This window comes from Ambystoma mexicanum, chromosome 5p (genome assembly GCF_040938575.1).
Source record: "Ambystoma mexicanum isolate Mex_15411 chromosome 5p, UKY_AmexF1_1, whole genome shotgun sequence".
NCBI lineage: Eukaryota > Metazoa > Chordata > Amphibia > Caudata > Ambystomatidae > Ambystoma > Ambystoma mexicanum.
In genome coordinates this window covers 520,414,971-521,568,403 of record NC_090930.1, presented here as the reverse complement: position 1 = coordinate 521,568,403, position 1,153,433 = coordinate 520,414,971, and the positions used below count along the sequence as shown (strand labels likewise).

Sequence of the window (1,153,433 nt, the reverse complement as noted above, 5' to 3'; positions counted from 1 at the left end):
GTGGCAAAGGGATGACCAGAAATACAGCTCACAATAGTGCACCGTTGCAGACTGTGGCAGGAGAAAGATAAACAAAAATCAGAGGAGAGAAAGGCAGATGAGGACAAACTAGTGCAAAAGAAGCTATCAAAGTATGTGATGGAGGGGGTGGTCATAACCATCCCCACCCAGCAAGCACCAGCAGTGTCAGCAACCACAATAATATGCACCGCCCATGGGAGGAGGGTACATGAGGCGGGCAGGGTCAAGCCGGGATTCAGAGGAAGGGGAGGATTTGAAAGGGGCGTGGTTTCAGACCACAGGTGCATCATAACCAAGGGGGATTCCGTGGATATGGGCAACAGATGCAACAGAGAGCAGGGGACTTTTAGGGGCTTTCCAAGGACAGTGGAAGGAACCCCCTCAGTGCTGGACTTGTGGGCAGCTAGGAGACATTTCAAGAGCATGCCAATTTAGAGGGGCACCACAGAATTGGGGAGATCCGGGACAGCAAAACTATAAAGGGGGGCAAGAAGATTATTATGCTCAAGGCCAGCAGCAACAAGAACAGATACAAGGAACATATCAGCAGATGCCACAAGCACCAGCACCGATACAGACACAGGCATCACAAATGGCAGCACCATTACCACAGTACTTGCAAACATCACAGATCAGGAGAACGCCCGACAGCTAGCACAACTACAGAATGACGACACAGCTGACCACATGGACACAATGGCAACAGTGTCATTAGACAACTGGAAGGAGTTACCATGGTGTGGAACAACCCCTTTAAAGGCACATGTTATCAATGTATCCACAATAGGACAGCCCACAGATGAACTTGATGTGTCCCATCCTGTCGGTCACACCCAATCCTGCGGAGGAGCCTCTCATAGGGGTGGCGGGAAGGGACATTTGCATTGTCAGGCGATGCCATGAACACTCAAGGATTGTCTGGGGATCGGGAAGTGGTTCCTTTTACTGATAACATCTCTCTATCAATCAGACATCACGACTTATCACTACCTTTACTTTACTCTCGACAGACACCTGTAAACCTATTGGGATGTGACATCATGAGCAGACTAAACATGACCATTTCATTCACAGACAAAGGCATAGTTTGTTCTACACCAGGCATACGCATGTTGAAGGTACAACAGATTGTTCAAGCATATTGTGTGAGCACAGTACAGAGGGGGGTGCCAGTGGACCCTGAGATGTTCCAATATGGGACAGACATCACCAATGCAGGGATGCCAGGCATTGAAGGAAAGGTGTTGGGAGTACCAAGCGAGTACCTGTTCAGACCAGAGACACCATTGGGTGAGCCAGAGGGAACAATAGTGTCCATAGAGATCGAGGCAGAACTGGCACGAGAAGATTGAATGGCAGTGCATGCAACAGATGAACTGGGAGGGGATTGAGAGCAATGAATGCAGTAGCAGAAGGGTGCAGGCTAAAAACAGTGACAGATGAGAAACTCATTAGGGAAGAGAGACTGGAAGTAGAGATGATGTTTGAAATGAGTGTAACGTTTTGGTTACAGATTCATTACAGAGAGGTGCTACAGAGAATGGTGATGGAGGAGGACATGGCCAAAGTACCTGACAGATTATGGACAAGTTCTTATGACATGGAGAGCTTAAAGAGCATCGGGGGAGTGAAGATCAAGCTGAAGCCAGGAGCAATTTTGTCATGAGTAAAACAGTATCCCCTAACCAAAGAGGCAGGCGAAAGCATTTATGAAACAATCAACGCCCTCATTGAAAGAGGCATTCTAGTGCCATCAGAATCCCTGTGCAACACGGCAGTGTACCCCGTGCGCAAGGCCAATGGGGGGTCATGGCTTTTCATTCAGGACTTAAGACCTCTTAACCACATTGTAGAAGCAGAGTATCCAGTGGCAGCAAATCCAGCGACAGTTTTGTGGGGCATTCCAGCGGAAGCCACCTGCTTCACAGTTGTTGATTTAAAGAACGCATTCTTTTCAGTGCCACTACACCCAGATTCACAAGATCTAGCCAGTTTTATGTACCGAAACCAAACGTGGATACACACGTGTTTGCCACAGGGGTACCGCAAGTCACCATCTATCTTTAACAGAGTGATCCAGATGGGTCTAGGCAACAGAGACAGAAAGTATAGTTCTACAGTATGATGATGACATTTTCATTTGCAGTGAGACAGAAGACGAGTGCAGAAGAGACTCAGTGCACATGCTGACAGTGTAAGCTGACAAAGGGTGCAAGGTAGACAAGGCCAAACTACAATACTGGCACAAGGAGATGCTCTACATTGGACAGATGATATCTAAGGACGGCAGGCACATTGCCCCAAAAAGGGCAGAGAGAATACACAACACACCCCAGCCCAAAACAGTGAGGGAAATGCAACAGTTCTTGGAGTAGTGCAATTACTACAGGGCATGGGTTTTTGACTACAGCACATACACCAGGCCACTCTTGAATGCATTGAAAGAGGCCCATAGGGGAACAAAGACACTGTCATGATTCCTGCCCCTCATGTCCCCAGCCCTCCAAGATGTCAGGCTGGAGCCAGGCCACGACCACCTACATGGCCCTCAAGGGCCTCTCCATCCAAAGACCCACTTGGAGTCAGACTTGGCGCTTGTGGCACCAGACTCACTCACTCCCATAGGATAACATTGAGGATTGGACGTGTAGTGCATTGATGGGGACAAGATGGATGCCCCCACATATTTCGGTTCCCAGAACTGCATGTGCGGTCTAGTCTTTTGGGTGTGGACCAGCCCAGAGACACCTGGGATACCCAGAGACTATTTAAGCCACACCCAGGCTGAGAAACATGCTTTGCGTTTTCTGCACCTGCAGCGTGACACTCACCGTGTTCGGATCGGTCTCCAGTAGGCCTGCATCTTTCTTCTGCGCTCAGCTCCTGCAAGAACAAGAACACCGTTAGGCGCTTCTGCCCATCATTCATCGCTCCTTCTGTTCTGCGGGCATCTTCGGCAGTGTCATTCCTATCCGTGCATGCCGCTTCCTAAGGAAAAGGGAAAAGAACAGAAAAAATCATTAGTAAGCATTCAGCAAATCTTTGCTTATTTTTAAATACTGTACGAGCTTCAAACGCTTACCTGAATCCCAGCCGCTGTGGGGGAACTCTGTCTCCGGAACTTCTCATCCATCTGCAAGAGGGAAAAGACACTCCAGGTTAGCGTGGAAACATCTAGAGGTGCCGCATACCGCGCTTACCCACCGCATTTGTTCTTCATAACCGGCATCCACGCTGAAAATGTTGCGGCACCTAAAAGACACAGAAAAAGAACTCAGTTCAATGCAAATACTAAAGGGGTGCATTGCGCATCACTCTCTCACTCACCTTCAGCGCTACTCATCTCAGCAGCATGCCGCCATCCCCGGACGCCGGCCATCATCTAAGTAAGGAAAGGAACGAAGTTAGAGAACTGTTCAAAGGCATTATACTTACCTGTCGGACTCCTGTCAGTGAAGTAACTAGGCAGCAACGAACCCGCATCAATCAACACGCCCCTGCGCTGAAAGCATGATGGAGAGCACACTATCCAAGAAAACAAGGCCCAGTCTCCAGTTGAATAGCCTCCAGGAAAGGGTTTGAGGTCGTAAGAGGTCAGAACAGGCTGAGTGACGTCCCCGTGGATACCAGGTGAGCGTTACAGAACGCAAAGCCTCACATCAAAATCCACCTGGGTGTCATGGAAACGTCAGAAACCGACCAGTTAGCCCACATGTTTTGACAGCTTCTTTCCAAAGTACATGCAGCCAGGCAGGAGACCAACACCCTGAGGAGAGAGCTGATAGTAGCCAAAAAACGCACTGATGATTTAAGCCAGCAACTTCTCCAGTCACAAGCAGGGCATGGACCATTGCCGGGAAGCGTGCCCTCGATGCCAGCGCCATCACCCAATCCCATTCAGATAAACCTTCCTGGGGCAGTTCCCTTGGCCCCGCCCGAATGATTTACGGGGGATCCCAAGAGGTTTGCAACGTTCATGAACCAGTGCCGCCTGCACTTCCTTTGTAGGCCAGGGGCCTTTCCGAATGATCAATCACGGGTCGCTTTTGTGCTATCCTACCTGAGTGGTAGTGCCATGGACTGGTCTGTACCCTTTGTGGCCCAAGACGATCCTTTGCTGCATGACTTCAGGGGTTTTCAGCAGGAGATGGAAAAGCTGTTCGCCCGTCATACTCATGGGCAGGCATTAGACAACGAACTTCTGTCCCGACGCCAAGGGTATCAAGACCTATTAACATAAATAGCCATGTTCAATAGACTTGTAGTTGAAGCAGAATGGCCAGTGGCGAAGAGAACCATGTTATTTCATTGCGGGGTGTGGGGGGAGATCAAGGATGTTCTCGCACAAGTAGTGAACCCCCCGAAAGACTGCTCAGAATTCATTGACCTTGTTGTTCAACTGGTGTTACGCTCACCTGGGTTCCACAGGGGCGTCGAACGAAGCTGGACTGCAGCGGTCTCCACCAATGTGACTCGTAGTGTAGTGATGAGTGACTGCAGTTGCCCACTCAGTTTCATCTGTCTGGTACGTAGGAGGATTTTCCTAAAGTAGTAAAATGAAAATTAGCTGACCGTGGTAAAAGGGGTTAACTTTGTCTTTTCCGAAACCACCTTGTGTTCCCCTGATCATGTCTCACCTTAATGTTAGGAAGGATGGGCTCTCCATCCTGCGTCAGCGTGCAGGGGTGCGTAGAAACCAGTTAACTTCACTGGTCTGTAAGCTTATGGCAGAGTTTTCAGACAACGATGACTCAGAGGTAAGTTTTATGCCAATCCAAAGTATAATGCAAGTCTTAGAGTTCGATTGTCTTATAGTTCACTCTTGCTCCTTTTATATATTTCTTCCCTTGCAGAATGGCCCAGGTGAATGTTCCATCTCCAAAAGGATTGAGGTAGCGTCAAGGTAAGAGTCAGTTTTGCACCAAGCGCTAATTTTAGCAAGCGATATTGTTAATTAGAGATTAACCAATTGTCCTCTCTATATTTTGCAGGTGTGGCGCTTCTCCGGAATGAGGTACGTAGGATGATGACTAGCGACACCTCGAGCGGTAATGTACCAAGTAAGTATCTTGCGGTATGGATTTGAATGTCTTTTGCAGAGCGCAGCTCACCTGTTGTTTTTCTTTCTTTTGCAGATGCAGATGCTCCAAGCTGCGATTTCAACAGAGCGCCTCGCGGGATCGTGTGGATGAAAGGAGCATTGGTGAGTATGCCGCGGCGCTGCTGCTGACAGTGCAGCACTGTAACAGATGTTTTCTTTTCCTCACAGGTGCGGCGACTCCCCGATAAAAGCGACGACTAATGGTGTGGCTCCTGTTCTAATCTGCTTTTCCTCTTCTCTTTTGCAGGTTCGGTTCACGGAGAACAAGACGGATGTAGCTGTAGACTGGATGCTGAGCTGCAGGCGCGGTGAGCGTTACGCTGCAGAGATGCAGAATAACGCGAAGCGTGTGCTGCTCTCCGGGCGTGGTTTAAATAGCCACCATAAAGTAGTTCCCAGGTAAAATAGTTCCAGTACCACACCCAAGAAAAATAGTCCCTGGAAGAAAGTAATCCCTTCAAGGCCTCATGATAGCCTGTACATGATTTCTCTACAGGATGTCCTGCTTAGTTTAAAAAAAGGCAATATGAGCCTGGCGCCAACGGCGCCAGGACTGAGTCCATAAAGCCCCTAGGCGGTCCTTTGAGCCTCCCTGAGTTCTCATGGGTGCCTGTACTCTGGGCAGATGGGTCTGCTCCTGATGTCTGGGGGCAGGCATTGTGACAGCACTCCCCCCCAAGGCCCCTCCCAGGGTAGTCTTTCTCACTGGTCCCGGTTTGTCTGGGAAGTTCTGGTGTAACCGTCTTACCAGTCGAGGTGCATGAATATAGTCCCTTGGTTCCCATGGTCTCTCTTGTGGACCATGGCCTTTCCAATCAACTAGATAAAAAAGTTTTGATTTGACTGATTTTGAGTCCAAAAAGTGTTTTACTTCAAAATCTAGTTTTCCATCTACTAGGATGGGGCTTGGTGGTTTTGTTAGTCTTGTTCCTGGCTGTACTTTTTTTAAAAGTGAAACATGAAAAACCGGATGGACTTGCATATTCGGCGGTAACTCCAATTTCACAGCCACAGGGTTGATAATGGCCTTAATGGTGTAAGATCACAAATACCTGGGGTTAAATGTGTGAGTCCCCTTTAATGGTATATGTCTTGAAGCTAGCCAAACTTGGTCTCCAATCTGGTATTCTGGAGCCTTGCTCCGATGTTGATCAGCGGTTTCCTTGTACCTCTCTTTTGCTTGTTTTAAATGTTCAGTTGCCCTTTTGAAGGCCTGTGTTATAGTGGCATGTAAATTACTTACAGCGGGCATCTGCAAATGTTGAGGTGGGTCGAGTTCAGAGGTTCGAGGATGCCGTCCATATATGGTGAAAAATCGACTTTGTCCTGTCCCAGAGTGCAACAAATTGTTGTAGGCATACTTGATTATCCATAAAATATCTTTCCAGTTGCTTTCAGTTTGGTGTAACATGCACCGTAGGTATTGGTCTAATGTTTGGTTGGTCCTCTTGGTTTGACCATCGGTTTGTGGATGGTGGCTGGTTGAAAGTCTTACATCAATTTGGGCCAATTGACAGCATTTTTCCAAAATTGGGAAATAAACTGACTGCCCCGATCTGAAACTAGCACGGAGGGAAATCCATGTATTCGGACGATGTATTCAAGAAACTCTTTGGCCAGGGTCGAGGCTGAAGGTAAGCCTTTTAATCGGACGAAGTGGGCCATTTTGGAAAAAAGATCCACTATTACTAAAATAGTGTTGTACCCATTACATGGGGGAAGATCTGTGATACAGTCAAGAGATATGGTATGCCAAGGTGTAGGCGGAATGTCCAAAGGTTGTAATAGCCCCGCTGGTTTTCTCTTCTGGGTCTTGTTTTGGGCACAAATGCCACAAGATAATACAAATAACTTAATGTCTTTTCGCCAAGTAGCCCACCAGAAATGTCTCTTGATTTTGGCTTCGGTTTTAGTGATTCCAGGATGCCCTTCTACCAAAGACTCATGATAATTGGAGATAACTTGTTCTTGTAGTTCTTTACTAGGTAGATAAAGATGTCCTTGGTAGTACGGTAGATGATCAATGACCGAATAATCTTTGCCTTTGTTTGACCAGTCTTGTAAGGCTGCTGGATCGAAAAGCTGATGAATTTTCTCATGGACATCGTTTAGAGTTAAGAGAGTAGTTATTCCTATAATTTTTCTTTCTGGAATTATGGGTACTGGTTCTGGATTTGTATACGCTTCTCCATTCCAATGCGGGATAGAGCATCAGCTTTGCCATTTCGGCAACCAGGTCGGTAAGTGGTCACAAAATCATATTCCACAAAAATAAAGCCCTTCTAAGTTGACGTGATGATTGAGCCTTGGCTGTCTTCAAATATTGTAAGTTCCTATGATCCGTGATTACTGTGATGGTGTGTCGAGCTCCAAGAAGATAGTGCTGCCAGGCTTTGAATGCCGACTTGATGGCCAGGAGTTCTTTGTCGGTAACTGCATAGTTTAGCTCAGGTGCTGAAAACTTTCGGGACCAAAACGCCACTGGATGAAGTTGACCTGTTTCAGGATATTTTTGGGAAAGAACCGCCCCCCTGGCCAAACTGGATGCATCAGTTTCTACCACGTACGGGAGTTCTGGGCGTGGGTGCTTCAAAACAGTAGCTGAAGTGAATTTCTGCTTTAGATCTTGGAAGACTTTTTCTGCTTCTTCTGACCACTGGAAGCATTTATTCTTCCGCAATAAAGATGTGATGGGATGCACCAGATGTGAAAAATCAGGACTGAACCTGTGGTAGAAATTTGCAAATCCAAGCATACTCTGTACCCCTTTTATTGTAGTAGGAGAGGGCCACATGAGGATAGCATCTACCTTCAGTGAATCCATTCGAACTCCATTCAGGGTCAGGACAAACCCAAGTAATTCGACCTCAGAAGTGTGAAAAAAACATTTTTCTAATTTCGCATATAATTTATGCTGGCGTAGTTTTTCTAATACTGCACGAACATGTTTCACATGGTCTAGTTCAGAAGAGGAGTATACCAGGATATTGTCAATATACACGACGACACAGACATCAATGAGTTCGCGAAGGATATTGTTCATAAAATAAATACTGGAACGCTGCCGGGACGCTACAAAGCCCGAAGGGCATCACCTGCTATTCGAATAATCTGTATTTGGTACAGAAGGCGGTCTTCCACTCGTTACTTTTTTCACACGTGCCAGATGATACGCCCCACGAAGTTTCAGCTTAGTGTAGATACAAGCATCTTTTACTTGGTCCAATAATTCTGGAATTAGGGGCAAAGGGTACCGTTTTTTTACAGTTACTTGATTTAATGTGCGATAGTCAATACAAGTTCTTAAGTCCCCTTCCTTTTTTGGGACGAAGAACAAAGGTGATGACGCCGGAGACTTTGTCGGGCGAATGAAGCCATTAGCCAGGTATTGATCTAAGTATTGCCGTAAATGAAGATTCTCGGGTTCAGTGAGGGCGTAGATCCTACTGCATGGAATTTGTGCGCCAGGTATGAGGTCAATTTGTCAATCATATGATCTGTGGGGTGGTAAAGTGTTGGCTTGATCTTTCTGAAATACATCCTGAAAATCCCGGTATTCATGGGGTAACAGAGATGTCGGGTTCGTGACAGTGGCTAGCTTCTTGGTCGAGGGTTCTTCTGGATAACAAGTGTGCACACACTCCGAGAAGGTCACTCTTTTTTCACGCCAGTTTATACAAGGATTATGCGTTTCTAACCATGGCATTCCCAGAATTATTTGGAACTGTGGGGCCTTGATTAAATCAAACACAATGTTCTCTCGATGTCCATCTTGGCCCAACAGCGTCATCTACAGAGTTGAATGAGTCACTGGGCCGGAGGCTATTTCGGTCCCATCGACTGTGGTGATTACATCAGTTGTGGTTTTTTCACAAAGAGATAGATTCATCCTTGTAGCCAATTCTTGATCCATATAATTACCTATGGCTCCGCTATCGATGTATGCTCTAACTACATGCATACGAGATGGCTGTCGGTGATCAATAAGCATCATTGGTATGGTTAGCTGTGAGGTCTGAGTGTCCTTCTTCTTGCTCGGCAAGCGGTCCTCTACGCTTGTCGGGCGGGGTCGTTTCCCGGCCCTGATTCAGTATTGATCTTGTCGGCGGCTCCTACTGCCTTCTTAGGTGGTTTCACTGGACAATCCTGTAAAAAATGCCCTGAGGTTCCACAATATAAGCACAATTGCAGCTTTCGCCTCTTGTCTCTTTCGGTTTTGGACAAGGGTCCTCTAATCCCCCCAATTTGCATGGGTTCAGATATGTCCGTTCCTTTGGGGATGTTATCATTGGGTTTTACCAGTACTAGCCAGGTCAGCCTTTCGATTCTGAAGTCTGTGGTCTAGCTGGACCACCAGGTCTATATATTCCGCACAGTCTTGAGGTGGGTTCACTACCTGTGCTAAAACATCTTTTAGCTCGCCTCGTAACCCACGATGGAATAACATAGTTCGCTTGTCTTCAGGCCATCTGGTTTCTACCACCAACCTATTGAAAGTTGCGATGTAGGTTAACAGATACTGGTTACTCTGACGTAAGGACAAAAGTTTGTTATCTAATGCTTGGCCTTCAGAATGTCGGGCGAATAGCTTCTTCATGTTTTGTTGAAAGCCCTGGAAATCCCGAAGGAGGGGGTCATCCTGGTTGACCAGTGGAATAGACCAATCGGCTGCACTGCCAAAGAGATATGACAGTACGAAGGCCACCTTCGATTGATCATTCGGAAAGGCTCCAGGCCTACATAAGAAGTGCAGGCGGCACTGGTTCATAAACACTGCAAACCTTTTAGGGTCCCCCGCAAAGCGTTCTGGTGGTGCTAAAGGGGCAGCCCTCGGTAATATCACTTGTACAGGATTGCTGGATTGAGTTTGGGCTGAAGCTCCCCCCACTCCAGGTAGTGGTGCATACCCAGCTTAGGCTTGAAGTAATTACCTGGCGAGATCATCTGTACGTTCCTTCGCCACAATCAGTTCTCTTCTGAGAGCATTGGTTTCTTGGCGGACGGAATGCATTTCAGCCTTGAGCTCCCCCAGGAGCTGGGCTAATTGGTCAGTCTCTGAGGTTTCCATGATGCCCGGGTGGAAATTTGTGGTAAGGCTTTGCGTTCTGTTACGCTCACCTAGGTTCCACAGGGGCACTGAACGAAGCTGGACTGCAGCGGTCTACACTAATGTGACTCGTAGTGTAGTGATGAGTGACTGCACGTGCCCACTCAGTTTCGTCTGTCTGGCACGTAGGAGGATTTCCCTAAAGTAGTAAAATGATAATTAGCTGACCGTGGTAAAAGGGGTTAACTTTGGCTTTTCCGAAACCACCTGGTGGTCCCCTGATCATATCTCACCTTATTGTTAGGAAGGATGGACTCTCCATCCTGCGTCGGCGTGCAGGGGTGCGTAGAAACCAGTTAACTTCACTGGTCCGTAAGCTTATGGCAGAGTTTTCAGACAACGATGACTCCGAGGTAAGTTTTATCCCAATCCAAAGTATAATGCTCACTCTTGCTCCCTTTATATATTTCTTCCCTTGCAGAATGGCCCAAGGTGAATGTTCCGTCTCTGAAAGGATTGAGGTAGCGCCAAGGTAAGAGTCAGTTTTGCACCAAGCACTAATCTTAGCAAGCGATATTGTTCATTAAGAGATTAACCAATTGTCCTCTCTATATTTTGCAGGTGTGGCGCTTCTCCGGAATGAGGGACGTAGGATGACTAGCGACACCTCGAGCGGTAATGTACCAAGTAAGTATCTTACGGTACGAATTTGAATGTCTTTTGCAGAGCGCAGCTCACCTGTTATTATTCTTTCTTTTGCAGATGCTCCAAGCGGCGATTTCAACAGAGCGCCTCGTGGGATCGTGTGGGTGAAAGGAGCATTGGTGAGTATGCCGCGGCGCTGCTGCTGACAGTGCAGCATTGTAACAGATATTTTCTTTTCCTCACAGGTGCGGCGACTCCCCGATGAAAGCGACGACTAATGCTGTGGCTCCTGTTCTAATCTGCTTTTCCTCTTCTCTTTTGCAGGTTCGGTTCACGGAGAACAAGACGGATGTAGCTGTAGACTGGATGCTGAGCTGCAGGCACGGTGAGCCTTACGATGCAGAGATGCAGAATAACGCGAAGCGTGTGCTGCTCTCCGGGCGTAGTTTAAATAGCCACCATAAAGTAGTTCCCAGGTAAAATAGTTCCAGTACCACACCCAAGAAAAATAAGAAAGTAATCCCTTCAAGGCCTCACGATGGCCTGTACATGATTTCTCTACAGGATGTCCTGCTTAGTTTTAAAAAAGGCAATATGAGCCTGGCGCCAACAGCGCCAGGACTGAGTCCATAAAGCCCCTACATGGTCCCTTGAGCCTCCCTGAGTTCTCATGGGTGCCTGTACTCTGGGCAGATGGATCTGCTCCTGATGTCTGTGGGCAGGCATCGTGACAACTGGATCATAGGTTGCAGGACCAAAGAGCAGATCGAACCAGACCGGACACTCCCCCTATGTATGTGCATTCAAAGGAAAATACTGCCCGAACAACGGAAGGTTCAGGAGAACCAATGCAAAATGGGGGGGTCAGATCCCCCTTGACTAAAGCGGAAAGGGATAAAAGGAGACAGCAGAAGTTATGCCTGTACTGTGGAAGGTCAGGTCATTTCCTTAAAGAGTGCCCTGTGAAGCCACCGAGGAGGACGGTTGGGGCCACGGACAAGGAAGATACCATCAAGGAATCGGAAAACTCCCCAGCCCGGCAAGTGTTGGGGTCCACTTGTCGAGTGAAGAAAGTGAACTACAGACCTCCCATTTTGCACTATCTGTGGCCTTGATCAATCACCAACAACCACCTCGGATGCACGCAGTAAGAGCGTACATAGACAGTGGAGCCCTTGGGAATTACATCGACCAGGATCTTGCCGCAAAGATGGGGCTTCTGTTATGCCCTAAATCAACCACCGACACTGTTACCACTGTCACAGTGTCATAGCTTCTGGTCCAGTATCCCAATGCACTGCAGCTTTAAACCTTCTGTGCCAGGTTGGACACCAAGAATCTATCGTTTTCGACCTCATTAAGGCGGCACAGTTCCGTTTGATTTTAGGAATGCCATGGTTGGTAGCTAACAATCCTCGAATCGATTGGCGGGCAAAAGAATTGGCCTTTCCCAAGACTTGCGCCCACACATGTTCTCGCCAAGAGAAAACCAATAGACACCAGAACCTCCACACTTGCGACTGTGGCAATCGACACCCTACCAAGTGAAGACCAGGACTTTCAAGATGTCTTTCAGAAAGAACAGGCTAATACCCTGCCACAGCATAGACCATACGATTGCCAAATCGACTTGATACCGGCGCACAAATCCCTTGTGGGTGAATGTACGCACTCACGGAACCAGAAAACCAGCACCTGAATGCCTATCATGTCCAATACCTGGCCAACGGGTTCATCCGACCCTCGAACTATCCAGCAGCCAGTCCTCTATTCTTCGTACCAAAAAAGGAGGGGAACTTGAGAACGTGCATCGACTATCGCGCACTGAACCAGATTACCGTAAAAAATCGCTACCCCCTGCCACTGTTTCCTTAATTGCTTGATCAAGTCAAAGATGCCCAAATCTACACAAAACTAGACCTGAGGGGGGCATATCACCTTGTTCGCATAAAACAGGGGGACGAATGGAAAACCACTTTTCGCACCAAATACGGCTTGTACGAATATCAAGTAATGCCCTTTGGCGTTTGCCACGCGCCTGCTGCATTTCAATACTTCATGAATGATGTCCTATGGGAATTGAAGTCTGTGCTCTAGTGTACATCGACGATATCCTAGCATATTCCGCATCAAAGCAGGACCATGTTAAACACGTCCGATCCGTATTGGAGAAACTCTGTCAACACCAGCTCTACGCCAAGCTCGAAAAGTGCTCATTCCATATCTCTGAGGTGGAATTCCTGGGCTTTATTCTCAGCCCGAATGGAATCCGAATGGATGTACACAAGGTAGATGCTATCCTGAACTGGCCATCCCCAAATTCATTCAAGGGGGTTCAAAGTATGCTGGGTTTTGCAAACTTCTACCGCCGGTTCATCCCAGGATTTTCGCAAATCGTGCATCCCATCACGTCATTACTAAGGAAAAGCAACAAAAGTTCCAGTGGACAACAGAAGCCGAGGAGGCTTTCCAGGAACTCAAAGCAAGATTCACATCTGCCCCAATCTTACGCCACCCTCACCCTGATCTGCCATACCTGGTGGAAACGGACACCTCAACCATGGCTATGGGAGCAGTCCTCTCACAAAAGGACCCCGAAACGGGCAAGTTACACCCTGTTGCCTTCTAGTCGCGTAAATTTACACCCCCTGAACTCACTTACGCTATCACAGACAAAGAACTCCTGGCCATTAAGTCAGCCTTTAAGGCATGGCGGCACTACCTCTTGGGCGCCAGACACACAATTACCGTAATAACTGACCACCGGAACCTCCAGTACCTAAAAACGGCAAAGGCCCAATCCTCACGACAACTACGTTGGGCTCTTTTTTTTGCTGAATATGACTACGTGATTACATTTCGACCAGGGGTGAAAAACGGGAAGGCCGATGCCCTTTCCCATATGGGGGTGGAAGAGCAAGGGTATCAGACCCCTGACCCAATAGCAATCATTCTGAGTGACAAGCTCCTAGGAATCACAGCAACCATAACTCAGAAAGAATTACGTGAAGAAATCCAAAACCTGATGTGTCCGGAGCAATTACAAGCGTGGAGTGCACAAGGAGAACATTACATGATAAAAGATCAGTTGCCCTACTTCAGGAATCTTTTATTCTTACCAACCCAAGAACTATGAGAACAAGTCATGTCCGGTTATCATGATTCCTTGATCGAGGGCCACCCCGGAATCGCTAAAACCATAGCCAAGGTAAAACGGAATATTGGTGGCCCACGTGGCATAAAGACATTATCCAATTCATCCTATCTTGTGGAGTGTGTGCTCAAAACAAGTCATCCAAGCAGAAACCGGCTGGGCTATTACAACCATTGGAAATCCCACCAGCACCCTGGCATATGTTGTCCCTCGATTTTATTACTGACTTACCACCCAGTCAAGGGTTTAACACTATTCTTGTGGTCATGGACCTATTTTCAAAAATGGCACATTTCATTCCTCTTAAGGGGCTCCCAAATGCTTCCACTCTGGCAAAGGTATTTCTTGAAGGCATCGTACGGCTCCATGGGTTTCCTTCCGTTTTGGTCTCAGACAGAGGTACTCAATTCGTATCTAACTTCTGGAGAAAATGCTGCTCTATGGCCCAGATCGTCATCCGGCTATCTGCCAGTCACCATCCCCAAACGGATGGTCACACTGAGAGGACAAATCAGACGCTCGAGCAGTATCTGCGTTGCATGTTACACCAAGCTGAAGGAAGCTGGTTCGACCTATTATGGATAGCTGAATATGCTTGTAATAATTCCCTACACACCAGCACTGGGCAGACACCCTTTTATACAATGTATTGCAAGCACCCACGTACTTCTGAGTTGGACGTTCCTACCACCCTGGAAATGCCAGCAGTCAAAACCTTGCACACAACCATTTCTCAAACCTTTAAAAGGGCAGCTGAGAATCGCCAAAAGAAGTTTGCTGATCAACACCGAGCAAAGGCCCCCAACTACCAAGTGGGAGACAAAGTCTGGCTGGCGTCTAAACACGTGTCCATTAAAGGAGCCTGAACTTTCCGTCCAAGATACCTGGGTCCATTCACCTTCACCTCCGTGATAAATCCTGTGGCGGTCAGACTAGCTTTGCCGTCAAACATGCAGATTCATCCTGTGTTCCACGTGTCTCTCCTGTTCAACCACCGCAGCCAGTAGTGGTCGCCGGGGAGCCAGAATTCGAAGTGAAGGACATCCTAGATTCAAAGTACGTCAGATCCAAATTATACTACTTAGTAGACTGGAAGGGGTATGGTCCACAAGACAGGACATGGGAGCCTTGTGAGTACATCCATGCACCTCGCTTGCTTAGACGATTTCATCAAAACCATCCAACCAAGCCAGGACCAGACAGAAGAGCCACCTTGAGAGGGGCCTTGGGGGGAGTGCTGTCATGATTCCTGGCCCTAATGTCCCCAGCCCTCCAAGATGTCAGGCTGGAGCCAGGCCACAACCACCTACATGGCCCTCAAGGGCCTCTCCATCCCTCCAAAGACCCACTTGGAGTCAGACTTGGCGCTTGTGGCACCAGACTCCCTCACTCCCATAGGATAACATTGGGGATTGGACTTGTAGCGCATTGATGGGGACAAGATGGATGCCCCCACATATTTTGGTTCCCAGAACTGCATGTGCGGTCTAGTCTTTTGGGTGTGGTTCAGCCCAGAGACACCTGGGATACCCAGAGACTATTTAAGCCACACCCAGGCTGAGAAACATGCTTTGTGTTTTCTGCACCTGCAGCGTGACACTCACCGTGTTCGGATCGGTCTCCAGTAGGCCTGCATCTTTCTTCTGCGCTCAGCTCCTGCAAGAACATGAACACAGTTAGGAACAGCCTTACCTTGCTACGCTTCTGCCCATCATTCATCGCTCCTTCTGTTCTGCAGGCATCTTCGGCAGTATCATTCCCATCCCGGCACGCCGCTTCCTAAGGAAAAGGGAAAAGAACAGAAAAAAAGGCATTAGTAAGCATTCTGCAAATCTTTGCTTATTTTTAAATACTGTACGAGCTTCAAACGCTTACCTGAATCCCAGCCGCTGTGGGGGAACTCTGTCTCCGGAACTTCTCATCCATCTGCAAGAGGGAAAAGACACTCCAGGTTAGCGTGGAAACATCTAGAGGCGCCGCATACCGCGCTTACCCACCGCATTTGTTCTTCATAACCGGCATCCATGCTGAAAACGTAGCGGCACCTAAAAGACACAGAAAAAGAACTCAGTTCAATGCAAATACGAAAGGGGTGCATCATGCATCGCGCTCTCACTCACCTTCAGCGCTACTCATTTCAGCAGCCTGCCACCATCCCCGGACGCCAGCCATCATCTAAAGAAGGAAATGAACGAGGGCAGGACAGAGAGCACACTATCCAAGAAAACAAGGTGAGCTGTGCCTCAAAGGGACGGGCTGGACCCCGGGGAAGAAGGGGTTCAAGCACACATAGACAATAGGGAGTTAAACTCTACCAATCCTGTGTTTCAGGCCCAGTCTCCAGTCGAATAGCCTCCAGGGAAGGGTTCGAGGTCGTAAGAGGTCAGAACAGGCTGAGTGACATCCCTGTGGATACCAGGTGAGCGTTAGTTTGTTGGGCACCAAATGTATCAGTTCTTCCCTGCTTCTCTGGGAACAGCTTCTCTTCGCGGGTAAATGGCTATTGCTCAGCCACATCACGTGGGTGCGGACAGCAAAAATGAGCTTTTGGTCTGCAATTGGTGAGGTTTTATTCTGCTGTTTTGCAGGTGGCTCCTTGCCCCTGGAGTCAGGAATGTTCCAACTGCATGTGTCCTTGGCTCCGAGCACTGGCCCTTTGCTTCGTGCTGCAGAGTCTGCATGTCTTTGTGCCTTGTTCTGAAACCTGTGACTTTGTGCATTTTCACTACAGTTGTTCTATGGTTTCTCTGTCTATATATGTATATTGTATTGCTTTCTCTTGAGGTTAGTAGTATTTGATTCTTCAGGTTCCTTCTATGTCCCTGAAGTTCTATATGGTTGGTTGCACTAAGCGGCTGCAAGCTTGTTTTGTGTGACTCTCTCTCTTGCGTTTCTGTATTTGGCTAATGAAAGAAAATAAGAGACTTTCAACAGTATCTGCAATTATCTGCCCTCTATAGAACCGTGCATGCATGTTCTTCGTGTGTGCATGTGTGTGTCCATGGAACTTCGTGCAGGGATGCAAGTTTGCTTCGTGGCTAATGTTACTATGTCGTGGTGTTTCTGACGTCTGCACAGCTGGATATTTATTGTTCATCAACCTGGACTAGTGTTGAGACACCTGTGTCTGCAAAGACGTCACCTGGATAGGGTTTGAATGGTTAGCTAAGAAAATATCTGCTCACATGTGCAGGATTTACTCGCCTTTCTTGGGGGCTGGCCAAATAGTGACTGGCACCTTTCGTTTCTCAGTCTTTGGGCTGTTATGTGTGTAGGGGTCACGAGGGCCATTTCAGGGGTCACAAGGGCCATTGCAGGGATGCTCTCTTCAGTCCCCCCTCTGGTCGACCTGTCGACCACATCGCCAAATCTATTCACTGTAACTCTTGGGGGCCATATCTTCGTTACTACTCCAAGATGTCCATTGTAATATGCATGGTCACCCAAACTCCATGTCATGTAACTGCACTCTCCTTCTGGTTTGCACCACACCCATTTTAGCCCAATATCTTTTGTAGTCGTTGGGATCATTAAATGCTATAATTTCAGTCGGTATCGGTGAACACTCCTTTTTCTGTGCCCTTCTTGTATTTCAAGCTTCTACTATCTTGTCCTCCTGACCATTAATGCCCACTGATATTTTCATCCCTACTGTTTTGTCTGTCGTCTTCTTGCATTGTGTAATGCAAATCCTTATCACACACAGTGTCACTAATACTAGTATCAATGCTGCTAGTAATACTCAGCCCATCCTCCATCCATGTAGGTATCCATGAGAATATATATGATGGCTAACCTTCGTCTTTCATGCTACTTTTGTTTCTTCCTCCATTTTGGCATGCATTTTCGATAATCTGTAAGCTGCTTCAGTTAGTGTTCTGTTTGCTTCATCATTTTCTGGAATGAGCGTGCAGTAAGGAGACCCGATCTTGGCCCAAACTCCTCCTTCTATTGCTCTGAGAAGGTCTAGAACATATCTGTTTTGGAGGGCCATCAACCTTACTCCTCAGAGCTCTTCTTTTATAGCGTTGAAGCTGTTGACAGTTGAGTTTGTCTGAATCAGCTTCCACCTCGTAATCTGTAGCCATTTTGCGCTCATGTATGTCTGTACAGCTGGAGCTACTGACATGAAGAACAGTACTGTCCTACTTAATATTCGGCGATCAGGTAGTATGTCATCCAGAGAATCTTCTGATGCTGACAAGTAGTTCTGCCTCCTTACCCAACACACTTCTTCTGACCTCTTCTTTCTTCTGGCATCGTCCATCTTAGGGATCTGTTTTGATGTCTTTTTGTGGAACCACTAGTGCTGGTGTATTGATGTGCACTAGTGAGCATACGCCTCCCCAGTTGCATGGCAGCTTTTCATATGCCTTAGATCTGCACGCCCAATAATGATCCATTAAAACTGCCATCCTAACCTTCATTCCTGGATGCTTCACTGTCTGCTTGCAGTCTTTGTTTTTTCCATCCTTTAAAGCTCCATCATTCTGGAAACATAATGCTGCTTTCTTCAGTGGTGGGCATTTGTCCAGCTTCATTCTCCACCCAGGTCAGTAACTTCACACTTTTGTCCCATTCTTTTAGGCTTTTTTAATTCTCTGCCTGTACTGTTTACTGGAACTGTTAGGAGAGTGTGTGCTTTTCTTCCTACTACACCTTCCTTCCATCCATCGGCTGTGTACACTTGGCTGTACACAAGCTTCTGTGGACTTTCCCAACATCCTGGTTCTCCCACCATTTCCTTAGGTCTCTTCTTAGGGCATGGTAATTCCTTTAGTGCTATCGTTTTCATTTCTCCTTTTTATGGACCTTCAGTTAGGTATTGTATAGCCTGGTCTTTCTTCCAATAGTTGTCCATCATGTCAAGCGTCTTGATGTAGCTATCTTCGTATGGGAATGTTGTCTTGGACATCTATCTCAATGTTGCTGTTCTCCCTTGGAATCTTCCTTGGGTTGTACACATGGACAGGTACATAAGGCATTGAGCTCTTGCTGTTGGGGTTGCCACTAATGTTCTTCAGGCACTCATGGCATAGGGGATCAGAGAGCAGACATAGCAGCTCTCCCCTGTAGTTTATTTGTCGACTTTAATCATGTGCTTGTACCACGTGTTATTGGATATTCGAGCAGTACCAGTGGGGTAACTATCAACCACTCCCATCTCTATATCAGCTATGCGTCTACCTCTCCTTACTGATCCAGCAGTGCTTACCTCTCCACCTGATGTGGTAGTACTCCTGCCGATGGTGGGGTTGTGTTGGTTGAGGTTGCAGCTTTATTCTTTATAACATAGGATATTCACCCAAAAATAAGAGCGAAAATACCAAACGAAAAGAAGAACCAAGACGCAATTAGCAAGTTTTTAATAATGGACCCTATCACTTACTCCTCTTCGGAATCTTGTGCAGCTTTAAAAATGTGTGTTGACTGCCTGCAATACACCAGAAATCCGTTAATGGTTTAGTATTTTATTAATTCAGGTCCTGCGAACTTGGTGTTGGGTCATTGCAAGGAAAAAACAATTGTTCCCTAACTGTGCGTATTACAGGATCACGGAAGTACTTCAAGCACAGAAGGGATTCCTCTATTCGGTTGTGGGTACGTTGGAGACAAATAGGCCAGGAAAACACGGAAAAATATACCAGGGTGGCGTCTTCTACTGCTTTTGGATCTCCTAACGAATTGGACAAAGTAGCCTTGGAATGTCGTTGGATGTGGATCATGGGGAAGCATCGGACAATGTAATAAAAACAGTTGCAACTTTAACGATGAATGCGGTCTGTGTCCGGAAAGAAAAATAATAAACAGCCTGCCCTCACTCTGGATGAATAGAAAGTCCTTTCCCCATATCTCTTGCTCTGAGCAAGTGATCAAAGGTTGGGCTCGGCTGAGAAGTGATCGTTTTGTTCTTCTGTTTGTGGATCGTTGGCCCTTTCGTTGTTCGTGCCAGGACAGGACATCTCCATGTTAGTTGCAAGCTTCTTATCTTGGACTTTTACCACCTGATCTGTAACCTTCTCCACTGTGTATGGCATTGTAAACGGGGGCTCATACCACCAGAGTGTAAAGTCTCTTAAAAGCATGTTGTCCCGGGGATAAAGTTGTGGAGGTTTCAGACGTTCTTTGTTTCCTTCTGGGTTGTTGTTTTCTTAGTTTGCTTTGGGCCTCCCCGTTATACCTGCAGTTGGCAAGAAATCAGAGGCACTAGCTATCAAGGAGCTGTGTACTCACTCTTGTATTTCCTGTCCCAAATCTTCAGACATTTTTTTGCATCTAATAGTGCCCTAGTGGAAAGAGCCAGGGGAAGACTCATGTGCCATCTGGTTACCACCTCTTGTGTGGTTAAATGGTGGTTGGACCCTGGTTTATTACACAATGCAAATAATGCTAAAGGTTGACAATGTAGCCAACACACCATGTTCACATGCAGGTGATAGGCACAAGACAATGTATGTTGTATCTCTAGCAAGGTTGTGATGTTGTTGAACATCTCATTGGCGAAGTGAGGACCATTGTCTGACCGCAGGACCTCGCACACCCCCCATCGTGGGAACGTTTCACGAACCAGGAATGTTGCCGCTCTAATGGCATCAGGATGGGAACAGGGACCAGCTTTGATCCATCGGGAAATAGGCAAACAACCACCATCATGTAGCAGTAGCCCTGGCATACCTGGAGCATGTCCACATAGTCGACAAGAAGGTGTTCGAATGGATCCGTTGGGTGAGGTATGGCTCATCTCACTACCCTTATTGTATGACCTGCTGTAAATATTTTACAAACAACTCAATTAGTCATGAAGTCTGCCACGTTTCGCCAAATTAGGACAGAACCAGTCTTCTCCAATATGAGCAGCCAGCACATCCTTCTCCAGGTAGGTAGGATGGTGTAACTGTTTCAGTGCAGTGTGCAATAACGATAATGGCATTACTACCTTCCCTGTGTTTTCCCTCCATAAGGCATCTGTCGGAGATTCTGTACATCCCCTCTTTAGCCACAATTCATTTTCTTCCCTGGGTGCAGCTCCCTGCAATTCCATAATCTGCATTACTGGAAATGTTATACCCTTCTTTCAACACCATAATTTGTACATAGTTGCGCACTTGGGAGGAAGCGTCAATTTCCAAAATCATTCCAAAATTAGTGGGGCGTTTTGCTACCGCATCAGCTGCCTCATTGCCCTTAGAGACGGGACCCCCCCATCCCCCTGCATATGCGCTTGGCACTTCGCCACTGCCATGCGCATTGGGGATTAAAGCACCTCTGAGTCTGCCCAATAGCAGTGTGTGCTTCACCGGTGACCCATCAGCACACCTGAAGCCCCTCCTCAGCGAACGTAACGAATGCACTGTGGATGTGACGTAGGCTGAGTCTGAATAGACTGTCACTTTTTGCTTTGCTATGGTCCAATGCCAATATTGGAGCTACTAGCTCTGCAGCCTGTGCCGAAAAATGTGACGGTAAACTTGTGCTCACCACTAGACCTCTCTTCCCGTCTTTCCCTGTCGTCTGGTCAATTGTTGATGCCCCGTCAATTTAAAGTACATCTCGCCCCTGAAGTGCGTCCTCCTGTACTTTCGGGATGTTGTTGTGGTTTTCTATGTTGGCAGTGCAGTCGTGCACATAGTCGTCATTCGCTATGGGTTTGGCAACGAAGGTTGCCGGGTTGACAAGTCGGCATCTCACTATCTTGAGGTTTGGGTTGGACAATAATACCTCATACCCCCAAAGGTCTCTGTGTTGTCAATGAACTTTTGGGCCTTTCCAGTATTTCGCATAGAGCATGCTCCACAAAAAGAGTTTGCCTGCGTCCCATGGTAATGCTCGCTAGTGCCTTGTTTCGGAAGCAGAGTGTCCTTTTATTACTTGGTCTAATTTCCAACTGTAGTATGCTAATGGTTTGTGCCCCATGCTTGTCTTCTGTGTCAGTACTGCAGTCATTACTACTCCATTGGAGTGCGAGAATAAAAGGAACTCATCTTGATAATCAGAGATCCCTATCACAGGAGCTGTGCATATTGCTTCCTTCAGGTCCTAAAATGCCTCTCATTTCTACTGTCCACTGTAAGGTGCCCTCCCCTCTGTGCTTGCTTCGGTGTGTTTACCAGGGGCCTTGTGTAAATATTGTAGTCAAATATCCATGCTCTGTAGTAATTACAGTACTACAAACTGCTGCATTTGTCTTATGGTTGTGGGCTTTGGCGTCTTGTGTATTGCTTCTGCTCTTTCTGGTGTCACTTTTCGCCTGTCTTCTGATATCAGCTGTCCAATGTACAACACTTCTCTGGCAATATTGTACTTTGGCCTCGTCTACCTTGTAGCCTTTTTCTGTGAAAACGGTCAACATGTGGACAGAATCATCTCTACACTCTGCCTCTGTTTTGCTGCAAATCAATTTGCCTTCTATGTACTGTATAACAACGCTTTCTGAGTGTACATTTCCTAAATCCATTTGAAGGACCCTGTTGAATATTGACGGTGATTCGCAGTGCCCTTGAAGTCTAGTGTTTCCAAATCTTATTTCTATATAGAGATGAAGTCAGGTCTTGTGAGTCCGGGTGTAGCGGTGTAGAGAAGAAACCATTCTTCAAATCTAGAACTGTGAAGTGGGTGTCTTCCGTAGGAATTCTAAATTAAATCATCGCTGGGTTTGGAACTAAAGGCAATTCTGCCTTGGCAATATGGTTCAGAGGACACAAGTCATGTATAAAATGTCATGCCCCCTGTTTCCTTTTTCACCGGGTACACTGCTTTGTTGCATGGTGATTCTGATGGTATTAAGATGCCTTGCTTCAGTAGTGCTGCAATTGTCTCATAAATACACTTGTCTGCCTCCCTCGACAAGGGATATTGCCTAGCTCTGGGTCGAATTGCTCCTGGCTTCAGTTTTATATTTACTGCTCCTATCCCTTTCAGAAGCCCCACGTCATAGGAACTCGTGGTCCATAAGACGCTGGGGACCTTTGCGAAGTCTTGCTCAAAAAATATCGGCAGAGCTTAAAGCATCATCATCATCATCATCATCATCGCCATCCTCTCTGGTACCTCCCTGTAGTGCATCTTCAACTAGTATGTAATGCTGTCGTCAAACACTACTCATGGTCTGACCGGTTGTCTTTTTACATTTCTTCGTTTGTTACAGTAGTTAACCTGTACCCTTCTGCTACCGCAATCACTGGCATCCATGCTCGTCCAGTGTCATGTGTACCATGTCCTGTTTTCGGTCCTCTCCCACTATTAACGCCTCTAATTCTAGGGGTGGTACCATTCCCTACTTTTCGTTTAGTGGTAACTCTGGTGTCGTTTGGAAGGTGCCACAGTTTTCCCTTTATTCCCAGAAGCCATGCGATTATTACTTCAGCTCTATACCAAAACGGCTCTTCATCTGCGGGTACCCCCCTCTGTACCATACGTCCACAATAAGCTTGAATTGTTTCCTGCACGTTTACAAGGTGGATCCCAGGTGTGGAACACACTATACCTTTGTCAGTGAATGAGAGATGGTCATATTAAATATGCTCATGGTGTCCCTTCCCATTATGTTCACATGTGTCTGTCAGGAATACAGTAAGGGTAGAGCTAGGTCATGCTCCCCTATAGAACGTGAAAGATAGTCTGTAAAAGGAACCCATTCCATCGACCCAGAAAATCCCTGAGCAGTCATGGCGTTGCCTGACTTTCTAAACTTCCCCTCCCTCATGGATGCAGGATCTCTAGTTGCCCTTGTGTCTACAAGAACTGAGAAAGTCTTTGTCACCTATCGTCACCCCCTATGCGTGGTTCCTCTGCCGGGTTTGGGTGTAATCGCTAGGATAGAACACATCAGATCTCTGCGGGTTGTCCTATTGATGGTATAATGACATTCTGTTACCTGCAAATGGGTTGCCCCCCCCCCACAATAGTCCCCCCCTAGTTTCCGAATGGGAGTTATTCCCATGGAGTCTATGCGTGCTAATATCCTGTCATTTTGTGGGGCCATGTATGCCGGCTCTGTTTTATTTTGTGCCTGTGGTGTCTGTGTTGCGCTGGCGCCTGCATTTGTAGTGACTGTGTCATGGGCTTGTGAACCTGCGAGTATGCATTCAGTGTATGTCCTTGTTGTTGCGTCTGGTCCTGGGCATAGTACTCGGTCTACTCCCTCTGATATGTTGGCTGATATTACATTCTCCCATTCTGCTGCATCCCCCCCTCTGTTCCTGCACACTCTATATATGTGCCCTACCTGTCCGCACCCGCACCCCAAGCACTGGGGTGGTTCTCTCATTTGCCTCTGGAACCCCCCACCCAGAGAAACCTTCTGGGCTTTGTTGTGTTGGTTGCCCGTACCCGCGATAGCCTCCTGAAAACCCCCCTTGGCTTTGTTGCATTTAATGCCCATACCAGTGGCCCCTAGGTGGCTCCCCTCTTTCTCGGAACCCATGCTATGCATCCCCCTGCCCCATGAATCCTCCTCCCGCGGGCAGTGGTGCATACTGTCTGTGGTGCGCTTTGTCCTCCCTTACTCGTTAACACTGCCCCTTCCATGGTGCATTTCTTCACTAACTTTGCCGCCTCCTGCTTTCTTTCCTTGCACTTTTTCCTCGTGTTTTCTTGCATTAGCCTGCAATAGTGTACTATAGCGAGTTGAATTTCTGACCAAGGTTGTGCTTCGATCCCCACCAGTTGCTTTTGCACACGCTCTGATAACCCTTGACATAGTATCTGGCAGAATAACCCCACTGTCTTGTCCCACGGTTCTCGCATTTCAAGTCTCCAAAACTCTTGAATAGCCTGAATATATTGTAGGTTGTCTTCGTCTTCCCCCATTGTGCGTGCCATTACTGTGCTACTATCTTGTGTGTCTGGACACTGCACCCGTAGAGCTTGCCATACAGCCTCTCAGCAGTTGTTAAATGACAAAACATTGTGCGCCGTGGGTATCTGGCCCTTTTCCATACGTCATCGACAGCCTCTCAGAGGATCACTGCTAATAAACCTTTCATGTCCCCTACCACTAATGTCGGTCCTGCTGTTATTCTTTACATTTTGTATATCCATTTCCCGCCCCTAAAGTCAATGAGGGTAGCTTAACCCTCAAGTTGTCTGTCTATCTGTTGCCATGGTATGTACTGAGGTCACACCCCCTCCCTTCTCTACTAAGGGGAACTGTCTCAGCCTGATCTCCCACTTCAGTCTCCCAGTGTCTTCAGTGGCATTGAATGCCCTCGTTAATTCTCCCCTCCTGCACGCTGGAAAGTCTTAGTCTGTGTGTACAGGGTAGAGATATAGACCTAGAATGGTGGAATCAGAAGAGATGAGGCTGACATCTCAGTCTTGCGAGTTTCCATTGATGGATGATCAACGCCAGTCGCATGAGGTGGGAGCTTGTGGGATGATCAAACCGACTGGTCCAGGCCCTGCAACATTACGGTTTATTGCTGGCAGCAGAAACCTCAGAAATGGCCACTGGAAAGCATGCTGCTAGCTAAAAATCACCCAAAATTGCGCAGTAAAAATCTGAAAAATAGGCCACCATCCACTTTTGCCTATCTTAGTGAGCACAGGAGATCACTGCCAAAACCCACCATTGGGCTACCCACAAAGTAGCCTGAAATCACTTGGAAAAGCAATGGTGATTGCCAAAAAGAAACATAGAGCTGTTTGGAAATCCGTTTTCTTGATTGTCAAAAATTTGCAAAAATCATGGCTCACAAACCACCCAAAAAGATCCAACCTCCTTTTTGGGTGGTGAACATCATTCTACTTCAAGAATCCACATAAATATAATGTCCACAGAAGTATATGTTATCTCAACAAAGTCCACTTTTGAGGATTGCTTGCTGGAAGAAATCTATCAAAAATGGGTGTAATACTGTTACTCACCTCTGTCAGAAGCCAGCGATTTAAAACCATCTTGTGTAAAGTTGAACATTGAACTCAAAATATGCCAATGAAGGATTTGCTATTAGAAGCCTAAGAGGTGGATAGAATTCAAAACTATATTCTGAAAAGTCTTGAAGTAAGAAATTGGTTGATGGAGTTGTGAAAAATATGAGTTATATTTTAAGACAAGACAATTTCAGACATTGGGTTTAAGAGTTAATGTTTCCCACACGGTGCTTCAAACACATTCCACACCTTCTCCCTGAACAAAGGAAACTTGCCCCTGCTTTTTGCTAAGAGAATGGCAGGCTGGTGTGAAAAGGAACTGGGAGGGGCACCCTGGCCTGTTGCTCTCAGTGCAGACAATGGAGTCCTTGAGCTGAATAGGAATGCTAATTTGGGTGTGACTGACAACAAACTGCTCTGGCAGGAAGAAAGCCATGTGACCCTCTGACTCAGCCCAGCTCTGAAGGCGGGCCAGACTGAAATTGTGGATTGGACATTGGATTAAATATATGTTTAAGGAAAATACTTCTAAAATATTGTACTGAGCTGACAAAAATATTAAACTTAGAGATTGTTAAAATGAAAAATTCACTCACAGTTTAAGACTAAGATGGAATCTGTGCGATGTTCTGAGACTGAACCCCGGAAATTATTCATATTGCAGCCATGGTGTTTATGTTAGGAACATGAAAAATTACAGGAATGTACCCAGAGGGGAAGTGCATGCATGTATAAAAATTGGTGCAGAACTAACATTGAGAAACCCACCAAAGGCTTGAAAAAGTTGTCATTTATGAACCATAGCTCGCAGGAAGATGGGAGTTGAACAGAAATGTACCTTAGGCAATCTGTCATGTAATTATGTATTATGAACAACTTGTGTATCTTGGAAATATGTTTTTTGGGGAAAATAGATTTCCTAAGAAAAAGCAAAGGGGAGGGATTTCCTTTGGGCCATAAACACAGCATCACTCTGACACCTGATAACACACTGCTCCTGTCTCAAATCAGAGGACAGGGAATTCTCTGACCTATCAGGTCCTTAGAGGGTTGGGCATAGACAATCAGCCTCCCCACCCACTTTGGAAATACATAAATAGGGACTGCTGAGGACACAGAAGCACACACTTTTTCCACTCCTCAACCGATTTCTTGGCGAAGCACCCTGCAGGAAGATCCAGGCTCCAGACAGAGATCCAGAGACCAGACTCTAGAACCAAACTCTAGAACTTTGAAGCAGAGAAGCCTAACCCAAGAAGCTGAACCCTTTTTCAGCAGGCCTCAGAATCTTTTGCAACCTGATTCTAATCCCTAAACTTCCAAGGGGCACCCCACAAAATCCAACAGCCTGGCTGAGCTGTTTTGCTGTTCTAGCTAAGAACCCTGTGCTAGAACCAAGATCCAGACCCACAGAGCAGAGCTGTAACCCAGAACCCGTCAGATCCAGTCCAAAAGGCCGCACAGACCAGAGTGCCGTGCTGAGAGCAGAGCCTCAGTGCCTGAGACCTGTCCGGTGGCAAGCGAATCCCAGCCAAACCGTTGACCAGTTCTTTGACGGACCCATTCCATTCCAAAGCCATAGTTGTAAGTATTTAGTGTAGAACTGTCCATAACCAACCTCTTAGTATTAAGTAACCCAATCCAACCATTACAACCTAATCTATGTTGTCTAAACTAAGTTCTTCTCTCCTCTAGTTTTGCTGTAATCGCGTTTCCCGCACGTGGAAAAGTTGCCGCGAATTTGCAATTTGGCTCAATTTCACCACATGTCAAAATAGCTGTTTCTTGTTTTCAACTGCTGAATTTCGTTTTCAATCTGCTAATCATTCTCCCATCATTACCAGTGATTACCTGACATAATCCAAAGCAACTCACTAATTCTGAATCTCCTTTAGCGAATTAAAATCAATTTTAGCATTTTCCCATTCATTCAAACCACATTTGAAAGCGATTGACCTGTTTTAAAATCATACCTGTTGTCTCTAAGCTTGCTGCGGGAACTGGGATTGAACTGCATTATTGGTTGTTATTCCTAAAACCTGTGTGCCCTCTTCCACCTATTCATATTGCATACTGGGGGAGTGAGTAACAGGGGGAAAGAGTGATCATATTGTCTTTTGATTGAAGTCATATCAAGTCTTATTTCTGTGTTGCATTCTTTCATCTCATTGCATTTCTGTGAACCCACACAAGTATTCTCTGCTACATTATTCTTCCTATTTCTACTCCTAACTGATTAAAGAGATTGTTGATATTGTAATATTACCCATTGCTGATCATTGTTCATATTCATAAGTGTGGTATTCCGATATTATTCATATTCATAAAAGTGTGATCTATCTATTGTTCAATTCTTCAAATAAACCTTTTAATTTGCAAAACAAACCTATTTCTTGGTTCAGTGAGACCGAGAGAATTCAAAGAGGGGAGTTATATATGGGCACATCATCCAGAATTAAACAAACTTTGACATAAAAATATATAAATAAGGGTTTCCATTGGGCATCCCATACTAGGCATTGACTTAGTTGGAGTGCTGGATTGAAATCACTTACAGATTCGGGGCTCGTAGCGGGACTTCTGGATTAGAGCTACCACTTGTGTACCTTAATACAGTGTGCTAACTAATAGGATACATAAATCCTGTTGGGCTACCACACTGTGTTACACTGAAAAGCACCCCTCAAAAGGGAAAGCTCTAAAGAAACGGCCTGTTTTGCAAAGATAAAATAATAAACTTCTGTAAGTCAGGAAGGAAATTAATATTTCCAGAATGGCGACATTGGTAGACATCAAGATAGCTAGAGAGCACCTTTTACATAAGTTATTTGTGAGAGGTGAGTGGACTGAGCAGGACCAGAATGTGTGGTTGCAGGCAATCACACCACAGATCACTGCAATAGGGTCAGGTATATGGAGAGACCAGGGTCCCTTACATGTGGCCCTGAGCAAACTATAGATGGCCCCTAAGGCCAAGGATGAGCACAACAAGATTGCCAAGATAACGGCATACCTATATTTGTCTATTGGAGCCATACATGATCAATATGCTGAAGGCCAAGATCTGGCAAGTAGGCAACTGATGGCTTTAGAGAAGGCCCAATCTGATCTGGACTCTTCTGAGCAGAGGCTGCAGAGGAGCCAGGAGTCAGAAAATGAAAGCAGACAGTATATAATTAAAATAAAGGAGGAAATGGGTATCCTGCAACAGGAAAAGGCAGACCAGGAAACCAGAATTCTGGCCTTGCAGAAGGAGTACCAAGAAGGTTTGGACTCCCTACTGCAGAGCCAGAAAAAGTTGGAGCAACAAGTGGACTTCAACAGGGTATGCGCAGAGCAGGCAGTCACCCTGCAAAGCCACCTAGATAGAAAGAAGGCACAGAGCAATAAATTGATTTTGAAAGACCTGGACACCCAGGCAGAGTTTGATAAAGAGCGCCAGAAATCTGGTGCCCTTCAAAGACAGAGGGACGACCTGGCGGCACAGAGGCAGGCTCTTGATCAGGAAAGGGATACCTCAGGCCAGGAAGTCTGCCACGTAAAAGGAAAACTGGAAGAAAATCACCTGGCCCTCCAGGGACTGGGTGACCTCCAAAAAGAGTACGATAGATTGTTAGAGCACACCAGGAGGGTGGAAGATGCTCTGGCAAGAAAGTAACAGGCCGGTAGGGACGGGACACAGGAGGTAACCCTCCTGCAGCAAAGTCTGGCCCAGTACTCAAAGACAAACCAGGAAGCACAGAGAGAAAATGAGGCGCTCTGTCAGAACAATGATAGGCTCCACAGGTAGGTAGCCATGCAAGAGAGACTGATCGAGACTAGTAAGGCCTTGATTGAGGACCAGAAAGCTCAGGTTCTTGCATGGCAACAGGGAGCAGGGGCTGATAGAGAAAAGGTTCGCTGGGAAAGGGAAACACCTGAGCATAACCTCAGGAACCCTAGTACCAGAGGCCTTCATCTCTCCCAGTCCCTGGACTCTGCCACCCCCATGTCCACTGACGCACATGAGCCCACGGCCACGGGGATGGCAGATTACTATCCAGTCAGAAGTATGGGACTCATAGACCAGCACCTCCCAGGTATGGATGGGCAGGCATCTGAGTATGGGTACCCAAGCACTGTGAAGTTTAGTGGGGAACCCCATGAGAGTAGGCCCACTAAGGGCATCTTGAAAACCTCTGCCCAGCTAGGACAGTGGGGGGATACCATCAAATCCGGGGAGCAAGGAGGAATCAGAAGACTCCTCTGAGCGCCCCAGGACACAGGAGACTAGGTCCCCACATTCTGCCAGCCATCCCCTTCCGGGAGAACCTAGAAGACCAGACGGGCACCTCTGGGAGCAGTGCCTCTGAGTCAGAGGATGAATGGACCAGGGTTACCCAATCCAAGAAGGCCAATAATGCAAAAGGGCCTTGCTTAAGGACCCTTTAAAACAGATCAAGGCAATAAGGAGCGTCATCACGCCTTATCATAAGAACGCTAAGTATTCTGTTTGGGAACACTTAGAGCTCTTTGAGCAAATGATGGAGACTTTCCATTTGAAAGACAGTAGTAGCTGCATTCAGTATGTGAAATGGACATTCTCCCCAGAATGCTCCAGTTTCTTTGCGGGGCTGGAGGACCAAAACCATTCAAGATGGTCCACATATAGGGCGGCCATCCTAAAGCATTTTTCTGTTCACAGAAATCCCCAAGAGGCTCGCATGGCAGACTACAATTTACAATGTGGGGAGGATCAGGTCCCACAAAATGTGTGCAGGAGTTGAAGCGTGCCTTTGAGCAGACTTACCAGAAGGATGCGCACGGACAGTAAAGAATTTGTTAATACTTTTTTCCATGCTTTACCAAAATACATCATGACCCAGCTAGTGAGAGATTTTCATGAGAAAAGATTACTAGACTCGGTCATTGAACATGCCACCTGGATCTATGAGGTGCAAAAGCCCATAGACAACAAAAATAATGCTAAAAGCCCCAAACCGACGAGCACCCCTGCCGCTGCTAAGGTGGCAGAGGTGAAGATTGCCCCCATTTTAGATTTGGAGATGAGGGGGCCATGCCTGCACAACAGAATAATTCCAAGCCCAGAAGGCCCTCGGGCCAGTCACAGACAGGGAGCCAAGGAGGTAGTCCCACAAATGGGGTCCCTCACTCCCCTGACTATGTAGGTCCCCGCTACAAGGGAAACAGACCCATCCTGGGTTATGTGTGGACTCCTCCAGCCCAAGGGGGGGATCCAACCAAGCACCTAACCCAGGGAACTTCCCTCCTAACTTCCTCCAGGAGGGCAGAAATTTCCCAAATCCTCGGCAGAACTTTTTTCCCAGGTATCCACCAAACCTCTAACCCCAAAATCATCCATCCTTCTTTCCTCAATTCCCTGAGACCAGTCAGCCTAATCCAGGAGAGGAGACGCCAAGGGTGGAGGGGTACCCAAATCTTCCCAACCCGGGGTATTACCAGAGAAGGGATAGCTACCCTTCCCGGGATCAGCCCAGGGGATAAAACAGAACCCCGTATCAGCCTGAGCGGGTTTCATAGTTAGAGCGCCAGGTCCAAAACATGGCACAGGATCTGGGTCGCATGCTGAGGGCTCAACAGAACCCTCAGATGGGCATGCCGGCACAGAATGACTCCAACTCTGGACCTGGTGCTCCAGAACAATGACGGCGGCAGCACCCCGACAAACCACTGGTTCCCAGGCAGGAGGCAAAAGGGGAAGGGGGGTGTAAAGCCTTGGAGGAAGCTTCCTTCCCCACTTGTAAAAAGCCCCTGGAAACCCAGGAACCGGAACCAAAATCTCCTGCCCCTGAAAGCCTGCCACCCAAGGAGCAGAGGGTGGGTAGGAGAAACAAAGAATCCAAACAGACCCATTTTGTGGAGGAGGTACAGATCTTCCAATTTGAAGGAGAGGGGTCTTCAGAGGATCCTGGGAAAAGGATCTTCTCCTTCAGAGATGGGGGAACTCCTCCCAAAGAAAAATGGGTCCCAAAGGATTCAAATCCAGACTGGGTAGATGTGGGGACTGAGCTAGCGCCGCCCATCATCCAACCCCAGACCCAACAACATCAAAATCCCCTGGTTCAAACCCATCCTGGTGACTGCCTCCAATAAGGGGGGGGCGGCCCAGAACCAGGGGAACTCAAAATTTCTCCCATCCTTAGTTGCCACCTTTTCTTTGCAGATTCCCAACACTGTCCACAGAATTCTGCCCAAATCACCTCTGTATCAGTGTCCAAAACTAGAAACTGACCAAGTAGAATTTCACTTGCAGAACAACCAAATTCCAGACGTGACAGTAATTTCAATAGGACAACAGACTGGTGATCGGGGGGTTCTCTCTATTTCTGAAAATCAACCTTCCTTCCAGTCTAAGGAGAAATCAGCTCAGAACCTGGCTGATATTCAGCAAATTGGAGAGCAGTTGTTCATCCCTGTTTAGTTAAATGAAGGGAAGGACTCTGTTCTCACCCGAGTGTGTGTGAACAACGGTAAGAGCTTCATCAGCGAAGCCACGTTCCGCCATATCCCAAAAGACCCAGCCATTCCCACATTCAAACTGATAGACAAATGGGAAATGGATCTGGAAACACCCAATTCCAAACATCTCCTGCCAAGTAGGTGTATGCTCAGAATCTCCATCGGCAACAAGAGCATAGTTCATAATTGTTGGGTCGTGCGAGACATCACTGCCGCCTTTTACTTAGGCAGTGATATTCTCAATCGCTTTGCCATTAGTTTGGACCTAATAAACTTCAAAGCTTGGTCCCAATTAGCGGATAATCCCATGGGCTTTGATGATCCAGAGAAAGCATTTAAGTCAGCTCAACTGCTGCTTTATGCAGTTGAAATTCAGATTGGAGAGGAAGTCACCATCCCAGAAAGGACCCAACAATTCTCCCTGGAAGTGAAAGTTAAAAGAGGATAGAAATTGAAAAACCCTGATGCTTATATTCATCTAAATGCTTCTCTCCAACAGCAAGGGTTGGGGTAAACCCAACACCATTAGTCAACATAGAACATGACACAATTCCAATAGAGGTGGATAACAGCGACTTAAAGAGTATCACTCTAGCCGCAGGCACCATTATTGGAATGGCGGTTGATGACCGACATTTTTCCATTGATTTAGGAAATGAACTGTTAGGACCAATCCCCAAGGACTGTTTTGACAGTGACAGTGATGACAACCCAACACCAGACAGGATTTTTACCCGGCATGGGGGGGAACTTCCTGGTGTACACTTCCTGCCCTTATGGTAAGGAAGATGTGACTTGTGACTTCTGGAGGGATGAGGCGATTTGCCAGGTCCATGAGGGCTGCCTTTCCCACCTGAAGCCACCAGTCCAAATCAGGACTTTGACCAGGGACTTCTCCACCCAGCTGGAGAAGGCCGCTGAGATGGCAAAACCAGAAGTCTTTCCAGGCTTCAGGCAGATGGTTGAAGAGAGAGTCAACCTAGCTGATGCCTGTGAGATTCTGGAGCAGAAGCACAGAAGCAAAGGTTGAAACAAGTTTTCTTGGATTTTCAAGATCTCTTTGTGGTGGACTCATTTGACTGTGGTCGCACCGACATCCACACAACAACAATTCCCACGGACCCTGGCATGACTCCAGTGTTTGTGAAGCAATATCGCTTGCCTCTCGCATCAATGGAGTCCCTTACTGAAATAATTAAGAACGTTGAGTCCCGTGGGATAATCCGTCCAGTCCACAGCACCTTCAATAATCCGGTGCTGGGGATATTGAAGCCAAACGGCCAGTGGAGACTCTGCGCCGACCTTAGGGAGCTCAACAAATGGGTCCATACTTCCCGATGGCCTCTTCCCTACATTGACAAAGGGCTGACCCAGATCCAGGGGTCACAGGTATTCACTGCAATAGACCTGACCAATGGATACTGGACTGTGCCTGTCAGTAGGGAGGACCAATACAAGCTGGCCTTTACCTTTGGGGTGCAGCAGTATACATGGACCCAGACTCCCTTCGGATACATCAACTCCGGCAATGAATTCAACATTTTCCTACATAAAGCCATGCCCGACCTGGGTGAAAGGGGTAACCTGGCTTATGTAGATTATGTCCTCATAAAAAGCACAATTGTGGAGGAACACATAGCAGAGATCTGTTATGTTCTGACACAGTTGAGGGCTGCCGGAGCAAAACTTTCCTTTCAAAAGGCACAGTGGTGTAGAACCCGTGTCATTTTCTTGGGGCATGAGATTACCTCTCAGGGTCTCTGTCCCCAGGAAAAGAAAGTGGAAGCCCTCCAGAAATTGAAAGACCCCACAACTCTGCGGGAACTAAGGAGCCTCCTTTTACTGACTAATTACAGTAGACAGTTCATTGAGGGCTGCGCAGAGATCACAAGACCCCTGATTCATCTTTTGAAGGGGGATCAAGTGGGAATGGGGTCCAGAACAATCCGAGGCAGTAAGACAACTCAAATGAAGCCTCTCACAAGCGCCTTGCCTAGCTAACCCTGTCAGAAACAAGGAGTTCTTCTTGGAGACCGGGTTCTCTAATACATGCTTGACTGCAGTATTATACCAAAAGCATGACAAGATCAATAAATTAATCTCCTATGCATGTAAAACTTTATCCCCTGTCGAGGAAAAATTCAACGATTGTGAGAAGGCACTCCTGGCAACAGTGTGGGCATTGAAGAATTACCGCCTGTATATCTTTATCCAGGGCGAACACATCATAGTGGAGACTCCACACCAGCCTCTGCAATATCTCCAAAGTGACAGAATCCGGGCCGGAAATGTGAGTAATTCCCGAATTACTTCCTGGATTCTGTCAATGCAAAGCTTTCCTGTGGTGGTCAGATATGGCCAAAACAAGAAGAGTCCCCTTGCTCAAGGTCTGGCTGACTTGCATGATTGTGCCAGAGAAAACTGTCTCGAGGGCGAGAGTCTAAAAATCAAGGACAACATGGAGGCATACCTCAATTCCCCACACAAAGACTTTGAAGAAGACAAGTGTGTGGGAATGCCCACTGTCTATGAGGATGGATGCTCTTACCATGTTGACAATAACAGGGAAAAAGAACTTGTGGCCGGCGTGGGGAATACATGGGTGAAGGAGATCCCAGAACCCTGCGCTGGGTACAAGATTGGTGCCCGAAGTAGTCAAGTGGCAGAGTTGGTGGCTGTGCATCAAGCCATCCTCACTGCTGTCCAACACTGGTCATAATCACTGATTTGGATTATGTACGGAACGGGTTCGTGGAGCACCTGGTTAACTGGAAAACCAGAGGCATGTTATGTGCTAATAACAAACAACCCTTGAAAACATGGGAAGTTAATCCAAAATATTGATGATCTGGTCAACTCGAATGGGATGACCATCTACTGAAAAAGATCAAGGGTCATTCCAAAGTAGAGGGACCAGACAAAACTGGAAATGATTTAACTGATCAGCTGGCAAAAACCGGGGCCATCCAAGGGGATCTAATCGAGATCGAGTCCCTGTTGGGGGAAATCCAGATTACTGCTATCACTAGGTCCCAGACAAATGCTCACAATGATCTTTCAACTGCACAATGGAGTAAGGAGACCCCATATGCTGATTTGATTATGGCTCAAAAAGGGGATCCAATAATTGGTAAGTTTTATCAACACATTGAGGACCCTGAGAACTTTCCCCTGACGGATACCGATTACATAGGGAAAGAGTGTTGATGAAATGTCCAAAAATGTTCCGAATCCAAGACGGTTTGTTGGTGAGGAAATCCCTAGCTGGCCATGATCAGTGGGTGGTTCCTACCTCATTCCGAAGCCTGATGTTAAGTCACGCCCATGATGCGGCCACAGCCGGCCATAGAGGGTTTCATACAACACTTGAAATCTAAAGAGAGGTTGCATACTGGCTACACATGGGGCAGGACCTCGACCAATACTTGAAGGGGTGTCTTGTGTGTGCACAATTTCAGCCAACATCCCTCACACAACGTGCGCCTCTCCAAAAGAGGGGGGTGACACTACCATGGTCAGATTTGCAAGTAGATTTCATTGGGCCCGTGATTCGCTCCTCTAGGGGGAACAAGTACATGTTGACCGTGACATGTTTGTTTACTAAATGGGTGGAATGTCTCCCAGCCACAAACTGCAAGGCAGAAACAGCAGCTGCCCTGATGATCAACCACATCTTTTCGCGTTTTGGACTACCCCAAAGGATCGAGTCAGACAGAGGTAGCCATTTCACGAGCGAAGTAATGACCAAGATGTAGGAGATACTTGGGGTTAAAAAGAAGCTACACATTGCTTACCGGCTAGCCTCTAGTGGTGCAGTAGAACGATACAACAGAACAATTGTGAGCATATTAAAAAAGTTTGTGGCAGATTCTGGGCCAAGTTGGGATATTCGATTACCTCTTGTCCTAATGGCCATCAGATCTACCCCTTCATCTGCAACTAAAATGTCACCATTTGACCTGATGACTGGACGCGGGATGGCGCTTCCCCAGCATCTGCTCTACCGAACCCAAGAGCAGACATTGATCAATGCTTCCACAACACATGAGTATGTTCAAAATATAAGGAAACACCTTCAACATGCTTTTGCCTATGCTCAGCGAAATCTAGAGAGATCTGCCGACAGCATGAAGACCCACTATGACTTAAAGACTACCAGAAAAGAATACAATGTAGGAGACCGGGTCTACTTATACAATTTCCAAAGGAACCAGGCCAAACAGTGAACATTTCTGCCTACCTGGAGGGGACCTTTTGAAATTGTAGACAAAATCTCACCAGTCACCTACAAGATCCGCATCCCCAAAGGCAGTTTGGCAGAAGGGGAATATAAGTGGGTCCATATTAATCAACTAAAGTGTTGCCATCCTAGGCACACTCTGCAGCAACTGGAGGAGTCTTCTGGAACCCCAGAGGGCGCCACTCCAGATCCATAAAACTTCAACTGTAAAATATTCCAGATATAGTCTATAAAATACTACAATAATGCAAATGTCTCCTGATTTATAAAATGTATATGTCTGCCACACTACATTAATAGTGGTGGGGAAATGTCTACAAATATGTTTTTGCTTTGTCATCCTAGGAGAGATAAACCATGGAGACTAACCAAGGAGGATTACCCGGGGACCGGGAGCAAAGATCCGAGGGGCCCAGAGTATCGCTCAATACTCACATCAGGACTGGTGAGCAGGACCGAGTGATCCACCCCTGATGGAGGAAAAGATGCTGAACTTTGCCATTGGTGGAATCAGAAGAGATGAGGCTGACATCTCAGTCTTGCGAGTTTCCATTGATGGATGATCAACGCCAGTCGCATGAGGTGGGAGCTTGTGGGATGATCAAACCGACTGGTCCAGGCCCTGCAACATTACTGTGCATTGCTGGCAGCAGAAACCTCAGAAATTGCCGCTGGAAAGCATGCTGCTTGCTAAAAATCACCCAGAATTGCACAGTAAAAATCTGAAAAATAGGCTGCCATCCACTTTTACCTATCTTAGTGAGCACAGGAGATCACTGCCAAAACCTACCATTGGGCTACCCACAAAGTAGCCTGAAATCACTTGGAAAAGCAATGTCGATTGCCAAAAAGAAACACAGAGCTGTTTGGAAATCCATTTTCTTGATTGTCAAAAATTTGCAAAAATCATGGCTCACAAACCTCCCAAAAAGATCCAACCTCCTTGTTGGGTGGTGAACATCATTCTACTTCAAGAATCCACATAAATATAATGTCCACAGAAGTATATGTTATCTGAACAAAGTCCACTTTTGAGGATTGCTTGCTGGAAGAAATCTGTCAAAACATGTGTGTAATACTGTTACTCACCTCTGTCAGAAGCCAGCGATTTAAAACCATCGTGTGTAAAGTTGGACATTGAACTCAAACTATGCCAAAGAAAGACTTGCTATCAGAAGCCTAAGAGGTGGATCCAATTCAAAACTATATTCTGAAAAGGCTTGAAGTAAGAAATTGGTTGATGTAGTTGTGAAAAAATGTGAGTTATATTTTAAGACAAGACAATTTCAGACATTGGGTTTAAGAGTTTCCTGCACAGTGCTTCAAACACATTCCACACCTTCTCCCTGAACAAAGGAAACTTCCCCCTGCCCTTGGCTAAGAGAATGGCAGGCTGGTGTGAAAAGGAACAAGGAGGGGAACCCTGGCCTGTTGCTCTCAGTGCAGACAATGGAGTCCTTGAGCTGAATAGGAATGCTAATTCGGGTGTGACTGACAACAAACTGTGCTGGTAGGAAGAAAGCCATGTGACCCTCTGACTCAGCCCAGCTCTGGAGGCAGGCCAGACTGAAATTGTGATTGGACATTGGATTCAATATATGTTTAAGGAAAATACTTCTAAAATATTGTACCGAGCTGACAAAAATATGAAACTTAGAGATTGTTAAAATGAAAAATTCACTCACAGTTTAAGACTAAGATGGAATCTGTGCGATGTTCTGAGACTGAACCCCGGAAATTATTCATATTGTAGTCATGGTGTTTATGTTAGGAACATGAAAAATTACAGGAATGTACCCAGAGGGGACGTGCATGCATGTATAAAAATTGGTGCAGAACTAACATTGAGAAACTCACCAAAAGCACAAAAAAGTTGTCATTTATTAACCATAGCTCACAGGAAGATGGGAGTTGAACAGAAATGGACCTTAGGCAATCTGTCATGTAATTATGTATTCTGAACAATTTGTGTATCTTGGAAATATGTTTTATGGAGAAAATAGATTTCCTAAGAAAAAGCAAAGGGGAGGGAGTTCATTTGGGCCATAAACACAGCATCACTCTGACACCTGATGACACACTGCTCCCGTCTCAAATCAGAGGACAGGGAATTCTCTGACCTATCAGGTCCCTAGAGGGTTGGGCATAGACAATCAGCCTCCCCACCCACTTTGGAAATACATAAATAGGGACTGCTGAGGACCCAGAAGCACACACTTTTTCCACTCCTCAACCGATTTCTTGGTGAAGCACCCTGCAGGAAGATCTAGGCTCCAGACAGAGATCCAGAGACCAGACTCTAGAACCAAACTCTAGAACATTGAAGCAGAGAGGCCTAACCCAGGAAGCTGAACCCTTTTTCAGCAGGCCTCAGAATCTTTTGCAAACTGATTCTAACCCCTAAACTTCCAAGGGGCACACCACAAAATACAACAGCCTGGCTGAGCTGTTTTGCTGTTCTAGCTAAGAACCCCGTGCTAGAACCAAGATCCAGACCCACAGAGCAGAGCTGTAACCCAGAGCCCGTCAGATCCAGTCCAAGAGGCTGCGCATACCAGAGTGCCGTGCTGAGAGCAGAACCCAGTGCCTGAGACCTGTCCAGTGGCAAGCGAATCCCGGCCAAACCCTTGACCAGATCTTTGACGGGCCCATTCCATTCCAAAGCCATAGTTGTAAGTATTAAGTGTAGAACTGTCCATAACCAACCTCTTAGTATTAAGTAACCCAATCCAACCATTCCAACCTATTTATAACTGCATTATTGAATCTCTTTTGCCTATTATAAGTTCTTCTCTCCTCCACATAATCCTTGATGATAATTGTAGTGATAATCATCTTGGCACTAATATATATTTTCTGGAGAAAGGCAATCGTCTCGTTCAGACAGAAACCATCCCGAGGCACCTCTGGATAGGTGGCTGGGCTGTTGTGTAGTTTTTGGCTCCATAGACTCTCTAGTGTTCAGAAATCTTTTTTCCAAATCTTCAACAGCGCATCTTTCATTTTGAAATCTTGACTTTGTTTCTGAAAAGTCTACCTTTATTAAAACCTCTGTAACTTTTGAACCATACGTCCTACAAACGAAATTTAAATGTAATTTGAAGCTAACATTCCAATTCCTTATAGTTGCGCTGTAATCGCGTTTCCCGCATGCGGAAAAGTTGCAGCGAATTTGCAATTTGGCTCAATTTCACCACTTGTCAAAATAGCTGTTTCTTGTTTCCGACTGCTGAATTTCGTTTTCAATCTGCTAATCATTCTCCCATCATTGCTAGTGCTTACCTGACCTAATCCAAAGCAACTCTCACTAATTCTGAATCTCCTTTAGCGAATTAAAATCAATTTTAGCATTTTCCCATTCATTCAAACCACATTTAAAAGCGATTGACCAGTTTTAAAATCATACCTGTTGTCTCTAAGCTAGCTGCGGGAACTGGGATTGAACTGCATTATTGGTTGTTATTCCTAAAACCTGTGTGCCCTCTTCCACCTATTCATATTGCATACTGGAGGAAGTGAGTAACAGGGGGAAAGAGTGATCATATTGTCTTTTGATTGAAGTCATATCAAGTCTTATTTCTGTGTTGTATTCTTTCATCTCATTACATTTCCGTGAACCCACACAAGTATTCTCTGCTACATTATTCCTCCTATTTCTACTCCTAACTGATTAAAGAGATTGTTGATATTGTAATATTACCCATTGCTGATCATTGTTCATATTCATAAGTGTGGTATTACGATATTATTCATATTCATAGAAGTGTAATCTATCTATTGTTCAATTCTTCAAATAAACCTTTTAATTTGCAAAACAAACCTATTTCTTGGTTCAGTGAGACCGAGGTAATTCAAAGAGAGGGGCGTTATATAATGGTACATCATCCAGAATTAAACGAACTTTGACATAAAAATATATAAATAAGGGTTTCCATTGGGCTCCCATACTAGGCATTGACTTAGTTGGAGTGCTGGATTGAAATTACTTACAGGCCCAAAAGCAACATGGTTTTGGGGATTATAAAGAAGAGATGTAGATACCTCAATTCTCGGTTCAAAGGGGGCGGGAGGGCACGCACTAAAAATATTACAAATAGGGGTGTTTAGGATTCCTGAGACAAATCCAACAAGAAGAGTGTGTATCAAGCTCCAAAATGGAGCAAAAATGATATGAGATACATTTACTAAAGATAGTAAAGGAAGGCGCACGCAGTAAATGTATTAAAGTGCATGCGTGGGGTCAGTGTAAAGCTTTTATTGTTTTTAAACTAGTAGATATAAAACGATAGTAAAACATTTGTAATGTGATTTTAGATTCTTTGATCAAGAGATTGACATCAATCAGGAGGATAAAATCAAAGTAAACTAATAAATAAATAAGACTCTTAAAATATCAAGGCTTGAACAACAAGATATTAAACATTTATAGAAAGTGTAAACGAAGGAACAAAATCATCATTGTTTAGAGTTTTAAAAGCAGATAAAATATTTTATTTTTGGATAATTAAGCGGCAATTGATGGTGCCTCCTCAAATTGATGTGTGTGGTATATTTGATAACATAAAGAGAAGAATACAAAAACATTGGGTAAGTATAGACAGTTGAAATTGACTTGGAACCATGGGAGACACTCTTCTTCTACACTTATGCAGGATATTGCCAAGATACGCAGCTAAGATAAGGAAATATCATTCTGAATGGGTCCAAGGCACGACTAATAAGACACTTCTGCTGTGGCCTCAGGAAGGTTCATTGTCAAAAACAGTATTGCGACATATGACAACGTATTTGCATGCTACATATAAGGGAAAGAAGTTATAGAAAAGGTTGGTGGTTTTAGAGCTATGGAAGATGTACCAGAGTGAGAAAGAAGATCCAGCAGAGAAGGAGTGGATGTTTAATCAGCATAAAGGGGAGGATAAAATGCCTTCGGTCCCCTTCCCCCTCCTGAAAACAAGATCCTAGACACAGAAGAGAAGGGATTTTATCCTTTAAAGGAATTGAAAGCTGTGGTGGGGTACGTTAAACAGACATATAAGCCCCCTGCTTATGACAGTGAGGACAGAGTAAAAGCAGAGAGCGCAAATATATAGGCAAGGTAAACAGATGGAGATAGAGGATGAAGCAAAGAAGCACAAATAAATAAAGGACAAAGCTAAGGGAATAACAATAGTACAGAACAAATGGATGGGAGGACATATATTACTCAAGCTGGATGAAAGGGGTATTGATGGGGTTCGAGAAAGAGAAGAGAGAAGAGTGGGAAAAGAAAGAAAAGGAAGAAAAAAGAGCATATAAAGAAGATAATATAAGAGAAGGGAAAAATGAAGAAGGTACGAGGTAAGGAACGAAAAGGAAAGACTAGAAGAGACGAGAGGAGGTAGAAGTGCAAAGAATGAAAGAATGTAGTTTACACAGAAGGCGAGAGGATGATGAATTAAGAGAGATGAGGAGGAGGGAAGAAGAATTAACAGAAGTAGGACACATAGATGTTGAGTATCTATGTCATAGAAGCACAGTGCTTCTATGCGAGGCACAAAAGGCATAGAGAAACATGGGCTTATGTGCGAGGCACAAAAGGCATAGAGAAAAGACTTGGGGATTTATATATGAAAATGAGGGATAAACAAGGGCAAAGAACCCAATCTCTAAGTAGACTTGATGATGCAGAAAAGGATAACAGTCATACAAGCTGGGGAATAATAATGTCAGAAGAATAAAGGGAAGAAAATGAGAGGGAGAGAAGGGAGAGCAAATGTGGATTTTCAAAAGAATCGAGGACCCCTAAAGAAAGAACACCAGAATCCACACCATACACTGAGCGACCACAAGCACAATTACACAGTGCAGGGGATGTATCCTGCCTTATGTAAACAGATTAAGGGCGCTACCAGGATGGAGAAAAACGGGCGAGACTAGCCCCACCTGGAAAGCAAGAAATGTAGGCAGGTGCGATTATGGACCAGAATTTTCACAATTCCCATTATTAGAGAAAGGAGGAGGATGACCGCAATATATACTGTGGCCACAAATGGATAGACAGTTTAAGATGTAAATTACTGAGTTTACCTTCCGGTGCGGGAAAACTGATTTATGAGCTAGAGAGAATGACATCCAGAATGATGTTAGCTATAGGTGACATAAAAGGCTTGTAAGCCGCCATCATATGGGAGAGACCTGATGACATTTGGCAACCAACAGGATATTCAGGTGTGACTGAACAAAACACGACAGAGCACCATTGCAGAGCAGAGTTATGGCGGTTGCTCAGAGTACAATATCCTGATCAGATATGGAGGCGCTTATGACTAGGAAAATGGGGGAGGATGAAGATCCTGTTGCTTACATTCAAGATATTCAAGAACGCTGGTGCCTTTTGACGTGTGAACCGTGGGATAAAACAGTAGTATTATTTTACCACATTTTGTGTCAGGGACTGCCGAGCCAGTGCAATGGCAACTGAAGAAACAGGTGGGAATGGAAGCGAAGCCATGGCCAGAAGTACAATTTGACAGATTTGACAGATTTGACGATTTGCATCACTGCTGATTAATGCAGGAGAAGTATAAGAAGAAAGCCGAGAGTAGAAAGCACGAGAAAGCAAAGTTAGTCCAGAAGAAGTTGTGAAAAAAATAGCCATAGATGGAGCAGTATTGACAAGTAATGAAGGAGGGGTGGCGCAGGAGAAGCATTCAGTGCAGCAAAAAAACATAGTGCATCCAACAGATCAGAGTGGGTAAAATGTTTGGCCAAGAGGAAGAGGAAGTGGGCTTAGAGGAGGGGGACGAGGTGGATTTCAAAACCCCCATGGAAGAGGAGGATTTAATGGCGGACAACCGCAACAATGCTGCAATTGCGGAAGAATGGGACACATAGCTAGAACATGTAGAAGTAGAGGAGGCATGCAGCAAAATTGGCAAGCTCCAAGAGCGTGGATGGGCTATGCACCACAATATAATACAGAACCACAGGAATATTATGCCCAAGATTACACACAGGTTCAGACATATGCATTGCAACCAGAGCAAATGCAGCACGTGCCATTACAAATGAAATCGCCACAAGGGCAATCACAGCAAGTACCCATGCAAGCACAACAGGTACAAACACAGCAAGCACAGACACAGCTGGCTATGGTGCCACTATGGACTATGACTACAGGAGTCCAGCAAGCACCTGCACCCAAATTAGGGAGTGTGACTGTGGTAGGAGGAAATTCTTTCACAGGTACAGGGGTACATTTATATCTGCAATAAAACAGCACACAGAGCGAGCTGATGTATTCAGTACTATCAGTGTCACCAGACCTCCAAGAGGAACCAAGGGTCAAGGTGACTCTAGGAGGCAACACATTTTCATTTCTTGTGTACACTGGAGAAACTCGTTCCTGTGTCCGTGCGGGGAAATATCCACTGTCATATATTGCAATGAATGTGCAGGGATTCTCTGGGGCGATGAGTTTAGCTCCTTTTACAGACAAATTACCAATCTCTATAGGAGAACCTGACATGTCTATGCCATTATTATATTCTAGGCAAATGCCAGTTAACATATTAGGGCATGACTTAATGACGAACTTAACATTACGATATCTTTTACTGACGAAGAAATAGGGTGCTTGGATCTATATGATCACTGTGACCCCGAAAATGCTGACTTATATTTTTATTTTTACACCACATATATATGCGATGGGGAGACCCCCATAGCCTGCCCTACTTGCATTATATACCATTACCCCCACATATATATCAACATTTTCAGATGTCGCAGTGATGGGGTGCAGTAATGGTGTAATTCTGTGTGTTTCAATCCAGACTCTCACTGACACGACCGGCCAGCCGCCGCTCTCTACCTGTAGTAATGTTTACTCTTTCTACAGCCTATTCAGGACCAACCTGTAACCCGGTCGACATTAGCCACTGTAACTTTTTTGTGCCTATTCTCTGTACATACTTTTCTCGGTATATTCTACTCTTGTGTGTAAACATTCAGAGCCTGGACTAATGTATGCTCTGTCTGTTGTATTATGATGTTCGTGTAACGATATGTAACTCTGCTGTGCACATGATTATGCGCCCAGCTACCTGAGGGTTGGGAAGCGCTTTATAAATAAACAAACTAAACTAAACTAAACTAATACATTATATGAATGTGAGACAGTTTATATTAGCATTTACAGGCCAGAAAGCATTATGAAGGGTCCCTTTGGACCCAGAAGTATTTTGTATGGAGTGACTGTTTTATTATCGTGGTTGCCCAGATTGATAGGTAAACTATTAAGAATATCTGATGAATTTTTGTTCAGACAAGAAATCCCTATGGATGATGAAGGGCAGATTATCCCTTGGAGTTAGAAGCAGCAGTGGTCAGAGAGGAAAGGGTGGTTCTTCATGGGATATATAATGAGGGAAGAGGATGGAGAACAGTGATAGCCCTCAGTAAGGATAAAGGCTGACAGATTTGACAGAGGAGGAGTTGTTTAACGATGAGCACTCAGATGATGAATTAGTATTTTTCGTAAGTCTTACTTATTGGATAATAGTAGAGAATAGAGAAATACCGCAGAGAATGGTGATGGTAAAAAATAAACCATTATTTTTCCAGGAAGATTTAGAGAAAGTGCCAAAGATTTAATGGATATGGACAACAAGTCCATATGGCGTGGGTCTATTAAAAGGAGTAGGAGCATCTAAAATCAAGCTTAAACCAGGAGCACTTTTGCCACATACAAAGCAACACCCAATGTCCAGAGAGGCAGATTAAAGTATATTGGAGACCATTTCTGCTTTGATGAAGCAAGGAATATTGGTACTACGCGATTCTTCATGTAACACGGTTGTGTACCTTAAGGAACATGGTGGGAACAGTAAAGACAGACAAAAATGATCACAGTTCAAGGGTATTTATTAAACTGTAAATGCAGGGTGGAAAAACACCTAACCTAAACCTAAATCTAAGATGGGAGCAAGTGTCGACCATCAAATGAAAATAAGGCAGTCCTTGTGGCGTTGTGTAAAAAAAAAGGCCTATACTAAAGAAAAATATTGCCAATTCCTTACAACTGATTACAGAGTGTGGGATAGGCTTTTCAATAAAGAAAGTGTTCACAAATAATAAGTCAGGATGTGGTCTGCCTTGCCCATGTTTTGAGCACGGGACAAGGTGGTTCTCCTGAGCACAACACACACTAGAACTTTCTCAGCACAAGCCAACAGTTCTGTATCAGCTATCAGGTTCTTTGACGGTTAAGTCTCTTTTCAATCAAAGTCTCTTGCCTTCGAGGCATGATGTTCTCAACAAACAAAGTTCTGTTCCACTAATACTTTGGGTGAAGGCTTCACACCAGGGTCCTCCTCTTCTGAGCGCACGCTCCTCACAAGTCGCATTCAACAAATTAACAAAACAGTTTCTTTCTCAGAGAACCTTGGGTGATGACTTTCCACCCTTGGATCTACCCAGGCCGGGCTCAGACCCCAAATGACAAGGGCAATACTTCACTTCCCCTTGTCCTGTAATATTTCCTGCTTTCATGAATCTCAAGGTTCTAGTCTGATGTGAGGTGGTAGGGCATTCCAGGTGGTTTTAGCTGTGAGGACTGGGAAGCGTTTCCCTCTTGCTTTTTGCAATTTGAACCTGGGTATGATAAGGTAGTTGGAAAGAGATGATCTCGTTTGTCTAGCTGAGGTGTAAAGGTTGAATTTATCGCAGAGGTATTTAGGTGCTTGGTTGTGTATACATTTGTATGTGAGGGAAAGAGTCTTGAGCTTGATTCTTTGGTTAATTGAGAGCCAGTGAATACTGCGCCTCATCTCCGAGATGTGTAGTGTTCTGAGGAAGTTAGTATCTGCTCTAAGTGCGTTATTTTGATAGATCTGAAGTTTGTGTAGATTGTGCTGACTAGTGCCTAGGTATAATGCATTGCAGTAGTCTAGTTTGGTTAATACAAGTGCCCTGGCCAGGATGATACAGTTGGCCGGTGTTAGGAAGGGTCTACAAGCATTAATGAGCTTGCATGTGTAGGCCGTAGTGGATGCTGTGGCATTGATTTGTCTTCCCAGTGTAAGAGTGGAGGCGATGTACATATCTAGCGTTTTAACGTCTTTAGAGACTTTGATGTTGTTGCCGTCAATGATGAAGGTGTTAAATTTGTCGTCAAGTTTGTTGATTCTAGCTTGGGTGCCTACCAGGAGAAGCTCAGTCTTGTCGTCGTTAAGGCAGAGACCGTGTTGTGCCATCCATGCTTGGATGATGAGATAAATGTAATTGAGTCGTTGTGAGTCTATGTCGTGGTTGCCTGTGATGTGAATGAGGATTTATGTGTCGTCGGCGTAATTAGTGTAAGAAATGGCTAGAAGGTCAAGTTTGTCTAATAGGGGCTTCGTGAATATATTGTAAAGTGTAGGAGAGACACAAGAGCCTTGTGGTACTCCGCAGGTCACAGTCGATGGGGATGCAGAGGCTGTAGGTGCAAACACTCTGGTTGTTCTGTTAGTCAGAAATGATTGTATCCAGGCAATGGCATCATTAGAGAAGTGTGCTGCTGAGGACAGAAAAGTCGACGTGGTCAAACGCCACTGATAAATCTAGTAAGGGAGGAGGGTGAGGTTGCCTGAATATTTAATGTATTCCATTTGGGTTACTAGGTCTATCAGGGCAGTTTATGTGCCGTGTCTTGGTCGGAATACGGATTGTGATAGCCCTAGTAAATTATTTTCCAAGTGGTGCTGGATCTACAGATAGGCTGCTCTGTCGATGATCTTCAGAAGGAAGGGTACCATAGTGTTTGGTCTATACTTTGCAGGATTATTAGGGTCAAGGGTTGGTTTCTTAAGGAGTGGCATGACCCATGCATCCTTAAGGTTAGCGGGGATAGTGTTTGACTTGAAAGTGGCATTGTTTAGAGAGGTGATGAATGGGGCGATCTCCTTTGCAGTCCCTTTTATGATGTGTGCAGGGAAGATGTCGCCCATGCATCTGGAAGGTTTTAGGTTTAGGATGATTTCTTCAACTTCTTGGACTCTAAGTGGGGTGAATTTGAATGATTCGGCTTGGTCAGGAGGTAGTGTGGGTGTGGTGGGTACAGGAAGGGTGTTAGGTAGGTTCGCCTTTTTGGACTCAATTTTTCTTTGTAGGAGCAACATTTTTTCTGACAATGCTTTACATCATACATCAGCTCGCTGTGTGTGCTGTCCTATTGAAGATAGCAGATTTGTATGCGTCTGAAGCTGCTAGGAAGTTTTCTTTGTTAAGGGCTGAAGGGAGGGTTTTCCATCTCATTTTGGCTGCTCTTTTGGTTTTGCGCAGTGATCTCAAATGTGGGGTAAACCAAGTATTTAAATGGGCGAGAGGTTTGGTTTTACAAAGCTTTTGCAGTGCTTTTTTGTCAATAGCTTTAAGGATGGTAGTGTTGTATAGGTTAATCAGCTCAGTAGGGTCCTGGTTGGTGGTGGTGTCCGCCTGTAGGAGTGGCTGCAGAAGTGGGAGTTATATTCTTGCTATTTCTAGCTGATCTTGGTGGGGCTATTGTTTTCACTTGAGTGGGGGTACTTCTCGGAAGGGAGACGTAATGGTCGGACCAGGCGAGTGAGTGGTTAGCGGATATGGTGGTGTTGCAATTGCAGTCGGCTATCCAATCTAATTGTCTTCCTTTAGAATGCGTAGGTTGTGAAAGTCGATGAGTGAGGCCTAGTTCGGCGATGCTGTTGCTGATTACCAGTGCATTTTTGTCATTGGTATTGTGGAGGCCAAGGTTAAAGTCTCTGAGGAGGAGGGTTTGTGAACTCGGTTTAACATTGTTGGTTAGCAATAGTTCGATGTCTTCTTCAAAGGAAGAGAGTGGGCCAGGGGGTCTGTAGATCAGATGGGCTGTGATGGTTTGCAATGGTGATAATGGCAGCTTGATTGTTAGGTGTTCTGTGGATGGGAGTGTTTGGCTAGGAACCTGTCTGAGGCCCAGGGAGGTTTTGGTGATAATGGCAATGCCGCCGCCGCCTTTACTGGATGTTCTGTCTTGTCCGATAATCATATACTGGTCTAGGATGGCTAGGGACAGGAGGGGGCCAGAGGCTGGGTGGAGTCACGGCTCTGTGATGGCGAGGAGGTCTAGGTCGTTGGATGATATGAGGTCATTGATGTCAAGTGCGTGGGCTGTTAATGACCTAGCATTAATGAGACCTCCTTTCAAGGTTGCTGTGGTGTTTGTTAGTGGTGATTGAGGGTTAGTGTTTTTAGTTGGAATATTCGGTGACAGGTTAGGTTGCTTGAGATGTGCGCTTTGTTCTGGTCTGCTTTGTGGGGCTGTATCAGGAGTGGTTGGAGGATGCCTTAAAATGTCTTTTAGGGAATCTGCGACCAAGTCTTGTGTTCCTAATTGTGGTGGAACAAGGTATGTTCGGTGTGGGTTTCCGAGCAAAGAGGTTAATCCATTGTTCTGTTGTGAGATCCTGGTGGGAGATAATGCTTGTAGGTTTTGCACTGGTTTACTTGAAATCTGGTAGGACGGTAGTAGGTTTGATGTTGGCTGAGCAAGGTATTTTGGTGGCCGTGGTCAAGGCTGACTTCCTAGCTGGGTAAGTGACTTTGGTTTGATTCATAAGTGGGCTGTTGTGCGCTTGAAAATCCATAGTGTTTGATAGGCAGTGAGACAGAAGAAAGATGTAGAGAAGATTCAATTAAGCGTATGACTATCCTTTCAGAGAAAGGACATAAAATGGAGAAAGAGAAGCTACAATAATGTCAGGAAGAGGTCTTGTATATAGGACACTTGATTTCTCAGGAGGAGAGGAGTGTGACGCCTGAAAGAGCAGAAGCAATTATGAAGACCTCAGAACCTAAAACTGTGAGAGAAATGCAACACGTTTTAGGCCTATGTAATTATTGAGTGCCTGGGTTTTTGATTACAGTATCTATATTCAACCACTTTTTATAGGGCTTAAAGAAGCACAGATGGGCAAGAGAAAAATAATATGGACAAATGTGATGACTGAAGGATTTGAAGAATAAAAAATGGCGATCCATACAGCCCTTGTGTCAGGAATTCCATATTACCATGAAGAATTGTATTTATTTTCACATTCAAATGGAGAAATCATTATAGCAGCCCTTACACAGAAAACAACATTAGGACACAAAACATTAATCCCATTGTAGTGGGGTTTTACATCCAGTTATGAAAGGGCATTATCCTTGTGAGCAGTCTTTAGCTGCTGCTGCTGCATTAGCGATTGAAAAAGATTCAAGTATAACAATGGGCTGTTCAGTAACATTATTCTAGAGCATGCATTATTTGTGATTTTAGAGAAACCCAAAGGTACATTGACCACACAATGAGCATCAGGATATGAGGTAATTATATAGAATCTTGCAATTATAATTGTCAGATGTAAGACAGTGAACCCATCAAAGTTCATAGCTGAGCCAGTAGGAGAGGATGACCATGTACATGATTGCACAACGTATACTGAAAAACTATAATGAAATGCATGTGACTCAAGAGAGTCTAGCTGCTACAATAGCAGAACAGTAGTTTTCACCAAATCTGTTAGAGCATGTGACACAGTTCATTATAAATTGCATCATGTGCAAGAAATGTACTGCAGGGCATACTTTGCAAACAGTGAGAGGAGCATTTCCCAGACCGAATGTCTCATTGCAGCATCTACATATAGACTATGTAGATATGCTGCAGTCATGCAACAGTTACAGATATATGCTGGTCATGGTATGTCCTTTTTCTAGATGATCGAGGCAGGTCCATGCACACACCTCAATGTCACATGCGCTGTCAAGTTCCTTGTGCATGAAGTCTTTCCAAGATGGGGTGTGTGTGAGGTTTTGTGGTCTGACAATGGACCACATTTTGTAAACTAGCTGTTCGAAACAAACAGTTCTTCTATTAGGCATAAAGCATACGTTTTCCTCTGCTTATTACCCACAGGAGAATGGTGTTTGTGAACGATTGAATGGATTATTGAAGGAAAGGATTGCAAAGGTCAGATGACCCTAAAGAGGTATGGTTATGTTGCCTACCGCTAGCCTTATATGCTCTAAGGAACCAGCCAGGCTCAGATCACCATCTAACTCCTCGTGAGTTGGTGAATGAATGCTGCATGAGAAACCCCCTCAAACTAGGATAAAAACTGATGATCATAGTGTAGTGAAGGCACTAGGTGATGAGATGCATGATTACCTAACAACAATGACTGCAAGTGTTTCTTTCATGTCTCAACAGGTCAAGGGTCAAAGAGAAGCGCCAAAGAGGATCAACCCATTGCAGTAGAGGATTTTTTAAAACAACTATTCTATACCCAGGAGACGAGGTGCTGGTACAACCGTTTGCACACCCTTGGAGTACTCCCCCACTTTAAAGGTCCATACAGGGTGGAAGAAGTCACACCCACAGCAAACAAGTTAAAAGGATGAAGAGCTTAGCTACATTTGCATAACATCAAGCCATATCTAAGGTGAAACGACAACCCCTCCTACAACTACCCATGGTGAAGCAAGAACAGAAGTTCCACATATGCAGACTCGCTCTATGGCCAAGAGTAAAGACAAAGAAAATGAAGAACACAGCAGCACCCTAGCCTAAAGGCGATATCTTTTAACATTTGACAAGTAGTAAACAGACTTGCAATTATCCTAGAACTTTTTCAGAGACAATGCGTTAAATTACCAGGGATTGTGTTGCTGTGTGAGGAGAATCATTGGCAGTAGTCTTCTCAACAGTCTTTTCACCATTTCTATTGAAGGAGACAAAAACCCCAGCACCTTGCGGAGCGAGCGCAGGGTGTGCAGGGAGTGTGTTATTGTGTGAGGAGAATCATTGGCAGCAGTCTTCTCAACACACTTTTCACCATTTCTATTAAAGGAGACAAAAACCCCAGCACCTTACGGAGCGAGCACAGAGTGTGCAGGGAGTGTGTTGCTGTGTTTCTATGGGCTATGGACCTGAGGCCTTTGCGTGTCACCACAGCTTAACTAAAGAACTGAGTGCCTGACCTAGGTTAGTGGATTCGTTGTAACATTTATTTTGGAGCCGACAGGTGGCAGTGCTGACGTTTTGTCTATACTATATGATAACCACCAGCTGGCAATCATGCCAGCAAATACAAATACAAAACCCAGGCTACAAATACAATACAATGGAAACTCCTTGGCCAAGAATCCACCTAGGCGCAGGGGTAAAGAAACAAGGGCATACGATGAAGCCTGTGTCCAGACCTGCATGTCTACGAGAGGGTCTAGAGCAGCGACAAGCTGCATGGGAGACAAGGGGAGAGTTACCTTGTATTTTCAGTGCGCTGACCCCCACCCCAAACCTGTACAGAGGCACGAAGATGCCAACACTAACCCAGTGCCACTGGACTTTTTAACCACTGACTATGGGGACATTGACAATAACTCCCTGATAGCCATGTGCTACAAACTCACTGGCACAGTGGCCAGGTGCATAACATCAACAAAAAGTACAGACGCTCAGGCTCCCAATGCAGGCGTCACAGAAGTAACCAAGGCTAAAATGCATGCAACTGCTTCCCATCGGACTTCTACCTTGTTGAGTCCAGACACCTAGGTTGGTACGGTACTATCTGTATCAGAGGGTACAGAAATAAGCGACCGGCCCACACATTTAAATACCCAGTGGCTGTATATGTTGCCTAATCTGCTCAAAGGAACCGCAAGGGAAACAGTGGCAGATGAGGACATGACAATTAATGGAACAGGGGGGGAGTGTTATCGCTGACTCTAGCAACAGTACTAATGTGGCTGATGGAGTGTTACACTTTGCTGTAAAGATCTTGATGCAACTAAGTGGGGTAATCCTCGAGGAGGTGAAAAAACAGGGAATTGTATTAAGTCAACTCCCTAAATACCCCCAGAACAAGGTGTCACTGGAAAAAGCTCTGAAGTGACCGTACTTTGTAAAATTTGAAAACAGACCCAGGAATGTGCCAATCAGGAGGCAATCATCATTCCATCAGGAATAACCATACAGGATGGATTAGAAGTCGAAAACAACCTCTAAACGTACAAAACACAGAAAGAAAGGGGCATGGCAAAAAGGGCAAACATGAGAACACAAGCAGCAAGTAGCAAAGGCCAAAACAAGGTACAAAAGCAACTGGCCAAGCCACTTAACTCTACATCCATTATACAGGAGCAAATACAAACCAAGGAAACCCAGAGGAAGTCTACAAAGAAACAGATGGGCGGACCAAAATCTGCTGGCAGACTGTCCAGCTGGTTGCTGGGCGATGAGCCACAAATAAAACGGCCTGACGCAGATGAACCAACATCAACAGTCTGGGAGGAGCTGTCTCAGGAGGATAGCTCAGGGGCAACGTTCTCACCTTGGAAGCAAGACGACACAGAGCAACACAGGTTCAATCCCTGGGTCCGTGCTTAGAAACCTCTGGGTATTAAGCGCGTTATAAATAACCTATCATATCATATCACAGCTGTTGGAGGCACATGACCTATTGGGTCTAAAAGAGGGGGGAGTGGCTTTACCAGATCCATCAAGCCCTGCTCTCGCCCCACACCTGGTCAGTCCCAAATAGCACTTGGGTAGGGGGCCCCCGACATATACAGGAAACCAAACAAATAGGTCAGATTTGCTCAAAGTGTGCACCAGCATACCCACACTGAGAGTACTGTCACCCGCCGATTTTAGTTTTGTCCAGCCAGTGAAAATCAACGAAGGAAATGTTGTGAGAGTCCACTGTGTTTCGGCTGAGGTGACATCGCTGACACAGAGCCACCAAAAATCTATCCGGAATGTGGCATATGTGGTGGACTGTCCAACACACGTGATTGTCCCACAGACAGTGTCTATCACCCTACCCAAGGTATTAGCCCTCCAACAAGAAGGTGGTGGGCAAAGAGGTAACACTGGATGATGACATGGGATGGGCTTGGTTCAGAAAGTTCCTTATGCAGAAACTAGTGACACCACAGTGAATTATAAAGATAGCCAGTTGGAACACCAGGGGGCATGCATGTGCATTTATTGGACCATAATGGTTCCCTTTCCCTACTCAATGAATTTTCTGTCGTCTATCCCCAAGAAACGTGGCGCACAGACAAGATCCACATACAGGGTTTTACACTATTTCAACAAGAGGTGACTAAGGGTCGTAGAGGGCGCCCTTCTGGAAGCCTAATCATAGGTATTGAGCAAGGGGTTCCTATGAAGAATGTAAACCTAATTATGAGCTCACCAAACATTCTAGCTATTGAGGCGGTGGTGAATGGGGTGGGTGAACAAATGGCAGTACTGCTAATCAACATATATGTACCATCTGACATGGAAAATCTGGATGAGATACATGAGAACATCGATCAAATGTGCTCCACCTGGGTTTTTGAAGGGGATCGGGAATTCATCCTGTTGGGGGTTGGGGGAGACCCTAATGCGGGCTGCAGAGACAGGGAACCCAGTCTGGAATTCAGATGTGTTAAGTCTGCCAGTACAATAAAAAACTCTAGGGGAAACAAAAAAGGGGGCCAATGGATCGACATGTTAAAAGAGTGGGACATTTGGATGTACATTGGACAGACCCCGGCAGGTAGCCTGGGGGAATGTACCTGGACTATGGCTAAGAAAAATCAACACTGGACTACTTCTTTTGCATCAATGCCTGCTCTGAAAGAGTGCAGGCATCGGAAGCCAGAGAGACGCAGTTCAGTGATCACCACATGCTGATAATTTCCATGGTCTTACAAATGAGTCCAGGCTCGATGGGGGGAGTGTGCAAGTTGGAGGTCAATCACGGGAGTAACATGATCAGTTGGTCACCTAAAAACATATCCAGGGCGTGAAGATACATCAATGCATAGACTGGAGTGTAAATGGAAAGCTGGGAGGGGCTGACAGTCAAATTGCTGCTTGGCTGGAAATACTGTCAATTGAAACAGGGTTGGTGAGGGATATTCAGGTGGGAGTACATGAAGGAAAGGATAGTAAGATCTTTGCCATCGAAGTCCACAATGCCAAAAGGAGGATGTACCAAAAGGAGGATGCATACAATGTTGAGGAAAGCAAGAAGAGTGGTACAACCCATCCCCATTTTCAAGGCCAAAATGAGGAAAATAAAAAGAGAATATAAGAGCTGGCTGAAAAGGAGAAGGTCTTTGGCTGTAAATAGCAATTGGCAGCAGATGTTTGTGGCGCTCTGTAGCAGAAATCCTAGGACCATATGGCAAATGCTGGCAAGGGCTAAGGCCAATGATGATGCTACAGAAAGCATGTTTAACCCCATTCTGGAGTGTAAATGGGTTGAGTTAATAAGTGCAAATTTTGGAACAAAAGCAGATTGAAAAATAGAGATAGGGACGGTGGGGGATTTCGATCATATATACACTTCAATAACCAAATTGAAGGCCACTCGTGCACTTGTTGCTCTGTCTGTACTTGGCTGATCTGCCTGCTAAGCTATTGGAGGGGGAGGGACGCCCAGACAAGATCTGCTCTAAACATATAGCTAGCCTCTTGTATGCAGACAACCCTGTCTTGTTGGACCGCACAATAAGAGGTGTGAAAAACAAATTCAAGATATTGTCAGAATATGCCAAACAGAATGACCTAGCTATTAACCTTGGTAAGACCAAAAATACAGTGGTCTCAGGAAGTAAGATGGCTAGGGTTGGCCTGCAAATGGACTCACACAAAGTGGAATATGTCGATAGCTACCTATACCTGGGAGTGGAGTTATCGGCAGAGGGGGACCACAGAGCCATAGTTGAGAGCAAAAAGAGAAAGGCTAGACAACTAACATGTCTGATTGACAAATTCACAAAGGAAACAGTGGGATATTTGCTTAAAGGAATCCTAAAGCTCTACAAACAGAGCTTTGCACCAGCCATCCTCTATGGACTTGATGCATTGCCATGAAGGACCTGACATGGCTCAACGTGGCAGAGGGCCAATTCTGGAGGAGGCTCCTGGGTTTGCCACATACCACGCCAATGGCCTACTTAAGATTAGAACTGGGATTAGTATCCCTCATGAGCCAAGCAACCATACAAAGGGGCATACTATATATGAAATCAAGGAATCAACCTATTTGTCAACTTCTGCAACTCATTGGCTACATGTACAAAAGGGGAAGCCATCAAGCCTTGTTGCTGTAAATGAGGCATGGTTCACAAATATATATTGGTTCCCAGACTTTGAGCAGGGTACAAGCCAAGAGGTCCTGAAGGCCCTATATAAAAACAAGGTGAAACAGTGGGACTGGCTGGGAAATTATACATAGCTGCAAAAATTACATAACTTTAAATATGTACAGGACATTAGTCACTGCAATTTTAAGACCCAACGCTACCTTCTGAAGTGCCCCCTTCCGGCGGTCCGGAACTTTATGTTGAAACTGTGGCCAAACCAGTTGCTATTGCTTGCTTTGCAAGGTGCACAAGTTGGAGTAAAGGCGGAACAGCAAGTTTGTCATATGTGCATGCTAGAAGAACATACGGAAACACCAAGACATGTACTGACATTGTCAAAAAAGGGGATCCACGTATATGACAACGTTGGGTCAGTTTGTTGTAAGCTATGACGCAATTAAAAGCAACACATTTTGGTGTTATTGTTTAAACACAGATTTGTAATCTGTGCACATGGTACTATATTCAGTTTGGAAAGTTATTTTAGTATGTTTAAATAAGTACCACTAGTAATACAAAGGTATGACTTGGTAACACTATTGACTCGGTGCATTCAGTGGACTTCTAGTACTGTGGGGACTAGTTAAGTGGCAGACAATCCAAAAAACTAAAAGGGCAAGGAACAGAGTAAATGAACTGAGGAAAATGTTAACATGGAATTTGTGAATTTAATCATGAATTTCTCTAACATTCATTTTATCATGAATTTGGTATGGATTTTATGAGTACATGAACTAATAGGGTATGGGATTTAAATGCACAAGAGTAAGATCTGTAAATAGGTACATGAATTAAAGTTTTAATGATAAGGTCTGAAATGGTGCTGATGGTGTATTTTGAAAAGGTTCTTTATGAATTAAAACAAAATAAAAAAATTAACCAGCTAAAAGAAGAAAAGCACACTTCATCTTTATGTTACCTATTGCAATAACATTACAAACATTCCTGTATGCTGTTTTTACCTACATATTACAGTCTTATCCACCTCTAAAAGAAGATATGTCAACATCATAATGTTTCTGGAAATCCTAAGAACAATTATATCATTTGTAGAATAATTATTGCAATCATCTTGCAGTTCTTGATATACAGTTGTGATTCATGGAGACTTATAGTTACATATTAAAAGTCTGAGCAAAAATTAGGAGGTTTCAGAATATAAGAGGCTCATTGTCATCAGGAAAATCGATGAGTTGCCATGGAATAATAGTTGTGGTGTCATTCTGCATTATGATTTGTGTTTTCTTCTTGATTATTATGACATTTGGACATGTTATAAGAAATAATACAGATATGGTGGGTGGCAATGAAACGTTTACTATTGCCTTTGACGAAATCACGAACAGTATTTTTTAAATAATTTTAAAAGGCATCTCTTTCAAAGGGATTTTGGGGAAGATTGTGAAGATAATAAATACGTATCTTGATAATTTGTCTAATTTAAAGAATAACCAATGGTATCAGCACATGAAAAAGGTGGGAAGAAGGCCGTCAGATGAAACCTGCTATGTGTGTTCCCTTATACCTTATGCTTTGGGAACCTCTGAAATATTCATAGCAACAGAGGTATTAATGAAAAAGGCACATTGACTGACACACCTTGCACTTTGCCTAACCAGAGAACAGGTCCAAGGCAGAACAGCATCCATAGTGTGGATGAATAAAGCAACATCTCAAAGAGAAGACGATTATGTACAGGACATAAAGTTAAGAGAATATCCATCAAATAATACATTATGAACAGCCTGGAATAAATGGAGCAGGCATCAAGATTGAAGACAATAAGATGTTACAATGCAACGATAAGAATGGAAAGGAAATACGAGAATACTGGGAAAGAGGTCAACTACAAATTAAAGGAACAGTGCTTACTCCTGAAAGATGAGATGAAGGATTGGTTGTGCGCAAAGCAACAGCATTAACCAGACAGTGGGAAGTACTTGTGGCAAATGCAGAAAAGGAATGGAAAACCCAAAGGCCTAAAATTGCAAGATTGTTGACATGGGTTGACGGTGAGGGGGACCATTGCAGATACTACCCCTGAAGAATGCGTCTTTATGCTTCAGAAGTAATGGCAAAGTGAAAGTTGGAGAAAACTGCAAGTGTGGCAGAGTTTTCGATGTGCCAGGCATGAAGGAAGGAATAGCAGTCCTGATGGACCATTATTGGGCCTGTGGATCAAGAGCATATATAAAGTTGCCACCAAAATGGGGAGGAATTTGTTAATTGGTACTGATATGCATACCAGTCTTAGTAGTACCACAAAGTGACCTGCAAATTACAGACATCCCAAAAATTGGCACACACTTGAAGAAGAAAAGATTGTTTAATCGAAGCAGACAGAGGAGAGATAAGTACGTGTCAGCAAAATCAATAGAAGTCTATTATGACATTCCAGTTGTTCATCAGAACAGCAGTGATATTTACAGCTATATTCCTGCCAGGAATTCAGACTGCAGTGAACACCAAGTGGCTGCAAATCACCAGATGGGAGCTGCTGCAAACAATCAATACGACAATAAAAGGATGTAATCCGGTCGGAGAAGAGTTGAGGGCAATTAGGCTCATGGCCCTCCAAAACAGTTATGTCCTGGACTTAATTACAGCAATGGAAGGAGGCGTATGTGCAAAGATTGGGCCTTCTTGCTGTACATTTAAACCTGCCCATGATGAAGACAAAGGGACTTTGCCAGAAGCAATAACAATGCTGTTGACATTGTACACAGAAATGGTGGAAATAGCCGTCAAGGCCGTGGAGGACGACTGGTTTTCATCTCTGTTTTCATGGATTCCAACTGGGTTGGCAAATTACTTCAAATTACTTGGAGCAGTTCTAATGTTGGTATTGCTAGGATTTTGTTTTATAAGGATCATCTTGGGACAATGCCAGAAAACAGCCAAGAAAGCTATTGGGATGAAGATCATGATTGATATAGACACTGGAACTGGTGAGCAGATGCAAAATGAGTAAAGTATCCGTGAGAATATAAAGAAAAGTAACCTTGAACCTCCAGCAATTACGTTCTACTAAGTTAAGGATCATAAAAAATATGTAGAACAATGGATATTCTGTCCACCATCAGAATATTTCTGTCACATGACCTGGAGTGTGGATGAACATACAAAGAATGCAGGTCACCTGAGGGGGATGAGAGAGATATGGTCCCAAAGAAACAACAGTATGAAGAGATGATGAAGGAGAATGAAGAGCGGAATGTGGTTGCGGACTCAACCAGAGGGGGGAATGTAAAGGAGCAGTTGAATGCATTTTTTCTAACTCCCGTCCCCTTATCTCCATCATAATGGAACATCAGGAGAAGGGCCCTATGTGAGACTCCTTGTGTTATGCCTATACTGCATTCAGTGTACGAGAGCCGATATGCACTCGGAAAACCGTATCAACTGTATCCTTGCACTGAAAGTGTGGAAGGATGTCGTATTGAAGGATGTTGGCACGCACTAATGGACATCATGAGGCGCTGAGTGAAATCGGATGAGGACAGAGTGATGTCATGAAGAAGCTATACGAGGACATACTGAAACAATATGAAAATACTTAAGAGTGATGATGTAACTGAAGCGATAAGAGAAGCATGTACGAAATGATAAGTAATCATGAATGCAAAAGAAGATAAAGTAACTTGCTGATCAATAAGTACAAATACGCAGCAACGCAAGGTAGAAACGATACACAGAAGCTTGCTATAGGGGAATATATAACGTGGCAAGGACGGCAATAGTTGGAAAATGGGCGTTGAATCGTGCCGATAGTCAATTCAGCTACCTCAGAAACAGATCAGGGTTGCATGCTTCATGTGCAAACAAAGAGGAGTCTATGTTGGCTTATGATCAAGGACGCTATTTTTAAGGAATAGCTGCAAAGTACAAAGAGAGGCAGATGGATAAGCCATGACAGACATTTCTCTTAGATTAAAGAAGAAAAAAAACTGCAAGAGCCAAGTATTGGAAAATTAAAAGTGTATAAAGTCTATAGAAGGTAGAGTGAGCAAGTCTCTAGAGGCCAAGAGGAGCAATGACACTCAGTATAATTAAATCAAATAGCAGTAAATAAGAGGCTGAAATTGACTAATTAATTGTCTCTTTACATGTCACGCAGAAGTCGAAAACAGGGACTATTCATTAATCCTCCAATGAAGCTAGTGATATGCTTGTAGCCAGAACAGAGAGCAGCCTACAAGGTCAACTACAGATGGGAAACTTGGCTCATGGCTGGACTGATGAGAAATGATTGACTAATTGGGAAAGTGGGGTGTCATTTGACACGATTCAAGCACCGGTTTTGTTTCACTTATGTGCTGCTAGCCAAGCCGAATGTGCAAGGTTGGGTAAGAATGCTAACCAATCAGTGGGTATATGGGGCAACCTGCAATAAAATGTTGCATAGACCAATCCGCTGCCATTTCAGTATTATACATATTTAGAGGTAGTTTGAGGCGGGTCTTACAGATAAGAGAAAGCCAATGAAGTACTAACCTGTATACATTCTATAAGTAGACATGTTCCCCTAACCAATCCCTCCCGCTAATAGGTGTTATGGTTTCCCACGTAGGATGTCATAGATGACGCTTATTGTGGACCTCTGTGTAATCAAGTTTGTGTGAGTGTGCAAGCATCCGTCCGATGTCTGCCAGTTGACCCTGCTTTATTAAATTGAGAATAAACTAGTACTTTGCCCTATTCTTTGAGTCTGTCCGGTTATTTGGTCTGCAATCTTTATTGGTAATTCCATCTAGCACAAGAGACACTTCAAGGTACTAGATGTGAGAAATCTGAAGGTGTCTCACCCACTAGTGCCTGGAGATCTGTCATACAGATGGCCAGGACACAGTCATCGCTATTGGACCCAGTTCCTGGGGGTGGACCAGTGGGGGAGGATCACCTGGATGAGGGGTCTTCAGGGGGTGGAAGTGGGACACCAAAGATTGAGACGCAGTACTCCCTTCCTTGCCACACCTTTTCCCCATCCTGCCTTGTAGGATATTTAGAAGCTCTGCCCCCGCCCTTTTCTGCCACAAACACTTTCTTACACCGTGCCAGATAAAGGACTAAAACCAGAGATGTTTACCTGACATGTCCCAACACAAGGGTCAGGCAGAGCCAGGCAAGTGACAATAACCACACACACCTGACGACCCTTTACCTTCCCCACAGAGATAAAAGGCAGAGCACGAGAGCACACTACGAGCAAGGCCAACTGCATGAGGAAGCAGCTATTCTAGGACGGCAGTTCAAATGGAGATGAAAGGTGGCAAAAGCTGAAAGAACGACAAGCAGGGATGTGCCCTTGCCCTTTTCAACCCAGACCTGCGAAACCTCAGAAAAAGGCAACATAGACCGGGATATGCAGCAGATTTGTTGAGTAACAGATGTCACCGGTGCACGGGGGCCACCTGCATTGATAGCATAGGCGGGGAGGCACGCTGGCTACCATGGTACCGTCCTTGACTCCAGAATCAAGACAAGCCAATGGGTTTAGCACATCCGGAGAAAGCTGATTGCAACCTTGGGCTCAACACAGTTTGGTTTGCTATCAACAACATTATATGAATGCAAGGAACCTGCCAAACCGAAAGAACTTGTGTGTGTTTGAACTTTTGGGAAAGCCCAGAGAAGGGCTGGCTGCAGAGTGGTCAGGTGCTGCAGGAGTGCTCATTCGAAGGACTCTCACTGTCCCCTTTTGTTTTGCGTTGCAACTGCAAGTACCAGAAGGCCCTAGCAAAGGGCAGCGTGAGGTGTCAGAGTGGTCCTACATGGGTCACTTCAAATACTTTGTACAATCGAAAGTCTCTGATCCATTGCCAAGAGAAAGCCAGGAGCAGGGAAACCACCCTTTCTGAGGAGATGAAGCAAATCATGAACTGTATTAAAGATGACTATGTGAACTCGACGGAGGGATGCCAAGAGAAAAGCTAAGAGAAGTAAATCATGCAATGTGATAATATTGATATTCAGAGAAAAAGGACGTAGTGAACCTGGCAGAGAAAGGCCCACGTTGCAAGAAGGATCCGAGCCCGGCGGAGGGAGATCACCAAAGGAACCGTTGTTTATTTGTTGTTTTTGATCCAGCAGGCCTTCTAAGGCACGAGACTTTGTAGAAAAGAGACTTGGCCCGAGGGTTCTGGTATCGTTTAATGGATTGTGAACCTCATGCTGGAGAGGCCCAGGAGTGTGCTGTGCTCATGAGTTCCGCCTTGTCACGTGCTTAAAACATGGGGAAGGGAGACCTAGCCCTACCATCTTTACTTATAATTTTGTGAACACTTCTTTCTTTCCTGGTGAACATTATCCCACAATATTTTGTAATTTAGCGGTAAGGATTGACTATAGTTTATTTTTTGTATAGGCCCTTTTTATTTGACAAGATGCAACTAGGACTGCCTTAATATTATTTGATGGTCGTAGCTTGCTCCCATCTTAAATTTAGGTTTAGAGTAGGCGTTTTTATCACCCATTATACTTTTTAATAAACACCCCCGAACTGTAATCACTTGTGCCTGTCTTTACTGTTGCCACCCTGAGTTCCTTACATAGAGCACAGTTCCCTGCCTCATGCCTTGATCAAACTCAGATGCCCTGGGCAACGCCCATGTGTACCTCGCCTGGGTCCAGCACCAAACGGAGAGTGGTGGCACCTGGCCTCCATGACAACCTCAACCCCTCCCATCGCACTTCCCCCAACACAGGCAAGTGACTTTGCCACAGTACACAAATGATGCATGTTGGAAAACAGAGCTCAAATCTCACAGCGAGCTGAAGCAAATTTGGCACAGTATACTGAATGAGTTCTTTGTAAGAAGCACTTGCATATTGAGATGATAAAGGATGTTGAGACCAAGTCACAAATTTTACAAAAGACTGAAAGAACGGATACAGATTTTTGAACATGAGGACTTGATGACTACACCCCGAAAAAAACATTGTGACTCAGTGTTGTGTGTACTCCCTTCTACATTCTCTGTAAGCTGGTCAAGTGGCACAGCGAGTAGAGCGCTCGCTTTGACATCCGTGCAGAGCCTGCTAATGCAGGTTCGAATCCTGGCAGGGCCAAACTCAGCATTTCATCCATCCGAGGTCGAGGTAATAATAAGCAGCGCTCAGATACCTGAGGGTTCGTAGCTCTATATAAATGCCAAATTATTATTATATTTTGATAATGCTATTGAGGCTAGCAGCTCTGCGTGCTGTCATTGAGTCAGTTACATCTTAATTCTAAATCTCTGCAACTGCTCCAGACTCCTTTTAATCTACCCCTTCATGCAACTGCCCTTTCTTTTCTTATTGCTCCTTTCCTCACAATCCTTCTGCCAAACCACACTTCTACTTTCACTCTCATCTCCTTGTTTACCTCTCTGTATCGTTTGTTCTCAATCACCTGCCCCATGGTCACATAGCCTGCCCTTTTTCAAACTTCCCTTCTGACACTTCTGACTATCATCCCCAGCCATACACACTGTTCTATGGGGGGGGGGCAGTAATGCAAGGCAGGGTTTGGTGTGTTTGACCGTCTGAGAACTGATCACGGCAAACTGTTCCAAAAAAAAAACAGCCTGCATGCAATCAGTTCTTAGAGGATCAAAAACTCTTGCACCAATCCCTCACCCGCAATTTACCTGTTTGCTGGCAGCCTGGTTGACTGCAGCCCTGTGGCATCAGATCCGTCCATCGAACGCGGGTCGGATCCCACACAGCAGGGTCCGCCTCCAATACTGAGTAAGCGGGAGACACCCCCGCAACTCCCGCTGCACATGTTCGGTATGTATTAGCCAATTTGTACGTTCTTATTCGGCCAAATGGTACAGGCCAAACTATGTGAAATGTACCATTCGGGCAAATATGAGAGAACACATGCACTAATACCACGACGCAGTCAACTGTTTGTAGATTTCTCAAATTATGCCATTTTATTAAGGAAATTATATAAAAATAACATATATCATAGGGTAACTGGCACTCACACTAAATAACAAACATATACTGAAACATTCAGCAACACACTATAGCATACAATATTAACAGAATGTCTGAATGGCCTTCTCCTGTCCTAGGTAAGATCCGTTACCCAGGATTCAAAGTCAGCTCAAAATGCTCAACCAAGGAAAAAGAAAGGTTTTAACCAGCTCTGATAGTTTCAAGTCAAAGAGGAAAAAGAAAAAGATTTTCTTTTTTTTATGCAATTTTTATTATTTTTATAACAGTCAACAAAAACAATCCACCATTGCATGTCAGAGTTATCAAGCGTCAGATACATTACCACAAGGTGGCCACTGTTCTCCCATTACCCTCTCCCCTTAACTCGAGCTTACTTCCCTGCACCCTCCACTTCAGCGTCTTCTAGAGGTTCACCTTCCTCTGTATCCCCAAGGGAGTTCTGTTCATTTGGCCAGCGCTGGGTAGACCCATACAGTGTGGCTACCAAGTGTCTCCATGACATCAGAGTTTCTGTTTCCTCCTCCTCCTCTCCCCTATTGGTCGCCTCATACCATACTGCCGTCTCCGCCTCAGCCCATTTCTGGAGGTCATGCCACCACACCTCTATTTTGGGTCTGTGGCTCGCTGTCCAACCCATGGCGATTCTATGCTTGGCTAGTATGCAAGCCAAATCCTTACGTTTGCTTACGTGTCTCAGGTTGCATGGTCTCGTGAAGCCCCCCAACATACGTGCCCACACCGATTCCACATATAGCTGAATTCCTTTCTCGGTTAACTGGTGGGTGATTTCGCCCCAGAATGTCCCAATCTCCAGGCGTGCCCAGAACATGTGTACCATCCCAGCATTCACACATCAAGAGTTCATAGATTTGGGAGACCTTGTGTCCTCCGTCCGAGATATCATAGATTGTTTCTAAGGCTTTGTCGGGTTTATCTACAAGCACCGATTCAGGCCATGATTCTCTCAACCAACGTACCACCCTGGTATAGGTAATGTATTGCCCGGGGTGTAGACTGGTTTCGTCCATCAGCACATCAAAGTATATAACCTTTCCCTCTTGCCACAGGTCTCCCAATGTTGCAATGACCACCGGTTCCCAGTGCTTGCGAATCATCTTTCTTAGTTGATCATCCACTCCCAGCAATGCCACTAGCGGCATCTGTGGGGAACATGCAGTCGGGTTCTCCATGCCACGACAAGCCTTACGCCATACACCTTATCCCAGTTCCAATAGCCTCGATTGCCCTCTCAGTTCTGATCTGGGAACCCATATCATCTCTTTCAAGAAAAACGGGGCACATTCACACCTCAGCAATCTGGACACAGCTGTGGGGTCTTCCGTCAGCCATTTAGCCACATACTGTAATTGGCTAGCCAGGTGGTAGATCTCGAAGTTGGGCAGATTTATACCCCCTCTATCATACGTGTTCTGCAATTTCCATAAGACTATCCTGTTCCTTGTGTTGTGCCATATGAAGCCTCTGCATAAGCTCTGTATTTTACCAAAGAATTGCTTGGGTATCATATAGGGGATGCTCACAAAAAAGTGTAGTAGCCTGGGCAAATCTACCATCTTCAACAGCGCCACCCTCCCCACCATGGCCAGGGGAAGCTTCGCCCAGAATCTCATGCTCTTATCTAAGTTTTCTAATGCCCTCTCCGTGTTATGAGTGTGTTCATCTTCCACCTTATGATAAATATCAACACCCAGGTATCTAAAGGTGCTAGTCTCCCAGGGTATCTGTAATACTGGTAAGTTCTCTTGCGGGATCCCTATATATCTACCCAGGGGGAACAAGCTTGACTTTGTGGTGTTTACTGCTATCCTGGAGAGCGTGCAAATCGCTCCATTACTTCCAGTATATATTGCAGATTTTCCTCTGGGTATCTCAGGTATAGCAGTATATCATCGGCATACAGTGATATGCGATGTGTTTCGTATTGTTGGTCCTCAGGGTTCTGGCGGCGGGGGTGGGTTGATTTTGTTTCTCATCCAATCTATCCATCCCTGGGTCCAGCGTGCATTTAAAGTCACCTCCCCATATAACTACACCTCCCAGGTACGGGCTGACTTTGCCATACAGGGTCCTAAAATAGGCCACAGTGTCTTGGTTGGGGGCGTACGTGTTAATAATACATACCTCCTCATTTTCGATCAATCCCCTTATCGTGACCATCCTCCCATCTGAGTCCTCTGTGGACTGTATTAACTGGAAAGGTACATGTGGAGCAATCCAGGTGATTACCCCCCTGGCGTATGCCGAATATGTTGCCCCGACAGTGGTCCTCTTCAACTTTCCTCGTATCACCTCCTCTTTATCCTTCATGAGGTGGGTTTCCTGTAATAAGGCAATATCTATCTTCTGCCTCCTCAGGTACATCATTATCTTATTCCTCTTTAACTAACTGTGGAGCCCCCTAGCATTCCAGGTTACTATCTTATGGTCACCCATCATCAGCCGTATCCTGTCCCACTTCTAACCTCTCTTGTCCTTCGCGTCATGTGCAGTAGCACGTGGGTGTATGCTCGTTCCCCAACAATTTCCACTGCAAACTCCCCAACTCCCTTCCCACCCACCTCCCATCCCGACCCCAACTGTTGCCCAGCTCCATCCCCCACAACACCCCAACTTCTCCTCGCTCCCCCGACCCCTCCCGTCTCCAACTGCCCAGCTCCATCCCTGGATCTCAGGCATTCCCACATCTAGTCCCCGGCCCCGCCGGTGCTGGGACTCTGCAGGGGGATACCCTACTATTGGTACCCCGACTAAACAAACTCCTAGTGGGGTAAAGACGCATTTCCTCATCTATTCCTGCATCATGCTAGATGAATTAGAAGGTCTACCATGCTCGTGATCCAAATTACTATGTATGTGTGTCCTGATATCCCTATGCCCATGTGCGAACAGCTTTCAATGTCCACAGCCCTGTACGATCATATTAAGCTCCCCAGGCTCTAGCATCCTTTGTGTCAGTTTATAGAACAATATGGAACAGTACTGGGTCACTTATCCTGCTCCTGACGAGGTTGCTTCTCTGTTCCATCCGGGCAACCCAGCATGTCTAGCCAGTGCGCAGTCTCTTCGGGCATCTCAAAGAAAAATGCCGTATTCCTGTGAATGACTTTTAGTTTAGCCGGGTACAACAACATGTACTTAAGGCCGAATTCTCGTACCCGCCTCTTGATCGCGACATACTGTAGTCGTCGTCTCTGTACCTCCAAGGTGTAGTCTGGGTACGCCGTGACCATGGCTGATGCTCTAGTCATCGTCCCGCCTTTGTGCAAATGTTCCAGGATCTTTTCCTGATCCTTATAATTCAGGATTTTGGCAATAATCGCTCTGGGAGGTGCCCCCGGTTGGGGTTTCCTTACTTGGGCCCTATGCGCTCTTTCCACCGTGAACCTCTCAGTGAGTGCTCCTGCGCCTATCTCTTGTATCAGCATATTCTCCACACATTGTTTGTGGGGTCCGCACCCTCTTCGCGTTCCGGTAGTCCCACTACCTGTCATGGGTACAGGCCTGATTAGCACTACCAAGTCATCTGCGTCCTTAATTCATGATGGCAAAGGGGAAAAACAAGCAGGAACAAGGTGGGTGAGAGCCTGGCGAGCAAGAAATAGATTATCATCCATTTCACCCATAGGGATTCCCCACGCACATAGAATAACATGAGACTTTCTGTTTCCACCAAAATGGATCCTTATGTGCCAAGGGAGAACTAGGTTGTACGCTCTAGTCTATAAAGGCCACACCCAATGAACAAACCATGCTTTGTGTGCTTTCTGTAGCTTCAGGAACACGCTTACCTGTTCCTGACTCCAGAGTTTTCCTGCAGCATTTTTGTAGCACTTGCGCGCTGGCAAGCTAATCCACTGCTCTGCGAACTCTTGCGCCTGAAAGAAGAAGGAAGAAGACGTCAGTTCTGCTGCTAAACCCTGCTGTTTCCCACTTACCTCTTCATCGGTCGCTTTCGGAACTCAACTCTCAGAGACTCCCGCAGCTCTCTCTTCGACTCGCGGACCGGTGACCCTCTCCCACTTCGCCTTCTCATCAGCCACCTTCAGACTTCTGACTCTGCAGCTCCGAATTCCTGTAAAAGAGAAAAGCAGGGAAAACAGGTTAGAACTTGGAGCGCAACGTTAAATTGCAATTCCATAGACAGTTATATATTACGAACCTGAAAAATTCATGTGTCTAGATAACACATCTCACTAACCCGTTATTCTCCTTGCAGGCAGACTTCCCATTACTCCGGGTCAGTGGAAAACCAGGGGGGAGATCAGAGGACTCCATCGCTCCTGCAGAGATTCAGGTGAGCGTGACACTACCCGTATGTTGTTACGTCGTGCTCTTCCTTCTGCTTCCTCCGCTCGACCTTCCAGGTTGCGCAGCTGTTGCAATATGTGGACCTCTGTAGTGTTGGCCATGCTGGTGTCGGTATTGGTCTTTACCTTGCTATCTAACCCAGTCGTAAAAGGTTGACATCAATACTGACCACATCGATTTTGAATTCTAATGAGGTCTTCAATTCCACCATGGCTACATTTAGCTTTGCCTTCCACGAGGATTTCAGATCCGCTATGGCCTCCAGGATCTGTTGATCACCTCGCGATGGGGTGGCTGCTCGGTGCAGGATTCCCTCAGTGTCTGGTGACTGTGCTGGCTTAGTGAAGGCATCCAACGTGGGCTGTTTCCCTTTACTTTTGACGACTTTAGATGCCATTACTTTTGACGACTTTAGATGCCATTACTGCGCTTATCGTGAATATCCCTCATATGACCGCTAACCATCTGTGCCTCTTGCATGTGTTGTGTTTTCAGCCTGTGCACAATTGTACTTATCACTCAGCTTTGGTTCCTGAGCTGATGTGTTGCTCACGTCACTCACTCCCCAACACCATGTTTGGTCTCTGTCACTCAGGGTCCGTGTGCTGCTATTATCTCTGTGCCATGTGTATTCCCCACTTGGCCACCAGGTATGCGCTTAGCAGTTGCAGTATGACGTCAGGTTCTAGCTGTTCTGCCACATCTACCACCTTCAAATGAGCTTCACTTAGATCTCCGGGCACAGTATATTAGTAGGCAGAACAGGGCTACAAGCCCGATCTGGTGCAGGAGTTGCGGTTTCTGTCCAGGTGTCTGGTGCTTCTCCTGTGCACCGTGCTATGGGGGTTGACTTGCCTCAGGTGAATGTATGAGGATCAATGCTCATTCGGGCCATGCACATTGCCCAATGCCAATAAGTTCTCCTGACATTTGGTGGCCTCTGCACTCAGATGCACACTGTCCCCAGCAGCTGACTCATGCTGAAGATCATCTCGCTCTCTGTGTCCTTGTTCCGGCATTCAGGGTTCGTGTTCACGATTCCTCTCAGGGTGCTGCAGCCTCACGCTGGCCGCCTCTCCCCAATTCCAACAGCTCCGCTGGTCCCTTTTCACACTCTGGGCCTCCGCTATCATCCCACGCAGTTCGATTGGCGTTCGTACTGTTATACCCATATCCCAGTGCTCACGCAGCCTTCCAGCAGCCTGTGACTGCCTTCACTCGCTTTCCCAGCGTGCGCATACCTTGATGCTTTGTATCTCGGGCCCCCAGGCAGACAATGCTCAGCTTCTTTCAGTGCGCTCTCCACCGGTGCTCGCACTCGGCTCCCTTGTCTCTGCCCGAGAAGGGCCTCGGGTGTGTGTGCCCTCAATTCCGGGCTCTGTGGTCAGACACAGCACCACCAGACCACCTCCTACTGTGCATTTTCCCCTTTAACCCTGGTGTTGCGTCTTTGTTCGCCCCGTGTTGGGCATCAGCTGTATCTTGAGCTGGGCAAACATCCGATCGCGACTCCCATTATTATTATGGGATGCCGTTATCCCAGCTCACTCGCTGCGTGACCTCAAGCCATGATTCGTTTATGGCAACTGCTTCAGATCCCTTTGTCTGTTGGGGCCACCATTTTGCTTTCTTTGTTCCTAATCGGCCGCAACTTGAGCAGCTTCGTTCTGTGCAGACTGTGATTACAGTCTAACCAACACGCACCCATGATGTGTAGCACATATTCACACGTCCATATGTCCAATTTAAGGGATCACGGGCATCATTTTGCTTGGCTTCTCTTCGGATCAAGTCAGGATCAGCAGGAGCTTCTCAGGAAGCATGTCTTATTCCATGGCTTGGTAGCCACGTGAAAAAGAAAAAGTTAATCTAACAAAAAATGTCTGGTAACACATTCAACTTCCAGAAAAAATAGCACCAATGGTAATCCTTGTTAGGATAAATTGTCTTTTCGTCCAGATAGTTTGCCACAGTTCAAAAGAAAGTGTAATATACCCCACTGTCAGCAACACACAGTTAGGACTTCGTTATTTACAACTTTATATTTGTATATTTGTCAGGATGTTTTCTTCGTACTACTGCTTCCACTTCAACAACCATACTTCTACTGTTAGTACTATGGGAACAGTTATCTTTGTCCCACAGTATATTACTGGTTCATACCACTTCAATGTTACATCTACTGACAACATTTTATACCACCACAGTTTAAGTACTACTACCACAGCTCAGTAAATTGTTCAAGATTTTGTCAAGACTCTTCAGGTAGGCAAAGCACTCTTCCTTTTGAATAACTTTCTCAAAGGGGCAGCCTCTTTGCCTCTCTTGCCTGTCTGCCACAATAACAACCTGGTCCTGCCCTAAAGCCTCACTTCTCTCTGGCTCCTGCAGTCCTTGGCACCACTGGGTGTGTCTACTTTCAGAATATTCTTCACAAGCAATTATTTCCCCTTCCCCTGCTTTACTCGCACCTTTCTGTTAGTCATCAGCCACAAGTAAATACCCAAAAGCCTTAGTGCCACTCTCTTAGCTTCAGGTGATACTGGTACACCTGTATTTTAGGCCACTTGAGTGTTAACAACTTCACAGTGCCGTTGGATGCCTCTTTAACTCTTGGATAGGTTGGTTTCACTATAAAATGGGATTGCCTCTTGGTTAATGCTTGTTCTTTTCTTTAATAATTTAAACTCTTTGCTTCGAAGGAATAGAAAGAATTGTCCCTTCTGGATACAATATAAGATTCCATTTCTTAGTTGAAAACACAATTAGGCACACACAACCTCTCTAAAGTAGATTTCAAGGTTTAAAGATGAAGAGAGAATTGTATTGCCAAGTAACGGCAAAGGATAATGTTCTGACTTCCTTTGCGGAATCATAATTAGGCCCACATGACTTCCTTTTGATGTCGTTTTCAGACTTTATACCTTGTAAATCGGGTATTGTCAAGATTAGGAATTCAGTGATGGTTTAGAGAGCGTTCCTTATTGATAATTGGGCCACGCGACCACTCCGTTAGACAGCAACAGTGTTTAGGTAGTTCAACAATGGACTTCAATGACGTTAGCTCTCACGTGAATGTTAGGTCTTTTACAGTGTACGCGAGTGCTACATTTTCATTGTGAACAATACTTCAAATACAACAGCTTCTGCTCACAAAGTCATACGCGACTCAATAAGGAGTTGGATAGGCTTTGTGTAACATTTGATTTACAAGCAGCTTAAAAAAATACATTTTCAACAATTGTTACAAATACACTCAAGATAGACATTTAAAAATCTCAACAATCTGCATATAAAATCTAACAGTAAAATAAATCAAATTAATATCATCACCTTGTAAAAATTCATACCATAATCGAGGAATATCGAGCATGATAATGGCATTATTATACGATTTAAAATATTGCAGACGCAGATGATTCAGACTTTCACATTCGATTAAAAGGTGAAACAATGTTTCGTCGAATAGATTGCCACATAATCTACAGTAACTGATATATTAAATTTCAAAAGAAGATATACCCGAAATGTATTTGGGCTCCGATATGCCAATATGTATTTCAGAGTAGTTTTTCAAACTCTTCTATGTTGGCAATATTCTGTAGCAGATGTCATGGATTCGAGATGGAGCAAATTATGGTGAAAAGCAGATACGCCCAATTTCTTTTTAAGCCATAGTTTAATGTTACCGACTACATATGGATTACTATCTTCGTAAAGCCAATGACTAAGAGTACACTTTAAGATACCAATTGTTCCAACTGGTTTAGTGGCATCCAAGGATAAAAAGGCATGTATGTAAGGGACAATTATTGTGTCAATTGAGGCCGTGGTCAGATGCTGGAAAAGCATCACACATTGTGAAAGATAGACATTCCAAATGCCCTATAGATCAAACTCGAGGTAAATATATTCAATACTTATCTTTTTGGGAAGTCGAAACAATCGCCTCAATAATTTGGCTTCAAAACGAATAAGTGCTATTTTGAATTTATGACCCCAAATCGCTACTGCGTAAGATAACATTGCAGTTATTGTTGCACTATAACCATTGGTCCTACCAATAAATGCACTTAAAATGTTAGTTGAGGTCTCACATTTCATTTTAACCTCTGCCATTTGCAGGTCCCACTTCAACTTGTCATCAATGACAATCCCTAAATATTTATAAGAACATACTTGTTCCAATCGCACCGCGAAGCACCACTAAGTATACTCTTTACTGTCAGCAAGCTGTTCGGATCGTTGTTGCAGGTGCTATGCTGCTCGGATCGTTGTTACTACTGCTGCAAGGACTATCAGCAAGCTGCTCATTCTATGAGAGGAGGACATCTTTCTGTGTAACACAGAAGTTGCCTGGAGGGAGCCTGTGACTGGCATGGTGCTGATGACCCCGCCCCCTCCTAATCCCTCCCACTCTCCACATTTACCCAAGGTGCAGCGCACCTGCGCGCGCACCGTGAAGCACCTCTAAGCATACTGTTTACTGTCAGTGAGCTGTTCGGATCGTTGTTACAGCTGCGAGGCTGCTCGGATCGTTGTTACTACTGCTGCAAGGACTATCATCAAGCTGCTCATTCTATGAGAGGAGGACGTCTTTCTGTGTAACACGGAAGTTGCCTGGAGGTGATTTCTAAATCTCCCTCGTTATATCACACTATCTGTTATAGCAACTGACTGTTTTTAGACACAGACTGTTTAAATCTGGAGGTTTAATGGTCAATCAGGCTTAATATGTTTTGCAAAAAAGTTTCTTTTTTGATATTTTAGGGAGCCTGTGACTGGCGTGGTGCTGATGACCCTGCCCCCTCCTAATCCCTCCCACTCTCTACATTTACCCAAGGTGCAGCGCACCTGGGCGCGCACCACGAAGCACCTCTAAGCATACTGTTTACTGTTCACTGTTTTCTGTGTGCCGGCTCGAAGTGTGCTATTGACAGGCACTTGCTTGTTGACTTGATTGAAAAGTGGCTGGCGTGTTGTTGTTGATGACGATGAAAGGTAAAAAATCTAAATCTAACATTATGAAAGATCCCTGCGCTGACTTCTTTACAGCGGTTTCAACATGCAGGGCCAGTCTTGCGCGCGCCGCTGCTATACCTCTTCCTCCCCAACATGCTGATGAAGAGGAGGAGCTCTTAGCTTGCGCGCTAATTTGTTTGAATAACCTGAAAATAAATGAGGGTATTGAATGTACACAACTGAATGATAGTTCGCAATCTCTGGTTGCGGAAGATTTACTAAATCTCCCGCAAAAAGAAACATTGAAAAGTATGTGGAATGAAATGGCTAACTCACAGGGGGAAGTAGCCATGGCTCAACAGATGTTTGATGACACTCCGAATGTTTTCAGAACTGATGACATGAACGCTTTCCAAGTAGATAACAATTCCAACTCACCAGATACTGTTAGTGTAGACTTAAATAACAAACCGATATTTGCCAAATCAGACAATACTGACATATGTACATTGATGGGAATTTTCTACCGCCTGATTCTGAGCGAACTAAGGAGACAAACAGACTTATTGTTACAAATCAATACATATGTTCAACAGGTACCACAGAAATTTAATGAGATGTTGGTAAAATCGGCTGCTGAATCGTTAACTGGTAAAGAGGTAAACGACTCAAATACAGCTGTGAATACTAATATATATATTCGAGAAGCAATTCTGATTGAAGACTCTCAGAAACATGCGAACTTCCCTAAAACAAAATCAGACACGACTGGGAAACCAGTCGTGGTCATTGAGCATTGTTCCCTTTCTATTAATGAAAAAATAGGAAGTACGGCTAATTTGAATAAAACAAAAAAAGAGAAAAAAAGGTTAATACAGCAACAAAATAAAAACCAAAAGAAAAACTTGTCTAAGACATCGAGAAAATATTTAAGAGATGTCAACAATATGATTGAAGACGAACGAGATGGGCTGGCTGGCCCAGACATGTTTGAAAACACAAACATCTTAGATGAAGCTAATGTAAAAGTGGCATCAGACCTGTTGAACAGCGGATACAGGGCGGTTATTATGAAGCGGAGAATTCTATCTCTGACACCATAAAAAAGAAAAAGGAAATTGAATCTTTAGACATTGCATCATAACTGACATCGCTAAAAACAGGCATGGCTGATATCTTTGAAATTTTTAAAGCTAACTCTATGATTCCAGCTGAAATGTCTAAAATTAAAAAACCTACGGTGGATGTTGACTTGGTGGAAGACACAGTAGGTCAAAGGAAATAATCTGAGAATAATAACAATAAACAACTGTATAACTTAAAAGTGTGCCCAAAAATTAAACTATCCGCACCGATTGTAGCTGCTCCTTTACGTGATAAACGATGTGAAAGCAACATCAATACTCATGTGCCTAGTCATTTGAATCTAGGAACCAGTAATAATGCAGCCCCTGTGCGATGTGACAAACAAACCCAAGATACCGAAATGATTGATCTGCGATTTGGGGACCCAACTCTTGAGCCTAAACTTGGGAGCATCAACTCATTAAATGAGACTGAATGTTATAATCACAAGGGTGATGATGGTACCAACTGTGAAGCCACCACTAGTGAAAACGATATTGTCAACATTGTTAGAAAAATATTATAGGAACAAACTAATAATAGAGAAAAATCCACCTACGATCAAGTACACCCTTATCTAGAAGATAAAAATATCCAACACCACTATGAAAATTCTGAGATAGGGAACAATCTATTAGACTTAAAGAAACCAGCGATGAGCGATCTGCCTAGTCTAATATTAACCACACTATTTACCGAAGGTAGACAAATATTGCAGAATCGTCCCTATATCATGTCACTACTTGCGACCATTCCTGCTCTCGAGTTGACATCTTCCTCAGACATTGTACTGGTGGATTTTATTCATAAAAGAAGAATTGATTAGGTACGCCTGGTAATCCCGTCTGCGTTGGTTAGAATGATGTTGATAAAAGAAGCTGAAGCATTGCAATGCAAAGGTTTTGACATCTACTAATACACTCCTACTGATCTAAAGCGTGATACTACACATCCTAAATTGGCGGGCGTTAAGAACACTAAATCTGACAAAACAAAAGTGGATGATAATGCTGACCCATGCACAGACAACAATAAATGGAGAGGTTTGACCCTTGCTTTAAAGGAGGCGATTGCCTCCTTGAAGACACTGGTTAAACCACTTTAGCGATAAAGGCAAAGTTTCAATAGCATGCTGGAACTGGAGAGGCCACGTTCATCTGTTGAACAACACTGAAGTTACAGATAGTCTATGCACATTTGACTTGGTTCTACTACAAGAAACGTGTGTTACTACACAATTGACATGGGAAAACTATGATACCTGGCAAATACCTGCTATCAAAGGCAAAAAAGGGAGACCAATGGGCGGTATGCTTACTGCATGTAAATTTAATATGGATGTTGAAAATATAGATGTGTGGGCAGACTTAGAATTTTTTCTGGCAGTAACTTGCAATATGAAAATAGGGGACACCCGTGTTAATGTATGTATTATTAATGTTTACTGAAATCCCCTCAAACACACGGAAACCCAACTGATCAAAGGACTAAAAAATGTAACTATCAAACTTGATGTTTGGCGTGAAACAATGATGAATGGCTTTGTGGTGATAGCAGGCGACTTAAACGCTGATTGTAATCTTGATAGTACAGAGATTGATGCGTTACTGTGTGACATAGATATTATTACCAAAAAACCTAGATCTGTTACAGGCAATAGCAAATTAAGACGGGCGATATGGATGAATTTTGCTGAAATTATGGGATTAATGAAAATACATAACTCTTAACAACACATGGAATGCAAGAGGCTATTGTTCGATCTTAGACTATTTTTTTGTGACAAATGGCTTGGACAAACATATACCTAAACTTGCAGTTCAGAAAATGTCTACGAGCGACGATAATTTGCTGTCGATAGACATTCTGCACACTGAAACCATAGACCATTTCGTGAGTTATGATGAAGGTCTACTTACAAACATTGGAGGTACACGTATACGCTGGTCATACACTAAAACTAAAAGATTTACGTCTGTATTATTAAAAGACTTTGGTTGTATGTCGGCTGAAGACAGTGCAAGAATACTGTCGGCTACCCATTTCACTAACTACATTAATGAGATTACACGAAACATATGTCAAAATAAAGGTGGTAAGGTGAGGAAACATCCGCATACACATGTGTTTGACAATCAGATTTTAGTTAAGAAAAAACAGCTAAAACAAGAAATTCGGAAGTTAAAGAATTGTACAGATGCTGAAATTGATAGAAGCAAAAAGATAAAAACCTTGAAACAACATTACAAAAACTGGTTAATCTCTTGAAAAGCGGCAAGAGATCAAGCCGATGGTGAAAAAATCCTTGCCACAATTAAAGGCAAAGATATATCTAACTTCTGGCTGCTGATTAATGATATCCAGCTTAGGCAAAAAGAAATTCTTTTTACTCAAATCAGCGAAAAAGCGTGGAAACAACACTTTACCAAACTGTATGATGAAGTTTGCTGTGAAAAAGCATTGAAAGATTACACTACGCAAAAGTATGAAACTGTTAGCAAAGATAATAGAAATGTATATTTACAAAATTGTAGCTGGTATTTGGATATCTCCTCAAGTAATATCAGCAGTCTGATCGCGAAATCCAAAAATTCAGCTGCACCAGGCCCTAATAATCTATCCAACTTAATCTTGAAAACTGATGTATTATTGTGGGGAAAAATCTTGCACATCTTATTTAATGACATTCTTGTAAATAAGCAGATTCCGGAGTCATGGAGGTTAGCCATTGTGATTCCCATATATAAGAAAGGTCCTAGGTGTTCCCCTAAAAGTTACAGACCAATTGTTATTTCGGACCCTGATTACAAGATCTTTACAGCAATTATTCTGAATGAGCTCGAGGACTGGATCACCAGCTGTGAAGCTATGGATTTTAAACAAATTGGTTTTAAGAAAACGTTGGGTACAGACTGCAGCAGCCTTGTCTTGAAAAGCTTACAATCAAAAGTCCTAAAAAAAAGCAAGGTTCAGTAATATATGTGGCATCAATGGATCTCTCCAAAGCCTTTGACTTGGTGGATTGGCATACGTTATGGAAAATTTTAAGAGATTTACTGATCCCTAGGCACTTACTTGAAATGATCATTGACTTATATTCCAACACTAAGATCAAAATCAGATTGAATTCAGAAGTGCGGCTATCTTCAGAGCAGTTAATTCCAAACGGCCTATAACAAGGCTGTAGGTTGGCTGCAACATTATTTAATTTATATGTATGTAACGCGGGCAAGATGATGTCGGGTAAAGGCTTGATAGCACCAAAATTGGGAAAAAACCTGATTAAATGGCTATCTTACGCTGATGATTTTTTATTGCTAGACTGTTCAAAGGTGGGCCTGCATAGACTGATAAATACTTTTGTAGTTTTTACTTCTAGTATACATTTGAAAATCAATGCTGCCAAAACTACCATAATACGTTTAGGTAAGCCCATGAAAAATCAATCTCGGCTATCTTGGTTTTGTCAAGGGAAAAGAATTACCTGCCAAGATACCTTTAAATACTTAGGATATCATTTTACAGGTAATGGCTCCGCTGCTACTGTGAAAAGACAACTAGGTGTCGCAGATATGATACGTAGACAAATGTGCAAAATTGATGTCAAATTTGGTAGATTTACTGTAATACCGCTGAAACAATTTTATACTATTTCTTGCATTCCTATATTGATATATGGTTTGGAATTTTATGACCTTGAAAGCACAGATTTTATGAAGAACTTGGAAAGTGTAATATGGAAAGGTGTTTTATTCTTTATCTCGAAAAACATACCGCAATTAGATACAAATTTGGCTTGCAATCGCCAAGATCCATTATTACTTGGGGAAAAAATGCTGTTGTGGAGAAAATATCTGGTGAATGATAATAAGTCTTTGTACACAATAGCAGGTAAAGAACTTTCCAATAGCTTTTGTCTGAAATTGAAATTGAATATTGAAGACATTTTGGGGAAAGCAGGTATCCCGACAGAGATGCTGTTAACAAATCCTTTAAAAGTAAAACACATACTGAAATGTAATGATTGGCAACAGACTCTTAATTATGTTTCGCAATCAAAAATGATAAATCAAGCGTACTTGTGTTGGAAATTTAAACCTCTTTTAGAATTTTATCTGGAAAAATATCCCTCTCGAAATTCTAGAAATACTTTTATGAGATTCCGATTTGATGTTCTTAAAACAAACCATGTTTTGAAAAGATGTAACATGCTCAAAGGGGCCTGGGGCTGGTGTAGGTTTTGTAAAGAAGAAGGGATGGAAGAAACCCTGTTGCATCTAACACTGTTATACCCAGATCTATTGAAACAACGCATACTATACTTTGAACAATTTATCGTACATCTGCACTGTGTGAACACGGAAATGTTATGGTATCAGATAAGACATAACAACTCTACGGTCTTAAAAAATAAGAATTATCGCCTTTTTAAAGAATTTCTGCGATCTTTCACAAAGCGAAACTATCTCAAACTCGGAATTACGACACAGAATGCAGTTATCTGACTCCTTTTATGTTCTTAAAGTGATTATATGAACTGTTCTGTATTTTAAATGTTTTAATGTTGTATTTATTCTATTTTGTTACTCTATTTTTGTGATTATATTTTTGTAAAGGTTTAAACAAACCATATACAAATAAATAAATAAATAAAATAAGGAGTTGGAATCAGTTAACGGCAAGGTTTGCACAAAGTGTTTGAATGCCGTGCTTCACTTACCGGTTTCTTAGACACTTACTTTGCGGGTTGCAGTGCTTTTGCGACTTCCACTATCACTTCTACTGCTTCTGGGTCACTGGGGACGCACACCCTTCTCCTACACGGGTGTCTCCGGTCTGGCCACTCGAATTGGGGGTTCCTTTTCCTCACAATACCCTCAGCTTGCCTCTTGCTTCTGGCCTCAGTCTCCTGCCCGTTCACAGCTCTGCAATCACAGCAAAAAGGCTCACATGGGGAAAATAGTCTCTGGCACGTCTTCCGCTGCGCAGACTCTGAATTTCAGATTTTGGGAGAATAGGACTCTCTCAGAACTTGCAGGTGCAATCTACTGTCTCCAGGTTCCAGCATCCCTCTAGTGCTCCCACTACACTGTAATTTGACAGCCTTGTGCTTCTTCTCTACTTCTACTACTACTACTACTTCAGCCTGCCTTCCAGCTCTGGTTCCAGCTCCTTCTACTCCTCCTTTCATGAGGGGCCTTTTATGCCTCGCAGGTTCAGTAACAGCCTGAATGCTACATCTGCATGCCTCTTCAGCCCTCTTCCTCATCCCAGTACCTCTGGGACTTTTAGTCCCCTTCAATAAAGTTAGTTCTTCTGACATTTGAGTTGTTTTTACGGGTAGATTTAATTTCCCTGAACTCTTTAAGAAAAGGACTGTTACAATTAGTTGTTATAGAGGAAGGTCATGTATTTAACACAATATTTCCAGATTCCTGTACATTGTACCCTTGGGAGTAAGGAGGGTGTGGAGCCACGAAATTATCTTTTCTTTGGTAAGGCTTGTTCCGTGTTTTTATAAGACTTGTGTCCACATTTCTAGTTTTAATATAGGCATCAGGGGCATTATAAAGACAATAAGCCATTACCTCACTAGGTACGTTGGGAAGAGTCTTCCTATCAAGAGGAAAAATACTGTGCCTTATCCCACAGAATTTCCTCATCACCCTGGTCCCCACCTCCTCCCATGTGATCCCACCCCATGGTTGGGATCAGGAAGTGTCTGCGTTCCCCAGGCCACCTGGGAGGAGACTTTAGGCAGGGTTTCGGTGAGGGATCTGTAGGATTCTTCATACTTCCCGTAATCCCTGTGAGGGCCCCAAGCCTCCCCTTTCTTCACCAGATCCGATCCCCCTCTCCACCTCTCTTATTGATGTTCACAACTTAGCGGTACAGAGTTCCTTTTCTATGTTCTTGATGGCGTTGTTCTATGTGAAGGATGGAGTGGGGTGCTAGAGATCATGGCAGTGGCCTCCAGGTCATTGGCACTGGGTTACCGGTAAATGGGAGTGTTCAAAGTGTGGATCAATGGGGGGAGGGAAGAAGAGGCCAGGAAGAAACTAGGGAGTGGCACCGGAAGCCCGTGATGGAACACAGTCTTATACCAGTTGAGTCAACTCGCATTCCATCCAATATAATTGTTCGAGGCTTCCCCTGAGGATCCGAATGGACAATTCAACAAGATCGGTCATAACAGCTGAGCCGAATCCCGAGATGTGGTAACCTTTCTCTGAGGAGGAGCCCCTTCCCATGAGGCCAGGGTGGTGAGGCCGCTACCCGATAGTCCCCCTGGTGGTGGTACTCAGCAAAAGGATCTCATGGGGAGAGACCCCCCTGGGGTTCAGAGGAATCCTCTTGGGAGAACTTGGTATGACCCCCCCTCACCCTACCCACCTCTATACCCCATAGACCCTAACACTTTACCTAGTACCCCAATGCACCTGTGTAAGGCCAGTGACATAAGATCCCTACTCTTCCCTTTCTCAGTGGACTATCTAAGGATGACTCCCTTGACAAGAACTGAGACGAGGAGGAGGTGCGGAACAATGAAGAGCCATGATAAGAACTATAATGGGCATTATAGTGGTCAGTGCCCATTCAGAATAAAGAGGAAAGAAGGGCTTACTCGTGTGTCGAGCCCTCCCTAGAGGAACCACGAGTGAGGAAGCAGTTCAGCAGAGAACAGAGCAGAGACCATTGATCGGGACACGAACATGGAAGTTGTGACATCCCTATTCGGTCCAATGAGGAAGGAGCACCAGGGAACCTGGCAAGCTAAAGGCCCAGGCGTGCAAGGAGACTGAAGAAGCTGAGAGAAAGTACATGCTGCCGAGCCACCGCAGACTGCCCGAGAAAAAGAGAAACCGGTAGATGACCGAAGCGCAGCGAAGCCCTGACCTACCAGAGAAAGCCAGAAAGAACCCAAAAGGTACTAGGGTTGCTGGGATGGTTGGTGAGGGTGTGAGGGAATCGTGGACATCTCTAAACATACTGAGCAGGGGCGAGGAGGGAAACAATGGTAAAATAGCACACCCATAGGTCTGGGACCCTCATCCACAAAAGAAGAGCCAGAGAAATCCTTTTCTTCTGATCAGTACCTGGCAGAGAGCAAAGCAGGTCTGCCTAAGGTAAGCCATAGAGAAACCATGTTCTGTGACTCATACACCCAAAAGAAGATCCATTCAAAGTCATTCTCTTCTTGCAGTACCTGGCAAGCGAGTGAACCAGATCTGCCAAAACTAAAGTATAAGAGAAGCCATTGGAAGGAAATCCTTCTCCCTGGTGTTATGAGCGGTGACACCAAATACAAGAGAAGCCAGGGGAAGGGAGCTATTTATTCCACCTGGTGTGAACTGTGGTAAAGCACATGGAAGAAAGGTCAGGGGAAGGGAGGCATTCTCCCATGGAGTTATTAAACCCTGAAACCAAGATACCAGGGGAAGGGAGTCATTCCCCCTGGTTGCGTTGAACTGTAAAATTTAGATACCATGAGAACTGAGTAATTCCCCTTGTAACCAGAGCTGAAAAGACTCTCTGATACAAAGTGTTAAAAGATAAGCAGTGTGTCTGCCAAACAAAAGTGCTGGAACTTTGTCTTTTGTGTTGGACAGTTTTGAACCAGGGAAGGAAATTATTCTCACAAGAAGAAACCTACGCCAGGAAGTGAACTTCTATCCCCAGTCCAAAAGAAGGTAATCATTCTTCCGTACCAAGCGAATCTACTTTAAGTTTAGTTTCAAGTGGAGGGGACAGAAGTAGGCTTTTTGACACACGACGGTGGACTATTGATTTACACAGACATTCTGACCAAACCCTTACTATTTTAGTTAAGGCAGGGAAACCACTCTTAGAGATAGGAAAAGTTAGGTTTTCTCTTTATTTTCTTAACTAATAAGTCTCCCAACAATCACCATGCCACCCGTGTGTCAGACTTCTCCTTCTGCACCCTTATAAACAACATATTTAATTCTATCCAAAACAATCCATTGTATCAGGTTAAAACTTCTGCAAATCCCCCGTTTATAATGAATAGCATATATACACATTCTTCAAGCACTTTAAGACAGCTGGAAGAAGCTTTGCTCTTGTAATTCTTCACTATCAGCATTCTTGCAATTACCATCGCTTTTGTTACCAATGAAGCATATTCAGTGAATGTGGCTACACCCCTCCAAAAATATAATATCACTATTGTCCTACTCAGTTGCCTGATGTAATGCTAATTCAATCTTAAGAGACATATCATTCCAAAAGCAGGCCAAAACAGGACAACCCTAAAACAGACTATCTCAGCATCCGGGTTGATACATCACAGACAGCAACCCATTGAAGATACCAGCGGCGACACATAGCAGTCATGACTACAGAGCCTCACCTGGCACCCAGTCAGAACACATCATCCAAGCAACATACACATGGTTTGCACACACATGCATGGCCACTCACCGGACATTTCCTCATGATCTGGTAGATCTCCCACGCCTTGGATCTGATCTTCTGTGATGAAGCATCTAGCGATTGACTCATGTTCTGGGAGTACTTCCTCCTCTGGTGGAGACCCACTGCCAGTCACCAGAGTAGAGGCATGATTGGAAGCCAGCTTGTTTTTTGCACTGTGCTTGAGGTCATGCCACCGCTTAGAGCAATCATCAGCTATGCGCCTCACGAATCCAAGGGAACTAATCTGGTCCGCGATGCACTGCCAGTGGGCTCTACGTTGAGCAGTCATAGTCTTGCACCCTGCAGTCACCAGCATTTCGCGGCCATGGGCCGACACGTAGCCCACAAGTACGTCCAGTTCCACATCATTGAAACTCCGCTTCCTTGACGTGCCGAGGGGGGAGCCATGTCTGGGGTCCCAGCCTGTACCGCAAGAGCACCCTTCTTCCTCGAGAGGTGGTGTGGAGCCTGAGTGGCTGACGCTGCTCTGGTCGGTAGGGGCTGAAGCGCCGGTGGACTGGGCACTGGAAGGAGCCAAAGGCACGATGACCAAAGGTCTCACTGCAGGCATTGGCTGCTGGGTGATGTTGGCAGGACCAACGTTGGTGTGATGGTCTTGGACCAACACTGTCCCGGCTGGGTGACTCGGAGCTGGGGTGGATTGAGCTGCAGCTGCCCCTGCAGCCTCCTCACCCTGGCTACTTGGGGCAGCAGATGACATTGCTGCCCCATATCCACGAGGCCTGGTGACAGCAACTTTCACTGCCACACGTGGCTTTGACTTGGTGACACGGAAGTCAGCCTGTGAGTCATCCCGGGCCAGTTCAGTGAACAATATGGGCCGGGTTAACAGGGCCTGAGCTGGGATGGTGTCAGCTGCATCTCCCCGATCCATTGGGGGGGCATAGGTGTCCATGATTTGTCCTCCACACACTGGCCTCTTGGGCCACCCTGCACATCCTGGCCATGTCCCCTACCGCGGACACTTCTTGGAGGTTGGCCACCTTTGCCTCCCTTACCACTTGGTCGCCTCCCAACCATGGCACTGATGTTCTTGTGCGAATGGGAGGTGCAGTAAACAATTGTCCTGGGCAATTGGGGTTAAGGGGGCAGGGTACTAGATGGAATACGTACCCTAGTACTCTAGCAAGGCTGTCTGTGACCCCTGGGGGAAGATGATGGGTCACACAACGCTCAGGCACCCCGAAACCAAAATTTAACATGCACGCGACCCCTGGTAGCCCACGTGCATGGAATAATGGACCCACACTACGCTGTGGCACCCAGAAACACAAAAAGAAGCCTACGCGTGGTACACGCAGGCTACAATGACATCTGAATGGGTACGCAACACATGGGGGCAACCACAGTTGAAAAATATGTGCGTGACTCACCGTCTGCCTGGAAAAAGAATGTGAAAAAGACGCACGTGTGCGCATTGGCAGCACCCCCGCCAAAAGAAGAATTGAACGCTGTCTGAGTATACAAGGAGTACGAACTGGAACCGTTGTGAAGTAATCACATGTGAACCGACAAGAAGTACAAGAATCACCCGCTTGCGCTCCACAAAAAGCACGTACAAGAAAATGGCATCCTACGCATACCTTTGAACCCTGCCCACACGTGCCATGTCACTTACGTGCTTACGCGCCAAGGGCCTTTCCTCCAATTACATGCAGTGACACCCAGACGTGCAGTTTTTGCACGTGTACAATCACTATGCACCCGTGTGGAGGGAAACACCCGTGCGTGTTATGTCACAGATGCGCTTATGCGCTAAGGGCCTTTCCTCGAATTACACGCTGACGTGCAGTTTTTTTTCACGTGCCAAATCCCTCTGTATCAAGCTGGACACGTGACAACACACAGAAGACCACACTCCTGCCCAGAAGACCATTTTCCTGCCCCCCAGAGCCCGAGCCTGCTCCCACCTGCCATCTGCTGCTGCCTGCCTGCCTGCTGGCCATGTGCCCTGCTATTTGGTGACTGCACGTCAGCCATCTGCAGGGGTCCCGTTGCTGTGACCACCCCTGCTGGAACAGTAGACTCCCGACTGAAGTTCCATCGCTCCACAGCCCAGCACCAGGACCCAGTTGCCCACCCACACCTGCCTCGGGGGTTGCCATGTCGGGGGAAACACCATCACAGACCACTGGCAACCCCTAGCCAGAGAGGCAGAGGGCTACCAGCTTCAGTGCCGCAGAAGTTGGTATTCTGGTGGAGCAAGTCCTGGTGCATTATGATGACCTCTTCGGAAGACCAAGCACCGACAAAGAAGGACGGAAGAGGATCTGGAAGGACATCGTGGCTGCCATCAACATGGAGGGGGTGGCAGCCCGTGACATACAACACGTCTGGAAGAGCTGGGAGGACTTCAGGTCCAGGACCCTCAGCAAGGCCCGGCACCTCTTGGAGGCAGCGCATGCAGAGGGGTGCCGGGTCTGCCTTACCAACAACCAGATAAGGGTCCTGGAAAGTATACGACCAGCACTCCACTTCCAGGTCCTTCAGAGGCAGACCCGTCTGTAGTCGAGCGGTAAGTGTCCATGGGTACTGATTGGACGCAGTACATGTTGAGGTGTGCCAGGAGTGTGCAGCATGGGCATATGTCTTCAAAGGCCCATGTATGAATGTGTAGGTACAGGGACATGAGCCTGCCGCACGTGAGTCCAGTCATGTGTGAGGCATATCAAGGGTGTATGTGTTGAAATGCATGATTCACAAATGCATGTGGGGATGCACACATTTCTACGAATCTGTGTATGTACTATGGCATGGTTGGGATGTGACACATGGATGCTGGTTCCACCTTCATGTACGTGCACGGCATACATGTGCGTGTATGTGTTTGACATGTGTGCGAATGTGAAACGCCATGGATGCATGTGACACAGACATGTAGGAGGCTGATTGGCAGATGTGACATAGATGCCGATGATTTCACTGTGACAGGTGGTGGTGATGTACAGATGCATGTATGTCTGGTGGCGTGTATGCATGTGTTCGGTACTCCCCGTGTTGCATGTGATGTCAGGCTAACCTTCAGATGCTCATGCTGTTGTATGTGTATGGATCTTGCTGCCTGATGCAACATTCCTGTTAATTTGTGCATGTGTGTGGGTTCAAATGATGTGTGTTGGGGAGTGTGAAGCCATCTGTGAAGTTTGACACTGCCACTCATGTGCAACTGTCATGTGTGTATCAGACCATTGTACAGTGCCCTGATGCCTGTGTTCTGTCTCTCCCTGTCTGCAGAGTCAACGGATGAAGAGGGCGGAGACGGTGCTGTGGAGCACAGCGGCAGGGATCCCACCGCCAGCCGGAGACGCTAGGCCCAGCTCCCCTCCCGGGTTGTCATCTCTTCGGGAAGTGAGGAGTTTGGTGCCGCGTCTGTGGCCGCAGCTGCCGAGGGTAGGTCCAAGAGGCAGAGGTCGGAGGTGGACTCCACGGCAGCAGAAGGGGCAGCTGAGACCCCACAGGGGCCTATGGAGGAAGATGGCACGGAGTCATCCAGGTTGGTGGGGGGTTTGGTGGAGGAGGAGGCCGTGGAAGGGCCACGCACAGGGCCTGGAGGGGGGCATTCCACTGGTGCTAGTGGTGCAGTACAGGGGCAGGGACAGGAAGCAGCACAGGCCACCGCGGAGGTGCCTCTGTGTAATCCTGTCCCCGATACTGTGACTGCATCATCCCGCACCAGCAGGCATGCCTTCGTCCAGACCTGTTTTCAGGGAGGGGATGCGCGAACAACAACTGGCATTCCTCTCCCTGCGGACGTGGCTATCCGGGACCGGGTTGAGCCTGTCCTGGCTGGGGTGGCGTTGCATCAACGCAGCATTCAAGATGACGTGCAGGGTTCTCGTGTGGACAATGCACGTCATTTTGAATGTCTCATTGACCGCGTCGACCTACTAGGACGGGTCAGCAGTGCTGGGTTCCTCCGTGTGCTGGAACTTCTATCGACCCCCTCCTCAACTTAGCCCCCCCCAAACGCCAGTCGTCCTCCGTGCCATCTTCCTGCCCACTTATCACCTGGGCACCCTGTGGAGCTGCCCCTGACCCAGTGGCTAGGAATGTGGAGGACACATCCCTGCCACAGTCGGGAGTTGGAGGTCCAGCGGGGGTGGCCACCCCAACAACTGGACCCCAGCAGGAGGAGGACATGCAGGCATCGACAGGCAGGGCACATGCACGGCAGCAGCAGGCTCAAGGTGGGAGCAATGATGGCTCGGGGCCATCAACATCACAGAGGCAGGCATCGGCCGGAGGGCTGGAGGACACTGGATTGGGTCTGTCTTCCGTGTGGCAGCGGTTGGCCCGGCAAATAGATGCAGACCGGCGGCGGGCAGAAGAGGCACGGCTCACTATGGTCAGGGCAGAGAACTCCATGCGCAGGGCGTTTAGGCGGGCTGAGTGCCTCGAGGCAACTCGCAGGGAGTTGGAGGAGGCCATGGCTGCATCCCTGTGAGACCTCGGGGGCCAGGGAAGAAGCCTGCCTCCAAGATGTTGAAGAGGAGTTTGATGATGCCCTGGCCCGGGACATCAACAAGTGAGCTATTGGACTTGCCCGCCGCCATTGTACATAGTTCTTTAGGGTTAGGTTTCCTTTGTTTTTCTTTATTTTGGAGTTCATGGACTTTGCTCCACTTTATGTACATAGATATTTTTAAAGAATGTTTGTTAGGTTTCCTTTTGTTTGGGCATCATGGACCCTTTGGACTTGCAGTTTATATAGTTCCAGACTTGTACATACTTTTGTTATAGTTACATCCCATGGATCAATGTTTTATTTACATTTTTATGTACTTTTTTTGGACATTGGATATGGACCACTTCACTTTTTTCCCTTGTGGATTTTTGTTTTACATTGGATTTTTTTTTTTTACATTTCATCATTTCTTACTTTACAAGTTTGATATTTCTTTATGTTTTTTTATTACGTATTTTAATACAAATCATATATATAAATTATTTGTGCTGTGTACTGTCATTGGAATTTGTGCATGTCTCAATGAGCATTGCCTCAGTCATGTGTTGCCACTGTGTGGCTCTGTTGTACATTTCGCCATGGCCATGGTGGTTCTTTTGAGGCTCTCATGGCATGGGTAATTTGGGAGTGGGTGCAGTGGATGGTTGTGTGCTTTTGCTGGGGGGTATGCGGGATTTGTGTTGGCATGAGGCCCATGGGTCTGTTTTGTTAGAACATGGTGTTTGGCGGGCCACATATCAGGGCCTGCTGGCAGGTGCTCCTCAATGGTGGTGTTAGAACTGATATAATATTGTTTCGTCCTCATTGTATATGTTGGCCTATGCCCAGTCGCTTTGCGAGGAAATTCGTATTACAAGGTCGTGACCTCAAGTGAATCAAGCCTCCATTTTAGGTTAGAGCCGCCATTTTAGTTTCTTGTACAACGTCACCCCGTAGTCTAAAATGGCCGTCTCATGTGCTCTTTTTCTTGCCTTAACCTCTTCGACCTCTGTAGGAGAGTTAATGTCCAACCTGCCTTCAGGCTACATGTTAGGGTCATGTAGACCTTGTCCTTTGTTGACCTTGGGATCAGGGGATTACTTGAATCAGCGATGTTAACCTACAAGTATACAAGAACAATAACGCTATCCAAACACGACATTCAAAACACTTGTTTGATTTGCATTAAAGCAATGTGTAAAGAGTTAAACTAGAGGATAATTGTCATGTCACGCGGGAGACTGGGGTCTGCCGCTCCCATTTCCTCCTGGCGAGTCTACCCGCGCGTTCGCGTCTGGGGACTCGCCGGGAGGGGAGCAACGGGTTACAGGGCCGGCGGCCTTCGGCGCATGCGCGGAGGCCCTCTCTCTCGGTTCCGCGCATGCGCCGTGGGGGCTTGCCTTCCAAGCCTCGTTCTGGGTTCGCCGGCGCCCGGAAACGGAACGGTTTGCGTTCCAGGCCTCTCGGGCGCCGGCGGCCCATAAAAGAGGCCGCGAGTCAAAGCGGGCCGCGTCTCAACGCGGTTCGCTTCGCTTTCCTCGTTGTTCCTGCCCAGCCTTACCTGTGGCCTGTCCTGGGCCTACCTGCCTCCAGCCTTACCTGTGGCCTGTCCTGGGCCTACCTGCCTCCAGACTTACCTGTGGCCTGTCCTGGGCCTACCTGCCTCCAGCCTTACCTGTGGCCTGTCCTGGGCCTACCTGCCTCCAGCCTTACCTGTGGCCTGTCCTGGGCCTACCTGCCTCCAGCCTTACCTGTGGCCTGTCCTGGGCCTACCTGCTTGCCTCCAGCCTTACCTGTGGCCTGTCCTGGGCCTGCCTGCCTCCAGCCTTACCTGTGGCCTGTCCTGGGCCTGCCTGCCTCCAGCCTTACCTGTGGCCTGTCCTGGGCCTGTCTGCCTTCAATCCTCACCTGGGTTCGGCCCTGGGCCAGCCAGCCTCCAGCTACTACCTAGGTTCTGCCCTGGGTCAGTCTTCCCTCAGCCCATTCCGGAGTTCTGCCCTGAGTCATCATTGTGTAGAGGGGACTTATCCCACACTAGCCTGCATTCCCCCTGTTCCATCTTGGGCACGTTCCTACAGTTCTCTAATTGGCCAGACAACTAGTTCCAACTGTCCTCACTCTTTCCTGTCTTGCCTGACTCCGAATCTCATCCTGTGTACCATTGGAACTATCTGCACCAGCCAAGCTCCTTTGCCTACTACGAATACCTTTCTGCTACACTGGTCTATCTATCAACTGTCGCTGCACTGAGGTTCTTGGAAGATTCATGGTCTGGACAACAAGCTCTACCTGGACTATGGTTCCCTCCATCTGAGCCTACATCCTCTTGTCACGCTTACCTGGGAGAGTGCCTTTGTGACATTGGGGGTTGGTCCATCCTTCACCCAGTTCCTCCTTTGGGTGGTGGAGAGGCTGATTCCTCGTTCCGCTATCTCATCAGTTCCTGGACTCCAGACTGGCGACCTCTGCGAGACCAACCACCAAGACTACAGGTACGCGGTCCTCTCGGGCCAATCAGCTTGACAGACCACCAAGACTACAGGTACGCGGTCCTCTCGGGCCAATCAGCTTGACAGATTGAGACGCCTTCCTCCTGATTCAGAGATGGATGAATCGCAGGACATGAGGAACGAGTTGCTAGCGCTCAGGGCCGAGATGACCGCCCTGCGTCAGGAGAATCAAACATTACGACAAATGATAACGCAAGGAGCACCTAGTACCTCTCAAGGAGAGGGATCATTGGCTCATACAACACCCATCAAATTCGACGGAGACCCTAGACGGGTGGCGGAATTTTGTAACCACTGCAGAATACACTTTCTCTTCAGGTCTACCTACTTCAACACTGATAGGGCCAAGATTGGTTACATCTTGGGGAACCTAACTGGGAACGCATTAGCTTGGGCAACTCCGTTTGTGGTTACGAACAGTCCTATTTTGAATGACTTTGCTGCCTTTGAAAAGGCCTTTCTTGAGGTATTTCAGACGCCGAACCTGGCCTCCGTTGCACAGAATCAATTGATGGACTACAAACAGGGAAGCAATGACGTCATCACCTACATCAGCCGTTTCCGACTTTTGGCTACTGACTCCCAATGGCCCGAAATTACACAGAAGACACTGTTTCGTCGAGGCCTGAGAGAGGAGTACAAGGATGAGTTACTTCACATCCCTGAACCAGAGAGCCTTTAACTCTTGATCGATCAAGTACTCCGTATTGACCAAAGGCTAGCCGAACGAAAGGCTGAGAGACGTCGGCTTGACAGAAGCGGTCCCCGGACAACCAACACACCTGCTGGTTCGTTTGGGTCGACCGAGTCCGGACCTGAGCCCATGCAAGTAGGAGCCATGAGGGGACCTTTGACGGAAGAAGAGAAGAAACGAAGGAGGTCTTTGCGTTTGTGTCTTTACTGTGGAGCAGCTGGACATTATTTGGGTACGTGTCCTTTGCGTCCGCAGAAGAAGAAGTCGGGAAACTAGGAGACCTGTCGTATACAGGAAGGGCAACGACAGGTCCCATTCCTTCCTCAGACCCTTCTGTTATTTGTTCTATACGTCTGCCCATGCAACCAGTGGTACTACAGACCCTGAAGGTCCGAATTAAACTACCAGACAAGAACCTGGAAGTATCCGGTCTACTGGACTGTGGGGCTTCCGGCAATTACATCGACGAAACGTTCGTCACCAGACATAAGATACCACTCGTTTCCAGACACACGCCTCTGTCGGTGGAGCTTATTGATGGTACTCCCTTGTCTTCTGGACCCGTTAGTCAGTTCACAGTTGGACTGGCCCTTCTGATTGCTGATCATTACGAGGAACTAGCCTTTGATGTTATCAAGTCACCGAACTACAAGATGGTCTTGGGATTACCTTGGTTGCAACACCACAATCCTTTGATAGACTGGAGAACCCAGACCTTGACCTTTTCATCCGAACGGTGTGCTCAATAATGCAAGCTACCGGTTCCCACCAGGACCGTCTCGACTTCACTAATAACGGACAGCAATGGGGTTCATCTATGTTCCACGTCTCTGGTCCCACAGGAATATTCCGAATTCAAACAGGTGTTTTCTGAACCTGGCAACATACCCCTTCCTCCACACCGTTCTTTTGATTGCTCCATTGACCTGCTACCGGACCACGTTATTCCCCATGGGAAACTATATGCTTTGACACGTGACGAGAAGCTAGTTCTTCAGGAGTATTTGTCGGAGAGTCTAGAAAAGGGGTACATTGTGCCATCGAAATCGCCTGCAGGATTCCCCCTGTTTTTTGTAAAGAAAAAAGAAGGTACATTGAGACCCTGTGTCGACTACCGGCAGTTGAATGACATAACAGCCAAGGACCGGTATCCTTTACCCTTAATTCGCAGTATCCTTGAAACCCTGCATACTGCGCGAATCTTCTCCAAATTGGACCTCCGCGGAGCTTATCATTTGGTGCGCATCAGGAGTGGGGACGAGTGGAAGACAGCTTTCAAGACATCTTTTGGGCATTTTGAATACAGGGTTATGCCTTTCGGCCTATGTAATGCTCCCGCTGTTTTTCAACGATTCATGGACTACATCTTTGGTGACCTGTTAGGATTATCCGTTTGGGTTTATCTGGACGACATATTGATATTCTCTAAATCCTTAGACGAGCATGTGGAACATGTTTGTGAGGTCCTTCATCGGCTGTCCGTCAATAACCTGTTCGCCAAAGCGGAGAAATGTAGCTTTCACCAACCCAGCATTGAATTCTTGGGATTCGTTATCAATCAAGAAGGCATTGGGATGGATCCCAAGAAGGTGCGAGCCATACAAGAATGGAGACATCCACACGATATCAAGGCTCTCCAACGCTTCCTGGGATTCGCAAACTTTTACAGGCGCTTTATCCCACAGTTCTCACAGATCTCGGCGCCCCTCACCAGGCTAACCAGCAGCAAGATCACGTTCGAATGGGATCTCGTGGCTTCCCGGGCTTTCGATGTATTGAAGTCGGCCTTTATGGCTGCCCCGATCCTGCGCCATCCCCAGGAAGAGTTGCCTTACATAGTGGAGGCCGATGCTTCCAGCTTTGCTGTAGGGGCAGTCCTTCTTCAGAAAGATCCGACCACGTTGGTAGAACATCCAGTAGCCTATTATTCTCGCAAGTTGAGTCCCAGCGAACGAAACTACCCGGTGATTGAAAGGGAACTGTTAGCCATCAAGACCGCATTCGAGGAATGGAGACATTTTCTCCTCGGAGCACGCTTTTCTGTGGAGGTGCGGACAGACCATCGCAATCTGCAATATCTTCGCTCTCTGCAATGTCGGACTCCTCGTCAAGCCCGGTGGGCCTTCTTCTTCTCTCCGTTTGAGTTCCATGTTACTTATATCCCGGGAACCTCCAATACGAAAGCGGATGCGCTTTCCAGGTCCCTGGAAAACGTAGATGGGACGCCCTGTCCAGAACAGCCACTGATTTCTCCTCGCCATTTTCTGCTGGCCTTGTCCTCTCACCTTAAGTCCATCGCGGAAGCCACTCGGTCGGATCCAGAAAGAACGTCCCTTCTTAGTCGGCAACTAGTATCAGAACGAGATGGACTGTTGTTTTTTCAAAGAAGACTCTACATACCCAGAGGAGCCATTAGAAGGGGCATTCTACACGGATTCCATGATTCACCCATAGGAGGACATCGCGGGGTCAGAGCCACTCGAGAGTTGATATCCCGACAGTTCTGGTGGCCTGGTTGGGCGACCGAGGTCCAGAAGTACATTGACAGCTGTCCAATATGTGCCCAGTGCAAGGTTCCCAGAAGACGACCATTGGGTTTGTTAATGCCCACCGAAGTGGCTCCCTATCCATGGCATACCATCGCCACCGATTTCATTGTGGATTTGCCTCCATCTGAAGGGTACACCTGTATAATGGTGGTTGTGGACAGCTTCACCAAACTGGCCCATTTCATCCCATTCCGGAAAATCCCTACAGCTACTCAAATGGCTTCAGCGTTTCTGCACGACATCTACCGGTTGCACGGCCTACCGGAGAAAATCATATCGGATAGAGGTACCCAGTTCCTTTCATCATTTTGGAGACAGGTGTGTGGTCATCTGGGAATACATAGAGCTCTAAGCTCAGGCTATCACCCACAGACAAATGGGCTAACCGAAAGGACCAATCAGACTTTGGAGGGGTACCTCCGCTGTTTTGCCAATGCCACACAGTCTAATTGGAAAGGTGGGCTAGATCTGGCCGAAGTATCCTACAACAACACTGTCCATGCCTCCATTGGAGTCAGCCCATTCTTCTGTTCCACTGGTCTACACCCTCGGTTAATGCCTTTTCAACCAGTTCCATCTAGTACTGTTCCCTCTGCTGATGGTCTGGTCTTACACATCCGGGAACAGCAAGAACTTGCACACAAGATCTTAAGTGAAGCCAAGGATCAGATGAAGAGACAGGCAGACAGGAAGAGGAGTGCAGAACCTAATTTCCAGGAGGGCGACAAGGTGTGGTTGTCCTCAAAGAACCTGCCTCTCCGCAATCTGCCCGTCAAACTGGCCCCTCGATATTTGGGACCCTTTGTTATCACCAAACGGTTGTCCTCTGTAGCCTTCCGTCTTCACCTACCCTCTTCCTGGCGTGTACATCCCGTTTTTCACGTGTCCCTGTTAAAGCCCTATGTGGTCGATGATTATGGCCGCACCTCTCCTCGTCCGGCCTCTGTTTTGGTACAGGGGGTCCCTGAGTTTGAGGTACACGAGATCTGTGATGCCCGGTACCGTAGAGGGGTGCTCCACTATTTGGTTGACTGGAAGGGGTACCCGGCCTGTGATCGTACCTGGGAACCGCGCCAGCACGTGCATGCTCCCCGGCTGATACGTGAGTTCTACGTACGGTTTCCCTGGAAGCCTGGGGCCCCGGGTCTTCCTGGGAGGGGGCATAGTGTCATGTCACGCGGGAGACTGGGGTCTGCTGCTCCCATTTCCTCCTGGCGAGTCTACCCGCGCGTTCGCGTCTGGGGACTCGCCGGGAGGGGAGCAACGGGTTACAGGGCCGGCGGCCTTCGGCGCATGCGCGGAGGCCCTCTCTCTCGGTTCCGCGCATGCGCCGTGGGGGCTTGCCTTCCAAGCCTCGTTCTGGGTTCGCCGGCGCCCGGAAATGGAACGGTTTGCGTTCCAGGCCTCTCGGGCGCCGGCGGCCCATAAAAGAGGCCGCGAGTCAAAGCGGGCCGCGTCTCAACGCGGTTCGCTTCGCTTTCCTCGTTGTTCCTGCCCAGCCTTACCTGTGGCCTGTCCTGGGCCTACCTGCCTCCAGCCTTACCTGTGGCCTGTCCTGGGCCTACCTGCCTCCAGCCTTACCTGTGGCCTGTCCTGGGCCTACCTGCCTCCAGCCTTACCTGTGGCCTGTCCTGGGCCTACCTGCCTCCAGCCTTACCTGTGGCCTGTCCTGGGCCTACCTGCTTGCCTCCAGCCTTACCTGTGGCCTGTCCTGGGCCTGCCTGCCTCCAGCCTTACCTGTGGCCTGTCCTGGGCCTGCCTGCCTCCAGCCTTACCTGTGGCCTGTCCTGGGCCTGCCTGCCTTCAATCCTCACCTGGGTTCGGCCCTGGGCCAGCCAGCCTCCAGCTACTACCTAGGTTCTGCCCTGGGTCAGTCTTCCCTCAGCCCATTCCGGAGTTCTGCCCTGAGTCATCATTGTGTAGAGGGGACTTATCCCACACTAGCCTGCATTCGCCCTGTTCCATCTTGGGCACGTTCCTACAGTTCTCTAATTGGCCAGACAACTAGTTCCAACTGTCCTCACTCTTTCCTGTCTTGCCTGACTCCGAATCTCATCCTGTGTACCATTGGAACTATCTGCACCAGCCAAGCTCCTTTGCCTACTACGAATACCTTTCTGCTACACTGGTCTATCTATCAACTGTCGCTGCACTGAGGTTCTTGGAAGATTCATGGTCTGGACAACAAGCTCTACCTGGACTATGGTTCCCTCCATCTGAGCCTACATCCTCTTGTCACGCTTACCTGGGAGAGTGCCTTTGTGACATTGGGGGTTGGTCCATCCTTCACCCAGTTCCTCCTTTGGGTGGTGGAGAGGCTGATTCCTCGTGCCGCTATCTCATCAGTTCCTGGACTCCAGACTGGCGACCTCTGCGAGACCAACCACCAAGACTACAGGTACGCGGTCCTCTCGGGCCAATCAGCTTGACAGACCACCAAGACTACAGGTACGCGGTCCTCTCGGGCCAATCAGCTTGACAATAATAATGTTTGTTAGTGAATGTATGAAAAAAAAGTAAACCGCATGCACAAGATATGTAAATGAGGAGCGAACCTGCCGTGACCCTAGCCCAGTACATGATTAACTTGAAAGAGGCTGGACATCGTTAAAACGAAAATGTATAAATACGCCGATGTCCAGCTACAAATCCTGCTCACTGCTCACATTGAACCCTGCTTGTGGTCTCTGTGATGTATTGACGGCCAAATAGCTATTTGTGTACTTTGTTTTATAACTGTTCAGTTTTGTAATAAAGATTCTGGGAATCTTTAGAAGCCCGTGTCGGTGTATTTTCCTTTGCATAGTGTAAAAGCCTTAATATTGTATTTTTCTGATTCCACAGATGGCGCCCGAATAGGGACCCTCAAGATCGACTTCGTCTCGTTGAAGGTTGGCTTGGCTATCGTACCGGGATCGGACAGTGCCAACAGAAATGGCCACTCTGGACGAGAAGTGAATTCTTCGACAAAACTGTACGATCCGAACCCCGAACGGTGAGCTGTAGCCCGAGACGATATCTTGACGAGGGTCCATAAATCGAGGTGGGTAAATTTGCCGAAAATCACCAGACACGTGGGTTGTTAGCATTGTTCTTAGTAACCCGATCGGGCCTCCCAGTCCTTTGGTCAGGTGAATCATGACCCGATTCTTAATTTAACCCTGATAATTTGAATTTGGCGCATTGTACTCGCGAGCACAATTACTTGATCAGGTAACACCAGAACTTTGATATGCCTGGGAAATTGTCAGCCTGCTTTAGGGCATTATTCCGCAGCGACAGACAATCTTTAGAAGATAGCCGTCCCGCACCACAGGAGGGGTCGCCGGCAGGTACTATGTACTGTAAGAAAGGCTTTGGTAGTATAGCATTTAATGACATTTGGCACAGACAGACAGACCAGACATAATTTTAATCTTTGGTGGCCAACCAATGGTAGTTTTGAAATCCCTCGTATAGAATATCTAGAGTCTGTATTAGTAAAGAAAAAGGCTAGATGCATTGCATAGTTGGAAAACAGAAGCTTTGCAGCAACAAAAGAGTAGAGAAAAACATATGCGTAGACATATGACAAGTGTCGAAAAGGCACAGTTATATGATCAAAATAAACAATTGGAGTCAGTTAGGAATACGGACAGGGTGTTTCAATTAGGCATTCAGAAAATGTACCCTTCAAAAGATTTTCATATGTCAGATGAATTGATTAATAAACTTTTGCATGAACGAAGGCCCGGTGCCTCTGCGCGACCTCCGTACGTCCCTCCTCCTGGCTCTTTGCCCCTTCCCGATGTTATTCCTCCTCCTAAAGTTCCTCTGGTCCTCCCTGCTGTTCTTCCTGCTCTTCCAGCCGTCGCTCCTTTGCCTGCCCCCTTGCCTCCAGCTGTTGATATTCAGAATGTGCCTACTCTTCCTCTTCCAAGTGATTCTGCATCGCTTGTAGTAGACCAGGGAGCGAGACCAAGGGTCGTGACTCGTAATACTGTGTCCCCAGAGAAAAAGAATGAATTGATCGCTTGGGCTAAACATTGTATGGAGAAGGGTGAACAAGCTGATGTTTTTTTCCACACTCGAAAATTTAAAAGATATTCCTGAGAAAAATGTTTTTATTGAAGGATTAGGGACCCATTTGATTATAATGTGCAATAGATTAAACGATGTAGATTTCCCACAAGGGTTACGGGATTTGAACGCCTCAGCGTTGTCCAGAGATACTGCGGAGAAGGTATATGAGCATGTTGAGAGGATTTTTGGGTATAGGAAGGAGTTGGAAGGGTGACAGAATGAGGAAGCAGATGGTGGTAGTTTATGTATTATGTACTTACAGAAACGGTTTTCTCCTCGCCGTGAATTAAAAGGTGAGGAAGCGCAAATTTGTATAAAGGATGCGATAAGGTGGATTTCGGATATGTCAATAACTCCAGATGAAGTATATGACACATATAGTCAGTGTACGTTAGAAATGCAAAAGAAGGTGATACAGGTGATGGTAGAATACCTGCAGAATGAGTGTGTAAAAAGAAAGATTTGTTGTCCCGCAGAATTGTTGAGTGTTTATAAGAGAGCCTTTTCGATTGATACTTCTTCGACTGCATTAGCGCTTGATTTGGCTCCGTTGCTCAGTAAGCGTTCGGAGCTACCTACTTCTCAGTTGCCTATGAGAGAGGTCCCTCCGACATTTGTCCCGAAAGTTGAGATTGCGTCCGATGCTGCGCGAGGAATACTCGCGGGGGAAATTCCTGCACATTACGTATTGCAGTTTGTTCACGCCCGTTTTCAAGACAGGAAGTGAACACCATAAAGCAATCTATTCCCAATGTAAGAAAGAATCCGACCGGGTTCTATAAGGAAATAGAGTCGGTCTTACAGTCGTCGGTATTCAACTTAAGTGATATTGATTTATTATTTCCCGTACTCCTGCCAGTTGATTTATGTAAACAGATTAGGACTGTAGATGATGTACCTGGGTTAGGAGATACATGGGATAACATGGTTAGGCTAGATAGAGAAAGACCAGCTGGAGAGCGACCGCCTCAAGTGATATTAACTTTGCCTGATAGGATTATTGTAAAATGAAAAACCGTAGTTCCTGAAAAAAGAATCATTTGGGACAAGCTTACGGCCTGTGTCCAAGGAAAGTCTGAGGGTGCTATCGATTTCTTCAATCGGTTTGAACAGGTATTTTCAGATTTCAGTGGACAAGACTTAGGCACAGAGTCAGGGAAAAGGCTGTTTGTTGACAAATTTGTACGTGGATTGTTGCCTGACATCCAGTTACAGATTATGTCTTCCGAAAGCGCTTGGCAGGCGAAGTCTCAATCAGGAGTACTGCATATGGCTCAGTACTACGAAAATCGTGTAAATAATAAAAAGGAAAAACTTGAAAAAAAAGGGTGACCTGAAAACAAAAGTCCTATTACAACAGATTGTTAGAAACCCTAGAGGGGGTAATCAATTTAGAGGTCAGTACTTTCCACAGGGAAGTACGCCCCTGGCTCCGGTAACCATTAACCAATGTGCCTAATGTTGACAGGAAGGCCACTGGCGCGCACAATGTCCGACCTTGCAGAAAAGATTTTTTGGGAACATGGGTAGACGATTCAGAGGTCGCCCAGGTGCAGGGGACCCTGGCAGAGGTCAGTTTGCACCAGAATCACAGCAACCTCCTTCACAAGATAAGCAAGTTTCGAATGTGGATAATAGAAACATTTTTGATCACCCTTCTGCCGCATACCTTTCTAAAGAGCTTCCTTTTGATAATATTCTGTTTCGCTAGGATTGCCCGAAGCAGGATTTGGAACCGACGCCTATTCCCGTTCATCAGAAAGGCCCCTACATTGAGATGGCGGTGGGAAATAGGAAGCATCTATTTTTAGTAGATACGGGAGCACAGAAATGTTCTATTGACCATTCACGGGTTCCAAATATTCCCCTGTCAGGGCAGTCCAACGTTTCTGTAGGTTTTTCAGGCACACCTGTAGTTTGTCCAGTCTCTTTGCCGGCACCGATAACACTGGGTCCCTTCACAGAAGAGTGTCCATTTCTACTTACCACAAACTGTGGGGAGAACTTGCTGGAGTTAAATTTGTTGAAGGCATTGTATGCAGTAATACATTGTTCTCCGGACGGAGTTCGGTTAACAATTTCACCTCAGCAATCACTCGTCTCTCAGTTTTTGACTCAACCTTTACCGCCAGAATTCAGTAATGTTCCGGAATGCTTATGGGCAATTGATGATAATGATGTGAGCATTCTTCAAATTGAACCTGTTAAAATTATTCTGAAACATGGAGTAAAATTGCCTAACATCCCACAATATAAGATCTCAGTTGAAGGCGAGCAGGCTTTGAAATGTATAGTTTCTGATTTTGTACATCGTGGAGTAATTGAGGAAATTAAGGGTAGCCTATGTAACAGCCCCATTTTGCCAGTATACAAAAAAGGTGATAATGCGATTCCCTTTCGGTTTATAATTGATTTACGCGCTATTAACAAAATTGTGGCCCCTCAATTTCCTATTGTACCTGATGTTACAATGATACTAACCATGATTCCGGCTTCTGCCACTCATTTTAGCGTTGTTGATCTTAAGAGCACGTTTTTCAGTATTCCTATACACAAGGATAGCAGGTATTTGTTCGCGTTTACCTTAGGTGGACGCTCGTTCACATTCACTCGTGCACCACAAGGGTACACTGAGAGTCCAAGTAGTTATAGTAGGGCATTAAAAGAGCAGCTCGATACTCTCGAGTTACCTACTACTTGCCGTTACTACAGTATGTAGATGATCTCCTCTTGGCTGCCGATTCTGAGAGCGCCTGTAAAGAAGGCACTGTGTTGTTGCTTTGTCATCTAGCGAAACATGGCCACAAAGCTTCACTAAAAATATTCCAATATTGTTGTCAGGAGGTCGCCTATTTAGGCTATCTCCTGTCAAAGGAGGGAAGACGGTTGACACCTGAACGAATAAAGACTATTTCTGGCATGTCTGTCCCAAATACGCAGAAAGAAGTTAGAGCCGTGATAGGTATGGCTTCTTACTGTAGATTGTGGATCCCTAACTTTTCGTTAACGATTAAACCAATGCTGGCTTTGACAAAGAAGGGCATTTCTTTGCTATTGCCATGGACTTTGGAACACCAGACAGCATTTGATTTGCTCAAATCCGCGCTGTGTTCAGCGCCGGTTTTAGGAATTCCGAATTATGACAACGCCTTTGTGTTGTATGTGCATGAACATGATGGATGTGCTTTGGCTGTGTTAACACAGGAACATGGAGGGAAGAATAGGCCATGCAGCTATTTCTCATCCGCCCTTGATCCTGTTGCATGCGCTTTGCCGAGATGTTTGAGAGCTGTTGCTGCTGCTGCTGCGTCTGTAAAACAGAGTGAGGGGATGGTCCTGGGTCATGCGTTAACCCTAATGGTACCTCACTCTTTAGATATTTTATTGAATAGAACTCAAACACCTCACTTCTGCACGATTGACAAGATATGAACTAATCTTGTTTGCCCCCCACATTCAAATTCAGAGGTGTTGTGTATTAAATCCGGCTGAACCTTTACCTGTCCCACAAGATAATGTTGAAAGTGATGAAACGTCACACGATTGACTTTATGCGACAGAACAAGAGACTAAAGGTAGAATTGATCTGAAAGACACACCTTTGAATAGCCCACAAGGAGAGCTATTTTGTGATGGCTCTTGTTTTAAACTTCCGAATGGTACATCCATGGTGTCATGACCGCAGCCTCCAAGGAGTCAGGTTTAGCCCAACTGCCTCGGAAGCCGGGTCACAACTTCATTTCCAGGCTCCCATCGGCTCCCATAGGGGCCTTATGGACCTTGTCCTGGCGCCAGTGGCGCCAGGCTCATAAGGGGACCCAGTCCCGGCACAGGACGTGCCGGGCTCATGATGCAAGGAAGGGTGCTTGGGTGGACCTACCTGCTGCAGACCATGCTGCTCACTCACCTGCAGGATGAAATCCTCATCCATCCATGGCTGGAACTACTTTACCTTCTGGGTGTGGCCAGCACCACTCCCTGGGACTGGATACTGGAACTATTCTGGAAGCTGGGACTTCTTTCCTGGGCGAGGCTGCTGTGGAAGGAGACACCTAAGCACTCCAGTAGGCTATTTAAACCACGCCCGATCAGAGCAACGTGCTTCGCGTTATTCTGCAATAGCAGCAGGACGCTCACCGTGTCAGCTCCAGAGAATCTGCAACTTCTGCATCTAGGGAAGAGAAATCCGTAATCTTACCTTCTGAAATACCATCTTTGTCTTCAGCAGCATCTGAGAAGGGAAAAGAACACCAGGTTAGCACGAGATAAAACCAGCGCAGCACTTACCCAATCCATCGGTGCATCTCAAGCCACGGGCTGCAGCTCTCCATTTTTTGGCACCCTGTGGAAGCAAGGACATTGGTTAGTAACCTTCGTGAACCTTTTCCTACCTGCGCTGCATTCTTCTCGCCTCCGCCGACGCTGCTACTCGCATCTGCAAAACAAAAGGACATCATTAAGAAATACAAAACTCCATCCATACGCACGTGTTTTGGGCAGCTCCCATCTTTCTCACTCCTCGGCGCATTCCTCGACATCTATTTTTCTACCCAGCTGCTTCTGCAACCTGAAAAAGGAAAAGAGACATTAAGAAGTGCTTTAAACTTCGAATTGACATTTCTTACTTACTTGCCTGCAATACCTTCGCATTTCCATCGCTCCCCATTCAAGCAACCGCCGTTCGTGCTGCTAACGACGGCCTAGCTCCAAATCTTCATCCTCTGCAACCAAGAGGCTGGACAATCAACCAGTGAAGTAACTGGCTTCGGCGCCCCTGCACAGACGCAGGATGGAGAGCTCCGCTTTCACCTATATAAGGTGAGCACATTTAGCCTACGAACTACGTGGGGATTACCAGGAAGGGGAGTCAGCTTGCCTGTCAGGCTTATATATCCTATTAACCCCTTGCTCTCACAATTGCAGACACCTCACCCTTCAGATCAAGATCTCAGTGAGGAGAGGGCCTTTCCAGGGTGGCATTCGAGGCCTGCGCGTGACCCTAGAAGACTCCGAGAACCCCCCGCCCAGACCTGCGCCTCCGAGGGATTCAGGTGAGCGTTACACATGGCTGCTTATGCCATTACTACTTTAAGCACGATTGTGGAAACCAAAAGAATTATGCATAATTCCGTACAGGCTGCAGAAATTATAGCGTTAACTCGAGCTTGTGAACTTTCTGAAGGGCTTACAGTAAATATATATACGGATAGTCAGTATGCTTTTGGGGTGGTCCACAACTTCGGTAGACTTTGGAAAGACTGAGGTTTCTTGACCTCGCATGGCACGAAAATTCAGCATGGCACTTTAATAGTGCGATTACTTTCAGCACTCGCACTCCCTGTTCAGCTAGCTATCATAAAATGTGCAGCACATCAAAAGGTTACAGATGATGTGGGAAAAGGGAATGCTTTTGCTGATCAGATAGCTAAACAAACTGCCACTGATTTTAGTTCAGAAATGTATGCTGTAAGAGAAACTGGAAATGTTTGCACTTTGGGAGAAAGTATCGATTCTGTAAAAGACATTCAAGCAGATGCTACCATAGAGGAAACTAAGAGATGGGTCGAGGGTCGAGGGTACAGGGAGACTGGATGATGATGGGTGTTGGGTGGACAATGTTGAAGGAAAATGGTTACTCCCTGACGCCTACATTACAATGATGGTTATTATGGCCCATGGTCCGACACATGTTTGTGCGCGTAAATTGACTAAAATGCTACACAGTGTATGGGCCAATGATATGATCTTTAAAACTGCGGAGCGCTTTGTCCAAGGGTGCATGGTCTGCTTGCAGCATAATGTAGGAAAAGGTACCTCGACTCCTAGAGGAAGTTTCGCTCCACCTTCTGTTCCGTTTGAGGTTATTCACTTTGATTTTATTGAAATGGAACGTTGCAACAATCTTAAATATGTGTTGGTTGTCATTTGTGCATTTAGTAAGTGGGTTGAGGCCTTCCCGGTTAGAGATGCAACGGCCATAACCACGGCAAAAACTCTGTTGAAAGAGTTTTTTCCTAGGTTCGGGCTGCTGAGAGTCATCTGGTCGGATAATGGGCCACACTTTATCGCTGATGTAATCCTACAAATATGCAAAGCATTACAGATTGATAAACTGTTCCATTTGGCCAGACATGCCCAAAGTGCTGGATTAGTGTAAAGGCATAACAGCATTATAAAGAACAAGCTCGCTAAGACGTGTGCTGGCACCAAGTTAATGCCTTACCGATCGTGTTGCTGTCGATGAGAACAACCCCTCAAACTAAGACTGGGCTCTCTTCCGTTGAGGTGGTAATGGGGAGACCTGCTAATATTTGGGGTTTGCCAAAGAGCAGTTTGTTGCGGGATATAGAAAATGTGCTTCTTTCAGATTACTGTAACCAGTTGACTAAAAATCTGTTTTCAATTTATCACCAGGTGCGAGAGGCATTACCTGTACGGTACGAGGGTCCTGGTCACAGTCTGTGACCGGGGAACTGGGTCCTCACGAAAGTTTTTGAGAGGTCCACTTGCCTTGCACCTCGATGGAGGGGTCCCTACCAAGTCCTGCTAGTCACCCAGACTGCTGTGCGGGTAGCTGGTCGTAAGAACTGGATCCATGCGACGCACACCAAACAGATCCCGCAGCCCGTGCCATACGATACAGAAGACACAGAATCCCTTCCCACTGCTGTAACTAACATGCCTGAAACAGCAACAGCCGACAAGAGAGTATCGGAGACCGTTCCGGAATTTGCAAGGCCAGACAACATGGCCATCTTGTCTCCGCACTCTCCAACAGTGGAACTTCCGGATCAATCCTTTTCTGATCCCATTCCCGTTCACTCGCCACCTCCAGGAGGAAGTGACGACACTTTGTCCTCAACAGAAACTGTGAAATATAATTTACGTCCAAGGAAATAGATGTACAGCACGGTCTGATTGTGCGATTGAGAAAATCATTTGAGGGCTTGCCTTTTGGCCTGACTGGACCGGAGGATTCTGTTGGCTAACCTTTGTGGGAAAGACATTAAGAAGACGCGCGACTGGAGTCGCCAGCAAATGAACAATTGGTGTTTTTTCGATTGAAGACTACAATGCCTGCACCCGCTACCGCTCGTACCGAACTTTTAGATAAATATGTGACTAGCAGAGACAATGATGAAGCATGCAGTGGGACCCCCAAAGTGTATTGTTGCCTTTTTGTAATAATAACCGATTTTTAGTAACTGTTGGTTTTGGGTTATGGTATCTGGAGGAAGCATATCCGTTAGAGGACTTTTTACCTATTGAAAATGTATCTTTTATCCCCACTCCTTCCGTGCAATTGCATACTTTATCGCCTAGAGATTTGTCGCATAGATGGAACTATCAGATTAATACCCTTTTGTTAATTATGAATGCCACTCATGCAATTTTAAATAGGACCAGTTGCTGGATCTGTTCACATCTACCGCAACATGGGGATAAGGGGCTAGCTTGGTATATTCATCCCCTACCTTTGACAACTGCCTGTTACGCTTCTCTTAGAACACTATTCTTTGGCCGATGGAATGATAGCATCTCAGGGAACTTTGATGGTACATATTTGAATAGTTTTGAAAAACGTGTTTTGATGCCCCTGGGATGCTCGCTGTTTGCAAATGGGAGTAAACCGAACGTTGCTTCTGTTAAACCCTCTGATAGATTGTCTCGTCCTTTTCAGTCTTTGATCTCTTTCAAAATGGCTCCTATAGGCAATAAGGACGCCACGCCTCCATCTTATTCTGTTAATCATAGCCCCGATTCAGTATCCTTCTGCATATAGAGGAATGTAACAAGGTGAATGGGTAATTTTAGAAAGTGCGCCAACATTGCAAATTTGACTAGTGAGAACACACCTCTGTACGTAGGCGAACCTGTCTATTTTGTTTGCGGTAATGTGGCATTTCCATGGTTGCCCAGGGATTGGCAAGGAACCTGTTATTTAGGGATTCTATTACCTGGGGTATTTATTGCCAGTACTGCAGAAATTTCGAAAACTCGTCCACGACGAGGTGTAAAAGGGGATACTCCAGCACAAACTCTAGGGGACATTATGAAATCCTTTGTGCCATTTTTTGGACAAATTACGAATTCAGAAGATATCAGGGGACTAGCGAGAGTATTGGAGAGAACCATCAACCGGACCACTGACACTCTATAATATGACGTTAGAACAGAAGGCGATAAGATTAGTGGCTCTTCAGAACCGGATGGCATTAGATTTCATTTTGGCTGCGCGTGGAGGAGTATGTAATTTAGTGGGGTCCGCTTGCTGCGTTTACATACCAGACTCCTCTCCAATGATCTTTAGGGCTATCCAAAATCTACATGTTCTAAGTTCAGAAGTGCATGTTCCTAAGGGAAACTGGGAACTTAGTGCATGGTGTTAGGACCTCCTACGGTAATGGGGATGGAAGTTGTTTTCGGCCCTGCTGATTATCTTGGGAAGTTTTCTATTCCTTTGTTGTTGTATACAGTGTCTCCCTGGCATATTTTCAGTATTAGGAGGGTGTTGCGTGCAAACAACAAGTGTATTAGGGCATAAAATATACGCCCCAGATAAGTTTTCCAAAGAGTATGTGTTGAAAGAATCTCTAGTGTCTGATCTGATGGCAATAGATATGTCCGACATTGATTCAGGATGTATAGACGTTGAAATGTGGAGTTGATCGCAAAATGATTGAATGTAGTTTTAGCGCTTGGCATAGGCCGAAAGGAGGGTTTGTTAGAACTGATATAATATTGTTTCGTCCTCATTGTATATGTTGGCCTATGCCCAGTCGCTTTGCGAGGAAATTCGTATTACAAGGTCGTGACCTCAAGTGAATCAAGCCTCCATTTTAGGTTAGAGCCGCCATTTTAGTTTATTGTACAAAGTCACCATGTAGTCTAAAATGGCCGTCTTGTGTGCTCTTTTTCTTGCCTTAACCTCTTCAACCTCTGTAGGAGAGTTAATGTCCAACCTGCCTTCAGGCTACATGTTAGGGTCATGTAGACCTTGTCCTTTGTTGACCTCGGGATCAGGGGAATACTTGAATCAGCGATGTTAACCTACAAGTATACAAGAACAATAACGCTATCCAAATACGACATGCAAAACACTTGTTTGATTTGTATTAAAGCAATGTGTAAAAGAGTGTAACGTTAAACTAGGGGATTATAATGTTTGTTAGTGAATGTATTAAAAAAAAGTAAACCGCATGCACAAGATATGTAAATTAGGAGCGAACCTGGCGTGACCCTAGCCCAGTACATGATTAACTTGAAAGAGGCTGGACATTGTTATAACGAAAATGTATAAATATGCCGACGTCCAGCTAGCAAATCCTGCTCACTGCTCACATTGAACCCTGCTGGTGGTCTCTGTGATGCATTGACGGCCAAATACCTATTTGTGTACTTTGTTTTATAACTCTTCAGTTTTGTAATAAAGATTCTGGGAATCTTTACAAGCCCGTGTCGGTGTATTTTCCTTTGCATGATGTAAAAGCCTTAATATTGTATTTTTCTGATTCCACAGTGGGTGGGTGGGGGGACATGAGTCGGGGCCTGCTGGCTGGTTGCCGCTCATTGGTGGGTAGGTGGGGGACATGAGTCGGGCCCTGCTGGCAGGTGTCACTCATTGGTTGGTGGGTGGATGGGGGACATAAGTCAGGCCCTGCTGGCAGGTGCCCCTCATTGGTGGGTGGGTGTATGGGGCACATGAGTCGGGGCTCACAAGTGCATGGTGCCATGTGGGCTGCCTGCAGGGAATGGTCAGGGGTGTAGGGTACTTCCCTGTGGTCTGAGCTGCCTGCAGGGCATGGAGAGGGGGGAAAGGGCACACCCGGGAGGGCCCACAATGCCAAATCGCGTGTGAAACTCCCTGCGCACCCCAAAAAATACAGGTAGCCCGCTCGCGCCAGGCCTATCGCGTGTGAAACTCCCTGCGTACCCGGAAATACACGTAGCCCGCTCGCGCCAGGCCTATCGCATGTGAAACTCCCTGCACACCCCCGAAATACACATAGCCCGCTCGCGCCAGGCCTATTGCATGTCAAACTCCCCGCGCACCCCCGAAATACACATAGCCCGCTGTTACGCTCACCTGGTATCCACAGGGACGCCCCCCAGCCGGGTTACTCGCTGGTATGCTTCTCAGCTTTGCCCTGATATAGTCTGCAGGGAAGGTTCTGCCTTGTGGTAGAATTAGGTGTGCTCTCCGTCCTGCCTTCTTTGCAGGGGTGCTTTGTCTTTCACGGGCGAGTGCGGTCCAGTTACTTCACCGACGCCGGCCCATTTCATATTGTTCAGGTAGGTCATATTGCTGTTCTTTAGTTTTGTTGCTATCCTGCATGCCTTTCTTTGTTTAAAATTTACCAGCGCGGCGAACTGGCTTGGTTGAGCCCCGCTGGTAAATGATGGTGCATTAAGAGCGCTATGATGCGGTAAGTAAGCGCTATGCGCAGCGCTGCAAAGTCTTGCCTTTGCTAACCTATGTTTTCCTTCCTTGTAGGTCACGGTGTTCTTCAGCGCGAGTGGAATGTCCGGAGTGGTGCCAGACGAGAGGCGACCAGCCAGGTAAGCCTTTCGAGCAGTTCGTAATTTGTAAATGTCTCTACTGCTTTCTTTAATGTTGCCTCTATCTTCCTCTTTCAAGTCGTTCTGTCCGGGAGGTGTGCAGATTCAAGGAAACTGTTCTCAGTAGCTGCGAGTGTTTAAAGATGAAGACTGCAGGTAAGATGCTGCTGCTAATTATGTTCCTTTGTCTCTTTGCAGGTTCTGCTTCTCCGAGGTTCGAGGGAATAGCTGGACACGGTGAGCATCACGTTGCAAGCTGCAAAGTAACGCGAAGCGTGTTGTCTTGCTCGGGAGTGGTTTAAATAGCCCCAACAAAATAGTCCAGGTAAAGTAGTCCCTAGGATACCACACCCAAAACACTAGACCACATAGCTTGGTTCTTGGGAACCAAGCTATGTGGATGCCTCCATGTTGGCTGACAATACAATAAAGTAGTTCCCAAGCACATTGTTTTTCATGGTGTATGAGCCTGGCGCCAGGACTGGCCCCATGAGGGCTTTTGAAGAGGATGCCAGGCTCTAGAGGCCCGAATCCTGACTCCACCTGGCCAATGGGTTTGCCAGAGGGGGTTTTGGGCGAGGGTCTTGACACCCGTTCGCGCCAGGCCTATCGTGTGTGAAACTCCCTGCGCACCCCCCGAAATACACGTAGCCTGCTCACGCTAGGCCTATCACGTGTGAAACTCCCTGCACACCCCCGAAATACATGTAGCCCGCTCTCACCAGGCCTATCGCGTGTGAAACTCCCTGTGCACCCCCGAAATACATGTAGCCCGCTCGCGCCAGGCCTATCGCGTGTCAAACTCCCCACGTACCCCTGGAATACACGTAGCCCGCTCGCGCAAGGCCTATCGCATGTCAAACTCCCCGTGTGCCCCTGGAATACACGTAGCCCGCTCGCGCCAGTCCTATCACGTGTGAAACTCCCCACGCACCCCCGAAATACACGTAGCCCGCTCGCGCAAGGCCTATCGCATGTGAAACTCCCCACGCACCCCCAGAATACACGTAGACCGCTCGCACCAGGCCTATCGCTCGTGAAACTCCCTGCATACCCCCGGAATACACGTAGCCCGGTCACGCCAGGCCTATCGCCTGTGAAACTCCCCACGTACCCCTGGAATACACATAGCCCGCTCAAGCCAGGACTATCGCCTGTGAAACTCCCCACGCACCCCCGGAATACACGTAGCCCACTCGCGCCAGGCCTATCGCATGTGAAACTCCCCACGCACCCCCGGAATACACGTAGCCCGCTCGCGCCAGGCCTATCGCGTGTGAAACTCCCTGCATACCCCTGGAATACACGTAGCCCGGTCACGCCAGGACTATCGCCTGTGAAACTCCCCACGCACCCCCGGAATACACGTAGCCCACTCGCGCCAGGCCTATCGCGTGTCAAACTCCCCGCGTACCCCTGGAATACGTGCAGGCACCCCATTCACCCTGGCCATGCCCCACAGGCAGCCCCAGGGGCGTTGCTAGAGGGGGGCTAAGGGGGCTAAAGCCCCTGATCTTCTGGTTGTAGCCCCGGATAGAATCTCAGGAGCTACAGCCAAAAGACTAGCTAGCTCCCAGTCCCAACAGTTCCGACATCAGCATAGCCCCGGGTCTTTTCCAGACCTAGCAACTCCCCTGGGCAGCCCACTCACCATGCCCATGCCCCGCAGGCAGCTCATCCACCCTGGGCATGCTCCACAGGCAGCCCACACCACAGGGGGAACTTTTTCTACGCAATTTACCTGGCGCGAGCGGGGTATTCGTATTCCAAGTGGTGTGCAAGTACATTTTCACACGTTTTGGCTGCCGTGAGCGGGATACGCGTAGTATTTTCACGCGATTACAGTGTAGCGGCCCTGTAAACTGGTCCAGGGTTAGCGCACCCCTTTTCGCCGCATTGGGGATTTCAATGGCTTTTCCTTGAACAAGGGGCGTTCTTGAGGGCGTAACTGGCACTGCGGGATGTTCGATGCGCCAGCGCTCAAAATGGCTTGGAAAATCCATGAATATGCGGTGCGCCAGAATGCTGTTTAGCGCACGCGGCTGTCGCACGCTGGCGCATGCTCCCTCTCTACTCTGCTCGCGTGCGCTCCCTCTGCGCTGAAATCTATGAATTACCCCCTTAACATGGTTCATTGGATTTCAGGCACAGTTGTGGTGCAAGACACAAATTGTGTAAATTGTGTGCTTGGATTTATTTGCTTGGAATGTTTGGGGACTGAAACATCTTTTGAAAACTGTGTGGTTAATTTGTACAACTTGCTTAGATTAGCTTTTAATATTAGGAAAGCAACCACCTTTTTCGTTCTGTTTTTATTTGACTTGACTAAAACCTACGAGCAAATCACAAGTGGGAACTAAGTATCGCAACAGTTTTAGCGCTGCTCTTAATCTCATTGGCGGCACGTTAGCGCCGACACGCTCAGCATCACAATGTGCTGGCTATAAAGAAGCCTCCTTTTCAGGGCATTCGCGTTGTGTAAATTGTGTGCCTTGATTTATTTGCTTGGAACGTTTGGCATTTGAAACATAGGTTTACGAGCAAATCCAGTGGCAGCTGCTGAATTTTTTAACTGGAGCAGCGTAAATATTTGTCCCAGATCTGCGAGAGCGACCAAGTATAACGAGGGAGTCAGCACCAATCAAAGGGGGTTGGGGGGGGTTGGTTAGCCCTCTGAGAATTGTTTTAAATAATGTGTTAAAATGGTGCATTTTAGAGCACAATCCTTTAGAAAGATTGGGTAGAAAGCCAGTTTGCAATTGGTTGTCTAGGGTAACTCATGAAATAATCCAATAGTTGCAAGTCACCAAAAGTGCACAGGAGCATTTCACCAAGACATTTTCACTATGCCTTTTCCCACGATATATGCCAGTATAATACATTTTCACACTGGCTGTGCACCTATACATTTCCATTCTGACTGCTCCATTACACCCTAGTATTCCCATAAAAGAGCATATTCTATACTATAAGAAAACATGTCCATGTTTGTTCTGCCAATATATGGCAGTATCCCCATGTAAGAACATACTCCAGTTGGCTTTACCATTAGAAATGCATGCCAAAGTATGACAACATGTCCAAACTGGTTGCATTGAAATGCCAATCTAGCTACATAAAACACTTATGCCTATTTTATTAAAGATGCCCAATATAGCATGTCATTCCTCAGTATGAAATGGCTAGACTGGTTGTATACAAAATGCCAGTCTTGCTTTGTAGCAACACGTATCATGCTTGCTTTACCAAAGATGCCCAATACAAAATGTCATACCACAATAAGAAATGGCTAGACTGGCTGCATTGAAATGCCAGTCTAGCTACTGGGAGACAGGCCTGGTATCAAAGAGAGATACAGACTCATAAGCAACAGTTTGAAAACCTTTATTAAGGAATGTTGTGGGGTTGGTGTAATGCCTTACTGGCCCTAACTCGAGGGGTTTGTTCCATCAATGAATGCAAGGACCGTCTGTGTCTGAGAGTCCAAAACCGAAAACCATGTCATAACCTATGCTTGCCATCACTCTTTGATAAAAATGTGATCAGGCCTTTTTAAAGAGAAATGGCAGCTGAAACGAAAATGTAAACCGACACTGGTTTCAGGTAATCTTACCAATAGGTGTAGCTCTGCCTGTTCAAAATAGTTAAACTCAGAAGTGTTGCCCTTGGAAACTTCCATGTAGGGCTCTTGAAGCAAGTCAATAAAGTTCACAATGTCTCTGGGCTTCTTGAGGTACCGTCTCAGGCACCACTTCCTCTTCTAATAGTAATTATAATAATAACTCGCATTTATATAGCGTTACGAACCCTCACGCATATGAGCGCTGCTTATTATTACCCATGGTGTGTGGTGCTCATTTATTGACCTCGGGAGGATGAAAGGCTGAGTTTGGCCCTGCCAGGATTCAAACCTGCATCAATGTCAAAGTAAGCACTCTACCTGCGGTGCTATCTGACCGGCCCTAGGTTCTGTGCCTCTTTCACTCAGTACTTTTCCACTTTACTGTGCTTACTGCCCACCTTTTTCTGCCGTGCACACTTGCACAATTTTTTCACCTTTCTGTGCCTCTTGCACACTTCTCTGTACTTTTCACTGTGCTCTCTTGCATCTTCAGTTTCTCGCTTTTTTTTGCCCTTTAACGTGCCGCTTGCACACTGTGTATTTCTTTTGGGTGGCTCACACCCTCTTTCTCACTTGCACCCTCTCTTGACTGTCCGTTTTTCTTCTCACTGTCTCTGCGTCTCTCGTTTTCAGGCTGCTTGCACCCCTCTCCTTACTTTCGGATTTCGGACCGGCACACGTCCCAGGGGAACAAGCATTTCCCTGAACACTGCCAGCAGGATACAGGCTGTCTCACTCCGTCTCCCTGGAGACAAGGCTACCTAGCCATGCAGAAGCCCCTCACAAACACCGAGCCAGCGTCTCAGCACACCGTTCTCCAGGCTTATCTTATTGCAGCTCCCAGCCCCTGGTCCAGTCAGCTTCCCCAGCTCACTCTCCGACTCTGGCAGAACCACCCTTTTTATACTGCAGGTCAGAGTAAGGTGTGCACAGTTGGGAAAAAGTTCCTGACCTTGACTGACTATTAGTGGGACAATTCAAAGATGTTAGATGGTATGCCTCATTTTGTATCCCTATCTTGTTTCTATGGGTAATCCGCATTGCTCTGTATCGCCTCTTCCTCGTCCCAATACATGTTGGAAATGGGGAGACAGGGCAAGATGAAAATTGATCTTTAGGGGCCAAATCATTATGAGGTGATTTATAGAGGAAAGAGGGGAGTCCTCTGGCTCCCTCTGTATATGTCTGAGGTGATTTCCTTTCTTTCTGGCCTAAACCAGGAGAAGCCAAATAGGTGTTGAGGTTAAAACTATGTGTTTATCTTATCTGGCTCTCCTCCTTGTCTGTTTTTGTAGGACAATCCAACCTCCTCCTTGGATTAAGGGCCCTGGTATCAGAGTACCCCACAAAGGCTTCCGGGATTTCCTCCTCCTCGCCTGCCATACTGTTGGAATACCGCGCCTCACCTGGGGTACTCCCATGAGAACAACCCTGGAGTCCCCTACCCAGGTGATCCGCCCTTCCTTGCCCTCCCCCAGCATTGGGATCCAAGAGCCATGTCTCTCCCCTGGCCACCTGAATAGAGGATTCCCGGTGTCTACATGTGAGAATACCCCTAAGTTTCTCACACTACATATTAACACTTGTCATGCTTGCTTTATCAAAGATGCCCAATACAGGGTTGCAGGTATGGTATTTTTTAATAGACATCTATCATAGATGTCCAGTCAAAAAATACCAGGCCTATCCCTTGGGCCCCAGAGTGCAAAACACACACACAATTAAAAAGAGATTATGCATGTATGCAAGGTGCTGGGGGCCCCAGGGTGGCAGGTATGGCATTTTTTATTAGTATGAGAAACATGAGGGTATTCTCACTCCTACTCTTTTGGAATCCTCTGCGCAGGTGGCCAGAGAAAGGCCTTCGCTCTTGGATCCTGAGCGTGGGGGTGGGAAGCGATGGAGAATCATCTGGGTGGAGGGTCTTTGAGGATTGGGGAACCCTAGGGCGAGACATCATAGCTCCCTTTTCCTATGGATGATAAACCTAACTATCCACCAACCTTCATGGGCTATTATAAGCCTGTTCCCCTCACTTTCCCTCATGTCACATTTGACAGTAGTGGGGCGAGGAAGAGACAACAGAGTAATGCACACCAACATTCAGTTACAGCACTTTGGTACTGAGAAAAGGAAGAGGGCCTCAGAGGATTACCATTGCAAAGACCAGGCATGTCTCACTAATAAGCCTAACTATGGTCAGGCAATTAAGAGAAAGGACTCACACCTGCAACCCTTTTACACAAGCCAAGTGTGTAAAATAAGTGAGGAGAGGAAGGCAAGTGGGGAGAGGCGAGACGCAGATAGATGCCGCAGTGAGCCGTTCTGCAGCCGAAGAAGCACACTAAGGACTGAAGCAGCGGTTGGTCCTGGCGAGTGTGAAGTAGGAGCAAAAGCCCCGTTGTGCAGAGGCGAAGGAAGCAGCCCAGATGAGGGGTTGTCCTTCATTCCATTCAAAGGATTGCTCGATCTCCTGTGGCGCTGCAAGAGCGTGAGACTGTCTGAAGGGGAGAGAGAGAGAGACAGAGCCCCTGGAAGGAAGCCACCAAGTGTGTAGACATGAAAAAGGACTTCAAATTGAGAAGTGAGTTTCCCAGATAGAGAAATCCAGAATTACTGTAACTGCGAGGCTCATAAAGTGAACTGCTTTTGTTAAATGGGAACCGAGACTGGTACAATGTAGCGGAGTGATCATGTGCCTTTTTAAAGGAACAAGCACATTTTCAAAAGTCTCCTGATGTTACAAATCATTCCTTCTGAACCAATTAATGAAAGTAAAACACACTTAATGCCAATGCATATTGAATTCCAAACTAAAGGGAAACTTAAAGAAAGCCCTTGCATATTGAATAACAAACTTAACATTGAAGCAAGTCTGTAAACCTTGAAGTATTGAATGCATGTAGCACAGCAAATGAACTCAAATCTTGAATCTGAATATAATTAATCAACATAACACTGCATTTAAACTCCAAACTGCAATTGAACAATACTGAATAATCCAAACTTTGAAGCTGAATTAAAGGTTGAAAGAAACCCAAACAGCAAACCTTAGATAAGTGAAAACAGTGCGACAAGGCTACCCTATGAAAAGGGGTGTTTAACACATGGTGGCAGAGCCAAGAGGCAGCTAAGGAGAAACCAGAGGAGCCCAAGAGCACACCATAAATCCAGAAGCCAATTAAGGAAACTAAATAGAGGTGACTTGGTGCACAGGAGCAAGTATCCAGGAACCTGTGTGAGACATTGATGTCTTGTGGAAGGTAACCCTGATACTTGGCAAATCTATATGTGTTGTCTTGGGATCAGAGTCTCAAGAGCCTCTTTTTGTTTGGATTGTATTATTTAAAACTTGGCGACGGGAACCCAAGAGTGGTTCTGAACTGTAATGCCTTGAACTGGAGAAAGGCAAACCTCAAGACTCTTTTTCATGGAACTTTATTGTGCTTGGGGAAGGAGAGCTGAGAGAAATCTAAGAGCTGGAAGAAGCTCAGAAATTGGAGTTAAACACGGTTTCTTTTTACTTTAACATCCCTACACGTTTCAGAAGCCTTTAAAGTTGTATGGAAAAAATCACAAAAAGTCATAAGCTAGCCATCTACGAAGCTATGAGAGATTACTTCAATGGGCAGATAAAAAGAGACAGAAATTGCTCGATAAAACTCTTGAAATACTCAGGATGTCAGAAAAGCCTAGGGCACAGGCACAGCTTTTAAGCCAACTAACCGAGACTGTACTCAGACTCAGCAGAAAAAAATTACAGATCTAGATGAATTTCCTGACACAATGGTGGGTGGCATGTCTCCCGATCTAGTTTGGCACAGTCAAGATGTACAGCCAAACCTCAACTCACCAGTTTTTACATTTAGGCTTATTAAGCTGGCCCAAATGGAAAGTCTTGGATGAAATGCATCCCACTTTCTGTTTTGGAGATGTTATTCCTTCCAAAATAGTCTTGGAGAATGAGAATATTTTCTCACCTTTTTGGTAAGGTTTGTTAATGCCTCCTTCAATTATGTCTGCGTTCCCGACTCTACAAAAGCAGTGAGTCGCCCCATCAATAAGAAAGACAGGGCTTTACCCCAGAGAAACAATCTCATGCCCATCACTAAGTCTTACTTGTTACTCAAAATAACAGATAAAATTGCAACTGTCCAACTGCAAGGACATTTCCACTCCACGTCCAAGTTGAATATTAGACAATCGGGCTTCCGCTGCGGCCATAGTAGCGAGAGCGCCCTGTTAGACCTACATACACACATGCTTGGCAACATGGATAAGGGCAAAACTAGGCTGCTGATATTGTTAGATCTGTCAGCAGCCTTTGACCTTTTAGATCACTTGCGTCTCAAACACTCTTGCGTCTGCAGATGGCTGTCCAAGTAATGTGGTGTGATGGACCTGCTCCTTGTTATATAACCAGAGGGCTGGGGTCCGATGGGGTGAGGCTAATTTAGACACCGCCCCTATACTGTGTGGAGTTCCTCAGGTTGCATGTGTGTCACCAGCGTTATTCAATATTTACAAAAAGCCACTTTGTGACCTATTAACTGAGACCAACTACCCCGACGACACACAACTGCTGCTTGAACCTGGAGTTTATAAAATGGATGCTGCTAAACTTACGCATATCTATGAGACCATCAAACACTGGGTGCAGACAGAAATCACATTTTTTGATTCAACACAGGCCAGAGATAAATTGGAGTCTATATATGCTAGTTTTACTATTGAGGAATGTGTCATCCCCCAGCAAGTAAAAATGCTTGGCGTTTACCTGGGATCCTCTCTTGGTGCTGGTGTTCATACCAACTACGTTGCCAAAACAATTTTAGATTCCTTAGGCCAGTTAAACCTTTTGCCACTGGGAACTGTGCAACCTTGGTAGGTGCGATCATCTTGCCCAGGATCCATTATTGTAATGCACTCCTGGTGGGTACAGGTAAAGGTTAACCTTCACAAGCTCAAAGTGATACAAAACAATGCCATTTGGATAGAAAAAGCTGTACCTCGGAGAGCTCATATCGCCACTCTTAGAAAATAGTCTGCACTGGTTCCCGGTGCCCATTCGAATACAATTTAAGTAGTCACTTTACCACACAAATGTCTGCATGGTAATGCCAAACTGTTCCATTGCCGTAAACCAGATAGTCAACTGGCAAAGGAAGATCGTTCCCAGTGCTGGCAGTGTCCATTTCGAATGCGATGCCATTGAACCTACGACAGGAACCTAATTTCCTGATGTTCGAGAAATGTCTAAAAACAGTGCACTTTAACTGGTACTGATGATTCAGCCCTCTGCTTGTCCAGTGTGCCGGTGGTCCTGGCAGACTTCACTGCGTCATAAATAAAATAATTAAATAAACAAACAAGAAGTATACTCATTACGGCCAATTAATCTTTGGAGTGCATTTATATAAAAAGGGGACATCCCCTCCTTACCCAATCAAGACTGTAGCCTGATTAAGAAGAGTAGCCGGTTTATTATAGACCTTAATATTTTAAGCAGATCCTAGCTGGACGTCTATCCCACAAAAACTGAGATAGACAAGCGTTAATACACTACTGCTTTAGGTGGCCCTGAGAAAACAGCACGTTGTATGCCATAGACATTTGAAGAAATCAGGGCAGTAGCACCTTTTAATAACTTTAAATTTGCCTTTCACTGATAGGACCACAAATGCTCCAAGGACTTTGTTCCCACTGTATAACTGGAAAGATTCATTATAGTTGGGTTCTATGGATCCTTGTTTAAAGTGTCCCCTACACACGTCATTTTGTAGCAGGGCTGTCAATCATTAATAGTCAATGGTCCTCATTACGAATCGGCCGGTATGGAAACAACGGTGGCGATCACAACTCCTGCAGGCGGGAGGTGATGTTCCCGCCAGGTCTGACCTGGCGGGTTTAACACCGCCCGCCTGCAGGCGGACGAGGAAACACCGGCAGCCTTACGAGATGCTGCTGGTGTTTCCATGATCCCCATTCCCATTGGGTCCCATAGGACTCAATGGGAATGGGGATTAACACCATTCCGCCTCCGTGATTCCCGGGAAACCGGAGTTGTAATGCCCTGGTAATTCCGGGAATCACGGAGGCGGAATGGTAATAGGAGTCCGGCGGTAACCAGGTGCTTTTACCGCTGCGGTTACCGCCGGACTCGTAATGAGGCCCAATGTCATATGTGCCATCAGCATAATTAATTTGTATCCAGGCACCACCCGGAAACTGGTAGCTGGTCTATTTACATCTGCAATTGTGACCGGCAAATCTGCTTGCCCACTGTGAGAAACCAGAGTGAGTCCTCACATCTAGTTCCCTTGTGTCCTCTTCCCAGAAGGCCAGGGAAAGGCCATCGCTTTTGGATCCTGACCCTGGGTGTGGAGAAGCAAGGGAGGATCACCTGGGGAGAGGGTCCTTGGGGATTGGGGATGAGATGTTCTCAGGTGAGACACAGTATTCAGCATTTCCCTTTCACGAAGAACCCTCTATTCCAGAGGCAGTTATGGAATAATGATATCCCTATCCCATTGATCAAGAACACGTCAGGGGTTATTATCCAACCAGAAGCACCAGAAAGAGGGTGCAGAAGAGAGGGTGAGGAAGGCAAGACATGGTATCCCCTTTCCCTAGTGAAGACCAACCTAACCCTCCCCCAGTCTTTATAGGCTATTGTAAAACCTCCCCACTTTGTTCTCCACCTTTTACCATTGACAATACTGGGATGAGGAAGAGGCGACTAGGAGTGATGAACACTAACACCTAATTTCACCACTCTAGTACTGGGACGAAGAAGATCCTGTAGAGTGCTTTAAAAGTCAGGTATGTCCTTTAAGTATGGTCAGGCAAGCCCAATTGAAAATCCACACCTGCAACCTATCAATCTGTTGCAAGTGTATAAAAAGACACCAAAATGGGACCTGTGTCATCAGGAGGCAGCCGTGGTAGGACCAGAGAGGCAGCCAGGACGCTAACCGATGTCCCAGAGTATCTGTGGAGCCCAGGGCAAGCTGGGCTGTTAAATTACCACATGCGTGGGAGCATCTATTGTGGAGAGAGAGCAGCTGGAGCTGCGAGCAAGGAAGAGATGACGTCTACATCCGTGCTGAAGCAGCAGAGCCAACGCTGTGTGGGGGACACCATCCAGCGAGGGACGATGAGGACCAGCGAGTGTCGGGGCAAGTCACTCAGAACCCGGGCGCTCTTAGTAGGCTACGCATAGGCAATCATGTGCCGTATAAGTTTTAATGAATACCAAACTGACTGAAAACCTTGAAACAGAGATAAAGTAAGCTTTTTGCATATGGAACTGAATAAAACTTTATTGGCAAAGCTAATAACACATTTAAACCAAAAGGGTACGTGCCCATTTGCAAGCAACTTACTGAAAAGAGCGCAAGTATGAAAAAATGCAACAAAAAGGCAGGACATGAAAATGACCACCACAAATTGAACATTTTGAATGATACAGTAAGGTCAAAGACTGTCATGAAGTGTGTAACATGTCATACATGTTATGGCAAAGCCAAGAGGCTAACCAGGAGAGTGTGAAACTGCACAAAGAACCAATAGTCTGATAAAGAGAAATTCATTTAATGTGAATCTGTACACAGGGACAAGTACAGAAGAACCTTTGTGGGTTGGAGAACCTAGTGTTCCTGGTTGCGCGACCTGTGATGGGTTGACCGTGTGGTCCGACAACTGCACCTAGACCAGTGAGCCCTAAATGATGAAAGTCAAAGACATTGTGAAATAAACCAAGAAGGAGCACTGTGAGTGAACTGGTAAAGCAAACCAGGAGGGTCAAATGGACCTAGAGTTGTGTTGAACTTTGAAAGATTGAAACCAGTATGTTGAAATCTTGGGGAAGGGAACCCTGAGATTTGATGAACTGCAAATACTGTCTTGAGGACGGAGCCTCAAGGCCCCCCTTTTTGTGTGAACTGTGTTGTATTTAACTTGGAGAAGGGAACCCCGAGAATTGTGTGAAACTATATTGCCTTGAACTTGGCCAAGATAATCTTGAGACTTTTTGTGGAACTTTCTTGAACTTAGGGAAGGGGAGCTGAAGAGAAAGCCAAGAGCTAGATGAGGCCCAGAGCTTTGTTTTTATCACCATTTCCTTGATTATTGACATCTCTGCAAAATTGTTTAACTTTCATTGTGAGGGCAAGGATAGTTTTGGACACAGACAGACTTTAGTTGAACTCTGACTCAAATTTTGCTTAGTTTCATTCAGGTAGGGAAATCCCACCTTAGCATAGGGCAAGTTAGGCCTTCTACCATCCTGACATTTGATTTAATAAACCAATTTCTTTTGAACTTTGAATCTGTTGTCTGTATCTTGATTCATGAGGTTTTCACACCACTCAGGACAGTGAAGGAGTGGAGACAAATGGTACTGGGGCAAGTGGGCACGGGGAACCCAAATAAGACTTTATGAACAGGCAATGGGCTAAGGGCAGTCTAGACAGAAGGAAGCCCCATTTAAAGGCTCACCGACACATTTTATATTCATGAACTTTAACAATACGATTTGTGACTTTTTACACTCTTGGCATTTCCTGACACAATTTAATAAACACATTCAGTTTCCCACAGATGGGATCTTTAATCTGGATAAAGTGGGAACACTTAGATGTTCTTTAGAGGACCAAAAGCCCAAAATAAGCCCAAAATAAGCCCAAAATAAGCCCCAAACGGTGCTCAATTTTAACATTGATAGACGGGGAGACAGCGAGACGCAATGACTGCAAGATGAGGGGTCTTAAGGAGGTTAATGATAGACTGTGAGGACAGATAGAACACCTGGGGGAAGGGGAGTGTCAAAGAAATCAGCGCTCCTGTGCACCCAGATAGCAAAGGGAAAGATGAAAAAAGCAGGATGATCAGGACAGTGACAGTGACTTTTCCACTAAGGTGTATGCCGCAGTGAGAACAGACCAGTGACAGGCATGGTGGTCGCAAATATAGGGGGCCAGCCCCTGTGGCTATACTGTCCCAGCCCAGCAAGTGCACCGCACTGGCACTGCCTCGTCTTGAGTAATTTGGGAACCCAAAAGGGGGTTGGGGAGATGAGGTGGGGGGGTTGAGTACTGTTATCTAATGTACATCCCCCTTATAATCGGTCATGACAAGGGAGGCACAGAGTACAGGAGAGACTCTCAGGGCCTTAAAGGACCCCTTGGACAAATGCCAACTGGAAACAAAGAGGAAAGAGGGCAGCAACCAAACATTTTACATGGACTCAAATAATTCTGCAGAGCCTGGCTAAAGAATTCCCAAACATGAGGGAGGAATCACAATTCATAGAGGAGCTGTACATGGTCATTCAGTGCTACAATCCATCTTTGAATGATGTGAATCATCTTATATGGGTAGTGATGCCATGCCACCCGAGGTAAGATAACTGGATGAGCAGGCACCCTGGCCGGATACAGATCTTTGTACTAAGGACACCCTTATTCAAGCTAGTAAGGGAATAATTATCGGCACTCCCGAGATGTGCCCCCGAAAAGCTGGCTTGGCCAAGACATGGAATTGTAAGCAAAACAACGGAAAATCACCTTCAGATAATTTAGACCGATTGGAAGTAGTATTTGTCCAACCTTTGGGTATTACTAAGCCAGACAAAACTGCACAGGAAGAAATAGCAAACTCCTTTGCAGCTGCGCCCCTCCCCAAAGTGCAAGGACACCTAAAGAGCTTGTGCATCCAGTGGCAGACTAAACTTTCCGCAAAACTAGTGGTGGCTCTGGATCACTGTAGCGCACCAAGAGAAAAAGAAGGAAAACTTTGAGAGTAAACCATCAACCCTCTAGATGCAATGCCTGCAGGGAGAGATGCAGGGACAGATACTAAATTCAGAGAATACTGCACAGAGTGGAGGAAGACCACGGAATAGGGGGGAGAGGATGCCCAGCCGGGAGGACCAGTAGGGGCAACCAAGGGTCGCAAGGCCAAACTAGACAATGGGGGCAGCCAAAACAATGGTGTCAACAGGGACTACAGGCACAGTGGGGCCAGCAGGTACTATGGGGCTAGCAAGGACCATAATTCATTTGTAATGACTGTAAACAGTGTGGCATTGTAAGCACTAATGTCCAAAAAGACCACAAAGACAGCTTTTAAGGTCACTTATGGACAGAGTCATATGCCAGGTCACTTGGCCATCAAACCTCCTACATTCCCTGGCACAAATCAGGACATCACAGCTCTCTTCCCGAATCTAAAAGATCTAACATTTGCCCTGGTTAACCCCTTGTTCCTTGTGCGAGCAAGACCTGTCCTGACCACATCAGGATGATGGGGGTACAAACAGACCCATTAATTTCAATTGATGAGGACTGTCCTCATGTTCAGTGCAGTGTAGAGGGAATATCAGTACCTTGCCTACTGTGACTCTTTTCCTGATGTACCAATGTCCACCAACACTGTGAAAGGTGTAGGCATATCCAATACTTCAGTCGTACATCCGATTACAATCACAATTACAATCACAATAGGGCCCATCACTGACACGCATTCCTTTTTTTCGAGCCCTTCAGCACCAGTTAATCGGTTAGAAAGAAATGTGTTTTGCAAATTCAGGTGTACCACCTACTACACCCTAAATGGGGTGTTTTTAATTCTTCCTCAGGTTAATGCTGAAGCAGCCTTAGCAACACTACATATATTTCCAGAAGAACAGACATGTGAGGAAAGGTGGCCAGGCGATTTGAAGAATTTGACTAATTCCATACCTAACCCTTTGTGCTCGGCACACGATAGTGAGGGAGAATACATACATACGGCAAAGCCAATCAGGATAAAGGTTGCCAGAACCGGCTACAATACGGTCTTGCAGTCCCCCAAATGCCAAACACGTTACAGTAATAGACCTAAGTTTGGCATTCTTCTCTCTCCCCACACACGAAAATATTACACATCAAAATATTGCTTCCAGGAGGCCACCAGGGGGCGCAGGCAAGATGGACCCCTGAGCTTCGAGCTCCGTACCCAGCCCCGGGAGAACGACGGTGCTAGCACGGAACGGGGGTCCCATGACCTGCTATACCCCCACCATACACTGTGGGAACCTGTAGCCCCCCGCTACACCCAACTCCGGTGCCAATCCGACACCCCTGAGCCGAGTTCTACGGGCCTGAAAGTTCCGCCGGCTCCTCCCCCGTGGCTCAGTGCGGCGCACTGGAGGAGGCCGCAACTGCCACACATACGCGGCCTCGATTGGAGTGAGGAAGCCACAGGCGAGGAAGAGGCGGTGCCGCACTGAGGAAGAACCCGAGGCCGTACACCCGCAGTGCATCGGGGGTTTCCGCCCCGGCCCTAGATACTGGGAACGGTTCTGGCAGAGCGCGACTGACGTGGCCCAATGCAGGAGAGGGCCAACAGCCTACGGCCGCGACCCAGAGTGATCCCGAGACCCCGGAGCCAGGTGAAAAGAGAAGGCCACCGGCCCACGGGGCAGCAACATCGCCAGGGGGCCGACGCGGGAGCGCGCCCCCCCGACCTCCCCTCTTCCGATCCCATTGGGCCGGAGCTGAGTAAAAAAGAGCAGTGTCGGGGCCCTGGAGATTGGATGCCCGCCCCCTCTCCATATTGAGCGGACCTACAGGACACCAGGAGGCAGCCGTCGCACAGCGACCCGCGGGGTCGAGAACCGGGGGGCTGACGCGGGAGCGCGCCCCCCCAATACGCACCCCTCCCCCACGGTCACCAGAGGGGGGCATCCAGGGCCACTTGTGATCCAGAGCCACCACCACAGGGGGAACCGACGGGTCCGGATGGGCCAGACACGCACTGAGACGACCGCAGAAAGCACGCTGCCCCCCCGCCTCGCCAATAGCAGGTGGCCAAAACAAGCCCCCCCATGAGTTGGAAAGAAAACCTGTTGAAATACCAATTTGTGGCTAACGAGAACGTCATGGCGACCGGGGGCCCCTCCACCCCAACCCCAGACCTGGGTGCTATCCAGAATAATATTCAGTCGATTCTGGAGGAGATCCGCGGGATAAGGACGGACATGGGAGCCAAATTGGCGGACCTCACGACTAAAGTCACCACCTTGGAAGATCGAATGGAGGGAGTTGAAAACAATCAGCTCTCCACTACTCTCCTTGAGACCCAAATGGAAATCAGATTCCGGGACATGGAAAGACGCGAAGAGGAACTCCGGCTCAAGGTGGACGATATGGAGAACAGGGAGAGAAGGAATAACCGGCGTATTTTTGGTTTAGTGGAGGCCGAGGGAGAAACCATACAAGGCCTTGAGGGCAAAGTACATGACATCGTAAGGATTGTCTTGGGGGCGGACACCGAAGGTGCGATTCAGTTTGACAGGGTCCATCGGGCAGGAGGAGGGGGCAGAGACCCGCGTTCGGTCCTGGCCCGGCTACACTATTACAAGGACAAAGCAAAAATTCTGGAGAAAGCGAGGAACCTTGGCAATATTGAATACAGTGACTCCAGGGTGTCCATCTTTCAGGACCTGTCGGCTCTCACCCTGTCATTGAGAAGGAAATGTGGAAACCTCACAAGATGGCTTCAGGGAAAGGGGGTCCGCTACCGCTGGGGCCACCCCTTCTGTTTGGAATTTGAATGGCTGGGGGAGAAACATCGGCTGGTGTCTGAGGAAGACATTCAAAGGGCCACGGACGACCTGGTCGGTGTCCAGGCGGGCCACTCAAGCGGCCAAGATGGAAGAGCCTGGGACCCTCCGAGGTCCCGACAGACTGGGACAGCTTAGCAGGAAACCTAAAGTCAAAGGGGCCCAGAAATTTCAGAAAACCAGGCACCCGTCAACGACCTCCGAGGATCACCCGAAGCCATAACAGCACCGCCCTTCCGGAGATCGAGGAAATCCTATGATGAGCATCAGTCCCAGGATCTGACAGTAAGGGGTCCTGGGGCCCGGGGGGGCCACGCCGGGGCGCCGCGTTGGCGCGACATGAGGCCCGCTGGTTTGGAGGGCGGGCAGAACTTTATTAAATGTTAGCTGTTTTGCTGTGGTGACCCACGTAGAAAGTCTGAGTTTGGAGTTTACAGGCTGAAACGGGGGTTCACGGTTCCAGAATTCTACCTCGGCCATTTGCGCCGAGGATTTGGTGGGGTAGACCTATATTGATTCCAAGACTTGAGATTCCCTAATACAAAAAAATCCCGGGGCTGGGGTTAGAGTCCTTGGTGGTTCGTTGACCAACCCCGACACTTGTTGGGGGATGTGGACGAACGCCCTACATTACGAGGGAAAGGGGGGTGGGGGGAGGGGGCAGAGGGGGAGGCTTGGGCTTGGGGTGGTGGGGGGGAATGATTAGCGAAAGAGATGGGGAGGAAGGGGGGGGAACCAGTTCAAATCACAGACACTTGCTTGGCGGCGGTCTCTGAAATGCAGATGCTACGAGGGGTTCAAGGTGCACAACCTAAAAGATGATAATGATTGAAGGAAGGATAGGCACGCTGAACGTCAAGGGTCTTAACTCCCAAAACAAGAGGTCCCTTACGAGCAATATGTTCCGCAAACAACATTTAACAGTCCGCTTTCTACAGGAAACACACTACAAACGGGGAAGAGAATCCAGAATTAAGGGGAAGGACATTGGTTCCAATTACTGGGCCTCACATGCGAACTCTAAGAAGGAGGGGGTAGGTATTCTCCTGGGGAGGACGTTCCATCTCACGGGGGTAGAAACTAAGAGAGGTTTTGGGGACCGATTCTTAGGCATCAAGGGGTTCTGCGAGGGACAGCGCATCACCCTGGCCACCTTATACGCGCCCAATTCAGGGCAAGTGCAGTTCCTCACTCGGATCTTTAATCTCATGGATGAATGGGCAGAAGGGGCCATGATACTGGGCGGGGACTTCAACCTGGTAGCTGACCCCCGTCTGGACTGGTGGTCTGCCAAGGGGGGGGGCCCAAGGGGATTTCTAAAGATAATCTGGCCCTGCAGGCCCTCTTGAGGGACCATTATTGGGTGGATGTCTGGCGCAGGGCACATCCGGGCCAGGGAGGTTACACTTTTTTCTCTCCCCCACACTGTACCTACACTAGAATTGACCTCATGCTAATCTCCGAGGAGGGGAACGGGGTGGTTCAACAGCCAAGGGTGGAGGCCATAACGTGGTCGGACCATGAATTGCTTGTGGCTGACTGGTCACTGCCTGTCGCCCCAAGATCCTCCCGCTGGCGGTGCAACGACACGCTTCTTAGGAACCCCGTATTCCGGGATTTTATGAAACAAGAAATGTCGGCCTATTTTGAAACGAATGATAATGGTGAGACCGACATGTCCACAGTATGGGAAGCCGGAAAAGCCACTTTTAGGGGTCTCCTCATAGCAGAGGGCTCGAGGCGTAAACGGGAGAGGGGCCTGATTGAGGGCAAACTCCGGGCGGAGTTGGGGGTCTTGCAGGCCAGACTAGGTGTTCCCGGAATAGACAGAGAGGCACTCCTAGAGGAAATGCAGGGCAAAAGACAAGAGCTACACACAGTTCTTATAGGGGAGGTTATTAAGAAAATGCGGTACACCAAGCAAAGATACTATGAACGGGGAGACAGGGTGGGGATTCTTTTGGCACAAAGATCCCGGGGCTGCAGGGTGGAAAGGGGGGTTACCCAGCCTAGCGATGAGGAAGGCAGGATTCACAGGGGCCGGGAGGAAATAGCGGATGCTTTGCCGACTATTACAGCAAACTTTATTCCAGGCAAGCAGGCGAATCACTGGAAGATATCTCAGCCTACTTGGCTGAGCACCCCCTCCCCAATCTATCTGACGAAGACATGGGGGCTATTGAGGGGGAGATTTCAGAGGAAGAGGTGGAGAGCGCCATTAAGAGACTGAAGGCAGGAAAGGCACCGGGTGGGGATGGCTACACAGCTGATTTCTATAAACAGACCCAATCGATCTTGGTGAAGCCCTTGACCAAACTGTTCAATCAGATTAGGAACCGAGACTCAATTCCACCGACGTTTCTGCAAGCCCTCATCACCGTCATACCCAAGTCCGGTAAAGACCAGATGGAATGTGGGTCCTATAGACCCACCTCACTCCTTAACCTAGATGCCAAGATTTTTACCAGAATCTAGGCCTCCAGACTTGAGATCTGCCTTCCACGCCTAATACACCCTGACCAAGCGGGATTCGTCCTCAACAGGCAGGGCTCTGATAACATATGGAAGACACTCCATATACTTGCCACAGTGGGGGCCCTGGACGAGGGGGCTCTCCTACTGGCTCTCGATGCGGAGAAAGCCTTCGACAGGGTTAGCTGGGCTTTCATGGGGGAGGTTTTCGCATCTCTGGGGATGGGTCCTAGGTGGCTGGGGTGGATGGCCGCGCTGTACTCCTCCCCCTCGGCTAGAGTGTTCGCAAACGGGACAGAATCGAGAGAGTTCCCCCTCCAACGTGGTACAAGGCAGGGATGTCCCCTGTCCCCGCTAATTTACGCCCTAGTAATGGAACCATGGGCAATCTCAGTCCGCAATGACAAGGCTATTAGGGGAGTACAGATGGGAGACATGCAATGCAAAATCTCCCTCTTCGCGGACGATGCCCTACTCTACATCACCAGACGGTCCCAAACAGTCCCCCGGTTATTACAGGGCCTCACGCGCTATGGAGAGTTATCGGGTTATAAAGTCAATCTGGATAAGTCAATGGCGTTTATGGGTGGGAACCTGTCAGACCCGGAGATGGCCTTTGCGAAAGGGCTCCGATTTAGATGGACTGAAGAGGGATTCCGGTATTTGGGAGTACAGGTTACGCGTGACCTTGAGGAACTTTACACAGCCAACTCCCCCCCCCTCTGGTCCGCAATCAGAAGAGATGTAGAGAGGTGGGCGGTATCGGGGCTCTCCTGGATGGCATGCCTTAACCTCATAAAAATGGTTCTCCTCCCAAAGTTTTTATTTCTCTTCCAAATGCTCCCGGTGATAATCCCCAAGACCTTCTTTATAGAAACAAAGCGAGTCGTGCTCAACTTCCTCTGGTCGGGCAAAAAGCATAGGATCTCCTACGAAGTGTTGACTAGGGCTAAGGAAGATGGGGGAGTGGGTTATCCTGACCTGGAAACGTACCACAGAGCTTCTCAGCTGAGGGTTTTGGTTGATCACTTCTCCCCAGATACGAAAAAACAATGGGTTGCTATGGCTAACAGGCCCCTTGCCCCTGTCACAATAGAGGAATGGCTTTGGGTCCCGACGAAGAATATCCCCAGAAGCGTCCTGAATCATCCAATCTTGAAGGTATTGTGGTCCTTGTGGGGAGAGGGAGGTTACTATCGGTGGCTCACGACGTGGCCATCCCCATTGATCTGCATTTGGGCCCCCCCTTCCTGGCCAAAATAGCAGAACCAGCAGCGCATCAGTCGTGGTTCGAGGCAGGCCTTAGCAGGACCAGCCATCTTTGGGTGAAGGGCTCTTTTCTGCCCTTAAGTGACCTCGAGGAGGCTCTGGGAATTGGTACCCTGTCCCCCTTTTGCTACCTCCAGCTCAAGGGTGTCCTCACCGAGCCATCCTGGGGCGATACCCTCAGGAGGGATCTCACGGAGTTCGAAAAGCTTCTCTTATCTGAGAGGGGCTCTAAGGGGATAATATCTCGCCTTTACAAACTCTTCCTGTTCTCTGTCCCCAGGGATCCTCCACCGGCGTGCACACGATGGGGTAGGGACCTAGGAGAGGAGATTGATGACGAGAGGTGGGCGGAGATGTGCAGGCGGGCCTACCGATCCACGGCCTCCCTCCAGTTTCGCCATCAAGCCCTCAAAATACTACACCGATGGCATTACCCCCCGCAGAGGATTGCCAGGATAAAACCAGGGTATGACCCACACTGCTGGAAATGTAAGACCGAGAGGGGGGACTACATCCACATGTGGTGGGGATGCCCAGTGGTCCAAAACTATTGGGAAAGGGTACTTGCCTGGATCAAAGGGGTGGACGGGGTTGAGCGGTCTCCCTGCCCATGGCTCCTCCTGTTTGGAATCGACATTGGGGAGGGACAGGAGGGCACTCAGGACCATATGCTCCAAATTATGTTGGTGGCGGCCAGATCCTGCCTCGCACAAAAATGGAAACGGCCGGAAATGCCGGGGGAAAAAAAGTGGGTGACCAAGGTGCGGGCCATATATGACATGGAGTTTCTCACACACTTACTCGATGAGTCCAAGTCCAACATCGAGGAAATCTGGCTCCCCTTCTTTGACAAATATGGCCGACCAATTTAACGCTCCGCGCCTGAGCCGGGGGTCTTCCCCCAGTGGCACTGGACCATTGCACACTGACCTGATTGTGAACTTCTCCCAGTCGGACCCAGGACTTCAACGCGCCAAGTGCACTCTGTAACGATACATCTGTCTCAGGAAAGTCCGTCAAACAAGCAACAAGCAACTAATGGGATCTTTAACTGTAGGGGGGTGGGAGGAGGGATGGGGGGTGGGGTGTTACGACTGTTTTTCTTTGTTAACTCATGCTTACACATGCTATGTAATGTCGTGCTACATATATAAAACTTAATAAAAAGTGATTTTCAAAAAAAAAAATATTGCTTCCAAAAGGCTTTTTTTCAAAACATAATTTGTTCTTGTTTTTATTTCTGTTAGCATTTAGATGCAATTTTATTTTGGCAGTCTACAATCAATGTGCTAACTTAAGTAAATGTCTTATACAAAAAGGAATCCGGTTTACATACATGGTTTTATTCAATCCTCATTTTTTTCATTTAATTCTAAAATGTTTTGCTTTTTCATTGTTTCTCGCACCCTAATCCCATACACTTCTAGGCATTCATAAATATTAAATGCATGTGGCATATACAAACGGACTGAATTCCTATGTTATTCAAATATGCTGTTGAGGTGCCTCTTATTGCTTTCCGCCACCTCACACTGACCAATCGTATTCTCAATACATCAAAGTGCTGTATTGCTATATTCCAACTTGGGACAATAGAAAAAGGACACAATCAAAATGTCTACTTGTCACACTTTCTACAGCAGTTTGTAATGGATTGCCGCTTCTCTGGGATCCGACAGCCTACGTCTCCATTGAATGTGTATACATAAAAGCAGGCACTGTTGCCCAACGTGTTCCCAAAAGGGGGCAAAGAAGCCCTCTTAGTGCCAAGATGATTCGGCAGGGATATTCAATAGCTGCCTGCAACAGGACAGATTAATCAACCTGACCCCATATGTGGACATGCCCTCAAAAATAAAGAAATGCACACAATCACCACATACTATGTAGACTGCCTTTGTGTGTTAAAAAACAGGCTATTTTTTCATCCCCACTAAACCGATCATGATGGACATGTAGCTGCTTCAGTGGGCACGCAAGCACAAAAATAGCACATACTAGTTTGTGTTTCACACAGACAAATGCAATACACCTGGACCGGTTTACCCCAGTGGTACTCAAAGTCCCCAACCCTTTTCTCCCAACAACCGAAGAAAGATTTAGATAATATAAAACGGCCAGGAGGATCAGTACCTTTCCACTATGTGGATGACTTGTAAATTGCCTCACCCTCATATGAGGCTTGCAAGCAGGACCCACAGCCTTACTTAACTGCTCTTGGGGAGAAAGGACATAAGGTGTCTAAGACAAAATGACAGCTATGCAGACAGACTGTTCATTATTTAGGCCACAATATTACCCGGGATTGCTGATCGATAGCTCCCTCAAGAAAAGAAGCAGCGCACCAGATTCCGCAACCTCAGACTACCATGCATATGAGGACTTTTTTTGGGCGTGGTCAGGTACTGCCAACAATTAATCTTAGGATATGCCAAAATCATTTAACCCTTAAAACAGTACACCCGGGTGAACATCACAGAACCACAATAGTGGATGTGGGATGCTGAAGAAGCTTTTACAATGATGAAGAATAGTTAAGCCAAGCACCTGCATTAGGGCTTCCCGATTACAAAAAAGGCTTTAACCTATATTGTCATGAAAGGAATGGACTTGATTTAGCATTCCTGGCCAAGAAACACAGCATACCCCACCAACCGATAGCTTATTACAGCAATGACTACAACAATGACCTAGACCCTGTTGCTGCTGGAACGCCACCCTGTCTGACATCAGTAGTGGTGGCTGCATTAGTGGTAGTGTGAAAACATTGTTCTAGAACCGCCACCGCAGGTCGCTGTACCATTTTCAGTTGTCTCCCTGCTAAACTCAGAAATTCTGTATCTCAAGCTAGAATTTTTCTCTTAAATTCCAATAAGGCCACATTGACCAAGTGTCCTCAATCAGCAGGGGTTGTGAAGGAGTCATTAAAAATAAACTGGCCAAAATATTTCACAAGACTGGTCTTAAACAGCACAAAACCCTTCACCTTGTGTTGTTTAGAATGCAAAGCATCCCTAAAAGGAGAACTATTGTCAGTGCCTATAAAGTGTTAGTCGACCAATGTCTTTGACTTTGTCTCCACCCGTTATAAATATTGATAACAACTTACACTTATATGATGCCAGATTATTGGTGTATGTTAAGTCCTTCATCTTTTCTGTAAGCTTTGTAAACAACTAGGTTAAGGTAACTCTGCCGAAAGAACCACTTGTGCCCAGCCCTGCTCTGCAGCCAGGTGACTCTGTTCTACTAAAGATACATGGGAGTAAATGGACTTTGGGCGAGAGATGGAAGGAGCCATTTCAAGTAGCCTTATGTCCAATTCCGCTGCAAAGGTACTTGGGCTCCCAACTTGGGGCCATGTGACCCACTGGATGCAGGCTGCACTATCTATGAATTTAAGCACTGCGCACACTTCAGTTCCTTCTGGCGGTTACAGTTGGCTCTGGTCAACCACACCTCTGGCAGTCGCGTCACTTCTTCCTGGTTCCTGCTTCTTGGGTTCTTTCTGCAGCAGAGTGCAAGCTTCTGTTCTCTCTGGTGGTTACTATAGGCGCCGATCGACCTCTTCTCCGGCGGTTACATCACTTCATTTGGTGAGGGTGAGCTTCTTGAGAGGGTGGGGGGATGCAGAGTAGTCCCTTCACACAAATGCCTTCATTGCTCTATGGAAAGTGGAAATAATGTACCATAAAGCCTGTTATGTGCCTTTCTACGTCGCGGGTTTGCACATCTGAGGTGCATTAAAGGAGTAAACCTTTTTGCTCATCTCATTTCCTGAAATTAATAAGATCGCTTTGATGTTTACACCATTTCCCAGCATTTTTTTCAGAGCCGTTTTGCTGCATTTTAGGGGGCTGAGGGTGAGGGTTTAGGGTATATATTTTTTTTTAATATTTAAGGGTAGTTGGGAATGGTGAAGGGGTGAGGATATAAGTAGGGGGACAATGGGGGGCTTTCCCCCCATAAATATGTTGTAAACAAATACAGGGAAATGGCCATGGTGAGTTATCCCACTACCAGATTCCTTCCGTTGAACCAGATGCTCTGTCCTGTTGGACCAAGGCAGGTCTGTTTAGGGGACACTGAATCCAACTGGAATAGACACACCCCAGCCCACCAGATACTAGAGGAAATTCCCATCCAGAGACCTTCTGAAAGATGAGGATCAGTTAGCTTCAGATGATGAAACAATGTTAGCTTTTCTTTGTTACTATGCTTAGCTACATTCTTCCTAAAGGAAAGCGTCAACTCAGAATATTCCTGGGAAAACTAATATTGAGCAGGCTTTTTCTCGAGCTGAGATATGGAACGCAATTACAACTTTATCAAAGGGGCAAATGAGATGGCCGTCTCACAGTGAAGCTGAATCAAATATTCTTGACGTTGTTATGACTGCAGCACGTTACGGTGCAGTCACCCGATGTTGGTTTTGTGACCGCAGCACGGCGTGTGTTTGACACAGCTGTGGTCACAAGTGTTGATCAATAAAAAGGGGTGGGCGGCTTCCTGATTGCCAGTTCAGTGCAAAGCTACTGGTGGCGCTGTGTCCTTTAATACTGCGCACAGCTATATAAGGTCTAACCTCCCCATACCCTACAACAGACGTCATCTCCTATTTTTTACACTGATTAAATAGGAATGCCAGTCTGGGCCAATTCCTGTCACGTTGCAGGGTTCAAACGTACCAATATTTCTGAAGTCAAGAATGGATTATAGGTTACCATCCTTGGAGGTCTATAGCGTTTAACACAGATTGTATGTTTGCATTTGAAGAAAGAGGATTTACTGTTAAGTGTCCGCAGGGAAAATCTTACTACTTGTTTTTGGGGGAGAAAAGTGGCACCGGGAGAGCAGCACTACTGCCAGTAGGACCTCTGTGTGATATATCATGGCCGGCAAGTGAGGCTCTATGACTCTGGCACCCGTTGTAGGCAGGGACTCGGTCATCTCTTTCTTCCCAGCTGGAGGCCTGGGTGGCAGCAGCAGTAGCTGCTGTGGGCGTGCCTTGCCATGCGATCACTGTGGGCTGTTCTGCTGAAGCAGGCGATGTAAGAGCTGATCTCGCACTCGCATTGGCCGATGTCTGCAGTGATGTCACAATCATGATTGGAATTGTTTCTGATTTCATTATCTGACGCAGGGGACCGAAGGGGCTAAACAAAACTGCTGAATCCGAAGAATACCAGGCAAGGCGCAGCCGAACAGTTGCAGTGTCCACGGATAACCATACGTCTAGCTCCCTCCCCCTGCTGGCAGAGTGCAGTCCACTGCGCATGAAGGAGCATCGGGTCAGAGGTGAGCGGGGGTGTATCTGTTCACTTGTTGCACCTCCCCACAGGCCTGGGAATTCTTGTTGAATCTCAACCGTGACTGCCCTTGTTGTAAGTAGCGTACAGGTATGCAAGCTGCGCCTCACCTCCACCCCCCTACGCTGTGTATAATATAGACATGCATGGCATTGGAGGTTGCCAGGACCATAGTATGGGTGCATACGCAGCAACCAAACCCCCGCCCACAGCATCTCTAGCTATGCGCCCCTGCCTTATTACAGTAACACTGTACACATGTGCACTGAGTCTGTACGTTGTCTTGCCAACCTCATCCCCCCCACCCGCAGCCATTTTACGTTTTTTGTTTACACATCACGACCCAGACCAGAAATAAAGGAAACGTAACTCCTGCTTTTACATGCTACATATGTAGTGCACACTGTAAAGTCAGAGTACAAAAATCACACCTGGGAAACCAGCGCTCACCCAATCAGGGAACACGCTGAATCAAGCCAACAGTAGCATTTCTGTGGGAAATACTGACATACTCGTAATGACCCCTTTTTACATCAACGTTCATTGTTTTTGCATAATTGCCTTTAGACAAAAATGTTTTGTGTGTGATGGGAAATAATCAGGTTTACACCACAGGGTTAAAGAGCACTCCACTCAGTGAGCTATCTTCCATGTGTAGTGTTTGCAGAGTTTGGACCAATCTGCCCTTCACTGCCATAATATTATACACATTTTGCCTAAGTTATTTGTATACAGGTTAATGCTTTTGTTAAGTTGGTATATTATGATTTGTGTTCTTTACAAATAATCTCATTAAACAGCATGTTCTTGAAATTCATTCATTAAACACTTTTGTACCAATTAGACCTGAGAAAAATGGTATCAAGTCCCTGGCTCAAGTCAAAAAGAAAGATCTTCCTGGAATCACTCTGGAGTCATCCTGAAGTATGTCTAGCGTTATCATAGAACTATTCCAGGATGAGTTCTGATTACTTCCAGTGATCTTGTATTACTCCAGGATGACTTCATGACAACTTCAGGATAGGTAGGGATTATTACAGGATGGTTCCATGACAACTTTAGGATGGGTTTGGAATTGTGAATGATTATTGCAGACAACATGAGGAGTTATTTCATGATGCTTCCAAAAGATTTAGGAAAAAAAGACTTATGGACAGTTCACTGGAAAACCTCAAAGGAATTTGCATCTTTGCCTTCTATGCTAGAGCACTCAAATGTGATTAACCAAGTTTGCCAATTTAGTCACAAACCCACCTGTAAACTACCTAATTTCAGTTCTCACCTCTAGCTAACATGGCATCACACCCAATAAACTCCCACAATTACAAATCACTAAAATACACACTTTCAGTGACCTAATCTGTTAGAGGTCTACCTGCATGACTGTCAACAGTCACTTCACCCAATATCACTATGAGCAGCTAACAATTAGTTCGACAATTCACCAGCCCAAGTAAACACTCACTGACCCCACTTGAAATCTTAGACAATACACAATAGCACAAAAACATGTACCATTTACAAGTTGGCACTAATCTACACATTCACCAGATCAACTATATAGTTCTACACACAAGAGCACTTGCATCTTCAGTTTCACACAACAGCATGTGAGCTACAATTACATTGTCGATTAGTAGCAGGGGCTGACGTAGCAACCAAATCTGTTGTGGGGATGTTCCATATTCTGGATGTTTGAGCATGTGTGTGGGAACGTATAGGTGTCACTTCACTGTTCAAACAGGCCTGACCGCCATGTTGTAACAAGGACACACTGTTGAGAAGACGTGGTGATAGAGCTGAGTTTGTCAAATTAGATCTGTCCGACAAAACCTTTGTAGCAGACAATTGACTGTCCAATATTTTGTAGTTGTTGTGCAGCTACATCTTTGGGAACATTACGGGGTGACATCTGCCAATTTACTGCTGTGTCTTTAAATTGTCCAGGTAAAGTAACAGAAGTGGGTTCTGAGGCAGGAATGTAGAAGGAATGAAGAACACTAGCCATCCCTTCCAAAAAACTTAGGTTTTCCAACTTTTGTGACCATAACTGTGAACAGTCATTACTAAGTTTGGAAATAGTCGGTTTCCACCCATCAGCTTTTACAATACAATTCTTAGTTTTTTCACTGCATCAAGTTTTCCAGTGCTTCCCTGATTGTCAGATTCCACCAGTAGCTGCTTTTCTGCCTCTGCCTTTCTTTTTAAACCCTCAATTAGTACCTCTGCATCACAGTAGGTTTTAATTATTTCGTCACATGTTTTCTTTGTCTTAATACACTGCGCTGCGGGTATGAAAAAGGCAAGTTAAAACTTCAAAATGTGACTATCAATACAACAACCTTTTTGCTTGAGCTGTACACTGGGGTAAGTGACTCCCCTTAAGCGCAATTCCATCTGTCCACTTGGTTTCATTGTTATCTATTCTTGTGCTCCTTGGTGCTTTCCCAAGTCCGGTAAAGACCAGATGGAATGTGGGTCCTATAGACCCACCTCACTCCTTAACCTAGATGCCAAGATTTTTACCAGAATCTAGGCCTCCAGACTTGAGATCTGCCTTCCACGCCTAATACTCCCTGACCAAGCGGGATTCGTCCTCAACAGGCAGGGCTCTGATAACATATGGAAGACACTCCATATACTTGCCACAGTGGGGGCCCTGGACGAGGGGGCTCTCCTACTGGCTCTCGATGCGGAGAAAGCCTTCGACAGGGTTAGCTGGGCTTTCATGGGGGAGGTTTTCGCATCTCTGGGGATGGGTCCTAGGTGGCTGGGGTGGATGGCCGCGCTGTACTCCTCCCCCTCGGCTAGAGTGTTCGCAAACGGGACAGAATCGAGAGAGTTCCCCCTCCAACGTGGTACAAGGCAGGGATGTCCCCTGTCCCCGCTAATTTACGCCCTAGTAATGGAACCATGGGCAATCTCAGTCCGCAATGACAAGGCTATTAGGGGAGTACAGATGGGAGACATGCAATGCAAAATCTCCCTCTTCGCGGACGATGCCCTACTCTACATCACCAGACGGTCCCAAACAGTCCCCCGGTTATTACAGGGCCTCACGCGCTATGGAGAGTTATCGGGTTATAAAGTCAATCTGGATAAGTCAATGGCGTTTATGGGTGGGAACCTGTCAGACCCGGAGATGGCCTTTGCGAAAGGGCTCCCCTTTAGATGGACTGAAGAGGGATTCCGGTATTTGGGAGTACAGGTTACGCGTGACCTTGAGGAACTTTACACAGCCAACTCCCCCCCCTCTGGTCCGCAATCAGAAGAGATGTAGAGAGGTGGGCGGTATCGGGGCTCTCCTGGATGGCATGCCTTAACCTCATAAAAATGGTTCTCCTCCCAAAGTTTTTATTTCTCTTCCAAATGCTCCCGGTGATAATCCCCAAGACCTTCTTTATAGAAACAAAGCGAGTCGTGCTCAACTTCCTCTGGTCGGGCAAAAAGCATAGGATCTCCTACGAAGTGTTGACTAGGGCTAAGGAAGATGGGGGAGTGGGTTATCCTGACCTGGAAACGTACCACAGAGCTTCTCAGCTGAGGGTTTTGGTTGATCACTTCTCCCCAGATACGAAAAAACAATGGGTTGCTATGGCTAACAGGCCCCTTGCCCCTGTCACAATAGAGGAATGGCTTTGGGTCCCGACGAAGAATATCCCCAGAAGCGTCCTGAATCATCCAATCTTGAAGGTATTGTGGTCCTTGTGGGGAGAGGGAGGTTACTATCGGTGGCTCACGACGTGGCCATCCCCATTGATCTGCATTTGGGCCCCCCCTTCCTGGCCAAAATAGCAGAACCAGCAGCGCATCAGTCTTGGTTCGAGGCAGGCCTTAGCAGGACCAGCCATCTTTGGGTGAAGGGCTCTTTTCTGCCCTTAAGTGACCTCGAGGAGGCTCTGGGAATTGGTACCCTGTCCCCCTTTTGCTACCTCCAGCTCAAGGGTGTCCTCACCGAGCCATCCTGGGGCGATACCCTCAGGAGGGATCTCACGGAGTTCGAAAAGCTTCTCTTATCTGAGAGGGGCTCTAAGGGGATAATATCTCGCCTTTACAAACTCTTCCTGTTCTCTGTCCCCAGGGATCCTCCACCGGCGTGCACACGATGGGGTAGGGACCTAGGAGAGGAGATTGATGACGAGAGGTGGGCGGAGATGTGCAGGCGGGCCTACCGATCCACGGCCTCCCTCCAGTTTCGCCATCAAGCCCTCAAAATACTACACCGATGGCATTACCCCCCGCAGAGGATTGCCAGGATAAAACCAGGGTATGACCCACACTGCTGGAAATGTAAGACCGAGAGGGGGGACTACATCCACATGTGGTGGGGATGCCCAGTGGTCCAAAACTATTGGGAAAGGGTACTTGCCTGGATCAAAGGGGTGGACGGGGTTGAGCGGTCTCCCTGCCCATGGCTCCTCCTGTTTGGAATCGACATTGGGGAGGGACAGGAGGGCACTCAGGACCATATGCTCCAAATTATGTTGGTGGCGGCCAGATCCTGCCTCGCACAAAAATGGAAACGGCCGGAAATGCCGGGGGAAAAAAAGTGGGTGACCAAGGTGCGGGCCATATATGACATGGAGTTTCTCACACACTTACTCGATGAGTCCAAGTCCAACATCGAGGAAATCTGGCTCCCCTTCTTTGACAAATATGGCCGACCAATTTAACGCTCCGCGCCTGAGCCGGGGGTCTTCCCCCAGTGGCACTGGACCATTGCACACTGACCTGATTGTGAACTTCTCCCAGTCGGACCCAGGACTTCAACGCGCCAAGTGCACTCTGTAACGATACATCTGTCTCAGGAAAGTCCGTCAAACAAGCAACAAGCAACTAATGGGATCTTTAACTGTAGGGGGGTGGGAGGAGGGATGGGGGGTGGGGTGTTACGACTGTTTTTCTTTGTTAACTCATGCTTACACATGCTATGTAATGTCGTGCTACATATATAAAACTTAATAAAAAGTGATTTTCAAAAAAAAAAAATATTGCTTCCAAAAGGCTTTTTTTCAAAACATAATTTGTTCTTGTTTTTATTTCTGTTAGCATTTAGATGCAATTTTATTTTGGCAGTCTACAATCAATGTGCTAACTTAAGTAAATGTCTTATACAAAAAGGAATCTAGTTTACATACATGGTTTTATTCAATCCTCATTTTTTTCATTTAATTCTAAAATGTTTTGCTTTTTCATTGTTTCTCGCACCCTAATCCCATACACTTCTAGGCATTCATAAATATTAAATGCATGTGGCATATACAAACGGACTGAATTCCTATGTTATTCAAATATGCTGTTGAGGTGCCTCTTATTGCTTTCCGCCACCTCACACTGACCAATCGTATTCTCAATACATCAAAGTGCTGTATTGCTATATTCCAACTTGGGACAATAGAAAAAGGACACAATCAAAATGTCTACTTGTCACACTTTCTACAGCAGTTTGTAATGGATTGCGGCTTCTCTGGGATCCGACAGCCTACGTCTCCATTGAATGTGTATACATAAAAGCAGGCACTGTTGCCCAACGTGTTCCCAAAAGGGGGCAAAGAAGCCCTCTTAGTGCCAAGATGATTCGGCAGGGATATTCAATAGCTGCCTGCAACAGGACAGATTAATCAACCTGACCCCATATGTGGACATGCCCTAAAAAATAAAGAAATGCACACAATCACCACATACTATGTAGACTGCCTTTGTGTGTTAAAAAACAGGCTATTTTTTCATCCCCACTAAACCGATCATGATGGACATGTAGCTGCTTCAGTGGGCACGCAAGCACAAAAATAGCACATACTAGTTTGTGTTTCACACAGACAAATGCAATACACCTGGACCGGTTTACCCCAGTGGTACTCAAAGTCCCCAACCCTTTTCTCCCAACAACCGAAGAAAGATTTAGATAATATAAAACGGCCAGGAGGATCAGTACCTTTCCACTATGTGGATGACTTGTAAATTGCCTCACCCTCATATGAGGCTTGCAAGCAGGACCCACAGCCTTACTTAACTGCTCTTGGGGAGAAAGGACATAAGGTGTCTAAGACAAAATGACAGCTATGCAGACAGACTGTTCATTATTTAGGCCACAATATTACCCGGGATTGCTGATCGATAGCTCCCTCAAGAAAAGAAGCAGCGCACCAGATTCCGCAACCTCAGACTACCATGCATATGAGGACTTTTTTTGGGCGTGGTCAGGTACTGCCAACAATTAATCTTAGGATATGCCAAAATCATTTAACCCTTAAAACAGTACACCCGGGTGAACATCACAGAACCACAATAGTGGATGTGGGATGCTGAAGAAGCTTTTACAATGATGAAGAATAGTTAAGCCAAGCACCTGCATTAGGGCTTCCCGATTACAAAAAAGGCTTTAACCTATATTGTCATGAAAGGAATGGACTTGATTTAGCATTCCTGGCCAAGAAACACAGCATACCCCACCAACCGATAGCTTATTACAGCAATGACTACAACAATGACCTAGACCCTGTTGCTGCTGGAACGCCACCCTGTCTGACATCAGTAGTGGTGGCTGCATTAGTGGTAGTGTGAAAACATTGTTCTAGAACCGCCACCGCAGGTCGCTGTACCATTTTCAGTTGTCTCCCTGCTAAACTCAGAAATTCTGTATCTCAAGCTAGAATTTTTCTCTTAAATTCCAATAAGGCCACATTGACCAAGTGTCCTCAATCAGCAGGGGTTGTGAAGGAGTCATTAAAAATAAACTGGCCAAAATATTTCACAAGACTGGTCTTAAACAGCACAAAACCCTTCACCTTGTGTTGTTTAGAATGCAAAGCATCCCTAAAAGGAGAACTATTGTCAGTGCCTATAAAGTGTTAGTCGACCAATGTCTTTGACTTTGTCTCCACCCGTTATAAATATTAATAACAACTTACACTTATATGATGCCAGATTATTGGTGTATGTTAAGTCCTTCATCTTTTCTGTAAGCTTTGTAAACAACTAGGTTAAGGTAACTCTGCCGAAAGAACCACTTGTGCCCAGCCCTGCTCTGCAGCCAGGTGACTCTGTTCTACTAAAGATACATGGGAGGAAATGGACTTTGGGCGAGAGATGGAAGGAGCCATTTCAAGTAGCCTTATGTCCAATTCCGCTGCAAAGGTACTTGGGCTCCCAACTTGGGGCCATGTGACCCACTGGATGCAGGCTGCACTATCTATGAATTTAAGCACTGCGCACACTTCAGTTCCTTCTGGCGGTTACAGTTGGCTCTGGTCAACCACACCTCTGGCAGTCGCGTCACTTCTTCCTGGTTCCTGCTTCTTGGGTTCTTTCTGCAGCAGAGTGCAAGCTTCTGTTCTCTCTGGTGGTTACTATAGGCGCCGATCGACCTCTTCTCCGGCGGTTACATCACTTCATTTGGTGAGGGTGAGCTTCTTGAGAGGGTGGGGGGATGCAGAGTAGTCCCTTCACACAAATGCCTTCATTGCTCTATGGAAAGTGGAAATAATGTACCATAAAGCCTGTTATGTGCCTTTCTACGTCGCGGGTTTGCACATCTGAGGTGCATTAAAGGAGTAAACCTTTTTGCTCATCTCATTTCCTGAAATTAATAAGATCGCTTTGATGTTTACACCATTTCCCAGCATTTTTTTCAGAGCCGTTTTGCTGCATTTTAGGGGGCTGAGGGTGAGGGTTTAGGGTATATATTTTTTTTTAATATTTAAGGGTAGTTGGGAATGGTGAAGGGGTGAGGATATAAGTAGGGGGACAATGGGGGGCTTTCCCCCCATAAATATGTTGTAAACAAATACAGGGAAATGGCCATGGTGAGTTATCCCACTACCAGATTCCTTCCGTTGAACCAGATGCTCTGTCCTGTTGGACCAAGGCAGGTCTGTTTAGGGGACACTGAATCCAACTGGAATAGACACACCCCAGCCCACCAGATACTAGAGGAAATTCCCATCCAGAGACCTTCTGAAAGATGAGGATCAGTTAGCTTCAGATGATGAAACAATGTTAGCTTTTCTTTGTTACTATGCTTAGCTACATTCTTCCTAAAGGAAAGCGTCAACTCAGAATATTCCTGGGAAAACTAATATTGAGCAGGCTTTTTCTCGAGCTGAGATATGGAACGCAATTACAACTTTATCAAAGGGGCAAATGAGATGGCCGTCTCACAGTGAAGCTGAATCAAAAATTCTTGACGTTGTTATGACTGCAGCACGTTACGGTGCAGTCACCCGATGTTGGTTTTGTGACCGCAGCACGGCGTGTGTTTGACACAGCTGTGGTCACAAGTGTTGATCAATAAAAAGGGGTGGGCGGCTTCCTGATTGCCAGTTCAGTGCAAAGCTACTGGTGGCGCTGTGTCCTTTAATACTGCGCACAGCTATATAAGGTCTAACCTCCCCATACCCTACAACAGACGTCATCTCCTATTTTTTACACTGATTAAATAGGAATGCCAGTCTGGGCCAATTCCTGTCACGTTGCAGGGTTCAAACGTACCAATATTTCTGAAGTCAAGAATGGATTATAGGTTACCATCCTTGGAGGTCTATAGCGTTTAACACAGATTGTATGTTTGCATTTGAAGAAAGAGGATTTACTGTTAAGTGTCCGCAGGGAAAATCTTACTACTTGTTTTTGGGGGAGAAAAGTGGCACCGGGAGAGCAGCACTACTGCCAGTAGGACCTCTGTGTGATATATCATGGCCGGCAAGTGAGGCTCTATGACTCTGGCACCCGTTGTAGGCAGGGACTCGGTCATCTCTTTCTTCCCAGCTGGAGGCCTGGGTGGCAGCAGCAGTAGCTGCTGTGGGCGTGCCTTGCCATGCGATCACTGTGGGCTGTTCTGCTGAAGCAGGCGATGTAAGAGCTGATCTCGCACTCGCATTGGCCGATGTCTGCAGTGATGTCACAATCATGATTGGAATTGTTTCTGATTTCATTATCTGACGCAGGGGACCGAAGGGGCTAAACAAAACTGCTGAATCCGAAGAATACCAGGCAAGGCGCAGCCGAACAGTTGCAGTGTCCACGGATAACCATACGTCTAGCTCCCTCCCCCTGCTGGCAGAGTGCAGTCCACTGCGCATGAAGGAGCATCGGGTCAGAGGTGAGCGGGGGTGTATCTGTTCACTTGTTGCACCTCCCCACAGGCCTGGGAATTCTTGTTGAATCTCAACCGTGACTGCCCTTGTTGTAAGTAGCGTACAGGTATGCAAGCTGCGCCTCACCTCCACCCCCCTACGCTGTGTATAATATAGACATGCATGGCATTGGAGGTTGCCAGGACCATAGTACGGGTGCATACGTAGCAACCAAACCCCCGCCCACAGCATCTCTAGCTATGCGCCCCTGCCTTATTACAGTAACACTGTACACATGTGCACTGAGTCTGTACGTTGTCTTGCCAACCTCATCCCCCCCACCCGCAGCCATTTTACGTTTTTTGTTTACACATCACGACCCAGACCAGAAATAAAGGAAACGTAACTCCTGCTTTTACATGCTACATATGTAGTGCACACTGTAAAGTCAGAGTACAAAAATCACACCTAGGAAACCAGCGCTCACCCAATCAGGGAACACGCTGAATCAAGCCAACAGTAGCATTTCTGTGGGAAATACTGACATACTCGTAATGACCCCTTTTTACATCAACGTTCATTGTTTTTGCATAATTGCCTTTAGACAAAAATGTTTTGTGTGTGATGGGAAATAATCAGGTTTACACCACAGGGTTAAAGAGCACTCCACTCAGTGAGCTATCTTCCATGTGTAGTGTTTGCAGAGTTTGGACCAATCTGCCCTTCACTGCCATAATATTATACACATTTTGCCTAAGTTATTTGTATACAGGTTAATGCTTTTGTTAAGTTGGTATATTATGATTTGTGTTCTTTACAAATAATCTCATTAAACAGCATGTTCTTGAAATTCATTCATTAAACACTTTTGTACCAATTAGACCTGAGAAAAATGGTATCAAGTCCCTGGCTCAAGTCAAAAAGAAAGATCTTCCTGGAATCACTCTGGAGTCATCCTGAAGTATGTCTAGCGTTATCATAGAACTATTCCAGGATGAGTTCTGATTACTTCCAGTGATCTTGTATTACTCCAGGATGACTTCATGACAACTTCAGGATAGGTAGGGATTATTACAGGATGGTTCCATGACAACTTTAGGATGGGTTTGGAATTGTGAATGATTATTGCAGACAACATGAGGAGTTATTTCATGATGCTTCCAAAAGATTTAGGAAAAAAAGACTTATGGACAGTTCACTGGAAAACCTCAAAGGAATTTGCATCTTTGCCTTCTATGCTAGAGCACTCAAATGTGATTAACCAAGTTTGCCAATTTAGTCACAAACCCACCTGTAAACTACCTAATTTCAGTTCTCACCTCTAGCTAACATGGCATCACACCCAATAAACTCCCACAATTACAAATCACTAAAATACACACTTTCAGTGACCTAATCTGTTAGAGGTCTACCTGCATGACTGTCAACAGTCACTTCACCCAATATCACTATGAGCAGCTAACAATTAGTTCGACAATTCACCAGCCCAAGTAAACACTCACTGACCCCACTTGAAATCTTAGACAATACACAATAGCACAAAAACATGTACCATTTACAAGTTGGCACTAATCTACACATTCACCAGATCAACTATATAGTTCTACACACAAGAGCACTTGCATCTTCAGTTTCACACAACAGCATGTGAGCTACAATTACATTGTCGATTAGTAGCAGGGGCTGACGTAGCAACCAAATCTGTTGTGGGGATGTTCCATATTCTGGATGTTTGAGCATGTGTGTGGGAACGTATAGGTGTCACTTCACTGTTCAAACAGGCCTGACCGCCATGTTGTAACAAGGACACACTGTTGAGAAGACGTGGTGATAGAGCTGAGTTTGTCAAATTAGATCTGTCCGACAAAACCTTTGTAGCAGACAATTGACTGTCCAATATTTTGTAGTTGTTGTGCAGCTACATCTTTGGGAACATTACGGGGTGACATCTGCCAATTTACTGCTGTGTCTTTAAATTGTCCAGGTAAAGTAACAGAAGTGGGTTCTGAGGCAGGAATGTAGAAGGAATGAAGAACACTAGCCATCCCTTCCAAAAAACTTAGGTTTTCCAACTTTTGTGACCATAACTGTGAACAGTCATTACTAAGTTTGGAAATAGTCGGTTTCCACCCATCAGCTTTTACAATACAATTCTTAGTTTTTTCACTGCATCAAGTTTTCCAGTGCTTCCCTGATTGTCAGATTCCACCAGTAGCTGCTTTTCTGCCTCTGCCTTTCTTTTTAAACCCTCAATTAGTACCTCTGCATCACAGTAGGTTTTAATTATTTCGTCACATGTTTTCTTTGTCTTAATACACTGCGCTGCGGGTATGAAAAAGGCAAGTTAAAACTTCAAAATGTGACTATCAATACAACAACCTTTTTGCTTGAGCTGTACACTGGGGTAAGTGACTCCCCTTAAGCGCAATTCCATCTGTCCACTTGGTTTCATTGTTATCTATTCTTGTGCTCCTTGGCGCTTTCCCTCCCTCCCCATGCAGCTACCCACAACTCAGTCTAGCCGCGCACACACACTCTGACCTGGATTACAGTCCCCGAGGGTGTTCAACCCACAGCACCTTGAGATCATACCAATGGTAAAAGGCGCTATACACATGTCCAATAACATAAGAGAAATCATGTAGGCCATCTATACTTTAGAGAGTTACTCTATATAGAGATGCTGTAAAAGAGTGGTGGATATTGTGCAGCACTCATCTGGATGTGTGAAATAAGGGGATGCTTCCATGTAGGGAAAAGCACGACTGCTTTGAAATCCTTTTCTTCACGTTTTTCTCTTCAAGACACTCAGCCATTTACAATTAACTTCACCAGGAATTGCCAAAGCATCAGATTCCACATCCTTTCAATTACTGGAATCAAAGAAAAGCACATTAAAGAGTGCCATGATTTGAATTATTGCCTACAAGAAGAAAAAGAAAAGAGTACATTTTGAATGCTCCAAGTATTTCTGAAACTGGATAAATTTAAAGTGGGCTTTCTATGGATTTTCATGCCTGAAGTGTCCCTATTTGTGAGTGAAGCATCTTTTGGTGCTTGGTAACTTTCTCCAAGACTTCACCCATTGTGGCTTCAACTAGTTCCAGCTGCTCGGTAATAAAATTAGAGGTGGGTGTTCAGAAGAAGCAATACTTTCTTAACTACAGAGCTTTTGTACCTAAAAAGCTGCAGATTCATAGTATGTGTGTCCTTTAAAAGACAAGCGCCCGTTTCAGTTTCTTAAATGTAAATATTAACCTTGGCGAGTCCCAGCTTGCAGACAGCAACATGTACAGGAAATTATAGGGTCCAGAAATAGAAGGGTATGCAGGGACAGAACCCATTACCAAAGTGATCTTTAATGGGGGAACAAAAAGTAATACCTTAGTAGGTAGTAGCATATGGGTCAACTGACAGCCCCGCCTTAATCATCACTACTGTACCATAAATTATGCACTACAGCTGAAATAGTGTAGCTCTCATGAGCAGTGGAAAGAATCCTGAAAAAATGTAAACCAACCAATGGGTACATTTTGCAGAGGCATGGTTTCTCACACATGCGCCACGGCCTGATAAATGAAGATAAGCCAAATTATTACTCAGAGGGTCGGGTACACCTATCTGAGGACGGCATGGACCTATTCATGTGGAACATTGGGGGGGCATTGGAGCAGCAGCAGCGTTAAAGCCAGAGAGGGACAGCCAGTAGGAGTATTTATCCCCTGCTTGGCAACGGTTTGAAAGTGATCAGACTAATCAGTTGAACAGTCATTGGGTGGAACTACGAAGGGAAGGAATCGCCCCACCCACGAAAGAGCGGGGGGGGGCGAAGAATGAAGCTTTTTAAAACAGGATTATGGTGACTGTTTTTAATAGAAAATATAAGCATTTAATTGAAAATATAAGCATATAACCATGTGTGGCGTGTGGAAAGCAGAAACTATATTTACACTCGGGCGGGGGGGCACTCAGCATAAAAAGGTTTGAAGACCACTGCATTAAGGGAATAAAGTGACCTCCCATTTTATTCCCTTAATGCAAGCAAATTAACGACACACATTTCATGCCCAGGTCACAAAACTCCTGCTACCGTGCCAGTCCTCTGTTACACAAGGCTGCTGAAAAATAGCGAAAAGTAAGAAAATAGCTCCAATCTCTACAACATCCAATGAGAATGAACTGGTCCCATCGTAAAACCATCATAAAAAGCATTCACCCCAGATCATCATAAACAAAAAGATATTTTCAATTTAATGACAGTAATCACAAATAGCCCTGGCAAGCATTCAATAAATAAGTTTAAAGGCAAACTAGCTTCAATTAACTGCTGAGGTGCAATGGTTGGGCAATAAAAAACCTCCGGGAACCTCATCAACTTTTACAAAGAATGGCACATAACTATAACTAGAACATGCAGTAATCAGAAACTTAAATTTGTATTTGTATTTATTAAATCATTTATCAATGTCCCCACAGTGTTGAAACTAAACATAGATTGAGGAAAGCATGAGTCATGGAGGGAATTAGAACACTGCCCCTGTAAGAGGATTCAATTCAACACTACAGCTAAGTCAATGCCTAGTCTGGGATACTGAATGGAAACCCTTATTGATATATCTTTATGTCCAGTTCATGACTTCTGGATTACTACCCCTATATAACACCCCTCTCTTAGAATCCCCCTGACGCCACTGAGCCAAGAAGTAATTCTGTTTTGCAAGTTTAAAAGGTTTATTTGAGAAATAAAACAAAATATAGATACCATGCTTTTATAATAAATTAATAATCGATATCGCCCTTATAAATATAATGTTAATCAACAATGGGTAATCTGACACTAGCACACTTCTTTATAATCAATGAGGAGTTGGTGTAGGATGGATAAGGCAGCGAAAATACTTTTATGATTTCAAGGGAAAAGCAATGAGGAATAAAATGCAGTACAGAAATTCTTGATATGATTTTAGCAAAAGATAAGATAATCACTTTTTCTCTGGCAATTCACCCCCCTACCCTATGCAATGTAAGAAATGGAAGTAGATGGAAAGAGGAGCACACAGTTCTCAGGAATGCAATCAAATACAATACGAAATTCAGTTCCCCCCCAGCAAGCTTAGAGAAAACCGGTATGAGTTTTAAAACACAGGCCCAAGTGCTTTGAATGTGGTGTCAATGAAGTGAGAAATATGCTGAAAATGCTTTTAATTCCCTTTAGGAGGTTCAGGGTGAGTGAGAGATACTTGGGATGAGCTCAGGCTCACTTTAGCAATGATTCAGGGATGGTTATTAAGAGGCAAACACATTTTTAGCAGAGGAAAGCAAAAAGCTGCTATCTTTTTACAGTTAAAGAAATCAGGCCAAATCGCAAATCGCGTCAAAATTCGTGAGTGCGTGAATTGTGATTACGGCAGAAGTACAAGGAATAGCAAGTCAGTTCGTGGGAAAGCTGAGATTCTAAGCTTTCAGGGGAAAGTTAAACCAAGTTCCTAGGACAAACGGTTCCAGAGATATGAACGATTTTGTAAAGGTCATTTTTCGGATTTAAAGTAAACTCAAAATGACAGGTGACAGCTTGCAGCTGCAGAATTGACAGGTGACCGTTGTGCAGCTTTACAAATTACAGATGACACGATTTCTAGGAGGCTGTTCTACTTAGGTTAAAATAGTTTGGATTAGATTATTTTAACTAAGAGATTGGTTCTCAACAGTTCTGCTAGGTACTCACAATATAAATTTGAAATAGGCCTCGCCACGGATCTGGTCAGGTTTTGGACTGGACTCTGGTTCTGGTCTCGGCACTTCACAGTGATCTGGGTCAGCTCTCTGGTTCTGCTCACAGCGGTCTGGGTCACTCTGGATCTCTGGTCTGGTCTCTGGCAATTGTTCTTGGCAAAAGAATTCAAACAGCTTGCCCGTCTGTGGAATAGCGTGCAAATGATTTTAAGGTTGCTGAGGCCTGCTGAGAAGAGTTCTCAGTTTGTGGGTTTAGGCCCTTGCTTTAAGTTCTGAAGTAAAGTTCTGGTCTCTGGTCTTTGGAGATTGATGGATTTGAAGTCTGGATCTCTGGATGTGACGTCGTCGGTCAGCATGCTCCGCAGGAAATGGAATTGAATGTCTCTACCTGTCCCAGCAGTCTCTTTTTATGTGTTTTGAAAATGGGTGTGTGCCTGGGCCTAGCTAAGCCTGCCCCTCTCTACTTGTCATTGGCCCAATTCTCCCCTCTCCCACGATTGGGGGAAGGAAATGGATTGTCAGCATGATGAAGTCTGTTTATGGGTCAGAGGATCCTCCCCTGGTCAGTTTGCCCACAAATCTATATTTGATTCAAATACATCCTTCCCAGATATACTATTTGTTGAAATTACATGTGCACATTATATATTCCTTATGGTCCATGCTTGTCCACCTCTGATCTTCTTTGCGCTTTTTAACTGGTTTTGCAATATCGGACATTTACCCAAAATTACACACATGTGTGCAAGGAGTATGGACATTAATTGATGAAGTGTCAGATTTTTAACATGCAGACATTTGGAGTGAGACCCTATTTTCCGCTAGCAACCCCCCAGAATACACCACAGGGTCCTAACGCCTCTCAAAATGTTCACAGAAAAATCACAAAAATAATAATATTACTTATATAATTCTGACAAGTCCGCTCTATGAGTTATCTATCTTTTTAAAATTATGCCCTGGTCAAAAAGGGGTGTGGCTTCCCACATCACAGGGTGGAATAACTGGTTTATCCACTTCCCCCAAGCTCAGCTGCTAGCAGAGGCACTGCCCCTCCCAGTTTCCCCTAAGAGGAACCCTCTGTTACGACGCCCCAATATAATATTTGCCTGAGTCCAGGACAGGCCTTTGTTCAACTCCCTGTAGTCCCCAGCTGCTCCACCCCTAATCTAATCAGAGAGGTGACAACTCCTTTTGGCAAGGGGAGTGGCTGAGCAGGTTTCAACTCCTGTCGGGGGTAGTTGTCAGGCAGAATCCAGTTTCATTAAGCCAGGTTTCAGCTAAATGTCACTTTTTGTTCCCAGTTTTCTACATTCAAATCAAACTGACAATTTATACATATACATTAAATAATTACTTCCTTCAAGTCCTTTCAGAATATAGTTTTACATTGTATCCACCTCTTAGTAAGTCTTTCCTTGGTCTGGTTTTGTTTCATTTGTTCAGTTTTACACAAACGTCTGGTGGTTTTAAAACGCCGGCTTTCTGATAGTGATGAGCACTGGTAATGCAACCATTTTTGGGATTAAGAAAATGAATTCCCCACAGTTCTGAGTTGCTTTTTTTGGCAATCAGCATTGCCATTCCCAACGGTTTCAGGCTACTGTGTGTGTAGCTCACACATAGGCACACATGGGTGGCAGCCTATTCTTCATGTTTTCCCTGTGCACTCTCAGGGGAGTTCTGGCCATCATGATGTTTTCCATGCCAGTACTTCACAGTTTTATTGTAGGGCTTGGATACATGGGTAAAAACATCCCACAAGCCCCCCCTCTTGCGATGGCCAATCTGTCCTTTCACTGATGGAACTCGCTAGATCCGGGATGTTCGCCTCCTCTTCTTCCAATTCCATAGGTGGCACAGTTCAGCATCTTTTCCTCCCTCCAGTCGATCAATCAGTTCTCCTTGCTGGTCCTGATGGGAGGATTGGGCGGTACCCCGGGACCCTTGGGTCTCTGCTGCCGGTCTCCGGATCGCCCTCCTTGGCCAGTCTCCAGGTTTTCTTTCTCCTAGGACGACAAAGGAAAAGCGCCAATACCTATTCGTAGACATTTTTCCATCACTACTAATGGTGTGGCAGACATATACATTTTATACTTTAACATACCTAACATTTTACTTTTGAGATACAAGTTATCATTCAAAGACAGTGGCTTACAAGAGTATAATATTTTAGAGACTATATGTGGGCTATTTTAGGGTTGGAACTGAATTAATCTGGAGCGGTGCCCTCTGGTATTGCAGAGGACTCCTTCAGTTGCTGCAAAGTGTGCCTGGGATGGCAACACTTTAGCTGGTTAATATGGACCCACTTGTCTTCCCCTTCCGCCAGACTGCCTTTGGGGATGCAGATCTTATAGGCAACAGGGGATATCTTGTCTATAATTTCAAACGGTCCCTTCCATGTAGGCAAGAATTTTCGCTGTTTGGCCTGGTTCCTTTGGAAATTGTATAGATAGACCCGATCACCCGCCTTATATTCCTTTCGGGTAGTTTTTAAATCATAGTGGGTCTTCATGCTCTCGGCTGATCTTTCTAGATTCCGCTGAGCATAGGCAAAAGCATGCTGAAGGTGTTTCCTTAAATTCTCCACATACTCATGAGTTGTGGAGGCATTTATCAACATTTGCTCTTGGGTTCTGTAGAGCAAATGCTGGGGAAGCACCATCTTGCGTCCAGTCATCAACTCAAATGGTGACATTTTGGTTGCAGATGAAGGGGTAGATCTGATGGCCATTAGGACCAGAGGTAATCGGCTATCCCAACTTGGCCCAGAATCTGCCACAAACTTTTTTAAGATGCTCACAATGGTTTGGTTATGTCTCTCCACTGCTCCAGAAGAAGCTGGCCGGTAAGCAATATGTAGCTTTCTTTTGACCCCCAGTATCTCCCACATCTTTGTCATTACTTCACTGGTGAAGTCGCTACCTCTGTCTGACTCAATCCTTTGAGGTAGACCAAAACCGGAAAAGATGTGGTTAATCATCAGGGCAGCTGCTGTTTCTGCCTTGCAATTTGGGGCCGGGAGACATTCCACCCACTTGGTAAACAAGCATGTAACGGTCAACATGTACTTGTTTCCTCTAGACGAGCGGATTACAGGGCCTACAAAGTCGATTTGCAAATCTGACCATGGCAGTGTCATCCCCCTCTTTTGGAGAGGCGCACGGTGTGTGAGAGATTATGGCTGAAGTTGTGCACACACAAGACACCCCTTCAAGTATTGGTCGAGGTCCTGCCCCATGTGTGGCCAGTATGCAACCTCTCTTAAGATTTCCAGTGTTGTGTGAAACCCCCTATGACCGGCGGTGGCCGCATCATGAGCGTGACTTAACATCAGGCTTTGGAATGAGGTAGGAACCACCCACTGATCATGGCCAGCTTGGGATTTCCTTACCAACAAACCATCTTGGATTCTGAACATTTTTGGACATTTCATCAACACTCTTAGGTCCTCTTTCCCAATGTAATCGGTATCCGTCAGGGGAAAGTTCTCAGGGTCCTCAAGGTGTTGGTAAAACTTTCCAATAATTGGATCCCCCTTCTGAGCTGTAATTAAATCAGCATCAGGGGTCTCCTTACTCCATTGTGCAGTTGAAAGGTCATTGTGAGCATTTGTCTGGGACCTAGTGATAGCGGTGACCTGGATTTTCCCCAACAGGGACTCTATTTCGATTAGATCTCCTTGGATGGCCCCGGTTTTGGCCAGCTGATCAGCTAAGTCATTTCCAGTTTTGTCTGGTCCCTCTACTTTGGAATGACCCTTGATCTTCTTCCAGTAGATGGTCATCCCATTCGAGGTGACCAGATCATCGATGTTTTGGATTAACTTCCCATGTTTCAGGGGTTTGTCATTAGCGCATAACATGCCTCTGGTTTTCCAGTTGACCAGGTGCTCCACGAACCCGTTCCGTACATAATCCGAATCTGTGATCATGACCAGTTCGTGGAGTTGATGATGGACAGCAGTGAGGATGGTCTGATGCACAGCCATCAATTCTGCCACCTGACTACTTCGGGGACCAATTTTGTATCCAGCGGAGGGTTCTGGGAACTCCTTCACCCATGCATTCCCTACGCCAGCCACCAGTTCTTTCTCCCCGTCGTTGTCAACATGGTAAGAGCATCCATCCACATTCGTCCTTGAGACAGTTTTCTCTGGCACAATCATGCAAGTCAGCCAGACCTTGCGCGAGGGGACTCTTCTTGTTTTGGCCATATCTGACCTCCACAGGAAAGCCTTGCATTGACAGAATCCAGGAAGTAATTCAGGAATTACTCACATTTCCGGCTCGGATTCTATCACTTTGGAGATATTGCAGAGGCTGGTGTGGAGTCTCCACTATGATGTGTTCCCCCTGGATAAACGGGCGGTAATTCTTCAATGCCCACACCGTTGCCAGGAGTGCCTTCTCACAATCGTTGAATTTTTCCTCCACAGAGGATAAAGTTTTGCTCGCATAGGAGATTACTTTATTTACCTTGTCATGCTTTTGGTATAATACTGCCGTCAAGCACGTATTAGAGAACCCCGTCTCCAGGAAGAACTCCTTGTTTCTGACAGGGTAAGCTAGGCAAGGTGCTTGTGAGAGGCTTCTTTTGAGTTGTCTTACCGCCTCGTATTGTTCTGGACCCCATTCCCACTTGACCCCCCCCTTCAAGAGATGAATCAGGGGTCTAGTGATCTCTGCATAGCCTTCAATGAACTTTCTGCTGTAATTAGTCAGTCCAAGGAGGCTCCTTAATTCCCGCAGAGTTGTGGGGTCTTTCAGTTTCTGGAGTGCTTCCACTTTCTTTTCTTGGGGACAGAGACCCTGAGGAGTAATCTCATGCCCCAAGAAATTAACACGGGTTCTACACCACTGTGCTTTCTGAAAGGAAAGTTTTGCTCCGGCGGCCCTCAACTGTGTCAGAACATAACGGATCTCCGCTATGTGTTCCTCCACAGATGAACTTTTGATGAGGACATCATCTACATAAGCCAGGTTACCCGTCGCACCCAGGTCGGGCATGGCCTTATGTAGGAAAATGTTGAATTCATTGCCGAAGTTGAGGTATCCGAAGGGAGTCCGGGTCCATGTGTACTGCTGGCCCCCAAAGGTAAACGCCAGTTTGTATTGGTCCTCCCTACTGACAGGCACGGTCCAGTATCCATTGGTCAGGTCTATTGCTGTGAATACCTGTGACCCCTGAATCTGGGCCAGCCCTTGGTCAATGTAGGGCAGAGGCCATCGGGAAGTATGGACCCATTTGTTGAGCTCCCTAAGGTCGGCGCAGAGGCTCCACTGGCCGTTTGGCTTCAATATTCCCAGCACCGGATTATTGAAGGTGCTGTGTACTGGACGTATTATTCCCCGGGACTCAAAGTTCTTTATTATTTCAGTAAGGGACTCCATGGATGCGAGAGGCAAACGATATTGCTTCACAAACACTGGAGCCATTCCAGGGTCTGTGGGAATTGTTGTTGTGTGGATGTCGGTGCGACCACAGTCATATGAGTCTACCGCAAAGAGATCTTGGAAATCCAAGAAAACTTGTTTCAACTTTTGCTTCTGTTCCAGAGTCACACAGGCATCAGCTAGGTTGACTCTCTCTTCCACCATCTGCCTGAAGCCTGGAAAGACTTCTGGTTTGGCTATCTCAGCGGCCTTCTCCAGCTGGGTGGAGAAGTCCCTGGTCAGAGTGCTGATTTGGACTGGAGGCTTCAGGTGGGAAAGGCAGCCCTCATGGACCTGGAAAATCACCTCATCCCTCCAGAAGTCACAAGTCACATCTTCCTTACCATAAGGGCAAGAAGTGTACACCAGGAGAAGTTCCCCCATGCCGGGTGAAAATCCTGTCTGGTGTTGTGTTGTCATCACTGTCACTGTCAAAACAGTCCTTGGGGATTGGTCCTAACAGTTCATTTCCTAAATCAATGGAGAAATGTCGGTCATCAATCGCCATTCCAATAATGGTGCCTGCGGCTAGAGTAATACTCTTTAAGTCGCTGTTATCCACCTCTATTGGAATGGTGTCATGTTCTATGTTGACTAATGGAGTTGGGTTTACCCCCAACCCTTGCTGTTGGAGAGAAGCATTTAGATGTATATAAGCATCAGGGTTTTGCAATTTTTGTCCTCTTTTAACTTTCACTTCCAGGGAGAATTGTCAGGTCCTTTCTGGGATGGTGACTTCCTCATTGATCTGAATTTCAACTGCATAAGGTAGCAATTGAGCTGACCTAAATGCTTTTTCTGGATCATCAAAGCCCATGGGATTATCCGCTAATCGGGACCAAGCTTTGAAGTTTATTAGATCCAAACTAATGGCAGAGCGATTGAGAATGTCACTGCCTAAGTAAAAGGCGGCAGTGACGTCTCGCACGACCCAACAATTATGGACTATGCTCTTGTTGCCTTGATGGAGATTTTGAGCATACACGTGCTTGGCAGGAGATGTTTGGAATTAGGTGCTTCTAGGTCCATTTCCCATTTGTCTATCAGTTTGAATGTGGGAATGGCTGGATCTTTTGGGAGTTGGCGGAACATGGCTTCGCTGATGAAGCTCTTACCGTTGTTCACACACACTCGAGCGAGTACAGAGTCCTTCCCATCATTTAACTCGACAGGGATGAACAACTGCTCTCCAATTTGCTGAATATCAGCCAGGCTCTGAGCTGATTTCACATCTTTCTGTACTATAGGAGTGGGAGTTTCTGATTGTGGATTAGTAAAGAATTTCAGGGTGTTTCCTTGCAGTGTGGAATACCACCTTAAACTGGAAGGAAGGTTGATTTTCAGAAATAGAGAGGACCCCCCATCACCAGTCTGTTGTCCTACTGCTATTACTGTCACGTCTGGAATTTGGTTGTTCTGGAAGTGAAATTCTACTTGGTCAGATTTGTTTTAATTTTGTTTTAATTTTATTGGTCGGCTAGTCTGGGTCCAGAGGACCTTGTTTACGCAATCTATTAGGGGTGACAACCTTCTCAGGAGGTCATTCCCTAGTAAACAAGGGGTGCCCTCTGGAGTCACTACTATGACCGGGTGTTTCACCTTGTGTCGCCCAATTTTAATGTCCAAGTCTGCAGTCCCCTCAACGGGAATTTCCTTCCCGTCAAAGTTCTGCAGTTGTCCAGGAAGAGAGGTGAGAGGAATTCGGTAATTCTCCCCCCCTCCTGCATTTAGTTCCTCAAAGGCCCTTTTGGACAGAAGGGTAGCTTGGGATCCAGTGTCCACCAGTGCCAAAATTGTACCCTGCCCCTGTACTTGTACCGGGGCATAGTATCTTCCCTCCTTCTCCTCAAGGGGGCACAGATAATGCACATTTTTGGACAACTGGTGGGCTAACTTTCTGGTTTTGGACATTGCTAGCGAAGAGATTTGGGCAGAATTCTGTGGAGAGCCTTGGGAATCTGAAAGAAAAAGTTGGCAACTGGAGATCAGAGCCATTGTGGGTTCTCCCCTGGTTCCGGTTCTGGGCCGCCCCCCCCTTTTTGGAGGCCGTCACCAGGATGGGTTTGAACCAGGGGATTTTGGTATTGTCGGTTCTGGGATGAGATGATAGGCGGCGGTAGCTCAGTCTCCACATCTCCCCAGTCTGAATTGACATCCCTTGGGACCCATTTTTCCTTGGGAGGAGTTCCCCCATCTCTAAAGGAGAAGATCCTTTCCCCAGGATCCTCTGAGGATCCCTCTCCCTCAAATTGGAAGATCTGTACCTCCTCCACAAAGTGGGTCTGTTTGGGTCCTTTGTTTCTCCTACCCCCCCTCTGCTCCTCGGGAGGCAGGCTTTCAGGGGCAGGAGATTTTGTTTCCGGTTCCTGGTTTTCCAGGGGCTGTTTACAATTTGGTAAGGAAGCTTCCTCCAAGGCTTTACACCCCTCTTCCCCTTGTGCCTCCTCCCTGGGAACCGGTGTGTTATCGGGGTGCTGCCCCCGTCATTGTTCTGGAGCACCAGGTCCAGAGTTTGGGGCATTCTGCGGTGGCATGCTCATCTGAGGGTTCTGTTGAGCCCTCAGTATGTGACCCAGATCCCGTGCCATATTTTGGACCTGGCGCTCTAACTGAGAAACCCGCTCAGGCTGATACGGGGCTCTATTTTCTCCCCTGGGCTGATCCCGGGAAGGGTAGCTATCCCTTCTCTGGTAGTACCCCTGGTTGGGAAGATTTTGGTACCCCTCCACCCTTGGCCTCCCCTCTCCCGGATTAGGTTGTCTGGGCTCAGGGAATTGGGGAAAGAAGGATGGATGATTTTGGGGCTGGAAATTGGGTGGATACCTGGGGAAAAAATTCTGCCCAGGATTTGGAGAATTTCTGCCCTCCTGTGGGAAGTTGGGAGGGAAGTTCCCTGGGTTAGGTGCTTGGCTGGATCCCCCCCTTGGGCTGGAGGAGTCCACACATAACCCAGGATTGGTCTGTTTCCCTTGTAGCGGGGACTTACATAGACAGAGGGGTGGGGGACCCCATTTGTGGGACTACCTCCTCGACTCCCTGTCTGTGACTGGCCCGAGGGCCTTCTGGGCTGTGAATTATTTGGTGCAGGCAGGTATTTAGGCCCCCCCATCTCCAAATCTAAAACGGGGGCAACCTTTACCTCTGCCACCTTGGCAGCAGCAGGGGTGCTGTTGGTTTTGGGGTTTTTCGGCGCGTTATTTTTATTTTCGATAGGCTTCTGCACCTCATAGATCCGGGTAGCCTGTTCAATGACCCAGTCTAAAGATCTTTTCTCATGAAAATCTCTCACGAGCTGGGTCATTATGTATTTGGGTAAGGCATGGAAAAACGTATTGATAAATTCTCTGCTATCCGTGCGCACCCTTCTGGTGGTCTGCGCAAAAGCACGCTTTAATTCTTGCACAAACTCTTGTGGGGCCTGATCCTCCCCACATTGCAAATTGTAGGCTGCCTAGCGAGCCTCTTGAGGATTTCTATGCACAGAAAAATGTTTCAAGATGGCCGCCCTGTATGTGGACCACCTTGAATGGTTTTGATCCTCCAGCCCTGCAAAGAAACTGGAGTATTCTGGTAAGAAGGTCCACTTTACATATTGAATACAGCTTTGGCTGTCCTTCAAATGGAAAGTCTCCATCATTTGCTCATAGAGCTACAAGTGTTCCCAAACAGAATACTTGGCATTCTTGTGATAAGGCGTGATGACACTCCTTATTGCCTTTATTTGTTTCAATGGGTCCTTAAGCAAGGCCCTTTTTGCCTTATTGGCCTTTTTGGTTCGGGTAACCCTGGTCCATTCATCCTCAGACTCAGAAGCGCTGCTCCCAGAGGTGCCCGTCTGATCTTCCAGGTTTTCCCGGATTCTGCGAGCCTGGAAATGGCTGGCAGAATGTGGGGACCTGGTCTCCTGTGTCCTGTAATGCTCAGAGGAGTCTTCAGATCCCTCCTTGCTGTCAGGATTTGATGGGTACCCCCCCACTGACCTAACTGGGCAGAGGTTTTCAGGATGCCCTTAATGGGCCTACTCTCCTGGGGTTCCCCACTAAATTGCACTGTGCTTTGGTGCCCATACCCGGATGCCCGCCCATCCATCCCTGGGAGGTACTGGCCTATGAGCCCCATACTTCCAGCTGGATAGTAATCTGCCATCTCTGTGGCCCTGGGCTCATGTGCGCGAGGGGACATGGGGGTGGCAGAGTCCAGGGACTGGGAGAGATGAAGGCCTCTGGTACCAGGGCTCCTGAGGTTATGCTCAAGCGTTTCCCTTTCCCAGCGCACCTCGTCTCTATCAGCCCCTGCTCCCTGTTGCAATGCAAGAGCCTGCACTTTCAGTTCCTCAGTTAAGGCCTTACTAGACTCTATCAGTCTCTCCTGCATCGCTACCTGTTGCTGGAGCCTATCATTGTGCTGGCAGAGAGCCTCATTTTCTCTCTGTGCCTCCTGATTGGTCCTGGAGTACTGGGCCAGTCTCTGCTGCAGGAGGGTTACCTCCTCAGTCCCATCCCTACTGGCCTGCTCCTTTCTTACCAGAGCCTCCTCCACCCTCCTGGTGTGCTCTAACAAGTTCTGGTGTTCTTTTTGGAGGTCACCCAGTCCCTGGAGGGCTAGGTGATTTTCTTCCATTTTCCTTTTTAAGTGGCAGACTTCCTGGCCTAAGGTATCCCTTTCCTGACTAAGAGCCTGCATCTGTGCCGCCAGGTCGTCCCTTTGCCTGTGGAAGGCACCAGCTTTCTGGCGCTCCTGGTCAAACTCTGCCTGGGTATCCAGGTCTTTCAAAATCAGTTTATTGCTCTCTGCCTTCTCCCTATCTAGGTGGCTTTGCAGGGTGACTACCTGCTCGGCACATGCCCTATTGAAATCTAATTGTTGCTCAAGCTTTTTCTGGCTCTGCAGTAGGGAGTCCAAACCTTCTTGGTACTCCTTCTGCAAGGCCAGAAATCTGGTATCCTGGTCAGCCTTTTCCTGTTGCAACACATCCATATCCTCCTTTATTTTAGTGATGTACTGTCTGCTATCATTTTCTGACTCCTGGCTCCTGAGCAGCCTCTGCTCAGAAGAGTCCAGATCAGATTGGGCCTTCTCTAACGCCATCTTTTTCCCATTTGCCAGATCTTGGCCTTCAGCACATTTGTCCTGCATGGCTCCCATATATAGATACAAATATGCCGCTATCCTGGCAATCTTATTATGTTCATCTTTGGCTTTAGGGGCCATATATAGTTCGCTCAGGGCCACATGTAGGGGACCCTGATCTCTCCATATATCTGACCCTGTTTCAGTGACCTGTTGCGCGATTGCCTGCAACCAGACCGTTTGGCCCTGATGAGTCCACTCACCTCTCCCAAATAGCTTATGTAAGAAGTGCTCTCTGGCTATTTTGATGTCTACCAGTGTCGTCCTTCTGGAATTCGAGGTCCTTCCTGACTTACAGAAGTTTGTATTTTATTTTTGCAAAACAGACCGTTTCTTTAGAGCGTTCCTTTGAGGAGTGCTTTACAGCGTAACACAGCGTGGTGATCCGACCAGATGTATGTATCTTGTCAGTTAGCACACTGTATTAATCTGCACAAGTGATAGATCTAATCCGGAATCCCCGGCTACAAGCCCCCAATTTGTAAGAGGATTCAATTCAACACTACAGCTAAGTCAATGCCTAATCTGGGATACTGAATGGAAACCCTTATTGATATATCTTTATGTCCAGTTCATGAGTTCTGGATGACTACCCCTATATAACACCCCTCTCTTAGAATCCCCCTGACCCCACTGAGCCAAGAAGTAATTCTGTTTTGCAAGTTTAAAAGGTTTATTTGAGAAATAAAACAAAATATAGATACCACGCTTTTATAATAAATTAATAATCGATATCGCCCTTATAGATATAATATAATATAAATATAATATAAGGCAGCGAAAATACTTTTATGATTTCAAGGGAAAAGCAATGAGGAATAAAATGCAGTACAGAAATACTTGATATGATTTTAGCAAAAGATGAGAATCACTTTTTCTCTGGCAATTCAACCCCCTCCCCTATGCAATGTAAGAAATGGAAGTAGATGGAAAGAGGAGCACACAGTTCTCAGGAATGCAATCAAATACAATACGAAATTCAGTCCCCCCAGCAAGCTTAGAGAAAACCGGTATGAGTTTTAAAACACAGGCCCAAGTGCTTTGAATGTGGTGGCAATGAAGTGAGAAATATGCTGAAAATGCTTTTAATTCCCTTTAGGAGGTTCAGGGTGAGTGAGAGATACTTGGGATGAGCTCAGGCTCACTTTAGCAATGATTCAGGGATGGTTATTAAGAGGCAAACACATTTTTAGCAGAGGAAAGCAAAAAGCTGCTATCTTTTTACAGGTAAAGAAATCAGGCCAAATCGCAAATCGCGTCAAAATTCGCGAGTGCGTGAATTGTGATTATGGCAGATGTATAAGGAATAGTCGGTTCGTTGGAAAGCTGAGATTCTAAGCTTTCAGGGGAAAGTTAAACCAAGTTCCTAGGACAAACGGTTCCAGAGATATGAACGATTTTGTACAGGTCGTTTTTCGGATTTAAAGTAAACTCAAAATGACAGGTGACAGCTTGCAGCTGCAGAATTGACAGGTGACAGTTGTGCAGCTTTACAAATGACAGATAACACGATTTGTAGGAGGCTGTTCTACTTAGGTTAAAATAGTTTGGATTAGATTATTTTAACTAAGAGATTGGTTCTGCACAGTTAGATACTCACAATATAAATTTGAAATAGGCCTCGCCACGGATCTGGATTTTGGACTGGACTCCGGTTCTGGTCTCGGCACTTCACAGTGATCTGGGTCAGCTCTCTGGTTCTGCTCATAGCGGTCTGGATCACTCTGGATCTCTGGTCTGGTCTCTGGCAATTGTTCTTGGCAAAAGAATTCAAACAGCTTGCCCGGCTTTGGAATAGTGTGCAAATGATTTTAAGGTTGCTGAGGCCTGCTGAGAAGAGTTCTCAGTTTGTGGGTTTAGAACCTTGCTTTAAGTTCTGAAGTAAAGTTCTGGTCTTTGGAGATTTATGGATTTGAAGTCTGGATCTCTGGATGTGAAGTCGTCGGTCAGCATGCTCCGCAGCAAATGGAATTGAATGTCTCTACCTGTCCCAGCAGTCTCTTTTTATGTGTTTTGAAAATGGGTGTGTGCCTGGGCCTAGCTAAGCCTGCCCCTGTCTACTTGTCATTGGCCCAATTCTCCCCTCTTCCATGATTGGGGGAAGGAAATGGATTGTCAGCATGATGAAGTCTGTTTATGGGTCAGAGGATCCTCCCCTGGTCAGTTTGCCCACAAATCTATATTTGATTCAAATACATCCTTCCAAGATATACAATTTGTTGAAATTACATGTGCACATTATATATTCCTTATGGTCCATGCTTGTCCGCCTCTGATCTTCCTGGGGCTTGCATTAAAAAATGACAACATTTTGCGCTTTTTAACTGGTTTTTCACATGTGCGCAAGGAGTATGGACATTAAGTGTCAGATTTTTAACATGCAGACATTTGGAGTGAGACCCTATTTTCCGCTAGCAACCCCCCAGAATACACCACAGGGTCCTAACGCCTCTCAAAATGTTCACAGAAAAATCACAAAAATAGTGATATTACTTATATAATTCTGACAAGTCCGCACTATGAGTTATCTATCTTTTTAAAATTATGCCCTGGTCAAAAAGGGGTGTGGCTTCCCACATCACAGGGTGGAATAACTGGTTTATCCACTTCCCCCAAGCTCAGCTGCTAGCAGAGGCACTGCCCCTCCCAGTTTCCCCTAAGAGGAACCCTCTGTTACGACGCCCCCAATATAATATTTGCCTGAGTCCAGGACAGGCCTTTGTTCAACTCCCTGTAGTCCCCAGCTGCTCCACCCCTGATCTAATCAGAGAGGTGACAACTACTTTTGGCAAGGGGAGTGGCTGAGCAGGTTTCAACTCCTGTCGGGGGTAGTTGTCAGTCAGAATCCAGTTTCATTAAGCCAGGTTTCAGCTAAATGTCACTTTTTGTTCCCAGTTTTCTACATTCAAATCAAACTGACAATTATTACATATACATTAAATAATTACTTCCTTCAAGTCATTTCAGAATATAGTTTTACATTGTATCCACCTCTTAGTAAGTCTTTCCTTGTTCTGGTTTTGTTGCATTTGTTCAGTTTTACACAAAAGTCTGGTGGTTTTCAAACGCCGGCTTTCTGATAGTGGTGAGTACTGGTAATGCAACCATTTTTGGGATTAAGAAAATGAATTCCCCACAGTTCTGAGTTGCTTTTTTGGCAATCAGCATTGTCATTTCAGGCTACTGTGTGTGTAGCCCACTGGTGGTTTTAGGCAGTGCCCTACTGTGCTCACAACATAGGCAAAAATGGGTGGCAGCCTATTCTTCATGTTTTCCCTGTGCACTCTCTGGGGAGTTCTGGCCATCATGATGTTTTTCATGCCAGTACTGCACAGTTTTATTGTAGGGCTTGGATGCATGGGTAAAAACATCCCACACCCACCGCGCCCAAAGGCTAGCACAACTAGCCCTACTGTGAACTGAAAAGGCAATGGAAAATCAACTGGGGCATATAGGCTTTCTATATGTTCTTTAAAATAAATGGCATAAAAGTAATATAACAGCTCTGCCTCACGGGTAGCATCCGTAAATTCCAAAGCGAAAAATTAAAAAAGCATTGCAATACAAAATTACAGTCTTTGAGAATGCCAGACCATTCACTTGTTATGGGGGGCAGTTTTACCGAACCTCTTTAGGGGTAACTTGAGGACAGAGTTCCTGTCCTGTACACTTTTCACATTCCTCAAATCTCAAACTGATGCATATACTGTATACAATCTTCCCCAGATTGAACAAGGTGGAAAAGGGAGGTGCGAGGGGTCAAGGCTCTCCTTTAATGCAAATCTATGCCACTTAGAGAGTGCCGTTCTGTGCTTTGACTTTTTTTTAGTTGGCTCGTGTTCAATGACTTAAGTGAAAGCAATGATAAGGCCGCGAGCAATGTTAAGAGAAATAAATAGATGGGTGGCATCTGCCCATGGTTGGTTAGAGAAGCCTTTTTTTCTCAGTTCTTAATGAGAGCTTGAATGGCCAATATCTGCAACCATTCTGTGTGCAGAAACACAACAGCAAATCTAATTTGGAGCTTTTGTAAAGTAAAGCTCAAAGTGCGCTGTGCCGCCAGAAGCAGGAAGGCAGGAATCAGAGCACATTCATCAGGGCATTTCAACCATCCCCGGCCTGAGACTACACCTGGCGGTGTGTTCAGCACTTGCTGTACCACACAGCGGCTCAAACAGTTTGCCACACACTTCAAAACTTGGCCAGCCTTCATGCCAGCTAAATAAAACTGTGCTCCTTGGCACGCTGCTTCAAAATTAAGCAATATTTAAGATGCTGCGAAAGTCACACGTGCTTCCCATGTGCCACACAACGACCGTCACACAAGGGAAATCTATGCCAGCGGGCGTCTGTGCACCGGCATGCAGCTTTCTGGGCAACCTATTGAAAATTACAAGCATAGCGCCACCATGCCCTTTATATACGATAGACACATTCTCCCAAGGGCTATGTGAAACTGCAATGTTCTTAAGCAGGCGACAGTGCAATCTTGAGTATCTCTGGGCCTGTGTGACACCTTGGTCTCGGGAGGATAGCTCAGGGGCAACGTGCTCGTCTTGGAAGCAAGACAAGGTAGAGCAACACAGGTTTGATCCCCAGGCCCATGCTTAGAAACCTCTGGGTATACAATTTCCTTGCCAGTAAAGCACTGCAATATTTTGCTCATACCCACTGAAGATGCAGTCATGTGTACGAGTTGTACATGCACTGTACCATACACATATTTGTATTTTGTATTTTACTTGTATTTTATTTATTTATATGGCGCACCTGGCCCTGGGGCATCCAGGCGCATCACTTAGGTTACATGACAAATATACATAACATAGCATAAAGGGAAATATACAGTCAATGAAGAAACATCATTTACAGTCATATACAGATTCACTAGTCCGAGGAGCAGAAAGGCAGTGATAGGCAAGCATAAACACAAAGTAAGCCAAGTAAGTATATAAACAGCTACATTACAGGTATGTAGAGGTATATACACAATCAACTTTATAAAGTGAGGCACAAAGCACAGGTAGTGACTGACGGGCAAATTAGTGCCGGGACGACAGCCACACTTTGGCCTTACTCTTGAAAGCAAGGAACGAAGGTTCAGCTCTAAGAGGGTTTGGAAGTGAGTTCCATAGTTTCTCAGCTAAGACTGGGAAGTTGACCCCACCTGATCTTTGGAGCTTAAAGTGAGGTATGGAGAGGCAATTGGCCTGGGCAGCTCTGAGGTGTCTGTTGATAGAATAGTAAGCACATCTGGAGGCCAGGTAGCTGGGTGTTTGGCTAGTGAGGCATTTGTGCGTCAGAGCAAGTGTTTTGAGTGATACTCTTTGTGATACTGGGAGCCAGCGGAGGCTCCGCCTGGTGTCAGATATGTGATGGTTTCTAGGGATATTTAGTGTGGCTCTAATGGCATTATTTTGGATAATGTTTAGCTTGTTGACATTAAATTTGAAAGTGCCTAAATAAAGGGCATTGAAGTAATCGATTTTAGACAGGAGCAGGGTCCTAGCTAGGGTAGTACAATTGATTGGTGTGAGTAAGGGTCGGCAGGCTGTGATGAGCTTACAGGTGTACGCTGCAGCCGAGGATACTGCGTTAGTTTGTCTAGAGAGGGAAAGGGTGGAGTTGAGATATATACTTAAAGTTTTGGTGTCGTTTGTAACTGTAATGATGTTGCCATCAATGACGAATGATTTAAAAGAGGGGTCTAGTTTTTTAAGTCTCTGATGGGAGCCCAAGATGAGAAGCTCTGTCTTTTCATCATTGAGACAGAGTTCGTGTTGAGCCATCCATGCTTGGATTACTTGGTAGATGGTGTTTATGGCTAGTGTATCAACTGTGTGGTCTTCAAACTTTTTTGACCCCCGGTTACCCCCTAAGAAAAATGTACCTGGCTTGGGCCCCACATACACATGGACCTCAAACAGTTGCAAATGGTTATCGCACGCTGGTGTAGAATGGTGCCCCAACACTAAATTCTTTCAAAATCATTGCTTGCAATAACTCAAATTAGATTACAGGACAAATATTTGTAAACACAGCATTCAGCTACAATACAGAGGACTTCACTAAAATGTGTGTTGGATATGTATTTCCCACAAAAGAAAACCACCAATATTGCTGTCCTACAGTAACATTTGACATGCAATCAATCTAACAACTTCGACATTACTATCAACGCTGTCACATGCAAATTGGACAGTGGCATATTGGAGAACAAGTGTGAAGGGTGGGACTGTCTTTCAGCATTGCGTTAAAATGTTTGCAATAGCAGGTTTTCTTCCAACTCCGGCTTTGACAAATATTTAATCTTTAGGGCTATAAGTGCTGAGAATCCAATTTCTAAAAGCACGAGGTGCTGAAAGGTATAAGTACATTGACTGCACATTTGGATAAAGTTGGAAACTCTGCAGACCCATTTTGCCAAAATCCACCGAAACACAATTTTTTGAATTGGCTCTCCAGTAGGCGGTCACTTTGAAAGCACTATTAGTTCCTCCTGGAGGTGTATTGGGAGGTGGGCCCCTACCTCTGTTAGGATAGGCTAAACCACCCAGTTGTTAACATTACAATTGTCCTCTGGAAAGTACTTGGAGAGTGGTTCTGAGATTGTTTCCTATTAGTTCAGCAACACATGAAAGATCATACTTCGTTTCCTCAAGAGCATATGCTAACAATAGAAACATATCGGTAATGCAGACATCAACACTCCTCCTCCAAAGCTCCAGCTTCTTCTTGAATGCTGATATTTTTGTGTTCCTAGCAAATTATGTGGTGTCTGTGCCTTGCAGGGAGAGGATTAGAAAATGTAGCTTTTCAAAGATGTTGCCATGGTAAACTAACAGTATAAACCAGCATAATTCACACAGAGGCTCTTCTTTTGTCTGTTCTAAACCCAGAAGAAAATGTCTCACTTCGTTCCAGAGTTCATAAATCCGATTTAAAATCTTTCCCCTGGATAGCCACCTGACCTCCGTGCGAAACAACAAAGCATGTTCAGCTCCCATTTCTGCACATAATGTGGCAAATGGGATGCTGTAGGGTGCATCTTAATACAATGTATAATCTTGAAAACAAAAGTCGGCACCTCTGAGTTCATTCCCCATATTGTGCACAGCCAAAGCTTCCCAGTGTATCTTAATTGATTTAATAATATGAAAACAGTTTAAATATTAACTTTACACATTTGTAAAAAAAAATATATATCTAATCATGAGATTTCCAAGGATAAAGAAAGATACAAATCATTCTGCATAACAGCAACAATAACAATGTAATGCTACTGTAGCGGAGAACAAAAAAAAAGCAATGAGTACTGTTAGAAATTCTATACAATGCGTCATGCAAAAGTGTACTTCATTTCGTTTCATTTTCAAAGTTCAAAGCCTTCCCTTCCCCCAGTCAGTGCAGTTGTAAATACATTCAATTAGTTTCACAGGATCGAGCATCATCCACCAATAGCCCCCAAAAGATAATTATCTCAACAAATCATATAATAGGGGACGTAACCTACTGGTCCAATGAGCTATGATGGGATTGAGTTATTGGGTGGGCTAGATGGTAATGCCCAAAGATTTCTCAATGTTCAGCCATATACTATACACAGCTATATGAGTTTTTATAGAGGTTGAGTTTAGGCTGGGATACCAGAACCATGGTTCCTCTATGTGCCCCAAATTATGGATGAGTTTCCCATAGCATAGTTCATAAGTTTTAAGCATAGACGGGCAGGCTGTTAGAAGGTGTATAGCTGTTTCGTTGGTGAAGATGTTCTTGCACATTCGGCAATATCTTCCATGTGACAGTAGATGGTTGTCCATCCACTTGTTTCCTAATACCGGTAGACAGTCAAGACGCAGCAAAAGAAGGAAGCGTCTAAGTTTACTAGAGGGACTCAAATTAAAGAACAGCTGTGGTTTCAAGTAGGTATATAGTCTATACTTTACAAATTGATACTTTGTAAGTTTGCTCCGATGATTGTAATTGTCGAGCCAGTCCCATAGATCTATACATTTAGAGAGAGCCTTCTTTGATGCATCGAGTGTGCCCCTCAGTGCAGGAATCTAGCCAATCTCCTTGTATAGGTTTTCCATATGAGCTTTTAGATGATAGAGAGTCGCCTCCCTAGAGATTTCTTGATGTAATGAACTTAATAAGGAGTTCCATGGTTGGTTGGTCATCTTCGAGTACATCTCAGCTCTTCTTTTAAGTATAGTGGCTTTCTGGGAAGTTAGCCCCAATTCCAATCTTAGGATCGCCATTGGAATACATTGAGGGAGGCCCAATATCCGCCTCCAAAATGTGTCCTCTATGACTTGGAGCCAGCTTAAATTGATGTTTAAAAGTGCCTCCAGTCCATAGGTAACCATGAGAACCAATATCTGTAGATAAAGCTGGCGCACGCCCCACATAGTATAACCACAATTTTGAATTGCAAAGCGGTGTATTAATGCTGTTAATTGTGCAGCTCTGGTGATTCGCGTTTGTATGCAGGTAGGATATTCTCCTGTAACATCAACCTCCACCCCCAGGTATTTGTATGTGGGGATATATTTTATCTCAATCCCCTGCATAACTAACTTTGGTCTGGCGAATTCTTTTGCTGAAAATATCGTTAATTGGTTTTTATCACTGTTGATAACCAGATCGTTTTTTGGGCATAATCCCAGAGCGCAGTGGCCGATCTTGAGAGGCCGCTGAATGTGTGGTCCATAATGATCAGATCATCTGCATAAGCGAGCACTGGGCAGTGCTTAGATCCGATCCGTGGAGGGCAATTGTGCACTGCAGATACCGCTATGGGAAGATCGTATGTAAATACATTATATAGAAAAGGAGCTGTGACACAGCCTTGTTTTACTCCACGATTCTGTGGAACTGGAGCGGTCATATGGCCTTGGGAGCCCAGCTTGAGTTTAGCCATAGTATGACGATGTAAAGCTCTTAAGTAATATAGAAGTTCATCAGAACATCCCAATAGTTTTCATTTTGACCAGAGTTTATCATGGGGGACTGTGTCAAAAGCCGCTCGAAAATCTATAAAGAGGGCATATAGAGGGGGTTTCCCACTGATCTTAGCTCCGGTCCTCAGTAGATCAATGATCATCAGGTTCATGGTGGTGGTATAGCCTTTCCTGAATCCACTTTGGAATTGATTGAATATTCCAGTTCTGTCTGGCCACGTCTCCAATTTATCTAGAAGCAGCGATCCAAATAGCTTCCCAGAGCAGTCCAACATAGACAGCAGTCTATAGTTTCCTGGTTCCAGTCCGTTTCCTTTCTTGAAGACTGGGATCAATATGCAAGTTTGCCAAGAAGTCGGGATATTACCAGTTTCCAGTATGTTCTCAAATTGAATATTAATCAGGCTGGCCCAGAAATCAGGATTACTTTTCAATACAACATTGGCTAGGCCGTTGGGTCCAGGCACTCTAGATGATTTTAGAGATTTGATTTTGGCAAGGAATTGTTCTTTGGTCACAATAAAGGGTTTCTCAGGGGGGGACCAATTCACAGCTGTCATGTGGGGTTGACGTTAGCGGAGCATTATGTGTAGACAAGAAATCAGACCATAGCTGGGCACCTATCGGGTTGACCATGGTGTGGTAGATGGGGCCCCTCATTTCATTTAATACATCCCAGATGTTTGTGTTTTTGGAGCATACAACTTGAACCATTTGTTGCCAGCGACTTAACTTCTCTGCTCTTCTCTTCGTCTTAATCCAGGCGCGATATTTGTTCTTTAGAGTTCTGCACTGAGCTACAAAGGATTCGAGTGTGACTGTAGCAGTTCTTGCTTTTTGAATAGAAGCTCTTTGAACTCGTTTGGCATCTCGGATCGTTTTGTCAAAAGGTATGGTCTTCCGTCTTGAATCATCATGCTAATAGATGTGGTAGCGTGTGATGATGAAAAAGCCGCACTCCATGATTCAATATCATTGGCAGTGAATTTGGTAAAGACTTGGATATCGTAGAGAAGGACAGCATGTATGGAGTGAGCCGCATTTTCGATGTTCTTTGTGTGCCAACGAATAAAGGTGCCAGCTTGATTTGTCATCAAGTTACCCATGGGGCTGGGGCTCTGAGTTGACCAATCAGCTGCAAAGGTCAAAGTTAGAAGGCTATGATCGCTCCAATTATTCCGGGTGATCTTCATGTCTTTAATTCTGGTAGCTATATTCGGACTTACAAATATGTAATCTAGAGTACTAGTTGCAGAGGCATTACGCCAAGTATGTTTACCGGGATAATCGCTTTGCGTTCTCCCATTAATGAGTTCCAAATCCCAGTCTGAAAAAAAGTGTAGCCAATTTAGGCCTTCAAGATCCTCTATGTTGGGAAGCATACGTCCCTTAGGGTGTAATAGAGGATTGAGGGTAGTGCCTTTCGAGCCCTTTATATGGCAGTTAAAGTCGCCCGTGAATATGACTGAGTTATTCCCCAGCATCGTGGTCCATTCGCTAAGTAGCTCATGGACCGCCTCCTGTAATGCTTCTCTACACACAGTGCCTGTGGATTGTATGAGGTTATGAGTAGGATTCTTTCAGTGACAACTTCTTGGGGACCACAATTTCAACTGCTAAAATGTTTTCAGGTTGGCTTGTGGTAATTCGGCGAGATTGAACATTATGCCTGACACCCACAATCAATCCTCCAAATGGTCTACCCCTGGATCCCTTCTTGGCAAAAGACTGATACAATGTATATCCATTGAGAAGCCATGTTTCCTGTAAACAAATGCCAAATGGTCTGTTAAGATATCTACTGATCGTTGCGAAGTTAGTAAGTGATTGAAACCTCTACAATTCTATGAGGCAATGGTGAGATCTCATTGTTTGTTTATAATTAGAGTGAGGGATTCAGCCAGACAGCTTAAAACTTTCTGTACATCAGCAATCTGAACTTTGTCCGCCTTGGGTAGATTTGAGGACAAGGGAGATTTTTCCGGCTGTGATTTTTCCGGCGAGGAGACCACCTTATGTGGGCAACTAAGGTCTTCCATTTCAGGATCGGCATCAATCTCAATGTCTACAACCAGCAGATTTTGTCTGAAACTTCGCATCAGTTGAGCTGTCGCTAAACATTTGCAGTGGACAGCAGAGACATTAGGGTTGGTAACGTGGAGAGGCTCCACGTATTCAAAGTCTGTGGAGCTGAGAAAACGAAGTTGAGGCACTGAGTGGAGCCTGGTCATGAGAGCCGATCTTGTGAGCCAGTTTCGCTCATGTTGCTGGTACAAGTTTTTGATGATACATATGCGGTTGTTAGAATGTTCTGTTTGTGGGGGCTCATTAATGGTAGGTGGGTTAGGGATGCTTGTTGCCAATGGGGCCCTAATTGGGCTTTTGTTAGGAGTAGAAGAGATCTTCTCCAAGTCATTGTTCAGTTGGGATGATTTGAGGTCAAGTAGATTTTCTTCCGTACATATCGACTCATTCACAGTGTCGGGAATAAGCCAGCTTGCGAGAGAGCCAGGGCCCTTCGCTTTATGTTTCGATGCCCTAGTTGCTCTCTTTTTGGCCTTTTTTGAGAGTTTCCCCACAGGAGCAGTCGTAGGTAGAGGAGAAGCTATCACGCACGGCTTTTTCTTCATGGCTGCTCTTCTGGCCAATCTTCTTTGTTTGCGTGAAAAATATGCTTCTGACTCATCTGAAAGTTCAGATACAGGTATTGGGTCAGTAGGAGGCTGTGCAGGGTCACTGTCCGTGAGCCTAGAGATCAGGTTTTCTTCTGCCCCAGGGACGTCTTTGGCTCCTTCTTTTGCTGCGAAAGTCAGAGTAGTCTCCAGAATACGCCCACACATTTTCAGAAGAATTTTAAGGGCAAGCTGTAAGGAAGCCACTGAGGATTGCAATTCGACCAAGGCCTGTGTGTTTGAAGTGGAGACTCGATTGGATTCGCTATTGGTTCCAAGGACAGAAGGCTCTTGAAATGGAGCTAAATTAGGAGATGTAGATAGTCTTTCAACATGATCCCTCTGAGGAGATGGGGCGCTTGGTTGAAGGTTCTGAGAGCTATTCCCCGACTGTCGTGGGTGTGCTGGAGTCATAGCCCGCTGCATTGACAGGCAAAGATCTAAAAGTGAGTTATTGTCTATGTCATCATAATTAGTGACTTTATGAGATGCCACTGTGGGGTTATTCACTGGTTCCTCTCCTTCCGTAGCAATGGAGTTTTCTTCGGGGAGGACATTCGGAGGAAAGAAATCTGTGATGGCCCCTTTCACTGGAGGTTCTTCCCTTTTGAGTTTCGCTTTGGCCATTGTACTATTTCTTCCGGTGTCTGGGAAGTTATTATTGAGTTTCCGGAGGTTATAGTTCGATTGAGGTCCTTGCCTGTAGAACGGCATATGACTTGCGCAATTAAACATGCAAGGTCAATTGGTAGTTTCAAAAGGTAGCCTTTAAAGTTATTTTTGCAAAGGCAGTAGCCCCTCCTTACCCTGTCCGTGAGGGAGGTATCTGTAGTGTCGGGACCTTATGGGCGATGGTTATAGGCTACTCTATAGCAGACTTAGCCTCAGGGGTGCAACCGTGATCAAAGGGCAAGCCCTGCAGTCTCGCGGCTGGACCCAGAAAAAGTTAATATGCTAAGTGAAGGAGAATCCGACAAGTATTTGTTAAGGACATGGGTGGGCTATGCCACAGGCAAAACAGATCAGAGAGCGCGGATCCTGGAAATCCCAGCCGTATGGCACAGCCCACGGTCCGCAGACTGCAGACAACTCTCTTGGTTACATAAAGTAGAATCCGTCAAGTGTTTATTCGGGGCGTAGATGGACTAATCCTCGAGATAAACGGATCATAATACACAGTACCTGAGAGTCCCAGCTGCACGGCCCACGGTCCCGCAGACTCCCTTCGTCAAAGAGCAATTAAACAAAAGCTTGGCAACTGAGGCCTCACATGTGTAACTGTTTGTGATCCAGCAATATGAGAATTCGTTCGACTGCTCAAAGGGGATACCCCCGCAGTTGAGCACCACAAATAGCAATTTTGCTGTAGCTCGGCAGCTAAAGCCTCACATAAACCACCGTTAGCAGTTTGGCAATCTAACGGTTCGCTCGACTGCTCAAAGGGCCTAGCCCCACAGTCGCAGTCGAGCACCAGGCTAAATGGTGAAAACAATGAGGACTGGTATGGCCTCTGGAGACAGATGCCTTAGCCCTAGATACGCCTGAGGGCCCCCCTGTAATTATGAAAAGTTTAGTCCAAATGCGATGTTCAATGGACTGAAACCACAGCTAGTGCTCGTCTTGCTCATAACTGGTGTTCCCCCTGCAGGCGCGTGCCTGAGCTTCTCCCTGCAGACTCTCCTCTGTGCTCCAAGCTCTGGCCAGGCTCCCCGGACCCCCGGCCCCCAGGCATAGGCAACAGAAGCGGGTAGAAGCAACAGGAGACACAAGGACGCAGCAGCAGCACAACACGCTCTCTCACGGGAAGAGAAGATGGGGTTAGAGGAAAGGACCTCAGAACGTAGAATCACGCGAATCAAGCAGCACCTCTCTCTGTCTGTCCGTCTCTCAGAGTCTCAGAGGCCGCTTCCGATTCCGATCTCTCCCAGTGTATCATGCAATGTGACCACAATATATGTGGAGCTACTGCCAACACACTTGCTTTTAACCCAGCTCTAGCATCACACATTGAAGGAGCACCATCTATGCAAATACCAACACACACCTCCCACTTTAGACAGTGGGATCTTAGGAGTTGTTAACAATGTCAAAGAGTTCAGATTCAGTTGCTCTGCCCTGAATTGGTTTACAAAATAAAAAGAAATCCTCATATTTCTTTTCCATGGCAGTACCTCACATAAGCAATCAAATGAGCTTCTTTTGAAAGCTCAGTGGATTCATCCAACTGTAGGGCAAACTGACTGGGTTTCAAGCACGATATCAATTCTGTACCGATATCAGAGGACAGATCAGTGATGCGGTAGAAAATTGTGGTGTCAGACATAGGGATACTTTAGCATTTCTCTGCTCCACCGTCACCAAGCATTACTCGGTTTACAGTGAGAATTGTTGACAGAATCACTTACTCAGCATCTGTAAAAGGCTCTTTCTTTTGCCCAGATTGCGTGGTAAAAAGCTTTCAAAGCGTTTGCAGGTACTGAGGCCACATTTGTAACAGTGTCTTTTTGCTTTTTTATGCCTTTCATCTGCCATACAAAGAAATACCTGGTCTTTTTGGCTAAATCTGCATGTTTTGTTTCCACATTGCACCTTAATTTTGTTGGCTTCAGGCTGTCATTTGCCAATATAGCACCACAAACCACACACTGTAGCTTAATTTCTCCAGCAAACAGAGGTCAAAAATATTATTTGGATTTTTTTTTTAAATCAAAAAAATCCACATTGATACAAATCTCCGAAGACTCCGTTTTCGGATAGTGAAGTCCTAGCTCAAATTTATTTTTTAAGTGTTTTCCTGGACTGGGCCACAGATTGGCAGTGAAATCTTCACCTGGATGCACATTGCACAGGTCCGATATAAAGCTTCAGCACTGCTCAACCAATGGTATATAGTGACAATAAATCCTTACCTGCCTGCAAGACTGGGTCAAGTGCGTCACTGAATTTTTCTTGCTGGGACACAGGTGGTTAGGTTGAGGACACTTGGAGCGATGCTGCTGCAATGAAAATGAACAGTTAGTCAAGGATACTTGGGTCTACCAGAGACTTCAAAATAAAGATCAGATGAGCAGGGGCTAAAACCAGCTCTTGGGTGTTAGGCATCAGTTAGTAAGCAGGACTTAACGTTGGGAAACCAGAAGAGAGTACACAGTGCACTGTAAATGCAACTCCCACATGAAATGTGAACTTTCAGAACCACCCCAAACTGAACAGGAGAAAGGAACAGCCTCAGAAATAGGTTTGAAATTCCCGATTGTGACCAACTATACCTTTAAAATGGCCCCACCTTCACCTACAGCAAAATCCAGTTTAAAAAAATTAAAACAAGGCATCCTTACCTTTGGCAAGTCCTACTACAGATGTCAGGATTTTGTTTGGTTTTTTCAAATAGGCTTTATTGGTGAATTGGCATAGATTGAATTTATAAAGCATATGTCCTCACTTACATATTACATAGTTCTTCATACCAATAGATTTTATAAAATTCTCCCCCCAAACCTTCTTCTCCCCCTCAACTGTGAGAGAAAGAATGAACTAGAGGAACCCGCCCACCTCCGTAAAACAACTCCCCGTCCCTCCCCCCTCTTCTAACAAACTTGGCTCCCGAGGGGAGCAGAGCGGCTGGTTCATCAGAACCTACTTTAGCAGGTTCCTTCCATCATTTGCTCTGCACTCGATTTCGAGTCTTTCCTCCGCATTCATTGGTTTTCCCATACCCTCTCTCTAGGGTCTGGGGAAGGTCCCACCTGCATCTGACCCTTTCCCATTATTTCCACCTCCCTCCTCGAGTCATACGTTCCCCATGGGGTCTGACGATGTCCCTTGGTCCCCATTAATCCACTCTGACTAGGGCCTCCCGGAACGTATTTCTCCAGGAAGGCTGCCCATTCCACTGCCTTTGATGGGGTTTGGCTCTGTAGTTGTCCAGCAAGTTGTTCCATCCTATACATATGTAGGGATTTCGAGACCATTGTCTTTCACTGGGAAGTTCTTCTCTTTTCCAACCTCCCGCCAAGCAAGCCCTGCCCGCTAGTAGCAAGAAGTGGGGCATGTGTGGGAGCTTTACCCATTCTTCCTCCATCACCTCCACGCGAACAACAAAAGGAGCCGGTCCAATTGCCTATCCACCCCATCCAGGCTGTTATGGGTCATCGTTCACCCCCCGCTGTATTGAAAACCCAGCCACCTGCACCTCTAGCACTTCGGCTTCCTAGTGCAACTACCAGAATGAATAGGAGATTTGTAGCGCTCCCCAAAAGAATTCGGCATTATGCTGCCCCATTTCATGCACAATGGCAGCTGCTGTGGAAGTTAGCAAATCGGAAACTACATTCCCCAGAAAACCTGGCTCCGTACGATAGTTTGCCGGTAGAGCCTCGCATTGGCTTGCCCCGCCTCTCTCACTGATGTAGTCCATGGAGGCAGCCAGGACGCCGCTTCTGTTTACAGCTACTCCCGGCATTTAGAAGTTCCGTCTTCAATTGCTAAACCTCTTTGTTCTTACGGATTCGACTCGGACTGTTTACTGGACCCTCTATTTTTGGAATACCCTTATTGAACTGCTTTCCCGTGTACCGAACCTGTTTTTGCTTCACGGACCCCGCTAGAAAAAGTTTTGTCTTTGTTGTTGCCTGCCTGTGTACCGAAAACCGATTTTCTGCTGGACTTCTCTTCTACGCGCTTTTGCCATAGTCCCTGTCCGCTAGTGTACCAGACCTTGCCTGTCTTCGACTTACCTATCTCAGGAATAGCCATCCCGACTGGTTGTTCTGCATCGCGCCAGACCTTACCTGCCTTCCATTTAACTTACCTGGAACTACCATCCCGACTGGTTGTTATCATCATTCTTCGTTCATCAGTGGTAAGACTTTTTGCTTCACAAACGGAACATTTGGAATGCACCTGTTTTTTCCGTGCACTCAAGGACGCTCTGCAGCTGTGCACCATCCCGAATCCAGTGCGACCCTCGTGCCGCCCGGGTATTAGTATCCTACTACTAACATTACCTTTTTCTTATTTTATCCCTGTCGTTGTGTTCTAAACTACTCAAATCCTCCAGTCATTCTCCACTGGTAAGATGGTATGAATTGTGTCATAGTTTAAACCAGTTAGATACTAAGTCTTGTTATATTCCTAGGTGATTCCCGGGTTGTGCTGTTCTTCTATCCTACGGGGGGAGTGGAAGCCCAGGTATTCCATCAGTTAGTAAGGCTTACAGGGGACAACTGTTACCTTCGTATTACTTACTTGTTGTTCTTCCTTTACAGCCTGGTTCGTGGTCGTGCGCTTTCTCCCCGCCCTTCTGGGTGATCAGTCCCCTTGTCTGGTTAAATACAACAAGTGGTCATATCATTTTGAAGGTCTTATTCCCTCACAGGGAGGAGGCTTGGGTAGAGGCCCTACCCCAAAGCTCTTCAAGCAACTTCCTGGGTTTTGGATACTCCCCGGTTCTACGCACTTATCTCACCGGTGAGTAACACAGGCTACTTATCCTTACCCGGATTTCCTTCCAATATATCTGCACTTTATCGCATCCCTACCACATGTGCCAGTAGTCTGCTAGGACCCACATTTCCTCCAGCAGTGGAGATCTGCTCCCGGATACATCTGATAACCTTACGGGGTCCCACTGCCAACTGTATCGGAGTTTGAGCGCGTGAAGTTTATATTGGCAGGCCACTGATGTATGGTGCATGTTTACACATAACCAACTCCACTGGTCTCCATTCCCATGTCCCTTTCCCATTTCTTCTTATGTACCTCTATTTCCCCGTACCTCCCATGCCTCTAGAAGGGCTTGATACAGTTTGGAAATTAGGCCTCTCATCCCTTTTTCTGTATCCAGGACTCTTTCAGTTCGTGTCAGTTCCCTCTGCAATTCCTCCTTCCAAATATCTAATATCAGCACCCCCTTGAGTTTTAAATATTTAAACACTTAGCTCCTGCCCCCACCCAGGATCTCCTCCAGCTTGCCTAGCTCTATAAACACATCTCTCTTTAAGACCTGTCCCACTCTTTCCACCCTAACCTCAAACCAATCTTGGAACCTCTCATGGCCCTGGATACGATCTCTAATCGGTGGAGCCCAGATGTGGCTCGGTCGAGGTGTCAGGCTTAAGGGTTGAGGCAAGCGAGGATGTACATATCATGTTAGAAACTGAAAAACTGTGCTAAGACTACATTCCCAGCAGCACTGGGTAAATCCTGTAGTCCTTGCTTTTCACGCCTGGTGGCAGGTGAAGGTAATTGCAAGCTGCATAAAGATGAGTCGGCCGCCCGTGCCAAGTGCCGATTATTTTGTTGCAGCACGGGAGGTTACGGCACGTGGAAGGAATGCTGAATGAATAATGGAACGCCGGAGGGCTGGGAAGACGACCCAGGCAGCTTGGTGGTGACTGGAGGCGGTTCCATTTACGGCGTTGAATCTTCTTGTCCGGGAAGTCCTGTGGGGCTCCCCAGACTAAAGCTAAGTGCTTAGATATTGTGTTTTGTCATGTTTTTCTGGCATATTATGTGGAGTGTTCAGTACCCGTTTCAGCGTTTCGCACATCACACGCGCTGAGTACAGGGCAGACGTTTGTTCCAATGGATACATGCATTTGAAAAGGGAGAAGGGGCTAAAAATACAATCATTCTGCGGAAGAAAGCCTTTTTCTTATGTTCAAGTTCATGAGATGTGTGCCTGATCAAAACATGATTTCAGTGTGGAACAGACTACAACCTTTTAGTTAGATAGGAGCGCGCACTGAGTAAAACACACACACCAAGTCCATAACGCAATGCGTTATGTCCGCTTTTGTCAAGTTGCTTAATGTTGATTCATGTTTGCTTGCCCTGCCTATGTGGCCATGTGTTTGTTGATTATTATGGGAAAGATTCCCTGTTTGTTTCATCATGCTTCATTTTCATTGTTGCTTCTCCTCTTATGCCAGGCTCGCTAAGTGATATGTTATGAAGAGGGGGAAATAGATCCTGGTATATTACTATGTGTTGCTAGGTACAGGAGGTTCAGGAGTATGGTCAGGTTGAGTTAAGAGGAGGCGTCAGGACAGTGTTAGGTTGATTTGTATTGGCAAGCATGTTTTTCCCCATCTTCCCCTGTACCTATTCAACCTAGGTTTGCCCTTACCCTCTTCCCGGTTTTCCTAACTTCCCCACCCTATCCACATCCTCTCCCTAATCCCTCTTCCCCCCCATTGGCTGCCACGTGGCTCCCTGTGTTTTTGACATTCGAGAGCCTGTGCCAACCACGTTTGGAGGGTCAAATCCATTCGGCTTCTGTGGTTCAGGAGAGAGAGTTTGTACTCTCTTCTGGTGTGTTCTTGACACAGGGCCACTTTGTGCCCCAAGCCATTTCCCTTTTAACCCTCCAGAGAGCCCAGGGCGGGCCCAGAACCCTGTGTGCCTTCACCTTTCTCTGGGCTACTTGCCGCGGCACCCACAGCCATTCCCCCCAAGTGTAACTAGTCTGAAGAGGTAGTTTTCAATACCCACCCATTGTTTCTGCTTGTCTGCTCACACGTGTGGGACTATGCCTCTGAATTGGGCTTCCCTGTAGTATGTATGCATTTCAGGCAGATCCACCCCTCCCTTTTCCTTGGGCTGCACTAATAGTCTGTAGGATACTCTTTGTTCCTTTCCCTGCCAGAGGAACCTCATTATCCTTTTAAGTTCTGCAGAGTGTAGGTCTGGTAGGTCTATTGGTAAGGCTTGGTATAGGTACAACACTCCAACACTCGAAATGGTGAGTTTCGACCAAGTGTCCAGCTCCCCAAAGAGCTGGTGCAGTGAGGGGGGGGGGGGGTAGTTCATATACATTAGCCATCTCTCTGGGGAGTCTTACCCTAAGATACTTTATACTGTCTTATTCCACCCCTATTCCCAACTCTCCCCATTGTGCTTTTTGCTCCTCGGTCATCTCTCGCATAGGGAGGAAGATCGACTTTCTTACATTCACCTTAAATCCTGATAGGCTCCCATACTCTTCCAAGACAGAGCACCCTGGGGACTGTCTCACTTACTTCCGAGAGGTAGAGCAGTATGTCATCTGCATACATGCTTCATTTGTGAGTATTGTCTGATCATCCCTCTGTATCTCCTCCCCCAGTGGTTCCACCGCCAAGGGAAATAGCAGGGGCGACAAAGGGCATGCCTGCCTGGTGCCCATAATTAGGCCGAACTCCCTGGATTTTGCCCTATTTACCACCACCATAGCCATGGGTCCCGAGTAAATAGCCCTGATGGCCCTGCATATCCTGTCCCCCCACCTACTTTCTTCAGCATTGCAAATAAGAACCCCCATTCTACTCGGTCGAAGGCCTTTTCAGTGTCCAAACTCAACAGAGTGTATTCCCCTGGGTCTTCACAATGTGCTCCATGAGGTCTAGGGTCTTCCTAATCGCATCCGGGCCCTGTCTTCCTGCTATGAACCCTATGTGGTATGGGTAGATTATTCAGGGTAGTTTCCCCTCAAAGCGTGTTGCTAAAATTTGCGTGAATATTTTCTGGTCCACATTCAGGAGCGAGATGGGGCGCTATGATGAGCATTCGGTTGGGTCCCTTCCTTCCTTCGGGATCACGGATATTAGTGCCTTGCTGAAGGTAGCTGGTACTTCCCCTGTTTCAAGGATGTGGTTGTACAGTTTCACCATGTGGCCGGACACAACCCTTCCGTACCTCTTGTAGAACCCAATAGTATACCTGGCCTCCCCTGGTGCCTTGCCATTTCGGGAGGCGTGATATCTCCTCTTTTATTTCCTCAGGTGTTATCGGGCTCTCGAAATGGTCCACTTCTGAGTCTGTGAGTTTAGTCATGTCCACCCTATTTAGGTGTCACGATTCCTGTTCCCAGCCCCCCGGCATATCAGGCTGGAGCCAGGTTACGGCCACCTAGTCGGCCCCTAACGGCCTCTCCATCTCCCCAGACACCTACCTGGACTTAGACTTGGCTCCTTTGGCACCAAGCTCACACACAGTCCTGAGATCCACTTAGTATTGGACTTGCAATGTATTATGGGGCAATGGATGCCCCCATGTAATTGAGTTCCTTGAACTGGATGAGCGGTCTAGTCTTTCGGGTGTGGCTCAGCCCAGGGATACCTGGGATACCTACAGACTATTTAAACCGCACCCAGCCTGAGAAACATGCTTTGCATTTCTCTGCACCTGCAGCGTGACACTCACCATGCTTGGATCTCCTGAAGAGGCCCACTTCTTTCTTCAGCGCCAGCGCAACTGCAAGAATAAGAACTTTGTTGCCAATACTCACCTCGAAGAGCATCCAACTTCTGTCCAGCTCTTCCCAGTCTTGCGGATTCCTACGGCAGAGTCATCTCCATCTCGGCACGCCGTGCCCTACCAAAGGGGAGAAGAATAGAAGAAAAGACGTTAGTAAGCATTCTGCAATACTTAGCTCTCTCGAATTTGCAAATAGAGTTTAATCCTTACCTGAACTCCCGTTGATCGGACAACTTCTGCTACGGAGCATCCAACCGATCTGAAAAAGGGGAAAAGGCACATCAGGTTAGCGCAAAACATTTAAGAGGCGCCGCACATTGCGCTTTCTCACCGCAGCTCATCTCCTCAGCTCCTTTCCATGCTCGGTTACTGCGGCACCTAAAAGGACAGAAAAGACGAACAGTGGTTAGTGCTAAGGAAGCCAATAAGCATCACGCTCCGCATTCCTACTTACTTCAGCAGCGCATCACCATCCTTAAGACCTTCATCACCTAAGGAAAGAAAGACACAGTATTAAAGACTCATTCCAATTACCGGTCGGGCTGAAGCCGCAGCAAGCCCCGTCCGCCGGGCCCGTGCCAGTGAAGCAACTAGACACCCTCCAGCCCGCATCACCCAACGCACCCCTGCATCAAAGGCAGAACGGAGAGTGCCCCACATCAAAAAACAAGGTGAGGAGAGGTCCGGGGGAAGGTTGGGACCCAGGGAACAAAAGGGGGGCCAGACAAGCAAGACCAATAGAGAATTGACCTCTGATAATACTGTGTTTCAGGCCCAGTGCTTGGTTGAGCAAGTCTAGGGAAGGATTCAAATTACCAAAAATCCACCTGGGCGTCATGGAAACGTCAGAAACCGACCAGTTAGCCCAAATGTTGGGACAGTTACGCTCCAAAGTATACACAGCCCGGTAGGAGACCAACACCCTGAGGAGGGAGTTGATAGTTGCTAAGGAACAAACAGATGACCTAACCCGAGAACTTCTGCAGTCGCAAGCGGGACATGCACCATTGCCGGGAAAAGTGCCTACAATGCCAGTACCATCAGCCAGCCCTGTTCAGATAACCCTTCCTGGGGCAGTTCCCTTGGCACCACCGGAGTGATTCACTGGGGATCCTAAGAAATATGCCACTTTTATGAACCACTGCCCATGTGCACTTCCTTTGCAGGCCCGGGGCCTTTCCAAATGACCAATCACGTGTCGCATTTGTGCTATCTTATTTGAGAGGAAGTGCTGCAGACTGGTCAGTACCACTTGTGAATCAAGACGATCCTCTGTTATGCAATTTCAGGGGTTTTGAACAGGAAATGGAAAAACTTTTCATCCGTCGTACTCATGGACAGGCTCTAGACAACAAACTTCTATCCCTTCGTCAAGGGAACCAATACCTATTGACATACATCGCCACATCCAATAGACTTGTGGTTGAAACTGAATTGTCTGCAGAGAAGAGAACCACGTTATTTCATAGGGGTCTGCAGGGAGAGCTAAAGGATGTCCACGCACAAGTAGTGGACCCCCCTCAAGACTGTGCAGAATTTATTAACCTGGTGGTTCAGCTAGATCAAAGATTGCAAGACCGAAGAGCAGATCGCATCAGACCCGACTCTCACCATATTTATGTGCGTTCCAGGGACATTGTTTCTGGATCAACAGAAGGCTCAGGGGAAACAATGCAGATTGGAGGCGTCAGGTCACCCTTGACTAAGGCGGAAAGAGATAGGAGGAGGCAACATCAATTATGTTTGTACTGTGGAAAATCGGGTCACTTTCTAAAGGAGGGCCCAGTGAAGCCACCGAGAAGGATAGTAGGAGCTATGGACAAGGAAGACCCCACCAAAGAGTCGGAAACCTGCCCAGCCCGGCAAGTGTAGGGGTCCACTTGTCAAGCGAAGAAAGTGAACTACAGACCTCCCATTTTGCACTACCTTTGATCCTGATATATCAACAACCATTGCGGATGCACGCAGCAAGAGCATACATAGACAGTGGAGCTGTTGGGAATTACATAGACCAAGATCGCGCAGCAAAGATGGAACTTCCTTTATGTACAAAGTTAACCACAGACACTGTAACCACAGTCGATGGCACGGAAATAGCCTCCGGTCCAGTATCCCAATGCACTGCAACATTAACCCTTCTATGCCAGGATGGGCATCAAGAATCTATCGCTTTCGACCTCATCAAGGCACCTCAGTTTTGACTGATCTTAGAGATGCCCTGGTTGGTAGCTCATAATCCTCGAATAGATTAGTGAGCAAAGGAGCTGGCCTTCTCTGAGACCTGTGCTCAAACATGTTATCGTCAAGAGAAAAAAATCAATCAATGCCAGAACCTCTACGCTGGGAACAGTGGCGGCCGGGACCCTACCAAGAGAGTACCAGGATTTTCAAGACTTGTTTCAGAAGGAACAAGCTAATACCCTACCTCCACACAGACCATACGATTGCCAGATTGACCCGATACCTGGCACCCAGATCCCTTGTGGACGAATCTACGAACTCACAGAACCAGAAAACCAGCACCTGAAGTCCTATCTCGACCAATACCTGGCAAAGGGGTTAATCCGTCCCTCGAAGTCCCCGGCGGCCAGTACTCCGTTCTTTGTACCGAAAAAGGAAGGGGACCTAAGAAGGTGCATCGACTATCGCGCATTGAACAAGATTACCGTCAAAAACCGTTACCCCCTGCCATTGATTCCTAAACTGCTTGACCAAGTCAAAGAGGCCCAAATCTACACAAAACTAGATCTAAGAGGAGCATATCACCTTGTCCGAGTTAAAAAGGGCGATGAATGGAAAACCGCCTTTCGTACCAAGTATGGCCTGTACAAATATCAAGTAATGCCCTTTGGCCTTTGCAACGTGCCAGCTGCATTTCAATATTTCATGAACGACGTTTTAAGGGAATTAATTGATGTCTATGCTTTAGTATACATTGACGACATCCTAGTGTACTCCGCATCAAAACAAGACGACGTCAAACATGTTCGATCCGTACTGGCAAAACTCCGCCAGCATCAGCTCTATGCCAAGCTTGAAAAGTGTTCGTTCCATGTTTCAGAGGTGGAGTTTCTTGGTTTCATTCTTAGTCCGAAGGGTATCCGTATGGATGTACACAAGGTAGACGCGATCCGAAACTGGCCATCACCAAACTCGTTCAAGGCAGTACAGAGCATGTTAGGTTTCGCAAACTTGTACAGCCGGTTCATCCCGGAATTCTCACAGATATTACATCCCATCACATTGTTACTAAAAAAGAGCAAAAAAAAATTTCAATGGACAGAGGAAGCAGAAAGAGCTTTCCAGGAACTTAAGGCTCGATTCACTTCGGCCCCAATTCTACGGCATCCTCGCCCCGAGAATTCCCATACGTGGTGGAAACGGATGCATCAAACATGGCCATGGGAGCCGTCCTCTCGCAAAAGGATCCTGAAACGGGTCAGTTAAACCCGGTTGCCTTCTGGTCACGTAAATTTACACACCTCAAGCTCAATTACGCCATCACAGATAAAGAGCTCCTAGCCATCAAGTCTGCCTTTAAGGCCTGGCACCATTACCTTCTGGGTGCGAGACACACCATCACTGTTATCACAGATCACTGAAATCTCCAGTATCTAAAAACTGCTAAAGCGCACTCTTTACGACAGTTACGTTGGGCCCTATTCTTTGCTGAATATGACTACGTGATTACATTTCGACCTGGAGTCAAAAATGGGAAGGCCGATGCCCTTTCCCGTATGGGTATTGAAGAACAGGACTACATACCACCGGACCCGATACCCATTATCCCATGTGATAAACTCCTGGGAATTACAGCAACCATCACGCAGAAAGAACTGCACGAAGAAATCCAAAACTTGATGAGTCCTAAGCAATCACAAGAGTGGTGCACACAAGGGGAACATTACACGATAAGGGACCAGTTGCCCTACTTCAGAAACCGCTTGTTCTTACCAAATCAGGAACTACGAGAACAAGTCATGTCCAGCTATCATGATTCCTTAATCGATGGCCACCCGGGGATCGTAAAAACTTTAGCCAAAGTAAAACAGAATTATGGGTGGCCCACGTGGCGTAAAGACATTATTCAATTTATCCGATCTTGTGGATTATGCGCTCAAAACAAATCACCCAAACAGAAGCCGGCAGGACTCTTGCAACCGTTGGATATCCCACCAGCACCCTGGCACACGTTATCCCTTGACTTTATTACTGACCTACCATCCAGTCAGGGATTCAACACCATTCTAGTAGTTGTGGACCTGTTTTCAAAAATGGCACACTTCATCCCTCTAAAGGGGCTCCCAAACGCTTCCTGGAATGCATCGTACGGCCCCATGGTTTCCCCTCGGTACTGGTTTCGGATCATGGTACTCAGTTCGTGTCCAATTTCTGGAGGAAGTGCTGCTCTTTGGCTCACATTAACATCCGACTATCCACCAGTCACCATCCCCCAACGGATGGTCAAAATGAGCGAACGAATCAGACGCTGGAACAGTATCTACGCTGATTGCTCCATCAAGCTGAAGAGAGCTGGTCAGATATATTATGGATTGCTGAATATGCCTATAACAACTCCCTACACACCAATACTGGGCAAACACCCTTCTATACCATATATGGTCGACACCCACGCACTTCCGAGTTGGGCACCCCTACGACCTTAGAAATGCCAGCAATTAAAACCTTACATACAACCATTTCACAAACCTTCAAAAGGGCAGCAGAACACCTACTCCGAGCTAAGGATCGTCAGAAGAAATTTGCAGACCAACACCGAATCAAAGCCCCTCACTACCAAGTGGGAGACAAAGTCTGGCTGGCATCCAAGCATGTACCCATGAAAGGGGCCTCTAGGGGTCCCTTACGTATATGGAAACAAGGCAAGTCACCACACACGATAAATATGCCAGACATGAGGTTGTAGTCCCAAAGCTAGGGTTTATTGCAAAGCAAATAGTCTCAGTTGGCCAACTCGGTCTCACGCCCCACGACGTGTATCTATAGACCTCGAGGGACGCAAGAGAGAGAATTATGTACATCAGTTACATATATACAAAATGCATATCATACAATCAGCTATGACATGTTTAACACCCCCCTTTATTGGGTTTCTTTGAACTCGGTGTGATGATGGACACTTTCGACAATTATGACACCTTCAAATATCTATTCTAGTAACAATATGAAATTTGCAAGTGCGGAGGCATCTTTCAGTTGTTGAACAGAACGCAGTGCTTCTGTTCTTGGAAGTGAGCTAGATACGGGGGAAGAGTCACATTCCAGACCTTGCTATCTATGAGGTGCTATTCATGTCCTGGGAGCTGACACGCTCTACAGGGCTCAGTAAAGGGGGGCTGTAAGAAGAGCATAATTCAAGCATTTAGCTGCTTTATTCTAACATATTCTACCATATAACGAAACTGGCTGGCAGCTGCGAAATGATTAAATGCCCTGCAGCTCTGCTTCAAGGCTACATTCGGGAGGGAGCCAGGCATTCCTTCCTGGCGCTGCCTACGTTGTGTTTCAACGAACCCTTGTTATACTTGCGGCCCTGCGGCCTTGTCCTTTCACGTTCAGACAACAATGTTTTACAGTCGAGCAGTGTAAGCAGAAAATGTGCTGCGAAGCAATAAGAACAGAAAGCAATGAGCAATGGTTAGAAAACAAAATGGCGATCTTTGTTACATCAAAATGGTCGTTCATTGGCAAACTCAGAAACCTATATGTCTGTCATATCGTGCATAAGACGGTTGGCCCACGGCCACCAACATACGTTTGCCGTCAAACATGAGAGGTATCCATGTTTCTAGACTGACAAACACTCCTTTGGCCGTATGCCAAACGTCTCATCCATTCATTGTATCCTCCTCTGATGACGATAAGTCTGAAGTACATATGTCTGAATTTTGCATGCTATTGTAAGCATAATCATCTTCATTAATATCAATAGCCATCAATTCTTTTACTGTCTTCATCTCATTTTTGTCTTGGTCAGCCCGACCATGAGTTTGTTTTCTTTTTGTCATCATATGCATACATCCTTTAGTACATCCCTCAGTTACCTCAGTGCAAACTAACGGTGGGCAGTGTATGCAACAACAGCACGTTATGAATATCCCAAACACCACTACTAATATCAAGATCAACTTCCATCCCTAAGAACGCAATATTCCCCAAAACCAGGACTCTATTCCCCAGCCTCCTTCTCCAGTAGGGAGTTCGGAGCTTAGGACATGCATTGTCTTTATCACTTCAAAAATCATAGGGGAATAGTCATCTACAAATACACAACACGCTGATCCCACTATTTTGCAAGTTCCCCCACGATCAACCAGGATCACATCGAGAGCCATTCTATTTTGCAGCGTCATTAGCCTGATTCCTTTTTCTTCCAACGCCATGTTAAATAGTATATCTGTCGTTGTGTTTATGGTATTTTTTAGTATTCTGGACAGCTGCCTTATGTTATAGGAGTTCACTATCTGGGACAAAAATGGAATGAATGATTTTGCTACGTCAGTCGCTATCAAAGCACCTTCACTACTCCTTTTGGTTCTAGATCTGGATAGTCTGGCCATGTCTGCTGTTTCTAAGAGGAACACTCCTGGGAACAGCAGACCTGGGTAACATGTACCTCCCCAGTTTCTGGGCAACCAAGGATATGCTTTCTCTCCACATATAAAATAAACTGGATCTCCCACATATACTGGTTCTATTTCCCATTTTAATACCACTGTATTCATGCATCCAGTAAATGTTCCGACTGAATAGGAGCCTTTCTTTTTTAGACAAAAAGGGACAGTTCTTGGGTTATAATTCACTGTTTAAGAAGAGGGAACTGCATCTTTGTTTCCGTCTTTTCTTACATGAAACGTCATGACAGATGTTTTAACTGGGGGACAATCTATCTTGTCTATTTTGTCGTGTTATCTTTCGCATACTTTTCCTCGTAGGCTCTGGGGTCATCACTTGTGCTTTATGGAATATGGAACAACCCACAGGCCTCATAATTATTTCCTCAAACTCATTCATGTTTGTTCTGTCTAATTGACCCGCACTATTATTCCATTTCCCATAGAACATTGCACTTAAAGATGCACTACATGCAGAACTTAATGGTAATGGCTGTACACACCAACCTATTCCTTTCCTAGCATGCCGCGGTAAATGGGCACATACCCAGCAATTTGTTTTCTTTAGAATTGCATGTTTCATATTCATGATCAATAACAACGTGTTGTTCCCAAACCCTTCCCTGTGTCTTTCTTCCATTGGGGCCAAGGTATAAGTAATCACCTGAACCGGGCTTTCAGTAGTGGATATATTAACTATTGGTAAAAACATTCCCAATGGGTGTATCGATTCCACATACAATAATACTAGGGCTGTCGTTATTGGTGCTACCACACTCAGAAAGCACATAATTATTGGCAGTGCCAGCATACAATTCTTTTTACCATGCGTTTTTCTTAAGCTTACAGTCTTTACAATTAACTAATTCTCAGCAGTGGTGCAGGAGGAGGCTGAAACCGGTCCCGACATGTTTCTCATCGTCCTTCTTCCTTATTAGAGTTTGTCATGGATATCTCTCTTCGTTGCACTTTCTCTGATGTCAATAAGTTCAACGGAATTGTCACAGTTCAGTTCTGCCAGTCCTTTATAGCCTGGATTTGCTTACTTGTTTTTAGGCAAGATCACTTGTCCTTTCTCACACTGCTCAGAGGACTTTTGATCAGTTATCTATTGCCTTAGTACCATGTGCGCCCAGCTTGTCCGCTCTGATTCCAGACACATGTACTTTTTATGATCGCACCGAGGAGCCGCGAGTCTTGAATTGTCCGACTTGCACAATTCTCATGCTTCTCTCCTCTACACCTCTAGTTCCTTCTCCGTCCATGAGCAGAACCAGAGGTTGACATAAACACCAAAGAACTATGGATCACTTTGTCTTTCGAGGCCGCAAATTGTATCGCCTCACTCCTGGTATTGTGTGATCCATGAACAGTGCCGGTGCACTTCCAGATTCAGGCTCAAAGTCAGCCTGTGGCGCTACTGCTGGTGCTGGTGTGCGCCGCGCCAGTGATGCAGATTCGGTCTTTGGTGTGCTGGCAAGTGCTGGTGGGCGCCAAAGGGGTACACTTTTTGTGTCTGCCGGTATTTGCAAGGCAGATTTCGTGTCGGCCAACAGTGATGTAGATTCTGCTGGGCAACGTTGGGGCACTCTTTGCCCTGCCCCCTTTTTGGCAATCGTCTCAGGCTTTGTTTCGAGTTTCACTTCTCGCTCGGGCAGATTTGGTGGCAGCTTACTGGCAACAGTTTCTTTCATTTCTGGGACCGCTGTCTCTTTCCAGTCGTCTGGGTCAGGCAAGTCTTTCAGTGAAGTTGGAGAGCCCAGTTTTAGCCTGTACAGACGTACACATGCATAATAGCTCTATTGGTAATGCATCCACCCAACTCAACTTGCTTCCTGCACATATCTTGCTTATTTTTGACTTGAGAATCCCGTTGTGCCTCTCCACAAGACCGGCCGAACTCGGATGCCTTGAACTATGGAATCTCTTATCAATCTGAAGACCCGCACATATCTGTAGCACCACTGCGCCCACAAAATGTGGGCCATTATCTGACCATAGAACACGGGGCAAGCCAAAACAGGCAAAATATTCTTTAAGCATTACTCTTGCCATGCTCATTGCTGTGCAGTGTTTTAAGGGATATGCCTCCACCCACTTGCTGAATGCACAGATCACCACTAAGACATATTTCAAATGTTGGCATCTCTCCATCTCTATGAAATCCAAATGGATTACCTCAAAAGGCATAGAGGGTGGGCCAAAACTGCCTACCGGAGTCACTGTTCCCTTTCCTACATTGTGCTGTAAACACGTGATACAGTTCTGCACCAACCTCTCTGCATTCTTCTTTATGTTTACATTCTGCCATACTGTGGATAGGTGCTGTATTATCTTTTTCGCACAGATGTGAGTAGAGCTGTGGGCCATTGTGACCATTGCAGTCACATACGAATTTGGCAACATCCAGTTTCTAGTTCCCTAGTCCACCCAACAACCCTCCAGATTTAACTCAACGGGAGCCCTTTGCCCACCCTTGTATTCATCGGCTGTGGCTTCGGCCTGCATTTCTTTGACAGTGGCAACTCCATTTTCTATCATACAGGGTACTTCCTCAGTCTGAACCGTCATCATTTTAGTATTTAAATCAGTGGCAGTTTGTTTTGCAATTCTGTCTGCAAACGCGTTTCCCTCTCCTACTTTGCATGTTACCTTTTTGTGTGCCTCGCATTTCATTATTGCGAGGCGTTTTGGAAACGTGAGTGCAGACAGCAATCGTGCAATCAAAGGGCCATGTTGAATTCAAGCGCCATGTGATGTCAAAAACCCTCTCTCAGCCCAGTCGACCAAAATTATGAACCACCCCAAAAGCATACTGACTATCAGTATATATATTCACATTCAAATTTTCAGAAATCTCGCAGGCTCTGGTCAATGCTATTATCTCTGCGGCTTGTGCCGAGTTGTAGGGGATTCTTTTGCTTTCTACAACGCTTTCTAGGGTAGTGATAGCATACGCGGCAGTTGTCGTGCCATCAGGTAATTTAAAACAAGAGCCATCACAAAATAACTCTCCATCTGGCTCCTTTTGTGGGGTATCACTTAAATCAACTCTCCCCTTGGTTTCTTCCTCAGTGACCATTAAGCAATCATGGGAGGTGATTTATTCTCACCAATTTATTTTATGGGTAGTGGCATTAATTCTGCAGGATTCAAAGCGCTACACCTCATAATTTGGATATGGGGCGCGAACAAGATAATCTCATATCTTTTCAATCTAGCAGAGGTGAGGTGTTGCGTCTGTGTTCTATTTAATAGAACGTCTATGGCATGTGGCACCATCAGAATTAAAGTATGCCCCAATACCATCCCTTCCATTTGTTTCACTGACGCAACAGCCGCCGTGACAGATCGCAAACATCATGGTAGTGTGCGCACTAGAGGGTCCAGCGCAGAAGAAAAATAGCCGCGTGGCCTATTTCTTCCACCTTGTTCCTGTGTCAAAACTGCCAATGCACATCCTTCACTTTCACACACAAACACCCTAAAAACCTTTTCATAATTCGGTGCGCCCAAAACTGGAGCAGAACATAATGCAGTTTTCAACTGTTCAAAAGCTCTCTGACATTCCTCATCCCATTGTAAAGGCATAACCACATCCTTTCTAGTCAAATTCACCATCGGTTTCACAATTAACGCAAAATTACTGATCCATTGTCAGCAATATGAAGCCATGCCTATTATGGCTTTGACTCTTTTCTGTGTCTTTGGAATAGGCATAGAAGAAATACTTTCTATTCGTTCTGGCGTTAGCCTTCTGCCCTCTTTCGAAAGTAGCTAGCCCAAATAAGCTACCTCCTTTCGATTATATTGAAACTTCTTCAAACTAGCTTTATGGCCATGTGCCGCTAGGTGTGACAGTAGTAATACAGTGTTTTCTTTACAAATCTCCTCTGTGTCAGCAGCTAATAATAGATCGTCTATGTATTGCAAGAGTACGCAACCCACTGGTAATTCTAGCATGTTTAGCTGCTCTTTCAATGCTCTACTGTAAATACTCAGACTTTCCGTGTAACCTTGCGGAATCTGCGTGAATGTAAAGGATCGTCCTCCTAATGTGAACGCGAACAAATATCTGCTGTCCTTGTCCACCGGAATGCTAAAGAACGCATTTTTTAGATCAACTACACTAAAGTATTCTGCTGAAACAGGTATCATTGTCAATATTGTAGTGACATCTGGCACTAAAGGAAATTGTGGATCTACTACTTTGTTTAGCGTGCGCAAATCAATTATGAAACGGTATGGTACTTCATTGCCTCCTTTTTTATAAACTGGAAGAATCGGGCGGTTGCATGAACTGCCTGTAATTTCTTCAATCACCCCTAATTTCACCAAATCTGTAACAATACTCTTCAATCCTTTTTCACCTTCAGCCGAAATTCTGTATTGGGGAATTCACGGTAGTGTAACACCCTCTTTCAAAATGATCTTTACTGGCTCTATTTTCAAGCATCCTACATCCCTGTCATGCATTGCCCATATACAGGTTGGCACTTTACTTAGTTCTCCTGGTAAAGTTTCAGACATGAATTCTGACACAGGGGCATCTTGTGGCCAAATCGTTAGGAACACCCCGTCTGCCGTGCAATGTATAACGAAACCTCATTTTTTCAACAAATTTAATCTCAACAGGTTCTCCCCATAATTTTCTGTTAAAAGGAAAGAACAATGTTCTTAATGGTGGTATAGTAACTGGGACTGATTGGGACACTGGGTTTATGACTGGTGTACCTGCGAACCCTACCGAAACATTCTTTTGCCCTGACAGTGGTATATCCGGAACCAAGTGATGGTCTATTGAACACTTTTGCGCTCCTGTATCTACAAGAAAGCGGTGCTCCTCATTCCTACGTAGGGTCCTCTCTGATTCACGGGAATAGACACTGGTTCCGACCCCTGTCCTGGGCTGTCCTTTTGGGGAAATAACACATTGTCCGATGTGTAATCATTACTATTACTGTAATACGTGTTTGGCTGTGTATCGAAAACGTTCCCACTCTTCCCTCTATTTCCCCCACTCTGGTTTCCATACTCTTGGTTTTGCTGTCCCCGACACTGGTTAGGGGCACTTTGGTTTTGGGATTGGTTTTGATTACCTCCATTATTATGGTCCTGCTGCATACGATTCCTATTTGGTCCATTCGCTCCTTGGTGCCCTCTGTGCTGTCTCCTCTGACCAGTCCCATTTCTATTCTGCAGATGTGGACATTGCGCTCGCCAGTGTCCTTCCTCTTTACAATACGCACACTGATTTGGTCCCACTGGTCCCTCATGCAAATTACTCCTTCCTTGTGCATTCCCTCTCCCTCTATTATGTCCTACTACTTGCTGCAGTAGTACCCGTGTTTTCAGATTTACCCTATCCTTCTCTTTTTCTTTCTCCGCAGTCACTCTGTTCTCATAATATTGGGCCATGTGTAATACTTCGCCCAGCGTTTTTGCTTGCCATGCACTCTCTGATGTCATTATTAGGTTCTTGATTGGAAGTTTTAACCCCCTCACATATTTGTCAACAAATAACCTCTTTCCCGCTTCCGAGCTCACATCCTGCCCACTGAAGTCTGCAAATACTTCTTCAAACCTGTTAAAATAATCTGTAGCTAACTCATCCTTGCCTTGTACACATGCAGTCAATTTGTCCCATTGAATTCTTTTCTCTGGGACAATTTCTTTTAATTTCTGTACTATGCGTGCTGGTAATGCTACCAGGTTCGGTCCCGGTGTTCCTCCAACCGTTTTATTCCTGTCTTCTATTATCAAGTCTGCCCATGTGGCGCCAAAGGTCGTTATGTCATCCACCTTTCTTATTTGCTTCCATATGTCTGTTGGCAGGATCACTGGGAATATTAGGTCTATGTCACCCATGGTAAGCACAGATGATTGCAGGCAGGACTCTACTTCCTTGTAAAACCCTGCAGGATTCTTTCTTATATCAGGAATCGTCTGCTTTATGTTGTTCACCTCCTGTCTGGAAAAGGGGACATGCACATATTGGGCGGTATAATGGGCTGGTGTTACCTGCACCGCTACGTTGCCCGCTGCTGGAACCTCTACCTTGGGCACAAAGGTAGGTGGGACCTCTCTCATAGGAAATGCCCCACTTATTGTCCCTCCCCCTTTTCTCATGTGTAACAATATTCCCAGATCAAGCGATAGGGCTGTTTCTCCTGTCCCTCGCTCTAGTGCTCTCTTATACACTGCCATTATTTCGGGTGGGCTGGCCTTATCGTTTTTTATATCTTTGTCTAGTAAATGTTCAGCCATCGATTGCAGTGCTTTTCTTTTCATGGGCATGGAATATTCATCAAATATCTCATGTATCTCCATTGTGGGGATACTGGTATCCGACATCCGTCTAAACGCTTCTCGTATACATACTTTCAACTTGTCGCCCCTCTGTACTGACGACATTGAATGTCGTTGTTGTAGATATGGCTCTACAGTTTCCTTCCTATGTCTCCCGATATCCTTACCTCTGTACCCAGGTGCAGTAAACATTTTCGAGTAATCATTATCTAATTCATCTTTAAGTTCAAAAAGTCCATATACATGTTCTCTCACTTCTTCATCCCTCTCCCTACAGCGTGCTAATGCATTAAAATCTAACAATCGATGCGGTGGTAATTTCCCAATTAACTGTTTCCATCTCTCCACCAAATATTCACCCATGCATTCCAGCACTACCTCTCTTTCGTTGCTTCTTCGGAAGTCATACATCGAGGCCAATGCTGCCGTCCCATCATTCCCGTCTATATATGTTTCTGCCTGTTGCTGCAATTCCACCTTCCTTTCTTTGCTGATCACACTGAGAGTTATCCTCGTTCATCTTCTTTGTTCAGTCCCGCCTCTCGCCCCCGTGGTTTCAACTTCAACCCCGGGAGGGACAGACGGTACCAAGTCTGTATCTAAGGCGGGAGGTGCTGATGGGACAATGGGAACAGGCAGTGTCTGCAGTGGGCCTGTTTGGCTAATAGGAAGTGTTACGTGCGCGGTCTGTGGCTGTGGGAGGGCTTGAGCTACAGGAGGGAGTGTTTGAGCTCCGGGCAGGGTTTGGGCACTAGTTACTGACGTGTTTGGCCTCGCTTCTGATCCTGGGCCTAGTTTTGTATGGGTCAATATGTTTTCTATCAATTCATCTGCTATATGCAATTCTCGTTGTGGGTATATTTTTTCTATATTCAACTGGTCACGTCTACCTGACCTCCTTAGACTCTCAGTCCACTCCTCCTCTTCCTTTTCTTCCGCTACTTCACCTTTCCATTTATGCCTGCGCGCATGCTTCACTCTACTTCTAAATCGGAGCATTGCTTCCCTTCTCCAGTCCTTAACGATATCAAATGCTGCAGGACGCGCTTTATTTCTTATCAACACCCTTTCCAAGTTATCTATTCTCGCTATCTCAAAACTATCATTAAACGGCCACTGATGGTCTTGTTGCTTTCTGGTTTGCCTATGCCAAGTCTCACAGAATATTATTGCACCCACTCCCGACTTCACATACATCTCATATGCCGGCGTTCCCTCAGGTGGTGCGATTTGGCCATTTTCCAAAGATTGTCTACCACAGCGGAAAAACCCTGCTAGGGTGGACAATACCCCAGGCATGTTTCAACCTCCCCCCTGGTTAATCAACCTTACCTAGGGCATTTGATTTTGCAAAGTCAACTCTCAACCAATATCAGGATCACTTTGAATCGGGGAATGACTCACCTGATAAATCAATTTGTCCTTTCGGACACAAGTCGTCTGTATACTGACGCAACCAATGACGTCGTGTCTGCGTTTCTTGGCTTCCGCCTCGTTTCAGGACCCTCGCCTCCTTGTTCTCTAGCCAGGCACGTCGATCAGGGATCAGATGTGTGCAGATCTGCAAAGGAATCGCTCATCACTTCTACAGGGTGCCCCGAACACTTCTTGATCCCGGCTCGATTGTCCCGTCCTCGCCGTTCTCCGCCTTGACTCAATTACAATGTATGCGATGGAACAAGTGGGGGAGGGTCCCTATTCGGGCGCCATATTGAAAGGGGCCCCTAGGGGTCCCTTACGTATATGGAAACAAGGCAAGTCACCACACACGATAGATACGCCAGGCACAAGGTTGTATTCCCAAAGCTAGGCTTTATTGCAAAGCAAATAGTCTCAGTTGGCCAACTCGGTCTCACGCCCCGCAACGTGCATCTCTAGACCTCGAGGGCGCAAGGGAGAGAATTACGTACATCAAATACATATATATGAAATGCGTATTATACAATCATCTATGACATGTTTAACACCCCCCTTTATTGGGTTTCTCTGAACTCGGTGTGATGATGGACACTTTCGACAATTATGACACCTTCAAATATCTATTCTAGTAACAATATGCAATTTGCAAGTGCGGAGGCAGTGCTTCTGTTCTGGAAGCGAGCTACATACGGGGGAAGAGTCACATTCCAGACCTTGCTATCTTGAGGTGCTATTCGTGTCCTGGAAGCTGACACACTCTACATGGAAAGAAAGACGCAGTATTAAAGGGACTCGAGCCATCAGAACTTTTGTAAGACTCATTACCAGTCGGGCTGAAGCCGCAGCAAGCCCCGTCCGCCGGGCCTGTGCCAGTGAAGAAATTAGGCACCCTCCAGCCCGCATCACCCAACTCACCCCTGCATCGAAGGCAGGACGGAGAGCGCCCCACATCAAAAAACAAGGTGAGGAGAGGCCCGGCGGAAGGTTGGGACCAGGGAAGAAAAAGGGGGCCAGACATGCAAGACCAATAGGGAATTGACCTCTGATAATCCTGTGTTTCAGGCCCAGTGCTTTGTTGAGCAAGTCCAGGGAAGGGTTCGAAGTGGTCGCAAGTTCGGACCGGCTGAGTGGCGTCCCCGTGGATATCAGGTGAGTGTTACATTAGGTATTCTCTAACACCCACCACCTCTGGGGGGGGGGTTCGGATTTGTAGTGCTTCTCGTAATATCGGGTGAAGCCTTCTGTTAGCTCTTTCGGTGCTACTTGGGGGTCTCCTGTGGGGTTTCCCAGGATAGATACCCATCTCTCTGCCCTCTGCACCCGGAGTCTAGCTGCCAGAAGTGTGTCTGCCTTATCCCCCTTTTCATAGTATTTCTGTTTGAGATATCTCAGTTTCCACATGGTCTCCCTCATCCCCAGTGCTTTCCGCTCGGCCCTTTTGGTATTTCCTCTCTCATCTCCTCTGTGTTCCCCACCATTGCATGCATCCTCTCCTCTCCCACTATTTCTTTCTTCAGCCTCTCTTCACTCAGATTCCTTTCCCTTTTGCACCTTATCCCTTCTCTAACCAATAGCCCTCTCCAGGTTGCCTTTCCTGCGTCCCAGACCATCCCTGTGCTCACTTCCCCAGTATCATTTAGCTCAAAGTACGCAAAGTACTCCGTAATTGTCTCAGCCAGTTGGTCCGCAAATATGGGGTCCTTCCAGAGAGTTTCATTACAACGCCAACTACCTTCCGGCCTATACAGCCGTCTGATGTCTAGGGTCATGCGCACCATAGTCGGTCCAGCCCACTTAACTAATTTTGCTACTCATCGCCCTTATCCCTTGGGTCCCTGTTCAAGTAGGTAATCAATTCTGGAGTATGTTTTGTGCAGGTTAGGAAGAAAAATGTGTACGCCTCCTCCCGTGGGTGCTGCTGTCTCCACACTTCAAGTAGGCCGCATACCTCTATCGCATGTCCTAGGTGCCCCTAGGTGCCTTTTCCAGAGTTACCAACACACCCCCTTCTCTCACTGTGTCTGCACCTCTGACTCCTTGATTAATTAGTGTGTCCTTGGTTTGGGCCTTTGTTGTGCTTGTGCGCCGGGCCCCCGCTTCATACCACTGCCCCCACTGCTTCTTTGGGATTTTAAAGCTTGCTCCTGTACTTAGTGTGTGTGGCGGGTCGTCCGTCCTCTCTGGCTTCTCCCCAATGTCCTTTTCCTTCCTCGAGTGCTCTGTCTTGCTATCAGATCCCTCGTGCACCCTTCCTGCTGTAACCGCCTGATTTCAGGTCAGTTCCTTTCTTTATGGGGCTCCAGCCACATCGTGTGGATCTGGCTCCTGTGTTCTTGGTATGAGGAGGTGCATTCTTCGTTCCTCCTGGAACTTTGCAGTGTTTCAGTGGGAGCCTCCTCCTCCCTCCCAGTCCTCGTGTTACTCCGGTGGGGGGTTCAGGCCTCCCCAGGGGTTTCCATCTTCCCCGGGGCCCACAGTCACTGCTGGCTTCCCCGCCGAACCCTCCGCCCCCCTGTGTTCTGGCGGGGCGAGGCGGGCCAGCAGCAGTGGGAACAGGTCTGGTGCAGGCTGCGTTCAGCGGGGCCCTTCTGCCCGGCTAATCTCTCCTCTCCCCTATTGGATTCCTGTTCTGTGCACTGTGTCTCACGGGGGAGGTCACCCTTCTCCCGCCGGCCAAGACCACCCTTACTCCCTCCTCCTTACTGCTTGTCTGCCTCTTGTAGCAGGGGGTTTCAGTCCTTGATGGGACCGGACTGCAGCACTCCGCTACTCCTCTGGTCTTTCCCCTCCATGCGGCACCTGCACACAGGGCTCTCCATCCACTCCCTCCGCTCAAGTCGGCAGCTGTGGCTCTGTCTCTCAGTTCTGCATTCCTTCTTCCGGGCCTCTCGTCCCTCTCTACACGTCGGTATATGTGGTGCTCTGCTCCAGTCGCTCCGAGGTTCAAATCTCACCCCGAGCCACTTGTCTCTCTCCTCACAATGGGCGTGTCCCCTGGCTCCTCGGGTGGGACACCGCAGCAGTGCCTTGTCTCGAACGTTCTGTGGCCCAGGTTGCACCTCCTTCGCATCCGTTCGTGGGTCCTGCCAACACTCTGCCTCTGATTTGTGTTGCGTGGCTTTCCTTCCTTGCTTTTCTGTCTTTCCGCTCTGTGTGCCACAGCTTACGTTAGTGTAGTGGGATATTTATGCTACTCCTGTTCAAAATGCGCCATTTCATCTCCTTGTTGCCAGGGGGAGCGGGAGCTACATGTTCATGCAGCCATCTTCTTCGCACCCCCTAGTTGTCTCAGATGTCAGGATTTCTGATGGTGCCACTGCTGCTGGGGACTTTGTTTATTTATAGAGCGCGCCAAACCCAGAGGTATCTGGGCGCTTTGTGTTAAATTAGAACAGAGGGAATACAAATTGGTAGAAGCATTGTGTTACAGATTAATGCTTCATACCAGACAAAACCGTTGCTTAAGATGCATAAAGTGGTTGAACAAAACATACCGCTTGCCTAGTGTTATATATCTAGGCAACTCATCAGAAAAACATACGTGAAAACTTTGTGACAGTGGGGCTTGGTGACCTTAGTCCCGTTTGTCAAAGAGCCAAACTTTTACGTTTTTCCTAAATATCCCGAAGGAGGGTTCAGCTCTTAGTGCCAATTATTAGGTTAGGTCAGGCAATCTAGCTCAATCAGAATTACTTCATGGACATTGGCATTGCAAGGCTTCCCTGTAGAAGTGAGATATGGCCAGAATAAAAAGAGCTCAATTGCTCAAGGGTTAGCAGATTTACATGACTGTGCAGCTGAATGTGTATCAGATGAAGTAGAGGTAGAGTCCTGTTTGCGGGAGTTCGAACAATCACCACACAAAGCTTTTGATGAAAATAAATGCAAGAATTGACCAACTGTATTTGTTGATGGATACGCTTTTCACATTGAAAATGACAGCAATAAACAATTGTTGTCAGGGATAGGAAATGTCTGGTTGAAATGTGAGGACATTCCTAGTATAGGAATGAGAATTGGGGCTAGATGTAGCCAGGCAGCAGAGTTAGGAGCCATTTATAAAGCAATCACTACTGCAGTTGATAACAAATTCAGTGAAATTGTCCTGGTGACTGATTCTGATTATGCACGAAATAACTTTGTAGAATATTTGCCTGACTGGAAAGCAAGGGGCATGCTTACATATAACAAAAAGCCCCTCAAGCATGGGAAAATGATACAAGCTATAGACAAATTAGTGTCAGAGAATGATTTAACAGTATATTGGAGGAAAATTCGTGGATATTTGAAAACACCAGGAGAGGATAAGGAATGAAATGATAAAGCAGATCATTTAGCCAAGATTGGGGCTGTTATGGGAGAGTTGTTGCCCATTGAACACTTGATTGGTGAAATACAAATAGATGCAGTTACACGCTCTAAAGCTCCAAAAGAAGTAGAACAACCAGTAGTGCAATAGAGTTATGATACACCAGATCAATATCTGATTAAGGCGCAAAAAGATGATCAAATATTGGGGATTATAATTATTTGATGGATCCCGAACAAAATCCTTTAACTGAAAATGATTGCACAGGAAAAGAGGAGTTGAGGGTGTTATTAAAGAATGAAAAACAGATTAGATTACAGGATGGACTGGTGATCATGGAATCCATAACAGGACAGATACAGTGGGTGGTACCTCTTTCATTCAGAGGGCTAATGTTACACCATGCACATGATGCAATAACTGCAGGACACAGAGGTTCACAAAAGACTTTAGAAATACTGAAAGATTATGCTTACTGGCCACACATGTCCCTAGATGTGGAATTGTATAATAGGGGGTGTCTAGTATGTGCTCAATTAAACCTGCTTCACCAATGCATAGAGCTCCATTGATGAAGAGGTTTAACTCTTCCATGGTCAGATTTGCAAATTGACTATGTAGGGCCTGTAAAGAGATTGAGTAGGGGAAACCGGGATCTTTTGACAGTGGTTTGTTTGATGTCGAAATGGGTAGAATGTATTCCGGCACCAGATTGTAGTGCACAAACAGCAGCTACATTGCTGGTAAATCACATATTTTCAAGATTTGGGTTACCACAAAGAATAGAGTCAGACAGTGGAAGTCATTTCACAAGCACCTTAATGAGGAAGGTGTGGGAGATATTGGGGGGGTGAAAAGGAAACTGCATATTGCATACCAGCCCGCCTCTTCTGGAAATGTTGAACGTTGCAACAGATGTGTCATGGAGATATTAAAGAAGTTTGTAGCGGAGGCAGGTTCTAGTTGGGATTTATGATTACCTCTGGTGTTGATGGCAATTAGATCGACTCCTGCTAAAGCGACAGGTGTCTGTCCTCATGAGGTGTTAACAGGAAGGAAAATGGTACTGCCACAACATTTATTATACAGAACGCATGAGCAGACACTTGTGAGTGCATCTACAGTTCACGAATATGTGGAAGAACTGAGGAAGCATTTACAATATGAATTTGCATTTGTGCAGTGAAATTTGGAAAGAGCTGCTGATAGTGCAAAGTCATATTATGATAAACAGACATCCGTGAAAGAATATAATGTAGGGGATCGGGTATATAAGTTTCATTTTGGGAAAGGTAAACATAAAAACTCCGAATTTCTTGCGAATTGGCAAGGGCCATTTCAGATAGTGGATAAGGTGTCCCCAGTAGTTTATAAGATATTTGTTACGTTCCCCTGGATTCCACAGGGGTGCTGAACGAAGCTAGACTGCAACGGTCTCCACCAGCATGACTCGGAGTGAAGTGATGAGCGACTGCACCTGGCCACTTAGTTTCGCCTGTCTGGCATGTAGGAAGATTTTCCTAGAGTAATAAAAATGGCAAGTTAGATAACCGATAAGGAGGTTTTACTTCTGCTTCTACTTCCGTGACCTCCTAGTGTTCTCTTTACTGTGTCTCACGTTATGGTTAAGAAGGATGGGCTCTCCATCCTGCGTCTGTATGCAGGGGTGTGTTGAGACTTGGGTATCCAGTTAACTTCACTGATCCCGTAATCTTATGGCAGAGTCCCAGACAACAACGACTCAGAGGTAAGTCTTATGACTATCCTAAATAGCATGCATTGCTTTAGAGTTCTGGTTGTCTTACAGTCCACTCCTGTATCATTTCTTTCTAGTTTTTTCCCTTGCAGAATTGCCAAAGACTGATGTCTCTTCTCTGAGAGAAAACAAAGTTAAATTCCAAGTTAAGTTTCAGTATTTGCACGAAACGATGAATAAAAATGTCTTAGCATGCGATAATGTTCATTTGCGCGATTAATCAGTTGTCCTCTCAGGTGTGGCAATTCCTCGGAGCAAGATCGTGATGGTGATTAGCAAAACCGCAAGTGAATACTGCTTCGGGTAAGTATCTTGCGGCGCAAGGTAGAATGTCTTTTGCGAGGCACAGCTCACCTGTTGTCCTTTTCTTGTTTTGCATATGCAGCTGCTCCAGGCGGCAATCACGTTAGAGTGTCTCGCTGGATCGTGTGGACGAACGGAGCATCAGTGAGTATCACACGGTGCTATGCTAATTGTTCTTAAAATGCTTTCTTGTATAGCGCGGGTAACTGGTGTTTCTTTCCCAGCAGGTGTGGAGAATCCCAAATGATTGCAATGGAGAATCTAGTAGGCTCTTGTTCTAATCTGTTCTCTCTTCTTCCTTTGCAGGTTCGGGTCGTGTAGAACAGGACGGGCGTGGCTGAAGACTGGACTGGAGCTGCAGGCACGGTGAACATTACGCTGCAGGAGTGCAGAATAACGCGAAGCGTGTTCTGTTCTCCCGGTGTGGTTTAAATAGCCTCCCACAAGTAGTTCCCAGGTAAAGTAGTCCCAGTACCACACCCAATGAAATAGTCCCTTAAATCAAGTAGTTCCTTTAAACAGCCTCAAGGTGGGTTGTACATGGTTTCACCACTTGATAACTTGACTTGCCTGAAAAGGCAATATGAGCCTGGCGCCAACGGCGCCAGGACTGAGTCCAGGTAGCCTTTAGGCAACCCCTTAGGGCCTCACAGGTCCCCATATGTGCTAGTACTCTGGGCAGACTGGTCTGCTGCTGATGTCTGGGGGCAGGCATCGTGACAGCACTCCCCTCCAAGGCCCTTCCCAAGGTGGTAATTCTCGCTGGTCCAGGCTTGTTTGGGAAGTTCTGGTGGAACCGTTTTAACAGTCGTGGTGCATGAATATAGTCACTTGGTTCCCATGATCTTTCTTGTGGACCATAGCCTTTCCAGTCAACAAGATAGAAGAGTCTCGATTTGACCAACTTTGAGTCTAAAATGTCTTTTACTTCAAATTCTGGTTCACCGTCTACTAGGATGGGGCTTGGTGAATTTGTTATCCTTGTTCCTGGTTGCACTGGTTTCAAAAGTGAAACATGAAATACCGGATGGACTTGCATGTTCAGAGGTAATTCCAATTTAACTGCCACTGGATTGATGATGGCCTTAATGGTGTAAGGTCCTAAATATCTGGGATTAAATGTGTGGGTCCCTTTTAGCAGTATGTGTCTTGAAGCTAGCCAAACCTTGTCTCCAATATGGTATTTTGGGGCTCCACTCCGATGTTGATCGGCTTTTTTCTTGTACCTTTCTTTTGCTTGTTTTAAATGTTCCGTTGCCTTTTTGAAGGCCTGTGTTATAGTAGCGTGTAAACTGCTTACTGCGGGCATCTCCAAGTGTTGAGGTGGGTCGAATTCAGAGGTCAGTGGATGCCTTCCACATATGGTGTAAAATGGACTTTGTCCAGTGCTGGAGTGTAAAGAGTTGTAGGGATACTCGGTTATCCATAAAATGTCTTTCCAGTTGCCTTCTGCTGGTGTAACATGCACCGTAGATATTGCTCTAACGTTTGGTTGGTCCTCTCGGTTTGACCATCGGTTTGAGGATGATGGCTGGTTGAAAGTCTTACATCGATTTGGGCCAATTGGCAACATTTTCTCCAAAATTGTGAGATAAACTGACTGCCCCGATCGGAAACTAGAACTGAAGGGAATCCATGTATTCGGACGACGTGTTCGAGGAATTCTTTGGCCAGGGTTGAGGATGAGGGTAAGCCTTTTAACAGAATTAAGTGGGCCATTTTGGAAAATAGATCCACTATTACTAAAATAGTGTTGAATCCATTGCAGGGGGGAAGATCCGTGATAAAATCAAGAGATAATGTATGCCAGGGTGTACGTGGAATGTCCAAGGGTTGTAATAAACCCACTGGTTTCTTCTTCTGGGCCTTGTTTTGAGCACAAATGCCACAAGATAGCACAAATTGCTTAATGTCTTTTCGCCAAGTAGGCCACCAGAAATGCCTCTTGATTTTAGCTTCGGTTTTTGCAATTCCAGTGTGGCCTTCTACCAAGGACTCATGATAATTGTAAATAACTTGTTTCTGCAGTTCCTTACCAGGCAGATAGAGACGTCCTTGGAAATAAGGTAAGTGATCAGTGACTGAATGATTTTTGCTTTTGCTTGACCAATCTTGTAAAGCTGTGGAGTCGAAAAGATGCTGAATTTTCTCATGGATGTCATCTAGAGTTAGCAAGGTAGTTATTCCTAGGATTCTTCCTCCCGGGATTATTGGCACCGGTTCTGGATTTGAATATGCTTCTTCCATTCCTATGCGGCATAGAGCATCTGCCTTGCCGTTTCGACAACCTGGTCGGTAAGTAATTACGAAATCATATTCCGCAAAAGACAAGGACCATCTAAGTTGACGAGATGATTGGGCCTTGGCCGTCTTTAGGAATTGTAAGTTTCTATGATCCGTAATTACTGTGATGGTGTGTCGGGCTCCGAGGAGGTAGTGCCACCAAGCCTTGAATGCTGACTTGATGGCTAGAAGTTCTTTGTCGGTGACGGCATAATTTAGTTCAGGTGCTGAAAACTTTCCATCCACTGGATGGAGTTGACCTGTCTCAGGATCTTTTTGAGAAAGGACCGCCCCCATAGCCAGACTGGATGCGTCAGTTTCTACCACGTACGGGAGCTCTGGGCGTGGATGCTTCAAAACTGAAGTGAATTTTTGAATTAGGTCTTGTAAGGCCTTTTCTGCTTCCTCTGACCACTGAAAGCGTTTATTCTTCCGTAATAGTGATGTAATGGGGTGCACCAAATGTGAAAAGTCAGGAATGAACCTGCGGTAGAAGTTTGCAAATCCAAGCATGCTCTGTACCCCTTTTATTGAAGTGGGTGAGGGCCACTTGAGGATGGCATCTACTTTCCGTGAATCCATTCAAACGCCATTTGGGGTCAAGACAAACCCAAGAAACTCGACCTCGGTAGTGTGAAAGAAACATTTTTCCAATTTTGCGTATAATTTATGTTGACGTAATTTCTCGAGTACAGCACAAACATGTTTCACATGGTCTTGTTCAGAAGACGAGTATACCAAGATATTGTCAATATACACGACGACACAGACATCAATTAGTTCACGAAGGACATCGTTCATGAAATACTGAAATGCTGCCGGGCGTTACAAAGCCCGGAGGGCATCACCTGGTATTCAAATAATCCGTACTTGGTACGGAAGGCGGTCTTCCACTCGTCGCCCTTTTTTACGCGTACAAGATGGTACACCCCTCGGAGATCCAATTTAGTGTAAATACCAGCATCTTTTACTTGGTCCAGTAATTCCGGGATTAAGGGCAGGGGGAACCAGTTTTTACAGTTACTTGGTTTAACGCGCGATAGTCGATACAAGTTCTTAGGTCCCCTTCCTTTTTAGGGACAAAGAACAAAAGCGAGGCCGCCGAGGACTTGGACGGGCGAATGAAGCCGTTAGCCAGGTACTGATCTAGGTATTGCCTTAAATGAAGATTCTTGGGTTCAGTAAGGGTGTAGATCCTACTGCATGGAATTTGCGTGTCAGGTATGAGATCGATTTGGCAATCATATGGTCTATGAAGTGGTAAAGTGTTGGCTTGGTCTTTCTGGAATACATCCTGAAAATCCTGGTAATCCTGGGGTAGCAGATTTGTTGGGCTCATGACCATGGCAATCTTTTTGGTCGGGGGTTATTCCGGATAACAAGTGTGCACACATTTCGAAAAGGTCACTCTCTTCTCACGCCAGTTTATGCAAGGATTATGCGTTTCTAACCATGGCATTCCCAGAATTATTTGGAACTGTGGAGCCTTGATTAAATCAAACACAATGTTTTCTCGATGCCCATCTTGGCCCAACAGTGTCATCTCTGTCGTTGAGTGAGTTACTGGGCCATAAACAAACTTTGTTCCATTGACGGTGGTGACTTAATCCGTTGGGGTCTTTTCACAAAGAGAAAGATTCATCCTTGTAGCCAATTCTTGATCCATATAGTTACCTATGGCTCCACTATCAATGTATGCTCTGACCGCATGCATGCGAGATGGTGACTAATGAGGATCATTGGTAAAGTTAGGTGTGAGGTCTGGAAGTCCTTCTTTTTGCTCGACAAGTGGACCTCTACACTTGTCGGGTGGGGTAGTTTTCCGGCTCTGGTTCAGTACTGATCTTGTCGGCGACTCCTACCACCTTCTTAGGTGGTTTCACCGGACAGTCTTGCAAAAAATGCCCTTCTGTTCCGCATTATAAGCACAATTGCTGCTGCCTCCTTTTGTCTCTTTCTGTTTTGGACAATGGCCCTCTAACTCCTCCGATTTGCATGGGTTCGGATGCATCCATACTTTTGGAGGTGTGTTCTGTTCTCCGGGCGTGGTTTAAATAGCCTCCCAGAAGTAGGTCCCAGGTAAAGTAGTCCCAGTACCACACCCAATGAAAGAGTCCCTTAAATCAAGTAGTTCCTTTAAACAGTCTCAAGGTGGGCTGTACATGGTTTCACCACTTGATAACTTGACTTGCCTGAAAGGGCAATATGAGCCTGGTGCCAACGCGCCACGACTGAGTCCAGGTAGCCTTTACGCAACCCCTTGGGGCCTCACAGGTCCCCATGGGTGCTAGTACTCTGGGCAGATTGGTCTGCTCCTGATTGTCTGGGGGCAGGCATTGTGACAATATTAAAGGCAAACGGTGAAATGGTGACAGAACAATTTGTTCATGTTAACCAAATTAAGCCCCGTCACCCTAAACACGAAGTCAGGAGGCTTGAGTAGGTGGAGACAGGTTAAGTGCCCTGAGTACATGGAAAAGAAAGATGCAGTGACTCTTTTCATAATGTCTCATGCGATAAAAAACTAGATATAATGTTTAATGTGGAGATAAATGCAAATTAAAGTATCACATTTGGGAAGAGTGCAGTATATATATATATATATTGATAGAAAGTGCTGAATCAGGTTAACTTACTATGGTGCAATGTGCTGAAATATTCTACATAAAAATATTTTTGATGTATAATAATGTGAAATGTAAATATTGTTGTCTTCTCTTTAACATGTGCTTAGTTGCAGGTATTCGGATGACATTTTGAGCCACATTTTTGCTTTCAACAAAGTAGTAGAAAGGGTAAAATTGGCATTGTGCTATGTACTTAATCAGTTCCTTTTCTAGTTGATTTAGAAAAATAACTAACATTGGTCGGGGTCAGACATCGCAGGACCAGAGGACGCGAGAGATGATGAGTCCTGGAGTCCACGGGATGAAGCCCAAACAAAGCTTCCGGGCCAAAGTATGGAGGTGAAGACAAAGAGACTGGGATGCCTAAAGAGATGATTTCTGTGGAAAAACACCCAAGAGGGCCAGGATGAAAGAATTTCACCGAACAAACAATATGATGAAAAGTTGGTGATCAGGACATCTCAGAGGTGCGGTCATGAAGATGATGAATGCCATCAGTGGAACATTAGTGAGTTGAACTTAATTCTGCAGCGTTGCGGGTGGAGCATAGTATCATCCTATGTGACTGAAAGTGAGGATGATGGAGAGTCACAACTTTGTTATTTTATTTAATTGTGTTTGTTAATTATGTTAGTTATTTGTTTTATTTATTTATTTTATTATTTTGTTGTCATATCTGAAATGTTGATTTCATACGCATATAAAGACTATGATTGAAAAGACAAACAAACATATGTGGACACTTCGGTTGGAAAGAAATGTGTACAATATTTCTAAGAGGACTTATGGGCTCATTTCGGATCCGTTTTACTTTTTTTATGATTAAGAAGTGGTTTCTTATGAAATGTTTAAATGTTCATTTTGTTGAGTTGCTATTATTTCAATTGTGATTCATATGATGGAAAAAGAAAGATGTACATTTTAGAATAAAATTAAGAAGAATTCAGGTTTTCTCCAATTATTGCTTTGGTGGCCATAATTGTCAGAAAAAGGAGGGAATCTGTAAGGGTATATATGGTGTTTTATTGCCAGCATACAATATACAGCATTTTTTCCAGCATGCAATATACAGTAGAGAAACACAGCCAGGCCCAGTTTGAAACTGCAGACATTAATTCAGTAACAGCCAGCAGGCAAAGTTGTGAGAATACATACAGTGTGCTGCCAGGTTAAAATAAAGAAGTGCACAATTTATATTGGATGTTTCATGTGTGAAAACTGCAGTATGTAACTGATTAACCTTGTACTAACATTATTAAAATAGTAATTTCAACTTCTCTAACATTATTATGCAGTCTTCTATGCACAGTGAAATACAGTCCATGTTTTGGGTGCACTGTTTGAAATTATTATTTTCCATGAGGAAATGCACACTAGCGTTTTCTTCAGCCTGTGGAGAAAGAAATATGTAAAATGCAGGAAGGGAAATGAAACAGTTACTTTGAAAAATGAAGTCTTCATTGTTTTGAAAATGAAGGCTGGCACAGGGCACATTCCTTTTTTCTGATTGGTAGGGATTGTAGGCAAACAAGCCACGTCAACAGGGTGCTGAATCATAGTTTTCCTAAAGAAGTAAAGTGAGGGGAGTTGGCTGTTCGTGCTGGGTTCAGGAAATGGGCGGTGCCATATCTGTCGAAATCCAAGTGGGTTGAGTGCTAGTTATGGGCATTTTCAGCTGGCAGCTCCCCACACACATACGGAGGAGTTTCGCACTGGGTCTGCATCTGTGAACACAGCGAGGTCGTGCAGGGACTTCAAAGATTACTAGCCTTGGTAAGATTTGTGCCATGTGAGGGAACTGGTGCACGTGTGTTGCTAGAATCCATTGGCAGTGCAGAGAGGTTAGAAATAATTGTATGTTTATTTTTCTCTCTCTATATTCAAAGCATGAGAACTTAAATTCCTGTTTGCAAAATACCTGCTTGTTTCTGTTTTGTCATTTTATATCTTGCAGGTGATGCTGTAAATATCATGTGGTAAGATTTTGTAGATTGTAAATAGCATGTAATACAAAGTGTATATAAAAACAACTGAGACTTTAGTGTCATTCATGCATCTGTGATTTATTTATGTAAGTGAAGTACAGAGGGGATGTTTATATCAGTGCAGTAGTGCATTTACCAATTTACCACTGTAGTTAAATAGCAAACAAGAGAAAGTCAGTAGTAAATATCTACAAAAGTATGAAGGTGTGTGTGTGCAATGTAATGAGTGATTGCTTCCTTGCATGCTGAAGGGAAGGGGTGCCAGATTAGGCACATAGATTACTGGATGTACATAAGCCAGTAATACCAGCCACAAACAATAGGTGGCACATTGCATAAACTCATAGGGTTCACTGAAGTGTTCTAAGTCCGGGGCGCTCTACAGGCGACTAGAAGACATTCTAATAGAAAGGAAAGGTTTGTTTACAATGGGATTGTAGTATAAAAAACTGTACCACAGGAATAAGATAATTCTGAAAATACCACAAAGTAAGATACCACTAAAATTACCACTAATACAAGCTAACAAGATATGGTCACTAAAATAGATTGATACCAAATCCACTCTAAATGTAAGGCTAGTTTACTGCCAAATTACCACCAATATTTTTACAGTAAGAAAATACCACCAAATCCCAAATTTACCCAATAAGACAATGGGCCTCATTCCGAGTATGGCGGTAAGGGATAGCGGCCACCGGTAACGAGACCGGTGGCGGTAATCCCTTACCGCCATACTCCGAGTTCCCTCTGCGCCCTCGCCCTTAACACCTGCTTTGAGCAGGTGTTAAAGTCGAGGGCGCAAAGGGGCCTCCAAGCCAATAACGGTGACCGTAATGAACGGTCACCATTATTTGCATCTTCCCCATTCCCATTGAGCCCTATGGGGGCTCATTTGGGAATGGGGAAGAGCCTTGGTGAATGGGGAATTACCGCCCCGCCAACCTTGGAATGGGGCGGTGATTCCGCCATCCACCAAGGCGCTGCCGTTACGGGTACGGCGTCAACCAAGGCGTTAATAGCGCCATTGGTTAGCGCCGTACTCGGAATGAGGCCCAATATCTCTTACATAGAAGCATTGTATCAATGCTTCGTAAAAGACAAAATTGTTGCTTAAGATGCATACAGTGGTTGAACAAAACATACCGCTTGCCTAGTGTTATATATCTAGGCAACTCATCAGAAAAACATACGTGAAAACTTTGTGACAGTGGAGCTTGGTGACCTTAGTCCCGTTTGTCAAAGAGCCAAGCTTTTACGATTTTCCTAAATATCCCGAAGGAGGGTTCAGCTATTAGTGCCAATTATTAGGTTAGGTCAGGCAATCTAGCTCAATCCAGAATTACTTCATGGACATTGGCATTGCAAGGCTTTCCTGTAGAAGTGAGATATGGCCAGACTAAAAAGAGCTCAATTGCTCAAGAGTTAGCAGATTTACATGACTGTGCAGCTGAATGTGTATCAGATGAAGTAGAAGTAGAGTCAAGAGTTTACGTTTTTCCTAAATATCCCGAAGGAGGGTTCCGCTCTTAGTGCTAAGGGGAGTGTGTTCCGGAGCATGGCTGCAAGAACTGGGAAGTTAGTCCCGCTAGATTTTTGTAGTTTGTTTTTGGGGATGTTTAGACAATGTGTGTATTGGGATCTGGTAGACTACTTAATTGGCTTCTGGAGAATTTGTTGACTAAGTATTTAGGGGCAGAGTTCGATAGACATTTATGCGCGATTGCTACAGTTTTAAAGTCTATTCTGTCTTGCAAGGGAAGCCAGGGGGTGTTCTGTCTTACTGTGGATATACAATTGTCTCCCAGGATGTTAAGCACCTAAGTGCATTATTTTGGAGCACTTGTAATTTATTTAGGTTCCGTTTATTGGTGCTTAGGTACAGAGCATTACAGAGGTCCAGTTTTGAGAGGATCAGTGCCCTGGCTAAGGAGATGCAGCTGTTGGTGGCAAGAAAGGCTTGCAGGAATTAATCATTCTGGCAGTGTATGCTGTGACAGAGGCTGCAAAATGTACTTGTCTGGTAAGGGAGAGGGTGGAATCCAGGCAGATGCCTAAGGTTTTAACTTCGTTAGAAACTTTGATGTTATTGCCATCAATATTGAAGGCAGTGTATTGGTTGTCCAATTTATTTAGTCAAGATCTTGAACCAATGAGCAGTAGCTCAGTCTTGTCATCATTCAGGCAGAGGCCGTGAGTGGCCATCTATGCCTGAATTCTTTGGTAAATTTCATTCAACATTTTAGCATATTTATCATATGAACCTGACAACGTGATAAGGATGTGCGTGTCATCTGCATAATTAGTATCGGTAACACCCATATAATCCAAGTGGTTGAAAAGTAGCTTTGTGAAAATATTGTATAGAGTCGGGTAACACATGACCCTTGAGGAAATCCGCAGGAGATTGGGGCAGGGTCTGAAGAGATTGTTGGTGCGAAAACCCTCATGGTTCTTTCTGCTAGGAAGGACTGAATCCAAGCAGCAGCCTTCGTGGAGAAGACGGCTGCTGATGTCAAGTGTCTAGTGAGGATTTTATGGTCAACCAAATCAAAGGCCGATGATAGGTCGAGCAGGAGGGCCAGCCAAATTCCCTTTATCTTTTAATTCCTCCATCTAGATATTTAAATCAATGAGGGCTGATTCAGTACCATGTCTTGGTCTAAACCCCGACTGTCACAAGCGTAGAAGGTTATTTGCTTCTAGGTGGTTCTGGATTTGAAGGTATGGCGCTCTATCCAAGATTGTCAACAGAAAAGGCACTGTGGTTATGGGCCTTGAATTAGTCGGGATACTTTGGTCAAAGTTAGGCTTTTTGAGAAGAGGCATGACCCATAAATCTTTGAAATTGTTGGGGACTGTGCAAGTTTCAAACGAGGCGTTGATCAAAGAGGTAATGAATGGGGAGAATTCCTTAGCCCCTTCTTTTATGATTCCTGCTGGCATGTGTCGCCTTGACATCTTGAAGGCTTTAGGATTTTCAGAATCGTACAAAAATGTCACCCTCATTTGTGCGGTTACTGCGACTTTGGGGGTGCACAAAATGAGGGCGACATTTACTGCGCCCAAGCAGAGCGGGGGTTGCGGGGTTGTTCCCACGGGAAAAAAAAAGAAAAGCACCCTGCGGCGTCAGCTCTAACCCACGTTAGTGGGAGGAGCTGACGCCGCAGGGATAACAGGGTGCAGGCGGCACACACAGAAGTGTGCTGTGTGTGTTGCCGTGAACGGTAAGTTGGGGGGGGGTAGGAAGGGAAAAAGAAGGCCGGAGAGCGGGGACAGTGATCTATATGATTACTGTGCCGCGCTGTAACTGGCGTCGCCATTTCGGCCGTCGCAGTTATGGGCGGCGCAGTGATCACATAGATCCAGATTTGCTGTCCGAGTTGGGATGATAGAGCCAATTTGTGTTCCTGCAATTGAAAAAGTACAATAAAAAGAATATTATACACCTGCCAGATTGATCTTACCAATATTTGCGCACTACACTCTGCCAGTTCTTCCCCCACACACAAATGGGATCTAGGGTGCAGAGTCCTACCGGGAAATCTCCAAAGTTCCCTATAGGCCAGTCCACCACAGCTCACAGAGAGAACAGAGCAGTTGGAGCACATACCTGAAAACGTGACTCATACTCAGAGACGACAAAAACATAATAGTGAGAGAAACAGAGCATCAGCTGGTTTCATTTTACCCTTTATTTTCCCTGCCTAGAAAAGTTGAGAAGTCCATCTTGCTGGGATTCCAATCATTCATCTACTTATCTTACATACAATCTGACATGGTAGTGCATAGCCCACTGAGCTAAATTTCGGAAACATAGAGTAATAGCCATTTAGCTTTTACTGCAGTTTGGTGACAGCGTTGAAGTAGCAGCAGACTCTGCCTCAGCTGCTGCGTCAGACACAAGGTCCCCTGGCTTCTCTGCAGCATATGGTGCCCCATGCAGGTGAAGGCCTGGCACCAACAGCAGGAAGATATACATACATTCCTCTTTAGAATTACTTCTATGGCATGGGGGCACCCAAAGTACTGTAGGTAATGCTGTGGTTTTTAGTACATCAAGGGATGTATAGACTTGCTCTGTATTAAATGGCTACCAGGGTAGCACAACAGGGCGACAGACCAATGCTGAGATGTTATATATGCATAACTTAATAATATGATCCTTTTTTTTTTAAAGGAAGTGCTATAAAATGTGTTTGGCCAGGGGATGGGCTGAGCAATGGGTTGGGGTTATTTCTGCCTCTGCAGTGCAAATCAAAAGTTGGCACCCATGAACCCACCGATTAATTTCCTAATAACTGCTGCCAGCACAAAAGAAGCATTTATTTGTGATTTTTGACAAACATATAACAACTTTATAAATATAACCTGTGATAAAATGCAAATCAAGGACCACACAAATTACAGAGTATTGGTGTGGTGCTCCGACAAAGAAAAAAAAAGAACACATAAAAAAAGTAACACTTTCAAAGAAAACTAGTGAATGCAACTTTCAGCAGCATTTTTGATTTTGGAAATTACTTTTTTCTAGGAACGTGTAAAATGCACATTTGAACAACAATAATGTGGCCAGCATGTAAAATGGCTGCTTTCTACAGTGATGTGCCCCCCTCCCCAGTGATGTTCATTGCCCATTGATTCCCATGGTGTCTCTTTCAGGACAGAAGAAAACGAACGAGATGAGCAAATAAAGCCAGGAATGTGCAAGTGAAGCTGGGGTCTTGGTAGAGCCTGGTCAGGGATGAGGCAGGCCAGGTGCCGATATCCAGCCAGGCATCTGATGCCTGATCTCAGACCCATACTACACAATAGAAACAAGGGGGCATTTAGGCGACCACCTAGAACAATCCCCCTTTCTTTAAGTATATTCAAAACCTGATAATTTCTTCTTTTTTTGTTTTAATGTTTTATTGGTTTCAAACTAAAAACTTGATAATATTCTGGTGGTAAACTGCTATTTTGTAGGGGATGCAACCAGTGCCTCATCTGCAACATAAGTACAGCCTTAGTGACTCTTAACAGACTGACCAGTTTTAGATAGCAGAATATTTTATTATAAAGTTAATTTGGTACAATTCAAGTCATAGCAGCTGTGTCAATTAAACACAATTGTATTATTACATTTTGTGGATTTATAAAAAAAGTAGTGTACTACTCTGATTTTTAATAAAAACGTTGTTATGCTACATCTGAATTGTTTTCAAGCTCATATACCTCTAGCAGTAACATCTCTTCTTCAATCGTATTAATTCATCGTTCTTTCATCGTTCTACTACTACCCAACATGCTTCATTCCTCTCACACCTAATAAAAACAGTTACTCTGGAATTTCTTCAGGGGGACACTATTGTGATTTCCACAACTTTTGCTTCAGTCTAGAGTAACCATCACGTGGTTTATCTCCATGTTCTGTTTTTTCTTTGAAGCTTCTGCTTCTTAACCATTGTCAGTTTGGGTTCCTTAAAAGATCTTCAATTAATTTATTACACTTTTCTGGTGGTTTTAGCCGACCGCTGTTCCCTACAAAATTACACATAGATACAGTTTTAATTGACCGCTCTTTTTACAACATATTGTTAACGTTGTTTCTGTCAGCACTTTAATTGTGCAAGACAAATTCATTTCTCCAATTACTTTTCTCTGCATTTCACAGGTTGCAACAAATATACACTTAGCTACCGAGGGTATCTTGTATATGGCCAGAGGTATGAGGCTTTCTTTTTCATGTGAATAGATGTCTCATCCGATTTTAACAGGGTCTCCCTTTGACGTTTTTGTTAATAGTTTAGCCTTTTCACAAAAAACGGGGTTATTTAGAAAAGCAAATGATACAGGCTGTCTGATTGTTTTAACATACAAGCTGCGTTCTGCCCATAAAATATCCTCTGTGGCCCCGACTGGTAACGGACTCACCAGCTGAAGCTACGTGCTTTCGCTTTTCACTTTAATCCGGGCAAAATCTTGTTTGATTTTTAACAAGGATTCCCCGTTATATTTGTCGTTAATCTAAGGGGAAAGGGAAAAGGAAGAAACAAGCTACTCACAATCCTGGGGTGTTCTGTGCAACAGTGCTTGTTTTATAAGTCATACATGCCAATATTCTGTGACCAAAAATCTGTAGGAATCTTAAAGTTTCAAAAATAGTCAGGCGAGGAGGTAATGATAGGAATAGGGCGCGTCAGCCGCCCATTGTCATTGAATGAGCCCGCCGCTGCGGGTGCATTCAATGACAATGAGGTGCCTGCCACGCCTTCTGCCACCACGGCAGCTCGGGGGAGCCCTTGAAAGACTCCCCCGAGCTGGCGTGGTGGGGGGGGGGGCTAATGGCGCCTTTTGTCAAAAACACCCGCGGCAGAGGGGCGTATGTAGCCCGCCATGGGCGCCTTTTACATCAAAAGCCTGCATGCCGCACCTTCTCCCGCTATGCCAACTCGGGGGACCCCTTGAAAGACGCCCCCGAGCTGGCGTGGTGGGGGCTAATGGCGCCTTTTGTCAAAGGCACCCGCAGCCGTGGGGCGCATTTAGTCGGCCACCTTTTACATCAAAAGCTTGCATGCCGCGCCTTCTCCCGCTACGCCAGCTCGGGGGAGCACTTGAAAGACTCAAAAAGCTGTCATGGGCAAAAAAAAAAATGTAAAACAAAAAAAAAAAGTTTTTTAAACCAAAAATCGGTATTTGTTGCCAATAAATCGGTATGTGGTAGCACTGCTTAAAAAGCAGTATCCTACCGCCTAAATCGCTAAGGTTGGCAAGTATAAGTGTATTACAGCACCCTTGCTGCTCATGGCTCGCACCAGCTCTGCTGTAGCCTTGACTCATTTTACACTCACTGGCGGTAGCCGCATACTTTCACTTTCCACTTTCGGACTCATTCTGCCGGTCGCAATGTTTCATTCCGCGTCCTCTGGTTCGGATTTAATTTTCCACCTCGTTCTGTAAATCGAGGCACAAGCAGCAATGTCATTTCACGAAAATGCCAGGGGTAGCGGAAGTGACATCACATGACCTTTGGCTTCTGGTGACACCATAGGAAGGAATGTCATTCGACCCTCCCCCACCTCAAAGTGACATCACAGGAAGCGATGGAACACGACCTTTCACCCCTTGACAAAACAGGAAGCGACATCACATATTGTTCCTAAGTCCACAACAAAAAATAGGGTTGTGGTATCACTATAATGTTATATACATTTCATAGAAGAATGGATCACATACATGCCAACATTCAGACACACCTGGGAGGGAGATTTCCACAGGGAAATCAGGAGACGAACATTTCCCCATAGGAATGCATTGGGGCTACAGTTATTTCAGGTGGGAGACAGTGAAAAATGGCAATGTTTTTCACCGAAAAATCAGGAGTCTCCCGCCTAAATTGGGAGGGTTGGCATGTATGGGATCACCATATGTATCATTAATATCAGTGTGTATAGGACCATATTACCAAATTACTGTGAATGCAAGCAGACGTCCAAGACCAAATGATAAGTTATTATATAGCACTTACGCTTAAGCGCTTATACATACAATGTCACCCAACCTGTGTTGGTTCTCATTTATCGACCTCAGAAGGGTGAAAGGCTGAGTTGAGGTGTTTTAGAACAGGCTAAATCAGTGACTCACCACCTGAAGTGTGCCTGGAAATAAACCTTAATGAGTCTGGAATTATTGGATAGAATTCCAGAAAGGCAAATTATGTGTTATTCCTATTCTTTCTTAAATGAAGATTCTTGGGTTCAGTAAGGGTGTAGATCCTACTGCATGGAATTTGCGTGTCAGGTATGAGATCGATTTGGCAATCATATGGTCTACGAAGTGGTAAAGTGTTGGCTTGGTCTTTCTGGAATACATCCTGAAAATCCTGGTAATCCTGGGGTAGCAGATTTGTTGGGCTCATTACCATGGCAATCTTTTTGGTCAGGGGTTCTTCCGGATAACAAGTGTGCACACATTTCGAAAAGGTCATTCTCTTCTCACGCCAGTTTATGCAAGGATTATGCGTTTCTAACCATGGCATTCCCAGAATTATTTCGAACTGTGGAGCCTTGATTAAATCAAACACAATGTTTTCTCGATGCCCATCTTGGCCCAACAGTGTCATCTCTGTCGTTGAGTTAGTTACTGGGCCATAAGCAAACTTTGTTCCATTGACGGTGGTGACTAAATCCGTTGGGGTCTTTTCACAAAGAGAAAGATTCATCCTTGTAGCCAATTCTTGATCCATATAGTTACCTATGGCTCCACTATCAATGTATGCTCTGACCGCATGCATGCGAGATGGTGACTAATGAGGATCATTGGTAAAGTTAGGTGTGAGGTCTGGGAGTCCTTCTTTTTGCTCGACAAGCGGACCTCTACACTTGTCGGGTGGGGTAGTTTTCCGGCTCTGGTTCAGTACTGATCTTGTCGGCGACTCCTACCACCTTCTTAGGTGGTTTCACCGGACAGTCTTGCAAAAAATGCCCTTCTGTTCCGCAATATAAGCACAATTGCTGCTGCCTCCTTTTGTCTCTTTCTGTTTTGGACAATAGCCCTCTAACTCCTCCGATTTGCATGGGTTCGGATGCATCCATACTTTTGGAGGTGTGTTCTGTTCTCCGGGCTTGGTTTAAATAGCCTCCCAGAAGTAGGTCCCAGGTAAAGTAGTCCCAGTACCACACCCAATGAAAGAGTCCCTTAAATCAAGTAATTCCTTTAAACAGCCTCAAGGTGGGTTGTACATGGTTTCACCACTTGATAACTCGACTTGCCTGAAAAGGCAATATGAGCCTGGTGCCAACGCGCCACGACTGAGTCCAGGTAGCCTTGACGCAGCCCCTTGGGGCCTCACAGGTCCCCATGGGTGCTAGTACTCTGGGCAGATTGGTCTGCTCCTGATTGTCTGGGGGCAGGCATTGTGACAATATTAAAGGCAGACGGTGAAATGGTGACAGAACAATTTGTTCATGTTAACCAAATTAAGCCCCGTCACCCTAAACACGAAGTCAGGAGGCTTGAGCAGGTGGAGACAGGTTAAGTGCCCTGAGTACATGGAAAAGAAAGATGCAGTGACTCTTTTCATAATGTCTCATGCCATAAAAAACTAGATATAATGTTTAATGTGGAGATAAATGCAAATTAAAGTATCACATTTGGGAAGAGTGCAGTATATATATATATTGATAGAAAGTGCTGAATCAGGTTAACTTACTATGGTGCAATGTGCTGAAATATTCTACATAAAAATAGTTTTGATGTATAATAATGTGAAATGTAAATATTGTTGTCTTCTCTTTAACATGTGCTTAGTTGCAGGTGTTCGGATGACATTTTGAGCCACATTTTTGCTTTCAACAAAGTAGTAGAAAGGGTAAAATTGGCATTGTGCTATGTACTTAATCTGTTCCTTTTCTAGTTGATTTAGAAAAATAACTAACATTGGTCGGGGTCAGACATCGCAGGACCAGAGGACGCGAGAGATGATGAGTCCTGGAGTCCACGGGATGAAGCCCAAACAAAGCTTCCGGGCCAAAGTATGGAGGTGAAGACAAAGAGACTGGGATGCCTAAAGAGATGATTTCTGTGGAAAAACACCCAAGAGCGCCAGGATGAAAGAATTTCACCGAACAAACAATATGATGAAAAGTTGGTGATCAGGACATCTCACAGGTGCGGTCATGAAGATGATGAATGCCATCAATGGAACATTAGTGAGTTGAACTTAATTCTGCAGCGTTGCGGGTGGGGCATAGTATCATCCTATGTGACTGAAAGTGAGGATGATGGAGAGTCACAACTTTGTTATTTTATTTAATTGTTTTTGTTAATTATGTTAGTTATTTGTTTTATTTATTTATTTTATTATTTTGTTGTCATATCTGAAATTTTGATTTCACACGCATATAAAGACTATGATTGAAAAGACAAGCAAACATATGTGGACACTTTGGTTGGAAAGAAATGTGTACAATATTTCTAAGAGGACTTATGGGCTCATTTTGGATCCGTTTTACTTTTGTTATGATTAAGCAGTGGTTTGTTATGAAATGTTTAAATGTTCATTTTGTTGAGTTGCTATTATTTCAATTGTGATTCATATGATGGAAAAAGAAAGATGTACATTTTAGAATAAAATTAAGAAGAATTCAGGTTTCCTCCAATTATTGCTTTGGTGGCCATAATTGTCAGAAAAAGGAGGGAATCTGTAAGGGTATATATGGGGTTTTATTGCCAGCATACAATATACAGCATTTTTTCCAGCATGCAATATACAGTAGAGAAACACAGCCAGGCCCAGTTTGAAACTGCAGACATTAATTCAGTAACAGTCAGCAGGCAAAGTTGTGAGAATACATTTAAAAAATAAGCACAGTGTGCTGCCAGGTTAAAATAAAGAAGTGCACAATTTATATTGGATGTTTCATGTGTGAAAACTGCAGTATGTAACTGATTAACCTTGTACTAACATTATTAAAATAGTAATTTCAACTTCTCTAACATTATAATGCAGCCTTCTATGCACAATGAAATACAGTCCATGTTTTGGGTGCACTGTTTGAAATTATTTTTTCCATGAGGAAATGCACACTAGCGTTTTCTTCAGCTTGTGGAGAAAGAAATATGTAAAATGCAGGAAGGGAAATGAAACAGTTACATTGAAAAATGAAGTCTTCATTGTTTTGAAAATGAAGGCTGGCACAGGGCACATTCCTTTTTTCTGATTGGTAGGGATTGTAGGCAAACAAGCCACGTCAACAGGGTGCTGAATCTGAGTTTTCCTAAAGAAGTAAAGTGAGGGGAGTTGGCCGTTCGTGCTGGGTTCAGGAGACGGACGGTGCCATATCTGTCGAAATCCAAGTGGGTTGAGTGCTAGTTATGGGCATTTTCAGCTGGCAGCTCCCCACACACATACGGAGGAGTTTCGCACTGGGTCCGCATCTGTGAACACAGCGAGGTTGTGCGGGGACTTCAAAGATTACTGGCCTTGGTAAGATTTGTGCCATGTGAGGGAACTGGTGCACGTGTGTTGCTAGAATCCATTGGCAGTGCAGAGAGGTTAGAAATAATTGTATGTTTATTTTTCTCTCTCTATATTCAAAGCATGAGAACTTAAATTCCTGTTTGCAAAATACCTGCTTGTTTCTGTTTTGTCATTTTATATCTTGCAGGTGATGCTGTAAATATCATGTGGTAAGATTTTGTAGATTGTAAATAGCATGTAATACAAAGTGTATATAAAAACAACTGAGACTTTAGTGTCATTCATGCATCTGTGATTTATTTATGTAAGTGAAGTACAGAGGGGATGTTTATATCAGTGCAGTAGTGCATTTACCACTTTACTACTGTAGTTAAATAGCAAACAAGAGAAAGTCAGTAGTAAATATCTACAAAGTATGAAGGTGTGTGTGTGTGCAATGTAATGAGTGATTCCTTCCTTGCATGCTGAAGGGAAGGGGTGCCAGATTAGGCACATAGATTACTGGATGTACATAAGCCAGTAATACCAGCCACAAACAATAGGTGGCGCATTGCATAAACTCATAGGGTTCACTGAAGTGTTCTAAGTCTGGGGCTCTCTACAGGCAACTAGAAGACATTCTAATAGAAAGGAAAGGTTTGTTACGATGGGATTGTAGTATAAAAAACTGTACCACAGGAATAAGATAATTCTGAAAATACCACAAAGTAAGATACCACTAAAATTACCACTAATACAAGCTAACAAGATATGGTCACTAAAATAGATTGATACCAAATCCACTCTAAATGTAAGGCTAGTTTACTGCCAAATTACCACCAATATTTTTACAGTAAGAAAATACCACCAAATCCCGAATTTACCCAATAAGACAATATCTCTTACATAGAAGCATTGTATCAACGCTTCGTAACAGACAAAATTGTTGCTTAAGATGCATACAGTGGTTGAACAAAACATACCGCTTGCCTAGTGTTATATATCTAGGCAACTCATCAAAAAAACATACGTGAAAACTTTGTGACAGTGGAGCTTGGTGACCTTAGTCCCGTTTGTCAAAGAGCCAAGCTTTTACGTTTTTCCTAAATATCCCGAAGGAGGGTTCAGCTATTAGTGCCAATTATTAGGTTAGGTCAGGCAATCTAGCTCAATCCAGAATTACTTCATGGACATTGGCATTGCAAGGCTTCCCTGTAGAAGTGAGATATGGCCAGACTAAAAAGAGCTCAATTGCTCAAGGGATAGCAGATTTACATGACTGTGCAGCTGAATGTGTATCAGATGAAGTAGAGGTAGAGTCAGGATTTTACGTTTTTCCTAAATATCCCGAAGGAGGGTTCCGCTCTTAGTGCTAAGGGGAGTGTGTTCCGGAGCATGGCTGCAAGAACTGGGAAGCTAGTCCCGCTAGTTTTTTGTAGTTTGTTTTTGGGGATGTTTAGACAATGTGTGTATTGGGATCTGGTAGACTACTTAATTGGCTTCTGGAAAATTTGTTGACTAAGTATTTAGGGGCAGTGTTCGATAGACATTTATGCGCGATTGCTACAGTTTTAAAGTCTATTCTGTCTTGCAAGGGAAGCCAGGGGGTGTTCTGTCTTACTGTTGATATACAATTGGCTCCCAGGATGTTAAGCACCTAAGTGCATTATTTTGGAGCACTTGTAAATTATATAGGTTCCGTTTATTGGTGCTTAGGTACAGAGCATTACAGAGGTCCAGTTTTGAGAGGATCAGTGCCCTGGCTAAGGAGATGCAGCTGTCAGTGGCAAGAAAGGCTTGCAGGAATTAATCATTTTGGCCGTGTATGCTGTGACAGAGGCTGCAAAATGTATTTGTTTGGTAAGGGAGAGGGTGGAATCCAGGCAGATGCCTAAGGTTTTAACTTCGTTAGAAACTTTGATGTTATTGCCATCAATATTGAAGGCAGTGTATTGGTTGTCCAATTTATTTAGTCAAGATCTTGAACCAATGAGCAGTAGCTCAGTCTTGTCATCATTCAGGCAGAGGCCGTGAGTGGCCATCCATGCCTGAATTCTTTGGTAAATTTCATTCAACAGTTTAGCATATTTATCATATGAACCTGACAACGTGATAAGGATGTGCGTGTCATCTGCATAATTAGTATCGGTAACACCCATATCATCCAAGTGGTTGAAAAGTAGCTTTGTGAAAATATTGTATAGAGTCGGGTAACACATGACCCTTGAGGAAATCCGCAGGAGATTGGGGCAGGGTCTGAAGAGATTGTTGGTGCGAAAGCCCTCATGGTTCTTTCTGCTAGGAAGGACTGAATCCAAGCAGCAGCCTTCGTGGAGAAGACGGCTGCTGATGTCAAGTGTCTAGTGAGGATTTTATGGTCAACCAAATCAAAGGCCGATGATAGGCCGAGCAGGAGGGCCAGCCAAATTCCCTTTATCTTTTAATTCCTCCATCTAGATATTTAAATCAATGAGAGCTGATTCAGTACCATGTCTTGGTCTAAACCCCGACTGTCACAAGCGTAGAAGGTTATTTGCTTCTAGGTGGTTCTGGATTTGAAGGTATGGCGCTCTATCCAAGATTGTCAACAGAAAAGGCACTGTGGTTATGGGCCTAAAATTAGTCGGGATACTTCGGTCAAAGTTAGGCTTTTTGAGAAGAGGCATGACCCATAAATCTTTGAAATTGTTGGGGACTGTGCAAGTTTCAAACGAGGCGTTGATCAAAGAGGTAATGAATGGGGAGAATTCCTTAGCCCCGTCTTTTATGATTGCTGCTGGCATGTGTCGCCTTGACATCTTGAAAGCTTTAGGATTTGCAGAATCGTACAAAAATGTCACCCTCATTTGTACGGTTACTGCAACTTTGGGGGTGCACAAAATGAGGGCCACATTTACTGCGCCCAAGCAGAGCGGGGGTTGCGGGGTTGTCCCCACGGAAAAAAAAACAAAAGCACCCTGCGGCGTCAGCTCTAACCCACGTTAGTGGGAGGAGCTGACGCCGCAGGGATAGCAGGGTGCAGGCGGCACACACAGAAGTGTGCTGTGTGTGTTGCTGTGAACGGTAAGTTGGGGGGGGGGTAGGAAGGGAAAAAGAAGGCCGGAGAGCGGGCACAGTGATCTATATGATTACTGTGCCGCGCTGTAACTGGCGTCGGCATTTCGGCTGTCGCAGTTATGGGCGGCGCAGTGATCACATAGATCCATATTTGCTGTCCGAGTTGGGATGATAGAGCCAATTTGTGTTCCTGCAATTAAAAAAGTACAATAAAAAGAATATTATACACCTACCAGATTGACCTTACCAATATTTGCGCACTACACTCTGCCAGTTCTTCCCCCACACACAAATGGGATCTAGGGTGCAGAATCCTACCGGGAAATCTCCAAAGTTCCCTATAGGCCAGTCCACCACAGCTCACAGAGAGAACAGAGCAGTTGGAGCACATACCTGAAAACGTGACTCATACTCATGGACGACAAAAACATAATAGTGAGAGAAACAGCATCAGCTGGTTTCATTTTACCCTTTATTTTCCCTGCCTAGAAAAGTTGAGAAGTCCATCTTGCTGGGATTCCAATCATTCATCTACTTATCTTACATACAATCCGACATGGTAGTGCATAGCCCACTGAGCTAAATTTCGGAAACATCGAGTAATAGCCATTTAGCTTTTACTGCGGTTTGGTGACAGCGTTGAAGTAGCAGCAGACTCTGCCTCAGCTGCTGCGTCAGACACAAGGTCCCCTGGCTTCTCTGCAGCATATGGTGCCCCATGCAGGTGAAGGCCTGGCACCAACAGCAGGAAGATATACATACATTCCTCTTTAGAATTACTTCTATGGCATGGGGGCACCCAAAGTACTGTAGGTAATGCTGTGGTTTTTAGTACATCAAGGGATGTATAGACTTGCTCTGTATTAAATGGCTACCAGGGTAGTACAACAGGGTGACAGACCAATGCTGAGATGTTATATATGCATAACTTAATAATATGATTCTTTTGGAATTCCTTTTTTTTTTTAAAGGAAGTGCTATAAAATGTGTTTGGCCAGGGGATGGGCTGAGCAATGGGTTGGGGTTATTTCTGCCTCTGCAGTGCAAATCAAAAGTTGGCACCCATGAACCCACCGTTTAATTTCCTAATAACTGCTGTCAGCACATTTACTTGTGATTTTTGACAAACATATAACATCTTTATAAATATAACCTGTGATAAAATGCAAATTAAGGACCACACAAATTACAGAGTATTGGTGTGGTGCTCCGACAAAGAAAAAAAAAAGAACACTTTCAAAGAAAACTAGTGAATGCAACTTTCAGCAGCATTTTTGATTTTGGAAATTACTTTTTTCTAGGAACGTGTAAAATGCACATTCGAACAACAATAATGTGGCCAGCATGTAAAATGGCTGCTTTCTACAGTGATGTGCCCCCCCTCCCCAGTGATGTTCATTGCCCATTGATTCCCATGGTGTCTCTTTCAGGACAGAAGAAAACGAACGAGATGAGCAAATAAAGTCAGGAATGTGCAGGTGAAGCTGGGGGCTTGGTAGAGCCTGGTCAGGGATGAGGCAGGCCAGGTGCCGATATCCAGCCAGGCATCTGATGCCTGATCTCAGACCCATACTACACAATAGAAACAAGGGGGCATTTAGGCGACCACCTAGAACAATCCCCCTTTCTTTAAGTATATTCAAAACCTGATAATTTCTTCTTTTTTTGTTTTAATGTTTTATTGGTTTCAAACTAAAAACTTGATAATATTCTGGTGGTAAACTGCTATTTTGTAGGGGATGCAACCAGTGCCTCATCTGCAACATAAGTACAGCCTTAATGACTCTTAACAGACTGACCAGTTTTAGATAGCAGAATATTTTATTATAAAGTTAATTTGGTACAATTCAAGTCATAGCAGCTGTGTCAATTAAACACAATTGTATTATTACATTTTGTGGATTTATAAAAAAAAGTAGTGTACTACTCTGCTTTTTAATAAAAACGTTGTTATGCTACATCTGAATTGTTTTCAAGCTCATATACCTCTAGCAGTAACATCTCTTCTTCAATCGTATTAATTCATCGTTCTTTCATCTTTCTACTACTACCCAACATGCTTCATTCCTCTCACACCTAATAAAAACAGTTACTCTGGAATTTCTTCAGGGGGACAATATTGTGATTTCCACAACTTTTGCTTCAGTCTAGAGTAACCATCACGTGGTTTATCTCCATGTTCTGTTTTTTCTTTGAAGCTTCTGCTTCTTAACCATTGTCAGTTTGGGTTCCTTAAAAGATCTTCAATTAATTTATTACACTTTTCTGGTGGTTTTAGCCGACCGCTGTTCCCTACAAAATTACACATAGATACAGTTTTAATTGACCGCTCTTTTTACAACATATTGTTAACGTTGTTTCTGTCAGCACTTTAATTGTGCAAGACAAATTCATTTCTCCAATTACTTTTCTCTGCATTCCACAGGTTGCAACAAATATACACTTAGCTACCGAGGGTATCTTGTATATGGCCAGAGGTATGAGGCTTTCTTTTTCATGTGAATAGATGTCTCATCCGATTTTAACAGGGTCTCCCTTTGACGTTTTTGTTAATAGTTTAGCCTTTTCACAAAAAACGGGGTTATTTAGAAAAGCAAATGATACAGGCTGTCTGATTGTTTTAACATACAAGCTGCGTTCTGCCCATAAAATATCCTCTGTGGCCCCGACTGGTAACGGACTCACCAGCTGAAGCTACGTGCTTTCGCTTTTCACTTTAATCCGGGCAAAATCTTGTTTGATTTTTAACAAGGATTCCCCGTTATATTTGTCGTTAATCTAAGGGGAAAGGGAAAAGGAAGAAACAAGCTACTCACAATCCTGGGGTGTTCTGTGCAACAGTGCTTGTTTTATAAGTCATACATGCCAACATTCTGTGACCAAAAATCTGTAGGAATCTTAAAGTTTCAAAAATAGTCAGGCGAGGAGGTAATGATAGGAATAGGGCGCGTCAGCCGCCCATTGTCATTGAATGAGCCCGCCGCTGCGGGTGCATTCAATGACAATGAGGTGCCTGCCACGCCTTCTGCCACCACGGCAGCTCGGGGGAGCCCTTGAAAGACTCCCCCGAGCTGGCGTGGTGGGGGGGGGCTAATGGCGCCTTTTGTCAAAAACACCCGCGGCAGAGGGGCGTATGTAGCCCGCCATGGGCGCCTTTTACATCAAAAGCCTGCATGCCGCACCTTCTCCCGCTACGCCAACTCGGGGGACCCCTTGAAAGACGCCCCCGAGCTGGCGTGGTGGGGGCTAATGGCGCCTTTTGTCAAAGGCACCCGCAGCCGTGGGGCGCATTTAGTCGGCCACCTTTTACATCAAAAGCCTGCATGCCGCGCCTTCTCCCGCTACGCCAGCTCGGGGGAGCACTTGAAAGACTCAAAAAGCTGTCATGGGCAAAAAAAAAAAATGTAAAACAAAAAAAAAAGTTTTTTAAACCAAAAATCGGTATTTGTTGCCAATAAATCGGTAGGTGGTAGCACTGCTTAAAAAGCAGTATCCTACCGCCTAAATCGCTAAGATTGGCAAGTATAAGTGTATTACAGCACCCTTGCTGCTCATGGCTCGCACCAGCTCTGCTGTAGCCTTGACTCATTTCACACTCACTGGCGGTAGCCGCATACTTTCACTTTCCACTTTCGGACTCATTCTGCCGGTCGCAATGTTTCATTCCGCGTCCTCTGGTTCGGATTTAATTTTCCACCTCGTTCTGTAAATCGAGGCACAAGCAGGGATGTCATTTCACGAAAATGCCAGGGGTAGCGGAAGTGACATCACATGACCTTTGGCTTCTGGTGACACCATAGGAAGGAATGTCATTTGACCCTCCCCCACCTCAAAGTGACATCACAGGAAGCGATGGAACACGACCTTTCACCCCTTGACAAAACAGGAAGCGACATCACATATTGTTCCTAAGTCCACAACAAAAAATAGGGTTGTGGTATCACTATAATGTTATATACATTTCATAGAAGAATGGATCACATACATGCCAACATTCAGACACACCTGGGAGGGAGATTTCCACAGGGAAATCAGGAGACAAACATTTCCCCATAGGAATGCATTGGGGCTACAGTTATTTCAGGCGGGAGACAGTGAAAAATGGCAATGTTTTTCACCGAAAAATCAGGAGTCTCCCGCCTAAATTGGGAGGGTTGGCATGTATGGGATCACCATATGTATCGTTAATATCAGTGTGTATAGGACCATATTACCAAATTACTGTGAATGCAAGCAGACGTCCAAGACCAAATGATAAGTTATTATATAGCACTTACGCTTAAGCGCTTATACATACAATGTCACCCAACCTGTGTTGGTTCTCATTTATCGACCTCAGAAGGGTGAAAGGCTGAGTTGAGGTGTTTTAGAACAGGCTAAATCAGTGACTCACCACCTGAAGTGTGCCTGGAAATAAACCTTAATGAGTCTGGAATTATTGGATAGAATTCCAGAAAGGCAAATTATGTGTTATTCCTATTCTTTCTTAAATGAAGATTCTTGGGTTCAGTAAGGGTGTAGATCCTACTGCATGGAATTTGCGTGTCAGGTATGAGATCGATTTGGCAATCATATGGTCTACGAAGTGGTAAAGTGTTGGCTTGGTCTTTCTGGAATACATCCTGAAAATCCTGGTAATCCTGGGGTAGCAGATTTGTTGGGCTCATGACCATGGCAATCTTTTTGGTCAGGGGTTCTTCCGGATAACAAGTGTGCACACATTTCGAAAAGGTCATTCTCTTCTCACGCCAGTTTATGCAAGGATTATGCGTTTCTAACCATGGCATTCCCAGAATTATTTGGAACTGTGGAGCCTTGATTAAATCAAACACAATGTTTTCTCGATGCCCATCTTGGCCCAACAGTGTCATCTCTGTCGTTGAGTTAGTTACTGGGCAATAAGCAAACTTTGTTCCATTGACGGTGGTGACTAAATCCGTTGGGGTCTTTTCACAAAGAGAAAGATTCATCCTTGTAGCCAATTCTTGATCCATATAGTTACCTATGGCTCCACTATCAATGTATGCTCTGACCGCATGCATGCGAGATGGTGACTAATGAGGATCATTGGTAAAGTTAGGTGTGAGGTCTGGGAGTCCTTCTTTTTGCTCGACAAGCGGACCTCTACACTTGTCGGGTGGGGTAGTTTTCCGGCTCTGGTTCAGTACTGATCTTGTCGGCGACTCCTACCACCTTCTTAGGTGGTTTCACCGGACAGTCTTGCAAAAAATGCCCTTCTGTTCCGCAATATAAGCACAATTGCTGCTGCCTCCTTTTGTCTCTTTCTGTTTTGGACAATAGCCCTCTAACTCCTCCGATTTGCATGGGTTCGGATGCATCCATACTTTTGGAGGTGTGTTCTGTTCTCCGGGCTTGGTTTAAATAGCCTCCCAGAAGTAGGTCCCAGGTAAAGTAGTCCCAGTACCACACCCAATGAAAGAGTCCCTTAAATCAAGTAATTCCTTTAAACAGCCTCAAGGTGGGTTGTACGTGGTTTCACCACTTGATAACTCGACTTGCCTGAAAAGGCAATATGAGCCTGGTGCCAACGCGCCACGACTGAGTCCAGGTAGCCTTTACGCAACCCCTTGGGGCCTCACAGGTCCCCATGGGTGCTAGTACTCTGGGCAGATTGGTCTGCTCCTGATTATCTGGGGGCAGGCATTGTGACAATATTAAAGGCAGACGGTGAAATGGTGACAGAACAATTTGTTCATGTTAACCAAATTAAGCCCCGTCACCCTAAACACGAAGTCAGAAGGCTTGAGCAGGTGGAGACAGGTTAAGTGCCCTGAGTACATGGAAAAGAAAGATGCAGTGACTCTTTTCATAATGTCTCATGCCATAAAAAACTAGATATAATGTTTAATGTGGAGATAAATGCAAATTAAAGTATCACATTTGGGAAGAGTGCAGTATATATATATATTGATAGAAAGTGCTGAATCAGGTTAACTTACTATGGTGCAATGTGCTGAAATATTCTACATAAAAATAGTTTTGATGTATAATAATGTGAAATGTAAATATTGTTGTCTTCTCTTTAACATGTGCTTAGTTGCAGGTGTTCGGATGACATTTTGAGCCACATTTTTGCTTTCAACAAAGTAGTAGAAAGGGTAAAATTGGCATTGTGCTATGTACTTAATCTGTTCCTTTTCTAGTTGATTTAGAAAAATAACTAACATTGGTCGGGGTCAGACATCGCAGGACCAGAGGACGCGAGAGATTATGAGTCCTGGAGTCCACGGGATGAAGCCCAAACAAAGCTTCCGGGCCAAAGTATGGAGGTGAAGACAAAGAGACTGGGATGCCTAAAGAGATGATTTCTGTGGAAAAACACCCAAGAGCGCCAGGATGAAAGAATTTCACCGAACAAACAATATGATGAAAAGTTGGTGATCAGGACATCTCACAGGTGCGGTCATGAAGATGATGAATGCCATCAATGGAACATTAGTGAGTTGAACTTAATTCTGCAGCGTTGCGGGTGGGGCATAGTATCATCCTATGTGACTGAAAGTGAGGATGATGGAGAGTCACAACTTTGTTATTTTATTTAATTGTTTTTGTTAATTATGTTAGTTATTTGTTTTATTTATTTATTTTATTATTTTGTTGTCATATCTGAAATTTTGATTTCACACGCATATAAAGACTATGATTGAAAAGACAAGCAAACATATGTGGACACTTCGGTTGGAAAGAAATGTGTACAATATTTCTAAGAGGACTTATGGGCTCATTTTGGATCCGTTTTACTTTTGTTATGATTAAGCAGTGGTTTGTTATGAAATGTTTAAATGTTCATTTTGTTGAGTTGCTATTATTTCAATTGTGATTCATATGATGGAAAAAGAAAGATGTACATTTTAGAATAAAATTAAGAAGAATTCAGGTTTCCTCCAATTATTGCTTTGGTGGCCATAATTGTCAGAAAAAGGAGGGAATCTGTAAGGGTATATATGGGGTTTTATTGCCAGCATACAATATACAGCATTTTTTCCAGCATGCAATATACAGTAGAGAAACACAGCCAGGCCCAGTTTGAAACTGCAGACATTAATTCAGTAACAGCCAGCAGGCAAAGTTGTGAGAATACATTTAAAAAATAAGCACAGTGTGCTGCCAGGTTAAAATAAAGAAGTGCACAATTTATATTGGATGTTTCATGTGTGAAAACTGCAGTATGTAACTGATTAACCTTGTACTAACATTATTAAAATAGTAATTTCAACTTCTCTAACATTATAATGCAGTCTTCTATGCACAATGAAATACAGTCCATGTTTTGGGTGCACTGTTTGAAATTATTTTTTTCCATGAGGAAATGCACACTAGCGTTTTCTTCAGCTTGTGGAGAAAGAAATATGTAAAATGCAGGAAGGGAAATGAAACAGTTACTTTGAAAAATGAAGTCTTCATTGTTTTGAAACTGAAGGCTGGTACAGGGCACATTCCTTTTTTCTGATTGGTAGGGATTGTAGGCAAACAAGCCACTTCAACAGGGTGCTGAATCTGAGTTTTCCTAAAGAAGTAAAGTGAGGGGAGTTGGCCGTTCGTGCTGGGTTCAGGAGACGGACGGTGCCATATCTGTCGAAATCCAAGTGGGTTGAGTGCTAGTTATGGGCATTTTCAGCTGGCAGCTCCCCACACACATACGGAGGAGTTTCGCACTGGGTCTGCATCTGTGAACACAGCGAGGTTGTGCGGGGACTTCAAAGATTACTGGCCTTGGTAAGATTTGTGCCATGTGAGGGAACTGGTGCACGTGTGTTGCTAGAATCCATTGGCAGTGCAGAGAGGTTAGAAATAATTGTATGTTTATTTTTCTCTCTCTATATTCAAAGCATGAGAACTTAAATTCCTGTTTGCAAAATACCTGCTTGTTTCTGTTTTGTCATTTTATATCTTGCAGGTGATGCTGTAAATATCATGTGGTAAGATTTTGTAGATTGTAAATAGCATGTAATACAAAGTGTATATAAAAACAACTGAGACTTTAGTGTCATTCATGCATCTGTGATTTATTTATGTAAGTGAAGTACAGAGGGGATGTTTATATCAGTGCAGTAGTGCATTTACCACTTTACCACTGTAGTTAAATAGCAAACAAGAGAAAGTCAGTAGTAAATATCTACAAAGTATGAAGGTGTGTGTGTGTGCAATGTAATGAGTGATTCCTTCCTTGCATGCTGAAGGGAAGGGGTGCCAGATTAGGCACATAGATTACTGGATGTACATAAGCCAGTAATACCAGCCACAAACAATAGGTGGCGCATTGCATAAACTCATAGGGTTCACTGAAGTGTTCTAAGTCTGGGGCTCTCTACAGGCAACTAGAAGACATTCTAATAGAAAGGAAAGGTTTGTTACGATGGGATTGTAGTATAAAAAACTGTACCACAGGAATAAGATAATTCTGAAAATACCACAAAGTAAGATACCACTAACATTACCACTAATACAAGCTAACAAGATATGGTCACTAAAATAGATTGATACCAAATCCACTCTAAATGTAAGGCTAGTTTACTGCCAAATTACCACCAATATTTTTACAGTAAGAAAATACCACCAAATCCCGAATTTACCCAATAAGACAATATCTCTTACATAGAAGCATTGTATCAACGCTTCGTAACAGACAAAATTGTTGCTTAAGATGCATACAGTGGTTGAACAAAACATACCGCTTGCCTAGTGTTATATATCTAGGCAACTCATCAGAAAAACATACGTGAAAACTTTGTGACAGTGGAGCTTGGTGACCTTAGTCCCGTTTGTCAAAGAGCCAAGCTTTTACGTTTTTCCTAAATATCCCGAAGGAGGGTTCAGCTATTAGTGCCAATTATTAGGTTAGGTCAGGCAATCTAGCTCAATCCAGAATTACTTCATGGACATTGGCATTGCAAGGCTTCCCTGTAGAAGTGAGATATGGCCAGACTAAAAAGAGCTCAATTGCTCAAGGGATAGCAGATTTACATGACTGTGCAGCTGAATGTGTATCAGATGAAGTAGAGGTAGAGTCAGGATTTTACGTTTTTCCTAAATATCCCGAAGGATGGTTCCGCTCTTAGTGCTAAGGGGAGTGTGTTCCGGAGCATGGCTGCAAGAACTGGGAAGCTAGTCCCGCTAGATTTTTGTAGTTTGTTTTTGGGGATGTTTAGACAATGTGTGTATTGGGATCTGGTAGACTACTTAATTGGCTTCTGGAAAATTTGTTGACTAAGTATTTAGGGGCAGTGTTCGATAGACATTTATGCGCGATTGCTACAGTTTTAAAGTCTATTCTGTCTTGCAAGGGAAGCCAGGGGGTGTTCTGTCTTACTGTTGATATACAATTGGCTCCCAGGATGTTAAGCACCTAAGTGCATTATTTTGGAGCACTTGTAAATTATATAGGTTCCGTTTATTGGTGCTTAGGTACAGAGCATTACAGAGGTCCAGTTTTGAGAGGATCAGTGCCCTAGCTAAGGAGATGCAGCTGTCAGTGGCAAGAAAGGCTTGCAGGAATTAATCATTTTGGCCGTGTATGCTGTGACAGAGGCTGCAAAATGTACTTGTTTGGTAAGGGAGAGGGTGGAATCCAGGCAGATGCCTAAGGTTTTAACTTCGTTAGAAACTTTGATGTTATTGCCATCAATATTGAAGGCAGTGTATTGGTTGTCCAATTTATTTAGTCAAGATCTTGAACCAATGAGCAGTAGCTCAGTCTTGTCATCATTCAGGCAGAGGCCGTGAGTGGCCATCCATGCCTGAATTCTTTGATAAATTTCATTCAACAGTTTAGCATATTTATCATATGAACCTGACAACGTGATAAGGATGTGCGTGTCATCTGCATAATTAGTATCGGTAACACCCATATCATCCAAGTGGTTGAAAAGTAGCTTTGTGAAAATATTGTATAGAGTCGGGTAACACATGACCCTTGAGGAAATCCGCAGGAGATTGGGGCAGGGTCTGAAGAGATTGTTGGTGCGAAAGCCCTCATGGTTCTTTCTGCTAGGAAGGACTGAATCCAAGCAGCAGCCTTCGTGGAGAAGACGGCTGCTGATGTCAAGTGTCTAGTGAGGATTTTATGGTCAACCAAATCAAAGGCCGATGATAGGTCGAGCAGGAGGGCCAGCCAAATTCCCTTTATCTTTTAATTCCTCCATCTAGATATTTAAATCAATGAGAGCTGATTCAGTACCATGTCTTGGTCTAAACCCCGACTGTCACAAGCGTAGAAGGTTATTTGCTTCTAGGTGGTTCTGGATTTGAAGGTATGGCGCTCTATCCAAGATTGTCAACAGAAAAGGCACTGTGGTTATGGGCCTAAAATTAGTCGGGATACTTCGGTCAAAGTTAGGCTTTTTGAGAAGAGGCATGACCCATAAATCTTTGAAATTGTTGGGGACTGTGCAAGTTTCAAACGAGGCGTTGATCAAAGAGGTAATGAATGGGGAGAATTCCTTAGCCCCGTCTTTTATGATTGCTGCTGGCATGTGTCGCCTTGACATCTTGAAAGCTTTAGGATTTGCAGAATCGTACAAAAATGTCACCCTCATTTGTACGGTTACTGCGACTTTGGGGGTGCACAAAATGAGGGCGACATTTACTGCGCCCAAGCAGAGCGGGGGTTGCGGGGTTGTCCCCACGGAAAAAAAAACAAAAGCACCCTGCGGCGCCAGCTCTAACCCACGTTAGTGGGAGGAGCTGACGCCGCAGGGATAGCAGGGTGCAGGCGGCACACACAGAAGTGTGCTGTGTGTGTTGCTGTGAACGGTAAGTTGGGGGGGGGTAGGAAGGGAAAAAGAAGGCCGGAGAGCGGGCACAGTGATCTATATGATTACTGTGCCGCGCTGTAACTGGCGTCGGCATTTTGGCTGTCGCAGTTATGGGCGGCGCAGTGATCACATAGATCCATATTTGCTGTCCGAGTTGGGATGATAGAGCCAATTTGTGTTCCTGCAATTAAAAAAGTACAATAAAAAGAATATTATACACCTACCAGATTGACCTTACCAATATTTGCGCACTACACTGTAAGAGGATTCAATTCAGCACTACAGCTAAGTTAACGCCTAGTCTAGAATACTGAATGAAAACCCTTATTGATATATCTTTATGTCCAGTTCATGCGTTCTGGATGACTACCCCTATATAACACCCCTCTCTTGGAATCCCCCTGACCCCACTGAGCCAAGAAGTAGTTCTGTTTTGCAAGTTTAAAAGGTTTATTTGATAAATTAAAATATATATATATCACACTTTATAATAAATTAATAATTGAATAGCACACTTAATCTGATATGATAAAGATCAACAACGGAGAATCTGGCACTAGCACACTTCTTTATAATCACGAAGGAGTTGAGATGAAATGGATAAGGTAGCACACTGGTAAATAGGTACAGAAGTATAATGTGGTAGAGAATGCTTTATAGAGTTCAACTGGATGTAATGTTGAATGAAAATGCAATACAGAAAATACTCAATATGATTTCAACAAACAAGGTAATCACTTTTCTCTGGCAATCCCCTCCCCCCCTTGATGCAATGCAAGGAAATGGAAGGAAGCACACAGTTCTCAGAAATGCAATCAAATGTGATTCAGTTCAATCCCAGCAAGCTTACAGAAAACAGATAGGAGTTTTGAAAACACAGGCCCAAATGCTTTGATATGTGCTAGCAATGGATGAGAAATATGCTGGAAATGCTTTTAATTCCCTTTCAGAGGTTCAGGGTGAGTGGTATCTAGTTAATATTAGTCCAGGCTCACACTAGCAATGATGCAGGGATAGTTAGCAGGTTAAACGAATTTCTGGCAAATGGAAGGCAAAACTGCTGTCTTTTTACACGTGAAGAAATTTGCAAATCGCGGCAAAATTCGCGGATGCGTGTTCCGCGATTGCGGTAAAACTATAAGGGGTAGGAATGCGGTTCTAGGTGCGATTCAAAGCTAAGATTCTAAGCTTTCAAATAAAAGTTATTGCAAGTCTCTAGCACAAACGATTGCGGAGATATGAGCGATTTTGTGAAGGTCGTTTTTCAGATTTGAAATTTTAAAGTTCAAAAAGACAAGTGCAGCTTTACAAATGACAGGTGACAGTTAGGAGGTTGTTCTACTTAGATTAAATAGATTGAATTATATTATTTTAACTAGGAGATTGGATCTGCACAGTTTTCTAGGTACTCACACTATATTCTTGAGTGAAATGGGCCTCGCCATGGATCTGGTCAGGGTTTTAGACTCGCCTCTGGTCTCTGCACTTCACAGTGATCTGGGTCTCTCTCTTTCTGGATCTCTGGTCTGGGTCTCTAGTTCTGGATAGATTGAAGTCTCTAGTTTGGCTCTCTGGAGGTTTGATGGAGGTAAAGTATGGATTTTTCCGGCAGAGCGTCCCGCTGCAGATGGAATTGAAGGTCCCTATCTGTCCTGTCTGTCTGCTTTTATGTGTTTAGAATGTGGGTGTGTTCTAGCATCACTGACCCTACCTCTCTCTCAGCTTCTAATTGGTCAAACTTCCATTTATCATTTAATTGGGGAAGGAAGTGTGTGTCAGCGTGATGTCATTTTATGGCTTGCAGATAGGACACTCCTCTGTCAGATTGCACACATTCTATATTTGATAATAAAAGACATATTTCACAGTTACACAGTTGCTTGAAATTACATATACATGGTGTGGCTGAATTTAGCCATGTCTCTGTCCAAATCTGCTGTTTCTAAGAGCTTGCATTCAGAAATGGCACATAATTGACTTTTTAACTGATTTTTCACTTTCTGACATTGACCCAACTTTACATACATGTGCGCGGGGAGTATGGACATTAACTGATGAAGTTTCAGACTTTTAACATGCATACATTTAGAGTAATATCCACTTTTCCGCTAAAACCCCCCTGAACATGCCACCGGGTCGAAAAACCTCTTAAAATGTGGGCAGAAAAATCACAAGAATTATGGTATCATTTATAAAATTTTCACATGTCTGCTCTATGAGTTATCCATCTTTTTAAAGTTATGTTCTGGCTCCAAAGGGGTGTGGTTTCCTCTCAGCACAAGGTAGAAATACTGGTTTATCCAGTTCTGCCAAGCCAGCTTGCTCTCACAGGCAGTGCCCCTCCCCTTTCCTCAGGAGGAAGCCACTTTTTACGACCATTTACGACTCCTGCCAATAAAACCTTTGCCTGAGCCAGGACAGGGCTTTGTTCAGAGCTCCTGTAGAGCACAGGTAATTCAATTATCAGATAGATGGCATATCCTTAGTGTGAGCAGCAAAAGGGCAGCTAGGCCTGGGAACACAGCTGTGACTCAAGTTTCACTCCTGATGGGGGTAGTTGCCAGGCAAATTGGAATCTCTTTAAGCTGTCATTTCTGTTCCCCAGTTTCTGCATTCAAATAAAACTAAACATTTTCACATATGCAGCTAGAAGGCTGATTCTAAGTTTAAAACTATGACATTTAAACAATTGCAACCTATGTGACACTCAAAAGTAGGTCCCTCATTCAATTTCAACATTTAGATTTTTTTTAGTGTCTTTCAGTCCAATGCAACTTAAACTGCTGCAATCCACAGCTCAGCCAGTCTTGTTATAAACCTTCAAGTCACTTCAGAATATCACTTTACATTGTATCCACCTCTCAGTAAGTCTGTCTTTAGCCTGCTTTGGGTTCATTCAGTTTTACACAAAAAGTAAAATCTGGTGTGGTTTTAAAATGCCGGCTTTTGGATAGTGGTGAGTACTGGTACTGCACCCATTTTTGGGATTTAAGAAAATGAATTCCCAACAATTCTAGGTTGCATTTGGCAATCAGCATTGCCATTCCCAATGGTTTCAGACTACTGTGCGGGTAGTCCAATGGTGATTTTAAAGCGCTTTGAAGCTAACCGGCGCTACTGTTTTTCCTTTGGCAACCCATTTCCCTCATGGCAACCCGGCCTTTCATTCTCGCACTGGTGGGTGGCAAGTGAGGCAACCATTTTGGTGTGCGCACAAACTGCGCATCTTTCCTGGATTTCGGCGCACATGTGGGTTTTCCGCCATCTTGAATTTTCTAAGCCCACAGCACCAAATGTTGTGGCATGATAGCTTAAACGTGGGTCAGGACACCCAACAAGCCCCCCCACGCGACTGCACTTTGAATTTGAGTCGATGGGGAGTCGCGTGCCCAAGGGTTTTGACCCACGCACCGGTCTGTCCGCATAATCTTCTTCCTCTTCTGTAGATGGCACAGTTCAGCATCTTCTTCTCCATCCGGTACTGATCGATCGGTTCTCCTCGCCAGTCCTGATGGGAGTATTGGGCGGTCCACTGGGCCCATTGGATCTTCGTTCCCGGTCGCCGGATCATCCTCCTTGGCCAGTCTCAAGGTCTTCTTTCTCCTAGGACGACAAAGGAAGAGCGGCAATACCTACTCATAGACGTTTTTCCACCACTGTTGAGATAGTGGGGCAGCATATGCATTTCATCATCACGAAACATTACATTCTTATTTTGAAAAAATAAAAACAGTATAACTAAGAGACAGTTTCATGCAAGTCACAATATTTTAGAGACTAGATGTGGTATGTTTTATGATTGGAACAGAATTAGTCTGAGACAATACCCGCTAGGATTCCAGAGGATTCCTCCAGTTGTTGCAGAGTGTGCCTGGGATGGCAACATTTCAACTGGTTTATGTGGACCCACTTGTCTTCTCCCTCTGCCAAAGGACCTTTGGGGATGTGGATTTTGTAGGCCACAGGGGAGATTTTGTCTATGATTTCAAAGGGTCCCTTCCATGTAGGCAAAAATTTGCGCTGCGTGGCCTGGTTCCTTTGGAAGTTGTATAGATAGACCCGGTCTCCCACCTGATATTCCTTCCTGGAAGTTTTCAGGTCATAATGGGTCTTCATGCTATCAGCCGATCTTTCTAGATTCCGCTGAGCATAAGCAAAAGCATGTTGGAGGTGTTTCCTTAAATTCTCTACATACTCATGAGTAGTGGAGGCATTTATCAGTGTCTGCTCTTGGGTCCTGTAGAGCAAATGCTGAGGAAGCACCATCTTGCGCCCAGTCATCAACTCAAATGGTGACATTTTGGTTGCAGATGAAGGGGTAGATCTGATAGCCATTAGGACCAGAGGTAATCGGATATCCCAACTTGGCCCAGAATCTGCCACAAACTTCTTTAATATGCTCACAATTGTCCGGTTATATCTCTCTACTGCCCCAGAAGAAGCTGGCCTGTAAGCAATATGCAGCTTTCTCTTGACCCCCAGTATCTCCCACATCTTTGTCATTACTTCACTGGTGAAGTGGCTACCCCTGTCTGACTCAATCCTTTGAGGTAGACCAAAACGGGAAAAGATGTGGTTAATCATCAAGGCAGCTGCAGTTTCTGCCTTGCAATTTGGGGCTGGGAGACATTCCACCCACTTGGTAAACAGGCATGTCACAGTCAACATGTACTTATTCCCCCTAGCCGAGCGAATCACAGGGCCTACAAAGTCGATTTGTAAATCTGACCATGGCAGTGTCACCCCCGCTTTTGTAAAGGTGCCCGGTGTGTGAGGGATGTCGGCTGAAATTGTGCACACACAAGACAACCCTTCAAATATTGGTTGAGGTCCTGGCCCATGTGTGGCCAGTATGCAACCTCTCTTAAGATTTCCAGTGTTGTGTGAAACCCCCTATGACCGGCGGTGGCCGTATCATGGGCGTGACTTAACATCAGGCTTCGGAATGAGGTAGGAACCACCCACTGATCGTGGCCAGCTTTGGATTTCCTTACCAGCAAACCGTCTTGGATTCGGAACATTTTTGGACATTTCATCAACACTCTTAGGTCCTCTTTCCCAATGTATTCGGTATCCGTCAGGGGAAAGTTCTCAGGGTCCTCAAGGTGCTGGTAAAATTTACCAATTATTGGATCCCCCTTCTGAGCTGTAATCAAATCAGCATCAGGGGTCTCCTTACTCCATTGTACAATTGAAAGGTCGTTGTGAGCATTTGTCTGGGACCTAGTGATAGCTGTGACCTGGATTTCCCCCAACAGGGACTCAATCTCAATTAGATCCCCTTGGATGGCCCCGGTTTTGGCCAACTGATCAGCTAAGTCATTTCCAGTTTTGTCTGGTCCCTCTACTTTGGAATGACCCTTGATCTTTTTCCAATAGATGGTCATCTCATTCGATGTGACCAGATCATCAATGTTTTGGATCAACTTCCCATGTTTCAAGGGTTTGTTGTTAGCACATAACATGCCTCTGGTTTTCCAATTAACCAGGTGCTCCACGAACCCGTTCCGTACATAATCCGAATCTGTGATTATGACCAGTTCGTGGAGTTGATGCTGGACAGCAGTGAGGATGGCCTGATGCACAGCCATCAATTCTGCCACCTGACTACTTCGGGGACCAATTTTGTATCCAGCGGAGGGTTCTGGGAACTCATTCACCCATGCATTCCCTACGCCGGCCACCAGTTCTTTCTCCCCGTTGTTGTCAACATGGTAAGAGCATCCATCCACATGGACAGTGGGCATTCCCTCACACTTGTTTTCTTCAAAGACTTTGTGGGGGGAATTAAGGTATGCCTCCATGTTGTCCTTTATTTTTAGACTTTCGTCCTCGAGACAGTTTTCTCTGGCACAATCATGCAAGTCAGCCAGACCTTGCGCGAGGGGACTCTTCTTGTTTTGGCCATATCGGACCTCCACAGGAAAGCCTTGCATTGACAGAATCCAGGAAGTAATTCGGGAATTACTCACATTTCCGGCCCGGATTCTGTCACTTTGGAGATATTGCAGAGGCTGGTGTGGAGTCTCCACTATGATGTGTTCCCCCTGGATAAACGGGCGGTAATTCTTCAATGCCCACACCGTTGCCAGGAGTGCCTTCTCACAATCGTTGAATTTTTCCTCCACAGAGGATAAAGTTTTGCTCGCATAGGAGATTACTTTATTGACCTTGTCATGCTTTTGGTATAATACTGCCGTCAAGCACGTATTAGAGAACCCCGTCTCCAGGAAGAACTCCTTGTTTCTGACAGGGTAAGCTAGGCAGGGCGCTTGTGAGAGGCTTCTCTTGAGTTGTCTTACTGCCTCGGATTGTTCTGGACCCCATTCCCACTTGACCCCCCCCTTCAGGAGATGAATCAGGGGTCTGGTGATCTCTGCGTAGCCCTCAATGAACTTTCTGCTGTAATTAGTCAGCCCAAGGAGGCTCCTTAGTTCCCGCAGAGTTGTGGGGTCTTTCAGTTTCTGAAGTGCTTCCACTTTCTTTTCCTGGGGACAGAGACCCTGAGGAGTAATCTCATACCCCAAGAAATTAACACGGGTTCTACACCACTGTGCTTTCTGAAAGGAAAGTTTTGCTCCGGCGGCCCTCAACTGTGTCAGAACATAACGGATCTCCGCTATGTGTTCCTCCACAGATGAACTTTTGATGAGGACATCATCTACATAAGCCAGGTTACCCCTCGAACCCAGGTCGGGCATGGCCTTATGTAGGAAAATATTGAACTCATTACCGGAGTTGAGGTATCCGAAGGGAGTCCGGGTCCATGTGTATTGCTGGCCCCCAAAGGTAAAAGCCAGTTTGTATTGGTCCTCCCTGCTGACAGGCACGGTCCAGTATCCATTGGTCAGGTCTATTGCAGTGAATACCTGTGACCCCTGGATCTGGGCCAGCCCTTGGTCAATGTAGGGAAGAGGCCATCGGGAAGTATGGACCCGTTTGTTGAGCTCCCTGAGGTCAGCACAGAGTCTCCACTGGCCGTTCGGCTTCAATATTCCCAGCACCGGATTATTGAAGGTGCTGTGGACTGGACGGATTATTCCCCGGGACTCAAGGTTCTTAATTATTTCAGTAAGGGACTCCATTGATGCGAGAGGCAAGCGATATTGCTTCACAAACACAGGAGTCATGCCAGGGTCCGTGGGGATTGTTGTTGTGTGGATGTCAGTGCGACCACAGTCATATGAGTCTACCGCAAAGAGATCTTGGAAATCCAAGAAAACTTGTTTCAACTTTTGCTTTTGTTCCAGAGTCACACAGGCATCAGCTAGGTTGACTCTCTCTTCCACCATCTGCCTGAAGCCTGGAAAGACTTCTGGTTTGGCTATTTCCGCGGCCTCCTCCAGCTGGGTGGAGAAGTCCCTGGTCAGAGTGCTGATTTGGACCGGAGGCTTCAGGTGGGAAAGGCAGCCCTCATGTACCTGGAAGATCACCTCATCCCTCCTGAATTCACAAGTCACATCTTCCTTACCATAGGGGCAGGAAGTGTACACCAGGAAGTTCCCCCCATGCCGGGTAAAGATCCTGTCTGGTGTTGTATTGTCATCACTGTCACTGTCAAAACAGTCCTTGGGGATCGGTCCTAACAGTTCATTTAATAAGTCGATGGAAAAATGTCGGTCATCAACCGCCATTCCAATAATGGTGCCTGCGGCTAGAGTAATACTCTTTAAGTCGCTGTTATCCACCTCTATTGGAATGGTGTCATGTTCTATGTTGACTAATGGTGTTGGGTTTTGTTAGGCGATCCTCTGCACACCAGGCCACGACACATCAGAACACTGCTCACATTCCCCCAACATCTCCTCCCAAGCTTCGAGGCTCAAGTGATTCGGTGAAGCCACAGAACCGAAAGCTCCGTACCGTTGTACGGGCTCGATTGCAACCCTTTCTGCATTGGCAACTGCCTTGGAGAATGTATAACAGAAAGGGCGGCCTTACGTCTCCACGCCGGTCACGTGATACGCTATGGCGTTCCCCATGTGATCTTGGTGGACGTCACATGATCCAGAGAAGTCACGTGACCCAGGGGCGATCAGTATAAAGGTCTGAGAGACAGAACGCTCATTGCTTCTCAGCTGGCTTCGGACACTGTTTGGCGTTACATCTTGCTCCTTGTTACCTTGATCACGGAACTCTATCTCGGACTCCCTTGGACACCCCTTGGTACTTTTGCTTGGAACTGTTTACCTGTTGCCGGATATTTGGACTGCACCTCGACTTGTCTTTGGATCATCCCTTGGTACCTTGCTGATCTTCTACGCCTTTTCCCTACTGGGGATTCAAGTCAAGCCCTGACTCCCACAGGTGGCTACCCTTCATCCATGCTAACCTGCGGTTCTACTATTCCAGGGACCGCCGCATCTAATGAGCCTCGAACCTCCCTACTAGGTTACCTGGGTCTCCCTTACACCAGATAGGTAAGACACTTTAGATTCTTTTGTTTACCTGCCTGTATTGTGATTGCCTGGTGCTTAACCTCCTTCCTTCTTGACAGCAGCATCGGTGTTCCAGAGGCTCCGTGGATCTGGGAAGACATCTCTCACCTGTGGCCTCAAGGGTCGCACAGCGGGTTTCTATTTCGGTCCCCTGTGCGTCACTTGGGGACGGAGGTCTCATCGGTCTACACGACACTCAAGTCAGAACAGACTGAGAAGCCTTATAGTCGTGTTAGACGATGCAGGGATCCACGGACGAACCCATAACTGCTTTAGTTCAGGCAATTACAATACTAAGGGCAGATATGGCCGCCGCGAACACAGTGATCCACCAAAGGCTGGATACCATACAGAGCGTTCAGCATCCCCTTCCTGCAGACCCGGAGTTTGGAGAGGGCAGCTCCTCCCCTACACAGCCAGTACCGACTCCAATAGTCCTCCCAACTCCTTCCCCCCTGGCTGCTCCTGAACGTTACCAGGGTGATCCCAAGACATTCAGAACCTTCGTTAACCAGTGCAAGTTACATTTCTTATGCAGGCCTTTGGCTTTTCCCACGTCCACTGCTAAGGCCGCCTTCGCCCTTTCCCATTTAGCTGGAACAGCTGCCGCTTGGGCTAATCCCCTGTTAGAAAACAATAGCCCGGTTCTTTATGACTTTGATTTGTTGGTCCTAGAAATGTCCCGAGTATTCGATACTCGGCACAAGGCACAGTCTAGGGATTTGGAGTTGTTGGAATTGACTCAGGGCAAAAGAACGTTGATAGATTACATCACCAGGTTTAATCAGCTAGTTGCGGAAACATCATGGCCAGAAAATAAGCGGGCGGTGGTCTTTTACAGGGGGTTGAGTAACACCATGAAAGACGCTTTAGCAGTAATCCCTTCTATGCCTACTCAGTACCAGGAATTGGTTGATCTCGTCCTGCAGGTAGATGCACGCCGAGCGGAGCGTAGAGCTGAATCGGGGGCCTCCTCCTCTCCTCCTCTTGTTAATACTCCCGTTTTCGTTACTGAAGAACCTATGCAAGTGGGAGGGGTACGCAGTCCTATTACAACATCTGAGAGGGAACGAAGAAGGGTTGATAATGCGTGCTTTTACTGTGGCACCACTGGACATTTCGTGAAAGAGTGTCCTCGACGTCCCAAGAAGAGTCAGGTTTTTCGGAGGGCTCGACCTTAGAACCGGAGACCAGGTCGAGTGTCCCATCTTCTTCTCCGGGAACCCCTCTTACCTTTGCTCGTGTTCAACCTATCTCTGTAAAGGCTACTCTATGTCCCTCTACTGGCCTTCTGCATGCAGTCAATATCATTATTGATTCTGGTGCCACTGGTAATTACATAGATATTGATTTGGCCCATTCCCTCAATCTACCTTTAGTGGTAAAAACACGACCGGAACCTGTCCAAGCCGTAGACGGCTCCGCATTGATTTCTGGTCCTGTTAGACATCAAACCGCACCCCTCTTGTTGAACATACAGGACATACACACAGAAACCTTGAGTTTTGATTTGATCACCGCACCTCAATTCGGTATCATACTAGGGATACCTTGGTTACGTGAACATAATCCATTGATCAATTGGCAAGCAGGCACTGTACTCTTTGAGTCCGATATTTGTCAGAATTATTGTCTCCCGATCCATCAAGCCCCTGACACACCCTCTCGGGTCTTGGGAGCCCTAGCACAACTCACACTGACGGTTGACGATCCAGAAGTCATACAGTCCCATACTGTTGGGGGGTTGGTGTCTGGGATCCCGCCAGAATATCTGGCTTTCGAATCAGTTTTCGATCGAGGCTCGTCTGAGGTACTTCCTCCACATAGACCTTATGACTGCCCAATCGAATTGCTTCCTGATTCCACCGTTCCTTCGGGCAGGATCTACTCTCTGTCTCCTTCGGAGGAACTGGTGTTAAAAGAATATGTACAGAATGCCCTGCGTTTAGGACACATCCGCCCCTCCACTTCACCAGCGGCAAGTCCTATCTTCTTTGTACCTAAGAAGGAGGGGGATTTACGTCCTTGTGTGGATTATCGGCGTCTTAACGCGATCACCAAGAAGGATAGATATCCCATCCCGTTAATCACTCCACTTTTAGATCATTTAACACATGCTACCGTTTTTACCAAACTTGATCTACGCGGCGCATACAATTTGGTATGCGTTCGCGAGGGAGACGAGTGGAAAACTGCTTTCTGTACACGTTACGGATTATACGAATATCTTGTCATGCCCTTTGGCTTATGTAACGCCCCGGCCACGTTCCAACGGTTCATGAATGACATTTTCAGGGATATTCTGGATGTGTACATGGTTGTATATTTGGACGACATCCTGATCTTCTCTCGTGACCTGGATGATCATGTAAAACACGTCCGAGAAGTATTAACCCGTTTAAGCAAACATTCCTTATTTGCCAAACCTGAGAAATGTCAGTTCCATAAGACCTCGGTTGAGTTTTTGGGTTTCCACATCACCCCTGGGGCGGTATCCATGAACGAGTCTAAGGTCAAAGCAGTCTTAGATTGGCCAGTACCTCAAACACTCAAGTCCTTGCAAGCCTTTTTAGGATTCGCCAACTTCTATAGGCGTTTCATCTCTTCCTTTTCCACGATTGTAGCCCCACTCACGGCCCTGACTAGTCCTCGGGTGCCATATCAGTGGCAGAGAGAACAGCAGGAGGCTTTTGAGACTCTGAAAACCGCCTTTACTACCGCACCGGTACTCCAACATCCCAATCCGGATCTTCCGTTCATAGTCGAGGCAGATGCCTCTTACTTTGCCCTCGGGGCGGTGCTGTCACAAACGTGTCCTAATACCGGCAAATTGCATCCAGTGGCATTCCACTCCCGTAAGTTTTCCAGTACTGAGTCTCATTATACCGTTACGGAAAAAGAACTCTTGGCGGTCATGGACGCGTTCCGTGTTTGGCGTCATCATCTTCTGGGGGCTAAGTATCCTGTCACAGTATACTCCGATCATCGGAACCTACAGGATTTGGCCTCCCTGAAATGCATTAATAGCAGACAGGTCCGATGGCATCTTTTCTTTTCCTCCTTCGACTTCCGTATTATGCACCGTCCTGGAACGGCGCATGGGAAGGCAGATGCCTTGTCACGTTCCCCGGGGGGGGTCCAATTGCCTATTTTCCCCGACACTGTTCTCGAAAAGAGTCATGTGATTTGTCTCTGTACTCCCTCATTGTCACTGATAGACTCGGTTCGATCCTGGACTAGCGATCATTCTGACCAGTTACGAGAATGGGATCCGGTATATTCTGATGGTTTACCTTTCGTACATGAACGCCTGTTCCTTCCTACACCTGATACACGTAATCTTGCCCTTGAGTGGTCTCATGACGCCCCCTTTAATGCCCATCCCGGACAAGAGCGCACTTTAGACCTTCTCAAGCGTTGGTGTTGGTGGCCTTCTATGAAGCGCGATGTGGAGTGTTACGTCAGGTCTTGTGCGGTATGTGCTCAGGCTAAACATCAAAGGGGTCGACCGATTGGGTTGTTGCTTCCGCTTCCGGTACCTCCCAGGCCCTGGCATACATTGACGATGGATTTCGTTACCGATCTCCCCAAGTCGAAAGGCTTCGATACCATCTGGGTAGTGGTGGACACGTTCACAAAAATGGCCCGTTTTGTCCCTTGCAAAGGTGTCCCTTCGGCCCCTGTCTTGGCGGACTTGTTTTTTGAACATGTGTTTATGCTATTCGGCCTCCCTTCGGTCATTGTTTCCGATCGAGGTTCACAGTTCACCTCTCGGTTTTGGAGATCATTGACGAAGCTATTGGGCATTGATACGAGGTATTCTTCGGCCTATCATCCGGAGACCGATGGTCAGACCGAAAGGACGAATCAATCGATGGAACAGTACCTTCGTTGCCTCATATTGCAACACCAGTCCTCTTGGTTGGCCGTTTTGCGGCTTGCGGAGTTTGCGTATAACAATGCGGCTCATTCAGCTACTGGTTATTCTCCTTTTTACGCCCTCTATGGTCAACATCCCAAGGTTTTGCCGGTCCCTGATGCCTCTGGTTCTTCGAATCCTGCGGCCACGACATGTCTTAGGGATCTTTCTGCTGTTCATGCGAGTACAGTGGTTCATCTCACTGAAGCAAAGGCCTCTATGAAGGCCCGTGTGGATGGCAAACGTCGTGCTGCTCCCCCTCTGGTGGTGGGTTCTAGGGTCTGGTTATCTTCCCGACATCTTCGCCTAGTGGGTTGCCGGAAATTGCTGCCTCGCTTTGTCGGGCCGTATGTGATCTCACAGGTTGTTAATCCGGTGGCTTTCCGTCTAGTCCTCCCCAGCTCTTGGCGTATCCATCCTGTGTTTCATGTCTCCCTCCTCAAACCCTGTCCTGACTCAGTCCGTCTTCGTACCCCTGTTGCGCCAGTGTCCTTGACCTCTCCTGATGTTTTTGAGGTATCGGCCATTTTGGGTTCTAGATGGTTTAGGGGTAGGTTCCAGTATCTGGTGGATTGGACGGGTTACGGCCCGGAGGAGCGTTCGTGGGTTTCTGCATCTGATGTGAACGCCCCGCGGTTGGTAGCCCGCTTCCATAGGGATCATCCGTCCTGCCCACGGGGTCGTGGGCCGTTGGGGGGGGCTATGTTAGGCGATCCTCTGCACACCAGGCCACGACACATCAGAACACTGCTCACATTCCCCCAACATCTCCTCCCAAGCTTCGAGGCTCAAGTGATTCGGTGAAGCCACAGAACCGAAAGCTCCGTACCGTTGTACGGGCTCGATTGCAACCCTTTCTGCATTGGCAACTGCCTTGGAGAACGTATAACAGAAAGGGCGGCCTTACGTCTCCACGCCGGTCACGTGATACGCTATGGCGTTCCCCATGTGATCTTGGTGGACGTCACATGATCCAGAGAAGTCACGTGACCCAGGGGCGATCAGTATAAAGGTCTGAGAGACAGAACGCTCATTGCTTCTCAGCTGGCTTCGGACACTGTTTGGCGTTACATCTTGCTCCTTGTTACCTTGATCACGGAACTCTATCTCGGACTCCCTTGGACACCCCTTGGTACTTTTGCTTGGAACTGTTTACCTGTTGCCGGATATTTGGACTGCACCTCGACTTGTCTTTGGATCATCCCTTGGTACCTTGCTGATCTTCTACGCCTTTTCCCTACTGGGGATTCAAGTCAAGCCCTGACTCCCACAGGTGGCTACCCTTCATCCATGCTAACCTGCGGTTCTACTATTCCAGGGACCGCCGCATCTAATGAGCCTCGAACCTCCCTACTAGGTTACCTGGGTCTCCCTTACACCAGATAGGTAAGACACTTTAGATTCTTTTGTTTACCTGCCTGTATTGTGATTGCCTGGTGCTTAACCTCCTTCCTTCTTGACAGCAGCATCGGTGTTCCAGAGGCTCCGTGGATCTGGGAAGACATCTCTCACCTGTGGCCTCAAGGGTCGCACAGCGGGTTTCTATTTCGTTCCCCTGTGCGTCACTTGGGGACGGAGGTCTCATCGGTCTACACGACACTCAAGTCAGAACAGGTTTACCCCTAACCCTTGCTGTTGGAGAGAAGCATTTAGATGTATGTAAGCATCAGGGTTTTTCAACTCTTGTCCCCTTTTAACTTTCACTTCCAGGGAGAATTGTCGGGTCCTTTCTGGGATGGTGACTTCCTCTTTAACCTGAACTTCAACTGCATACGGTAGCAATTGAGCTGACCTAAATGCTTTTTCTGGATCATCAAAGCCCATGGGATTATCCGCTAATCGGGACCAAGCTTTGAAGTTTATTAGGTCCAAACTAATGGCAAAGCGATTGAGAATGTCACTGCCTAAGTAACAGGCGGCAGGGACGTCTCGCACGACCCAACAATTGTGGACTATGCTCTTGTTGCCAATGGAGATTTTGAGCATACACCTGCTTGGCAGGAGATGTTTGGAATTAGGTGCTTCCAGGTCCATTTCCCATTTGTCTATCAGTTTGAAGGTGGGAATGGCTGGATCTTTTGGGAGTTGGCGGAACATGGCTTCGCTGATGAAGCTCTTACCGTTGTTCACACACACTCGAGCGAGAACAGAGTCCTTCCCATCATTTAACTGAATAGGGATGAACAACTGCTCTCCAATTTGCTGAATATCAGCTAGGCTTTGAGCTGATTTCACATCTTTCTGGACTGTAGGAGTGGGAGTTTCTGATTGTGGATTAGTAAAGAATTTCAGGGTGTTTCCTTCCAGTGTGGAATACCACCTTAAACTGGAAGGAAGGTTGATTTTCAGGAATAGAGAGGACCCCCCATCACCAGTCTGTTGTCCTACTGCTATTACTGTCACGTCTGGAATTTGGTTGTTCTGGAAGTGAAATTCTACTTGGTCAGATTTGTTTTAATTTTGTTTTAATTTTATTGGTCGGCTAGTCTGGGTCCAGAGGACCTTGTTTACGCAATCTATTAGGGGTGACAACCTTCTCAGGAGGTCATTCCCTAGTAAACAAGGGGTGCCCTCTGGGGTCACAACTATGACCGGGTGTTTCAACTTATGTCGCCCAATTTTAATGTCCAAGTCTGCAGTCCCCTCAACGGGAATTTCCTTCCCGTCAAAGTTCTGTAGTTGTCCCGGAAGAGAGGTGAGAGGAATTTGGTAATTCTCTCCCCTTCCTGCATTCAGTTCGTCAAAGGCCCTTCTGGACAGAAGGGTAGCTTGAGATCCCGTGTCCACCAGTGCCAAAATTGTACCCTGCCCCTGTACTTGTACCGGGGCATAGTATCTTCCCTCCTTCTCCTCAAGGGGGCACAGATCATGTACATTTTTGGACAACTGGTGGGCTAATTTTCTGGTTTTGGACATCGCGAGAGAAGAATTTTGGGCAGAATTCTGTGGAGAGTCTTGGGAATCTGAAAGAAAAAGTTGGCAACTGGAGATCAGAGCCATTGTGGGTTCCCCTGGTTCCGGTTCTGGGCCGCCCCCCCCTTTTTGGAGGCAGTCACCAGGATGGGTTTGAACCAGGGGATTTTCTTGCTGTTGGTTCTGGGATGAGATGGTGGGCGGCGGTAGCTCAGTCTCCACATCTCCCCAGTCTGGATTTGCATCCCTAGGGACCCATTTTTCTTTGGGAGGAGTGCCCCCCTCTCTGAAGGAGAAGATCCTTTTCCCAGGATCCTCTGAGGATCCCTCTCCCTCAAATTGGAAGGTCTGTACCTCCTCCTCAAACTGAGTCTGTTTGGGTCTTTTGTTTCTCCTACCCTCCCTCTGCTCCTTAGGAGGCAGACTTTCAGGGGCAAGAGATTTCGTTTCCAGTTCCTGGGTTTCCAGGGGCTGTTTACAAGTGAGGAAGGAAGCTTCCTCCAAGGCTTTACACCCCCCTTCCCTTTGTGCCTCCTCCCTGGGAACCGGTGTGTTATCGGGGTGCTGCCCCCGTCATTGTTCTGGAGCACCAGGTCCAGAGTTGGGTGCGTTCTGCGCCGGCACGCCCATCTGAGGGTTCTGCTGAGCCCTCAGTATGTGACCCAGGTCCCGCGCCATGTTTTGAACCTGGCGCTCTAACTGGGAAACCCGCTCAGGCTGATACGGGGCCCTGTTTTCTCCCCTGGGCTGATCCCGGGAAGGGTAGCTGTCCCTCCTCTGGTAATACCCCGGGTTGGGAAGATTTGGGTACCCCTCCACCCTTGGCCTCCCCTCTCCCGGATTCAGTGGTCTGGGCTCAGGGAATTGGGGAAAGAAGGATGGATGGTTTTGGGGCTGGAAGTCGGGTGGATATCTGGGGAAAAAGTTCTGCCCAGGGTTTGGTAAATTTCTGCCCTCCTGTGGGAAGTTTGGAGGGAAGTTCCCTGGGTTAGGTGCTTGTCTGGATCCCCCCCCTTGGGCTGGAGGAGTCCACACATAACCCAGGATGGGTCGATTTCCCTTGTAACGGGGACTTACATAATCAGGAGAGCGAGGGACCCCATTTGTGGGGCTGCCTCCTTGGCTCCCTGTCTGTGACTGACCCGAGGACCTCCTGGGCCTAGCATTATTAGGTGCAGGCAGGTTTTTAGGCCCCCCCATCTCCAAATCCAAAACGGGGGTGACCTTTACCTCTGCCACCTTGGCAGCAGCAGGGGTGCTGTTGGCTTTGGGGTTTTTCTGGGCATTACTTTTGCTATCTATCGGTTTCTGCACCTCATAGATCCGGGTAGCCTGTTCAATGACCCAGTCTAAAGATCTTTTCTCGTGAAAATCCCTCACGAGCTGGGTCATGATATATTTGGGCAAGGCATGGAAAAACGTATTTATAAATTCCCTGCTATCCGTGCGCACCCTTCTTGTGGTCTGTGCAAAAGCACGCTTTAACTCCTGCACAAATTCTTGTGGGGCCTGATCCTCCCCACATTGCAAATTGTAGGCTGCCTTGCGAGCCTCTTGAGGATTTCTGTGAACAGAAAAATGTTTCAGGATGGCCGCCTTATATGTGGACCATCTTAAATGATTTTGGTCCTCCAGCCCCGCAAAGAAACTGGAGTATTCCGGGGAGAATGTCCACTTTACATATTGAATACAGCTTTGGCTGTCCTTCAAATGGAAAGTCTCCATCATTTGTTCAAACAACTCTAAGTGCTCCCAAACAGAATACTTAGCGTTCTTATGGTAAGGCGTGATGACGCTCCTGATCGCCTTAATCTGCTTTAAGGGGTCCTTAAGCAAGGCCCTTTTTGCCTTATTGGCCTTTTTGGTTCGGGTAACCCTTGTCCATTCTTCCTCGGACTCAGAGGCACTGCTCCCAGAGGTTCCCGTCTGTTCTTCCAGGTTTTCCCGGATTCTGCGAGCCTGGGAATGGCTGGCAGAATGTGGGGACCTGGTCTCCTGTGTCCTGCGCAGTTCAGAGGAGTCTTCAGATTCCTCCTTGCTGCCAGGATTTGATGGGTACCCCCTCCACTGACCTAACTGGGCAGAGGTTTTCAGGATGCCCTTAATGGGCCTACTCTCCTGGGGTTCCCCATTGAACTGTACTGTACTTGGGTGCCCATACCCGGATGCCCACCCCTCCATTCCTGAGTGGTACTGGCCTATGAGCCCCATACTCTTAGCTGGATAGTAATCTGCCATCCCTGCGGCCCTGTGCTCATGTGCGCCAGGGGACATGGGGGTGGTAGAGTCCAGGGACTGGGGGAGATGAAGGCCCCTGGGGTTAGGGCTCCTGCGGTTATGGTCAGGAGTCTCTCTTTCCCAGCGGACCTCATCTCTATCCGCCCCTGCTCCCTGTTGCAATGCAAGAGCCTGCATTTGTGCTTTCAGTTCCTCTGTTAAGGCCTTACTCGACTCTATCAGTCTCTCCTGCATCGCTACCTGTTGTTGGAGCCTATCATTGTGTTGACAGAGGGCCTCATTTTCCCTCTGTGCTTCCTGGTTGGTCCTGGAGAACTGGGCCAGTCTTTGCTGCAGGAGGGTTACCTCCTGAGCTGTGTCCCTATTGGCCTGCTCCTTTCTTGCTAGAGCATCCTCCACCCTCCTGGTGTGCTCTAACAAGTTCTGGTTTTCTTTTTGGAGGTCACCCAGCCCCTGGAGGGCCAGGTGATTTTCTTCCATTTTTCTTTTTAAATGTCAGACTTCCTGGCCTAAGGTATCCCTTTCCTGACTAAGAGCCTGCATCTGTGCCGCCAGGTCGTCCCTTTGCCTTTGGAAGGCACCAGCATTCTGGCGCTCCTGATCAAACTCTGCCTGGGTATCCAGGTCTTTCAGAATTCGTTTGTTGCTCTCTGCCTTCACTCTATCTAGGTGGCCTTGCAGGGTGACTACCTGCTCAGCACATACCCTGTTGAAGTCCAGTTGTTGCTCCAGCTTTTTCTGGTTTTGCAGTAGGGAGTCCAAACCTTCTTGGTATTCCTTCTGCAAGGCCAGAAATCTGGTATCCTGTTCTACCTTTTCCTGTTGCAGCACATCCATATCCTTCTTTATTTTAATGATGTGCTGCCTACTATCATCTTCTGACTCCTGGCTCCTCTGCAGCCTCTGCTCAGAAGAGACCAGGTCAGATTGGACCTTCTCTAACGCCATCTGTTGCCTATTTGCCAGATTTTGGCTTTCAGCACATCTATCCTGCATGTCTCCCATATATAGGTACAGGTATGCCGCTATCCTAACAATCTTGTCGTGTTCATCTTTGGCCTTAGGAGCCATATATAGTTCACTCAGGGCCACATGTAATGGACCCTGATCTCTCCATAAGTCTGACCCTGTTTCAGTGACCTGTCGTGTGATGGCCTGCAACCAGGCATCCTGGCCCTGCTCAGCCCATTCACCTCTCACAAATAGTTTATGTAAGAAGTGCTCTCTGGCTATTTTCATATCTACCAAGGTCGTCATTCTAGAGATTGGTCTCTGTCCTGACTTACAGAAGTTAGTGTTTTATTTTTGCAGAACAGAACTTTTCTTGGAGTGTCCCTTTTGAGGAATGCTTCACAGCGTAATGCAGCGTGGTGATCCGACCGGATGTATGTATCCCGTCAGTTAGCACACTGTATTAAGCTGCACAAGTGGTAAATCTAACCCAACGTCTCGGCTCGAGCCCCCAATTTGTAAGAGGATTCAATTCAGCACTACAGCTAAGTTAACGCCTAGTCTAGAATACTGAATGAAAACCCTTATTGATATATCTTTATGTCCAGTTCATGCGTTCTGGATGACTACCCCTATATAACACCCCTCTCTTGGAATCCCCCTGACCCCACTGAGCCAAGAAGTAGTTCTGTTTTGCAAGTTTAAAAGGTTTATTTGATAAATTAAAATATATATATATCACACTTTATAATAAATTAATAATTGAATAGCACACTTAATCTGATATGATAAAGATCAACAACGGAGAATCTGGCACTAGCACATTTCTTTATAATCACGAAGGAGTTGAGATGAAATGGATAAGGTAGCACACTGGTAAATAGGTACAGAAGTATAATGTGGTAGAGAATGCTTTATAGAGTTCAACTGGATGTAATGTTGAATGAAAATGCAATACAGAAAATACTCAATATGATTTCAACAAACAAGGTAATCACTTTTCTCTGGCAATCCCCTCCCCCCCTTGATGCAATGCAAGGAAATGGAAGGAAGCACACAGTTCTCAGAAATGCAATCAAATGTGATTCAGTTCAATCCCAGCAAGCTTACAGAAAACAGATAGGAGTTTTGAAAACACAGGCCCAAATGCTTTGATATGTGCTAGCAATGGATGAGAAATATGCTGGAAATGCTTTTAATTCCCTTTCAGAGGTTCAGGGTGAGTGGTATCTAGTTAATATTAGTCCAGGCTCACACTAGCAATGATGCAGGGATAGTTAGCAGGTTAAACGAATTTCTGGCAAATGGAAGGCAAAACTGCTGTCTTTTTACACGTGAAGAAATTTGCAAATCGCGGCAAAATTCGCGGATGTGTGTTCCGCGATTGCGGTAAAACTATAAGGGGTAGGAATGCGGTTCTAGGTGCGATTCAAAGCTAAGATTCTAAGCTTTCAAATAAAAGTTATTTTGTGGAGGTCGTTTTTCAGATTTGAAATTTTAAAGTTCAAAAAGACAAGTGCAGCTTTACAAATGACAGGTGACAGTTAGGAGGTTGTTCTACTTAGATTAAATAGATTGAATTATATTATTTTAACTAGGAGATTGGATCTGCACAGTTTTCTAGGTACTCACACTATATTCTTGAGTGAAATGGGCCTCGCCATGGATCTGGTCAGGGTTTTAGACTCGCCTCTGGTCTCTGCACTTCACAGTGATCTGGGTCTCTCTCTTTCTGGATCTCTGGTCTGGGTCTCTAGTTCTGGATAGATTGAAGTCTCTAGTTTGGCTCTCTGGAGGTTTGATGGAGGTAAAGTATGGATTTTTCCGGCAGAGCGTCCCGCTGCAGATGGAATTGAAGGTCCCTATCTGTCCTGTCTGTCTGCTTTTATGTGTTTAGAATGTGGGTGTGTTCTAGCATCACTGACCCTACCTCTCTCTCAGCTTCTAATTGGTCAAACTTCCATTTATCATTTAATTGGGGAAGGAAGTGTGTGTCAGCGTGATGTCATTTTATGGCTTGCAGATAGGACACTCCTCTGTCAGATTGCACACATTCTATATTTGATAATAAAAGACATATTTCACAGTTACACAGTTGCTTGAAATTACATATACATGGTGTGGCTGAATTTAGCCATGTCTCTGTCCAAATCTGCTGTTTCTAAGAGCTTGCATTCAGAAATGGCACATAATTGACTTTTTAACTGATTTTTCACTTTCTGACATTGACCCAACTTTACATACATGTGCGCGGGGAGTATGGACATTAACTGATGAAGTTTCAGACTTTTAACATGCATACAGTTAGAGTAATATCCACTTTTCCGCTAAAACCCCCCTGAACATGCCACCGGGTCGAAAAACCTCTTAAAATGTGGGCAGAAAAATCACAAGAATTATGGTATCATTTATAAAATTTTCACATGTCTGCTCTATGAGTTATCCATCTTTTTAAAGTTATGTTCTGGCTCCAAAGGGGTGTGGTTTCCTCTCAGCACAAGGTAGAAATACTGGTTTATCCAGTTCTGCCAAGCCAGCTTGCTCTCACAGGCAGTGCCCCTCCCCTTTCCTCAGGAGGAAGCCACTTTTTACGACCATTTACGACTCCTGCCAATAAAACCTTTGCCTGAGCCAGGACAGGGCTTTGTTCAGAGCTCCTGTAGAGCACAGGTAATTCAATTATCAGATAGATGGCATATCCTTAGTGTGAGCAGCAAAAGGGCAGCTAGGCCTGGGAACACAGCTGTGACTCAAGTTTCACTCCTGATGGGGGTAGTTGCCAGGCAAATTGGAATCTCTTTAAGCTGTCATTTCTGTTCCCCAGTTTCTGCATTCAAATAAAACTAAACATTTTCACATATGCAGCTAGAAGGCTGATTCTAAGTTTAAAACTATGACATTTAAACAATTGCAACCTATGTGACACTCAAAAGTAGGTCCCTCATTCAATTTCAACATTTAGATTTTTTTTAGTGTCTTTCAGTCCAATGCAACTTAAACTGCTGCAATCCACAGCTCAGCCAGTCTTGTTATAAACCTTCAAGTCACTTCAGAATATCACTTTACATTGTATCCACCTCTCAGTAAGTCTTTCTTTAGCCTGCTTTGGGTTCATTCAGTTTTACACAAAAAGTAAAATCTGGTGTGGTTTTAAAATGCCGGCTTTTGGATAGTGGTGAGTACTGGTACTGCACCCATTTTTGGGATTTAAGAAAATGAATTCCCAACAATTCTAGGTTGCATTTGGCAATCAGCATTGCCATTCCCAATGGTTTCAGACTACTGTGCGGGTAGTCCAATGGTGATTTTAAAGCGCTTGGAAGCTAACCGGCGCTACTGTTTTTCCTTTGGCAACCCATTTCCCTCATGGCAACCCGGCCTTTCATTCTCGCACTGGTGGGTGGCAAGTGAGGCAACCATTTTGGTGTGCGCACAAACTGCGCAGCTTTCCTGGATTTCGGCGCACATGTGGGTTTTCCGCCATCTTGAATTTTCTAAGCCCACAGCACCAAATGTTGTGGCATGATAGCTTAAACGTGGGTCAGGACACCCAACAACACTCTGCCAGTTCTTCCCCCACACACAAATGGGATCTAGGGTGCAGAATCCTACCGGGAAATCTCCAAAGTTCCCTATAGGCCAGTCCACCACAGCTCACAGAGAGAACAGAGCAGTTGGAGCACATACCTGAAAACGTGACTCATACTCATGGACGACAAAAACATAATAGTGAGATAAACAGCATCAGCTGGTTTCATTTTACCCTTTATTTTCCCTGCCTAGAAAAGTTGAGAAGTCCATCTTGCTGGGATTCCAATCATTCATCTACTTATCTTACATACAATCTGAGATGGTAGTGCATAGCCCACTGAGCTAAATTTCGGAAACATCGAGTAATAGCCATTTAGCTTTTACTGCGGTTTGGTGACAGCGTTGAAGTAGCAGCAGACTCTGCCTCAGCTGCTGCGTCAGACACAAGGTCCCCTGGCTTCTCTGCAGCATATGGTGCCCCATGCAGGTGAAGGCCTGGCACCAACAGCAGGAAGATATACATACATTCCTCTTTAGAATTACTTCTATGGCATGGGGGCACCCAAAGTACTGTAGGTAATGCTGTGGTTTTTAGTACATCAAGGGATGTATAGACTTGCTCTTTATTAAATGGCTACCAGGGTAGCACAACAGGGTGACAGACCAATGCTGAGATGTTATATATGCATAACTTAATAATATGATTCTTTTGGAATTCCTTTTTTTTTTTAAAGGAAGTGCTATAAAATGTGTTTGGCCAGGGGATGGGCTGAGCAATGGGTTGGGGTTATTTCTGCCTCTGCAGTGCAAATCAAAAGTTGGCACCCATGAACCCACCGTTTAATTTCCTAATAACTGCTGTCAGCACATTTACTTGTGATTTTTGACAAACATATAACATCTTTATAAATATAACCTGTGATAAAATGCAAATCAAGGACCACACAAATTACAGAGTATTGGTGTGGTGCTCCGACAAAGAAAAAAAAAAGAACACTTTCAAAGAAAACTAGTGAATGCAACTTTCAGCAGCATTTTTGATTTTGGAAATTACTTTTTTCTAGGAACGTGTAAAATGCACATTCGAACAACAATAATGTGGCCAGCATGTAAAATGGCTGCTTTCTACAGTGATGTGGCCCCCCTCCCCAGTGATGTTCATTGCCCATTGATTCCCATGGTGTCTCTTTCAGGACAGAAGAAAACGAACGAGATGAGCAAATAAAGTCAGGAATGTGCAAGTGAAGCTGGGGGCTTGGTAGAGCCTGGTCAGGGATGAGGCAGGCCAGGTGCCGATATCCAGCCAGGCATCTGATGCCTGATCTCAGACCCATACTACACAATAGAAACAAGGGGGCATTTAGGCGACCACCTAGAACAATCCCCCTTTCTTTAAGTATATTCAAAACCTGATAATTTCTTCTTTTTTTTTTAATGTTTTATTGGTTTCAAACTAAAAACTTGATAATATTCTGGTGGTAAACTGCTATTTTGTAGGGGATGCAACCAGTGCCTCATCTGCAACATAAGTACAGCCTTAATGACTCTTAACAGACTGACCAGTTTTAGATAGCAGAATATTTTATTATAAAGTTAATTTGGTACAATTCAAGTCATAGCAGCTGTGTCAATTAAACACAATTGTATTATTACATTTTGTGGATTTATAAAAAAAGTAGTGTACTACTCTGCTTTTTAATAAAAACGTTGTTATGCTACATCTGAATTGTTTTCAAGCTCATATACCTCTAGCAGTAACATCGCTTCTTCAATCGTATTAATTCATCGTTCTTTCATCTTTCTACTACTACCCAACATGCTTCATTCCTCTCACACCTAATAAAAACAGTTACTCTGGAATTTCTTCAGGGGGACAATATTGTGATTTCCACAACTTTTGCTTCAGTCTAGAGTAACCATCACGTGGTTTATCTCCATGTTCTGTTTTTTCTTTGAAGCTTCTGCTTCTTAACCATTGTCAGTTTGGGTTCCTTAAAAGATCTTCAATTAATTTATTACACTTTTCTGGTGGTTTTAGCCGACCGCTGTTCCCTACAAAATTACACATAGATACAGTTTTAATTGACCGCTCTTTTTACAACATATTGTTAACGTTGTTTCTGTCAGCACTTTAATTGTGCAAGACAAATTCATTTCTCCAATTACTTTTCTCTGCATTTCACAGGTTGCAACAAATATACACTTAGCTACCGAGGGTATCTTGTATATGGCCAGAGGTATGAGGCTTTCTTTTTCATGTGAATAGATGTCTCATCCGATTTTAACAGGGTCTCCCTTTGACGTTTTTGTTAATAGTTTAGCCTTTTCACAAAAAACGGGGTTATTTAGAAAAGCAAATGATACAGGCTGTCTGATTGTTTTAACATACAAGCTGCGTTCTGCCCATAAAATATCCTCTGTGGCCCCGACTGGTAACGGACTCACCAGCTGAAGCTACGTGCTTTCGCTTTTCACTTTAATCCGGGCAAAATCTTGTTTGATTTTTAACAAGGATTCCCCGTTATATTTGTCGTTAATCTAAGGGGAAAGGGAAAAGGAAGAAACAAGCTACTCACAATCCTGGGGTGTTCTGTGCAACAGTGCTTGTTTTATAAGTCATACATGCCAACATTCTGTGACCAAAAATCTGTAGGAATCTTAAAGTTTCAAAAATAGTCAGGCGAGGAGGTAATGATAGGAATAGGGCGCGTCAGCAGCCCATTGTCATTGAATGAGCCCGCCGCTGTGGGTGCATTCAATGACAATGAGGTGCCTGCCACGCCTTCTGCCACCACGGCAGCTCGGGGGAGCCCTTGAAAGACTCCCCCGAGCTGGCGTGGTGGGGGGGGGGGCTAATGGCGCCTTTTGTCAAAAACACCCGCGGCAGAGGGGCGTATGTAGCCCGCCATGGGCGCCTTTTACATCAAAAGCCTGCATGCCGCACCTTCTCCCGCTACGCCAACTCGGGGGACCCCTTGAAAGACGCCCCCGAGCTGGCGTGGTGGGGGCTAATGGCACCTTTTGTCAAAGGCACCCGCAGACGTGGGGCGCATTTAGTCGGCCACCTTTTACATCAAAAGCCTGCATGCCGCGCCTTCTCCCGCTACGCCAGCTCGGGGGAGCACTTGAAAGACTCAAAAAGCTGTCATGGGCAAAAAAATGTAAAACAAAAAAAAAATGTTTTTTTAAACCAAAAATCGGTATTTGTTGCCAATAAATCGGTAGGTGGTAGCACTGCTTAAAAAGCAGTATCCTACCGCCTAAATCGCTAGGGTTGGCAAGTATAAGTGTATTACAGCACCCTTGCTGCTCATGGCTCGCACCAGCTCTGCTGTAGCCTTGACTCATTTTACACTCACTGGCGGTAGCCGCATACTTTCACTTTCCACTTTCGGACTCATTCTGCCGGTCGCAATGTTTCATTCCGCGTCCTCTGGTTCGGATTTAATTTTCCACCTCGTTCTGTAAATCGAGGCACAAGCAGGGATGTCATTTCACGAAAATGCCAGGGGTAGCGGAAGTGACATCACATGACCTTTGGCCTCTGGTGACATCATAGGAAGGAATGTCATTTGACCCTCCCCCACCTCAAAGTGACATCACAGGAAGCGATGGAACACGACCTTTCACCCCTTGACAAAACAGGAAGCGACATCACATATTGTTCCTAAGTCCACAACAAAAAATAGGGTTGTGGTATCACTATAATGTTATATACATTTCATAGAAGAATGGATCACATACATGCCAACATTCAGACACACCTGGGAGGGAGATTTCCACAGGGAAATCAGGAGACGAACATTTCCCCATAGGAATGCATTGGGGCTACAGTTATTTCAGGCGGGAGACAGTGAAAAATGGCAATATTTTTCACCGAAAAATCAGGAGTCTCCCGCCTAAATTGGGAGGGTTGGCATGTATGGGATCACCATATGTATCGTTAATATCAGTGTGTATAGGACCATATTACCAAATTACTGTGAATGCAAGCAGACGTCCAAGACCAAATGATAAGTTATTATATAGCACTTACGCTTAAGCGCTTATACATACAATGTCACCCAACCTGTGTTGGTTCTCATTTATCGACCTCAGAAGGGTGAAAGCTGAGTTGAGGTGTTTAAGAACAGGCTAAATCAGTGACTCACCACCTGAAGTGTGCCTGGAAATAAACCTTAATGAGTCTGGAATTATTGGATAGAATTCCAGAAAGGCAAATTATGTGTTATTCCTATTCTTTCTTAAATGAAGATTCTTGGGTTCAGTAAGGGTGTAGATCCTACTGCATGGAATTTGCGTGTCAGGTATGAGATCGATTTGGCAATCATATGGTCTACGAAGTGGTAAAGTGTTGGCTTGGTCTTTCTGGAATACATCCTGAAAATCCTGGTAATCCTGGGGTAGCAGATTTGTTGGGCTCATGACCATGGCAATCTTTTTGGTCGGGGGTTCTTCCGGATAACAAGTGTGCACACATTTCGAAAAGGTCATTCTCTTCTCACGCCAGTTTATGCAAGGATTATGCGTTTCTAACCATGGCATTCCCAGAATTATTTGGAACTGTGGAGCCTTAATTAAATCAAACACAATGTTTTCTCGATGCCCATCTTGGCCCAACAGTGTCATCTCTGTCGTTGAGTGAGTTACTGGGCCATAAGCAAACTTTGTTCCATTGACGGTGGTGACTAAATCCGTTGGGGTCTTTTCACAAAGAGAAAGATTCATCCTTGTAGCCAATTCTTGATCCATATAGTTACCTATGGCTCCACTATCAATGTATGCTCTGACCGCATGCATGCGAGATGGTGACTAATGAGGATCATTGGTAAAGTTAGGTGTGAGGTCTGGGAGTCCTTCTTTTTGCTCGACAAGCGGACCTCTACACTTGTCGGGTGGGGTAGTTTTCCGGCTCTGGTTCAGTACTGATCTTCTTAGGTGGTTTCACCGGACAGTCTTGCAAAAAATGCCCTTCTGTTCCGCAATATAAGCACAATTGATGCTGCCTCCTTTTGTCTCTTTCAGTTTTGGACAATGGCCCTCTAACTCCTCCGATTTGCATGGGTTCGGATGCATCCATACTTTTGGAGGTGTGTTCTGTTCTCCGGGCTTGGTTTAAATAGCCTCCCAGAAGTAGGTCCCAGGTAAAGTAGTCCCAGTACCACACCCTATGAAAGAGTCCCTTAAATCAAGTAATTCCTTTAAACAGCCTCAAGGTGGGTTGTACATGGTTTCACCACTTGATAACTTGACTTGCCTGAAAAGGCAATATGAGCCTGGTGCCAACGCGCCACGACTGAGTCCAGGTAGCCTTTACGCATCCCCTTGGGGCCTCACAGGTCTCCATGGGTGCTAGTACTCTGGGCAGATTGGTCTGCTCCTGATTGTCTGGGGGCAGGCATTGTGACAATATTAAAGGCAGACGGTGAAATGGTGACAGAACAATTTGTTCATGTTAACCAAATTAAGCCCCGTCACCCTAAACACGAAGTCAGGAGGCTTGAGTAGGTGGAGACAGGTTAAGTGCCCTGAGTACATGGAAAAGAAAGATGCAGTGACTCTTTTCATAATGTCTCATGCCATAAAAAACTAGATATAATGTTTAATGTGGAGATAAATGCAAATTAAAGTATCACATTTGGGAAGAGTGCAGTATATATATATATTGATAGAAAGTGCTGAATCAGGTTAACTTACTATGGTGCAATGTGCTGAAATATTCTACATAAAAATAGTTTTGATGTATAATAATGTGAAATGTAAATATTGTTGTCTTCTCTTTAACATGTGCTTAGTTGCAGGTGTTCGGATGACATTTTGAGCCACATTTTTGCTTTCAACAAAGTAGTAGAAAAGGTAAAATTGGCATTGTGCTATGTACTTAATCTGTTCCTTTTCTAGTTGATTTAGAAAAATAACTAACATTGGTCGGGGTCAGACATCGCAGGACCAGAGGACGCGAGAGATGATGAGTCCTGGAGTCCACGGGATGAAGCCCAAACAAAGCTTCCGGGCCAAAGTATGGAGGTGAAGACAAAGAGACTGGGATGCCTAAAGAGATGATTTCTGTGGAAAAACACCCAAGAGCGCCAGGATGAAAGAATTTCATCGAACAAACAATATGATGAAAAGTTGGTGATCAGGACATCTCAGAGGTGCGGTCATGAAGATGATGAATGCCATCAATGGAACAGTAGTGAGTTGAACTTAATTCTGCAGCATTGCGGGTGGGGCATAGTATCATCCTATGTGACTGAAAGTGAGGATGATGGAGAGTCACAACTTTGTTATTTTATTTAATTGTTTTTGTTAATTATGTTAGTTATTTGTTTTATTTATTTAATTATTTTGTTGTCATATCTGAAATTTTGATTTCACACGCATATAAAGACTATGATTGAAAAGACAAACAAACATATGTGGACACTTCGGTTGGAAAGAAATGTGTACAATATTTCTAAGAGGACTTATGGGCTCATTTTGGATCCGTTTTACTTTTGTTATGATTAAGCAGTGGTTTGTTATGAAATGTTTAAATTTTCATTTTGTTGAGTTGCTATTATTTCAATTGTGATTCATATGATGGAAAAAGAAAGATGTACATTTTAGAATAAAATTAAGAAGAATTCAGGTTTCCTCCAATTATTGCTTTGGTGGCCATAATTGTCAGAAAAAGGAGGGAATCTGTAAGGGTGTATATGGGGTTTTATTGCCAGCATACAATATACATCATTTTTTCCAGCATGCAATATACAGTAGAGAAACACAGCCAGGCCCAGTTTGAAACTGCAGACATTAATTCAGTAACAGCCAGCAGGCAAAGTTGTGAGAATACATTTAAAAAATAAGCACAGTGTGCTGCCAGGTTAAAATAAAGAAGTGCACAATTTATATTGGATGTTTCATGTGTGAAAACTGCAGTATGTAACTGATTAACCTTGTACTAACATTATTAAAATAGTAATTTCAACTTCTCTAACATTATAATGCAGTCTTCTATGCACAATGAAATACAGTCCATGTTTTGGGTGCACTGTTTGAAATATTTATTTCCATGAGGAAATGCACACTAGCGTTTTCTTCAGCTTGTGGAGAAAGAAATATGTAAAATGCAGGAAGGGAAATGAAACAGTTACTTTGAAAAATGAAGTCTTCATTGTTTTGAAAAGGAAGGCTGGCACAGGGCACATTCCTTTTTTCTGATTGGTGGGATTGTAGGCAAACAAGCCACGTCAACAGGGTGCTGAATCAGAGTTTTCATAAAGAAGTAAAGTGAGGGGAGTTGGCCGTTCGTGCTGGGTTCAGGAGACGGACGGTGCCATATCTGTCGAAATCCAAGTGGGTTGAGTGCTAGTTATGGGCATTTTCAGCTGGCAGCTCCCCACACACATACGGAGGAGTTTCGCACTGGGTCTGCATCTGTGAACACAGCGAGGTCGTGCGGGGACTTCAAAGATTACTGGCCTTGGTAAGATTTGTGCCATGTGAGGGAACTGGTGCACGTGTGTTGCTAGAATCCATTGGCAGTGCAGAGAGGTTAGAAATAATAGTATGTTTATTTTTCTCTCTCTATATTCAAAGCATGAGAACTTAAATTCCTGTTTGCAAAATACCTGCTTGTTTCTGTTTTGTCATTTTATATCTTGCAGGTGATGCTGTAAATATAATGTGGTAAGATTTTGTAGATTGTAAATAGCATGTAATACAAAGTGTATATAAAAACAACTGAGACTTTAGTGTCATTCATGCATCTGTGATTTATTTATGTAAGTGAAGTACAGAGGGGATGTTTATATCAGTGCAGTAGTGCATTTACCAATTTACCACTGTAGTTAAATAGCAAACAAAAGAAAGTCAGTAGTAAATATCTACAAAGTATGAAGGTGTGTGTGTGTGCAATGTAATGAGTGATTCCTTCCTTGCATGCTGAAGGGAATGAGTGCCAGATTAGGCACATAGATTACTGGATGTACATAAGCCAGTAATACCAGCCACAAACAATAGGTGGCGCATTGCATAAACTCATAGGGTTCACTGAAGTGTTCTAAGTCTGGGGCTCTCTACAGGCGACTAGAAGACATTCTAATAGAAAGGAAAGGTTTGTTTACGATGGGATTGTAGTATAAAAAACTGTACCACAGGAATAAGATAATTCTGAAAATACCACAAAGTAAGATACCACTAAAATTACCACTAATATAAGCTAACAAGATATGGTCACTAAAATAAATTGATACCAAATCCACTCTAAATGTAAGGCTAGTTTACTGCCAAATTACCACCAATATTTTTACAGTAAGAAAATACCACCAAATCCCGAATTTACCCAATAAGACAATATCTCTTACATAGAAGCATTGTATCAACGCTTCGTAACAGACAAAATTGTTGCTTAAGATGCATACAGTGGTTGAACAAAACATACCGCTTGCCTAGTGTTATATATCTAGGCAACTCATCAGAAAAACATACGTGAAAACTTTGTGACAGTGGAGCTTGGTGACCTTAGTCCCGTTTGTCAAAGAGCCAAGCTTTTACGTTTTTCCTAAATATCCCGAAGGAGGGTTCAGCTATTAGTGCCAATTATTAGGTTAGGTCAGGCAATCTAGCTCAATCCAGAATTACTTCATGGACATTGGCATTGCAAGGCTTCCCTGTAGAAGTGAGATATGGCCAGACTAAAAAGAGCTCAATTGCTCAAGGGATAGCATGACTGTGCAGCTGAATGTGTATCAGATGAAGTAGAGGTAGAGTCAAGATTTTACGTTTTTCCTAAATATCCCGAAGGAGGGTTCCGCTCTTAGTGCTAAGGGGAGTGTGTTCCGGAGCATGGCTGCAAGAACTGGGAAGCTAGTCCCGCTAGATTTTTGTAGTTTGTTTTTGGGGATGTTTAGACAATGTGTGTATTGGGATCTGGTAGACTACTTAATTGGCTTCTGGAAAATTTGTTGACTAAGTATTTAGGGGCAGAGTTCGATAGACATTTATGCGCGATTGGTACAGTTTTAAAGTCTATTCTGTCTTGCAAGGGAAGCCAGGGGGTGTTCTGTCTTACTGTTGATATACAATTGGCTCCCAGGATGTTAAGCACCTAAGTGCATTATTTTGGAGCACTTGTAAATTATATAGGTTCCGTTTATTGGTGCTTAGGTACAGAGCATTACAGAGGTCCAGTTTTGAGAGGATCAGTGCCCTGGCTAAAGAGATGCAGGGCGAACAACAGTAGCTGCGGAGCGACACATAACGACCTCGAGCCAAAATCAAGCGCCCCAGGGGCACTAAGTAGTCCCCCATAGACGGTTCCGACGCAGATCCAAGGGCCCTAGGACTGTGAACACAACCGCGCCTCCCTACCTATACTTCATTATCTAAGTTGCAGGCACAAGGGTTTCCCCCCCTGCTACTACCAGCGCAGAACCACCCATTTGAATGCACTTGGACGTGCGCCAAGCACATTCTTAACCAAAGAAGCTGTGACAGTGGATCCGCCCATATTCTACTATCAATCCCGCTGAGAACGGCGGTCTCACAGCCCAATTGTACACTGTGCCTCCAACCACGTGGAGCCAGTCTAAACCAAGCACACTTGTCCAGGGGTGACCAAGTCAAGGCCCAAGAAGAAGGCTCTAAGCCGAAACGTCACGGGACTAAATAAGTTTGAAGGCTTTATTTCCTCCAATCCCGTCCATAAGTTGATCTGTCTCCAGACGTAGACCAAAGACTAGGTCCCTGTTTTCCTAAGAACTTACAGACACCAGTTGTCTTGCACTTATTATTTACTTAAGACAAAAAACTTTGTGAATGATGGTTCTAGGTTTTTTCATTTGTTTATTAATTTTTTTGTATTTTTCAAGTTGTTTGCCATAAACATGTTTGTTTTCTGTTCCTTTCTCAAATGCACTTCTAAAAATGAGAAAATTAATGTATTTTGACGAACGATGTACCTTAAAAAACACCTATACATCTTCTTGTAAAATTAATTGCATAGATGATGTTGTGCAGCTACTAGCACTAAGTAATTCCTTTTTTTCTTAAAAAGAAAATTAAAAAATGTGGCAATCCAAGGGCCTCTTTTGCTCATCTTTTTAGAATATCCTTTGACAGCTAGCTAAGTAACAAAGCTGTTGCCAAATCCTATTTTTGCATGCTAAATAATCACCCTTTACCAAAATGTATAGGTAAAGAGATCTAAAAACAAGTGGCAGGACGCCTCCCTACTCGTTTCATGTCGGTGGCAAGAAAGGCTTGCAGGAATTAATCATTTTGGCCGTGTATGCTGTGACAGAGGCTGCAAAATGTACTTGTTTGGTAAGGGAGAGGGTGGAATCCAGGCAGATGCCTAAGGTTTTAACTTCGTTAGAAACTTTGATGTTATTGCCATCAATATTGAAGGCAGTGTATTGGTTGTCCAATTTATTTAGTCAAGATCTTGAACCAATGAGCAGTAGCTCAGTCTTTTCATCATTCAGGCAGAGGCCGTGAGTGGCCATCCATGCCTGAATTCTTTGGTAAATTTCATTCAACAGTTTAGCATATTTATCATATAAACCTGACAACGTGATAAGGATGTGCGTGTCATCTGCATAATTAGTATCGGTAACACCCATATCATCCAAGTGGTTGAAAAGTAGCTTTGTGAAAATATTGTATAGAGTCGGGTAACACATGACCCTTGAGGAAATCCGCAGGAGATTGGGGCAGGGTCTGAAGAGATTGTTGGTGCGAAAACCCTCATGGTTCTTTCTGCTAGGAAGGACTGAATCCAAGCAGCAGCCTTCGTGGAGAAGACGGCTGCTGATGTCAAGTGTCTAGTGAGGATTTTATGGTCAACCAAATCAAAGGCCGATGATAGGTCGAGCAGGAGGGCCAGCCAAATTCCCTTTATCTTTTAATTCCTCCATCTAGATATTTAAATCAATGAGGGCTGATTCAGTACCATGTCTTGGTCTAAACCCCGACTGTCACAAGCGTAGAAGGTTATTTGCTTCTAGGTGGTTCTGGATTTGAAGGTATGGCGCTCTATCCAAGATTGTCAACAGAAAAGGCACTGTGGTTATGGGCCTAAAATTAGTCGGGATACTTCGGTCAAAGTTAGGCTTTTTGAGAAGAGGCATGACCCATATATCTTTGAAATTGTTGGGGACTGTGCAAGTTTCAAACGAGGCGTTGATCAAAGAGGTAATGAATGGGGAGAATTCCTTAGCCCCGTCTTTTATGATTGCTGCTGGCATGTGTCGCCTTGACATCTTGAAAGCTTTAGGATTTGCAGAATCGTACAAAAATGTCACCCTCATTTGTACGGTTACTGCGACCTTGGGGGTGCACAAAATGAGGGCGACATTTACTGCGCCCAAGCAGAGCGGGGGTTGCGGGGTTGTCCCCACGGGAAAAAAAAAAGAAAAGCACCCTGCGGCGTCAGCTCTAACCCACGTTAGTGGGAGGAGCTGACGCCGCAGGGATAGCAGGGTGCAGGCGGCACACACAGAAGTGTGCTGTGTGTGTTGCCGTGAACGGTAAGTTGGGGGGGGGGTAGGAAGGGAAAAAGAAGGCCGGAGAGCGGGGACAGTGATCTATATGATTACTGTGCCGCGCTGTAACTGGCGTCGCCATTTCGGCCGTCGCAGTTATGGGCGGCGCAGTGATCACATAGATCCAGATTTGCTGTCCGAGTTGGGATGATAGAGCCAATTTGTGTTCCTGCAATTGAAAAAGTACAATAAAAAGAATATTATACACCTGCCAGATTGACCTTACCAATATTTGCGCACTACACTCTGCCAGTTCTTCCCCCACACACAAATGGGATCTAGGGTGCAGAGTCCTACCGGGAAATCTCCAAAGTTCCCTATAGGCCAGTCCACCACAGCTCACAGAGAGAACAGAGCAGTTGGAGCACATACCTGAAAACGTGACTCATACTCAGAGACGACAAAAACATAATAGTGAGAGAAACAGAGCATCAGCTGGTTTCATTTTACCCTTTATTTTCCCTGCCTAGAAAAGTTGAGAAGTCCATCTTGCTGGGATTCCAATCATTCATCTACTTATCTTACATACAATCTGACATGGTAGTGCAAAGCCCACTGAGCTAAATTTCGGAAACATCGAGTAATAGCCATTTAGCTTTTACTGCAGTTTGGTGACAGCGTTGAAGTAGCAGCAGACTCTGCCTCAGCTGCTGCGTCAGACACAAGGTCCCCTGGCTTCTCTGCAGCATATGGTGCCCCATGCAGGTGAAGGCCTGGCACCAACAGCAGGAAGATATACATACATTCCTCTTTAGAATTACTTCTATGGCATGGGGGCACCCAAAGTACTGTAGGTAATGCTGTGGTTTTTAGTACATCAAGGGATGTATAGGCTTGCTCTGTATTAAATGGCTACCAGGGTAGCACAACAGGGCGACAGACCAATGCTGAGATGTTATATATGCATAACTTAATAATATGATCCTTTTTTTTTTTAAAGGAAGTGCTATAAAATGTGTTTGGCCAGGGGATGGGCTGAGCAATGGGTTGGGGTTATTTCTGCCTCTGCAGTGCAAATCAAAAGTTGGCACCCATGAACCCACCGTTTAATTTCCTAATAACTGCTGCCAGCACAAAAGAAGCATTTATTTGTGATTTTTGACAAACATATAACATCTTTATAAATATAACCTGTGATAAAATGCAAATCAAGGACCACACAAATTACATAGTATTGGTGTGGTGCTCCGACAAAGAAAAAAAAAGAACACTTTTAAAGAAAACTAGTGAATGCAACTTTCAGCAGCATTTTTGATTTTGGAAATTACTTTTTTCTAGGAACGTGTAAAATGCACATTTGAACAACAATAATGTGGCCAGCATGTAAAATGGCTGCTTTCTACAGTGATGTGCCCCCCTCCCCAGTGATGTTCATTGCCCATTGATTCCCATGGTGTCTCTTTCAGGACAGAAGAAAACGAACGAGATGAGCAAATAAAGCCAGGAATGTGCAAGTAAAGCTGTGGGCTTGGTAGAGCCTGGTCAGGGATGAGGCAGGCCAGGTGCCGATATCCAGCCAGGCATCTGATGCCTGATCTCAGACCCATACTACACAATAGAGACAAGGGGGCATTTAGGCGACCACCTAGAACAATCCCCCTTTCTTTAAGTATATTCAAAACCTGATAATTTCTTCTTTTTTTGTTTTAATGTTTTATTGGTTTCAAACTAAAAACTTGATAATATTCTGGTGGTAAACTGCTATTTTGTAGGGGATGCAACCAGTGCCTCATCTGCAACATAAGTACAGCCTTAATGACTCTTAACAGACTGACCAGTTTTAGATAGCAGAATATTTTATTATAAAGTTAATTTGGTACAATTCAAGTCATAGCAGCTGTGTCAATTAAACACAATTGTATTAATACATTTTGTGGATTTATAAAAAAAAGTAGTGTACTACTCTGCTTTTTAATAAAAACGTTCTTATGCTACATCTGAATTGTTTTCAAGTTCATATACCTGTAGCAGTAACATCTCTTCTTCAATCGTATTAATTCATCGTTCTTTCATCTTTCTACTACTACCCAACATGTTTCATTCCTCTCACACCTAATAAAAACAGTTACTCTGGAATTTCTTCAGGGGGACACTATTGTGATTTCCACAACTTTTGCTTCAGTCTAGAGTAACCATCACGTGGTTTATCTCCATGTTCTGTTTTTTCTTTGAAGCTTGTGCTTCTTAACCAATGTCAGTTTGGGTTCCTTAAAAGATCTTCAATTAATTTATTACACTTTTCTGGTGGTTTTAGCCGACCGCTGTTCCCTACAAAATTACACATAGATACAGTTTTAATTGACCGCTCTTTTTACAACATATTGTTAACGTTGTTTCTGTCAGCACTTTAATTGTGCAAGACAAATTCATTTCTCCAATTACTTTTCTCTGCATTTCACAGGTTGCAACAAATATACACTTAGCTACCGAGGGTATCTTGTATATGGCCAGAGGTATGAGGCTTTCTTTTTCATGTGAATAGATGTCTCATCCGATTTTAACAGGGTCTCCCTTTGACGTTTTTGTTAATAGTTTAGCCTTTTCACAAAAAACGGGGTTATTTAGAAAAGCAAATGATACAGGCTGTCTGATTGTTTTAACATACAAGCTGCGTTCTGCCCATAAAATATCCTCTGTGGCCCCGACTGGTGACGGACTCACCAGCTGAAGCTACGTGCTTTCGCTTTTCACTTTAATCCGGACAAAATCTTGTTTGATTTTTAACACGGATTCCCCGTTATATTTGTCGTTAATCTAAGGGGAAAGGGAAAAGGAAGAAACAAGCTACTCACAATCCTGGGGTGTTCTGTGCAACAGTGCTTGTTTTATAAGTCATACATGCCAACATTCTGTGACCAAAAATCTGTAGGAATTTTAAAGTTTCAAAAATAGTCAGGCGAGGAGGTAATGATAGGAATAGGGCGCGTCAGCAGCCCATTGTCATTGAATGAGCGCGCCGCTGCTGGTGCATTCAATGACAATGAGGTGCCTGCCACGCCTTCTGCCACCACGGCAGCTCGGGGGAGCCCTTGAAAGACTCCCCCGAGCTGGCGTGGTGGGGGGGGCTAATGGCACCTTTTGTCAAAAACACCCACGGCAGAGGGGCGTATGTAGCCCGCCATAGGCGCCTTTTACATCAAAAGCCTGCATGCCGCACCTTCTCCCGCTACGCCAACTCGGGGGACCCCTTGAAAGACTCCCCCGAGCTGGCGTGGTGGGGGCTAATGGCGCCTTTTGTCAAAGGCACCCGCAGCGGCGGGGCACATTTAGTCGGCTACCTTTTACAACAAAAGCCTGCATGCCGCGCCTTCTCCCGCTACGCCAGCTCGGGGGAGCACTTGAAAGACTCAAAAAGCTGGCATGGGCAAAAAAAAAAAATGTAAAACAAAAAAAAAATTTTTTTTTAAACCAAAAATCGGTATTTGTTGCCAATAAATCGGTAGGTGGTAGGACTGCTTAAAAAGCAGTATCCTACCGCCTAAATCGCTAGGGTTGGCAAGTATGATAAGTGTATTACAGCACCCTTGCTGCTCATGGCTCGCACCAGCTCTGCTGTAGCCTTGACTCATTTTACACTCATTTTACACTCACTGGCGGTAGCCGCATACTTTCACTTTCCACTTTCGGACTCATTCTGCCGGTCGCAATGTTTCATTCCGCGTCCTCTGGTTCGGATTTAATTTTCCACCTCGTTCTGTAAATCGAGGCACAAGCAGGGATGTCATTTCACGAAAATGCCAGGGGTAGCGGAAGTGACATCACATGACCTTTGGCCTCTGGTGACATCATAGGAAGGAATGTCATTTGACCCTCCCCCACCTCAAAGTGACATCACAGGAAGCGATGGAACACGACCTTTCACCCCTTGACAAAACAGGAAGCGACATCACCTATTGTTCCTAAGTACACAACAAAAAATAGGGTTGTGGTATCACTATAATGTTATATACATTTCATAGAAGAATGGATCACATACATGCCAACATTCAGACACACCTGAGAGGGAGATTTCCACAGGGAAATCAGGAGACAAACATTTCCCCGTAGGAATGCATTGGGGCTGCAGTTATTTCAGGCGGGAGACAGTGAAAAATGGCAATGTTTTTCACCGAAAAATCAGGAGTCTCCCGCCTAAATTGGGAGGGTTGGCATGTATGGGATCACCATATGTATCGTTAATATCAGTGTGTATAGGACCATATTACCAAATTACTGTGAATGCAAGCAGACGTCCAAGACCAAATGATAAGTTATTATATAGCACTTACGCTTAAGCGCTTATACATACAATGTCACCCAACCTGTGTTGGTTCTCATTTATCGACCTCAGAAGGGTGAAAGGCTGAGTTGAGGTGTTTAAGAACAGGCTAAATCAGTGACTCACCACCTGAAGTGTGCCTGGAAATAAACCTTAATGAGTCTGGAATTATTGGATAGAATTCCAGAAAGGCAAATTATGTGTTATTCCTATTCTTTCTTTGCTCAAAGTGATACACGTGTGGAACACCGTTTTTTTTAAAGAGGCCTGAACAAGAAAGTCAGCCACTCCAAAAATAAAGAGCCACATGAGGCCGTTTCTCCAATGGGAAATAGCTGATTCAGTGTGAGTAGGCTAGTTCCCATTAGATGAGAGGACCTTTCTGCCTCTCCAAGTCAGAGGGCCGTTTCTCCAATGGGAAATGGCTGCTTCAGTGCGAGTAGGCTAATTCCCATTAGTGGAGAGGACCTTTCTGCCTCTCCAGATCGGAGGGCCATTTCTCTAATGGGAAATAGCTGGTTCAGTGTCAATAGGCTGGTTCCCATTAGATGAGAGGACCTTTCTGTCTTCTCCAGTTTGGAGGGCTGTGAAGAGGAAGTGCCAGGCATCATCCGCACTTCCAACCATCCCCTTCGAAGTGCCAGGAATGTTCACGCCAAAATATGTGACGTATGGAGAACAATTAAACGAGCAGAGAGCCGCAGTTGGGCTCTGCCCTGTGTCTATTGGAATAACAGCACCTATTGAAGTACCAACACCTAAGCAAACCTGGACAGTAAGGTACCCACTGAGAAATCCATATCGACAGACAACAAAAGGACGTCAGAATGAAATACCCAAAGAAGCCAAGAAGATACTAAGAGAAGACGACGGGTGACGTCATGAGAGATCGGACTGACGCACATACAGAGTATATGATGACCCAAGAACGCTGATAAAGAGACGAAATACCATGGATAAGTGACATCTCGAGCCTAAGGTGAATCAGTTGAAGTCAAGATGAAGAAACTTATGCCATATTCACGATGAAGACATCAAGCCAGTTTAAACATGTGCATACGCAAGAAACCACAAGAGCAAAGGAATCATGAAGCTTGCTTACGCTTAGTAGTGAAATAGCTTGCGGCAAGCGCCAACTATACATAATCTACCTCAAAAGCACTTTATGGATGGGTGAAAATCCACTACGCACATGAGCAGAATTGAATAGAGGTTACTAAAGGTCTCAAGAAGAGAGGGCCGCAGCAAACAAATCGAGAATTAAGACTGAGAGAAAACCCTGCTGAAGGCAGCCATGCAAGGAGGCCAAGGTCGTATCAGGCTGGAATAGGCTAGCAATGCCTACAGTTAAAGAGATGAATAACAGTCACTTGTTCAGCAAGGTCGAGATAAACCGCAGATGGTATTCGACTGACAGAAGTAAATCAAATACACAAAATTGCATGAAGTGGCCGATTTCACGGTGTCCTACTCACATGGCAAGGCAGGCAGAAAGGGGTGAGACTTTCACACCTACGCATGGAGCCTTGTCGTACCCATACTCCTCATCTTTCTCAGACCAAGAAGCAGACTCAAGGTCAAACTACAAAGCAGTAATTGGCACACGGCCACTGAGGTGATGAATGGTTGTAACATAAGGGTGCAGGCTTACTCCCTGCACCTGGCTAATTATTCTGCATGCTGCTAAGCGCAAGTGGAAAAGTATGCGTGGAATCAATGCCAACCCAATCATAGTGGACCATGTAATCTAGGGTCCTATAGAGAATAGAGCCAATGGGACGTAGTACTTTTAGTGAAATTTACAGTGGTCAGTTTGAAGGAAGGGCCTAGTTCCCCCACCTGACATTATTATCCAATCCCCTCTCCCCATTACCACATACAGATATAGTACCTATGTTAAAGTTACCTTCCTATAACCAATTAAGTTGCATGTTAGGTTTTTGAGATTACATGTCAATGATGACGAGTTTTTGGTATAAAGGTTGTGTTTTTTCTGAAATTAATTGCAGTTTAAGTGACAGGGAAGATCGAGCGGTTGCTGATGTCTATTGAACTCTACATTTTTTGTACTTGTCATTAAACGGACTCCCTTTACCAAACTATTGAGTTGTCATTATTATTTGATGCAAGAGTACAAATCTGCATCCCCATCTATCCCGAGGGTGCTGCTGCTCATCTAAAAGGGCTGTTAGGAGACCCCCAGTCTTATGGGCCGGTTGGGGTCCATCCAGGTCACTTGGTAGCAGAGATTAGATGGTTAGATTAGATAAGGCACCCATTGACTGTCGATATAAGTAACTTCGGGTCCACGGCATTATCACGAGTTCTTTGCCGTCCGGCTGATAGAACGAGAAGCTCCCTGTGGATAATACCTAGTTTAATGAAAAACTCTGCAGGTTAGGTCTGAAGGAACCTTTGCCTTTCCCCAAGAATCACGTCCCACTTCTATGAGCAGCCGATCGGTCGAGCAGCACGGAAAGGTGGGAACGAAGGCGGTGATCCCAAGCACCCAGAGAGGAAAAAAATGCAAACAGTGAGTGAAAAATACTGGATGCTTTGGCAAAAAGTTACAGGCCTTGAAACAAGTAAGGGAAGGTAACGGAGGGAGGTAGGACAAAAATAACGTCAGAGTAAGAGTATAATGTGTATATAAGGGGAAAATATTGACTCGATGTAGGCCGAGCAATAGAGATAGATACCAGGAGTAACCGAGGTAAAGAGTATGCGCCCAGTTTTAAAAGTAGAAAAAGCCTTCATTTAAAGTCCTGAATTGATAGGACGACGTCGACAACCAGAATTGATTAAAGACGATCTGAAAGAAATGGGCTTAAATTCCATATCGGAATACAGTTAGGGGCAGAATGCATCTGAGGAAGCAGATGGCATGAGATTTGTGTAGCCGGCCGGAGTCTGTCTTGTCCGTTTCATGTTTTTGTCTATGACATCAGAATGTAAAAACTGTGCGATTGTGATGATATGATGTTGCATGGAATGTATTGATGGTTGTAGTTAAACGTAAAAGCGACATTTCTGCTGAAAAAGAAAAAACGGGATCGGAGCTTGCGATGATTGGTGCTCGCTCACATTGGTGATAGTGGTTGTGAAACGTAAAAGCATAATAAAGTGTTGTATAGAGGAGAAGATAAACAGGTTAAGCATGGAAGACATTACCCCATTGGCACACATGTGCAAACAGCTGCCGAAACATGCACCTAAGCTTAAACAGTACTGTGCAGAATTGGTTAAAGGGACCGCAAACAAAATGTTTATGCCATGGCCCCAAGGTGGCTCGCTATCTAAAACGGTCCTGCAGCACATGATGACATATTTGCACGCCATGTACACTGGAAAAAATTTAGAAAAAAGCCTAGCCAGCTTAGAACTTTCAGAGATGTATCAACAAGAAAAAGAAGGAGGAGCCACCGTTAGATTGGATACTGAATATATGCACAGAGGGGGTAAAGAGCCTTCTGCGCCACCCGCCCCGCCTGAAACTAAAAGCGAAGCTAGTAAAGACAAAGGATTATACCCGTTGAGGGAACTTAAAGCAGCCATGGGATATAGCAACCCAGTATATGAGTCACCTACGCAAAGTAGTGACGAAAGCCCAGAGAAAGACAGAGACAGAGATATTACCTCCAAAGTCCCAAAGGACAAGGAGAGGCGCAAAAAGGAAAAAGTGGACCAAACACAAGCAAGTACATCTCTAGATACGGGAAGAGAGGGAAAGGAGATGAGAATAGGTCTGATGAGATGGCATTCACACAGAACGAATGGATGGGGGGTCAGATTTTATTGAAACTGGATGGTAAAGGCATTGAGGATATGAGGCAAAAAGGAGAGGGGGACAAATTAGAAAGGAGTAAAAAGGAAAAACGATCAAGAGACGAAGGGGCTAAGAAAAAGGATACACAGAAACGAGAGCAGTTATATCATGATGAACAGGTCAGAAAACAGGAAAAGGCAGAAGAGCAGAGAAAACGCGATTATAAGCAGAGAATAGCTGATGATCGAGATAGAATAGAACAAAGAAGGATAGAAGAAGAAGAACAAAAGATACGGGAGAAGAGAATAAAAAGACGAATGGAGGAGGAAATGCAAAGGGCAAATGAATGAAGAGATGTGAGAAAGCAAGAAGAAGACAGGGTAAGAGAGGATGCGAGGAAGCGTAGAGAGTTTGATGACAACATGGAACGTAAGCGAAGACCGAGAGCATGGGATCTTGAGTATCTGGGAAGAGGTTAAAAAAACCGGATCCAGTAGTAGGCTGCAAAGACATAGAAGAGTTCTTCCCTGAGCACGATTCAGTACCAGGCACGTCTAGGGCAAATATCAAAGATGACTTCGACACCAGAAGCATCGGAGGGATGACCGATAGAATATATGATGAGATGGGGCTAGAACGAGTACCCCAGAGGGAAGGAGAGGATGACCGTCTGGAGAGCACTCAGTTGTACTTTACTGGGGACGTCTCACGAAGTAGCAGAAATAGAGAGCTGTCATTAGATAGGCTGACCCTAACCAGAAATGAGGAGGAGAGAAGTTGCACGAGTTGGACAAAGGCAATATCGGACGCAGAAAAAGAAGAATGTTAAGAAAGAGAAGACGAGAGAAGATGCGAAAAACACTTCTCTAGGGGAAAGGGAGTGAGATGGTCAGATTGTAGTGGGTCCACACCTAAGATGTCAGAGGCAGCCACACCAGCAGAGTGGCATGAAGGAGTATCATATGGTCAGAGGGGGTAGTCTCCACCACCCTATGTGAGCAGACTAAGGACATTGCCAGGTATTTTTAGCCCTGCGATAGACAGAAGAATGATGAGAGAGGAAAAGGAGTGTGAGGTGACACTGTTCCCTTTACTAGAAAAAGGAGGAGCGAGGCCGCAATATATACCCTGGCCTCCATGGACAGAGAGAACCTGAAAAATAAGCTCCCAATGCTGACATCGGGAGCTGGAAAATTGATACATGAGCTAGAAAAGATGACACGAGGGAACTCATCAGCTATAGGGGGTGTTAAGGGTCTTCTAATCACCATACTCAGTGAGAGCTGACGATGTGTGGACACAAGCAGGTTATCCTGAAGTGACTACAGTTAATACTGCGCATGACGGAGCACCATTTAACAATTGCAGAACCGCGCTATGGAAAGCACTTCAAGTGCTATACCCGGACACTTCTGATATGGGAGCTTTAATGACACGCAAGATGAAGGAGTCAGAGGATCCTTTGATTTACATTCAGAATTTCCAAGACACCTGGGTGCTGGAAACTCATGAATCTTGGGGAAAATCTATACCCGTGTTTTACCATATATTGTGCCATGGGCAGCCAGAACAAGTACAGAAGCAGCCCAGGAAATTGGTAGGGATTGAGGCAAAGACATGGTCTGAAATACAGTTGACAATTGTGCACTATTGCAGGCTGCTGCAAGAAAAGAATTGCAAAAAGGACGCTGCACGGAAAGGTGAAGAGACTTAGTGGAGAAGGATTTATCAAAGTATGCCATTGAGGGGGCAATGATAATTAATACAGATGGATCAAACATGCAGCAGGCCAATAGCGAAAGGCAGTTTGATCAAAGCAATAACAGGCTTTACCCAAGGGGAAGAGGCCTTTGAGGAAGAGGATAGCAGAGTAATCAGGGAGGTTTTCAAAACAATCAAGGAGGTTTTCAAAATATGCAAAATGGAAATCAAGGTATGCAAAATAGGCAAATAATCACACCACAGCCAAAATGTTGGACGTGTGGAATGACGGGGCATCTAGCACGTATATGCAGAAGTCAAAGCATGGTACAAAATGACAAGTCACAAGAGGAGGGATGGTGACTCCATCTGCGTTTTCGCAGCAGGGTGGAAATGGAGGTGCCCAGAATCACACGGTGCAGCAGCAAGCGCCGCGAGTACAGCAGTATCTACAACCCCAGAGTGTTACACATTTTCCACAGGGACAGTGTCAGCCGTCACCAATGCAACTGTCACAAACAACAAGTACAGGACAGATACTAAATGCAGGAATGCGAAATGCCACAAGTGACGGGGGAAATCCGTTCACTCAGAATAGGACAAGATTATATATAGACTAGGACAGCTCACTGGGAGACCTGATGTGTTCTATCCTATCAGTGACACCGAACCCTCACGAGGAACCAAGGGTAGATGTCTATACAAGGGATAAAGAAAATTCTTTCTTAGTTGATACAGATGCGACACGCTTGTGTATACGTGAAGGCACGTTTTCCTTGTACGGCGATGCCATAAATACTCAGGGCTTCACAGGAGCAACAAGTCATGCTCCTTTCCCAAAAGAACTTCCAGTCTCTATAGGAGAATGTGATATGAATGTGCCACTGCTATATTCAAGGCAAGCCCCGGTGAATATATTGGGACGAGACCTAATGACAAAGTTAAACATGACAATCTCGTTCACAGAGAATGGCATAGTATGTTCAACTCCAGGAATGCACGTATGCAAAATGATTAGAGCATACGCAGGACAAATGACTATGAGAGCTATTCCATTGGAACCAGAAATATTTGTGTATGGAGTACGCAAATTAATGTCATGGCGACCAGGTCTTGCAGAAAAAACTATGAGAACCCCAGATCCGTTTTCATTCAGCAAAAACAAAGAGGTGATGGCTGGTAGGTTTAGAATGAATCTTTGCTCTGGGCAACCCTCCAGACCATCGTTCTTCGCATGGCAAGCCATTACAGAAGGAGAAAGACCATATGCAAATCAGGATTGGTCCCACCCCAAAAGGGGCAGTCCAGCCCGAACTGCTAGGTCACATCCCTTCTGCACGAGACCACAAGCATCCCCAAACATGTTTCTGCCTTGTTGGGCCTCATCAGTGAGGAGTTGCTTGGGTCCCTAGGGCCAGCAGGAATGGGACCCACGTCTGTGCATACCCGTCCCACTCGGGATGACAAAGCAAAAACAGAGGTGATGGCTGGAAGGTTTAGAATGAATCTTAACCACTGGCATTGCTCTAGGCAACCCTCCAGACCATTGTTCTTCACCTGCCAAGCCATTACAGAAGGGGAAAGACCATATGCAAATCAGGATTTATTCCATCCCAAAAGGGGCAGTCCAGCCCAACTGCTAGGCCACATTCCTTCTGCACGAGACCACAAGCATCCCCAAACATGTTTAGTCCTTGTTGGTCCTCATCAGTGAGGAGTAGCTTGGGTCTCTAGGCCCAGCAGGCACGGGACCCACATCTGGGCATACCCGTCCCACTCGGGGTGACAAAGCAAAACCAAAGAGGTGATGGCTGGAAGGTTTAGAATGAATCTTAACCATTGGCATTGCTCTGGGCAACCCTCCAGACCATTGTTCTTCACCTGACAAGCCATTACAGAAGGGGAAAGACCATATGCAAATCAGGATTGGTCCCACTACAAAAGGGGCAGTCCAGACTGAACTGCTAGGTCACATCCCTTCTGCACGAGACCGCAAGCATCCCCAAACATGTTCCGGCCTTGTTGGGCCTCATCAGTGAGGAGTAGCTTGGGTCTCTAGGCCCAGCAGGCACGGGACCCACATCTGGGCATACCCGTCCCACTCAGGGTGAAAAAGCAAAAACAAAGAGGTGATGGCTGGAAGGTTTAGAATGAATCTTAACCACTGGTATTGCTCTGGGCAACCCTACAGACCATCGTTCTGAAAGCTAGTGAAAGATATGTGAAAGATAGAGAGCTAAAGACTCTGGGTAAGGCTCTTGTAACCAGGGCTAATGTCTGGCAGAGAGTCTCGCAGGAGCCCCCTTGTTATTTGCATATTTCAACTAACTTTGGGTCTCATCCTAAGTTACTAGGGGAATCCAGACCTGGACCCCTTGCTCACTATTCTTAGAGAGGCACAGCTACACCCTACTGATGAGGTTCAACCAGATCGAAACACGTGTCTGGGGTTGCTGTTGGTACACTTGTTCAGAGGAGAATTGCCGAGCCTTTCAGTGTTGGACTTCCCCAGGGCAGGACAAAGACTGATATGTTTGGGATATTTCTTCTCTGTGAAGGATAGTGAGCTAAAGACTCTGGGTAAGGCTCTTGTAACCAGGACTAATGTCTGGCAGAGTCTCCCAGGACCCCACTTGTTATTTGCATATTTCAACTAACTTTGGGTCTCACAGTAAGTTACTAGGGGAATCCAGACGTGGACCCCTCGCTCACTATCCTTAGAGAGGCACAGCTAGACCCTACTGATCAGGTTCAACCAGACCGAAACACATGTCTGGGGTTGCTGTTGGTACTCTTGTTCAGAGAAGAATTGCCTAGCATTTTGGTGCTGGACTGCCCCAGGGCAGGACAAAGACAGATATGTTTGGGATATTTCTTCTCTGTGAACGATAGTGAGTTAAAGACTCTGGGTAAGGCTCTTGTAACCAGGACTAATGTCTGGCAGAGAGTCTTCCAGGACCCCCCTTGTTATTTGCATATTTCAACTAACTTTGGGTCTCACCCTAAGTTACTAGGTGAATCCAGACGTGGGCACCTTGCTCACTATTCTTAGAGAGGCTGTTGGGTGTCTTGACCCACGTTCAAGTTATTATGCTGCAACATTTGAGGCTGTGGGCTTAGAAAATCCAAGATGGCCGAAAAGCCCACATTTGCGCCAGAATCCAGGAAAACCGTGCAGTTTTGCGCACACCAAAACGGTCGCCTGACCTATCACCCACCAGTGCGAGCGTGATGGGCCAGAAGTGCCATGAGAGAACGTGGTGCCAAAGGAAAAACAGCAGTCCCTGTTAGCTCAAAAAGCGCTTTGAAATCACCTTTGATTCTCTGAAATGCAAGCTAAAAATGCATATTTTAAACATTGCAAGATATTCAAAAATCTCACTTAACACCAGCAGACATTTGGCAGAATGTAGTCTTGTGTGCATACAACATCTGGAAAGATGAAGAGCCTAAAGCAATGTTTATAACAAAACTGGCTGAGCTATGGATGTCAGCAGCTTAACTGAAATTGGATTTAAACCCACTAAAATCGAAAGGTTTAAAATAAATGAGTGACCTACTTTTGAGTGTCACATAGGTTGCAACTGTTTAAATGTCATAGTTTTGAACTTAGAATCAGCGTTCTCGCTGCATGTGTAAAAGTTGTAAGTTTGATTTGAATGAAGAAAACTGGAACAAAAGTGACATTTAGCTAAAGCCTGGCTTGAAGAGATTGAATTCTGCCCGGCAACTACCCCCCACAGGAGTTGAAACTTGCCCAGCCACTGCATTCGCAGGCCTGGCTGCCTTCTGCTGTTCCCACCAAAAGGAGATTATGCCTCTCTGATTGAATCAGGGGAGGAGCACCTGGGAGCAGGGAAACAGAACAATGAGCTTTCCTTGGCTCAGGCAAATGTTAAATTAGGAGGGGTCGTAAATGGCTTCCTCTTGGAAGAAACTGGAAGGAGCAGTGCCTCTGTGAGCAACCTGAGTTGGAGGAAGTGGACAAACCAGAAATTCCACCATGTGCTTTGGGAAACCACACCCCTCTGGGCCAGAGCATAATTGTAAAGAAAAGGTGGATAATTCATAGTACGGACTTGTCAAAATTATATAATTAATATCATTATTCTTGTGATTTTTCTGTGCACATTTTAAGAGGTGTTAGGACTCTGTGGTATGTTCTGGGGGGTAGTAGCGGGAAATAAGGTATTACTCCGAATGTCTGTATGTTAAAAATCTGACATGTTATCATCTGATGCCCATATTCCTTGTGCATGTTTGTGTAAATTCTGGAAAAGTTTAGCGGTTGTGTTCTTCATGACAAGGGCAGAATTCTGTCATAAGTGGACACGACATCTTACAAAGACAGGGATCGGATGGTTTGGTGCTACAGAAAACATGTTAACTGGACATATAATATTAGAAAAATGGTACATAGATAAATATGTATTTGGATCAAAAATAGATTTGTGTGCAAATTGACAAGGGGAGTGTTCTTTCTGTATGCCATAAAATTAATGCCTGATGACACTCCATTCCTTCCCCCAATCAAGGGAGAGAGGAGAGCTTGGCCAATGATAAGTTGTGAGGGGCAGGCTTAGTTGTGGCCACGCACACACCCATTTTCAAAACACATAAAAAGAGACTGCTTTGGACAGGCAACACACTCACTTTCCATTTTCTTGCGAAGCATTTTTCCGGACGTTTTCCAGATCTCAACTCCAGATAGATCTAGAACCAAGCCAGAACTTAAAGCAGAGAGGCCTAACCCAAACAGCTGAACTCTTCTCAGCGGACCTCAGCATCCAGCAAACCTAACCAAACTATTCAACAGCCGGGCAAGCTGTTTGATTCTGGCCTAAAACCCTGTGCCAGTACCCAGAAAGCAGTGCTGTATCTAGAATCCACTTGATCCAGACCAGCAGAACCAGAGACCCAGACCAGACCGCAGTGCCGCTAGCAGAACCAGACCAGATTGCTGTGAGCAGAACCGGTACTAAAGACCGTCTGTGGCGGGAGAATCGCAGCCAACCTGACCAGATCTTGACAGCCTATTTCAAATTTATAGCGCGAGTACTCAGCTAGAACTGGGCCAGAACCAATCTCCTAGTCTAAAATAATCTGATTCAAACCATTTTAACCTGTCCAGAACTGCTCATAGAATAGTGTGTCCCTTCTCCGATTTTAAACCTGTAAAAGTGTCATTTTGCCATTTTGAATCATTATTTCATTTCTGAAAAACTACCTTCACAAAATCGTCCGTATCTTTGGAACTGTGTGTGCTAGGAACGCGATTTAACTTTCATTTTAAAGCTAAGGATCTAAGCTTTCCAACAAGACTTTCTACTCCTTATAGTTGTTCCGTAATTGCGCTCGACGCATTCAGAAAAATTGCCGCAAATTGTCATTTCGCTCAATTTCGTTTTCTGTCAAAATAGTTGCTTTGGCTTGCATTGCCAAAATTCGTTTTCAACCTGCTAATCCCTCATTGAGCATTGCCAGTGTGACTTGAACTAATCTCAAATAGCTATCACCTACCCTGAACCTCCTACAGGGAATTAAAATCATTTTTAGCATATTTTTCCCTTCTTTGCATGCCACATTTAAAAGTACTTTTGCCTGTGTTAAAAACCATCCCTGTTTCTCCAAGCTTGCTAGGGTGGGAACTGAAATTCTTATTGTATTGTGATTGTATTCCTGAAAACTGTGTGCTTTACTTCCATATCCTTATATTGCATAGGGGGGGGAGTGAATTGCCACCAGGGGAAAAGGGAACATATTATCTCTTGTGAAGCCCTATCAGTTTATTTCTGTACTGCATTCTTTCGATCATTGTTTTTCCTTGAAACCATAAAAGCATTCTCAGTTACCTTTTCCCTCCTATATCAACTCCTAAGTAATTAAGCGTACAATTGTAATATTATGCATTGTTGATCACTGTCATATTCTTAAGTATGATATCAAATATTAATTTATTATAAAAGTGTGATATATATATATATTGTTTAATTTTTTCCAATAAATCTTTTAAATTGCAAAACAAACCTACTTCTTGGCTCAGTGAGGTCAGGGGGAATTCAAAGAGAGGTGCGTTATATAAGGGTTTATCATCCAGAGTATAACTTGTCATAAAAATATATAAATAAGGGCTTCCCTTGGGCGTCCCAGACGAGGCACTGACTTAGTGGGATTGCTGAATTGAAGTCACTTAACAAGGCATAGCTACACCCTACTGATGAGGTTCAACCAGACCGAAACACGTGTCTGGGGTTGCTGTTGGTACTCTTGTTCAGAGAAGAATTGCCTAGCATTTCGGTGCTGGACTTCCCCAGGGCAGGACAAAGACTGATATGTTTGGGATATTTCTTCTCTGTGAAAGATGGTGAGCTAAAGACTCTGGGTAAGGCTCTTGTAACCAGGACTAATGTCTGGCAGAGAGTCTCTCAGGACACCCCTTGTTATTTGCATATTTCAGCTAACTTTGGGTCTCACCCTAAATTACTAGGGCAATTCAGACGTGGACCCCCTGCTCACTATTCTTAGAGAGGCACAGCTACACCCTACTGATGATGTTCACCCAGATCAAAACACGTGTCTGGGGTTGCTGTTGGTACTCTTGTTCAGAGGAGAATTGCCTAGCATTTCGGTGCTGGACTGCCCCAGGGCAGGACAAAAACTGATATGCTTGGGATATTTCTTCTCTGTGAAAGATAGAGAGCTAAAGACTCTGGGTAAGGCTCTTGTAACCAGGACTAATGTCTGGCAGAGAGTCTCCCAGGACCCACCTTGTTATTTGCATATTTCAACTAACTTTGGGTCTCACCCTAAGCTACTAGGGGAATCCAGACGTGGACCCCTTGCTCGCTATTCTTAGAGAGGCACAGCTACACCCTACTGATGAGGTTCAACCAGACCGAAACACGTGTCTGGGGCTGCTGTTGGTACTCTTGTGCAGAGGAGAATTGCGTAGCATTTTGGTGCTGGACTGCCCCAGGGAAGGACAAAGACTGATATGTTTGGGATATTTCTTCTCTGTGGAAGATAGTGAGCTAAAGACTCTGGGTAAGGCTCTTGTAACCAGGACTAATGTCTGGCAGAGAGTCTCCCAGGACTCCCCTTGTTATTTGAGTTTTTATTCAGACCACGAATACCTATGCATGAGGAAAAGGGACAAGTGTTTCCCTTGACAATACAAGCAGCCATAGTGCGAAGAGAAATGGCTCTACTTGACGGTTGTGATGATGAAGGCAGACAATGGTGTACAGTAATCGCTATCGGGGAAGGGTACAGATAGACTGACGTCACTGATGACGATCTGTTTGAAGAACAAACAAGTAAAGATGAGATGACAGTTGAGGTTAATCTCATCTATTTGGTGAAAATTATCAAAAGAGAAGTGCCTCAGAGAAAGATGCTGGCACAAAAACATCCTGAATATTTTGATGACAACATGGCAAAGGTGCCTTTCTCAGTATGGACTACAGGCCCCTATGACGTAGGCTTATTGAAAGGAGTCGGGGAAATGAAGATTAAATTGAAACCAGGAGCAATTTTACCAAAAGCACGACAGTATCCCATTTCTAGGGAGGCAGATGAAGGGATTTTTAAGACTATTTCTGCCATGGTGGAGCAGGGCATCTTAGCGACGTCAGACTCATCATGCAATACTGCAGTTTATCCGATTAAAAGAAATCAGAGGGAGGGTCTTGGTGTTTCATCCAAGATTTACGACCGATAAACCAAATAGTAGAAGCCGAGTTCCCTCTAGTCCCTAACCCGCTCCTATGTAATATACCCATTGAAGCGAGGCATTTCACAGTGATTGACTTGAAAAAGGTATTTTTCTCAGTCCCATTGCACAAGGACTCACAAGATTTGACATCATTTACGTTCAGACACATTCATCTGAAAAGCACAAGGCTGCCTCAAGGGTACTGTGAGTCTCCTTCAATTTTCAACAGAGTCCTGCAGATGGACTTGAACAATATTACGGCAGAGGAACAGTGCAGACACGATTCTATTCAGCTATTAACTATATTGGCTGAGAAAGGATATAAAGTTGACAAAGAGAAGTTACAATATTGTTAATAAGAAGTGCTGTATATAGGCCAGCTAATCTCACATGAGGGAAAAAAGGTTACCCCTGAAAGAGCTGAAGCCATTGTGAAGACAGCCAAACCACACACGATAAAACAAACAGTTTTATCGATTATGCAACTATATCAGGGCATTTGACTACAGTTCCTATACCAGTCCCTTGCTACAAGCCTTGAAGAAAGCACAAGCAATGAAAGAAAAAATTGTGTGGACCGAGACCATGGAAGAAGGGTTTGTTGAACTAAAATAGGCCATTTGCACGGCACCAGTTTTGCCAATTCTGCAGAGGAATTCTACCTGTTTTCACAAACGAATGGCAGTGTTATGACAGCAGTACTCACACAGAGAACCACCTTGGGGTACGAACCCCTTGCATACTACAGTGGGAATTTGGACCCAGTGACGAGGGGTCACCTCCCGTACGAACAAAGTTTAGCTGCTGCAGCATTCGCCATAGAGAAGGCTACAACCATTGTAATGGGATTCCCAATGACGTTATTCGTCGAGCACGCACTATTTGCCATTTTAGAGAAACCAAAAGGCACATTGACATCTCAGAGAGCTTCTGCTTATGAAGTGGTCATATCAAATCCAATGATTAAAATAGTTTGATGCAAAATAGTGAACCCAGCCATGTTTGTAGCAGTACCAGTCACTGAAGGAGAGTCAATACATGATTGCGCAAACTATGAAGAATTCTATGATGAGATTCCCAGAGTAAAAGAAAATGCATTGGCAGGAGGGGAAATCATATTTGTTTATGGTTCTTCGACGATCAATCAAAATGATGGACAAAGATATACAGGCACCGCAGTGGTGATACACACAGCAAATGGGGAATTTCGAGTACTCATTAGTGCACGATTACCCTCACACTATTCGGCGCAGGCTGCAGAATTATTGGAATTGATACTTGCACTCGAGAATCACGCAGACCAGGAAGTGACAGTATACAGTGACTCCACCTATGTGACATCAACGGTGCACTCAGGCCTAGCACGCTGGAAAAAGAGGGGCTACCACCGAGCGGATGGCATGCCAGTGCAACATGTAGCCTTATTGGACAGGCTCATTAACGCACTAAAGCTCCCAGTGGGCAAAGCGGTCGTGAAATGCGCCGCCCACACAAAAGGGACAGATTTTGTCTCACGTGGAAATAAAGCAGCAGACACTGAATCCAATCGGGCGGCGACTAAAGACGAAATAATCATGAGTGTGGAAATAACTGAGGTGCATGAGAGAATGATTGTTGTACGAAGCGAGCCTGAAGGCTATAGCAATTTGGCAAGAATTCAGGTAGTGGAGCACCAAGGGGAGGAATCACAGGAAGACAAGAACCTATGGAAGAGACAGAGGTGTTCTTTAAACCCCTCTGAGAGCTTCTGGCGACAAGACAGCACTGGTAAACCAGTGATGCCTATAGCCTTATTAAGGATAGCACTGGAACAGTTACACTATCCAGCGCACATGACAAAGGAGAATCTAGCAGCAACGATTGCTGAAGACTGGTTCATACTAAAATTGGCAGAACAAGTTGCATTTTTTATGGTGAACTGTATAATTTGTCAGCAGTTCACGGCTGGGCATACACTATGGGCCTCATTACACGGTATGCGGTAACCATGGCGCTATTAGCGCCATGGTTGCTGCCGGTATTTTACTGTGTCCGCCTTGGTGGATGGCGGAATTACCGGCCCACTCCAAGGTGAGCGGGGCCGGTAATTCCCCATTGACCACGGCACTTCCCCATTCCCATTTTTGCCCCCATAGGGCTCAATGGGAAAGGAGGTAATTACGGAACTGCAAATTGTGGTACCGTAATTAGCACCAAGGTCCCTTTGCGGGCCTGTTCCTTAACGGCTGGTTAACCAGCCATTGAGGTTGGGTCCGACAAAGGGACCTCGTAGTAAGGCGGTAAGGGTTTACCGGTACCTGTAAACCCTGATCACATACCGTGTAATGAGGCCCTATGTGTAATTAGAGGAGTTATCCTAAGGCCTAATGGGCCTTTTCAGCACTTGCATATCGACTACGTCAACATGATTCAAGTATGTAACGGGTACAGGTATCTAATTGTTGTGGTGTGTCCATTCTCTAGATGGATAGAAGCAGGTCCATGTACACACCCAGACTCTACCTGTGCTGACCAATTCTTGGCGAGGGAGGTGTTTCCCAGATGAGGAGTGTGTGAAGTCATGAGACCAGACAATGGTCCTCATTTTGTTAATGCAGTATTTGAACAGATTATCTTGTTGCTTGGTATAAAGCTCAAGTTTTCCTCAGCGTATCATCCTCATGGGAAGGGCATATGCGAGAAGCTCAACGGCTTCTTAAAGGAAAGGATAGCCAAGTTGAAGCTTACTCTGAAGAAGGGATGGCTACACTGTCTTCCACTGGCACTGTATGCACTCAGAAACCAGCCTGGTTCTGACCATCATCTCACGCCGCATGAAATTGTGACAGGCAGAAGGATGCGCATGCCATTGATGCCTCAAAATAGAGCTAGATGTGATGCCCAGCCAACAAGACAAGTGTTAGGATAGGAAATACAAAACTACTTGAATTGCATGCCATCTTGTCTTACTGTCGTTTCAGGACAGTTGCAGCGATGACAAGAAGGGGGCAGGGTAGCACAGAACACAGAAGGAGATACTACAACAGACCCAGTTCCGAAATTACACGTTCCTCCCATATTCTCTGGGGACAAAGTCTTGGTGAGAAACCACACAAGAAAAAAGTGGGACGAGGCGAGGTTCAACAGCCCCTTTAAAGTAGAGGACGCTACACCCTCTGCAGTCAAACTACAGGGAAGAAGAGCTTGGATCTTTCTGGGCGACATGAAGCCATACTTCGGGGAAGGCCCTCTGCCCGCACCCCACCGCATAGAGACTACAGATGACGGGGAAGAACCACAGCATGTGCAGACGAGATCCATGATGAGGAATCAGGACTCATGACCAGCAAAGCAGAGACAAGGAACATTTTGTGCAATTTGTGCAAATTGTGGCATGATTTGGACACTTCCTTTGAGCAAAATAAGGTAAAAATGACATAAAAACAGAGACCCTCTGTGCCTCCTAGTTGCAGGGTGAAGAAGAAGAATTGCACGTATAAGCCACAAAGTAGCTTGTTGATTTTGGACGGAAGCACAACGAAGCCTTGAAAAGAAAGATATGCCAGATTTTGATCGAGGACACGTAAATTGGAAGAGAATACAGTATACTGACTCTTTTGATACAGAAGCCTTATTTGGACTTACTCATAGTGTCACGCAATAGTGACCTCACCAAAGACATCCAGATCTACTTCGAGTTAGTATTGAGGTCATACCCATCGTTGGTGGGAAGAATCACAAGCGTAACAGAGTTTCTTCAAGACCCTGAAAACGAAAAGACAATCAGGAGGCTGCTCACAGTGATTGCAGAGCAGTTTATTTTGCTTCCAGAATACAGCGAGGATAAGACAAATTTCCCTGACACGAGAAGATAGCAGACTAGCTACTAATGTTTTCTTTCGCTTAATCAAAGACTTTCCAGAACTTGTAGGGAGACATGCCAGTGTTGATGTCCTCACTTTCATTAGAGACACAGCAAACTCTGTACAGATGAGTATGCTCCTGCATGGTATCATAATGCAGGTCAAACTTTATAATCATCAGCAGAATCACCGGAGAAGATCGTAAACTTTCCTTCGAGGGACAGATCGTGAAGGTGTTGCCAAGGACTTCGCCTTTATTTATGCTGACAAAAAGGAACACCATGTCATCCAGAGCATAACAGATAAGAGACATTGACTGGGAACTGGTCTATCTTGAACACGCATATTAAAGGACTTGCTGAACTTATTGCCTTATTTTGAACTCTCGTTTTTTTGGAAAAGGAACTGTTACCTGAGGCAAGAGACGTTCCAGTATTCAGACAAGGAGGATAAGCAGTTTAGCATGCGTAATCTGCAAACAGACAGTGGAATCCAGATAAAAATGGCAAATGTTAGTATGTATTAAAAGTTAGTTTGCTTCCTTAAATGATTGATGTTCATATTGCCCAAGGAACAAATGCTGTAAGCTCACTTACAAATGTATTACTTACACATGCATAGTATTCATTCTCATATTACTGTCTTTGACGATTAGAATTGCATTTTTCATTGGTGTACAGAGCGTTCAGGTTCCTGTGCACCCACCAAATGACGTAAGCATGCAACCTACAAAGGTACCCAGACTTTACATAGTCATTCCAGTTCCTAGGAAGAATGACAGAGTGACTGAACTTGAGATGGATGTGATGAATAATGACCCACGCACGAAGCTTGGGTAACAAAAGAGTTACAACGCTGGAGACAGGGTCAGCAAAGTAAACCTGAGAAGTGGTTGAAGGAAGGTACGCATACACAAATAATGAGTACATATACACTGGGCTAGTGTCAACAACTGCAGAATAACATTCCAGAAAATGGGAAGAGGCCGGACAGAGCTCAACAAGAAGCTCTTACCAAAGGGTGGTACAACACACATGGAAAAGGAACTTTTAAAGAGACAAAAGACTCTAGAGAATGAACTAACAGAGACAGCACCAACAAGCACGCCTGACCCAGTGATGAAGAGGTCAAGCTTTAATCCGGCAAGGCAATCAAGTGCTGAGATACAAGCAGAATTAATATGGACGATTATAAACAGAGCCAGAAAAAAAAACAGAGGGATAAAGGAAGACTTACTGAACGTTCTCCTACTCAAATAATACAGACGAAAATGCCTGGATCTTTGATGAAGATGCCTGAGAATCCGCCAGCAAGAAGAAGCTATAGAGATGTGTTTAAGGATGTGGTTAAAGCAAACTACAGGAAGACCTTAAGAATTAAAAGGAGCACACAAGAAGACAATAACAAATTGAACGATTACTTGGATAGCACATTTGGGGAACAACATATGGTACCAACACATGAAGGAAGTTGGAAGACGAACTTCAGAGGAAAATTGCTTTGTGTGTGCGCTCCTACCTTACAGCATGGGGAAGTCAAAAATCTTCATAGCTGTTGAAGTAGATGTGAAGACACACTGTCTGTCACACCTAGCTATAGACATTCAACATCCTGCGTCCCCGGGTGAGCCCCTTGGGCCCTCCAAAATCTTGGGCCTTGCCTTTTGCTGCCCCCAGGCCTCGCGTGCTGCCTTGCAGCCCCAGCTCTCCCCGTCGTTCCTCCCCGGCCTTAAGCCTGCCTCCCAGCCCTCCGCCTCCCAGGCACAGATGACCACGCTTGCTGCACCCAGGGATCGCACATTCAACATCCTGCGTCCCCAGGTGAGCAGGTGAGCCCCTCGAGCCCCACTGGCCCTCCAAATTCTTGGGCCTTGCCTTTTGCTGCCCCCTGGCCCCGCATGCTGCCTTGCAGCCCGGGCTCTCCCCGTCGTTCCTCCCCGGCATTAGGCCTGCCTCCCAGCCCTTCGCCTCCCATGCACAGATGACCACGCTTGCTGCACCCGGGGATCACACATTCAACATCCTGCATCCCCGGGTGAGCAGGCGAGCCCCTCGAGCCCCCCTGGCCCTCCAAAATCTTGGGCCTTGCCTTTTGCTGCCCCCAGGCCCCGCATGCTGCCTTGCAGCTCCGGCTCTCCCAGTCATTCCTCCCCGGCCTTAAGCCCGCCTCCCAGCCCTCCCCCTCCTGTGATTGGTTGGCTCCCCGGCTTTACCTGTTCTCTCCTGGGCAGCCCACTGACCGGCAGCCCCTGCAGCAAGGGCCCAAGGACAATGGGCGGCTCCCACATTGGCGGTTCCAAGATGTGTCAGCAGGGGAAGCAAATGAAGCCACCAGACACCGCCAAAACTGTAAGTGCTGGAATGGGTGGGGGGTAGAGCAATTACTCTACTCCAGAAAGCTCCTGCCACTCTTAACTTACCTTTCAATGGCCTAGACTGCTACAGACCTACACCATACATTATTAGAGAGATATTTGACCACCACCCTAAACCTATTCATGGCTGGACAGCAAACACTGCCTGCAGTATAATGTTAACTAGTACCATACCCCGAGAGAACCACAAAGATTAGCCTGCACCAAATCTAGATAGAAATGTGATTGTTAGCATATGCCACACCTAGCTGAATTCTCAAGTTTAGTCTGTGCCAAATCTAGACAGAAATGTGATTGTTAGCATATGCCACATTTAGATGGAATTTCTCAAGTTTAGTCTGTGCCAAATCTAGACAGAAATATGACTGTTAGCATATGCCACACTTAGATGCAATTCTCAAGTTTAGTATGCGTCGCATCTAGACAGAAATGTGATTGTTCGCATATGCCACACCTAGATGAATTCTCAAGCTTAGCCTGCGTTACATCTAGATAGAAATATGATTGTTAGCATATGCCACACTTAGATGGAATTTCAGAAATGTGATTGTTAGCATATATTATTCTCAGCATGCACCACACTCAGGATTCTGAACTCTAGCTTGCGTCGCATCTAGTCAGTAATGTGACTGTTAGCATGTGCCACACTAGTATGGAATTCTGAACTTTAGCTTGCGCGGCATCTAGATACAAATGTGACTGTTAGCATGTACCACACCTAGATGGAATCCCACAATTGCAAGGACAGCAATGCCAACTAACCAACCAACAATTCCATCCGTCTGCATACACCTCTCAAACTATAACCAAACACAACCACAAGTCTGAAGCGCAGCAATCCGCACAAACTTCACAACAATGCAACAACAAAACAAACCACACATAGACTTGCACAACAGCACACGACGACTACGAACCATAAAACACCCCAAGCCCAGCCAATGGACCCACCGGGCTGAGGCTGCCAACAGCACATCACTGCTCACTTGCACTTTTCCAGCTTATTCCCACTAACCCACCCCCTCTCCTCCCCTTTTTCAGAGCTGCCGGAGCACCAGGGGGCCACTCCCGTGGTCATAGTGCGCGGTACAAATGTCCTTTAACATTAACATGTGCAAGACCAGAGGTCAGTTTGTGGGAAGTGATGCTTCACTCAAATGGGCAACTGAAGCAACTGATCCAGGCGAAGATGATTATGTACAACACATAAAGACAAAAAACAACGGCAAAGCAAAGAACATTGTATAAAAAGCCTTGAGTTAAAGCAGCAGAAATCAGAAGAGAAACAAACAAAAAACTGAACGTCAAAGGGAAATCTCCAGAAGAAGCGCAAAGATAGAAGAACAGAGGTCAAATGCAAATCTGGGTAACAGTGCTTTCACCAGACGGATGGGAGAAAGGAGTATTTATCTGCAGGGCATGGATGATAATTGGACACTATAAGGACATTGAAAATACAAAGAGGGTATGCAAACCATTATGGCCGAGACTGGCAAAACTGCTAACATGGGTCGAAGACAGAGGAGGACACCTACAGATAGTGCCATTGGAGAATTCCAAACTGTGCTTCAGAAACAATATTACAAGAAAATGGGAGAAAAATCAGAACTGTGGACAAATCTTTGATGCTATAGGAATGGCATAAGGTACTACAAGGATCATGGATCATTATTGGGCACGTGGATCCAAAGCATATATTAGGTTGCTGAAGAATTTGGGAGGAATATTCACACTGGTGAATGCCCATGTTGCAGGGTTGGCGATTTCAAAAGGTGATCTGAATATTGACAGTTTTCCAAAAGCAGATTCTCACATGAGGAAGAAGAGATCTGTGGAACTTATGAGCCGAATGAAGAGAGAATTACTTCTCAGCCAAATCAGAAGAAACCTTTCATGCAATTCCATATGAACACAGGATGTTCAGCTTGACCTCATCAGTGTTCGACAATCCTGATGCCAAGAGTTCAGATTGGAGCAAATACTTAATGGTTGCAGATAACCAGATGGGAGTTACTGCAGACCATCAACACAACTATAAAAGGGATTCAATGCAATCAAGGAAGAGTTAAGAGCGATTCGACTAATGACTCTCCAGAACAGATATGTCCTAGACATGATCACAGCTATAGATGGAGGTGTTCGTGCAAAAATCGGAGAATCATGTTGCATACCATGTCACGATGCCGAAAATGGAACCTTAAAAGAAGCCATAGGTATGCTGACAAAACTACAAAATCAGATGATTGATGAAGCTGACGAAGTTGATGATGATAGTTGGTTTGGATCACTGTTTTCATGGGTTCCACAATGGATGGCAGACGCGTTCAAGATCCTAGGAGCCCTGTTGGTAATGACATTGCTTGGATTCTGTGTTATCAAGATAATAATCTCTCAGTGCAAGAAAACTGCAAAGAAAGCCATAGGGATGAAAATCATGATTAACGTTGAGTCGGGATGGAAGCCTAAGGACCGGACTGATGAAGAAATAAGAGACTTTGTGAAGGCCAGCAGTTATGCATCAGAAGGATCAAAGTTTCGGTATCCGAAGAAACATAGAAAATATGTGGGAAAATAGATCTATTGCAATCCAAGTGGAGAATGTCAACTAATGACATGGCGCAAAGACGAGCATGTAAGAACAGCAGGATGTTTAAAGGGAGTGATAAAGATATGGACCCCAAAGGAACAGTTCTGCAGACCTAGATGTCCAGATCCAGAGGATGACAGAAAAGTAAATACAGAGAAATAAGTAAGAGTGGTCGAGGAATCGCCCAAAGGGGGGGAATGAAGAGGAATTGCCAGGCATCACCCGCACTCCAGCCAGCCCCTTCGAGATGCCAGGAATGTCTACGTCAAAATATGTGACGTATGGAGAACAGTTAAACCAGCTGAGAGCCGCTGTTGAGCTCTGCCCAGTGCCTAGTGGAATAACAGCACCTATTGAAGTACCAACACCTAAGCATACCTGGACAGTAAGGTACCCACTGAGAAATCCATATTGGCAGACACGACAAAAGGACGTTTGTCAGAATGAAATACCTGAAGAAGCCAAGAAGATATTAAGAGAAGACGACTGGTGACGTCATGAGAGATCGGAGTGACGCACATATACAGTATATGATGACCCAAGAACGCTGATAAAGAGATGAAATACCATGGATAAGTGACATCTCGAGCCTATGGTGAAACAGTTGGTCAAGATGAAGAAACTTATGCCATATGCACGATGAAGACATCAGTCCAGTTTAAACGCGTACATACGCAAGAAACCGCAAGAGGAAAGGAATCGTGAAGCTTGCTTACGCTTAGTAGTGAAATAGCTTGCTGCAAGCGTCAACTATACATAATCTACCTCAAAAGCACTTCATGGATGAGCGAAAATCCACTACGCACATGAGCAGAATTGAATAGAGGTTACTAAAGGTCTCAAGAGGAGTGGGCCACTGCAAACAAACCGAGAATTAAGACGGAAAGAAAACCCTGCTGAAGGCAGACATACACGGAGGCCAAGGTCGTATCAGACTGGAATAGGCTAGCAATGCCTACAGTTAAAGAGAAGAATAACAGAGTCTCTTGTTCAACAAGGTCGAGATAAGCTGCAGATGGTATATGACTGACAGAAGTCAATCAAATACACAAAATTGCATGAAGAGGCCGATTTCATGGTGTCCTAGTCACGTGGCAAAGCAGGCAGAAAGGGATGAGACTTTCACAGCTACGCCTGGAGCCTTGTCGTACCCATACTCCTTATCTTTCTCAGACCAAGAAGCAGACTCAAGGCCAAACTACAAAGCAGTAATTGGCACACAGCCACTAAGGTGATGAATGGTTGTAACATAAATTGAAGGGAAGCTGTGGTGCAGGCTTACTCCCTGCACCTGGCTAATTATTCTGCATGCTGCTAAACGCAAGTGGAAAAGTATGTGTGGGATCAATGCCAACCCAATCATAGTGGACCATGTAAACTAGGGTCCTATAGAGAATAGAGCCAATGGGATGTCATACTTTTAGTGACGTTTACAGTGGCCAGTTAGAAGGAAGGGTGTAGTTGCACACCCTGACATTATCCAATCCCCTCTCCCAGTTATCATATACAGATATAGTACCTATGTTAAAGTTACCTTCCTATAACCAATCAAGTTGCATGTTAGGTTTTTGAGAGTACACGTCAATGCTGACGAGTTTTTGGTATAAAGGTTGTGTTTTTCTGAAATGAATTGGAGTTTAAAAAAGAAGGAAGATCGAGCGGTCGCTGATGTCCATTGAACGCCCTGTTTTTTGTACTTGTCATTAAACTGACTACCTTTGCCAAACTATTGAGTTGTCATTATTTGATGCAAGAGTACGAATCTGCATCCCCATCTATCTCGAGGGTGCTGCTGCTCATCTTAAAGGGCTATTTGGAGACCCCGACTCTTATGGAGCGGCTGGGGTCCATCCAGTTCAGCTGTTTCTCTAATGGGAAATAGCTGCTTCAGTGTGAGTAGGCTAGTTCCCATTAGACTAGAGGACCTTTCTGCCTCTCCAGGTCGGAGGGCTGTTTCTCTAATGGGAAATAGTTGTGTTAGTGCGAGTAGGCTAGTTCCCATTAAATGAGAGGACCTTTCTGCCTCTCCAGGTCAGAGGGACATTTTTTTCTAATGGAAATAGCCGATTCAGTGCGAGTAGGCTAGTTCCCATTAGACGAGAGGACCTTTCTGCCTCTCCAGGTCGGACGGCCATTTCTCTAATGGGAAATATATGCTTAATTGTGAGTAGGCTGGTTCCCATTAGACAAGAAGACCTTTCTGTCTCTCCAGGTCAGAGGACCGTCTCTCTAATGGGAAATAGATGCTTCATTGTGAGTAGGCTGGTTCCCATTAGACGAGAGGGCCTTTCTGCCTCTCCAGGTCAGAGGACCATTTCTCTAATGGGAAATAGATGCTTCATTTTGAGTAGGCTAGTTCCCATTCGACGAGGGGACCTCTTGCTCTCCTGTTGATCATCAACTTGTCCTGAATGTTCTCTTTCTGAATGTTCAAAACAACACTTTATTGCCAACCCTCACAATGCTGTAACAAACTCCTCAATGGTTTCACAATATGTCTGATGGCAAATGGATAACAAGCCAAACTGTTATTCCCCCTTTACCTCATAATGCTTGTCCATCTTGGCTATGCATATATCAAACTGAATCGGTTGCCCCTCTCGATGCATTCAGGTAGTTTTAAGAAATGTGTGTCCAACCCGACCTCGACAATTAAACAGTGCCTTTTTCTTTTTACTCAAATAATTAGGACCATATACTGCCAACATATACTTTTGGAATCTTTCTTTCCATTTAATAACCTAGGAATTACCCAGTGCCTGCTATATATATTTGAATTCATTTCTGTTGCTTCCCTATTTTTGTGTCCTTGGCATTTGTCACCTTGTTCACAGGGACACATGTCTGTAATCTCCCTTTTAAGGTCCAATGGAAAAATCCCTCTCAGAGTAACAGCCAATTGTGCTGTAGCATGCTCCCTTCTTCATGTGTGGAAGTGTTTCTTTTGGTCACTAGACTGCATGTGGGACAGGCACAGCACGGAGCGCAGAGCTCGCAGCATTGCCTTCAGCTTGCTACATAGCTCCGCAACAAACAAGTCAACTCCTTATCATGTCTCAAATTGCCAGGTAACAACTGGCAACACTGAACGATGCATCCTTGGATCACGTGTTCTGCCGATTTTGTCTGTGCCTTTCAAACTGTTCTCCAAGTAATTTCCTCTTTTGTCATGTCTCACCTTCCATCCCTCCGTTCCCCCTTGCTAGTTTCCCATCATCATGCTGCTTTCCCCTTTCCCTTCTTTTGATGCATCTTCACCTTCCTCTCCCATCCACCTCTTACTCTCCTGCCACTCACTTTGCCTTCATTCTTCCTGTTTTGCTCTGCTCTTTACCGCAACACTTGTTGCCAAACTCCCATGCTTGGCCTTCTACCCGAGCCTCCCTTTATAGTCCTGCCCCTTTTGAAACTGAGAAAGGAAGGGGTTAATGAATGCGCCCAAGTACTTGTGTGTACATGACAAAGTGATTGGCTCTTCAGAGTAACTCATCTTCAGATTTATTGATTTATATCTGTTGTAAATTGCCAGCTTCTAACTTGAAGTCAAGCAGCAATGTCATGGTAGCTGCCTGGCCCCACCATGGTGCCTCCTGCAGGAAGCTGCATAATAACTGCTAAACGTGTACTTTAACTGGCAACTTTCTTGCATACCCTCAAGCTCAACTATGTATTTTTCATAGTCCATCCTGCAGTGTATTGAAATGTACTTTTAGTTGGATCAAAGACAACACCCACAGACCTTTTGGCATTCTAATGCAGAGTTGTTCATTCTTCAAAACTCTACCAGGTCTTGAATTACAGACTGGTGGTACCTGGCAAAGGATAAAGTGGATAGGGTATACACCTTGGGAATACCCTATATACCGGATATTATCGTTCTGAAGACACAGCCCCCCAACTCCCCCAGGGACTCCTAGCTCAATTTGCATGTGTCTGCCTAGAAACATGGTCACAGTTCTCGCCTTTTTTTAATGCTGTCACTCAGTTCTTTGTTGTACTCAATATGTAATTCTTTTCATTGATGGTTTCATATTTTCATTCATTTATATTCCATGAAAGTATTTATATTGTTAAAGAGGCCTTAGTTCCCTTTATTGTATTACTCGAGTTATCAGTTAATGGTTCATACATATATTCAAGATTTATAATAACCATTTAATTGGACCAATGTGTAAGATATCTTAGCCATTGGCATATATGTGTTCTAATTGAACCTGAACTAGTTGCATTTTTTCCCAAATGTTTTGTACCTAATTCTTTTTTAGGTCAGATTGTGGAGTAGGTCGCCCCTCCACCACACACCTCCCCACACCTTACACAATCCAATATGGCCTGACCCCCACCCACCATCTACCTTTGGTGGTATAAAAAATGTAAAGAAATTGAGGGGATACAGGAGGAGAATTTCAACCAGTTGTGGTCACTAATATTCTTAATTAAAATCTACATACCTTTAACCCCTTAGGTGCCAAGGACGAGCTCTCTCATCCTTGCAGTGCCAAGAACGAGATAGCTTGTCCGTTTCAGCACTGCTGTTTGAAGCAGTGATCGCACAAAACTAAACTCCAACCCCTGGGCTATGTGAGGAGGAGGTTCCTCCTCACGGCCCAGGGGTTGATTTCCTTCAGTTTCATGTCAGCGTGCGTAATGCACACAAACGTGAAACTGAAAGTAAATTTCACCGCTGGTAAAAGAAGGTAGGTTTGCACCTTCTCCCTCGATCTCTGCCATTATTGTGCCATTGAGATCAAGGCAGGTGTCGTAGGAAAGGGGAGGCTCACCCCTTTGCAACAACACTTTCTTTGCAGCATTGCTGGGCGCAGATCACTCTCCGCGCCCAGCAATTTCACTAGACCACCAGGGATCTGTTTTTGAAGTGGGGGCGAGGCGGCTATGTAAGAGGGCCTCTCCCTTCCGTCCCCCAAAGCATGGGGCAGTACGCTTTACCCACCCTAGGGGAATATGGGTACACTAATGTGCCCATCTGCCCTTAGGCGAGGGGCAAAACAATAAAAATAAAGATGTTTTTGGTGGGGGGCACCCTAAACCACCAGTGAGGATTTATTTTATTTATTTATTCATTTATTAAATTTATATAGCGCGCAGGCAGCCCAGGGGCATTGTGGCACTGTTACTTGCAAGGAAGACTTAGTTACAATGTGAGCAGGTTGTGCCTTGGGTTACAGTAAGGCAGTGACCTGTGATCAGATATATCACATAATACATCATAGAATACAATTATGAGGGCTAGGCCATGTAATTGTTAGATGAACAGGTTCGTTTTCAGGGTTTTCCGAAAGGCGGTCAGTGAGGGTTCAGAGCGCAGGGAGCTAGGGAGGGTGTTCCAGTGTACGGCAGCGAGGTACGGGAAACTGGAGCCCCCTGCTCTGGTCCTTTTTACCCTGGGTACTGAGAGCATGCTGGTATAGGGTGATCTAGTGGGTCTTGTGGAGGAGACCAGGTGGATCCTCTGCGAAAGGTACATTGGGGCGGCAAGATGGACACATTTGTGGGTGATGCTTAGAGCCTTGAATAGGATCCTCTCCTTTATGGGGAGCCAGTGGGAAGCTTTTCTGGCAGCAGTGATGTGCTCTCTCTTGGCAATGCCTTGTGCAGCGCGTAGGGCACTGTTCTGTATTACTTGGAGCTTCTCAAGATTTTTGTTGGAGGTCCCAAGGAAAAGAATATTGCAGTAATCAAGTCGCGAGCCGGTTATGGCCCTGGCTATGTTAGTGCAGGTGTCATTTGACAGATAGGGTCTTATTGCGTTAAGGAGTTTTGCATGGTAAGCGGCCGAGGAGGCAATGGCGTTTACTTGTCTGGTCATGGATAGATTGGAGTCTAGGTAGACGCCTAGTGTTTTTACCGTGTCAAGTACTGGGATCGTGATTGAGTCAATGGTGAAATGGCTGAACTGAGCGTCAGGTTTCTTGATGGTGTCAGGGGAGCCTACGAGTAGGAGCTCAGTTTTGTCGGAGTTAAGGCAGAGGCCGTTGATAGCCATCCACATTTGAATTGTGTTGTAGATGTTGTTGAGGGTAGCAGAGTCCGTGTCATAGTCGCCTGTCAGAGTGAGAAGGATCTCTGTGTCGTCGGCGTAGTTGGTATAAGAGATGCCCATGGCGTCAAGGATGAGGAAGAGGGGGCGGGTGAAGATGTTGTAGAGGCTGGGGGAGAGGCAGGAGCCTTGGGGCACCCCACATAGCATGATAGAGGGTGATGCAGTGGCTAGGTCAGAGAAGACCTGCATGGTCCTGCCTTGGAGGAAGGAGGTGATCCATGTAATGGCTTCTTGAGAGAAGTTGGCTGTGGAGGAGAGGTGGTGGCAGAGGATGTCGTGGTCTACAAGATCAAAAGCTGCCGACAGATCCAGGAGAAGGAGCAAGACAGGTTTGCCTTGGTCCCTTGCGTCGTCCATTTGGTTTTTTAGGTCGAGTAGGGCGGTCTCTGTCCCATCCCTAGGGCGAAAGCCGGATTGTCTCAGTCCAAGGAGGTTCTGTTCTTCGAGGAAGTGCTGGACCTGCAGGTAGGCTGCTTTGTCTAGAATCTTGAGGAGGAAAGGGACAGTGGTGATGGGGCGGTAGTTATTAGGGGAGGTGGGGTCAAGTGTGGGTTTCTTTATGAGGGGTCGGACCCATGCTTCCTTTAGGCAGGCGGGGACTCTCCCAGTGGTGAAGGAGGCGTTGACGAAGGTTGTTAGAAAAGTGGCCAAGGTGTCTACGCAGTCTTTGATGATGGAGGCAGGACAGGGGTCGCCTTTGCAATTGGAGGGTTTTATGTTTTTCATAATGTTGATCATGTCGTTTTCTTGGACGGTTTTAAACAAGAAGGTGGGTGGGGCCTCAGTGGGTGATGGGGGCAGTGGTGGTGGGGAGGGTGTAGTGTGGGTGGACAGAGTTAGTTTGGTGTTCAAGATTTTGGCTTGGAGAGAGCTGATCTTATTGCGCATGGCTGCTTGGATGTTGTCACACCATTCTTTGTCCTTAGTGAAGTTTTGGGGGGTGGGTGTGGGGTTCTCAAGTTCCCTGAAAATGGCGAACATTTCCTTGGTGTTCGACTTGGCCTCAGCAATTCTCTCTTCGAAGGATTTAGCTTTGGCTTTAATGATGGCTTTCTTGTAATTAATTGCAAGGGATTTGAAGTTGAGTTTGTCTTTCTCATCCCGTGATGTTTGCCAAAGAGCTAATGCTGCCCGTTTGTCAGAGCGTAGTTTTAGAAGGTCTTGGGTGAACCACGCATTAGCGTGTCTAGTGGGTTTGGTTTTCCGAAGTTTAAGTGGGGCGATGGTATGGATTGCTGCTGTGATGGCCGTATCATAATTTTTTGCCAGAGTTTCCGGGTCGTTGGAGAATGGGGCTGTGAAGGCAGGTCCCTGTAAGAAGGGTAGGAGTCTTTCTTTGGTCAGTTGACGGGCACTCCTTGTAAGGGCAGGAGGCAAGGGAGGAGGGGGGTGGGATGTGGTTGCAGTGGTGGGGATGTTAAAGGTGATGGTGTGGTGGTCGGACCATGGGGTGGGGGTGTTGCCCGTGACTGTGATGGGGCAATTGTGGTGGGCGATCCAGTCTAGTGATCTGCCTAGGGCGTGTGTGGGGTTGTTGATGGTGTTGATGAATCCTAGGGTGGCTAGAGCTGTGTCAAGTGCTTTGGCTGTAAAGTCTTTGGCGTCATTCAGGCCAAGGTTGATGTCTCCAAGGAGAATGGCTTTGGATGACTTTTTGAGGTTGTCCGCCAGGAGGTGGGTGATGGAGGCCTGGAAGTCTCCTAGGGGGCCTGGTGGTCGATAGATGAGGTGTAGGGTGATGGTGCATTGGTGCGAGATGGTGAGTTTTAATTGAAGGTAGTCGCTGTTATTGTTGATAGTTTTGTCAGCCCTTCTGGTGGTGATTGAGTCTTTGGCTATGAGTGCGACACCGCCTCCAGTGGTCATGCGATCTTGTCTCGTGATGGCATAGCCGGGTGGGAGAGCGAGGGATAGGGCGGGGCCTGAGGCTTCATTTAGCCAAGTTTCGGTGACCATTAGAAGATCTAGATCTAGGGTGGTAATAAGGTCGTGGATGTCTAGTGCATGCGCATTGATGGAGCGGGCGTTGATGAGGGCACATTTGAGGTGCGGTTCAGGGGTGACATTGATGGTCGGGGGTGGCCTATCCGAACCGGTGGGAGGCATGTTTCCTGGGGTCATAGACACAGATAAAGTGGCATTTGCATCATTAGGTAGCAAGGCAGTGGTAGAAGAATTGCAAATAGCGGTAATTTCATTCAAACCAGTGGGGGGCATGTTTTCTGGGGTCCTAGACACAGATAAAGTGGCATTTGCATCATTAGGTAGCAAGGCAGTGGTAGAAGAATTGCAAATAGCGGTAATTTCATTCAAACCAGTGGGGGGCATATTTTCTGGGGTCATAGACACAGATAAAGTGGCATTTGCATCATTAGGTAGCAAGGCAGTGGTAGAAGAATTGCAAATAGCGGTAATTTCATTCATACGTGTGAGTGACACATTAACAAGAGTCTTAGACATTGTATCCAATGCAAATGGCTCACGGTGGTGCTTGATAAGTGGGGTCAGCTTCGTTGTGTGGATTAGTTTGTGGTATAGATGCAGTACTGGGGAGGTGGCCTTTCGGTTAGTTGTAGGTAAGGTTCTCGACTGTAGTCGTGCATTGCGTGCACTTGTGGGGTGCCCCCCTCACCCCAAATGGATGGGGTAGCATCTCATGTAGCCCTCCCTGGGGGCAGATTTCTGCCCCCAGGAAGGGATACATGAGATTCCCCCACCCCAATTTGATGGGCGGCGAGGGCCACCAGTGAACCTTGCAAAGCATGGGCAGTATGTTTTGCCCACCCTGGGGGCAGATTGGCACACTAATGTGCCCATCTGCTCCCTAGGGACAGGGCAAAAAAAACTGTTTTTGGTGGTGGGCACACTAAACCAGCACTGGTGTTTGTATTGTAAAGGGGGGTGGCCCTCTCCCCACCATCCCATATGGATGGGGGGATATCCTGTAGCCCTCCCTCTGGGTACAATCTGCCCCAAGGAAGGGGCAAATGTGTATTTACTAGGGTTTGGCGGCCACTATGCCACCAGGGACGGCTTGAATGGGGGAGGAGGGCAGGGCAGTGATCAGAACATGATAGTTATGATTTGTTCTTGCTGGGCTGGACCATAATGAATGTGTTTTGTTTACATGTTTTTTAACACAAAAAGCTGCAAAATTATGCAAGTTGTTTTTTTGTTCTACGGTCAGGGCCCATGGGCAGTCGGGTGCATGGGCCTGGGGCTGGATTGGTGGTGGGGTGGGTGGGAAGGAATTTTGGTGGGCTGGGACACAAATGCAATGTCAGGCCATAAATTGCCCCCCATGTCAGCAGAACATTGGTGTTTCCGTGGGAGAGGCTGTCTCCCATGTGGGTTGACTGTCCGCAAGCCCAGGCTGCACCTCTGGCTGTGCTGCGTTACAGATTTCACCTGCGGGAGGAATGGGGACCCTGCCGTTGCTCCCCGGAACTGCCACTAAATTTTGGGACGGTCAACCCACACGGGAGACAAGTGCTGGAGGCATCACCTCCGACCATCCTGGAGCTCTGGGCTGGGCTGCATTATACAATGTCGTTCCGTGAAGGGATGGGGAGCCTGTCAGGGCTTACCGCAGCTGCAATTGGGAACGGTGGACCCACATGCCGAAGGCCAGGGGCATCACTTCCAGCCGTCTTGGGAGTTTTTGCTGGGCTGCCTTATAACTTTTCCCTCTGGTGAGGGATTGGCACACTGCTGAGGCTTTCTGGTGGGGAAAATCTGTAACAGGCCAGCCAGAGCTCCAAGATGATCAGGGGTGATATCCCTGGCCTTGGGTGGCTGTCTCCCATGTGGGTTGACCGTTCCACAGCCCAGCTGCGGTTCCAGGAATCCCCGGCAGGGTCCCACTCCCTCAGGGAAGGGACAGCCACTGGACTTCAAGATGGTCACCCCATATGGGGGACAGCTGCCCAAAGCCAGGAACATTACCCCCGATTATCTGGTTGTCCTGCGTTAAAGCTTCTCCCTCCGGGAAAGGACGGGACCCTGCTGGGGCTCCCTGGGAGTGCCGCTGCGCTTGGGGATGGTGGACGGAAATGGTCATCCAAGGCCGGGGCCATCACCCACACCATCCTGGAGCTCTGGCTAGGCAGCATTACAGAATTTACCTCGGGGAACGGATGGGACCCTGCTGGGGCTCCCTGGGACTGTCGTTGCACTTGGGGACGGTCAACATTTTCTTTTTCACCAAGGTAGGTGCACCCACACATGAGGTACTTTTTCATCCAGACACCGGTGGGAATGTGTGAAGGTAGGACATGTGTTATTGGCAGCATATCTCAGTAGTTTCCAGGTGGGAAATGTCTGAAAAATTGAGTTTTCCCCACTAAATTTCAGACTTTGCCAGGCTTTTGGATAATAGATTCTAGGGCGATTTGCACAAGTCAGACCTTTGTGGATTCCCACAGGAGACTTCTTTTCAGAAAGGCATGGGTTCCCTGTTTTCCTAGTTGGCTGAGACACCCCAGGCCCAAATCTGTAGGTTGTGCACAAGAGCAAATTCCTGCAAAATATGATCTGCGGAAACACCTGAGGTTACCAGTGGTTTAGCCATTTTCCTTTGCGCCCAGGTAGGTGCACCCCCAAATGTGAGGTACCATTTTCATTGAGAAACCTGTGGGAAGGTAGAATATTTGTTGTTTTCTCTTGGTTTTCCTTACGTTTTCCCTACATTTGCTACCGCACTTTGTTACACAACCCTTTCATTTCCCAAATGTGACCTACATTTAGTCGCTGCTTTAGGCACTGTACGCTTTTGTAACTTTCACATGTCACCTCCCCTTCAAAAGGTCTACTGGTGCCCTTTCAAAAAGGGTATGCTTGCCATTCCTCACCACATTTGTTTTCCTTATTTACACATGCTAAGTATGTCCGTTTAGACCATCAGCATAAAAATCCTGTGTACCATGGCTCAGTTTTTGGCTTGTGGTATTGCTACTTTTGTGAAGCACTACAAAAAGCATGTGATTTCCTAACTGGAAGAGTTGGGGGACTGTAGCGTGGCATTGCTTTTCTCAAAATTCACAGAAGGCATTGCCTTACAGGTCCAACCATGTCCAGCACATACCTTTTTTTTTATCTGTCATTTTTCCCCAAACAGTTGTTGCCTGACCTGCACAAATCACCCTTTCCTAAACTTGTAATTGTGTCTACTTTCCAGAAATGTATGCCTTTCGGTCTTCCCATTCAGCTTTCCTACCCTCCTCTTCCATTCCATCCATGCCTGTCCTATTGGGGAAGAAGGGTAAAAACCGCCCACCTCACACAAAACTGATGAGAACCTTAGAAAAATGTTCTTTCCACTCAAGTGGTTCTTGAAAGCCCAGAAAATGGCAAATTCAGCACAGCAACCCATTTGTTCCTAGCTCTTACACGCAAAAAAAAAAAATAAATAAAAAAATAAACGCAGGCTTCTTGGTACATCATTTTATTGGTAAAATGTGCTAACCACCATACAGCCAACTAGGATTCCTTGGTGGCGTTATGACCGCCTACATGTGGGAAGAAAGGGAAAACAATTTGGACGAGATATCACATGTATCTAAAAAGTTACAAAGGACTGAATGGCGACATACTGAAACCACCAAAAAAGGGTTTGGCACAGGGGGTAAAACATAATACATTAGCATAAAGAAATAGACAATTGGGTAATGGAAGTGTTTTTATTATAAAAAGTGCTTACATTGTAAAGCAACAAATAGTACATATACATGTGTAGACTGGATGCATACTATACACAGTATATTTGGCAATTGGTGGAGCCAAGGAGGGACTCTGCTTTACCTGGGGGGAATTGGAAGAAAAAGAAGCCGAATAGTGAAACATTTGTGGAAAAACAGTTCTCATAACTGCACATGAAAAACAGCAAGAATTTGATAACAGAAAATGTAAACTTTATTATTGCAAATGTTCACAATCTTTTGTCACAATATTTTCCTGCAACTGATCAACAGATATCACAACTTCACAATCTTCAGCATGGGGTTTGTGACACAATTATCGATCTATAAATGGATAGACTTTGCATAATGGTGCGTAGTGTGAACAAGTATGGGTACACTATAGGGTAAACTTTTTCTGAAGCGTACCTGGCACTTTTTGAATCCGTTATACTCTTTTCCATTTACTCAAGCATTTCCGATTTGCCCTGGTGAAGTAATATGGTTGTGCATTGACTTTATGACACATTTTGCACTCGGCACTTACGGAAGTTTAATGCATTTGTATGTACAAGTGCGTTTTTTTGGATTTGAACATCAGGCATTCACAGGCAGAGTGTCCAAGCAGGAATGTACAGACAGAATTTGGCCTGTAGATAGTCTGCCCCAGTTCCATAAAAGGCATGATGAACTAGACATTAGGCCTTGCCCTGAATGCGCTTGGCCATGGGTAGCCAATGAAGATGGTGCACAACTAGGTGTGAAGTGGCTACTCTGGCTGCAGAGCCAAAGGTGCATATGAGGTAGACAGGTTGTGCCAGAAATAGGACGTTGCAGTGGTCCATGGAAGACATAATAAATGAGGACACACAAGGGGCATGTAACTGAGAAAGTAGTAAACAAAGAACCTTACTAAAGGTTTTCAGTTGAAGAGAGCACCTTTGACAAACTGGACTTACCTGAGATTCCGCAAAGGCTAATATCTTTACCCCTAAAAACTGCCAAAAAGAGGGGGTCCAAAAGAAAGTAGATGAAGGAGGGCCCAACACCTCAATGTTTTCCCCATTCAACTTGAGCCAAGTATTACACATCCATGCACCCACAGCTCCAAGGCAGGCCCTAAATCTGGTTGCTGTCTCAATAAGAGATATAGATCTAAACAGACCTGAATCTGTGTCATCTGTTAAGATTAACATTGGAAGCTGTGGGAGCAGATAAGCTTGGTAAGAAGTTGCATGTACATGTTAAATAAAACCTGGAAGATGGAGGAACCCAGTGGACACAGAGTGAAAAGGGGGAGGGAAATTTGGTCAAAGAGAAACAAAGAAAACCAGGAAAGAACGCTACCAGAAAGCCTGGTCCGGACGAGCAAGACAGCATGGTCAATGGTATCAGAGGCGGCAGATAATTCTAGTAAGAATAAAGCACTGACGCCCCCCCAGTTGTGCAGCCGAACCACAGTCAACGTTGGAGACCAGGACCCCCTATGTGCCACATCCTGGACGAAAACTGGATTACAAAGTTTTGAAGAAGAAAGATTACTCAAGAAAGGGCCGACCAAGGCTTCAAAAAGCTTCATAAGAAATTGAAGCAAAATGGGACAAAAATTTGCAAGAACAAGAGGGTCTAAAGAAGGCTTTTTCAAAAGTGGAACAACCACTGCACGTTTGAGAGAAGCTGGGATCTGACCTGTGAGAAAGTATTAACAGCATGTGTGACCAGAGGACCAATCAGCCGACAGTCCTTCTAGATGGAGTGCCCTCAGCGGGCCAGTCTCTGATGGTGCATAGCATGGTGGCACTGCCCCCAGGAAGCCCAGAAGGGCGGGGGAGAGGGGGTACATCGCCAGGGAGCCTGTGTTGGACAGCGAGAACCAAGTGGAGCGGAGGCAGGTCCCTCACACCCTGTCTATCGTCATCAGAGGAAGGCGACTAAGCTTTTTTGTGATCTGTGTAACAAGAGTGACAGACAGGAACATGGTAAAAGGGGCCCCCTCTAGAGCTCTGGGGTGGCCAGGGGCGCCCAGCCTTGGGCACCTGCCTCTCCAGCAGGTGGTCCTCTGGTGCCCCAGCAGGGTTGCGGTGCAGAGGGAAAAGCTCTAGTTAAGCCCAGTTAGAGATCCTGCCGCTGGCAACCTGCCTGGCATGTGGGTTGTCCATCCCCAAGAAAAGCAGTGGCCCTGGGGAGCCCCAGAAGGTTCCCCGTCTCTGCCTGGAGGGAAAAAGGCCTGAAGGGCCCCCGTGTCTAGAGCTGCAGGACAGCCAGGGTGGGGCACTGCCGCCCCCTGCCCATGGGCAACTGCCAGCCACTTGCCAGTGGAGACCAAAGGCCCTTCCCATCTGGGCCCATTCGAAAGCATTGCACAACCAGATGGCTCTCTGCGAGTAGGGTGGCCAACTTTCTGAAATCATTTTACAGGACACTTGCCCACAGGCAGGGGGACCTTTTCCCTCCAGTAAGGCACAGGGACCATGCCAGGGTTCCCGGCAACCACTGCTGGGCTTGCGGACTTTGTCACACATGGGTGACACTTGACACCGGGACTAACCCATGAATGCCATGGAACTCGGGGCCGGCCACTCTTAGCGGCTCTAGTCCCACAAAGGAAAGGGGCCCGCTCGGGGCACCCCTTGACACTAGCATTGTGTTTAGGACTTGGTCACACACAGGTGACAATACCCGGAGGACGGGGAAGGCACCATGGCCGCCCCAGAGCTCCGGCCAGGCCACATTACCAGCCTCTACCCGTGCAGATGTATGGGGACTCTGAACCTTTAGTCGGAAACAGGGGCCGGAAATTCTGTTTCCAACGTCCATTTGGGCGTTCGGTGGAAGTTCTGCCCTCGGAAACAGTTTCACTGCAACCGGGACTTAAGGCACAGCCTCCGTGCGCTAAGCCACCACCAGCAAACCAAGGCCCAGACTATCTTCCCTGCATCAGTCCAGGTGCAGAGCAGGTGTGTTCTGCCTGTGCACCGAGACGCCCTGCAGGGAGTCACTTCCATACAGAATATTAAGCACCAACTTAGTGGGGGTTTACGGAACCAGACCATAGACAAAAGTAGGAGTCAGTCGGGCCAGCCACCACTGGGGCCACCTGGTATAACTGCCCCAGCCTCTCGACTAGATGGCAGGCCCCCAACTAGATTGCCTGGCAGCCCCATACCACGATGCCCCATCCTCCTTCCACACAGCAAGATGCTCCCTCCGGACCCACACCGTTGTCCCCATCCAACCCAAACGAGGATGCCCCATCCCTCCCTGTAGACCAAAACCAATGTGCCCCCATTGGTTGCAGACCCCACCTGGATGCCACCATCCTTCCATCCGCACAGCAAGTTGCACACTTCCTGCCCTCCAGTCCCACACCTGGATGAACCATCCCTCCCCAGACACAGACCAATGTCCCCCATGCCTCCCATTAAAAACATATCAATTTGCACCTATTCCTCCCTCCAGACCCAAACAATATGCCACCATTCCACCTTCCAGACCCACACTCCTCCACAGACGCACACCAATTGCCCCATCCCTAACCCAGACCAATGTGCCAGTCCCTCCCCGCAGACCCACTCCAATGTGCCCAGTCCCTCACATCAAACCGACACCAAGATGCCCCATCCTACCCCCCCGATGCAGACAAATGTCCCCATCCCACCCACACCAGGATGCCCCACACCTGTTCCAGACCAACACCAATGCGCCCCCATCCATTGCAGACCCCACCAAGATGACACCATCCCTTCCTCTAGACCCACACCAATATGCCCCATCCCCCCAGACCTACACCTATGTGCCCCACCCCTCCCTCCAAACCCACACCATTGTGCCCATCCAACACAACCAGGATACCTCATCCCTCACTGCAGACCCACACCAATTTGCCCTTTGCCTCCCATCAAACCCACACCAATGTGCCCCTTCCCTCCCATCAAACCCACACCAATATGCCCCATCCCTTCCATCAAACCCACAATGTGCCTACATCCACTCCCTGCAGAACCACACTGGGATGCCCCAACCCACCCTACAGAACAGATGCCCCATGCATGTTCCAGACTGACAATGTACCACCATCCCTCCCCCCAGACCCACACCAATATGGCATCATCCCTCTCCAGACCCAAACCAATGTGCCCCATCACTCCCCCAGAGCAATGTGCGCGTCCCTCCCATCAAACCCACACCAATGTGCCTGCATCCCCTCCCTGCGGACCCACACCGATGTCCCCATCCCACCCACACCAGGATGCCCCATGCCTCCCTGCAGACCCACACCAATGTGCCACCATCCCTCCATCCACAAGTTGCCCCCGTCCTGCCATCCAGACACCTGGATGAACTATCCCTCCCCCAGACAGACCAAAGTGCCCCATCCCACCCCCAGACAAATGTGCCGGTCCCTCCCCACAGACACACAACAATGTGCCCCGCATTACCTTCAGATGACCCATGACACCCTTCGGACCAACAGATGCCGTATACCAGTTTCAGACCCACACCAATGTGCGCCCATTCATTGCAGACCACACCAAGATTGCACCATCCCTCCAGACAACACCAATATGCCACCATACCCCCAGACACACACAATGTGCCCCATCCCCTCCCAGACCCACACCAATGTCCCTGTCCCTCCCATCAAACCAACACCAATGTGCCCCATCCCTCCATGCAGACCCACACCAAGGGCCCCCAGACCGACACCAATGTGCCCCAATTCATTGCAGACTCCACCAAGATGCTACCATCCCTCCATCGAGACCCACATCTAGATGAACCATCCCTCCCAGTCCAACAATGTGCCCCATCCCTCCCCCAGACCCACAAGATGTCCCATGCCACCCTCCAGACACGGTCTCATCTCTCCCTCCAGAAACACACCCATGTGCCCCATCCCTCCCCCCCAGACCCACACCAATGTACCCCAAATGTACAGTCACACACACACACCAATGTGTCTAAATCTGGTGTCTTGCAGGAACGTTCAGGGTATCCCGAAGAAAATGCAAATTGTATTTTCAGCCAGCCAAGAACACACGGACTGCTGCTGCTCTTGCAGCCAGAGCCTTCCCGGTTCCCAGACAAACAAATGAAGTCGGACACCCAAGGGTCTTGCAGAAACATTCCTGGTATCCCAAAGAAAATGCCCACACCAACCACTGCAGATAAAGTCATGCAGAGTCCGGTTGCACTTGCACCGGCAGCCAAAGCCTTCCCGCTCACCGAAATTTCTCCAGAACCGCTTCATTGCTCCAGAAAAATCACACAAATGACGTCACATGAAGACTAATGGGTGGGCCGTTGCGATGGTCCATTACTCGGATGGGAACTAGTCGCTAATTTGAAAACATACAACACTGCCAATGCGTGCTTTCGTCCTTGCTCGACCCTCTACCACGTGGCCCCCAAGGTGGGGGCACTGCGATAATCCAGACCACCTATCACATCCTCTACCCAAGCAGCCGCCTTTGTGGGTCCACGGTGGTAGGGGGGAGCAGGGGGACAGGGAAAGGCCAGAAACCCATGCTTCTCGGCACCCCCTCCAGCCATGGTATGTTGGGCAGGGAGGGTGGGGTGAGCCGAGAAGCAGCATCACTTATAGGGAAAGAATACGCTGGTGGCAGTAGGAAGCAACGCAGCCTGGATACGCAATCCAAATGCAGGAAAGCGTGCATCTGTAGCCACGCCCCCATCACATTGCAATGACTGAGCATCTGGGGCCAGTGGCTACCCATGCAGTTAAGTGTGGCAAAAAAAAAATCTATTTTCTCATTTCTCGACGTCCTGGATCGCACGCCCCCAGGGAGGGAGGGTGGTGGGGAGCACGGGACACAGAGTGAAAACCTCTGCCTACAGTATGCCTAGTTTTAAGGAAAAATACTCAATTGTTTTCTTGCTGGTAAGACTACGTAGGAATCTGCATTTTCACTGTATAGTATACATGAACATGCAGGCATCTAGTCAGTGAAAACACATGAAAATAAAGGAGCTCTGTCCTATACAGACAGCAGAAGAAATGCCAGAGAGGTGGGGGAAATCAAGAAGGACATCTTGCGGTTCACATCTCCCTGCAATGTGCCAATCAAAACCACTCACCTCGTAAAGGCAGTAACGTTACAGAAATCATGAAAAAGGAACTTCATGCCGCAGCGCTCCCGCGCGGTTGCATGTTATTCATCTAGAGCCCCGGACTTCTACCGCACGTGTGCCCTGCTTCGTTGGCGGCATACATATCACACCCGGCGCTGGAGCCGGTCGGCAGCCCAAGCCCGCATGAGCCTGTGCAGCAGTGCAGAAAAAGAAGCGTGCGGCTCAGCTGTGTTAAGATGGGATCGACATGGGGCTTCATTTCCAACGGGGTGAGTTAATTGCTGTGCAAACAGTGAAAGCTGTGTTACACGTATAAGGGAGAATGAAGAAAGCATGTGTATACACTGTACCGTTTTGTAGAAAGCCCGTGAATACAGAAAAAGCCATTGTCATTTGGAGGTGGCAAACATGCAAGTACGCTTACACAAACAGTACGTACATCCGACTTGCTGACAGCCGAACTTGCAAAAATATCTGCCCTGAAATTCACTCAGCGGCACTTCAGTGTGGGAGGAGGGATACTACTTACCAGCTAAGAAGACACACCGCTGTTGCCTGAACCAAAAATCTAAATAGGAATAACAAACCCACCGGCACCTTAACCTGCCCCTGCGTGTCTGCATGGCATGCAGTGGTCTTTCCTCCATGATTCTCTTCCTAAGCACGTAGACGTTCTACGTAACAACGTCACGACACTTAAAGGCTTCAGAAAACGTGGCTACGTCAGGACGCTAGAAAGGCATTTCAGAATGTGTCGGCAAAGTTTAAAAACACATACAATGCTATCAGGTCTCATAGCGACTTTAAATGTGTGTTTCAATTGATAATGAAAGCAAAATAAGGCCTCCCTTTACCAAATGCTCGGCGGCCCATCACGGCGAAGACACTGTAAAAGCAGCTTTACTGTGACAATTCCACACAGACCATGAAGAATCATAACCCACCTCTACATACTCATCCCAAGAAGATGGAGTAATGAGGCTCAAGCCTCGGTATCCGATACTCACCGCTGATGGATACAATCTATCAGCAAGAAGAAGAAAGACAGCCGCCCCTTTTCAGCTTCCAGGCAGCATCAGGTGAGTGCATGCGACCCAGCTCTTGTGATGAATTCTATATGCATTTCTTTTAGCGTCCATTAACTTCTATCGTTCTCACCCCTTTGTTGTTATATTGGAAAAAGGATCCCTTTTACAACCTCTGGAATGCACGTTGAAGTAAGAGGCTGCAGCTGAAGCTGTAATTCGTTGTATTGTACTCATCACATGTTGAAATGAAAAAATGGAAGTACGTGACTTTCTAAACATCTTGTTTTGAAATTAAACAGGGCAGCCTGTTGTTATGATAGACACAGCTGCTCCGAAGCTCATTTACGGTACAGTTTAGGTTAGGCTCTGGGATGCTCGCAGGCAGAGTAACTGCTGTGCAGCTACAACACAAACTGGGAACTGTTGTGACTTATATTTATATATTTTTTATCTGCTCCTGGTAATAATTGCAAACGTGCTACTGTCTCCATTTCCGGTGCCTACTCTGAAAGTAAGGATTTCCCAGGGCTAACGGCTGCAGATCAGGTACTTTCTCTGGGTCTAATGACCCTTCTGTGGATAACTGCAGACACAGTTTCCTAGGTCTAATGGCTGCAGACAAAAAAACAACACCCTGATTAATAGCAGCAGACACTACCTTCTCTAGGCTAATGGTAAAGGCTGGCTGGAGCGAATGAGTGCAGGCACAATACCAGCTCTGGAGCTAATTACTTCTGATACAGTACGTACCTGCTCATCAGCTACATCTGAAAATACGTGCCCTGGGGCAAATAATTACAGGCACAGTACCAGATCTGGGATACTGATTCAAGACACAGTACCTGCACTGGTATTAATAACGTTTCATACAGTACCTACTAATCCGTTACATATGACAGAATACCTGACCTGTGGCTTATAACCACAGACACAATACCTGCTCTGCCAGAATGATGGCATGTACAGTACGTACTCTGGGGGCTAACGATTTCAGTCACAGTATCTGCTCTAGAGATAATGGTACTTAACACAATGCCTGCTCATGAGCAAATCTGTATCTGTGATCAGTAGGAATAAACAATTGTGCCACGATTTTAAAAACGTGTTTGGTGCAACTAATGGGATGCTCATTCACTTAACTTGCACCCAAAAGGTGGTGTGGTGAACCATGCACAAAGGACATTTAAATGTGTGCATCATAGTTATGCACATTGAGGTTCCCTTTTCCCACAAAATGCACTTTTCAAAGCACAGGGAAACAACATTTCCCTGTGCCTATTTGGAACAGGTGCATAGGGATATAAAATGTATGGGAAGGTCACTTCTGATCCTCATGCAATGAGTGAGTGAATGCTGTGTGTGAATAAACGAGTGAATGTTGAGTCATAGAATGTGTGCGTGTGTTTGTGCTGGGCCAGGGAGCTGATTTGGACTGGCGAGGGCAGCCCAGTAACAATGCACTTTTTTAAAATGCCTTTTATTGGCATTTTCAACAGTAAGAACACATGTAACCCCCCTCCCTGTCCCTTCTTGCCCCACGCCTTCCCCCTCTCGATCCCAACACATGTAACCAACAACGCACCCAGTCTTGCACCCCCCCTCATCCCCTTGAGTCTGAAGTTTCTGTGAGTGACCAGCTCTCTCGCTAGCCGATGTACGGGCCTGTGCACCTTTTGAGAATTCCCCCGACCATAGTCTTCGTCTCCCCTGGAAACTTCAGCCATATCTTCTCCCAGCTTCTTGTGGAGCAAGTACTCACACCAGCCCCAGCAATCTCAATGCCCCAGTCCGAGAGCAACCTTTGGTGATCCCCTTGAATCGAATAGATAACCCCTCCAATGCCACAAAGTTCCAGATTTTACTCACCCATTTGTGTTCTGTGGGGGCAGCTTTTGGTTTCCATTTGTGTGCAGCCATTAGCAGGATGACGTTTGTCTTTCTTTGAACTTTCAAGGGTAGATTTTTCAGCACCCCGCCCATTCCCAGGATGGCCATTCCTATGTTGCACCGGTATCTGACTCTCAAAAATACTATTTGTTGCTGCACAGATCATGTCCCAATAAGGCTGTATGATTGGGCATACCCACAAGCAATGCTTCCACAATCCCAGTTCCCCACATCCCCTCCAGCAGAGCGCTGACCAAGTTGGGCAAAATGTATGTAGTTTTTCTGGGGTGAGATGCCATTGGACCATTATCTTAACCCACATATACTGAATCTGGATGGCCCGCATGAGCTTGGATATCTGTCCATAGCTAAGTCAAAGTTCGCCCTCTGGTGGCAGTCCACTGTAGTTTCCTACTGCTCCCCATAGTGCCATGTCTGGATCCTTGCCCCTTCTGCTGTAATCCCATATAATGCTCTAACGAAATGCCTGTCCCCCGTGTCCATAGTTACGAACTGTTCAAAGGGCGTGAGATCCCTGGTGGCCGCTGACCTGACCATTGGGTTCGTAAGCCAGTGCCTCGTTTGCGAGTAGCGATACCTCGTCCCGTCATCTAGCCCAAAGTCCCAGATTTGTTTGTTTGCTTATTTATTTATATTGTGCACTAAACCCGGAGGTATCTAGGCGCAGTTACAAGTTACATAGAGATATATAAAAAAATTATTTACAGTACATTATAAGTTGATACATCAAAGTTGCAAGTTACATCTAAGGGCTACGGGCATGGAGTTACACAATTTGGGCTGCCATAACAGGAAAGCTATTTCCGCCTGCTTTTTGCAGCTTATATCTAGGAACCCTCAGGCAGTGTGAGTGTGCAGTTCTGGTAGGTCTAATATGTCTGCTAGGTATTTTGGGGCAAAATTGGAGAGACATTTGTGAGTAAGGGTTAATGATTTGAAGCTAATTCTGTCCTTCACTAATAGCCAGTACTTCTGGCTGCTGAAATGTGCTGCATTCTGGGAATGTTTAGTGCAGTTCTTAATGCGTTGTTTTGCAATATTTGCAGTTTATTCACATTGTATTTGCTTGAACCTAAGTATAATGCGTTACAGTAGTCTATTTTAGATAATATTAATGCTCTAGTCAAAGTAGTGCAGCTAGTTGTCGAGAGGAATGGTTTCCAATGCGTTAATTAATTTACATGTGTATGCATTGGCAGACGCTGTGGCATTGACTTGTCTGCTCAGATTTAAGGCCGAGTCTAGGTAAAAGCCCAGCGTTTTTACCTCCTTAGATATTTTAATATTATTGCTGTCAATGTTGAATGATTTAAACTGTCTGCTTAATTTGTTAAGTCTTACTGTCGATCCAATGAGGAGGAGCTCTGTCTTTTCATCATTAAGACATAGGCCATGATTGGCCATCCATGCTTGGATAATGTGGTATATTTTGTTAAGCACGGTAGAGTCAATGTCGTGATCACCAGTGGTGGGAATGAGATTTTGGGCATTGTCCGCATAGTTGGTGTAGGTGACACCCAGAGTATCAAGCTCATCAAAGAGAGGTTTGGGCAAAATATTGTACATTGTAGGCGAGACACATGACCCCTGCGGTACTCCACCGGTCAAGTGGCACAGCGAGTAGAGCGCTCGCTAGCGCTCGCTTTGACATCCGTGCAGAGCCTACTAACGCAGGTTTGAATCCCGGCAGGGCCAAACTCAGCCTTTCATCCTTCCAAGGTCGATAAATGAGCACCACACACCGTGGGTAATAATAAGCAGCGCTCAGATACCCGAGGGTTCGTAGCGCTATATAAATGCGAAATTATTATTATTATTATAGGTGCTTTCTCGGCTGATGCAGTTGAGGAGAAGACTCTTATAGATGTGTTGTCTAAGAAGGATTGAATCCAGACAGTGGCTTCAGCGGAAAAGTGGGCAGCTGTAGTCAAGTGGTTGCAAAGGACTTTGTGGTTAACTAAGTCAAATGCCGCTGACAGATCAAGGAGGAGAAGGAGGGCAAGCTTCCCTTTGTCCTTTATCTCATCCATTTTATTTTTCAGGTCGATTTAAAGCGGATTCTGTACCATGTTTAGGTCTAAAACCGGATTGTCGCAGACCAAGGAGATTGTTAGTTTCAAGGTAAGAATTTATTAATGTACCGATGAATGGCGCTAGTTCTTTGGCAGCTTCTTTGATTATTGGTGCCGGGCAGGTGTCACCTTGGCATTAGGATGGCTTGAGAGAGACTATTATGTCCTCAACTTCATGGATTGACACTGAGATAAATTTGAAACGGTTACGAGATTTTGTAGTGGGGGCTGTGTGCGACTCTGCCAGGGGCGAGGCCCTGGTTAGGTTTAGTTTTTTGGCTTCGATTTTCTCTTGTAGCAGAGAAATCTCTTTGGTGACTGCGTTTTGGATATCAGTACTCCAAGGGCCTCGTCACGATTTGGGCGGTATCCTGGCGGTAATACTGCCGGGGCTATTAGCGTTACCGGAAAACCCTGACGCTATTGGCGCCGGATCACAGGTTTGGCGGAACGGTAATTCCCCATTGCACCCAATGGGGGATTTTTCGGCGCTACTACCATCGGGGGTAGTAGCGCGCGGTAATAGCGCCAAAACTCGGCAAATTCGTGGCAGATTTACCCCCAGCTCTGAGATGTGGTAAATCCTGCCAAACCCGTGATTTGGAAGACCCTTAAATGCAGCGTTAATAGTGTTACCGCCAAACTCGTGATGAGGCAGCAAGTCCTTAATGCAAGTTTCCATTCGAGGGGTAGGGGATTCTAACTCTCTTAATATGATGAAGAGTTCTCCGATGTTTGAGTTAGCTTTATGAATTTGGTTGTTATAGATATCCTTTTTTGTTTGCAGAATCTCAGTTTTATATCTGGTGGAGATTTTGGATAATGTATCCTTGTTCTCTACTGTGGGGTTGTTTTTCCATGATGATTCAATTTTTCTGTTTTCGTTGCGTAGTATTTTAAGATCAGGGGTGAACCAGTAGTTCAGATCTGCTTGCGGCTTGCTTTTGCATATTTTTAGAGGGGCTATTATGTCAATAGCCTGTTTGATTGTGTCATTGTAGAGTTCCACTAGCGCTGTTGGGTCTGAAGGAGTGGTGGTAGGATTAGTAATAGGTTGGAGTAGTGGTAATAATTTCTCAATTGTTATATTACGCTTATTTCTCATGGGAGCCGGAGGTGCTGGTGGCATCGTAGGATTTGATTGTAGTCTGTCTTGTAAGGAGAAGGAGATAAGGTGATGGTCAGTCCAGGCACATGTTTTGTTAGATATAATATTACTATTTCAATTAAGGTCAGCTAACCAGTGTAGGGTTCTTCCTTTTAGTATGTGTTGGCAAGTTAATGCAATGTTTGAAGCCTAGCTCAGTGATGGTATTGGTAAGTGCTAAAGCATTGTCATCTTTCGGATCATTGAGGCCTAGATTAAAGTCTCCTAGTATTAAGATCTGTGAGCTGGGTTTTGTGCTTGTGGTAAGTAGTGAGGTAATATCTTCCTCAAATGTTGAAGTAGGGCCATGTGGTCTGTATATTAGGTGCATAGTTATGGTTCGGGATGCTGTAAGAGGTAGCTTGACTCATTAGTAGTACTCCTGAAAGGAACGGGTGGTGTGGGTGGACCCTTAGTTCCAATTTAGTGTTCGTAATGATGGCAATACCGCCTCTTCTGGCAGTTTCTCTATCTAATCTTAGTATGGCAACGTTTTCTGGTATAGCTAGTGATAATATTGAGCCTGCAGCAGCACGAAGCCAAGTCTCGGTTATGGCTAGGAAATCTAGTTGGTTAGAGGTTAGGGGTTTCAGTGTATTGGTTTTATGACGGTATGATAACCCTCTTGACAAATGACGGTATATCATGGTTATCGCGGTATAGCAGGTGGAGTTAACTAATCTTAACAAATATTTTCTTAAATGTCATAAATTGTCAGCATTTTGAAACTTGTCTCTGCATATTTTTAGCTGATCCTTTAGGAATCTAAGGAAGCTGCAGATTTGGTCTTTCATGGTGCTCACTCGTTGATCGCCTTGAATGAAAGAGTGACTAGTGGAAGTGTTAAAATGCACATTTTGACCAATGAGTTTGGTGCTCAGTCACAGGTCATCGCTTTGAAAATCGTCCTCAACCTGCATTATTTTGGAACCACATGGCATGGGCATCATGACCCCTCGCTGCGATCAGTCATAAAAGTTGGTTTTGATAACGCTTTATCCCATTAAAGGGAGAAAAGTCACTCGGGAGGTCTGAAAGCCCTTGTTGTGTTTCTTTTGTCAGAATGGCATAGTCGACGCCCGCTCACCTAAGGCTACATATTGATTAAATCACAACAGCTTGTTTAACATCTGCCTGGTGTATTATAAAGGTCTGATGTTGGAGTCACCACTGACAATGTAATCCTAACAGAACAGGGTTCAGTGGGCGCTGTTGATTTCTTTCAATACATGTTCATTTACCTTCTTAAAGATAGTGGCACAAAAACGTTTTGAAAATGACAAAGTTAAAATACATATCAGCACAAATATGGCCTAGACCACCACCTCACCACAGCCCCATCATTACCATTTTCCCCAGGTCTGAGCGCATTAAGACCCTTGTCATGTGAGTTGAGACAGAGGAATGCTTTCATGGATGGTGTCGCAAATCGAGGATAGACCTGAGAAATATCTCACCCTCATTGCTCTGGTTACTTGAAATTCAATGTAGAATCTGTCCTGCCTGCTTGAGTCCAGTGCCATATGCAGAAAGCAGGTGAAGGATCAGGCAAAGCAACAACTCTAGTGACAATGTGCAAATTTACAGGGAGGACAAGGGGGGGCACTTTACATACTAGCACAAAGCACTGATATGCCCGGTGTTCATACAGTCTACAGAGCTAATGTTTTCTATGGACATGCATCAGAAGGGCATCCCGTTTATTCCACCCTTTGAATTCTGGGATGTGTAGTTCCCCCATCTTTCAAATTGGTGCCAAAACTACAAATCGGCTGATCTTTAACCCGACTCCACTGATCACAGAGAAAGAGCGGCCACAGTATCAGAGCTGCATTTACTAATGTGGGCTCACTTTCCCTATTCTCTTGTCTGCCAAATAAGGCCCCCTTGGTAGACGCCACATCCCACAGTGCAAGATGCAGACTGTGCAGCACTTGCTTACTATAGCAGTTTCAGTGGAGTGCAGTGGGCGGAAGCCAGATTGGGTAGCCGGAAGGAGGGAGTGGTTAGAGATGAAGGAAGAGAGTTGAGAATAGACAATGTGTTCAAGACGTTTGGAGAGGAAGGGTAGGAGCGAAATGGGGCGATAGTTGGAGGCAAGACTGGGATTAGCAGAAGGTTTTTTGAGAATAGGGATGATGGTCGCGTATTTAAAAGGGGTAGGAAAAGTGGAAGCTGAGAGACAGATGTTGAAGGAGGTATGGTAAGGAATCAGGAGGGGGTACATTTTAAGGATGAGGAAGTAGGCATGGGGTCAGTAGGGGAAGCAGTGGGATGAGTGTGGGTGAGGAGGAGGGTAACATCAGAATGAGTGACGGGAGAGAACCAGGACATAGAAAAGGTAGGGGGAGGAGAAGGGGGAGGAGGAGAGTAGGAGGGGGAAAAGAGAATGGTTTGACGAAGGTTGAGGACTTTGTTAGAAAAGAAGGAGGCCATATCAGTAGCAGAGAGAGAAGAGGCGGAGGAGGGATCAGGAGTGGATGGAGAGAGACGATGGGCTAAGGTTTGAAAAATGCGACGAGGGTGGGAGGATTGAGACTGGAGAAGGTCAGAAAAGTAGGTGCATTTAGCGGAATTGAGGCATGAGTCGTAGAGGGAATGATAGGAGAAGTAGGCATATTGGTTAGCGGGGGTTGGGTGTTTGAGCCAAAGACGCTCAAGGCGCCTAAGGAGGTGGCGCATGGAGGAGATATGAGAAGAAAGCCAAGGTTGAGCAGCACGGTGAGAGGGGGGAAAATGAGGAGAGGGAGTAGAGAAGATCCAGAGAAGAAGAAGAGAAGAAGTTAAGATGGAGGAGGCCTCAGAGGCGGAGAGAGAGGAGAAATGGGAAATGGGGGGGGGGGAGGAAAGAGGAGAGGGATGTAAGAAATAGAGAGGGGTTAAAGCCACGTAGGTCACGCCAGGAGAACGAAGTGGAGGAGAGGGGGGGAGGAGGGAAGGGAGGGGAGAGGGAAAAAGAGAGTAGAGAGTGATCAGACAAGTAGGTGGGAAGGGAGGATATAGGGGAGGCAATGAGAGAGGAAGTAAAGATGAGGTCAATTGTAGAGCCAGATTGGTGCGTAGGAGGGGAGGGGAGAGAGGTGGTAGGAGTCAAGAATGGATAAGAGAGGAGAGGAGGGAGGGTTGGAAGAGAGGTGGAGATTAAAATCACCAAGTACGAGTAAAGGAGTGGGACTGGGGGAAATGAGGCTGAGGAGATGGTCAATGTCCTCATAAAAGGGGGAGAGTTGCCCAGGGGGGCGGTAGATGATAAGAAATGAGATAGCATGAGGAGGGGTAAAGATTTTGAACATGTACTCAAAGGAAAGGAAGGAAGAGAAGTAGGGGAGGGAGAGAAAGAGAAGTGTGGTCGAAAGAGAAGGCCAAGACCGCTTCTGTGGCCAGAAGAACGGGGGACATGTTCAAAGGAGGATGAGGGGGAGGTGAGGGAGGCAATTACAGAGGTGTTGTGAAGAGGGATCCAGGTTTCAGTAATGCAGAGGAATTGGAGGTTGAGGCGTAGGAAGAGGTCCAGGACAGCTGTGGTTTTATTACAGATCGATCTGGTGTTCCAGAGGGCGACACCAAAGGTGTTAGAGGTGTTAGTGAGAGGGGGATAGATAAGTTTAGGGCGTTGGGGAGAGGCATTGGGGGGAGGGACAGAGTGGGTAGGGAGGCGAGGATTGAGAGAGAAGATCGCCATTAGAAGGATGAAGAGTAGATTGAAGGGGAAAGCGGTAGGGGAGAGGGGGGAGGGAAGGGGAAGGAGACGGACTTCGAGAAAGGGAAGGAAGCTTAACAGAGAGTGAAAAGAATTGGAAAATGGGTCAAGAAACAGCAAAGGGAGAATGCTAGAGAAGGAGGGAGGTGGTTGGGGGTGAAGATGGGGATCAGGGAGGAGGGGAAGGTAGGGGAGCAGTGCAAGCAGTAAAACTGTGGGTTGGTAGCAGGGACACTCTGAAGTGGTCCGATTGAGGTAGGGCTTAGGCTGAGGCAGGAGGGATCAGAGAAGGGAACTGGAAGGGTCAGAATGTAGTAAATGGCAGTATTAGAAGCAGTAGGTGAGTCAGATCAGTGGGATGGAGGGAGACAAAGGAACTGTATTAGAGTATATCCGTCAGAGATGGCAGCAGAGGGGGGCAAGTAGCCCGCAGTTGATGGTAGTGGTGGAAAAATTGTTGCCGCTCGTGACAAAAGGGTGGACCAATAGGTTGGAAGAGCCACAACGACAGAGGGGGAAGTGACGGAGGGTGCAGGAGTCAATTACAGAGTAAGAGGGCAAGGGGGCAGCAGGGGTCATGGCAATCAAGGGGGGGGTTGATGATGGCGGTCAGAAGGAGAAGTGGGCTAGGAGTAGAAGGGAGGGGAGGCAGTAGCAGATCAGTAGGACCTGGGGGTGTAGAAGTCAGAGAGGAGGAGAGGGCATAGGAGTGGACAGGACCACTTTTGTGGCAGCAGGGGGCAAGTAGCCCGTAGAGTGAGAGTGGAGGCAAGGGAAGGAAGCATATCGGAGAGTGAAAAGAATTGGACAATGGGTCAAGAAACAGCAAAGGGAGAATGCTAGAGAAGGAGGGAGGTGGGTGGGGGTGAAGATGGGGAGCAGGGAGGAGGGGAAGGTAGGGGAGCAGTGCAAGCAATAAAACTGTGGGTTGGTAGCAGGGACACTCTGAAGTGGTCCGATTGAGGTAGGGCTTAGGCTGAGGCAGGAGGGATCAGAGAAGGGAACTGGAAGGGTCAGAATGTAGTAAATGGCAGTATTAGAAGCAGTAGGTGAGTCAGTTCAGTGGGATGGAGGGAGACAAAGGAACTGTATTAGAGCATATCCGTCAGAGATGGCAGCAGAGGGGGGCAAGTAGCCCGCAGTTGATGGTAGTGGTGGAAAAATTGTTGCCGCTCGTGACAAAAGGGTGGACCAATAAGTTGGAAGAGCCACAACGACAGAGGGGGAAGTGACGGAGGGTGCAGGAGTCAATTACAGAGTAAGAGGGCAAGGGGGCAGCAGGGGTCAGGGCAATCAAGGGGGGGTTGATGATGGCGGTCAGGAGGAGAAGTGGGCTAGGAGTAGAAGGGAGGGGAGGCAGTAGCAGATCAGTAGGACCTGGGGGTGTAGAGGTCAGAGAGGAGGAGAGGGCATAGGAGTGGACAGGACCACTTTTGTGGCAGCAGGGGGCAAGTAGCCCGTAGAGTGAGAGTGGAGGCAAGGCAGTCAGTAGATAATGGGGGTCGTTACGGGCTGGAGTAGATGGAGACGGCCAGAAGGTAGTGGTCCAGAGCAGTCAGTTGTAGGAATGGATTCTTCAGGGGGAGAAGTGGGTCCAGGAGTAAATGAGCGGAGGAGCAGCAGCAGTTCAGTGGGACTAAGATGAAGTAGTCCGAGTGGAGGATCAGGTAGAGGAGCAGTAGGGACGACACTCGTCAGTGGCGGGGGGCAGGGCAGTCCGATGTAAGTAGAAGAGCAGCAGGAGAGGGCAAGGAGTCGGAGGCGCCGCAGACCACTAAACAGGCAAGGCTGGCCAGATCGAAGGAGGAGAGCACCGTGGTCTGAAGCAGTTGGAGCAGGTCAGGAAGCTGAGGGGGCGCAGATCGTGGAAGGAGGAGCAGGCCGCCCAGAGCAAATGCCTGCAGTGGTGGAGGTACGGCAGTTCATAGCAGCAGAGGAGACTAAAGTAGCTCGGGGAAGACCAAGTAGGCGAGAGAGGCGGGCAGCAAGGCAGTCAGTAGAAGGCCGAAGAGCAGGAGGAGAGGGACCAGATGCGGAGGTACAGCAGACCTGAAACAGGCAAAGCAGTCAATCGAAGGAGGAGAGCACAACAGTCCGTAGTAGCTGGAGCAGGTCAGAAGTTGAGGGGCCACGGACTGAAGAAGGAGCAGGCCGCCCGGAGCCGCAGCATGTAGTGATGGGGGCACAGCAGCCCGGAGTGCGCAGAGGAAACCACAGTAGCCCGGAGCAGGCAAGCAGAGCGGGACGAGGTGGAGCTGGCCGCTGGGAGCTGCAGTCCACAAGAGACACCAGTGGAACAGTAGAAGCAGGCCGCAGAGGCTGCACTGGGAGCAGTGGGGGGCACAGACACAGGCGGAACGGAAGAAGCAGGACTCGGAGGCTGCACTGCGAGCAGCAGGGGTACAGCAGCCCGCGGACAGGGTGAAGAACGCAGCCGCAGGAATGGAGCCCGCCGCTGCAGGCACACGTCAGCCGGAGATGCGAGGGGCACAGGAGGCGCAGGCCTCGGTGGAGAGAGGCACCGTGGCCCGCAGGACTCCACGAAGGCACAACAGTTGTCAGAAAATGGCAGAGTCGGCAGCAGATGCAAAAGGAGCAGGACGTCAGGAGCTGCCGTCGAGGAGGAAAGAGGCAGAAGGCACAGTGGTCCGCCGGACGGTGCAGGGCTTCATAGGTGACAACATCCCGTGAAGAGTCAGAGGAGAACAGCAGCCCGTGGTGGAGCTGGCAGCAGGGAGTCACCGTCAGAGGTGGAGGAGGAAGCAATGTGGTACACAGGACGGTGCAGGACTCAACAGAAGATGGCAGCTGGTGAGGAATAGGAGCCCGTGGAGAACAGCAGCCCGCGGTGGAGCTGGTAGTCGGGAGCCAATGTCAGAGGCGGAGAAGGAGGCACTGCGGTTCGCAGGACGGTGCAGGACTCAACAGAAGACGGCAGCCGGTGGAGAACAGGAGCCTGTGGAGATCTGCAGCCCGTGGTGGAGCCGGGCGTCGGGAGCCACCCTCAGAGGGGGAAGAGGAGGCACCAAGGTTTGCTGGACGGTGCAGGGAACTGGCCTCGGAGGGCCGCGGAGGGCAACGGCAGAAGGCATCGAGGCTTACCGAAGGTACAGCAGTCTGCTGGTGATGGTACAAGCACAGGAGGAGCAAGTCGCGGACAAAAAAGGCACGGCGCAGTGGTCCACCATCGGCAGAGGAGGCAACCGAAGGCAAGCAGGCGCCGGAAGCCCACAGAGCACAGATGGGAGCCGGCAGGCCAGGAGCTCCAGGAGCCGAAGGCTACTCGGTCGCCATTTTGGACGTCCACGAGGCGGGAGGAGAGCCTGGAGGTAAGAAAGCCAGAAGAGGATTAATCCAAGGAGAACAGCAACCAGATGAGGCACGAGGTGCTAAGAAGGTAAGAGGATATAATTAGATGTTGAAATTATTGCTAAAACTGCTCTCGGAAGGAAGGATTCAGCCTGATGAAGGGAGGCGATGGATCAGGCATCGGATGCTTGAACGCCCCCTGCTGGTAATAGAGTAGCAGAGTCCGGCAAGTAACATGGGCTAATTCAAAGCTAGCAAAATGCAATAGGCATTAGCAGTGGGCGGCAAGTAACATGGGCTCAATTTGAAATCGATAAAATGCAATAGGCGGTAGCAGAGTCCGGCAAGTAACATGGGCTCACTACGAAATTGACAAAATGCAATAGGAATTAGCAGAGTCCTGCAAGTAACATGAGTGAATTCAAAGCTAGCAAAATGCAATAGGCATTAGCAGTGGGCGGCAAGTAACATAGGCCCAATTCAAAGCTAACAAATGTGGTCGCGATTATGCCTTTGGGGGCGCATAATATAGCACAGATAGTTAACAAAAGCCGTTTTTGGACTTATCGCGTGCATTGGGTGATTGTGGAAGTATCGATCAGGCTACTGTTATAAAACGCAGACAAGGAAAGGTACATACGGGTTTGACTTGCGTGTCCAGGTAAATCTTTTGGTTTGGGTGATAGTAGGGTAGTTGTATCAGCGTATATGCACTACACATTGTTAAACGGGCAGTGATCCGCGTCCCGTGGTCCTAACGTCCCAGACAGGCACAGACATGCCTTGTGAATCAGGCCGTAAGAAGCGAGGCCGGCTTCCGCCTGATGGTCTCGAGGATTTGTTAATGTTAAATTAGTCAGAGCTGCGAGGAAACATGGCGGCCATTTGTAACGGGCCGAGATTCAATTCACGATTAAGCGAGCATAGTAATAAGGAGGCTTCTGATCCTTGTCTGCTTTTTCAGAGGCAGATGAGAGCCGGTGCTCGTGACTATGTTAATATGAGATCAGCAGTGATTCAGAAATGCATATTCAGTTGTGCAGTGCTTGTTCTCACTGGAATGGTGCTGGTCCTCGGGAGGTCCTGTGTTACAGCTGTACGGACATGGAGGGGGAGAGGGCTCCTGCCCTCTCTGCTGCATCGGACGGATCACTCCGATTTGAGCCGCAAGGAAATCGAGATGGAAGTTTGGCGCTGCCAGCCCTCCCTTGCTTCTGGGAGACAGCATCTGCATAGCTACCCTGGGTCTCTTGCAGTTCCAAATAAATTACCGCACATGTTTTTAAAGGGTTCTGACGAAATCCTGGGGAACCCTCACTGGCAGGGCTATGAAATAGTACAGTATTTTTGGCAAAATCACAATTTTAAGGGCATTTATCCTCCCCATCCAGGATATTGATAATGCCACCCATTCTGCTAGCAGTCGGTGCAGCTTTTCCGCTAAAGGCTGGTAGTTAGCACGGTATAGAGCACCCAGAGAACCAGTAATCTGGACCCCCATATATTTAATAACGGTTTTTCACCCATCTATAGGGTACTATACCCCACAATTCCGGAACCTTTTCTGAGGGGGTGGTCAAGTTTAATAACTCTGACTTGTAGGTATTTATTTTTAACCCTGCCACTTCCCTGAAGAGAAGAAGTTCCCGCAAGATCCCTGGGAATGAGGTTTCTGGTTCTGTGATGAAGAGGAGCATGTCATTGCGAAACGCTGCGACTCTGCTCTTCACCCCGAAAGGGAATCACTCTAATATCCAGGGAGGCCCTAATGTTGGACAAGAGCAGCTCCGGAGGATGGCGTATAAGAGCGGGGATTGCGGGCAACCCTGCTTAGGGCCTCGTGAGACCTTGATCCTCTGAGAAAGTTGCAAGTTTATTGCCAGGCGCAAGGAGGGAGTTTGGTAGTTAGCTCTTACCATTGAAAGGAATTTAGAACCGAATCCCAATAACCTCCATGGTATGGAAGAGGAAAGCCCATTTGACCCGGTTGAATGCCTTCTTGGCATCCAACGCTAGTATAAGTGCAGGGGTTCTACATTTATTTACTTTTTCAATTGGATGACAGACCCGCTGAATGTTATCCGAGGTCTGTCTATGCCTAATAAATCCCGACTGGTCGGAATTAATCAGTTTGGGGAGGAGCTTATCCAGGCGTGACGCCAGAACCTTGGTGTAGATCTTTGTGCCTAGATTAATAAGGGCAATCAGTCAGTATGAACCGCATAGTGTCATCCTTACCCAGGTTGGACAGCAGAACCATGGCTCGTTCCGTTTCTGGGGTGACACACCCTCCCCCCTCCCGAAAGAGTTGAAGAGCTGGACTAAGCGCAGTATCAGTGCCTCTCTAAAGGTTTTGTAGAAACACGATGGAAAGCAGTCTATGGTGAATTTATGGCCTTTGGCGGGTAGCGGGTCATACAGTAGATGGGATGCAGAGTAACTCTTTACACCATTTAATCAAACCGATTCAGGAAGATAGCAAAGTTTGTTTACTGTTTTATTATGAATTGTCTAAAAGAGGGAGTTACAACGGACGTCGCACAGAATTCTCTCGAAGTATTTCATAAAAAATTATACTTTTATAGTAAAAACACATCATATTTGGCGTCAAACTATGTGGCAAATAAGCGAAAACCTGCAGGGGTTGTGGTTGGCTCAAGGGGAACATCTAAGTATACTTTCTATAAGGGGTCGGGCTGTGATTGTGTCTCTACATTTAGGTGAACAACTCATGCCCACCCCTAGTGCAAGTCATCTTCAACAGTTATTAGAAACATGGTACATCATTGGCTCTCAAACTCTGAGGCCCTTCGTTACATGGCCCTCTACAATTGGTTGGCACGCTTGTGCCCTTCTGTAACATTCGGCTGACTAGCAGCACGTAAGCTCATACCCCAGGTGCCAGAAGGTGGACTGGACTGTACCTCCCCACCCAATTAGTCCACCATCTCTCATCACCCATGCCTTCTGCCATAAAGATTGTCTTTGAACATGGCCTTCCAAAGTATCCTTGCTTCTGAGAATACACGGGGGTGTGAGCACGCATTATCATAGTTCAGGAACTGTGTGGGCAACTCTATGTTCTTCCTGGGCTCACTTGACAGGAGACCGCAATTCAGCTAATTTTGCAGCATTTAACTGTCTCACATGAATAAAACCTGGCGCTCATGGTGTTCTTTCTTTGCACCTTAACAAGGGATTATTCAGCGTCTCACATTCACTGTTTCTTCAAGGACAGATAAAAAGTTATTTGGCAGCTCCAGCCTTGACACCAGGCCAGACAGACCTTCTCAATTCTTCCATGCTCCCAGCTAATTCTCTGCTGTGACACAACTCGTAGCGCTTCTCTTCATGGGTTGAACTTACTAAAATAGTGACACTGATGTGCAGCTTCTATATAAGGGTGCCTCCGCCTGCAGTCTATTCACTACGTATAGCTAGCTTCTATGATCACTTAGTCTGCTTGCATTACTGCATCTGGACAGTTATTGAACGATTTGTATTTTCTACAGTGCTCTTCACACGGGCAATCTTTGTCTCGCAAATTAAAGTTTACTTAATTCTTTACTTCGTCATCAGTTTCTATAAGGTCCATACATTCTCTTCTTCAGCCAGTCTTCTCAGTGTGTCACGCTCGTTTCTTGTGATATCACCAACTTCTCATTTTTGTATTCCTTCCGGGACCTCCTCCAAGAGACTCATCTCTTCGGGAATACATCTGATAGGGTTTTCTTAGTGAATACATTTTCTCGAAGATTTGACGCAGAATAGTCACAATCTCTGGTGTCAAGCATGGCACAATTTCTGGTATCCAGCATGTAGATATAAAGGGGGTGGGACTTTCTGCAGGGGCGGTTGGCTGCTCCACTACACTCCCCACTCTGGTTGGTTTGTTTGTTTGTTTGTTTAGTATTTATTGTGCGCGCCAGACCCAAGGGTATCAGGGCGCAAGAAATAAGAAGTTGTACAGTTCAGTGCATAGGTTACAAGTTACAAAGTCCCAGCGAAAGGCATGTAATTAACAAGCCAACAATTTAGCAATTAACAATCTGGTAATAACAATTATATACAGGATCAGTATTTATATACAGTCAGGATCAAGTTTGTGCAATGATTTGTCGTCCATCTCTATTAACCATTTAATCAAAGTTTTGCCTAAATTTGGTGAAGGATTGTTCCATTCTCAGTGTGGTGGGAAGCTCATTCCACAGTTGGGCTGCTTTAACTGGGAAGCTGGAGCCTCCAATGGTGGAGAGTTTGAATCGGGGTACCTGTAGGCGATTGATGTTTGCTAGTCTCGTCAGTCTGGGTGATGTTGTTCTAGAGAATCTATCTGCTAGATATTGTGGGGCTTTGTTGTTTAAGTATTTGTAGGTAAGGGAAGCAGTCTTAAGTCTGATTTTCTCGTATGTGGACTGCCATTTGTGCTTCCTTCTTGTCTCAGAGATATGTTCTATCTTAGAGATATTCAGTGCCGCTCTAAGAGCATTGTTTTGCTGTATCTGTATTTTGTTGATGGTAGATTTGGTTGCTCCAATGTAGAGGGCCTTAAAGTAATCTAGTTTGGATATGATCACAGCTCTGGATACCGTCATGCAGCTGTTGGGGATAGGAATTGTTTGACTGCTCTGATTAGTTTGCATGTGTATGCAGTAGAGGAGGCTAGGGTGTTTACCTGTTTGGTAAATGATAAAGTGGAGTCTAGGTAGAGACCTAGAGTTTTTACTAACTTGGCGATTTCTATAAGGTTCTCATCAATAATGAAGGATGAATAGTTTGCGCCCAGTCTGTTGAGAAGTGATGTAGTACCCAGGATGAGGAGCTCTGTTTTGCCATCGTTCAGGCGGAGGCCATGTGTGGCCATCCATGCCTGAACAATGCTATAGATTCTGTTCACCATTGCTAGGTCTTTGCTGTAGTCCCCTGTGAGGGGGAGGAGGAGCTGGGTATCATCTGCATAATTAGTGTAGGTGATACCCAGATGGTCCAAGTCATCAAACAAAGGCTTGGTGAAAATGATTATAGAGTGTTGGTGAAACACAGGGTTGGGGTCCGCGGCTGCAGATGGTGAGAAGACCCTCATAGTACTGTCACTAAGGAATGATTGTATCCATGCTATTGCCTCACTGGAGAAGTGGGCAGCAGGACCCAGGTGACTGTATGAGCCCTTGTGGTCTACTAGGTCGAATGTCGCTGATAAGTCTAGTAGGAGAAGTAGTGCAGGTTTTCCATTGTCTGTTAATTTATCTATTTGGGTTTTAAGATCACTAAGTGCGGTTTCCGTGCCATGTAAGGGACGGAAGCCGGATTGACGAGAGCCTAATAGTTAGTTAAGTTCAAGGAAATTCTGGATTTGGATATATGCCACCTTGTCTAAAATCTTCAGGAAAAACGGTACAGTTCTAATCGGTCTATAATTAGTCGGTATAGCCGGGTCTAAGGTTTGCTTCTTGAGGAGAGGGAGTACCCAGGATTCTTTGAGGTTACTAGGGATGGTGCCAGTAGTGAAGGAAGCATTAATCAGCTTAGTGATAAATGGTGCTAGATCCGTGGCGGTGTCTTTAATCAGTTGTGCTGGGCATAGATCACCTTTACAGTTAGGTTTAAGTCCAAGAAAGACTTTCTCAACCTCTAACGTGGAGACTTTAGAAAACTGAAATTGAGTAAAGGGTTTAGTTTTAGTAGGTGCTGTTACGTTGGGAAGTGTAGTAGTGGTTAGTATCTCTTTCTTTAATTGTATTTTCTTTTGGAGGTTTAAGACTTTGTTAGCTAGCACATACTGGATATCAGAACACCATGTATTATCTTTGACACAGTTATCTTGAGCTGTTATGGGGTTTTCATTTGGGGCGGTGAGGATGGTATAGTCATTTGGGACGGTGCCGGGCCTGATGCCTTGTGGAGCCAAGATTCTGTAATAGCTAAGAAGTCGTAGTCTTCAGTAGAGATGATTTCAATATTTCTATGGCATGGGCGACTAACGATTCATCGACCACACTTTTTTCTCCACGTTTTGATTTCTTCTCTTGAAGAAGTGCTTCTTAGGGGTCCAGATCTTCATTACTCCCTTCAGGTATCCTGCTGATTTTACATGTTCATCCACCCTCCAGGTAATGTAGCTGCACTGTCCATTCGGATTACAATAGACCCATCGTCCTATCTATTTCTTGTGATTTCTTAGATGCAGGAACTTGGTTCCCTCAGGTGCTATGATACTGGCTTCTATGTTTTTTCTGATATCTTCATCTCTCAACTCCTTGGGTCCCAACCCTGATTGGAATTCGATCATGATCTTCATTCCTACGGCCTTTTTCGCTGTCTTCTTGCACTGTGTAATTATTATCCTAATCACACAGAATCCAAACATCACCATCACTAATACTGCTCCAAGAAACTTGAAGATGTTTGCCATCCACCGTGGAACCCATGAGAAAATCAACGCGAACCAACCATAACCTGTGATATCTTTTGTCTCGTCTTCCATCTTGTTGTGCAGATTTGTTAGCAACGTTATGGCCTCTGTCAAGGTTCCATTGTGGTCATCGTGGGAAGGTGTGAAGGTGCAACATGATGGCCCGATTTTGGCGCAAACTCCTCCTTCCATCACTGTGATCATGTCAAGGATATATCTGTTCTGCAGGGTCATTAATCTTATGACCCTCAATTCTTCTGATAGCATTGAATCACTTTATGGTGGTGTTGATGGTCTGCCGAAGTTCCAACCTGGTAATCTGTAACCATTTGGCATTGGCCATTGTATGCATCCCAGGCTTAAAGATAGCCGTGAATATTGCTGCAGTCTGGCTAAACAACCTGTGCTCATATGGGATAGCATCAAAGGCTTCTATTGATTTTGCTGAGAAATAATTCTCCCTCTTTGTTCGATTTGAGATATTCGTGTGATCTTCTTCTTAAATGGGTATCTGCTTTCGGAAATTCACCAATGTTCAGTTCACTCTGAGGAATCACTAATGCTGGAACATGGATGAGCACCAAGGAACGTGTCCCTGCCCAGTCCTTGGGCAGCTTCATGTAGGCCCTGGACCCACAAGCCCAATAATGATCCATCAGGACTACTGTTCCTTCCTTCATGCCGTGTACATTAAAACTTCAGCCACACTGGCGATTCACTCCAACCTTCCCCGTAACATTATTTCTGAAACATATTTATTATTATTTTTTTTCATTTGTTACACGCCCAGACCGTGCGGTATCACAGCGTGGTTACAGACATCTTAGTAAATATTGATATACATAGGCATTGTATTATATATAAAACAGTGGTATTAGATAGACAATACACACCATTACAATAATAATGATTCGGTATTGTACTAGTATAGGTTAAACATCCATGTTTTCAATAGTTTTTTGAACAAGGGGAAGGAGGTCTCTTTTTTTTATGTGGTTCGGGACGGAGTTCCGATGTCTAGGGGTTAGGACATAGAAACTGCTGTCCCCTGCTTTATTGTTGTTGTAGCGGGGTGTCACTAAACTTTGGCTGTCATTAGATCTCATGTTTTCTTTTTTTTTTTTTTAGAACATTATTCAGGTAGAGTAGTTCTTTTGTTAGTGATGCATTTGTGTGTGATGCAAATATTCTTGCTTTGACGGGCAGCCAGTGGGCGTCCTTCCTGGCCTCGGATATATGCTCATGTTTTTTTTATCGTAAGGTTGGCATCTAAGTATACCCCTAGCGTTTTCACTTGTTTGAGGACTGGGATCACTGTGCCGTCAATATTGATAGAGGAGTAGTCTGAGTGGAGGGCTGCTATTTTGTTTGGGGATCCAACGATGAGGACTTCTGTCTTTTCATCATTGAGACAAAGGCTGTTTAGCGCCATCCAATTTTTGTATGATAGTATACATTTTGTTGATGGTCTGGGACTCTTGGTCATAATCACCTATTATGGGAATGAGGATCTGGGTGTCATCTGCAAAGTTGGTATAGATGACACCCATATCGTTTAGGGCGGAGAAGAGGAGTTTGGTGTAGGAATTATATGAAGTGGGTGAAAGGCATGAACCCTGGGGAACTCCTGTGGGTACTGGTATAGGGTCAGCAACTTCCTTGCCTATGGCCACTCTAGAGGTACGTTCAGCAAGGAAGGATTTGACCCACTTAGTGGCATCAATGGAGAAGTTAGTCATTGGTTAGGGAGGTGCATAATTTATCATGATCTACAAGGTCAAAAGCTGCGTATAGATATAACCGCAATAGAATACAGAGTTTCCCAGAATCTCTGATGGTGTCCATGTGGTTTTTCAAGTCTAGAAGGGCTGTTTCAGTGCTGATTGTCTAGTTCCTAGAAGTTTATTTTGTTCAAGATGGGATTGAATTTGCGTATAGGGTATTTTGTCTGAGTTTCAGGAGGAAGGGGGCTATTGTTATTGGGCGATAGTTCGTGGGGTTGAGTGACGTTTTTTTTAAGAGTGGGGGTAACCCAGGCTTCTTTAATACTTGCTGGAACGATATTTGTATTGAAGGAGGCGTTGACAAAATTGGTGATGGTAGGGGTAAGATGGGGCACATGCTCTTTCACTAATTTAGATGGGACACTATCTCCTTTGCAATTGGAAGCTTTCAATTTAGATAAGGTGTTGAGCACCGTTTCTTGGGTGACTGGAGCAAAGTAGAATGGGGTAATTGGTCTTTTCAGAGGAAGTGATGGGTGTATTTTTTTTCTGCTAGTGATTGTCTTTTAGTGGAGATTTTGCTTTGTAGCATAGTGATTTTGGCTGATAGTGCTTCTTGGATGGTGGTGCACCATTCTTTACTGACGTTTGTGGGGGTTGATGTGGGGATAGGTTTTTCTAATTCCCTAAGGATTGCGAAAAGATCTTTTGAATCTGAGGCGGCATTGCTAATGCATGTGTTGTAGGTGTTGGCTTTGTGCGAGTTGATGGCTGCTTTGTATGTTTTTTTGGCATTCTTAAAGGCTTTGGTAGAGTCAGGGGTAGGGTGTTTGGTGTAAGCATGTTCCAGGGATTGTTTGGCTCTTCTCAGTGATGTTAGCTCTTCGTCAAACCAGAATTGGTTTTCTTTGTCGATTCGACGTCTTTTAGATGAGATGGGCCCTACTTCATCAATGGTGAGTGTGAGACATTTGTGGTAGTAGTCAGCAATGACACTTGGGTCATTACTGTTGACTGGTTTGGTTTCAAGAAATTTGTTGAGGGTCGGTGCAAATTTCTCAACCGTGAGTTTGCGGGAGTTTCTGGATTCTATGGTGTTGGTAGTTTTGATATTCGGAGGAAGAGGTTCATCACGAAGAACAGTGAAGTGGTGTACGAAGATGCACTGGTGGTCTGTCCAACTAAGGGGGTTAATTGCGTCTATGTTAAGATTGGTGTTAAGTGATAATATCCAGTCCAAGATTCTACCTTTGACATGTGTTGGAGCATTCACTTGCTGGGTAAAATTCATGTCTGAGTGCTGAGTGTAGATTGGCAGCTTTGGGGTTTGAGTCGTCATTGAACCCTAGATTCAGGTCTCCAAGAATGATGCTTTTTGTATTGGGTTTGATAAGGAGTATGTGTAAGTGACTTCAATCCAGCACTCCAACTAAGTCAATGCTTAGGATGGGATGTCCAATGGAGGCCCCTATTTATATATTTTTATGTCAAAGTTCTTTAAATCTGGATGATGAACCCTTATATAACGCCCCTCTCTTTTGAATCTCCCCGACCTCACTCAGCCGAGAAGTAGGTTTGTTTTGCAAATGAAAAGGAAGAGTTGAACAATATATATATCACACTTTTATGAATAAAATAATATCTGATAGCACACTTATGTCGAACGGTAATCAGCAATGGGTAATATTACTATATCAACATCTCTTTAATCAGTAAGGAGTAGGAATAGGAAGGATAAGGTAGCAGAGAATACGTTTATGGTTCAAGGAAATGCAAGGATGGGAAAATGCAACACAGAAATAAACTTGATATGGTTTCAATCAAAAGACAATATGATCACTTTCCCCTGTTATTACTCACTCCCCCCCCCCACTATGCAATATGAAGAGGTGGAAATGAGGGCACACAGGCTTCAAGAATACAATCAATATTGCAGTTCAATTCCAGTCCCCCCAGCAAGCTTAGAGAGACACAGGAATCATTTTAATGAAGGTGAAAAATATGCTAAAATGATTTTAATTCACTAAATGAGATTCAGAATGAGTAAGAATCACTTTGGATTGGTTCAGGCCAACACTAGTAATGATTCATGAATGATTAGCAGATGGAAAAACGAAATTCAGCAATTGTAAACAAGAAACAGTTATTCTAACATGTTGAAATTGAGCTAAATGGCAATTTGCGGCAATTTTTCCCCGTGCGTGAAACGCGATTACGGAAAAACTATAATGAATTGGAATGTCGTTTCTAGGACGTGTGGTTCAAAAGTTACAGAGGCTTTTGTGAAGGTAGATTTTTCAGAAATAAAGTCAAGATTTCAAATATGACAGATTGCGCTTTAAAGATTTACCAACAAGGATAGGCTTAAACTAAGGAGCTATGAAGAAGCAAGACATTCAACGGGCAGCCACCTGAACCGCGGCGCCACCGCTCTGATCTCTGTCCGTCAAAACACCTGTCCCTCTTCAGAAAATATCAGCGCAAAAATGATTATTGCGACAATTATCAAGAATTATGTGAAGGAGAGAAGCATTTAGGATAGACACAAGATCCTATAATGCAGTTCTGGATAAGTGGAAGGGTTGGAATAAGATTACTTTAGACTAAGGGATGACTATGCACAGTTCTAGACTAGATACTCACTCCTAGGCTTGGGAATGGAAGGGGCCCGTCAGGATCTGGTGAAGGGTTTGGCTTCACTCGCCACCGGACAAGTCTCAGGCACTCTGGGTTCTGCTCTCAGCACTGCACTGCGGTCTGCACGGCCTCTTGAACTGCATCTGATGGGTTCTGGATACAGCGCTGCTTTTTGGGTCTGGATCTTGGTTCTAGCAAAGGGTTCTTAGCTAGAAGCAACACAGCTCAGCCAGGCTGTTGAATGGTTTGGTTAGGCCTCTGTGGAAGTTTAGGGGTTAGAATCAGGTTTGCAAAAGATTCTGAAGCCTGCTGAAAGGATTCTGATTCAAGGTTCTAGAGTTTGGGTTCTAGAGTTTGGTTCTGGATCTATCTGAAGTCTAGATCTATCTGGAGTCTGGAGTCTTCCGTCAGGGTGCTTTGCCAAGAATAGTTGAGTAGTGGAAAAGAGTGTGTCCTATCTGGGTCTCAGCAGTCCCTATTTGTGTTTCCAAAGGGGGTGGAGAGGCTGACTCTCTATGCCCAATCCTCTAAGGATCCTGATAGGTCAGAGAATTTCCTGTCCCCTGATTTGAGACAGGAGCAGTGTGTCAGAGTGATCCTGTGTTTTATGGCTTAACTGAAATCCCTCCCCTTTGCTTTTTCATAGAAACTCTATTTTTCCCAAAAAAACATATTTCACTGATACACAAGTTGTTCATAATACATATACACATCACAGCTTAATTAAGGCATGTCTCTGTTCAAGTCCCATGTTCCTACAAGCTTGGGTTCAGAAATTACCACTTATTCACGCTTTTGGTGGGTTTCCCAATATTATTTCTGCACCCATTTTTAGACATGCATTCATATCTTCTCTGGGCATATTACTGTAATTTCTTATGTTTATAGCCACAAGACTGCAGCTACAATATGAATACATTCTGGGGTTTAGTCCAGAACATCGCACGGAGTCCAGCTTAGTCTCAAACTGTGAGTGAATTCTTAATTTTAACAATCTCAAAGTTTTACATTTTTGTCAGTTCAGTGCACTTTGTTATAAGAATTTTTATAAAACATACATTTGCATTCAATTCACATCTCAATCTGGTCCGCCTCCTAGAGCTGGGCTGACTCAGAGGGTCACATGTCTTGTTTCCTGCCAACACTTTGTTGACAGTTGCACCTGAATTTAGTATATTCCTATTCATCCCAAAGAAACCATTGTCTTGACTGAGAGCAACCGGCCAGGGTGTCTCTGCTACTTCCTGTTCACATCAGCCTGTCAATCTCTTGGCCAAGGGCAGGGGAAGCTTCCTTTGTCCAGGGAAAAGGTGTGAAGGGTTCTCAGTGGAACATTTAAACTAGGAGGAAGCCTGGTATACTAATAGCTAAGAACAGTTAGCTATGTATACTTTGTCTATGTCCAGGTAGACAATAGCCTGTATATATAAAGAGAGACAAAGCTAAAGTGTAGATGCCAGAGGTACAGGAAAACAATTTATCACACCGGGGACCAGTCACAATTAAAATCAAATTTTAATAATAAATCATAGAAGTTAAAACAACCAATTAAATGAAGTGGTCCACAGTACAAAACATACAATATTCAATAAAAAACAAACTAAAACAGAAGTTACGTGACAAACTAGTTCGGCTAGTTACACAACCAGTGTGTTGAAAAAGCACAAGGGGATACCTATTAAACAGATTGTATAGTACCCTACTTCCGTTGGAATCAATGTGTCATAAATTTAGATCTCTGGTTACAATACAGAGAGGTATCTCGACATGTTTCTGTTCCTAAAACAAGTATGGAACATTCATCAGGAGGAAAATATTAACGTAACCCAGTTACAGTTGAAATATAGCACATAGCAGTGAACACTCTCTAGCATCTGTGAGGATAAAACAGAAAAACAAATAGCCAGCTCATGAGTAGCAAGATACTATGAAAAGTTCAAAATCTATGAACAGAGGCATACAAAAAGAGGAAACAAATACCTCAAATGACGCTTGTGGGTGCTCGCTACTCAGAATAGTAGGAGGTAGAAGACCATATGGTCAATCCTACAGGAGATAAAAAATACCCTATAAGCGTAATCAGTCGCTTACAGAAAAGCAGAAATTGTGTTTAACACACAACAGAAGGGGAGACCAAAGTGCAGATGTCAAGCACTGTGTGGCGGACATCACAAGGATACACCAGAAATACGAAGGTACGTAGGGGTGGATCACCGAGCAAAATGGTTGAATCATTACATAACCGGTGAAGTAATGTAAGTCAGAGAAACGCTATGCTCAAAGTGCAAATACAGAAGCTCAACAGTGCTCGAAATTACTATGAGGGCCATGCATCGCTCCGAAAAGTAAAGAGGAATGTGAAGGTCAATTATGTCCCGAACCTGAAGATAACACCCAGGAATGTGCTACTGTGAGGTATATAGCAACACTGGTATACCTTAGGAGAGCCCATAAAGGCGACAGTTCAACGGGAATACTTTGTGCGACACTAGAAGAAAATTGAAACATATGAGCGGAGCTAGCATAAATATTCGCTCGTAACCCATCTCACTTAAACTCGTTCATGAGCGCTTTAAAAATTTAAAAATGTATATCGCTAACCCTGTACATAATAACCGCCAGAGGATAAGTGCTCTGTACTCAGCGGGAACAACTCCTCGAGTGGCTCAGGAGGCTCGCCACCGCCGATGCTAGCAGGTAGTCATAGTTACCTGATAGTCCTACCTCTATGTTTAGTGGAATTATGGCCTGTGCCTGGAAAAACAAGGAACAAGACGGCGGCCACCTTAAGAAGTAGAGTAGGTGCCTGCAAGACAGTGGCCCAAGCGTGAACAGAGGTGGAGGGAAAGGGCTAATGTGGTATGGAGAATGACAGAAGATCTACACAAAGGTGTACTCGACATACATAAGTATTGATGGAAAACGTGCAAACGTCACTGTGATAGAATTAGACCAAAGAATAAAGGTGGCTAAATATTCTGCCAATCAATAGATTCATTGAGACCAATCACATCACTGTGCAACGTATATATCATTTTTTGCTCCATCCTCAACAGTTTCTTTTCACAAGCTGAAAAATTAGTTCCTTAAAGGCTATTAATACAGTCCATTTAAAGTCCTCATGATTGTGCTTTAGCAAGTTGAAGTGTTTCACCATGGGAGTATTTTCAGTTCTATTCTTCAGACAGCTTCGATGTTCCATGATTCTGGTTTTCACTTTACGAGTGGTCTTGCCCACATAGTGTAGTCCACATGTACAAGTGATCATATACACCACAAACTCAGTGTTACAATTTGTCAAATTCTTTTGGGTCCAGAGCTTTGAAAGGCCAACATCAATCATTTTCGTTTTGGAAGTCAATTTGCAGACACCGCATGAGCCACAGGGGTAATGCCCGATGGCATCAGGAAAACCCCATAATGTGGTAAGTCTAGGTTTAAGAATGTTGGGACCTTTGAGTTTGCTATTGCTAACTCTGTTGCCAATAGTGGTGCTTCTTTTATATGCAAAGATAGGCAGTGGCATAGCTAGAGGAGTAGTTTCAAAGATTTTCCAATTTTTCTTGATAATGTTGGTGATTTCAAAACTCTGATCTGTAAAAGTGTTAACACAGACAATACGATCATCTTTGGGTTTAGCAGGTTTTGGTTCAAGTAATGCTTCACGATTGTTATTGAAAGCCCTTTTTGCTGATTTTTTCACCAATTTTTTGGGGTAGCCTCATTGTCTAAGTTTTTTACTGAGACTAGCAGCCTCGGTCCCGTATGTTTCTTTATCCGAGCTATTCCTTTTGAGGCGTAAAAATTGGCCAAATGGAAGGTTATCACGTAAATGTTTTATGTGATGGCTCGAATAGTCCAACAAGGAATTCTTATCAGTTGGTTTGTGGTATGGTTTGATTTTGAGAACCCCATTAGATGAAAAAATGGTGAGATCTAGAAAATTAGTAGATACATTGCTCAAAGTCATGGTGAACTGAAGATGTGGATTCAGACTATTAAGCCAAGTGAAGAAATGGTTGGCCTCATCAGCAGTGCCTTTCCAAAGTACCAACATGTCGTCAATATAACGACTCCATTTAACAATGTTGGTATTGAAAGGATTTAGATTATTGTAAATGTGGGATTTCTCAAAAGTCTCAACATAAAGATTGGCCACACTCTGAGCCATGGTCGCCCCCATTGCTGTTCCCTCGATTTGCTGGTAGAATTTACCATTAAACTCGAAGTAGTTGCGTTTGGGTGCAAGTTCCACACACCACAGAATAAACAATGTGGGCACTGGATCATTATCTGTGCGAGATAGAAGTGTTTCTTCAATATCATCCAAAGAGGCTTGTTGTGGGATATTAGTGTAGAGTGAGACAATATCAAGGCCCAATAGCAACTGTGTAGTTGGGTCGAAATCAAGATTTTCATGGCTATTGATGACATCTCTAGAATCTTTCAAATAGGATTGCATAGCTTGAACATATCCTTTCAAGTAATGGTCAGCAAAAGTAGAGGGGTTCAAGGACAGAGTTGATCCCTGCCACAATCGGCCTGCCAGGAGGGTTGGTGAGGGTTTTGTGCACCTTAGGTAGGGTGTAGAACGTCGGGACCCTAGGTTTTTTGTTGATGAGGAAGTCTGCTTCCTGTTTCGAAATCCATTCTCGATCTTTAGCCTTAGAAACTTTGTCAGAGATAAGTATTAATAATTTAGGGGTAGGGTCCTGTGTGAGAACGCGATAATAGTGAGTATTGCCAAGTTGTCTTTTGCATTCTTTAATATAATCGCTGCGATTAAGGATCACAATCCCCCCACCTTTATCAGCCTTCTTGATGATAATGAGAGGATTTTTAGATAGAGAATCCAGGGCTTTGAGTTCCGCATTAGAGAGGTTTTGGAAGGGTCTCTGATGTTTATAGACCCGTACAATTGGAAGGTCCTTCATAGATGTTCTCAGTTTCGAGAGAGAAAAATTCTTTGAGATGAATTTTCCTCATCAATTTTTTGAATTCTATACGGAATTCAAAAGGATCATGTTGTGTTATCCCACAACAAGTCATGACGTATCCAAGTCCCTTATTGAGGACTTGTTGTTCCATTTCTGTAAGTATGTAGTCAGAGAGGTTAATCAGAAGCGACTCCCGCTTCGGGTTTGCTTCGATCCGTCGTCCCAGGTGTTTCTGTTCTGGGCCTGGTATAAAAAACGGCCCTGATTGTTCCTCCTTACTCCGCTGTTCTGCCGTCTTGTGGAATGGCCTCTGCCCCTTTTGTTGGTTGTCTTATTCCCAGAGGAAGTACCTTCTCCAGCATCATAGGGGTCACTACTGTCATTACTTGTACTATATGAGGTGTTGCGGAACCTCACTCGTCTGTTGTATCTGGTAGGACCACTGGTTTGCAAGGTTTTGTTGACATAGTCGTCTTTTACATACGGGAAAGCTTTCTCATGCGAAAAGCGTGCTAGGTCTTTTTTCATACGTTGGATGCGTTCACTAGTATTAGTGGTTTTGAATTCTTTCAGTTCTTTATCAATCTCTTCTAGCCGTTTTTTAAAATTATCAAGTGGTAGTAGTTTTTTTATATTTTCTTCGATTTTGAGTAGTTCGATTTCGATCTTGTTAGATGTTTCTTTTGCGGTATCGATAATCAGAATTAACCAATCGCGACCACAGCTATTCGCTATATAACTCCATTGCACTCGAAACTTTTCATTATCAAGGAACAATCTAGGTTCGTTCATGACAGTAAGTCCTTGGGGTAATGCTTTGTTCTTGAGATATTCAAGCATAATTGCTCCTTGAAGTTCAGTCCGTGTGAGCCTTTTTCTTAACTGTATCAGTTCATTCCATTCGTCTTTTTCTTGTATGTTATCCTTGATAGCGTCTTGATCAAGAATAGAGATAGCTTTCATAAGGGCTGCTGCGTAGTCCTCACTATAAGCTAAGGTTTTATCTTCTGCCATTACAGAGATAATGGTAGGGGAATAGGGATCTCAGAGGCTGCTGTGTCTGGGCACAAAATACCACCCACTTGAAAAGGTTTCCTGTGACCGATAGCCACTGTGAACAATTTATACTAGGAGGAAGCCTGGTATACTAATAGCTAAGAACAGTTAGCTATGTATACTTTGTCTATGTCCAGGTAGACAATAGCCTGTATATATAAAGAGAGACAAAGCTAAAGTGTAGCTGCCAGAGGTACAGGAAAACAATTTATCACATCGGGGACCAGTCACAATTAAAATCAAATTTTAATAATAAATCATAGAAGTTAAAACAACCAATTAAATGAAGTGGTCCACAGTACAAAACATACAATATTCAATAAAAAACAGTTCTCAGTGGAAGCAAGCCTTTTGGAGTTTTAACTGCATCAGGTTACTTTCTGATCAATTGTAACATAGTTCCTTGTGAAAAAAATAACATTTATAAACTTAAAATAAGCAACATATCTTTAAATCAAGTCTTTTTCAACATGAAATCACTGTGTGGCACTCTATATGGCATTTTGATTGAATTCTCTTCTTTTGGCATAGTTTGGGTTCAATTGTTCAACTTTACAAAAATGGTTGTAAAACGCCGGCTTTCTGGTAGAGGTGAGCAATGGTGTTACACCCATTTTGACAGCTGTCTTTCCATCAAGTATCTTTAAAAGAGGATTTTGTTCTGAGAACATACGATTTTTACTGACATTGTATTGATGTGGATTCTTGCAGTAATGATGTGGAACACCCAACTAAGAGGTTGGATATTTTAGGTGCTTTTTGAGCCATGATTTTAGAAATTTTTGATACCAAATAACAACGGATTTTTGAAACTAGCTCTGTTTCTTTTGCAATCAGCATTTCTATTTCCAAGTGATTTCAGGCTACTTTGTGGGTAGCCCAATGGTGTTTTTTGGCAGTGGTCTCCTGTGCTCACTAAAATAGGCAAAAGTGGATGGTGGCCTATTTTTCAGGTTTTCACTGCGCACTTGCTGGTGATTTCTAGCGAGCAGCATGCTTTCCGGCGGCCATTATGATGTTTCTGCTGCTAGCAATGCACAGTGATGTTGCAGGGCTTAGATGAGTGGGTTGATACATCCCACATGTGAGAAGTAATGTTATGTCAGTTTCAGGGTGGCTAGTAGTGCTGGACGTTCTGTATACCACTATAATGTTCATTGCAGTATTCTCATTGATGCCAAGTTTAACAAGCAGAAGTTCATAGCCTAGTATGTTTTCAGTTGGGCCAGATGTAAGTTGTATATTGTTTCACGCTATAATGGCGACACCACCTCCTGTGGTGTGAGTTCTATCGGCTCTGAAAATATTATAATCAGGTGGTATGGCCAGTGCAAGTAGGGGTCCTGAAGCTTGGTGGAGCCAGGTTTCTGTGATCATCAATAGGTGTAGGTTATGTTCCGTGATTAGGTCGTGAATTGCAATGGCATGGGCTCCTAGGGAGCGAGCGTTAATGAGGGCCCTTTTGAAAGTGGACATAGGCTTGGGTTTGACTATAGAGGCTGTGTCGGGTTGTACTGGTTGAGGGGTCTTGGGGATTTTGGTGGTAGTCGGGAAAGTAAAAGTCATGTGTGTCTTTTTTTTTTTTTTGCCTGAAATTATTGGGGTTGGACATTTGTGGTGTTCTATGTGTAGTGGTAGAGTGCATGTAGATAAATTGGGTATGTGATCTAAGGTGCAATATACTATCCATACCAATGCTAGGGTATGATTTTATTAGTGCTGAGGCCTCAGAGGTTTATGGGTAGGGATAAAATCTCTAGCAGTGGTGTTAGTGGTCACGTTGGAGTTGTGTGTGAGGTCGGTGAGGGTAGGAAATGGTTGCGTGGATGAGAGGAAGGAAGTAGGACAGGGCATGGGAAAGTGTCTAGGGCATGCCGGCCTAGCTAGTCCATTTCTGAAAGCTCGGAAGTGGAAGTGGTTCCCTGAGAAGGGGGGTATTGCTTCAAATGAGGCAGTATGGGTATGGGAACAAGATGATGAATAGCCAACCTGGCATGGTTAGAAGATGGGCAAATGTGGCTAGACGTGTGAGGCGTGGTGACTCACTGGACACTAGGATCACGAGGGCTAGATGTGGGGTACGGTAAATAATGCACACTAAGATCACATTAGTGACACAATAGGCTGAGTGCATTTAAATCCCGGTTGACTAGATGCACTGGGATCCAGTAGGCTAAATGCTCTAAAATCACGGTAGGCTAACTTCATTTAAATCACAGTAGGCTAAATGTACTAATCATCACAGTAGGCTGAATGCATTTAAATCACGGTTGACTAGATGCACTGGGATCCAGTAGGCTGAATGCTTTAAAATCATAGTAGGTCAGATACACTAAAGTCACGATAGGCTAAATGCGCTAGCATCGCAGTAGGCTACACTCATTTAAATGACATGGGCTAAATGCACTAACTTCACAGTAGGTCGGATGCACTAAAATCACGGTAGGCTAAGTGCCCTGCGTTAAGCAAGTACATTTTAGCACCCACATGAGGCGGGCAAATATAAGCGTTAATTAACAGCCTAGTACGACAGGCAGTGGTAGGCAGTATAATGCTTTGGTCAATAACATATTGCAGGAGCGCACCACGCAAGGTCTAAGCCCGCGCACATGAGCATAGGCTGGGATGCGTGATTCAGAGCGGCTAGGGCAACGTGGTGCAAATAGGAGTACGATCAACGAGCTACACTCATAAAGCGGACAGGCATGTGCTAAACGAATGGGGTAGACGGATACCGGAGACAAACGTTTGGGAGGCAATGGAGTGTCAGCAGCGTGGGGCAGACACAGTGATCATGATTAGTCAAGCACACAGGTGTACAGGTAGGTTGGGGAAGGTAATGAACTCTCTTTTTGGATACACAAGCGTCGGGCACATCACATGGGGCAAGATGTAGAGAACCCGGCAAACATACTATGCAAACAATTTATATGGAGCAGTGAGAAGTTATGCACACCAGTGTTTTAAGTGAGCAGATCTGCATTGCATGGAGTAGACGTGATCTGAATCAGACAGACAGTAAACAATAGTGGGTGCCAGCATTACAGTGGGCACAGTGAGGGCACACAACAGGTGAGTGCATGTGTTATTACATGCAAAGTCTGAGATGCTGACATCGGGCTGGCTGTGGCGAGTATGGTGTCGAAGTTGGACTTGTTTTCATGTGGATATATTTAGTGTTTAGGCCTGCTTACCCGGATAGGCTGAAGTCAGCAAGTGACTGGAGGTGCACGGACAGATAAGGACGCATTTTTCCGGGGTAGTTTCTGCAGTGGTCCTCCCTTATCGTCGACCCATGTTAACAATCTTTCTATCTTCAGCCATTGATATTTGCATTCTTTTTCTGCATTTGCCACAACTACTTTCCACTGTCCAGTTAATGCTGCTGCTTTGCACACAACCATTCCATCAGCCCATCCTTTGTGAGTAAGCACTGTTCCTTTAATTTGCAGTGGACCTCTTTCCCAACATTCTTGTATTTCCTTTCCACTCTTATCTTTGCATTGCAGAATCTTGTTTTCTTCAATCTTGATTCCTGCTCCATTTATTCCAGGTTGTTCATATTTTATTATTTGATGCTTTGTTTCTGGCTTCTCTCTTGTCTTTAAATCTTGTACATAATTGTCTTCTCTTTGAGATGTTGCTTTATTCATCCACACTATGGATGCTGTTCTACCTCAGAACTGTCCTCTTGTCGGGCAAGTGCGAGATGTGTCAGGCAATGTGCTTTTATCACTGATACGTCTGTAGCTATGAGTATTTTAGAGGTTCCAAAAACATAAGGTATTAGGGTACACACATAGCAACTCTCCTTGGATGTTCTCTCTCCCACCTTTCTCATGTGCTGATACCACATGTTAAAGTGTGCTACATTATCTAAATAAGTGTTTATACCTTCATTATCTTCCTCTGCATTTCTCCTAATTCTCCCATATGCAAGGTTTGTGTACTGACCACAAAGTTAATCTAAAGCAGTTTTCATTGTAGGGGTAACCAAAGGGACATCTGCCTTATTAGGACTAATGTGATAAAGGGTGTGAAACAGGAGAAACAGAAAGACAAAAAGAGTAATTGTTCAGGCGTGTACTATGCACAATGCCATGGACATCCACCTCTCTCGCCATCCTGGTACTGGCCGTGCTCGTTCATTCCCTAAAATCGCGTTAGCCTCATCATTCCTCATTTCTAATATAATCATAAGAAAATGTTTTTACTCCTGGAGTTGTAATATATGCTCAATGATTGCAATTAACAACCTCTCTAATCATAGGGCCATTTTTAGGATCCTGTAAAAAAGTGAATATCAATGTTTCTTCGAACAAGAGCAGGATAAGCTTGAAGGGCAAATATAAAAACAGCAAACACGATCCTATGCACATCCCATAGGGCTAACCAAATAGATACTCAGCGAGGAATGAATCTGGATATTGCTCTCGTTGCCAATCTCCACGATCACGTTCAAGTATATTCGTGATACATCAATATTTTTCTAAAGTTAATTTTCTCAAGATTCCTTTGACTCTCAGCAAAGGTTTGCACTTCCACTATAATATCTATAAGGAGTGTCCGAATGAGTCACAGTCCAAATGCAAAATCTGAATTAGTAGTTGGTTGCTGTATCGTCCTTCTTCCTCATTGATCGAGTCTGCACACGCTGAAATTCGTCTTGTCTTGCTTCTGGATCGGCAACAATGGGAGGGGCGGTCTCACTATTGTACAATTTCACACTGTTCAAGTGAAGCCAAGTTTGACGGCCGTTGACTTTTACTGCTGAGGGGGTTATACTTTCAACGCAAAGGGGCCATTGAATCGTGGCTCTTGCCACCTTCGGATTACATTCTCGTGCCTTGAAACACTTTTGTATAGGCGCGTTATAAATGCTTATCATATCATTTTTTATTAGAACGGTGTATCCAACAAACAATTTAGGTGCCAATAAAAGTTCAGGAGACTCAGTTGCTGGATTGTCTTCATCTGTGTTCTGAGATCAAACCCTCTGACGTGTGAATTGATCTGAAATGAGAGGGATGCTAGAGGTAATGCATGTCAAATAATTGTTTAGTTCCTCACCTAACAGTTTAGCTGTACTCTGGGCATCACTTCTAATCCTTGATTGAGGTGTTAGAGATGTTCTCATTTGCTTCCTTGTCACTAGTTCATGGGGAGGGTCAGGTGGTGGTCCAAACCAGGCTGATTCCGTAGGGCATATAAAGCTAAGGGACGGAAATATAGCCATCCTTTTTTCAAAGTTAGCTTGATTTTGGCAATCCTCTCCGTAAGGAAGCCGTTGAGTCCCTCACATAACCTGTCTGCTTGCGGGTGATGAGCAGAGGAAAACTTGTGTTTTAATACTGAATAATAGTCCTTCCTATCTGTTCAAACACTCCATTAACAAAATGTGGCCCATTGTCGGATCTCAGCACTTCACACACAGCCCATCTTGGAAAGACTTCACATACTGAAAATGTTGCTGTGGCATCAGTAAGTGTACACAGGCCTGCCTCTATCCACCTAGAGAAGGGACACACCACCACTATCAGAGGCTTGTATCTATTATACACCTGCAGTATATCAACATAATCAATATGTAAATGTTGAAAAGAACCACCCGATCGAGGTATTACTCCTCTAATCGTTCTTAGGATATGCCCAGCGGTAAACTTTTGACACACGATGCAATTCACTACATAGAATGCAACATGTTCTAACAAATTTGGAATAAACCAGTATTCCGCAATCGTTGCTGCAAGACTCTCCCTAGTTACATGTGCGGGGTAATGCAGCTGTGCTATCTTTAACAATGCTACTGGCATCACCGGCTTTCCAGTGCTATCCTGTCGCCATAATGCTTCTGTGGGGGATAAAGAACAACCCCTTTGTTTCCATAGCTCCTGCTCTTCCTGCAGTGCACTCCATTAAATCTCCATTAATTGGGTCTTCGGCAAATCATTAAACCCTTGTTTCATTACCATAATCGTGACTACTCTTTGAAATTTGGAGTATAAAAACTTGAGATCTCATCTGCAGAATATGCAACCCTTTTGGCTTCTGAGTCTGCGGCTTCATTCCTGCAAGAAATAAAATCTGTTTGCTTAGTGTGAGTGGCACATTTAACGACCGCAATGGCTACTGGGGGTTGTAGTGCTTTAATAAGCCTGTCCAATAAGGATGCGTGCTGCACTGGAGTGCCTTCCGCTCAGAGGTAGCTCCTCCTCTAGCCCTGTGTGTACGGTTGACATCACGTAGGCGGAGTCACTGTACACCGTCATTGCCTGCCCTTTGTGTTTCTTGAGCGTGACAATAAGCGTTATCAATTCTGCTGCTTGTGCTGACAAATGAGACGGTAGCTTGGCACTTGCTACAACTTTAAATTCTCCATTTAATCTGTGCTTCACTAGAGCTGCACCAGAATGCCTTTCTCCACTAGTCTGATCAATTTTCGAAGAACCATCAATAAAGAGAATTTCCCCTCTTTCGCGTGAGGTATATCATCATAAAATTCAACATAATTAGCACAGTCATGTACATGACCGCCTTCTGCTACTGGCTCAGCTACAAATGTGGCAGGATTCACTATTTTTACATCTGACAATTTTGATTGTTGGGTTCAAAATCATTACCTCCATAGGCAAAAGCTCTATGGGACGTCAATGTACCTTTGGGCTTCTCTAAAATGGCAAACAGAGCCCCCTCCACGAAGAACAGCCCATTACAATACTTGTAGATTTCTCAATTGCGAATGTGGCGGGTTGCCAATGACTGTTCGCAAGGAAAGTGTCCTTTCATAACTGGGTCTAAAAGCCCACTGTAATACGCTAGAGGTTTGTATGCTAATGTAGTCCTCTGTGTAAGAACTACTGTCATGACTGTCCCATTCGTGTGCAAAAACAAATAAAATGCCTCTGTATAATTGGGGATTCCCAAAACAGGTGCTATGCAAATCGCTTTTTTCAACTCCTCAAACCCTTCCTCCATTTCCTCAGTCCCTTCTATTGTAATCTCATTCACCTGTGCTTTCTTTAAAGCCTGCAAAAGGGGTCTTGTGTACGAACTGCAGTCAAACACCCAGGCTCTAACATAGTTAAACAGTCCCAAAAATTCTTGCATCTGCTTTACTGTGTGCAGATTTGCACTTTTCATAATTGCTTCAGCCCTTTCAGGTGTGACCTTTTTTCCCTCATGTGAAATCAACTGTCGTATGTATAAGACCTCTTCTTGACAATACTCCAGCTTCTCCTTGTCTACCTTGTATCCTTTGTCTGCTAAGATAGTCATTAACTGAATTGAGTCTTACCTGCACTCATCTTCTGTAGTGCTACAAATTAAAATGTCATCTACCTATTGTATCACTGCACTTTTCAAATCGTTATTGCCTAAGGCCATTTGGAGGGCCCTCTTAAAGATTGATGGAGATTCACAGTACCCTTGAGGCAGCCTAGTATGCTTCAGACGAGTTTGACGAAATGTAAATGAAGTCAAGTCTTTATGCAACAGGATTGATAAAAATGCCTTTTTCATATCGATCACAGTGAAATATCGTGCTTCTACTGAGATACTACATAGTGTCATTGCTGGTTAAGAAACTAGAAGAAACTCTGCCTCTACAATTTGGTTAATCAGTCTCATATCTTGTATGAATCTCCACGATCTGCCCTTTCATTTTTTGATAGGATACACTGTGGTTTTGCACAATGATTCTGATGGCACAAGAATACCTTGTTTCATCAGTGCTGAAATGGTCTTGAATATACCCTCATCAGCCTCTCGAGACATGGGATACTGTCTTTCTCAAGGTAAAATTGCCCCTGGTTTCCGCTTTATTTTAACTTCCCCTATTCCCTTCAACAGTCCCATGTCAAAAGGGCCTGTAGTCCATAGGACGCTGGGCACCTTCGCCAAGTCCTCTTAAAAAAAAAACGCTGGACGCTACCACATTATTGCCATTCACTGTGGGATTTCCCTCTTCACTATTCTTATCCAGTATGTAATGCTCATAAAGATCACTGTTTCATCATCTGTTGGGTCTTTTCTAAACATATTATCAGTAATGTCAGTCAACCTGTATGCTTCTTCGAGAGCTAGTACTGTCTTCCATGGTCTACCCTCATCATCCGTTCCTTCGAGCATCGCCATTTCCCTTTGTTCAATGGCTGCTTCTAATTCTAGAGGGATAGTCAGTCCCTCCCTTCGTCCATAGGTATCTGTGGTCTGAGCAAGAATTTGTCTGGTATCCTCATAGTCTTCCCCACTAAACCAGGTAGCCATGTCAATAGAATGCTCACCCCTTGCGGTGGATTAATTTCCACTTGCTCTGGTTGTTGTGTCTGTTGCATTCACAGCACTTGTGTCTGATACACTGTCTGATCTTGGGCAAACCCTTCCCTAGTTTGTGTGTTATATGGTGGAGGATAAGCTGTTCCCCCTCTTGAGAATTTGCCATTCTGTACATTCCCTTGGCTCCCACATACGCGTGCAATGTACCCTGTCATTCGCAAGTCCATTATGGGGGAGGCCGCCTGACTAGTCCCCCTTGGTTAAATCCTCCTTGCGCATTCTGATTCTAATTCTGCACATTTTCTTGATTGTTTCGGAATCAACCCCTTCCTCTATAGCCCATACCTCTGCCTCGTGGCATGGACGCATTCCCTCCTTGGTCCAGCGGGCGCTGATTATTTTATTTTCAAATTTGTTTATTGGCATTTTCAATAATATCAAACAGGTTATGTGCGGTAATGACTTTCTCAAATAGCAATAGCCTTGTGTTTAACTTAACATCAAGAAAATACAAATACAAAACAAAACAACCATAACTGTCTCCATATTCTGTTCGTATCATATAGCGTCATCTGCTACGGGGGAGGGTGGGAGCGAAGGGGAACTATCTGGTAACTTCAAAGGGGGAGGGCTTCCGAAAGGTTTCTATCGTCTGCAGCACTTCAGCTGCTGCTGGCTTTATGGTAGGTCCCTCATGGGCCTAGTTTGAGTTCCAATTCAAGGGGGTTTGTCATCCAAAGGGTGGAACATGTGTTTGGTGAGTTCCTTCCATGCCTCGAGTGTCATACTGGAGTCATCCGTGGATCTGGCCACACAGTCCTCCCATGCCACTGTCTCCTGTTGGCTTTCCATCCCATTGCTATCCTACGTTTGCCCAGTATACATGGCAGGTCTTTGAGTTTGCTAACGTCTAAGTTTACGCGGCCTGGGGAACCCCCCCAGCATGCATGCCCATGGGGAGCTTACATCCAGATTTATATCTTTCTCTTTAAAGAGTTGCGCCACCTCACTCCAGAATCTCACTATTTCAGGACATGCCCAGAAGATGTGCACCATCGCTCCGTTCTCCTCCCTCCATTTCAGATATATCTGTATCCCGGCGTTTTAAAACATTGCTATCTTCTTAGGGGTCAGATATGCTCTCTGGGTGATATACAACTGCAACCTTGCATTCCTTGATACATTTTTGTGATACCACTGTGCTCTAAGCCATAACCCATCCCCCGTTGCCTCCCCAACCTCATCCTCCCAGTCCCGTTTCATCTGGACCCCCTCCTTCCGCGCTTTAGACATCAGCAGCTCGTATATCCGGGAGACCTCATGGCCCCTTCTGATATGTAATGTAATGTTTCTACGGCGGCCTCAGGCTGTAGGGTCAGTACTGTTTCAGGCCATGTTCCTCTTATACACATCAGCAACCTAACATATGTGATGTGGTGTCCCCGATGCAGACCAGAGTCATCCACCAGTGCATTCAACTCTATTGCCTTCCCCTCTTGCCAGACATCCCCCCCAAGGTTGCCAATCCGTGCGGTTACCATTGTCTCCTTATGTGCTCTCTCATTTGCCCATCTACACCCTCTAGTGCCACTAGCAGCATCTGTGGGGAGTACAGGTGCGGGTTCCTGAGCAGCTGGCAGGCTCTCTGCCATATTTACCTCCTAGGTCCAGCAATCCCGTCTTCCCTCCCCGCTTTGCCTCTGACATCCACATCCACTCGTTCAAGAAATGGGGGACACATTCGGCTCTCGAACTTTTAGACGTAGGATCGTCTGATAGCCACTTAGTCACATATTGTAGTTGACTAGCCACATAGTATATTTCAAAGTTGGGCAGTCTGATGCCCCCTTGTTCATACGGGTTTTGAAGCTTCCATAGCGCTATTTGATTCCTGGAACTATGCCATATGAACCCTCTACACATGATTTGTACCTTGGCGAAGAATCGTTTGTGTATCATATATGGTATGTTCACAAAGTAGTGTAACAGCCTAGGTAGCTCCACCATCTTCAGCAGTGCTGCCCTCCCCATCATGGTCAGAGGTAGCTTGGCCCAAAAAGCCATGCTGTTTTTTATTTTAGACACTGCCCTCTCTGTGTTCTGTTCGTGTTCCTCTTCAAACTTATGATATATATCGACTCCGAGATATCTAAACGTCCTAGTTTCCCAGTTTATTTGTCGTACAGGCAGATTCTGTTGCGGTATTCCTAAATATCTGCCTAGAGGGAATATGCTCGACTTTTTAGGGTGAACTGTTATGCCGGACAGCAGTGCATACCTCTCCATAACCTGATATATTCTAGATTCTCCTCTGGATACTTCAGGTATAGTAGCATGCCATCTGCGTACCTCGATATCAGGTGTTGCCCACCCTTAGTGTTGATTCCTACCTCCCCGTATCGCTGCCTTAAGTGCGCTGCCAAGGGCTCCAGTGCTAGAATGAAAAGCATCGGGGACAATGGGCACCCTTGCGTCGTGCCTCTTCCCAGTTGCCATTGTTCTGATATGGTCGCCCCGTCTTGACTCGTGGCATTGGTTTGCTATATAGCAATTGCACCCCTTCAAGTAAGCGGGCCCAATGCCATACTCCTTCAAAACCGCCAACATCCAGGGCCACTTAATCGAGTCGAAGGCTTTCACCGCATCCAGTGAAATTATTGCTATCTCCTGGGAGCTCCTTTCTGTCAGTTCTATGACATGATGGAGTCTTCTAAGGTTATTGGAGATATTCCTGCATGGGACATACCTGGTCTGGTCCGGATGTATGAGTTTATTTATAACTGGTCTAAGCCTGTTCGCCATCACTGCTGTGAGTATTTTACTATCCTGATTGAGCATAGAGAGCAGTCTATAAGACCCACAGTCCGTGCTCAGTTTATTGGGTTTGAGGAGCGGGATGATGATGATTGCCTCTCTGAGGGACTGCAGTGATGTGCCCATCTCAGACTCTTCATTCAGCATCGCCAGCAGCGGGGCAGCAGAGCCATACTGTATTTTTTTATAGAACTTGCTTGGGAGCCCATCTGCACCCGGGGCCTTGCTCGTGGGTAAGAGCTTGATCACATATTCAAGCTCCTCAATTGTGATTGGGGCCTCTAAATTTTCTCTTTCTGCAGCTGTCACGTTTCATGCTCCCAAACATCAGTTGCAGATCAATCTGCCCAGGGCATCGGCATCCATGGGGGCCTGAACTCTGTCCTGGCGCTGTTGGCGCCAGGCTCATGGTGCCATCACCAATATGGCAAGTTTCAAACAAAGTGAACCACGTGTGGACCAGTCTGAGGCAGGCTGAAGGGACTACTTGCCTGGTGAACTATTTGCTAGGGTGTGGTTGCTGGGACTACTTTACCTGGGGACTACTTTCTGAATGCTATATAAGCCACGCCCTCAGTACAGAACACGCTTCGCGTTATTCTGCACTCCTGCAGCGTAACGCTCACTGTGTCTGATACCTTCAGGCCAGTCTTCAGCTGCACCCATCCAGTTCTTCTCAAGCTACCTGCAAAGGAAGGAAGAGAAAGGTGAAGAAATGAAATTAGACTCTTACCTGAAGCTCTGTGTCTTCGTCTGCTGATCTGAAAAGGAAAAGACATCAGGTTAGTCGCGCAGACCAAGAAATCCACATCGCTATCCTGCGCATTGTTAATATTTACCTCGGAGCTGCTCATTCCGGCGATCCAGTGAGGCACCATCATTTGCCCGCTGCTACGGAGTCGCCGCACCTGTTGAACGTAAGAAAAAACACCAGGTTAGCTGCGCATTGGGAAAAGCCCGCATTGGACATTTAATTCTTACGCAGCGCAATCACTCACCTGAAGGCTGCTTTTCCTAGCGGTTCTGCAAGGCTTCACCGCGCGATCCATCCCGGAGATACAGTGCCTACAAAAATCCAAAGAACAGCAGGTCAGTCGTGCAGAAGGACAATAGCGCATTTAAAAACAACTCTGCATTCTTCATACTTTCGCACCAAAGGGAAACCTATGGGAAAAAGGCACATATGTGAACTTGGGCAATTTGAACTCTACGGCGAACCATATCATTGGTATAAGACTTACCCATTTGAGTCAATTGTGTCTGGAATTCTACAGGATCAGTGAAGTAACTAGATCCTTGAACTCTACGCACCCGTGCATACTGTTGCAGGATGGAGAGCCTGCCATTCATAAAACTAAGGTGAGGCATAGCAGAGGGGTGTACTAGAAGGCCATGGGAGGCGGGAGTAGGCCTTCCACCTTACAGTTGGGTAACATTTCATTTAACCTTTTAGGCACACCTTTGTGACAGAAGCGGTATTCAGAGGGGGTACGTGAAACCACTTAACATCGGACCAGCCAGTCCCTTTCGGCACAAACCTCTAACTGGGTGCCATGGAAACCTCAGAGATGGATCAACTAGCCCAGTTTTTGGGGGAACTCAGTGCAGAGGTGCATTCGGCTCGACAAGAGACTAACACTCTAAGAAGAGAACTAATTGTGTCAAAAGAGTGCACCGATGAGCTCGCCAGACAATTACTCCAAGCCCAGGCTGGCAACATGCCGCTACCCGCGATGGGGGCATCAATCCCAACTCAGTCAAGTAATCCAGTGCAGGTGGTCCTTCCGGGAGCCATACCCTTAGCTTCACCAGAACTCTTTGCGGGAGACCCTAAGCGGTTTGCAGTTTTTATGAACCAGTGCCGCTTACACTTCCTATGCCAGCCAGGGGCCTTTCCGAACGATCAAGCAAAGGTGGCCTTTGTACTTTCATACCTCAGTGGCAGTGCTGCAGACTGGTCTATACCACTAGTTAATCAGTATGATCCTCTTCTCCGAGACTTCCAGGGGTTTCTGCAGAATATGGAAAAGCTGTTTGCCCGACACTCCCAAGGCCAGGATTTAGATAATAAACTGCTGTCTCTTCGCCAAGGGAATCAGGATCTGCTAACTTATATTGCAACCTTCAACAGATTAGTGGTAGAAACCGGTTGACCAGAAGACAAAAGGACTACGATATTTCATCGTGGGCTGAGAGGCAAATTGAAGGACCTCTTGGCTCAAGTTGTGAATCCTCCCCGAGACTGTTCGGAATACATCAACCTTGTGGTACAATTAGACCATAGACTGCAGAACCGGAAAGCTGACCGAGCTAGATTGGAAAACTGAGTGTTTGTGCGTCCGAAAGACAACACCCCTAAGATTACAGACACTTCAGAATCCATGCAAATCGGAGGTGTTCGAGGGCCATTGTCTAAATCCGAGAGAGATAAGAGGAGACAACAACAATTGTGCTTATATTGCAGAACGGCCGGCCATTTCCCCCGAGACTGTCCTGTGAAACCTCCCAAGACAAAGTCCGTGCCGAACCAGAGCCGGAAAACTACCCCACCCGGCAAGCGTAGAAGTCCGCTTGTCGAGCGAGAAGGATTCCCAGACCTCGGATCTAGCCCTACCAATAATCCTTATTAGTCACCAGCACCCGTCTCGTATGCACGCAGTCAGGGCTTACATCGACAGTGGAGCCATAGGTAACTATATGGATCAAGAATTGGCTTCAAGGATGTGTCTTTCTCTGCGCCCAAAGGCAACAACCGATTTGGTCACCACTGTCGATGGAACAGAAATCTCTTCTTGTCCTGTAACGCACTCGACGAAAGAGATGACCCTGTTGTTCCAAGACGGGCATCGAGAGACCATTGTGTTTGACTTAATCAAGGCCCCGTAAATCTGGGAATGCCGTGGTTAGAAACGCATAATCCTTGCTTAGACTAGCGTGACAAGAGGTTAACCTTCTCAGAATGTGCTCATACCTGCTATCCAGAAGAATTCCTGCCCAAGGCAATCGCATCAGTCATGCGTCCAGTAAATCAGCTGTCCCAGGAATATCAGGATTTTCAGGATGTTTTTCAAAAAGACCAAGCTAATACCTTACCACCCCATAGACCTTATGATTGCCAAATCGACCTAATACCTGGAGCTCGGATCCATGCGGCAGAATTTACGCCCTCACGCAACCCGAAAATCTTCATCTGAGACAATACTTAGAACAGTACCTGGCTAATGGCTTTATTCGTCCGTCCAAGTCTCCGGTGGCCTCTCCTTTATTCTTCGTCCCTAAAAAGGAAGGAGACCTAAGAACCTGTATCGACTACCGCGCATTAAACCAAGTGACAGTTAAAAATCGGTACCCCCTGCCTCTGATCCCGGAACTGCTGGACCAAGTAAAGGAAGCTCGAATTTACACTAAGCTGGACCTCCGAGGGGCGTACCATCTCGTACGAGTTAAAAAAGGGGACGAATGGAAGACTGCCTTCCGCACTAAGTATGGGCTTTTCGAATATCAAGTGATGCCCTTTGACCTTTGTAACGCCCCAGCAGCGTTTTAATATGTCAAGAACGATGTCCTTCGAGAGCTAATCAATGTTTGTGTTGTCGTATATATTGACAATATCCTAGTGTACTCGGCTTCCGAATGGGATCACGTGAAACACGTCTGTGCCGTACTTGAAAAACTTCAGCAACACAAGTTGTATGCCATATTAGAAAAATGTTACTTCCATGTTACAGAGGTCGAGTTTCTAGGGTTCGTTCTAACGCCAGGTGGAGTGCGAATGGATTCGCAGAAGGTGGATGCTATCCGTAAATGGCCCTCTACAACTTCAATCAAAGGAGTGCAAAGCATGCTGGGATTTGCAAACTTCTATCGCAGATTCATCCCAGGCTGTTCGCATTTAGTGCATCCCATCACATCTTTGTTACGAAAGAATAAACGCTTCCAGTGGTCTGATGAAGCAGAAAAGGCCTTCCAAGACTTAAAAAGGAAATTCACCTCCGCTCCAGTTTTAAAACATACTCGCCCAGATCTCCCTTATGTGGTAGAGACTGATGCGTTCAGTTTGGCAATGGGGGCGGTTCTTTCTCAGAAAGACCCCGAGACAGGTCAACTTCATCCGGTGGCCTTTTGGTCACGAAAATTCACGGCACCAGAACTGAATTATGCTATAGCCGATAAAGAGCTTCTGGCCATCAAGGCAGCATTCAAAGCTTGGCGACATTACCTCCTTTGGGCCAGACACACCATTACTGTGATTACCGATCACCGAAATTTACAGTACCTAAAGTCAGCCAATGCCCAGTCCTCTCGCCATCTCCGATGGGCATTATTTTTTGCAGAATACGATTTTGTGATTACGTACCGACCTGGTTGCCGAAACGGCAAGGTGGATGCACTGTCCTGTACAGGGAAGGAAGAGGCATACTCAAATCCGGATCCCATACCCATCATCCCAGGGGGAAGAATCCTTGGAATCACCACTTCACTGGCCCTGGACGACATCCACAAGGAAATCTCGCACCTCTTCAATTCCGAGGCTTTACAAGACTGGTCAACCAAAAGCAGTCATCATTCTGTTATTGAACACTTACCTTATTTCCAAGGACGTCTCTACTTACCTAGTAAGGAACTTCAAAAACAGGTTATCTCAAATTATCATGAGTCATGTGTGGAAGGCCACACTGGAATTGCAAAAACTGAAGCCAAGATCAAGAGAAAATTTTGGTGGCCAACATGGCGTAAGGATATCAAGCAATTTGTATTATGTGGAATTTGTGCACAGAACAAGGCCCAGAAAAAGAAACCACCAGGTCTACTACAGCCTCTGGATATACCACCTACACCCTGGCATACGTTATCCCTTGATTTTATCACAGATCTTTCTCCCTGTAATGGCTTCAACACCATATTAGTGGTAGTAGACTTATTTTCTAAAATGGCCCACTTCATCCCGTTAAAAGGTTTACCCTCAGCTTCAATTTTGGCGAAGGAATTTCTAGAACAGATTATCCAAATACATTGATTCCCCTCTGTCTTAGTCACAGATCGGGGGAGTCAGTTTATCTCACAATTCTGGAGAAAATGTTGCCAGTTAGCCCAAATTGACGTAAGACTTTCAACCAGCCACCATCCCCAAACGGATTGGAAAGACTTTTTATGGATAACCGAATATGCCTACAATAACTCATTGCATTCAAGCACAGGGCAAAGCCCCTTCTATACAATATATGGAATGCATCCACGAACCTCAGAACTCGACCCGCCTCAGCAGTTGGAAATGCCTGCCGTAAGCAGTCTGCACAAAACCATCACCCAAGCCTTCAAAAGGGCAACTGAACATTTAAGACAAGCTAAAGAAAGATACAACAAATCTGCAGGCCAACATAGGAGTGATGCCCCAAAATACCAGATTGGAGATGAGGTTTGGTTAGCCTCAAGACATATTCCACTAAAAGGAACCCACACATTTAATCCTAGATATTTGGGGCCATTCACCATCAAAGCCATCATCAACCCAGTAGCAGTAAAATTGGAGCTCTACCCCCGAGCATGCGTGTCCACCCCGTATTCCACGTCTCCCTTCTGAAACCCGTACAACCAGGAACCTGGATCACGAAACAGCCAAGGCCCATCTTGGTAGATGGCAAACCCGAATTCGAGGTGAAAGACATTTTGGACTCAAAGTGGGTTAAAACAAAACTCTTCTATCTAGTTGACTGGAAAGGCTATGGTCCCCAAGAAAGGTCATGGGAACCAAGTGACTACGTTCATGCACCCAGCCTAGTAAACCGGTTCCATCGGAACTACCCGACCAAACCCCAACTAGTGAGACAAACCACCTTGGGAGGGGCCTTGGGGCAGGAAGGGGGGAGTGCTGTCACGGTTCATGCTCCCAAACATCAGGTGCAGACCAATCTGCCCAGGGCATCGGCATCCATGGGGGCCTTTAAGGCCACAAAGGGTCCCTTGGGGGCTTCCTGGATTCGGTCCCGGCACCGTTGGCGCCAGGCTCATGGTGCCATCACCAATATGGCAAGTTTCAAACAAAGTGAACCACGTGTGGACCAGTCTGAGGCAGGCTGAAGGGACTACTTGCCTGGGGAAGTATTTGCTAGGGTGTGGTTGCTGGGACTACTTTACCTGGGGACTACTTTCTGAAGGCTATATAAGCCACGCCCTCAGTACAGAACACGCTTCGTGTTACTCTGCACTCCTGCAGCGTAACGCTCACTGTGTCTGATACCTTCAGGCCAGTCTTCAGCTACGCCCGTCCAGTTCTTCTCGAGCTACCTGCAAAGGAAGGAAGAGCAAGGTGAAGAAACAGAATTAGACTCTGACTCTTACCTGAAGCTCCATGTCTTCGTCTGCTGAGCTGAAAAGGAAAAGACATCAGGTTAGCCGCGCAGACCAATAAATCCACATCGCTATCGTGCGCATTGTTAATATTCACCTGAGAGCTGCTCATTCCGGCGATCCAGCGAAGCACCATCACTCGACCGCCACCATCATTCGCCCGCTGCTCTGGAGTCGCCGCACCTGTTGAACGTAAGAAAAAACACCAGGTTAGCTGCGCATTGGGAAAAGCTTGCATTGGGCATTTAATTCTTACGCAGCGCAATCACTCAACTGAAGGCTGCTTTTCCTAGCGGTTCCGCAAGGCTTCACCGCGCGATCCTTCCTGGAGATACAGCGCCTGCAAAAATACAAAGAACAGCAGGTCAGTCACACAGAAGGACAATAGCGCATATAAACACTTATCACAGAACGCCGGTGTGAACTTACCTTGAAAAAAACAACTCTGTGTTCTTCATACTTTCGCAGCAAAGGGAAACCCATAGGAAAAAGGCACAGACGTGAACTTGGGCAATTTGAACTCTACGGCAAACCATATCATTGATATAAGACTTACCCATTGTCAATGTTGTCTGGAATTCTACAGGATCAGTGAAGTAACTAGATCCTTGAACTCTACGCACCCGTGCATACTGTTGCAGGATGGAGAGCCTGCCATTCATAAAACTAAGGTGAGGCATAGCAGAGGGGTGTACTAGAAGGCCATGGGAGGCGGGAGTAGGCCTTCCACCTTACAGTTGGGTAACATTTCATATAACCTTTTAGGCGCACCTTTGTGACGGAAGCGGGATTCAGAGGGGGTACGTGAAACCACTTAACATCGGACCAGCCAGTCCCTTTCGGCACAAACCTCTAACTGGGTGCCATGGAAACCTCAGAGACGGATCAACTAGCCCAGTTTTTGGGGGAACTCAGTGCAGAGGTGCATTCGGCTCGACAAGAGACTAACACTCTAAGAAGAGAACTAATTGTGTCAAAAGAGTGCACCGATGAGCTCGCCAGACAATTACTCCAAGCCCAGGCTGGCAACATGCCGCTACCCGCGATGGGGGCATCAATCCCAACTCAGTCAAGTAATCCAGTGCAGGTGGTCCTTCCGGGAGCCATACCCTTAGCTTCACCAGAACTCTTTGCGGGAGACCCTAAGCGGTTTGCAGTTTTTATGAACCAGTGCCGCTTACACTTCCTATGCCAGCCAGGGGCTTTTCCGAACGATCAAGCAAAGGTGGCCTTTGTACTTTCATACCTCAGTGGCAGTGCTGCAGACTGGTCTATACCACTAGTTAATCAGTACGATCCTCTTCTCCGAGTTTTCCAGGGGTTTCTGCAGAATATGGAAAAGCTGTTTGCCCGACACTCCCAAGGCCAGGATTTAGATAATAAACTGCTGTCTCTTCGCCAAGGGAATCAGGATCTGCTAATTTATATTGCAACCTTCAACAGATTAGTGGTAGAAACCGGTTGACCAGAAGACAAAAGGACTACGATATTTCATCGTGGGCTGAGAGGCGAATTGAAGGACCTCTTGGCTCAAGTTGTGAATCCTCCCCGAGACTGTTCGGAATACATCAACCTTGTGGTACAATTAGACCATAGACTGCAGAACCGGAAAGCTGACCGAGCTAGATTGGAAAACTGAGTGTTTGTGCGTCCGAAAGACAACACCCCTAAGATTACAGACACTTCAGAATCCATGCAAATCGGAGGTGTTCGAGGGCCATTGTCTAAATCCGAGAGAGATAAGAGGAGACAACAACAATTGTGCTTATATTGCGGAACGGCCGGCCATTTCCCCCGAGACTGTCCTGTGAAACCTCCCAAGACAAAGTCCGTGCCGAACCAGAGCCGGAAAACTACCCCACCCGGCAAGCGTAGAAGTCCGCTTGTCGAGCGAGAAGGATTCCCAGACCTCGGATCTAGCCCTACCAATAATCCTTATTAGTCACCAGCACCCGTCTCGTATGCACGCAGTCAGGGCTTACATCGACAGTGGAGCCATAGGTAACTATATGGATCAAGAATTGGCTTCAAGGATGTGTCTTTCTCTGCGCCCAAAAGCAACAACCGATTTGGTCACCACTGTCGATGGAACAGAAATCTCTTCTTGTCCTGTAACGCACTCGACGAAAGAGATGACCCTGTTGTTCCAAGACGGGCATCGAGAGACCATTGTGTTTGACTTAATCAAGGCCCCGTAAATCTGGGAATGCCGTGGTTAGAAACGCATAATCCTTGCTTAGACTAGCGTGACAAGAGGTTAACCTTCTCAGAATGTGCTCATACCTGCTATCCAGAAGAATTCCTGCCCAAGGCAATCGCATCAGTCATGCGTCCAGTAAATCAGCTGTCCCAGGAATATCAGGATTTTCAGGATGTTTTTCAAAAAGACCAAGCTAATACCTTACCACCCCATAGACCTTATGATTGCCAAATCGACCTAATACCTGGAGCTCAGATTCATGCGGCAGAATTTACGCCCTCACGCAACCCGAAAATCTTCATCTGAGACAATACTTAGATCAGTACCTGGCTAATGGCTTTATTCGTCCGTCCAAGTCTCCGGTGGCCTCTCCTTTATTCTTCGTCCCTAAAAAGGAAGGAGACCTAAGAACCTGTATCGACTACCGCGCATTAAACCAAGTGACAGTTAAAAATCGGTACCCCCTGCCTCTGATCCCGGAACTGCTGGACCAAGTAAAGGAAGCTCGAATTTACACTAAGCTGGACCTCCGAGGGGCGTACCATCTCGTACGAGTTAAAAAAGGGGACGAATGGAAGACTGCCTTCCGCACTAAGTATGGGCTTTTCGAATATCAAGTGATGCCCTTTGACCTTTGTAACGCCCCAGCAGCGTTTTAATATGTCAAGAACGATGTCCTTCGAGAGCTAATCAATGTTTGTGTTGTCGTATATATTGACAATATCCTAGTGTACTCGGCTTCCGAATGGGATCACGTGAAACACGTCTGTGCCGTACTTGAAAAACTTCAGCAACACAAGTTGCATGCCATATTAGAAAAATGTTACTTCCATGTTACAGAGGTCGAGTTTCTAGGGTTCGTTCTAACGCCAGGTGGAGTGCTAATGGATTCGCAGAAGGTGGATGCTATCCGTAAATGGCCCTCTACAACTTCAATCAAAGGAGTGCAAAGCATGCTGGGATTTGCAAACTTCTATCGCAGATTCATCCCAGGCTGTTCGCATTTAGTGCATCCCATCACATCTTTGTTACGAAAGAATAAACGCTTCCAGTGGTCTGATGAAGCAGAAAAGGCCTTCCAAGACTTAAAAAGGAAATTCACCTCCACTCCAGTTTTAAAACATACTCGCCCAGATCTCCCTTATGTGGTAGAGACTGATGCGTTCAGTTTGGCAATGGGGGCGGTTCTTTCTCAGAAAGACCCCGAGACAGGTCAACTTCATCCGGTGGCCTTTTGGTCACGAAAATTCACGGCACCAGAACTGAATTATGCTATAGCCGATAAAGAGCTTCTGGCCATCAAGGCAGCATTCAAAGCTTGGCGACATTACCTCCTTTGGGCCAGACACACCATTACTGTGATTACCGATCACCGAAATTTACAGTACCTAAAGTCAGCCAATGCCCAGTCCTCTCGCCATCTCCGATGGGCATTATTTTTTGCAGAATACGATTTTGTGATTACGTACCGACCTGGTTGCCGAAACGGCAAGGTGGATGCACTGTCCTGTACAGGGAAGGAAGAGGCATACTCAAATCCGGATCCCATACCCATCATCCCAGGGGGAAGAATCCTTGGAATCACCACTTCACTGGCCCTGGACGACATCCACAAGGAAATCTCGCACCTCTTCAATTCCGAGGCTTTACAAGACTGGTCAACCAAAAGCAGTCATCATTCTGTTATTGAACACTTACCTTATTTCCAAGGACGTCTCTACTTACCTAGTAAGGAACTTCAAAAACAGGTTATCTCAAATTATCATGAGTCATGTGTGGAAGGCCACACTGGAACTGCAAAAACTGAAGCCAAGATCAAGAGAAAATTTTGGTGGCCAACATGGCGGAAGGATATCAAACAATTTGTATTATGTGGAATTTGTGCACAGAACAAGGCCCAGAAAAAGAAACCACCAGGTCTACTACAGCCTCTGGATATACCACCTACACCCTGGCATACGTTATCCCTTGATTTTATCACAGATCTTTCTCCCTGTAATGGCTTCAACACCATATTAGTGGTAGTAGACTTATTTTCTAAAATGGCCCACTTCATCCCGTTAAAAGGTTTACCCTCAGCTTCAATTTTGGCGAAGGAATTTCTAGAACAGATTATCCAAATACATTGATTCCCCTCTGTCTTAGTCACAGATCGGGGGAGTCAGTTTATCTCACAATTCTGGAGAAAATGTTGCCAGTTAGCCCAAATTGACGTAAGACTTTCAACCAGCCACCATCCCCAAACGGATTGGAAAGACTTTTTATGGATAACCGAATATGCCTACAATAACTCATTGCATTCAAGCACAGGGCAAAGCCCCTTCTATACAATATATGGAATGCATCCACGAACCTCAGAACTCGACCCGCCTCAGCAGTTGGAAATGCCTGCCGTAAGCAGTCTGCACAAAACCATCACCCAAGCCTTCAAAAGGGCAACTGAACATTTAAGACAAGCTAAAGAAAGATACAACAAATCTGCAGGCCAACATAGGAGTGATGCCCCAAAATACCAGATTGGAGATGAGGTTTGGTTAGCCTCAAGACATATTCCACTAAAAGGAACCCACACATTTAATCCTAGATATTTGGGGCCATTCACCATCAAAGCCATCATCAACCCAGTAGCAGTAAAATTGGAGCTCTACCCCCGAGCATGCGTGTCCACCCCGTATTCCACGTCTCCCTTCTGAAACCCGTACAACCAGGAACCTGGATCACGAAACAGCCAAGGCCCATCTTGGTAGATGGCAAACCCGAATTCGAGGTGAAAGACATTTTGGACTCAAAGTGGGTTAAAACAAAACTCTTCTATCTAGTTGACTGGAAAGGCTATGGTCCCCAAGAAAGGTCATGGGAACCAAGTGACTACGTTCATGCACCCAGCCTAGTAAACCGGTTCCATCGAAACTACCCGACCAAACCCCAACTAGTGAGACAAACCACCTTGGGAGGGGCCTTGGGGGAGGAAGGGGGGAGTGCTGTCACGGTTCATGCTCCCAAACATCAGGTGCAGACCAATCTGCCCAGGGCATCGGCATCCATGGGGGCCTTTAAGGCCACAAAGGGTCCCTTGGGGGCTTCCTGGATTCGGTCCCGGCACCGTTGGCGCCAGGCTCATGGTGCCATCACCAATATGGCAAGTTTCAAACAAAGTGAACCACGTGTGGACCAGTCTGAGGCAGGCTGAAGGGACTACTTGCCTGGGGAAGTATTTGCTAGGGTGTGGTTGCTGGGACTACTTTACCTGGGGACTACTTTCTGAAGGCTATATAAGCCACGCCCTCAGTACAGAACACGCTTCGTGTTACTCTGCACTCCTGCAGCGTAACGCTCACTGTGTCTGATACCTTCAGGCCAGTCTTCAGCTACGCCCGTCCAGTTCTTCTCGAGCTACCTGCAAAGGAAGGAAGAGCAAGGTGAAGAAACAGAATTAGACTCTGACTCTTACCTGAAGCTCCATGTCTTCGTCTGCTGAGCTGAAAAGGAAAAGACATCAGGTTAGCCGCGCAGACCAATAAATCCACATCGCTATCGTGCGCATTGTTAATATTCACCTGAGAGCTGCTCATTCCGGCGATCCAGCGAAGCACCATCACTCGACCGCCACCATCATTCGCCCGCTGCTCCGGAGTCGCCGCACCTGTTGAACGTAAGAAAAAACACCAGGTTAGCTGCGCATTGGGAAAAGCTTGCATTGGGCATTTAATTCTTACGCAGCGCAATCACTCAACTGAAGGCTGCTTTTCCTAGCGGTTCCGCAAGGCTTCACCGCGCGATCCATCCTGGAGATACAGCGCCTGCAAAAATACAAAGAACAGCAGGTCAGTCACACAGAAGGACAATAGCGCATATAAACACTTATCACAGAACGCCGGTGTGAACTTACCTTGAAAAAAACAACTCTGTGTTCTTCATACTTTCGCACCAAAGGGAAACCCATAGGAAAAAGGCACAGACGTGAACTTGGGCAATTTGAACTCTACGGCAAACCATATCATTGATATAAGACTTACCCATTGTCAATGTTGTCTGGAATTCTACAGGATCAGTGAAGTAACTAGATCCTTGAACTCTACGCACCCGTGCATACTGTTGCAGGATGGAGAGCCTGCCATTCATAAAACTAAGGTGAGGCATAGCAGAGGGGTGTACTAGAAGGCCATGGGAGGCGGGAGTAGGCCTTCCACCTTACAGTTGGGTAACATTTCATATAACCTTTTAACGGCACCTTTGTGACGGAAGCGGGATTCAGAGGGGGTACGTGAAACCACTTAACATCGGACCAGCCTTTCCTGTTCGGCACCCCTGTGGAGACCAGGTGAGCGTAACAGCAGCTTCGATTTTGGGAAGAGTACTCTCTGTTAATGCTTCCTGTATATCTATCTCCTCCCTCTCGGTCACTTCTACATATAATTTCTGGTAATGTTCGAGGAAACAATCATTAACCTCCTCTTGGGTATCCCGTGTCAGGCCATCCCCTCCTTTCATTTCTCTTATTGGTTGTCTGGGGTGTTCACTTCTGTACAACCAGGTAAGGAGCCTCCCCGGTTTATCCCCTTCCGCATGCTGCTTCTCCACGTACCTTTTATAGTTCAGATTACATAGTCTCTCCCAGTGGTCCCTACATTCCTGCTACAATTGGCTTGTAGTCTCGGCCTCCCCAGGGGATCTTGTACTGTCTCGCATATTAGCTACCAATTTCCTCTATGCCCTCTGCAATTCCCGTATTATGCCCCCCTCTACACCTCTAGATTTTGATATTGCCGCTCCCCTCACCACCACTTTAAATGCTTCCCACAGTGTCCCAGCTGATTCCAGGCTGCCAGTATTATGTTTAAAATATTCCTTTATTTCCGTTCCTAGGTCCTCCCTGAACACTGTATCTTTCAACGCTTCGGTCCTCAGCCTCCACGTCAGAATCCTCACTCTAGGCGGTGAGTTCTGCCATGTTTCTATCAGTGGTGCATGGTCTGAAAAGACCATGGCCTTGTATTCCGCCCACGCCATTTTCCCAGCTAGCTCTGTTCTGTAAATATGTAATCGAACCAGATGTACAGGTTTTGTGGAGCAGAGTAATGGGAGTAATCCCAATCCTGTGGGTGATGCATCCTCCATACATCCACTAACTGAAATTTGTTCCGTAGTGTGCGCAATGCTTTTGCTACTGGGGTGGACCTCACGACTTTATCATCCGATCTGTCTAGCTTCGGGTCTAACGATAAGTCTATAGTTACTGGCTATTAATCCTCATCACAGTTATAGTGGGGAACTAACTTACGTTGACCATGATGGATTTGTCAAAGATTCAACATCTCAATCTTGTGTTGATGCTGTATTTTTCTATGAGTTAGAAGTAACTAGTGAATGAATAAACTCCATTCATTAGCAATATTCAGCACCTCCTTCACAGAATTAAGATAAAAAATACACTTCTTTTTCAATTTTCTGAGCTTTGTCTGTCTCCTCCATGGGGATGGGCTTGGGCCGTTTGAATAATGAACCAGTAGATATCCTCCTGGCAATGTTTTGCTGGTTTGTAATGGGCTTCTAACGGCTTATCCGCTATTGCGTTTTTCACACACGAGCGGTGCTCGCAAATTCTTTGCCGTACTGGTCTCTTGGTTTTACCAATATAAATGTAGCCCACATGGGCACTTTATACCGTAGATCGCCCATTTGGTGTTACAATTTGTAAATGTTTTGAATTGCCACCTGCGGCCTTTGAGGTCTATCTCTTTGATGTTTCTAGTGAGGCGACACACTGAGCATTTGCCACATTTGAAATGCCCAGTAACCGTAGGCCAATGCCACAGCGTGGTTTGTGTAAGATGTTCTTTATCCTCCATTGGTGCATATGTGTGTGCTAGTTTGTCACGTAAATTTGGCATGCGTTTAAAAGCAAAACGCGGTTTATTTATGGTGAAATCCTCTGTGTGAATCATCCCTCAATTTTTGAAGATACTTCTGCGCAATTCATGGCTGATGGGCGAGAAGGTGGAAACGCATGCGATTTTATCCTCTTTAGACTTTGTCTGACAAGACAATCTTCTCTATTAACATGACACGCATGTTTCATAGATCTGTGGATGATATGGGCGGGGTAGCCCCGTTCTTTTAATCTGGCAGTAAGTTGTTTACTATTAATGTCGTAGTCATCTTTAGTGCTGCAGTTCCGTCTAGTCCGTAGGAACTGTCCAAATGGCAAGTTTTCACGCAGGCTTTGGGGGTGAAAGCTGTTAAATAACAGCAATGTGTTCTTATCTGTGGACTTTTTAAACAAGGTGGTACCTAGTTTGTAAATATCAGACCTATATATTTCTAAATCTAGAAACGCGATCTTCTCCTTGTTTTAGGTCATGGTGAAATTAATACAAACTTCTTGTGTATTTAGCCATTCCAGAAATGCTATAAGCATATCTGTTCCACCTCCCCACAGCATAAAGACGTCATAGATGTAGCAATGCCATGATTTTATTTGATCTTTAAAGGAGTAGTTATCAGCATATCAGCATATATCGACCTGTTCTCCAATTCATCCATTAACAGATTAGCCAAGTCTGGGGCAAAGGTTGCACCCATGCTTGTTCCGTGCTGTTGCTGGATATACGTTCCTTCTACAATTAAGAAATTATTAGTTAAAACCACCTTGATGCATTCAGCGATAAAATCAGACGGGACCATTATTTGGCTTTTTTTTTCTAGATAAGTGTGCATTATTTGGATACACCTCATTTGTGGAATACTGGTGTATGAAGATTCCACATCTATCAGGATATATTCAGTACCTATCTCAAGAGTGTTTAAGATCTTGATCCTACTTGTGGTATCCTGTACGTATGATCGCATTTTCTCAACAAAGGGTCTTAGAAAAGTATCCACATAAATGGATAAAGGTTCAAGTCCTGACCCAATTTCAGCCACACTTAGGTGTCCCAATGGTATAGAGGCATGCTTGTGCATTTTTGGGAGACAGTAAAAGGCAGGTGTTACTGGATTGTGTTTCACCAAAAAGGACTTTTCGTCCTCGTCAATCCAGCTCTCGTCTAATGCATGAGTCATTAGACTTACAATTTCCTCAAAGATCCTACTTCTGGGGTTTTCCAGCCAGTTGTTTATATAACTTCCTGTCGTCTAGTTTGTTTTTTTAACTTCTGCATTATAAAGTTGTGTCGCCCAAAGGACAACCTTGCCGCCTTTATCAGCTGGCTTAATCAAATACCAAGTGTTTTCCTCTATATTTTTCAATGCACTACTTTCTTCTCTTGACAGATTATCCCTGCAGTGATTTTTTTTTTTTTGTACTGAACAAATGGTTCACTTCTCGCAATATTCTATTTGCAAAACTAATGATTTCAGGAGAAACCATTGAAGATAAGGGGGTGAAAGACGAAGGGGGTTTCAAACCAGATGCATTCTGAGTGCTTGGATCTTTATCTTTGGCATCACAAAAAAATATTTTCGTCTTAGAATGCAGAAAAAGTTTTGCATTTCAATTTCGGTTTTAAATTGATCTGCCGTAGTAACAGGAACAAACGTGAGCCCTTTACTTAACACACTGATTTCAATTGGTGTTAAATTATGGTCACTTAAATTGAAAATGGGTATCACCACAATTGAGGTGGGGGCAGCTGCCATTGACGTGTCCGCATTCAATGGTTGCCTGCCTGGCTGGCAGGTTTTGCCTCGTCTGCCCCGTCCCTGAAAAAATTGGCCCCTTTTGTGGGTTACCACCTCTATTAGTCGGTAAGTTATTGGACCCAGAGTCACTGCTATTTGACGAGTTGGAGAACATAACAAATTTTGTATTATACGTTCTTGAGTTGTTCATGCCCCTATTGTTCCCCTGGTTCAAATTGATTTGTTGATAAAACCGAGTACTAGATATGGGTATGATATGATATGATATGATATGGTATTTGTAACGCGCCTATACACAAGTGTTTCAAGGCGCGACGAGGCAGGGAGGGAGGGAAACAAGGGGAAGACAGACAAACGATCCTACTAGGCCAGGTGTCATTCAGATCGGGCAAGTGCAGAGGTAAGGGGAAAAGGAGAAAGTGCAGGGGGAGGAGGTGGGGGGGAAAGTGCAGTACACGGTAAGTAGCCTAATAAAATAATAAATAATAAATAAAAGGGCCAGCTGGTGGCAAGTGCGAGGTAAGTGCAGAGCAAGTGCTAGGAAGGGGGCTGTAGGGATACAGTGACAGTCCCACAGTGCAGGGGGAGCCAGGGAGGCAGTGCAAGTGGAGAGTGGCTGGGCCCTGGACCGAGGTCGCTGAGAGTGGCCAAGATGCAGGTTTAGTGCAGAATTTCAGTGGGGAGTTAGGCAGGTTTAGCAGGGGAGAGGGAGAGAGAAGGCAGAAGCGAAGAGGAAGGTTTTGAGGTGCTTCCGGAACCGGAGATGGTTCTCCTCAAGTTTCAGGGAGGCAGGAAGGCTGTTCCAGAGGGAGGCCCCTGCTGCGGAGAGAGATCTACCCCCAGCTCGTTGCTTCGAGAAGCGGCTGACCATGAGGGAGTTGGAGACGGATGAGCGAAGGGCTCGTGAAGGAAGATATTTAGGAAGAGAGAGTTGAAGGTATTTAGGCCCCAGGCCCCAGAACGCCTTGTGGACAATGCAGAGGGTTTTGTACTTAATCCTCGCAGCCACTGGGAGCCAGTGTAGCGATTTCAGTCCTGGAGAGATACGGTCCCTGGGCTTGAGGCCAAGGACAAGTCTCGCAGTTCTGTTCTGGATAAGTTGCAGAGGGCGGAGAGTGGAGGCAGGCAGATTAAGATAGAGGCTGTTACAGTAATCCAGCCTTGAGAGAACCAGGGCTCGGGAGACTGTGAGCTTCTGGGGGAAGGAGAGGAAGGGAAGAATACCTCTGAGGAGGTGCAGCTGGTAGTGTGACTTCTTAGAGACGTCAGATATATGAGGAGAGAAGGAGAGTGTGGAATCGAAGATGACCCCAAGGTTTTTAGCCTTGCAGGTAGGGGCAGGAAGGGGGCCAAGGGAGGCCGGCCAGAGAGCTGCAGGGAAGGAGGGAGTGGGTGTGCCGATGAGTAGAATCTCAGACTTACTGGCGTTAAGGCAGAGGTCATTGGCGGCACACCATTCCTGGATAGCAGACAGACAGTCGGAGATGAGGGAAGAAGAGGAGGAGGCCGAGGGTAGCCTGAAAATGAGCTGGGTATCGTCCGCATAGCACTGGAAGTGGGGGCAGAGAGCGGCGAGGCGGTGGGCAAGGAGTGCCAGATACTGGTATGTGATCTCCTCTTTACAGTTCTGGATGTCTTTCTTTAGTTTCCAGATCTTTTTGTCGATGTTCAAGGTTTTACATTTTACCATTGCCTCCTTTATCTTCTCTAGCAGTAATTTCATATCAGGAATTTCTTTTCAAGGAGGAGTAAGTCTTCTTTTTGTTTTTTAACCTCCTCTTCTTCCGTCGCTATAACTAAGATCACCCAATCACGGGAGCATTTATTGCCCACTCCACCAAAATTGGTCATGAATTTCGGGTTGTCTAAAAAGACACTGGTATATTTTTAATTTGTAAACCCTCTGGGATGACACCTGCTTCAGGTATTCAACCATTAATTGGCCATGAGGTTCAGTCTGAATCAGTTTTTTAAAAAAAATCTTTTATGGGTTAATAAATCCAAATTATTTGTGTTAGTCAGGGGCACTTTCTGCTGCCGCTACGGGCTGTCCTAGAACAGACGGTAGGTCTAAAAACTTCTAATACTGATCATCGGAAAACAAAACTATGTTTACACTTTCCATTCTTGTTTTACTAATGCTCTACCAACCAAAAGGGTTGTCCAAAATGAGATAAGCTACAAGGGAGCTGGGTGCATTTCGGACTTAAAACAACATGTGGAAGCAACTGCTTCCTTCCCTGTGCTGAATCACAGTTTGTGTGCTGATTCAGTTATGATGTATCCGGTTGTGCAGCGAGGCCGAGGATGGCAGGATACTGCACCATTGTGTGCTGAACAGATTGGCTAATGGTTTTAATTAGTTTGAGCGGTTCAGCTCACATCCCAACTGCATACATTATAACTGAATCAGCACACACTGTAATTCAGCACAGGGATGGAAGCAGTAGCTTCTGCGTGTTGTTCAAACGATTACTAAGGAGATGGATGTTGTCCTTGAAGGAGGACTTGCTTAAGTCTGAATGCGTTGGACACTTTTCAAATTGTCTCCTTATTAAAGGCTAGCTGTGGCTTTGCTCGCGTGGATTTTGGTATTTGGTACAATAGTGGTTCTCACTTCAGGTGCTAGGGTTACCAGAGAGGTAGGTGAGCTCACTCTGGAACCGGCCACGTAAAACTGGCCATGCGAGAAACAATCTTGTCTTCCCATAGGTGAAACCCTGCTACCTTTTTAAAGTCTGCACCTGAGGTTAGTGGATGGACATGGCGAAACAAACCTTTTAGGGGAACTGAAGTCTTTTGAATTCAAACTGATATTCTGAAGATATAAGAGGTGTTCGTGGTATGAACACGGACTCCCCCTGTCCAGAACCGGTTAGCACTGTAGCCTCAATCACATTTCTGTGGAGAGCTTTAACTCGCAAACTGTTGCCATTACAGCGCTTAGGTGGGTTGAGGTTCTGCAATAACAGGTGCTCCCTCTTTGCAAATAAGTTTGTGTTCGGGAAGACCAGGAGGATTGGAATTGTTCAAGAACTCAACAGGTTTGTGGACTGCGTCATCACTTTTAACCGCTGAGTTTACAGATTTGTACTCCATTTGGACTCCTCCGAAAGAATTAATGAGTATCTTATTGATTATGGCAGCTAGCTGTTCTTTGGCATTAAAGTGGCACACTCACACAGCCATTCTGTAGATTTCTTCATTCGATTTTTTGATGTCGGGGTACATTTTGGATGTGAGGTCTGCTAGGGAATTGATTGTGTCTAGGTCGGAAAGGATGACAATTTTACTCTCAAATACAGAATCCTCTCCCTTACCAATTTTTAGAAGCAGTTCCTGAACCTTACTTTATTATGAAGATTTAAAATGTGAATTTGTACTTTTCTGATATCTTCGGCTTGTGAGATATGTTATTCTTTAAAAACACATTTCACCCCCCCTTTTCCACCTCCCATAACTCGTTTTTCAGAAAATGGAAAACACGTGTTTCTCTATTTTTGAAGGAGAATCTACATACCAATTTTCACGTCTGTAACATCTTAGGTTTCTTACATATAGGTATCCTCATAAAAATATTTACCCCCCCCCCCCCCGTTTCACCCCATTAGGGATGGAATGTCCCCAAATCCTTCCTTACTGGGTGCCTACGTCATGAAAAAAATGTACCTTCCAAATTTCACATTCCTAGGTTTGAACGGTTTGAGCTAGGCGTTGATGAGTCAGTCAGTCAGTCAGTCAGTCAGGACCTCTTTTATATAAATAGATCAGCAAAATGTATTGTTGGGATGAATATCATACATCTCACATGTGAGAGGAAATATAAGTTAAGAAAACCCATGAAACACGAATCTGACCCTACACCAATGATGTTTGAGGAACAGGGGTTCTGGTCCTTGGCCTTCTTATTCCGAACAGGAATTGCCCTTTTTTCTTTGTATGCCCTTTGCTTCAGATGCCCGGCGGGGGAGAGAGGTCCTGTGATCTAACAGACTAAAGGGGCGGAAAGTGCAAAACGGGTGGATGGGTCACGTGACCTAGGCCTATTTGTACCAGCTGACTTAGTGCAGAAGAAAAGAGGCCAGAGGTCTGTGTAAGAAGGAAAAAAAACTGCAAAAAAAATAATAGTTTATAATTGCACCTATTATCATAACTCTTGGAAGGAGGAGGAATCCAGCACAAACCATCACATAGAATGTGATATTGTCAGTCACCCATATTTATGGCCAAAGGAACCCTGGAGATCTAACGAAGTAGTAGGCAGTCTTATTGACTTATGTTGCGTGGGACATCAACCTATGGAGAGTAGTCAACAAACACCCATTCTGGGCAGCCTGTTTAGCTGGGAAATATTAGAATGAGAAAATGATCAGCACAGTAATCTTACATACCTGTCAGATGTTTCATACATGTGGTACAGTGACTGCTTCCGAACACGCATCAAATAATTTCTTCAAGTCTGCAAGATGTTAATCCTAATTGTTATTTCCTTCTTATTTCGTTTTGAGAAAACAAACACTTGTCCTGAGTTGCCAAGCACAGTTTTTCTTTTTATGTATCCCATCCTTTATATGAGTAGTCTTGTTTTGCTTAAACTTTGTCACGTAAGGCAGTTAACAGCAAGTAACTTAAGAGCACACTTTTTTTACACCCGACGTGTATGTTTTGGAAAGTAATTGTATTGTGAACTTTTGCATGAGACTGAAAGACTGGCTGCATACCAAGACCAAGAAATGTAGAGTGAAGGGTAAATGAACACCACTACACAAATGACTGCTTTAAATAGTGATAGGGATGGTACAAGAAAAGCAATATGCCTACTGTTAATGTTTTTCTTGTGTCATATATAGAGTAATCTTTCCAGGATTCTAGGATGTAATCCGGCAGCTCATCACCAACTAATCCAATAAGAAAACAGGCAGCAAAGGTAGAGCCCCTATTTCCATACAGCTGTGCAGAAATGGACAGAGAAACTGACCTAGTGTCCTGTCCCAGAAATGTGGCCCCCAAGCACAGACACCTCAGGGTTTTAATAAGGGTTTACACAGTGAGCCGTATTCAGAAAAGTCAGTATGTTTTATTTAGCCGGTTACATTAATACTTAACTTCCTAATGGTATATCCCTCAGCCTTGGATCACATGGCTTTTCATCTGAAACCTGTATAATTTTGTGTGGCCTACGCATGTGACTAACCACTGCTTCTAAAAGGCCATTTACATTACACATAATAAAGCCTGATCTGGCACTTATTGCTCAAATGACTCTTGTTTAGGTTCTCGGGTGGCGTGGACCAGGTCCAGAGAAGACACTGAGCCGGTAAAAGGGCATACTTACCCCCTGGACAAAGCCTGACGTAACATCCGCACAGCTTTATGGGCAACCGTGTTCATGCCAACCAGTTTGCTTCCTCACTAACTTCCTGTGCCTTCACATGCGTTCTTCTCTCTCCTCGGGTGTTCTGCACCTCAGAGCCTTCCTGTGCTTGCGTATGCATTCCTCGCTCTTCAGGTTACTCGTTGAGTACTCATCCCAGTGGATTGGATATCTCTATTTAAAGGGATGTGTTCTTTCTCTGTGTGATAATAACTATTCCTAAGTGTTTCTTTGTCCAAGCATTGATAGTTAAAAGTCTCTAATATTTGTAGGTCACGTAAGCACAACTTTAGGGTGTTCTTCACAGGAACAGGAAACCTTGTCCCCTAAGGGGGAGTCTCTTCCGGTGAGGTTTCACTTGCCTCAACCCATAGGAAGGGTATTGCAGAGTGGGCTCACCTCCCTAGCCTCACAGGGGCGAGCTCCCCTTTGGGGAGAAGGGACGAATTCCCCCGATTTGTCACAGTGTGCTGGACTTGCACTGCCCCGCATGGTGTGATCCTGGCAGAGGGAATCTGGTTTTGATGCTGAGCCGTGCACCATGCTATGTGCTCTGCTTTGCCTTCTTTAGCATTTAGGCTGATCAGAAGGTGCTGACGCTGGTGATTGTAATCCTGTGGCTGTGTCAACTCACAAGAGAGAGAGTTGTGAGTGCGCCCTTGTCCCTGACCCATATGGGGGCTGTTTGTTCCCCAGACCATAGACCGCCGTGATTGGGCCCGGCTTGCTGTCTTCCATTGTGCCTGGGCTCCCCTTGTGTTGGTGTGCTCCATTCCTGCGTCAATGCGCTTCATACCTATGTCGTCCTGGACGGGTGCTCTGCATGGTGCTGGGTGCAGCATTTTATCCTTTGACTTTTATTTAATATACAAGGAGACCTTCATGTATATTTTATCATTGCTGTGTTTGAGCGGCTCCTGACAGTGGGGCCACTATACACACATTTCTCTCTGCCTATGATGTAGGGCCTGTTTCAACAGAGCATGGCTGGCTTATCTTTGGGAGCATGGGTGGCTGCATTTCCTGGCTCCTGTGTACTGTCGTTTGGAGCATTGGGGCATTTTAACTTTGTCATATCTGCATTTCCCACCCTGATCTGCGAGAGGGGCCATGACACAGGGGAATGCAAGAAGCAGGGCAGGCTGGATCATTTTCTCAAAACGCTTCCTAGGTCTGGTGCCTACTCTGTGTACAGTGCTGAGAGTGAGACTTGTGGGCATCTAAAGCCAGCTAGCACCAGTGGCAGATCTAGAACATATCATGCAGGAGGGCTTTGCATCATCCAATGATAAACTGGATGATATTGCTACAAATATTTTTCTTCTAGGACGGAGATGGAGTGTTCCAGATTCACAGAGGCTGTGATGAGTATAGGAGATGTTGAAGATACTGTTGTCCAACTGAGGAATTCATTGACAGTACTCCACAAATAATTAGTTTGTCAAAACTAAGTGTGATGGTCTTGAATCACGAGCACAACACATTTGTATTTTTTAAAATTGATAGAGCACTCTTCGCTAAAAGCACTTGTACAAAATGTTAAACAACGTTACAATCAAGTTGAACAAAGCAAACCAATTAAAACAGAATGTAGAAGCAAACCAAATTAGATAGTAGAAAGAGGAGATAAGAGATGAGCCTTAAGAATAATCTGGAAAATTTGAAGACAAGGAGTGCAGACAGGGACAGGGAGAGGGAGAGAATTCCATTGTTTGGGTGCCATAAGAGATAAGGACCAAAAGTGAGAGGGTGCACATGGTGGCTTGGGCACAGTAAGAAGAAACTGATTCTGGGAGTGAAGCGAATAAGAAGGAAAGTGAAATTATACCAATGAAGAGAGATAAGGAGGGGCAAGACCAATAGTACATTTAAAGATAATTGGAAGAAAATTATAAAGAAGACGAGTCCTGAAAGGGAGGAACGAGATAGAAGGTAAAGCTGGAGTAATTTAGGAACGAGGAGACAAAAAAAAAGAAGACAGACTGAAGAATTATAAATGGAGCGAAGAGTAAGAAGATGGGAGGCAGGGAAACCGATGAGATGAGCAATAGTCCATACAGGAGAAAACCAGGGAAAAAAGAAGCTTAGTGCAAAAGGAAAGAGGTTGAGCACGATGGATATTAGACGGAACATAACGACAAGAACGAGAGATAGAAGAAATATCTCAAAAAAAAAAAAGGAAGAGCAGGATTGAAAATGATGCCCAAGTTACAAAACAGAAGGAAAGAAGGTGGGAAGAACAGAGGAGCAGGGGAAGGGTATGAGAGATGATGGTATCAGGAAAGAAGAGCACCTCAATCTTTGAGGAATTGAGGTGAAGAAAGTGAGAGGACATCCAGTTTTGAACAGAAGAAAGACAGTAGAATGTAAGGTAGCATCAAAGGAAGAGAAAGAAAAGAAGATTTGAGTGTCATCTGCATAAAGATGAAACGAAAGTTTGAAAGGTGAGATAAGAGCAGACAGTGGGGCAGTATAGAGCGAAAAGAGGAGAGGAACAAAAACAGACCTTTGTGGTAAACCATAGAGTAAATGGAGTGGAGTGTGTCCGGCCCACGTTACAGAGTAAGACAGTTGAGAGAGGGATATCATTTAAGAACAGATTCATAAAGACTAAGACTGCAAAGCGAGGAAATAAGGGAGTCGTCAACTGTACCAAACACAGCTGAAAAGTCAAGGAGAATAAGGATCGAAGAGGATTTAGAATGTTGAGCAGATAGGCCATTAGAGACATGCAATTATTAGTCTATGTGGAGTGAGAGGGGCATAATCCAGACTGAAGAGGGGGAGAAGATCAAAATGATTAAGGTAAGTAGATACATAGGCAGCACGCTCTAGAACTTGAGATAGGAATGGGAGAAGAGAGATGCGTTGAAAAATTAGCAGGAACCAACGGGTTGAGGGATGGCCTTTTTAGAATTGGAAGAAAGAATGGGGGAAGCACGAGTTCGAAAAAGAAGAATTAATGAGAGAAGTTAGATTTGGAAGAAGAGGATAACAAGAGTCGAAGGAAGGGGATCTGAAGGAGAAGCCGTGGGATGAGCATGGGCAAGGAGAGCAGAAGTATCGGAATCAGAAAGAGGAGAGAAGAAAGATGCAGTAAAATAAGTAGGACTGGCGCACATTACAGTACCAACTGTAAAAGGTTGCAGGATAGGGGCACAGTCAATGACATATAAGGACCAAAATTGTGACCGATTTCATCAACAACCCAGCTTACTGCATTACAAACTGAAAATTCCTAATACAACCAAACACCATGGAGAACCTGCCCAAAGCTCTGGTGGAAGGTCAATTAGCTATCCGTTGCCAGCATCAGGAAACCCTTACCGACTTACAGGGGGCTAGCACCGAAACACGATAGCAACCTGCAGTACCACCTGCTAGTGTGCAGTAGCTGAGCAGCAGGGAAAATTCAGCGGCCTTCTTTGAACATTTTGGAAGCCCAGACTGCAACATGGCATCACAAATATTGAGCCTTGCAACATGACGTATGTCACCTGCTATTGACAGGAGAAGCCCACCAAGCTTTCCAAGCCCTCAATCCGGATGACGAATGCCCGTCCGAAGAGCTCAAGCAGGGCTTTCTGGAAAGACGGGGGAAAGACTGAAAACATAATGGAATATGTCGTTGACACTTAACATTGGGACAGGGAGAAACACCACGCCAGATGTCTTATCGAGTAAGAGATTTATTGGCCAAATGGCTGATGTGAGAAACGTGAAGGTGTGTTCCTGTCTAAACCTTGAGGATCTGTCACCCAGGTGGTCGGGACACGGCTATTGGATCCAGTTCCTGGGGGTGGACCAGTGAGGGAGGATTACCTGGATGGGAGTACTCGGAGAGTGCGAGTGGGACGCCGATGGGCGAGATGCGGTATCCCCCCTTTCTTTAACGCCGTTTCCCCTGCCTCTGATGTAGGACATTCAAAACAACTGATTCTCCCCCCCCCGCCCCCTCTGACTCTTAACACTTTCGCACAACATAAGAAAACAGACAGGGTCAGGCAAAGTTGGGCAAATTAACTTGAACCACACACACCTGACGGCCCTTCCTTTTCCCCACAGGGATAAAAGGTAGAGCAGGGGAGTGCAGTATGAGCAAGGCGAGAAAGGCGAGTATAGCAGACATCACGACGAGACGGCTACCAAGCGGCAGTTCAAGCAAAGGAGGATGGCGGCAGAATCGAGAAGGCGGCGAGGGGAGAAGTGACCTTGCCCTTTTCATCCCAGACCCACGGAACCTTCGTGGAAGAGAGCCTAAGACGGCTATCAATAGCACAAGTGTCCTGCAGCAGATGTCAATGGTACATGGGGCAAGCTTATGCCAATAAGTAGGAGCGAGGAAAGGTCCCGCGCCGTGGTACCGGCCTTGACTCCAGAGAAGCCAAAAGCCAAGCGGTTCAGCACAGCCGGTGCGTCGAAAGCCAGAACCGATAAGCGCCGGGCTGTGTTGAGTGAGAATCGCAAAGTGTCAAGTTCGAACATATTGCATTTAACTGTGATTGAACTGTCAAAGGTTGCTAAGGGGAGACCAGCAGAAGAGGGAAACTCTTGGGTGCAAACTCAAGAAGCGCTGGTTACTCCCCACTAAAATAGAACTACAGAAACCAGAAGGCCATAGGAACACCTCCAATGGAACTCAAAATGGTCATACGTGAGGGTCAAGCAAAAGCCCTGTACAGTCGAAAGACTTTGAGCTGTAAATTGGCTAAAAGCAGGTTAAGTGAGTCCGGAAATGGCAACGAAGGAAAGAAACTTGAATTCTGCAAACATTTGAAACCAGTAGAAAGCTTTAAAAAGGCAATAGTGAACCTGAAGGAGAGGGACAAAGTCTAAAAGTCCTGAGAAACAGAGTATTAAAGTGAACCCTGAAAAGGGAGATGCGAAGGCAAGAGACTTTCAGAGAAAACGAGACTTGGCCATCGACGGTCCTGTGAACTGCCATTGTCAGTGTTGTCTCATGCTAGAGAAGGATGTGACTGTTTTGTGCTCCACCAACTCCACCTTACCCCGTGGGGAAGAAAGACCCAGGCAACCGCATCCGGACATATTATTTAAGAACACTTCTTTCTTTTCATAACAAATATCCAACACCCCTTTTTTAATTAGTTCTGAGGCTTGGCAATAGGTTTCTTAGTATACTCCCTTTTTATTTTGACACAACGCCACTAGGACTGCCTTATTTTTCATTTAATGGTTGACATTTGCTTCCATCTGAGAGTTAGGTTTAGATTAGGTGTTTTTCCAACCTGCACGCATCTTTCATTGTCTAATAAACATCCTCGAACTGTGATCACTTGTCTGTCTTACTTGTTGACACCAGGAGTTCCTCACACTGACCAACACAATGTTTGAAGAACTCAGGGGCCCTGTCTCAGATCCTCTTTGTTCGTGGGGCCATGATCTCTACCCACAGGCCACCATTAATATGCAGACCTGTGCCAATGATGGTGATACCAGGACTCCCAGAGGAGGTTCTCCTGAGTATGGATTTTCCATTATTTGGCCAGTGGCTACTGCCAGTGCAAAAAAAGAAAATAAATCTGTATTATTCGGATGCAAAGGCAGTTAGTGTCTCAGGGGACGAGGAGGACTTAGTTGAAAGGGTTGCCTCCATGCATAGCAGTCACTGAATGTACACATGCCTGCTCCCGCGCTGACTGCCCCGGCAGCTTCGTCCGACTCATGGACCGCCTGAGGATCTTCTACCCTTAACCGCAAGTGGGACACTGGTTTCTGTTGCTGAATTTGGCTATGCTTGCATTGTAGGAGTATTGTCTGATATTGTGGGGGGATACATACGTGCAGCATGTGTTGGCCCCCCTTTGTGGCCATAAGGTGCCAACACCATAAAGTGGTATCCCTCTACTTCTGCATATTTGTGCATAATGCCCTCCCTTTCCACATGTCCAACATTGTATCACCAAATCTATAACTCCTTCTGCCAAATCCTTCTCCACTTGTTCCTACCTGCCCCTTCCACTGTAATCTTTACTTCCTGTTGCCCTTATTTTGCCCTCTGTCTTCTACTGACCTTCTTTCCTTCTGTTCCAATTCTACAAAAATGTACTATATGCGTCTATTACGGGCCATTTTTATTTTTTCTCTTTGAACCCTACCACCTTTCACAACTGGACCGGACTCAGCGAGGCCATTGCTTACTATATAATAATCTGCTGGCACATCCAAGAGCTCTTCTAGTTGTTGCTGTGTCATTGTGTGTACAACCCCTCTTTGTAAACTACTGTCGAACAATGTAACTGAACTCCAAACATGTTTTCTCTTCCATCATCAGGTATGTCCCTCTATCTGCGTGAATGCTCTGTGCACACGTGTGCATTTCTGATACATTTACCTAGTTTTCTTTGTTGATCAATTCTTCAATGTGCACCATTATAACCATTCCGGATACTCTCTCCACTAATACTGCCAGTCAAAACCACTCCACCAAAATATACAGTATTTTTCGTTTAACTGCTATATAAAAATATAAAATGTAAAACCTGTTATTCACCAAATGTATACTAACCTGTAGAGGAGTTTGCGTTAGCTGGGTTAAAAGCAAGAAGGCTGTGGATAAAAGGTTGTGTGCGAATATTGCAGCGGGTTGGTATGCTCACCTGAGTTTGTGGTGTCTCGGTTATAGAGATTAGAAGGAGGCTTGTAGCCTTGAACTGTAGTCCATTTCGTTGTAAGGCATTTAAAGAGGCGTGTGGCCTTGGGCTCAAGTTGTCCTCTCTGGTTAGGTGCATCTGCGTGGAAGAATGATACTGGTTGAAAACGAACGGTCGTAATGATGGCACCTTGTGATTGGGGGGGTTGCGGGTAGAGAGAATCAGCAATACGTCTGGATGCTAAGTAACAGTACCATAAGCTAAGGGGTCAACTCGCAGAGGGCCAAGGGGCCGTGAATAATCACATGGATTTATTGATATGAGGAGAGTGGGGTGAGGTGTCACTCGGAGGGTGTGATAAATGGTAATTCCGAGTGCCTGGTAGCATTATATCATCACGTGATGGTTAGGGTAAAAAAGCAAGCAAAGTAATGTAAGTGCTTGAGAGGGAGCATCCTGGTGTGAGTGTGCTAGTGCCATTGAGCAGGGGGCGCCGATATTAAGGAAAGAGCTGGCACTCACAGGCGTCACTGCTATGTGCCTGTAATTAACCCGTAGGCGTTTGTGGAGCTGGGGGCTGTGAGTGACTTGGGCGACATGCAATGTGTTGTTTGCCAGATAGCGTTATCAAAGTCCGTATTCCTGTGGTGGAGATATGGACTGGTGAAGGGCGTCTTAGGAAACTAACTATGTGGGGCATAGATGGCCGGGGACCCCTCCGTCCGTATTGCTAAGTCTACTTGTAGCAAAGGGGTCAGTGAGTGTAAATATCCTAGTGTCACCCATGTTCAAGGGTACAGGATAGGAAAAGAGGAACAGCTTAGCTGTTTGCGTTTGCGTTGACGCTTGCTAGCTTATTGCTCTAGTCTTCCGTCCGTGTAGTCGGAAAGCTATTCCTGATCAAACGGATATAAGGAGCCCCATGATTGGCTGCAACGTGTCGTCATGGGTCGACAAGTGTGTCTTAGGTCTTGGTTAGCTAGTTGTGCCGCATGATCTCAGCCTGGTTATGAGAACGGCTGTGGCACTAGAGGACTAAATCTAAATATGAGTAATGATTATCTGGCTGGATAATCTGTTTAAGTAAACATAATGTCTCTTATTTTAATAAGTTCATTAAAACACATACAGCCGGGTGGAGGCAGTTGTGTAATTGGTAACCATTACATATTTTTAACTCGTGGTGGCCGTGGGAATGGGGCCATGTAGATGGGGTTACAGATTGACCTGAGGTGGAGTACTCAGGCTGGATAATGTGTTCAGATGAACATATGGTCTGTTGTCTAGTAATTTCATTGAAGCACATTCAGCCGGTTGGGAAAGTAGGAATGTGGATCCCAATATGACTTGTTAGCCTAAGGACCGTGGTACTTGGATCAGCGGAGAAGGTGCTAATGTAAAGAACTGTAGATATATCTAGATCTCATGTGGCTTGAAAGTTCAATATACCCAGTGGGGGTAGGTTTGATGAGTATGCACATGGATGCGAAGTGCGTCGTTGGTGTTCAGCCGGTTGGGCCCATAGACCAACTAGATTTGGTGGTATTGCTACTCATACTGTAAGGACTATAGTATGGGAGGTATCTCTCCCGTCCTGGTTAACCGGTAACATTGACTGAAGTTGGTTAATCTGTGGGGGTGATCAAGCGGTGCAGCGATGAGAAAAACTACCCTTATAAACCGCGGGTGCGGGGTTGGGTGGTCCCCCATATACATAGTTATTCAAGGACAGGATCACGAAGGAAGGTACCAATAACTCCCTGTCGGAGTGAAGTGGTATTGGGAGACAGAGGTCAAGCAAAAGTCATTTTATCATAAAAATACATTAAACTCATGTTCTGTGTTCACGCTGAGTTCCCTGTTTCTTGTCCTGCAGATTAGTCTTGCTTCATTCTGACGAAGTGTGAAGGCCCTCTCCTCTTGCGTCAGTTTTAATCATTTCCACTCCGACTAATTGGATCCCTTTCTGGTTATCCATTTGATGTCGTTTTTGCCAGTGTATGGATAATGGGTATATTACTTCTGCTGTTTTTAAAGAGTTGAGGTGTTTGCTGATCCTCGTACGTAATTCACGTATAGTGCTCCCAATATATTTCAGACCACATACACATATGATTACGTATATTACATACTTAAACCTGCAGTTAATAAACTGCTCAATACTTTTTTCATAGATCGTGCCAAATTGTACAGTCTTAGTGGTCAGTGCATGTGAACACATTGAGCATATACCACATTTATGGAATCCCTGCTTGATTTGTTTGGTTAGCCAATTGGTTGTTTCGGTTGTCTGAGGTTCCATAAATGAGGGACTCGGCATGCTTTTCAAAGTGGGTGCTCTACAATAGGATATTTTTGGTTTGCCAGAGACCCATTCCTGTATGTCTTTGTCTACTCCAAGGATGTGCCAGTGTTTAAGAATTCTTGGAAACTTAGCGTTGTCTGCGTTGCATTCTGTCACAAATCGAATGTTGCTTTCAGACTGGGCTCTATCACTCTTGGACTTGGGTTTGAGTAGCTTGTCCCTGGGGATCGCGCTTGCCTGATTGATTGCAGTTTCAATGCTGGTTGTCTTGTTTTCTCATCTCAGAAATCTGTCCTGTAGTAGGTCACATTCTTCTTGTTATGTTCTCATCGTGCTGCAGTTCCTACGTGCCCTGATGAATTCACCTTTTGGTATGTTCTCAATAACCTTCCTCTTCTGACAACTTGTGGAGAAGAGGACCAAGTTAACCTATGTGGGCTTCCTGTAGGTCCTAGTTTCTATACCATTAGGTGTGACCGAGATTCTGGTGTCCAAAACGTCAATCTTGTTCTCGTTTTCTGTTCCTGTCACGTCTATATGATTAGTTAATCACAACGGTCCCATTCTTGCTGAAGATCTTAGATAAGGTTGCATACCTGCAAATCCAAGAATATCTAGAGACAAACCAGCTCTTAGTAACTCGGCAATCTGGCTTTAGACCTCAACGTGGGACCGAAACGGCCCTGATTGACTTAAAAAGCCAGATTGACGAACTCAAAGACAAAGGAAGAATTGCAGCCCTGCTCCTTCTCGACCTTTCGGCCGCCTTTGACCTGGTGGACCACAGAGTACTCTGCGACCACCTCTCCACAGCAGCCCATTTCTCCCAGTCTGCAATCACATGGATCGAATCATTCCTCAACAATAGGACCATGCAAGTCTTCTCGCCGACTGCAGCAGCTGACACATGCAGCAGCATCACATGCAGATTGCCACAGGGTTCATGTGTGTCCTCCACCCTGTATAACATCTTGACAACGCCTCTGTTTGATGAACTGACCATCTGGGTGTCACTTACATTACGCGGATGACACCCAGATCCTCCTCCCTCTAACATGCATCTATGACACGAATGTACGGCTTGTGAATGAAATCTTCCCAATCATTCAGGCATGGATGGCCACCCATGGCCTCTGCCTGAATGATGACACAACTGAACTTCTGCTGCTAGGTTCCCCAGCTAACCTAAACAAGATAAGCCATAGTTATGACTCTTTCAATATAGACAGGAATAATATGGCCAAAGAAGTAAAAATACTAGGTTTTTACCTGGTCGCCACCTCCAATCTGCACAAACAAGTTAACAAGACTGCCTCAGCCACTGCCTACACGGGCAAACTTATAAGAGCCTGCAGACCACTGCTCTCAGCCACTGCCCTAGCCAGAGCACTTATACTGTCCAAACTGGACTATTGTAACGGACTCTACCTGGATGCCAGTAAGTTTGTGATCAACAAACTACAAATACTGTAGGATAATGCTCTTAGAGCTGCCCATAATCTATCAAGAAGAGACCACATTTCAGCAATAAGAAGACAACACAAATGGCTCTCCATTAAAGAAAGAAATTGAGCTAAAAACCTTGTGCCTTACCTTCAAATCCCTGAACCACACAGTGCCACCCTACCTAACAGAAATATTCACCGCCAGACCTACCACACATGCCACCAGATCTGCTCACATGCCCTGCCTACTGGTCCCTAGATACAAATTAAAAAGATCAGGAGGGAGCAGTTTCCCCGTCATGGCGGCCCAACTGTGGAATACCCTCCCACCTACTATCAAGACAACCCGGCTATTCTCCAACTTCCGGAGAGGTGTCATTTCATGGCTAATTAGCAAGAACTAACTGAGATAAGGAACCCTCACCCTCATCTCCCTACGAATGTACCTAATTGACTTCTTCATGCCTGTGCCTAATTCAAATGTATTACCTTGTCCAACTGTGTACAACTTACCATGCATAAGTGTGCTTAAATGTATTACCATGTTCAGTGGTGCACTATGTACCATGTTCAGCTGTATTACCACGCTCAACTGTATTCTCGCCATCTCTCTAATTCAATTGTATTACCATGTTCAACTGTGTACCATGCTCAACTGTATTATCATGCTCGATTGTATCCCTGCCATATGTACGGCCACCTATGCAACAGCAATCTGCCCACTACCTATGTATGTATGTATGTTAGGTTATGTTACTTTGCATTTATATAGCACCTTATGTACCATTGGTATGATCTCAAGGCGCTGGTAGGTTGAACGCCCTCGGGAACCGAAGTTCAAGTCAGGAGGGAGGGAGGGAGGGAGGGAGAGAGAGAGAGAGACGTAAGGTGCATGTGAGCACCGAATATGTGTGCAGCAGGTGTGGCATTTGTGTGATAGCTGCTTCTTAGCGGTAGGTGTGGTGGTTGGGAGATCAGGAGTATGTGTTTGTTCTGGTAGGTTGTTATCCAGACCGATACTGGCTGTGTTAGGCCTGAGGAGAGCACCTAGGCTGGAGGGTGCGTAACCAGCTGTGTTTAGTTAGGATGATGTGGAGTATGAGGCAAGTGATGGTGTGCGGACAGCTATACCAAATGGGGTCATAGTATCGCTGTGTTCTAGTCGAGTGGTGGTGAAAGGAGAGAGTAAGCATGGGGATGTGATATGGTGGTTTAGCATAGGTGCTTGTTATCGAGCTTTACCCATTCCATCATCCCACTTTCTCCGTTCCACCCACAAATTTCACACGTAACTTCTACATACATCATCCGTTCCGTCCATCCACATACTTCACCCGTACCTTCCATATGCTTCGACCGTTCCTTCCTTATGCTTCGTCCATTCCTTCTATTTACTTCACCCGTTCTATACACCCACTTCCCCACATTCATCAACCCAATTTCTCTGTTCCATCTATCTACTTTTCTAGTTCCTTCCACATACTTCACTACGCTCCATACAGTATACAGTATTCCATTCGCCAACTTCCCCTTATTCCATTCACCCAACTTCCCCTTATTCCATTCACCCAACTTCTCCCATTCACCCACTTCGCCCTTCCCATCCACCCACTTCGCCCTTCCCATCCACCCACTTCGCCCTTCCCATCCACATATTTCATCCTTTCCAGCTCCATTCTTCGTCCGTTCCAGCTCCATTCTTCGTCCGTTCCAACTCCATACTTCGTCGGTTCAAACCCCATACTTCATTTGAACCATCCACTTCACCCGTACCTTCCACATACTTCACCCGTACCTTCCACATACTTCACCCGTACCTTCCACATACTTCACCCATACCTTCCACATACTTCACCCGTACCTTCCACATACTTCACCCGTACCTTCCACCCTCTTGACCCGTTCTGTCCACATACATCACCGGTTCCTTCCACATACATCATCCGTTCCTTCCACCCACATCACTCGTTCGCTCCACCCACATCACTTGTTCGCTCCACCCTCTACACCCGTTCCCTCCACCATCATCACCCTTTCGCACCACACTCTACACTCCTGTTCCACGCTCTACACTCCTGTTCCACGCTCTACACTCCTGTTCCACGCTCTACACTCCTGTTCCACGCTCTACACTCCCGTTCCACGCTCTACACACCCGTTCCACGCTCTACACACCCACTCCACACTCTGCACCCGCTCCACACTCTACACCCGCTAAACCCAATTAGTCTTTTCCAATGCTCCACACTCTACACCCGCTCCACACTCTACACCTGCTCAACACCCCCACACCCTACATCCGCTCAACACACTACCTCTGCTAACACCCTACATGCGATCCACACTCTCATCCGCTCCATGCTCTTACTCATTCTATGCTCTCATCCACTCTTCGCTCTCGTCTTCTCCGCTCCACCATCTGCTCCACTCGCTTCAAGACTCATCGTGCATTATTGCTTCTATTAATGTCATTTGTCGTATGCACTCGATCCGTCCCATGTACTCCATCCGTCTCATGCACTACACTCGTCTCATGCACTTGATTCGTCTATTCTATTAGTTTACATTTATACCATGCACTCCTACATTCCATGCCATCTATCCGTTCTATGCACTCTACTTACTTCGGGCACTCTGTGATTCGTGTCAGGGATTCATCTTTTCCATCCTCTCATTTTTATTCCTCTCGTCTATTTTGTTCCTCTCGACTATTTTGTTCCTCTCATCCTTACATTTATATCATCCATTTCCTTACATTTTATACTATTTATTCATTTTTATCCACTTCACTGCATTGGTCCGCTTTACTCATTTTTTCTGTTTGCACTTGTTAGCTTACATTAGGGGTTATTCGTTTTCAGTTTCTCGCTTTGATCTTGATGCTTGATTGTTATTTATGTTATTGTTGTTTATGATCTAGTAGTTTGGGCTAATTTGAATTGCTATTATCCACTTTATTCCTCTCGTCCATTGTGTTCCTCTTGTCCGTTACATTTCATTACTTTCAACCACTTTGTTTCTCTCATACGAATTATTCTTTTTATCCACTTCACTGCTTTGATCTTTTTTACTCATTCTATTTTGTTTGTCCTTTTTAGTTTCCCTTAGAGGTCATTAGTTTTCGATTTATTCTTTTTAAAACATTTTTTTTTAAACTCGGTTCATGATGCTGGATTGTTATTTTTGATCTAGCAGTTTGGGCTAATGTTATTGAGTTGCTGTCGTCAAGTTTGAGTTAAGGGCCGGTTTTAGGGGAAGAGCCATGTTTTCAGTAGCTTGCGGAAAGTGAGTCGGATGTGGGGTGGGAGTGAATTCCAGAGCGTGGGGGCCAAGACTAGGAGGCTGGCTGAGCTTGATCTTAGAGTACGTGCAGGGTGATAAGGTTTTAGTTTGTCTTGAAGATATTGAGGTCCGGTTCTATGCAGTGCTCAGTGAGAAATGCATAAGGTTTTGAAGGTCAACCTTCGGGCAACCGGAAGCCAGTGCAGTGTTTTTAGGGCTGGGGAGATGTGGTCCCTTAGGCCAAGTGCTAGCAGGAGTTTGACTGCAGCGTTTTGTGCTCTTTGTAGTTTAGTCAGTTGGTATGCGTGGACTCCGAGGTAGAGGGGGTTAGCATAGTCCAGTCTTGATATAACAATAGATTGGACCACGGAGAGTCTGTTGGGAAAGGAGAGGTATGGGATGATGCGCCTAAGAGTTTTCAGGTGGTAATGGCAGGACTTTGAGACGTTGTTGACTTGGCGCGAGAGGGTTAGGTCTTAGTCTAGGGTGCATCCAAGATTTTTTACTGAATTAGAGGGTGTCTGTGAGTTTCCCAGGGCAGATGGCCAGGGTAGTGGGTGTGGAAGAAGTTTGGTGTTGCCGCATACCATGATTTCGGTTTTGGAGGGGTTTAGCAAGAGGTGGTTTTTGGTCAACCAGAGATCTATGCCGAGGAGGCGGGAAGCAAGGTCAGGTCGGCAGTTGGGTTTTGAGTTCAGGAGTTTTAGAATTAGTTGAGTGTCATCGGTGTAGTTGTAGCACAGGATGTTGTGCGAACAAATTATTCCTGGGAGGGTCGCAATGTAGAGGTTAAACAGGAGGGCTAATAGGCAAGCTCCTTGTGGAACTCCAGTGTCGACTGGTCGGGCTTGGGAGGAATAGGAGGAGAGTAGGGTTATTTGTTTCCTATTATTGAGGAAGGATGCAATCCATTTGAGAGCGGTTCCACGAATTCCTAGAGAGTGGAGGCGGTCAAGGAGGATTGAGTGGTTGATTGTGTCGAAGGCGGCGGATAGGTCAAGACGGATTAATGTGGCGCATCCCGCAGAATCTGCCGTGTTTTTAAGGTCATCCCAGATTGAGGTTAGGGTGGTTTTGGTTCTGTTTTGGGCTCTGAAACCTGATTGTGCGGGGTCTAGGAGATTGTTGGCTTCGACAAAGGCATTTAGTTGGCAGTAGGCGGTTTGGTCAATGAGTTTGGCAAGGAACCTGGTGTTTGAGATGGGGCAGTAGTTTTTGGGTTCGAGAGGGTCGAGGGAAGGTTTTTTTGATAAGAGGTTTGACATAAACCGTTTTGAATGCGTCGGGAAAAATTCCAGAGGAAAGGGAGTCGTTTATGATGGTTCTTGTGTGTTCTCTGGCACAGGTAGAAGCGAAAATTTCTTTGAGGGTTGAGGCTGGGCAAGGGTCCAGCGGAGAGTCGTATGGTTTGCGGTCAGAGAGAAGTTTGCAAAATTGGTCGGGAAATATTGGACTGAAGGAGTCAAACGTTGGTTGAATAGTGGTCATAGGCGGTGGGATGACCGAAATGGTGGGTGGATTGCCTGGTGGGTGTAAGAGAGTTAGTTTGTTGGTTAGGGAGTTTGTTCTTTCGAGAGCTGTGATGTAAAAGTGGAGCGAGAGTGAGTCGCACAGCGATTGTGAGGGGGTCGGGAGGGTGGTGGTTCACGTTGTTTGGTGAATTCGGTGATCATCTTGTGAAGTTCTTTGCTGCGGTTTTTACAGTTTAGGATTCGGGAGTTGTAGTGTGCTTTTTTTGCTTACTGTATCTCAGCCTTGTACTGGTGAAGGTGCCGGGCTAGGGTGGATCTGCTCAGGGGTGTTTTGTCTTTCTGCCATTTGCGTTCTAGAGATTTATATAGTTGTTTAGTATTCTTTAATTCGGGTGTGAACCACCTAGGGAAACAGCCACGGTGAGCTGATGGTTTGCAAGAGGGTGTGAGCCCCGTTAGTGAGGAGTTGAGCCATAAGTCAAAGGCGTCAGAGGTTAGTTCATTGAGTAGGCAGGTAGGGGGAGGAGACTGACAGTGCGTCAGCTAGGTCAGGAAGGATTTTTAATTTCTTCCAGCATTTGCGTAGATTCAGAGGTTCTGGTTCGGGAAAGGGGAGCGGGTTGGGTGAGCGAATGGTGAAAGAAACAATGAAGTGATCAGACCAGAGGTTGGGGGTAGCGGGGTTTAGATGTATCAGGTTGTGGGAGCTGACGAGATGGCATCAAGTGTATGTCCTCTATAGTGAGTCGGGCCGTTTATGTGGGTTTGGAGGTTAATCGCGTCTAGGCCGTCGACTAGAGAGTGGATCATAGGGTTGGTGGGGATGTCAAGCCATATGATGAAATCTTCTAGCAGGGTGAGGTTAGGATGGTTTAGTTGGAGGGTGGAGATAGTCGCAGAGGTTGTTTGAGAATTGTCTATCGTAGCCAGGGGCTCTGTAGATGATTAGGATTAGGAAGCTGTGGGAGAACAAGGGGGGGGATAGTTTTATGAGGAGTGATTCGCAGGAAGGAATGGATAGTTGCTTGTCGATGATTGAGGCGTGGAAGTGAGACTTGAAGGCGATTGCAATTCCTCTGCCTCTAGAGGGACGGTTCATTGGGATGAGGGAGTAGTAGGATGATGTGGAGTATGAGGCAAGTGATGCTGTGCAGGACTGCCAGTGTGTGCATGGTGTCTCATAAGTATGTTGGAATCTTGGGAACTTCTTTTTTTATGACACCGTTAACATATTTTGCCATTGGGTCATTGATGGACTGAATCTATGTTCCTCTGTTACTTTATACTATGTTGATAAATGTGTTTTATATTGCTGAACCCATCATAATTTCAATTACAATGGTTTTGTTATATCATGTGGATACCCATGTCCTAAATGTGCTAACTGGGCCAACACCCTTACTTGTATTTAAAATGACACTCATGAAAATGAATAATAATGTAATTCCGCCTAATGCACTTAATCATTGATCACACTGCACATGTCACAACAATGTTGTGTAGTCTAAACATATGATAACTTATGAACCTGTCAACTTTGGTAACCTTGATAAAGACCTCTTTATGGTCGAAACACGTGTCAGCACTTTCTGAAGATTAACACAATTTCAATAAATCACAAATAAGATGTAAAGCAAAAACGTGTGGACCATATATACAACTCTCAACAGAGCGAATGAAGTCAATGCATACAATCAAATGCACCAGTGTCATATGAGTAGAAACACCAACCAAACTGCATTGACCTACACTTTGGGCACCAAGAGTGCGTGTCCTATGGTTTCTAACAACCGGCCGCAAGTGCAACGAGACATGACAGAATATATTGAGTAAGGTGCAGCAACCACTAGTTCCTCGTGCTCATATCTCTCTCTGGACCCACGTCCTGAGGACACGTTGCTTGTGTTGCTCTTCTAATGGGAACTAGTCGCTACCGTACATTGAGTAGAAGTGCGTCACTACTATTGTTGGCATGTTTCTAGAGTGGAAAGCACAGTGTCCTCTTCAGTGTGACTGAGCCAGAGTGAGGGCCAGCGCACTGCCATGCAGTAAGGTGCAGCGGGCAGTGCAGCGAGAGGCACGCTCGCGTCCATTGGCACGCTGTACTGTAGCGGGAGCAGGTGCAGCATTCTAGTCTTCGGCGAGGCGCTATGTGCAGTCAGATGCCGCAGGCAGTGGAGGTGTAGCAATGGGGAGCAGCATCCTGCTCCGTGGAGCGTGGTGCAATGGCTCTGCACTGATATGCACTGTGATACCCAGGTCCAGTAACATGCATTCTTTGCAGTGTGGCTTGCACTGGAATAGCCAGGTCCAGTGACATGCATTCTTTGCACTGTGGTGTGCACTGGAATACCCAGGTCCAGTGACCTGCAATGTTTGCAGTATGGTATGCACTGGAATACCCAGGTTCAGTGACATGCATTCTTTGCAGTGTGGCACCATGCTCTGCCCAGTGAGATGCATGGATAAGCTGCGAACCATATTGTGCAATGCCCTGCTCTGTACAGTGAGAAGCATTGTTAAGTGAGGCACAGTGTCCTCTACAGGGTCATTTTATCAGGTGCCTATTTGGAAACAGGCTGTGCATGCTCCGTGTAGATTTTAGGGTTTTTTGTGCACTGAGATGCCCTCGTCTTTCCGGTGCAGAGAGATACAGGGGTGAATCTATAACACAGGGCACTGTTCTCTGTGCAAAGATGGATCAGACTTGCAATATCTGTAGGTGGAAGGACAGAGTTGTGACTGAAGGAGACGGGAAGGAGTCATCAGGCCTTGTAGGACATGAGGAGGTGATTTGCGCAGGCATTCCTGAACCCTGCCACTGCGGGGATGGTCTTGATATATGGGACTTAGGAGAGCATAGCGAGAGATGGTACGCACTAACGGGGGATAGCGGTTCTAATTGGCAAGAGCACGGGTTTTAAAACATGTAGAGACAATTTGAAGAGGGCGTTTGTGCATGGCAGGCTATCTCATGTAAGGCAGAGGTGAGTGAGACATAAGCAGATGCAGTGGAAAAGTTCAGTAGTTTGTGCACAGAGACAAAGGGATAGAGGTGAAAACTAGACTAGACTAGACAACAGCATCTTGGTACAATTTAAAGATATGATGTGGAAGGATTTTTCAGACACTCAAAGTTAACTTTAGCCTCGGTAAAGGCTATAAACTGTTTAAGTTCACTGTGAACTCACAGATTTCAAACCAAGGAATGGGGTGATGAGGGGAAAAGAATGAGACGCTAACGCCTGCAATTAAATGACTTGAATTTTAGAGGAACTGCGCATCTGACATTCCAGTGACTTATAGCGGGGATACAGTTGAAATTGCAACCAGCGTCTTCGGGTTTAGTGCGTTTATAAATGCATAGATAAGAAATAAAACCCTATGTGCATATGTGCTAAAAAAAACCTGTACACACATGCTCTACAAAAATGACAACAAACCTCAATTATTGCTACACGGATGATTATTCTTCACAATCCCCATGCGCTCGCACCCCTATTCATCTATACCTTGGAACTGCATCTGCATTGTATTTTCACATGTATATTTCTTTACGTGGCACCCTACTTCCTCTCTTTATTTCCTATCCACCTCAGGTTTCACTACTGAAGGTCTAATGGGAAGGCATGGTTTGGGCTCCCTTTTCCTCTTGGATCTGGGTTTTTTCTTGTCAAGAGTTTGCCCTCTTGACAATAGGACTTTTAGAAGGAGAGTGGTTTTTCTCTTCTTCAGGGATGCCAGGAAGATCTAACTCCTTTTTATACCTAGTTGCTCTACCTCTACTAGTGTAAGTGGGTCTTCTGGGAGTTCAGTCACTTCAGCATATGCTGGAGATGGGATGACCTGAAACCTTTCTGGCCTAGGAGCTTGGGTCCTAGTGGAAGCTCCGGGCTTAAGGCCTTGTTGCTCTCCAGAGAAGCAGAGTTTCTCTTAGTCACTGGGGCAAGGTCCCTTAAGGTGGCCACTCTGGCTTACTTGGTAAGATTTCTTATCCTTTGACTGGGGCTCAGCTGAGTGTGAGACAGCACATAATGTTTTACGGTCATTGCCTAACAGCAATGTTCCAGGCATCTCTGCCTGGATACTGACAGGTATCCTGACCGTCATATTGTTACATTGTATGGTAACGGGTATTATAGGGAGCATCTGGACACGTCCTCCAGCAAACGTAATGGGGCCCAGAGGTGCCTTCGCTACATCCTCTCGGTTGAGTAGAGACTCATCCACCATTGAGATGCTAGCCCCCACGTCGCTAATGGCAGGGGTCTCCTGACCATTAATGCGAACACCTTCCTTGATGTACTCTAGTGTTTTCTGGGATGGAGTGGTGGGGTCCCTGATTCTGCTTCTGGGAGTCTAAGGGTACTGCAACTACTCTGGCTGTAACTCCATAGGGTTCTTGGGCCAGAGGATGAAATAATGCCTCTGCCCTTGTATCATCCCCATTCTGTGGGAATGCTAAGGCAAAATAGAGGATTCCTAAGGGTTTGCCCCTACTCTTGGAATCTCCTTTCAAACGGTCCCCAGACCCAGAAACCAAACACTTACCAACGATTTTCTGGTATGGGGGTTTCTGGAAAACTTCCTTCTGGTTTGGCCCCAGAAGGTCCACTATCCCTATTGTATTTCCCATGGTGGTTACCCTAATCACTTTTGTGGGCCTCATTGGTTTGGGATTCAGTTGAGGTGTCTTATTCATTTTTATGCCTTTTCACCTCCTTTTTGTGAGGAGCACCAGAATCCGTGAGTGGCCCTGTTGGCCACCCACAAGTCAGCAGTTAGTGCTAACCTCTTGGGGTCTAGTTTCTTTGAGTCAGCCAGATGGTGTCTCAGGTCTGGGATACAGGTATAAAAAATGCTTTCTAGCATGAATATACTCCTCATGCCATCGAAAGTACTGGCCTTATGGCTTTCAATCCACCCATCCAGGTTTTTCAGGCACTCACACACCCAGGTTGTCCACAACACCCATCTTTCTTCTTACGTTCTCTAAATGTTTTTAGATAATGCGAAGACGTCTTACCATACCTAGCTATGAGAGCCTGTCTCAACAGTTTTGTAGTTTCTTCTATAATCAGCATTGAATTGATCTCCAGAATCACATCACAGCCATTCTGGGGAAACCTAGAAAGAACCCATGGTACTTGCTCACTCAAATGTTTTCATCCAGTCAATAATGTCATTCTTCACATCATACTGACTCCATCTCTTTAGGCAATTTGGGTTTGTGGATCCTAGAGGCATCCGACAGAGAAGACACTGAAAGTGAAGAGAAGTTAAGAGACAATCTTTTCATGGCTAACTCATGTTGCATTTCCTTTTGCCTGAGTACTTGATCAAGTTCTTGGTCTCTAAGTCTAAGACTTCATTCAATTTCTTTCTCTTGGAGTTCAAGCTTTTTATACTCCGACTGAATCCTCCATTATCTCAACTTCCAAAATTACTCCAGGAGACCTGGTAGAGGGAGATGTGGGGGTGCAGGGGTGGGGGGGAGGGGGAGTACTGGAGATGGGCTAGTAATTGGTACTACGATCTCCTTCAGGTCTACATCATCATGTTCACTTGGGTCAGACCTTTCACCTATATCTTTACTCAAGTCAATATTAGGAGTAGGAGTGGCAGGCCTACTCGCTGAACTTTGCTAATTCAACAGTATTTGAATTCAATAATGAATTTCCTTTACAGTTGAGGTTCTTTTCACAGGTCTTTACCCTTTCTTTCTTCAAGACCTACAAGAGCCTCCTGGTTATAGTTTTCCATGTTAAAATTAATAGATTAAGTTGTACAGTCTTTGGTAAACCAACCTTATTGGATGGTTTCTCTAGGCACAGGTATGCCCAAGAGTCAGTGTATCCAACTCTACATCAATCCCATTGCTGTAACACCACGTGTTAGGGAGTTTTTCAAAAGTCCCCCAAAGGTAGGATTTCCGAAGACTCACACTTGGGGCACAGGGCTTCAACTCTTGGTATAGGCCTGAACCACACCAGTATTTTGGTATCAATGGCTGTGCAGCCAGGCTTATCTTGAGAGGGAGGAGGGGCTGTAGGAAGGTACAGAGAACTTAAGAGTATACACTTAGGCTAAAAAAGCACGGACACACTCCAAGTTATATAAAAATAGTGGTTCATTTTATATATACACTATGGTAAAGGTGATTCTTGAGAAAGGTAAGTACTATAACACACAATGAGTAACTGAAAACCAATGCAATATTCACAGTAAGCAAGACACTTTTGTAATACTTTGAGAATGGCAGTATGCAATTCAAAAGGTAAGTAAAATACTTTTCAAAAAATTGTTTCAGGTAAGAATGAATGGATCACAATCAACATAAATCAGGTACATACTTTTTCACACTTGTAAGTCTTTTTCTCAGTGGCCTAACACTTTAAAGGTCCATCCCTATCTAGTTATGAGTGTCTCTGAATCAGATTGCAGAGCAGAACAGGCAAGGCACAAGCTGCAGAAAGACAGTAATTATAGAGGTGACTTCTGGAACAAGTAAGTAAAGCTTTTCTGTTGTAAAACAGGTCCAGGGACTTTGGAGAAGGCTCCCTGAAGGCACAAATGCATTAGGACTGTGCAAACGTGAATGGGCGAACTCCCAAACACACAAATCGGCACTCCAGCAACGCAGGAGCAGCGAAGCAACTCTAGGTAAGTTAGAGTCTGACCGTACCTTAAACGTGAAGGAGAGGATGCAGCACAATGCCCCTGCGATGCAGCTGCAGACCTGGTCACTGGCTTCTTGGTCAGGCAGACGACAGAAGGGACACTGGAATGGATCTTGCAGCAGTAGTCGAGTGAAGAGGCTCCAGGTAAAGGATTCTTCATGGTAATGTGATTTTTGGAGCCCTTTTCAAAGCACCAGTGAAGAATGGTTACCTCCTGGTTGATTAGTCTCGATTTCTCTGTTCAACACCCTTGCCTCGTGAGGTCCAGATGGAGTCCACCAAAGTTTTGGGAGGATTCAATCTTTGGAAGGTGATGCACTACACAATGGCCACAGATCCCAGGGTATTGGCGGTTTGCCGCCGGCGAAGGTCAAAGCTCATCGTGGCATGGCTCAAAATGCAGGTCATCGTGAGACTGATTGGTGCCACCAACTTAAAGGAGCGGTCAGACAGCAGCGTTTACACAGAAGGCATCTCAGGTCATTTGGAAGTTGCTGCAGGCATCCCTCCTCTTCCTCATCGATTCTTCAGTTACAGTGGTCGGCTTGTCTTCAGCCTCAATATCCATGCCTCTTATGCAGGAACCCAGCCAATCGACAGCCATGCACCATTCAAATAGTGGGCGGTGGTAGTCCTTTCAGTATAGTTAGACTCCCAGTTGGAACTGGTTCCAGGGAGGCACAGCAGAGGACACAGAATAGCAGAGTTTCAGAGTTCTCCCTGGTTTCCTGTCCCTGTAGACACACTGGCACCGGGGCAGGCTATCCGCCGAAGACAGAAGTCAATCAAAGCTCCTCCCCACCCTGCACGGCAGAGGAAGGACCAAGAACGGACAAGCCATCTTGAATTGGAGAAAAAAGAACATTAGGCTTCACTCCGAGTGTGGCAGTCGGAAACATGTTGCTGGTAAACTCATCGGCACCCTTGTTTCTGGACCGAAACGCACTGCAAGTCTGCCTGCCGGGCTTTTCGATCCCCCAGTAGGTAGAGTAGTCCCGGAAGCACCGGCACCCTTAGCAACGGTGCTGGTGCTTCCGTCTCCTGTGAGAAACCCGAAGGTGTCTCACTTACTAGTCCCCGGGGATCTGTCATCCAGGTAGCCAGGACACGGCCATCGCTATTGGATCCAGTTCCTGGGGCTGGACTAGTGTGGGAAGATCACCTGGGCGAGGGATCTTCGGGGAGTGGAAGTGGGACACAGAGGGTTGAGAAGCGGTCTCCTCTTTCCTGTAACACCTTTTCCCCATCCTACCCTGTAGGATATTTAGAAGCTCTTCACCCCCCCACTTTTCCCACACAAACACTTTCTTACACAGTAACAGACAACGGATTAACACCAGAGCCATTTACCTGACATGTCGCAACACATGGGTCAGGCAGATTCAGGCACTTAACAATAATCATGCACACCTGGCAGCCCTTTACCTTCCCCACATGGATAAAAGGCAGAGCACGAAAGCATAAGACCGGGAGTTGCAGCTGTCGTGTGGAACAGGAGATGTCAATGGTACAAGGAGGCCTACCGCTTTGATAACGCAGGCAGAGAAGCAAGCTTGCTACCGGGGAAGTATCCGGGACTCCAGAAACCAAAGAAGCCAACGGGTAAAGCACAGCCGGTGAGTTGGAGGAGGTTGATAGTAAACCGAACTGTGCTGAGTCCAAGGTTGCAAGTAGCGACATTTTGAACACAAGGAATCTGCAAAGAGAAAGATTGTGTGTATATGTTTTGAACTTTAAAGACAGTCCAGTTGAGGTCTAGGTGCAGAGGGGTCATGCGCCACATGTGCACTCATTCGAAAGACTCTGACCGGGACCTGTTTAAGAAACTACCAACCAGAAGACCCTAGGAAAGGGTGGCGTGAGGCATCAGGGGTCAGGGTGGTCCTATAAAGATTACGTCAAATCCCTAATACAATCGAAAGCCTCTGACCTGTGGCCAGAGGAAAACTAGGAGAAAGGGAACTGTGCTTTCCAATAAGATTGTGAACTGTGAAATAAGGCAAGTGTGAACCCGACAGAGGGATGGCGGAAGAAAGCTGGGAGAAGGAAAACCCCGCCTTCTGAGGAAAAGGAGCAATACATGAACTGTGTTAAAGAAAGGTCGTAGTGAACCCTACGGAGGGAGGCCCAAACTGCAATGAGTATCTGAGCCCGACAGAGGGAGATCTTAGGGGCGAGAGGCAATCCCCCAAGGCGCAAGACCACAGAGAGAACTTTTGTTTATTTTTTATTTTGCATCAAGAGCAATACACCCATGAGCATTGTGTCGACAAGAGTAAACCCGGTCGAGGGTTGTCTGCAGTGGGGAATTGTCTAAAAGGACATTTTAATCATACAAGCAATATTGGAAAGGCCGTAGTGAACTCGACGGAGGGAGGCACAAGTTGTGAAAAGGATCCGAGTCTGACGGAGGAAAATCCAAGGGGTGAAGAGCAGTCGCCCAAGGTAGAAGAGTACCAAAGGAACCTTTTGTTTATTTGTTTGTCATTGTGAAGTTGCAGGCCTTCTAAGGCAAGAGACTTTGTCAGGAAAGAGACTTAGCCTATGAAGGTTTTGATATCGTTGAACCAGAACTGTGAAACCTCATGCTGACGAGGCCCAGGAGTGTGCCGGCCTCAGAAATCCCACCTTGTTCCATGCGTCAAACGTTGGGAAGGGAGACCCAGCCATACCATCCTGACTTTTCATTTTGTGAACACTTCTTTCTTTTCTGGTGAACGTTATCCCACGCTCTTTTTGTAATTTCGTAGTAAGGATTGGCAATAGTTTTTTTTAATGAATAGGCCCTTTTTATCTGACAAGATGCCACTAAGACTGCCTTATTATTACTTGATGGTTTTAGCTTGCTCCCATCTTAGATTTAGGTTTAGATTAGGCGTTTATCTCACCCATTATAAAGATCAATAAACACCATTGAACTGTGATCACTTGTGTCTGTCTTTACTGTTGCCACCATGAGTTCCTTACAGTCCCCACTCCCATGGAGTCCTATTGGACTCCACAGGAATGGGGAGTTACTGAATCTGCCGCCTGACTTCCCACTCTCCCGGGACTAGTAATGTCCCAGTGGAACTGGGAAGTCAGGCGGCAGAACCGGTGTTTCCGGGTTGGCGAGTTACAGCTGACCTCAGAATGAGGCCCACTGTCTCCATTTTGGGTCAGTGGTGACCCTCCTGTGAATACAGTCTTGAAGTACACATTACACAAACGTAGGAAGGATAAAACCACTGGCACCACCCATTCAGATTAGCTTGTCACTGTAACCAGGAGGTTACAGGAGTAGTGAAAATAGGGATACAGTTTAGCCCCTCGGCACTCCACATAAGGCGTGGTGTGCTAATCACAAAATAGAAAAAGATAGCAAGATTTAAAATATCCCCCTGCCCTTGGGAACAAGTGTTCTTATAAGAAAAATAACAAATTAGGGTACGCCCACATTTTTCTCACCAACACTGCACAGAGAGTGCTGTGCGCTGCAAAAGTGAAGGACAGATGCCACAAAAGCTGGAGGCAAGCATGGCTAATAAAAACAGAAAAAAAGGGATAGCAAGAAGTATATAAGAATCCCAAATAAAGGGTAAAATATTGACTGAGTGTGGAAAAAGGTTCCCACTCACTCAGGAGAACTGACAAAAACATCCAGTAGTTTAGCATAAAGTGCTGGGGGACTTGCATGCAAAGAGGGTTTCACATAAAAAGGGCAAATTTCCCTAACGCTCTGATATGAACATTTTCTGTTCCCAAGATTTCCCTTTCTTTCGGTCTCTTTCCATGGTTGAAGGCAGCCTAAGATCCATTCTGCGGTACGCAAGTAAGCAACCTATAAGTATGTGGAGGAAGGATAGCTCAGGGGCAACACGTTTGTCTTGGAAGCAAGACAAGGCAGCAGAACACAGGTTTGAATCCTGACCTCGCGCTTAGAAACCACTTGCTGGTATTAAGCGTGTTATAAAAGAACAATTCTAATTAGCTTTCCCCGTTTCTGTGACTGCCTTCCTCCTGCCCTCAGCATTTGGAACTGGCTGTCCTCAGGGAGTTTGAGAGTTTGTTATCCTAATTTTAACAGCGCAAATTGACTTCTTATTTGTTCACTTAAGGACAGGGCTTGGCACCGTCAAATAAAAATGTAGCCTCTGCTACTGTACTGGAAGCAAATGCTAAATTTCGTGGTGTAGGTATGCGTGTCAGGCGGGGGTGGGTGTGATACTTAAACCCGTGTCTGCTTTCTCCCTCCCTGGCTGCCTCTGAATACCTCTTGAATTAAAGAGGTATTTAATGTTGGCACAAAGGAATCTGGCTTCCACAAGATTTAATGGAATACCACCTGGGTTTGTAAAGGGTTTGTGAAAGATTTACCTGCCTACCTACTGCTGAATTCCCCATTAATACTGCTGCTGACAAAGTACTGTGGTCTGGGAGTCTATGGGGGCAAATTAATTTGTGTTGTGACAGGTTTTAATGTAGTTACTTTGGCTTTCAGTGATCTATTTGAAAAACGATTGGGAACCCTAATTTTAAGTAAGTGGTAGAATGTGGTTCTACCACTTACTTACTTAAATTGAGCCTTTGCCTACATGCCTTGTCATGGACAGTTGCTTCCTAGAGTCGTGTCCTTATGATTGAATGTCTCTTTTGAACTAGTTTGCCTGCCATGCATTATTTTAATTATAATGACCTTCATGAAAGTTCTGCCGCCCATCGGGAGAATCTCCTATCCCTGCTTTTAATTACATTTTCTTCTGGTCATAAACATTCCTCCCAACCATCACTGAACTTAAGCTCATGTTTACAGCTTTCATTGCCAGTGGCAATTCCTTCAGATAATGGTACATTGAATACTCACTTTCACAGTGCTTAGAAGTGATATTACCCGTAGTATGAAGCACCACACAAAAAAACGGTTTTATTGTTTTGCTTATGAGAATGTCCTTTGCAGAGGAGACTGTTTCGAAGTAAGGGACTTTTTAGCTGCTGCAGCTTTACTTATGTTTGAATCAAACCTTGCAATGACAAAGGCTGCTGTTTTTTGAAACAATGACTGGGAGGATGGAAGTAGGTGATAAGCTGCCTATATGGGATAGGAAGAATAGAAGATTGATCCGATTAGGATTTGTTTTGTATTTTTACTGCATGTTAATTGCCCCAGATTAACGCCTAATCTCATAAATTAGAAAACCTGATAACTGATATTAATGCTCACACATGGTTTCTTTGTGTATACCGCATAGTCCTAAATATTTATTACAAAGCTGGCTTAATTCGTAGAATCCTCTTCCTCCTCTAAATCCTTATTTACCCTTTCACCAATGATATTCTACATAAGCAACACATATATTATGTCCTTGGCTTCGGCCTCCGCGATCACGGCCTATCCAAATGGTGATCCTGTCAAGTATGCCTTTCATTATGCTTAGGATAGCTAGAGCACTTCTCGGGCCCCACCTCCATCCATAGATCCACATGTGATAATTTAAATAGTTTCCATTAACGAGTTGACATATGTCTAGCTTCCTTCCATTTCTCTTTTCTTCCTTTGATATGACATGGCATTTATAACACACCTGCACACAAGTGTTTCTAGGCTCAACAAGACAAGGCGGGGGAAATAAAGGGAGGACAAAATTACGATCTTACTAGGGCTTGTGTCGTTCAGATCGTGCACGTGCAGAGAAGGGGAGAAGTGCAAGGAGGGAGGGGGAAGGGAGAAGTGGAGGTCAGTCAATAAGTGCAGCAGCAGGTGGCTCATATGTGCAGAGAGAAGGGACTGCAGGAATGCAGGAATAGACCCCCAAGTGCGGGGGGAGCCTGGAGGCAGTATGAGGGCAGCTGGACATGCAGGAGTCTGGGACCGAGTTCAGAGGGTATCCAGGTGACCAGCGCGCAGGGCAGTCAGGAGCATCAGCAGGGGGAGTGGAAGAGAGAAAGCAGAAGCAAAAAGGAAGGTCTTGAGTTGCTTCAGGAACTGGAGGTGGTTCTGCTCAAGTTTGAGAGGGGCAGGGAGGCTGTTCCAGAAGGAGGCCCCAGCCGATGAGAGAGATCTGCCCCCAACTCCCTGCTTGGAGAAGCATCTGACCCTCCGATGAGCGGGAGCTCGAAGTAGGAAGATGTTTTGGAAAAGAAAGTTGGAGGTAGAGCGGTCACAGTCCCCAGAAAGCCTTGTGGACGATGCAGAGGTTCTTGAACTTGATCCTTGCAGCCAAAGGGAGTCAGTGAAGAAATTACAGTGCTGGCGGGATGCATCCCTGGGCTTGAGGTGAAGAGATTTCAGTGCTGGAGAGATACGATCCTAGGCAGGTTTAAAAAGAGGCTGTTGCAGTAGTCCAGCCTAGAGAGAACCAGAGCTCTTGAGACAGTGAGCTTCTGGGGGAAAGTGAGAAAAGGAAGAATATCTTGTTGAGAGAAAGAAACACTATGTTTGTGACTGACTCCACGGTTCTGTGTGTGCAGTGGGAGGCCTGGCTCTATGTGCATAAAATAGGTAGTGCAACCAGAACATAACTCAGATTTAGGCAGTTATGTTTTGTCTGCGATTGCAAAACAATGCTGTCATGAACACTGCCTAGGGATACAGAGAGATGAGCCAATTCATCACAAACAAGGCAGGAGGATTACCAAGACTGGACACCGCCAAGGTTCCCCTGCATGATTCACATGCATGATGGTCCCATGCAGGGGCCAGACTTGAACATTCCCCAACTACCAGCCCTACAGATAAGTGGCATACATGCCACTGTTACACCTTAAAAACAGCAAAACCTAAACAAGTACAAATTGGCATACTGTCCTAAATGCCATGTTGCAAGTACTGTTCCCTAATGTAACCTAACTCACAAAGAAGTAGGAACCGGAGTGGTGTGAGTGGGACGGTAGATCCTGGATGGGGACACACTGCCTTGGAGCAGGGCAGTCGATTTAATACATACATAATATTCAATATGGTGCCATTAACTAGCAAACGTTGAAGGTAAGTGGCCATATGATGCTAGTAATTTAAATTCTGTAGGTGCCCTGGCATATAATGTCAACACCTTGCAAACGGTGTACATACCTGGATTTATGATGACAATACCTGGTAAAGGGGCCTGGGCATGCATCTGATTGTGGTGGTTTAAGTGTTGTGGGAGTCTGGGCATGCAGCTGCAACATCGGGAACATGATGTGATGCCTGTTATATCATGTTTATCCCGGGCAAATCATTGCAATTTGTAGCCAATAGTGTGATTAGCTAGGCATTTGTTGGCAAATAAATTGCACATTGTGCAAGTAATTGCCTCAATATGAAGTCAATATTTTGCAATGATGCGAGTACCTTGCCATTTGATTGCAATGCTTCTCATACAATATGAGTGTTTGGGCATATCATGGCAATACCTAGAAAATGGTGGTGGTACCTGGGCAAGTGATGGCAAGACTCCCCCCAACCCCCCAACCCCCCACCCCCCTCCCTCCCTCCAAAAGTATGTAGATCATTATGAACCAGTGGAAATGTGAGGTAGTGGGTAAAGTCGAGGAAACTTTAAAGGTGTTTTATTTTTCAAATGCATAGTGTTAAGATATTCTAATAGATTTTCATTTAGTAGTTACATTTCAAAAGTGTCTAACTGTAATATTGACAAATCTTTATTTTACAACTCCTACCTCTCCAATAATTCAGATTTTGTGGTACCAGCAAGCCCTGTGTCTTCTGGTGCAGGTCGCTCCTGATTGCATTGGCACTGCCTCCCTTGCACGCTGGGGCAATGGAGAGCCACACCTGAAGATGTTGAGTGTTCCTACAGTCAAGCAGCATCCCTTTTCTAACCCTAAAAGCCGTGACAAAGTCAGTGATCACACCCTGTCAGAGAGGTGTATCGGACACTGGGGGCCAGGAAAATTGGCTTACCATATCCTTTGGGCTAGTGAGGGGTTCCCGATGTTATATAGGCACTGTAGAACCACGTCCACGAGCCAGGTCTTCTGCCTGCCATCAACACTATTAACCACAAGAAACGTAAGGGTGTCTGTTCCCAGTCAATCGCTGACTTTGTTAGAAAGAAATAGCCTCCTTAACTCACATAAAAGGGGTAAGGTAGTATGGCTCAAGCAAGTCGTTTTGGGGATGGGGTCAGATCCAAAGAGCCAACAGAAGGACACTGAAACAAAGAGGAGAGAAGGACAAAAAGAGTGATGAGGAGCCCAAGAGCGACAATTCTGGTGTTTGAGTGGAAGACGGAGGGTTACGCCTGGGAGCTAAAGTGGGGTTTCATGCTGCTGAGGCTCGTGAGGTAGGGATTTTGTTTGCTAGCATGCAGAAAGTGGTTATTTACTAACCGTCATAGACCTCGGCAGTGGACTATGTCTATAGTTGACTTGGTTACAGTATGGATGTTGAAGGAGAAAGATGGAAAAAGCAATGCGCCGGTAATACTTGTGTCATTGAAATACAGTTTCTATCTGATTTCAGCTATGAACAACTTAGTGGATGCAGACCCACTCTTCCCAATATCTTATTTCTTTGCCGACATGTATTAAAAATATTAGTAACATAATATGACCGGGTTTACAGAATATTTGTGAAGTAATGCCTTTTCTTCTCCTGCAGGCTTTAAAGAAACTTGAAACATCGCTGTGACGACCCTGTCATGGAGGAGGTGGAAGCCCCAAATGTTGGGGAAGTAACCTCCACCGAATTTCAGGGAGTCAAACAGGAGGTATGTTGAATGTATGCTTTGTCACTGAAGTGCAGTTCTTTTGTATAGTAGCATGAGATGGTCAATTATCTAAACCAGGAAAGCACTTATTATATAGCCACTTGAGATAGATTGGTGCGAGGGATTGAATGTAGTACACATTCTATTTGTTTCTGTTTTTACTTGTAAAAGCAAGCACAACTATTATTTCACGCTGCAATCTTGTAAATGAAGGTGTAGCATGTATAATACTTGTTGCTGCTCTCTGGTCAAGTGCTTAATGATTATAGGAACAGCCCAAATATATGTGGTGTCAGATATGACCAGTATTTGTTCACAATACAGTGTATAATAATGGTCTACTATAAAACATACATCCCTGCAAGCATGTAGCTTTCTAGTATGATGAGGGTTATTTGTCTCAGGAGGATAGCTCAGGGGCAATGCACTCATCTTGTAAGCAAGACGACGTGGAGCAACACAGGTTCGATCCCCGGGTCTGCGCTTAGAAACCTCGGGGTATTGAGCGCGTTATAAATAACCAATTACAATTACTTATTGGGGGTCTTCTCAAAAATATTTAATTTCATGGAGGCTTCTCAGGCCAAAATGTAGCGGTGTAGCTGGTCCTCACGTATCCGTGGTTTCCTGCATCCCGATTTTGTAAGATGCTGCAAGGATTCAGTCTTTTATTTATTTATTTGGGTATTTATAATGCTTCTATAAAGCAACAGGTGTTTCAAGGCGCAACAAGGCAAACGAGGGTGGGGGGTGGACAGGGATGAAGAAAAACAAAAACTGTTCTACTAGGCCCTGTGTCATTCGTATTGTGCAAGTGCAATAGCAAGAAGTGCAGGGGTAGGGGGAGAAAGTGCCGGTCAGAGTAGAATCTGCTAATGCTAAGGAGAGAAGGAAGTGCAGGTATGAGTGGCGGGCGCCCAGCTGCTGGGCGTGGGGTGGATGAAGGGGGAAGGGCCCAGGGTAAGACGAATGTTAAGGAGAGGCCAGGTGGACAAGTGCCAGGGGAATGCAGAGAGTGTTGGGGAAAGAAGATCCACATGCCAAGTGCGAGGGGCGGGGCATGCAGACCCAGTCAGGCTAGGGAGGGGCGTCCGGTAGGGCAAGTGAAGTTGGGGTGGGGGGGGCAGAGGAGACCAGAGGCAGAGGAGACCAAGTGCAGGGATACACTGGTCGAGGAGTGCATGATGGCCTGTAAGGAATCGGAAGGAACCAGGCAGCCAGTCAAAATCAGACAGAGGGGGACATTAGCAGGGGAGGCGGGTAGGGGGAGAGGGAAGGAGATGCAGTCTCTCACCTTTTGAAATACAAATGTAGGTTTAGACTGGTCCCGAAATGTTTTGCAGAACCCATATGGTGCTAGATAGCTCTGTGTTACTGGCACCTCCACACCCCATAAGCGATGCAACATAAATGTATGGCAGGGATTCTTTTTTTATTTTTGTTTACCTCATTTGTCTTTTTCCAAGGTAATCAACCTAAGATTTCACAGAACAACCACGTGAATGTTTCTTTTCTGTTTTATGTCACCTAAATTGTGATCAAACCCTGTAAACATTGTGACCTACAAATGTCTACCTCAGACTCCCATCAGCTCTGCATTTGGTGCCTGCATCAGGAACACAACATAAAGGAATGTTTTTCTTCAGGTGATGCGTCGAACTTGTTGAGGAATTGGGTCGCCAGGGTCATCATGTTCTTGAGTATATCTGGTTTGGCAGTGAATACTCCATCCCGTTGTTACCACTGGTTCAGGATCTCTGCTCTCCGATTTTCAGAGGAATCTGCCCCCAGTCACGTGGTACGCCAGATACTGGCCTTTTGGGCTGCCGTAATCAACATTTATCAGCAGGCCAGCCATCCCTGCAAAATCCATGTCCATCCCAGCCAGATTATCCTTCACTGGACAGTACAGGCCAAAGTCGGTCTCACCACTGCACATCTCAAAGGTTGGTCCAGAGGTCTAGTATACAGTGGTAGGGCCAGTGCAAGGTCTTTGAGCCAACATTTTGATGGCACATCTTTCACCATGTAAACCTTTGGCTCTGGCTCCATCTGCACTGTTTTCTGTTGATCTGCTGTCTTTCCCCCTTCCACTATCATCATTTCTCTTCACTTTTAGAACCGGGTAACCCTTGCTAGGGCAAGCAGACAGGGTTATCTCCCTAGAGACGGCTGACTCATTATTTGTGAAGGAGATTAATGAGGAAGTACCTTTTAGGTTGTTGAGCAAGTGTGATTTGGGCATTATTGACAATTGTGAGGAGTTTGGCAGCCATGCCCTCGTTAATCATGGATGGATGAGGGTTTAGCACATAGCATGCATGAGGCAAGTGGCCTTGGCACCAGGATAGCGATTTTTTTTTTTCTTTCCACCCTCGTTGTGAGCTGACTTGCAGCCATTTTAGAATATGGTAATCAGAGCAGTAGATACTCTGAGCTTCCCGACCATCATAGAGGGAGGTCCATACCCTTACAGATATTCTGGAGGCTAATGCGCCCCATACCTTGCTCCTACCTTTCACTGAGGCGATCAGAGACCATTATGGCAGCTCTTAATTTTTGCTTATGTGTATTTTGCTTTGGGTTTTCATATTTATTGAGTACACTCTCATGGGTCAAATCCCGTGAGCACAGAATCAAAGAAAAAGAAAATCATTCTCATACCACATTTTTGGGCTAGAATGCACGCCGTAAGACTAATTTACTTTTCTTATTTGAGGGAGGATGGTGTTCTGATCTCATTGATGAATGACATTCAATTTAATTAGAAGATCCTATTTTGGAAATCTCTAGAGTGTACATACTCCACATTGAGTAAGAATTATGAATACACGTCCATACCCTGAAGAAGGCGAGACTGAACTACTGAGGCTATTTGTCGAGAGTATTAAACTTATACTTTTTTTTTTTTTTTAAGTATATGTGATAATTGTGATACATGCTTGTGATTTTGTCAAGTGGTCACTTGTATCATGCATCCGTAAAGTGAATATTAATCTTTAACCATTTTATATATAATTAACGTATTATTTTGCATATTTACGTTTGCTTCAAATGTAATTATTTTGTCCCTTTTGAGTGATTTTAGTCCATGTGTTGCATGCACAAAATTAGTAATTATGAATGACATTCGGAATTCCAGAAAAATTACAACCTGTTCGAAATTGTTTATTAGGGAGTAGCCTTGTCTTCTACTTTGGTTCGGATAAGGAAATGCAAATTTATGAAAGTAAAGGGACTTTCCCAAGATTTTTGTCGGGGCTTACCAGTGGATGAACGGATATGTGGTTCTGAAATCGCACATAAAATAGTTTGTTTAGGCATGAATGAACTTCTTCGAATTAATTAAGAGCTGCTTTTAAATGTATATCTCACAACATTTGTTGATTCTTGGTAGATTTTTTTAGGTTTGTTCCAGTCTGCAAATTTATGTGAAGGCACAAAACAGATCATGTAAATACACATTTCAGGCTTTGACGAAAGAAATGCAGAGCGCTTACATAATCCTAGCCTCTAATACATGGTTTGTTATTTTAGCAAAGAACTTAAGTTACCTGTTGGACAGCAGGAAATTAGATTACCAGCAGGTGGGATTGCCCACTCCAAAAGTGCATATTTTACAGCTGTATATGCGATTTTTATGTTTACAGGGGCCCCCTACCTAGGAGCATTAAATTGGTAGAGAGATGCAGCTGTTGAGAAGGAAATGTTTGGGGGAAGGGCGGGCAATAATTTAAATTCTTGGGATCTAAGTGCTGAGCTATTATGATGATGCAACTCTTATAGCAAGAACCCCCGAAGTCCCTCCAGATCTTGGTCGAGAGCTATGGTAAATACATGACTAGTCTGGGACGTGGCGTCAGTGCTGGGAAATGTCATGTAATGTGTTCTATCAGCAAGCTCCAAGAATAATCCTCAACGACCAAGGTCTATCACATTGTCAAAACTTGTAGTACTTGGGTATTATTTTGAATAACAGACTCTAATGGCCCGATAATATTAGCAAATGCAGAGTAAAGATGAAGCAAGTTACCAGTGGCCTTTTTAGTTTTGTAAAGACATTGCATCACTATTTCGGTTAACTATATGCTGACAGCATACAGGGGAAATAGCGTGGCACTGGGGTCTTATTTTTTTAAATAGTTTTTTATTGGTTTTTATCAAATTTTTAAAATTGGTTACAACATATAAACAAACAACAACAAATAACACAACAAATACCACACACACAATTTCCGGACCTTCACGTCAAGTCCCATTTCATCGTTTGCATCAAACCAAATGACATCTAGCTGGCCTTCAGCTGTCTCTGGCTTAGTCCATCAGTAAACGATGTTCAATTATTGGTGATAGCCTTGTTAAAGGAAGCATCGATTTCAAGTCGGTTCCCTGAAACATATGCGCCCACCACTGGTCTGCACAAAGGGAGGGATGGTTTAAACTCCAAGGGCCCAAATGAATAGTCCTTTCTGATCGTAATTTTGTGCAAAATAACACCAAATGTTTGGTAGATTCCTTGGCTTGCATGCAAAGTCTACAATCAGAATTTAAGAGGACATTGCCTTTCCATAAACGCTCCGCAGTTTTAAACATATTTAGGCGGAATAACATAACAACCTTCGGTCATGCGCATCAGGAAACAGTTGTATGTAACGTTGTAGGCTGTTGAAAGCGCGTGATTCAAGAGGCACATCGCTCATGAGTTTTGCAGCCGCCCTCTTGGTACAAGTTTGCTCCCAGTCAGCCCGCCAGATTTTTAATTTTGCAGCATCAGGGTTTTTGTGGAGCATAGCAGAGGTGATGTCATATTCCACTAATAGAGCCTCACATCTGTTCATCCACATTGATACAAAGCTAGAATTCACTGGTGTTGCATTATAGAAGATGTCAAATTGTGGTATTTGTGCTCGAGGGCATGTTTTTCGAAATAGGCTTAATGTACTCCAAATGATCCTGGCTTAGGGATCGATATGAGTGATAACTCATATCTTATGCACGCTATTGTCTGTCCCTTCGGGAGCGCCAAAACTTTAGACCAAAAGCAGTTCTCTAAGGATGACCAAAACTCATGAGGACAGCCTAAGGCATTTTCAGCCCTGTATGTCAAAACAGGAATGACTTTTTGTTGATAAAATGCCAGTAATGGTTTTAATGAAAATTTCCCAAATTTCTTTTGCATGATTAAATCCTGGCTCACAAGTTTGCACTTCCTTTTTGTTTCAATAGTCCAAGGGGCATCGTTAATACACAAACTTATAGTCATTCCCAAATATTTCACACTTCGGGATATCTGAACTGTTTCTTGACCCAGGTTCCATTTCAGATTTTTACTTCTGCTCTCACATCTGCATCGCAAGTTTTTTAAGACCAGAATTTCACATTTTGTAGCGTTGATTGATAGCTGGTTGGATGTCACATATTGTTGTACAGCATTTAGTTTCTTTGCAGCCCAATGGGCGTTGCATCCATCACGATCAAATAATCAGCATAAAGCAGCATACTTAGGTGAGAATTGATTATCTTCGGCGGGAATGATTTTACTGCCTCAATTGAGTATCCTATATGCGATATGAATAGGCTAAAGATAGTAGCAGCCAAAGGGCATCTCTGTTTTACACCTTTTAAAGGTGTTAATTGGAGCTGATAATAGCCCTGTTTGGTCCAATCTAATTTTGATAGAAGTTTCAGTATGGAGTTCTCTGATCGCAGCTATTAAGTCAACCGGACATCCCCACTTTCGCATTTTAGCCCACAGAATTGAATTGTCGATGGTATCAAATGCATAGGAGAAATCAATAAAGGCTAAATAGACCTTTGTACCTGTTTTTATTGGCTCCATTTTGATCATGTTTAACAGCAATAGGTTTAGTGAGCAGCCTACCTGTTTTACAAACCCGGACTGTCTTTTGTCCACATAGTTAGATTTTACCGCCCAGTCTATCAGTTTTTGTTGTAGCATTGTGGCGTAGATCTTACCTAGGACGTCCAACAAAGCAACTGGGGGGTAATTTTTGGGGCTTGTTTTTCTCCTTTTTTAAAAACTGGCACGATCACAGCTGATTTCCAGGATTTTGGTGTTCGATGATTCACATTAATCCTCCTAAATAAGGTCACACATAAATCAGCCCATATATCTGGGTGCTGTTTAATAGTAAAGTTTGAGGCTATCTGGGCCATGGGCTCTTGAATTTGATGCTTTCTTAATTATGGCCACAATGTCTTCTTTCAGAAAAGTCTGTGTCCACGGTTTAGAAGAATCGGCCTCATGGTCGCGCGGTGTCTCATTTGTTTTATACAGATCTTCACAATGAGCAATCCAATCTGTGTCAGACACCATACATGTTTGCAGCACACATTCAGGGGCTCGGATGTTGTTAATATGTCTCCAGAAGTCCTTCATATTTTTATCTTTTAATACCGTTAACATTCGCTCTGCGTCATTCTGTAACATGACATGCTTATGTGATTTCAACCAGTTTTTAAAGCTTTGCCTTGCGGGCTTTATTCCTTGTTTTCGTGCCTCATCATCCAGAGTTTGAGCTTGTCTGATTGCACTACGCATCTGGCGTTTATGTTGTAATATCTCCAGGTCAAAGCAATGCGAATGTACAAAGTTTGCATGCTTAGACGCTCCATTCTTGTTTTTGAATTGCATTAGAATATGTTTGTATTTAAGTTTCACATTCGGTTGACAGTATTGATTTGTCAATAGAGCCACTTCGTGCTCATCTAATGACAACCATACTCTTATTTGATTTCACCAAAACTCTGTGGGGCCACATTAAACTTGGTGCTTTTCTTCCAAATTTAAAATCCATTGTCAGCATGTCGTGGTCGCTATCCTGTTTTCTTAGGATCTTCAGGGAATTTATTCGAGGGTGCAAGGTTCGGAGACAAATATATATAGTCAATTATGGAGACCAGATCCGCCCGATGCCATGTTGGTGCTGGTGGCATATCATCTCGAGTGTTTCCGTTAAGCATTTGTAAATTTCGTAAGTTAATTTCATCGGTCCATGTTTGTGCGCGCCTCATTTTTTTATCTTCCAGTAGCTTGAACAAGTCAATGTTTAGGTCTCCATAAATAATTATATTAGACCATCCAGAGACTTCCAACAGATGGTCAAGTATTTCTGATACCTGATCTATGAACTCAAATTTACCAGCTCTTTTATGATTCCAGTAAACATTTAGTATAGGTAACTGATCAATGCACTTCCTTTGTGGATCCATCATTTTCATAGAAGTTTCTTGGATAAATGGTGGATGATTGATTGAATCTGATATCCTCCACCCTGATGATTTTCTGGCCATGGTTATTAGGCCAGCCATCGGACGGCCTTTTAATGATTTTAAAGCTGGATCTCAAACTCTGCTGCTAGCGGCACATTACTTAGCCATGTTTCTTGCAAACATGCTATGTCTAGGCCATCCAGCCAATTCGACTTGAATAAGTGCGTAAATCCTCGTGTGTTCCAAGAGGCAATTTTACAGAGTTGAGACTGGGGTTTTATGGAAGTGAACTATGGGGCATGGGTAACCTTGAGACGCTACAGCATAAAGAAAATCCTTTCTTGCCATGCCGCTTGGGTGTCCGCCCCCTCTACTTTCACGTATGTCGCCCATTTAGCGACTCGACTAACTTACCTCTCAGACTCTCTTCTTCTAAAACCTATTCTATTCTGGCATTCTTTATGGGAATGTCAGGACAAAAGCCTAACTAAAAACCTCATAAGACTTCTGCTCTTCTTAGGCAACTGTGACTAATTTAGCTGACTGGCTTTTATCAGGACATCTCAGACAACTGTGGGCCTGGGATAGAGTTTCGATAACCCTGACAAAATTACCAGAATATCAAAGGGTTTTTTAAAACAAAGGTTCTTGTCTCTGTGGGGAATCCACAGGGAAGACTTTAACCTGTCTACTCAGTGAGGCCCCATCTACCCCTTTCTCCTACGTCTGGGGCAACTGGTTATCTTGCCCTGGTGACAAACTCTTATCGCATTCTTCTGACGAAGGCCAGGCTACACGTTTTCCCTGTTTAAAGTACTGACCAGTAAATTGTCGGGCCTAAGGCATGCAGAGGACGTCTATTGCCTATGCGGTTCCCACACGGCACTAGCCCATTTTCTACTATTCTGTCCACTCTACGAATATTTAAGAAAACATGACCTACTAGACTTCCTAAGGTGATGTGGAATAAGACAGTAGAAACTTGCCTTTTTATTGCTTCAGTCTCTTCCAAATGTAAAGTCGGCTTTCAAACTTGCATGTTCTTTTGCACACTGCCTGGAAACCGAAATTCCTTCTGTGTCTGCTGTGTGCCGCAATATGTTACATGTATTGGCATTAAATGTATTGGGATGCTCTCAAACCATACACCCTTGCTATTGGAATAATAATTCTCATATGTGTATCTATGGTTTCTGCTTTATTGTATTATTCTTATGAATTGTATTATTTTATGTATTAACTAAATCCAAAATAAACTGTTTTGATGATGATGATGTAAAGAAGTAGGTTTAAGCAGAGACATGGATTATATTACTGGTAAATATAATTGCCACTGTACAAATTGCACAACCATGTTTGAAGAACATTTAAGCAAGTGGTTAAAGTGTAAAGAGAGCTAGTGGTTTTCTGGACTTGATGATGGGGCTAGTTCAAAGGGTGGTAATGTTGATTTGACTATTGTGAGATGGAGTTGTGAGACAAAATTGTGAGATGTGTAGAGCACTCTTGGTGCTGAGAATGCCCATACTAAAATCGATGAAACGACAGGACTAATCAAATCAATAATAGGCGAGACCGAAGAAAAATGAAATGCATTGTCAGAAATAGTCCAACAAGATCAAGCATCTAGTTCCAGTCAAGAATGAGGGATCAAGGAGTAGGCTGTACCAGAGACTGACTGGTTGCCTATCTTCATCAGAACGTGTTCGCCCAACCCCCCGCCATCCGCTAACTCCCCAATTCCAAATGAGGAATTTGCTGGGCTTTGCTGGCAATTCTAACACTACTTGAAGTCAATTTAACTTAAACAGGAACTTGAAGCACAAACAACTGGTGTGAGGTGGTAGTGTTGATGCACTGTCTGACCACAGAATAAAGTTCCATGGACAATCAATGGCAGCAGCAATTTGAGTTGAGAAATGCAAGGCTTTAGCTGGTTTTAGTTGGACTTTATAGGCTTACGATTTGGCATTAGCAATGATCGGAGCAGGTGAGTAAATAGCGGCAGCTAGAGCTTCTTTTGTTAGGCTTGACAAGATGAGGGACAGAAGTAGTAAATCAAAGGAATTTGGACGCAACGTGGTCTGAGGGAATTGAGATAAAAATGGTTTTAGGGAGTGGGGAAAGGATTTCCTGGTAGTGGTAGGGTCAGCTGGAAAATTGCAGAAAAAAGCATCACTCTCTAGTTGGCCCAGATGATTGGAAGGGTGGAGGAGGGAGATAACTAAGCTAGGACTCCATGCCATAAAGGGTGTTACCAAATGTACGGATAGGTCACCGCAACAGCTGGGAAAAAATCAATATTATGGAAAATAGTTTTGAGAGACGAAACTAGTGAGATGGTGAGTTGCAAGGACTGTTCCAGTCTTCAAGGAATACACTGTGAAAGGGCAATACATCCTTTGCCAACCTAATCCATGTGGTTAGTCCTGAGGGCGCCATAGCAAGGCGGCACAAGAAGCTCTAGATGATGTGCATAATCCTGCTCCAACCAAGTTTCTGTAACAAACCACAATTTGGTATTGGAGGAAAACATCAAACAAAAACACCACGTGCATTGGCAGTAGGAGACCTGCTGTTAATCGAGTAGCACTAGAGGTGAACACATGTATGAACAGCTGGGTTGGGTATATGACATGGCAGCATTTTCATATGAGCAAGATAAGGGAAAGTATGTAGAACAAAGGAGACAGCTGATGAGATCCTAAATGTGGATGTAGGGGAAGATAATTGGAATAGGTTCCTCAGAGAAACACATGATGAACACAAAGTCTTTACTTAAATCAGTAATCACTGATGGGTGTGAGAGGTGTGACTTCTAACTGGCAGTGCTCCAGGAGAACATTGAGTATGTGATCCTCCAAGTGGTGTGTGTACCCCTGCTGCTAACCCCCTGGACTTCCCTCCACCATGGAGACCAGGTACTGCAGGTGTAGACGACTTCTTCCAGTCTCTTGCTCAGACAACACTCGATCAGTAAACCTTTATTGGTGGAGGGGGTGTGACTTCTGGCTCTCAATGTACTCTGTGCTTGTCTCTGTGATGGATGACCTCACTGGGCTCGTGGACCAGGGAGAAGTTGGCACGCTGATTCTTTTAGACCTATTGCAGCCTTTGATACGGTGGACCATTCTGTGCTGCTGAACTGCCTCTCCCTGGCCGGTCTCTCGGGGCACGTTCGTTCTATCTTGGTTTGCATCCTTTTTGTCAGACAGGAGCCAGACTTTGGCCTTATCCTCATTCTATTCCCAACGTAATACTCTATCTTATGGGGTTCTGTTAGGGAGAATTCTCATTTCTGTGCTAATTCCCTTCAATCTTACAGACCCCGAGTATTTTGCTGGACTTTTTAATTTTAACCCTCGAGTGAGTGAGCCCTTTTTCTCTCTCTCATGTGTTTTTGACCTGACTTTGATTGTGTTTCCTTTGATTTTGGAGTCTGACAAACTCCATAGGCATCTACATTTTGTATGGTCACACAGAGCACCTTCAGTGCAGTGTCACAGAGAAATCCTTTAGATTTTTCCTAAGCTTTTAAATACCTTTTCTTGGGTGAACTGTTCCCAAGAATAGTAAAGTGAAATTGACTTTACTTACCTTTTCTCTTTGTAGGTCCAGCACACACCATATTATGTGGAGTGCTGGGGGGTTACTTAGTAGTCCCTTTTCCTACCTACTCATGTAACATGTTTTATGTTACCCTCAGTACTTTAAATAGCTGGTGGCAGTGGTTTAATTTTCCTGCTGTTGTGCTTTTCTACCGCAGGCTGAATCCTCAGGTGCAGTATAGCACCCAAGGGTGACCGTTTGGTCAAAATGGCCCCGGTCTTCTTTTTTCGGCATTTTCTGTCTGTGAGGTCTTTCTTGGGTTTTACTCTGCACGCCACGCTAGGGTTCAGCTCTTTGTTCTTTTTGCCTTTGGCGGGCTTCAGTGCTGGAACCCTCCTCTGGCACCAGTGTGTCTGGAAGGGCAGGAAGGGAGGGAGGTTCCCGAAACTCCTCTGTCTTTTGTCTTTAGTAATGCCTGAATGCACCGAGTCCTGATTGGCTGGCTGACTGGCTTGCTGGCTGTCCCTACTGTTTGAGTGACAGCTAGGCTGTTCATGAATGGGAGAAACCTGCCTAAAAGATGAAGGTTTTGGGATTGAAGACAGAGTCGACCACTGGTTAGAACAACCCGACGAAGAAATGGTGAGCAAAGCTTGCTGCATCCTCCTAGACCTTTGAATTGCCCGATGAAGCCCTGCTGCTTTGCTGAAACTCCTTTTTCTAATCAACAAGAGAAGCTCTGGAAGGGACGACTTCTTCCCTTGGGTTAGTGGGACCAACTAACTCCGAGACGAACTCCACTGGACAACCTTCCCTGACTGGATGTACTTCTTTGCTTCGACAGGAACCTAGTGCCAGGGGTCGAGAAATCCATAGTCGAGCGCAATGTCTGCAATCTGGCCAGAAGCTCCAGGAGTCTTCCCTAGGACTCTCCAGAAGCAGGACGACAAGAGCTCGAGTCCCCTCACCAGAGCGCAGGACTTAAGGAGTGTTCAAGATCTGCGGTGATGTTGTTTACCGAGCGCTGAAACCGCAAAGTGCTGCTGATCTAAAAAGAGCCCGTAGCTGACGCCAACTTCCGAATTGCTGCCTCGTCCTCCAGACGTCCTCCCTCTTGTCCCCACGACTGAGGCCCAGGAACCCAGGATCTGCATCGCTGCAACCTCAATTTCGAGGGAATTGGGTCCTCCGATGTATTCCATATCTATGACGGTAATCACCACAGCTGTGCTGCTTCAGAAAATCTTCGGCGTCTGCGTCATGCGTCGATGACGTCGATACACAGCCCTCGAGGACCTCCTCCGGCGGCCGACGGCACTGGATGTTATAAGTAGGACGCACGACGCCCGTAGCCTCAGTTGTAGTTCTGTTTTTTCCGCGAACGTGTTTGCTTTGGGAATCTCTGTGCGCCTCGACTCTTTGGAGTTTCTGTTGTTTCTCGGTTCTTCGAACCTGTTCGTTTTGTGAAGTTTCTTCTTCGTGAAGGATGTCTTCCACCCTGCGTCCGGGCTTTAAAAAGTGCAGGGACTGTGGGTCCAAGATGTCGGTGAAGGACTCGCACGACGCCTGCCTCTGGTGCCTCATGACACGGATGACTGTGTCGACTGCCAGTCGCTCACGTCCAAAGCCTTGCGGGAGCGCAAGAAGAAGTTGTCGGTAGGTAAGGTGTTCAAGCCACAGAAGTCGAGGTCTGCGGGGCTTTCGACGGACAATTCGAGAGGCGGCTCTCTGCATCGTCGTCGGAAGTCCAGTGCGTCTCGGTCCCGGAGTCGGTCCCGCCACTACTCTGCCTCTTCGAGGCACTCCCGGAAGCGCCGTCATCGGTTGCCTTCCCCGTCCTCATCTGAGGACTCTGCCCGTCGGCGGGTCGCTTATCCCACCAAGCCAGAGGAATGGGCTTCCTTCGGGAAGAAAATGTTAGCGATTCTCGAATCGCAGGGCACCAGTCCGTCCGCGCCTCTAGTGGGGTCGGTCGTGATCGGTCGAGAGACACCGCTCGCTCGCCTTCGGTTCAGGTGGTCGGCACGATTCGCGTGAGAGGTCCCGCTCGGACAAGGGGAATCGTTCTCGTCATGCGCGGTTCAGGTCCCGGTCCTCGAGGCGCTCGAGACTGTGTGAACATGTGGTGTCTTCGAGGAAGATGACGACGCCGGTGGCGCCGAGGTCGTCGATGGACTCTTTCGTGGTCCCGCCTCCGAAGAAGTCGTCGGCCTCCAGGCTGCCGAGGGTCATGCTCGGGGCTCCGGCCTCGAGGCCTGTGTCGACGCCATCGATGCTGTTGGCACCGCGTTCGGCGTTGACGCCGATTCACTCGATGCCCTTGACGCCTTTCGAGGCTATGTCGATGGGGGTACCCCGGGGCTCGGTGGAACCCCCCTAGAAAGGCTCTGGCCAAGGTCCAGTATGGCTTTGGTTCACATTCTGTGACTTCTTATCGCCATCTTGAGTTTATTTCAGAGGTGGATGAGGGCTCTGATGATGGCATGGTTCCTAATACGGTGCTAGACGAGATTCTCTCGGGCCATAGCCAATTTGAGGACCTGAGACAGTCCCTGCACGATGCGAGTGGGCTGGACACCTCTCGGGAGGTGTAGTTTTGTAGGCCGGAGCCTGGCACTCATGCCGACTCTTCGTACCGGCGCCTTATGTCTAGGGTCACCGAGTACTTGGGATGGTCTGCTCCCCCGGGGGAGTTTCTTCAGGATGACCATATGGATATCCTCGACCTTGGTCCACCAACTGACCCGGTACTGCCATTTCATATGGCTCTACAGAGGAGGGTGGCGGCGGCTTGGACTGCTCCGGAGAGTCTCCCGGCAGTGGGCAAGTCTTTGCCGCAAAAACACCGCCCAGCCAGTAGCGACCCCTGCTACTTGTCCAAGCAGTGTCATGATGCCTACCCCCGGAGCACCAGGCCAGGCCCAGCACCCCTGGGAGCAGGCATCACGCCCCCGGGTAAAAGCCCAGCGGCCCTTTATAGGGGCTCTTTGGACTCTGTCCTGGCTCCATAGGCGCCAGGCTCATAAGGGGAAGTGTTTGGTGCACTTACCTGAAGCAGACCATGCTGCACACTCACCTGATGCAGACCATGCTGCATGAAGAACCAAGCCAAATGAGGCTTAGGAGGCACTATTTTTCTGAAGGAACAATTTTGTTACTTGGGTGGGGCCGTGGAAGAATACTCACCTGGAACTTCTTCCAAGGCTATTTAAGCCACGCCCGGACAGCCACACGTGCTTCGCGTTGTTCTGCATCCCAGCAGCTGAACGCTCACCGTGTCTGCTCCTGCACATGGACTCCAGCCACGCCCACCTCGAACCTGGAACACCTGTAAGGGAATAAGAGAAGAGAAAGGTGAAAACCAAGAACTTATTCAACCTTCTTACCTGCATCCGGAATCTTCACGTCAGCATTCTTGAAGGAAGACTTCGATTTAAAAGCACCGCATTGCTCGCTGCAGCGCCGCGCTTCACTCACCTGTTCCCGAGACGCCGTCCGGCTCCATCGCGGCTCTCAGCACCAGTCGCCACATCTCTGCACCTAGGGGAGAGAAGAAGAGACAAAAGGTGAGCAAGGGAACACAAGAGGAAAGCCGAATTTTCAGCAATATTACTTACCGGCTTTTCTTGGTGAACCATTCCACATCTCGGGTCGGCGCCACATCTTTGGCAGGTACCGCACCCCGGCCCCTATGGGGAAAGGACAAAAGACATTATTGGGGAATTACAAAGACATTTAGAGGGGTCGCCCTCATCACTAACTCACCTGATTTTACCACCGGCAATTTAACCCCTCAACGCATCGCCTTTGTTCTGCACCTGAAATAAAGGACAGATCACAGGTTAGGAAAAACAATATAAAAGGAGGCTCACACTTGAACTTTTGCATCTTCATACTTACGGCGTATCGCTCAGAAAAGTCAAGTGGATTTGCCAGCGCCATTCTGAAAACCAGTGAAGTAACTGGACGAACGCACGCCCCTGCACCAGAAGCAGGATGGAGAGTTCATCCTTCCAAATCATAAGGTGAGCTTAAACCGGGGGTTTTGGAGGAAGTCAGAGAAGAACGAAGGGGGAAAGGGGGGAGCAAGCACACTATTCAGCAGACAGTTAATCCCCTTTCTTATCTGCAGAAGGATATTCCTACGGGCCAGACAAGCAAGGTGTGGGGGTCCTGTTCAATCGGTGGTCCGAATTCTGCGCATCACGCTTGAAGAGGCCACAGCAACCCAGACCAGACCAGCGCCTCCGTGGGAGCCAGGTGAGCGTTACAGCACCCCACTCCGGAGAGTTTGGTGGTGCAGGCGGCTACGGCCCCGGCAAAGCAGGCGTCGTATCCTACCATCCCTCCTGATAGGGACGACAAGCGTTTTGACGGCTGGGCGAAGAAAGTGTTTTCTTCAGGGGGTATGGCGCTTCAGGCGGCCAACTCCGTATGTGCCTTGTCACGTTTCACGCACACTCTGTGGAACTGTTTCCTTAGCGGCTGAGCATATTCCCGAAGGGGACGAACGGGATGGTTTCCTTGCCATGGTTCAGGATGGCAAGGATGCCATGTGTGAGGCCGTTCAGTCGGATTTGGACATGGCAGATTGCGTCAGCCGGTCCATGGCGGCGAGCACCGTGATACGCAGGTTTGCGTGGTTGCGGAAGTCGGGGTTTGCTCCTGCTGTGCAGGCCCGGCTCCTCAACATGCCCTTTGACGGGGAACATCTTTTTGGCAGCAAGGCTGACGAGATCCTTGAGAGGTTGCAGACCTCAAAAGCTGCAGCGAAGTCGTTGGGCGCTGCAGTTCGACAACCTCTGCCTTTTCGTCCAAGGGGACAGCAATGGAGGGGAGGTTCCTTTCGTTATTGCTCATCCTTTGGTAAAGCGAGAGGAGCTGCCAGTCAAAGGGGCCACCGTAGGAGTGCCATAGGTGGAAAACAAGGTACTCGAGGTGCCAAGCCTGCTCGGGCAGTTGCCTCTTTGCCCTCAGGCATGTCATGAGGCCATGTCCCTTGGTTCGCCGGTTGGGGGAAGGCTGGCGCAGCATCTTGCAGAGTGGCGCGCCATTATTTCAGATGTGTGGGTTCTGGAGATCATAACCCACGGCTACTGTCTCAAGAGGCCTCAAGACAATCCACCGGGGAATCTCTCTTTGAAGAGTCCGGATCCGCTCCTTGCGCAGGAAATTCAATCCCTGCTGGAGAAAGGCGCCATAGAACTGGTGCCTGTAGCGGAGAGGAACAAGGGATGGTATTCTCCTTATTTTCTGATTTCCAAGAAAGACGGGGGATTGAGATCCATCATGGACTTGCGCGGTTTGAACAAACTCCTCCGGAGAGTTTGGTGGTGCAGGCGGCTACGGCCCCGGCAAAGCAGGCGTCGTATCCTACCATCCCTCCTGATAGGGACGACAAGCGTTTTGACGGCTGGGCGAAGAAAGTGTTTTCTTCAGGGGGTATGGCGCTTCAGGCGGCCAACTCCGTATGTGCCTTGTCACGTTTCACGCACACTCTGTGGAACTGTTTCCTTAGCGGCTGAGCATATTCCCGAAGGGGACGAACGGGATGGTTTCCTTGCCATGGTTCAGGATGGCAAGGATGCCCTGTGTGAGGCCGTTGAGTCAGATTTGGACATGGCAGATTGCGTCAGCCGGTCCATGGCGGCGAGCACCGTGATACGCAGGTTTGCGTGGTTGCGGAAGTCGGGGTTTGCTCCTGCTGTGCAGGCCCGGCTCCTCAACATGCCCTTTGACGGGGAACATCTTTTTGGCAGCAAGGCTGACGAGATCCTTGAGAGGTTGCAGACCTCAAAAGCTGCAGCGAAGTCGTTGGGCGCTGCAGTTCGACAACCTCTGCCTTTTCGTCCAAGGGGACAGCAATGGAGGGGAGGTTCCTTTCGTTATTGCTCATCCTTTGGTAAAGCGAGAGGAGCTGCCAGTCAAAGGGGCCACCGTAGGAGTGCCATAGGTGGAAAACAAGGTACTCGAGGTGCCAAGCCTGCTCGGGCAGTTGCCTCTTTGCCCTCAGGCATGTCATGAGGCCATGTCCCTTGGTTCGCCGGTTGGGGGAAGGCTGGCGCAGCATCTTGCAGAGTGGCGCGCCATTATTTCAGATGTGTGGGTTCTGGAGATCATAACCCACGGCTACTGTCTCAAGAGGCCTCAAGACAATCCACCGGGGAATCTCTCTTTGAAGAGTCCGGATCCGCTCCTTGCGCAGGAAATTCAATCCCTGCTGGAGAAAGGCGCCATAGAACTGGTGCCTGTAGCGGAGAGGAACAAGGGATGGTATTCTCCTTATTTTCTGATTTCCAAGAAAGACGGGGGATTGAGATCCATCATGGACTTGCGCGGTTTGAACAAACTCCTCCGGAAGGACAAGTTCAAGATGGTTACTCTCTCTCAAGTCCTCCAGGCCCTTCAACTTCAGGACTGGTTGGTGTCTCTCGACCTCAAGGACGCTTATTTTCATGTACCGATACATCCAAAGCACAAGAAGTACCTGAGGTTCGTGGTTGGCGACTCGCACTTTCAGTTTCGGGTCCTGTCGTTCGGATTGACCTCCACCCCGAGGGTATTCACCAAGCTCATGGTAGTGGTGGCAGCGCACCTCAGGAAAGGGGGGATTCACGTCTACCCCTACCTGGACGATTGGTTGATCAGGGCGGGCTCTCCCGAGCAAGTCCTGGATCATCTGTCAGTCACCTGCCACTCCCTCCACAAGCTGGGCTTCTCCCTCAACTTAAAGAATTCCCATTTGACACCAACTCAGAGGCTCCAGTACATCGGTGCAGTGCTCGACACGTCCCTGGGGCAGTGTTTTCCTCCCCAGGTGAGGGCTCATCACATTCAGCAGATGGTGCACAAGTTTCAGCTTGCCCAGAGTCTCCCAGAGTTCGAGTTCTTGAGATTGCTCGGCCTCGTGGCATCCTGCATTCTTCTGGTGCCAGAGGCCAGGTTGCGTATGAGATCTTTGCAATGGGCACTCAAGCTCCAGTGGTCTCAGTCCTCCGGCAGGATGTCGGACCCTGTTCACGTGCTGTCCTCGGTCGCCCAGGAACTTCTGTGATGGGCAGTCGAAGACAATCTGATGAAGGGGGCTCCATTTTGGCTATCCTGGCCGGAGGTGACGATCGTGACGGACGCACCCCTCACGGGATGGGGAGCTCATGCCAATGAGTTGACAGTCAGCGGTGGTTGGGCTCTGTCGGAGTCCAGACTCCGTATCAATCTGTTGGAGCTGCGGGCCGTCAGGCTAGCCCTGAAGGCTTTTCTGCCGACTGTGCGAGGGAAGAATGTCCTGATCCTGACAGACAACACGGTGGCCATGCACTACCTCAACAAAAAGGGGGGGGGGCAGGGTCACTTCCTCTGTGCAGGGAGGCGATGCAGCTCTGGTTCTGGGCAATCCAGCAGGAAGATACGATCTCGGCAGTTCCTCTGCCCGGAGACGAAAACGAGGCGGCGGACGCTCTGAGCAGGCAGAGCGTGATCTCTCAGAAGTGGGAGTTGGCTCAGGAGATTCTCCTGGAGATCTTCGCCCTTTGGGGTACCCCTTAAGTGGATCTCTTCGCCTCCAGTGTCAACTGGAAGTACGAGAGGTTCTGCTTGCGGGAATTCCCTCCAAAAGGAGCCTTAGGAGATGCGTTTGTGGTGGAGTGGTCATTCCCACTGCTATGCGCGTTTCCTCCAGTCCCCGTCATCCCACAAGTACTGCGGAGGTTACGGAGGTTCGGTTCCCGGATGATCCTCATTGCTCCGGCGTGGGCCCGGAGGGCGTGGTACCCGACCTTCTCGACTTGTCCATCTGCCCTCCACGTCGTCTTCCCTACCGAGACGATCTGCTCTCACGGGAGGGGGGTCAGGTTCTCCATCCAGAGGTCAGATCCCTCAACCTTCACGCTTGGTTTCTGAAAGGTTGAGGTATAAGGATTGGGACCTCCCTGAAGACGTGATTGAGGTGTTGCTCTCGGCCAGACGGCCTGCAACATAGTCCATGTACCGTTGCTGTTGGCGTAAGTTCTGCGACTGGTGCAGGGTTAACAATGTGGATCCTTTTGCATGTGACATTCCCATGGTTCCGTCTTTTTTGCTTTCTTTGGCCCACAGGGGCTTGCAAGTGGGTACCGTTAAAGGTTACCTGGCGGCGCTGTCCATATTTAAGCGCTCGTCTGAAGAGTGTTCCAATTTTTAAATTCCTTTAATTTCTCAGTTTCTGAAAGGGCTCACTAATGTGTTCCCTCCGTCACCTTTCCAGGAGCCTGGTTGGGATCTGAACCTTGTTCTTAAATTTCTGATGGGTGCTCCATTTGAGCCTTTGCATTCATGCCCTTTGAGGCTGTTAACTCTTAAAACTATATTTTTGGTTGCGGTCACTTCCGCTCACAGAGTGAGTGAGTTACAGGCACTTTCAGTTAAGCCACCCTTCACTGTGTTTCATAAGGACAGGGTTGTCCTTAGAGTTCGTCCTTCCTTTCTTCCGAAGGTGGTGTCGGAATTTCATTTAGGCCAGAAGGTTGTTCTTCCGGCGTTTTATCCTCCTCCACATCTTGGTAAGGAAGAGGAGAGGCTCCATAGGCTTGACCCTAGGAGAGCGTTAAGCTTTTATATTTCACGCATTTCCGGGTCAGAGTGGATGATCAACTCTTCATTGGTTACGCTGGAAAGCGTTTGGGACAAACTGTGACGAAACAGACTTTGTCTCGCTGGATTATTTTGGCTATCTCTGAGTGTTACCGCTTGGCGGGTAAGGACCCACCGGTCGGCTTACGGGCCCATTCTACCAGGGGTATGGCTGCCTCTACTGCCCTACAGAGGGGTGTTCCTATTCGTAACATCTGTGATGCACCTGGGCTTCGGTACATACTTTTGTACGTCCCTACTCGCTCGATTCCATCCGGGGGCAGGATCTGGCCTTTGGCAAGGCTGTCCTTTACTCCGCAATTTGATTGGGCATTCTAAATTTCTGTTTTCTAAATTCTTTTCCCACCTCCTGGCATTGGTACTGCTTTGGGAGTCTGTCCTAGATATGGAATACGTCGGAGGACCCAATCCCCTCGAAGAACAAGTTACTCTCTTACCTGGTAACGTTCTTTCGATGGGATGGTCCGACGACGTATTCCATATCGCTCCCTCCCTGCCTTCCCTGCTACAGAATTTCTTATGCAATTGCAGTTTACGTTTCCGCAAGGCTTTGTGTGTCAGACTGGCAAAAGACTGGTGCCACAAGTTCTGGGAAAAAACGACAACTGAGGCTACGGGCGTCGTGCGTCCTACATATAACATCCAGTGACGTCGGCCGTCGGGGGAGGTCCTCGAGGGCGGCGCATCAACGTCATCGACGCAGGACGCAGACGCCGAAGATTTTCCGAAGCAGCACAGCTGTGGTGATTACTGTCATAGAAATGGAATACGTCGTCGGACCATCCCATCGAAAGAACGTTACCAGGTAAGAGAGTAACTTGTTCTTCTTTTAGCTTTGACCTTCTCACTTGAGACTTGCAGTAGCTACTTTGCTAGAGTTGATTTCAGCTCTACCCTTCACAAGTGTAACAGCCTGTTACCCTACAGTGATTTTTCTTCAACAAACTCTCTACCTTTGTGCAAGACTTCACTATCTAAGAAGTGCCTCGCCTCCATAGACTGTGCTCCAATTGAATTTGACTGTCCTTGCTCCCTGCAGACACTTCTACTCCATTTGACTTTGATATATACTGTCTCTCAGGGGTGATCACTTGGTTTTAAACTATTATTGCTGGGAAAGATTTTATCTAGACTTCATTGGGAGATTTATGTGCTCACATGCTCTTAGAACCTGTTTAACCTTTTTCCTTCCTTAAGATCAAAATCTCAAAGGATGTAAAAACATTAGGTATCTACATCGACTCGGCTCTCACTCTAACTTGACAAACTATTGCAATTGCCTCCTCCTCAGCCCATACCTGCAAACATATCACCGCCTGCAGACCATTCATCACGACTGCAAACTGCATCACAATAGCCAGAGCCCTATTCTTGTAGAAACTCGACTATTGTAATGCACTATACTTAGGAACCACCCAACAGAACCTAAATAAGATACAGGTCATTCAAAATAATGCCATTAGGTCAGCACTAAACATTCCTAGATCACATCACATTTCGGAAAGCAGACGCAACCTCAATTGGCTATATGTCAAGCAAAGAATAACAGTGAAAACCCTGTCACTTACACATAAATGTCTCGTGAATATGGCACCGCAATATCTGTTCAATAGTCTCTCACGCAACATACCAAAGCGCCCGACTCGAACTGCTCAGACACACAGCCTAAAAATCCCCAGGTTCAACTTACAAAGAACTGTGGGGGGGACAGCTTCCCAGTATTAGCAGCCAAAAGCTGGAACACTATGCCATTAGCGATAAGATCTGAACCATCGTACCACCTGTTTAGAAAAAATGTAAATCTGTGGCTTCAAGCACAAGAAAGCAACAGTCTCTTCTGGCATTGCCCACTTCGGCTGGCCTCACCGTCACTAGATCTATTGTATACACAGCTATACACAGCATTGCATTCAACTGAACCTATTGTAAATTTATAATGATGTAATTTAGCCTTTCTGCCACTGTATGTAACTAAACTGTCCTATGTTTGGTAACTATGTAAACTGTAAATTAAGTGCCCAGATGCCTCAGGGCTTGGTGCACTCTACAAATAAACTAAACTAACCTTTCTGCAAACCTCAGAATCTACAAAACGTACTAGTTATATAAATGCCATTACTTTCCTAGTTAGTGTAGTCACCTAGGGTGTAGGAAGTGGGTAAAAGCATCTCGAAGTATCTACTAGTTTTGTGTTGATTCTGGAAAAGTATTTTAAAGTATATTTGATTGTTATACAAATTGCCTTTTTTGCCCTTTTTAAAGAATGCTCATTTAAAAACTACTGCTAAATGAATAAATTATTCATGACTAAATGTTAGGCTCACCTGGACCCCACAGGGGTGTCGATCGGACCCGGACAGCTGCGGTCTCCGTCAACGTGATGCGTAGTGCAGAGATGACTGTCTGGACTGGCCCGCCTAGTCTTGTCTGCTGGACCCGAAGAAGTATTTTCCTGCAAGTGGTGACCGGGATTAGCCACCTGTGGGTTTTAGTGATGGCCTCCCAACTGTTCTCGCTCTCCCCCACTAATCACCTCTGATATCCCCTTAGTAACCTCACCTTACGTTTGTAAAAGATGAGCTCTCTATCCTGCGTGTCTTGCAGGGGCGCGTAGATACCAGTTACTTCACTGGTTTGAAGGCATTGGGAGAGTTCAGGTAAGCATTGACTCTGAAGTCCCAGGCGGGATTGGTAAGTATCAAGTTCAAAGAGTTCAATGTGCCCGATGTTCACTTTTGTCCCCTTCCTTCCTTAAGTTTCAACTGAGTTGGTGAGAAGAAGGTCTCGTAGCTGCTGCTGGCGTTCAGGTAAGAGTCTGTGTTACCCAACGCTGTCCGGTAACTATTGCATGCGTTAACGTGTTGTTTTTCTCCCTCTTTACAGATGCGGCATATGAAGATATGGAGAATAATACCGCCGGTGGTAAATCGGGTAAGTCTATGGTGGTAAGAGGTATTTGTTGATTCCCTTGGCTCGCCTTGTTATTCTTGTGCCCCTAGGTGCCGGAGTACGGCGAAGAAATGATGGAGACAGTGCCGGATCGAAAGATGCTGTGAGAACTGGTGAGTATGGCGCCGTGCTGGAGCTGGCGAAGCGACGCGTGCAGGACTGATGTACTTTCCAGATCGGGAGATGAAATGGATCCGGAATCAGGTGAGGAATTTGAAATAAGTTTGTTTTCTAACCTTGTCCTTTTCTTCCTCTTCTAGGAGCTCCAGATTCGAGGCGGGCGTGGCAGAAGACTGGATGCTGGCTGCAGGCACGCGGGCGTGGTAGAAGACTGGATGCTGGCTGCAGGCACGGTGAGAGTCACGCTGCTGGATGCAGAATAACACGAAGCATGTGCTGCTGTTCGGGCGTGGTTTAAATAGCCTCCAAAGTAGTCCCAGGAAAGAAGTTCCCCAGGACCACACCCGAGTAAAAAATAGTCCCATCCAGGCCTCACGTTGGCTTGGATTTATTTGCAGCATGGTCTGCATGAGGTAAGTAATGTCTATGAGCCTGGCGCCTATGGCGCCAGGACTGATTTTTATTATGAGCCTGGTGCCTACGGCGTCAGGACTGAACCCAGACAGCCCCTAGCTGGGGCTGCTGGGGTTTTTGTAAATGTCTGGATGCCTGCTCCCGGGCTGATGGGCTTGATCCGGATGCCCGGGGGTAGGCATCATGACACTAAAACCTTGAGTGTAAGTGTTACTTGGCTAATTGTATTTGTGGATGTCCTTGCTACAGCTCTACAGCTCACATTTACCCCTCTTGAGATAAGCCTGACTGCTCAGTCACACTACCAACTTGTGTAGTACGGGCCTATACCAAAAGGTGGGTCACCTAATATCAAGAGTACAAGGGTGGTATAGTCTCCCACAGGGTTACTACATCAATTCTTGTCTAACAGGTCCCCCAGGGCTCTGCCTTGGCTCCTGCTTTATTCAACATCTCCATTCAGCCTCTTGCTTTGCTCACACAGCTTCTGATGCTACTCCTATGCTGATGACACACAAATCATTGTCCGGCTTGACTTGGCTCAACCAAGCACGGCGTCTCAGCTTAGGGGGTGTGTGTCAGCGGTGGGTAGTTAGATGAGCAGCAATTGGCTTAAGCTTAATGGAGACAAGATGGAGATACTGGTGGTTGGCCCCTCCCCTGGTCCTCGCTCTGGCCTTTCTGCTCCTTCTTCCCTTTGGTCTCCTTCTCTGTGGCCCTCTGAGCTTGGACCCCGCCTGTCACTTGTTTCTTTGGTAAAAAACATTGGTTTTAAGTTCTCTGCGTCCTTGTCCACTGAAGCAAAGGTCAGCTCAATCTGCAAAACCGGCTACTTTCCACTAAAGGTCCTTCGCAAGGTTTTGCCCTTCCTCCCTTTCCATCTTCATGCCCTTGCGGTTGCCTCCCTTATCCTGTGCCGCATTGATTATTGCAACTCCTTATTTCTTGCCCAGCCACTGTATCTTTTCCATCGATTGCAGTTGCTTCAAAATCTTGCGGCTCGCATTGCTGTTGATACCCCTTACGGCTCGCACATCTCTGCAGCACTTTGCTCACTGCATTCAAAAACATGTTCTGTTTATTTCTCTCTGCATTTTTTCCCGGGCTTACTGTGCCAAGGTGCAGAGTGTTTACAGGAGAAGTTTCAGCACGTTCACTACGCTCTCAAGATGCCCCCCCTGCTTCCTGTTCCATGCTTTTGGCTCACTAGGATGGGCAGTCGCTCCTTTTCAATTTCTGCGGCTAAGCTGTGCAATGCTCTTCAATTCTTTCTTCGAGCCACTGAGGACCATCTTGCGCTTCGTTTTTCTCTGAAAACCTACTTGTTCTAGGTCTTAGTTGGTTCTGCTGTATCTCAATTTATGAAAAACATTTAACATAACATAACTTACTGTGCGCTCTGGTAGTTGCAGGTCAAAGGCCGGGGTGAGCATGTGGGATAGGTGACCAGTTTCTTCCAGCTTGTGCTCCAGCTGGTGAGCACTCCCCTGCTGCTGTTGGCAAGTCTCACAAAGTTCCAACTGGGATCAAGAAGAGCACCAAGGCCATATGCTGTAGTTCACTATCTTTTATTAGGGGATATGTTATATGCAGGGGCAACTTAAATGAAAGTGGGATCTTCCCACAGAAAACAATGGTCATTGAGGTTATCTCCTGATGGCATCGGGTCACTTCGCCTCAGAGCCTCTTGCCTTTTCCAAATGTGTCTTCTGCTGGTTCCCCGGCCTTCTCGACCTTCAGTGTCCTTGTCCAACTTAGTACAGGTCAAGGGGCGGTTATTTTTTTTATAACATGACATAGCCCATCAGGCATCAGGGTGTGACTAGGACACACAAGACAAAACACAAAGCACGAGACAACTAAGGGGTGAGTAGAAAAAGAAAAAGCATTTAACAGAATGTTTTTTAATTGCTTGCAAAAAGGCAGCAGGCTCCTTTCATGCCACAATGTCAGTGGCAGTAAATTCCAGGCGGAAGCTGCCAGAAAAGGGAAGCACTTGCATTTCCCCTTATCTCGTTTTTGCCTAGGACAGGAGAGTAGCTGATTACCACGTGACCGCTGGATTCTTTTTGATTTACAGTTAACCAGCTTCTCTTTTAAGTAAACTGGAGCCTTCCCATAGACTAACTTGTGTCAGGATAAGGATTTTGAACCACACTCTAGCTTTTACTGGAAACCAGTGAAGATCCTTTCTGGATTCAGACATGTTTTCTGTGAGAGACGCTTTTGATATGCAAACAGCGTTATTTTGAGTTATCTGAAGTTAAAGAAGACTTCTCTTGGTAGCTCCCCACTAAAAGAGCATTACAATAATCGATTCTAGGTAAGATCGTTGCTCTAGCCTGGCCTTGTTTGGACTTCCTCCTTATTGCTCTCCGATCTATCAGTAGTCTCCCTGACCACTTGGTGTTCCTACTCCTGCCGTCTGGTCCTCCCTAGGGTGACCAGGCATGCCAGAACTGTCCTAGCTCTGGGTATCTTTGTCGTGCTGATTGCTCTTCCCCGACCTTTTCTTTGCCATATGAAATTCTTATCTCCCCTTCCACCTCATGATGTTATCACATAGTCTGCTCTAGTCTCTCTAGCCCTCCTCCTTTAAACTTTCTCTCCTCCTTTCTTCTCCACATGATGCCACACTTCCAACCTACTCCATACTGCTTTAACTACCACCGCCACCTCATGGTATTGTTTCCTTATCTCCTCTGTATAACCCTCTGATGTTACCTCCTATGTATCACCTCTGGTCTGTGATTTTATCATCTCCTCCTTCCATTTGAGTTTCACCTCTTCCTGCACCCTTTTCCTGAAAGTATCACCTCCTTTTGATATTACTACCTTCAATGTCACTCTCTCTCTCTCTCTCTCTCTCTCTCTCTACCTCCTCCTGTTCACTTTCTCTGATTTTAACAATCTTCCTTCCCCTTCTTATATCGCCCGCTTGCTCGCCCTCTCCTCCTGCTCTCCACTGCTGCCACTTCACCACTCTCCTCTGTCTCTCCATCCTATGCTTCATCCTCCACTCTCCCTTTTTCAGCCTTCCTTAAACATGAGGCTCTTGTTTCTGTGATCCACACTGAGCACCTGGTGCTGAATGGGAATTTCAGTGATGGTCTGCACCTGTGGTGCAGGTTGATATTTGCTTTTGTCCCTGTGTGCCCCTATGGCTGCATTGGGCTAACTAGGCTAGAGCAAGCCTATAACTGGCCTGTCTGCCTACTTCGCGCCATCCAACCATGTTGGAGGAGAAGGAGGGAAGGACCCGCTTCCGGCCCTGCACCAAATTCAGGCTACGGAATGTCTTTGTGGAAGACAGACATCTGCAATGTCTTTACTGCCTGCACCCAGACCACATGGAGGTGGAGTGCGAGATATGCCTGGGCTTCTCAAAGAAGTCGATGAAAGACTGGCAGGCTGGCGGCATTGCTCAATTCTAACAAGGTCTCTGCCTGTGCTCTGAGCAGGTGCATGCCTCACCCAGGACTGGCCTGTGCGTAGAGTGCTCTTCTAAGTCCTTTGAGGTCGCCCCATCCGTGGGGGTCCAAGATAAGGCCAAGAGCTGCCAGTCCACTGGGTTCGCAGCTGCTGCGGGTCACAGGTTGGATAGGCCATGTCTCGGGAGGATAGCTCAGGGGCAACGTGTTTGCCTTGGAAGCAAGACAATACACGGAGCAACACAGGTATGATCCCCAGGTCTGTGCTTAGAAACCTCTGGGTATTAAGCCAGTTATAAATAACCTATCATATATTATATCACGATCACCATCAACGTCCGCCTCCATAGTCAGCCAGCCAGCAATCGAGCTCCATCCACCCCGGCCAAGTTGTGGGAGAAGTCAGCCAAGCAGCACAGCTCAAAAAGGCTCCAGAAGCTCAGCCAAAGTCCTTGTTGGCCACTTCGTCAACAACTACGGTGACGACCACTGCATCGATGGGAGACAATCCTATGCAGCGTACAGGGTGTCAACCATAGAGGCATCAGCGAATGCTGCAAAAGGGGGTAAATACACCAGTCCAGGTCCCAGTTCAAGGCCCTCAGGTTGGAAAAATGGAAATGTTCGTATAACCCAGCTTTATTGTCATCAGTCCCCTGGTCAGTGAGGGAAAGAAGATGGACGACATAGGGAAGAAGGTCATTTACATGGCAGCATCCACAATCAAGGTGGCCAACTTCCTGGCTATTTTGGCCCGGTACAACAGAGAGCTGTGGTACAAGCTGGCCCTGATCCTGGAGTTCCTCCCTGACGACAAGAACATGGAAGGTTTCGCCCTCTTTCAGGAAGGGGAACTAGCGTCGAACCAGGCCATCTTCGTGGTAGTGGACATCGCCTATAACGGTTTCCGGCAGATGGGGAATGTAGTCTACCTCCGTCGGCAGGGATGGTTGAAGGCCACTAACTTTCATCAGGATGTTCAAGCGTAGGTGATGGACATGCCTTTTCGACGGCGAGAATCTATATGGGAAGGTGGTTGACGAGTCCCTCCAAGCCATAAAAACCGATATGGGGACGGCACGTTCCCTGGGCACCCTTCAGCAGCATCAATCGTCTTCTTTCGCTCCTCCAGGGGAAAGTAGAACAGATGATCTAAAGGTTTCTCCACATCTTACTGGCAACCTCCTCTATCCTCCACACAGGAGGCCTACAGGGGCCGCTTCCAGGCCTACGGTAGCGGAGGCCAGTGGCGCCATTGCCTGCAGGGCATGGCCCCAGTGCCCAAGCAGGTCTGATCCGGCCAATACATCAGACCCCCACTCTTGCACCCTGGTGGGAAGCCGGCTGACGAGTTAGTCGAGTGGAAGAAGTTCACCACCGACAGATGGGTGCTAGACGCTCTCGCCCAAGGGACACCTTGGAGATCCAACGCAGGTGCCCTTGTATTCCACCTGTTCCCTGACAGGAGCAGCACATTCCTCAACTCCTGGCGGAAGTGCAAGCTATGTTACAGAAATGGGCGATAGAGCTTGTTCCCCAACGACTCTGGGGGTCTGGGGTCTATTCCAGATACTTTCTGGTAAGAAAGAAGACCGGGGGTTGGAGACCCATCTTGGATCTACGCTTCCTGAACAAGTACATGAAGTCCCAAAAATTCAGGAAGGTAACTTTGCAGCATGTGCTCGGCCAACTGGAAGAAGGGTATTTCTTGATGTTGTAGGACCTGAAGGACGCTTACTTTCATGTCCCCATTCACAAGAAACGGCACAGTTCTACGGTTCATAGTGCAAGGCCAGTACTACCAGTTCAAGGCCCTGCCATTCGGCTTGAAATCAGCCCCAAGGGTGTGTTCAAAATGCCTGGCCCCGGTGGCGGCCCATCTGCATCTGCAGGGCATACCCATGCCTGGACAATTGTCTGATACGTGCCCACTCTCGGGAGCTGGCCGACGAGCACACGAAGGAGACCATCCGACTACTGACCGAGCTGGGATTCTCTGTGAACTATCCGAAGTCCTGCTTGACGCCATTGTAGAATGCACTGTTCCTCAGCGCCAGATTCAACACAGTGGCTTATCTGGTGTTGCCCTCTGAGGAGAGGCTAGCAGCCATTCAAGGGAAGGTGCAACGACTGTCGTCAGCAAAGACGACCACGGTACGGACCATCAAGTCGCTGCTGGGCATGATGCCGTCCTGCATCTACCTCGTCCGTCTCCGCAGATTGCAGATGCAACCCATACAGGAATTCTTGAATCCAGGTTTTGCAGACAGGATCCCTCTCACCGAATAGTTAAAGGGCCATAGAGTGGTGGCAGGTACGCTCCCACATCACCCACGGAACAGGATTTCAAACCCTGCCATATCAAGAGACGGTCACCACGGATGCCTCTCTTGAAAGTTGGGGGACTCACACCGGGCATCTGCACGCCAGAGGTCTGTGGTTTCCAGAGAAGGATCTGCACATCAACATCCTGGACCTACGGGCGGTGTTCTGGGCATTCAAGTCTTTCCTACTATCTCTGAAGGGCAAGATGGTGAGGATATTCACGGATAATACTACCACCATATTCTACTTCAGGAAGCAAGGGGGAACTCGGTCTCCAGCGCTCCAAGGAAGCTCAGGTCCTGTGGCACTGGGCATCGGACAGGGGATGTTCCTCATCCGTCTCCACCACCATCTGTATCCGGACCTGCTCAGCCTGTAAGCGTCACCGCCAGTGAAGTTGCTGCTGCTTCTGGATCTGTTCACCAGAGAGGACTTACAGTTTAGAGGTTATGAGCTACTGGTGGACTGCCATGAAGTCTGCGCCAAGGCCCGGGCGTCGTCGACTATAAAGTGCTACGGCCATAATGGGAAACGTTTTGCTACATGGTGCAGGTCACAGAAGATTACCTCTCTATGGGTCACGGCTCAACAGATCCTTCCATACTTACTGTCCTTGGCAAGAGTTGGGCTGGCTCACGCATCCATCAAGGTACACCTGGCGGCCATCTCCCACTACACCAGGTCTCTGGGAAGATCCTTGCTGTGGTCCCACAGACTCTTCAACGAATTCCTGAAAGGGCTTCACCTACGGGAAAGATCGAAAAGGCTCCCGCCCCAGCATGGGAACTCAATGTGGTTCTAACAAGGCTCATGGGGACACCTTTTGAACCTATGCATCAGGCCCCGCTCAAGTTTCTCTCATGGAAAACTGCTTACCTCATAGCCATCAACCGTGCCTGATGTGTGGGTTAGATCCAGGCCTATCCTGCAAGCAACCATATCTGACTTTCCATGAGTCGAGGATGGTACTGCGTACACACCCCTCTTTCATGCCTAAGATTCATTCGTAATTCCATCTCAACCAGCCTGTTTTCTTACCGAAACCTTTGTCGCCGGCAGAGTGGGCCTTGCATTCACTGGACGTTGCTCGTGCTCTGAAGTTGCATGCACAAAGAGTTTTCGGAATACTTCTCAATTGTTCGTGAGCTTTGGTCCTGTGAACCACGGGAAGGCCTTGTCTGGCTTCATCATGCACTGGCGTCAGCTGGCGAACGGGCTGCTGCTGGCCCGTCCGAGAGCCCACTCCACCAGTGCAATCACTGCGAGAACAGGGTTAATTTCTGTTGGGCTCCTGCTGGACATTTTCAAGGCTGCGACATAGAGGTCCACGCATACCTTCCCAAAATTCTACTGCGTCGAGAGGGATTCCAGGGAGAAGTCCAGAGTCGGCCAAGCAGTGCTAAGAAACCTGTTTGCTTGAGGTGAGTCTGTTCCAGGGGTAAGTGTTAATTGCTTCTGTTGAGCCTTCCCTCCTCCCGTGGTTGTGTGCTGTGTACTGCTGTGTTTAGGCCTAGCTAAATATGCTTCAATTGTGAAAATGTTTCCATATGCTTGACCCATTAGTTTGCTCATATCAAGTCAAGGCAATGATCAGAAATTCAGGCTTCCTTTGGATAAAATGGTCTGCATCTCTTACATCACATGGCACACGTTGAGTTGCAATTTTGCAATTATAGTCCTTGTGGAAATGGTTGTCTACCAGCCTTCAGATTCTGGTCATCTAAACGATTAGTTTTGCTTTCCCCATGTCATTATGGAGACAGTCTGGTTTTGTCATAAGATGTACGTCTTGGATTTTCCTGAAATTCATTTTTGAAGCAAATTTTAACAATGTGTTTGCATTTCTGATCACTGGGCTATGATGGATAGTAATTCAGTTGCCCGCTGTTCTCTTTTTGACAGGGCAGTCCACAAAACTGTCACACGTTTTGAGGTCTTGGTCTCAACATTCTAGTTGATATGTATTTTCATCCTCTCTTAGACATATTATTTAGGCTGGTCTTCCAGATGATTACATGTGTAAAGTGATGTATTCGTTTCTTGATGAATTCCGTATTCCAGGAAAGAGAAATTTGAATAAGTGAAGATTGGTGGTTCCTTTGTTTCATACAATGGGTTTGGGGGTTGGGGCAAGCACTATGGGGCAGCGTTTCTGGATTGTATCTCCTTTCGACCTTGATCACCTGTGCATCCAGGTACAAATCTGCGGTAACTAGTCTGCATGTACCTTCCTGTGATAGCTGTTATTGCCCACTATCTCCTGCTCCTCATCGTAAAAGAACTGCCCAGACTATCTTCTGTTAGTTTAACAATTCTAAAACTTCAGGTTATTTAGATGTACAGTGGGGCTATGTTATGTTAACAGGCTTTTATACTGTGCCAAATCACCATGGTGGTAGTTTCAGGGCACCTATGCTTGTCTGTGGGTTGGTTTAATGTGCCCCTTTCAGGGGTATTTGGACCTTATTTTACTGTAAGAATGAGGAAGGGGAAGATCAGAAAATGGCAAAGCGAAAACTAGAAGCTACAAAGACATTGAGGGAGGGATGCAGTACAGAATACTAGTTTGCTGTAGCATGGGTGCATATCAGTCCTGTTAGGTGGTCTGTAGTTCTGCAAAACAGAAGAGGCAGACTTGTCCTATAGTGTTGTGATAATTGGAGTGTGTTTTCAAAGCAGATTTACACTGTAATGCTGGATGTTGAGGGGCTCAAGACCATGCCTTGGAAATCCTGGAAGTTTGGTGACTTATTTTCCTGGGCATGTTTATGCATGTACACCAGGTCAAACTCCAGAATGTTCATTCTGGGTCTGCAAAGCTTATACCAAAAGTAGCCTAGTCAAGAATAGGCTGTGTATAAAAGGGAATATTATTGGCAACCGAAAGGAAGGGAATTGGAGGTCAAAGCTCATACAGTAACATTGAAAAGACCTGACACATTAATGTCAAACGATTTGTTATTAAGAGTTTGTTCCTTGTCATGCTAGACTTTATTTTAGTTTGTGATGAGTAGTGAGGTCAAGATTTTCATTATTGTTTCTTCATACTAACCATTTAGAATTGTGGTCTTCGTGCACATACGTTCCTTTGTTTTTGCAGGGATGTTGGCTATGTCCTATCAATCTACACAATTCCTACTGCAACTATGTCAATTGGGATACCACCGGTTGGTCATCAACCATGTGATATTTGACCTAAATGCTGCCAGTCACCTCACCTGGTTGTTGGTATCCTCTCATTACTGTAACCAAATGTCACATTTCTTTTCATGCTAGTCAGATTAGTGTTCAAAAACCACAGTTGTTTTTATCCATCCCACAGTTTTCCGAACAGCTATTGTTACCATTTTTCTCCTTTGGCCAATTACAATTCCAACTACAGCAAAACAAAACCTAGCATTTCACACAGGCTGAACTGGACATATGTACACCACCCTTGGTTAGAAGGTCTCAATGTAGTTCTGTAGTTTAGGGTTGATAAAGGACTTGCAGATAACATTTTCATTTAGCTTCAGACGGAACGAGCTGCCCGCATTCTTGGATTTTCTTTCTGCCTAGTCTTGCTCAGTAGAAGAGAAGTAACCATTTCATCTTTTTCAGGGCAACAGCCTCTTGGTCACAGTCCTTCAGATCTGTATCCCTGCGCCCCCACCAATACCTGTTTGAGAGCCTATCCGTTTTTTTTCTTAATGCCAGTGCCAGCATTAATACAGGTTTCAACTGGCCTGCACAGCAAGAACAAGGATCGGTGAAAGTGTTGTCTGCTTTCTATATCCTGTGTTTACTGCACACACAGAGACAGAAACTGGAGTGCAGTCCAGCAACGAATTGCAGGTAGGATTATCAAAGGGGGGGTGAGGTTGCGGTGGAGAAGGGCAGCAGGCTTAGGGGGAATGCAGGAGTAGGGTTAGTGGGGTTGGAGAATCTTGCGGGTCTGTCTTGGGGTAGGGACATCCGGGGCAAGAAAGACCAATACTGCACAGACTGGAGGGGGTAGGTAGTATATGGGTTGACCAAAAGGTATTCTGCAGTTGGGCCCATGGGAGCAGGATTCAGGGGCCAGGAAGGATTCCCCTTTTCAATTTTAACCTTGGAGGCTATTGTATCTGAAAACATGTTGCCTGATTTAGCCTCCTTTCTTAAACATGAGGTCCCTGGACGCACATGAGCAACAGGCAGAGCAGAACTGCAGACCTAATTGGGGAGGTGACAGATTTCATTGGTTCGAATGCACATAAAATCCCATAAGAATGTGCAGCCATGATATTAGTATCTGCCCAGGATGCAGGTATGCCCAGTGAAGTGTGAGAAGCCAACAATAAAGGCAGGTTTTCCTGCCTGGGAGCTACAACACCAATCACATGGGTATCAGCTTCTAGATCACGTCTTACTTCATGTGATGGATGCACTAGATGCAGAAGGTTGCATCTCTCACATGTGTACACATCATAAATGTACAGGTCTCACACAGTGCTGCAAAACCGTGCCCCCCAAGGTCAAAGGATGTTCCATTAGGGTGCTCATTATTAATGTAACAGAGGCATCTTACTAACTCTTCTGTATGTACATCATTGTAAAACCGTATAAAAACCCAGAGTTTGTGACCTCGGGCCCACAACTTTGGGACAGGGATACTCTGCCAGTTTGCCTGCCCATTTCTGCACGGATGTATGTCAATACATGCTGACTCTACCTTTGCTGTCTGGGTTGCTTATTGGATCGTGTGAGTATTTTTAGGTTTCAGTTGGGAGACATTTGTATCTGATACCTAGTTGCCACACACCAGACTTGTCTCAGTTAATCAACAAAGGAAAGCCTCTGCTATTCCAATCCCAAATTGAGTGACTTTTTCTCAGCTACTAACTCCTAATAGGGACCTCTTGTGCATTATTTTTGTAAAATTTTAAAGCAACCACCAGTGGGACATTGGAGAGCACCAACCTACTTGTACAAATAAGTGAACTTGTAACAAATTGAGCCCTCTGATTGGTTCCTGGGGGAAAGCCTTATTACAGTTAATCTCGCCAACTCCTATTTTTGTTTGCAAAACAAATTTTATGTCTACACTGGGGCTACGGCTGCTGTTACAAATTATCGATACAGATTTTGAACTGCAGTGAAAAATATAATTGCAGATGACAAAATTGTACCAGATATATACTGTTATTTTTCATTGGTATGTCTCTTTTCTTTTTCTTTTTTAAGAAGTTGTTTACAAAGTAGCTTATCTTCTTGTTCACCCCGTGCCTTACTCAGAAGAAATTCCTGGATATAATCATAGAGAGTCTTTTTCTTTCTCTGACCCAGAAGAGGCAAGGTTTCATGTTTCTCCAGTCTGCTCCTTGTGTTAAAAAAAACCATATGGTCAAGAGGATACAATATGTCTTGCAGATCTGTAACTCATTTACAAAACAAAGACATTCTATAACTTTTAAGTTCCTTACCTGTAAGAGTGTCCTGCTGGTGTACTTGTAGTCAGTGAGCTTCAGTCTCTACTTGTTTCTTACTCATATGTTATTTTACTTCTTGGAAAAAAATAGCATTGCACAAATATGCATCCATCTTTGCCAGAAGACCTCTATAATTTCCATGATAGCCAGGGATATCTCTTCCGTCTGATGAATACTATCTCTGAAGCACAATAGGGATGCCCAGTTTGTTGTGTGGGTCCACATTGACCTCACCATACTCCAAGACTACTTGCAGCTCATTACCAGAGTTCACCTATCAGAACCACCGACATACAGACAACTATGTTCCTTGCAGAGGTCCATAATCGTGTCATGCTTCTGTATCTCCGCCCATGGGTGGCGCTGTCTTTGGACCAGCAGGATGTTTTCTATCATCTTCAGAGAAGACTCTAAAACATTGTCACATTTCCTTTCAGAAATCTGTATATCCGAAAACATGGACTTCAATTTCCATAATGCACCACGTGGCAGTTCTCATTTCCTATGTATTGCTATGCATCAGTCTTGGAACCACAATCCCCAGAAGCCCTAGTGATCAGTGCTACTTTCACCGTCCCAGGTCCAGAGAGGGAGGAGGAAGATTACCTTCAGGTGTGGTGCTCCAGGTGCTGCTAATTAGCCTGCTTTAGCACAGGGCAGGGCAGCATTTAAGCAGCTTCCTGTAGGAGCACAGGGCTCTTGCATTGAGATTGCTCCCAACCCTTTTTGCCTTGAGCCTCAATATTTTGCTGTTTCCTGTTGCTTCAGATCCTGCTCCTGTTCCAGTGCCCTGTGCCCCCTGCCTTGCAGCCTGCAACTCCTTTCTGCCTTCTGACCTGCGCATCTGAGCTTTCTGCATTACAAGCCCTGCTTCCCTGTTGCAGTCACTGTTCCCTGTCTGCAGCCCCTTGCTCTCTACCTCCTATTATCCTGCTCCCTCCCTGCTGTTCTGTTTTCCTTTCCCTCAGTCTGTATTTCCTGGCTTTATCTTCCAAGTTCCAGTCCTGGGTTTCCTTGTTATCTGTCCTCTGTCTTGCCCTTGTGATTCCAGTCCAGATTTTACAATTATTGGTTACCGGTCTGCAGTCCCAGTCTCCTGTACTATTGCAAATAGATTCTTTCTACTTGCTTTTCCCCTTCTGAACCTTGCTTACTTGACTGCCTTTTTACCCCTAGTTATTTATGTTACCATTCTTGTTGTCGCTTGTGCTTCTGTTATTCCTTTGTTCAGAGTTTGGCTGCTGGGTTTCCCAGCAGGCAACTTCTGCCCCTTCCGTTGCCTTGTTTTACTTGTAGTCTATAGTGAATTTAATGTAACCGTGTGTTGCATTCTGGTCCCTCAGAGGGCATCTGCTGTAGGTTCCGACTGGACCCATACCGGCTTGTCTCGTGTAAGTACACTCCTTGTTTGTGCCTTAGGATCCAGACACAGAAGCCACTCCTGCTTCCCCCTTCCATGGGCTTGCAAGGAGTGGTGCCTGTAAAAGTAACTCACACTGGAGCACTTCAAAACAAGCTGAATATTTGCTATATTTGTTATCTGTCTTGCTTGTATTCTATTTACGTCTGTGAATGTTACTGAGGTATAAAAACCTATGTGTTCGCCGTTGTTAGATGAAGTAGAAAGTGTCTCTCTTTCTCTGGACGTCACTTTAAGGGACACACTAGAGAGTGAACTATGAACAGCAGTGATTGAAAACTGAAACACTGGCATTGTTTTATTTAAATGTGAAGTGAGTGCCACGGCTGCTGGAACTGTGGTGACCATTCCAGCCAGTTTTCCAGGAGGAAGAGATTGTGTGGCATTATTCCGAGATGGCACTATACCTAAACCTTTTGGACCAGATTGAACACAGAGCATAACACATAATGATAATGCACCTGGTACCCCTTTTGCACATGTGCTTTTGTACTATGAGAGAACTAATCTCAATTATTGTTTAATAAGTATATTCTCTAGCCACATAGGGAGAGAAGGGACTAGCACAGCCAGAACTATGTTTCAGGAGAGAAGAGGTGAAACCAAAGAACCACAGAGGGATGGACCAGTACACCTGATTAAAGCAATTTCCCAGCTGTAGGGAAATTCCAAAACCAAAGGTAAGAAGACCAGTACTAGCCTATTAAGGGCTATACCTCAGCCGCATGCAGGAGCCAGTGAACACAAGGAGAACCCCAAAGTCTGGTGTGGGCTCAAGCCCAGGAGTTTTACTCCTGGCACGTGCATGATAATAAATTCAGCCTGACGGCACACCTGTTGAGATAGCAGAAATACATTTTTGTAAACCTGCGGTAATACCCTGCAGAGGGGGACAACATTCTTTCTGGTAAGGCATCCCCAAAGGCAAAGGGGGGGAGTTGGAAGCGGTTGCTGCTAGACTTCTGCAGGCATCATACCGAGGAGCCTGGGAAGGCAAAATGAGGCGGCCAATATCTGGGCCCAGGAGTCTTTCTATATTCAAGAAGACCAGAAGTGTGCAAGGGGCGCTAAATCCCTTGACAGTGCTTTAGAATAGGAAAGTCCAATCTCATGCTGGATAGCCATTTAGATGGTTTAGGTCTACTTGGTCGAAAATATTTGACCTTTTCACATTTGACCGAATTCTTTTGCTTGTTCTTTGGTTGAAAAAGACCCACCGCAATACCCCCTATTTCCTTACTCCATCCCATATATATATTTAATGAAATTTGACAGTATTTTGACCACGAAAATGATAAATAAAATTCGGTCAAATGTAAAAGGTCAAGGGCCTCATTACAAGTCAGCCGGTCCGGAAACAACGGTGGTGGTAAATCCGCCACCAGTCCTGCAGGCGGGAGGTGTCACTCCCGCCAGGTCTGACCTTGCAGGTTTAACACCACCCGCCTTCAGGTGGGCATGGAAACACTGGCCCCATTACAGCATGGTGCCAGTGTTTCCACTTCCCCATTCCCATGGAGTCCTTTGGGACTCCATGGGAATGGAGATTAAGAGAATTCCGCCTCCGGAATTACCGGGTCACTGGGGTTGTAATGCCCCGGTGATGCTGGCAATCACAGGGGCGGAATGGTAATACGAGTCCGGCGGCAACCTTCCAGAATTTCCAGCACGGTTACGGCCGGATTCGTAATGAGGCCACAAATGTTTTTTTCGAACAAGTAGTTCCAGACCATTTAGATAGGGACTTTTCACCAAATCAGTTTACCCATCCTGATGCTTTGCGCATAGTTACTCCTTCTATAGTTGCAATTCGGAAACTGAGATCTACAGGCGTTTGACTACATATCCTAAAAGGTTTGAGAAGGGTTAAATAAAGATATGTGCTCTAGCATCTTGAATCGTCTTTTTGCACTAGAGGGAAATACAAATAATGATCTCAGACCAAATAATCAGAGAGACTCAAGGAATATGGCACAGTACTATTTCATGGCCATTTAATAAAGCAGGGAGGTCTCACAGGCATCGGAGTGATGCGTGTACTCTCACAACTAACCTTTATTATGCAAAGGCCTTATACCCCAATGTGCGTCATCTATGACATCATTCTACAGGGCAAAATACAAAACCTATTGAGGGAAGGGATTGGTTAAGGGAATATACCTACTTACAGAACAAATGAAGATTAGTGCATCATTGGCTACCCCTGATCTGTATGGCATCCCTTCAACTTCCTCTAAATACGTATTGTGCTGATTATAGTGGACAAAACAGCAGTGGATTAGTCTTTGCAACATTGTATGTTAGGTTGTCCCTCAACCCCACTAATTGGTTAGCAAACTACCCCAACCTTGGACTTTTGGCTCTTAAGCAGCATGTACGTGAAACAAAACGTAGGTGTTTGAATCCTGTCAGACTACTCCCCGTTTTCCCAATTAGTTTATCATCTTTCATCGGTCAGCCATAAAGTCTTCCTTTTGTAGTTGACCTTGCTGGCTGCTCACTGTCCTGGAACATTCATGGGAGTGTGAGCACACACCACTATCTTAATCTGAGGCTCTAATGAATAGTCCTTGTTTTCGACTTCTGAGTCACATGTCAGGAGACCACAAATTTGTCCATTACAACCTTCTATTTACTGCTGTTTGATTTAATTATGCTGGGTGTTATCTCATATGAAGTTTGTATACTTTTAATTGACCAACAGTTGGCTCTTGTAGATGTTTTCTTCTTCAATCTGTGAGTAATGTCCCACATTCAGAGCGTATCCGTGTAACTCCTTTTGTGCTCTGTGCTCATCCCTTAAAATAGCATCCTTAATTCTGGGCCAACCTTGACTCATTGGCGTCTCTTGATTCTGCAGCCTTGGTTTGTCTCTGAGGTACCTTGGTTGAATTTGACATGAGCCAGCATCCATTTCCTATTATGGCCGTCCCAGCTACGTCATATATTCCTGTATAGCAAGCCTCTAAATTTTTCCTTTCTACCTTGTCTTACTGCGTATTTACAGTTATTCATCAGTAAGTCACTTCATATTCTTTTTTTCACGATTGCTTTAACTTTATATACATGTTTCTCTTGGTGCTTCATCACTCTTAAGTATTTTCATATCTTTCAGCATAGGTTCATTTATCTTTTTTTATGACATTACTCTACCCTCATCAGATTTCACTTTAACATTGCATGATGTCCATATGTGAGTGCTGACATCCTTGCTCTTGGCATCCGTCCACACTTTCGGTACGAGGTTACATTCTATGTGCCTGTCTGAGTGCATAACATCCCATTTACTGCTCTTGTCCTTCTATTCGAGTATGACGGTGGAGAGGGGTCCAGAACTAGTGAGAAAGCGTCTACCTGCTCCTCTTCATATATCCTGATCCTGACTGGTTATGTTGGACTCAGGGAATTGGGACTGTCGAAGTCTTTAGCCAACCTGAAAATCTTGGCTCCCTGGACTGCGAGAATATAGCTGTGGGTCTGCCGACTTCGAGGGCCCAACACCCTCCCCAGAACAGAGTACTCAGCCAAATGCAAGTACAAACTGTGGTTTATTGAAAATAAAACCAACTGAGATCAATACAAGAAATCAGAAATTCTCTGGTACATCCCAGCTTTCCATGGCGTGCGGCATGGTTTTGTGTGACTGACGTCATCACTTGGGGCCTTCCCCAAAAAACCTATCCCCACGAGAGATTGGGTACTGAGAGCAGTACTACCTATCGGGGACCCTATAGGTGTTATTCTACTGGTCCTTGCATGTCTGGTGGCTGGCCTGTCCGGTCCCCAAGAAACTATATATCACATTGTTGCAGAGTAATGTGCTTACTATTGGTTTGTACCCCTTTGCCATCCACCCCATGCTTTCTAAGCTGTGATTGGTTAGAGCTGATCTCCCCAGGTCTGGGACTTCATAGTTCTCAGCCCTCTGTGCACCTTTTCAAGGGGATGTGAACGATTATGTGTCTGTATTGTAACTTGTGTGTACCACCTTTGCCTATGAAACTATGCTCCTCACATTGCAATACTTGGTAAAGTTTGCGTCTGGTTTGCTGGGATCGGCTCTGCTTTACCACCACGGATGACTGTCCATTGTCTCGTTTGGCTGTACCACGTGTTAAGAGGCCGAACATTTGAGCTCTTGTGCACACATTTATGAGGGTTTATTCAATTTTCCTGCAGCTCGTCCCCTTGTCGTCTGAAGATTGGAATGTGTCATTGTATCTCTGACTTTGGCTGTGAGCCTTTCTTGCACGTTTTGCTCCATGTGCTGCCTGAATCAGCTTGGCTCATCTCACACTCAGAGGCTTGAGGCCTGCTGTAGTTTTCCTAACCTTTTATTATGCAGTTTCTGCATCATCCATTCATCCATGTTATACTAGGTTCCCTATATGTTAGTAATACGTGGCTGTATCAGGCTTCGTACATTCTCCTGTATGTCCACTTGATCATTGCTGTAAGCATCTGAAAGCTTTCTCAGGATCTCCTGTGCCTTGCAGTTCTGCGTTACTGTATTTGGCTATTGTAAAAATAATAAAAGCATTTAAAGTATGTATATCTATCTGTCCTCCAGCTATAGAACTGGGTCAGCATGTTCTTCATGTATACGAATGTGTGTTTGTGTAATGCTGTGAATGACTGTGAGTGTGCTTCATGTCTAACACTGCTACGTCATGGTGTCACTAGCGACATCGGCATCGTGGCTTCTTCGTGCTTTAGTCAAGGCTGTCCATATAGGTGTCTCGGTCCACGATCTCCTGTTCTTCTCCTACACTTGTAAATATTTGCTTTGTATTCGGTCTGTATGGCTGGCTGAGAGGATACCTTTCAGTGAATATGTCAATCATTGGTGCACTCGGGATTAATTTCTGGCTCTTCCTCATGACATGATTCTGAGGGTGATGAGGGGCATTCTTGGGACCCTCTCTTCAGTCCCTCCTCTGGTCGGCCTGTCGACCAACTCCTCATATTTCAATCCTGTCGCTCATGTTTGCCATATCTTCGTTATCCCTCCGAGGTGCCCATAATAATTTACATGATCGTTAAAAGTCCAGTCCATTTAGCTGCACACTCCTTCTGTGTTGCACCATATCCATTTTCCTTCATAGACCTTAGCGTTGCGTGGATTTCTAGCATCATCGCCTCAAGTGGGAATAGTGGCCCGTTGGCTATTCTGTCTCTCAGCTTGTCTCTTTCCTCCACTATTTTGTCCTTCGTTCCTCCTATATTCACATCCATCAGCACCTTCATACCAGTAGTTTCCTCTGCTAACTTTTGTCATTGGGCAACACAGATCTTCACCACGCATAGTGGCGCATTTGTAACACGTACCAATTAGTCTTCTATTTTAATGTCTGAAGCAACTTTGCTTAATGGTTGTAGTCCTGGATGAGGGTCCTTGTCAGAGGAACATCCATTCTTTATGTATGCCTCGATAACTTGCAGAGTGGTGTCAGATTGCATGATGTACTTACACTCCTATGCCGAAATGCACGTTAGTGTGTCTTCTGATGAGTCTTGCAATGTGGCACTACACACTCAATTTTGTTCCACTCCATGTTGCACACATGGGGCGGTGGTAGGTGTGAGAAACAATCAATGTGTTTACTCCGCCATCCAGGCATGTATTGAATCGGAATCGGAATTCCTGTAATTTGGGCTGTACATTAGTTATGCAGAAGGTACAGTTGACCTGCCTGAAGGGAGGCTATACACTTGTGGCTTATGATCTATTCAAAGCCTAAACGCTATGCCCCAAATATAGTTGCAAAAATGATACTAACGTTTTGTTTGTTCTCTGGAGATGAATACCACTACAGAATTACACCATGGCCCCCAAGCTCTATGCGCTGGCATAGTCTGTTATGATAGTGCTCTTGTGTGGCTTCAACAGGTGCAGAAGTTGGGCATGGGGAATGTCCATTTTGTTCTCACATAACTGTTTGGCATTGGGCAGACCACTTGTGCAGATCCCATTCCATGAGCAAGAAGTGGAGGGGGTTCAGGTTTTGATGATCAACCTTCTAAGAATTTGGCGTATTATTTATAGAGCCCCATAAAACACAATTGTTCCTTGTTGGTTGGTAAGGGGGATTTGGAGATTGACTTTCACTAATGTAATTTTGGTATGGATGCCCGCTGCGGAAAAGGTGTAATGTATGTACCCCACCTCCTGTTGTTCAAATGTGCATTTCTCTTGTTATAGCATAGGTTCTCTGCCTTCTATTTTCTGTAGTACCTTTCGCTAGGGTATGATGATGTGAATCATTGTCACCACCATAGACTGGAAGAATGCATTTTCTGGTCTGTTGCATCATAGGTTTGTGCTTAGTCTTTGGAAAAGGGAGGCTGGTGATGGATTGAAAGCAATTGACGTATATTGATAGATGCCTTCCGGCATGATGAAAGCTATATATCCCTTCGAGTCGGAGTGCAGGTGGACATGGTGTATTTTATGGGGCAAGCTTGAAGAAGGCCTTGGCTTCTTTTAAATGCAGCAGCAGTTATGTGATGTTTGGAGAGGGTAGACGTCTTAGTTGATGTTTTTGTTCAGGCTGTGTAGGTTCATGCACAGACTTTGGCCATCATCTTTCCTGGCGAGTACAATGGGGCAGAGCAATTCATTGGTCTCCACCAGTTGTGTGATACTATTGTGTAGCAGATAATCCAGAAGCAGTTTGGGGTAATCAATGCTGTGTGCCTGGTCCAGGGTAGGATCATGGCTCATCCACAGAGCTTCATGTGCCTTGGTACCATAGCAGTGCTCTATTAGCTCATTGTAAATCTGCCAGTCAGTTATATTGTTGAATATTCAGTTTCTGGCTAATTAATGCAATGTTGTAAAAACGCCATCCGTCATCTAAAGATCCTGGTACAACACTTGTATTTGGAACTTTCTCAAACCGGGCTGCCAGGTGCACTTGGCGGGTTTTTGTGAGAGGAGTACCAACAGGCTTTTTTGCAAGAGCAGTTAAAGCAAATAGTATGACTTTCAGTTCCCATGGCATTGTAAAGCAAAGCTTATTGTCAGTTTGGCACACATTGAAGTACCTCAGTGGCTTTCAGATAACTTTGGAAATGGGATTGTCATTTGGCCAAGGGTATCGGCATTTCACCAGGAGACTGAAGGAAAGCGATACGCCCTGCATATTGGCAATGCTACACGTGGGTCTAGGAGAGCAACATTGATAGACAATGCTGCTAAGGCGCTGCAGAAAGTGGCAGGACTTGCGAGTGCCAGCGAGAAGTCAATGGTGTCTACAGGAACACATTGCCATTGTGGAGGTTAGAAAAGTAGAGTCCCAGGTGGTTACATGGTCGCAGGACACTTCCCAGACCTATTTATTCAAACAGTAGCCTAGATCTCCTCAGAATACCGGCACCTGGGACATGCAGAGAGGAGTAGAGGATACTACAGACATGCATGGCACTTTTAGCCAAAAGCATTTTGTCTGCTTGGACTTGAAGTCCTGTACTGACAATTCCAGAAACAAGACCACACGTCCCAGAATGCACGGTTAGATTGGATAACATGTCACATGGGCCAATTTGGCAGCTATGCTTAATTTATGTTATTTTGCATAGCACCAATATGTTCTCTGCAACATCAGATCACTCCTGGGTAATAAAGACGCATGAAGATTGCACAATAATTCCCTTCCATTAATATGATAAGGTTTCTTATAGGCAGTTAGTCAGCTCACTGTGTACAAAGAAAGGTATATAAGATCTCACATACAGGGCAAGTGGGATGGGTAGGGGATGTTTCCATTACCACCTCAGCCCTGATTGTAGACTGGCAGCAGTGCTCAACACTAACCACCTCCCGCACCAATGGCCCCACACTCGATGGATAGACCTTTCCTTTTAGATCCTGCTGTTTGAAGGGGTGTGCAATCCGGTGTTGGTGTTGCCCCTCAGCAGGCCCTCTCCCGGGCAGGACCAATGCAGGACTAATACACCTCACCTCAGTGAACCTTTTTTATGCCAGGGTTAAGTAATCCAGGCTGCAGAGTGCCGGGTCAGTGAGTGGGACTCATTATAGCCCTGTAGGAGGCCCACACAAACCTCGATATGTGATTTGCCGTCCTCTCCTTATCTCAAGCCAAGCGCACATGACTCCTTCAGGGCCCTGATGACTACTCTGGATCCGCTCCTCATGCCATTGCTGTCACTTCCTCGTTCTCTTCCATTTTAGTATTAAGCATTGTCAAAAAAAGCCCTAAGCTTGGTGTGTCAGATTAGCGGCTGCTTGTGTAACAAGCTTCCACTCGAGTGGCCTAAGCTTCTGCTGCTTCCTGTGTTTCCCTAATCGAATTTGTCGACAGAATCAAACAAACCCTCTGACTATTTTTGGGGTTTTGATGGGCGATTTATGGGAGGGACAACCATAGCCTTGCTATGGCCCTGACTGCATTTAAAGTACGCATGTAGGTCATGGCCATCTTTACATCTGCGAAAACCCATGCTAACATTTTAGGCTAATTAGCTGGCTTTTGCGGTTCTATGTGATTGCATCGAAAAACAATTCAACAAAATACGATTAAAATAGGGCAACTGTTTTTTCTGTAAAGAAGACATGTAGTTGGACAATTGCCCAAGAAGATTTTGAGATGTTTTCTATCAGTCTTTGGCATCCATATATTCGTATCTTGTATATCGCCACATGGGGGTAGAGGTTTAGTGATCTTTACTCGTTGTTTACAACAAGGCTCACAACAATACACCCTTGCTTATTAACGCTGCAGTCTATTGTTTTTTATTTACTAGCCTGTTACCAAGAGGTCTGTAACAATTAAACCTTTATCAAATGTTATGCATGTGTGCATGTCTGTGTCAGTAGTGTACCATGTATTCATAGTGTATCTTGGATTCATCCCACAAATTACAAAGTTGTAAGTTACTTCATGGCTGTTTTCATAGGTAGATGTAGAGGGGTAGTGAGTGTGTAGGGGTGGGGTATGGGCGGGCATTCCTGAATGGAGAAGAGAGGGCCGTGTGGGAGGATCCTCCTCCCCCATTAAAAAAAAAAAAAAAAAAAAAAAAACTCTATGGAATCTACCATGAAGTAATTTACTATTTTCTAATTTTTGGGGGATGAATCGTGTAGAATCATTTTCTAAAGTTGTAGTTTATTGGCCCCATTACGAGATGGTTCCATTTATTTAAATGTGCATATTTCTCATTGCTCTCTTATGTTTCTTGCAAGACTCGGTTTTGCAGACTACAGACAGAACTTGCAAGCCCATTTTCATCTGGGCTAGATGGATACATTTATAATGGTCATTTACACTGAAATAGTAACCGAAGACTCTTCTTTCAGCAAAAAGTAGTAACTGTTTTGGTTACAGTGCTTCCATTTAGCTCATTATGGATACGAAACTTACACAAGTCCACATTCCAACTCTCAGAGTATCTTCTTTTGTTTTTAGATGAATCTGCGCTCTGTATTTTCTGTAGAACAACAAAGGATATTGCAACGTTTTTATGAAAATGGAATGACAAATCAGAGTAAAACTTGCTTTCAACTCATATTACAGTGTGCACAAGAAACTAAGCTGGACTTCAGTGTAGTGAGGGTAAGTACAGACTTCTAACCCTTGAATTTCCATTCTCATTAGTATAGTAAAACGCTTGTCACACTAAGTTTATATTGATAAATATACTAGTGAGAGTGTGTGTGTGTGTCTGTGTGAAGTGCCTTGCATAAATGTCCTTGTGAATTCCCTCACACCACTACTGATCACAGAGGGCCCCCACTTTAATGGGCACACCATAAATTCAAGTTCTGGGAATTCATGTAGCAACATAATGCATTCCGGAAGTTATAGTTTTGCTACACTTCAATGCAACCAATTTCGCTAAAATACCAGATTAAGTGCCTCAATACGTGTTTGGAAATAGTAACCGCAAACAGAGTTACCATTACCACCCGTGGTAGGAGTGGCGTCTCCAATTGGGTTCTGTTAGTTCCCATTTTGAAGTTTATTGGGACGTGAGGAGTTTTATGCTGGCGGAAATAGCACTGGTAGTAATGCCGCTATTTTTTAAAGGTAATAATACCACTGGTGGTAATATTGTTTAGAAAGCGATAACCAGTCGGACTGAAAAAACAGGCGCTACTACCGTTCAGAGTTACACCTACGTTTGCACGTACTTACGGCCACACCCTCTCTCCTTCAGCCACGTTCTGCACCACCAACGCTCTGCAGAAGCCTAGCTACACAGTGCAGATTTTCATCCAGAAGCATACCCTGCCATATTTTTAGTTTTCCCAAGTGGTTCAACTAAATGTTTTTATTTAAGTGTTTTAAGGGAAAATAGGTGCTCCACTACTTTCTGAACACGTTCACCATTCCAGAATTGTTTTTTATGAAGTTAAAGCGCCCTTCTCCACTTTACCACAGGATATGAGTTCCAGCTAAACTGAAATATATTTCAACTCAATTGCCTGTAAACCAAAATGACTGCAACCCTTGAAAATGGTGTTGCATGTTGCTCCTTTCCTTCCTACTCTGTCCCCCACCGAAGTCACAGCCCCACTACTTTTCTGGTACACTTCTATCAGTGATCTGATCTACACAATAAGCTACAACAGAGGGACTGTTTTATAGAATATACTGCACAGGATGGATTAAAAGAGTGGGATTATCGTTGGGTATCTCACACTGTAGTTGGCAGAAGATGCAAAACAATAGGTGTAACATTGGTAAGAGTCCTGGACTCTCTTTGAGACCCCCGGTACTACAAATGGAAGGCCATTGTAAAGTCACAATATCGAGTCTTGTAGAGCCTTTTAGCTTCTCGGTACTCTAGTCTAGTGATGCAAATTGTTTCAAGAGCTTTGCCTGAAACAAGAGTTCCCAAACTCGCTCTACAAAAGCCTAGGCATGTGCTAATAACATGTAACTGAAATAATCCTCAGGTATCTGTTACTCCGTCAGGTCATGGTTTCAGGCCCCTCTGTTTTCATATTGCTTCTCAATGCCTCCTCCAGCTTTAAGGCTTTACAGTTCTTTCCTTCAGACTTCTCTTCATCCTGGCCACAACTACTGGTAGACTCTTTCAAGTCTTAGGTTTTCAGGGTGTACCTTAGGTCTCTTTTAGGTTTTGACTGGCTGTGTTCATGTCGGGTCACTCGTAGACCTTGCTTCATTCAAGATTCACAATCGGTTTGGAACATGTCTCTCTGAACTTTTGTGCTTCTCCATTTTCTCACCAGGCCTCTCCTGGACATTGCATTTGACTTGATTTACAATAAGTCCCTCGGACTTAAGCTTCTCTAGTTTTATTAGCGGCTTCTACTGAACCTCAGGCTTTTTCAATAATCCCGAAATGTTCTGAATGCTGTATAGTAGGTACCTCCAGGACCTTTCAATCTTCCTTGCCTTTGAATCAAATAGGTCCTTATGAACTGGCTTAAGATGTTGCTAGGATAAACATTGAGAAGTCTACTGAATATCTTTAAGCTAGCCCGTGAAATAAATCGGAACCATGCCATATTTTAAACTTGCAATAGCCCTCTTAAATGGCAACTGCAAGGAGTGTGCGAGCTGCTTGTACACATCAAGGAGGAACACATTTAATGGAGCCTGGAGCCCCAGTACTACTGCTATTTGTGAGCCCTGCTCTTGACACTGGCAAAGTCTTTTCCAGTATTTGCCCTTACCGGTCTGAGGGATGCTCCTAGCTGGCTTCCTCCCCATTTGGTTCTTATGAAGGCCAGGCTGGGAGTGCCTGCACTCCCTTTGACCCCCCCCCGACCCCATCAGTGGAGAGCAAACACATTAGTAAGTGCTGGTAGGATTTGGGATCCTCCGCTTTTCCATCCATCTGGATGATCATATTTTTGGCAGATACCGATGGGCAGTTGTTGCTGGCCGTTGAATCAACCTTCAACTCAAGTAGCTCTTCAGGTTGCAATCTTAAAAATCAACAAATTTACTTCTCATGCACGCAGGACATATATCGTGCATGCATTTCATGTGTGTATGCTTTGAAACAAAGAAACACATGCCTAAACTATTTCTTCAATAGGTTTTGCTCAGCAACATAGTTTACACAGCCTGCTTTTCATTTATTAGGTAATTTCACCTGTACTTGTGCCCATAGCAGAGCCGTGTCTTTTTAAAATAACATACAACAGTTTCGCCCATATTAACAGTGAATAAATAAAGGTGGCACATTAGTAAAACGGTTGGGGCTGGTCAACAAGTCCAAACCCTCAGCAAATGTCAACATATGATTGTTTTAAAAGAGAAAAGTTTTGAGTGAATAGCAGTAAACCTGGTTTTCCTGTACTTTCCCTTCATAAGAGCGTCCTGGAAGGGTTTTCATGCAGGACTAAAAAAAATACTGGCAGGACAATTGTCGGAGCAGAACTGCCCAACATAAGCACCTCAAAAGATCTGTGATACCAACATTATTTTTGAATTGTTCACTTTTCTCAAAACATTAAGCAAGGTTGTATTAATATCTCGGTATCAACCTGTCGGAACCCACTGCACCCTCCTACGGACAGGAGGGAGGAAGACCATGGGACTGATGTGGGTTTTCATCATGCAGGTACCTGGGTCTATCTATATATGCAGGTAGGCCCAACTGATTTAGACTTTATTGGGCCTTATTCATGGATTGTTTGCACCAAAAAAAATGTGATTTGTGTGCTATTCTGCCCGCAAATCCCCATTGGTTAAACTGGGATTTGCGGGCAGAATGGTGCACAAATCCATTTTTTTTTTGGCCCAAATAATCAATGAATCAGGGTGATAATCTATATCTGCTCCACTAGAATATATGCAATCTGCATTTCTGTGTTCATTTATCACTTCTGCATTTGTGTACGTTTTATTGAAAACGTTTTATTGAAAAGTTTCAAATTGATTTTGATACCGAAAATTCTGTAATTTATGTATACATGATTTAGCAAGATGCATATTAAAAATAAATGTTATGGAATAATTTCATACACATGCGTGAATCCCGTTTCAATCACTTTTTTTAGTTGTAGTTGTGGAATTCAAAAGCAACTATTATAGCTAGTAAACTGGCCCACAACCCTTTAACATAGATGTATACAAACGCAAACCCCTGAGCAATAAGCGACACTAAGCACACATTACACTGAGCATAGAATGAAAGCACACATTACACTCAATGACATTAAATGCACCACTCAATATATGTTACACCTGCCTTTTGTCGTATTCTGTCCATTGTCTGAATTTATCTAGCGTTGACACTAAGGGAGGGATGCAGGAGTGTTAAAGTAAGGCGTAAAACCAATGGATCAACGACTCACATGTTACTATTACACTGCAGGGATGTTAATTCCCTTTGGAAACCGAGCAGGGGCATCGAACAGCATATATTTTGTCAGCATACATTCCTGCTACCCCCTCAAATACCACATGTTGTTTTACACCTGCATGACGTTTTCATGCTGGCGTAACACAACGGATGTCCATGGAATCTGCCTGTTTTTGTACCGTCTAAAAGCAGGCAGATGCCATAGCGATCCATTGTAAATGCTGCCTGCCATGTCAGCAGTTGCACGTTTTGTAAAACTGAGTGCAAAACAAGATGTGAAGGCGATTTCTGTTTTGCAAATTAGTAAGTGCTAACGTTGGCGACCCCTTTAATGCCATTAGCACTTTTTGTAAAAGTCCTCTAAATGTTTTTTCTATTTACTACGTACCTTTTTATGACCCTATGATCTACTACCTATTTTGCAGTTCTCCTCCCACCTGTAAGACCATTTATCAGAATGTCCTGCCTTTCGTCTACATTCTCTCTTTCTAATATTCTTCCCTTGGTTCCAATACCTTGTTATTTAAACATTCCAGTGGGTTACACACGAAGGACTAGGACTACGGTTGAACTACACCGATCCCTGAGGAAGGTCATTTGAAGAGTTAGTTGCCTCAGTGAATGCTAGCTTTTCTCCTAGCCCTGGAGGGACTACGAAATGCTCCTTGTAATCATCTGTATGCTTCGACTTGGCCCTAAAGCCTCTCGTACTTTTATTTTAAGACTAAAAACGTGTCCCTCCTTCACATATCAATAGAGCTGAAGTTTCAATTATATGAATAGGATTTTCTCATAAACTATGCATGACCAAAGTCATTATTTAAAGTTTACAACCACATTTTTTAGACATTTTTCAGCATGTCACACTACAAAGTAAGTCATTCAGTATGACATCATTAAGAGAAATAGCAGGGGTTACAATGCTGAAAGATCTCAATGACATATTTTCCAATAACCTGATGAATTATTTATTATAAATATGTTAGTTCTGCCTTTATACATTGTTTTCTTTGAATTAATCTACACAATTGTTTTGTATGATTAAAAGCGACCGAATCAAACTTCACACAAAGTCTAGAAAGCATCCATTGTTTAAGAGTTTGTTTTGTGTGCTTTTGGATTGCTTAACCTGGATCAGTAGCAGTTGCCGTACATATGGCCATCATTCAGTAGATAAGGATTGAACTATGGGTGTTTGTAAAAAAAATCACTCACCACATTATACCTCAATGTTCCTTGCACCATGCTTGCGCAAAGGCAACATGCTCATCCTCCTCATTACATATCCCACCAAGCTAGTCTCCTTTAATCCCATTCTTATCCGTTTGTCAGCCAGTCACATAATCCCAGTTTCCTTCCACTGTGTCAAAGAACCAAATACCATTCAACCCAAACCCACAACGTGCCATGCATATTAATTAAAAGGTGTCCTGAGGGGGTGACTGGAGCAAAACCTAACTGACCACTTTGGCAAACACAACTATCACATAATTTAATGTCAAATTCATGGTTGACACACTCAGTGGATGCTAAAGCATAAAGCAGACCAACATGCGAGCTTTATCCCTACCTAAATATCAATCCGCTCAAAAGCCTTACACTGGTTCAACTGAGGACAAAACAAAATCAAGAGAGATTTTCAAATTGCACATTGGAGAAAGACTGGCACATTATTTTATTAATTTTTAGATCTCACTCCCCATGAAAACCCTCCACTGAAGTAGCAAAAAAGTCATAGGGCATGCTTCACCAAACAAACCCCTGTACAGGATCTCCCAGGCCAAGTATCAGAGCAAGCCCCTGTTCAAAGCAGCCATCATTATATTAGTCCACAACTTGTATATCCATTAACTTGGGGGGAAAAAAGTCATAAAACATATGTTATTGATAACACAACATATTAGACCTGATCTTTTTGATAATTTCCCGTCCATTCCCCCTGGAACATTCACATTTGTAACTTGTCCACTCACCTTCACAGACATTTGCGATACCATCATCTCACTTCATGCTAATACATGCAATGCGTATAACCGTAATTTTTTATGGATATTATGCCTGCCCTCCAGTTATGTAATTATACGTTTTGTATGCAAATTGGCAATCATGAATTCAACCTGTTAAATCTATCGTTTCAGAGAATATTTATTTTATTGCAAAAACACCCCGGCAACAAGTGATTTGCACCTTTTGGTGTGTTTCAATTTCTTTCAAATTTGGATTCCTTCATAAATTAGCATACATTTTTATTTCTATTGAGGTTCTGTCCAAAGACCGAATCAAAAGGTAATCCCTATCTATCAGGTAACGTCATACCAGTTTTTAAAATTGCATCTGATCATGGTTCCTCTCACCGCTAAGAACTACTTTCAATTCAGATATATTTCATTTAATTGCGTAATTATCTCTGCTGTTAATAGAAGAATCAATCAAAAAACAAAAAAACATGTTGGCTATCTCTCGAATCTTCTGCTACTTATTTGTACTTTAAAATGAATTCATACACAACAAATATATAAAGACCGTAGCTTGTTTGCTCTTCAAACATTTAATTATGTAATACAGAAGATTATGTGTTAATGTTATGCATTTATATGTAGGAATTTGTCCCCCTTGTACAATTGTCAACACGGAACAACATAATTTCTTCTGTATCAATGATTTAATGATCTGTATCCCCCTTTCATCTCCCTTCACAGTATTGAAAACAAACTCGATGAGTCATTGCCATTATTTTTTAGAATCTTATTACCCTGCTCTTTATACACCATTTAACCACTTCTCAAAGCTAGGTCCACTTTATAAAAACACCCCAAATATAATAAATAGTTATACAACATGCTTGCAATATGCACTTTTTAACCTTTTAATGTTTGGGTTTGTTGTAGATGCCAAGCACAGTAGCTTGTGTAAGTGATTGTGGCAATGCAGTTTTACTTGTCTTGAAAATAAAGTGTTGTGTCAGGTTAATGTGTATTTTGCCAGATTAGAAACCTTGGAAACATTACATATTTGTCGGTCAACCCCCATTAAAAGTGATTTGAAAAAATATATCTTTCAAGTTTGTTTAAGCTAACCACTGGATCCAACAATTGCACTGGGATGCAATTCAAGTTGAAAGCTTTCCTTTATGTGTCATTTTATAGAGGTTGCTGTGATGAACATCTTCAATGGTATCTGAGATGTTCTGGTTTATACCTAATATCTTACTAGTGGAAAGCACAAACAGCATTGCAGTATCAATCAAGTACTTTACTTTTATTCACAAACACTCTCACTTCTCTTTAACGTTTTTGGGGTAAAGCACAGACTTTACAAATTAATTGGGTAATGTTGCTTGATTTGTTGACATTTTGTCTCAAAGGGCACTCTTTTGCTTTGGCCCTGTTAGATTGGCCCTGTTAGATGAATTATGAGTGGCAATGCACACAGTTTCTGTTGCTTTGAGGAACATAGTTCAGATGCTATCTACCTTTGGTATTTCTGATTGATTCTGTGTTCCAGTATTTATCCAACGTTTTTTGTCTTCACAGACTTGGGTTGGCAATAAAAGAAGAAAAATGAGCAACAAGGTCACTGGAGATTCTGGCTCATCTTCGCAAGGATCTGTTTCCAGTGCTGCATCCTGGCCTCCTGAAGTGGTGGTTCGAAATGTGCCGAATGTTCCTCGATCACAAAGTCAGCAGCCACCTCCGACATCTAATAGTGATGTGATTGTGACAGGTGTCTACAGCCCAAATCACTCCTCTAGCCGGCAGGGTTCTTCTCAACTGTCCAGTACTTCAATGGCGGAAGTCCATAAAAACTCTTCTCTGAGGCCAATTGGGAGGAATGAAACAGAATATCAAAAGCAGCATATAAACATGCAAAGGCAAACCTCTTTCTCTAAAAATGCCATGCTTTTACATGATGACAAAACATCAGGGTTTTCAAGACATTCAAGTGGTCTGAATTCCGCCAACTCCATGTACACCAAGAGACACTATGGCGTTTCTTCAGGACAGTCGATGGAAATAGTTGGACCTCAGAAGACAACAGTGTGGCCCAGGCACTTTAAAACAGAGCCACATGTTAGTCAGAGATCGTACAGACCGGAAAACATAAATTCAAACTTTGGGTCGCACAATTCATCTGGCCAAAGGGGAAGTGCGAGAGACCCTTCCAGTGGCAGCACACATAACCTGGAAATCAGAGACGTGTTTTCATTAGCAGCTACTGAACATTCCCCAAGAACGTTTGGAGAAAGAACTGTTTTAAAGAGCCGTTCATCAGAAGGCAATTGCTTGTCCATCGCAATGGAAACTGGAGACATTGATGATGAATATGCAAGAGAGGAGGAGCTGGCATCACTGGGAGCACAAACACAATGTTATATGGGTGAATATGGCAATTCCTCTCGAATAGAAAACAAGCATATCCCTTCTTCTTTGCCAGTGAGAACTTTAAGCTCGAATTCACAACCCGGGAAATCGCGTGACTTAACTGACAAAACACTGTATCACAATAGGGACTATCACTTGTCATCAGGTGCCCCATTTCAGATGAAAAACAATATGTATAACAGTGCCAATATGCCAAGAAGTAATTTTCCTCCTCATTATGCAGCATCAAATCAACAAAGGCTGCCACAAAACCAAAACAACTATCAGGTAATTTATGGTTCTGTTTTATTTGAAACATCAGAAGGTCCACAGTCGGATATGGCAATGTTTTTAGTTAATTTCATTGGGTGTTGTCTGGGCTTCATGTGCGTAAATGTTAAATGTCCTACTATCATACATGTACCACTCTACACCTGCACTGATCTTGTTTTTAAATATATGAAGTAGTTTATTCTTTCAGTTTTTTACTAAGATACTAATACGTCCTGTTTTTTAATTCTCTGGATCTCTGCCCGGTTGGTACCGCGAATGGAGGATTTTTGGCAAACGGAACAAGCAATTCAAGCCTGAGTACATTTGCAGCATCACTCGGGTGCACCAGCCACTCTTCCTTTATGCATGCACTATCGCTCCATAATTCTGTCTTCTTTCTTCCTTGGGCTATTCGGACGTTTTCAGCAAAGGATGTGTTTTTTTATTTTAAAGCGTGACTTGTCAAACATTTTGTTTTTATTCATCAGGGATTTCAGGGAGTGTGTAGTTTCTTCACTCTGGTCCACCAACTTCCTCACAAGTTCTTAATTAGCCACCTGTGCCTCAAAAGACAGACTTCAAACAATGCCAGGAGTGTCCTATGCAACAATGCCAGGAGTGTCCTATGCAAGGCCTCTGTTCTGCATTTTCTATGATTCCAGTGTCCTGCCCCCAGCATCATTGGCCTGACGGCACCCTTTGTGACTCTCTTTCAGTGAGTGGCGCAAGAGAAGGCTTCTCCGTCTACTTTGCAGCCCCTTTTAGCCTTCAAGCTCTGTGTTCCAAGAAAGAATTAATGTGAGAGACCCTCTTTTTTTTTTTCTAACCCACAAGACCCAGTGGTCTTGTTCATTCCGCAGAGACCACCAATAATGGTTTCCACCAGAGTTCTCTCATGAGGTGACAAGCAGACTACCCTTTTCCGAGGTGACTTTGAGGTTGTCCTAGGGATTTCTGATACCGTATGGAGCCCAGGCACCTCTTCAGAGCTTTCTTTAATTAAAATTACTTCTTAAGTTTATTTTTAGATAACAAATAATCAATGCAACTGTTATAATAAAATACAATTTCATAAAATATGTTTTCAAAATCCAAATTGATCTAAATCGGGCAAGGATAAGCACCCCAATCGCATATACGTTAATTTTTCATTAATCTACCTTTATTCTCATACTGCTTTAACAGTTTCTAGATGCCATAAATTCACTCCTAATCGGATGATAAAAAGAGCTCCCAGCTTTTAGAATACCAGAGTAGATAAGGTAAAATTTGATAAGAATGGCTAAACATTCCATGCATCTGGTTGCTCATCAGTTTTTCTGTATGCTCCCTATGACAATCTTATCTTGTCTTTAATAAAGATGTCACTGGGTGTTAGGCTTTCGTTATTGAAACCAGTATAGAGCATTTATACTATCAAGATAATTTTTTACCTTGGCTAACCATGGGATTTTCAAGAAGTATTGATATGATATGATATTTGTAACGCACCTATACACAAGTGTTTCAAGGCGCGACGAGGCAGGGAGGGGTAACAAAGGGAAAACAGACAACGATCCTACTAGGCAAGGTGTCATTCAGATCGCGCAAGTTCATGGGTAGAGGGGAAGGGAAAAGTGCAAGGGGAAAGGGAGAGGGGAAAGTGCAGTACAAGGGTGGTAGAACAACAAGATAAATAATAAGGGCCAGCTGGTGGCAAGTGCAAGGTAAGTGCAGACAAGTTCTGAGAAGGGGGCTGTAGGGATACAGAGACAGTCCCGCAGTGCAGGGCTTGCCAGGGAGGCAGTGCAAGGGGAGAGTGGCTGGGCCAAGGACTGAGATCGCTGAGAGTAGCCAAGTTGCAGATTCGGTGCAATTTCAGTCAGGAATTAGCAAGGGAGAGGGGGAGAGAAAGCAGAAGCAAAGAGGAAGGTTTTGAGGTGCTGCCAGAACTGGAGATGGTTCTCCTCAAGTTTCAGGGAGGCAGGAAGGCTTCCAGAGGGAGGCCCCTACCACAGAGAGAGATCTACCCCCAACTTGTTGCTTGGAGAAGCGGCTGACCCTGAGGGAGTTGGAGGCGGATGAGCGAAGAACTCGAGAAGGAAGATATCTAGGAAGAGAGAGTTGAAGGTATTTTGGTCCCAGGCCCCAGAAGGCGTTGTGTACAATGCAGAGGGTTTTGAACTTAATCCTCGCAGCCACTGGGAGCCAGTGTAGAGACTTCCGCCCTGGAGAGATACGGTCCCTGGGCTTGAGGCCAAGGACAAGTCTCGCAGTCCTGTTCTGGATGAGTTGCAGAGGGCGAGAGTAGAGCCAGGCAGATTTAGATAGAGGCTGTTACAGTAGTCCAGCTTACAGAGAACCAGGGCTCTGGAGACTGAGCTTCTGGGGAAGGAGAGGAAAGGAAGAATACCTCTGAGGAGGTGCAGCTGGTAGTGTGACTTCTTAGAGACGACTGATATGTGAGGAGAGAAGGAGAGTGTGGAGTCGAAGATGACCCCGAGGTTTTTGCCTTGCAGGTAGGAGCAGGAAGAGGGCCAAGAGATGCCGGCCAGAGAGCTGCAGGGAAGGAGGGAGGAAAGGAGGGAGTGGGTGTGCCAATGAGTAGAGTCTCAGTCTTGCTGGCATTAAGGCAGAGGTCATTGGCGGCACACCATTCCTGGATAGCAGGCAGACAGAGATGAGGGAAGGAGAGGAGGAGGCGGAGGGTAGCCTGAAAATGAGCTGGGTATCATCCACATAGCACTGAAAGTTGGGACAGAGAGCATCGATGCGGTGAGCAAGGAGTGCCAGATACTGGTTGAACAGCCAGGGAGAGAGGTTGGATCACTGGGGGACACCACAGGTAGAGAAAAAGATGTCAGCGAGGAAGGACCCCAGTTGGACCTGGAATGGTCGTTTGGAGAGGAAAGAGGTCAGCCACGCCAGGACCTGACCAGTGATACCCAGGTTATCACGGAGACGGTTGAGCAGGATGGCATGGTTGACAGTATCAAAGGCAGAAGAGAGATCGAGCAAATTGAGAACACACAGAGCAGTTTGCGTGCTTCTGGCAGCTCTGAAGCCAGACTGATTGTCATGAAGACTACCAATAGATTCAGCATGGAGATTAAGCTGAGAAATGGCCAGTTTCTCCAGGAGCTTGCCCAGGAAGGGAGTGATGGAGATAGGGCGATAGTTAGCCGGGCAGGAGGGGTCGGAAGAGGGTTTCTTAAGAAGAGGATGCACAAGGGAGTGCTTAAGGGGGGATGGGAAGACTCCAGAGGCGAAGGAGTGATTGCAGAAGTCAGCCAGGGCAGGAGCCAGGGAGTCGATGTGGTCCTTGATAGTTTTGGAGGAACAGGGGTGAGCCTGTTTTGATGAGACTTTCATAGATCGGACTTGTCTGGAAACCTCGTCAGCAGAAAAAAGGGGAAAAGCAGAGAAGGAGGGAGAAGGGGTGGCTGCAGAAGGGCCAGAGGAAGAGCAGGGAATAGAGGTTTTAATTCACTTCCTAAAATATATTTTATTATGAGCTTGCTTAGTATTGCATGCTCCTTGAACCAATTGGAGAACTTTGGGATAGCCAGTCCCATCCTACATAAGGCTTTCAAATATTCAAGGCAAAGCTCACTCTGCGTTGAATGTTAAGACTGATTTAGCGAAGTGCAATATTCCCTTCAAAAAGCATTTTCAGTTTTTTGGATTGGTGCAAGCTTTCTGTACCCGTAGTTGCTTGAAATTGGAGAATAATATCCAGTTTGTGATGGCATGGGTATTTTAAAAGTGTAGCCAGTTCTCCCGCTGCACGGGTCCCGTTTGAGGCTTGTTCCTTGATATTCTTCTTTATGTGCATTTTCACTTTTATGTCAGATATAAAGGAAATACATACGTAATTGAATCTTGTTCAGTACTTCCCCTTAGGCCTATGCATATACTAACAAATGAACCCCTTGTGGTCCTATATATGGTAGAACAGGGTTACCCTTTAAAGTCATCCAAATCTGAGGCATTGTTCTGAGACTTGAAAGAACTCCATCTGCCATTGACTTTGTGAGTATGTTTCCCAATCAAGATAGAGTTATCAAAAAGATTCTTTTTGGGCAGAGTTAAGATGACTCTGACCCTCGCAGCCCAGTTGCCCTTTTAAAACTCATCTGTGACTGATCTGAGCCTATATGGTGTCACAGATGGCTAAAGGAATGCTCAGAGTGATTGAGCCGGTTCAAGGGTTTTTATTGCAAAGCCATCCCCCTCTCTCTTGTCTAGAAAACACCAATCCTTCCTCGCCCAGGTGTCCCTACTCCCCAATTTAGTTGTTCCCAAATATTGACCCCCCCCCTACTGTCCGAATTCTGATTTATGCTAAAAGAGGAACACTAAAGGTCAAATACATTATCTGTCTAATCTCCCTCAATGACTTCCTGGGCTGACCCTACACTTGCCAGTGGTAAGTTGACTAAAAAGTGATAATGGGTTCTGCATGTCATAACTCTGTCATATGTCTTCCTCCTATCATGCCCTTATCTCCCTTTTACTCTTTGATGTTTCCCTCTTATTATTATTCTCCTTCCAACTCCACTCACCTTCTCTACTTCTACCCCTCTGTGTCTTCCTCCTCTGTCACACTGATGTCTCTCCCTTCTTTTAAGTCTTGCCTCCACCCTTTGGTGTTTTTACTCCCTCTGCATTGCTACTCCCTCTTCCTCTTCCTCACTACTACTCCCTTGCCCATACTACTACGTACTCCCTCCTCCACACTACTACTCCCTCCTCCACACTCAGACTACTCCACCTTCTACTCAGATACTCTCCTTTCACTTGCACAAGCACTTTGGATTCACTCCCTACACTCCCTCTAATAATACTTGGCAGTCTTTCACACACACTCACAATGCAATACCAGTTGCACTCACTAACCAATGCCTCTCGTGCTCCAGAAATCGACTCCAGAATTCACTCCAATGTCCTTCCTACTACTGGCCAATTGATCTGCCATATCGTCCTCTTCTGACCTCACCCAAATGACTAACAACTACCTAGGGCTTCTTTTGACCCCTTCCTATTCTCTATTTGGTCTGCAGTCCTATGCCAATCTGGCCTTGTCTCTCCCCCCACCCCCCTCCCGGGAGGGGTTCTAAAAACGTTTTCAAATAGTGCTTTAAGTCCAGCTACCTTTCTGAATGCGGGACCCTCTGTGAAACGAACAATGGTGGTTTGTTTTGTACAGTGTCCAAGTTCGTGTTAAGGGGCTTTGGCTGGCTGCCCCTTTGGTTAAGTCCAGTCTCTATTTGGGTTATGTACAAAAGTAGCTTCTTACTCTTTGTAGGTCAAACACTTAAGGTTTATTCTTAGTTACATCAAGATCTTACATTAGAGGACACCACTGGGCCCCATCACCAAGGTTGGCCCAGCTCCAACTGGCATAGGCTGGAACCTTCACACACACTTGCAGGGCAGCATTCTACAGCAAGACTCCCAACATTCTCACATCTCATGCATTCACAGATAAGCACTTTACAACATATCTCCTTCTCTTACTTCAGACAGACACACAGAACAAATCTCCTTCACAAAACATCTCCTTTTCTCCCGAAAACACAACGCACATTCACACAGCAACTTGCACCTTTTAAAGAGGGAGTGCTACTCTAAAAGCATCATGGGATTGACCCCACAGCCAACTTAGAAACAGTGATGGCTCAGTCACGACCAAACCATCATCCAATGGAGGCGTGACCTCTCACTTCATCTCTGTGTAAATCACTATCCCACCTAGGATACATGGCGGTAGGCACCAACTCCCCATGACAACTTTCAGGGACCTCTCCCTCTTCTAATAAATGGTTCTTGGCGCGACCTAACCATTACCACCTTGTAGAGGCGTGACCTCTTACTGAATATATTGGGAAACGTACTACTACTCCCACAAATATATCCAAGTGCAGGCGTGACCTCACTCCCTTAACCATTGCTGAGGCATGACCTCATATAACATCTTCTTTGGGCATGAACCCTACTTCACATACCTATTTTAATCTGACACCCAGATTCTCAATGTGGAAGGCACAACCTCCCTTTATTTAAGTATATTAGGCATGACCTCAACTTAAACATTCAAGGGTACACGACTCTTGCACATTTGCTGACATAATCACTCTGATCTCTCTCTCATCCTTGTTACATTTCAGATCACTTACCGCTATACTTCCATCCTTACCAGGAATGATCCACATGTTCAAATTATTAAAATTTGGTTTGGTTTTGCCAGGACCAAACAAAAACATGCATGGTGAAAAGTAATGTGTAGTGCTAAAAGTCTTTGTTGTATTGCACAAACACCTGCAATGCCTCAAAAAGTATTACTTCTAGCCCACTAACACTGGCTCAAACATCTCGCCGTACCAGGCACACATCACGCACATACAATTGTCTAGCAAGACAATAACTAATTTCTATAAAGTCAATAAATGTCCATTAGTAATCAACAATACCCGCAAATCCTCAAAATCATTATCACTAACTCGCACACGCACAGGCTCTTCCATTTCGCCACTCCTGGCATATTTCATGCTCTTCACTTAAACACAATGACTGTATTTCTTAAGTCTAAAAAAGTCCATAGATGCCTGCCAATCCTTAAAAAGTTATATCCTCTATTGCAGCACACGTTAATCATCATTTTAGCCAACTACTTCAACATGCCGCTCTAGAACACATAACTTACATGCATGACAATTCTAACCAGAACAGTGACATCTCATAAACCATGTCATACATTGTAAAAACTCATTTTTAAACAAAAGGATACGGCAGACGTAATATCACCCGATAAATTCATTTTCTTCTTCAGATTATGCTCCATTAATGTGCACAGCAGTTCACTGCTTTATATCACCTCTCGCAAAAAATTGATTCTGTTCCTGAACAATTTCTGTATGCTCCTGACGCTGTCCTGCTAGCCCCTTGTGGCTACCATACAACTCCCAGCATACCCTGAAATGCCGCTCCGGGATCTCTTTGCCAGACGCAGCTCCATTAAATGCACCAGCTGTTATGTGTCTTTTGTATTCCTGTATTCAACATACCAAGGAACTGCCCAAGAACCCAATGTCCAGTGCCTTTACGGGTCCATATGCGCTGGGCTATCTTTACTCTTCCCTGCTGCAGGGCGATTACACTTGCGTATGCAGCTCTTCGGGCGCTTTTTGGCCCTTGAATTAGCGCTCAGACTATCTTTTCTTCCTGCTTTAACACTTGATGCTGCATGCACCCTTGCACTGGGCTTTACTCCCCTTCATATTCACTATTGCTCTTTAGAGCCTGCGCTGGGGAAACCTATTTGTCCAGCAACCCCTTTGATACTTCTCTGGAGTTCCTCTTCTTCTTCACTGGTGCCCTGGGCAAGCGCTGGGGCATTCTTTCACTACACTTCCCCCTGCATTTTGCCCCTGCTTATACTTCTCCACTTTGGGGCTTGCTTCGCTCTTGGAGCATCAATTCACCTTTGGGGCTTAACATTACTCCCCACCCCCCTCTTTTATTCTTACAGCTCTCCTGCAACATTCTTCTGAGCCTAGCTTTAACTTCTTTCTTCTTGGGCTCAACACTCAACTTGCTTGCTTTTAATGTCTCTTGCCCGTTTCAAACACACATTCTTATGTTTTCTCAGTTAACATTTTGCGCAGGGGACATCTATTATCACTCCCCCATTTATTACTGCGCCTTTCTATGCTGGCATTTATCTTGGGTTCTGCGCAGAACACTAACTAACGGGGTTGCATTTGTTAAGCTGAGCTTTTCCTCCCCCTGCATACCGCACTGGGTGATTACTATCCTTATTTTGGGCTTTTCTTTCTCATCTATGTTCCCTGGGTGATGGGACTTATTTCATTTCTTTGGGGGGCAGTGGCTCCTCTTCTCATCTTGCTGCTCCCCATCAGCAGACTGTTTCTTCTTTACTTTCAGCACGCTTGCTCTTTGTTTCAGTTTTCCTCGTCACCATTGATGTAAAGCAGCCTCAGTACCCTTTGCAGGTGAAACATCTTAAGGTTTATTATTAGTTACATCAAGATCTTACATTAGAGGACACCACTGGGTCCTGTCCCATCACCCAGGTAGGCACAGCTCCAACTGTCATAGACTGGAACCTTCACACACATTGACAGGACAGAATTCTACAGCAAGTCTCCAACATTCTCACATCTGATGCATTCAGAGATAAACACTTTACAACAGGTACATTTTGTTTAATTCCCCTGGTAGTTTAGGGGAGCTGCACCAGTTTCATTACCAGGCAGGATGCGGCTGGCATGAAGTGCGTGGTGTTGATAACCACACATAGGAGCTTCGTCTCCTGCCTCTGTTTCGTCTCTTCCCGCAGTGCTGTCTGTGAACTGCTTGCATAGGATTTCTGGTGGGTGAGCAGAATCCTCAACTCTCTTTCCATGATAGCTCTCTCTGTCCTCAAAGTCAGCAAATCGGTCTAAATGCCTTTAGCAGGCTAATTTTCTTAAATAAAACCAAAGGAATTGACTGCAAGACAAATCCTGTCATCTTTACCTTTAACAGTAAGCCTAGAATGGCAGGGGTCACTATTATGATACAAAGAGAAGTCCCCTTTTCAGTTTCCCACTTTCTATCTGATCTTAAAGGCAGAGATGTGATGTTAGGACTCAAAATGCGCATTTGTCTCTAGCCATTGGTGAGTGATAATGGACCCTTGGCGAGCAAAGAAAATAGCGTGTTGTGTATATGTGGGGAACTGAGGGGGGCGAGTGACTTTTTCTGCTTGCCTAGTAGCTTGTTTGAAGGCATAATGAAGCAAAACACAGACAACAGATTCAAAGTTCAAAATGAAATAGTTAATTAAATCAAATGTCAGGATGGTTTAAGCCCTAACTTGCCCTATGCTAAGGTGGGATTTCCCTACCTGAAACTAAGGAAAGTCTGAGTCATAAAGTTGAACTTAAAAAGTCTGTGTCGAAGACCTATCCTTGCCATCCCAACTAAAGCTAAACAATGTGTAGGGGTGTGAATAATGAAAGAAATAGTGATCAACCCCAAAGTTCTGAGCTTCTTCCAGCTCTTAGCTTCTTCTTCAGCTCCCCTTCCCCAAGTTCAAGAAAGTTCCACAAAAGTCTCAAGATTACCTCTCCCAAGTTCACGGCAGTACAGTTCCACATACTCCTCAGGGTTCCCTTCCCCAAGTTTAAGGCAACACAGTTCAAAAGAAAAGGAGTCTTGAGGCTTGATCCTCAACACAGCATTTGCAGTTCATCAAGTCTCGGGGTTCCCGTCCCCAAGACTTCAACGTAGTAACTGATACTGGTCTCAGTCTTTCAATGCTTAACACAACTCCAGGCCAACTCAACACTCCTTCTGGGTTGCATTAACAGTTAATTCACAGTGCTTTGGCTTTCACAATTGAGGGCTCCCTGGTCTAGGCACAGTTATCAGACCACATGGTCCACCATTACAGGTCAGACAACCAGGAACCCTAGGCCCTTCAGTCCAAACAGGTTTTTCAGTATTTGCCTGTGCACAGATTCACATTCACTTAGCTTCTCTTTGACAGCCTCTTTGCTTTATATGCAGGTTCACACACTCGTGGCTTCTCCTATTTAGCCTTGTTACTTTGCCATCACGTCTTATGCCAGTCTTTAGTCTAGTCATACTGTTTCCATTCATAAAGTTCACCTTGAGGTGGTTTTATGACTTCCCCACCTTTCTGTCATGCTCTTTCCCACTTGCACTCTCATTTTGTGTGTTCGCTTTAAATGGGCACTTTCCCTTTAACTTTCATCGGCTCGTAGCCATGCACAAAAGATTTCGTTCAATTCAGTATTTAATATTGTGATTACTCTTTCGGCTTTTGTAAAGAGCATTTTCTGCCATTCCATTTCATTTGCTAAATAACTCTTTCATTGACAAGGGATACAAAGACTTGGTTTCCTAGTTCTGGAAATTCTTACACGCAACTTGTCTTTCAATTGCTGTGCGGGTTAAACACCTGTGCAATGGTCTGCTACTTAGTTTCAGCTTGCATGTCGATTCAGACAATGAGAATCACTTTAACTATATTTCAGCATTACTTTTCAGTGTTTGCGTGTATAGCGGTCTGGGATTTCTGGGCTCAGAGAAACTCATCATCCTTTTTGAAGTGGGCGGGTTGCATAGTGAACCTTAATGTGAATTGCTGCTGCTTCTGGCTTCCCACCAGGGCTTCAGACTGCCCCTTTGACCCTCAGAACATTGTGTCCGAACCAACAAGCACTTTCGTCATAGTTTCACACTTCACTGCTTTCCACTATGCAACCTCTGCCACACGGAGTACGAGCTTCTTGGGCACTTGGTAGGATTCAAGCATCCAAGAATCCTCATTCCCGGGGCGCTCTGCTCCAGAAGGCTTTCTCGGTCTGCCACAGCCCTCACTGCTACCACTCTGCCTCTGTTTCAGGTTGCTCACACCTGTAGCTGTAACATGTGACATTACTCCTTCTCTTCTTTCCAGCCGTTCTCGTTCCCAACCTTCTCGCAACTGTCACGTAGGTCTCTCTCTCTGGTGTGCTACCTCACCTCTTATACTCCCTAGGACTAGTAAGCGTACACAGGTGTGGCCCAATAATTTCAATTGCCTGACCTTTAGGTAACCTATTTGTGGGACATGCCTGACTTCCCCAATGGTACTCTTGTACAGTCCTCTTCTTCGTCTCAGTAACAGGGAGATATTTTACATTAGCCCATAAAAGCCGGGGCAGGGTTAGGTTGGTTTTCAGCAGGTAAAGGGGGATGCCATGTCTCGCCTGAGGGTACTCCACTCCCAATCCCTAAGGACAGTCCACCAAGGTGATCCTCCCTCACCTCTCCACCCCCAGAGTCAGGATCCAAAAGTGATAGCCTTTCCCTGGCCAACTGAGAAGAGGATCCAGGAAGAATAGGAGTGAGGATACCCTCAGGTTTCTCACATTTGCAACATGTATTTTTTACCACTGTGATTGTAAAGGGGATATAGCTGGAACATATTGTACAATTGCTTCAGTATATGCACCTAATCTGAAGCAATCACTTTTTATGAACAGTTCTTCAACAACCTGAAGGGTGGGCAAAGGGGAGCTCTTTATAATGGGGGAATTTAACTTTGTTATTGTCTCAAAAATAGATCAGTCTTCCAGATATATTTACTTGGGAGTGGGTACGGCTTCTTTGACATATCCATGGAATTTGCCCCTTCTCCTGAAGGGGGAGCCACCCCCTTTGGGACTAGGGAGGTGAACCTGCTACGTCAGATACTCCCTAGGGGACAAGGCAAGCAGGATCTCATTGGGGTGACAAACAAAGGATGCACATTTGAACCTATAAGGGAGCAGTGAGCTTGAACCAGCCCATGGACATGGCCAAGCAGGTCGATCGAGGAGGCAGGACCATGTCAGCTGTCTGATGAGTGGAGGAATCCCAGAGCCTGCTGAATACTTCTGAGGACAGAGAGCCCAATGACTCAAGGTCCCCTGAATCAGTAGACCAAGCTGCTGGAGAAGCAGCACACCCGCGCTCCCAAGCCAAGGCACGTAGACGAGGATTCACTGAAAGAGAGCCAAAGACCTCAGACGTGGCTCCACAGCCAATATAGCCACCACCTCCTTCAACATGCAGTGCCACCAACACTTGGGTACAAGGCTGGTACGGAGAAAGGGGAGGAGGACATTGAGAATCCAAAACACCCCATAAAGGGGTGAGCACACACGGCCAATAAGGCCAAATAGCTCACGAGAGACTGAGGGACACAGGCCAGGACCCCTGAAGGGGGTGAAGACATTCTAGCAAACACACAGCCAACGAGCCAGTAAGCCGATGAGAAGCGGAGAGCCACAGAGCTCTTGGAGGGAGTGAGAAGATTGCACCACAAGGCCGACTAGCCCACAAGGGTTGAGGAAACCAGCCCCTCCTCATCCCACCAGCCGGGAGTAGAGGGCAGGAGCCTTCTCTCCCACACCCCTCTTGCCGCTACGCACCACAGCTGACGAGCCCCATGCACCCGCCACACCCGACGAGGGTGAAGACCTTCACTGAATAGACCCAGATGTTCATCAATATTGCCCTGCTCTCGATCCCAAGCAGTGAAGCACTGTCAAAGCAGTTTCCCCGATCCATCGAGCTCGCTTTGTGCTTCCCGCGATATGCAGAAGTCATCTTGTTCCCAACGGTAATGTGCGCAATGGCGACGACAAGCTTTTTCGCACCTTCAAAGAAAGCATCTTTGAATTTGGTGCCACGCAGCACCTGATTGGCTGCACGCCCATTCATCCGCCCGCCCCCAGACCGGAAGGCGGAAGCCGACCTCCGGAGAAGGGCCGAGGAAAAGGGCCTGTCTGCGCCTGTCGCGTCGGGCTGGGGACGGGTTGCACAGCCACCACTACACTGCTACACTACACATAAGAATCTCAAGCAACGCCAATCTTCAGATCTGTCCCATGTAAGTACAATTCTATAAAGTGATCCCGTATTCCATACGTGCAGCCTGCTACCGGTTTTCGGCACCCTGGATGCCAAAACTAGTTTTGTCACCACGTATACATAAAGATTACTGCTTGATGGTCTCCGCCAGTCTAAGACCAAGCCACCAACCATCCCAAGTCAGACACTGCAAGTACATCCCATAGGATATCAATTTCCTCTGCCATGCTCCGTTTCAACTATCACTATATCTAGATTGTTATGCACACTGCATTTGGCCCGTCCATCCTGATTTCCGTGCTGTTGCTTCATATATTGCATTTAGCCCATCCTGATTTCCGTGCTGTTGCTTGATACATTGCATTTAGCCCATCCTGATATCTGGACAACAAGGATCTTATTGTATTCACCCTACTATGCCATCTTCAGGTTCTTTGATTATATACCGTCCTTTGCCCACCGCACCATAAAACGTCTGAATAGCTTATTGTATACCGAGTCTGACTACTAAATTTAGTCATTCACACTACCCCATTCCCGGCCCAACCCCCTTCCTACCATCCACTCCACCCTTTGCAACTAGCATTAGCCATGCACCCATCCACCTGTCCTTCCCGAAGCTCCAAATAAACACTAAAACCAACCCTATTATTGGTATTGTTAGGACATCTCGCCTTAGATCACGCACTAAACCACTCTGGGTTTACCACACCCACCCAATATTGACGTCCAAACCACCTAAGCATAGCAACACTGGACTTGCCATAAAACAAGCAAAACATAACACCCAGAACCCCATCAGAACACCAAAGGATACTAATGCCCAATCACCCAGTCAGGCCCTGATCATTGAAGAAAACCTAGACATCTTAATAATCACAGAATCTTGGCTCCACCAAGCATCAGGTCTATTACTCGCTTTGGCCATGCCCCCCGACTACAACATACTAAGAACTGATAGAATGCACACCACAGGTGGCAGCGCAGCTATCATAGCCAGGATTAACCTACAACTAATGTCAACTCCCATTGAAGCTACTATAGGGTATGATCTTCTACTAGTCAAATTTGCCACAGACAATAATACCACTATCAATCTCATAGTGATATACAGAACTCCCAGTTCAAATAGCCATCCAGAAATAGATATCCCACTCTTACTCGCACCCATCATCAAACCCAATACTAAATGTATTCTCCTTGGAAAGTTGAATTTGGGGTATAACGACAACCAAGACCACAAAGCTGCAACCCTACATTCAGCTCTCAGAGACATGAAGTTTACCCAAATGGTGAATGAACCCACACATACGAAGGGTAGAATTTCTGGATTGGATCATTCTCTAAACACAGGGCTAACTATTGTAGCCATTAGCCCCATTGACTGGTTGGACCATCACTGCATCGAATTTACCCTCATGAGTGATGAACCCTGCCCTTCTAAATCCAAAGTAACGGACGCTTTCGAAACTAGAAATCATCGAAAGCTCACTGTAGAGAACTTCACTCCCACGCTTAACAAGACCCTTGAATCCAACCTAGTCTCGAGCGACAACCCTAGCACCATTGGAGACAACTACCATAATTGCCTCACTCTCACGATAGACGAAGTAGCGCCTGTCACAACTAAAATCCACTACCTCGGACAAGGCCAGTAAAGAATGGTACACCACCATTCAAGACGCACTCTCAGCCAAAATCACTCTGTTACAAAACAAAATTACGACCAAAAGACGGTTACTAGCCGACAAAAACACCATAAGCACCAACTCATCACCTACCTCTCATGAATAACCTAAGCCTCTTTTCCACTTCACCCCATTCTCACAAGAACTAGAACTCAATACCATCACCAAACTCAGTCTCCAATTGCAAAGGAGATAGTGCCCCAGGTAAACTAGTAAAAGCTTGTGCAGGCGTTCTCACCCCCACCATTAACAAATTCATCAATTCCTCATTCTCCTCCAACACAGACCCAGCCAGCATCAAAAAAGCTTGGGTCACCCCCCTCCTTAAAAAAACCCCCACTGGACCCCACAGTAACTACTAACTATCGACCAATAACAACAGTCCCCTTCCTACTCAAAATCATTGATAAAATAGCATACACACAAATCCAAACTCATTTAGAACAAAACCAACTCCTAGGAACCAGACAATCGGGGTTCAGGCCTAACCTTAGCACAGAAACGGCCCTTCTGGACCTTAAAATACAGATGGACATTATCAGAGATTCAGGCAAACTCTGCATTCTTTTGTTGTTAGCCCTATCTGCAGCATTTGACCTTGTGGATCACGATAAACTATATACCTCACTAGCGAATCACTTCAATTTTTCAGATGCCACAATGTGGGTGAAATCAATTCTGGCTGAACGCACATCAAGAGTTGCCATAGGCAAGGAAGCTGCCGATCCCATACCAGTCCCCATAGGAGTACCCCAGGGATCATGCCTTTCACCTACACTCTATAAGGCTTACACTAAGCTGCTATTTTCTGCCTGAGATGACATGGGTGGCATCTACACAAACTTTGCAGACCTTCCCATCTCAGGCAACTATGACCAGGACACTATGGTCATCAACAAAATATACACAATCATTCAAAACTGGAAGGCCGTAAACAGTCTCTGTCTCAATGATGAGAAAACATAAATTCTCATTGTGGGATCGCCAACCAAAATAGCCGCCCTCCAACCGGATTACATCTCTATTAACATAGATGGCTCAATGATACCAGTACTCAAGCAAGTAAAGACCCTAGGTGTTTACCTAGACACCAACCTCACGATGACCAAACATATTAATTCTCTCTCATATGCCACCGCCTACACCTCCAAATTGATAGCGCTAAGCCGCCAATTCCTGACCCCATCCAACTATATTACCTTGGCCAGAGAGCGTTGATACTATCCAAACTGGATTATTGTAATGTACTACTGCCAGGCACCTCTGAGGCTAATCTGAGCAAATTGCAACTCATGCAAAACAAAGCCTCAAGAGCAGCATTAGGGATAAAGAAATCCGACCACATATCTAAGACCAGGAAAGATGCCCACTGGTTACCCATTGAAGCTAGAATTATTTTCCAAACTCTCTGTATTACACACAAATGTCATAACAGCTTGAAAAGCACCAATCTATCTTAACAATGCAGTTCAGACTAAAGAAGCCACCAGAACGCTAAGATCCAATAATAATCTTCTAGTATGACCCTGCTTCAATAATACCAGATCAGGGGGTAGTAGCTTCAAAGTCTTAGCACCCAAACACTGGAACTCCCTACCTATCAACATCAAAAAAGAGACCTCATACTCTGGCTTCAAAAAGCAACTGAACACATGGCTATTTAACCAGTATTAATAGCCTGGCAATCCTGTTACAACTGATTGCTTTCCAGCGTCATCGTAATTAAGCCTGCATTGTAACTATGTTTATCCTGATTGATGATTTTTACCTAATTATTCTCCTGTAATTATGCTATTCGAAATTTTAACTAACTGCTAAGTTGTCTGTAACCACGCCGTGATACCCCAGGGTCTGGGCATGTAATAAATGAAATAAGTACATTAAATAAAAATTGAAGGGTGTGAAAGCATTATAAACTGCACACAGCTAACAAGGCTTACTAGTCCATGAAGGGCAGAGATCTAGGACCCTTGAGGAGTGAGGACATTGTACTGTGCATACGCCCAGTTAGGCTAGATAGCCTACCAAGGGCTAACAGAGAGACAAGAAAGAGTGAGATATGCTGGAGGAAAAAGCAAGAGATATCATGGAGGTTCAACACCCAAGTGACTGAATTACCGGAACACGTTTTACAATTAGAGACTGAGTTTGGCCAGCTTAGCAGAATCTTGCTAAAGGGGGGTCAAGAGTCCCATTCTACAGAGTTTTGTGAGAAACCCCAAACTGTCTTTTTGAACTGTATCTATGTGCAGAGGCCTGAACCAAGAAGGGGAAATAACTGAAACTACAAGTGTGTGGGGGTCAAGCGCTTGCCATCCTATGCCAGGAGTGGAGTAGAGTACTTCCGTAGGTCACTTTGTGTTCTTTGTTGTTAGTAGTAGGACTGGCAATGTGATAGAATCGGTTTGGAATGGATGTTAATGTTAAAGGATATTTATACCACGCCCTATCACCACCGGAGTGGTCCCCTGGCGCTCTGGCGGCTCTGAAAACGAAAAGGGGTAGGTTGGGGTACTTTAGTGGGATAAAGTTTGGAGCAAGGGAGCTTTGATGTGCTGTGCTGTTGGCAGCTTCAGTTCAGTTAACACTGTTAGCTGAGCATTTATTAAGGTGCAGTGTCCGGTCGGAATCCGTCATGTGCTGTTGTGAAGGCCTATGTGTGGTTTGTTTCTTGTTGCAGTGTAGTGCGTGCAGGTTGCTGTGGTTTTAGAGTTATGGTTGTGTTTAGTTCGTTTGATAGGTGTATGCAGAGGGGTGCGGTTTTAGTAGGGTTGGTTATTAGCGTTGTTGTTTGAAGAGGTGAACACTCATTTTGAGTGTCTTTCAAGGTTTAGATGAAAGTCTTCCTTACAGTGATCTTGTTTCAACAAGATATAAGGCTATTTCTCCCCTCTCTGTCAATATATCACACTAGTCGGTCTTTATAGTTCTATCTTTGTTGTTAATCAGGCCGGATCTTCCTTCCCAGTCAGTGTGTAATGCAAACTGGTTGCCATGAGACTATCTAGTTGTGACCCATGTCTATTCCCAACGCTCTGTCAGGTGCGATGCGGTTCAGTTCAGTCGTTACCACTATGTCCAGATTTGATGCAAGGCATTCTCATACCTATGTCTCAGTTGATTTTGGTTGTGTGTGTTTTAGTGCCTGGTTTAGGATGGAACTTGAAACCCTTACCATGGACTATGTAACCAACCAAATGACAAGGATCCATTACCCTGGATTCTGCACCTTAAAAAGTGATAAGTGGTAGGAGAGGGGTGGTACACTGCTTAGGATTTGACTGAGCAGTAACCAACTCCCTACTTCCAGAGGAGGGAGCCAGCTAAGGAAAGGCCACAGCTACCCGCTCTCTGCTTAGAGAAGTGCTTGATGAGTAGAGAGTTGGAGCCATAGGATCGGAGGGATCTGGAAGGAGAGTTTTTGGCTAGAGCAAGTTGGAAGATGGCGTTGTCCCCGGTCCCAGACAGCTTTATGGATGAAGCAGAGGGATTTAAATTTGATCCTTGCAGCAACCGGGAACCAGTGGACAGATTTTAGGGCTGGAGAGATTCGGTCCCTGGTCTGCATAACACTGGAAGTGTGGTGAAAAAGTGGAGATAAGGTGAGCAAGAGGAGCGAGATGGATGTTAAAGAGCCAGGGCGAAAGGATAGAGAACTGGGGAATGCCACAGGTGGCAATAGAGGTGGGTGAGGAGAAAGAACCCAGGATAATCTGGGAGGGCTAGTGGGGGAGGAAGGTCAGCCAGTCCAGAGACAGCTCCGAGATAGCAAGGGTATCATGGAGTTGTTTTATGAGGCTGGAATGGTTAACCGTGTCAAAAGTAGAGGAGAGATCGAGTAGAATGAGAACAGCAGGTGAGATGGAGTCAAGAAATGTAAGCAGTTCATCACAGGTGTTCAGAAGCGCAGTTTCCATGCCTCTGGATGTTCGAATACAGATTCATGGTCGTGTAGGCAACCAACAAGCTCAGTATGGTGGGGCAGTTGGGGGAAGACCAACTTCTCTAGAGGTTTCCCAAGGAAGGGAGTGAGAGGGATGGGGCGGTAGTTAGCCTGACATGAGGAGTCGACAGAAGGCTTATTCAAAAGTGCTTGAGGGAAGAGGGGAAAGACCCAGTGGTAAGAGAGTGATTGCAGACGTTTTCGAGTGCAGGGGCAAGGGAGCCGATATTGTCCTTAATAATTCTGGAACAACATGGGGAGGAGGGGAGGCTGTTTGGAAGAGATCTTAATAGAACATTAAGATGCACTACATAATATATTTACACTCTGAAAATGTCTTCTTTTATGCACATTTGCCAGTGTACACATTTTTTTCCACTGGTAAAGATATAAAACCATGAAAGCTAAAAGGTCAATTAGTTCACAACATTCCAAGAGACAACAAATGCCCGTCGTGCAGCAAAACCTGCGCCCATCTACTCCAAGCTGGTGATAGAAAATTAGCTACATCTTGAACAAGATGAGGGTTAATGGTTAGTGAAAATGCTTCTCATGTGTGTATGCCAAAGGTCTTGAGAACAGACTCAACCAGTACTGACTCAATTTTAAGTAGAGCGGGCAAAACAGAAAAAAATGCTTTGGTGTTTCTTCTTAGTTACCACCAGAAGAAAACCAATTATCTCACTCCTGTCTGCCCTCCCTCACTCCCTCCCTCCCTCCCACAAACTAGCTAAGAGGTTAACAGTCAAGACACTGCGATTCATTTTCTTTTAAAAGCAATCTTTTCTTCTTTGACTATTAAGAGAAGTGGGTATGCCCCACTCTTACTTTTCATCAAATTAAGCTAGACACATACCATTTGTGGCTCCCTTGGCTAGCGGACAGGATCCCAATTTCAGGAGTAAAATTTGAACCCGATATATCAGTTGTGGCAATACTATTCATGTTTAACAAAAAATCAATTATTGTCTTCAACAATTATATTGCCCAAGCCCTTTCCAGGGACATGGCATCTGCCAGGGCAGCTCTACACAAGTTTCCTGCAGAATTAGACAAATTCTAACTCAATGAGGTTGGGTCCTCAATGCAGTTGTACCCTTGATTACAGCCACCCCCAATTGAGCCGACATTACCAGTGGCAGGTTACCCTTTGAAGCCAAAAACAATTTCTGGAAGAAGACATTCTTGCGCAAAGAGTTGCATGTAGGATATCCCTCATGTTCAAGTGCTCATCAGGGTTCTCCGTATCTCTCAGGTGTTTCATAAGATTTTCAGCACCTTCGTGGTATACAGAATTCTCTGCACTTTTCAGGCTTGAGTACTTCTCAGAGTTCTCAGCATCTTTCAGCTTAAAGTGCTTCTTAAGATTATCAGCCACTGTTGGTTTGAAGTGCTTCTTGGGGCTCTCTGCACCTCCCAGGTTCAAATGCTTTTTGGGTTCCGTGCACCCCTTAGGCTCAAATGCTTTTCATGGTTCTCAGCACCTCTCAAGCTGCATCTAAGAGTTCTCAGTATCTCTCTGCTTCTAGTGCTTCGCCGGGATTCCATTACCTTTAAGGACAAATGCTCCCCTACCTTTAATGCACCTCTCCTCTCCCTAGTCCTGGCCTCTCTTAGCTATGTGAATAATCTCTGCTCTTTTTATATTCCCTTAGCCCATCCACAGATCTTCCACATCTTGGAGCTAGGTTCTGCCTTTTTCCAATTCACAAAATTTAGCGTTTTAAAACTGACTTGTTTTGTCAGCTATCGTCCCCTGGAAGGTTTAAAAGGGATCCCGCCTATCTTGTTTCTGGCTCAATGCTCATAGATTTTTGGGGTTTTCTTTTATTTGGGGTTCTTTCTGTTTGTGAACACCAACCTCTTTCATGTGCCATGGAGGTTGATGTGCACTGCTCTGCTGCTGTGCACTCCAGGCAGCGTTAATCCACAAACATTGATCATACTTCGCTGCTGCTCCCTGCTTGCTGCAGGCACTGTGGTAGCGGCACTGTTAAGATTTCCCTTTTGCAGCTTTCCCTCCGTAGAGGTCTATGGAACCCCACAACTGTTTGCTATTGTTTTGAATCTAACCTAACTTATGGAAGTAAAGCCTTTTTGCTTTACTTGCCTTGCTAGGCTCATCTGTTTTGGGGGCACATTTCATTCCCTATGGCTGTCGGTGTACTGGGGCTCTGTCCTCTGTTATGAAATTCATGATTTGTTTTACACTGCATTACCTTATGTTGAAGTGCAGTGGGTATACTTTGTATCCCTATCTAGTTGTTGTTAGTAACGTTCTGGCTACTTGCATAGTGTTTCCATGACGGGCTGGTGGCAACAGATATTTTTCTGTCATGCGCTTTTGCATTTTTCTTCGTAATACCATATATTCTAAAATGGCTGAGCCATGAGATTTCGCCCTGTCCCTTTTGCATTTGGCTTTTAACATTCTTTATGCCCTCTCGGGGTCAGATGTGCCATACATGGTAATCCCTTTCCTGGGCAAAGCCTCACCTTTCCCAGGCAAAGCAGCAATATGAGTTTGTGTCCGCATGTGGGGGCTCGGACTATCTGGTCTAAGTCCACATCCTGGCCAAAGTGCGTATTGCTGGCCAGATGTGGTGGCTGGAAGGCAGCACATATTTGAACAACCCATGCCAGTTTGAATGTTGCAGATTCTGACCATTGGTGGGCACAAGCTGACTCCAGCTCCCATTTACCGTAAAAAGAGGACTCCTCTACCCATTCTTCTAATAATCGTTGGAATCAATACCCCTTTGAAGAGAAGTATCCCGCTGAAGACCCGGAACTCATTGTTATAGCCATCCAGCATTGTCTTCTTCAACCGTCCCTGCGAAGCCCTGCCCCCTTGCTGATCTCCAGAAATCTTACATCGGTGCTTCGACCACTGGACCGCTGGGAACAACCAGTCTTCACCCCTGCTCATGTATCCAGCTCCAGAAGCCTTTGGAAGTTGCCCCAAACCATTCTGTGGGTTGATGCAAAGTCGTAGGCGGGAGACGGAAGATGGTTAAACAAAATTAGTCCTTTATTCAGTTGAAAGGTGTACACTGCAAGGCGTACACTTTCAGAGTTCAGTAAAACAACAAAAGAAAGTAACCAAACACAAGGTTCAGCTGGTTGTCAGGGTGTCAGCCTTATAGACAGGTCGTGCATACAAAAGTCCTCGGTTTCGGGTGTTACTCGTTCTAATACGCTCAGTGGAAACCGCCAGCATCCTCTCTCCAATCCTCCGGCTGTATGAACAAGAGAACACAGAGCAACCTTTAGCATCCGTGAGCCAGCCTGTCTTTTGAACGCTCCATTACCCCACCCATCCAATCAGACATTACCCCACCCATCCAATCAGACGTGGCCTGTGTTCCCGCCATAGTGATTGGGCCACGTCCCTCCCCCTTCCTTTTCCAGGGACTCTATGCACATACCGTTTCCCACCACAGCCCGTTCCTAGCCCTTTCCTCTCTCCACCCTGGTGTCCCGGCAGACATTTCATCAAAGGAACATCGATGCCGTGGCTGTGGATAAGGTACGTGCCAACCCTGTTTGTGTCTTTTTGGATGGATGTGCTTGTTTAAATGGGTTATTGGTCCGCCGGCCCTTTGGTAGTAAGATTCCCTATGGAGGTAAGCATTATGGGAGCAGTAGTCCATAGTCTTGGACGTATTCTGGGTTTCTCGCCATGTTGTTGTGGATTGAAGTCTCTTTCCACAGCTGATGCAGACTTTGTTTCCTCCCATTCTCATGCCATGTTGATGTTAGAAGGTATACCTGGTCCTCCAGGTGACGTTTGTATTGTAGCTCCAGCTTTTACGTCTCTGTGGCGCTCTGCATCTGTCGGCAATACTGTACCTCCAGGACCTTGGTCCTCATGTGTTGCCGTGCCGTCATTGCAGGGTGATGCCACGTTTTACAGGGAAGTGCGGCTTTCGCTTCGGTCACCATGCGGGAATTCACAGGGCACAGGGACTTCTCTTCACAGTTGACCACCTTCCTCCTGGGCTACCACGCTGCATCTGTCTCGTCCAGAGTTTGGACATGGGATTCCGCAGACTCTCAACTTCTGGAACAATTGGCCTTCCCCTGCAGTTGCAGCTCTCTAGCTCGAAGATGAGCCTTTTCCACCATTTGATTGCGATTGCTGTTTTCCATCTGCATCGTGTCCGAGGGGTCCAACTCTCCAGCGCCAGGAACATTCTCTCCAGAGCACAGAACTACCAACAAGTTGGACCTAAATACAGATGCGGAAAGGGGCCTCTGCACCAGAGACCACTAGACCCCCTCCAACCAAACAAGTCATGAAGCCAGGGGGGGGGAAGCGAATTCAGGAGCCTCTGAAGTCGTCCCAGAGCGTATTGGAGTACAGGGGGTGAGATGACATACCTCTTACCACCACAAGGTTTAATTGCCGTAAAGTCTTTTCCCTAACTCTCCCTTGCCTGACCGGGAGAAGTGAAGATTTGGTCAGTTATCCCCCTGGGCCTCCCCCAAGGTGGTGGGTTTAGAAGAGGAACTCATAAGAACTTTTCTTCTACTGCTCCTAACTTGTACAACATGTACAAACTGCCTGTTGGCTTTGCCTGCACTTGTTCAGTTAACTTTAAGGATTTCTAGCCTCCTGCAAAGGGTTCACTTGGGGCTTGTGACTTTTAGGATACTAGGCCACATCTCTTCTAGCAAGGGAACGACGTTTAAAGTACAGGGCCTAATAATTATAAGGCTGTGTATTGTGTTTTGTACATTCTCTAACTGTTTTAATACTTACCTTTGTCTTTTTCTTCACTTACTTTGCTACATTACAGTGTTGTATTGCTAATCTTAATCTGCTTAAAAGTAAAATGTTGTTGCTCTGTAGTCACAGCACACCAAAAAGTGAATGTTTATATATTAGTAGTTTGTTTAATGATTTAACTACCTGTGGCTTTTAATATTAGATTCTGCCTAGCTTGTGTTATTAGGAGTGCTATTTGTCTTCTTAACTGAACCCTTCACCACTTTTGCAGTCTAACTCTAAGCCTTACTGCTCAGTCGCACTACCTTGATAGAGTTCTGCTAGACATGACAGTGTTTTCCTGTTCACCAGAATAGGGTGGCCTCTCAGAATCTGTCCACAGGTCTGAGTCTGAAAATCCATATTAACAAGCACAAGCAGCCACTTTGTCATAGTGTCTTTCTTCTGGACAGGTATTAATGTGTACTGATAAGATACCCTTATGTTACCACTGTTAAGAGTTTTCAATGCTTAATGGTACTCCTTGCTCGCAAATGCAACGTTATCTTACAGAGAGTTAGTGTCTGACTGTGGGCGTCTGGGACAGCCTGGCTTAACCCATCCTGGAATTGTGCTAATGGGAGAAAACAACCCTCCCCTATGACATCATGGTAAGATCACTTTCTGTATTCAAACACACGGAGCACCAAAGCTATAAAGAGGAGCTGTTTTAGGCAGACAGGTACTCAGCACTGTGAATTAAAGATTTCATGAACTTCAACCCAAATCAATCTCAGCCTTTTGGTTTGTGCTACACTTCAATCTCCTCTCCGGGTAAAAGTCTCCCCGAACTAAAGTGTATTGTTACAGATGGCCAAAGAATTGCACCAGGTTTGAGGCATTTCAAGGGGTTTTATTGATGTCTTTCTGGGCCCTAGGAGTCTACCTCTCCCTCTCGTCTTATATCAAGCCTCCACCCTAACCCAGACATCCCTGATCCCCAGGTTAGTAGATACAGAAGGTCGAACCCTACTGTCTAATTCTGTCATCCCGTAGGTGTGCAGACTTAAAAGTTAAATGCTGTCTCTCTAAACTCCCTCCGGGACTTCCTAACTTTCCCTTCACTATCCATTGGTTAGTGTTCTACTGGGATTTGGGAATTGTGCTTTACAAATACCCTGCTTGCTTCAGACCCTGACCCTGTAACACGCCCACTCTCATCTGCTCCTTTTCCTACTCTTTCCTCTTACCCAGTCAGCCTTTCTTCTCGCTCCAATCCCCTATCTGTGAGGAACCAGGAATGAGACACGAACACAGAGGACTCATTGTGGTTGGCATAAACCTTTATTAAATATAAAGGGGTGGAAAATGCCTCACTGTGCCTAATTTAAGAGGTATTTTCCTACATCAAACAAAACGAAGGGTCGGTCATGTGTCGAGATGTCCAAAGCAAGACTGTCCTGTGTCTGAAATCCTATCCTAGTACTCTCATTCTAAAAGTAACTCTTAGGTGTTAAGGGTATTGTCTCTGGCTTGAAAGGTGCACAGATGTTCAAGTTCAACAAAAGGTATAATCCAACACAAGTTCCAAATGGATAATGTTCACAGTTCCTGGAATTGCCTCCCTTCCCTGGATTTCTCTTTACCAAAACAAGGGTTTCAAAGAATATCAAGTTCTTTAAAGCCCAAGAGGATGACCCCCCTCCTCTTGGTGTTACAATTCACTCCAGGGAAAATAACTCCCTTCCCCAAGCATTTTCCGCAATCAAATATAATTGAAACTAAGGGCATGGCTCTTCCTTGGGATTCTCTTTTCAAAGTGCCACAAATTGAGTGCAGGTCCCAGACGCGCAAGCCACCTTGTATACTCTCCTGCCAGGTTTTCTCATGTAGTTCATTTACACAATTTGGGTCCAAGACTTGCAAAACACCTGACATTCTCCCCTGCCAGTTCTCTCTTTGTTCTGGTTTTTCTTGTATTCACACAGTTCCAATATTCTCTATCGCTTTTATCAAAGGGCTGGTCTCAAACCCACTCCCATTCACTTTCTTTGTCAACTGCCCAGACACCTGGTATGCTCCTCTGCCAGGTTCTGTTTTTTCTTGTATTCACACAGTTCCAATATTCTGTATCACATGTATCAAAGCACTTGTCTCAAACACACTTTCATTCACTTTCTTTCTCCAATGTCCCAGTGACCCAACCTCCTTCATCGGGGTCACCCGACTCATGTGAATGGCCCTTATCTGTATTTGATGGAGCTGCCGAAGTGCCTTGGTGACCCAGCTTTGCTTCTCAGAGCTCACCGACTTTCTTTGTTGTTCTCCGGACCTCTCGCAGCAAACGTACAGAAGCACCCCAGCGTCCCTCCTCCACTTCACAGGCTTCCCAGCTTTGTCCAGTGGCATTTCCTTTGTGGCTCCTGCTTCTCTCCTGAGTCCTTCTCCATGATCAAGCAGCATTGACACTGCTTCTTGGTTCCCGTGGTCTCCAGGATTGGTCCTCCTCTCTTCCTGCTACCATCCCAGCATGCCGAACCAGCTCCTGAAGTCCTTTCTCTCGCTCTGTCTCCCCGCTCGCCTATGGGCTGCTGCGCTTGGCTTGCCCGGCAGCGACTAGCCGGTTGATTCTCTCTGAAGTTCTCTGCGGCTCCATCTTTAAACTCCTACGGTACTGAAGGGAGCCGTTTGGAGCCAATCGGATTCCTCCAACAGCTAGACCGTTCACTTCGGTCTAGCAGAGCGATCTTCATTCCGGTTGCTCTCTTCCTCGTGCCAGTCTTTGTTACTGATGTAACTATGTGATGTTTGGAAGTTCCATCGCTAAGTGTTGGAGAATATGGGGGATTACTGCCTCAATATGTCATGAGGGCCTGACATAAAGGGAATGAAGGATACCATGTCTCATCCAATGATGTCACTCCACTCCCCTGAAGGTCGTGTAAGGAACTCATGGTGGCAACAATAAAGACCAGACACAAATGATCACAGTTCAAGGGTGTTTATTGAACAATGATTGCAGGATGGAAAAACGCCTAAACTAAATCTAAGATGGGAGCAAGCGTCGACCATGTATTAAAATGAAGGCAGTCCTAGTGGCATTGTGTCAAATAAAAAAGGCCTATAGTAAGAAACCTATTGCCAAATCTTAAAACTAATACAAAAAGGGGTGTGGGACATTTTTCAAGAAAAGATAGAAGTGTTCCCAAATAATCTGTCGGGATGCGGCAGCATGTGTCTCCCTCCCACGTTTTCAGCACAGGAGAAGGCAGAATCATAGAGCACAGTACAGTCGCAAGCTTCCCCAGCACGAGACAATAGTTCCACTTGCAGCTATCGGGGCCGTCCATGGCCAAGTCTCGTTTCTCTTGAAAGTCTTTTGCCTTCGAGGGCCTGACTTATTCAAATAACAAAAACAAAAGTTCCTACAACAAAATTAAAGTTTGTTTCCTGGTTTCACTTAGGGTGAGGATTCTTCACCCCTGGGTCCTGCTCTTCTGGGCACTGACCTATTTATTTTCAGCCTCCTTACACTAGATTCACTATGGCTTTTCCTTCCTTCCTTCACAAATCTTAATGTCTTTTTAAACAGTTCCAGTGGACATCCTGTTAGGCAAAGTTTGTATGCAGTACCCTCTGGGACCTCTACACACAACTAGGACTACAGGTGTAAGCAAAACCAACCTTTGGTATAAGTCTGTTCCACACAGTGTTTGGTAGCGAGCTGAGCAGCCAGGCTTATCTCAAGAGGGAAGGTGAGCTTGTAAGGGTGTTACACAGAGATCTATAGTTGCGAGTATTCAGATAAGACACTTATACTCAAGGTTTCTTGGTAAAACACTTCTTAATTTAATACACAGTCAGTTATTAAACATTCACTAAAAGGAGGCAATTAATATCACACGAAAATACACTACAGTACTTAGGTTCTGAGACATTTAAACTACTTTGAAGGAGGAGCAAAATGGCATTCAGAGCATTTGAAGTAGGAGCAAAAGGGCATAAGTTAATAAAACGAATAATAGAGTTACTCTTAAACAGTGAAAATAGTTTTAGATGATTCAATGCAATAGGTAGGCCAAAGTCAATGGGCTAGAGTCTTGTATAGGAAAAATGTGTCTGGTAGTTTAAACGGAAAAGTCTTTGCCACGGTTCTCAGAAGTAGTTCATGCAAGAAAGGTTCGTATTTCGGGTCACAAGCTGACTAGACCTGCAAGTTGCCAAAGTGGTATGCACTTTCGCAGTGAGAGGTAAGTTCTCTCAGTCAGGTTTTCACGGTACCTTATATTGAAGAAAAAGATGTAGCTGAAGACTTCTGTTCCTGGCAATTCCTGCAGATCTCGCTGTTCCTTAGCCTCAGTGGTGGGGACAAGAGAAAGGATGTCAGGGGACTCCTGCACTGCACAGGGACTGGTCACAAAGCTGGAAAACTGGCAAATCTTCGATTCCAGCAGCTGTCTTCAAGCACACAAACTGGTGTCCTTCTCCCTGGCTATTCTGTTTCCTGCAGCACTCTGAGGAAAATACAATCAGCTCCGAGAATGGTGTCCAGGTGGCTTACGAGTGGATTGGCCCACCAACTCAAAGGGAGAAGTCCTTGAAGGGCTTCTCTGTCGAGATGAACTTGGCGGATTCGGACCTGCAGCAGGGCTTCACCGGGCAAACCAACATTCCAGGAGTTGCAGCAGCCGTCCTCTTCCAGCTCGTCTTGGGTTATTTCGTTCCAGTGGTCGTTCCAGTGGTCGACTCTGCCTTCCAAGCCAACAGACCTGCCTTTTAAACAGTTTTCTCCCATTAATTCCAGCCTAGCTGCCACTCACCCAGCAGGGAGGCTGTCCTTGCTGAACAGTCAGCCTGCCAATCACGCCAGAGTGCATTTGGGTCTCCTAGGAGACTAAGCACAGACTAAGCTCAGGGAGTTTCGGGCACCTCCCTCACTTCCTGCCCACCCCAAACACCCGGGTGCTAGAGGCGGTCTTCAGTCCTGAAGCCCGCCAAAGGCAGAGGAACAGAGGGACCAAACCTGCTTTGGCGTGCAGAGACAAACTCTACAAGGACCTTTCCAAAAAGAAATGGTGAAAAAAGAAGACCGGGACCTGTTTAAACAAAGGGGGCTCAGACACCATCTTGAAAAACATGGCTCCTGTGATTTTTAGCTACTGGTGTTCGCGGTCTGGAAAAATCATGGGAGTTTGTTGTAAAACCACTGCCACCAGCCATTTTGATAGGTAAGGATAGCATTTGACTGCTACATAAGTTTCTAGACATAGGGGATATTAGGTAATCCCTCCAGCACTCTATTGGAAGATATTGTGTGCTGGGTTTAGGAATTTAAAAAGACTAGTAAAGCCACTTTAACTTTACATTCTCTGGGAAACAGTAGTCTAACCCAGAGAAGGTGTTTAAACCTTGGGACAGCCTAAAAAGTCTTCCCTGTGTCACTGCACTGAGGGTGCTGTGTGACACACTGAAAGGATGATACCTATGGAGTTGTCTAAAACTCCATAATCAAAAGAAACAAACACAGAAAACAAACAGAATTAAAAGTACAAGTCCTAAAGGTCAGCAAAAGTGCTGGGGGTCTCTAAGGTAGAGAGGAATTAGCACATTTATGAGAATTCCTCCTAACTCATCCCTCAGCCGGGTTCACTCTTGTCAACACACTGTTTCTTGGGACTTTAGATTTGCCCCCTTCCTGTCAGCATCCCTCTTCCAGGTTCACTCTTACCAATTTCATATTCACATTTACTTTCAATGTTTGCAGGATTCACTTCCCTTACTTTCTTTGTAGTTGTTAAAGTCAAAGGCTTTCGACTGTACAGGGATTTTGCTTGACCTCCTGTATGACCACTTTGACCTATCTTGGCGGCTCTCCTACAACCTTTGGGTATCTGTAGTTTCACACAAACTGGGATGGCTACGGTTTCTCGGAGTAGCACCCACGTGTTACTGGTCCTCTTCTGCAGCTGGTCTCCCCTTTACAATGTTACGGGTCTTTTAAACTTCTCTCACTTTGCGACTTTCATTTTACCACAGTCTGGTTCTTATCAGCTCTCCCCTCGACTCAACGGCTCTGATGAACCGCTTGCTGTTCCTCTTTACTGAAGTTAGGGCTGGTACCACAGAAGCTGATCAGTCTCCCTCGCTCCAGCTGATCAGCGTCGATATGCTCCGTGTACCATTGACATCTGCTGCAGCACACTTGGGCTTTTGTCTTCGGTCTTATGTTTCTTTCAGCAGAGGGTTAGCAGCGCTTTGTCGAAAAGGGCAAGGTCATGTCTCTCCTCGTCAGCCTCTCGATATTTGCAGCCTTTTTCCTCCTCTTGAACTGCCGGGTCTGGATAGCTGTCGTTGTCTGCCTTGATCATACTGTGCTCTCTTGCTCCAACTTTTATCCCTGTGGGGAAGGGAAAGGGCTGTCGGGTGTGTGTGATTCTCGTCAATTGCCTGACTTTGCCTGGCCCTTGTATTGGGACATGTCAGGTAAATGGCTCTGGTGTTAGTCTGTTGTGCAAAAGTGTTTGTGTTAGGAAAGGGGGGGGCAGTGTTTTCGAATGTCCTACTTTGTAGGATGGGGAAGAGGTAGTGAAGGAAGGGGGATACCGAGTCTCATCCATCGGTGTCCCACTCCCTGAGGACCCCCCATCCAGGTGACCTTCCCTCACTGGTCCACTCCCAGGAACTGTATCCAATAGCGATGGCCGCGTCCTGGCCACCTGGATGGCAGATCCCCCGGGGACTAGCTAGGGAGACACCTCAGGTTTCTCAGTCGCCTCTCCCATGTGGTGCTCCCTCAAATAGCCACCCCTGGGGTTAGGATCAGGTAGCTGCCGTCCCCTGGCCACATGAGGAGAAGCTACCTATGGCAAAGGAGTGATGACATCATCGGATTCATCACATATCCCATCGATATTCACACTCCTTCCAGTTCTTGCCTCCACCCGTTGATTTTATTCCTCCTTCCAGTACTCTAATGCTCCTTTCTCCATGTTCCTACCCACTCCTTCACATTACTACTCGCTCCAAAAAACGACTTCGAATGGATTGTGTCCTCCCACGTATTCCTCATCCTTGATATTCAAGTCTGCTTGCAGCTTGCTTTTGAATTTTTTTTCATAGGGTAGAGCGTCGTGCCGCAACAAGTCTTTGACCTCGATGGCCTCCTTAGCATCCCTTGTGACGTCAACGCTGGAATATGAAGCATGCATGCTGACCGTTACCTCAGTTCAAATATTTCCGCATTTCTGCGTGCTTTGGAGCTACCTGCCTCAGTGAATTTTTGATTACATTGATCTTCAAACAATATTCTTCGAATATTTCCTCGACACTGAATACAGGCTTCAATCGGTATACAGACTGTACAGAAAAAATGTCTATCACAGACCCTCACTGCATCTGTCTTTGGTGCTTGAGGGCGACAAGGTGGACGACTGTGGCTCATGTCAATCCATGACTGTCAAGGTCTTGCGGAAAAGGAAGGGGAAACTCGATGCAGTTAAGCCCTTTCACAGATCCTCGGCCGTTACCCCATCTAAAAGAAAATTATCCTCTGAATTGAGGGATGTTTCCCCCGTTAGAAAGTGTCCAAAACATCAAAGTTGGTCGAGGTCTGGCTCATGGCTCACATAAGGAGAGTAAAAAGCAGTGTTGCAGGACCTCGTCTTCCTCTCACGATTATTTCCAAAAAATAACTCGATTCCTGCCGAATTAGAATAAATCTGATTAAAAATGCTTGAGGTTTTCCAGAGGCAAGCTCCTTCGAGTGTCCCTCGGAAGGAGTCAGAGAAAAAGAGCAAAAAGTGCCACACCTCATCATCTGACAAGACCAGCAGGGAGTCTCATATGTCTCCTCCTTGCATGCCTCAAGGCCCGGGAAGAGAGACTCCTCAAAACAGATCGAAGGAGTCTTCTTAGACGTACAAGAAAAAATCTGTGCCTACCCCCACAAAGCCTTCATCTTCGGAAACTGAAGCCTTCTTCGAAGGTATCGAAGCCGTTATGTTCATCTCCTGAACCCTCAAAGCATGTGATCCATCTACAGCCATTGAAGCATTTTAAACTGTTGGATCTTTCACCGACCACTTTTGGAAGGTCCTCGAAGCCTTCAACATCTTCGAAGCATTCAATGCTCTCGAAGACTGCAAAAACTATGGCTGAACCAACAAAGTAATTTAAACCCATTTCTCAACCTGATTTCTTTTTCAGGCAAATGGGATCCATTTTTGAGGAAGAGGGGGATCAGCCCCATTTTGGGTATGAGTATGGTACTTCAAATGTTCCAGAGGAACTAATCTCTGAAGAGTTTAAGATGCAGAATCTGGTAGAAACTCTTAAGAAAACCAGCAGCTGGGAAACATCACCAGAGACTGAATTTGGTATCCCATTAATGACTGGTTATGCTGATCCTTCATATAGATCTGCTATTTGTAAAGTGGCTAAATATCTGGTATGGTCTAAACCCGCAGCTACTGTGGAAATGGATGACCTCACTTATATCTTGGACAGTGGTCTGGTTAAGGAGGCTGTGCTACCATTTCATGCATCCTTAAGAGTAGAGTTATGGAAATCCAGGTTCTGTTCCATCTGTTAACAAACTCTTAAGAAAGAAATATAGAACTGCTTCCGTGCACCCTCCTTTTCTAGACAGACACCCCACACCAGAAAGCCTGGTTGTTCAAGCAGCAACAGTTTCTTCTAAAGTTGCAGCTTATCATTCTGTTCCGGCAGATAAAGAGGCTAGAATAATTGACTCTTTGGAAAAGGGAGCATTTAGTGCAGGGAGCATGGCATTAAAATTGGCAAATGCAACTAGTGCCTTGGTTAAATACACTCGCACCATGTAGGGTGTAGCTGCTCTGGCAGCAGACCACATTCCGGAGGGAGAGGAAAGAGGAGGCTTTTTAAGCCTAATACAAGATGGAAGAGATGTCAGTCTAGAAAAATGGATACCTCTCATGATTGACGGCAAACGTATTTTGGTGACCGAAGGCCAACCGTCTCATGTACGAAATACAGGTTTCTGAGTTTTCCCAATGAACGGCCATTTTGATGTAACAAGGATCGCCATTTTGTTTTCTAACAATTGCTCATTGCTTTCTGTTCAAATTGCTTCGCAGCATATTTTCTGCTTACACTGCTTGACTGTTAACATTGTTGTCTGAACGTGAAAGGACAAGGCCGCAGGGCCGCGAGGCTAGTAAGAGTTTGTTGAAACACAACGTAGGCAGCTCCGGGGAGGAATGCCCGTCTCCCTCCCGAATGTAGCCTTGAAGCAGAGCCGCAGGGCGTTTAATAATTTCACAGCTGCAAGCCAGTCTCGTTATATGGTAGAATATGTTAGAATAAAGCAGCTAAAGGCATGAATTATGCTCTTCTTACGGCCCCCCTTTTGCGAGCCCTGTAGAGCATGTCGGCTCCCAGGACACGAATAGCACCTCATAGATAGCAAGGTCTGGAATGTGACTCTTCCCCCGTATGTAGCTCGCTTCCAAGAACAGAAGCACTGTGTTCTGTTCAACAAAGAAAAGATGTCTCCGCACTTGCAAGGTTGCATATTGTTACTAGAATAGATATTTGAAGGTGTCATATTCGTCGAAAGTGTCCATCATCAAACCGAGTTCAAAGAAACCCAATAAAGGGGGGTGTTAAACATGTCACAGCTGATTGTATGATATGCATTTTGTATATATGTAACTGATGTACGTAATTTGCGCTCATGCATCCCTCGAGGTCTAGAGTTACACGTCGCGGGGCGTGAGACCGAGTTGGCCAACTGAGACTATTTGCTTTGCAATAAACTCTAGCTTTAGGAATACAACCTTGTGTCTGGCGTATCTATCGTGTGTGGTGACTTGCCTTGTTTCCATAATGCGAGGGACCCCTAGGGGCCCCTTTCAAGATGGCGTCCGAATAGGGACCCTCCCCCACTTGTTCCATCGTGTACGTTGTAATTGAGTAAAGGCGGAGAACGACGAGGACGGGACGATCGAGCCGGGATCAAGAGGTGTTCGGGGCACCCTGTAGAAGTGATGAGAGATTCCTTTGCAGATCTGCACACATCTGATCCCTGATCGACGTATCTGGCTAGAGAACAAGGAGGCGAGGGTCCCGAAATGAGGCAGAAGCCAAGAAACGCAGACACAACGTCATTGGTTGCGTCAGTATACAGACGAATGATGTCCTGGAGGACAAATTGATTTATCAGGTGAGTCATACCCTGATTCAAAGTAATCCTGATATTGGTTGAGAGTTGACTTTGCAAAATAAAACGCCCTAGGTACAGTTAATTAACCAGGGAGAAAGTTGAAACATGCCTGGGGTATTGTCCACCCTAGCGGGTTTTTTCCGCTGTAGTAGACAATCTTTGTAAGATGGCCAAATTGCACCACCTGGGGAAATGCCGGCGTATGAGATGTATGTGAAGTATGGTGTGGGAGCGATAATATTCTGAGAGACTTGGCATAGGCAAACCAGAAGGCCGATAAATGGTAGTTTTGAGATAGCGAGAATAGATAATTTGGAAAGAGTGTTGATAAGAAAGAAAGCACGTCCCGCAGCATTTGATATTGTTAAGGACTGGAGAAGGGAAGCAATGCTCCGAATTTAGAAGTAGAGCGAAGCATGCGCGCAGGCATAAATCAAAAGGTGAAGTAGCAGAAGAAAAGGAGGAGGAGGAGTGGACTGAGAGTGTAAGAAGGTCAGGTAGACGTGACCAGTTAAATATAGAAAAAATATACTCACAACGTGAATTGAACATAGCAGATGAAGTGATGGAAAACATATTGAGCCATACAAAACAAGGTCCAAGATCAGAAGCGAGGCCAAACGCGTCAGTAACTATTGCTCAAGCCCCTCCTGCAGCTCAAGACCTCCCACAGCCACAGGCCGCGCACGTAACAATTCCTATTAGCCAACCAGGCCCACAGCAGACACTCCCCGGTCCCATTGTCTCATCCGCACCTCCCGCCTTAGATACAGACTCGGTACCGTCCGTTCCTCCAGGGGTTGAAGTTGAAACCGCGGGGGCGAGAGGAGGGACTGAACAAAGTGGATGCACGAGGATAACTCGCAGTACGATCAGCAAAGAAAGGAAGGTGGAATTGCAGCAACAGGCAGAAATGTATATAGACGGGAATGATGGGACGGCAGCATTGGCTTCGATGTATGACTTCCGAAGAAACAACGAAAGACAGATAGTGTTGGAATGCATGGGTGAATATTTGGTGGAGAGATGGAAACAGTTAATTGGGAAATTACCACCGCAGCAATTGTTAGACTTAAATGCATTAGCACGCTGTAGACTAAGAGATGAAGAAGTGAGGGAACATGTGTATGGACTTTTTGAGTTTAAAAATGAATTGGGTAATGAATATGCTGAAATGTTTACTGCACCTGGGTACAGGGGTAAGGATATCGGGAGAGATAGGAAGGAAGTGCCAGGGCCACACAATCGACGGCAAAAGTTACCTTCGACGGGGCGAAAGACGATGGTGGACAAATTATTCTTATTAAAACAAATGGGGGAAAGAATGCATTTTGAAAACAAGGGTGTTACTGCAACAAGTAACAGGACATAATAGAGGAAGAGGGAAACGCACAAGGGAGGAATAATTTCAATATGCATGGGGGGGCCATTGGGACCAAATCAGTGTGCATACTGTAAGGACGAAGGACACTGGCAAGCGCAATGTCCACATTTACAGAATAGAAATGGACCCGGTCAGAGAAGACAGCACAGAGGGCACCAAAGAGCGAATGGACCAAATAGAAATAGTATGCAGCAGCACCACAATAATGAAGGTAATCAAAGCCAAGCCCAAAACCAAAGTGCTCCTAACCAGAGTCAGGGTCAGCAAAACCAACAGTATGGGAATCAGAGTGGGGAAAATAGAGGAAAGAGTGGGAACATTTTCAATACGCAGCCAAATACGTATTACTGTAATAGTAGTGACTAAACATCGGATGATGTGTTATTTCCCCAATAGGACAGCCCAGGGCAGGGGTCGGAACCAGTGTCTATTCCCGTGAATCAGAGAGGACCCTACTTAGAAATGGGAGTCAGGAATAAGGAGCACCGCTTCCTTGTAGATACAGGAGCGTAAAAGTGTTCAATAGACCATCACTTGGTTCCGGATATACCACTGTCAGGGCAAAAGAATGTTTATGTAGGGTTCGCAGGTACACCAGTCATAAACCCAGTGTCCCAACCAGTCCCAGTTACTATAGAACCATTCACTGAACATTGTCCCTTTCTCCTAACACAAAATTGTGGGGAGAACCTGTTGGGATTGAACTTGTTGAAAAAGCTAGGTGCGACTATACGTAATTGATCTAAAAAATGCTTTCTTTAGCATTCCGGTGGACAAGGACAGTAGATATTTGTTCGCGTTCACATTAGGGGCACGATCATTTACATTGACGCGCATTCCACAAGGTTATACGGAAAGTCAGAGTATTTACAGTAGAGTGTTAAAAGAGCAGCTAGACATGCTAGAATTACCAGTGGGTGTGTACTATTGCAATATATAGATGATCTGTTGATCTCTGCTGATACAGAAGAGATTTGTAAAAAGAGCACTGTATTACTACCGACACACCTAGCGGCACATGGCCATAAAGCTAGTTTGAAGAAGTTTCAATATAATCGAAAGGAGGTAGCTTATTTGGGCTACCTACTTTCGAAAGAAGAGAGAAGGCTAACGCCAGAACACATAGAAAGTATTTCTTGTATGCCTATTCCAAAGACACAGAAAGGAGTCAGAGCCATAATAGCCATGGTTTCTTATTGCCGGCAGTGGATCGTTAATTTTGCGTTAATTGTGAAGCCAATGGTGCTATTAACTAAGAAGGATGCGGTGATGCCTTTGCAGTGGAATGAAGAATGTCAGAGAGCGTTTGATCAATTGAAAACTGAATTATGTTCTGCTCCAGTTTTGGGCACGCCAAATTATGAAAACGTTTTTAGATTATTGGTATGCGAGAATGAGGGATGTGCATTAGCTGTTTTGACACAGGAACAAGGTGGAAGAAATAGGCCGTGCGGCTATTTTTCTTCTGTGCTGGACCCTGTAGCGCGCGCACTACAACGATGTTTTCGATCTGTCGCGGCGGCTGCTGCATCAGTGAAACAAACGGAAGGGATGGTATTGGGGCATACTTTAATTCTGATTGTGCCACATGCCATAGATGTCCTATTAAATAAGACACAGATGCAACACCTCACCTCCGCTAGACTGACAAGATATGAGATTATCTTGTTCGCACCCAATTTCCAAATTATAAGGTGTAGCACTTTGAATCTTGCAGAATTAATGCCACTGCCCATAAAAGAAATTGGTGACAACGAATCACCACCCCACGATTGCTTAATGGTCACTGAGGAAGAAACGAAGTGGAGAGTTGATTTACGTGACATCCCACAAAAGGAGCCAGATGGAGAGTTATTTTGTGACGGCTCTTGTTTTAAACTACCTGATGGCATGACAACTGCCGCTTACGCTATCACTACCCTAGAGAGCGTTGTAGAAAGCAAAATAATTCCCTACAACTCGGCACAAGCCGCAGAAATAATAGCATTGACCAGAGCCTGTGAGATTTCTGAAAATTTGAACGTGAATATCTATACTGATAGTCAGTATGCTTTTAGGGTGGTTCATAACTTTGGTCGACTCTGGGCTGAGAGGGGTTTCTTGACATCACATGGGGCCAGAATTCAACATGGCCCTTTGGTTGTACAATTGCTGTCTGCACTCACGTTTCCAAAGCGCCTAGCAATAGTGAAATGCGAGGCACATAAAAAGGTAACATGCAAAGTGGGAGAGGGAAACGCATTTGCAGACAGAATTGCGAAACAAACTGCCACTGATTTGAATAATAAAATGACGACCGTCCAGACTGAGGAAGTACCCTGTATGATAGAAGATGGAATTGCCACTGTGAAAGAGATGCAGGCCGAAGCCACGGCCGATGAGATACAAGGGTTGGCAGAGGGCTCTACTGAGTTAAATTTAGAGGGTTGTTGGGTGGACAAGGGAACTAAAAACTGGATGTTGCCAAATTCTTATGTGACTGCAATGGTCACAATGGCTCACAGAACTACTAACATCTGTGCGAAAAAAAATAATACAGCACCTATCTACGGTATGGCAGAATGCAAACATAAAGAAGAATGCAGAGAGGTTGGTGCAGAACTGTATCACGTGTTTACAACACAATGTAGGAAAGGGAACAGTGACTCCAATAGGCCGTTTTGGCCCACCCTCTATGCCTTTTGATGTAATCCATTTTGATTTCATAGAGATGGAGAGGTGCCAAAACATGAAATATGTCTTAGTGGTGATCTGTGCATTCAGCAAGTGGGTGGAGGCATATCCCTTAAAAGACTGCACAGCAATGAGTACGGCAAAAGTAATGCTTAAAGAATACTTTTCCCGTTTTGGCTTGCCCCGTGTCATATGGTCAGATAATGGTCCACATTTTGTGGGCACAGTGGTGTTACAGATATGTGCAGGTCTTCAGATTGACAAAAGATTTCATAGTTCGAGGCATCCGAGTTCGGCCGGTCTTGTTGAGAGGCACAACGGAATCCTCAAGTCAAAAATTAGCAAGATATGTGCAGGGAGCAAGTTGAGTTGGGTGGATGCATTATCGATAGCGCTATTGTGCATTCGTACGTCTGTACAGGCTAGAACTGGGCTTTCCCCGTATGAGATTGTGATGGGGAGGCCGGCAAATGTTTGGTGCGCATCTCAGCCAAAGCGACTGAGTGAAGTGGAACATCCTGTACTTAGCACTTATTGTGGCCTTTTAATGCAGAAATTGCGTTTGATCAGCAGGTGCAGGAGGCTCTACCCGTAAGATATACTGGTCCGGGGCACGCGCTGGAGCCAGGCGACTCGGTGCTGCTTAAGAACTTTGAGAGAAAATCGTCGTTAGCACCCAGGTGGCGCGGCCCCTATCAAGTGCTTCTGGCAACGCAGACGGCAATACGGGTGGATGGGAGGAAGTCGTGGATCCATGCCACCCATGCCAAAAAGATCCCATCTTCACTGAAAGACTTGCCCAATCTGGACGACCAGAAAGAGACAGCGGTCCCAGAAACGAAAGAAACTGCTGCCAGTCTACTGCCGCTAAATCTGTCCGGGCCGGAAGTGAAACTCGAAACAAAGCCTGAAAAGATTGCCAAAAAGGGGGAAGAGCAAAGAGTGCCCCAATGCTGGCCAGCAGAACCTACATCACTGTTGGCCGACACGAAATCTGCATTGCAAATAACGTCAGATACTAAACGTGTACCCCTTTGGTGCCCACCAGCACTTGCCATTGCGCCAGAGCCAAAGACCAAATCCACATCACTGTCGCGGCGCACACCAGCATCTGCCATTGCGCCGCAGGCTGAAGCTGAGCCTGGATCTGGAAGTGCACTGGCACTGTTCACGGATCACACAATACCAGGAGTGAGGCGATATGATTTGCGGACTCGAAAGACAAAGTGATCCACAGTTCTTTGGTGTTTATGCCAACCTCTGGTTCCGCTCATGGACGGAGAAGGCACCAAGAGGTGTAGAGGAGAGAAGCATGAGAATTGTGCAAATTCGCGGCTCCTCGGTGCGATCATAAAAAGTACATGTGTCCTGAACCAGAGCGGACAAGCTGGGCGCACATGGTACAAAGGCAATAGAGAACTGTTCAGAAGTCCTGTGAGCAGTATTAGAGAGAATAAGTGATCTTGCCTAGAACGAATAAGAAAACCAGGGTGCAAAGGGCTGGCAGACTAAACTGTTGACAATTGCTTTGAACTTACTGACATCCGGACAAGTGCGACGAAGAGAGATATCCACAACAAACTTTGTCAGGAAGAAGAAGGACGGTGAGAAAAGTGTCGGAACCGGATTCAGCCTCCTCCTGCACCACTGCTGAGAATGAGTTAGTTTAAAGACTGTAAACTTAGGGAAAACGCATGGTAAAAAAGATTGTATGCTGGCTTTGACGATAATCGTGTGCTTCATGAGTGTGGTAGCACCAATAACGACAGCCTTGGTGTTATGGTATGTGGAGGCTATACACCAATTGGGAATGTTTTTTCCAATAATTAATATGTCCACTACTGAAAGCCCGATTCAGGTGATTACTTATACCTTGTCCCCAATGGAAGAGAGACACAGAGAAGGTTATGGGAACAATACGCTTTTACTCCTCATGAATATGACGCATGCAATCCTAAAGAAAAATAATTTCTGGGTATGCGCCCATTTACCGCAGCATGCGGGGAAAGGAATAGGGTGGTATGTACAACCATTACCATTGAGTTCTGCATGCAGTGCATCTTTAAGTGCAATGTTTTATGGGAAGTGGAACAAGAGTATTGCGGGTCAATTAGACAGAACAAACATGAATGAGTTTGAGGAAATAATTATGAGGCCTGTGGGTTGTTCCATATTCCACAAAGCACAAGTGATGATCTCAGAACCTACGCCAAAAGGTACGCGAAAAATAACACAACAAAATAGACGAGATGGATTGTCCCCACCAGTTAAAACATCTGTGATGACGTTTCGTGTAAGAACCGACGGGAATATAGATGCAATTCCCCCTTCTTGCACGGTGAACTATAACCCAAGAACTGTCCCTTTTTTTTCTAAAAAAGAAAGGCTCCTATTTAGTAGGAACATTTGCTGGATGCATAAATACAGAGGTACTAAAATGGGAAATAGAACCAGTATATGTGGGAGATCCAGTCTATTTTATATGTGGAGAGAAAGCATATCCTTGGTTGCCCAGAAACTGGGGAGGTACATGTTACCTAGGTCTACTGTTCCCGGGAGTGTTCCTCTTAGAAACAGCAGACATGGCCAGGCTATCCAGATCTAGAACCAAAAGAAGTAGCGAAGGTGGTTTAATAGCGACGGACGTAGCAAAATCATTCATTCCATTCTTGTCCCAGATAGTGAACTCCTACAACATAAGGCAGCTGTCCAGAATACTAAAAGATACCATAAACACAACGACAGATATACTATTTAACATGACGTTGGAAGAAAAAGGAATTAGGTTAATGACGCTGCAAAATAGAATGGCTCTCAATGTAATCCTGGTTGATCGTGGGGGAATTTGCAAGATTGTGGGATCAGCTTGCTGCGTTTTCGTAGATGACTATTCCCCTACGATTTTTGAACCAATAAAGAAAATGCATGTCCTAAGCTCCGAACTCCCTACTGGAGAAGGGGGCTGGGGAATAGAGTCCTGATTTTGGGGGGTACTGTGTTCTTGGGGATGGAAGTTGATTGCGATATTAGTAGTGGTGTTTGGGATATTCATAACGTGCTGTTGTTGCATACACTGCCTACCGTTAGTTTGCACTGAGGTAACTGAGGGATGTACTAAGGGATGTATGCATATGATAACAAAAAGAAAACAAACTTATGGCCGGGATGACAGACACAAATGAAATGAAAACAGTGAAAGAATTAATGGCTATAGATATTAATGAAGATGATGATGCTTATAGTAGCATGCAAAACTCAGACATAAGTGCTTCAGTCTTATCGTCATCAGAGGAGGATACAATAAATGAATGAGGTGTTTGGCATACGGCCAAAGGAGGGTTTGTCAGTCTAGAAAAATGGATAGCTCTCATGATTGACGGCAAACGTATTTTGGTGGGCGAAGGCCAACCGTCTCATGTACGAAACGATAGAAATACAGGTTTCCGAGTTTTACCAATGAACGGCCATTTTGATGTAACAAGGATCGCCATTTTATTTTCCAACAATTGCTCATTGCTTTCTGTTCAAATTGCTTCGCAGCATATTTTCTGCTTACACTGCTCGACTATTAACATTGTTGTCTGAACATGAAAGGACAAGGCTGCAGGGCCGCGAGGCTAATAAGAGTTAGTTGAAACACAACGTAGTCAGCTCCGGGGAGGAATGCCCGGCTCCCTCCCGAATGTAGCCTTGAAGCAGAGCCACAGGCCATTTAATAATTTCACAGCTGCAAGCCAGTCTCATTATATGGTAGAATATGTTAGAATAAAGCAGCTAAAGGCTTGAATTATGCTCTTATTACTGCCCCCCTTTTCCGAGCCCTGTAGAGCGTGTCTGCTCCCAGGACACGAATAGCACCTCATAGATAGCAAGGTCTGGAATGTGACTCTTCCCCCGTATGTAGCTTGCTTACAAGAACAGAAGCACTGTGCTCTGTTCAACAAAGAAAAGATGTCTCCGCACTTGCAAGGTTGCATATTGTTACTAGAATAGATATTTGAAGGTGTCATATTCGTTGAAAGTGTCAATCAAACCGAGTTCAAAGAAACCCAATAAAAGGGGGTGTTAAACATGTCACAGCTGATTGTATGATATGCATTTTGTATATATGTAACTGATGTACGTAATTTGCGCTCTTGCGTCCCTCGAGGTCTAGAGATACACGTCGCGGGGCATGAGACCGAGTTGGCCAACTGAGACTATTCGACAACCTCGTGTCTGGCGTATCTATCGTGTGTGGTGACTTGCCTTGTGTCCGTAATGCGAGGGACCCCTAGGGGCCCCTTTCAGTAATGCCATGAGCAGTCTTTACAGAAAGAAAGGGGGCATTGGACCTTCAGGACAGGGAATAGCCCGCTTAGTACATTTATTTTTTCATAAATACCACTAAATGTTCATTTTTAGTTTCTAAAACCTTTTATTTGCATAATAAATTCATACACAATGCTAAAACATTTCAATAAACCAATACTTATAACTTCGACTCATACTGTTTCACTCCTACCATTCATGCTACTTTTTGCTTTTTATAACAAATTAATGACATATATAGATTTCTCTGGCCTCATCTACAAAAGACCTCTAAATCTATTTGAACAATTCTATAAAAAATCCTCCATCTTTCTTTCTGATGGTTCCGTCTGTGTTCTTATCACACCAACAATTGTCTACACGTGTTTCAGTTGTATATTCTTGGGACGTCAATATTCATCGACCCTTAATTCATACAACCTTCTTCAGGACAATATAAATGGGAGTTTCTTTGTTCCCACAAACATCAAGTAGGGTGAGTATCACCACCTAAAATACAATATAAAATACATCAGAACACACTAAAAAAACTACATTGCATATACATTTTATCGGCTATTCCCTCTCATTTATAACACTCTTAATGTGAGCACATGATTCTAAAAAGTAATCATTAGTACAATATGAGTGGATGATACATGTTGACACCCACCTCCATTGTGATCTGGATAAATCCTATTTACATATGGGACTAGTGGCCATCTCCATCTACCCACTACCCCCGATGCAAACAAACGTGTTCTGTTGTAATTCTAGAACATACTACTTACTTAAACCGAAATTCAATTAATTCTGTCTATGCGTACAGATTTGCACCCTATTTCTTCGAGAGGGGTTCTTTGCAAAACAGACCATTCATTAGATCCTAAAAGGAAAACGGGAGACCTATGTGATGGAGTCACATGATGGAATACATCTCTGAAATGAATCTACGACTCTCAATGGATAAATAGACTTAGACTTACAAAGGGCTCCAGCTGAATACTGTGTCTGAGTAGTTTCCTCGTTCTCAGAGAACCATCATCAGTAGTGACCTTGATGTAAATTCTGTAAATAAATATAAAGAATAGAGAAAATCCTCTAAGCTCAGATCATTACACATCAAGCTTGGAATAGCAGTGACTTAGATAAGTTCCACCAAAATACTAGTAAGGTTACTAAGCTTCCAGTCTGTGCCTTTTACATTATCTAAAAAGCAACCCATTAGCTTTCTGTTCCCATTGCTAGCTCTCATGGACTTGGGGTCACGTTCTGCATTTGTTCTCCATTCAATTAATTCTGTTTGCCTCGCAACCTGCTATCTAACTCTCGCGCTTACCTTAATATTTGTCTTTGGAGCCCCACAGTCTTCCGTCTTGTACAACATCTTCCGGCACTGTTGATTTCCTCGTGGCGCGTGTTTATTTATATTCGCGTCACAGTCGCGATAAAAAGAGGACTCATTTAAGTTACTCCTTCATAGACACAGTGAAGGGACTTCTTGCCTAGTGAATAGACTTACTGAAGAAACCGCTATTCTCCTTCTCGCGTGTTTATTTTTACTCGCATAACAATCGCGATAAAAAGAGGACTAAGCAACGATCTCGTCTTCATAAACACACTGAAAGGGGCTACTTAATTCCACATTCGATATTTTGATAATTAACAACTCTTAATGTGTAGTATTTCGACACGTTTGCAGAAAAATACCATCACGTGAATTACTCTTCATCCATACTCGCAAAATTGCAAATTTCGTACATTGCAAATAGGAATCAATATTTTCTTTCCATTCTCGTTTAGTGTGTAATAAGGGCTCCCCATTCCACAGAAATGTTCAGGCCATTTTTGACTGTGTCGAGGCGATATATCCATCGTTGCTCCAATTTATGGAGCATAGTCGATAGGTCACCTCCTCTCTTGGGTGATTTTATAGTCTGTAGCACAAACCATCTCATGTCAGTGTCTTTATGTTGTTTCAGACTAAAATGGTCCACAAGTGGCTTATCAACTGCTTTATTCCGAATGCAGCTCCAGTGTTCACCTATACGCTGTCGCACCTCTCTGGACGTTTTGCCCACATACATCAAATTGCAAGGGCACTTTACCGCCCCATAGTTGATTCATGTCTGGTCTCTGTCAATGGACAGGATACACAGTTGCCACATTTGTAGTGACCCACAATTGGGGGTAACCCCCATTGATTGAGTACAGTTTGATCCAAATTCAAATCTCTGTAAGTGTGAACTAGCGTTGCCTCAGATTTTGGTTCTTTTTAAAGGCAAAAACGGGTTTCTTAGAGAGACTACCTGCTTGTTTGATTAGGTCCCAATTACGGTTCACAATCTTCTTGATTTCATTGCTAACCGGATTGAATGTCGTTACGCACACTAATCTGTCTTGTTTTTTTCTTTCTTTTGGTACAAGGCATTCATCTCTATTCCTGTTCAATGCCCTTTTTAGATTGTTTTTTACCAATTTGTACGGATAGCCTCTCTCCAATAGCCTATCTTTCAAGTCCGCTGCATGTTTTTTATATTCCTCCTTCTCGGTACAGTTCTTCCGTATCCTTAGAAACTGCCCGTAAGGTAAATTTTGGCATAAACCCATGGGATGGAAACTCGAATAATGAAGTAATGTGTTCTTATTGGTGGTTTTAATATAGAGAGCAGTCACCAATTTCTGATTAGATTTTTTTGATGAGTAGATCTAAAAAACTTACCTGGTCAGTATGCCATTCCATCGTGAACTTGATATTATTATCACATGTGTTCAACCATTTATGAAATGGGTTCAGTGTTTCCTTTGTTGTGCGTTCCTCAGGTATCATTCGATCCTCACTGTTCATCTGGGAAGGGTGCTTCTTGCTCCTGACCCGACAAACTCTAGCCGCTCTGCTGGTTCGGCCACGGCTGGGTCTGCCACACCCAGCATATGCCTTTGCTCTCTTGCCACACCTCCAAGGAGTAGATCCCCAGGTATCGGCAGCTCTGTGGGTTTCTCTTTTCTCCCTGCCAAGTTCCGATTGGCTCTTTTAACTCTTTAATTCCAAAATATAGCCAAACGAGATAGAGATCCTGAGAAAAGGGATGACTTGCATTCCTCTCTGGACATTTCCTGCCCTTTAAGGGGGAGGGATCACCCACAGTGAAATTCCTCTTGCTCTGACTCTTAGAGGATGTTGAGTTTAGCAGGCTCACCTCCCTAGTTCAAAGGGGATTGCTCCCCCTTGGGGACAGAGGACACATTCCCTGGATTCGTTACAGTGCACACTGTCCCCATCACTGCTTAGAATTCCATAGTAGCAGAGAGATATTTGTCCCCTCAAAATAATAAGGATGCTGTGTTTCTGGCCCCCTCTCGCTGCAACACTAGGGTGAGTGATACTGTACCTGCATATGCATTCCACAGATGGTCAGAAGAGCGCTTATTAAGAAATGTCCACTCATGGTTGCACCCGAGTCCCAGAAACCTTTCTCACTATTTGACTCTGGTATACCGACATTACTGTTCAAGACTGCTGCTGAATTGAGAGGTGCAGCACAGAGCCATATGACCAGGAAACCACTTCCATATGACTATAACATGACAGCCAGGTTTTTAATCCATTTGTCAATGCCAGGATTGGAAGGGATACAACCAATCAAAAAGAGAGTGAAAGGGCCGGCAGCTCAGTAACTTCGACACGAGGAGACACTGGGTAGAGAGGAGGGAAACCTGGAGCAGAACCAAGGCCATGGAAAGGAAGGCGCAGAGGCAGCGTGAACCGGTTGCACTCATTACTAATAAATCAAAGCAATACAATGCCCTGCATATGGGCAGTTGGAAATACAGTGCAGCAATAAGAAGGGGAAGCTAGAAAGCGACCCAACAAGTGTATCCCATGCTTGCTGATGGGCTACAAATCAAACGTAAGGAAGAGAAGCACAAGCCTGCTGATGGCGAGATCTGGCTAAGGGCTGAAGCTCAGGAAGGTGATCCAGGGAAGATGACCTTGACAAGGGGGGGAAACAATATTTGCTGGTAAACTCAAAGGAAATCCACTAAGCCAAGGAGGAGGAAGAAATGATTTGGTAGACCTGTGCAGTCATCACAACAAGAAACATGGAGGAAGGCACAAAGCTTTCTGGGCACTATATCACAGGAACTTTGTATATTAGATTAGGGACACCAGATCAGGACAAGGACCCTCTTAGATAGTCCCTTTTTAGCATGTTAGTTCTCCATTCTGATACTTTGAGCATAACTGGAAATCTTTACATCGTTTAGGCATTCCTTCCATCCCCTACTCGCTAAGAGACTGAAGTCAGAAAGGCAAATCGGGACTCCTCAACTAAAGATTATCTTAGACACTTTGAACCAGGGTAATTGTTATGTTGTATTGTAGGGCTCTGACCTCTTTTACACAGACCAGCTGTGGAGTCACGTAGATTAGTCCAGGAAGGCTTTATTGTACATATATACAGTTGTATAGGTTCCAGTTACTTGCAGTATGTACATCACAGGTTCAGGTAGACACAAGTGGACATATGGGAACAGACCCACCGGCCATCCTCTCACTCCCAGCTCAGGCCCCCAACTGACATTCAACACTCACACACACATTCACTCAACATTCTGCTGAGCTGTCTATCATGCATATACATTCCATCAGCATGCACTCCTGGCAGTGATACAATCCAAGACTGACTTACATTACAACAGTAATATTCTGGGACTTTATCACACTATGGAGCCCTAACGCCTTATTCTTTGAAACCCCCCCCATTGATTAGTATAGGACAGGTAGGCTATCCTGTTTGGTTTCTGAAACCCGTCCTTATCCTATCAGCATTAACCCAGCTTCCAACCTGCAAACCTAACTACATTTTGGATATCACGAGTGGTCCGTTAGCCTCGCCTTATCAAAGGTCACACAAAGCTCAAACAAGTGCAATGGAAATTTTTCTCCAAGCAAGGAAACTGATAAAGACTTGGTTGGAGTAGCCAGTTGGTGATTTTCAAATAGACCTCTTTCAGATCTATGGCACACAGGCACTCACCCTGTGCAAAGGGACGTGTCACCATCTTGGAGTGTTTATATGGAATCCACAGTTAGGGGTAGAGACGATTCAGAATGGTATATAATCCCCTTGTCTTTTTCCCCACAAATAAGATGGGGGACTAGAAGCTTTGGATGCTTTCCACAGAGAGAACAAAATTCAGCAAGGCCTAGTTCTCCAGCATCATCTCTGGTGTTACTCACTAAACAATGGGGAGGTGGGGTTAAATATGCCAACTAAGCCTTGTTGTAGGTCAGATATGGGAGAAGGACAAGAGGACATGCTTTCAAGGGTCTTACGTTTATTAAGTATCTCCAGTATCCCTGCTTCTAAGATGATGAAGGTTCTCTATCCTAGAAAATACCAAAAAGACGCTTGTCAGGACATCCTACGCAAATCCTCCTCTATCCAAACCTAAGCTACGCTATGAACTGCTCATGCAGTTCAGACAAGTTCCTTGAGTTTATGTACAAAAGGGGCCTCCTCACCATCAAGAGAAGCCTGCTTAGCTTATAAGGTTTGTACTTTAAATGTACTCATCGCGGCACAACTGCCCACAACATAAGAACACTCCAGACCATCCAAAATAATGCTCTACGTGCCACCTTGAACACCCCGAGATCAGAACATATATCTGCTACCCGCAGAATAGTACATCGGTTCCCTATCCGTGAAATAATCTCAAGACTCTAACCATCACACACAGGTGCATCTCCAATGCCGCCCCACCCTACCTGGCCCAAACAATTGTGAAGAAGCAGACCGCTAGACCGACCTTGACCCCGTATTCCAATAGACGTGTGCAACCCAAGTTTAAATGTGCCAAAGCTTGTGGGTCAAGCTTTCCAGTCATTGCTGTGAAACAATGGAATTCTCTTAGCCCCCCCACCCCCACCCCCACTCCCCACCCCAACGCTAAGGGCAGAAGAATCTTATTGGGCCTTCCGGAAAGCCCTCAAAACCTGGCTGTTTGCTTAAAATCCTATCCTGAGGAAAGCTTACACTCATAACTGCTGCTCCTTCTGGCTCCTTGCAACTCCTTTTCTTACTGATTTTCCTACTATAGACCAGCTATGCCGTGGCACATGTAACCACTCAACCCATTGACAGCTGAGGTGTCTACATGTATATCTTCGTACCAGCTTACAAGCTGCCACCTCACTCTATATATGTCTCTATGTATCTGAACATGCTCATCTATGTATCTGAATATGTTTCCCATTTGCTTCCGGCGGTCCACATGTAACTGGTTGTCCACAAGCGCCCTGATGCTTCAGGGTTTGTATGCGCTATACAAATGTCATAAATAAATTAATAAATGCAAGACTTGGCCTTGTAGATCCTTCACTTTTGTAGCTAGTGTCTCTTGCTCAACCCTCCAGGCATTTGAACTCCTCTGTAGAAATGAATTTTCTGGATCCAGCATGGACCTTCTGACTGTACTGATAATTGTGATGGGTCCCTTTTGTGGAGTGGCTTGAGTTCTCGGTCCAGACCGGGTGTTAGGCAAAGTTTGTATGCAGTACCCTCTGGGAACACTACAAACAACTCTGTCTACAGGTGTAGGAAACTCAACCTTTGGTATAAGCCTGTACTACACAGTTTTGGTAGCGTGTTGAGCAGCCAGGCTTATCTCAAGAGGGGTCAATGTGAGCTGTAGTGGAGTTACACAGAGATTTACAGTTACAAGTATTCAAATAAACTCTTACAATCAAGGTTTCCTGAATACAAAATTATTAATGTATTTATCAGTCAGTTAAAATAAGCCTTCTTCAGAAGGGAGCAATATAACAGTAACACTCAAAGACACTTCATGAAATACACACACTTATTATCTCTAAATCAGTAGATACCCTTTTGGGATGGCCCACAGACACAACCTACACCCTCAGGTGACTTCAATTGCTAGGGTGTTGGGACATTAATATATAACTGTTGCATTTAGAATCATATAGTAATAAGTCAAAGGAAAAGATTATCTAGAACAAGCAAGACTACAAATATTCTTAAGCAGGCAAATACTTTCAGATCCCCCAATATGAGTCATTCAGCGCAAGAGGCTAAGCCAAAGTCAATAGGAAAATGTCTATGTGGGCTGAAGTACTTCTTTGTAGGTAAGTAGAAAGTCTTTGCACAATGTTTTAGAAGTCTTTAAAGTAAAGAAGAATCAAATGTAGGGTACACAATCTGATTAGACTTGTGAGGCGTAGAAGATGCAAGCAACTCTACAGTGAGAGGTAAGTTCTCTCAGACGTTGTTCAGTACCTTTAAAATGAAGAAAAGATACAGCAGATGACTCCTGTTCCTGTGAAGCTCTGCGGATCTCACTGTTCCTGGGCCTCAGTCGTGGGGACAAGTGGGAGGACGTCGAGGGACTCCTGCACTGCACTGGGACGATCAAAACTTGCAACTGGCAAACTTCACTTTTAGTGGCTGTTCAGCATTTCAGCTCCTCGCGTTTATTGCAAATAGCAACACGGTGGTTCCTGGCTGTCGAGATGGACTTTCCTTGATTCTGTTCTCTCCCATTCATTCCAGCCTAGCTGTCAATCACCAGCAGGGTGGACAGTCAGCCGTCCAATCACCACAGAGTGCATTTGCGTCTCCTAGGAGACTAAGCACAGGGAGTTTTGGGCACCTCCCTCACTTTCTGCCTACCCCAGACACCCTGGAGCCAGAGGTAGGCTTCACTTGTGAATCCCGCCAAAGGCAAAGCGAACAATGGGACCAACCCTGGTTTGGCACGCAGAGTAAATCTCAAGAAGGACCTTTCCACAAAGAAATGGCGAAAAAAGAAGACCAGGGTTATTTTGACAAAAATGGCACCCTTGGGTGCTTTACTCTAGCTGCGAACGCAGCCCGCAGTAAATGTACACCATGGTAGTTAAAACGAAACCACTGCCACTAGCCGTTCAGTGAGAAAAGGGTAACATAAAAAATGTTACATGAGAAGCTAGACAAAGGGGATACTAGGTAACCCCTCCAGCACCCTATTGTAAGATAGTGCGTGCTGGGCCTAGAAATTTACAAATGTTTGTAAAGTCAATTTCACTTTACTGCTCTGGGAAACAGTCGTTTATCCCAGAGAAGGTATTTAAACCTTTGGGAAATCTGAAAGACTTCCCTGTGCCACTGCACTGAAGGTGCTGTGTGACTCAATGTAAAAGATGATGCCTATGGAGTTTGTTAGACTCCACAACCAAAAGAAACACTGTGTACAAAATCACATTAAAATACATGAGAGAGTGGGGAAAAAGGGTCTCGCTCTCTCCAGGTTAAAAAAAATCAGGTCCTCAAAATCCAGCAAAGTTGCTGGGGGTCTCTAAGGTGGAGGGAATTCGCATATTTCTGCGAATTCTCCCTAACACTGGGCTCTCAGGTGCTTCAGACATATTAGTCCTCTGGTGGCTGTTGCTCCCTCGCAGGGCCTTTGTTTCAGGCTCACCCAGGCATCACATCCCTCATCACCGAAAACTCCAAACTATCAGCACAAATTATGATTCTCGGAGACTTCAATCTCGGCTACCAAGACCCGAACGATGCACATGCTGCATCCCTAGCCAATGTCCTAACCGAGCACAATCTCACCCAACTCATCGTACTCCCCACCCACCAAAAAGGCAGAACCCTCGATTGGGTAGCAACCTACAATTGCAATACAACCTGCAAAGACCCCCAACCACTGACATGGACCGATCACCACATGATCCCTCTTGAGGTCAACACCAATCAGGCACTGCCCAACAAACACCCCCTGGCACCAGCATGTCCCACCAGGAACAAACACAACATTACGGCTGAAGCCCTACTACCACTGGTCCTACCCACTCTCAACGCTCTCCCAGCCAACACTGACTTAAAACTGCTGATCGACACCTTCAACGACTCCATGGCTAGAGCAATGGACACCGTTGCCCCCCTGAAAATACGCAAAATCAAACCCAAGGTGCACCTAAACTCGTGGTACCCCCCTGAGCTTAAACTACTCAGAAAAGAGAAAGCAAAGGCACATCACACCTGGAAGACTAACCCCACCGCGGAAAACAAATCCAACCTCACCAACCTATCCTCACTTTACAAAAATGAGATAATCCGTACCAAAAAAGATGTATACAACACCAGGATTGCTCAGGCAGGATCCTCCACCAAAGAATTATTTAAAGTTCTGAAGGAACTAGAAAGCCCTATTGCACCTCCAGACACCTGCCTGAAAGACAAATCCTGGTGCACCAACATCCAAAACGCCCTCAACAATAAAATCTTAGGACTCCAAACTAAAATCGAGGACAAACGGCAACAACTCTCCAACAACAAGGTCACCAACCCCAGCCCTCCCACACCTAACAATACTAGCTCAGGCTTCTCGTTTACGAAAGTCACCATCCCGGAAGTCCAAAAAATCATCACCTCCCTGAAACCCTCTAATTGCAAAGGAGACAGCTGCCCGGCACAAATCATAAAAGATGCAGCCAGAGAGCTCTCACCTTTCATCACCTAACTTATCAACCTATCCTTCACCAACAACTCTATCCCTAACAACCTAAAACAATCATGGGTCCTCCCTCTCCTGAAAAAACAATCCCTCGATCCGGCCATACCCACTAATTACAGGCCCATCACCACAGTCCCTTTCCTACTGAAAATCGTGGACAGAGTAGCCTACATCCAAATTCAGAAATACCTGGAATCCAACCAACTGCTAGGAATACGTCAATCTGGCTTCAGACCTCAACACGGAACAGAAACCGCCCTTGTTGATCTCAAAAGCCAGATTGACGAAATCAAAGACAAAGGCAATGCCGCAATCCTACTCCTATTAGACCTCTCAGCGGCCTTTGATCTGGTCAGCCATGAAATCCTCTGTAATCACCTTGCCACCGCAGCCCACTTCTTACCCTCCGCCATCACATGGATACAGTCCTTCCTGGCAAACAGAACCATGCAGGTCTTCTCCACTACAGATGCAGCAGACCCCAGCCCCATCACATGCGGGGTCCCACAAGGTTCCTGTGTATCCCCCACTTTGTACAACATATTTACAAAGCCTCTGTTCGACCAACTGGACCGTCTGGGTGTCACCTACACAAACTACGCAGATGACACCCAGATACTCCTCACCATCTCAGGCAATTATCAAGCAGACTCCGCCCGGATCAACAAAATATTCTCCATCATTCAGGCATGGATGGCCTTCCATGGCCTCTGCCTGAACGATGAGAAGACAGAGCTCCTAATCGTTGGCTCCCCCAACACTCGACCCTAGCTATAACAACATCACCATTGACGGCCACACCATCCCCATAGCCAAAAGTGTAAAAACCCTTGGCTTCTATCTAGATGCCAACACCAACCTTAGCAAACACACCAATATGACCGCCTCAGCCGCTGCCTACACCGGCAAGCTCATCAGGGCCAGCAGACCATTCCTCTCACCCAACAACTGCCTCACCCTTGCCAGGGCCCTCATACAAACCAAACTGGATTACTGTAACAGCCTATACCTAGGTGCTAATCAATCCGTACTCAACAAGTTGCAGGTAATACAAAATAACGCCCTGCGCGCAGCCCTCAACATTCCCAGACAAGATCATATCTCTGCTACCAGGAAAGCCTGCAAATGGCTATCCATACGCCAAAAAATTGATCTAAAAACCATCTGCCTCACATACAAATCCCTCAATCATCTAGCACCACCTTATCTAGCCAACAAATTCACCCTGAAACCTTCCACCAGATCCTCCAACACTCTTTCACTGACAGTGCCCAGGTTCCACCTCAAAAGAGCTGGAGGGGTAAGCTTCACAGTACTCGCCCCCCAACTCTGGAACACCTTACCGCTCAACATCATAACTATCAAATCCTTCCAAATCTTCAGGAAACAGGTCATCAGATGGCTCCCAAACAAAGAATAGCGCCCCTAGCACCAGACCCCCACGCGGTAACTGGATTAGGTACTATACTTATACTGAAAATTGTATATTATGCGTACTGTATGTGTTTTGTATATTGACAACTGTATTTATATGTATACTCTATAACATGTATGCAACACAAAAATACTTTGCAATGCTGTAACCATTTTCTTAAGCGCCCGTCTACCCCTGGGTTTGGAGCGCTATACAAATAAAATAAATACAAATACAAATACCCCTTCCGGGTGTTTCCATTTCTCTTAGGTCTTTTGGTACCCACTTGTGGTTCTGGTTCACCTCTCGAGTGCTTCTATTTCTCTCAAGTATCTGGAACTCACTCATCAGGTCTTTGTTTCAGGTTTACCCCTTGTGGGGGTTTTTATTTCTCCTGGTCTCCAGTAGCCCTATATTTAGCTTACCCTCGTATTGCCCTCATTCCCTCGTAGAGTGCCTTGGAACTCTCCGCCGTCCTCCCTCTTCTCTCTGCTAACTACATACCTTCTTTTCCTCATTGTTCTTCCTTGTTTGAGGGGGCTGCTCCGGTAATAGCGGAACCGTGCATCTCAGTTGTTTCTCCCACAGAAGTGCTTCATTCGGGCATCGCGATTTGTGTGTGCTGGTGCGTCACGTCTGCGGCAGTTCGGTCTCTCGCCTTCCTAGACCAGGGTACCTTGGGCTTTCTGCCCGCCTGAACTCAGCAGTGTTCTGCGGGCTCTGGGATTTCTCTGACAACCACGTATGCAACTTGGTCCTGCCTCCAGCCTGGATTGTCTTAGTGCTACAGTGCAGGCGTCCGCTGTACTTAACAACCTATATTCAAAGGGAATAGGAGACAAAACTGAAGGGCACTATTGAACTTTCGGCCTCTCCGAAAAAGTTAGGTAAAAGTTAACCCACCAGCAGGTAGTCAATCTTTCTGTTTTTGAAGATGTTGAGTTGGGGAACCTCTTTATATGGTTCTTTTTCCTTGAGTGGTTTGATGAATTATCCTGGCATGAACTACATGCCTGAAAAGCTTGAAAGGCCATAGTATATTGTTATAATGACTTAGAGACTGGGTTGGCTGGGGTCTTGGCTATTACACCTAAGGATTTAGCAGTGGCGGGAATGGCTTTAAATTTGCCCATTTACCCACATGCTCATTAAACTCCCAGAAGGGCTCATTTCGATGAAATGTGAAGTCTCAAACCTTATTGTGTGTCTCTTGCAGAAGGTAAATAGATTTAAGTTGTTCTTCTTTCAGCACACTCACCACAAGATTCATGGCATTGTTGGCCGTGTCAACTTGGTCAAGGGCTACTCCCAAGAGAGCGATGGAAACTGATTTGCCCTCATTGATGGTGGCTGTACGCTTCTCAACAAAAGCATTCCTCTAAATAATTGTGCTGGTGCATCAAATTTAAACTTTCGAGTAAAGCACCATCTCCTTGACTCATACTTCTGTGATATTTCTGTCTTATGGGACGGGACAGGAGTGCTTCTTGTGGAACCATATAAACAGTTGTGCTTTTTTATTTTTAAAGGTGGCATGATGCATGTGTGGCCTCGGGTACTGCCTCCCCTCTGGGCCCACCATTCAGTTCTTTTCTCTGTGCGGTCGGGCTCAGAAGCATGTGGCCCCAGTATGATATTTTGGTATTAAGTGTCCTTAAGTGATGGACACTCCCGTCCCCTGCATACCTTCTATAGTGAATACATGTTAAGTGTCAGGTCTCAAAAAAATGAACTTCATTTCTCATTACATATCATATTTACAATGGTTGTTCATAATCAACATTCATAAAAGTTTTGTATATATTCAAATAAGTTGATATTTTGTGAATGTTGTTTATGAACAACCATTATAAATATGATATGCAATGAGAACATGCAGATAATTTAACTGAAACTTGACACTTAACTGATAATTTGTTGACTGATTTATTCAGTATAGAAGGTGTGCAGGACACTTAATACCCATTTGTTCATCTTTCAGCTTTCTGTGCCAGAGCTGTGTTTTTCTCCCCAGCAGCCTGAAACATCCCACAGATATCGCTGAATTCCATTGACACATTCAAACCACACTTCCTAAATTGATGTACAGGCCACAATAGTTTTTCTATATAAGTATACCTTTTCCTGCCCTTTTTTCCTGTCCTGACCGATCTTTTCTTCATCTTTCTTCCCTCATCCTGGGATGGTGTGGTTGTTTGCCTTCCTATCCCAGGACATAAAGAGTTTGCTACTTGTTCTTTCATTGGGCATCACTACACCACTGCAGACACACATTCACTCTGTCTTGAGTGCTTGGGGTCAGTACCAGTGAAACGCTTGCTTTTACTGTAACACATTTTCAATATGGGCTCTAGGTAGTCGGCTCAAACGCTGGGAAGAGGTTTCTCAGCTTCCACCACACAGGCAGAAGTGACAGCAGCTGGTAAGTGAGCTTCTTTTTAGGCCCCCCCCATTCTGGAGATCTCTTCTCTGGGATCTCTGGTTATGGCAGGCAGGGTCAGACCTCCTTCTGAGGGCTGATCTGGATACGGTCCGGCTAAGCTTAGTACGGAGCATTCTGCAACATTCGCCACTCTGAGGCTAATTCAGGAACTGGCGAGTCTGAGCCTCCCTCATTGGAGGCTAAAGGGCTAATCCAATAACTGGCAATACTGATTTACCCCTTTGCAAGACTAAAAGTACGAGAACTTATCCCGAGACTCCATCAGTTAGGGCTAATCTCGGCACGGGTGTATCCAGCGTTCTTTGTTAAAGACTAATATGGCAAAAATATAACCTCCAGGAGTTCTGGACCATCTCAAGTTGTCAAGATTGTACAGGATGCTTTCTGAGAATTAACCCATTCTGACAGTTAGAATTGCCAGAGCCTACATCTGGGCTGGTGTCATCACTTTCTCACAAGGTGGCTGAATCATTTGGAGTCACAAGCAGCATATTTGCAGCTCTAATGGCTGTGACTTGAGACTTGCGCCTGAGGTCTAAGCCGAGATCCTTTTGCGCCAAGAGTTGAAAGGATGGCACCGACTTGTATATCGATCCCCATCTACTCCAGTGTACTACGTGGGCCAGTGGATGGCTTGATCCAGGCCCCTGTTGCCTTAAAGACCTGTGACTCAGCCACAAAGTATACATAGCCAGTTGTCCGAAGACATGTTCTTTGCCAGATTTCAGGCACTGATGCATTCAGAACCAATACAAGATCATATTTTTATTTTTTTATTAATGCATTATTGGTTTATTACAAACCTGCAGCAAAAAAAGGCGTAACGTCCATTAATTCCATATAGTAAGTTAAATCCATTCAAAACAATCACAACAGTAAAACCAATGCAATAACATCTAACAGAACCCTATTCCGTCCAAGAATTGTACAGTTGTGATTACTGACGTTTTTCCCCTCCGAGTAGCAACTGCCACCATTCATTAGGCATTAAAGTGCTGGTGCTCTCTACAAAACAGTTAAAGAATTTTGATCTCAAGGATGTTTAAGTTGTGCAAAATAACAAGATGGTATATATTATCCACTGATCCCTTTTACCTGCAAAATCATGTGTCCAGGCTGTTCCTCTAGCCAGACCCAAAATGCTCAGAATTGAACTAGCCCTGAGAGAGGCCTGGTCCCAAGCGTCAGACCTTCAATCTGGACTGATTCTAATTCCTCAGGTGCTGCTTCAGGACTTGATTTGGTGGACCAACTAACAAAATCTGGCAACAGGGATACCTTTTCTGGAGCTCTCTCTCTAGGTGACCATTACCACAGACTCCTCTCTTCTGAGTTGGTGAGCCACCATGAATCTTCTATGAGTCTTTGACCTTTGGTTCTCGGACAAGTGGAAACAACACATTAACTTCCTGAAATTGAAGGCAATATTCCTAGCACTGTTGACATTCGGAACAAAACAGTTTTCCGTAAAAACAGACGACTCTGTTTCAATGCGCTATATCAACAAGCAGAGAGGGGAGCTCAAAATCAAGTGAACTCATCTACTCCAGTGTACTACGTGGGCCTGTGGATGGCTTGATCCAGGCCACCGTTGCCTTAAAGACTTGTGACTCAGCCACAAAGTATACATAGCCAGTTGTCCGAAGACCTGTTCTTTGCCAGATTTCAGGCACTGATGCATTCAGAACCAATACAAGATCATATTTTTATTTTTTTATTAATGCATTATTGGTTTATTACAAACCTGTAGCAAAAAAGGCGTAACGTCCATTAATTCCATATAGTAAGTTAAATCCACCTGTGCAGGTATGGGAGTGGGCCATTCATCATGGCATCTTGCGACGGGCGGTTCATTTACCAGGAGCAATCCATACAGAAGCCAACAGAGGCCAATCACAAGTGGGAAGCACCACAGCAAGTGCCCATGATTCTTTTCTTCACTTGGGGCTTTCCACACGTGCATTTGTTTACAAGAAATGTCATTGCTATGCCGCCAGGGAAGGCCAGGGTACAGACTCCTAGGTATTCAGTGAAGATGATCTGGGATGCAATGGAAGCATACACCTTCCTCCCCCTGATTCACTAGGCTCTTCATAAATTCTGGGAAGCAGTGCCATCCGTCCTCGTTTTCGTGGCTCCACAGTGGCCAGCCAGGTTTTGTTTTTCAGACCTTGTGCACCTCTCCAGGGGTGCCGGGTATTCCTTCCCGATCTTCCTGATTTGCTAGACCAGGAGGAGGGCCTGATTCAACACTCCCGCCCATGATTGCTGATCTTGGCAGCGTGGTACCTGAGGCCGGGTCCCTGGGATCTGCATCTTTAGGAGGGCCACATGCAAACCTAAAGGCAGCAAAGAAAGACTCAACAAGAGCCCTATAGAAAAGTAAATGGCTCATATTCTGTCTCTGGACACTAGTGAGGCACAATGACCCTCTAATCTCTTCACTGTTTCATCATTTATCTCAAGTTTAGCCACCTCGGTCAAAAGGGTAGAGACATGTGGAAAATGCCTATAGGTATTGGGTGCATACTTGAATCCTGCAGAATGAGATTTTTCGACTTCTAACTTGTAGGTGAGGCATCATTTCGACATCCTGTGTCAGCTGTTTCCTCCCGTTAGACCACCTTACCCCAAGTGGGACTTCCAAACCATTTGAGCCAATGACTAAACAGACATTAGGCTGGTCCTAGAAGGTTTCTTTCCTTGTGGCAATAACTAGATTAGACGGATACTCAAACTCCATGCTAATGGCTGAAGAACCGTTCATGGTCTTCCACCAAGACACGGTGGTGCTGTGCATTCATCATCCAGATTACCGAAGGTGGTGTCGGAGTTCCACATTAATCAGGAAATATCCCTTCCAGTATTTTTTCCTAATCAGTCCACTGAGCCAGAAAGAGTCCTTCACTCACTAGATATCAGGAGCACCCCAAATGCTATTTATCAGAACCAACGTTTTGACGACACCCTCACGCTAATGTGTACATTTGGGGGCTCCAACAACCATCTCCAGATGGATTCTGTCTTGTCTTATTGAGAGCTGAAAACATACCTCAACCCAGAGACCGTCACACACACCTGGTGAGGGCCAAGTCGTCTTATGCTGCATGACTCAATTGCAGGTTCTTACAGATACTATTGTAAGGACATGATATTGAGGGCGGATGCCCAGTTTAGGCAAGCCGTCCTTAGGAATGGAGAAAAGGGGGTTGGATGTAGGAGTAAGGAAAAAATTACTCTATTCTGCTATAATCCATAGTCTCCTTCTCCATACGCCTGCTCTCCAACCCCCTAAAATGCCTTAGTTTTCAGTCAGAGGCTGACCTCAGTGTCTCAAAGTACTGAAGGGTGAGGCCAGAGCCAGGGCATACAGAGGCAGATGGCACGCAGAGGCAAAGTGTCTAATTACTGTGTTTGTCTTCTGAGGGACCTTGGATCTGGCTAGTGGGAGCTTCAGGCTCTCCAACAGAGGGTCGTGGGTCAGATGACTGACCAGGACAGGAGTTGGGTAGCTGAGTGAAAAGAACCCCAGGGACCCTAGTGATTTCTCTAAAAGGGCAAGCACCCTGAGTAAGGTTGCCCTTGTGGCTGCCCCCTGCTATATGAAGGGGCTAGAGGGTATCCAGAGATCTCTGGGTCACCCCTTAAATTCCCTACACTAAGTCAGCAGACTTTGTCAGAATACCCTCATGCAAAATTCCAAAACTGGAGGCTATGTACCTTACATATATAGTGTGTATGCCCAGGTAATCAAGTATTGCCATCATGTGTCTTGTTAATCACACTATTTGGAGTATTGCGCTGCTCCGGCATGCTTACTTGCTCAGATACCTCACATGATAATAACTGGCAAATGATGGTACTACATGGCTGCTGGCAATTGCTGCAAATACCAGCGTTTCTGGTGTCCGTGCCTGTCAAATGTCCAATACCTACACAGGCACTGTTGACTTCCAGTCTTTGTTTTTTCTACTGTTACCATTTAACAACACACAATTTTAACTAGATGTAATCATTTGACTAATTTACATCTTTTCAGGGGGTGGTGGCAACAGTTCTTACAGACTTTAAAAATAGTTTATTCTTTCAAAGGTTATGTACACAAACACAAAATATTGCATGCTGTTTGACTACAACATTTAAATAGCTTTAGTGGCTGATGCTTTGCTTACCCGATATAAAACAACTAAAAGCATTCTTTCTTTGGAGATCAGAAGGTTGCTATCTGTATTTTATCTGCTTTGATTACTGGTGCCCTTTTAAAGACTACAAAAGCGACTTTCTCTTTCACAGTATGCTGCCTCTACATGAGTGCTTTGTACAGACATTCTTTTCCAGACTCTGGCATTGCTAATGATTTTATTACTTCCACAGATTTCAGGAAACATTTCTGTGCCTTGGATTACGGAGTGTTCCAGAAAAAGAACTGTGAGTACAGTATTTAAACTAAATGAAATCACCGGCAGTGTACATAAAGAATACTGCTTTGTAATGTGGGAAATGCAAGCTCTTCTGGACTGCTTGGTAAAATATGAATATTTGGCTGTATTGTTTATACTAGATCCATAATGATACATGTCTTTATTGAGAACATCAGCATATCTATATTCACACATAGGAAAATAACAAACATTTTATATAAAATGTGAGATTTTTCTATGTCACTTCCTTTGTTATTTGGCTGAAATAATGTTTTTCCTTACAGTTTGACTAGTTTTCATGTTATCATTGCCAGAAAGGGACATCAGATGAGATTGGAAGGATGCAGTATGCAAACCATACAGTGCTTGGACTAGAGCTTGTAACAAGCCTTCTGCAATAAACCCTTTTTTGTGCCGCTGACCAGTTATTTGCCTGAACATTCTGTTAACTTTGTTTCTTAAGCTCTCTTGATTTATCTGCAAAAGTCTTCTTTTCTTGTTTGTTACTAGCTACACTTTCTTTCATTTACATTCCTTTGAATGCCACTTTTGGGTTTTCAAGAAGTGCATGACAGAGATGTACTGGCGCGGTAGGGCGAGGCCTCGGGAGCACAGGCTCCCTTAACCTTGCCCACTGGCACCACACCTCAGTACCCTTTTCTGCGTCGACAGGAACAGACCACTCCACCAGCGGTCCCGGGTGAGGCCTTGCCTCATTATTCCATGCGCTTCCCCAGGTGTTTCACTAACTTTTTTCCTTTCTTTTGCAGACTTGGGAACACCGTCCACCAGTGTCTATGTCACTTCCTTTGTTATTTGGCTGAAATAATGTTTTTCCTTACAGTTTGACTAGTTTTCATGTTATCATTGCCAGAAAGGGACATCAGATGAGATTGGAAGGATGCAGTATGCAAACCATACAGTGCTTGGACTAGAGCTTGTAACAAGCCTTCTGCAATAAACCCTTTTTTGTGCCGCTGACCAGTTATTTGCCTGAACATTCTGTTAACTTTGTTTCTTAAGCTCTCTTGATTTATCTGCAAAAGTCTTCTTTTCTTGTTTGTTACTAGCTACACTTTCTTTCATTTACATTCCTTTGAATGCCACTTTTGGGTTTTCAAGAAGTGCATGACAGAGATATTTTATTCCCTGTGATCCACAACTACCATTTTGGGGAACATCGTAAAGCTACCTTCAGAGGTCACCAAAAGCTTATGTAATCCTACGTCCCGTCCCCTTTCCTCCATCCTGTAGGGATGTCCCTCGCGAAGTACGGAGCCTCTTTTCCACCAGAATAATACATTTACCCTTTAAATGTACTGGCGCGGTAGGGCGAGGCCTCGGGAGCACAGGCTCCCTTAACCTTGCCCACTGGCACCACACCTCAGTACCCTTTTCTGCGTCGACAGGAACAGACCACTCCACCAGCGGTCCCGGGTGAGGCCTTGCCTCATTATTCCATGCGCTTCCCCAGGTGTTTCACTAACTTTTTTCCTTTCTTTTGCAGACTTGGGAACACCGTCCACCAGTGTCCTAGCTCTGGCCCTGACCGGCTTTAGCAGGTGTCTGTCGTGCGATGGTTCCTTCCCGACAGCAGATCACCACATGCTTGGTCTTTGATGCCTTGGTGAGGACCACGGTTGGGGCGGATGCTCCGTGTGTGACTCCCTCACGCCCAGGTTGCTCAAGCACTGTCTCAGGTTTTGGAGGGCGCTTTTCAACAGGACTCGGCTGCAGAACATCTAAGACTACGTCCGGAGGAAGACAAGTGCGTTGTTTTCCAAGGCACCCCGCAGAGGTGACTCCTTCCCGGGGAAGCCCTCTGGCGGGAGGGGTCAGTCTGGCCCTCACACCGGCACAGGGAGCACTGAGGCCAACGAAGCTACCAGCCTTATGGCTGAGGAGGTCCAAGGGCCCTCCCAGTCTGAGCAGCCAAGGGGCCTGTGCGCTCTATGACCACCGGGACATGTCCCGAGAGGCATCGCCCTGATACCAGGTCCTTTCCAGAGGGGGCGCCTTCATGCAGGGCCAGCACTATCTGCTAGAAGGCAGAGGGCTAAACGCCTACCGGGTGTACACCCGAGGTGCAAGGTGGGGGGCAGAGCCGGTGCGGTCGAGCATGCAGGCCAAGTCCGGGAACATGCCAGCTACAGGTCCACATGCTCAAGGCGCAGACAAAATGGTGGCTCGAGACAAGATGGCTGCCACTCCCATACCTCAAACGGCGGGAAGCCTCGCAGGTGGGCACGTAGGCCCATCAGCACACCAAACAGCAAAGTAGAAGTGCGGCTGCTAGGACAGACTGGGTACCATTGATACTTGTCACCTGGTCTACGTCTTAACCTAACATCCCAGGGTCCGGGTACAGGCAGGGGCTAAGCAGACAGGTTGCATATTCACCCCCTCCTCCCAAGCAAGACCGCTCGCAGCCAGCCTGTGAGGACAGTTTTTCAAGTCACTCATGCGCTCCCCTCAGATGGGCACAATCCTCAGGGGCATTATTAAAGACATTTTATCAGAAATTCTTGGCTACAGCGGTTTGGTCTAACATGGCGACATTAGCCTTGTTGAGATTAGGTATTTTTCAAAAAAGCTTCATTGGATGTAACTGGTCGCGTCTCACCGGATTCTGGGTTTTGCCAAGAAAAAACCCCCTTGAGCATAAGTATAAGGTATAAATAACCCGGAAAAAGACTGCGCCCAATGTTCAAAGAGGTTGTCTTATTTTCAAAGTGCCCTTAAAGTGATGACACGTGTTTCGGTCTCCCTGAGACCTTTTTCAAATCTGGCTATTAATCAGTCATAGCACCATATAGTCATAACAAACCATTTTTTACGTGAAACAAATAATATAATGAGACATTCCCATGAACTGGCGTGTACAGAAAATAAAACATCCTCTTTGAACATTTGAAAATAAAACAACCTCTTTGAACATTGGGCGCAGTCTTTTTCCGGGTTATTTATACCTTATAGCATTATTAAAGACATGTTGCCACCAGCCCTGCCGCAGTCCACCGCAATGCACCTCATGCCTCCCGCGCGGGCTCCACCCTGCAGGGTGAACAGCCGCAGCAGCCCAGCACAGAAGCTCCACCAATAGAGGAACCCCCCAGGCTCGCTGGCGCCACTCTTCCCCACACCCCAGGACAGTGGAACAGCAGGACACAGACGAGGAGGAGCAGGATCCGCCCTCGTAAGCTAAAGCCTTTCATGTCAGGATTGCCGGCTCGTCAGAATACCTGGGTATCCCCGAGCCACAACAGGAGCTCCCTGAAGCTGGAGTTTTGGCAGAGGTCCTGGGCATCAAGGCTGAGGCTCGGTCGGGCATCCCCATACCAAAAGATGTGGAAGCCCTGGTCAAAAAGGGCTGGCTCAAGCCCCACTCCACACAACCTGTCAACAAGAAGTTGTACGCTAGGTTCAGGCAAACTGAGGGGGCAGCATACTACACTCTACACACCCGCAGCCCCTGTCATCAGTAATTGCTGCTGCGTCTATGTATGCAGAACCCCAGGCTTCCTCGTCCAGTACCGCCACTATAGCACCCCTCAACAAGGAAGAAAAGACTCTTGAATCATATGGCAAGAAGGTCTATTCAAACACCGGCCTATACCTCATTTAAGGGGATTCATGCTAGGGCCTGAAGGAAGTAGGTGATGCAGTTCCATAGTTAATGAAGCTAGAGGAAAGCAATGAATATTAGTTAAGTGAAGACTGCATTTTACTGATTTTACATGGATATGGAGTTTCAGAAGCAGAGGTGATGAAACATTATGGGATAATCTCTCCTTTAGGTTACATCTTGTTCTATACCTATAATTCCAATGTGCCTCTTCCCCAGAACCCATTTCCCACTGCCCCTCCTTTACTCATTTCCCACACCTGATACATGCTATAGTAGCTTTGAAAATTTTCTCTTCCCTATTGTGGGGTACATTGACCAACTCAGCAGAATTCCCATCCATGATCAAGCTGCACTTCAGCAATCAACAGCAAAATGGCTGTGCTAGCTCCTTGGAGCACTATTGCATCAAAACTGCGTTTTGCAGCTACAAAAGGATGGCAGCACCATCTTGCCAAATACTGATTGGGCGAGTTGGAACAGGGAGCACACTGAGAAAGGTGCCAGTGTGTGTTCTTGTGTGCACCGAAACAAGTGAATTGAAAAGCAGCGCTGCTCTGCTGCTTGCTTCCCATTGAAAAGGATGCTGCCCTGATGCTATTTTCATCTGTTCATCATCACACTACTTTTATCAGTGAGACCCTGCCATGCCCACCCATATCCAGATTGTGCTCCAGCATAAGAGAGCCTTATGCCCAAATGACAGTCTATGTCAGGCCAAATCTGAGAAATCAAAAGAAGCTTACTTTCAGCCGCACAGGAAAACGCTTGACTTTTGAGTTACAAAATGTCAAAAATCAATGCAGCAAAAGAGACCCTGGCCCTCTGAGCCTATGTCAATTTCAGTGGATCTATGTTTTAAACAAATTGCTGCATAAAAGAAACTGACTATGACTGCAGAACAATGTGGGAAATTCAGATGGAACTTTTTGAAAGGAACATGCCAGCAGGCCTCACACAGTGTTTAAATGTACTTTTGTAAATAAGAAAAATACTGGTTTTAAAAGTATATGTTCGATAAGGCCCTGCCCTTGTCTAACAATGTAAAGGGGTTTGTGATGAGAAACGTATATAGGATGTTTTATTCAACAGGCTTGCTTCCGATTCAGAATAAAATAAAATCAAGAATTAAATGCATTAGCTGGCTGCTTTCGGAGCTCCAGAACAGGTTTTTCTGCTGGCTAAACTGAGGCCTTCCCCCAAAAAGGAACCACCATAAACTTCTATGACACATGCATGCTAATTGCCACCTTTGAAAACTTTTAAATGGACCAAAAGTACTAAACTGTCCTGGCATGGGAAATAGGAAATCACACGTCCCCGCAACTTCTACTGGGAGCTTCAAAGCTAACTCAAGAGCAGCCTTGTAAGCTATGCCCGTATATGGTGAACAATGCTGACCATTTGCCTCAAAAGACTATTTGATTAATAAAGACTTTTATCTCTGCAACAGGACTTCGCAGAAATGTAAAAGGTTAACAGTTTAAATGTTTTTAAACAAGACGAGGTATCCTTCACTGCCATATCGGGAAAAGAAATGGCAGAGAAGTGGATATTCTGAGGAAAGTGTACATGATGCCACTTTGAAATTCAATACTTTATGCCTTCTGATAATCTATACCCATGTATAAAGTTATAGAATTTTAGGTCGAATATTTATCACTGAAAATCATGAAAAACGATTAGTAAATTATGTTCAGATTGATTTTTGGCAAAAAAGACTGGGGATGTAAAGCTCACCTGGTATCCAAGGGGATGTCACTCTTACGACCTCGAACCCTTCCCTGGAGGCTATTCGACTGGAGACTGGGCCTGAAACAAAGGATTGGTAGAGTTTAACTCCCTATTGTCTCTGTGTGCTTGAACCCCTTCTTCCCCGGGGTCCAACCCTTCCCTTTGAACCACAGCTCACCTTGTTTTCTTGGATAGTGTGCTCTCCGTCCTGCTTTCAGCACAGGGGTGCGTTGATTGATGCGGTCTTGTTGCTGCCTAGTTACTTCACTGGCAAGAGTCCGACAGGTAAGTATAATGAGTCTTTTGAACAGTTCTTTAACTTCGTTTCTTTCCTTCCTTAGATGATGGCCGGCGTCCAGGGATGGCGGCGTGCTGCTGAGATGCGTAGCGCTGAAGGTGAGTGAGAGCTCGATGCACCCCTTTCGTATTTGCATTGAACGGAGTTATTTTTCGGTGTCTTTTAGGTGCCGTGACATTTTCAGCGTGGATGCCGGTTATGAAGAACAAATGCAGTGGGTAAGCGCGGTATGCGGCGCCTCTAGATGTTTCCAAGCTAACCTGGAGTGTCTTTTTCCCTCTTGCAGATGGATGAGAAGTTCCGGAGACAGAGATCCCCCAGAGCGGCTGGGATTCAGGTAAGCGTTTGAAGCTTGTACAGTATTTAAAAATAAGCGAAGATTTGCAGAATGCTTACTGATGCCTTTTTTCTGTTCTTTTCCCTTTTCCTTAGGAAGCAGCATGCCGGGATGGGAATGACACCACCGAAGATGCCCGCAGAACAGAAGGAGCGATGAATGATGGGCAGAAGCGCCGCAAGGTAAGGCTGTTTCTAACAGTGTTCTTGTTCTTGCAGGAGCTGAGCGCAGAAGAAAGATGCAGGCCTATTGGAGACCGATCCGAACACTGGGAGTGTCACACTGCAGGTGCAGAAAACGTAAAGAATGTTTCTCAGCCTGGGTGTGGCTTAAATAGTCTCTGGGTATCCCAGGTGTCTCTGGGCTGAACCACACCCAAACAACTAGACCGCACATGCAGTTCTGGGAACCGAAATATGTGGGGGCATCCATCTTATCTCCATCAATGCACTACAAGTCCAATCCCCAATGTTATCTTATTGGAGTGAGTGAGTCTTGTGCCACAAGCGCCAAGTCTGACTCCAAGTGGGTCTTTGGAGGGATGGAGAGGCCCTTGAGGGTCATGTAGGTGATCGTGGCCTGGTTCCAGCCTGACATCTTGGAGGGCTGGGGACATGAGGGGCAGGAATCATGACAGCAAGGCTCCTCTCAAGGTGGCTCTTCTGTCTGGTCCCGGTTTGGTTGGATGGTTTTGATGAAATCGTCTAAGCAAGCGAGGTGCATGGATGTACTCACAAGGCTCCCATGTCCTGTCTTGTGGACCATACCCCTTCCAGTCTACTAATTAGTATAATTTGGATCTGACGTACTTTGAATCTAGGATGTCCTTGACTTCGAATTCTGGCTCCCCAGCGACTACTACTGGCTGCGGTGGCATTGCTACCCGGGTCCCAGGTTGAACAGGTTTAAGGAGAGACATGTGGAACACAGGATGAATCTGCATGTTTGACGGCAAAGCTAGTCTGACCGCCACAGGATTTATCACAGAGGTGACGGTGAATGGACCCAGGTATCTTGGACGGAAAGTTCGGGCTCCTTTAATGGACACGTGTTTAGACGCCAGCCAGACTTTGTCTCCCACTTGGTAGTTGGGGGCCTTTGCTCGGTGTTGATCAGCAAACTTCTTTTGGCGATTCTTAGCTTGAAGTAGGTGTTCAGCTGCCCTTTTAAAGGTTTGAGAAATGGTTGTGTGCAAGGTTTTGACTGCTGGCATTTCCAGGGTTGTAGGAACGTCCAACTCAGAAGTACGTGGGTGCCTGCCATACATGGTATAAAAGGGTGTCTGCCCAGTGCTGGTGTGTAGGGAATTATTATAAGCATATTCAGCTATTCCTAATAGGTCGAACCAGCTTCCTTCAGCTTGGTGTAACATGCAACGCAGATACTGCTCGAGCGTCTGATTTGTCCTCTCAGTTTGACCATCCGTTTGGGGATGGTGACTGGTGGATAGCCGGATGTCAATCTGGGCCATAAAGCAGCATTTTCTCCAGAAGTTAGATACGAATTGAGTACCTCGGTCTGAGACCAAAACTGAAGGAAACCCATGGAGCCGTATGATGCCTTCAAGAAATACCTTTGCCAGAGTGGAATCATTTGGGAGCCCCTTAAGAGGAATGAAAGGTGCCATTTTTGAAAATAGGTCCACAACCATAAGTATAGTGTTAAACCCTTGACTGGGTGGTAAATCAGTAATAAAATCGAGGGACAACGTGTGCCAGGGTACTGGTGGGATTTCCAATGGTTGTAATAGCCCAGCCGGTTTCTGCTTGGATGACTTGTTTTGAACACACACTCCACAAGGTAGGATGAATTGGATAATGTCTTTATGCCACGTGGGCCACCAATAATTTCGTTTTTACCTTGGCTAGGGTTTTACCGATTCTAGGATGGCCCTCGATCAAGGAATCATGATAACCAGACATGACTTGTTCTCGTAGTTCTTGGTTTGGTAAGAATAAACGATTCCTGAAGTAGGGCAACTGATCTTTTATCATGTAATGCGCTCCTTGTGCACTCCACACTTGTAATTGCTCCGGACTCATCAGGTTTTGGATTTCTTCATGTAATTCTTTCTGAGTTATGGTTGCTGTGGTTCCTAGGAGCTTGTCACTCGGGATGATTGCTATTGGGTCAGGGGTCTGATACTCTTGCTCTTCCACCCCCATACGGGAAAGGGTATCGGCCTTCCCGTTTTTCACCCCTGGTCGAAATGTAACCACGTAGTCATATTCAGCAAAGAAAAGAGCCCAACGTAGTTGTTGTGAGGATTGGGCCTCTGCCGTTTTTAGGTACTGGACGTTCCGGTGGTCAGTTATTATGGTGATTGTGTGTCTGGCACCCAAGAGGTAGTGCCGCCATGCCTTAAAGGTTGACTTAATGGCCAGGAGTTCTTTGTCTGTGATAGCGTAATTGAGTTCAGGGGTTGTGAATTTACGCGACCAGAAGGCAACAGGGAGTAAGTAACTGCCCGTTTCGGGGTCCTTTTGTGAGAGGACAGCTCCCATAGCCATGCTTGAGGCGTCCGTTTCCACCAGGTATGGGAGATCAGAGCGAGGGTGGCGTAAGATTGGGGCAGATGTGAATCTTGCTTTGCGTTCCTGGAAAGCCTCCTCGGCTTCTGTTGTCCACCGGAACTTTTTTTGCTTTTCCTTAATAACGACATGATGGGATGCACGATTTGCGAAAATCCTGGGATGAACCAGCGGTAGAAGTTTGCAAAACCCAGCATACTTTGAACCCCCTTGAATGAATTTGGGGATGGCCAGTTCAGGATAGCATCTACCTTGTGTAAATCCATTCGGATTCCATTCGGGCTGAGAATAAAGCCCAGGAATTCCACCTCGGAGACGTGGAATGAGCAATTTTTGAGCTTGGCGTAGAGCTGGTGTTGACAGAGTTTCTCCAATACGGATCGGACGTGTTTAACGTGGTCCTGCTTTGATGCGGAATATAATAGGATATCGTCGATGTACACTAGAGCACAGACATCAATCAATTCTCGTAGAACATCGTTCATGAAGTATTGAAATGCAGCAGGCGCGTTGCAAAGGCCAAATGGCATTACTTGATATTCGTACAAGCCGAATTTGGTGCGAAAAAGGGTTTTCCATTCGTCCCCCTGTTTTACGCGAACAAGGTGATATGCCCCCATCAGGTCTAGTTTTGTGTAGATTTGGGCATCTTTGACTTGATCAAGCAATTCAGGGATCAGTGGCAGGGGGTAGCGATTTTTTACGGTAATCTGGTTCAGTGCGCGATAGTCGATGCACATTCTTAAGTCCCCCTCCTTTTTCGGTACGAAGAATAGGGGACTGGCTGCCGGAGACTTCGAGGGACGGATGAACCCGTTGGCCAGGTATTGGTCAAGATAGGCCTTCAGGTGCTGGTTTTCTGGTTCCGTGAGTCCGTAAATTCTCCCACAAGGGATTTGTGCGGCGGGTATCGGGTCGATTTGGCAATCGTATGGTCTATGCGGTGGCAGGGTATTAGCCTGTTCTTTCTGAAAGAAATCATGAAAGTCCTGGTATTCACTTGGTAGGGTGCTGATTGCCACAGTCGCAAGCGTGGAGGTTCTGGTGTTTGATTCTCTTGGCGATGACGTGTGGGCGCAAGTCTCGGGAAAGGCCAATTCTTTTGCTCGCCAATTGATTTGAGGATTGTGAGCCACCAACCATGGCATTCCCAAAATCAACCGGAACTGTGGTGCCTTAATACTTTACTTTACTTTACTTTAATACATTTATATAGAGCGGCCATGAACCCGAGGGCGTGAGGGTACTACAAGACAACAACAATGAGTAACAAATAGAAGAGTCCGAAGATGCAGAGCCACTATGGAGAAGAAAGATTATAGCTGTCTAAGGATCCATTAGTTGAATAAGTATGTCTTTAAGCTCTTCTTAAACAATTCGAGAGAACCAATAGATCTTATGTTTAGAGGAAGAGCATTCCAGACCATAGGTCCGTTAAAAATAAAGGCTGAGTTAGTTGCTCTAACAGTGGGGCATGTTGGTTCAGCCAAAAAATGCTGATTATTTGACCTTAGTTTTCGCACATTGTTTTTTGTGGATAGCAGCTGTTGTAGGTACCCAGGCACATTTCCTGATCTACACTTATATATAATAGTCAGAGTTCGGAATAGAAATCTGGAAGTCACTGGCAACCAGTGTAACTCACGTCTTGCCAGTGTGACATGATATCTGAATTTAAGATTCATAACAGCTCTGATAGCCCCATTTTGGCATACCTGCAACCTATTACAATCAGATTTACTGATACCCATGAGTAGGCTAGAGCAATAGTCTATTTTAGAGCCTACTATTGCTCTTGCAATAGTTTCAGCGTTCTCCTGTGAGATCAGTGGCCTTAGATGTGTTAACAATTTGATGTAATATGCACATGAGGATACCAGACTGCTGACATATTGGTCAAAAGTTACTCCAAGGGTTTTCACCTTTTTTAGGGGTTTAATAGATTCTCCACCCAATTGGAAGTTCTCATACACTGATCCCATTCTATTAATGGTGTGTGGTGAGCCTATAACGAGGACCTCCGTTTTTGACTTGTTCAGTGCTAGTTTATTATGGACCATCCAGGCCTCAATGAGAGTAAAAACTCTGTTAATGGCTAATTCATCTTCCTTGTGACATCCAGTAAGCGGGATGACACGTTGCGTGTCATCCGCGTAATTAGCAAAAATTATATTCTCAAAGTCGAGCATTGCAAACAAAGGGGCTGTGAATATATTGTAGAAGCAGGGAGATGTACAAATACCCTGTGGTATGCCACAAGTTGTTACGATAGGTTCCGATTCTGCATTACCGCAGAAGGCTCTACTGTCTCGGTTATTAAGGAAAGATGATACCCATTTGCAGGCCAAAGGTGCAAAATTAGCCACTTCGCACAACCTGGTGGCCATGATATCATGGTCCACCAGGTCGAAAGCCGCAGAAAGATCAAGCAGCATAAGCAGGGATGCCTCCTTATTGTCCATACAAACCATCGGTTTAGATATGAGTTCAAGTAAAGCAGTCTGAGTGCCGTACCCAACCCAAAATCCAGACTGATGGTCATTTAAGATGGGATGTGCCTTTAAATGTTCTGCAATTTGAATGTAGGCCACCCGATCAATAATCTTGAGTAGGAATGCTGTGTTTGTTATTGGTCGATAATTATTTGGCATATCAACTGAAAGCCCTGGTTTCTTCAAGATTGGCATGACCCATGATTGCTTAAGTTTCTGGGGAATAATACCGGTAGAAATAGAGGTATTTACGAATTGAGGAATGGATGAAATTAAGGAAGGGGCACATGACTTAATTATGATGGTAGTATGAATGTCATCCTTATTTTTTGTGGCTTTTAATTGGGTTATAATAGTTTCTAAGTCTCTGTCCGTGATGGGTGCTAAATTAAAAACCGGAATATCTGGTGATCTTTGGTAAGGCCACTCAGTAGATGTGGCCTCGGAGCAATTCAAATGAATACTTTTCTCCAATATGTCTTCCTTAATCATGCGTAGTTTTTTATGCATGGCTTGTTGCATAACATTGCACCAGGTAGCATCGTCCGCAATAGTTCTAACTGGCGTAGAGTGGTTGGTTCTTTCCTATTCTTTCAGGATACGGAAGAGCTCCTTCGAGTCATGCTGAGCATTTTGAATGCGGTCATTAAAAAAGCTAGATTTGGCCTTAAGAATAGCCTTTTTATAGATACTAATATTGGCTTTATATTGATTGAGAAGAAATGGGGTATTATGCTTTTTCCACAGGTAATATGATTTCGTGGATATTGATTTCAAAGACTGAAGCTCTGGTGTAAACCATAAATTATGTCTATCAACTTTTTCATTTTTATGGGTGCCAAGGTATTAGCAGCACATTCTAAGTTGTACGTAATCCTTTTTTTTAGGTTTTCCGAAGTGTCCGTTATAGGATCGACTATGGCATTAAGAATTGATTGCACTTTAATCTTTTTGATGTTTTTTAACTTTCGATATGGTATTTTAGCAGGAATCTGGATTTTAGGTTTAATAGGGAAATCAATAGGCACATTGAACTTCACAAAGAAGTGATCAGACCAGGGACGTGGTGAGACCAGTATGTTATCAATGCTGGTTTTGTGACTAACTAGCCAATCTAAGATGTGGCCCAGATGATGTGTAGGCTCTTGGATATGTTGTATGAAGCCTAGTTAATGCAGAGTTTTTTGCATTTCAAAAGCAATTTATCTCCCATACGGTTATACCATAGATTGAAGTCTCCTAAAATCAAGTACTTAGTGTTAGCTTTTACCGTGGTAAGTAAGAACCTCGAGAGGTTTTTAACAAAAATAAGTGGTGGTTTATATAATAGAAGAATGTTCAAGGTGCTTTCTGCACTCAAGTTAGTTTTTATGCATAAAGAGTCCACACCATCCATTAAAAATGCGCTACATTTCCAAATATTACGGGTTAGCTTATGTATAATAGCAACCCCCCCTCTCCTTACCGTCTTTTCTATTGCATCTAATCATGCCATATCCCACAGGAATGGCTAGATTGAGCGATGGACCAGCGGCTGGGTATGCCCATGTCTCAGTGATTGCACATATGTCTATATCCTGCTCCTCAATATGGGTAGCAATCTCAATAGCATGTTTTACCAAAGATCTGGTAATAATAAGAAGTGTTTTAATGAAATGGTCATAGGCAACAGTTTTAACATGTTTAGTTTTAGGAGCTGAGGCTTCTATAAATGTTGGAGTAGTATCTATAGTTAATGCAGGCGGTAAATGAGGAGGTGTGATGATGCTAGTCAATACATCTGGAGTGGAAATATGTGGAGTGTTTATATCAGGTTCTAATGTGGGTGCAATCCCAACAAGCAAAGATGCGTCTGTTGGTGCAGACATACTTCTTATGTCAGCCAATACTGCCTCTATCCGCTGAACTCTACTATGCATGTGATCAGTAATAGCTTTTTGTTTGTCTAACATACCTTTAGCTGCCTCAGTTGCATCAAGGGCCCTTTGAAGTCCCATAATGTACAAGAGAATACAAAGGTCAGCATCAAGTAATACGACACTGCGACGCGTCCATACGCAGACTAGCGCAGACTATGCTGGGACCGTGCACGCAGGCGCGTTCGCGCCGGGATCGGGAAAAAGTATGCGACGTGAAACTACAATTCTTCTTGGGAGATGTAGTTCACGGTCGCTGGAAGTGCAGCCAAACGAATTCTAGTGCAAATAGCACATGCTGGCTAAACAAGAAAGCAGCTTCAAAGTAAGCTTGTCCTCAGAAACATAGTTTCTAATCTTCCTAATATACAATTTCTAAAGAAATTCAAGTATTCGATTTAGGATCTATATTCTGCAACAACACAGTCTAATATACAATTTTAAAACAACACAATTAAAACAATCGATGGGAACGAGTACCGAGCAGTCCCTTAAGTACTCTGACAGACTAGCGCAGACTATGCTGGGCCTGTGCGAGCAGGCGCGTTTGCGCCGGGATCGGGAAAAAGTATGCGACGTGAAACTACAATTCTTCTTAATGAGGTCGAAAACGATAGATTCTTGGTGTCCATCCTGCACAGAAGGGTTAAAGCTGCAGTGCATTGGGATACTGGACCAGAAGCTATTTCCGTGCTGTCGAGAGTGGTAACAGTGTTGGTGGTTGATTTAGGGTGTAACGGAAGCCCCATCTTTGCCGCAAGATCCTGGTTGATGTAATTCCCAATGGCTCCACTGTCTATGTACACTCTTACTGTGTGCATCCGAGATGGTTGTTGGTGATTGATCAAGACCACAGATAGTGCAAAATGGGAGGTCTGTAGTTCACTTTCTTCGCTCGACAAGTGGACCCCTACACTTGCCGGGCTGGGGAGTTTTCCGATTCCTTGATGGTATCTTCCTTATCCGTGGCCCCTACCGTCCTTCTCGGTGGCTTCACATGGCACTCTTTAAGGAAATGACCTGACCTTCCACAGTACAGACATAACTGCTGCTGTCTCCTTTTATCCCTTTCCGCTTTAGTCAAGGGGGATCTGACCCCCCCGATTTGCATTGGTTCTCCTGAACCTTCCGTTGTTCGGGCAGTATTGTCTTTTGAACGCACATACATTGGGCAAGGGTCCGGTCTAGTTCGATCTGCTCTTCGGTCCCGCAGCCTATGATCCAGTTGAACAACAAGGTCAATGAATTCTGAGCAGCCGTCCGGGGGGGGTTCACTACTTGTGTGAGAAAATCCTTGAGCTCCCCCGCAACTCCCGATGAAATAACGTTGTTCTCTTCTCCACTGGCCATTCTACTTCAACTACAAGTCTATTGAACGTGGCTATGTATGTTAATAGGTCTTGATTCCCTTGGCGTAGGGACAGAGGTTTGTTGTCTAATGCCTGCCCATGAGTACAACGGGCGAACAGCTTTTTCATCTCCTGCTGAAAGCCCCTGAAGTCATGCAGCAAAGGATCATCTTGGGCCACAAAGGGTCCAGACCAGTCCGCGGCGCTACCACTCAGGTAGGATAGCACAAAAGCGACCCGTGATTGGTCATTCGGAAAGGCCCCTGGCCTACAAAGGAAGTGCAGGCGGCACTGGTTCATAAACGTTGCAAACCTCTTGGGATCCCCCGTAAATCGTTCGGGCGGGGCAAAGGGAACTGCCCCAGGAAGGTTTATCTGAATGGGATTGGCTGATGGCACTGGCATCGAGGACACGCTTCCCGGGAATGGTGCATGCCCTGCTTGTGACTGGAGAAGTTGCCTGCTTAAATCATCAGTGCGTTCTTTGACTACTATCAGCTCTCTCCTCAGGGTGTTGGTCTCCTGCGTGGCTGCATGTACTTCGGAACGTAGCTGCCCCAACATGTGGGCTAACTGGTCGGTTTCTGACGTTTCCATGATGCCCAGGTGGATTTTGATGTGAAGCTTTGCGTTCTGTAACGCTCACCTGGTATCCACAGGTACCGCACTCAGCCTGTTCTGACCTCTTACGACCTCGAACCCTTCCCTGGAGGCTATTCGACTGGAGACTGGGCCTGAAACACAGGATTGGTAGAGTTTAACTCCCTATTGTCTCTGTGTGCTTGAACCCCTTCTTCCCCGGGGTCCAACCCTTCCCATTGATCCACAGCTCACCTTGTTTTCTTGGATAGTGTGCTCTCCGTCCTGCTTTTAGCACAGGGGCGCGTTGATTGATACGGGCCCGTTGCTACCTAGTTACTTCACTGGCAAGAGTCTGACAGGTAAGTATAATGAGTCTTTTGAACAGTTCTCTAACTTTGTTCCTTTCCTTCCTTAGATGATGGCCGGCGTCCGGGGATGGCGGCGTGCTTCTCAGATAAGTAGCGCTGAAGGTGAGTGAGAGCGCAATGCACCCCTTTTCGTATTTGCATTGAACTGAGTTCTTTTTCTGTGTCTTTTAGGTGCTGCGACGTTTTCAGCGTGGATGCCGGTTATGAAGAACAAATGCGGTGGGTAAGCGCGGTATGCAGCACCTCTAGATGTTTCCACGCTAACCTGGAGTGTCTCTTCCCTCTTGCAGATGGATGAGAAGTTCCGGAGACAGAGTTCCGCCAGAGCGGCTAGGATTCAGGTAAGCGTATGAAGCTCGTACAGTATTTAAAAATAAGCGAAGATTTGCAGAATGCTTACTAATGCCTTTTTTCTGTTCTTTTCCCTTTTCCTTAGGAAGCGGCGTGCTGGGATGGGAATGACACCACCGAAGATGCCCGCAGAACAGAAGGAGCGATGAATGATGGGCAGAAGCGCCGCAAGGTAAGGCTGTTCCTAACGCTGTTCTTGTTCTTGAGCGCAGAAGAAAGATGCAGGCCTACTGGAGACCGATCCAAACACGGTGAGTGTTACGCTGCAGGTGCAGAAAACGCAAAGCATGTTTCTCAGCCGGGTGTGGCTTAAAATAGTCTCTGGGTATCCCAGGTGTCTCTGGGCTGAACCACACCCAAAAGACTAGACCGCACATGCAGTTCTGGGAACCGAAATATGTGGAGGCATCCATCTGTCCCCATCAATGCACTACGAGTCCAATCCCCAATGTTATCCTATGGGAGTGAGTGAGTCTGGTGCCACAAGCGCCAAGTCTGACTCCAAGTGGGTCTTTGGAGGGATGGAGAGGCCCTTGAGGGCCATGTAGGTGATTGTGGCCTGGCTCCAGCCTGACATCTTGGAGGGCTGGGGACATGAGGGGCAGGAATCATGACAGGGGGAAGGCTTTGCACATCATGAAGTACAACCCCATAAACTGAGTCACCTCCTAGAGGAGGCAACCAACATTGGCTGACCTTCCCCTTTTTTTGCAAGTAGGTCTAGCTCAGTTCTGCCCAAAAATAAGCCGATGATGTCACCATGCCTTATAAATAAGGGCGGCTGACAGAACTCTACACGCTCTTCTGATTTTTCCAGCACCTGCGTATCCAGATATTCCACCTTCACTCTGCAAGATTGCAGACCCCACTGCCAGAAAAGGGATAGTTGATGCAGGCCTTCCTTTCCAGGCAGAACCACCCTTCAGCACTAAAATCCCATAACAAAATCTCATAACACATAGCATACCCCATCTTGACCCCTTTGTGTTTGCCTTATTTTCTAAGTAATCCTATCCATACTCTGATAACTTGTCTAAACTGTTCTAATTCTGTGACCCTGTCCTTGTTTTCTAGTTTTAGCGCCATTCTTTCATTCACCCCATCTTATAACTCAGTAGCAATATTTTGGTTAAATAAATTTTCCCTAAAGAAAAGGGGTACACTTCGTGAAGGGTTATAACTGCAGCGTCACTTTTATATTCACGGGTGGCGTTCCTCTTTTAGAGTATGTTCAAATAGGTATACCCAGTCCCTATCTATATAATGACATCTTACTCCACCAATGGGGATATAAATTTGTATAATACAATAAAGAGCAAGATGATACGTATTCTCTACTTACATCCAATACAATAGGAACCTCTGTGAAATTTTCCGGCACCACTAGTTCTAAAAAAATGGGCCGCGTGCTATGATTAGTTTGCAAAAATATATAAAATGTATTCAAAATATTCAAACTGAATTTAAGCATAAAACACTACCCTCACCTTACACAGTGCAACTATCACTAAAAAACAATTACTAAAACAAATCACAATTTTTACTTATTTGCACGACACAGAAGATATCACATAACAAAACACAAAACAATCTCAATGTGTCATTAAAACAACAACAATCCCAACATGTTTCTGTTCTTCACAGCCCCGTTCGGGCGAACATTCTTCAGGGGATACATTTAAAACATCCACTATTCTCCTCAACACTGTGTTGAATGGGTAGTTTCAGGCACCCTCAAAGGAAAAGAGAAAACCTCTGGGCCTGTAGAAGTTAAGGGAAAAAACAGAGGAAACTAAGTTCCAAGGGGGGGAAAAAAGGTACTACAGAATGTAGATGGAGGCATGGCTCGGGAAATGTGCCACACTCACAAGGGTCCCAATGGGCACCCGAGATTTACCTTTAATTGGTGAACCTTCAATGCACGTCACAGAATGACAAATTTTTCTAGTTTCTCGCCAAATGAGAGACCAATACTTCAGGGGGCGTCACAGTCCGCCAGGGTATCGCCACACCTAGATGAGACAAAACCAATACACAGAGACCACATGCTCTGTTACATCCAGAAATCACTCTGACAGGGGCTTCAAATAAAAATAGCGACTACAAATAAAAATATAGCACCAGAGCCACAGGCATATTTACCTCCACAACTGTGGGGACCAGTACTGCAAAAAGCAATGCAGCAGTCAATGTGTTGCAATGGAAAAATCCACACGATCATACAGTTAATTACTGTGTCAATCTGTAAGACAAATGGGGACATGAAGCTTAATAAATATGCCTAGCACAACCATATCATCAACCATCATCATATCATGCACTGTCACAATAGAGATTGCCCAAAAAGGGGTGTATCACCAGCGTGATAGAAAAAGCCTAGGCTACAGTGCAACGTATCATGCAGATACGACTTTGAGTGTAAAGTACAGCCAAGTAACCATGCAGAAAACACTGCGGACAGTCAGTCCTAAAAAGCATGAAGGATCGAGAAAGTAGATGACCAGATTTGCAGTACCGCATGTGTAAAAGGATCACAAAACCCATGCCAATACAGAGATGTGTCGGCTACCGGTTAGTGTCACACACGGGATATCGAGCGGAGGCAAACCACAGCTGACACGCTCACCTGCACACAAAGGAGGGTTTATTTACTCCGCCAGCAACTTCCACAAAAAACTTCCAAAGAACTCAGACAGCAATGCAGTCCGTTGGCCAACAATCCACTGCTGTGTACACACGCGGTCAAAAACGCTGTCGATACATCTATGGTTACAATGCGTGTAGCCAACACTGAAAAAGGACTATATTCCTCAGTGTGATACCATGAAGCTGAAAAACGGGTGGCCATATTGGAAAGGACCCAGGAACAACCGGTGTTGAAGAGTTTAATGGACCCAGGTCATGGAAGGTGGGCCCAGTGAACACCAAACCAGTGCCAATTGAAAGGATTATAACACATAGATGTTATGGAATTGATGCATATACAAAAAACAAAAAGTAAAAAATATACATGCATTTTTTTCCAGTATTCATTACCCATTTATCACAATATTATGCAGGCACAATCAAAGTTTAGTAAAAACATAGTATATAACCATCATATAATCACACAATGTCCGAATTCATATTTGGCTGACCAAATGCCAATCAATACTTTCATTGAGCCCTAACACATTACTTTGTAACTTGAAGAAAATTTTTTACTCCAGATTCAATAATTTTCGATCTGTTACAGTTTTAGTATGTCCATACACCTTTTTCAAAATAAGCCATGTGAAATCATTAAACCCATGTTTCTTTTCAATGAAATGTTTGACTAACGGGGCAGTGATCACTTGATTTTTGATGCAGCTTCGATGTTCCACCATTTGGACTTTACATTGCCTATTCGTCTTGCCCACATAATGTAGGCCGCAAGGACAAGTGATTAGATATACAACATTGGCTGTGTTACAATTCATCATTTCAGTGAAAACCCACTTGACATTAGGTAAAATGTGTAACAATCTGGTTTCTTTTGTTTGTGCACACATGCTACAATTACCACACGGAAAATGTCCTTTCACTTCCGGCAACCCCCAAAGTCTTGTTTGTCTAACTTGCGGTGTCTGAATTTCTGTCACATCATTTCTGATCAATATATTCAGTAAATTCTGACTTTTTTTGAAGGCCACTAGAGTAGGAAGCACTTCTTTACCTCAATAGACTTTCTTCCATGTTCTCACAACAATGCCCCGTTAGTCAAACATTGACTGGAACAAACATTTTCTTCATGATGCTGAACCAGGATGGTACCCAATCGAACATGTTGTCAAACCAGCTGCTTGGTTCCTCTCCTCCTTCTTCCCACATTCGTTCCCCCAGGCTGTGTACTGCTGAGATAACATGAGAAAGGGTCCCATTATCTGCGTCCTCAGAAGGTACGAATATACAGCACGCGTGCCCCATTTTTCGGCAAACGCCACCGTCCATCGCTGTGAGAAAGTCTAGGACGTACCGGTTCTGCATTAGCCACAAGGCACAGAGTTCTACCTTGATGACATGATCCCCTCTTCAGTGTCATTGGCCAGTTGGATCAGCTCCCAGCAGACGATCTGTAACCATTTGGCATTGGTTCGTGCTTGGAGCCCTGGCATAAGAAGAGATGCAAAAAATGTCGCTGCTGAGTTGAAAAGCTTGTATTTTGCAGGAATCTCAGCTAGGAGGTTGCAGGATTCTGTGGATATGTAGTTTGATGGCCTCTTTCTGTGGGACAGTCTGTCTTTCAGGTCATTTTCAAATATTATATCAGAGTACAATTCTGTAGGTGCTGGTTGGGGCGCTGCCGACGTGCCAGCCGATTGCCCTGCTGCCGATTAGCCAGCCGAATCTCCCCCCCCCCCCCCTGGATGTTGCTTTCTGGGATCACCAAAAGTGCGGAGTGCAGATTTGCCAGGGTACAAGTGCCCCTCCATGATGTCGGAAGGTGCAGGTAAGCTTGTTTACCGCACACCTAATACATGTCCATGAGCGCAGCTGTACCTTTTTTCATGTCTGGGATAATTATGGTTTTGTTGCATTGTTTGTTGTTACCCATTGGCACTTTCCCTTCTCCATGGAAGCACAGTTCATGTGGGATCTCTTTTTGTGTTTTGATGGGTTTTTCAAGAGCAGTAACCCATGTGAGTTTTGCAATATGTTGGGACCAGACGGGGGTGCACGTTTCCTTGACCCATTGGACATTTTCTTCAGTGAGTCCCCTTAGTCCTTCAGCTTTGCACTCGATTGTCTCATCCTGCCACTTATTTTCTTTGAATCTCATTCCCGTTATGACGAAAAATGGCTCTTTGATGCAGATCACTCCTTGGCGCCTGCTCGTGCACGTTTTCTCATTCTACAGCATTTCTATTGTAACTGTGTGTGCCTGGAAGGTGCTCCGAATCCTACATAACATGAGATGAATTAAACATTGGGCGTCTTGCAATGGCACTTCCTGAGGTACAAGTATTTTAGGTGTGCCTGATGCGTGCGGTATGAGGGAGCAAACGTAGCAGCTCTCGTTAGTGGCTTGTTTTGCGGTTGCACTCATATCTGAATACCATTTATTAGACTGGTCAGGGTGGCGGGGGTCTTCTATTTCATTTAGTCCCAGCCCATGGTAAACATCATATCTTTTTTTCCACCCGCCCCCCTTTTCCGTCTTTTCCTCCCTCCCTTATTATCATTAGTCATTTTTACTCTGTGGTAGTGTATGGGAAATACCCAACCCATGCTGTGTTATTGGGTTCGTTAGCAGCTTCCCAGGCCTGTGGGTCTGGAGTTTCTGGCTCATTAGTAATAACAATGTAATACTTTGCGAGGTAGGTTCTGTGGTTGCTTGTACATTAGTATCAGGTTCGTTTTCCCCAAAATAATTCCCATCATACTGATTGGTCTTATTTACAGTTACTGGCAGTGGAAAGGGAGGCACGGGATTGTTTTTACCCCGGCCCATATTAGTGTTGAGCCTTCTCGTATCAGGTTTACCCCACTCCCCCCTTATTTTATGTCCTCTACAATAAAAGACACTGTGTAATACCAGGCCATAAAAAATAACGTCACAGAATATAAAATAATCGAGTACTTTATTCCGCACTCGTAACTGTACCACTTGTTATTCCTATTAACTACCCTATCACTAACTAAAATTATGTCGTCCTCGGTGAGTGCAGTCCTTTCTGCCATTGTGTTACCTGAAGGGGCGATATAAATTGGTTAAGTAACATGCATAAAAACATTTTTATTTTTACAGTTATGATTTTCCCCTACTGTTACTCCATTTACTATTTTTTCTTAGATGTGCACACCTCTACATTATTTTCAGTATCTTAGACACAGTACTTTTGCTTACACCTTTTCTACTTCTTCTATCATCATGAAATATTTTTCTCATTTATTATTTGCTTAAACCATTTACCACAGAATCTTTTTTGGATGGAGAAGCTGCGCTAGGGAAAGAGAGGTAGAGGGAGAGAGGGAGAGAGGGGGAGAGGGGGAGAGAGAGGGAGAGAGGGAGAGAGGGAGAGAGGGAGAGAGGGAGAGAGGGAGAGAGGGAGAGAGGGAGAGAGGGAGAGAGAGAGAGAGAGAGAGAGAGAGAGAGAGAGAGAGAGAGAGAGAGAGAGAAACACAGTGAGATAGTGAGATATCAATTGATAAATACATAGTTCCATTTTGTTCCTGATTATCTTATGTTATTTTTGTTTGCTCTTTTAAAACTTTTCCCATACTTTTTCTTACCCACTTACAACTTCATTGCTGATACCTTGGTCAGTTTGAGGGATTGCACTATTGCGTGCCTTTCTCACATCTGACAAATGCACCCAATACTTCAATTCCTTCACCTTCACTGCCGTGGGTGTGCAATATATGACCTCATACGGGCCATGAAACCTTGGGGAATTCCATCTCCTTACAAAACTCCAAACATACACGTTTTCACCTGGCATTAATTGACCTTTTGGGCTGTCATGTGCTGGCATGGCAGTATCTGTCGCAGCATTCTCTGTGAATGGTGGTGCAATTTGTCTTGCTATGCTACGCACTGCGCGAGTCAAATTGGTGAGGTATTCCTTGAACTCATCCCCCAGCACTGTGGCAGATCTGTGAGCATCCGAAGCTCTTCTTATCGGGGATAGTGGTGTATGAATGCGCCTGTCCGTGACTATTTCATGGGGGCTTAAATCGTGGTCCTTGCTGGGTTGCGTTCTGAGTTGGAACAGTGCTAGTGGTAAGCAATAAACCCAATTCTTTTTTAATGTGTTGCACATTTTGGAAAGTTTGCTTTTCAGTAGGCCGTTGATCTTCTCCACCACCTCGTTAGCCATTGGATGATAAATGGAACACAGTTTGTGCTTGACCCCCAGCAACGTCGTCACTTCTTTGAAGAGGTCATTCACGAAGTGTGAGCCATTGTGTGATCTTATCACATCACAAATGCCCCACCTTGAAAAGACCTCCCCTACCAAAAACTTCATGGCACACTTGGCGTCAGGGTGGGGGAACGGTCCAGCCTCAACCCACCTGGAAAATGGGCACACAATCACAATTGGGTACCTCGCTCTATTGCACCTTTCTCCCTTGTCTGCGTAATCAATATGGAGCTCTCTAAATGGTCCTGTTGGTCGTGGCAGTGTTCCTCTTAATGTTCTCAGTGTCATTCCTGAGCTGTATGTCTGACATGTAGTACACTCTATTGTGAATTTGGATAGCTGTTCTTGCAAGTTCGGGATGAACCAATGTTCTTGTATGTCTGCGGCAATGTGTTGTTTTGTCACATGTGTCGGGAAGTGCAACTGCTGAAATAATATTTCTAGTAGTTCTACTTGCATCACTACCTTCCCTGTTAACTCTTGTCTCCATATTAAATCAGTCGCTGATTGTTTGCACCCTCTTTTAGCCCATAACTCCTTCTCCTTTTGAAGTCCTATCATCCTTTTGAAGTTCTATCACTTGGGAAATTGGCGTATTGTTATCCTTCTCCCTGTATCTCTGTTGTTGGTGTTTTTATGATACATTCTGTTGTTGGTGGCATATTGAAATGCGCGGCATCTTTTCGCTGCTGCGTCTGCTGCCGCGTTTGCCAATGAGACGACGTCTGTATTTGCTGTGTGGGCCTGGCATTTTACCAAAGCTACTACTGACGGTTCTGCCAGCGTCTCTATTAATTCATTTAACAGGGTGGCATGTTGCACCGGTGACCCATCTGCCCTGTGAAACCAACTACGTCTCCATCATGACAGCCCTGAGTGAACCGTGGTTGTTGCATATTCTGAGTCAGAATATATCTTCCAGACATGCAGAGTTCCTCATGGCTCCTGTCTGTCGCCCTTGCTTTTCAATCTCTATATCCGACCCCTTCTTGACCTTCTAAACAAACTAGGAGTGCAATACACAAACTGCGCTGACGACACTCAGTTAGTCATACAGTTGAGTGACTCTTACAGCAGTGATGCAGAAACCATCAACAAAATATACAAAGCCATACAAGACTGTATGGCTCGTAACTCTCTGGCCTTGAACGACAAAAAGACTGAACTCCTCGATGTGGCATCTAAAAACAATCAGACGAAACTTGATTCCAACTATGCTAGTTTTCACATTGCAGACAATACTATTACCGTCCAAAAGAAAGTCAAGACGTTGGGAGTTGTTCTTGATGAAGAACTCTCCATGAAATCCCACGTCTCCAGTATTAAATCCAGTTGGGGTCTTATAAACAAGAGAATAGGATACATTCGAACATTTATATCGGAAGAGAACTGTGCTCTCCTGTCTACAGCACTGATTAATTCAAGGCTTGACTACTGCAACAGTCTCTTAGCGGGCACTACAGCTTCTAACATCCAATCACTACAGGTGGCTCAGAATAATGCTGTGCGTAATATCTTTAATCAATCTTGTCAAACACATATTTACACCTTCAGGAAAAAAATACACTGGCTTCCAGTTAAGCATCGTATAACACACAAGATGCTCACCACGACCCACAAATGCCTCAGTCTAAGTAGTCCCACATATCTGTCAGCTCGGATTAGCACTAGGCCTAATGTGAGGAATCTTTGCTCATCCTCAGCGATCACTCTTAAACACCCCAAATTTAGGACAGCCAAATTTGGAGGCACCACTCTTGATGCTCAGGGTCCCCTTCAGAGCTATACCGTGTTCAAACGTGCCATAAAAACTCACTTCTTCAACTTGGAATAATTTGTTGAGTCCTCTCTCCTTTCTGCCTCATGTGCCTGTCTGTCTTTTTCTTGTCTCTGTGTGCACCCTGAGGCCCACGGGCATGTTGGCGCGTTATAAAAATTAAAATAAATAAATATTGTTACTGCACATCCTTTAGCAGTTCACAGCGCGTCAATTAGCGCTGTCAATTCCGCCTCTTGAGCCGAATAATGAGAGGGTAGGCGTTTCTGCACAATGATCTCATATTCTTCCTCTTCCATTCTTACAACTGCCTCCCCCACATGTTTTTCTCCCGTTTCACTGTCTGTTGTCGCTGATCCGTCAACAAAATATATCTCTCCCTCTTGTAGTGCATTTTCACTGGCCTTAGGAATATCATCCCCTTCACCTTCATATGTAGCGCAATCGTGTGTTTTAATGTCTTCCACTGTGCACGGCTCTGTGATAAACGTGGCTAGGTTTACTGACAACATGGACATTGGGGCTTGATATGATTATCTCATAAGCTGTTGCTCTCTGAGTTGTCAAGGTTGGTTTTGATCTTTCCAAGATTTCAAATGAGTGCTCAGCATACAGAGTTACTGAGCACCCCATGACAATTGTGGCGCTCTTTTCTATTGCGAAGGCTGCTGCAGCGAGAGCTTGTTCGCATGCGAAGTGACCCTGCATTACAGAATCGAGTGTGCTGCTATAATAGGCCAATGGCTTGTGACCTAATGAAGTTTTTTGAGTCAGCACTGCAGTCATAAATATGCCATTGCTGTGTGAAAAGAGATAAAACTCCCAATCATAGTCAGGGTTCGCTAAAACTGGAGCGTGTGTGATGAGATCTTGTAATTTGGGACATTATTCTTCTGCGCTTCTTTTATGGCCTGTAACAGTGGGCGCGTGTAAACTGCGTAGTCCATTATCCATGCACGGCAGTAATTACATATGCCAAGACATTTTTGCATGTCTTTTACTGTTTTTGGTATGATCATGTGACGTATTGCTGCTGCCCTGTCTAGTAGAATTCTCTTATCTTTTGAAACCAATTGCCCTAGGTAAAGCACCTATGGTAGGCAATATTGCAGCTTCCCTTTGTCCACCTTGTATCCTTTTGTGGCCAATAAATTTAGCAGTGCTATCGAATCGGTCCTACACTTCTCCTCGCTATTACTGCAGACGAACAAATCGCCTACCTATTGTGCTCTCTACATCAATGTTGCCAAGATCTTCATGCAATATTCTGTTAAAAATGCTGGGGCTCTCACAATACCCTTGAGGTAATCTACAATGTTCGTATCTGTTTCCTCCCAGTGTAAACGCTGTGAGGTACCGGGAGCTTGTGTCGAGTGGTATCGAGAAAAAAGTGTTTTTCAAGTCCACCACTGTAAAACACGTAGCGTCTTTTGGGATGCTGCACAATATTGATGCTGGATTGGGGACTAATGGGAACTCTTTCTGTATCACATCATTGAGTGGGCGTAGGTCTTGGATCATCCTCCAAGCCCCTCCTTTCACTTTTTTGATTGAAAAAATTGCTGTGTTACATGGTGAATTTGATGGCACTATTATCCCTTGTTCCAGTAATGCGTGTATTGTTTCTTGTATCCCTTCTTCTGCCTCCCTTGATATTGGGTACTGTTTTACCCTAGGTGGTAGGGCACCTGGCTTTAATTTTATCCTGATTGGCGTGACCTCTTGCAACAACCCTACGTCATGTGGGCCTGTTGTCCATATTTCTGGCAATGCCTTCTCCATGTCGGTCTTTCTCAAAGATAGTGGGTGGTATGTTAACACTGGCCATGAGGGCGTTGTTTGCCTCTCTATGTTGAATCATGATGTCACATGGCACACTTATTCCTATTATTATCTCCCCATCGCACTCATTATCAGTAAATGGCTCTTCATCCGTTAAATTGCGTAACAGTATGTTTGGGTCTATACACAACACCGTCCGCCATTCGCATCCATGTGTGTCCAGTCCTATCACCGCAATACGCTTGCTCGACACTTGTACCCCTTCCAAATCAATAGACAAAATCGTTCCTGGGACAGCATCTGTGTTTACAATTGGGCGGAAAGCAAAATCTGAAGGCACCTTCCATTCCTTTCTTGTTATCTCTGGCACCACTCTTGCCAGTACCCTGATGCCATAAATAAACATGTCCATATCGATGGGCACCCCTCTTACCGCAACTTCATTGTCATGGTGCTAATCATCAACATTGCCCGCATGGGACACACTCCTGGGGTGGAACAAACTATTCCCCTCTCAGTAAAGGATATGGTTATGTTCAACTTGCTCAGGACGTCTCTTCCTAACAAATTGATTGGTGAGTCTTCATGATACAATAGGGGTGCTCACACTGTCCCCCCCCCCCACTGTTATGTCAAGATCTTTTGCGTAAGGAACTTTTAAAATAGCCCTAGAGAACCCCTGCGTCTCCAAGTTTCTGCCCGAGAGCGGAAACCGGCATTCCATGAGGCACGATTTTTCAGCTCCCGAGTCCACCATAAAGATGAACTGTTTGTTGCCTATCTCCGCCCCCACTAGTGGTTCCTCTTCTGCACGTAGGGTGGTGGATAGCACTGGACATGCAAGTGCTTTCTGTGGGCTGTCCTAATTTGCATACGTCTCTGTACCTGGAACAGAGAATACATTGTCTCCCACCACTGCCACACCACGGAAAGGTGCCGATGCGCCGTTTGCAGATGTTGCAAAAATATTAGTATTTGCGTTTGCCATGGTGTTTTGTCTTGCCATTGGCTGCACCGTACCTCTCTGCTGTGCATGTTGTTGCGGCAGCTGCCTCTGCTGCAGTTGTGGTTCGTTATAGCATGGTTCCTGTTGTCCATTCCGTCCCATAGGTAAACCATAGAAACTGCCTGGGTGTGGGTGGCTGTAGTGCTTCTCATTTCCCATGGGGGGTTGCCCTTGGTAATATCCCACAGGTCTCATTCGGCATTTCCGTGAGTAATGCCCCCATCTTCCGCATTTACAACACGATCCTTGTGGTGCCCCCCTTGCTCAAGGCCCTCCAAATCCTCTATTTCCCATTCCTCCGAACCCCCCTCTTGGTCCTCTGTACCCACTTCGTCCTCTCGTAGGCCTTCCCTGCCATTGTGGCCCTCCGTACTGCTTCTCACCGCCCCACTACTCCTGCTCGTTTCCTGTCCATGTTGCTGCCATCTTTACTGGGCTGCTCCCTCCCCCTTCTTCTCCTTCCTCCTGTCTGGCTGTTGATGTTGTAGCATTCATGGCTGTGACCTTCACTAATTTATTCTGCACCAACTTCGCTTTGTCTGCCAACCTTCGCTGCACTATGTCCTTCTCTCTTTATTTGATCCTCCTACAATGGTGTACAATTATACTTTGAATCTCTGGCCAACTTTTGGCTTCTATCCCAGCTATTTTATCCAAGGGCTTCTGTACCTCCTTTGGGAGCCCTTTTTTTATTATGAAATAGAATAAGGCGGTGGATTGGTCCCACGGCGTACCAGTTTCACTTCTCCAAAGGTCTTGCACCCGGAGGATGAATTGCGTAGGCTCCTCCTCTTCTCCCATAGTGCATTGCATCACTAAGTGTAAATCTGAAGTGTCTGGAAATGTCCTTCGCAACGCATCCCATACTTGGGCCCTAACGTTGTTAAATGCTGACCCGTCATGGCGGTCGCAATTCATAATCAGTCCTGGAAACCCCGCCTTTACCCATACTGCGTCTGATTGATCTCCAACAGCCGACACTAACAAGCTCTTTCACATCCCATATAGCTAGAGGGACCCTGCCGTGTTTTTCAAATGCGTATATCTACTTCCCCGCCCCACCCGAAAGTGGGGGGAGAAGTTTCAACAAGTTGTTCTTGTCCATCTGTGCCCATGGTATGTAGTTGGGCCTCCCTGCCCTCTTGTGTATCAGAGGTAACTGTAGCTTTGTTTTTCCCCCTCTCTTGCTCACCGTTCCCTTCTTAGTTTTACTTACCAGCATGTTTCCTTCTCTCCGTCTCAACCTCCCTTGCCACCTGAGCGGTGACCTAGCATCCACCTGATCAAAGTGGAATGGCAGCGGTAGTCCCCCTGCTGCCGCTCCCTCTTCATATTCGTCTAAGTCACTCCATACTTCCTCTAACTCCTCTTTTGACTCCCTTTCTCCTTGTCCTTCCCCTCGCTGGCTGTCTGGGGTTGTAGGTCATATTATCCTAACATGTTTGCCGTTTAGGTGAAACAGGAACTCTCCCGACTGCCACTCTTGTTCTTGTCCCTTTGGAATTTGCACCGGAGGTGGTGGGGGGGAGGTGTAGACCCCCCTGCAACACTTGCTCCTGCAATGCTTGTCCCTGCAACACTTGCTCCTGCAATGCTTGTCCCTGCAACACTTGGTGAAGGTGTAAGGTCACCTGTTGTCAAGGGTGATGTTTCCCCTCCCCCGGCAGCATTTGGCCTTGATCACACAACGCTCTCAATCGTGTTATCTCCATCTGTGCATGCGCAAGCTGTCTATCTAAGTTCCCTGTTAATCGTGCGATATCCACTGGTTGGTCCATACAGCCCTCCCGTCTCATAGGGAGGCCGGGAGGTGGGTGATGTTGCTGATCTGGGTGTGGAGGTAGTGCTTGCTGGAACATACAGGGGCTCGCTATAACCTACCGCAGGCTTTGTCAATAGTGGGTACATTTCTGTGCACTCGTTCTCTTTTGGCGGTGTCACACTTTCTCCCCCTGCACATCCTTCTCCTCCCTCCTGTACTTCTTCATTTGTTTATAGTTTCATTCTTTCTTACCTCACTACTAGGTGCTACCTCTTCAAACATCTGCCAAAGATCTAGTACCTCCCTTCTGTTCTGTAATTGCTTACATCAGTATTTTGCCAGCAGGTGTGTTGACACCAGATACAGTACCCTCTTGTCAAATTACCCTTCCTGTGGCCATATAGGCTGTGCACTGTCTCCTTTTATCTCCGTCGCCCACTGATCATGATATTTTTGGATGTTTTCACTATATAGAGGGAGATGTTGACAGATGTGCGCTAACGATGTGTTACTTCCCATTGTGCTGCGTGTATTGCTCTGGCTTGTGTTTAGCTCCTCTTTTTTCTTTTTCTCAAAATTAATATACGTTCACAACTTTCTTTACCTCCCCCCTGAAAACAATTTAACCAATCCCCTTTCACTTACACCTCTTACTCTGGAACTCAACTGCATCGACAATTACCATTGCTCTTCAATTATTCAGAACACTTTTGGTCATAAATCACAGTTTTGCCAGCACCTTCTCCTGCTAGCCATTATAGTTCTCAAACCACGGATAAAATCGCACTTAATGACAGACCAACATGTAACAGACACACAGAGAACATGTAACATAAACTACCTTCTCGTTGTCCCCCTTTTTGCTAGTTTTACCTTATCGCCCCTTACTCTTGCTGTCACAAACACTCCCCCACCTTTAAGCCCCCTCGGGCTACCTTTTTCAAGAATTCTGCTCACACGGAAAAATAATAATCTAAATTACTCAATAGATATAAGACTCCTACTTTTTTCACTTTATCTTCACTTATTCCCTGCACTTGAAGAGACAATGCTATGCGGCGCCGCCTAGGGATGTAACGGTATTACGGTATACCGTTAAAGATACCGTTAACCACTTAATTGAACAATAATAACCGTCACATTGTTTATACCGGTATACCGTTCATACCGTTAAGTGTGCTTTTCAATCTGATTTGGAAAGGCTGCAGTAAGCAAGTGCTGCACAGTCTTGGTCTTGCACTGTTGGATGTGCCGTCTGCCAAGTAGTTTCAGTTTGAGCAGTTTTTAATGCCATTCCATAAACCACACGTGCCTGACACAAAATCAATATGTTAGCAATAGGAAGAATAAATACAGTACCAAGAAGGAAAAGGGTTTACTTTTTTTTTAAAGCGCTCACACAGCCTGCGGGCATCAAGGCGGTGTTAAAGAAATTGTTTATTTAGTTGTGCAATTTGCGTATTTATAACACGCTTAAACACCCAGAGGTTTCTAAGCGCTGACCCAGGGAAATCGAACCTGTGTTGCTTCGTGTCGTCTTGCTTCCAAGGCACGCACGTTGCCACTGAGCTATCCTCCCGGGACTTTGGGTTGGCGGCTTTGGGGTTTATATATTTATAATGGATGTTTTCTAAACATATGACAATGGGGGATGTCCCTGGTTCCATCATTGAATTTACATATAATAAGTCACACTGCGAAATGTACTCATCTTTGTGGGTATTCCCTGCTGCCATACCAAAGGGTAACATGTCTGTGATTACTGAACACCCTTTGGCCTGGAAGTAAACTAAAGTCTGAGAGAGAGAGACAGAGAAAGCGAGAGAAGGCGAGAGAAAGCGAGAACAAACATATACTACCATCAAACTCCATTGATCTGTGGCATGTAGGTTATCAAGATGGCAACATGTTCATCTTCACCAGTAGCCAGTGGGTGAGCTAAAAGCCTTAATAACCACTTAAGAAAAGCTATTCAGTTTGCTTTGCCAGTTGCAGCAGGGCTTCCCCCTCCTCCTCTCCACACGTGTGTTTGGAGGAAGCAAGGGGTGGCATTATAGTGGAAAGTATGTTGAAAAGCCCAATTTTGGTCCTGTGTGCCTTGTTTTGTTTGTGACGATAAATCTGACAACTTATGACCTTTTAGAAAATATTTGTTAAAATTAGTTAACTCCACCTACTATACCGTGATAACCATGATATACCGTCATTTGGCAAGAAGGTTATTGTACCGTCAAAGAACTAATACCGTGACACCCCTAGCGCCGCCTTCTACCCCGTTCTGGCTAGGCTTCCTTATTTCTCTTCTACTTATTTTTACCACAAAAACCTAATGGCCATAAAGGATAAATAAGAAAAAGCCTCAATAACATTCACACAGACCCTATACTTTGTCCCCACTCTGCTATATCTTTACACAAGCCATTATCTTGTTCCCCTCTTCCCTGACCCTTTTCCTTCCCTAAAAAGTCTCGCAGCGGGTACTCACATGTTCAGTTGGGTGGTCCGAGAGCCACCGTTCACGGTTTACCCACAATCTGGTCCGCGCCCCAACCAAGCCGTGGTCCGCCATGGCGAGCAGTTTTTAGTTGGGTATTTGGCAAATGGGAACCCTTGGACCCGCTCTTTAGAGCACACAAACTGGTCAACTTGGGAGGCGATGGTTTTGATGGGGGCGTCCCAGATCTCGCCGCATGGCACGGGGGCCTCGGGGCACCTGTCCCGATCACGTCGCCGGAGTCACCAAAATGTAGGCCCACTCCCCGATTTACACGTCCAAAATACAAGGAATAAGGCACACCCCAGCGGGGAATGAGACTAGCAGAACAGGCTGCAAAGGTTTAGTCGTTTATGTAAAATTGGCATCCAGAGAACTCTGCTGCCCAAGAGCGCTCTGACAAACATTACAAGTGTAGCAGTTTAAGAAGATACAAATCGTCACAACTGACATCATCATATAGGGGACTACATGGACACAGGATTGTGTAAAACATTCAGTTACATATATCTTTGATGACGTTGTTCCCGCTGAGTGGTTGTTCGGTTGGTGGGAAGGCGCGTGCCACGAGGTCCAGTTGCCTGTGTCCGGGAGGGGTGAGGATCAGGTCATGATGAAGCAGAGCAGGCACTTACTAATCTAACATAACATATTGTTTCAAGCATGCACTAAATAAGTCATTAAGGCTCTTTGGAGCAAATCATTATAATCTATAAATTCAAGGTTTATGATAACACCATTATTCACTGGGGCTTGTGGGGTTTATCAGGACTCGGGGGGGGGGGGGGGTGTGGTGGGGGGGGTCTTGGTCTGAGTGGGATCATCGATCATGGGGCAGGTCTGAGCACATCAGAAGAACTAGGGGGCATGCTGACATTTGTTAGTTCTAAGGTGCAATATACTGTGACAGAGGATGGCTTTTGTTGGTTGGGGCACACTGGGGTGGGCATCACACCAAGGTTACACGCCTGGCACATCAAGAGAATACCTAACGGGTCATGGGGTTATATTGGTAGTAATTTTCCAACAGCGGAGGTACGAGGGGACAGGCAGGTTTGTGGAGATGGATGGGCAGCAGGGCCTGGTTCGAGCCGGTTCACGCACAGGAGAGTGATCTCAGAGGAAGGGTGAGGTGTTACATTTATGTTGTTGCAATTGCCTCCGGCTCAGGCGTGAGAATGGAGCTGCAAAGCTTTCAGGCTCAGGGAGAAAGGGTGGGAGCCTTTGAGCGCGCTGTGCGCGGCGCTGCAGAAGGGAGAGAAGCCTTTTCGTACTGTCGCAGTGAGGCCTAGGCCAAAGATGGAGTTGGGGGTGCCTAAAAATGGATGCCAAGTGTCTCTGCAACAGCCCCACCTATGTCTTCGTCAGCACGAGGGCTGGTTATGCACAAAGGGGCGAAGGAAGCATTCCCCACTGTTGGTCAAGCAAGTGATGCATTTTAAGCTGAATGGGTGAGGGTGGGCCCCAAATGGCCCGCCACTCCCACACAACTGTATGCCTTTGGTGATACCTTAAATTATAGTTGCTAGTGATATGACATCCCTGAGACTGTGATAAAACATATGTTGTACATTATTTAATTACACACATAATGAATTATTTGTTAAAATTCAAGTGTCATTTTAGGCCATTGCAAAGGGTTTACAATCCGTTTTTTCCTCTTATTTTATGAGGGAAGGTCGGATTTTGATTCTGTTTGCTGCCACATATCCCTGACTACCTGCTTCTTCCTATCCACTCAGAATTAGATTAATTGTGGGTTTAGGGAACATTTCAGGGGGAAATCCTAACTCTGGTGCTATCTATCCTAATTGAAAAAGTGCTCTTATTAATTTGTGGTTTGGATATGTTCTTGTAGAAGGTACCCAAGTGTATTTCAGTGGGTTTCGTTGGTGATTGCTGGCCAATATAAAAATTGTGTGATTTTCTTTGAAATTAAAATAAATAAATATTGTGTTGCCACCCACCGGCCTGGTTCATGGTCCATTGTGACCCGTGGCATTTGTAAAAGGGGGTGTGAGACGGGTCGGGTATGAGCTCAATTCGAATTCGTTGAAATTAAAGAAAAAGCTACATCTAATGCTGAGGGCGAAGGTCCTGGTCCGGTGTGTGACGTCCGGTTAGAATCCTTCACAAATTGGGGGCTCGTAGCCGGGATTGGGTTTGTTTATTCACCAGTGACAGCTTAACACAGCAGGCTTACCTTCAAGGTAATGATACTTTGTGTGGTTGGAACACTGTGTTACGCTGTGTTACGCTGTAGAATCGCCACCCCGAAAACAAAAATCCTAAGTACCAGGCCTGTGTATAAAATTAAAGCTAAGTCAACTCCAGAAACTAGACAAAAAGCAACAGAATACAGATTACCGTTGCATAAATTAATAAAGAAAGAACACTTTCCAAAATGGCCACAGTAGAGATCAATATAGCTAGGGAGCACCCTCTGCACACATTTATTTGTTAGGAGGGAATGGCCAGAACAAGATGAAGGTCTGGCTAGAAGAAATGATGCAATACGTCCCCGTCATAGACATAGACATGGACATGTGGCAGGACGGTGGCATATTACATCAAGCTTTGAGGGACTTATACATGACTCTGAAAATTAAAGAGGAGCAGATTAAAATTGTCAGTATCACGGCCTACATGTATCTCCATATGGGAGTGATGCAGGAAAAGTATGAGGAAAATAGAACTAGGACTGACTCCAGGAGAGTCCATGAGGATGGTGCAAGGCCCTTGGGGCCCTAAGTGAACCGTGAGTCTTAACCCTACCTGGCCAGTGGGGTTTTGGGTCACGGGTCGTGACAGCCCCCCCCCCCCCCCAAGGCCCCTTGGATATTCTAATCAAACTCGGTGCATGAATGTTCTCACTAGGTTCCCAATGTCTGTCCTGAGGGCCGTAACCCTTCCAATCGACTAGATAGTATAGTTTGGATCTGGTATATTTGGAATCTAGGATTTCTTTCACTTCGAATTCGGGTTCTCCATCGTCCATAATGGGTTCAGGTGGTGGCTTAACTCGTGTACCGGGTTGCACTGGTTTTAGAAGTGAAACGTGGAATACTGGTTGAATTTGCATGTTGGCTGGCAATGCTAGTTTAACAGCTGCTGGGTTTATGATGGCTTGAACAGAATAAGGTCCCAAATAGCGAGGACGAAAAGTCTGGGTTCCTTTTTAGAGGTATATTTTTTGCAGCTAGCCAAACCCTGTCTCTTACCTGATAGTCGGGGGCTTTTTTCCAATGTTGGTCAGCAAACCATTTTTGCTTGTTTTTGGCTTCAATTAACTGTTCTGTTGCTCTTTTAAAGGCCTGAGTGATGTTTGCATGAAGAGTCTTTACTGCCGGCATTTCTAGACTGGTAGGGCTATCTAATTCGGAAGTACATGGATGCCGTAGAGGGTGTAGAAAGGTGTTTGACCAGTACTGGAATGCAATGAATTGTTGTAAGCATATTCGGCTGTCCATAATAGATCTTTCCAGATTCCTTCAACTTGGTGCAGCATGCACTGTAGGTATTGTTCGAGAGTCTGGTTGGTCCTCTCTGTTAGACCATCCGTTTGGGGGTGATGGCTGGTGGATAGTCGGAAGTCGATTTGAGCCATAGAGCAGCATTTATTCCAGAAGGTAGATATGAATTGGTTGCCTTGACCACAGACCAGGACTGAAGGGAATCCATGCAGTTTGATAATGTTTTCCAGGAACACCTTTGCTAGATGGGATGCATCCGGAAGTCCTTTGAAAGGGATAAAGTGTGTCATTTTCGAAAATAAGTCTTCTACTACTAAAATGGTGTTGAACCCTTGGCTGGGAGGCAAATCGGTAATAAAGTCGAGAGAAAGTGTGTGCCATGGTGCAGGAGGAATTTCTAATGGTTGCTGGAGGCCAGCTGGTTTTTGTTTTAGTGACTTGTTTTGTGCACACACTCCACAAGATTGAACATATTGGATGACGTCTCGCCGCCAAGTAGGCCACCAATAATTGCACTTCACTTTGGCTAGCGTTTTAGCAATTCCGGGATGACCTTCCATCAGAGAATTGTTATAGTCCGAAATGATTAGTTGCTGTTGCTCTGTTTTAGGCACATATAGGCGTTCATCAAAATATAGCAATTGATTTTTAATGGTGTATTGTTTTCCTTTGGTATGCCATTCCAGTAGTTTGTTAGGTGTTATTTCACGCTGGATCATGTTTTTAAGCTCAGTTTGTTTTAAAGCTGTGGTGAGGCCTAAGAGCTTGCCCTCAGGAATAATGGCTACTGGATCTGGGGTTGCATATACTTCCTCGTCGATGCCAATGTGGGATAATGCGTCTGCTTTTCCGTTTTTTACGCCTGGTCGATAAGTGATCACGTAGTCCTACTCGGTGAAGAAAAGGGCCCATCGTAATTAACGCGAGGATTGTGCTTTTGCTGTTTTCAAATATTGTAGGTTCTGATGATCTGTGATTACCGTGACTGTATACCTTTCTCCCAAGAGGTAATGTTGCCATGCCTTGAAGGCAGATTTTATAGCAAGCAGTTCCTTATCGATGATGGCATAATTGAGTTCAGGGGGTGGTGTGAATTTTCGCGACCAGAAGGCCCTGGGGTGCAGTTGGCCAGTTTCAGGGTCCCTATGAGAAAGAACCGCCCCCATAGCCATGCTGGAGGCATCCGTTTTCCACGATACGATGTAAGGAAGATCTGGACGAGGATATCGTAAAATCGGGGCTGAGGTGAACTTTTTCTTAAGTTCTTGAAAGGCCTTTTCGGCATCTTCTGTCCACATACATTTTTTGTTTTTTTTCGTAGAAGTAACGTGATTGGATGCACAATCTGAGAGAAGTCCGGAATGAACCGACGGTAGAAGTTTGCAAAGCCCAGCATGCTCTGGACCGCTTTTAACGAGGTCAGAGAAGGCCATTTAATAATGGCAACCACCTTGTGTACATCCATTCGGATGCCTTTTGGAGTAAGAATGAAACCCAGAAATTCTACTTCGGTTATGTGGTAAAAACATTTTTCAAGTTTTGCATATAGTCGATGTTGGCGCAGTTTGGCAAGGACAGTGCGGACATGCTTGACCTGGTCTTGTTTCGAGGTTGAATAACTAGAATGTCGTCTATGTAGACCAGGGTGCAAACATCGATCAATTCCCTTAGGACGTCGTTCATAAAATATTCGAACGTCGCCGGGGCATTACAAAGCCCGAAAGGCATTACCTGGTACTAAAACAACCCATATTTGGTACGGAAGGCTGTTTTCCTTTCATCTCCTTTTTTAACTCGGACCAGGTGGTACGCTCCTCTGAGGTCTAACTTAGTGTAAATCTGGGCATCTTTGGCTTGATCCAGCATCACAGGAATAAGTGGTAGGGGGTAACGGTTTTTCACAGTGATCTGGGTCAATGCGCGATAGTCAATACAGGTCCTCAAGTCCCCTTCCTTCTTCGGTATGAAGAATAGGGGACTAGCTGCAGGTGATTTATATGGGCGAATGAACCCATTTGCCAAGTACTGGTCCAGATAGGATTTTAGATGCTGGTTTTCTGATTCTGTGAGCACATAGATTCTGCCACAGCGGATCTGTGCACTAGGTATGAGTTCAATTTGACAGTCATAAGACTTGTGCAGCGGTAGTGTATTAGCTTGTTCCTTCTGGAACACATCCTGGAAATTCTGGTATTCTTCAGGGAGGATGCTAGTTGCAACTGTCCGGTTTCAATTCACTGTTAGGCTTCGCTTCATTTCATTTCATTTCATTCATTATCCTTTTAATCATCTGAGTATTTGTTAAGCTAAATCTGTTTTCTGTGTTAGTTGATGTTTATTCCTTAACTATCATTTTATTAGAGGGAAATTATCCCAATCCAGCATGGAGGGAAGGAAGCAGGGAATCAAGCAGGGATCGGATTGGTTTTCAAGATGTTCCAAGGTGATTGGAAGATAAGGCAACATGGGAGCAGTTTCAAGATTCTAAACTGCCTTTCATTGTCCAACCTTCACCAGGAAGGTCCTGTATGTTTCTATGCTGAGTTTTGGTTCAAGTTTGTAATAGTTTGAACTACTAAAGAAGCAGGTTTGAAGTCTGATCTGCGTCGGACAAGGCATGCAGAGTTTTGGTGGGAGCGCAGCGTTCAAGTCTATTTAAAAGAACAGTCAATCTGTTGTTTGGAATAAATTAATTCAAGTCAAGTTAAGAATTAACATTTCAAAGTTGCTTTCTGTTTGATAAAACTTTTAGGTATTTAGTTAGGTAATTAGATTCTAAAAAAAAGACTTTGCATCTTGGCATACTTCCATTTGAAAGTAATTTCAGTATTTGTAAATTCGAGTTTTGAAGTAACTGTAACCTGAATTGGATTAGAAAATCAGAAACAGTTTTTTACCTCATGAATAGAGTTCTTATTAAATCCTTCAAGTGATGCGCATAGCAGCATTTAAAACAGTTTCTTCTTGTAACGCTAATTTCTCGCGCATGCTCGGTGAAGGAAAGCGTATTCAAATTATGCGCAATTTATTGTAACCTCACAAGCTTACATGAACATGTACATATTGTGTTAAAGTTAATGTGTTCTATTCTGTAAATACGCATGGCGCTTTTATTTAGATTTGTTACTGTTTCCGAACGCATGCTCGGATGAGTAGAGTAAACTGAGCATGTGCGGAAAAGTAGTGTAAAGCACAATTGTTTAATTCGCAATCTCAAAAGTACAAAAGTAAACAGTATCGAGAGATCGTATTCACCCGTTGTGGTAGATGAGTTGTTCAACACGCATGCGCAGAAACACGATAGAATGCTGTGCAATCCAAACAAACTAGCGTTTCCAGTGGTGAGTGTTTGTATTCACTTGCCGAGTGACTATTAATGATCCTGCACGTATGCGCAGAAAATAGCTTAAACAAACTTTCAACACGCAGGCGATTAAGGCGTGGCTTGGAGCGCCATCGATGTGGTCGCTCCTCTGAGGCCGCCCGTGGGATGCCCGTTGCCGCCGTCAATTCCCGGCGATTCTAAGCGGGTCACCATGTCGCCAATGCCATCTAAGGCGACTGGAAACGACATGGCACAACCTGGCCAAACATAGCCTTCGACCGAGGAGGCGTTCTACCAGAATTCAGCGGCCGAACTTCTCCCCTGTCTCCAGCCGAAGAAACCAAGATGGCCACCAAGCCGGAACCCAGCAACGCACTCCGCACCTGGTGGTAACGGGGCCTTAGAGCGCCGGGGAGTTGGAGGAGGGGAGCGGACTCCAGCACAGAGCCATCCGATTCATACTAAGGCTGCCTGGAATGCACACGAGTGCATCCTCGGCTGCTGGGGCCTGAGTACCCGACGCACACCCCTCCCCCGCTACGTCGGAACCTCCTCTCAGCGACGGCCAGCATCATTACAGAACCGCACACGGAAGGTTCACAAAGGGATCTGGGACCTCCATCAGCGAAGGACCACCGATGGAGACTTGAGGAGGGGCGGGGAAGCAGCAAGATAACCGCTCTCATCCAGAGAGGCCTTGAGCTCCCCCCCCCCCACCAACGCTTCCTGGGGCGCCCCTGCCCACTCGCCCAGATCTGGACCAGAGAGGGGGTGGAGAACGATACACACCCCGCGTGCAGCCACCCACTGCCCTGGGCAATCAAGACCGCCCAATACGAGCAGCATGTCTAGGCAAACGAAGGTGAGCAAGGACGCAGATATCTCCGCCATGTTTAATGCACCGGAGAAACCCAAGAAACAATACCCTCCTAAACTGACCCCACAGAAGCCACAAGAGGACAGGGGCGCCCTCGCTACCAAAGGAGACCTGATAGCCTTCATGGCGTATATTAAATCGGAGTTCTGCATTTGCCTCTCGGAACTCACCGCTAAAGTTGAACAGACGGACCAAAGGGTCACAGAGATCGAACAGAGGCTCGGAGAAATCGAGGACCATTCGCAAGACCACACTACCACGCTGAGGTAAATGCAAAGATCCATCGATTCCCTGCATCACAAATGCGAGATCCTGTAGTTCAAACATGAAGACCTTGAAAATGGGGCACGTCGCAACAACCTCCGCATTCGGGGCGTCCCAACCTCTGTCCCCGACAGCAAGTTAGCGGACTACGTGGGAAGCTTCTTCGAAGGCCCTACTCCGGATCTGGACAAATCTCAGCTCCTGCATGACCGGACCCACAGACTCCGCCCGCGCCGAGGGACAGATTCGGACCCCCCGCCCCCAGATGTTATTACCAGGGTCCACTTCTTCACAACCAAAGAAGAAATATCAGCGATCAGTCGCCAAGGAGAAGAGATCACTTTTCAGAGCACTCCACTTCAAATATACCAGGACCTCTCACCACTTACTCTTCAGAAAAGAAGAGCACTCCGACCTCTGGCAGTGTTCCTTCAGGAGCAACAGATCCGTTACAGGTGGCTGTTTCCGACAGTTCTCCAGTTTACATATAAAGGCACCTTACGCCGAATCAGCCACCTGGAAGACGCAGAGAGAATCTTGCATCCAGCCTCGCCCCGAGATCCTTCCACGCCAAACCCGGAGAGGACCGAGGACTCTAGACCGCCTCCCTCCCCAAAGCCCAAACGCACGTCATGGTCGTCAACCCAGTGGAGCCACAGAAAGAGATGAACGAGGATGCTTCCATGGTCCCAGGTTCTGTCAGCAACTTAGCCTGGACGCAAGTGCCCTTACCTAAATTAAGACCCGCCACCTTTGTCTCGAACTAAGGAACCCTGAAGGCGGTGGCGGCGGGCCATACCCATGGTTCATACCCACTCCAAGGATACTTTCCAACCTTTGTTCCTTGGAAACCCACAGTACACAATATGTGATGGGACAGTTGGCCCTGTTGGCCGAGGGTACACCCGTACTTACAATGTCGGTCTACCGTCCAGTTAAAGTTGCGGCCCCCCGTTGGGGTTCCGTGTTAAAACCTCAAGTGCAGGATGATATTAAGGGATTCCCCAACAGACATGGCAGCTGAATCACCGCCCCACGACCCCCCCCTAACCCAAGGAAAGGAGAGTGAGGCTCCAGCAGACCTCCAAACTTTTCGGTCCTCTCCCTGAATGTAAACGGCCTGAACTCCCCTAACAAGCGAAAGGCAATTCTACTGAAACTCCGGGACGAAGACACAGCGATAGCCATGCTCCAAGAGACCCACTTGCTGCCGGTAGACGTGACCCGGCTTCGCTCCCGGTTATTCCCGCTCCAATTCTTTGCCTCTGGCACAAACAAAAAAGGAGGTACGGCAATCCTCTTCAGGAAAGACTTGAACCCACAGATTCTGGAAACGAAAACCTGCCCAGAAGGCCGATTTACAGCGGTCAAATGCCTCCTAATGGGAGATCTATATACTCTCGTCTCTGTGTACGCCCCTAACAATGGACAATCGCACTTCTATGATTCCTTGGGCACATCCCTCGTTAGCTTTGTGGAGGGCCAAACAATAGTCGGGGGGGGGGCTTCAATGGGGTTCCCGACCCCACCAAAGACCGGTCACACCCCCCGACTCCAAGCGACTTCGCCCAAGCACTTAGCCTCCTCCGACTCTTCAGGTCCCTGGAGATAATAGACTCATGGCGGGTGTTCCACCCCGACGAAAAAGACTTCTCTTTTTACTCATTCGTCCATCGCACCTTTTCAAGGATCGACCTGTTCCTGATCTCCCTGCGAACTTTCCCTTCAGTCAAAGAAGTCTCCATCGGCACAAGAGCGATATCCGACCACGCCCCAGTGCTCTTGGAACTCCGGGTTCAGAACCCCAACCTCAAAAACCCACGTAAATGGACGTTGTACGACCCGATCCTTAACGCAATATTGCAACAGGAATAAGAAATTTCTTTAACGAAAATCCAGCCTCGGACACCTCGTTAGCGAACAACTGGGACGCCATGAAGGCAGTAATCAGGGGCTCCCTAATTGCCCACGGTGCGGCCTACCACCGAGACAGGCGTCAGACCCGGGCGGCTCTAGAGAACGAACTAAGAGAGGCCGAGGCACTCCACAAGGAGAAAGGCTGGTCCCCCAAAACGCAACGGATCATTCATACAGCAAGGAAAAAACTGGAAGCCCACTATGCGGAACAAACCGCCCAACTAATGGCTAAGGGCAAACAGTCATACTACGCGAGGGGTAACAAGGCGAACAAGTTCCTGGTGGCCAATCTAGCCAAGCGGAGACGCTTCAACACGTTCACTGGTCTGCGTGATCCCAACGGGGTCACACTATACTCAGAGCCCGAAAAGCAACGACTCGCAATAGATTATTTGACCCAAATCATGAAAGCAACCCCACAAAACTTATCACAACAGAAGGAATACCTGCAGCATGCAGCAGTGCCCCGTCTCTCCGACACAGAGAGAGACGAACTGGAGGAGCTCATTACAGGGGAGGAAGCCATCAAATCACTTAAAACACGGGCCTCTGGCCCAGACGGCTTTTCAACCAGGTTTTACAAACTATTCAGAGCACAACTGACCCCCCCACCTGGTTACCCTATTCAACTCCTTCAGGGAAACGGGAGCGTTGACCCCTTCGATGCAGGAATCAACCCCCATCCTCCTGCCCAAACCTGGAAAAGATCCTAGAAGCTTAACGTCCTACAGACCGATCGCACTTTTAAACATCGATGCAAACATATACTCAAAAATTCTAGCAACCCGATTAAATTGCATCTTGCCGAAGATCATTCACCCCGACCAGGCAGGTTTCATCCTACACCGGACAGCAGGTGACAACATCCGGAGAACCCTGAACCTGGTGGACCTTGCCTCCCGGAACTCCCGAAAACTAGTCTTAGTGGCTCTCGACGCAGCTAAAGTATTTGATAGGGTGGATTGGACATTCATGAGACACACCCTGGTGGACCTTGCCTCCCTGAACTCCCGAAAACTAGTCTTAGTGGCTCTCGACGCAGCTAAAGTATTTGATAGGGTGGATTGGACATTCATGAGAAACACCCTGGGGGCTTTCGGCTTCGGGTCAACTTTCCAAACGATGGTTCTAGCCAACTATAATAGCCCTAAAACTAGCTTGAGAATCAACGGACACAGCTCGGCTCCAATCCCCCTATCATACGGAACCCGGCAAGGCTGTCCACTGTCACCCTTGCTTTTCGTACTCACCATGGAGCCCTTTGCACAAAAGATCAGGCGAAACGACCAAATCAAGGGCATACAAAGTGGCCCCACGCATCACAAAATCGCCCTATACGCGGATGACATTCTGCTCACGATCTCGGAGGCCCACTCATCTCTAAAACACGCGATACGAGAAATCACCAGCTACGGGGAGGTTTCAGGCCTCACCATAAACTTCGATAAATCATCCGCCCTGGGCATCGGCCTCACCCCAGCAGAACAGGAACCACTTACTAAGATGTGCCCGATAACAGGGGAAAAAAGTGCCATCTCCTACCTAGGGGTCCACATCCCGGCTGATCCAAGAGACACATACAAAGCCAATTTCCCCCGACTCTTTAAAGAATTGGAAGGCGACTTTAAACGCTGGGAGACCCAAGAAATCTCACTGCTCGGGCGCATCACTGAATGCAAGATGAACCTCCTTCCGAGGTTCCTATACGCGTGTGCCTCCCTACCAGTAGCGATCCCCACACCAACTCTTCGAGGGATCCAGAGAAAAATGCTGAACTTTATCTGGAAAGGTAAGAAAGCGAGAATCCCTCTCAGAACTATGCTGGGGAGTCCCAAACTGGGAGGATTGGGGGTCCCAGACTTGCAGGCCTACAGAGTGGCAGCTCAATTGGCACAGGTCCAGGCATGGCAAAATACGACTAACCGCCCTAGATGGGTAGAGTTGGAACAATCACAAGTGCCCCTACCTTTACGATTTCTACCACTCATCCCGCCCCCCCTCAGGACTCATTGGGGAGATCTCCTGCTATCAACCAAACACACCCTTAGCTCTTGGGACTGGGCGCTAAAACGGAAGGGGGTGCCAAGAGGACTAAGCCCACGCTCCCCGGTCTTCCATAATCCAACGTTTGCACCGGGAACGAATCCTCACAATTTTTGTAACTGGATTAAGGGCGGGCTGGAGACCATAGACCAGCTGTATATGGGGGGTAGACCTCTCACATTCGCCCAATGCAAGGAGAAATTCCAACTCCAGGAAAGGGACAGATTCACCTACATTCAATTACGCCACTGGTGCTCACACCCCCAAACTCTGCAAGCAGCGACACGCCCTCCTACTGCCCTAGAACTCACTCTGGGAGACCTGCCAACCCGTGGCAGAGTATCCACCCTATATAGGCGCTTCCTAAGTGACTTCCTGACCACAAAGACCTGCTGCATGGCCCAATGGGAGGTGGACCTGGGTCACACAATAGAGGACCAAACCTGGGTGGACATATGGACCAGAACACACACCTCGTCCACCTGCATTACCAATAGGGAATGTGCGTACAAGATCACGCTGCGGTGGTACTACCCGCCCCTCCAACTTCACCATATGAACCCCCAGGTGGATCACTCTTGCTGGAGAGGATGCAGCCACCCAGGCTCCTTCTTCCACATGTGGTGGGCTTGCCCAAAGGTCCAACAGTTCTGGAAATCATGCCTGGGGTCCATTACACAAATTACTGGAACAACGATCCCCCTGGAACCAGAACCAGTTTTGCTGGGAGCTCCAATCCCCGAGATCTACCCGCGCTCCAGGACCAGATCGAAACTACTAACTCACTGCCTACTAGCAGGGAAAACAGTGGTGGCCCGAGCTTGGAAAACCCCGGAAGGCCCTCACATAGCCCAATGGTGGACCAAACTTTGGGACATTCTGGTAGCGGAGAAGGTGACGGCAGCACAAGCGGGAACTCTCCATCGTTTCCACATACCTGGGCCCCAGTGCTGGAATTCGACCAACGCTTCCCCGCCCTGACGTATAAACCTATCAGGGCCCGATGGATCCTGAAAAATCAAGAGATCCCTGAGGAAGATGCATAGACGCTGAGGCGCTAACTGGACAGCCCTGGAGGGAAGATTCCGCCTACAAGGCCTAAGGGACAGAGGGACCAAAGGGAGGAGGGAGGGAGAAAACTCAGGGGGGGATAAAGGACTGGGGATCAACATGCCTAAATAATCACTGCTTATAATGTTTGTAATTGTCATCCTGCCTTGATTTAAAATAAACAAAGTTAAAAAAAAAAGAACACAAGAAAAGAGTGATAGTTACACGCATGCGCAGTAAATATAAATGCTAAAAGACAGTTACTTTGAAACCTATGAGAGGAAACTTCTAAAAGGATCTTTATCAGAAGAGGACATTTTACCTTTAATTCATCTTGCAAAGTAACTGTTTGGCTTCAAAAACATGAAGGTATGAAACCGAGAAAAAGAGAATTCAAAGCTATTTGTTTTTAATGACAGCATCCTTCCTTGATTAATGAAGCAAAGCTAATGTGAAATTCAAGGTTTAAAGGAAGTTGCAATTTAAACTAAATTCAGAATAATTTCATGAACTTTAAGTGAAGGAGTCATGGAGAGTGAAATTCCTGAATAATAGCTTTCAGAAGTTTTCCTCAGTCTTCATCATACTATTTTGAAGCAATTACAATTCAAGCCTTCCAGCTCTTCAGGGAGGCTAAACAGGTATATCTAAATTCCTAAGGGGGTTAGAGAAAGAACGCTATTAGTAAATGTGAATTTAATATGAATTGTTTATCCTTTGCAGGTTCTCGACATCAAGAAGAGTTACCTGTGTCTTTTGTTCTTTTCTCCACTTCCCCCTTTCCCTTGGAGTTGTTAAGACTTCTGCTGTTTTAATTCAGTAGTTGACTGCACAGCTTCGGGGGATTGCGGGGGCTCAGCATCTTCTGCGGACACAGGTACAGGACCGTACAGCACAAAGTGTAGATATGCCGATTCTAGGACTCGTAGGAACATTGAAACTGGATTTGTTTTCTTGGAAATAACAGGTGGAAGCGCAATCACAAGGAAACGTCAATCTTCTTGCACTTCAATCTATCCAAGGGTTATGAGCAACTAACCATGGCATCCCTAATATAAGCTGAAACTGAGGTGCCTTGATGAAATCAAAGGAAATTGTTTCCCGGTGTCCATCCTGGCACAGCAGGGTTATTCCTGCTGTACATTTGGTTACTGGTCCGGAAGCAATTTCTGTCCCATCCACGTGGTTACCTTTTCTGTGTTCGGCTTAAAACGTAAGGGAAGCCCCATCCGTGCGGCCAGATCTTGATCAATGTAATTCCCAACTGCTCCGCTGTCTATGTAACCTTCAACGATATGCATCCTTGATGGTTGTTTGGCGATTGATTAGGATCACTGGTATTGCAAAATGTGAGGTCGGGGCTCATTCTTCTCACTCGACAAACTGACCTCTACTTTTGTCGCACTAGGCACTATTCCGACTCCTTACTCTCATCCTTTTCTGTAGCTCCCACAATTCGCTTGGGGGGTTTTATCGGACAGTCTTTTAGGAAGTGCCCAGATTGTCCACAGTACAAACATAACTGCTGTTACCTTCTCTTGTCTCTTTCAGCTTTAGTTAACGTTGGTCGTATGCCCCCGATTTGCATTGGCTCTGTGGTATTCTCTGACGTGCGTGGAGTTGCATCCTTGGTTCGAAGATACACAGCCTGTGCGTCTGATAGGGACCGATCTGCTTTGCGCTCCTGTAGTCGATGATCTAGTTGCACCACCAGGTTAATAAATTCACTACAGTCCCTAGATGGATCAACCACCTGAGCCAAGACGTCCTTTAACCCCCCTCGAAGGCCTCGGTGAAACAATGTGGTTCTCTTGTCTTCAGGCCACCTGGTTTCAGCCACTAACCTATTAAAGGTTGCTATGTACGTTAGTAAGTCTTCATTCCCTTGCCGGAGTGACAAGAGTTCATTGTCTTCAGCTTGTTCATGGGTGTGTCGAGCAAAGAGTTTTTCCATTTCCCTCTGAAAACCCCCAAAGTCACGTAGTAACGGATCATCATAGCTCACAAACGGCACTGACCAGTCTGCTGCACTACCGCTCAGATAAGATGAAATAAATGCTACTCGTGCCTGATCGTTGGGGAATGTGCCCGGTCTGCAGAGGAAATGAAGACGACATTGATTCATAAACGTAGCATACTTTCTTGGGTCACCTGAAAACCGTTCTGGCGGTGCGAACGGTATTGCTCTGGGTAAGGTGATTTGTACTGGAGTGGCAGATGACGTGGTGGCCTGCGCCGGTGGATTATTCCCGGGTAATGGAGCTTGTCCGGCCTGTGATTGCAATAATTGCCTGCTGATCTCCTCGGTGCGATCCTTGGTAACGACAAGATCCCTTCGCTGGGTATTAGTCTCTTGCCTAGCCGAATGGACTTCGGCTCGTAATTGTCCTAATAACTGGGCCAGTTGGTCCATTTCAGAAGTCTCCATGGCGCCCAGGTGGATAATGTTATAGAGGCTTTGCGTTCTGTTATGCTCTCCTGGTATCCACGGGGACGAACTTATGCCCTGGTTGCCGGATTCACCCTGGACCCTTCCTGATTCCGGATGGTGCCTTCTTTGGAGGTCGGGCCTGAAAACACAGGAGGACTCCCTGGATTCGCTCTGATGGCCCGCTCCTTACCTAGTTGTGATGACTGGCGTGCCCTCCGTCCTGCCTTCTGTGCAGGGGCGCGTAGTTTTGTGCGGGTTTGAGCGACCGAGTTAACTTCACTGGTGCTAACCTGTTCAAGTGTCTTTACGGAGGTAAGTCTGGTTAAAGCAATCTTAAAATGTCCTTGCTTTCCTTTCTTGCTATTAATGTCTTTCCCTATTTATTTCCCCTTAGGTGCACGGAGGTTCGGTGGATGCACAGCTTGGATCGGGCTCCTACTCGGATGATGGACACAGGAGCGTGTGATGGATGGTACGTTAAATGCGAAGTGCAGCGCGGTAATGTCTTCTTTTGCTAACCTGTGTTCTTTATTCCTTTTCAGGTCGCAAGGGTCTTTCTGGGCGTGTGAAGCTTTCCGGAGCTGAGCCGGCCAAGAAATGCCCAGCCAGGTGAGGTTCTCGTGATTACTGCTGTAAATGCTGTGAGTAACCTGTTTTAACGTTGTCCTCCTTTCTCTCGCCCTCCAGGTGCTTCGTTCTGGTGCGTGTGTGATGTCCCGGTGATGCTGCCGACTGGATGAAAGACCACGAGCTGCAGGAAGACGGATACTCGACGGATTGGAAGCTGCAGTTAAGCAGAGACTGCTAATGATGTTCCTTTGTCTCCTCTGCAGGTCCGCTGTTCAAGGATCGCCGGATTCTGGTCGCTGGACCCGATGAGCGGCACGCTGCTGGCTGCAGAATAACACAAAGCACGTTCTGTAACTTGGGTGTGGTTTATATAGCCCTATAGTAAAGTAGTCCAGGTAAAGTAGTCTGGGCTACCACAACCAAAACACTGCACCACACAGTCTGGTTCTAGGAACTAGGCTGTGTGGGTGTCTCCATGTTGGCTGCAGGCCTCCAATGAAAAGTAGTCCCTTCAAGACTGTGTCCCAATCTGAACATGAGCCTGGCGCCAAAGACTGACTCCAGGAGAGTCCATGCGGATGGTGTAAGGCCCTTGGGTCCCCAAGTGAACCCCAAGTCTTAACCCTACCTGGCATGTGAACATGCCAGTGGGATTTTGGGTCACGGTTCGTGACAAATCCTGACGCATCCTGGCTGATGCCTGTGAGACTCTGGGTCAAAAGCAAAAGTTAAAACAGGTGTTCTTAGATTTTCAATATCTCTTTGCTGTGGACTCGTACGACTGTGGTTGCACCGAAATCCATACAACAACAATTCTCACGGACCCTGGAATGACTCCAGTGTTTGTGAAACAATATTGCTTGCCTCTTGCATCCATGGAGTCCCTTGATAGAAATCATCAAAAATCTTGAGTTCTGTGGGATAATTAGTCCAGTCCACAGCACCTTTAATAATCCCATGATGAGAATTCTAAAACCAAATGGCCAATGGAGACTCTGTGCAGACCTTAGGGAGCTAAATATACGGGTCCACATGTCCCGATGGCCTCTCCCCTACATTGACAAAGGATTGGCCCAGATCCAGGGGTCAAAGGTATACACTGCCATTGACCTGGCCAATGGGTACTGGACCGTTCCCATCAGTAGGGAGGACCAATACGAGCTGGCTTTTACCTTCGTGGGCAGCAGTTCACGTGGACCCGGACTCTCTTCGGATACATCAACTCCAGACACAAATTCAACATCTTCCTACGTAAGGCCATGCTTGTCTTGGGTGAAAAGGGTAACCTGGCCTATGTGGAGGATGTCCTGATAAAAAGCTCAACTGTGGAGGAACACGTAGCGGAAATCCGTTATGTTCTGACCCAGTTGAGGGTTGCCGGAGCAAAACTGTCCTTCCAAAAGGCACAGTGGTGCAGGACCTGTGTAAACCTCTTGGGACATGAGATAACTCCTGAGGGTCTCTGTCCCCAGGAGAAGAAAGTGGAAGCACTCCTAAAACCCCCCTCAACTCTGCGTGAGCTAAGAAGCCTCCTTGGGCTGACTAATTACAGTAGGAAGTTCATTGAGGATTATACAGAGATCACAAGACTCCTGATCCATCTGTTGAACGGGGGGTCAAGTGGGAGTGGGGTCCAGAACAAGGCAGTCAAGCAACTCAAAAGAAGCTTACCCTTTCAGAAACGGATCTACATGATCCAACCGCGGCTGATTTTCCCGCGGCCGAAAAGTTTGCATGTGAAATGTACGAACCATGAACGACATTTCCCATGCGAAAACATGTTCAAAATGCCTACATACCCACACCACCACCCACGACACCCCCCCCACCCACACCCTCAACACGCACCCACCCACACCTTCAGCATAAACAAACCCTACTTGCCTTTTCTTCAGGCTGTGTCACTGCGACGCCTGTTCCTTTTCACTTCAGTGATTGGGAACCGGGGAGAACAGGCTGCAAGAGTTTAGTCGTTTATGTAAAATTGGCATCCAGAGAACTCTGCTGCCCAAGAGCGCTCTGACAAACATTACAAGTGTGGCAGTTTAAGAAGGTACGAATCGTCACAACTGACATCATCATATGGGGGACTACATGGACACAGGATTGGGTAAAACATTCAGTTACATATATCTTTGATGACGTTGTGCCCGCTGTGTGGTTGTTCGGTTGGTGGGAGGGCGCGTGCCACGAGGTCCAGTTGCCTGTGTCCGGGAGGGGTGAGGATCAGGTCACGATGAAGCAGAGCAGGCGTTTACTAATCTAACATAACATATTGTTTCGAGCATGCACTAAATAAGTCATTAAGGCTCTTTGGAGCAAATCATTATAATCTATAAATTCTAGGTTTATGATAACACCATATTCACTTGGGCTTGTGGGGTTTATTGGGACTCGGGGGGGGGGGGGGGGGAGGAGGAGGAGGGGGTCTTGGTCTGGGTGGGATCATCGATCATGGGGCAGGTCTGAGCACATCAGAAGAACTAGGGGGCATGCTGACATTTGTTAGTTCTAAGGTGCAATATACTGTGACAGAGGTTGGCTTTTGTTGGTTGGGGCACACTGGGGTGGGCATCACACCAAGGTTACATGCCTGGCACATCAAGAGAATACCTAATGGGTCATGGGGTTATATTGGCAGTAATTTTCCAACAGCGGGGGTACAAAGGCACAGGCGGGTTTGTGGAGATGGATGGGCAGCAGGGCCTGATTCGAGCCGGTTCACGCATAGGACAGTGATCTCAGAGGAAGGTTGTTGTTGCAATTGCCTCCGGCTCAGGCGTGAGAATGGAGCTGCAAAGCTTTCAGGCTCAGGGAGAAAGGGTGGGAGCCTTTGAGCGCGCTGTGCGTGGCGCTGCAGAAGGGAGAGAAGCCTTTTCGTATTATCGCAGTGAGGCCTAGTCCAAAGATGGAGTCGGGGGTGCCTAAAAATGGATGCCAAGTGTCTCTGCAACAGCCCCACCTATGTCGTCGTGAGCACGAGGGCTGGTTATGCACAAAGGGCGAAGGAAGCATTCCCCACTGTTGGTCAAGCAAGTGATGCATTTTAAGCTGAATGGGTGAGGGCGGGCCCCAAATGGCCCGCCACTCCCACACAACTGTAAGCCTTTGGTGATACCTTAAATTATAGTTGCTAGTGATATGACATCCCTGAGACTGTGATAAAACATATGTACATCATTATTTAATTACACACGTAATTAATTATTTGTTAAAATTCAAGTGTCATTTTAGGCCATTGCAAAGGGTTTACAATCCGTTTTTTCCTCTTATTTTATGAGGGAAGGTCGGATTTTGATTCTGTTTGCTGCCACATATCCCTGACTTCCTGCTTCTTTCTAACCACTCAGAATTAGATTAACTGTGGGTTGAGGGAACATTGCAGGGGGAAATCATAACTCTGGTGCTATCTATCCTAATTGAAAAAGTGCTCTTATTAATTTGTGGTTTGGATATGTTCTTGTAGAAGGTTACCCAAGTGTATTTCAGTTGGTTTCGTTGTACTTATCACCCCATTGGTGATTGCTGCCCAATATAAAAATTGTGTGATTTTCTTTGAAATTAAAATAAATAAATATTGTGTTGCCACCCACCGGCCTGGTTCATGGTCCATTGTGACCCGTGGTATTTGTAAAAGGGGGTGTGAGATGGGTTGGGTATGAGCTCAATTCGAATTCGTTGAAATTAAAAAATAAAGCTACATCTAGCTTCCTGGTCCGGTGTGTGACGTCTGGTTAGAATCCTTCACAAATTGGGGGCTCGTAGCCGGGATTGGGTTTGTTTATTCACCAGTGACAGCTTAACACAGCAGGCTTACCTTCAAGGTAATGATACTTTGTGTGGTTGGAACACTGTGTTACGCTGTGTTACGCTGTAGAATCGCCGCCCCGAAAACAAAAATCCTAAGTACCAGGGATGTGTATAAAATTAAAGCTAAGTCAACTCCAAAAACTAGACAAAAAGCAACAGATTACAGATTACCGTTGCATAAATTAATAAAGAAAGAACACTTTCCAAAATGGCCACAGTAGAGATCAATATAGCTAGGGAGCACCCTCTGCACACATTTATTTGTTAGGAGGGAAGGGCCAGGACAAGATGAAGGTCTGGCTAGAAGAAATGATGCAATACGTCCCCGTCATAGACATGGACATGTGGCAGGACGGTGGCATATTACATCAAGCTTTGAGGGACTTATACATGACTCCGAAAATTAGAGAGGAGCAGATTAAAATTGTCAGTATCACGGCCTACATGTATCTCCATATGGGAGTGATGCAGGAAAAGCATGAGGAAAATAGAACTAGGACTGACTCCAGGAGAGTCCATGAGGATGGCGCAAGGCCCTTGGCCCCTAAGTGAACCCTGAGTCTTAACCCTGTCCGTGCGGCCAGATCTTGATCAATGTAATTCCCAACTGCTCCGCTGTCTATGTAAGCTTCAACGATATGCATCCTTGATGGTTGTTTGGCGATTGATTAGGATCACTGGTATTGCAAAATGTGAGGTCGGGGCTCATTCTTCTCACTCGACAAACTGACCTCTACTTTTGTCGCACTTTTGTCTACTGACCTTTACTTTTGTCTACTTTTGTGACCATGCCAGTGGGGTTTTGTGTCACGGGTCGTGACAGCACTCCACCCCCCACCCCCAAGGCCCCTTGGATATTCTAATCAAACGCGGTGCATGAATGTTCTCACTAGGTTCCCAATATCTGTCCTGAGGGCCGTAACCCTTCCAATCGACTAGATAGTATAGTTTGGATCTGGTATATTTGGAATCCAGGATTTCTTTCCCTTCGAATTCGGGTTCTCCATCGTCCATAATGGGTTCAGGTGGTGGCTTAACTCGTGTACAGTCAAGTTAAGAAGTAACATTTCAAAGTTGCTTTCTGTTTGATAAAACTTTTAGGTATTTAGTTAGGTAATTAGATTCTAAAAAAAAGACTTGGCATACTTCCATTTGAAAGTAATTTCAGTATTTGTAAATTCAAGTTTTGAAGTAACTGTAACCTGAATCGAATTAGAAGATCAGAGACATTTTTTTACCTCATGGAGTTCTTATTAAATCATTCAAGTGATGCGCATAGCGGCATTTAAAACAGTTTCTTCTTGTAACGCTAATCTCTCGCGCATGCTCCGTGAAGGAAAGCGTATTCAAATTATGCGCAATTTATTGTAACCTTATAAGCTTACATGAACATGTACATATTGTGTTAAAGTTAATGTGTTCTATTCTGTAAATACACATGTCGCCTTTATTTAGATTTGTTACTGTTTCCGAAAGCATGCTCTGATGAGTAGAGTAAACTGAGCATGTGCGGAAAAGTAGTGTAAAGCACAATTGTTTACTGCACAATCTCAAAAGTACAAAAGTAAACGGTATCGAGAGATCGTATTCACCCGTTGTGGTAGATGAGTTGTTCAACACGCATGCGCAGAAAATGAACACGATATAATGCTGTGCAATCCAAACAAACTAGCGTTTCCAGTGTTGAGTGTTTGTATTCACTTACCGAGTGACTATTAATGATCCTGCACGCATGCGCAGAAAATGGCTTAAACAAACTTTCAACACGCAGGCGATTAAGAGCACAAGAAAAGAGTGATAGTTACACGCATGCGCAGTAAATATAAATGCTAAAAGACAGTTACTTTGAAACCTATGAGAGGAAACTTCTAAAAGGATCTTTATCAGAAGAGGACATTTTACCTTTAATTCATCTTGCAAAGTAACTGTTTGGCTTCAAAACATTAAGGTATAAAACAGAGAAAAAGAGAATTCAAAGCTATTTGTTTTTAATGACAGCATCCTTCCTTGATTAATGAAGCAAAGCTAATGTGAAATTCAAGGTTTAAAGGAAGTTGCAATTTAAACTAAATTCAGAATAATTTCATGAACTTTAAGTGAAAGAGTCATGGAGAGTGAAATTCCTGAATAATAGCTTTCAAAAGTTTTCCTCAGTCTTCATCATACTATTTTGAAGCAATTACAATTCAAGCCTTCCAGCTCTTCACGGAGGCTTAACAGGTATATCTAAATTCTTAAAGGGGGTTAGAGAAAGAACGCTATTAGTAAATGTGAATTTAATATGAATTGTTTATCCTTTGCCGGTTCTCGACATCAAGAAGAGTTACCTGTGTCTTTTGTTGTTTTCTCCACTTCCCCCTTTCCCTTGGAGTTGTTAAGACTTCTGCTGTTTTAATTCAGTAGTTGACTGCACAGCTTTGGGGATTGCAGGGGCTCAGCATCTTCTGCGGACACAGGTACAGGACCGGACAGCACCAAGTGTAGATATGCCGATTCTAGGACTCGTAGGAACATTGAAACTGGATTTGTTTTCTTGAAAATAACAGGTGGAAGCGCAATTGCGAGGAAAGGTCAATCTTCTTGCACGTCAATCTATCCGAGGGTTATGAGCAACTAACCATGGCATCCCTAATATAAGCTGAAACTGAGGTGCCTTGATGAGATCAAAGGAAATAGTTTCCCGGTGTCCATCCTGGCACAGCAGGGTTATTCCTGCTGTACATTTGATTACTGGTTTGGAAGAAATTTCTGTGCCATCCACCGTGGTTACCTTTTCTGTGTTCGGCTTAAAACATAAGGGAAGCCCCATCCGTGCGGCCAGATCTCCATCAATGTAATTCCCAACTGCTCCGCTGTCTATGTAAGCTTCAACAATCTGCATCCTTGATGGTTGTTAGGCGATTGATTAGGATCACTGGTATTGCAAAATGTGAGGTCGGGGGCTCATTCTTCTCACTCGACAAACTGACCTCTACTTTTGTCGAGCTAGGCACTATTCCAACTCCTTACACTCATCCTTTTCTGTAGCTCCCACAATTCGCTTGGGGGGTTTTATCGGACAGTCTTTTAGGAAGTGCCCAGATTTTCTACAGTACAAACATAACTGCTGTTGCCTTCTCTTGTCTCTTTCAGCTTTAGTTAATGGTGGTCGTATGCCTCCAATTTGCATTGGCTCTGTGGTATTCTCTGACGTGCGTGGAGTTGCATCCTTGGTTCGAAGATCCACAGCCTGTGCGTCTGATCTCGACCAATCTGCTTTCCGATCCTGTAGTCGATGATCTAGTTGCACCACCAGGTTAATAGGTTCAGTAGAGTCCCTAGATGGATCAACCACCTGAGCCAAGACGTCCTTTAACTCCCCTCGAAGGCCTCAGTGAAACAATGTGGTTCTCTTGTCTTCAGGCCACCTGGTTTCAGCCACTAACCTATTAAAGGTTGCTATGTACGTCAGTAAATCTTCATTCCCTTGCCGGAGTGACAAGAGTTCATTGTCTTCAGCTTGTTCATCGGTGTGTCGAGCAAAGAGTTTTTCCATTTCCCTCTGAAAACCCCCAAAGTCACGTAGTAACGGATAATCATAGCTCGCAAGCGGCACAGACCAGTCTGCTGCACTACCGCTCAGATAAGATGAAATAAATGCTACTCGTGCCTGATCGTTAGGGAATGTGCCCGGTCTGCAGAGGAAATGAAGACGACATTGATTCATAAACGTAGCATACTTTCTTGGGTCACCTGAAAACCGTTCTGGCGGTGCGAACGGTATTGCTCTGGGTAAGGTGATTTGTACTGGAGTGGCAGATGATGTGGTGGCCTGCGCTGGTGGATGATTCCCGGGTAATGGAGCTTGTCCGGCCTGTGATTGCAATAATTGCTTGCTGATCTCCTCAGTGCAATCCTTGGTAACAACAAGATCCCTTTGCAGGGTATTAGTCTCTTGCCTAGCCGAATAGACTTCGGCTCATAATTGTCCTAATAACTGGGCCACTTGGTCCATTTCAGAAGTCTCCATGGCGCCCAGGTGGATAATGTTATAGAGGCTTTGCGTTCTGTTACTCTCTCCTGGTATCCACGGGGACGACCTTATGCCCTGGTTGCCGGATTCACCCTGGACCCTTCCCGATTCCGGATGGTGCCTTCTTTGGAGGTCGGGCCTGAAAACACAGGATGACTGGACTTGACTTGGGACCAGATTTCTTTTTCTTCCCCCCCGCTCCCTGGATTCGCTCTGATGGCCCACTCCTTACCTAGTAGCGATGACAGGCGTGCCCTCTGTCCTGCCTTCTGTGCAGGGGCGCGTAGTTTTGTGCGGGTTTGAGCGACCAAGTTAACTTCACTGGTGCTAACCGGTTCAAGTGTCTTTACGGAGGTAAGTCTGGTTAAAGCAATCTTAAAATGTCCTTGCTTTCCTTTCTTACTATTAATGTCTTTCCCTATTTATTCCCCCTTAGGTGCACGGAGGTTCGGTGGATGTACAGCTTGGATCGGGCTCCTACTCGGATGATGGACACAGGAGCGTGTGATGAATGGTACGTTAAATGCGAAGTGCAGCGCAGTAATGTCTTCTTTTGCTAACCTGTGTTCTTTATTCCTTTTCAGGTCGCAAGGGTCTTTCTGGGCGTGTGAAGCTTTCCGGAGCTGAGCCGGCCAAGAAATGCCCAGCCAGGTGAGGTTCTCGTGATTACTGCCGTAAATGCTGTGAGTAACCTGTTTTAACGTTGTCCTCCTTTCTCTCGTCCTCCAGGTGCTTCGTTTTGGTGCGTGTGTGATGTCCCGTTGATGCTGCCGACTGGATGAAAGACCGCAAGCTGCAGGAAGACGGATACTCAACGGATTGGAAGCTGCAGGTAAGCAGAGACTGCTAATGATGTTCTTTTGTCTCCTCTGCAGGTCCGCTGTTCAAGGATCGCCAGATTCTGGTCTCTGGACATGATGAGCGTCACGCTGCTGGCTGCAGAATAACGCAAAGCACGTTCTGTAACTTGGGTGTGGTTTATATAGCCCTCTAGTAAAGTAGTCCAGGTAAAGTAGTCTGGGCTACCACACCCAAAACACTGCAACGCACAGTCTGGTTCTAGGAACTAGGCTGTGTGGGTGCCTCCTTGTTGGCTGCAGGCCTCCAATGAAAAGTAGTCCCTTCAAGACTATGTCCCAATCTGAACATGAGCCAAAGGCGCCAGGACGGACTCCAGGAGAGTCCATGGGGATGCTGTAAGGCCCTTGGGTCCCCAAGTGAACCCCGAGTCTTAACCCTACCTGGCTTGTGACCATGCCAGTGGGATTTTGGGTCACGGGTCATGACAAATCCTGACGCATCCTGGCTGATGCCTGTGAGACTCTGGGTCAAAAGCAAAAGTTGAAACAGGTGTTCTTCGATTTTCAAGATCTCTTTGCTGTGGACAGAAATCATCATAAATCTTGAGTTCCGTGGGATAATTAGTCCAGTCCACAGCACCTTTAATAATCCCATGATGAGAATTTTAAAACCAAATGGCCAATGGAGACTCTGCGCAGACCTTGGGGAGCTAAATATACGGGTCCACATGTCCCGATGGCCTCTCCCCTACATTGACAAAGGATTGGCCCAGATCCAGGGGTCAAAGGTATACACTGCCATTGACCTGGCCAATGGGTACTGGACCGTTCCCATCAGTAGGGAGGACCAATTCGAGCTGGCTTTTACCTTCGGGGGGCAGCAGTTCACGTGGACCCAGACTCCCTTCGGATACATCAATTCCAGACACAAATTCAACATCTTCCTACATAAGGCCATGCCTGACTTGGGTGAAAGGGGTAACCTGGCCTACGTGGAGGATGTCCTGATAAAAAGCTCAACTGTGGAGGAACCGTAGCGGAAATCCGTTATGTTCTGACCCAGTTGAGGGTTGCCGGAGAAAAACTGTCCTTCCAAAAGGCACAGTGGTGCAGGACCTGTGTAAACCTCTTGCGACATGAGATAACTCCTGAGGGTCTCTGTCCCCAGGAGAAGAAAGTGGAAGCACTCCTAAACCCCCCCCCCAACTCTGCGTGAGCTAAGAAGCCTCCTTGGGCTGACTAATTACAGTAGGAAGTTCATTGAGGATTATACAGAGATCACAAGACTCCTGATCCATCTGTTGAACGGGGGGTCAAGTGGGAGTGGGGTCCAGAACAAGGCAGTCAAGCAACTCAAAAGAAGCTTACCCTTTCAGAAATGGATCTACATGATCCAACCGCGGCTGATTTTCCCGTGGCCGAAAAGTTTGCAGCATGTGAAATATACGAACCACGAGCGACATTTCCCATGTGAACACATGTCCAAAATGCCTACATACCCACACCACCACCCACGACACAACCCCCACCCCCACCCTCAACACGCCCCACCCACACCCTCAGCATAAACAAACCCTACTTACCTTTTCTTCAGGCTGTGTCACTGCGACACCTGTTCCTTTTCACTTCCGTGATTGGGAACCGGCACTGCAGGGCCCTTTTTCCTATTTTTTTTATTTAATTTTTTCCAGGGGCTGCAGGGGTTTCCCCCACTCACTATACTGAAAAGTATAGTGAGCGAGGTGTCGGGGGGCAGCCCCGCAGCCCTTTTTTAAAAAATATACATATTCTTTCCTACAATGCTACCACCAAAGGTTCGAACTTTTGGTGTTCGAACCTTTGGTGGTAGCATTTTTCTGACTTTTTGTACGGTCAGACCTTTTTAACGGTCTTATCGTACAATCCCGTCAAAAACAAGGAGTTCTTCTTGGAGACAGAGTTTTCGAATACATGCTTGACAGCAGTATTATATCAAAGCATGTAAAGGTCAATAATGTCATCTCCTATGCAAGTAAGACTTTATCCTCTGTGGAGGAAAAATTCAACGATTGTGAGAAGGCACTCCTAGCAACGGTGTGGGCATTGAAGAATTACCGCCCGTTCATCAAGGGGGAACACATCCTAGCAGAGACGCCACACCAGCCTCTGCAATACCTCCAAAGTGACAGAATCTGGTCCAGAAATGTGAGTAATTCCAGAATTAATTCCTGGATTCTGTCAATGCAAGGCTTTCCTGTGGAGGTCAGATATGGCCAAAACAAGAAGAGTCCCCTTGCGCAATGTCTGGCTGACTTGCATGATTGTGCCAGAGAAAACTGTCTAGTGGATGAAAGTCTTAAAACCCAGGACAATATGGAGGCGTACCTGAATTCCTTGCACAAAGTCTATGAAGAAAAGTGCCAGAGGATGCCCACAGTTTGTGGACGGTGCTCCTACCATGTTGACAACAACGGGGAAAAGGAACTGGTGGCTGGCGTTGGGAATGCCTGTGTGAATGATGCCACGGAACCCTCGGCTGGGTACAAAATCGGTCCCCGCAGTAGTCAGGTGGCGGAGTTGATGGCAGTTCATCAAGCCATCCTCACTGCCGTCCAACACCAACTCCACAAACTGGTCATAATCACCGACTCAGATTATGTCTGGAACGGGTTTGTGGAGTACCTGGTTAATTGGAAAACCAGAGACATGCTATGTGCTAATAAACCACTGAAACATGGAAAGCTAATACAAAATATTGATGATCTGCTCACCTCTAGTGGGATGACCATCTATTGGAAAAAGATTAAGGGTCATTCCAGAATAGAGGGGCCAGACAAAACTGGAAACGACCTAGCTGATCAGCTGGCCAAAAGCAGAGCCATCCAGTGGGATCACCTCGAGATAGAGTCCCTGTTTGGGGAAATCCTGGTCGCTGCTGTCACTAGTTCCCAGACAAATGCTCACAATGAACTCTCAACTGCCCAGTGGAGTAAGGAGACGCCAGATCAGATGATGATTTAATCACGGCACAAAAAGGTGATCCAATCATTGGGAAATGTTATCAACACATTGAGGACCCTGAGGACGTTCGTCTGACGGATACCGATTACATTGGGAAAGAGGACCTCAGGGTGTTGATGAAGTGTCCCAAAATGTTCTGAATCCAAGACAGTTTGTTGGTAAGGAGATCCATATCTGGTGGTGACCAGTGGGTGGTCACTACATCATTCCGAAGCCTCATGCTAGGTCACGCCCATGACACAGCCACAGCCGGTCATCGGGAGTTTCACACTATAGAAATCTTGCGAAAGGTTGCATGCTGGCCACACATGGGGCAGGACCTCGACCAATATTTGAAGGGGTGTCTTGTCTGTGCACAATTTCAGCCAACTTCACTCCCACACCGAGCTCCCCTCCAGAAGAGGGGGGTGGCACTGCCTTGGTCAGACTTACAAGTAGATTTCATCGGGCTCGTGATTCGTTCCTCTAGGGGGGAAAAGTACATGTTAACAGTAACATGCTTGTTTACCAAATGGGTGGAATGTCTCCCGGCCCCAAATTGGAAGGCAGAAACAGCAGCTGCCCTGATGATCAACCACATCTTGAGTCAGACTGAGGTAGTCACTTGACCCGCGAAGTGATGACAAAGATGTGGGAGATACTTGGGGTGAAAAGGAAACTTCACATTGCATACTTTTGTCTTCTAGTGGGGGAGTTGAGAGGTACACAAAACAATTGTGAGCAAGTTGGGACATCCGATTACCGCTTGTCCTGATGGCCATCAGATATACACCTTCTTCTGCGACCAAGATGTCTCCATTTGAGCTAATGACTGGGCAAAGGATGGTGCTACCTCAGGATCTGCTCAACAGAACACAAGAGCAGACACTGATAACCACCTCCACAACACGAGTATGTTGAGAATCTGAGAAAACACCTTCAACATGCTTTTGCGTACGCTCAGCGGAATCTGTAAAAGTCTGCAGAGGGGATGAATACTCAATATGATTTTAAAAACAACCAAAAAGGAATACTTGTACAATTTCCAAAGGAACCAGACCAAGGAGCGGTAATTTTTACTGAGATGGCACGGTCCTTTTGAAATTGTAGATGCATTTTCACCTGTCACCTATAGAATATGCATCCCCAAAGGAGAGTTGGCAGAAGAGAAATTAGTCCATATTAATCAGTTAAAAAGTTGTCACCCTGGGCACACTTTGCAGCAAATTTAGGAGCCAAGAGATAATCAAATAGAGGAGACATCTGAAGCATAAGAACAAGAAAAAGAAGAACCAGAAGGGAACAGGTGGGTTTATAGGTATAATTATTTAACCAGGAGTATTTTTCTTCATTGTCAGGAAGAAAGAGATCCTCAAAAATTCTAGTCAGATCAATAGTTATCTATGTCTTGTGAGTGATTATTTGTCTTTATCATCAAAGTACTGTCATTATTGCAATGCATTTGTGTCCCCCTGCTGTCAACCTTCTTGGAAGGCAGTCAGTGGGAAAATGTAATAACCAGTTCTTATTTATTTAATAGATTCATACTGGTTTCGCCCATCCATAGACCAAGGAGGACTACCCCGGGGACCTGGAAAGAAAAGATCAAGGAAGGATCTGGGGGTATCGCTCCAAACCACAAAGAAAGACCTAAGGGGAAGCTGTGGGCGTCTCTCCACACTCCGAGAAAAAGCAGGAGGATCGTGGCGTACCGCTACCTGATGGAAGGACTCCACCTAATGCACCCCACTTTGCCCTACTGATGAACCCCATTTTGCCATACTGTCCCTCGACAAAGGTTCCAGAAGAGTCAGGGGGGGGGAATTTGTGGGGTACATTGCCCTACTCAGCAGAATTCCCATCCATGATCAAGCTGCACTTCAGCAGTCAAGAGTAAAATGGCTGCGTTTTTGCAGCTACAAAAGGATGGCTGCACCATCTTGCCAAACACCTATTGGGCAAGTTGGAACGGGGGCACACAGAGAAATGTGCCAGTGTGTGTTCTGCTTGCTTCCCATTGAAAAGAGAATATTTTACATGAAAAAGGATGCTGCCCTGATGCTATTTTCATCTGTTCATCATCACACTACTTTTATCAGTGAGATCATGCTATGCCCACCCATATCCAGATTGTGCTCCAGCAGAAGAGAGCCTTACCCCTGAATGACAGGCCATGTCAGGCCAAATCTGAGAAATCAAAAGAAGCTTACTTTCAGCTGAGCGGGAAAACGCTTGACTTTTGAATTATAAAATGTCAAAAATCAATGCTGCAAATGAGACCCTGGCTCTCTGGGCCCATCTCAAGTTCAGTGGATCTGTGTTTTAAACAAATTGCTGTATAAAATATACTGACTATGACTGCAGAACAATGTGGGAAAATTCAGATGGAACCTTTTGAAAGGAACATGCCAGCAGGCCTCACACCGTGTTAAATGTACTTTTGTAAATAAGAAAAATGCTGGTTTTAAAAGTGTATGTTTGATAAGGCCCTGCCCTTGTCTAACAATGTAAACAATACAATGTAAAACCAGAGTATTGTCTATTCCCATCCCTCTCAGAGAGGAACCCTCCTTTCTCACCTTTAAAGCCAGTATAAAAACTTGGCTGTGCAACAAGTCTCATCACTAAGAGGCCTCCACCATGCTAAATGACCATTGTCTATTTATGCTTCTGCTCATTCTTTGTCATACTACTGTATATTATCTTCTACTGACCCACCTGTAACCAGGGTCCCCTTTGTTGTCTCTACACTGGATTGTAATATGCCTGCCTTATCTGTATGTAACCATTAAGTTTTTCAAGTGCCCATTTACCTCAGTGTTTGGTGCACAATATAAATAATAAACAAATACAATAAGGGGTTTGTGATGGGAAACATATATGGGTTGTTTTATTCAACCGGCTTGCTTCTGATTCAGAACAAAATAAAATAAAATCAAGAATTAAATCCATTAGCTGGCTGCTTTGGGAGCTCCAGAACAGGTTTTTTCTGCTGGCTAAACTGAGGCCTTCCCCCCAAAAGGAGCCACCATAAACTGCTAGGACGCATGCATGCTAATTGCTGTCGAGACGTGCCGTGTAGTGGAGCGTAATGGGCCTCTGTCCACAAATCACCCACAGTGAGAAAGTAAAGCAACTCCCTGTGCGAGCTTTGAGGCCACAGGTGGTATGATGGTTCGCCGGATCTGATGACGCCGAGGACCCCAGAGGCTGTTAAAAGGAAGTTAGGGTTAGCACAGGCAAACACAGTACTTTGATATGAAGAAGTGTGCAAACTCTCTTACCTAAGTATAGCAGGATGGTGCTATAGTGCCTGGGGTTCTGGTGCGAGGGAGCGTCAAAGATCCAGGCAGCCGTGAACCAGATGGGCGGTACCGACTGAAACCTGTAGCCCTTCCGGTTTAGCCGAAGGGAGCTTGGACTGATCACGTAGAGTCAATGGTCGAGGGGTCCAAGAAGTCAAGAGCCAGAAAGGGGAAATCCGAAAGCAATCCGTTGAGCGTTAGCAAAAGAGTCCAAAGTACCAATATCCGTGCAGAGTTCCGAGTGACAGTGTCCGTGGAGTAAGAAAGCCAATCTGTGGTTTGTGAGCCAAACCCTGTCCCCCACAACATAGGAAGGTGCCGCTGCCCTCCTCCGGTCCGCTGCAGCCTTCGTAGACTCCTGGGCCTCCCGAAGGTGAGTAAGGGTTTGGGCCTGAACAGTCGACAAGTCGCGAGCACAGGCAACAGCAGCAGGATTATCAGAAGGTGCAAGGTCTGGGAAAGGCATGGTGCAAGGGTGTTGACCATACAAAACATAAAAGGGAGAAGAGCCAGTGGAGTAATGCATGGCGTTGTTGTAGGAAAACTCAGCGAGGTGTAGCCCACCCAGCCAGGATTGCTGGTGTTGCAAAAAAAGGCAACGCAAATACTGCTCCATAGCTTGGTTCACCCTCTCAGTCTGGCCGTCCGTCTCCGGATGGTATGCGGAAGAAAAACGGGAATCGATGCCCAGGAGAACTGCGAGTGCCCGCCAGAACCGAGAAGTGAACTGGGGACCCCTATCTGAGACAATAACTGTGGGTAGCCCAAAGAGGCAAAAGATTGACCTAAAGAAAAGATCGGCCAAAGCCGGGACTGAAGGGATGCCAGAACAGGGTATGAAACGAGCCATTTTGGAAAAGGAGTCGACCACCACCCAAATGGTGTCGAATCCCTTGGTTCGGGGTAGGTCTGTTACGAAATCCATGGATACCGTGTGCCAGGGCCTGGGAGGTATAGGCAAAGGAAGCAGGAGCCCCACCGGACGCCCTCTGCGCTGCTTAAACTGGGCACATATCGCACAAGTGTTAACATATCCCTCTACATCGTGTTTCATGGAGGGCCACCAGCACCAACGCCTGAGGAGGTCCAACGTGCGTTTTTGTCCAGGATGACCATTGATGCCGCTATCGTGGGACCGTTCCAGAGCGAGATTGCGAGCGTCGGTTGTCGGTAACCACAATCTGTTCTGGATATATGGTAGCCCGTCATGAAACACCGGATTCCACTCAGTAACCAGATCAGGATGTAGCGAAACCCAATTGCGAATGAAATCCAACAAAGGCAGAGGAGGGGTGCAAAGACAAATGACATGTTGGTCTAATAGATTTTCAGGGAAAATAGGCAAGGATACCCCACCCGGAGAGCGAGACAAGGCGTCCGCCTTCCCATGGGACAGACCGGATCGATGTTTGATCTGGAAGTCAAAGGCCGCGAAGAATAAATGCCATAGCACCTGCCGACTGTTGACACACTTTAGTGAGGCCAAGTCCTGGAGGTTACGGTGGTCCGTGAACACCGTGACAGCGTGCCTTGCCCCCAATAGGTGATGCCGCCAGACCTGGAAGGCATCCTTGATGGCCAACAGCTCCTTCTCCGTGACAGTGTAGTGTGACTCAGTAGCAGAAAACTTCCGGGAATGGAACGCCACCGGATGTAGCTGACCCGAACTAGGGCAGCGTTGGGACAAAACTGCACCAAGGGCGAAGGAGGAGGCATCGGCCTCCACAATGAACGGGAGTTCCGGGTCAGGATGTTTCAGGACAGGAGCCGTAGTAAACGCCGACTTCAGGGCATCAAAAGCCGCTTGGTGTTCCTCCAACCAGACAAAAGGCAGCTTGGGGCTGGTTAGGGCAGTAAGGGGGGCTACCAGAGACGAGAAATCCTGGATGAAGCGCTGGTAGAAGTTCGAGAATCCAAGGAATGATTGTAAGGACTTCATGTTACTGGGCTTTGGCCAGTCCAAAACTGCACGGACCTGTGACTGGTTCATTGCCAAACCCCCAGGCGTAATATGGAATCCCAGGAATTCCACGCTTTCAGTGTGGAACTGACATTTTTCGGGCTTGCCGTAGAGGGAGTGCTGACGGAGACGTGACAGTACCTCACGGACGTGTGATACGTGATCCTTCATGCTCTGTTAAAATATCATCAAGGTATACTGCTTAACAAACATCCAATAAGTCGTGAAAAACCTCATTCATGAAACATTGGAAGGTAGCAGGGGCGTTACAAAGTCCGAAGGGCATGACCACGTATTCAAACAATCCGTAGCGAGTACAGAAGGCTGCCTTCCACTCGTCTCCGGAGCGGATTCTGACCAGGTTATAGGCCCCACGGAGATCGAGTTTTGTGAAAACGGTAGCGTGACTCAACCTGTCCAGCAATGGGGTAATCAGGGGAATCGGATATCGGTTCTTGATGGTGATGGAATTTAGTCGGCGGTAGTCCACACAAAGGCGCAGATCGCCCTCCTTTTTGGGGACAAAGAAAATAGGGCTGGCTGCCGGTGAGGTGTAGGGACGTATGTGGCCTATCTTCAGAGCTACTTGAATGTATTCCTTTAATGCTTGTTCTTCCGAGGGAGACAAGGAGTAGATGCGGCCTGAGGGAATCACGGAGTCAGGGAGCAGATCAATGGGGCAATCGTAGGAACGATGTGGCGGGAGCACCTCCGAGGAACACTTATCAAAGACCTCATGAAAATTCCTGTATTCCATAGGGAAGCCAGTAGCAACGGCCCCCACCATGTGAGGCTCTAGAGACATAGGAATGTCCTCGTGCAGTGTGAGTTGCGCTACGGCCCCTAGGGCTCGTGTGACTGACTCAGTGTCGTCAGGTGCGGTGGGACAATAGTTCTGACACGTTTCTGATTCGAAATGAACCTGCCCAGACTTCCAGTCAATCAAAGGGTTATGTTGATGCAACCATGGGAGACCCAGTATGATCCCGAATTGTGGCATGGTCATCAGGTCAAAAGAGATAACTTCCTGATGCGTGTTCTGTATATTTAGGGTGACCGGGGCAGTCTGTTGCCGGATAGGGCCTGAAATCAGTGCTGTGCCATCCACCGCCTGTACCGGCTCTGGATGTTGCTTGGTAATCAGGGGTAGATTTAAGGACCCGGCCAGTTTTATGTCAATGTAGTTGCCTGTGGCGCCTGAGTCTATGTAAATCGAGACAGCATGAACAATGTCGAGTGTTGGGATGGGGCGGGGGGCTATGCTTAAGATGGTAGTTCTGCCCAGACTCCTGCATTACTTTAGTAATATCCCATACATAATACCCAAGAAGTTTTTTAGTAAATTGAACAGCATGTGTAGGGATTTCCTGTGGCACGGTACCCGAAACAGAGTGGCGTTTTGGAAATTGCAGAACTTTTATGAAAAAGGAGGTATCAGACTGCCTCATTTTGAGGTTTATTATTTGGCAGGACAGTTACAATATGTAGCTAAGTGGCTTTCTGATGAAGTGACCCCTGAGCACAGGGTGCTTGGACAGGACTGCGCCCCGTTTTATTTGAAAGAAATGATTTGGCTGTCTGATAACGAAATGAAGGGGCGTCCTGCGATGTAGAGGCTTGGATGGAAAGTTTGGCGTAGGGCTTGTCGTTTGATGGAAGTCCCATGCCCGTGCCTCCCGCAGGTACCGTTGGTTGCTTTGGCAGGAGGGGATAATCAGTTGAGGGTGATTGTTAGGACCTACTGGGAATCGGTGGGGCTGGCAACGCTAGGCGATGTTTAGCAAGAGGGATCCATTAAGGAATTCATAGAACTCAGCAAAGAGGCGGGGCTACACACGGGCCAATATGTCACGTACATTAGGTTGGTACGGATGATTAAGAACACCTGGCCAGAGACAGTTTTGTTAGAAGAACCAGATGCAGTTTTGGGAGCAATATACAATATATCCGAAGGAGGTCATGAGATCTCGAGACTGTATGAGATGGTGATGGCTAAGTCGGGGAAAGATTTGACACATCTGAGACTGGACTGGGAGGCGGAAGTGGGGGGCCCCGATGGAGGATGGGGTGTGGGAGCGTGCCCTGGGCTACCACATACAAGTGTCTAGGAATGCCAGATTAAAACAAATACAGCTGTATGTAACTCATAGGGCATACATGACCCCCTTGAGGATATCTAAGTTCCGAAACGCTGGAATACAAGTGTGTCCTAAATGTAACCTAGAGAACGCTGACATGACACATATGTTTTGGTCGTGCCCGATCATTAGGTGTTTTTGGGGAGAAGTGGCGCAGAAATAGGCTGATAAAAGTTTACTCTTGTCACAGACACGGCCTGGGCCTGCTTGTTGGGCTGGTTTCCTAGGCCACGGAAACTCAGGCATATTGAGAAACTGAGAAATCTGGCGTATGTGCTGGCGAAACGTAGGATCGCCATGGGGTGGAAGAAATGCCACAAACCCAAGGTGGATGTTTGGTGGAAGGACTTGCAGAAATGGGCAGAGGCTGAAACGGTGGCATGGCAAGAAGCGAGTAGCCGAGCTGATGAAGGTGAGGCGGGCACCCTGTTGGCTTGGAAAACGCTAATAGCAGAATTGTTTGGAGTAATATCAGATCCAACAGACTCCGAAGAGAACGAAACCCGGCCACAAGTGCCAAACATTGAATGAGAGTGACAAATAGGCTCACGGGGGGAGGGAGGGGTAGTGGGAGCAGTGATTAAGACAACTTGATGTGTAATGGAACTGTTATGATTATGCTGCTTGTTTGGTTTTTGTTGTTTTGTTTGCATAAAATCAATAAAAGAAATAAGAAAAAAAAACAATGTCGAGTGTTGGTTTTAACACAGCCTGTACCAGCACTGGCCTAATCCTGCCAAAGGTGGGGTACCTGTCCGGGGGAATGGAAGGACTGCTCGAGCCGGCCCCCGGGTCTAGGGTCGAGCATTCCGAAAAACCGGATTCTTGAGCTTAGGGCGTCTGGGACATGACTTTACAAAATGGCCATTCAGGCCACAATAGAAACAAGCTTGGTTGTTTCTTCTGCAAACCCTCTCTAGTTGTGTGATGGGACTTCGAACGCCTCCTATTTGCATGAGCTCAACGCCTGTATCAGAGGAAGAGGAGGGCAAAGTGGTATTGGGGACTCCTGTTTCGAACCGGCGTTCGGAACGCCTTGCGTCGATCTGTAACGCGAGGTCCACTTAATCGGTGTGGGTCGTGGGTAAGGAAGGGACGACAGCCATAGCGTCTTTCATGGTATTGTTGAGCCCTCTATAGAAGACAACTGCCTTTTTGGGTTCAGGCCAGGACGTCTCAGCAGCTAGCTGATTAAATCGAGCAATGTATTCTATGAGGGATCCCTTTCCTTGAGTCAGGTCTAACAGCTCGAGGTCCCGGGATTGGGCCTTGTGACGTGTGTCGAATACACGAGACATTTCTGTGATCAGCAGCTCAAAGTCATATAGGACAGGGTTGTCGTTTTCCAACAAAGGATTGGCCCACGCTGCGGCAGTGTCGGCCAGATGAGACAAAGTGAACGCTGCTTTTGTGGTGGTGTCGGGAAAAGCCTGAGGTCTACAGAGGAAGTGTAATTTGCATTGATTTATAAAGGTGCGGAACTTTCTAGCGTCTCTGTGGAACCTCTCTGGGGCGGCCAAGGGAAAGGGCGTGGGCATGAGTACTGGCAACTGTGGTGCTGTAGAGGCAACAGGAGGTTGGGGAACAATAGGGGGGACAATAGGCTGGACCGCTGAGGGTTGTGCAGCGGCCTCCCCGAACTCAACATCAGCAGGCAGAGGGTGTTGTGTGCTTTGGATCAAGTCTAGCCTCTGGTGTATTGCAGCAGTGGCAGCACCCATATCCGCCCTTAGCACTGTGAGTGCCTGTACCAAGGCAGCCACGGGTTCCTCAGCTGCAGGCTCCATACTCATCACAACGCAAAGGCTTCACAGTCTGTCAAGACTTGCCGCGTAGTGGAGAGTAATGGGCCTCTGTCCACAAATCACCCACAGGGAGAAAGTAAAGCAACTCCCTGTGCGAGCTTTGAGGCCACAGGTGGTTTGATGGTTCGCCGGATCTGATGACGCCGAGGACCCCAGAGGCTGTTAAAAGGAAGTTAGGGTTAGCACAGGCAAACACAGTACTTTGATATGAAGCAGTGTGCAAACTCTCTTACCTAAGTATAGCATGATGGTGCTATAGTGCCTGGGGTTCTGGTGCGAGGGAGCGTCAAAGATCCGGGCAGCTGTGTACCAGATGGGCGGTACCGACTGAAACCTTTAGCCCTTCCGGTCTAGCGGAAGGGAGCTTGGACTGATCATGTAGAGTCAATGGTCGAGGGGTCCAAGAAGTCAAGAGCCAGAAAGGGGAAATCCGAAAGCAATCCGTTGAGCGTTAGCAAAAGAGTCCAAAGTGCCAATATCCGTGCAGAGTTCCGAGTGACAGTGTCCGTGGAGTAAGAAAGCCAATCTGTGGTTCATAAGCCTGAGTCCTGATCCGATGCAGCAAAACGACGTGAATCCTGAAACGCCGAACAGAGTCGTGAGACAGCTGTGAAACGGTGAGCGATTCGAACTTCCCGGCTTTTATGTGCGCCGGCTCCCAATCACGTGAGCGGAACCCTGAGCACGTGATTGTGAAGCCGATGCAGAACCAGGAAGTAACCGCGATCGGGTGCTCCAGCCGACCGTAGTCTCCATGGGAGTTGCCAATGGAAACGAGGCAACAAACGGGGCCGGCCTCTGCGCGCGGCCCGAAACCACCTGCGATGACGACTCCCCCGCACCACAGGTGAAGGGATAGGTTGGGAGGTGGACTGTGACCCGAGGAGTCTAGCAGTGTGTGTCGGGGTATTAAGTAGGGTAGTGCATAGTCGTGTAGCTGATCTGTTGTGCATGACAATTGCCACCTTTGAAAACTTTAAATGAACCAAAAGCACTAAACAACCCAGGCTCATCAGACTTTTGTCTGGGCTGAGGCCTCTTACAATAGAGATTCTGGGACACAGACATAAGAAATAGGAAATCGCACGTTCCCGGAACTTCTACTGGGAGCTTCAAAGCCAACTAAAGAGCAGCCTTGTAAGCTATGCCCGTATATGGTGAACAATGCTGACCATTTGCCTCAAAAGACTATTTTATTAATAACATTTTAAGACTTTTATCTCTGTAACAGGACTTCTCAGGAATGTAAAAAGTTAACAGTTTAACTGTAATTTTTGTGGTTTTTAAACAAGACGAGGTAGCCTTCACTGCCATATCGGGCAGAGAAGTGGATAGTCTTAGGAAAGTGTACACGAGGCCACTCTGAAATTCAATACTTACATGCCTTACGGTAATCTATACCCATGTATAAAGTTATCAAATTTTAGGTTGAATATTTATCACTGAAAATCCCAAAAAACTATTAGATGGGTGAAACAAAGTCCAACAAACGTGAGAATTGGACTGCCATGCTCTACGTAAAATATGTAATCTGCTCATGTAATTTGTTAAAATGTCGCAACTGTACAAATGTGTAAATTATGTTCAGATTAATTTTTGGCAAAAAGGACTGCAGGAAGGCTTTGCACATCATAAAGTACAACCACATAAACTGAGTCACCTCCTAGAGGAGGCAACCAACATTGGCTGACCTATCCGGTTCTTGAGGGTAGGTCTAGCTCAGCTCTGCCCAACAATAAACTGATGATGTCACCATGCCTTATAAATAAGGGCGGCTGACAGAACTCTAAACGCTCTTCTGAATTTTCCAGCGCCTGCGTTTCCAGATATTCCACCCTCACTCTGCAAGATTCCAGACTCCACTGCCAGAAAAGGGATAGTTAACCCAGGCCTTCCTATCCAGGCAGAACCAACCTTCAGCAGTAAAACCCCATAACAAAATCCCACTAGCTTCAGGGGGAAAGGTGGCTGAGCCAGCTTTGGGATTCTCCAGGGCCACCTGCTTGCCCTGCTTACCTACTCCATCCAGCTAAGGCGTCGCTGTGCCGTGACCAGACCTTTGCCCAGCTGTCTTTTGCCAGGAGAGCCCGCTATCCGGTGACCAGAACCTTTTGAGTACAGAATTTGGTTGGCTGTCCCAAATTCCAAACTCCAGCGTTGATTGTGAGTATTTCCCCATCCCATAACAACACATAGCACACCCCATCTTGACCCCTCCTTTGTCTTTGCCCTATTTACTAAGTAATCCTATCCATACCCTGATAACTTGTCTAAGCTGTTCTAATTCTCTGTGCACCCTGTCCTTGTTTTTCTAGTGTTAGCGCCATTATTCCATTCACCCCATCTTGTAACTCCTTAGCAATATTTTGATTAAATTAATTTTCCCTAAAGAAAAGGGGTACACTGCGTGAAGGGTTACAACTGCAGTGTTACTTTTATATTCACGGGTGGCGTTCCTCTTTTCTAGCCATTAAATCTCGTGTAAGTAAAACTTTTCTTTTCCTTCCAAACCGATTTTTGTTTTTAACTGCTTTATTTTCCTAAAATCGAACCTCCTTCCACCTTGAAAATCTCATTCAGTTCTTCAGCTATAGCCATCCTTTCACTTCTACATTGTCCTTGTGATGTGCCTCTATTCCCCAACCCAAAAACCGCATTCCAAGTCTCAGAGTATTTCATCCGTTTTTCTGAAAAGACGTTTTTGACATTTAAAACTGCAAACTAGAAAAAATGCAACCTTTCCATGTGTGATTTGACTGCACTGTGTTCTCAATTTCAACCCGCTTTGTGAACTGTATGCCTTTCGTGATACCTGAAATTATAGTTGCTAGTGATATGACATCCCTGAGACTGTGATAAAACATAAGTACATCATTATTTAATTACACATATAATTAATTATTTGTTAAAATCCAAGTGTCATTTTAGGCCATTGCAAAGGGGTTACAATCCATTTTTGCAACTTATTTTGTGAGGGAAGGTCAGATTTTGATTATGGGTATAGTTGTGGGTTGAGGGAACATTGCAGGGGGAAATCGTAACTCTGGTGCTATGTATCCTAATTGAAAAAGTGCTCATATTAATTTGTGCTTTGGATATGTTCTTGTAGAAGGTTACCCAAGTGTATTTCAGTGGGTTTCATTGTAATTATCACCCCATTGGTGATTGCTGCCCAATATAAAAATGGTGTGACCCGGGGTATTTGTAAAAGAGGGTGTGAGATGGGTTGGGTATCGGCTCAATTCGAATTCGTTGAAATTAAAGAAAAATCATTCTAATTGCGCGCTCCATCTAAGGCTGAGGGCGAAGGTCCTGGTCCGGTGTGTGACGCCCGGTTAGAATCCTTCACACCATGTGACGAATCAGGGGAATTCATCCCTTCTCCCCCAAGGAAAGACCCACCCCCCTGTGAGGCTAGGCAGGTGAGCTCACTCCGCAACACCCTACCTAGGGGTAAAGGCAATCGGGACCTCACTGGGAAAGACTCGCCCTGTGGGGATAAGGACTCCTGTTCCTATGATGAACTCCCTAAAGCTCCCTCCAATATCACCTCTTCAGACACATCCTACCAAGGTCTGTATGAGTAAATGACAAGGATGTGTTATTGCAGTGCAGAAACTGCAACTATCACTTTGAATGGCAAATATCATGTTGCTGGGATGAGGAGAAATGAGATGCAGGATAAGAGCCAGCCGGAAGAGTTAGAGAGGGAGAGAGAGAGAGAACGAGACAAGCCGGTGAAGACTCACAGCTATGTCAGAAGGGAGTAGACAGTGAACTTCAGGAGACCTGCAAAGTTTGAAGAGCAGGACAAGCAGATTAGAGGGCATCCAGAAGTGGTGGTGTTACTGCAGAGAAACTGTTGTGGATCAGAGGCCCTCATAACAACGCTGATACCACAACCTGGAAGAAGCAGCGTGACATCCCAGTAAATGGAATACAAGATAGCCACCTGAACTGAAGAGATAGAGGACGAGAAACCGAACAAAGAAATGAAGTTGGGCATTTAAGGCTGGAGCCAGACCTGAATGAAAAGAGATTGCATTCCCGCAGATTGTCAGGTAACCAGGAACGAGGGGGACCCGAGAGGGAGACGTGCATCATATTGAGAATATTCATTCTCGTATCAGTGGCGATAAAGAGGCAATCCAAGAATTGAAAGAGGATTATTATAAAAGTGTTTATACTTATCTCTATGATGATAAAAAGGCATGGAGAGAGAATCTTTGCAAGAATAAGCATTTTCATACTCATCACATTGACGATAAAGAGGCAGTAAGAAAGCAGAAGGAAAATCATTACCAGAGTGTTTAGGTTTATCTCAATCGAGAGAAAGACACAATCCCAGTAGAAGAAAGAGAAGTTAATGCAAATAGCTACACATGTATTCATGCTCGGCATAGTCCAAGTAAAAAGAACATCAGTAAAAAGGAAGAGGCGATTACAAGAGAAATATATAAACAAAAAATATATATTCAACGAAAGATATAATACAGAGGAAAAAGAGAGTGAACTCTATAAAAAGGGAAAGAATTTCACGGGGGAGAATTTGAAGGGTTGTATAACCTCACCTTGGGAGAAGGAAAGAAAAACGCTTAATAACGATTAAGAGGAAAGCTTTCAGAGAAAGGATAACACTGTCAATGGGGGAAAATATCAATAAAGGAGTCCGATATTGAGAAGACACTAAGGCTTAAAGAAGACTTGCGAGAACTATATGAACTGATCAGGGAAGTCACAAGAGACTGTTTGAAGATCAGCTTTTGAGCAAAAGATAGTTTTTGTTAGGTAGGGAACTCCTATAGAAGTCTGGAAAGGTAGGCATTTTCCTTTTCTTTAATTAAAGAACATATTACAAATGTCTTCAAGAGTCCTTTTTCTTATTATGGCCTGCCGCACCTGCCTCGACACATCGCTATCTTCCCCCACTATTTTGTCAAAACTTGTTAAACCCAGCTGATGGAAATATATGATGTGCTACAATTGTCTATCCGGTATTAAAATACTTTGTACAAAATAACTATTATTTGGATATCAGAAATAAAAGCCACTTATTTTTGCGTCATGTCAAGGGGTATAGTTTAGCTGTAAGATTTATACATTTTACTAATCTTTTCTCTCTTTTTGCAGCTTCAAGATCGCACTCAGTTTAGTCACCGTGATTTAGCCACCCTCAAGAAATACTGGGACAACGGCATGACTAGCCTGGGCTCTGTCTGTAGAGAGAAGATTGAAGTTGTAGCTTCAGAATTAAACGTTGACTGTGAAATAGTACGGGTAAGAACTATATTTCTGGAATCTCATTTTAAGATTGTTAGGAAGTGTGAAGTTCCCTGCCTGCTGCTAGTGGTCACCAAGGGGGGGTAACTCAGGGGGATGGATGCCACACTGTGCCTGTGAGTGTTTGTCCCTACAGTTATGGAGAGAATCACTTTTCAACCTTAGTTGGTCACTTGACAGGGGGCCAACACAGTGCAAGAAAATCTTGAGGGTCACACAGCTACCTCGCGGAGAGACTCTGCATCTCCGGTGGACAGCGCACCATGAGAAACCAGGACACATGCATACTTGAAAACCGCCACTGGAGAAAGGAAAGGACCAGAAAACAAGCCTTCTCTGCCTAGGCCCCAAGATTATGGAACCTCCTCCCTGTCGGTATCAGACTCGCCCTTGCGCTCCTACAATTCAATAAAGAACTCAAGACCCACCTCTTCTAGGAGTCCCTCCTCCTCAACACCTAGGCCATCACATTCCCCCTTCATGCCACCTGACTCGCTAGACTCCGCCCGACCCTCTGCTCCCTGCCCCCCGGTACAGTGGTGCCCCTCCTCTTTCCTCCTCTGTATCCTACCCCGCTATAGATCTGTTCTGTTTCCACTGAAAAGTGCTGTGCCATGCATCTGTAATGTTGTACACCTTTGTAAAGCGCTCTGTTATTTATCTGTATTGGTGTATACCTCTGTAAAGCGCTCAAAGCTAGGTCTGCGCTCAATAAATACCATAATAATAACAATAATGAGGGCCTTGACTATTCCGACTACATCAGGCAGGTAGGGTAGAACGATCCCGATAGCCTTGAACCTCACCAGACCCACATCACGGTCATGTAGGGCACTGGTAATGCACCCTCTCACCAACTAGGAGAGACTCTAAGCAAACCCAACCTCTAAAAGCTGGAAAATACTTTAATGTGGGTCTGTTCCGTTTACCCTGCAATAGTTGCAAAGGTTATAATATTGTTACAAGTGAGGTCGCAACAAAGGAAAGTCCTGTCATAGCTTTAATGGGATCTGAAGTGAACACGGGAGCTTTCCAATAGTGGATTGAATCCTGCTAGACATTAAGTTGTTATAATGTTGTCTTCCATCAGAATGTTCTCACACCGAAGGTATAATGTAGCAATTCCACCATACATACTGTTTCTTCACCAATGAAGAGTTTAAATACATTACCAAATGTTTTCCCAAGTGTATAATCCACGTGCTGTAGGAACAGGCAAGCTATACTCTACACAGGGAGCACCAACGAGAGGTATGGAGGGTAGACTAAACTCCAAGTTAGTAGACCGCACAGTTATTGGCTCGGCCTGGCTCCTATGCCCAAAGAAGGCCCAGGCCTACCCATGAATGAGAAACAGTCACAGTTCTGTACCAATTGTAGACCACAGATGCAGAACCTACCTAAGAATCCCACTCAGTTGGAGAGAGGGAAGGAGTATACAGCGCATATGCTCTGATCATCCATTTTGGGTTAGGGGAGTATGAGTCTCAAGTTTGGCAGTGGTCCGAGACACGAGAGAGTTACAAGCAGCAAAGACTGGAGAGACAGAAGAGCTTGGTGAGGTGGCAACCGTGGGGAATAGGCCAATGTGGTTTAAGCCAAGAGGCTAATGGAGAAAGTATTAACATCAGATGGAGAGAGAGAGAAGTAGGAGTTTGTAACATTAGAAGGTGAGAGGGTGAAGGAGGAGTGCAGGAGTTGGTAACATCAGAAGGAAGATGGGGTGAAGGAGGCGATGATGACATCAGAAGGAGAGAGGGCGCATGAGGTGATAACGGGGGAGAGAGTGAGAGGCAGGAGGAGGTTGTGAGACCCACAGGGGAAGACAAGGTAATAACATCAGTTGACAGAAGTGACACAGAGGAGGTGGTAACATTAGGTGCCAGGAGTGATATAAAGAAGGTGGATATAGGAAAATCAACTGGCATCGGTAGTAGTTGTAAAGGTAGTTTGGTGAACAGATAGAAAACCCAGTGGTGATAGCCCTACAGAAAAGGGGCATACAAACCGCCTTTACTCCGTAAAAAAGGTAAATACTCTCCAAAATTAAAAAATAAGCTGTAGAATTGCTCCAAAAAAAGAAATATGTATATTTTAATTTGCAGAAATAACTAGTTGCAACGCTGTATGGATTACAAAAAGATATGTATTAGAGTAAACATATATTTTACTTGCCCAAAGAATACTCTGATTGGGAATGACTTTATCATGGCCTAAAAATAATTGTACTCCAGACTTCTAAAAATCTGTAGTAAAATACCCCCACTTCAAAATGTTATCTGGAGAAAGGCGGGTTAATAGCTGTAGACAAGAGTTACAATAGAAGATGATGTAGGAACATCAGGTGTAGAAGGGGACATCAGGAGAAGGCAGAGAGCAGATCCTAGGCAGGACCCGTTATCTGAAGGAGGAATGGGCAGGAAGGTTGTATGGCATCAGAGAAGCAAAAAAAGAAGCAGTTGGTAATCTGTGTATGGCAGAACCCTAGAGGCAATTCTCTAGCTCGAGCCCACCCCCACCTCCCGACTCACCTTCTGGCAAGACTGTGCCCGGAAAGCCTGCATTTAGACTAAGAATGGAATAAGGGTTCAGCAATCCCGAAAACAGCACCCACAGGAAGGGGTGATGAAACTCCTTTGGAAAATGTAAGGACTGGGACAGACAATCCTTAAACCTGGAATGTCAGAGAGCCTGGTTCACTGGAGAGGACGCTGTTGGGGGTCTCTGAGGATAGTTAGCCCTGACTAAACTAAGGAGAAAAGACATCCTGACAATTCTGTTGAAATCCTATTTTTGTACTTTAAGTTGTTGGTAATTCCGTAAGAAAGATAAGACAATGGTCTTGCTCTTCTCCTTTGTTCCAGGCAACCCTGGGACAATGGATATTTCGTTCGGGAATAATTCTTTTATCTGCTTAGTCATTGAGACTAGACAAATCGTTTGGTGTTATGGTTGTTGATTTAAGTTCAATTTTGTTTTGTTTGAGTTTAACTTGAATTGTATTATACATGAAACATGTAGTTCTACATCATGTGTTCTTCATTAACAATCGTAAAAACTGAATATCTTGCCCTGTGTACGAGATCCCCTAACACTTTGATGGCCTGTATATCGATCCGATTCGCGCAATCCTCTTCGATAGGAAAATCCCTAACAAAGAGCATTGCGCAAATCGGATCGATATACAGGCCATCTCTTGAGAGTATGGTACTGAGGCAACACGGAATGACATAGGACGGAATGCACACTGTACCACTGCACAAACAGTGCCTAGAGCCCTGATGATGGACAATGTCTGAAATGCATTGGCATAACATACTAATAGGCGCTACATCAGCAAAGGACGCCGAAGCCTCAGTAATAAAATAGTAGACAAGATTCTTCATAATTTTACTAAAGAGTACAGAGTGACGCTTATGAAATAATATTGCGTAATAATACCACAACATTAATTCGAAATTTGAGCAGCTCATATTTGAGAGCGGAGGAGAGCACACCTAGGGCCAGATTTAATTCGGATCCCTTTCTTCATTACCCTCTCATTTGCTGCCTGATCTTGGGTTTGGGGACTTTTTTGGATACCTGTGTTTGCACGTTCTGAACAATAGTCAGACTGGAAGGCAAATAATGATACAGTAATTCATGCAAGGTAAGCTACTTCAGCAGTTCTCATACGGTTCGGCAGGCAAGTTACTGTTTGATTACTTCTGTTTGCTAATGCCACCGGGCTAGGAAAGCAGCAGCCTAAAACATGCCTACTGATGCCAAAAGAGAAACCTGTCGGATGCGAGAATGGTGGAGGCGAGCACTGCTACATACTTGGCGATGAAGCTGTCGAGTTTAGGACATGCGCAATAAAACATAGGTCTCACCTCACAATAGCAATAAGGCACTTGTTAAACATGGCAGTTTGCGTTAACAGCACACTATGATAATACAACTGTGGTCAGCGAAGTTTATTTAAATTACAAAACCCAGGTTTTCCCCTCAAAATATAAACTCTAATGTACCAAATAGTCAATTCTCTCAGTGGTCATACATAAAGGGATATCTCTTTAATCTTCCTCCACCAATTACGTGGGTCTGCACACCTGGATTCCAGATTAGCTTTATTCTGATTTCTTGTTAGGATGATTTCTTACTTGTTTTACAGGGCCCTCCTTGCTCTCGTGGTGCTCTTGTTCCCAGCTTCTCTCTTGATTCATTGTGGTACAGGCATCCCTTCCTAATATATCTTTCTCTTCATTTTGGTGTGCTGCTTTGAACAGTTTGGCTGATTACAAAACTCAGACTTGTAGGGCTCAAGTAGCCACTTGTGGTGTTTATGTCCATCTCCCACTCTAAACCTTGTTGTTGTTCGTAGGGATCTAGCTTCTTCACTCATTCTCCTGTTGTCACTGTTTGGTTGCTGTGCCCCGCTCTACTCTGAGCAACCCACATACCTTCTTCGTAGTAGGCCTGCTCCAACGTGGTGGCTTTGACTCAGTGACACTGGCATTCTCCCCCGCTCTTGGGCGTCCTCTCCTGAAGACAAGCAGAGTGTTTCTTCGCTCACCTCTATGTTGCTTTCTCCCTGATTCCACACACTGTGAACGGAGGACTCGATCTTATCTCGCTTGATGGGTTTGGCATGGTTTCCTTGGCTCCAAGCCGACCACATCCTCTGTGGGTCACGCCTTCCCTCGGGCTGTCTCTGCTCGGCTTCACCCACTCTGCACAGCCCTGTCCCTCGCTCGTTCTCTCAGGTTTCTTTCCTGGCTTCGCTCCAGTACTTCATCCAGACCCCTTTCCGGGTCCTTCTCTGTGCCAAAGCCGGCTCCCTCGGCAGAGTGGCTCTGCCTCCCATTGATGTTGGTACGTTGGAAGCTCACTTCTGCATATCGTTTTTCCTCCTCCATCAAGAGGGGGGTGGGAGAAGTCCTTTTTCTCCTCTTGCCACCAGATACCAAAGGGGTGTGTTTTAACTGTCAAGCCACTTGAGAGGTCAGCATTGCCTTCAGCCAACTGTTCCAATGCACTTTCTACAGTATTTGGAGTTCCACAGCTGAAAGTCATATCCACTTCTAGTATTCCCATATAGGCAGACACTGGGTCTCATTATGAGTTCGGCGGTAACCCGCCAGTACCTCGAAACAACGAATCTGCTGCCTGATTGCCTGGTGCCACCGGGACGTTACAAGTCCTGGCGGAGTGGGAAGTCAGGTGGGGATTCGTTAAGTCCCCATTGCGGAATGAGGACTCGGAAGCACTGGCACCGTTAGCAGCGGTGCCGCTGCTTTCATGACAACTATGCCTGCCGTTGTGACTGGCAGTGTCAGACCTGCCGGGTGCGGCAGCCCAGCCAGGCTGTCTCGTAGTGTGGTTATCTAGAAACAAGGGTGCTGGTTAGCTTACTGGCACCCTTGTTTCCGGACCACCACACTTGTTATGAGGCACACTGTCTCAGTGTAGGGAGTTAGTTATTGGAATAGGAGTCTCTGTCACCTGGTTGTAAGTCACGCCCAGTGAGGTCCCGCTTTCCCAAGCCCCTAGGGAGGGCTTTGCTTAGTGGGCTCACTTCCCTAGCCTCAAAGGGGGTGGCTCCCCCCCAAGCAAGAAGGGAAGAATCCTCCAGATTCTTCACACCTCACAATTTGCTCAGACCCGCTGCCTTCTCAGGGCTCCCTTCTGGAAGCATAGACCTCATGGGAAACACCACAGACCACCTAGAGAACTCGCCCACACAGACGCCAGTTGCTCATGGCTCTACTGGCACAAACAGCTGAGCACAATGCCTTGTCATTTCCCTCTAACCACTCCCCCCCCTTTCTTTTTCTTTTTTAGATCCACAAGAGTACTTGCAGACAATGAAAAGGCAGTAGTGCATCATACAAGTGTCAATATAATACCATAACATCCTCTGAGATATTGTTAGCTCATCTATTGAGCTATATCCAGACACCTTTTTCTGTTTGAGGATCATCCATTCCATAATCCATTATCAGATGCAGTTTTGTGAGACTTTGACGTGTAGTTATCCATCTTCTTAGTTTGCGTTGTGTTCGTAGATCTGCCCCCTATCTTGGCAACCTCCATAGGTCTGATACCCTCCTGGTCATTCATCTCTTGCTTGGCAGTAGTCATGGGGAATTCTGCTTGAGATGCCTGTTCAGGCCCTTCCTTGCTACACTATGTTAAAGTTCTCACCTTCGTTGCTATGGGTGCAGGCCTGCCAATCACCACCAGGCACTCACTGTGTCCTCGGCCCTGAAGATCATAACTGCTTATGAAATCTGTGACCTTCCAAGAGCAGGGGGGAGTACCCCTCGAAGGACTGAACTTCCTGAAACAGGGAACACACAACTGCTCAGGATAGCAACACTGGCAGTAAGAAGGTCAATCTGATCTCGCATTCCTCTGCTCGTGGATCACCATTTCTGCCTCGGGCCATCGGTGTTCAATCTGTCTGGCACCAGCATACTTTCCCTCTGCTTCATCTTCAGTAAGAGGTTGAGCGTACCTGCTGTGTTCCTTGACGGACTTGACGATCATTCTGTTCCCCCATTAACACCGGGTTGATTGCTACCATCTTCCAGAGGTCAGACTAGTTTCACGAATGCACTCTTGTGGGAGCCAGTTTGCCACTCCAGCTCCTGTGGGGATGGAGGGTGGGAACAACCCACAGCTGCTCAGCCCGGCTCTTGTACTCCCAGCTTCTCCTAAGGACCGGCCTTCCACCTCCAAGGGCAGTCACTTTAAAACTCACTCCTGTTCTGATGGAGGGGTCCCAGACCTTCACTCCCACCTCCAGTAGAGTGTCTATCAGTTTGCTGTGTCCACTCCTCATGCAGTTGCTGCCGGTTCCCTTTCTGCCACAGGCACAACCCAGCACACTCCTGTTTCCCTCGCGTGTTCTCGTCTTCAATGTCCTCTGGGGCCTATGCTGCTCGCCCCTCTTGACAAGCTCAACGAGCTCCATACATGCTACCCATTCTTCAAGGGCGGATCAGCAGCAGGTCCCAAGGATCCCCTCTGCGACTCACTCCTCGTAACATCAATCCACTTGCTCGGTCTTAGATACAGATGATGGACATCTTACATACCACCCATGCCCAGAAGTCTACTGTTGTTTGCACCACGGTTTTCTCGCTGCACAAGCACTGACCGGGTATTACTCCACTCAACTAGAGGTTACCTTCCCAAACCCTGTATCGTTATTTTTGTTTGGGTTCGATACTCAATTCAGGGTTCTTTTGCTGGGGAAACGGAGCTGGAAGTAGCGCTGACTGCTTCTCCATGTGGCTGTTGACCATGCCCCCTACCAGGATCCTGTTAAGCAGGCTTGATTAGTAATCAGATGGCCTTCCTCTTCATATTAGCTATAATCGAGCTGCGCTTAACTCTCCTGCTCTGACCATTCCTCCAAAGTGAACATGTTGTATTATGTTCCTTCCTAAGGTTCAGTTCAGTGGAAAAAAAGATTCCTGAGTGTGCGATAGGTGTAGCTTGCCTAGGTGATGTAAGGAAGTCATGGTATCAACAGTAAGATAAACACAAGTGACCACAGTTCAATTGTGTTTATTGAACATCAATTGGGTATGAAAAACACCTATGTAATCCAAAATCTAAAGATGGGAGCAAGCTATGACTATCAAATAATAACGTAGTCCTAGTGGGGTCTTGTCAAAATAAAAGGGCCTATACTAATACATGTATTGCCAATCCTTACCTCTAAATACAACAAGTGTGGGTAACAATGTTATCCAAAAGAAAAGTGTTCTAGAAATGGTATTGCAGGATATTCAAGCCATTGGCTTCCCTTCCACGTTTTCAGCACGGGACAAGGCGACACACTCGAGTTTAGCACAGTCTCTGGCTTCTCTAGCACGAGGGTGCAGTTCAAAACTTAACATCATGGCCTTCTGTGCCAAAGTCTTTTTGCCCTTCAAAGTCTCTTCTTTCAGAGGGCCTGATGCAACAAACAAAGTTCCTTTCTTCTTAGAATTTCACATGTACACCATTTTCTTAGGTGATTTACTATTCACCTCGGATCCCCTCTGCCGGCCTCTGATCCACTTTAACACAGGATTTCCACATATCCAATTTCTCGGGTGATTCACGGTTCATCCGGAGCCCCCTCCGCCAGGCTCAGATCGTTTTAGCACATCTTCAATCGGTCTCCCTCTGCCGCGCTCGTACCATTTATCTACTTTAACACAAAGCTTTTATTTGATGTCCCTCTTCCGGTCTCGGACCAACTATTTTGCCACTAACGTGCTTTACTGTATCAACATTGAAGAATTTCGATTGTGCATGGGATTTTGCTTGACCCGTCGCAGGACCACTTTGATTCACAATACTTTGCCTCTCTTTAACTTTTGCTACCTCTCATCTGGATACCAGAGACCTTCGAATGAGCACACACGCAGTGCCGGACCTCTCCGTCAAAGGTATTGTATCTTCGTTTCAAAGTTCACTCACTCCTCTGCAGTTCAACTTTACTCATGTTGGTTATCAGACACGTTTTATAGAGTGTTCGTTCCAGCGCTCGCCATACAATGTTGCCGCTTGCAACCTTGGCTTCAACACAGACAGGTCCTGTATCGGCCTCCTCAACTCACTGCTATGTTGATTTCACTGACGCTGCTTTGTTGTTGGAGCCAAGGACCGTACCCCGGCAGCTGGCGATTCTCCCCGCCTTGCTTATCGACACGGGAGGGCCTCGGGTACTTTCGATACGCAATTCAGGATTCCTCAGCCTGGTTTCCTTGTTTTACGCTTTCTATTCTCGAGGCTTCATGAAAGTAATGGTTCCTTGTCGAAAAAGTCAAGGGAACTTCTCTCCTTGTGATCCCCTTCTGTCTCGCCATCCTTCTGCTCTTGTTAAATTGCCATCTTGGTAACTGCTGTTTCCTCGTGTGCTTTGCCGTGCTTAAAGTGTTCTCTCTTGCTCTGCCTTTTTATCCGTGTGGGGAAGTGTAATAGAAGTCAGGTGTGTGTGATGGTCAGTAATTGCCTGACCTTGCCTGACCATTGTATTGCGACATGTCAGGTATACGGCTCGGGTGTTAGTCCATTTTTCTCATAGCGGGCTGTCTGTGAGAAAGTGTTTGTGTTGTAAAAGAGGGTGTCTGGGGGGGTTTGAGTTACTAAATATCCTACCTGGTAGGATGGGGTAAAGGTGTTACAGGGAAGGGTAATGCCGCGTCTCACTATCTGGTGTCCCACTCCCACACCCCAAAGACCCCTAACCCGGGTGATCCTCCCACACTGGTCCACCCAGGAGCCCTCCAGCCTCTTTTCCTTTGCAGATGGGGAGCAGGTGCAAGTGGATCTAGGTCACCTGGCCTAAGCCCCACCCACATGGTGCCTTCCTGCCTGCCGCTCTTTTTCACCACTTAGCAAGCCCCGCCCACCTGTTTGCTGCTCTTTTTCACCACTTAGCAAGCCCCGCCCACCTGGTGCCTTCCTGCTTACCCCTCTTTTTCCCTACTTAAGGAGCCCTCCAGCCTCTTCCTCTTTTCGTTTTCAGATGGGGAACAGGTGCAAGTGGATCTAGGTCACCTGGCCTAAGCCCCGCCCACCTGGTGCCTTCCTGCCTGCTGCTCTTTTTCACCACTTAGCAAGCCCCCAGACCTGGTGCCTTCCTCCTTGCACTCTTTTCACCACTTAGCAAGCCCCGCCCACCTGGTGCCTTCCTGCTTGGCGCTCTTTTCCCTACTTAAGGAGCCCTCCGACCTCTTTTCCTTTGCATATGGGGAACCGGTGCAAGTGGATCTAGGTCACCTTTTCCTTTGCATATGGGGAGCAGGTGCAAGTGGATCTAGGTCACCTGGCCTAAGCACCACCCACCTTCTTAGCCCTGCCTCTTCCTTCCTGCTCTTAGCTATTAGATCAAGGTCGTCTCTCACCCGGGCATCCTAAGCGAAGGGCAGATGAGGAAAAGGGCAATTCCTGTTCAGACCAGGAGGACCCAGGGCCCAACCCACTGCTCAGACGACAGGTAAGCATGCACCAACATGTGTTACTCCCTCTGTCCCCACAGGCCATCCCCACCCCTTCTGGCCCCCCTGTGATGTTTCCCCCCCCCCACCATTCTCGCACACAGGTGTTCCCTGATTTGCTTGATTCTTCTACCCTGCTCTGCCCTAGCCCCCCTTCAAGCCTACTTCTGCAGGAGTCTGTCCTCATAAATTCTGGTTTCCCCATCACCGTCTTGTGGCCAGTGCTGGATTTCACTTGTATGGACTTCATTCATTCACAGCGTGTCACCCTTTCTCAACTGTCATGCTGGACTTCCTTTGCATCTTGTACTCATGGTGGCCCTGAATCATGCTATTCCCATCTTCCTCTTCTATCCTGGCTTGCAACATTATGTGTTACTACAGACTTCTGCAATTGTATTCACTCTTGCTTCTCCACTCTTTTGACTGCTAACTCTGTTCTCTCCTCCTTTCCGTTCTCCCCTTTCCTATCTCCTCCCCTTACTTTCTTCTATGCACTTACTCTATCAGAATTGTCCCTGGGCCTAGTATGATAGCAACCTTGTCTGTCTCCTCACCCCTTCGCTTACTGTTTTTTTTCCTCCCCATCTCCCCTCCAGCACTATCTGAAATGTCGTCAGGCCTAGTATGATAGTCGCTTGTTTTGTTCCTCCCTTCCTTTCTGCACCCCTCTCCCTCACCTCTTGTTTTTCTCCGGCTCTACCAGAAATGTGGTCAGGCCTTGTACGGTAGTCTGACCACAAAAGTGATGGGTGGAAGGTTTCGAATGAATCTAAACCACTGGCAATTGCTCTGGGCAACCTTCCACACCACCGTTTTTTAGCCTGTCTGCGCCATTGCAAAAGGGGACCAGCCATGTGCAAATCAGTCAGCAGCTGCCGCCACCGAAGGTAGCAGCCCAGCCCGAACTGCTAGGCCAGGTCCCCTCTGCACAGAAAGCAAGCAACCCCAGACATGTTTCGGCCTTGTTGGGCCTCCTCAGTGAGGTACAGCCTGGTTCCCTGTGGCGCAGCGAGCAAGGGACCCACGTCTGGGCATACCCTCTCTCACAAGGAGAAACAAACTGACCACAAAAGTGATGGGTGGAAGGTTTCAAATGAATCTAAACCACTGGCAATTGCTCTGGGCAACCTTCCACGCCACCGTTTTTTAGCCCGTCTGCGCCATTGCAAAAGGGGACCAGCCATGTGCAAATCAGTCAGCAGCTGCCGCCACCGAAGGTAGCAGCCCAGCCCGAACTGCTAGGCCAGGTCCCCTCTGCACAGAAAACCAAGCAACCCCAGACATGTTTCGGCCTTGTTGGGCCTCCTCAGTGAGGTGCAGCCTGGTTCCCTGTGGCGCAGCGAGCAAGGGACCCACGTCTGGGCATACCCTCTCTCACAAGGAGAAGCAAACTGCCTACAAAAGTGATGGGTGGAAGGTTTCAAATGAATCTAAACCACTGGCAATTGCTCTGGGCAACCTTCAACACCACTGTTTTTTAGCCCGTCTGCGCCATTGCAAAAGGGGACCAGCCATGTGCAAATCAGTCCCCAGCTGCCGCCACCTAAGGTAGCAGCCCAGCCCGAACTGCTAGGCCAGGTCCCCTCTGCACAGAAAACCAAGCAACCCCAGACATGTTTCGGCCTTGTTGGGCCTCCTCAGTGAGGTGCAGCCTGGTTCCCTGTGGTGCAGCGAGCAAGGGACCCACGTCTGGGCATACCCTCTCTCACAAGGAGAAACAAACTAACCACAAAAGTGATGGGTGGAAGGTTTCGAATGAATCTAAACCACTGGCAATTGCTCTGGGCAACCTTCCACACCACCGTTTTTTAGCCCGTCTGCGCCATTGCAAAAGGGGACCAGCCATGTGCAAATCAGTCAGCAGTTGCTGCCACCGAAGGTAGCAGCCCAGCCCGAACTGCTAGGCCAGGTCCCCTCTGCACAGAAAACCAAGCAACCGCCTGTCTGTTTCCATGTCCTTCCCACTCTCCCCCTCTATTCCTTATCCATGTCTTGGCTCTTGCACTATCTGAAATGTTGTTGGGCCGAGTACGATAGTTAATTTTACATCCTTACTGTTCATTGCCTGTAAGAATGTCATTGTATTTTCCCTTGTTCTCTCCCTTCCCTTGAAGCGCTTTGAGAAACATTGTGTAGAGGCGCTATACAAATAAACTATCATATATCATATCATATCACCCCCCAGGAACTGGATCCAAAAGCAATGGCTGTGTCCTGGCCACCTGGGTGACAGATCCCTGGGGACTAGTGGGTGAGACACCTTCTGGTTTCTCACAGTGGGCAGTCACGAAAATGCATATGCCTACAGGCTTCTAAAAATCCACTCATTGTTGCTGTCTCAAAAAAATGAAGCATGTCATATGTAGAAGGTGCATGCCCACCAAGCCTATGTTCTCTGCAGCAGTGCCTGGTCATTTCGCATGCGCCAGCTATGCATAAGTGCAATAAAGTAAATTTTTGCTGGCAAGGGAGCAGTTATCGCTCCACTAGCTTGCGCTTGCATACATGGGTTTTTGGAGGGGTGACGGGGAGTGCACCTGCCTGTGCACTGACATATCATAGCCTCCCCTTAATTTTACCTTCCCATGCCAAAACCCTGCCCTCATTAAAGGGGGTGCGCCTGTGCTCTGTCACCTTCGGCGACATCATGGTCTGATGTTTGAATGGGGGCAAGGTGCGGGGGGGCTCATTCTTGAGGGCATGCAATGGTAGTGGAACTTATGAAGAGCATGGAAGGCATGTTGCAAGCTCAAGAGAAATGCTACTTAATTGCTGAATGAGCAGGAGAGAAATAGGATGAACGCTTGTTCACTCTTCCCGCTCCCGAGTCACCACCCACACACTCCGCTCCCACCTACTGAACCCCTTGAAGCATCCATCACCATCCCTCCGGCAACACCAACTGACCTGGTTCCACCACCTTCCCTTGTCACCGGCCACCCTGACCAACCAAGTACTCCCTGGGCAGGACATGCGAGGAAACACCTCCACCCTTCACCCCATCAAGTCACCTGCTTCCTTTAAATGCTTGGTCCCTGGCAAAAAACAGACACAGCATCTTTGACCTCCTAAATTCTGACAGCCCTAATCTCATCTTCACCACTGAAACATGGTTTTCAGACGATTCCAGACCAATCACACACAAAACATTCCCTCCCGACTACTTGCTCATCTCCCACAACAGACCTTCCAGAGGAGGGAGAGTAGCCATCCTCCACAAACCTCACATCTCCATCGCACTCACCGAAACTCAGCCCTGAACAGCTAACTGTAAATCCCTTCTAGTCAAACTCTCTCTGCTGCCAATCTCTCACAGTTTCCCACTCCTCTACAGGCCATCAGGATATGACCGACCTTTCGCCAACAACCTCTGCGACTCACTAGCGACCACACTTGTTAACCACCCAGCACTCCCCCTACTGGGGGACTTCTTTGACAGCCCATCATCCCCATGAATCAACCCCTGGTTTACAGTATACAGGTCCTCAACCTTATCCAGAATACCACAGGACCCGCCCACATTGTAGACCACACCGTTGATGCGATTTTCAGCATCACTGTGCTCATCTCGGTGTCCACCCCTAAACCTCTCCTCTAGACAGACCGCTCAGCCTTATCTTTCTATCTCCATACCCCGACCTGCCACCCAACCCCCCATCCCTCAAAGCCTTGCTGCGCACCCTCCCTGCATTCCCGGCCACAGATAAACCCGTACCCATTGAGTCTGTTAGGGAGAATTCTCAGAAATGTGCTAATTCCTCTCTACCTTAGAGACCCCCAAGTTTGCTGGATTTTGAGGACTTGACATTTTAACATGGAGAGAGTGAGACCCTTTTTCCCACTCTCGCATGAATTTTTGCTATGATTTTAACACCGTTTCCTTTGGTTGTGGAGTCTGACAAACTCCATAGGCATCATCTTTTACATTGTGTCACAAGCACATTCAGTGCAGTGGCACAAGGAAGTCTTTCAGATTTCCCAAAGGTTTAAATACCTTCTCTTGGATAAACTACTGTTTCCAAGGGTAGTAAAGTGAAATTGACTTTACTTACACTTGTAACTTTCTAGGCCCAGCACACACTATCTTACAATAGGGTGCTGGAGGGGTTACTTAGTATCCCCTTTGTCTAGCTTCTCATGTAACATTTTTCGTTACCCTTTCCTTGATGAATGGCAGGTGGCATTGGTTTACTTTTAACTACTGTGGTGTGCTTTTACCGCGGGCTGCGTTTGCAGCTGCAATAAAGCACCCAAGGGGGCCATTTTTATCAATATGGCCCCGGTCTTCTTTTTTCACCTTTTCTTTATGGAAAGGTCCTTCTTGAGATTTAGTCTGCGCGCCAAACCAGGTTTGGTCCCTTTGTTCGTTTTGCCTTTGGGTGGGTTCACGAGTGAAGCCCGCCTCTGGCTCCAGGGTGTCTGGCGGGGGCAGGAAGCAAGGGAGGTGCCCGAAACTCCCTGTGCTCAGTCTCCAATCACCTACGAGTGCATTCCATTGAGGATGGCCGTTCTGTTCTGTCTAGGGCTGCAATGTGGAAGCGTTTAGAGAGAGAATTGCAGAGAGTTTGCAAGGAGGTGGTGAGGGCAGAGGTGAAAGCAAGGTTCACGAAATTCCGTGATGATTCTGTGGAGCTCAGCAGTTAAGGATTATTTAAAAACTTTCCAACCCCCCCACACCCACTCTTTGAGAATCCACCATTCCTGCCACCCCCACCCCTTACCAAAGCCCTTCTTTCTGCTCTTTGAAACTTGAAAGAGGAATTCATAAAACTACTGTCCAGCAGCCGACCCTACAGCTCCCCCTTCGACCCATGTCTCACCTCTCGCCTCAAAAAAATCCACTTGTGCAGGAGATCTGGCAAGACCCGCTCACCTCTGGCATCTTTCCAGAACCCTTCAAAACCATGCATGTCTAACCCCTTCTAAAGAAAGCGTCCCTTAACCCTCTCCAACCAGTCAACTATAGGCCCATCTCCAACACTGATTCTTGTCAAAACTCATCAACCACTCTGCATACTCACAGCTCAACACGTTTCTGAAATCCAACAACCGCCTAGACCCGCGCAGTCATGCTTTCACCCGCGCCACAGAACAGAAGCCACACTGATCCCGATCTGGATGTTAGGTAACATTTTCATCTTTATATCACATCTTCCTCATCTGTGTCAACCCCTGAATGTTTAGCTTTTTGCTTGGTAATTATTTTACCTTGTCTATAGGTAAGTGGGAATCTTTTCCCCCTCTCACCTACTCTTTTTTTATGAGTGACCTTTTTATGTCTCTCCACAGTGTTTGAGTGGAGTTATAGTTTCCTATACCTTTGGACTGACTGTAATGTACTATATCAGCACAAACCTTTTTGAATGCAGTGGCTTCCTTTTTAATTCTCTTATTATTTCTTGGGTGAACTACTGTTCCCAAGAGGTAAAGTGGGATTCATATCCCCTTTACATTGATTTTAGTGAGCCAGCAAACCCATCTTATGTGGCCTGTTGGGGGGTATAGAATGTATCCCCTTTCTTACATACCTGGTATAAATGTTGTTACAATTGCAAGTTTACTTGAATGGCTGGTGGCAGTGGTTTACCTTCATGACTTTTTGTCATTATTACTTGTAAGCTGTCAAATCAGCCTCAGTAATGCACAGGAGGGCCACCATGCTGCTAGAATAGTTGTCTCCTTCTTGTTCTGCCATTTCTCGTTTGCGTGTTGTTTCTGAGGTCTTCCCCTACCATTCTAGGCAGGAATGACCTGGGTTGAAGTTTTGTCTTCGGCGGTAATCGTTTGTATTCCTGCCAGAGGCTCCAGAGTGTCTGAGAAGACGGGAAGCGAGGGAGGAGTCCAGCCCTTTGTCTTTCACCTTGCCTGAAAGGAACCATTTCCCAATGGGGGGGAGGAGGAGGCTGACTGTCCTGATTAGACAGCTAGCTCACACCTTTCTGTAAACTGCAGGGAGAGTTCGCAGAAGTTGTGCTGTAGTTCCTGAAAAATACTCCAGACCTGGAAGCTGCTGACAAGCCGACCACTGGAGCAGAATCCAAAGAGGAAGATGAAGAAAAGATATCTGTAGCGATTTCCAGCGACCGGGGAGTCTGCTGTGTAACCAGAGCCTAATGCAACCCTTTCTTCCAATCGACCTGGGGTTCCCGAATGCGAAGACTCTTACCCAGAGGCTGATGAGTTCCACTAGTCTCCTGCATTTTGAGCCATTCCATGATGTGCTGCGATCTTGTTGGGCTGCTAACCGCCAATAATCTGGGACCTCGTGCCTGAGTGCTGGATCTCCAGAGACACGATTCAAATCCTGAAAGTCCCCTCACCAAAGTGCAGGACCAGATTAATGAAGAGAATCTGACTAGCGATATTCGTTATTTATCTGGCTGCTGTAAAAATGTGCTAAATCCACAGAGCCGCAAGAATCCATGAAGAGTCCTTTGCTTGAAGCCTCCTCTGATGACTGCTATTGAAAGTTCCCATCCAATGTCCAGTTCTTTGGTCTCTAGACCAAGAAAACCAGGGACCGGGTCCTGTGCATCTTGAAGTCATCCATTCCAAAGCTCTTCTTTTTTCCTAAGGTACTTTGCTGAAATGGGTAGCACTCACCTTACGAGCAAGAAGCCCGACTTACTGCTTAACCACGCACGAACACTGCTGTATATTCTTATGTATAGACTCCCACCCTGCACCGCTGCTATTTGTAAACTGTGTCGTTCTACTGTATATCTGTAAATTTTGTTAAATTGATAAGTGTCCTTTACAAATTGCCTGTATTGTCAGCATACTTGTAAACTCTGTAAAATTGATTACTATCCTTTATAAATTGCCTGTATTATCTGCAACATGTAAGATTAGCGCCCAGCTGCCTAAGGGCTTGGAGCGCTTTATAAATAAATAAACTAAACTAAGTCTTGCGTGAATCCTATGTGGCTGCTGGGGGGGGGGGATTTGTGTGGTTGGTAGTTTGCCACACCTCCTGCCCAGGCTTAATGCCCGAACGCATAGAGGAAGCCTTCTCTGAAGTCCATGAACACTTTTAATTAACTCTGTAGCTAATACGTCTTTGTTAAAGAAGATATCCTCTGGAACCTTGACTTTCCTGTAACTGAACCCTATCCTGACTTGCCTACAGCTGGCACCTAGACCACTAGGGTCCCTCTTCTGCCTCTGACAAAACTCATGCTATAGACTAGGGAAAGACTTAAATGATAAGGATTCTGTCTGGAAATTGTAACAAGTATAAAAGTACTTACGTTAGTGTTGTAACTGTAACAATGTCTAATCAAGCCACTACTAGTTAAACTGTGGAACTGTTATTACTTTCATTTTCCTGTAGCAATTGTGGGTGCAAACCACTACTATTTAAGCATTCACATGTAAAAGTATACAACATGCTTTACTAACTTTGAATGGTGTTCCCCCCATTCTTAAAATTAAAAGGTATTGATACTGTTTTATTATTCTTAACTGAATGAGTGTAAAAGCTTACCAATAGGGTTTACCTACCTTGAAATACATTGTCTTTCTTAAAGTGTACCATTGGGTTTTGCTTCCTCTGCACTGCTTTCTACAGAACAAAAACGGTCTTTAAGTTTATAATTGACTTTGAGCTGCTGATAGTCCCTCTTAAAAGTATACAGGTCTTACTCCCCTTGAATAGCTGCTGCTCTTCCAAACGTGTAACACTGGGTTGGGCTTCCCTGAATTGCTTTGGTGCTATTCTAAAATAGTTTCATAAAGTTCTTACTTACCTTAGAAACTGTATTATACACTTCTTAAAAATATACTGGGTGTAATTACCCATTAGGTAGCGTATAGTTATGGACCAGTAATTCAATTACTTACTTTAACATACAATGTGTACAATCTAAAAGCATAATTGGGGTTTGCTTTCCCTGAATTTTTTAGTGCATACTAAAATACTAACATAGTTATTGAGTGTTCATATTTATTTTTGAGTCGCATGAGGCCCCTCCAGAAAGTATATGAGTTGTTAAACTAGCGCTGAACTGTGTTCTACAAAGTAATATCTGTTACAAAGTGTATACATGTAACTGGGTTGGTTTATGAAGTGATTTCTGTAACTGAGTGTCACTGCATGACTGACGGGGTCTAGTACCCTTGAATTACTGATGGTATTCTAAAAGTATCTCTAACCTGGTTTTACTCCCCAAGAATAGCTGACTGCCATTCTGAACGTGCTATAGGTTTGACTCACCTTGATAACTGATTGTATTCTGAATAAGGTTATACTTTTGGTTGTATCCCATTTAGTATTGAGTTGGTTTTTATAATTGTGTTTATATGATCTGTTACAGTATTTATGTTCCCAAGATGTATCTGGGCCGACTTGCATATTTAAATAAACCATTTATTTTTACAGTACATAGTGTTTCTTTGGACCATATACATGCTACAATGTCTTTGTACCAAGCTACAGCCCTCTCTCACTCCTGAGAAAAGCCTGGCTGCTCTGTCCATGCTACACATATTCTCATGCGGTAAAGCCTTATACTAAGAGTGGAGCTTATGTACTGCCTCAGATATGGTTTTTATGAAGTCTTGTTAGGACTTCAGAAAAACTGTCCTGATACTGGGATGACCTCAAAGTCTGCAAACTCTGAAAGATGCGCATCACTTGTTTTTCTTGACCTCTCAGCAGCATTTGACACCATTAACCACTCGATCCTCCTTGACAGACTACATTCTCTAGGAATCTGAGATTCAGTACTCAACTGGATTGCCTCTTTCCTCAGTAATAGACAGCAAAAAACTCTACTCCCTCTCTTTCGTCTCCTCTGCATGCCCTGTGAACTATGGAGTACCCCAAAGCGCCTGCAGCCTTTACATGACCCCTCTGTCAGGTATCATCTTCTCTCACAACCTCACCAGCTATAACAACGCCAACGACAGACATCATCCCGAGAATTTCCAATTCAAACTCCAATCCTCGCCCTGACCTAGCAGCATGTCTCACAGATATTGACTTGTGGTTGACTAGCAACCATCTCCTTCTGAACCCAAGGGAAATGGAGATCATGGTATGCGGCAATATAGCCCTATTCCCGCAACCTTCCCCATGGCCACCCCCTGGCATTATGACCCCTACTTCCAGCTCGGTCAAAAACCTTGGGTGCACAATGGACTCAGACCTATACCTTTCTCACCAGTTAGACAATGTATACAACTCCTGCCACTACCACCTCAGGCTTTTGAAGCCGATCTCTCCTTACCTCTCATACCCCAACAGACTGTCTGCAATTATGTCCATTCGTATGTCCAAATTTGACTGCGCAAACTCCATCTACCTGGTCGCACCAGCCTACCAACTAAAACTACAATGAGTTCAAAATGATGCTGCCCGACTGCTTCTTGCATTGGGACGAAGTGATCACATCTCACCTGCCCTCTGTGCCCAATACTGGCTCCCAATTGGACGAAGGGGCACTTTCAAAATGTTGTGCATTACTCACAAAGCGGTGCACAAATCTGGACTCTTATACCTACAAAAGAAATTCTGCTTCATTACCCGACCCGCGCCCTAAGGTCAAGCACAGCCCTCCTCCTCGTGATCCCCGACCTCCAATTCAGCCAGGATTGGAGGGTCCACCTACTGAACCCTGGTGCCGACACTATGGACCTCATTGCCTCCACACATTCGACACACCCAAGACTACATGGTCTTCTGGAAAGCATTAAAAACCTGGCTTTTACCCTAAATCATACAAGGGACCGCTTTGGGCCACTCGACCGACCACCAATGGCTAGAATTGCCTGGAACCACATTGAGACGGGAGGTAAGAACAGTCTGGACTCAGGAGTCAGCTCAAATAACCAATGACCAGTTCCATCTCAACGTCTGAATAATGACCATGCCTCCCCTAACCTCAATACAATCTCATTGCCCACAACTCCAAACCAAGACATAGCAACCCTAATGCTCGTACAGTATGACTGGGCTCGCTCAAGGTCCTTGTCCATACATACACCATGCTCTAAGACCAGGAGATGTTTATCTCCACCCATCTATGTAATGTAATTGTTTATAATTGTTTATTTATAGACCGCTCATACACAGGTGCTTCAAGGGAACAGGGGAAAAAAAGAGTCATTCTTAGGCCTTGAAATTTCAGAATCAACTTGCAAAAATGACTAGCAAACTTGGCCTGACGGCCTTACTACAAATGCAGGTGTAAGACAAAAAGGAAGGGGGAGGAGGGAAGAGAACATACAGTCTTTAAGCTACCGTACTCTGCCAACAACGTTTCAAATAGTGTGACAGATGGTAAGGTGATAAGGGGGGGGGGTAAAGGGAGAAGGACATACAGAAGCACACAACTACCGTACTAGGCCTGGTGCACCAGGCCCAGTACATTCTAGGTAACGTAAGTGCCAGACATGGAATGAAAGGGAGGGGGGAGGGGATCAAGTACCTGGGTTAAATGCCAAGAGGTTACCGCTCTCAAGGAATGAGTAAAGAAGTCCTGAAGTGGTGGGTGGAGTGCAGAGGCATAGGGGCAAGTGCGAGGACTGGCAGGGGAGCCTGAGACCTATGTGGTTCTGGAGGTGCAGCAGGCAACCAGTCGGCAAACAGAGCTGAGTTAGGGAGAGTGCAGTAGGCAAGAGTAGAGAGGGGGTTAACAAGGGAGAGGGAGAGAGAAGGAGGAAGAGAAGAGGAAGATCTTGAGGAGTTTCTGGAACTTAAGGTGATCAGGCTCAAGATGGAGAGAGACAGGGAAGCTGTTCCAGAGGGAAGCACCTGCAGAGGAAAGAGATCTACCCCCAAATCTCTCTTTTGAAAATGGGCTCACCTAGAGAGAGTTGGAGGCGGCAGAGCAGAGGGCTCTAGAAGGAGAGTATTTAGGGAGAGTTGTAGGTAGTGTGGGCCCCCGCACCAGAATGCCTTGTGGATTATGTAGAGGGTCTTGAAATTGATCCTTGCAGCCACGGGGGAGCCAGTGGAGGGATTTCAGTGCTGGAGAGATGCAGTCCCTGGGCGTGAGGCAAGGATAAGTCTTGCGGTTGTAAGAGTGGAGTTAGGAAGATTGAGAACAAGACTGTTGCAATAGTCCAGTCTAGAGACAGCCAGGACTCTGGAGACGGTAAGACTCTGGGGGAAGGTAAGAAAAGGTTGAATACCTCTAAGAGGTGCAGCTGGTAATCAGATTTTTTTAGAGATGTCCAGATATCTGGAAGTCAATACCCTATCTCCAAACCCGAGTCGCAACAGCCCTCATGTTCTTCACCTGAACTGAGCTTGGCCACTATCTTCCTCCGAGTATGCACTGCGTATGAGTCCAGGAGATGCCAACCTCTGTCAATCTGACTATCTGTAAATCAATACGCAGAACTACAAACACAGAGTGCTATTGCACTTATGTTCCAAACAACTCCATCACGCCTGCTCTTGCTAACCCGTGTCTATCTTACTCATCTTGGAATCAATGCACATAACTACAATCGCGGAACTCAACAGCTCTTATGCTCAAACATTACGACTGAGCCAGATCAAATCATGCTTCGGGCATGCAAGGAGGTCTTTGATCAATCCATATTACCATGATCTGCCTAGGAACTGATGCAATAACGCTTTCACCCGGAGCTAAATTTCAACCACGCTTGGGTAGACTTGCCCCAATCCCCTGCAGGTATACACTGCGTCCTCAGATCCAAGGAGCACTCGGGCACTCGCAGCTCCCAGAAGGGACAATAATTTAATTTTAACGTCTTTTTATTACCATTCATACATATACATTATGCTTGCTTCCAATTAACATTACCATAATTGCAGCTTATTTATGCATATGCTATTCAATACAATAAGACAACTTCACGTAATAACTACAGAAACATTCCTCACACAGTGGGACTGGTCACCCTTGCAATTGTCTCCTGTTCAGGCCAGGGTTGTGGGGTAACATCCTGAGTGATAGTACACCCCCTTTAGGTGTATGAAATATAAGAGTGTATCAATTGTCAGACCATGGGTGCCTCATCGGTTAAAACTTTCATCCAGTTAAGATATTAGTACTACAGTGCATGGTGATTTGCTGCCTTCAAGGTGGTTTGTCGCTTGAGGGGTGAAACATGTCCCAAATAAACACTTTCCAGGACTCGTATGTATCACTAGTAAGCACCCCCAGCCCATTTACTGCACCAGCCCATACTGTAGTTTCCACTTCAGACCAGAACTCAAACCCCCTGTGCCGGCGTATATATTGCGGGCCCCCAGCCGATTTCCACGCCATGGTGATGCACCTTTTAGCTAAAATGCAGGCCATGTCCATGAATTTTACCACATGCTTGTATTTGCTATTTCTTGAGTAAGCGCCCAGCAAGCGCTCTTTCAGGGTCCAGTCATACCTGATGATTCTGGTTCTCCTGCAAACCTGTTCAATACGTGCCCAGAAGGTTTGCACTTTCACAAAGCTCCAGAACCTATGTATTAAGGCTGCCCCCATCCCGCCACACCAAGGACATATTGGTTGAACCTTGCTGCTAAATCTGGCCACCCTACTTTGTGTCGTGTACGTGCGGTACAGCACATTCAGCTGGAGTAGCATGAAGCATGGATTCCTGGACACCACCCTAGGGAAACCAAGCATGCGTTCCCATTCCCTTTCTCCAAGTTCTTCCACAAGGTCCAACTCCCACCTAGCCTTCAACTCAACGCTCCTAGGATTGGGCCTGTCTACTAAATTATATAGCCTGGACACTGGTTCCCAAAAATCTTCTAAGGTACGCATCAGGGTCCACAGTGATGTCACCCCTGGCTCCTCTGGCCATTTCGTCCATTTCCGCTTGGCCACCGCACTCACCCGCAAGTACCACAAGAACTGGCCACTAGGTAGCCCCACCTGCTCCGTTAAGGACTCAATTTCTTTAAATATACCATTCACATACATTTCTCCCCATGTTGAAAGCCCCCGACTCTCCCAGAACCTAGCCACCATTAGTTAATTTTTATTCCTGCAAGCATCTACTGCTTTTGGGACCTCCCGTGAGTATGGATTCTCCATTTGTAGCAATTTCTGTGTTCTGTGCCACACCCGTCTGCCCAGTAGTGCAGGATCACTGCCCAAGCAACTTGATGGCAGCCATAGTTTCCTTCAGGTATGCTGGGGCCACCAGCTGCTGTAGCAGCTCCAATTCTGATGTGGTGTCATCCGAAAGCCATTTGGTGACAAAGCTAAGCTGTGCTGTTAGGTAGTACCTTTCTAGATCTGGCATTTGCACCCCACCTTCCCTGTAGGACAGACACAGTGTTGTTAGCGCAAATGTATGTGTCGATGTGCCCCAGAGGAATTCCCTGAGCAATGCTTCAAGTAAGCGAAAAAAAGGAGGTTTAACATAGTGAGGGACGTGCTGGAAAAAATACAAAAACCCCAGTAAAATTATCCTTTTTGTTATGGCAACCATACCCATTAGTGACAATGGTAGTTTCGACCAAAATGACATAGACCTTCTCAGCCCCTTCCCCACCCCCCCGGTATTGCGATCATGCATTCCCTCAGACGTGGGCATAATATGCACCCCAAGGTATCTAAAAGATTCCATGCACCAAGGGAGCCCCACTTCCAGAAAATCACTTCTTGCTACTCCCGGTAGACCAGCCAACGGGAACAAACTGGACTTCTCCCTGCTGAAGTGAATCCGCGACACCCAAGCAAAATTATCAAGCACTTCCAGGACTAGAGGTAAGTTATGTTGCGGGTTCCGAAAATAAAGTAGAACATCGTCTGCATATAATGAGATCAGGTGACCAACACCTCCCACCCATATGCCGGCCTCCAGGAACTATCGGTTCCAGCACATATAGCATGGGTGACAGCGGGCATCCCTGTCTTGTGCCTCTCTGTATGTCGCAAGCTGGCGACACCTGCCTACATGTTTTTACTCGTGCCACCGGCGAAGTGTACAGTATCTTCACCCAGCTAATGAATTGCTCCCCAAATCCAAATTCCCTCAATACTTCGAACAACCACTCCCAATATACCGAATCAAAGGCTTTATTCGCATCCAACTACACCACTGCATACTGTTCGTGGCAGTCGGCAGTCTGTGCTACAATGTGTTGTAGCCGACACAGATTTAAGGCGGTGCTGCGCCCCGGGATGAAGCCATTTTGGTCCCCATGTATCAGTCCCCCGATGAACCTGTGAAGTCGCCCTGCTAGTATTGTTGTCAAGGTTTTCATGTCATAATTGAGCATGTCTAGTGGTCGGTAGGAGTTGCATCTTTCAGTGGGTTTCCCAGGCTTGGGGATCTGGATCACTAGCGTCTCTCTCATGCTCGTCGGGAGCTCACCCTTTGTATAGGCCTCAGAAAATACTTTGTACAGCACTGGGGCCACCACTGGCGCATATGTTTTATAGAATTCTGGGGGCAAACCATCACTGCCGGGGGTTTTGCTAGTAGCCAACAAACTGATTGCCTTGTTCACTTCGTCCACAGTGATGTCTAGGTCTAACGACTCCCGCTGCACAGTACCCAGCCTAGGTAGCCCAATTTTTTTCGAGGGTGCCCAATACCTCCTCCTGAGGAACCAATCTCTCATGTCTGTAAAGCCGTGAGTAATAATCAGCAAACACTTTATTTATTCCCTGCTGTGTTCTGCATTCATTGTCGCCCTCGTCTCTCAGCTCTGTAACTAGGTGCCTAGGGTATTCCCTCTTACACAGCCATGATAGGAGTCTACTTCCGCATGGGCCCTGGTGCTTTTAACCTTGTGATCGAATTTTGATAATATTTCCCACGCCTCTCGGCAGCGTCTCCTGGTATCAGCTAGCTTTGCTTTGCCAGTCTGCTGTCCAACCGCCCGTTCCTCCAGCTCCTGGATTTCTTCCTCCAACTTTTCGAAGTCTACCCTCAGGGTCTTCCGTATGTCTCCCGCACTAGCCATTACCTCTCCTCTGACAACCACTTTCAACGTCTCCAACACAGTTCCCCACTCCTTCACGCTGCCCACATTATGCTCCAAGAACTCCTCTAGTTTCACTTTCAGCCCATCCTTAAAGATTTGGTATGTTAAGGTATCAGTGGGCATATGCCACAGAGGAATCAGGTGCCGGGGGCCTCTTATGAACTATTCCATCATTAACGGGGAGTGATCAGAGATTGATCTGCCCAGGTAGTGGCTGCGCCCGTTTCCGCCAGTTGGTTCCTAAACACAAAGAACTAGTCTATCCTGGTATAAAGGACATGAAGCGAAGAATACCAATAGCTCCTATCTTCGGGGTGTGTTTCTCTCCATAAATCTACCAGATCTAAGTTTGTTAGTGCCATATTGAGTGCTAAGGGTGCAGGTCCCATATTACTCTGAGGTGGGGTTGATCGGTCCAGAAGTGGATCCCTAGCGCAATTAAAATCCACCCCCCCATATGACAAATCAATTCCTGTGTTTTGCTATTTTAGCACTAATCATGTTAATGTTTGATGGTATACTGTGATTAGGAAAATAGAAGTTCATTATGCATACTTCAACCTGATCTATGTGGCCCCATAGTATTAAGTACTTCCCATTGTTGTCTGCTTCCATCCCCATCATTTGAAACAGCACATTAGCATTAAACCATGTGAACACCCCACTAGCAAATTTAGAGTACACTACCCTGTACCCTTGCCCACCTCATCTTTCTTTAATATTGGCAAGATCCTCCATCGCGAGGTAGGTCTCTTGCAGTAATGCAATGGATACCTTTTTTCTGTCTGAAAAGGACTTTACACAATTCCTGCATAGGTATGCGCCTAGCCCCCGCACATTCCACCTCACTACTCTAATGCTGGATGCCATATGTGTGCCTAGTTTGTGCCCTCATCACACCCCAGACGGCCACCCAACTGTACACTGTGACCTTCTCCATATCACTTTGTTCCGTTCGCTTCCCAGTCTCTCCACCCCCAACCCTCCTGTCAGACCCATAGTTACTCATGTGCGACCATCTGCGTGAGGACCTTATAAACAACAACACAACAAACAGAACCATAAACATTCGCCCAGCAACTGCAATTCACAGGTAGCGCTCAGGCGCACCTGCACCTTTTGGAGCCCATGCAGGCCATTGGGTGCCGTGTAATGGTGCTAGCCACAGGCCAACATTAACCTCTGTGTGGGGTAGACCTCTGGACCCAACTAAGGTGGTCAAACATTGCCCCCGTCATAATTGGTCAACAGCCAGCTTGGTAACATTCACACCTTGCGCACACCCGTAGAACACCTGCAGCAGTTCCTGCCGATCTCGTAACTACCCTTTCTTGTAGCTCCTATGGCCCTTCCCTTTACCGCCAACCAGCAACTTATGTGACGGGTTCTGCCCCATTTCCTATCCTAAATTATTGTGCTCCAGCCACATGTTGGCTGCAGCCGGGGTTTCAAGGAAGAGTGCTCTGTCCTTATGGATCACCGTGAGCCTCGCAGGATACATAAGCATATATTTAACATTGAGGTGCCGGAGTCTGGCTTTAATCATCACAAATGAGTTCCTTGCCCTTTGAACAGCAGGCATATAGTCTGGGAAACTTCAGTATTACTTCTCTGTTTTGGAAATTTAAGATTTTTGTGATCATTGGGCGAGGGTGTGACCCTGGGTGGGGCGGGGTGCTTCTGTAGGGACCTGTGGGCCCTCTCCACCACAAATCCCTGTGACTGATTACCCGTACCAATTTCCTGCAGTAGTAAGTTCTCCACGTATCTAGTGGGGTTCGGGCCCTCCATACCGTCCAAGATTCCGAGCAGTCGAACATTATTCCATCGGGCCCTCTCCTCCGCATCCTCAGACCTCAGTTCTAGTACAGTGTTCAACCTCTCAAGCTCTTTCATTCTAGCTCCCTCCGGCAGGTTGCGGACATCTTGGCGCAGCAGCTGCACGTCCACTTTTACCTCATCTATTTTTGTTTCCAAGGACGACCTCAGTGCAGCTATTGCTGCCAGTGCCTGATCGTCTTTCCCGCCAGAGTCCGTCATCTCCAGTTTCTTTTGCGCCGCATTGCAGCTCTGTGATGAGTCACTTCGCCTGTTAGCGCCATTGAACGAATCCATGATCGTTGTTTTGTTTTTCCCTTTAGTAGGGGACATTTTTCACAGGATATAAGGTTAGTAGCGCTGACCAGGTGCCCTATGCAGGATGCCTTTTCAAGTCAATCAGTCGTCAGCACAAGCTAGCACACTGGCTCTCGGCCTGGTGTATTTCTGTGCCTTGGATCTCTTAATGTTCCACATCTGAGGCAGAATTGCCCAGCATGCTCCACCTTTGTTTCACTGACTTATACCACTGCAATATCCAGCGTTTTTTTTTTTTTTTAATATAAATGTTTTACGTATCCCCTCCCACCCCCGTGCAGACCTCTCCTTTGTTAGGGCAACACCCAGGCCTGCAGTGTCGCGCTCCAGTTGTTCAGCTGTGGCTGTGTACTTCCTCCACTACCAGGTGCTCACCTGAGCTGCCCCCCCTCATGCAATTGTGCCCACCTTTCACTTCTCAACTCAGTATCCTGTAGGTGTTTCAAGCATTGCGTGATTTCTACTTGTTATGCACCACTGCCAGCCTTGTGACTCTATGCGTTGTCTTCGGCGCCACCAGGCCACCTTCTCCCCAGCGCACGCTGATGGCACCCGTGCGCATCAGTGGGTATCCATCATCTATGTGCCCACCTAAGTATTAACTGCTGTTGAGGTGTATTTAACTGTCCGCCTGGATCACCATCCTGAGGCAGGTCCCCCTGCTGACAATGCAGACTGCACTTGGCTGTACCCCAAGTCTTATAGCAGAGCCCTGCAAATTAGTTCTGACCCAGTGGAGCAGCAACACTCCAATTCAGGCTCTTACTGCACTGTAGTTCAGTGTGCTCCACTGCTGACCGGTCATCCTCCACAGCCTCTACTCAGCCACTGCTTCCTGTGTAGTTCGTAACTTGTAGCAGTGTTCCCTAGGTAAGTTATCAGTGTTTTCTGCGCTGTTGTTGTGCCACCAAGCACTTGGGGACCCGCATGCCCCAGGTACACTGATACAGCATGCTGCTTCCAAAGTTCCCAGCCTGTGCGCCAGAGAGACGCTTCCAAGTGCCTTTTGAAACATCCACTTTCGTTTCGCTCTGCAGCTCCTTCTGTTGCTTGCTGTGTCATCAGAAGGCACACACGCCACCACACGCTTCCCTTCTTGCTCACCTCCAGATTCCAGGTCCAGTGGCGCAACAGATGCCGCTTCTCTGCATGTCTGCTCCCCGTTGTTCTCCACCCGCGCACTTCACAGTCCAGTCTGCCAGTGTCGACGACGAAATCCCAAAATGGAGGAGGCACCCCGATAACCCGGGCGGTGTCCTCCTATCCTCCCCCTCCCCCGGGATGAGGGGGAGGTGCCCGCAGGAAGCGCGGCAAGACGAAGCGAAAGCCCGCGAAAGGAAACAGCGCGGCAAATCGGAGGAAAAGCCCGCGAAGGGCAACAATGGCGGGGGGTGGGGCTTCCCTCCTTTATAACAAGCGGGCTTCCCACTGCAGGCAGTATCTAGCCTTGGCATTGGGACGCCCACCTACCAGCAGAGGACTTCGTTTTCAGCAGAGGACTTCGTTTCCAGCAGAGGACTTCGTTTTCGCTCGTAGGAGAAGGATGCCGTTCGAGTTCGTTCGGGGTTTCCAGTGGAAGACTGTTTCGGTGAAGAGGTTCCAGTGAGGAAGGAACAGGGCTACGGTGTAAAAGGAGCGTCGCGCACAAGCGAAGGTACGTGCAGGGGAGGGGCAAGGAACAGGAATGGTTCCTTAGTGGGGCGAGCCCAGATGGTCCTGGGTTACACCCACCCTCCCTATGCGACCTCGCCTGGGGGTGTGGTACACTCTCTGGCTGCTGCGCAGCGGAGGTGTCAATGCTGGTGTGGGCGGCCTCGCGGCAGAGGCATTAGAAGGCGGGAGCACTAGTCAGTCTCTGTGGCACAGGCAGTAAGTGTTGTGACTTGTACCTGAGAGGTTGGGGGTTCGAGCCAAACCTCCAACTTCAAAATTCTGAAAGTGTTGTGAAAAATAATTACGGTTTGGGCCAAACTCAGGCTTTCCTCCTTCCGAGGCCGATGAATGAGCACCACACACCGTGGGTAATAGCAGCGCTCAGATGCAGTAGGGTTCGTAGCGCTGTATAAAATACAAATTATTATGGGACATGAATTTCTTTCAGCCAGCCGTTCAAGTGGCGCAGCGAGTAGAGCGCTTGCTTGACATCCGTGCAGATCCTGCTAAGTAGAGCGCTCGCTTGACATCCGTGCAGATCCTGCTAAGTGCTTTGTCGTGGGATGCTGGGGACCTGAGTTCTAATCCCATGTCTGGAACCTCCGGGGCATTTAATAAGAAAGAATTTTAGACACCGGAGCGTTCACAGCGCGATTTAAGTACCGAATTATGGTGCATGATGGTAAGGGAGTACAGGGGCTTCTCATTTTTTGCACCGGTTCTGGGTCGGCCGTCGTTGCCTTTCAATGTTGCGGTATATATCGGCTCTTACTATGAGCACATGGAGTGTTTAGGTCTTGGTGATCGGAAATGGGTGTGCGTATATCCGGTTCGGGGTGCACTAAGGGGATTCTTTGCTAAAGGGACTTTTAGGTGATGGCAAACGCTGTGAACAGGGTAGCAGAATCAAATGATGAGAGGTTTGATTAAGCACGTGCTTTGGAGTAAACGTTCTTTACGTACGGGTGGGTGTGAGCATTTTGTTTGCAGTTAAAAATTGTGTGCACTTCCTGGGAGATGATAAAACCAGTATTATTGAAGGATAGTATGTGGGGAGTTCGTATCCTGGGGGAAATAAGCGTTTTTTCCCTAGTATGGTGCCATGTCGGTGCAGTCGCACATGCGCAGGAATACGCCTTGTGTGTCGGTGGGTGAGGAGGTGCCTAGGACCTCAACATGGGAAGAGGGAATGGAGCGGCACCTATAGAAACCGAGGCTGCATAGAGAGTGAAACGATGTGTTTTGCTAAGGTGAGGCGAACAGGCCGGGCACGGAATACCAAATCAAGGAAAAGAGTTACTCAGTTAATCTAAGGTGAAGTTATGGTCCTGTATGTTACTAATACGCCACTCGCGATTGATCTAGGGGTGTAATCAGGTTTGTGGTGTAATACCAACGCTACTCCCCACTGCAGCACATTTCAGCATGCAAGGAATTGGTTCCTGGGCTGCTCATAGGAGGGGGAAATACGCGGGTCGATAGGCGGCAGCTTGAGTGCCCGGGGATTTAGTGCGGTGGCAGGGGCTTAGGAGGAATGGATGGTGGCCTTTGGTGTTTTCGGGTAAAATTTCCCCGGTATGGCTCTGACAAAGGGATATCACCCAAGGCGGACTGGTCTTCACAGGGTGTGGGGAAATTAGTTGCGCGGTCGCATATTGCTCCTGTGAGTTTCGGGAGTTCATGGGGAAGGTATTGGAAATAGGGTCAGAAGTGGTAAAGTGGCTTATTATGTGGTCACTCGGTATCGGTTTAAATGCGACGAGGGGGTCATCATTACATGCAATGGCGGGCAACCATGCCTGAGAGGCCATGGAAATGAAGGGTTGGTTGATATGGGGGGTTAGCCAAGGGGGCTGCAATTCCGTACCGCTGGCGTATGGTGCGGCGAACTAAGGAAAGGCGAGGAGCACAGCTCAGGTTAGGACTCTTGAGTTGCACCGACGGTTGCGGGCTAAGGGTGGCAGTACGACATCAGGGAGCTAAAACAAGCAGTCGGGGGCTCCGTGGATCCGGTTTTGAGGTTCAGTCAGCTCAGCTCTGGTTCACCATTGTTGGGGTTGGAGGCGACTGGAGGTTTGTAATAGGACGCGATAGGCTAGGCAGCCAGGCCGAAGGGGAAGCTGGTATGACTTGGGGTATGAGATACAAGTCACAGGTTCAAAGCCCAATAAGGCCTACTCAGCTTTCACCCTTCCAAGGACAGTAGACAATTACCAATAGCGGTTGAGTTGATAGTAAGTGAAGATGGGGGCTGTATAGAGCGTCGGATTAAAAGCACTAGAGAAACAACGCGTCAACAGCATTATAGAAGTTTGCCCGGTTCCGGGTCGCTAGTCAACGGTAGCAGTCTGCATGCAGAGAAAAGCTAAAGTATGGACAGCACAGCAGCGCGGACATTAGCATAGCTCGTGGCCTCGTTCCAGACTTGCTGCCGGCGCCATTAAAAGGTGCCTGCGGTGGCGAATGGCTAGCCGTCCTTCTGGTTGAATGCGAAGGAAAGGGGCTCAAGGCTAAGAAAGGGGAGTTGGTTACGCTAGGAAGATTGTGCATCTAGGAATTCTCCTTACACGGGGTGGCCTCAGGCGATTCTCCGATCAAGCAACTACTTGGCTGGTGGTAACATAGGTTTTGGAATGGGCAGGAAAGGGCAGGGATCGTTCAACAAGCGGCGGATTGTAAAGTAAGGTGGAGCAGGTTCCCGACTCCTTGGGTCCGGGTCGGACATGGAACCGCGGGATGGTGACTATGGGTTAAAGAAGGTTAGCAGCGTGGTAAGCCTCAAACCGCGGGGGCGTGGGGGTAACTCAAGCACCTACGCAGTAACAGGCGATAATTTATTCCAAAGAGGGACGCCTTACCAGGGGGAGAAGTATTCTGGTACGGTGTGACAGGGAGAGTGCCGGTAGGGGGCTGAGGACGCCAGCGGCATTGGGGTCCCACAAGTTGGGGAACTACCGTCATAGGGTACGGGGGAGCACTGCAGGGTTTTGGCAGGCGCCCGTAAAGGATTAATTCATGTGTACAGCCAGGTTCAAGGTGTGTTAGGGCCACGTTTAGATGGGCCGGCGGGACATCCCGCCAGCAGCGAACTGATTGTGTGCGGCCATGAGAAAGGCAGAACGCGGCAGCCACTGGTCACCTTGCTTAGTCCACCGGCGGAGATATTACTAGATGGCGTCAGATGAAACCACATCGCTTTCCCGTGGAATTGCTCATTAAAGGGTTAATTATTTCAAGGGGGCCATGGGCTGCCGAGGCTGAGCGTTCCATAGGGATCATAATTGGTGCTCTGTGCAGGGCAGCTACTACGGGCTGCACAGGTTGGCTGAAGTGCCGCTGTTGCTAGAGGCAACTCTGGTCGGAGGCTGGCATTTTTACTGCATGGGCAGGTGAAGCTCGCTTTTAAATGGGGCAGGTCAAAGGGAGACTGGTGGGCTGAGCTAGCACGAACTTCCCTCCCTCTCGCTCGGACGGGGCCACATAACCCAAGAGGCGCCTGGTAGGTGGGGTAACTCTTTAGGACACCCCTGGGTGTCAGGGTGGTGGCATACGACACGTATTGAGGGTAAACCAATACCTCGGGGGTGAAGGTTCTGGGGTCGGTTTGGGTACCCACAATCTGGGGTAAACCGGGACTTCGGGGGCCTGGAAAGGGTGAGCTTGACTGGAGGGGCCCAGTGGGGTACACAGCTGTTCAATTTGCGGCCAGGTCACGTCCTAATAATTAAAGTGGGGGTGCTCATCAACAAACAATGCGAGTTGGCACCCTCGGTAATTAACAGGTCAAGGTCTCATAGTGTTTAGGACACTGGAAGGGGGCATTCTAACTCGTATTGCACTTCTCGGGCCGGCACCTCTGGGGAGCCTAACGGCAGGGGCGGCTGGTGGGAACAACAAGGGACCAGCTTCGCCCAAAAATGAAACGGCGCTCTCCCCGCCTACGGACACTTGCAAGGGCAGGGTAGGCTCAAGCACAAAAGAGTGGGAGAGTTGGGCCCACCAAGGACTTGGTGCAAAAGAGTAAGGGGAAACAAGTAACTCCTGCAAGGGCAGGCAGGGGTGTCCCGGAGCTGGCCCGCCCTGGGTAAGGCGGAGGTTAAGGCGGAGCAGGAGGGGAACGGTCTTTTGCACGCCGCTGACCGGCGCCTCTTGGGAGCCTAACGGCAGGGGCGGCTGGTGGTAGCAACAAGGGACCAGCTTCGCCCAAAAATGAAACGGCGCTCTCCCCGCCTACGGACACCTGCAAGGGCAGGGGGGCTCAAGCACAAAAGATGGGGAGAGTTGGGCCTACTACGGACTTGGTGCAAAGGAGTAAGGGGAAACAAGTAACTCCTGCAGGGCAGGCAGGGGTGTCCCGGAACAGGCCCGCCCTGGGTAAGGCGGAGCGGGATGGAAAGGGGACAGAGGAAACAGGGTGCTCTTTGCAGGAGATACCTGCACAGTTGGGTGACTGAGTGAGCGCATGGTCTGAGGTGATGCCCAGGGCAGAATGGAAGTGATTCCCAGGGCATACTTGAATGGCACGGGGTGCCAGGGATCCAAGGGGTACAACTGCAGGGGCATGGGCGCAGTTTGCTAAGGAAACGGCAAAGCCGGACATATGGGTCATACACGGGGGAGGTAACGACCGGAGAAGCCTGGGAAGGGGGGCTCTGGGGCAGGGGATGATGGTTTCCCTACAGCAATTGGCCAGTCAAGTGGGTGAAACAGAAATCATTGGGTCAGAGATAATCCCGAGGCCGGAATGGTCAATGGCATATTCTGCAGGGGCTGTGGCCGGATCGGGCCCGGCTTGATTAAGTTAAAGTACCCGGGTTTTTCAGAAGGAGGGGGTGTATTTGTCACCAGGGCACAATTGTCATCACTGGAGTTGGAGCTAGTTTACGGGATCCTTTGTGCAAAAACCCTAGAAAAGTGAGGAAGGCAGCAAGGGGGAGCCACGGTGGGCGGAAACCCACCCGTGGCGTGGCGGTGTTTGGGCAACCAAACACAAGAGACAGACTCCGGAGGAGCCAGGAGAAAGCCGGAAGGGTCTTCGCCCTTCTCGGACCAGCGCCTCTTGGGAGCCTGAACGGCAGGGGCGTCTGGGGGGAACAACAAGGGCTCAGCTTCCCCCAAGGAAACGGCACTCTCCCCGCCCAGGAATACCTGCATGGGCAGGTGAAGCTCAGGCGCAAAGGGTTGGGAGAGTTGGGCCTATAATGGACTTTGGGAAAGAAAGGGGGAAGCAGGTCATTGGACACGGAGCAGTCGCTGCATCTTCTGAATTATTTCCACTAATGTGTACAGTGTGGTTTTATGTTATTGTGGAAAATAAATCTGCGGCCTTTTTATGCCAAAAAAACAAAGCAAGACTCATTCTACACATTTCTGTGGGGTGGTAAAAGAAGAATGTGTTATTGCTATGTAATGGGTCCAAAATGGACGGATGCACGGGTTATGCCAGTGTCGACGACGAAATCCCAAAATGGAGGAGGCACCCCGATAACCCGGGCGGTGTCCTCCTCCTATCCTCCTATCCTCCCCCTCCCCCGGGATGAGGGGGAGGTGCCTGCAGGAAGCGCGGCAAGACGAAGCGAAAGCCCGCGAAAGGAAACAGCGCGGCAAATCGGAGGAAAAGCCCGCGAAGGGCAACAATGGCGGGGGGTGGGGCTACCCTCCTTTATAACAAGCGGGCTTCCCACTGCAGGCAGTATCTAGCCTTGGCATTGGGACGCCCACCTACCAGCAGAGGACTTCGTTTTGCCACCCACCCACCCACCCTACAAACAGGACAAGCAAGGAGGCCTGATCGTCGATGTCGCAGGACGACAGGCGGTGTGGCGGTGTTTGGGCAACCAAACACAAGAGACAGACTCCGGAGGAGCCAGGAGAAAGCCGGAAGGGTCTTCGCCCTTCTCAGACCAGCGCCCCTTGAGAGCCTGAAAGGCAGGGGCGTCTGGGGGGAACAACAAGGGCTCAGCTTCCCCCAAGGAAACGGCACTCTCCCCGCCCAGGAATACCTGCATGGGCAGGTGAAGCTCAGGCGCAAAGGGTTGGGAGAGTTGGGCCTATAATGGACTTTGGGAAAGAAAGGGGGAAGCAGGTCATTGGACACGGAGCAGTCGCTGCATCTTCTGAATTATTTCCACTAATGTGTACAGTGTGGTTTTATGTTATTGTGGAAAATAAATCTGCGGCCTTTTTATGCCAAAAAAAACAAAGCAAGACTCATTCTACACATTTCTGTGGGGGGGTAAAAGAAGAATGTGTTATTGCTATGTAATGGGTCCAAAATGGACGGATGCACGGGTTATGATCCTTTCCACTGCTGCGCGCAATCACCAGCTTCCACCGCCAATCCGGTTCAGCTCTCCTCTATATGTTCGGGGCCACTGCCGACCCACCGTAGTCCCGTTCACTGTCAAGGCTGCACGTCGGTGCCCAAACCTCGCTAGCGTCAGTCTACATCCACTCCTGCTGCAATCCCCTGCAGTCTGGGGAGGCGCTATGCACGAGGGCACCAGGGGTCAGCGCGCCTCACGGCTGCAGGCACAACGGGTGACACTGTCAGTCACAGCCCCTCCTCCTCTTCACCTCCGAGCTTGCAGCTTCGTCTGCCATCTTTGATCCATAGGTGCTTGCTCTTTCGGCTGCCGTCTCGCCCTCAAAATGCTCAGATTTTTGTCAGTGCCTCTTCCAGGAGCTGGGGAATCGTTTCCCACGCCTGAAGCTCAGCTTCACTCGGTTTACACCAAAACACTGTATTTCAGGATCTGTAAGAAGATCGTGATGGGGACTCTGTTTTCAGACTACCTCCCTCCATGTGCTCAGGCCACGCCCCTGGAATGGACAATAATGTGATACAATTCCACAATCCAAACCTTAAACCATGACAGGAATACCCACCCACCTGCCGCAAACTGTTAACTGGAACCCATAAAATGGGCCTACCAGCACTTATAACTAGACTTAGAAACAGACTGACTATGCCGCACCTCATGGGAAGACGCTTTGAAGCAGGCAAGCAATACGACATGGAATCTCTCTCCGAGAACCAATGCTCCTCTAGATTAGACACGTTCAGCTCAGCGAATACTGGAAAGAATTCAAAACAGGGGTCTCCAAACAATCTGCACAGAAACTCACACATAACGAAAATCCTCACTCTCTCCTCTACACCAACAACCAATAGATGCAGATATACCCCACGAACAAACCGGCCTGGCTACACACATATCATACCAAGCGCCACCACGGCCAGAATACAGATCCCGAGGTCAACGGCCTTGCTGCACACATTCTACTGACCTGACACATCCACTGTACCATGCCTACCATCAGAATGCGGCTACACACAGCTCTGGCTGCACACATACTGAGTGCACCCAAGCTCTATATACTATCCTACTCTTTCCACTGACCTGGACTACGGTTCCTGAGGACGTTCAACACACAGCACTTTGAGATCATACCAATGGTATATAAGGCGCTATACAAATGCACAATAACATGACAAGAAGGATGTGAAATAATGGAGATGGGTTTATAGGGACTGGTCAAATAATGCAGTGTATTATTAAAAATCCAACCTTAGAAATACTCAGGGATTGCTGTGATTTGTTGTTTTTGTTTTGCTATTTGCCACCGGGATTTGCCATAGTATATATGTTATTGTTAGCAAAGTTTTTACCATTTAGCTGTATTGCATGTTCATGATTTTTCTGCCCATTTTTAATGTGTGGCCACAGTTCTGGTATTTGTAAAGTCTGACTGTGATTGGTGTTGGGGTGGTCACCTCCGTTTGAAGGGAGGAGCAACAGATGTGAGTAACACCACTAGGAACAGAGAGAAGTAAACAGATCTGTCCAAGAGTTTATATCAGCCTTTCTGCAAAAGGTTCCCTATTGCTGAGCTTCTTGATCCCCAATATCCTGATTTTACTGATCTATTTGCATGTGGAACATGTCTCTGGGTTCTTGCTCTTAGCCTGAATGCGTTTGCTTTCCTTAAACATCTTTAAAAGATATGTGGTTGGTTGTCTAGTATTGAAATGGGATACCATCAAACCTTGACATTGAGCAAGGATATGTGCAATTAATGGGACAAACAGTGGTCAAGATAGGAGCCTGATGTCATTTCTTTAGGAATGTGTCCAGCTTTGGTTGCTTCTTTGGACCCTTGTCCATCTACCCTGCAAAATGTCATCAGCAGATATTAACTTTTTCCATGTATCTCAATGCCTATTCTCTCATGCCCAGGCCCTAGGCCCAGACACCACACACTCATCATTTAATCAGGTCACTCAATTGCACAGCACACACAATAGTTTAAGTGGGGGGCATAGACTGTGACCCAGTGGCTAGTCGTAGCCAGTAGTAGTCGTAAGCATGACCATTGTGCACCAAATGTATTATTTGTGACTGCTTGGAGCAGTATGGAACAGCATTTGATTCATTAGGAGAGATAGAAGTTGCTGTTGCTCCACTCTGGAGGAGGCTCACATGCTGTTTCGCTCACCTGGTCTCTGCGGAGACATTGGGGCACGGTTGCAGCTCTCCGAGGGATGAAACTCCTCTTGTCTGTTCCTCCCTCTGCGTCTTTGTGGGGAACTGCGGTGATGAGCAGTGCGGTTCCTGCGTGAATATAAGGGGGGTCGTATGAGTATGCAGCCTGTGGTCCCTGACCCCTTCTCCAGACCTCTTCTTCCTGGATGTGGCTTCCCTGGGGTTGCACTGCTCTTGAGGCTCACCTGCTGAATGATGATGATAAGCTCTCCGTCCTGCTGCTTCTGGCAGGGGCGCTTGTTAAAGGGAACCAAATACCTTCACTGGTCCCTTGTCGTGGAAGTCCAGGCCAGCTGCGACTAGTCCACTTCTCTTGTAGCTAAGTGTTTCCCTTGTTTCCACTTGCCCGCTTGTCTTCCGACTGTTGTAATTGTATTTGTAAAGTTCGTTCTCTGTCCTTTGTATGTAATGTCTCTTTTCTCTGCTCTATTCCCTTGCAGGTGGTGTAGCGGTGCCGGCGGTAGCTGCGGTAGAAGAAACTGAGCCGGCGGAACAGAAGAGCGGGGCTCAGATGGTCCGACTGCTGGCAAGAAGCCTTTAATGGTGCCTTAGGGTGCACGTTGGGTTTTAAATGCAGCGCAACCCTGGGTTGGGTGTTTTTGGGAATTCTAACCTTGTCTTGTCTTCTTTTCTCGTTTCAGGACTTCGGCTTTGTGGGACAGAGAGCGCAGGTGCTGCGGCGTCGATTCGGGATCTGCAAAGAAGATGGAGCGTTGCCGTGAGATACGAGCCAGGGTCCAGGTAAGGATGCTGTTGTTGCAGGATCACGAGGTAATTAGCTGTCCAGACGACGGTGAGCGTCACGTTGCACGGAGGTGCAAAGTAACGTGAAGCCTTTGCTTGAGGGATCGGCGGGTTTATATATCTTGTTCCCGGCCACGCCCAATAGCTCTGGATTGCCTGCTGCCACACCCTGCCACACCAGACCTAGGGACCCACGCCCGATGAGTCAGCACATGGGGATGTTCTCTGGAATAAAGGCTTGCAGCACCTGTAAATTTCTTGTAAAATGAAAGCACTCCTGCACTGAAATAAAGTGTTCCTGCTCACATCTCTATATGAGCCTGGCACCAAAGGTGCCAGGACTGAGTCCAGTCAGGGCCCCTGTGTTTATTAGTCCCAAAACGACATAAGTGAGTCAAGTGACCCATTGCCCCCGTCACTAGATGGTGTGGTATTTGTGTTATGGGTCCCGTAGCCATGACACATGCAGATTGCGCCCGACCATGGTACGCTTTGGAAGTGGGAAAGGAGAATCCAAGGTGCATGTACAGCTCTCAAATGTGCTGAAAATTTCTCAAGGTTCTTAGGGTCTGCTTGGGAATTCACTTAACTTTTCTAATGGGTCTAGTGCCTTGGTTACAGCTTGTGCTTCTGATTCGTATGTACGTTGCACCATGCACAGAGTGGGGCTGCGCTAATGGCTGTGTACAGGTAGTGGTATTTAAACCTTTGAGGGGGCTCCCACTTCCCTAGGTCAGTCGCCCCACCCCAACTAGTTGTATTGCAGTGCCAATTCAATAGCATAGTCCCGGATCAGAGCCAAGGAGCAGGAGCTCCATACACGTGGCCCCGTACTGCTGGAGCAGCGGGCCCGCCGACGCATGCACCACGGCCCAGCTGATGCCTTTGGGTAAGCGCTGCTCGATCGCGCTAGACCCCGCACTTCGACGCTGCCTTTTCGCTGCAGCCCATCGTTGCCATTTCGCTCACACCCCACCCAGGATCTCGTGCCCCACGCAGCCCTGCATTCACCCTGCACCGCAAGGCAACCGCTTGCAGGCACACACGGTACCCCCTTCAAAGATGGCCGCCCCTTTGTTGCCCTAGCCATCTGTACTCCAGGAAGCCAGCAGCAGCCCCGAGCCATCCGATTGGCTACAGGAGCTACTACTCCCTCCATTGGGCGCCGGCAGGCGAAGCCGGCCCTCCTCCGTCAAGGCCCTCGAGGACAAGGCTGGTGCCTGTTCTCTGCCTGTTGACTGCCTAGTCTGCCGTCTGCCAGACCCCCTGGACCTCCAGTGATTTTACCAAGGTAACTTTCCTGCCCATGATGTTACTGTTCGGTTAAGCCTATTAAGGTCCAGCTAACGTCCACCGCACACACAGTGCCTCCCTACCATCATGTATGCCCTATATTTGTAACAAGGTCTTTTTTTATGAGCTACATAGCAACCTACTGCATCCTGAAGTTCTGCTACCCTCAGAATGCGCCTCCATTGACTCTTGCCTATGTAATACACCTGTAATGCTCTCTTATACCGGCAACTGCATCTAGCACACCTGTGTTCAACATTCATTGGCTCAAACCTGCGCTGCGCACAAAACTGCACCTAATATATCTGTGACTAGTACTAACCACCCCTGCACCTTACTAGTGACCCATGCCTCTGTGTCCCGTTTGCTAAAATCGAATCTAGATGCTCCTCCGCCTGTACACCTTACTAAGTGACCTATGCTCTTGTGCCTGATTGCTAAAATTGAATTTAGGTGACCCATTGCACCCTACCTGAGTGACCAACGTCCTGGGTCCTAACTGTTAATACTGATTCTTGATGACCCTTTGCCTTGCACCTTTACTAAGCGACCTATGCCTTTGAGCCGCGACTGCTAATAATTGAATTTAGGTGACTCATTGCCTATGACTGCGTTTTATGCTCTGTGCCTTGATTGCTAAAACTGAATCTAGATGATCCTCTGCCTATGAACCTTTGCTAGTGTGACCCACGCTTTTGTGTCCCAATTGTGAAATCAAATCTAGATGATCCTCTGCCTTGCACCTTACCAAGCGATCTATGCTCTCGTGCCTGATTGCTAAAAATCTGAACCTAAGCGACCCATTGCCTTTGCACTATGTTAGTGACCTTGCTCTCGTACTTTGATTGCCTAAATCGACTTTAGGTGCCCCACTAGACTAGACTCACACTACCAGACATTAACTACAGTGCACCAGTCTATTCTGCCAACTTTACAATGTATCTCCATGCACTTTACACAGTGTTACTGAGATTAATACTGCACATCTTGAACAGCCAACACCCAATCATGCTATCCAACTCATCAGGACTTGAACCTGCACATAACCCACACATATTAACTGAAATGAACTCCACACCCTGTCCTGTTCGCATGAGAAACCTTAGACTACGCGCCAGACTTACAAGACTCTATGACCCCCGACCCAAACCAACCCACAGCAAGGCAACCAGGAATCCATCTCTACACCCTCTTCAATTGAACAGTAGACTCCACCGGGAGCCCATCCGTGACCAGAAAAGTACTTACGAATCTGCGCCATTACTTCTAAACCCAGCAGATCTAGGAACCAAGGGTGCACTAATAAATGCCCGCTCTATGGTAGCTCATGCATCAGACATCGCTGACCTGTTACACAATGAAGACCTGGACTTCTTAGCGGTTACTGAATCTTGGCTTCACCCCACGGCAGGCCCTGCAATTATGCTAGCAGTCCCAGATGACTACACACTACTAAGACTTGATCGCACCACTTCTAGAGGTGGAGGTCTTGCCATCATAGCCAAAACCAAATTTACTATCATAATTGAATCACCCACTAATGTTAGTTCCTGTGAATCTCTAACAGCTAAGTTAATACTTTCTAGTACTCAATCCATCTCCATCCACCTTATCTACCGACCACCGGGCCCCCTAGGATCATTCGAAGAAGACCTCACAGACATCCTATCAAATAATCTTAAAAACTCTTCACAACGTATCCTACTAGGAGACTTTAACCTTGGCTTTAGCGACCCTGCAGACGCCAATGCCAGTACAATCAATAACACCCTAAAGGAACTGGGCTTCACCCAGAAGATTACCAAGCCCACCCATATCAAAGGGAGAACCAGTCTTGGTCTCTGCCATACTCCCGCAGCCTTGGACAGACCATTATCTGATCTCGTTCACCCTAAAGGCAACCCGAGCACCAACCAACAACATAGCTCCAGCTATCCAATCCCGTAATAAAAAGAACATCACCCCTGACAATCTGATCCCGCTCATCATACCAACTCTGAACGCCATCCCAGATCACACTGATCCCCTTACGATGGTTGACATCTACAATAAAATTATGCTCTCATCCCTTGACGCTATAGCCCCTTTGAAGCTAAAAAAGAGCAAGCCTCGGAAACACATTAACTCCTGGTTTTCACCTCACCTCAAAGCCCTCAGACAGGAAAAACGATGCTGCGAAAAACTTTGGCGAGCTTCCCCCTCAGAAAAAAACAAAAAATACCTGAGTAATCTAGCCTCCCAATATAAAAAAGAAATCATACTGGCTAAGCAATCGTCATTTAGCACGCGAATTGCACAAGCTAAATCTAACACTAGAGAGCTTTTCACAATTCTTAAAGAGATAGAATCCCCGATCCAAGCACCAGATTCGTGTATCAAAGATAAACACTGGTGCACGGGCATTCAAAATGCCCTAGCGAATAAAATCTCATCCCTCAAGACTAAGATAAGCACCAAAAAAGAATCTCTGCTCTCCTCCACCAAGCAGAGTACCATCCCCCACAAAAAGGTTCACCCGAGTCCACCCTCCCCCCCAGCGTACAACCCCTCCTTCAACTTCCACAAAGTATCCACCAAAGAGGTTGAAAATACCATTCTCACCCTCAAACCTTCAAACTGCCACGGAGATTTATGCCCCGCTCAACTGATCAAGGATGCTGCCCGTGATCTTGCTCCATTTATTACCAAACTAATAAATGCGTCTTTCACATCAGGCACCGTACCCAACAACTTAAAACAGTCTTGGGTCCTCCCTTTGCTTAAAAAACCGAACTTAGACCCTTCCACCCCAACTAACTACCGCCCTATCACCACAGTACCATTCCTTCTCAAAATCATTGACAAAATAGCTTACCAACAGATCCAACAACATCTTGAGCACTTCCAACTCTTAGGAGTCCGACAATCGGGCTTCAGGCCCAACACGGAACAGGACCCGCACTAATAGATCTCAAGAAACAGATAGACGAGCTGAGAGACCAGGGGAAGACAGCACTATTGCTTCTCCTTGATCTCTCTGCGGCCTTTGATCTGGTCGACCATGAGATCTTGTGTAACCACCTACAAATAGCCGCCACTTCTCTCAAGAAGCAACCAACTGGATCCATTCCTTCCTTAATAACCGTACGATGAGAGTCTTCTCACTATCTTCTGCGGCCGACCCCACCCCTATCACGTGTGGCGTGCCGCAAGGATCTTGCGTCTCCCCTACACTTTATAACATCTTCACGAAGACCCTTTTCGATGATCTAGACGATCTAGGTATCACCTACACTAATTATGCCGATGATACCCAGATCCTCATCCCGTTGTCGGGGGATTATGACAAGGATTTGGCCTTCGTTAATAAAGTGTACCTCATCATCCAGGCATGGATGGCCTCACACGGTCTATGCCTGAATGATGACAAGACGGAACTTCTCATTCTAGGCTCGACACACTACCTCAACAAACTGGGCCACAAATATTCATCATTCATAATTGACGATAACAAAATCATGGTAGCTAAGGAGGTTAAAACCCTCGGATTCTATCTAGATTCCACCCTTACCCTTAACAAACAAGTGAATGCAATGGCATCCGCCACTTCCTACACTTGCAAACTCATCAGGGCAGCCAAACCCTTTCTCTCCCCCACCAACTGCACCACCTTGGCCAGGGCGCTGATCCTGTCCAAGCTGGAGTATTTCAATGCCTTATACGTAGGGTGCAACAAATATATCTCTAACAAAATCCAAATCCTCCAAAATAATGCCCTCAGAGCGGCCCTCAGTATCCCAAAGAAAGCCCATATTTCAGATTCCAGAAGATCTGTCAATTGGCTATCCACCAAGGACAAGATATTCCTTAAATCGGTGTCTCTGATTCACAAATGCCTCCACCAAGCAGCCCCCCAATACCTCATCGCCAGATTTACCAGACCTACCCTCTCCCGCCCCTCAAGAACGGCCAACTCCAACCTTCTACTTGTGCCCAGGTTCAAACGTACTACATCTGGGGGCAATAGCTTTCCAGTAAAAGCAGCACAATTCTGGAACTCCCTCCCTCCGACTTGCAGGGAGGACCTACCCTACCACCAGTTCAGAGCCAGGACCGTCCACTGGCTCAAATCTCTCGACTCATAACGACTCTTGAGACCCGGACTCGCCAGTACCATGTGGCTCCTCATTGAATGTAAATATGTTTATAGTACTGCCCGAATATATATGCTCTAGCTTACTCATTGAATGTAAATATGTATATTACTGCCTCTAATGTACAGGCTCTACCCATCCTATTTGGCGTGATACGTCCGGCAATGTAACCCCAGCTGGACCTCACCTTACTGTATGTAACGAAGCTTTGCAACCCTCTTGCTGCCTCTGCGCCCAGTTACCCTTGGGTTTGGTGCGCATTACAAATAAATAAATACAAATACAAATACAAATAGAGCCAGGGTACCCCTACTGTCTGATTTATTCCTGTCCTAGGAAGGCATATCTTCCTGAATCCCTCAAAGGCTTCCTAGGTAACCTAGTGGGGTAGTGTCTCCCCCCCTGATGTTACCCGCTTCTCTCCAAATCTCACTCATCCCAACACTACCCCTGCCTCTTCACTCCTCCACACTCCTGCCTCTCACTTCCCTCTCTCCCTTCTCTCACACTCCCACTCTCCTATTCCCAACCCGCTCCTGCTCACGCTACAAATCAACCTTAAATCACTCTCTTACTCATACACAAAATGCCGAATTGGCACCACTCCATAAGTCCCAACACCTTACCGTTACTATATCCAAATTCTCCAATCTCCTCCAAGTCTTCCTCCACCTGCTACACCCTCCCTGCCCTTCCTAATTAGAAGCTTCCCTCTGCTCCTATTGGGTAAATGAGTCAACTGCTTCCCTGGGCCAATCGCTGTCAGAGCTATTCCCTCTTAGGCAGGGTGCTTCCTCAAGAAGTCTTGATAAGGACTGTTAGCCTCTTCCCCATCCATCTTTGCAGTGTGCTCACTGTAGTTGTTTGTTCTCTGCGTCTCCCCATCACTCGATAAGTCAGTAGCGTAACATGATTTGGGGAGTATTCCTAGGACCTCATACCCAATATTTGGAGAGCCTCTTGGCTCTCACTGCTGCACCAGGTGTCTGGTGAGTTTGTTGTATTCTGGTTGCTGTAGTCTCTCAAGAACCACCTGGAGTACAAAAAGAGACCTACCCAGGAAAGAGTGTGATAGGCATCAGGTCAGACAAAAAGGGGCACCAACGTGCATACCAAGGTGCCAGGAATAGTGGTCCCTCTCAACTCCCACACCACCTCTGGGTTAGGTCTTACTCTTACATTGCCCTGATAGGCTGCGAGGTGTCCGTGGCCTCCCTTGACACGGTCATATCGATGCACGTTCTAATGAATTGTGTCCTCCAACGTATTCCACATCTTTGACATGCAATGTCCACTGCTGTGCTGCTTTGGACATTTTTCAGCAGAGGGCGTCCTTCGTCAATAGCGTCTGGTCAATGTCCCTCGAAGGCCTCCATCGAGGGTGACGTTATCGGATGTTATAAGTAGCACGTACGGCACTCGTAGCCTCAGTCCTGTTTTTTCTGCACACATGTTTGCTTCGAGAACTCAGCGTGCCTCGTGTTATCTACTTCGATAATGTCTTCTTCTACCCTGCGGACCCCGCTGTCTGGCTTCAATAAAAGCCAGGACTGTAAGTCCAAGATGTCCATCACAGACCTGCACCATATCTGCTTGTGGTGTCTGGGCGAGAGTCACGACACGGACAACTGCTCGAAGTGCCAGTCTTTGACTGCCAAAGCCTTGCGGGATCGTAAGGGGAAATTGCAGGTAAGTCAGGTGTCCAAACCCCATAAATCCAAAAAGACTACTGGTCTTTCCACTGACGACTCGAGGGGCGACTCTCCCCGTCAGAGGGAGTCCAGGGGATCTCGGTCCCGGAGTGGTTCCCGCCACTCATCCTGGTTGAGGCACTCCCGGAAGCGGCATCACCATTCACCTTCCCCGTCCTCGTCAGATGATGGCTCCACAAGGAAAGTGGCTTGTCACACTAAATCCTCTACTCCGGAGGAATGGGATGCATTCAGAGAGAAAATGCTGGAGATGTTTCAATCTCAGGGCACTGTTCCGTCCCCGCATTTGGTTGAAGCCAGCAGGGAAAGGTCTCGGTCTGACGCTTGCACGCCCTCAGGTCCGGGCAGTCGGCGCGATGAACATCGGGAACGGTCGATGTCCCGTTTGGACAAGGCTCCGGTAGATTGCCAGAGACGTGCCAGATCCAGGTTGTGGTCTTCCTCCCCAACTAAAACATTGAAATCTGGGAAGGTGCAGAGGAAGGCGTCGACAGTCAGTGCGGCTGTCGGGGCTTTGCCCTCAGCCAGGCCCTCTGAGCCTTCGGCGCCCTTATCGGCATCGACTCCGAAGCCATCAGCGCCCTCGACTCCATCGGGGCCTAAAGGCCAGAATTTGCCGTTGGAGGCCCCTGTGGCTGTGGATCCTCTGAGGTCTAAGACTGTGAAGCCTATTCTTGAACCCAGGTCTGCTCCTGTACCTAGGAAGGAGTTATTTCATTCTGAGGAGAGGTCTGATGTGGAGTCAGAGCCTTTTGATATTCCTGGTGAAACACCTGAAGCTCCTGACATTGGGCCTCATTACGACCCTGCCGGTCCAGAAAGAACGGTGGCAGTAAAACCACCGCCACTGTTCTTTCCGTAACAAGCTGACCACCAGCGGTCGTTCGTCTCCATCGGAGTCCAAACTCCAAATAAATGTTTTGGAGCTGAGGGCCATCAGGCTAGCCCTGAAGGCTTTTCTGCCGTTTGTGCGAGGGAAGAGTGTTCTGATCATGACGGACAACACAGTGGCCATACATTACCTCAACAAAAAGGGAGGTGTAGGGTCACTCCCGCTGTGCAGAGAGGCGATGCATCTCTGGTTCTGGGCGATACAGCAAGGAATATCATTCTCAGCAGTTCATCTGGCAGGAGAGGAGAATGCGGCAGCGGACGCTCTGAGCAGGCAGAGCAGTCTCCCACGAGTGGGAGTTAGCTCAGGAAGTCCCTCAGGACATCTTAGCCCTTTGGGCAACCCCTCAAGTGGATCTGTTCGCAGCCAGTGCCAACCGAAAGTGTGAGAGATATTGCTCAAGGGAATTTCCTCCGAGAGGAGCTTTAGGGGACGTGTTCGTCGTGGATTGGTCATTCCTGCATCTGTGCGTGTTTCCTCCGGTCTCGCTCTCTCTCGCTCTCGCTCTCTCTCTCTTTCTCTCTCTCTCTCTCTCTCTCTCTCTCTCTCTCTGTCTCTCTCTGTCTCTCTGTCTCCCTGTCTCTCTCTCTCATATATATATATATATATATATATGATGTGATGGAGGTGTTGCTTTCGGCCAGGCGTCATGCAACCAAATCCCTGTACCGTTGGCGTAAGTTTTGCGACTAGTGCCGAGGACACAATGTCGATCCTTTTCAGTGTTCCATTCCGATGGTTCTTGCTTCCTTCAAGTGGGGTACCATTAAAGGTTACCTGGCAGCCCTATCTATTTTCAAGCGCTCATCTCAAGAATGTTCTTATTTTAAGATTCCTTTGATTACCCACTTTCTAAAAGGGCTCACAAATGTGTTCCAGCCGTCTCCTTTTCAGGTGCCGGTTTGGGATCTGAATTTAGTCTTGAAATTCTTGATGGGTGCTCCGTTTGAACCTTTGCACTCTTGTCCTTTGAGACTGTTGACCTTCAAGACGGTTTTGTTGATTGCAGTTACATCTGCTCGCAGAGTGAGCGAGTTGCAGGCACTTTTCATCTAAGTCACCCTTTACTTTGTTCAACAAGGATATGGTTGTACTGAGGGTACGTCTGTCCTTCCTACCTAAGGTAGTGTCTGAGTTTAATTTGAACCAGAAGTTGGTGCTTCCTGCTTTCTATCCTCCGCATCCTGGTAAGGAAGAGGAGAGACTCCATAGGTTGGACCCTACAAGAGCTTTGAGCTTTTATATTTCTAGGATGTCCAGGGTCAGAGTGGACGACCAACTTGTGGGGTACACCGGACACCGATTGGGCCAGGCTGTTACCTAACAGACCTTGTCCAGGTCGATTATCCTCACCATTGCTGAATGTTACAGATTGGCTGGCAAGGACCCTCCTGAGAGCTTGCGAGCTCACTCCACCAGGGGTGTGGCTACATCCACAGCCTGGCAACGGGGAGTTCCTGTTAAAAACATTTGTGATGCTGCAACGTGGTCTTCCGTCCACACCTTTTGTCAAGCATTACTCCATGGATACTTTCCATGGTCAAGATATGGCCTTTGGTAAAGCAGTGCTTTATACCATCACATCCAACACGGCATAACCATGGACTGACCACAATTGTATCCAATTCACAATACCCATAGCCTCCACTACCAAAACTCTCTTGCATGCCCCAGAGGCGTTGGTGAGAATTTCAAAAAGAAATTCAACAAGTAAAACCTCTGCCCTTACCTGGCTGTCCCTGACCTATCGCCCTCCTTCTCCAATGACCCCAACATCCTTGCAGACATGTATAAGGACACTCTATAACACCATAAACTCAATAGCCCCACTTGAATGTAAAAAAGAAAAAAAATCACTGCAAATCAACTCCTGGTTCACAGAAGAACTACATGCCCTACGCATTAGCAAACGGAAAGCCCTCAAAAACTGGCATGCCAACCCTTTTGATAGTACCAAGGAGAGCTTTAACCAGATCTCTCACCAATACAAAAACACCATCACCAAAGGTAAATCCAATTCTTTCAACGCCCGAATCACTAATGCTAACTCCCAAACCAAGGAAATCTTCACCATATGCTCCTACCAGTATCCAGCTCTTACAACCAAGATGCCAATGCACTACACCTAATCTATGCCACTATCCAAGCCTGGATGGCGGCCAATGGCCTTTGACTCAACAGGGACAAGAACGAGATAATTACCCTCGGTAAAAAGCCATGTTAGCCAAATTAGATAATCTATACTTCAACTTCAGCATAGACCGCACCATCATACCTGTCTCCACGTCTGTAAAAACCCTAGGGGTTCTACTTAGACTCTACACTTTCTATGACTAGAAAGGTCAGCACCATTGCGTCCGCCCATACCATTAAGCTTATCTACGCAATAAAACCCTACCTATCCAAGCCTAATTGTCTCTCAATAGCCAGAGCTACTATGGGGGCCAAACTTGACTATTGCAACACCCTCTTAGCCGGTACTTCAGCGAAAAACTTAAACCGCCTCCAAATCACTCAAAACAATTCCCTAAGAGCAGCATTGAGCATTCCTAAAAGGGACCATATCTCCCATGCAAGACAGGCAGCTCACTGGCTCCCTGTTAAAGACTGCATTACTTTCAAAATCCTTACCCTCACACATAAATGCCTTGCCCTCACAGCCCCCTCATACCTATCGGAGACCATCACATGAACCACTTCCACACGCCCCACACAAACTCGATATTCTAATCTAATGTACACCTGCCACACCAACAGGGCCAAAGCAGGTGGGTTCAGATTCCCCTACAAAGCATAACTCTGGAACAGGCTCCCTCCTACAGCACCCAGAACAGAAACCTTCCTCCTGGCATTCCGCAAAAATCTAAAAACAGCACTCTTCAACTAACACCCCCCCCCCCCCAATCATCACTGCATCACTGTATTGTATGTATTTATCACTGTACAAAAAATGTATGCATATGTATGACCTATAACTAAGTTTCTTTCTGTAACAAGTGCCACTATGCCCCCGGGCTGTTGTACGCTATACAAAAATGAATGAATAAATAAATACTGCCATCTGATTGGGTATTTTTAAATTCTTCTCCCTCCTCCAATCACTGATACTGCTTTGGGAGTCTGTCAAAGATGTGGAATACGTTGGAGGACACAATCCATTCGAAGAACAAGTTACTTACCAACTGGTAACGTTATTTCGACTGGATGCTCCTCCAACGTATTCTTCATCGCCCTCCCAGCCTGCCCCTCTGAAGAATTTCCTATGCTATTGCAGCTTGCATTCCCACAAGGCTATGTACAGTCAAGGAGGCTTTGTGTGCATTTATGTCACACGTTGTGGAGGAAAAAAACATGAAGTGAGGCTTCGGGCGCCGTGCCTGCTACTTAGAATATCCGATGACGTCACCTTCGACGGAGGCCTTTGAGGGACATCTACCCGACGCCATCAACGCAGGACGCCCTCTGCCGAAAAATTTCCGGAGCAGCACAGCCGTGGACATTACATGTCAAAGATGTGGAATACGTTGGAGGAACATCCAGTCAAAAGAATGTTACCAGTTGGTAAGTAACTTGTTCGTCACACTAAGTAGTCCTAGTGTCAGCAGATTGATAGCAGAAGGCTTAATTTGAAAGGATTGTTTTCAGTGCTCTTTTGACGAAAGCCACCCTGAGAAAGTCCCTAGATGGTATTCCAAGGCTGACCAATAGTTTGAGTTCTTATTGTTTTGCCTCCTTTTTTTGCCCCATGGCTCAGACTGGTTGGGTCAGTTTGCTGTTCCCAAAATAGAATTTTGTTTTTGAGTGCAGGCTGGGCCAGTAATCACATGTAGTTTAGGCAATTTGTATTTATTTTGTTTATATAGCGCTTTCATCCAAAGCGCTTTACATTATAACAGAATACATAGAACATTATAACAGTAGAAGCAATTTACAATCCTGAATCGAACCAATAAAAAACTGTAAGTAGATCAATTAATCTGTGAGGGAAGGGGTGAGGAAGGGAAGGAGGAGGGAAACAAACAGAAGGGGTATAAGGGTGAAATTGAGGGAGGATAAGGGGGAAGAGGGAAGAGAGGATCATAGGGAAGATTCGAGGGAAGGGGAGAGAATGAGAGATGGGGAAGGCTTCAAGGCGAGGAATGGAGAAGGAGAGATTTCAGGGAAGTGCGGAAGGAGGAAAAGGTAGGTATAGAGCGGCTTGAGAGAGGTAAGGAGTTCCTGTGCAGGGGGGCTAGGAGCTGAAAGGAGCGGAAACGGGAGGAGACACATGGGAAAGGGGGGACGGTGAGAAGGAAGTGGTCGGCTGAACGGAGGGAGCGTAGACTGTGCACAGGATTTTGAATCTGATCATTTGCTCGACTGGGAGCCATTGTGGGGAATAGTGTGTTTGTGTTGTGAGAATTAACGTTGATTTGAAATGCTGCTAAATTTTATATTTGATATTTGCTGCATTTAAGCATTTTTTGCGCATTGTATACTATTATATTTTCTCTGCACTCTATCAGGCACATGGCTCTTTGAAAAGCACTAGAGAGATAGTACCTACCTTTATTGCTTCATAGCATTCCTTTATTACTACTTTTGCGCTGTATTTGCTTCCTTTTACCTACCCGCGTCGTCCTTTGGAACTATACACACCAGCAGCCTTCAGGGCACTTAAGGCCCTCAATGGCACGTCAGGGCCGGTGCATTGGGAAGGCGCTGGTTTGTGCCAGTTCATGTCTGGTGAGTGTAGGGGAGTGAGTCCCCTCTGCGTGCTGTGATGTCTAACCGATTTAAGGTATTGAACTACGCATCTTTGTAAGCCTTCCCCTTTTAACCTTTCATTATGCTGCATCTCACTCATCTGTTTGAAGAACTCTGCAGTCCCAGAGGCACTATACCTCATGAAATTAAGTTATTATATTGCTCAAAACAGAATATTGTAGCACGCTACCATGCTCTCTCAAATAGCCCCGCTATCACGTTAGCATCATCACTGTCACTTGCACGCATTAAGGAAATGGAACCTATTACAAGTGATACTATAGATATACAGACTGAAAACTCAAGGGTCATGGAAACAATGATCTACTTACCTCTAAGCAACTAACACATTGAAGAAATACCACAATTGAACACCATTACATGTGTGTCACATAAAGTATCTTCCACTTCCATCAATACAGGCACAAATATTACCCAGCTCTCAAAGACAGATACCAATTTGACACCCACTCAAACCTCATTTCTCAGCATGTCGCTTTTAAACATACGCTGCATTGTACAACATGGAGCAGAGGTTGAATACTATTTTACCACATCTAATCTGGAAGTATTGGCCATCACAGAGACATGGCTGAATGAAACCACCAATATGACCGCATCACTAGCCCTTCCCCAGGACTAGAAAATCCTTAGAGCTGACCGCATGGACCAAAGGGGGGGCTGGGAGGGGTTGCCCCCCTGGTTAGGGATTATTTGGACTGTCATGTAGTTGAGCATGCCAGCCCGGAGGGCTGCGAAAGTTTGCCAATAAAAATTCCAATAAATCCAAATGTGTCTGTGAGTATTGCACAAAGAAATCACATAAATGAAATACAGGGCTTTCGGCAATAGATCTTCAGTCCAAAGCCTAGGTTATCAAAATATTCAAGGACCTGGCAAAAACAAGTTCCAACGTGTTCAAGACGTCTTCATCAGGGAAAAGAAGAATCACTAAAAATACAGAAATAAAAACATTCTTAAGGGCACATGCTCCCCCCAATAATTTGAAACAATTTATTCAAAAATACCGAACAAAGTACGTTATATATCTCAAAAGAGCCAACAGGGAAAATTGAACTTTATTTCCCAAAGCCCACAGAGTACCAAGGAAATGTAATGGTAGCCCCATTCCACCATTCGCACCAACACGTGACTCAGGTCGAAGACCTGACCAGTGCCAATACAGAGGACGTCTGTTAAGGACTGTTTCTAGACTTTTGAGGCCTTTACCTTGAGGAATATTAATATAAAGTGCCTCAATGTTCATAGTGACCAGTAGTTGTTTAGATGAATTAAACTCCAGGCCCTCGACTAGATTAATCACATCCCTTGTATCTTTTAGAAATGTATGTGTCGCTGCTGCTAGGCTTGATGAAAAAGTCCACTTATTTAGATATTGGCTCAAGAATAGAGCCACAGCTGGATACTGTGGGTCTACCCGGAGGATCAGACCCATTTTTGTGTGTTTTGAGTAGGATATAAAATAGGGGCATGTGTCCTTCAGAAGGATATGCCTTTATTTGAGGAACAACTCCTCGATCTTTTTAACAGAATTACCAAGTCTGTCGCCCGTGAATATTCTAGGTGGCTTCAGCTACTGGGCGGAAGGCAAACATGATAAATTAGCTACATCATTACTTGCAGCCTTGGATGCCGTCAGCTATAGCAAATGGATTAAAAAAACACCCATCGTCACATTATTGACTGGGTTGTTATACACCAGTTGCAAATCAGGAATTTCTCTATTCCCATATGCCCCTGGTCTGACCACTTTCTGGTCAATTTCACAGGCCGTCTCCCTGAGGCACCAGCTCGCCTAGACACACAGCCCATAACTGGTAAAAAGAGCCGGCATTTCAGGAATGTTAGGCAATCCAAATTCTCAGTGCTCCTGAAATCCAAACTTCTGCCTCATGAATCCCTGCGGAATGTTACTGTCTTGACATCTTATCCTCCTCCATGGAGGTTTTGGCACCTGAAAAGATGAAAAAAGATAAAGCCAGAGAACCTACAGGGTTGACGATAATGTTCTCCAGATGAGATTTTTAAAAAAGCACTGAAAAGGGAATGGCACAAACATCCCTCTGCACATACCCTGACCAATTACAAGGACTCAGTGAAAAAAATGTAATAGTGCCATCACAGAAGCAAAATCTAAACATTATAACACCAGAGTAAGTGGGGCTAGATCCAGCTCTAGTGAAGTCATCATAATTCTGAAGGAATTGGAGGGCAAAAACACACAATCATTATATCGTGTGAGACTAAGTCTGGTGTCAGGTAATACAGAAAGAATTCTCTGATAACGTTCTTGGTCATCAAAAAAACATACTTACACAGCAACTCAATCATAAGGCTGTGATTAATGGCTCCCATTCTGTCATGTCGACTCCTTTTATTTCTACTACTGATCCCTCGACATCTAAATTCCATTTCAGACACTGTTCTGAAGCTGATATGTCTATTTGGTGACTTGAAACCAATATCTTGTAAGGGTGGCATGTGCCCTACTAACATTCTCAAAGGGTCCCTAGATCTGTTGATCCTGTGAATCAATAGAATGGTCAGATTGCCCTTCAGTGAGTGCATGGTGCCAGTTTCACTTAAGAAGGTCTGGGTTACACCTCTATTGAAAAAGTGCACCCTTGATCCCTCTATGGCTAATAAACTACTGCCTCATAACTAATGTCCCATTCTTGCTCAAGATCCCGGGCCTACCTACAACTTCAGGATTTTATGGAGAACAATAACATTTTAGGCACCCAGAGTGCTCCAGATAAAATTTGAAAGTGGGAGTATTTTGCTCCCTATTTTTTTGATTTATTCAGTTAAGATTGAAATGACTTTTTTAGGGAGTAAAAAATGGAATTCCAATTCCCAATGAGTGCATTTTATAAGCCAGTAAATATGTTTTAAATGGAAAACAAAAATGTTGTTGTAATCATTATTTCTTTGCAGCTAGTTATTCATGCACATCAAAATATATATGTTTACTTCTTCAGATTAGGCTGTTATGATAGTACTTTCGCCCTGTGGTACTAAGTGCACTAATGGTCCAAACATATCCATGGGAGCTGGGTGGGTGAAAAAAGTGGCACATGGTTCTATGTCTCTGTTGCCTATATATTTTTTTGAAGTATTTTTACTCCCTATTTTTATTTTTGGGGAGTATTTGCTTTTTTAATTTTTTTTAGGGAGTAGAAGTGGCTGATCTATCTCTTATCTGTAGAGCTGGGCACCCATCAATCTGGGGTTAGAGCAAGACATGGGACAGAAACGGCTCTCCTGGACCTGAAATCCAATCACACAGGTACAGTGAAAAAGGGGCAACCCACGCTGCTTATGTTATTAGACCTTTCATCAGCTTTCGACCATGCCATACCTGTCGTCGGGTTCAAAAATCTGAATGGCTGCTCCGACAGAGCATCAGACTGGATTGCCTCCGGAGAGTGCTCAATCTTCTAACACCATCAATGCTGGATTACCGCAGGGATCAAGCATATCGCTGTTTCTCTTTCACATCTATATCAGGCCTCTGCTCGACCTCCTGGACTTCCTGGGTATCCGCTGTACCAACTATGCTGCTGACAGCCACGTGGTCCTTGAGTTGTCTGGCAATTATGCACAGGACTCTGAGACCCTGAATGGGGTGTATGCTGCAATGCAGTCCTGGATGGCCTCAAACTTCCTTGTGCTTTGTAAAGAAAAAACAGAGCTTCTTATTGTGGCTACTAGGCCACAGCTTAGGAAACTGGACTCAGCTTCAAAATCGCTGACGTCAAGACCATGGGTGTCCTCCTGGATGCAGAATTGACCATGAAGGCCCAGGTGTTGCATACACCCTCATCCTGTGGCTATATTATTAAGCTCTTAAATCAAATCAGGCCAAGTATTTCTATTGGCAACAAATCGATCCTGGCCACGGCCTTAGTAAACTGGAGACTTGAATCCTACAACAGCCTTCCACTCGGGACTTCCCAGGCTAATCTTCACTCCCTTCAAATCACTCAGAACAGCGCTGTACAAACAGTTTATGGTTTATCTAAACGAGACCATATAACAATTTTATGAAGGGCTTTACACTGGCTACCTGTTAAGCATAGGATCTTTCACAAGCTTCTAGCACTCCCCTATAAGTGCTGGACGTCCACTGCCCCACAATATCTCTTTGACCTCCTGATCATAAATCATGTAACCCGACATTTGTGCTCGAATGACAGCTATAAACTCGAGCAACCGTGCGTGGTTCAGGCTGGCCAAATATGGTGAAACCCCACCTGTTCAACCTTAAACCAGGTTAATGAGAATTCGAACCTTCAGATTACCCCCCTTCTGACCCTTTGATTCTGCCTCTTTTTGTATTGTTTGTTTTGTGCCGATGGGCATGTGGGGCCATATAAGAAACACATAATAATAATGTTTATTTTTTGATTAAAGTGTTATATAGATACAATAACACAATCGATATATAAAATCAGTACGTCATTGAGTAAAACCATAATAATAATACTTTGAGTTTTTTCAGGAGTGGTGTTATATGGTTTGATTTCCTCAGTTTGGTACATAGACCTCCTGCCTGATTCAATAAATCAGTCATGTTTAATAGTTTATATGGCTCCCCGTTCCCTTGGCCTCTGATACTCTCTGTATTCCGCTTTGCTGCAACCCCCAAGGGATTCATTTTATTTTGAAGCATGACATAAGATATGTGTTCTATGACACATTTTGAAACGAGTGAGAAATAAATGCTGGGGTACTAATTTGTGAAACTATGACTCCCATTCTGTTAATTTCAGGTCACTATTTAAATTGAGAACAGACAGTATACTTACCATTTTAGTACTCTAATGAAAGTGAATTATTTTGGAAAAAAAATATAATCGATAGTAGATATGTTAACCTGTCAATGTCATGCTCATCCATGATACAATTGGAAGAACTAATAGCGTTCCATTTTGTAGAGAAGAATTTCCTTGAATTGCATGAGCCCGCACTGGGGCTTGAAGGGTATCCTGAAATAGATTTCATGTACTACATAATGAACGGCTATGTTAAGAACCACTTTCTCATTCTGTCTCTGCACCTATTTATAGCTGTGAGCCCCCAGGCGGAGGGTTTCTCATTGATCAGCAGTACAGGATTGCAGAAGTATGGGATCGCTTTTTTTCTATGCATCAAAGGAAAGGCTTATGGGCTCTGGTTTTTGAAGCAGGATTGTAAGTTAGCATGTATTATTGCTAAACTAAACTATTTAGTTTTAAAACAAAGTTTCAATTATCAAAAATTCCAGCATAGCCTTTAATATGCATGTTGTTTTGCTGTGGAATTTGCAGTTCTATGTATAAATCTGGATTGCGTTTTGAATTAATTGTGCTATTTATTCGTTACACAGGATGCCATTAGCGCATACAGATATATCCTCTTGCTAGACCATCTCACAATTGGGATATGGCAATCCTATTTCATTGGCATGATCTCCCCAGGTCTCTGGTGGTACCAAATGGTGATGTTGAGATGGCGAAACTATCTGAGGTGGGGAAGGTGACAGTAACCCAGGAATTTGTTTTCGGCTACTCTTGTCTGTGAACTCCTCATGCTTCTCTTATCCACGCTGCATATGGGCGGTCCATGGAGAGTGCAGAGAGAGGGTGGAAAAGAGATGCTAAGAAGGACATACATAGTGTAAAATTGTCAACAACAGGGCTATTGTCACCTTGTGGTTCTGCGTGACAAGCTTTGCTCTCGTTGTCTATCGGATGTTATTCAGAACCCCTTGGCAGAATTCATTCCCATTGTTGATTGTTACTTATCTACAATTCTAATGTTCAGTAATTGTCTGATGATTCTGCGTTTCTTTTCTTTGCTCAGTCCAACATGTGCTAGTGCAATCATATTTCTTTATTTTGCATTTATTTCAGCGCACAAAGCCCTATGGCATTTATGCGCTAGTTACAGGAAGTGCATGGAAGGTTGGTGAAGTGCAGGAATACACATGTGGTTACAGACATAACATGGTGCGTGCACACTGACTGGCAAAGCCTCACCTCATGTTACAGGGGGGTACATCAGGCAGCATATGAGTCAAATAGGTAAGAATGCACAGACTGGCAAAGCCTCACCTCATGTTACAGGGGGCTACATCAGGCAGCATATGACTCAAATGGGTACGAATGCACAGACTGGCAAAGCCTCACCTCATGTTACAGGGGGCTACATCAGGCAGCATATGACTCAAATGGGTACGAATGCACAGACTGACAAAGTCTCACCTCATAGAGTGAAGGGCACCATCAATCAGGCTGCCACACACTAAGAACTCTGCAGGTAAGTGAATAATAAGCAGTGAACATGGACGGAAGGTCTCACACACATGAAGGGCACTCTGAAGCACAAAAACGAAAATGGCTGCACAGATTTAAATACACCAAAATTTGATTTCTTTAAACAAAGTACTTAGAGCATGCATGACATGGTGATGTGGTTAGTGGTGGACAGGAAGCTATTGATGGGCAGAGGGGAAAAAGCATGCAGCAGTAAGAATAGGGTTAGTGTCTGGTGTGAGAAACCTGAAGGTGTCTCACCCGCTAGTCTCCGGGGATCTGTCATCCAGGTGGCCAGGACACAGCCATCGTTTTTGGATCCAGTTCCTCAGGGTGGAGCAGTGCGGGAGGATCACCTGGAAATGGGGTATTCGGGGAGTGGAAGTGGGACACTGGATGGTGAGACAGGGTCTCCCCTTCTCTGTAACACCTTTACCCCATCTTACCAAGTAGAATACTTAGGAACTCAATACCCCACCCCTTTCCCAACACAAACACTTTCTCACGGACAACTCTCTGTGAGGGAAAATGGACTAACACCTGAGCCGTATACCTGACGTGTCCCAATACAATGGTAGGGCAGGGTCATGCAATTACTGAACATTACATACACCTGACTTCATCGCACTTCCCCACAGGCAGAAGGCAGAGCACGAAAGCAAACTCCGAGCGAGGCAAAGCACACGAGGAAGCAGCAGTTCGAAGATGACAGTTTAATACAAGGCGAAAGACAGCAAGACCAAATAGGATTGCAAGGATCGAAGTGCCATTGACCTTTTCACTGAAAGACTAACTTTTATGAGCCTTCGAGAATAAGAAATGTTAGACCTGGAATCAAAGCTGAAGAATGCTGCATTGTGTGTCGGAGGTACCCGGGGCTCTCCCGCGTCGATGGTGAAGGCGTGGAGAATCGCATGCTGCCGGGGTACCATCCTTGGCTCCTACAACAAAGCAGCCCCAGTAAAGTCAACACAGCCAGTGAGTTGGGGAGACTGATACCAGACCGGTCTGTGTGGAAACCAAGGTTGCAAGCGGCAACTTTGTATAAAGGAAATTGAAGAGAGCAGTGCATGAAGCGTATGTGGCAAGCAACGCAAATATAATTAAAACAGCCGATGATTGACTGAACTTTTGGAGCTAATATTCGATAGAGTGGTCCGGCACCACATGGGTGCTCATTTGAAAGTCTCTGTTAGGTATCCAACCGAAAGGTGACCAATGTTAAAGGAAAGAAATTGTAAAGTCGAAGTGGTCTTGCAACGGGTCAAGTCCAACCCTGTGCACATTCAAAAGTCTTCGATACTTGATCTAAATTGAAATTGGTCTGTGCCCGGGATCCAGGGAGACTTAATTGTGTTAAAGAGGGATCTGAGCCCGGCTGAAGGGGATCGGGGGTGGACCGTGAGTCACCCATAAAAGAATGTCCTGCAAACATTGTGCTAAAGGGATCTGAGCCCGGATAAAGGGGATCCGGGGTGAATAGTGAATCACTTAAAGTGAATACTTTTGAAAATCCAAAGAGGAAAAGATCTTGTCGTTTTTTTTTTATTGTTGCATCGGGTCCTCTGTATAAAGAGACTTTGAGAAGCAAAGACACTTGCACACTGAAGGCCCTGATGCTAATGATCGAACTGTATCCTCGTACTAAAGAAGCCAGAGACTGTGCTACGCTCGAGTGAACCGCCTTGTCCCGTGCTGAAAACATGGGGAAGGGAGGCCAACGGCCTGAACATCCTGACATATCATTTTGAACACTTCTTTCTTTTTCAAAACGCTATTCCCCAAACTATTTGTATTTAGAGGTAAGGGTTGGCAATAGGTTTATTAGTATAGGCCCCTTTATTACTCTCCAGACATGAACTGGCACAAACCAGCGCCTTCCCAATGCACCTTTATTTTGACAGGACAACACTAGGACTGCATTATTATTTTATGGTGGTAACTTGCGGCCATCTGTAGATTTAGTATTAGCTGGGTATTTATCATACCCTTTTTGAAGTTCAATAGACACCCTTGAACCGTGGTCACTTGTGTCACTTGTGTCAGTCTTACTGTTTATACCATGCCTTCCTTACACCGGGAATGGAGGATGGAGCGTTATGCCTCGAGGCTGCTTACCAAGATGAGTGTAAGTTCTTATATATCCTTTAGTGTTATAAATCCTGAAAAAAGTTATAAGGACAGAGTGTCTTGCTCCGACAGGCTCAGACAGGGGCATTAGTGTGCGCCTTTGGGAGGGCCGGCGGTCATCTCCTGGTTATCAAGGAGATCAAAAAGAGGCTTTGTGCAAGTGTTGTAAAGAATGGGTGAGAGGCAGGAGCCTTGCGGGACACCTAGTGGTGCAGTGTTGCCAATGAATACTCTAGTGGTGCGACCACTGAGGAAAGATTTAATCCATGTGGTGGCTTCAGGTGAGAAATGGAAATGTTGGCTGAGGTGATGGAAGAGGATGTCATGGTCAACTAGGTCACACGCAGCTAGTAGGAGAAGGATGGATTGGTTGCTGGAGTTGTGAATGTTATCCATTTGCATTTTTAGGGCAAGCAGGGTAGTTTCCGTGCTGTGCTTGCACCCTAAGCACTTTTACGAGTAGGCAGTTATGCTTCAGGAAGAGTTGGGCTTGAGCATAGGCCAGGCGGTCCAGTATTTTGAATAGAAAAGGGACAGTAGTGAGAGGGCGGCAATTAGCAGGGATGAAGGGGTCTAGAGAGGGTATCTTTAGGAGCACCGTGATCCAGGCAGACTTGATACTGGAGGGCACAGTGTTGCTCAGGAAGGAGGAGTTTGTAAATTCAGTGAATCATGAGGGTGCTGACGTGTGAGTGCAGAGCTTCACTACATGGGCTGGGCAAGAGTCCCTTTTGCTGTTTGAGGGTTTTAACGATCGACTAGTGGCAAGCACTTGCTCTTGAGTAACTTGGCAGAGCACAAAAGGGGGGTAGGTAAGGTGTGGGCACCATTGGGTTGGTGGTTGGCATGGGTGCTTTGGTGGCCAGTAACGATTTATTTTAGCACTGATCTTGGTATGTAACATCTCAATTTTGTGTGATAATGCATCTTGTATCGATGTACACCAGACTTTAACCGAGCAAGTGCGAGTGAGTACCAGCAGGTGGTGGATGGGGGTTTTAAGCCCTCTACGAATGGAAAATAATTATTTAGTGTTGGAGCCTGCAATGGAAATCCTGGCATTGTTTGGATGGGATTGGATTTGAGGGTGACTGCTGCTTTCTTTTACAAGTGAGCCACTGTGGCGAGAGAAGTACAGTTGTGTGGGGAGGGGTGCTTTTTACAAAGGTGTTCAAGTGCCCTTTTGTTCCTCAGAGAACCAAGTGTTTTTAGGTTTACAGGGTTTGGGATGTTTTGTTTTGATCGGTGCATGCAAGTCCAGCGTGCGTAGCAGGCAAGCCCCACTGCCGAATCAATCCTAGCGATGCTATCGGTAATGTTCGGCGAAACGGGGCGATGTGCCAGCTGGCTTGGAGCCCTAGCAGTAGATTTCTTCCCTACCGGGCGCTTTGACGGTCGCATGGCTTTTGGAGTTAGCGCCGTTTGTTTTAGGAGGCCCAGTCGCAAGACGCTGCTGCGGATGCAGGGAAGTCTGCTGATCGTGAAGATCGGTGGATCCCTGTGAAATTTTCGACGGGTCTGTTGGCACTTTCGCCCGCTTCGACGCTACCATCGAAACCGGGCTTGGGGTTGTGTGCTTAGTGTTGCTATCCTGTACGCCCCTGTCGCTGGGTGTTTTACCCATAGCGTGACTCGCGTCAGGCCTGGTGGGGTCAGGGACGGGTGTGGTGGACTTAGTACCGCTCACCGTGGGGTCAATGGCATCCGACACAGGTGCCTGGTCATCGCTGGTAGCCCCGTCGCTTTCGGCGGGTGTGACGGTGGGGGAAGAGCATCCAGCCTGCGACATGCCGTATGCCGCGCAGCGCTCCTTAAGCGTCTTGCGGCGCAGGAGTCTACAGGCAGTACACCGCGCTTTGTCGTGGTCAAGGGGCATAAAATTTGTAAAGTGAGATGTTAGGCTAGTTGAGAAGTGAGCCGTGTGGTTGCATATCGAGCAAGGAGATTACTGAGGAGAATGATTCATCTCTGTCGAGCTGTGCAAGGGACCAGTCTGTGGTCAGATCTGAAGTTATACAGCTGGACTGTTACATATCTGTTCAAGCGGTAGGAGGAGAACCATTTGAGGACTGTGCCTGTCAACCTCATTCTATCTGCGAGTGCGCTTGTAAATGTGAAGTGGTTGACCTTGTCAAATGTGGCAGAGAGGTCAGGAATGACAAATTGCCAGCAGTCACCATTATCCATAATTTGGAGGGGTTCATCTTTGACCTGGATGTGGCAGTTCCTATTCCGCATGGGTCTAAATACAAATGGGGGGTTACTGGGAAGGCCATGTTACACTGCCTGAAGACACCTCAACCGTGTGTGTGTGTGTGTGCGTGCGTGCGTGCGTGCGTGCGTGCGTGCGTGTACGCGTGCGCGTCCCCGTCCGTCCACATTACCTACCTTACAGCTTCTTTTCCCATCTAGCCATACATATATGGTGATTGTCTGAAATCCACTCTGGTAAATTGTCTACCTATGATCAAAAATGTGAAACATTTCTTTGAGTAAGAAGATTCAGTTCATGCTAGAAACCAAATGAGAATTGTGAATAACTTACATTTTGAAGTAAAACAATTGATTTCTTTTACATAAAAATGGTGTGAATTAAAATGTTTTGTTAAATTCACTCCATAAAAGAACTAAATAACAAAAGATTTGTTTGTATATACAATACAAATTGGGTGTGCAGGGGACGGGAGAGTCCCACAAGTGTGTGGACTTCTGCTGTTTTTACATGTGTTAGTACAACCCAGTGTCCGGGTTGGTGTTCTCCCCGGCACCCCACTACCTATCTGAAAAAAAACAAGTTCCACAAAGAGAAGGTGTGCTCTAGGCGAAATAGAACCATGTAATTTATTGAAACACTCAATAAAAAGCCACAAATAAACAATCCTTTTTCAGTTTAACACATTTATATTGGGCGTGGCTAACCTCCATTATGCAAGAAAGCAAAGATATGATGCTCATCTCCATTTTCCTTTTTGATCCAGTATATTATTGATCCTCGGGGTCCGAACACCCGAGATCTGCAAAGGAACTGCCTGTCCCATGTTGAGGTGCCTCTATTGAGGAGATTTGTAACCCACGGCTAATTGTTTTTGCCCCTTAAAATGAGAGGATGGGGGCTGACCCTCGTTCCTCAGAAAGGAGGCGTAGAGTGGACCCAGATTGACCGTTTACTAGGTGCAGCCTCTCGTAAGCAAGTGTAGGGTCAGCAGCTTGGGAAGTGCAAAGAGCAGCATGTCCTTTCACTTTTCTAATCTATTGAAGCAGGGGGAAGAGCAGTATTGGACTGGCAGGTGGGATTACTGTGGTAGTGCCTTCGCTCCTGCTGACACTGAAATAATATTCTTGGTGCAGATGCCTCCTTGTATTAAGATATTAAGTGCAGACTCTCCCCTTGATCCTTCGAGGGGCGATGGTAGTGGTGGTCCAGCATTGCCATTTAGCTGTAATAGAGACGAAGATATGTGCCATTCTGTGAGTGATATCCCTTGGCTTTGGAGTGTGGCCTTTGGAGTCTGGGGGGCATACTTGAGATTTGTAGTATATGGGAACTGTGCTGTTCTCCTCCCCCCCCACTGCACAATGTGTGATGGTGCATACGTGTCCACAACTCCTGCACAGTACCTTCCTTGTGCACGCTTCCAGCCCCAACTTCTAGTTCTTTTCTACACACTGTCAGGTATGTAGCATCAGAAAGCAGTTGGGCTTCTGCATGTTTAAAAGATTCTTTTTTTTGTTAAACCTACCTGTGCTCTGCCCCATAGCTTGGGGTACAGCTGCTACCCGTCTTCTGTCAGAAATGTGTTTCTGCCTGGGTACACATTCCATCTGTTTAGAATCTCTTGGGTTGGACCATTGTTGGAGCTTATGTGTAGCCTTTGACTGGCTCTTTGTAACAGGTAGATTTGTTCTCAGTTCCACCAGATCCCACCTAAAAAATCAAAATCATAACACGGTAGTCCGTATTGTTTTACTTCTTTTTTTTCCACAGGCCACCCACCCAGTAACTTGCTCCCAGTGGTTCTCTGGGCCTGCAGAGACTCAAAGAGCTCTGCTTTGCACAGTTCAAATCAAGGTACTTGCACAATACGGGGACATCTGTGTGGTTATGCAAGAGGTGTGTAAGGAAGACATGTTATCAAATAGTGCAGACAGACACAAGCGATCACAGGTCAAGGGTGTTTATTGAACTTCAATGGGTTGGCAAAACACCTATCTAACCCCAAATCTAAGGATGGGAGCAAGCTACGACCATCAAATAATAATGCAGTCCTGGTGGAGTCTGTCAAAATAAAAGGGCCTATACTAATAAACCTATTGCTAATCCTTCTAAATGCAAAATGATGTGGGATAACAATGTATGCAAAGGAAAATAGTTGAGCAGTTAGGTTCCCTTCCCCACATTTTCAGCACTGGGCAAGACTGCACCTGCGGGCTTCGCATACACTCTAGCTTCTTGACCACGAGGTAAAAGTTTAATACATCGGCATCTGGACGTTCCGCCAAAGTCTCTCTCACAATGACAGTCTCTTAATGACTGATGCAGCAAACAAAACACAAAAGTTCCTTTCCTCTGTCAAGGTTTCACTTTCACAAGTTCAAGACTGGCCTCTCTCCTTCAGGCTCGGACCACGGGTGGGCTCAGACCCCTTTTCTACAATGTTCACGATTTGGTCTCCCTCGTTCGGTCTCAGACCATGGATCCCCCCTAATCGTGCTCTGATCCCCTTTTGATACCATAATTGAAAACTTTCGAATGCGAAATGGGTTTAGCTTGAATCGTCACAGGACCACTTCGATTCACTTCACACTATTTACACTTCACATCGTTCTTCTGCTTTCATTTCCTTTCATCAAGATACCGTACAGAGACCTTCGATTGAGCACATTCACGGTGCTGGACCACTCTGTCAATGGTATCGTATCTTTTCTTCTAATGTTCAAATATTCTCCAGCAATTTAGTGTCATGATCTCTGCTTCCAAAAGGTCAGGGTTTTCCCAACTCCCTTGGAAGCAGATCCATAACCCAGGTTCCGAGTGCCAACCAGTCCCAATTGGGACCTTTTGGACCCAGTCCTGGCGCCAGTGGCACCAGGCTCATAAATATGCCCAGTCCCAGCGCTGGAAGCGCCGGGCTCATAATGCTTGGGTGGACTTACCTTCAGCAGACCATGCTGCTTACTTGCCTGCCAGTTGAGCCTCTGATCCTCTTCTGTTTGGAACTACTTTTCCTGTTGGGTGGGGCTGGAGCCACTCCCTAGATTCAGAACACTGGAACTCTTCTGGAAGGCAGGAACTCTTTTCTTACCAGGAACTCTTTTCTTACTTAGGCGTGGCTGTGGAAGGAGACACCTAAGCACTACAGGAGGCTATTTAAACCACACCCGGTGGATGAATCTTGCTTTGCGTTATTCTGCAACCTCTGCAGCAGAACGCTCATCGTGTCTTCTGCATCCGGTCCTGGGCCTAAGGAAAAAGGCTTACCATCCTGAATCCAGTCTTCAGCAACACCTATAAAGACAAGAAAGAACAGGTTAGCATTCCGGCATCTGAAAGGCAAAGGCTTACCATCCTGAATCCAGTCTTCAGCAACACCTATACAGACAAGAAAGAACAGGTTAGCATTCCGGCATCTGAAAGGCAAAGGCTTACCTACTCTTTGTGCGCTCCGGAGGTCTTCACACTGCATTCCGGCATCTGAAAGACAAAACAAGGTGCGTTTAAAGACATTGGGGAACTTTAATACTCACATGCCATTACTCCTTTCCACATCTAATCCAGTGGGTATTCCGGCACCCTGCAGCCGCTCCGAACTCGTACCTGCAAAATAAAAAGACAGTTAGAGCGCATAGTGAAGCAGGCAACAAGCGCTTACTTACGTCCTTCCAGGCGCTTCTATTCATCACACGGGCTCCATCTTCAACTCACTTCAGCCCGTCATCCGCCATCGCCGGAACCCTGCAAAACAAGAGACATCATTACTAAAGACTTTAAAGACATTTGAATGACTCGAAACTTACCGTTCGTGCAGTAAACGACGGACAGCAGTCTTCTGAAGTCAAGAGGCCTGCGCTACCTATCCAGTGAAGAAACTGGTTACAGCACCCTGCCCCGAGGCAGATGGAGAGCTCGGCATTCACTTACCTAAGACATCTTACTCTACACGTCAGGCATACAGTGCACAGAGGTCCAGCCCAAAGAGCCAACCGGGTGCTACACATCACCTTTGAAGATACGGTAGTCGCCCAGTCAAGACCGGCGCCTCTGCGAGAATCAGGTGAGCGTTACATTTAGCTTCACTCGTGTCTTTTATCACACGTGTTGAACCATGTTCGTTCCAGCGCTCACTTTACAATGTTACTGCTTGCAACCTTGACTTCAACACAGACTGGTCTCCACAACTCACCGGATGTGTTGTTCTCTTTCGCGTCTTTGTTCTTGTAGCCAAGGACGATACCACAGTGTCTGCTGCTCCTCCCCGCCTTGGTCAGTTACACGAGAGGACCCTCGATATCTCTGACACACAATTCAGGATTCTTTAGCCTTTTTTCATGGGCTTATGTTTTCTGCCCTGAAGGCTTCTTGAAAGTAACAGCTTCCTGTCAATGAGGTCAAGGGTGTTGCCCCACTCACAAACCTCTCGTGTCTGCCTATCTTTCTCCCCTCGTTCAGCTGCCAACTCAAAATTGTTGTACCTTTGTGTGTTTTGTGCCCCTGGTGTAGGTTTTTGGGCACCTGTGGGTGGCCCACAGAGCAGGGTATGGGCTGGTGGCAGCTCCATGCTGAATCTGCCAGGTGCTCTGAGTGTCCTCCATTTTGGGACACCCAGGCCCTGCCATTGGGATCAGTTGATTCCTGATAGAAACAAGATGGCCCCTCTGGCCTCTTGCTTTCTATTGCCTGTTGTCTTGTTTTTCCCAAAGTCCTGGGAAGCCCTGACTCTGTCCCTTCCCCCTGACTGGCTGTTGGGTGGAAGTTCCATATATGGTGTTGTTGTGAAGGCCCAGCTAGACTGACTGGAGCCTTCCCATTGACTGTATGTTGTGGGTACCTCCTGTGGGTGGGACCTGGGTGAATGGAGTGGGTGACCAATATGCACTCCTTGTTGTGGTTGTCTGGTTTCTGGCATGTGAGACAAAGACTGAGACAGCCCTGCCCGAAACTGGCCTGAATGCAGTGTGTAGTGTTGAATGGCTGGGTACTTGTCCCAATCCACATCCCTTGTTGTGAGTGTCTGAAAGGGAGGAGTGTGGCCTGAATGCACTGTGTGCCTGATTGGCTGACTGACTGCATGAATGCCCTGCAGTATGATTGGCTGCTGAGTGTGTGCCAGCAGCGTGGATGAGAGAGAGGATAGTATATCTGGGGACCTCTCACCACTGGAAAAGTGTTCAGAAGGGACCTTTGGTTGAGAAGCGACCATTGTGCTCCTAAAGCAGCCAGGGAGCTGAGTCTCCACTCTACGAGTAACTGGAACTGCTGATCCTCGACGTCCAGCTGGAAGAAGAAGATTTGCTGTGGCATTTGCTTCGACCGATCCGAAGGCTGACGAGATCGTCGAGGGCTGACCCGAGAGGGGACCTGGTAAGGCGCCCTCTTCCCGTGCTCCGAGGGACCATCGAGCACCGCTCCATCTTCGCCGAAGCGCCCTGGAAGACAGATCCTCGAAAGGCTGTCGACCCGAGACGGGACCGCCGAGGAGATCGAAGTGAAGCACCCGGACATCGACACCGTCGAAGTCCATTGCCGTCGACCAGGGTTCGCAGGTTTGTGGAACCGCTGGAGGCCCGTCGAATTTGTGTTGCCCAGCCGTGGGAACCACTTGACGCCGTGCCGCCGACGACCGGAGCCGTCCGCTCCTTTGCCTAAGAACATCCAATCGAAGGACTCTCTCGACCGCTTCGTCGACCTCTTATCCTGCCGGAGAAAGTCGAGGACGACCAACGCGCCGAGGAGAAACCTGCCGGTGGGTTTCCCGCCACCCGACGACCTCAAAGACTCGGACGACTCGACGCCCTTGCTGGGCTCCCGTCTCTACAATCTTTGCGGTCCAGAACTATTGTCATCGAGGTGCCCCGCACACCTCCGCCTTGCAGGACGCCGACGCCCCGACGCCGACGAGCACCGCTCTGACGAAGCTGCCGCCTCTTCGACATCGTTCTACCTCGTTTGTCGACGGACGTTCGACGCCCCGTGCCTCCCGCTTGAAAGGGAAGGCATTCAAGAAGGGCCGTCGATTCCCCATCGCCGAACAGCGAGTCCCTCGACGTTTGTCGACGCCTTTTCGAGGAACTCGACTCCACCAGGTACATTGGGGGGGTAAAAACATTATAGGGGAAAATAAGACTTGCAGAGCAATATATGGACTGGGCTTGTGCTATATCTTTCTTTACAGGTTGCCCAGGTGGGGGGATCTCCACACAGAACTGTGCCTAGTGGTAGGGGTCAGTATTCTGCCTATTGCTCAACCATCTTATTTTCTCTCCTCTCTCTATTGCTGGTTTCACTCTATTGGTCTGTGTGATATTGTACAGTATTGTTCATGCACTTCAATGAGATCTAGGGTGGTACCACTTTAGAATTGTAAATATTTGTCATTGTAGATTTTGCCAGAGTACAAAGTGAGTTATCATGATGAATGTACATAACCTTAACTTTTGATTATATAAAGACTGTGTTCTAACCAATACAGAGTGTGGATATTCCTTTGTGGGGGCTTGGGGATACACTGTACTTAAGAACCAGCCTGCATCACCTCCTGAGAAGCTAGGCCTTGATTGCTCGACCATTGCTACCGAATAGAGAATCTTGGCTGGGGTCTCCTGTGCCTCCCCTCCACCATATAGGGAGCAGAAGTACAGACACCCCCCACCGGTCGTTGAGATCCGTTCTCTCACAGACAGGAGGAGACGGTGTTTTAAAAATTCAAGCAGTTTATGGAGCCCAATTGAGAACTTTTTTCTTTTTCTCTGTTACTTTATTATGGGGATTCCTATTGTCCCACAACCAGTACCTACTTCGGTTTAGCTATGGTGCCCACCCCTCCACCTCCGATCGACACTACACCCTCTCTAGGTGCTTCCGTGTCTACAAATGGAATGTGAAACTTCAATTTGATAAAGAGAAGGTTACTAAATCCAGAAAGTGGTTTCAGAAAAGTGTCTTTTCCTTTCTGGAATTTCTGAGTCTCTTGCTTCCTTAGTTTTCAATGCTGGTGTTGGGGTACTGGCAGCGGTGTAGTCAGGCAGGACAGAGAGCAAGGGGGTCCCCTTGCACTATGATATGCTGAAAAAAAAGGATAAAGAATAAATGTATCTCAAAGCATTTCCACCTCCACAATCTGCAACTCGTCAGTGGTTCTTGCGCAAGGCCAGAGTCAGTCTTCATCCTCATCCAAGGTATTGACCTCTCCATTGGGAAAGGAGGTCCTCTTTGTCGAAAATCATGGTTTTTCTAGGTTCATTGTTTGTAGTTTACTCCCCCTGTATGCTAACGTAATGGCTACCCAAGAATTTGAATTACTGGTACAAAATTCAGAACTATTAATTGTGTAAACCTTTTTCTTAATCTTAAGCATGAATTGCCCTTTTTATGGTCTGTCCCTTTTTGATTTTACAATGGAAGATTAACATATTGCTTGTTTTTACTGTCAAAGACATGGATTGGAAACAGAAGACGGAAATATCGTTTGATGGGGATTGAAGTTCCACCTCCAAAAAGAGGCCCAGCTGACTTTTCTGATCAACTTGAAGCTGGTACTTCATCATCGCTGATGTCGGGAGATAATTCTGGTCTAGATGGGATGGACGATGATAGAAATGATGATGTGTCAATCTGCCTATCTGAAGGGAGTTCTCAAGGTATTTTTGATGAAAAACCTCATATTTCACTTTTTATGCACATGTTACTTTTGTTGCATCTCATGTGACTAAATATCTGAACATAATATAAAAAGGTTGTCATATTGGCATTAGCAGCGTATCACCAAATATGCACAATAGCTTTGCAAGGGTTTGTTGGTGATATTTCACTTGTCTTGTATTTTGTTATTTATATAGCGCTCTTTCCCCACTTGTGTGGCCTCAATGCGCTTTTTCGGTTGGAACACACTCTGTGACCATGGTCAATCGGCTGGAAAATTCTAAAGAGTTTAGCTTAGAGATGCATGTGTGCATTTTTCCGGTCAAGAACTTGGGTGGCTGGCTAGACTTAACTTAGCATCCCAGAGAGAGGCCAGGCACGTGGGTGGGCACTGTTAGTGGTTTGCTATAGATTGCTATTGTTAAGAGAGTCGATATAGCCTGCTATGCCAAGTTCCTTTCGGTTAGTAGTCGCTGTATGTTAGTGGCAGAGGTGTTAAGGTACGTCAGGTGTTTCAGTCTGGATGGCTGTATGCGATGCTAGACCGAAAGAGCGTAGCCATAGCAGCATTCTACGGTGCATGGATGCTTGGCCGTGCCTGTGGCCTTTGTCCACACTGGTGGTTTGAAATATACAGGACTTATAACATCCTTTAACCTACTTTTTAAGTATGTTTAAAACAGAATTTTCTGTAATCAGGATTGTCTTGTTTTGCACCTGGAGCATTTCTATTCCACAAATCCTCTTTCAATACCCATAGAAAAAGAATGTGTGAAAATATCCAAAATGTGTTACTTCCAATTCCGAATTCATACCCTTAACATTGAACTTGATTTCATATGTTCATGCAGTTTTAATATTCAGTTTTTTTAAACTATTCCCAAGTAAAACATTTTTTAAATATACCGTCCACCCTGCCAGCTTGTGGTTGTCTTTTTTGGGTGACCCCAATTTGATATTATTGGGGGGGGGGCTTTATGCAGCATGCATAGCTATGAAAACTCTCAAATACAATTAGTAATTGAGTAAATCACTTTGAGTTCAGACGTTCATTAAAACCTGACTGTACTTAGCCTACGATGGTGCTGTCTCGGTATCTGTTTGTCATCCAAAGCCTTTCTAAATGTGTGATGCCCACCCCCCCCTTTCTGTTAGGGAGAATTTTTCATTTCTGTGCTAATTCCCTTCAACCTTAGAGTCCCCCGAGCTCTTTTGCTGGATTTAGGACTTTTTAATGTTAACCCTGGAGTGAGTGAGACCTTTTCCTCACTCATGTGTTGTGACCTGATTTGGATTCTGCGTTTTCACTGTTTTTGGAGTCTGACAAACTCTATGGGCATCTGCTATTTTTGACATGACACACAGCACCCTCAGTGTAGTGTCACTGAGAAGTCCTTTAGATTTCTCATAAGGTTTAAACACCTTTTCTTGTGTGAATTACAGTCCCCAAGAATAGTGAACTGAAATTAACTTTACTTACCTTTTCTCTTTGTAGGTCCAGCACACACCATCTTGGGTGGAGTGCTGCGGGGGTTATCTAGTAGCCCCTTATCCTCCATTCTCATGTAACATTTTTTTGTTACCCTCACAACTTAAAATGGCTGGTGGCATGGTAGTGGTTTACTTTTTTCCTACCAATATGCTTTTCTACCGCAGGCTGAACCCTCCGCTGCAGTACACCACCAATGGGTGACCATTTTGTCAAAATGGCCCCTGTCTTCTTTATTTCGCCATTTTCTATTTGTGAGGTCTTTCTTGGGTTTTACTCTGTGTGGTAAGACAGATTTGAGCCCTTTGTTTTGCCTTTGGTGGACTTCAGCTCTGATGCACGCCCTTGGCTCCAGTGTGTCTGGAAGTACAGGATGTGTGGGAGGGTGCCGAAATGCCTGAATGCAACTTGTCCTGATTGACTGGCTGGCTGTCCTTGCAGGACAGCCACCCTGCAGTGTGATTGACAGCCTAGGCTTTGCTGAATGGAATAAACCTCCTTAAAAGGTGAGGGTTTTGTGACTGCAGTCGACAACTGGGAGAAACACCCAACGAAGAAACACCTCCTGGACCTTTGAATTGTCCGGTGAAGACCTGATGCTGTGCAGAAACTCCTTTTTCACCTCAACATAGATGTTCCGGACAACTTCTCCCCTGGGGTTAGTGAAACCAACTAACCCTGAGACGGACTCCACTGTACCACAATCCCGGACTTGCTCTGCCTTTTCATTGATTCGGAAGACCAATGCCAGGGGTAGAGTGTCCGTAGTCGAGTGCAACGTCTGCCGTGGAACGAATCTGACCTGAAGCTCCAGGAGACTCCCAAGGACCATCCTGAAGTAAGACCTCCAGATCCAGAGTCCCCTCACCAGAGTGGAGTGATCGAAGGAGCGAAGATAGTCCAACCGGTGTCCGTGATCCGTATCAGTGCTGTTCGCTAAGCGTTGAAACCGCAAAGTGCTGCTGAACCGAAAAGAGCCCGTAGCTACTGACGACCTCCCAAGTGCCGCAGGAGCCCTCAGACGTCCTCTCTCTTGTCCCCACGACTGAGGCTCAGGAACAAGGGTCTGCACTGCAATAGCAAGACAGAATCCAGCTGGACCACTCTTCTTCAAACCAGAGGTACTGTTTAGGATTAGGGTACTTACCTTATTGTCTTTAGCTGCACTCTTCTCAGTTGGGAACTGCATTGGCTTACCTTTTTAGAGTTGATTTCAACTCTCTTCTCACAGTCTGAACAGCTTGTGACCCTACAAGTGATTTTTCTAAGACTCTCTACCTTTGTGCAAGACTTTGATCAAAGAAGTGCATCAGATCCATAGACTGTATCCCAAATGACTTTGATACTGTTTGACCCTCATAGGTAGTTGCTTGTTATATACTGTTACTGCTGGGAAAAGCTTATCTAGATTTCATTGGAAGATTTAGTTGTCCTCACATACTGAGAAACTGTCTAATCTTTTTCCTTCCCTAACCTTTCATTTTGAATGGTTTGTGTCCTCCAACGTATTCCTCATCTTTTACATGTAATGTCCAGCTTCGGCTGCTTCCGAATATTTTTTTGGCAGAGGGCGCCATGCGTCGATGACGTTGAGTCAATGTTCCTCGAAGGTCTCCGTCAAGGGTGACGTCATCCGATGTTATCCGATGTTATAAGTAGTACACACGGTACCTATTAGCCTCACTTCAGTTTTTCCGCAAACGTGTTTGCTTTGTGAAACTCGGCACGCCTTGTACTTCTGAAGTACTGTTATTTTGAATTTCTTCGACAATGTCTTTGTCTTCCACACCGACGACTCCTCGTTCCGGGTTCAAAAAATGTAAGGATTGTGGCTCCAAGTTGGTGATCATGGATCTGCATTGCGTCTGTGGAGTCTGGGCGAGGGTCACGAGACGGATACTTGTTCAAAGTGTCAAGCTATGACGAGGAAGGCCTTGTGGGGGAGCGTAAGGGGAAATTGCAGGTAGGCAAGGTATCTAAGCCCTGTAAATCCCGACGGGCTGGGGCTTCGACCGACGACCCGAGGGACGACTCCTTGCCGGAAGAAGTCCAAGCGCTCACGGTCACGTAGTGGTTCCCGCCACTCTTTGTCTTCGTCAAAGTGGTAAAAGCGGAGACGCCTTCCTCCTCGTCTTCGTCAAGTGGTACCCCTGAGAGAGTGACATGCCCGTCCAAGTCATCGACTCTGGCGGAGTGGGAAGCTTTCTGAATGGAGATGCTCAAGATCTTTGAGAGACAGGGCAAGGCTCCGTCCGCGCCTTCTGAGGAAGCCATTAAGGAGCTGTCTCGACCTTATACTTGCGCGGCCTCGAGCCCGGGTACTCGGCGTGATCCCCATCGAAAGCCCTCGAGACCTCGAAACGAGGGATCGAAGGAGCACTCGAAGCAGAGAGAACGGTCACGGTCTCCGACTTTGTTGAGGCCTTCAAAGCCCTTGAAGCCATTGACGCCGTTGTTGGTGCCGGTTGCATCTTCGACGCCTATCAGGCTGTCTGCGCCTTTGTCGAAGCCGTAGACGCCAGTGGTGTCTGCTTTACCGGACCCTGTTGACCCTCCTAGAAAGGTTTTGTCTAAATCAAGTCGACTCCTTCGACTCTTTCAAAGCCTCCGGCCTATTTGCCTGAGAAAACCTTTGTCCCTCTTCCTAAAAAGGATTTATTTTAGGAACATCCCTTCTATTTTTGAGGAGGTGGAACGTTCAGAGGGGGAGGAAGAGGTCTCCTTTGGGCTCCAGTATGGGACACCTAATGTGCCTGAGTGCCTGATTTCGGAGGAGAGCAGGATGCATAACGCAAGTTGGATCGATACATCTCCTGAATTGGAGTTTGGTTGGCCTGAACCTGGGGAACATGCCGACTCTTCATATCAGTGCCTTATGTCTAAGTTGGTGGAGTATATGGGCTGGTCCAGACCTTCTGCCCCTTATGATCAGAATGTTATGTTATGTTAAAGGTACTTATATAGAGCACCGTCGCCAACGGAATTCGTCCCCAGGCGGTCTGGCGGATCTGTAAACAGGAAGGACGGGTAGGCTTAGTCGAGAGGAGGGGAGCAGGACAGTGGGAGAAGTGATGTGCTGTTGGCATGTTCAGCTCGTTATACATCGAGTGCTGGGCTTTGGTGCTAGTATCGGATCGGGCGAGACCTCGAGTCCTGTAGGTGATGTTTATGTGTTGTTGATGCAGTGTGGTAAAGTGCGTGATGATCTTACTGATATTTTGGACTGGTGTCCGCCTACGGATTCTGTTTTACCGTTCCATGTGGCTTTTCAGAAAAGGGTGGCCAGGAATTGAGACCCCGGACACTAGTCCGGCGGTGGACAAATCTTTGACAGGAAAATACTGCCCCTCCAGTAGCGACCCCGGCTATCTGTCACAAGACCCCACTCCCGAGAGTCTGGTGGTCCAGGCAGCTAATGCTACCTCTAAGCAGGCTGCGTCCCCTACCAACCCTCCTGATAGGGATGATAAGCGCGTAGATGGACGGGCGCGGAAGGTATTGCTAAAATGTGCGCTTGCTACATTTTCATACACTCTGTGGGAGTGCATCTCCATGGCGGCAGAGCATATTCCAGAAGGGGAAGGGAGGGGTGGCTTCTTGGCTCTTGCTAAGGACGGCAAGGAGGCCATGTGTGAGTCCCTACAGTCTGGATTGGATTCTGCAGATAGTATCAGCTGATCCATGGCCATGAGCACTGTGATACGCAGATTTGCATGGTTGCGGAAATCGGATTTTGCACCTGATGTGCAGGCTTGTCTTTTCAACATGCCATTCGACAGATCTCACCTTTTTGGCAACTAGGCTGACGAGAGCCTTGAGAAGCTGCAGACCTCTAAGGCAGCTGCAAAATCTTTAGGTGCTGCCGTTAGGCAGCCTCAGCCTTTTCGTGATAGTGGACAACCATCGAGGGGTAGATCCTTTCGTTATTACTCCTCATTTGGAAAGGCGAGAGGAGTGGCCAGTCAACGGGGCCAACGTAAGTTCCCTCGTGGTGGACGAGGTAGGGGTGCCAAGTCAGCTCCAGCAGCAGCCTCTGTACCATCGGCTTCTGAAACAGCTGCTTAAAAACCACTCTGAAGGCTTCAGTCACAGTTCACCAGTGGGGGGCAGGCTGTCTCAGCATCTCGAAGAATGGCGAGCTATTACTTCAGATGCGTGGGCTCTGGAAACAATAGCCCACGGCTACTGCCTTCCGTTTATCAAGAATCCTCGGGTGAATCCACCAGGGAAACACTCTTTGAGGGTTCTGCATCCGCTCCTTATGCAGGAAATGTGAACCCTGCTCGAGAAGGGCGCTATAGAACTAGTGCCTGTGGCGGAGAGAAACAAAGGTTGGTATTCCCCATATTTGTTTATTCCCAAAAAGGACAGGGGACTGAGACCCATCTTAAACTTGAACAAGTTCCTCAGGAAAGACACATTCAAGATGGTCACTCTTTCTCAGATCCTTCAGGCCCTCCAAAGTCTTCAGGATTGGTTGGTGTCATTGGACCTTCAGGATGCTCATTTTCATGTGCCAATCCATCTCAAGCAAAGAAAATACCTGAGGTTCGCCGTTGGCGGATCAGTTTTGAGTCCTGCCATTTCGGTTCACCTCCGCCCCAAGGGTTTTCACCAAGCTGATGGTGGTCGTGGCAGCACATCTCAGGAGAGGGGGGAATTCACGTCTACCCCTACCTGGATGATTGGCTGATCTCAACGTTACACTCTTCACAGACTGGGCTTCTCCCTCAATTTCAAGAAGTCCTATATGACGTCTTCCCAACATCTCCAGTACAACGGAGCTGTTCTAGACACTTCCTTGGGAAAGTGCTCGCCACCCAAAGTGAGGGCTCACAACATTCTCCATATGGTGACAAAATTCCAAAATGCCTGGGATCTTCCGGCCTTCGAGTTCTTGAGGTTGCTCGGCCTCATTGCATCCTGTATTTTTCTGGTGCCAGAGGCTCATTTGCGGATGAGATCCATTCAATGGGCTCTCTGGTTACAATGGTCCCAGTTCTCGGGACGGATGTCGGACAGCCTCCAAATTCCGACCAGTCTCTCCCAGGATCTGCTGTGGTGGGCCTTCGAGGACAATGTTCTGAAGAGCGAATACTTTTGGCAACAATGGCTGGAGATCACTGTAGTGAAGGATGCCTCACTCACGGGGTGGGGTGCTCACGCCAACAATTTGACTTTCAGCGGTCGCTGGTCTCCATTGGAGTCCAAACTACACATCAATCTTTTGGAGCTGAGGGCAATCAGACTAGCGCTAAAGGGCTTTCTGCCCTCTGTGCGGGGAAAGAATGTCCTGATAATGACGAACAATTCAGTGGCCATGCACTACCTCAACAAGAGGGGAGGTGTAGGGTCACTACCACTGTGCAGAGAGGCAATGCAGCTCTGGTACTGGGCCATTCAAGAAGGAATCTCCCTGTAGGTGGTTCGGAGGAGAACATGGCGGCGGACGCTCTGAGCCGGCAGAGCACAGTCCTCCCACGAGTGGGAACTAGCTCAGGAAGTCCTTCAAGAGATCTTAGTCCTTTGGGGAACCCCTCAAGTGGATCTGTTCGTGACTGGTGTCAACCGGAAGTGCGAGCTGTACTGCTCAAGGGAATTTCCTCCGAGAGGAGCTCTAGGAGGCGCATTTGTGGTGGATTGGGAATTCCCACTACTGTAAATGTTTCCTCCAGTCCCAGTCATTCCTCAAGTAATCTGGAGGTTGAGGCGGTTCGGGAAACGCATGATCCTCATTGCCCTGGATTGGGCCAGGAGAACGTGGTACCTGGACCTGCTGGATTTGTCCACCTGTCCTCCGATACGTCTTCCACTATGGGAGGATCTTCTCTTGCGAGAGGAGGGTCAGGTTCTCCATCCATAGGTCAATACTCTCAACCTTCACGCTTGGTTTCTGAAAGGTTGAGGTACAAGGATTGGGACCTTCCAGATGACGTGATGGAGGTGTTGCTTTTGGCTAAAAGGCCAGCAACGAAATCTCTGTACCGTTGCCGTTGGAATACGTTTTGTGACTGGTGCAGAGATCGGAATGTTGATCCTTTTAAGTGTACAACACCGGATGTTCTATCTTTTCTGCTTTCTTTGGCTCATAAAGGTTACAGGTTGGTACCATCAAGGGGTACCTGGCAGCGCTGTCCATTTTTAAGCGCTCTTCAGAGGAGTGTTCCTATTTCAAGATCCCTCTGGTCATTCAATTTCTTAAGGGACTCACAAATGTGTTCCCACCTTCTACATTTCACATTCCGGTATGGGACTCAACCTGATTTTGAAATTCCTGATGGGGTGCTCCTTTTGAACCATTGCACTCGTGTCCTTTGAGGTTGTTAACCTTGAAAACAATCCTGTTGGTTGCTCTTACATCTGCGAGAAGGTAAAGCGAATTGCAAGCACTATCTTCCAAGCCAACCTTCACTATCTTCCACAAGGACAGGATTGTGTTGAGGGTAAAGCCCTCCCTTTTGCCTAAGGTTGTTTCAGAGTTTCACATACGGCAGAAAATTTTACAACCAGTGTTCTATCCTCCTCCGCATCCCGGTAAGGATGAGGAAACGCTACATCGGTTGGATCCTAGGAGAGCGTTACGCTTCTATATTTCCAGGATGTCCAAATTGAGATTGGATGACCAACTCTTCGTAGGGTATACAGGACACAGGCTAGGACAGGCTGTTTCCAAACAGACCATGTCTAGGTGGATCATCCTAGCTATTTCAGAATGCTATATCCTGCCAGGAAATGACCCTCCTGAGGGCTTGCGTGCTCATTCCACCAGAGGCATGGCCACTTTGTCTGCTCTGCAGAGAGGTGTCCCTATTAAGAACATCTCTGATGCTGCAAAATGGTTGTCAGTACACACGTTTACCAGGCATTACTCTCTGGCCTAAGTGTAAACCGGACTTTGTCTGGAAAATAATTAATAACATATTGGACGTTGTACACAGATACATCTGTTTGGGTTCCCCTTTTTGCTAGTCTCCATCCCACTCCTTTTATGGTGATTACTTCTCGCCGAGAATTTTAGAGAAGTGGTTGGTGATAGAGGAAATACCTTAGAAGCACAGTCAAAGATATACCTGACGGCTTTATACCAGGGTTGATGTATGGCTTGGATCCGTTGGACGAACAACACATGAAATGGTTAAGTATAACAGAGGGAAAAATTCTAAGATCTATTATGGATATGCTGAGAGGAGTCCCGGTTGAAGCTATTAGGTGTGACTTAGGTCTGCCATCTATTAAGTGGAAAATTAATACCTTTATTACCGAGCTAAAGAAAACTGCACTATTGCACTTTACTAATATTGATTTTTCAGTTTAGGAAATGTTGGAGCTGCCAAATGTATTGGATATAATAAAGCAAAAGACACAGGTTTGGGACCGAGCAAATAACATATACATATTACAGCAACAGAAACGGTTTGTGCAATGCTGTCTGCAAGGTTTTCATGTTAATGTACCCTATTTGTATTTAACTAAAATATGTGATGGAGATCTAAGTAGATACTTATCTACGTTTCAATATCTTGCACACGTTTGAGTATCATGGTGGTTATATGATATTTATTGGAATTTATAAAGCGCTTAACAGCCCTGAGGCATTGTGGCGCTGTTACAGAAGGCTTTGCTTAAAAAATATGGTACAGTAAGAGAAACAATCAGGCAGTATTCAAGCAGTAATACAGTCAGGCAGTGGTACATACAGTTACAGAAATAAGGGTAAAGACAGGACAGGCTCCAGAGCTACATGGGAAGCTGTCAGTTCTTACGTACATGTGAGGCAGGGCCAGTTAAAGAGCTTGGTTTTGAGCGTCTGCGGAATGCTGTGAATGATGTTTCCTTCTTAAGTGATAGTGGTAGCGCGTTCCAGTTCTTTGGTGCCAAGAAATGAAAGCTTGCGCCTCTGTCTTTGGTTCTTTTAAAGGTAGGGATTGAGAGCTGGTCGGAGTACTGGGCCCGTTTGGGTCTGTTTGACGTGGCACAGTGAATTGTTTCTGATGGGTAGGGAGGAGCAGAGAGTGAGAGGCCCATGTTTGTGATGGACCGGGCCTTAAAGAGTATCCACTCTGTAACTGGGAGCCAGTGGGTGTCCCTTCTAGCTTGGGAAATGTGTTCCCGTTTTGGAATGCTTAATGCCGCTCTAAGGGAGCTATTTCGGTTAATTTGCAGTTTGCTAAGGTTTTTGAATGATGTGCATAGAAGCAGGGTGTTACAGTAGTCTAGCTTGGCTCCAATGGTAGCTCTGGCTATGTTTAGACAGTTTTTGGAGGAGAGGAACGGTTTGACAGCATTTATCATCTTGGTAGTAAGTGCAGCTAATGATGAGATGGGGTTGACTTGCCGAGTCATAGAGAGGGTGGAGTCAAGGAAGACCAAGTGTTTTGACTGCTGTCGAGGCAGTGATTACGGTGTTGTCAATGCTGAAGGAACTATATTTACTGTCGGGGCCTACCAAGACGAGTTCTGTTTTGTTCCCATTGAGGCACAGACCATTGGCTGCCATCCACGCCTGGATAAAGGCATATGTTTTGTTGAGTGTGGCTTGTCCTGTACATAGGAACCTGAGAGGAGAGGAGCGCTACACAACTTTGTCTTAAAATCCCCAGGTAAAAGCTTCAGAAGGCAGGGGGTAGCAGTTTCCTGGTTCTAGCAGCTACATTGTGGAACACAATGCCAGTAACCCGCAGATCAGAACCTTCTTAAATCAAGTTCAGGAATAATGTAAAAATTTGGCCCACCATGCAAGAAACGCAATAACTTGTACATCTTATGACATTGCTCAGCCCATCAATTACGCACTTTTTCATTCCTGTACTCTATCCTTGTATGAATTCATGTATCGTATCAACTGTATGTAATTATTTTCTATATGCTTAATCCTGTACTTAACTCCTATAACATTTCCTGTATTGTTTCAACTGTTAATTATGTAACATGTGCAATTGTAAGAAATGCGCCCAGATACCTAAGGGTTTGGTGCGCTATATAAATAAACAAAATACAAATACAAATGGTTGGTATATGCTATGCCGTGATCGTCTAGGTCATTGAAGAGTGGTAGGGTAAAGATGTTGTACGGTGTGGGCGAGGTACAGGAACCCTGTGGGACTCGGCAGTGAATGGGAGTAGAGGTAGCACAGGCCTGGTCATAGAGCACTCTCATAAGTCTTCCTTCGAGGAAGGAGGTGATCCATGATGTGGCTTCCTGGGAGAAATGGGCAGCATCCTGGAGGTGTCTGCAGATGGTCTTGTGATCTATTAGATCAAAGGCTGCAGACAGATCCAGGAGCAGGAGCAGCGCTGGCTTACCTTTGTCCATAGGATCCACTAATTAGTTTTTAAGGTCTAGTAGGGCAGTCTCATTACCGTGGCGAGGACGGAAATCTGATTGCCTCTTACCTAGTATGTTATTGCTTTCCAGAAAGTGTTGTATTTGCAAGTAGGCAGCTTTGTCTAGTATTTTAAGCAGAAAAGGAACGGTAGTTATGGGTCCGTAGTTATTCGGTGAGTCAGGATCAAGTGAAGGTTTTTTCCGTAGCGGGCGTACCCACAACTCCTTGAGGGCTGGGGGGATGATACCCGATGAGAATGAAGCATTGATAAAAGCTTTGAGGAATGGGGCTAGTGAATCTGTGCAGTCTTTAATAAGGACCGCGGGCAGATATCACCCTTGCATGAGGGCAGCTTGATATGTTTCTTGATGTCTAGGACTTCTGTCTCAGTTACTTCTCTGAAGGAGAAAGACTTTCTGTCTTTGTTGTAATGGTTAGAGACAGAAGCAGAGGGAACGTTGGTCTTGGGCATTGCAAGATAATGGGAGTTGATTATTTCCTGCAGGGTGTTTATTTTATTCAGCTTGTCAGTTTGGATATTGTTGCTCCAGGTTACATATTTCACGGTTTCCTGTGTGTTAGTTGTTGGAGTGGCCAGTTCTTTGAATATTGAAAAAAGTTTTATAACATGTGGCGAGTGTTTTGTAGGCCTGTAGAGTGGAGTTCATGGGGCAGGTTTGCCATTTGGTGAGCGCGGATCGTTTGAGGGATCTTAGATCAAGTAGCTCTTGAGTGAACCATGAGTTGGCATGTTTCTTCGGTCTAGCTTTTTTTCTCTCTAAAGGGGCAATGGCGTCTACCGCAGTTCTGATGGTGGAGTTGTAGAGTTCTACCAGAGCCAGGGGGTCATTGGAGAACGGGGGCTTCAGGGCCGAGGCCTCTATGAGAGAAAGGATCCTTTCTTTGGTGAGGAGCCGAGAAGATCTGGCCAGAGCTGTGGGTGCGGAGATGTTGGGTTTGATGGGGTTTTTGGTAGGGATGTGAAAGTGTAGGAGGTGGTGGTCGGTCCTGGGGCGGGGGTTGTTAGAACCGATATCTATGTTGCAGTTGTGGTCAGCTATCCAATCTAATGTGTGCCTTTACCTGGAGACCCTGGAACCTACCTAACTGGAGCTCAGTCTAATCGACCGGCACTGCGAGTCGCTCCTCGACTCTTGCCGCTGTCTGCCGTGCCATACGCTTCCTGGAGGAGGCGGAGCCACGCACGGCACGTGACCCATCACGTGACTTCGGGAGCAGCCAAAAGACCCAGGCTGCCTCCCGCTCTGTGATTTGTGCCTTTACCTGGAGACCCTGGAACCTACCTAACTGGAGCTCAGTCTAATCGACCGGCACTGCGAGTCGCTCCTCGACTCTTGCCGCTGTCTGCCGTGCCATACGCTTCCTGGAGGAGGCGGAGCCACGCACGGCACGTGACCCATCACCTGACTTCGGGAGCAGCCAAAAGACCCAGGCTGCCTCCCGCTCTGTGATTTGTGCCTTTACCTGGAGACCCTGGAACCTACCTAACTGGAGCTCAGTCTAATCGACCGGCACTGCGAGTCGCTCCTCGACTCTTGCCGCTGTCTGCCGTGCCATACGCTTCCTGGAGGAGGCGGAGCCACGCACGGCACGTGACCCATCACGTGACTTCGGGAGCAGCCAAAAGACCCAGGCTACCACCCTTGCGGCGTTAAGCCCGACAGGGGTGAAGGGCGCTGACTGTTTTGCGACTGTTCGGCGCTGCGGCGCTACTTACAGATTGGAACTTGCAAAGGTGAGCCATCCTTATTGTTGAACCCATAAAACAGTGTCTCAGTGTACTCTTGCTCATACATATTGAGGAACCTGACACAACTGAAGTGTGACAGTATTTATACGATTGTACCTATTTTCCCCGCCAATACCTCTTATTAGGAGAAGGGTGACCAAAACCATCAAAACCCATGGCCAAATCCAGGCAGAACAAAACTCGCTACAACCTGCGTAAGGGCCAAGAGGGACCTAAGGACCTTCCTTCTCAGAAAGCTAATAAGAATAGTAATCCCACATAGGTGGAGGGCAGACCGATCAAAGGAACTATTCCAGCTATGTTCGGGAAAATTCAAACCAAGCCAACTATCGCTGGGGATAAATCAGGAATGGAAGCCAGTAATTCTCAACCACCAGCCCTACATAACAATAGTAGCTCTTTGGACAATACCAACTTTAATGACATTGATAATAATTCTCTCTTAGATCTATGCCTATCAATACAAAAATCAATGGCCCCATCAAACAATCTTCCTACAGTGCCCAATGATTGCCCACTTGTGATTGAGGCACAGGTTCTAAATACAGCTCAGGGGGGGGCAGCAAAAGCCTGGGAGACCTATTAGTCCAAGACAACCAGGTAATTCAACATCAAATTTATCGGGCTCTTTCCCCATGCGCCCCTCCTCTATCTCCTCAGTGGTTCTGTCCGAGGAACGGCTATCTACTTCCCCAAATCTCTATATAAGCTCTGATGATCCGGAACATATGGATAAAGGAGACAGTGGAAACTCTGAAGTCAGTAGCAATCCAGCCATTATAGATTTGCAAGCCTCAGTGGCCTCTCTTCAATTTGCTATGAAAATCCTGCTAAAATTATGCGGGAGGATCCATGCAAACTCACTAATACAGCTGGGGCTACCCAATCCTCTCATTCCTATGGGGCAAGATCTATCCAACCAGCACCCCCCTAAGGGAGATGAGGAACAGGATTCACAGATGATACCCGGCAATTTAGATAAATCTATAGTGAATGCTTTGGAAATACCTCTGACAAAAAAACAGCGACGCCAACAAAGACGCCTAGCTTCGAGAAATTTGGTGGCGGAAATAGCCTCCCCTTTACCTGCCACTAACGTTCCAACAATACGTACAAAAAAATCTAAACGTAAGAAGCGAAAATCCAAGAAAAATGCTAAGAAAGGGATGGGGACCCTAACAAGTTGGATTATCCCAGATATAACACAAGAAATTACCAGCACGATTATAGAAGACCCCAACCCTGACCTTTCTACTAGCTCAGCTGATGTGGACACTATATACCCGCACCAAGACGAACAGCATAAAGTGGATAACAAGGGACCTCCTAAACCACTGGAAACAATAGAAATTGATATCCCTAATACAAGTAAAATATGCATCATCAAAAGCAGAGGGATAAGTGGCTGACAAGAACGGAGGTTTTAAATAAACTGCATCTGATCCCACAATTGCGGGTAATCCGCTCGGAGGACTTCTCTTTTGTAGAACCGCTCACTGTATGCAATCCCAATGTGACAGCCCTCCACTGTTGTGTCTTGGCATCTGCTCAATTGATTCGCTCTCATAAACAATGTCTATTACAGGTGGGGGTGGAAGTAGATGCTTGTAAAGAGAAGGAAGATCCTTTACTTCCAAGTGTTGAGCCATCGGCAGCCCCAAATAAGAGTGGTATACCCACCCAAAAAATGGGAAAGAATGTGCAGATGGCAGACATCCAAAACACTTTGAAATGGCTGGCAGATTCGCTGCCTTTAGTCCTACAACAATCATGAGATCAAACCTTGCTAAGCTGGAACACACATGGCCATCAGCATTTTCTTACTAACAAGGGCTCTCTATCAATGATAAGTAATTTCCCCATCTTTCTATTACAAGAAACTTGGCTGCTCCAGCAGACAGCCTTGGATGGGTATACTATTTATCACACCCTTGCGAAGAAAGGCATACGGGGACGACCATATGGGGGTCTAGCGATAGGGATTTCCAATAAGCTGAAAAGTAGAATGATCCCAGTGGATAGTGACTATCTGTGTGCTGCTGCTCTGACCCTTAGGATTAAAGCAAGATGGGAAGAAATATTATTAATTAACATATATAATCCCCCGGGTGCAAAACACAGAGAAAGTATACAGGACACCCTGCATAATCTCTTAAGTGAATGGAATGTAACCAATGGTAGAGATTTTATTATTCTGGCTGGGGACCTAAACTGTAGAATCAATAGCGGCGGTGGGACAAGTAACAATCAGCTTCTAACAAGTAACAGTATATGGAACCAGGCTTTTACGGATATTGAAGGGATGTGCTGGAGGGGTTTCTTTGACTGCTGGGACCTTGAAATAATTAATGGTCGTACCAGAAATGATAGCCCGGGTAAATTTACATGGAAGAATGGGAGTAGTATGAGCACCTTGGACTATATCTATACTAGTGTAGAAATCGCATTAATTGTCAAAGATATGATGGTGAGCGAATACAAATGGAGTGACCACGACCCGCTGATACTATCACTGGGACTCAGCCACCCGGATGCTGCATTGGCAAATCTGGGAGATCTTGTAATCAACCACTCCCTAAATCGCATTTCCTGGTCAACGAATAATATCCTAAAGGCCACAAGGGCGTCCGAAGAGTGGGGTATTAAACAATTAAATATGTTTACGCAAAAGTCACCGGAGGAAATCGAAAGGTGGATAAGTAATTTCTCTGCGCTACACGGTTCTCGTAAAATGGGCCTGATGGTGGGCAAGGCCTCTAACGAATTTGACCGTGCGATCAGAGATAGGAAACGCAAGCTTAGAGGAGATATGAGGTATATAAGAAATGGCCCTGACCCCAAGAAGGTGATTGCTCTTAAAATAAGAAAGCTGAAGAGCACTTACCGAATATGGTTAAAACTGCACAAAAATACAAGGAAGTTAGAAAGGTGGCAACATACAGTTAGAACATTATGTGGTAAGAACACTCGCAAAATTTGGTCCATATTGGGGAAGGTGAAGGGGAAAACTTTACCCAGCATGGTTAATCCTATAGGAGATGATAAATGGATCTCCTTTCTGGAAACGAGAAATATGGGAAGCACCTCTGAGACCTATACCCCCAGGGCTAGCAAACCCCTGACTCCCCCATTCTCTATTTCTATAGAGGACTTACAGATAAGAATTAAGGCTTTAAACACCTCACGTGCTCCGGGACCGAATGGCCTCTCTAATATGGTGCTGAGGAGTAACCCCCTCTTTTGGGCAAACCTCCTGAAAATATTGTTTGATAAAATATTACATGAAGGTAGTATACCGACATCTTGGCAGGCAGCCATCATCATACCTGTCTTTAAGAAAGGTAGCAGGGCCGACCCTACGAACTATCGGCTCTTATCTATGCTGGACTGCTCTGGGAAACTGTTTGCAGCACTTATTCTGAAAGAATTACTAGTATGGGTAGAGAAGGCTGGGATCCTTGATCAATTCCAAAGTGGCTTTAGAGCAGGCTTTTCTACCTCTAACAATATATTTATTATGGATTCTTTGAGAAATAAGGCGCTATCTCGTTCTAACCCCCCTCTATATGCACTATATATAGATTTTAAGGCGGCCTTTGACTCGGTCAATCGTTCCCTTCTATGGAATAAATTGAGGAATCTAGGCTGTCCAGAGCCTCTATTGTATTATCTGGAGCTATTACACTCAAATAATACTGTTCAAGTTAGGCTGGATAACTTGGGTTCGGTGACCAAACCCATTCCTCAGAAGCGAGGAGTAAAGCAAGGATGCGTTACTGCTCCAACATTGTATAACTTGTTTATCTCAGATATACCTAAATGTCTCCAAGGGATTAATAACTGTCCCCCTAAGATAGGATCCTACCACTGCCCGCTTCTAGCTTATGCAGACGATTTGGTGATCTTGGATCACACTTTTAGTGGTATCCTAAGATCAACCAAACAGCTTTGGCATTATGCAGAAATTAATGAATTAGTCATTAACAATAGCAAGACCAAGCTGTTGTTATACACTGTCGGTAGAGTGGCTAGACCAAGAATGATGATGGGTGTGAATGAAATTGAATACACGCACATGTATAGATATCTGGGGGTAGAATTCGATAACAAAGGAAACTATTTCACTTGCATCCAGGAGCGCAAAACAAAAGCTGCTCAACTTACAGCTTTAGTTTATAAATTCACACGAGAGCAATGTGGATTTTCAATTTGGGCAGCACGTCAGCTATATATTCAATGTCTGGCTCCTATGGTGACGTATGGCTTAGACCCACTGATAAATATGAACTTAGGATGGTTACAACGGATAGAGGGTAAGTTTTGGAGGAAAATCCTCGGCCTTCCGCAGTGTATTCCCATGGCAATTATTAGGCTTGAGATGGGAATATTCTCCCTTAGATCCATGGTATTAAGAAAGAGGATGGAATTCCATATTAAGCTCAATAATAAACCTACAAATAAACTATTACTGACGATCAGGGAAGATTGTGCGGCTGGTAGACAGGCCAAATTTGAAAATCAGACTCGATCCCTGACTGAAGAAATTAGCTGGGCACCTGAATGGGGCCGGGATAACGAAGTCCTGATTACCAGCTTGCGCAATCGCCTTAATCTGTGGGATTGGCAGAACAATTTTAAACATCTTAATAGCCTGAAAAGCTATAGTTTTATTTTATTTAGACTATACACTTATGGAAAGGCGCAACTTTATCTAAATCAGTGCCCATCGGAACATTTGAGGCGGTTTATCTTATTAATGCGCCTTAATTACTTACCGATTCTATCTACTCAGGGCCCTGCACTGGGGCTGAACCTAGCAGAAAGATACTGCAGGATCTGTGATCTGCCTACCGAACCTGAGACGGCTCAACACGTGTTGACGTGCTGCGGCAGGATGAGAATAGAATACAATAAGTATTTGGGCTATTTTGTCCACAATGCAGACTATATGGGCCAAGCAGACTTTTGGAAGCAATGTGTTAACACATATAACCCTAAATTGCATTTAGCACTTTATCAGGTTTGGAGAGTGGCAGCTGCTCTCATGAAATTAAACTTAAGGGGGTCTCTCCCCGTTAGGTAAATGATATTTTGTTTCGTTGTGCAAGTATGAAATATTTTTAGTATGAATCAGAATAGGATGTTTTCTCATCTCTTTTAGATCTCGATCCAAATCCATATGAATTAATTTCCCAGAAATTGTATTAAGGATTTTATCAAGATTTGGAATCATATTGTATCTTACTGTGTTGTACTTTGTATATTTTTAGATATTTGATGTTAAATTATGTGTAAAGTTTTTTACATTTGTTTAAAACTGTATCACATTAATAAATAATAATAATAATAATGTGCAACCTTTTGAGTGAGTCGGGTCAATGACTCTTTGGAGAAAGCCCATATCGTGGAGAGCCTTAGCAACGGCTTTGCTTTGCTTGTCTTTTTGTTACGCTCACCTGGTATCCACAGGGACGCCACCCAGCCGGGTTACTCGCTGGTATGCTTCTCAGCCTTGCCCTGATGTGGTCTGCGGGGAAGGTTCTGTGTTGTGGTAGAATTAGGCGTGCTATCCATCCTGCCTTCTTTGCAGAGGCGCGTTGTCTTTCATGGGCGTGTGCGGTCCAGTTACTTCTCTGACGCCGGCCCGTTTGATATTGTTCAGGTAGGTCTTATTGCTGTTCTTTAGTTTTGTTACTATCCTGCATGCCTTTCTTTGTTTAAAATGTGTCTTTTTTTCTCCCTTAGGTATGCAGAGCTTCAGCGCGGCGAACTGGCTTGGTTGAGCCCCGCTGTTAAATGATGGCGCATTAAGAGCGCTATGATGCAGTAAGTGCTATGAGCAGCGCTGCTAAGTCTTGCCTTTGCTAACCTGTGTTTTCCTTCCTTGCAGGTCGCGGTGTTCTTCAGCGTGAGTGGAATGTCCGGAGTGGTGCCCGCCGAGAGGCGACCAGCCAGGTAAGCCTTTTGAGCAGTTCGTAATTTGTAAATTTCTCTACTGCTTTCTTTAATGTTGCCTCTATCTTCCTCTTTCAGGTCGTTCTGTCCGGAGGGCGTGCAGATTCGAGGAAGCTGTTCTCAGTAGCTGCGAGTGTTTAAAGATGAAAACTGCAGGTAAGATGCTGCTGCTAACGATGTTCCTTTTGTCTCCTTGCAGGTTCTGCTTCTCGAGGTTCGAGGGAATAGCTGGACACGGTGAGCATCACGTTGCAAGTAACGCAAAGCGTGTTGTCTTGCTCGGGTTTGGTTTAAATAGCCCCAACAAAATAGTCCAGGTAAAGTAGTCCCTAGGCTACCACACTCAAAACACTAGACCGCATAGCTTGGTTCTTAGGAAACAAGCTATGTGGATGCCTCCATGTTGGCTGACAATACAATAAAGTAGTTCCCAAGCACATTGTTTATCATGGTGTATGAGCCTGGCGCCATAGGTGCCAGGACTGGCCCCATGAGGGCCTTTGAAGAGGATGTCAGGCTCTAGAGGCCCGAGTCCTGACTCCACCTGGCCAATGGGTTTGCCAGAGGGGGTTTTGGGCGAGGGTTGTGACACTTTTGAGTATTTGTAGCCGAGGTTGAAGTCACCCAGGAGGATGGCTTTCATGTTATGTTTTATGTTTGCTCCTAACTGGTGAAGAAGATTTACTTGAAAGTCTAGTAGGTGGTAAGGGGGGGGGGGCATAGATAATGTGGAGGGAGATGGTATTATTAGGTGAGAGGGAGAGTTTAACAGAAAAGGCATCTGTGTTGTGTTTAATTGTCGAATGGCAAGAGAGTCTTTAGTGATGAGGGCCACAACACCTCCTTTGTTGGAGGTTCTGTTCTTGTGGAAAATGGTATAACCTGGTGGGAGGGCTATACCGATGGAGGGGCCAGAGGCTTCATGCAGCTAAGTTTTGGTGATGGCAAGAAGATCAAGATCAAGGTCGCTGAGCAGGTCTCGAATCACAGTGGCATGTGCTCGGAGTGATCGTACGTTAATAAGGGCACATTTGAGTTGGGTGGTGAGGGCAGTGGCTATGTTTTGGGTCTTGGTGGGGCATGGTGTATTGGTAACCTTGTTGGTGCTTGGCGGAGCATTAGGCTTGTGCATAGGTGGGATCAAGAGTCTTGGAGTTCCTTCTTGGGGTGTGAGGTGTACTAGTGGGGTTCTGGGCGGCCATGCAACTTTGCATGTCTGGTGTGAGTGGTTATCTGAAACAATTGGCGTCAGACTATGTGGACAGAAAAAGGAGAGCAGGAAAGGTGTGGGGGGGATGCATTTTGCTTTGGGCAACTTCTGGTGCATCTTCGAGAGTGAGAGGAAGCTGGCTAGGCAGCTTGAGTGGCGATGGGAGAGTGGTCCTGCCCCTGTGACGATATAGGTGGACTTAGGGGTGTGCTGCAATGGGGTACTTCCTAAACTATACAGCTGGCCCAAGAAATGTTACTTATACATGGCTGGGCAGTAAGGAAAGGTGAAGCTGCCAGTGAGGAGTTGATCAGAGTATAAGAGAGGATCAGGGGCATGTGCTATGTGGACTTATGCGCTAAACAGACCTAAAGTACAGGCAAACAGGTAAGCGTATTGGACAGGCAACTCTTAAGGTAGCTAACAAGGCATAATACTACCAGACATTGAGCATGAATTACTTCTGTGATAATGCAAGGTGATGGCAATACATTCCGATATCATTTAGTACAACACAGTGCGTGGGCAGCATAACACGTACAGACATTGAGCAAGAGTTACTTCTGCGATAATACAAGGTGATGGCAATACATTCAGATATCCTTTAGTACAACAAAGTACGTGGGCAGCGTAGCACGTGGGTAAGCATCGGCAATACACAATAAGGCATGTGGTGTGTAGGCAGGTAGTCTAACGAGCATGTAAGCAGCCGGTTAAAGTGGCTATACAAAATAGTTATGCATTGGGCATGGCGGTCATGCGTACATAGCTGAGCGTACAGCGGCTAGGCACACGGGGGAGGCCGAATGGTGGCGTCTGTGAGCGGACAGAGTGTTGAAGTCCCAAACAGGGCGTAGTGGGGTTGTAGGGAACCGCTGAGCAGGCAATTGCAGGTGATGATGCAAAGTTACAGGATGATTCACTATTAGTAGGGAAGCACTGGAGTATTGGTAATCGTACTTACAGTTAATGAGATGGAGGGGCAGAGAATCTGGCCAAAGGCACGAATGGCCCGGACAGGCTTGATATGATATGGCATTTATATCGTGCCTGTCCGCAAGTGTTTCTAGGCACCACAAGAACCAGATAGAAGACAGAGGGAAGATGAGACAAATTATCCTGCCAGGCCTTGTGTTATTCAGTTAGTTCGACAACGAGAAGTGCAAGGGGGAAGGGAGAGGGGGAAGTACAAGGGACAGGGGAAGAACTGGCTCTGAGTAAGTGCAGCCAGGGCAGCAACTCCATAGGTAAGTGCTAGGAGGTGGGGTGGAGGGGGGCTGTAGTGGATTACAGCTTACAGCCCCTAAGTGCGTGGTAGGCCAAGAGACAGTGCAGGAATACTGGTCAAGGAGGAGCCTGGTACCCAGTGAGACTCTAAGGGTACCAGGCAATCAGTTGGCTCAGCAGACAGGTAAGTAAGTAGGGAAGCGAGAGAGAGAAGGCAGAGGCAAAAGGAAGGTCTTGAGCTGCTTCCGTAACTTCAGGTGATTCGGCTCAAGTCTGAGAGGGGCAGAGATCTACCACCCACTCTCTGTCTAGAGAAGCGTCTGACCCTCAGAGAGTTGGAGCTAGCAGAGTGTAGAGCTCTAAAAGGAAGGTATTTCGTCAGAGAGAGTTGGATATAGTGCGTGCCCTGGCCCCAGAAAGCCTTATGGACAAGCCGCCGGGAGCCAGTGAAGAGATTTCAGTGCTGGTGAGATAAAGTCGCTGGGCTTGAGGCCATGGGTAAGTCTTGCAGTCCTGTTCTGAATTAGTTGCAGAGGGCGGACAGTAGATTGAGAAAGAGGCTGTTGCAGTAGTCCAGCATGGAGAGAACTAGCAATCTGGAGACAGTGAGCTTCTGGGGGAAAGTGAGAAAAGGTAGAATACTTCTGAGGAGGTGCAGCTGGAAGTGGGCCTTTTTGGCAAGGTCTGTAATGTGAGGAGAGAAGGAGAGAGTGCAGTTGAAGATGATACCAATGTTTTTTGACTCGTAGGAAGGCGAGGGTAGAGGGCCCAAGGAGGGTAGCCAAAGTGAGAGAGGGAAAGCGTGAGCAAGGGTCCCAATGAGAAGGATCTCTGTTTTACTGGCATTAAGGCAGAGGTCGTTGGAGGCACACCAAGCCTGGATCGCGGATAGACCGTCGGGAATGGGCGAGGGAGATGAGGCGGCTGAAAGAGTGAAGCCTGAAAGAGAGCTGAGTATCATCCAAATAACACTGAAAGTTAGAAGAGAATGTGGAGATCAAGTGGGCTAAAGGAGCCAGATAGACATTGAAGAGCCAGGGTGAGAGGATAGAGCTCTGGGTGACAACACATATGGAGAGAGGGGTGGTGGAGAGAAAGGACCCAAGTTGGACCTGGGAGGGTCGGTCCAGGAAGGAGGAGGTCAGCTATGTCAGGGCCTGATCCGTGATGCCTTGGTTTTCACAGTCGATTGATCAGGATGGCATGATTGACCATGTCGAAAACAGATGCAAGGTCAAGGAGGATGAGGACAAAGGGAGAGCAGGAATCAAGATTAGAGAGTAGATCTTCACGGGTGTCCATGATAGCAGTTTTCATGCCCCTTGCTGCTCTGAAGCCAGACGGCTAGTCATGGAGACAACCAACAGATTTGATGTGGCCAGTAAGCTGGGCCAGGTTTTCCAGAAGGTTGCCCAGGAAAGAAGTGATCAAAATCAGGCGATAGTTTGCCAGACAGATAGGATTGGCAGATGGCTTTTTAAGGAGGGCTTGCACAAGGGAGTGCTTGAGGAGAGAGTGGAAAGATCCAGTGGTGAAAGAGTGATTCCAGAAATCCGTCAAGGCTGGAGCAAGGGTGGAAATATGGCCCTTGATTCTGGAAGAGCAGTTAAGCACCTGTTTGGACGACATTTTCATAGATCGGACTTATCTAGAAAAATCATCAGGTTGTTGTCGGAGAGGAGGAAAAGGAGAGGGAGAGGCGGCCAGAGGGGGCCTGGGAGAGGTAGAGGAAGAGAAAAGTGAGGACAGGATGTCCTGAGTTATTGTGGTGAATTGAGGGCCTGGACCTTGGAGGGAACAGGAGTGGTGGAGACTGTAGTAGGACAGGACAAAATGTCATTTGCATGCATGGGCCCCTTCGCCATCCCCTCAGCCTGATCATTGGTGGGCATTGGTACTGATCCGGAGTAAGGGGAGGAGACTGGGGGAAGGATGGAGCGGGGGAAATTAACATCAGGATGAGAGCTTTCCCTGCTGGCCATTCTGCAAAGTCCCCATCCCATTCAGAGCCTCCCTTCCCCCGAGGTGCTGTCTTGTTGCTTTATTACATTTGTAAAATCTAGGCTTTTCTTATTCTCTTTCCTGGCAAAATGCTTCAACTCACCTTAGTTTTCCCACGTCTTTACTGCTGTTCCACACTTCTCTTGGGTTCTCCCATGGATGCTTGCTCCTCAGTCTATTTTTAAATGGTATATTTATTTTAGTTTATTGTTTAAAACACAGACCTAGCTCGAGAGCAGAGGAGTGTGAGTAGCCAGCATTTGGGCTGACATCTTTTAACTGTGAGGTGGGGTATGTTCGTCCATTGGAGTTAGCCCTTGGTCAGATGTTGTTATACTCTTCCATTTATCTTCTTTGCTTTCTTCCTTCTCATTCTCATACCTGTCCCCTTTTTCTGCTGTTTGTGGACTCTTTCAGTTCTCATCTCCAGTTTCGGTTCTTATGTATTGTCGTTAATGTGTACATGGCGCTGCGCCTACCTATTTTTCTTCTCTCATCACTGTGTATTTTCCTACTCGTACTCTTTGTCCTGCTCCCTTTATCTGTACAATTCATACTTTAAATTAATACGAGAGAGAGCCCTTTGGCAAAAGCAATTCATACATTCAAAGTAATGTGGGAGGGAGGGAGGGAGGTAGGGAGGGAGTGAGGTAGGGAGGGAGGGGAGGGAGGAACGGAGAAAAACACAAGAAAACACAAGAAAACACGAGAGAACGCGAGAGAACACTACACAACTTGGTTTCTAAAGGCCAAGCTTTTAAAACAGTTGGTACTCCTACATTTACAAGTGCATATTACTGACAATGCCAGTGTGTGTTTCCTTTTGCTATTTTGACACTGGTGAAGCCTATGCTGCCCATACCATAAGGAAGATGTATGAAATGATTGTGCTAATCTTGGTGTGCCACTATTAACATATTTCATTCAAAGGACTGAAGGGTGTTATGGCTTTACAATAGCTTCATTCACCCATCTGATTGGTATTGTCTAACGCTTTGCTCAAGAAACAAATATATTACTTTTTGTGATATAGTTGTGCAGTTATTAGTGCACTTCATGCACCAGCAAGACCTTTAGCAGGTCTTTTAAGATACGTTTCATTAATGAGAACCATCTGATTTTTTTGGTTGGCACCAACAGCAACGCTGTTTAGCCTTCTATTATGATGTACAATCTTGTCATTCTGTGGATGTGGAAAACCTCCCAGCCATAGGATTCAATGGTAAAAACACAGCTGCCATTGAATCTTATGGAAGGGATTCCATTTGTGGTGAGGCAGTGCACCAGCTGGAGAGACAATAGAAGAGCCACTTTGGGCCGTGGACATGCATGTAGAGGTCAGTGGTAACATGGGAGGGCTCGGGCAGAGGGGCTGCTTAAAAGTTAAGGTTTGAAAACATTCATTTTGCTGCTTTCCTCCCTGTTAGGCAAAGTTTGTATGCAGTACCCTCTGGGACCACAACACACAACTATGACTACAGGTCTCAGCAAAACCAACCTTTGGTATAAGTCTGTACCACCCAGTTTTTGGTAGCGAGCTGAGCAGCCAGGCTTATCTCAAGAGGGAATGTGAGCTTGTAATGAGGTTACACAGAGGTCTACAATCACAAGTATTCCAATAGACTCTTATACTCAAGGTTTCTTGGTAAAACACGTATTAATTTATTAGACAGTCAGAAAACATTCACTAAAAGGAGGCAATCAATATCACACACAAATATACTACAGTACTTCACACTATCACGTTCTGAAGCATTTAAACTACTTTGAAGGAGAGCAAAATGGCATTCTGAGCATTTGAAGTAGAAGCAAAAAGGCATAAGTTAATAAGGCGCATTATAGAGTTACTCTTAAACAGTGCAAATAGTTTGAGTTCACCGGAGGAGTTGTTCCAATGCAATAGATAGGCCAAAGTCAATTGGCTAGAGTCTTGTATAAGTAAAACGGTTCTGGTACTTAAACGGAAAAGTCTTTGCCACGGTTCTCAGAAGTAGTCCATAAAAGAAAGGTTTGTATGTTGGGTCACAAGCTGACTAGACCTGCAAGTTGCCAAATTTTCACGCACTTTCTAAGTGAGAGGTTAAGTTCTCTCAGTCGGGTTTTCACAGATTGAAGAAAAAGATGCAGCTGAAGACTTCTGTTCCTGGCAGTTCCTGCAGATCTAGCTGTTCCTGAGCCTCAGTCGTGGGGACAAGAGGGAGGACGTCGGGGGACTCCTGCACTGCACAGGGACTGGTCGCAAAACTGGCAAATCTTCGATTCTGGTAGCTTTCGTCAAACACACAAACTGGTGTCCTTCTCCCTGGCTATTCGGTTTCCTGCAGGACTCTGAGAAAAATACAACCAGCTCCGAGAATGGTATCCAGGTGGTTTGTGAGTTGATTGGTCAAAGGAAGAAGTCATCCTTTAAGGGCTTCTCTGTTGAGATGAACTTGGCAATTTGGACCTGCAGCAGGGCTTCATTGGGCAAACCAATGGTCCAGGAGTTGCAGCAGACGTCCTCTTCCAGCTCATCTTCGGTTCTTTCGTTCCAGTGGTGGACTCTGCCTTCCAAGCCAAGAGGCTCTCCTTTTAAACAGTTTTGCCCCATTCATTCCAGGCTAGCTGCCACTCAGCCAGCAGGGTGGCTGTCCTTGCCGGACAGTGACCCAGACAATCACGCCAGAGTGCATTTGGGTCTCGTAGGATACTAAGCACAGGGAGTTTCGGGCACCTCCCTCCCTTCCGGCCACCCCAGACACTCAGGCGCCAGAGGCAGTCTTCAGTCCTGAAGCGTAGGAACAAAGGGACCAAACCTGGTTTGGCGCGCAGAGACAAACTCTACAAGGATCTTTACAAAAAGAAATGGCAAAAAAAGAAGACCGGGACCCGTTTAAACAAAGGAGGCTCAGATGCCATCTTGAAAAACATGGCTCCCGCGAATTAACACTATCGGTGTTTGCGGTCAGGAAAAATCATGGTAGTTCGTTGTAAAACCACTGCCACCAGCCATTTCGGGAGGAAAGGGTAGCATTTGACTGCTACATGAGTTTCTAGACATAGGAGATACTACGCAACCCCTCCAGCACTCTATTGTAAGATGGGGTGTGCTGGGTCTAGGAATTTAAAGGACTAGTAAAGTCAATTTATCTTTACTTTCTCTGGGTAATAGTAGTTTATCCCATAGAAGGTTTCTAAACCTTGGTACAGCCTAAAAGTACTCCGTGTCACTGCACTGAGGGTGCTGTGTAACACACGTGAAAAGATGATGCCTATGGAGTTGTCTAACACTCCACAATCAAAGAAATAAAAATAAACACAGAAAACAAACAATTAAAAAGTACAAAGTCCCAAAGTCCAGCAAAAGAGCTGGGGACTCTAAGTTAAAGACGAATTAGCACATTTATGAGAATTCTTCTTAACACTCCCATAGATTTCTATGTGACCCCCTTTCTTTTTGTTCTGTTTTGCTTGCGGACCTGACAATTTGGAGGCAATAAAGCCTTCTACTTTACTTCTCTTGATTTGTGCTCATTTTATGGGGAGAACTGATCAGTCCCTGTTAGCAGAGTTTTCCTAAAGTCCTACTGGTAGTAAGACTTTAGTAAGCTATCCCAGTGGTTTGTAGATCAAAGTAATCAGTCTGTACTAACTCGGGAGTTTGGTAGAGTGGCAGAGCAGTCAGGCTTATCTTATGAGGAAGATGTGAGCTTTAGGTAAGTACACTAAATCTAGTTAGACATGCACAACAAATAAACACTTATAATTTATAGAAAAGTATATATTTATTATATTTACACCAGAATCACTTTAAATACTTTAGATGTTTAAACTAGATCACTTCGGAATACTTGAGAATACACTTCAAAGAACACTTTCACTTTTGCGTTAGTACGCATTTACATTTGTAGCAACGTAAGAAAGCGAAAGGAATGTTATCGTATTATCGGTTACTATGCTCACCTGCGGTTTCTAACAGTTTATACAGACATACATTTACTCGGCAAACACATATAGTAAAGTTACTTTAAGGGACAAAAATAGTTAGTTAGTGTAACATTAGCTTGATTTAAGGTTCTACAGAGGGTTTCTTTGCACAGTAAGTCTGTTAAGTCCCAAAAACACAACCCTAGCTACAGGCAGTTCGGAGAGGGCTCAAAGTCTGGACAAGCAGCAGAATACGAAGAGTTCCAGATGATTTCTTAAAGTCTCTTGTGTTATAGATGCAGAAAGTTAACAACTAGCAAGGGAGACCTGTAAAAGAACTCGATGTAGGGACAGAAGCAGCAGCTTGAGTCGGAAGTAAGTAGAGGTCACCCTCGACACCTTTGCACTCCAACACTCTGGAGCGACTTACTTCTTGGAATCAGGTAAGCAATACCTTTTCCCCCACAGTACCTTAGGTTAGAGGAAAATGATGCTCTGCGATGTTGCATCTCTAGATCCGACCTGCAGATTCCTTGGTCTGATGACTGAAAGCAGGACAATGGACTGGATCTCTCAGCAGCAGTCTCGAGGGAGGACCTGTGGCGCAACTTTCAGCAACTTATTGGTTTACACTACGGTTTTGGTGCCCTTTTCTGCAGCACCAACAAAGGGCACGGATTGTCCAGTCAATTTTCTTCGCTTCCTGCAGTCCCATACTCTGGTGAGGTGGTATGGGCGAGTTGGATCAGATCTCTAGGTTGTCCTCACAGGTTTAGCAGAGATTTGGATGATTTTGGCCTTTCTAAAGCGATGCACTCGCAATGGGCAGCAGGTCTCCTGGTATTGGGTTTCTGCAGCTCTGGAAACTCCTAGGACTTCGGGAGATAGCTCAATTCAAACTTCGTCTTGGGACTGTTTGTTCCCACCAGCCAAAGGGAAGGAGTTGTCCTCTTCGGAGCTCCTCTGTCGCATAGGAAACAGGGTCAGGACAGCAGTGGTTGCTTCATGGTGTTGCAAAGGATGTCTTCTCCTTCGATTACTTCAGCTTCGAGTGGTTGACATTTCACTCCAGGAGCTGCACCTTTTATACAGTTCCAGCACACACTCCTCTGCAATCTCTCTCAGCATTTTACAGAAAGGGGCATTTGGCTATCCAATCCGGACAGCCAGACCCTCTGTGGGAGCTGGTCCTATTCAGGTACTCTGTCAGACAAAGGACACAGGAGTGGAAGACTCCTTCCCAACTTCCTGTCTGCCCAGACACTTTGGAACCTAGGCGGAGATACCCAAGTGTTCCAGCCAAAGGCAAAACACACACAATGACCTCCCCCTCCTAGAATGGTAGAAGAATGAGTAGAGAGAAGGGGATACTAGATATCCCTTTGGCACTTCACTGAAGGTGGTGTGTGCCAATTTCTCAGACTATAAAGTTATGGGAGAGATACTAAGTTTCTGATGTTTGTTAATCTGCTTAGAATCACATGCTGTGCATAGTCCAACATCCAGTGGTCACTGCGGAGTATTGCATTTTGTTTTTCGTAGTCGAAAAGGGGACGTCGACAAGGTGTGTCTGTAACACTATCCCTATAGTGACGTGCAGTGTACCCACAATCCCTCACGCGTCGAGGTCCCTCAGATTGTTTTTTTCCACCCAGATATTGGTCGCCTTTACGTGGAGCTCCTCGAGAGACAATGCAAAAACTTTATTTGACCTTTGGTCGTTCTTAACTTATATTATTACTTACATCCCTCCTTCGGCGTCGTAGCTGCAAAGCTGTTCACCGCCGATCAAGATCTCCGGCGGCGGTGCCTTCGACGGAGGAGGTTGTTCGGCGTTCGCCGAACACGTGGCCTAGCCTCGACGGCCAAATACAGTAGGGAGAGTGGGGTTGTGGGACATTTATTGTTTCTCTTTGAGAATGCCTTTCCCTTTCCCCTCCCTTTCCTTCAGGGTCCTTGTCACATGCAATCGGTTCCTCAGCTATGGAGAGGACACCCTTTAGGTTTTGCCCGCGTTGCAAAGGCAAGTTTACCTGGAAAGACGAGCATAAACGGTGTAACCGTTGCTTGCCCCTCGACCACAAGGAAGACGGCTGTGCGGCTTGTCAGCTTCTTAAGCCGAAGACTTTTTTTTTTTTAAAATATGTTTATTTATAGCAAGGCAGTATAGGTTACAAACAGTATCGGATGGCAGTGTAGCATAGCAAAGGAAAGATTCTGGCTTTGTGTCCCTTTCCCCCCATCATTCTGGTTTTCCCGGGCCAGAGATCCAGTCCATCGCCCCCCCTGGTGCGTACTCTCCTGGTCCCTCAGGGCCCAACGGGCGTTGATAGGTTTGAACGTCATTGCAGGAAATCGCTGATCATAGTACTTTTAAAGACTGCAGGGTCAAAAGGTGGGCAGCCTACGCCATGTCTAGGTCTGATTCATCACCCGCCGCCGCCGAAAGTGACGAGGAATGTGACAGCCCGGCGTCCGTTTCGGAAGTCGTAGACCTCTCTAAGGAGCGTTCACGCTCCTCGTCGTCTGTCCCCTGCCCGACAAGCTCGGCTCACGCCCTGCTTATGGGGATGAACACACCGGCGACAAGGACGCACACAGAAAACACTCCCATAAACACACGACCCACAGCTCTTCCTCGTCGAAGACGAAGAGAGCATTAGCGCCAACGGAGACGCAGGTCCGACCGGCGGCCTCCTCAGAACGTAGGAGTCTTAAGCCCCCCTTGCAACCGCAACCGCGACTAACGACTGGGCTACCCCAGATAAGGGCGCTATCACTAAACCGCCAGACGATGCGCACCGTCAGAGAGTGCCCGTCGGCGTAGAGCAAGCGACGCCTGTAACGTTGACGCCGGAGGTACCCTCGACAGACAGTTTAGTTGTCGAGGGCCTGGCGCGGATTATTTCCATAGATGGCCAGAGACGGACGGCGAAAGAAACGTCGATCACTGCTCATAAGGCCCGGGAGACGCCGAAAAGGTCAGAAGGAAGGCCGGAACCGCCCCCTCCGTCGAGAGGGACTCCTAGCCTACCAGAAGGCTTTTCAGAAGGCGAGGGGAACCTTTCTTTGACGTTATGGGGTACCTCACGAAACCCTAGAGAGACTCCAGTTCTGTATGGACAAAATGGAGAGGTTTATGAAGACTCGGAACCTTCCAACACCCAAGAGATCAAGAGAGGGACCGCAGGAGGATCCCAGGGCCAAGTACCCTAGGCTGTTTGATTCCCCCCCAAGAGGATGTAGATTTATATGACCTCACTGGTGAGGACCTCCACTTCCAGGAGGATGATGAATTCCTAGGCAATGAAGGGGAACAAAACCTAGAGGAGGAATGTTTTGAAGACAACCCAGATATGGGTGATGGGGGCTTCAGAGAAGACCCAGAAGAAGGCGCTTCACAGCCCTGGCAGTCCCATCAGCGTTTTCAGACCCTGACGCCATAAACCTGCCCCCACCCAAGGACTCACCTATTAGGAAAACGTCACCTATAGACGATCAACCTACCTTTTAATGCACTACTACGCAAGGCTGCAGCGCATTTCGAGACCGGGGAAGCCTCTCCTGACATCGACTTTGTAGAAAACATCATTAAGGAGAAACCCCCTGTCAGCCAAACCATTCCCCTTCTCGCCTCAGTAAAGAGACGAATTATTCCTTCACTATCCACTCCCGCGTTGATCAGAGGGGTCAACCCGAGGATAGAAAAATTATTTAGTCCTTCTCCATCGAACCCGTTATACATCAGGGGCCACTCTGTACCAGACTCCTTAATGGTGACAAATACTAGGAAGAGAGCAGTGGTCCCGCTGTCAACTAGCTAGGCACCACAAGATAAAGAGGGTAAAAAATGGTATGCCCTAGGAAAGAGGATTATAGCCTCAGCCGCCTTTTCCGCAAGAATTGCCAACAACAACTCTTTGCTGGCAAGTTACGCAGATGCACAATGGAGCAAACTACGTAAGGACATTGAGGAGGTACCGGAACCCCTACGTACTCGGCTTCTAGCCACAGTGACTGAAGGGACCTTAGTCAACCAAAGCATCATTAAAAATACTCTGGATGCTGCAGAAACGGCTGGCCGTTCCCTAGTCCAAGGAATCCTCCTCAAACGCCATCTATGGCTACGTAATTCAGGCTTTAAACCTGAAACACAAGCATCTCTAATTAACAAACCTCTAGAAGATGCAAACCTCTTTGGTAAGGCGGTGGATGAGGCACTAGAGACCGCAAAGAAGGAATTTGACACCATCAAAACACTAGACCAAATTTCAAGGCCTCCCAACAAATGTGGTTATGGCAACAAACACTTTTTTCGAGGCCAACGCCAGCATCAGCAACAACAGCAGCAGCAATACTCTGCAGGTAACTGGTCCTCTAACCAAGGCACAGTGGACAATATAACCAAAGAGGACAACGTCGTGGCAAGGGAAGGGGTCGGGGTCCCACCCCTAGCAGTTCCCAAGCCACCAACACCAAATGACTCAAAGATTCGGGTCCCCTCCCATGGGGGATGGTTAACATCCTTTCTTCCAGCATGGGAGGGTATAACATCAGACCGCTGGGTACTATCAATCATAGCCCACGGTTACTGTATAGAATTCAACAGTTCCCCTACGTACAGACCCCCAAGGGGACGACGCATGTCGCCAGGACACCTCGCCATCCTTCTTCAAGAAGTGGACCAACTACTAGAAAAAGGAGCTATAGAGGTTGTGCCTCTATCCCAAGTAACTGAAGGTATTTATTCAGTGTACTTCCTTGTACCCAAAAAGGACTTAACCATGCGCCCTGTACTAGATCTGCGCCCAGCGAACAAATTTGTCAAACCTCAAAAGTTTCGTATGGTGACTCTACAGGAGGTAATCCCCCCTGCTTTGACAGGGAGATTACATGGCAACACTTGACATGAAAGATGCATACTTTCATATTTTAATGTTGCCAGCGCACAGGAAATACCTCAGGTTCATGATAGAGGGCAAACACTACCAGTTCAGAGTGCTACCCTTCGGCATAGCATCAGCGCCAAGAGTATTCACGAAGGTACTGGCAGTGGCAGCGGCCCACTTGCGCAGGTTTTCCATCCCAGTATACCCTTACCTCGACGATTGGCTCATAACAAGGGATTCTTACGAAATATGCTTCTCAAATACCCAAAAGACTGTAGACCTTTTGTTTCAACTGGGCTTCTCCATCAATGAGAAGAAGTCCAGCTTAGACCCCAGCCAGATCAAACAATTCCTAGGGGCTCTAATTCGAACAAAGGACGGCCTCGTTTTCCCCTCCATCGAGAGTGTCCAAAACATGCTGTTTCAAATCCCTCAATATGTGGCCGGTCGAGAGGTGACGGTACGCAAAGCAATGCGCTTACTAGGAATGATGGCGTCATGTATTTATTTGGTACCTCACGCGCGCCTGCGCATGCGCCCAATGCAAGAGTGGCTCAACAGCCAGTGGTGTCAGGCCAGCGGACAATGGGACGATCTAGTGGTGGTCTCGCAGGCCTTGGTTCTCTCGCTACGGTGGTGGTCGAAGGAAAACCTGGTAATGGGGAAACCATTCGCCACCCCTGCAGTGGAAGCCACTCTAACCACAGTCGCATCCCTCACAGGATGGGGGGCTCACCTATCCCATCAGAATGCTCGCGGAGTTTGGACTCTGAGTGTAGCATCCAAGCACATAAACTTACTGGAGCTACTAGCTGTGTTCAAGGTACTGAAAGCCTTCCAGGCACACCTGCAAGGGAAGACAGTAATGGTCCTCACGGACAGCACCACAGCCATGTACTACCTCAACAAGCAAGGGGGCACTCACTCTCCAGGACTGTCCAAGCTGTCCCAGAACATCTGGAAGTGGGCTATCAAACACAACATGTTCCTACTGTCACAACATGTACCAGGGGAACTCAATCTGCTAGCAGATGAACTCAGCAGAGACTTCCCTCTGCCCTCAGAGTACGAATGGCGGTTACGCGAAGACATCGTCTTCGACGTCTTCAAACAATGGGGATTCCCAGAAATAGATCTGTTCGCAACTCCGGAGAACTCCCAATGCCAAGATTACGCCTTCAGGTACCCCCAGAACCAATCCAAGGGGAACGGTCTATCAATACCATGGTCAGGGAATTTGTTTACGCTTTTCCCCAGACTCCCCTTCTCAACAAGATAGTGCACAAGATGCACCAGGAACAAGTTACCATGATACTGGTGGCCCCTATGTGGGCCAGACAGGCTTGGTTCGCTCACTTGATGGAGATGTCCCTATCTCCTCCAGTGAAACTTCCCTGCCCGTACAACATGCTGTCACAGGACAAGGGCAGGACACTACATCCATGCCCTCAGACCATGGACTTAGCAGCCTGGCTCCTGAGATCATAGAATTGGACATTTACAACTCCCGCAGAGATGCATGGACATTCTCAGGGAGGCTAGAAAGCCTAACACTTGTCACTGTTATTCTAGCAAATGGAAAAGATTTGTCATCTGGTGTAGGGGAAGGAGAAATGCTTTTACGGTAAGTAATGCATTGTCATCTATCCTTAGAACTGTAATTACTTGAGGGTATAGAAAAATAATCTTAAAGGAGGACCCCAAGGGTCCCCAGCAACACTGCCCATAAGGAGCTGTGTGCTATAGTAGTAAAAACAGATGCTTTAAGAACTATAGAGCAGGCAGACTCCTTAGTACTTGTAGAATACAAAGAATAGAGTTGCAAAAGACAGAGTCCACAAGCATCAACGAGTGTAAAAAGGCTCCACTCATTCAGGATTTAAAGAAAAAGGTCCAGAAGTCCAGCAAAAAGTGCTGGGGGTCTCACTAGGAGAGGTGATGAAACATAAACATGATACATCTCCCTAACAGTCCCTAAGACTATCAGTACTGTGAGACTGTCTTCCTTGGTGGATTTCTTGTATTTGTAAAGCTGCACACATCACCTTAAAGCAGAGGTCTTTAAACGGTGGGGCACCTCTTTTTAAGGGAGGAATAAAAAAGGGAACGTACACAGGGTCCGACTAGGGCATAAGTGTCTCGGGCACCAGTGAAAAAGTGACCCACAGTTGCAAATGGCAATTTATTCCTTTTGTGACAGACTGAATAGTACGCAAGGGGGAGGTTTTTGATTAAATGTGATTCAAATTTAGCATTTTAAAGCCAGTTCCGACCCATGTTTGTGGGAGAGTACTGACGCTGCAGGGATAGAGGAGAGACGGCAGAACACTTCCATGTAAAATGTAAGCGGGTAGAGAAGAGGCAGGTAGGGGGATGCAGGGCATCTATCCGATTACAACGCCGCACTGTAATGGAAGTCAGCATTTTGAAAGTCGACATTAAGGGTGGCACAGTGATCACATAGATCCATGAAAAAGAGGGGCACAGGGGCCCTGTGCAGTTGTGGCTCGTCCATAATGGGTGAGGGGACGTCGGCCCAGTGGCCCCCTCACCCATTATGGAGGAGCTGAAGAGCCAGCCCAGTGAAACACTGAGCGCTCCCTCCGCTTTTACACTGTTTCCTTTTGGCAGTTTGTTAGGGAGAATTCTCAGAAATGTGCTAATTCCCTCCACCTTAGAGAACCCCAGCAACTTTGCTGGATTTTGAGGACTTGATTTTTTTTTTAACCTGGAGAGAGTGAACCTTTTTTCCCACTCTCTCATGTATTTTAGTATGTTTTCTGAACTTGTGTTTCTTTTGGTTATGGAGCCTGACAAACTCCATAGGCATCATTTTTTACGTTGCGTCACACAGCACCTTCAGTGCAGTGGCACAGGAAATCCTTCAGATTTCCCAAAGGTTTAAACACCTTCTCTGGGATAAACTACTATTTCCTAGAGCAGTAAAGTGAAATTGACTTTACTTTATTTGTAACTTTCTAGAACCCAGCACACACTATATTACAATAGGGTGCTGGAAGGGTTACCTAGTATCCCCTTTGTCTAGCCTCTCATGTAACATTTTTATGTTACCCTTTGCTCACTGAATGGCTGGTGGCAGTGGTTTCGTTTTAAATACTGCAGTGTGCATTTACCGCCGGTTGCGTTCGCAGCTGCAGCAAAGCACCCAAGGGTGCCATTTTTGTCAAAAAGGCCCCAGTCTTCTTTTTTCGCCATTTCTTTGTGGAAAGGTCCTTGTTGAGATGTACTCTGTACGCCAAACCAGGTTTGGTCCCATTGTTCACTTTGCCTTTGGCAGGATTCACGAGTGAAGCCCGCATCTGGCTCCAGGGTGTCTGGGGTGGGCAGGAATTGAGGGAGGTGCCTAAAACTCCCTGTGCCAAGTATCCTAGGAGACCCAAATGCACTCTGTAGTGATTGGCTGGCTGACTGGCAAGGACAGCCACCCTGCTGGGTGACTGACAGCTCGGCTGGAATTAATGGGAGAGAACTGAATAAAAGGCGAGGCTTTCGGTTTGGAAGGCAGTCTCGACCACTGGACGAAGGAACCGAAGAAGAACTTGAAGAGGACGCCTGCTGCAACTCCTGGACCGTTGGTTTGCCCGGTGAAGCCCTGCTGCTGTGCTGAAACTCCAAGTTTGCATCGATAGAGAAGCCCCTGCAAGGACGACTTCTCCCTTTGAGTTGGTGGGACCAATCAACTCCAAAGTGAGCCATCTGGACATCCTTCTTGGAGCTGGTTGAATTTCCACAGAGTTGCTGCTGGAAACCGTATAGCCAGGGAGAGGAACACCAGATTGTGTGCGTTGCTTTTAAGTTGGCCAAGAGCTCCAGGAAGATCCTCCGGACTCCCAGGAAGCAGGACTGACCAAGCCCGAGCCCCCTTAACAGAGTGCGAGACCCCAGAAGCATTGAAAGCCCACCTCAACAGCCAAGAACCGCATTGTTGCTATTTGCGGTACACACGAGGAGCTGAAATGCGAAACAGCCACTGAAAGTGAAGTTTGCCGATTGCTAGCTTTGACGGTCCCAGTGCTTTGCAGGAGTCCGCCAACGTCCTCCCTCTTGTCCCCACGACTGTGGCCCAGGAACAGTGAGATCTGCAGAGCTGCACAGGAGCAGAAGTCATCAGCTGCATCTTTTCTTCATTTCTATGGTACTGTAAAACAAGTCTAAGAGAACTTGCCTCTTGCTGTAGAAATGCTTGTAACTTCGACAACTCACAAGTCTAATCAGCTTGTGGCCCTACATTTGATTCTTCTTTTCATCAAAGACTCCTAGGAACTTGTGCAAAAACCTTTCCATTTATTTACCAGAAGTGCTTAATCCTATCCAAGACTTTTGCCCATTGACTTTGGCTTAGCCTATTGAATTGTATGACTCTTCTAAAAGGATCTAAAAGTGTTTTGCCCTGCTTAACAAATGTGTGATCTCTTGTGTTCTAATAACCTTTCCCTTTTACCAACTTTTTAAGAGTATTCTGAATGCAACAGTAAGATATTAATGTCCCCAACACCCTAGTTATTGAGGTCACCTGTGGGTTTAGGTTGTGTCTGTGGGCCATCCCAAAAGGGTCTTTTCTGGTTCAGAAACTCCAAGTGTACAGTATTGAAGTGTATTTGTGTGTTACTATTATGTTGCTCCCTTCTAAAGAAGGCTTTATAACTGACTGATAAATACATTAATAATTGTTTATGCAAATTGTTTATGCAAGAAACCTTGAGTGTAAGAGTTTATTTGAATACCTGTAACTGTGACTCTTTGTGTAACTCCACTACTGCTCACATTTCCCCTCTTGAGATAAGCCTGGCTGCTCAACACGCTACCAAAACTGTGTAGTACAAGCTTATACCAAAGGTTGGGTTGCCTATACCTGTAGTCCTAGTTGTTTGTAGTGTTCCCAGAGGGTACTGCATTCAAACTTTGCCTAACATATTGGTAGGCAAACATTGGTGTAGTAACCCTGTGGGAGACTACACAACCCTTGTCCTCTTGGTATTAGGTAACCCACCTTTTGATATTGGCCTGTACTACACAAGTTGGTAGTATGACTGAGCAGCCAGGCGTATCTCAAGAGGGGTGCATGTGAGCTTTAGCAACGAAATACAAGTAGCCAAGTAACACTTATACTCAAGGTTTCAGTTATAAATAGTAATTTATTAAGGTTTCAGTTATCAATAGTAATTTATTTAACGTCATTTTTTAAATAAGCATTCTTTAAAAAGGGCCATATATGTAACAATCAAAATATACTTTAAAATACTTTGTCAGAATCAACACAAAGCTAGTAGATGATCTTTAGAGGTGCTTCTTGCACACATTCCTACACCCTGAGGTAACTTCACTAACTAGGACAGTGATGGCATTTATATATCGCTAGTACACCTTGTAGATTCTGAGGTTTGTAGAAAGGTAAGGTTATTGGAAGGAAAAAGGTTAAACAGGTTCTCAGAGGATGTGAGCCCTTTAAATCTTCCAATAAAAAAAACCTTTCCCAGCAATAATAGTTAAAAACCAAGTTATCACATATGAGGGACAGTACGTATCAAAGTCAAATGGCTAGAAGTGTCTGCAGGGAGCCAAGACAGCCAAAGTCAATTGGAGCACAGTCTATGGAGCTGAGGCACTTCTTAGATAGCAAAGTCGTGCACAAAGTTAGAGAGTTTTGTTTAAGAAAAATCACTGTAGGGTCACAAGCTGTTACACGTGTGAAGGGTAGAACTGAAATCAGCTCTAGCAAGTGTCAACTGAGAAGAGCAAAGCTACAGACTAAAAGGTAAATACCCAACTTAGAACAGTAGCTTAGGTTAGAATAAGAGCGGTCCAGCTTTCTTCTGTCTGGTTGCAGTGATGAAGAGCCTGGGTTCCTGGGCCTCAGTCGTGGGGACATGAGGGAGGATGTCTGGAGGACTCCTGCACAGCAATTCGGAGGTCGGCGGGAGCTACTGGCTCTTTTCAGGTCAGCGGCACTTTGAACAAGCTCTGTTTTGAAAAAGAGTACTTGAATAAAGCCCACATACTTTGTAAACATCTCTGAATGCTGGATAAAGCATGCAGGTTAGGATTTGCACACTGTGCATTAAACATTGACGTTATAAAAAGACATCTATTCACCATAAAGAACAAAAGTCTCTCTACATATGTGTTCTTACAGGGGCAATTGCTGGCATGTTGGGGCAAAGCTATCAAAGGTTTGTCCTTACAGGGACAAATACATGCATTTTAGAGCAAATCCAACAAAGGTATGTCCTTAAATGGGCAAATACTGGAAGTAGTTACGCAAAGATAGCATGAGTGTTCTTACAGTAGCGATACTATCATTCTTTTTTTTGTTCCTTTCTATACTTTATATCTACAAATCTGCACACTTTCTGCATGTTTATTACTGTGCAGAGTTAAAAGTTTGTATTTGCCCTCATTTTCTGAGCTGACTTACCCACTGGTGGGAGACGTTGTGCCCTATAATTGATCATAAATAATAAATAGCAGGCATTTAAAAAGAAAAATATTTATGAATGGAATTATTTGGCATCTTTAGTATTTTTGACTCTTTTCCTCTAATGTTGTAGAAGAAATTGGTGACATTGGCCGAAGTGAAGACATTGACTTGAAGGAAGATATCAAGCATACCTTGCCTACAGTGAATGTGGTGCGTATGTTTCCATATGAAATTGAAGTTTAGTTGGGATGATGAAAATACTCTGTCTGATGTTACATTAACAGTGTAAACAATCCATTTACTATAACAGTGTAAACAATCCATCTCATTGGTGCATCCGTAAACTGTTCTGGCATGCAGCATTGTAAATATTTGAGGTTTTCAAGTCCTTTGCCAGACACTGACATTGTATGGCCATGTACCCGCACCATTTTACAGCTGTTATCACTCCGGACGTAGTGCAGACCCTTGTGATCTCCCACATCGATGGGGGAAATACCTTCCTGATGGGGCTTTCAGCTGTGCAATTGGCTCCCCTAAAAGCAATATGCCACACTACAGCACATCTTATTTCGGGTGTGCAGAAATTTGACTGAATCACCCCATCCCCCATGTTAACTACATTGACTTCCTCTCCAGGCCGGGATACTGTTCAAGACTAAAAGTGTCATCTATGAAGTAGTCCAGAGTAGCACACCAATGTAACTGGCAGCTAAGCTCTACGTATCTGGTGGCACACACTCCTTGCACAGTAAATAGACCAACCAGCTCAACTCACAACAAGTCTTCAAAGAGAGAACCTACAAACAATCCTTCTCTTGTCACTCACCCACCCACCCTCTGAGACCTGATCCCAATGGCGACTCAGATGGCTCCCACGTTTGTTCAATTTAGAACATTTCTCAAAACGTGGCTTTTTCAACAGTACCTGACCATGGACTAATCCCAGTGAACAAACAGAATGCAACTCACAGTACTGCACTACTGTTAAAAGATGCCAGCCCAAACACTAGCTACTGTAACCTTGTACAGCACTCTCGAGGTAGGTCAGTGCTTTAAAAAATAAAATATTAATTATGACCAGGTAGTACCATTATGTGTGTGCCTGTCAAATACCTATCCATGCCTACAAAAAAAGCCCAAACTGTTGGTTTTGCCAGTACTTGCTTTGTCTGTACGCTAATAAAAATGCTAGCAGAGCTGCAAGACCAGGACATTGACAGATGGATGCAGGCTGAAAAATGGGATTTGCCAATAGAAAATTCACTAGAACAATGATACAGGCTCTTTTGCGTAGTGTGATAATTCCTTATTACAATTGGGGCTGAGTGAGTCCTGTTTAACACTTATCATTTCCTTTTCCCATATCCCTTTCTCCACAATTTTGTAATGTTTCGTGTTTGCAGGGAAACTTGTATGTCCTCTTTAATGAAGTCTCTGAGGCAATTGTAATATTGCTATGATTCTGATGATGGAAACTCCAGCACTACCCTCAGAAACTGGCTCAAGTGAATAAGTGAATGGATGACGACCAGCTACTTAAAACTCAACCCGTACAAAACAGAAATGACAGCCTCATCTCATACCATGCCTGAAACCTCTCCAACATGACATTTGGAAATTGGTAACTGCCCTAAACCATCTAAAGTGATCAAGAACCTAGGCATATTAATGGACAACTTACTCGCACTGCAAACCCAAATAAATGCAATAGACAAAAAGTGCTTCTACCATCTCTGCACTACCCAACGTCAGATGCCTTACCTCTTCTGTACACACAGAGCGCTAGCTGTCCTCTCTGCTTCTTTCAAGCATCAATTACACAAACTGCATTTTCCTAAGTATTCTGGACTGTCACAAAAAAAGTAAATGGATCCAAAACACAGCAGCTAGACTACTACTCAGACTCAACAGTAGGGAACACATAACACCAGCTCTCAGAGCACTTCACTGGCTACCAATCAAAAAAGGATTTAGTCCAAGGCTGCCTAATTTGCCCATAGAGAACCTGAATGTCAACAAGCAGCATTTCTCCAAAACAAGAGCTCACACTACCAACCAACCAGAGACCTTAGATCTTGAAACAATGTACTGTTAGAAACCAGAAGATTTTGCAGAGAAAGACTTGAACGCTCTACCTTTTCCACCATGGTGCCCAAACACTGGAATGCACTACCAAGTGAAATCTTCTCCCTGAAGGAACCACCTAAAATTCACTAAAATTCTAACAGCCTATCGCTCCAATGCTTAGGCACACTACATGTTTAACCTACACATATCGAGCAGCAAAAGCAACACTTCTCAATAGTTTGATTTCAGCACACACAGAACCTAAAGTAACACCCTGCCAGCTCCCACCCATCTACCTAAAACGCATCATACGACACTCAGGAAATTATACCGACTGAAAGACATCTTATCAACGCACTGCAAAAATCCTAAGAGAATGCTTTCATTGTTTCCTGGAATATGTAGGACACATCTGGTCTCAGCTGAAATTTTGACAAAATATTTTCAAACATACATTTACTGTGCGTTTGGCTGTAAAGAAATTGCTGAATCACATTATACCGAACGGGGAAAGCGAGGGTTCAGGGGTGTCCTCCTCTCCCCTTGTTCAGTATAATGCATTCAGGGGTTGCCAGGGGGGCACCGCTTCATTGCATGGTTCGCAGGAGACAATAAAATAAAAAAAGGGGGGGGCCTGCAGCGCCAGCTCCGACCCACGTTGGTGGAAGGGAACTGGCGTTGCATGAATAGAGGGGAGTCAGCGGCACAATTCTGTGTTGCGCCAAAAGGTAAGTATGAATATATAGGGGAAGCAGGTATGGGCAAGCAGGGAATAAGTGACCTATGTGATCACTGCTTCTTGCTGTTTTTGTAATGCACATTTTGTTTCGGCGGCGCAGTGATCACATAGATCCACACAAATCAGGGATTCCAGGTTAGATGCCGGAAGGCCTTTCCGAAATGGCGTTGCCATCATCTAGATGAGAGAAGACCATCTAGATGATGGCAACGCCATTTTACAGCAGATTTGAAGTTGTTTTCTGGGATGAAGGGCTTGATTTGCCGCAGTAGGTACTAAGCTCTTTGTAACTTCTGTGCCGTTTGAAAGAGAGATGTCTGTGAAACCCAAAAGATTTGGTGCAGGTGGTCATCTCAGGTGTGATGCTCTCAAAGTTCATAGCAGAGAGTCTTGTCTGGATGTCAGGTGTTCAGTGTTGCTAGTCAGCAGTAGGAATTTGGTCTTGGAGGGGTTGACCTATAGGCAAGAAATGGATATCTATGACTGGATCAACATGAAGCAAGCATTTAGCCTGTTGACTGGTGAAGTCTTTGATGGAGAATGCCTTGAGGTAGTACTGTGTGTCATCTGCATATTGGTGAAGGTGGATGCAGTGTGGAGACAGGGGGGTTCAGAGCGGTTCGATGTAAAGATTGAAGATCACAGGGCAGAGGATGTATCCTTGTGGGAGTGCACAGGTGATGGGTAGGGTTGATGATCTGAAGGAATTCATTTGGACAAACTGCAATGGTAGGATTTGAATCAGCTGAGGATGATCTTGCTGATCCCCATGCAGTGATGTAGAATGTCTCTGTGTGTGTCTGGTGGTCTACTATTTTGAATGCTCCTGAGAGGTCAAGGAAAACCAGGAAGCAAGGATGGCAATCATCGAAGATATTAAGGGCATTGACGATTACCTTGATGGTAGCCAATTCTGTGCTGCATCTGGGTCTTAAGTCAGATAGGTAGGACTAAAGACGTTGCTTGCTTCTATGTGTTGGAGGAGTTGTGTGTCTATTGCTTTCTCAAGGATCTTACTTGGGGAGGAAAGATTGGTTTCTCAAGTAGCTGGAGGATTTACTTGGTGTTAAGTGTTGAGGGGAAGGTGCCCTGGTTTATAGAGCTGTTGATCATTGTCAGTAGAGAGGAGTGCTTCAGTTGAAAGGGTCTTGAGTACAGAGGTAGGGAGGATGTCGCACATGTATGATGTGCCGTTGAGGGATGCTAGGGTAGCAGTGAGGTCTTGCATAGGTAACCAATATGGCGGCACGTACACAGCATGTATGCACACGTAGGAAGGGCCTTTCATTAAGTAATGCATGCTCTGTCACTTCTCTTTCTTTGCCGGTTCGTGCTTCACCCACTGTCTTCTGTGCACGGCTTGCCTCATGCGCAACAAACTCAGTTTTAAAAGTCCAAAATAATTCTCCACCCGCGATTAGCAAAATGGATTGAAGTGAATATACTGTAGTTTTTTCACAATTTAATAAAGCATACCTCAACAACTTCGACCGCAATTTAATAAAGTACAGCTCACCTTCCTGAGATGCTGCAACATTAGGAAGGAGTGAAGTTCTGTTCTGTGTTGAAACAAGTACAGTGTAGTTGTCCACAATTTGACAGCTACGGGAGCGCAATGGCAGATACTGGTACAATAAGGCAGAGCAAGAGCTTATGCGCGGCTACACACAGGTGCTTACATCCACTGCTTCTCGTGGGGTTGCCATGAAGTACCTCGATGCCAGTGAAATTATCCTGACGCAGGTATATGGTTAAAGTCCTCTTTATCAAGGATCATGTGTACACCCACCGGCTTCTTCTATGGTCTCTTTCTCAACTGCCCTTCCTCCTACATCTTTCTATTGCATTCTATATTGTACATTCTCTCCATACCTACTAGCGAATGCGACTCAGATCATGCTGATCTTGATGAAAAAAGAGTTGATGTAAAATCCATTGCCAATTGAGTGGGGTACAAGTGGGTCGGGCAGAGGGTTGATGCAATGCTCTATGGCTTTGAAGAGGGCTCCGGTTTCTTTGTTTGCCCTGGCTATGGTATTTTGGTAGGAGTTGGCTTTGGCAGTGATGATCGGTTGGCTGCATGTAGCATGGCGTTCCCTGAGCAGGGTGCGGTCAGATGCACAGCAGGATTTTCTCCAAGTCTGTTCTTGTTTTTTGATGGTTCATTTGATGAAATTGAGTTCTTGAGTGTACCAGATGTTAGGGAGAATTATCATTTCTGTTTTAATTCCTTTCTACCTTAGAGACCCCCAGCTCATTTGCTGTACTTAAGGACTTTTATCCTGGAGTGAGTGAGACTTTTTTTCTCACGCTCTCAAGTAATTTTCTCTGATTTGTACTCTTTCTTTTTTGGTTTTGGAGTCTGACAAACTCCATAGGCATCATCTTTTTGTATTGTTACTCACATCACCTTCAGTGCAGTGTCACAGAGAAGTCCTTTGGATTTCTCTTAAGGGTTAAATACCGTCTCTTGGATAAACTAATCTTTCTAGGAGTAGTGAAGTGAAATTGACTTTACTTACCTTTTTCTCTTTGTAGACCCAGCACACACCATCGTACATGGAGTGCAAGGTGATACTTAGTATCCCCTTTGGTCTACTTTCTCATGTAACAATTTTACCAGCTTAATGGCTGGTGGTAGTGGTCTAATTTTCCTACCTTTGAGCGTTTTTACTGCAGGCTGCATTCGCAGCTGCAGTTTTGCACCCGTGGGTGCCCATTTTGTCAAAATGGCCCTCGTCTTCTTTTTGCGCCGTTTCTTATTTGTAAGGTCCTTCTTGAGATTTACTCTGCGTGCCAAACCAGGCTTTGCCCCTTTGTTCGTTTTATTTTTGGTGGGATTCACTGGTGAAGCCCGCCTCTGACTCCGGGGTGTCTGGCAGGGCAGGAAGCGAGGAAGGTTCCTGAAACTCCCTGTGCTTAGTATCCTTAGTTACAGGAATGCACCCAAATGTGATTGGCCGGCTGGCTGTCCTTGGAGGACTCGCTGTGCGAGTGACCGCTAGGCTGCGAATGAATGGCAGAGAATTGCATAAAAGGTGAGGTCTTTTACAAGGAAGGCAGAGTCGACCATTGGATGAAGGAACCGAAGAAGAAACCGGAAGTGAAGCTTTCTCTACCCTCATGGAGCTTTGGTTTGCCCGGTGAAGACCTGCTGCAGTGCTGAAGCCTCTAATTTCTAATCGACTAGAGAAGTCCGGAAAGGACGACTTCTCCCCTTGAGTTGGTGGTAACAACTAACCCCAAGACGAACTTGACTGGAACCCCTCTCCCTGCTGGCTGTACTTCTTTGCTGCTGCTGGAACCGACTGCCAGGGGACAGGAACACCAGAATCGAGTACATCCTCTTTAAGCCGGACCCGAGCTTCAGGAAGATCCTCCGGACTTCCTCGGTGCAGGACTAACCAAGCCTGAGCCACCTCAACAGAGTGCTGGACCCCAGAAGCAAGGAAAGTCCACAAGGTGTCCAAGAACCACAGTGGTGCTATTTGCGAGTAGCTGAAACCACGAAGTGCCACTGATCTGGAGTGTCCCCATTGCTGCAGGCGTCCTCCCTCTTGTCCCTATGACTGAGGCCCAGGATCAGCAGGATCTGCAGGTCTACAACAGGAACAGAAGCCAGCTGGAACCTTTACTTCAGACTCAAGGTACTGTGTAACTAGGGGTACTTGACTCTTGTTGTGTGTAGCTTGCTTGCTCTCACTGGAGACTTGTATTTGCTGCCCTTTGCAGAGTTGCTTACAGCTTTGCTCCTCACAAGCCTCCCAGCTTCTGGCCCAACAGTGATTTCTTTTACAACAAAACGCTCTATCAATCGTGCAAGACTTTTGCCCCATCTTCAAGAAGTGCCTCAGCTCCCCTAGACTATGCTCAACCTATATTTCACTGGGGATTGAAAAGTGATTACCTGCTTGAGAAACGTGTGTGTGTGTGTGTCTGTGTGTGTGTCACATCCCAAAAGGCATCTACTTACTTGGAGTGTATATTTTATTGTTGCCAATTGCCCCTACTAAAGAAGGCTTATTTTAAAACCGACTGTTAAATTAATAAATATTTTATCAAGAAACCTGGAGTATAAGTGTTATTTGAATACCTGTCACTGTGAATCTCTATGTTGCAGCTCTATAGCCCACATTGACCTCTCTTGAGATAAGTCTGACTACTCAGTCACTCTACCATCGTGTGTAGTACAGACCTATACCAAAGGTTGGGTTGCCTATTGCCAAGAGGACAAGGCTGGTGTAGTCTCCCACAGGGTTACTACATACAATCTTCCCTAACACCAGAGTGCAGAAGGTTTAGGCTTGAGCGTGCGTTGATTCACTGGAAAATGTCAGTTGATGTTGGTTGTGAGGGTGGTGTGCAGTTCTTGAAGAAGCAAGTCACTGTCCTGATTCACCTTGGGCAGATGGCCCGTATAAGGTGGTGGTTGGTGAGGTCTACCATGAGAGCCTTCAAAGGGAAATTCTTGAATGAACTGAAGGATTGTTTGCTGGGTTTCTGATGGGTGTTCTTGACTGGGTGGTGTGACTAGTGTCAAAGGGGATTGCCAGATAGTCCGACCAATTAAGCGGATTGAAAATCTGTGATGGTGGGCAGGGCAGTGATGATGAGGTTGAGAAATTACCTTTTTTGTGAGTTGGTTACTTCATGTACTCTGTAAGGTTCAGAGCGTTCAGTAGGCAGTGGAGATTTTCCATCATTGACTTGGTTGCTGGGTTGCCAGGGATGTTGAGTTTGCTTAAGAAGAAATAGAAAATGTTGTGAACAATGTGGGAGAAGTTGCTTAATATCTTGAGGGTTACGATGCAATATGTTTCGCTTCCGCTCTCATAGCAGATGGCACGGTTAGGAATTGCTGGTTACTCAACAATGCAATTTGGAAGGTCAGATCATAGGAACCTCGTAACAATACAGCCCCAAAGAAGGCATGTTTGTGATTCCTCCCCAATCCGTACAGCTTCTGCGTTTCCATCCCTAGCCCTTATCTCATGACTTTAACCCTTTCAATCCCATCCCTCCATATCCTTCGAACTTTGCTCTTATTATTCTTGCTTTCTAATTGTATTCATATGACTGCATCCCCTTTTACAATGTCGCGACGAGTCCGTATAAAACTAAAACTCAATACATACCAACAGCTCAAGCATTTGGAGAGAGCTCAATGCTAAGATTACATGCATCAATGTGCAAAGAGTATAGTAATAATTACTTTAAATATCTTTGTTTATTGCGGTATATAATACATGGCAGCTTGCATAACCATTTAAAAGCCTGTAAATAATGTTCTTATTACAGGATAGTTGTGGCATCACTACTGACCTGAAACAAGAAAATTACATAACTACTGCTCTGCAATAAACAAGAGAGCAGATTTTAAAGGAGTTGACCGTGTATGCCCACGTGTTATAAGGAATAAAATACGCATACTGATAATTCAAGTCATCTTGGAGTTCTATGACCTTCTTAAGGAACTTGTACGGTAGAGGGAGCTCTATCCCATATATAGTTGCAGATTGTTCAAATGGTGTGAGATACATTTTTTCCAGTGTCTGCCACTAACAGTGGAAACATGTGTGAGTCAATCTCCAACATTTATTTTCCCACCATAATACACCGCTCAATTTCGCTTGCCTAACACCATTTGTAGCACATTAAGAAGTGTACAGTATTACAAAGTTTCAAATAAAAGGTAGAACTACGGATAGTTGTAAATGAACAAAACTGTGATTCCTAATGTGCAATTTTTATTTTAAAAAAAGTAAATCTTTGAACTGCCTATCTTCATGCTTCATTTTAATAATCCTTACTGCAACTGGCACCATTGAAGTGCTATGCTCCGTAAATGTTGTTTAATGTATCATTGAAATGTCAAACACAACACATTTATGTTTGGCCTAAGGTAGATGTTAGGCAAGATTGTATGCAGTACCCTTTGGGTGCACTACAACAACCCGGACCTTCCTGGCAATAGGAACCCAACCTTTGGTATAAGGCTGTACTACACAGGTTGGTAGCGTGATTGAGCAGCCAGGCTTATCTCAAGAGGGGTCAATGTGAGCTGTAGGGGAGTTACACAGAGATTCACAGTGACAAGTATTCAAATAAACTCTTACAAGGGTTCTTGAATAAACAATTATTAATTTATCAGTCAGAGTTGGCCTTCTTCAGATGGGGGCAATATAATAGTAACACTCCAATATACATCACAAAATACACACTCTTAATATTTCTAAATCAGTAAGTTCCCTTTTGGGATGTCTCACAGACACAACCAACACCCTCAGGTGACTTCAATAGCTAGGGTGCTGGGGACATTACTATCACTGTTGCATTTACAATATTCTTGGGATGTCAAAGAAAAGTTATTAGAATATATAAGAGACCACAATATTCTCAAGCAGGCAAATACTTTTGGATCCTCCAATAAGAGTCTTTCAGTGTAACAGGCTAAGCCAAAGTCAGTGGGCACAAGTCTATAAGGGCTGAAGCACTTCTTTGCAGGTAAGTAAGAAAAGTATTTGCACAATGTTTTAGAAGTCTTTGAAGAAAAAGAAGAATCAATGTAGGGCCACAAGCTGTTAGACTTGTGTAAAGTAGAAGGTGCAAGCAATTCTACAACAAGAGGTAGGTTCTCTCAGACTTTACAGTACCTTTAGATTGAAGAAAAAGTACAGCAGATGACTTCTGTTCCTGTGCAGCTCTGTAAATCTCACTGTTCCTGGGCCTCACTCGTGGGGACAAGATGCAGGACTCCTGCACTGCAATGGGACGGTCACAGCTCGCAACAGACAATCTTCAAACAAGTGGCTGTTCGGTGTTGCAGCTCCTTGTGTCTACTGTAAATAGCAACATCGCAGTTCCTGGCTGTCGAGATGGGCTTTCCTTGCTTCTGGGGTCCCGCACTCTATTGAGGGGGCTCAGGCTCAGTAAGTCCTGCTTCCTGGGAGTCCGGAGCATATTCCTGGAGCTCTTGGCCAGCTTAAAAGCAAACTGGTGTTCCTCTCCCTGGCTATTCGGTTTCCAGCAGCAACTCTGTGGAAATTCAACCAGCTCCGAGAGGATGGCGAGGATGTCCAGGTGGCTTACTTTGGAGTTGATTGGTTCCACCAGCTCAAGGGGAGAAGTCGTCCTTCCAGGGCTTCTCTAGTCGAGGCAAATTCAGAGCTTCAGCACAGCAGCAGGGCTTCACCGGACAAACCGATGGTCCAGGAGTTGCAGCAGGTGTCTCTTCCAAGTTCTTCTTCATATTCCTTCGTACAGTGGTCGACTCTGCCTTCCAAGCCAAAACGTCTTCCCTTTTATGCCGGTTTCTCCCATTCATTCCAGCCTAGCTGTCAGTCACCCAGCAAAGTGGCTTTCCGGCAGCCAGCCAATCACCTACGAGTGCATTCCTGTCTCCTAGGAGACTAAGCACAGGGAGTTTTGGGCACCTCCCTCGCTTCCTGTCCCTGCCAGACACCCTGGAGCCAGAGGCGGGCTTCGCTCGTGAATCCTGCCAAAGACAAAATGAACAAAAGGACCAAACCTAGTTTGGCGCGCAGAGTACATCTCAAGAAGGACCTTTCCACAAAGAAATGGTGAAAAAAGACGACCAGGGCCATTTTGACAAAAAAGGCACCCTTGAGTGCTTTGCTGCAGCTGCGAACGCAGCACGCGATAAAAGCACACCACGGTAGTTCAAAAGTAAACCACTGCCACCGGCCATTCATCGAGGAAAGGGTAACATAAAAATGTTACATGAGAAACTAGACAAAGGGGATACTAAGCAACCCCTCCAGTGCCCTATTGTAAGAGAGTGTGTGCTGGGTCTAGAAAGTTACAAATGTAAGTAAAGTCAATTTCACTTCACTACTCTTGGAAACAGTAGTTTATCCAAGAGAAGGCATTTAAACCTTTGGGAAACCTTAGACTTCCCTGTGCCACTGTCCTGAAGGAACTGTGTGACACAATGTAAGAGGGATGCCTATGGAGTTTGACAGACTCCACAACCGAAAGAAACACAGTGTTCAAATCACATTAAAAAAATACATGAGAGAGGGGGGGAAAAGGGTCTCACTCTCTTCAGGTTGAAAATTCAAGTCCTCATAATACTGCAAAGTTGCTGGGGGTCTCTAAGCTAGAGGGGAATTAGCACATTTCTGAGAATTCTCCCTAACAATCCTCTTTAACTAACTTGCATAAAAGTAGCGCTCCTACTACCCCGCTTCGCCAAACGGGTTGAGTTCCCTGCATAAGCTGTAACATACTCACTTCTACCAGCAAGTTGACTTTCTAGATCCCGCAAAACAATAATAATTCCTAATAGCAGGTTGCATGCCCGCAAAATCCACTAAACAACGTCCATTCACACAATGTTTACCCAGAGCCTGCACAACATCTTCTATAGCAGGTTGCCGTCCAGCAGAGCTCGGGACTTTCCTCATTTGCATGTTGACTTCCCAGAGGCCGCAAACCACAACAACACTTCTAATAGCAGGTTGCATCTCTGCAGAGCCCACAAAAACTCCCATTGGCAGGTTCACTTCCCAGAGCCTGCAAAACAATAGTAACTTCTGATAGCCTGTTACATTCCTGCATATGCGAGAATAACTACTCTTCACAGGTCAACTACTCAGAGCCTGCATAACCACAATTTCTGCAGTAGGTTGAATTCCCGTAAGAGCCCACAATAACTTCAAGCCTGCAATATACAACATGCCCCTAAAAACACAGGTTGCATCCCTGCAGAGCCTGCATATTCTACCTCATGTATCCCTAAAACTTCCTACTAGCAGGTTGCATCACCGCAGAGCCCACTATAACTTAATTTTGCATTTTGACTACCCAGAGCCTGCATAATTACAATATTTCTCACTCGTAAGTTAACTTCCCATTGCCCGCAAGCCAACAATAACCTCTGATAGCAGGTTGCATAATGCAGAGCCTGCATTACATCTTGTCTCACCGCCACATACTATACCTCGCATTCCTACTATGCCACATATGACTAATGTTATAACGCACAGCTCCAACATTTTGCAGATTTCTACATGGTGGCTCTTCCCAGAGCCTGCAGAGAAACCATAACTTCTGATAGCATGTTCACTCACCCTTACACATGCTATACCTCGCACTAGTACAATATCGTACATACTACAAGCAAGTAGAACCCACCAAACCTGCAATCTTCCTAAACATTGAAGCAACAGCATGGACTGCACTCACCACAAGACAATGGCTTCTGACATATAATTCTGACATTACACCAGTATAGCTTCCTTCCTTCCATCACACTCATTGCATTGCTCTCTCCTTTGCCCTTCGGATATACCCCGCCTCAGACTAGTCAACAACTGGAGCAACTCTGGTGCAAACTCCACCAGTGCACTTTGAAGCTCACAGTACTGTAAAGTCAAATTCAATTCAAACGCAGGACACTACTTCTCAGGTTGACAAGTTCAGGATTTTCCTCCCTCCTTCTCCAGTGTCTGTGTCACCAGTCCCATGCAATTTGTTCTCCCATTCCCTTGGACCTGTCCATATTCTCCCAAATGGCCCTGTTCAATGATCTTCTCGGTTCGACCAATTTCTCAGCACTTCTTCTTAATTTTAGCACTTACTCACGCTCTCTTCGGACAACAAAAGTCTTCCTCAGCCTTTGCTTGTATGTCTCCTTAATTTTCAGCTTACACCTTTTTGGCATGCTGCTCATCGAAACAAGCAGCCGGCATTCCATTCTCCATGTCTCCCCCACACATCATAAGCTGATGAAAGTCGAAGCAAGCACGACTCCCTGCCGTTGCTTGTGCTCCATCAAACGTCACTCTCGGAAGAAACACCCTCCGGCACGTCCAGCCATCCCATTTGAGGAAAGTACCTTCCTATGTCGTCTCATGCCCCTCATTCCCTCCACGCTGGCACTAGTCAAACCAACAGCCGCCTTGGCTTCCCTTGACGTCCTTTTAGTGGAAACAACCTCCTGCCGGCATCTTGCATGTCTTGCTATTAGCAGGTTGGTGTAAACAGAAACAACGGCTGCTATCACGTATCCTGACATCACCATTCAGCTGGCCTCGTACTTAGCACAGGGAAGTCTCTTAGTCTTCCCAAAGGTTTAAATACCTTCTCTTGGTGAAACTACTGTTTCCAAGAGCAGTAACGTGAAATGGACTTTACTTACATTTTGTAACTTTCTAGACCCAGCAAACACTCTTACAATAGGCTGCTGGAGGGGTTACTTAGTATCCCCTTTGTCTTGTTTGTCATGTAACATTTTGATGTTAGCCTTTCTACAATTAATGGCTGGTGGCAGTGGTTTACTTTTTCCTACCATCGTGTGTTTCTACCGCGGGCTTCAATTGCAGCTGCAGTAAAGCACCCCTGGGAGCCCATTTTGTCAAAATAGCCCGGTTCTTCTTTTTTTACCATTTCTTGTTGGAAAGGTCCTTCTTGAGATGTACTCTGCGTGCCAAACCAGGTTTGTTCAATTTGTCTTTGGCGGGATTCACCAGTGAAGCCTGCCTCTGGCTCCAACGTGTCTGACAGGGGCAGAAAGTGAGGGAGGTGCCCGACTCCCTGTGCTTAATTCCCTTGGTTACAGGAATGCACCGAAAGGTGATAAGCCGGCTGGCTGTCCCTGGAAGACAGCCACCCTCCTATTGACAGCTAGGCTGCAGATGAATGGGAGAAACCTGCATAAAAGGCGAGGCTTTTGGCTTGGAAGGCAGAGTCAACCATTGGACGAAGGAATCCGAAGAAGAACCTGGAAGAGACGCCTGCTGTAACTCCTGGACCGTTGGTTTGCCTGGTGAAGCCCTGCTGCAGTGCTGAAGCTCCGAATTCGCCTCGAGAAGCCCTGCAAAGGGCGACTTCTGCCCTTGGGTTGGTGGGACCAATTGACCCCAAGACAAGCTCATCTGGAAATCCTCTCAGAGCTGGCTGTACTTCCACTGCTGCTGCAGGAACCGATTTCTAGGGAGAGGAACACCAGGAGCGAGTGAGTGTCTTTAAGTCGGACCCGAGCTCCAGGAAGAACCTCCGGACTCCTATGAAGCAGGACTAACCAAGCCTGAGCCACCTCAACAGAGTGCCGAACCCCAGAAGCAAGGAAAGTCCATTAAGATATCCGAGAACCACAGTGGTGCTATTTGCGAGAGTCGCGAGTAGCTGAAACAGCGAAGTGCGGCTGATCTGAAGTTTGCCAATTGCTGCCGCCGACCTTCAATTACTAGTGCAGGAGTCCCCAGATGTCCTCCCTCTTTTCCCCACAACTGAGGCCCAGGAACAACAGGATCTGAAGACATACACAGGAACAGAAGCCAGCTGGAACCAATTTCTTCAAACCAAAGCTACTGTAAAACTAAGGAGTTGCTTACCTCTTGTTGTGTAGCCTTGCTAGCTCTCAGTTGAGACTTGTCTTGGTTGCTTTTGCAGAGTTGCTTGCAGCTTTGCCCCTCACAAGCCTCCCAGCTTGTGGCCCTACAGTGATTTAATTTTCTACAAAGACTTCTAAAACTTTGTGCAAAACTTTTGCATACCTGCAAGAAGTGCTTCAGCTCACCTAGACTTTTTGTTGCATTAACATTGACTATCCAGGCACCCTGAAAGACTCTACTTACCTCTGACTTTGTGCTTTAACTTTCCCCCAGGAACGGGTTAATTTACTTTGCCTTGGAGGGTTCAAAAGTACTTACCTGCTTAAGAATATTTGTTAACCTTTGTTTTATTCCCTAAAACCTTTTCTTAAAAACCAAACTCAGTATTGCTCTAAATGTACCAGTGATATATCAATGTCCACAGTGTCCTAATTATTTAAGTCACTTCAGGGTGCAGGAAGTGTCTGTGTGCCATCCCAAATGGGTGTCTACTGATTTACAGAAACTGAGAGTGTGTATTTTGAAGTATATTTTTGTGTTACATATATTTCTCCAGCATGGGGTCTGGCATGGATTCACATGCTCATGAATATTCCCTGTCGTTAGGCTGGGAATCCTCAGTAAAGAAAAATCAGTTTCAGTTTCGTTTCTTAACTGTCTTTCTCCTAACAACCAATCACTGGTCCCTGGGAGTCCTCATGCTATAGCTCTCAAGCTTTTACTGTGTTTACAATTTTTCTAAGAGTTTACTCTTATTTTTTCCGTCAATCGAGCCTCAAGCTCCATCGATCCATCATCCTACTAACGGGGACCCGTTTCTCTGAACTTTCTACGCCCCTCAAGGGGGGACATGGCTGAACATAGAGGAGACTCGACGCCTCTATTCAGGATTTGTCCAGGATGCGGCCTACAGAACAATTTCCTGGACGATGGGCACTCACTGTGCCTCTACTGCCTGCATACCGACCACATGCACGTGGAGGAGGCCTGTGCGTTCTGCAAGTATATGGTTCCCTGCACCATGTATATGGTTCCTCCGGCAAGCCTGGTGAGTGTTTGTGACCTGGTGGGACCCTCTGGGCCTCCTATTTTGTATAAATTGTAGGCATCTTGGTGCCCCCAGTCTGTTTAGAGGCCCATGCGGCCACCGCCTCGAGCCCTCCCGCACTTCTGTGATTCCTCCACTGCCCGCCTCCCACCGTCCCCGATTGGCTCATCCAGCCCACAACACCAGCCCTGATCGCCTATCGACCCGAGGGGCTTGCGCTTCCCCCACTTTCCGCCGGCAAGCCTGGTGAGTGTTTGTGACCTTGTGGGACCCTCTGGGCCTCCAAATTTCAGGCTTGGCATCTCCATCGGAGCACGGTGAGCCTTTCCCCTTGTCTGCTGCCCTCTTGAACATAACTTGCAGGCCCCGAGGCCCTTTCCAAGCCCCGCTCCAGCCCTCTTCCTGCTTCCCCTTCCTTCCCGCCTCCCAACCCGCCCCCCACCCGGTCCATTGGTCCTCTCGGCCTTCATCACCGGTCCTCCCAGGGCAGGCCTCTGCCCGTGCAGCCCTCATGGCTAAGGGCCCAAGGCAGAGGCGGCTCCAGTAGTGTCTGCAGGTGTCCACAGGGGAAGCCAATTAAGCCAGGAATCGACAGACACCAACAAAAAATGTGAGTGTGGCATGGGTGGGGTGTAGAGCAATTACTCTATTCCAGAAAACCCCTGCCACTCTTCCTTACCTTTCCATAGCATAGACTGCCATAGGCTTACATAATGCATACTCAGAAAGACTTGCAACCACTGCAAATGGACTGTAAATGTTGCCCTGCAATACATACCAACTTATTTACCAATGTCTGCTAGTACCACACCTGGAGGGAACTGTGTAGATTAGCCTGCGTCGCATCTAGATTGGATCAAGATTGTTAGCGTGCACCACACTTAGAGAGAATTCTTAACATGTGCACACATAGATGGAATCCTCATCCTAGCCTGCGTCGCACCTAGATAGAACTATGAATGCTAGCATGTGCCACACTCAGACATAATTCCTAACTTTGCCCTGCGCCGTATCTAGACAGGATTGTGAATGTTAGCATGTGCCACACTTAAAGTTGAGAACATTAGCCTGCGCCGTATCTAGACAGGATTGTGAATGTTAGCGAGTGCCGCACCTAGACGGAATTATGAAGATTGCCAAGCACTACACTTAAAAGGAATTGAGAATGTTGGCATGTCCCGCACTTTGATAGAATTTTGAACATTGGCCTGTGTGGTATCTGGATGGTATTGTTAGGGTTGGTGAGTGCCACACTCAGACTGAATTGTGTAGGGAAGCAAGTGCCACACTTAGATAGAACTGTGAATGCTTGCATGTTAAATGTCACATAACCCACTAACCAATATAAACTTTAACTCTCTGCATACTTAAAAAAAAAAACTCACACAACCATCTCTCGCACAGCTAGCTGCACGCACGTCACCACACTGCAACAACACATAAGCCGCACCAACAGCACACGTGGACTGACACTGATCCAATACTCGCACCAAAGCCCAGCACCCGGTGTCTACCGAGTTGAAGCTGCCAACAGTACACCACTCCTCCCACTATCCTACGCCCTCTTCACCTTACTAACCCATCCCACCTTTCTCATTTACAGATCCTCCAGAGCGCCTGGGGACCAATTCCGTTGGTGACGGTGCGCTATATAAGTATTGTTAACATAACATGAAGGACCGTCGCGAGCGGCTTACCAAGTGGCTCCAGTCGGGTGAGTCCCGGTCACCCAGCCGCAAGAAGAAAACCGAGCAGTCTTCTAAGAACTTTGAGGGCCTTCCGGAAACGTGGGCCCAACAGAAGGCAAAGCACTGATCCAACGGTCCGGCTCGGCGAAGAAGAGGAAGTCTGAGCACCCGGGTAAACCTCAGGAGAAGTCCCAGTCAACTCCGATGGGGAAGGCCAAAGGGGAGCGTGACGCTGACCCTCCCCCCACGGTGAAGGCCTCAAGCGCGACCAAGGTCATAAAGGCCCAGGTTCACCCACCAAAAACCTCCATTGAAGGAGTGGTGGCATCCCTGTCGAAGGCCGCTATTACGGGTTCACAGGAAACGGCCTCCAGAGCGAGAGTGTCCCTGCCGGCCAGGAGGGAATCATCTTTTCTGACCGTAGGGAAGACACTGGTGAAGACGATGCTGGTCATCTCCCCAAAACCGTCTCCCCTGATCGAGAAGAAGGGGGCGGGCACGGTAGTCCTGCAGGGCACAGACATCGCCTCCTCTGAGGAGCTTGCTGTTCTTAAGCCCGGGTTGGATCAGAAGTTCGTCGAGGCCAGCTCCTACGGGAGGGACCCCAACGAAGCGGATGTGGACAGTGTCAGAGACACCGACTAGGAGGAGCAGGGTGTTCAGGATCCAGAGGACACTATGCCACTGCCACAGAACCCTCCACAGCAGGCACTGCCTCCAGCGGACATTTTGGTGGACATCCTGCAGGCTTTGCACGCCCTGTGCTCAGAAATTCAGACTAGGATGCCCCTGTCGCGGCGGGAGACCCCGCGGCGCCTGGGCCATCAGGACAAACCCCGCATAAAAAGAGGAGAGTTCTTCCTCCACCCCCTTACCATTCATCGCCTCCCTCCCCTCTGCCGAGGGACAAGACGGTACCGGATACGGCGACAACGGACACGGCTACAGACGAGGACGGTGGAGTGGACCTCCCGTCCCCGCCACCCAAGGCCTCCCCGCCCTAGGAGTTTGGCTCTTGTCATGCCATGATCTTGAGGGCCTCGTAGTTGTTCCAACTGGCTCAAGAGGAAAAGGAGGGCTTCCTGTACCAGCGACGGGAGGCTAAGAGGAAGACTGTGCTGTCAATCCCACTGTTGGACAACATTTGGGACGAGGGACTGGCCCTCCTGAAGAACCCGTCCTCGACCCCGGTGAAGAGAGACCGGTACGAGAAAAAGTACGGGGTGCCGGACTCAAGTGCTTCAGATCCCAGCCTTTCCCGGATTCAGTGGTCTCGGCGGTGGCTAGGAAGAAGCCTGTGGGTTTGTCTGCATCGATGTCCTCTGCCCCCCGCCCCTCAGACAGCGAGGGAAAGAAGCTGGAAGCTGAGTCATTTCGTCGGCAGCGACGACCATCAAGGCAGCCAACGCCCTCGCCATTGTGGCTCGTTACGACAGGGAGCTCTGGTTTAAGATCGCTCCCCTCCTGGACTTCCTGCCTGACGAGAGCAGAAGTGTGGAGATCCTGCAGGAAGGCGAGGTGGCATCGGACCATGCCATCACGGTGGCCACTGGCATCACCGACACAGGGTTCCGCCAGAGGTGCAACAGCGTTTGCCTTCGTCGGCGGAGTTGGTTGAAGGCCACTAACTTCCGCCAAGATGTGCAGTCGAGGGTGTTGGATATGCCCTTCGATGGGGATAACTTGTTTGGCAAGACTGTGGACGAGTTGCTTCAGGCCATCAAGGCGGATACAGAGACAGCACACACTTTGGGCATGCTTCAGCAGCGACGGCCGTCCTTTTGGAGTTGCAGAGGAAGGTCCCAGGGTTCCTCCAACGGCTTTGGTGGGTTCACGTCATCTTGCCGTCAACCGTCCCGCTCTTCGACCCAGGAAGCCTACAGGGGCCGCAGCAAGCCCGGAGGAGCTCGCCAAGGCGGCTCCTCCACGACAAAACAGAACTGGACGGGACGTCGGGCCCCCACCGAAGCACCCCGGTGGGAGGCTGGTTGACGAACTTCATCGGCGTGTGGAAGACAATCTCCACCGGTGGGTGCTGGACGCGCTGGCCCATGGGCATACTCTGGAATTCCTATGAAAGTGTCCGCCTATAGCACCCATTGCCAGGAAGGAAAACCACGTCCCTCAGCTTCTGTCGGAGGTGCGGGCCATGCTGAAGAAGGGCACTATAGAGCTCGTCCCAAAGAGGCACCGGGGTTCCGGAGCGTACTCTCAGTACTTCCTCGTCAAGAAGAAGACGGACGGGTGGCGGCCCATCCTGGACCCCTGCCAATTGAACAAGTACATCAGATCCCAGAAGTTTCGGATGGTCACTCTTCAGCACGTGCTAGGACAGCTGGAAGAAGGGGATTTCCTGTCGTCGCTGGACTTGAGGATGCTTACTTCCACATCCCCATCCACAAGGGGCACCGCAAGTTCCTGCGCTTCGTGATTCAAGGGCAACACTATCAGTTCAAGGCCCTTCACTTCAGACTAAAGTCGGCGCCAAGGGTTTTCACCAAGTGCCTGGTGCCAGTGGCGGCGCAGCTGCGTCTACGAGGGATTCATGTTTACCCCTACCTCGACGACTGGCTCATCAGAGCAAAATCGAGGGAGATCACTTTCGCTCACATGGCGGAAACCGTCCAGCTGCTGACGGAACTAGGGTTCTCAGTGAACTATACGAAGTCTTGCTTGGTGCCATCGCAAGACGCACTGTTTCTGGGGTCTCGGCTCAACACGGTGTCATGCCTGGCGTCTCCGTCGGAGGAGAGGATAGCAGCCATCCTGGGCAAGGTGCAACGGCTGTTGACCCTGAAGATCGCAAGGGTGAGGTCCATCAAATCCCTTCTCGGCATGATGTCGTCATGTATATACCTCGTTCGACTGTGCAGGCTATGGATGCGGCCACTGCAAGAGTACCTCGATGTCCATTGAATCCAGGTATCGGGAAGCTTCGAGGACAAGATCTCTCTCGACGAGACGTTCCATCGAGCGATACAGTGGTGGGGTGTCCACACGCATCCCTCGGCAGGCATGGGCTTCCAGACCCCACTTCATCAGCAGACTGTCACGACGGATGCCTCCCTGGAAGGATGGGGCGCACACATCGGAGGTCTCCACGCAAGAGGCCTTTGGCTGCCAGAGAAGAAGTCGTTGCATATCAACATTCTGGAGCTTTGGGCAGTATTTTGGGCCCTCAAATCTTTCCTCCCATCCCTCAAAGGCAAGGTGGTATGGGTCTTCACGGACATCACCACCATGATGTCCTATATCCGGAAACAGGGGGGCACCAGATTCCCCAGCATTCTCCAGAGAGGCACAGGACCTATGGCACTAGGCCGTGGCCATGGGTATTTTCCTTGTCCTGTTTCATCTGGTGGGAGTGAAGAACCTAATCGCCGACTCCATCAGCAGGGAGCTGCACTCGTGCTACTAGTGGGAGCTTCGGCAGGATCAGGTGGATCTTCTGTTCAGACGATGGGGCAATCCCCACATCGATCTGTTTGCAATGGCGACGAACACCAAGTGCCGGAGGTTCGCCAGCAGGTTTCCCCAGCCGGGGAGCATAGGGGATGTGCTCTCTTTCCCCTGGGACAGGCTTTTTCTCTATGCGTTCCCTCTGTTGCCGTTGCTTCTGCTACTCATCAATCAACTCAGACGGTCCCGGTGCAGGATGATTTTCGTCGCACTGGCGTGGCCGAGACAGATATGGTACCCAGACCTTCTGGACTTGTCAGCGTCCCCTCCAGTCAAGCTTCCGGTGGTCGCAGATCTTCTCGCCAGAGAAGGAGGAGCGATCCTGCATCACGACCCAGGGTCGCTGAACTTGCAGGCCTGGCTCCTGCAGCACTAGAGTATGGAGGATACGAGATCCCGGCAGACTGCAAGGAGGTACTTGCCAAGGCCAGGGCTTCGTCTACACTGAAGTGCTACGGATATAAGTGGAAGAGGTGCACCGTCTGGTGCCGTGCACAGAAGATAAACCCTCTGCGGATTACGGCCCCTCAGGTGCTGCCGTACATGCTGTCTCTGGCCAAAGCAGGGCTGGCGCACGCTTCCATCAAGATTCACCTGCCCACGATCTCTCCCGCTACACCAGAACTCCGGGCGGTCGTCGCTGTGGTCACACCGCCTGTTCAAGGAGTTCATGAAAGGACATTTCTGCTTGTTCCCACCAGTGAAGGTCCCAGCCCCGGTGTAGGAGCTCAATGTGGTGCTGGCTAGTCCTCCGTTCGAGCCTATGCATTCGGCACCACTGAATTTCTATTGTGGAAGACAGCGTTTCTTGTGCCCATCACCTCTGCACGATGAATGGGAGAGATCCAGGCCCTCTGTTGTAAACTTCCTTACTTAACATTTCACGAAATGAGGGTAGTACTGCAGACGCACCCCTCCTTCATGCCCAAGGTGCTGTCTGACTTTCATCTAAACGAGCCCTTAGTGTTACCGGTTTTCTTCCCGGCGCCTTTGTCGCCGGATGAGAGGACTTTGCACTCGCCAAATGGGGCTAGAGTGCTGAAGTTCTAGGTGGACCGCACAAAGAGTTTTCGGAAGACATCACAGCTGTTTGTAAACTTTGGTCATGTGAACCAAGGGAAGGCCCTCTCCAAGGCTTGCATTTCGAGGTGGCTCTCCGGCTGCATCACCCATTGTCACCGGTTGGCAAACCGACCGTTGCCTGGCCATCCGAGAGCCCATTCGACCACAGCGATCACTGCAACTATGGCGTTCCTGTCTGGTGTGCCCCTGCTGGACATCTGCAGGGCTGCTACTTGGAGGTCGATACACACCTTCACGAGATTCTACTGCGTCAACCGGGATTCCAGGGAGGAGTCTAGTGTCGGCCAAGCAGTGCTGTGCAACCTGTTCGCTTGAAGGCGAGCCTGGTGAGGAGGTAAGAGATGCTTAATGTTGAGATATTGTAATGCTTAATGTTGAGCCTTGCCACCTCCCATGGTTGTGCATGTGTGTACTGCTATGTATTCTTTATTCATGAGCATGTGAATCCATGCCAGACCCCATGCTGGAGAAAGAACAAGTTACTTACCTGTAATTGTTGTTCTTCAGCATGGGTCTGGCATGGATTCACATGTGAACCCTCCTGCCTAACCCTCTGCGGCTCTTCTCTTGGTCCTACTGCCACTTTACATGCTACCAAATCTGAAGATGGCTGCCAGAGGAGGGGCTTGGATAGAGGGCAGTCATTGGCTGTGGGTAGTATGACCCAGAGACCAGTGATTGGTTGTTAGGAGAAAGACAGTTCAGAAACGAAACTGAAACTAATTTTTCTTTACCGAGGATTCCCAGCCTGACGACAGGGAATATTCGTGAGCATGTGAATCCATGCCAGACCCATGCTGTAGAACAGTTACAGGTAAGTAAATTGTTCCTTGCTCCTTTCTAAGGAAGGCTTATTCATCTGACTGTTAAATTAATAAATCATTTTTCAATCAAGAAACCTTGAGTGTAAGTGTTTATTTGGATGATTGTCACTGTTAATCTCTGTCTAATAACCCTACAGGTCACATTGACCCCTCTTGAGATAAGCCTCACTGCTCAGTCACTTTGCCAACTTGGTTAGTACATGCTTATACCAAAGGTTTGGTTAACTATTGCTGAGAGGACAAGGCTGGTGCGGTCTCCCAAAGGGTACTGCATAGAATCTTGCCTAACAGTCCTCTTTGTGAAGCCTGCCAAAGTGCCCGTGCATCTGCGAGGACAGGAAACGGGAGGATCCTGAATCTCTGCTGTCCTTTGTCTTCTGGTGTGTCTGAGAGAAAACAGTTCCCACTGGGGGGGGGGGGGCTGGACATTCTGCTTTCTGTAATCTACAGGGAGAGTTGACAAAGGATGTGTGCGGGATCCCCATAAAAGGCGAGGATCCTGAGGCAGAAGGCAAGTCGACCACTGGAACAGAAGAACCGAAGAAGATGATCACAGGTGCCTGTAGAATCTTCCAGCAACCACGTAGAAACCCCTACTGTCCTGACCCCATTTTCTAATCGACAGAGGAGCTCCCAAGAGGATGACTCCTTCCCTTTGGCTGGTGGGACCAATCAGTTGTAAGACGAACTGCAAGATGGTCCATCCCACGACGTGCTTTGACCTTTCTGGGCTGCAAACCACCAATACTCTGGGGCCTCCAACCCTATGGCAGTGCATAGTCTTCCCATAAATGAATCCTCCCTGAACTTTGGTAGACTCCTGTTGAACCTCCAAAGGCAAGATCCTCCTACTCCTCCTCCTCAAAATCCCTTCACCAGAGTGCAGCACCGGCGAATCCAGGCTGCCTGACCAGACAGTAAATGTTCATCCCCGGAGTCTACAAAAAGGTGCCAAAACCGCAGACCGAGGTTTGAGCATGAAGAATCCTTTGCTGTGAGTCCTTTCTCACTACTGCTGCTGCGACATCCCTTCCAGAGTCCATTCTTTCGTCACCAAGACCAGGGAACAGGAGAATGGGTCCACGACTGCTGCACCGGGAAAGAATCCCGATGCATCTTCTTCATAACTCCTCAGGTACTGTGAGACTTGTGGTAGTACATACCTTGAGCCCTTCTTTCGCTCCTTTGTTGCTGGAGTGCAGATTCCGGTGTTTGGGTGTTCACCCACACCGTTCGCCCAGGCCTAATGCTTGTGCACCCATGCAGAGCCTTTCCCAAGATTCCTGAAACCTTTTTGATCAACAAAAGCCCTTCACTTGTAATTGAATAATACTCTGGAACCTTGTCGTGTCTGCATCTGTGCCTTACCTGCTTTACCTCCAATCTGACTTTGAAGAACTCATGCCTAGATAGGGATGGACTTCTAAAGCCGTAAGGTCTCTGAAAAGTAGTATAAGTCTTTTAAAGTACTAACCTGCTATTGTTGGTTTTGCTTAACCTTTTTACTCCTACAACAGAACATTTTCAGAGTTCCTAGAACCAGTGATTTCACTGACCTTTGAACTGTGTTCAATTAACTGTGTATTTCTCAACTTATGGCTTACTCACCTGAAGTATTGCATATGTTTTCTATTGTGTTTGTTGGTTTGAAATAGTACTTACCTGAATATAACTTTATCTTGTGTGTCCATAAAATGAATAACTATTTTAATATAACTACAAGTGTGTAAGAATTTCTTTGGGCCTATGTATTTACTGAGTTCATTGTACTTAACAACAGCTCACATCTCCCTCCTAAGATAAACCTGGCTGCTCTGCCATACTACCAAAACCCTGAATAGTACAGACTTATACTAGAAGTTGCAGCCTGTACACCAGGGGATAGTTTTATAATGTCTAACCACAGGTAGACTTTAGGAAAACTCCCCTAACAGTACCTCAGTATAATCTGTTGCTAGTTGCACGGGCTCACTCCCTGCTGGTCTATAGGGCCTCTCCCGCCACCCTCAGGGCCTCTCCTGCCACCAGTCCTCTGCATCTGATAGGGTCTCGCTCCCTGCTGGTTACAGATCCTCTGCTCCAGCACCAACCAATATGTCAGGTCACAACGTCCGCACCACGTTTAAGACACACCTCTGGGATACCTTGCCACACCCTGGTGCTCGTGCACTCCCGAACCCAGCAGCACTGCCATCCTCTAGTTGCTTGTCCTCAGCACTGGCATCTACTAGCCCCTTATCTGTTTGCCAGGGCCGCAGTTCCTCCTTCTCCTAGCAACATGACTAGGCAACCCTCTGGGCTCACTGCTGCTTTCTAGGGTCTTTGTCCAGAGCTCATGAATGTGCCTCTGCACACTCAGGCACTCTATTGCGTCTCTGCTTCCTGCTCCCCGGCCTCCCGAATGAGCAGTGCTCACCACCAGTTCCACTGCATTCTTCTCTTGGCCCGGTCCACAGCTCACTACAGCGCCTCGCAAAGCGCACTTCTGGATGCCCAAGGACTTCTCCAGCTCTCTTCTTCCTACTCAAGAGACCCCAAACGCCCCCTCTGCAAGGGCAGACATCCTCATGGGGTGGGGGCATTGGCTGTATCAGGCTGCCCCGCCCCCCCTTCCCACTTAGCAACTTCCTCCTCTTCCATGGTTCGTTTAGCTCGTTGCCAGTGTAATACGCTTCAAGGTCTGCAGGTAGGTTTTATATACGTTTATTTCATTCAAGTTATCTTCCTTTAGTCCAGTACATATCGCGTAAGTTACACTAAATACAACCACTGGCTACCATTGCCCAGACCAACTGATAACTCACTTAAAACCTGACCATTCCACCTGCAGCAATACACTGCCCAACATTCCACAATCTCCACGCTTAGAAATTCCACAAAGAGCAAGGATATTAGGCTGACTCGCATGCACGTTACAACAGTGCGCTTTTGTTATCAGGGTATTTTGGGGTGAGGAGGAATTCATTAAAACAGATTTTATGACGTGCTCAATACCAGAGACCAGTCTTTGAGCACGGGACCTAGATTCGAACAGTTGGTGCTCTAAGTTGTCTTGCTTCGAAGACAAACGTGTTGCACCTGAGCTGAGGTATACGTTCTGTCATGGTGGAAGCTAAGGGGCAATCAATATGTATGGCTAGTCTCCTGGATCATGCTGTTTAACAGCTGCTAAGGACATAGGTCATAGGTAATTAAATGGACTTTTGTTTAAATTGTTTACTAAGGGCCAAACAGCGAAAAAATGCTAAAAGAAGATGCTGGTAAGCAAAGGAAAAATAGCTTTAGCGCATAACAGCCGCAGGCCGCAGGAAATCTCCAAATGGCATAAAGTGAAACCGCACTTGTGGCGGTTGGTGTCAGTTGGAGATGCATGTGTTCTTATCTGACATGGCCAGATGGTGGTGTTCGCTTCTCGTCTGTGTGCTGTCCCCAGAAGTAAAGCAGCGTGAGCTTCCACTATGCGAAGATTCTGCTTGAAATCTTTTGCTAGGCTACCCTCCGCCTGTCGGTCGTCATAAGATTACTGGAGTGTGGGCCTGCTTATTTATAAGTTCACGTTGAGCAGAAGCCCTTCTATGGTATATCTTGTATCATGTGCCGTTCCCTTGGTGAGCTCCCAGGTGGGTAGAAGATTTTTTTGTCAAAGTTTAATAATTGGTTTTGTGAGCGTGATTGCTCCTAGAGATAAGCAGGGTGTCAAAATTGCTTATTGTAAAGTCTTAAAGCCATTCAACTAAAACGGAAAAAATATGTTTGGGGGCGCTTGGTTTATCATGTCCAGCAGCTGATGAATTCTGCAAATGGTGCACATTTAGAAATTAAGAACCTGTTGATATACACGAAGTCTTGATTTTCATCCGAAAATAACCTTGCTGCAAGTCTAAGTTGACATGACTGCTGGGCATGGACCCATATTAATATCATTAAAAAACACATTCACTGAATAAACCTTGCTGAATACAGTTACTGTTGACCTGTATCTGTTGGGGGCCAGGAAGTATCTAAGTCCAATTTCTTTCCACTGCACTTTCCTACACTGTGACTGAGCATCCTGCCATCCCTCCTGTCTACACTCGAACTCCTCTCAATGCCCCTGGTTGTTTCCCACAAGGCTCTGCACACCTGTTAGTCCAACAGTTGGCTCGGCAGGCCAAACGTGACCATATCTCGCTTGTTATTTTCAGAGAGCATAGGGGAGCCGGTCCCGCTGTTGGCAAATTATCCAAACTGTATGCCTTTTTTGCTAGTTTACCATCTCCTCCCCAAACACTAAGAGCACAGCAGGTTGAGTATTATAGCAATCGCATTACCATATTAGGGAGTGTCAAAGTGCGTTCTCACGTCTGGTCGACTATTACCTACAGCACACTTCACCCACCACAAAACTGGAAGACCCATCTGACTTGTGCGTTTAATTTATCTCTGGCAGCGGACGTTTGCCTTTCCTCACCCCTCTCCAAGACTGTAACCTAGAAACATCCTTTACCTCACTGTCCGAGACTTCCTTGCTCTCGACTTGGGGAACAATCTGGCGTCAGCTTTTGATAGGGAGAATGTTCATTTCTGTACTAATTCCCTTCAACCTTCGAGACTTAAGGCTTGTGATTTATTTCCTACCGAGAGTGGGACCTTTTTCTCACTCCCTCATGTATTTTTCCTGACTGATTTTTTTTGTGTTTTACTGTTTTATGGAGTCTGACAATAGGCATCTGTTTTTTGTATAGTGACACACAGCACCTTAGGTGCAATGCCACTAAGGAGTCCCTTGGACTTCTCTTAATGTTTAATTACATTTTCTTGGGTGAACTTCAATTCCTAAAAATAGTAAAATGATCCCTGGACTACTTACCTTTCTCTTTGTGGGACCAGCACACACCACCCTATGTGGAGTGCTGGGCGGGGGGGGTTACTTAGTAATCCCCACTCCCATTTCTCATGTAACCTACTTTGATACACTAACTTTAAATGGCTGGTGGCAGTGGTTTAATTTTACTACGAGTGTGCAATTCTACCATAGACCGAACCCTCAGCTGCAGTGCAGCACCCATGGGTAACCATTTTTCCCAAAATGGCCCCTGTTTTCTTTTTATGCCATTTTCTGTTTGTTAGTTCTTTCTTGGCTTTTACTCTGTTAGTTGAACTCTGTTTGAGCCCTTTTTGTGTTTTGCCTTTGGCAGGCTTCAGCCCTGAAGCCCACCCAGGCTAGCCACCCTGCTGTGTGATTGGCAGCATAGGCTGTGAATGAATGGGAAATCGCATAAAAAGTGAGGTTTTTGGGACTAGAGACATAGTCTACCACTGGAGAGGAACATCTGAAGAAGAAGACGTGGCGAGACGCCAGCACCCTCCTGGACCGGGAAGTTCCCAGTGAAGCCCTGCCGCTGTGCTGACCTGTATTCATATCGTCTGCGACTTCCTACCTTGGGCTGGTGGGACCAACTAGCCTCAAGACAAGCTTCCATTTGGCGCAATCCCCTACTTGCTGCGCCTCACTAGAGCTGCAGAAGCCCAATGCCTGGGGTCTTGTGAGCATTGACGAGTGCATCGTCCTGCGGAGTCTGAATCCGTCCCAATCTTTGTGGGCATTCAGAGGACCCTGTAGAAGCAGGAAATCGTGATCCAGAGTCCCCTCACCAGAGTCCAGCACCAAGGGAGCAAGCTTCTTCATTTTTGTTCTTTATTGACGCCAAGAAAAAGGCACCAAAACAATGAAGTGCTGCTGAAAACAAGGAAATCCATTGCTGGGGAATCGCTCTCCCAAGAACTGCCACAGGAGCCCGCCATACGTCCTCCCTTTCATCACCACAACCAAGGTCCAGAAACAAGGGTCTGCCAAGCTGTAGCAAGGAGGAATCCAGCTGGAACATTTTTCTTCGAATCACAGGTACTGTGCGGCTTGGGGTTTGGTAGACTCCTGCTAGACCTCCAGAGGCAAGATCCTCCTCCTCCTCCTCCTCAAAATCCATTCACCAGAGTGCAGGACCGGTGAATTCAGGCTGCCTGACCAGACGGTAAATGTTTATCCCCAAAGCCTATAAAAAGGTGCCAAAACCGCAGACCGAGGTTTGAGCATGAAGAATCCTTTGCTGTGAGTCCTTTTTCTCGACTGCTGCTGCGACATCCCTTGTAGAGTCCATTCTTTTGTGCTGCTTCCTATCTTGCAAAGTACTTTTTGGAGTTGATCTCAACGCGCCTGCACTGGCCTAACAGCTTGTGCTCTCGACTAAGTAGCTCACATGAGTTATTGTAATTTCTTCTGAACTTACTAACTTTGTAAAGACTTTATCTAAGAAGAAGTGCATCAGAACTATTGACTTTGTCCATTGACCTTGGCTGTCCTGGCTCCCTAAAGGCACTCCTCTGAACCTACTGGCTTAGGCAGTACTTGTTCCCTTAGGTTATAATTGTTGACACTATTATTGCTAGGGTAAAAGCTTGCCTGCCTTTCTTTAGCAGATTGTAATTGTTTTACAAACTGTTGTAAGTATGTTCTAAATCTTATTCTAACCTTTCCTTCCTTTAACAACTCAATAACTGAATTGGTAACTGAAATATGTGCAATACAGACCTTTACTGAAGTCACTCCGTGTGCTGGAACATGGGTTATCATAAGAAAGGTCTTTACCAACTTTTATTGTCATTTTTAAAAACTGAATCCTAACTTTGATTGAATGTTACTTTTAGATAAAGCTTTTTGAAGAATGCTTATTTAAACCTTGTGTATGTTATAAATACATATTTATATGTAACTTTAAGTGTGTAAATGTTACTTGGCTTCTTGTACTTAATGATTTCAATTGTACAGCACTACAGCTCACATTACCCCTCTTAAGATAAGCCTAGCTGCTCAGTCACACTACCAACTTGTGTAATACAGGCCTATATTAAAAGGTGGGTTACCTAATACCAAGAAGATAAGTCTCGTGTAGTCCTCACCACTTGGACTGCACTCATTCTTACCTAACATCTTTGAATACACATGCATACCTGCTGCTATGTTACAAACCACACTTAACTGCACCAGCTTTGTTCACATACAATGTTGATTTGTTTAATGTCTCCCCCCCCCCCGCGCTCCTGGGGGCCACCCCTGCCTTCACCTTTCATTGAGCTCTTTCTAGGAATGTCCAGCATGGTAATCCATGTTTGCTTCTCTCCCTCCGTTATGGATATTTCTCTTCACCTTCTTCTTATTTCCTCTTAGTCGGATTATCTAATGTCGACTTTGGGCTCAGCTGTCACTATTCCCAGACACATTCTCCCAAACTCTTTTCACCACTGTTACTGCATGGAATGTGACCGTCTGGCTTAGCTGTGAATGTCCTTTGGCTCTTTCACCCCCTTTGTGTCCTCCCTTTTCCGCTCCACTCGCATCCCCCCTTGTGATCATGATCTTGATTGTGGGTTTTGGGATTAGCTGTGCATGTTCCCGGTCCTCTCTCATCCGCTGCCCCACCCGTTTCACCTGTCCATGCAATCTTGAATTGCAATAATGCATTATATAGGACTTTATATGTACAATGCAAAACTTTAAAAAAACTGATTCTTCAGCTTCATGTGAAAATATTTTTTTTATGAAAAATGTCAAGAAGGTCGACTAAAGGTAGTAATTTGTGCATCTTTTTAAAACTTTTCTCTATCCTTTATGGGGGTGTCCCCATCTGATTCCCCACGTTAACCCATTATCTTTCCCTAATGTTTGTGATTTTATTGTCAAATCCTTTAACCCCTTATTCAGTTGACCTAATTGACAAAGGTGATTTTCAAACGCTCTTTTCACATGTAACCAGACCAAGTCCCAAAAACTTTGCACAGTGAGTCTGACCTCTGATCTTGCCCCACAATACTGCAGGTAGGCCGCAAATGCACTACAGTTAGGGTAATTCTGCGAGGAGCACAGATGAACATACATTTTTGGGAAAACTAAACCAAATATCGCTCATGGCATATATTTCATGTCATTTGGGTTATCTATATTGCATGCAGGTAGTGAAACAATGACTATCCGGGTAACATTTTTGTCACTCTGTTTCGAACATCCAACCTGCTTCCTTCCATGCTCCCTGCTTCAGCTGACCAGACCACAGGATAGCTGTGTAGCACCAGCAATGGATTCTGGGTAGAGCTGCAGTGCAGGGGTGATGGTGGAAGCTGTTGATAATCCACTAAGGCCAGGTGAGCATTGGAGAGTCAGTGGATCTTGGATACAGAACTTTTAAGCAGTAGCGAGGATGGGACGAGCATCACACGCAGATGGCAGTCATGATCTGTCTGGAGTCAAGAGACCTGCAGGAAGCCCGGGCTTCAAAGCCATGGAGTCGCTGCCACTGTGCAAGAGTGAAAGGTATTTTTCTTCTCATAAAAGTATTCACTCACATTACCTGCTGTTAGGGAGAATTCTCAGAAATGTGCTAATTCCTCTCTACCTTAGAGACCCCCTGCAACTTTGCTGGATTTTGAGGACTTTAATTTTTAAACTGGAGAGAGTGAGACCCTTTTTCCCCACTCTTTCATGTATTTTTAATGTGATTTGATCACTGTTTCATTTGGTTGTGGAGTCTGACAAACTCCTTAGGCATCATATTTTAGACTGTGTCACACAGCACCTTCAGCACAGTGACACAGGGAAGTCTTTCAGATTTTCCCTAGCTTTAAATACCTTCTCTTGGATCAACTACTGTTTCCAAGAGCAGTGAAGTGAAGTTGACTTTACTTACACTTTTAACTTTTTAGACCCAGCACACACTATCTTACAATAGGGTGCTGGAGGGGTTACTTAGTATCCCCTTTATCTAGCTTCTCATGTAACATTTTAATGTTACCTTTTCCTCGATGAATGGTTGGTGGCAGTGGTTTACTTTGAACTACTGTGGTGAACTTTTACTGCGGGCTGCGTTTGCAGCTTCAGTAAAGCACCCAAGGGTGCCATTTTTGTCAAAATGGCCCCGGTCTTCTTTTTTTGCCATTTGTTTGTGGAAAGGTCCTTCTTGAGATTTACTGTGCGCGCCAAACCAGGTTTGGTCCCTTTGTTAATTTTGTCTTTGGCGGGATACACGAGTGAAGCCTCCATCTGGCTCCAGGGTGCCTGGTGGGGGCAGGCAGTGAGGGAGGTGCCCAAAACTCCCTGTGCTTAGTCTCCTAGGAGACAGTAATGCACTCGTAGGTGATTGGCCGATGGCTGTCCGGCAAGGAGAGCCACCTTGATGGGTGACTGACAGCTAGTCTGGAATGAATGGGAGAAACCTGCATAAAAGGCAAGGCTTTTTGGCTTGGAAGGCGGAATCAACCACTGGACGATGGAATCCGTAGAAGAAATTGGGAGAGACGCATGCTGCAACTCCTGGACCGTTGGTGAAGCTCTGCTGCTGTGCTGAAGCTCCGAATTCGCCTTGACTAGAGAAGCCCTGGAAGCACGACTTCTCCCCTTAATTTGGTGGGACCAATCAACTCCAAAGTAAGCCACCTGGACATCCTCTCGAAGCTTGTTGAATTTCCACTGCAGTTGCTGCTGGAACCGAAGAGCCAGATTGTGTGCGTTGCTTTTAAGAAGATCCTCCGGACTCCCAGGAAGCAGGACTGACCAAGCCTGAGCCACCTCAACAGAGTGCTGGACCCTAGATGCAAAGAAAGCGCATCTCCACAGCCAAGAGTCTGCAGTGTTGCTATTTGCTTAGACGCGAGTAGCTGAAACTGCGAAGTGCCACTGAATGAAGTTGGTCCTTTTCTGTCACTGATCGTCCCGTTGCAGTGCAGGAATCCTCCAGACATCCTCCCTCTTGTGCCCAAGACTGAGGCCCAGGAACACAGGCTCTGCAGAGCTACACAGGAACAGAAGCCAGCCAAAGCCTTTTTCTTCTAACCAAAGGTACTGTTAAAGTCGAAGAGAACTTACCTCTTGTTGTGTAACCTCACTTGTTCTCAGTTGGGACTTGTCTTGGTTGCTTCTGCAGAGTTGCTAACAGCTTCACAATGCTAATTAGCGTGTAGCCCTGCTTTGATTTCCTCTTTTCTACAAAGACTTCTAAAACAGTGTGCAAGACTTACCTGCCTCTGAGAAGTGCTTCAGCTCACCTAGACTTTTGCCCAATTGACTTTGGCCTAGCCTGGCTCCCTGAATGGCTCCTCTTCCTTCTGACATTGTGTTTGGTTTTCCTTCCGGGAAGGAGTTAACTTACTCTGCATTGGGGGTTACCAAAAGTACCTACCTGCTTCAGAATGTTTGTGATCATCTCTTTTCCTCTAATAACTTTGACATACTCACAATCTGGTTCTAAATGTCCTGTGTCCTAGTTACTAAAGTCACCTGAGGTTGTAGGAAGTGTCTGTGTGCCATCCCAAAAGGGTACTTATTGATTTTGAAATATTAAGAGTGTGTATTTTGTAGTGTATTTGTGTTACTATTATATTGCCCCCTTCTGAAGAAGGCTTACTCAAACTGACCGTTAAATTCTGGTAGCGTGTTGAGCAGCCAGGCTTATCTCAAGAGGGGTCAATGTGAGTTGTAGGGGAGTTACACAGAGATTCACAGTGACAAGTATTCAAATAAACTCGTACAAACAAGGTTTCTTGATTAAACAATTATGAATTTAACGGCCAAGGTAGGGGTAGACGATTGGTTGATCAGGGCGCGCTCTCCCGAGCAAGTACTGAATCATCTGTCAGTCACCTGTCACACCCTTCAGAAGCTGGGCTTCTCCCTAAACTTAAAGAAGTCCCACTTGACACCTACCCCGCGTCCCCAGTACATCAGAGCAGTGCTCGACACATCCCTGGGGCTGTTTTATCCTCCCCAGGTGAGGGCTCATCACATTCTGCAGATGGTGAACAAGTTTCAACATGCCCAGAGTCTCCCGGCGTTTGAGTTCTTGAGGTTGCTCGGCCTTATGGCATCCTGCATTCTCCTGGTGCCAGAGGCCAGGCTACGGATGAGATCTCTGCAGTGGGCTCTCAAGATGCAGTGGTCACAGTCTTCCGGCAGGATGTCGGATCCCATTCAGGTGCCGCCTCGGTCGCCCGGGATCTTCTGTGGTGGGCCGTCGAAGGCAATCGGATGAAGGGGGCTTCATTTTGGCTACCCTGGCCGGAGGTGACGATCGTGACGGACACATCCCTCACGGGATGGGGAGCTCATGCCAACGAGTTGACAGTCAACGGTCGTTGGTCTCCGTCGGAGTCCAGACTCTATATCAATCTGTTGGAGCGGAGGGCCATCAGGCTAGCCCTGGAGGCTTTTCTGCCGTCTGTGCGGGGGAAGAATGTCCTGATTCTGACAAGACAATACAGTGGCCATGCACTACCTCAACAAAAAGGGGGGAGGGCAGGGTCTCTCCCTCTGTGCAGAGAGGCGATGCAGCTCTGGTTCTGGGCCATCCAGCAGGAAATTTCGATCTCGGCAGTTCATATGGCCAGAGACGAAAACGCGGTGGTGGACGCTCTGAGCAGGCAGAGCACGGTCTCTCAAGAGTGGGAGCTGACTCAGGAGATTCTCCTGGAGATCTTTGCCCTTTGGGGATCCCACAAGTGGATCTCTTCGCCACCAGTGTCAACCGGAAGTGCAAAAGATTCTACTCGCGGGAATTTCCTCCAAGAGGAACCTTAGGGGATGCGTTCGTAGTGGAGTGGTCCTTCCCACTGCTGTACACGTTTCCTCCAGTCCCTGTCATTCTTCAAGTGCTGCAAAGGTTACGGAGGTTCGGTTCCCGAATGATCCTCATTGCTCCAGCATGGGCCAGGAGAACGTGGTACCCGGACCTTCTCGACGTGTCATCTGCCCTCGACACCGTCTTCCCTACCGAGGTGATCTGCTCTCATGGGAGGGGGGTCAGGTTCTCCATCCAGAGGTCAAGTCCCTCAATCTTCATGCTTGCCTTCTGAAAGGTTGAGGTATAAGGATTGGGACCTCGCTGAATACATGATGAAGGTATTGCTTTTGGCCAGAAGGCCTGCAATGAAGTCCCTGTACCGTTGCCATTGAAGAAAGTTCTGCAACTGGTGCAGGGTTAAGAATGTGGATCCTTTTTCATGTGCCGTTCCTGTGGTTCTGTCTTTTTTGCTTTCGTTAGCCCACGAGGGCCTGCAAGTGGGTACCATTAAAGGTTACCTGGCGGCACTGTCCATATTTAAGCGCTCGTCTGAGGACTGTTCTTATTTTAAAATTCCTTTTGATTTCCCAGTTTCTGAAAGGGCTCACTAATGTGTTCCCACCATCACCTTTCCAGCTGCCCAGTTGGGATTTGAACCTGGTTCTAAAATTCCTGATGGGAGCTCCATTTGAGCCTTTACATTCTTGTCCTTTGAGACAGTTGATCTTGAAAACTGTATTTTTAGTTGCGGTCACTTCTGCTCGCAGAGTGAGTGAGTTGCAGGCACTTTCCGTTAAGCCACCCTTCAGTGTTCCATAAGGACAGGGTTGTCCTTAGGGTTCGTCCTTCTTTTCTTCCGAAAGTTGTGTCGGAATTTCATTTAAGCCAGAAGGTCATTCTTCCGGCGTTCTATCCTCCTCCACATCCTGGTAAGGAAGAGGAGAGGCTCCTTAGGTTGGACCCTAGGAGAGCTTTAGGTTTCTAAATCTCACGCATGTCCTGGGTCAAAGTGGACGATCAGCTCTTTGTAGGATACGGTGGAAGGCGTTTGGGACATGCTGTTACTAAACAGACTTTGTCTAGATGGATTATCTTGACAATTTCTGAATATTACCACTTCGCGGGTAAGGACTCTCCGGTAGGCTTACGGACCCATTCTACTAGGGGTGTGGCTGCCTCTACTGCCCTGCAGAGGGGTGTTCCCATTCGTAACATTTGTGAAGCAGCCACATGGGCCTCTGTCCATACTTTTGTCAAACACTACTCCTTGGATTCTATCCATGGGCAAGATTTGACCTTTGGCAAGGCGATCCTGTATTGTGCAATTTAATTGGGCATTCTAAAATTCTAAATTCTTTTCCCACCTCCTTACGTTGGTACTGCTTTGGGAGTCTGTCATAGATGTGTAATACGTCGGAGGAACCAATCCCTTCGAAAAAACAAGTTACTTTCTTACCTGGTAACGTTCTTTCGATGGGATGTTCCGACGACGTATTCCACATTGAACCCTCCCAACCTGCCCCTCTACAGAATTTCTTATGCGATTGCAGCTTCCGTTTCCGCAAAGCTTTCTATAGTCATACTGGCAGAAGATTGGTGCGACACGTTCTGGGGAAAAACTACAACTGAGGCTACGGGCGTCGTGCGTCTTACTTATAACATCCGGTGACGTCGGCTCGACGGAGGCCCTCGAGGACAGCGTTTCGACGTCGACGCAGGATGCAGAACATTTTCCGAAGCAGCATAGCTGTGGTGATTGCCTGTCATGGATGTGGAATACGTCGTCGGAACAACCCATCGAAAGAACGTTACCAGGTAAAAAAGTAACTTGTTCTTTTGTGCCATCTCTGACACTCTGACAATATTAAGAAAGTGTGCCACCTTTTGTCGATCAGCATTTCAGTTTAGTCGGGACATCACATTGATCATTGCCTAACACATTGCCATTACCTAACACATTCTTACTTTGGAGATGTAAGTGACAAATGCAATTTGAAACCTGAATTTAGAAAGCCTTTACAACTTGTCAAGTGCATCAAGTACACTGACTTGCACCCTGACACAGTCCTGTCTCTTCTCTACCCTTCTATTTCTGATACTCTTGATACTCTTGATGCCCCTGTCATGAGGATCTGCCTGAAGTCCAAAGCCAAGTGCAATTCCTGCTATGACTCTGACCTAGCTACACTTAAACATACGTGTAGGGCAGCTGAGAGAAAATGGAGGGATTCCTGGTCATCCTCTGACAAACTGGCCTGTCGCCTACACCAAAGGCAATACCGTCTCTGTGTCCATACCAAGAAGAGAGTCCACATTCAAGCCTGTGTCTCTAACTCGGGCCAAACTCTTTAAAATCTGCAAGGAGCTGGCCAACCCTGCTGCAGTCTCTACCCCTCCTCTTGCCTCTCAGGCTCTTTACAGTGCCCTTGCCTCTCCCTCTAACTTTATCTTGAAAACCCAGGACATCTTGTCCACCCTCTCCTCCAATGTCCCCCCTCTCCCCTCTCTGTCTGTACTCACTGACCCTCCTCCAGCCATTCCCCCACCCTCCTTCTCGTCCTTTCCTCTTTTCTCCACTGATGAGGTCTCTAGACAAGTCCAATCTATGAAAGACTTGTCAAAACAGGTACATCCTTGTTCCCCTAAAACTATCAAGAACCACATTGATACCCTCGCTCCGGCCCTTGCTGATTTCTGCAACCACTCCTTTGCCTCCGAATCCTTCACCTCCCCTATTAAGCACTCCCTTGTGCATCCTCTTCTCAAGAAACCCACAGCTGATCCTTCTTGTCTGGCCACCTATCGCCAAATTTCCATTACTCCCTTTTGGGAAAACTCCTTGAAAAGCTGGCCATCTCCCAGCTAAACCTTCATTCCGATTCTGTTGGCTGTCTCCATGACCATCAGTCTGTCTTTAGAGCTGGCAGAAGCACAGAAACTGCTCACCTGAACATCCCTGCTTTACAACCTTGACTCTAGCATTCCCTCTGTCCTCATCTTACTCGATCTCTCCTCTGCTTTCGACACATTCAACCATACCATCCTGCTCAACCGTCTCTGTGATAACCTGGATATCACCGATCAGGCTCTGGCCTGGCTGACCTCTTTCCTATTTGATGGACCCTCCCAGGTCCAACTTAGGTCCTTCCTATCATCTATCTTCCTCTCCACCTGTGGTGTTCCACAGGAGTCCAACCTCTCGTCCTGGCTTTTCAACCAATACCTGGCGACTCGCACGCTGTATTGCCATTTTCTGCTCAAACTTCCAGTGCTACGCGGACGACACTCAACTCATTTTCAGGCTGCCTTCGGCCACCTCCTCCACCTCTCTCATCACTAACTGCCATTCAAGATTGGTGTGCCGCCAACAATCTTTGAATGCCAGCAAGACGGAGATCCTCCTCATCAGCACCCCATCACCTTCTTTTCCCCTCACTCTCTGGCTGGCCTCTCTTGGCCCTCCTCCTACCCCACCTGCGAGGCCAAGAACCTTGGCGTCACCTTTGATTCCACACTTTCCTTCTCCGCCCAAATCGCTGATCTATCAAAAAGGGTCAAACTTCCTACTGCACATCCTCAGAGGTACTCTTCCTTTCCTCTCCTTCCCCCAGAAGCTCACTGTCTCCCAGGCTGTGGTTCTCTCTAGGTTGGACTATTGCAACAGCCTCTTTCTTAATCTACCTGCCTCTAGTCTCCGCCCTTTGCAACTTATCCAGAACAGGACTACGAGACTTCTCCTTGGCCTCAAGCCCTGGGATCGTATCTCTCCAGCCCTGAAATCTCTCCATTGGCTCACAGTGGATGCAAGGATTAAATTCAAAACCCTCTGCATTGTCCAAGGCTTTTTGGGGCCTGGGTCTAACATACCTTCAGCTATCCCTCTGTAAATACCTCCCATGTCGAGCTCTCTACTCCTCTAACACCCTCAGGGTCAGTCGTTCTCAAAGAAACAAGCTGGGGGTAGATCTGTTTTTGACTGGGGCCTCCTTCTGGAACAGCCTCCCTGCCACTCTAAAACTTGAGGAGAACCATCTCCGGTCCCGGAAGCACCTCAAGACCTTCCTCTTTGCTTCTGCCTTCACCCCCCTATCTCGTGCTGATTCTGGTCTCCCTCCAGGCCCAGGTAGCTGCTCACCCTGCCATCCTCGCGCACTGCTTCCAGGCCACCCCTTTCACTGGGGTCTGTATCTGTACCTATACAGTACCCCCCCTCTTTTTATTCCTGCACTTATCAGACCTACCCAGCCTGCAGCCTTACTTTTTATTTATATTTTTTTTCTCCTAGCTCCACACTCTCCTTTTCTCCCCCCTTTCATGCACTTCTCCCCCTCCCCCTCTCCCATGCACTTGCGCGTTCTCAATGTCACTGGGCCTAGTGAGATCGTTGTTTTTGTTCTTCCCGGTTCCCCTTCCCTTGCCTTGTCGCGCTCTGAAACACTTGTGTATTAGCGCGATATAAATGAAATATCAATATCAAGTCATCATACCCTCTCCATATGGTACCGATACATATCCACGTGGAACCAATTTCACATCTCTATAAAATGTACAAAAAAGAAATGTATCAATCTTTGAATCTTCAGAAAAATTCTTTCTTTAACCATGCATGGATTTATGTTGCAGAAAACCGAAATCATCGACGTTGAAGAAAGTGATGGAGTAAGCAATTCAGAAGTGGAACAAATGCGCTCTCTCCTAGAATTTAAGGTACATTGAACTGTTATGTGTAAGAATGTGTGAATGTATGTAAGAGTGCACTAACTTGGGTTCATAAATACAGTATGGTATTGGCCTTGTGGATATATTTGTGCACATACTTATTGGGCTGGTGCTAACCACTTTTTTCAGGGTTGCCTTGATTTCGAAGATCGATGTGACAATATCTCCTGTCACGACTGCAAGGTACTTCACTTGGATGCCAACCCCTTCCTTCACGTAGGGCCATCAAATCCCCAGATGAATGCCGCAACATGGAGCTCCTCCTCCCAGTTGAAGGGGGAGACGAAACAGGGGAACGTTAGGAGCAGGTTGTTTACAGGATTAACATGGTTAACCCCTCCACCCACCTGCCCCTCCTGTCCCTTGTAATCTATATGGCAAAGCAGAGAAACACCCTTTCCAGGGTAAAAACTGCCAAAGCGATTCTTGAAATTTCACCAGTGAAATGCAGAACTCTAAAAGGAAAGGTACAGGAGTTTAAGGTGGCCCAACCACAGGTGAGCAGAGTAAGAGTGTGTTACGAACGAGTGTGTTGGGCGGGACAATGAACTGAGCAGAAGTTCTTGAGAGGCAGGTCAGCACTGTGAAATTATGGCAGTGTGGTGCTAGCTGCAGGAGTAGACCAGGAATAGATGCAGAACGAGGCATGGCTAGAGAGCAGAGTCCAACATTTGCTAAATACCAGAGCAGAATTGAAACAAGAAAGCAAGTGAAGCTGAGAACAGGGAAGGGAAAGAAAGCCAAGTGCAGAAAAGATGGGGAAAGGAAAGCAAGAAAAACAGAACATGAATATGACCCTGTAAATGGGCGGTGGGCCAGCGTGAAATACCAGCCAAGTCCAGAATTACTTATGAAGGGGCCAAATCAGGACCACAGGAAAGAGCCACCAAAAAAACATTGTCAAACAACTTTCTAATATTAGTACTGGTTATTTATGGTCCTGGCCAATCCGCAAGCAGGCTAGTCCTTTGTTGATGCTTCTACTACCAGTAATCCTGGGGCCATCTTAGAATAATGACTGTTGTAAAAGAATTCCCAACCCACATGCTACATGGGCCCTTTACCACTTATTGTTTTTCGGCCCAATTTCCATCTGGGCAAGTGTTTCCAACTGCTCAACAGTTCCTTTCCCATCAAACTCCCCTTCCACCTACCTTCTGTCCCTTGGATCCTGGCATTCCTTGCTTGGCCCTTAAGGTGTGTATCAGGGTATCCTAGGTAAGTCTGGTTATTACAACTTCACCACCTGCAATGTGCTGTTGGCCCTGGGGTTGTCTGAGGGTGCGATCTCCAAGCTCCCCCACAACACTGGGGGCCAAAGGCAGGAACCAACTTCATTGCTTATGCTGCTGCTACAGGCCCTTTAAGAAAATAGACTCAGAATACTGTATTGAAATCTGCAGGCCCTGACATCCCAGACTCAGTGTATGGTCCGACCATCACCATCACTCCTGAGCTTAACCAAGTAAAATATCTCCTAGACAAGCTTGCTGCGACCACAGAGGGAGAGCTTGGGACCACAAGTCCTGCTAGCTCAACTCTAGTTCAACATGTGCACTCCAGTGCACATGCTCTATTCTACAAATTTCAAAATGGTGGACTGGCCTTTTACAGTCTCTGTCCACATTGAAGAAGAAGCCTGTAAAATCAAAGTAGACCTATCTGGGCACATGAAATTCGAGGGGTCTAACCCTACACAACTTACACAGGAAAAAGACAATATTATGGGCGTATGGAGTAGCAAATGGAGTTACAGGAGATGTTGCAGATGGAGGAGGTTTGACAACAAGAGTGAGTGACGCAGTTAGAGTCAAGAGGAGGGAAGCAAGCAGAAGAGGTTGCTATAGGTGAAGAAAGGGGAAATAGAAAACCACCAAACGAGACTGAGGTGGAGAGGTTTGAAAGAGGAAGGAAAGATGGTAGGGGTGAGAAGAAGAAAAAGGAAGTGAGAGGTGGGGCAAAGTGAAGTTCATTGAATTCATTGGGAGGGTGCCAGGCAGAGATGTTAAGGAGAATTCTCATCTATGGCTAATTTCCCTCACCTAGTGAGTCCACCAGCAGCTTTGCTGGACTTCTGGAGTTTATTTTTTTCCACTTGGTAAGAGTGAGAGCTTTTTCCCCCACTCTTACCGGTGTTTTGCTATGTGTTTCTGTCTGTTTTTGTGATTGGACTCTGAGGTGCACCACCTCAGTAGCCTCCTTCTTTTTGTGTGTCACACAGCACCTTGAGTGCCGTGGCACAGGGTTGTCTTTGAGACTTCCCTGAACTCCATTTCGGAGGCGACTACTGTCCCCCAGAAAAGGGTGAAGTTACCATTAACTTTACTTAGTCAATATACCACAGATGCAGTACACCCCCTCTTCCATGGAGTACTGGAAAGGGTTAATTTGTATCCCTTTTTATCTGTACCTCCTAGAGCATTGTTTCGCTCTTTTAACATTTAGACTTGGCTGGTGGCAGTGGTATCTATCCTAACTTTTCTACCGCGGTTATATTAGATAAACGTGGTACAGTTCTTGGCTATTATATTAGCCTCGAACATAAACCCGCTTGACCAAATCGTCTTTCTTTTGGCTCCGGTTGGGTTCATTCGCCATTTCTTTTTGTTAAAGTACTTCTTGTGTTTTACTTTGCGCGGCAAACTAGGTTTGCCTTCTTTGTTCACCGTCTTTTGGCGGGCTTTCTGTTCAGAAGCCCTCCACCAGGCGCCTGAGTGTCTAGGTGGGCTGAATGTGAGGGAGGGGTGTAGTCACCCCCTGCACAGGCTATCCTAGGAAACCCAAGTCGCACTTTGTCATGATTGGCCAGGGTAGTTGTCCGGGCTGGACAACCCTCCTGCTGGGTGATTGACAGCTTGACAGCCAGGCTGTGTGAATGGGGGTTTTTCGCATTAAAAGGCAGGTCTCTTGGGCTAGAAGTTAGAGAGTCGCCACTGGAACTACAAGGAACCGAAGAGAAGCGGAGAGAACGACGACTGCTGCAACTACCCCGTCCCGTTGAAGCCCTGCTGCAGTCCCGAGCTATCTTCCCTTCAACGATTTAGAGAAGATCCAGTCCGGAGTCTTCTTCCCTTGAGCTTGGTGGGGATAAACAGCTCATCTTCTACAGCCAGAGGATCCTCTTCCTTGGTCGAAATCTCTGCATACTGCTGTAGTGGTCCGGATAGCCACCTGAAGAGCCTCTCCTGTTTTTAAGGAGCGCACCCTTTATTCCTGGTCGCTGCTGCTGGCTTCATCCCTGTGTGGTGCAGACCCCCTTCAGACGTCCTCCTTCACAACGAAGCTCCAGGAATCGTGGGTCTGCGGGAAACCAACAGGAACAACTGCCAGGGAACCAGCTGCACCACTGGAACAAGGTAATCCCTTTTTCTTCATTTCCAAGGCTTGCCCTTGTCTTCCCTCCTTCTTATAACTTTTGCTTCCGAACATTGACAATATCCAAGTATTGTTGGCTACGTCGAATCTTGAACTGTCTGACCGTGTGATCTTTGGCAACTGGCCCAGGTGTCTTTCGACCCTGGCTCCGGCCCTTTGACTTTTGAACTCCTGTCTCTGAGTGTTTCTTGATTCTGCCTGCCTAACCAAAATATTGCCTGTGATTTTTGCCTCCAACTCCTCCTGGGTATCTCAAGTGCTAATTGTGTTTCTGCCCCGGTAGCATTTCATGTCGCGGATACGCGTTTGTTTAGTAGACCGAACTGTCAAAAAGTGATCGCAATCGTATTCACGGTAACGTGTTTTTATGCCTAACACCGGTTCATTCCAACACAGGGTACTTACCTTGAGACTTACTTAACAAGGTGAATTGGTTAGTTGTAGTATATTTAACGTGTGGTTTTTATTGAAGTTTCATAGAAGTGTTGTGTTTATAAAGAATGGTTTAAAAATAAATGTACTTATATTTTTATACCTGAAACCTTGTGTCAGTGTTTGCTTGAGTCACAGTAATTGTGGCCCCTTTGTGGAATCTCTGCTACTGCTCATATACTCTTGAGATAAGCCTGGCTGCTCCGCCACTGCTACCACTCTGACATAGTAGTACAGGCTTGTACAAAAGGTAAAACTTGTATTGCCACCTGTAGTCTTAATTGTGTGTAACACCATGGAGAAACCTAGGCAGATACTGTTTGGACCAGAAACAATGCCTTGCTAAAAGGGGAAATAACTGTTTTTTTTTAAAACTTGGAATCAATATGAATTCCCTCTACTGGACCAACCAGGGTGGGATCATGAGGGAGTGGGGGATTCTGCAGGAGAAAACCCAGGGAAACCTACTGCTTCTGCGTAGATTCATTTAGAGTCCTGGATCTTAACAAAGTATGAAAGGAATCTTGGGAAGAAGTAGTGATATCGCGGAAGGGTCTGGGTGTCCTTATTTAGAAAGGAGGAGGGCTAACTCCGAGACAGATCTGTTATGTTTTTTTAGATGCCTGTACTTGGTAAAGGATCTCTTTGGTATTGCCTGCCAAAAGTGCCTGTAAAGCCGGAATAAAGACATTACAAATCGCCCGTTATGGAAACCGCGGTGGCGGTAAACCCGCCGCCACCGTTGTTTCCATGCCGGGCGATCACAACTCCTGCAGGCGGGAGGTGTTGTTCCCGTCAGGTCTGACCTGGCGGGTTTAACACCGCCCGCCTGCAGGCCGACGAGGAAACACCGGCAGCATTACGAGATGCTGCCGGTGTTTCCATGATCCCCATTCCCATTGAGTCCCATAGGACTCAATGGGAATGGGGATTAACACCATTCCGCCTCCGTGATTCACAGAAAACCGGGGTTGTAATTCACGGAGGCGGAATGGTAATACAAGTCCGGCGGTAACCAGGCGGTTTTACCGCCGCGGTTACCGCCGGAATCGTAATGAGACCCAATATCCTTGATTGAAAACTGTCTAGAGAGAGGTGTTTCCCAGAGTCTTTGTGATACTGTCTAATCCTCAGTAAGTAACTATGATCGCACCAATAACATAATTCGGTATCTGTTATCAGTTTCTGTGATCCCATGGAAGGTTGCTCTATTTATATCTGTGAGTAATGAGCCAATAATTTGGCTTTAAAATAGGTGCACGTTGCAGTACACATTCAAAAGATATAATCAAACCAAACAATTTATATTTTATAAGGCATTTTGGAAATAAAACAAAATGTTTCAAAAACAGATGTTTTATTCTGTTATGCTGGCAACACAGTGGCATTTGCAGTATTTAATATTAAGTGAACACTCACTTGCTGTAAGCCGCCGAGTCATGCAGACAAATGGAAACCATTTAGCTGTGCAATAAAATGTAGCAATCAATGCTTGGGCAAACTATAGCAACTAAACTGGAAGAAAACAAATATCGGGTAGACCGGTACAAATCAGTGACAGATATGTCTTTCTAAGGTTTGTAGGATGACGAGATTTGCCGGAAAAAGAATTCGATTTTTAATTTGTAAAATGCTTATATCAGAACACTAAGTGAAGAAAGGACACAAAACTCAAAACATCAAAGAAGATCAGGAAATCTGACATAAATCTCAAAACGATTACAGTGCTTAAGGGGTGAACATATTATCAGTAACTCCTGAAGAGATTATTACTCCTGTGTACTGCTGACCCTCCTTTATACATGGTTGGGAATGCCTAGGCCGCAGCAGGAAAGAGCATGTTCAAAATATTCTGTCATTTTGTTCTCAGGTGCCCCCTGGATGTGTGAGCGGCAAGCACCCTTAAACTTTCTGGCCCATAAAATAAAGCATCACTCACCAGCTGTACCCTGCCAACTACTGTTTTTTCCACTTATCGGCATAGTCCTGACAGTGGGTCTCATTACAAGTTTGGTTGTTATTTCAGCAGTACATTTATACAAATACCATCAAATAGTTTTTCTGCCAATTTTGCTGATTTTTGGCAGTAAACCAGTGAATTTCCCTATAACTTTTTGCTAGAGCTAAATTCTCCACTTCACCTTCGAAACTGTTGTACGGCAGAGCAGTAATACGGCGGTAACGGAATTGCTGCTCCTTTACCACAATTTATTATAGCACCGCCATACTTCTAATAAGGTTCATTGTCTTTTAGTCACACCTACCGTTCTATTTTATTTTGTGTTTTGTTTCTGTAATTTTTCCCCTACATTTTGTCTTTTATTTTTTTTTATTGGATAAGAAAAAGATGCCTCCTTCTTCCATGTGTCTTATACCACCAGCTCTGAAAAGAGCATTGGTTGTGGTTGAGAGTTTTCTGCAGCTGAGCCACATAATGCCTGTCCTTCTTGCTTGTTTAACTGTCACCTACTGTATTACTCTGTGCTTTGCTCTCGAATATGACCAACGTTCCTGAGTGAATGCTGAGATTGAAATTGCTAGGAACTATTCAACTCTTGCTTGCTCCCTAAAATTGCATGGTTAGCTTGACATCAGAAGCTACCAAAAGCTACTTTTGTCTCCTCAGTCCAACTGGTGCCATACTGTCATGATTCTGGGCATAGCTGCACTGTGCCTCTGTTGGGCAAAACTGGTAGTTTCCGTGGTGTCAGGGGATGAGAACTACGTTCCCAAAGGTTGTGAGATCGCATGAACAAGGCCAGCACGCTACACATCCCAAAGCATCGAAGCTACAGGCAAAAGATGAAAGAAGCAACACAGAGGGCCCAGTACTCAACAACAATCTTGGTGAATGCTCTGTTTGGCTGCCTAGATTGTGATAGTTTATGTATGTACACTTAGCTTCTGTGCATCAAATCCCTTTTCTACTTGCCCGCTGGATCGGTGTCATTAGCAACCAGGGCTGCCAAAGCTGCAACCCGGGGTGCTAACATTTTCCTTCGTTCAATGGGACGCTGCACGCGTCCTGATGTACAAAGGACAATCCTTTGCCAAGATGCCCACCATGGAAAGGGAAGGCGGGGCACTGTACGAGCGCTCCAACCAGAGCGCTCAAGATGGCGTGGGAGATTTAGCATTTTGATGCTTCCTCCCCTGTCCTAGTGAGACCCAAGCACTTTTTGCTGGACTTCTGGACCTTGTTTCTTTAAATACTGAATGAGTGGAGCCTTTGTCTACTCATTCATTCTTTTGGGCACTGTCTTTTGGAATTCTGTACTTTTGTATTCTACCTATACTAGCCTGTCTACTCCATAGATCTTAAAGGCATTTATATATTTCTAATGCAGCACACAGCTCCTTATAAGCAGTGTTGCTAGGGACCCTTAGGGTCCTCCTTTGAGATGCTTTTTAAAAATCCTCAAGTAATTACAGTTCTTAAGGATTTCTGCAAAAACTTGATAGTCTGAGAGATTGGCATACACCACCTTCTGTGGAGTGCCAAGGGGGGGATACCTAGTATCCCCTTTCTCTCCGCTCCTGTGACTTTTTAGTCACATAGACAATCACCTAGTTCTGGCTGGTGGCAGTGGACGTGTTCTACCAACTGTTGTGTTTTTTTTTTTTATACCATACCGCAGGCTATGTCCATAGCCTCGGTAGTGCACCAATTTGGGGTCTCCCTTCTTTTTTCGCAATTACGAGCATGTTTGTTCTTTGTCAGCCCTTCTTCTACCATTCTGGGAGGGGGAGAGGTGTGTGTGTGTGTGTGTGTGTGTCTGTCTGTCTGTCTGTGTCTCCAAGAAGTTGCTGAAAGTCGTGCCCCAGGTCCTCCCTCGAGACCGCTGCTGAGAGATCCTGTCCATTGTCCTGCCTTCAGTCTTCAGACCAAGGAATCCAGAGGTCGGGTCCAGTGCTGCAACATTGCACACCATCCAGCACAAACTTTCTCTTCTAACCCAAGGTACTGTGGGGAAAAAGTTATTGCTTACCTGATTCCGAGAAGTCGCTGCAGAGCATTGGAGAGCACATAGAAGTGTCCACGTGAACCCCCTCTTACCTCCGCTTAAGTCAGTATTTGTGTCCATTCTTCGAGTCCTTTATAAGGTGTCCCTTGTTAATTTCTTCAAGAACAATAGAGACTGGAAGAAATCCACAGGAACTCTTTGTATTTTGCTGCTTGTCAAGACTTTGAGCCCTCTCTGAACTGCCTTTAGATAAGGTTGCGTTATGGGACTTAAAAGACTTATTGGGCAAAGAAACCTTCTCTAAGACCTTGAACCAAGCGTATGCTACACTAACTAACCATTTTTCTCCCTTAACATGACTTACTATATATGTGTTTGCAGAGTGAATGCATTACCATAATAACTTTTAAAAAACGCAGGTGCGCCTAATAACTGATAATAGGTTAACATTGTCTTGTCCCTTTCGAACATTGCTACAAATGTGACAGTGAACAAACACAAAAGTGAAAGTGCCCTTTGAAGTGTATTAGCAAGTTCTCCAAATTGTGTTCTAGTATAAACGTCTAAAGTAGTTAAAGTGATTCTAGTGTAAATATAATAAATATATACTTTAATATAAATTATAAGTGTAAGTGTTTCTTTCTTGTGCATGTCTAACTAGATTTAGTGTACTTATCTACAGCTCACATCTTCCGCTTAAGATGAGCCTGACTGCTCTGCCACTCTACCAAGGTCCTGAGTTAGTACAGACTGATACTAAGAGTTGGAGATCTACCTACAAACCACTGGGATAGCTTACTAAAGTCTTACTACTAGTAGGACCCCAAATGTTAACACCTATAATGTAAACAATCATGGTAATGCCTCCAAGGAGTAGGGCCTTCCCACAGCGTGTTTTATCTTCCGATCGGAAAGAGCTGCCCTTAGCGGGTTCCTCAGTCAATTAACAGATGATTATGCAGATACAATCCATTAAACATAACCATTCTGCATTATAAAACCATCAAGATTAAATACATTCTTAATTTCGGGGGCACTGCTGTGCGGCAGAGGAAATGGCTGCTGCCTTAGAGGGCTCTGTTGGAGGCTGTAACATCCTGCAGTAATATCCTGCCTTTTTCGAGTTTCTGTGGTCTGGAAGCGGTGCCCTGGAAACCGGAACGTCCTAAAACCTCCTCTGCTTAATTTCAAGCAGAAAGACCCTTTCCTGGAGGAATCCGCTTCGGACCCACTGGGGCCTGCTGGGTCGCAGCCCAGCCGGGTTGCGCATTGCACCACCACGCCGATCGCTGCTGCCTGAGATCTGGCCTGACACCACCATACAGTGGCAAGCAAACATAACATCGCCCCTTGCTGGCTCTCACAAGGACACTGCACTTGGCCTCGGAGATCGCTGTGAGAGCAGCACAACACTTCACCCGCTGTGTTGGAGTAAGCATGGCGGCCCTGTGCCTTGACCTCCCCCGGGGAGCCATGCGTCTGCTGGGGTATCGGGACCCCATGTGGGGAGCAACTTTATACATCCACCCGCTCCATCACCCCTCCCGTGGCAGGGCTGCCTGGAGAGTGGCGGCACCGACGAGGAGGAGGTAGAGCCCTTGGTGCATGCAGCGGAGCACCCCCCTCCTCTTTCATCCAGCCGTTGGTCTAGTTAGGGCCCCGGCTAGCCGCGAGGATACGTTGGCGCCGTTGGGCACCTGAGTCGCGCCGGGCCTGAGGGGCCACCATCACGGACCAGCATCAACCATTGACCGTGCAGCGCTAGGGAGACGCTATGCCCGGAACCCTCACCTTTCATCTGTGGGACCGGAGCCGTTAGACCTGTGGTGAGTCCGTGCCGCTGAGGTGGCTTGGGGAGCCCGCTCCACGCTACCTACAGAAACTCCAAGTTATCATCATATAACCAATGCATTCAGAACATGAACTAAATGATCACAAAACAAACTAGTGCCTTCTTGCATTTGTGAACACGCCCGGAAGCCAATGCATTGTTTTATTAGCCCAGGCCTAGCCCCTCTCTCTCACACCAGGCTCTCAGCTACCAGGTCAGGACTTGAAAGAAGGAGAAAACAAACGTTGGCTGAAAAGCGAAGGGGCTAATATAGCTGGACCTCAGTCTCTTCTGAAACAAATCACAGTTATGAAGTTAGCCGTTCTCAACGCTTCTCTTTCAAGAATGAACTGTATGGCGCAACGGATTATTAGGGCCGGTGCCTTCTAGGTTCTTGCAGATTGGGTACCCATATAATCTCTTAACTCATCTGTGTACAGAAAAACTTGCCAACATTTGAAACCAGTATTTCAAATCGAGATTTCGATGTGTGACGCGAGGTACTGTGTGTCGAGGCAGGAGCCAGTTCCTTAAGTGTAGAGAGACCTGGGGCCGGGGCCTGCAACCTATGCATCCCAGTCTCCTCAGGGGTCCACCCCCCCTTGCACTTTCCTGCTGCGCTGTACCCATCCACGCCTATGGACTTGGCCACACCAAGAAGAGAATCCTTATAGGCTCTAAGGAGTAATTAGGGACCCACAGACTCTGATACCCAGAACTCCTCCCACCTGCGCCGCCGGGTTGCGCGCCCCTGGGGGCCAATTGGCTTGTCGAACACAAACACTTGGCAGCTGATCCCCCAGGTGGTGGTGTGGGGGATCCACTGTGGGAGAGCAAGTCAAAGATTGGGAGGCACAAGAGCAGTGGGTGCCCCCACAGGACGCCTCAGAGATGGCTGGCTATCGCTACCATAAAATGAGAAACCCCAAGAAGCAGGCGAAGATGAATCAGTTTGCCAGGACTGATCAGAACCCTTCCACGCTGGTGGAAATGCCAGGTCATCCCACCTCAACGTCTCTGCCCTGTACCAGACTTTGTTAGCATTGAAGAACAGCACTGCCAATCTCAGGGCCACGATAGACACCCTGACTTGCAAGGTCGATGTTTCCGCAGTCCAAATTGCTAAGCTATGTGGCAGGATGATGGAGGTGCAACAAAGGATCAGCGAAGGGGAGATAAGGTTGCATTACTCCAGCGCAAATTGGCCTCTCTGCAACAAAGAATCAAGAAGGTTGTGGCAAAGAATGATGATTTTGGGTGGAGATCTAGAAGGAATAAAATTCAGATAACAAAGAGTTGTAGAAACTACACCCATAGACAACATGGAGGCATTTGTGGAGAAACTACTTAAGGAGGTCCTCGATACTCCACCGGTTACAAGAATGTTCATGGTGGAGCGTGCACATCACGCCCTGACGTGCAGGCCCCCTCCTGGTGCTGTGGAGAGGGCCATCATAGCACAGATTTTTAACTATAGAGATAGAGACATACTACTACTCCGAGCAGCAACAGAAAAGAAAATTCTACAGTGAAGATCGGCGACCATATGCCTTTTTCCAGACTTCAGTCAGCAAGTCTAGTATCAAAGAAAGACCTTCCAGGCCGTGAAGAACATTCCCAGAAGGAAAGAGATATGGTACTCAATGGTATTCCCTGCCAAGCTCAGAGTGGTGCACGACGGCAGGGTCACTTTCTTCCCATCCCCGGAAGCCGCCGAGCGCTTTGCTATGGATATTCCAGACCCGAGGGGCTCCTCCCGCAGGTCCCCATGATGGCTGCACACTAAATACTAAGCCCTGCACAATAGGAAGAATACAATTGCGCTGTTACCCAATACGGTCCCATACTGTACGCACCCTTCCATATCCACTGCCAGCTGTTCATTACTGTGCAAAAAATATGGTGGTAGGCCTCTTGACACATGGAGTCGAATCAGCCGCTGACAGCCCCCCACGTAGAAGTGGCATAGCAGGCATGTTTAGGAAGTTGACTAAAATGGTTATGGAGGGGGGTGGGCTTGAAAGGCTGGTAGGTTTGTGTTTCTGGCATGGGAGGGGGGCTAGGTGGGGAGTGCGTTGTTCATGATATGTTGAGCTATGGGCTCCGGGATGGGGGGGGTTAGGGATGCTTAGGAAAGCAGGGTGCGAACTGACTCACCTGACACAGAATGCTTTCAGAGCACTCAGAATACCATATAGGTTAGGCCTGGTAAATCCAGAGATTGTACATGAGCGCCACAGATGCCAAGATTGGGTTTTTTATTCATACATAATAACAAAGGGTTATGACGGACATCCAAGAAAGGGCGGACACCCAAAGCAGTGAACAGTATTGACCTGGAATATACACGGATTCACAAATGGGAAGAAGGCATGCTTGATCTCAAACTATGCTAGGAACCATAAAGTTAACATACTATGTTTACAGCAAACTCATTTGGAGAAGAGGGGCAAGCTCCCCAACCTTACATGGGGAATTCATAGATACTGCTAATATTTTTCCTCATACTCACGAGGGGTTGCCACTTATATTCACTGCTCCTTGGAGTTTAAACTTCACGATCAAATTGAGGACAAGGAATGGCGGTATCTCCTGGTGGCTGGGGAAATTGCGGGTTGGCAGGTCTTCTTCGTCATTGTGTATGCCCCTAACTTTGATAGGCCAGACGTTTTCCAGGAATGCGCATGCTCACCTGCACACCTGCCCGAACTGTGAGGTGGTGTGGGCAGGGGATGCCAATATGGCTCTCTCGCTTCACCTGGATAGGTCCACCTCTACCCAGACTACCCTCACAAGAGCCACCCAGAAATGGCCGACCATTACCCACTATTACAACCTTATTGATACATGGCGTCTCCTTCACCCTACCAGTAGAGTACACTTTTTACTCCGGGGTCCATTATAGCTCCTCCAGAATCGATAACGTAATGCTATCACCCGAACTGGCCCATGCTACCCAATGCGCTCAGACCCTTCCTAGGACCTTATCCGACCATTCCCCAGTATTAGTACGCTTTTTGGGCCCTGACCGCCCCTCCCCTTCTGCCCCCCGGTAACTCAGATGGCGATTTCGAGCCCGCGCCTTTGAGGACAGGCAGTATATCATTATGTTTTTCCAGATAAATGTGGGTTCAGTCCCTGACCCTGGGTTGGTGTGGGAGTCTTTCAAGGTGTACCTGCGGGGTTGCAGTTTATCCAGGGAGGGTTCGGTGGAGTATTTGTAGGTCCATCTCCATGCTGGTACTGGAGATTAGGTGGTAGGAGATCTAGCAGGGCCTTCAAGACACCCCGGATGTACAGATCCGACTGAGGGGATAAAAGGGAGGAAATGAGTATTTTAACTGACAGAGAGGGACGCTTTTTAGGAGCTCCTATATCATCTGCAGCGTATGGCGAGAGGGCGATCGCCTGAGCAAGACGTTATCCTGGGTTATAGAACAGGAACGCCAATTGGAGAATATAGTCGAAATCGAAGTGGTCAATGGGGAACCCACCAGGGACAATGGTGCAATCAACGCGGTTTTCTGGGAATTCTACGACAGGCTATACACCACCCAGACCTCTGCAGGCCATGACTCAATTGCACAGTATTTAGACAGAATTGCACTGGGTTAGCTGGAGCCAGCAAAAGGGGCAATGTTGAATGACCCTCCCTCAGATGATGAATTCCTAAAGGTGATTCGATCACTCCCTGACGGGAAGGCCCCAGGCACAGAGGGGATTGGTGCTGAACTGTACAAAGCGTACCCTGATTTATTAACCCCCCGGCTATGAGAAATGTATGAGGCTGCCCAGGCCCTCTGATACTTCCGGAATCCACCAGAACCGCTCTGGTGACAGTTCTGTTGACACCTGCAAAAGACCCCCGCAAATGTTCCTCCTATAGGCCCCTCTCTTTAATTAACACTGACAATAAGATCCTGGCCAAACACCTAGCTGATAGACTTCTCCCGTACATGCCCAACCTGGTCCTTCCAGGCTGGCTTCATTCCAGGGCATTCTACTCAAAATAATCTCAGCAGACTGTTTATGTTGATGCATAAACCCAGAGATCCTGATAGCCGTGGCCGGCCCTGGATGCGGAAAAGGCAGTTGACTCGGTGGAGTGGCCGGTCTTTTTCCTCCTATATACAATAGATATGTCTTCTCATTGCCGCCCCTAAAGCAATGGTTTACACTGACTGCATGCAATCAGAGGGGGATCTACCCAGCAGGGATGCCCCTTCTCCCCTATACTATTCGCCCTGGCTATTGAGCCGCTGGCCTGCGCACTGCGGGTGTACCAGTCTCACAGGGGGGTGAGGATCCATTGTCATAACTCGGTGGTCTCCCTCTATGCAGATGACATGCTGATGTATGTTTAGCATCCAAAGACGAATCTGCAACCTATGGTACAGGAGATCTCCTGCTTCGGAGACTTTTCGGGCTTGCGCATCAACAGGACTAAATCTGAGGTCCTTCCCCGACCTCCTGCGTTGCCCAGGGTGATATTGGTGATTCCTTTGGCTGGTGCCCACAGGGAATCCGCTACCTGGGCATACAGGTATCCACATCTCCAGGCTCCATGTACAAGGACAACTATATTGATGCTCTAGAGGGCCTGCAGCACAAAGTGGATGTGTGGATCCACCTACCCATCTCACAAGCTGCTAGGATCTCCCTGGCTAATATGGTGATACCACCGAAATTCTTACATATTTTCAACAATGTCCCGCTCTGGCCTCCCCGTGGACCTTGGGGCACAGCTCAAGGTTTTGATGAATAGACTCATATGGGCTGGCAGTCAGGTCCGCGTGTCACTCAATACAATATGACGCCTGTGTTTCGCAGGGGGGTCTTGATTTCCCAGACCTATTTCTGCATTTCTTGGCCGCTCAACTCCAATACTCGTTATGGTGGTGGTCCACTTCAATTGATCTTCCGCATATTCACCTCAAGAGGGTGTCGCTTCTCCCCAATGATGTGAGAGGGCTACTCTGGGGAACCCCGGAGAGGCAGGTGAGATCTGAGGTACAGCCCTTGGAGGTAACATTTAGGGCCTGAGACCATCGGCCCGGTGGGTGGGACAGAACCAGTGGTACTCACCCTGCCCCTTTATGGCTATATACAGTGTCAGGGGCAACCATCTCACCCATGAGAAGATATTAAGACAACTTTTTATTAAATTAAACATTCATCCCCTGGGGGACGTGACACCTGGCGGTAGGTTTATCTCGTGGATAGAATTCAAGGACAGGGGAGAATGGACTCCTATCACTATGCCCCTATTATACTATCGGCTTTGCGAGGTGATACGCTCCAAATGGCCTGACTTCCCAAACACCCCACCTATCTCCCCAATATTGCAGTATATCCCTTCTCCCTCAACTACGACCAAGCTGGTCTCCTCTCTATACAAAATTCTCAGATCAAACAGCCCCACCGGAATAGTGGGACATTGTGTGCTCGCAAAACCAGAACTATATTGATTAACAACCTATTCCGCCGGATACACTTCACATTTTTACACCAGATTTATTACTCACAAACCCGCCTGCACAAGTACTACCCCAACAAGTCCCCAAATTGCCTGTGCTTAGTCTCCTTGGTTACAAGAATGGACCCAAAGGTGATTGGCCGGCTGGCTGTCCTTGGAGGACAGCCACCCTGCTGTGTGAGTGACAGCTAGGCTGCGAAGGAATGGGAGAGACTTGCATAAAAGACAAGATATTTTGCAAGGAAGGCAGAGTCGACCACTGGGCGAAGGAATCCGAAGAAGAACTTGGAAGAGAAGCTTGCTGTAACTCCTGGACCGTTGGTTTGCCCGGTGAATCCCTGCTGCAGTGCTGAAGCTCTGAACTTGCCTCTAGAAGAGAAGCCCTGCAAAGGACGACCCTTTGAATTGGTGGGACCAATCGACCCCAAGACTAACTCATCTGGAAATCCTCTCATTGCTGGCTGTACTTCATTTGCTGCTCCACGAACCGAGTGCCAGGGAGTGTAACACCAGAATCTAGTGCATTGTTTTTAAGTCAGACCCGAGCTCCATGAAGATCCTCTGACTCCCTCGAAGCAAGCCTGAGCCACCTCAACAGAGTGCTGTACCCAGAAGCAAAGAAAGCCCACAAGGTATCCGAGAACCACAGTGGTGCTATTCGCGAGAAGCTGAAACCGCAAAGTGCTGCTGATCTGAACTTTTCCCATTTCTGCTGCCAACCTTCCAATGGTAGTGCAGAGTCCCCAGATGTCCTCCCTCTTGTCCCCACAACTGAGGCCCAGGAACAACAGTATCTGCCATACTATAACAGGAACAGAACCAGCTGAATCAATTTCTTCAGACCTAAGCTAATGTAAACTACCAGGTATTTACCTCTTGCTGTGTAACTTGCTTGCTCTCAGTTGAGACCCTGCAATTGTTGCCTTTTGCAGAGTTGCTTGCAGCTTTGCCCATCACAAGCCTCCCAGCTTGTGACCCAACAATGATTTCATTTTCTACAAAGATCTCTAAAAACATTGTTCAATACTTTTTTTTTACTTACTCTTTATTTATCTTATTCAAACAGTACATGTAAGATATAATACATCTAAAATCAACACAAAATACAATATATCTTAACACATACTTCGAGGGGATTGGTTCCTTCGATGTATTCCACATCTATGACAGGTAATCACCACAGCTTTGCTGCTTTGGAAAATTTTCTGCGTCAATGACGTCGGTACGCTGTCCTCGAGGGCCTCTGTCGAGCCGGCGTCACCGGATGTTATAAGTAGGATGCACAACGCCTGTGGCCTCAGTTCAGTTTTTTCCGCTAATGTGTTCGCTTCAGAGATCTCGGCGCGCCTCGGTTCTTCTGATTCTTTCGGTTCTTCTGATTCTTTCGGTTCTTCGAACTTGGTGTTTTATGAAGATATCATGTCTTTGTCTTCTTCTACCCCGCGGTCGGGATTCAAGTAGTGTCGGGACAGCGGTTCCAAGATATCACTGAGGACCACGCCACCAATGACTGTGACGATTGGCAGTCGAAGGCTTTGCGGGAGCGGAAGAAGAAGCTTACTGTAGGTAGGTTTTCCAAACCACAAAATTCGAAATCCGCTGGGCTTTCGACCGACGATTCGAGGGGCGACTCTCTGCGTCGTCGGCGTAAGTCCAGGGGGTCTCGGTCCCAGAGTGGTTCCCGCCATTCTTCTGCCTCCTCGAGGCACTCGCGGAAGCGCCGTCAACGGTCGCCTTCCTCGTCCGAGGACTCCGCCAGACGGCGGGTTGCTTGTCCCAACAAGCATTCCTCTCCTGCGGAATGGGATGTATTTCGTACAGAGATGATGGTGATTTTCCAATCGCAGGGCTCCATTCCGTCTGCGCCTTCGAAAGAAGCCGGCAGGGAATGTGCTAGAGCCACCGCTCGCACGCCTTCGGGCTCGGGTGGTCATCAGGAGCCTTCAAGGTCCCGATCAGACAAGGTGGATTTCTCTAGCCATGCCCGCTCCAGGTCCCGGTCCTCGACGCCCTCGAGACCGGCGGAACCTGTGAAGTCTTCTAAGAAGATGTCAACACCATCGCCGCCATGTCCGTCGAGGGACTCTCTCGAGGGTCCGTCTCCGAGGAAGTCAGCGCGCTGAGGCCGTTGAAGGACACGCTCAGGGCACCATCCTCGAGGCCTGTTTCGAAGCCATCGGCGCCACTCTCGACGTCGACGCCGATTCCGTCGACGCCTTTTGTGGAGGCTGTACCGGAGGTACCCTGTGCATTGGTGGAGACTCCGAGGAAGGCCCTAAAGAAGTCAGTGAGGCCTGTATTTGAACCTTTTTCTGTGACCTCATCCAGGGATTTATTCCAGCCTCTGGATTATATCTATGAGGTGATGAAGGGTCTGAGGAAGGCTTGGTAACTTATGAGGTTCCTGACAATCTGTTATCTGGTCATAGCCAGTTGGAAGACCTGCGTCAGTCTTTGCACAACGCCAGTGGTATTGATGCCTCCCCAGAGGTCGAGTTTGGCGGACCTGAGCCTGGTACGCCTGCTGATTCTTCATACAGGCGCCTCATGTCGAGGGTGACGGAGTACTTGGGGTGGTCTGCGCCACCAGTGTATTTTCTGCTGGATGACCAGACAGATATCCTTGACCAAGGTCCACCCACTGACCCGGTGCTGCCATTTCATATAGCTTTACAGAGAACAGTGGTTGCGGCTTGGACTGCTCCGGAGAGTCTCCCGGCAGTGAGCAAGTCGTTGCCTAAAAAATACCGTCCAGCCAGTAGCAACCCCTGCTACTTAACTACGCACCCCACTCCGGAGAGTTTGGTGGTGCAGGCGGCTGCGGCTCCGGCAAAGCAGGCGTCGTACCCTACCATTCCTCCTGATAGGGACGACAAACGTTTTGATGGCTGGGCGAAGAAAGTGTTTTCATCAGGGGGGTATGGCTTTACAGGCAGCCAACTCCGTGTGTGCCTTAGCACGTTTCACTCACACTCTGTGGAATTGTGTGGCTGAACATATTTCAGAAGGGGAGGCACGGGATGGTTTTCGTGCCCTTGTTCAGTATGTCATGTGTGAATTTGTTCAGTCGGGTCTGGACTGTGTCAGCCGGTCCATGGCGGCGAGAACCGTGATGCGCAGATTTGGGTGGTTGTGGAAGTCGGGGGTTTGCTCCTGACGTACAAGCCCGGCTTCTTAACATGCCCTTTGATGGTGTACATCTTTTTGGCAGCAAGGATGAATAGAGCATTGAGAGGTTGCAGACCTCAAAGGCTGCAGCGTAGTCGTTGAGCGCTGCAGTCCGCCAACCTCCGCCTTTTCGCCCTAATGGACAGCAATGGAGGGGAGGTTCCTTTCGATACTACTCGTCTTTTGGTAGATCGAGGGGAGCTGCAAGTCAAAGGGGCCACCATAGGAGTACCAGAGGTAGAACACAAGGTACTCGAGGTGCCAGGGCCGCTCGGGCAGTTGCCTCTTTGCCCTCAGGCTCTGCCGCAGCCGCTTCATCTCAGTCATGAGGCCATGTCCCATTGTTCGCCGGTTGGGGGAAAGCTGTCGCAGCATCTTGTAGAATGGCGTGCCATTACTTGAGATGTGTAGGTTCTGGAGATCATAGCCCACGGCTACTGTCTTCCTTTCCGGCAGAGGCCTCACGACAATCCACCAGGGAATCTCTCTTTGAAGAGTCGGGATCCTCTCCTTGCGCAGGAAATCAAATCCCTGCTGGAGAAAGGCGCCATTGAACTGGTGCCTGTAGCGGAGAGGAACAAGGGATGGTATTCCCCCATATTTTTTGATCCCGAAAAAAGGAGGATGATTGATACCCATCATGGACTTGCCTGGTTTGAACATGCTCCTCAGGAAGGACATGTTCAAGATGGTTACTCTTTCTCAAGCCCTCCAGGCCCTTCAACTTCAGGACTGGTTGGTGTCTCTCGACCTTAAGGACGCTTACTTTCGTGTGCTGATTCATCCCAAGCACAAGAAGTACCTGAGGTTCGCGGTTGGCGACTCGCACTTTCAGTTTCGGGTCCTGCTGTTCGGATTGACCTCCGCCCCGAGGATCTTCACCAAGCTCATGGTGGTGGTGGCAGCGTGTCTCAGGAAAGGGGGGATTCACGTCTACCCCCCTGGACGATTGGTTGACCAGGGCGCGCTCTCCCGAGCAAGTCCTGGTTCATCTGTCAGTCATCTGCCACTTCCTTCACAGGCTGGGCTTCTCCCTCAACTAAAAGAAGTCCCACTTGACAACCTACCCAGCGGCTCCAGTACATCCCTGGGGCTGTGTTTCCCTCCCCAGGTGAGGGCTTCTCACATTCTGCAGATGGTAAACAACATGCCCAGAGTCTCCCGGCGTTCGAGTTATTGAGGTTGCTTGGCCTCATGGCATCCTGCATTCTCCTGGTGCCAGAGGACAGGATGCGGATGAGATCTCTGCAGTGGGCTCTCAAGATGCAGTGGTCACAGTCCTCTGGCAGGATGTCAGATCCCATTCAGGTGCTACCCTCGGTCGCCCAGGATCTTCTGTGGTGGGCCGTCGTAGGCAATCTGATGAAGGGGGCTCCATTTGGGCTACCCTGGCCAGAGGTGACGATCGGGGAGCTCATGCCAACGAGTTGACAGTCAACGGTTGTTGGTCTCCGTTGGAGTCCAGACTCCATATCAATCTGTTGGAGCTGAGGGCCGTCAGGCTAGCCCTCAAGGCTTTTCTGCCGTCTGTGCGGGGGAAGAATGTCCTGATTCTGACGGACAATACCGTGGCCATGCACTACCTCAACAAAAAGGGGGGGGGGGCAGGGCCTCTCCGTCTGTGCAAAGAGGCGATGCAGCTCTGGTTCTGGGCCATCCAGCAGGAACTTTCGATCTCGGCAGTTCATCTGGCCGGAGACGAAAACACGGCGGCGGACGCTCTGAGGCAGAGCACGGTCTCTCACGAGTGGGAGCTGGCTCAGGAGATTCTCCTGGAGATCTTTGCCCTTTGGGGACCCCACAACTGGATCTCTTCACCACCAGTGTCAACCGGAAGTGCGAAAGATTCTGCTCGCGGTAATTTCCTGCAAGAGAAGCCCTAGGGGACGTGTTCGTAGTGGAGTGGTCCTTCCCACTGCTGTACGCATTTCCTCCAGTCCCTGTCATTCCGCAAGTGCTGCGGAGGTTCGGTTCCTGAATGATCCTCATTGCTCCGACATGGGCCAGGAGAACGTGGTACCCGGACCTTCTCGACATGTCCATCTGCCCTCCACGCCGTCTTCCCTACCGAGGTGATCTGCTCTCACGGGAGGGGGGTCGGGTTCTCCATCCAGAGGTCAAGTCCCTCAACCTTCATGCTTGGCTTCTGAAAGGTTGAGGTATACGGATTGGGACCTCCCTGAAGACGTGATGGAGGTGTTGCCAGAAGGCCTGCAACAAAGTCCCTGTTGCCGTTGCCGTTGGAGAAAGTTCTGCGACTGGTGCAGGGTTAAGAATGTGGATACTTTTTCAGGTGCCATTCCTGTGGTGCTGCCTTTTTTGCTTTCATTAGCCCACAAGAGCCTGCAAGTGGGTACCATTAAAGGTTACCTGGCGGCGCTATCCATATTTAAGTGCTCGTCTGAGGAGTGTTCTTATTTTAAAATTCCTTTGATTTCTCAGTTTCTGAAAGGGCTCACTAATGTGTTCCCACCATCAACTTTCCAGGTGCCCGGTTGGGATTTGAACCTGGTTCTAAAATTCCTAATGGGAGCTCCGTTTGAGCCTTTACATTCTTGTCCTTGGAGTCTGTTGACTTTGAAAACTATTTTTAGTTGCGGTCACTTCCGCTCGCAGAGTGAGTGAGTTGCAGGCACTTTCTGTTAAGCCACCCTTCACAACTTCCGAAAGTTGTGTCGGAATTTCATTTAAGCCAGAAGGTCATTCTTCCGGCATTCTTCTGGTGTTCTATCCTCCTCCGCATCCTGGTAAGGAAGAGGAGAGGCTCCATAGGTTGGATCCTAGGAGAGCTTTAAGTTTCTACATCTCACGCTTGTGGATGATCAGCTCTTTGTAGGATAAGCTGGAAGGCGTTTGGGACAAGCTGTTACTAAACAGACTTTGTCTAGATGGATCATCTTGACAATTTCTGAATGTTACCGCTTGGCGGGTAAGGATCCTCTGGTAGGCTTACGGAGGCCCTCTAGGACAGCATATTGACGTCATCGACGCAGGACGCAGATGCCCAAAATTTTCCCGAAGCAGCACAGCTGTGGTGATTACCTGTCATAGATGTGGAATACGTTGTCGGAACATCCCATCGAAAGAACGTTAACAGGTAAGCAAGTAACTTGTTCATCTTTTAGAATTCGTCATACCCCTGGAAATTCAATATAGATATAATCATAGAATAAAAAAACTCATATGCACTGGGGTCATAATACATTTTTAAATGAAAACAATCCAATACAAAAGAAAAAAATCAAATTTACCAACATACATACACTAAACATACATAACAAAAACATACACTACAACAAACAAGACAAACACTGAGACTTTTTACCTACCTTCAAGAAGTGTGTCAGCTCCCGTAGACTTTGCTCAAGTGACATTGACTGTCCTGGCTCCCTCAAAGACTCTTTTAACCTCTGACTTTGTGTTTTAACTATCCCTCCAAAAAGTCATACATTCTTTACTTGTATAGCTGGGAAAGGGTTAATCTACATTGCATTCCGGGGTTCAAAAGTGCTTGCCTGTTTGAGAAACTTATTAACCATTGTTTCCTTCCCTAAACCTTTTGCTTTTTTTTTTTTAAAGATTTATTTAATATTTTCAGTTACAACAATGTAAACCCCTGACTGTTCCCCAACTTCCCCTAACTCCCACCCCCCTCCCACCCCGGAAGGTTCTCGTTAGTTCTTCGTTTCTGTGCAAGTCTATGTTCTCAATATGTCCGAAATTCTTATATTATGGGGGCACCATTGCTCCATGTAATCTGATTGCAGATATTCGAGTATCTCTCCCCATTCCTTTGCAAAGGTCTCTTTCGTTCCTTGTAATGTATGTGTTCGCTCTTCCATGGTCAGTTGTGTCCATACTTTCTGGAGCCATGTGAACATATGTGGGGGCTCTTGTTTTTTCCAGTTTTGGGCAATTGTCGCCCATGCGGGTATTAGTAGGCCCATGAAACCCCTCCATTGTGATTTCCTGAATTTCTTAGCTGCCTGGTCTTTGATACCGCATAGCCAAACTTTTTCGCCCAGGAATTCAGCCTCTGGAAATATTTTCCTAATTTCCACCTTTAGTTCCGACCAGAAGGCTTTGATTTCCCGGCAGTCCCACCAGATGTGTTTCCAAGTGCCCACCTCCAGGCAGCCTCTCCAACACGTGTTCGATGTTTGTGGGTACATGGCGTGCAGTCTTTCCGGAGTGTAGTGCCATTGGGTTACTATTTTTAACCACATTTCTCTTTTTTGGACTGATCGGGTCATTTTCGGTATGGTGTTCCATAGGTCTTCCCACTGGCGTTTGTGGATTTCCTCCCCCAATGTTTTCGTCCACTTGACCATATACGCCCATTTGAGTTCCTCCCATGTGGAGTTGATAAATGTGTAGAGCGAGGAGACTAATTTCCTAGTTCCTGAGTTGGTTATTAGAAACTTCTCGAAAGGCTTGAGATCCATTGTGGCTGCTGTTTTGATGTCTGAGGTTGTGAGCCAGTGTCTTAGCTGTCCATATTTGTATTTGTCTGCTTCTGTTAGTTTTAAAATTTCTCTACATTCTTTGAAGGTCCTTATTTCTTCGTTTTGGAACATTTCGCCTATCTTTGTGTAGCCTGCTGCCTCCCATTTCTCGAAGCCCATATGTTTTAATGTTTTAAATAGTATTGACCACTCCACTCGATCGAAAGCCTTCTCGGCATCTAATGAGAGCAGGTCTGCTTGTGTTTGGGTGATCTCGGTCTTCTCGACCAGGTGTATAATTCTTCTCAGGTTGTCATGCGTGAGTCTCCCTGGGATAGATCCTGATTGGTCTGGGTTTATTAGAGACGGGAGAAGTGGTGATAGTCTGTTCGCCAGAATTTTAGTGTATATTTTTGCATCAATATTAATCAGTGCTATGGGACGGTATGAACTGGGGAGGGATGGGTCTTTCCCTGTTTTATGGAACGCCAGGACCTTTGCTTCATTCATTGATTGGGTTACATTGCCCTGTTCTTTAAAGGTGTTTAGAAGTCTCGTGAGGACGGGGATAAGTATATCTGCGTGTTTTTTATAGAAGGGGGCGGTAAAGCCGTCTGTGCCTGGTGCCTTCTCTGTCGGGAGCGCCGCAATTGCCTTTTTTACTTCCTCCTCCAATATCGGGTTCTCTAGTGCTATTCTGTCTTCCTCAGGGATTCTTTTTAAAGGGAGGGTTTGCAAATAAGCGTCTTGGTCTGTTTCGTTCGGGTGTTCTGTGGTGTAGAGATTTTGGTAAAAATCCTGGAAGATTCTCCCTATGTTTGAGGTTTGTGTATGTAGTTTTCCCTGCTTGTCCTGCATACTCATTATGTTTGTTGACTTTTGTTTTTCTCGGAGCTGTCTTGCTAAGAGTCTGTCCGCCTTATTGGCTTTTATATATAGCCGTTGTTTTAGAAATTGGAGGGATCTTTCGGCTCCTTTTGTGCGAAGCATTTCCAATTGCCCCTGTGTGTTTTAGGGCCTTTTTAAGGCTCTAGTTGGGTGGGATATAATTTCTTCCTGTATGTCCGTTATTTTCTTTTCAAGTTCTTTTTCCCAGCTGTGTCTTTGGTTTTCTTTAGAGGCTTTCATGGCTATAAAGTTACCTCTGGTCACTGCTTTGAATGCCTCCCAGACCGTGCTTAGTGGGACCTCTCCTGTGTCGTTTTGTGTAAAGTATTCCGTTATCATGTTCCTCATCGATTCTCCCATTACTGGGTCATGGAGGATATCCTGTGGGAGCCTCCAACGCCACAGCCCTCCTCCTTTTTCTGGGGTTGTTATCTCTAGCCAGAGTGGGGCGTGGTCAGACAGGGATATTGACCCCGTTTCTATATCTTGGATTTTCCCCATAAGGCCCACCGACACCCAAAAATAGTCTATTCTTGACATCGTGTTGTAAACGTGTGAGAAGTATGTGTATCCTCTCTGCTGGCCCTTTTGCTGTCTCCAAACGTCGCAGAGTGCGAGTTGTTCCATTTTTTGTTTAAGCCGTTTGGAGGGAGCGCCCTGTATAGAGGGGCCCGCTGTGCTCCTGTCTATTTGTGGCTGCCAAGCGAGATTTAGGTCACCTCCCAATATCACCTCTCCCTTTGCAAAGCCCTCTAGCTTCTCCAGAGCCTCTCGAATGAATCCGTCTTGTCCCGTGTTTGGTGCATAGATTGTGGCCAGAGTTAGATGGGACCCGTGTAGGTGGACATTGACCATTGCAAGTCTCCCTTCTTTATCCGTGTGCCTGTCCGTTAGAGTGACCTTTGCTCCTTCTTTGATTGCTATGAGGACTCCTGCTTTTTTGTCCGTGGCATTCGATTGTGCCCATATCCGATATCCCCTGAGGCGTATTCTCTGCTTGTCCTGTGCTTTGATGTGTGTTTCTTGAAGCAGGAGGACGTTTGCCTTTTCTCTCCTCAGCAGGGACTCCACTTTCTTTCTCTTTATCGGGGAGTTCAGGCCTCGTATGTTGTATGTTAGGATTCTAAGTTTCCCCATTTCGTACTCTCAGAATGGGAGATTCCCATTTCCTAAAGGTGTGAGAACTTTGCATCTTCCGGTATCTTTCCCTCCCCCCCTCCCTCTCAGTCCCCCCAACTTCCAACTTTTGAATGTATAACTTCCCGAGGAGGGCCCGGGTACCTATGGTTGCTAGGGCGTTGCGCCTATCGCTCCCGGCCCTCGAAGTGCTCGGTAACGGGTTCGCGGGGGGTCCTAAACCCCGCATGGCCTGAGGCCTTCCTGAGTTTCTATCCCAAGGGGGCCCTTTCCGGGCCACCGATTAGTGTTTTCCGTGGGCTGATGTTAGGTTGTATGATTACCCATATTATTTCTTCCTTTTCCGTATCTCTTCCCATCCTCTCGGCCTTTTTTGGAGACCGCCTCTAGTTCTGTCGTGCGCTTCCGCCGGGTCCTCTGATTGTATGTCCATAATTTGCAGGCCTTCATCACATGTTGTCACTCTTCGTTGTTTGCCTTCCCAGCTGAACAGTAGGCCGAATGGGAATGTCCATTTGTATCTTATTTCCTTTGAAACCAGAACCTTGATTAGCGGTGCCATATCTCTTCTTTTTTGTAGTGTGATCGAGGCCAGATCTTGGTACAGTTGGATGTCCGTCCCGTTCATCCTAATGTGGTCCATTTGTCGCGCCTTCCTTAGAATAAATTCTTTTTGTGGGTATGATGATAGGGCTGCTAGGACATCTCTAGGTCTTTCTCCGGGCGCCCCTGTTCTTCTTGGGCCCACTCTGTGGATTCTGTCTATCCCTATGGTTTCTGTTTCCTGTGCCTCCAGAATGTCTCTGAAGACTTCCTGGACTGCATTCTTGAGGTCCTTGTCGAGTACTGCCTCCATGATGTTCTTGATCCGGATATTAGATCTGCGTGAACGGTTTTCTAAGTCCTCGCACTGGATCTCTAGGTTGTGGGTTAGGCGTGCTAAGTGTTCCTGGGTCTCACTGTTTTGGGTTGTTTCCTCTTCTAGGTTTTGGATCATTTTCTCCACCGTGTCTGTTCTCTCTTCCAGTTGGGCAATGTCTCTCTTCACTTCTTGGACCACCTGTTTCATTTCGTTTCTCATTGAGTTGAACTGGTCCTGGACCGTGGTCATGAACCTCTCCTGTAGCTCCGTGAACCACGAGTGCATGTCTTCCCTTGATGGAAGCGATGGGGTTGCGTTGGTGTGGTTGCGGTCCTCTGGGGAGTCTTCCCGGGGTCTCCCCCTGGTATGGATCTGGGATTCCGCCGACCACATTTGGACTAGGTTCGCATCTTGTTTAGAGGACTGCGAATTTGGGAGTACCGTACTCCCCCTCCCCTTTGTTTTCGACATGCCTTCCTTGGGGAATCCTCTTCTCCCGCGGGTATGGGGGCGGACGGTGTGCTTTTGGGGGGGGGGGGGCCGGGAGGTGAGTCCTGCTGTATTCCTCCCTGGCTTACCCCCTGCTGTGTGGGGTTGTCGGTGGGGTTGAGGGTCTTCCTGCGTGTGGCGGGTGCCCTCGATAGGGCTTCGTCTGTAGCCGAGGCTAGTTTGTCCTTGTTTCCCCCTCCGGCCCTCCCCCTCTCCCCTCCGCTCTGGAGTTGGGGTTATATGATGTTAGGCGAATTGCCCCCCGAGTCTATTAGCGTTATGGGGCGGGTGGGGGGCGCGCTCACCTTGTGCGCCTCCGGGCGGCCGAAGTCGAGTTTCGTGGTGTTCCGGCGCCGGGCCTTTTCTTCTTCAGGGCGGGCCGCTCGGTGTTTTGCCGGGTTGCGCCCTCGCTGCTGCTAGTTTCCTCCTTGGGGGCGGGGGCCGTATGGGCTCCGAGGATGTGGGCACCCTCGCTCTCCCTCGTGTGCTCTGTCCGGGTGCTGTGCCGTGGACTGGGTGGCGCTGCGGCCGCCTGTGTCTCCCCGGTGGTACCCCTCTTCCGCGGGAGCAGCTCCGGAGGGGGAGGGGCGGCCGCTCCGCTCTGCCTCCGTGTGTCGCGTCTGGCAATTCCCTCCGATGCGAGGTCGGTTCCCGGTGCCGAGTGCTGCCGTGCACGTATCGGGTAGGTTTTCGTGGTTTTTCCACGGTTCTGAGCTGCTTTATTGTCAATTCAGTGGCGGCCCGGGCGGAGAGCGATCTATGTGCGTCTCCCTATCCCGGCGGCCATCTTGGAGTAGCTCCTAAACCTTTCACTTTTAACACCAAACTCAGTATTGCTCTAAATGTACCAGTGATATTTCAATGTCCACAGTGTCCTAGTTATTGAGGTCACCTCAGGGTGTAAGAAGTGTCTGTGTGCCATTCCAAATAGGTATCTACTGATTTATTGAAACTGAGAGAGTGTATTTTGAATTATATTTAAGTGTTACATATTTGCTCCTTTCTAAAGAAGGCTTACTGAACTGACTGTTAAATTAATAAATAATTGTTTAATCAAGAAACCTTGAGTGTAAGTATTATTTGCATACTTGTCATTGTGAAGCTCTATGTTGCACCTCTACAGCTCACATTGACCCCTCTTGAGATAAGCCTGTCTGCTCAGTCACTCTACCAACGTGTGTATTACATGCTTATACTAAAGGTTGGGTTAACTATTGCCAAGAGGACAAGGCTGGTGCAGTCTCCCACAGGGTACTGCATACAATCTTGCCTAACACGTCCAAACGCTCCCGTTTAAGTGAAGACCCATTTCGAACGTGTATGCTGTTGAGAGCGACAGACACCCCAGCCTCACCCGGCACTCAGGGTGAAGTCCAGGGGTGATTGGAGAACCTTGGGGGAGGATGACCTGGGCTGGGGGGGGGGGGTCCCTCCGATTTCGGACTGCTCATGGCCCCACTTCTTGGGGTCCTGTAGGGAAACATGATGTCAACCCCCACTAGACTTGGAGTTTGTCTACCCGAAGTTAAACTGAAATGAGTTCATATGATTGTTTTGTAACTTATTCTTGGAATGTAAAACAATCACTGGTTAGACATGTATGCTTGTTTGCCTCTACTTCTACACAGGCTCCATACGGTATTCACTAGGGGGTGGGAGCTGGGGTGTGGAGGGGGCGGGCTCAGGGGTTGTTTCCCTTGTTATTGTTTTTGCATAAAATGCCAATAAAACGGTATCCAGTCATTGCATCGAATACAAAGCATTGAATGCCAAAAGCATTGAAAATAAAGCATTAAAAAAGCATCTAATGCATTTTTTTTCAAAGGTAATTGTTTTATTTTAATTATAATGGGTTTTAGGGGGTATAAAAACGGGGGTTGTGGGATCCCCCCCCCCCATTAAAAAAAATGAAAAGCAAATTCATTTGTTGCTTTTTTTTAGGTGCTAAGGCATTCGATAGCTTTGGCATTCGGTTATTACGCGCACCTGCAGTTTCTAACAGTTATTACGGTAAGACATTTACTCTGTAAACACATATAGTAAAGTCACTTAAAGGAAGAAAAATGATTAGTTGGTGTAGCATAAGCTTGCTTCAAGGGTCTAGAGAAGGTTTCTTCGCCCAGCAAGTCTTTTAAGTCCCAAAACGCAACTCTAGTAGAATATGACAAGTTCCTGTGGGTTTCTTCCAGTCTCTAATGTTCTTGAAGCAGAAAGTTAACAACTAACAAGGGAGACCTTATAAAGGACTTGAAGAATGGACACAAGTAACGGCTTGAGTCAGAGGTAAGAGGGGGTTGCCCTGGACACCTCTACGTGCACTCCAACACACTGGAGCGACTTCTTTGAATCAAGTAAGCAATACATTTTTCGAGTGGATTGTGTCCTCCAACGTATTCCTCATCTTAGATGTATTCAATCCAGCTTTAGCTGCTTCGGAAACATTTTTCAGCAGAGTGCGCCGTGTGTTGATGTCGTTGAGTCGATGTTCCCTCAAAGGCCTCCGTCGAGGGAGACGTCATCGGGTGTATAAATAGCACTTGCGGCGCCCGTTGGCTTCAGTTCCGTTTTTCCGTAGTATACATTGCTTCGGAGATTCGGCGCACATCGAGTTCTGTGAAGAATAGCGAAATATAACGAATATGTCCTCGTCATCGACACCGACCACGACCCCGAGATCGGGTTTCAGAAAGTGCAAGTCGTGTGGTTCAAAAATGTCGATCACAGACCCGCACCGAGAGTGTTTGTGGTGCCTCGGAGAAGGCCACGACATGGAGGCCTGTACGAAGTGTCAGGCGATGACGGGGAAGGCCTTGCGAGAGTGGAGGAGAAAACTACAGGTAGGTCGTAAATCAGACCGTAAAGCCTCTAGCGTCGAGTCGAGGTCCCGTGAGGAGAAATCTCCTCGACACGAAAGGCATCGGTCTAGGTCCTGAAGCGATTCCCATCGCTCATCGTCTTCGACAAAAAAAATCGAAGAAACGGCGCCACAGGTCCCCCTCCACTTCGTCCTCAGACGAATCCCCAAAAAGGATTAAATGTCCCACTAAACATTCATCATCCGAAGAATGGGAAGCATTCAGGGTCAAAATGATGGGGGTGTTTGAGAAAGCGAAGCCTCGGTCCGCGCCTTCTTCGGAAGCCGGCCGGGGGCGTCATTGCTCAGACACTCGCGCGCTCTCGAGCGTGGGTGATTGAAAAAGGAAGGATAGAGAACCTTCTAGGACGCCGAGCGAGAAAAGCCAGTCGAGTCGACCGCTCAAGGTCACCGACGCCGTCCGAGACCGAACACACCTCGAAGGGCAAGTCTTCAGAGAGCACCTCGACGCCGTTGTCGACGTCGACCCCGAAACCCTCAACACCAAAACCCCCAGTTCGGCAAAATCAGCCAGAAAAAGGGAATGAGAAGGCTACAAGACCTGTAATGCCTTCTGGACCCATTAACACTCCTCCTCCACCTCTCCCAGAAAAGGATTTCAAACCTCTTCCTAGGAAAGAGTTATTCAAGTCTCTGACCTCAATTTTTGAGGAACAGGTGAAATCTGATGAAGAGAATGTACCTTTTGGGCTAGAATATGGCGCCCCAAATGTCCCAGAATGCCTGATTTCAGAAGAAAGCAGGATGAGGGATTTGGTTGAATCACTGCACAATGCAAGTGGTATTGATACATATCCTGAGAATGACTTTGGTAGACCAGAACCAGGAGAACATGCCAGTCTATCATACCGTCAGCTTATGACAAAGGTAATAGATTATTTAGGATGGGCCAGAACTCCAGCCCAATTCATCCAAGATGATCTAACAGACATATTGGTTCATGGTCCTACTGAAGACCCAATATTACCTTTCCACGTAGCCTTGCAAAATAGGGTGGCCAAGAATTGGAAGACTCCGGATTCTATTCCTCCAGTGAATAAATCCCTTGCTTCAAAATACCGCCCTGCCAGTAGCGACCCCAGCTATCTGTCTAAACATCCCACTCCAGAGAGTTTGGTTATACAGGCAGCCACAGCTTCTAACAAACTGGCGTACCCTTCTATCCCTCCGGGCAGGGACGATAAGCGTGTGGATGGCTGGGCACTTAAGGTATTTTCAGCTGGGAGTATGGCATTAAAATCAGCCAACTCCACATGTGCCTTGGCAAAGTTTTCGTACACTCTGTGGGAGTGCATTGCGATGGCGGCAGAGCACATACCAGAAGGGGACGAAAGGGAAGGAGTCCTAGCCATCGTTGGAGATGGAAAGGATGCCATGCAAGAATCCCTTGAATCTGGATTGTACACTGTAGATAGTGTGAGCAGGTCCATGGGCACTAGCACGGTAATGCACAGATTTGCATGGTTACGGAAGTCGGATTTCGCACCATATGTGCAGAACCATCTCCTGAACATGTCCTTTGACAGGTCTCACCTTTTCGGTAGCAAGTCTGACGAGAGCCTTGAGAGGTGGCTCAAAGGCAGCTGCCAGGTATTTGGGAGCTGCCATCAGTCAACCTCAGGCTTTTCGTGTACCAGGGCAATATTGGAGGGGACGATCCTATCAGTACTACTCCTCTAATGGAAGGCAAGAGGAATGGCCAGTCAAAGGGGCCAGAGAAAGGCCACTCACGGTGGACGAGGAAAATGTGCAAAGCCAGCTCCAGCTACAGCCTGTCTGCCATCAGCGGCTGCAGCAACCGCCTCAAAACCACTTTGAGGACTTGCATCACAAGACACCTATAGGAGGCAGGCTGTCATAGCATCTGCAAGAATGGTGAGCCATTACTTCAGATGTTTGGGCTCTAGAAATAATAGCCCAAGGTTACTGCCTTCCTTTTCTAACGCAACCTCAAAGCAATCCACCATGGAGACACCCTTTGAAGTTTTCAGACCCTCTTCTACAGCAGGAAGTTTTAACCCTGCTGGAGAAAGGTGCTATTGAACTGGTACCTGCAGCGGAGAGGAACATGGGATGGTACTCCACCATATTTTTTGATCCCCAAAAAGTACGGAGGACTGAGACCCATCCTCGACTTATGAAACTTGAACAAGTTCCTCAGGAAGGACAAGTTCAAGATGGTTACCCTTTCTCAGATCCTTCAGGCACTTCAACTTCAGGATTGGTTGGTGTCATTGGACCTCCAGGATGTTTATTTTCATGTGGCTATTCATCTCAAGCACAGAAAATACCTGAGGTTCGTAGTTGGCAACTCGCACTATCAGTTTCAAGTCCTGCCATTCGGATTGACCTCTGCCCCGAGGGTTTTCACCAAACTGATGGTAGTGGTGGCAGTGCACCTCAAGAGAGGGGGGTTTCACATCTACCCCTACCTGGACGATTAGCTGATCAGAGCACGTTCTGCCGAACAGGCACTATATCACCTGAAAGTCACTTGCCACTTCCCCCACAGACTGGGCTTCTCCCTCAATTTCAAGAAGTCACAGATGACACCTTCTCAACTTCTCCAATATATAGGAGCTATATTAGACACATCCCTGGGAAAGACCTTGCCTCCCAGCTCGAGGGCTCAAGACATTCTTCCGATGGTTTACACATTCCAAAATGCCCAAAATCTTCAGCCTACCACTTCTTAAGGTTACTCGCATCCTGCATCTTTCTGGTGCCAGAGTCTGAGAATGAGATCCCTTTAATGGGCTCTAAAGATTCAATGGTCCCAGTTCTCAGGTCAAATGACGGATCTTCTCCAGGTTCCGACCAAGGTTTGTCAAGATCTTCTATGGTGGACTTGTTCAGAGAATATCCTGAAAGGAGAACTTTTTCGGCAACCATGGCCGGAGATCACAGTAGTGACGGGCGCCACATTCAAGGGGTGGGGAGCTCATGCCAACGATCTGACAATCAGCAGTTGCTGGTCTCCATCGGAGTCCAAACTACACATCAACCTTCTGGAGCTGAGAGCAATCAGACTAGCGTTGAAAGCTTTCCTGCCATCTGTCAGAGGGAAACATTTCCTGATAATGACAGACAACACAGTGGCCATGCATTATCTAAACAAAAGAGGAGGTGTAGGGTCACTTCCTCTGTGCAGAGAGGCAATGCAGCTCGGTACTGGGCAATTCAAGAAGGAATCTCTAATGGTAGTTCACCTAGCCGGGGAAGGGAATATGCCAGCAGATGCTCTGGGCAGGCAGAGCACGGTGTCCCATGAATGGGAACTGGCTCAGGAAGTCATTTGAGATCTTTGCCCTTTGGGGTACCCCTCAGGTAAACCTATTTGCGACCGGAATCAACCGGAAGTGCAAAAGGTATTGCGCAAGGGAATTTCCCCCGAGAGGAGCCCTGGGGGACATGTTCATGGTGGAGTGGAATTTCCCACTATTGTACGTGTTCCTCCGATTACCGTCATTCCTCAGGTCATCAGGAGACTGAGACGCTTCGGGAGCCGCATGATCCTTATTGCCCCGGATTGGGACAGGAGAATGTGGTGCCCGGACCTTCTAGACATGTACATCTCTCCCACAGTACGTCTTCCTCAGAGAGAGAACCTTCTCTCTCAAATGGAGGGTCGGGTTCTCCAGCCAGGGGTCAAAACACTCAACCTTCACGCTTGGTATCTGAAAGGCTGAGATACAAGGATTGGAACCTTCCAGATGATGTCATGGAGATGTTGCTTTCGGCAAGAAGCCCAGCAACAAAGTCTCTATACTGTTGCCGTTACAAAAAATTATGCAACTGGTGCAGAGAAAAGAATGTCGATCCTTTTCTATGTTCTATTCCGGAAGTACTGTCCTTCCTCCTGACCCTTGCACATAGAGGTCTAAATGTTGGAACCATTAAAGGTTATCTTGCAGCGCTTTCCATTTTCAAGCGCTCGTCGGAATAATGCTCCTACTTCAAAATTCCTTTGATAGTACAATTCTTGTCACGCAGAAATTGGGGTCAGTCCAGCAGTGGTCGCTTAACAGTGTTGCAAAGGGGTCTGCAGGCCTCTCTGATTGTCTTTTTCTACGGTTACTTCAGCTTCTAGTGGTTCACTTGCGTTTCACTCCAGAAGCCTCACCTTTTATATAGTACAAGCACACACTTCTCGGCAATCTCTCTCAGCATGTTACAGAATCAGGACAGCCAGACCCTCTTTGGGAGCTGGCCCTATTCATGCACTCTGGCAAACTAAGGACAGGGGGTGCAAAGCTCCTCCCCCCACTTCCTGCCTGCCCAGATACTCTGGAGACTATTCGGGGACACCCAAGGGTACCCTCCAAAGGCAAAACACACACACAGGCCTCCCCCTCCCAGAATTGTAGAAGAACTACTGACAAAGAACAACCACGCTAGTAACGGCAAAAAAGCAAGGGCCCCAAATTGGTACTTGGGTGCTCTTATTGTTCACTACTGAGGCTATGGACATAGCCTGCGGTATAAAAAATACACAATAGTTTGGTAGAACACGTCCACTACCACCAGCCATAAGTAGGTGTTAGTCTATGTGACTAAAAGATCACAGGAGCAGAGATAAGTGGGATACTCGTATCCCTTTGGCACTCCACTGACTACAATGTTTTGGGAGAAATACAACGTATCTCTCTATCCCTAAGAACTGTAGTTACTTGAGGATATTGATAAAAAATCTCAGAGGACCCTAAGAGTCCCCAGCAACACTGCCCAGGAGCTGTGTGCTGCATTAGAACATTACAGATGCCTTTAAGAGCTATGGAGTAGACAGACTCCATAGTACAGGTAGAATACAAAGTACAGAGTTCCAAAAGACAGAGCCCACATAATGAATGAGTGGAAAAAGGCTCCACTCATTCAGGATTTAAAGAAAAAGGTCCAGAAGTCCCGCAAAAAGTGCTGGTGGTATCACTCGGAGAGGGGATGAAGCTTACAAATGATAAATCTCCCCAACAGTAATCACGGGTACTGAACTAAAGATACCCTTGGCTATCCATAGTCTTTCATAGCCTTGAATATAGCAGCAAATATCGGAAAACTGTCTGGAATGAAAATGCTTTTCTGACCCCCAGACCTCCCACCAACTGCCCACTCATCTGTGCCAGCTCTCCCCAACCCTCAGATGGCCTCCTTACCTCTCCTGCCCTCTCCTGTGACGCAGTTTGCTTTGAGATGTCGGCTATTAGCGGCTATAGCCAAGGCTACAGAAAGCTTTGTGTTGCAAATTCAGTCCCTCGACCCCCTCCAACTGCCAAATTTCAGTTGGTGCCCTCTAGCCACCTCCCACCTCTAGCCTGATGGCATTTGCATGTTCTTTGACCTGCAACTGGCTTTTTTCCGGAGTTTCATTTTCCCATTTCCTCAGCTATAACCTTGAATATCTTTTGCATCAAGAGAAAAATACGTTGGCAGCTTTTTCATTTCTGAAAACCATGATCCTGGAATACTTCATGGGAGCTATAACTATAAATGTTCTCCACCCCCTTCTCCATCAAATATTTAAATAACTGATGCACGGTAATAACCCCAAACCATACATGTAACGCGAGTCAAGGCTTTGTGCCCATGTTGTTTCTGACCTGGTCCAAATCCAACCAGCGATTTGGGCTGCGCGCTTTGTCAAAAACTGACTTTGTCTATGGGAAAATGAATGGGAAGTAGGCTGCGAATTTGGGAAAAAAAATATATTTTGTCTTTTTAATAACTTTCTTATTTTTAGCCCACGAGTGCCTAATCACTTTTGAAATTTCTGTCAAACCTGTTACTCGAATCAAAAGTTATTAACAGTAGAATTTTGAGGGGTTCCTATGGGAGTCTGACTCACCTTAAATCTATCGCCACCTTAAAATGTATATGGATATATTACACAGCCTGCGATAGCAGCCGTGGAGTTATGGTTAAGTTGCTCAACTCATAGATCACTTTTTGGGCGGCTTATAAATTTGCCCCGCCGCCGTCCCCCACACTCCCCCCGGACTAATCCTCATAAAACTTTGCAAAATAATTATATGGTCCCCTCAGAATGATTCTGTGAGGTTTGGTGTGGATTCGTCCAGGGGGGGCAAAGTGTTAGGTAAGAACTGATGTAACACTGTGTGAGACTACACAAAACTTAGCTGCTTGGTATTAGGTAACCCACCTTTTGGTATAGGTCTGTACTACACAAGTTGGTAGTGTGACTGGGCAGCCCTCAAGAGGGGTAAATGTGAGCTGTAATAATGAAATTTCACACATAACAAGTAATCAAGTAGCACTTGCACTCAAGCTTTCATTTATAGTTATTTATTTATTTAATATCAATTTTTAAATAAGCGTTCTTTAAAAAGGGCAAGCTATTTAACAATCATATATACTTTAAACTATGTTTCCAGAATCCGCATAAGGTAGTGGATTCTCTTTAGAGATGCTTTTTACACACTCCCTACACACTTCATTCACAAGGACATTAATGGCATTTATATATCACTAGTTATACTTTGCAGATTCTGAGGTTGCAGAAAAGAAAGGTTAAAGGAAGGAAAAAGGTTAAACAGCTTCTCAGGGTATGCGAGTATACTTAAATCTTCCAATGAAGTATAGACAAGCCTTTCCCAGAAATACCAGTCAAAAAACAAGTTACCACCTATGAGGAACAGAAATATCAAAGTCACTGGACTAGAAGATTCTGCAGGGATCCAGGACAGCCAAAGTCAATTGGAGCACAGTCCATGGAGCTGAGGCACATCTTAGTTAATGAAAGTCTACCAGAAAGTTTGAGAGTTTTGTAGAAATCACTCATAGGGTCATAAGATGTTACACTTGTAAAAATCAGAGTTGGAATCAACTCCAACAAATGTAGCCAATACAAGTCTCAACTGAGAAGAGTATAGCTAAAGACACTGAGGTAAGTACCCCAAGTCTAAACAGTACCTCTGGTTTGAACAAGAGTGGTCCAGCTGGATTATGTCCGGTTGCAGTGATGCAGATCCTGGGTTCCTGAGCCTCAGTCGTAGGGACAAGAGGGAGGACGTCTGGAAGACTCCTGCGGCAGCAATTTGCAGGTCGTCGGCAACTACAGGCTCTTATGGATCAGCTGCACTTTGCGATTTCAGCACGCGGTAAACAGCACCACCGTGGATCACAGATATCAGTTGGGCTTCCTTCACTCCTAGAGTCCTGCACTCTGGTGAGGGGACTGGAGCTCTTGTCGTCCTGCTTCTGGAAGGTCCTTAGGCGACCCCTGGAGTTTCTGACTGAATTTCAGATGTTTCACTCAACTATGGATTTCTCGACCCCTGGCACTCAGTTCCTGCATTCGCGAAAAAGTACAGCCAGTTGGGGAAGGTGGTCCGGTGGAGTTTGTCTCTGGGTTAGTTGGTCCCACTAACCCAAGGGAAGACGTTGTCCCTTCCGGAGCTTCTCTTGTCGTTCAGAAAAATGAGTTTCAGCCCAGAGTAGGGCTTCACCGGGCAATTCATAGGTCCAGGAGGATGCAGCAAGCTTTGTTCACGGTTTCTTCGTTGAGTGTTTCTCCCAGTGGTCGACTCTTACTCTAATCCCAAAACTCTGGCCTTTTAAGCAGGTTTCTCCCATTCACTCACAGCCTAGGCTGTCAATCACGCAGCAGGGTGGCTGTCCTGAAAGGCCAGCCAATCAGGACTGGTTGCATTCAGGCATTCCTAGAGACAAAGGACAGGGGAGTTTCGAGAACCTCCCTCTCATCCTGCCTTTCCAGACTCACTGGAGCCAGAGGCTGGTTTCAAGACTGAAGCCTGCCAAAGGCAAAACGAACAAAGGGCTCAGGCCTGGCTTGGCACGCAGAGTAAAACCCAAGAAAGACCTTACAAACAGAAAATGGCAAAAAAAAGAAGACCAGGGCCATTGGTCACCCATGGTTCTATAGTGCAGCTGAGGATTTAGCCTTTGGTAGAAAAGCACACTGGTAGGACATTTAAACCACTGCCACCAGCCATCTAAAGTAGTGAGGGTAATATAAAAAATGTTACATGCAAATGTAGGATAAGGTGCTACTAGATAACCCCTAACCTCCCAGCACTCCACATAAGATGGTGTTGGCTGGACCCACAAAGAAAAGCTAAGTAAAGTCAATTTCACTTTACCATTCTTGGGAACAGTAGTTCACACAAGAAAAGGTATTTAAATCTTATGAGAAACCTAAATGGTTTCTCTGTGACACTGCACTAAAGGTGCTGTGTATCACCATATAAAAAGTAAATGCCTATGGACTTTGTCAGACTCCAAAAACAGTGAAAACACATAATCCAAATCAGGTCAAAACACATAAGAGAGTGAGAAAAAGGTCTCACTCACTCCAGAGTTAAAATGAAAAAGTCCTTAAGTCCAGCAAAAGAGCCGGGGGGGTCTCTAAGGTTGAAGGGAATTAGCACAGAAATGAGAATTCTCCTTAACGCGCACAAAGGCGAGCCATTTCCGCACATAGAGAAAAATAATTAGAGCGGACTTTGCACCAGTGTGCAGGACCCAAGGAGTGAAGGAAGCCCAACTGATATCCGAGATCCGCGACAGTGCTGTTTTCTAAGCGCTGAAACTGCGAAGTTCCGCTGAACCTAAAAGAGCCCGTAGCTGCCAGCGACCTCCCAACTACTGCCGCAGGATCCCTCCAGACGTCCTCCCTCTTGTCCCCAGGACTGAGTCTCAGGACCATAGGGTCTGCACCGCTGTAACAGGACAGAATCCAGCTGGACCACTCTTCTTCAAACCAGAGGTACTGTTTTGACTTGGGGTACTTACCTCATTGTCTTTTAGTTGTGCTTTTCTCAGTTGGGAATTGCAGTGGCTTACTTTAAGAGTTGATTCCAACTCTCCTTTCACAGGCTTAACAGGTTGTGACCCTACAAGTGATTTTCTAACAAACTCTCTAACTTTGTGTAAGACTTTGATTCTAAGAAGTGCCTCAGATCCATAGACTGTTTCAAATTGACTTTGGCTGTCCTGGCTCCCTGCAGACTGTTCTAGCCCATTGACTTTGTTTGTCCATGGAACATGGAATGCAGAAGAAAATATGCTTGGGGAATCTTTCAGCTGCATTGATCGTTATGTTTCTCCAAGAGCCGGTGGGCTAAAGATCATATCTGAACAAACCATCATTCACCTCCAATTGGTGTGAGCCTCATCATTTCAGTGGCGACGACGATGGGATCTAACGAACGGCGGTCCACCGAGTAGCCGTTCCTTAATGAAACATTCCCTGCACTAAATCCAGTTTTGAAACTGTCTGCAGGCCTTGTGTTAGCTTTCGCGCTAACATACCCGCCACAGAAGTGAGTTTTCCAGAGATAACTGCTGCAGTTCAACTACCCGAATGAAACATTTTGCAGTCGACTGGGATCAAAGTGTCGTAACGCTACGACTTGTGAAAGTAAGTCAAATGCACCTGCCTCAGATGTGTGAATAATCCTCTATTCACAATTAAATACCTACGCTCACTTCCTTTTAAAAGTAATCTGCACCTTTAAAAGTAAATTGCATCTTTTGAATTAATGACTCTGCAACCATGTGCATATCATTAAAACTTGCAAGTGGGGAATTTAGAATTTCATGACATACCTGAGATTCCATGCATCTCCATAACAAACTCCAGCTCTGCATGAAACACTGCTCCTGAATGCGAGCCTCACTTTATTACGTGGTACACGTCGAGTAGAGTAAAGGACATCATTACGTTATTTTACGTGCCTCCATTTTGGAAGTTTCAATGACAATCAAACCAAATGCAAACATACGCGTACCAAGCTCAGTCATTCACGTACAAAGGAGAACGGGGTTTCAGCAATCCTGTGTCCAATTGAAATTGTAAAATTGGACATCAATCACCCTAACGCCACACATATTACAAGCCTTCCATGCTGCGGCTCACTTTGTGTAAAGTCAATAAGTGTTATCACATGAAAGAAATATAAAAAATATAAATTGTGCAAATATAGTTCACAATAATCAACACTACTATATTCATTTATGGTTGAAACACTGCAAGCTTGGTATAGATGATCAGGCTTTCATGGACTAGTACAATGACAATTTCCACAATTCTGGAGACATTTACACAAAGTTCTACAGTATCAAGCCCATAGTTGGCAGTCATTTTGTCAATGTGCCATTGCAATAGAATCAATAAAGTATTGGAACTCACAAGAGGAACTCTTGATAAAAAAAAATAACTTTGCATCAGCCAGCAAATGCAATAACACTTACGAAGCAGCCACAAGTTACAGTTTACTGTTTTCATTAGAACCTTCAATCAGAAATAGTGATCCAAGCATGCAAGGTATACCGTCTCCTCATTATTTCCTAGATACAAAGGCCGAACCAGCGTTGCCTTGGAAAAGGTCGAAGAAACACTTCAAGCATTATGTTCTCGCTGCTCATGGTTTAAATTTTGCCAATGAAAGGAAGAAATGTCTACTCATACATTGTTTAGGCAATTATGGACAAGAACAATTTGAGAATCTTCCAGTGTTATCAGATGAACATGCAGCAGGACTCGCAGAATATGAAAAATGTGTGAAAATGCTAGATATACAATATAAAAAGTCTGTTAGTATAATCTTTGAGAGGTATCATTTTGGCAAACTGAAGCAAGAACGTAAGGAAACAGTGGAACAATTAATCACGGCTCTAGGACGCACGACGCCCGTAGCCTCTGTTCCATTTTTTCCGCTAACGTGTTCACTTCGGAATCTCGGTGCGCCACGGTTCTTCTAACTTGAAAGATTCATGATGTCTTCGTCTTCTTCTACCCCGAAGTCGGGCTTCAAAATGTGGCAGGGACTGCGGTTCCAAAATGTCCATTAAGGACCCGCACAACGTTTGTCTCTGGTGCCTCGGTGAAAGCCACGCCCCCGACGATTGCGATGACTGCCAGTCCCTGACTTTGTAGGTTTTGCGGCAGCGGAAGAAGTTGTCGGTAGGTAGGGTTTCTAAAACCCGTAAGGCAAAATCTACTAGTCTTTCGACTGTCGATTCGAGGGGCGACTCTCCGCATCGGCGTAAGTACAGGGGGTCTCGGTCTCGGAGTGGGTCCCGCCATTCCTCTGCCTCTTCGAGGCATTCAAGGAAGCGCCGTCACTGGTCACCTTCCCCGTCCTCGTCGGACTCACTAAACACTTGTCGCCAGCTGAATGGGATGCATTCCGCCAGCAGATGATGGCGATTTTCGAATCGCAGGGCACCGTTCCATCCGCGCCTTTGAGAGAAGCCGGCAAGGAACGAGCTAGAGCCACCGCTCGCACACCTTTGGGCTTGGACGGCCAGCGCAATCATCGGGAGCCGTTGAGGTCCCGATTGGACAAGGTTGGTCGCCATAGCCGTGCCATGTCCATGTCCTGGTTCTCGACGCCGTCGAGACCGTCGGAGCCTGTGAGGCCTTCTGTCCGTCATCAGTCATCGGTGCCGAGGCCGTCGAAGGACACGCTCAGGGCTCCGGCCTTGAAGCCGTTATCGAAGTCGTCGGCGCGTCAGTCGACGTTGACGCCAATTCCATCGGCGCCATTGACGCCTTTTGAGGAGGATTTACTGGAGGTGCCCTGGAGGGCGGTGGAAACTCCAAGCAAGGCACTCAGTAAGTCAGTGAGGCCTGTCTTTGAGCCCTGCTCTGGTCATCCCACCAGGCTTGATTTATTCCAGCCTTTGGACTACATTTCAGAGGTGGAAGAAGGGTCGGATGAGGAGAGAGTTGTGCCTCCTGAGGTTCCTGATGACCTGTTGTCTGGTCACAGCCAAATGGAAGACCTACGTCAGTCCTTACATGACGCCAGTGGTCTGGACACCCCTCCAGAGGTTGAGTTTGGCAGGCCTGAGACTGGTACACATGCCGAATCCTCGTACAGGCGTCTCATGTCGAGGGTGACTGAGTATTTGGCGTGGTCTGCTCCACCTGTGGATTTTCTGCAGGATGACCTGACCGATATATTGGACCAGGGTCCACCCACTGGCCCGGGGTTGCCATTTCATATGGCCTTACAAAGAATGGTGGCAGCGGCTTGGACTGCCCCGGAGAGTCTCCCGGCAGTGAATAAGTCGCTTCTGAAAAAATACCGTCCAGCCAGTGGTGAGCCCTGCTACTTGTCTATGCACCACACTGCGGAGAGTTTTGTGGTGCAGGCGGCTACGGCCCCAGCAAAGCAGGCTGCATACCCTACCATCCCTCCTGATAAGGCCGACAAGTGCTTTGGTGGTTGGGCGAAGAAAGTATTTTGCTCTGGGGGTATGGCTTTAAAGGCAGCCAACTTCGTTTGTGCCTTGGCAAGATTCACTAACACTCTGTGGAATTGTGCATCTTTGGCGGCTGAACATATTCCCAAAGGGGAGGAACGGGATGGTTTTCTAGACCTCGTTCAAGATGGCAAGGATGCCATGTTTGAATCCTTTCAGTCGAGTCTGGACGTGGCAGACTGTGTCAGCCGGTCCATGGTGGCGAGCACTGTGATGCGCAGGTTTGCATGGTTGCGGAAGTCAGGGTTTGCTCCTGATGTACAGTTCTGGCTTCTCAACATGCCCTTTGATGGTGTCCATCTTTTTGGCAGCAAGGTTGACGAGAGCCTTGAGAGGTTGCAGACCTCCAAAGCTGCAGCGAAGTCCTTGAGCGCTGCAGTACGTCAACCTTTGCCTTTTTGTCCTAGCTGACAGCAATGGAGGGGAGGTTCCTTTCGATACTACTCTTCCTTTGGTAGATCGAGAGGAGCTGCCAGTCGAAGGGGCCAACGTGGGAGTACCACAGGTGGAAAACAAGGTACTCGAGGTGCCAAAGCCACTCGCCTCCTTGCCCTCGGGCACTGCTGCAGCACTGCCACAGCCGCTTCCACTAAGTCATGAGGCCATGGCCCCGCCGGTTGGGGGAAGGCTGGCGCAGGAAATCCTATCCCTGCTGGAGAAAGGCGCTATAGAACAGGTACCTGTAGCAGAGAGGAACAAGGGATGGTATTCCCATATTTTTGGATCCTGAAAAAAGACGGAGGATTGAGACCCATAATGGACTTGTGTGGTTTGAACAAGCTCCTCAGGAAGGACAAGTTCAAGATGGTTACTCTTTCTCAAGTCCTCCAGGCCCTTCAACTACACGATTGGTTGGTGTCTCTAGACCTCAATGCTTACTTTCATGTGCCGATTCATCCAAAGCACAGGAAGTACCTGAGGTTCGCAGTTGGCGACTCGCATTTTCAATTTCGGGTCCTGCCGTTCGTATTGACCTCCGCCCCGAGGGTCTTCACCAAGCTGATGGTGGTGGTGGTGGTAGCGTATCTCAGGAAAGGGGGGGGATTCAGGTCTACCCCTACCTGGACGATTGGTTGATCAGGGCACATTCTCGCAAGCAAGCCCTGCATCATCTGTACGTCACCTGCCACTCCCTTCATAAGCTGGGCTTCTCCCTCAATTTAAAGAAGTCCCATTTGACACCTACCCAGCGGCTCCAGTACATCAGAGCTGTACTCGACACATCCCTGGGGTTGTGTTCGCCTCCCCAGGTGAGGGCTCCTCACATTCTGCAGATGGTGGACAAATTTCAACGTGCCCAGTCTCCCGGCGTTCGAGTTCTTGAAGTTGCTCAGCCTCATGGCATCCTGCATTTTCCTGGTGCCAAAGGCCAGGCTGCGGAAGAGATCTCTGCAGTGGGCTCTCAAGATGCAGTGGTGGCAGTTCTCCGGCAGGAGGTCGGATCCCGTTCAAATTCCGCCCTCTGTCGCACAGGATCTTCTGTGGTGGGCCGTCTAAGGCAATCTGATAAAGGGTGCTCCATTTTGGCAACCGCGGCTGGAGATAACTATCGTGATGGACGCATCCTTCACGGGTTGGGGAGCTCATGCCAATGAGTTGACGGCCAGCGGCCATTGGTCTCTGTCGGAGTCCAGGCTCCACATCAATCTGTTAGAGTTGCGGGCTGTCAGGCTAGCCCTGAAGGATTTTCTGCCATCTGTGCGGGGAAAGACGACTACAACATCCTAAGAGTCGACCGGCCGAACTCTAGAGGAGGCGGCCTGGCCATCATAACCAAAACAAAGCTAGCTGCTAGACTCATTCCACACCCAACAATTACATTGTGCGAACTTCTCTCAGCTAAAATACCTATCTCTAATAATAGCACTCTAACGATACTTCTGATATACAGACCACCAGGCCCACTAGGCAACTTCGAGGAAGACCTTTCCAGCCTCCTCACCAACAGTATTAAAGACTCCACTCAGCTTCTTTTACTAGGTGACTTTAACCTGGGCTTTAATGACGCTGAAGATAAACAAGCCCAGTCTATCCAATCCATTCTAGTCAACCACGGCATTAACCAAAATGTCCTAACTCCTACACACACAAAAGGATGCACACTAGACTGGCTAGCCAACTATAACTGCGACATCACCATCTCTAGTGTCTTACCTCAAATATGGACAGACCACTATCTGATATGGTTTACAGCCAGCATCGAGCCTCCCAAACCTAACAAGAATAAAATAGCACCCCCCTTGCCAACGAGAAGCAAAAAAGAAATCACAGCTGAAAAACTACTTCCACTTCTCCTACCAGATCTCACAATCAGCTCCAATGAACCCAACCCTAGCGAGTTAGTTGAATCATTTAACAACTCCATGGCCAAAGCCCTAGACCTGATTGCCCCTATCAAATTCCATAAAAATAAACGTGAAACGCACCTTAACACTTGGTTCACCCCCCACCTCAAAGAAATGCGTATCCAAAAACGCAAACTCCAAGCTATTTGGAGGCACACTCCCTCTGCTGACAACAAAACTACACTTGCCAACTTTGCCAAAAAATACAAGAAGGACATAATCCAAACTAAAAAAGCATCATTCAATGATAGAATCAATAAAGCCAACTTGAACTCCAAAGAGCTCTTCACCATTCTCCGGGAACTGGAAAACCCAATAGCCCCAAGGACAAATCTTGGTGCACTAGCATCCAAAACACCTTAGCAAATAAAATCACTACCCTTCAATCGAAAATTGCTAAGAAAAAAGCGTCCCTGATCCCTAGCGGAACTCATACCACCCCATTGAAAGAGATAACCAGCACATCCACCCAAAGCAACTGTAAACCCTTCAGGTTTACTAATAATTCTATATTAGAAACTGAAAAGGTCATTCTCTCCCTTAAACCGTCCAACTGCCAAGGCGACAGCTGCCCTGCGCAAATCCTCAAGGATGCAGCCAGAGATCTAGCACCTTTTATCTCGAAACTTATCAACGCCTCCTTCAATACGAATACGGTACCTACTAACCTTAAAGAATCCTGGGTACTGCCCTTACTCAAAAAACAGACACTTGACCCAGCAATCCCCACTAACTACAGGCCCATTACTACAGTCCCATTTCTCCTTAAAATTATAGACAGAGTAGCCTACCTCCAAATCCAAAATTATTTGGAGACACACCAACTATTAGGCTCACGGCAATCTGGTTTCAGACCTCTGCACGGTACTGAAACGGCCCTTATCGACCTCAAGACACAAATCGATGAGTTGAAGGATAAAGGTAGTACAGCTATGCTCCTCCTCCTTGACCTATCAGCGGCCTTTGACCTGGTGGATCATGCAGTATTATGCAACCACTTAGCGTCGGCCGTCCACTTCTCAAGTGAAGCTATAGCATGGGTACAATCCTTCCTAGCTAACCGGACGATGAGAGTATTCCCCCCTGTAGCGGCAGCGGACCCAATCCAGATCACTTGTGGTGTCCCACAAGGCTCATGTGTCTCCCCGACAATGTGGAATATCTTAACTAAGCCTCTCTTCGACAAACTTGGCAGATTAGGGGTAACTTACACTAATTATGCGGACGATACGCAGATCCTCATACCACTATCAGGCAACTTTGTCGAAGACACAGCTTTAGTAAACAAAATGTACCTCCTCATTCAGGCATGGATGGCCTCCCACGGCCTCTGCCTAAATGACGACAAAACTGAGTTATTGATCCTGAGCTCCGACTCCAACTTAAAAAAACTGAGTCCCAACTATCGCAATTTCAACATAGATGGTAACACAATTAAGGTGGCTACTGAGGTAAAAACTCTAGGCTTTTACCTCGATTCTACCCTATCCCTAAATAAACAAGTTAACACCCTGGCATCCTCCACAGCGTACACCTGTAAATTAATCAGGACCTGTAGACCTTACCTCTCTAAAACCAACTGCATCTTGCTAGCCAACGCATTAGTAATGTCCAAGCTGGACTATTGCAACGCCCTCTATGCAGGTGCCAACAAATCCATTATAAATAAAATGCAAATCCTTCAAAATAACGCTCTCAGAGCAGCCCTTGACATACCCCGTAGAGCACACATTTCTAACATCAGAAAAGACTACCACTGGCTTAAAATCAGCGACAGAATCCTGCTCAAGACACTGTCGCTCACCCACAAAGGGCTCAACCACGTAGCACACCCTTATATTTCGGCTAGACTGACCAGAAAAACCTTTAGCCACCAACCACACTAGGGCTACCAACCACTTCTTGCTCGAAACGCCTAGATTTAGACAATCTAAAGCGGGTGGAGCAAGCTTCCCTGTCAGAGCTGCCCAGGCCTGGAACGCATTGCCCACTGCACTGAGAGCTAGCCTACCCTACTCTAACTTCAGATGGAAGGTAAAAAACTGGCTCTGATACAACGACAATTAACTCACGCGGCACCCTACAGCTATGATACCCTTGTATCTTAGTCTAAGACAATGCTGATGCTGCTTTCTCCCTTCTTACCTTGTACATTCTTGTAATACTGTAATATGCTAGCTCTTCACTCCAACTGCTTGTACTGACTTGTATGTATTGTATTGGTTTTATTTTTATCCTATGCTTGTAACCTAAGCTTAAGTAACCTTGTGCCTGCTGCGCCCGGCTACCCTCGGGTTTGGTGCGCATTATCAAATAATAAAAAAACAAACAAAAAAGAATGTCCTGATTATGACGGACAATACAGTGGCCATGCACTACCTCAACAAAAAGGGGGGCAGGGTCACTCCCATTGTGCAGGGAGGCGATGCAGCTCTGGTTCTGGGCCATTCAGCAGATAATTTCAATCTCAGCAGTTCATCTGGCCGGAGATGAAAACGCGGCAGTGGACGCTCTGAGCAGGCAGAGCACGGTCTCTCACGATTGGGAGCTGGCTCAGGAAGTTCTGTTGGAGATCTTCGATCCTTGGAGAACCCCTCAAGTGGATCTCTTTGCCACCAGTGTCAACCGGAAGTGCGAAAGATTCTGCTCGCGGGAATTTCCTCCAAGAGGAGCCTTAGGGGACACGTTCGTGGTGGAGTGGTCCTTCCCACTGCTGTATGCGTTTTCTCCAGTCCCCGTCATTCCGCAGATGTTGCGGAGGTTAGGGAGGTTTGGTTCCCGGATGATCCTCATAGCTCTGGCATGGGCCAGGAGAGAGTGGTACCCGGACCTTCTCGACATGTCCATCTGCCCTCCACACAGTCTTCCCTACCGAGACAATCTGCTCTCACTGGAGGGCGGTTGGGTTCTCCATCCAGAGGTCAAGTCCCTCAGCCTTCACGCTTTGTATCTGAAAGGTTGAGGTATAAGGATTGGGATCTCCCCGAAGACGTGATGGAAGTGTTGCTTTCCGCCAGGAGACCAGCAACGAAAACCCTGTACCGTTGTTGTTGGAGAAAGTTCTGCGACTGGTGCAGAGTACAGAATGTGGATCCTTTCCAATGCTCCATTCCTTTGGTTTTGTCTTTTTTGCTTTCTTTAGCCCACAAGAGCCTGCAAGTGGGTACCATTAAAGGTTACCTGGCAGCGCTGTCCATATTTAAGCGCTCGTCTGAGGAATGTTCTTATTTTAAAATCCCTTTCATATATCAGTTTCTAAAAGGGCTAACTAATGTGTTTCCAGCGTCGCCTTTCCAGGTGCCGGGATGGGATTTGAATTTGGTTTTTAAAGTTCCTAATGGGAGCTCCGTTTGAGCTCTTACATTCTTGTCCGTTGTGACTTTTGTCCTTTAAAACTGTATTTTTATTTGGGGTTACTTCCGCACGCAGAATGAGTGAGTTGCAGGCACTTTCCGCCAAACCACCCTTCACTGCGTTCCATAAGGACAGAGTTGTCCTTAGGGTGCGGCCTTACTTTCTTCCGAAGGTTGTGTCGGAATTCCACCTGAGCCAGAAGTTAATTCTTCTGGCATTCTATCCTCCTCCACATCCTGGTAAGGAAGAGGAGAGGCTCCATACGTTGGACCCTAGGATAGCTTTGAGTTTCTATCTCTCACGGATGTCCCGGGTAAGAGTGGACGATCAGCTCTTTATTGGTTATGCTGGAAGGCGTTTAGGTCAGGCTGTTTCCAAGCAGACCTTATCTAGATGGATCATTTTGACGATCTCGGAGTGTTACCGTTTGGCGGGAAAGCACCCTCCAGTAGGCTTACAGCTCATTCTACTAGGGGTATGGCTGCGTCCACTGCACTACAGAGGGGTGTTCCGATTCGCAATATTTGCGAAGCAGCCACATGGGCCCCTGTCCATACTTTTGTGAAACATTATTCCTTGAACTCTATCCATGGGCAGGATTTGGCCTTTGGTAAGGCAGTCCTCTATTTTGCAATTTGATTGAGCATTCTAAATTGATGCATTTGTAAATTCTTTTCCCACCTCCATACGTTGGTACTGCTTTGGGAGTCTGTCAAAGATGTGGAATACGTCTGAGGACACAATCCCATCGAAGATGTTCCAACGACGTATTCCACATTGTACCCTCCCTACCTGCCCCGCTACAGAATTTCCTATTCGATTACAGCTTACATTTGCGCAAGGCTTTCTGTAGTCATATTGGCAGGAGATTGGTGCCACACATTCTAGGGAATAAACTACAACTGAGGCTACGGGCATCGTGCGTCCTAGATATAACATCTGGCGACGTCAACCTTCGACGGAGGCCCTCGAGGGACAGCGTATCGAAGTCATCGACACAGGACACCTACGCCAAAAAAGTTTTCCGAAGCAGCACAGCTGTGGTAATTACTGTCAAAGATGTGGAATACGTCGGAGGAACATCCCATCGAAAGAACGTTACCAGGTAAGATAAGTCAATTGTTCTTCATTGTAGAAGGATGCCTTTTGGCCTGATGTCTGCCGCAGCTGTTTTTCAGAGGATAATGTATCAGCTATTTCATCAGATAGAGGGTGTCTTATGCTTCCAAGACGATGTACTAGTTTATAGGGAAAACCAAGAACAACATGACAATAGGATCCATAAAGTTTTAGACATTTGTAAAGATGCTGGTCTTACTCTCAACAAGGACAAGTGCAAATTCAATAGGTCATGCATACAGTATTTAGGTCATGAAATATCAGACAAAGGCATTAGACCTAAAGTGGAATTAGTTAACACTATTGTACATTTTCCCAGTCCTACTAGCAAGGAAAAATGTATATTGTTTTTGGGCATGGCGGAGTATTACACTAAATTTATCGCTGATTTACCAAACAAAAAATTTAACATGAGGAAATTTTGTTAAGAAAAATGTGGTTTGAGTGGAGTGAACAATGTGAATGTGAATTCAGTAAGGTAAAAGGTTCCATGTGTTAATATCCCCAAAAGAAATATCACCATACAAAAATATGCCCCCGCAACCCCCATATTATTTTAAAGGGAGCGGGGGGACACCCCCAGAAACCCTGCTCACAATAACCCCAAATATTATCCCCACAAAAAATATCACCTATGGCCATTCCCAACGATCATATATACAGCGATATTTTTGGTGGCGATATTACCCGATACCTGTAAAAGTGGATCTTGATAATGCTCCCACTTTGAAATCATTCGATCCCAACAAAAGGAGAATCATTACCACAGATGCCAGCGATCATGGCCTAGGGGCTGTGTTGTCTCAAATTCAGGGAGGAGTAGAATATCCCATTGCATTTGCCTCAAGAGTATTGAGAGAGGCAGAGTGTAATTATTCGACCGTAGAGAACGAATTGTTAGCAGTAAAATGGTCCATTGGGAAATTTCGAACATTCATTTGGGGTACTAAGTTTGTTGTGAGGTCGGATCACAAATCACTAAGAGAAATTCTCATGACCAAAGATTTGGATAAAGTTTCTTCTATGATTAGAAAATGAATAGTACAACTACAGGAGTATAATTGGGAGATAGAATATGTTCCCGGTGTAAAGAACAGGTCTGCTGACTGCCTTTCAAGGTTAACAAATGTTATTGATGATTTTGATGATGATGAGAATGAACACATTTTGAATGTCAATCAAGAGATAGTTTCAGAGAAAGAATGGATGCAGGCAACGGCATCTGATGGAATATTAGAGAATGTGAAGAAACATTTCATGAGTGGTGTAAAGAGTAATGAAATTAGGAAGGGAAATATTCCTGAAGCTGTCAGACATATAATTGATGAGATGCATATTAACAACAAAATAATGTTCAGAGGTGATAACGTTTATCCTCCAGAAGGAGTAAGAAAAAGGATTTTGCATTTGTCACATGAAGGGCACCAGGGTATGACAAAAATGAAACAACTTGTTAGACAAGATTACTGGTGGCCGGTATGGATCTTGAAGTGGAAAGACTCATAAGAGAGTGTTGTGAATGTGAGAATTCAGCCAAAGGGTATATCACGAGGCAGGATCCTATGACTGTTATGTCTATACCTAGCATTCCATGGGAACGTGTTAGGTTTGACATTGTAGGTCCAGTGAGAAGTGAAGGGACTTTGAAGTATTGTATAGAGCTCGTAGACATTTTGTCCAGATGGGTGGAAATAGAGTGGGTGAAAAATGTATGTTCCAAGGACATCATCTCATTTTTGCATGTGATTTTCAGAAGGGAAGGATATACCACCACCATCATCACTGATAATGGGGTACAACTAGTGTTAGAAGATAAGAAATTATTTCTTAAGAATAATGGTATTGAGCACAAAACTATTTCCATATATCATTCTCAAACCAATGAAATTGTTGAGAGGTTTAATAAAGTCATTAAGAGCAGCATTAGAGGAGCCTTAGCAAGGAATGGTGACTGGAAGAAAGCTGTGGAAGACACTATTGTTGCACATAGGTTTACAACACATTCTACCACAGGTATATCATCATTTGAGATGCTGAGAGGCAGGAAATCCAGTACAAGGGGTTGTCCTTCATGGTTGGGTAGAGCTCAGAAGGATATTTGTTAGGCAGAAACCTGTGCAGTTCCCTCTGGGACCACTGCACAAGATTTAAGACTACAGGTGTTTGGCAGTAAACCCACTTGGTAGCAGTCTGTACCACACAGATTCACTTGGTAGCTGTGGCTGAGCAGTCAGACTTCCCTCAAGAAGAGTTAGGCAGTATATAGAGTATTCACAATCGGTCAAAAGAACACAGTAGAACAAGTAAACACTGACCAGGGCTTGGTGTAAAAGAGATATAATTATTTGTTTAAAACCACATCTAGAAAAACACACAGGCACTAATGGTAAGCAATTCAAAAACACGGTCACTAAAAGATATACACTCCCTTAGAAGAATATTAGACAAGTCTTAAGTAAAGCCCCACTTATTTTCGGACAGCAGTGAGCGCTTAACGCAGATGGCACTCTAATAATTCGTTTTAAAAGGGAGAGAAAAGCAGAGAATAAATTGAAACGGGTCCCAACACTTTTACAAGAACACAACAAGAGAGGAAGGCAAAGTAAAACCGTGAAGTTAGAGTTCAGTAGGCTCGATCCACTTTAAGAGGATCAAAGGAAATGTGTCCAAGGTCACACGGTTGCAGTGCACAAAAGTCTTGAAAAGATTCAAAAAGAGTTGGACCAAAGAAAGGGACCAGTTAGAAGGTCAAGGCGGCCAGCCAAGTCCAGAAGGTTAAGGGGTTATTATTACCTTGTAGCAATCTTTAGAAAGGGAGGCCTGGCGGACGCAGTACCTTAAAGTGGTGAGAATACTCCAGCGGGGGCAGTTGTTCCTGGTAGCGGATGCAAGTCAGTGCTTCGTCCGGGGGAAGAGAGGATCTCGTCGGGGAGGAAGACAGGAGTCCGTTGCACTGCCAGGGAGGAAACCAGCCACGGAGTTTCTCAGGTAAAAGGAGCGATCCTTTGATTCGCGGTCCAGTGGTAAGTGGCTATCCGGTTGCCGGGGGACCTGGCACGGGAAATTCAACCACAAGCCGTTCTGCGGTGCGAAGAGAAGAAGGTAAACTGGTTGTGCCCACCAGTCAGGGGGAAGAAGCCTCTCCAGCCGGGAGATCTTCTCTGTCGTCGGGAAGTGGTGAGCCGGTTCTGCAGGGCTCCACCTGTGGTGTCGTCATGGTAGGTCGGCTCAGCTTCTCCCTCGTCGGATTCTCAGGTCCTGTGGAGACTTCTGCAGTTCCAGTCCCCAAAGCCCTGCTTTTATGCAGCACACCCCCATTCACTCAGCCTAGCTGTCAATCAAACATGCTAAGTGGTGAGCCGGACGGCTCACCACTTGGGCCAATCACACAAGAGTGCGACTTGAGTTACCAAGGTAACTCAGTCTAGGGTGGCTAAACCCCCTCCCACACCCCCTGTGGTATCCAGACAGAGTGGCACCACTTTTGGAGGCTTCTGTGGAGAAGCCCGCCAAAAAGTGGAACAAAGGGCTTGACTTGGGTTGGAGTCACAGAAGAGAACACAAACGCCATTTTTGAATCGAGTCCTGGCAAAAAATACCAACCGGCAAATTAATATTAAATAAATAAACCGGCGGTATGTTCGACACTATGAGAATTAAATAATTAAAGTCGGTAGCCTCGAACAATGGGAAAATCCCATAGGGATATATTCGCGGTCGAATATAAATAGTAGTATCCACTGCCACCAGCCAAAACTCGATCAGGGGGGACGGAGACGTGCCCCCTCGAATAACAGACCCCGAGGCAATCGAATTGCCCCGACCAGTACGTCCACAATATGATGGTTTGTACTGGTTTCTGTTAATAATTTGGGACTAGTAAAGCCAATGGTGACTTTACATGCCCTGGGAGACAGTAGTCAGTCCCAGGGTATGGAGTCTATGGTGGGGTGTCACTATGACACCCCTGTGTCACTGCACGGAGGGTGCTGTGTAACACACATAGTAAAAACACATGAGACCCTATGGAGTAAAGGACCCCATAGCCCATAAAACACATTAACAGTCAAAGGAACACCATAAATCATGTCCAAGAGTGGGAGAAAAAAAGTCTCACTCTTGGCAGGAGAAAAAAACAAACTCCAGAAATCCAGCAAAACTGCTGGGGGACTCACCAGGTTAGGAAATTCAGCCTAAAGAGAGAATACTCCCTAACAATATTGACTTCAAGGAGGTGGAGAACAAAATACTTCACACACAAGTAAAGAATAAAAAATATTTTGATGCCAGGAAGGCAGTAAAGGAATGCAATGTAAAGGTAGGTGATTGGGTAAGAGTGAAACTTCCCCAAATATCTTCTAGTAGTCATGTCAAGTGGTCAGGACCCATACAAGTCATAGAGAGGATTCATGGTGCTGTGAGAGTTTCCGATGGAATGGTATGGAATGTCAATAGGGTATGCCATAATCGTAATCCATTATCTATGAGGGTTAAGTCAGATAATAGGAACACAGGCCATGGAGGGAGCAATGAGAATGAAAGGAGAAATGTGTTACAGGAGGCAGTGAGCAAACGTATGAAATATGTATGTGGTAAACCCTCATATTTAAAGGACAATGTGACTTAAACACTGCTTTGTGATGTCCAGCAGTATGTTATATATACATGTTGGCTATGTTGTATCTGCATTAGTGTAAGTGTTCATTGATATATAATCAACTTCTAGTATTTATCTCTGTTCTTCTTATTTCTCACACTTTTCAGTTAGTCGTTTTTTGTGAAGAAGGGAGGTGTGCAATATCTTTTTGTAGAATTGCTCTGTAGTTCCGTGTTCCATGTGTCAATGTCCACTTAGATGTGAGAGGGTGGAACATGGAATGCAGAAGGAAAGATGCTTGAGGAATCTTTCCTTCTGCATTCCATGTTCCACCCCCCTCATATCTAAGTGGATGGTGACACATGGAACTATAGAGCTATTCTACAATAAGATATTACACTTGTTTTAGGCTGTTATTGCTGGGAAAGGCTTATCTAGATTTCATTGGAAGATCTAAATGTCCTCACATATACTGAGAACCTGTTTAACCTTTTTCCTTCCTTAAACATTTCCTTTCTGCAACCTCAGAATCTGCAAAGTAACTCGTGTGATATATAAATGCCATACTGTCCTTGGGAATGAAGTCACCTCAGGGTGTAGGAATTGTGTAAGAAGCATATCCAAAGATTATCCACTAAATTGTTTTGATTCTGGAAAGTATTTTTAAAGTATTTTTACATTGTTACTTGAATTGCCCTTTTAAAGAATGCTTATTTAAAACTTGATTTTAATGTTTATAACTGAAACCATGAGTGTAAGTGTTACTTGGCTACTTGTATTTACGGATTTCATTTGTACAACTCTACAGCTCACATTTATCCCTCTTGAGATAGACGTGGCTGCTCCGTCACACTACCAACTTGTGTTGTACAGACCTATACCAAAAGGTGGGTTACCTAATATCAAGCAGATAAGTGTTGAATAGTCTGACACAGTGTGACTACACCAATTCTTACCTAATAGTGTTTATCACAAGATGTTAATGTTTTACCAATATTCTTAGGCAAGATTGTGTGCAGTACCCTTTGGGTACGCCACAACAACCCTGACCTCCTGGCAATAGGAACACAACCTTTGGTATACGTCTTTACCACACAAGTTGGTAGTGTGGCTGGTCAGCCAGGCTTATCTCAAGAGGGGTCAATGTGAGCAGTAGTGTTTTACACAGAGGTTTACAGTGACAAGTATTCAAATAAACTTGTATACTCAGGGTTTCTTGATTAAACAATTATTAATTTAACAGTCAGTTGAATACGCCTTCTTCAGACGGGAGGAATATAACAGTAACACACAAATACACTCCAAAATACACACGCTTAGTTTCTCTAAATCAGTAAGTACCCATTTGGGATGGCACAGAGATTATTCTTACACACTGAGGTGACTAAAATACCTAGGACACTGTGGACATTAATATATCATTGGTACATTTAGAGCCATACAGAGTTTGGTATCAAAGAAAATGGTTTAAGAATAAAATAAAGGTTACACAAATATTCTGAAGCAGGTAAGTACTGTTAAACCCTCCAATGCAAAGTAAGTTAACCCTTTCCTGGAGGAAAGGTAAAACACAAAGTCAGAGGTAAGAAGAGTCTTTCAGGGAGCCAGGCCAGCCAATGTTAAGTTGTCAAAAGTCTAAGTGAGCTGAAGCACTTCTTCTAGGTAGGTAAAAGTCTTGCACAATGTTTTAGAAGTCTTTGTAGAAAAAGTAGAATCAATGTAGGGCCGCAGGCTGGGAGGTTTGTGAAGTGCAAAGCTGTAAGCAGCTCTGCAAGGTTAACCAAGACAAGTCTCAACTGAGAACAAGTAAGGCTACCACAACAAGAGGTAAGTTCTCTTAGACTGTACAGTACCTTTGGTTAGAAGAAATGGTTCCAGTTGGCTTCTGTTCCTGTGCAGCTCTGCATATCCTGTTGTTCCTGTGCCTCAGTCGTGGGGACAAGAGGGAGGACTTCTGGAGACTCCTGCACTACAGTGGGATGGTCAGCAGCAGCAAAGGACAAACTTCAGTTCAGCTGCACTTTGCGGTTTCAGCCCCTCATGTCTCAGCAAATAGCACCACTGTGGTCTCTCGGATGCCTCTCTGGACTTTCCTCGCATCTGGGGTCCAGCACTCTGTTGAGGTGGCTCAGGCTTGGTCAGTCCTGCTTGCTGGGAGTCCGGAGGATCTTGCACAAGCTCGGGTCCGACTTAAGTGATGCACCCCATTTGATGTTCCTCTCCCTGGCACTTCGGTTCCAGCAGCAGCAGCAGTGGAAATACAGCCACCTCTGAGAGGATGTCCAAACAAGTTCACTTTGGAGTTGATTGGTCCCACCAACTCAAGGGGAGAAGTCATCCTTGCAGGGCTTCTGTAGTCAAGGTGAATTCAGAGCTTCAGCACAGCAGTAGGGCTTCACCGGGCAAACCAACGGTCCAGGAGTTGCAGCAGGAATCTCTTCCAAGTTCTTCTTTGGATTCCTGCGTCCAGTGGTTGACTCCGCCTTCCAAGCCAAAAAGCCTTGTCTTTTATGCAGGTGTCTCCCATTCATTACAGCCTAGCTGTCAATCACACAGCAGGGTGGCTGTCCTTGCTGGACAGCCAGCCGGCCAATCACCTTTGGGTGCATTCCTGTAACCAACGGGATCAAGTACAGGGAGTTTCGGGTACCTCCCTCACTTCCCACCCCTGCCAGACACTCTGGAACCAGAGGCGGCCTTCACTTGTGAATCCCGCCAAAGACAAAACGTACAAAGGGACCAAACCTAGTTTGGCGCACAGAGTAAATCTCAAGAAGGACCTTTCCAGCAAGAAATGGCGTAAAAAGAACGACGAGCCCCCATAGGGCTCAATGGGAATGGGGAAGGAGCTAATAACGGTACCGCAATTTGCGGTACCGTTATTAGCTCTGAAATCCCTCAGTGGGTCCTGTCCTTTACGCCAAGTCAGACCAGGCGTTAACGACGGGACCCGCTGAGGGACCTCGTAGTAGGGCGCTAAGGGATTACCGGCACCGGTGACCTTACCGGTGCCGGTAATCCCTTAGCGCCTACCGTGTAATGAGGCCCAAAGTCTTGGAAACAGTAGTTTATCCAAGAGAAGGTATTTTAACTTTTGGGAAATCTTGAAAACTTCCCTGTGTCACTAGACTGAAGGTGCTGTGTGACACAATGTAAAGAGGATGCCTATGGTGTTTAAGACTCCACAACCAAAAAGAAACACAGAGTTCAAATCACAGGAAAATACATGAGAGAGTGGGATAAAAGGGTCTCAGTCTCTCCAGGTTAAAAATTACAAGTCCTTAAGTCCAGCAAAAGTGCTGGGGGTCTCTAAGGTAGAGAGGAATTAGCACATTTCTGAGAATTCTCCCTAAAAAATATCAAGCTGAAAAACTGCCGTTACAGGAAACAATTTCTTACATTGGCATGAAAAATTGAAAGAATATATGCAATTCCATTTTCTTTGTACACTCATTAAACTCTCTTCATCAAGGAGGTTGATATTACTTGTCTCAGACGTGCCAAGCCTAGTCACTCCCACTATAATATGATCACAAGGATGCGTTGTTTATCGAGTCATTTGATTCTTCAGATAAGTGGATTTGTATTATTTACTTAATGTTGGTACCATTTTTGTTTTAGAATGAAGAGGTCAAATGTATTGAAAACGACCTTGAAAATCAGAAACACAAATATTCCAAACTCCAAAACTTCACCAGAAAGCTGATATATGCTGTTAAATTGAAAGATGCAGAACAACAGGAGGTGAGATATATTTTTTATTTTTAAACGTTATATTGTGGTAGAGAATCCAGACTTAAAAATATCCTAAAAGTAACACAGAACTATATACTACTTCAATCATTGTGAATGTAAGCAGTACAATAATTGACATGGGATCAGTGGTGTCATACATGCAAGAATTCTGTTTGTTTTGCTTGTCGATCAAGAATATTGCAGTATAGTGGCCTAGACAAGACCATACAAAAGCAAAGATAAGTGAGGTTAATAACAGGAGAAAGACACACTAAGGTAGGCAGATGGGTTAGGGATGAGTACCACCCAATACTATCTTTAAGTACATGTTTGGGTCATTGTCTCCAGAGGCCATACTAATCAAAAGATCTCACCAAATCTGACAATATTTTACTGAAGATTTTCTATCCATTACTGCTAGTCTTAACAAATCAGCAGTTTCATCTGGCTAGCACCACGTCTTCCACAATGTCATGATCACTCGTTTTGCTCATGTCACTGCCCTAATGAGCAATTTTATCTTTTCTCCTTGTAATGTGTTGAGCATGTGTGTAGAGCTGAGGATGACAGTCCGAGGATTAATCTATATTTATAAAAGTGAACCTGTTAGGACCCTATGGACAATACTTGCTTCATGGCATTTGAACACCCCACCCTGTTCCCTGGATTTCAACAAAAGTTAATTTGTTTGTGGCTTGGGGAAGTGTTGTTCCTTTACAATTCTACACTTGCTACATGACATTTGGACATCCAACCCCTTTCCCCAGATTTTAGCACATTGACACATGAGATGGTTGCCTGAAATCTGTGTAAGATCAATGTGGTCATAGAAGGACTGGTCTTCAACCCTAGAATGCACGGTTTCTGGGACATTTGCACTGCAATGCGCCGCGCCAGGGTGAGGCAACAGGTGGGGTGAGAGCACAGTAGGTCTCAGTATGCCCCAGCACACCAACTCTCACCTCCCCCCAACGTGTGCTCTGGGGTATGTCACCCAGCCCATTATCAGTGCAGTTTACTTCAGAGTGCAAAGCACATCAAGCGATAAGCGTATCGGAACAGCGACCTACAGGATCATTGATTTTCAACAATTGATGAGTGTTGTCATTTCTGTCCACAGAACCCATTCAGAGAAATGGTACTTTTTGCTAGTGTCAACTGTTTTACCATATAATAGACCAACACGTTTGGGCACCTCCACCCAGAAGATATTCTTCTGACATGATCATGTGGGGTGAAAACAAAATGTGTTGCATGATATAATGCAGCATACAGGGACTTGTCATAAGAACACAAGGCTTGCAAGATTTGAAACAAATCAGAAGCCATCTCAGCTGGCACTTGAAATGCAAGAAAAGAAAACGAGAAGGGAAAATAAGTTGACTGCGCGTTTACATTTCTATTGTGTATGCACAATTAGTAATGTAGACTACATTGAAACTGTAATAAGGGAACCTACTGATATGCCTCTATGCTTCTAACTTACAAGTTCAGCTTCAAACCCCAATAATTTTATACTCACTACCCAGCTGCAACTTTATCTACCCACTAATGATATTTATGACCTTGATTACCTAGGTTGGATAGAGCATGATCTATTAATTAATATTATAATGCTTTCTTTTTATCACTGCATTGATGAAGTCAAGAATCTTTTAGTGTATTCTTGTATTGAATAATATGCAATCACAATCCTACAAAATATCTGCTGTGTTGTGGGAGGGGGCATTCTCTTCTCTGGGAATCTTGTCTCCCGCAGCGCTATGGATTAAAGATTTTCTGAATATAACCTGACCCAAATTTATCTCGGAGATTATTTTGCACAAATAATGATTGTGCTGTGCAGACTTGAATTGTTCAGGCGCCTCATCAAATTGAGAGATGGAGTTCTTGAGAAAACAGTCATCTTATAAACCTCTTTCAGATTGCTGTAAAACATTCCTTTTTAAAAGTAGAAGTTAAACGTCTCGATGACATAATGACTTTGTAGCAAAATCCAAGTTGGATGCACAAACGGAGATGTTAGACAAGATTGTATGCATTACCCTTTGGGTGCACTACAACAACCCTGACCTCCTGACGATAGGAACACAGCTTTTGGTATAAGTCTGTACTAAACCGGTTGGTAGCGTATATGAGCAGCCAGGCTTATCTCAAGAGGGGTCAGTGTGAGCAGTGGGGGAGTTACACAGTGACACGTATTCAAATAAACTCTTATACTCAGGGTTTCTTGATTAAACAATTATTAATGTATTTAACAGTCAGTTTGAGTAAGCCTCCTGCAAAAGGGGCAATATAATAGTAACACACAAATACACTCCAAAATACAAACTTTTAGTTTCTCTAAATCAGCAAGTACCCATTTGGGATGGCACACCCACTTCTTACACCATCAGGTGACTTAAATAGCTAGGACACTGTGGACATTAATATATCACTGTTGCATTTAGAGCAATACTTGGAATATGTCAAAGAAAAAGGTTATTAGAATAAAACAAGAGATCTTACATATATTCTGAAGCAGGTAAGTACTTCTGGAAACACCCAATGCAAAGTAAGTTAACACCTTCGCGCACCGAGCGGAAGTACCTGGAAGTACCTCTTTGCCTCAGGGTGCTCTTTCCCCACTGTGGACTTGCTTTATGATATGATATTTTATTTGTATTGCACTCGTACACAAGTGTTTCAATGTTTGGCAATGTTGTGAACATACACAAGTCTGAAGAGTTACTTTGGCTCCCTATTGCTTACTTTTGTTAAGCCACGCCCATTTCCAGGCTAAGATACAAAATTGCCTGTTCGCGCGCGCCAGTGCGTGCGCACCGAGCGGAAGTACCTTGAAGTACCCCTGCCTCAGGACGCTCTTTCCCCACTGTGAACTTGCTTTGCGGTGTTGTGAACATACACAAGTCTTTGGAGAGTTAATCTGGCTCCCTATTGCTTACTTTTGTTAAGCCACGCCCACTTTCCAGGCTAAGCTACAAAATTGCCTATTCGCGTGCACCGAGCAGAAGTACCTCTTTGCCTCTTCGCCGCGGAGTCGGGGCAACAAGGTCTTCCAATGCTTATGGCTACTTCTGGCGGTTGCATTGAAATGATTCCCCGCACATTGAAATCCGGCATGCCCTGCATCAACCTGCCTGCTTTGCCAGTAAGCGGTAAAGCTGCACAGCTGATTGCAGTGCGCTTGAGCGACTCAAGTTATTCATGTTGTACACCCTTGGGACGCAAACTCGTAAAGCATTTAGAGCGCCCCGAGTGGAATCAAGAACTCTGATATCAGAGCTTTCTGCAGTGACACGCTCTCAACCCATACAGCTAAGTTTGCGAGCGTGCCGGGTGAGCAATCCAGTACTAATGAGCGTATGGGAGGAAGGCAGGATGCTGTGCGAGTAGAGAACGTCAGCCATCACTCAAACACCCACTGCTGCCCTTAAAGACACCGAACTTAGATGCTCAAATGGAAACCAACAAGGACGTTTTGTTGTCTGATACTGCGATGTGAAACATGGTGCCATCAGCAGTAAAAACAGCTGAGCCCAATTCGTCAGTAAAGTCAACTGCAGCTGATGAGGCAGTGATCGATTTAGATCCTAATGACTGTTTTTTCAGTTAAAACGTTACCCGAAAATGTGTCTGGTTCACCTGTGATGTTCCCTGATGTCAGCTACAGCACTACAGATTCAGCCATTTCTTTCATCCCACCCCACGGAGACCCGAAGCAAAACTCTGTGGGGTTAAGTTTGAATTCTAAATTGAGCCTTCAGCACCATGTCACCAACCCGAAAGCGACAGTAACTTCTGTTGCTTGCCAAACTGATATAGAGCAACAGCACAAAACTCTTAACACCAGCATTTGAACACTGTGGGAGAAAAATTGATACAAATATGCCATTAACATTCATAGATAACGTAATCTACCAGGGCCTGGCAGCTGATATAAACTCAATTAATCCGAGCACTTCAACCCTTAATCTGTCACAATCAGTTGACCCTGTGGTAGGGAAAAAGAAAACTTACAAGCTATTCACTCCAGGTATCCCCACTAAAAGTAAAAAGATTGCGTCAGCGAAATTCACCAAAAATCACAAACTAGTTAAGAGCTCAGGGAGTTCTACATCGAAACAATTATTATTATTTTTTTTATAAATGTTTATTTTTGAACAAGGCAGGAAAACATTATATTCACTTGCGGTCAACATTCAGTATGCATTATTACACAAGAGTACTGCTTCCCCCCAACCCCTCCCTGAGTTCATCCCGTAGTTCATTCCCCTTCCTCCTGTTCCTGTCCCTGTGGGGCGGGCCAGCTCTCTAGGACCCTCCTGGCCAGCTGAGTTTTGTATGTTAATGCTGGAAAGTCTCGATCAAATTCAAGGAACGGGTTCCAAATGTTCTGGAAGCGGTGGAGAAGGCCTGCTCTGGCCGCGGTCACCTTCTCTACTATGAGTACATCCCACAGTTTCACCCACCACAAGGGCAGGAGTGGGCCTTCCACCGACTTCCATGTGCGGGCCACCACTATTCTACCCGCCGACAGGCAATGGGACAGCAGTGGGACAGCAGTTTAGCTTTAGGGCCTGTGCATGGGTAAATCCCTGGGACCGGGGCGCCCAAGAGAATAGGTTTGGGCTCTAATGGGAGTGTAATGTGCGTGATTTCTGCAATGACTGCTAGGCATTCTTTCCAGAAGTTCTGGGTCTTGGGAAAAGTCCACCACATGTGGAAAAAGGGTCCTACTTGGCCACATCGTCTCCAGCAGGCCGGGCCCACCGAATGATTCATGTGGTGCAGTCTTAAAGGGGGGGTAGTACCAGCATAGTAAGATTTTGTGGGCGCATTCTCTATTTGTAACACAGGTGGATGCTGATTGGATGCGGGACCAGATGTCCACCCAGGCTTGGTCCTCTATGGGGTGTCCCAGGTCTGCCTCCCACTGTGCCATGGCCCGGGATTTGGAGGTGAGTAAGTCTTTTTGGAGATGCTTATATAATGTTGAGATCTTACCTCTGAGTGGAAGGTTTTTGAGAGTAAGTTTTATGGGTGTGGGAAGACGGGTTGCTGCTTGGCGTATCTGTGAGTGGGAACACCAGTGCCGCAGTTGGAGTTAAGTGAACCTGTCCGTTTCTTGAAGGTGGAAGCTATCTTTACATTGTTCGTAAGAGAGTGGTTGTCCTCCCTTGAAGAGTTATCCTATGGTCTCCAATCCCCCCTTGATCCAGTTTTTGAAGTTTTAAGGAGCTGTTCCCGGGGAAAAGGCAGGGTTCAGGAAGACCGGGGATGAGGGGTTAAGTCCCCTTGGGATTTTCTTCTGCTTCAGCGTCTTATCCCATATGGCAACAGTATGCCTGGTGGTCAGTAATAGCTCCTGCCATGGTCGTCTGGTCGCCGGTGGGATGTGGGGAAGGAAGTGTAGGGTAAGGGCTAGGCTCGATTGTTCCATGTCCACCCATCTAGGGCGATTGTTAATTGTTTGCCATGCTTGGGTGCATGCTAGTTGGGCTGCTATCTGGTATTTCTGGAGGTCAGGGACCCCCAGGCCACCAAGTCTTGCATTCCCCATCATTGAGTCTCTTGGTAATCTGGCTTTTTTCCCCCTCCAGATGAATTGCAGCATTTTCCTCTGTAGGTTCTGAAGTGCGGGGGTTGGGATCATCACTGGGAGGGCTGAACATGTATACAGAAATCTTGGAAGCAGGTTCATTTTACATGCTGTGATCCTGCCCATCAGGGAGATCTCCTGGGATGCCCAGCGCTTCAGGTCGGACTCCAGTTCTCGGAAGAGCAGAGGGAAGTTCATGCGGTAGACATCTGTCGGTTTAGCCGGAATCTGGATCCCCCAAGTAGTTGATAGCCTTAGTTTTCCATCGGGCACATTTGAATTAGGTCTTCTCGCTCTCTCAGTGAAATCCTTATTACCAGCGCTGCTGATTTATTGAAGTTAATAGTGAAGCCTGTGACCCTTCCATAGTTGTTTAGCTCGGCCAAGGCGTGTGCCAAGGAACTGCGGGGGTCAGTGATGCTTAAAAGGACATCGTCTGCGTAGAGGGCCAGTTTATGGTGCGAGGGCCCTACTTGGAGCCCCTTAATTGAGTGGTTCAGCCTAATCTTTTGGGCGAAAGGCTCCATGATCAAGGCAAATAGGAGTGGAGACAGTGGACATCCCTGTCTCGTTCCACAGGTCAGCGTGATGGGGGCCGAGAGATTGCCATTGATTCTAAGTAGGGTTCTGGGTGCTTTGTAGTTGGCTAGAATCATTGTGCGGAATTCCGGCCCAAATCCAAAAGACTCTAGGGTAAGCCTCATAAATATCCAGTCCACCTTATCAAATGCCTTGGTTGCGTCCAGTGCCATGAGTGCCATCCCTCTTTCTCCACGTATGGCTAGATCCACCAAATTCAGAGCTCTGCAGATATTGTCCGCCGTAGATCGGTTCTTCAGAAAGCCGCACTGGTCGGGCTGAATTATATCCGGGAGGATGTGAGCTAGTCGAGTCGCCAGAATTTTAGAGTAGATATTATTGGCGTCAATGTTGAGGAGGGCGATGGGTCTATATGAGGCTGGACATCTTGGGTCGCCTCCAGGTTTGGGGAGCAGGATGGTGATTTACTCTTGCATGGAGGGGGTTGTCACGCCGGTCACTCTAAAGGAGTTGAACAGCTGTACCAGTGGGGCGAGTAGTTGGTGCTTGAAAACCCTGTAGAACCTCGTTGTGTAGCCATCTGGGCCTGGCACACGAGATTTAAGAGATTTTATAGCCTCATCTACCTCCTCAGTAGAAATTGGTGCGTTCAGGAGGTCTCGCGTGGCGTCCGGGATTCAAGGGAGTGCTGCTTTGTAAAGATATTCCCTTTGTTCGCTCACGTCCCGTGGTGGATCGGTCATTATCTGTTTCAGATGTTCAGCTGCCAGGCGTTGTTTGTCTTGTTCTGCGTATTGGATTCGACCATGTGTGTCTCTGAGCCCAATAACCGTGTTGTTTCGTTTTGCTTTGGCTAGTTTGACCACCAGTGGCTTATTTGCTTTATTGTTTTTGGTGTAATAGAATTGCTTGGCCTTGGCCATTTGGTGTGCTGTGTGTTTGGCGAAGTGGGCCTCAATCTTCTTCTGTGACGTGCGAATGGCTCGTTGGGTTCTCGGGACCATCCTTTTTCTTTGAGTTTGCTCCGCCTTCCGGAGGTCTTCTTCGAGGGCTAAGCAGGTTTGACGTCTGGCTTTGTGGATGGCAACTTCCCGTGCTATTAACTCCCCCCTCACGACCGCTTTCATAACGTCCCAAGTGTTGGTGGGCGATGTGTCAGTTACAGGGTTTTCCAGAAAGAAATTCTTGATTGTGGTGGCGATCGAGTCCCTAAGCGGCATTTCTTTGAGAATTGGATCATAGAGTGTCCATCTACGTCGGGCCGGGTGGGGAGGGCCCTGGATTCGGATTTCCAAGGACACTGGACCATGGTCCGACAGAATCCGTGGGCCTATGGAGACCTCATTGGTGAATGAGAGAATTTGGGGGGAGACCAGAAGGAGATCGTTCTTTGAAAATGTTCTGTGGACGTGTGAGTAGAATGAAAAGTCTTTTTCGGAGCGGTGGAGAACCCTCGACGCGTCTACCACATCCAGAGTCCTGAATAGCTGTAGTAGTGCCAAAGCTAAGGTGAAGTCCCCAGATGATGGGGGGTGGGACTTGGCTATTGTAGGGTCCGGCATTCCGTTGAAGTCGCCCCCAATGATAACTTGGCCTTCGAGGAAGGAGGGGAGAGCAGCATATAGGGCCTCGTAGAAGGAGGCTTGAGCCGAATTAGGAGCATATATCGACACAAAGGAGTATAGTTCCCCAAGTAGAAGGCATTTCACAGCAACGAACCGGCCCTCCGGGCAGAGCTTTGTGTCGAGAATCTGGGAGTCCACCCCCTTCCTGAGGAGAATGGCTGTGCCCCCTTTTTTGGAGTTTCCAGATGCAACAAATTGTTTCGGGAAGAGACGAGAGCGTAGACGTCCAAAGTCGGCTGGTAATGAGTGCGTTTCCTGCAGCATGGCTACCGCCGCCCCTTCATTCTGAAGTTTTTGCAATATTGACTTGCGTTTGGCTGGGGAGTTTAGACCTCTGACATTCAGCGCTAACCCTACCACTATCCATTGTGGCGTCCCACAAGGGTCCTGCACTGCCCCTACCTTATACAACATCTTCACCCACCCACCGTTCAATGACCTGGACCGTCGTCACATAGCTTACACAAATTATGCTGACGACACGCAAGTCCTGCTCCCTCTCACAGGGATCTATGAACATGACGCAGCAGCATTAACCAAGATCTATACAGCCATCCAAACATGGATGGCAGCCAACGGCCTCTGCCTCAACGGGGACAAAACAGAGATCCTACTAGTTGGCACCAAAGAAACTCTAAACAAACTCCCACCGCGGTACAAATCCTTCAACATAGACAACTCCACCATCACAGTCTCCACTGCAGTTAAAACGTTAGGAGTATACCTTGACTCCACTCTTTCCTTGACACGACAAGTCAATGCCATAGCCTCCTCTGCTGCACTTACCACTAAGGTAATCAACGCTGTCAAACCCTTCCTATCCACTAAAAACTGCCTGGCCATAGCCATAGCCAGAGCCACAGTAGGCACCAAATTAGATTACTGCAACACTCTCTTCCTAGGTACGTCTTCACAAAACCTAAAAAAAATGCAAGTAACACAAAACAATGCCCTAAGAGCAGCCCTAAGCATCCCTAAAAGGGAGCACATCTCTCAAGCCAGGAAAGAAGCTCACTGGCTACCCATAAAAGAAAGGATACTATTCAAATCCATGGCCATCACCCACAGATGCCTCTCCGCCAAGGCTCCCCCCCTATCTTTCTGAAAGAATCACTCTTAACTCATCCATCAGACCCACCAGGTCACATTTGACAAACCAGATATATGTACCCACATTCAAAAGAAGGAAAGCCGGTGGGTCTAGCTTTCAACACCTAGCACCTAAAAATTGGAACGCACTCCCTACCGCGCTAAGGAACGAAAACTCATACCACGCCTTCTGTAAAGTACTTAAAACCTCGCTGTTTAACTAACTCCATCCTATCCTACTGTACTTAATTAAGCACAACTGTAAGTATATATGCATGAATGCTCTGCACTGTATCTGTATTTACTCCATGTACGCCTGTAACAAGTAAGTTTGCTTTCAGTGCCACGATGTCCATGGGCAGATGTGCGCTATACAAATGCAAATAAATAAAAAAAAAATTAAAAAATTCTGTGAGACGAAGTTCAGGGTGGAGTGGTCTGGAACGCTAGACGAGGGAGTCGTCATGTCTGGTGGGTGTGCGGGGGACGAGGTTGTGTCAGCCAGCATCTCGTGGGTACTGTGGATGCGTGCTTCCCGGCCATTGAGATTTTTGCTCCAGCCTCCAACAGGGAGGTGGAGATTTAACTGTGGGGGGTGGCAGGTTTATGTGTCCAGCACCCCCCTTGGCCAACATGGCCACGTAACTATTCATAGCCAACATGGCTAAACTTGTAGGTATCGCCTTCAAAGGATATAGATGGGTTGATCCTCGGAAGCGGGCATGGGCCGTGGGGTGGGGCCCGCCGCCCCCACCGTCGGGGTCTTCTTTCGTTTCTTATGGATGGTGAGGTTCCTTTAGGTGTGGCTACTTCTTTCTGAACCTCGGGACTTTGTGCCAAGAGTTTGCCTTAGTGATGGGCGATTTCGGGAGGTCTGAGACAGAGGCCCTCTCAGAGTTCATGGGTGACCGTGCGTCAGGGGGTGTCGGGTTCATGATCTTTTCAGCGTCTTCCAGGTGGCTGATTCTTCTTTGAGTGCCTTTGTAGGAGAACTGTAGGGCCGTGGGGAAGAGCCATCAATACCGAATTTGTTGTTCTTGTAGAAAGACAGCTAGGGGTCGAAGGGCTCGTTTTTTCTGGAGAGTGAGGATGGATAAATCTTGGTAAATTTGGATGGGGGTGCTCTGAAAAGTTATTTCATCACGAGAGCGACTGATTGCAGAAATGGCTTCCTTTGTCGTGAAGAAGTGCACTCTGGTTATGACGTCTGGTGGAGAGTCCGTTTCCACTCCCCGGCGAGGGCGCATCCTGTGAGTGCGGTCCAGGAGGAGTTGTGACTTATCGAAATCCGGTAGAAGAGCTTGGAATTGGTCCCCCACATATTCCGCCAGGTTTCTATCCGGAACTGAGGTTGGGACCCCTCGGATGCGCAGGTTGTTGCGTCAGGCTCTGTTTTCTAGGTCTTCTTGTTTAAATTCTAATATTTCACATTTATCCTGGAGGAGTTTGATTGAGTGCTGAACCTACGCCAGGGTCGATGCTTGGTTCTGTGTACGGTCTTCCAATTCTCTTAGCCTCTGTTCGGCATCTGTTACCCTTTGGTCTGTGTTTTCCAGTTTGGTAGACAATTCCAGCATGCATGATCTGAATTCTGATTTAATGTCCGCCATGAAAGCCTTAATATCATTTTTCGTAGCAAGGTTACCCTTATCCTCTGGGGCTGCTAGATGGGTGGAACCAGGGGGTTCTTGTTTTTAGACGTATCCGTCGCCATCAGCATTGTTGCAATGTCTGCGTTTTTGCCGGTCTTGGCTTGTTTGGACATCTCGTTCACCCCGGCAAAACGGGGCTTATGTGTACCCCGGAGTAGAGGGGAAGATCAGTGCGGTGTTAGGGGCCAAAGAGTCACAGTGGGTGGATGGGGGGGGGGGGTTGCAGAAGGAGGGCCGAGGCGCCCCAGGAAGATGGAGGATCTTTTCGTGTGTCAGGTAGGTAAGGGGGTAGTTGTGTCTGGCTGCCCCCTCTTAGTTGCTGATGGGAGCTCACCAGGCCTGCTCAATCCCTGCTGCGTAGCTCCTAACTTGTCTCCAGAGTTGTAGCTTGTCCCACCCGGAAGCTGAGCGGAGCTGTAGTAGGGGGAGATAGGGGGAATCAAATTTTACCATGTCTGGGCGTAGGGTGGGGGCTCCAGCGGCCCAGCGGGGGCCCCCCTTCTGTTGGCGGCCTCTTCCGATGGTGGGGAGGGGGTATTGCTATAGGCTGCTAAGGATGGTGGCCGCTGCTGGCTGAGGTGGTTCAGTACGGGAAGGCACTGGAGCAGCGCCGCCGATGTCCTCCCTCCCCCGGCTCAACTCCACTCCAGGCCGGGGCTGCTTCTTATTGTTGTTGGCACGGCAAGCCGCGTCCGAAGCGGAATCCTCCCAGCACTCCCCGGCCCTCCAGGGCGTGGTTGCTGGCAGGGCCGCCGGGACGTCCTCAAGGGCCCCTTCTCTCCGATCACGGGCGCACTGCCGCCAGCACCCTGCAGCTGGAGACAGGGGGCCCGCGTGCCTCAGCTAGGCCGCTAGGCCGCGTCGGGCTGTTGTCGTGGCCTCATCGTTGCCCGCAGAGACAGGGCAGGGAGGAGCAAGAGGGGGGGCAATCCCCAACGAGGAGAGTTATATATGTGGGGGTCGGCGTGCTGGAAGGGGACCGCTGCGAAGATCCCCCGGGGGCAGGCGCTCCCCCCCCTTCTTTTCGCCGCTCCTCGGCCTCTGCAATCCTCTGAGCCCTCGTCCGCCATCTTGGAGAAAGGTGCGGGCGGGGAGCTCAAAGCTTTGTATTTCTGCGGCTTGTCTCCAGAAGACTCCAGAAGCGCGGCCACCACTGCAGCAGGCTTTCACCAAGCCTCGGTTATATTTCGGTCCATCATCCTAGCCTAAGATTGGCCCCAATTTGTCGCGGCAGCGGGCATCCCACGGAGGCCGTCAAAGGAGCGACCGCATCGTCGGCGCTCCAGGCCACGCCCCATTGAAACAATTTTTTAAGGCAATCATGCTGCCCAGAAAGAGCGTTTCACTTGCTTCCCAAGCTGTTAAGAAAAAATACTTACAGCAGTCACAAGCGAAAAAAAGGGGAGATAATTCGTCCAAACCTGTGCATGTGCTTGATTACCCGCTTTTGGATGAACTGGTAAAAGAAGTTACCAACTAGAAGACCACAAATGCTGAATCCACAAAGAGAAGTTCATCAACTATCTCCAAAGACCCATCAAGTAACAAACCAACTAATGTAAGTAACGGAAAGGCGATTGATATGCACAGAGTAGAAATCTGCAAGGCAGTGGACGTCTATATGGCGGGCCACACAGCACTAGCTTCTGTAGCTCTAGGCACCAAAAATGGACCCTTGCTGGTGGGAGAGTTACCCACTGGAGCTAAACCACTCCACATTGAGTGGGATCAAGGTGTGAAGCAGCAGCTCCATACATCTGGATAATTTCTGACGGAACACTTTATGTCAGTCCCAGTAGTTGTACTGTATAAGAATCCTGCAGCAAACCTCCCAACAGTGACACTGGTATCCCATGCACCTCTAATTCCCCAGGGCACACTTCCGAGTTTGGGCAATATCACAGCTCCACCGGACAGCTCAGGGGCCCTCATGCTATTGAGAGCGCTTTGGGTAACTTCAAGGAGCAAAGCACTCTCAATAGACAAATTGAGAGGACCAACCCATACAAACGTTATCTGGTTAGTGGTGCCAACCCTCTGATTCGTAAACAACCTGCTTCTCATTCCTTGGTGTTGGCCTGTAAACCCTCTCCCGCCATCCAATATGACCTCAATCGAAGGTCAGTGATGGCTATATTCTCAGATGTAGATCAGCTAGAGGATATCATATCCACTGATATCGCATTGGTTGAATTCACAGATAATACACATTTAAATTCTGTCAGACTGTGGATGAACTTGCGAGTAGTCTAAAATTTAATCTGGCAATCAAAGGGCACTTTATCTAAATTGGGCTTTATCTTATCTGTGGATGTGGCCCCGCTTGGAGAGCTTCCCTCCGATAAGAAAGAATTTCAATCTGAACAAATCAAAACTGTAGCGAGTACCAAAGCTAATAGTGTCCAACAAAATGTCAAGCAATGTCAATGCAACAGCAGTTAACGCTAACTAGTCTCTCTATTTTACAATTATGACATCTCTCTCTTAAGTTGGAACACAAGAGGCTTTAAACATCTGCTAAATAATGACCAAAGCAACATAGGCAAATTCAACATAGTTTTACTGCAGGAAACATGGTTGACTCAGCCTCCAGTTTGGGACAACCATGATATACACCTAAATCCGGCTCAAACCCCTCAAAGGGAGACCATCCTCGGGCTTACTCATAGCTGTAAAAAGAGTCAAGGGATTTTCATCCGAGTTCTGGGCAGCTCCTAATAAGTATATGCTGCTAATAAACCTAAAGACACAGGATATTGTCTATGCCGTACTTAACATATACTGGAATCCAGTGGCATTGCCGGATGACTGTTTTTTTTAGAGATTTGAATGCTCTGTTGGACCTAGCGGCTGCAGATCAAAAGACATCCCACCTCATATTAGCTGGTGATTTGAACCTCAACTGTTTTGACTTGATCAACTCGTACAATAAGGAGAGACTGCATTGGTGGAACTTGCTGGTTGAATCTCGAGGCTTATGATGGGGCTTTTGATTTGGACAAACCTCCAGAGCAAACATGGGGCCAAGGCGCCAGTGCAATGACTATATCTATGTCAATAATGTTATTTTGCCATTAAGAAATTTTGTGTGGTAAAATCTCTTATGAGTGACCATAAAATGTTAACAGCAAAATGGGAAGGGAAAGCTGGAAATCTAGTTAGTGAGGTTCTGCAACAAAAAGGATGTCTAGTGGTTAACTCTGGAAAGAATCACCTCTGATGGTAGGAAGATGCTCTGTTTTACTTCAACCAATACTTAACTAAATCATTGAGTAGTGGAGTAACACAATTGGAAAGTGGGGAATAGTATATAGCAAAATGATGCATCTATTCCAGCATACGAAATTAAATAGGACTAGGCAACATCATTCGCATATATATATATGATAATGTTGTAAGAACAATAAATACGTTATACCAAGCAGAATTGAGAAAGCTTGCCCATTGTCCCCCGACCACCACAGACGAGCTCTCGAAGAAAATCAGAGCTGATTATAAATACTGGATCAAAGGCCACAGATCACTGCTATACCAGAGGGACGGTGCCAATATGTTTAAGATTTTGGCAAATAAAAACACATCCAAGATGTGGACCATCATAAACCAATCTACAATAGGGCCCCAAACGGCCATGCAGTCCACTACTGTTACCACACATCAATGGGTAACACACTATAATGAATTATATTCCGTTCCCAATGGTTGTGATACTTTAGAATCGGTCAAAATCCCCATTAAATTTCACCTCTCCTTTCACCAAGATGATATTCTTCATCTCATCAAAACAGCTAGCAATTCCAAAGTAATGGGTCCAGATGGTTTGCCGAATTATACATTGAAATGTCATCCAGAGATTTGGGCATCTATATTGTATAACATCTTTTCAGCTATAAATCACACCCAGAGTCTACCTAGAACTTGGACACATGCGATAACAGTGCCCATCTACAAAAAGGAAGATCAGGAATCACCAAATAGCTACCGACCCATCTCGCATTTAGATGTGCCGGGCAACATTTATTGTCGACTATTGCTCAGAGAACTAAATGTGTGGACGACTAAAGAGAATCTTAAAGATCCATTTCAGTCGTGATTTGTTACGGGTTTAGACACAATCCCGAATAGTCTCACCTTGAGCATGATTAAGTCTCTCCATTTAGGTTTCATTGATTTTCGGGCAGCGTTTGACTACATAGATCGAGTACTTCTATATGAAAACCTAAGAAAACATGATTGCCCGATCACTTTGATATCCCTGATAATGCTATGTCATATGGAAACATCAATGCAAGTTCAAGTAACCTTATATGGCAAATTATCTCCCCCAATTGTCACGCAAAGGGGATTAAAACAGGGCTGTATGCTCGCTTCCTTCCTGTTCAACGTTTTTATATTGGACATGGGGGAAACCTTTGCCAACTGCATTGGTGATCCTCCCAGGCTAGGCACCCAGAAAATTCCATACTTATTGTATGCGGATGGCATTGTTCCCCTGTCGCAAACACCAGTGGTTCTCCAAAAGATGTTGCACCAACTTGGTGTCTATGCCAAAGAAAACAACTTGGTGATAAACAATAGTAAGACCCAAATAGTAGTTTGCAATAACAACTTGAAGTCAAAAAAGTACAAGCACAAATGGAATTTACAGGGAAGTGAATTGATAAATGTCCAGTAATATAAATACTTAGGTGTGATCGTCCAAGACACACATAATACCAGTTTGTACACCCTAGAACTCAGAGGCAAGCTACAAACATTAATCTCCCAAGCTAAAATTATAGCCAAGAGGGTTGGAAAATATTCCCTCAAGCATATAATGACATTTTACCAAATGAAAGTCGTCCCTATCTTACTTTATGGTGTGGAAGCTACATCTCCCAAAAAACGAAAATACAGGGACGTGCTGGAATCCAAATTCTGGAAGCAAATCCTGCATCTACATTGCTGCACTCATCTACCCATGATACGATATGAACTCAGAGCCTTGTCCTTATATTATTTTTTTTTGTTTTGTTTTATTGGCTAAATAAAAATGTAAACCTTTAACAAAGTTTCCAGCCTCTGAACATGACAGCAAATAAACAAATAAATCCCTGGCATCAGGTTAGGGGCCACGGTCCACTTTGTGCTCTGATACCCCGATCCTTTCATGTTAGTTTTTGAGCAAGGCAGCCGCAATTTACTGAGTGTTCAGCTATAAAACTTGATCTATAAAATTGAGAGGATCTAGTGTTGTTCCAATTTTTTCCCTGTTAACAACCTTTCCCAATATTCCTCCTCCGTGTTCGGGTTAATAAGACAGACATAGTTTACCAGGTACTTGCTCTTTTGAGCTGCAAGTTTTGGACAAGACAATAGCAAGTGCATGGTTGTTTCTATTATGTCGGCATTTCCACAATGTCGGCATCCAGCCTCAGTATGTGTGATCTGTTTTCTTTGAAGTTGTACTTCTTTAGTTGGAAGAATGTTTAACCTACATTGCATCAGCAAATCCCTGAGCCAGGAAGAAGGAAAATTCCTCAAATATGGAGGTGGGTCATTCACTGCCTTCCGCTCCCAAATAATATTGTGGCACAGTTTGTTTGCTTGTTAACATACTTGTTTCAACCCAGTCGTTCTCTCGCAAGGTTCTTTTTGCCTTGTCAGGGTTTGTTCTTAATGTCTCTCCTTTGATGTTAGATTGCGGTAGAATCTCCTGACATTTTGTTTTCCATAATTGGAGATTTTGATTTTCCTTCCCCACTGTTGTTTTTGCTAGGATCTCAAATGGAGGTGGAGGCGAGCTAAGTGTATGTTTCCTGTAAAAGGAAATTGTTTTCCACAAGACTATAGATCTCATTGACTGGAGTCTCAATTAATGCCTTATGTTCGAAATGGACAGGCAGTTAGGGAGTCTTGGGATTTTCCGCCAAAAAAAGTCTTCAACTATGTCCCAGGTTTCCCATCGCAAGTTTAGCAGGCACTCTGCTCCATAAGTCAAAACCGCCACCACTTTCTGCTTGAAAAAGGTTTATACTTGCATCATTGAGTATGTCCCAAATCTTCGATGGAGAGCTCGGCCTTGATTTGTTAGCTTTTTTAGTTTTTCTCTGATTAGAGTGTATTGGCCCTGTTTGTTTACATTTTTATTTATTCTTGTTCCTAGGTAGATTGTTGTCTACGACATCCAGTTTTTGGTTGTCAATTGACCATACAAATTTATTTTTTTTAAATTGTTGTCCTCGAGCCGACTTCATTATTAAGATAACAGATTTCTTTATATTAATCTTCATTTGATTTCTGTCCAGGTAATTCTTAAACTCTGAAGACCACGTAGTCCACATATAAGATCCAAGACAGCTCCTCCCATTCAATTGTTGGTGGAAGGGCTCTGATCTTTCTCTGCGACTCAAGCATGTCCGCCAAGTATAGAATGAACAGGAAAGGTGCCAGAGCACAACCTTGTTTTGATTCCTTTGAATGTCGGGATCTTGTTGGTGGTGGCACCTCCTTTCGTTATTATTTGAATTAAAGTATCAGTGTACAGTTCTTTAATGGCTTCCATGAGGTCTACTGGGCAGTTCTAGTTCTTCAATTTTTCCCAGAGTAGATCTCTGCTAACTCCATCGAAGGCTTGTTCCAGATCGATAAGGCCCAGGTACACAGTTGTTTTTGTTTCCAGGGCCCGGAGCTTTAATAAATTGAGAATTAATAAATTCAGGGAAATGCCGACTCTGCATACAAAAGCTGTTTGGCATTTATCCAAGAGGCCCTCCTTTGTGGCTCATTTTTTAAAGTCCCTTAAAAGGATTGAGGCGAAATGTTTTCCAATGGAGTCCAGAGGAGCTATAGGTCTATAGTTCTTTGGGTCTCCACAATACCCTTTTTTTATTTTATTGAAGAGCTGCAGGATGAATTTGGCCCCGGCTTCCCCATTTTCGTTGAGCATTTGATTTGATATGCCGTCTGGCCCGGCCGCTCTTGAAGAGCTTAACTTCTTTATTCTCCCCAGTATGTCATCATAATCACATTCTATGAGCCATGGTGTTTTTCTCATTGGTGTGTGATCATTTCTACAGCTGATGTTTGCTGGAGCAAGGTTGTATAATGCTTGACCCATAGTTATTTTGAGACTTGAGAAGTGGTTGGGGCCGATTGGAAGTCGTCCCCTTTATTAATGATCTCCCAAATGCTGCGCAAATTTGCTGTTTGAATTGCGGCTAGCATCTTCTCGGCGTCGCATTGAGCTCTCCAGGCCTTCGATGAAATCAGCTAGTTTTTGTAGGATTGTTTGCACTTCTGTATCAGTTCTTTTTTGTTAGGCATAGAGCTTTTTCTTATGCTTCTTAGTTCTGCACGGTGGGTCTTTCGCCTGGTCACCAGGTCAACATTGTACGCGTGTTTCCCTGTGATGCAACGATTTTTGTTTTCATCACATTGTACTACGTACTCCTTTAGTAGCCATTTGTATTCTACTTCTTTTATATTTCTTTTTACCTGGCTATTAAACCCATCAGCTAAATTAGCGATTGCCTGGGGCTTCATTCTGAGCCTGTTTCTTCCCCACGTAACTTTTAGTACCGGAAGGGCTTGATTTATTGCGCCACCAGACTCCCAGTTAAATTCAATCTCTAATAGAGTGTGTTTCTTGACACTGAATGTGTTGATCCACCTTTGGGTGTTTCCAGCTACTAAACAGTAATCTAAGACCCCACTACTTATGTTGTTTGGCCATGTGATTGTTCCTTCAAGGACTCCTTTTGTCCGCCCATTTAAGATTTTCATCTCTCGTATTTCCATTTCTTCTGACCATCATTTTTCATTACCTTCCAGCTGCTGGTTTGGTTTTAGTTTTCCAGCCTTATCAAGCAGCTTTAGATTCAAGTCTCTGCAGATAATAATTAGTTGATTTTTTTTTCTTCTATCATAGATTCATCTATTGCTTCTACGATATCCGATAGATATGTTTAATTTTCGTAATCAGTTTGACTCCAATAGGTTTTAATTAAAAGGAGGCCGATGTCCTGAGATTTGATCTTTTTCTTGATCTTTTTCTTGATCTTTAGAGTCTGGACGTACGGATTTGGGATGCAATGAATCAGTACTTGGAGATCACTCTCACCTTTTACTAGCGTCAGGAGGCCAGCACGTAGTCTGTCCAGCCGCCCTTTGATATACACATCATAACCCTCACATAGGGGAATCGATCTTATCCAAGATTCCTCTAGGCAGATTATTTCATATTTTCCCAAAAAAGTGCTGTCTCGGGAATAAAGATGGCTGAAGCCCCTGGTGTTCCATGAGGCCAGTAGGGGCTTTCCCCTTTCTGCCTCAATATTAGCCTATTGTTTCTTTTTTTCTGGTTTTAATTCATGCATTCCTTGTTTCAGGCTTTGACTTCCACTACTTTGTGTTAGTGCCTTAGAATTAGAGTTGTCCACCGTAAATTTCAGTTTTGCCGTTAGGCTATCAGCAAGCGGTCTGGGAACATCCCTCAGTCTTTTTGCATCCACCGTGTTACTGTCTCCCCCTCTAGGTCTCTGTGAGTCCTTCAGCCTGTCTTTCAGCACTTCTCGTTCTGATTGATTGTAATATTTAGTCCATGGAGTTGTCCAACCCGGTTTAATTTTCTGGGCTTCTCTTCCCGTTATTTGATGTACAGTCCTTTCTTCCTTGTTCCTTTCCCAGGGCCTGATTTTGGTATACTCTCTTAACTGGGTTTTTATGGGATTTTCTTTGGGGTTCTGCATGCCGCGATTCTGGTCTTGATTTATGGCTTTCATGTGTTAAACAACTCTGATTTTCCTTTCTGCAGCGAACTTCGTCTGGTTCTGCATCTGTTAGTCTGAAACTGGCACCTGCCAGCTTTCCCTTTGATCTTAGCATTATGTCTTTTGTTCTTTGTGATCGCAGATGGACTATTATCACACCATGCTTCTTTTCGTCTGGAAATTCGACTATCAAAATATCATCCGGTGAGATCTTTCTAAGTTGTGTTATGATAGTAATCAAGTTTTTCCTATTAAGGATCCTCTTCGTAGAGTCTTTTGCTACTCTCTCCAACTTGAGTTTGTAAGGTCTGTGTGTGCCTTTTTTTTCCTCCCACATACTCCATCTAGTTTTTGTTTGTCCTCTGCTTTTTCTCATGGTTTTGCTGGCTCAGCTTATTTCGCGAGATCCTTCCTCGGGCTGATCCCACTGATTGGGGTCTTTTTTTCTGTCTTCCTTCTAAACATTTCCAAAAGGCAAGTCTTTTACGTTCTATTTCCCTTTTCGTTTCCCCTTTACGAGATCGATTTCCTGGTGCCTTGGATCTTCTGCCTGTTCTTCTCCCCTCTCGGACTGTTTTCGTTTTTCGTCTCCTTTTCTCTTTTTTTTCCGTTTCATAATGATGCAGCTGAATATCGATCGCTTGCTTTTCGGAGTGTTTTTGTTTTTCATCTCCCTTTCTCTTTTTCTCTGATTCGTAATGATGCAGCTGATTATCAATCGCTTGCCAGTCTGACTGGCTGATGTTTTGCCAGTGTTCATCCTCATTAGTTTCTTCTATCAGTTCAATAAAATCACTCAAAGATCTGTTTGACTCCAGTTCGCTTTCAATTTCAATGAAGACTGGACTCGTGGAAATTTCCTTTTTGTTTGACAAATTGCAAATCTTCATTTGCAGCCTTGGCTTCTTTGCTGGGTGGCTTTTATCTTCCCTTGCCAGTATTTTTATGTTTCTTAAGAAGGATCTTGAGCCACATTCCTTCTGTTTAGTGGTTTGATTTTTGGGCTTCTTTTGCAGTATATCTCGCAAATCTTTGGATGACACCTTCAAGGTAGTTCCTGGTGGATTCTTAGTCTCATTTTGTACTTCACGAAAGATTGCGTAGCTTGACTTATCGCTTTCACCATGGTCCGCTTCCTGCAAAGCCTTTTGAGGGAGGTCAGTAGGTGGAGTTTCTTTGCCGTCTTGTTTTACTTTGGGTTTATCGAGACCCCTTCCTAATATCATGGATCCCCCTCTATCTTGTCTCTGGTTTTTTTCCTAGTGGGACCGAACTTGGGTCTTTACGTTCTTCCTTTTCCCCTCTCTATCTTCTCTAGGTTCCTCAATCAGAGGGCATTTGAGGGTGTTTAGTTGGTAGTACGTAGCCACTTATGCTCTTCTAACACCGCCTTCATCAAGAGTTGTTTGTCATTGGCATCACAGTGTGCTAAGTCACTTAGGTGATCTTGCCACTTATTTGATTTGTCTGCTTCTTGATCCATTCTCAGCTCTAGTCTCTTCAACGCTCCTTCAATTTCAGTAATCTGTTCCCGTGTTTTAGAATTTACTGAAGTCATTTGCAAGGATTTGTTGATATTCTCATAGAGCTTGAGAAAATGAGCCATTGTAATGTTTGCGGCCGCCATTACCACATTCTGGATGTGCACAAGATCGTCCGTTCTCCCCTTGCTACACAACTTTTATTTTTTCAAAGGAGTTTTCATCCAATCTTGCTTCCAGTTTCTTTCTTTGTCCCTGGTTTGTCTCCTTGCTTATCTTAATAGATTTGTTAATTGGGAACATGTGTCCTTTTCCTTTTGTCCGTACCGAATTTGAATATCCCCTTCTAAGTGGTCCTCTACATCAAGCGCAACTATTTTTTCCTTGATAAAGGACAAACTTTATCTGTAGTTTTAGGATGCAGTGTTTTACTACTGTGTCATTTGGGTGTCAAGACCAGCGTCCCAGCAAGCAGCCAAACAGCCAGCCAGCCAGGTAGGAGTTCACTCACCCTTAACACGCTTGGGCTTTATGCCGCAAGGGCGGCTGGGGACTCCTTTTGGCCCGCACTTCCAGAAGGGGGCGGGGCTTAGGTCTGCTTCGCTTACCGCTTTCCCATTGCAGTTCAAAGGCTGTATGCAGCAGCAAATGCCAAACAACCAGGTAGGAGTTCACTCGCCCTTAACACGCTCGGGCTTTTAGTGCTATGGAAGAGATGTGCATTATTCCGAAAATGCCATTTTGGCCTAGAAACATCTAACATTCTAAGAATAGTAGCCCACTATTTGCTAATATCTGCTAATGAATTCCCCATAACTTGGTGTAAATTCATAATGAATGTGTTAGCTGACACCTCTGTTACCCTGGATTTACTTATTACTAATCCTGGGCGTGCAAAAATAAAAATTTACCAACACGATTGGACGGTTAATTTAGAAAGGTGCACTCTATATAAAGATTTTGAAACCTTTCTGTTCGGCAGCAAGAGACATGGAGTAATGGCTGAATACTTGATTAAATGTCCATCCCCACATATTCGCACACAATGGGCCTCATTCCGAGGTTGGCGGTAAGTATTGGTTTTTACCGGCATGGCGGAAAGAGCGAGTCCGATCTGGTACCACGCCGCTATTTATAGGCTATTCCGACCTCGCGCGCACAAGCTTTCCGCCATGCCGGTAAATCCCCTAGTGGCATACCGCTAAAGGGCCCGTTAAACCCCTTAGCGGCATGAAGCGAGACGTTCTTTACAACACGGCCATCGAAGCTTCACCGTCCGTAATTAGCGGTGACCGTAATTTACGGATACCGTAAATTACGGTCACCGCTAATTAACGGATACGGAAATTACGTCATCGCACAGGAACGGGAAGGAGCACAGCGGCCATCTTTGAAAACACAATCCATTGCCATCCTCTTCATACAGGACCCGGCGGCATATTTGGATCGGAAAAATGGCCATTAGAGACCAGCATCACGCCGAAAGCACTGAAAAAGGGTGCCGCCCGCATAAGGAAGGAGCGCTTTACACAGGACGAGCTCCAGGTACTGGTGGACACTCTGCACGAACATGCAGAGATAGTATTCAGCAGTGACATGCGTAGGCCCACCGTCGTCAGGAAGAAGGAGATCTGGGACTTGGTTGCACAGAGGGTGAGCACCGTAGGAAACACCCCCCGCACCACGAAGGACTGCAGGAAACGGTGGGATGACCTCCGTCTCAGGGTGCGGGCCATCCTATCGGCCAACCGAAGTCAGGCCCTGCAGACAGGAGGAGGCCCAGCTTCTCCCATCAAAATGATGCCCTGTGAGCAAACGTGTGCGGACATGATGGGCACAGAAGCCATAGAAGGGGTTGGCGAAATGGAGTGCGGTGCTCCGTCATCCGCTGATGGAGGTGAGTGTCATGAGTGAAGACAGTAAATGCATTCCTAATATAAGGCACCGCCAAGGACTGGGCAAGCTGTCACATCATGTATGGGAACTGTGAGAGAACGGATCTCAACGACCGGTGGGGGGTGTCTGTACTCCCACTCCCTATATGGTGGAGGAGAGGCACAGGAGACCCCAGCCAAGATTCTCTATTCGGTAGCAATGGTCGAGCAATCAAGGCCTAGCTTCTCAGGAGGTGATGCAGGCTGGTTCTTAAGTACAGTGTATCCCCAAGCCCCCACAAAGGAATATCCACACTCTGGATTGGTTAGAACACAGTCTTTATATAATCAAAAGTTAAGGTCATGTACATTTATCATGATAACTCACTTTGTACTCTGGCAAAATCTACAATGACAAATATTTACAATCCTAAAGTGGTACCACCCTAGATCTCATTGAAGTGCATGAACAATACTGTACAATATCACACAGACCAATAGAGTGAAACCAACAATAGAGAGAGGAGAGAAAATAAGATGGTTGAGCAATAGGCAGAATACTGACCCCTACCACTAGGCACAGTTCTGTGTGGAGATCCCCCCCCACCTGGGCAACCTGTAAAGAAAGATATAGCACAAGCCCAGTCCATATATTGCTCTGCAAATCTTATTCTCTCCTATAATGTTTTTACCCCCCCAATGTACCTGGTGGAGTCGGGTTCCTCGAAAAGGCGCCGACAAACGTCGAGGGACTCGCTGTTCGGCGACGGGGAATCGACGGCCCTTCTTGAATGCCTTCCCTTTCAAGCGGGAAGCACGGGGCGTCGAACGTCCGTCGACAAACGAGGTAGAACGATGTCGAAGAGGCGGCAGCTTCGTCCGAGCGGTGCTCGTCGGCGTCGGGGCGTCGGCGTCCTGCAAGGCGGAGGTGTGCAGGGCACCTCGATGACAATAGTTCTGGACCGCAAAGATTGTAGAGACGGGAGCCCAGCAAGGGCGTCGAGTCGTCCGAGTCTTTGAGGTCGTCGGGTGGCGGGAAACCCACCGGCAGGTTTCTCCTCGGCGCGTTGGTCGTCCTCGACTTTCTCCGGCAGGATAAGAGGTCGACGAAGCGGTCGAGAGAGTCCTTCGATTGAATGTTCTTAGGCAAAGGAGCGGACGGCTCCGGTCGTCGGCGGCACGGCGTCAAGTGGTTCCCACGGCTGGGCAACACAACTTCGACGGGCCTCCAGCGGTTCCACAAACCTGCGAACCCTGGTCGACGGCAATGGACTTCGACGGCGTCGATGTCCGGGTGCTTCACTTCGATCTCCTCGGCGGTCCCGTCTCGGGTCGACAGCCTTTCGAGGATCTGTCTTCCAGGGCGCTTGGGCGAAGATGGAGCGGTGCTCGATGGTCCCTCGGAGCACGGGAAGAGGGCGCCTTACCAGGTCCTCTCTCGGGTCAGCCCTCGACGAATTCGTCAGCCTTCGGATCGGTCGAAGCAAATGCCACAGCAAGTCTTCTTCTTCCAGCTGGACGTCGAGGATCAGCAGTTCCAGTTACTCGTAGAGTGGAGACTCAGCTCCCTGGCTGCTTTAGGAGCACAATGGTCGCTTCTCAACCAAAGGTCCCTTCTGAACACTTTTCCAGTGGTGAGAGGTCCCCAGATATACTATCCTCTCTCTCATCCACGCTGCTGGCACACACTCAGCAGCCAATCATACTGCAGGGCATTTATGCAGTCAGTCAGCCAATCAGGCACACAGTGCATTCAGGCCACACTCCTCCCTTTCAGACACTCACAACAAGGAATGTGGATTGGGACAAGTACCCAGCCATTCAACACTACACACTGCATTTAGGCCAGTTTCCGGCAGGGCTGTCTCAGTCTTTGTCCCACATTCCAGAAACCAGACAACCACAACAAGGAGTGTATATTGGTCACCCACTCCATTCACCCAGGTCCCACCTACAGGAGGTACCCACAACATACAGTCAATGGGAAGGCTCCAGTCAGTCTAGCTGGGCCTTCACAACAACACCATATATGGAACTTCCACCCAACAGCCAGTCAGGGGGAAGGGACAGAGTCAGGGCTTCCCAGGACTTTGGGAAAAACAAGACAACAGGCAATAGAAAGCAAGAGGCCACAGGGGCCATCTTGTTTCTATCAGGAATCAACTGATCCCAATGGCAGGGCCTGGGTGTCCCAAAATGGAGGACACTCAGAGCACCTGGCAGATTCAGCATGGAGCTGCCACCAGCCCATACCCTGCTCTGTGGGCCACCCACAGGTGCCCAAAAACATACACTAGGGGCACAGGGTTGTACCCCTACCCATGGGTGCCATAAGGGTATCCCATGGGTCTGTTCACCAAACCAAAAGAGAGAGCGGCACTGCCAGGAGTCCCACATGGACTCCTGGGCAGAAAACATGACAGAACACACGGTAGAAACAGAAAGAGGACAAGGATTCAGAGGCCCTGTCCCTCAGATGCATTTCCAGCATCACAGGAACCCCCCCCCCCCAATGAAATCATGCCGTAACAAGTGGGACCCAGGCTGATGTCATGTGCAAGGCTGCAACCCATATTGGCCATACCACACAAAGAGGCTGTCAATGTGAGTCACCACAGTACTCCGCCAACATGAGTGACCCAGACATCTCCATGCATTTTCCATCCAAGCCCAGATCACTGTCCCACTCACCACCCAAATGTCAACAAGACGCTGCAATCCCATTGTTATACCATAGGCTTGAAGAAATGCTGACCCCCAAATCATTGCTCATGCCGTCTCTCTCTTCCCCCCCCACAGGCAGCGGGCATGAAAGTGAGGACCAGGAAGCCTCCCAGGCCAGTATTTCCAGGTACAGAGGCAGGGGACACCATATACCTGCAAGCAGGAGGAAAACACATGCAACACCACCTGCTCCAGCAACGGCCATGGAGGCTGCACAACCCCCACCCGCACCCCTACCCATGCCTACAGTGCCGCCGGACACATGCCCCACAGTGCACTCTGAGGAGTCCAGTGTGGCAGGGGAGAATGCTGCCATGTGCCTCCTCGATGTGCCAGATAGCCCAACATCAATTTCCGTGGCCAACATGGAGGACCCCAATGACATTGGACATAGCCCAGACACTCCATCATACAGCCAGGTGGCACACAGCGACTCCGGGGAGAGTGACACCCCAGGGCTCACAGGCCAAGGAGTACCACCTGCCTGTCCTGGATCCACTTCCCCTGCAGAAAGTCCCGAAAGGGCTGCAGGCTCAATACCAAGCCTGCCAAGCACATCGGCCACACCGGCCATGGATGCAGTGCGCTCCCAGCACCTCACGGGCCTGATTGAGGAGTTCATCCGGGACAACCGCGAATCAATGTTGGAGTGGCACAATGACCTTCAGGCTCTGGGCGAGGTGATCACTGCGAGCACAAACCGGCTCTGTGAGGTGCTGGGCCGGATCGCAGATGCCCTGGAGGCAGCACCCCCAGACCACAGCCCCAGTGGGAGTACCCACCCTCCCAAAGCTCCTCCACGCAGACCAGCCCTGTCCGTCGGTCACTGCGTACATTGCGCCGCCACGACATGGATCCCCCTGGCTCTGGGAGTGCACATTGACCATACTGCCACACACATGTGGCCTATGTTGCACTGATGGGACTATTGTGGGGTTGTTGTGGGGGGAGCTGAAGGGGGGTGAGGGTGTGTGTGGGAGTTGGGGGTGAGGGTGTGTGTGGGAGTTGGGGGGAGGGGGTGAGGGTGTGTGTGTGGGAGTTGAGGGGGAGTGAGAGGGGGGTGAGGGTGGAGGTTTTGTTGTACACGTTTCTACATTATTATTCAATACACTGGTTGATCATCCCTAAAAAACAGAGTGGACATTGATCATTGTGCATGTGTCTTTTAATGTCGCACAGTGCATGGTGTACATGTATCCCCACACCCAGTGCCCAATGTCCTGTCATCCTCACACCCTCAGCTGACTTGTGAGTCAGAAATATTGTCTGATCAATGATTGCTGCACGGAACGTCCCTCCTGTGCATCGGCACCGTGATGCTGTCCTGCCATTCCTTCCTCCTCCCCCTCATCATCATCTGGTGGTAGCAGTTCCACGTCAGGGGGCAGGCGTACGTTCCGACGGATGCACATGTTGTGCAGCATTACACATGCCATGGTGATCTTGGACACCTTCTCGTGGCTGTAGATGAGTGCCCCACGCGACCGGCTGAGGCAACGAAATCGTGCCTTCAACAGGCCAAAGGTCTGCTCTATCACCACCCGTGTACGGGTATGGGATCTATTGTAGTCCTCCTCGTGCCTGTTCTGTGGGTTGCGGACCGGGGTCATGAGCCACGGCTTCAAAGTGTAGCCAGCATCACCTGCATGAGAGTGTAATGAAGGTAAGTGTTTGTGCATTCATGGTGGAGAATTGTACTAGTCTTACATGGCCGCAGGTGATTACTGGTCATACACACATGTCCCAGGATACAGTCACCCCATTACTGGCCCGGCTATGTGTCATGTGCAATGGAATGATGGAGGGGGTAGCTTCTCCCAGATGGGTCATGGTGTGCACTCACGTCTTGTTGCATGTACATCGTATATGCATGCAGCAGTGTTGGACTGCATTCATTGATGTCTTGCGCGAGACTTGGTGAAAGGGGGTGTTGGCTGTGGTTGGTAGCATACTCGTCATTCTGCACGGATCCCTACCATGGTGACTTGCAGCAATCCTATGGGGGTGCAGGACCAGTGACACGCTGTAGGATCCCTGTTAGACTCACTTCTATGCACTCCCAGGGATGACTGTCCTGTGTGTTGAGATGCAGGAGTCAGCGACATGGTGCTATTGCACTGCATGGTGCAGGATGCCGCTACGGTGTGTAAGGTCCGCCGATGAGTGGTGCATGTGTTGTGGTATCTGGCCAGGTTTCCTGTTAGTCATGTAGTGTTAGGTGTCGGCTCAAATTCATCACTGTGTGGTTATGTGGTCATGTGCCGTGTCACTTGCCTTGGGCAATGCATCCCCCCCTTTCCCACCCAGGTGGAGTATGCATCCCACCCAGGTGGAGTATGCACCGCCCCCTTTCCCACCCAGGTGGAGTATGCATCCCCCCCCTTTCCCACCCAGGTGGAGTATGCATCCCCCCCTTTCCCACCCAGGTGGAGTATGCATCTCCCCCCCCTTTCCCACCCAGGTGGAGTATGCAGACAACCTACTCACAGCCCCAATGCACTGCCATGGCCCATTCAGGTTACTCACCAAGCAGCCAGGCACGTCGTCCAGCATGTCGCTCCATGTAGCGTGGTAGTGTTGAGTTCCGCAGGACCAAGGAGTCATGAGTTGATCCGGGGTATCGGGCATTGCAATGTGTGATGGCTTTACTGGCATTACACACCATCTGGACGTTGATGGAGTGGTATTGCTTGCGGTTGCGATACGGCACCTCCATGACATGCGGGACCACCAATTCAACGTGGGTGCAGTCGAGGGCACCTGTGCAATTTGGCATGCCTGCCAGTGCATGGAAGGCAACTTTGGTGTCATATATCTCCTGGGGAGTCTGGGGTAGGGATATGTAGTCCCTTGTGTGGTTGGGCATCCAGCACTTGGTTGAGTATCCGGGAAAATATGGGCTGTGAAATGCCATGCATGTGCCCCACTGTATGCTGGTAGGTGCCTGTGGCAAGGAAGTGGAGCACAGACACTACCTTCAGTAGAGAGGGGGATGGCAATGCTGATTTCCATGCGGCTCACTATATCGTCATGTATCAGGTCCACTATGGTGGTAAGGGTGTCCCGGTCAAGCCGGTACAGGGTGTGGATCTGCTCTGGTGTGAGGTTGAAGGGGGTGGCTCTGATGCGGGGGATTGGGGGCTGCCGGCGTGGTAATGGTGGCTGCACCGGTAGGGCATGCTGGGCCTGTCTCACTCTCCTTCTCCTCCTGTGTATCCTCTGTGGTAGGGGCTGTGGTTGTTGTTGTTGTTGTTGCTGTTGTTGTAGTTGCTGCCTTGCAAGCAGGGCCTCCAGCTCCAGGAATGCTGCTACAATTGGTATCATCTTGGTGTAGGAGGGGGTGTGGTGTGTGGGTGTGCTCCTTTTGTGCTGTTACAAGAAAAAGTAAGGTAAAAATACCGTACTTAAGACTGGTGCTTCTCAGTTGGCCTTAAATAAGGTTGCTCAATCATATATAGCTCTTGCGTAAAATAATTCAAATGTCAAACAAAATATATTTCCAAATGCTACAAAGTTTTCCAAGAGAAATGTTTAATTCACATTTCTTGGTTTTATATTTCTTGATTAGTTCAAATATTACGAGGCAACTCAAAATCGATAGGTCTAATTATTCACAATAGTACATATGCCAATGCATTTCGGTCTGAGACCATCTTCAGGGCTGTACTGAAGTGAGTGTATAATCTACACAATGTTAATATCAAACATTCATCGCAATACACATAAATATAATCGATAATTCAAAATAAAGCAAAGCACATACCCCAAATAGATCCAAATAGATGTTGAACATGTAGGAGAAAAATAAATATGGAAAATATGTCAACACACGTCATATCTCTAACCAATCATAGTTGTTTACCATCTTTGTATCCCGTGCCCTGTACCTGCTAATTGTGAGTTGTCCTCTCCTGTGAATGCGTTCGTAGAACGTTTCCAATATTCCTGTAAATTGTCAGAGGGGGAGTATGTATTACTATTACTATGGCTATATCCAAATATGTAACTCTTTGAGCCGAAGAGGTTAAATGGGCTCTTACCTGCACACGTATGTTTCGCGCGCGGGACCGATCGCGCTCGCTGTACAAGCGAAAGTGAACTGCGCGCAGCCAATAATGCTTTTAAGGGTAGTCATGGAAACCTGGGCGGAGCGTCGAGCAGCAGCAATGTTGCCGCTGCACGTACGCCTGTATGCCTCGGGACCCACCGTCCTACGGGAGCGCAGGGGGGCGGGACTGTTGCCATGACTACAAGGTGTGTGTATGTAGTGAATTGCTAATGATGAAATTAACTTGTATGGATAGGGGAGGAGAGGTGTGGACAAAGCCTAGGCAATTAGTTAAAATAATACACGTGACTTAGTTCTATATCCGTGTACGTGTTCTGTGAATGTCAACAAACGTAGGTATTAGATTAGGTTAGAACCTGGTTATATGGAGTGGATCATGTGACCCATCTATGCATTTCTAAATATTTTAAACTGTATCATAATGTGCAATTAGTGCATGTTCATATAAGTACAAGAATACCAAAATACATCATCAAGTTCAATCACACATTTACAATGTGTCCTCAGTTGTGTCTGGATCTGAGTCCATAGCGCTTCTCCATCCAGGAAAATAAATAAAAACCATATTCCTGAAAAAACCGTGAATCTGGCTTTTTTAGAGAAAACACATATAATTAATCTCTTCATTGATTCCCTTCGGTGTAAGGGAACTTAGTCTGTCTATCCAGAACGTTTCTCGTTGATCAATTCTTTTTTGTAGATCCTCATGTCTTTCTCTTCTTTGGACCTTTTCCAGGACTACAAATTTGATCTGTGCCAGATTGTGTTGTTTACTCTGCCAGTGTCTTGCTACTGCAGAGCTTGCAGTCTTGTTCCTGATACAAGATCTGTGTTCATTCCACCTGATCTTTGCTGTGCGTTGTGTTTGTCCGACGTAGTATAAACCACAAGGACATTTAATTCCATATATGATTCCTGCCGTGTCACATGTGGCATAGCATTTCAGTTTAATTTTTTCTCCAGTATATGGATGATTTATGGTTTGTCCTTTCATGATATATCCACAGTTGCTGCAGTTGAGGCATGGAAATGTACCTATGCGGTCTATGCTTCTCTTCTTTTGTGGGGGTCTGGTGTGGACTAATCTGTCTTTCAAATTGGAACTTCTCTGGTAAGCAAATGTAGGGGGTTCTTTAAATAGGTGTTCTACCCTCTTGTCACATGTTACAGTGTTCCAATTTTTCTTTATGATTGACTTGATCCGATTGCTTTGGCGTGAATATTTCGATACAAACACCAGTGGGGGACAGATATCCTGTTTGTGTATTTTGGGTTTGAGTAGTTCTTCTCTATCCTGTGTAACCGTGCGTATTTCTGCTAATGTGACTTCCTCTGTTGAATAACCGCGGGCCAGAAATTTCTTACCCATCTCTTTTACAGCTCTTTCGTATTCACTCTGGTTACTCACAATCCTTTTCACTCGAAGCAGTTGACTGTAAGGTAAATTCTTGATCAGACTGGGTTGATGAAAACTAAGTCTGTGTAACAGACTGTTCCTATCTGTGCTTTTCCGATAAATAGTAGTTTGATATTCTGTTTCTGTGACAGTGATCTCAACGTCTAGAAAATGAATGGATTCACGTGAATATTCGTATGTGAACTGTATCCGTGGGTCTATGTTGTTGATGTATCCAAAAAATTCTAATAGGTGTGATTCTGTGCTCTTCCAGATGCCGAAAATGTCATCTATGTACCGGATCCAGGTGATAAGGTCTTGATTCCATAAGTTGTTTGTCAGGACATGTTCTGTTTCGAACTTGTGCATGAAGGAGTTTGCATATGGAGGGGCCATGGTTGCTCCCATGGCAGTGCCTACAACCTGTAGGTAAAATTCGTCTTTAAATTGGAAGTATGAATTGTTACTAATGAATTCCAACAGTCCCATGATGAACTCTTTTTGTACAGCTATTTCTCCTTCCCTCAGGAGCATCCACTCCACCGCTTCTCTGCCCATGGGGAATCGATGTGTATAAGCTTTTGACGTCTACCGTGAAGCAGATATTGTTGTTGTTGAATGGAACGGTTCTTAGGTGTTGTAGGAAATGAGTAGAATCTTTAATATAGGAACTTGTTTTTTGAATCAAAGGTTGTAAAAAATAGTCAATGTATTTACCGAACAGAACATGTCCTGACAAACAGTTTATGGAATCAAGACCTTATCACCTGGATCCGGTACATAGATGACATTTTCGGCATCTGGAAGAGCACAGAATCACACCTATTAGAATTTTTTGGATACATCAACAACATAGACCCACGGATACAGTTCACATACGAATATTCACGTGAATCCATTCATTTTCTAGACGTTGAGATCACTGTCACAGAAACAGAATATCAAACTACTATTTATCGGAAAAGCACAGATAGGAACAGTCTGTTACACAGACTTAGTTTTCATCAACCCAGTCTGATCAAGAATTTACCTTACAGTCAACTGCTTCGAGTGAAAAGGATTGTGAGTAACCAGAGTGAATACGAAAGAGCTGTAAAAGAGATGGGTAAGAAATTTCTGGCCCGCGGTTATTCAACAGAGGAAGTCACATTAGCAGAAATACGCACGGTTACACAGGATAGAGAAGAACTACTCAAACCCAAAATACACAAACAGGATATCTGTCCCCCACTGGTGTTTGTATCGAAATATTCACGCCAAAGCAATCGGATCAAGTCAATCATAAAGAAAAATTGGAACACTGTAACATGTGACAAGAGGGTAGAACACCTATTTAAAGAACCTTCCCTTACCAGAGAAGTTCCAATTTGAAAGACAGATTAGTCCACACCAGACCCCCACAAAAGAAGAGAAGCATAGACCGCATAGGTACATTTCCATGCCTCAACTGCAGCAACTGTGGATATATCATGAAAGGACAAACCATAAATCATCCATATACTGGAGAAAAAATTAAACTGAAATGCTATGCCACATGTGACACGGCAGGAATCATATATGGAATTAAATGTCCTTGTGGTTTATACTACGTCGGACAAACACAACGCACAGCAAAGATCAGGTGGAATGAACACAGATCTTGTATCAGGAACAAGACTGCAAGCTCTGCAGTAGCAAGACACTGGCAGAGTAAACAACACAATCTGGCACAGATCAGATTTGTAGTCCTGGAAAAGGTCCAAAGAAGAGAAAGACATGAGGATCTACAAAAAAGAATTGATCAACGAGAAACGTTCTGGATAGACAGACTAAGTTCCCTTACACCGAAGGGAATCAATGAAGAGATTAATTATATGTGTTTTCTCTAAAAAAGCCAGATTCACGGTTTTTTCAGGAATATGGTTTTTATTTATTTTCCTGGATGGAGAAGCGCTATGGACTCAGATCCAGACACAACTGAGGACACATTGTAAATGTGTGATTGAACTTGATGATGTATTTTGGTATTCTTGTACTTATATGAACATGCACTAATTGCACATTATGATACAGTTTAAAATATTTAGAAATGCATAGATGGGTCACATGATCCACTCCATATAACCAGGTTCTAACCTAATCTAATACCTACGTTTGTTGACATTCACAGAACACGTACACGGATATAGAACTAAATCACGTGTATTATCTTAACTAATTGCCTAGGCTTTGTCCACACCTCTCCTCCCCTATCCATACAAGTTAATTTCATCATTAGCAATTCACTACATACACACACCTTGTAGTCATGGCAACAGTCCCGCCCCCCTGCGCTCCCGTAGGACGGTGGGTCCCGAGGCATACAGGCGTACGTGCAGCGGCAACATTGCTGCTGCTCGACGCCCCGCCCAGGTTTCCATGACTACCCTTAAAAGCATTATTGGCCGCGCGCAGTTCACTTTCGCTTGTACAGCGAGCGCGATCGGTCCCGCGCGCGAAACATACGTGTGCAGGTAAGAGCCCATTTAACCTCTTCGGCTCAAAGAGTTACATATTTGGATATAGCGATAGTAATACATACTCCCCCTCTGACAATTTACAGGAATATTGGAAACGTTCTACGAACGCATTCACAGGAGAGGACAACTCACAATTAGCAGGTACAGGGCACGGGATACAAAGATGGCAAACAACTATGATTGGTTAGAGATATGACGTGTGTTGACATATTTTCCATATTTATTTTTCTCCTACATGTTCAACATCTATTTGGATCTATTTGGGGTATGTGCTTTGCTTTATTTTGAATTATCGATTATATTTATGTGTATTGCGATGAATGTTTGATATTAACATTGTGTAGATTAAACACTCACTTCAGTACAGCCCTGAAGATGGTCTCAGACCAAAATGCATTGGCATATGTACTATTGTGAATAATTAGACCTATCGATTTTGAGTTGCCTCGTAATATTTGAACTAATCAAGAAATATAAAACCAAGAAATGTGAATTAAACATTTCTCTTGGAAAACTTTGTAGCATTTGGAAATATATTTTGTTTGACATTTGAATTATTTTACGCAAGAGCTATATATGATTGAGCAACCTTATTTAAGGCCAACTGAGAAGCACCAGTCTTAAGTACGGTATTTTTACCTTACTTTTTCTTGCAATTTGTTTAGTGCGATCCGGATGCCACAGGATCACTTATAGACTGGCAGCTCCAGGTTAAAATATTACACAATTTTTCTAAATGAACTTTATTTATATTAAAGGACCCAACCACTGTGGTGCCCACCTTCACATTGTATTTCTCTCCTTTTGTGCTGTGCCAGACTCCATTGCCTCCACCTGTGCTGATTGAGTGCACCTGTTCCTCTTGGAAACACTGCTCAGGGTTCTTTACACCTTCTCGGCGATGCCGGTATTTACTCCATGGCGGTAAGGTACTTTTGTGGAGGCCGTTTTTTCCATGTCCGCTTTACTTGGAATCAGCTCCGGTTTACGCCATGATGCTAATTTCGGCATGGCGTGTCGGGCGCACGCCACTAAACCGCTATTTACGGCCTCGTACTTTATGGCGCCGTAAATAACGGTCTGGTGGGTCAGAATGGGCCGTAACGGGAAACGATGCCGGTAGTCCTTTACCGGCATCGTTTTTCCCGTACCACCCAACTCGGAATGACCCCCAAAATATGCGATTCAGACTTAACCTATGGCACACTCGCAAAGTGTTGTGCAGGAGGAAATTGGTAGCCCCAAAACAGAATTATTGTGGATACTGTTTGAATAGAAACAAAAAAGAGACCTTACAGCATCTCATTGTGAAATGTTCTGAAATAAATGTGATACGTGAAACGTTATTTAAAAAAGTATTCGACCTGCATAGTAACTTAAATCATTATCGCAAGTGGTTTTACCGCCATTTGAATATTGATGTAAAAACAGAGGAAATTCTTCTTTCCTTCCACAATGTTTAGTGATTGGGCATATGTTTTCATTTTGTCCTGTTTATCAAACTGCCGAATGGTTAATAGACGGATTACTTTGTGTAATAATGATTGTAATCATTTTTGTATAATTTTGTATAATAAGTTTATAAGGAAAAATATTTGAAAAGTTGACTTGTCGACTAATCAAAATAAAAAATAAAAATAAAGTTAACACGTTCCTGGAAGGAAGACACAACACAAAGTCAAAGAGGGAAGGTCATTCAGGGAGCCAGGCTAGGTCAATGTCAATTCCTGCAGGTAGGTAAAAGTCTTGCACAATTTTTAGAAGTCTTTGTAAAAAAGAAGAAATCAAAGTAGGGCCACAAGCTGATTGGGCTTGTGAGGTAAAGAAGCTGTTAGCAATGCTACAGAAGCAACCAAGACAAGTCTCAACTGAGATCAAGTAAGGCTACCACAAAAAGAGGTAAGTTCTCTTAGACTGTACAGTACCTTTGGTTAGAAGAAATGGTTCCAGCTGGCTTCTGTTCCTGTGCAGCTCTGCAGATCCCGTCTTCCTGGCCTCAGTCATGGGGACAAGAGGGAGGATGTCTGGAGGACACCTGCACTGCAATGGGACGATCTGCGACAGAAAAGGACCAACTTCTATTCAGTGGCACTTTGCAGTTTCAGCCCCTTGTGTCTCAGCAAATAGCACTACTGCGGACTCTTGGCTGCTGAGATGGGCTTTCCTTGCATTTGGGGTCCAGCACTCTGTTGACGTGGCTCAGGCTCAGTCAGTCCTGCTTCCTGGGAGTCCAAAGGATCTTCCTGGATCTCTTGGCCAACTTAAAAGCAACGCACACAATCTGGTTTTCCTCTCCCTGGCTCTTTCCATCAGAGACTCAAGTGGAAATACAACCAGCTTCGAGAGGATGGCCAGACGGGCTTACTTTGGAGTTGATTGGTCCTACCAACTCAAGGGGAGAAGTTGTCCTTGCAGGGCTTCTCTAGTTGAGACGAATTCGGAGCTTCAGCACAGCAGCAGGGCTTCACCAGGCAAACCAACGGTCCAGGAGTTGCAGCAGGCATCTCTTCCAAGTTCTTCTTCGGATTTCTTTGTCCAGTGGTCGACTCTGCCTTCCAAGCCAAAAAGCCTTGCCTTTTATGCATGTTTTTTCCATTCTTTCCAGCCCAGCTGCCAGTCAAACAAACAGCAGGGTGGCTGTCCTTTCCGGACAGCCAGCCGGCCAATCACCTTTGGGTGCATTCCTGTAATGAAGGGGATTAAGCACGTGGAGTTTTCGGGCACCTCCCTCACTTCCTGCCCCCGCCAGACATACTGGAGCCAGGGCGAGCTTCACTCGAGAATCCCGCCAAAGACAAAACGAGCAATGGGACCAAACCTGGTTTGGCGCGCAGAGTAAATCTCAAGAAGGACCTTTCCACAAAGATATGGTGAAAAAAGAACACTGGGGCCATTTTGACAGAAATCGCACCCTTGGTTGCTTTAATGCAGCTCGCGGTAAAGACACACAACAGTAGTTAAAAGTAAACCACTGCCACCAGCCATTCATCGAGGAAAGGGTAACATAAAATTGTTACATGAGAAACTAGACAAAGGGGATACTAAGTAACCCCTCTAGCACCCGATTGTAAGATAGTGTGTGCTGGGTCTAGAAAGTTACAATGTAAGTAAAGTCAATTTCACGTACCTGTTCTTGGAAACTGTAGGTAGCCAAGAGAAAGGTATTTAAACCTTTGGGAAATCTGGAAGACTTCCCTGTGCCACTGCACTGAAGGTGCTGTGTGACATAATGTAAAAGATGATGCCTATGGAGTTTGGCAGACTCCATAACCAAGAGAAACAGTTTTTAAATCACATAAAAATACATGAGTGAGGAAAAAGGTCTCACTCTCACCAGGTACAAAGTTAAAAAGTCCTAGAGTCCAGCAAAAGTGCTGGGGGTCTCTGAGGTAGAAAGGAATTATCACATTTCTGAGAATTCTCTCTAACGGGAGAAAACCAGGTACTCCTTTCACAAGGCTTATTCAGGACTAGGTACAATGTTTGGTAACCCAAGAAGAATCAGAATGGCAAAAAGGCTCCTCAAATGTCTCCCCTGATCTCTCCCCAGTGCCACTTACAGTCTCATGTGCAGAATCCTTCTTGCGGTTGATATTCCTGGTGGGTAAGTGGGCCTTCTCTTGGTAGCCACTTGTTGGATAGTATCATTAAAATGTCTAAATATTTCTTGTTGCAGCTCTAGGTTGTTCTTGAGCAGGTTCCACAGCATCTCATCTCTCAGAGGTGTCTAGGTACCTTGTTGGGTTCATGATGACCTCAGACCCTAATAGTCCTGAAGCTAGCCCATCTCAGCCCCATCTTGTGACACTCCTTCCAGAGGCAATTCTCACTCTGGCTGGCATGAGACCCCATCTTTACCACTTGAGCTGACTATTGTCTAAGTACTACAGTGTTCTACCACAGCCTTATTTCTTCTCAAATTCTCTTCGACAACAAATAGACTTGTGTTGTGTTAATCTATCTGGCATTCTCCCTGCATTTTCAAGGGACTTCCCACGGCTCTCCTCTCATTATAGGTCTCTTCTCTAACTACCCCTCCTTTCCTCCTTCCAATTTCTCACCCTTATTGTTTTCAGACAGTTTTCTTCTTCTCCCCTTTGTCATGAGCAGCACGAGTGGGGTGCACTAAAAGGCTGACACAAGGATATAGTTCTCAAGACAAGGTGTATTTGCACAACCAAAGCAGAAGTTGTATTCTTCAATAATGAATCATAAGCAAAGAAACAGTATCTTACTAAGATTCTGGTTTGGGCCTGTCTTGGTCCGATTCCATTGGCCAGTGGAGCACCCAGGTCTTTGTCTTCACGATGGATGTCTCCAGAGTTCCCAAACCTGCTTTCATGGAGTAAGTGGTCAGAGCTCTTGGGGGCAACACACTATGGGCTTGGCATAGTCTTAGGTTGTCTTCCAGGAGCCTGAGACAAAGGTGTTTTATTTTCACAGCACACCATAATTTACGCCAGGTTTCAACATCATGCTTGGGAAATTTGTTGTCAGCTACCCACCTCCCTGGTTTAGGGTACTGGTCCCTGTGAAATTCCCCTTCCTGCCTCGTTTTCCCTCATTGTACCTCCTTCCACCTCCGAATTCTGCCTGGACCAACTTGGTCCACTGGACTCTTCCTGATCTCTGGCTAGTAAAGGGCCATTCTCTCCCTCCTCCTCCTCAGGGCTTCTAACTCTATTGTGAAAGCATCATGAAGAACACACAGACAACAGATTCAAATGTGTACTCTTAAGTTTTATTTAACTTAAAAGGTAGGATGGAGTAAAGCCTAACTTTCCCTATGCGAAGGTGGTATTTCCCTACCTAAAGTAAACAAGGATAGTCTGTGTTAGAATGTCCAAATCAAATAACGGGCTGTGTCCAAATCCTATACTTGCACTCACAACTAAATGTATACAATGTGTAGGGATGTCAGCATCAAAATGATAGTATTCAAAAGAAAGTTCAGAGCTTCTTCCAGCTCTATGCTTATAACCAGCTTCCCCAAGAGTTCAAAGACAGTTCACGAGATATCAGCGTTACCTTCCCCAAGAGTTCAAATCTTTCAGCTTTTCAAATAGAGCAATTACTTGGGACACTTCCCAGCTCTCTTGTCATCAGTACTTTTCACTGGTTCACAAAAATAATAAAAAAGTTTCTTGACTTCAGATTTGACTACTACCCTGTGAACTTCGACTCTCCTATGTTCCTATGTGTCTGCTCTCAGCCCATAGTCCTAACCTCATGTATGTATATAACCTGTATGTATATAATTTTCCTGCGTGTAACCTAATTACCTTATGTAAATGTACATTTTTTTTGTGAAACCAAGCTGTGAGTGATCTTTTGCAATGCGCCCTAATACCCACGGGTCTGGTGCGCAATACAAGTAATAAAAACAAACATTAGCGGCTGTTGCAAAACACCAGTTTCTTTATGATAAGATATTATATGACATTTATAAGGCACCTATACATAAGTGTTTCAACATGTAACAAGGCAAGCGAGGGGAAACAAAGCGAGGGCAAGACAATTATCTTACTATGCCTAGTGCCACTGAGATTGAGATTGCGCAAGTACAGTGGAGAGGGAAGGGGAAAAGTGCCAGGGGAAGGGGAGGAGGAGCAAGTGCAGGACACAGGATCAGAAAACATTAGTGCGGCCAGCAGGTGGCAGTGCAAGGGTTATGTGCAGACAACAAGTGTCTGATAAGTGCAGGTAAAGGGACTGTAGGGTTGCAGATACAGACCCAAGTGTAAGGGTTGCCAGGAGGCAGTGCAGGTGTGCAACTGGGCGAGCAAGGACCTGGGCCCGAAGTTCGGAGGGTAGCCAGGTGACCAGTTCAGTATCAGACAGGAGATCAGCAAGGAAGAGAAGGCAAAGAGGAACATCTTTTAAATGTTTCCGGAACCAGAGACAGTTCTGCTCAAGTTTCAGAGAGGCAAGGAGGCTGTTCCAGAGGGAAGCGCCAGCCCAAGAGCGATCGGTCCCCAAATTGTTGCTTGGAGAAGCGACTGACAGAGTGCTGGGGGGTTTACCTAGTATCCCCTATGTCTAGAAACTCATGTAGCAGTCCAATGCTACCCTTTCCTCTCGAAATGGCTGGTGGCAGTGGTTTTACAACAAACTACCATGATTTTTCCTCACCTCGAACCCCAGTAGCGTTAAATCACAGGAGCCATGTTTTTCAAGATGGTGTCTGAGCCTCCTTTGTTTAAACGGATCACAGTGTTCTTTTTTCTACATTTATTACTGGAATGGTCATTCTAGACCTTGTCTCTGCGCGCCAAACCAGGTTTGGTCCCTTTGTTCCTACACCTTTGGCGGGCTTCAGGACTGAAGACCGCCTCTGGCGCCTGAGTGTCTGGGGTGGGCAGGAAGTGAGGGAGGTGGCTGCAACTCCCTGTGCTTAGCCTCCAAGGAGACCCAAATGCACTCTGGCGTGATTGGCTGGCTGACTGTCTGGCAAGTGCAGCCACCCAGCTGGGTGAATGGCAGCTAGGCAGGAATGAATGGGAAAAAACTGTTTAAAAGGCAAGTCTCTTGGCTTGGAAGGCAGAGTCGACCACTGGAATGAAAGAACCAAAGATGAGCTGGAAGAGGACGGCTGCTGCAACTCCTGGATCGTTGGTTTGCCCTGTGAAGCCCTGCTGCAGGTCCGAATCGCCAAGTTCATCTCAACAGAGAAGCCCTTTAATAACGACTTTTTCCTTTGAGTTGGTGGGTCCAATCAACTCTTAAGCCACTTGGACACCATTCTCGGAGCTGGTTGTATTTTCTTCAGAGTGCTGCAGGAAACCAAATAGCCAGGGAGAAGGACACCAGTTATGTGCTTGAAGACCGAAATCGAAGAATTGCCAGTTTGCCAGCTTTGTGACCAGTCCCCGTGCAGTGCAGGAGACCCCGACGTCCTCCCTCTTGTCCCCACGACTGAGGCTCGGGAACAGCGAGATCTGCAGGAGCTGCCTGGAAGAGAAGTCTTCAGCTGCATCTTTTTCTTCAAAATAAGGTACTGTGAAAACCTGACCGAGAGAACTTGCCTCCCTCTCACTGCGAAAGCCCATGGAACTTTGGCAACTTGCAGGCCTAGTCAGCTTGTGACCCGACATATAACTTTCTTCTGAGAACTACTTCTGAGAACCGTGGCAAAGACTTTTCCGTTTATCTACCAGAACCTTGACTTCGGCCTACCTGTTGCATTGGACCAACTCCTCTGGTGAACTCAAAACTATTTGCACTGTTTAAAAGTAACTCTACTATTCATTTTATTAAATTATGCCTTTTTGCTCCTACTTCAAATGCTCTGAATGCCATCTTGCTCCTCCTTCAATGTAGTTTAAATGCTTCCGAACCGGTTAGTGTGAGGTATTGTAGGATATTTTTGTGTGATATTGATTGCCTCCTTTTAGTGAATGTTTTCTAACTGACTGTGTAACAAATTAATAAGTGTTTTACCAAGAAACCTTGAGTGTAAGTGTCTATTTGAATACTTGTAATTGTAGACCTCTGTGTAACCTCATTACAAGCTCACATTCCCTCTTGAGATGAGCCTGGCTGCTCAGCTTGCTACCAAAAACTGTGTGGTACAGACTTATACCAAAGGTTGGTTTTGCTTACACATGTAGTCCTAGTTGTGTGTAGTGGTCCCAGAGGGTATTGCATGCAAACGTTGCCTAATAACTGACCCTCTAGGAGTTGGAGGTGGAGGTGGAGGTGGAGGAGCGAAGAGCACGAGTAGCAAGATATTTCCAAAGAGAGAGTTGGATTGCGGTGCCAGGCCCCAGAAGGCTTTGGGGACAATGCAAGGGGTCTTGAACTTGATCCTTGCAGCCACTGGGAGCCAATGGAGATTTCAGGGTTGGAGAGATACGATCCCTGGGCTTGAGGCTAAGGTCAAGTCTTGCAGTCCTGTACTGGATGAGTTGTAGAGGACGAAGAGTAGAGGCAGGCAGATTTAAAAAGAGGCTGTTGCAGTAGTCAAGCCTAGAGAGAACCAGAGCTCTGGAGACAGTGAGCTTCTGGGGAAGGAGAGGAAAGGACGAATACCCCTGAGGAGGTGCAGTTGGTAGTTTGACTTCTTAGAGACGTCAGAGATGTGAGGCGAGAAGGAGAGTGTGGAGTCGAAGATGACCCAGAGGTTCTTAACCTCACAGGTGGGAGCAGGAAGAGGGCCAAGGGAGGCTGGCCAGAGAGTGGCAGGAAAAAAAGGTGCAGGTGTGCGGATGAGGAGGATCTCAGTCTTACTGGCATTCAGGCAGAGATCACTGGCGGCACACCACTCCCGGATTGCAGACAGACGATCCGGGATGAGAGAAGAAGAGGCGGCAGAGGGGAGCCGGAAAGTGAACTGAGTTTAGTCTGCCTAGCACTTAAATTTGGAGTAGAGAGCAGCAATGTGTTAGGCGAGAGGTGCCAGGTATTGGTTGAACAACCAGGGAGAAAGGTTAGACCCCTGGGGAACACCACAGGTAGAGAGAGAGATGGAGGAGAGGAAGGACCCAAGTTGAACCTGGGAGGGTCGGTCCGAGAGGAAAGAAGTCAGCCATCCTAGAGCGCGATCAGTGATACCCAAGTTATCACGGAGCCGGTTGAGCAGAATGGCATGGTTGACCGTGTCAAAGGCAGAAGAGGGATCAAGTAAAATGAGGACAGAGGGGAGATTAGCATCAAGGTTAGAGAGCAGGTCTTCACGGATGTTCAGGAGAGCAGTTTCTGTGCTTCTGGCTGCTCAGAAGCCAGACTGATGGTCAGGGGACAACCAACAGATTCATTGCGACAATTAAGCTGGGAGATGGATAGCTTTTTCAGGAGTTTGCCCAGGGAAGGAGTGATGGAGATTCCTTTAGAAGAAGTCACAAGAGAGTGCTTCAGGAGTGAAGGGAATGTTCCAGTGGCAAAAGAGTTCCAGTGCAGAAGTCGGCCAAGGCTGGAGCGAGGGTGTCAATGTGGTTCCTTGATGGTTTTGGAAGAACAGCGAAGAGCCTGTTTTGACAAGGCTTTCATATATTGAACTTGTCTCGAAACCTCGTCAGGGGTGAAGAGAGGAAAGGAAGAAAAGATAAAGAGAGGGGGGCGGCAGCAGCGGGGCCGGAGGAAGATGACGGAGTGGGGCGAGAAGCAGGAGAGGACGAGACGGTGGACAGGATGTCCTGGGTTTTAGAAATGAAATGCGAATCCAGGGCCGTACAGAGGGCCTGGGAGGGGATAGGGGAGGTAGAGCCTGTGGCAGGATTGGCCAGCTCCTTGCAAATTTTAAAGAGGTCAGCCGAGTTGTTAGATGCTGCCAGGCTGGTTAGAGACCCAGGCTTGGATGTGAGCTCTGTTCTTGGTGAGGACAGAGTCTGTATTGCCTTTGGAGCAGGCGGCAGGTCATTTTGTCAGAGGATGTACAAGATGCCAACCATTTTCTCTCAGCCATTTTTTATTTCTCTCTTGCGTTTAAGGGTGACGAGGTCTGAGTCGTACCAGGAGTTGCACTTGGCTTTAGGCTTCATGCGGATCCTCATGACTGATATTCCCAAATTGCTGAGTATGCAGATGCTTTCCACATTCACCATAAGGGGCCACATTGGACTGTCATGTACCGAAAGAAAGTTGTACTGCTCCAATAGTTCCTAATATGTGGGGGTATGGGTGACCGATAGCAAATATATTACATGCGTTTAAAGTGATTTGCAATACTTTCTGCAATTAAAAGAAGCAACCTTAAAGCACGCATTAAAAGTCAGCTTTACTCAAACTTTAACATAAATCTAGCTACTAGGTTTGAAATGTGTCTTTGAAGTATATTAACAGTTTGACATTTTATGGTGATGCGTTCTCGATACTTTCATAGGCTTTTTCCATAAAGGTGGGTACTTGGTCTATGCGCAGTTGTGGGACCACACGCTCCACCCATTACAAGTAACACACACAATACCCCTTCGTATCTGCTTTTCATCAACAATTGTCCACTGTTTTCCTCTATCAGTGAAGCTTGTTTCATTCATCAGTGTCACACTCTTCCAACACTTTACAGTGGCTTGATTGGCACCCTTGCACTTTGCTACACCCTCTGTATTCTTCAGGCTCTTGCCAACACAGGTTTTTACCTTAATCGGCAGTTCCTTTAACTCTTTTAGCTTTGCCCAATACTTGGTTTCTTCTCTCATACGCTTTTTGGAATTCTCTTGGCTTTGCCAATGTTAGGTAAGATTTTCATAGTAATAAATCTTCCTGACCTGTGTCAATCCCAGAACATTTTGCTTTACTGGTGGATAATTTTTCCTTATACCTCAGTGAGTGGGAACCTTTTTCCACACTCAGTCTTTTACTCTTTTTATGGGTGTCATTTCTTAAACTCTGAGCCTCATCACAAGTTTGGCGGTATTCCGGCGGATTTTCCGCTGAGCGCTATTTGCGTTAACGCAACGCTCCCTGGCGGAAAGCCCGCCAGATCACGAGTACTCGTGCACACGCACAGGAACATGGCGTTAATGCAAATAGTGTCTGGCGTGGAAATTGGCCAGGAACCCGTAAATCCATTGCACTCTGCGCTACCGCTGAGCCGCAGCGCTAATAGCGCGTGGGAAATGCGTCAGTGCCGGAACGGGAAATAAAGCGGCAGCCTTTTTGGAAATCGCAATTCACCGAATATCACAGCCCCTGCAAGCCATCCACCCCTGTGAAGACTGAAAATGTCTTGGGAGCACACCAGGGGCAAGTCAGCCCTGGAGAGGATCAGGAAACCTAAATTGAATGACCAGGAGCTGGCCATACTTGTGGAGGAGGCAGTGACCCACCAAGAAGAGCTATACGGTGCACTGCACTGCAAGACAAGTGGGCAGCGTCGAACGCAGATCTGGCGGGAAATCAGCCATAGGGTGTCTGCAGTGGGGCGCATGCCCCAGGATGGGGAGGACTGCCGCAAGGACCTAAATGACTTATGGGTCCGAGTATGTGGCCTCTCCCAGCACAGGAGTGCAAGCATGGGGACTGGAGGAGGGCCTGCACCACCACAACCATCCGAGCTCACACCCTGGGAAGAAAAGATGACTACACTCATCTATATGGGCACCATAGAGGGAGTCGGAGGTGCGGAGCTGGCACCGGTACCCAGCAGGCTGCAGGTGAGCCCCCCCCCCCTAAATATGCAACATGGGCACTGTGCATCCTGAGCAGGCATCTGAAGATGTCACGCAAACATGTCCGTGCAGTGTCCCTCCACAGTGACACGTTCCACCAATCACAACATGGGGAGTTAACAAAATGCAATTGCAATGCATGTTTGATACTGTGTACAAACCCACTTGAAGGTATGATATGCATGACACTTATCTAGGCTGCCCTGAACTCATACCACACCCTATGTACCCCACAGGGACACAGCGATCACCACAGGCCGACGATGACGGTGAGGAGGCTACAACACCACGGCGCCCAAGGCAGCGTGCTTCTACCCGTGCCACCACCCTGCAAAGGGGCCGGCGGAAACAACACGACACCGGACCTATCCCACGTCACCACACCGTAGCCCAACAAGACGGGTGCAGCACCCACAAGGCCACAGGGGGACAGCGCCTCATTCACCACAAGCCACTATGCAAACACTGGATGTTGAGGGAGCCACCAATGGGTTTGAGCCTGATGAGGGACCGACAGCAACTGCTGCACAACAACCTGAACTGTTGACCTCACCCAGCCGCAGTGACACACAAGGAATGGCCACACCTCAGGGAAGCCCAGAGCCAGTTGCAAAGGATGCACACACCCAGGTGTGCCTGTGCGTCGTGTCCACACACCAGAGCCAGACGTCGATACACCATCCTATGTTACCCCAGGGGATAGGCACTCAGACCGCAGCAGGCCCATCCAAGGTGGCAACCTGTCCCCCTACAGCCTCCCTTCAGGTAGCGCCTAGCCGTCAGCCCGGTCCCCGTCACACCCGAAGACCCACTCATCACGGGCGCTGCCGTGATGGCGCGTCTGGTTGTTATTGAGGCTAAACAGCCGAACATCGAGTCCATGGCCAAAGTGTACAGCCGCCACACAAGGCCATCAGCCGTGCCATACAGGATGCCAATAAGTCCATGGCCCAAGACAACGGGCGGACCCGGAAAGTGGTGAAGGGATGCACAGCGGCCTTGGCAGGTTTCGGGCAAAGGGTACGGGAGCTGTGCGAGGGACTATCTGCGCATGCAGAGCAGACAAGGGAATCAAACAATCTTTTCCGCCAGCAGCTGCAAGGTCACCGGAGCCATCCCATCGACCTCATGGAGGGGTCCCTAAACTCTTCAATGCGCAACCTGAGAGCCCGCTCACCAGAGGGGCCCGGACTTGGAAAGCGCCCGCGACCATCATAGATTGACATGGCACCATTTTTGCAGGCCCTGAAAACATGCACCTACCTGCACTGTTTTGGGGAGTTCACTGGGGGGGAGGAGGGATTGTGTGCTGGGGAGTTCACTGGGGGGGATATGGGATTGTGTGCTGGGGGTTCACTGGAGGAGGGTGGGGTTGTGTGCTGGGGGTTCACTGGGGGGAGGGGGGATGTGTGCTGGGGTTCACTGGAGGGAGGGGGGATTGTGTGCTGGAGAGTTCACTGGGGGGATGTGGAATTGTGTGCTGGGGTTCACTGGGGGGGTTGCTGGGGGTTCACTGGGGGAGGGGGGATTGTGTGCTGGGGAGTTCACTGGGGGAGGGGGGATTGTCAAACATATAATAAATCACATTCAAAATTCATACAAAGCATGGACAGTCATGATTGTGATAAAGTATCTTTAATGTTCAAGTGATGTGTCAAATGTACCAATCACCCGTATCAAAAATAATTCTCAATCAAGCCCTGTCTGGCCAACCTCCCCTCCCTCACCCCATCCCAGTGTACACGTGCACCAGCTTCTGGCACATCATCATCTTCACTCCCATGAAGTTGTGCTGTAGTTCCTGTTAAATACCCGAACCTGGAAGCTGAAGACAAGTAAACCACTGGAACCAAAACAGAAGAGGATGATGAAGGAAAAGTGGCTGAGACGATTTCCAGCGATCGGAGTGCCTGCTGTGTAATCTGAGGGGGTAACAGGAGGGACAGCCGGATAGTGGGAGGACTATGGGCTAATCGAATAATGACACAATTGGGGCGTCCTACCACATATCGTTACTCACTCACCTTAATTCATGTAAGTTTTTAATTAATTACGACCAATTCTTTGGTGTGGACTTCCATAATTTAGCATGTCGAGACAGTCCTCTGGATTAAAAACGGAGACATACATTTATGATATATTAATTCTAATTGAAACTGGTACATTTCTACTTGTTCTACATGTACCAATTGTGTGTGTTTTTTCTGTGAATTTGTTTTAGCTTGCACTGATAGCATGTTACGTATTCCTTGTTTTATATTGGATGCCAAGTATTGTATTGTGGACCATTGAATTTAATTATATGTTTTAACTTTTAAGACCTATTATTAAAAATTATGTTTATCTTTTAACAGTGACTGGTCCCTCCCTCTAGTGTTACTCTCAACTCTAGCACTTGTATACTAGCATTGTCTTCTATTATATATTGATGGAGCCCATTAACATCCTTAACATAGATGACTCTGTATCTGCTGACAACAACAAATACAAAAACAATTTTCTAGATCAGGTTTATACAGCATTTATTATTTAGCTTGTAACCCGTTTTTTTTAAATTCAATTATTTAAACGTTTTTCACACAACACGTACAGTAGTGCATTGACATACAAAAATGTTACCATAAGTTAGGCAAGATTTGGAGTAGTACCCTTTGGGTGCACTACAACAACCTTGACCTCCTGCTACTAGGAACCCAACCTTTGGTATAAGTCTGTACTACACAGGTTGGTAGTGTGGGTGAGCAGCCAGGCTTATCTCAAGAGGGGTCAATGTGAGCAATAGGGGAGTTGCACAGAGATTCACAGTGACACGTATTAAAATAAACTGTTGCACACAGGGTTTCTTGTTTAAACAATTATTAATTTAACAGTCAGTTTGAATAAGACTTCTTCAGAAGGGGCAATATAATGGTAAGACACAAATGCACTCCAAAATACACTCTTAGTTTCTCTAAATCAGGAAATACCCATTTGGGATGGCACACAGACACTTCCTACACCCCCAGGTGACTTAAATAGCTTGGACACTGTGGTCATTAATATATCACTGTTGCATTTAGAGAAATACTTAAAAGCATGTCAAAGAAAAGGGTTATAGAATAAAACAAGAGAGCACACACATATTCTGAATCAATAGTCTGACTATACCTCATGTCCAAGGTAGACAACTTTACTCTGACCAATTTGACATTTACTTGCCTTTATGGTCAGCTTGGCCTGCTCAAGATCCCGCACTACATATCCAAGGTGGTCAACATGTTCTTTCCAAGTAGGGCAGAACACTGCAATGTCATCCAAGTAGGTCATGCAGAAGTCCTTGTTAGGGAGAATTCTCTGTAAAGGCTAATTTCCCAAACCTAGTGAGTCCCCCAGCAGCTTTGCTGGATTTTTGGGGTTTCTTTTTTTTCTCCTGCTAAGAGTGAGACTCTTTTCCTCCCACTCTTAGACATGATTTGAGGTGTTCCTTTGACTTTGTATGTGTTCTATGGGCTATGGGGTCCTTTACCCATAGGGCTTCATGTGTTTTTGGTATGTGGGTTACACAGCACCCTCCATGCCGTAACCCAGGGATGTCGTAGCGACCCCCCAACATAGACTCCATACCCTGGGACTGACTACTGTCTCCCAGGGCATGTAAAGTCACCATTGGCTTTACTAGTCTCAAATTGTGAACAGAACCAGTACAAACCATCCTATTGTGGACGTACTGGTCGGGGCAATTCGATTGCCCCAGGGTCTGTTGTTCGAGGGGGCACTGTCCAGTCCCCCCTGACCGAGTTTTGGCTGGTGGCAGTGGATACTACTTTTTATATTCGACCGCGAATATATTCCCATGGGATTTTCCCATTGTTCGAGGCTATCACTTTTTAATATAGCCTCGAACATACCGCCGGTTTATTAAATTAATATAAATTCACCGGTTGGTATTTTTTGCCGAAACTTGGTTCCAAAATGGCATTTGTGTTCGCTTCTGTGACTCCAACCCAAGTCGAGCCCTTTGTTCCACTTTTTGGCAGGCTTCTCCACAGAAGCCTCCAAAAGTGGTGCAACTCTGTCTGGGTACCACAGGGGGTGTGGGAGGGGGTTTAGGCACCCTGCACTGAGTTGCCTCGGCAACTCAAGTCGCACTCTTGTGTGATTGGCCCAAGTGGTGAGCCGCCTGGCTCACCACTTAGCATGTTTGATTGACAGCTAGGCTGAATGAATGGGGGTTTTCTGCATAAAAGCAGGGCTTTGGGGACTGGAACTTCAGAAGTCACCACGGGACCTAAAGAATCCAAGGAGGGAGAAGCCGAGCCGACCTGCAACGACGACACCACCAGTGGAGCCCTGCTGAACTGTCTCACCACTTTTCCCCACGACAGTGGAGATCTCCAGCCCGGAGAGTCTTCTTCCTTTGATAACCAGTGTGCCCGTCTTTTCGCCTTCCTGGGCCATCTCGTGGCCGCCTTGCCCGTGCCAAGCACCCCGGCAACCGGAGTACCACAGTTTACCACCACCGCGAAGAAAAGGGTGGTACCTTGTAACCGGGAAACTCCACGGCTGGTTTCTTCCCTGGCAGCGCAACGACCTTCAGCTCTCCTCCACGTCGAGACCTCCTCTTCCTCTGGACGAAGCACCGACTTGCACCCGCTGCCAGGAACAACTGCCCCCGCTGGAGCGTTCTTCCCACTTTCAGGTACTGTGTCCCGCCTGGCTTCCTTTGCGACAGATCGTTCGGGGTGACAGTAAATCCTCGACTTTCTAACCTGGGCTAGCCTGGGACCTGTTAACTAACTTTTCCTGACTTGATCTCAATCTTTTGTGAACTTTCTACAAAGACTCTTTGGGCATAACCCCACTGTGTGATCCTGGACACATTTTGCTTGCTCTCTCTAAGAGTGGGCCTGGAATTTGAACTTCCTTGCTCTCCAGTTGACTTTGCCTAACCTGCCTCACGGTGGTTCTTTAAAAGGTATTGAAATTTGTGTGCTTTCATAACTCTGCCTTTTTCCCTCCCTTTTTAATAACTTATTAGAGTGCCATCTTATGTTAAGCGCTCACCTCTGTCTGAAAATAAGTGGTGTTTCTCATTAAGACTTCTCTAATAACTAATTAGGGTTGTATATATAATAGTGACTGTGTGTTGAATTTACTTACCTCTTTGTGCTAGTGTAATTTACAAGTGTGTCTTTAAATAATTATATACTTTTACACTCTGGTCAGTGTTTGCTTGTGCTACTGTATCTCTGTATCTATTGTGTATACTCTATATACTGCCTAACTCATCTTGAGAGAAGTCTGACTGCTCAGCCACAGCTACCAGGTAAATCTGGGTGTTACAGACTGCTACCAATTGGGTTAACTGCCAACCACCTGTAGTCCTAACTCTTTTGCAGTGGTCCCTAAGGGAACTGCACTGGTTTCTGCCTAACAGTCCTGCATCCCATTCAGAACCTGATTCACCATCCTTTGGAATGCAGCAGGTGCATTCTTTAATGGAGAAGGCATAACCTTAAACTGGTAGAGGCCTCCTGGCATGGTCTGTCAGAGCTATTTGCCAATAGCCTGAGGTTACGTCAAATGTACTGAACCAAGTTTTTCCACCAGCTCATCTGTCCTAGGTAAAGGATGGGCATCAGTCGTGGTGACTGCATTAAGGGCTCTATAGTCCACACAGAATCTCAATTCCTTGGATCCTGCCTTTGGTACTAGCACAACTGGATTAGACCAAGGACTTGTAGATAGCTCTATTACCCCGAGATCAAGGTTGTCCCCTGAGGAGGTCAGGTAGAGGCTCACGTTCCTCCTTCTCCTGATCAGAGGCTAGAAGCAATGCTCCCAGGTCTGGTCTAGAGACATAGGCCTTTAGTCGGTTGTTGTGAAAGACCCTGGGGGCCTCCTTAGGATTGTCTAAGTTACCAAATAATTGACCTCTTCAAGTTTTCCCACAACCTTGAAGGGTCCAATCCATTTGTCATGCAATGCCCTCTGCCTTGTAGGCACCATAACTAGAACTAGCTGGTCTTGAGTAAACATAACCACGTTGGCCTTCTGGACATGCCAATGCTTCACCAGAGCCTGACCTGCTTTCAAGTTTTCTGAAGCTTCTGTCATCATTTGTGTCATTCTCGTTCGTTCGGAGACCTAAAACATAGTCAGTGACTCACTGGCTTATAGTAAGGAGCACTCTCCAACCCCTCCTTGATTAGGGCCAATGGAGCTCTAACCGGATGACCATAGAGATGCTCAAAGGGACTGAATCCAACCCCTTCCTGAGGGACTTCTCTATAAGCAAAGAGAAGGCATGGCAGTAGATGATCCCACTTTCTTCTAAGGGGTTCTTCTAAAGCACCTATCATGCTCTTCATAGTTCTATTGAACCTCTCTACCAACCCATTCATCTGGGATGGTAGTCTGATGAGAACTTGTAGGTCACTCCACAGTTTTTCCACATGGCCTACACGTAGTGGGACATAAAATGTGATCCCCTGTCAGAGATAACCTCCTTAGAAAACCTACTCTAGTAAAAATACCAAGTAGGGCCTTAGCCATGGCTTGAGCTGTGACAGTCATCATATGTATAGCTTCAGGATACCTGGTAGCATGCTCTACCACAACCAATAATAATCAGTTGCCTGAAGATGTAGGAGGGTCTAAGGGAACAACAATGTCGATTCCTACCCTCTCAAAAGGGACTCCCACCACTGGGAGGGGCACCAAAGGTGCCACATTCTTGGCTCCACTCTTGCCAGATGTCTGACAAGTATGACAGCTCCTACAGAATGTATCTACATCAAACCCCAACTTAGGCCAGTAGAAATATAGAGAAATCCTTTCCTTGGTCTTCTTAAAACTTAATTGACCAGCCAAAGGAATCTCATGGGCTAACTGTAGGAACGGCGGTCTCACCTCCTCGGGCACTACAAGTCTCCTGGGGTAGATTCAGTAGGTTCATTGTAGAGGAGGCCATCCTCCCAGTATAACCTGTGTTTCTCTGGCTCTTGCCCTTCCAGCTGGGAGGCTGCCTGTTGGCAAAGTCATTCAAGAGTAGGACACTCTCTTTGACCTCTGCTGAAGACTGCCCTACAGGGGCCACCTTCTGCCAGTAAACACTGCAGCTCAGGATGGTCTTTAGGATCCAGATCTCCAACAGGGGGAAGGTCTTCTTCCAGCTCTGAATCTTCAGCAGCTGACTAAACCTCTCCTGGTTGTTTCTCACACTCTGCCTCAGCTGGTGGAGTAGTCACAGGTGTGACCTTGGGCTGTTCTCTCAGGGATGTCCTGGTTAGATGCACAGGAGTGCTATCTTTACTGTTTCCTGAGCCCTTGGGTTTCTCCTTTCTGCTTGGAAATAGAAGTTGGCTTTTCCTGTGGACTGGGTGTTATAGGTTCTTCTGTAACAACCCACTGAGAGTAATTTAAAGTGAGCTCTCTGGCCTTCCTTGTCTGCTTCCTTTTACTGGGAGGCCTGGTGGTGGTTGATACAACTCCAAGAGGTTTTAAGCCATTCCCCAGCAGGACTCTCCCGGGCACATCACTTTGTACACTAACAGGTATTCTTACAGTCATGTTATTGCACTGGATGAGAGCTGGTAGTATTGGAACCATCTGGATAAGGCCTCCAGCAAGCTTAGTGGGACCTTTGGGTGCCTTAGCAACATCCTCAGGTTTGAATAAGTGTTCATCCACCACTGTGATACTAGCCCAAGTGTGTCTACGGCAGGGGTCTCCTGACCATTTACAAGTGCACTGTCCTTGTAGTATTCTTTTGTCTTATCAGGTATAGCGTTATACACATCTATATTCTGCTGTTCCCACAGACCCAGGGACACTAAAGAAGCACTGACAGAGACTCCAATGGCGTCTTCAGCCAATAATTGAAAGTTTCCACTTGCCATATGGACTTCTCCCTCAGGGATGAAGGCTAAGAAGGCAGTGTGGACCCCTGAAGGTTTACCCTTGCATCTGGGATCCCCTTTCACATGGTCAGTAGACCCGCAAGAATAACATTTGCCAAATGTTTTGACAAATGGGGGTTTCTGCTGACCCCCCCCCCTGGTTTGGCACCAGAGGTTTCACTAGACTGACCTGGTTTCCCATGTGGCTTACCCTTCTTCTGTTTGTGGCCCTGCTTTGGATTGGAGGTTTTAGAATTCTCTTGGTCATCTTTATTGTGCAACTTCCCCTCATCCTTTTTATGATTGGCTATAGAATCCTTGTGAGTAGCCCTGCTGGAAACCCACAAGTCAGCAGCTTTTGCAAGCTTCTTGGTATCAATCTCTTTAAAGTCAGCCAAGTGCTGTCTCAGCTCAGGAGAGCAGGCATCAAAAATAGATTCCAACAAAAACAGATTTCTTATTCCTTCAAAAGAGTTCACTCTGTAACTCTTAACCCAACCATCTATGTTTTTCAAAAATCCACACACCCAGGTAGCCCAAGGGGCCAATCAGTCTTTTTGAGGGTCCTAAAACTCTTAAGGTACTGGGAAGGAGTTTTCCCAAATCTAGCTATCAAAGCTAGCTTCACATTTTCATACTCTAATCTTTCAAGTTCCCCCACCTCCATTACAGCATCAGTTGCAACCTGGGGGAGCCTAGAGGAGGGCACTTGTGAGCCCAGCCAAAATGGCGTCAAGCTCGTGAGCTCCCAGCCACCCTGAGAAATCGGGATAGAATTCGGAGCTCCCCTCAGCAGCGTTTTGCCTCCATGAGTGAGGCATGCCTTCATGAAAGTGCCGTCCTCGGGCTGGTGGCATTTGTACCAGCGCGGAAGGTCGGCGGGGACTGTCTACGGGGGTCTGGCCCTCTCCTGTGGATAACAGCCTGTAGCAGCCTCGGAGAGCCCTGGGTGTGAGGTTTGTTCGGACACGCTGGTGCTTGGTGGGTGGCCCCTGGGTTACGAGCCTAACCAGCGGAATAGGCCGGCACCCCGAGGTCCCGCTTCTGGAGGACGAGCGAAGCGCAGAGGATGAAGCCGGTGGCTCGCAAGTCCTCGGAGACCGCCCGCCTGTGAGGAGGTGCCCGATCATCTAGACGGTTGTCGGGTGACAGAGTGGAGGAGTCCCTGGGCGCGCGCGGCGACTGGGAAGTGAAGGCACAAGGCAAGAGGACACACTTGAGGCGGATCCCGGGAGGTTGGGGACGGAGGTAGGCACGACCCTCCCCTAAACCGTGCGTGTCTCTGCCCGTCAGGGTGCACCTGCGGGAGCCGGAGCTGCAATCAGAGACCGCCTGGAAAGACGCTGGGAGTGTGGTGGGCTTCCGCCCAGTCTCCCTGGCCTTGGGCTGCTCTGGGGCCCGCAAGACCGCGGGTGAGTGGAAAAGTGGACCGGGCGCGGCATCACAAGGCCATAAAGGTGCTGGGAGAGGCGAGGACTTACTGACCCACGCTGGCCGGGAAAAGTCCCGCTAGGCCCGCAAAGGGCTGAGGTGTGGCGTTACAGCCTATGGACACAGGTTTGGAGACACAGCGAGATAGGAGTGGACCGTACATATCCTGATGCTGGGCGATTGAAGACCAAGTTATAACCCTCTGGATAACGTCGCCCCGGCATCTGGGGTGGGGTCTGGGCGTTACACTGGGGCCCGGGGCAACGGGCCTGAGCAATACATTGGAATGGGGCCCCTGGCAGCGGTGCGTCAGCTGAGTGGGGCTTGGTGCAGCCCATGCAGCATAACCTAATACATCACATTGGGAATTTCCTGCACTATGTTGGCCTAGCTCATCAGAAGACCCCGGGGTGGAGAATAGGAGGCGGGCTCATCACGATTGGTCGGCACACCATTAACTGCACAATATAGCTGGCGCAGGCCAACCACGGTTGTCATTCCCATCTGGAGTCATCCGGGGACCGGACCCTAGGGAGCAAGCCTGCAGAGGGCCAAACAGGGTCCCCCTCCCCCCGGCCAGGCGGAAAGGTATGTCTAAGTCTGGCAAGGGAGGCAGACAACAGTCCAAGCTGCGGTTCAACAACTTGGCTTTGGCAAAGAACGCAGACTCCATGGAGCAGGCCCGGGGTATACATTCCCTTGCTGCGGTTGACCGTCTGGGGGCCTTCCAGGATATCAAAATAATGTTTAACCAACTGCAGTCCAGTATACAGGCCCTGAATGGAAAAATGGACACGCTTACCTGCAGGGTGGACTACATGCAGGTCAGACTGGATAAGCATAGCGTTCGACTGGATGAAGTGAAGGGCAGGGTGTCGACAGTTGAGGATGAGTGCAACTCTCTCGTTAGAGACATGACATCAGTGAAGAGGGCATTGAAGGAAATGACAAACAGGATGACTTAGAGTCACGCTCTCGGAGGAACAATCTGCGGATAGTTGGTGTGCTGGAATCGTTGGATCAGAGGAACATGGAGCAGCAGGTGGAAGCCATGCTTAAGGAAGCTCTTGGTCCTGAAGGCTTCTCTGACATGTACATAGTGGAGAGAGCGCACCGAGTGCCTTCGGAAAGAAGCCGGTCCCCGGGTCACCTCCACGCCCGATCATAGCAAGGCTGCTAAATTAATGGGATCGGGATGTCGCTCTCCGCAAAGCGCGGGAGAAGAGGACAGTGTCTTACAGAGGGGACGACATTAGACTCTTCCCTGACTTTTCGGATAAAGCCAAAAAGTCTAGAAAAACTAGGAAAACATTTCTGAAAGTGAAGAAGCAACTACGGGATCGAGGGATTCGATATGCTATGCTATTCCCGGCAAAGCTTCGAACTGAGCATGATGGCAAAGCAGTGTTCCTTCACACTCTGGAAGAAGCCTCCAGCTTCTTGGAACGGTTACTGAGGCAACCCCGGCAGAGAGGGAATAATGAACAATAAGGTCTTCATGGTGTCATCCATTAAAGCCACCACTGGTTAATGTAGACCCTGCTGATGGGGTGCACTCTTCTTTGGGGGTGGGGAGGGTTGGTTGGGTTCAGAGCGATTCCTCAGGTGGAAGCTACAAGGAGGTCTGATGTCCAGATCTCAGTTTGGAAGTTGGGGGGTTCTGAAGGAGGGAGGGGGCCATTTGTTCACTGACAAGTTGGGGTTGTTGGTGGGGGAGGAGGGAGGGCTTGACGCACTTGCACCGGGTGTTTCTAAAGATGTTCTGTCGCATCATCCTGGATTGGCGGGCCAATATGAGGGCTACATAACTACCAGCTGGATGTATGGCGTCAATTAAATTCTGCACATGGAATGTCAGAGGTCTGAAGTGCCCCATAAAACGCTGTAAGACACTGCTGTGTATATGCAGAGACATAAGGTCGAAATAACATTTCTCCAGGAGATGCACTTAATGAAAGATGATGAATCCACCTTTGGGAAAACATGTGGCTGCCATAGGTATTTCTCGTCCTACTCTACATACGCTAGGGGGGGTTTTCACACTGATTCACCATAGCGTCGGGTTCCTTCTGGCTTCATTGATAAAGGATGAAGGAGGTAGAGGCCTTATAGTGCAGGGCACCATACAAGGGAAGCTGTATACATTAATTAACTACTCTGGGCCCAACAAGGACACGGTGGAGACACTTGATTGGATAGATCGGCAGCTTGGAGGTTCATCGACTGGGGTGCGGATTTGGGCTGGGGATTTCAATACTGTGATGCAACCCGAACTAGACAGATCTAAAGGGGTACAGGGAGGAGAGGGCACAGGGATGCATCGTCTGCAGGAGGTGTCATTTCTGTGGGATGTTGCGGATGTGTAGAGGGTGAGACACCAGGGTCACGGCAATATACGTGTCACTCCGATACTCATGGTTCGGCCTTGAGGCTGGATTTCATTCTTGTCTCGCAGTCATTGCTGGGCAAGGTCAGAGGGGTCGAGATTCTTGCTCGTACCGTCTCAGATCACGCACCTGTGCTTCTCGAACTGGGCGTAGAGGGGCCGGCTAGGGGAGAGTTTGCGTGGTGATTCAAGAGCGAAGGTCTCTCCGACGCGGTAAACAGCGATTGATGCCTTCCTGAAACTGAATGTGGGCTCAGTGCAGTCTCCAGGGATACTCTGGGAGAGCTTGAAGTGTGTGATCAAGGGTGAATGCATATCCAGGGAGGCAGGAATTCTTAAATTAATTAGGAGGGAACTAGCGGCCAAGGAAGTTATCCTACGGAAGCTGCAGGTAGCCAATCCAGCTCCTTCTGACCAAATTCAGGCAGAGATTCTTAAGCACCGGCAGGGGTTCCAAGCGTTAGCGCTTAGGGAAGTCAAGTTTATGAGAAATGCGACTAATATATGGCAATATGGGGAAGGCAACAAACCCGGCCGTACCCTCGCAGGGGCGACAAAAATGGATCGCTTTACGGGCAGAGTCCAAGTGATTACGGATGAGCAGGGGAATAACAAATTTGAGGATATGGAAATAGTTCAGCAGTTCTTCCGGTTCTATAGTCGTTTGTACTCTTCGAATCCACAGGCTTCACGTGTGGATATTGAGGAGTATTTAGATAGGGTCGCGTTGCATTGGTGCACGGAGGCCTAAAGGGAGCACCTGAATCGTCCATTATCGTTGGAGGAGGTAATGGACGCGATTAAATCTCTGCCGACTGGGAAATCACTGGGGCCCGACGGGTTCACAGCGGAATTTTATAAATATTTTGCGGGCTCTCTGACACCTCATCTGCTAGAGATCTACCGGCACAGCTTAGAATCAGGAACCCTGCCGGACTCACTGCGAGAGGCAGTGGTAGTGGTTCTGTTGAAGCCCGATAAACCAGGTTGTGAATGCTCTTCATATCGCCCAAACTCATTAATCAATATCGACAATAAGATTCTGGCGAAGATTCTTGCCTCGAGGCTGTCGCCCCCTTTATGCCGGAAATGGTGTTAGCGGATCAGGCGGGATTTATCGCGGGCCGCTCTACCTCATATGGCCTTAGAAGAATGTTCGGGTTAATTGCAGTGGTGTCTACAGGGGACTCGTTGGTGGCTGCCCTTCTGGACGCCACCAAGGCATTTGATTTGATTGAATGGCTGTTTTTGTTTTCAGTTCTTCATCGTATGGGTTGGGGGTCCACTACGTGAGCATGTTGAAGCTACTGTATACACAGCCGACAGCAAGGGTGAAGGTGAATGGCCCACTAACGCCAGCCATCCCTCTTGAGAGAGGTACAAGACAGGGATGTCCCTTGTCACCCCTAATTTTCGCTTTGGTGATTGAGGTGTTGGCGGAAAGGATTAGGGACGTACATATGCACCGGGGGATTCATCTGTACAATCACAAGTTAATAATCTCACTGTATCCTGATGACATGGTACTGTTTATTAAAGATCCTGAGGTGAATCTGGACCCGGTGATGGAGGAAGTTCAGAGATTCGGGGTGGTGTCGGGGCTACAGGTGAATACATCCAAATCAGTGTTGTTCCCTCTGATGGAGGCGACGTCCCAATTCCAAGATACATTGGGATTTCAATGGCACATGACCTACACAAATTACCTAGGCATTTCTATCGCAAGGGACCCGCAGGTGGCGTACCATAACAACTATCTCAAAACCCTGAACAAAGCTAGGGAGGCCCTGAGCAGGTGGAAGAGGCTTCCACTGAATTTATACGGGCGGATATCCATTGTTAAGATGATGCTGCTCCCGAGATTTCTTTATATCTTCTTGAATGCCCCGGTGGGAGTCCCCGGGGAATACTTTTGCAGCCTGAAAGCTGCGATAATGCAATTTATATGGGCAGATAAACCGGCCAGGGTTTCGTGGGATAAGTTGGTGGCTCCTGTGTCAGAGGGAGGTCTGGCGCTGCCGGAATTCGAGACATATTATGAGGTTGCGCAACCTGAAAAGTGTAAGAGTTTATTTGAATACCTGTAACTGTGAATCTTTGTGTAACTCCACTACAGCTCACATTCCCCCTCTTGAGATAAGCCTGGCTGCTCAACACACTACCAAAACTGTGTAGTACAAGCTTATACCAAAGGTTGGGTTGCCTATAGCTGTACTCATAGTTGTTTGTAGTGTTCCCAGAGGGTACTGCATACAAACTTTGCCTAACACAAGCCAAAAGTCTCGCCTTTTATTCAGTTCTCTCCTATTCATTCCAGCCTAGCTGTCACTCACCCAGCAGGGTGGCTGTCCTTGCCGGACAGTCAGCCAGCCAATCACCACAGAGTGCATTTGGGTCTCACAGGAGACTAAGCACAGGAAGTTTTGGGCACCTCCCTCACTTCCTGCCCACCCCAGACACTCTAGAGCCAGAGGCAGGTTTCACTCCGAAACCCTGCCAAAGGCAAAATGAACAAAGAGACCAAACCTGGTTTGGCGCGCAGAGAAATTCTCTAGAAGGACCTTTCTGTAAAGACCTGGAAAAAAAGAAGACCGGGCCCCATTTTAGCAAAGATGGCTGGACGCCATTTTGAAAATGATGGCTCCTGTGGTTATTTTACTGGAGCCGCAAACAGTCGCGGTAAATGCAAACCAAGGTAGTTCAAAACGAAACCACTGCCACCAGCCAGTCAATTGAGGAAAGGGTAACATAAAAAATGTTACATGAGCATTTAGACACAGGGGATACTAAGTAACCCCTCCAGCACTCTATTGTAAGATTGGGTGTGCTGGGTCTTTTTTTATTTGTTTGTTTTTTTTGGGTTCCGCAACAAAAAAAAGGGTGTAAAACAAAAAAAATAGAAAAAGGGGGGTTGAGGGAGGAACCCCCCATTGCGAACACAAAATAAACAAAAAAAGACTTTCGAAATTATTTATTTTTTTACTTTTTTTCTCGAAATTATGACTTTCGACATAATAATTTGATAATATCACTATAAACCACTTTAGGGCACAACACATGCTTGAGCTTTCCCACCACGCAATCGGGTCCTTCGGTGGTTAAGTCTCTTTTCTACCCCTCGACTCAACGGCTGTGAAGAACCGCTTGTCTTTCTTTCTCTTTGGAGTGAAGGTTGGTACCACGGAGACAAGCGTCTCTCCCTGGCTTAGTTATAAGCAGAGGGTCTCGTGTACCATTGACATCTGCTGAAAACATACGCTGGCTATTGTTTGCAGTTTTAGGATTCCTTCTGCTGAGGTTTCACAGGCGTTAATGGGAAAGGGCAAGTCCATTCTCTCCTTGTTACCCTTTCGATATCGCCGTCTTTCTCCTCCTCTTGAACTGCCGAGCTGAGTTAGCTCTCTCGTTTTGCGGTCTGCTTTGCTCCACTTTTGTCCCTGTGGGGAAGGGAAAGGGATGTCAGGTGTGTGCGATTCTGGTTAATTGCTTGATTTCGCCTGACCCTGGTGTTGGGACGTGTCTGATAAATGGTTTGGGTGGTAGTCTTTCATCCTTCGTGATATGCAAAAGTGTTTGCGTTGCAAGGAGGGGGGGGTTGGCATGGAAAATGATATTCTCCGTCCTAGGGGTGTTGATAAAGTGAGAAGAGTGAGATTGGTAGGATTTGCAAAATAAACAGGAATGACCGGGAATATTATCATGAAATGAGCAGGGGAAATTGTGGGAACGATATTGTTTTGTCTGAGCCTAGTGAGGGCCTAGGAAATGACTATTAGAAGGAGGGGAAGGGATATGACTGGGAATATGCGGGGAGGATACTGGAAAACAGGGATTCTGGAAAAGATAGTTTCTAGATGTAACAAGGTTCAGGATCCTAGGGGATTGGTTATTTATGGAGGGATTGTTGGATCTGAGTCAGAGAGATTCAACACGAGGAAGGGAGGCAAATGTTGTATAGCCTACAAAGGCCTCAGGGATCTTGTCGTCCTCTCCTTCTTCCTCGGTATAATACTGCGTCTCACCTGGGCTGGTTCCCCCATCCAGGTCATCTTCTCTCCCTCGTTCTCTCCTAGGTTTGGGGTCTGAGATCATCGGCCCTTCCTGTTCCACCTGTATAAGGGATTCTTGAGGCTGGCTTGGAGAATACCCTCCGGTTTCTGACAGTATTTGCAGGATGAACCCTCAGCTGCAGTACAGAACCAAAGGGTGACCATTTTCCAAATGTCTTTTTTCGCCATTTCTTGTCAGTTAATTCCTTCTGGGTTTTTACTCTGTTTGAATCAGGTTTGAGTCCTTTGTGCATTTTCCCTTTGGTGGGATTCAGCCCTCAAGCCTGCAAAGGCTCCAGTGTGTCTGTAAAGGCAGGAAGTGAAGGAGGGTCCTGTAAGGAATGCATGGTATCAAAGTAAGACAGACACAAGTGATCACAGTTCAAGGGTGTTTATTAAACTGTAAAAATGGGAGAGATAAATGCCTAATGTAAACCTAAAGCTATGATGGAGCAAACTACAACCATCAATTAATAATAATACCGTCCCAAGTGGAGTCTAGTCAAATAAAAAGGGCCTATACGAAAAGAAACTATTGCCAATCCGTACCACTATGCTACAAAAATAGTGTGGGATAATGTTCACAAGAAAAGAAAGAAGTGTTCACAAAATGATAAATCGGGATGTTATGGCTGGGGTCTCCCTTCCCCACGTTTTTAGCATGGGACAAAGCAGGACCCTCGGGCGCAGCACACTCCTGGGCTTCTCCAGCACAAGGTTAGTTATTTTTCTCAATATGAGGACTTTCTGTGTCCAAGTCTCTTTCATGCATAGTCTTTTGCTGCAGAGGGCCTGATATGTCATTAACAACAAAACGAAAGTTCCTTCTGCGAATCTTCACATCGGGTGATTGCTCTTCATCCTTGGATCCCCTTCAGCCGGGCTCTGATCCTTCTCTCAATGTTAGCCTCCCTCAGTCAGGCTCAGACCGACCACTCATTAGGGACATCCCTCAGTCGAGTTCACACTTGTCATCACAATGTTCATGGGTGTATTATTGCTCGCCCTAATTCACAGCCATCCCTCAGCCAGGTTCACATTGCCAAAATACACAGTTCAGTTCGTTTTACCACAAAGCAGGATTCACTTCCCTTAGCTTTCTCCTGGTATCCCTATGTCAAGTTCACATTGTCATTTTAGCATAGTTCAACAGAAAGGAATTCTAGACCACTTGGGTTCTTCCCTTATCCAAGTCTGGGTCTTAGCCCCCAGTCAGGCTTTCCCTTAAGCCCCCACTTTCCCTAAAACCTCCAGTCAGGCGTCACACAATTTTATCACCACAATGTTTTTGGATGGGTTACTGTTTACCCTAATTTGCTGGGTCGGGTTCACGCTTGCCCCATTTACACAGTTCACTTTGTTTAGCTTTCTCTTGGTGTCCCTCGGTCGGCTTAACGTTTGCCTCCACAACGTGCCAAAGACTTTCCACAGTACGAGGGGTTTGGCATGTCCTTCGTATTACCACTTCGACACCTCACGCCGGCCTTCCCTAGGACCTCTTGGTACTTGTAGTTTATACAACAACAAAGTCTTTCACCTGTGCACGGGATTCAACATTACCCACTGCAGGACCACTTCAATTTCCCAATTCAGTGCATTCTCCTTGTTCAGGTGCAGGGTACCAGTCAGAGTCCTTCAAATGAGGGCCCACGCAGGAACGGACCACTCTAACTCTGGTAACAATTTGGCTTACAAAGGACCTTTGTCCATCAGTCTTCTTTCTTCATATAGTGTTGCTCTTCGCAACCTTGAGCCCACCACAGTCTGATCTATTATCAGCTGTTTCCGACTCACTGGCTGTGCCGGACTCTGTTGGGATCTCCTGCCTCTGGAGTCAGTGACGGTACCACAATGGCAAACACTTCTCCCCGCCCTGGCTATCAGTGCGGGAGGGTCCCATGTACTGCTGACTTCCTTCGCACCATTTGCCAGCTGCAATTCCGGTGTTACGGTTCCCTTCTTGGAGGCTCCGCGGCTATGGGTTGAAAAGGGCAAGGGCAATTCCCTCCTCGTCGTCCTTTCAGGTCTCGCCGCCTGGAATAGCTGCCTCCTCCTGCGTTTGGCCTTGCTCAGAGTGTGCCTTCTTGCTCCGCCTTTTGTCCCTATGGGGAAAGGGAAGGGCAGTCAGATGTGTGTAATTATCAGCAATTGCCTGACTCTGGCTGACCCTTGTGTTGGGACATGGCAGGTATACGGCTCTGGTGTTAGTCCGTTGTCTTTCATGGTAATCGGTTTGTGAGAAACTGTTTTTGTGTCAAGAAAGGGAGGGGGGGTTGAGTTTCTAGATATCCTACGGGGTAGGATGGGGAAAAGGTGTCATGAGGAAGGGGGTACCGCGTCTCACTCTTCAGTGTCCCACTTCCACTCCCTGAAGACCCCTCACACAGGTGATCCACCCGCACTGGTCCACCCACAGGAACTGGATCCAACAGCGATGGCCATCTCGATGACGGGTCCTCCGAGACTAATAAGTGAGACAACTTCAGTTTTCTCACAGTCCCAAAACTTCCCTGTCCTTTGCCTCTAGGTGGGCCTGAGTGTTACCAGTTCTGATTGGCCGGCTGGCTGTCCTGTAGGACAGCCACCCTGCTGGGTTGACAGCCTTACAGCTCACATTACCCCTCTTAAGATAAGCCTGCCGACTCAGTCACTCTACCAACTTGCATAGTATTGGCCTATATTAAAAGATGGTTTACCTTATACCAACAGATATGTCTTGTGAAGTCCCACACCCGTTGGACTCCTCAAATTGTTACCTAGCATCTAGTCCTGCTCTGTATCTGCTCCTCCTCATTGCCATGCCACAAACTCGTTCCTCCTTCCACTGTGGGCTTGACCCATTCAAATCGGGGTCTCACCAAACATTCCATCTTGTATCTTCCTGATTCGCTAGCATTGACCTGGCTAGCCTCCTGTTGTTCTCCAAACTCCCCCTGATGTTTCCAACCAAATTCTTCCTGCTCTGTTGAACCAACCTCCAGATGTTTTAATGTTGTAAAGCAACCTCCTTCTAATGTTTTCAACTATTCTCCTAACTTATCTCCCTGTCATCTCCAACCTCATCCTCTCTCCACTCTCCTTTCCAAACCTCGCCCTTGCTCTACATATTTATTAGATCTCCTGCCGCAAGCTCCTACTTCAAACTCCCATATTTTTCATCTGAGAGTTGGGGCTTCTATAGCCCTGTGACGACCTCTTATAGGGTTGGTCTTCCTGGGAGGGTTTGCCCCGGTCAGTGAATGAGGGGCTGTGATGTGATTGGCTACATATAAGTACCTCAGCTGTGTCTGCTTTTGGCATGAGCAAGCTTTTATAAAGTTGATCCGCTGTCTTAGAATTCCCGCTCACCAGTTGTAGGAATGCGACTTTCCTGGTCTGCTCAGAGTAATCCCTCACCTTTGTTTGTGCTCAGGAAAGGTCTGACTTCTGGGGATTAATGGAAGCACATCTTTGAATGCAGTTCTCACTGCAATGAGCTGTCTCAGGAGGATAGCCCAGGGACAACACGTTTGCCTTGAAGCAAGACGACGCAGAGCCACACAGGTTCGATCCCCGGGTCCACGCTTGGAAACCTCTGAATATTAGGCGCATTATAACTAATCAATTATAAATATACAATAAAGTGAAACAAGCATAGCATTTGTTTACGCAATGGGCACTCCATCTGATTGTACTCGAGAGCACACTGTCTCTCTGAGGTTAGTGTGATCTTGTCACATGATGATTGTAAGAAAACAAATATGCTCATATGCTCAGTGGTCTCGAGGAACAAGCTCCATAAGAAAGTGTAATGTTTTTCTAACTGGCATTGAACTGCTTCACTACATGGTTTCTGTTATGTTCAGTATTCAACTCCCTTAAAGGGGCAGTATTTACTCATTCCTCTGCCCCTGAAAAATACAAAATACTGTTTTTGGGAAACAGGAAGCGTGTATTGGGATCCTTTTCAGAATGGTGTATTCTCACACATCCTCTATTGTGTATATGAGTTTTGCATCTTAAAGGGACCATACCTTAAATGGCCACATGTGTCCATCTCTTGCCTTATTGAATGAACTAAGTGTGGGTGATCAGGGAATCTCCCCATACCACTGCCAATCCCATCATCCCCCAGCTCATGGAGGTACCAGGCCCCCGTGGTCATTGCACTGGCTGTCATCAGAGTTAGGCAGGGGACTTCAGCACAGCACCATTTTCACATGGGTGATCTCTTTCTGCACATGATGAAAGATGTTGGTAGGCCCTGATCATGGCACCAAACCGCCATGGCTGTACTTAATACTGTACACTGGTGCATGCTGGAGTAAGGAGTCGGACAAAGGGGTGGCATGTTTACAACAATCATTATTTAAATAATAATGAAAAAGGCCTATCTTCCCCTATCTCTAAAGGGGTTTCCCTACCTAACTGAGGAAGAGCTTGGGTGCTGGTCATCGGGATGGTTGTCAAGCTCAAAATGTCTGTCCTCTGTCCAAACTAGCGTACTCTAGCCCAAACTAGCCTACTCTAACCCTACCACTAACAAACGACATTAACATAAATGAGAATGGCTACCTTCTCCATGTGCAAGGGTATAACCCCTAGGGGCGTATTTCTATTAGTCTCTGGTAATAGTTCAAGTTCTTCACTTGTAGAGAATACCAGGAAAATGACTTCCTTCGCCGGGTCCAAAAGTTCAACAACTGCTAGCTCCTCCTGGTCGACTTGGTCAGCCTCCAAGCTGCTATCTGGTAACCTTTTGCCTTTGTTTCTGATTCAACAATTTAGGATAAAGAACCAAGAACTCCCTTCTGCTGGTTCAGTTGGTGGCTAATTTGGGATAGTTACTTGCAACAGTTTTTTTTCAACCTTTGCACTTCTTTCCAGATTTCTCTTAGGGCTTGTTCAAAAGTCAAACACTCCTTTTGTTTCCAACACAGTTATTTCTCGTCTTTCTTTCCCCTCCTCTTGTCGGTGAAAACAAGGGGAATTCTTCATGTAGTGTGCTTGATTTCGTCTAACACTCTGACAAAGGTGATTGTTCTCCTGGCACTCTCCAGCCTGAATGTCTGTTTTGATCAGAGTATTGAGGGAGAGTACTCCTGATATGTTCTTCTTTCAGTCTCTTTGACACAACTGAGACATTCAAGATCACTAATGATGTAATCCTCACACTTCATACTTCTTTCCCAGCTCTGGATATTGATATTTTATTTGTATCGCGCTTTTACACATGTGTTTTAGAGCGCGACAAGGCAAGGGATGGGAACAAAAAACAATGATCTTACTAGGCCCAGTGACATTGAGAACGTGCAAGTGCAGGGAAGAGTGCAGGGGAGAGGGGAGAAGTGGAAAGTGCTGTGCAAAGGAAAAACAAAACAAGTGGTAGTGCAGCCAGCAGGTGGCAAGTGCTAGGTTTAAGGCAGAGACAGGGGGTGTTTGATAAGTGCAGAAAGAAGGGAGGGGACTGTAGGATTACAAATAGAGACCCAAAGTGCAAGGGTTGCCAGGAGGCGGTGCGGGTGCATGGCAGTGTGGGCACGTACCTGGTCCCGAAATCAGAGGGTAACCAGGTGCATGATGCCGAAGCAGAGCAGATCAGCAGGGGAGAGGAAGAGAGAAGGCAGAAGCAAAGAGGAAGGTCTTGAGATGCTTCCGGAACCGGAGATGGTTCTCCTCAAGTCTTAGAGCAGCAGGTAGGCTGTTCCAGAGGGAGGCCCCAGTCGGAGATCTATGCCCAACATATTCATTTGAGAAAGGACTGACCCTGAGAGAGTTAGAGGTGGAGGAGCAAAGAGCTCGAATGGGAAAGTATTTACAGAGGGAGAGTTGAAGGTATTTTGGACCCAGGTGCGAGAAAGTCTTGTGGACAATCCAAAGGGTCTTAAAATTAATCCTTGCAGCCACTGGGAGCCAATGCTGATATTTCAGGGCTGGAGAGATACAATCCCAGTGCTTGAGGCCAAGGAAAAGTCTTGCAGTCCTGCTCTGGATGAGTTGAAGAGGGCAGACAGTAGAAGCAGGTAGATTTAGAAAGCGGCTGTTGCAGTAATCCAACCTAGAGAGAACCAGAGCTAAAGAGACATTGAGCTTCTGGGGGAAGGAGAGGAAAGGCAGAATACCTCTGAGGAGGTGCAGGAGGAAGTTTGACTTTTTAGAGACATCAGATATGTGGGCAGAAAAGGAAAGCGTGGAGTCAAAGATGACCCTGAGGTTCTTAGCCTCGCAGGTGGCGGTAGGAAGAGGACCAAGAGAGGCCGGCCAGAGAGTGACAGGAAAGGAGGGTGAAGGTGTGCCAATGAGTAAATCTCTGTCTTGCTGGCATTGAGGCAGAGATTGTTGGTGGCACACCACTCCTGAATAGGAGACAGGCAGTCAGTGATGAGAGAAGAAGAGGTGGCCGAGGGAAGCCTGAAAATGAGTTGGACCTGGGAGGGTTTATCAGAGAGGAAAGCAGTCATCCAGCTCAGAGCCTGATCGGTGATACCCAGGTTATCATGGAGACGGTTGAGCAGGATGGTATAGTTGACTGTGTCGAAGGTGGAAGAGAGATCGAGTATGATGAGGACAGAAGTGATGTTTATGTTTGGGTTTGTGTTTGTTTATTATTTATATTGCGCTCCGAGTACCCAAAGGCTTAAGGGCGCAGACAACAAAAAACAAACCATACAAACAAATCTTACGTGAACAAGAAGCAGGCAGGTTATCTATCAACAACAATGTGCAAAACATAAAATTGCAAAAGACAAAGGAGTAAGGAAACCTCCTTAAGCCGAGGAAATAATCAGATGATGTTAGAGTCGAGGTTGGAGATTAGGTCTTCACGGATGTTCAGGAGAGCAGTTTCCGTTCTTCTGGCAGCCCTGAAGCCAGACTGATGGTCGTGGAGACAAATAACAGAATCAGAGTGAAGATTGAGCTGCGAGATGGCCAACTTTTCCAGTAGCTTACCCAGGAAAGGAGTGATGAAGATTGGGCGATAGTTGGCCGGGCAAGATGGGTCAGCTGTGGGTTTCTTGAGGAGAGGGTGCACAAGAGAGTGCTTCAGAATGGAGGGGAAGGCTCGAGAGGTGAAGGAGATGTTGCAGAAATCGGCCAGGGCAGGAGTAAGGATATCAATGTGGTCCTTGATGGTTTTGGAGGAACGGGGAAGAACCTGTTTTGACGAGACTTTCATAGGTTGGCCTTGTCTTGAGACCTCATCAGGGGAGAAAAAAAGGAAAGTAAGAGAAAGAGGGTTGTGGGTAGGCTGCAGGAGGGTCAGAGTATGCAGAAGGAGATGGGAAGAGAGGGGAAGGGGATGAGAGGGTGGACAGGATGTACTGGGTTTTTTAGATGAAGCGAGAGGCAAGGGCTGTGGAAAGGATCTCAGAGGCGACAGGAGAGGTGGAGACTGCAACAGGGTTGGCCAGCTCCTTGCAGATTTTGAAAAGTTTGGCCGTGTTTTTAGTTGTTGGATGCCGCAGACACACAGGCTTGAATGTGGGCACTCTTCTTAGTATGGACAGAGAGTCGGTATTGCCTTTGGAGCAGGAGGCAGGGCAGTTTGCCAGATGAATAAGAAGCCCTCCATTTCCTCTCAGCCACCCTGCACTTACGTTTAAGGGTAGCTAGGTCAGAGACATACCAAGAATTGCACTTGGCTTTGGACTTCAAACAGATCCTCATGACAAGGGCAAGCGAATTGAGAGTATCAGAGATAGAAGAGTAGAGCATGGAGAGGGTTATGTCAGGGTGTGAGTCAGCCAGAGGCAGAGGGGGGGGGGGGGTAGAAGGTGGTGGCGAAAGCCTCAACTGACACGCTTTATGGGATGGATGTCCGAGAAGGTAGTAGGCAGTGTTGAGGTTGGCTTGGCCTGTGGGGTAGAGCGGGAGAGATGGGAGGAGAGGAGGGAGTGATCGTACCAGGAGAGAGGGTCCGCCAGAGGGATGGGGATGGGGAGGGGGAGGTCAGAGGAGATCAAAACATCAAGCATGTGCCCCGCAGAGTGAGTTGGGCCAGAAGGGAGAATAGAAAGGGATAGAGAATCACAGAGGTCACGAAATAGTATAGAGGAGGAACAGGGAGAATCTAAATGAATATTGAGGTCCCCAAGAAGGAGGAGTTGAGTGGTTAAGGCCAGGAGGGAGGAGGAGAGGTCTGCTCACTCAGAGAGGAAGGAGGTGATCTGACCAGGAGGCCGACAGACAACAGCCATGGTAAGAGAGTGGCCAGGAGAGAGAGAAATCCTGCATACAAGGCATTCGAGTAAGTCTGCGTGGGAATGATAGAGGCAGGAATCCACTTGGAAGATCAGGGCTACACCCTCTGCGGACCGGCTGGATCTGGGCACGGAGAGGATCTTGGAGCTGTCAGGGAGGAGTGTCAAAGCTTGTGACGGAGCTGGCCATGAACCAAGTCTGTGAGACCAAGGACATTGAGGTCGAATTTTTAAAGGTCGCAGCAGATGTCAGAGGAGTGTTTGACAGCAGAGCGAGCGTTGAGAGTGGCAAGATGAAGAAGTTTGCCAGCCTTAAAGGCCTTCCGGGGAGGGGTACAAATCAGAAGTACGCCCTCTACAGGTGAAGGAGTGCAAGGGGGTCAGAAGAGGAGGTGGAAGAGGACAAGGTAGCCAGGGAGGTCAGGGGGGGACAGCAGGAGATGTAAAGAAATTGATTAGGCAAGGGAAACACCTATCAAAGAGGAGATTGGCTTGAGGGCCTTGGACCATGACAGTGCCATTTAGGTAGACATTAAAGATGACTTTAGAGGAGTCGAAGGGGGCCATGAGTGCTTCCCAATGGGGGCCATCATTAATGAGAGGAGGAGAAAGGGCATAGCAAGAGATCATATGAAGAGTTCATGGATCTGGCCAAGGAACGACAAAGAGAATGCCGGTGAGGGTCTGTCTGGAGGTAACGCTAGAATCACAGATCACAGGTGCCACACACATCAAAGGCACAAATCGCTGATCACAGGTGCCACACACATCAAAGGCAGATCCCTTGATTGGATTGCCGAGCATAACTGCCCAACAACTGTCACCTCTATAATGCTGCAGTCTTGGTCTGACCATCATCTGATCTCATTCTCCCTAGAGACCTCACCTCTCCTGCATGTCGATAGCATAGCGCCTGCTGTCCCCACCAGGAATAAAAGAAACATTACTCCTGAAAATCTCATCCCTCTGATTCTACCCACCTTGAAATCTATCTCTGACCACATTGATCCATTCACCATGGTAGACATGTACAACAAAGTGATTTTATCATCCCTTGATTCCATAAATCCATTGAAAATTAGAAAGAGCAAACCACGAAAACATATGAGTACTTGGTTCTCTCCCCATCTGAAAGCTATCGGACAAGAGAAACGCTGAAGTGAAAAAACTTGGAGACTAGATCCATCCGAGTCTAACAAGAAGAACTTGAGTAAACTAGCTTCCCTCTACAAAAAATAAATCATCCTAGCCCAGGGGTCTGCAACCTGTGGCTCTGCAGATGCTTTGGACTACAACTCCCATGGTACCTCACCATTGGCTATGTTGGCTAGGGCCAATGGGAGTTGCAGTCTAAAACGTCTGTAGAGCCAAAGGTTGCAGACCCCTGACCCTAGCCAAACAAACCTCCTACAACCTCCGAATCTCTCAAGCCAGGTCTAATACCAAAGAGCTGTTCGCAATCTTGAAAAAGGTAGAATCCCCCATCCAAACCCCAGACTCCAGCCTCAAGGATAAAAATTGGTGCACGGGTATACAAAACGCCTTGGCCAATAAAATAACAACCCTTCAGACCAAGATCAACAACAAAGACTCTCTACTCACTGCTTCCAAGTCTAGTAATACTATTGCGCCAGTGCCTCAAACCATCTCAACTCCATCCCACTCGCCTATTCCCCTCTTCAACTTTCACAAAGTATCCACCAAAGAGGTTGAAAAAGTTATCCTTGCTCTTAAACCGTCGAACTGCCATGGTGACCTATGCCCAGCCCAAATTATAAAAGACACAGCCCGTGAACTCTCACCTTTTATCACCAAACTTATAAACGCGTCCTTTACTTCAGGTACTATACCTAACAACCTGAAACACTCCTGGGTCCTCCCACTCCTTAACAAAAATTAGATCCATCCATCCCTACCAATTACCGTCCCATCACCACAGTGGCATTTCTACTCAGAATCCTAGATAAAATAGCATACTTACAAATTCAACATTATCTTGAACATAACCACCTTCTTGGAGTCAGTCAGGTTTCAGACCCCAACATGGAACCGAGACTGCGCTCATGGACCTTAAGGCACAAATAGATGCACTGAGAGATGAGGGAAAGACTGCACTACTGCTCCTCCTTGATCTCTCAGCAGCATTCAACCTAGTTCACCACAAGATTCTTTGCAATCATTTAGAGTCTGCAGCCCACTTCTCTCAAGAAGCAGTTGATTGGATTCAGTCCTTCCTCAACAACAGAACTATGCAAGTATTCTCCCCTCTAGCAGCTGCAGACGCCATGCCTATCACTTGTGGTGTGCCCCAGGGCTTCTGTGTTTCTCCAACCCTGTACAATATATTCACAAAGCCCCCTTTCGATGATTTTGATGCCGTGGGTATCATCTACACAAATTATGCTGATGATGCACAGATCCTCATCCCGCTGACGGGGGATTACAACAAGGATTTGGCCTTTGTAAACAGAGTATACCTCATCATCCAGGCATGGATGGCCTCACACGGTCTATGCCTGAATGATGACAAAACGGAACTCCTCATTCTAGGCACTACTTCTAATCTTAACAAACAAGGCCAAAATTATTTGTCATTCAAAATTGATAATAATGACATTGCTGTGGCTAAGGAGGTCAAAAAACCCTTGGCTTTCATCTAGACTCCACACTATCCTTTAAAAAACAGGTAAATGTCATGGCCTCTGCTACCAAACCCTTCCTCTCACCTAACAACTGCATTACTCTTGCCAGAGCTCTGATCTTGTCCAAGCTGGACCATTTTAATGCTCTCTACGTAGGCAGTAACAAATACATCACAAACAAGATTCAAATCTTGCAAAATAATGCCTTAAGAGCAGCCTTAAGTCTCCCAAAGAAAGCTCAGATATCAGAAGATCCATCAACTGGCTTTCTACGAAAGACCAGATCTTCCTTAAATCAGTCTCTTTGACTCATAAATGTCTCCATCAATGCGCCCCTCAATACCTCACTGCGAGATTCACTAGACCAGCATCTTGCCGCCCTTCGAGCAAGGCCAACTCCAACCTTCTACTTGTGCCCAGATTTAAACGCACTATGACTGGTGGGAGCAGCTTTCCCGTCAAAGCAGCACAACATTGGAACTCCCTCCCTCCCTCCTTAAGGGAAGACCTTCCCTACTTACAATTCAGATCTAACCTCATCCATTGGATCAAGGATCATGATAACTAACATATATCACCAATGACCTCCTATGTCTCCATTATACATACTGCTTAGTATGAAACATGTTGACTATAACTATTGTATGCAAATATGACTTATTGCATTTACTCTTACTCCCTAACTATACTATGTATCTAGCGCTCAAGTATGCTTAGCGCTTACATCCCTTTGCATTTCTCCCAGGCTACTTTTTTAATGTTGATGTGTACAGCATTGTAACCATAGCTGTACTTTACTTGTTGTGCCTTATGTAACCCAAGCCGTACAATCCTCTTGATGCTCATTGCACCCTGCTACCTCTGGGTTAGGAGCACATTGTAAATAAAAAAACAAACTATAGGTGTCAGCAATAGGGAGACCAGGGTTGGAGGCCAAGATATCCTTTTTAAACTTCTTCCTACCATACTTAGTGAGAAGGAAGGATAGTCAATGGAGAAACAGTTTGAGAAGATAGGAGAAAGGGAATGCGCCATGGGTGAGATAGAGAGAGAGGGAGGAGAAGCAGAGGTGAGGAGGGACAGCAGGTGAGAGTAGATTGGTACAGTCCCTGGGCCAGCAGGTTACAGAAAAAGCATGTAATACAAGAAGAGGGTACCGCAAGTTAGCAAAACCAGATAGATTTGGCTTCAGACTAAATGCAAAAGCACAGCTAGACGTGACTTCAGACTAAATGCAAAAACACAGCTAAATTTGGAAATACGGCTAGATTCAGATGCTAGCAGTGGGTGTAGAATGCAATGCAATTGGGAGTGAAAAACATAGGGAACAACCAGAGAAGGAAGTGAAGACAAGAGAGGGAGGGAGAGTGTACAGGAGCAGGGAACTAACCCATAGTTTAGGAGGTGTGATTGTCATGGTAGTCCAAGTTTCTGTCAGTAGTGAGATAGGCAAATAACAAGGGAGTTAGGAGCATCACGGAAGCAAATGTGCAGGGGCTCATGAACATTCCCAGGCAGTGTCCTGGTAGCGGACAGAGAGCAGACAGGGGCCTTAGTAGTCCAGGTCGGCTCCCGCCTCCCGGTTGCAGAGATTGGCTTAATATGGCCAATGCAACCAATGGGAGCGGTGAGCGGGGACAGGTGCTGGCCCAAACAAATCAGGAGAAACAGAAAGCTGAAATGCACTATCCATGTGGTGCCGCCATCTTGGATGGCCTGGAGTGCACAGGGGCACCGAGGACTTTTGATGAAATATGAACCCAGAATTGGGTTTTGCGCAAAGCTGCATGTATTTGAAAGCACTTAAGCAGGTGTGGTCTCAATATTAAAGGTTATGGCAGTACAAAATTGGAATTATGCATCGACACAAGATTGTGCCCCGAAATAAGTCTTCAGCCTTACCAGTGCATGGTGTGGCCAGCAGATATCTCGTGGCTCGGTGTTGCTGCAGATGGTCTGGGAAAGCGGGTTGTTGCCCGATGCAGAAGTAATGAGGAATGGAAACGAGGGAGATTACTTCTGAGGCTTCCTTTCCTTTCACTTCTCTTAATCCAATTACTGAGAGAAGGGAGATTACTCCCAATGTCGTCTTGCTATTCGGTACTTCTGGGACAAGTACTGAGATGAGGGAGATTACTCGTGAGGCTTTCTTTGCATTCCGTACTTTTGATACGATTACTGAGACGAAGGACATTACTCCTGATGCCTTCTTTATATTCCGTACTCTTGATACAGTGAATGAGACAAGGGAGATTACTCTGGATGCCTTCTTTAACTTCAGCACCAGTCCCCAGTCCCCTACCGGGTCTCTTGTGACTCCTGTTGCCTCTTCCCTGTTGGAGCCGCATCACTGGTTCTTACTGGGGTGTTGGGTCAATGCATTCCCATGGAACATTCGCTCTGCTTCTCTTTCTGCTCCCCTCTGCTATGCTTTGGCTCTGCGGTGTCCCCTGCCAGACTGTATCGCCATAATTAATGAACCGCTTGGTCCACCTCCTTGTGGTTATGCCGCCGTCAGTCAGTTTCCAGCTTCCATTGAGACCTCCTCTGCATCAGCCTGCAAAAGACTTGTGCAATCTGCTGTCAGCGTCCTTCCGGGCTAGAGCTTTGCTTCCCCGACGCAGCTTCTTGCTTCCACGTTTGCACTTTCCAGGTCTCCCAGGCTATACGCCTGCTTGGCTTCTCATTGGGTGTTTTCTCCATTTTTTATTTCATTCAGCTTGTTGGTTCCTGCCCAGCGGAGTGTCACAGTCCCTTCTTTGAGTCCATTGTGTATTCTTCATGCCTCCTTCGGTGTACCTCTTCCCAGTACCTTCTATACTTGGCAAAGGAGTAGTTTGTTTGGCTCCAAACTTCATTTTTCACAGCACTCCTCGAAGATGACTTGAGAGCAGACTGTCCATTTTAATCTTCTGTTCTTCGTGGTATCAATATTTACAGGAAGAAAGCAATTGCAATAACATACACTAGTGCTGTCAGATTGTTTTTCAGCCGACTTTATGGGTTTCATGGTCATGAGGGGAGTCTCTCCATTTGAGGTCCCGCTTTCCACCACCCCAAGGGAGAATGTTGCATAGCGAGCTCCCCTACGAGCCTCATAGCAAGGGTACCCCCTAGGGAGAAGTGACGTGATCCCATGAATCGTCACAACACGTTGAAAGAAACTGCAGTAGTTTACAAGCCTTCTGCACCTATCGTACTGATCTGAAGATGACTGGACAATTATTTATTGTGTATTGTAAGTCATGACTTACTTCATCTTTTGTACTGGTTATACACTTCAAGAACAAGACTGCCGCTGCCCTAGAAGAGTAAATCAGTATGGCTATCAGGAGAAAAGGACCTTTCGAGCAAGTCTGCCTGAAGCATCCAGTCAAAGTAAATGTCTGGGGCTGCATCTTCAAGAACGGCCAAGGACCTCTGATTAATTTTGAGGGCATAATGGATTTGTTTTAAAAGAGAACATAAATATGCAAAGGCTGTTTTCGTGTGTGAGGTGGTAACCCCAAGTTTTGCATCATACAGGGCAAAGACCCCACACAGTCCTCTGCAGCAACAGGGGCTCTCATGGGTCCAAGCTCCCCTAGAATCTCCTGGCCTAAATGCTATTCAGTTTATCTTGACACAACTTAAGGGATACGTCAAGCAAGTGCACAAACGCAAAAAGGCAGAACTCTTGCAGAGCATTTTAAAGTTTTGGCGGTGGGTCCTGATTACAGATACCTGCGCAAGCACGATAAACCATATTAATGAGGTACTTCCCATGGTCGAGGAGCACACTGTCCCAGCGACTAATATGTGAATTGACTATATACCTCACTCTGAGAGCTCATAACATTTATGTAACACAGCTTGTATACTGCACCTGTCACCCAATAAATCTAATGATTAAGTACACACTGTAACTGTTGGCAATGTTGTATTGCAGCAGCAGGAACAGGTACAGCACAGTACAAAAAGTGTATGCAGTAGTGGAGACAAGACTTGCCTACTGTACAGTGGAAATAAAGGTAGGGAAGGAATAGTCGGAAGCAGTGGGGATGGTTGATGGCTGCCAGTGGACCAACCACTGGTATGGAAGAATAAGGGGGAAAGCGGCATGAGCGGGCACAGGGGGGTGAAGGTTGGCAGCTGCCCTAGGACAGCCATTTTCCATATGGACTAAAAAGTCGATCAAAAGGGTTGATACTCATCTATACTTCTCCAGGCTTCATTCTCATGGTGTTGGTTGTGAAGGAGTAAGAGTGTTCGCCAGTGGAAATGGGTGTGATACTCGCCTCCTCCAACATCTCGAATTAGTCTAGTTTAAAATGTATTTGGGTGCTTTTGTTTTGAGGTTTTTAAACAACTAAAATGCAACTACAATTAAAATAATTAGAATACTAATAATGAGGCCCCATGTGACTTCTCTGCTGGCCATATATGCCGGCTTCTATGCTCTTACTTTGGCTCTGTGGGGAGTCCCTTTTCATACTGCCACTGCCCTTCTAAACTTCCTGTTGTACAGAGGACCCTTTGCACCCAATACCCTCAACCTCACCCTTCCCTTGTGCAGGGGACACCACTTCCGTACTCCTTCAAGGGTCTGCTTCCTGTCCTCGCTTGATGTTGCCTGAAGTTCAACTGAGGGTTTAGTACGCGCAGTCAACTAAGGCAGTACAAGACTCCACTCTTAGTATAAGGCTGCAGCATCTGAGTTCAGGGTAGCCTAGACAGAACAGTCAGACTTATTTTAGGAGGGAGAGAGGGCTGTAGAATCAGTGCAAATTAAATTGTAATACAAATGGTCGAAGAAACACTGAAACATTATGTATTGTACTAATAAATCATTTATTTAAATACAAGTATGCCCAGATAATTCCTGGGGGAAATAAGTACTATCACATTATATATAACCACAATTATAAAAACACAACACTATGCTTGAAGGTGCCCAGACCAAAGCATATAATCTTATTTGGAACACCTAACAGGAGTTCGAGGGAAGTCAAAACCAATACTTACTTTTAGATTACTTTCAGTAGTACCAGGATAGTAGACCATACCAGTTGTACCGTGACACTCAGCAAGAAATCACATAGGAATATCAACCGGATAATATACTTTTCTGATCTAGTGAAACATAGATTCTAGGAACAGTATAAACCGATAACACAGTTCTTCTAGGGGAGTTGGACCTTGGGATGCAATTCAATTACAGTTGCTTTTCAGTTCGCAGACTAAGGGAAGCAATAACTGTGTTATCCTAAAATAAGTAAAACCTATACACTTTTTAAAGGAGCTATCAGCAACTTAAAGGCAGGTATAAACCTAAGACTGTGTTTGTGTCTGTCTAAAACGGACCAGGGAAAGCAAAACCCAGTGTTACACTTTATGAATGACTCAAGGTTATTCTAGGTAGGTAAAATTTAAGGCAGGCATATTCTGGACATGCTAACAGCAAGTCAGGGGAAGCAAGACCCAGTTGGGGACACTCCTACATTTATCCCAACAAATAGTGAAGTGAAAACAACAGCATTACTTTTGGGAAAAGGCACAACCAAATCACAGGTAAGTAACATAACCTTACATCAACTTTGTTAGAATGGCAAAACAGTTCCTAAGAAAAGAAAGATGTTGCATATACGTTTCAAAATGGCAAAACATGTCTAAGCTAAGTAATAACCTTACATATACTTTTCAGAATGGCAGAACATGTCTAAGGTAAGTAATAACGCGTATAACTGTTCACTCTCAGAGTTAGTTACCAACCAACTTAATTTGCAAGTAAGTAATTTTTAAAAATGTATTCTCTTTTCTATGCAAAGGTCCCAATCCTTAGAAGTCTTTTCCTTATTCTTGGAGCATGAGTGTTTTCTGTGGCTGGGGGGGAGGGGTGGTCACTAGGGTCTAGTGTCCAACAGGCATGTCAGGATAGGTTCTTAAGTAGCAAAAGTCCGAGTTCCTAAGGAACACTGTTCAAACAGGTGAGTATTTTACTTTAGAGTTAGTTGTGGGTCCAGGGAGGGCTTCACAGAAGACACCCTAAGAGGATACCAGCAGAAGCCTGAGTGCACTGAACGAGAGGACTCCCAATTGCAAAAAAACACCCCAAAACTACACAGGAATCACAAGAGACTTAAGGTCAGTAAATACCCAAGCCAGCACAGTACCTCAGCACAGAGGAAGATTTTGCAGCAGCAGGACTTCAGGATCTGCAGCCAAAAACCCGGTTGATTAATTCTTTCATTAAGAGGACTGAAGACAGGACACTGGAAGGACTTTGTAGCAAGGATCACAGGGAAGGCTCCAGACAAGGGTTTCCTCACGTCTGGATGCGGCTCTGTGGATTTGGAGCCTTTTTCAGGAGCACAGAAGAGGACAGAATATCCCTGGTCGGATTCTCGTTGTTTGGAAGGTCCAGCACTCTGGTGAGGGGACTTTTTTCGGACTAGAATCGTACCTCTGGAGATCCAGCAGGATGCCCATGAAGTTTCAACGAGATTCGGAATTTGGAAGACTGTGCACCGCACAATGGCTTGAGGTGCCATGGTATTGCAGCCCCGCTAGGTCACAGGACGGCGTGGGATGGCTCAAAATGCAGGTCTTCTTGAGTCTAGTGGGTCCCACCAGGCTCTGGGTCGGGGTCATCGTTACACAGCAAGCTCTCCGGTCACTGGAAATCGTCTGAGCCGCATTTTCTTCATCATCCTCTTCGGTTTTGGTTCCAGTGGTCGACTACTTCTTCAGCTTCCAGGTTCAGACTTTTATGCAGGGACCCAGCCAATCAAACAGCCTTGCAACATTCAAACTTGGGGGGGTTACCAATCCTTTCAGGACAGCCAGCCTCCCAGTTTGAAATGGAATCTCGCACTCGGGTGGGAAAACAAAGGGCTGCAGAGTTTTGGATTCCTCCCTCACTTCCTGCCTTCACAGACACTCTGGAGCCTGACAGGGAATCCAAAGGACTTCCGCCGAAGATAAAAATCACACAAAGGCATTTCCCACCCTGGATGTCGGGGGAAGGAACAAGAAAGGACAAGGAATACTAAAATGGCGAAAAAACAAGACTGGGCAATTTTCGGTAAAATGAGCACCCATGGGTGCCTTTACTGGGGCTGTGCAAACAGCCTGCGGTAAAGGTGCACCGAATTAATAAAGAATGTTCACTGCCACCAGCGATTAAAGGTACGTTTGTCCTTGTAACATAAATGTTACATTTAAAATGAAAAAGGGATACTCAGTATCTCCCCAGGACTCCACATAAGGTGGGGGTTGGGGGGTTGGTCTCACTTAATAAAATGTAAAAGGGATGGAGCCAAAGATCCTTTCTACCCTTAAGAACTGTAGTTTTCTTGAGGTGAGCCAGAGAACGTTAAAAGAGGGGGCTTCTGGGGCAACCCAGCAACAATAGGCACTTATTGCCAAAAAGTTGTCAAAGAGGATAACTTTTAAAAGACTATGGAGAGTCTTAAATATGACACCCATAAAAAGAGTAGAAGATTCTGTGAGTGTGGAAAAAGGTTCCCACTCAGAGGTATAAGGAAAAATAATCCATCAGTAAAATCAAGAGGTTCTGGGGTTGACACAGGTCAGGAAGATTTATCATTACTGTGAAAATCTTACCCAACACCGCCTGCTACCCCGGTTCCTCCCCTCTCCCCCAGCATAGTCACTGTTCCTTTCCCTCACAACGACCCATGCACCTTACCATGTTGGCCTGCCTGCTCCTGCTGCTTCTGGATCAGCGTATTCATGAGCCATTCCCAAAAGGCCGCCTTGCGCGATAGGAGGCTTGTTGGGAATATTTTTCGATTAAAGTGGGCAGTAGGAATAATTAGGATAATGAAAGACAATACAATACGGGGTTGCAGCTTCTGTACATTTTCAGAGCAACATTTAACTTACTTCGTGGCTTGGCTGGACAGGGTTTCTTTGCACTCATTTGCTTGTTGGGATAATCTCTCCTTGTTTGAAGATGCCCAGGATGAGTTGCAATACTCCATCCAGGGATCAAACAGCACAGCACAAGTTCAGAACTGCTTGACAGCCAACATCATATTTAGTTTTTGAGTTACAGAAAAATAATCACAAACTGATTGGGAACCCCTCCCCACCCCACCCCAATATTTCTTAGCACATTGCACTCTGTCATATTCTATTTGTCTTCATTTACATGTCTGCTATGGTTTGGGACATATTTTCTCATTTCTTATTTTCCTTACAGTATCTTTAAATTTTTGGTTTTGGTGCCTGTAGAGTCGAGGCATACCACTCATTTTGAAATGCTAACCACCAGCAGAGTGCTTGATACCGCCTCTGACCTCTTTCAAGATATTTGCATCTTGCACCTTTTCACATGGGACCCACTTGTAGTGCTGTGGCCCCAAGTACTGGAGGTGTGATGAACCCCAAACTGTTCTCGTCAGCCCTCTGGCAGCTGTGAATTGCTGACGGAGGGGAGGTGAATGAGGGGCTGAACACCATTTTCAGACAAGGTGGTGGATTGAGGTTTCATCGAGGAGTGCACTGTACAGTAGTTTTGTTTGTTTTGTATTTCGTAGTAAATAATATGCCCCATGAATTTAATATGTACTGGAAAAATAGGATAGGATACATAAAAAGAATACATAAGGAATACTATACACATTTGCCAGTACTTATTTTCAGTGCTTATTTCTTGCACCCCAAAATCAGAGCATATAAAAATGCAGGGGATAAATAAAAAACAAAACAATAAGTAAGTACTAACTAAACGCCACGGGTGTAAAATGAATGATTTACTTAACAAATGAAAAGTGACAACAGTAGTGTGGATAAAAGGCTATGACGCAGTGAATTGAGTGGATTGAGGAGTCAACCAGTTCATGAGCTGTTTTGCCTAGTAAATGAAGCTCCCACCAGGTTGGAACCCTTATCCCAATGCAGCCGGTAGGTGCTGAACCTCCACGGCCACTGCTTCTACAGAAAAAAATGGTGTCTGACCACCTTTGTGCTTTAAAGGATACCTATGTCACACTCTCCTCCCGCTCACAGTATGTCCGTGTATGAAGGTGTGGGAGTTCCATCCCTGTTGAAGACCAAGGTACCACCTAACAGTGAAATGATAAACAGTGTCTCAAAAAGATTTGAATAAGCCTTCTCTTTTGCTGACCCAAAAGTGAAGCTTCATTTTAGTGGCCTGAATTGTCTGTTCAGGAACTCTCAAAGTGCCCCCTTTTTTGGTTTTTGATAAGGAGATGGTGGTGCTTTCTCACGAAAGAGGTTTCAGAATTTCACATAAAACAGGGAATTTTCCTTCCAATTTTTCTCACAGATGAAAGTGTTTTTCACTCTCTGGTCATGGCTAGAGCTCTAAAGTTCTATCCCGAGTGTGCAAAATATTTCGATTTTGATACGATGCTGGAGCATTTCCCCAAGCTTCACTGTGGCCAAAGTGACTATTGCCCAGAAGGTGGTGAAACATGCCCACCACCCTCAAGGTACTGCATTACCATCGAGTTGGCACAACAAAATGGTTTTGTAGCTATCCACCCACATGTATCTATTAACTTCATGTGCAGGGTGGCCACATGGACTAGCCTCAACCTTTCTGTAAGGATTACGTGTTGGATTCCAGCCAGCTTGAGGCCTGATGCAATTGTTTGCCAATATGTGCTCCAGAATATGTTAGGTTGATATTTTTTTGGTCTTCCATTTTACAACCTCATCCAAAGTTTTTGTTTTCAGGGCCTACCTCCCATCTGTGTTGGTGCATGGTAATCTCGCATGCTTATAGAAAAAAGGGGATGGGATGTACGAGTAACTTAGTTAATCACAGTAGTGACAGCTTTACACTTATTGCATTGTCTGCTTTAATCCGTATGGCCCACCACCATCCCCCTGTCATGGCCACTTGCCCAGGATCACAGGAGTGGCACCATCAAGTGGAGGGAGCAGGGAACATCATGGGTCACACACGTCCCTTTGGGACGTTTATACATGGGAGGCCTGGTTGGCCGCAGTCCTGGCGCCTTTGGCACCAGGCTCATGGAAGAACTTAAACAAGACATTTTCATTATGGGCAGAAGTGCTTGGAATGGAACGGAACTCTTTTATTATTGCAGGAATACCCTCAAGAACTTCACTTGTGTATAATTAGTCTTGGTGTGGCCTCCATCTGCATCTGCAACTTCTAGGAGTGGCAGGGTGTGGCAAGCAGGACTAAGCAAAGGGGGCGTGGCCTTAAGAGCTCAGCTATAAAAGCCAGCCCAACCCCAACGTACATGCTTTGCGTTATTCTGCACCTCCTTGCAGCGTAACGCTCACCGTCGCCTGGGACTCAACTTACTTGGAGAGATCCTGCCATCTACATACATACTTACCATCCAAATGATCCTGCTCTCACCTGTACTCTTCTTCCTGGCACCACAACTTACCTGCAAACATCTCGGAGTACAGACATCTCCTTCCTGGCACCGCGGCTCACCTGCAAACATCTCGGAGCGCAGACATCTTCTTCCTGGCACCGCGGCTCACCTCCAAACATCTTGGAGCGCAGGCATCTTCTTCCTGGTACCGCGACTCACCTGCAAGCATCTCGGAACGCAGACAGCATCATCTGAGCATCGCGGCATGACGCACTTCATCCGAACTCGCAGCACCCGCAAAAGACAAGGTTAGACACTGAACAGACAGTTGTTAAGGGCGCTCTGCTATTTAATCTTGTGCCTTCCATAAAACCATCACTCACCTACTGCCGGACATTGTGGTTGCATCCATCTTCCACTGAGCCGCGTTCCGCGCCTCCACAGCTGTAGTTATCCCGCTTTTCCATCTATATGGGAGAAAAGAGAGAGGAACGTTATTCATTGAAAAACAACAACATTGAGAGTAATAACTTGAAGACATTGAGAGAAAGCAGAAAGAGGGACAAGGCAAGAGACATTGAGGAGAAGCAGAAACAGGAGTTTAGTCGCAGCTGGACTGGACTATTACTCAGGAATCAGTGAAGGAACTCGATTCCATCAACAAGCACCCCTGCCCGAAGTGCAGGACGGAGAGCTCATCATTCACTCTTACCAGGTGAGCCTTGTGGGCCGGTAAGTGCCCACTGAAATAGCACCTTGGGTCAAAGGGTTTGGGAGACACCACAATCATCTATCAGCGCATTCACGTTTCCCCATATCGCTGCAGGGGCAGTTCCACCAATTGTCGCCACCCACAGGTGATTCACAAGGGGCGGAACCAGAAGAATGTGATCTAACTCTAGGGAGGGCTGCGACTGTGCCCCAACGCCTCTGCAGAGACCAGGTGAGCGTAACACCCCCTTAATTAGTTACCATTACAGGCAGTAAAAATAAAAAGCCTGCCAGGAGCATATGCAAAGAGGAGGGATACAGGGCAGAGTGGTTGCTCATGCTCACCTGCACATCTAGTTAAATGTCTATAGAACGCTGCTTTGCAATTTACTCCAGTCCCGTTCCAGAAGGATAAAATAACCTTGAGTATGGAGGAAAGGTGGTTATGTACTAGAAGTACAGTACTCACTAAGGTGACTAACTTTTCTGGTATTAAGACAGCACGAGGGCACAGCATATGCCAATGGTTTGTATCAGATTCAACAAGTCTATACGCTAGCCAATTGTGCATTAAGGGTAGAACTCTTGGGTTTTATGGGAAAATGTTGCCTGTAAAATGTCACCAGTGAGGCGGTTGTTTTTTCCTGACTCCTAAAAGCCTTCCCAACATATTCCAGGACTGGTGTTATTTACTATTTATACTCCAGTTCTAGAATATGTGGTATGGGGAAAGTGTTTGATCAAAGTCAGGGTGCACATTTGAGTAATCATCACCCCTTCTGAATCAAAATACATCCCCGGTATTACTTCTATTTGAACACCATGGCACAGTAAAAAAGAATCCACCTTTCTCTGTAACTATAAGGGCCGCAGATATTTCATGACAAAATCCTCACTTCACCTCCTGTCTGTAATACATCACGTAATTGTGCTTTGTGGTCGTGCCATTGAAGCGCAGACCACAACAGAACATCCTCTAGCCACATCTCCTCCTTCTTTTTAGGCCTCCATAATCATTGCCCAGACCCCCTTCGCCCCACAACCAGAGGATACATTTCAAAGAAACAAGAAAACAGCTGCCCTCTCAGCACTCAAATGGCTTCTTAAGTGGAATTCATCAGATGGGTATTACCCTCGCTGGACTACTAAGACCATCCCAGTTATAGCACCAGGTGGCCAGAACAGACCAGGAGAGCCCATGACGCATTGTGCTTTCAGATCATATTGCAGGTGTACAATGTATTACTACAAACACCTCTCATAAATGGCGCTTGTAATGCTGGCCTCATGCTTATGAAGAATGGTGGAGTGTTGGTGCAGCACATAGGTCACACTGCTGAGTCCTCAACCTTAGCAGTTCTTTCTCGACATCGTTCTAGCTCCATCTCTGTAACCCATGATGGGTGTTATGTTTCTTCCTCACCATCAACATACAGTGCTGGATTGGCATGATTTTCATGTGTGCTTCAGGGTAACGTTGGGCTGTATCTTAACAATCTTGTTTCTCTTCTGCTGGTTGGATCAAGGAATGTCAGGAATCCCTTCAGCGGCTTTGCACCACCCAGCAGGCTAAAACCAGACATTCAGCCAACTCTGGGCTTGTTGAGATGGATATCCAAAGTGTGCTGCCTTTGTGTATACCTTTAAGGTTTTCATGAGTATAGAAGCATTTACTTCTTATTTAGACACTGTATGGATTGATTGACCAGTCATTGCAAGTCCTTAGACTTCTGTAATGTGTAGATGGAAAATATTGAGTGGTTTTGAACCCATGGAATTTCTTGTATTCTCTCTGGTGTATTGCAGTATTTTACCTTGATTATGGTAATTCAGAACCTAGGCAATCACAACCTGAGGAGGGAAATCTTAGGCATGGCCAGCACACGTCGTGCACACTTATATGGAGAATGAGCAGAGATAAGAATAATCTATTTCTTTTAGGACCAATTTCTCAAATGCTGTCGGATCACAACCATCAACTCCGCCAGGTGGCCCCTTTCACAAATTTTGCGTCTGTGGAAGCACCCCTTCGTGCCCTCTTCCCCTCCTCTCAAGCTCAAATGTGTGGTCCAAAACCTTTATCAACTGCAAAGTCACATTGGTTTCCAGTTTGGACACCCTTTTTTCAGTGCCTGTGACCCTTTTCTACCCTTTATTGAGGTAATGTCTAATTAGGGACACTTCTATTCCCAACTGTGTCAGTCCTCTGTTGAAAAACTGTACACAAATCCGCAATTGCTGATAGGAATTTTTTGGCCATGAGTGCATGATGCCTATGCCACAGAGCTGTTGCTGGTGCTTGCTTGAAGGGCCTTGCGACCAGTGGCATGCAGTGATTATATTACTCCATCTTTACCTGTTTATTGTTTGGGGCTTGCCTACTACCCATCATGTAAAAGGATAACTCTCTACATAGAAGGCTTCAAAGCCAAGTCAATGAAGACCGAAGGATAGGCCCAAACCCGCTCAGCAACAGCGCCTTACATCTCTTAACATTATTGAGCTCCAACCAACCGTTATTCATTAACCTCTCCAGATAAAACTGCTTCAGGATAGTTGACCTTCTAAGAAAGTGTTGATATGCCTTCCTTCTCAGGAGACTGATTCAGTGGGAGAAGTGGTGGATGAGAGTCACAGGCTGCAAGCCTCAGGAGTTAAGCCCACACCCTACTTAATGCCCTAAGGATCTGTGCTCTTTCCTCCAAGGGAATCTCCCTGTGCCTGAGGGCACGGCAGAGCATCTAACCCAAGCCACAGGTCATCGACCCCTATCACTGAGCCGATCTGGATCTGCATCTTGGGTTGAGTGTATGCATAAGCTTGTGCACAATTAATCCCTCCAGGCAAACACGCAATTCATACACACCAATCAGGATATACGAGTCAGGTAGGGGAATCCAAGTGTCCAGTGTCCCGGGGCCCATGAAAGCATGCATCATTGAAACCTGCGAGAGTTAGGGGGTAGGGAGTACAAGTCACCACAGCACTTCTATCATTCTGGGGACACCCCGCACAGCAGGTCCATAGCCACTCACCAGCATCCTAAAGCAAGTACTCGGATGTACCCTATCACGTTCATTGGTGGTATAAGGCACCATTTCTGAATGGATATCTCCAACAGTCTGTTTCTGCTTGCTTATGCACCCAACACCGGATGGCGTCCCGGTCCAGGGACCCATGAGGAGCCCCCCTAGTGAAGCTGCTCTGTTTCCATGGACCTTGCAGGTGATCTGATTGTGGTTGCCATTTTATTTCAAGTCAAGATCTGTCCTGTCCTGCCACCACTTCCCACTGGATTCTATAGAAAGTTATAGACTGGCATACCTCCTCTACTCTATGGGGTCCCATTCTTCCTGTGTCGAGAGCACAGGTACCAAGAGAGGGCCAGCTTTTAGGTTCCTGTGTTGTTCTTTTCTTAAGAGTTGCTGGCCCCCGCTTCAACACAGTGCATGGCACAAGGCTAACAGGGGTACAAGGAAGCTCATCTGGGAATTCCCAACTGACTACAGCCACATACGATTGTTCTACATTGACGAGATCTTCAGAGCATCTGCCCCGAGTGCCTTCTTGGCTTCGGTCACTCTGGGCCATTAAAGATCAGGGATTTCAGTTTAAGATGCAGAATCCAGCCTCTGCCACCAACATTGAAGAGAGCAGAAAACCTTCTTGCATTTACTGGTGGAAAACCTACACCAAGGCATGATCTGGCATTTTTATTAAGATCAAGCAGGCACATGGGCAGACCGATGTGGAGGAGCAACCACAATCTCCCGCTGTAATTCATGCCCCCCCTTTGAATGAATAATAAACACAGGCTTTAAGCTGGTTAATTATCATTTTTTAGCCTGCTGCAACTTTACAGAAGGTGAAAACCATATGCAAATTAGGCTTGGTCAAACCCCAAAAGTAGCAGTCCTAGCACAACCACTTATCTACATCTCATTGACGCCCATAATGGCCTAGACTTGTCCAGGTTTTAATATGGCATTATGCAGAAGGGATGTGATCTAGTATTTCGGGCTGAGCTGTCCCTTTTGGTGGTGGGGGTCCCATTATTTTCATATGCTCTTTTTACTGGTGTGGCAGGCTGAAAAACGATGGTTTGGAGCACTGCCCAGATGAATAATAGTGGTGTTGATTTTTACAAAACATTTCAGCAGTCATCTTCAGTTCTGCATCCTATTTCTCCTCTGTAGTGTTGTGTTGTATAATGTTATTTGCAAAAAATGTTGTTAAAAAGATAAGATATTCATTTATATTCTGTTTCAAGAGTCTTGATAATATAAAACCAATAGTTTTCAAAAGGTGGCCATTCGTCAAACTATGCAGTGTAAAATTAACACTTGTTACCGAAGTGCCATACTTTCTTTAAAGAAATAGAATTTTTGGGGGAATTTATTTTTCCTAACTTCAGGTTTTTCCCCTTGTATTGAAATATTTTAATTTGATCTGGCTTGAGTTACAACGTAGCAAACCAAACGTTTATGATAGCGTTATGGTCATTTGAATGTATTGGGCCCCACGAGAAGACTTGGCCATTGTCTAGAGGCAGCCCAATTAATCTGAAAACCTGATGTGTTGCTTGCCCTCCTAGGTCAGATGCTGTAACTGATCAAACTGGTTCCACATCTGACTCTTTCCACATTTTGCAAAATATAAGAATTATTCTGCTTTTTGCCAGCCCCTGGCCCCCATAATAAAGCACCCCTACATCTTTTCCAACATAAAAGGGGCTGTTAGGGAGAATTCTCAGAAACATGCTAATTCCCTTCTACCTTAGAGACCCCCAGCTCTTTTTGCTGGACTTTAGGACTTTTCATTCCTAACCTGGAGAGAGTGAGACCTTTTTTCCACTCTCTCATGTATTTTTCTATGATTTGGACTCTGTGTTTCTATTGACCTTGGAGTCTGACAAACTCCATAGGCATCAACTTTACATTGTAACACAAAGCATCTTCAGTGCAGTGACACACAGATTTCCCAAAGGTTTAAATACCTTCTGTTGGTGAAACTATGGTTTCCAAGACCAGTGAAGTGAAATTGACTTTGCTTACACTTGTAACTTTCTAGACCCAGCACACACTATCTTACAATAGGGTGCTGGAGGGGTTACTTAGTATCCCCTTTGTCTAGTTTCCCATGTAACATTTTTATGTTACCCTTTCTACAATTAATGGCTGGTGGTAGTGGTTTACTTTTTACTACCATTGTGTGTTTTTACCACGGGCTGCAATTGCAGCTGCAGTAAGACACCCATGGGTGCCCATTTTGGCAAAATGGCCCAGTCTTCTTTTTTCACCATTTCTTGTAGGAAAAGTCCTTCTTGAGATTTACTCTGCGCGCCAAACCAGATTTGGTCCCTTTGTTCATTTTGTCTTTGGCAGGATTCACGAGTGAAGCCCTCCTCTGGCTCCAGCATGTCTGGCAGGGGCAGGAAGTGAGGGAGGTGCCTGAAACACCCTGTGCTTCGTCTCCTTGGTTACAGGAATGCACCCAAGGGTGATTGGCTGGAGGGCTGTCCTCGGAGGACAGCCACCCTGCTGTGTGATTGACAGCTAAGCTGCGCATGAATGGGAGAAACCTGCATAAAAGGCAAGGCTTTTGGCTTAGTAGGCAGAGTCGACCACTGGACGAAGGAATCTTAAGAAGAACTTGGAAGAGATGCCTGCTGCAACCCCTGGACGTTAGTTTGCCCGGTGAAGCCCTGCTGCTGTGCTGAAGCTCTGAATTTGCCTAGACTAGAGAAGACCTGCAAAGGACAACTTCTCACCCTTGGGTTGGTGGGCCCAATCGACCCCAAAATGAGCTCATCTGGAAATCCTCTCGGAGTTGGCTGAACTTCCATTGCTGCTGCAGGAACCAAAGTACCAGGCTGAGGAACACCAGAATCGAGTGAGTGTCTTTAAGTCAGACCCAATCTCCAGGAAGTTCCTCCAGACTCCCAGGAAGCAGGACTTACCAAGCCTGAGCAACCGCAACAGAGTGCTGGACCCCAGATGCAAGGAAAGTCTGAAGTGGTATCCGAGAACTGCTGTGTTGATATTTGCTATAGACTTGAGGAGCTGAAACAACAAAGTGCCGCTGAATTGAAGTGTGCCCATTGCTGCCGCCGACCTTCCCATTGTAGTGCAGGAGTCCCCAAACTCTCTCCCTCTTGTCCCCACGACTGAGGTCCAGGAACAACAGGATCTGCAGACCTACACAGCAACAGAAGCCAGCTGGAACCATTTCTTCTAACCAAAGATACGGTAACACTAAGGAGACTTACCTCTTGTTGTGTAGCCTTGCTTGTTCTCAGTTGAGACTTGCCTTGGTTGCTTTTGCAGGGTTGCTTGCAGCTTTGCCCCTCACAAGCCTCCCAGCTTGTGGCCCTTCTGTGATTCTATTTTTCTGCAGAGACTTCTAAAACATTGTGCAAGACTTTTATTTACCTGCAAGAAGTGCTTCAGCTCACCTAGACTTTTTCCCAACTAACATTGGCTGGCCTGGCTCCCTGAAAGAATCTTCTTACCTCTGACTTTGTGCTTTACCTTTCATCCAGGAAAGGGTTAATTTGCTTTGCATTGGGGTTAAAAGTACATACCTGCTTCAAAATATTTGTATGACCTTTCTATTATTCTTAAACCATGTTTCTTTGACACCAACTCAGTACTGCTCTAAATGTACCAGTGATATATTAATGTCCACAGTGTCCTAGTTATTTAAGTCACCTCAGGGTGTAGGAACCACCTCTGTACCTTCCCAAATGGGTACTTGCTGATTTAGAGAAACTAAGACTGTGTATTTCGAAGTGTGTGTGTGTGTGTGTGGGTGTTGCTGATATATTGCTCCCTTCTGAAGAAGGCTTATTCAACTGAATAAGTTAATAATTGTTTAATCAAAAAACCTTGAGTGTAAGAGTTTGTTTACATATCTGTCACTGTGAATCTCTGTGAAAAAACTCCACTGCACATATTGACCCCTCTTGAGATAAACCTGGCTGCTCAACCACACTACCAACCTGTGTAGGACAGACTTGTATCAAAGGTTGGGTTCCTATTTCCAGGAGGTCAAGGTTGCTGTAGTCTCCCAAAGGGTACTGCACACAATCCTGCCTAGCAGGGACTATTTTGTTACAAATTGGAAGACGATTCAATATGTTTTTATAATGTATTGAAATCAATTGCTGATCAAGTGGGAATAAGGTAAAACCTATCAAATGTTCACTTCCAGTCCTAAATGTTGTTATTTTCCCTTCTGAAGATAATGTGTATGCCATCACTCGTGCGCATTATGTAACATTGGCATCATTCTAGATTTGGTAATGCCCCAAGGAACTCCTCAGTAAACCTGAAAGACTAGTAGGTTGCTCTACGAATGATGCTGGAACATAGGAGACATATACTTATCACTAAAGACCAATTGAAGGTCTTTAGTGATAAGTATAGGTCTCCTATATTCCAGAGAATCTATAGAAATGTCCTTTCTGCTCACATACATGATACCTGTAGATAACATTATCATTGTATAGTTTGGATGTCTGCTGTCAGCCTTTGAACACCCGCCACATGCCATTCCAGAAAATGTATTTCTAATCATTTATAATGTGGTCACACCCTGTATTAATGAGTTTCAGTATGTTAAACATAAATGAGAAGAAATTATCAAAATAGTCAACATTTTTAAATGAGCCACAATAACACATTCACACCAACCTAAGCAATGACGGGACTACACAGTGCAGTCAAACAGTCTCTCTGGAGTCATGTGAGATTCAATTAGGATCGGAGTTCTGTTTGGGGGTTGCTCCACAGTGTGCTGTGCCCTAGAGTGCTTATTCCAATACTCCCTCGGTGCATAAACATTCATCGGGGCATTGGTTGAATAGGGCATTAAGGATCGTCCTCGGTACATTACACCTCTGGCTAGTCAGCCCTGTTGGATATCTGCCGTAGCTGATATCCCTTTACAGCGTTATCGTTTAGTAAAGCGTTGCTACTTGTGGGAATGTTATTGCATTTGGTTTTACAACAGTCTTAGTCTTGTCCCCATATTTTTGGCCATGTTTACTAAGGTTTAAAGTCTGGTTCTGCAGTACATGCTTTTTGGGTATTTAAAATAACTGATTTGAGATTGTGAGTGCATATCAAGGCAACTACTGAATGCCAATACATACACATTGTAGTAAATATTTAAGTAATGCAAGTACAGTGTTTATTTGTGAATGATACATTAATGAAGATTATTGATATTAAACGTAACTGCTTCTATTTGTCTGTATGTGTGATGCAGGCACTGCTGTCAGATTTACCTCCTGACTTGGAAGACCTTGAGATCAATAATGCATCTTCAGAGCCCGAGGATACCTCATTAAGTTTATCTGATTTGCCGGAAAACGTCTCTGATGGATTATGAAAGAAAGAAAAATGCAACGTGTTTCCTGCAGAACAATGAAAGAGGATGTATTTTGTTACCATCTACCTTTTTTGCTTTTCAGAAACAACTCTAGAAGGATCTTTTTTATATTGGAGACATTGTACAGTCATCGATTCTTTTTCAAGTCATTTTGGGAGGATCAGTTGGGCACAGTAGACAATGTACATCAAATTGTGCTCACTCAATATCTGCAATTAAGGATCAATGGGCTCTGCTGCGCCTCACTTCAGTATTGCCTGTCTGACTATTAACTGGCCGAAATACTGTTAGCACCTTCCTTCTCAGACGCTGGAGAGCTCCTATCTGCTGTAGACAGCAGGTGTTCAGATAGCCCAGTTTTGGTGGGTTTTTCTCTGCTTCCAAAAAAGTCAAAATGTCCAAAGAAGTGATTTGGAGAATCCTCTCCCCCCGGAAATGCATTATGTTTATACTAATTACAATGGGGACCACTGCATTTGGAAAAGTGGATTTTGTATGCACCTCTTTGTGGGGTGGGGAGCACACTAGACTGAATAAAGCCTATTTTTTATGGCTGAAGGATGCCGTTATGGGAGATGTAGAAATTAATTTTAATTTATACCTGAATGTTGTTAGTATGTTCACTAAACCGTTTAAAGAAAACTCAACATGTATTGAATTATGTACCTTTCAAATACGCCTTCAGTGTTTGGAGACGTTATTAAGTAGAGTGTTACACTTTCACAAGAAGCTCAATCACATGTGACTTTTGGTCTCGTTAGGATCCAAATGGTCATGATCGGATTGTGGGGCTTGAATGGAAAAATATTTTGATAAAAATGTATTTTACTTTTTTTAGTCATAGCAATGTTTTTGATCTTTTACATAATAATACAAAGATTTGGGAGGACCCCTTCTGGTATATGTGTTTATGCATCAGTAACATGATATCTCATTCATAATTTGTTCATAAAAAGGTATCACCATTTTTAATCTTTCTCTGTCATCGGCATCAGATGGCCAACCTTGTATGCTTGATCCACATCCCCTTCTTACCAGCACAGCATGCTGAAAATGGCTATCACAGAAACATTGTCACTTTTACTACTGACAGAGGTTGGGTTTGGGAATTGTCTGTCAGGTGTTCCCAGTTGTATTTACTTTTACTTTCAATTTCGTGTCCAGCAATAGGTTCCTTACGAAATTTCCACATTATCTATCAGCAGTAACATTTGGGTTTAAAAAAAAGTTTGCTCAGCATACATCTTGCATTTTTAAGTTTGCGTACATAGCATATTCAAAACAAAAGCAGCATATTTTGAAAATGGTCTACTTTAAATGACACTGTTTTACTTAATCAAGCACATTTTACAAGCAATTGTCATACAGGCCTTACCAGAATGTTTTCTGAGGTGAGAACATCCTCCACAAATGTGTGAGCATTGGGTTCTTCTGCTATATCAGATCTTACGGGAAAGACAGTGCATGTATTTCTTGTACTCCAGCTCCTAACTCCCAACTGCCATGCCTCCATCGTCTTAACGCTGAAAAAGCAAATAACACATACTTTATGCTGAGACCCTTTTCCATTGATGTAATTTAATTTGAAGAATAATGTAAATGCACTCCAAGCTGGCAAACCTTCTGCAACACCATTTCTGCTGACCCCTGCTTTGTTCTTTTTGACTCTGTTTTGATGACAGATGTATGGCCCATATACTATTTACAGACTTTTTATCTCCTTGTTTTAACCCACAGACCCCACCAGAGCAACCACTTTAAAAGTAGTCCCAGCATGTTTCCTAATTGAACATTTTACGTGATATAAAATTGCTTTGGTTGCTTTGTGATGAGTATACTTGTAGCTCAGGCCTACTGGTGTGGTAATACTTTCTGTACCTTTGTGCCCCAGACTATTTCCTGTCTTACCCTCGGTTCTGCCCCTTGTGTGTTTAGATATTTCTTTCTTACTTTTGTTATTGCTTGGGGACAACTCAAACCATTAAGGATAACATCCATGCAAGGGGAGGAAGGAAGCGAGAGTGCACTGGAAAAGAAGATATTACCAAATCAGTCCCTTCTTGGTGGGTGTGGCAGCATACACCTCCTGTAGACAAGTGTCTTGTTTCTTCCTCTCAGGAAGATCAAGAAGTGTTTCACAATATCCCCATCTAAACATATGCTTTTGATGTACCTTCCTTCACTTTCCTCTGATTGATTATATCAAATAATGCTTCCTTTATAGACTACAAAGGAATTCTGGGTGATGCCAACTTGCTGCAGGGTGAAAAGTTGAACAATATACAATTTGTTTATGGATGACAATCCATTTGATTGTGGCTGCCCATATTCTAAGAAGTCTTTGATTTCTTTAGCTGGGATTATATTGTATAGAGATCCTGCTCAGTAAAACCAACATTTCTAGTAACCTAGGGGAAGTTAAAGTATAGTCCGGTATTAATGATTTTAACCTTTTTGGTGGACCATGACATTTGACTAGAGCAATTTACAGAGAGCTTGGTGCTGCTGCGATAGATATTGAGTGATGATGATTACTTTTGTTGACACTACAGACATGCTTACTGCACATGACGACATATCTGGCATTATTTGTTAATATCATTACTACTTTTATCTAAGATTCTAAACGACTCTTTTATGTGGATTTCAGCTCATCATATTATGTCGCATAGATTTAGAATAAGAGCATGTGAACTATAACTCTTTGTCTGTTCCCTCAAAGTCGTTCAGCAAAAGAAAACTGCAACACAAGCCTTTGTGCCAGAGGCCTTTTAATGCAAAGTAACTCTGTATTTCATAGTACATCATAGTACATTCAGAAGCCTCAAACAGCCCACCTCAGAAGAACTCACACCGACAACCAAATTAGTTTGAGAGTTCATGTCATTATGATCTCCTTCCACATACGCCTCATGACTTGAAGATCCTTTTTATCTCAAGCAGCTAATTTATTCCATTTCCAGTGAGTTGGAATAATCTGACCTTCTAGGCAATATCGGAACAATAGACGAGTCATACTAACCCATTGTTCTCATTTGTACAGCTGAATCGGAAGGTTTGGAATGTGCAACTGTCCCAAACTTCCAAAGCATGTTTCTTTTGCAGAAGTCTTCATGCTTACTTCTGCAATTTATGCCTTTTAGGCTTTGCTTTCTATGCTTACAGGATTAACATTTAAGTGTTGGATCCTTATTGTGCCTGTCTTTGTTGTCTAAGCGATCTCCTTTCTATCTAATTCTGTGCCTTTTTTTGATAGCCATGCAGTCTCCTTACAACATGCAGCAAAGTAAGAGTGAGATTTTTAGGAGCACAATTCTCGAGGAGTGCAGGACGTCACCTAACATTATTTCACAGATAAAGATGCCCAGATTGTATAATAGAAAATCTGAGCCTGCACCGGTTAACAATATGTGTAAGATTGGTGCTGGTCTTCGGGTTGAGAGAAAGATTGACAATTTATGAATCTCAGCAGTAGTTCTGAATCCTTTCTTTCCAGAAATGGTAATTTATCCACTCAAAAAGCATGTTTCTAGTCCATGTCTGAACTACTTTCTTGCTAGCCCTTTGTCTTGCGTGACAACCAAGTCCCACCAAGCTTCCTAGATACAAAATAGATTAGTACCCATTTCTGTGTGGCTCTGCCTAACGTTTTTCACCTGTCCTACGGATGCAAGCATGTGAACTAAAAAAGTGCTTGTATTTTTCCAGTGTGTGTGTGTGTATATATATATATATAATTTCAAATGTATACTCCCACGTATTCCTCATCTTTTGATATATCCATATCCAACTTTAGCTGCTTTGGAAAAGATTTCCAGCGCGGGTGCTGTGCGTCGATGACTGTCGACTCTGTCCCTCGAAGGCCTCAGTCTCGATGTCGGCGTCATCACTGGTACATATAGCACATGCAGTGACCGTTGGCTTCAGTTCCATTTTTCCGCGAGAGTTATCACTTGGAAGATCAGCATGCTTTGGTTCCTTTGTGAAACCGGCTGTTATTTTGCGAAATATGTCCTCTTAGTCAGCATAGACTCCCAAATCGGGGTTTAAGAAATGCCACGACTGCGGGGCGAAGATGTCTCTTATGTACCCCCATCGAGTGCCTCTGTAGAGTTTGGGATCCTATCATAAAACATCAGAGTGTAGATCCTGCCTTTTCGATGACAGTGAAAGCCCTGAAAGAACGTAAAGGGAGATTAGGTGCAGGTAGGTCACATAAATCCCTTTCAAAGACTCAGTCGAAAAAGCGATCCTCCGATGAGTCGAGCAGTGACTCTCCTCGTCAGAGGAAAGCTAAAAAACGATCTCGATCTACAAGTGGGTCTCACCACTCATTGTTGTCTTCACAACGTTCGAAGAAAAGGCATCACAGATAACCATTGTCATCGAGTTCCCCCCCTGAACGGGTTACTTGCCTCACGAAATCGGCCTCACTGGCTGAATGGGAGAGATTCAGGCTGAAAATGCTTCAGGTCTTTGAGAATGCAGCCTTGACACCCTCATAGAAGAAGAGTAAGGAGTCATGCTCCTATCAAGGGAAAACCCGACAAAGAAAGGTCAAAGGACAAACCCTGTGCGCCCTCGATCCCGGGTTGTCCAGGAGAAAACTCCTCGAATCTTCAAAGGTTCAATCTAGTAGAGAGGATACTTTTTCGAAAGAAAAAACATTGATGATGCCGAAACAGACGACACCTTTGTCGAAAAAATCTTCAACATCGCAATTGTCGAAGCCCTTGACGGGGACGCAAGTGACAAATTCATCGGAGGTTGAAAAATCTAGGGATTCTTTTCTTCCACTACCAAGAAAGGAATTTTCTAAGTCATTTTCTTCTGTATAGGAGGAGCATGAACCTTCGTGTCATGAGGCACGACCCTTTGGGTTGCAATATGGGGATATAAGGTGTTCCAGAGGCTCTGATAGCAGAAGAGTCAAGGATGAAAGATCTGTTTGAGACTCTTCAAACTCCAAGTGGGATGGACACTTCTCCCGAAATTGAATTTGTAAGACCAGATCCCTCAGACCATGCCGATGGGTCGTACAGGCAATTAATGTCTAGAGTAATTGAATATCTCGGATGGAGTAGACCTGCACCACTTTTTGAGTAGGATGATCTAACAGATATTTTAGTTAAGCGATCCCAGGAAGACCCTATTCTTCCCTTCCGTGTAGCCTTACAAAGGCAGCATAATGCCAACTGGGAGAAGCCGGAATTCCAGCAATAAATATCACATTGACAAGCAAATACAGGACTTCAAGCAGTGACCCCTTTTATCTAAGCAGGCATTCCCATTCCAGATAGTCTGGTGGTACAGGCTGCCACATCTACATCAAAACGAACAGCACACCCGACGATTCCCCCAGACAGAGATGACAAACGCTATGATGCCATGGCAAAGAAAGTCTTCTCGGCTGGAAGTATGGCCCTTAAGTCGGCAAATGCCACATATGCACTGGCTAAGTTTACGTTTACCCTATGGGAATGTATAGCAATGGCGGCTGAACATATCCCCGAAGGGTAAGAAAGAGATGGTTTTTTGAAGAACACCATGTGCGAGTCCCTTCAGAGTGGTCTCGGACAGTATCAGCAGAGCTATGGCGGCTAGCACTGTAATGCGAAGATTTGCGTGGTTAAGAAACGCTGGGTTTGCTCCAGATGTACAATTGAGACTTCTTAACATGCCCTTTGACGGCACACATTTAATTGGCATTAAGGCTGACGAGATCCTGGGGAAGCTGCAGACCGCCAAAGCCGCAGCCAAATCCCTTGGCGCTGCAATCAGACAACCGCAATATCGCCCCAGTGGAACAGCTTGGAGGGGCAGGTCCTTTCGCTTTTACTCCTCAACTGGAAGAGTGAGAGGACTGGCGCGAGTCAAAGAGGTCAGAGAAGATTCCCCCATGGTGGATGGAGAGGTGCTAAGACCACCCAGGCAATGGCTGCTTTACCCTCAGCTGCTGCATCAGCCACCTCTAAACCTCTCTGAGGCCTTAGACTGCAAAACCCTGATGGGAGTAAGTCTCTCACAGCATCTGCAAGAATGGTGGCATATTACTTCAGATACATGGGCATTGGAGACAGTAGCCCAGGGTTACTGCCGTAGCCCAGGGTTACTGCCTTCCCTTTCTAAAAAGGCCTCCGGAGCATCCAACGGGGAGCAACTCTTTCAAAATTCCAGATCCGCTCCTTGTGCAAGAAATGTTGACCCCGCTCGAGGAAGGTGCTATAGAACCAGTACCTGTAGCACAGAGGAAGAAGGGTTGGTACTTCCCTTACTTAGTAATATCCAAGAAGGACGGAGGATTGTGTCCCATCTTGGACTTAAGAGACTTGAACAAGTTCCTCAGGAAGGACAAGTTCAAGATGGTTACCTTTTCTCAGATCCTTCAGGACCTCCAGCCTCAGGACTTGATGGTATCATTGGACCCTCGGGATGCTTACTTTCATGTACCAATCCATCACAAGCACAGAAAGTACCTGAGGTTCACCGTTGGCGGTTCTCATTATCAGTTTCGAGTTCTGCCTTTTGGGCTGACCTCCGCCCAGGGTTTTCACCAACTTGATGGCGGTGGTGGCAGCAAGTCTCAGGAGAGGGGGGATTCACTTCTTCCCCTACCTGGACAATTGGCTGATTAGGGCTTGGTTAACCGATCAGGCCCTGGCACATCTCAGCGTAACCTGCCACTCTCGCCACAGACTGGGCTTCTCCCTCAATTACAAGAAGTTCCACATGATACCATCTCAAAGGCTCCAATTCATCGGAGCAGTCCTGAATGCGTCCTTGGGAAAAGCCTTGCCACCCGAGGTGAGGGCTCAACACTCTGCCGATGGTCACCAAATTCCAGAGTGCCCCGCGTCTTCCGGTTTTGGATTTAGTGAGGTTGCTAGCCCTCGTGGAATCCTAAATTTTTCGGGTGCCAGAGGCTCGCCTGAGAAAGAGATCCCTTCAATGGGCACTCAGGACTCAATAGTTCCAATTCTCTGGCAGGATGCCAGACCTTCTTCAGATTCCAAGGAGAGTTGCTCAAGATCTTCTGTGGTGGGCCTGCGAAGACAACATTCTGAAGGGAGGAGCTTTTCGGCAATCATGGCCTGATATAACAGTACTTACGGACACCTCACTCACAGGGTGGGGAGCACATGCCAACCATCTGACAATCCGCGGTCATTGGTCTCTGTCTGAGTCCAAACTACATATAAATCTTTTGGAGATGAGGGCAATCTGACTAGCCTGAAGGCCTTTCTGCCCTCTTTATCGAGAAAGAATGTCCTGGTTATGACGGACAATATGGTGTCTATGTACTACCTCAACAAGAGAGGTGGTGTAGGGTCACTACAACTTTGCAGAGAGGCAATGCAGCTCTGGTTCTGGGCAATTGATGAAGGAATCTCCCTGTCGGCAGTTCACCTAGCTGGAGAGGAAAACATGGCGTCGGACACTCTGAGCAGGCAGAGCACAGACTCCCACGGGTGGAAAGTAGATCATGAAGTCCTTCAAGAGATCTTCTTTGGGGAACCCCTCAAGTGGATCTGTTTGCGACCGGTGTTAACCAGAAGTGCGAGCTGTACTTTTCCAGGGAATCTCCCCCAAGCACAGCTCTAGGGGAAGCGTTCGTAGTGGACTGAAAGTTTCCACTCCTATATGCGTTTCCTCAAGTCCCCGTCATTCATCAAGTAATCAGGAGGTTGAGAAAGTGTGGGAAGTACATGATCCTAATTGCTCCGGATTGGGCCAGGAGGATGTGGTACCCAGACCTTCTGGACATGTCCATCTGCTCTCCAATAAGTCTTCCACAAAGAGAGGACCTTCTCTCACGAAAGGAGGGTTGGGTTCTCTATCCAGAGGTCAAGACACTCAACCTTCACGCATGGTTTCTGAGAGGTTGAGATATATGGATTGGGACCTCCCGGACGACGCAGTGGAGATTTTGCTTTTGGTCAGAAGGCTAGCAACTAAATCCTTGTGCATGTTCTGCAGTTGGTGCAGGGACACGAATGTGGACCCTTTTACATGCAGCACACCTATGGTTTTATCTTTCTTGTAACACCTGGCTAATCTGGGGCTCCAAGTTGGCACAATTAAAGAGTATCCGGCAGCACTATCTATTTTCTGAAGGGGTATCTTTTTTCAAAATGCCACTAGAGATACAACAAATGTTTTCTCCTTTCGAACATATTAATTCCTGTCCTTTAAGGTGGCTAACCCTCAAAACATTCTTTTGGTTGCTCTTACATCAGCCCGTAGTGAGTGAACGTCAAGCCTTGTCTTGTAAGCTTCCTTACACTATTTTCTTTAAGGATAGAGAGGTTAAACCCACATTTTCACCAAGAATTGTCTGATTTTCCTTTAACTCAGAAAATTATACTACTGTCTTTTTATCCCCCACCTCATCATGGGAAGGAAGAGGAGAGATTACACAGACTGGACCCAAAGCGCGTACTTGGACATCCTGGAAATGTAGAAGGTAAGTTAAGACAGAATTATCAACTTTTTGTTGGTTACACAGGCCATAACTTGGGTATGGCAGTCACAAAACAAAACGTATCTAGGTGGATTACCCTAGGAATTTCTAAATGCTACAGACTAGCTGGAAAATATCCTCCTGAGGGTACAAGGGCTCATACGACCAGGGGCATGGCTACTGCCTCTGCGTTACAGAGAGTCCTAATTCAGGATATTTGTTCAGCCGCCACATGGTTCTCAGCTCACACATTTACAAATCATGAATGTCTGGACTCTTCCTCAGGCCAGGAAGATGGATTTGGGAAGGCAGTGTTACATCCGGTACACACAAGCCAATAAGGAAGTCCTAAATTCTTAGTCCCTCCTCCAGAAATGCAGCACTGCTTTGGGAATCTATCAAAAGATGAGGAATACATGGGAGGACACAATCAATTTGAAGAACAAGTTACTTACCCGCGGTAGTGTTAATTCGATTGGATGCTCCTGCCACCTATTCCTCATTGCCCTTCGCAACCTACCCCGCGGTAGAATTTCCTTGTTATTGCACTTTACATTCTTTCAGGGGGAAACACTGTTCAGTAAGGTACACCCAAAATGAATATTGAAAGTACGCATACAAACAGAACTTAAGCCAACGGTTGCTGCACGCGCTATATGTACCAGTGATGACTTCGACATTGAGCTGACCGAAATCGACACGCAGCACACCCTGCTGGAAAAAAAATCCAAAGCAGCTTAAGCTGGATATGGATATATCAAAAGATGAGGAATCCGTGGGAGGAACATCCAATCGAAAGAACGCTATGACTGGGTAAGTAACTTTTTCATACCTCTCATGCCCCTAATAATGGGGATCAGGGCGGGGGGCTGGGAACATAGATAAGCCCTTTGCCCCCACAACCCCTTGCAAAGCATCGTTTTTTTGTGTCCTGCCAGTTTGTGCCCTGGGGTTGTGGGGTAGGCTGTCCCTCAAAACCTGAAATTGTGTTTGCCTTCATTACATTGATCTTGTATTGCTTTTGTGCCGTGTCTGTCTTCTATTTAAAGCTAAGAGGTATCTTCCTGGACACCTGTGCACATATTCACATTGGTATTTCAAAAAGACCCAAGTGTTTTATCCACACATTTTCAAAGTAATCCCCCAAAGAGGAATACTTTCAGTGCATCATTGAGTTATTTATATTTCAAATGCTACTCTATTTACCTCTTCGGGTAAAATAGTATTAATTTTAAATATTTCTCTATAAATCTCACTCTGGGGTATATAGAGGTGCTTTACAAGAAAAGTTCAAAAGCATTGACATTGATATCAAATATATGGGAAACAACATAAAAAAAACATAGCAATCAGAACAGAAAAAATCCCACACACCGATATATGTTCTTAACAATACTTAAAGCTTCTTAATTGCCTCTCTGAGACATGTACACATTCATGTGATATAAAGGGCAGATTACTGGGCACCCTTTTAAGAACTAATCTCTCGATTTAAGCTCTGGAGGAAATGTTCTGCCTCTTTTGTCAGCTCCAGGCTGGCCATTGATGCTGCCGGTCTAACATTTGGTACCTTTTTTTTAATTTTATTTTATTTCCACACATTTTGCTACCAAAAAGTGGTATGCTATTTTACCTGTGTAAGGACACGTTTACTCTTAATCTTCACACTATTTTACCATAACTCAGTCTCTATCGCATTAGACGGGGAGAGAGTGAGAGAATATTCAATTATTGTATAAAATGGCGGCTTCCATTTTGCAAACCCTATAGTCTCTATACTATTTTGGAGATAAGAATTGTTAGGGAATTTCAGCAATCATATAATCTATTTTAGATGGGTGTTTTGGTGGCACCTGTGTTATGTTTTTCTGTTAAATATGTTGATCTAATATTCAAACTTTATGCCACACCATCCTTTGCATCACAATTATTGTTTATTATTTATCTATTTATTTATGTGTATGAGGAGCCTTTTGGGTCAAAAGTCTCACACCACTAGTTACCAGGTCACTGACAAAATACTAAAATAAGTTACATAATAAGACAATAAACATATTCAGAATGCCAGAGTCTTAATATCTTAACCAAATAATCCAATCGAAATGATAAGGGAAGAGTGTTGTGCTTCTACTGGAATTGCACACAAGGGATAGCAATAGATCAGGCCATTGCTATCATTCTAGAGATGTGCTATGTCTCGAAAGGTTTTGCCCTCAGTGTTCATATCTAAATGTCACATCACACTTGTAGGAGGAAGATATCAATATAATAATTCTGCCTCCTGTTCACCAGGCTCAGTTTGTCACCCATGTGTTCAGGGGTCCCCACATGGTTGGCTGTATTTGTCAGTAAGTCTTTAACTGTGATAGATGTGTGCGCCTTGGTAGCCTGAAAACACTTTATTACAGAATCCTATGGTAATGATGAATAGCTTCGGAAGACCTTTGACTGAAACATTTCTTTACTGATGCCTTAGAAAATTACACACAGTTTAAATCGCTATTTGAATTATTTTGAAAAAAATGTAAAGGTAAATCCTAATGTAAATTCAGATTATAATTTATTAATATTTTATATTCTTTAAGCACCTTACTCATTGAGTTTTTAGTCTAGGTTAGATTGCTTATCGTGTAAACAATGTGGAATTTGCGCTAGGAAGTCTTTGGAAAGAGTTTCCATAAAAACTGCTGTCAGAGCATCCAAAACTCTAAACATTTGCACGTTTTCCCTGTAGTCGAATTCAGACCAGGAAAGCGGAGTACAAAACACAAGGGTAACACCTGATTTGAATTTTCACTTCTTTGAGAAAATATGTTTTTTATTGTAAAACTAATTTATACACCTTTAACCCATCTTTAAAAAAAAAACATTATTTCATACACTAACTTAAATTTCTTTTACAGCGAAAATATTGTACATTGTTATGGTGACACGTCACTCTACTAAAGGAAGCTTCATGCATATTTAAATAGAAACATTTAAAATACCTTGAAATTAACAGAATGAACCCACAAAGGAAGTCTGTACAGCATGTTTGATGAGCTGTAAAGCACAACAGCAGTACATGAATAACAAAACTCAACACTTGTGGCAAGGTACTACTTACAGTCCCCTAGGATTCTACTACCAATTAAGATGACAGTGAAGGGTTAAGTATGGCCATGACCACATTGTCAGTAGCAATTGACCTGTCTTCTAGGGTTCATAATTTAGAACCGCCAATGCTTTGTTGGCGGAGACAGAAGTCCTCTGTGTCCCTCCTGTTAGCCCTTTCCACCCATCTGCAGTGTTGCTGCTTTTGAAGATAGCTGCAAGTGAAATTACCTACACAGAATGTCACAGGTGAGCAGGATGTTGGGTATCAGCCTTCCGCAGCCACAGAAGCTGCAATCGCGGCTGGCCTGTCTTGTGCCTTCCAGACATGTGGTGCAGCTGCCTTTCATTCATGCTGACTGGAAATATTGTTACGGGCTATGAAATGGTCAGATGTTTCATTCTTATTCTTGAACATGATCTACACCCACCCTCTACAACTACCTTTGTGGGTATCACTACATATTATCCCCACCAAAAATATTGCCGTATAAATGGTCATCTGGAACGGCCATAGACAATATTTTTGGGGGGGGGATTATTTTGTTTTTTTTTTAGGAATGGGGGTATCCCCTGCTCCTTTAAAAATAATGCGGGGGATGCAGGGGTGTCCCCTGCAGGTTCCATGCCTTAATATCGGTGCAAAAATATGGTGATATTTTTGTATGGCGATATATTTGCAGGGATATTAACACATGGAGCCCCTTTGTGTCAGCAGCTTACTTTATTGTCCAGGAAGTAAACCTGAGAGTTTTCCAAAATGCTGTTTCAGGGAATGTTTGACTGGATAGCTTTCAGTACATTTTGATGTCATGGATGGCCTTACAATTGAAGAAAACATATTGAAAAAGTGGTAGATAGATTTTAGTGCTAAACTATATAATCCAATGCACCAATGATTTGTTTTAGAGTATCACTAGTTTCAGTATAGTAACATTGCTGAAAATGTTGGAGAGGACATGATATCTAAATAAAAGGGGCACCCACCAAAATAGTAGGACAAAATGGTGTGCCACAAAAGTTGGGGGAGGGGACAAGCACCCTTGTCCCCCCCACCTAGAATTACGCCCATGACTAGTTTGAATGGCAGAAGGTATTTCTTACATTTGAAAAATAACTGATATGTTGGTGTGGTTTTCCTGTGTGGTCTTGTTTATTTTTTTGGCAGGATATAATTAACATTAGTGAATACATCGGAGGAAGATTAAAAATATTGGTACACTATATGATCAGAAATAGTTAAAGACCTAATTTTACAAGTAGGCAGAACACCTTATTCTCCCGCCTTTTTCACACTAGAAAGTAAGTTGCACACACTAAAGGTGATTGCAGTGGCTAGCATGTGCCCATCTTATCAATCGGTACAAACTCTGTGAGGAAACTCAGCTGCATCTGTTTCTCCAAATATTAATTCTCAAACATTAATTTGTCAAAGATTCTGGTAGCGCATTGTTACGGTCAGTTAAATAGGAGGCGTTGTGACATTTTTACTGTATTATTTAATTTAACAATTGTCATAGAAATTGTGCATTATGTTTTACACATACTACCTCTGAAAATAAAAGACTTCTTAACACAACATCAATCTGTAATGTGAACTTTTGTAGTTTTACTTTGCCTTTTATAGACAATAAACAATTTACAACAGATGTTTTAGTCTATTTCAATTCCATTTTGGGCCAATGTGTATTTTAGCTCCTGTTTGGCATCTTGTATAGTAAAAGTATTAGTCGAGGGTCAGGCATATGGAACTGGACATGTTGTAGACACTCTTGTTGGAGACCTCCATCTAGTTTATATCTCCGTTCTGGGAGAGCCCAAAGTAATCATTTTGGGCCTGGATCATTCGGACTGTTTCCTGCATTAAATGGTAAAGGAAGGCTTCATATAACGCATGAATACCTGGAATTCTGCTTGTGATAGGCACATCTGTTCTTTCCCATATTAGGAAGGTACTTTCGGAATGAGCTTGCTTTAAGGACCTTCTGGAGGTCATTGCAATCCTTTGTGGACCAAATAGCCAAAATGGAGGGCAATCGCTAAGCATATCTTTGATGATGGAATGCCCAGCCAATTGGAAAGTCTGAACTGCTGTGTATAAAATCTTAAATGTAATATAATGCTTAACCTAGGGCAAGATTATATAATGTTTGCACCAATGCAAAACATTAAACTGATGCATTTGGCACCAATCTATATTACATAAGGAGCGAATTAGTTCGCTACCTAGGGTTTTGCACATGTCAGAAATTAATGTTCCTAATCGGTTATAAGAAATTCATGAAATCAAATGTCTCATAATAATACTGAGAATGTATTCTTTTTTTGCACAAAATTTTATTTTTGCGCTTTATCTTAGCCAGCCGACGCATGTTGCGACCTCTGGTCGTCCTCAAGGCTAACAATTGTTACATTTATATCATATATACATTAAATTAAACAAATAAAACAATATATCCATTACAGTGATATAATCATGATTGCAAGCCATCATATTCATTAGTTATCATTAATATTATTGGATATAAAATTCAATAAAAATCAAAAATTGATATTGCGAAAAGAAAAGACAAAAATAAATGGAACATCAAACAGAAAAATAGAGGCGAGAAAAAAATATAAAGGCATGCATTAATGAAGCATTCAGTTTTGTGTATCTATATAAATCTATCCCAATCAAAGGATTCAATTATTGTCAAACCACATTGATCAATATCTGCAAAATAATCCATAATCTCCTAGCATGATGGTTTTAGTCCACTATTTGTAGTGGCATTGGTGATTTTAACATCACATGTTATTAGGAGAGTAGTTGTCCACCCGCACCCATGTGCACTTGTAACGTTCTGAACTGTAAATGTTCATGTCGATGACACCCCACCATGTTAGTACTGCCGATTGCATTAATTTAGTTTGTGATCTTGTGTATTAAGTCATGTCACTCACCCTATGCTTGTTATTTATCCCTTGGTATGGGATATTATTCTTGACATCCTATTGGGGTGTAATTAATTTCATATTTAGAATTAAAAGTAACATATTCTTGATAAATTGATCAGTATGAATTAAGAATAAATGGTTCTCACCCCCTGATGTCCACTGGTGTAGAACTGGTTTCTTGTAGATATTTCAAATTAGATTTTTTTCGTTTCAGTAGTCAATCCACGCCTAGTTAATATAATACAAAAAACAACAGGTCTTGTATCACTTTGATCCGCTCCTTAGCTATCTCTGTTAAAGTAGTGGACTTGTTTCAAAATTGTTATATAAATGATCATATTATAGTGTCCTTACCTTTAGTGGAACAATGTCCTTAAAGGAAATGAGTCTGAATATGGGTGTCCGGTCAGGAATCACCCTCGGCAGTCTGCATGTGGTTTTCCCAGCGGCCACCGTTTCGGTTGTTATATCGGCGATTACATCATCGCATAGCACTGTGTGCCACATCAGCACCATGATCCAATATGTAAACATTGGCCATCGTACTTTTATTGTATGCATGCATGTGTTGACACCAGTCACTGATTATTAACAGATGTTAAATTCTTTTTTTTAATCAACTTTATTTAATAATTATACAAAACATAATACAACTGAGTAACAACAGAATGGGAACAAGCAAAAGATTACTCCATATACATCAGTGCAACAAAATGCAAATTACTACTAAAGTAACAGCTATTCAAAACGAAATCCAAAAACATCCCCACCCTCCTATCTCATGGCAAGACGTGACAAAAAAAAGGACAAAACATACACCCCTACCAATCCCCATCCTCAATATCGACAAAATAAACCAAAGCCTACACCTCATCCAAATAAATCCCTGAATGACCCCCATCTCTCCTCGTACTCAGTTTCCCGATGTTGTCGAACTGCCTGAGTCTTCTCACACCAAGAGAGCGTCCGCATATCCGCCACCCAGTTCTTGCAATGTGGCTTCTTCCTGGATTTCACACCTTCATTATTTGTTTTATGGCCATCAACAATGCTCTATCAATCCATTCCGAACAATCCCACATCTCCACACTTCGACTATCAGTTGAAAGGAAAATCACTGGCAGAAAAGTACGAGGCAGTGTCATACTAGTTACCATATCAATGCAATCCATAACTTCTCTCCAAAAGTCCAGCACTCTACTACACTCCCAGAGCATATGTAGATAGGTCCCTCTCGAGCCTCCACACCCCCAGCACAGATCTACATCAGCCAAGCCTCTCTCCTTCATTTTCACTGGTGTCCACGGCCTAAAAGACGTTGGTGAATATACCTCAGATTTAAATAAACCTTGGCCCTCACCAAAGCCCTCCAGCTATTATCCCACAAGCCATCAGAAAGATCAGTTTCCAATTCAGACACCCACTTCATTCGCAACTGACCCCAGGAACTCCTCATACAGTCCTTCAAAGGCATCAACCTAACATATGTAGAAACTGTTCTAGGAGACGTAGCAAAAATCTCACAAATCTGAGGTCTACCACTCCAAGGTCTGCTCAACATTTGCAATCTTTCCATCAGCAACCGCTCCAAAAGCCCATATCTACCCTATAGTGCTGTTCGCTTTATTTTGAATATCATGCGAGCTCAGCCATGATTATCATATTTGATTATGGATCTGGGGGTTGTTGATGTTGCCATTACGCTAGATAAATATTGTATTGGGTATCCAGTTAATATGTCGAAATTAAAATGTCTAATGACAAAAATGTTTTTTAAAAAAATTAAATGTTTTTTTGGGTTTTGCGAGTTAAAAAAAGGGTTTAATAAAAATAAGATGGGGGTTGGGGGGACGCCCCCCCATTTCACACAAAAAATAGACATTCGACATTTTTTTCCGGTATTATTTTTTCGACATGTTTGCATTTGAAATTATGAATTTCGAAATATTAACTATAAACCATTGTATTGTTCTCCTAACTCTACCATATTATTATATGGATTTTCTATCCTTATCATATTCGTAATGAGATATAGATGTAAATTAATGCAATGGTCTGGATGTAGACCTACTCTCTCGCAAAGTTAGCACTACTGATTCATTAAACAGTATAGGTTTAGTAAATTTGGCATCCATCCAAATATTCAAACTTCTTATATTGCTTGCAGTTATGTCAAGATACATCTTATAGAAATACATTCATTTTGTGTTCCTGATTAAGACCAGTAGTTAAACATTTTAACTTGGAAATCATTTTCGATTTACATTGTCTCAACAGAGGTTTCTGATTGCCCCCCTCGTGTGTTATATTGGACTTTTCGCAAACCAATACATCTTATCAGTTTTGTTATCTAATTGATGCGATTGCTGCCAATGATTGGCCAATGGCAGTGTCATGTCTTGGCTGTTAAGGCTGGACGTGTGCTCTCGTACACCAATACGTAATTCTCGTATCGCATTTCCAACATAAAGTTTGTGACTTACACTGATAATGGTATATACCACATATCTGGTTCGGCAATTTATGAAATCGTGTATCGTTGGGACTATCCCATTCTCACAAACACATTTTTTGCTGTCAGGATGTGCACATGCTGCAATTTCCACATTTAAAAAAACTTTTGATATGTGGTCTCATCCACTCCTTGCAGAATCATCTTTGGGTACAAGAAATGACAGACTTCTGTTCTTGATAGTTGGTGGTCGAGTATAGAGAAATGTAGGTTTCTCATCTATGTAGTCTGTTAAGTCCCCATCAATCCGTAAAATGTGCCAATGTTTCTTAACCAGTTTGAATAAAACATTACTGTGGTGAAGATCACCTTATTCTGATATTCAATCTTGTTTTCCACAACTGGATTAACCATAGTTTGTCTCGTCATACTTTGGATCTTGTTAAATGCTTTAGATACACATTTGCTGTATAGCCTCTTTCACAAAATCTGTTAGTTAATAGTTCACATTCTTGATTATAGTCTGCATCTATACTGTGGTTTCTTTGTGCACGAGAACATTCTCCAACCAGAATATTGTCTATGATAGATTTCTATGGTAGAATTAATCTATGTAAGTTTTCTATAGGTTTTGCTTTCTATTTTGGCATTTTTGATCAATATATTCAGATCTAAAAAATCTATACTCTTGGTCACTGTTTCCTACCATTTCAAGACCAAAGTTATTTTGATTGAGATATATCTCAACAGAGCCATTCCAAATCCAAATAATATCAATGTAGCGTTCCTGCACAATGATATTGTTAGTAAATTCAGTATTAGTCAATGCATGGGTTTGTTCGAATTGGCCCAAAAATAAATTGACCAACGAAGGGGCATATTTCGTACTCATTGCAATCCCTTTGGTCTGAAGAAAATATTCTTTGTTGAAAAGAAAATTGTTATTGCTCAAAGTAATCTCAGAAATGTTTTGATCATCTCTATGGGCCTGATTCACAGAACGTTTTCCTATGGGAATGCGCCATTATAAAACACTTCTGTGAATCAGGCCCTATGTGTTGTCTGTTGAAGGTTGAAAAAGCCATATCCATATCTCTCTCCATACATATATATATATATATATATATTTTTTTTTTTTTCAACGGTCTGTATTGCGAACTCATGGTCTGTAGAAATATATAGTGATTTAACATCCAGAGTTGCTAATATATAGTCAGACTACCATTCAGTGTTTGCCAACATTTGTAGAACCTGTGTCGAATCTCTCATGTATGAGGACAACAATTCTACCTGATGTCTGATCACAGTGTCAATATATGTTTATAAACCCTCAGTAGCCCAACTAATCCCACTCACAATTGGGTGTAACTTCGGGTAAGTCTACAAAAGGTTTGTGAATTTTGGGGAGAAAGTATCTAGTTGGTTCTGGGTTGTTTAGGAATAATCTTTTATCATTTGTTAGAAGACCTTTCCTATGCCATTTAGATGTTAGCACTAGCATTTGTTTAACTACTTGTTTGGTTGGATCTGATGTAATTTTTTCTGTAACACCCAGATGTTGATACATGTAGATTACCCATTAGTACATCTGCTCAAGATGACATTTCCCCCTTTATCAGCCTCTTTGATTACTATAGAAGTTGCCTCCGATAGGCACTCTAATGCTCTAATTTCCTCATTTGTTAAATTACGCCTCGTCCATTTTGATTATGCTCTGTTCTTGTCTATATATCTATGTATTTCTTCTACTAGTGCCTTGTGGAAGGTTTCAATGACACTGTCAGCGGATGACTGGGGACTAAATTTAGATCTTGGTTTTAGTTCTTTCATTGGTAGATTTCTAAAGTGAACACCCAGTTCACACATATTTGTTCTCGGCTTCAGAGTGATTCCTCTTCCACAGAAAGTAATAAGTGCATGTTTTTTTTATGTCTAAAATGATCAGTCTACTTTCGGGTACAGTTACCACTGTTGGGTCATACTCTATAGTCTTGCAATAAAAGATCTTTTTTTATTTTCAGTTTCCTGATCAATTTAAATAGTTGTATTTGAAAGTCTGTCATATTTGCAGGGCAAACAAAAAGCCTCTATTGAGAACAGATTTTTCTTTATCTGTCAGTGCCCTGGCTTTTCTGTGTTTGCTTGTGAGAGCCTGATCGTGTTACTCTTTTTATGTGATTTTGATCTCCGCGTGGTACTGTTTCTACGTCCTCTTCTTCCTCTGATGATGATCCCTGTATTGATGTACCTTGTACTACCGGTATTTGAAATCTCACTTGTTTGTAATTTTGTTGTTGAATCCACGTTTGTAACATTTGATTTCTTCCAAAAAACACTTTCTTTCGTTTGTGGACACTATGTTAATGTCAGTTGAGCTAGTATTGGTTGATAATGTTTGATTAGTCCTTTCTCTTTCAGATTCTATTTCTGAACTACCTGGGGAAGTGGCTGGTGGTGGTGGTGGTGTTGAGTTACTTCTAATGCCATCAAATTTACTTTGGAAAGTGAAAACCCTATCTTTATAATCCGTCCCTGAAATATTTACAAAATATTCTTACGCTTTCAAAATCAAATACATTTTGGTATAATTCTTTTGCTTAGTGCTTTCTAGCTTATTCATGTCTGTGATTTCTTCTTTGACTGTATCAATTTGATAATTCTCACATGTTCTAAAATTAGCTGTATCATCACTTTTGAGCTATTTATTAGGATATCTTCCCATTTCTGTGCCAAATCATGGTCTTCACTATTTGTGAAATCTGGAAAAATGAGAATTCTCAACCCTCTCCAAATTCTGTCATTTTCTAGATAGTTGGTCATGGAAGCTTTCACTCAGTATTTGTTGATCTCCTTTATGGAGAGTCTTTCTAATTTAAAAAATGTCTGTCAAAGGGTCTCTCTGTCTGACTATTACTTGCTCTAATTTCACAAGAGGGAGCACAAGCATTGTTTTTATTGTGTTTCAGTAGTCCATCCGCATCAAGTTAATATAATACAAAAAACAACAGTTTCTGTGTTGACGCAACTAGGAACTGAACCAAATGGCGGAATTTCTCTTAAGTAGAGTGGAAGACCGAGCTGCATTATTTGCCCCAAGAGGGAGGATTGAGAATTCAAATGTTTCCATATTTCACAAATAGTGAAGACTAAGAAAGGAAATTGCTCTACTTTCTCAACTTTTAAAATTGTACTTTTTTAAGATACAATATTTGTTTGATACAGTTGAAATCAATCAACTTTTCAAAAATTACATATATGCAAACATATAAATACAAAATCACTTTCAATTACAATTTCAAATTGGGACATAACGAGACACAAAGGAGCAGTATAAAAGGAGACAAATTAAAATAAAAAGTGCAAAGTATAAAGTAGAAACTCAGCCAGAGCAGGTAGAATACAGATATATACAGTCCATGAGATGCCTTCATTCTAATGACATAATATAATTGAAATAACATCAGGTTTTTACAATATGGCTAAAGTTCTACTTGACTGTGAATTGATTTCAGTAGGTAAAATATTTTCCAAAAAATGTACCAGGGCTTTTATCACCGAAAATCTGGGACTATTAACTAAAATGCCCCAAGTCTCAATTTCATCCCTTTCCATATACAGGTTTATCAGGTTTAAGAAATATTTTTCTCTAATGACCCTCAGCTTAGGGCACGATACTACCACATGTTGCAATGTTTCTCTTATTATGTGATTCACAAAATCGGCAAAAATTGAAGTCAGAGGGAACTATTTTGCGCCTCGCCAACAATTCCCGTGTCGGCCATAGGTTCATCCTTAAACGCAAATATTGGTTCCTAATTTTTGCTGAGGGGCATTTCAAAAGGTAGTTAGGCACTTGACCCAAGCGCTTGCTGCCAAAGATTCTAGTGTCAAAATCTCTATAATTTGAACAACGCTCATAGTTCTGAATCCAGACCCATTGGTAGAATTTTGTTTTAGCACTTAGTGGGCTATCAATTAGGAACTGTAAAGAAATGTTGGTCTCCACTAAGGTATTTAAGACAAAACTTCGCCATTTTGCAGGGAAAGTTAGAGTGGAGGAGGACAAATGACGGGCAACAGTACTCAGTATATTATTATTATTTGTCGCACCCATCAAGCATTTGCGAAAAAAGGAGCACATTCTCCATTTCACCCTGCTCGCTAGTGAGTTTATACCCAATTCAAAACGCAGTATGGGCATAGGTACACAGTTTGGTAGATGTAACACCCTTTTCCAAAAAACGGCTTCCAATTTATCCCAGATTTGATCATTGATATACAGCTTTGATTCAACACCATATAGAAGCATAGGAATCACTTTGTTCGTAAAACATAAATAGATACTTTAAAGTGAATTTACCATATCTGTAAACAAGTATTTTGGCTTGTGACAACAAGGACAACAGTTTGGACTGCAACAAAATCGAATATTTAGCATCTCCAACAGTATTTTGAATATATAGGCCTAAATATTTATATTCAGAGACTAATTGAATTGGTTCCAGTTGGAGATTCCAAACTGCATTTCGATACTTGAATCTCCCCTTTGGTCTACATACCATAATTTGCGATTTTTCCAAGTTTACCGTTAATTGATTCTTCAAAGCATACTCAGATATAGCAGATAAGAGATTCTGGAGGCCCTTTGGCGTCTGGGAGACCAAGACAAGGTCATCAGCATAGAGTAACCATGGGATGCGCTGGCCCCCCCAATTCAGGCGCATCCGACAAAATGCAAAAGAAAGCCTGTCCCATGTCAAAAATAAACAGATTGAACAAAAATTAGGCTAAAATACACCCCTGTTTGAGTCCTAAGAATGTGGCAAAGGTAGCGGATAAAAGGCCTTCAGTAGAGAGTCTAACACGCATAGACGTGTCTGAGTGTAATTGAATAATTAAAGATAACAAGGAGGACGAACAGCCAAAAGAGTACAACTTGCGGAATAACAAATTACGTTTAATAGAATCAAACGCAGAACGAAAATCAATAAAAGCAAAATATAAAGATTGTTTTCGTGCCGCATGTTTTGACTTGAGCATATTCAAGGTAATCATGTTGGGTAATGTACCAAGACCAGAGACAAAGCCTGATTGTAAGGGATCTAATTTCGAATATTCTTTCAACCACTTTTTCAGCTCTCTAAGAATTAAGCGAGAGTAGATCTTCCCAGGCACATCAAGAAGGGAGATTGGCCGATAACTAGCGGGATTGGCCCGATCACCCTTCTTGTAGATAGGGATGACAATTGACTGCTTCCATGACATCGGTATCATCTGGGAGACATTAATGGACTCAAACATGAGGCATAATATGTCTGCCCAGGTATCCGGAAATTGTTTGAGGTGTGTATTGGCCAAACCATCCGGACCAGGGGCTCTAGAATTGCTAGCTTGTTTTTTATAAAATACAGTATGTCGTCTCTATCAAAACACAAATGGAAAGGAGGCAGTACCTCGGACATGACTGGGCCTACAGTAGACGGAGGGGCAGCAAATAAAGTGGAGTAATGCTGGATCCACATAGTCTCCGTGACGTCATTTGCTTGGACAGCCACCTGATGCCCTGCTGTCACCTGATTTATGATATTCCATGATTGGGCGGAGTTCTTCGCGGCTAAAGCCTTTAGCATAGAATTGCCATCCTTTGATAGAGTTTTGCCCTCATGCCCCTTGCCCAATTTCTATACTTAGTTTTAATCTGAGACAGGAAGGCTAATCGCATATCTTGTGGAAGCTTACGGGCGGTCCTCCTATCAGCCCGAAGTGTGGCTTTTTTAACTCTAAATTCATGATTGATTATATGTAAGTGAGAAATGGTTTTCTGTTTTTGTAGAGTTGAACCTGGTTGAAACTGTTGCATTAAATCGTGGCAAACTACATCCCCCGGAAAGAGCCCCCTTTTCGAGTATTCAATTGCGTGTGATAGGAGTCTCTGAAAGCTGCAAGGGTAGTTTCAGACCATATCAATCTGTTCCTTACAGAATTGACTTTGAAGGAGCCCATATTGTGGACATTTTCAAATTTAGAAATAGCAGACTTTAAAGTCCACGTCATATTTAACAAATTATGGTCGCTTACTTCTGTGTCAATTATTTTAAATGCTGTGATATTATTTAGCATACATGCATTTGCATACATATAGTTGATAATTCCTTCACTCCGACCACGATGCCAGGTAGCTCTGGGTGGTATATCCTGAGGAAACGCTCCATTTAACATGAACAGATTACGAGAATGAACAAAACTTGTCCAGTTCTGTAAGCGAAAACGCTCAGATTTACATGAAGGACCCAAACAATGTAAATTTAAATCACCAGCTAAGAGGATGTAATCAGTGAGGCCCTCGAGCATAACAATATCCAAAGCCTGAGTCACAGAATCAAGAAAACAATCGTCAGAAATTCCCAAAGGGTTCCAATAAAAATTTATCGCAGCACAAAAGAAGTTGTCACCCATGATTTTTGTCATTTGTAAAAAGGGGCTAGGGGAGAACCATGATTCCATTTTTAGCGACGAGGATTGCTTCACAGCAGTCAGCAATCCAGATGTGGGTCGCCCCCTGCAACCTTTCTCTGCTGGATTCAAGAGCACCTCATAGTTGTTCCATGAAGGGATGCTCATGAACCAAGATTCTTGTAACATAATAACATCATGATCCAGTAGCTGTACATTCAAATTATTCAGCAAATGACTATGTCCTCTGGAATTCCAACTAATGAAGGACCAAAAGCAAATTACATGCTTTTGATGCTAACATTGACTACTTTTAAGATTGCACGAGCAAGTGCGAGAGGTCAATTCTTGTTTTTTATTTGTTGGTTGAATGTGATGAGAAACCTGTAAACAATTTGACAGAAAGTCCGATGTCTCTGACATAATATGAAGGTTAAAGCCCAAATTAGATAGTTGTGATTTAACAGCCCAAATTGAGTTTACCACAATTCTCGAGTTGATCCAAAGATTTACAGAGGAGCGATTTGATTTGTTGTAAAATTCCACAAGCTCGATATCAATGGAACCAATGTCATCAAGTTCAGGAATCTCACCAAGAATTGCCAAAATAGAAGTACGATTAAGCTTATATTGTTTGGCTGGGGCAGGCATACAACTCAGAGTTAATGCATGAATCGCTGGGCGTTTACGGCCTCCATTCATACCTTTCTGTTTTGCTGCAAAGGCAAGGCTTTTGCCGTTTGCTGAGCTACAGGAGATGCATTGGTCTTAGCAAAGGCAGAGTGCTCAAAGAATTTGTTCAGGGAAGACTGAATCAGTCTTTCTAAGTCTCTGGTGGGAATAGTCTCAGATGGAGAGACAGTTGCCTTGGTGTGAACAGACACCTGAGGGGTAGGTAAAGATGGAAGAGCCTTATCAACGTCTGGAGACGCTGTGTGCAAAGGCTGAGCCAAAGACACCTGGGGGACAGCTTGAGAAGACACAGCCTTGGCAGATGGTTGTGTAGATATTTGCACATACTGTGGCGGTAGAGCAAAAGAACTGTTTGTAGGTGGGGATTTGGACGGAGAAAAACTCAAATTTTCGGCAACAGATTTAGATACCATGTAATCATCTATGTCTTTCCTTAGCTCTTTAAGTCGTAATTCTTTATCTGCAGGACCCATTGACACAACTGCTTTAGCAGAATCATCAGTTGACTGATTAATGAGTGTATTTTTAGACATGTCAGTCGCCACTCGAATTAGGTCATTTAAAGGACTGTGCTCCACTGGCACTGGCGAAACCCTCACTTTCCGTTTCTGTGACTGTGAAGAGTATTTTTTCGCAATAAATTTCGCTGCAGCAACAGTGGTAGCAACAGGGACAGAAAGATTTTTGACAAACGCTTTGGTTTGACTGCCGTTTTTAACCATAGATTTAACATTTTTAGATTTTTTAACTGGTGTGGCCTTTTTAAACCCCCATTTAGCACTGTTAAAAGGGTTCAAATTGCCCTTGAATAACGGATACGTTGTTTTTTTTGGTTTTGTTTGCTGATCTGGGGGAGAGTTATCTACAACACTCATTAGATCTATAATAGGAATTGGAAAACATGGAATGGTCTGGAATTCTTGTGAGGGGGCTACAGACTGGACAGAGGTCTGAGAGGCTATAGACCTCATAATTGGTGAGCTATGAGGTTGTCTCAGACTTTCAATTTTGTTGGCAAGCGTAAGATGCTCTGCCAAAACTTGGTTGAGTTGGTTAGAGTGTAAATCAGCCTTTGTGACTAGGACTAGGATACAATATTTTCATTGCAGCACAGAAATCTTTATGCAATGTGATTTGGGGCAAGGACTGTTTGCGGCATTCATATTACACAAGCAACACAACTACTGCTAGTTTATTTTTCCAATATGTAGCAATGGTACAAACACTGGAAAATATTGCCTGTGGTGATTCTGGAGAAAAGGTATAATATACCTTAAGCATTTCATTCAGAAGCATTGTTTCTGAAGTGTATGGAATTACTATAATCCCGTTGAGAAGAGTGGCTCTCACTACTGCTGTCTGAACATCTTTGCGTAGAACCAGAGGAATTAAACTGCTAAGTGTAAACAGCATACCTGCCACCACATTCATATGGTGCATGAGTGCTAAATTATTAACAAATTAAGTCCTAATTCTTCCTTGTCTTGTAAAGAACTTTGGCAAGGTGCCATGCTGGGACAGAACAAGAAGTGCCAGATGTTTTTTTTTCCAGCAACCAATCAACATTACTTTGTTTATATCAGTATTCAGTTATACTCAGTGGCTGCCCATCGAATTACAGTTACCCACTGTGTACCCACGAAACCAAACATCAATTGACTCCAGACTCTGGTTCAAATGAAGGTGGATCTGAGTGTTTTTGATGTAGGAATTGAGCTGTGATCTTTTGATCCAAATTAGCAGAGCCAAAGTCCCAATGTAGATGTAGATTGATGATGCAGAGAAGCCCATGCTGCCTTCAAAAGGCTGGGAAGCTTTGGAGAAAAAGTAGTCAACTTGATCGGAAAGATAGTAGCAGAGCCAGCCATGTGCCATGTGATGGACCCTTGCCTCCACCAGGTGCTGGGCTAAAATAGCATTATTATAGATCTAATAAACTGAAGGAAGTGACCCCACCAATATTTCTCACCATGCATGTATCCTCCAACATGTAAACAAAGACAGATTATGTTCCTTGACACCTGGCGGGAGTCGAAAAAGGCTATGCATTTCAGGAAGGTGCACAACTCTCTAGTTGACACTTCTAACTTACTACCACTAAAAGCTGGGAAATCACCTTTAAAAATGTCCAGGATATCTTCTTACAAAGCGACACCTCAACAACACATCCACAGAAAAATAGAGCACCACCTCTCAAGGAAGCATTTACCTCCTGGTTAGTTAAATCCTTTGCAGAGGGGATCAAATCCTTCATTAGGGTGCAAATTGTATAGCAGCTGAAATCCTTTCGGAAAGTAATACCGCCAACGTTAAGTATCCAGGCCCTCACGAGCAGAATGCAGTAGGGTTTTAAATAGGATTAATGACTCCATTGTCTGTGCCTTGTCGATTAAAATATTTGTAAAAAGATTCACAGACATATTTTGTTACTGTTGCTTCGAATGGGACAGTTCCTTAAGAATTCAAATTAACTTTTTAAATATTAGGGGGCTTGGCAATACCACAAATAGCAGTTTACTAATTGGACTTTCGGACTATTTCCGGATTAATTGAAAAGGTCTTAAACCAATCCCTCTTTTTCTTCGGACCTTTGCCATGAACTGTCATCTAAGATCAGCGTTACTGATGGGAGAGTGCACAGCTCTCAATCACAAACCCAATGTGCTCGCTCACTGGCCACAATCTAAATACTCGAGCAAAAATAAACTACCCGTAGTTTCTTATCATTAGGAGCACTTTATTTTACCTGATTTGATTCTATGTTCCAGTTTAACTGCTGCCACGGTTGCTAATCTTGTTAAACATTGTGCAATGTCAAACACCAATATGTTAGCCCTGCAAGTCAGAATTACTCTCTCCTGATATGTACAGGTGCTGAATGTCCCAGTCCTCTTAAGACACCTATTGGATATTGAGACTTATGAACAAGTATTTACAGTTCCCATGAAACCCTTCGTACAAACAGCTGAAAACAGCATCCATAAAGCACAGCAATATGATATTTTATTTGTATCGTGCTCGTACACAAGTGTTTCAGAGCGCGACAAGGCAAGGGAGGGGAACAGGTGAGAACAAAACAACGATCTTACTAGGCCCAGTGACATTGAGAACGTGCAAGTGCAAGGGAAAGGGTAAAAGTGCATGGAAGGAGGAGAGTGGAAAGTGCAGAGCAGAGGAGAAAAGATAAATAATAATAAATACAAATAAATAGATCATGAAGAAATAAACAGGGGTAGTGCGGTCAGCAAGTGGCAAGTGCTGTGTTTACGGCAGCAGACCTGGGTAAGTCTGGTAAGTGCATAAAAAAGAAAATGGCGTTGGGGAGTTTAGGGGTACAGATACAGTCCCCAGTGCGAGGGGTGGCCAGGAGGCAGTGCAGAAGGGTGGCAGGGTGAACCGTTGCCTGGGTCGGGGTCAGAGGGTGGACAGGTGCACAGAGCCAAGAAAGCAGATCAGCAGGGCAGAGGGGACAGATATAATTATATCTCAGAAACAACAACCAGGTTTCTGAAAATGAAACCTGTGACCACACCAGTATTATACATACTTTCCAAACTACACATACAAATGCTTGATCTTCTGGGGTGCCATTCTATCTTGCAAAACAATGGCATGTTGGAGCCTTTTGTTTTGTTTTGCAGTGCATTGATTTTTTTCATACAAAACTAGTAATTCGATTTCTGAGGCTTGTGAACCTGCTTAGATTCACATTAAATGAGTAGGCTGCATTCAATGGTTGATGTGGAGTGTTTCATCTTGTTTTGTTTGTGAATTCGAAAAGGATGCTGAACGGGGCACTCCTAAAACACTATCCCTAACCTACTGTGAGAAACGTGGGCGTATTCTCCCATGTAGACCCTGAGAATCCTCTATTCAGTTGGGCAGGGGAGGGCCATCACTTTTGGATCCCAACCCTGGGGGTGGACAAGTTAGGGAGGATCACCTGGGTAGGGGAGACCGGGGTTGCTGCCCTCAGGAGAATACCCTAGGGGAGATGTGGTATTCTTATGGAACAATAAGTGGAGAAATCCCAGTAGCCTTTGTGGGGGTATGCAGGCCCCCTTATCCCTAACCCAAGAAAGGGACAAACTGATTATCCCAGAGTAACCTCAGGGAAAGGGGGGAAGCAAGATGAGACAAAAACATAATCTCAATTCTAACGCTTCTTTGGCTTTCAGTTCAGATCATGGTAAGAGTTATACATGCCTGTGCTCGCGTATTCGAGTGGGTAATCTAGGAAACAATTTAATACACAGAGGTTCACCTTTTGTCTATCAAATTAGGACTAGGGGATTTTCCCCTACCCTTTGCCAATCACAGTGTGATAACATTGCCTGTCAATGTTAAGTCCCGTCTCACTCCATCTCCAACAAATACTGAGACGAGGAAGAGGCAACTAAGATCAGTAAAGATTACCCATATGAATAAGATGGGGAACCTAAGGGCAACCTACCCTAGAAAGAACTCAAGTTCTACCATTAATAGGGCCAGGCATTTAATATGAACCATTCACACATGACTGTGCTTTTCTGGTCTTTTCACTATAAAAGGTGTGGTCTTACTCAAATGGATGAGCGAGTAGGAGAGCAAGCAGGACTGCGAGTTGGGAGGAGAGCCGAGAAGCCAGAGCGGCCCAGAACCGACTCTAAGAAGCTGCAGTACAAAAAAACAGCAAAAGTGTTGGCGAGGGTGAACTGTGTCTCCATAACCAACAAGGGTCTGTATGTGGGAGTCGAGAGGCGTGCTGGTCCTCTGCAAAACCTGTGAATTTGAATGCTTGCTCCCCTGGGCCCGTGAGACAGTCCAGGAGTGTCTGAGGGGCAGGTGTGGAAACCCTGACCTCGGAACTAAGAGCCGCTGTGACAGTGAAGCGCAGATGTCTTCTTGGTTGAGTCTGAAAGCATTGTAGAGCCGGGTTGTGAAGAGCGCGATACAAAGTAACATGACAAACGCATAAAAAAAAGAGGACCGCATTTGTATGAGTGTTCCATTGAAGCCAAAGGGGGAAAAAGATACAAGTAACAGAATAAATGGAAAGCATAGGAGACGTGCATGTGTGGATCAATAAATGGAATGAAGTTAGACACTGAAGCAATACGAGTAAAAGGAGGGCCACAAGCCTGTGAAAAAGCTGCAAGAGGCATGAAATGAAAGGACAGTGGGAAAAAAAAGGGTGCGAGCGACCCAAAAAGACAAAGTGTGAGAGAAGCATGCAAGAGGCACAAGAACAAGAAAGAACAGAAGACAGTGCAAGTGCACGATAAAGGGAAAGGAATACTTAAAAGTGGTGCAGGAAGCACCAGAAGATTAAAAAAAAGCAAAGAAAAGCAAGAGTAAGAAATCAAGGGAGAGGCAAAGGGTCAGAATGGTCGTGCTGAGGAAAAGCAAAGAGTCTGGCATTTTTGAAAGCTTCTGATTCTATCCCATGAAAGGATGGTAATTAAGAAAGACTATATGTAAAAAAGGCACATCCTGACCAACTGACTTTGTGTTTTGTTTTGAAAGCGGGGAGAGGTCTATTGAGGAAGCTGACTTTGTGTTTTGTTGTGGAAGCTAGAAATACCTGAGCTTGGGGAAGGCAACCCTGAGAGGCCACTTGAGTAAAGTAAACAAGCTGAAACTTGGGGAAGGAAACCCCAAGGAACTCAAATACACTAAAGGTATTTGAACTCACTATAAGGGCCCTGTGAAGAAGGTCTTGCGAACAGCCCTGATGAGTGAACCCATCTTTGTGACATTGACCATATTGCACCTGGTGAGGAGACCACCTGAAACCAACTTTGGTTTTGCCATTTTTGTTAAACCACCATTTTTCCTTTTCAAAAGACTTCCTGTCACATTTTTGTAGAACGTGAGGCAAATATAGGTTTAGACACAGATGGATATTTGTTTTGGATTATTAGTCAATGACGGCCATACAAAACCTCAGTTAAGAGAACCATCCCTTTAGAGTTAGGGCCAGTCAGGCATTCTACCAACCCACGAAACTTAGTAAATAAAGGTTTTAAAATAAATACTTTTGAGTCCGTCTCTCTTGATACCATGCCTGTCTCACATTACTTGTATGCAGTTACACAAGCTCCTTCAAGCGTCAACATCCTCGCATCATTTTTTTTTTCTCCAGCCATTCGAGTTGGGCAGAATGGCACAGAGTTTAAGATTAATATTGATCGCTTGACTTTGAGTAATATTTAAATATCATGGTACGATGAACGATCTCGACACTGAATTGATTCATTGACATGACATCTTTTTTGGTTTTTTATTTCATTTAGTTTATACAAACTTTTTGAAAATGTCAGAGAAAAAAAAAAAAGAAAAGACAAAGCCACTTGTCACTTTTTACCTAAATTCTAGCCTTTAAAATTACTCAGTTATTCATCTACATCCTTATAGGTACTTCACTTGTCCTGTAACATATTCTCCTACTCATTGTTAGGATAGACTATGACTCAAGTGTCCTTTATGTGGATCATCACGGTTCCATTCTCTCTTACTTTCATACATCGCTATTCAAATATATGGGCTTGTCTCTAGTTTGATTTGAATCTGCTCCAAAAATCGCATCATGCCAATCATCAGCGTTTTGCTTTCCCCAATATGCAGTTGTTTCCACCATTCTTCGGAGTTGTACGTCTGGAATGCGCTCATCACCTTCCCCAAACAGTTCTCATGTTGAACTCCAGGTTCTGAACAAAACAACACCAGGTGTTTTAAATTTCCGTCATCCTTTGCACAGAATCTGCATTTTACATTGCTTTCTGGGATCATCTGACGATGTCTTAAAATTTCTTTGGTTTCAAAGATGTTCAAATGGAACTTAAAGAACAGCCTTCTTAAGCGTTTACAAGGTGATAACATCAGATATTTTGGGAGTGTATTGCGTTTTTTGGCTTCAGATGAAATATTTTGTATGGATTTATGGATTGATCTTCTCTCTTCGATTTCGATCCAATCGAGGTCAAGCAATTTTCTTTTCACTGAGTTTGGATTGTACCATAGGGTTCGCTCGTCTGTTCCTAGTTGGTTTAGGATCCCTGTACATTGTTGTTTCCATTCATTTAGCGCTGATTTCTTTTGTGTCATCTCTTCCGCCAACATTTTAAGAGGTGGCAAATTTGCCTCTTCATATATTTTTCTAAACAGTGCTAATTTATTCCATGTGATTCTCATATTAAGAGAGGAGATCCCTACTTCGTACAGGACACAGGCGGTCGGCGTACTTTGGGGAATCTGAAGCACTTTTTTCCAGAAGAAGCCTTCGCAACGTGACCATGTTTTGTGGTTGCACCCAAACATGTTCTCTGCTCCATAGGTTAGAATTGGAGAGACTTTGCTCTGGTAAAATGTTCTTACTGGCTTGCATGAAAATTTTCCATATTTGTTTTGGATTATGATGCCTTGCGAAGTCAGTTGTTTGCAGCTGTTTAAAAGTTTTTTGGACATCGGCTCGTCATTGATACTGGAACCGATGATTGTTCCCAGGTACCTTGTATGTGGAACTTTGTTCAACTTTTTCTCCCCAAGCGACCACCCATGTTTGAACTTGTTGGATTTTCTTCCTCTTTTGTTTTCAAGAACCAGGATTTCAGATTTTGCCGTGTTAATCTCCAATCCCAGATCTTCCAGGAAGGTTCTTAGTGCTGTCAGTTTTCGCTGGAGGCCAATTTGTGTACGATCTAGGATCACCATGTCATTAGCGTACATGATATGATTTATCTGGGTTCCGTTTATCAGCGGTGGAAAAGACACAACACTTTCTAGGGTGGTCCCAACTTCTGATATATAGAAGTTAAATAGGGTTGCCCCTAGGGGGCATCCTTGTTTCACGCCTCTCTTTGTTGAAATGGGGTTTGATAGGTTTCCTTTGCTATCCTTACGCACTTGTATGAATGTCTCTGAATATAGCTCTTTAATGGCTTGGATAAGGCTCATGCTACACCCCCTCTCCATCAGGTTGTTCCAGAGTGTTTCCCTATCCACCCCATCAAACGCATTCGCCATGTCGATAAAGGCAAGGTATATTTTTTGGCCAGATCTAATAGCATCAATTTTTAGTAGGTTCAAAAATAACAAATTAACGCCACAGCCTACACCTTTCACGAACCCAGACTGGCGGTCATCATAGATCTTCTCTTTTCGAATCCATGTGGTCAGTTGCGCAAGTAGTTGCGATGCAAACACTTTTCTCACAACATCAAGTATGGTTATTGGCCGATAATTTGCATGGTCTGTGCGAATTCCTTTCTTGAAGATGGGTACGATTATTCCAGACTTCCATGTCAATGGAATCCGACCTTCTTTTATTATTAATCGAAACAAGAAGTCACAGAAGTCTGTCGACTCTTCAATATTCTCTTTTAGGTCCGCATTTGACAAACCGTCAGGCCCTGCAGCACGAGAGGCATTGCATTTTATGATCATTGTGCGAATGTCATCTTTGTCTATTGCAATTTCCCACGGCTGGTTCCATTGAAAGTTTGTGGTACTCGTGGTTTTTCTTTTTTGAAATAACTTTGTATAGTGCCTTTCCCACTCATTTTCATTTACCAAATTTGCTATTATCGCCTTTTCGGAGTTCATTGCTTCATTTATTATAGCCCAAAAGCCCATGGAGTTTCTTTTGTTTAGGGCCATCAGCAGTTGCTCGGCATCCCGTTGCACCATTACTGCTCTATGCTGTTTGTACCAATTATTATATTGGTTCTTTGCTTTTTTTATCTGACTCTTGTAATCACCCAATTTTGTTGCGCCAATTCTTCTTACGGTCTTCCTTAACTCTCTCTTTCTTCTCGCAATTTCAGGGTCGTATTGGTGTTTTTTGTATCCAACTCTATTCAGGGAGGTCTTCTTATTGTTTTTATACATCTTTAGAAATTGCTGGTATTCAATCGGGTTACTTTGACCCAACTCCTGAGACTGGTGCATAGACTCTGTTACTGCCACTATTTCGGCATTCTTTAAACGTAATCTATTCCGACCTGGAACCACGTATATAGCTTGACTCCATTGCTTCAGCTTTACTGGTTTATTCATCTTCCATTCCATTGACACAATGTTATGGTCACTTTTGTTTGACTTGTTCACGTTCAATGAAACAATTTCTGGCACTACTCTGTTCGAAACAAAGATGTAATCTATTATGGATTTTTGCCCACCTCTTTCCCAGGTTGGTTTCACAGGTATATCTCCTCTAGTTGTTCCGTTCAGCAATACCAGATTCCTGTGTGCCATTTCGTCCAACCAACAATTGCACTTGTATCTTTCTTTAAAATTCGTGGGCGCCTTTACATGGTCGATTTCTATTCATTTCATGTTAAAGTCTCCACACACAATCAACGGGGCCTCCGGTTCATCAATTAGAATGTTGTCTTTTGCATCTAGGAAGTCTTCAAATTTTTGGTGTGTTTTTGACGTATTCCAGTAAACATTTAGGAGATGAATAGCTTGCTTCTTCTTCTCTGTCTGGTTAACTGGTTCTACACCAACCATCTGTAGAAAAGGCGATAAGTTTAGTACTGATTTGATTCTCATACCAGAGTTTCTTTTAATGAGAACTAATTGACCTGACATTGGACGGCCTTTATTCTGTCTAATGGCTGGATTTATGGCGACTTCGAAGCCTTCAACATATGGTATATCAGTGAGCCACGTTTCTTGAAGACATATCACATCAGCCTTTACTAAGATTTCAGGTGTTGAGTTCAGAAGGTAAGAAAAGCCTCTTGTGTTCCAAGAGGCTATTATCATCTTTGTCGATTGCTCATGGCATTAACTCATCGTCGGACCATTTAAAGATTTTCCCAGCCAAGCCCATTTATTTCTCCCATCCTCAAGGGCATTCCGCTCCTCATTCATTGGAGCCGTTGAAAATGTCACCTGGCGATTCTCGACTGTTATTTTGATTTCTTTCAGTCTTGTCTCAAACCTCGAGCAGGACATTTCCTCATCACCTTCTTTCGATTGTGCTGCATCACTCCTCTGAGCCTATGCTCTTGTACATGCAGGTGCCGGGGTGTTAACCACGGGGCCGGTTTCTTTTTCCTCTTGTACGTTTTCTTCCATTAATTTCTCAAGCGTTATCCACTTCATAAACTAGGTAGCCCATATCCCACAACTGCCTCTCACACATCATGACCAGTTCCACAACCTTCTTGTCCATGATGTGTAACATTACGAATTTCTGATTTGCATCTGTTATGATTTCCACACGTCAATTCGTGCACTTTTTATTGATCTTAGAACAGGAATTTTTTGGAATAGCTGCAGTATGGAGTACCTGTTTAGAGGAGTGTCACTTTTTCTAGTTTCGATCCTTTCCACCAATAATCTAAAAGGCTTAAGTCTTGCCGGCATGATGGGATTGGTAGTTTCGGCGTGGAGCTGCTGACAGTTAGGTTTCTCTGGCTTTTCGCTCAGCTCCCTCGTTGCATTTGTTAAAGAGCACTGCATCCCTTTTAGGTTCTCGGAATTTGACTTCTGCTTCGGTGAGGGATCATTTGGTTTCTTCAGTAGTTCAGCCGAGCTCTTCGTCCCAATGTTGGCTTTCTGCATACTTATCGCGCGTTTCTCTTCTAATGTATAGTAAATTTGTGCTTCTTGAAGTTTTGCGATTTCCTTTTCTTTTATAGCGTTGTTTTTTTTTGGTGTTATTGGCCAAGAGAAAACTCTTTTGCTTTTCGGTTGAACCTCACTCACTTTCTTAGGTTCATTACAAGGCGACCGTGTACCCGATGAATCTCTTGGAACCTCAACTGGACCATTCGCCTCATCCCTTGCTTGCTCTACCTAACTTGGATTTCCAGTCTCCAAATCTTCGACAGGTGAGCTGTATGTTGACAGGTTCAGAAGTTCCTCAGCCTCCTCATCTTCTATCACCGGAGGTCTACTCTGGCTCTTTGACTTTTTATTTGTTCCTGGGCGAGAGACATTGGCTTCATCTTGAGGTTCAGAAGTTTCGTTTTCAGCTCGCATCTCACCATCGTCGCTGTTTTGTTTACTCTTTGTTGATTTTTGGTCTGAGTTATTTACTGTCATATTCAATGCTTTAATGTTTCTAAAGAAATTCGCAGAGCTTCGCGGATTTTGGTTCTTTTGTATTTTTTGGTTTTTCGACTTTTTTTTTTACTTTTGCTCTGTTTCTGTTCAGCAGTCTTTCCTTTAAGATTCCCGCTGTCACCTTGGGCTTTCAAATATATCGAACCATTCCGTTTCGTTCTTTTTTGGTGATGATGCTTTAGAGCAACTCTTCCCATTCACTGAACTGATCTCCTTGCTTAATTCAGCCTGGGTCAGGTCGATTGTCAGAGGATTCTCTCCTTTTTCTTTCTCCATTTCCTTTTGGGAGGTATCTTGTAAATCGACTTTTGCTGGTTTCGTCGTACAAGTCGTAGCCGTATGAACGTCTATATCCTTAGAGCTACCATTTTCGTTGAACCCTATCGCAGGGATATCACTTTCCACAGTGCTGATTATAAGTTCCTTTTCATAACAGCAATTTTGGGTTGAGATCGCCTTTTTGTTTTTTTGTAGTTTTCTCTTGCTTTTGTTTGACGCTGCGTAAACTCTTGCTGTTATCAATGATTTCCAGATCTATCGTTGTGTCAGTTGTTGAATGGGTTTTAGCAGGTTAATGTTTATAGACCACAACATCCTTGCCTTCACGTTCCTTTTGTAACAGGGTCAGAGCCTGTCTCGTGACTTCAGCCAAGAGTCTCTTATCTTCCGCAGAGTTTTTTAGAGACTCTTTTAAAGCTGTTAGGGAAATTTTGTTGCCTCTGCTTGACATCACAACCTGTGCTGTCATTTCCGTCAGGTCGGCCTCTAGTTTTATGATTTTCGAGTTGAGTAGTGCTAGTAACGTGGTTTGATCACGACAGTTCTCATTTAAGTTCTCGTATAGCTTCATCAGAGGTGCCACAGCTATCGTCGTTGCTGACATCAGGATCGGACTTAGTTTAGAGACGACCGACTCCAGCAGGGTAGAGCTGATTTGACAGTTTTTCAGAGCACTAGCATTTATGGGTTCCTCCAACTGCTGACTCACTTTTTGCCCAGACGTTGTCATCTCATCACTCTCAGGCTCCAAAGTTGAATGCTTCCTTGTGGGTTCGCTCGCTCTTATGGGCAGCGTGGTTTCCTCCACAACTATCCTTCCTTTAAAACGTTTGTTCGAACCCTCAGTTTCAACGTCCAAGCTTCTGTTTCATCTACTCCTCTTTTGCGAGACTATGATTTCGTCATTTCTTGTCTCAAAGGGGGGGTGTATTGGCCTCAAGTACTTCACGAATGTTCCTATCTTTAGTCAATAGCCACTCTGCTTGTGGTATTATTCCCCCACATACGTTTGATTGTGAGGTTCTTCGAGGTTGCAATAATTTATGGTTCATCTCTGCGAGGTCTTTCTGTAGTTTGTCCGCAATCCCCAAAGAGTCTCTTCGAGTTATCAAATTGGGCAAGTTTTGTTCATCAGATCTTTCTTTCCAGACTTCAGGACTCCCCCAAACCTCCTTTGTAACTCTCGATGGCGCGACACAAATTTCGTTCTCCAGCATTGATGGAGGAGTGGGACATAGCTCCTCAGTCAGCCTCGAAATTGGTGATTGTAGGGTTGAACCTGTTAGTTCTAAAATTTTGTGTTCCGGCTTGTGCATGGCAGCCACTCTTGCCCAAGCCACTAGTTTTAGTGAGGGTCCAGATTTAATTAGTTTCTCCGTACTTGGGGCTTTCTGTAAAGGTGACGATTCGTTGTTACAATTGTCCTTCCTTGAACTGATCGCATGTACTGGTTGGATCCACCCTGACGATGGTTGCTCATCAACACGGCTGTCTTGGCTGCACTGCACGGCCAGTATCTGTAGATTTGTTTGTTTTTCACTAGAATAAAAATTAGTTTTGGGGCCTGTCGGGGCAGGGGGATCGGATGAGCCCCACTTGGGGGTTTCACCCTCACTCATTGATACTGAGGGCAATCTTGGACTGGGTTCGAGCTGAGAAGGGAGTATCATCAAGGGGGGGGGGCTCACCGCCGGTGTATGGTGTATCATTACTTTAGAATTTTCCAACTCTGTACCGGCCTCCGCCCTCAGCGCCTCACCCAGTGTCTCCTTCACCGTCCGATCCTTAGCTTGTCTTATCTGTGAGCATGATCGTGTTTGCTGTTTATGGGAGGCAGACTCGATCACCCCTTTTGCTCCCCTCCTCTTACTCCTCCAGCTCGACACCACCTCCGCCCCCTCACCTTCACTTCATCACTCCCACTATCGCTCTGACTCGCGCTGTCACTTTCGGCACAATCCTCTCGATCCTCGATCACCGCGCTGATTGTTACCTCACCAGTCCTTTCCCCCCGCCTGACAGTCCGGGCACCATCAGGCTCCGACATCACAGGGAGGGGCCGCGGTGACATGGACAGGTCCGCACATCTTGATTCCCCATGCGCGTTCCTTCCGTGAGCGGCTTGCAAGCTTGTGCCAGTCACGTTTCCAGAGACACGCTTCGCTTGCGCACGGGTGTTCGCCGTTGCACCCTTCCGCATTCTTAAGCACTTAAGGACTTCCACAGTCTATTCGAGTCTATTGAGGTAAGCGCGCACACGCGTACAGGGCTGCTCTTACCCGATTCCACCGCCGGGGTGGCCCAGTGGAGTGGCACTCGTTCACTCGCTGATTCTTTTGTTTCCTTTCCGTCAGCGTCCCACGCTCCTCCACGGACCACCAGGGAACACAGGAAACACTCAGTACACTCCACTACATGACATCTTTTAATGGATTACTTCGTCCCACTGATTCCTCATCTATGATAATTCTATCCACAGCATAGCTGTTCTTTGGAAACTTTTCTGCTGCCAGGGGGCTCAGTGTGGCTCCATGTTGGCTCTGGTCAACTCCTCTATGCGGCCTTTGCCGGACATGACATTGGAGCAAGTATATATTGAGGCGCAGCGCTCCGTGACCTCAGTTCTGTTTTTCCACACACTCTGTTTGCGATTATGTTCATGCTTGTCAAAATTTTCGTTTTTGTACGATGCCATGCCCAACACTGCAAAGGCTTCAGGTTTAAAGCCATGCACGGATTGCGGCCGGGAGATGTCTGTATCGAATTTGCATTGGATTTGCCTCTATTGCTTGCATGAGCAGTACGACACCCAATACTGCAGGTTGTGACACTCCTTGCACACAAAGACTGGGTGGTGAAGATCTTCACCTACGTCTACAAGGGAAGGGGTGAGTTTGGGCTGTCTTGTTTATGGTAGTATGTCACGGATGGGCGTTATGAAGAGAGGTTATCTCTGCACAAGGAAAAGAAGGATAACAAGAAGATGAAGCACTGCAAGAGATTCTGCAACCCGAGTGGATCCTCACATGAGCATTCTTTGCTAGCCACATGTGACGGATCAGAAGACTTAGTCCCAGAATCAGTAAGCAGGAACCGATTTCCCACACTTAGACCCAGAAAACTGAAGCAAAATACCACCACAGTTTACAGATCAGCTGCAGATATACCATATGGGTATATGTATTGCTACCATCTAAAAACACTGAGACGAGGAGGCTGCAGCCAGAGGGGAAAGGAGTGAGAACTACCCAGCAGAATTAGTCCTTCTATGTTGTTCACTAAGACCGATAACAAAAGGAAGAAAGGACTAAGGAGGTTCGTTGAAGAAGGAGGTAGTAGTAGTAGTAGTGGTGGTGGTCGGGAGATACCAGCAGGCAGTTTATGAAGAAGGAGTTGTGGGAGAGTGGCAGTGGTGATTATGAAAGGAGGCACCATGTGCAACACCAAGAGAAACAACAGCTGAACACCCGCCAACAAGAAGATGGACCTGTTCACTAGGGCACCAACGCCAGACCAGAAAGAAATGCGAGTGTCGGTGGAGGGCCCTGTGTTCGCTGTGACAGTGGGTGATGGAGGGTGGCATTCTCCAGTCGAGGAAGCAGCCACCTTACCAAAGAAAAGACCAAAGCGGATTGGAAAGTGGAAATCGGGTCTGGGACATTCAGTTAATGTGGGAGGTTGGAGGAGAGAAAACTACTGCGTTTACCCCATGCAGTTTGACCCCCAACAAAGAGAGACCTAGCGAAGCACAGAGAGAGCAGCGGAGGAGCCCAGACACCAACCGCTTCTCCTATTGGTGACTTGACGCAAGCGTCATCCAAAAGCAACATCAGCAGTGCCGTAGCGGAGGACCGGCAAATAGGTGTCGGGGCATGTTTCCGAGTGTCAACGGCGCTCGTCACCAGACCTGGTTACTGCTATGGAAAACAGTGGAACAAAGGCACCAGGAGACAGAAAGGGTACCGGCACGCTGAGTCCCAACTTGCAGCTTTAGTGCGAGACTGGAGGAGAAGCCCCAGTGTGAGAGTTTCTTCAACTGGTGCCGGTGACATACCACCAAGGAAGACTTGTGCAGTCCTTGGAAACCAGCTGGGAAGAAAAGTACTTGAACGTAAGCCGTATTGAGGGACTTATGGAAAGGCATCACATGGAGGAAGACCTTTTTGATATTATGAGTGGGGAATAACTAGATTGTGGGGCCCTAATGACACTGTGAAGAATCTATGTATTAATAGATTAAGGCAGAGTAAAACACGTGTCTAAAGTCAATCAAAAACACGTGGCGAGTGAATGTTCAAAAGTTACCACTATTGCTAATTTCAGTAACTCAAGGGAAACAGAATAAATAAAGGGACATAAAATACATAAGGTTTACAATTGTCTATGTATGACAAGACTGTAGGCCACCCAAGAGACAGTAAAAGAATCTATGCTCATAATAGATTCAGACTGGGTAAAGACATCACTAAGGAAAGACCAGGGAAGGGGATAGTCCCCCTGACATTGAGGGCTTTAAAGCCCTGTTTCATGGGAGAATACCAAGGGAGGGGAGTGTCCCCATGGCATAGTGGGCTTCAAAGCCTGGACAGTGGAAAAGACCAGGGAAGGGGAGTGTCCCCCTGGCAAATAATATCTATTTCAAAAAACAATAGGCGCAAGAGCCATCACAGCGCTGCAGGAAGACCATTATTGTTTTTTCTCCCAGGTGATCGTTTTGTGGTATATTAAGTCTAAGGGTCAGAGTAGGTTTTTGGACGTAGGACTTTGAACATTTTCATTTTTGGCATCCTGACAAAGACTGGTCCATTATTTAGTTTTGCTGAGGCAGGGAACTCCTCCTCCCCCTCATATAGTTAGGGATAGTGAGGCCTTCTTCCAAACCCAGTTATTATTTAAATAAAAGCATTGTGAAGCACACCATTGTGTCTGTCTCTTGTTACTCTGACATCTCACACGCCACTGCATGGACTCCCCAGAGTAGGCGGTGCAGGTACCCTGTCTGACCCAATCCTCGGGGAATGGGAACAATTTCGCCTGATGATGCTAGACACCTTCTCCAAGATGCCAGCACTGTTGCTTCAGGCAACGGCGCCAATAGCCACGCTGGAGGTCGCTCCTGCATGCCTATCGGCTTCGGCCTTGTATTGTGATGGTGTGCGCTGAGATTCTATGGCACCGGCCCAAAACAAGTGTGCACACACCTACCCCCGCTCATGCTCGATTCTTGTGTTACAGCCATGAACTCACGCCAGAGAACCAATAATTCAAGCATGTGAACGTAGCATTTCTTTGACAGTTAAAAACCCAACAATTTACCATACAATGGGAAAAGAAATGCAAGTTATAGATCACAGATACTTAGTAACACATTCCTTCAGCCAACGCCCTGGACCCAGTTCAATTTAAAGACCGGCCTTCCTCTCTCTCTCTCTCTGGATAGCACCCCTCTGGTCAGGTACTGCACAGGCTTCTCTCGTCTGGACCACACTCCCTGCACCTTACTTCTCTGGTCAGCCCTTAAGTGAGAATGTGGCAAGTATACTTGGGGGGGGGGGGGGCAGGAATCAAAGCCTGGGCACCTGCACGTGCTCGGTACAAGCCCACGGGAAAGTCCCTCGTGATTAATGAGTGTATATACTTTTATCAGGTAGACCTTTCAGTCAGAGTGATGCACATTTCTAGAACCTTTGTGTGGTGCAAAACTGCTGTAAAAACCCTATTCTTTATTGAAGCCAGTCGCTCTGTCCCTCCCATCTCCGTGGCTGGGAAAGTGCTTCTCTGGAATGCAGCTTATCAGCACCTGCCTGAGTCAGCGTTCCCTCAACTCTGTTTTCCCGTGCAACTCTGTGTCTGTTTACAATGAATGGTGAAGCCTCCTGCGAACACAGAGTGTTCCAGTGAAAGCTAAATGCAAGTATTTTGATTAACCCTGTTTGAGCAGCTTCGTGAGTGCTGATGTACTCTTTGATGAATATAGCTCACTATGATGGGCGCCTAAGCACTACTATGCCACTTTATAAGGAAACATGTTCTAAGATTATCAGCAGTAAGCCTAGTCCTATTTCCTAGTGCAGCAGGCTATAGTTCTAATATGCAGTATGGTTAACTCAGTGGATTTATGCACATACGCATGTTTTTGCTCGTTACACTACAGGCCTGGGCGCAAAGAGGTGCAAAGTGCCATCAGATCCCGCCTTCGGGCAAGGAGGTCTCATTACTGGTTCTGTCTTCATCCTTGATGTTGTCGGCACCGATCAGTGTCGTGGGCATCAGGACCCCTCTGGAGTGTGCTCCTCTTCCTCTTAAGCCCTTCCTGTTAAAGATGTATGACATCTTCGATGAAGAGGGGGACCAAGTGCCCTTTGGTTTGGTAAATTTGGTTTCCAAGGAAGAGAGGGACTCCAGAGGAGTTCTGTGAGGAAGGTGAAGACATTCTAGGACTGCCTCAGATCTCTAGGATTCCAGGAGGCTGGACACATCACATGAACTGGGCAGTGGGGGTCTCTCCCTGTTCTGGTCAGAATGGTGCAGGACATCCAAATCTTGGACCTTGCAGGTCATCCAACACAGCTATTGTCTCCTGTCTGTGCAACTTATCCCGGACAATGGCCCTCAATCCAACTCCTTGTCTCCAGACCCCATCCTCTCAAAGAGCTGGTACTATGCTCAGAATGAGGCAGGGGTTGGTGTTCCACCTACTTTCTGGTGCCAAAGGACAAGGGCTTGCGTCCAATGCTGGATCTGTGGCAGCTGAATTTGTTCCGATGCAAGGACAAATTCAAGATGATTACTCTAGCCCAGATCCTGCAAGCCCTCCGTCTGTAGGACTGGTTAGTATTACTGGACTTTCAGTATGCCTACTTCCATTTACCTATCAATCGGAGGCACAGAAAATACCTAATGTTTTTGGTGGGCCAACATCCCTATCAGTTCAAAGTCCTGCTGTTTAATCTTTCTTTGGATCTCATGGTTTTCACCAAGCTACAAGCACTTTTTGTGGCATGCTTTAAGAGGGAAGAAATTCATATCTTTCCCTACCTGGAGGGCTGGCTCTTCCAAGCTCAATCACAAATCTAGTGTTGGTGCACCTACTATGTACATGCACTCTATTATTATTATTTATTACATATATAAAGCGCTCACACAGCCCGCAGGCATCGAGGCGCTGTTACAAGAATTGTTTGTTTTTTCTTAGTTGCTAATTGTGTTATTTTTTTTTGTCTTAGTTACGTATTTATAACGCGCTTAAACACACAGAGGTTTCTAAGCACGGACCCGGGGATCGAATCTGTGTTGCTTTGTGTCGTCTTGCTTCCAATACGCGCACGCTGCCGCTGAGCTATCCGCCCGGGACTCTGTTGAACAGACCTTCTGCAAGTCTCTGACCAGGTGGCACGGGACCTAGCTGTGATGCCGCAGACGTGGCTATGGATGGTGGTGCAACATGGGTGCCCACTTCAATATGGCAGCGCCTGAGGTACATGTAGTGCCCAGTCAGGGGCTTGAGGGCAGAGACGTGCCCACAAAGCTTATGGGAGAAAAGTGCACAAGAGACAAGAGTGTAAGGAATCCTGCAGAAAAGAAAGGATAGGCAATAACTACAGATAGGCAACAACCGCAGCGAACAAAAACAGGACTGGAGTACAAGTAAGACAGCCCCAATTGTGTACACAGAATGGGGGAAGAGTTTCCCACTAGGTCAGGGGAAACTAGCCTTCTGAGCTGGTGTACTGTTACAGGGCCCAACTCTCAATGCTCATGGAAAGGAGCAGCAGGAGTGGGTGGCTACACCCTAATCCAGTAACTGTCATAAATCGTTCGTGGAAGCCATGGGACAGATGGGCGAGATGGAGTTCCCTCTACTCGCTCGGAACGCATTGTACGTTCTAGTCTTTCCCGACTCCGGCGGACTATAATTATCAGGCAGGTGAGGCCACCCGTGCGTTGCAACTTTCTTTGCTTCCTGAACGTTTTGTCCATGTCAAAACTCCTGTTTGTGTGTTTCACACTCCCCTTGCCTTCCTTCCTGTCTTCTGCTGTTTTTTTCCTCCCGTGCTCTCCGCTGCTCGCAGCTCTCAGGCAGTATCCTGGTGCCTCGCCGCTCTCAGGTGGTATCCTGGTTTCCTTCCCGCTGTTCAGCGGGTACCCGGACCTTGGTGCGCCAAGCTGCTTTTTCCCTCACAGCTTCTCTTTGCCGCTTTCTCCCTCTGTCCTGTCGAGCTACCAGTGGCAGTATTCTCACGCTTACCGGTGAGAGGAACTTTCATACATTCTATGGACTCTGTCGCCCATTCATTGCTGTCATAGCTTAGTGCATGCTGCAACTGGTAGTCCTCTTAAGTAACTGGATACAAAGAAGGGTTACTTCCAGCCCTACAGCAAATCTTCACTGACCACAGTTTACAAGATCTACCCAGGGTTTTTCGGCAGAGGCTTTTCCCGGGTTTGGGGTGTGCTCCCCGGAGTCCCCGCTGCAGGGCACATAGCCTTACTGGCAAAGTAAGCACCTGGAGAGAAAAGAAGGTGAAGACTTCTTCAGACGAGCCCTCGGATTTCAACACAGAATCATCAGGTGAGGGGTGGGCTAGTGATACGGGTACTGTTGTATATAACAAACCGTCAGATTTTGAGATGAACAAGCAAACATTACTCACAAGACTGAAGCCTGTATGGGCCCAGCAGGAACTGAACAGTGACTGCCACCTGAAACAGGAACCAGCACACTGTTAACAATGTGGCACAAGGGACAATACTGAAACACAACAAAGGAAAGTGGCAAAGATTGCCTACTGTGAAAGCCAGCAGCTAAACTCTGAACAAAGAAATGACACAAGTGCAAGTTAGGGCAACAGAAATATCCAAGGAAAGAATAGAAGAAAAGCAAGAAGACAAGAATCTAAGTATTTAAGTGCAAGGGTACAGGAGACTGGAACTGCAGTCTAGAAACTAAGGACCGGAATCAAGGAACAGTGGACTGAACTATAGACCAGGAACAAGAAAACTCAAGGCTGCAACTCCAGACTAGGATAACAAGGACTGAACTGCAGACTGGTAACAAGGAACTGTAACTATGGACTGGAATAAAAAGTGCAAGACTGCAGACAGATAACAAGGAAACTCGGAAGTGGAATCTTGGAAGCTAAAGACAGGTAACACAGACTACGGGCACAGAACAAGGAAGTGCAGGCAGGGAACAAGATAACTGAAGATGGGAGAGAGCAAGGGGCTTCAGAAGGAACAGAGGACTAAAAACAGGAGCAGGGCTACAGAGTAGGAGGCACAGAGGTGCATGGCAGAAGGCAGAGTAGCAGGACTGCAAAGCAGGGAGCACAGGGCACTGGAAAAAGAACATGTTCTTGAGGCAACAGGACACAGCAGAAATCCATGGATCAAAGCACAAGGGGCTAGGAGCAAACTCAATGGAAGAGTCCTGTGCTAAATACTGACCGGTCCTGTGCTGAAGTAGCCTCATTAGCAGCACCTGGAAAAGAATGTATTAAAAAGGATGCACCAACTGCCAGTGATCCAGAAGTGCTTTTGGTATTTGAGAGGTTCCACATGGGGAAAGGGAGTTCTCAGTATTCTTGAAGGGTTCCTAGTTGGACTGAACAGAACAAATTAATTGGATTTGAAGGAAAAGGGAAAGAAAATAAAGTGGGCCTAAGTGTCCTATCTTGTTGTATTCCAAGTGTGGCCGTTCAGATTGTGGATCCAACTTTAGGGTCGGAGGGATCACAGGCTCCAGTAAGAGTTTTTAAATCTTGTCAGAAAACCAGCAAACGGATAGTTACCGTGATTATGTCATCACGCTCTGATGACATTGTGCTGCGTGCAGTTTGCTGCAGGAAAAGTAAGCAAAAAAAATGTTGTTTAAAGGAATGTAAAGGAAAGAATATTGGTGGCCATAGTGATGCCATCAGGTACTGCCGAAATCCTATACTGATGTCATCATGCAGTGGCTGTTGGTAGATCAAGGATTAATAACTGTAGTACATGAAAAAGGCCAAAAATATGCAATGGAAAGGTTATGGTCTACACATGGTCCCAAGAGCAAGGTTGGAGCCGAAGGTCAAATTAAGGTCCCACTGAGGGGGGAAGGGAAATAGAAGTATGGCACATAAGCAAATGTGGACAGGTCTTTTATCATGGATTGCAGAGGGACTGGCATAGCTCAAGAGAAGGCCACAATTGAAGGAGGAAGGGAAATTAATCCAGACATTCATTTCGGCCTCTATCTGATTCCTTTAGAGAAAAATGATTCTTTTTTTCGAAGGCAGAGAGAATGAGTTCAGTCAGCCCTGGCTTTATGCGGGTGCGATATGTTCTCAAGTGACCAGTTCCGTGACCTCGCATTTCGTGATACCTATGGTCCTCATTAGCCCTGAACATCCTGATCGATTAAATGCGATTGAAGCTTACGTCGACAGCGGTGCCATCGGCAATTATGTGGATCATGAAATGGTTTTGAGGATGAATCTGACTCTTTGTCCAAAGGCTGTAAAGGACGTCATTACTACGGTGGATGGTACGGAGATAGCCTCCGGACCATTAACGCATACCACCCAAGTGACGCTAGTAAGTCAAGATGGACACCATGAGAAGATCGTGTTCGATGTGATCAAGGCCCCTCAGTTACAGATTATTCTAGGAATTCCTTGGTTAGAGAAGCACAATCCTCAGATCGATTGGCGAGCAAGAACGGTTCAGTTTCCAGAATGTGTCTCTACTTGTCACCCTCGACCTGGTGTTGCACTGGCAGCAATTTCCTCGGAGGCTCCTCAGTTACCTCCTGAATACCTAGAATTCCAAGATGTTTTCCGGAAGGATCAGGCTAACTCTCTACCTCCTCATAGGTCTTATGACTGCCAGATAGACCTGATACCTGGATCTACTCCTCCTTGTAGTAGAATTTATGCCCTCACCGAGCCTGAGAATCTTCACCTCTGACAATACCTGGATCAATACCTAGCGAATGGGTTTATTCGTCCTTCCAAGTCCTCTGCTTCCTCAGCTTTGTTCTTCGTTCCAAAAAAAGAAGGGGACCTTAGAACTTGTATAGATTATCGCGCCCTGAACCAGATCACTGTTAAGAATAGATATCCGTTACCTTTGATCCCTGAACTCCTGGACCAAGTCAGAAAAGCATGCATATATACAAAGCTGGATCTTAGAGGAGCCTACCACTTGCTACGAGTAAAAGAGGGCGATGAATGGAAGACGGCCTTCCACACCAAGTATGGGCTATTTGAATATCAGGTCATGCCCTTCGGACTTTGCAATGCCCCGGCCGCCTTTCAATATTTTATGAACGATGTCCTCAGAGAGCTCATAGATGTGTGTGTTGTTGTTTACATTGACGACATCCTCGTTTATTCTTCATCGGAAACTGAACATCGGAAACACGTGAAAATGGTCCTCGAGAGATTGCGTCAACACAAACTTTTCGCTAAGTTGGAAAAATGTGTTTTCAACGTGACTGAAGTTGAATTCTTGGGATTCATATTATCACCTAGCGGAGTGCGTATGGATTCAAAGAAGGTTGATGCAATTCTCAAATGGCCATCGCCATCCTCCGTAAAAGGTGTTCAAAGCATGTTAGGCTTCGCTAACTTTTACCGCAGGTTTATCCCCGAATTCTCTCGAATAGTCCAACCCATCACCGCCTTGTTAAAGAAAAACCAACAATTTGAATGGTCTACCGAGGCGGTACAAGCTTTCCAGAATTTGAAGACTAGATTTATCTCTGCACCGATCTTAAAACATCCTCGCCCAGAACTCCCCTACATCGTTGAAACTGATGCTTCGAGCCTTGCCATGGGGGCAGTTCTATCACAAAAGGACCAAGTAACCAATCAGTTGCATCCCGTGGCATTTTGGTCCTGCAAATTCTCGCCTCCTGAAATCAATTACACTATTACTGATAAGGAACTTCTAGCTATCAAGTCCACCTTTAAGGCTTGGCGCCATTATCTTCTGGGGGCCCGACACACCGTTACTGTGATTACAGATCACCGAAACCTGCAATATTTGAAAACCGCAAAAGCTCAATCCTCTAGGCAACTCCGTTGGGCACTATTCTTTGCCGAGTTTGACTTCATAATTACCTATCGACCTGGTACAAAAAACGGTAAAGCTGATGCCCTTTCTCGGATGGGAGTGGAAGAACATTTGATCAATCCTAAACCTGTACCTATCATTCCCGAACAAAGAATTCTAGGTGTAATCGCCACACAATCCATAGAGGAAGTTAAGGATAAAGCCAGGCTACTGGTAACTCCAGCAGACATACAGAATTGGCATCTGCAGGGAAAGGACTTTACGGTGAAGGACAACCTATTATATTTCCAAGAACGGTTATACCTGCCCAGCACAGATTTACAGAAAAAGGTAATCTCTTGTTATCACGATTCTTTAATGGAAGGACATCCCGGTATGACCAAGACCTCGGAAAAGATCAAGCGCTACTTCTGGTGGCCGTCTTGGAAAAAAGATATCAGAGACTTTATAATGTCCTGTGGAGTATGCGCCCAAAACAAGAGTCAAAAGGAAAAACCAGCCGGCCTCTTACGCCCTATTGACATCCCGCCTCGCCCTTGGCATACGCTTTCTATGGACTTCATCACCGATCTACCTCCATGCTCCGGATACAATACGATCCTAGTAATCGTGAACCTATTCTCCAAGATGGCGCATTTCATTCCACTCAAAGGCTTACCAACAGCAGCAACTCTGGCCCGAGAATTTCTCGAAAACATCGTCCGACTGCACGGTTTTCCTTCAGTTCTAATTTCGGATCGAGGTAGTCAATTTATTTCTCATTTTTGGCGAAGTTGCTGTCGGTCGGCTCAAATTGATGTGAGACTTTCGACCAGCCACCACCCTCAAACCGACGGACAAACCGAGAGGACCAATCAAACTCTGGAACAGTATTTGCGCTGCATGCTACAACAAACTGAAAAAACTTGGAAAGATATCCTTTGGATAGCCGAATATGCCTACAATAACTCTGTCCACTCGGGAACTGGGAAGACCCCGTTTTTTCTTTTATACGGTAGTCACCCTCGAACCTCGGAGTTGGATCCACTCCAAGATCTTGGAACACCAGCAGTAGACCACCTGCATTCTACAATCACCCAAGCCTTTAAGGAAGCCGTTTCTCACCTTCAAAGGGCTAAAGAACAATACAAGAAAGGAGCAGACCAACATCGGAAGGAAGCCCCCCAATATCAAGTAGGAGATCAAGTCTGGTTATCCACCAAATATCTACCTCTAAAAGGACCACGCACATTCAACCCAAGATACCTTGGTCCCTATTCCATCACTACCATAGTAAATCCAGTAGCGGTCAAGTTGGACTTGCCCCCTCACATGAAGATACATCCGGTCTTCCACGTCTCTCTATTAAAACCCGTGCAACCTCAAACCCGACTAACTACATCTCCAAAACCTATTCTAGTTGATGGAGAACTCGAGTTTGAAGTCAAAAGCATCCTGGATTCCAAGATCTCCAAATCTAAACTATTTTACCTGATTGACTGGAAAGGCTACGGTCCCCAAGAAAGATCCTGGGAACCTGCAGAATATGTCCACGCGCCTCGTCTAATCAAAAGATTTCATCGAACATTTCCTAACAAGCCCAAACCCCGGGAGAAGCCCGGTTTGGGAGGGGCCTTGAGGGGGGGTGCTGTCATGATCTCTGCTTCCAAAAGATCAGGACTTGCCCGACTCCCTTGGAAGCAGACCCATAACCCCGGTTCCGAGTGCCAGCCAGTCCCAATTGGGACCTTTTGGACCCTGTCCTGGCGCCAGTGGCACCAGGCTCATAAAGATGCCCAGTCCCAGCGCTGGAAGCGCCGGGCTCATAATGCTTGGGTGGACTTACCTGCAGCAGACCATGCTGCTTACTTACCTGCCAGTTGAACCCCTGATCCTCTTCTGTTTGGGACTACTTTTCCTGTTGGGTGGGGCAGGAGCCACTCCCTAGGTTCAGAACACTGGAACTCTTCTGGAAAGCAGGAACTCTTTTCTTACCTAGGCGTGGCTGTGGAAGGAGACACCTAAGCACTACAGGAGGCTATTTAAACCACACCCGATGGATGAATCTTGCTTTGCGTTATTCTGCATTCTCTGCAGCAGAACGCTCATCGTGTCTTCTGCTTCTGATCCTGGGCCTAAGGGAACAAAGGCTTACCATCCTGGAATCCAGTCTTCAGCAGCACCTGTAAAGACAAAGAAAGAACAGGTTAGCACTACGGTCTTCAGTGGCAGCGCATCTCTTACCTGGTCCATCGGCTGTCACCAACGCCTCGCGCTGCATTCCGGCATCTGAAAGACAAAGGCTTACCTACTCTTCGCATGCTCCGGAGGTCTTCGCACTGCATTCCGGCATCTGAAAGACAAAAGCTTACCAGCTCTTCGCACGCTCCGGAGGCCTTCGGCGCTGCATCCCGCATCTGAAAGACAAAAGAAGGTGCGTTTAAAGACATTGGGCAACTTTATTACTCACGTGCCATTACTCCTTCCCACGCCGAATCCAGTGGGTATTCCAGCACCCTTCAGCTTCTCTAAAGCTCCGAACTTGTACCTGCAAGATAAAAGGGACAGTTAGTGCGCATCGTGAAGCAGGCTACAAGCGCTTACTTACGTGCTTCCAGGCGCTTCTATTCCTCACGCGGGTTCGATCCTCAACTCTCATCAGCCCGCCATCCGCCATCGCCGGAACCCTGCAAAACAAGAGATATCATTACAAAAGACTTTTAAGACATTTGAGGTGCCCAGAACTTACCGTTCGTGCAGTTAACGACGGGCAGCAGTCCTCTGAGGTCAAGAGGCCTGCACCCTTATCCAGTGAAGAAACTGGTTACGGCACCCTGCCCCGAGGCAGATGGAGAGCTCGGCGTTCACTTACCTAAGGTGAGGATGTTAACCTTTGGGGTTCTACAGGAGAAGAGAAAGGGAAGAGGAGAGAGGCACCCAATAACCCCAGTTCATTAATCCCATATTTTCTGTCTGCAGACATCTTACTCTTCGAGTCAGACATACAGTGCACAGAGGTCCAGCCCAAAGAGCCAACTGTGTGTTACACATCACCTTTGAAGATACGGCATTCACCCAGTCAAGACCGGCGCCTCTGCGGGAATCAGGTGAGCGTTACATCAAGGTCCATCGGATCTCGTTCTCTGTGTGTATAACATCATACACCCACGCATGGGAGGGAATCATTTCGAACAAGTGTGTGCTGTCCACAGTAAAGAACAAATATTGCTTCAAGATCCTTCAAAGACCACATGATCATACTCCAAAACACAGAACACTACAATCAGAAAACCTCCTACTTCTGCAAGAGGAGAGTTAGACATTGCTGATGTGAGGAACCATTGAGGAAGTAACTCGACACCAGGTAAACAAAGGAATGTATTCTCTATATGATATGGCATTTATAATGCGCCTATACATAATTCAAAGCGCGATATGGCAAGGGAGGGGGAACAAAGGGAAGACCGACAACAATCTTACTAGGCCAGGAGGCATTGAGATTGCGCAAGTTTAGGGGAGTGGGAGGGGAAAAGTGTGAGGGGGAGGGGGCAGTACAGTACATGGGATCACACAGTAGAACAAATAAAATAAATAAATACAAATAAATAAAAAGGGAGACCAGCTGGTGGCAAGTGCAAGGGTAAGTGCAGACATCAAGTATCAAGTGCTGTTAGGGCACAGTAGGGTTTCAGACACAGACCCAGACCCAGAATGCAAGGGTTGCCAGGGGGGCAACCAGTGCAGGAGTGCAACTAGCGGGCAGGGCACCTGTGCCCGAGATCAGGGGTACCAAGGTGACCAGTGCAGTTTCAATTTCAACCAGGAGTTCAGCAGGGGAGAGGAACAGAGAAAGCAGAAGCAAAGAGGAAGGTCTTGAGGTGCTTCCGGAACCAGAGATGGTTCTCCTCAAATTTCAGAGAGGCAGGGAGGCTGTTCCAGAGGGAGGCCACAGCCGAGGAAAGAGATCTACCACCAACTCATTGCTTGGAGAAGCGACTGACCCTGAGGGAGTTGGAGGAAAATGAGCAAAGGGCTTGAGAAGGAAGATATTTACGAAGAGAGAGTTGAAGGTATTGAGGCCCCAGAAGGCCTTCTGGACAATGCAAAGGGTTTTGAACTTTTTCCTTGCAGCCACTGGGAGCCAGTGCAAATATTTCAGTCCTGGAGAGACACAATCTCTGGGGTTGAGGCCAAGAACAAGTCTTGCAGTCCTGTTTTGGATGAGTTGCAGAAGGCGGAGAGTAGAAGCAGGCAGATTTAGAAAGAGGCTGTTGGTTGTTGCAGTAGTCAAGCCTAGAGAGAACCAGAGCTCTAGAGAGATGGCTGGTTCCCAACAAAGACAAGACAAAAAGGCCAGTTCCAGACTTGGGACCAGCGAACAAATATGTCAAACCTCAACAATTATGACTTAACACACTACAGGAGTTAATACCCTTCCTAAAAAAGGGGGGATTATGTGTCAACATTGGATATGAAAGATGTATAATTTCATATTTGAATGGTCTCAGGTCATCAAAAGTATATACATTTCAAAATAGATCTCAGGCATTTTCAGTTCAAAGTGCTTCCTTTTGGTATTGCCATGGCACATCATATATTCATGATGGTGCTCACAGTAGTAGTAGTAGCCTACCTAAATCCATCTCAAGGGAATCCTGGATTATCCTTATCTAGATGACTTGCTATTAACTGGGAAGAGCGCAAAGCATTGTCAGATTTCCTGCACCAATTGGGATTTTCCATCAATGAAAAGAAATCAAGCATCTTTTCAACTCAAAACATACCGTTTCTGGATAAAAGATTGGCAATGGCTTATCCTTCACATGAAATGGTACAAATTCTACTAATGCAAATCCCAGGTCATACAGCTGGTCGCCGGATAACAGTCATTAAAGTCATGAAGTTATGCATTTGCCTAGTTCCACATGCAAGACGCAATATGCACTCTTTACAGGAATGGTTACTATACGATTGGTCTCCAACAACAGATGATTGGGACAATCTGGTGGTAGTATCAAAAGATCTAGTGTTGTCCCTCAAGTAGTGGACAAAATAAAACATGATGAGGGGACGAGTTTTCGTCAAACCACCAAGACAAGTACCCATCACAACACATGCATACATGACCGGGTGGGGTGCTTTTGCAACACCTCACCTGTCTGGAAAGATCGTCAACACAACAAGCCAAAAAGAATGCATAAGTGTGCTACAATGCCTGTCAAAAAAAATTCTGATAAACAATTATATTCTCATCATTATAGACAACACTACAGCCATGTTTTATATAAACAAACAGAGTGCAGCACTCTCGAGAGATGTCCTGACTCATACAGAACATTTAGCAGTGGGGCCTCAATAGAGACATACATATCCAGGCACAACATATTCCAGTGGAACTCCATTCTCTAGCAGACAGTCTAAGCAGGGAATTAGTACAAGAACCTGAGTGAGAATTAAAAACCAGATTTTTGCACGATGGGGCAAGGCAAATGTTGTTTATTTTCCATCCGCAAAAAAACGCAAAATGTCTATACTTCGCATCCAGGTACCCGGAACAGAGATCTCTAAGCCATGCAATATGGATGAGCTGGTCAGGGATATTTTCATATTTCCCCCACCTACCGCGGCTCCACTAGTGCAGAAAGTAGTGCACAAGTTGTACCACAAACAGGCAACAATGATGCTTGAGTAACCAAAGTGGGCAAGACAGCGATGGTACTCCTACCCGCTGAACATGTCACTATGACCAACGTTGAAGCTGCCAGCCTCATACGACCTGTTGACACAACAGGATCAACAGATCACACATACAACTTCTCATTCAACTAACTTAGCAGCTTGGCTCCTGAAGTCATACAGTTTGGTAATTTAAATTCATCAACTCGCTGTACGGAAATACTGAAAGCGGCGCAAACAACCAACACCAGTCATTGCCATTTCAATAAATGGAAAAGGTTTGTCATCTAGTGTATCAAAAATAACATCAGTCCCATTAGCTGCTCACCAACTAACATACTTATGTAACCCCTCCTTTTACTAGATTCAGGGCTGCTGTATGATACACCCTAAAGTGCATTTGGCTGCGTTGTCTGCATACTCAACTAAGGTTTATTAGCGGAGGATTCCAGTAATCAAGGCATTTCAAGAAGGGATTAAACACATTTACCAACCAATGGCACACCCACCTCTAGGCTGGGATTTAAACATTCTGTTAAGTAAGTAAATGGATGGGACCTCCTTTTAAACCTATTGTAAGGGCTCAAGAGTAAGAGTCGGACACAGTGGCATTATGTTTTGGCTCTTAGACTGTTATTAAGACAAACATATAGAAAGGTTTGGGAGAAAATCCTACCTCACCCCAACCCTACAAAGGGTTTCCCTGCCTCCACACACAAAACTAAGGGCCATCTGTTTCATGATGTTCAATCAAAAGGTATCCTCCGTCCTGTGCACATAAACCCTAAAGTGCCCCTTACACACTAAACTCAATATAATGTGCAACCCAAGGATTTCTGTAACATGTACCCTTATAGCTTTATAGCTTTATTTCAAAGATCCAAAACATACATTTGTAAGGTGCAGAAAAGAAATGGAATAAAGTTCCATCGGGAAAGGGGTCTTCCCTTCCCCTAGACTTTTTTTTGGGGGGTTTCAATATCACTTTCTCATAGTTTAGTTTGTTCAAGGGGAAGACTCCTTTGAGTCTCCTTTTAAGCACACAGTTCATTTGAATGTTTCCTTCTCTCAATCTCTGGATCTCAGTTACACTTAAAGAGGTATGGTCCTTCCCTTTTCATTGATTGCCACTGTTCTACAATTTTAAGGAGGGGTTAAAGCAGCAACATGGAGCTCTGTGCACACATTCACACAACACTATTGTGTAGATTATGTAAGGAAGGCATGGTATCATGATTGAAGACAAACACAAATGATGCATAGTTCAAAGTGTTTATTTAGCAAAGATGGGGTGGTAGAACGCCTATCTAGCCATATATCTAAAGATAGGAGCAGGCTCAACCATCAAATAATAAATAAAGCAGTCCTAGTAGTGTCGTGTCAAATCAAAATGGCCTATACTTAAAAAAACTATTGCCTATCCTTACGCTATAACAAATGTGTGAGGGGAAAAGGTGTATGCAAAAGAAAACGGTTCTACAAGGTAAATACAAGGGTATTTATCAGGATGACTGAACAGTGGGATTCCCTTCCCCACATTTTCAGCATGGGACAAGGTGGCACACTCTGGCTTTGGAACACTCTCTGGCTTCTTTGGCTTGAGGATGCAGTTTGGGACATAAGCCTGGTCCTTCCGTGATAAAAGTCTCTCATTCGCTGAATGCCTCGGCACACACAGAACAAAGTTCCTTCTCTTTAGGATCTCAGAGTTCTCAAGGCTCAGGTTCACAGTTCATACTGGGTCTCCCTCGGTCGGGCTCTGACCTTTTAAACACACTGTTCATTTACAGGTCTCCCTCAGTCGGACTCTGAGCTTTGACACAGGATTTAAAAGTTCCTGTAGGTCTCCCTCAGTCGAGCTCAAACCTGTTTCAACAAGAAGCACTTGATTCCACGTAGGACTCCCGCAGTCGGGCCCGGACCTCGCAATCCCAACACTGGTAGGGGTTTCCTTCCCCTAAATTTGCAATCCCTAAATGTTTGTCTAAACAGAGACTTTCAATTGGGTACTTTCACTATGCCGGACAACTCTGTCACTCTGTAGCATCTTGTTAAGGATACCAATCGGGCGTCACACACCGGACCAGAACACTTGGTCTTATCCTGTGATGTGGCGCTCAATAGGAATGCTTTTTCTTTAATTTCAATTAATTCAAATTCAGCCGATACCCTGTCCCGTCTCACACCCCCTTTTACAAATACCCCGGGTCAAGATGGAACGTGATCAAGGTCAGTTGATGAAAATACAAGATTTATTCATTTTTAGAATTCACAAAAATCACCAACATTTTTATATTGGGCAGCAATCGCCAATGGGTTGATAATTACAATGGAAATGGAAGCAATGCACTTGGTTAACCTCCTACATGAACATATCAAAAGCACAATTGAATAGGAGCACTTTTTGAATTAAGATAGCTAGCACCCAAGTTAAGGTTTCCCCCTGCAAAGTTCCCTGAACCCACAAATAATCAAATCCTAAGTGTATAGAAGGAAACAGCAGGTGGCACGGGATAAGAGGCAGCAAACAGAATCAAAATCCAACCTTCCCTCACAAACTAAGAGGGAAAAACAGATTTTAAACCCTTTGCAAAGGCCTAAAATGACACTCGGATTTTGATAAATAATTAATTATATATGTGTTTAAAGAAAGATATGCATATGTTTTATCACAGTATCAGGGATGTTATATCACTAGGAACCATCAGGCAAAGTATCTCAAAAGCATACAGTTCACAAGCATATTGAAATGGAAAACCCATTTCAGCCGAATTCATACATGGAAAAGTTGAATTTTTCTAGTTTGCCGTTTTAAAGGTAACAATGGTCTTTGCAAAAAACGGGTGAAAAACACTGAATTGGAATGCGGTTTGTAGGCAGTGTAATAGATGCACAGCACAGGGACAGTATAGAGATGAAAGGAGAGCTATAGGTGGTGAATAGAGAGAGATTTGGAAGGTAGAATGAGGTTCGTTTTTAGGAAAATAGAGCAGTGAAAAAGAGAAAATCGGTTTTAAAATGAAAGGCAAATTTTACTTAAACTAAATTTAATGGCTAAGAAAAGAGGAACACCACATTTTTATAGTTGGGGCATCTTTACAAATTAAATAAGCAGGTTACATCTTTTATGCAGAACATCCCAGACTAACTCCACAGTCTGTAAAACATTGTTTCACTCTTCTAATAATCTTTGGTCATTCTTAATATGAAACATTTGCCCTAAAATTCTATAACTTTAGGTGTGTGTACACACTATCATGGGGCCTATTTCTGTTACTTTTTAACATTCCATCATATGTCCTTCCCCCATGATTCACCTTCTTCTGGCATTTGTGTCCCATACATGGTATTGACAGCCAAGATATATGATTTGAAAGCCACGAAAATCATATTTAAACTGTATAACTTTTACATCTTTGCAAAGTCCTGTTGCAAAGATAAAAGTTTTATTTAAAAAATAGTCTTTGAAACAAATGGGCATCCTTTGTCCTTCACCTGAACCATTTTCTTCTCTTCAGCTACCTTCCAACTGTCAGTTCAGCCCATTGTGGAGGGGGGTTTCCCAGTTTGATTGAAGGTTTATGACTTCACAGGTTGGTGTCACAGAAGTTCCATTGTAAGAGACTGGAGCACAGACCAAAGTCTGTTAAGGTAGCAATTATCACTTGTTTGTTAGGATCTACAGCGAATGGCCTTCTGTTACTAGCATCCCCCCAAGCAGAAAGCAGAAACCTGTCTTGGGCTGATTTCTCCCAGCTTGCCAATATAGTTTAATTTATTTAATTTATTTTTCCTCTGAATTAGAGGAAAACCTGCTGAATAAAACTATCTCATACATGTATTTCACAGCACAATCCCCTTTCACATTGCTAGGCAAGGATACTTTTTTGTTCAACATAATACTTTCAAAAAAAGGCATTTTCTTCTTTGGTTTGCAAAAGCCCATTTTTGACATATGTGGTGACAGCTGCTAGCATTTTCCTTTCAAATTAGTTTTTTTCCATCTGACTTCCCAATATTGTTTTGCAGCCCTAGTTAAGTTCTTCTAGGCAGCAGTCTGTACAAGGCAAAGGTCTCCATGAAATTGACATGTGAACACAGAAAACTAATGATTTTTGACATTTTGTAGCAAAAGTTTAAGCGTTTTTCCGTGCAGCTAAAGTAAAGTTTTCCCAGATTTGGCTGGCACAGTCTGCCCTTCAGGAGTAATGCTCTTTTCTGACAGAGCACAATGTGAATATGGCTGGGCATGGCAGGGTCATGTTGATTAAAGTAGTTTGATGAAACACAGATAAAATAGCATCAGAGCAGCCTCCTTTTCAATGTGAACTATTCCCTTTTCAGTGGGAACTTTGGCCTTGCAACAAAGCAGCGCTGCTTTTTCACGCCCCTTATTTTGTACATGTAAGTGACACACTAGCAGGCTTTTTCAGTGTGCCCCCTTGTTCCCTCCTGGCCAATATGTGCTTGGCAAGGTGGTGCAGCCATCTTTTTGTTGCTGAAAAACATAGTTCTGGTGTGAGGCAGTGGTGCTCAAAGGAGCCAGCGCAGCCATTTTGCTGTTTCTACTGAAATGCAGCTTGGTGATGTGGGGGGGGGGGGAGTACTGCTGAGTGGGTAAATATATCCCACAAACTGTGCACAGTTCACAAGTTATAGGCAAGGTGCAGATGTCTTTGTGGTTGTATTTCCACTGCATGTCCCATAATGCACCTTTCCTTGTGGTTAAATAGTAGATTTCATGCTCACAAGAAAAATTCATGTATTTCGGATAAGGTTCCACTTCAGACTCACATGCGTGCAGGGTTTCCTCTCACTCAGAAACTCACCGAACACGCAATGCTGTTGGGAAAAAACGTGCAACTCTCAGATCTGAGGTCAGGGTCTCGCCACATGCCCCTCTGTCTCCATAGGGATCAACATCCAACCAGGGAAAGCAGCACTGGCCTGTATCTGGCGTGCTGTGACCAGCTCTCCTTGCTTTTCGTCTCTCGCTCCAGGCTACAAGCCTCCAGTCACACCACTGGGTCAGCATTCCAGAGTCTCGCTTTTCTTTGGCCCAAGTAGCAAGTGGGGCTGGGATTGAAAAGGGATCCCCTGCTGGACTCAGCCTCACAGCCTCCCTTCAGTTCCCCCAACTGCTGCTCCTTGTTCTGCCAGGAACTCCACCTTTTATACACCTGGGTTTCTTTAACAGGCTGCAGGTGTGAATTCTGGGCTGGGTCTGCCTGGCCTTGCCTGACTCTATTAGTTGTACAGTCCATTATTAGCATGGGGCAGTCTGTCGTCTGTCTCTCAGTGTGGTTTTGAGGAATCTTTATTCTGACTCCTCTTCTTAGTGATTTTCGAAATTAGGGAGGGGAAGTTGTGATGGAAAAATTGTCCTTTAAAGGAAGAATGGGTGTGATTGTGATTGAGCGCTTGTCCCTGCTTGGTCTCAGTGGGGCAGGGCCACTGCATATTTCTATAAGTTTTCTTCCTAGTTGTAGCACATGGGTAACTCGGTGGGGTATGGGAATTATGGGAGTTGCAGTTTCCCGTCGTGACAGTAGATAGCTCATGTACGGACATGTAAGAAAAGGAAGGATATATTAAATGTCCTCTGGGTTTAGAAGAGGGGGACTAGGTTACTTTTAAGGGTGAAAAGATGGTTTGATTTTCCATGGTGTTTTCTCTTTCCCTTCTCTAAGTTAAAGAGTTGGGGTCTGACAGGATTCTACTGACAATATCCTCCAAAGACAGAAGGGATATTGGGTAGGGGCATGTCAGACAAAAGAGGGGTAGACAGCGTCTCACTTGAGGGCATTCCTCCAAAAGTCCCCAAGGTCCCCCTGTCCAGGAGATCCTCCCACCCTGGTCCACCCCCAGGGTCTGGTTCCAAAGGTGATGGCCGTGCCCTGGCTACCTGATCAAAGAATCCCTGGGCTCTATATGTAAAACGACCTTCAGGTTTCTCACAATACTCAAACTGCTTCACAAATGAGACAAGCAGCATTAAAACATCTATTTGCAACTGCCCCTTCAGCTTTCCGTCCACCTTCTTCAGGTACTGCTCGCTACTCTATGCAAATTCACAAGCTGCATAAGACAAACATTACTTACCCCGGAATTGTCTTTCTTTAGCTTGTATCTGCTTAGAATCACATGTGCCCACCCAGCTTCCCTTTACGGTAGCGAAGGGAACATTGCAAATTAATATATATTAGGAAAACATGTTCATGTACCTCAGAACAGAAAAACTACCACCTGAGGATGTCAACAAGTGAAGGAGCATAACTGTACACATATGATAGGGACAGTGTTACAAGAATGTCCATGTCGATGCCTTCTTCGAATGTGAAAACAAAAAAGTATATAACACTCTGCACCAACCACTGGATGTCGGCCTATGTATTGCATGTGCCTCTAAGCAGATACAAGCTGCATAAAGAAGATTACTGGGTAAGTAATGTTTGTTGTGTATACCACATCAAGGATTTGACAGCTTTCATGACTAAATTAGAAACAATGGACATGAACAATTGGAATGGTATTTTTGGGACATTGGACTTTACAAGTCTGTACACACATATACCATCTGATGAGTCCATGCACCCAGGTGAAGAAGCAGTCATTATGTACTACTCCTCTCACTTCAGTAGATCATCATTTCCTACTTTGTTTGACGCAATTTAATTTTCAGAATACTATTCAGCAAAATGACTGTTTAGTTTACAAAAATTATGAATCCGTATGGGTATTAGTTTTGTGCCAAGCATAGCAAACATCTTTGTCCAGACTTGAGAAAAAATCATTTTTCCGAATATCATGCGCTGACGGGATGTATAAGGATGGTCATGACACATTAACATGTTTTTTTTTAATATGTGGAATAACTCTGAAGCTAAGCTCAATGCATTTTTGACCTGGCTACATTTTGTTCACCCTCCCTTAAACTCACGGTGAACAGCTCTCTGTTATCCATGAACCTTTTAGATATGAATATTCACATGCAGCATCCAAAATGTAAATTTACTCCACATTATTAAATCACAGATCGCAACACGTTATTTATGGCATCGCCCTGTCCTTCATCACCAATGAAGCAGCCACACCATTGAGTCAATGAAAAACCACAGAACAGAAATACGCAAACAGTTGTGTAATCTTCCAGAGATCGAGGGCTCTATGGACAAAGTTTAACCGCATGTCTCATTAAATGTTCACAATTTCCAGTGAGACAGCTTTGGCCACACGTACACGACCTAATTTGAACAAGATTGGATAGTGTATATACAAACATACGGAGCATTGAGCAATAAACTCAATAAAATTGTCTGAAAATAGTGGAACATTTTACAACTTGATGGAAAAATGTCAACAATTCCCATGTCCATGCTGTGCAGGCTCGGACTGGCCTATAGGGCAATAGGCCCATGGCTGAACCAAAAGTGCAAAATGCTTGTGTGCGCCACTTTTTTGGCCAATGTGGGCCAGTTTGATGAGTTCCTTCACTATGCTGCAAATAGTTTTGAACAGTGTTGCTGAATAAATATTCTTTAAAATGCACAATTTACATCACATTGTATTCCAAAACTCCCCCTTGGGTACTATTCAAACAGTGTTGCAAAAGGAATTAATTCCCATTTGGAACTGTGGGACACTTTTTTGTTGGTGCCTAAGCCAATTTTATGCCCCAGTCCAACCCTGATGCTGTTTTTGGTTACGAACGCCAACGCTAATAAAAACAGATGTTACTCCATATATGGAATAAAGGCACAATAACCATATACTAAATGACACGTCAGTTGTGAGGTTCGATTTCCAAACAAGTCTGGTTTATTCAAAAGTATCTCAGTCGACCGACTGGGTCTCAACGCCTCACGACGTGTTTTCCCAGACACTGTGAGATGCGTGAGAGAGCGAACAGCGCTCAAGCAGTCATATATATAGATATTACATCATCATTTTCTAATCCTATTCGACCCGCCCTTATACATGACATACAGGCTAGGGTTCGGTAATTGACAGTTATGACAAGTCTTCATTCAGTCTAAACATTAGTATTCTAGCAAAAGCTGCAGAGACAATTTTCTGTTATGGGGAACACACAGCTTTGGCACAGGGAGGATATCTTTTCTTAGCAGAGAGACATTCCATACAACGTTATCTGTTCGCTGTGGCTAATGAGCTAAGGGTCAGACAGTTCTGAGGCAGAGAAAATATCATCCTTCGTGAAGGAGCACCATTAGTTGCATGTAATTCATGTTTAACTGCCTTTTACAACAGCGCTTGCAAGACAAACCGGCACCTTGGTTACTGACTAGCCACGGCTCTTGCACAGCTTCAAGGCCTCAGTGAGAGGGAAACAATGTATTTCTGCATGGTTCTACATTCCTATCTACGTTAGCATTCAGAGTTCAAGCTGTGGCCTCGCACCACGTGTGGATCTGGAGCATAGAATATATTTGGAAAGCGTTACAACAAAAAAAAATGGCCAGCATTTACAAAATGGACTCCCAATGGTCACATGTAGGTTCCACGGTTTGCAATGTTTGTCACATGATGCGATTTGCTTCTGGTCAACATACTATTCATATCACTCTGGCTATGTGTTTACATTTTCGGTATAACAAACCCTCCTTTTGGCCTTAAGCCAATAGCATCATCATCCAAACATTGCGTCCTCATCAGACCAAGTGTCACTTTCTGAACTTCCCAGGTCGCTATCATCATCATCATCAGAAATATTGATTGCCATACATTCTTTGATTATCTCATTTTCATGTTTGGGAACATCATTTATCATACAGGGAGTAGGCTTCACAATTGTTGTACTAATTGTCTGTACACATTCATTTGTAATTATGGAGCAAATAGCTGGCAAGCATTGTATGCAACAACAGCAGAATATGATAACCGAATATCATAACCAGAATTGCAATTAGTTTCCATCCCCAGGATCGTAACATCTCCCAGAACCATGAATTTATGTTTAGATTCCAGCCACCTGTGAGAACATGAATTTCAGAATTTAGGACATGTCATTTCTTAATTGCTTCAAATATTGTAGGAGAGGAATCACTTACAAATACACAGCATGCTGATCCCACTAATTTGCATACACCTCTACGGTCAGCCAAAATAATGTCAAGTACCATTCTATTCTGAAGTGCAACTAGCCTGATTGCTTTTTGTTCTAGTGTCATATTGTAAAGTATGTCAGTGGTTCCATTTATTGTTTTCTCTAACACCCTGGACAGGTTTCTTATATTCCATGAGTGTATTGCCTGTCCCCAGAAAGGTATAAAGGATTTTGCTATATCCCCAAAAATGTGCCCAGCAGTATCATCTCGTCGTGGCCGAGATCTAGATATTTTTGCTATTTCAGAAGTCTTGGCGAGGAATACACCAGGTAAAAGTATCCCTATATAACAGATACCTTCCCAGTTTCTAGGTAACCATGGATAAGCTTGGTCTCCACACACAAAATAGAGAGAACCTCCTATACATAATGGTTTCTCTTCATGCTCAAGTACAGCAGTATTCATGCATCTAGTAAATGTTCTCACTGGGTGGGAACCTTTTTTCCATAAGCAAAATGGAACAGAATGTGGACTATGATTAATAGTATAGAAGGGAGGCATGGAATCCCTATTTCCAATTGGATCCATTTTGAAAGTAATTAGGGACTGGTAAGGCCTAGAGAGTCTATCTATGGAACTGGTCGATGCAGTGTTCATTCTGCTCCTATTTGTAAACACGGAACAACCCAGCGGTGTTAATACCAATCTTTCGAATTCATTTATGTTCGTTCCATCAAAGCTTCCAGTGACACTATCAATCCATCTTCCAAAAAATAGAACTCTTAATGATGCATTACAGGCAGTGCTAAGGGGTAGAGGATGTATATACCAACCCATTCCTCTTTCCCCGTGCTGGGGTAAACGTGAACACACCCCGCAATTGGATCTATTCAAGATAGCATGAGTCATATTCATAATCAGTAATAGAGTATTGTTATCATACCCTTTTCTGTGTTTCTCGTGACGGAAGAGTGTAAGTAAGCACATGAGCTGGGGTACTCATAGTGGGAGCATTGACAGTTGGCAATAGAGTGTTCATGGGATGCATAGTTTCCAAGTACTAAAACATTGGGATCAATGTAAACACGATACAGATAGATATGATGATCGGGAGCAGGTTAGTCTTTGTAGACCAAGTCTTTCTTGGGGCAGATTTAATGTTAGTGTCTATATGTCTATCAATGGCAGCATCAGTGCAGGTGGCAGAAGGAGCAAATACAGGCATGATCTATGAAGCTTATTTCAAGAAAAGTTTCTCAGTATCCGACGGAAAAATTCTTCACGGCAACACACGTTGTAAGCAAAGTTCAAACAAGTTCGGTTCAGCCTGCTTAAGATGGCAGCAAGCTGGTGTTTACCTCCACAGCTCCAAGAAGGCAGGAGCAAGTATCAATATCAATTTTTCATAGTGTCGGTACCTTTTGCCCCCACTTGGTCACGCTAGGTTGCAAAGACCTTCAATTTCAATGATAGCACTGGGAAACCGCTTGTCAGAGCTCTCATCCGATACGGCTCATAAGCTCCCTTTCCGTAGGCCTCCGTTCCCAGCTCTGTCCGTGAGCTAGAAACAAAGGCGAAACAAAAGCTGCTGTTTACTTCCAATATCGTGAACGCAGATTGTACCTTACAGCTCCAGGTACAGTGTGATTGATTAACAATGCACTGTCGTTGTTTGCAGCAGATGCAAAATCAGTACCAATCGGTGTTTCAATTCGTGATGATGAGGCAGCAGTCGAACAATGTTGAGGTAACACTGATGTTTCAAATTTCATTGCAATCTCCCCACACCCCTTCTCGGGCTCAGGAAGTAATTCTGGCTGAAATTCGGCGATGTCTTTGTGATCAATCATGGCTGGTTTACTTTCGACGTCAGGACTATCGACCTCTTTCTCATGTGGCAAAGGAAACAGGATTCTTTTCGTGTGCGTTGCGTGGATCCAATGCTTTCGACCATTCACTCGGACTGCAGTCTGCGTGACCAGTAGCACCTGGGACGCTCCCTTCCAATGCGGTGCAAGCAAAGCTTTTCTTTCAACATTTTTCACAAGGGCCCAGTCTCCCAGTTGCAGACAATGTCCTGGGCCCGTATATCTGACAGGAAGAGCCTCCTGCACCTGCTGATGAATCAAGCGCAAGTTTTGAGTCTACTGTTTACAATAGTCAGTGAGCAATGGATATTCAACATCCTTCAATCTCTTTGGAGGTGGCACATTCCAGACATTGGTCGGTCTTCCCATGATTATTTCATATGGAGAGAGACCAGTCCTTGCCTGCACAGATGTGCACATACACAATAAGGCTATTTCTAATTCTTCGGGCCATTTCAAATTGCTTTCAGCTCATATCTTAGCCAGGTTATTTTTCAAAATACCGTTTTGGCGTTCTACCAAACCGGCACTCATCGGGTGTCTAGCTGAATGGAATCATGTATCAATGTGGGCCACTGTCTGACCATATGACACGGGTCAGCCTGAATCTGGGAAAGTACTCCTTTAACATGGGTTTCGCTGTTGACATAGCTGAATAATCTTTCAGGGGGTAGGCCTCCACCCATTTACTAAATGCACAGACCACTACGAGGACATATTTATAGTTGTGGCATCTTTCCATTTCTATAAAGTCAAAATGAATGACCTCAAAGGGCATAGAGGGAGGACCAAAACTTCCTACTGGTGTCACTGTCCCTTTTCCAATGTTATGTTGTAAGCAAGTCATACAATTCCGAACCAATCTCTCTGCAGTCTTCCTAATGTTGCCGTTGTACCATACAGAATCTAGGTGCTGAGACATCTTTTTCACACATACATGTGTTGGACTATGGGCCATGGTAACCATTGCCATAACATATGCATTTGGCAACATCTACCTATTATTTTCTTTGTCCACCCAACAACTCTCGGGATCTAATTCTGCTGGACTCTCGGACAATTGTTTTATTTCCTCAGGAGTGGCTTCTGCTTGTATCTCTTTGACTGTCTCAATTCCATCCACTCTCATGCAGGACACTCTCTCTGTTGTCTCAACATACATTTTTGTGTGCAAATCAGTGGCAGTTTGTTTCGTAATCTGGTCTGCAAATGTGTTTCCCTTTCCTACATTACACGTTATCTTTTATGTGCATCGCATTTCATTATTGCTAACCGCTTGGGAGGCGCAAGTGCTGACAACAGTCTCACTATCAAAGTGCCATGCTGAATCTTAGTTCCATGTGACGTCCGGAAGCCCCTTTCAACCCATAATCAGCCAAAATTGTGGACCACCCCAAAAGCATATTGGCTGTCAGTGTATATTTTCACACTAAGGTTTGCAGAAATTTCACATGCTCTGGCTAGCACTATTATTTCCGCAGCTTGTGCTGAGTTATATGGGATTTGTTTGCTCTCTACAATAGTTTTCAGTGTAGTAATGGCATAAGCAGCAGTTGATGTGCCATTGGGTAATTTAAAATGAAAAAAGAGCCATCACAAAGCAGTTCTCCATCTGGCTCATTCAGGGGAGTATCAATTAAATAAATTCTTCCTTTTGTCTCTTGCTCAGTAATAATTAAGCAATCATGTGATAATTGTTTCTCACTCCCTTTTTCACTGGGATTTAAAGTGCAACATCTCTTAATTTGAATATGCGGTGGAAATAGGATGAATTCATACCTCGTTAGTCGGGCGGAGGTGAAATGTTGCATTTGTGTTCTGTTTAGAAGAACGTCTACTGAATGGGGTACCATCACGGTTAAAGAGTGAGCTAAAACCATCCCCTCGGTTTGTTTTACTGATGCTGCAGCAACAGCTCACAAGCAACATGGCAAAGCACATGCAACAGGATCCAGCGTGGAAGAGAAATAATCACATGGTCTATTTCTTCCCCGTGTTCCTGAGTCAAAACAGCCAAAGCACATCCATCATTTTCATGTACAAATAACATAAAACACTTCTCATAATTTGAGGTGCCCAAAACCGGAGCTGAGCATAACGCAGCTCTGAGCAGGTCAAAAGCTTCTTGACACTCCATTTTCCATGGCAAAGGAAAAGTAACATCCTTCTTTGTCAATGCCACTATGGGTTTCACGATCATAGAAAAATTAGCAATCCGCTGCCTATAATATGAAGCCATGCCAATTAAAGCCCTAACTTCCTTCTGCGTGTTTGGAATAGGCATATCAGAGATGCTTTCTATGTGTTCTGGTGTCAATCTTCTTCCCTCCTTCGATAGGAGGTAGCCAAAATAGGCCACCTCCTCTCGACAATACTGGAAATTATTCAATGATGCCTTGTGACCATGTGCCGCTAAATGTGTCAATAATGCAACAGTTCCTTCTTTACAAATGTCCTCTGAGTCTGCAGCTATAAGCAGATCATCAATATACTGTAACAATGTACACCCTGCTGGTAATTCAAGCATATCTAGCTGTTCCTTTAATGCTCTACTGTAAATACTTGGACTTTTAGTGTAACCTTGTGGAATACGTGTAAATGTGAATGAGCACCCTCCCAATGTGAATGCAAACAAATATCTGCTGTACGGATGAACGGGAATACTAAAGAACGTGTTCTTCAAGTCAATCACACAGAAGTGTGATGCGGAAGCTGGAATCATAGTCAAAATCGTGGTCACATCGGGGACTAACAGGAATTGGGGATCAACTACTTTGTTCACCGCACGTAAATCAATTATAAAACGGTAAGGGATTTCATTACCTCCTTTCTTGTAAACTGGAAAAATTGGGCTATAGCAAACACTACCAGAAATATTTTTGATTACATTTCTAGCAATTAAGTCACTCTCTCTATCAATATATTACAATGCTCTTTCACACTCACTCGAAATTTTGTATTGCAGAATACGTGGTAATGTAATTCCTTCCTTCAAAATAATTTTTATTGGTTCTACTTTCAAACATCCAACATCATTATCGTTCACTGCCCATATACAAGTCGGCACTTCACTCAATTCAGTCGGTAATGGCATGGATACAAATTGTGATACGGGAGTTTGTTGTGGTGAAATCGTCAAGTACACTCCATCAGGAGAACAATAAATTACTGCATTCAATTTCTTCAATAGATTTAATCCCAACAAATTTTCGCTGCAATTTGTCATCAAAAGAAATGGGCAAGATTCAGTAGATGGACTTAGTGTGATTGGCACTGGTTGTGAAACTGGACTAATTACTGGAGTACCTGAGAACCCTACTGAGACATTTCTATGCCCTGACAGTGGTATATTTGGAACCCACTGATGGTCAATCGAATATTTTTGTGCACCTTTGTCCACTAAAAAAATGTGCTCCCTATTCCCAACTTTCATTTCTACGTACGGGCCTTTCTGGTCAACGGGAATAGGCACTGGTTCCATCCCCTGCTTTGGGCTGTCCTGGGGGAACAGTACATCATCAGATGTAAAGTCTCCAGAGTAATATACATTGGAAGGATTATCAAAAAGATTTCCACCATTCATGGTGTTCTGTTGTTGATTCTAATTAACCTGATTATCCTGAAATTGTGGCTTCATCTCATTTCTATTCTGACCTGCTATTCCTGGACGACCTCTAAATGGTCTTCTCGAAATAGTCCCATTTCTATTCTGTAATTGCGGGCACTGTGCTCGCCAATGGCCTTCTTGTCTACAATAGGCACTTTGATTTATACCTATTGGACCCCCTTGCATGTTGGATGATAATGCAAATCGGACTCTAGACGGTGCGTTCCCGCCACCTCTATTATTGTGCAGTAACACTCTCGTTTTCAAATATCCTTTCTCCCTTATTTCCTTATCTTTTTTTTTATTTACTTGGTTCTCATAATATTGGGCCATACGTAATACTTCGCTTTGTGATTTTGCTTGCCATGCACTTTCAGATGTCATTATTGTCTGAATTTTCGGTAACAATCCTCGCACAAACTCATCAACAAATAATCTCTTCCCGGGTTCGGTACTTAGATCTTGACAACTAAAATCTGCAAATACATCTTCAAACCAGTTAAAAAAATCTGTTGCTCCTTCCGATTTGCCTTGTAAGCAAGCAGTTAATTTATCCCAAACTATTCTCTTCTCAGGCACTAGAGTTTTCAATTTCTCTACTATCTGCAAAGGCAAAGTTAAAATTACTTGCAGAGGTTTCTCCCCAGCCTTTCTCTCACTATCAACTCTAATCAAAGTTTCCCATGTATCGCCTAACATCGGCGCATCATTAATACTTCTAATCTGCTTCCATATGTCCGCAGGGAAAATCACAGGGAACAATAAGTCAATGTCTCTCAGTGTAAAAACAGATGAATTTAAAACGGATTAAATTTCCTTATAGAACCCTGCCGGATTTTTCCTAATGTCAGGGACCGTCTGGTTTATAGTATTCACTTCTTGCCTAGAAAAGGGAACATGTACCAATTGTGCAATATAATGGCCTTCTATCGTTCATGCTGGAGTCGCTCCATCAGCGGCAACCTCTACTTTCGGGACAAACGTGGGAGGCACCTCCCTCATGGGTAATTGCAAAGTAGGGGATTCTACATCTGTTTGTCTATTAAGCAATAAAGCCAAATCAGGAGAAAAAGCAGTCGTTCCAGTGTCAGGTGAAAATGCTCTTTTACAAATCGTCATTAAATCAGCAGGACAACGCACCTTCTTCATACATTCATCCTTTAAATACTTCACCATAACCTGTAACACCTTCCTCTGCATTTCTGGTGTATACTGACTAAACGTATCATGCACTTCAATCGGGGAAATGGCGGCATCCGTAATCCATCTAAGCGCATCTCGCGTACAAATTCGCATCTCTTCACTAACAGGTTTCAACTGTGGAAGAAACCATTTCTGAACATATGACATATGCGGTTCGCCTTTACTCATTATCTCTTTATGCAACCAATCAAGTTCTCGCTTAAACACAAATATTCGCCCTACATGTTCTCGTATTTATGCCGCATTATCTCGCAAATTGGAAAGGACAATCAAATCACGCAACTCTTGTGGTACCACTGTATTAGTCAAATCACTCCATATTTTAACAAGGTAATCTTCCATACATTCGAACAATACCTGCTGTTCATCAAGGCATCTATAATCAGATATGGAAATTTGCACAGCCACTTCATTGCCATCATCAATATAAGTCTCAGCCCACTGTTTTAGTTTGTCTTTCCGTTCCTTGCTAATCGTACTACGAGTTAGTCTAATACTTCCTCTTACAGGCCCCATTGATGCAGAACGTATAACTGGAATGCTGCAGGTCTGGCCTTTTTCCGTAGCAAAACTGATTCTAAATGTTCTATACACGCTAGTTCAAAGCTCCCATTATTTGGCCACTGAAGGTCTGATACACGTCTGGTCTGCCTATGCCAAACTGCATTGAACACTATTGCCCCTATTCTGTATTTAATGTACATATCGTGTGCTGGCGACCCCTCGGGTCGCACGGCCTGGTCAGTTTCCAAAGATTGTCTACCGCAATGAAAAAATCTCATTAAACAGGAAGACAATTTCCCAGGCATGGCTAACTCCTACCTTTATCAGGACATTTAAGAATCGGGGCACAACTCCCCTGATCAATCAATTCATCTCTCAGGACGCAATTCGCCAGTATACAGGCGCAACCAAGAATCGTCATGACCACATGTCTGGCACAATTTGCCTCACTTCTAGGACCATCACCTTGATGCTCTCTGGCCTTTGCTCGTCGATTAGGGATCGGTTGTGTACAGATCTGTGGAGGAGTCTCTAATCGCTTCTGCAGGGGCTCCCCGAACACCTTCTGATCCCGTTCTGACAGCTTCGTCCTCGACTCATCCTTGCCTTCAACGTATGTGATGGAGCATTACAGGGAGGGTCCCTATTCGGGCGCCATCTTTGTTAGTCCATAGATGGAATAAAGGCACAATAACCATATACTAAATGACACGTCAGTCGTGAGGTTCGATTTCCAAACACGTCTGGTTTATTCAAAAGTATCTCAGTCGGCCGACTTGGTCTCAATGCCTCACGACGTGCGTTTCCAGACACTGAGATGTGAGAGAGAGTGAACAGCGCTCAAGCAGTCATATACATATACATAAAACATCATCATTTTCTAATCCTATTCGACCCACCCTTATACATGACATACAGGCTAGGGAGCGGTAATTGACAATTATGACAAGTCTTCATTCAGTCTAAACATTAGTATTCTAGCAAAGGCTGCAGAGACAGTTTTCTGTTATGGGGAACACGGAGCATTAGCACAGAAGGATTTTAAGGGGATTGGGTCGTTCGGAAAATTTTCGGCATCTGCTTCGATGACGTTGATGCGCCGTCCCCGAGGACCTCCTCCGACGTCACCCGATGTGATAAGTAGGACGCACAATGCCCGTAGTCTCAGTTCCGTTTTTTCCGCGAACGTGTTCGCTTCGTGAATCTCGGTACGCCTCGACTCTTTGGAGTGTGTTGTGTTCTTCTCGGTTCTTTGAACCTGTTCGGTTTTTTGTGAAAAAAGCCTGTTTGCGACAATCTCTACCTCGTCTTCCACCCCGCGTCCGGGCTTCAAGAAATGCGGGGACTGTGGGTCCAAGAAGTCAGTCACGGACTCGCACGACGCATGCCTCTGGTGACTCGGGGAGGCCCACGATATGGACGACTGTGTCGACTGCCAGTCGCTCATGGCCAAGGCCTTGCGGGAGCGCAAGAAGAGGTTGTCGGTAGGTCAGGTGTCTAAGCCCCGGAAGTCAAGGTCTACAGGGCTTTCGACAGATGACTCGAGAGGCGACTCTCCACGTCATCGTCGGAAGTCTAGTGGGTCTCCTTCCAGGAGTCGGTCTCGCCACTCCTCTGCCTCTTTGAGGCAGCGCCGGCATCGGTCGCCTTCCCCGTCCTCTTCCGAGGACTCCGCCCGTCGGCAGGATGCTTATCCCACCATGCAAGCGACACCGGAGGAATGGGCTTCCTTCGGGAAGAAAATGTTGGCGATTCTTGAATCGCAGGGCACCGGTCCGTCCGTGCCTCCGAGCGGGGTCGGTCGGCACCGGTCGAGAGACCCCGCCCGTATGCCTTCGGGCTTGGTTGGTCGGCACGGCTTGCGGGAGAGGTCCTGCTTGGACAAGGGTAGCCGTTCTCGCCATGCCCGTTCCAGGTCCCGGTCCTCGATGCGCTCGAGACCGCGTGATCCTGTGCGGTCTTCGAGGAAGACGTCGACGCCTGTGGCACCGAGGTCGTCGACGATCTCTCTCGAGGCTCCGCCTCCGAGGGGGTCTTCGACGCTGTTGGTGCCTAGGTCGTCGAGAGACACGCTCAGAGCTTCGGTTTCGAGGCCTGTGTCAACGCCGTCGATGCTGGTGGCGCTGCAGCTGAAGTTGACGCCGATTCACTCGGCGTCAACGCCGATTCTCTCGACGCCGACTCGTTCGGCACCCTCAACGCCTTTCAAGGCAGTGGTGTCGGAGGGGCCCCGTGCTACGGGGTTAGCCCCTAGAAAGGCTCTGGCTAAGGTCAGGCATAGCTTTGGTCCCCAGGTGTCTTCCTCTCACCACCTGGAGTACATTTCTGAGGGTGATGAAGGCTCTGATGAAGGCTTGGTTCCGGTTACGGTGCCAGATGAGCTTCTCTCGGGCCATGGCCAGTTTGATGACCTGAGACAGTCATTGCATGATGCCAGTGGACTGGACACCTCTCCAGAGGTGGAGTTCTGTAGGCCAGAACCTGGCACTCATGTTGATTCTTCGTACCGGCGCCTTATGTCTCGGGTCACCAAGTACTTGGGATGGTCGGCTCAGTTTGTTCAGGATGATCTCACGGACATCCTTGATCTTGGTCCCACCACTGACCCGGTACTGCCGTTTCATATGGCTCTGCAGAGAAGGGTGGCAGTGGCTTGGTCTGCTCCGGAGAGTCTCCCAGCAGTGGGCAAGTCTTTGTCGTGAAAATACCGTCCAGCCAATAGTGACCCCTGCTACTTGTCCAGGCACCCCACTCTGGAGAGTTTGGTGGTGCAGGCAGCTACGGCCCCGGAAAAGCAGGCGTCGTACTCTACCATCCCTTCGTATAGGGACGACAAACATTTTGATGGTTGGGCAAAGAAAGTGTTTTCTTCTGGGGGTATGACGCTTCAGGCAGCCAACTCTGTATGTGCCTTGTCTCGTTTCACACACACTCTGTGGAACTGTGTTGCATTAGCGGCTGAACATATTCCCGAAGGGGACGAACAGGATGGTTTCCCTGCTATGGTTCAGGATGGCAAGGATGCCATGTGTGAGGCCGTTCAGTCAGGTTTGGACATGGCAGATTGTGTCAGCCGGTCCATGGTGGTGAGCACCGTAATACGCAGGTTTGCGTGGTTGCGGACGTCTGGGTTCGCTCCTGATGTGCAGTCCCGGCTCCTCAACATGCCCTTTGACGGTGAACATCTTTTTGGCAGCAAGGCTGACGAGAGCCTTGAGAGGTTGCAGACCTCCAAAGCTGCAGCAAAGTCGTTGGGCGCTGCAGTTCGACAACCTCCGCCTTTTCGTCCTAGGGGACAACAATGGAGGGGAGGTTCCTTTCGCTATTACTCTTCCTTCAGTAAAGCGAGAGGAGCTGTCAGTCAAAGAGGCCACCGTAAGAGTGCCAGAGGTGGAAAACAGGGTACTTGAGGTGCCAAGGCTGCTCGGGCAGTTGCCTCTTTGCCGTCAGGCAACGCCACAGCCGCTACCACTCAGTCATGAGGCCAGGTCCCATGGTTCGCCGGTTGGGGGAAGGCTGGTGCAGCATCTTGTAGAGTGGCGTGCCATTACTTCAGATGTGTGGGTTCTGGAGATCATAACCCACAGCTACTGTCTTCCTTTTTGGCAGAGGCCTCACGACAATCCACCTGGGAACCTCTCTTTGAAGAGTCCGGATCCGCTCCTGGCACAGGAAATTCAAGCCCTGCTGGAGAAAGGTGCCATAGAACTGGTGCCTGTAGCGGAGAGGAACAAGGGATGGTATTCCCCTTATTTTTTGATTTCGAAGAAAGACGGGGGTTTGAGACCCATCATGGACTTGCGCGGTTTGAACAAACTCCTCAGGAAGGACAAGTTCAAGATGGTTACTCTCTCTCAAGTCCTCCAGGCCCTTCAACTTCAGGACTGGTTGGTGTCTCTCGACCTCAAGGATGCTTACTTCCATGTGCCGATCCATCCCAAGCACAAGAAGTACCTGAGGTTCACAGTTGGCGACTCGCACTTTCAGTTTCCGGTCCTGCCGTTCGGATTGACCTCCGCCCTGAGGGTTTTCACCAAGCTCATGGTGGTGGTGGCAGCGCATCTCAGGAAAGGGGGGCTTCACGTCTACCCCAACCTGGACAATTGGTTGATCAGGGGGAGCTCTCCCGAGCAAGTCCTGGGTCATCTGTCTGTCACCTGCCACTCCCTCAATTTAAAGAAGTCCCATTTGACGCCAACACAGCGGCTCCAGTAGATCGGAGCAGTGCTCGACACATCCCTGGGGCTGTGTTTTCCTCCCCAGGTGAGGGCTCTTCACATTCAGCAGATGGTGCACAAGTTTCAACTTGCGCAGACTCTCCCAGCGTCCGAGTTCTTGAGACTGCTCGGCCTCATGGCATCCTGCATTCTTCTGGTGCCAGAGGCCAGGTTGCGGATGAGATCTTTGCAATGGGCACTCAAGCTCCAGTTGTCTCAGTCCTCCGGCAGAATGTTGGACCCTGTTCAAGTGCCGCCCTCGGTCACCCAGCACCTTCTGTGGTGAGCCATCGAAGGCAATCAGATGAAGGGGGCCCCATTTTGTCTGCCCTGGCCGGAGGAGACCATCGTGACGGACGCATCCCTCATATCCCTCATGGGATGGGGAGCTCATGCCAACGAGTTGACAGTCAGCGGTCGTTGGTCTCCGTCGGAGTCCAGACTCCATATCAATCTGTTGGAGCTGAGTGCCGTCAGGCTCGCCCTGAAGGCTTTTCTGCCGACTGTGCGAGGAAAGAGTGTCCTGATTCTAACGGACAACACGGTGGCCATGCACTACCTCAACAAAAAGGGGGGGCAGGGTCACTTCCTCTGTGCAGGGAGGTGATGCAGCTCGGGTTCTGGGCCATCCAGCAGGAAGTTTCAATCTCGGCTGTTCATCTGGCCGGAGACAACAACCAGACGGCGGATGCTCTGAGCAGGCAGAGCACGATCTCTCACGAGTGGGAGCTGGCTCGGGAGATTTTCCTGGAGATCTTCGCCCTTTGGGGGTCCCCTCAAGTGGATCTCTTCGCCTGTGTTGTGCCTTAAGGTCGCTTTCAGACCATCTTGAACTGTGTTGTGCCTTATGGTCGCTTTCAGACCATTTTGAACTGTGTTGTGCCTTAAGGTCACTTTCAGACCATTTTGAACTGTGTTGTGCCTTATGGTCGCTTTCAATACATTTTAACTGTGCTGGGCCTTGCCTGATTTGGGTCATGTTGAATCTAGGTGTGTGCTACTGCCCATGGCTTCAGCCTGTGATTAGTCAAAGTGCATACTAGCTATTGTGATATCCCTATCTAGGCAAATAGCTTGAAGTTTGCATTTTTGGGTTCGTAATTCTTTAAGATGGGGGTAAACCATGAGTTAAGGTGGGCTTTTCGTTTACTTTTGAGTTCTTTGACAGGGGCAATGGCTTCCAATGCTTTGGACATAGTATTGTTAAATGTCTCAACTAGCGTGTTTGGGTCGGTGTTGGTAGTACTGGTAGGAGAAGCGGAAGTCATTTTTCAGCCGTAATATCTTTTTTGGTTCTAGTGGGCATAGGTGGTGCTGTTTCCAAATGGGCTGGTTTAGGAGGCTCTATAGTGGATGAGAAGCAGATAAGGTGGTGGTCAGTCCAAGTTTGTGGAAGTATATTAGAGATAGTAGTAGTGCAGTTTCTGTTAGCTGTCCAGTCTAATGTGCGACCTTTCATGTGTGTAGGGGCTAAAACTTATTGGGTAAGGCCATGATCGGTTAAGATAGATTGGATAGAGTAGGCCTGTTTATTCTCAGCATCATTGAAGCCCAGATTAAAGTCGCCTAGCAGAAGGAGCTGGGTGGAGTCTTTGATGATGTTACTGAGGAAGCTGGATAGGTCTTCTTCGAAGCTACCTAGTGGGCCTGGTGGTGTGTATACCAAGAGGACTGTTAGAGTGCTTTTATTTGAGATAGGAATTTTATCCGAGAGAAGTTCACAGGATGCGAATTCAGGATGAGGGCAAAGTCTAGCAACTAATTTAGTTTTGGCAATTATGGCCAGGCCACCTCCCCTAGATTTGGGGCGATCGACTCTTAGTATATTGTAATTGTCAGGTATGGCAATCATGAGTGCGGGACCTGTGGCATCATGGAGCCATGTCTCAAGTCATCCGAGGCAAGTATGTCAGCGATTTCAGTGTTGCGTGCTACGAGGGATCTCGCATTGATGAGGGCTCATGAAGAGGTGGAGGATGTAGTTTTTCCTTGTATGATTTTAGGAAAGGGAGGGTTAGGCTTCTTCTGGAACTAAATTAAATAATTAAAGGTATTCATCGCTTCTCCCCAAGGAGGAGCCTCCCCCTTTGAGGATAGGCAGGTGAGCCCACTCCTCAAGACCCTCCACAGGGGTCTGGACAAGTAGGACCTCACTGACAGAGACTCCCCCTTAGGGGACAAGGACAGGGACTCCCATTCCTATGAGGAATTCCTAAGCCACACAGCCTAGTAGAATACATGGGACTATCTGCTACGAAGACTAATGTAACATCTACATATTTGGCTGAATGTAATGCTGGAACTAACCAGCCTGGAGAAGGAAAGGAGAAAGAGCAGATGCACACTTAACTGTGACAAGTGGAGAACCATGGAGAAGTAGAGAGTATCCTACGCCAGGGAAGCCAATGGATGTGAGCACACCTTGGAGCGGCATACCTGAGTTGAGCCACGGAGCATGTGACCTTCAAAGAGCTTCAGAATGCCACAGTAAGACGCTGGAGGTGTGGCATACTCAACAACAGAGGAGCCATTGTGAAATAGGAAAGCAGAGTCCTGTGTCATGTGGTGGTAATGACCACAGCCATATCGTGGTGGACACGACACCGAACGGAACATGCCAAGACCATCAGAGAAGGCAACTGGGAGCGTGAACAGCTTCCTAATGGGAACCCCTGTATATGGCAGGAGATAAGCCGAGAATGGGAGAACAATAAAAACACAGACCGAGAAGACAACTGGGAGCGCAAACAGCATCCCGCTGTCACTCCCCGTATACAGCATAAGGGGAGCCGAGAATGGGAGTGCGATGAAACCAAGGAACGCGAAAGGCAGTATCGAAGAGGATCACCTAAGTGAATGTCATGACCCACAACATTCCCTGACATACAGAGAGGTCATGGGGAGAAGCAGCAGGGCAGCCGGATACAAGAAGAAAAACTCATCCAGTACCCATGACAGATTACTGGACACGCACCTGTGTAATTGGAACTGTGTAAAGCTGATAAAGAGGAGATTGATTACCCCCGTGTGGGAAGTATGTGAAGACTCTATACAAGTACCTGATAAAGGAGGGAAATTAATATATGAGCATCAAGGTGAAAAGGGCAGAAACTGTTGCATACTATCTTGTAATAAAGAAGGACAGACAAGACTCTCAAGTGTGCCAGATAGTTACAAAGAGAGAACCCAGATTCAGAATGAGGACTTTAGGTAGGGAACTTCCTTTAGAAATAGGGAAAGATAGGCCTTTTTCTTATAATTTGAATAAAAGTGAATTAGAATCTCCTTAAAGAGTCCGACTCCTTCTTCCGACCCACCACAGCAGATAGGCCCGTAGTACCCAACAATAAAAATGGGCAACAAGGTCAGAAGGGACCGACAAAAAATAAATCAACAAGTGAGCCAGTAATGACTAGCAGTAAGAATAACCTGGTAGGCTGGTGGAACCAACAATACAGAGTAGGCCAGTTGTGATGAACAATCAAAATCAGTAGGTAAGCCAATAGGTACCAACGATACAAATTAACAGGTAGGCCTTTAGTGACCAACAATAATGTTGGAGACTCACTAATCTCATTTTCAGAACATTGAAAATAGGTATTGGTTTACACTATGTGGAATTGAGTTAGATATGAGGGCAGATTTCCTCCCAAGATGTCGTCCAAGTGGTAAAAGTTACAAGTAACTTCCATCATGTCTGTCTGGCATCCAACTATACTTGATTTAAGAGATTTATACTGTGGGTCTGTACCTCAAATGTGTCTGTCAATGAGCCATTTTGCAGTAGGTATCTTTATTTGGATTCAGATTACATGTAGGAGAGATAGTGATCCTGTGTCCCGACTTGTTTGAAACAATACAGCATCCCAAAAATTGTTCTTCACTGTACCTCCATGCACAGCTCCACTTATTATTGAAAATGCAAAAGGGTGAGGCACCTGAGAGTCAGTAGAAGACTGGAAGGTGCGTCATCCAAATCGGAATGGCGTTGAGGGTAAGGCAGCAAGACAGCAGCACGCAGTGCGCTCTAAGCTCAAAGAAGCTTAAATAACTGATGACAGTTGACTCACATGAATTGAGCCAAGAAAATAAATGCACCACAGGCGAGGTGCCCCCCAGGAGAGTCTTTGGCTGTGGAAGCAAGGTCACAATGGGATGAGGGTCAGGGGCAACGGGTGCAGGCTGAAGGGCACTTGCAGGAGAGGTAGCAGCAGTGAAGTACGTTTAGCGCTTCCAGCAGGTTCAGAGCCATCTGAGGCTCTGGGCTAATGAGTAGCATAGCTGCAGAAGGACCAGTTGATGAGTACAGTCTGAAAGGGACCTTTTAGAAGGGGATGTGGCAGCAAAAGTGCAGTTGAAGCATCCAATGAGGCTGGAGAAATTTCAAGGTCAGGACAGATGGGTGGCACAGCTGCAGTTGTTCCTGCCGTGGTGCAAAAATCTGAAGATCACTGGTAAACACATCTTTATATGCAAAGGATACAGATCTCCTGCTATCTCGCCCAGGATCTTGTCTAGACTAATTCACTTTTGTCCATGCCCTCCTAACCCTTCCTAAGAAATAGTATGACAACGCAGCCCTTTTGAGGGCATGCAAGTTTCATTGAGATGCTAAGTACTTACAAATAGGACTATGTAGGGGAAGCATGGTATCACAAGTAAGACACTGACACAAAAGGTACAAGTTGTATAACCTTTATTAAAGTGTCTGTGTTTCGAAACACTCTTACATTGCCCTATAACTAGAATGGGAGTAGTCTCGACCATCAAATAATAAATAAAACAGTCCAGGTAGCGTCCATCAAATCAAAATAGCCTATGCTAACAAACCTAATACCTGCCATATCTCTTGTACAAAATGTGTATAAAGGAGATATGTATGTAAAGGAATATCAGTGTTCAAAATATAAAGAATAAATGTGGCTGAGTCAGCTCTCCACCCCACATTAGACAGCACAGAGTAAAGCGGTCTTCGTAGGCTCAGGTTTTCAACGCAAAACAGTTTAAAACGTGGATTATGTCCCGCCTGGCCTTTCACGTTAAAGTCTCTCTTTCCAGTCTTCCAAACAATGTTCAACAAAAAGTTCACGCCCGTCCCCCTCTGTTGGGCTCAGGCCTCTTCAAAATAAAAGTTCACGTTGATCCCCCCCTATCGGGCTCAGACCTTTCACAACAAACATTTTACGTTGGTCCCCCTCTGTCGCGCTCAGACCTTTCATTACAAAAGTTCAAGAATACTTGCAGGGGGCTCCCTTCCCCAAACTTATTGCACTTCAGGTCTCCTACTGTCGGGATCAGACCACTCCCAGTTGTCAAAGACTTTCAAATGTGCGTGTCTTTCTCTACAGACTCTGCAGGACCACTTCGACTCAAAGTTCAACAATCAGCTTTTTACTCTCCCCTTCTCCCTGGGTTAATTTTGATCACTTCGCTTGTACTGTTCATTCACTTTGTTGCTACAAACAATTTACCTTTCACTGAGACTTTAGAGTGGGCTACTTCCTTTCGACGGACCACTCCATTACTTAGCATCACTGATTTCACAGCTATCCTTACCTCAAAGTTCATTCGCAGGTCTGCCTTTCTTCGCGTGTCATCCGCATGCGTGCAGCCAGTCAAGGTTAGTACCACAGGCTTGGCCTCGACTACCCAACTTTGACGTTCACACAGCAGGGCCTCTGGCATCCTTGAAAGACAATGCAGCCTTCTGATTTGGGATATGGCCTTCTCCATGTGTCTTTCACAGACTTTTGGAGGCAACAACCACCGGTAAGGAACTTCTGGGGTTCGCGACCTGCTGCCCAAAAGTGCTGCTCTTATTTGTGTTTCACCTTGCTCGGAGTGTGTCTCTATATTCCGCCTTTTATCCATGTGAGGAGAGCTAATTGGTACCAACCAGACTTTGCCTGAACCGATTAACGGGACATATCCAGTGCAATGTGTAAGAGTTTATCTTGTTACTCTCAGTCGCACTCTTCCTCTGCCCAGTGTTTGTGTGGAAAGGGGGGGAGTTGGGGCATCGGAGTATCCTAAAAAATAGAATGGGTTAGGTGTACAAAAAAGGGGGAGATACTGCATCTCACCATAGGCTTCCTCACCCCCACTCCCTGAAGACCCCTCACTAAGGTGATCCTCCCGCACTGGTCCACCGCCAGGGTGTGGATCCAAAGGCGATGGCCGTGCCCTGACCACTTGAGAGAGAGATCCCCGGGGATTAGTGGGTGGGACACCCTTTAGTTTCTCACAACTCCTTAGTAGAAGTAATGTTAAGGTGATGGTTTAATGCAACAAAACCCCTGAAGTTTGACAGGGACTTGAAGGTAAGTATAGACAGTAAGCTGACAATCCCACTTTTCCCCTTGTCACCCGAATGTCTATACATGCATAAAGGACCTTCAACTACTCCATCCCTGTCCTCCTTACTACTTGTAAACTCCTGTCGCACCTCCTCAAGTTTTCACCACATACTAATTCCTTCTCCATTTCACTCAAATACACTGTATCTGTGGGATGAGTGTGTCCTGTCTTTTCTGCTCTCCTTCCCTTTTCTGATCTTTCCTCAGCCTCACCTCCTCCTGACACCACCATCCCATCACCTCCTCCTGACACAACCTCATCATGACAACCACACCCCTCAGCTTCTCCAGACAGTTCCTCCTTGTCAGCTCTTCCTAACAACACCTCAACTTCTTTTGTCACCACCTCTTCCTCAACATTTCCTGATACCAACTCCTCCTTGGGTCCTCCTGACAACATCTCTTCATCTCCTTCTGACACCTAACTAACTCTTTCTTTGCCTTCCAACACCCACAAACACCCTCTCTTTCTACTAGGTTTTATAGCCCTTTGATCCATCCGATAGACACACATTTTGAGCATGTCTGCATCTGTCTGTGAATGTCTGTTTGTTCCTGAATGTGATAGGCGTTTTCTATTTTGGTTAATAGGTTCAGATGTTTCTCTTTTCTCAGCGCAGGCCTGCCATGCAACAGTGACAAAGTCTATATAACGACTGTCTTCCATCTTGCACTCTGCTCATGCATGTATGCAAAAGTACAGACAGTGCAGCTTTCAGCGGTGTTTCTCTCCCTCAGCTCCTTTCATCCTGAAAAACCACAGTGAGCTTTCTTCTGGACACAATCATAAGTATTTAAGCTCACTTCAGTGAATGTGGCATTTATTGACGGGACGCTGGACCTCTGGCTTGTAGTAATATAAAGTTGTCAAAATCCCAAATTTTTTGTTAAAGGGGGAGTAATTCTCAAATGGGACAGATATGTAGGAAAAAAGGAAGTACCTAAAGAGGCACTGAGAATTAATTACCCCTCACTCCTCTTACTCTAGAGAAGGTAGAGATTGAGAAGTTATGGTCACACGCAGTTTAACATAGCACATAAATTATTTCCTGAACACATAGACATGGTGTTAAATTGACAGTCAAAAGCATACTCAACAACGAGAAATTCATAAAAATGTAATTTTAATCATATAAATGTCAAAATGAGATGAATTCATTCATCAATCTATCAGAAAGATACAACAAGCTGTAAGACAAGGAAAATAATAGAAAAATGAGTCATTAAATTTTCAGAAGACAAATTCATATAAGTATACTGCCTATCTTTAGACATTAGCTGAGACATAAAGTGTCGACATGTTTCAGCCCACAGGCGAATTGGACATTTGCTCAAATGTCCATTCGGAGATTAATGTAGTGGCCATCTTCAGGACATATGATTTCTTCACAACTGGTCTTTTCTAAGATGTAGATGAAACATCGCGAATCTAAAAATCTAAATTAATTTTTTAACATTAATACACCGGTGAGATGCAAAGGCTGCAACATATTTCATAGTTGGTCTATACAGGAGATAGAGCTACTAATCATGTCAGGAAACTATTACACTGTAATGTTCAGTTTAACCCTCCATTGCTGGTATTCATCTTTCACCTTGTTAATTATACAAAAGAACATACACAGATTGATATTTACCAAAACAGGGCAGAGAGACAAACAAATGACAATCATAACATTGTGTGACACATAATCCATATTCAATCTCTTACTTGATTGCTCTAGAGAGAGTGTGACCAAGGCGGTGAACGAATTTCATCCGTCTTTCACAATAATTATTTTAACGTCCACAAAAGCGTTGGCTGATCGTCAGTTCAAAAGGCAAGGATCAGCTTGTCCTATCTTTCTGAAAAAACATATATGAATCAGTTATCACGGAGCCTGTTCCACTGTTAGGCTATTATTTATTAATTTAAGCGAGGGGCAAGTCCAAGAAAACTATCATCCCCTTACTCTAAAATTTAAAAAAGGATGGAGGAGAGACAATTCCCCAGGTGCTACAAAAGTTTAAATTCCAGCATTGCTAAGGAAGCATATTAAACAATGCATCAAAGGAAAACTTACTATTAATGGTGGATTATTGGCACCACTACATGTGATTGTGTTACTCTGTCTGCAATTATTATCCCCACAAGGTCACGTGGGGCGTAGCTCGGCGCCTGACGTAAGTTGTAGAGATGTACGAGTCCTTGACTACATGGAAAAGCACACACAGAAAAGACTGATTTAAAAGCAAAACTGGGATGTCCCCGCTGAGTGTAAGAAGAGGAGGCTGATACGGTAAACAATCAACAAAGTGGTAAAAAGCAATACCTTGATTCTCTAGGTAGATGGAAGAAACCTTAGAAAGTGCCAGGTATGGAAAGTTGAAAGGCACTGGATAGCAGTAGAATTGCCAAAGTATTCGCGGTCGTGCAGAGAAAAAAGCACACCCAGATATAATCTATTAACAAGGAAAACAGATTGTAACCTTCCGACTTGGCAATCGTTTTTAAATGGCCAGACTGAACATTTAAAAACAAAGGGAAACGCAGAGAGTAAACTTACCGCTTAAACCATACGACCATCAACGTCAGCTGCATTTGCAGAGGTCACTCGCTATGCCAAAGGGGAAGGAGACAGCCGTCTGTTTAAATATGTGTATGCATGTAAATGCAGGCCATACATTTTAGAGATCCCGGGTCACGTGACTGTAGGTAGTTATCATGTGACGAGTCTAGTGACTTTGTTTTAAAGGTACAGGACAAAATAAAACAATGCTATAGATAATATGCATTGTAAAAGCAGCGTGCTTCGTCCATAGTCCGCCGTGCCAAACCTGTAAAAGGCACAACAGTGGTACACCCACAATAAATGGCCACAAAATGGTCCAGATGAAAGAGGTATGTATGGTGTATCCAAATACATGAGACAAACAGCAGGGGCATACTATAGAGATATATCCAAGCATAAAGAAATGGACTAAAAGAATAAGATGTTTTTAGTAATTTTTTATCATTTTGAGTCAATGCTACAGATGATCAACAAAGTGTGTGCAACATATTTTATCCACAATTCTTAACGTCGCGTTAAGAATTGTAAAAACGCACACGCTGGAACCTATGAAATAAATAACAGATTTTTTTGTCCAAGGATAGAAGATAGACCAAAAAAGTATACATGTCTCCACATATTAGCGGATGAAAAATATGAAAGTTACAGGGTGAAGTAAAAAACTTCAAGTTGAAAGGTCCCTGGTGACGGAGCGGAACAGATCGAAAGGAATCCTGATCTGTCATAGAAGAAATGAAGCAAAAAGGGAGACATGATGGAGTACCAGCTTATCAAATTATTCCACTCTACAGATAAATTCAAACCCTGATTAACCGTATCTAGATTATATATCCATCTTTGTTCCACTACAGTCAATGCCAAATCTCTATTACCATCTCTAGGTGAAGGAGATATTTTTTGAATGACAAACCACTGTAGTTCTGTATGGTTGTGTTTAGCTGATATATAATGGGCCACCAGCGGTTTTTTATCCGTTTTATTTTTGAGACACAATCTATGCTCACATATTCTTTGTCTTATAGCTCTACTAGTTTTTTCAATATAAAGTAGATTGCAGGGACATTTTTAGCCAGCCAAATTATCTTTTCTATGGAATGTTCCCACTCAGGATAATCTACCACCTTGTTTTGGCACACTGCACCTTTCATAGAGGTGAAGTCTCCATTTGCATATCAGTCTTGTTCGGCCCAGAATAAAAGTCCAGCACATAAATGCTAGGCAGTTCTCTGAACAAGTGTATCAGCAGCAGCACCAAGACATTTGTTTGTACCATGTGTGAGAAACCTGAAGTTGTCTCCCTGTCTAAACCTCGAGGATCTGTCATTCAGGTGGCCAGGACACGGCCATCTCTATTGGGACACCGATAGGTGAGACACAGTATTCCCCTTAATTTAACAACTTTTCCCCATCCTGTCACCTCAGACATTCCAAAACACTGCCCCCCCTTTCTAAGTCTAACGCTTTCGCACAACACAAAGGACAACAGATTAACACCAAAGCCTGATATGCCCAATACAAGGGTTAGACAAAGTCAGGCAATTGATCAGAATCACACACACCTGATGGACCTTTCCTGTCCTCACAGGGATAGAAGCTGGAGCCAGAGAGCACAGTATGAACAAGGCAAACACGGCAGACAGCATGACGAGATGGCTACCACGCAGCAGTTCAAAAGAAGAAAAAAGGCAGCAGGAATAGAGAGGGTGACAGGGAGAGAAGTGACCTTGCCATTTTGTCCTAGACCGGCAGAACCTTTGTGGAAGACAGCCTAAAACCGCAAACAATATCACAAGTGTCCTGCAGCAGATGTCAACGGTACAAGGGGCAAGCCTATGCTGATAGGCAGGAGCAAGGGATGCTCCTGCGCCCGTGGTACCGGCCTTGACTCCAAAGAAGCCAACAGCCAAGCGGTTCATCAGAACCAGTGAGTCGAGGGGAGAACCGATCGGAACCGGGCTGTGATTAGTGCGAATTGCAGTGGCAAGTTTAGAACCAAGGCTATTGAACTTTGAACAAACTGTTAAAAGTGTGAAGGGGAGACCAGCTGCAGAAGGAAAGTGGCACCACGTGGGTGCTCATTCGAGAAACTCTGGTCGAGCCCCATATGAGAGAAACTACAAGTACCAGAAGGCCGAAGGAGGGCTGGCAAAATAGGTCAAAGTGGTCATACAGAGGGTCAAGCCTTTGATCTACAAGCAGGGTGAGGGAAGTGAATCCCACAGTGAAAGTGAACATTGAGGAACCAAGGGATAAAGAAATCCTGCAAAAAAAGCCAATAGGGGTCCAAGCCCAACCGAGGGCGATCTAGGGGTAAAGCCATCACCCAAAGTTGTTTGATAAAGGAACTGTGATAAGCAGAAGTTAAGGAAACAACAAGGCTGAATCAGAAGAAGGGATGCCAGAGATGAAGGTATCACCCAATGACTAGCAGTCAAGAGGGTTACGAGCCCGACAGAGGGAGATCCAGGGGTGAAGCCATCACCCGAGTACTGACAGTCAAGAGTGGTCCGAGCCCGGCAGAGGTAGATCCAGGGGTGAATCTATCATCCAAACTTCAAGAGAAGATCTGATATAAAATTAAGGAATACAATCGAGAAGGGTCAGACCAGAAGAGGGGGATCCAGGGGTGAAGCTCTCACCCTACCGGAAATTGTGAAATATGATACAAAAAAGGGTTAGCGCAGAAGAGAGGAGGAGCCAGGGGTAAAAACAGCGCCCTAACTGAATTGTGGATTACAAACAAAAAGGGTCAGCTCAGCAGAGGAAGCCCCAGGTGTGAAACCAGCCCCTATCTGAATTGTGGATTACATGCAAAAAGGGTCGGGGGATCCAGGGGTGAAACCAGCACCCTATCTGAATTGTGGATTACATGCAAAAAGGGTCAGCCCAGAAGAGGGGGACCCAGGGGTGAAACCCGCACGCTATCTGAAGAACTTTCATTTGTTAAAGGAACTTTTGTTTTGTTTTTTGAATATGTCAGGTCCTCAAAGGCAAGAGACTTTCAAGTGAAACGAGACTTGGCCATCAACGGCTCTGATTACTGAAAGCTTCAGTGTCAAAAGCTGAACTATCATCTCGTGCTAGAAAACCCAGAGAATGTGTCCTTTGTCCTGCCATTGGAAGCCCAAAACTGTACTGTGCTCCAAGCTCCCATCTTACCTTGTGCTTGAAACATGGGGAAGGAAGACCCAGGCTACTTCATCTTGACATATTATTTGAGAACACTTCTTTCTTTTCTTGAGAACTATCCCACACCTTTTTTTGTATTAGTTGTGAGGTTTGGCAATAGGTTTCTTAGTATAGGCCCTTTTGTTTTGACATAACCACACTAGGAATGCCTTATTTTTCATTTGATGGTCAACGCTTGTTCCCATCTGATATTTAGGTGTAAATTAGGGGGTTTTCCAACCTGCATACAGCATTCATTGTTCAATAAACACCCTTGAACTGTGATCACTTGGGTCTGTTTTACTTGTTGTCACCATGAGTTCCTCACACTTGATGGGCATTATCAATGGGGTGAAGCTGTGCCTCTATAAGCACAGTGAGCAAGAGGTCTATGTTGGATTACTCTTAATAACTTAGGTCTAAACCCCCAGTTTTTCTAAATGTGCAACAATGTGGGAGCTCCTTGACTGAGAATGAACACAGCCAAATAACCTGTTCTATGGGATGGTTTCCACTCAGGAGGGTCTACCACGGCCAAATAACCTTCTCGATGGGATAGTTTGCACTCAGGGTGTACTATAACCACATTAATTTCCCTGTACCTTTAACAGAGGAGTCTGGACCACCCACAAGGACACTCTAGCACTGAAATGCCAGGCAGATCTTCTCTGAACTAGGGTACCAACATCAATCCCAGACACATGTTTTCGGTCTTGTTGTGCATCATTGGAAAGGTGAACCTGTCCTCTGTAGTGACGGTGAGCAAGGGGTTCCGTGTCTAGATCCCCCTTTATAATTTAGAGTTAAAGCCCAGGTTTTTCAAAATATGCAAAAATGTGGGAGCCTCTTGAATGAGAATTAACAGTACCAAATAAATTGTTCTATGGGATGGTTCACACCCAGGAAGGTCTAAAAACCATGGTTAAGCCCACTGTGCCTTTAAGAGAGGAGAAATAACCATTTTCACATCATTCTGGTCCCACCCACAAGAACAGTCCAGCCCCAGATTCCTAGGCAATTCTCTTCTGAACAAGAGTACCAACTGTGATCCCAGGTACATGTTTCTACCTTGTTGGGCATCATCAATGAGACAAAGATGTGCCTCTCCCAGCAGAGTGAACAAGGGGTCTCTTAAAGTGGTAGTGGTCATAATAGGGCAAATGTGGTGAGCTCTTGCCCCCATGACCCAGGTGTTGTGTGAGTGACCAGGGGTTCCGCCCAGCATCATGTAGTTGGTGGTAGCACCAAGACTCCTGATGTGACCCCCACATGCCCTCAAATGTTATGCATATGGCACTGTGACAATAACCAGCTCTGTGCTTACCCCCTTGCATCAGTCTCAGCAATAATAAAAACCTATAGATTGGGATATCATCAGTCAGCCTCAGGGCACACCTCAAGTCTCAGTCACATTTGTCAATCACCTCATCTCATAAAACCACCGGGATGGTCAATCTATATGGTTAATTTTTAGGGGGTTGATCATTATCTCCTAGCTCTTGTGACCATCTTGTCCCTGCCCCTAGTTTTCTTTCAGGGTTAGATCTTAATAAATGTTATTTAATGTCAGTGTCCGGCCCACATGCCCCTTGCGAGTCAGGCATCCGGCCGCTTCACAACTGTACCTTAAGGAAGGAGCCCTTCACATCAAGCACATTTTGGTTGCTCTGGTCTGGAATAGTTTATGGTGTTTGTGCATACTGTCCTTCTTTTCCACCCTATGCAGTTTGAGAATGTTCCACAGACAAGCTCACTAGAAACGATGCCTCACCTTCTAATGGCCGCTCAGTGCCTCCTCAAACCACCACTTTGCGCATCAGTCAAAGTCACAAAGCCTTTACTTGAGAACCATGACGATTGTCAACTACAAGATTCAGAAAAATCTGAGTGGAATTCTAATGTAATGTAACTGGGTTTTGTAAAGCACCTCTTCAGCCATTTTTGGGCCACCTGTTGGCACTGGGTCATGCAAGAAGAATAGTACTAAGAGGTCGAGGTGAGAGTGTGACGAGTTTCATATTCTCAGGTGTTGACGCATGTACTTCAGAAGAACCCAGGCTGTGTGCAGTAGTCAACTTTAAGCATTTCCATTTAGATGGGTGTACATTGCCTAAGAGTGCATCTCCATTGGGGGTGAATTCTGCCACACAGGTGTGGATGGAATAAGGATGGGTGGTGCAGTGTAGTGAATGGAGTGAGTGTGCTGTAGTGTGCATCTGGAGAATGTTCTAGCAGCTGTTTTCCCCCAGTGTGTTGACAGTTTAGAGACAAGTACCACCTGGAGTAAATATAGAAGGCCTACTAGGGATGGACGGAATTGCAAAGTCATGGAGGGTATTAGCAACATCATTGAAAGCACTGTGAGCAGGTAGTCAATCAGGTCACAGTCTAAGGGGTAGGTGAGGTAATTTTATTCCTGAAAAATCCATCCTTACTCTGAGTATCTTGCTAAACTGGCTGTTCATTCTGGGCGCCTGACCGGTGTTAAGTCATAACAATGTCATGGACTAAGAAGAGAAAATTCTTGTGATGCGAAGTAGAACTGCATAGACTCAAATCTGCATCTTGCATCAGTTTTTATTCATTAAACATTAAATGGATTTACATAAAAGATGTATCGATGGTAAAATGCAACTAATAATTCTCTTCGGACGATTGAATTTGTTGGCAGGATCAGCAACATTTAATGGCAAGCGCTGAATGATGTTCTACTTATGTACAAGGAAGCGCTTCTCATTATGCAGTCCTTGATTCAGAGAAGACATTTATTGCCACCAGCAAATCATTCCATAACTGGGGTGTACTGCTTAGATAGATGTGTCTGCCTTGCTGCGCCGCTCATTGCTATTCATGGGTTATTCATGGATAGACAGTCCACCCAGGGTCGCAAAAAGGCACCTTTGCAGTATCCAGAACAGAACGCAGGCCCTAACCAGACAGGCCCTGTGGGCTTAGTCTGCTGCTGGAAGCTATGAATTACATCTCTCAACAACACTGTTTGGTTTTGGCACATTTTGGTGGCGCTTTTTAGTTTGAGCTACTCTGTGGTGCTTAAGCGCCACCTATAAACCAAAATTGTTGCCTTGGAGTACAGGTGGGGGGGAGATGACATGTGAGGAGGGACACAGAGTTTGTGGGTGTTGTTTGGTTATTTACACACCCATTGACTCCCCATATCCATATTTATCCCTATGGCCATTCCCACCCAATCCTTGCCCCTGCCTGCCCAAAAGACATCCATTGGGATCACTTTGAGCTTGCTCTATCAAGTAGTAAAATCAAACTTTAGCCTGCCAGTATTTTTCCACGCAATGTACAGAGAGTTAATAGCTTAATTGCAGCTGTAAATAGCTACTGGTGTAATAAAAAGCTTGACACTTGATTTATATTAGGCCTTGCACTCATGTCCTGTTAAAAGCAAGCAAGTTGTTGGAAGCGGCTGCTAACTTGTGTGAGTTTCAGCGTGTTTCAGTGTAGCAGTGCGGCTTGACGACTAGGTGAATGGGGCACAGCGTACAGCGTAAACAGCGTGAACTGTGATTTTCTCTAACCCCGCGGTACTGGGAAGCTGCGGCGGAGTCTTGGCTGAGTCTTGGAGAATCTCGGAGCTTCAGAGTCCTGGAGTTTCAGCAGCGGCGAAGGACGAGTCGAGCTCCTAGAGTCGAGGAGTGCAGAGAGCAGATTTTCGGCAAAGCAGGCACTCACAGGAGGAGACCACAACTAAAATACACCGCCGGAAAGGTGGTGGCCGGGCGGTGAGTTGGGGGTCTTAAGGCATTGAGATCTCGAGGGTGGCTGCCTGCCTCCAGCATAGTCCGGCCGCATCTGAAACCTGCCCCCCCGGTCGCCTAACAAAATTATTTATATCTGTGGGGGGGCACACAGGGGCTCACGGGGTGGCGAGTTTGATTGGACCTGCCCCGCTGGTATTTAGATAAAACTGTGGCCGTGGTCACGGTAACTGACTAGCGAGTTAGCAGTCAGCCTGAAGCTTAAAGCCTATAAAACCAAGCAGTCCTTTGTTTTGCTAAACAACATAATAATCTTATTACCATACTGATTAGCATTAGTATGGTAAGGGTATAGCAGTGGGCAGAGAATGCGAAAGTGGGAGACTGTTGGGGTGAATCCTCTTTGATCCCACGACTGTCCACTAGCTATCAGCTAGAGCCATTAATAATTTAAACACGCAGGTAATTTGGTCCTGGGGTGTGGGTAGCGCACACAGGGCTAACCATAGGGCCCCCCATGCACAAAACCCTCCCCCCCTTGTGACCTGGGGGCCAGCAAAGGATCTCGGTTCTGAAAGATTCACTCCCCTGGGGAAAGTTAGAGCAAAGTTGTTTAAAGGACCTGATCCAGGAATGGTACTCCGTCGGAATGGTAGATTGGCATTGTAAATGCCTGGGACTGCATAAGCATTAAAAACCACCAACAATAACCATCTGGTGGAGACTTTTAGTGCCCCCCTCAGCTGTCCTTATTAAACGCAGTATACTTAGGGAGGTAAGCGGTCACAGTCCCCCAAGGATTGAGTGACTAGTGGAGATTACCCATTCGCCAGAATCGGGTAAATCAGGGGAAGTGCCTGGTAGTGATAAAGAGGAAGAATTCCATTAAAAACCTCAAGAACAAGCACACATTCTAAAAAAAAAACTTAGGAGTGCTGCCCTCTTAGAATCAGCAAAAGTACCAGAATGGGATGGATCATACTTGGAACCAGTGGCACAATCAACGGTTGCTGGAACACCCCGAATGGGGGAGACACCTGCAATCCCAATCCAAATCTTGGGAAAAACTACGGCCCAAATTCATAATTTAGATCAGCATCTCCAAGGAAGGATCACAGGGATGGAGAGCCAAAATGACCAGACCAATCATTGGAAAAGAGGGTTAGAATACACGGTAACTACCAAAAATATCCAAAGGAAAATCAAGGAATACTTTGGGAAAAGAAGAAGCAGAAGTTTAGATGAATTGGTAGATACAGTAGATCCAAACTGGGGCGATGTGATAGTGACCGGAAGAGAAACTGACAACCAATCGGTCGAAGCTCTAAGAGTGGTCGCCAATAAAGTGGAGGTAGGGGGATTGACGAGAAAGAGCAGTTTTGGGGGAGGGGAGCAGGGGAGAGACCCACATGTGGAAGAAGATATACAGAAAGAGGCTGTCATAGAAGAGATGAGAAACAAATCCATAGAAGCTTCACCCCCAAATGGTTCAACCTTAAAGGCTCTCAACTATATTCTAAACTCTCTGGTTTCAGTCTTTGAGATGCTGAAAGGAGAATTACAATCCCAAGCAGGGATCTTGTTAGAGATGACTAATGAAATGACGAAATGCGATGCATCAATGGTAGGACTCAGCAACGTGGTTAACGCTATGCAAACCCCAATGATACGGGAGATTAAGAGAGAAGCTACAAAACAAACAGAAAATATTGACCTTCTTCATGTCCTATGTAGAAAAATTGTAAAGGAAGAAGAAATTACAAGAAACCAGATAAAGGAAATAATGACTAAGCCCCACTTGCAGGAAATAGAATGCCAAACGGGGGAAAAGGAAATGGGATTGCAGGAAGATACACCTTTGTCTGAATCAACAGTAGAAGAACTTTTGAGGACAGTACAAATATGGGAAGAGAAGGAAAGCATTGTAGGAGATCAGCAACAAATAGTGGAAGAAATGTCAGAGGAAGATATAAATAGTTCCACTGGAGGTTGGTCAGAGGCCTGCAGCCAAAATTACAGAAGGAGAAGAAAGATGAAAAAGAAGAAGAAAGGAAATAAAGATAAAGTAGAGATGATTCCCCCAGGGGCAAGAACGCAAGAAAAGAAAACTAAAAACCAAAAGAAACAGAAGTGCAAAAACAGAAATAATGAAGAGGAACAGAGAGAGAGGGAAATATCCCATTAGCATACAGTGGTGGAGAAGGACTTAGGAAATCTTGTAGAGGAGGAAGCCAACTGTTGAGCTGCTTCTGTGCTCAAGAAAGGGGTTGCAAAAACGAGGCAGGTCACACAGAACAGCGATCTAGAAGTTACAAAAGTAAGCGTGGGTTACAAACTGAAGAGACAAAAAACAGTGAGAAGGTTATTGGGACTCAAGGGGACAGAGGCTGGAAATTAGCCCCGATTTTCACCCAGAAGAAAAAAATCAACCAATCAATTAGGGGGAGGAAGCAAAATGAATGATGGACAAACGGTTAAATTGGCAATGATATTTATGAAAACTAATAATGAAGATCCAAGACAACAAGTGGAGGATCGAAAGGAATCCCCGACTGCGCTGATCATGAAGCTGGGAACTGGAAAATGTTGTACTCTTCCAGAACTGAATGGGGCCCTGGGGGGAAGTGCTTTAGGAGGTATCAACGGGCCAGAAGTTATAAACCATAAGATCAATCAAGAAAGGCCAATGGATCAACAGGAGAGTACTACTGGTTTTGAAATACCAAAGCTTTGGCTGAAAAAACTGTCCAAACCAGCCCACTTTAAATCATTAAATAGATCAGTGATTTTGTCAATATTTAAAAGAGTCAAATGCTTATTTTTATTCTCCACAAGTGACATTGAATATGTTAGGTTTCCGGACCAGAAGGACCTTTCCTTAGTGGCGATAGGTTTGAACTCAGTAAAGGCGCATTCTGCAGTGTCAAAAGCGGCCAATGACTTGGAAACTGAAGACTTGACGGTCTTTAATAGTCCGCCGCATACCCTCCTGAACATTTTTTCCAAGCACAGTGGTGAACAAGATAATCCTCTTGAGTGAGAGGGAAGAGGCCTGCATGGCCCGGAAGGGTTCAGGGGGGCAGGCAAGCAACAAGAACCTCTAAGCCAAGAGAGAGTATTGGCCTCCCTACCAGACATTTTATCCCAAGTACCGAAGAGCTTGGGACTGGGGGTGCAGGGTCTTTAGTCAAAAGGGACTCAATATAGCGAGCTGGAACACAAGGGGCTTCAGCACATTTAGGGCCAGAAGTACAAGAGAATATCTGCTGGGGAAAATGGGCATATTATTATTACAAGAGACATGGCTAGTTAACCCAATAGAGATCAAAGGATTCATGATTCATTCTCTTCCAGCTAGTCAAAAAGCTACAGGGCGGCCTGCGGGTAGGTTGGTGTTGGCCTTTAAAAGTAGCTCTGTGAGATCTGTGACCCCAATTTTTAAAGATGAATTTAAGGCATTTTGGCATGCAAAATACAGCTGACTACTAATTTGGGGAATCCGGTATGGATAGTGATTAATGTTTACTGGAACCCTGCGCAATCAGAGATTTTGTTATTTTTGGGCAGGTTGTCAAAATTATTAGGAGGAATCACAGAGGACTGGGAGGGAGAGAATATTCTCCTAGCAGGTGATTTCAATGCAGAATGTGTGCCTTATAGTAAGGGCAGAGGCCCTAAGAAAATATCTGTTAAAGGGAAGGCTTGGCTTGAATTTATGTCCGCTTGGGACTTAAAAATGTTGTTTGTGGCGAACCAAGGAGATGTGGCACCTTGTATGACATGGCATAGAGGAACCTCAGCCTCCATTTTGGACTATATCCTGATTAGTGAAGGTCTTCTAGCCCAATCTCCTATATTGGAGGTCAAGGAGGAAGAGGATAGTGGCCACTCGAGACTAGAACTTACATTTATGGATTTACCACTGACCCCAAAGATATTACACAATCAGAAGCTGTCTGGAGCAAAAGGTAGAGTAAGAATAGTAAAGTACGCCCATGACGAAAGAAGATTAAATAGCAAGCTATATAGCATGCCAGACCATATAATTAGAGAGATGTGTTATCCAGAAGAATTTGTGAATGCTATTTGGTCTCTAGTCCCTCCAAAATCTCTGTTCAATCCACAGTTTTGATGAGGAAATGTGGATAAATAAACAGTCCCTAAGGACATGTATTCGGGATCTTAATGCCTTAAAATTAAATAAAAGTGAATATAGCACAAAAGTAAAACAACTTAGAAATAGCTATAGGGCATGGCCGAAGAGTCAAAGGGCTATACACATTCAACGAGAAGGGGAACATGTGTTACAGTTTGTTTCGGAAGCAAACTCAAGAAATTTCTGGTCAGTGCTAAATGAATTAGAGCAACAATCTAGTGGCTCCCTGTGTAATTTGGTGCCTGAAAAAGATTGGATAATTTATCTTACTGGCATATTTAAAAAATCAGAAGGAGAAATGGACTGTAAACCGTTAGATCAAGAGTGGGAGCTAGGAGTGGAGGAGTTGGATATTAAAGACATGATAAAGCAGGCCCCATCTTCGAGAGCAGCAGGCCCGAATGGCCTAACCTATCAGATTCTTAAAAAAAAGCTTCTACTCTGGGCGAACATTTTAAAAGATCTGTTCTCATCAATCCTAAGGGGAAGACTGCTCCCACCATCCTTGAAGATGGCCCTGGTGGTGCCATTCTTCAAGGAGGGCGATAGGACAAACCCAGCAAACTATCATCCTATCGCCCTCCTCGACATAGAGAGTAAAATCTTTATGAAGGAACTGCTAGGGGACATTTTAGTCTGGGCAGAGGGGGAAAAAGTACTCTCTCGCTTCCAGACAGGTTTTAGAAAGGGGCTGTCAACAACAGTAAACGGCATGGTGCTGAACTTGCTTGGTGAATTTACAGTGAATAAGGAGGGTAGACCATTATATGGGGCATGGATAGATCTCTCCAAGGCGTTCGACCATATTGATAGGGCGAAGCTATGGTATAAATTTAGGAGCAAAGGAATCCCAGAAAGACTGCTCTCAATGTTAATGGAATTTCATAAAGGGAACACAATAAGGGTGAGATTAGATAACAAGGGGCATTTATCCGAGACAATCACAGTGGAAAGAGGAGTAAGACAGGCCTGGGAGCGCCCACGTTCTTTAACTTACTCTTGGCAGATGTAGGTGCTCATCTGTTATCGTCGGCGCTGGCCAGTCCGAAATTAAACGGGAAAAAGATCTTTTGGCTAGCTTATGCCGACGACATTGTTTTACTAGATAACACTGCTACAGGTCTACAATGGTTGTTAAATAGAATGGGAGACTATACGGCTAAAAATGTCCTGAAAATAAACCCAAGTAAATCAAAGATAATGGTATTCAGGCATCCTCTGAAGAAAAGGATGTTTGAACACTGGGTATTGGAAGGCCAAACAATCCAGCAAAGGGAAGAACTGATATATTTGGGATACAAGCTTTATGCCCACCCAACAATCCACAAAGTAGAACAAGACATTATGAGCAAAGGTCTCTGTTTCGTTCCCTACTTGAAAAAAATGAACACTAAATATTGCAGATTCTCAATCATCCCGATGAGAAAATACCATTTGATGAAAGTTGTTCCCATATTGTTATACGAGCTGGAAGCTAAGCCACAGATATGGGATTTTGATTGGGCAAAATTGAAAGGTAGAATATGGAAGGGGGCAGTACTCCAGGATGGCATCTGAGGTTCGAACTAGGCCTAAAATCTCTAGGGTGCCTGGCCAAATGGAAACTGATGTCACTATTTAGAGAAATTATAAGGCCGAAAGCAGACTCTTTATACGAGGACATTAACGCACACCTGGGGAGCAGGAAATCGAGGAACTTGGGGAATTTGGAACATAGAATGGTACAAGACCTAGCCAAAATAGGTTTAGACCGAGAGATCCTAATAGTGAATCCCTTAAAAGTAAAGCGGGCAATGGAACTAACGGACTGGATAGATACCATTGCAAAAGTTAGGACGTAAAGCCCGCGGAACAGTTTTCTGGTGGTTGATTCGAAATTAGGATTCCTTCCACACTATCTGGTAAAATTCCCAGACAGTAGAATTAGGAACGATTTTTTAAGGGCCAGGCTTAATATACTGCCCACAGGAGAGATTCTGGCTATTAGAAATCAAGAGCCAAAAGCAGCACAATATTGTAACGAATGTAATCCACCGATAAATCAATCACTTAAGCACTTGCTGCTAGACTGCAAAGGGACACGGAAACTTAGGAAACAAAAGCTAGGAAGATTTGTAGAGAGATTGGAATGGGTAACATCTGAAAATATGCGGCACTGAATGATCTCAGGGTATAATGTCCAAATTACAGCAGCGGTAGTGGAGATCTTGAGAGCCCTAAATCTCCTGCTAGAAAAGGAAACTCATTCACAGGGGACAGATTGCGGGCCAGGTGGCCCTAGGGGGTAAAATAATGGAAAGCCGTAGGGCTGGTAGGTATTTATACATTTTTAGGGAAGATTGTGAGAAGATTGTTTTAGAGAAAGGAAGGAGAGGAGGGGTGGGGTTTGTATTATGTGTATTATGTGTGTTTTAGACATTTTTATTTTTAAACACAGTTTTGTTCATTCTGAAAGATGTGATATTGTAAAGGTTTGTCTATATTAACTTTATGGATTATAACCAAACACAATAAAAATACAAATAAAAGCAAACAACACCAAAGTCAGTCGTGTTGGCTGGAGGTATTAGATGGGCATTTGCCAGTTACTAAAATCATATGCCAAGGTAATCACTCTATTTCCCCAGCAGTTGCAAACTTATGGCCAGGTAGTACTTGATATCAGTGCTTAGCAAATGCCTATTCCACAAAAGCCCAAACTCTTTGCTTTGCCAATGCGTGTTTCAACTTGCCTCTACAGCCACTGTCAAACCGAACTAGGTACAAAGAACAGTAGCACACGCTTGGCAATTGCAATACGTAACTGTAAACTTATGTAACCCTTCTAAACATGCGCCCTGATGCCTTTGGGCAGGCTGCGCAATATAAATAAATAAATACAAATACAAATACAAATACTTGAAGGAAGACAGGAGCCAGGCAGGGGTTTCACCAGGGCTTTATTTTCCTGATAACTCTGGAACTGATCTTGCATAAATAACATCCGGAATTACAAAGGCCAACGTGGCCAACTGGCGCTGGGCTGCAGTAGAAGAAACGGTGCAGCTCTAACGTTGAATTGGTCCTGTGCTCGGAGGAGCCGGGAGGACGCAGCTGTCCGTGTCCTCAGCTCGTCCCGTAATGCGGACGTAGCGCGCGGGGGCGGAGCCGAGGGCGCGAGCGAAATCTCGCGAGAGCGGGGCTCTCGCGACATCTCTACACACCTCCCTTTTTCCAATGCGGAACGGGTTCACTGTAACACATAGTCATTGTATCTCACCGGTCTTCTGTGCTCCCTTCGGGCCTCTCACTGGTTGCAGGGCATGGTCTCTGCTGGTCCGGTTCTGGATTCACATTGGGTTCTTCCCGTTCTGTTTCGGTTTCATCTCTTTCTCCATCGCCTCCTTTGGGTTCTCGTTCCTCGTTTCTCCGGTCCTCTCTTTCAGTCTCTAAGTGGGGTGTCTCTGGGGTTCTCGCTTCTTCTTGCCTTCGCTGGTATAATGCTACCCTTTCAAAGTTCCACGTGCGCCCGTCTTCTGTGCGGACATGATTTGTTCCTTTGTGAGTTACCTTTATGGGCCGACTATACCGGGATCCCGTGGCTAGGTCCTTTCTTGGCAGTTTGATTTTGACCCAGTCCCCTTCTTCTATGTTGGGCGCTTGCTTCGTCCTTCTTCTTTCATCACTCCACGATTTCATGCGTGTCTTGTTTCTCTCCATGCGCCATACCACTTCTGTCATGTTAACAGTTTCATCTTCCCTTACTTTCGCCAGCCAAGGTGGAATGAGGGTGGATGCCGCACTCCTCCCTCTCAACATTTTGAACGGGGATATTTGAGTAATTCCATTTGGCGTGAGCCTGTGGGCCGCTATGGCTTCTTTGGTGGTTTTGAGGGGGTCCATTCCCGACGCTGTTGCCAGTTGGATGGCCCCTTTTATGAACCTGTTTGCCCTCTCCACAAGTCCATTTGCTTGGGGGTGATACAAGGCCGCCTTCTTTTGTTTGATGTGATTCTTTCTTAAAAATGCTTCCATGTCTTTGGAAACTAGTTGCACTCCATTGTCTGTGACGACTTCTTTGGGGAGGCCTTCCCTTTGGAATATTTCAGTGAGCACCTGTATGACCATCTCTGTGGTTATGTTCGGGACGAACTCGGCTTCCACCCACTTGGATAGATAGTCGACCAGCACTATGCCGTATTTGTGTTTCGTTTCCATCGCCTCCAGGGGCCCTATGAAGTCTATGCCCACCTTGGACCATACTGCTTCTGGTATCTTCGTGGGTATGAGAGGTGCTTGTCGAACCTTCAGTCTTTTGTCGCTGTTTAGGCATTCATGGCAGCGCTCTATCATGGCGCGTATTTCTTGGTCCATAGACGGCCACCAGTAAGCTTCTCTCACCCTGCGGCGGGTCATCGTGTTCCCGAGGTGTCCCGCATGGGCCCTGCAGAGAATGGTGCACCTCATTCCTGTGGGGGGGGATGATTTGATCCATTTTCATGATTATCCCCTCCGTTTCCGACAACTCATCTTGCACCTTCCAATATGGTCTCATGCCTTCCGGCAGCATTTTCTCATTTGGCCAACCTTCTTTGATCCATTTGCGAATCTTGGCCATGGTTGGGTCATTCACGTCTTCTTCTTCCCAGTGTCTCTCACTGAGTTCCAGGTAGTCTGGGACCCTTATGTCTGAGATGGATGCGACAATGCATTCTCCGTGTAGGAATGTGGTAGCCCTTTCCTTGTTTTCTGGCAGTCTCGACATGCAGTCGGCTTGCGAGTTTTTCCATCCGGAGATGTGATGGATTTCAAATGTGTATTCCTGTAGTTTCGCTGCAATGCGAGCTAGTCTGGGAGTGGATGTTTTGGTGCCTCCCGGACTAAGCATGTGGATGAGCGGCTTGTGATCTGTCACCAGCTTGAACTTTGTGCCCCACACATATGTTCTGAAATGTTCGACTGCCCATGCGCATGCTAGCATTTCTTTTTCAATGGTGGAATAGTTCTGTTCCGCCTCTGATAGTGCCTTCGACGCAAAGGCCACCACATGTTCGGTGTCACCTCTCCTCTGCGTTAGCACTGCTCCTAGTCCGTACGCACTGGCGTCAGTGGTAATGACCGTATCCCACTCTGGGTTAAAGGGTTGAAGACATGGAGCTTTCATGATGTGTTGCTTTATGGTGTCCATCGCCCTCTTCTGGGGTTCTCTCCACAAAAATTCTGTCCCTTTTTTGAGTAGATCGCGTAGAGGTGAAGTGGTTTCTGAAAACTTTGGTATGAATTTCGCATAGTACTCAGCCAATCCCAGAAAAGACCTCACCTCTTCTTTGGTGGTGGGTTCAGGAGCTTTGGTGATGGCTTGCATAAGATTTTGTTTTGGGCTGATGCCCTTTTCCGAAATCTTGTACCCCAGATATTCAACTTCTTTTACTCCAAATGAACATTTCTCGTGACGTAAACGCACTCCTGCTTCTTGTAGTTCGTTGAGAACCACTTTGAGGGTGGTATCGTGCGTCTGCTTGTCCCTTGCATAAACCAATATGTCATCCTGAAAATATACCACATTTTTGACTTTCCTTAGTAGGACGTCCATCATGCGCTGAAAGGCCGATGCAGCTGATGACAAACCGAAAGGCATTTTGGTGAATTGAAACGTGCCAAATGGCGTGATAAAAGCCGTAAGGGGTTTCGATTCTTCGTGGAGCTGTATCTGATGATATGCATTTCTCATGTCAAGTTTTGAGAATATTTTGGCCTCTTTCATTAATAATATGAGTTTGTTTATGCTTGGGAGCGGGTAATTGTCCGTGATGACTTCTAAGTTGAGGCTGCGCAGGTCTATGCACACCCTTAATTCCTGTGATTGGGGTTTCTTTATCAGGACGACTGGGCTCAACCATTCGGACGCTTCAATTTCCTCGATCACTCTTTCCTTCTTCATTTTGTCTAGCTGTTCCGGTACTGGTCTCACCCGGTGCTTGACAGGGACGGCATTTCTTTTGAGCACAATTTTGTGAATAAAACTTTTAATGTGCCCCGGCTCCTCCGAGAAAAGTGTTGGGTAATCGCTCTTGACAACGGATTCGCTCCTCGTAAGGACTGATAGAACTTGATCTTCTGTGCTGGGATCCAGTCTGATTTTTAGTTTGTCTTGATCATCCCAGCCCAAAACAGCAGGCCCTTCATGGCTGAAGTAGACTCTGGTGATGGTTTCTCTTCCTTTGAATTCGACTTTGCCGTTGATATACCCTAGCAGTTCGACTGAAGCCCCCCCAAACACCGTGGGCTTGTGTCGTGTGGTGAGTACTTCCACTTTCTCTTTACCCAGCATGTCCTTGTATGTCTGAAGGGGTAAGATAGTGAGGTCCGACCCGGAATCCGCCATGACCCTTGTCTCTTTTCCATCGATTTTGATCACGCAGTGGGGCTTCTCTCTCTTGGCTCGTGTGCTGTTCACCATTATGACTGTGGGTCTACCCTCCTCATCTGAAGAGGATTCCCTTTCCCTTGTGTGTTCTGTGGTGAGGCTTGTGACTTTCTTGTTCCTCCATCGACACACTATCGAGAAGTGTCCTATGCGTTTGCAGACGGAGTACTCCTTGTCTCTGGCTGGGCACTCTCTGTCAAATGCCAGGTGTTTGGTGCTGGTGCACCTATGACACTTGAGGGGTTCTTTCTTGCTGTTTCTTGCTTCTCTCGTGTCTGGTGCAAACTTTTCCTTTCTTGGACGGAATCCCACCGCTTGTATTTCGGTGGGAACTTGGGCCCCTGTAAGCTCTTTCCTTCTTCCCGCTGTTTCCTCTACTGCTCTGGCAATTTCGACGGCTTTTTCTAACTGTAGCTCTTTTTCGAGGATGAACTTATCTTGGACTTTCCGACTGTCGGTGTGGACGACTAACATGTCGCATATGCGGTTTTCCGCATTGCTGCCGAAGTTACACAGGGCTGCTAGTTCCCTTAATTTCGTGACGTAGTCATCGACGGGTTCAGACTGTTCTTGTTTTCGAGTGTAAAATCTTATTCTATGGAGTACTGTGTTCTCTTTGCTGGCGAACCTCTTAATGATTCTTCTAACCGCCTCCTTAAACACATCATCATTGTCGTCATCTACTAGTATCGGGGTAAGGCCCTCGAATATTATTTGCCCTTCCACCCCTAAGGCATTTAGTAGCATGGCCCTGCGTCTCACCGCTGAAAATCCTGATCCACCCATAGCCTCCACGTACGTCGTGAACAGGGGCTGCCATTGTGGCCAAGGAATGGCAGGCCTACCTGGCGTTTGCAGAAAGGGTGGCGGCGGCGTGGCTCCCTGCATGTTTCTGCGCGGTTTCTCGTGGTGATCCTCGTCGCCAATTTATGTAGTAAATTAATACTTGAAGGAAGACAGGAGCCAGGCAAGGGTTTCACCAGGGCTTTATTTTCCTGATAACTCTGGAACTGATCTTGCATAAATAACATCCGGAATTACAAAGGCCAACGTGGCCAACTGGGACTGGGCTGCAGTAGAAGAAACGGTGCAGCTCTAACGTTGAATTGGTCCCGTGCTCGGAGGAGCCGGGAGGACGCAGCTGTCCGTGTCCTCAGCTCGTCCCGTAATGCGCACGTAGCGCGCGGGGCCGATCCGAGGGCGCGAGCGAGATCTCGCGAGAGCGGGGCTCTCGCGACATCTCTACAGTAACTTTCACAACAAACTCTTTTTTTTGTGATACGGACAGTATGGCATATGGTGCATTTGTAAACGCATTGAGCTAGTAACATTGGCCAAAAAACCAGGGCACCGATTTAATAAGCAGTGCGCACTGAAGCAAATGACAATGCGCTGCATGCACACAAGGACACATCCTGTGACTCAGGGCCCGATTCTGAGCTCGAGATAAAATGAGTGTACCAAGGCGACATTCTATTTTTACATACATCTCAGACTCGTGGCCTCAATTTGTAAATGTGCAGACCTGATAAGTGACCCTCTTTTGCGCTATGCCCTTCGACGACTTTTCTCTAATTACCATATGATCCTTAATATGGTAGTTAGAGACATTTCAGGCGCAGTTTGTGCCCCACAGTATGCACTACTTTCAGATGGCGCAAACTATGGGGAAAATCGGAAAGAAAAACATGTTTTTACCTCAAAGCTTTTCGGTGGATTTCTAGGTGAGGGAAGAGACTGCCAGCTTGGGGACAGTCAAACACATGAAGAAAACAAGCACAGCACGTTCAAACAAGTTTCTCACGAAATACAATGAAAATAGACATACCTCAAGGTGCAGACAAGCTCATTTTCAAGACATACCCATGAACGCAATCTGCGCCGGTCCATGCTTCCAATCACTGTCGATGGCTGCACTCAACCAGTAAGTGATTACTGACCCCACCTGCACAGTTATGCAAATTCTACAGCTTACGCAGAGCCTTGCTCCTACTTACTCATCTTCTTTATTAAATCTTAAGTCTGTTTCTGCCATGTGGGTGCCCCTTTATTGGCCGTGCCCCAGCCTTGCCTACCGTAGCTTACCTGGCTCCCCACTTCCCTCTCCCTCCTCCCATCCTGCCCCGTGAACCCGATTGGTGGATTCATACCCACCTTGCTCGGTGTAGACACGAGCTCCACCTGGGTGCTCTTTGCCATCGTGAGCCCCAGGCGAGTGAGGCTGCTCGTGGCGACCTTCCTGGGCCTGTTTCTGCCATTTGGGTGCCCCTTTGTTGGCCGTGCCCTGGCCTTGCATACCGTAGCTTCCACGGCTCCCCACTTCCCTCTCCCTCCCTCCTCCCGCCTCCTCCCAGCCCGCCCCGTGAACCTGATTGGTGGATTCATACCCACCTTGCTCTGTGTAAACACCGTAGGTCCACCTGGGTGCTCTTTGCCATCGTGAGCCCTAGGTGAGTGAGGCTGCGCGTGGCTACCTTCCTGGGCCTGTTTCTGCCATGTGGGTGCCCCTTTGTTGGCCGTGCCCCGGCCTTGCATACCGTAGCTTCCCCGGCTCCCCACTTCCCTCTCCCTCCTTCCTCCTGCCTCCTCCGAGCCTGCCCCGTGAACCTGATTGGTGGTTTCAAAGCCTTTCAAAGTGGGGGACCGGACCTGGTTGGTCAGAAATTAACTAAAAATCCATCCTCCCTGGGCAGCCCTCTGCCCGGCAGCCCCTGCGGCTAAGGGCCCCAAGGCAAAGGGCGGCTCCCACAGAGGCAGCCCCAGATCGTGTCAGCAGGTGTCCGCAGGGGAAGCCAGTGAAGCCAGCAGTTAACAGACACTAACAAAAACTGTAAGTGTGGCATGGGTGGGGTGTAGAGCAATTACTCTACTTCAGAAAGCCCCCGCCACTCTACCTTACCTTTCCATAACATATACTGCCATAGACCTACACCGTGCATACTTAGAAAGATTTGTGACTAGCAGCCTGAATCCATTCCTGACAGAATTGTAAATGTTTCCTTGCATTGCATACTAACATACTTGTCTATGTTAACAAGTGCCACACCTAGAGAGAACTGTGAACATTAGCACACGTCGCATCTAGATAGAATTGCGAATGTTGGCATGTGCCACACATGAATGGAATTGTGAACTTTGGCCTGCGTCGCATCTAGGTAAGTTTGTGAATGTTAGCATGTGCCACACTTAGATGGAATTGTGAACAGTAGCCTGCGTCGCATCTAGATAGACATGTGAATGACAGCATGTACCACACCTAGATGAAATTGTAAATGTTAGAATGCCTCACACTTAGATGGAATCGTGAACACTAGCCTGCGTTACATCTAGATGAAATTGTGAATGTTAGCATGCATCACACTTATATGGAATCGTAAACACTAGCCTGCCTCACATCTAGATGAAATTGTGAATGTTAGCATGCACCACACATAGATGGAATCGTGAACACTAGCCTGCGTCACATCTCGATAGAATTGCGAATGTTAGCATGTGTCACACTTAGATGGAATTGTGAACTTAAGCTTGTGTCACATCTAGATTTAGGATATGCCACAATTAGAAGAAATCATGAACATTAGCCTGCGTCGCATCTAGGCAGAAATGCGAATGTTAGCATGCACCATACTTAGATGGAATCATGAACAGTAGCCTGTGTTGCATCTAGATAGGAATATGAATGACAGCGTGTGCCACACTTGGATGAAACTGTCAATGTTTGCAAGGGCCACACTTGAATGGCATTGTAAACACTAGCCTGCCTCACATCTAGATAGGATGTTGAAGGTTAGCAAGTTCCACACTCAGATGGAATAGTGAATGTTGGCAAGCATCACACCTAGACATAATTGCAAATGTTAGCATGTGCCACACTCACATAAGACTGTGAACTATGACCTGTGTCACAACCAGAGAGAATTGTGAATGTCGGCCAGTACCACAGTTAGATAGAATAGCGATTGTTAGCCTGTGCCAAGTCTAGACTGCATCAGGAATACTATCAATGCCGGATTTAGATAGAACTGGGTATGCTAGCTTGCTTCTCATATAGACAGGATTTCAAAGGTGGGTCTGTGCCACATTTGGATACAGTGGTAGAATATTGATGGGCGTCATATATAGAAACAACTGTGAATTTTAGTCAGTGCTGGATCTAGATAGAAATGTAGAGATATTCTCGATCCACATCTATAAATAACGTGGAAATGTAGCACCTCACTTCTAAAAGCGCTGCCAATAAGCAACCTACTAACAATTTCACCCCTCTGCATACACCTCTTAAACTAACCAAACACAACCACAACCCTATTGCACAACAAACCGCACAAACTTCACTACACTGCAACAACAAAACAAACCACACATAGACCCGCACAACAACACACAAAGGCTATTGGCCAGAAAGCACCCCAAGTCCAGCCAACAGGTGTTAACCGGGCTGAGGCTGCCAATGGTACATCACTGCTCTCTTGCACTTTTCCCACTTTTTCCCACTAACTTACCCTTCCTCCCTTTACAGAGCCGCCAGTGCGCCAGGGGACCACTACGGTGGTGATAGTGCGCGGTATAAATACCCTTGAACATTGACAATAACATTGATACCCTGGCTCCTGCTTGGCCGACTTCTTCAACCACTCCTTCCCCACTGGAGTCTTCCCTTCCCCCCTGAAGCACTGCCTTGTGCACCCTCTTCTTGAGAAACCCTCAGCTGTCCCCTCCTGCCCTGCTAACTACCGCCCAATCTCCATCACTCCTTTACTGGACAAACTCCTGGAAAAGCTGGCCATCTTCCAGCTTAATCTTCACACTGAATCGGTTGGTTGTCTCCACGACCATCAGTCTGGCTTCAGAGCTACCAGAAGCATGGAAACTGCTCTCCTGAACATCAGTGAAGACCTGCTCTCAAACATTGACTCCAATACCCCTTGTGTCATGGTAAACCATGCCATCCTGTTCAACCATCTGTGTGATAACCTGGGTATCACCGATCAGGCCCTGGCTTGGCCGACCTCTTTCCTCTCCGATCAACCCTCCAAGGTCCAACTTGGTTCCTTCCTCTCCTCTATCTCTATGCCTACCTGTGGTGTTCCCCAGGGGTCTAACCTCTCTCCTTGGCTGTTCACCCAATACCTGGCACTTCTTGCCCACCACATTGCCGCTCTCTGCCCAAACTTTCTGTGCTATGCGGACGACACTTGGCTCATTTTCAGGCACCCTTCCGCCACCTCTTCTCCTTCTCTCATTTCTGACTGTCTGTCTGCTATCCAGGAGTGGTGTGCCACCAATGATCTCTGCCTTAATGCCAGTAAGACTGAGATTCTCCTCATCCGCACACCCACTCCCTCCTTTCCTATTGCTCTCTGGCCGGCCTCTCTTGGCCTTCTTCCTTCTCCCACCTGTGAGGCTAAACACCTCACAGTCATCTTCGACTCCACACTCTCATTCTCTCCTCACATCTCTGACGTCTCTAAGAAGTCACACTACCAGCTGCACCTCCTCAGACGTATTCTTCCTTTCCTCTCCTTCCACCAGAAGCTCACAGTCTCCAGAGCTCTGGTTCTCTCGAGGCCGGACTACTGCAATAGCCTCTTTCTAAATCTGCCTGCTTATACACTCCGCCCTCTGCAACTCACCCAGAACAGGACTGCAAGACTTGTCCTTGGCCTCAAGCCCAGGGATTGTATCTCTCCAGGACTGAAATCTCTGCACTGGCTCACAGTGGCTGCCAGGATAAAGTTGAAAACCCCCTGCATTGTCCACAAATCCTTCTGGGGCCTCAATCCCTTCAACTCTCTCTTCCTAAATATCTTCCTTCTCGAGCTCTTCGCTCATCTGCCTCCAACTCCCTCAACCTCAGTCACTTCTCCAAGCAACGAGTTGGCGGTAGATCTCTTTCTTCAGCTGAGGCCTCCCTCTGGAACAGACACCCCGCCTCCCTGAACCTTGAGGAGACCCATCTCTGGTTACAGAAGCACCTCAAGACCTTCCTCTTTGCTTCTGCTTTCTTTCCTCCTGTCCCCTGTTGAACACCTGACTGAAACTGCACTGGTTACCTGGATACCCTCTGCTATTGGGCCCATGTCCCTTCCCCCACCAGCTGCACACCTGCACTGCCTCCCAGGCAACCCCTGCACACTGGGGCAGTTTCTGTATCCCTACAGTCCCCACCAACTGCTGACACTTTATGTCTGCACTCACCCCTACACTTGCCTCAAGCTGGCCGCACTTTTTACCTATTGTTTTTATTTATTCTATTTAATTTTTACTGTTGATCCTATGTACTGCACTTCCCCCTCCCCTTTTCCTCTGCACTTTCCCTTCCCCGCCCCCCTGCACTTGCATGATCTCACTGTCACCTGGCCTAGTAAGATCGTTCTCTCTGTCTTCCCTCTGTTCCCCCTCCCGTGTCTTGGTGCACCTTGAAATACTTGTGTATAGGTGTGTTATTTTTTTTATTTTTTTTTTTTTTATTTTTATATGGTTTGTTACAAACCTTTAAAAAAGTAAGAACAGGATGCAGCTGGGAAGACTGTAAAAGGCCATCAGCCTAGAAAGCCCACAAGAAGAGTGTGTAAACGAAGATTAGGAGCAACCACCAGACTAGGGAACCCTCAAGGAGGGTGAACCAATCTGTAAGTCCCTCATGTGACATAGATTTGACGATACAGTGTTTTGGGTTAGTTTTACGATCGCTAAAGCTTCAAAGCTAGGTGTTTTTAGGGAAAGAACGATTCTCCCACTTAAGCTGGTTATTCACCCGCCTCTGATGGCTTCGGCTGTTGTAATTCCGAATTAGTTTCGGCCTTTAGTAGCTTCTCCATCATTGATTCTAAAAAGAAGGTTAGTTCAATTGTTAAGCTGCGATCTGCATCTTGAGAAAGTCGTATCCACCATTCTTCAGCGGACAATGAAGGCTTTGCCCTTATGAATCTTCCAAAGTGCTTTGTGCGTTCCTGTGTTAGACGGCTGCATGCCAACGTCAGATGTTTTAGCGTTTCAGTATCTTTCCCACAGAGTCGGCACATTGTAGAGATTTGATTCATGTCGTTCCGTATGTTTAGATTTTCTCTGGTTGCAAATTGGTTGAGACGATATTTCATGAATAATGCTCTGCGTTTTCTGTCTGGAAATTTGTGTAAATATGGCTGAGTTTTATTCAAATTTCTCTCGCTGTTTGGCATCAGCTTCATGATTCTGTGTTTTTTGCATGTATCACCCGTATCAATCCAATCTTGGATCCATAACAAGGATTTAACCTTGTTCGGGTTTTCTTGCAGTAGATTTCTGTCCGCTCCTATGTCGCTAAGGATTTTTTCACAGCGTTGGAGCCACATTGAGAACACCGAATTACCATGCTCTATAGCCGAGGTTTTTAGAATGTTGTATTGAATACTCGGCTTTTTAGCAGATGCTTTACGGAATTCATTTAAAGTGTTCCACGTTATCCTTCCATTAATAGACAGAAGACTCAGCTCATGTCTTATGCAGGCAGTTGGTACACCGGGCGGTAGGCGCAAAACTTTTGACCAGAACGAGTGTTCCAGAGAGGCCCATAGTTCTGCTGGACATCCAAAGGCACATTCAGCTCCATGGATCAGGGCCTGTATAACTTTTGTCTTATAAAATGTTAAGACAGGTGTTAGTGAATGTTTCCCGAATTTTGAGTTAATAATGCAAGCCTGCGCTGTCAATTGTTTGCATTTTGACTTAACTTTTCCCACCCATGGGGCATCGTTTATGCTTGAGCTGAGCAGCATACCCAGGTACAGGGATTGTTTTTTTTTCATCGTTCATTTTCCACGTGAGCTTTTTTTTCCAATAGGATCTTTATTCTTTTGCAGATCTTGCAGGATTAAGATTTCTGATTTTTGTGTGTTTACATTTAATCCGTTTAGCTGGATGTATTTCGCTAAGATCCCGAGTTTTCGTTGTAGGCCTATTGGCGTCAAGTCCAAGAGGACAAGGTCATCTGCATACAGGAGCCAATGAAGATCTGTTCCATTTACTTTTGGAGGAAAAGTGTTTGCACCTTTGTATGCATCACCCAGGTCTGAGATGAATAGATTGAAGATAATAGAGGCCAGAGGGCACCCTTGCTTCACTCCTCGATAAGTTTTTATTGGAGCCGATAGGGTGCCGCTTTTGTCCAGCTTTATTTTTATCTCTGTGTTAGTATGTAATGCTTTTATTGCTAAAAGTAGGCTGAGTGGACATTGCCAATCAAACATTTTTTTCCAAAGTAGCTCTCTGTCTATGCTGTCAAAGGCTTGTGATAAGTCCACAAATGCCAGATAGATCTTTTTGTTTCCTTTTATTGCCTCCATCTTGAGTAGGTTTAGCAAAAGAAGATTTAGGCCACAGCCTACACCTTTGACAAAACCCGCTTGGCGGGTGTCCAGATGACTTGACTCCTGAATCCACTCTTGAAGTTGTTTTTGTATTTGAGTCGCAAATATTTTTCCCACAACGTCTAACAAGGCAATTGGTCTGTAATTTTTAGGTTCGGCTCTATTGCCTTTTTTGAAGATTGGAATGACAATTGCGGTTTTCCAACTGGTTGGGACTTTTGCTTCGTTAGCAATTGTGGCAAATAATTTTGATAGAAAATTTGCCCACTCTTCAGGGTTTTGTTTGAGAATAAAGTTCGTCAAACCATCTGGTCCCGGTGCCCTGGAAGAGGAACATCTTTGAATACTCTGTAGGATGTCCTCTTTGTCAAAGCGCAAGTCCCATTTTGAAAGCTCGGGGAGCATCGGGTCGATGGTGGTACTTTTTTTTTCGTATACTGAGTTATAGTGGGTGATCCAATCTTTTTCATTCACCATATTTGCTTGGATTGCGTCTTGCGTGCAGTTGGTATTGTTTATTAGTTTCCAAAACTCTGAGGAATTTTTGTTATTGAGGCTGGCAAGCATTGTTTCACTGTTGTTTTGATACATAATTGCTTTATGCGAAATTTGCCAGTTTTTGTATTTCTGTTTGCTGATTTTAACCGCCTTCTTTTGTTGTTCAACGTTCAAATTTCTATGTTGCCTCAATTCCTTTCGCAGTTGTTGTTTTCTTTCGCGAACTTGTTTATCATATCGGTGTATTGGTTGAAGAGAAGGTCTTCTCAACCCCGAATCTACCATCATAAACTGTTGTAGAAGGCAATTGTATTCAGCTCTCTGTTCTGTTGCACTCAGAATATGCTTGTCATAAGATTTTGTTAGGATCTTTACTTCTTGAGGTTTTATTCTCAGTCGGGATCTGTTGGGTTCAACATAGATCTGATTGTGCCATTGTTGGGGCTTTTTGATGTTCGACATTTTGATTACCAGTTCTAGTTGACTATGATCACTGTTCGAGTTTGCTGTGATGTTGAGTGCAATAGCTCGTTGTTGCAGACTATCAGATATGAAGAAGTAGTCGATGGTAGAGGTCTGCTTCAGAGATCTCCACGTTTTTTTTGGTGGAATGTCCCCCATGATGTTCCCATTTAAGATGATGACGTTTCTTTCCTCGAGCTCATCACACCATTTTTTTGCCAGATTTTGTAGCGGAGTTTTAGGTCAGGCATCTTCGCCTCATTCACGCAATCCAGATTAAGATCACCACAACAGATAATGTTTGGGTTATGATGAGCACTGTTTATTCCATCAATGAGGTCGCACACCATTGTTATGAATTTATATTTCCCTGCATTCTTGTGATGCCAGTAGATGTTGATGATGTGAAATCGGGTTCTGTTGTTATTCACCTCATTTTTTGCTGCAATCACAGAATACTGTATGAAAGGTGATACGTTTGTTGTTTTCTCTAAGTTCCAGCCAGAGTTCTTCTTTATCATTGTTAAGAGACCAGCGGATGGACGTCCCTTGGCTCTTGTGATGGCCGGGTTTATAGCCAGCTCGTATTCATCAGATACAGGACAGGTTGCCATCCATGTTTCTTGTAGGCAGATAACGGTGTGATCATTACTCCAGTTTTTTGTGTCATTGAATAAATGTGTGAATCCTCTCGTGTTCCAAGAGAGTATGTTTATAAACGGGCCGTCTGGCCCTTGTTGGCGTTAGCTTGATTTGCTGCCTAAGGCACCTGCTAGCCAATTCCAGTTTGAGCACTTACTTTGCATTTCTACACCTTGTGTTTTATCATTTTCGATTATTGCTGGGTTTGAATTTCCATTTATTGTGATTTTTATTTGTTCGCCAAATGTAAAACGTACTTGGTTTTTGTCGCTAAACTCCTTTTCAATCTGGAGTATTGTTGGTCGCTCAGCTGCGTGCTCACTAGTGGATCCTGGTTGAGCCGCATCAGGTTTCACAACATGTTTATCAAGTCTTTTGACGTCTACCGGGCTTCCACTTTGGGTGTCGATGGAAAATATGTCTTCCCGGGATGTGTTTCTTTCTTCATGAATGTCAAATCCCAAGGACAGTAGGAACTGGATCGCATTCAAGAGTAGGTCACATATTAGTCTAGAGTCAATGTGAAGCCGAACTTTGTCGTTTTGATGATCACTTACAAATTCGACTGTTTGGATGTCGTTTGACTCTATGGACCGAAGGCCGGGCACATGGTGTAATAGGCGAAGAACGTTATTTCTATTTAGCGTTAGGCCATCTTTTGTGTCTAAGATTCGTTCCAGGATCAATACGTGCCTCCCAGACTTTTTATGTTTCCCACTTTGCAGGTTATTTTTTTGAGCGACTTGTCTCCTGGTACTGACATTCTTATTAGTGATTGATCCTACTGTGAGATCCTTTGAGTATGTTTTAAACAAGGATTTACAAGGTGGAGTGTGGCAACTTGGAGTTTCAGCAGCGTCCTTCACCTTTGGACCTTCTATTGTAGTTCCGGAATCATTTCGGTTGTTTGATGTTTCAATCGGACCATTAACAGCTCTTAGCCGTTTTCTTTTCTCATCCATTGTCTCGAACTTGATCTTTTGTTGTACTGGATCTGGGGCTTTTGGGTCTTCAATAGGCAGTATTAATTGGCAGATTCTTCCACGGTTTGCCATGTCTTGTGTGTGTTTTATCACCTGCTTGTTCTCAGGTTGCGGAACACTTGGATTCACAGAATCCTCCACAGTTTGCTCTTCAATTTCCTCATTGCATGACTCTTCCTCATAGGTAGAAAAGTCAAGGAGTTCACTCTGTACAAATTCTGCGCTGTCCTCTATGACAATTGTATCTTCTACAATAGGTTTTTCGTTTGTTTTAGAATTTGGCAGAGCTTTTTGGAGACTTTTGCTCGGCTGTTCTGCGTTTACAAAGACGTTCACTGCCTTCAGGTTCCTGAGAAATTTTCTTGAGCCTAAATTATTTCGTTTTCTCTTACATTTTTGATTTTTTGACTTCTTTTCGAGTTCTTGGCTTGGAATGGTCAGGTTGGGTTTCTGAAATATATCGTAGGTTTTGCCCTTACTAGATTTTTGACCAGCGCTATTTCCTCCACTTGAATTGGAGTCCTCCACTTCATTTGTTGAACATGGAGCTGAAATATCAGTTTCATTTGGTGTGTTAAGGGTATTCGCACCATTTGTCTTTTCACCTGTAGACGGAGGAATTTGAGTGAGTTGTGGGGTTTGTAAATGGATGTCTCCAGATCCTATGATGCCATCAGCGTTGGCAGAGATTGTTGGCCACGCTTCTGCATGGGGAGTAGACTCCTGGACGACTGCAGTCTTCTCTTGTTCCAGTTATTTCATATCATATCATAACATGAGGCGTCCTTCCCTTGCACCATCATGTCCACCTCAAGGCGGCTTGTGGTAACCATCATCTGACTCTGAGTTTGGGTGAGTGTTGCATCATCTGAAGGCATGGGAACATTCCTCTAAAATGCACATGCTGTGCAGCACTGAAGGGAGACTGACAATCTTCCCCACCTTCTCAGGGCTGTACAGGAGAGCTTCGCCAGTCTGGTGGAGGCACTAGAATCTACTTTGAGCAGTTTAAATGTGCATTGTATGCACACCATGGTAGTATGTGTGCCTCATTGTACGCCCCCTCCTGTGCTGCTGCAGGGTTTCTGATGGATGTCAACAGCCATGTCAACAGTGGATAGCGAGTCACCTACAATAAATAAGAGAAGTATTTCAGGACAAGAGTGTTTGTTGTGTAAGTAGACCTCATTCTACTGTTCTGTAAGGCTGTCTCTTTCATCAGGTCATCATCAGGTATTCATGGAGGCTTTCACTCCAGGAAATGTGGGGTCTCTGGCTCTTAAAAGGGATAAAGGAGTATTATTAGTCCTGATGCATCACAAATGAGTTAGCCACCGTTCACACCTCACTATACCACCTGCAACATCTCCCTTACTCATTTAAAAATTCCTGGCCTGCTACTCCAATTCCATTGTACTTGTGTTGTGCATTGTTGGGTGGTCTTGTCATTGGTATGCCTTTCTGGTTGTTACTGTGAATTATTTATTTTCAGGGATAGTGGTAAATACTTCAGTGCATCCTGTTTACCCTACTGTTATGCTGACTCATGTCACACTGCCTGGGGAAGGGGGTTATATAGACTATGGTCTATTCACTTTGGAGTTGAGAGAGCTCTGCGCCAAGTAGGCATGCATTCTTTTACTAACAGGCATCATGTACTGACAACGGTCATCTGTATGGCAGTATTCCTGTGATGCTGCTGCCGCTGCTACCACCCCACCCCATCCACTTGTCATTCTATGATCTGCATGTCTATCACGGTTTTACGTTGATTCCCTGCAGGCCGATTTCATCGAAACCCGGTTGCCTGGGTCCGATGTCGGTGCTGCAATGAATCATTTTTTCCTTGTGGCACCCCCTTCCCTCCAGTTCCCTAATGCTGGGTACACCACTGCAACAGCCGTTCCATCACTGCCCCTCCTCCCACCATGCCCAGACATCTATTGGGAGGCGGACAACCCCCACCCCGTCCCCCGTAGCCCTATTCCCCCCATACCCCTCTTCTTAACAACATACGCACACATGCACCCCATGCGCGCATACACACACGCACGCACACAAACACACACACACACACACCCTCCCCAAACCGCCTCCTTGCCAATCACTCCGCCACCTCTTCCTGATTGCACCATGCACAGTTCCCCAACACATTTTTCAATGAACTCAACCAGTTTGTAGTATCACATTGTCATTCTTGATACTTACACAGTACCCATGTGCGATGATCCATGTTGGAGTCCATGTAACACAGCAGGGTGCACTTCCGTAGGGCAATTACATCTTGGGTAGAACCTGGGAAACGGGAACAGCAGTATCACACCGTCAGAGCGGCATCAAAAAGCATGTGACATTCATTGATGGTAGTGTTTCCCGTTACAGTACATTTGCTCCTGTGCCGAGGGTTAAACCAATGCCACATGCGTGCAGTCCAGTACAGGAATCACATTAGACAAGTGGGCTGTTGATAGAAATGTGCCTTGGTGGCATACACCTGGTTCGGGGTGGCGGGTATTGTTATGTGATTTGGTACATGTTGCATTAATGCATCAAGCACCCGTACCAGCACTTTTGAGAAGTTTGGCTGGCACATGCCATGTAGCATTCAAAGAGTGTGTTGAAATGTGCAAGTTGCAAGGATGTGCAGGAAATCCACCAGATTCTGCTGGGGGGGAGATGGTAGTCGTGATTCTGATCCCACTCTGAAGGTCAAACTGTATGATGGTGAGCAGTTCGGCTATGGTGCCCATGTTCAGCCAATAGAGTGTGGTTATCCTCTCATTGGCCAAAGGGAGAATCTGAAACGTGGTATGGGTGGTCTCCTTATCAAACGTCTCCTCTTACTTTGCTGAGCCAGTCTCCTTGGCAGCTGCTGCACTGCAAGGCTCTGGAGCATAAGGCACAATGGCAATTTGTGGTGCCCATAATCTGTGTCTGCTAGGGGCTGCATTTTGTTTTAAAGTGGGTTTGGTGAATGGAGTTGGTCTAAAATACTCTTTGGTTGCAATAGGATGCATTTGTGGCCTATAGTAGGTGACGGTACCTGTACTACTATTTTAGATGAGTTACCACCTGATTTTGGCAGTATTTAACCTCGTAATACAGTGGAATTACCATTTTCATGTGTTATGCTAATTCCTCCAGCGGAATTATCACTGGAGGGAATTACTGCTGCTTATTTGTTGGTAATTCCTCTGGTGCTAATTACTCTGGTGCAATTACCACTGGTGGAATTACCACTCATCTTGTACTGGTTGTACTTTTGCAGTGCAGTAAAAGTGGTAGTAATCCCACTACCATCACATTTCCCCACTACCACCAAACTTGTAATGATGCCCATTGTATGCGAGGACACTACCGAGTTATTGTTAGAAATGTGTTATGTCCAGTTGATTTTACGGCTTGAAACAACTAACTAAGCTAATCTTGTTAACACAATTGTAATGTCTTATTATGCGGTTTAATTATACAAAATAATATGAGATTCGTAAATTGAACTACAAGTCAATGAAATAACAAAGGCTTTGAAACGTAACCTTCATGGAAAGATAGGATTTCTGAAACACGACTGCTTAGTAACAAGGTTTCTTATGTTTTCATCTCCTATTCAGATCAACATAGTCATTCTAAGAAAAATGCCATCTAGATAAGATGTATTTTTTCTCTTGCTTCACCTCCTAGTTCATTGATTGCATATATTATGACCCTCAGATTATTCCATTTATGTGAGAGAATCCTGAAATACTAATATTAAAGGGATTAATACCGAAGTACCCAGTCACCCCATCACTCATATCCTGCACCGTGCGAGTGTCATGACCCACAGGACGCTCCCCTTTTGGTCTTCCTGGTCCTTATCGCAACAGGCCTTGCATTCCCTGACACTCCCAACATGGCCGTCGAGCGTCACACGCCTTCCGCGGTCTATACGTTGGACGTAACGTATTCTACTAATAGACTGCACCCCCGTGGCTCCGCGCGTCTCAATGCTATTGCCAAGTAGCGATTAGAAGTGTGCTCCGTAGTTCGCTGTATTGCTTTCCTGGTTCCTAGCTTTTCTACTTCCATTCCTTGCCCCTTTCCCTTTCCTCTTGCTTCCTGGACTCGTGCGCCATCAGCACGTCTTCTTCGTTTCCCGGATCCTCGGATTGCTGCATCCCAGAATCTTAAACGCACGCTGGAGTCGGAAGAGACTCGCTCAGCCTTATTCAAGTCCAGGTCTGTCCGCAAGAAGACACCGCCCTCAGAGTCCAGCAAGGATCGGTCTCAGGTGAGAAGGGGGAACTCCATGACAGTTTGAGACGCCTACCGACCGCACTCGAAGTCGACATGGAAGCGGCCGTCCAGGACCTGATGCGAGGTATGCAAGAATTAACCACTGAGGTGCAGAATTTAAAGGCGGAAAACGCTGCTCTCAAGCAATTAGTTCTATCCCGTGATTCAGCTGCAAAAGAAAGTGTGTTACTGGGCGGCATTGTTGACAAATACGATGGATCGGCAAAAACCCTTCGTGGATTCCTGGACTCATGTTTGGTTCACTTTACATTTAAGCCCTATTACTTTTCCACTCCCAGGGCTAAGGAGGGTTTCATAATCTCTCACCTTTCCGGAAATGCTTTAACCTGGGCTACACCCCTAGTTACCTCCGGCGACGTTCTCCTAGATGACTACGATGGTTTCATACGGGCCCTAAAGACCATGTTTGATCACCCAGAGCAGGTCTTTAGTGCCCAGGAACGCCTCTTAGACTTTCAGCAGGGATCCCAGGATGTGCTCACGTATGTAACCCGATTCAAGCAATTGGTCAAGAAGCTGATTGGTCTCCGGAGGCAAGTTTTACCCTTTTCAGGAGAGGACTAAATGAGGAGATTAAAGATGAGTTAGCCAGAGTGGCCTGACCGAACTCATTCCAGGCTCTTATGGACCTTGCCATGTAAATAGACTTTCGCATCCAGGAAAGGAAGGCAGAGAAGAAAAAATATAGAGGAAACCCTCCGAAGGTGTCCTTTGAGAGTACCTCCAAATCTGACACAAACCCAGGATCAGTCACCGAACCAGAGCCCATGCAGATAGGAGCCTTCTGTGGACCCATATCCCCGCAAGAAGGGATGAGAAGGATTAATACAGGGTTGTGCATGTATTGTGCCTCAGACAAACACTTGGTTAGAGAATGCCCTCTGGCCCCTCCTCGGCGTTCGGGAAACGCCAACTCCCGATCCTAGATGGAGCAGGGCTTCGGGAGAGAGATGTTTGCTCCACATCAATTCCATCCTTGAACTCTCCTGGACAAAACAATCTAGTGATACTACAGGCCTTCCTATCAACCTCCGGGAATAAGAACTATCCTGTTTTGGCCTTGGTAGACTGCGGGGCTATGGGAATATTCATTGATCAAGATTGGGTTTTTAGTCACCACATCCCATACGAAACATAAAGCATCATGCAGCCGGTGGAAGCGATCGATGGAAGACCCCTCAATTCGGGGCCTATAAGCCTGCAGACCAAAGAGATCCAGCTTTCAATTAACCACCACCAAGAGCGGATTCGATTCGACATTATTAAGTCAGATCATTACCCCATGGTACTGGGCATGCCCTGGTTACAGAAACACAATCCGTATATCAATTGGACAGCAGGATCACAATTCCTCGGCTCAGAGTTTTGTATGTCTCACTGTCTATTCCTGGATCCCTCCTTGACCCCTTCCAAAGAACCACCAATAGACCATCAAGCACCTCTCATGGTTTCCAATATCGTGCAGGTTCCTAAGGCCTATCAGGGATTTGTTGATGTGTTCTCAAATGCCGTAGTCCAGGCCTTACCCCCTCACAGGCCTGAAGACTGCACCATAGACACGGATCCCTCAGCAGTGATTCCCTTTGGCAGGATGTTCATCCTTTCCGAACCTGAGAAAAAGGCCCTCTGAGAATACTTGGATACCAACCTTGAGAATGGCACCATAAGACCTTCCAAATCTCCAGCCGGGGCTTCATTGTTCTTTGTTCCTAAGAAGGACACTAAGGAACACAGACCCTGCCTCGATTATCATGGATTAAATCAATGCACTCTCAAGGACCGGTACCCTTTACCCTTAATCTCGGATATCCTGAAAGCGGTCAGAGGCGCTGTGATTTTCACGAAACTGGACCTCCGGGGTGCCTATCATTTGATTCGTATCCGGGAAGGAGACAAATGGAAAACAGCATTCAGAACACCCTTTGGTCACTTTGAATATCTGGTCATGCCCTTTGGATTAGCTAATGCCCCAGCAGTCTTTCAACGTTTTATGGACAGGGTGTTCTCTGACATGCTATTCCTCTTCGTCATTGTCTACCGGGACGACATTTTGATCTACTCCAAGGACCTTCTAAAGCATGAAGAGCATGTAAAGGCAGTACTACAACGATTCCGTGAACATAAACTCTTGGCCAAACCCGAGAAATGTCTGTTTCACGTTGCTTCTGTTCATTACCTAGGATTTTTCCTTACTCCAGAGGGAATTGGCATGGACCCTTCAAAGGTAAAGGCTATATTATCCTGGCCTGCTCCCACGTCCGTGAAACAAGTTTAATCCTTCCTGGGGCTTGCCAATTTCTACCGGAAGTTTATACCCACCTTCTCTGAGATTGTTCAACCGATTGTTGCTCTCCTGAAGAAAGACACCCCCTTTGTCTGGTCTATTCCAAAAGATAAGGCATTCCAACTCTTGAAGACAAGATTTACTCAAGCCCCCATTCTGGCCCAACCAGACATTGATCGACCATTCCTTGTGGAAACGGATGCCTCTAACTACGCCATTGGAGCGGTGTTGAAGCAAATATGAGGATAAACTAGAACACCCCATTGCTTACCTTTCACGAACCCTGACTCCCAGTGAGACACACTACTCCGTCCTGGAAAAAGACTTTTAGCCATCCGCCAAGCCTTCACTGAGTGGCAATATCTACTCCTGGGAGCTAGATATCCAGTCCAGGTCTGCACGGACCACCGAAATCTTCAAATTCTACAGTCATTAAAGTGTCAGAACAGTCGTCAGGCTCGTTGGGCCTTCTTCTTTGCCCAGTACCAGTTCCACATCACTCATGTTCCTGGATCACAAAACTTGATTGCTGACGCCTTATCTCTACGGTCTGACTATGAAACTACCGAAGATAAGGCCTATCCTAAGATGTTTCCCCACACGATTTTTGTAGCTCAAGCAGTCAATCTCCTGGAAGAAATCCGAGTACAAACCCAATCCTCTGAACTCTGGTAGAATATTTCACGAAAGAATCAATGGAACCTGAGAGTCAAGGAAGGATATTTGTTCAAGGACAACGCTCTGCTCATTCCTACACAAAAATTACAACAAAGGATAATAAACCTCTGTCATGATACCCTTCACTCCGGACATCGTGGCATCACCAACACCCTCCACCTCATACAAAGACAAATTTGGTGGCCTAAAATGAAGACTGACGTACAACTATACGTCCGAGCCTGTGCAATCTGTAGTCAGAATAAACATGACAACAAGAGGCCGGCGGGTCTTCTGCTACAACCCGCACTGCCAACAAGGCCATGGGAATTTATCGCTATAGACTTCATTGTGGAATTACCACCTTTCAGAGGGTACACCACCATCATGGTCACCATTGACTTGTTCACTCATATGGCTCATTTCACACCCCTCAGTAAGCTACCATCCACATCTGAACTGGCTGGAATCTTCCTGGAGCACATATTCTGCCTTCATGGACTTCCTTCCAAGATAACTTCTGATCGAGGACCTCAATACGTTTCACAATTCTGGAAACACCTCTGTCAAATATTAGGAATCCAACGCGCTCTTTCATCAGGTTATCACCCTCAAACCAATGGGGCCACAGAACATGCTAATCAGACTCTGGAACAATATTTTCGATGTTTTGCCACTAAGGTTCAGGATGACTGGTCGCTCCTGATACCCGTGGCTGAATTTGCCTATAACAATTCTGATCATTCAGCAGTTAAGACCAGTCCCTTTAATTGCAGCCAAGGATTCCATCCATCAGTTCTGCCCTCAGTTCTTCCACAACCCACACCGGTACCTACTGTCGACTCCTGGATTGAAACACTCATCAACATACATAAGGAGACCAAAGAGCACTTAGAGAAGGCCAGAACACAGACCAAGAGATATGCGGATTCCAAAAGAAGACCCAGGCCTTCTTATTCATTTGGAGATCAAGTCTGGTTGTCCTCGCGACATCTACGGCCAAACAAATTGGCCCCCCGGTATTATGGTCCGTTTTTCATCAAGGAAATTATAAACCCTGTCTCATACCGGCTCAAGCTACCAGAATCCTGGAAAAAGATTCACCCAGTTTTTAAAACCTTACATTCAATCCTCCCGGAAATCCTGCAGACCCACTCCTGTGGTGGTGGACAATCAACTGGAATATGAAGTGTCCCGGATATGCGACTCCAGGTATAAACGGGGTCAGCTTCAATACCTGGTTGAATGGAAAGGATATCCCCCCCAGTGAAAGAACTTGGGAACCACTTTCTAATCTGAATACCCCTCGACTGCTCAGAAGATACCACCTCATACACCCAGACAAACCTGGAGGAACAGGTTTTCGGAGGAGGCATGCTGTCATGACCCACATGATGTGCCCCTTTTGGTCTTCCTGGTCCTTATCGCAACGGGCCTTGCATTCCCTGACACTCCCAACATGGCCATCCAGCGTGACACGCCTTCCACAGTCAATATGTTGGACGTAACGTATTCTACTAATAGACCTCACCCCCGCGGCTCCGCGCGGCTCAATGCTATTGCCAAGTAGCGATCAGACGTGTGCTCCGTAGTTCGCTCTATTGCTTTCCTGGTTCCTAGCTTTTCTACTTCCATTCCTTGCCCCTTTCCCTTTCCTCTTGCTTCCTGGACTTGTGCACCATCAGCACGTCTTGTTTGTTTCCCGGATCCCCGGATTGCTGCATCTTAAACGCACGCTGGAGTCGGAAGAGACTCGCTCAGCCTTATTCAAGTCCAGGTCTGTCCGCAAGAAGACACCGTCCACGGAGTCCAGCAAGGATCGGTCTCAGGTGAGAAGGGAGGAACTCCGTGACAGCGAGTAGGATGCATTCTGACAAATTGTTACCAATGAAAACACTCTGACTTTATTCTTTTTGAGGAAAGCCAACTTTATTTAAGGCAGGTCTGTTTACAATAATTAAACAGTATCAAATTTACTTTACAACCCATTCATTATTGTTATTCATTCCTTTCTAATACCCCCTTCTTTTACATCTACCCTTTTGTTGCACCTATGTTTTCTTATCTTATTTTGTATCCCCCAGCCTTATCTCTCATTGTTCTTTCCCCTTCTTTCGGTTTTTCCTTTAATTATCCTGATCGTACCTGTCAGCTCTAGGGCCAAGTACTGTTCTTTTTCTTTATTTTCCAGACCCTAATATTCTCTTATTGAAATCTCAACAAACATCAACCTTGTTAAAACTATTTCAATGTCTTTGTCTGTGCTCCATGCTCTGTTCCGGAACCTTGCCTTCCAACACCTACCTATGTCCCTTCCCACAACAGTTAGGCAAACATTAATATTCAACTGTCAACAGTACAACCATACCTGTTCGGCCCCTGCCTTGTTTCCAGCCACCTCTCATTTAAACCCAGGGAGCATGGGTGGGCCATTGCACCAATCCCCTTTGTTGCTCGCTTTGAAAGAGGTTTTCTTCTTCCTCTTTACACAATGCCAGCCCTCCATCTAATCATTGCAGACCGACAATCCCAAAATGTCACCATGGGCAGGATTGTTCCTTCCCACCCACAAGGCACTCTTTGTGTGAGATTCTGAAACTGTTTGACTTCATTCTTTTTGATGAAAGGACACATTTGTCAGGGGCTTGCGTGCAGAGACGTGCCCACAAAGCCGAGGGGAGAAAAGTGCGCAAGAGACCTAACACAAACACTTTTTTTTTTCTTTTTCTTTTTTATTAGAAAGTAGGCTTAGTAGAAAATTTCAACTTTTTCAACACAGTTAATACATTTTACTATTCACATTTTCGTGTCAATTAATTAGTCATAAGATAATTAGATCATTAGAGAAATCAGCACTTGTTAAACTATTATATTAGCACATAAATACGACATTTATGTGCAAGAGATCGTTATAGACGCATTCAATATTATAAAAATCATCAATAGTAAAACCGTTAAAACAAGTTAAAATCACATAGGACTGTAAACGTAAAAATATTGATATGTGCAAGTGTAACCTTGATAGTCTAGTGTAGTTAATATATATCTCTGTGATTACATCGACGAAATAAAACACTAAGATGAATAAAACAACAATTTTACCATTATGATGGACATACAAATTTGAATAATTTCATATACGCTTAGATAAAACATAGATATGTACTTTCGCTGCTTTGTATAAAATGCTCAATGTTACATAAACTAGAAAACTAGATGATGTCTTGTTATTAATAGACATCTTTTAGCGAGTAGTCCTCTCAAATTTTACAAGTATTTTAGTCTTCTGTTAGTACCAACGCTAGCAGGAATTGAACAGTCGTAATGTTCAATGAGATGTTATTTGCGTTAAATGTATGGGTCCATTTTGATTTTTAGTTAATAGCTTAAAATCGTTAAGATGTTTATAAAAGGCTGACGTCCTGACTTCTTGTAAAGAGGAACATTCCGTGAGAAGATGTTGAAGTGTTTTGCATAGTTCAGGTTTTTTACAAAATCTGCACGATGCATCAATATTCTTATATTGTCCAAATGTTGCTAGCCTAGCTTTTGTTAGCTATAAATTGAATCGTAATCACAGAATCGCCATAGCATTAGTTGTGTCTGGGAATCTAGAGAGATATGTCAGGAGTTAGTGCATGGATTTATGTAAAAAAGCTCCAGTTTTGAAAATGGCGTAGGTATTACATGTCTCCCAAGTATGACACCAATCCCATCTCCACAACTTTGTTTTAGCTTTATCAAGATCATCTTGCAGCAAGTCTATGGAGATATCAGCGACTTGCAATATATTCTGGCAGTAAGTTTTCCCTATGTGGAGAGGGCCAGGGTTTGCAGATAATAAAGCTGCTTTTAAAGCCGGATTTGTTGCGGTCGGTACAGAATTAAAGCATTTCCGATCAACTGCCAAGTAGTGCCATACAACAATGGTCGATAGAGAGATAAGGCCAAGTTCAAATCTCATAACTGGTGTGAGAACACTCGAGGGGAGAGTCAAGATTTTTTTCCAAAATAATCCTTCAACGGTGTCTCATGTTACAATTTTAAGAGGTATTTTAGAATGTGCTCCGTATGTAATTATAGGCACTACTTTAAGTTTATAAAAAGTCATTACTGGTTTATAGGTGTATTTACCATATTTGTTCTGCAGAGCTTCCCATTGAGTGGCTAAAAGTTTCATTCTGTTTGTTAATTCATTCTTATAAGGTTTCTCCAATGGATGACTATTCAGGTTAACGCCTAAATATTCATAAACTGGCACTTGTGTAACAGTGGCTTGAGGCAATGTCCAACTGAACTTATAACCTGTTTTAGATAGATGATGATGGAATATTAAAACATTGGATTCGGCGGTGTTAATGGACGGATGATTCATGTGATCATAATTGTCTAGAGCAGTTAATTTCCTTTGCAGTCCTATAGGGGTCCTGTCTAAAACCACTAAGTCATCTTCATACAAGAGCCAATCAATCTCAGTTAATCCTAATTTTGGTGGAAAGGCTCTAAATGATTGAAACGCTCCTTTGATGACATTGATATATAAATTGAATAATATAGACGCAAAAAATGCATCCCTGCTTTAGACCAACATTCGTTAAAATTGATTCCGAAAGTATATCATCAGTGGTAAGTTTAATTCTGATGGTAGTGTCTGTATAAAATAGACAAATGAAATAGGTGATGTAGGGAGTGCAGTTTGAATTTGATATCTTCATTCAGAGGTGTTCACGGGAAACTGTGTCAAACGCTTGCCTAAAATCAATCAAGGCTAAAAACACTAGATGTTTAGTCGCAAGTGCTTGCTTTTTAATTGCTGTTAAGATTGTTAAATTTAAAACAGTTCCTACTCCCTTTATAACACCGGATTGATGTTTGTCTAAAAGATTGGTATTGCCAAGCCATGTCTTAAATGCACTTTAAATAATTCTTGCAAATATTTTTCCCGGCACATCAAGCAGCGCTATTGGTCTATAATTGAGGGGGTTGTTTCGGTCCCCCTTTTTGAAAATCAGAATTATAATACCTTCATGCCAGGTTGAAGGTATTTGGCCTGATGATAGAACTTGCAAGAATATCATTTCTAAAATTGCTGCCCATTCTGCTGGATGGGATTTGAGAGTAGCATTTGATAGTGTATCAGGCCTGGGGGCCCTGGATGAGCTTACATTTTTAATTAGAGTAACAATATATTCCTTGTTCATTTTTATTAATTCTGATAGGTATGTAGGTTTAGGGAGCACACTTGGAGGCGGTAGCAATGGATTATTCTAGAGCAGAGAGAAATGCGTAACCCAGGCTTGTTCATTAATAATAATAAGCATCACAGATTTCGGAGGACTCGATTTAGAGTCATTTATTAGATTCCATATATCTCCTGCTGACTTTTGCATTACAGCTATCAGCATTTTTTCTGCTTGAGATTGTTTGTTAAGCACTATAATTGGTTTTATTCTATTTTTGTACTTGGTTTTCACCTTCATTCTCTGGCTTTTGGAATTAAGTGGCGAGAGTGCTCTCAGTAATTGTCTCATCTTCTTTTTAAGCTCTACTATTTCTACATTCCAATTTTGTTTGTGAGTGAATTTTCTATGTGTGAAGTTAGAGTTACATTGTTTAAATAGCTGCAAAGGATTAAAATATTCAATCAGATCCGTAGTTCTCCATATGAGTCGGTTCTGGCTCTGATTTATAGCTAAAGGCTTGGTATAATACTGATGAGACTGAGTTAAATGAGGTATCCACAGGAGCTGTAAGATTTTATGATCACTAGCTATCTTCTTAATTACTTTAAAGGAGGCAATTCTCTTGTTTGTATTCGATGAGATGAATCTTCACTTGATGAGCCATTTAACATGATGAATTGTCTCACTTGCATTAACAAATTCCATCTAGCGACGCACAAGTTGGCTTTTTTGGATTGGGGTGCAAACCAATTCATGTTAAAATCACCTGCTATGATAGTTGACTGAATTTTAGAATTGAGGAGAATATAATCAAGCAGTGCTTGAACAGATTCGATACATTTGGACTCACTTATCGTTACCGGATTCCAATAAATATTTATGAACTCTGTTTTCAGAAAGAAAGGGTGATGCGGGTATGAAGTTGTTATAATCACAAGTTGCATAGCTGAATTAGCAGATAATGATTTCTCTATGTGTAGTTTAGAGTGTAATGCAATTGCAGTTAGCAAACCGGAAGCTGGTCTCCCTTGTGGAGCTCGAATAGCAGGAGTCCAGGCTAACTGATGTTTAAAGCCATATTGGTTCAGATGGTATCCACGCTTCTTGTAGCTTATCTACTTCATAGATGTTAAGAAATTCTGCTTTAGAAGTTATAAGGTGTGAGAAGCCTCTCGTGTTGCATACTGCTAGTGAGGTTTGACAGAATTGATCAGATGGATTTGGCTAGTTATTGGAGTGATTGACTAGACCTTTCTCTGCTGTAGTTATCCATGACTATTTTGAGATGGGCTGAGGTAACATTGTTTTTGAGTGTAGCTGGATTGAGGGCGGCATGGCGCCCCTGCATTGACAGCAAGGTTGTTGTGATGTGTGATCTACACGTCTAGTGTCTATCGCGGCAGATGTTTGCGTATTAGTTTTAAGATTCTGATTTTGTGAATTCACTTGAATTTCTAATAGCAAACCAAGTTGGAGAAGCACATTACGAGCTTGCTAGATTAAGTTTTTTACAATTTTAGATTGTATATGTACTTCAACCATGTCTAGATTAGACTGGTCTTGTTACCTGACCGGCTCAATGTCTTGTGTTCTAATGTATTCAAGACTTTGTATGGTCTTAAAAATCGTTAGTAAGGTTACTCTGTTTGAGTACGGTTCTATATGCTGCCTGTCCAGCATTGTTAAAATTAAGGTGTCAGTTTCTGATATAGAAGACACTTTTTCACTAGAGGTGGTTGATTTTATTAGAGCTTTTTGCAGTGGAGATTGAGTGTTTTTGGCCTCAGGCTGGAGTGTCACACTATTTTGGAGACCAGGTGTCTCTGAGATAGGCATCAAACAATCTCCTTTTTCTGTTGAACCTAAAGTGACAGCACATTTTTGGGCCAAGGTTTTGAAGAAGGTAGGTTATACGTTCAAATGTACACAAAAGGTTTGCTTTTTTTATCTATGGGGCTGCACAGTATGTAGGCTTTGGTGAACAATCTCTATAATTGGTGGAGATGATGTGCTGTACACAGATAAGTTCATTAAGTCGTCATCAGTGATAATTGGTTCTGTTAACTCTTTTGACGCAGAAGTTGGGCTAGTATTGTGCACTACAATAGGAACGGCTTACTCTTGGCCAGTATTTTTAGTGCTAGCTGGTTGTCTCAGAGGAGATTGAGCTGCATCTGCTAAATCCTGACTTTGGTTATCCACAGATCTTATGTGGTCATCATTATTAACCTCATCTGAAGTAAATTCACAATTTGGGCTAGATATATTAGTTATACATTTTTTGGTCTTTTGGTAGCAATTTCTTTTGATAGTCAGCTGGAGATTCTTTGATTTCTTAGAGGCAACATTTGTCATCTCGCCTATATTTCTTTTAGTTTTTATAGTTTTTTCCCTTTTATTTTGCTGTCTGGCTTGAAACACATCAAATAAAGGAATCTCACTCATGGGTAGTTCCTGCGTTTCTGAGGAATTCAGGTGTGTATTCAGTTGATTTAGACAAACACTTTAAGTTCCCACTTGAGGTGTACACAGAATGGTGGGACGAGTTTCCCACAGGGTCTGGTGAAACTCTAGCCTTCTGAACTGATTACGGTTACAGAGCCCCACTCAGAATGCTCATGTAAAGGAGCAGCAGGAGTGGGTGTCTGTGTCTGGACCTTAAGGCACACACAAGGAAACAGTACTCCCAAGACTGAAGCCTTCAAGGGTCCAGTAGGAACTAAACAATGACTGCCTCCTGAAACGGAAACCAGCACACTGTTATCAATATGGCACAATGTACAATACTGAAATATGACAAAGGAAAGGGGCAGCGATTGTCTGTTGGAAAGCCCAGCAGCCAAACTCTGAACAAAGGATTTCCACAAGCACAATTGAGGACAAGAACAGTAACATAAATATCCAGGGAAGAATAGGAAGTCAAAGCAATCAAGGTTCAGGACAGAGACAAGGAATGAAAGAGGAAAAGCAAGAAGAAAAGAATCTACGTGCAATGGTACAGGTAACTGGAACTGCAGACTAGAAACTAAGCACCAGTGGACTGAACTATATATACCAGGAACAAGAAAGCTCAGGACCAAAACTCTGGACGAGGATAGCAAGCACTGAACTGCAGACTGGTAACATTGGAAGGTAGACTGTTAGATCTGGAGTATTGACCGGTATCAGAACTGGACTGCATACTAGTACTGGGGTCAGTTCAGGTGTTCTCCTTGTCTGGTGCAGGAGTGTCCAGATAAGCAGAGAAAATATCAAGTTTGGTCACATCAGGAGAGGCAGCATGTGTAAGTAAATGGGCATCATAAAGGGCAGTAACTGCACAATCTCTTGAATCACCAGAATCTTCACTCAGAAGATCACACTTGGTTTGTGACGTAATGGCAGCTTGAGCTGTTTTGCCAAGAGGATAAGGGAATTGGCAAGGATAAGCAAATGATCGGTGCTAAGCTTTAGCTGGTATGCATATGCCAAGTTCAGGTCATCCATCTGCTCTATATAGGTCTGTATCTGTTTCTTTGTTACCATTCCAGGCCTCATTGTGTTCATATTTAAAGACATAATGTCAGATGTTGGGCATAGTGCCATATAGTCCCCAACATCACAGAAATTCTGGGTACCCTTGGAAAAGCATAGCTGTTTCCCACCTTAGACTTGAAGTCTGTGATGAATCCGGTGGAGTCATCAGTGATCTTCTGGGGGTAACCTCCTCTCATATGGCCATGGGATGGCAGCCACTACCTGATCCTGACCCCGGGGTCGGCAATACGGCAATACGAGTGAGGACCACATGGGAGGAGACAGCCTGCGGGGAGATGCCATGACTCCATCAGGTGAGACATGGTATCCCCCATTTTCTCTTGAGAATAACCTCCCAGTTTTGAAACCCTCATGGCTTATTGCCATGTTTCCTCCCCTTTTCCCATAAAGAACGTGGAAACCCCTTTAGTGAGGTCTGTGAGTCAACCTTGCCAATCTGATGGAATCACCTTTTACAATTCCACTTATCAGTCCATCAGAAATTACTTGCTAGAAAAACCTTTTAAAAATATGGAACAAGAGAAACTGCAAACCTAATGAGGGCTCTAGTGTTTCCCAGCACACACCTATGCCTGGGAAATACAAGCAGCCAGAACAGAGAATGGGGGGCAGCTGCTGTGGTGACTGGTGAGAGAGTCATACCTCTCTGCACGGAGCAGAGGGTCGAGAAGCCAGAACAGGCATGGTAGAGCTAGGCGGCATACCACCGGAGGAAGAAGGAACTGCTGAGTCAAGGGACGCTGCGAGGATGCCAGGAGCTGGTGAAGAACTCCTGGGTATTTGCAGAAGGCGAAGAGCTGTATTCAGCTTACCAGAGCCGACAGCAGGCGGGTGGAGTGGAAGCTGCAGAGTTCTGACAGGCAAAAAGCAGACCGCGAGAGCGAAGCGGAAGGGAATCCATTACCAGCCGACCGTGTTAGAATATACCAATGCCTACAGAAACCGGTGAATCCTCCTGAGAGCAACGGGGACACCGGAGTGTATCCGTCAGCACACAGAGGGCGAATAAATGAAATTCCTTACTTAAGGAAGAGCAGGGAAATCGATGTAAAGTAAAGGAAACAAGTCGCAAATTAACTCTTTGCTAATGTGTAAATGTACACAATGCCAATATAAAAAAACAGAAAGAAGATAATATATCAAGCAGATAAATTATCTAATATCATATCCAAGCAGCTTTTGGAATGTGTGTAAAACCCAAACAAGAAGAAGTCCCGGGAGGGGAGTACACCAGGCAATCTCAAGTGTGCAAATCAGAAGTCCTGGCAGGGGAGTATACCAGACAATCACAATTGTGTGGACATTATAGGACTGGCAGGAGAGTACGCCAGGCAAAATCAAGTATGATGCAGATATCCTGGCAGGAGAGTACACCAGGGAATTTCAAGAGTATAAAATAAAAGTTCTGCCAAGGGAGTATACCAGGCAGTTGAAAAGGATTGAGTTAAACAAGTTTGGTATGCAAGTGTTGCACTTGGCCAAGAGAGGCTCAAAGAACGGTTCTGATAGAAACTAACATTGTGATGTTAAACAAGTTAGGTGAGCAAGTGTTGCACTTGGCCATGAGAAGCCCAAAGAATTGGCCTGGTGAGTAACTACAATTGTCACCAAGGGTTCTTGGTCTGTATGGTCTCATTGGAAGCATAGATGATGGTATTACCATCACGTACATGTCCCATTCTAAGGCTTTGGTCTAGTTTATTTTCAAGATGGTGACCCGCTGTTCCTAGCAGCCTTTCACATATGGGTCAGCCACAGAGCAACCCGCATTGCAACCCTCGCTTTTGCTCTTTGCAGTCTTTGGGTTAGATGCTGTTTTCCATCCTGTCCTTCTTGTGCCACCCCCTCTTGCTCTGGCTCACTTACCTCTTCTCTCTGTCAGTCGGTGCTCAACTGTTCTGACTCCTGCTTACCTCTTCCCCGTTTCTGGTGTGCTCTTTTATGAACCTACGCTCCTGAGAGGTCCGCTTTTCTGTCTTCTTGTCTCCCCATCAGCATTGTGTGCCTTCATGCCTGCACTGCTAATATCCAGAATTCCCATCTTTGCCAGTTTCATCACAACTCCACCATATTGAGGGCTTTTTGTGCTGTTTGTCTTTTCCCTTATTTTTGGGGTCGTAGCCCTTCCTCTCACCACTTCACCTAGCCAGGGTTCACTTTGGAAGGAATTGTGGCAGCAGGTCAGGAGCGGCCTTATCTCTATGCAGAAAAACTACGTGAGAAATCCAGAGGAAAGAAAAAAGGGAAGAAAGAAATACAGGAAGACACGTACAATGGTTCATCAGGTGAGAGCTCTGAGAACAATTGTGAAGTCAAACAGTTGTTGTGCATGTGTTATACTTGGCCAAGAGAGGTCCAACGAACAGTTGTGTATGTAAAAACCTCAAGAAGTAAAGAAGAATAATCCAGGGGAAGGGAACTACATTCTGGAACTAAGAACTTTATCCTTGAAAGAAGCATTTGTTAAGTCATCTTTTATGAACACTTTTTCAAACCACTTAAGGGTAAAGGCAATTCCCTTGTTTACCTAAGTGTTAAGTTTGTAGTGTTTGGGTCAGAATAGAACTTTGAAAACAGGACCGTTTTGATTTTGACATCCTGACACAGACAGATCAATCATTTTTATTTAGTTAGGAAATTCCTCTTCTCTTAGAGCAGGGTCAGAGAGGCCTTTTGCCAACTCCATTATTTTCAATATAAGTCTTTAACCAAAAACATGGCAAACTTGTGTCCGTCTTTCATTCCTGACTCCTCACAGTAACATACAATTAAGTTGCGACCCTCATCAAAGAACCTGACTGCCTTTATAACACCTGAGTGTTTGTTTCAATGTGTGCGCATGCCATTTGGTTTGGTCTCAGGGGCAACTGTGTTTTAACGCATAATGTCTCAGCCATTCCTGAATGAATAAGGAAATATTGGTTTTCAGGATGATGTGCTTGTGTATGAGAAAAACGTAGAGGAACATAACAAGAGACTTGTGAGAGCCTTTAACATCCTAGAGACCGCTTGCATGACACGGAGCAAAGAAAAATGCAAGTTACATAGGGAGTCCATGCAGTATTTGAAGTTTCCAAATGAGGGATCATGCCCAAAACAGAACTTGTGAACACTATTAGTGGGTTTGAGAGTCCTCAGAGCAAGGAACAATTGTTGTAATTCCTGGGCATGGCTGAATACTATCAAAATGAATTCCAGCTTTTGCAAGACTTTTCACATGAAGAAATTAGCAAAAAAGGGAGTGAATTTCGAGTGGGATAGCCATTGCAAAATTCAAAGAAATGAAGAATGCACAAAATCAAACACTCATTCTTAGTAATTATAAGGTATCCAGGGTGAATATGGTGACAACCGACGCCAGCAACAAAGGTTTGGTCGCAGTGCTGTCACAAAGGTAAAGGGATCACGTGTTCACAGTGGCATTTGTTTGTTTGTTTTATTATTTGTTGTGCGCGAGCATACCCTAGGGTAACAGGGCACAGCAGTTACATGTATATGCAAGGCTTAGTTACAACAACAAGAATATATACATACACAATGATAATAATAGCTGGTTAATATACATATATACAGATAAACACATGTGAATACAATATGTACAGGAGGAGAGAATATTTAAGACTTAACACCTGGGAGTGTTTGAAGGCTTACGTTTTCAGCCATAAGCCATATGTTTTTACATCTAGAGTTTTGAAACAATCAGAGGTGAACTATTCCACCATAGACAAGGAGTTGCTAGTGATCAAATGGGCTGTGGAAAGGTTCATGCTGTTGTTGTGGGAATTTAGGTTTGTGTTGGAATCCGATAACAAACCGTTGAAAGAGATCTTGACTTCCAAAGGGCTGGACAAGGATTTTTTCTGCATAAGAACATGGATTATAAACTTGCAGGAACACACATGGGATGTGGAATATGTTCCAAGCATTCGGAATAAGGTGGAAGATTGTTTTTTGGGACTCATTAATTTGTAATTGTAATTGGTTATTCCTAACACGCGTAATACCCAGAGTTTCTAGGCGCAGACGCAGGGATCAACCCTGTTTTGATCTGCGCCATCTTGCTTCGATTGGCCAACGCATTGCCCCTGAGCTATCCTTCCAGCGATGAATCATAATGTGATTGATGACAGTGAGGATAATGATGATAAGGATCAAGTCTTTAATGTGTAACAAGGTACAGTGAGTAAGGAGGAGTGGGATGTAGCCATGAATGCAGATGAAACGTTGACGAGAGTGAAGGATGCCCTAGAAAGTGGGAGCATGAATAAGGAAGCATGTCAAGGATTTCAATCAGAAACAATTAAGATGGTGTGTAATGAGTTGCATGGTGAGAATGGGATGGTTTTGAGAGGTGATCAAATTCTCCCACCTATTAGGGTGAGAGATAAAATGCTGCTGGTTGCCCCTGATGGCCATCAAGGAATGTCAAAAACTAAACAGAGTGTTAGAAAAGACTTAGTGGCCAGGTGTTGATTTGCAATTGAGAGAATGGTTAGGGGGTGCAATATGTGTAAACATTTGAATAAAGGATGTGTTAGTAGAACTAGTCCAATGACGGTTATGACAATTCCTACAGTATAAGTTGGCTTTGATATTGGTGGTCCTGTGAGGAGTCAAGGGAAACAGGCTTATTGTATGGTATTTGTTGATTTTTTTTGTCGAGGTGGGTTGAGGTACAGTAGACACAGAATATATGTACCAGTGATATTATAAAAATCCTAGACATTGTTTTCCAGAGGGAGGGGTATCCCACAATTTGTATCACTGATAATGGGGTAGCATCATGTATGATGGAGGATTTTCTGAAGAGGAACTGGTTTTGTACATTGCACGAGTTGTATTTACTCTCCTGAGACTAACGGGTTGATGGAAAGATTTAATCATGTGATAAAGCAGAGTATCCAGTAGTAATAGGGACTGAAAGAAGTCTGTTGATGAGACTCTGGTGGCATACAAATGTACTCCCCATTCCACTACCTGAATATCTCCATTTGAAGTTTTGAGGAGCAGAAAGCCTAACATAAGGGTGTGTCCGGCGTGGATCGGTTGATCTATTGTAAGTAAGGTGAGATGTTAGTAGAGAGAGACAGCTGAGTAACAAAGCTGTGTATGGTATTCGCAAAGCATCCATAGTGTGCAATGTTGTGGAAGGGGAGTATGTGAGGATTAAATTGTCGCTTGCGTTACAGATGCAAGGTAGTTCCTGGTCTGAACCCAAATGGTGAAGGAAGTGATGCATGGAGCTGTAAGGAAATCAGATTTAAGGGTTTTAGATATGGGTAGTGTGCGTAAATGTAATAAATCGTTGCTACCGTCTTGTACAGCAGAAGGACTATTGGTAGTAATAGCATACGTGACCACTGTAATGCAAAGAAGTATGGGGATAAGGTTACTAATAGGCCCAGGAGACGATGGAGGAGGCCTGTCTATCTGGATGAGTATGTTGACTGATTCAGATTCAGTATAAATAATCCATCTGCTGTACTATAATTCACCTGTTGATTGCCAAGCGTATTGCTTATTTGTTCTATGTTGAATAGTTGATTCAGGATATTTTCGGAGTTTGTTTTGCTAATATCTTTCTATTCCATAGCATGTGTTACAGTTTAGTTTTGCATGTCTTTTTTACCTGTTTATTTTTTCTCAGATGTGTCTTCTCTCTTGTAGTATAGAATGCGTGTAATGTTATCTGTCAGAGCATTGGCAGCATTGCCCTTCGGTAGCTAAGGAAAGGAAATGTGTAGGATTCTCTCTTATTTTTTGTACCTTCTTCGGAACATGGAATCATCACCACCATTCCTGATTCCATGTTCTATGGTAGAAGGGTTGTCAGTTGAAGAGGCGGTGGGGCATAAGGATAAAAATAAATAATCCTCCTTCACTTACTGCAGTGGAGCATCTTTATTATATCTGTATTGATAACATAGCTCCAAGGATCTTCTGGCAAACTCATAGAAAGCAGACCGGCACTCAGAAACCGGGTACTTCCGACCTGCACCCATCAACACCACTGGTTTTGTATCTGTCTTTCCCATTGTCCCACTGATGAACCCCTCCCGCCCTTTTTTCTCTTACAGATGAAAGCACAGCAAGTGGCAGACCGGTGCAGGACAAGACCGCTTACATCACATTACATTGCATAAAGCTATATCATCGAAATGGCATTATTTTTTATTGTACAAACAAGTGAGATATTTCTGAATGTATCTGCCTCACTTTAGATTTCAATAAATGTAACATACTATTTCATGCATTGGTTCACTACATTTCAATTATTTATATATTGCGAGATATATTTTATTCTGCACTTCAATTCCATGTTTGGTTGAGCATTCCTCCTAACACGGACCATGCTCGTGATTAAATAAGATTGTTTTTCAGTACTAGTCAAGCCCCCACTCCATAATGTGTGCCACAATGCATAGCAAAAACGATTTCTGTTATCCATGAACCCTGCCTCCCTAAAGTCTGCATCAATGCAATGTTTGCAGTCATCTGAGATCATGTTGATATTATGTTTGCTTTCTGATATCCTGGCCTGTATTAATAGCTAGGCACCAATTTACGCTTTCATTAAACTCCCAGAGACTCTTTAATGGCAATGCCTACATCAGTATTTTGTCATCTGAAATGGCAGCACATTTCATTTGCATCGGTGGAGAGTTAGGAAGAAAGCAATGGATGCTTGACTGGTAAATGACCTTTTAAGTATATTTCCTGGCTCTTAGTGATCAAATGGACTTTCATTGTACCACGGGCCCTTTCTATCACTATTATCTTACTTTTGTGTCAACTGGCCTTATCACATGACACGTCCAGAGCACTGTTTTACCTCAATGGTCAAGACCAAATAACATTCACTAGTGAATTAATAATTACTGTTCTCTGTAAATGGTCTTTCTTCTGGCACTGGGAAGATGCACTGAGATCAGTCATGGTACACTTGACAATCAACTAAATAAATGTTTCATACCGAGGCAGCATTTTGAAGAAGTTGTCTTTATTTGTAGAGGGGCTGTCGGAATCTAGGATGTGCAATATATGAGTAGGAGCTCGAACAATGTCAACAAACTGATGATGTCACGATAGGTCAACAGAGAGATGTGCAGTCAAAGATGTGTGAAGTATCAAGCTATTTAATTAGGCCAGCTTGTTGGTGTGACCGGCTGTTTATTAAAATATGTGTTAGCAGGAAAGAAAGAAGGGTCAGCCTACATGTTTTGAAATAAAGAACTGTATGCTGTTTGTTGCAGCTGGTTTCATTAGTCTTTTACAGAGGATGGGGTTAGCATTGGACACAGGAACATTAAAACAGAGTGGAGTGGGATTAATTTACGAATTAAGCCAACGGAGGTGGAGCCCAAACTATACGGCGGGGTTCGCCTGTGCTATTAATAGAATTCAAAAGACAACAAAGAGCCCCAGTCAGTAATGACAGGAAAGGCCATACATGTAGATTTCCTAACTTAAAATTGTGATTTAAACACTTCAGAGATATATTTCCAGTGAACTAAAAAGAAAGGCACGATTATATTGACACTTTAGATCCTTTGTATAAAACCTTTTGCATTTTGTGCAATTCATGAGAGCAATAACAAAAAGTTATATTGCATTGTAACAAATCTGTGGAGCCATTACAGTACAATTTACAAACAGTCTCATAAAGAACAATTGTACGCAAAATCAACTGAGAATACACTGCACAAATGTTTTGTGATAAAATCACACACATATAGAACCAAAGCAAAACATGCGTGAACAAATCAATTACAGAAATGTTCTGAAGGGGTCAAAGGACTGTTGATTTGTCTTATATATTGCCGTAGTGCATAAGCCCCAACGTCTGACATGTTTGAATCCCTCAGATGTAATGGAATCTTGCTCAGGGAAATTGAACAATTTGTTGTAATGTATAAAGATGAAAAAACATAAAGTGTGAGAAATCAAAACAGACAAATGACTCTTCTTTGCCTAACCTCAACCCATGAGGAAATGTATAAGTAGTAAAAAAGGCATGTTTGTTTTTTGTCCAATAGATTCTCATATGAACAAAGCACAAACAAAAATATAATTGAAGATAAGTATTGATGTGCCCATTGTACGTTCAATAAATTCAAAACAACCTTTGCTTGACTAAGGTCCTAATTATGAGTACAGCGGTATAAGGCAAAATTGGCAGTAACGGAATTACCGCCACTTATACGATACTGCCAAATAAGAAGTTTGTGCTAATTCTGCAGCAGGATAAGCCCCAGCGGGATTAGAGCCTGCGGAATTACTGCCAACAAATGGCAGAATTAGCGCCAAGGCTAATTCCGCCAGTGGAATTATCGCAGAGATTCTAAAAGTTATCTTTGTCGTATTTTAAGTTGAAATGCTGCTAAAATTGTGCCAAAATTGGGCAGTAATTCTGCCAAAAACACAGTACAGTTACCTACATCTGAAAGGTGGAGGTAAATGCATACAGGTGATGGAAATCAAGCCACAGTTGCACCCAATCCATCCAGAAAGAGTACATAAGGCCCACACCTGACCGTAAGAGACTAAGCAACACCATGCTGCCACTGGCTGTTGCGAACTGGGACATGCAGCTGCTCCTGCTCTGTGTTGGGCTAAAGAAGCAGGAACAGCAGCACAGGGCACGGTGAGGAGGAGAAGATGTCATGCCATGTAAGGCAAGGCAAGGGCACATTCCCTGGGTCATGCCTTCACCCTTGACATTAACTGACACCCACCCGATTACTCTGTACTGGCTGAAAAGGGAGACCATTGTTAAGCCAATTGCTATGATCCATGATGACCTATATAGCAGGATGAATATCAAACCACAGGACCAGGCCATGCAGGACAATACAGTAGTATATCATTGATGCATAGTGCCCCAACAAGTAAGTAATACACACACAGTGGACTGCATTAACTACAGTGAATAGGGAACATATGCCTACACATCCAATGTCACAGTTCAACACTGCACAAAAACGATGCAACACTGGAAGACGGTGATTGCATGTAATCTGGCAATCATGTATGTGACGCCATAATGGAAGGAGAGCGGAAACCTCAAACATGCACAAAAACAACCAATCATCCATCAGGGAAGATGCATAATAGCAGTGTAGAAGCCAACACAGGCAACATGCACCCATATCATGTGACACTACATTCAATACCATGTTGTGCAACAATGTTGAAATAATGCATGAACCGAGTGTCCATCAACATGCATTTTGAAAAGGAAACACATCACAATGCATTGTGACTGACACCTGAAAACTGTTACCTGTTATCTGTTACCTTTGCCCTTGTACGTGTACAATCCACATACAGGAGGTGGCTTTCAATGAGGCACACATCCGGACCAGGCTGTGCAGAGAGTAGACCTTCGGCCTGCTGAAGGGTCTTTTCCGGTGTCTACAGCGGACAGGAGGGACCTTGAGGTACTGGCTGGGGAAGGTTGGACCAATATGTATTGCCTGTGACATACTGCACAACATCTGACTCAGGTGAAATGTCCCCCTGCTGAGGGCATGCCGCCCCCAGAATACAACGACTCACTACAGTGCAATGCTGCCACACAGTGAGTGTGAGGAGAGAAAGGATGTCATCTGGTGCAGCAAGAACGAATGGAAAATTGATTCTGATCACATCGATAATCACATGTTGCTCTCCTTTGTACATGGCCACGCATTGAATAAATCACAATTACACAAATAGGAATGTCCTCACATTGCTACAAGTCAACTCGAGTTTTATAAGCAAGTGTGAAAACTACCATCTCCCAACACACCCTCCAAACCCACCTCCCCTGCGTGTCCCCCTCCCCAAGACACCATCCCCAGCACACAAACCCCATGCCAATCGGCCTTCCCAACACACCAACCCCAACACACACCCCACTCACCTCCCCCTCCCCAACACACATCCTTCTCCCACCTCCCCAACAAACCATCCCCAACACACCCTCTCCACCCACCCCCTCTTGTGATTATGTACAAAAGGTGCCCGGTAATGTCACTTTTGTGGCCTCTTGCCTTGGCAACCTGCTCGAGCACCTTGGGGTGCTGGGCACTGATCCCTCTGTGGGGGTGACCGAGGTGGTGGGCTCAGACTTAGGGCCCTGATGTACTGCAGTGTCATCTGCATGCAGGAGTGGAGGGACTTGCCAAAGGCCGACATGCCCTCTGTGTGTTCCCTCACCCTCTGCCCTACTGTTGTAATGGAAGCAGTGGGCTGGCAGAGGGACTGGGAAATCATTGTGGAGGATCCCTGATCTCCTGCAGATGCTGAACCTGCTGGCCTGCAAGATTTTCCATGGCTGACTGGCATTGCTCCATTGCATCCAGCCTCGCGTATATCGTTGTCAGTGTGTGCTGTGACACAGGTGGTGGGCTCTGGGGAAGGATGGGGCTGAAGCAGGTTGACCAGAAGCCTGTGTCTTCCTCTTCTTCCTCCTCCTCGTCTGGTGAGCCATCAGTCTCTGTGTGCCCCCTGCCTATCGTTGGTGTGGCCTGTCTCCACACAGGTGATGAAGTGGTGTCAGCTGATGAATGGGCGCAGGAGTGAGGCTGGCACTCTTTGGAATCCCCACCATGGCCGGCTGTGGTGTGCAATCCGTGCACCTGTCTCAGCATGTGGTGTTCCTCCTGTATGACAGGTGGATGGGCCACTGGGCAGTGATGTGGGGACGGTGGGTGTCACCATGCCTGCCACAGGTTGCAGTGGTGCACTTTTGTGGCCTTGCTGCCTCTCTACTGGTCTTCCTCCCACTGCTCTCAAATCTGGCCTGTTCAGTGGTGGGCTCAGCCTCTTTGGCATCAGTGGACTGTGTACCTGATGGGTGGATAATGACATGCTCTCAGTCATCTTGCATACATGCAAGTGGGCTAGCAAGATACTAGAGCAACATGTGGTTTGTTCATACTACACACATTTTGTATGAATGCCATGGGTGATTTCAGACCAATTAATACAGCTAGTGCGAAGTGGGAGTAGTGCCGTCTGAAGGTGTACACAGCACATGCATATGCATGTTGCCTGTTGGCCTGCCAATGTTACTTGTGGCGGAGCAGGTGGTTCACTTGGCAACATGGACTATCACAGCACGCATGGGTGTTTCTCATGATTCTGTGGCTTCACATGCTAATTTCCCCTACAATGCATGTGTATTGCTACATTATCGAACATTCCCTGGCAAATGCACGTAGTCACTGTGGCTTAGTACTGATTGCTATGTGGTCGCCCATTCCCTTGACCATTTTGCTCGTATATGCTGGGAAACACATGCTATTCACATGGGAGTGGGGACTTATAGACTTAACACCATCCCCTTGACTTGATGCTCCTGTTTCTGCTCTGACAATCTCCTCAATCCCCTCCATGTGGAGGGTGGAGCTGGCCTTCTCCTCCCATGGAGGCAGGACAAGGGGGACCACAGTGCCACCTCCTGGGGCCGATGTCTCCCTCCACTTTGCAGACCCTGGCCTTCAGGTTGTTCCAATGCTTCCACTGTCCCGTGGAACTGTGCCTACAGCCATCACCTTGTCACAGATGTCTGCTCAGATTGTTGCCTTTCTCTGCACTGATGTTTTGCGATGCCCAGGCCCATATAACTCGTCAGCATGGGCCACCAACTCATCAGTGAGGACCTGCAGCTCGGCCACACTGAACCTCTGCTTCCTTAGGCATAGATCGGGCACCTTCCCTTTGCCTTTCTCTTGGGACATGATTGCACTCCCTTCTGGGTCTGGATGACTGTAGGAAGTGGGGGATTCAGAGTGGATTGTTTTTTTAAAATGGTGCCGCAGTCCTTCCCATTCCAGTGATGATGCTATTTCCGTTGGCGGTAATTCCCACGGTGGAATTAACACTGATTGAATGGCAGTAATGGTAATTCTGCAGATTACGGACAGAATTACCATTGGGGACTCATTTTCAGGGGTAATAGACGGAATTACTGTTACCACCAATGTTGTGTGCGTACTCCCTCCTAGTTGTAATATGGCGGTATTACCACCCAACTAATAATGAGCCCATAAGAAAGACCTTAACTCGGATGTAATCGTGCTTGACTCAAAATGCAGCAAATGGAAGCAAAACAATCAGAAAAATATCTAATGCCTGCAGCAAGTATCTTCAAAAAAAGAGTATTACATTTTCAACATGCTGAAAATGTATAATTGTGTTTACTTAAAAGTGTTGGACTAGAAGAGGGCGTGGCTTGGACAGCCATGGAATAGGCTGTGAGCCCCGTGTGCTCTGTGATCCGACATCCTGATCCGTGCAACAAACGCATGTATTTCACTTGAATCTGGAAGCAAAACACATACAAGCGTGTGGGAAGGTGCCGGGAAGAACGTGAGCGGATGAGCGGCTTGCGGGAGACTGGAGAACAGCCGAACGGACACATAGTATCCTGGGGAGAGGCCGCAGACAAAAACACCAAAATGGCGGCGCTCCCAGAGAACAAAGGGATCTAACAGGACGCGGCAGCGAAACGAAACTGCCGGCCCTCTGATGCAGTCACTGTATCGGGCAACAGCCACGGATCGAAGTAAAGACATTTGCAGCCGCGCCCGGCAGCTGACATGGCTGAGACATGCCAGTGTGTAACACACTATTACCAGAACATACCCCGGTCTGGCACAGCCTAAATGTGACTAGGCCATTGCAAAGGAGGTGAGCAGCTGTTGAGTTCTGTGTGGCTCCTCGAAGTACATTGATGGCGCATGGATGATTGCGTGCAGCAGAATACATGGGAGCAGACAGCCCATTTGAATACATTGCAGCACTCCACAGCACAACGCAACCTGCTGCAACTAGCGCCCCAGCGTTTGAAGGACCAGAGCACGACACCTCAGCATCGCAGTGTGGGGACCAGATACGATAGAGAATTGCAAGATGTCTGCGAAAGGACTGAGAGCCAAATCCAAACAATCCACAATGGAGGTCTTTGCGAAAACGCAGCGAACCCCCACGGCAGCGGCGCAAAGCATAGGCGCGGCCTCCGCTGATGGTGCCGCAGAAGGAGATAACCGTCAGGTCCTGGCAGCCATAACGGACATGCGCACTGTCCGTGGACAGATCGAACACAAAAAAAGGTTCAAAAGGTTTCAAAAAGTATGTATAAACTTATAATTAGTATGTGGGACTTGTGCTATGGTGAGTTTTTATTGGAAAATATTGTGGATTACTTGAAAATGTACTTTTAAATTGTTCGGGGATATGAACAGTGTCCGCATTCAGAACACGCGATCAGCGTGGGCGCGGTCACATGGTCGCTTTGCGAACATGTTCGCGAAGGAAGCGGTTGTCCGCAGGACACCAAATGCACGGGCATTGGTTTGCGTATGCGCGTTGATGTTCTACAGACACTGTTCGGGTCCTGAAGTAATTAAAAGTGCGTCAGACGTCAAACGAACAGTTACGGACAGGCGTTTGTTCTTAGAACATTGTCAACTTGCTTGCGAACAACACGGACAGAAATAGCGTCCTCAGAACACCTCCATTTTCGTTTCTTTACGAACATTTCAGGACACCGTGTGTGTTCTTAGAACAGTTTCAACTTGCTAACGAACAGTACGGACAGGTATAGTGTTCTTCAGGACACCTCCATTTTCGTTTATTTACGAACATTTCAGAACACCAATTGTGTTCTTAGAACAGTTTCAACTTGCTAACGAACAGTACGGACAGGTATAGTGTTCTTCAGGAACCCTCCATTTTTGTTTATTTACGAACATTTCAGGACACCGCGTGTGTTCTTAGAACAGTTTCAACTTGCTAGCGAACAGTACGGACAGGTATAGTGTTCTTCAGGACACCTCCATTTTCGTTTATTTACGAACATTTCCGGACACCGCGTGTGTTCTTAGAACAGTTTCAACTTGCTAGCGAACAGTACGGACAGGTATAGTGTTCTTCAGGACAGCTCCATTTTCGTGTATTTACGAACATTTCAGAACACCCGCGCTGTCCGTGGACACCTACATTGTTTTTCTTTTAAAAAACAGAAACTAATTACACCTCAATATAAAAATTTAACTTTATTTAACATAAATTAATAATTTATGACAGAGAATGTGAGGCAGAAACGGAAACAAAAACAGGAGAATTAGGGGTTTCAACATGATTGGTATCAGGTGAAGAAGGGATGGAAGTCTCATCAAAACGTTTTGGATTATGGAGAGGGTTTGGGGATAATTGACTGGGATATGGTGAGGAGGGACAAGTACATGTGGGGCAATGGTATGACATTTTTGTTTTAAAATGATCTTCAACAAAAGTTTTCAAATTATTAAAATTGGTCAACAATAAATCCATTTTTTCTTTTATGCTGTCAAGCGTGTTTTCCATAACAGCTTCTTCAGAGGTATTTTCTATTTTGGTATGCTCTGTACAAAAAAAATATATATGTTAAATGTATATAAAATAATATTAATTAAATGGTTTATATTGTAAAGTGTTTACCATTAGTTTCAGTATCTTGTGACATTTCCTCATGTGGGAAATGCTCCTCTAGCCATTCCAGAGTACTAGACATTTCTGTGAGAAAAAAAAAGATATTATATTTTTTTTATCTAATACAGAAAGTTTATAAATATATGAGTAAAATGAAGTACACTTACTATTTCAGGTAAAATATGTTCTAAGTACTGTGTAGGTCTGGTGTTGTTCTTAGTTCTGTAGTGTCTGTGAGGTAATTATGTTGGAAGCCAATTTATCTTCTTCTGGTATATTCCATTTTAGAACATATTGTATTTAAATGAATGGTTAGTGTGTTACATATATGGGTTACATTTCTTATGTATTACTACATATAATGTGCATGTGTGTTGCTTTTTGAATTTGTTAAATGTTCCTATGTTATGATATAGCAATCAAACCTACCCCCCAGAGTTTTTAGGTAGTGGTACTGTTCTCCGAACATGTCCGCAGACATTAAAAGAGTTCGCGGACATCAAGTTCAATAGAAGAGGTTACGTATGTTCCATATTACATGTACATAAAGTCAAAGTTATTATGGTTAAGTTGCGCTACTAAAAACCTATGAAATTTAGTGAAAAAACTTTGTTAAAGGGACGTTATGATTAAGTTGCGCTACTAAAAACCTATGAAATTCAGTGAAAAATACTTTGTTAAAGGGACGTTATGGTTCCAAGTAAAACCGAAAAACCCTTGAAATTCGCCAGTTATGGTAAACTAAGCAACCATAACTCGCGCCACCACCGTGCACTGCTAAGACTAACACCCAGGACATCAAAGATGACATCACAAATGTCATGGATGACATCACTGATGACATCCCATATCTGGCTTCCCCTTTTTTCCTTTACTGATATATCTTGGCCACATGGGTTTCTTCAGTAACAGTCAGTAATTAAAAGTGGAAAAGTTAGTATATTTGTAGACTTATCCTTCAAGTATGTTTTTACAATAATTCCCTTAGGACAAAGTTTTTTTCACTGAATTTCATAGGTTTTTAGTAGCGCAACTTAATCATAACGTCCCTTTAACAAAGTTTGTTCACTGAATATACATATATACAGATAAACACATGTGAATACAATATGTACAGAACGAGAGAATATGCAAGACTTAACACCCGGGAGTGTTTGAAGGCTTACGTTTTCAGCCATAAGCTATATATTTTTACATCTAGAGTTTTGAAACAATCAGAGGTGAACTATTCTACCATAGAGAAAGAGTTGCTAGTGATCAAATGGGCTGTGGAAAAGTTCATGCTGTTGTTGTGGGCATTTAGGTTTGTGTTGGAATCCGATCACAAACCGTTGAAAGGGATCTTGACTTCCAAAGGGCCGGACAAGGATTTTTTCTGCATAAGAACATGGATTATAAACTTGCAGGAACACACATGGGATGTGGAATATGTTCCAAGCATTCAGAATAAGGTGGCAGATTATTTTTCGAGACTCATTAATTTGTAATTGTAATTGATTATTCATAACACGCTTAATACCCAGAGTTTCTAGGCGCAGACGCGGGGATCAAACCTGTTTTGATCTGCGCCATCTTGCTTCGATTGGCCAACGCATTTCCCCTGAGCTATCCTTCCAGTGATGAATCATAATGTGATTGATGACAGTGAGGATAATGATGATAAGGATCAAGTTTTTAATGTGTAACAAGGTACAGTGAGTAAGGAGGAGTGGGATGTAGCCATGAATGCGGATGAAACGTTGAAGAGATTGAAGGATGCCCTAGAAAGTGGGAGCATGAATAAGGAAGCATGTCAAGGATTTCAATCAGAAACAATTAAGATGGTGTGTAATGAGTTGCATGTTGAGAATGGGTTGGTTTTGAGAGGTGATCAAAGTCTCCCACCTATTAGGGTGAGAGATAAAATGCTGTTGGTTGCCCCTGATGGCCATTAAGGAATGTCAAAAACTAAACAGAGAGTTAGAAAAGACTGTTAGTGGCCAGGTGTTGATTTGAAATTGAGAGAATGGTTAGGGGGTGCAATATGTGTAAACATTTGAATAAAGGATGTGTAAGTAGAACTAGTCCAATGACGGTTATGACAATTACTACAGTTTAATGGAAAAGAGTTGGCTTTGATATTGTTGGTCCTGTGAGGAGTCAAGGGAAACAGGCTTATTGTATGGTATTTGTTGATTTTTTTGTCGAGGTGAATTGAGGTACAGTGGACACAGAATATATGTACCAGTGATATTATAAAATTCCTAGATATTGTTTTCCAGAGGGAGGGGTATCCCACAATTTGTATCACTGATAATGGGGTACAACTAGCATCATGTGTGATGGAGGATTTTCTGAAGAGGAACTGGTTTTGAACATTGCACGAGTTGTATTTACTCTCCTGAGACTAACGGGTTGATGGAAATATTTAATCATGTGATAAAGCAGAGTATCCAATAGTAATAGGGACTAGAAGAAGTCTGTTGATGAGACTCTGGTGGCATACAAATGTACTCCCCATTCCACTACCTGAATATCTCCATTTGAAGTTTTGAGGAGCAGAAAGCCTAACATAAGGGTGTGTCCGGCGTGGATCGGTTGATCTATTGTGAGTAAGGTGAGATGTTAGTAGAGAGAGACAGCTGAGTAAAAAAGCTGTGTATGGCATTCGCAAAGCATCCATAGTGTGCAATGTTGTGGAAGGGGAGTATGTGAGGATTAAATTGTCCCTTGCGTTACAGATGCAAGGAGGTTCCTGGTCTGAACCCATAATGGTGAAGGAAGTGATGCATGGAGCTGTAAGGACATCAGATTTAAGGGTTTTGGATATGGGTAGTGTGCGTAAATGTAATAAATCGTTGCTACCGTCTAGTACCAGCAGAAGGACTATTGGTAGTAATAGCATACGTGACCACTGTAATGCAAAGAAGTATGGGATAAGGTTACTAATAGGCCCAGGAGAGGATGGAGGAGGCCTGTCTATCTGGATGAGTATGTTGACTGATTCAGATTCAGTATAAATAATCCATCTGCTGTACTATAATTCACCTGTTGATTGCCAAGCGTATTGCTTATTTGTTCTATGTTGAATAGTTGATTCAGGATATTTTCAGAGTTTGTTTTGCTAATATCTTTCTATTCCATAGCATGTGTTACAGTTTAGTTTTGCATGTCTTTTTTACCTGTTTATTTTTTCTCAGATGTGTCTTCTCTCTTGTAGTATAGAATGCGTGTAATGTTATCTGTCAGAGCATTGGCAGCATTGCCCTTCGGTAGCTAAGGAAAGGAAATGTGTAGGATTCTCTCTTATTTTTTGTACCTTCTTCGGAACATGGAATCATCACCACCATTCCTGATTCCATGTTCTATGGTAGAAGGGTTGTCAGTTGAAGAGGCGGTGGGGCATAAGGATAAAAATAAATAATCCTCCTTCACTTACTGCAGTGGAGCATCTTTATTATATCTGTATTGATAACATAGCTCCAAGGATCTTCTGGCAAACTCATAGAAAGCAGACCGGCACTCAGAAACCGGGTACTTCCGACCTGCACCCATCAACACCACTGGTTTTGTATCTGTCTTTCCCATTGTCCCACTGATGAACCCCTCCCGCCCTTTTTTCTCTTACAGATGAAAGCACAGCAAGTGGCAGACCGGTGCAGGACAAGACCGCTTACATCACATTACATTGCATAAAGCTATATCATCGAAATGGCATTATTTTTTATTGTAAAAACAAGTGAGATATTTCTGAATGTATCTGTCTCACTTTAGATTTCAATAAATGTAACATACTATTTCATGCATTGGTTCACTAAATTTCAATTATTTATATATTGCAAGATATATTTTATTCTGCACTTCAATTCCATGTTTGTTTGAGCATTCCTCCTAACACGGACCATGCTCGTGATTAAATAAGATTGTTTTTCAGTACTAGTCAAGCCCCCACTCCATAATGTGTGCCACAATGCATAGCAAAAACGAGTTCTGTTATCCATGAACCCTGCCTCCCTAAAGTCTGCATCAATGCAATGTTTGCAGTCATCTGAGATCCTGTTGATATTATGTTTGCTTTCTGATATCCTGGCCTGTATTAATAGCTAGGCAGCAATTTACGCTTTCATTAAACTCCCAGAGACTCTTTAATGGCAATGCCTACATCAGCATTTTGTCATCTGAAATGGCAGCACATTTCATTTGCATCGGTGGAGAGTTAGGAAGAAAGCAATGGATGCTTGACTGGTATATGACCTTTTAAGTATATTTCCTGGCTCTTAGTGATCAAATGGACTTTCATTGTACCCCGGGCCCTTTCTATCACTATTATCTTACTTTTGTGTCAACTGGCCTTATCACATGACACGTCCAGAGCACTGTTTTACCTCAAGGGTCAAGACCAAATAACATTCACTAGTGAATTAATAATTACTGTTCTCTGTAAATGGTCTTTCTTCTGGCACTGGGAAGATGCACTGAGATCAGTCATGGTACACTTGACAATCAACTAAATAAATGTTTCGTACCGAGGCAGCATTTTGAAGAGGTTGTCTTTATTTGTAGACGGGCTGTCAGAATCTATGATGTGCAATATATGAGTAGGAGCTCGAACAATGTCAACAAACTGATGATGTCATGATAGGTCAACAGAGAGATATGGAGTCAAAGATGTGTGAAGTATCAAGCTATTTAATTAGGCCAGCTTGTTGGTGTGACCGGCTGTTTTTTAAAAAATGTGTTAGCAGGAAAGAAAGAAGGGTCAGCCTACATGTTTTGAAATAAAGAACTGTATGCTGTTTGTTGCAGCTGGTTTCATTAGTCTTTTACAGAGAATGTGGTTAGTATTGGACATGGGAACATTAAAACAGAGTGGAGTGGGATTCATTTACGAATTAAGCCAACGGAGGTGGAGCCCAAACTATACGGGGGGGGTTCGCCTGTGCTATTAATAGAATTCAAAAGACAACAAAGAGCCCCAGTCAGTAATGACAGGAAAGGCCATACATGTAGATTTCCTAACTTAAAATTGTGATTTAAACACTTCAGAGATATATTTCCAGTGAACTAAAAAGAAAGGCACGATTATATTGACACTTTAGATCCTTTGTATAAAACCTTTTGCATTTTGTGCAATTCATGAGAGCAATAACAAAAAGTTATATTGCATTGTAACAAATCTGTGGAGCCATTACAGTACAATTTACAAACAGTCTCATAAAGAACAATTGTACGCAAAATCAACTGAGAATACACTGCACAAATGTTTTGTGATAAAATCACACACATATAGAACCAAAGCAAAACATGCGTGAACAAATCAATTACAGAAATGTTCTGAAGGGGTCAAAGGACTGTTGATTTGTCTTATATGTTGCCGAAGTGCATAAGCCCCAACGTCTGACATGTTTGAATCCCTCAGATGTAATGGAATCTTGCTCAGGGAAATTGAACAATTTGTTGTAATGTATAAAGATGAAAAAACCTAAAGTGTGAGAAATCAAAACAGACAAATGACTCTTCTTTGCCTAACCTCAACCCATGAGGAAATGTATAAGTAGTAAAAAAGGCATGATTTGTTTAAAAAAAACAATCTTTTTTTTGTCCAATAGATTCTCATATGAACAAAGCACAAACAAAAATAGGATTGATGGTAAGTATTGATGTGCCCATTGTACGGTCAATAAATTCAAAACAACCTTTGCTTGACTTAGGTCCTAATTATGAGTACATCGGTATAAGGCAAAATTGGCAGTAACGGAATTACCGCCACTTATACGATACTGCCAAATAAGGAGTTTGTGCTAATTCTGCAGCGGGATAAGCCCCAGCAGGATTAGAGCTTGCGGAATTACTGCCAACAAATGGCAGAATTCCGCCAGTGGAATTATCGCAGAGATTCTAAAAGTTATCTTTGCCGTATTTTAAGTTGAAATGCTGCTATAATTGTGCCAAAATTGGGCAGTAATTCTACCAAAAACACAGTACAGTTACCTACATCGGAAAGGTGGAGGTAAATGCATACAGGTGATGGAAATCAAGCCACAGGTGCACCCAATCCATCCAGAAAGAGTACATAAGGCCCACACCTGATCGTAACAGACTAGAAACAAAGAACCAAAGATCCACCATCTGGAACATGCGGGAAATAAGAGGTCATCATCCATGTGGCACATGCACTGTTTGCCGTTTCACAAAGAAAATGAACTACTTCAAAATAGAAGATAAGGAATGGCAACTCAGAAAATTTACAAACTGTAAAACAGCCAATGTAATCTATATAATAGAGTGCCCCTGTGGACTACGTTACGTAGGCCAAACCACCCGTCAGATCCACAAAGAATTGGTGAACACCGCTCACGGATCAGATGTAAATCTATAACATCTCCCTTGGTCCAACACTATATCGAAAAACACCATGGACCAGACAACATTTTTGGTGGATAGCAGATCTAGTATCCAACACTAGCAATGTCACCAACTCCCTGAACCGCAAAGAAGCCTGGTGGATTTTCAAGCTCAAAAGTACCTCCTTGGGACTCAATGAGGCGGAACCAATCAGATACCGCCGCTAACAAGCTCCTGCACCTGATGGGTCCATAACCACCATTTTCAGTGGACTCTACCAACTAATATATTTTGGAGGTACACGCAAGAACCCACACAAGCTGCAATTCCACGAACCCACTTCTCATTTCTCTGTAGTACACAGGCCTGAATCCTGAGGTCCCTCGACCCTTCTTGTTTTCAGCCTCATAAGGTTATCACCTATCCCATCTATGCGATGGTATGCCCCATCTTTACTAGCCTAGTGTTACTTATCCATACAGGACTCCTTCATTGTATTAATGCACCAATTGTCCTAGACACACCCTTCAACATACATCTGTAAGGTCTCCGGCAGTTTTCAATACATTTAATAGACAATATTGCCGTTTCGTCACCAAACGAAACCTAGCAGCTGCGCAGTTGCGCCTCAAGTGCAACACTATACACCGCGCGCATGCGCACACGCACACAATCGAGAGAGCTCCGTCCATTTTACTCGGCAGCGCTGCCGCATCTGTCTCTTGCGAGTATCCCCGGCAGACACAGTCAATAATGCATACGCCGGCTACTCCACTAGCATGACAGACTACATCCTGACTAGATGAGAGGAGCCTAGCCTACGACAGCCACTGCGCTGCAACGCTGAACTTAAACCAGGTAATGCAGCTCCCTCCCCTACACACAGTGAGTCAACACTCGCCTTACGCATCACTGACCAGGCACCCCTGCCATTTTTTATGCTACTTTTTATGCTACTGCAGAACTATCAACTGCATACAGCCCGTAAGACCCGGACACCGCACCTGGAGTTCTGCTCCCTCCACACCTTACCAGGGTCACGTCACAAGACCCAACAAAGAAAAGGTGAGCTTGTGTACCCCTTTTTATTATGTGCCTACTATTTTGCTATGCACATAACCATGTCTTCCACTAAGATTAAGGAGCAATTAGCAACCCGATCTCCTTTTTTCCTTTTCTTTCCTTTGTTCTTTTTTTTCTGTTTCTAACTCTCGACAGATACGAGCTACACCCCAAGGCTCTCCCGTGTCCTGGACTCTACACCATCTGCGCACCTATGCGTCCAGGCCCTACCAAAGTCCTAGACCCCAAAGGTCAGTACTATGCCTTGCCCATGTGTGTGTGCTGGCTAATTTAGCCTATGATGCCCCACAACTAAGGTTGTTTTTAAATGTCATGTTACGTAAACTTCCCATAAATTTTATTCTAATCACTAATAGAGTCCCCTGGATTCCTTTCCAGGGCGACCTATATCAGGCCCAAGATGAAGGCTATCTGCCGAAACGTCCAAGGACCAGCCTCTCTTCCATCTCCTGCTAGTCCTTATTAACTGTCTCCAAACAACTTATGATTCAACTCAGGACGTCGACCATGTGTTAGGTCACCCGAAAGCCTGGCTACAGAAAACCAATAGCTTTTCAAATTTATTGTTGTCAATATTGGTTGTAATATGTTTATATAGATAAAATCTACTATCACTTGTCACTAATAGGTGGTGGTCACTATTCAATCCCAAAGCACCAAAATGGAACTATATTTGTGAAAAAACTTTTTCGAATTTACAAATTTAAATGCAAAGGTTTACAACATTGCAAAAGCCTTTGATAAAAAACTAAATGCTTTGGGTTACTAATCCCTCTATGTTGAGATGCATAATTAATAAATGCAACTTTACCATATGTGAATATGTGAATCTTTAATTCTATTTGTGTTTAGGTTTCACCTTTATTACACATGATTGAATACCTGTGACATGACTAAATAACTTAATGTGTACTTCAAAAAAAGAGTACCCCCTCTAAATCTAGTTGTCAGAGCGAACCCACTTGTGTATTTCGTAAGAGACTAAGCAACACCATGCTGCCACTGGCTGTTGCGAACTGGGACATGCAGCTGCTCCTGCTCCGTATTGGGCTAAAGAAGCAGGAACAGCAGCACAGGGCACGGTGAGGAGGAGAAGACGTCATGCCATGCCATGTAGGGCAAGGCAATGGCACATTCCCTGGGTCATGCCTTCACCCTTGACATTAACTGACACCCACCCGATTACTCTGTACTGGCTGAAAAGGGAGACCATTGTTAAGCCAATTGCTATGATCCATGATGACCTACAGAGCAGGATGAATATCAAACCACAGGACCAGGCCATGCAGGACAATACAGTAGTATGTCATTGATGCATAGTGTCCCAACAAGTAAGTAATACACACATAGTGGACTGCATTAACTACAATGAATAGGGAACACATGCCTACACATCAAATGTCACAGTTCAACACTGCACAAAAAATCTATGCAACACTGGAAGACAGTTATTGCATGTAATCTGGCAATCATGTATGTGACGCCATAATGGAAGGAGAGCGGAAACCTCAAACATGCACAAGAACAACCAATCATCCATCAGGGAAGATGCATAATAGCAGTGTAGAAGCCAACACAGGCAACATGCACCCATATCATGTGACACTACATTCAATACCATGTTGTGCAACAATGTTGAAATAATCCATGAACCGAGTGTCCATCAACATGCATTTTGAAAAGGAAACACATCACAATGCATTGTGACTGACACCTGACAACTGTTACCTGTTACCTGTTATCTGTTACCTTTGCCCTTGTACGTGCACAATCCACATACAGGAGGTGGCTTTCAATGAGGCACACATCAGGACCAGGCTGTGCAGAGAGTAGACCTTCAGCCTGCTGAAGGATCTTTTCCGGTGTCTACAGCGGACAGGAGGGGCCTTGAGGTACAGGCTGGGGAAGGTTGGACAAATATTTATTGCCTGTGACATACTGCACAACATCTGACTCAGGTGAAATGTCCCCCTGCTGAGGGCATGCCGCCCCCAGAATACAACGACTCACTACAGTGCAATGCTGCCACACAGTGAGCGTGAGGAGAGAAAGGATGTCATCTGGTGCAGCAAGAACGAATGGACAATTGATTCTGATCACATCGATAATCACATGTTGCTCTCCTTTGTACATGGGCACGCATTGAATAAATCACAATTACACAAATAGAAGTGTCCTCACATTGCTACAAGTCAACTTGAGTTTTATAAGCAAGTGTGAAAACTACCATCTCCCAACACACCCTCCAAACCCACCTCCCCTGCGTGTCCCCCTCCCCAAGACACCATCTCCAGCACACAAACCCCATGCCAATTGGCCTTCCCAACACACCAACCGCAACACACACCCCACTCACCTCCCCCTCCCCAACACACAACCTTCTCCCACCTCCCCAACACACCATCCCCAACACACCCTCTCCACCCACCCCCCTTGTGATTATGTACAAAAGGTGCCCTGTAATGTCACTTTTGCAGCCTCTTGCCTTGGCAACCTGCTCGAGCACCGTTGGTGTCAGGTGGTGCAAGCAGTGGCGCCTTGGGGTGCTGGGCACTGATCCCTCTGTGGGGGTGACCGAGGTGGTGGGCTCAGACGCAGGACCCTGATGTGCTGCAGTGTCATCTGCATGCAGGAGTGGAGGGACTTGCCAAAGGTCGACATGCCCCCTGTGTGTTCCCTCACCCTCTGCCCTACTGTTGTAATGGCAGCAGTGGGCTGGCAGAGGGAGTGGGAAATCATTGTGGAGGATCCCTGATCTCCTGCAGATGCTGAACCTGCTGGCCTGCAAGATTTTCCATGGCTGACTGGCATTGCTCCATTGCATCCAGCCTTGCATATATCGCTGTCAGTTTGTGCTGTGACACAGGTGGTGGGCTCTGGGGAAGGATGGGGCTGAAGCAGGTTGACCAGAAGCCTGTGTCTTCCTCTTCTTCCTCCTCCTCGTCTGGTGAGCCATCACTCTCTGTGTGCCCCCTGCCTATCGTTGGTGTGGCCTGTCTCCACACAGGTGATGAAGTGGTGTCTGCTGATGAATGGGTGCAGGAGTGAGGCTGGCACTCTTTGGAATCCCCACCATGGCCGGCTGTGGTGTGTAATCCGTGGATCTGTCCCAGCATGTGGTGTTCCTCCTGTATGACAGGTGGAGGAGCCACTGGGCAGCAATGTGGGGACGGTGGGTGTCACCATGCCTGCCACAGGTTGCACAGTGGTGCACTTTTGTGGCCTTGCTGCCTCTCTACTGGTCTTCCTCCCACTGCTCTCAAATCTGGCCTGTTCAGTGGTGGGCCCTGCCTCTTTGGCATCAGTGGAATGTGTACCTGATGGGTGGATAATGACATGCTCTCAGTCATCCTGCATACATGCAATTGGGCCAGCAAGATACTAGAGCAACATGTGGTTTGTTCATACTACACACATTTTGTATGAAGGCCATGGGTGATTTCAGACCAATTAATACAGCTAGTGCGAAGTGGGAGTAGTGCCGTCTGAAGGTGTACACAGCACATGCATATGCATGTTGGCCTGCCAATGTTACTTGTGGCGGAGCAGGTGGTTCACTTGGCAACATGGACTATCACAGCACGCATGGGTGTTTCTCATGATTCTGTGGCTTCACATGCTAATTTCCCCTACAATGCATGTGTATTTCTACATTATCGTACGTACCCTGGCAAATGCACGTAGTCACTGTGGCTTAGTACTGATTGCTATGTGGTTGCCCATTCCCCTGACCATTTTGCTCGTGTATGCTGGGAAACACATGCTTTTAGCCAGTGCATTCACATGGGAGTGGGGACTTATAGACTTAACACCATCCCCTTGACTTGATGCTCCTGTTTCTGCTCTGACAATCTCCTCAATCCCCTCCATGATGAGAGTGGAGCTGGCCTTCTCCTCCCATGGAGGCAGGACAAGGGGGACCACAGTGCCACCTCCTGTGGCTGATGTCTCCCTCCACTTTGCAGACCCTGGCCTTCAGGTTGTTCCAATGCTTCCACTGTCCAGTGGAACTGTGCCTACAGCCATCACCTTGTCACAGATGCCTGCTCAGATTGTTGCCTTTCTCTGCACTGATGTTTTGCGATACCCAGGCCCATATAACTCATCAGCATGGGCCACCAACTCATCAGTGAGGACCTGCAGCTCGGCCACACTGAACCTCTGCTTCCTTAGGCATAGATCGGGCACCTTCCCTTTGCCTTTCTTTTGGGACATGATTGCACTCCCTTCTGGGTCTGGATGACTGTAGGAAGTGGGGGATTCAGAGTGGATTGTTTTTTTAAAATGGTGCCGCAGTCCTTCCCATTCCAGTGATGATGCTATTTCAATTGGCGGTAATTCACACGGTGGAATTAACACTGATTGAATGGCGGTAATGGTAATTCTGCAGATTACGGGCAGAATTACCATTGGGGACTCATTTTCAGTGGTAATTTAGCTGGACGGAATTACTGTTACCACCAATGTTGTGTGCGTACTCCCTCCTAGTTGTAATATGGCAGTATTACCGCCCAACTAATAATGAGCCCATAAGAAAGAAAACATCTAGACCTTAACTCGGATGTAACCGTGCTTGACTCAAAATGCAGCAAATGGAAGCAAAACAATCATAAAAATATCTAATGCCTGCAGCAAGTATCTTCAAAAAAAGAGTATTACATTTTCAACATGCTGAAAATTAATAATTGTGTTTACTTACAAGTGCTGGACTAGAAGAGGGCGTGGCTTGGACAGCCATGGAATAGGCTGTGAGCCTCATGTGCTCTGTGATCCGAGATCCTGATCCGTGCAACAAACGCATGTATTTCACTTGAATCTGGAAGCAAAACACACACAAGCGTGTGGGAAGGTGCCGGGAAGAACGTGAGCGGATAAGCGGCTCGCGGGAGACTGGAGAACAGCCGAACTGACACATAGTATCCTGGGGAGAGGCCGCAGACAAAAACACCAAAATGGCGGCGCTCCCAGAGAACAAAGGGATCTAACAGGACGCGGCAGCAAAAAGAAACTGCCGGCCCTCTGATGCAGTCACTGTATCGGGCGACGGCCACGGATCGAAGTAAAGACATTTGCAGCCGCGCCCGGCAGCTGACATGGCTGAGACATGCGAGTGTGTAACACACTATTACCATAACATACCCCGATCTGGCACAGCCTACATGTGACTAGGCCATTGCAAAGGAGGTGAGCAGCTGTTGAGTTCTGTGTGGCACCTCGAAGTACATTGATGGCGCATGGATGATTGCGTGCAGCAGAATACATGGGAGAAGACAGCCCATTTGAATACATTGCCGCGCTCCACAGCACAACGCAACCCGCTGCAACTAGCGCCCTAGCGTTTGAGGAACCAGAGCACAACACCTCAGCATCGCAGTGTGGCGACCAGATACGATAGAGAATTGCAAGATGTCTGTGAAAGGACTGAGAGCCAAATCCAAACAATCCACAATGGAGGTCTTCGCGAAAACGCAGCGAACCTCCACGGCAGCGGCGCAAAGCATAGGCGCGACCTCCGCTGACGGTGCCGCAGAAGGAGATAACCGTCAGATCCTGGCGGCCATAACGGATTTGAGCACCAAATGGGGCACAGCGATGGCGGACTTGTGGACGGCCCTGGAAAATAAAATTGACGCTGTGGGAATCGAAGTTACTCTGCTGCATCAAGATGTCCGTGCGTTGGCGGAGAGAACAAGTGGCCTGGAAAGCACAGTGAAAGTCAACACGGAGATCAGCACGAGCAATGCAAAGGAGGTCCATGTGCTGAAACAGCAGGTCGCCAACCTTGAAAATCGAGTGGAGGAGGCAGAAGGAAGAGCGAGGAAGAACAACATACGTGTGGTCGGCCTGCCCGAGGGGGAGGTAGGCCTGGACCCCACGGACTATGTAGAAAACATGATCCTCCAGGGGATAGGAGCAGAAAAACTCTCACAGGGGTTTACTGTTGAGCGGGCCCATTGGGCCTTGATGAGGAGGCCACGACCTGGAGCTCTGCCAAGGCCAATAATCGCAAGGATCCTGAACTACAAAGACAGGGAGAAGATCCTGGAATATTTCCGTAAGGGCGGGACAATTGAGAGAGCATCCACCAATATCACGGCGTAGCCAGATTATACGATGCTGGTGCAGAGGCAGAGGTATAGTTACGTGGCCGTCAAGAGGAGGCTACGTGCTGCGGGTATCAAATATATGCTTCTGTACCCGGCGAGGCTAAAGGTTCTACATAAGAGCAAGGTGCTTTTTTCCGACACCCCGGAGGAGGCGGCGTCGTGGCTGGACCTGCAGGGCTGCCTGGAACAGGAGGCTGACTGAGATCGAGCGTGACAAGTGAGGAGTCAGTGCCATGGACTTTAAGGGGATAAGTGGGAAGGTGGACTGGTTTCAGGAACACGGATATTTAAGTGAATTTGTAGCTCTTGGACCTTGTGCTCTGGCTGGACTGGAATATAGAGTATCAACTGCATGCTGGAACTGAATAGCATTAACATCATGCGTAATAGTATGGGTAGTAGGAGCAATGGGATGGTAGCAACCTACCCCTGAGATTCAGTAGTTAAGTAGCCATTAGGACGACTTTACCCTGCTGAGCCCTGAGTATAGACTTTCTAGGCAGGGCTAGATGTGGGGGTGCCTGAGATCCAGGGATGGAGCTGGGCAATGGTTGGGGAGGGTGTTGTTGGGTGTTGGTGGGGAGGTGGGTGTGGGGGGAGGAGGGGAAGGTTGTGGTGTATATAGTTTTTGGGACTTTTAGTTTGAGTTTGTGTGTGAGCCTACAGGGAAATGACGAACAAATCAATGGCATCGGGTAATCTCAGAATTGTGACCTGGAATGTGCGGGGCCTTAATAGCTATCTGAAATGTAACAAGGTGATGATGTACCTAAAGAGGACGCGGATTGACATAGCTCTGCTACAAGAAACCAACCTCACTAAAGAGAAGTTGGAGGTGATCAGGAAGAAATGGAGGGGTACGGTCATGGGGGCCATATATTCGGCATATGCAAGAGGGGTGATTACATGGGTGGCACCGCATGTACCATTTCAGCTGCTTAGCTCGACAATAGACCCAGAAGGCAGAATGGTGGGGGTGGCGGGACTCCTGGAGAACAGAGAAGTGAATATCATAAATTTGTATGCCCCTAACCATGATACAGCAGTATATATTAGGTCTTTATATGGTAAAATCAGCCCCCTGGCGGGTGGCGCGATTGTGTGGGGAGGGGACTTTAGTTGCACTCTGAACCCCAGGATAGATAGGTCAGACGACAAGTTAGAAAAACTGGCGCCGGCAGCTAGGGCGCTGAGGACACTGTTGATGGACCTCGGCCTACAGGATGTGTGGAGAAGGCTACACCCAACGGATAGGCAATACTCGCGCTATGCAGCGCCACACGACCTGCACACAAGGCTAGATTACGTGTTCTCTGCCGAGATATTGGGAGAAATGGTGGGGGCGGAATACAAAGCCCGGGTACTCTCCGACCATTCGCCTTTGATCATAGAGTGGCAACATCAACCCCCCAGGGCACGGATCCCGACGTGGAGGCTCAGGACTGAGGCTCTACAGGATGCAGGCTTTAGAGGGGATTTGAGGGAGGCCATCGAGGAATACTTTGAAATTAATACGGGCAGTGTAAGTTTGGTGGGAACAGTATGGGAGGCATTCAAGGTGGTGGTGCGGGGAGTAGCAATATCTAAATCCAAAGGGCTCCAAGGGGGTATTGAGCGGGAACTGCAAGAGACAGAAAGAGAGCTAGAGGACCTGATACGTAATGAGGGGACCACCCGTGCGAACAGGGCTAAAATAAAGGACGAACAGCTAGCTTGCAGTGATCTCTGGGAAAGACTATGCAAACTGAACTATAAGAAATACACAGAGAGGCTGCATGCTGGGGGGGATAAGCCGGGTAGGTTATTGGCTTAGTTGTACAAGAATGAGACTCCCCGCTCGGTGATCAGAGAGATCACGGATGCGGAGGGTCAAATCGACAATACCCAGGAACGGGTAAATGAGGTGTTCCTCAAGTATTACATGCGATTATACGAGGACACAGGTGAGGACATGAGTCAAGATATACTAGATACGATAGAGGACATAGGGCTGCCCACCTTGGATGACCTAGAATGACGCCCCCATTACCGTGGACGAACTGGAGGCGGTGATCCAACACCTGCCCACATGTAAAGCGCCTGGGGTGAATGGGTTACCCAGCGAGTTTTATAAAATGTATAAGCAGCAGCTACTCCAGCCGCTGCTGGCCATGTTTAATGAAGCATATGAGCGGGGGGAACTGCCGGTGTCCCTCCGCGAGGTGGTGATCATTCCGCTCCGGAAACCAGGCAAACTAGACGTGGAATGCGGATCCTACAGGCCCTTGTCTGTGCTCAATCAGGATAGTAAGATACTCACGGCAGTACTAGCCAATAGGTTGAAGAGGGTAATTGGTAAATTGATACACCCAGACCAAACGGGCTATGTCCCCGGTAGAAATATTACAGATAACCATAGGACGCTACACCATATTATTGACCAAACTGATGGAGACTCGAGCGAGCTGGCTATCGTGTCACTGGACGCGGTGAAAGCTTTTGACTCAGTGCGGTGGCCGTGGTTGAAGGCGACCCTGAAAGGATACAGGATGGGACCAGGATATATTAAATGGGTCCAGATGTTGTACAGTACCCCGATGGCGAGAGTCAAAACCGAAACCACAATCTCAGATAAATGGCAACTTGGCAGGGGTACCAGACAGGGATGCCCCTGGTCACCAATGTTACACATCCTGGTATTAGAGCCGCTGGCAATATGCCTGCGGCAACAATACAGGGAGGTGGGGATTCGCACAACGGGGAGCACACACCTGATATCATTGTATGCAGATGATGTGCTTCTCTACTTGCTGTACCCGGAGGAGAACCTGCAATATGTGTTGGAGGTGATGGGTCGTTACGCCACCCTCTCGGGCATATCAGTGAACCCCGGGAAGTCCAGTTTGTTCCCCCTGGGAAGGTACAAGAGCACCCCGTTGGAGAGGCTGCCCGTCTTGCAGCTACCCAAGCAGACCGTGACGTTCATGTATCTGGGCGTAAATATCTACCACAATATAGAGACAGAGCACAAACATAACACAGAGAAGGCGATGGAGGGAGTTAAAAATAGCATGGTGTTCTGGTCTAAATTACCCCTAGCCATGATGGGGAGAGCAGCTCTACTCAAAATGGTGGTCTTGCCCAGACTCTTGCACTTTTTTGTGAATGTCCCGTACCTAATCCCCAAACGCTTTTTCGCAAAACTTCATGGCATGTGTAGGGGCTTCATATGAGGCAACTCCAGAAATAGGGTGGCCCTGTGGAAACTACAAAATACATGTGATAAGGGGGGCATAAACCTACCGAATTTTGAGCTGCACTACATGGCAGGACAGTTGTTGTATGTGGCTAGGTGGTTGTCGGCAGAAGACTCGGCAGATGCTAGGCTTTTGCAAGGTGAATCGGCTCCTTACTTTTTGAGGGAGACAGTATGGCTGCGCAAAACTAAAATGGCGAAGATGGGGAGATTACTGAAGCTGAACTGGGAAGTATGGCGCAGGACATGGAGAACGGTGGGTGACCCAGATCCGCTTTCCCAGCAGGCCCCGCTGGCAGTGCTATGCGGGGACGACTCCCAGTTGTTCGAAGCGGTCCGTAGGTACTGGGAACCAGTGGGATTGGCCACCCTTGGAGACATATGGCAGGAGGGGGAGGCGTTGGGATTCCAGAAGCTGCAGTATGAGACAGGGGTGCATAGAGGCCAATTTATTAATTATACCAGGCTCATGAAAAAGGTGAGAGAGAGGTGGCCTGAGACTGTGCTAGAGGAAGAACCCGATGCCTCCCTAGAAACGATGTATGATGTCTCGGAGGGTGGGCATGAAATATCTAGGATATATGAGCTCCTGTGGGCGAAGACGGGGAAGGGGCTGCTCCAATTGAGGCATGACTGGGAGGAGGAGGTGGGGGAACCCATGACAGAAGGACAGTGGGATAGAGCCCAAAGGTACCATAAAAAGGTGTCCCGGAATGCAAGACTCCAGCAGATCCAGCTGTATGTCACTCAGAGAGCTTACCTAACTCCCAGTAGAATAGCTAGGTTTGGAGGCTCGGCTGTACAATAATGCCCCAGGTGCGGGGAGGAGGAGGCAGGCTACTACACATGTTCTGGCCCTGCCCTGAGGTGCACAGATTCTGGGAGGAAATAAAGATGAAAATGGCTGGTGGGGGAGTGGTATTGGATGTAGGATCTGCTTGGGCATGCATGCTCGGGAGTTTCCCCAGGCCACGTCATTCGAAGCATATCAGTAAAATGAAGGCCTATATTTTGGCTAAACGCAGAATCGCAATGTGCTGGAAAGCGGCCCACAGACCCAGAGTGGAGATATGGTGGGCGGACCTCTTGAGATGAGTGGAAGCAGAAACTGTGGTATGGTTTGAAGCTGTCACCAAGGGGGGGGGGGAGGAGGAAGCGGGCCCCTGATAGCCTGGAGGCAGCTGGTGACCTCAATGGTTAACCCCCCACCAGGGCAATCATGATACAGAAGACTCAGATGCGTCAACGAACACAGAGATTCCCGAAAATGCTCATGTAGATGATGAGGCTGTGATGGCTCGAGTTTTTGGAGAGGAAGAGGGAGGACGGGAAGCGACAATGCATAATGTGATGTTTTGATATTGATTATGTATGTCCTAAAAGTTACCATGGTTGACGTGTTTGTTATAAAACAATAAAAATTGTTTTAAAAAAAAGTGTTCGACTAGAAGGGCATCCTCATGTAGAAGACTGTGGGCTGAATCTAGCTGGCAAAAGTAAAGCAAAAAGCCCTGCTGCGAAAGCATGGGTATTTCACTAATGTTTACATTAGTATATAGGGGAATCTTCCATCAAACTCAAATAGGGGTGTGGCTTGCATAATGGGCAGGTGGCCACACCAGCTTTTGGTATGACCTTCAGCAAAAGTCAAGGTCACATGTCATTAGTCCCACCCCTTCTTCAAGGTAATTTATTTTAAGGTTGTATCTGTCAGGTGCCTTGACCCACGTTTGAACTATTATGCTACAACATTTGGTGCTGTGGGCTTAGAAAATCCAAGATGGCTGAAAAGCCCACATTTGCACCAGAATCCTGGAAAACCGCGCAGTTTTGAGCACACCAAAATGGTCGCCTGACCTGCCACCCACCAGTGTGAGTGTGATGGGCCAGAGGCGCCATGAGCGAAATCAGTGCAAAGGAATATGGTGCTGTTAAAAATCTGTTTTTATTAATGGCAAAAATTGCTAAGATCATGGGCACGAAACCACCAAACAAAAATCCAACTCTGGTTGAGTGTTCTACTTTACTCTACTGCAGATCCACAGCAATGCCATGTTAAGCAAGGATCATATACTATCAAGTAAAATCCCTTTTTTTTAAATGTATTAATTCAAGACAACTCCCAAAAATGGGTGCAGTACCGGCGCTCGACACTAACCGGTGCTAGCGGTCTAAACTCTGACAGGAGGCCTGTCTTTCAGTAGCTGACAAGGAACCTGAGTTAGCTGGAAACTTCAAAGGCTTGCTGATTAATGAGAATTCTCAACACCTACTGTTCCCAGGCCTGGCCTGCATTCTGCCGCTCCAACCAAAAGGAGATCACACCTCTCTGATTGAATCAGGGGAGGAGCACCTGGGACTGCAAAGGAAACGGAACAATGAACCTTCCTTGGCTCAGGCAAATGTTAAATTAGGGGGGTCGTAATGGCTTCCTCTTGGAAGAAACTGGGAGGAGCAGTGCCTCTGTGAGCAAGCTGAACTTGGAGGCAGGGATAGGCAGAAATTCCCTCATGTGCCTTGGCACCTAAACGACACCCATCTGGGCCAGAGCATAATTTTAAAAAGATGGATAATTCATAGTATAAAACTGTCAAAATTATATAAATAATATCATCATTCCTGGGATTTTTCTGTGCACAGTTTAAGAGGTGTTACGACTCTGTGGTATGTTCTGGGGGGTAGTAGCGGAAAATAGGGTGTTACTCCAAATGTCTGTATGTTCAAAATCTGACACTTTATCATCTGATGCGCACATTTGTGTAAATTCTGGAAAGGTTTAGATGTTGTGTTCTTGATGAAAAGGGCAGAATTCTGTCAGAAGTGGACACAACATCTTACAAAGACAGGGATCGGATGGTTTGGTGCTACAGAAAATATGTTAACTGGACATATAATATTAGAAAAATTTTACATAGATAAATATGCATTTGGATCAAAAATAGATTTGTGTGCAAAGTGACAAGGGGAGTGTTCTTTCTGTATGCCATAAAATTGATGCCTGATGACACTCAATTTCCTTCCCCAATCAAGGGAGAGAGGAGAACTTGGCCAATGATAAGTTGTGATGGGCAGGCTTAGTTATGCCCACGCACACACCAATTTTCAAAAGACATAAAGGAGTTATTGAGACCCAGGTAGAGACATTCACTTTCCACTTCAAACTGATTTCTTGCGAAGCATTTTGCCGGACCAGACAATATCCAGAAGACTCCAGAGCTCAGAATCCATCCACCTAACCAAACTATTCAACAGCCGAGCGAGCTGTTTGATTCTGGCTAGAACCCTGTGCCAGAGCCCAGAAAGCAGAGCTGTATCCAGACCGCCGTGCAGTACTGATAGAAGACCAGACCCACACCAGACCGCTGTGCAGTGCCAGAACTTTTGCCAAAACAAGAGATCCAGACCAGCAGAGCAGAGAGAACCACAGCTAAACCTGTTGACCAGATCTGTGACGAGGCCCATTCCTTCCAAAATTAGGAGTGAGTATCCTGAGAACTGTACATAGTCATCTATTAGTTTAAAATGAGCTTATCCCATCCAATTCCGCCTACCTAGAACTGCATCATAGAAATCGTGTGTCCATTCTGCGATTTTAAAGATGCGAAAGTGTCATTTGCCATTCTGAATCATTATTTCATTCTGAAAACCTGCCTCCAGAAAATCGTCAGTATCTTTTGAACCATATATGCTAGGAGCGAGATTTAACTTTCATCTTAAAGCTAAGATCCTCAGCTTTCCAACGAGCCCTAAACCTATAGTTTTTCCATAATTGCGCTCGATGCACTCGGAAAAAGTGCCGCGAATTGCAACTAGCTCATTTCACCACTTGTAAAAAATAGCTGCTTTTGCTTTGCATTGCTGAAATCCATTTGCAACCTGATAATCCCTCATGAATCATTGCTAGTGTAGACCTGAACTAATTCAAAGTAGCTGTCACCTACCCTGAATCTCCTATAGGGAATTAAAATCATTTTTAGCATATTTTCACTTCTTTGCAAATCACATTTAAAGTATTTTTGCCTGTGTTTTAAAATCATCCCTGTGCTCTAAGCTTGCTAGGGGGGGGACTGAATTGGTATTGCATTTGATGGTATTCCTGTGCTCCCCTTCCATCTCTTTATATTGCATAGGGGGGAGTGAATTGTCAAAAGAAAAAGTGATCATATTATCTCCTGTTGAAACCATATCAGTTTATTCCTGCGCTACATTCTTTTCTATCTTTGCATTTCCTTGAAACCATAAAAGCATTCTCAGCTACCTTATCCTTTCTATACCAACTCCTAAGTGATTACAAAAGTGTGCTAGTGTAATATTATCCATTGTTGATCACTGTCATATTCATAAGTGTGCGATCAAATATTAATTTATTATAAAAGTGTGATATATATATATATATATATATATATATGTATATATATATATATATACATAGTTTAATTTTCAAATAAATCTTTTAATTTGCAAAACAAACCTACTTCTTGGCTCAGTGAGGTCAGGGGGATTCAAAGAGAGGGGCGCTATACAAGGGTTTATCATCCAGATCTATGAACTTGTCATAAAAATATATAATTAAGGGCTTCCCTTGGGCATCCCAGACTCAGCATTGACTTAGTTGGAGTGCTGAATTGAAGTCGCTTAACATATCACACTATTGTTATCAAGGTCGTGCCACACTCCCGTTATCAAGATTGCGCCCCTCTTCTCCCTCCCCAAGGGTGAGACAGGTGACCAAACGTTTGCACAGCATTGCCAATCATCAGCTGTGGTGGGTGACATGCCTGGGCTGGCAAAATTGAAGAATCTGATCATCAGGAAGATGGGGGTGGATTAGCCAAACGGATCGATCAGCGGCTAGGACATAAATTTTAAATATATAAATTATATTTGCCTAGTATGTTGGCATATGTCTTTAAAACAAATCAAGATGTTGCAGAAGCAGATTTCATAAAGATTAATGAAATCCCAGAAAAAAGTAGAGCCAGTGTGCTATCTACCACTGGGTACGGTAGATTTGGTCGATAATGCTACCAACAGCATGGTGGAGGCAGTTAAACAATATCGTCCGTGATTCATCCTAGTGCCTATAAAATGTGCTATTGAGACCAATATATGGGAAATGAGGAAACAGAGGCAACTACTAGTAAAATAGAGGTAGAGGTTTTGCAATTGAGCCCTAAATCCATCCTCCACACGAACATTGTGGAAGGGATGACAACGATAGTGACATCTATGAGGATATGGAGGAGCTAGAACATTTTTTTACATAACACTTTGATGGTTGTGAAACAGAGGATGCAGAAACAATGGACCACAAAGATGATGATTTTGATGGGGATGTAAGTATAGAGTGACCCATTGATAAATATGTTTACTAGTGAACCCCTTTTGAATTATAAGGGTAGCAGAATTCTTTTCTTTTTCTTTATCTTTAGTAAAATATTGAACAAGCTATGTGAACAGAACCAGGTGTTTCACCACTGATGGCTTTGTGATTCATTTGTCTGTGTTGCATAAAACATATAGAACACACCTCTGTACAAAGTCGGGCGATGTGTATGGGTTGTCAGTTTGTAGAGGATCTGTTAAAAGTTGAAAGAGGGGTGTGTCAAAAATGTGACTCTTGGAGGAAGTGACTCTTCAAGGCACAACTGCTGCAGTGGAAAGTGTTTGAAATGTGATTATTGCAACAATTGTTAGGGCTGTCATTATCAGGATCCACAACAAGATTCTTATTAATGTTTCAAGGCCCAGAAGTATTAGAAAAATGTTTACATGATAGATCCGGGTTGAGCGGTTAAGATGCTGAACAGGGTCTACAAGTTACTAGGGAGGGAGGTGCACCCCTATAAGCAGGACTTTGAGAGTGATAAGGTGCACCCCTGATACCCGATATAGAATTGAAAACGTACAGAGTAGGTTTAGTTATGAACTGCAGATGCTTGTAGATAGAGCATTACATGAACAAAAGATCAATTATTATTTTGCTAATAAGAAGTAAGACAGGTGTTTATTACCCAGAAAGTTAACGTACAACGTTTCAGGCACAGACTGACAAGGATATAGTTAATTTTAGGGAAAAAGGAGGACAACGCACACAGAGTGCCCCTAAAGTTGAAAAGCTGGCCCGGAACTGCGTGTTCATACTGCTTTACCATCTGATTAAAGGAAAAAGGCCTCTTCTGAGACCGGAATTTCCGAAATTTGAAAACTGTGGAAACAGCAACGTATCTACCCTGTTGTGGATGGTTATTGGTCCATGCATAAAAATGTTGTACTTTCTTCGATGTTACGCCCACACATTGATCTAGAAGTGGCTGTGGATCAATCACATCGGTCTTACTTCTGTATTAAAGGACATTTATTGTACATTCAATATACAAGAATCAATGTTGTGATCTGTTGAACGCAGTTAGCGTATTATGTAGTCAAGCTTTCAAGGAAGATCTCTTATGAAATTGTGAAAAGAACAGCACACAATTTAGCACAATAATGCTTCCTGCATAAAAGAAACTAAACCTCAGTTAATTTAATAAAATAAAGGTGTATATGTTTGAAGCGTCTCTTGTGTTTTTTTATCATCTGGAAGGGAACAAGGCAGAGAAACTGTTATGTACAATCTACTATAATGAGGGGTGTGTGGGTAGTTACGGGGATGTTGAACCCCTTTTTCAAGCTGCAGAAGCTGTGGATAAGAAGAAAAAAAGGGAGAACATGATAAATTGGTTATCGGGTAGGACTCTTCCACTCTACATGAACTAGCTAGGAAGCACTATCCTAGAAGAGCAGCTATAACCGTTATAAAGACGCGCAATTGCAGGCTGATTTAATGTATCAGCATAAGCTTAAAAATCACAACAATGGCTCCAAATATATATAAACGGCCATATCGCATCTTATCCAAGTACGCTTTTGCAGAGATTCTGAAAGATAGAGGGCACACAGGTGACTAATGCCTTCAAATACATTTTTTAACAAGGCTGTATACCTGTAAAACTGCAGACCGATGCCGGTTTTTGAACAAGTCACTCAGGGTCATTACTACCCTGGCGTTAAGGGTTTAATGGCACCGTAAAAGGTGTCGGCGCCGTTAAAACCTTAACGCCTGATTACAAGGTCCCTCTGCGTCTCCCGACCTTAACAGCTGGTCTGGACCAGCCGTTAAAGTAGGGACCTGCAAAAGGAACTTCCGCGGTAATTACGGTACCGCAATTTGCGGTACCGTAATTACCACCTTCCCCAGTCCCATTGAGCCCTATGGGTCAAAAATGGGAATGGGGAAGGGCCAATGGTAAATTACCGCCCCGCCAACCTTGGAATGGGGCGGTATTTCCCCATTTATCATTGGCGGACTCGTTACAATACCGGCAGCAACCATGGTGCTAATAGCGCCATTGGTTACCGCCAGTGTTGTAATGAGGGCGGGCCACTGAGGGTATTGCTAAAGACGTTCAACATTCAGCATATAGTTACGCATACAGAGGTAAAGACATCTGTTGTAGAGCATTTAAATAGTGCATAAAAAGTACATTATGGTGTTATTTTAGCGGTTGCAATACCTACCGATACACAGATATCCTGCAAATGTTTAAAAGTTGTATAATGCTAAGTACCAAAGATCTATCAAAATGGCTCCTAAGGATGTGACTGGCCATAATGTGCTGATTATGTAGCGAAACATTTATGCATCAAGGTTTAAGTCGATTTTAAAATAAATAAGTTATTCAAAAAGGGTGCTGTGGATGTACAAATTGAGAGAGGTGTATTTACCAAGGGATATGAATAAATGCATACAACAGAGCAGTTTATCATAGATTAGACTAGTGTCAAGGAAGGCTCAACCATCTACTATCTTAAGGACTATAACAATGAGACCTTAGAAGGTGTTCTTTTTATACTGAAGAGTTGCAGAAAATAAAGAAGGTCTGAATGGAGTATATCATGTTGAAAAGATTGAATCAACAAGGGGTAGCGGTTCTAAGAAGAAATATCTGGTTAAATGGGACGGTTTTAATACAACGTTCAATAGTTGGATTCTGGCTAGCTCCCTAAAGGATGTAAAGGCTTAAATTGCTACAAGTAGGATAAGACAATTGAATATTCCTCTCTCTATATCACTCTCCCATCCAACGCACCCCCAGTTTTCAGACAACAAGACCTCCAATTACACTATGGAATTAGCCAAACCAGTAGATTTAAAAGGACCGTGGGAAGTGGCCCACACTGAGATTCAATATCCTACAACATGGAATAATTTTACAAGAATAGAAGTAGAGTTCACATTCACTCATAAAAGTCCTATAGAAATACTGCATGGTTCATTCCCTCATGGGTATTACGAGAGCATAACAAATGTCATAACGGCTATCAACAACACACTTTTTAACATCGAGATGTATAATGACGTGCAATTGGTTCTACATGCCTATCAACGCAAAACATTTCTTTTAAATCCTGATCCAGACACCATATTTAATTGTGCAGCAAAGCTGTACAATGAAATGCTGTTCAATTAAAAGCAGTATAATGAAATGATGTTCAGCATTTTAGGAACAGAACAAGACATAGACGACATAAATCGTTGGACAATACCTGGGCAGATATCAATCAATGGTGGTTTCTATATTTTTTTTTATACTGTGACATTTTTGAATCTCAAAGAGTGAGCGACAGCTATACTTCTCTGCTCAGACAAATACCCATCAAAGGTTTGAACAATTCGATTGTGAATATTCAGTGTAATAAAAGGGACTATGTGCCAGTGTATAAAGAACATTTTTTTAAACACATTTTATTATTTCAACAAGTGCATAGTTCATACATGTGGAGAATTAACAGAGAACAATTAATTCCATAGTACAAGCTGTCATTTAGCGAGGGGGAGGAGGCGAGCAGGGAAGGGGAGGAAAGGTTGGGGGGAAGAGAAGAATGAAGACAGGGAAGAAGGGGGGGGGTCTTTCATTGCTCGTCCATCCATTTGCCCCAAATCTTTTGGAACTTGCATGGGCAGCCTCTTGCTGTATAAATTCGCTGCTCCAAAAAGGCGCACCTAGTGACCTTGTTTGACCACAAGACTAGGCTCAATGCTGCAGCTGAACCCCAGTTTGCAGCAATTAGTCTCTTGCCCACCCCCAATGCCACAGTCATAAACGATTACACATGTCTGGTGATGCCCAGCTCCCCCATACCCCAAGCAGAATCAACTTTGGGTCCAATGGTATTGGAGATCCAGCTATTGCAGAGATCGTGCGCAAGCACCTAGCCCAGAAAGTCTGTACCAGCGAGCACTCCCAGATCATGTGGAAAAAGGTGTCCCTTTCGCATTGGCATCTAAGGCAGACCCCCATACCCTCCCGCTCCATCTGGCCAATGTGGTACAGGAATAATAGGATTGGTGCATTATCCTGAATTGGGTCAGACAAAGTCTCGCCTCCATGACGATTTCACGAGGGAACATCAGGGCCTCCAGCCATTCCTCCTGCTCCAGCCTGCCAATGTCTCTTTCCCATTTCCCTTTCAGTGTAGTAAGCTCCTTAGTGCCAAAGGGGTTAAGGACCTGGTATAGCTTGGAAGTGACCTTGGAAGGGATGCGTTCCTCAAGGATGTTGGTTTCGAGGGGGGAGCAAGCCGGGACCTCCCCTAGGTCTAGAAATTGTGCCCTAATAGCGTGGACCAATTGCATTTATCTGAACCGGTCACCCAGGCCCAGATTAAAGTGCTCTCTGAGGGTGTCAAACTCGACCACGCGCCCCCCCTGAATCACCTTTCCCTGTTCCCCACGGATCCTATTTTGTGAATTTCCGGGAGGTATACATTATGCCAGATAGGCTGTGCCAGTGTAGGCCTAGAACCCCAGCCAACATATTGGTGTGCTTCTTCCCACAGCCATTCCATCCTGGGGGGCATACAGCACTTGGAGGGGGGATAGCGGGTACATAACGGACAGCTCCAAGCTGATATGGAGAAGTGCGCTGTCGCCATGCAGCCAGTCATATACCACCCCATTCTGTGCCGCTAGATAGTATGTATGGATGCATGGTAGCCCTATCCCTCCCTCCCAGATGGAGCGTTTTAGTGTCTTAAGAGCGATTCTGGGCTGTTTTCCACCCCAAAGGAGAGTCTGTATGTGTCCATCTATTAATTTGAAAATTCCTGGGGGGATGGGCAATGGGGCATTCTGTAGAACGTATAATAGTCTCGGGAGTGCCAACATCTTGAATACAGCGGCATTAGGCAATAAAGACAATGGTAGGGCTTGCCAATGGGATATGTCTGTTGCAAGTCTATCAAGGACCGGTTGCAGATTCAAATGGAGGTACTCCTCCAACGAGACGCTAATCCGTATGCCCAGGTACGAGAAACCACAAACCGAAACCGGGTATGGACAAGGATCAGAGATTGCTCCCCCTCCCCCTGGATTGGGAAGAACACCATTTTCTGGGTGTTCACCCTGAGGCCGAAAAAATCATGGTAGTCCGTGAGGATTCGGGACACCACTGGACACGAAGCCACCGGTCTGCCGAGGTAGATAAGAAGGTCATCAGCATACAGCGAGACCCGGTCCTCCCTCCCCACGGGCCAAACGAAACCCGACCATCCATCGCCCCCCCGGAGCCTGATCGCCAGTGGTTCAATTGCGAGGAGGAACAACAAGGGAAAGAAGGGGCAGCCCTGCCTAGTCCTTCGCCTCAGCGGAAAAGATGTAGATTGTCTCCCGTTCACCCTGACTCTTGCAACGGGGGATTCATATAAGAGCCTAGACCAGGAGATGAAACCGTGTCCGAAATTAATTCGGTGTAAGACAACCCACAGGGCCTCCCATCCCACCGAATCAAATGCTTTCTCAAAGTCGACCACCAGTAACGCTAGCGGGTCAGATATCTCTGAGGCGCGATCCAGGGCCAGTTGAAGTCTGCGCAAGTTCATGCGTGTGGACTTGTGCGGCATGAATCCACACTGGTCAGGGTGGATCAGAGATTCAATTACCCCCAGCAGTCTGTTGGCCAGGGTCCGGGCTAGAATTTTAGCCTCTCCATTTATCAATGAGATGGGCCTGTATGAGGCACATCTCTCGGGGGGACGCCCTGATTTGGGTAATACTACGATGCAAGTCTCCCGAAGGTCAGGAGGAGGGAGCCAATTTTCCTACTCCGGAGGAACATGTGGTGCATGTGTGTGATTAGGGAACTGCCAAGGCGCATCTAGGTCTCCACTGGGAACCCATTGGGTCCCGAAGTTTTCCCCATCTGGAGTTGTATAAGCGCCGACTACAGTTCGCCCTCTGTAAATTCCAGATCGAGCGCTTCCCTCTGTTGTGTGGTAAGGCGTGGGAGAGCGATCGTGTCAAGGAAATCTGAGCAGTAAGTCCCGGTACCTTCCCCCGGGAGGGGGAGTAAAGACGCTCATAATAACTGGCAAAAGCGTCCGCGATGTCAGGGTCCTCCGTCAACAGGTCCCCGTTCGATGATCTGATAGTTTGAACATATCCCTTGTGCAATTCCCTCCTTTCCAACCAGGCTAGCGTTTTCCCGGCCTTATCCCCCCACTCATAAATCTGAGTCTGAGTTGACCAGCGGGCAGCCCGGGCATTGTCCAAGGCCAGATTATGCAAGATCTCCTGTGCTGTTTCCAGGGCCTCCATCGAAGCCGCATCCCCCAATTCCAAAAATTGTGCCTCCCGCTCAGAGACCTGTCCCTCAGCCTCCATGATTTCACAAATGTGGTTCTGCCAATGGGCGGCCACCAAAGAGATGGCTTCCCCCCGAAGGACAGTTTTAAAGGCCTCCCAGATCGCAATAGGCCAATTTACGGAACCCAGGTTGTGTTCAAAGTATTCATTGGACTTATTTGTCAACCCCTCCACTATCTCGGGGAGTCCCAAGTGGTATGCGCTCAGGCACCAGTTTGTGTCCGGTTTTTGGTGTCTGCTCTTTAGCGTCACTAATACGGGAGAGTGGTCAGAAATGCTCCTGACCAGTAGGACCTCAGATGTGAACCAGTGCGATGCATTCTGGGGGATGAGAATATAATCGATTCTAGACATTGTATTGTGCGCATGGGAGTAAAAAGAGAACCCCGCCTCATTCATGTGCATCGACCTCCAGGTGTCTAATAGCCCATTGGAGTCAACAAAGCCATGGAGTGCCGTCGGGCCCGCCCGGATGATGTTTCCCTTGCATGACCTGTCCCTACCCACCCCCATTACATCATTGAAATTCCCCCCTAGATCCCAAATATCCACCCTCTCCTCCCATAATACTGAAAGCAAGTCTCAAAAAAGGTCCTTTGTGAGTGTAGGAGGTGCGTATGCTGGAATGAAGCCCCACCTTTCGCCCCATAGGTCGCCCAGCACTGTAACATATCGACCCCCCGGGTCAGTAAGCACTTTTTGAACCTGAAAGAGGATGCATTTATGAAAGAGTACCAGTGTGCCTCTGGCGCCCCTTGAGAAACCCCCCTGATATGACTGAATAGTTAGCTCTCCTAAAAAACCACACTCCGTCCCTACCAAATGAGTTTCAGTGAGGAGGGCCACGTCAGGGGATTGTCTGTTTAAGTACTGCAATAAAAGCTTTCGTTTGATACATGAGCCCAAGCCATTCACATTCCAGGACAGCAAGAACAACCGACCTGTATGTGACCCATTACTATGTTGGAGTCCGGTTGGCATTCAAGGAGGTTCATATGTTCCGCATGCCCCCCACGCTTCACCTCCCAAAGCCTCGCCATAGACCCCCCCGTCCCCACCACATGCCTGCACTTCATGAACCAAAACACCTGATCCTCTATATCCGCGCAACTAGCGCCCAAAATAATTGCTACCCTAGCATCAAATTCCATGGTGCCAGATAGCCAACCCCCATAAACTCCCCCCACCCTGTACATCCCCCCCAACTGGAAGCACCTGCCGCCCAAACTTACAACCATTAACAATGATAACTTATTCAGGGGAGATCCCCCGGGGCTCAACTTACTACTCCGTTCGCCCACTCCGGGCCGCCCACATGGTTGCTCATGTTGCACAGGTATGCCCCTCCTGCCTGTGCCTAAAAACAAGAGGGGGACCGTGTGCACCCTCCCTCAAGGTGGCATGTAGCGATGGGAGTCCGGATGGGGTGACCTCAATGTCTTCTCCGCTTGAGACGGGTGTTTGCCCCCGCGTCGGAGTGGTGCGACCATTCCCCTTCCTCTGTGTGTGATCTCTAGACCTTGGTGCAGATATAACCTGGGTCTCCAGACAGTCCCATGCTTCTTTAGGGTTCTGGAACACATGAACAGTGTTATTATGGTACAGTTTGAGGGTGGCCGGGAAGAACAACGCATATTTGATATTCAGTGCAGCCAACTTCCGCTTGATAGAGTCGTAGGATTGACAGGCTTTCTGGACCTCACGCATGTAGTCTGGGAAAAACACTATCTTGTTCTCGTTGTACGTGATCTGGCCCTTTGCTCGTGCCATGTGGAGGATTGCGTCCCTATAACGATAATTCATGAGCTTGGCAATTACCGTTCTTGGGGGTGCTCCAGGTACTGGTCTACCCGTGGGGACTCTATGTGCCCTTTCAATGGAGAAGAATTTCAAGAGCTTTAGGGGGCCCATTAGGTCCGCCAGTCAGTCTTCTAGGAAGAGTTCCATGGACGGGCCTTCTTCCCGCTCCAGAAGCCCAAGGATGCGGAGATTGTTGCGCCTGGAGCGGCCCTCGCTATCATCAGCCCTGGCTTCAAGAGTGGCAAGTTTTTTCTCCACCTGCCCCAGATGCTCCTCCATCCCTTTGGCCTTGTCCTCAGCATCAGAGATTCTCTGCTCTGTTTCCCCCACACGGGACGTAAAAATCCACAAGTCCTGACGAAGGAAGGAGACCTCTGAGGACAGGCCATCGATTTTAGATTCCACTGACGTCCTGGAGTCCCCAATGGCGGTCATTATGTCCGGTAATGACAGTGGCTGGCATGTTTCACTGGCCGGAGTGCCCCAACCAGTCTGGTCAGCAGCGGCAGGAGATTTCCCGGGCACAGACATGGTGTACCTGTCTATTTTGTTTTGTGCCGTAGTTTTCCAGAGCATGTGACGCCCCATTGGGCCCAAGGGGACGGTGTTCGAGGCACAGCTTTCCCGGCGAGTGTCCTGGCTCTCTAGTCACTATGGGTGTATTGATACTGCCGGAGGGGGCTCCAGGTGGTTGGCCAGCAGGGCCCACTCCTTTACGCTTGACCACCTCTCCTGTCTTCCCCCCACCATATTCAGAGACCACCTTTGGATTGTCACCCCGCCCCTCGGTCCCAAAAATGTCTGTTAGGTACAGCCACTGCGGTCTTCCCCACCAGGTATTGTATGCCCGCAGCCCCTCAAGCACCTCCGGGGGGGTACCGTCCTCAATCTGCTGCTGTTATGATGGTCCGGAGGCCAGAGGCAACCCACATCCCTCCTGTCCAAGCTCTTGTGTAGGGTGAGAGGTCTTGCCTGGCTCAGCACCTCTCCCTTGTAGCAGCCACCCGGCCCGCATGCCCCATATGATCCGGGGGGTGATGGTATGGGTGTCTGTGGCAGCCCCGGGCCGCAGCACCCCGCCCACTCTACCAGCGCTCGAGGCCCCCCTGCAACTATCCTGGCACCCCCCGCCATGCCTCCCTCTCTCCACGGGGGGGGAGATGCCCCTCCTCAGGCTGCCCCAAAAGTCCACAAGGGACGGGAGGGGAGCGCCGCCTCCACTCAAGCGCAGCCTCGTCAGGCCTCGCTGCACTGGCTCTGACGGCCCTGCACCTCCACTCCCACTTCACTGTCTTCTGCGGGGCTCTTGGCGGGCCTCTTGGCTGTGGCGGCCCTGGCAGTTTCCGGGCTCTCTGCAGCTGGTTCCCTCACCTTCCCGGGGTCCCTCTTAACTCTGGCGGTGCCTTCAGGATTCCTTGGCAGCCCGGGCATCTGGTTCTTCACTGCCGCTCTCCTGGACACCTTCTCCTTGTGCCCGCTGCCACCAAGCCCGCCAACCTCCGCTGCGTGTCCCCCTGTCCCGGGGCAGCAGCACTCCGATGCTGAGGTGTCGGCAGGAAGGGGAGCCCACAATCGTGTCCCCGGCCACAGGTGGGGGACCTCGGCCACGCTCCAGTGCATGTAGAGGAGCACAGCAGCGTATGCCACGAGGAAGCCTCGGTCCCCTCCGCCTGCAGTGGGCCTCTCTGAGTGCCGTACTGGCCCTTGGCTCCTTCCTGCGTCGCACCGCCAAAACTTCGGATGGCGATTCCCCTGCTGGGCAGCTCCGATTTTCTCCCAGATTTCGCCAATGTAGGGTTGGACCCCTCAGTGTGTGGCGTGCAAGCTTAGTTAGCCACTGGATACCATTTAAAACAGGATTTATACTGGATTACGGGCGTCCCGGACAAAGCAGCAGAGGGCTACGTCCACATCCGTTGCCTGCTCAACAGCGCCCCTTATAACGAACATTTTGATATCATCAACATTGTGATAATGGGTAATCAGGCTTTTCCTGTCTCATTCAAGTGTGGGAATGTGATCGCAAAGCTACATCTTCGTCCTCGTAAGACCTTTAACATGCCTGCCTTCTATGGGGCTCATGTTATGTATGGTGCAGGATTGGATGGTACATTTAGAAGCTTATTCAGAAGAGTCATACCTTTTTTGAAGAGAGGATTACAGATGGTTAAGCCCCACGTCAACATTGCTACGGACGTGATGGGTTTGGTATCAGGGGCATTGTACGATCTTATAATAAATAGGATGCAACAGACATTGGAGCAGCAGGTTGCTCAGCTGGGATCTAGACTAGTCTAGGTGCGTTAAACGGGTGCTACAAGTAAAAGAAAAACATACACACTGTAGAACTTATAAAAGAAGATGAAAAAACAAAGTGCCAGCCCATTCAAAAAGAGCCTGCGAACGTTGAGGAAGGGTGCTGCAGAATATCTTATAAACCATGACTTTTGTACATTGTACATTTGCAGAATGTGCCAACTCAGAACATGACATTTTCCAAATACCACCCACCCAAACCAATGCAGAAAATAGCTAGTTTTTAAAGTTTCGCCTCTAGCACCCCTCATGGACAGCAGCCCTTTGGAGTTCTTTATAGTCAGATTCCTGCTTCACTTGGATCTAAACAACAGCCGGTTGTACTTATCGTGTAAGATCACTAATGCTGGTGGATTACACCACCGCTAGCGTATTTAGTTAATTGGATGTGACACTTGGAGATTGTTTGATATCCCAATCTAGCAATTGTTATGCTTACGTGACTTATATAGTACTGCTACTAAACCACAACAATGATGCCTTAAGTACTCAACATACAGCAGATCTCGTCTACAAAGATACACTTGGAATTCACAAATCTATTGCTTTGGATGGAGAGACCTCAGGTTTAATAAAAGGGCAGCATACGTTGCCAGAAGTCGAAGGTTTGATTGAATTTGATAGGCCGCATACATACAGATACACATTTTTCAGGAGAAACCTATTAACGGATTAGACATCAAACTGAAACTCACAAAATATTGTGATATTTTTACTTGATGAACAGAGATGCAGAGACTTATAAACTAAAAATTGTATCAGCGAGTATGTTTGTCAAGTGCTCACAAATTTCACCAAGTGTGCAGTTGGCAAACTCAGAAGCCTTACAAATTGCCAATTATATAAATAAAGATGTATCCCACCCTGCATCAAAGCAATCTCAACGGAAAAACTATTTCGGGGTGATCACTCGAAAATTGCTTTCCAGGTGACCTTTAGGTTGCATCAATCATCTAATTCAATTACTTATAAACGTCTTAGAATAATTGAGCTGGTTGGAGAGAGAAAACATTTTTAGATAACATGTGCTCTTTAATTCATATTAATAAAAATAAACTAATACTCAGTGCTCAACATAGATATCCGTAATGTATTCCATAATAAACATATCATAATCAAAGAAAAAACATTTGTCTTCTTGATTCATCACAAAAAAACATTCAACAATCTGACAAACAAAATTAAAATGTCAAAGTGTGACATTGAAAGTGAGTTTTGAAAGGGAAAAACTTGAATTCAGTTCCCTTGTTTCACCCCCTGTTGTGGGTGTCTTGAAAGAGGCTCCCTGTATTTTTCCCTTGTAATTACTCTATTAGGAAGAAAGAGGCAGGAGTTAGTGAGTGTTCAAAAAATTGTTCTTGGGCTTTGATTTAGCCACGTATCTGGGTCTTATATGGTAAAAGAATTCTTTCGCCTACGTGGGGCTTGGTTCTCAACCAAGCTTTCCACGTTTCGGCAGTCATTCAACTTTGTTGTTCATCCACCTTCATCAGGGCGTCTTACTTGAAGACCCTGGATGCAAATGAAAAAGAAAAAAGTTTTAGATTCCCTCCCTCAATGTTAGTCAGTATATATCTGACTCAATACAGTGTGAATGAAACCTCTAATGTATCGGCTGTGGCTTTACCTGCCGATAATATGATCCCAAGTCTTGGGTCGTGTTTGGTATGCAGTCCTAGGCCATCCCTCAACCTCATGTGCGGCTGCTGCTATACCTCTATGTTCCAAAGGTTCGGAAATGGGCGGTCCAGAGTACCTTTCTTGATTATGGTGGCTCTTTTCCCTGTGGATGTGAGACAAAAAAAGGCAGAAAAACTGGGTTTAGAGTCAACCAGATGGTATTTTTAAAAAAATGTGAAATGTGGGGGCTCCATTTTGGAATGTGTGGGGCCCTGGTTGATTACCTGGCTGTGGGTCCCGGCTTCTGTAAATGCAGAGAGGCCTGGAAAAGTGGCTGGAAAGGCGTCCCAGGCGGTGCAGAAATCGTATCCACCTGTGGAATTGTCCAGTGGCGATCGCCTACAGCTTGAAAATAAACCTGTGTAAAACTGTGTGTTAGCTGCAACTGCTGGTGCAGGAAATGCAGGAGCTGAGCAAAGAATAAAGGTCAAATTGGTACCTGTACGTGGATAGCTGTCTTGTTACGCTACACCTGGAATGCCGTGGTCGTTCCGGTGTGATCCCCTGCGGTCTACGGGCCTGTAAAACATGAGACCATCATTACTGGCAGGGTGTTAAATGTGCGTTTGTTGCGAGTATAATGCAGAGCACATTTTTTCAAAAGAATGCAGAATCCTGCTGTGGAGAATTGAAAGCTCTTATTGCATGCCGCATGCTTTGTGAAGACTCTAATCCTCTACACAGCAGTTGGCTCCATGCGTGTCCCAAAGGTGGGGGATTCCTAGAGCAGATCTGGGGCTGTAAAATGCTGCTTACCTTCGTTCGCCCTTCGAGGTTCCGCCGGGATGCAGATGCACTCGTATGCGTCTGTATCTGGGTGTTTCAGCGTCTCTCTGAGTTGAGTGGCTCGTTGCTATGGAGTTTCAGGCTTAGGTACTGTGAGCTGATTGGAGCACGTGAACCCGTAGGTCCCGTCACGGGAGAGTCTACGTGCAATGTTGTGTACTGTTGTCATAGTAACAGGGCTGCTGCCAAATTGCCAATGCCAAATACCTTGTGGATAGAGTAACCATTAAGCTTACCAACATTCCAGGAGGCAGTCATGTCAACAGCCAGGATAATCTGTTTATGGAGCAGTTTGTTTTGTGGCAATAGGATTTGTGGACAATGTGGCTTTCTCTGGGTCCTACACAACTAATCATTCCAGCTTCAAGCATATGAATGTGTCATACATGGCCCTCTATCATGATGGAACAATGATACCTAGTAAAGCATTGATGCCTAGTTTTGAAACCTACAACAGTTGAAGGAAGTATGAGAAACTAGTGGCATAACAGGAAAACATATCAAAGACAGTGTTATAGCTGTGGATTATGAACAATTTGAGAAAGGGTATACCCTCTTCGCAATAGAATTAAGTCCTTATATAAAATGCGGAGATTGTTATTTCTTAGTCAACAAGGGTCTTCAATGGATAGAGGTCTGTTATCAGAACCCCTTACCATCTTCTTTCTTCAAAAGGCCTACCAGAGCATCCCAATTGAAAGTATCTTAAATAGTGTGATGAATCCAATGGTGTCATCACAGATTCCCCGGTGGGAACCTCCTCCCATGTGGCCAGGGGACAGCAGCCGCTACCTGATCCTGACCCTGGGGGTGGTTATACATATATATGGCTATGTACCGTTATATGTTTTTAAAACATGGAACCATTGCATTAGTTCCAACATATCTGTACCATAGAACTCAAAAGCACTACTCAACCCCAACTATACAGTGGCTGATGTATGTTGCAGACCAGGAGGGTATCTTCAAACAAACAGCTTTACATGATAATGGTGAATTTAAGGTTGCTTTATATTATTTGGAAGAATACGCTGTAAATGATGGAGTGCCCACAGCATTTGAGTTTAATGGGTGTTTTCACTACGGTTGTCCCAATGCTATAAAATGTAAACCCCATGACAAAAACAACACTTGGGCATCTTTATCATAGAATCTTGATAAAAACAGAGTTATCTTTAAAGCCTAGGCATGACTGTCCACACTTGATGGACGCATGAGTGGGTTTCCATGTTGAACCCAGATCCATTGGTGCTAGCAAATGTAGAGCATTGTCCATTTGAACAGCCTATGGAACCACAAGGCGCATTGTATCTAACACAGTTAAACTTTACCACAAAACATCACCCATTGAAAAGATACACTGCTATGACTTTGCAAGTCTGTATCCTTTTGTCAACAAAACAAAGAGGTACGCTATAGGTCACCCTCACATCATTTTCACGGATTTCAAAGAGATAGATCAGTACTTTGGTTTGATAAAATGTTGAGTGTTTCCTCCAAGACACCTTTTCTACCCTGTCTTACTGTTGCGGACTGATGGTAAATTACTTTGTCCACTGTGTCATACCTGTAGCAAGGGTAAAGAAACATGTTGTTGTAGACACAATGATGAGGAAAGGGCTCTCATTGGCACATGGTGCATGATTGAGTTGCAGGTGGGTCTAAACAAAGGCTACCAAAAAGATAAGATTGATGACATTTGGCATTTTGAGGAAAGTTCTTTGGAACTCTTATATGATATATATAATTGCACCTCTGTGACGAGCAAGGAACCTCAGAGTATCCTGATTGGATTCTTGATGACACCACAAAAGCTCTGTATATCCAAAAATACTATCAAAAGGAGGGTGTACTTTTAAGCCTGGAAAAGATACAATGGAATCCCGCTTGGCATATCCTCACCAAGCTGTGTCTTAATGCTTTATGGGGAAAATGTTCTCAAAGAACTACCTTGCAAAACACCACCATTATTACTGATCACAAGATTCTGTACAAGTATCTGTTTGATTTGTGCTACAATGGCCCTCATTACGACCCTGGCGGAAAGTAACTGACCTGACCGCCATAGCGTAAATAGCGTTTCCGCCATTGCACGACGGAGTAAAGTGCGGCTAATTCCGACCCATCGGGCACGAGCACTACGCCATGGCGGAAGTGCAAAGTCTGCGATGGCGGAAATGTCCCCAAAACGCCCCTCACCGCCGTCGTACGGCGCCCTAGGTGCAATTCCGCCACCCATCATAGCGGTCACCGTAATGAGCGGCAATCGGAAAATACGGTGACCGTAAATATACGGAAACGGAAGTAAAAACATGGTCCCGGAACGGGAAACAGCACGCCGTACACCTATAAAATCAGAATTCCCACACAACCATTAAAAATACTACCCTGAGACACATCCCAACCCGTCATCCACCCTAGTGAAAACAATAAAAATGGGAAAAGTAGCGAAAAAAGCGTGCGACCGCAAGCGGCAGGTCCACTTCTCCCGTGAGGAACTCACTGTAAAGACTGGTAGGGGGGTCTGTACTTCCGCTCTCTATATGGTAGAGGGGAGGCACAGAGGACCCCAGCCAAGATTCTCTAATATGGTAACGATGGACGAGCAATCAAGGCTTAGCTTCTCAGGAGGTGATGCAGGCTGGTTCTTAAGTACAGTGTATCCCCAAGCCCCCACAAAGGAATGTCCACACACTGTATTACTGAAAACACAGTCTTTATATAATTAATATTCAAGGGTTATGTACACTTATCACAATAACGCACTTTGTGCTCAGGAAAATCAGCAATGGTAAATATCTACAATTCTAAAGTGGTACCACTAATATTAGACCTCATTAAAGTGCATTCACAATACTGTTAAAATGGCACACAGATCAATAAGAAGGAAACCAGCAATAGAGAGAGGAGAGATAACAGAGGGTTGAAACAATAGGCAGAATACTGGCCCCTACCACTGGACACAGTTCTGTGTGGAGATCCCCCCACCTGGGCAACCTGTAAAATAAAGAGATATAACACCAGCCCAGTCCATATATTGTTCAATAGTCTATTTCTCTCCTATAATGTTTTTACCCCCCCAATGTACCTGGTGGAGTCGAGTTCTTCGAAGAGGCGTCGACAGATCCTTCTTGAATGACCCCCTTTAAAGCAGGAGTCACGGATCGTCGAGAGGCGTCGAGAAGCGTCGAGGAACTCGGTGTTCGGTGTCGGGGAATCGACGGCCCTTCTTGAATGCCTTCCCTTTCAAGCGGGAGACACGGGGCGTCGAACGTCCGACAACAAACAAGGTAGAACGGCGTCGATGAGGCGGCAGGCTTCGATCCGAGCGGTGCTCGTCGGCGTCGAGATGTCGGCGTCCTGCGAGGAAGAGGCGTGCGGGGCACCTCGGCGACACTAGTTCTGGACCGCAAAGATTGTGGGTGACGGTGGCCCAGCAAGGGCGTCGAGTCGCTCGAGTCTTTGGGGTCGTGAGGTGGCGGGAAACCCACCGGCGGATTCTCCTCGGCGCGTTGGTCGTCCTCGACTTTCTCCGGCGGGACAAAGCGGCCGACGATGCGGACGAGGGAGTCCTTCAAGGCAAATGTTCTTAGGCAAGGAGCGGACGGCTCCGGTCGTCGGCGGCACGGCGTCAAGTGGTTCCCACGGCGGGGCAACACAACTTCGACGGGCCTCCAGCGGTTACACAGACCTGCGAACCCTGGTCGACGGCAATGGACTTCGACAGCGTCGATGTCCGGGTGCTTCACTTCGATCTCCTCGGCGGTCCCGTCTCGGGTCGGCAGCCTTTCGAGGGTCTGACTTCCAGGGCGCTTCGGCGAAGATTCAGCGGTGCTCGATGGTCCCTCGGAGCACGGGAAGAGGGCGCCTAGCCAGGTCCTCTCTCGGGTCAGTCCTCGACGATTTCGACAACCTTCAGTTCCGTCGAAGCAAATGCCACAGCAAGTCTTCTTCTTCCAGCTGGACGTCGAGGATCAGCAAATCCAGTTACTCTTGAGTGGAGACTCAGCTTCTGAATGCTTCTGAACAATTTCCAGTGGTGAGAGGTCCCCAGATATACTATCCTGTCTCTCATCCACACTGCTGGCACACACACAGCAGCCAATCACACAGAAGGGCATTCATGCAGTCAGTCAGCCAATCAGGCACACAGTGCATTCAGGCCACACTCCTCCCTTTCAGACACTCACAACAAGGAATGTGGATTGGGACAAGTACCCAGCCATTCAACACTACACACTGCATTCAGGCCAGTTTCGGGCAGGGCTGTCTCAGTCTTTGTCTCACATGCCAGAAACCAGACAACCACAACAAGAAGTGTATATTGGTCACACACTCCATTCACCCAGGTCCCACCCACAGGAGGTACCCACAACATACAGTCAAAGGGAAGGCTCCAGTCAGTCTAGCTGGGCCTTCACAACAACACCATATATGGAACTTCCACCCAACAGCCAGTCAGGGGGAAGGGACAGAGTCAGGGCTTCCCAGGACTTTGGGAAAAACAAGACAACAGGCAATAGAAAGCAAGAGGCCACAGGGGCCATCTTGTTTTCTATCAGGAATCAACTGATCCCAATGGCAGGGCCTGGGTATCCCAAAATGGAGGACGCCCAGAGCACCTGTCTAATTCAGCATGGAGCTGCCACCAGCCCATACCCTGCTCTGTGGGCCACCCACAGGTGCCAAAAAAACATACACTAGGGGCACAGGGTTGTACCCCTACCCATGGGTGCCATAAGGGTATCCCATGGGTCTGTTCACCAAACCAAAAGAGAGAGCTGCACTGCCAGGAGTCCCAAATGGACTCCTGGGCAGAAAACATAACAGAACACACGATAAAAGGCAGAAAAGGACAAGGATTCAGAGGCCCTGTCCCTCTGATGCATTTCCAGCATCACAGTCGCCCCCCCCAGACTGAGGTGGAGGGTGTCTAATCTCCCACGGGATAGACACCCTCATCCAGACGGTCAACATACCTTCTGGAAAGGCCATCCGCATTATCGTGACTCTTCCCTGGTCTGTGCTCTATGGTGAAGTCTAGCCCTTGCAGGCTAATGGACCACCTGAGCAATTTCGGGTTCTCACCCTTCATCTGCATAAGCCACTTCAGGGGCTTATGATCTGTTTGGACCTTGAAGGTAGACCCCGTAAGGTAGGGCCTAAAACGCCTAAGGCTCCAAACTATGCTAAAACACTCCTTTTCAACAGTAGCCCACCTAAGTTCTCTACCCTTGAGTTGTCTACTGATGAATATGATAGGGTGTTCTCTCCCTTTGTCATCTAACTGGGACAAGACAGCTCCAATTCCGGTGTCGCAGGCATCCGTCTGGACGATAAAGGGTCGGCTGTAGTCAGGCGCACACAACACAGGTGCCCTACACAGACTTTCTTTCAAGCCATCAAAGGCCCTCTGACAGTCTTCAGTCCAATTAACCTTCCTAGGTTGTTTGGGCGAAGTTAGAGCTGTCAGGGGTGCAGCTATGGTTCCATAGTCTGCCATGAAATTGCGATAGTACCCAGTGAGGCCCAAAAAGGCTCTCACCTGGGTTTGAGTAGTGGGAGTCTCCCAGTTCTGTACGTCCTGTACTTTACTGGAGAGAGGTTGGATTTGACCCCCTCCTACCTCATGACCAAGATAGGTAACTTTCCCCTGAGCTATCTGGCACTTGGTGGCCTTGATAGTGAGGTTAGCCCTTTTCAAGGCCTGCAACACCCTATCCAGATGTGTCAAATGCTCTTCCCAGGTGGAACTGTAGACGGCAATGTCGTCTAAGTAAGCCACACAAAAGGCTTCCAGCCCACTGAGCGCATGGTTGACCAATCTCTGGAAGGTGGCAGGGGCATTCTTCAACCCAAAGGGCATGACCCTAAACTGGTAGAGTCCCTCAGGTGTTGAGAAGGCCGTCTTTTCCTTGGCATGGTCCGTCAGAGCTATTTGCCAATAGCCTGAGGTAAGGTCAAAGGTGCTCACAAATTTGGCAGCACCTATGGTGTCCACGAGCTCATCAGCCCTGGGCAATGGGTGCGCGTCAGTTTTGGTGACGGCATTGACTCCTCGGTAGTCCACACAGAACCTCCAATCCTTGGTACCCGCCTGGGAACTTGCCTTGGGGACAAGGACCACTGGACTGGACCAGGGACTGGTTGAGGGTTCAATAACACCCAGATCCAACATCTTGGCGACCTCAGCCTGGATGTGGTTTTTGACGGTATCTGACATACGATAGCTCCTGCTCTTGACAGGCACGCTGTCACCAGTGTCAATTTCGTGCTTACACCACGGTGTAAGGCCCGGTGTCAGTGAAAACAGAGAGGCATACTGCTGGAGCAAAGCCCTGCAGGCCCTCTGCTGCTCCGTTGTCAAATCGGGAGAGAGTTGTACTCCCTCCACTGAGCCATCCTGAGGGTTGCTATGCAGCAAATCAGGAAGGGGCTCACTCTCATCCTCTTCTTGCCCTGAAGCTAGCAAGAGACATGAGACCTCCGCTCGTCTGTGGAAAGGCTTGAGCCTGTTGACATGGAATACCTGGGGGGCTACCCCAGAGGCTCCCATGTCAACCAGATAATTGACTTCGCCCATCTTGGAGATGATCCTGAAGGGTCCAGTCCACTTGTCTGCCAAAGCTCTAGGCTTGGTAGGCTCCATCACAAGGATTTCCTGTCCCGGAGTCCAATCCACTTGCGAAGCTTTAAGGTCATGCCAGTACTTGTTCAATTCCTGGCTGGCCTTGAGATTTGCTGTTGCCTGACCCATCATTTGTGTCATCCTCCGCCTGAGGCCTAACACATAGTCCCCCACTTGCTTGGCGGGACCTGGAGGGGTGGCTTCCAAGCCTTCTCGGATCAAGGCGAGGGGCCCCCTCACGGGATGTCCAAAGAGTAACTCAAAGGGGCTGAAACCAACACCCTCTTGAGGTACCTCCCTGTAAGCAAACAGCAGGCATGGCAGGAGGAGATCCCATTTCCTCCTTAGGGGCTCTTCCAAAGCACCTAGCATGCCCTTGAGAGTTTTGTTAAATCTCTCAACCAGACCATTGGTCTGGGGGTGGTAAGAGGTGGAGAACTTGTAGGTTACCCCGCACTCTTTCCACATGGTTTTCATGTAACTAGACATGAAGTTGGATCCTCTGTCAGAGACAACCTCCTTGGGGAATCCAACACGGGTGAAAATGCCCAGGAGAGCCCTGGCAACCACCTTGGCAGTAACAGTCCGAAGGGGTATTGCCTCAGGGTACCTGGTGGCATGATCTACCAAGACCAGGATGAACCGATGTCCACCTGAAGTGGGAGGGTCAAGGGGACCGACGATGTCGATGCCCACCCTCTCAAATGGTGTGCCAACCACTGGTAATGGCTGCAGTGGGGCAATGATCCTGCCTCCAGTCTTGCCAGACAACTGACAAGTGGGGCAGGTCCTGCAGTGGGACTCCACTTCTACCCCCATCCTTGGCCAGTAGAAATGGGCAGAGAGCCTCTGCTTAGTCTTCTTAGTCCCAAGATGACCAGCCAAGGGCACCTCATGCGCCAACTGCAGTAGGAAGGGCCTGTAAACCTGGGGTACCACCAACCTCTTGCGGGCACCAGGTTCAGGCTTAGTGGGCTCACTAACAAGGAGCTCACCCTCCCAATAAACCTTGAATGTCCTAGGCACTTCACCTTGTGCCTGGGACAGGGCCTGTTTCCTCAGACCCTCGAGAGAGTGGCACTCTCTCTGTCCTTTACAGAAGTCTGCCCGGGAGGGTCCCCCTTCAGCTAACAAGCATTGAAGGTCGGGGTGCTCCTCTGGGTTGAGAACCTCTCCCACAGGAGAGTCTTCTGTCTCTTCTCCCACAGGAGTTGAGTTTGGGTTTTCCACTGGACCCAGCCCGTCCGGAGTATGGATCCCAATGGGTGCTGTCGGAACAGCAGGAAGAGAAGGTGTTCCCTCCACAGAGGTGGCCTTCTTGGTCTTCCTTCTTCTTGCCTTAGGCCTCGCCTTTGGCTCGGGTACCTGACTCACAGCCAGACCCGGTGTCACCTGTGACCTAGTGACCGCAGCAGCAGTCAGGGGAAGACCATCCGAGATCAACCCCAACTCCACTAGATCATTACCTAACAGAATGTTAGCAGGGACATTGTCCTGAACCAGGACAGGAAGCTTTGCTGTCTTGTCTCCAATCATGAGTGTGACTAAGGCTACAGGTGATAATTTGGGAGGCCCACCAGCTAATCTGGTGGTTTGCAGAGGAGCACCTTCATAGTCCTCTGGCTTGAGCAGGGTCCTGTCCACCACTGTCATGCTTGCCCCAGTGTCTCTCAAACCAGTAGAAGGCTGGCCATTCAAGAGGACACTTCTCAAAAACCTACGGGTGTTCTGTGGGATAGTCGCCAGTACTTCTGCGTACTGGTCCCAGGCCCCAAGGGACACTAAGGAAATCTCTACCGGAGCACCAAAGGTGATTCCGGTAGAGGAGGGGAGGACAGTGGCCTCCACCTCAGACACGGGGTAAGGGTAGGTCAGGCTGACAGCCTGTACTCCAAGTGCCTTACCTTTACACTTGGGGTCACCCCTTTTGTGATCCAGAGCCCCACAGTCCCAACAAGTGCCAGGAGTGCGGGGTACGGTACTGGAACCACTGGGAACCTGCTTTGCAGCAGGTGGACCACTACTCTTATTCCCACCCACAGAGGACTTATCCCCACTAGATTTTTGGGTCTTAGGAGAGGAAGGTTTTGGTTTACCCGACTGTGACTGCTTTTGGGACTCCTCAGCTTTCTGAGAGGCCCCCTTTTCTTTGTCCTTGTCCTTCCCACTGGGGTCCTTAGGGGACACCCGATGGGAGACCCACTTGTCAGCCAACCTAGCCAGCTTAAAGGGGTCCAAAATGTTCTGGTCAGCCACATACTGACGCAGCTCTGGTGAACAGGCTTCAGAAAAATGCTCAAAAAACAAGAGGTGGGACAACTCAACAAAAGTTTTCACCTTGTATCCATCAATCCACCCCATCATGTTCATGTGCGCAGTACTCACCCAGTCAACCCAAGACACATTCTCTCTTTTCTTAAATTCCCTGAACCTTTTAAGGTATTGGGCAGGTGTCTTGCCAAACTTGGCAATCAAAGCAGACTTCATATACTCATACTGACCCCTCTCTTCCACACTCAGCTTCAGAATACAGTCATATCCAGTTTGAGGCACTCTGCTTAACAAACACTTAGCCCAATCTCTTTTATCTACATCATGAATTGCACAAGCCATTTCAAACGCTTCAATCCATTGGAGGATATCTGAACCCTCCACAAACACACCAACCAAATCTTTCATAAACTTGGTGGCTGGGGACCTACCACTCTCAATTGGTCTAGCTGAAGTCTCCACCCGAGCTTTCTCTAACTGGATTCTCTGACATTCAGTGTCCTTTTCTTTGAGCGCAAGATCCCTATTCTTGAGTTCCACTTGCTGTGCCAGCTCCTCTTTCTTAAGCTCAGCTTCTATTTCCAACTTGCGATATTCAAAGGCTAACTTCATCCTTAATAACTCAAGTTCCATGGAATTGCTGGGGTTTGGAACAGAGGCAGCAGGAATGGTGGCATTCCCAGAAACAGATTCAGCGACAACCCCAGGGGCAGAGTCCTCACTGGTTGCATCCCCCCCTTCCTCAAGAGTTTCACCATCAGTCTGGTAATCCACCAGGGCAGCTATCAGCTCAGCCCTAGACTTATCCACAAAGTCTAACTCCCTGGCTTCACAAGCACTCTGGAGAGCCTCTAAGCTCATCCGAGTCAATTTACCATTTGCAATGGACTCCATTGCTTGTAATGCAGTTATTTGGAACACACCCGAACCTTAATCTAACAAAAGTGCGGATATTTTGTAAGTGGCACGGTTATACACTGAGTCTTAAAACCATAAGCATCCCACCGCTGCCACCAGCTGTAAAGACTGGTAGGGGGGTCTGTACTTCCGCTCTCTATATGGTAGAGGGGAGGCACAGAGGACCCCAGCCAAGATTCTCTAATATGGTAACGATGGACGAGCAATCAAGGCTTAGCTTCTCAGGAGGTGATGCAGGCTGGTTCTTAAGTACAGTGTATCCCCAAGCCCCCACAAAGGAATGTCCACACACTGTATTACTGAAAACACAGTCTTTATATAATTAATATTCAAGGGTTATGTACACTTATCACAATAACGCACTTTGTGCTCAGGAAAATCAGCAATGGTAAATATCTACAATTCTAAAGTGGTACCACTAATATTAGACCTCATTAAAGTGCATTCACAATACTGTTAAAATGGCACACAGATCAATAAGAAGGAAACCAGCAATAGAGAGAGGAGAGATAACAGAGGGTTGAAACAATAGGCAGAATACTGGCCCCTACCACTGGACACAGTTCTGTGTGGAGATCCCCCCACCTGGGCAACCTGTAAAATAAAGAGATATAACACCAGCCCAGTCCATATATTGTTCAATAGTCTATTTCTCTCCTATAATGTTTTTACCCCCCCAATGTACCTGGTGGAGTCGAGTTCTTCGAAGAGGCGTCGACAGATCCTTCTTGAATGACCCCCTTTAAAGCAGGAGTCACGGATCGTCGAGAGGCGTCGAGAAGCGTCGAGGAACTCGGTGTTCGGTGTCGGGGAATCGACGGCCCTTCTTGAATGCCTTCCCTTTCAAGCGGGAGACACGGGGCGTCGAACGTCCGACAACAAACAAGGTAGAACGGCGTCGATGAGGCGGCAGGCTTCGATCCGAGCGGTGCTCGTCGGCGTCGAGATGTCGGCGTCCTGCGAGGAAGAGGCGTGCGGGGCACCTCGGCGACACTAGTTCTGGACCGCAAAGATTGTGGGTGACGGTGGCCCAGCAAGGGCGTCGAGTCGCTCGAGTCTTTGGGGTCGTGAGGTGGCGGGAAACCCACCGGCGGATTCTCCTCGGCGCGTTGGTCGTCCTCGACTTTCTCCGGCGGGACAAAGCGGCCGACGATGCGGACGAGGGAGTCCTTCAAGGCAAATGTTCTTAGGCAAGGAGCGGACGGCTCCGGTCGTCGGCGGCACGGCGTCAAGTGGTTCCCACGGCGGGGCAACACAACTTCGACGGGCCTCCAGCGGTTACACAGACCTGCGAACCCTGGTCGACGGCAATGGACTTCGACAGCGTCGATGTCCGGGTGCTTCACTTCGATCTCCTCGGCGGTCCCGTCTCGGGTCGGCAGCCTTTCGAGGGTCTGACTTCCAGGGCGCTTCGGCGAAGATTCAGCGGTGCTCGATGGTCCCTCGGAGCACGGGAAGAGGGCGCCTAGCCAGGTCCTCTCTCGGGTCAGTCCTCGACGATTTCGACAACCTTCAGTTCCGTCGAAGCAAATGCCACAGCAAGTCTTCTTCTTCCAGCTGGACGTCGAGGATCAGCAAATCCAGTTACTCTTGAGTGGAGACTCAGCTTCTGAATGCTTCTGAACAATTTCCAGTGGTGAGAGGTCCCCAGATATACTATCCTGTCTCTCATCCACACTGCTGGCACACACACAGCAGCCAATCACACAGAAGGGCATTCATGCAGTCAGTCAGCCAATCAGGCACACAGTGCATTCAGGCCACACTCCTCCCTTTCAGACACTCACAACAAGGAATGTGGATTGGGACAAGTACCCAGCCATTCAACACTACACACTGCATTCAGGCCAGTTTCGGGCAGGGCTGTCTCAGTCTTTGTCTCACATGCCAGAAACCAGACAACCACAACAAGAAGTGTATATTGGTCACACACTCCATTCACCCAGGTCCCACCCACAGGAGGTACCCACAACATACAGTCAAAGGGAAGGCTCCAGTCAGTCTAGCTGGGCCTTCACAACAACACCATATATGGAACTTCCACCCAACAGCCAGTCAGGGGGAAGGGACAGAGTCAGGGCTTCCCAGGACTTTGGGAAAAACAAGACAACAGGCAATAGAAAGCAAGAGGCCACAGGGGCCATCTTGTTTTCTATCAGGAATCAACTGATCCCAATGGCAGGGCCTGGGTATCCCAAAATGGAGGACGCCCAGAGCACCTGTCTAATTCAGCATGGAGCTGCCACCAGCCCATACCCTGCTCTGTGGGCCACCCACAGGTGCCAAAAAAACATACACTAGGGGCACAGGGTTGTACCCCTACCCATGGGTGCCATAAGGGTATCCCATGGGTCTGTTCACCAAACCAAAAGAGAGAGCTGCACTGCCAGGAGTCCCAAATGGACTCCTGGGCAGAAAACATAACAGAACACACGATAAAAGGCAGAAAAGGACAAGGATTCAGAGGCCCTGTCCCTCTGATGCATTTCCAGCATCACACTCACCGTGCTCACAGAGACCCTCCAGGAGAATGCTGCCGTCGTCTTCTCGACGCAAATGACCAGGACGGCACTTGCGAACAAGAAGGCCATATGGGCCCTGGTGGCACAGCGGGTAAGTGCGGTGGGGACCGCACCCCGCAACCCACAGCAATGCAGAAAGCGATGGGACGACTTGCGGATACGCGTACGGAGCATACTATCCGCCAACCGTAACATTGCCACAGCTACCGGGGGAGGATCGGAATCACCCATCAAGTTGACCCCCTGGGAAGAAATCTGTGCCTCCACCATTGGAATGGAGAGTATAGAGGGAGTCGGAGGGATGGAGAAAGGAGTGCAGACATCCGAAGAATCAGGTAGGTGGCCTAAATAAAACAATGCTAAATCCACAATGTCCAATCATGTGAAGTACCATGTGTCCACATAGTGCAACAGAAACACATGGCCAGGAGAACGTCCACATACATTGGCCTGATAGCGCACTTAAAAACTCACATTAAATACATAAGTAATTAAAAATCCTAAAAACACCCTCTACACGTGCAGCAGGCACACCCTAACTGCAGGCTGCAAAACAACTGCATCCTCAATCCACACAAAAATGAAACCACCTCCAAGGCCCTGACCCAAATCACCCTCAGGTACCACCCCAATGCATGTGATACATTGCCATTCCAATTTCCACAGACCCATTAATAACGCTCGCCCTCCTTTACTCCACCACAGGGTCCGATTCAAACGACGAGCTCCAGGACACCCCTACCAGCACACCTGCAAAGAGGGCCAAGACCAACGGCCAAAGACCCTCCACCTCAGCTGCACAGATCAAGACACGGCAGCAGCACAAATCAAGTGGCAGCACACAGGAGGGGACTCCAACAGGCACCCCAGCAGCCAGCATGCCCACAACAGCACCACCACAGGTCCCCCCAATGGATGCCACAGAAGGCACTGCTTCTGATGGCAGCAGCACCATAGGTGACACTGCATTAATGGCAGCATGCTCCGACACAGAAAACGGTGATGTCGATGTAGGATCCATCCATGACCTGTCTCAATCCCCCTGTTTGTTTCATCCCGTACACCATGAGGATACCACGCAGGGGCACCCACAAGACGACGACTGGCCATCCCCCACAAGCCCTGTGGCAAGGCAACATGAGGTGATCAGCCCCTCTGTGACACCACCGCAAATGGCCATGGCACAGCAGAGGCAACAGTCCCTCGACCAGGTGATCGTGCAACAGCAGCAACTGGCCACGTTCCTCAAGGACCATGCTGATGAATGTGGGGGTACTAAGGCAGCCATAGAAACATCTACTGAGACACTTAGGGCAGAAATGGAGAGAAGTACAGAGACACTAAGGGCACAAATGGAGAGAAGCAGCGAGAGCCTGAGGGTACAAATGGAGAGAAGCACCGAGAGCCTGAGGGGGGAACTGCATGCGACGTCCAAAGACGTATGTGCTGAACTTGCCGCTGTGCGCCGTGTGCTCACTGAGCTCTCACAAACCCTTAGGGACATGCATGGACGTGAGCAGGCAGAGACATCATCCGTTGCAAGTTCCGTCCAGGGCAGCCCCCAACGTAGATCTGGGAGGAACCTGCGCTCCACAGGCAGGGGTGCCCCTGATACCCGGAGAGGGGGCTTGCAATAGCGTCTGCCCACTGACAATGAGCATCTTTGGACACTGGTGTTCGGGGGGGAGGTAGGAGGGTGGAGGGGGTGTGTTGGGCTTACTTGGGTGGCGGGTCCATGGGGTGTGTAACATAATTTCACATATGCTATAAACATTGCACAATCATCCAATGAGATGTGTGGACATTGATCTTTGTGTACGAGGCCTTTATAGGCGTACAGTCCATATTGTGCATGTTCCAGACACACACAGTGCCACAAGTCCCGTGTCCATGTATCAGCCACCAGGCATGAGTGCTAGAAGCATGAATCTATGAGAATCTGACGAATTTCACGGCCCTCCTGTGCCTCGCGGACTCCTTGAGGTGCTGCCACATCCCCACCCTCATCATGACCATCTTCAGGTGCTTGCAGTTCTGCGTCAGGGGGCATGGGCACATTTCTACGTACGCACATGTTGTGTAGCATGACACATGCCATGACCATCTTTGCAACCTTCTCATGGCGGTACAGGAGTGCCCCGCCAGACCTGCTGAGGCAGCGGAAACGAGTCTTCAGTAGGCCGAATGCCTGTTCTATGACTACACGGGTACGTGAGTGGGCATGGTTGTAGTCCTCCTCATGCTGGTTCTGTGGGTTCCGGAGTGGTGTAAGGAGCCATCTCTTCAGTGGATACCCGGCATCACCTGTATGTGGACAACAAAGGATGTTTGTGGAATGACATAGCTACGTACGCATCCCCCCACCCCTTCCTGCCAGGTCATTGCTGCATCACATACCCCACATTATCATGCATGAAATGAGACTCACCGAGTAGCCAGGATCTGTTCCCTGCGTGTCGCTCCATGTAGCGTGGTATTGTAGAGTTCCTCAAGACCATAGAATCATGGGTTGATCCAGGAAATCGGGCACAACAATGTGTAATGATCCTGTTGGAGTCACACACCATTTGTACATTAAGAGAATGATATTGTTTTCGGTTGCGGTACTGGGCCTCCATGGCATGTGGGACAACCAATTCCACATGGGTGCTGTCGATGGCACCAATGCAACCCGGTATGCCGGCAATTGCATGGAATCCCACTTTTGTGTTCGTAATTTCCTGCTCCGAGCGTGGTAGAGAGATGTAGTCGTCTGCGTGCTTCAGGAGGGCATCGAGCACTTGCAATAGTGTCCGTGACAACAGTGGCTGTGAAATGCCATGCAACTGTCCGACTGTGTGCTGGTAGGTGCCTGTGGCCAGGAAGTGGAGTACAGACACCACCTTCAGTAGGGGTGGGATGGCGGTTGGGCTATCTATCATGCTGACAAGGTCAGCGTGTGTCATGTCCACAATGGCGGTTATGGTGTCCCGGTCCAAACGGTAGAGGGTGTGGATCTGCTCATCAGTGAGGTTGAACGGATGTGCTCGGAGGCGTGGGATTGCGGGCTGCCTGCGTGGTGGTAGTGGCTGTGCTGGTGGGCCTTGCTGGCCCTGCCTTGCCCTCCTCCTCCTCCTGCGTCTCCTCTGTGCGGCCGGTTGTTGTAGTAGTTGGTGTTCGTCTTCTTCTTGAAGTTGGAGTACTTGCAGTGCTATCAGGTGCCCCAGGGCCAACATCGCTAGTCCTGCCGGTAGCATTTTGGAGTGGGTGTGGTTGTGGGAGGGGGTTGGGTGTGCAATTTATGTGTTTTCAGGCTGTATAGCCTCCACCTGTGGTGATTCATTCCACCTGTGCAAGTTGCAATCCCCTTTGGGCGTGCACGTCCCGCACACAACGCTGCAATTCGACGCATGGCATCTTGCTATTACAATCATGTATTTAATCCCGATGGCAGTGAAATATTGGTTCATATGTTCATTCTGCTATGGTCCCATTGTTTCACATACTATCTTTGCAGTCGCGAACAAACTTGTGAAGGGTCAGTGGAATGTAGTACTCGATTGACGGTGGACCCTCATGCAGCACTGTACCGAGGTTCACCGACGGGCGGGGCGTCCCATTTGTGAGTGAAGCCAGTTGCCATTTTCACACACTGCCGCACTACATGGATGGATTTGTGATTTCAAGCGGTCACAGATGCCTTTTCGACGTGATGTTGCAAATGAGGAATTCGAAGGACAGCGCTTTCGGTTTTCAGCTAGCGGCGGGGAGACGCCCACAGGTCTGACTGCAGATATAAAGTTCTATTGTTTAATGTCCTTCGGACAGGGGCCATGGCGAGAATGCAATGATTGATATGAATAGTATGGGATGCGCAATAGCGTAGTGGACGATAAGGCAGGACGTTCCCAAATACATGTTACTTCACAACACTGGAATTCCGGGCTGGAGCACAGTGGATTTTGCAGACTGCATTACGCACAGACTCAATGGAAATTTCACATGTTATGTGAGTAAATAATCAGGCGTTTTCATACCGGGATGAGGGAATGATGTATGGATGCATGGACAGATGATTTAATAGAGAGTTTGCCATGTACAGGGCTTTTTGGAATCTATCCACTTCCCCTGCGCTATGTGATGCAGGGCTGCCATAGTGGGACCATCGTCTATCTGCCCTTGTTGAACCCTCCCTGTCTCGACGCGCCTTCAAACACTTGTGTCTATGCACGTTACTAATCCCATCTAATGGATTCTGTTTTAACAGACGCATGCACACAAACACTCGTTTGTAATAGTGTTTTCACCTCGATTGATATAGTTATGATTCGCAAGTGATTTTTGGGTGGGAATAATCCTTTTGAGTGGGCTAGCATGCATATGGCTGTGGATTTAGTGTGATCATTGAAGTGAGTAATTCAAATGAAGTTCTGATGCCCATACTATTCTTTTTCATTTCATTTGGGTGACAGGTATCTCCTCCCCTTTTGCCGCTGCCATCTGTATGCCACTCCTGCAGATGGCTTTTACTCCCGACACCTGCTGCTTCGTGTTAATCAGTGGAGCACCATTACGATCTTATGGGACGATCGCCAATGGGCCACATGCCCTTACGCAGTACTAGTGGCTAGGAGCAACATATCGACCTTTCAGCTGGACTAGTGCCTACCTAATGGGACGGCCCTGCGGTTCTAGGCGCTTCCATGTTGCCTTTTTGAACGTGAATGTAGCCCCTGTGTACCATGAAGGAACAGGGCGTCACACAAGAAGAAGCTGGTCATTTATTGCGGATGCAGCCCACAATAATGAAATATATTTTGGAGTTCATGACCTAATAGCTGTATGGGCTTGGTGATTTTGTTGTGCATTAAATTTTGATTATGATATTGACCGTGTAGCGTTATTCTTTGCAAGTAATGTAGCATATTCCTATTTGTGGAGCGATGTATTGTGAGAAGATCTGCATTGGGTTCCGGCTTCTGAGTATAGTTGCGTGGTACTGTACTGGGCGCGTTTGCCTACGAAGCCCAGTGAGGTCAGGGATAGGGGCTGCCATTATGACTGTTTTAATGATGTCATGCTCAGGGGCGGGGGATTAGCTTTTGTGTGACAGATGCCAGTCAGCCAGGTGGATTGGTGGAATGATGTGATTATCAGAATATGGCTGGTCACAGGTGCCTGTGTTTGCGTGCGTTTCTTGGAGGGAGACTGAGGTCATGTCCATTGGAATAGCTTCTGTATTCGTGCCATCTGTGCCCTGCAGCTCCCATTGGCCCCTCTTGAGATGAGCCTGGCTGCTCAGTCACTCTGCCAACTTGTGTGGTACATGCTTATGCTGATGGTTGGTTTGTTTACTGGCAGGAGTACAGGGCTGGTGCAGTCTCACTCAGGATACTGCTTTGAATGTTGCCTTACACTGGTGTCAAGCGATGGGGGGCCTGTTTTTGTTTGTCTCATATTTCAGTTCATGTTGCTGTACTTGAACCTTCACATGCCTGTGCTGCATCAGTACGGCAATGGTGCCATGGCAAATATGGATGGCCACTCACAAGGCACTTGGAGCCCCTAGATTCATTTGTTCGTTGGCATGCATGGGTGACTTGTACATTTCACTGGTTGCATTGTGTGACTTCATTGCACCTACGAGGAGTTGTGCAATGTGGCCAGGGAGTGGTGTACAGGCACTCAGTAGGGCCTTTTACGGTTGGTTTGCGATGCCGTACTTCTCACCATGGCGGAATGGTACTTTCCGCCATGCTTGATGGCGTTAGGTAAATGTCCGCTAGGGTCAGAATTCGCGTACCGTTGCGCCATGGTGGTAATTACGGTTTCGCATGGCGCGCGTGCGCGTACTTGGTGCAGTTAGCGTTGGCGTTCACTACGGTGTCGCTAATGGCATCGTACTTTACGGTGACGGGTCATAATCGCACCGAGCGCTATTCGATGGCGGTATTGCATTTCCGCCATCGTTTTTCGATTTCCGCCAGGGTCGTAATGAGGGCCAATGTATGTAGTTGTGATATCATAGATGATGAGACAGTGTGGGTATGTTGGAAATATTCTAAAGAAAGACCAACAACTTCCACCAACTTTAACATATTCATAGCTGGAAGGGGGCGCTGTTGCACGCACTGCTGAATGGAGCACGGTGCATGAGCTCTGCAGGCGAGCCGAGGTCCGGGGCTACAAACTTGCAAAGAATCGCCCGGTTTTCGACCAAAATGACCAACTCGGTGAGTAAATATGTTGTACACCCACACACAAAAAATGAAGTAAATCGGTGCAGTGGTTCCTGAATTACACCGTGAATGTTGCACGACTCCATGCGGCCTCCTGAAAAAGCCCGGCACACCACATGAGTCAGGAATACAGCGGCTGCAACAAGTATTGTTGCACCTTCGGGAAACCAAGCGTCCGCCCCATCTCCATTCTGGGCTGGAAACTGAAGCACAGAGGCCAGGACACGTAGCATTGCAGGAGTGCTTGGTCCGGAGACCCCAGATACAACGTGATGCATGAGGGTGCTCCGGCAAAGGTGTACATGCATAATAAAAGTACTGCAGTAGTATCCGGCAACTACGGAGGAGACCACCCTATTGGATAGCCCTACAGAAGGTGAAGATTGACCATACCCTCCCCCAGCCCAAGCCAACAACGAGGCTCCCAGAACGTGTCCAGCACTGACCATTTGCACGGCAACCCTGAGCGCAAGACAAAAACAGAGAGTCGGAGGGTGACCACAGCGGGCCATGCCGGCAGTGACTGTGAGTCGGTCGCAAAGCCCTCTCACGCGTGGCACATTGAAGACCCATGCCCCTGCTCCCAGGCAGCCAGAGGGAATCTCTAGCAACTATATGCTGTTCCACTGAAATAGTTTACCCAGGAACGTTGGGTGCACGGACAAGCGACGTGTTGGAACTTGACTCTGTGGGCAACAATATATCCAAAATAACACCCATGCACCTCCCTGAGGCCTATCAACCTCCCCGCCGTGGACGAAAGACAGCCCACACAGTCACTTAAATCTGTGCCTGGGTAGCAGCGGCCACTACCTCCCTGTTGCTCCGGAGGCGCAGTTGGGAAACATACGGGCCAACGGTACGTGAAGAGGACAATGCGGGACAGGCACTCAAAGCCCCCTAGCCACAACAGAGGCCTAATCTCGACACCCAGCACCCATTGGCAATAAACTTCAACCCTGCAGACAACCACTCTGTGGACCTAAGAGCGGAGAGAGAGGGGTCACACTTCCACATCATCCCCGGCCCCCTGCATACCGTGTACTAAATGATACGCAGAGACAGAACTACCGGAGCAAAGTGCACAGCCAGAACACATAGGGACAGGCTGCAGGCATACATAGCACCAGGACGCAATATAGCATGGAACAATCCTAATGTAAGACAATATACTAGGTACAATCTTGGGGCATATCATATCATAAACCTTCCACACACAGTGGAACCGACACCCTGGCCCGCACTGTTACAAGACATAGGGTGAAGGGAGTGAATACGTGGCCCGGATTCACTTGAGCCGAAGACTGGATGCATCATGAACCAGTGAGCGTTTCTGACAATGCCAGGAAGCCAGACACGCTCCGGTGAGGGACACCATAGCAATATCGCTACAGTGGGTGGGGGTAAAGACACGGCACCGGCTGCAGAGCAGAGCGCATTTCCCAAAAGGGCTGCACCCGACAAAAAGGCGCCAAAGCAAAATGGACGACGCCTCCCAATAAATTGAACAACAAGTCACACGTGGCATAGAACACCTGCAAGGCTCGACTATTACAAGGCTTAAGGAAAGTGGTGGTTACATTGCTAGGGCAGCCCACAGACGCTCTACAATTGGCGCTAACAGTAACCTGAAGTCACCATCTTGCACAACAACACTGTTGATACGCAATTTCAGGACAGAAGGCACTGTCTAACACATACACCACAGAAGGTGGACCTCTAATGGTCTGCGCAATGCGAAGTGGACACTATTAGAGACCATCATCACCCCTCTCCTCCACTGGAGGTAGTACCCATGGTGAGAACCGCAGCGAGGCAGTGTACACTGCCCAGAGGGGCAGTGCCCAAGAAAGGAAAATGCGCCATAGAGAAGTTTGCAACGTCGGTCACTAAAGCAAGCACCATGAGCAACACTGGCCTCAAACATACCATGCAATCCACCACTCCAGCCACAACAGCTACCGTGGACCCCCAAGCGGTCTTTGCATCCATGCAGCAGGGCTTTGCTGCTTTGAATGACAGACTCGACGGAATCAACTTGAACGTGATGTCAATAAGAAACCAACTAGAGAAAGCCACAAACCGCATCACAGAGGCCAAAATCTGGATCAGCACGACGGAAGATACACTCGAAACACTGAGGAACACTGTAACAGAAATGGCCAAAGACCTGGGAACAGTGAAGCTCAAATGTGAAGATTTAGACACTAGATCCCGTCGCAATATTGTGCGCATAGTGGGAGTGCTGGAGGATGCACTGAAAGGCCCTATGGAAATTGCATTGGACGAACTGCTCAAAGAACTGCTAGGAGACCCAGGCTGGTCATCAATGTTTGTCATCGAACAAGTGTATAGATCCCTGGCACCCCGCCCCAAACCAGGCACCTATCCCAGACCCATCATAGCAAGACTAATGTACTACAGGGACAGGGATGTAGTGCTACGAGCAGCAGGAGATAAACAAGAACTTAAGCTAGTCTCCAGTGTGATCCGGATCTTCCCAGACTATATGCTGGCTGTCCAACAAGAAAGACGGTCATTCACAGGTGTGAAGAAGATGCTTCGCGAACGCAGGTTGCCCTACACAATGCTGTACCCTGCTAGGTTGCGCCTGCAGCACAACAATAAAACATATTTTTTCACATTCCCGGAAGAAGCGGCCAACTTCGTAGAGACTAGCATCCCAACGCCACCCAAGCAGACACTCAGCGCTGCAGGGAATAGCAAGAGCGCCTCCCCATTGCACGGACAAGATGGCTGAAACAGATGATCTGACCCTGCACTAGGGAACATTAGATAAGAGGCTACAGTTGTAGACATTTACGGTTCATCACGTTCTTGGAAAGAAATAGTAATACCACTGAATGCCTCAGGTTCATCATGGGTACTGACGTCACAAGTTTGGATACCTTAAGGGAAGTCGTGGCTGCCAAAGAAGCGATCCCCCAATGCGGGTGCATGATCTTGTTTATTTGAGTAAAGGGGATATCGGTGAAAGGACCGGGGACAATGCATAGTTGAAGTTTGGGGAACTATGAGGGAAGGGGTTGAGGGGATTAGGGCAGTTCGGGGAGTTAAAGTTAAAAATGCACAGACATATACCGATTGGACGAACGAAAAACATATGGGACACTTAATCATAGTTGACCTAATTCGAAACAGTGCTGAGTACGGCTGAGAAAGACCCAACAGGGATTAAGTTAAAAAACTGGAATGTAATGGGTCTGGGGATGCAGGTGAAAACAAGAAAAATAATGGCATCTATCAATAGGTCTGGAGCCCGAATTGCATTACTCCAAGAAACACACTTGCGGGGGCACCAGGCAGATAAGATAGCTCCAGGATGGGGCAATCACCGCTTTTACACATCTTGCTCTACTAGATCCCGGGGGGTACGGACCCTAATACACAAAACCCTACCATTTACATTTTACGCGATGGAGAGTGATCCAGAAGGACGATATGTGTTTGTCCATGGGAAACATGCTGAAGTGGAGGTCCTCCTCTTCAATCTATATGGCCCAAATATAGACGACCCCGGTTACTATAATAGGAACTTTCAGAAATGTGGCAAATATCCCACAGCTCACATAATCAGTGGTGGAGATTTCAATATGATACTCGACACCCAGATAGACCGCGCATCCAACACCCCGGAACGTGTATGTATGGTACAATCACCCATGCAGCTTGTACCATACATACACATATAGCAGATCTGGACCTGCACGATGCATGGAGATCACTGCACGGATCACAGCGTGCATACACATTCTACTCGTCCTTGCATGACATGCACTCTAGGATCGATATCTGGCTGATATCGCAAAAGGGTCCTGGGATGGGTGACTGAGGCCACGATACTGCCTAGAACACTGTCAGACCATTCACTGGTAGTGTTAACCATGCACATCCCCAGAGTCTCCCCACAAAGACCCCAGTGGGGGTTAAAGGCAGCCGCTTTATCTGACCACGTGTACAAGACTACTATGACCAAACATATCAATGAATTTTTTTTTTTAAAACGACGGCTCATTTGAAAGCCAGGCGATCCTGTGGCAGAGCTTTAAGGCATATATCAGAGGCGTCGCCATGTCGACCGAGCTTGGGGTGCTTAAAGACATTCAAAGGGAGCTTGGGAGGCGGGAGGAAAACATCGCCAAATTACAAGAACAATACGCCACCGACCCAACTGCTCAGACTAAGTTAGATATTAAAACTCAACTAGAGGAATTTAAAATGACAGCAGAGTGGGAGATACACTATTTCAACAGGCCAGCTGCCGCAAGGCAGTATGGAGAGCAAGAGCGCCCAGGCAAACTCTTAGCTAAGTTAGTGAAAGGCGAACTTGGAAACACTAACATTCCATGAATAACACGGGGTAGTGGTCATCAACCAGAGTGAAATAGGGAAAGTCTTTTATGACTTCTATGCAGTCCTATACTCCCCCCAGAGTGCAGCCACGGAGGAAGAAATAGACAGATAACTAGCGAAGATACCCACCACACACTTGTCTGCCGAGATGAGGAACGGCTTGGAATGTCTTCTGACACAGGCTGAGATAACAGATGCCGTTAAGTCCTTGACAAATGGAAAAGCGCCGGGATCTGACAGGCTGGGAGCCAAGTTCTATAAAGAATTTGCAGAGGTCTTGGTGCCCCGACTCCATGCTGTCAGGACCGAGGCCCTAAAAACAGGCAAACTTCCTGAAACAACTTGTGAAGTGATCATAACTCTGCTGCTCAAACCCGGGAAGCGACCTGAGGAATTCGAGTCCTATAGGCCGTTCTTGCTGATAAATGCGAATGCGAAAATATTTGCAAAAAATACTGCCCACGAGACTGAACCCTTCGATGCCACATATGGTCCATGAAGACCAGGCAGGCTTTGTGTTAGGTAGATCCACGGCAACGAATATCCGCTGCTGCTTAAACATACTGCCATCGGTCCCCAAGAACATGCAGGGAGTGGCACTAGCACTAGAAATGCAGAAGGCCTTTGACACCGTCTATTGGCCGTTCCTGTTCAGGGTACTGATTAACTACAGGTTCGGACCCAACTTTGTAAGCTGCATATGGATACTCTACACGCAACCGTACGCCAGAGTGTGTGTCAATGGGACCCTGTCATCGATCTTGGAGCTGGCCGGAGGCACCATGCAAGGCTGCCCGCTATCACCCCTACTATTTGCACTGGTCATATAACCACTTGCATACCTACTGAGGGCTTGACACATTAAGATCGGGGTCCCTCTGGCTGGTAAGATAGAGATCATCACCTTATATGCAGATGACATAATGTTATACTTAAAGGACTCTGAAATTAACCTAGGCAGAGTATTGTGCACGGTTAAAGAATTCAGGGACTACTCTGGTCTGAAATTGAACTCAACCAAGTCTGAGCTGTTCCCCCTCACAGAGGCCACACAAAAACCCACAGAACTACATGGACTCTTATGGGCCCCCACTCAGGTGAAATATCTTGCCGTGGAAATAGCACACACAGCACAAATAGTACGTACTCTAAACTATGTGAAATTTACAGAAGTGCTATGTGCCAAACTCAAACAATGGTGGTCCCTTCCAATCTCACTTATGGGCAGACTCGCTCTGAAAATGATCATCTTACCCAAGCTATTTTATCTATTCAGCAAAGTTCGCGTATGGCCAGGTAGATCATTCTTTTCCAGAATCCAGGGAGCATGAACAACATTTGTTTGGAACGGACAGCCCATGGTGAGTTGGCAAAGACTCACCAAAACATACCCACAAGGTGGTCTCTCCGCCCCTGACTTTGAATTATATTATCTTGCCGCGCAGGCACATTATGCGACACACTGGATAGAAGGGATCCCTCAGACACCACACTCAACGATCGGAACTCACACACCGGGCCCAATGAAGCTCTTACACAGAGCAGAAGAAGCGAAAACCAGAAACGACAACACCACTAACCCGCCACTAGTAACATGCACCACCTGGAGCAGAATGGTTGGGCAACCCAGGCACAAGATCTTATACCACCCATACATGCTTCTGTGTGGATGCTCACTATCTTCCCCCAGCACGAGATAAAACACTCGTCACACATTGGGAGGACAAGGGAATAAACCAGTTCGGAGATCTATTCTCAGATAAACAATTCGTCAGCTGGGAGGGGATCAAAATGACTATAGGGGACAACCCTCTACAGAAGTTACAATATTCACGACTGCGCTCGGCTATGGCGAATGTGTGGGAAGCATTCCCTACTGAACCACAGGTGCACCTGGCTTGGGATACATATTCACTGCTAATGTGACCAAGACGTCCACTTCCACATTATACAAAATCGTATCATCTACCAGGAAGGCACCACCTCCGGACGCTAGAGGGAAATGGGAACACAATCTGGGCCACATCTTCACAGACCAGCAGTGGACAAAACTATGTGCACTGACAAGGAATATTTCTTACAACTCACGCTACCGGTTGATACATTATAAAGTACTACACAGAACCTATTACACTCCGGCCAGGCTTAAAAGCATATATCCTGTGGCGGAAGGGAAGTGTCCCAGATGTGGGAGTGAGGAGGCGGGCATACTACACAGGCTGTGGACATGCATGCGATTGTCTGAATACTGGGCGGAAGTGTGCGGCACAATAGACGAAATGTCAGTTCAGCCTATTGTGTGGGACCCGGGTATATGTTTGTTGGGGACAGCAGGCAAAATGAACCCCACGTGGCGCAAATGACTTAATCTTAGTCTATTGTTAGCGAAGCAGGCAATATTGATACGATGGAAAAGTAAAGAACCACCCACGAAGAAGGATTGGGAAAAAGATATGACATGGGCAAATAACTGTGAAGAGGTGTATGCCGCCCTGTTGCCCGTGCACATCCGCCCTAGAGACATATGGGACAGATACAAGCAATATCTGTCTGATAAATGTGCAAGGGAAGAAGACTCAAATTCTCTGTAACGATGAATGTAAAGTGTACCCAATATGTACGATGCAGAATAATGGTAATGATAACAATCTTAAGTCAAAGTTATGAAGATATACCTGTGCAAGATAAAATAAAAGTTTAAAAAAAAAAAACATATTCATAGCTTGCTTTACAACCACATATTCACACTTGGAACTTTATGATGTTTTGGATCAACTATAGAACCGCTTTCTATAACATGATAGGGACTCTGTGGGTGACTCTATTACCCGTTTAGGTAATTAGCTGGAAGATTTGACAAGCAAGCTGTCCCCCAATGAGCACATCATTGAATTTGTCTCGGCACAAACCAATGACCTATGCCTACCATACTTCTATAGGGAAGGCATGTATGAAAATTAAAGATATCGCTTTAGATGTCTGTAACAGCATTAAGGTAAACTTTAATCACTTAAACAAAATGGTCAGTGAATACACAGAATCAGATGCCCCTGATCTTATAAATTCTATAATTATTCAAAACTCTAACAAAAGAAACAAAGGCATATTACAACCACATTACAACATAAGACACTACGGCCCTCATTACGACCCTGGCGGAAATCGAAAAACGATGGCGGAAATGCAATACCGCCATCGAATAGCGCTCGGTGCGATTATGAAAGTACGATGCCATTAGCGACACCGTAGTGAACGCCAACGCTAACTGCACCAAGTACGCGCACGCGCGCCATGCAAAACCGTAATTACCACCATGGCGCAACGGTACGCGAATTCTGACCCTAGCGGACATATACCTAACGCCATCAAGCATGGCGGAAAGTACCATTCCACCATGGACAGAAGTACGGCATCGCGAACCAACCGTAAAAGGCCCTACTGAGTGCCTGTACACCACTCCCTGGCCACATTGCACAACTCCTCGTAGGTGCAATGAAGTCATACAATGCAACCAGTGAAATGTACAAGTCACCCATGCATGCCAATGAACAAATGAATCTAGGGGCTCCAAGTGCCTTGTGAGTGGCCATCCATATTTGCCATGGCACCATTGCCGTACTGATGCAGCACAGGCATGTGAAGGTTCAAGTCCAGCAACATGAACTGAAATATGAGACAAACAAAAACAGGCCCCCCATCGCTTGACACCAGTGTAAGGCAACATTCAAAGCAGTATCCTGAGTGAGACTGCAGCAGCCCTGTACTCCTGCCAGTAAACAAACCAACCATCAGCATAAGCATGTACCACACAAGTTGGCAGAGTGACTGAGCAGCCAGGCTCATCTCAAGACGGGCCAATGGGAGCTGCAGGGCACAGATGGCATGAATACAGAAGCTATTCCAATGGACATGACCTCAGTCTCCCTCCAAGAAACGCACGCAAACACAGGCACCTGTGACCAGCCATATTCTGATAATCACATCATTCCACCAATCCACCTGGCTGACCGGCATCTGTTACACAAAAGCTAATCCCTGCCCCTGAGCATGACATCATTAAAACAGTCATAATGGCAGCCCCTATCCCTGACCTCACTGGGCTTCGTAGGCAAACGCGCCCAGTACAGTACCACGCAACTATACTCAGAAGCCGGAACCCAATGCAGATCTTCTCACAATACATTGCTCCACAAATAGGAATATGCTACATTACTTGCAAAGAATAACGCTACACGGTCAATATCATAATCAAAATTTAATGCACAACAAAATCACCAAGCCCATACAGCTATTAGGTCATGAACTCCAAAATATATTTCATTATTGTGGGCTGCATCCGCAATAAATGACCAGCTTCTTCTTGTGTGACGCACTGTTCCTTCATGGTACACAGGGGCTACATTCACGTTCAAAAAGGCAACATGGAAGCGCCTAGAACCGCAGGGCCGTCCCATTAGGTAGGCACTAGTCCAGCTGAATGGTCGATATGTTTTTCCTAGCCACTAGTACTGCGTAAGGGCATGTGGCCCATTGGCGATCATCCCATAAGATCGTAATGGTGCTCCACTGATTAACACGAAGCAGCAGGTGTCGGGAGTAAAAGCCATCTGCAGGAGTGGCATACAGATGGCAGCGGCAAAAGGGGAGGAGATACCTGTCACCCAAATGAAATGAAAAAGAATAGTATGGGCATCAGAACTTCATTTGAATTACTCACTTCAATGATCACACTAAATCCACAGCCATATGCATGCTAGCCCACTCAAAAGGATTATTCCCACCCAAAAATCACTTGCGAATCATAACTATATAAATCGAGGTGAAAACACTATTACAAACGAGTGTTTGTGTGCATGCGTCTGTTAAAACAGAATCCATTAGATGGGATTAGTAACGTGCATAGACACAAGTGTTTGAAGGCGCGTCGAGACAGGGAGGGTGGTCCCACTATGGCAGCCCTGCATCACATAGCGCAGGGGAAGTGGATAGATTCCAAAAAGCCCTGTACATGGCAAACTCTCTATTAAATCATCTGTCCATGCATCCATACATCATTCCCTCATCCCGGTATGAAAACGCCTGATTATTTACTCACATAACATGTGAAATTTCCATTGAGTCTGTGCGTAATGCAGTCTGCAAAATCCACTGTGCTCCAGCCCGGAATTCCAGTGTTGTGAAGTAACATGTATTTGGGAACGTCCTGCCTTATCGTCCACTACGCTATTGCGCATCCCATACTATTCATATCAATCATTGCATTCTCGCCATGGCCCCTGTCCGAAGGACATTAAACAATAGAACTTTATATCTGCAGTCAGACCTGTGGGCGTCTCCTCGCCGCTAGCTGAAAACCGAAAGCGCTGTCCTTCGAATTCCTCATTTGCAACATCACGTCGAAAAGGCATCTGTGACCGCTTGAAATCACAAATCCATCCATGTAGTGCGGCAGTGTGTGAAAATGGCAACTGGCTTCACTCACAAATGGGGCGCCCCGCCCGTCGGTGAACCTCGGTACAGTGCTGCATGAGGGTCCACCGTCAATCGAGTACTACATTCCACTGACCCTTCACAAGTTTGTTCGCGACTGCAAAGATAGTATGTGAAACAATGGGACCATAGCAGAATGAACATATGAACCAATATTTCACTGCCATCGGGATTAAATACATGATTGTAATAGCAAGATGCCATGCATCGAATTGCAGCGTTGTGTGCGGGACGTGCTCGCCCAAAGGGGATTGCAGCTTGCACAGGTGGAATGAATCACCACAGGTGGAGGCTATACAGCCTGAAAACACATAAATTGCACACCCAACCCCCTCCCACAACCACACCCACTCCAAAATGCTACCGGCAGGACTAGCGATGTTGGCCCTGGGGTCCTGATAGCACTGCAAGTACTCCAACTTCAAGAAGAAGACGAACACCAACTACTACAACAACCGGCCGCACAGAGGAGACGCAGGAGGAGGAGGAGGGCAAGGCAGGGCCAGCAAGGCCCACCAGCACAGCCACTACCACCACGCAGGCAGCCCGCAATCCCACGCCTCCGAGCACATCCGTTCAACTCACTGATGAGCAGATCCACACCCTCTACCGTTTGGACCGGGACACCATAACCGCCATTGTGGACATGACACACGCTGACCTTGTCAGCATGATAGATAGCCCAACCGCCATCCCACCGCTACTGAAGGTGGTGTCTGTACTCCACTTCCTGGCCACAGGCATCTACCAGCACACAGTCGGACAGTTGCATGGCATTTCACAGCCACTGTTGTCACGGACACTATTGCAAGTGCTCGATGCCCTCCTGAAGCACGCAGACGACTACATCTCTCTACCATGCTCGGAGCAGGAAATTACGAACACAAAAGTGGGATTCCATGCACTTGCCGGCATACCGGGTTGCATTGGTGCCATCGACTGCACCCATGTGGAATTGGTTGTCCCACATGCCATGGAGGCCCAGTACCGCAACCGAAAACAATATCATTCTCTTAATGTACAAATGGTGTGTGACTCCAACAGGATCATTACACATTGTTGTGCCCGATTTCCTGGATCAACCCATGATTCTATGGTCTTGAGGAACTCTACAATACCACGCTACATGGAGCGACACGCAGGGAACAGATCCTGGCTACTCGGTGAGTCTCATTTCATGCATGATAATGTGGGGTATGCGATGCGGCAATGACCTGGCAGGAAGGGGGAGGGGGTGCGTACGTAGCAATGTCATTCCACAAACATCCTTTATTGTCCACATACAGGTGATGCCGGGTATCCACTGAAGAGATGGCTCCTTACACCACTCCGGAACCCACAGAACCAGCATGAGGAGGACTACAACCATGCCCACTCACGTACCCGTGTAGTCATAGAACAGGCATTCGGCCTACTGAAGGGTCGTTTCCGCTGCCTCAGCAGGTCTGGCGGGGCACTCCTGTACCGCCATGAGAAGGTTGCAAAGATGGTCATGGCATGTGTCATGCTACACAACATGTGCGTACGTAGAAATGTGCCCATGCCCCCTGACGCAGAACTGCAAGCACCTGAAGATGGTCATGATGAGGGTGGGGATGTGGCAGCACCTCAAGGAGTCCGCGAGGCACAGGAGGGCCGTGAAATTCGTCAGATTATCATAGATTCATGCTTCTAGCACTCACGCCTGGTGGCTGATACATGAACACGGGACTTGTGGCACTGTGTGTGTCTGGAACATGCACAATATGGACTGTACGCCTATAAAGGCCTCGTACACAAAGATCAATGTCCACACATCTCATTGGATGATTGTGCAATGTTTATAGCATATGTGAAATTATGTTACACACCCCATCGACCCGCCACCCAAGTAAGCCCAACACACCCCCTCCACCCTCCTACCTCCCCCCCGAACACCAGTGTCCAAAGATGCTCATTGTCAGTGGGCAGACGCTATTGCAAGCCCCCTCTCCGGGTATCAGGGGCACCCCTGCCTGTGGAGCGCAGGTTCCTCCCAGATCTACGTTGGGGGCTGCCCTGGACGGAACTTGCAACAGATGATGTCTCTGCCTGCTCACGTCCATGCATGTCCCTAAGGGTTTGTGAGAGCTCAGTGAGCACACGGCGCACAGCGGCAAGTTCAGCACATACGTCTTTGGACGTCGCATGCAGTTCCCCCCTCAGGCTCTCGGTGCTTCTCTCCATTTGTACTCTCAGGCTCTCGGTGCTTCTCTCCATTTGTACCCTCAGGCTCTCGGTGCTTCTCTCCATTTGTGCCCTTAGTGTCTCTGTACTTCTCTCCATTTCTGCCCTAAGTGTCTCAGTAGATGTTTCTATGGCTGCCTTAGTACCCCCACATTCATCAGCATGGTCCTTGAGGAGCGTGGCCAGTTGCTGCTGTTGCACGATCACCTGGTCGAGAGACTGTTGCCTCTGCTGTGCCATGGCCATTTGCGGTGGTGTCACAGAGGGGCTGATCACCTCATGTTGCCTTGCCACAGGGCTTGTGGGGGATGGCCAGTCGTCGTCTTGTGGGTGCCCCTGCGTGGTATCCTCATGGTGTACGGGATGAAACAAACAGGGGGATTGAGACAGGTCATGGATGGATCCTACATCGACATCACCGTTTTCTGTGTCGGAGCATGCTGCCATTAATGCAGTGTCACCTATGGTGCTGCTGCCACCAGAAGCAGTGCCTTCTGTGGCATCCATTGGGGGGACCTGTGGTGGTGCTGTTGTGGGCATGCTGGCTGCTGGGGTGCCTGTTGGAGTCCCCTCCTGTGTGCTGCCACTTGATTTGTGCTGCTGCCGTGTCTTGATCCGTGCAGCTGAGGTGGAGGGTCTTTGGCCGTTGGTCTTGGCCCTCTTTGCAGGTGTGCTGGTAGGGGTGTCCTGGAGCTCGTCGCTTGAATCGGACCCTGTGGTGGAGTAAAGGAGGGCGAGCGTTATTAATGGGTCTGTGGAAATTGGAATGGCAATGTATCACATGCATTGGGGTGGTACCTGAGGGTGATTTGGGTCAGGGCCTTGGAGGTGGTTTCATTTTTATGTGGATTGAGGATGCAGTTGTTTTGCAGCCTGCAGTTAGGGTGTGCCTGCTGCACGTGTAGAGGGTGTTTTTAGGATTTTTAATTATTTATGTATTTAATGTGACTTTTAAAGTGCGCTATCAGGCCAATGTATGTGGACGTTCTCCTGGCCATGTGTTTCTGTTGCACTATGTGGACACATGGTACTTCACATGATTGGACATTGTGGATTTAGCATTGTTTTATTTGGGCCACCTACCTGATTCTTCGGATGTCTGCACTCCTTTCTCCATCCCTCCGACTCCCTCTATACTCTCCATTCCAATGGTGGAGGCACAGATTTCTTCCCAGGGGGTCAACTTGATGGGTGATTCCGATCCTGCCCCGGTAGCTGTGGCAATGTTACGGTTGGCGGATAGTATGCTCCGTACGCGTATCTGCAAGTCGTCCCATCGCTTTCTGCATTGCTGTGGGTTGCGGGGTGCGGTCCCCACCGCACTTACCCGCTGTGCCACCAGTGCCCATATGGCCTTCTTGTTCGCAAGTGCCGTCCTGGTCATTTGCGTCGAGAAGACGACGGCAGCATTCTCCTGGAGGGTCTCTGTGAGAACGGTGAGTTCCTCATGGGAGAAGTGGACCTGCCGCTTGCGGTCGCACGCTTTTTTCGCTACTTTTCCCATTTTTATTGTTTTCACTAGGGTGGGTGACGGGTTGGGATGTGTCTCAGGGTAGTATTTTTAATGGTTGTGTGGGAATTCTGATTTTATAGGTGTACGGCGTGCTGTTTCCCGTTCCGGGACCATGTTTTTACTTCCGTTTCCGTATATTTACGGTCACCGTATTTTCCGATTGCCGCTCATTACGGTGACCGCTATGATGGGTGGCGGAATTGCACCTAGGGCGCCGTACGACGGCGGTGAGGGGCGTTTTGGGGACATTTCCGCCATCGCGGACTTTGCACTTCCGCCATGGCGTAGTGCTCGTGCCCGATGGGTCGGAATTAGCCGCACTTTACTCCGTCGTGCAATGGCGGAAACGCTATTTACGCTATGGCGGTCAGGTCAGTTACTTTCCGCCAGGGTCGTAATGAGGGCCTACGTGTTGTGCTTGATGAAAGAGTACTCACACACAGCTATAAAACACTCCCTTATAGATATTAACATTTTTAATATCTAACAGATCTACCTCGTAACATGGATTGCCATTTACATCACTCTTTCTCATGCATCCTTGTGGGCCCATATATCTGTGGTAAAAGTTATTTTATTAACAATATTTTAGAAAATGCAAACTGTCACACCCTGCAACCAATATTCTTTGTATATACTCATGTTGGCAGAAGATGTACAGAAAATTACTGATCAAAATGTTACATGTTAAGATTGTTGAGGAAATGCAACCAACTTTTAATGATGACAGACTTTTCTCGCTCACCTTATGAACCCGGTGATAGTGGATGACCTGATGGGAGAGGCCTGTGAAAACCCAGAAATTGAAAAGGTGTTCACAAAATACGTTCACCATACACATATGTCCATGTTCTATGTATCACAGACTTATTTCATAAGGGATGTTCCTCTAGATTAATAAACCTTTAGGCCTCATACATTGTATAATTTAAGAATGCCTGTGGTAAATTACAAATATGTGTGTTGGGTAGGCAGATGTATCCTTCCAAACTTAACTTATTTTTAGAAGCTTTTGAGGAGTTCACAAAAATGCACTATGGCTAGCTTTTAGTTGATTAAAAAGCAAACACTCTGTAGAATTATAGGCTGTGAACAAGGCTTTACCCTCCCGAACTTCCTGAGGTATATATCTTGAAACAACAAAGAGTTGGGTATGAAAACAGAAACCACAATACTCTTGGTCACAGCTTTTCCACAGCAGAGAAAATCTCTCCTCTGTTCAGCCGCTGATGACCTGTTAAACGCCACTGCTGAGATATTCCTCAATATCCTTAAAGGTAATGTACCTCTACCCAAACAGTTACAGACTTTGAAAAGGAAAAGAGATGTAATCCAGAAACACAGCAACAAAATAACCACTCTTACATCTAAAATGGAATTAGTAAAACAGACATGGGCTTTATAGGTAATTTGGGTATTACTATTCCACTAATCACTGGTCTTTTAACAAACTGTTAATGGAGAATACAGAGAAGCAGTACCTGGTCTCCAGACATCAGCTCGAAAATCTATGCCATTTAACCCCGGAAGGCGATTGTGACATTTGTATAAATATTACGCACCTTTTAGATGCTCAGTTGACAGCTGCCCTGAAATGCCAGGTGTGCCTGAACGTGAGAAGCTGACTCTTTATAACCATATCCTACAGAAGTATCTCTCCTACATATGACATGGTGAGCATGAATGAGGTACCTGACTCTTATCAACCTTGAGACTGAAAATCCCCCCATGACACCTGCACCACCACCTACAAGCATTGATGCAAACACCTGTGAGGTGCTGGACAATACAATCCCTGTTATAAAAAAGAGCTCTGAACTACTGTTGTCCAAGTTGAGGGGGTACAAAAGACATGGTTCCATGCACTGATAAAGGAGAGTTTGTGTACCATGTACATGGATCAAACCTCTATGAATCAGTGTGCGGCTTAATGCAGAGCCATGCCTTGCCAAGACAGAAATCCACTAGAGGTTGGAACCTATTTATGAAGGTTGCTGCTGAACTCAATGTGCCCTCCACCGTGGTGGTTAATGTCACCAACTGCGAACACCTGGACAATTTGACACTGAGATTGCTAACTCTGCATACCCCAACATTGACACCAGTTGACAGACGTAAGAGGATCTACACTTCACCATTCTATCCTCAAATGTCTCTTTTGGAAGATAACCAGAGTGGTCTACCACCTGTAAATAAAAAAAATCTATTTAACAGTTCCGGCTGGTGACCTTTATGATGCAGATACCTATACTTGTGTGTAATAAAGAAAGATCTGCATTGACTGCTGCAATTGAGGTGTTTTCACCATGTACCCTGATTTGAATATCTACATTCAAATAGTGTTTTTTTGCAAATATGTTTTTCAATTTGGAATAAACAAAAGGATCACCACCTAAGATCTCTTACATGTTAAAAATGTAATATCATATTGTGTATAATAAAAAATGATCAGCACCTAAGATCTCTCCCACGTTAAACATGTAATAATGTGTCAATGTACCTGTGCACATTAAAATATAGATTTTTTTGTAAATATGTGTGGCTATCTGGAATAAACAACATGATCACCATATATGACCTTGCCCTTTTTAAAAATGGAATATCATATTTTGTGTCAAAGTACTTGGTGTGTAATAAAGAGTGATGAACATTAATTTAAGGTTTAAATGATTTTGGAATCAAATAAAGTGTTTTCACTGTGTACCCCAATTTGCATATGTACATTAAAATATTGGTTTAAAAAATATATGTGTCTGTCAATTTGGAATAAACAAAATGATCACAACCTACAACATCTCCCATTTAAATAAATATGATATCATGTTATGTGTAATATAAATGATAAATACAATGCACCCCTTGAATATATCTTATACTGTGTTTATATAAAACATTCAAAATAAATATATGAATGCAAAAGTGACTGTCCTCATGTCATAAAATGTGTGTGATGAAGATTGACGGTGGCTTATAGTTTAAAACTGTGCTATATTTTCATTATGCATCTGGCCTTGTACATGAAAGGACTTGTTTTTGTATTATATATATTTTGTTGGGTGAATGACCCAAAACCTGAATGATAAAAAACAACCCCAAATAATCAATGCACCGTTTGCAAGGAAAACAAAGTTTTATTACATGCAAAAGTATCTGTCATGCGCTGCCAGTGGGGTTTGTGGAGACGATGGCGACTCTGTTGACTGTTCCGCGACGTACACACCACGGCTCAGTCTAGTTTATTTTTAAGATGCGGTTGGTTTTCTCTCCCTCCTAGTGTGCCTTGCTGTACGCTTGTGTCCTTTTCTCCCGTCTCCCTCTGATGTCCTCTCTTATGCTCTCTTGCCCTTCGGGAGACCCGCCCGAGCCTTAGTGTTACTGCTGCTGCCTGTTAGGAAGATTTCTCATTCTATGGCTAATTTCCCTTACCTAAAGAGTCCCCCAGCAGCTTTGCTGGATTTGAAGGGTTTGCTTCTATTTACCTGCTAAGAGTGAGACTCTTTTTTCCCACTCTTAGGCATTTTTGCTATGTGTTTTCTAGGCCATTTTCGTGTCTAATGCTTATGGGATCTTCTCAACCCCATAGGAACCATTTTTATTCACATGTGTTACACAGCACCCTCCGTGCAGTGACACAGGGATGTCGTAGTGACCCCCAAACATAGACTCCATACCCTGGGACTGACTACTGTCTCCCAGGGCATGTAAAGTCCCCATTGACTTTACTAGTCAAATCCTATGAACTAAACCAGTACAACCCATCTTACTATGGAGGTACTGGAAGGGGTTAATAGTTTTTCCCCTATGTTCATTTTCGAGAGTGTACCCTACAGTACCTCTTTCTGGCTGGTGGCAGTGGTTACTACCATAAATATTCGACCGCAAATATTTCTCTATGAGATTTTCCCATTGTTCGAGGCTACCACTTTTTCTAACAGCCTCTAACATACCGCCGGGGCATTTTAATATTAACTTTGCTCCGGTAGGTTTTATTTGCCAGAACTTTAATATAACTTCTTTTTCGTGTCTTTCTCTACAATCCTAACCCAGGTCGGGGATCCTTTGTTTGTCCGTTTGGCAGGCTTCTGCCCAGAAGCCCTCCTTCGGGCGCCACTGAGTCTGGGGTGGGTCCATTGTGTGGGAGGGGAAGTAGGACCCCTGGACAGGGTTGCCTCAGCACCCCATGTCGCACTCTATCCTGATAGGCTGGAGGGTCTCCCACCAAGATGACCACTCCACTGTGTGAGTGACAGCTAGGCTGTATGAATGGGAATCTTTTTGCATAAAAGCAGGGTCCTGAGGACTGGAAGAGCAAGACGTCGCCACTGGAACTAAGCAGCCGAAGAGGAGAGAAGCCAAAGACATCTGCATCGACTGATCCACCAGTGAAGCCCTGCTGCAGCGCCTCACCACTTTTCTCCACACGACGAGAGAAGATCTTCACCTGCAAGAGTCTTCTTCCCTTGAGCTGGTGGGGCCAACCAGTTTGCCAATCTCCTTCCCGGACCTGCCTTGGTCGAATCTCCCATACCCTGTACTCGGAGGCCGGATAGCCAGGCACCAATCCACCCGGACCACGATTTAAAGGAGCGTACCTTTTATTCGTCGGGCAGCACTGCGGCTGTTTTCATCCCTGGGTAGTGCAGTAACTCGAACCTTCCTCCACAACGAGAGCATCTCTTCCTCTGCTGGACCACCCGAACTGCAGGAACTACCAGGAACAACCTCCACCGCAGGAGCCACTTCTTCATTTTAAGGTACATTGTTCCACCAGGCCGCCCTTTCTTCGCAGTAGTGCTAAAGGTGTTTTAAATCCTTTACCTACCTGTTGGGTTGGACGTCCCTCTCTCTTAACATTGTCTTTTCAACCTTTGCAACCACCTTTTCAAATATCGTTAACCAAAGACTTGACTGCAGCTACAAGAACATTTTGCTCCTGGGCCCTTGTCCTGTACCACTAACCCTGGCACAGGCCTACTGACTCTGGTCACATTTGTTAGACCTGCCTTCTCGAGATTGATTCTGCATTCAAACTGTGTGGTGCATCCCTTTCTTATAACTACTCTTTCTTCCCACTGCATAATCATTGTGAAATGCCATTTTGCTCAGTTTTCATTTTAAGTATTGCTTACACTGATGCACTGTTTTGCTGAACTGGTTCACAACTGATGGGGAGTGTTTCTAGGGTGTATAAGAGCCTATTTCTGAATAACTTGTGCTTTCCCTCCCTTGTGAGGAATTGTCAGAGGATCCCTTATGTGTAGTTTTCACTGTGCCGTTTTGCTCAGTTTTCACTCTGGTTCACTTGGTCTACAATTCATATAGGGAGTGTGTATATTTTTTCTTGACTTAATTAAACTTGCTTGATACTTGTGATACATGTGTTTATTAGAAGTGTATAAATATATATATACTTTTTAACTACAAAGCTTTGGTCAGTGTTTCCTTGTTCCATGGTCTAGTAGGCCTAATGTGTAACCCTGAATACTGCTCATCTCCCTTTTGAGATATGCCTGACTGCTCAGCCACAGCTACCAACTAAATCTTTGTGGTACAGACTGATACCAAATGGGATTTATTGCTCTCACCTGTAGTCCTAATCTGGTGTAGTGCTCCCTAAGGCAACAGCACTGGATTCTGCCTAACACTGCCAGTGCTTTCCTCCTCACTCATTTCCTGGCAGTTCTCCCACATGCTTACCTTATCTGCGTGTGTGCCCCGCTGGAGGCTGATATTGGGCTATATTCACTCCTGTTGGTCTGAAACACCCTGACCATCTTCTACTGGACCGAGTATACCCAGGCATGCCCAGTGGAGCTGTGAACTTTCAGCCGATCCAACCCAAGACTCACAAGAGCAGCTGTGTGCTTCTTTCATCCGGAGTTCACCCATACCAAGAAACCCACAGCTCTGACAGAATTCCAGTTTTTTTTGCCACAAGGCTTTTTCTCTGCTAGGGGTCGGCTCCTTGGAGTCCCCACTGTCTAGATTGTTTTCACATCCAGGCAAAGTGGCCTCCGAAGAACAAGGTGAGGAGGGCGAAAGGCAAGGATCCTATGATTCTGAGAGTATCAGACAGTCCCGTAGAACCGAACTAACACAGAACTCGCCCCACCCAAAGAATTTACATCTTTTATAGCAGGAAACCGCAAATGAACAAAACTATGTATAATAAAGTTTACAACATGATCCCACACTCCCCATTGGATAACATTTATATACAATTCTAACTATCCCCTATAGTCCATTACCCTATCTAAAAGACATTCCCCTAAACACGTGACCTACTACATCGTCATTACGAGTTGATTAATTTCTAGGTACATTGTTATCATAATACATTTCTTTAATGTATACAATATTCCTGACCATCACATGATGTACACCCCTCCATTGGATCCTGATCAAAGTGTGAATAGTGAGGTCAACTCTGCTTTGATAATAATACAATGGGCCTCCTCAATATAAGATACACTGTGGTACGCACACACAGCTCCCTGCCCTAGTAAAAACATTTATTGCCATCCCCTCTGCTCCTCTCGTCCCAAATCATGGTACAGCCCTAGCACGTCTCCTCCCTTATCCCTCTGAGAACCCAGGTGCCCATGAATGATGTGATCAGGCACCACTCTTATGTTTGAATTTTGCTTATGAATTCCTAGTGTGCAGCACCTGCAGTTGAAATAGGATGAGCGCTCTTCGTGTGAGGACAATAGTGCTCTAAACCTTCACCAGGCCTCTTGGCATCACAAAACCCAGGTCATGCTCATATGAATTTAACCTTCATAGGACGCATCACTACCCTTCCTCCTTGGACCCAACATTCCTTTCCCAGCTTCTCCGAGCTCTGCAGCTGGACTTACTTAACTGTTATCGACACAGCTCGGCTGCCTGTGGCCTTGACATCATAACTTCTCTCTGGGGGGAAAAAAGGGGACGTGTAAAAGGATCAACTGGACAGAGCCGCAGCTCCATGTTAGGCCTGTTTCTCATACTTTCACAAACACATCCTGATACGTGCCCTGATATCCAACGGGCCAGAACTGCTAACTTAGCCCCGGGCCTCGCCTTTACCGCAAGACTTCTCTGACTCCATCTCATACCTATGTCAACTACCTACTCACACATCCCTTAAATCCTAACACCATACACTGCCACTAACAGCAAAATACATCACCCTATCTTTTACCTCTGCGACTGCAACATGAATACATTGTTGCCCTTTCCATATGGCTATATGGTGTTTCTAATATGTGTCAAAACTAACTTCAAATAGAAACATGGGCATTCTGCTGCCCACAACAAGAATGGCTAACCATAGGATGCCTGCTAGAATGTTTTTCACTATCGGATTCGCTTTGCCTGACTGGGATGCTGCACATGCATCCCAACACTTTGTAATCTTTTTTAAAGCAAATCAAAACTGTAAAAACTTTTATTGGGCTACAGCTTTTTTTCTTAACATATTGTGAGTTGCCTCAAGCATATTTGTGCAGGTTTGATGTTTGATACTCCCATAAAAAGAGCAATGCCTTTTCTCTTCTTTTCCTCAACATGCCAGGCATGTGCTAGCCGCTTATTGGTCCATTCGGCTAATCCACCTCCTCTGCCCACTTATCAGATTCTTCAAATGGCTGTCCCAACCGTGTTTCCCACCATGGCTGCTGATTGGCCAACATCTACCGAGCTAGGTGATAGACAGCACACTGGCCCCAATTATTTCGTCTGGGATTTCTTTCATCTTTGTGAAACTTGCATCTGCAACATATTGATTTGTTTTAAAGGCCTACGCAGCCGTTAAAACTATACTGGACAAAGATACCTTATATACATTATGCTCATAAATGTCCTAGCTGCTTGCTAGATACAAGGTGTTTTGTAGCTCCAGAGGCTGTTGAAATGGACGCTGCTCTATATCTGCTAGCACCAATGGATCTGATTTCAACATGGAAACCAACTCATGCGTCCATAAAGTGCGAACAGTCATCCCTAGCCTTTAAAGATTACTCTGTTTTATCAAAGTTCTATGATAAATATGCCCAAGTGTTGTTTTTGTCAGGGGGTTTGAATCATTTTTTATAGCATTGGGGCAACCATAGTGAAAACACTCATTAAACTCAAATGCTGTGGGTAGTCCATCAGTTACAGCGTATCTGTCAAAATAGTCTGTTCAGCTAATCCATGCCCCTGCTTATCAGAGTCCTCAACTTTGCTGGCCCCGGCCTGTCTCCAACCGTGGCTGCTGATTGCTGTGGCTGTGCTCACCTTTGTCCTGCCTACTGCCGACTTGGGGAGGAGGCGGTGTTGTGGCATGACCTTGATAAAAGGGGTGTGGCACAACTTGATAACAAGGGCGTGGTAAGATCTTAAAAAAATGACCTTGAAGAGGTGTCAGACAAATGACATATGACCTAGACCACAATCAGACCAAAAGGGGGCATGGCCACCCATCACATTATGAAAAGCGCACCACTTTTTGAGTTTGAGGGAAGGTATCCCTATACACTACTCTTTAAAAAGGTCTGGAAAACTAGACCATCAACTGCACATGCAAGTGTAACAATCACAGTGCCATATTATTAGAAAAGATTCTTTGTATGCTTGAAGCAATGTGAAATGCAGAGCGACATGTTGGTAGACAAAATGGCACGCACTACTAAAACCTGTGGAGTAAGGAAATGTTGCAATGCAATTGTCTGATTACGAATATGCTTCTGTGTAATGAAGAGCAAGCGCTAGAGAGTTCCTAAAAAATTGAGAATCGTAGCCTGCGGCTAACTATTATCCAATTGAGAGCTGAAAATACAAACACCATTGGTGGTGTAGTTCACCAAATTGGTTAGCATGTATAATAACAAATTCATACCAAATTAAAAATGTATGCATTTTAAACGTATAATGCAGGTTCTCTTCCTCTTCTGTTACTAAGGGTCCACTTGGCTATTAATATCGCCTAGGAGCTGGCAGCTTCGAGCTAACCCATCCTATAAACCCAAGTGAAGGGTTGGTTGGTTAAAGCAGGTTTCAGTGCTTTAACAGCGGATATAGTCCACCCGGGCATTTAGCTGAAGTGCTGAATCAGTTCACCTGTGAAAGATGTAAGAGCTCAGCACATACCGCAAAAATCAGGGGCAAAATGCAAGACACGACGTAGGCCATTTAAAGAGAAATGGGAGTACCACTTTAAAAGATGTGTCCCCTTTCCATTTCCTTGGCGACGTTAGGAAGACGTGTAATAGACGCTGGTGGGAAGTCTAAAAGACAACCCTGTGTCACTGCACTGAAGGTGCCGTTTAACACACAAAAGAAGGGGGCTACTGAAGTGGTGTACTCCAGAGTACACAATCACAAAAACAGATGAAATACACATGGCAAAACATGGTTAAGAGTGGGGGAAATGCTCCCACTCTTACCAAGTGGAAAAAAATAACTCCAGAAATCCAGCAAAGCTGCTGAGGGACTCACTAGGTAAGGGAAATTAGCCATTGAATGAGAATTCTCCCTAACACTTGTTTGCCTGACATTTCATTTATCCTCATCTTCCTTGAGCAGGTCTCGCCTCTGAGACCTGCTCAAGGAAGATGAGGCCCATTTTTCCGATTATCGAGGCTATATCCGAGGCTATACAGGATTACAGGTAGCCCTTGGTAAGAGTAGTTCCGTGCCCACATGTAACGCTCACCTGATTCCCGTAGAGGCGCCGGTCTTGACTGGGCGTATACCGTATCTTCAAAGGTGATGTGTAACACACGGCTGGCTCTTTGCTGGACCTCTTTGCACTGTATGTCTGACTCGAAGGGTAAGATGTCTGCAGATAGAAAACATGGGATTAAGGAACTGGGTTATTGAATATCTCTCTCTTCTTCCCTTTCTCTTCTCCTGTAGAACCCCAAAGGTTAACGCTCTCACCTTAGGTAAGTGAACGCCGTGCTCTCCATCTGCCTCGGGGCAGGGTGCTGTAACCAGTTTCTTCACAGGATAAGGGGAGCAGGCCTCCTGACTTCAGAGGACTGCTGTCCGTCGTTTACTGCACAAACGGTAAGTTTCGAGTAATTCTAATGTCTTTAAAGTCTTTAGTAATGATGTTTCTTGTTTTGCAGGGTTCCAGCGATGGCGGATGACGGGCTGAAGTGAGTTGAAGATGGAGCCCGTGTGATGAATAGAAGCGCCTGGAAGCACGTGTAAGTAAGCGCTTGTTGCCTGCTTCACGATGCGCTCTAACTGTCTTTTTATTTTGCAGGTACAAGTTCGGAGCGGCTGCAGGGTGCCGGAATACCCACTGGGTTAGATGTGGAAAGGAGTAATGGCACGTGAGTATTAAAGTTCCCCAATGTCTTTAAACGCACCTTGTTTTGTCTTTCAGATGCGGGATGCAGCGCCGAAGGCCTCCGGAGCGTGCGAAGAGTTGGTAAGCTTTTCTCTTTCAGATGCCGGAATGCAGTGTGAAGACCTCCGGAGCGCACGAAGAGTAGGTAAGCCTTTGTCTTTCAGATGACGGAATGCAGCGCGAGGTGTTGGTGACAGCCGATGGACCAGGTAAGTGAAGAGCTGTCACTGAAGACCGTAATGCTAACCTGTTCTTTCTTGTCTTTATAGGTGTTGCTGAAGACTGGATTCAGGATGGTAAGCCTTTTTCCTTAGGCCCAGGATCAGATGCAGAAGACACGATGAGCGTTCTGCTGCAGAGGATGCAGAATAACGCAAAGCAAGATTCATCCATCGGGTGTGGTTTAAATAGCCTCCTGTAGTGCTTAGGTGTCTCCTTCCACAGCCACGCCTAGGTAAGAAAAGAGTTCCTGCTTTCCAGAAGAGTTCCAGTGTTCTGAATCTAGGGAGTGGCTCCTGCCCCACCCAACAGGAAAAGTAGTTCCAAACAGAAGAGGATCAGAGGCTCAACTGGCAGGCAAGTAAGCAGCATGGTCTGCTGCAGGTAAATCCACCCAAGCATTATGAGCCCGGCGCTTCCAGCGCTGGGACTGGGCATATTTATGAGCCTGGTGCCACTGGTGCCAGGACTGGGTCCAAAAGGTCCCAATTGGGACTGGTTGGCACTCGGAACCTGGGTTATGGATCTGCTTCCAAGGGAGTTGGGAAAACCCTGACCTTTTGGAAGCAGAGATCATGACAGTACCCCCCCCCTCAAGGCCCCTCCCAAACCGGGCTTCTCCGGGGGTTTTGGCTTGTCAGGAAATGTTCGGTGAAATCTTTTGATTAGGCGAGGAGCGTGGACATATTCAGCAGGTTCCCAGGATCTCTCTTGGGTGCCGTAGCCTTTCCAGTCAATTAGGTAAAATAGTTTAGATTTGGAGATCTTGGAGTCCAGAATGCTTTTGACTTCAAACTCGAGTTCTCCATCAACTAGGATAGGTTTTGGAGATTTAGTTACTCGGGTTTGAGGTTGCACGGGTTTTAATAGAGAGACGTGGAAGACCGGATGTATCTTCATGTGCGGGGGCAAGTCCAACTTGACCGCTACTGGGTTTACTATGGTAGTGATGGAATAGAGACCAAGGTATCTTGGGTTGAATGTGCGTGGCCCTTTTAGAGGTAGATATTTGGTGGATAACCAGACTTGATCCCCTACTTGATATTGAGGGGCTTCCTTCCGATGTTGATCTGCTCCTTTCTTGTATTGTTCTTTAGCCCTTTGAAGGTGAGAAACAGCTTCCTTAAAGGCTTGGGTGATTGTAGAATGCAGGTAGTCTACTGCTGGTGTTTCAAGATCTTGGAGGGGATCCAACTCCGAGGTTCGAGGGTGACTGCCGTACAAAAGAAAAAACGGGGTTTTCCCAGTTCCCGAATGGACAGAGTTATTGTAGGCATATTCGGCTATCCAAAGGATGTCTTTCCAAGTTTTTTCAGTTTGTTGCAGCATGCAGCGTAAATACTGTTCCAGAGTTTGATTGGTCCTCTCGGTTTGTCCGTCGGTCTGAGGGTGGTGACTGGTCGATAGTCTCACATCAATTTGAGCCGACCGACAGCAACTTCGCCAAAAATGAGAAATAAATTGACTACCTCGATCCGAAATTAGAACCGAAGGAAAACCGTGCAGTTGGACGATGTTTTCGAGAAATTCTCGGGCCAGAGTTGCTGCTGTTGGCAAGCCTTTGAGCGGAATGAAATGCGCCATCTTGGAGAATAAGTCCACGATTACTAGAATCGTATTGTATCCGGAGCATGGAGGTAGATCGGTGATGAAGTCCATAGAAAGCGTATGCCAAGGGCGAGGTGGGATGTCAATAGGGCGTAAGAGGCCTGCTGGTCTTTCCCTTTGACTCTTGTTTTGGGCGCATACTCCACAGGACATTATAAAGTCTCTGATATCTTTTTTCCAAGACGGCCACCAGAAGTAGCGCTTGATCTTTTCTGAGGTCTTGGCCATACCGGGATGTCCTTCCATTAAAGAATCGTGATAACAAGAGATTACTTTTTTCTGTAAATCTGTGCTGGGTAGGTATAATCGTTCTTGGAAATACAATAAGTTGTCCTTTACTGCAAAGTCCTTTCCCTGCAGATGCCAATTCTGTATGTCTGCTGGAGTTATAAGTTGCCTGGCTTTATCCTTAACTTCCTCTATGGATTCTGTGGCGATTACACCCAGAATTCTTTGTTCGGGAATGATTGGTACAGGTTTAGGGTTAATCAAGTGTTCTTCCACTCCCATCCGAGAAAGGGCATCAGCTTTACCGTTCTTTGTACCAGGTCGATAGGTAATTATGAAGTCAAACTCGGCAAAGAATAATGCCCAACGGAGTTGTCTAGAGGATTGGGCTTTTGCGGTTTTCAAATATTGCAGGTTTCGGTGATCCGTAATCACAGTAACGGTGTGTCGGGCCCCCAGCAGATAATGCCGCCAAGCCTTAAAGGCAGACTTGATAGCCAGAAGTTCCTTGTCAGTAATCGTGTAATTGATTTCAGGAGGCGAGAATTTGCGGGACGAAAATGCCACGGGATGCAACTGATTGGTTACCGGGTCCTTTTGTGATAGAACTGTCCCCATGGCAAGGCTTGAAGCATCAGTTTCCACGATGTAGGGGAGTTCGGGGCGAGGGTGTTTTAAGATTGGTGCAGAGATAAATTTAGTCTTCAAATCCTGGAAAGCTTGTTCCGCCTCGGTAGACCATTCAAAACGTTTGTTTTTCTTTAACAAGGCAGTGATGGGCTGGACTATTCGAGAGAATTCGGGGATAAACCTGCGGTAAAAGTTAGCGAAGCCTAACATGCTTTGCACACCTTTTACGGAGGATGGTGATGGCCATTTGAGAACTGCATCAACCTTCTTTGAATCCATACGCACTCCGCCAGGTGATAATATTAATCCCAAGAATTCAACTTCAGTCACGTTGAAAACACATTTTTCCAACTTAGCGAAAAGTTTGTGTTGACGCAATCTTTCGAGGACCATTTTCACGTGTTTCCGATGTTCAGATTCCGATGAAGAATAAACGAGGATGTCGTCAATGTAAACAACAACACACACATCTATGAGCTCTCTGAGGACATCGTTCATAAAATATTGAAAGGCGGCCGGGGCATTGCAAAGTCCGAAGGGCATGACCTGATATTCAAATAGCCCATACTTCGTGCGGAAGGCCGTCTTCCATTCATCGCCCTCTTTTACTCGTACCAAGTGGTAAGCTCCTCTAAGATCCAGCTTTGTATATATGCATGCTTTTCTGACTTGGTCCAGGAGTTCAGGGATCAAAGGTAATGGATATCTATTCTTAACGGTGATCTGGTTCAGGGAGCGATAATCTATACAAGTTCTAAGGTCTCCTTCCTTTTTTGGAACGAAGAACAAAGCTGAAGAAGCAGGGGACTTGGAAGGACGAATAAACCCATTTGCCAGGTATTGATCCAGGTATTGTCGAAGGTGAAGGTTCTCAGGCTCGGTGAGGGCATAAATTCTACTACAAGGAGGAGTAGATCCAGGTATCAGGTCTATCTGGCAGTCATAAGACCTATGAGGAGGTAGAGAGTTAGCCTGATCCTTCTGGAAAACATCTTGGTATTCTAGGTATTCGGGAGGTAACTGGGGAGTCTCTGAAGAAATTGCTGCCAGTGCAACACCAGGTGGAGGGTGACAAGTAGAGACACATTCTGGAAACTGGACCGTTCTTGCTCGCCAATCGATCAGAGGATTGTGTTTCTCTAACCAAGGTATTCCTAGAATAATCTGAAACTGAGGGGCCTTGATCACATCGAACACGATCTTCTCATGGTGTCCATCTTGACTTACTAGCGTCACCTCTTGAGTGGTATGCGTTACTGGCCCGGAGGCTATCTCCGTACCATCCACCGTAGTAATGACGTCCTTTACAGCCTTGGGACAAAGAGTTAGATTCATCCTCAAAACCATTTCATGATCCACATAATTGCCGATGGCACCGCTGTCGACGTAAGCTTCAATTGCATGTAATCGATCCGGATTATCAGGGCTAATGAGGACCATAGGTATCACAAAATGCGAGGTCACGGAACTGGTTTTCACGCTCGGCAAGAGGACCTCTATTCTTGTCGGGCGAGGTCGTTTCCCTGCTCAGAGTTTGTAACTTTGGTAACTGCAGCTCCTACTGCCTTCTTGGCAGGTTTCACCGGACAGTCTCGAAGAAAGTGCCCTGAGTTTCCGCAATAGAGGCATAATTGCAACTGTTTTCTCCTTTCCCGCTCCTTTTGTGTTAGAGGACCTTTCAGACCCCCTATTTGCATGGGTTCCCCGGAGTCTACTTCTTTGGAAGGAGTTGGCGGTTTGGAAAATACTCGAGCATCAAACTTGGAACGATCGGCCTTCCTGTTCTGCAGTCTGTGATCTATTTGAACGACTAAGTCTATATAGTCCGAACAATCTTGTGGGGGATTCACTACTTGGGCTAACACATCTTTGAGCTCTCCACGTACACCTCTATAAAACAGCGTAATCCTTTTGTCCTCAGGCCATTGAGTTTCCACTATCAGTCTGTTGAAAGACGCAATATAAGCCAAAAGGTCTTGATTACCTTGTCGCAACGAAAGAAGCTCATTGTCCAAGGCCTGCCCCTGTGAATGTCTTGCGAACAGTTTTTCCATACTGAGCTGAAAAGCTTGAAAATCATGGAGGACCGGATCATCTTGATTTACTAGAGGGATCGACCAGTCTGCCGCATTGCCACTAAGGTACGAAAGCACGAAAGCTACTTCAGCTTGATCAGTTGGAAAGGCTGCTGGCCGGCATAAGAAATGCAACCGGCACTGACTGATAAATACTGCAAACCTCTTTGGGTCACCAGGAAATCGTTCGGGCGGAGCCAGAGGTACATTCCCAGGTAGGTTGATCTGCACTGGATTCATAGAGGATGTAGAAGGAATATCTCCCCCAGATGCGGATAACGGGGTCTGTCCGGCTTGTGACTGTAGCAATTGTCTAGCGAGATCATCTGTTCGCTCCTTGGAAATAATCAGTTCCCTTCTTAGAGCGTTCGTTTCCTGACGGGCTGCATGCACTTCTGCCCTTAGTTCCCCAAGTAAATGGGCTAGCTGGTCGGTATCCGAGGTTTCCATAGCGCCTGGACGGGAGTTTTGTGGTAGGCTTTGCGTTCTGTAACGCTCACCTGATTCCCGTAGAGGCGCCGGTCTTGACTGGGCGTATACCGTATCTTCAAAGGTGATGTGTAACACACGGCTGGCTCTTTGGGCTGGACCTCTGTGCACTGTATGTCTGACTCGAAGGGTAAGATGTCTGCAGATAGAAAATATGGGATTAAGGAACTGGGTTATTGAATATCTCTCTCTTCTTCCCTTTCTCTTCTCCTGTAGAACCCCAAAGGTTAACGCTCTCACCTTAGGTAAGTGAACGCCATGCTCTCCATCTGCCTCGGGGCAGAGTGCTGTAACCAGTTTCTTCACTGGATAAGGGGAGCAGGCCTCCTGACTTCAGAGGACTGCTGTCCGTCGTTTACTGCACGAACGGTAAGTTTCGAGTAATTCTAATGTCTTTAAAGTCTTTAGTAATGATGTTTCTTGTTTTGCAGGGTTCCGGCGATGGCGGATGACGGGCTGAAGTGAGTTGAAGATGGAGCCCGTGTGATGAATAGAAGCGCCTGGAAGCACGTAAGTAAGCGCTTGTTGCCTGCTTCACGATGCGCTCTAACTGTCTTTTTATTTTGCAGGTACAAGTTCGGAGCGGCTGCAGGGTGCCGGAATACCCACTGGGTTAGATGTGGAAAGGAGTAATGGCACGTGAGTATTAAAGTTCCCCAATGTCTTTAAACGCACCTTGTTTTGTCTTTCAGATGCGGGATGCAGCGCCGAAGGCCTCCGGAGCGTGCGAAGAGTTGGTAAGCTTTTGTCTTTCAGATGCCGGAATGCAGTGTGAAGACCTCCGGAGCGCACGAAGAGTAGGTAAGCCTTTGTCTTTCAGATGCCGGAATGCAGCGCGAGGTGTTGGTGACAGCCGATGAACCAGGTAAGTGAAGAGCTGTCACTGAAGACCGTAATGCTAACCTGTTCTTTCTTGTCTTTATAGGTGTTGCTGAAGACTGGATTCAGGATGGTAAGCCTTTTTCCTTAGGCCCAGGATCAGATGCAGAAGACACGATGAGCGTTCTGCTGCAGAGGATGCAGAATAACGCAAAGCAAGATTCATCCATCGGGTGTGGTTTAAATAGCCTCCTGTAGTGCTTAGGTGTCTCCTTCCACAGCCACGCCTAGGTAAGAAAAGAGTTCCTGCTTTCCAGAAGAGTTCCAGTGTTCTGAATCTAGGGAGTGGCTCCTGCCCCACCCAACAGGAAAAGTAGTTCCAAACAGAAGAGGATCAGAGGCTCAATTGGCAGACAAGTAAGCAGCATGGTCTGCTGCAGGTAAGTCCACCCAAGCATTATGAGCCCGGCGCTTCCAGCGCTGGGACTGGGCATATTTATGAGCCTGGTGCCACTGGCGCCAGGACTGGGTCCAAAAGGTCCCAATTGGGACTGGTTGGCACTCGGAACCTGGGTTATGGATCTGCTTCCAAGGGAGTTGGGAAAGCCCTGACCTTTTGGAAGCAGAGATCATGACACCACAGCTATACATTTTGGGGTGTCTGTGTTTTATTTCTTTTTAAAAGATATTTGTATAGGTATAGTGACGTCAGGGTGAAAAATCACTGGCCATGGTCAGTGACATGGTAGGTATTTGGGAGTCTTATCTATTTTTGCTGTGTATTTTCAGACTTTCTTACATGTGAGACTGTGGAGAAAAAAAGAAGAACATTGTTTAAAAAAATCAATACAAAAAGGAGCCACCCTACTCTTGTTTTAGATGCCCCATACACTGTAATTTAGCCTCTGTATTCTCATCCATGCTATTATATCTTGTGTAATTGTGTCTTTTAAATGTATCCCCACCTAGTTTACTGTCATATATTATACTCTGCTTTCTTTATCTTCATCTACGTTACATAACTACATGAGCAGTCTTTTACTATAATGATCTTTTAATTTCTGTTGTATTATAAAAGCCAAAGCAAGCTCATTTAGCTAAACATGTGTAACCACAGTTATAAAACAAGTCAATGAACACTACCACGGTTATATTCGAAAAATAAAATTGGGTATAATTTTATTGTATTTATATGTGATAAGTAGTCCTTAAAAGGACTGTTTTGGGGTACATTGAGTGTAACATTTTAGCACATTTGGAGTACTGTTTTGATGTTATGAAGGAACACCATATTTCTTAATCAGGTGTTCTACATCATGTCTATAGAAATTGGCCATGTAGAACTGTATATTGTTGTTTGAAATCCATAATTGGTTTTGGTCTCTCATGAATTCTGAAACTACTTTATTGACATTCCCCGTGATTTTTCAATTTCACCATTGTATCTGGTGGTCCATCTCAATTTTTTACATTTTTGTCAAATTAAGAATTTAAGACGGTGTGAGGAAAACGTTCCATTTGTTTCTCCAAGTCTTGTCTCATCATTAAAGTAAGGGACACACCACATACATTCCCCAAATCATTGCCTCCACAATGAATTAGTATGAAGTCTGGGTGCCCTGTACTTTTCAGATTGAACAATTTTGGAAAAACCTGGAAACAATGCATTCCCCACAATCCAAACCATTTAAAAGTAAAATCTCTCAAACCAAGGTTCATGTTAATATTTAGGGGCTGATTCATGGAACAAATGTGCGCCGAAAATTGTGGCGCAAGCTGGTGCAAGCGTGAAAAAGCAAGCACACCCGCATGCCTGCTATTCATGGAAGCACCTGCGTGCGTTTTCCCTGGGATGTGCGCCAAATCCATGCGTGGCGCACACGGGCTCACACGTCATTGCAACATCCAGAACACCATGCGCGACGTGCACAGCGAAAGCGCACAACGTTAGTGCACACACCAAAAAGGGGGCGGAACACGGGGCGGAATGTGCAGAGTGGGGAACAATGTGTGAAAATAAGGGCATAACTGGGGATGTACTGCTGGGAAGTACACGGAACTCCCACACGCACGCGAACCACTCATGGAATCAAATAGGGGAAACCTGCGCACGGTCAAAGACACGCACAGGCCTAAACACGGCCGCCACATGAATGCAGGCGATAGCGTCCCTGCGCATTACAAAAGTGTGCGCAAACAACAAACACATATATACAGCTACGATGAATGTCCCATTCTGTGGCCCCCTAGGAGAAATGACGTGTCACGCAATGCTCAGGCATCCCAAAAAAGCAAGAAAAAGAGATAAGCGACCCCTGTAGCCCATGTGCATGTAAAAAAACACATGCAGTATGCTGTTTCAGCCAGGAACACAAAAAATACATACGTGATCAACACGCAGGCAGTATGCCCGGACAAAAGGGGGTACGTGACTAACAGGGACATCCGCATTATGAAAAATAGCGTGTGCGACTCACCGTCTGCCTTGCGTGTAGAAGAAGAACGCGTAGCCAACACCCACGCCAAAAGAAGACGCATGCACAGTAGCCGCTGTGAAGTAATCGCGTGTGAACCCCAACGCCTGGAAAACACACGCACCGCTTTCAACGAAAAGCACGTACGGAGCGATGGAAACCCACATGGGACCTTCAACCCGTCGCAGGGAAACGTCCACGCGCACATTACGTCACCTACGCGCTTACACGCCAAGGGCCTTTCCTCGGAATTCACGCAAACGTGCTGTTTTTCAAGTGCCAAATCACTCCGTATCAAGCTGCCCACACGAGAACACACGGAAGACCACGCTCCTGCCCAGAAAGCCGAATTACTGCCCCCCCAAAGCCAGAGCAGCCTCCCACAAGCCAACTGCTGCTGCCTGCCTGCCTGCTGCCATAGTGCCCTGACAGTTGGTGCCTGCACATCTGCCATCTGCAGGGGTCCAATTGCTGTGACCACCCCTACTGGAACAGAAGACTCCCAACTGGTGTTCCATCACTCCACAGCCCAGCCCCAGGACCCAGTTGCCCACCCACACCTGCCTCGGGGGTTGCCATGTCCGACACAACACCTTCCGACACCAGTGGCAACCCCCCAGCACAGAGGCAGAGGGCTACCAGCTTCAGTGAAAAGGAAGTTGGTATCCTGGTGGAGCAAGTTCTGGGGCATTGCCCTCTTCACACCATCACGTGCCGATAATGAAGGATGGAAGAAGACATAGTGGGTGCCATCAACGCGGAGGGGGTGGCACCCCGCATCATGAAACACGTCCAGAAGCGCTGGCAGGACTACAAGTCCAGGACCCTCAAGAAGGCCCGCCCAGCAGAGGAGGGTCCTGGAGCGCATTCGCCCAGTGCTTCACCACCAGATCCTCAGGATGCAGGCCCGTCTGGAGTTGAACGGTAAGTGGGCATGCATTCACGTCTAAAATATTGCATGTTGCAGTGTGCTGGTAGTTAGCTACTTGGCTGCATGTGTGACATGGGTCATGTATGGATGTGTGTGTGCAGGGACATGATGGTGCTGCATGTGAGTCCAGTCAGGTGTGACCCAGAGAAGCATGCGGAATGCACACATGTATGCATGCCTGTGTCTGTACTTTGACATGTTTGGGGTGTGAGAGATGTGTGCTGCTGTCATGGACATGGATGATGTGTCTGAGTAGTGTGTGCGCCATGGATGCATGACACATGTCCATGGTGATGTGTTGAATCACTGATACAGCCTACTCATCCTTATATCCACTGTGTCCAGATGCATGACCCTCCGGTGATGTGTGTGCATGTGATCAGCATGTCCCATGATGCATGTGAGTTTCAGGCCACCATTGGATGTTTCTACGTTGCGCTGGACATGGATGCAAATGTTTGTTGCTTGTGCCATGCCAGTTCCTGCATGTGTGTTGCCTGCACTGACCCATGTGTTGTTGGGAGACATGATGGAAGTGACGTTTGACAGTGCCACTCATGTGCTATTGCTTTCTGTCTATGGGAATATTGTACAGTACCCTGATGCTTATGTTCAATGTCTCCGTTTACACCGTGGCGAGTGAAGAAGAAGGCGGGACGGCGCTGTGAAGGAAAGCATCAGGGATGCCTCCACCGGCCGGTGACGCAAGGCTTAGTCACCCTCCCAGGAAATTCCATCATCCGGGAGCGAGGGGACTGGTGCTGCGTCTGCCACTACGGCTGCAGCGGAAGGGGCGGATGAGCCCCCACAGGGGCTTGCAATGGAGGAAGACGGTGCAGAGCCATCCAGGTTGGTGGTGTGTATAGAGGAGGAGAAGGCTGCTACATAGCCGCACATGGGGCCTGGTGGGGGTGGTACCACTTGTGCAAGTGGTGCAGTCCAGGGGCAGGAGGCAGCACAGGTCACCGCAGAGGAGCCTGTGCATGTCTCTGTCCTTGACACTGTGACTGCATCACCATGCACCAGCAGGGATGCCCCATCCCAGGCCCGTCTGCAGGTAGGGGGGAGGTCCACGTCATCTGGCATTCCTCTACCTGCGGACGAGGGGACCCGTGACCGGATGGAGTCCATCCTGATTGGTGTTGCGCTGCGCACACGTGACATTCGTGATGATGTGCGTGCTTCCTGGGGGGACCACGCACGTCATCACAAAGAGCTGTGTGCCAACGTGGCCCAGTTGGGAGGGTCCATGGTCGGGGGTATCCTCCATGTGTCGGCCAGTCTTGCGGCCCTCTCCTCCTCTGTGCACACTATATGCCAGTCATTCTCCATGCCGTTTTCTGGCCCAGATGCCACCAGGGCCCCCTGTGGATCTGCCCCAACCAACGCAGCCAGCCAGGTGGAGTTCCCATCCAGTCGGGAGTCGGAGGTCCAGCAGGGGTTGCCAACCCACCAACTGGACCCCAGCGGATGGAGGATGTGCCGGCATCATCGGGCAGGGCATTTGCACGACGGAGCCGGGGGATTCCATCAGCCTGGATGCCGTCATGGTGGCAGAGGCAGTTGCGTCCGAGGCAGCAGCAGGCTCAGCGTGGGAGGCATCATGGCTCAGGGCCATAAACACCCCGGGTGCAGGCATCGGCCGAGGGGCAGGAGGACCCCGGACTGGGAGTGTCATCCGTGTGGCAGTGGTTGGGCCGGCAAATAGATGCGGAGAGGCGGCGGGCGGAGAGGGCACGGCTCAGGATGATCAGGGCGGAGAACTCCATGCACCGGGATATGAGGCGGGCGGAGGGCCTCGAGGAAACTCACAGGGAGTTGAGGGATTCCATGGCTGCATCCCTGCAATACCTCGAGTCCAGGGAACAGGCCCGCCTCTGGAAAATCGACATGGAGTTCAATGATGCCCTGAGCCGGAACATCAAACAGTGAGCCATGGGACAAGCCCGCCGCCTTTGTAAATAGTTATGTAGTTGTAGGTTTCCTTTATTTATTTTTTCCTTTGGGGCGCATGGACTATGCCCCGCCTTTTTGTTAATAGTTATTTATTAGGTAGGTTTTTTCTTAGGTTTCCTTTGGATTGTTGGGCACATGGACCCCTGAGTTTTACATTGTATATAGTTATGGACCTGATTTGAATTTTTTTTTTTCCATGGAGGAATGGTTTTGTTTTTATTTTGACTTTGGATTTGGTGTTATGGACGGACACTTTGGAGGCATTTTTCTTTGCATTTTATTAATTTCACCATTAATAATTTTTCCTTTATTTCGGACATCCTTTTATTTATCATTTTATTCTTGTGTAGTTTTGCTTCATTCATTCATTTTTGTATATAATACATTTTTGTTTTTAACTTAATTTGTGTGGTCTTCTCTCATTGGTTTTGTGCATGTCACGATGTGGGTTTTCTCAGTCGTGTGTCACCATTGTGTGGGTCTGACGGACTTGTTCTCATGCGCATACTGGTTATTTGGGATCTATCATGACATGGGGATTTCAATTTGGAGTGGATGGAATGCTTGGTTGGGTGTTTGGACTGGGGTGGCGTGGGGTGGGATTTGGGTGGACATAAGGGCCATGGATCTGGCGTGTGATGACGTGTTGGGTGGGGGACATAAGTCGGGGCCTGCTGGCAGGTGCCCGTCACTGGGGGTGGGGTGGGGACATAAGTCGGGCCTGCTGGCAGGTGCCCGTCACTGGGGGTGAGGTGGGAACATAAGTCGGGGCCTGCTGGCAGGTGCCCGTCAATAGTGGGTGGGTGGGGGACATGAGTTGGGCCTGCTGGCAGGTGCCCGTCACTGGTGGGTGGGTGGGGGACATGAGTCGGGGCTCCCAAGTGCATGGTGCCATGTGGCCTGCCTGTGGGGCATGGCCAGGGGTGATGGGCTGCCTGCGGGGCATGCCCCGGGGTGATGGGCTGCCTGCGGGGCATGCCCAGGGGTGTGGGGTGGTCCCCTGTGGTGTTGGCTGCCTGAGGGGTATGGGGAGGGGGGGCACACCCAGGAGGGAACACACTGCTAAATCGCGTGTAAAACTTCACATGCACCCCTCGAAATACATGTACACCCCCTCGCGCCAGGCCTATCGCGTGTAAAACTTCACACGCACCCCTCAGAATACACGTACCCCACTCGCGCCAGGCCTATCGCATGTGAAACTCCACGCGCACCCCCAGAATACACATACCCTGCTTGTGCCAGCGAAAACACGTGGAAAAAGTCCAAAACAGCCTACTATCTCCGATCAGCCACACAGTTTTCAAACCAGCCATGATATCTGCAGTCATTATCTGTTTCCAAGAAAATTATTCCTAGTTTTAATTTCCAGTAATTTCTATGAATAGGTTATGTATGACATGTGTGTTTTGGTGATTGTAATTTGTTGATGTTACTGTTGTAATTCTGTCTTTGTCTGTGGTAGGTTACACTCAAAATGTTTTGGCCATTTTTGTATTTTGGTTAGTAAATATAGTACTCTTTTTGTGATTAGGATTTTGGAAAGTATAAAAGCTATCATTTTATGCAGTTTTGTCCTGATTGTAGAACTCTCTATGCACTATCCTCTCATTGTTTGTGTCCAACCCATACCTGTTTTTGAACTTTATCCACCCTACATAACACCAATCTTCTATATCCTAACTACTATGTATACTTTATCATCATCCACTTTAAATAACTCCATGAGCAGTGATTTATTGTATTGACACCTTTTAAGTAGCATTGTATCACTACTGTCTCTTTTGTCATTTATATTCCATACTCAGATAAAATAAAAGAATTCTTATAGCCGCGGCTATACAAAAAACGGGTTATTCAGCCATGGTTTATCCAGTACCCGTTCAGTGCGTCGCATCACTACCCGTGGGTAAAAGTGGCGCCCTGTGCAGCTATGGCTATGTTCTGGCAAATGGCACGTTGTGTGTTTGTGGAAATGTGGTAGCCGTGGCTATCCGACATTTTGGGTGGTCTAGCATCATAGATGTATTGAGTGTTTTGGGGAATTGGGATGGACAGGAGAGTGAAGGGGGACCATGAGGAAGAAAGGAGTGGGGTGCTGGGAGGCATGTTAGGGACACTTGTTAGGAGTTTGGGGAGTGGAAATCTATTTTTTTATTAATCATTTTTTTAGCTAACATCAAATGGCCATGAAGGACTTTTCGATAACTGCGTCTATAAAAAAAAGCATGTGCGTAGGCGCATCAACACTTTTTGACATTTTAGTAGTTGTACCCGTAGGCGCACCTATAAACCATACATTTTCTGCGCAATAATCATATTTTTATGGGGATGATACAGCAGAGAATTGTATTTGTGTGTTATTTAATCTGCTTGGTTGTTCTCTTATTTCATTTGATGTTTTGAAGGCTGGTTTAGTTTGATTTTGGGCTTGTAAATAAGTGTACATGTAGCCGCAGATACAAAGCAAGATCTACAGCCACGTCGACTGGCCGCAGATATGAAAGATGCTGGGTGGGGAAAAAATTGATTTCTGTGCGTTTCATTGTTTGTTATTGGTTGTTGTTAATTTTCTATTTGTGTAGCTCTTTGTGATTGATTGTAGTGAAAATATGCCATCCATTTTAGTAGTTTTATTGGTATATAATCCTGTTTATTTGTATTCATTTTGGGAAGCATAAAAGTCACAATTATCTGCAGTTTTATCCTTTAGATTCCAGAACTCTCACTGTGCACATGGCAGGAGTGTGGCTGATGTGAAAGTAAGTGTTAATACATATTTATATATTTGAAGGTTTATTTGCATTGTTGTGTGTGTTTGTTATATTAACCACTGCTATCACGTGGTGTTCATTATAATTTCTTTCATCTGCTATGATTGTGTGGCCAGTATTTATTAATGTATGTATGTATGTTTTAAGTTTCACTAACATGGACCTACTCAATTAGATTTGTCTATCAATGGCATTTATATGCAGGCATTTAGTTTTTGTATTCATGTTAGTGATGTTGAAGATGTATTTGATTGTATTTGTTGTAATTTGAGTGCCCTTTCAGCTATGAAGTACTCTTAGCTGTTTTGAGTTTTCTGTGAGGTAGTACAATTGATGGTGTTTTGCAAGTTTATTATAGTCATTTTTATATTATTTTTTATTTTGTTGTAGGTGCATCATTCCCATCATCCCAGTGAACCTGGACCAGATGTTGTACAGTTAACTCCTGTGGAAGGCCAACCCATATTCAAAACATAGTGGTACTGCTGGAGATGGGAGCAGTACTTCTGTAGTCAGTTCATGAAAAGCCTCCTTTGTGAACCTTTTTTGCATTTCTGATGATTTTTCAAATGGAGTGCTCCAGTGCTGCAGGTGTTCTAAGACTTTGGCTGTTGGTGGCAGCACCTTTAATGTGTAGGTTGATTGTGAACAACCAACGCTCACAGCTCCATTGAAGAGGGAAGACCACATGTATGTCAGAAAGGCTGCAGCCTAGTATGGGGCAGACCATATAGAAACATTTGAAAGCCCAAGTCTTGGTGTCTTTTTGCACAATGGGCATTAGACTTTCTCCATTTCTTTTTTGCCACAAAATATGAAAAACTATTTGTTAAAGTACTAGTGTTTCTTCCTGTTTGATAGTTTTCTATCCCATCTTCTCCAGATTTACCTATCCTGTCCTGTTCTCGCTTGTTCTCCAAGTGTACTTAACCTTCCCCATCCTCTGTCCTGCAACCACCCAGTATAATATCCTTTGTTTATTTTTACCCAGTTTATATACCTGTCACACTCACCTGTGTCTCTGCAGGAGCGATGGATGAGCCTCCCTTGACCCCCGAGTTCTCACTTCCCCTGTTTTCACCCGGAGGGATTCCTGTCAAATACAAGGTAAACACTCAGACCTGAATTCACCTGATTCCCCTGGGCCCTTCCCTTTACTTTAAGGTGTGCTGTGATGTCCCCTAAGGGCGTACCTTGCTCTTTAGTAAGGTGTGCACTCCATCCTGCATTCACAGGGGCGCGATTCACTTATATGGATGGTGCCAATGTCTGTTGGCTGAGTTCAGATGGCACTCACTGTTATATGCCTTCACAGCGAGGCCGAGTGTTCGAGGCACCAGTTTCTTCACTGGCTAGAAAGTCTTTTCCAAGTGAACGTTGCACAGAGACGGTTTAGTGTCCTGAATTGTTCGTATTGTCTTTGTTTGCATAGGTATTTTGTGGATGAGTAGCGCTGCATTCTGAAATCAGCTGCTGGTAGGTAAGTGCAGCACCTTAAATTCGAGCGCGCCTGGTAATGTCTCTCCTTTTTCTTCCCTTGTAGGAGTGGATTATGTGATATTAGCGCCTCAAGTCCGGGTTCAGCGCTACCGAAGACTTGGTGGTCTGGTAAGTTTGCACGGAGATATTTGTAAGTATATACTGCATTATTAGGGCGAGCGCAATGACTAATGTCTCTTCATTCTTTTGCAGGGGTTTGTGCGCTCGCACAACTGACCTGGATACCAGCGTCGCGGGAAGATTCGGTGAATATGTGCAGCGTTATTGCAGTACGCGCGCTAACGCTGTTCTTCTTTGTTCTTACAGGTGCCGATGATGAAGTCCCCTCTTGACCGGAGATAGCCGCGGCGTGGAGAAAACACCTGAAAGCTGAAGCAGAAGGATCCGAAGCAGGTAAACAGAAGTAGGATGTTCCGGAGCAGGTAAGCTGAAGCGGGATGATCCGGAGCAGGTAAGCTGAAGCAGGATGATCCGGAGCAGGTAAGTTGAAGCAGGATGATCCAGAGCAGGTAAACTGAAGCAGGATGATCCGGAGTAGGTAAGCTGAAACTTGCTGATCCAGAGCACAGCAAGTGTGTTGCTGATGCAGCTCACAGTAAGCAACACGAAGCGCTGGAAGATTCTTGGGTGTGGCTTATATAGCCAGCCACACCCAAACACTAGAGAGCTCGTGGATTGTTATGCACTTCCTGTTTGGCAACAGGAAGTGGTAACCAGGAAGTTACTACAAACACTAGGAAGGAAGTAAAGGATGGATCTGCTATGGGTTCTATGTGTGCCTATGCCAGGCCTGCCAAGCCTCCACCCAGCTTGCCCCAAATATTTGCCTGATACCCATGACAATACCCTGTTTGTTTATTGTAGTGGTAGTTTTAATATATTTTTATATTATTGTATATTTTTTTTAATCCAAGTTGGATTTTCTTTCCCTATGACCCAATGAATAGTATGTGCAAAGAGAACAATATTATTGTATGCTCAAATGTTGTATCTTATATAGTGCATGTGATGCACTGCATACACAATATGATAAAAACGTGTGTATTAAATTGTGTTTCTTGAGTGTGTGTGTTGTTTAACTAATTATGTTTTCTTTTTTACAGCTAGGATATTTTATTTTTTTACACATAGATGAACAACTGCGGCTACAGTATAGCCCAATGGGTTGTTGAATATCGGAGGTGCAGTTAACCGCATACCCACAGCTATATACCTCAATGTGCAAAAAAGTATGCTGGTTGTACCTGAAAGAGTCCTTCCATAAAAAATGATCTATTATATATATATATATATATATATACATATATATATATATATATATATATATATATATATATATATATATATATATATATATATATGTATATATATATATTCAGTAAAAAAAACTTTGTTAAAGGGACGTCATGGTTCCAAGTAAAACCGAAAACCCCCTGAAATTCGCCAGTTATGGTAAGCTAAGCTACCATAACTCGCGCCACCACCGTGCACTGCTAAGACTAACACCCAGGACATCAAAGATGACATCACAAATGTCATTGATGACATCACTGATGACATCACATGTGCATTTACTTTTCATGAAAAGTCTGTACAAGGGGTTCTCATTGTAATGTTGATAAAGTGTCAACGGTCATTGGAATAAATATCATGAGGTACATAGTGCATTAAGCAATGCAGTGATACAAATAGCATTCTATAAGTTCTTTAGTATACTAAGATACTCATGTAGAAACAGGAATTGTGTGGAGCATACTGTAAAGAAGACCGGTGGGGGGGTCTGTACTTCTGCTCTCTATATGGTAGAGGGGAGGCACAGAGGACCCCAGCCAAGATTCTCTAATACGGTAGCGATGGGCGAGCAATCAAGGCCTAGCTTCTCGGGAGGTGATGCAGGCTGGTTCTTAAGTACAGTGTATCCCCAAGCCCCCACAAAGGAATGTCCACACACTGTATTACTGAAAACACAGTCTTTATATAATTAATATTCAAGGGTTATGTACACTTATCACAACAACGCACTTTGTGCTCAGGAAAACCAATAATGATAAATATCTACAATTCTAAAGTGGTACCACTAATATTAGACCTCATAACAGTGCATTCACAATACTGTAGCAATGGCACGCGGATCAATAAGAAGGAAACCAGCAATAGAGAGAGGAGAGATAACAGAGGGTTGAAACAATAGGCAGAATACTGGCCCCTACCACTGGACACAGTTCTGTGTGGAGATCCCCCCACCTGGGCAACCTGTAAAATAAAGGGATATGACACAAGCCCAGTCCATATATTGTTCAACAGTCTTATTCTCTCCTACAATGTTTTTTACCCCCCCAATGTACCTGGTGGAGTCGAGTTCTTCGAAGAGGCGTCGACAGATCCTTCTTGAATGACCCCCTTTTTAAGCAGGAGTCACGGATCGTCGAGAGGCGTCGAGAAACGTCGAAGACCTCGGGGTTCGGCGACGGGGAATCGACGGCCCTTCTTGAATGCCTTCCCTTTCAAGCGGGAGGCACGGGGCGTCGAACGTCCGTCGACGAACGAGGTAGAACGATGTCGAAGAGGCGGCAGCTTCGTCCGAGCGGTGCTCGTCGGCGTCGGGGCGTCGGCGTCCTGCACGGCGGAGGTGTGCGGGGCACCTCGATGACAATAGTTCTGGACCGCAAAGATTGTAGAGACGGGAGCCCAGCAAGGGCGTCGAGTCGCTCGAGTCTTTGAGGTCGTTGGGTGGCGGGAAACCCACCGGCAGGTTTCTCCTCGGCGCGTTGGTCGTCCTCGACTTTCTCCGGCAGGATAAGCGGTCGACGATGCGGTTGAGGGAGTCCTTCGATTGAAACGTTCTTAGGCAAGGAGCGGACGGCTCCGGTCGTCGGCGGCACGGCGTCAAGTGGTTCCCACGGCTGGGCAACACAACTTCGACGGGCCTCCAGCGGTTACACAGACCTGCGAACCCTGGTCGACGGCAATGGACTTCGACAGCGTCGATGTCCGGGTGCTTCACTTCGATCTCCTCGGCGGTCCCGTCTCGGGTCGGCAGCCTTTCGAGGGTCTGACTTCCAGGGCGCTTCGGCGAAGATTCAGCGGTGCTCGATGGTCCCTCGGAGCACGGGAAGAGGGCGCCTTACCAGGTCCTCTCTCGGGTCAGTCCTCGACGATTTCGACAACCTTCAGTTCCGTCGAAGCAAATGCCACAGCAAGTCTTCTTCTTCCAGCTGGACGTCGAGGATCAGCAAATCCAGTTACTCTTGAGTGGAGACTCAGCTTCTGAATGCTTCTGAACAATTTCCAGTGGTGAGAGGTCCCCAGATATACTATTCTGTCTCTCATCCACACTGCTGGCATACACACAGCAGCCAATCACACAGAAGGGCATTCATGCAGTCAGTCAGCCAATCAGGCACACAGTGCATTCAGGCCACACTCCTCCCTTTCAGACACTCACAACAAGGAATGTGGATTGGGACAAGTACCCAGCCATTCAACACTACACACTGCATTCAGGCCAGTTTCGGGCAGGGCTGTCTCAGTCTTTGTCTCTCATGCCAGAAACCAGACAACCACAACAAGGAGTGTATATTGGTCACACACTCCATTCACCCAGGTCCCACCCACAGGAGGTACCCATAACATACAGTCACTGGGAAGGCTCCAGTCAGTCTAGCTGGGCCTTTACAACAACACCATATATGGAACTTCCACCCAACAGCCAGTCAGGGGGAAGGGACAGAGTCAGGGCTTCCCAGGACTTTGGGAAAAACAAGATAACAGGCAATAGAAAGCAAGAGGCCACAGGGGCCATCTTGTTTCCTATCAGGAATCAACTGATTCCAATGGCAGGGCCTGGGTATCCCAAAATGGAGGACACCCAGAGCACCTGTCAAATTCAGCATGGAGCTGCCACCAGCCCATACCCTGCTCTGTGGGCCACCCACAGGTGCCCAAAAACATACACTAGGGGCACAGGGTTGTACCCCTACCCATGGGTGCCATAAGGGTATCCCATGGGTCTGTTCACCAAACCAAAAGAGAGCTGCACTGCCAGGAGTCCCTCATGGACTCCTGGGCAGAAAACATGACAGAACACACGGTAAAAACAGAAAAAGGACAAGGATTCAGAGGCCCTGTCCCTCAGATGCATTTCCGGCATCACAGTCGCCCCCCCCAGACTGAGGTGGAGGGTGCCTAATCTCCCACGGGATAGACACCCTCATCCAGACGGTCAACATACCTTCTGGAAAGGCCATCTGCATTATCGTGACTCTTCCCTGGTCTGTGCTCTATGGTGAAGTCTAGCCCTTGTAGGCTAATCGACCACCTGAGCAATTTCGGATTCTCACCCTTCATCTGCATAAGCCACTTCAGGGGCTTATGATCTGTTTGGACCTTGAAGGTGGACCCCGTAAGGTAGGGCCTAAAACGCCTAAGGCTCCAAACTATACTAAAACATTCCTTTTCAACAGTAGCCCACCTAAGTTCTCTACCCTTGAGTTGTCTACTGATGAATATGATAGGATGTTCTCTCCCTTTGTCATCTAACTGGGACAAGACAGCTCCAATTCCGGTGTCGCAGGCATCCGTCTGGACGATAAAGGGTCGGCTGTAGTCAGGCGCACTCAACACAGGTGCCCTACACAGACTTTCTTTCAAGCCATCAAAGGCCCTCTGACAGTCTTCAGTCCAATTAACCTTCCTAGGCTGTTTGGGTGAAGTTAGAGCTGTCAGGGGTGCAGCTATGGTTCCATAGTCTGCCATGAAATTGCGATAGTACCCAGTGAGGCCCAAAAAGGCTCTCACCTGGGTTTGAGTAGTGGGAGTCTCCCAGTTCTGTACGTCCTGTACTTTACTGGAGAGAGGTTGGATTTGACCCCCTCCTACCTCATGACCAAGATAGGTAACTTTCCCCTGAGCTATCTGGCACTTGGTGGCCTTGATAGTGAGGTTAGCCCTTTTCAAGGCCTGCAACACCTTATCCAGATGTGTCAAATGCTCTTCCCAGGTGGAACTGTAGACGGCAATGTCGTCTAAGTAAGCCACACAAAAGGCTTCCAGCCCACTGAGCGCATGGTTGACCAATCTCTGGAAGGTGGCAGGGGCATTCTTCAACCCAAAGGGCATGACCCTAAACTGGTAGAGTCCCTCAGGTGTGGAGAATGCCGTCTTTTCCTTGGCATGGTCCGTCAGAGCTATTTGCCAATAGCCTGAGGTAAGGTCAAAGGTGCTCACAAATTTGGCAGCACCTATAGTGTCCACGAGCTCATCAGCCCTGGGCAATGGGTGCGCGTCAGTTTTGGTGACGGCATTGACTCCTCGGTAGTCCACACAGAACCTCCAATCCTTGGTACCCGCCGGGGAACTTGCCTTGGGGACAAGGACCACTGGACTGGACCAGGGACTGGTGGAGGGTTCAATAACACCCAGATCCAACATCTTGGCGACCTCAGCCTGGATGTGGTTTTTGACGGTATCTGACATACGATAGCTCCTGCTTTTGACAGGCACACTGTCACCAGTGTCAATTTCGTGCTTACACCACGGTGTAAGGCCCGGTGTCAGTGAAAACAGAGGGGCATACTGCTGGAGCAAAGCCCGGCAGGCCCTCTGCTGCTCTGTTGTCAAATCGGGAGAGAGTTGTACTCCCTCCACTGAGCCATCCTGAGGGTTGCTATGCAGCAAATCAGGAAGGGGCTCACTCTCATCCTCTTCTTGCCCTGAAGCTAGCAAGAGACATGAGACCTCTGCTCGCCTGTGGAAAGGCTTGAGCCTGTTGACATGGAATACCTGGGGGGCTACCCCAGAGGCTCCCATGTCCACCAGATAATTGACTTCGCCCATCTTGGAGATTATCCTGAAGGGTCCAGTCCACTTGTCTGCCAAAGCTCTAGGCTTGGTAGGCTCCATCACAAGGATTTCCTGTCCCGGAGTCCAATCCACTTGCGAGGCTTTAAGGTCATGCCAGTACTTATTCAATTCCTGGCTGGCCTTGAGATTCGCTGTTGCCTGACCCATCATTTGTGTCATCCTCCGCCTGAGGCCTAACACATAGTCCCCCACTTGCTTGGCGGGACCTGGAGGGGTGGCTTCCAAGCCTTCTCGGATCAAGGCGAGGGGCCCCCTCACGGGATGTCCAAAGAGTAACTCAAAGGGGCTGAAACCAACACCCTCTTGAGGTACTTCTCTGTAAGCAAACAGCAGGCATGGCAGGAGGAGATCCCATTTCCTCCTCAGGGGCTCTTCCAAAGCACCTAGCATGCCCTTGAGAGTTTTATTAAATCTCTCAACCAGACCATTGGTCTGGGGGTGGTAAGAGGTGGAGAACTTGTAGGTTACTCCGCACTCTTTCCACATGGTTTTCATGTAACTAGACATGAAGTTGGATCCTCGGTCAGAGACAACCTCCTTGGGGAATCCAACACGGGTGAAAATGCCCAGGAGAGCCCTGGCAACCACCTTGGCAGTAACAGTCCGAAGGGGTATTGCCTCAGGGTACCTGGTGGCATGATCTACCAAGACCAGGATGAACCGATGTCCACCTGAAGTGGGAGGGTCAAGGGGACCGACGATGTCGATGCCCACCCTCTCAAATGGTGTGCCAACCACTGGTAATGGCTGCAGTGGGGCAATGACCCTGCCTCCAGTCTTGCCAGACAACTGACAAGTTGGGCAGGTCCTGCAGTGGGACTCCACCTCTACTCCCATCCGTGGCCAGTAGAAATGGGCAGAGAGCCTCTGCTTAGTCTTCTTGGTCCCAAGATGACCAGCCAAGGGCACCTCATGCGCCAACTGCAGTAGGAAGGGCCTGTAAACCTGGGGTACCACCAACCTCTTGCGGGCACCAGGTTCGGGCTTGGTGGGCTCACTAACAAGGAGCTCACCCTCCCAATAAATCTTGAATGTCCTAGGCACTTCACCTTGTGCCTGGGACAGGGCCTGTTTCCTCAGGCCCTCGAGAGAGTGGCACTCTCTCTGTCCCTTACAGAAGTCTGCCCGGGAGGGTCCCCCTTCAGCTAACAAGCATTGAAGGTCGGGATGATCCTCCGGGTTGAGAACCTCTCCCACAGGAGAGTCTTCTGTCTCTTCTCCCACAGGAGTTGAGTTTGGGTTTTCCGCTGGACCCAGCCCGTCCGGAGCATGGATCCCATTGGGTGCTGTCGGAACAGCAGGAAGAGAAGGTGTTCCCTCCACAGAGGTGGCCTTCTTGGTCTTCCTTCTTCTTGCCTTAGGCCTCGCCTTCGGCTCGGATACCTGACTCACAGCCAGACCCGGTGTCACCTGTGACCTAGTGACTGCAGCAGCAGTCATGGGAAGACCATCCGAGATCAACCCCAACTCTACTAGATCATTTCCTAACAGAATGTTAGCAGGGACATTGTCCTGAACCAGGACAGGAAGCTTTGCTGTCTTGTCTCCAATCATGAGTGTGACTAGGGCTACAGGCGATAATTTGGGAGGCCCACCAGCTAACCTGGTGGTTTGCAGAGGAGCACCTTCATAGTCCTCTGGCTTGAGCAGGGTCCTGTCCACCACTGTCATGCTTGCCCCAGTGTCTCTCAAACCAGTAGAAGGCTGGCCATTCAAGAGGACACTTCTCAAAAATCTACGGGTGTTCTGTGGGATAGTCGCCAGTACTTCTGCGTACTGGTCCCAGGCCCCAAGGGACACTAAGGAAATCTCTACTGGAGCACCAAATGTGATTCCTGTAGAGGAGGGGAGGACAGTGGCCTCCACCTCAGACACGGGGTAAGGGTAGGTCAGGCTGACAGCCTGTACTCCAAGTGCCTTACCTTTACACTTGGGGTCACCCCTTTTGTGATCCAGAGCCCCACAATCCCAACAAGTGCCAGGAGTGCGGGGTACGGTACTGGAACCACTGGGAGCCTGCTTTGCAGCAGGTGGACCACTACTCTTATTCCCACCCACAGAGGACTTATCCCCACCAGATTTTTGGGTCTTAGGAGAGGAAGGTTTTGGTTTACCCGACTGTGACTGCTTTTGGGACTCCTCAGCTTTCTGAGAGGCCCCCTTTTCTTTGTCCTTGTCCTTCCCACTGGAGTCCTTAGGGGACACCCGGTGGGAGACCCACTTGTCAGCCAACCTAGCCAGCTTAAAGGGGTCCAAAATGTTCTGGTCAGCCACATACTGACGCAGCTCTGGTGAACAGGCTTCAGAAAAATGCTCAAAAAACAAGAGGTGGGACAACTCAACAAAAGTTTTCACCTTGTATCCATCAATCCACCCCATCATGTTCATGTGCGCAGTACTCACCCAGTCAACCCAAGACACATTCTCTCTTTTCTTAAATTCCCTGAACCTTTTAAGGTATTGGGCAGGTGTCTTGCCAAACTTGGCAATCAAAGCAGACTTCATACACTCATACTGACCCCTTTCTTCCACACTCAGCTTCAGAATACAGTCATATCCAGTTTGAGGCACTCTGCTTAACAAACACTTAGCCCAATCTCTTTTATCTACATCATGAATTGCACAAGCCATTTCAAACGCTTCAATCCATTGGAGGATATCTGAACCCTCCACAAACACACCAACCAAATCTTTCATAAACTTGGTGGCTGGGGACCTGACACTCTCACTGGATCTAGCTGAAGTCTCCACTCTAGCTTTCTCTAGCTGGATTCTCTGACATTCAGTGTCCTGGCTTTTGAGTTCAAGGTCCTTATTTCTGAGTTCAAGATCCCTATTCTTGAGTTCCACTTGCTGTGCCAGCTCCTCTTTCTTAAGCTCAGCTTCTATTTCCAACTTGCGATATTCAAAGGCTAACTTCATCCTCAATAACTCAAGTTCCATGGAATTGCTGGGGTTTGGAACAGAGGCAGCAGGAATGGTGGCATTCCCAGAAACAGATTCAGCGACAACCCCAGGGGCAGAGTCCTCACTGGTTGCATCCCCCCCTTCCTCAAGAGTTTCACCATCAGTCTGGTAATCCACCAGGGCAGCTATCAGCTCAGCCCTAGACTTATCCACAAAGTCTAACTCCCTGGCTTCACAAGCACTCTGGAGAGCCTCTAAGCTCATCCGAGTCAATTTACCATTTGCAATGGCCTCCATTGCTTGTAATGCAGTTATTTGGTACACACCCAAACCTTAATCTAATAAAAGTGCGGATATTTTGTAAGTGGCACGGTTATACACTGAGTCTTAAAACCATAAGCATCCCACCGCTGCCACCAGCTTTGTAAAGAAGACCGGTGGGGGGGTCTGTACTTCTGCTCTCTATATGGTAGAGGGGAGGCACAGAGGACCCCAGCCAAGATTCTCTAATACGGTAGCGATGGGCGAGCAATCAAGGCCTAGCTTCTCGGGAGGTGATGCAGGCTGGTTCTTAAGTACAGTGTATCCCCAAGCCCCCACAAAGGAATGTCCACACACTGTATTACTGAAAACACAGTCTTTATATAATTAATATTCAAGGGTTATGTACACTTATCACAACAACGCACTTTGTGCTCAGGAAAACCAATAATGATAAATATCTACAATTCTAAAGTGGTACCACTAATATTAGACCTCATAACAGTGCATTCACAATACTGTAGCAATGGCACGCGGATCAATAAGAAGGAAACCAGCAATAGAGAGAGGAGAGATAACAGAGGGTTGAAACAATAGGCAGAATACTGGCCCCTACCACTGGACACAGTTCTGTGTGGAGATCCCCCCACCTGGGCAACCTGTAAAATAAAGGGATATGACACAAGCCCAGTCCATATATTGTTCAACAGTCTTATTCTCTCCTACAATGTTTTTTACCCCCCCAATGTACCTGGTGGAGTCGAGTTCTTCGAAGAGGCGTCGACAGATCCTTCTTGAATGACCCCCTTTTTAAGCAGGAGTCACGGATCGTCGAGAGGCGTCGAGAAACGTCGAAGACCTCGGGGTTCGGCGACGGGGAATCGACGGCCCTTCTTGAATGCCTTCCCTTTCAAGCGGGAGGCACGGGGCGTCGAACGTCCGTCGACGAACGAGGTAGAACGATGTCGAAGAGGCGGCAGCTTCGTCCGAGCGGTGCTCGTCGGCGTCGGGGCGTCGGCGTCCTGCACGGCGGAGGTGTGCGGGGCACCTCGATGACAATAGTTCTGGACCGCAAAGATTGTAGAGACGGGAGCCCAGCAAGGGCGTCGAGTCGCTCGAGTCTTTGAGGTCGTTGGGTGGCGGGAAACCCACCGGCAGGTTTCTCCTCGGCGCGTTGGTCGTCCTCGACTTTCTCCGGCAGGATAAGCGGTCGACGATGCGGTTGAGGGAGTCCTTCGATTGAAACGTTCTTAGGCAAGGAGCGGACGGCTCCGGTCGTCGGCGGCACGGCGTCAAGTGGTTCCCACGGCTGGGCAACACAACTTCGACGGGCCTCCAGCGGTTACACAGACCTGCGAACCCTGGTCGACGGCAATGGACTTCGACAGCGTCGATGTCCGGGTGCTTCACTTCGATCTCCTCGGCGGTCCCGTCTCGGGTCGGCAGCCTTTCGAGGGTCTGACTTCCAGGGCGCTTCGGCGAAGATTCAGCGGTGCTCGATGGTCCCTCGGAGCACGGGAAGAGGGCGCCTTACCAGGTCCTCTCTCGGGTCAGTCCTCGACGATTTCGACAACCTTCAGTTCCGTCGAAGCAAATGCCACAGCAAGTCTTCTTCTTCCAGCTGGACGTCGAGGATCAGCAAATCCAGTTACTCTTGAGTGGAGACTCAGCTTCTGAATGCTTCTGAACAATTTCCAGTGGTGAGAGGTCCCCAGATATACTATTCTGTCTCTCATCCACACTGCTGGCATACACACAGCAGCCAATCACACAGAAGGGCATTCATGCAGTCAGTCAGCCAATCAGGCACACAGTGCATTCAGGCCACACTCCTCCCTTTCAGACACTCACAACAAGGAATGTGGATTGGGACAAGTACCCAGCCATTCAACACTACACACTGCATTCAGGCCAGTTTCGGGCAGGGCTGTCTCAGTCTTTGTCTCTCATGCCAGAAACCAGACAACCACAACAAGGAGTGTATATTGGTCACACACTCCATTCACCCAGGTCCCACCCACAGGAGGTACCCATAACATACAGTCACTGGGAAGGCTCCAGTCAGTCTAGCTGGGCCTTTACAACAACACCATATATGGAACTTCCACCCAACAGCCAGTCAGGGGGAAGGGACAGAGTCAGGGCTTCCCAGGACTTTGGGAAAAACAAGATAACAGGCAATAGAAAGCAAGAGGCCACAGGGGCCATCTTGTTTCCTATCAGGAATCAACTGATTCCAATGGCAGGGCCTGGGTATCCCAAAATGGAGGACACCCAGAGCACCTGTCAAATTCAGCATGGAGCTGCCACCAGCCCATACCCTGCTCTGTGGGCCACCCACAGGTGCCCAAAAACATACACTAGGGGCACAGGGTTGTACCCCTACCCATGGGTGCCATAAGGGTATCCCATGGGTCTGTTCACCAAACCAAAAGAGAGCTGCACTGCCAGGAGTCCCTCATGGACTCCTGGGCAGAAAACATGACAGAACACACGGTAAAAACAGAAAAAGGACAAGGATTCAGAGGCCCTGTCCCTCAGATGCATTTCCGGCATCACACATACATGATAGAGATGCAATATTAATAATCTTGCCATGTTGAATAGTGTAATGATAAATGCTTTCTTATTAGAATTTTGTGTTCTCTGAAATAATTAATACATAGCTAATAACACCCAGTTGCTATATAATTGCATTATTGCAAACAAAACAGAAACAGACAACAACACATTGAAATATGAGCATATACAGGGAAAATGAAGTCAAAGCTACTACTTCACTATGTACAAGTATTGCATAATGTGACTGGGCCCTAAGGAAAGTAGTGTGCATACAAAGTATACAAATATAAGCATATGCAGGGAAAGTACAGTAATAAAAAAAACAGCAGAACTATAAAAAAAAATTGATAACCTTACTGATCATCTTTATACATACAAAGCACTGCTGTTTTCCAAGTCTGTGTTTTCCCCTATGCATATCTTTCATATGCTGTCAGTGAACCCCAAGTGAATTACTGTAAGAACATATTTGAAGTATAAGTCTACAAATATAGTACACAGTAAATTCGAGGTGAACCGGGTGAAAAGAGCACTTGGGCAAATAGTGAGTAATGCAACTATTTGAAAACAGGTGAGATAGCTGCAGAACTGCAGTGGGACTAGTAGGTACCTCAACCCTACTACAAAGTTATGGGAATAAAGGTATCCCCACCAAAAAGATGTACTGGTAGGCAAACATTTTGAATGACAACAATACAATGTTTCAAGAACAATAATACAGTATGCAATAACTGGGAGACTAAGTAATGGGTGTTCCAAATGTTATATTGTATCCTGATTGGATATTTGAAATCAAGAAAACATCAAACATAACACATAAACCCATTAGAACGAAAAAGATTAAACAAAGGAACCATAAGTGTACACACATGTACATAAGTCATAAATCAAACAAATTTCAAAAAGGGAAAACATTTTGAATGTTGTAGCATTAGTTACAGGAAGGGGAACATAATTCAGGATCCAGACAAGAAGTGAGAGACACAATGAAGAATAAAAGATCATAATAAATAATAATAAAGATTAGGGAAACATCAAATACATTACCAAAGTGGGTGAAAAATATGTGTTGTTAGGTCAGGAACAAATTGTTGAAGAACAGAAGAATCATAAAGAGAATATTTCTCATTAGCAATTTCCACAATGTTACAATGAAGTACACAAGTTTATACTGTGCTGACTCAATGTGACCATGTGCCTTAAAAAGGAGAGTATGCGTGCACTGGATAATGGTGAATAGCCACCTCCAAGATGAATGGAAACCCTTGTGTTGGGTAACAATGTTCTATACCATAGCTAGTGAATTACAAACGTGTGTAAATTACACTATAACATGGACAGCCATTTCCTGATGAACCAGTGGTAAATTGTAAATAAAGTAATCTAATGTCAAGAACATCACCTCCTGTCCAAAAAATAATAATAAGGGAATAGAAACCCATGCGATAGAGGTCCAAGCCAAAGAGATAAGCCTGGGTGAACCAAGGAAAACCACAATGTAACGGATGTATAGGACCTGAGCAGTTCTGGTCAGGTGTAACATGCAAGCAAAGTAAAAATGCAAACTCAGGTATAATTACCATGAATAATATGGTGCTTGCATGAAGTCTAAACCTTCAAATGGATCCATAATGATAAATTGCATGAATTACGTCAATGCGTAATGCTACCTAAAAAAACATATAGGCAGGAGCGGTAAACACATACTCAGACAGTAAAGTACTCCATCCCTTACATGGTTCATGAAAATAAGCAAAATAATTTTTTACCTGGTCTAATATCCGAATGGAAAGCCAAAATAAGCTAAAGATTCAGAAACTGAATATCCGTGTTACATGCATCTGAGTCATTCCCACAGTGGGGAGCATGCCAACATAGGATGAGGATGAATTCAAAAACCACGGCCTACAATGCGAGGTATATTGTTAAGATATTGTGTATATACTGCGACGCAGTGCACTGCAGGGGGGAGAATCTTCAGAGTGCTTTCGAGACTGCATCAAGGAGCACGAGAAGGTCTGCCCACTACCTGAATAAGGCCCACCCTACATCTTCCTCTCTCCACATGCCCTTTCTTATCCCTGTGGTTGGTGTCCCTTCCTTACCCTCCTTTCCTTATGTGTCATGTTTAAAATAACAAAAAAATATAAAACAACAAAAAACAAAAAAAAAGGCTCTTTTCAGAGCCGTCTTTCACAGTTTAAAAATAGAAGTAACAAATCAATAGTGCAGGGCACTGTGCATTTTTTAGGAGTCTGCGACAGTCTGTGGACATTTACATTTTTTGGGGGTGCTACCCTATCAGAACCATTGCACTTTTCTATGGGAAGATGTGGTGGCTCTGAAAAGAACCATTTGAAAAACTTCAAATGATTAACACCTACTGCAAAAATGTATTAATGTAATTACAAAAAAGGTTGCAATGCATTTTGTATATTTTGCAGAAAAATCTGATTGCCAGCATAAGTAAGATGTACTCCATCTCTATGAAAAATGTATGTGCTACAAAACTAGTATTTTCATTGTGAAAAGAGGACATGCCATCATCGCTTAAAATGCACAAACAGCCTTATTGACATTGCGCCTCGCTTTCTCCATATGTGGACCAGATAAAGAAGAATGCAGACACATTTGTCTCTGCGCAATACGAGAAGAAATTACTTGGGAACTTGGAAACATGTTCATGACCTTCCCAAACCCTTCTTTCATTGCAAATTGCAAGGAAATTCCAGACACATGTCCTATCCTGTTCCCTCCACAATGAATAATCATTATTTCTGGATGATGCTGTGTCACCAAAGTAGCACAGAGAGATACCAAATCCACCCACTTCATTCCACACACTCCATGCCAGTGCACTTCCACATGAGGGAATCCAAGATGGGCACCCACTCCACAGCGTTCTGCATGCACCTCCAACCAATGTATCCATGAGTCTCCCAAAATCCAGATAATCAGTTTTCTGAAACACACAGCCATAGCTATCTTTTCTTCTCTCAGGAAAAAGACTTTCTGACAAACTCTGTCATTACACAACACACCCAGTAAACTTTATTGACCAATCCCTTGCTCTGCTCATTCTCATTTGCATGCCTCTCCACCCCAAAATCTCTGTATGTAATACATGGTGTCCGGACAAGCACCATGTCCGCAGACATATCGAAAAATCTGAGTGTGATGAATTCAAATTTAAATAATTTACCCCATTTCCCCTTTGAGGTTGGCTCTGAAAAGAGCAGTTTTTTGGGGTTTTTTGCAGATGTTTGAGAGACACCTTTTATTTTGTATTTTTTTGTTTGTTTTATTTTCTTATTTCCCTCCTAAAATCTTCACATAAGCTTCTCCAAAGCAACCCTTATGTTCCAAAACAGCATGGCATTTCCCATAAAAGATAAAGAAATACCATCTTCTTTAAAATAAACAGCATTACCACAGTCAATGTTCTCATTATTACAAAAGAACATACCAGCTCTAAGCATGAAAGCAAACATGCCTCGGTTGATTACACACCTAGCAATGTTTTGCTCAGGACAAAAAACAGAACTATTGTCCCATATTGCCCTAGGTACTAAACCAGAAAAAATAACTTTGGCATTTGGAAGGACTTTCATTACTGCTTGAACCAAGTGTTCCAAATCTGCCAACAAAGTAGGGGCACTGACATAGCCCAAATGCAAAGCACCACAGTGCAAAACTACCACATGGGGACTGTTCATCCTGCCCATATCTTCACAAACTTGTACAATTCCTTGCACATTGAAATCAGGCAAAGTGTCCCACACCACCTCCACTCCTTTAACATCTAAATTGTTTGCCACATTCCTGCATTTAGCATACTGCTCCAAACCAACCACCAACACCCTGACTTTCTCCACCTCTGCCATCTTCACTACACACAGCCTCTTTCAACACAAATCCACAACCTCAATACCTGATTGGCTAATCTCTACAGTCCCCTTTCCATGCTGGATTTGCTGGAAAACCCTGGATGTGACACGCCCTGTCAGCGGACACCCGCAGTGTCCGCGGAGAGCGTAACTTTCAGACAGCCCTTCTATCCTTTCCACTTCACTCTCTGTGCCATTCCCTCATTGGATACATTGGATACAGCAAAGCAGTCACACAACCACCCACCAATCACATCCAAGAACTCTACATCTAACTCTATCATCATAGTTCAGCACTTCAAATGTACTGTTGATCACTCTGAATACAAGTCTCATGTCATTGGAAAACACCTACTACAAAAACTATTGTACAAGTCTCCAATATTTCTACTTGCAGCTTCATGCATATCTACATGCATGAATACAAACTACAAGTATGCATATTTTCTGCACAGTACAAGTACAACTCTTATAAATGCATATAAACAGGGTAACTGCCACTTAACCTGTATAACCTATAACATTAATTTACTGTCATTTTTCCCATCTGCTTTAATCAACTGTCACTTCCAAACCTATCTGCTATCTAAATTCTTTTTTTACACACACAACTATCTAAAAAGGTGTAGTTTCATATTAAAAGATGGGAGAAATAACAGTGTAATTTTATAAAAACACTTAGTAGTGCATTATAAAATTACACACTGCCAAGATGAGTTCATGTATCTTTATACACTCACACAGATACACAATATCATTAGAAAAGCTCCCAGGTGAAATAATACCACTGCCTCTATATCACATCCTTCTGCTTTATTACGCACACCTACACAAATGCATACATTCCATGCTTTTCTATACAGTTTCTGCCATTTACCCTATAAAAAAGCTAAATAAGTATATCATGATTTCTTCTATCTCCTAACATCCAATAACACAGACTTAAAAAACCAAGTGAGTTTCATACACTTAGTATTATACTCATTTGCAAAACGTGTTCAACTAACAGATTCTAAGTAAATATACAGGCTGCACATAGGCAAAAGAAACTGCATGAACATACTATGTTCACTTATCAAAAAACACTACTACTACTACAAAAACATAGCAATCAACATCTGAATTAACAACAGTGCTATAAACACACATATTCACTAACTTCTTTCTTTTACAATTGCAGTGAAGACCGCTCTCCAGAAAAGCAGCAGCATCTGAAGTACAAACAGCAAGTCAGAAGTAACCTACTTGTTCCGTTCAAAAAAGTAAGTACAATACTACCATAATGTTGTACTTGTTACTCAAACACACTGTGGAGCTGATTCATGGAATTTGTGCACTGAAAAACTGGGATTTTTGTGCCATTCTTCCCACAAATCCCCATTTGGTAAACAGGGATTTGCGGACAGGATGGCACACAAATCCCCATATTTTGGCACACAACCTCCATAAATCAGCCCCTAGAATGTTAGTTTTGCAGAACAAAGAACTGTTTTAATACTATACCATTAGATTTAGTATTGGTGCTTCTCCTCACCGCTAGCTTACTTTGTATTGTCATCTGAACCCCATTATAGTAACACACAAATACAAAAATAGCCTTCCCAACTTGTTGTAGCTGGCCATTGCACAATCACACACATCCACATACATCCTTACCGGTGTCCAGTCATAATGTCGAATACAATAATGTCGAAAGTCAAAATGTCGAAAATATTTATTCGAAAATAAAAATGTCGAATTACAAAAATGTCGAATTTTTTTCGATTTTTTTTCGAATTAATGTTTAAATAAATAATTAATTAATTATAGTTTATAAAACATAATTTTTTTAAATGGTTAAAGGTATATCCATGGTGGGTGGGGGGGATGGGGAGGAGGGGGGGTTGGGGTAGGGGTTTGGGATGGGGTTTTTTAATAATTAATTATTTAATTAATGTTTTATTAAATACTTTTTAAAAAAAATTAAAGGTATATCCATGGGGGGTGTTGGGGGGGATGGGGAGGAGTGGAGGGTTGGGGTAGGGGTTTGGGATGGGGGGTTTGGGGGGGGGACCCCCCCAATAAAAAACGTTAGTATGTGTGACATTTTACATAGTTATTTTAACATTGGTTTTTCAATTTTTTTTCGACATTTTTTTTTCGAATTAATGACTTTTTCTATTATATGTATGTGTTTTCGACATTTTTGAATTCGACATTTTTTTTCGACATTTTTGTAATTCGACATTATTTTTTCGATATTATGACTATAAACCATCCTTACCATCATACTCAGACACTCATGCACACAACAAACATACATTGCACAACAGCCCAACCCATACCTTCTTTTTTTCCCAACAGACCCCAAAGAATGCCTACCAAAAAGGAAGTCCGTAGAAAGCAACGCAGAAGTAGAGCAAATCAAAATAAAAGTGTCCAAAATAAGCATCCATCTCTAGCAGAATTTGTACAAAAAGTTCAAACAAAACAACTAATACAGTTATTAAGCGAAACAAAACAAGCTTCCAGTACAGAAACATTGGCTCCTCTTTCAAAATGTAAAAAGAAACAGAAAGTGATTAACAAGAATTCAGCTACCACTTCTACTAACACTGCTCCTATGAATCTTGACGTAGTGACAAGTAACCATACCAAAAAAGTATTTTACAAAAAACGTTCCGCCACAGAGTCCTACAGAATCTTATAAAAACAGGAGAGAAATCAAGCACAACCCTTAACCCTTTAAGTGCCAAGGACGAGGTATCTCATCCTTGACAGTGCACACGCAGTGCCAAGGACGAGATAGCTCGTCCTTTTCGGCACCTTGTTTTGAGTGATCCCTGCAAAGCAGGGATCGCTCAAAACTGTAATCCAAGGTGAGTGCCCTTCTTTGTCAGCCTCGATCTCCGGCTGTATTTCAAGCCGGAGATCGAGGCAGGTATCGTTGGAAAGGGGAGATTCTCCCCTTTCCAACGATAGCAATTGTGTGGCATTGCTGCCCACGGATCGGGCGGAGGTCGCCGCGATCCGCGGGCAGCAACGTCACGGATCAAATGAAGATCCGTTTGTGACGCGGTGGGAGGGGGGGCAATCCGCGGGCATTTCTCCCCTTTCCAAGGATAACACATATGAGGCATTGCTGCCCGCGGATCGGGCGCAGGGCGCGCGATCCCCGGGCAGCAATGCCAGTGGATCAATGAAGATCCATTTGTGACGCAGGGGGAGGGGGGGCTGCTTACTAGGTAAGCGGCCCCCTCCCCTTGTGACCCCAAGGCATGGGGCCACAGCGCCAGAGACCCCTGGGGGCAGATAATCACTGCCCCCAGGGGTGAAAATAAAAATAAATAAAAGCAAAAAAAAATCGAGGGGAGGTGGGAGGTGGGAGGGGGTTTGGGGCCCTGGGGCCCACTGGACCACCAGGGATTGATCAAAAAGTGGTGTCCTTGGAAAGGGGACTTTCTCCCCTTTCCAAGGACACCACATATAAGGCTTTGCTGGTCACGGATCGGGCGCAGGGCGCACGATCCTAGGAAGGGGCATCTAACCCCAGGGAGGGATCCAAGTGGTGGGGCCCCCCTATCTGCCGCCAGGAAGGGGGGCCCCCAGGGAGGGTTGCATGAGGTGGGGCCCTCCATTTGGGGTGGGGGGGGCTGAGGGCCACCCTCCGTTGCAGTACATCATTAGCTGCCAATTTAGGGTGCCCCTCAGCCCCCCCTAAAAAGCAGGCTATGAATTTGTATTTTTTTTTTGTTTACCCAACTTCGCTTGGTGCAGATGGCTACATTAGTGTGGCTATCTGCCCCCAGGGTGCCCAAACCCTACTGCCCCATCTATTGGGGGTCCTGCCCCACCTTTTGGGGTGGCCCTCTCCCCCCTCATCCCAAATGGATGTGGGGTGTACCTCACGCAGCCGTTTGGAGGAGGCCCAGGGAGGCCTGCATGAGGTGTGTCCCCCAGCCATTGGGGGTGGGGGGGCACCCCAAAAGGTGGGCAGGACCCCCAATAGATGGGGCAGATAGCCACAATAATGTGGCCATCTGCACCAAACGAAGTTGGGTAAACAAAAAAAGATATACAAAATCACAGGCTGCTTTTTAGGGGGGCTGAGGGCCACCCTAAATTGGCAGCGAATGATGTACCGCAACGGGGGGTGGCCCTCAACCCCCCCACCCCAAATGGAGGGCCCCACCTCATGCAACCCTCCCTGGGGCAGATATCTGCTCCTAGGAAGGGGCATCTGACCCCAGGGAGGGATGCATGAGGTGGGGGCCCCCCCTATATGCCCCCAGGGTGGGTGCATGAGGTGGGCCCCTCCATTTGGGGTGGGGGGGGGTTGAGGGCCACCCCCCATTGCGGTACATCATTCGCTGCCAATTTAGGGTGGCCCTCAGCCCCCCCTAAAAAGAAGCCTATGAATTTGTATTTTGTTTTTTGTTTACCCTACTTTGCTTGGTGCAGATGGCCACATTAGTGTGGCTATCTGCCCCCAGGGTGCCCAAACCCTACTGCCCCATCTATTGGGGGTCCTGCCGCACCTTTTGGGGTGGCCCTCTCCCCCCCCACCCCAAATGGAGGTGGGGTGTACCTCACGCAGCCGTTTGTAGGAGGCCCAGGGAGGCCTGCATGAGGTGTCCCTGCCACCCATTTGGGGTGGGGGGGGAGAGGGCCACAACTATGGACAACCGAGGCCCATATCTGTATGTTGTGCCGGTCGACAGAATGGCTGAGATTCCCCTCTGCAAACAGACTGGGGGTTGCTTGCGTTTTCCCCTTGCCAGCCAGGTAGGTGCACCCACGCATGTGAGGCACCGTTTTCATTGGGAAAACTGTGGGAACGTGTGACGGTAGGCCATGTGTTGTTGGGGGCGTGTTTCGATGGGTGCGTCGAGCGAAATGTGCGGAAAAAGCGTTTTTTTCCCCACATTTCGGACTTTGCGGGGCTGTCTGGGTAATACATTCTGGGGCGATGTGCGCAAATCATACCTCTGCGGATTCCCACGGGTGTCCTCTTTTCGGAAATGCATGGGGTTCCCTGTTTTCCTCGGTGGCTTGGACACCCAAGGCCCATATGTGTACGTTGTGCCGGTCGGCAGAATGTCTGAGATTTCCCTCTGAAAACAGACTTGGGGTTACTTGTGTTTTAGGCTTTCCCCTTGGCAGCCAGGTAGGTGCACCCACACATGTGAGGTATCGTTTTCATCGGGACACCTGTGGGAACGCGGGACGGTAGGCCATGTGTTGTTGGGGGCGTGTTTCGATGGGTGCGTCGAGCGAAATGTGCGGAAAAAGCGTTTTTTTCCCCACATTTCGGACTTTGCAGGGCTGTCTGGGTAATAAATTCTGGGGCGATGTGCGCAAATCATACCTCTGCAGATTCCCACGGGTGTCCTCTTTTCGGAAATGCATGGGGTTCCCTGATTTCCTCGGTGGCTTGGATACCCGAGGCCCGGATCTGTACGTTGTGCCGGTCGGCAGAATGTCTGAGATTTCCCTCTGAAAACAGACTTGGGGTTACTTGTGTTTTAGGCTTTCCCCTTGGCGGCCAGGTAGGTGCACCCACACATGTGAGGTACCGTTTTCATCGGGACACCTGTGGGAACGCGTGACAGTAGGCCATGGGTTCTTGGGGGCGTGTTTCGATGGGTGCGTCAAGCGAAATGTGCGGAAAATGTGTTTTTTTGCCCAAATTTCGGACTTTGCAGCTGTGTCTGGGTAAAAAATTCTGGGGCGAAGTGCGCAAATCATACCTCTGCGTATTCCCACGGGTGTCCTCTTTTCGGAAATGCATGGGGTTCCCTGTTTTCCTTGGTGGCTTGGACACCCGAGGCCCATATCTGTACATTGTGCCGGTCGGCAGAATGTCTGAGATTTCCCTCTGAAAACAGACTTGGGGTTACTTGGTTTTAGGCTTTCCCCTTGGCGGCCAGGTAGGTGCACCCACACATGTGAGGTACCGTTTTCATCGGGACACCTGTGGGAACGCGTGACGGTAGGCCATGTGTTGTTGGGGGCGTGTTTCGATGGGTGCGTCGAGCGAAATGTGCGGAAAAAGCGTTTTTTTCCCGACATTTCGGACTTTGCGGGGCTGTCTGGGTAATAAATTCTGGGGCGAAGTGCGCAAATCATACCTCTGCGGATTCCCACGGGTGTCTTCTTTTCAGAAATGCATGGGGCTCCCTATTTTCCTTGGTGGCTTGGACACCCAAGGCCCATATCTGTATGTTGTGCCGGTCGGCAGAATGGCAGAGATTCCCCTCTGCAAACAGACTTGGGGTTACTTGTGTTTTAGGCTTTCCCCTTGGCGGCCAGGTAGGTGCACCCACACATGTGAGGTATCGTTTTCATCGGGACACCTGTGGGAACGTGGGACGGTAGGCCATGTGTTGTTGGGGGCGTGTTTCGATGGGTGCGTCGAGCGAAATGTGCAGAAAAAGCGTTTTTTTCCCCACATTTCGGACTTTGCAGGGCTGTCTGGGTAATAAATTCTGGGGCGATGTGCGCAAATCATACCTCTGCAGATTCCCACGGGTGTCCTCTTTTCGGAAATGCATGGGGTTCCCTGTTTTCCTCGGTGGCTTGGACACGCGAGGCCCAGATCTGTACGTTGTGCCGGTCGGCAGAATGTCTGAGATTTCGCTCTGAAAACAGACTTGGGGTTACTTGTGTTTTAGGCTTTCCCCTTGGCGGACAGGTAGGTGCACCCACACATGTGAGGGACCGTTTTCATCGGGACACCTGTGGGAACATGTGACGGTAGGCCATGTGTTGTTGGGGGCGTGTTTCGATGGGTGCGTCGAGCGAAATGTGCGGAAAAAGCGTTTTTTTCCCGACATTTCGGACTTTGCGGGGCTGTCTGGGTAAAAAATTCTGGGGCGATGTGCTCAAATCATACCTCTGCGGATTCCCACGGGTGTCTTCTTTTCGAAAATGCATGGGGTTCCCCGTTTTCCTTGGTGGCTTGGACACCCGAGGCCCATATCTGTACGTTGTGCCGGTCGGCAGAATGTCTGAGATTTCCCTCTGAAAACAGACTTGGGGTTACTTGTGTTTTAGGCTTTCCCCTTGGCGGCCAGGTAGGTGCACCCACACATGTGAGGTGGCGTTTTCATCGGGACACCTGTGGGAACGCGTGACGGTAGGCCATGTGTTGTTGGGGGCGTGTTTCGATGGGTGCGTCAAGCAAAATGTGCGGAAAATGCGTTTTTTTGCCCAAATTTCGGACTTTGCAGGGGTGTCTGGGTAAAAAATTCTGGGGCGAAGTGCGCAAATCATACCTCTGCGGATTCCCACGGGTGTCCTCTTTTCGGAAATGCATGGGGTTCCCTGTTTTCTTTGGTGGCTTGGACACCCGAGGCCCATATCTGTACGTTGTGCCGGTCGGCAGAATGTCTGAGATTTCCCTCTGAAAACAGACTTGGGGTTACTTGTGTTTTAGGTTTTCCCCTTGGCGGCCAGGTAGGTACACCCACACATGTGAGGTACCGTTTTCATCGGGACACCTGTGGGAACGCGTGACGGTAGGCCATGTGTTGTTGGGGCGTGTTTCGATGGGTGCGTCTAGCGAAATGTGCGGAAAAAGCGTTTTTTTCCCGACATTTCGGACTTTGCGGGGCTGTCTGGGTAAAAAATTCTGGGGCGATGTGCTCAAATCATACCTCTGCAGATTCCCACGGGTGTCCTCTTTTTGAAAATGCATGGGCTTCCCCGTTTTCCTTGGTGGCTTGGACACCCGAGGCCCATATCTGTACGTTGTGCCGGTCGGCAGAATGTCTGGGATTTCCCTCTGAAAACAGACTGGGGGTTGCTTGCGTTTTAGGCTTTCCCCTTGGCGGCCAGGTAGGTGCACCCACACATGTGAGGTACCGTTTTCATCGGGACACCTGTGGGAACGCGTGACGGTAGGCCATGTGTTGTTGGGGGCGTGTTTCGATGGGTGCGTCGAGCGAAATGTGCGGAAAAAGCGTTTTTTTGCCCAAATTTCGGATTTTGCAGGGGTGTCTGGGTAAAAAATTCTGGGGCGAAGTGCGCAAATCATACCTCTGCGGATTCCAACGGGTGTCCTCTTTTCAGAAATGCATGGGGTTCCCTGTTTTCTTTGGTGGCTTGGACACCCGAGGCCCATATCTGTACGTTGTGCCGGTCGGCAGAATGTCTGAGATTTCCCTCTGAAAACAGACTTGGGGTTACTTGTGTTTTAGGCTTTCCCCTTGGCGGCCAGGTAGGTGCACCCACACATGTGATGTATTGTTTTCATCGGGACACCTGTGGGAACGTGGGACGGTAGGCCATGTGTTGTTGGGGGCGTGTTTTGATGGGTGCGTCGAGTGAAATGTGCGGAAAAAGCGTTATTTTCCCCCACATTTCGGACTTTGCGGGGCTGTCTGGGTAATAAATTCTGGGGCAATGTGCGCAAATCATACCTCTGCGGATTCCCACGGGTGTCCTCTTTTCAGAAATGCATGGGGTTCCCTGTTTTCCTCGGTGGCTTGGACACCCGAGGCCCATATCTGTACGTTGTGCCGGTCGGCAGAATGTCTGAGATTTCCCTCTGAAAACAGACTCGGGGTTACTTGTGTTTTAGGCTTTCCCCTTGGCGGCCAGGTAGGTGCACCCACACATGTGAGGTATCGTTTTCATCGGGACACCTGTGGGAACGCGGGACGGTAGGCCATGTGTTGTTGGGGGCGTGTTTCGATGGGTGCGTCGAGCGAAATGTGCAGGAAAAGCATTTTTTTCCCGACATTTCGGACTTTGCGGGGCTGTCTGGGTAAAAAATTCTGGGGCGATGTGCTCAAATCATACCTCTGCGGATTCCCACGGGTGTCCTCTTTTCGAAAATGCATGGGGTTCCCCGTTTTCCTTGGTGGCTTGGACACCCGAGGCCCATATCTGTACGTTGTGCCGGTCGGCAGAATGTCTGAGATTTCCCTCTGAAAACAGACTTGGGGTTACTTGTGTTTTAGGCTTTCCCCTTGGCGGCCAGGTAGGTCCACCCACACATGTGAGGTGGCGTTTTCATCGGGACACCTGTGGGAACGCGTGACGGTAGGCCATGTGTTGTTGGGGGCGTGTTTCGATGGGTGCGTCAAGCGAAATGTGCGGAAAATGCGTTTTTTTGCCCAAATTTCGGACTTTGCAGGGGTGTCTGGGTAAAAAATTCTGGGGCGAAGTGCGCAAATCATACCTCTGCGGATTCCCACGGGTGTCCTCTTTTCGGAAATGCATGGGGTTCCCTGTTTTCTTTGGTGGCTTGGACACCCGAGGCCCATATCTGTACGTTGTGCCGGTCGGCGGAATGTCTGAGATTTCCCTCTGAAAACAGACTTGGGGTTACTTGTGTTTTAGGTTTTCCCCTTGGCGGCCAGGTAGGTGCACCCACACATGTGAGGTGGCGTTTTCATCGGGACACCTGTGGGAACGCGTGACGGTAGGCCATGTGTTGTTGGGGGCGTGTTTCGATGGGTGCGTCGAGCGAAATGTGCGGAAAAAGCGTTTTTTTCCCGACATTTCGGACTTTGCGGGGCTGTCTGGGTAAAAAATTTTGGGGCGATGTGCTCAAATCATACCTCTGCGGATTCCCACGGGTGTCCTCTTTTCGAAAATGCATGGGGTTCCCCGTTTTCCTTGGTGGCTTGGACACCCGAAGCCCATATCTGTACGTTGTGCCGGTCGGCAGAATGTCTGAGATTTCCCTCTGAAAACAGACTTGGGGTTACTTGTGTTTTAGGCTTTCCCCTTGGCGGCCAGGTAGGTGCACCCACACATGTGAGGTGGCGTTTTCATCGGGACACCTGTGGGAACGCGTGACAGTAGGCCATGTGTTGTTGGGGGTGTGTTTCGATGGGTGCGTCAAGCGAAATGTGCGGAAAATGCATTTTTTTGCCCAAATTTCGGACTTTGCAGGGGTGTCTGGGTAAAAAATTCTGGGGCGAAGTGCGCAAATCATACCTCTGCGGATTCCCACGGGTGTCCTCTTTTCGGAAATGCATGGGGTTCCCTGTTTTCTTTGGTGGCTTGGACACCCGAGGCCCATATCTGTACGTTGTGCCGGTCGGCAGAATGTCTGAGATTTCCCTCTGAAAACAGACTTGGGGTTACTTGTGTTTTAGGTTTTCCCCTTGGCGGCCAGGTAGGTGCACCCACACATGTGAGGTACCGTTTTCATCGGGACACCTGTGAACGCGTGCCGGTAGGCCATGTGTTGTTGGGGCGTGTTTCGATGGGTGCGTCGAGCGAAATGTGCGGAAAAAGCGTTTTTTTCCCGACATTTCGGACTTTGCGGGGCTGTCTGGGTAAAAAATTCTGGGGCGATGTGCTCAAATCATACCTCTGCAGATTCCCACAGGTGTCCTCTTTTCGAAAATGCATGGGGTTCCCCGTTTTCCTCGGTGGCTTGGACACCCGAGGCCCATATCTGTACGTTGTGCCGGTCGGCAGAATGTCTGGGATTTCCCTCTGAAAACAGACTGGGGGTTGCTTGCGTTTTAGGCTTTCCCCTTGGCGGCCAGGCAGGTGCACCCACACATGTGAGGTATCGTTTTCATCGAGACACCTGTGGGAACATGTGATGGTAGGCCATGTGTTGTTGGGGGCGTGTTTCGATGGGTGCGTCGAGCGAAATGTGCGGAAAAAGCGTTTTTTTCCCGACATTTCAGACTTTGCGGGGCTGTCATGGTAAAAAATTCTGGGGCGATGTGCTCAAATCATACCTCTGCGGATTCCCACGGGTGTCCTCTTTTCGAAAATGCATGGGGTTCCCCGTTTTCCTCGGTGGCTTGGACACCCGAGGCCCATATCTGTACGTTGTGCCGGTCGGCAGAATGTCTGAGATTTCCCTCTGAAAACAGACTTGGGGTTACTTGTGTTTTAGGCTTTCCCCTTGGCGGCCAGGTAGGTGCACCCACACATGTGAGGTGGCATTTTCATCGGGACACCTGTGGGAATGCGTGACGGTAGGCCATGTGTTGTTGGGGCCGTGTTTCGATGGTTGCGTCAAGCGAAATGTGCGGAAAATGCGTTTTTTTGCCCAAATTTCGGACTTTGCAGGGGTGTCTGGGTAAAAGATTCTGGGGCAAAGTGCGCAAATCATACCTCTGCGGATTCCCACGGGTGTCCTCTTTTCGGAAATGCATGGGGTTCCCTGTTTTCTTTGGTGGCTTGGACACCCGAGGCCCATATCTGTACGTTGTGCCGGTCAGCAGAATGTCTGAGATTTCCCTCTGAAAACAGACTTGGGGTTACTTGTGTTTTAGGTTTTCCCCTTGGCGGCCAGGTAGGTGCACCCACACATGTGAGGTACCGTTTTCATCGGGACACCTGTGGGAACGTGTGACGGTAGGCCATGTGTTGTTGGGGCGTGTTTCGATGGGTGCGTCGAGCGAAATGTGCGGAAAAAGCGTTTTTTTCCCCACATTTCGGACTTTGCGGGGCAGTCTGGGTAAAAGATTTTGGGGCGATGTGCGCAAATCATACCTCTGCGGATTCCCACGGGTGTCCTCTTTTCGGAAATGCATGGGTTTCCCTGTTTTCCTCGGTGGCTTGGACACCCGAGGCCCATATCTGTACGTTGTGCCGGTCGGCAGAATGTCTGAGATTTCCCTCTGAAAACAGACTTGGGGTTACTTGTGTTTTAGGCTTTCCCCTTGGCGGCCAGGTAGGTGCACCCACACATGTGAGGTATCGTTTTCATCGGGACACGTGTGGGAACGCGGGACAGTAGGCCATGTGTTGTTGGGGGCGTGTTTCGATAGGTGCGTCAGGCGAAATGTGCAGAAAAAGCGTTTTTTTCCCCACATTTCGGACTTTGCAGGGCTGTCTGGGTAATAAATTCTGGGGCGATGTGCGCAAATCATACCTCTGCAGATTCCCACGCGTGTCCTCTTTTCGGAAATGCATGGGGTTCCCTGTTTTCCTCGGTGGCTTGGACACCCGAGGCCCAGATCTGTACGTTGTGCCGGTCGGCAGAATGTCTGAGATTTCCCTCTGAAAACAGACTTGGGGTTACTTGTGTTTTAGGCTTTCCCCTTGGCGGCCAGGTAGGTGCACCCACACATGTGAGGTACCGTTTTCATCGAGACACCTGTGGGAACGCGGGACGGTAGGCCATGTGTTGTTGGGGGAGTGTTTCGATGGGTGCGTCAAGCGAAATGTGCGGAAAATGCATTTTTTTCCCCAAATTTCGGACTTTGCAGGGGTGTCTGGGTAAAAAATTCTGGGGCGATGTGCCAAATCATACCTCTGCGGATTCCCACGGGTGTCCTCTTTTCGGAAATGCATGGGGTTCCCTGTTTTCCTTGGTGGCTTGGACACCCGAGGCCCATATCTGTACGTTGTGCCGGTCGGCAGAATGTCTGAGATTTCCCTCTGAAAACAGACTTGGGGTTACTTGTGTTTTAGGCTTTCCCCTTGGCGGCCAGGTAGGTGCACCCACACATGTGAGGTGGCGTTTTCATCGGGACACCTGTGGGAATGCGTGACGGTAGGCCATGTATTGTTGGGGCCGTGTTTCGATGGGTGCGTCGAGCGAAATGTGCGGAAAAAGCGTTTTTTTCCCGACATTTCGGACTTTGCGGGGCTGTCTGGGTAATAAATTCTGGGGCGAAGTGCGCAAATCATACCTCTGCGGATTCCCACGGGTGTCTTCTTTTCAGAAATGCATGGGGCTCCCTATTTTCCTTGGTGGCTTGGACACCCAAGGCCCATATCTGTATGTTGTGCCGGTCGGCAGAATGGCAGAGATTCCCCTCTGCAAACAGACTTGGGGTTACTTGTGTTTTAGGCTTTCCCCTTGGCGGCCAGGTAGGTGCACCCACACATGTGAGGTATCGTTTTCATCGGGACACCTGTGGGAACGTGGGACGGTAGGCCATGTGTTGTTGGGGGCGTGTTTCGATGGGTGCGTCGAGCGAAATGTGCAGAAAAAGCGTTTTTTTCCCCACATTTCGGACTTTGCAGGGCTGTCTGGGTAATAAATTCTGGGGCGATGTGCGCAAATCATACCTCTGCAGATTCCCACGGGTGTCCTCTTTTCGGAAATGCATGGGGTTCCCTGTTTTCCTCGGTGGCTTGGACACGCGAGGCCCAGATCTGTACGTTGTGCCGGTCGGCAGAATGTCTGAGATTTCGCTCTGAAAACAGACTTGGGGTTACTTGTGTTTTAGGCTTTCCCCTTGGCGGACAGGTAGGTGCACCCACACATGTGAGGGACCGTTTTCATCGGGACACCTGTGGGAACATGTGACGGTAGGCCATGTGTTGTTGGGGGCGTGTTTCGATGGGTGCGTCGAGCGAAATGTGCGGAAAAAGCGTTTTTTTCCCGACATTTCGGACTTTGCGGGGCTGTCTGGGTAAAAAATTCTGGGGCGATGTGCTCAAATCATACCTCTGCGGATTCCCACGGGTGTCTTCTTTTCGAAAATGCATGGGGTTCCCCGTTTTCCTTGGTGGCTTGGACACCCGAGGCCCATATCTGTACGTTGTGCCGGTCGGCAGAATGTCTGAGATTTCCCTCTGAAAACAGACTTGGGGTTACTTGTGTTTTAGGCTTTCCCCTTGGCGGCCAGGTAGGTGCACCCACACATGTGAGGTGGCGTTTTCATCGGGACACCTGTGGGAACGCGTGACGGTAGGCCATGTGTTGTTGGGGGCGTGTTTCGATGGGTGCGTCAAGCAAAATGTGCGGAAAATGCGTTTTTTTGCCCAAATTTCGGACTTTGCAGGGGTGTCTGGGTAAAAAATTCTGGGGCGAAGTGCGCAAATCATACCTCTGCGGATTCCCACGGGTGTCCTCTTTTCGGAAATGCATGGGGTTCCCTGTTTTCTTTGGTGGCTTGGACACCCGAGGCCCATATCTGTACGTTGTGCCGGTCGGCAGAATGTCTGAGATTTCCCTCTGAAAACAGACTTGGGGTTACTTGTGTTTTAGGTTTTCCCCTTGGCGGCCAGGTAGGTACACCCACACATGTGAGGTACCGTTTTCATCGGGACACCTGTGGGAACGCGTGACGGTAGGCCATGTGTTGTTGGGGCGTGTTTCGATGGGTGCGTCTAGCGAAATGTGCGGAAAAAGCGTTTTTTTCCCGACATTTCGGACTTTGCGGGGCTGTCTGGGTAAAAAATTCTGGGGCGATGTGCTCAAATCATACCTCTGCAGATTCCCACGGGTGTCCTCTTTTTGAAAATGCATGGGCTTCCCCGTTTTCCTTGGTGGCTTGGACACCCGAGGCCCATATCTGTACGTTGTGCCGGTCGGCAGAATGTCTGGGATTTCCCTCTGAAAACAGACTGGGGGTTGCTTGCGTTTTAGGCTTTCCCCTTGGCGGCCAGGTAGGTGCACCCACACATGTGAGGTACCGTTTTCATCGGGACACCTGTGGGAACGCGTGACGGTAGGCCATGTGTTGTTGGGGGCGTGTTTCGATGGGTGCGTCGAGCGAAATGTGCGGAAAAAGCGTTTTTTTGCCCAAATTTCGGATTTTGCAGGGGTGTCTGGGTAAAAAATTCTGGGGCGAAGTGCGCAAATCATACCTCTGCGGATTCCAACGGGTGTCCTCTTTTCAGAAATGCATGGGGTTCCCTGTTTTCTTTGGTGGCTTGGACACCCGAGGCCCATATCTGTACGTTGTGCCGGTCGGCAGAATGTCTGAGATTTCCCTCTGAAAACAGACTTGGGGTTACTTGTGTTTTAGGCTTTCCCCTTGGCGGCCAGGTAGGTGCACCCACACATGTGATGTATTGTTTTCATCGGGACACGTGTGGGAACGTGGGACGGTAGGCCATGTGTTGTTGGGGGCGTGTTTTGATGGGTGCGTCGAGTGAAATGTGCGGAAAAAGCGTTATTTTCCCCCACATTTCGGACTTTGCGGGGCTGTCTGGGTAATAAATTCTGGGGCAATGTGCGCAAATCATACCTCTGCGGATTCCCACGGGTGTCCTCTTTTCAGAAATGCATGGGGTTCCCTGTTTTCCTCGGTGGCTTGGACACCCGAGGCCCATATCTGTACGTTGTGCCGGTCGGCAGAATGTCTGAGATTTCCCTCTGAAAACAGACTCGGGGTTACTTGTGTTTTAGGCTTTCCCCTTGGCGGCCAGGTAGGTGCACCCACACATGTGAGGTATCGTTTTCATCGGGACACCTGTGGGAACGCGGGACGGTAGGCCATGTGTTGTTGGGGGCGTGTTTCGATGGGTGCGTCGAGCGAAATGTGCAGGAAAAGCATTTTTTTCCCGACATTTCGGACTTTGCGGGGCTGTCTGGGTAAAAAATTCTGGGGCGATGTGCTCAAATCATACCTCTGCGGATTCCCACGGGTGTCCTCTTTTCGAAAATGCATGGGGTTCCCCGTTTTCCTTGGTGGCTTGGACACCCGAGGCCCATATCTGTACGTTGTGCCGGTCGGCAGAATGTCTGAGATTTCCCTCTGAAAACAGACTTGGGGTTACTTGTGTTTTAGGCTTTCCCCTTGGCGGCCAGGTAGGTCCACCCACACATGTGAGGTGGCGTTTTCATCGGGACACCTGTGGGAACGCGTGACGGTAGGCCATGTGTTGTTGGGGGCGTGTTTCGATGGGTGCGTCAAGCGAAATGTGCGGAAAATGCGTTTTTTTGCCCAAATTTCGGACTTTGCAGGGGTGTCTGGGTAAAAAATTCTGGGGCGAAGTGCGCAAATCATACCTCTGCGGATTCCCACGGGTGTCCTCTTTTCGGAAATGCATGGGGTTCCCTGTTTTCTTTGGTGGCTTGGACACCCGAGGCCCATATCTGTACGTTGTGCCGGTCGGCGGAATGTCTGAGATTTCCCTCTGAAAACAGACTTGGGGTTACTTGTGTTTTAGGTTTTCCCCTTGGCGGCCAGGTAGGTGCACCCACACATGTGAGGTGGCGTTTTCATCGGGACACCTGTGGGAACGCGTGACGGTAGGCCATGTGTTGTTGGGGGCGTGTTTCGATGGGTGCGTCGAGCGAAATGTGCGGAAAAAGCGTTTTTTTCCCGACATTTCGGACTTTGCGGGGCTGTCTGGGTAAAAAATTTTGGGGCGATGTGCTCAAATCATACCTCTGCGGATTCCCACGGGTGTCCTCTTTTCGAAAATGCATGGGGTTCCCCGTTTTCCTTGGTGGCTTGGACACCCGAAGCCCATATCTGTACGTTGTGCCGGTCGGCAGAATGTCTGAGATTTCCCTCTGAAAACAGACTTGGGGTTACTTGTGTTTTAGGCTTTCCCCTTGGCGGCCAGGTAGGTGCACCCACACATGTGAGGTGGCGTTTTCATCGGGACACCTGTGGGAACGCGTGACAGTAGGCCATGTGTTGTTGGGGGTGTGTTTCGATGGGTGCGTCAAGCGAAATGTGCGGAAAATGCATTTTTTTGCCCAAATTTCGGACTTTGCAGGGGTGTCTGGGTAAAAAATTCTGGGGCGAAGTGCGCAAATCATACCTCTGCGGATTCCCACGGGTGTCCTCTTTTCGGAAATGCATGGGGTTCCCTGTTTTCTTTGGTGGCTTGGACACCCGAGGCCCATATCTGTACGTTGTGCCGGTCGGCAGAATGTCTGAGATTTCCCTCTGAAAACAGACTTGGGGTTACTTGTGTTTTAGGTTTTCCCCTTGGCGGCCAGGTAGGTGCACCCACACATGTGAGGTACCGTTTTCATCGGGACACCTGTGAACGCGTGCCGGTAGGCCATGTGTTGTTGGGGCGTGTTTCGATGGGTGCGTCGAGCGAAATGTGCGGAAAAAGCGTTTTTTTCCCGACATTTCGGACTTTGCGGGGCTGTCTGGGTAAAAAATTCTGGGGCGATGTGCTCAAATCATACCTCTGCAGATTCCCACAGGTGTCCTCTTTTCGAAAATGCATGGGGTTCCCCGTTTTCCTCGGTGGCTTGGACACCCGAGGCCCATATCTGTACGTTGTGCCGGTCGGCAGAATGTCTGGGATTTCCCTCTGAAAACAGACTGGGGGTTGCTTGCGTTTTAGGCTTTCCCCTTGGCGGCCAGGCAGGTGCACCCACACATGTGAGGTATCGTTTTCATCGAGACACCTGTGGGAACATGTGATGGTAGGCCATGTGTTGTTGGGGGCGTGTTTCGATGGGTGCGTCGAGCGAAATGTGCGGAAAAAGCGTTTTTTTCCCGACATTTCAGACTTTGCGGGGCTGTCATGGTAAAAAATTCTGGGGCGATGTGCTCAAATCATACCTCTGCGGATTCCCACGGGTGTCCTCTTTTCGAAAATGCATGGGGTTCCCCGTTTTCCTCGGTGGCTTGGACACCCGAGGCCCATATCTGTACGTTGTGCCGGTCGGCAGAATGTCTGAGATTTCCCTCTGAAAACAGACTTGGGGTTACTTGTGTTTTAGGCTTTCCCCTTGGCGGCCAGGTAGGTGCACCCACACATGTGAGGTGGCATTTTCATCGGGACACCTGTGGGAATGCGTGACGGTAGGCCATGTGTTGTTGGGGCCGTGTTTCGATGGTTGCGTCAAGCGAAATGTGCGGAAAATGCATTTTTTTGCCCAAATTTCGGACTTTGCAGGGGTGTCTGGGTAAAAGATTCTGGGGCAAAGTGCGCAAATCATACCTCTGCGGATTCCCACGGGTGTCCTCTTTTCGGAAATGCATGGGGTTCCCTGTTTTCTTTGGTGGCTTGGACACCCGAGGCCCATATCTGTACGTTGTGCCGGTCAGCAGAATGTCTGAGATTTCCCTCTGAAAACAGACTTGGGGTTACTTGTGTTTTAGGTTTTCCCCTTGGCGGCCAGGTAGGTGCACCCACACATGTGAGGTACCGTTTTCATCGGGACACCTGTGGGAACGTGTGACGGTAGGCCATGTGTTGTTGGGGCGTGTTTCGATGGGTGCGTCGAGCGAAATGTGCGGAAAAAGCGTTTTTTTCCCCACATTTCGGACTTTGCGGGGCAGTCTGGGTAAAAGATTTTGGGGCGATGTGCGCAAATCATACCTCTGCGGATTCCCACGGGTGTCCTCTTTTCGGAAATGCATGGGTTTCCCTGTTTTCCTCGGTGGCTTGGACACCCGAGGCCCATATCTGTACGTTGTGCCGGTCGGCAGAATGTCTGAGATTTCCCTCTGAAAACAGACTTGGGGTTACTTGTGTTTTAGGCTTTCCCCTTGGCGGCCAGGTAGGTGCACCCACACATGTGAGGTATCGTTTTCATCGGGACACGTGTGGGAACGCGGGACAGTAGGCCATGTGTTGTTGGGGGCGTGTTTCGATAGGTGCGTCAGGCGAAATGTGCAGAAAAAGCGTTTTTTTCCCCACATTTCGGACTTTGCAGGGCTGTCTGGGTAATAAATTCTGGGGCGATGTGCGCAAATCATACCTCTGCAGATTCCCACGCGTGTCCTCTTTTCGGAAATGCATGGGGTTCCCTGTTTTCCTCGGTGGCTTGGACACCCGAGGCCCAGATCTGTACGTTGTGCCGGTCGGCAGAATGTCTGAGATTTCCCTCTGAAAACAGACTTGGGGTTACTTGTGTTTTAGGCTTTCCCCTTGGCGGCCAGGTAGGTGCACCCACACATGTGAGGTACCGTTTTCATCGAGACACCTGTGGGAACGCGGGACGGTAGGCCATGTGTTGTTGGGGGAGTGTTTCGATGGGTGCGTCAAGCGAAATGTGCGGAAAATGCATTTTTTTCCCCAAATTTCGGACTTTGCAGGGGTGTCTGGGTAAAAAATTCTGGGGCGATGTGCCAAATCATACCTCTGCGGATTCCCACGGGTGTCCTCTTTTCGGAAATGCATGGGGTTCCCTGTTTTCCTTGGTGGCTTGGACACCCGAGGCCCATATCTGTACGTTGTGCCGGTCGGCAGAATGTCTGAGATTTCCCTCTGAAAACAGACTTGGGGTTACTTGTGTTTTAGGCTTTCCCCTTGGCGGCCAGGTAGGTGCACCCACACATGTGAGGTGGCGTTTTCATCGGGACACCTGTGGGAATGCGTGACGGTAGGCCATGTATTGTTGGGGCCGTGTTTCGATGGGTGCGTCGAGCGAAATGTGCGGAAAAAGCGTTTTTTTCCCGACATTTCGGACTTTGCGGGGCTGTCTGGGTAATAAATTCTGGGGCGAAGTGCGCAAATCATACCTCTGCGGATTCCCACGGGTGTCTTCTTTTCAGAAATGCATGGGGCTCCCTATTTTCCTTGGTGGCTTGGACACCCAAGGCCCATATCTGTATGTTGTGCCGGTCGGCAGAATGGCAGAGATTCCCCTCTGCAAACAGACTTGGGGTTACTTGTGTTTTAGGCTTTCCCCTTGGCGGCCAGGTAGGTGCACCCACACATGTGAGGTATCGTTTTCATCGGGACACCTGTGGGAACGTGGGACGGTAGGCCATGTGTTGTTGGGGGCGTGTTTCGATGGGTGCGTCGAGCGAAATGTGCAGAAAAAGCGTTTTTTTCCCCACATTTCGGACTTTGCAGGGCTGTCTGGGTAATAAATTCTGGGGCGATGTGCGCAAATCATACCTCTGCAGATTCCCACGGGTGTCCTCTTTTCGGAAATGCATGGGGTTCCCTGTTTTCCTCGGTGGCTTGGACACGCGAGGCCCAGATCTGTACGTTGTGCCGGTCGGCAGAATGTCTGAGATTTCGCTCTGAAAACAGACTTGGGGTTACTTGTGTTTTAGGCTTTCCCCTTGGCGGACAGGTAGGTGCACCCACACATGTGAGGGACCGTTTTCATCGGGACACCTGTGGGAACATGTGACGGTAGGCCATGTGTTGTTGGGGGCGTGTTTCGATGGGTGCGTCGAGCGAAATGTGCGGAAAAAGCGTTTTTTTCCCGACATTTCGGACTTTGCGGGGCTGTCTGGGTAAAAAATTCTGGGGCGATGTGCTCAAATCATACCTCTGCGGATTCCCACGGGTGTCTTCTTTTCGAAAATGCATGGGGTTCCCCGTTTTCCTTGGTGGCTTGGACACCCGAGGCCCATATCTGTACGTTGTGCCGGTCGGCAGAATGTCTGAGATTTCCCTCTGAAAACAGACTTGGGGTTACTTGTGTTTTAGGCTTTCCCCTTGGCGGCCAGGTAGGTGCACCCACACATGTGAGGTGGCGTTTTCATCGGGACACCTGTGGGAACGCGTGACGGTAGGCCATGTGTTGTTGGGGGCGTGTTTCGATGGGTGCGTCAAGCAAAATGTGCGGAAAATGCGTTTTTTTGCCCAAATTTCGGACTTTGCAGGGGTGTCTGGGTAAAAAATTCTGGGGCGAAGTGCGCAAATCATACCTCTGCGGATTCCCACGGGTGTCCTCTTTTCGGAAATGCATGGGGTTCCCTGTTTTCTTTGGTGGCTTGGACACCCGAGGCCCATATCTGTACGTTGTGCCGGTCGGCAGAATGTCTGAGATTTCCCTCTGAAAACAGACTTGGGGTTACTTGTGTTTTAGGTTTTCCCCTTGGCGGCCAGGTAGGTACACCCACACATGTGAGGTACCGTTTTCATCGGGACACCTGTGGGAACGCGTGACGGTAGGCCATGTGTTGTTGGGGCGTGTTTCGATGGGTGCGTCTAGCGAAATGTGCGGAAAAAGCGTTTTTTTCCCGACATTTCGGACTTTGCGGGGCTGTCTGGGTAAAAAATTCTGGGGCGATGTGCTCAAATCATACCTCTGCAGATTCCCACGGGTGTCCTCTTTTTGAAAATGCATGGGCTTCCCCGTTTTCCTTGGTGGCTTGGACACCCGAGGCCCATATCTGTACGTTGTGCCGGTCGGCAGAATGTCTGGGATTTCCCTCTGAAAACAGACTGGGGGTTGCTTGCGTTTTAGGCTTTCCCCTTGGCGGCCAGGTAGGTGCACCCACACATGTGAGGTACCGTTTTCATCGGGACACCTGTGGGAACGCGTGACGGTAGGCCATGTGTTGTTGGGGGCGTGTTTCGATGGGTGCGTCGAGCGAAATGTGCGGAAAAAGCGTTTTTTTGCCCAAATTTCGGATTTTGCAGGGGTGTCTGGGTAAAAAATTCTGGGGCGAAGTGCGCAAATCATACCTCTGCGGATTCCAACGGGTGTCCTCTTTTCAGAAATGCATGGGGTTCCCTGTTTTCTTTGGTGGCTTGGACACCCGAGGCCCATATCTGTACGTTGTGCCGGTCGGCAGAATGTCTGAGATTTCCCTCTGAAAACAGACTTGGGGTTACTTGTGTTTTAGGCTTTCCCCTTGGCGGCCAGGTAGGTGCACCCACACATGTGATGTATTGTTTTCATCGGGACACGTGTGGGAACGTGGGACGGTAGGCCATGTGTTGTTTGGGGCGTGTTTTGATGGGTGCGTCGAGTGAAATGTGCGGAAAAAGCGTTATTTTCCCCCACATTTCGGACTTTGCGGGGCTGTCTGGGTAATAAATTCTGGGGCAATGTGCGCAAATCATACCTCTGCGGATTCCCACGGGTGTCCTCTTTTCAGAAATGCATGGGGTTCCCTGTTTTCCTCGGTGGCTTGGACACCCGAGGCCCATATCTGTACGTTGTGCCGGTCGGCAGAATGTCTGAGATTTCCCTCTGAAAACAGACTCGGGGTTACTTGTGTTTTAGGCTTTCCCCTTGGCGGCCAGGTAGGTGCACCCACACATGTGAGGTATCGTTTTCATCGGGACACCTGTGGGAACGCGGGACGGTAGGCCATGTGTTGTTGGGGGCGTGTTTCGATGGGTGCGTCGAGCGAAATGTGCAGGAAAAGCATTTTTTTCCCGACATTTCGGACTTTGCGGGGCTGTCTGGGTAAAAAATTCTGGGGCGATGTGCTCAAATCATACCTCTGCGGATTCCCACGGGTGTCCTCTTTTCGAAAATGCATGGGGTTCCCCGTTTTCCTTGGTGGCTTGGACACCCGAGGCCCATATCTGTACGTTGTGCCGGTCGGCAGAATGTCTGAGATTTCCCTCTGAAAACAGACTTGGGGTTACTTGTGTTTTAGGCTTTCCCCTTGGCGGCCAGGTAGGTCCACCCACACATGTGAGGTGGCGTTTTCATCGGGACACCTGTGGGAACGCGTGACGGTAGGCCATGTGTTGTTGGGGGCGTGTTTCGATGGGTGCGTCAAGCGAAATGTGCGGAAAATGCGTTTTTTTGCCCAAATTTCGGACTTTGCAGGGGTGTCTGGGTAAAAAATTCTGGGGCGAAGTGCGCAAATCATACCTCTGCGGATTCCCACGGGTGTCCTCTTTTCGGAAATGCATGGGGTTCCCTGTTTTCTTTGGTGGCTTGGACACCCGAGGCCCATATCTGTACGTTGTGCCGGTCGGCGGAATGTCTGAGATTTCCCTCTGAAAACAGACTTGGGGTTACTTGTGTTTTAGGTTTTCCCCTTGGCGGCCAGGTAGGTGCACCCACACATGTGAGGTGGCGTTTTCATCGGGACACCTGTGGGAACGCGTGACGGTAGGCCATGTGTTGTTGGGGGCGTGTTTCGATGGGTGCGTCGAGCGAAATGTGCGGAAAAAGCGTTTTTTTCCCGACATTTCGGACTTTGCGGGGCTGTCTGGGTAAAAAATTTTGGGGCGATGTGCTCAAATCATACCTCTGCGGATTCCCACGGGTGTCCTCTTTTCGAAAATGCATGGGGTTCCCCGTTTTCCTTGGTGGCTTGGACACCCGAAGCCCATATCTGTACGTTGTGCCGGTCGGCAGAATGTCTGAGATTTCCCTCTGAAAACAGACTTGGGGTTACTTGTGTTTTAGGCTTTCCCCTTGGCGGCCAGGTAGGTGCACCCACACATGTGAGGTGGCGTTTTCATCGGGACACCTGTGGGAACGCGTGACAGTAGGCCATGTGTTGTTGGGGGTGTGTTTCGATGGGTGCGTCGAGCGAAATGTGCGGAAAAAGCGTTTTTTTCCCGACATTTCGGACTTTGCGGGGCTGTCTGGGTAAAAAATTCTGGGGCGATGTGCTCAAATCATACCTCTGCAGATTCCCACAGGTGTCCTCTTTTCGAAAATGCATGGGGTTCCCCGTTTTCCTCGGTGGCTTGGACACCCGAGG

The 1,153,433-nt window shown here is 46.1% G+C and overlaps 1 protein-coding gene across 2 annotated transcripts; it reads left to right on the top strand.

Moving 5' to 3' along the window:
* The first annotated feature begins 309,741 nt into the window (after positions 1 to 309,741).
* Positions 309,742 to 881,349, top strand: HDX (highly divergent homeobox). Of its 2 annotated transcripts, XM_069612922.1 has the most exons (11): positions 309,742 to 309,968; positions 401,850 to 401,958; positions 446,906 to 447,052; positions 454,316 to 455,431; positions 514,486 to 514,539; positions 587,713 to 587,859; positions 656,724 to 656,928; positions 695,273 to 695,352; positions 733,616 to 733,699; positions 789,937 to 790,059; positions 880,337 to 881,349. In XM_069612922.1, the coding sequence occupies exons 2-11, from the start codon at positions 401,890 to 401,892 to the stop codon at positions 880,457 to 880,459; spliced, it is 2,148 nt and encodes a 715-aa protein (XP_069469023.1). In that variant the 5' UTR covers positions 309,742 to 309,968; positions 401,850 to 401,889; the 3' UTR covers positions 880,460 to 881,349. The 2 variants fall into 2 exon arrangements, with proteins under 2 accessions (XP_069469023.1, XP_069469024.1); XM_069612923.1 differs by lacking the exon at positions 446,906 to 447,052 and having other exon boundaries at positions 309,836 to 309,968; positions 880,337 to 880,593.
* Positions 881,350 to 1,153,433: the final 272,084 nt, after the last annotated feature.

Coding starts and splice junctions, on each gene's coding strand:
- HDX (XM_069612922.1), top strand. CDS start 401,890: ATGGAGGAGGTGGAAGCCCCAAATGTTGGGGAAGTAACCTCCACCGAA. Junction 587,860..656,723: donor TTGACTGTGAAATAGTACGG/GTAAGAACTATA, acceptor TTACTGTCAAAG/ACATGGATTGGAAACAGAAG. Junction 656,929..695,272: donor ATCTGAAGGGAGTTCTCAAG/GTATTTTTGATG, acceptor CTAATGTTGTAG/AAGAAATTGGTGACATTGGC.